The following is a 1,057,662-nucleotide window of genomic DNA, read 5'->3' on the forward strand; positions in this document are numbered from 1 at the left end:
CACCCCTGGAGGCGGTCCCTGACTACAGAAAGGTTGGGGACCGCTGCCTTAATGCATTCTGGGCCCGGCATGTCTGAGGAAACCTTTCTCAATATGCCCCAGAAGAACATTACAATCATCAATTGGTAACATGTTGGTAGTCCCTGCCCTGGAAGAAGTGCATCTGGCCTCAACCAAAGCTAGGGCACTTTTGGCTCTGGCTCCAGTCTAGTGGAATCAGTTGTCAGCTGAGACCTGGGCCTTGACCGAGCTGTTCAAGTTTTGCAGAACTTGTAAAACAGCACTATTCCACCGGGCATATTGTTGAGGCCGGAACAAGCAAATAAAATCATATGGGCCTCCCTCCTTCCCTCTTCAGAATAAAGTCCCACCACTGAATACAGGATACATGGAGAATCAGCAGGCATATTGGAAAATTTGGTGTATTGTTTTTATTTCTACTTTAAACTGATTTTAACATGTAAAACACCTCAAGCATGTCCACAGATAGGAGCAGTATATACACTTAATAATAAATAAGTGCATATAAAGTATTTTTTTAAATGTCTGATGGAATCTTGAGGAAAGTACAATTGATAAGTTGACACACAATTTAAATTCTTTCCAGCTAATCTAGTTGACTCCTTCGTGGATCTGAAGTAGCTAATCATTAAGTATTTGTGCCTTCAACTTGTCAGGGAAATTTCTCTGATGTTATACAGATACCTAATTAACCTTGCTAGTAACTTCCATTGTTTTCTTGTATTACATCTCTAAGATGATTTGATCTATAGCACTTCATTGCCCTTACATTAGTAAAATTATGTTCGCTATTAATTCCTGTTCCTTCATCTATCCTAAAAATTTAAACATTCAGAGTATCTTCCTTTTCATACTACAGAATGAGAAAATAATATTATTGGCCAAATACATTATATAACTAATTCTGGATTCCCCCCCCACACACACACACACACAAAGCAGAAAGCAGCAGTTTAAATGTCTCAGAGCCACTGAAACCCCTGCTTTCTGCTCGTCATCTCATCCTGTTTAGCTTCTGAGATCTGACAAGTTCAGACTAGCCTGCCCAATCCGGGTCAGGGCTATTTAAGCAAACTAACCATCAGTAACCTATGCAGACATGACTCACCATTGTGCTAGGCAAACAATATTAAACTTACCCTCTGGTGTCTTCTTATTAGGCAATTATGGCACACAAACCTCCCTTCACATCTAGTACGGAATGTCCAGTGAGGTTGAAATGCCACCACCCCATAATTTCTGAGAATTTGTATTTTTAATGTATTATTTATTTCCATATCTTAACTTATTCAAAGGGTGTTCAGTCTGGCCAGTATTAACAGTAGAAAGACATTGCTGGCAAAGAAGTAGGAAATCTTTTGGATCTAAGTATTTGCCGGCGTATAAGACGACCCCCAACATTTCCACTCAAAATATAAAGTTTGTTACATTACATTACAGTACTATGGGCCACTATAGGCAGCTATGTCTATCCCAACTGAAGTGCACGCGGCGTATAGGACAACCCCCCCCCCACTTGGAGGCATGTTTTTCGGGGGGGGGGGAAGTAGTCTTATATGCCAGCAAATACTGTAGTTCGTCTTTGAAAAACAGTCCTTGGCCATCAAAGTTAACAGAATTTTTGTTGGGAAGACATTTGCTAGGCAAGCAATGGAAAAAAACAAAAATGCACAAGTCATCACTGACTGGTTTTACAGGGTATTAGTCACAGAAATGTTAGGAATGAAAAGATGGTCAAATAAGTTCCTAAGGCCATAATAGTTACTAAAGATCCTGAAAGATCCTTTTATAGAACATTTTGCTTCTGAAGTATTACTGTGTGTAATAAGAAAAAATATTAAAGATATTATCCCCCCTCGGTGCCAGATAGAGTGAGTTGCCAGCTCTATCAGAGCTGCCACAGTTCCAAGGGCCTGTAAAACGGCACTTTTCACCAGGCATATGGTTGAAGCCAATGCCAGCACAGATTAATACCAAAATGGGCTCCCTTACCACCTTTCCATCTGAACCAGGATATAAAACCTAATCCAGGATATTTCTAACCCCAAGGGGCCAGTACTGGAACATTTTAAAGGTATTGAATTTTAACATTTTAATAGTTATTTGAATGTTAAATGTTTTAATATTTCTCTGTTGTTAGCCACCTCAAGACAGTTCCCAGAATGGGGCAGCCAATAAATCTAATTATTATTATTTCTAACGAGGTAACCAGTGGTTCTTAAATTATAAATGTCTTCATACTTCTTATGTGAAACAGAAAAAAAACCCCTGGTATTTCATAATTTCAAATTTTCCAATATATTCAGCTTAATCTACAAATGCTTTTTCTGGTGAACAGTTATACTTAATAACCTATAACAAATACCCTGTTTCCTATGTCTGATATTGCCTGCCAAAGTTCACAACACAATGCTTTTTCCCCCCAACTTGCTTCTGAAGTCCAATCAACTAAATTACCGGCTTCAAAGTATTAAGTAGGAATGTTTATGTAGGAAAGGAACAAAGGTTATTCTTAAGAATTTTGTTCTCAGCTTTAGGCTAGGAAGCATTTTAGCACTTCAACATTCTGGAGATAACATTTTGTTCAACAATCTGGCACATTAAATGCTTTGTGTTGCTTGCTTGGACTTTGTTTTATATTTGCTTGCCAGAACAATCCACTCATGGTGATTGTATACTTAATTGACATGATCAGAGGAAGATTTCCTTCTGTTGGGAGAGAATACAAACTTGACTGGACAATCCATTCATGGTTTTTGTGATCAGTGGAAAGTTTCCTTCTGCTATTGGGGGAGAAGCCAAGCCTAGAAAGTGACCAGCCCGTTGATTAGTGATTGATGCAAAGCAATACATGAAATGCAACTTTTCTGTTTACACCAGCATCCGGCATTTGGCTTGTTCCTATCATTTCAGTCAACCCAGACATCCAAGTCAACCAGATTTACAACATTAACTGAGTGAGGAGAGAAAGATTATGTTCTCCTGTTTCTTCCTGACCTCCCACTCACACACAGTTTGCCATGGGCATGCCATGGAAAACTGCCTCCCTTGACAATCCATATTCCACACATGCACCGTCCCCATCCCTTTGCTGGCAGAGAAAACAGATTCCTGGGTTGCCAGTAGGGATCCACATAGTATGTAGTTATAAAAGTATGTGGTTAAATCAATACATGTGTCATGCAAGCATATCAATGTTTTTATATGTACATGAAGTGCTCTATGCGAGTTATCCCAATGGATATATCCCCAAGACAGTCAATTTGCACATATTTGTATATAGGACTAGATATGAGTGTACATTTGGGGAGGGGGACAGCTCCAATATTTGATGCCAGTGATTCTCCTGTGCAGTCATGTATTTTATGTATAAATGAATAACTGCCATTTATTCACATTTGGAAAATTTAGTGTTATGCATGGAAGGAGCGCAATATCTTATTGTGTGTTAAGTGATGTCAAGCTGCCTTCAACTTATGGCAACCCTATTAATTGATCATCTCCAAAATATCAACAACCTTGCTCAGGTCTTGCAAATTGAGGGCCGTGGCATCCTTTATTTAGTCAGTCCACCCTGTTGGGTCTTCCTCTTTTCCTGCTGCCTTCAACTTTTCTTAGCATTACTGTTTTTTTCCAGGCAGTAATGTCTTCTCATAATATGACCAAGCTACAATTCCACGTCATCCACACAGAACTGGGATGGGTATCTTGAATATGCTGACATAGTAGTGGATAGCCATGCTGGACTGATGTACCATTGACTGAGGAAGCGTGCATGCACACAAAAGCTCACACCTTGAAAGGTAAGTAAGTTACCAGTGCGTACACATATTAGCACACAACGTCATGAAGATTTTTAACAGATCCAAGGACTTGGGGGATGCTAGTGTCAGTAAACTCTCTGTTACCTCCGAGTGAAGCCCCATGGCGTGTTTCTGCTGGAGATCGATCACGGGCACAAGAATGCCGAGCCGGGCGCAAGGGCGTCGCTAGAGGCGCTAGAGAGGCGCGAGTGCGCAAACAGTCCTTTCCGCGGCTAGCCAAGCGAGAAGCCTGGCCACGGCCGTGTGGCGGGCCCGAAATGGCGGCGGGGGAGGCGGCGGGACGAAGAGGGCAGCTGCCCTCTAAGCGGAGCCCATGAGAGTGCGTGGGGGGGGGGGGGGGAGGGCGTGTGGCTGCTGAAGCGGCTCCGGAAGGGGGGGTGGCGGGGGGGTGGAGAAGGGGCCCTTTTCAGGAGGAGCCCGCCCGCCCGCCGCACACGGAGAAGCCAGGCGGGAAAGGCCCCACTTGGCGGCCGCCGCCCTCCCCGTGACTAACGCCTCTCTCGGGATCATGTCCGGACATGTCGGGCCACAGCCGGCAGAGGCGTTGCGCCCGGACTTGTCCATGGCGAAGTAAACAGGCGGTGCTATTTAAACGCGGCCCGTGCTTCGTTTTGAAGGGGCTTCTGCAGTAGCTTCCGCCTTTTCGGTCCCGTCGATTGTCTCGGGTGAGGCTTCCAGGAGCGTGAAGCGGCGGGCGGCGGCGGCGGCTGAGTAGGGAAATCCCGCAATGCGCATGGGGCGCGGGCAGCGGCCTACTGGGGAGTGGTTGAAGGCCGCGGCCAACTCGCGTCCTTTCTACGTGAATTAATTTTCTCTTTCTCGGCAGGCAAATGTGCAATAGTAAGATGGCCTCCTCCGCCGATCAGCCCGCCGCGGGCACATCCGACAGGAACCAAACTGATCACAAAGCTCTGGTGAGTGGGGGGGTGGGGGTGGGGGGGGATTGAGGTGATGTGACAGGCATGTTGTGATCACGCAGACCGTTCCTTGTTTGTTAGTTGAATTTCTATACCGCCCTCCTGTAAGGCTCAGGGCGGTTTACATAAAACGTCATGAATACGCGTAGAAAAATAGTGATAGTAGCTTAACAGTGGTTCCAAAATTGAACATAACAAATTATAACAAAATACTATAACAGATTCACCGTGTGACAACTACTCTCAACTTTTAATATGAGCCCATGAGAGGTCAGCATAGCTCAGATCATGGAGGGGGGTATTTGGGGGACCAACAGATGATGTTGAATTGGCTGGCCTCAACCAAATGCCTGGTGGAGGAGCTCCCTTTTAACATACCCCTCAGAATTGTCCTAGTTCAGGAAGGACCCTGATCTCTTTGGGAAATTTGTTCCAGCAGGTGGAGGCCAGGACTGAGAATGCTCTGGTCCTGGTTGAGGTCCAGGGTGCTTCTTTGTAGCCAGGGATCACTAGCCAGTTGGCCATGGCAGAGTGTAAGGCTCTTTGAGGGGTATAGACTGGGAGGTGGGCTCAGACCACATATGGCCTTTTAGGGTTAAAGACCTTGATGTGCCTTAGCCTTCTGTGTGGCAAGCTGAAGACAGGAGTAGATCCTGTGCCTGCGAGCTGCTGTGACAAGATTGGAAATTGTCAAAAGGTTGTTCAAAACCAAGGCTGAATGGCCAGATCTTGCTCATCTAGTGCACCTTTAGTGACTGTTGATAGCCCTGTTCAGAAGAATCAGGGCAATGCTGCTGCAGCCTCTGTTCCTTGACTAAGAAGGCTCAATTAAATGTTTGCATGCATGTAGGTTTCACCATATAAGCCTGATAGCATAAAGAAAGCCCTCTTTTCCCCTACACATGGCCATATAAGTAGATTGCCAAATTCCCTCAATCCTTGCTTACTTGCTGCTTGCATATGGCACCTGGAAAGGGCTTGAGCCCATGTGTGGCATAATGATTCTAAGTTCTGGATGAAGAACAGCCCGCACCAGTGGCTAGACATCAGCTTTTCTGCATGTATGTCATAATGTGCTGCAGTTGTTGAATTTTCACACATTAACTACAGATTGGCATGGTCTTTCTTCATTAAAGGCCAGAATGTTGCATGAATTGTATATACATATCTCAGAATGTGGTTCTTATATCTGCACATCACTTTGTATGTACAGGACAACATATACACGTATTTCTCTGTCATATGCACAGAATTCCTTCTTGTGGGAGAGTTTAGCTAGGCTTACAGTTCTGAAACTACATTTTAAATTCGTGTTTAGATAATGGATATGAGTTGTGAGAATAGTTCCTCAGTTTTTAAAAACTGCCTTTGGTGTATATTCAGTATGATATATTTGTGTGTGATCCTGGAGAATTTGCTGCTGTCATAGGAGTAAGTTTATGTGTTAGAAACCTTGCAGTACTAGAAACATAGTCTTTGCTCTCCTTGGACACAGGCATACGTATTTAAGTTACTTGTATCTGTATCCCTTTTTTCAGGTTAAACCGAAGCCACTCTTATTAAAACTTTTACAGTCTGCTGGTGCACAAAAAGATACTTTTACTATGAAGGAGGTAAGTCACATTCTTTGTAATAAGTACAAGAGTAGGTATAAACTGCACTTTTTTATCCACAGGATCACATTTCTGTGTTGCTGCAACACTGTTCAAGATTGTTTAAAAGTGTAAAGCTGGGACAATGGGGTCTCTGTTTATATTTGCTTATCTTATATAATGATCTTTTAGCAACAATTAAAAGGTTGTTCTCAAAACTTTACAAAGTAGTAAATATACAAAATATATAGACTAGCACAGTTAACAGAAGGCATATATGTAAGACTGGCTGTATAAATTGAAGTTGCTCCAAGAGGCTGTAGTTGGTGGTTATTTGGCTTTATGTAGGAGTTTTGTGCTCACTGCGACCATGTCCCCCCAAAGAGTGTTTTACTCCTGTCCATCTGCTCGAGTGGCAGCTATTTGCTTATATGGGTAAATGCTAAGAGAGGTATTACCAGAGTGACAGCTAAACATGCTTTGAGAATCAAAGTGTCCAATCTGAGTAGTCCTACCCTTCTTCTGCCTGTTTTCAGCCTGGATTTTGTTTTTGGGTCATGCTGCATTGCAGCAGAATGTTATAAATAGGTTTTCAGCTTAAATGTTTAGTGATATTAAGGCAGTCATTAGTCAGTATGCTATTAATTTTTGTGCATTGATTTCATACTGTATGAGCTGACACTTCTGATGTTTGACTTCTGTTACAGGTAATATTCTATATTGGTGAATATATTCTGTCTAAACATCTGTATGATGAAAAGCAACAACATATTGTCCATTGTGCAAATGATATTCTAGGAGATATCTTTGGAGTACAGAGTTTTTCTGTAAAAGAACACAGGTACCACTATTTATTGTGACTTATTAGTGAATGTTTACTGCATATGTTAATCTACAGCTTTCCTGGCACATTCTTAAGTGCTAGAGATGTGTGTGACAGAAAACTCAGCTGTGTGTTTGTGTTACTGAACTCCATCATAATCTGCTTTTAGTTTCTGATTTCAGAATTTCTATGATGTAAATTATATAGCTGTCACCTATTGTGGAAAATATTATTTGGCTTTATTCTTTGGAAATCATGTAATTTGATACCGTGTATACATCTGATGGCTTGTATCTTTAAGAATACACTACATTATTCAGGTTTTCATTAGAATGAATTCTCCTGGTGCATTGATGGCTTTTGAATGTGTGTAACTATAATCTTAACTGTGCATGTACAGTTGTGAGACATCTAGTTACTTTTCTATTCATTTCTGTACTGGGGTGAGCTTTGTGCAAGCATTCCTGTTGTATTTAATGAATGACTCTCTACTTTGCACTGAATGGGAGAGCCTTGCTATGACATATCAAAAGCTTATTCCTTTAACTTTTTATCTGGGGGTCACTGATAAAGCAGATTTGAAAAAGCGGTTTCATTACTCACCTTTACTGATGAGGCTAAATATATTTAGTGCCACCACCAAATGCTATATGCTAATTATTGGACTAAGTTACTTAGAGATTTACTGGGTTAACAGTGGTTCTAAGAATTGCCATTGCCAGTCTGCAAAACTTTACATATTGAGTAAAAAATAAAAGCATGAAGATAAAAAAAGAAAAAGATGGAGAAAGAGAGAATGCTAAAATTGTTGCCATCCTCGACATCAGAACAGCTAGATTTACTTAGCAATAAATCAAGATATTGACTTTATTATTTGTGCCATACAGGACAGAAAATTGCAGTATAAGACAAGTTTTTACAAAAGAATCCATCTCATAACAGATGCCTTATTATGAAGTTAAAATATATCAAAAGGTTTGAGGTATCTTCTACCCCAAACATTTTGTCTGGTTTTACCCTTGCAAACAAATTCATTCTGGATGACTTATAAGAACTTCCAGATAATTTTCAGAGAATGTAGTTCAGGGCATAAAGTAGCTAGTTATGTCCTGGCATGCCCTTTAGTGATAGAGGCAGGTTAGTCCATGCAGTGCCATATTAAATAGGGGACATTTAACTTTGACAATATAACAGTTTCCTGATAACCAGTACTCATCTGGAACTCCAGCAGCTTTTGCAGGATTTGGGAGCCTCTTGGCCAAGAAAGTTCATCAGAGTCTGTTAATATCTTAGTTGGATTCATAATTGTTGATTGCAAAGATCAAAAAACTCATGTGCATATTTTTTAGACCTGATATTGATTTAGTGAATGTTATCCATTTTCCTGTGACATGCACTACTTGATTCTGTATTTATTGGTTTTGCTCCTCAATGGCCCAATATGTTAGCTATGTTTGGACATGATGGGTTTTATATTTCAGTTCAGGGACTGGAACTAAATTGCCTTTAGAAGAGTCGTCACCTTTCTTCTTGGCCTGTGACAACCTGATGTCCAGAACCTATGTTGGTGATGCTGAGGGGGAGGAGTACTGAGATAAGTGGGGAGAAAAATGTTTACATTAAAATATATATACTAGAAGCAGGTCCAGCATCTTCTTTTTTTAAAAATGGCCACCTTAGCATGTTATAAAAAAATATTCTAATCTCATATTATGAAAATACTCTAATTTTAGGATCACTTTATAATAGTAATATCCAATGTACATCCTTGAAACTAAAAATTCTGTTATCTTTCTCTAGGCAATTATATTTAATGATTTCCAAAAACCTGACAACAGTCAATCAGCAAGGTAAACTGCTGTAATATTTTTAAAGTTTGTTACTGTTTTTAAAGGTTTTTAAAAAGTCTTTGTGCATTGATTCTGTTTAGTGGTCTACTTGGTACCAAAATTTATAGCAAATGCTGAGATGTCTTGTATGAATCTGTATCACAGTTCATTGTTTACTTGGAACTCCAATTTATATTGATATGTATTGAAGGTTTGCAGGAGCTACAACTTCAAAAATTGCAATTAAAGAAAATCCATTTATCCTTTACTTACTGCAGCTAGGGTTAATTACTTTGTCATTCGTAACTGATGATAGAATAACTATGATTTGTATTGCTTTACATAAATCAGATTAACTAGCTACCTGTTGAATTACTCCAAATAATTGTCGATAAAAATGAGTGCTTGTTTTGTAGCAACTAAAAAAATAAAACATGTTCAAATGGGGTCAAGAGACCAAGCTAAAATCAACAGTTCTAATTTGGACCCTTGGGGTGAAGTCTTATGCACAGTTACTTTGGAGTAAGTTTATTTGCATTCAGTGGAGTTTACACAGAACTGTTTCAGAATGCTTAAGATTGTGTGGTAAGTCTGCTAAAATAAAAAAAAAACTATGATGGCAAGTAGAACCAAGCCAGGATATGTCCTTGGTGCACCAGACAAATTATGTCAAAAATATACCTATACAAATAGATTCAGGTGTGTAGCTGCATTGGTTCTGCATTGGTCTGAAGCAGCAGAACCACGTTTGAATCCAGTGGCACCTTTAAGACTAACAAAGTTTTGTTCTTGGTGTAAACTTTTATGTGCATGTACATTTCTTCAAATACATTGAAATGGAGTTACCAATCATTACATAGAGGTAGTGGGCAAAGAGGATGTTTCCAGGAAGGGTCAATATGCTGCTTTTCTCTCCCCGAAGGAGTCTCAAAGCGGCTTACAATTGCCTTCCCTTTCCTCTCCCCACAGCAGACACCCTGTGAGGTGGGTGAGGGTGAGAGAGCCCTGATATTCCTGCTTGGTCAGAGCAGTTTTCTCAGTGCTGTGGCTAGTCCAAGGTCACCTAGCTGGTTGCACGTGGGGGAGTGCAGATTCAAACCCAGCTCATCCACACTCCTAACCATGACACCAAGCTGGCTCTAATACTGGATTAACATGATAGCCCTCTTTAAGTATTTGAAAGGTTGTCACTTGGAGGAGGGCAGGTTGCTATTTCTGTTGGCTGCAGAGGAGAGGACACGCAGTAATGGGTTTAAATTTCAAGTACAACGATATAGGCTAGATATCAGGAAAAAAATTTTCACAGTGAGAGTAATTCAGCAGTGGAATAGGCTGCCTAAGGAGGTGGTGAGCTCCCCCTCACTGGCAGTCTTCAAGCAAAGGTTGGATACACACTTTTCTTGGATGCTTTAGGATGCTTAGGGTTGATCCTGCGTTGAGCAGGGGGTTGGACTAGATGGCCTGTATGGCCCCTTCCAACTCCATGATTCTATGATTCTTTCAGTTTTAGAGGTACCACTGGACTCAGACTGGATTCTACATGTTTGTAGGCCTGATTGACCTGGTATTTGTATTCTTTCCCCTCCCCAAAGGCTAACAACTAAAGGGCCTCTCTGACTTAGTGCTTTGCCTTTCAGCTATGAAAGTGTATTCATCCTTAACTTTAGGGCCAATTCTAATATACAGTTTAAAATATATTATTACAAGTTTAATTATACTCCTGTATATGTTATTGTATTTTGGCTTTACAGATATCTCAGTAAATTTGTCACAATACTGTATTACTATATTAGGACTCTGAGGAACTCATATCTATAGAAAATCAACATATTAATCCACTTACTCAGAAATGTATGCTTGAATTGCCTGCTCTTTAGTGATTTCCAATATGTATTTTTTTTTGAAGACTCTAGTAATGTTAACACATCTTCGAATCAGTCCAGGTCCCTGCTTGAAAATGGAAATGCTATAAAGGTAATTTCAAGCACATGGAATTCCTGTATTAATACTTTCATGTGTAGTATCTGGAACAGTTATGTTTAATCTTTATGAGGAGTGTTGCTTATTTACTATACTTTTTTAACAGGAATCAGTGCAGGAGTCAAGTGAAGCATCTACTTCTAGAAGGAGGGCACATAGTGAAACAGGTAAATGAAGGCTTTTTGCCTGGGTTTCAGGGCTGTTACTAGTTCTCTCCCAGCAGAGATCAAGTCATCGACAGATCATAGAAAGCATCTGTTTGAGAAGGAAGATGCTGCTACTTCACTATGACCGTTTATGCACTGGAGGTTTCATGCTGAGCTGCAGGCTGGAGTTTTAGTCGTGGCAGGTTGCCCCACCTCTTCCTGTACCTGCATGGGGGAGCATTTGGCCTGGTGCACCTCATCCGCCCCCGATTTGTGCTCCTGCACGGGAACTGGGGCAGTGAAGTTCCCAGTGCGTAAACAGTCTGTGTGTGGCATGAGGCTTGGCTTCACTTGAGGCGTCACTCCATAGCTCCCTGGGTTTGTGGCATGCTAGCATGAAAGGAGCTTTCTTCCTTGAATTCCCAATGACCGCATGAAAATCTTGAGCATGGCATCATTCTAGTCCTGGCCAGCGCTGATTCTGGCTTGCCATGAGTCTTCTACATGCTGATGTCTTGGCTTTATTTGTTGCCCTTTTTCAACATCTCTGTTGACACGCTGTGTGTGTTAAAAGAATCACAGCAGATCCATCAAAAATCCTGTGATTTGTTTGCCCATGTCGCTATATACTTGTAGTGAATTTCACACACGTTTGCAGGATGGAATAGTAAAGTGGGCCTCCGTTTGGAATCTCTTTATGTATATAAATATAAAGAAGTGTATGGGTTTGACATGTCATTAGTGGATTTAATGCCGTCATAAAATATTGCTACTGGACTTCTTTGTAAATGTCTTGTCTGAGGGCAAAATATCGATTTCATAAAATTTAACGAGAACGCTGAATTTATGGGAGGCTTTCTTCTCGTCTATGTTTGCAAATAGGGTGGTTTCAAAAATGTCTTAAAGCTTTTCTTAATTAAAATACATTTTATCATGCAGAAGAAAATGCATTAGACGCTAGCGATGAAAGACAGAGAAAACGACATAAATCAGACAGCATTTCTCTTACATTTGATGAAAGCCTTTCATGGTGTGTAGTAAGTGGTTTATACCGTGACCGAAGTAACAGCAGCAGTTCCTCAGGATCTGTATCAACTCCAGTAAGTAGTGACAGGCATTAATGGCTTTTTTTCTGGGTATCTCCCACACTGTAATTAAACATCTTATGTGTTTAAAACTGTATCCACTGAGGATGGGAAATAACTGATTGGAAAAAAAACTCTCCCCCCCAAAAAACCCAACTGTCTGCACATACAACACTTAATGCAGAGATCATTGTTGTTCTCATAATATGCTAGACATGGGGTCCCCAAACATGGGGTCCGTGGATACCATGGATTCTGTCCGCACCTTTTCTGTTTTCAGGAAATGGGAGGGGCCAGGCAAGGAGACTTGATTGGCTGTGCAGATTTTTTTTAATGTTGCTTTGGCAGCAACTGCTGCCGCAGCACAATGATGTGTACTGTGTTACTGGAGTTAAGCTGTGCAGGCGTTTTGTGGCTGGCTCCACATTCTATGGCGGCTATTTTGTTGCTGCACCCAACATGCCGTGTCAAAATTCCAAATGTGCCTGCAGTCTCACAAAGACTGGGGACTCCTGTGCTAGAGGTCTGTGATTTCCATGTGGTAATATTCAGTCAGTGCTTGAATAACAGCCTGAATTTGATGCAGTGTCATGAAGGATGCAATTGGCCCTAAGTGCAGATGAGTGTTAAAGTTTCAACTTGCTTCCCATGATCCTTCACCTATTCATGTGGCAGAGCTAGCCATCGCATAGTGTATATGAACAGCCGACACTATTCTACAACACAATTCTCTCCACCCAATTAATAGGATTTTCATATGCGGTGAAGGGCTGTTGCAGTGGCAACAAAGCTTTCCATGTGTAGTTATGGCATATTGCTCTTTGGTGTGTGTCCAAATATAGGTTCTGGATAGGGACATAAATGAGAATAGATTAAATTACTCCCTGCTATTACAAGTGGTTTTTCTCATAGACCGTACTAAAACTTATGCTCATCTCCTTATGGTCTCTGGAATTGTTGACTTCATTTACTGTTCCCCTAGTTCCAAGTTGGGAGCCTCTTGTGGCGCAGAGTGGTAAGGCAGCAGAAATGCTGTCTGAAAGCTCTGCCCATGAGGCTGGGAGTTCGATCCCAGCAGCCGGCTCAAGGTTGACTCAGCCTTCCATCCTTCCGAGATCAGTAAAATGAGTACCCAGATTGCTGGGGAGTAAACGGTAACGACTGGGGAAGGCACTGGCAAACCATCCTGTATTGAGTCTGCCATGAAAACGCTAGAGGGCGTCAACCCAAGGGTCAGACATGACCCAGTGCTTGCACAGGGGATACCTTAGTTCCAAGTTGATTAAAAGGAGACATACATTTTTGTTTCTTTTAGGATAATCATGCCAATTCACTAAGTGGAAATTCAGATTGGTTAGACCAGGATTCTGTTTCAGATCAGTTCAGTGTGGAGTTTGAAGTTGAATCACTCTATTCAGAAGACTATAGCCCTAATGAAGATGTACAAGAACTTACAGATGAGGATGATGAGGTAGGTGCATTTAAAACAAAGTTCACTGTACTATCGTTATGGAAAGTGTGCACATACTTTCAGAAGTTGCCTTGTAATGGGTCTGGCCATCAGTCCTCCTAGCCAATCAGGCCAGCAGTGCTCTTTTGCAGCCTTGCTACTTGAGATGCCAGGGATTCACCCTGGCATTTTCTAGGTGCAAAGCACATCTTCTACTCCAACTGTGATTAAATTGTGAGAGCCATTTGGATAGTGTGTTTCATTTGGTATTCAGGTGCTCTGGGTGGTCTTACGCTGGTTGAAAACTCAACTTGCTCATTACAGAGTATAACAATAATAAAATAAAACTACCCCACATTAAGCTTCTTGATTCCCTGAAAACTATGTCAGGCTCTAATTAATTTTTAACTGCCTGCTGGGTAGAACCTTGTGAGAATAACCGTATTGTGGAATGGACGCTTTTTGAATTTCTCTGTTCGTCATTTTTATAGACTTCTCTCTTCTTACATATTCAGTTGGCCTAGAGTTAATTTCACTAGCATCTTAGAGACTGATGAGAGGTGATCTGACTTTTGAAACTGTGTTGGTCTCTAAAGTGCTACTGGACTTGAATTTAGCTGATCAGTTGCAGACAAACACAGCAACTGAAGATGATCTACTTTGTAATCTTTTGGCTTGGTGCATGATTTAGGGTGCCCTGCTTGTCTCCCTCCTGCATGTTCCCATGTACATAACAGCCTGCGGGGAAAAGGTAGGCTACAGATGGGTAAAATTAAACACAGTCCGGTCTGTAGCTTTAATGTGTCAGCAGAAAATGGATACTGAATGGATTTCAAGTTTTGTTTTGTTTTCATAGTTTCCAAAGTTGCTTTGGAAACATGAAAATAGTTATCACAGTAGAGTCAAAAGTGGAGAAGGCTGACTTGCATTATCTGTACAAGTTCTTGGGTGTGCTTTGTTTCTGTTATTGCTTCTGGGCTCCCTGCTTGCACTCCCCCCCCCCCTTTCATATGTACCCAGTATTCTCTCCCTAACTTTCTACAAAAGAAAGCTTCTACAAAAGAAAAGACTAAGAGTCTTCAGAAGAAGTAAACAGTGGCTAACAAAAGTGCATATGCTGCCACAATTTTTGTTAATCCTTAAAGTGCTGCTGGACTCTTATAATCCTAATATCTGGTAATTGATGAAGAATCCTAAAATATATATACGAGTATGCTTTGTTTCTTTTCAGAGATGTAACACTTGCTTCCAGTTAATTTTTGAAATTTATATGACATCTAAATATTTTTTCCATCAGATATATCAAGTAACTATATATCAGACTGAAGAGAGTGATATGGATTCATTTGATGATGATCCTGAAATTTCTCTAGCTGTAAGTAAATTCTTGGCTATGAAACAAAACTGATACTTCTTTATAATCACTTGATGATATGATTTCACCATTAGACAAACACCTTTGTGTGGTTCTTTATGGGTTTCTCAGATCTGCTTCAGGTAGCAGTTTTCAATAGGCCATGCAGTGGAGATATCTGAAGAGCCATATTATGAATAATTTCATGTTGAAATCCCTGATCAGTGTTGACAGGATCCTGAGTGTTGTGAAGGTTCATTTGACCTTTTCTTCCTTTTAGGTAGTTAAAATCTTGTCAATATAATGAGGATCCCACTGATGAGAAACACTGATGCTTCCTTATTAGGGTTCCCTTTTCCAAGTTGCCATTGGTCTGTTTTTTAAAAGATCCTCTCTTTATAAATAGGTTTTTGCTGATGACAAGCCACTAGTAATTTATCTTTTCTAGGGAAAGTAATTGAGAGGGTCATGGCAAAGCAACTCAAGGTTTCCTGGATGACTTCTCTGCTGTTCACCCTTTTCACCCTGTTTCAGGCCTAGAAGTGATACAGGCTTTGTAGTTCTGATGGATGATCTCTCTTTATAGATTGATAAAATAAAAAGGGGTCTCATTGGATCTTTCTGCCACTCTTTGATATGGTTGACCAGTTGAGGCACCTGGAGATCAGTGTGAACTAAGGGAATTGTCTTTAAATGATTTAGGTCCTTTCTGTCTGCCATTGTTCAGAACACTGTTGTGGAAGATGAGTCTTTCTCATGGGATTTCATCAAGATTACAATCTTTTTGTAGCCTTTGGGGCTTCTCTGGCAACTTTAATGCAAAATCCCTCCCCCCCAAAAAAAATAAAATAAAAACTAAACCAATGGACTACTTACTTAGTTCTTACAGTAGTAGTAATGGTTCTTATGGCTAAAGCATGGTGCTCTAGAGTATACAACTAGTACCTTCAGGCAGCAAGGGTGGGGTAAGTGGAGGAAAAAAAGATAGAAAGAGTATTCTCTTAATTGGCTATATTATATAGGGAATGGCAGCCATTATTTCCTGACTTTCCCCAAACAATCACAGAGATATTGCCAAGGAATATTCTGGGCAGAAGCACATTTACCTCACCACTACCTTTACCAGATTCACAGCTGAACTACGTGAGTTAATTAACAGGACTGGGAGATTACTTTGCAGTAACCATTAGTTTCGGTTAGGAGTGGGGAGTAACTAACAGCTGCAGAAAAGTCAGAATACCATGGATACCTCCCTCCCCAAACAATGTACTGGGTACTGTTCCTCTTTGCAGCTGTATCATCTGGCCTCAGTGGAACAGTCAGGATTATGCCTCGTGCCTAATCTTTATGTACGATATAAGTGATAGCTGAATAAATGCTAAACCACAACTGTTTTCTGTTCTGATTCACAAGGATTATTGGAAATGTTCAAACTGCAGTGAAATGAACCCGCCCCTCCCTCGCCATTGCCCCAGATGCTGGGCTCTTCGGGAGAACTGGCTCCCCGATCAGAAGAGTGAGAAGCCTCAAGAGAACAAGTGTGAAGATGCTGCACAGCTAGAACCAGAGGAGGGCTTTGATGTTCCAGACTGTAAGAAAGGAAAGCTAGATGAAGGTAAAGAGGTGGATGAAGCAAAACAGACCCCTGGATCGCAGGAAAGTGAAGAATACTCACAGCCATCAACATCTAGCAGTACACTTTGCAACAGTCAAGAAAACTTGAAAGAGCTTGAGAAAGAAGAGGCTGAAGATAAAGATGGAGGCACAGATTCAAGCCTTCCTCTCTCTAGCATTGAGCCTTGTGTCATATGCCAAAGTCAGCCTAAAAATGGTTGCATCGTACATGGAAGGACGGGACATCTCATGTCATGTTATGCATGTGCAAAAAAACTGAAGAAGCGCAACAAGCCCTGCCCTGTTTGCAGACAGCCAATAGAGATGATTCTTCGGACTTACTTTTGCTAATTGAAATTTTTGCAAATAAAATATTTTCTTTAAATTATATACATTCTAAAAACACCCAAACTAGTCTAATCTATATTTTTACACAATTTGTATTTGCATCCATTATATCTTGTTTTCCAGTCCTAATTTAAAGTAACACAATGGAAAGGCCTGAAAGGGAGGGGGGAGGAAGAAGAGTTAGTTCTTATATGCCACTTTTCTCTACCTGAAGGAGTCTCAAAGCATCTTATAATCACCTTCCCTTTCCCCACAACAGACACCCTGTGAGGTAGGCGAGGCTGAGAGAGCCCTGATATTACTGCTCGGTTGGATCAGCTTTATCAGTGCTGTGGCGAGCCCAAGGTCACCCAGCTGGCTGCATGTGGGGGAGCAGGGAATGAAACCTGGCTCAACAGATTAGAAGTCTCCTCTCCTAACCACTACACCAACCTGGCAACACCCTTGCCTCATGAGCTGCAGCTGCACCAAATTGCAGGTCACAAATGTAAAATTGTTTTAACTGATGTCCAGTGAAGGGTGAGACCTAACTTCAACTGCCTCATGGTTCTCTGGTCAGCTATAGTGGAAAGCAGCAGTTTTTTGGCAAAATTCCTAGCTCTCTGGAGAAGATTGGCTTTAGGAAGAGGCAGGGCCTCTGTCCTTCTAATCTGAATGGGAAAATATTCTCCTTGACAACATCTGCATGTGGCCCAAAGCATAGGCCCCTTTACTCCCACAGACCACCTGCGGCTGTCATAATCACCTGCTAGGTGGCTCATGGTCCTTTCAGAGGTCACTTCAAATGTGCAAAAACAGTGAAAAGGGAAAACATGTCAAGAATCATTAGGAAAGGGATTGGAATGAAATCTCTGGTTTCATAATACCTTTATATATCTGTATCTAGGGTAACATTTCTATACCATGCGTCTAATGAAACTTGATAATATACAGAAAAGTGATGTCTGAAGTTTTCAATTTAAACTTTAAAGGTTATTTTCAGAGGGATCCTTTTTTATAACATGAGATAAAGGTTTTTTTGTAGAATATGTGAATCTGAATACATTGAAAAAGATTGGTAATAGGGTTCAGGAAATTCGCTTGCAGTGAAATCCTAATGGGAGTTACTTTAGAAAGGTGTAACTCTCCTTAATCCTGCATTGTCAGTGCACAATAAAGACTATGAGAAAACAGCTTTACAAAAAGTTACACAAATACAAAAAGTTACACAAATAGCAAGGTATGCTTAATGCCTATTAGTCATGTTAGCAAACAAGTAAATATGTTTGAAGGTAGTTCTTCAGTTTTAGTTACTGGTGTTGGTGTACCTAATTCTGACAAGCAATGTCAATCTTTTTACTACATCCCTAGACATTGAGATCAACAAGTAATACCCCCCTCCAGACATAAGATTGCCAACTCTAGGTTGGGACATTTTAGGGTGAAGCCTGCAGAGGGGAGAGACTTCAGTCAGGCATAGTGCCTCCAAAACAGCCATTTTCAGGGAAACAGATCTCTCTGGGCTGGAGATCAGTTGTAACGCTGGGAGAGCTTCAGCCCCTACTTGGAGATTAGTAATCCTACTCTCAAGGCATATGGCATATCTGAGAAACATTCTTGTTTGCAGTGCCTCAAGTCGTATTCTATATATCTTCTCCATAAAGGACACAGTTCCTTAAGCTGGGGCCCAGGAAAGCTTAACTGTCTGTTCCTTGGTCAACTGAGAAGTCTCATCTGTTTATTACCATTCCCCTCACACTTTCCCCTCCTTTAATGCAAGTACAACTATGCAGAAACTCTTGAACAGCAGCACTTGGCAGAAAACTCTATGAGCACATACAGATAGTCAGTGTTTTTGTCCTTGGTGGATTTAGAGTCACTGGACAGACTTGCTCCTTTTTCTCCCATGGATTAAGTCAAACCTGCTCTCCTAGTTTGCAGCAAAAGCCTATGCTGACAACCCTTTTCTGACTGTCCCAGCACTAACTAACCAACCCTTGCATCACAAAGTCAGCTCCCTGCTTAGCAGAAGCAGGGCTTTGCATAGTGCTGGCTGAAAGAATGAACCAACATATAAGGGCCAAAGAAACATTTGCTCTACTAACTAAAACAGCATAAATAAGAGAAGAAAACCCAAACAAAACTACTCTACTTGGAATCATAGAGTTGTGAGTGACCTTCAGGGTCATCTAGTCGAACTCCCTGCAGAAAACAGGAAATTCACAACTACCTGCCCATCCACATTGACCCCAAGTCCATGCCCAACTGATGCCTCTCCCAAACCAGAATCCCTGGCCAGTCTATCCTGGAAGAAATCTGCTTTCCAAACCAAGGATGTGCACTCGTAATCATGTAACTGCGACCTCTCTAGTATAAGAAAAATGCCAGTGGAACAGGCAAAAAGTTGTATACTCCAGGCTTTTCATTAGCATTTGTAATCCCCTTGCCAGTTACTACATTCAGAAGTAGCTACTGGTTTATAAAAACATTACCTTTGATAGTTTCAGATTCACAGGATAGCTAGTGAGAGCTAACAACCCTAGGATTCATATTCTGCTTTGAACAGAACACAAAAAACATTTATAATGTTCAAATAATAAAGTAAATTAGGTAAAATAGTGAAATATCCAAAATTTATTGATTGTCCAGGAAATACTGTCCAGGTTATTTTAAGTCTTTTATATATTCTGGTAAAGACAAGTCATTCAAGTACTTTCCAAAGAGTGTGAGTTATCTGAACACTGCATACAAAGTACTAATTAAAATCAATGTGTTAATAGCAGGTTTCAGTGTTGTTGATGTACTCTCAGTATAACGGGGGGTTGTAGGGCAGGATGCAAGCTTTGGTGCAGCAGATACATCAGGCAAAATGAAGTCATAGGTCAGGGCACTGAAGTCCTGTGTGCCATCTGAAATGTTCATCATCTGTAGCACTGACTTGTAACCAGGTGCTGTTGCCTAAAGACCATCAATGTGGGAAAGAGGAGAAAAAAGAGAGTTTTTCTGGACTATTCATGCTTCAGTCTCATAATGGACATTACGCAAACAAGGCTGCCAAGTTAGACCATCAGTCTACACAGGCCATTATTATCTGGAGTAATAGACAGTGGCTTTCCAGGTCTCAGACAGGGGTCTTCCTGGGGCATACTGCCTGGGAGGGTAAGCATAAACACTATGTTCTCTGTGTACACTTCTTTCCCACAAACTGCTGCAACTCTATTCCCAAAGTTTCGTGTAATGCATAGCATACACATTATAAAGTTGAAGAAATGCCATCTTTAGCCAGAGGGGAGTGCAATGAAAACATGAAAGATTTTGCCAAAGCTGACCTTATTTTTGCATTTGATGATTAATTCAATAAACCCCAGAGCAGACCCTGTGTAGGGCTACATATATTTATACAATTATAAGAAGAGTTCATATTTATTTAGTGGTTTATCCTATAAAGTAGATTTTGGCATTACTGTATCAAGAGTCATTTGCTACATTAATGAGGGTGTCACCTGTACTAATGATCAGGGCTTCTTTGAGTGGCCATAGGCCCCTGTTCAACTATTATTCACAGAGATCCACCCAAAATAATTAGAATTAGTACAGTGCAGCTATCACACACAGCTACCCTGTCCATCTTCCTATGTCCATGGAATTTCAGATCCTTAATCCCTCTCATAAGGTAAAGGTAAAGGTATCCCCTGTGCAAGCACCGAGTCACATCTGACCCTTGGGGTGACGCCCTCTAGCATTTTCATGGCAGACTCAATACGGGGTGGTTTGCCAGTGCCTTCCCCAGTCATTACCGTTTACCCCCCAGCATGCTGGGTACTCATTTTACCGACCTCGGAAGGATGGAAGGCTGAGTCAACCTTGAGCCGGCTACTGGGATTGAACTCCCAGCCTCATGGGCAAAGCTTCCAGACGGCTGCCTTACCACTCTGCGCCACAAGAGGCTCTTCCCTCTCTCATAGTGATCTCTTATTTCATGTACCAGAGAAATTAATTTATAGGCTGCAGTCCAGTAAATCATTAAAAGCCTGGTTTGGAACATTGTTGTAATAACTGAGGTGGTAAGACACAAAACCCTCAAATATTAGGGTAAATTTGGAAACATGGGAACACCTTCATTGTTAAAATGACCCACGGACCCCATTTTTTAAAAAAACGTAAGATTTTAATGTTCATTCCTCATAGAAAAACTATTGTGAAATGATTCAAAATCAGTCATAGAAGTGGTTGTATCCCATCCACACATCTTTCAAATGGAGGGGGGGAGCAGTCCACATATGCAAAAAAGTGCTTTAGTGTTTGCACATAGATCTCTGTGAGACGGAAGTTCACAGGGCCAGAGAAGTATACTTACATTAAGGACATAGATCCCAGGCAGGAGCATAAGATAATATTCTCCATCTCTATTGGTCTTGTAAGGACATACATGCCTTCTTCCTCTGGCCTCTACTATTACATCTGCAATAGATTCTCCGTCCTTATCCATAACACGCCCTTTTACACCTATAGGAAAGATTGGGGGGGGGGGAGAGACCCATTTCCTTTGCTTTCCAGCTTATGTAGTTGAAAAGATGATGCTTTCTGCTACAGAAGTCTAGTGATCTCCTTCTGTACATCTTTTCTATCTATGTCCAACAGATGGTACTTGTCTCCTAATCCAACATCAGAGTGAATGCTGAAACACTTGTTACAAAGTATTGCATGAACTTGCACCAAAACAATTGTTTAGCCAATTTTTATGGCTGGGGGGGGGGGGGGTGAATAGGAAATTCACCTCCAGTGTTCCAAGCAGAGTAATGGATTTGACAAGATGCTGTTCAAGCCCTCAGGGCATAAACAGAGAAAGAAGAGTCCCTTATCAGGTGGAGCAGACTGAAAGCTTTCATTCTTCCTGAGGGCTGTGGCCTGCTCTGTACTGTAGCCTGTTAACTACACAATTCCAGCAGAGCCCTGCATTGAAGCCTTGACACAGAGTGCTGAGATGAATGAGTCCTTCACGAGCTGATGGGGATGTGCTTATTATACAACAAGTTTTATTTACAGTCATTCAGACCAAAGTTCAAATGTACAATGTATGTTTATTATAGTGACTGAAGAACAAAGTATTATCGGCTGGTATATGTGAAATATAAAGATAATGTCTGTAACTTTTTAAAAAGAATGGCATGTTTCTTGTGTCACATTTCTTGCCTACGGAGAGAACCTGGAAGAGTGAGGAAAGATATATGTATTGCCAAGCCATGACACTATAAGCCCAAACTAATTTTAATTCAGTTAATGTCTAGAAATGTATTTTTGTGGAAAGAAGAAATTGAATTTTTCTGTACAGTGAGATTGAAGGAAATGAAGTGATGCATTATAGAACCACTGTTTAACTTCAAAGGAAGTTAAAGACAAAGAGAGATTGCTGGATTATACTGAGTGCCATAGAAGCATAGTGGTAATTTTATGGCCAGGTGATTGTGGGCAAACAAGGCTTCAGTATAGTGGTCACTGATGTGGAAAGGGCCACAAACAGTGGAGTACACAAGCTGGGTGGGCCTTCCATTCCCAACAGCTGATGAACTAGTCAAAAACAGGGAATAGTTTTCATAAACTTGTAAGGGGGAACTGGTTGTAAATTAACAGAATTCCTATGCAGGTTTAACACTTTCATACTTCGGCTGTACCCACTATCGGTGCACTGCTGCATTGATCTGCCACTGGAACATTCTTTGTCGAGAAGCCCCTCTACTTGCCAATGATTGTTACTTGCCAGTGATTGTTACAGTGAGATGATAGTGCAGCACCCAGTGGTGTGTGGACTCAGTCCACGGACTCTACAGCACAAAACGTTCTATTCACATTATTAAAACGGTTCTATAAGATTTATCAAGATAATATTTAGGATCAAGCACTAGTCATCTAAGATCACTTACCTAGATGAATTTGTTTAATATATTCAATCAAAGCCAATTTGTTGTCATTCCAGAAGGATGGAAGTTCTTCTTCTGGTGGATATTTACAGCATGATAGTTCCAATGTAATTTCAAAGCACTGTCCCCAAATGTAATTGTAATCCTGCATCCCACCTAAAGTGAATGATTTCATTATGTAGTTGAAATACCAGTAAGAATTAACATTTTCAATTACTGTCCTAAAGTTCTTTCCCAGATGCCTGATTCACCTCTGCTGGTCCCAGTGCTTCCTGACACTAGATTTTCCTATGAGTGAACATTTCTGGTGCAAAAGAGCAGCCCAGTGGCATACCTGCAGGAAAGCTAACATTGGTTTATTCCTGTCCAATACTGCCACCATGGCGTACAGCTCACTGTAGCTGCTAGCATCTACTTCCAACCCTTGCAACCATGCTGGCTTAGAGAGTGCGATGGTGGCTGCTTTCAGGTGTGGGCAGGTTCTTTAAAAAGAATACCAGGCCTTTATTATGCAAACGCAAGGCTAACCATGGACAGTCCCTCCCCTGCAGCATGGCTGACTGCATGGAGTTTTAAAAAAATAGTGGAATATAAGTGTGAGGCAAACCCACCCCCTCCACCAATCCCCTCTCACATGTTCAACAACCCGCAACCAGATTATGGAAATTGGAAATCAATGCACTAGTCATGGGAAGGAGGGGGTTGTGAGGACCTGTGGTCCTTTAAGTAATGCCCTCAATGTTTAGCTTTTCTTTTAAAAAAAGTATCTTCCATTTTATTTGTAAAGATATAAAAAGAAAAAAAATGTGCTGCCAATATATTCTACGAAGTTTCTAAGTAAGGAGAAATTGCCTCCCACTTTTCAGAGTGCAAAAGCATTTAAATGTCTGAAGCCTCTACAAGTGTTCAAACTCAGCCTGCTCTGTATTTAGCATACAAAGTCACACCATCTATTTATTTGTGAGCTTGGATTGGGAGAGGGTTTCCAGGCCTTCAGGCAGAGGGTTACCCTAGCATTCTAACTAGGGATCATTAGGGTTGGGTGCTTTGGCATCCTAAAGAGCTCTGTGCCTGCATGTGTGCGCCTGCTGGCGCACCAGTGCCCGCACCTCCCCTCCACACCCCACACCGTGGCACTGGCTGCTTTGGGCACAAAGCACCCAACCCTACTAGGGATTCCAGCCCTCATGTGGGACTTGGGGGTTCCCTGGAATTAAAGTTCATCTCCAGGCAACAGTTTCCCTGGATAAAATGGCTGCTTAATTGGTATACTGTAAGGTCAGCTTGGTGTAGTGGTTAAGAGCAGCAGCTTCTAATATGACAAGCTAGGTTTGATTCCCCACTCCTCCACATGCAGCCAGCAGGGTGACCTTGTGCTCATCGCAGTCCTGATAATGCTGTTCTCACATAGCAGTCCTGTCAAGGCTCTCTGATACAGTGTCTGTTGTGACAAGAGGAAGGGGAGGTAATTATAAGGTGTGTTGAGACTCCTTTGAGTAGTGACAAGTGGAGTATAAAAACCAATTCATTTTCTTCATTATACCCCATTGAAGTCCCTTCCCTCCCCAAACCCTGCCCTCTGCAGGCTCCACCCCCAAAGTCTCCAGGTTTTCCTCAACCTAGAGCTGGCAACCCGAACTGCAACTTGAGTTCCAAGAGGAGAATTTCCACATGCAAAGAAGCTGCTCTGAACCATGGGCCTTCCCTCCTTCCATGGATACCCCAAACACACATGCAGCATATCCTTAGGCTTCCCCCTGCAAACATCCACCACCACAAAACTTCTGCCCATGATCAGGTCATTTTCATTTTGATTAGCAACCACAATGCATAATGACTTTCAGTAAGCTGATTGTACACAAGAGACTCAAGGCACACAGAATTTCTCCTGCATCCCAAATTCTCTCACAACAGGAGAATTCCCAAAGGGATTGAAGGAGGCTGTGGTATGCCCACTGCTGAAAAAAAATCTCTAGATCTGCGAGAGCCTAATAACTATCGACCCATCTCACATTTAGCATTTCTGGGGAAGATGGTAGAAAGGGCTGTTGCAAACCAACGAACGGAATACCTGGAAGAAGCTTTGGTCCTAAGCCCATCCCAGTCAGGTTTCCAGCATGGCCATGGGGTAGAGACAGCGCTAGTCACCCTGACAGACGACCTACATCGCCAGTTGGACCGAGGCAGGTTGGCACTGCTGATATTACTACACCTCTCAGCAGTGTTCAACAAAGTCAATCATGAGCTACTAGCTCGCCGCCTCATTGATGCCGGAATACGAGGGAGAGCCCTTCAGTGGTTGATCTCCCTCCTCCAGGATCATGGACAGAGGGTTGCAATAGGAGAGAGAACATCAGATCGCCGACAACTTACTTGCGGAGTCCCACAGGGAGCGGTCCTCTCTCCTATCCTATTCAACATCTTCATCTGCCCTCTCGCACAACTGGTACAGAAGTTTGGGCTGGGTTGTCATCAATATGCAGATGACACCCAGCTCTTCCTCCTGATGGATGGCCGCCCTGACTCTTCCCCAGAAGCATTAGCCAGCTGCCTGGAAGCAGTGACGAGATGGCTTAAGCAGAGTCATCTGAAGCTCAATCCTTCAAAGACGGAGGTCCTGTGGCTAGGTAGGAAGGTCCCATGTGAGAAAGCATTTCTGCCTGCCCTGGATGGTGTGCAGCTCTCTATGACTCACTCTGCCAGGAATCTAAGCCTGATTCTGGACGCTTCCCTCACAATGGAAGCCCAGATCACAAAGGTAGCGCGGATGGCATCCTACCATCTCCGCCAAGCCAAACTACTAGCGCCCTACCTGGCCCTGGAACACCTAGCCACAGTGATCCATGTGACGATCACCTCTAGACTGGACTTATGTAACTCGCTATATGCAGGCCTGCCCTTAGCATTGACCCGGAAACTACAGCTGGTCCAAAATGCAGTGGCCAGGATCCTCACAGCAACACCGTGGAGGTCCCACATCCGGCTTATTCTCCACCAGCTGCAATGGCTGCCAGTTGAATTCCAGATCAGACTAAAGGTTCTGGTAATTACCTTCAAGGCCATACGTGGTCAGGGCCCAGTATACCTAAGGAACCGCCTCCCTGCCTATGCCCCCAAAAGAGCTCTGTGCTGCACCGCTACCAACCGGCTAATGATCCCTGGCCCTAAAGAAGTCCGCCTGGTCCCGACCAGGGCCAGAGCATTCTCTGTTCTGGCCCCCACCTGGTGGAATGAGCTCCCAGAGGAGATCAGGGCCCTGACGGAGCTTAAACAGTTCTGCAGGGCCTGCAAAAAGGAGCTCTTCTGACAGGCATTTGGTTGAGACCAAGCATAACCAACAGCGAATGAAGGGCCCCTGCTCCCCCCGTCCCCCTCAGAACTCCACCAGAGTGCTCTGAACCTGTTTGTACTGTTGCACTGTTTATACTATTATATTGTTACTAGATTTAAAGCCCATTTTAAATTTAAATAAAATGGGCGCTAGATGGGTCCTTGGTGGGCTCCCGCCAGACGGCAGAAGGCTCCAGCGTGGGCGGGGACGGCTGTGTGAGGTAGGCCGAGCGGTGGCTGGGCCTGGAGAAGCCATTGCCCTCCTCCGCACTTCTGATGCTGGTAGGCTTGTGCGAGGCCGGGTTTGGAAGTTTAAAAGTGTCCGGAGGCTGGGTGTCCAGTCGTGGGGCCGGAGCGAGCGCGTGCGGCGGGAAGGTTGTGTTTGGGAGGTCTGGGTGGCCGGGCGTGGCAGTGGGCCGATGTTGGAGTGAAACGAACCTGGCGCATGGTGGCTGGGAGTGGCAGCGGTTGTGGCCAGTGTCCGCAAGTGTCCTCGGCAGTCCAGGGGGCTGTTGTGGCAGGCAGGCGAGGCGTCATGGAAGGAGGCTAACTGGGAGGCGGGCGGGCTTGTTGTGTGCCGTGGCGGTGGCGCAGGCGCGTAGCTGGCGGTCGATCGTGTGGGCGTCAGTGTGTGCGTTTGCGGGGCATGTTCGGGGGCAGCCTGGGAAGTAAGTGGCCATCATGTTCTTATGTTCCATGTAAACCACCCAGAGCCTCCGGGGAGGGCGGTAAATAAACAAACAAACAAACAAACTGGAGCTGGTCAGGTACACACTTCGATCAAACCCTGTTTGTTTAAGTGGTTCAGGAGAGATTTTCCAGGGTGTATGGTTATTTTACCTCCAGTTATCTAGGTATCTGATATAATGGCAGTTAAAGGCTTTAAATCATTTAGGTGAATATCAAAATAATTCTCTGCTGGATAAACAAAGAGGAAAATTTAGATTTCTATTGAAACACAATGTAGGGTACTTCTTTAACAAAGCACAACTGATTGGTGTTTGCAAAAAGATCTCTGAAGGTGAGGAGACAGTGTGAGGGAGTTGGGCAGTGAGGAATTCCAGTGCAATGGGCATTTGAAATGGAAGACAGAAACAGAAGGCCTATACATAGAGAACTGTTCTGGCTAGTGCTGTAACATCCATATTACATATATGGCCTCTTCCAGCCTAGGATACTAAAATTGATAGCACAATGGCAGTAGGTGGGTGTACAACCTGGGGCTCTCATTGGAAATGAGTGGGAAATGGAATGACAGATCTATTTCACCTGTTCTTGTAGGCATCAGTCCATACTAGACTGCTTATGAAAAACTAAGGTTTTTGTAAAAAGATAAAGGTAAAGGTATCCCCTGTGCAAGCACCGAGTCATGTCTGACCCTTGGGGTGACGCCCTCCAGCGTTTTCATGGCAGACTCAATACAGGGTGGTTTGCCAGTGCCTTCCCCAGTCACCACCGTTTACCCCCCAGCAAGCTGGGTACTCATTTTACCGACCTCGGAAGGATGGAAGGCTGAGTCAACCTTGAGCCGGCTGCTGGGATTGAACTCTCAGCCTCATGGGCAAAGCTTTCAGACGGCTGCCTTACCACTCTGCGCCACAAGAGGCTCTTGCAAGGTTTTTGTAGGAGACACTAAAAACACAGTTAAGCCTCATATGACAGTGGTGTGCAGAAATGTTACTGTGGAACAGAATACAGAAATAAAGTTGAATGCGTATTTTAGCCAGCCATTGGTTTTTAATTAACAAATTATTAACCAGTTTGGTGTAGCGGTTAGGAGTGCGGACTTCTAATCTGGCATGCCAGGTTCGATTCTGCACTCCCCCACATGCAACCAGCTGGGTGACCTTGGGCTTGCCACAGCACTGATAAAACTATTCTGACTGAGCAGTGATATCAGGGCTCTCTCAGCCTCACCCACCTCACAGGGTGTCTGTTGTGGGGAGAGGAATGGGAAGGCAACTGTAAGCCACTTTGAGCCTCCTTCGGGTAGGGAAAAGCGGCATATAAGAACCAACTCTTCTTCTTCTTCTTCAATTTAAGCACCCTTGAAACATTCTGTTATGCTTCTCTGCATACACTTAATACAGCTAGCTGAATTTAAAAAAGTAAAAGCATGTACTATATTTACTATATTTTCAAAGCTATACACAAATTATCTTAAAACAGAGGGGCACCAGGGCAGAAGTTTCAAAATGCAAATGAGTGTGTCTCCTAGTACTATACAATCCTCTCAGCAATGAATTTTAGGCTCATTTCTGCATTCTTACCCACTATCCTACTGATCTTCTCTGCATTTAAAGTATTAAAGAGAGAAAGCAACACAGACTTTGAGATCTATCTTTGTTCCAGCATTTTAAAAAAGCAGAAGTTTGTCAAGCTTTTCTCAGAGCATTCAAGCAAACAAAAGCAGCCAACAGCATTTAAGAGCTACAGAGGGAAATGAGGAATGCTTACCTCCCACCTGGTACCACCCAAAACCATTTGTTATGCCACCTGTAAAGGGATCTCTCATTTCACATACATGCCCATTATGCATTGTGGCATGACTGGTAGAGTATGTTTTTGCAAGGTGCACAAAAACATCGTTATCCAGAGTTGTGCTAATTCCGTCTGAAGTAATAGTAACTGTAGAAAGATGATGACAGTAGACATTCTGTTACTACTTATATTCTGTGTGCACACACATTTCAACAGTAGTAAAAATAGTTTGTATTATTCAAGCCTAGATAAGGACCTGGCTATCACTATGAATTCAATGTAAGGATTGTGAGCATGTAAAAGAAAAACCCTCAATTTCACTGAATGTGTAGCTTGTCAACATTTACATTCCTGGCTAGCACTGCAAATTCCTCCTCACCATTCAAAGACTATGAAGGGGGAAAGTTCCACTATCCTGAAATCGACTGGTGCTATAGTGTGCCTTGTTGACTATTGGAGTGTTGATTGCTGGCATAAGGTAAACTTTTTAATATAAATGTAGAAGAGGTATACAGTCTAGTACTTTTCTGGTCAGCATCACGTCTGAGGCTACATATGTATACATGTGTATATTTTCTCTCTCTGGAACATGTACTAACATTCTCATCAAGTAATGTGTAAGTCAATGGATCATTGAAACCTAAAATAATGTGCGACCATTTCCACACTGGGAAGTTAACTGCCCTGGCTCCCATATGGGAGCACAAATCCGGGGCGGATGAGGTGCACTGGGCCAAATTGATTCCCCATGTAGAAACAAGAAGAGGTGGACAGCCTGCCATGACTAAAACTCCAGCCTGCAGGCCAGCGCAAAACCTCCACTGTGGAAACAGGCTGTGTGCATGTGTGCGTGTGTGTGTGTGTGTGTGAGAGAGAGAGAGAGAGAGAGAAATCTTAAAGTCTTGAAATACTTCACAGATAGACTGGGAGGTTTTCCACACAAGGATGGGACTTTAGTTGTTCCCTGTTGCTGATGTGACTGCTGATAAACCATAGGAACAATTGGGCTGCAACCTGGCAGGTTTCCTTGCAGTTTCTCTGTTCCAGTCTCCAAAATGACCATGCCCATTCTCTCAGCCACTTGGGATTTTGCAAATTTTTTTTACAAATCAGCACTTTATGTTGTGACAATATACCATTGCAACAATAGGTGTAGCATGTATTTCACTAAAAGAAGTAAGTCTAATCATTTTCCTTTATACCATTCCCCTTATACCTCTTCAAGTGAAGAGGCTACAGACTTTCTTATAAAAACGAAAGCTGGGAATTTGGATAATATGCGACAGCTATTGTTACAATGGTATATTGATATAACTGTATACTGATATTCTAGTGCCAATTACAAAAATTAACACACACACACACCCCATGTGCTGGGCACTGGGGAATTACTGTCTCAGGATCAGAAAAGTTGGCTCCCATGTGGGTCAGAAAATCTGAATAGATGCAACTGCACAGCTGCCATCTAGACTTTATTGAAACCCTTCCCACAGCTTCAAAGAAAAGCAGGTTTGAGAAGGAACAGAAGAAAAGCTGAGGCTCATGAACACACTTCAGAGGTACATATACACACCACAAAGGTGTGGGAAGCAAGAAAAAAACACTTCTTACAAAATCATTGAATTTTATGTATATAACATGCATGGCTGACCCCTGAGTTTAGCCTACATACATTTCATGCAACATTTCCCAGGAATCTCTAACAAATGTATTTCTGTTCTGTAAGTTTTAACTTACCAGAATTGCCATTATCAAAAGGATAACTAGCGACTAGCGCTCCACCATGTAGATTGGCAGAGAGGACAAATGTCTCAGTCTTTATCCAGTCCATCACTGCTTGAGTCTCTGGTTGGACTGTGCTAGGATTACTTATGAAGCCATCAGGAAAATTTCTGTTCAGATCTTCTCCATTGCTATTGTACCTAAAGGACATACAATTATGGTTATTTACATATCTCTGCGACATTTGCATTCAAGCGGACTGGTTTAAGACTGCAGCTGTGCATGTTCAGGGGTCTGGCAACTCAGATATTGTTCAACTATCTGTGTTATTTCCTTGTTTTGGAAGTATATTAATTTCTCTTAACAATCTGGTTTATGTCATGGAAGTGGTTTTATAATGTGGATATACTGACAGGGAAATGAAGTAGTATATTTAGACCTCAGGGATAAGAAAAATGTTTCCCTAGACATGTTATGTCCCAAATTGTATTTCATCAGTGCACAAATCATTAGCTTTGAGCCAAACTGCAAGTGATGGCAGGCATGGGTCCATCCTGTGGCCACTGATGCCACTTCAAAAGCTTTTCTTGTTCGGGCAGAGCCCTGAACCAGATCAGACATACAGAGCTCTTGTCTCTCCTGCCTTGTACCTTTTCAGGTGCAGAAACAGCCTGTTTCAGGATGAGAAATGACCAATCACTGAGATGGAGGCTGATTTGATCAGAGATACACCCAAAAGAGATGAACACAGGCCATCTCCTAGAAATATGCCATTTCAAGATTTCCTGAAATTAAAGGCCTCAAGAAGAGAAGGGAGTCAGTACAGCTAAACACTAGTTGTTCTATAGGGATATGATGCAGGGCACAAAAGTATATTAAAAGCACTTCCTAAAACACCCCCCCCCCCCAATTTTTCCATTTCATCCTAGCCTGAATTCCTACCTGCCCTCTAAGGGGAAACAGCCAGGATTCTTTGTTCCTTCAAAGCCATCAGGATTCATTGAAGGCATGATGTGTATCCGGGTATTATCAATCAGTTTTGTAATTACAGGGTCATGATGATAATTGGTCACCAGAAAGTCTATCAAATGGAGCAACAGTTCCCGCCCGACTGCCTGTGTTAAGAAGAAGAAGAAAGGGATTGTTGTTTTTGAAATGCAAGTGACAATAAGCAGCAAAGGCTGCAGTTGCACTGATGTGCCGATAACAGACGTAACATATACATATTGCAAAGCACTGTGCTCTCAAAACACATGAACAAATTTAATGGAGTACATTACTGGTCTGTTCAGAAAAAATATACGATGGTCAAAGACATGAGTAGTCTTAGCTAATGAGCAGCTGTCTCAGTAGCCTTACTCTATCCTGCCTCCCCCCACCCCTGCCAACCTGGAAGGGAGGAAAGTAGAAGAAGAGCAGGCTCCTGCAGCTGTTTGTATCTGTTGTAACAAGGGCTCGGGCAGCTGGCTTCTGTTCTGTAATGGCTTCCACCCCCTCACAGGCAGTGAGAACCACCCCTTGCTTGACCCCAGTGGAGGATCCATCAATAGGGTGGCACAGATTTTGGAGCTCTACCTTGGACATTTGTCCAAAGATTCAGAATCACTAAAGCCACCCTGGTCAGAGACTACTTTTCTGGTGGCTTTAAGCTAAACTGTGTGGGTATCTGAGGGGATGAATCAAAGTAAAAGCTCCAACTAACCTGCTCGCCAGCCCAATGGTATCATTGACATGAAAAGTGAGAGGAAGAGGGAAGTGAGATGGCTAGAGCAAGTGTGGTGGAAAACTCGTGTAGAAGTGGCAAGACGTCCTATCACATGCTTATGCAGGCATATGAGATGGCGGTGAAAGTGGCAAAAATGGGAATTTTTTGCCACCAAAATCATGTCCACTAGCTCTCACTCAACACAATTATTTAGGGTAGTTTGGTCTCTTACTACCTCAAGGAAGGGTGCCAAAATTGTAATATTTGAGCTGTGAGGCATTAGTGAGCTTTTTCCCGGATAAAGTCTTGTTGCTCCACCAGGACCTGCCTGCCACAATTGATACACAGAATGTGCACTGGAAGCTCTGTGGCCGGTGATGTTTGATGGCTTCAGATGGCTCTCTTTAACCGAAGTGGACAAGCTGCTGGGGTCAGTGAGGGCGACCACTTGTCACCTGGAGCCCTGCTCAAGTCAGGCAACCGATGGTTAGGAGGCCCACTCCCTGAGTTTGGGAGAGTTCCCCAAAGGTCTGAAGGAGGAAGTGGTTCACCCTCTCCTGAAAAATCCATTGCTGGACTGCGGGACTAGCTACTGCCCAGTCTTGCATCTTGCATTTCTGGGAAAGGACCAACTCCTGGCATTCTTGGAGGAAACTTTGGCCCTTGACCCATACCAGTCGGGCTTCCGCCCTGGCCACGGGGTGGAGACTGCATTGGTTACCCTGACAGATTATCTCCAGCGCCAGCTGGTTCAGGGCCATTCAGGTATCCTTGTGATTTTTAGATCTGTTAGATCTGTCAGCTGCATTTGATGTGGTTGATCATGAGTTGTTAGCCCACTGCCTTGATGGGATGGGAATAAGGACAGCCTTACAGTGGCTGATCTCCTTTCTCCAGAACCGGACACAGAGGGTGGCAGTGGGGGAAGAGTTGTCTGGCCCACAGGGCATCCCACAGGGGACAATACTCTCCCCCATGCTTTTCAACATATGCACCCTCTGGCACAGCTGGTTTGGGGCTTCGGGCTGTTTGTAGATGACACTCCGCTCTACATCCTGAAGGAAGGCCAGCCGCCCCCCCCCCCCGAAACATTTGCCAGTTGTTTGAAAGCAGTGTCTGGTTGGCTCAGACAGAGTCACCTGAAACTCAACCCCTCCAAGACAAAGGTCCTGTGGCTGAGTAGACGGGGGCAGGTTCAGGAAGCATGCCTCCTACTAATTTGGCATGCCAGGTTTGATTCTGCACTCCCCCACATGCAGCCAGCTGGGTGACCTTGGGCTCACCACGGCACTGATAAAACTGTTCTGACCGAGCAGTGATATCAGGGCTCTCTCAGCCTCACCCAACTCACAGGGTGTCTGTTGTGGGGAGAGAAAAGGGAAGGCGACTGTAAGCCGCTTTGAGCCTCCTTTGGGTAGAGAAAAGCATCATATAAGAACCAACTCTTCCTCCTCCTCTTCCTCCTCCTCCTCTTCCTCTTCCTCCTCCTCGCCTGGATGGGGAGCAGATTATCGCTGTGCCTGCAGCCAGGAACTTGGGGGTGATCTTTGATGCCTCCCTGTCTACAGAGGTTCAGATCACAAAGGTAGCCCAGAACTATTGGCCATAGTAATCCATGCAACGGTCACTTCCAGATTAGACTTCTGTAACTTGCTCTCCCTTGTCTCTGACTTGGAAACTGCAGTTGGTAGAAAATGCAGCTGCTAGGGTTTCTCACAAGATCATCTTGGAGAGCCCATGTTCAGCCTATTCTGAGGGGGCTGCATTGGTTGCCAATTAGCTTCCAGATCAGGTTCAAGATTTTGGTTCTTACCTTCAAGGCCATATGCAGCCTGGGTCCTGCATATCTGAGGGACCGCTTGTTTCCTTATGCCCCCCACAGGGCTCTTTGCTCTGTGGGTATGAATCTGCTCATTGTTCCAGGAGGCACACCTGGCCTCAGCTGGGGCCAGGGCTTTTTCAGTCCTGGCCCAACCTGGTGGAATGAGCTCCTGGAAGAGCTGAGGGCCCTGACAGAGCTGTCAATGTTCTGCAGGGCCTGTAAGACAGAGCTCTTCCACCAGGCATTTGGTTGAGGCCAGGCAAGGAAGATCTTGTCCCCACCCCCATAGAGGCCCCTGTAGAGGCCCTGTACAGGCATTGCCCTTGGTCAGCTGGGCACGGGCACCTCTCCCGAGGATGATGGGGGACTGGTGTGGTCTGGTGTCATCGGCTGTGGATGGATGTGGGGAGGGAATCAGACTAGCTCTGTCCACCATGAGGATTGTTGTTTTGTTTTTGTCGTTTGTGGTTTTATGCAGTTTTTATTGTAAACCACCACAAGGCAGCTGAGTTCGGGAGTGGCAGTTGATAAATACAAGCATAAATAAATAAACATATCTGTCCATAAACACAAATACCTTGCAAGTTTTTTTTGTTCTGAGGGGGATGTTTGTTTGTTTAAAAAGCTACTGTGTTGCATGGTGGGGGGAGAGTACCACTAATACTCCTGTAGCGATATTTGTGGCCAGACTGGTTTACATGTTGCAGTCAACACATGATAATGGGCGCACACTCCTCCAGTAGTAGATGACCTAAATACAGTGTTCAGAGACAGCATTCACAGTGAAATAGGCCGTTTTAGTTAGCAGTAACTTTCAACAGGCATTATATGCCAATGTTTGAGATTATTAGATTTCTGCCTCTACTGCCTCTACAAACTTTACTTTAGCTACTTAGTGGGTGCAGCTGATAGTAGTCACCTCACAGTGTGTGCTCAAAGTTATGTGGGCATTTTCTAAAGCAGGTACACTGTATATTGCATCTACTTTTTTCTTACATTCTACTCCACACTGCTGTCCAAAACCCAAAATCTCTCCAATTAGAATTCTGTGGGCATCCTACAAATGCTGTCCTCCAGCTGCCACCAGATATTATATGGCTTCTAGGATAACCATCAAAGGATACTTACTGAGAGAACTGGGAAACTTCTTAATGTAACTTTGCACATTCACACTGATTGGCTTTTATAAAGACCTGTTTTCCTTCTGTCTTTTCTCTTCATTTTTGACTGAGTAGCCTTATTTATCTATTTTCTTCTTTTGTGAAATGAGGGGAAAATGAGATGCCACATACAACTATTTGCACATCCCCACTTATATGAAGGGAAATCTCCATCAGGAAAAAAAATGTAGTGAAGGTAGGATGAAGTCACCAAAATTAAATTAAAGTTCTAGAGTGATGGTACTCACTCTGTGGCTTGTGAAGAACTTCATTCTCAACTATTGTTAACTTTTTACTTCCATTCCTGGCACAAGGCCCATACTTCAGCAGGCTCACAACTGACCCATTTATTCAGCTGTGATCATTTAAAGACAAGAACAATTACCAGCCAACAGCCCCACTAGGCTAGGGCCTTGTTCACTTTCCTGAAATATCAGGGCATGTAGCATACAGAAGAATGACGCTCAGAAGAGTCACAGACAGCTCCCAAGCCACTGAGTAAGTATCACTGCCCTAAAGGAAACCTTTTTGGACCGAACAGTAACTGAATATCTAGTCTAGGGAAGAAATAAATATGCCAGTTTCCCTATATATCTGCACTAAATGTGCAGTAAACCTCTTTACTGCTTGGCAGACTAATAAGAGATCCAGTTCACCAAATAGTTATGCACACCATGGTGCAAAGTGCCACCAGTCAAAGCTGGCTTATGGTAGCCCCATGGGGCTTTCAATGCAAGAGATATTCAGAGGTGGTTTGCCACTGCCTGCCTCTGTGTAGTTCCTTGGTGAGCTCCCATTCAAGTACTACCCAGGGCTGACCATGCTCAGCTTCTGAGATCTGATGAGATCAGGCCAGCCTGCTCCACCCACGTTTCTTGTGAAAGGCAGCAGCTTGGCAAATGAACAGCCCTTTTGCTCTATCCCAGGTTTCTAAGCAGCCTATATTAGGTTAAGAAAAGGAAGTTGACGCAGAAATGGTACAGAAAGCTGGGCTGTATTTTATTTAAAAGAAGGGTCAAAAGTCTAAGAACCAATACTGTAATGTAACTTGCTCTGTTTACTTAGGGTGCAGCCACCATTGCAATATTTTGCTGCTGCTTCTGATGATTGTGCTGTGATATGGCGGTTACTGAACATGTCAATCAGTCTAACACAGGCTTTCTCAATCATGTTTTCATGAAACCTTGGGATTTCTTGACGGCCCTGGAAGGGTTTCCTGAATGGGTGGGAGTAAATTAATTTTTATATGTATTTTAAATTTGTTAAACATTTACTGGGTGATATGACCATATATGCCCAATGATGGCCCTGGAGTCGGCGGGAAGGGGAGGAGACCTGGATGGGCATGGTCACACCTATGCTTCCCAGACATATTCTGCACGATCACCCCACTTATGGGGTTTCTTGATACCTGAAGAATGTCTCAGGGATTTCTTAATGGTAAAAAAGCTGGGAAAGGTTGAGCTAACAAATTCTCAGGAGCAGTATAAGACTGTATGTAGGTTAGAATATGCTTACTTATACTGTATAGATAGGACGAGCCATGTTATAAGAGCCAGTTTGGTGTAGTGGTTAGGAGTGCGGACTTCTAATCTGGCATGCCAGGTTTGATTCTGTGCTCCCCCACATGCAACCAGCTGGGTGACCTTGGGCTTGCCACGGCACTGATAAAACTGTTCTGACCGAGCAGTGATATCAGCGCTCTCTCAGCCTCACCCACCCCACAGGGTGTCTGTTGTGGGGAGAGGAATGGGAAGGTGAATGTAAGCCGCTTTGAGCCTCCTTCGGGTAGGGAAAAGCGGCATATAAGAACCAACTCTTCTTCTTCTTCTTCTTCTATAAAGTGACCTTGAAAAATTTCCACTTTAGGGTGGAGATTGGCATCAAGCTTCCTCAACAACTTAGAAATGTCAACATTGCCCTACAGCTTCAGTCTAGTCTGGTCACATTCCACAGTACAGAGAATCAGAGAGACACACTGGGGGCAGGGTTAAACAGTTATTACACACTGCCTGCTCCCACTTCCACTGAAGAATAAATAGCATCTCTATTTAGACACAAAAGATATGGCATAACACTTAATTATTATTTTTATTTTTTTTTAGATTTTTGAGGGCTAGACAGCACCCACATAAGTCAATCCACAATGGGAATGGGGGCTGATAATAAATAATTAACCCATTTCCCCTAGCATTTCAAACATATTCCAAATTGGGGGGGGAGAGAAAACTGTTGCATTTATAGGTTTCAAGGAGTGGAAGCTCTAATCAAGAAAACACATTTAAACTTAATATCGGACAATAAATTGAGTAAATGATGACAAATCTAATACAATTAAAATTTAAAGAAAGAAAAAGCTATGTAAAAACACTGAAGGTAGAGCAAAGAGACAGGAAGACTGTCAAGCAGAACTTCACAATAATAAAAGTAGGAAACAATGAGATTCTGAACAAAGATTTTAGTGAAATCAACAGACAGGAGGAGACACATCACAGGTACCTTTTTTGTATGGCAGTGGCCATACCAGTCTACCTTGCGACAGGGCAATTAGTTCTGCTGCTTACCCGGTCCTCAGAGGGGAAGATTTTCCGTGCCGGACCCAGTGTGCCCTGGATTACTTCCTCCACATGAAACAGCCAGGGCCTAGAGGTTCTGTTACATTTCATAGCATCGACGGGGAAATATGTTATTTTCACAAAGGTAAGATTGCATGACAACACAATCCCACATTCATGAAAAACATTTTAATGCCCCAGTCAGCTCTGTGTGGTTGCAAAGCATCGCAGAGCCAACTGGGTCATTTTTTGTTCATTCTGGGACACCAGGACTGCCCACCGCTGCCACACAGGCCTGCCCTGGGATAGGCCCCATTGGCACCTGCAGCAAGAAAGGGAATATGGATTTATCCGCATTCCTCTGCCACGGGGCAATGGAGGGCCTAAAGCAGGAGAGGCCAAGACGGTGCCAAAGTCATGTGGGTTAGCCCCGCTTCCATATGAGTGCTGGACTGGCCTTTTTCTCCCATGCAGAAAAGGTCAGAGAGTGCAGAAGTATCTGACAAGAACAAGAAGGAAGACAAGATCTCAATTGCTGAAAACACAACAGTGATAGTGCCTACTGGAAAACAAAAAAGGAAGAGTGAATTTTTAGGGGAACATTTTGTAAAATTCTCTTTGGCATAGTGAGTTAACAATTATATTCCCAGGCTTAAATACTGTCAAGATAACTGGAAAGAGTATTAAGAACCAAAGAAAAAGAAGGCAGAAACAGAGAGTACTGGGTATCATTAGCTAACTATGTGTGGTATAGTGCAGGGGAGGGACGAATTCAATGTATAAAATATGCATTGAATTAGTCCCCCCCCTGCACCATACCACACATATTAAAAGACAATGAAACTGCATCAGTCATCTATGACTATGGATTCTGCATAGTCCTTCTCTTGGTTTTGGCAATGTCATGTAGATAGCATATGATGTTCAGGGGCAGGGGATTGCTCTGTCTTGGGGTAGCTTTCTAGAAGAAGACGATGAAGACGAAGACGAAGACGAAGACGAAGACGAAGACGAAGAAGAAGAAGAAGAAGAAGTTTCTCCAAATCCTATTATCTCAGTTTCTCCAAATCCTATTATCAAGTCCTATTTTGAATGGCATGTTAGGAAGAACAAAGCCAGTCTTTGGACAGAACAACATTTCTGATTGCAGAAGAGGGGTCGGTGACTTCTGCTAATTTGTTGCTTCCATGGCAGATCCTCATTTTGACAGCTATTTTGTTCCTGTTGACCTTCAGGAACAAAATTTTAGGGGTTTCAGGGGGCTCCAGTGAAGAAGTGGCAAAATCCTACTCAGCTATGTCCATGGATGGATAAACGCCAATATATCTTAATCTCTTTTCGCTTTTAAAATTGAAAATATACTGAAGGAAACTAACTCCTTAAATAAACCTACCTCAATTTACTTAGAGCTATATTATAGGTTCACAGAGGCTCCAGCAAAGTTGAATATTATTCTTATGGATAACGCTAGCCGTTTGAAAATACTTTAATCATATTTATTTAAGTAATACAAATTGAATAACTGACTTAACGGCCTCCCTCACAGGAGGGATGCAAATATCTCTACATTTATTTGTTATTTGCTTTCCTGGAATGAATCACGGTATATTAGAAAAGTTGTGCTCACTTTGTCCCTGTCAGGTGCTGCTGTAAAGAAGCCCCCTTTGCCAGCAAGGTAGAGCCTGCCAATCAACAGCAGCTCAGTACAGTGTTCTTTCTTTGCTGTTCTCAGGAGGCACACAGATCACTAAAACTTGCTGGTCAGTGAATACAATATCTAGATGTTGGGCCTTCCTTTTTTCACAACACTGAATAAAATGAGAAAACTCTTCAATGGTTTTTTTGTGATTTATGGTCTTCTCTTTACGATCCAACCCTCTTGTTGTACTATAGGAGTAATGTATTGATTATACCACCTGCCTGTGTAAATCCCCCATTCCTTTTTCCTGAGTCAGCCACAGAAAATACTCTTAAATTCGCTGCTGGCTATATCCCAGCCACACACATCTCCCGCCATGCTAGGTTGATGTTGCTGCTGGCATTTGTATCACTACTAATCTCCCATATTTCTACAATTTCCAGACTGGTAGAACCTGTAACAGGTTTCCCCAAATAGCAGTCTCAAATTGTCACATCTGCTTCACAATCTCCCATGCTGCATTTGGAGAATTTTAAATTCCTTTTTCCAACATTAGAATTGCAGGGAGTATTTCCAAACCATGCCAGCACTGATTTGGTGTTCCACATACAATCATTGTGCACATGGGGCTCCTACAATTGTAACGGTTCTTTATTTTAAAGGAGAAAACTCTTAAATGTTCCAAAGAATGTACATGTGGGATGGCTTCTCTCCCAATGCATAAATGAAGCTGCTTAGATCTAGAAATCTATGGAGATGAGCTGCAGTTCACACTGCACACAAAGTTCTACTGCTGGGTATAGAAAAATATTTAAAAATACAAGACCAATTTGTGCACAGTAGACATTAGGAAAACCTAGTCTGTGCTCATTTCAATCACTTGCACGATCATGGCTAGTATTGGGTAAAGGCCCAACATCTGGAGAAGGCTGGAAAGAGCTCGAAATTTAGTGAATTCATTAGGGCTGGTTAACCTTTCAAAATTATCCCCCTCCCCCATGGCCTTTTCATTAATCTCCATTCCCTTCCATTCTTCTGTATTTTCCACAGCAGCAAAGGGACCCAGTGCCACAAAGTATGTAAAACATTCTGTCCATTATTGTGTATGAACCTACTCTGTGTGCAAAGTGTTCTGCCAGCACCACTTTTGGGCTATTAATTTTCTGTTTTCATATATGAAATGTATGGCTTTGGCTGGGTAATATGACTTTAAGATAAAATCTGAGAACACCTTTAGGATGGATAGAATTCATTGTTTAAGCAAAATAAGCTTTAGCTTACACATTCTTTTTACAGAATAAACATGATACTACATAAACAAATTATTATGTAAAAGGATCAAAGAATCTAAAAATCAAGAGTAAAATCCAAATCTAACTAGGTGAAAAAATTACCTCCCTAAAAGAAACGTTTCCTACAAAGTATGAGGTGCATACAAAACTAGCCCATGTGCTCGATTAAACTGAGTTTTAAAGAGTAAAATAATATCATGAGAAATTAACTAATGGATTTGTTTAGCCAGTCCAAACTAATCTCAGATCTGTATTCTAGCAACAAAGAGAAAGAAGAGAGGCTGCTCCTAGGTTGGATTTCCCTCATACGTGCTTGCTTGCATGCACACACACTGTTCTAGGAAAATATGAAGGGGAACAAAGGACAGATTTCTCTTCCTCTGTCCTGATGCACCTATTGATATTTGAGGAACTGGAAACTGTTGCACACATCGCAAAGGAAAGATCAAGGAACAACTTAGAGGCAGAATTGTAGAATGAAAAGGGATCCTATTGATCACTTAGTTCACATATCAGGGGTAGTCAAACTGCGGCCCTCCAGATGTCCATGTACTACAATTCCCATGAGCCCCTGCCAGCGAATGCATGGGAATTGTAGTCCATGGACATCTGGAGGGCCGCAGTTTGACTACCCCTGCTGTACATCATAGATATCAGCTAACACATGCTTGTGAAATCAATGCAAGCACAGTCCGAACAGCATACTGCCACAGGGAAGCTAGTGGAAATAACAGTGAAACAGTACAGTCACACAAATAATTTTTCCAGTCCTAACAGATATGCCTACTATTTCTAAATTGCCTCTGAATCTGAGCAGTTGATTTCAGCAGACTATGAGACTTCTCTCAGAACATTATCTAAACATTTCTCCCAAGGGTGAAACAAATCTAAAAAGAAGAGAAGGGATATGCAAATAAATATATAATTTTGGACTTGTACTCTTCCCCACAAAAAAAAAGATTAAAAAAAATTAAGGCCAGAATTATAGAAGCATTTATTATTATTATTTATTAAATTTATATACGGCCAGCAAGCCAGCTCAGGGTGGTGGGATTTGTAATCATTCCTTCAGAATGTCACCCAGCTTCAGTTGATATGCAGCAGCACCTTTTACAAAGATCTCCACACACTCTTTCCAGCTAGTGTGGGTGTACACACCTCTATCTGCTCACACTGGATTGTGACTCATATTCTTGCAATTAAACCTGGACTAAATCTGAACAGCACTGGAGACAATCTGACAAACCCTTTTTGTCAATACTGACCTTCTGCCCTGTCACCATTTCCTGTAGTGTCACTCTCTCTGATCTCTACTGAAGCTGACAAAATCAGAGAAAGTATGTTAATTCTGTGTGTATGTCTTGTGGGGGAGTAGTAATTAAAAATGGGCATGTTTATGAGCATGTAATTGTGTAATTTTAAAAAACCTGAAGCATTTGATGAAACTGACAAGGCTTTACCTCCAACCTAGCCAATAAGGAAAAGGGAGTGCCAGAGGCACCCACAGTCATGAAAGAAGGGGAAACTGGCAGAGAGCAATGCCATTATTGCTATTGGTGACCAAAGTGATATTTCTCTACAATATTAAAATGCAAGAATAATTCCAAATGTGTATACTATAGGACAAGGTGTACTAAAACTGCACTTCAGACAGAGCATAAATATTCACAGGTATCACAAAAAAGGAAGGCTGAAATGCAGTTGTAGCGCTATCAGTTTAAAACTGCAGTTCTCTTTCATTCATGTACACCTACAGTAATAGGTCCAGAAGCACTTTAAACAGCACGTGTAAATTTAGTCTGTTTTTGATGCTCATGTATGGCTGCTGACCTGGCACCTTAGATTCTTTGATTTCACTGAAGGGGATGACAATACCAGCCATACAAATGAGAACAAATGCATTCACTTGTGTACTTTCATTCCGCACACAAACAAACCATTTGTCTTCCTTCTAGTGGAACATAAAATTAGAACATATGCATTTCCCTGGTTTTCATCAGCAAAAGACAGTGGAGTATATTTGAGATGCCTTCTAATCTCTAACATTAATTACTTCCTTTTAACCCCTGAAGTGCTAAAGTGGACAAGATTAGTCTATGTAGAATGTATACTGGGTATTTAGCTTAACATTGTGTTAAATGAAAGGTGAATTATAACACAGTTATTTATTTATTTAAAACATTTATATACAACCTTTCCAGAGAACCCACTGGTTTATGATAAAGTAACTCTTGCACTATTAATTTTTAGAGAAGTTCAATGACTCCTTGCCAATTCACTACAGAATTCCTTATTTATTAAAATATTTATATCTCACTTTTTCTCATGGCTCAAGTCATCTTACATATCAATGTTAAAACACTGTGTTTTAAAACCAATAAACTCCAGATATCCCTTCCTTTCATAAGGTGCCCATAATTTAGACTTTAAAATCCCAGACAAAAAAAAATCCTTCCTATAACCCCAAATCCATTTGTGGAAAGAAAGAAAGAAAGAAAGAAAGAAAGAAAGAAAGAAAGAAAGAAAGAAAGAAAGAAAGAAAGAAAGAAAGAAAGAAAGAAAGAAAGAAAGAAAGAAAGAAAGAAATTTGTCTATTCATAGAACAGAGTAAGAATGACTGTACAGTAGGATATCTTACCGAGAATACCAACAACAATCCCATACAGCTATGATGTGTTTATTTTATGCTTCACTTCACAAAAACATTTCCTATGATAATCTTTTATGTGTATCCCATTGGTGACGTAGGAAGGTACTAGATCGTTAGCAGATTTGTTATGTTTTATACTGTCTTTATGAAGGCAGGGGGGAAAGTAAGATGGCATTCAGAGGGTGAATAAAACTGCAGACACAGTGTAGAAGGAGCCTTCAAAAATCTATGGGCACTCATAAAATGCTGAGAAAGTCCAGTGAACAACATCACAAAACGGCTGTCTTGGGAAGTTGGACCAATAACAAAACGGAACAACTGGAAATATTGGAACAATTACAAAATTACCATGCTCAATGATGGCAGCAGCTATTTCCAAATAGGTATGCCATAAAGAATCAAAGGCATTCCTGGGGACTTAATCCTCCTGCTCCAGTGAGGGAAGAAATAAGGAATACATTGGTGGGCATCATAATACCATGTTGAGGGTCACTGAACTGTACTATTTTTAAGACTAATCCACTGACAAACAAAGCTGTTAATAAATGAGTAACTTTGGTATCCTTTGTAGTAATGAGGTACATCTACTATTTGTTATCTACAATACAGAGAATAAATTCTGCATTTCCCTAGAAATATTACTCTTATTAGGAATGTTGACTGCTATTCTTGATACTTATCAAGATTAATGTTTCTACATATACCTTTTCTCTTATGAGAGGAAAAAATTATTTTTCCCATAACATCTCTGTAACTCATAACTTCATTTAAAAAAAAAACTTAACAAAGATATATTTATGTTATATTGTGACTTCCTTCTAGCTAGTCTGATTATAAAATTGAATAAACTAAAATTGTACATAAAATGCATTGGAATCTGGAAACATTAAAAAAGCAGTAATATATCTGAAAATAAAAAGGAGGAATAAGAATAAAAAAACCTAAGCCCCGGGCCTCTCCAGTTTAGAGACACCTGTAAGCACAAAGAGCAAAAATTGTTTTTACTACAGTGCTGCCAGATACCGACCACACAGTTTTGCAAGTACAAGTAAATCATTCTTGTTATAATGAACTGAAGCCTGAGATACTATTGCAACCATATCTGGGTATCAATTACAATAACCAGGATAAAGGTGCATTAGTACACCAGTCAGGACAATTTGTCGCTTGGTGTAATGGTTAAGAGCAGCAGCTTCTAACGTGGTGAGCCTGGTTTGATTCCCTCCTCCTCCACATGCAGCCAGCTGAGTGACCATGGGCTTGCCACAGCACTGATAAAGCTGTTCTGACTGAGCAGTAATATCAGGGCTCTCTTAGCCTCACCCACCTCACAGGGTGTCTGTTGTGGGAAGGGAAAGCAATTGTAAGTCGCTTTGAGATTCCTTCGGGTAGAGAAAAGTGAGTATAAAAACCAACTCTTTTTTTTTCACTGGAGAGCTTTTGAAGCATGTCCGTGATTACTTCCCAGTGTGAGCAATTGTCTTTTTATTGCCCTCTGTTGTTGACAGGCATCCTTTTCTTAGACATTAAAAGGACAAAAACAATGATCACTGCAAAAAACAAATGTCAAAATAGCAATTGATGGTGAAGAAATTGAATTAGTTCAATAATTCATTTTTCTTTGATAACAAATGGATCAGGGTGGTGGCTGTAGTATGGAAATTAAACATCAAATTGCCCTGGGTTGCGCAGCAATTATAAGCTTGAACCGAGCAAGGAAAATCAAGAACATAAGTCTGATAACCAAATGTAGATTAGTTCAATCTATCATATTTCCAGTAGCCAATTACGGCTGTGAAAGTTGGACAATGAAGAAATCAGACAGGAGGAGAGTTGATTTGTTTGAACTCTGGTGCTGGAGAAGGCTTCCACAGGTTCCACAAATAGCGAAAGTCACACACAAGGAAATACTAGAACACATACAGCCTGATAAATCACAGGAAGGCAAAATCACAAAATTCTGGCTCACGTAATTTGGCCATATCATGCGATCCAACTCACTGCAGAGAGCTATTATGCTCGGATTGGTCAGTGGTAAAAGGAAACCAGATCAACAAAGAATGTGGTGGCTACATACAATCAAAATGGACACTGGTCAGAACATTATTCAACTATTATTCAACATGACTGAATGCCTAATATCACCATTAGTTGATAACTTAAATTTTAAAAAGACCTAATATATGTTAAGTGATTGTAAAAGTAATATCTTATTAATGTAATGTGCAAGAGATTTTTGATCATAGCTTTACTACATCTTGTTTGCTCCCCCCAACCGCAACCCTGAAGAGACACCAACTATGCATGCCTTTTTAGATTTAAAAAAATGTCTTATTAATCCATCTTTAATATTTTGGTAGTTCTTTAAAGGTAATACTTCATACATAACAAACTGAGCTGCTTCCAAAGTAACTGGTAAATATAGCTGAAAAGGAAACGGCAACAATTGAAGTAGTAGACGTACCTCATCCCCATGCATATTAGCAATATACTTGAACTCTGGTATGCCAATCTTATGTTGGGTTGGGAACCTTCCCAGAGCAAGAACCCACAGGTGTCTACCTTTAAGTGGAAAAGAAATTTTTATATACATTGGTGAAATAATACAAAGTAAAACAATGAAGGGTTGGAACAAACTGTAGTTTTCATCTGGCTTAATTAATTCCCCATGCCACTTTTTGCTACAAAATAAGATATTGGCTTAATCACATTGATAAGCAACAGAGCTCCAAGCAGTTTTTATACTACAAGCAAGTCCTTCTGACATCCATTAGACTTAAGGATGGGTAAATGTCTACAGGATGGTAGTCAAACCCTTCCCCCTCAAAGTTGCTAGTATCACTTAATAACAGATAAAAGCAACTAACAGGATTACTAAAGAACAACAAAGTACTTTGTAAGGCACAAACATCTATAAACAAGACATGGAATGAATTGTTGGTCAGACATTTGGAGACATTGAGAACTGTAAAACCAAATTAATTTAAGGCCAACTAGGATAAATACTTAACAGTAAAAATAACTGAAAATGTAATTACTGACTTCAAGTTATGGCCATTCCAAGGCATTTGTGGTCTGAAATGGAAAGTTCAAGTGGTCCTCTCCACCCACCCACAATTAAAACTGGGCACAATTTCAACTAAAAGTTGTTTAAGCCTCTGGAAAGTGGTTCCCTTTCATTGCAATCAGGCAGATGCAAGAAAATCTCCTAGTGGCTTGTACCATAGCCTCATTCCCATTATGCCACCCTTAATGGCACCCTAAATTTCCTTCTAGAGGCAAATGTTTTACCATAGCTAAGGTTAAGGGCAACTATGTTTTAATTTAGTGCTTGACCATTACCATACAGAGGCACAAACCTTGCACTGCCTCCTGCTTGCAAACGTGCAGTTATAAGCTGCGCATTAGAAGAGGAAGAAGAAGAAGAAGAAGAAGAGTTGGTTCTTATATGCTGCTTTTTTCTACCCAAAAGAGGCTCAAAGTGGCTGACAGTCGCCTTCCCTTTCCTCTCCCCACAACAGACACCCTGTGGGGTGGGTGAGGCTGAGAGAGCCCTGATATCACTACTCGGTCAGAACAGTTTTATCAGTGCCATGGCGAGCCCAAGGTCACCCAGCTGGCTGCATGTGGAGGAGTGCAGAATCGAACCCGGCATGCCAGATTAGAAGTCTGCACTCCTAACCACTACAACAAACGGGCTCTTCTACACCAGATGCCCTTCTGCTAATACCCCCCAATTTCTCTTCCTAGAAGTACCATTTTCCCCCTGACTTCTGAGGAGTCTCAGCACTATCTTGTTCACAGATGTCTAAGGAAATCCTCATACATGATTTCCCCTTTTTAACTGGGTAGGGATCCTCTTTCTCTCCTTAGAAGAACTTCCTCCTTCTATTATGTCAGCCATGCATTCAAATTTAAATGTTGATGACTGATGGTGCCCTGCTAGGATCCAGGACTTTTCTTGAATGCAGCACTGTGTGGTTGTTTCTCCAAATACACACATACACTCTCACACAATTTATAAGTGCAGCTGTTGAGTTCACATAGGGGCTAGAAGGGATCAGGAACCTGAAACACAAGGCCCTTTCAAACACCAGGACAAACTTTGCTTTCATTGCTAATGGATTGAAAGCATGGCTACAGCAATATGTTAATCTAGTTCTGTTAGAACAAAAAATAACTATGGCTGTTTGTCCAGAGTGAGTGTTTTACTGCTGTACTGGTAGAAATGGAACCCTTCCTACTTTCAGCTATTTAAGTTCCAAAGGAAACAACTGTCTACAGAACTGGAGACTCCGGACTTCTTTTCAGCCGTTTTTAGGTAATTACTTGTTTCAATATTTATGTAAAGCTTATCCTAAAAATAAATAAAAACACTCAGAAACTTGTTGCGCTAAGGAAACAAACACACCAAAGTGACCGTAGGGAAAAAGTTGTAAATCTACCACAGCCTCTTGGAATCCAGGGGCCATTCCGCACACAAAGGATAATGCACTTTCAATGTGCTTTAGCAGCTGGATTTTCCTGTGCAGAACAGGAAAATCTACTTCTAATGTGCATTGAAAGTGCATTATCTATTATGTGCAGAATAAGCCCAGAAAGGATATTGAGGATTCAAAGCCATTTATATCAAAATTAGAAGCTTGCCATCATGGAAAGGCAGAGTAGTAGATTATCACTGACTAATCAGCTTTGGTTTTGGATTTATTGCCATTACTTAAATCAGTGCATCCTTAATAATAAGGCTGTAAAACATCATGCTAAATCTTCACTGTCACAATGAACGAAATTATCAATGAAGGGAGAATTGGACAAAATTAACTGCTCCTGAGCCATCCTTGATAGATGATTTACTGGGCAGCCTATGGAAAAATAAATTCATTAGGTAATAATAAGAACCAAGAAGACTGCAATTTGTCAAAATACACACACTTGCATGATTGATAACCTGTTGTCAAACTTCTTATATGGGACAAGAAATTTTAAAATTGTTGTTCCTTAAAATATATATTGAAATTGTCTTCACTTTTATGATTGTTAAGACTTCAGCTTGATTCTCTGCATGTTTACAAAGAAGTAGATCCCACAGAGTTGGATGGGAATTTCTTTCATGCAGATGACTTTAGCCCTAGAATTTCTTGATTTGGTACAGGAACACGCAGCAACATATTATATGCAATTAGATAGACATGTCAAAGAACAGATTTGTGCAAGTGCCTAAGTCCAGTCACTATATTGTCTCATACGAAGTAATGTAATGTGCCTGCTCAAGTATTGGTGGTGGTATAATGGGAATCCCTGACTTCTTTTTCTAAAGACAAACTAAGGCTGATTCTGCACTTACTTTGTTTATTCCATTGTGGATCCTGCTGAATTCAGATCAATTTGAACTTGGGTCTTCCTCTATTCCCCCCCCCCACAGAAGTTAGGGCTTCTGGAGCTTCTGCTGAGAGAAGTTAAGGCTTCCCCTTTAAGGGAAGCCTGGCAACATGGGAACTGATGCCCTGGCCAATCAGGGCTTTTCTACAGTGTTGGAGGCTTGGCAACAAGTTATTTCGGGGAAAGCAGACAGCTGCACACTTACTCATGAAAATTTTTCAAATATCAAGGGTTATATCCACTCCATGATATTGTGGACAAAAGGTAGGGTCACTCCGGATCAATCATTCTTGTTGCAGATAAAAAATTCAAATTACCCAAAATCAAAATGGAAATTGAATTCAGTGTAGACAGTAAGAATTGAATCAACCTGGGATTAGAATAAAAGCTCTGTGCAGATTCAACCTAGGACTCTCCCTCCAAGACACCAAATAGGATTTGAGCCAGAGGTTTTTCAAGCCTTCCACAAATGAAGTCTTCTTGTAGGCTTCCTTTCCTTTATATATATATTTTAAAAACCCAAGGTTCTGTCAAAGACGTTTGATAACCACCAGACAGAGCAGGGGACCTTTAAGATGGTGGCAACTATGCCTTCCCCTACAGCAGTGGTCCCCACGGTCCTGGTCCGTAGATCAGTCGGTACCAGGCCGTGGCTCCTCCTCATCCTCCTCCCCGGCTGCTGTCTCGGGGGCTGCCCTGCCACCCTGGCACCGGCTCACCTTTGGTGCTCTCCAGGGGCCACCATGGCCGGGGCTCCCCCTTGGAGTGGCACTGCACAGCTGCTGGCAGTGCCTCCAGCAGGCAGCGGGAAGTCAGGGGCACTGGCAGGAAAGCAAGTGGAGCAGGGGCTCAGCCAGCGACGTCCCTCAGCAAAAGACTACCCACCCGGGCCTCAGTAAAACTGTCAAGCATTGACAGGTCCCTGGTGATAAAAAGGTTGGGGATCACTGCCCTACAGTACATCCAGCCTAGCCTTTTTAAAAACATTCTGTTATAACATTACTGCATATGCCAAAAAAGGAGGTTCCATTACTGATGAAATACATGAGGACACATATAGCATGTTTCATAATTACTTGTGTGTCCACTTCAACAACTGCCACTTCAACAACTAGCAACTAAGGAGGAGTAGGAAACCTTTGAAATGGCAGCAACCATGCTGTTCCCTACAATACATCCAGCTTTTTTTACAATGCTACAAATGGGCTGCATCAAACCGAGTATTGGGTCCAGATCACGGGAGGTGATGATACCACTTTACTCTGCTCTGGTTCAGCCTCACTTGGAGTACTGTGTTGAGTTTTGGGCACCCCAGTTGAAGAGGGATGTAGACAAACTGGAGCCTGTCCAGAGGAGGGCAACAAAGATGGTGAGGGGTTTGGAGACCAAGATGTATGAAGAAAGGTTGAGGGAGCTTGGTCTGTTTAGCCTGGAGAGGAGACGACTACGAGGGGATTTGATAACCATCTTCAAATATTTTAAAGGCTGCCATATAGAGGATGGAGCAGAGTTGTTCTCTCTTGCCCCGGAGGGACGGACCAGAACCAATGGGATGAAATTAATTCAAAATAAATTCCATCTAAACATCCGGAAGAAGTTCCTGACAGTTAGAGCGGTTTCTCAGTGGAACAAGCTTCCTTGGGAGGTGTGACAGAGAGGATGATTCTGTGAAGACTTAAGGGGTTGACAAGTTACAGTGGATGAGCGATAAGGTTGTGAGTGTCCTGCATAGTGCAGGGGATTGGACTAGATGACCCATGAGGTACCTTCCAACTCTATTATTCTATGACTAGTAAAATAGCCAGCTGCCCCTGAAATACAGGGGGCAATAGCGGGGCTGGCGAGGTCGGCGGTGCATCTCTCTGGGTCCAGGCCCCGGACCGAAGGCCGGGTGTGGGGAGATTGGTGAGGCGGCGTGAGTGCTCAAAGGGGGCCCGCGCTCCACGGCTTACCTGGATCCGGCAACCTGGAGCTGCGGCGTGGGGGCTGGCAGAGGCGGCGGCCGGCATGGAGGGCAGGAGCCAGCTGCCGGTGCGAGGCTGGAGCGCGCGGTGGGGCTGGCGCCATGGCGGCAGCCGTCGGTGGCACCGGGTCCAAGTGCTGGGCACGGCTGGTTGTGACAGGCCGCGGTGGAGGCGCGGCTGGGGCGGAGGCGCGGCTGTGGCTCCCAGATGAAGCGGCTGCGTGCGTGCTCGGCCGAGCTGTGTTGGGTGCGGGCGGGGTGGGTGGTGGCCCGCGGTGACAGCGACATTAAAGGCGGCGGCTGGCGGGATGGGCCCCTTTCGTGAGCGGGGGCCGGTGGGGAGGCATGATGTTGTTGACGGCGGCTGCATTGTCCCCACCGCTACAGCCGCGGCTGCTGGGGCCTCCTGTCCCCGCGGGCAGGCGTCGACCTGCACCGTTGAGGGGAAGCGAGGTAATGGCGTCGTCCTGCGGCCTCCGAGCAAACTGGGAGGGGGCGGATCGGGAGGCGTGCAGCTCACAATTGGTCCCTTGCTGCCGGACTGACAATCAGAGGGCCCAGTCGGAAGGTGCTTTGCACTTTGCGCCTGCTGATTGGGCCTTCCGATTGTCAATTTGGGGGAAGGGGCCTATCGGCACCCTTCCTCATCCCAAACAGGGCCCGCCCTTGGGGCCATTACTGCTTTATTTTATCTGCTCCGCTAGGAGTGGTTAAAGATTCTATGATTCTGTAGGACACAACCACATTTATTTATTTATTTAATTTATTTATTTATTTATTTATTTATTTATTTAGATTTATATACCGCCCTCCCCGAAGGCTCAGGGCGGTTTACATTAAAACTAATCAACGATACATGAAACATCAGCCCTTTTCAAAGGAAGTGTGGAACACATGGGGAGAATCAGATCCAAATTCAAGAAAAAAAATTCCCTGAAATAAATGTCCTTTTAAGGTGCCACAAAGTCAGAGCGTGAACTGAGGATTCAACTTGTTGGGAAACAGCAGCAACACTAAGGTGCAGAAGAGATCTGTGTGTGTTTTCTTTTTTTATGAGTTTCTCTGAATCCCTCTAGTTTCTACGAGGCAGAAGAAGAAGATTTGGTTCTTATATGCCGCTTTTCTCTACCCGAAGGGGGCTCAAAGCCGCTTACAGTCACCGTCCCTTTCCTCTCCCCACAACAGACACCCTGTGAGGTGGGTGAGGCTGAGAGAGCCCTGATATCACTGCTCGGTCAGAACAGTTTTATCAGTGTCATGGCGAGCCCAAGGTCACCCAGCTGGCTGCATTTGGGGGGATGCAGAATCGAACCCGGCATGCCAGATTAGAAGTCTGCACTCCTAACCACTACACCAAACGGGCTCTTCTACACCAGATGCCCTTCTGCTAATACCCCCCAATTTCTCTTCCTAGAAGTACCATTTTCCCCCTGACTTCTGAGGAGTCTAAGAACTATTTTGTTCACAGAAGTCTAAGGAAATCCTCACACATGATTTCCACTTTTTATCTGGGTAGGGATCCTCTTTCTCTCCTTAGAAGATCTTCCCCTTCTCCTTTGACCTGAATTGGGAATATCTCCTCACTGCCTAAATTCCCACTGCTAAATATCTGCCTCAGTTCTCCAGACACTGTCTAGATCTGCTTTCAGTTTCTAATAAAGATTCTTTTCTTTAACTAAGATTTCTTCTCAGAGCAGATATTCAGCTAAGCATAGACAAATTCTCTCAGAATGCTCTCTCTTTCTCTGAACCAGGATCAGAATATGTCCTTCAAGACACAGTTAGTATATCAATTTCCTCTCAGCTATTGCTGGCCAATGAGAGCACTTGGAGCTGCATTTCCCTCAAGGGCTGTCTCTTAGTGAGAGATTTTAACCTTTTGCTTATTCATTGCTGTTACTTCAGCACTAGAAACTTCAATATTATAATGCTGTCACAGGAGCATTTTAATAATATTGATAAATTATATCCATAACTAGGAACTCTTTAATAACTCTGAATGTTTTGCATTTGTCATCATCAAAGAGGTGCAAATTAAATTGGATACTCATAAAATGTACATGTGTTAATGTTCTAAACACATTTTCATGTGTCCACAAATATTTTACTTTCCTTAAAAGAGAACTGAAAGAAAACTACCAAAGAAAATGTACTTTTGATTTTAAAACTCTTATGAATCCTCTCACATAAGCAGTGTTCAGAATTTACCCACTGAGGTTGGAAATGTTATTAGAATGACGTGAAAGTTCCTTTAGTTTATGTCAGGAACATGCCAGAGATAAAACCAAGCATATGTGTAAAAACTGCTACAGGCATTTTTCTACATTCATTTTATTTCAGTGTGTGTTACCATCAGAACAGTCAGTAGATTGGAAATACCATCTAATTTATTCCATCTGTCCCTCTTGATAAAACAGTAAGGGGGGGTTGGGGTGGGCTGAGTCCGGGATCAAAACTTCCGGATTGGCCCCATGGCCCTGGACTGACAAGCGGAAGGGCCAATCGGAAGGCGCAAACCGCCTTCCGATCGGGCCCTCACCAGGACAGACCAGAGTTCCAGCCAGTCGGAAGGTGCAAAGCCAAAGTTCTGGCAGGGCCAAAGTTCTGACAGCGCCTGCCCAGCCAGCCCACCCAGGGGCAATCTGGAGACATGGCTGCCAGTCTGCTCCTGACCACCGCAGGGAGAGGAGGTCAGTAGGGCTGCCAAGGGGGATGAGAACAGAGGCTTGGACAGGCTGCGCCAGCCCTTTTCGCCCCAAGGCTGTCCTAACTGCCATGTCCAACTGCAAATTGCCTCAGAGCCCTGACAGAGCTGGCAGGAGGCTGGTGAGTGCGCTCCCTCGCCCTCCCTCCCTTCAGGCCTGCTGCGAAGGAGCCTCTGACAGCCCCTGACGGAGGGGAGAGAGGCCTTTCCAAGAGCAATGCAGGGGAGACTGAGGGCCTTCCTTTTGAGGGGGGGAACTTTCCCCTTCTGCCAAACAGTTGGCTGACAGGGAGGCCACAGAAAAAGCCCCTTCTCACTTAAAATACTGCTCTGGCCTGTGCAGTAGGCCTCAAGTCTTTCAATTCAACATGTGTGGGTAGCCTTAAATGTTTCTTCTCTACCACAACCCTGTCCAAAGTAGCCCTTTCTGCCTGGGGAGCTGATCTCTATACTCTGCAGGTGAGTTGTAATTCCAGGAGCTCTCCAGGCCCCACCTGGAGGTTGGCTACCCCTGGGCTGGAAATATTCCTGAGGTTTGGAGGTGGGACTTCAAAATCGTACAATGCAGAAGAAGAAGAAAAGTTGGTTCCTATATGCCGCTTTTCTCTACCCGGAGGCTCAAAGTGGCTTACAGTCGCCTTCCCTTTCCTCTCCCACAATAGACACCCTGTGAGGTGGGTGAGGCTGAGAGAGCCCTGATATCGCTGCTTGGTCAGAACAGTTTTATCAGTGCCGTGGCGAGCCCAAGGTCACCCATCTGGCTGCATATGGGGGAGTGCAGAATCGAACCCGGCATGCCAGATTAGAAATCCGTACTCCTAACCACTACACCAAACTGGCTCTCTACCAGAACCTGATGTAGGGTATTAGTGTCAACTAGGCAATGGAATGGGGCAATGAAACAGAGCCTGTCTTCCTGTTTTTTCCCCACAAGTGGGCAGGCATGTGCAGTTTCCCCCCTGCAGCTGCCAAAATAGGTTTTTAAATGTTTTTATAAATAATCAGCTTGGTGGGGGCAACTACATGTCCTCTTGATCCCTGCCTGTCTTGGTTCCTCAAGGGGGGGGGGTGGCCAGCAGATAGGTCAGCTCAGGGATATTATTAACCTTTACCTGTCTACTGGGGAGTTCCCTGAGGTGCTGAAGTGGCAGTGGTTTGCCTGCTCCTTTAAAAAAAGCATTGCTGGACCCACAGGATGCAGCCAGCTACCACCCAGTCTTGCATCTTGCATTTCCAGGCAAGGTAGTTGAAAGGGCCACAGTGGACCAACTCCTGGCATTTTTGGAGGAAACTTTGGCTCTTGATCCATACCAGTCTAGCTTCCATCCTGGCCACGGGGTGGAGACAGTGCTGGTCGGCCCTGATGATCTCCGGCAGAAGTTGGATCAGGATGGATTGGCCATTCTTGTACTTTTAGATCTGTTGGCCACTTTTGGGGGTGATTGTAGATGCCTCACTAACCATGGAGGCACAGGTCAAGAAAGTAGCCAGCCAGGAGTTTTTCATCCTCGCCAAGCATCTGTCTCCCTATCTGTCTCCCAAGCACCTAGTCATGCTGATCCATGTGATGGTCACCTCCAGAATTGACCTGTAACTCAGTCTACATGGGCCTTCCCTTGTCTCTGACCCGGAAATTGCAGCTGGTACAAAATGCAGCTGCTAGGGTCCATAGGCAGTGGTCCCCAACCTTTCTGAGGCTGGGGACCGGCAGGGCAACTGCCCCGCCCGCACATGTGCGCATGCGCCATGCACGGCCGAATCTGGATATTAGGACGGGAAGCAATGTGGGGGTGGTGTTTCAGGCCTTTAGCAAAATAGTGCTAATGTGTTTCGGACCTCAACCAAATACTCTTTAGTTAGATGTTGATACTGAATAGTGGGTATGCAGGCATAGCTTTTCCAACATTTCCTTTAAAGCCCAGCAACTCTTCAAACGATATCAAGCATGCCATCTTATCAGCTCACTTTGTCTCATCAAGGAACAGGAGAATTAAAATGCAATCCTCATAAATCATGCATGTAAATGCTGCCGTAACAAAAGAGAAGCTAGAAAGACTTCCCATAGTGAAACAGTTAACACAACAGACAACACCCTATACTTAGCAGAGACACAGAATGTTATCTGGATCAAACTATAACTGGTTAATCTGATGTAAGGTTTGGAAACAATATACTGTTTCTTAAGGAAAGATGTACAACTAATATTTACAGGCACTCAAAAGATGTGGATTTGAATCTTAAGGTAATAAACCAGTAATCTTTCACAGTTAATTTTGCTAATCCAAAATTACTGGTCATAGATGATTTATGAGAAAATGATCACTGCAGTTCCAACAAAGAAAGGTACAGGGAGTGCTTTTGCCCTAATAACTGGATCAGAGATGCTAATACAAATACAAAACAAATCTAAGCTCTAAGCCAGTGGTTCTCAACCTGGGGGTCGGGACCCCTTTGGGGGTTCAACAACCCTTTCACAGGGGTCGCAGCAGGGCAAGCAGCTTGGCCAAGGGGGCACCATCCACACAACAGCCTTGCGGGGTAGATCAAGATAGAGTGTTTGTCTGTCTGGCGCAGCGGAAAAGAGCGAGATCAGCATGGTGGGTCAAGAGGAAGGACTGAACTGAGAAACCCAATTTATATACAACTAGGGACCAAGCCCGTTGTGCTTGTAAATACAACTGGCACTAGGTGTGCTTCTCGGCCCCCGGGCCCAGAAGCGCATCCGCAGCCTCGAAGGTTGGAGTCTGAGGCATTGTACGATTTTGAAGTCCCACCTCCAAAACTTGAGGAATATTTCCAACCAAGGGGTAGCCAACTTCCAGGTGGGGCCTGGAGAGCTCCTGGAATTACAGCTCATCTTCAGAGTATAAAGATCAGCCCCCCCCCCCCGGCAGAAAGGGCTACTTTGGACAGGGTTCTGGTAAAGAAGAAACATTTAAGGCCTCCCACACAGGTTGTTGTTGAATTGAAAGACTTGAGGCCTACTGCACATGGTTTTTGTGCAGATAAAACAGGAGACAAAAGAACTTCCGCAACAGCATCCATGTCCATTCTGCACAACTTCAATGTTGCAAAAGGCTTCCAAATTGTAAATGCTACTAATTTGCAGTTATGCATGATGTCGCACACAGTCTGCCACACTCCTGAAACAGACCCGCAAAAAGCGATTCGTTGTAGTGCTTAAAGGGAAATCCAGAAAAGTGGATTCACCCTCCGAAAAGCGCTACACTCTTGCAAACAATCTGAAACTGTAGCGAAAAAGATCTGTGCGTTCCCATTGTTGCGGTTCCAGCCAAGTCCCTCCCCCTGGCTCTCTCTTCCGAACTTCCGGCGAAGCGTTCGCCATTTTTTTTTTCTTGGAGCGAGCAGAAAGCAACGAACTGGCGAGCCTTCATTCACCCAGCGAAGCTTCTCTGGCTACAGTCCCTCCACAGAGCTGCTTTAAAGCTCCCCTAAGTCACCAAGCACAACACAACCCTGTTTGCAAGTTCCCTTTATTTTCGGCCGAAAATCGCGCCGTGAACGGGGGGGGGGGGATTTTTTTTTTTACTCGAAGCGTGGTAACGATGACTAGCCAGCTCACATGCTAGCTAGATGGGTCTCAACGTTAGGAGGAATCAAGGCATATTCGTTGCAACGTGTGTTTTTCTTTTTTTAAAAAACCCTGTCCTTAAAGGGAAAGGGGCTTTTCAGGAGCATGATAACAGCCGCCCATTGGCTGTTCATTTGATTGATGGCCAGGGACGGGACAAAGCACAGAAAAAATCGCTTCCTGGATACCAATTTTTGTGAGACCGGAAACCTGTGGGAAACGATTGAAATGCTACTGGATTCCACTACAAAGGCAGGTATGCATAATGCCGAATTGCACTGTGTTTCCGCTTTCAGGAACCAATTGGCAACATTGGTCCTTGTGCGGAATGGGCCCCAATTTCGTCTGCAGAATAACGCTGTGCAGTGGCCTCAAATCTGCATAGAGTTGCAAAGAAGAAATACACATGGCTTGTCTGTGTCTAACCCCTGGGCAGGGACTTTTCTGGGGCCTCCCTGTTAGGCAACTGTTTGGCAGAAGGGGAAAGTCCCCCCACCAAAAAAAAGGAATGCCCACCCCCATGCCCTCAGACTCCCCTGTATTGCTCTTGGAAACGCCTCCCTCCCCTCATTCAGAGGCTCCTTCACAGCAGGCTTGAAGGGAGGGAGGGAGGGGGAGGGAGGGAGCACAGTCACCAGCCTCCTGCCAGCACTATCAGTGTTCTGAGGCAATTTGCAGTTGGACATGACAGTTAGGACAGCCTTGGGGTGAAAAGGGCTGGCACAGCCTGTCCAAGCTCTGTTCTCATCCCCCTTGGCAGCCCTACTTGGCAGCCCTATCCTCTCCCTGCGGTGGTCAGGAGCAGACTGGCAGCAATGTATCCAGATTGCCCCTGGCTGGGCTGGGCGGGTGGGTCGGAAGGCGCAAAGCGCCTCCCAACTGGACGGAACTCTGGTCTGCAAAGCCCCTTCCAATTGGCCCCTCACCCAACTGGCTGGAATTCTTGTTAGTCCGGGGCCAAGGGGACAATCGTTGGCCCCTGTTTCTATCCTGGATTCAGTCCACCCCCTTAAGCCTTACTATTTTATTTACACCGCTCCTTGAGTGGTTTACAGCAGTGGTCCGCAACCGTCTTCAGGCTGCAGACTTGGCGGCGGCGGGGATGGCGATCGCCCGGCCGCGCATGCCATGCATTTGCGGTCGTGCATATGCGTTTGCGGTCGTGCAAGCGCGTTTGCGGCCACACATGGTGCAAATGCGCATGCGCAGCCCTGCTTCCCTCCCACAAAAAGATGCTTGCCGGGGTGCAAGCTAATCGGCTGCTTTTGCAGCCTGGGAAGTTTCTTACTGCGGGGAGAGGGTGCTGCGGCCCGGCACCGGGCCACGGCCGGTGTTTGGGGACCACCGGTTTACAGATAATTAACAATGGATCTTCAAGCCATTGGTCAGTTTCGGTTTAATTTCTGTGAAAGAACACTTGCATAATTTTATGGCTTGGGGTCACCACAACATCAGGAACTATATTAAACGGTTGCGGCATTAGGAAGGTTGAGAACCACTGCTCTAAGCAGTTTCTTCTTCCATTGTTGCTTCTTGCATATGCAGTAGAGAAATGAAGATGAAAACCTACTGCAGCACAGATGTCACCTGCACCAGATTGGTTTCACTCTTTTTGCAAAATAGCCTATTTTATCTACATGGGCATCTGAAAATTCTGAGCTGAGCTGCATCTTTCTAAGTCCATTGACTATGTTGCTCTGAACAGACAGAAGACGTGTGCATGCCCATGAAAGCTTATACCCTGAAATAAATTTGTTGGTCTTAAAGGTGTCATTGAACACTGGACAAAACTGAGGAGTATGGCATATGCAAGAAGATTAATTGTTAAATTTCATACTTTTAATGAAGTATCCCTCATTGGAAAAGAGTGCAATTCCTTGCCATCTCTTCTAGATGACATCACCTGTATCTTATTTCAGGAGTGTACAATGTAGTTGAGTCTTGCCTTTAAAAGTATAGCCATATTTATTTGAGGCCAGCACTCAAGAATCAGGGAAACTTCACACCAAACTTTAGCTCTGCACTCCTGACCCGTCTCCCCTCTCCATCCCCAAACACTGCAGCATGGTTTTTACAGCTCTGGCATTAACTCCTCATGCAATAATCTGCCTTCAAGGTTTTGCCCTACCACAGAGAGCATATTCACGAACCTGTTTTGTTATGAACCTTCGGGGATTAATGTACTCATAGTGGGTCTGTTCATAATGTTGATGGGAAAGTGTGGTTTTCTGCTCCTCCATGTCCACATCTAGTGCTGTATTCTGTACATTTTCTCTCATTGGTGGGCTTTTTTTTCAGCTAAAAAAGATTAGTAGTAGGTACAATGCTATAACGTCATGATACTATAGTAATATACTTACTACTATTTAAAAACAACAACAGCAGCAGAAGCATCCAGCACTGGAGGGTGTGTGTGTGTGTGTGTGGCAGGTACAGCAGCAATAACAAAGAGAATAACCCTTTATGGAAATTTTATTGCCACTGTGTAAGAAGAGAACACTGGGGAGTGGTCTGCATGTGGAAGCTGTCCTACTCCCAAGCAAAAGAATTTAAGATTAAGGTGTAAATTGAGAAGACAAAAAAGTGAGATAAAATCAGCCAACATAAACTTTTCAGGAGGAGAGTTATTTGTTGAAATTTTCATCATCACAGTTATCCAAATTAATTAAAATACACCCATACACATATGCAACTGTACTGGGAGTACAGTGTATCTATGCGAGTCTGTCAACAGACACTATACTGCTGAAGACAAGATTTCCTTGCACCACAAACATGAACAACAGAAAGACAGAAAGTGAAAAAGTAAAACAGCCATTTGAATACAAATTCTAGTCAGTGTGTGAACTGAAGTTCACTGTGACCAGCATGCAGAAACCAGGTTTATAAATAAAACTAGAATTTAAGCCCGCTGTAAGAAAAATACAGCGGACACTAGCGGGCAGGGCCATAAGGCGGGCCCAGAAAGGGAGAAGGGAGGCGGCCAGCCACCCACCCGCGACCTGGGGCCTTCACCCGGCCCCAGGAACAGCCTCGCTGCATCTGCGACACGGCGAGGCTGTCCCCAGGGCTGGGAGAAGGCCGCTGCCCACCCGCCCGTGACCTGGGACCTTCTCCCAGCCCCAGGAACAGCCTTGCCGCATCGCAGATGTGGTGAGGCTATTCCTGGGCCCAGGAGAAGGCCCCCGCCTACCGCGGCCCCCCCCCCGCAGCGTAAAGGAACCCGGGGCGGGAAAGGAGCAGGGACACCGCGTCAAAGATGCGGTATCCCTGCTCCTTTCCCAAGGGCGAGGGGAAGCCGGCTGTTGGACTTACTGTCAGGGAAGGCTTCTTCCTTTGAACGGTGACTCCCCGACCAGCCCAGACAAGGCCGGGCCAAGCAACCAATCGGGAGCCGCGGTTGGTTGTTGGTCTTTAAGGTGCCACTGGGTTCCTGTTGTATTTTGCTGCTGCCAACTAATATGGCTACCCATCTGGAATTATAATTCTTTGTTTAATCTCTCTAGTATCAATCATGCTGTCTTTTAATTCAATTTCAGTTGTGCTTGACAATAGTATTCTGGAAATGTTTGATGATAGAAGCCTTATTTACTCAGTCTCCTCTCTTGTCTTGTAAATAAGATGTTCCATTAACTGACATACATTAATCCATAGATAAGCAAAGGGCTGTTATAGATATTTGACAAAAGTGGAATGGCACTTTTGACCTCAGGAGCATGATGCATTTATTCACAACAATCCAAGAATGAAAATGTTTTCATTTATCTTCTGGATTAGGTCTTGACATTGAACAATGTAGTATTATTTAAGGGTTAATTAGTGTCAATGACAAAGCCATTCTAGTTAGTTCTTTGCTTTGACATGTCTCCTTGTGTGCAGCTACAGATTGTGCTTCAGTAGATTAAACAGGATTATATACGCACATGATGCACTTCTCAAGAATGTAATTTTATACTGTATTCTTAGAAAAACTCTATCATTTACTAAGAAAGAATATTTGGCCTTAATTTCATGAGCATAACACAGAATAAATCCATACAGATCTTAACTCAATTGTACATATACACTGTTAAGTTGTAACAGACTTCTGATGACCCCAGCTTTCAAGGCAAGTCAGAACCACAGGTGGTTTGCCATTTGCCTTCCTTTGCAATCTTCCATGGTGGTCTCCCATCCAACTACTGATACTGCTTCGCTTCTGAGATCTGAGGAGATCACACTATACCACATCACCTCCCCCCCCCAAGTCTTAACAACCCTGTTCTAAAACAGTTTCAGTTTATAGCAGCTCACTGTTCCTAAACTCAGCTGTTTACACAGAAGTCATTCAGACCTTGACGTATGAAAAGGTGCACTAACCACCATCTATATGCATGGTACAGACAAAGCAAGTAAGCCAAAAGCTAACCAGAATGCCCTATCCCAGTAGTGAGAAAACGATTGTTTAAAACATTTATAATATATATGTCAATTATAATTTGAATGTTGCAGGAAAATTTCAGCATTTAAATAAATGACAGGTTATATAGGGAAATTCACTACTGATTTATTTTTCTCTGAATTGCAGCTGCTAACAGCTGCCAGTCTGGAAGAGTTGGGGGATGGAGGAGTTTATTTCTTCCTGTAGCAAGGGTTCCTGTAGCAAGCAACACACTCCCCCCTATTATTTTCATTGTGTGTTTATGATGAGGGTACCTGTGAATAAACTGGAAGCTCTTCTCCTGCAGAGATAATAAGATGTCATGGAAAAGGAAGACACTAAATGCCACAAAAAACATCACAAGCACTAGTCAACAGATGCTATCACACACAAATCCCACACACAATACTTCAGCCTTCCTTAGACCTGCAAACTGGGGAGCTAAATTAATAGTCTGTGGATTCTTGCTTTTTAAAAATATATATTTTGAGTATACAGAAAATGTCATTCTCCCATCCTCCCCCCCCCCCCCCGCAAATGTGATGCTCCAAGAAAAAGATATTTGGCTCATCCTGTACTCTATGCTGTAATTCCACGTTTATTTTATAATAAAATAAATATAAAAGGTATTTTTGTTAAATATCAGTATTGCATATCAACCATGAACGTTATTTTCAGGTTAGTTCATTCAGTTAAAAACACAGCAAATTAAAAAACGAGCACCACCAACCTGTCTCAGAATGTTCTGAAAGTTATCCAGTTTATTTCAGTAAGTGGGATTACCCTGCCGATACAAGCCTGCACTCCTCACCTAATCAAATGTGGCTTTAATACAAAAGAATATCAAGTGTCTCGATTCTGTTGAAATTAAAAGCTTCATCCAGGTTTAGGCATGAACAGCTTCCTCTGAATTGGAGCCATTGCATGAAAGTGACGGGACAACTCTGCTCAGTTATTCCAACCTACTGATGTCAGTTGGCTGCCGTAACTGTGCAGGACTGCAACAGAAGTCCCATTGGTTTCTCTGGCTTGGGACAGAAAATGTTTCTGTCTACCGTTCCCCAAAATAAATGGGAGCCTGTAAAGACTAACAAAATGATGCACATGTAATGTCTGCATCGTGAGGTACCACTCACTGCATCCAAAGAAATGGGCTCCAGCCCATGAAAGCACTGGGCAGAATAAAATATCTTTAGTCTTCGAGGCGTCACAAGGCTCCTCGGTATTTTGGCTGCCGCGCACTGTCCTCTCCCACTACGGAGCGCTTCCCAAAGGAAGCGCTCTGTCCACCACAGAGCGCATGAAGAGCGACCTTACCTTCCACGGACTTCCCAACGCTATACAAGTGAGTGATGGAGGAGTGGTTCCTGTGCACTTCCCTCAGGAAGGCTTCCAGCTCCGCGGTGTGGTGGTAGCTGAAGTCCAGCCCCGCGGCCAAAGGGAGCGCGAGCACAAGGCAAAGGATGTCCATCTCCTAGGAGAGAAGCAGACCCTGTCAGGAGCGCCAAGCGGGGCGAAAGAGCAGAGCCGCCAGCGGGACGGAGCGCCTCGCCCTCCCCCGCCCTTTTTCCCACCGCCTGCGCCGTGAACAATCCAACAGGTATCCAGGCGCTAACGCCGAGCAACGGCACGAGCCTCGCCCAGCGTCACGCGCCACTCGCGCGCCTTACCTCAGCGCTCTGACGGGAGTCCCCGCAGCGCCCGCCGCTCGCCCTCAGGGGCTGCTCAGCAGGAGCGCCAGGCGCTCGTCAAGAGGCGCCGCCGGGCCAATCTCTCCGCCGAGCCCGTGCCCTGGCGCGATGAGTGACACGGGAGCCATCCAGTCCAGAGGGCGAGTCCCGCCCACAGGGGAAGAGGGTCCCCTTCTCTGGCTGGCAGCCGGCCCCTGGAGGAAGCTCCGAGCGAGCGGGGAGGAGGGCTGACCAGTGCTGTGGCGGCCGGCAGAAGTCCTTCGGTGACTCTCCCCACCCCCCACTCCCCTGTGCATTTCGAGTGCAAACGAGTACATCTAAAGGACAAAGGATGTAACCGTCTTCGCAGGGTGATAGATCACTCACTTCAGCTCCCGGATTCCTCCGGATTGCACGTTTCGGAACAGGTTGATCTGTCCTTCTTCAGTCGGGGGCAGTGGCGGCTCTGCACAGCCAGTCGCCTCACTTCAAAGAAGATGCTATGCGATGCCTCCATGCTTGAAAGGAGACGATGGAGCATAACGGCAGTGTCTCAGCTAATTGCTCTCAGCATTCAATAATTAAAGGTACCTCTGGCCATAAATCTCCTGTTTTGATATATTTATTGTCTTCACTATGTTTTCCCTGGAATTGAACCCAAACAAACGCTTGTCATCCCTGTTTGATTCTGTAATCTGTTAGACATTTCACTATGGTGGATGTCAATTTACTGCTCACACATTACCTATAATAAGTATGGACTGGTAACTCCCATTTCATGATACCATTTGCACACAAAAGGTTATACCTTGAATAAAACTTTGTTGGTCTTAAAGGCACCACTGGATTCAAATTTTTTTCTATTTCAAACCTGGGTCAACAAAAACCATATAACCTAAGCCATTCCTTGATAATACCCTCTTCTTTTGAAGAAGAAAAAAACACTAGTTTAAATTTAAATCATCTTATATCCCCCTTGGAAATAATACAAGGCAATCCAGAATTGCTACTACTTCAGTTCTGCCTTTTGCAAAAAGGATCTAATTTGTAGCTATGTACAGAGCTCATTTTCAAAACTGATTTTCCAAAGGTGCTGACACTCAGTTTAAGTCAAAAAATCAAAGAGTTAGGCCATAGAGGCCATCTAGTCCAACCTTCTGCTCTATGTAGGATCAGCCTAAAGCATCCATGATAAGTATCTGTCCAATCACTCCTTGAAGGCTGCATTGTGGGAGTGCTACAAAGAAGAGGAGGAGGAGAAGAAAGAAAGAAAGAAAGAAAGAAAGAAAGAAAGAAAGAAAGAAAGAAAGAAAGAAAGAAAGAAAGAAAGAAAGAAAGAAAGAAAGAAAGAAAGATTTTTAATACCCCACTTTTCACTACCTGAAGGAGCCCCAAAGTGGCTTACAAACACCTTTGCTTTCTCTTCCCCATAACAGACAACAGACATCTCAGTCCCATAACAGGTAGATGGGATTGAGAGAGCTCTAAGAGAACTGTTCTGCAAGAATAGCTCTAAGAGAACTGTGACTTGACACAGTAGTCAACTCTAAAAACCAGTTCTGAGAGTCCTTTTGCCTGGTTTCTGCTTGTGCATCAATTACAAGTGGACAAGGTGCTGAGCTCGGTCAGGGCGACCACTTGCCCCCTTGATCCCTGCCCCTCCTGGCTCCTCAAGGGAGGTGGCCAGGGGATAGGAGGCCAGCTCAGAAACACCATCAACCTTTCTCCAGAACCGGACCCAGAGGGTTGCGGTGGGGGAAGAGTTCTCGCGTCCCTACGGACTCCCCTGTGGGAAACCGCAGGGCGCAGTCCTCTCCCCCATGTTATTCAACATCTTTATGCGCCCTCTGGCCCAACTGGTACGGAGTTTTGGGCTGGGTTGCCACCAGTACGCTGATGACACCCAGCTCTATCTCCTCATGGACGGCCGCACAGACTCCCCCCCGGAACCATTTGCCAGATGTTTGGAAGCAGTGACTGAATGGTTCGAGCAGAGTCGCCTGAAATTCAACCCCTCCAAGACGGAGGTCCTGTGGCTGGGAGGCAGAGGGCAGGACCAGACAGCTCTTTAAAAATTAGCATGTCTAGTTTAGCCTTGATTATCATGGGAATAGGTGTACAATGAAAACTATTTCATCTTTTACCGGTAAGAATACCATGAAGAATAGTGCCAACTTGACAAACTAAGACTCTCCTATGGTATTGTATTGGCATATTGTATTGCTATTGTAATGGCAGAAGATATTAACAACAGATATAAACATCTCATATATGACAAAAATTATGCCCATGAAGCTATACATGTTTTCATGTCAGTAGAAAACTGAGATTGTTCAGTGCTTCAATTATTATTACTATCAAACTCAACAACAAAGATTAGTGACATTAAACAAAAATAGCTATATAAGTATGAAATTTATTAAGATGCCTGAGTTCAAAGATAATATGCCTGATCATTGAAGATGGTAGTTCTATGAAACAACAAAACAAATAGGCCATTTAAAGCACGTAATCTGGGGGGGGGGAAATGTCATTGAGTTTAATCCATATCCTTATACTGGTCAGTGATAGTCCCAAATGGCACCAGTAGAATCATGACAGAACAAGTATGAGATTATACCAGCTGTGAAGAAATGCATTTTCTATAGAAGTCTGAAATGAGCAAAACTTTCACTTTGAATTTTTTTAAGTTTTTCTCTCTCTTGGCAGAAAACAGACAGGAGGGGGAAAGTCAATTCAATTACTTTCTAGCTCACTTCAGCTACCCTTTAAGAAATGCTAATAACTCTAGCAAGAGACAATGGGATGGTCACCTCTTAACCCCCAAAAGAGAGGTGATATTTAGACAGGTAATATTCCCCAGAAAGAGAGGTGACATTTAGACAGGTAATATTTAGCAGTGTACAAAGATTTGGATGATTTAAAAGTCTAGACTATGGAGAAATAGAATGGTTTCCAATTGGTAAAGGTGTTACACGATATATTTTCAATCCAAAAGAGTATCTTCAATTTATATGCAGAACATATCATAAAAAGATCTGGATTCAATTTAAATGTAGGTGGAGTGCAAATTGGTGGAAGGAACATTAACAGTTTGAGATAAGCAGATAACACCACTTTCTTGCCAGAAAATACTGAAGACCTGAAACAACTACTGTTGAAGCTTAAAGCAGAAAGGCAAATTAGAATTACAGCTAAATATCAAGAAGACAAAAATTATTACTAAGGAATTATACAATTATACAATTTCAAGGTTGACAATGACAAAATTGAAATTGTGTTAAGATTTTCTGTTCCTTGGCTCCATCATCAACCAAAAGGGAAACTGGGAAGGGCAGCCATGAAGGAAGTAGAAAAACATTCTTAAATTTGGGATGTATTGCTGATAACCAAGATGAGTTTTCTTGTCATGGTGCAAAATCTGGAGAATGAAGAAAGCTGATAGGAAGAAAGTTGATTCATGTGGTGTTGAAGGAGAGTTTATGGATGTTGTGGACTGCCAAAAAGACAAATAAGTGGGTTCTAGACCAAATCAAGCCTGAACCCTCACTTTATTTATTTTTATTTATTTATAATTTGATTTCTAGACCGCTGCTCCCAGCATACTGGCTCACGGCAGTTTACAACATATATAAAAACATAATTACATAAAATCTTATAACAATAAAATCCCCATATCTTACCCCAATAAAAATACCAATGAACAATAAAAACAACAAAACAAGATGGCAGTACAGCTAAGAAAAAATCTCCCAGCTTCCAATGCAATTGATTCAGTGGGTTCGAGTGGCTAGGGATGTAGAATACAGCAGGGCAGATTATATATAGGTCTAATACCCAAGAACCAGGGGGTTCTTGAAGCTAAAATGTCTAACTCTAAACTGAAGCTATTGTACTTTAAGCACATTAATGAGAAGACAAGAGACACTGGAAAAGACAATAATGCTAGATAAAGACAGCAAGAAAAGAGGAAGATTTTAAACTTTCTATGTATTTAAAATTATTTGTAAGCCACCTTAAGTCTCTACAGAATGGCAGGATATAAATTAAAAATAAATTTAAATGTTTTAAAATGAGATGAATTGGCTCTGCAAAGGAAGACAAGACTCTCAGTTTGCAAGAGCTGAGCAAGGCAGTTAATGATCGGATATTTTGGAGGACATTCTTTCATAGGGTCACCATTAGTACGAAGCGACTTGATGGCACTTTACACACACACACAGACACAATTATAAAGTTGAAAATATACTTGTCCCTTCAGCAGTTAAAGCAGTTGAATTAGAAAAGAAAATAAATTTTGTGTTCCATGAAGATATAAGAACAAACACATTCCACTTTTCTCCTTCTAAACCTCTCACCAATTCTCCTTCATCAACTTCAATAAAGAAGTGGTTAGCTAAGCAGCACTCAAAGTCTGCATCAACCCTGATTCACGGTGTGGTATATGATCAACTATAAAATAAATTTTGATTGACTCAATAAATTTCTTCACCATATTCAGGAAAGGGGCTGTCTTTCATTTTATCCCTCTTTTTCGTTTCTTATAGAACTACAAGAAGAGATGTTCAACAAAAGCAATGACGAGTTAAGACAAGCAAACACATTTAGATTCATGAGTATAACACACAAGGTCATTAATTCTCCAGCTGCACTGTCACAACAGCTCAGAATGCTGAAATATATGTGCAGCATTGCTAAAGTTTGTTTCAGGAAAATAATTTAATAATACTAAATATAGTATTGCTTGAGGAGTTTCAATCTTCCACGAGATTATGAAACAGATTACAAACAGGTACTATAACTAATGGGAGCCATTCAGACAGAGAGACTTCAAATGCATTTCACTGAAGAATTGGGGTGGATGGGAAGATGATACACATTAATCAGGGACACAGCAGTAGACAGATTATTCAGACATAGGATCACCGACAGGAATTAGAGATGAAATTGCCAACATACTCTGGATCATGGAGAAAGCTAGGGAGTTCCAGAAAAACATCTACTTCTGCTTCATTGACTATGCTAAAGTTTGACTGTGTGGAGCACAACAAATTGTGGCAAGTTCTTAAAGAGATGGGAATACCTGAGGATCTTATCTGTCTCTTGAGAAACCTAAATGCAGGTCAAGAAGCAACAGTGAGAACCGGGCATGGAATCACTGGTTCAAAATTGAGAAAGAAGTTCAGCAAGGCTGTACACTGTTGCCTTGCCTATTTAACTTGTATGCGGAGCACATCATGAGAAAGGTGGAGTTAGATGAGTCACAAATTGGGATCAAGATTGCAGGGAGAAATATCAACAACCTCAGATATGCAGATGATACCACTCTAATGGCAGAAAGCGACGAGGAACTAAAAATGCGGGTGAAGGAGGAGAGTGCAAAAGTTGGCCCGAAACTCAATATCAAGAAAACTAAGATCATGGCATCTGGCCCTCTCGATTCCTGGCAAATAGATGGGGAAGAAATGGAGACAGTAACAGATTTTATTTTCCTGGGCTCCAAGATCACTGCAGATGGGGACTGCAGCAAAGAAATTAAAAGACACTTGCTCCTGGGGAGGAAAGCTATGGCAAATCTAGACAGCATCCTAAAATGCAGAGGCATCACCCTGCCAACAAAAGTGCGTTTAGTCAAGGCTATGGTATTCCCAGTTGCAATGTATGGCTGTGAAAGTTGGACCATAAGGAAGGCCGAGCGTCAAAGAATTGAGGCTTTTGAACTCTAGTGCTGGAGAAGACTCTTGCGAGTCCAATGGACTGCAAGGCGAACAAACCGGTCAGTCCTAGAGGAGATCAGCCCTGACTGCTCCTTAGAAGGCCAGATCCTGAAGATGAAACTCAAATACTTTGGCCACCTCATGAGAAGGAAGGACCCCCTGGAGAAGAGCCTAATGCTGTGAGTGATTGAGGGCAAAAGAAGAAGGGGACGACAGAGAATGAGGTGGCTGGATGGAGTCACTGAAGCAGTTGGTGTGAACTTAAATGGACTCTGGGGAATGGTAGAGGACAGGAAGGCCTGGATGATCATTGTGCATGGGGTCGTGATGGGTAGGACACGACTTCGTACCTAACAATTATAACAAGGATCACCGACAAATAGGTGGGACCTGAAGTTTTCCTGGAATTACCAAACTATGGAGATTAGCTCTCCTAGAGGCAGCTTCCAAGACTAGGCTTTATGGAATCACGTCCTCAATTAGCTTTCTAACCTGCTCAGCCTCTGCCTTCTAAGGCCTCACCCATGAATCTCCAGGAATATCCCATCCTGAAGGTAGCAACCCTATGCCTACACAGGAAGATTTCCATGCACAGGCCTATAAACAGAAGGATGGTGCTACGTTGCTCCCTGTCCTCCAGGTAGAATATTTTTAGCTCAGCCTGATAGAAGTGTGAGAAATAGAAAAGCAGAGATTCCTCAGGCAAAGAAATACACAAGCAGGGAATACTTCTAGGAAAGGCATTGAAATTTTATGATCTGGAGGTAACTTCTGTAAATCTTAAGGCTTCCAGCCTTGTTAATTTGTTTGCATATAAGAAGAACCATCCATAGCTTTGAAAAAAGAATCAATAATAAGAGCTACTGACTAATGATAGAAATTAGATTAGATATGAAATTTCTAAGAGCTAGAATCTTTTTGAACACAGAAAAGTCAATTTCTTGGACATCACCTGTTGTGAAGACAAGTTCTTCCAAAACATTTAGAAATCAGCAAAGAGTAGCATGAAGGGCCATTCTGCACAACTGCCAATGTAGCCAAATGTAAGCGCTATTGTAAAGCACTACTATTAATAGTGGGAAGTCTTGATAACACACACAGCCGTTTCTAGTGGAAAAAAGGCTCTCCCACTAGCGCTGTTTTCGTTACCCACAAGTTTCCGGTCTTGCCTGAATCGCTACAAATTTGTGGCATTTCTGCTGGCCTCTGGCCGTCAATCAAACTGAAGAGCCAATGAAATCGATTTCCTAGTGCTACCAAAAACCCCTTTTCCCTTTATTTTTTTTTAAACCCGAAAATACAAGTGGCAACGAATATGTGTTTACTCATTGCTCCATAGAGAGCCGTCTTTCGGTTTCTCTTCCCAAAACATTCCTCTATCGGACAAAACATGCCGTGCTTGTGTGTATTCCTTGACACGTTTTTCCATTAAAATTGTTTTTTTTTCGAGAAATGACTGTGGGTGACGGCGCTTGGAAAGTTTTAATACATTAGAGGAAGGCTGCTTTCTGCTTGGCACTGTTGCATTAGTTGTCCAGGAACTTTGGTTAAAGAAGCTGTGTGCTTGCGTGTTCGTTGGTATTGGTAGCTTGAAGAAAAAAAAGCCTTCCCCGTCTCCCGGAAGCTTGGGGGTGGGAGCGAAGGAGGAACCTTCTTCCTACCACTATATTGTGAACACACATGCCTTTTTAGGATGTGTTGCAGGTTGTTCTCAGGAGTCAAGCATTTTGGGGGGGGGATCCACTTTTTACGATTCCTCAAAAAGCACTACATCAAAGCGATTTTTGTAGGAGTGTTGCAGGAGTGTTGCGGATTGTGTTCGACGTCGTGCATGTTAAAAAAATAGCATTACACAACAATTAGACTTCAGCAACATTAGTGCTGTGCGGAATGGCCCAAAGAATTAAAGGGTTTTTAAGGCGAATCTTGAAAACTGTGTTTATGGACTTCAAATTGATGAGCTACCAACCAGGAATTTGTTACTCAAGAAAGTCTTCAGACCATGTTCCTTCCCCATTCACCCATCAGCATAGAGAATATGCTAGGAAAATGAAAGGACATGACTTGAACCTTTGCAATGCTTTGGCGGTCTTAACATTGGGTTTAGAGGAGTACTTACTGGGTGGCAGGATATAGGGAAGGAAAGTAGCTGATACCAGATACCGGGGCCCATTCCGCACGTGTCGGATAATGCACTTTCAAAGCACTTTAGAAATAGGCTGTCCTGTTCCGTACAGGAAAATTCAGCAGCAAAAGCTGAAAGTGCATTATCCAACATGTGCAAAACGGGTCCTACTTACCAGCCCTGCCTGCCAGGCCGAACAAATGGAAACTGAAAGGTTGTGTTTATGTATCACTCTACATTTCATATGGCTAAAATCTTGAGGTTCAAGACCTGCCTCAGCAAGTGTTATGCGTGCTGTTAAAGCTTGAATGTATTCACCTTAGCAAGCCATATGGCAATGGCAAATGTGCTAATTTCACCAGCAGACTAGAAGAATGGTACAAAACCTTTATGAAAGAGATGTGAGAGCCAGTGTGGTGTAGCAGTTAAAAATGGCAGTTTCTAATCTGGCAAACCGGGTTTGATTCCCCACACCTCCACATGCAGCCAGCTGGGTGACCTTGGGCTCGTCACAGTCCTGATAGCACTGTTCTGACTGAGCAGTCCTCTCTCAATCTCACCTACTTCACAGGGTGTCTGTTGCAGGGAGAGGAAGAGAAGGCGATTGAGACTCCTTTGGGCAGTGAAAAGCGGGTATAAAAACCAACTCTTCTTCTATGTCGCATGTCGCAAAAATAGCTTGAACCATGCTTGTGATTTAGTTGCTTTGTAGTTTAAGCCTAGCATTTTCTATATGTTACAGGGATAACCCTGGATACAACCCTATTTGATCTCTTAATAACATACCATAGAGACAACCCTAGCAAGAATGGTGAAACAGTGCATGCCAGAGTAAACTAATTAATGAGACAACAGATAGGATAAATACTTCTTCACATTAAGTTACAAACAGGCTAATTATTTCCTAGGACAATTTAGGAAAACTTGCCACTTAAGGAAGTTCCCATATAGTAAATTCTGTTATCTAAAAGAAACTTCTGTTGCTTTCAGTCATTTGAGATGGGGGGAAAGGGACCTTAAAAATGTTGTTGTATATGGTGTTCATTTTTAAAGGTTCAAATAAACAGAATAGGTACTTGTAAAGCAACACGTTTCTTGCACAGCCTACTCTAGTTTCATGCAGCTGCTTTTTTGTTAAATAAGTGGCTAAGTAACAAGTCTCTACTTTACCCTAATACAAACATCAGGTTGTGTCAGATAACATCAAGTACTTTTAAAGGATGATGTGTTGTGCCTGAAAGTCCTGTCATACAACAGACACCAATCCGGGGAGAGAAACCTCGATGTCACAATTTTTCTGCAGATGGGATTTCCCCATTATTGGCTATGAAAAGAAGTTCTGCTCAGTGGTAACACTTTGTCCTGGCGCTGGCTCATCCTCATTTGCACCACAGGTTTATGCTAAGCACCTTCCCTCCTACATAAACCGCATGTTGTGCCTAATATAGACAAGTTCACATTTGAAATTTAATTAACCTGTAAATCATGCCAGCATCTGATCTAATTTGCTGTGTGTTACATCTGGTGTTTAGCACACATATCAAGTGCTTTAATTCCATTTGCCCCATTGTTTGGTAGCATATGGAGGGGCTGCCCCATCAGTGAGGAAAGGGCCATGCAATCATCTCTGATCAAGTAGCTGTTCAGTTCAGAGAGGGAAACACTTAAGGGGTTTCCTTGCCATTCGGCTTTTCACCTATGACCCAAGACAGTACCTCTGTCTAGTATACTTCTAGCTGAAAAGAAATTATTACATTGAGCATTATTTCAAAACTTGCAAGTGCCTTGACAGTGGCATTCTGAACAGTTGGGCCCTTCTAAAGCCATTGACTGCACTTAGAAGAGTATACCTCTCCTTAGGAATGCAGTGCAAATGACGTTAATGCATTCCTGTTGCCTTATTCCAGTTATTCCATTGGAAGAAATGGGGATTGTTAGTGATCCACAAGCGCTTTTCTCCACATTTTATCCCTGCTGACCTATAAATCATTTTTCCTTAAAGGACTTAGATAACAGAATATGGAAGGGATCAAAATGTAATTGTAGGTAGTGTTCTAATGCAACTCCCTCCAGTGAATGGTTGAGTGTTGTCTGAATAACTATCATCCCTAACAGGTGAATCTCAATATGTAGACATCATTGTGGAAGAATGAGAAATGGGACTGAGATGTGTAAAATATCAAAGCACTTACCAGTTGTTAATCTGTTAGCTTTCTGAACAATCCGTTAGCTTTCTGGAACAATTCATTATAGATTTTGTCCATTATTCCTCACTACCTCCATGGCCCCAAGGGTGTCAGCTAGCCAACATACACATTGCCATTCCCAGTGATATGCAGAACACAGTTGAGGCCTACAGTAACCGCTGAAGCAGGAGTGACCACAAGAAAGCCAGATGTTCCAGTGTCAGGCTGCCACTTGGTTTTTATAAGGCTACTGCTCCTTTTCAGATGGAAATATTATTGGTACAATTATATTCAGAATAGTGATGCAGCAATGAGGCAAACTGTGTCTGTCATCCCTCTATCATGTAGCTTTCAGAGGCACAGGACCCCCAGAGAGGCAATCCCATATTTTTCTGTTGTCAGACCTCACTCCACAAATGTCATCATTCAGAAAAAAACTGGGGCAGTTTCAGTGTGTCTGGGATATGAACAAGCAAAGTGTGTACTAAAACAAAGTGTGTTGGACATAGAACAGCAGCATGACATAGAGAGGGTACCCTCTTTCCCTCTGTCTTTGCCCACTGTGAATCAGGCTCTCCTGTGCCTGGGAATCAATTTTCCATACAGAACTCCCAGTGCATGTCTTGTTCAACAAGACTTGGGATTATACATGAAGCAGGCCATAAGCAGTATAACATGGAGACAGGCTCTGAAAACACAGAGAGAACATATCTATTCAGAAAGGGATGAATTAACAGAATCTTTGCTTCAAGGGTGTGACCTGCATATGAAAGTCATTCAACTGACCATTAAATGAAATGATATGCATTAATGTATGTTGTGCACATTGCAAAAATGATCACTTTACAAGCCATCAATAAAACAAAGAATACTTTTACAGCATCATTGAAATATTTTAATTAGTCTAGTAACACATAGCTGAGATGGAATGCCCCAGATTAGAGTGCAGGAATAATAGTCATCTATAATTGCAGTTATTATTAGACCTTCTCATGCTTTTTCATGCCTTGGCTAGCACATAAATTTGATCCCCACCCTATCATAAACCCACATGCAAACACAACATACTTCACTGTATTTTTGTTAACATGGTATCTCACACAACCACAACTATATTTTATTTATTTATTTATTTATTTATTTATTTATTTATTTATTTATTTATTTATTTATTTATTTATTTATTTATTTATTTATTTATTTATTTATTTATTTATTTATTCATATTTTTATACCGCCCTCCCCGAAGGCTCAGAATGGTTGAAAGAATTCTGATGCTTTGACTTAATATTTTCTTTGATCCCATACTGTTTTCTAACACATATCCCAAGAAAATGTGTGTATGCATGCATGCACATGTGTATGCATATGTGTGCGTGTGAGAGAGATAGAATTTATAAAATGTGCCGAAGCATTAAGCTTTGCTATTGTATTGCATTTATGATACTTCTATCCTGCTTTTCTTTTTGGTGAAAGAAAAATCCGAGTGGCTTTTAAATACAAATGAGGGAAAGCAGGTAAATGGAAGGAGTTGCACTGTTTCTGTCCCCTCTGCTGCACAGTGGCTGGCTATTGATGGACAGATGAACAGGCCGATGTTGGTCCTCTCATCTACTAAATTGTAGGGTTTATATAAAAAATTAAATGGATCTGCAGCAGTGATTTATCATTGATGAAAGGAGGACGAATGGCAGAAAGTGCAGAGTGAGGAGAAACAACCTCAATGTGAGTGGTGGGGGAGTAGCCTGCCAGAGGTGGATAAAGGGTGGAGGAGAGGGAAGCTGAAGGAACCTTTATGCTTTTAAATTAACTTTGGCTTGGGAACAAAGTGGAGGGTGGGAGGAAACTGCCCCAAAGGGGAATCAGCAAACTGAAAGTTAAGTGACCTCTGAAGGGAGAAAAATCATTGCATAATGCCAAATAAAACCTAATGGAGGTACACAATGGAAGCAAGAGGAAATGCACACCAGCTTCCTGCCCCCACCCCTGGATATGCGCTGTGAAAGCATGGGAAAACACCAGTGCATTAAAGGACATGGTCAGCTTCATTTGACAGCTTCAATCTTTTTACTGATCTTATTCTTGCTTACTAAAACAACTAGAAAATTAAGAATATGTAAATAGTTATTTAAACAAATATTTAAACAAATAAGTATATTTAAAAAAAAATCAGCAATAGCCAGAAGTGCTGGAAGGGGATTGGTTGCTCAAAGTGATTGACAGTGGTGGGCAGGCCAAAGCGCAACAAGCCTAAAGCTTCTCACTTTTCCAGAAGCAAGTAAGGAATGCAGCTCGAAAGGTATGGAGTGCTGGTGAGTTGCAATTAATTCTAGCACTTTGTCATATAGCAGGCTTCATGCTATAATGCCCAATGTGTAGAAAAGCCCTTAATGTAATTCTATACAGTTACCCCCTTCTGATTCCAACTGATAGACTTAGAGTGTGACGTATCTAGGGTTGCTATACACCACCTGATAGTCCAATTGCTAGTGGGAGAAGGAATTAAAAAAGAAATGCTGACAGTGACTGAGTGATATCTCTCTGGGTATTCTCAGAAGTGATGTTACACTGGTCACCCCTCCATGACCTCCCACAGTCTCTCAGGGAAAATTGGGAACCCTATTTGCAATTCTATTTAGGATTGCATTGTCACTACTTCACTAAATCTCATAGTCCCAATTTATTCACTGTCCATCCACACCTCAGTTACTATTTACAAACCATACCATGGTTTACAGATTTTTAAAAAAGAAAAAAAGATAATCAATTATATGTTGGCAGAGTCTAAATATTATGGACCTCTAATGTCTTGTATAGTTTGGCCCTAAATTACAGTATGAATGCTCAGAAGTGAGTTTCTGAACCTTGACACAGGAGGATTGGGAAGGAGCTAAATTTGCATCAATGGCTTGAGGGGAGAGCCAGGGATCTGATGCATCTCATTTTGATGCATTTTGGGGTGGGGGAAATGAAGCTATATAAGGGAAGGATGCACCCACCTTTTTTCTCTTTTGACTTCAACAGAGACATCCATTCTCCCTTGTGGCCAGTTGCTTGTTGCCCATTGGAGGGCCAATTAGGAATTTTTCCCCATCCAGCAGATGGTGCTAGCCTGGGATTTTTTGCCTACTCCACGCTGAAAGGAGCAACAGGCCTTCTGTGATTTTGGTAATGCTTGACTAGTATATATTTGCATGTTGGCAGTAGCAGTGCAGGTCAAGTTGTTGTTGTTGTTGCTGTTGCTGTTGCTGTTGTTGTTTTTTTACCCCGCCACTCCCATGGAGGCTCGTGGCGGCTAACAACGAACATAAAAACGGCAATAAAACCCATAAACAATTTAAAACAATCTAAAATCCAGCCAATCAACCTTAAACCATCCAATACTTTGCAGCAAAATAACACAAATATATCCCCTAATACAGGTGTAGTCAACCTGTGGTCCTCCTGATGTTCATGGACTACAATTCCCATGAGCCCAACAGAGATATTCCCAGGAGCTCATGAGAATTGTAGTCCATGAACATCTGGAGGACCACAGGTTGATTACCCCTGTCCTAATAGACCTCAGGGTGGACAGAGGGGCTGATCTTTCGCCTTTAATCCACCCCTAGTATCTCCATAGGGCTCAATGATTGAATTGTGCACAGTACAGCTTAGGTGAGTGCCCCGGGGCATCATTTGGCTGGTGAAGAGTTAACCCTCAGACTAGGCCTGGGGACAAACAGAGGCCTGTGACAGGAAGCCCTTGAGTGGTGTCATTATATTTGACCCACTGACCCCGTGGATAAGGTAACAAGAAGTGGCACACCTCCTTTAAACATCCTGAAGGCTTGGCAAGAAGGAGACTTAGCCATTTTGTATGTTCCATCTCAAAGCTTGAAGCCAGGGTGGTCTTGGCTACAAATCTACGGATATGCAGAGGCAGTATTTTATTTTAATTAATTAATTAATTATATTTCTATATCACCCTCCCCTGAGGCTCAGGGCAGTTCACACAAAATGCAGGATAATACAGTGCATAACATCAGAAGCAACAATAACAGTGGATTCCTTAACTGAAGACAACAAGAATCACAACATTTCCCAATGACTGTAGCTGAATGGACCCTGTGTTTCCTTAGGCTGTTGGTCTTGGGGAATTTTAACATCCATGCAGAGACTTCCTTACTTGGTGCAACCTCAGACTTCATGGCTACCATGGGAACATTATGACTCTCCCAGGCTGTATCATCCCACATGTCTGAAGCAGGCCACATGCGATATTTGATCTTCTGCACAGGACTTGCTCTGAATCGCACAGTTGTTTGTAAACTGGCTCCATGGTCAGACCACTTCTTTGTAAGGGTCGGTGTTCTACTCTGCCAGGCTGAACACAAAATTTGAGTTATGACATGCTCAGCTGTCCTAAAGCCAAGTTCAAAAAGCCAAGCCAAGAATCAAACCTAGGACAAATGCAGTCTGAGTCAGGGGTGAGACAGAGAGCAGGTCGTAAGCAAGCTGGGCTCGTTACCAAGGCAAAAGGTATAGCAGGGAGTCAGGATGGTGCAAGCCAGGACCGGGATTCAGTGGGAGTGAGTCAGAGGTAAGGTTACCGGCATGTAGTATACACAAATCCAGAAGATGAGTTGAGGTCAGGAACCAGGAAACAAACCAACAGAATTTTGCCAACGCAAAGCAAGAGATAAAACTCCATACAGACAGACAGGCAGGGAATACTGAGGGCCATTCTGCACAACTTAAATGTAGCAGAAGTCTTACTTTTGGTAAATGCTACAAATTCAACGTTCCGCATGACGTCGCACACAATCTGCAACGCTCCTGCAACACTCCCGCAAAAAGCGCTTTTCAGGAAATCGGGAAAAGTGGATTCCCCCTGAAAAAACCGCTATACTTCTGCGCACAAGCTGCAACAAACCAGCGAAAGACATGTGCGTTCTCAATGTAGCGGTAGAAAGAAAGTCCCCCGCTCTTGTCCCGAACTTCCGGAGAAGCGATTGGCATTTTTTTCCCTTAGACCTGCGAAAGCAACGAACGAGCGAGGCTTCTCTGGCTAAAGTCCCTCCACAGAAGTGATTTAAAGTAAAACAAAGCTCCCTAAGTTCCCAAGCACAACACAGCCCCCTGTTCGGCACTGCCCGTAATTTCAGCCACAAATCGCGCCCAGGGGGGGGATTTTTTTTTCTACTTGAGGAGCGTGTAAACGATTAATCGCCAGCTCCTACGCCAGCAAAAAGGTCTTTCCGATGCAACAATTGAACGCATATTAGTTGCAACGGGTGTGTTTGGTTTTTAAAAACACAGTTCTTAAAGGGAAAGGGGCTTTTTGGGAGCATGAACACAACAGCCCATTAGCAGCTCTGTTTGATTGATGGCCAGGGTCAGGAAGAAGCGCAGAAAAAAATCACTTCCTTTGTTGCGATTCCAGTGAGACCGGAAACCTATGGGGAATGAATGAAACGCTACTGGGACTTCTATATTCCACTAAAAATAAAGGTATGTGGAATGATGAAATTCCACTATTTAATATAGCATTTCCGCATTCTGTGAACATTTGGCAACATTGGTCCTTGTGTGGAATGGCCCCGACATTGAACCTGTGAAGGAGTCGTGCCCCCATCTCCCTTTAAATACAGCCAAACTAGGCCATCTTGTTAAACCCAGAGTGATTGCAGCTGGGCTCAGCCCTCGTCAGCTATGCCCCATCATGCTTGATAGTGAGCTGTCAGACCTGCACTTCATTGATGCACTGTAAACCGACCCATCTGCATCATCTCTGGGATTCTGAGAACCCTTCAGGGCTAGATAGGAGTGTCTGGAACTTAACCAAAAATGACTAGCAACCAAAGCATGGCTGATAATAATTGAATTATGGCTTTGTTTACTTTTTAGCTCAATACAAGAAGAAAGAAGAAAGAAAGAAGAAGAGTTGGTTCTTATATGCCACTTTTCTCGACCCAAAGGAGGCTCAAAGCGGCTTACAGTCGCCTTCCCTTTCCTCTCCCCACAACAGTCAACCTGTGAGGGTCGTGAGGCTGAGAGAACGCTGATATTACTGCTCGGTCAGAACAGCTTTATCAGTGCTGTGGCCAGCCCAAGGTCACCCAGTTGGCTGCACGTGGGGGAGTGCAGAATCGAACCTGGCTTGCCACTCCTGAGTCCTAACCACTACACCAAGCTTGCCTTATATATCTAATGCTTACAGAAAATCAATCAATTTAGTTAAGAACTATTGAACATGAAATAAAAACTTTTGGAATACCTTTGGGCACATTGTTCCTTAAATCTGGCAAGCCTGTTTATGTAAGTGCATAATTTTAGATATTGAATATCAAAAATTAATTAGTGCCTTGGTAAAACATGCTCTCCATTACGTATAGGATTCCTGCCCAGCTTGGATCACATAGCCCCATATTTTTATCATTTCATTAACCCACAACAGACCAGAGCTTTTATGTTAGCGAGATTTTACCTTCAGCATTGCTGACTGGGAGATTTTACAATATTCCTTATGCAAATAAATCTGCTCCTGTGAACAAAATTGTATATAATCTGTTTTACGTGTTTTATTGCATTGCCCATTTCATGAAGATATTCAGGTTATATGTTTATATCTGTTGCTAACTAGGAAAACTAGATATTCTGATGAGATTAAGGTATTTTTTAAATGAATAATCAGATATCTGCCTTGAGTGAGAGGGTAGCAATATTTTTATAATCTGCCATAAGGTTGTGAGAGATTAAACTACAAAACTAATATTTGTTCACTTTTGATCTTTGGAAGTTGCCTATAATGGTAGTACTCATTGTATCCTCTGCTGCCGCCGCCCTTCTTGAGGCCAGTCTAAACCATTTTAGACTGGTTACACAGCTTTTGCCTTGGTCACTCTCCAACCAGTGCATTCTTATATTAAATTCTAAATTACCTACCATATACCTCTGAGATAATGCCAATTACTATTTCAGAAATCAGACAACCTTTCCAGAAAAAGAATGGGATATTTTCCCCAGAAGCTAACCCCACAAGGAGTGAAAGGATGCTAGCAAGTGGCCAGGTGGCCTTATCACCAGTATCATTTTCTAGTCCCTAGCTCATTCTGGTTGCTGTCCTTCCACCTCCAGAATCAACAACCAAGTAAACTATGCTGCTGATTTAAAATACCTGGAAGATGTATTCTGCATAAATAGCAAAAGCAAACTCAGAAGTGGATAATAAGGGAACTTCCGCATGTGCAAAATGTAGCTGGACAGCCTCCAAATATTGGTGACATATTCAGGCCCCTCTACATGACGTCACCTACATCCAGATGCTGTCCAGCAGCCAGCTTGTGATTTCACCATTTTTAACTCACAATGTGGTAAATCCAGGAAAGTTGATTGCAACTAGGACAAAGAATGTATGGAGAGGGAAAGATGCAATAGATTCAGCAGCTTTGTTCTGCCCTTGCTCCCACCCTCCACCCTCCATTTCCTGCCCAGCAAGGAGGGTAGATTCCCCCCACCATCAGTTCAACCTCCATTATGTCTCAATGTAGTTTTTTACTAAGTGCCTCCTTCCTTTCCTCCTCTCAGTTGTCAGACATCCGTCCCTTCTTCTCCTCTCTTTCCCCCACATCCAGCTGGTCTGCCCGCCTGCCGCTCAACCATTCCCTTCCACAATCTCCTAGGACTCCTGATCTCCCTCTCCCTCCCCAACCACTTCTTAAGCAGGGTGCTACCTCTGTGCCACCCATGCCAACTCCACGCCACCTGTTCTGACTCCACACCTCCTGTTCCGCCTCCATGCCACCCATGGAGCACGGGCAGCGTAGAGTCAGAATGTGTGGCATGGAGGCGGAATGGGCGGCATGGAGGCTCCTCCTTTTCCACTGGGAGTCTGGAAACCCTAAGCCTTAGTATTCTTTCCCAGCATGCCTCAAACTAAATGTTTCTCACTTTGAAATGCCAAGACAGGTAAAGTGTTATATTAACTGAATTGACTCCATTAGAAAAAGATGTGGGTGATCACCAGCTGTTAAGGACAAATAAGAAAACTTCTGATGTTTATAAGCTACTAGCTGGCTTGCCAAAATTCTAAGAGGGAGAACAAGCCATCTCTTCACTGGAGTTAGCATTTTCACTGGAGTAAGCATTTTTCTTATATTATGGCTTTTTACAAAAAAGTTCATACCATTGTGGGACATTTCTGTAGAAACAAAATAGTGGCAAAATTGGTTTTGAGTGGCTGCCTTTGGTAAGTGAAAGCAAAAGTATGACTAAACTTACAGAAGCCTCATTCCTTGCCCTCAAGGAAAGGTTGTACTAAATCGTTCAGCATGTTGATTCAACCCAAAGAATGCCCTGACCAGAAGGACCTGGCAGTATCTCACCATGAAGGATAGAGGAATTTTGAATGAGAACCTGCTAATAGGAAGGGAAGCTCCCAATTACCCTTTCCAGAAGCATCATGTCAAAGGAAGTCCTACTTGCCAACCTTTTAGAAGTCTTTGAGAGGGCAAATCACCATGTAAAATATCCAGAAACAGCAGGAACAGTGTTTTTTTACCCCACTTTTCACTATCCAAAGGAGTCTCAAGTGGCTTACAATCACCTTCCCTTCCTCTCCCCACAACCAACACTCTGTAAGGTAAGCGGGACTGAAAAAGTTCTGAGAGAACTGTGACTAACCCAAGTTCATCCAGCTGGCTGCATGTGGAGGAGTGGGGAGTCAAACCAGAGCTAAATCTACATGAGAGCCAGTTTGGTGTAGTAGTGGTTAGGAGTGCGGACTTCTAATCTGGCATGCCGGGTTCGATTCTGCGCTCCCCCACATGCAACCAGCTGGGTGACCTTGGGCTCGCCACGGCACTGATAAAACTGTTCTGACCGGGCAGCGATATCAGGGCTCTCTCAGCCTCACCCACCTCACAGGGTGTCTGTTGTGGGGAGAAGAATGGGAAGGCGACTGTAAGCCGCTTTGAGCCTCCTTTGGGTAGGGAAAAGCGGCATATAAGAACCAACTCTTCTTCTTCGTCGTCGTCTTCTTCTTAGCTGTCTTTTTAAAGCTGCATCTGGAGAATCTGGATTCATCTCTTTAAAAATCTGCATGTGTAGTTTTGCCAAGGACCTTTTCTATACTGATGCCCTCTGGCACTGAAACAGCATAATAGCTTTGTTGAAACCAGGGATATAGAATTATGATGTTCAATTCTGAACAGCAGCCCAAGAATGTGAATCAAAAAATCTGCATAATGGGGACATGTTTCACACCTGAGAGAATCTTCACATTTACAGGAAACCCCCACAACTTAAACAATGGTGGTCAACTACCCCACCCCTAGTAGAGAATGCCAACTAATGTCACCAAATCAGAGTTGGTATTTTGGATTTGCCTAGCAATGGCACCTGGATTTAGGCATCTGGCATAAATGCGGGTTTGGGAGAAAAAAGTATCAGCAGTGTTTGGGAAGAAGGTCAGACAGTAGGAAGATGAAGTGGAAAATAGGATAGGGGATAAGAAAGAAAAGAATGGCGTGGAAGGAGAAAGTGGAAAAGGGGGATGAAACTTCCTTTTGTGTGTCTCATGGCTTCCCAGTTTGTGTTACACTATGCTGATTTTAGCTATATAATGATACTCTATTAATATACCAAACAGTGAGAATTGATGTTTAATGTGTTTTGTTTGGAATGTGATTCAGAGTGCAAGAGTAATCTGAAATGGTGTTTTGAAACTAGGAACTGGAAATGTAATTCCATCAGACAATGCTCCACTGATTCATTTATAAAAGGCACATTGTGGCACTGGGGACCTTGGCTGGCACATTACATACATCTAAAGTTAAGTCAACCACTTAACTTTACTATCTTTCTTTTGGGGCAAATTCCTTTCTCCCCTCAAATAGAAGTATTCCTCCTATTCCACAATTCATGGCTTCATAACTTTCCTCCTAGCAACCATGCCAATACCCCTTTAAGAACCTCTAGAATAGAGCCAAACTTGAAATGTCATATTTGTGAAAGGCTCCATTCTAGTGAGTTGCTGGATTAAGAATGCTGGCACACTGCCTCCACAACAAAGGTGATGACTTAGACCAATTGATAGACCAAGTCTAGTGTTTCTCTTCTAGGATTTAATGAACCATTTGTAGGTTCAGCTGGAACTTTTTTCAAACCAATATGCATTGTAGAATGAGATTAATAAACTGTTGAGAGGCTGACAAAAGATTCTGCATTTTCACAATTTTGCATTTGTTAGAAATTTTTATTTAGAGAAAAAATACTGATTATGGAAACTTGCCTTATATTGAGTTACACTAAGGAGCTATCTATTTGCAGGCAAAAAAATCTCTCTGCTGTCTGTAGACTCTGGGCACCTAATCTAGATCCTCCTACTTGACCCTGCACGGCAAACAACAGCACTCATGTAGACTCAAACTCTTCACATCTACCACACAGATGGACATGGCTCAGAACAATGCATAGATCTTACATCCATGCATTCATGTCAATAGAACTCCTCTGCATCTTATCTTGTTGTATACTAGCCCAAAAGCCTGTTTCATCCAGGAATGCAACGGGCGCTAGTGGTGGCCCCCCCTAAGGGGGGCCGTACCTGTGTACACCAGTGGCGGCTTGGTTGACATCCCTGCGGCTGGCCAGGCTGCTGCACAAGCTGGCGGCTGGATTGAGGGATGGGCTGGCTAGGGTGCCAGGAGAGTGCCCTCCTCGGTGGACAGGAAGTGTGTGGCTGCGAAGCTGCATGTGTGTCTCGCAGCCAGCTTCTGGCGGCAGACGCTCCAGGGGCCAGCCCAATCCAGGAGTGCCCAGCTTTGTGGGCATGCCCGGATTACCCTGTGGAGCTGGAAGTGATGACCAGAGACCTGGATGGGTTCCGGATACTGCTCTGGCCACGGTGGCTCTTCCAAAATATATAATGGTTACAGATATGTGTCACTACAGTAATTACTTTAACCACCTTTCTACTGATGAATGCCATTATTACTCTTTCTTGGTTTTCTAGAACAGCTGTAACCTGTAAAGAAGACTGATTTTAAGCAAACAAGTACTCAGAATGTGGGAGATTTTCTTAATCTTTTATCCATGTTTCCTCTATATACTTGTGAAACAGCCTGGGGGGTGGAATGTATCCGGGTGTTCGAGTTGAAATAGGGCCAATCAGGGTACGGCCAGCAACACTGGCTGCACCCTGATTGGCCCTGCCCCTACAGCTCCCGCCCTCCTTCCCTGGACGCTAACTACGTTCCTCTCAGATGCGCCAGAGACAGAGACACACAGAGCCCTGCCAGACCGAACACGAACCCTGATTCCCTCCTATCGCTCCTGCTGAGAGGGAGGCAGAGAGAGATACATAGAAAGCTGCCCCGAGCTGCTGACCAGCCCTGCTTCCCTCCTAATAAATGAGTCCTAATTACTTGCTATGGCTCCTGCTACAACGGAGAGAGATAGAGACAGAGAGAACCACCCCTGCTGCGACAGAGGAAGAGAGCTACAGACAGAGCTGCCCCAAACTGCACACCAGCCCTGCTTCCCTCCTGCACACCAGCTCTGATTACCTGCTATGTCTCCTGCTGCGAGGCACCAAGAGACACACAGCAAGAGGGAGAGAAAGAGACACAGAGAGAGATCTGCACCTCCCGGAGTCCCTTGGGACCTAGTGCTCATTGCATTCCTGGTTGCAATATGCTTTTTTGCTAGTTATACAATATTTTCCAAACTGTTGCACTGAAAGATATTTATAAAAAATATTTCTGTCTTGCTATATTATACAATTTTATTTTCAGTTTGCTATATACATAGAAACAAATACTAAAGGATTCATCTAGCCTCGAAGGAATAATCAAATAACTGCACTATAACACACAAAGTTGGCCAGTTGTTTTAACTACCATTTTATTATGAAACCCAAACTTATAATACATTTGAAGAAGTTTTAATCCCATTTGCTTGCCTTTACAACAGATTTCTTCATTTGCTTCTTGAAACAATATTTTCATGTCTTGGTTCATTAGAATTTCCCATTGGCTTATTATAGTTTGGAGTCTAACACGCTGCATCAGGGAATGTAATGGCCTAAATACAATGCAATGGCCTAAATAATTTTCACAAGTCAACCTATAGATATAAATGAATTTATGCACTATTTTCAGCAGGGCGCATTCAAGCTGTTAACCATTTAGCCACTGAAGCCATCATTCATGGAACTTAATGGTGATTGCAGAGTGCTTTGAATATCACAACTCTTTAGCCTAGATTACTATTTTTAAGAAAAATTGATATTGCCATTATAATTACTGAAACTGGAAGAGTTAACATGGCCACTAACAATCCATCTCCCTAAAATGCTATATATACAAAAAGTAACTAATTTATATGGAATTGTAAGATACCTCCCCCTTTATGGTATCCTTTGTAAAAACATAGTCTGGCATATCTGGAACAGTTTGCGCTGTATAAATAAAAAAGTAAAAGGTAGGTGGGTGGAGAGTGGGCAAGGCCTGTGCAGACTTTGGGACAATTGGGACATGCAAAAGCAAGTCCCAATTGACCCAAAGCTGGGCAGGGCCTACCCCCCACAGCCCGACTATGAGCAATCTAGCAAGACCGCAGCCAATTTATCCTTGGCGGCTGATGGGGAAACAAGTAAGTGGCTTTGGCAGCCCACACCAGGCCTTGGCCACTTGGGGCAAAGAGGGCCTGCCTACCGCAGCCTGCCGAAGCCTCAGAGGGCCTCACAAGTGGCCCCTGAGGCTTTGCCGGGGCACAGAAGGCACTTGCCAGTTGGGGGGAGGAGAAAAGAGGGTGCTGCTTGCTGCGGCCTGGAGGGCTGGCTTCACCCCCCCACCTCTATCTCTTTGTTCTTTCTCCTCCGCCACCCATGCTAGCATCTGTTGTATCAGCTACACCGGGCTTTAATTTTAGTGATTAAATCATTTTGAACAGGTCAACCTAGAAGTGTGCTTGCACACATAAGCTCACACCTTGAATAAATTTGTGTTGGTCTTAAAGATGCCACTGGATTCAAACTTTGTTCTACTACGTCAGACCAATCTGGCTATAAGTGAGGTCTCCAAGTGAGCTTCTGACGTAGTGGGGAGTCATCTGTCCTTATCCAGCATTTTAATAACTACCTCCCACTAATGTATATCTCCAATCTTGACCAAAACTTGTTCATAATTTCCAAGTAAGCTTGAATAGGATTGAACTGTAGAGCCAGCACATTTTTATGTACATTTGATAGCAAGTGTGCTCAAGTTAGTTCGTTTGAGTTAAATATCCATGGAGTAGTTTGAATTCATGTGCACCTACGGTTAGTTCAGTTTTCCTTCCAAATGGGATTCTAAATAAAGAGGCCCAGAGTAGCAACGTAAACCCTTAAAAGCATGAGACCACTGCAACAGTCAGACATGGGAGACTGAAGAACCGTCCCTTAACTTCGTCTCAACAGGGACGCGTATTGGGGGGAGAGACTGGTGGGAGGGCGCCGTTTTCGTCTTGACACTCGCACCCTCCCGTGGACGCTGTCGACATCGACGCCACTCCGCCGCCGTCCCTCCCCTCCCCCGATTTTAACAGGCACACTGAAGTTCACCACCGGAAGCTGCCGTGTTTCCACGGAAGTGACGTCGTGCCCCTTCTCCCTCTCTCTCCCCTCCACTAGCCCAAGTCCCCCTCCTCTGTGGTGGCGGCGGAGGTGGCGGCGGGTGCTGCGGCAGCTGTAGAGGCGGGCGGGGCTGGCTGCTGCAGCGGTGGGGGCGGCGGCGAAGCGGAATATGGCGGACGGTGTGGACCACATCGATATCTACGCCGATGTGGGGGAAGAATTCAACCAGGTAGAAGAGGCAGGCTCCGCGCGCCCGGTTTCCGCCATGGCCGCGACGCTTCGAGTCAGGCGGCGGTGGGGGCTGCGGGGGCGCCTGATGCCTGTGCGCGGGCGGGCGGGCGGGCGGGAGACTGGGCCTCACAAGGCGCACGGAGAGCCCTCCGCCATTGTTGACTGTGGCGCCTCGTCAAGCGGCCCGTGAGTTTTCCCGCCGGGCGCTTCGAGTAATCCCAGGGAGCGCTTCGGCAGCCGGGAAGCGGCTTGGCCTGACTTGCGTGCCTCCATCTCCCACGCGCGCCCATTTGCTTTTCTCTCTGAGGCCTCAGGGGCTGGAAAACAATGAGCCTGAGATGGAGGCTCCCGTAGCTTTGCAGCGCTTGTATTACACCCCCCTCCCCTTTCCCCTTGAGATGAGAGAGGCTGGAACACGGCGGCACAAGCGCGCAGCAGCCGCTACCCCGGAGACCGCAAGAGAGATGCGTGCGAGAAGCTAAATCTCTCCCCTCTAGGTATACTCGGATGTTACGCATTCGCCTGTGGTGATTGCCTTGGCAGACAGGGTCTGGACAGTGATAAAGTCACCCCCCCACCACCACACACACAAACCTATCAATTGTTTTTCTTTAAGCCTCTCCTATAGAGCTTGTAAAAAAAGAAGACCAAGTACAATTCAAACCACTAAAATACGTTAATTTAGCGTATCAGAAATATTTTCTTCAGTGTGTGCTTAGTGTTTGATTTATGCAGGATAGTGTGAGTGAAGACCAATGCTTTTAGCTGCCAAAAAGTATTCTTGCAGAGTAGGTGTGAAGCATAATAATTCCAAACTTCTTAAAAATGGTAGTACACTGTGTGATCAATATGCAGTTATATGGGTCCACTGTATTACATGAGTTAGTACATTATTAGCCTGCTAACATATTGGGCTGTTCTTTCCCTCTTGATTTCATTCTCCCATACCATTTTGGAATGATGGTGTGAAATTTTTTTGTAAATACTAATGAAAGCAAAATATGTTAATAAAAGCATTAGTGTGGTCTATCTCTTTGGTGACAGAATAGTGTGATTTTATTATTTGTTTGGAAAATTTCTGTGCTGCCTCCTTCAAAAACCTGCTCACAAAATATATATAAAACATAAAACTCTGAAGCTTGTCAACAGAAACCCAGTAGTAGAAATCCAGCAGGAACATGATAATAGCATAAAATGTGGAGCAGTTTAAAAATCTCACAAAACAATTCACAGTAGAAGTGTGCCATAAATGATGGTTAAAAAACAGCCCCTTACATTTAAAACATATTGTGAAAAGAAACGTTTTGGTTTGGCCTGTGAAGATAGAGGCAATGCATCTCCACAGAGAAAATCTTCTATTTGTCCACCTGCCTTTCCTTAAGATCAGGGGCACAGAAAGCAGGACCTTTGTGAGCAGGACCTTTGCTTTGTATGGAAGAAGGTGGTCCATGGCCCCAAGACATTTAGGGATTTTAAGGTAAAAGCCAACACTTTGAATTGTGCCTGGAAATAGATAGGCAATGAATGCAGATCACTAGGGTGACACAATAATGAAGGGAGACACTGAATTGTTCTCAGAGGAAGGACATTCTTCAGAGGATCTAACTGCAGAAAAAGCTCAGCATTATCATTATTCTTCAGAAAGGAAGAAGGATATTTTCACATGGATTCAATAAAATCAGAGTCCTTTAAGACCAACAAATCTTTGTTGGTCTTAAGTATACTACTGGACTCTGATTTTATTGTGCTACTTCAGACCAACACGGCTACCCATTTGAATCTATCCACATGGTGCTACTGCAGGTAACATGATTCTGAATACGTAACTCTTTAATACTATAATACATCTGTAGTATTTCCAGACTTCAGATTTTGAAAATTGTAGTATGTTTTTGAAGTGCACTGTAAATATTTGTATTGTAATATCATTTTTTCAAACAACCCTAAAGATAAAAAGAGTCTATAACAGACCATTCTCAGCACCATCACTTACTAAAATTCCCAAAAATCTTAGAAGGAAGTCATGATGGTTAAAGCCATTGCAGTTTGTCTTTTGAATAGTAAATGCACTAGTCGGTTTCCTCCTATTGTAGGTGAGTAGTTATCTTTTTAAAGCTGGACTAGTTTTGCCAACTATAACTTAAACATTTTTCTTGTCTTAATGATACCATCAAATATTCTCATGTCTCTATTTTAATTGGATGTGTTGATGCTTTTTCAAACTGGCAGTGTATTGAATATATTTTTTCCTCTTTGATATTCATTAGTGCAAGGATGCATGTTTTGTAGTTACTCTAATATACTGCAAATGTTACTGAACCATGGAGGATGCATACATGGCCATTGAATACAAGGAAATGAACTTTTTACTAGGAACATGAGAGAGTGGCTGATCAAATGGATTGCAAAGGAGTGATAAGTGAAACAAAAGACCGGTGGCACCTTAGTTTGGAGGGGAGCCAGCTCATGCGAGCTCATGGTGAACTAAATATTGTTAGTCTGTAAGGCACCATTGGATTTGGTTTTAATCACAAGTGGAGCAAAAAATGTTCATCTCCCACCAATGCTGTAATGAGCACTTGTGATTAAGCACTTACTACAGAGACTGGACAACTAGTCAAAGGAGCCCCCAAGTGAGTTCTTTGTTGCCAGGGTTTTCTCTAACTTTAAAGGTTTATGGCATTTTGAAATTTAGAAGGGAAGCAGAGAGCCTGGGGTCAGCTTCAGTGGTACAGCTCTTTGCAGCAAATAAAAGTTGGACTGGTTTCTCCTGTTCTCAGACTCCAGGATTCTCAACCTGCTAAGGTAGAAATAGCCTATATTATACAGGTGATATAAGTTGTAGGAAGAGGCTAACTCAGTAAAGGTTGCTTATTTAGCTATTCCTTTGTGCAAAATGGGTCTCTGCCCACTCAAAACCCCTACTAATCTGTGGAGAAGAAAATACAGTCCTTTGCTTTTTCTTTCCTTGGTGGGTTCTTGATTTTCCTTTTCCCCTGAGACCATTATCCCCAGCCCAGTGCATGAATGTGTTTCCTGTTTACTTCTTGGGGTTAAAAAATCAAAGATGCTTAAACAAAATGGGGGGGGGGAGCTTTGGGTTTTTTTTAGCAGCTGACTGACCACCAGAGAACACAGACTTCCTTGTGTCTCTTGTATTTTCCTTTAGTTGTGCAAAGAGGGGCAATTTCTCCTTTTGTTTGTCCCTTTCTTTAGATTAGAAATTAAAACCAAATGTCTCTTCTGCAAACCATAATACTGTTCCCAGCTTTCTTCCACCTACTTGCAGCGTGAGGTGCTTCACAAGAGACAAAGAGGAATTATCTTGGCATCTTCAGGGAAGCAGGTGCCTCCCACCTAGCAAGGAACTTAGAATGTCCCAACTAGGGTCGTGCGTGGCCAACGCAACCAGCACCGCATCACGGGGGGGGGGAGGTGCAGGTGCTGGTGCGCAACTCAGCACACACATGCAGGCGTGGAATTCCACGCCTGCGTGTGTGCGCGCTGACTGATGCATCGGCGCCCACGTCTTCCCTGCCCCCCACGGTACGGTGCTGGAACGGCCAATTTGGGCGCCGCTGGGCACAACCGTGCTCCCAACATTTTGTGGTCCCTTCCCTCAAATTATAGCCATTTTATTTTTGCACCCACTAGTTTTTCTTAAAATTCTCAAAATGCCCACAACTAGATTGGCTCAGCAAGGTTGGATGGCCTTGAAAAGCAACTGGGGCTGTGATTTAGAATGGATAGATTCCTGCCAGGGAAAGGCATCTGCTACCCTCCTTCCCCATTTGGACCTTTGCTTAAGCCTAGGAACTGCTCACAGCTGCTTTGTGTTAAAAGAAAGAAACTACAGTGGGGAAACCCTCTGAATTATGCATAAAGTAACAAATGGGGCCCTTAGATAGAATACAAGAATTTTAACAAATCTTTTGAAATATAACATATTTTACCTCACAAACAAACTGTCAATGTTTAAAAAGTAAAGAGATTTCTTTAGGGTATACGAATTAAAATAAAAAAGAGTTCAGTCATATTTGGATTTTGTATTTATGCAATAATTACATTGAAACTTGAATTGCACTTGCAGACCTTAACCTTTAGTTTCAGACTAAACATCACTAGAGCAAAAACACTGACTCTTAAACATATTTTAATCTAGCATCTATTTTCTATCTTTCAGGAAGCAGAATACGGTGGGCATGATCAAATAGACTTATATGACGACGTCATTTCTCCATCTGCCAATAACGGCGATGCACCAGAAGACCGTGATTATATGGACTCTCTCCCACCCTCTGTTGGAGATGATGTAGGCAAAGGATCAGCACCAAATGTTGTCTACACATATACAGGAAAAAGAATTGCATTGTATATTGGAAATCTTACTTGGGTAAGCATTACATGGCTCATTGCTGTATTTAGTTATTGTAAGAGCCTTTTATTAATATTTTATTACATGGACTCTGCTTTTGAGACATAAAAACATAATTTGTTCAAATTATCAGGCAGGATTAGAAAAGAGCATGCCATTTTTCAAACGACCTTAAAGCTAATTTTGATAGAGATCTCTTAGTATGGAAAGTATATATGTATATGCTCTATTGATGAATTATTTTAGAAAGTGTCAATTATGAATATTTTACAGTGGACCACAGATGAAGATTTAACTGAAGCAGTTCATTCACTTGGTGTAAATGATATTCTGGAGATAAAATTTTTTGAAAATCGTGCTAATGGTCAGTCAAAGGGGTAAGAAAGTTGAAATAATTGTTATCCCTTTTTCTTTTCTACTGCCAGTATTTGTAATAAAAAGTATAGCTTAGCGGTATCTTGCTTGCCTAGGAGACGTGTGGTCTAAGAATATGGTGAGGAATTAACCTTAGAAAGAAGTAGTCATAATAGAAATGCTTTGAAAAGGAATAAAAAGCATCTTCAGAGGTAAAAAAGAAAACTGTTAATGTGTAGGAGACAGCATGGAAAAGTTTTCCAGTGAAAGTTCCTGTGAGAATTCTCAGTGTCATCGATCAGGACTATTATGTGGCTGTAGCATTCAGGTAGCTGTTGTATTGAGAATATATTTTATGTCCTTATTTGTCTTTACTACTATAAATTCACTGTTTGCTTTATTTGAAAAAGGAATTTGAGTGTCAGCACTTTCTTTCTACAATTCTGCTAAAATATTGCAGTTGGACAATTCTGCCTCCCCTTTTTTTCCCACCTCCATCATGGGTGAGGTTAGGAATGGGTTTTGGTTTTGCATGCTCCATCCTCTCACCCCATTCAAGGGTGAGCATGGGGTTGGACCCCTTCCAGTTCTATGATTCTACTACAATTCTAATTTTTCTTTATTATTTCATCCCTTCTATATCTACTTTAATCTTTTCTGCATCTTCTGTTAGCATTGGAATAATCTACCTTCAAATAAAAGTGATATTTCTGAGCTGAAAAGTTGTGTTTTGTTGTGAAGAAAAATATGGAGAGCAACTTCATGAGTGCGAGATGCTAGTTTATGGTGAATCATAATGTTCCAAAACTTAGATACATAGCATTCTAAATGATCTCTGAAGAAGTTTTTTTTTCTACCATTATTTTCTTCAGGTTTGCTCTTGTAGGTGTAGGATCTGAAGCCTCATCCAAAAAACTAATGGATCTATTACCTAAAAGAGAATTGCATGGTCAAAATCCAGTTGTAACTCCATGTAACAAGCAGTTTCTGAGTCAATTTGAACTGCAATCTAGGAAAAGTAAGTGTTGCATTCAGCTGCTTCTCAATGGAGTGAAAGGGACATTTGGGAGGAGAAAAAATCTTTTCACTTGGCAAGTGTCTGATGTTTATATAGTTAAAGGTGCATGAAGTGCTTGAGAGATGTTGCCTGAAATTTTACTTCTTGAAATAATGACTTGTTCAAGTTACTTCTGGTTCATATGTGTTTTAAAACTCGGAACTGAACATTATTGGATAGCAAAACATTAAAAGCTAGATTAGAAGAGAACCTGTTTAAGAGTGTAAAAGTTAGACATGCTGAATTAGACCAGTCGTCCATCTAGAACAGCATCCTAGTTTCGCTAGTGGCCAATCAGAAGCTGCAAATAAGACTCACAAGCCAAACCTGCAGAGAATGCAGCATCTGACAATCTGGGACATCTGAACCCAGAAGCTCCACTTGGCAGTGATAGCTGACTGTAGACCTGTCCTCCATAAATCTGCCCAACCTCATTTGGAATCCATCTTAAGTAGGTGGCTATCACCATGTATTAATGCAGTGAGTTTCACAAGTACGTTCTTTTGTCTATTTTGAATCTATTGCCCATTAATTTCATAGGTGGTTTCCATCTTGTTTCTCTACACTACATGAAGTTTTGTAGATGGCTTTCTGTTACCAGTCAGTTGTCCTTTATTGAAAACTGCAGATTCTTTAGCCTTGCCTCATAGACTGTGTCCTCTAACTATGTGATGGTTCTGGTAGCCTTTTCCATATTTATACCTTTGCTCACCTATAAGTCATCCTACAGTAAAAGAACAAGCAGCACAAGTAAGCAAGGTATGCTAGTTTTTCCTGTGATCATGACTCTTGGAATTGAGCTTTGCAACTTCTAATGCCAATAAATCTGTATGTTGAAATGGTAAGTAAGGATCAAGCTCCAGAACCATTAGAAAACACCAAGAACTATAATTGTGTAGTAGAGAAAACAATTATTCTGCTGTGATGATAAATTGGTAATGAGTAAAAATGTTCAAATAAGTGATTATCATATAATTTGAAAAGGGGACCTGACAGTTTTCAATAGTAGGGGGAACATTTGTATGTTTCCTTGAATTGTATGTTATTTCCTTTATTTTATATTTATTAATATTTGGCTGGATTGTCTTTTGAATTAGGCCATCCAACCAGTGTGCTCAGGTTTTTCAGCAGGAAGTTCTACATGCCTGAAGACGCATGAAATGATAGCCCACTAATGTGGTGTTCTAAATTCTGTAGATTTTGAGTCAGGGTAAAATCTGATTATTAAGATAAGCACCATGAACAGAAGGTTTGGAATGACCTTTTGCTAGTGTGCTTCTTTTGAAAGTACTTGGTGATCGGTAGCTCAAAAAGGCTTTGTAGATTTAAAAGGAAGAAGTAATAAAAAGCCAGCATGCTAAATTGTATTCGTATTTCTGTATTGAACATTTGGGTTTGTGTACTCAGACTAGGCATATGTTTTTGTGGTGGGGGGAGGAGGTAATTTTTGTTGTAGTATGTTGATCTGCTTCTAAAAGATACAAATTTCACTGCGTTCTCTTAAGCCCTTATTCAGATCTTCGCAGAAACTATTCCTGAGTATACATTAATAACGGGAGAACTTTAGCCAGATGATTAAAAAAAAAATTCACTGTTCCATACTGGCTCAGCTTTAGTTTTCAGATTTGAAAATCTAATTTGATGTGTGCCATACTTTTATTTCACTAATGCAGCTACACAGTCAGGCCAGATGTCAGGAGAAGGAAAAGCTGGTCCTCCAGGAGGCAGTTCGCGGGCAACATTTCCACCAAGTAACAGAGGGAGGGGTCGTTTTCCTGGTGCCCTACCTGGGGGGGACAGATTTCCTGGACCAGCTGGACCAGGAGGACCACCACCACCCTTTCCAGGTAAAATGTTTTTAATGTTTGGTATTTTGTTACATTTATATATGGATAGATAGATGTTTGACTCATGATTTAATATATAGTTATTAAGTACTGAAATGTATAGGTATTTTCTGAATAATTTCTTAGATAACCAGTTGCTGTTAGGGTCCGGTAGAGTTGAACTGAAAGAACAAACTTGATGTTCTTGCCCCAGAGTTGCATTAGGTTTAAAGTTGGATAGAACATTTTTGCATTGTAAAAAACATATAACTTTTTAATTAACTCCCTTTGCTTTTCTTTTTAAAAGCTACTTGCATATAAAGTAAAAATAGAGTTGATACAATATAATAAAAAACTAAATATTTATTTACTTCATTTAAATCCCACCTACCACCTTAGTGCGTTCCAAAGTGGCTTACATATCCTCTTCTCCATTTATTTTCATAATGGAGGAGGTTAGGTGGGTTAGACTGAGAGTGTGTGACTGGCCCACAGTCACCCAACAAGCTTCCATGGCAAAGTAGGGCTTGAAAATTTGACTCTCACGTTCTACTCCAACACTTAACTATTATAACCACATATGCAAAGCACAAATAGGAATTTGTTTTTTTGCTGACATCTAATATTTATTTTTGCTATCATATACAAATAGTAGGTGTCACATCTTCTGTTAACTGCATAGATTTTTAAAGGAAAAAAATAAACATCAGTTATCAGGCTTCTTTTGTATATTAGAACTGAACTGATGCTGTAGCTCTTTCTGATAAATTTCCATAAGGATTTTAATTGAGGAAATTGTTTCTCCCTCTTTTAGCTGGACAAACTCCTCCACGTCCACCTCTAGGTCCTCCTGGCCCACCAGGCCCACCAGGCCCTCCACCACCTGGTCAGGTTCTGCCTCCTCCATTAACTGGTCCTCCCAATCGTGGTGACCGCCCTCCTCCTCCAGTTCTGTTTCCTGGACAGCCATTTGGCCAGCCTCCATTGGGTCCACTCCCCCCTGGTCCTCCACCTCCAGTTCCAGGCTATGGCCCTCCACCAGGCCCTCCACCCCCACAACAAGGTCCTCCTCCACCTCCAGGCCCTTTTCCTCCTCGTCCACCAGGGCCACTAGGGCCACCTCTGACACTGGCTCCTCCACCTCATTTGCCTGGACCACCACCAGGTGCTCCCCCACCAGCCCCACACGTGAATCCAGCTTTCTTCCCCCCACCAGCCAACAGTGGTATACCTACATCAGACAGCCGTGGTCCACCACCATCAGACCCATATGGCCGACCTCCACCATATGACAGAGGTGATTATGGGCCGCCAGGCAGGTGAGTGCCTTTCTTTGTTCATAAGCTATTCATTCCCATTTAGGACCTCTGCACTCAGGTCATTAAGGTTATTTTGTTTTCCTTTGTGCTAGGAAAAGTTGAAAGTTACTTAAATGTGAGGTTGCAACTAAATAATGGTCTCTCAGTCTTTTGGGGCTTGGGGGTCCTCTTTCTAAATTGCTCTTTTTTGTGCTCCCAGAACATTATACCATCCAGGTATCCTAAAGCAGATTGCACAGAGATCCTTGGATGCAGTGTTAGACGTGTAGCATACTATGGTGTGCAAAGATTATGATTCAGAGCAAACCCCCCCCCCCAGCATTAGAATTAGCCAGGACATTTATCAGCTCCTCCTGAAAACATCACTGGAAAACTATAATGGTAGAGTTCCCAATGAATTGTAATGGTAAGCCAAATTAGGACAGCAGTCATTCAAACAGAGATAATGTTAATCAGTAGGGATCCTTTTCAGGAGATCATTAAACCTTTCTTTCTTTTCACTGACAAGAATTAAATGGTATATCTAACTTGGATCCCTTCCCTTTCTGGATCCTGGTGTTCTTTTTCTTAGTGTTTTGAACCTGGGTGGGAGATGCTGCTACATAGCTTGGGAACTAGTACATGAAATACAATCTATGTACTATTAATGAAGTGTGACCTCCCTATGAAGATATGTAAAACTGTGGGTTGGGGCCATGCAGATGCCAAACAGTTTTCAGCAAACTTGGGGGATTCCCTAGGTTTGCAATAAAATTTAAAATCAAAATTAAACTATATAAATTTATATAGTTTACATTTGTAAACTATATAAATTCAAATACATTTGTGTTGCATGTGCGGACAACACTCTTACCAGATGAAGAGTCACTCCATCCTGGCCTGGCAGTGACTTTGGGCCTGGCCTTGGAGTCAAAGGAGGAGGATGCTAGCAGCCTTGCTAGGCCCAGCAGTGGTGATAGAGGATGCAACAGTGGTAGTAGGCGTTGGGCTCACAGACTTGTTGCTGGGGCGGGGGAAATATGGGATTCCTCCCTGTGAGTCCTCCCGCAACCATGAGCCAAGTGGGAAATCAACAGTGTTTGAGGTAGGGATCCCCCCCTGCGAGCTGGTCCCTGCTTGTACTTAAGAATTCCAGCATCTCGCAGAAATGTTAGCATTTTCACTTTGTATACAATTTTCTTTTACTGCTGGTATCTTCTTAACTGCCCTCTGTTTAAGTCTTGAGATGTGCTCCTTTTTTCTCTGCTTTGCCCACTGCAGTCCCATGACTGCTCTCAGCGTGTGAGTAGTAAGGTTAAAATACTTCATGGTAGCTTTCTTCATCAAGCAGCCTTGCTTGTTCAAATCTTGCACTTGTTTTCCAGTTGTCTTTAAAGAAATCTTATTCATTATATCTGTTGCTGTTTCTCTTTCTTTGATGCTGTCTGTTCTCTGTGCATGTTATATTGTCTCAAATAGCCTATCATCAGTTATATAAAGTTTAGTTTTATGTTATGTTGGCTGGGAAGGTTTTGTTGGCTTAATTATGGTTTGGAAAACAAGCTTATTCTTAAACAAGTTTATTTTACTTTTGACTTAAATCATTAAATTAATGAGTAAAATCATATGTTTTAGACTTCATAAAGCAGCATTCCAAAATTTGGAGCTTTGGGCATAATTGCTTGAAAATACCTAGAGAACCCATAATAAAACCAAATTGTTATCTTTGCATATCAAAATAGTGCTTTGGTAGGCAAGGGAGGGTTGAGGGTGGAGAAAGCAGAAGTAGAATCTCTGCACATGATGTCCAGTATTTTCATGATGATCTCAACTACAATCCATAACTATATTTAAATTGTCAATTATATATCATAGGCGTTTCACTGGAAATAACATGTCCATAAGAGAACAATTACATATGCCATTGTATTGGAGACAATCGAAAAATAATACTCAAAACGCAGGGAGGTATGAATTTTTAGACATTTCCTCTTATGCTAAATCGGCTATAGGATCTTGATCCACTTCTTACCCTTAAGAGGATAGCATTGCTTATCATTCTGCATTTTTCTTCTACAAAAGAACTAACACTTGAAAGAAACATTTCTCAGAAGCAAGTTAAACCATATAGTGTTGCAGTGCTGAAAGGAATATGAAGGATGTGTAGTCTTAACACCATATCCTAAAGTTTGATCTTCGTTCTAGGTGCCTTTGCCAAGTTAATTAAGTTACTTTATCTAGATGAATGTTTGATCCTTATAAAAGGAAGGAGACAGTGGGTAGTATGTCTCTAGACATGCAAGAGTTGGGTATAGGAAAAAAGCCTGTCTTTGTCAGATTCAGATTTTATGTTTTAAGCAGCCCTCTGCAGATTTTGCAGGTTGAAATCAACATGAGTAGACAGGGAGTGGCATGAGCTCACTGGTCCCAACCTGTGTATGATTGTGAGCATGGACTCTGTGTGCATGGGTTGTATTCCCAAAATTGCATTCCTAATTATGGAGATGAAGCCTGTGTGCATACAGTTTGAGCTCACAGTGTGGTGATAGTGTTTGGGTTGGGAGTTGGTACTAGCATGTCCTTCTTTGCTCTCTCTCTGCACATGTTTATTTCAATAAATGTATTAAGCGAGTGCTACCATCAGATGAAAATGTATTCAAAAGGGAATTTTCAGAATAGTTAAGTATATTTCTGTTACTAATTTAGAGTAAATAAGCTGCTAGTTAAGTATACAGCCAGCCCATCACACCCTTGCATGTTATTAAGGATATAAAGAGTTTGTAATGCTTGGCAACATTTACTTATGTACTCTGATTTCTAGCTTTTGTAACTGTGTTGAGGGTCTTCATTGATACTCATTCATTGGGCAGGCCCGTTTCCTCTACCTTAGTTATATATATGCTTGGTGCAATATCTACTTAAATGTATAAGATTTATAAATATATTTTAAACCTCTCTGATGATGGAAAGCACTGCTTAAGTAGTTCATCTGACTGAAGGTTTCAACACTACTTACAGAAATACTGCTTCTGTGATAGTGTGCCCCCCCCCCCCCCAGCTCTAGCCTTTGGGTGTTGCATTTTAAAGATCTTGATTTGGGCAAAAAACCCTTTCTCTTACGTGTTACTTTGCTTAAGATTGCAAACTATTGTTAAATGCATAGCTGTGATTAGCTGGAAATAAAAGTTTTGAACTTGTGTGTGTTTGCAGAGAAATGGATGCTGCAAGAACACCTTTAAGTGAAGCAGAATTTGAAGAAATCATGAATAGAAATAGGGCCATCTCTAGCAGTGCCATTTCAAGAGCTGTTTCAGATGCCAGTGCTGGTCAGTATGTTTTCTCTTAAGTATCCCATCCACAATCAAAAATGGTTGGATTCCATAAATTCCTTCTTCTAGTGGTGGAGTCTGCTCCTGATGAATGCATCTTTCTGTTGGGCCAAAGCTTCTAGTTATGGTGAAAGACTCTGCTGCTAGCAGAATGGATTCTTAGGACCTCATTCATAGCCATAGAAGTGCTTTCTGTTAGTAATCTGAAACTGCTAATGCTGGGAGAGATATTATCTTTTTGAGAAATGCAACTCTCTGAATGCCGTTTCAGAGTAAACTAGGCCAGATTCCCAAAAAAAGGGAGCAAATCTGTGACTGGATTACATTAGTTTAGATTGAAGGTCGGGGCTCTAATTCTGGAATGCTCTCCAACAACATATGGATTAGATTAGATTAGATTAGCACTGTTCTCCGTGACATCTAGTTTTCTGGGTGGAACAGCATTCAGTCATATAAGCCAGAGGTCACCAACCCCTGGTCCGGAGTCCGGTCCCAGTCCGTGGATCAGTTGGTACCGGGCTGCAGCTCCTCCTCGTCCTCCTCCCCAGCTGCTACCTTGGGGGCTGCCCTGCCACTCTGCCACCAGTGGCTGCCATGGCTGGGGCTCCCCCTCAGCGTGGCATTGCACAGCTGCTGCTGGCAGCGACCCCCAGCAGGCGGTGGAAAGTCAGACCACCAGTGGGAAAGCAAGCAGAGCAGGGGCTCAGGCGGCAACGTCCTTTGGCAAAAGACCCCCCCCCCCGGGCCTCAGTAAAATTGTCAAGCGTTGACCAGTCCCCGGTGATAAAAAGGTTGGGGACCACTGGTATAAGCCACCTCTTAAAACCTGAAATGGCATGATCAAGGCACAGGTTTACCTCTGTAGCTGTACAGGTTCTAATCTTTAGAACAATACAATGGTTTGATGTTTAGAAACCACACATACACAAACACATAATGTTTAAGTGTGTGTGTGTATATATAATTTTTATATACATATATATAATTTTTTTTAAACCCATCATAAGTTTTTCAACTTGTGTTTTTCCATATTCCAGGAGACTATGGAAGTGCTATAGAAACTTTGGTGACTGCAATTTCTTTAATTAAACAATCCAAAGTGTCTGCTGATGATCGCTGTAAAGTACTTATTAGCTCTCTACAAGATTGCCTTCATGGAATTGAGTCAAAGTCTTATGGTTCTGGGTCAAGGTAAACCTTTTGTATATAAATGGGTAAATACCTTACTAGCAAGTACTATAATCAACTTGGCATGACTCTGGTTTCACTGATTTTGTGACTATTAGAATAATTCACTGGTTTTTATTAGCTTTGATTAGTGTCAATAGGTCTGATATAAATACTGCTCAGTGACATTAAAGTATATCAAAGCCTTATTAAACTGTTGAAATAGCAGATACATTAAACTGTTAGAATTCATCTATGCTGTTGTACTTTGTTTCCTTACTCACAGGTGTGGGGGCGAATTAGTTTTGCTTATAAATCAGTTTTCAAGTTTGCATACTATACCCCAAACACTAGTGCTGCGTTACTTGTTGATACCAAAATGTGATGATACCAAGCTTTTTTACTTTTATAACGTAGAGTTCAGGGACTAGAAGAGCCCTGAAGTCCACTGTGTTTTGTTCCTTGACTTGAGACAGCATTCTACAAGCCTAAAACACTTTACCAAAGGTTTAGGTTTACTTGTACACAATATATGTATTTTAAGAGAATTAATGAAGTAATTTCTTTTAGAAGACGTGAGCGGTCGAGAGAGAGAGACCACAGCAGGTCAAGGGAGAAAAGCAGGCGCCACAAATCTCGTAGCAGAGATCGCCATGATGACTATTACCGGGAAAGAAGCCGAGAACGTGAGAGACATCGTGACCGCGATAGAGACCGTGACAGGGAGCGGGATCGAGAACGAGAGTATCGTCATCGTTAAAGGAGGTGGGTATATCAGTTTCAGACTTCAGGATTAAGGTTTGGCTTTTTTCTTAAATAAACATTAACTTAAAATTGTGTTTCAGAATAAATATCTTCTTTCAAACTGTAAAACTCTGTGCTATCCTAAATACACTTCTTATAGGCAATTTCAAGTAAGTATTTAAAAACTTCCTAATTCTCCACCCTGTCTCCCTTTGCTCAACCTTTTTGATGTCTTCTGGTATGTCATGTATGCTTTATAATATTGCTTTTTAAATGATGATATTGCAGCCTCAGAAAGTTTGGATCTGTGAGGAACAGCTTTCCTATAAAGCATTTGCTGAAAGGAAGGTAACAAATTTTCTTTGGGGCTCTGACTTGCCTGTGTATCAAGGCAGTCCTGCCCCATGTCTTCCACAAGTACATTTGCATGGCAATAGCATACCAAAGCTGCAGCTAAATGGTCTTTGATAGCTTCTAAACATTGGGAATTTGCTGCTGTTATTTGCAGTTCCTTAAGTAGCATAAAAACTATTCCTTTGAGCTTCTACATTGAAATGGTATTACATAGAATGGTGCTCATAGAATGGTGCTCATTGGTCTCATTAGAGCTTAATTGCAAACTTTCATGAAGTTGATATTCAAATTTGAGACCTTTTGAAACCACCTCAAATAAACCCGGACCAAGCATTTCGTCTTGGAAGGAGGATGTTGTGTGGGTATATATTAGTTACTAGCAAAAAAGCCCGCTGCAATCAGGAATGCAGTGGGTGCTAGCGGGGTAGTGGGGGGGGGCAGGGGAGGCAGCTTGCAGGGAAGGCAGTCCTGCGGCCCCCCCTCCCTTACGCAGCTGCCCTCCTCCCTCCAGAAGCCTTTCCCCCTCCTCTGTGGAGCTGGGGCAGGTGACCCCCACGGAGTGGTCCGCCAGCGGCCGGGTGCAATGGCGGAGCATGGCAGAGAGGCGCTGGCTCTGGGAGGGCAGGCACCTCACACTCGAGGCAGATGCTCCAGGGGCCGGCCCAGTCCGTATTCGCCGTGTGTGCAGAAGCGCAGTCCGAACATCAGATGTGTCTCTGGACAACACTCTGCCCATATGGGCTTTTCGTAAATATTAATCCGAACAATGGTAAGGATAAGCAGAGGTTGACAAGGTCTTCAATGACTTCTTTTGAATACAGTGAGGTTTGAATTGGAATTTGATGGCCTTGTATGAACGAGCTCTCTGTGTTCTTGCTATTGCTTGTTGAGCAAAGTGATACCAATAGAAAACAAAGTTACACAAATGTACACTACTTGGCACTAACGAGAAAGTTTTTATCTATACCAAAGATATTGGTTACCTTTTCAAGGAATAGATATACTAACAAGCTATCAGTTTAATGGCATGTGATCTGGCATGCTGTAGTACTGCCTTCTTTGGTCATTCTGCTTATGGCCACTAAGGTGACTAAGGCAGTCCAGAAGGTTACCATGATTGATGGTATCAAAAGCCATTGAGGTCCAGGAGAACCAATGGAGTTATACTTCCTTTATCCATTTCCACCTAGGTGACCATGCCTCATTCAGTCCTATAGCCTTGCCTTAAATCAGATTGGAATAGAACTCATCACTGTCTTCATACATTGAAGTAGCTCCTCAGCATCCTGACTTGATTTTTTTTAAAGGAAAGACACATGCAATTTCTCAAAAATATCTATTTTGGGCCTAAATTTTAACTTGAAAGTTTCCATTTCATATTTCTTGGAAGAGTTTTCTAATTCTGCAGAACTGTGGATTTTTTTTGTCTATCTTCACATGATGAGCGAAGTCATGGAGACCTTGGTTTCTGATCCTAGTATTTTTTTTTCTTCTTGCCAGCTTTATTCTCATTGCTGGCTTCTTGTTTCCTTTTCTCTTCAGAGAAATCACAAGTAGATCTTGTTAACAGCCTGATTATGAACACCAATCCCCCTTTTACTCACTCTTCTTTTGCTTATAGCTCTGTCCTGTGCACATTCTCCTCCTTTCACACATCAGAGAGGCTAGGCAAGGGCAAAGGAGACAATTAGGTTTCGCACTAGAAAGACTAGTGTTTGCAAATGCATTCTGTTCAGGTGTGACAAACTGTCAAAAAGGATCACTTTAAAGTTACAAAATAGAAATGCTCTTGGATAACCATCAGCATGCCTCGAGGGTTTTAAGTTAAAAGACATTATTTGGAGCTACTTGGCATTTAGGACTTGAGTATGAAATATATACTCTAGCTTCTTAAACACTAAGTAGTGTCAAATATTCTTTTAACCTTTAGATGTCACTAGCAAGGTCAGATTTATGATTGACTTTATAAATTGTTGGAAGAACTGTAAGGCACTCTGTTCATTAAATGGAAAGTGTGCATCAGGGGTATTTATTACAAATTGTATTTTCATTCATTAACCATAGGCTTAAATGTTTCTTAAATACGCAGTTAATTTTGCCTACATTACTATTATGGATAGTTCATCACGGTTCTCCTCAAATGCCAAGTTTATTATTTTACCTGTAAATATACCACCTGTACCATAAATATCCTGGTAATTGACTTTTCAGTACATCTTGTTCATTTGGTATTCTATATGTTATTCTGTTTCTAACTTTTTTATTTACTTATTTTCATATATCTATACTGCCCTTCCCCGAAGGCTCGGGGTGGCTCACTACATATTAGTACTGTGGATTAAAACATGTAAATTACAAAAAAACAATGTATTAAAACCAGAATATATTAAAGCCCCATGAGCTACTGCCCTCTCTTCAGTGGGGGTCAGGGGCTGGGAGTTTTTTGCTGATATATATATCTGGCTGCTCTTTTGAAATTTCTGTGTAGAGGGGCCAGTTTTTCTGGTAATCTGTAGGTGTCAATCATAGGCCTGTTGGAACAGCTACATCTTACAAGCTGTGCAGAATTGTTTTACATCCCGCAGAGCCCTGATCTCTTCCAGAAGACAGTTCCACCAGGCTGGAGCCAAGGCAAAGAAGGTCCTGGCTCTTGTTGAGACCAGTTTTCGCTTATCTGGGGATGGGGCTCTTGAGCAAATTTTGCAAGCTCAAGCACAGGTCTCTCTGAGGGCATAAGGGAAATGGTGGTCCCACAGGTATGAAGATCCTAGACATTTAGGGCCTTAAATGTACCAGCATCTTGAATCTGAACTGGTTCTCAAAGTGGAGCCTGTGCAGCTGGGAGAACACTAGTTGAATATGCTTCCCCCATCTGATTCCAGTGAGGAGCTGGGCCACTATACTTTGGACCAGTTGAAGTTTCCAGATCAGATACAAGGATACCTCTTGAAGTAGTCTAGTCTGGAGGTGACTGTTGCATGGATCATAGTGGCCATGTCAGATGCTGACAGCTAGGTTGCTAGCTGCTGGGCCTGGCAAAGATGGTAGAAAGAAGAATAATTGGTTCTTATATGCCACTTTTCTCTACCCGAAGGAGGCTCAAAGCGGCTTACAGTCGCCTTCCCTTTCCTCTCCCCACAACAGACACCCTGTGAGGTGGGTGAGGCTGAGAGATCCATGATATTACTGCCCGATCAGAACAGTTTTATCAGTGCCGTGGCGAGCCCAAGGTCACCCAGCTGGCTGCATGTGGGGGAGTGCAGAATCGAACCTGGCATGCCAGATTAGAAGTCCACACTCCTAACAACTACACCAAACTGGCTCTGGCGGGCAGCATTAATGACCTGGACTTCCACTGATAATGAGAATCACACCCAGGCTTCTAATGATGATGAAAGTTGTTAAATAGACCCAGTCAATGAATTGTAGCACTCCCTCTGGGGTATAACAACCCAGCCAGAAGACCTTCATCGAAGCTTGGTTCTACTTCAGCCGACTCCAGGTGAACCAGTCCATCACTATCTCCAGGCAACTAATCAGTGCACTCAGGGTGTAGGTCGATGGCCATCCATTAACAGATAAAGCTGGGTATCATTGGCATATTGATGACATTCTAGTCTCAAATTCTGGATTAACTGTGTGAAGGAGTGCATGAACAACGGGGAGAGAATTGCTCCCTATGGATCCTCACATTTTACGGTGTATCGCTGGGACCTATTGCCACCCTGCGTCCCTAATCTTGGGGAAAGAACTGCAGCCATTTCAGAGCCCTTATACCTGTGTTGGCTAGGCATTGGGCAAATAGCCCATGAACTACAGAGTCAAACACTGCTGTGACATCTAAAAGAATCAGCAGCACTGATCAGCCTAGATCCATTTTTTTCCAGAGGTCATCTGTAAGGGCAACCAGAGCTGTTACCACTCCATGATCAGGCCTAAAGCCAAATTGGAAAGGGTCAGGGGACAATGCTTCCTCCAGAAAGTTCTGTAGTTCTACGACTACCCACTCAGCTGCCTTACCCAAGGATGGCAAATGTGACACCAGTTGATAATTGGTTGGGTTGGTTCTATCCATCATTGTTTCTTCCAAAAGTGGCCTAACTACTGCCTCCTTCAGTTTCTCCAGGAAAGTACCTAAGGTCAGAAACACTATCTTGGATATCACTGAACGAAAGCTTTTTTTTTTACAATACTTTTAGGAACAGGGTCCAGGTGGCTTATAACTATATAAACTACATTTAAATCACTGTTCCAAAAAGAAATAATACTTAAAATGATTTTAATAGTACATTGTTATGCCTTGCAGTAGATCAATAGGATAAATTCTCAGTGTGAATCCTTTCATCTAGAGTAGTTTTGATCCATTAGCTCTGCCTTCTGTGTACGGGGAGGCATGGTGGCAGGAGTACATTATGCAGTTATATTACAGAAAACAGCCAACAACTGCCAAAAGAGTTTCAGGTTTTAGGCATACTCAATAGAGCGGCTGGGCTAGTATGTCAAATTGTAATTTGCCATCAATTAGGTCATTTGTGCACAGCTCTACATAGAGATGAAATTTGTTCAAGATTATTGCAGTTTTGAGGCCTCAGATGATAATACAGAGATTTTAAGAACTTCACTATTTCTTGTAAACATAAAAACTATTCTGGGAAATATTTCAGCCACTGATTTTAAGATTGTGGTGGTTGAAGACTGAAGCTTTAATAGTTAAAATGTAGCCTGTCCTTTGAAATACAGTACATGGCTCAGTATAAAAACTGCAATCCTTTTACAGCCTGTGCCCGCCCTTACAACCTGTGCCTGCCCTTCCCCCTGGGATGTGGTGTGGGGAGTGGGTGGCGGCCCCAGGGCTGGTGATCCTCGGGCGGGTGCCCCAAGGCAGCCTGCCTGCAGCCTCCCTTATACCTGCAACCTCCCTACAAACAGCGGTGGTAGTATGGGGCTGTGGCCGCTGGCTCGGGGGCGACGCTACCCCTTAGGGGCCGCCGGCTCCTCCACCTGCACTGTGGGCCACCTTCAGTGAGCAGCTGCCGGGGGCTCGTTGCCGCTGCCTTCTTGCAGCTCGGGGCAGCTGCTTGTCCTCATGGTTGTGGCCGGATTGTCCTGGCGGCCACGCCTGGTGGATCCTTGCATCCACGGCTGCCAGCTCCTTGCAGCCGCCTCGCCCTCATGGCTGCCGCCACCTCCTTGAGGGCAGCACTACCTACCGCCTCAGGGCCACTGCCACCTCCTTGGGGCTGGTGCTGCCGCCTCCTCAAGGTTGGCGGTGGCACATCACGGTTGCAGCTGTCACCACCAGCTGTGTGAAGTGGCAGGCTGGGCAGGGCTTGGTGGCTGGTAGGGATTGTGTGGCAGCAAAGCAGTGTGTGCCTTGCGGCTGGGTTTTGGGATGGGTGCTGTGGGGGCCAGCCCAACATGGATGCGGCCAGCACAGCTGGCCTGTTGTCCCAGAAACAAAGTCCGGACACTGGATGTGTACCGCACAGCGTACTGTCCCTAGTGCCATTTCCAAAATACCGTATTTGCCGGCGTATAAGACGACTGGCCGTATAAGACGACCCCCCAACATTTCCACTCAAAATACAGTACTATGGGCCACTATGGGCAGCTATGTCTATCCCAACTGAAGTGCACCTGGCGTATAAGACGACCCCCCCCACTTGGAGGCATGTTTTTCAGGGGGAAAAAGTAGTCTTATACGCCAGCAAATACTGTATATGTGGTTACAGATTACAAATGTTGGAACTCATTCAAGGTGGTTTAAGGCAGAATCGAAACAGCCAGGAGAGTGAGTGAAAAGGCAGCTACTGTTTTTTTTCAATGGCAGCCTGGTATAGCAAAAGCCGTGAAGTATTGTAGCATGTTTATGTTTGTGGAATCTAATAACTCTTCTAAATCTGAATTTATATAAATTTGAAATTTTTCATCCAAGCTTCATGTAAAAAAAAAAATGATCTAGGCCAAGTCCCTTTTTCCTAAGTTTAAATCAACAGTACTTGCCCATACAGTAAATGTTCAATTGAATCCTAATTAATTATTTGACACCAGTAGGCTGCATGTTCAAATACATGTTTTTAGGAATAAAATGCCAAGTGTAGGAAGCTGACTTTGCACTCATGTGCTACTGTGCATCTTTTATTCCAAGTATAAGATGCCAGGGCACAGTCTTAGGTTCTTGAAAGTTAAGAAGAATTCACGTGAATTAATAGTTTATGGAGAAAATGTTTTAAACAGAATCCATAACCACCTTTGGTTTGTATAACATCTATGCTTTCAAATGTGCATGCTCCTTTTAGCATGCATATGTGTGCACAGTAATTTTACACCAGAAGAAACTATTCAGTACTTTGTTTAATGGTGTAGGATACTTGTTTATATAATAAATGGAGTGCTATGTTTTACCATATCACCGTAAAACATAATTTGTTTTTTTTAAATTTATGTGGCTTCTGTAAAGTGTTTATTTCTTATAGTTGTATTGGGCAACCATTTAAATCACAAGTGCTTATTCAGTCTAGGTTATATAATTTGGAGATGGCTGTGAGAACATACTATGGTGATTATGAATCAGCAAGCTAGATATTTTTGTGGGAACATTAGTTTTCCAGGCCTAATTTGTCCTCCTGCTTCTATGATTGCAGCCTGAATTGAAATCTATATTCTTCAAATTTACTATACGATCTTCATTAAGTATACTACCATATAGATATTAAAGAAGAAACTTATATGGCTAATGATTTGAAAGTCATTAATGTTTTTTCTTAGATTTTTATCGTGCTAGCCAGAGCTCCTTTTATTTACTGTAATTGTGGCAGTAGTAAAATTGATTGCAAGGGTTAATTGAAGACTTAGGTTAGCAAAATGTTCATTTCCCTCTCAGAAGCTTAGTAAATTGGTAGTAAATAATACCAAGCTAGAAAATAAGGGTTCTAAACACATATCTTGATTAAATTGTATTGTCATCCATGGTTAGGTAAATTCACAGCCAAGGGTAAAATTGGTGTACAGCTTCTCTGAAGTCAGATGTACCCTTCCAGATTTCTTCTTTGGATACTGAAAGGTACATTAACTGATCCCAAATGGTTTTAATGTACTCTTACTTGGTCAGTTTTTTAATGTGCGTAGACAATGTACATTGGCTACTCAGTTATTTGGAATGTGTACATGAAATTTTGTATCTGTTATGTCATTTTTTGTATACTGTCAATAAGAAAATACAAGAAAATAGTGAATATTTTAAAATGTACCTATTTTCTTGTACCAGTCTGCTAGAAATCCAAGCAACTTGTGTGCAAATCACAGAACTTTTTTATGTTGGGCCATATTACATATCTAGAGCAAAGGCAACAACAGCAAATTAATTGAATCAAAATAATCACATGTCCTAGGATTGCTTCAAACATGTGATGTGGAGACACTGATTTCATGCTTTATCCTACACAAGTGCTTTTCTGTGTATAAAATCAGTGTTTGAAATTTTCTTAGGATCTGATGTGTTTGTATGGCTATTTAAAATAAAATAAAACTTAATTGGTCACTTTTAGAATGAATGAATGCTGCATGTTATGACTGTTCATAATATCTTTTAAAATGAAACTAGATTGCAGAATTACAAAGGAACAAAGTAGTTATCAATATGTATGTAGAGTTTTTTCTCTGTGTGACATTATGTCTTCTGTATACTGTTCTCAAACCACTATAAGCAAAACTTAGTTTTGGGTGTATATACCAGAAGCATACTTTAGGCCTATTTGTACAAAATTGAAAATATGCCAAAAGTTAGTGTTTAAAAATTGTCTTTTTATATATGCAGAAGGAATGTTGTGCCTGAAGAATATTGTTACAAATCCATTTGTACTGATAGAGGAATTGATTGGAGATGCCTACTCATACTCTCTTCAATGTGTGGGGAATATATGCCCTGGGTCACATCATTCTTTTCTGTCCACCTCCTATCCATGCATTGGCCCTAATGTATGATCAGGAAATGCGTATATGAATTGAATTTTTGAGATCCTTTATCCCTCAAAACCATGAGGTGAAATAGGTGTGTAAATCTGTTTTTTGAGATCCCTAACCCTTCAAAATCATGAGGTAAAACGTTCCTTCTCTCTGGCACGCATAAATTCTAAACACATTTAAGTATGTAAGACTAGGATGTTCATATAGCGTTGCAGATAAATGAGCCTACTATATTTGAATTCAGTTTTACTTTTTGTTCATAGTGTTAGTAAATCTTGAGTTTAAACAATAGATTGAATAGCTGTATTGAATATAATTGTTTATAGATGGATTAGCAGTACTGCTAGATTAATTAAATATAGTTACTCTTTTTAGGTACATTGCTTATTTTAGAATAGATGAAATTGCTGAAGAGGATGGTTCCTTTGCACACTGACAAAATAGTAACAGCTATGTTTTTTTATGTTTGCCATTGCATTTAAGTGCTTTGCTGAACTGCACTTCTTTGAAGATAGCTTTCCTTATAACAGGCATATTGCTATTTACGTTTCAAAGTGTCATTGTAGGAAGCCATCTACTATATAAGATTTATTTATGGTATTTGCTGTAGTCATTCTGCTAGAAGCTGGTAGTCTACAAATTGTCTTTATCAGTTTAATCATACAGTTATGATAACCTACCATTTTAGCAGTCTTTAAGCTTTATGTTGTAAAAATGTATAATTGCATAGTGAATAATAATCCTGTGCATGTGTTAGTAATTTTGCTGTTAAATTTATATTGTGGGCTTGATATAATCTAATTTTCTTATTGATCTTTGTGAGTACAACTTGGTATTGTTCAGTAGATGCACAACAATTTGTGTTGCTACTTGTGGGAGGATTCATTGGTGGGAAACAGTAAAGTAGTTGGGGAAATTTTATTCAGCCAGTTAATTGCTTTGAATCTCTTGCTTACTGTGGTTTGAGAAACACCTTTTAAAAAACTCATTAATATATTGAAGTCTGAATTGCATTGATTTTTGTCATTCTTCCGTGTAAGAATGAGTAACAATTCAGAAAACAATGTTGATAAAATTGTAAAGTTTATGAAGGAAACTAATGTGAAGCTTTTTGTACAACGAAAGGTCTTTATTGGTGTTAAGGTTTGAAATAACATGTCTATATGTGTTGCAACCTATACATTTGCTGACTTCAAGCAGAACAAACAAAGTAGTTTTATTTCAGAAAATGAAATATGAGCCTGAATAATTTCAGAATCATAATCCTTTTTATTCAGCATATCAGTGCATTTTCATTTTATGTGCCCATAGCACAGATTACTAACTGTAAATTGCTAGTGTACCTACTAAAGTAACTGAATTACTAGCAAATATTCAGCCATACATAGCTAATGTATTAGCGGAATATATTTTCCTTTCAAAAACCCAACACCGAGTGACAGAGGAGTATATACTTGCATGGTTCTGTGTGAACATTTACAGGATTGTAATTTTACAACATTTAAAAGAGAAAATGTTCACATTTAAGACAAAAGTGAATTTGGACATGTTTAAACACAATAGTAAAATGGACACAACACTGGTTGGATCTATAGCTGTGCCTCGTGCAAAATAGGACTTTACTATCTCCTTCTGCCCTCTAAAAATATTTCTTAACAGTGTAGGGTGGGGGAAGGGATGCAACAGGGATGGGAGTTGGTGGGGGTTTGCTACCCTCCCCTCCCTTTGGCTACTTTGTTGCATTAATATGGTTGATATATTAGATTATATGCTAAAAGTATATCATTAGGATGTTAGCTTCATGTGAGATGGGGTTTTAGTTAATAGTTATGAATAAATGTTAGGGAATAATGTCAACCAAAACAGTTTTTGTTCAGAGGTAATAAGATTAGGAAATGGTGGGCATTAGGGTTGCATGAGCCATCTTCCTTTGCCCTCTCTTCCAAAAATTTCCCCTGCCCAATAGTGTTTGGCATCACATGTTGTCATCACCAACCAGAGGTTGTTCTTAAATTCATTTTGTCTTGAAAATGAAATAGCCTTAAAAGAGCTTGATCCCTTGAAAGCTGATGCAGATAGAGAATGGAAGGACAATTGGCATGAAATTGGGGGAAGGGAACATATGGCTTTGCTCTCAGGCCCCAAGTCATGGACTCCTGTTGCATCTTTACCAAACTGTATTTGAAGTCCTTCATGGTTATTATCAAGAGGCATTTAGGTATTTAAGATTAACTGTTGTGGTTTCATAGCAGCCTGAAAATTCAAATGAGATTCTGGTTTGGATGTTACAAATTGCATACTACTCTAGGGAAAGATACACATTGTAAAATCTGTCTGCTCAAAATTCATACATAAAATTATGAAAATGTGATGCAAATTCATCATGCAAGTTTAAGATGGCAGAGTTTTATATGCAGGGTGGTGAGGAAATCCAGTGCCAAAATTTTATTAAAACTGTGTTGTCACTGATACATTCCAGTAGTTTTGATGGAAATGTTGGGGGATATTACTGAATAGCAGTAATTTTGCGCAACTTTTATTTAAAGAACAATGCATTTTTCTGTTTATGAAAAATTAATAGTCACAGCTGTTTTACTACAAATATTATGCCATTTTACCACCCTCCATAAAATATGGAGAACACTGGGTTGTAGGGTTTCAAGGACATTCTGCATTCACTAATCACTGTATGTTGAAATAGTTTTAAAGAACATTGTATGTTCCACTAATTAAACTCTGGGAATCTGCAGAATGAAAACTTAAACTTGCTGTTTTGCCAATCGTTAAAAATGTGTGCACTGCCATATATAAAAACTACTATTTATTCATTTTATATATACATATATATCTCACATATCACGGTTCCTTCAGTCATTTTCTTCCTGTATAATACTCTTGCCGAGGTAGTAGAGATCATTAATTGCCAATTGAATATGCTGTTTCAAAAGCTTCAGGTTCTAACATGCAGTCTTGCAGCTGTCATCTAACTCCTCTGAAACATTAAGAGACTACTGGTACAGTCTTGTCTTTCAGTTGACCATTGAGTTGAATGCACCTTCCTATTTTATAGGTTTAAGAAATTTGGCTATGCCCAAACGAGTCTAGCTTCCTTCATAAAAAATGAACAAATCTGTTTCTTGATATTGGTGGCATTCATTACATAGTATATATGTATATATTGAGTGATGAGCAAAGAAACAAATTCAAGAATTCTTTTATCTGAATAATGTTAGGAGTGGCTTCATGACAGTTGCATACTGTTTTTAATTCTGAAATTGCTCATCCATATGTCTGCATTTGAAATGATTTATTGATGTGTATACTTTTTCAAATAGTTGGGTTCAATTTTTTTTACAGTTTTGGGAATTGATGTCACGTGCTGGTAACATAACTGTTTTGCAGTTATGCTCCACAGCTTAATTCAAGGCCCATTACTTGAAAGTAGGTTCCATTGTGCTCACAGTGTCTGACCTCTGAGCAGGTGTGTGTAGAGTTGCCCTTTAGTGTTGCAAAGCTAAGTATTAAATAGCTTAATGCAACAAAGCTTGAATGTCAGTATTATTGAAATTACTGGAACTTGCTTTCAACTGTTAAAATTAACATGTGTATATGTAAAGTTAATCCAATAATATTTATGCATTTCCTGTAATTTTTAGGGGTAGGTGGTTCTTCCATTGGACGAATTCATGTCTAAAGAAAAACAAATTTACTAGAATTAATCTATCTCCCTTCCTCTTCAGCTTAGTTATTGTATCTTTTGTAAAACATTATACATGTTTCTATACTTCAAGCAATAAATATCATTGCTGTAACTAAACAAGTATTTCTCAGTATGGACAAAATAACTATGTGCATGTGCCTGGGATCCCTGACACATGTACACAGGTGTTTGAAGATGCAGGTATGTTAAATGTATGCTGAAGTAAACTCCAGTTGTTTCTACAGCAGTACTAGTTTGTACTGAAGAGTGGCCATATTCTTAATATTGCTTGCTATAGTGGTTTCAGGAATGGGTGCCTTGAACCTTAACTTGGGTTTCTTGTGAGCAAGGAGAAGATGGATTAAGATTAATGTATTTATGACAGGTTCTTAATTTTAAAAATTGATATTTTTAGAGCTGGTTCATGTTTCAGAATGACTGCATGACAGCTTCTAAGCTATCCAGATAAAATTGGCTATCTATAGGTTCTGTTCATACAATGAACTAAGCAGTAACTGCCTGACTGTTCCACATTTGTGGAAGTCCATACGAACTAGCTCTGGGTTGCCTCTATTTTCACTTCTTAGTTTTTATATGGATGAAATGAGTAATATCGATTTCCTTCAAGTTACGTTAGATTAAGAATCCTTTTTAAAATAACAAATATAATGGCTGAAAATAGTGTCACAAATTTTTCTGGTTACTACATTATCCTTAGCATGGTTTTTTGTGATTTTTTAAAATAAAGTGTTCCTGTTATTTCCCTGAACATCAGGTGTTTGTAATTTCCAGTTATTAAGTGGTGTTCTGCACTGCTGTAAATCAATGATTCTAAAATTGTCCTGAAATAATTGTAGTTTGCTTATCAGGCAAGTAGATGCTTTGTCTATGCACGATTTGTATATGTGTAGTTAAACCAACAATTTTTGCTTACTGTGGGACCTAGCAAAAATCTACATCACAAATTTTGACACATTACAGCTGAAGGAAGAGGAACACCTCAACAGACAAGAAACTTCATGGAAAGAGGCTTGTCCAGCGGTTTGCTTCATGCGATTGATCAGAGCCTGTAAAGATTCATGGATAAAATGAACAGGAATAGATCTGAATAAGGCAAATCTGCATACATGGTAACCAGTAGCTCTCTTACATTTTTATGTTGCTTAGCTGTTTTATTTGAAGGAACCTGTGTGATTTAAAACGTATCGCTTCTTGCAACTTTATTACTGGTTATATATGTTTGAAAATTAAAATGTGCAAGCAATGGAAAGAAGTCAAGTAAATGCTTGTTTTTATAGTAGTTGGTTCTTGTTTAAATGTTCATATGATAATGTCTGTAAAGAGCACCAAATTGATTACAATAGATGTAGTGTTGTAATAAACTGTTTAATGGGGCTGATGTGTAAAGCTGTTCAAGTTATTTGATGTTTACACCTCAGGGAGTGTCTTGTGTTCAGCAATATTTAATGGTGTTGTCTCTAACAAAACATTGCATATTTTTGCATATGAATCAACCTATTGTATCTGAATAACTGGCATTTTGTCCAACACCTACTAGAGTAGTGGTTCATTTTTTAAATGTAGTTTTCTTGCATCGGTGGCTTGTTAATTCACTGAAAGGTGTGTAAAACTGTAAAAACTATAGATTAACATTTTGTGATCTAGATGGGCTGAACTTTCTTTCAAAGAAATTAAGTCTGAAATTGAGTTTTAGTATGCTGCTGCCTGATTACGACAATATGCAACACTAAAGAGTTCATTCAAACATACAATTGGAAAAATAATTGGTCAGTTGCAAATGATGGGGCAGTGTTTTACACATTTCCCAGTGTTTTACCTGCTGTCACAGGCAAATTTGTACATAATTGTACATTGATAAAAATGACTGAAGAAAACTAGTGTTCCCCCCTCTCCTCCATTTTTCTTATTTTAAAAATCAAGATTTCTAATGGGTTTCCTTTTATTTCACTACAGAACTGACACTCAGAACTGTTTAAGGGGAAGTAGATTTTGAATGTGTTCCTTAACACACAAAGGCCTTATGTTCTTAGATTGTTAATAGTTGGATAAGATGTCTAATCTCTGTCATAACATAACTAAAGAAATACTTTGGGCTTTTAAATTATGAACGATTATACCATATATTTGATTTTAAAAGTTGCTTGTTCGCAGACTAATTGAAATATTCTAATTGGAAAAATGCTTTCAGAAATTCCCAGGTTTTCAGAGTACAATACTTAAAAAAAAATTAAGTATTTCAAGGCATCAGTTTATAAAAGAAAGTTTATTTCTCTACAATTCATATAGTTACAGGAACTGAATCTACAGTTTGATGTTAACTTTAAATGAATATCAATGGTCTGTAATAGTCAGTAAAACAACAGAGGTACATAATATTTACTCAAGACATGAAGGAAGGTATGTCATAAACTTCTTTGCACCAAGCTTGAGTTTGCTATTAAAGATACTTGACAGGAAATCCCACCTTCTTTGCAAGTTTATGATAAATGTGCTTACACAAAACATGTCACAGTCACACTCTTCAAAACCTATTTACATGTATAATGAGAAACAATAGGTGAGGATCCATAAGAACTGTAAATGAAGAACCCACTCTTGAGAGCTGCAAAACTCTCCTGATGGTGTTTAGGGCAGTGCTGATTTTTGGAGCTAATGGCAGTGGATAGAGGTCCAGAGAAATCAGACACATTCTTTTCATATACACGTGGAAGAGCTTTCCGCTCATGTTATGGCATCATTGGACCCAGAAAAAAAGAGGTACACATACCAGAGGCTATCACAAGGCACAAAGCTGTTCGTGAACTATGAAAAATCCCAAATTTGTATTCAAATCAAGTTGCCTTTATTAGCATTAAAAAGAGAAAAGTAACAATCAACAAAAATGCTGCAGAATTCAAAGATAAGAGCATATACTAATCAAATTGAATAATTATAGCATCATGAAGGAACTTTGCTACCTTTTCTGTTATTTCTTGATCTGCATTATCGAGAAGAAAAAAGATGTGAAAAATCCCCAAACTGTATTAAAAGTGAAGTAGGTCAGTGTATAAATTATGTAAATAGCCAGGCAGTAGAAAAAAACAGTCCAAAACAGTCAGTGTATAAACAATATAAGCCATGATGGCTTGTTGGCTGATTGTCCTGAAGCAATTATCTTCTTCAGAACTATTCTGCTGTATCTAATATGCAACCTTGCTAATCTGTAAGACAGAAAACCAACAACACCAAAAGAATTATAAACTGCGTATTGTGAACTGCCCCAAACCTCTGTGCGGGAAGAGGCAGCTACTATAGTAAGAATTACTATGCATGAAATACAAACTAGTTAGTGGGATTACAGGTACAAAATCAAAATATATGAAAAAAATACCAGGAAAAGTTAACAAACTCGCAGTATGAATCCATAAAGGCATAGATTTAAATTTGCATATGCAGTCTTGATAACAAAGAAACCAAAGAAAGAGCCAACTGCATCAGCCAAAATTATATATTGATTGGGTGTGTATTCTTAAAGGATCAGCAGAACATAGAAAGATAACATGTCCCATTGATGCAGGTTGATATGAGGAAGAAACCAAGCGTTCTAAATTTTACAAAAGCAACTAAATCCAAACAATATAGTCATCTGGAGAGTGGTCAAAGTAAAAATCCCAAAGGCCTTTCTAACCATAATTTGTTTTGAGACCTAGGTGGCTCTTCAGAAAATGGCAATGGAAAAAAAATCCATCTTCATTAAACTTCAAATGATGTGTAAAATCTTTCCTGTGTGCTGTTGTCACAGTTCCTGGCTAATGTAACAACTGCTACATTGTTGAAATTTCTGAGCCACGATCTCTAGCATAATACAGAGTTGTGCTTAATGTGTAAAAACCTGTAAGGAAAAATTTTAATTAACCTGGTGTAACTTGTAACCAAAAAGAGCCTCTTGTAGCGCAGAGTGGTAAGGCAGCAGAAATGTCTGAAAGCTCTGCCCATGAGGCTGGGAGTTCAATCCCAACAGCCGGCTCAAGGTTGACTCAGCCTTCCATCCTTCCGAGGTCGGTAAAATGAGTACCTAGCTTGCTGGGGGGTAAACGGTAATGACTGGGGAAGGCACTGGCAAACCACCTCGTATTGAGTCTGCCAAGAAAACGCTAGAGGGCGTCACCCCAAGGGTCAGGCATGACCTGGTGCTTGCACAGGGGATACCTTTACCTTTAACTTGTAACCATCCTTCATACACATAAACAAGCGTATCTAGGAAAGAAATCTTGCAGGAGTCTGAGACATGATTTTGGCACATTTTACAGCTTTGTGCCTTTTTGTAACCTTTGATATCGTGTACCTATTTTCTAGTTTTCAGAGAAGCCTCCCTTTAGTCTTTTCCATCATTGGACTCAGACCATAATGTGTGAAAGTTCATGGTTTTGCTACAATTGGAAGCCCTCAAATTATTGTTTTAGAAGGCGGTGTCTTTCATACAACTAAAGGCTTCTAGAATTGCAATTATCTGCCTTTTATTATTTGCACCGCTAAGGCCACTGCAGTTGGTTTACCCAGGTTCTGACTATTGCTTTTTTCCTCTGAATTGTGTACCTGGTATGTGAATTGTTCAGTATTTGAACGTTTTAAATGATTAACCTTTTAATATGAAACTGCTTTTTTATTTTTGTATATATTTGTGCTCTCTTACAGTTCAGTCCTGCTTTGTGACTAGGTTATGTTGATTTATCATGCTTAGAATGTGAAGATTAACTTGTAAGAATACTATTTGAGGATGGATTTTGAATTTGCTAAATAGGGATGAAACTCACTTTAGCCTCTGGCTTGTTTGTGCACTGAAGGATGTCCGAAAAGTGAAATGAATCAAAGACAAAACCAGGAACTCCTGGTTCAACTATTTTTTTACCCTGGCCTAAAGTGATAATGCATGTATAAGCATTTCTTTCTTTGTAACAGGTGGCTGGGACTGTAGAGGTCCCGGGAGTAATTGGAATTACTCAACATAATCAGCAAATAGGACATAGATGAAATACTCTGGAATTGTTTATCCATTTAGAGTAGGTGATTAACCCAATTATGAGAAGTCCAATATAGTACTGCTTCTAATTATTGCTGGGTGTGTGTGTGTGATGAACCTGGATTAAGGTGCTAAACCTTGAAGAAACTAGAGGTAAGTTAGATGTATATGTGCAGTGAAGTTTTCATTTAAACAATCACTTCAAATATTCAGGAACCATAATTAATTTTTTAACATACATGTTACCATTGAACAAGGGAGATACTTTGGACTGCAAATTATTCTACATTTTGTCTTTAAGAGAATTACCATTGCTGGCAATGGGTCTGCTTCCCAAAAATCTTATAAATTATTTTGTAGTTTTTTTATATGTGCAGGCTGAACTTTTATAACAAGTATAGTACTAAGTAATCCTGATTAGCTGTCTTTGGAGTAATGTTTTTCAATACTTTTTTAAAGTCCAAAGATTTTTTAGGCACACAGAAGAAAATTTCAGAAGAAGAAGGCATTCCACTTATGATTAGGTCTTGATAAAAAATCTGAATACCTCCAGGCTAGTAAACATTGCTAAGAATTTTCCTGAGCTCCGTTGGGAGATAGTATCATACATACATGAGACAATAAACTAAAATCTGGAAAATACCTTGGCTGCTACTGAATTGTATGTTGATGATAAACTGTATTTAATTTGTTTCTGTTAGGGAAAAATAACTTGCAAGAAACTACCCAGTAATGCTGTATATAGGCATTCATAAGTAAAAATGATAGCATTTATGGGCTGTGTTGTGTTTCTTAATTCTTTACTAAGTTTCAAATTGCCTACTGGAGAAATATGTGCTGCCTTCTGCATTCATTCCTATTTTTAACTGCTCTAATAACTTGCTATAATATAGTACAATTGAAATTTGATGGCCTAAATAAGAGGTTCCCAAAGTGGGTGGTATGCCCCCCCCCCCGAGGGCAGTGAAAGGATCCAGGGGGGCGGTAAAGGACTTTGGGGCAGTAGGGAGGGCAGCAGTCTGAACTTGCTGCGGCTGCATTTTCCTAGTGAGAGACATACTAAAGTTGGTAGTAGCCTCTGGTTAGTAGTGACTGTGGACTTCCTTGGTGGTCTCCCATCCCAGGGCTGACCAACCCTGCTTAGCTTCCTGAAGAAAACAGCTTCAGAAGGTGAGCTGAATGGAATCATATTCCAGCTGAGTTCTTTCCCATCAGATTTTACCTTTCCCAGACTCTAGATTTCCAGGAAAAGCTTGCTGCTTACTCCTGGCCATGGGATTTTTCATTGCTTGCTTCTCTCTCTCACCATCAGTCTTTTTCCCCAGTGAGGACTCAAAGTGGCTTTTACTAATGACTTTTACAAAAAATTTACATTTTTTTCCAGAGTAAAAATAAGGCCACCATAACAACAAAAAAGTGTAGGCAATATAGTGTGTTTTGAATTTGCTATAAACATGACATCAGGAAAGAGGTCTGTGTTCATGAGTGTGTGGGAGAGGACTTTGGAACCAATGGCCTAAATGAATGTTGCATTGTCCATTTATTACATGATACTTTATATTTAGGCTTTGGAGTGATTTTGAGTAGGAATTATGGTTAGTTTGGAAATGTTGAAGCTCATTGTTAGATAACTTAATGACAAGTCTGGTTAAGTTGCATACTCTAGCATTTTCCCCATCAGATAAGTTTTGCATTTTTTACATGTATGTATTGATTTAGCTTTTAAATGCCATGTAATACTGGACTACTTCATTTTTCACTCATGTACAATAACCATACTTTCCAAGTTTTATATATAGGCTTTTAGTCACATTGTTTACTTGGCTGGTATAGAATGCTGTGCAGAACAGACAGCCTTAAAATGCAGCTTTTAATGTTCTAATGTAACATGTTCATTTTAATAAGATTTCAATTGTTTGTGAAATAAAGTCTTGGAAGGAAGTCAGTAGAAAAAACTGTAGAGTTCTTGAAATAAAAATATTCAAAATTCCTGATGGGGTGAGCAACAGCAATATTGATTTCTAAGAGCAAATCAGGTGTTTTTACAAGCATGCCAAACATATCTTAGATGATGTTCCCAATTTTTAACAGCATTGGAACAATCACACCCATGAGTCTAAAAAACCTATGTATACTTCTCTATTTCATTTCAATGATTTCTCTCCTTGAAGTTGTTTAACTCTGGGTTTGTCCACTGAAGTAATGCCATTGTGTCCATGTAAACGCATATTTTTTAAAAAGTTTAATTATGACTTTATTTCCCCCCTCTTAAGATCCAATTGTAAACTCAGAGGATATAAAACCAAATACCTTTTTTGTTTTTACAGTCTACATATTTAATCCCCCCCCACGGTCATCCAGGTTTTGAACTAAAATTATCCAGATGCATATTCCATATTCAGAATGTTAACCTGTAATGCTGAATGCTTGGAATTCTGCTCATTTTTGAGCATTTCTTGTTTTGTCCTTAATAAAATGACTGCAAATCATAGCATTCAAATAATTTCCTCTTTGCAGAATCATTATGTTAAGCACCATCTTCTAAAGCTCTGACTGAAACAGCAACTGATCTCAGTCACCACTGAAGGAAGTATACTGTATATAGCTAACTGGAAGTTATTTTTGTACTACAGTAACACATTTGCATTCTACTTTGATATGTTTAGTGTAACTGATGAGACCTGCTGAATAATTTCACAAATAATTTTGACTTTCTAATATTTTCTATCTTTGTCAATTTTTTTATTGAGGAACACTCATGAAACAAGCTACTTTCCCTAAGAGGTTTTCACATGATCTGAGTTTGATTTTTACTGTCTTGCCTAGTACAGGGGTCCTCAATGTGGTACTATGTTGGTGCCCATCAGTTTTCTTTTTTATACAGTGGGCAGGGCCAATTTTTTTCCCTACCAGCAAGTGTTCTAATACGCTTTTGGAGCTATGATTGGCTGTTCAGATTTTTTTAAAGTTGCTTTGATCGCTACTCCAAAGATTGTTATGTGTGGCTGAAAGTAAGCTGGCTCTGCCCCCAGCATCCATTTTGTGGCTGCACCTACTATGATGTGTCAGAAGTTCAAATGTGTCTGCAAGCTCAAAAAGGTTGGGGGGCCCTAGCCTAGCATCTTGAATACCTTAAACTGCATAGATGCTACATTAAAGATTATTGGGGGAGGAATTTATTTTTTTAACAGCTTTCTGAACTGGTGGCCTAAAGATTAATTTATACAGTGGAGTTTCTGGACACTGATGTCTTTGCAAGGTAAGAGGGATCGCATATGACTTAAAAGGCCTAATCTTTCCCTAAATGTGGTTCATCAAAACTTTCAATATCTATACTTTTAATCCTTTGATTATATTACCTTTCTTTCTAGCCCTTAGGTGATTTAAGAATATGCTGTCCAACTATTAGTTGCATTTTTAAACTGCAAAAGAAGTTCTATTGTATTGAAGAAAAATAAACCATACTTTTATGCAACCATTATGCCTTGGAAGCTTTTGTCATTGTTTCACCATTAGAGGTATGAATTGGTAATCTGATAAAATATTAAGCTGTTATTTTAATTGAAAAGTGCTCTACATTGATGAACTCTCTTGATACAAAATGGACTAGTCATTTTACCGACAGTGGTTCCAGCATTTTAGAAGCACCAGACATTAGTATTCCATCTGCACAACCTCTGAATTTAGTAATTTAACATTACTGCACTTCGTTTATTATACTGAGGTGTGTGACATTTTTTTTGGGGGGGGGGGAAGCTTAGCAGGAATGTAATGTCTCAAAGTTGACCCTCAGAAGCTGCTGTTTCTTGAGGTGCACTGCTGCTTTCCCCAAGAGCTAAGTGGGAGTGTTCTTAAGCCTGTAGGAAATTATTGGAGAACTGATCACTCATCTTTCATAGAATCATAGAATAATAGAGTTGGATGGGACTTCATTGGTCATCCTAGTCCAACCCCCTGCTGTACTATGCAGGGCACAACTATTATGAGCGCTGATCAGGGGAGTCCCTTGTATCTATAGAAACCATGGCATTTGTGCAAGAGGTTGCGGCTTTCCAATTTCCAGACAAGCTGTACCTGTCCCAGACACCCTCTATATCAGGGGTAGTCAACCTGTGGTCCTCCAGATGTCCATGGACTACAATTCCCATGATCCCCCTGCCAGCAAACTACTCCATTTGCTCAGCCTGTGCCTGTCATTACTACTCTCTATAGCTATAGTTTATTTTTATATCCCACCATTTTCAACAGACTCATGGCATTTAACATCAAAATAATAGAACACAATATTATATAATTCAAAATGAAATAATTTAAGAAATCATTAAAAATGTAGCTAAAGCTGCCTGATGGTGAGCTCTAGTTCACAAAAAATGCATCTCAAAATAATTCTTTAGTAAGTAAATCAGTAAGAAATCTCTTACTCTTGGAACTTTATGTCTAAAGCAGGGGCAAGCTATTATGTAGTGGCACTGCTTGAAAAATACTAGGATGAATTTTTCTGGCATTAAAAAGATGGTGTCATGTAGCAAAGACTACAAAGGATTATAGATCTCCCCCACGTATAACCCCTACAAACAATAATGTTCTATTAACATGCACATAAAGGGCGAAGAGCATCCTACATTGTTAGATCCCTTTTTGTTTATAATATTAAATATTTTGCTACCATACAAGTACATTGCAAATGGCCAAGGACGTTTAGGGATGAGGAGCTGAGCTCGAGACTTCCAAATAAGGGGGATGGAGTACATAAACTAGGTGGAAGGAGAAATGAATGAGAAAAGGGAAAATAAAAGGGAAAGGGTGGTTTGTCTTTCGATAGCCCTGTCCATTTGCACACTCTGGCTGGGCAGACAAACCTAGAGCTGGGAGCAACGAAAGAGGACAGACTCCATTTGTTAGGAAGCTGTGAATTATGAAACAGTCACCGTGCTGTCTTGTCTTCCTCCAATGTTGGCTCGGTTGATGAGCTCAGCATGATTTACTAATGGGGTTGCAAGCTATAGGATGAGAAATATCTTGGGGTGATAAGGCCATATAGTGCTCCTTCCCAAGCAGCCATTCTCAGGTGAACAGATCTCCATCACTTGGAGATGTTTCAGGTATCACACGAAGTGCGCGTGCACATGAAAGCGTAGTATGCCTTGAAGAAAACTTTTTTGGTATTAATAATACCGCTGGACTCAAGCTGTTCTACTTGGAGATGTAATCCTAGATTTCCAGCCACTACTTGCCAGGGGGGCTGCAGTCTCACAGAAAGACATCTCCAGGGGCTGCACATTGGCTAGGTGGGTGTGGGGATGCAGCTTGAGACTGGCTTCAGAGGCCTTGCAGCGGACTGCTAAATCTGCAGGAGCCCCCCCCCCCCGCTCTGTTCCCTAAGAAGAAACCCCTTCGCGTTCAACAGGAAATACTCCACAACATCGCAGGCGTCAGGGCGCCTTGAATCGCTGTCGCGAGACCACGCACGTGACGCAGCCCTTTCCCCGCCCCCCGTGAAGGCCGCAAATCGCGCTCCTCTCCTTGGCCGGAAGTGGCTCAGGCGCCCCGCGAAGGGAGGGGTGGTGGCGGAGTCGCTGTGGGAAAGGCCGGCAGACGCAGCCGTTGGTTCCTGTCCTGGCGCCCCGAGACGACAGATGGGGGAGGACTTGCCTTAGGGCGGCCTGGCTGCTCTCGAGCGGCGTGAGGAGGAGCCTTCCCTTCCAGAGCAATATGTTCAAGAGAATGGCTGAGTTTGGGCCTGACTCCGGAGGGAGAGTGAAGGTGCGAGCGTCCTTCGGGCCGGGGCCGGGGCCGGGGCCGGGGCCGGGGCCGGGGCCGGGGCCGGGGCCGGGGCCGGGGCCGGGGCCGGGGCAGGGCGGGGAGTAGGTCGCCTGACGGCTGCTTTGAGGGACAAGCGCAAGACCAAGCGTGTTCTCGGGAGGGAAGGGAGAGCGGCTTTTCCCTTGCACTCCCGAAGGCAACTGCGTGACCGGGCACCGTCATCTTTTAGAGCTATTTATTTATACATACATACATACGTACATACTGCCCTTCCCTATGGCTCTGGGCGGTTTACATAAAACATTTTTGAACATTCACATAGAACACTATCAAAATCAATATAACAGTATAACAACAACTGGAACAATTAGAACGCCTATGGTTGCCTTCCTCCACCCGGGACTGGGAGATTACCCGGAATCTCACCTAGAGAGATGAGTTCTCTTAGTAAACACAAACAGGTTTGGCAGAGGAGTTCGATGACATTATAGCCCTTCCCCAAACTCTGCCCTTCCCTCGCTTAACTGTTGCCCATTCAGTGTAAGTTTTGCTGGAAGGGTTAATCCTGTGCAAGCCATAAATGATTAGTTAAGTTGCAATACAGCATTTTGTGTCATATTTGTTTCTAGCATTGCATTTTACTTTGTGTTTTAATGTACATTACTGGGCACTGCTTTGAAACAATACCAGAGGATGATGCAGAAATACATACAGATAGGATCTTGTTTGAAATAGTACAGTTCTGAATTGATGCATGTGCATCTTAGTATAAGCTTAAATGAAAGCTTTAAATATCTATTATAATTGACTGAATATATACATGTAGGCTTGGGCTCCTTGGATTCTGTTTTTAAATTAAACTATTTCAGTTTTCTTTTAATGTTCTCTTTTTCAATCAGTTTATCTTCCCTAAACTTATCTTATTTGGTTTTCAGAAATAACAATTGTAATTTCAGACCTAAATTTTGTGTTTCAAATTATTTCACAATTTATAATTCTTGCCACATATTTTTTTAAGTACACATTCCACTCTTCTTACACTTTGTTAATATTGAAGAGTATAAGTCTTTCTGGCTCTGAGACTTTATATTATCTTGTCAAGGGAATATAGGGTTTTTTACTATATAATGGAAGAAAGAATTAGCTTCAAAGTACTGGAAAGCATATTCAGTGAAATGTCAGTTTTTATAGCAAGTTGAATTCTGAAATGTTTTTTTTGTGTGTATCTTATTCAAAGGGTGTAACTATTGTGAAACCTATAGTTTATGGAAATGTTGCACGCTATTTTGGGAAGAAACGGGAAGAGGATGGACACACACATCAGTGGACAGTTTATGTTAAACCTTATAGAAATGAGGTAGGCAAAAATATTTCAAATCAAATGCATAAACATTTAGATTTTTATTCTGATATGTGCTTTATTATGAGGCTGGTATCTTTTGAGCCTCCTTCTTCCTTGAGTGGAAAGGCACTTCCTTAAGAGGAAATTTTTTTGCTGAGACCCTACACTGCATGCCCTGCCTTTTTGTAATGTGACCTCACTCTCAGGAGTCTCTTCAGGGCTAGATTAGAACAGGAATGGAAGGATAGGAAGATGTATTCTGCATGCAGAACTTCCCTTGTGGCTGATTGTTTGGCTCTTCTAGCAGTAGTCTAATTTGAAATTATCTTAGTAGCTCCAAAATGGGGAATTGTGTACAACAATAAATAAGGGGATGATTGCTTGGCAGATATTACAGGGAAGACGCTGGTAAGTACTGCAGTCTAAAGTTAGCTGGCTGGAAACTCAAATTGGCTGAAATGCTTTTATTAGAAAGGGCTTCATTCACCTTCAGACAGGATGATAGTTTAAGAAGCATCTTAGGAAAAATCAGACAGATCACACACATATTGCAAGAACCAGAAACTTAAAAACTACTAATTCTATCTAAACAAATCAAGACTGTGGGGTAATGGGAACTAGGAAAGAACAATGGACATTATAAAATATTTGCTTTAAGTAATTGGTGGCAATATTTGTTCTAGGATATGTCTGCTTATGTAAAGAAAATTCAGTTTAAGCTGCATGAAAGCTATGGAAATCCATTAAGAGGTATGATTTATGTTTAATTAATTAGTAATTAATGGGAATACCAGATTTCTATTACTTGTATGTACACTTACAATTACTGTTCTTCTCTTTTAGTTGTTACTAAACCACCATATGAAATCACTGAAACTGGATGGGGTGAATTTGAAATTATAATTAAAATATTTTTTATTGATCCGAATGAGAGACCTGTAAGTATTGTAACCCAAATGACATATTTAATTGTAGAGCCCATAAAGAAATGGGTGTCTTTCTTGAATAGTTGTTTGCGCAAGAGACTATTTGAGTAGTGCATTTTTTTTCTTTATGAGAACATTAGATGCATTCTACTTAAATTCTGTATTGCAAGCAATTATTAAATGTCCGCAAGCTTGGCATGAGATAGTCTAGCACAGTGGTTCTCAACCTAGGGTCGCAACCCCATTTGGGGTTACCTGGCCCCTTCTTTGGGGTCTCCAGGTTGGTTGCTGCTGTGGCGGCCGGGGGTGGCAGAAGTGGCAGGTGGTGGCAGCAGAGTCATTGCAATGGCTGCCTCCACGCTGCCTGACCGTTGTGCACATGCGCGCACACATGTGCATGCTGCCTGTATGCATGCACATGCTGCCACCACCGCAGTTTGGGTCGCAACATCAGAGCGCTTGAGAACCACTGGTCTAGTATATGTTTTGGGAAGGACTTGGTTCAGCCAGTTTGGTGTAGTAGTTAGGAGTGTGGACTTCTGATCTGGCATGCCAGGTTCAAATCTGCGCTCCCCCACATGCAGCCAGCTGGGTGACCTTGGGCTCGCCACAGCACTGATAAAACTGTTCTGACCGGGCAGTGATATCAGGGCTCTCTCAGCCTCACCCACCCCACAGGGTGTCTGTTGTGGGGAGAGGAATGGGAAGGCGACTGTAAGCCGCTTTGAGCCTCCTTCGGGTAGGGAAAAGCGGCATATAAGAACCAACTCTTCTTCTTGGTTTTTAGTTACTATATGTTGGGTCAGAGTGGGTCAATGGTTTCAAGAGCTGATGTACATAAGTAACATTATTTGTGTAATTATTTTTATTTTTATTTTTTTATTGTAATTTCTGGGTTTTTAAAAAATTATTAAATCCAATGTTGAGCTGGTGTATGTGATATGTAGCCAAATTTTATATCTAGTTGGGTAGGGGAAAAGGAATTATGATATTTGAAAATGAGAAAAAAATTCTTATTTAATGGGGAAAATATTTTTTTTTAAATTATATGCTCCATGTCTGTTGCTTCAAGGTGAGTACAATAATGTGATAGAAGTGTGTGACAGTTCTGATTAGCTAGCATTGTGAAACATGCAAACTTGAAAGCATTATCTTCATAATGGATCAACTGCATTTGGAGAAAAACAACTGTTACAAAGACAGAAAACAAAGTCTTGAGGGCTTTATGGTACAAGCGCTCTTTGATCATCCAGCTAACTGGATTAAGTAGATCCTGTGCAGTCCAACAATATTTTTCTTTGAATACTTCTCTACTTTCAATCACTCTGCTTGTCACAAAGCTTCAATAATGTCAATATATGTTAAATAATTCATTTCTGTCTTTTGCATAGGTGACCTTGTACCATTTGCTGAAGTTGTTTCAGTCTGATACTAATGCAATCCTGGGGAAAAAAACTGTAGTTTCTGAATTCTATGATGAGATGGTAAGAAAACAAAGGATAATGAAAAAGTTGCTTTGCTTAGCATAGGATAAAAATAAGGTTTTTTTTTTTCTCCTTTAGATTTTTCAGGATCCTACTGCAATGATGCAGCAACTCTTGACTACATCTCGTCAATTAACACTTGGTGCTTATAAGCATGAAACAGAATGTAAGTCAAATTGCAAAGTTTGTAAAGCAATGTGTCATACATTTTGGGGGGGAAAACTAATAATATAATGAAAATAAACAGCCAGATTCATAACTCTGCATGAAATTGCTGTTACTATGAAAAATGACCATGTCTGCAATCTGGCTTTATAGAAATGCTAAGGTTCTTAAAATATGATTTTTAAGCATAACTTGTTTTTCATTCAGTTGCCAATGTAGAAGTAAAAACTCGGGAGAAGCTAGAAGCTGCCAAAAAGAAAACCAGTTTTGAGATTGCTGAACTTAAAGAAAGATTAAAAGCAAGTCGTGAAACTATAAACTGTTTGAAAAATGAAATCCGGAAACTTGAAGATGATGATCAGTCCAAAGAGATATAATATATAAAACAAAGAGGTGATCATGGAACTGATACAGATTTCGTAGCAGCAACTGTATATAAGGGGCTTAGGCATTTCTTTTTAAGGGGAAACAATATGTGCCATTTCTTTTTAAGTACTATTTTCATAGTTGAAATTAAAGATGTTTTAACTCGTATTTTAAATCGTACAACTACCTCAGAACTGAAAAAAATACTCTAAATTGCATTTGAGGTAAAGAGCCGTATGTGAAATCTCTCCATGTAGTTGATGGTCAGATTGTTTGTTCACTTCATGAGCTACTCAGCCATTGACCTAGATAAGAGTCGTCTTTGGTAGCATAGGTTAGTAAAGTAACAGTGCCATCCCAAGCAAAGATTATGTTTCCTGATTTTAGTGGACTTAAACTACAATGGCACTGCAAGTTTCATGTGACTCTCTGTTCAGCATTGTCAGGATCATCTGATAGTGTGTCTGTTGGATAAAGAAGAGTCGCTGTTGGGTTTACATAGGTAACACCTGGCAGATGATACATTTTACAGTTTTTGTGTTCTGTATGAATTGCAGATACCAGCCTTTTTTATTTGTTGTTTTTTAGTTCTGTGAATAAAAGTATTTTGGGAACGGACAGTCTTATTTCATGTTGTGTGGTTTAAATTTCTTTCATATGCATTTATCTTCAGTACCATAAAGTGATATAACTGCGCAGCAGCAGTAAAGTTCTTTTAAGTAACAAATCATAACGTTGAGATTTATCATGTCAGATAGCAATTTGCTTTAAATATACCATTGTTATCCATATAATAGAAGATCAGAGAGTGACCGTAATGTCTTTCTTCCACCAATGGAAGAAACTAGCAATAACTAAACTACCTAGATTCCCTGCAGCAGGCAGCTATCTATTACAAGTCAACCAGCAATGATGGCTTGATATACCAGAAGGTAGAACACAAACTTGTTGCTAACTGCTGCTTGATTTTGTGACTGATCTAGCTTGATGTTTAAACAGGAATATATGGGATCACTTAACATGATGTGCAGCTCAGTCTTGAGGGTTGCTGTGACAGTGGCCACCAGTTTTCCAAATAACAGAGATCCCACAGGGAGAAAGCAACTCATGTCCGCCTACTAATTAATTAAAAACAATTATGCTGCCTTTCTACCAGTTAGGCTCCTCATGGCGATGAACATAACATATTAAAATTAAAAATTCAATAAAAATACACAATGCCAGAACCAGAGAAGAGGGACAATAATTATTACCAAGGATATGCCAAGCAAACAAAGTTTTTGCTGGCTGATGGAAGACAGCTGAGTCAGAATCTATATCAACACCTACCAGTCAATCAGTGGTATGGGATAGGACGTTATGAGTAGCACACATGTGCCAACTGCAGCCATCTAATGTGGCCAGTAATTGTGCCGCTCCCCCCTCCAGAGTTCCATAGAACAGGAAGAAAACCCCTACAGCAGTGCATCCTCTACAGAGTTGTGTCCTGCAGGGTATAAGCTTTTGTTAGTCACTGCTCACTTCAGATACAGCTAGAATGTAAGTCCATCTGTCCTTTGTATAATGGAAAGGAGTGATTTCAGATGCCAAATTACATTAGGGTGCAAATTTAAAAAGGTGTGATTGGGTCATGTAATCTGCAGAGAGGTGGAGATATGTAATCTGCAGAGAGGCATGGAAAAATCAGAATGGATAATAAGACGGGAAACCTGGGTGTTGATTTAGTCCCGGTGGATGCATTGTCTTGAACTTCAGTATCGGTTGCAATTCAGCAGACTCTCTAATCTCCCTTTGAAATTCCTTTGTAAAATAACTGCTACTTTGAGGTCAGCAACTGAATGTCCTGGAAAGTTAAAATGTTTCCCCACTGGTTTTTGAATGCTGTAATTTCTTCTGTCCATTGATTCTTTATTAAAGGGACTGCCCAGTTTGTCCAGTGCAGAGGGTGGAAGAGCATTGCTGACATGATGGCCTAAATCATATTAGAGGATGAGCGGAATAGAGGATGAGCAGGAATATGATGGTATGGCTAATGTTGATGGATCCACTGGTGGTGTTGCTGAAATCAGTGGACCCAGAAGATCCCTAGCCACACTATCACCACCCTCATTGGACTTATCTGAAAGTTTTGTCTCCAGTGGGGCAAAGTCATTGAGACTGGTAAGGTCATGCTTCCGCTCCAGTCAGGGTTATGCAAATTTTGTATGCCTTTCAAAGGCAGAGCAAGGGTGCTCCTCCAGCCATAAACTAGCTTAGGTCCAATAATGTCATACGGCACAAATAGTAACTAGCAACTTTTTAACTCATTCTCATTTATTTTATGGTGGGAAAATTGGGTGACTTCACCCCACTGAAGGGAAGAAGCCTTCAGGTGAATATTTCGTCCTCCTTCATTGGGGGGAGTCATCTAAAATGGTTATGTAACCAAGCTAATGACAGTGAGATAAACACTACTAAATTACGAGTTCAACACCCGTTGGAGAACTCTTCTCCCAAGTGCAACCTTTGTAGAATTTTGTTTCTGCAAACCTGGAGCTTTTCAGGTTTGATGAAAGATGTGTCGTGTCCATTCATGGCTCCAGCCTCTGGATTTAAGTATCCACAGATGGAGCCACATTGAGAATGATATATGCTCTAAAGCTCCATGAACAATTTCATAATTGCTTACAGTCTTCTATAAGGACAGTTGACATGCCAGAAAAGGTGTAGGTTTTGGTCTATATATTCATAGAATCATAGAGTTGGAAGGGGCCATACAGACCATCTAGTCCAAACCCCTACTCAACACAGGATCAGCCCTAAGCATCCTAAAGCATCCAAGAAAAGTGTGTATCCAACCTTTGCTTGAAGACTTCCAGTGAGGGGGAGCTCACCACCTCCTTAGGCAGCCTATTCTGCAAACTTGATGAGTAGTCCCTCCACCCCCTCATCTAGATCATTAATAATCATTAATAAATATGTTAAAAAGTACTGGGCCGAGCACCGAGCCCTGAGGTACCCCGCTACTCACCTCCCTCCAGTCTGATGAAACACCATTGACAACAACACTTTGAGTGCGGTTCTCTAACCAATTCCCTATCCACCTAACTATCTGAAAATCCAGATTGCAGTCCTTCAATTTATCCATCAGAGCATCATGGGGAACCTTATCAAAAGCTTTACTAAAATCCAAGTAAACGACATCAATTGAATTTCCACGATCCAGCAAACCTGTTACTTGGTCAAAAAAGGAAACCAGGTCGGTCTGACAGGACCTGTTGGAGACAAATCCATGTTGACTTCCTTGGATCACCAAATTGTCCTCCAGATGTTTGCAGATCGCTCCCTTTAATATCTGCTCCATTATCTTCCCCACAAAAGAGGTCAGACTCACTGGTCTGTAGTTTCCCGGGTCATCCTTCCTCCCTTTTTTGAAGATCGGAATAACATTTGCTCTCTTCCAGTCCTCAGGGACATCTCCAGTCCTTAAAGAGGTCCCGAAGATGATGGACAAGTGTTCTGCAAGTTCTCCGGAAAGTTCTTTGAGCACTCTTGGGTGCATTTCATCCGGCCCAGGGGATTTGAACTCATCCAGTGCAGCTAAATGCCTCTCGACAACCTCTCTATCCATGTCAACCTGCCACCCAGACACTATCCTTTGGCTACTGCCATCTCTAGATGTGCCTAAACCCTTTGACCTGTGGGAAAAAACAGATGTAAAATAGGCGCTAAGCCTTTCTGCTTTCTCTGCATCTTCCGTTAGTTTGTCCATCCGCACCCAACTGTGAGCTTATTGCCTCCTTTACGTTTGCTCCTCCCATAACTGAAAAATATTTTCTTGTTACAGTGGGCTTCCCTGGCCAATCTTAGCTCACTCTCACCTTTGGCCTTTCTGATTGATCTACAGTGCCTAGTAACCTGTAGGTCCTCTTCTTTAGAGCTCTGTCCTTCCCTCCATTTCCTGAACATCTCCCTTTTCTTTCTTAGTTCCTCTTGAAGTTCTCTGTTCATCCAAATAGGCTTCTTAGAGCTCCTGCAGTGTTTTCTTCTTTCTGGGATAGTCATTGATTGAGCATGCAATAGCTCTTGTTTGAGTAGCGCCCACCCTTCGCATGCTCCCTTCCCTTCCCTTCCAGCATTCTCGTCCATGGTATGACACTCATCATGTCCCTGAGTTTATTAAGGTTTGCCCTATGAAAATCCAACATCCCCGTCGGGTTACAAGCTTCCTTGGCTCCCCATCTCAAAAGGAATTCTGTGAGGACATGGTCACTTCCCCCTCGGGTCCCCACCTCCTTCACCTCATCCACCAACTCTTGCCTGTTGGTCAGTATTAAGTCCAGTATGGCTGAACCTCTTGTGGGTTCATCTACCATTTGATAAATGAAATTGTCAGCCAGGCAGGTCAGAAACTTGCATGACTTCGCAGAGTTTGTTTCCCAGCATACATCTTGTCTTAGAATCATATGCTTCTTATGTATCTTGGATTTGAATACTGTTCTTGTGTAATTTTCCCTATGATACTATACCCATGGACAGAAAACGTTTAATTCTGGGTATACTGTTTTCTGGGAATGCATACTTCTTCAGATGCACATAAATGCATATACTCAGAATTATACTTCGTTGGTCTCAAAGGTGCCACTAGACTCAAACTCTGGCTACCCACCTAAAGCTATCTCCATGGATACAGTATCTTCATAAGAAAGGTCTTTTGTGCAGTTTATCTCACCAGCTTTTAATTATAGTTTTTCCCAACATCCCCAGACATGGAGGAAAAGCTGGGATCATAGTTAGATCTGGGGGTGAGAATGTTTCCTAAACTAAGCCCCAAATGAAGAAAAAATGGCTTGTGTGAGAAGGCAAATATTAAAGTGGCAGGAAAAAAAAACAGAGGCATTCATCATCCTTGGAGCCCAGTTGATTAATCTGTTTAGTTTAGGTGGAGTGTGGTATTGTAGTGTTGATTATACTAAGATCATGCATCGCTTTAAGACAATCAGTTCTATTTTTAAGAATTAGGAACATGATATAAAGTACTTTTCTTGAGGCTACTTAGTAAGCAGATTTTAAAGTTTAAATATGTTGGATGTACACCAGGTGGCAGTTGTGTGTAAAATTGCTGTTTCTTTTTAATATTAATTGAACTTTTAGCAAGGAATTAAAATGTTTCCCCAAGACTACTATTTCCTACTATTAAAATCTCAAAAAGATAATATATTGGGATTTTGCTGCTGATCAATGCTAATGGAAGAAATATATATATATTTTTTAAACTCTGAGCAGTTCACTTCATTAAAGAAACAAAACTATATTTTTTATTTATTTAGGAATTACTCTTGAAAAGCAGCTAATTTCCTTAGTTGGTTACAATTAAGCATTTCATAAGATTCTTTGGGAATTCACCTCTAATTTCATGGATCTAGAAATGAATAGAAATGCTTATGTATTCAATTATCAGCCTGAGAAACAGTCTCCACTAGTGCAAAACTGCACCCCCAATTTCTCAAATCAACCTTTAGAAAAGGCAAAGCCCTCACCGTTAATGAAAAATGGCTGTGACTTTAATGACACAGAGGGACAGCTTGAGCTCATCTTGTGGGACTGACTATGCAATTTGAGACAATCAACCATGAAGATAATTTATAAATGATTTATAAATGATTTGGATGAGGGATTAGAGGGGGTACTTATTAAATTTGCAGATGATGCTAAACTGGGAAGGGTAGCAAATACAACAGAAGACAGAATCAGAATACAGGATGATCTTGATAGGCTTGAGCAGTAGGCTAAACTGAATAAAAGGAAATTCAATAGGGACAAATGTAAAGTTCTGCATTTAGATAAGAAAAACCATATAGGATGGGAGATACTTGTCTTTGCAGTAGTATGTGCAAAAAGATCTAGGAGTCTTAGACAATACATTGAAAAAGATGGTAAAAGATGGCATAACTAAATATTAAGCATTGTTTAGTTCTGCCAAATATTAATGTCTAAGAACAATCAATTCAAATAAGTATCAGTGAATAGGTTTAAGGTAGGAGAGTTGTTCCTTGCGAAACAAAATCTATGTCCTAAGTTTTTCCCCACCATGAGTAAGGAAGCAAATTTTGATCACAAGGGAGAAGGACTAATCCATAGATCCCACAGCCTGAGGAGTGTTTTTTCCATGCAAAAGAACAAGCCTGTTTTTAATCATGATACAGGTTTTATTCTCCTTACTACATAGGAAGGAATGTACAATGTAGCAGTACAGCACTTTGCTTGCATAGTATATGCAACTTTCTCAAAGTCTTAACATACGTTTCAGAAAAAAATGTGTTTATAAATTGTTGCTCTTTGGAAATCCTGTATGTTGAAGTCACATAAGAATCATCTCTTAAGATGCAGATTGGTCTTCTCTTGCCAAATTTCATCTGGGAGGTACTTGTATAGATGAGTCATGAGCATTTAGAAGACATTTTTACAACATCAGTAATGAGTATCTCATACTTCTGTTACCAAAGCTTTTTATAACTGTGAAAATAAATATGCACCAATGTTGCTATTAAAGGTAAAGGTAAAGATATCCCCTGTGCAAGCACCGAGTCATGTCTGACTCTTGGGGTGACGCCCTCTAGCGTTTTCATGGCAGACTCAATACGGGGTGGTTTGCCAGTGCCTTCCCCAGTCATTACCATTTACCCCCCAGCAAGCTGGGTACTCATTTTACTGGCCTCGGAAGGATGGAAGGCTGAGTCGACCTTGAGCCGGCTGCTGGGATTGAACCCCCAGCCTCATGGGCAGAGCTTACAGACAACATTTCTGCTGCCTTACCACTCTGCGCCACAAGAGGATCTAATGTTGCAATTAATAGGCTTCAAATTCTATTGTTTAATCTGTATCTGAATGGTATAGTCTGCAGTGAAATCACAAACTCATCTTTTTGTTACAAACTGTATCGTGTTGCACATTTATTGCTAATATTCAGTATTGTTTTAATTATATAAGGCATAATAGTTAAGCTGACAAAAGAAAGTTGAAAAATCATCTTTCTCAATGTGTCTTTATTATGCTAGAACATGATGTAGTAGAACTCTGGGGGGAGGGAACAGTAACAAAGCTCTTGTCTATGAGTAATGCTAGAATTTTTCATTGCAGAGACAGTAGACCTTGAACTGTGATCTCTTAAATCAGTGGTCCCCAACCTTTTTATCACCGGGTACCACTCAACGCCGGGGACCACTCACCGGGGACCACTCAAGGCCCGGTGGGGGGGGGTAGTTTACTCCTTTACTCTCAACCACTGCCCTAGCGCTCTCTGATTGTTATGGTAATGTTTAAACATCCCTTCAAAATAAGATACTGACACGCCACAACAAAGTGTGTTGTGAAGGGCTGGGGGGATGAAGTAAAGGGCTGGGGGGTGGGAGAAGGCGGCCTTCGGGGCCCACCTTCAATTAGTCGAAGGACCACATGTGGTCCACATCCCACAGGTTGGGGAACGCTATCTTAAATGATTACTAAAGCTCAGAATATGGCTGAGTTCATCAAGTGACAAGAGACAGTATTCCTAGCTGTCTGAAAGCAGCTTGCTCAGTGTAAAAACATGCTTACAATGTTTCTGCTATCATAAATTTTAGGTACAGAAAATTACCTGCTTCCATATGTAGTTGTAAAAGTGTGCTGTTGCTGCTGACTGTCCTGGCAAAGGAAAACATCTGTCTAAAAAGTCAGAGATGTGTGGGGTCCAGAATGTTTTGCATTTACAAAACTGTCTCTCTCAGAAATGCTCCCACAAAGGATTGTGGGAAATTAACTGGTGAAGAATGAGATCTACTCCAGCAAACTAAAAGAGAACATGGGAAAGAATAAGGAACAATTTATTTAACAGATATATTCCACTGTGTAAAAACAAGTTATGCTGCTTGACTGCTTTTTAGACTACAGAGCTGGCTACTTTCTAAAACAATATAGGTCACAGGTGAAAATATGTAGTCTATGCAGTCTAATCTCCATCACAAAAGCAACACACAATAGCAATTCTTTCTTATAAGAGTGCAAGGACTGGAATAATAGGGGCATGACAGGTCAAGATTGAGACGCCTTGGGAGAAAGAGAAGCTAATGTAGGCCCCAGCTACACAGCCGTGAGCAATTTAAGGTTGCAGCGCTGAGCATATTTACTTGAAAGTCCTGATGTCACTGAACATAGTTCTGAATAAACATGGTTTGGATCAGAATGTAAGACAAGAAGATTATTTGAATCAATTCCAAGTTTTAAAAAATGTACTTTTTAAAAATGTGGCACTATATATTGTAAAACAGTACATTATAGTTAAAAGTGACTGGGCCTCTAAAGGAAAGTAAAGCAGGCCCCAATGAACCTAGGATGGGGGAGACTTGTCTTGGCTGTAGCATGTGCAAAAAGCATCTAGGAGTCTTAGTAGACCACACACTGAACATGAGTCAACAGTGTGACTCGGTGGCTAAAAAGGCAAATGGGATTTTGGGCTGTATCAAATGGAGTATCGTGTCCAGGATGTGATGGTACCGGGATGTGATGGTACCGCTTTACTCTGCTCTGGTTTGGCCTCACTTGGAATACTGTGTTCAGTTTTGGGCACTCCAGTTGAAAAGGGATGTAGACAAACTGGAGCATGTCCAGAGGAGGGCAACAAAGATGGTGAGGGGTTTGGAGACCAAGATGTATGAGGAAAGGTTCGGGGAGCTTGGTCTATTTAGCCTAGAGAGAAGACGACTGCAAGGGGATTTGATAACTATCTTCAAGTATTTAAAAGGCTGCCATATGGAGGATGGAGCAGAGTTGTTCTCCCTTGCCCCGGAAGTATGGACCAGAACTAATGGGATTAAATTCAAAAGAAATTCCATCTAAACATAAGGAAGAAGTTGCTGACAAATATAGTGGTTTTTCAGTGGAACAGGTTTCCTCCTGAGGTGGTGGGTTCTCCATCTTTGGAAATTTTTGGATAGCCATCTGATGGAGAGGCTGATTCTGTGAAGGATTAAGGGGGTGGCAGGTTACAGTGGATGAGGGATAAATTGTGAGTGTCTTGCATAGTGCAGGGGGTTGGACTAGATGACCCATGAGGTCCCTTCCAACTCCATCATTCTATGATTCTATGAAGAAGGCATTCTGAAGGCAGGGCACTACCACTGGAAAAGCTATGTTCTAGTTGCCATTCCCTTTACCTCTGTAGCTAAGAACACAGAAGTTTTGAGCTGGTTGGGTGGACAGTACAGGCCTTGAGTTGTTTAGGGTCTTAAAAGTATGAAGCAGCATTTTGAATTGTGCCTGGAAACTCTTGGGCAGTCACTGTAGATCTTTCTGCATAGAATGATGCAATCCATATATCCAGTTTGCAACAAATAGATTGTCATCTGAGGGACCAACTGAGGTTTCCAGATCATTTTCCAAGTCAGATCTATGTATCTAACCTGTAAATCATCATCACTTACATCATCATAGCCAAATAATATTTATTTTAAGGTGAGCTGTGTGGAGTCCTGAACCTCTAACTTAGCCTAGACCTTACCAATGAGAGGAGGGGAACAATTTGGGAATTATAAACATACAGCAAAGAGAAAAAGAGCTGGTTCATTGTACACTTTTTACTACCCCAAGGAATCTCAAAGCAACTTACAAAAACCTACCCTTCGTCTCCCCATAACAGACATCCTGTGAGGTAGGTGAGGCTGAGAGAGCTCTGAGAGAACTGTGACTATTTCAAGGTCACCCAGCTGGCTACATGTGCAGGAGTAGGAAATCAAACCTGGTTCTTCAAACTGGAGGACATACCTCTTAACTATTGCAGCAAGCTGGCCTTAGTTTTGAACATTATTTGTAAACTTTCATGCTGCTCAAAGAATCAGATCACATAAACATCCAGATAATAGAACCGTGGGTTTAGGGTTGCCAGCTTTGGGTTGGGAAACACTTGGAGACTTTGGGGGTGGAGCTAAGACTGGGTGGGACCACAATGGAGTATAATGCTATGGAGTCCACTCTCCAAAGCAGCCATTTTCTACAGATCTCTGTCACCTGGAGATTAACTATAATTTCAGGGGACTCCCAGGTCCCACCTGAGGTCTGGCATTCATACCTGAGCCAGTCAGGCTTAACCTACTGTTGTGTACACAGACATGTGGGCAATCCTACAGAGGACCAAGCACATGATTCGCAGTAGGGTCTGGTACAGTGGTCCCCAACCCCCAGGCTGCGGCCCGGAAGGCCTCAGCGCTGGGCCGCGGCTCCCTCTCCCCGCCCCCCCTGCAGCGAGAAGTTCGCCAGGCCACGAGCAAATCAGCCGCTTCGATGGCTGATTTGCTCGCGGCCTGGAGGGACGGGGAGAGGGAGCTGCGGCCGCCGGCATGCCACCGGCATGCCGCCGGTACAAACACACGTGTTTGCGTCTGGCAGGGGTGCAAATGCACACGCACAGCAGTTTTGTGTATGTGTGCATGCGCAGCACCACGCATGCACGTTTGCGCCCCCGCCAGACGGAAACACGCATGTGCGGCAAGTTCGCGCATGCACGTTTGCGCTGGGGCTGCCACACGTGCGCGGGGCCCCAGATCGCCCTTCCCCCCCCCACCCCGTGACAGCAGTCTGCGGCCACAGAAAGGTTGCGGACCGCTGGTCTGGTAGAGCTAGACTCTGTTGCGGCCACCGTGACAGCCAGTTAATCAAGGGGTATAGGCCAATGGCTCACCACCTTGGCCAGCCCCATTGTTGTCTGCTTGTATATATGTTAGGGTTGTAGGATTTTTTTTGCAGAGTGAAGTCTTGGTGCTTTTTGGATCATGTACTCTCAGAGTTAAAAGAGCTGCAACGATTCCAGTGGCACGTGGTTATTGAACCCACATATCTATACCTACCTCAAATGTTGTGGGGATAAAATGAAGGAAATGGACCTATATCCCCAGGAACTATTATTTAGAATGGCACCAATAGGAAGCATTTTGCACTTGGAAATAAGCACCACTAAATCATGTTTCAGATTTGTATGCACATGGTAATTATTTATCTGGGTGTATGAATGAAGCTGGCAATAAATTTGGATTTGTGCGGTGAAGAAATGTAAAGGGGAACCGGAGTATATTGTTAGTTATTGGCGCAGATTTCCTACGCATCTCTTATCCTATGAGTTTTAGACATGTTATATTTTCGTTGGTGGGATTTATTTATAATTCAATTGTATTGCTCTATTCCCATATTGTGGCTCGTTGACAGTCGTTTCCCACATAATAAAATCCCATAAAAGACAGATCCCATTAAAAGTTCCCCCCGCCCCTCTCCGGGGGCGGTATCACTCCCTTCCTCCTGCTCACAGGCTGCAACAGCTACCTCCGGGGCTGGCCAAACGGCCTGATGTTCCGAGTAGCCGTGGCGAAGGGCCACGAGCCCTGTCCGCCAGACAGCTCTCGCTCGGGTGTCACGGCAGGGGGGGGGGTGTCCGCGGTCCTCAGCCCCGTTTTACAAGCGCCAGCGGGTGCCCTCTACTCCAGCTCGTGCCGCCTTCCCTCCTTGCAGGAAGGCCGCCTCTCTTATCTCCCCCCTCCCCCCCCCCCCCCGGTGATTTCTAGGCGCTGAAAATCCCCACACAAATCTCAGGCGTTGCATGGCAACGGCGAGAGGTGGCGCCCTCGAAGGCGAAGCCTTGGCCGAGGGAGGAGGAGGGTGCCGCCCTCCCCTCCCCTCCCCTCCCCTCCCCTCCCCTCCCCCCCCCCCCCGCTTGGGCAAGACGAGCAAGAGAGGAGCCGCGACGCGCGGAAGACCGGCGCTCGCCGAGCTCCCCTCCCCTCCTCCGGAAGGAGTTGCCCGCCTGGCCTCGGAAGTTGTCCTGGGCAGGGTCCGGCCCAGAGCGAGGCCTGGCTGCCGCTCTTGGGACGGGATCTCCGGTGCGGCCACGGCCAGGCAGGCAAGGACGCGGGGCTGGGGTGGGTCTCCGGCCCCCGCGGGCGCTTCGGCCTCGTGACGCAAGTGAGTGCGGGGATTTCTCTCGGCGCCGCCGCCGCCAGCAGCGCTCTGCCTTGCTCCGCCGCTCCTCCCGAGGGGCTCCCTTCGCCCGGCGCTCGCTCCTTCGGCCTGGCTCGGGAGCCTGCGGGCCGAGAGAGCCGCTTCCTTGGGGGCCGGAGGGGAGCGAGGGACTCCGCCTTCCTCCCCGGCAGCGGTCGCCCGGGGTCCCGGGGGAGGGGGCGGCCGCTGGAAGTTGGGAAGGATGAGCCGCCGTGCAGCGGTGCTGTGGAGGGACGGTGCCAATAAGCGGCCGCCCTAAGTGCGGTTCGGCTGGGCAGCTCCCTTGGCACAAGGGGCCGCTGAAGTGTCACCGCGGGGCTTGCCTTGGCGGCATCTCTTGCGCTTCTCTGGCTGGGGAAAGGGGCGCCTTCCTCCCCTGGCGGGGGCTGGCCGGGCGCCTTTCTTGTTGACAACTTTCCCGTTCAGGGTAGGGAACTATTTAAAGGACCACTCCTCTTTTCGCAGTTTTCCGGTGTATGTTCGGTGTTTTAAAATGAAATGTGCCCGGCTTGAGTACATTCTAGCTTTGCCTTAACAACATCGGCATTGTGTTGAGAGTGGACGCGCCTTAGGTGGAAAGGGGCTTGCCTTGTTCTTGTTTTCGTGGCAGTTTACACTGAAATATATGACTTTGGATAAATTTGTTCATTTCTGTTTATTATGAAAACATAATAAAACATGTTTAGCAACCATGGTCATCTTCTCTTCCAAAAACAAGCCCAGGTCTACAAATCCCAAACTGCTTTACTTGGATTGACAAAGGCATAAGCACTTTTTGAATCTAAAGTATCCAGTTACTCCAGAAAACATTGACTTTCTTACCAGTGCCATTTTAATCTAGTTTTGATTTAGTACCAGCATATTCACAGGTTTTCTTCTATACTGGTTCAGGACAACAGCTGTACTTTAGCTGTACATGATCTTTCCCCCCATCATTTAGAGATGTGAATACTGATTTAGGGAAGTTAAGGGTATTATCTGTTGTGGCCCATTTGAAAATCTTGTAAAACAAAACTTTTTTAGAGCATCCCCCACCCCCCAACTTTATTTGAGATTCTTGGGTTCTTGCCCTGATAACGAGAAAGAGGTTATCTCTTTTCTGGACCAGTATGTTTCATTTCTGATGTTCTGTATGAATGAAAATGGCATGGCTTTCTAGATATGACTTTTTTTTTTGGGGGGGTGTAATTTGTTTTGCATTAGAGGATGTTTCAGTAACATTACAATTAGGGTGTGTTCGGATGTCTTGAAAAAAGAGGTTTGTTGGCCTAGCACAATGAACCTGGCTTGTTGTTTAGAGATACTCCTGATCTTCAGTTTGATATACCTTAATCTAGACAAAATGCAGTGTCTTAAATAGGGATTATAAACTAGGATTAAACCATAATTATTCTAATATAAATTGGTAGTTAGGTTGGAGTTAGCTTTTCAGAAGCAGGACAACTTGGATCATGCTCTGCACATGTGGCATGGAGTAGGCCTTCACAAATTATTGTTACCATAAAACCTGATCCTGAACTCTTCAGTTTCTCACAATTTTATTATAGCTATGATGATAACATTGCTATCTGGATAAATATAGGATAACCATGTCTGGATAAATATAGGATAACCATGTTTGTAATCACTACGAGAATACATTGGCATATAACTATAACTTGTTATAACTCTGTTATTGCGCTAGAAAACTCTGATTGAATATTGGAGCCAGTCTAGAAAGCAACAGGTTAAGAAATGAGTTCATTTACCACAAAGTTCATATAAATAAGCAGTGGCAAGAGCTTCATGCAGATGTTTTTGCCATACAGCAAAACATATTTTGAGGGTGTAATGTACATTTCATGGGAACACTGTGAGTCACTACCAAAAATCCTAGACACTAGAGTGAATTTTCAGGGAGCCATGATGACATGGCATCTGGAAGTTTTCGAGTCCTGGCATAGTGAGCATCCCACAAGTATGGCAACATGCCAGATTTCAGCCCAAAATGAACAATTGTCCATCTCTTGGTTTTAACATCTGAATGTGATCTTGTTGTAACTGATAAAAACACAGGGTACCTTTTCCACCCAATTTTCCAGTAGCATTTAGAAGGTAATCTAAGTATGACATCTCCTTCGCACATAGTATTTTATGATAGACCTATTGGATAACCTGTCTATGATCTTACTAGTTAATATTTTAAATAATGACTTGCTTTCACAAACATGTATCCTTGTTCACCTGATGCATAACCAGTTTAATCAGGGAGTATGAATATATTATCTCTTGAATATTTTTAATAGTAACTTCAATATCAGGATAACACATGGAGTCATTCTGGTAATGAATTCAGTGTGAAATTCTATGCTTTAAGGCTAATAAGTTTCAAACTGATGCCATAATATGCTGAGGGAATTCCAGGGAGTATGGATGCAGGTGAGATCACTGCAACCATTCAGTCAGGCTTTCTAAAAAAAAGCCATAGCCTAAAGTAGCTTTTGTGTTGAAGTTGGTGATTCTGCGTTTTCTTCCAATTAATATGCCATAAACTGAAGCAACTTAGTTCTGTTTGAGAGATGATGGAGACTGAGAGTGTTGCTATGGTCTCACAGGATTTCTGGTAATGTGATAAATCCACAGTGTAGGACAGATGATTTACTCTTGTACTACATTATTCATGTGTAGTTGTTGAGTTACTGAAATGAGCAATAAATGTCATCTGGCATTTTAGATGATATGGTAGCAACTGCCTCTTTGGTGTTAGATGGGGGCTAATTTAGACTGAATGTTGGATTAGTGATATAAAAAGAGATATGTCATATTACTGATATAAAAAGATGCAGATGTTTAATAGAACTAAATGCTATTATAATTGGGCATTTCAAATAAATGTGTTGGTGGAATCTTGTCCTCCATGATATTTTATGTGTTTTATATTTCAGCCTTATTGAGGCTGAAATTAAACTACAGAAGGTAACATTTCAGTAGGGTTGTGTGGCAGGGATTTAATTTTGATTGATGGTCAAGATTCTTCTTGCAAATTGGAATCTCTGAAGACAAATAACTTCAGGTTCTTAATAAACAATTATTGAATGCCTCTACATGATTCTATACAACCCCTGAAAAGGCAAGAGACTATTACAGTACATGATATGATTATAGAGTCTCATTGTTGTTAGAGTGTGAGAGAGGTCAGTTGATGCAGAATAGTGATGAATAAATCAGTTACCAGTAGGCACAGAAGGCACCTATATCCCTTAATTGTTCTGATAGTCTTCCTTTGTGAGGTAAATAATGTGGCTTGAAAGACAACTGCCAGCCTTAGTTAAATCTCTGCCTTTTTGAAAGGTTCTAAATGCATCAGGGGCTTTTCCTTATGGGTCCTCCCCATAAGTTTTGGCCCCATACTGCTTCAGTTTATCCTCTGATTTCCTCTTGCTTTTTGTACCTTTAATTTTGGCTTCTTTTCAGGTTGTTTTCCTGTCCTCCCCGCCAAATCTTTTGAGATCCCTCCCCCTCCCCCATTTTACCCCAGTCTTTTTCTGTAAGAAAATTTTGAGTCAACTTTTTCCTTGTGCATAATGTTTCTGTTAGTTTTTTTTGTCTAGCCCACTTCCATCAAACTCCAGTCCACTTTTTGATTAAGGAACTGTCACTATCATCCACTCCCCCCAGGTTTTGTTTATGATTTTTTTTAAAAAAACAACTAGAACATAAATATATCAAATACTATTATAGCAATATAGGTTTAGTAGGTCCTCTGGATTCCCAGCTTTCTCTCTTTTTTTTAAAAAAAAAGGAAATCTGTAGCCTTTTCCCTTTTTCTTTATATCTTTACAGGGAAAGGTGCTAACATTTTTTTCTCCCCAAAATCAAAGCTAGGAACTGAAAGAACCTGCTAAAGCTGTAATTGCAATGGTATATTAATATATCAATATAAGCAGGCACAAAAGATAAAAAGGGGGTTCTGTGGCCCCACTGATGTTACCCTTCCTTGAAAAACCTTGTTATTGAAGGCACGTGTAGAATTTGACTCCACAGCTGTGAAAATTCAGAAGGAGGCAGACATGCGGAAGAGCCATGTCCAAACTGATTCCAGTGCTTGTGGATTGACTGCCAAGAAAATCAAGAGTAAGTCAAGCAAGCAGAAAAGGTCAGAAGCTAAAGAATTTTTTTAACAAGTCTTCTAATGCCTATAGCTGTTTCAGTTTTGAGACCTATTACAGACCTATTCTTAGAGCATTCTGAGAATGGATGGTTTAAGTAGTTCATAGTGTATGTTGCAATGTGAGATGAAAACCTGGCAGTCCAGACTTTCAGGATATCTCCAGGAGACGCTATTTTTATGTGCCAGGATGATTAACTAACCAAAGTGATGAGATCATGGTGACTGTTTCTTTGAAGATAGATTCAGGTGGGTAGCCATGTTGGTATGAAGCAGCAGAACAAAGTTTGAGTCCAGTGGCACCTTTAAGATCAGTAAATGTTATTCAAGAAAGAAAGTCCATTGCAACCAGGAATGCAGTGGGTGCTAGGACCCAGGGGACACCGGGAGGTGCAGATCACTCTCTGTGTGTGTGTGTCTCTCCCCCTCTTGCTGCGTGTCTCGCGGTGTGCCTCACAGCAGGAGACCTAGCAGGTAATCAGGGCTGGTTGTAGGAGGGAAGGAGGGCTGGTGTACAGTTTGGGGCAGCTCTTTCTGTCTGTCTCTCTTTCCCTCCGTCGCAGCAGGGGCGGCTGTCCGTGTCTCTCTGTGGCAGCAGGAGCCATAGCAGGTAATGAGGGCTTGTTCTTAGAAGGGAAGCAGGGCTGATCAGCAGCTTGGGGCAGCTCTCTCTGTATCTCTCTCTGCCTCCCTCGCAGCAGCAGGAGCAATAGGACGGAATGAGGGTTCGTGTTCAGTGTGGCAGGGCTCTGTGTGTCTCTCTCTGTGTCTGGTGCAGCTGAGAGGAACGTGGATAGTGTCCAGGGAGGGAGGGTGGGAGCTGTAGGGGCATTAGCCCCATTCCAACTCAGACACCCTGGGCCATTCCACCCCCCAGACTATTTCACAAATATATAGAGGAACCATGGATAAGGAAGTGAACTTCCTTGCGCTTGCACATTTCCTCTGACAATGGAACAAAAATCATAAGAATAATTGAGTAGTAATTTAGTAAACAATATTGTAGTAAATATGCAGCATGAAGATGAAGATTGGCTAGTTCCTTGCTAGAATAACAAAATTATTTATAGTCTCATGGGACAATGGTCCCAACGTGGTGGAATGAGCTCCCGAAAGAGCTAAGGGCCCTGATGGAACTGAGTCATTTCCATAGGGCCTGTAAGATGGCAGTCTTCTGCCAGGCATTTGGTTGGGGCCAATGAACATCAGGATAGCTTTGGATAACACCATTTGGGCTCCCTCTACATGGATACCCCCATCTGAAAACAAATGCTCTGAGGTTTGCCTACACAGTTGTTACGATTGTTGTTATGGTGGTATTTTAAATTGTGTATGTTTTTATGTATTATATATGTTTTTATGTAATTATGTTGAAAGCCAGCATGCCAGAAGGGACAGGGAATCAATCAAATGGCTTTTTTTTTTGCTGTTGCTGTAGGATGGATGCAAAAGGCCAGACTATGGATTCCCCATTTCCCCCATAAAGGTGGGGGATAGATTTTTGTTTGCTTGCCCGGGGAGACTTATGGATCCTGGGAGATTACTGAATGCTCTGCAGGACCTGCAGCCTCTGGCAACTTGTTAGATGACTATGGGGGCAGTCTATAAACACCTAGTTTCTTTAAATGAAACAAAGTCTTCTGGGCCAGATGAACTGCTTCCAAGGGTAATAAAAGAACTTGCAGTTGTCATCTCTGAACCTCTGTCCATTATTTTTGACACTTCTTGGAGAACAGGTGAGGTGCCAGATGATTGGAGGCGGGCAAAAGTTGTCCCCATCTTCAAGAAAGGGGAAAAGGAGGATCCGGGTAACTACCAACCCATCAACTTGACATCTATAGCTGGCAAAATTTTGGAACAGATCATCAAACAGTCAGTCCTTGAGCAGCTGGAATAGAGAGCTGTGATTTCTAATACTCAGATCAGGTTTTGCAAGAACAAGTCATGTCAGACCAACCTTATCTCTTTTTTCGAGAAAGTGACTACCTTGCTGGATCAGGGGAATGCTGTGGACATAGTTTATCTAGATTTGAGTAAAGCTTTTGATAAGGTTCCATATGATATTCTTGTTGACAAGTTGGTAAAAAGCAGTATGGATCCTAATTCTATCAGGTGGATCGATAACTGGTTGACAGATCATACCAAAAGGGTACTTGCTAATGGTTCAGCATCCTCTTGGAGAAGAGTGACAAGTGGAGTGCCCCAGGGATCTGTTCTGGGGCCTGTGTTGTTCAACATATTTATAAATTATTTGGATGAGGGATTGGAGGGAGTACTTACTAAATTTTCAGACGATACTAAACTGGGAGGGGTAGCAAACACAACAGAAGACAGAATCAGAATACAGGATGATCTTGATAGGCTTGAGAAGTGGGCTAAACTAAATAAAATGAAATTGTAAACTTCTCCATTTAGATAGGAAAAACCATATACACCAATATAGGATGGGGAAGACTTATCTTGGCAGTAGTATATATGAAAAGGATCTAGGAGTCTTAGTAGACCATACCTTGAACATGAGTCAGCAGTGTGACTTGGTGGCTAAAAAGGCAAATGGGAGTATCATTTTCAGATTATGGGAGGTGATGGTACCGCTTTACTCTGCTCTGTTTTGGCCTCACTTGGAGTACTGTGTTCAGTTTGGGGCACCACAGTTGAAGAGGGATGTAGACAAACTGGAGCATGTCCAGAAGAGGGCAACAAAGATGGTGAGAGGTTTGGAGACCAAGACGTATGAGGAAAGGTTGGGTAGCTTGGTCTTGTTTAGCCTGGAGATGAGACAACTCAGAGTGGATCTGATAACCATCTTCAAGTATTTAAAAGTCTGCCATATAGATGATTGAGCAGTTATTCCCTCTTGCCCCAGAGGGATGGACCAGAACCAGTGGGATGAAATGAATTCAAAAGAAATTCCATCTAAACATCCGGAAGAATTTCCTGACAGAGCGGTTTCTCAGTGGAACAGGCTTCCTCGGGAGGTGGTGGGTTCTCCAGCTTTGGACATTTTTAAACAGAGGCTGGATAGCCATCTGGCAGAGAGGCTGATTCCGTGAAGGTTCAATGGGGTGGCAGGTGACAGTGGATGAGCAGAAGGGTTTTGAGTGTCCTGCATAGTGCAGGGGGTTGGACTAAATGATCCGGGAGGTCCCTTCCAACTCTATTGTTCTAAGATTCTATGACATGGTTGATGGCATAATTGGATTCAACTATCATTGACAAAGTTGCTCCCTGGTGTCCTCTCCCTGCTAAATCCAAGCCAGCCCCTTGGCATAATGAGGAGCTGCACAAAAAGAAGTGAGAGTTGAGACAACTAGAGTAAGGTAGGAGGCAAACCCGCAACAGGGCAGTGAGAACATGTTATAGGATGTTTATGAAAGCCTATGAGATGTCAGTTAGAGGCTAAGCAAGAGTTTACACCACTTCCATTGTGTTCGCTAGCTCATGCCTGGCTCAATTATTTAGGGTAATTTGATTTGTTATCACCCTTCAAGAAGGTTGTCCAATTAATAGTCAGTGGGATGTCAGCTGTGAAGCTTTTGCAAGTTATTTTGTGGATAAAATCTCGTCATTCCACTGCAATCTTCCACCAACACTTATTATAGCAAATGAACTTGAGACCCCCTTGGCCTCCTTTAAAGGAGTGCTTTAACAGTTTTAGACATCTTGCACGGGCCAATGTTGACAGGCTGCTAGCTTCAATGAGGCCAGCCACTTGTTCTCTAGACCCCTGCCCCTTCTGGCTCTTAGAAAATGAGAAGATAGGAGGACTGCTCTGGGACATAATAAACCTGTCGTCATTGACGGGTTCCTGGATGGTCTGAAGGAGGTAGTGGTTTGCTGTCTATTGAGGAAACCATTGCTGGATTCTCAGGAGCCAGTTACTGTACCATTTTGCACTTTATGTTTCTCAGGTAGGTAATTGAAAAGGTGGCTGTGGACAAGCTGCTAGCATGCCTGGAAGAAGCAGCCATCCTGGATCCATTCCAGTCAGGCTTCCACCCTGGGCATGGGCTCGAGACATCTCTGATTGCCCTGATGGATGATCTCTAGTGACAACTGGATCTAGACAGGTCAGCGAGCTGGTGTTGCTCAATCTCCCAGCAGAGTTTGATGAAGTAGACTGCCAGCTTCTTGCTCACCATCTTGGGGATCCAGAGAACTGCCCTTCATTGGGTAACCGCTGTTCTCCATGGTTGAGGTCAGAGGGTTGCGATCGGGGATGATCAATCCCACCACTGCGAACTCTCTTGTGGAGCGCCATGGGGTGCGATTCTCTCCCAAACTCTATCTTCTGATGGACGGTTGACCAGACACTCCTTTGAGCGCAGTGATAGGAGGTGGTGGCAGAATGGCTCAAAGCAAGCTGTCTTAAACTGAATACTTCAAAGATGGAAGTCCTCTAGCTGGGGAGGAAAGGACCAGATCAGGAAACGTGCCTTCCCAGGCTGGACAGGGTGCAACTTATAGTGGCACAATGCCTGAAACCTGGGAGTGATATTTGATACCTCTGTATTATGGAGGCTCAGTTTATGGTGGTAGCACAGCTGACATTCTTCCATCTATGCCAAGTGAACCTACTAGCACACAACCTGGCCTCGGAATACCTGACCTGAGCACTGTAATCCATGCAGTGTCACCTCCAGACTTGATTTCTTTAACTTGCTCTATGTGGGCGCCTACCCTTGTCCCTGCTCCAGAAATTACAGCTGGTGGAAAATGCAGCTGCCAAGGTTCTCACATGTACACCATGGATAGCCCACATATGACCAGTACTGCGGCAGCTACATTGGCTTCCAGCTGAGTTCCAGATCCGGTTCAGGGTTTTGGTACTCACCTTTAAGGCCTTATGTGGTCCAGTCTCTGTGTATCTGAGTGACCGCTTTTCTGAATACATTCCTCAGAGAACATTGTGGTCAAATAATACCAACCGAGGATCCCTGGCCCCAAAGAAATACATTTGGCCTCTGACCTAATGGGTGTGTGTGGTGGGAGGGTCAATGAACTGGGACAAGGTGGAGGAGAGAGGCCTGTATCATTCCCAGACTTGGGCTGTGTGTTTCGGCCACTGAACTGGTCGTTCCAGCCCGAAGCAGCAAGCGCTGTGGTGCAGGGGGGGAGGCAGCGCCAGCACCAGTGCAACAGTCGACGAACGCATGCAAGTGCAGAGCTCTTGCGTCAGCACTGCCCCCCCCCCCCCCGCGCCACGGTGCTGACTGCTTTGGGCTGGAATGGCTGCTTTGGTGGCTGAAGCATGCAACCCTATCTCAGAAATGATTGGTAATGCTAGCAAAGTTGAACCTCATTTACTGAAAATATTGTGTGTCCTACTTCTCTGATTAAAAAATATAAACTAAGGTTTGCAATTATTAACAAAATTGCAAAAACAGATAAATAACATTAAAGCAGTAAACAGTAACAAAAAATGCATTTTCTTGTTTAGGCAGTAAGTGGCAAATTGCAAAGGCAACTACATCCAGAACATTCAGCAGCTGTGGAAACTGTTATTATTAGACGGGATACATTTCATATTGCAGTATAATAATACAGCTGCCTCTTGTGGCGCAGAGTGGTAAGGCAGCCGTCTGAAAGCTTTGCCCATGAGGTTGGGAGTTCGATCCCAGCAGTCGGCTCAAGGTCGACTCAGCCTTCCATCCTTCCGAGGTCGGTAAAATGAGTACCCAGCTTGCTGGGGGTAAACGGTAATGACTGGGGAAGGCACTGACAAACCACCCCGTATTGAGTCTGCCATGAAAACGCTAGAGGGCGTCACCCCAAGGGTCAGTCATGACCTGGTGCTTGCACGGGGGATACCTTTACCTTTACCTTTAATACAGCTGCAGTAGTAATGTATGAGTATCATAAAAGGTTGCCAGTCTTGTGACTAGAGTTCAGGTCCTGGCTGGCATGTCTGGCTTCCTTTTTGGCTCAGTACTTCACATACAGAAGGCCGCGGGTTCAGATCCTTGGCATCCTAAAATGTCTTGGAAGTGGGACATTTCTCTTTCTGAAGCCTGGAAAGTAGGTGCCATAGCAGACAGTGCTGAGCTTGATAGACCAGTAGTATAAGGCAACCTCTTATGTTCACATAACTTTGAGCACATTAAGAAAAAGCTTAACTAGAAAAGCACAATGTCACACTATTGAAGGGTGTTTCTCTGTGTGAGAGAGGTTGGTTTACTGCACTGTGGACAACAAAAGGCAGATCAGAGCAGCATTTAAGTCAAGTCAAATTTATTTATACGGTCACAGACCAAGATGCAGATAAAACCTTAAAACTTTTAAACAATATAAAAAATAAAAAATTTCAGTAAAATTAGCTAAAAGGACATGGTGATGGTGGTCGTAAATGTTTAGCTTTCTGGTGGGCTTGAATCACATGGGTGCAGAATTTTGCTATCTGGAATGAAACTTGAGGCTTTTCATTCTTGAGTAATTCTTTGGACCAATCTGCTTCGGTTTGCTATGGCTTCCTGTCTGGAAGTGACTGGATAAGCTTGCTACAGGCAGTGGAATACAAAGGGCAGTTTCCACCTCCCTTAATGGGCAGGTGCACAATCTCTCTGCAACTGGAATTCTTTTATATCTGCTTTCTAGAAAAGCTGTGGGCCTGGCCAAGCATCTTGCTAGTGTAAAGGTTCTTCTATATTTATTGATATCAGTTGATGAGAGATAGGCAGCTGGTTTTAGTGTATGTCTCGTAGCTGGCCAAAACTGCTGCCACCAATCACCAAGAGTGGGAACATATTATAAACAAGGCAAAAATCCAGTAGCACCTACAGTAGCTTATTGGCTGAGAGGACAACCTGCTACACTATTCACCAGCTAAAGGATAAAAAGAAGAAATCTTGTAGCTGGTGATGAGAGAAAAGCTGGAGCATTTGCTGTGTCCATTTGGCTTTCAGTGTCTTCTAGGTTTTGCCTGCAGACTCACTTAGCCTGATCTTCACTCAGTCTAAGTAAGTCACTTGGGGAGAAGCCTAGGCATGCGAGTTTAGTCTCGGTAACTTGAAGCCAACTGGATTTAAAAGGGTCTTGAAGAATCAAAGGAAGAAGCCCTTGGGCTCTGAGGTTTATTTTGAGCCAAAAATATAGGAATCTAAGACAGACCCTTGCCTCAACTGTTAACCTAGAGCAGCATTCTCTTCTGCCATATCCTGGATTCTGTGTTGCTAAATAAAGAGGTATCACCCCTCACCTCACTATCTACCTCACACTTGTGATGCAGTTTAGTCCCCATATACTTTTTCCTTCTTATTCTTACAACTGTTTAATTTTCACATGGTGTCTCTTTTCTGCCTGACATCTATGTTAATCATTCCTTAATCCTGTTCTGTATTTTTGCCTGTAGCTCTTCTCTTTGGACTTAGCATCTTCCTTGCTTTCCCCAGAGTGGTTCTTGGATAAATGCATACTGTCAATTAGGAATTTGAAATATTGTTTACAGTTCTGAGCAACAGCTAGGGCAGAATATATCAAGACTGGAAAATATTTTATGTGTTAGATATTAGAAGCCAGCATCAAACCTGTGTGAGTCTCCATCTCTATCTTTAAAACTAACATTTTCCGGTGCTAAGCTGACTTGTAGCTTGGGATTTTATGCCTGTGCAAAAATAAGTAATGAGTCATGACTCAAACTATGCATTGCAATTTATGGTATACCAATGTTGGCTGGCTTCGGTGAGAGGGCTGAGTAGATTTTATTTTTTAGGCAAAAAAGTAGGACATAAAATGCACCTCAACTGAGTCCCCATTCCTGATTACTTGAATGCAGTGTATGGACACATATCTGCATCTTTTTTTCCTAGGCTGTTGCATTACATCCCAAGCGCAAAGGCCTAGTGGCATCCAAATTTTCAAATCTGAAATGAAAATTAAATAAATTAGCTGTTTTTTAAAAAATTGGTCTTGCACTGCTCCTTAAGACTTATGAAGTAATTCTCAGTTGATTCTGGGGCTCCTGTGCATTTATTAGCTGTTTTTGTATAGTTTAGGGTAAATTCTAATCTATGAATTCTAGGAAGTTCCACTAAACCCATGGGATTTATTTCAAGTAAATATGTTTAGGATGGGGATAAAATGTATATAATTTCTGGTCTGTTTCACTTGGCTTCATTATTCAGCTGTGCATATCAAAAAAATCAGGCTTTCCCTTTTAGTTAGCTTCTTTAATGTGTAGGTTATATGGCTTATTTAGTGAAAATAACCCAGTTTTTCAAGTACTAGATGGCTTCATAATTTTAATGTGAGTTTACTTTATTTAAAACACACATTCAGCTTGATTTTTATCATGGTTGCATTGAACCCTTAATAAGTTGAACTTCGCCATCACTACTGTATATAAATGCTGGCCACTGAAAATGACAAAATTTGGATTTAGACCAGAAACTGAAAACAATGTGACCTTTTATATACTGAAAAAATTAAACCTTCCTAGTAGGGAGGGATAAATAAGACACTGTATTTGAGGCATTTTTGTTTTTTTTACCAAGCAAGAGTTTAGGATACTCTGCCAAATGTATTTCTCAAGTGGGCTGTATACTGTACCAATTAAGAAATGTAGTTGCAAAAAGTCTTAGAGTTGCTTGACCTTTTCTAGGAGGCGGAAAAGTTAAACATGTAAACATTGCAAAAGAATGCTTTGAAAACACCGTGGCAAACTAAAATGGAAAATCAAGAAATTAGGCCTGACTTGAGACCCAAAGAGGAGAAGCTGTTACTGTGAATATCATTAATTAATTGCAATTTGAAAGGATCTCACTTGAGTCAGTGCCAATAAATGTTTTGCTTAATCTCTCACTCTCTTCACTGTGAACATGCTTGCTGTTCGTGTTTGGATATTTTCCCTCACGAAATCCTTTTACATTCTTAAGTGCTTCCACATCTAGATACAGTATGGAAGTATTTAGGCAAATTAGCAGGTTTGTATTTGAAGACTGCTGGAATAAAACCCAGTTGCTGTTGTTAGATGCATATAGCTCTACATTTATAGAAAGCAAAAGAACTATTGTCTATTTTCTTTTTACACTTTTAAAAATTAAATAACATTTGAATTTACTTTGATCCAGTTTCTATCACCTGTGCTTTATTATTGGTATTTCAGTGTTCCGCCAGGGGTTCAGTTGAGGCCGGGCTAGGAAGAACTGCTTCGTCCCTGTGCTGGCCCATATAGCTGCCAGGACATATCTATTGCTGGACCCTGGGGGATTTGTGACTGTTAGATGTGGGGCCCAGGGGTGGATACAGTCTAGTGGTTTCATCCCGTTGTTGTGTTTTACTGCGATCTTAGGCTTTATTGGAATTTTATTGTTTTATGGGTTTTTTTAGATTTATGTAAACTGCCACAAGCCGGTGTTTCGAGGAGTGGTGGTCTAAAAATTTGGAAATAAACAAAAAATAAATTGTAGAACTTTAGACACTTGTGAATAAATGTTGAAGATAATAAATAATTAACTAGCCCATTGTAACTGTTGAAATAAGTACTGGATGGAGCCTATATGATGTCTTTTCTTTTCCTAAATTAACTGAATTTGTAATATGCCAGTCCCATGGAAGTTGTAGGATCCTGAAGAGTTGCACAGTAAAATAATGTGTTTGCAGCACAATGATGGTTGCAGCAGTCCTCACCCAACTGTGTTGCTGACACTGCTTCCCTGTGATATTGTGCCATGTATAACTTCTGGGGCTTTTCTGTAAAGAGTGATCAGGGCAATGCCATTTACTTAGCCTTGTCTACCCTTGGGAGCCTGCTTGGCCATTGAGGCTGCACTTTAAGATTATTACAACTATAGGCACAACTGTGGCTGCGAAAATCCCTAGTTGCTAAAACTATGGCAGCCAGTCATCAGTCCGACTGCTCTCTTCTCCATTTGGGCTATAATTTGACCTTTATGTACTTTCCTTGCCTCTTTCTTCAATAAGTAAAATAACTTTTTATCAGGCAAGCAACTGGTGGACTGCTTAAGGGAATTTGACAGTAGACATTACATGGCTCAAATATTGTATATGCTTGTTAACTGATGAGATATTTAGTTTACTGTCTGGCTTCTTAGTTGTTTAGTAGTGTGGTCCTATGCAGAGTTTAAGCCCATTGAAACTGATGAGCTTGGACAAAAGTAACTGTATAGAATTGTCCTCTTAAATGTATTTTAAAATGTGCTTTTTATCTTATTGACTCATTGATTTGATTTGTAGTCTTCCACTCCTATGTAGTGGCTTGTGGTGGGTAACAGCCCACAATAAAATCCCCTTTAAAAATCAAACCAAATAACCCACCCATAACGATGATAAATGCCCTCCCTCTGCTCCACAGACTTTGAACCTGTGCCAAAGGGAACACAACAGGCGTGAGCAAATTACCTGGCTAATTCAGGGAGGGGCCAGATCTAATTACCATGGCCTCAACCAAGGACCTGGCAGAAGAGCTCTGTTTTACAGACCCTGTAGAACTGGAATAGCATTACAGTGCCGTGGATTTAAAATGTAATAAGGGAAAAAAATCCAATCATTGTTAAAAAGCAAACCAATTAAGTATTTCCTTCACTGAATTTTAAAATGTGAGCATTGGGGGAGTATAAAGAATGGGATAAAACAGGTTGAGGACTAATGGAGAATGGGATGAGATAAGAACTGGAAATCTTTCCCATAATACAGGAGTACAGCAGTGCCAAGCTTTAGCTCTTTGCTCATCTGGCTCTAGATCTTGGCAGTTTAGTGTCACAGTGAAAGTGCCCTTTAGAACTGACTGCTGAGGTTTGGAGGTAAGTGGGAACGAAGCTGGATTTTTCTGTTACCTTAATCAAACATAGGTTAGGCGGCATAGTATCACTGTGTCTCTCCTACCTGTGTGGGTCAGTTTGGGGAGGGTGAAATCAGCGCTGGGAAATGTGTACTTCCTAGCATGTATTTGTTGTTGTTAGGTGCGAAGTCGTGTCCGACCCATCGCGAACCCATGGACAATGATCCTCCAGGCCTTCCTGTCCTCTACCATTCCCCGGAGTCCATTTAAGTTTGCACCTACTGCTTCAGTGACTCCATCCAGCCACCTCATTCTCTGTCGTCCCCTTCTTCTTTTGCCCTCAATTGCTCCCAGCATTAGGCTCTTCTCCAGGGAGTCCTTCCTTCTCATGAGGTGGCCAAAGTATTTGAGTTTCATCTTCAGGATCTGGCCTTCTAAGGAGCAGTCCAGGCTGATCTCCTCTAGGACTGACCGGTTTGTTCGCCTTGCAGTCCAAGGGACTCGCAAGAGTCTTCTCCAGCACCAGAGTTCAGAAGCCTCAATTCTTTGACACTCGGCCTTCCTTATGGTCCAACTTTCACAGCCATACATTGCAACTGGGAAGACCATAGCCTTGACTAAACGCACTTTTGTTGGCAGGGTGATGTCTCTGCTTTTTAGGATGCTGTCTAGATTTGCCATAGCTTTCCTCCCAGGAGCAAGCTTCTTTTAATTTCTTTGCTGCAGTCCCCATCTGCAGTGATCTTTGAGCCCAGGAAAATAAAATCTCTCACTATCTCCATTTCTTTCCCATTTATTTGCCAGGAATTGAGAGAGCCGGATGCCATGATATTTGTTTTCTTGATGTTGAGTTCCAAGCCAACTTTTGCACTCTCCTCCTTCACCCACATCAACAGGCTCTTTAGTTCCTCTTCACTTTCTGCCATTAATAACATGTATGCCCTGACACATATTTACACCAACACCCCTTAAAATTTCAGGGACTCTGTCCCCTTTTCTTTTTTTAGGATAGGAGTTGTCCTGGGTGTCATATGAATATACAGAGTCCAAACTGAATGTACAAGTATTCTGAATCTACAATTTTGCTTCTTTAGCAGGAGATGCAGTCCCATCCTGTTCAGGCTGAACACCATTTCCCTGATCAGGCTGAATCCTTACTGTGTCACCATCTTATATGAACTGAGTTTGTTGGCCTTGTCCAACCAGTTAGTGGCTCCAGACTCACTGTCTCATCTAGATCAGATGAAAAAGAAACTGCGGAGGCGTGTGTGAATTTTTTAATCTTTGAAAACAGTGGTAAGGCCTACATTTAATAAAGCTGTCAACTTTGAAATGTATGTTCTGTTTTTGTACAATTTCTGTTCTGAACTTCCATTGAAAAGACCAGCTGTTTATAAAGGTACAGAGAGTAGGCACTTGTACAAAGAGTAAAGGTAAAGGTATCCCCTGTGCAAGCACGGGGTCATGTCTGACCCTTGGGGTGACGCCCTCTAGCGTTTTCATGGCAGACTCAATACGGGGTGGTTTGCCAGTGCCTTCCCCAGTCATTACCGAGTAGGCAGGCAAATTATAGTTTTCTGATATAGACTGAGACTAATTTTATGCAGCTAATGTGAGGGCTTAATTTACTTCATTAAAGCTGTGTATGGTGCTTCTTTGTAGACATTATATTCTTTATATTTATATTTAAATTCAAAAATAGCAATTTTTATAACAGTTCTTACTATTTCTAGGCCAAATAAAAGAGAATTAAATCAGCATGTTATCAAAGGGATCTGCAGCGTGTTGTTTGGTAGTCTTTGTCTATGTACTTAACTTGTAAAATAGATACAGTGGGTTATTTTGAAAGAACCTGAATGAAAAAAGAAATCAACTGCTTAATATTTGCAGCTGTGTGGATGCAGAGGTAACTTTAAAACATGAATAAGCGTAGTTCACAGAATCATGGAGACATTATAAAACTTGCAGGCTTTGTGTATTGAAACTCTTTTGTTCATGAATATTTTTTGTAAGGTGGGCAGGATTTCTGTGCCATGTAAAGTTATTTATTCTCCCCTTTAATAATATTTTTTCATTCTCTTACTACCATTCATATCATATAACTACTGAGACATTCTCCCTGCCCCCAATATCTGTAAAACAACTTCAAACTACTAGTTCAGCAACTTAAAACACTTCTTTGGAGAAGAGGCAGGACATGGGCACTTAGTTAATTTTTCTTGGTGTGAACATCATTAATTTTTTCATCACAGGCTATACTTTTCTTGACTATAGATATCCTGAGAAGTTCTGTTTGTTCAAAACAAGTTGGTTCTTGCATGTCTACTACACAGTTAACCTTTCACACACTTGGCATGATCAATAGTTTAAGCAGATAAGTGAGAAAAGGACCCCCCCCCCCTTGCAGAGGTATAGGTATAGTAGATGGGATAATTCTGTACTTAATATGACTGAGAAGGCAAGTGAATAAGTAATAAGAAATGAGGCAAGTTTAATTTTCCCAGAGCACAATTCAGTGTTGGTGTTGGAGGGCTCTGCAGTTTGCAGTTACTTGTTTGCAAAGAGGCTGGAGTATCAGTTTGAGCCAGCTATGACAGCTGGATTTTTCTGTTATCTTATTCAAACATAGGTTAATCTGAAAATTAGCATGAAAAGCGGAAGATGAGTGAGAAGGAATTCAGCTGTTCTGCAGCTCATATCTTCATGGCATCTTAATTGATTAATGGGATAGCTGATGGATAGTGTGGAATAAACTATAAAGCAAAAAGCTGCAAGAGAAAACTTTGCCTTGTTGAACTGCCTCTGAGAGTATGAGTATGCACCCTTTCACCATTAGAGAGCCAAAGCACATCAAAATTCAGAGTAAGATATCAACAAAGAACCTCTATCAGAAATACCTGCTGTGAAATTGAAACTGTTCAATGTTACTCATATTTGACAAAATAATCATCCATAAAGTTTCTGCAAGCCAAACACTGGTGGTTGTAAGTCCTTTATCAGAAAAAAAGCTACACAAAAGATCTCACATTCTGTAATAAATATACACCCCATGCAGTTGTTTTAGTGCACTGGAATGCCCTAGTGTTCGGCGCATAATGCTGCATCTGTTTTCCACTTTTTTGGGTAATCCTTGTAAATTTCATGATAATTCTGTTACTGTTCTATATACTGTGTTTCCCCGAAAATAAGACAGTGTCTTAAATTAATTTTAGATTAAAAAGAATGCACTAGGGCTTATTTTTGGACATCAATATTGACGTCCAAAAAAAATGTTACATTTATTTCAGTTCCCCCCCTGGAACCCCGTTAAATCGTACCTTAAGTGCAGGGCACAGCTTCTGTCAAGTCGGGGGATTCTGGGATTGTAGGCAGAGCTGACAGGCTGAGCGAGTAGGGGCAGAGCTCTGAAGTGTGTATTGCTGCCGGCGGGGAGATGAGTGGCATAGGAGCACAGCGTACATGTGTGCTGCAGATTTGAATGTCGGCTGGCCCAGTGCCCTCTATGACCACGAACACCCCTACAAGAACACCCCTAAGGCCGGCCTTGGCTCTAAGGACCAATCAGAGGTAGGTCTTATTTTGGGGGGAGGGCTTATACTAGTGGTGCATGAAAAAGTACCGCTAGGTCTTTTAGATTAGATCTTATTTTCGGGGAAACAGGGTATAAATACTTGTACAGAATATTCTGTAGACTATGGGTATTACAGAGCAAATTCAGAAGCATCCTTGGTCAGTAGGTCTGACAGTGCTTCTTTCTGAATCTTTGCCTACTGATTTTGCCCTGGAGTGAGATGTGATTGTGCTTATTGCACTTGTGCAATAACGTAATGAACTTGCTGAAACAAAGGATAATTCTTTATGAAATTTGAAAGCATTGCAAGCTGTGGGCAGGAAGATGATCCTGCTAAGATTCCTAGTGTAGGTTTACATTTTAAATTTAAAAGATTTTCAAGGTAATATGTGGTGCCTAATTTATCATAATTTAGTGCTAGCTTAAAGAAATGAGATTGATACCTAAAATGAAAAACAGTTTTCCAGATTGAATTTAAAGTACTGGGCACAATGGAGTTGCCTTGATTATTAATCAGCTGCATAGAAGTTTGTGTAGAGGCTTTTATGTTCTATTCTGATTAATTTTCATCTGTGGTAAGTAGCCTTGGAAGTCCAGATACAGGAACAACATGCTTCATGACCATTTATATGATCTAATAATTAAAGAATGATGTTCAGTGTCAAAATGTTTATAGCCATAGTTAGAATGTCACGTGGAAATGTTAACGGGCTTAAGAGTTTAAATGGAAGGTTCTCCTTCTGAGGTGGAGGACATCTTGATGGGTGATTGCCACCATTTACTTAGGAAGGCAGGAACAACTTTTTTCTGTTTCTGTCTACTGGGTGGAAGTTACCCGCCTGCCAGTTGTTTTCCTGCCTCACTAGAGAGTAGTAAATTCAGTATGCTGTCCCTGCTTTCACCTTTATTCTGCTTTGTTACTTATCCTATTCAACTTTCTTTTTTTGCTGCTCTTTCTGGTGTCTCATACTCTTTTCTGTTGATCTTCACTCTATCAATCAGGCTCTGGGAAGAAAGCAAAAACACCTCCTCCTCGGAGCAGCAGTCATTTTACGTCGAGGGTTACGTAGCATTCCTGCTTGGGTACTCATGAGCCATACAGGAACTTGCCAATGGGGACAGATTCCCATCATGTGGTGATTTGGGGGCTCTGATTACAGCCACGATCAGGGAGCTTTCGATTTCAGCAAACAGCAATTCTACCAGGGTTGCTTTGACTGTAAATGTATTGGAGCCAGCTGCAGAGAGAGCCAGTGTAATTAAGCCTATTGCTTCTTTAAGCCATATAGACATAAAATCAGGAGCCATTATCCAAGGATCTTCAGATGCTCTTGAGATCATTAATGTAAATACTTTCGGGATGTGCAAAAAAATCCCATGCTGAGGGTTGGTGTAATTAAGACTATTGCTTCTTTAAGATACATAGGCATAAAATTTGGAGCCAGAGCAAGATTCTTCAGATGTTTTCCAGATTGGTAATGTAAATGCCTGGGACCGTCAAAAGTCCCTCTGGATTTCCTTTCTTTATTAGTCAAACTATGAGGGAAAAGTGCACAAGAATAGTGCCACTTGGAGTAAACAACCACAGAGACTCAGGCAAACTCTAATCCACCGATCCCGAATAGCAGCCATCTTTTGCAGCTTATATAATGCCTGTGTAGAACAGCTTATAGCTTCTTCAAAACAAATAGGCATTGAACTGGGAGTTAGTAACCATGGTCCCTCTGAAGTTCATCCGACTGGTAATATAGATGCTTCCAGGCTCCTTAAGCTTCCTTCAGAGTTCTACCATTTTTATAAGGCAAATTATGACGTAGGAAATAGTAAGGGCCATTCCACACAACGGGCAGTGTTGCTAAATCTGAGCGCTATTGAAAAGCGCTGCAATCAAAAGTGGCAGGTCTCGGTAATGCACACAGCCGTTTCTATAGAAAAAAAGACCACTAGCGCTGTTCTCATAATGCACAAGTTTCTGGTCTCGCTAAAATTGCAACAAAGGAGGCAGTATTTTTCCGCGCTTCCTCCCACCCCTGGCCGTTAGTTAAACAGAACAGCCAATTAACTGTTGTGTTCGTGCTTCCCTTTAAAAACTTTTTTAAAAACACCAGTAGCAACACATATTCGTTCATTCAATGCATCAGAAAGACCTTTTTCGCTGGCGTAGGAGCTGGCGTTTAATCGTTTACATGCTCTTAAAGTTAAAAAAAGAAAATCCCCCCCCCCCCAGTGCAATTTCTGGCCAAAATTACAGGCAGTGTTGAACAGGTGGCTGTATTGTGCTTGGAAACTTTACGGACAATTGCTTGTGGAGGGATTTCTGCCAAAGAAGCATCGCTTATTCGTGCTTTTGCCGGTTTAAGGGGGGGGGAGGCGATTGTGACACCGGATGCTCGGGTGCAATAGCTTAGGGAGGGACATGCTTGTTACCACTATACTGAGAACGCACATGTCTTTTTCGGATGTGTTGCAGGTTGTTCTCAAGAGTCTAGCGTTTTTTTTTTTTTTAGTGAAAATCCACTTTTGTGGATTCCCCGAAAAGCGCTACAACGAAGCAATTTTTGCGGGAGTGTTGCAGGAGTGTTGCAGATTGTGTACGACGTCATGAATAACGAAAAATAAATAACCTTACACGTGCGGAATGGCCCTAAATTCTCCTAGCAGGTTACTCTATTGTCAGAAAGATCATTATCTAGCTAATTTTTCTTTGTTTAACAGGATAAGTAAAGACAGCCTTTCTCAACTTTTTTACCATTGAAAAACCTCTGAATCATTCTTTAGGCTTCCAGAAAGCCCAGAGGTGGTGCTAGCATGCAGCATATGGTTGAGAAGCATAACTGTGTACACACCCACCCATGGCCCCTCCCCATCCCACCCCTTTCAGGACCATAATTGGCAATTTGGGAGGGTATATGGTCATATCAATAAATGTTTAATGGATTTTAAAAATATGTAAAAATTGATTCCCACCCATTTCGGAAAACCTTCCAGGACCATCAAGAAACCCCAGGATTTCATGAAACCCTGGCTGAGAAAGCCTGTCCCAAGACCTGAAAGTCAGAGTGAGGCTCTGTTCTTCAGGGAGGCTGCTGGATGGTCAACTAAAGCAGCACAGAAAAGACAGAAATAGCCCCCTAATAGATTTTGATTCATCCTCAGATGGTGTCACTGATACTCTTTGATGAGGAGGATGAAGGAGAGCAAGAGGTCCTTGAACAGTTTATCAGATTTTCTTTGTAAGTCTGAAGGCCATCAGTACTTATTATCTAATTGCCAGCATGAGAACTTTAAGTAACTCTAGTAGGTAAAGGTATCCCCTGTGCAAGCACCGAGTCATGTCTGACCCTTGGGGTGATGCCCTCTAGCGTTTTCTTGGCAGACTCAATACGGGGTGGTTTGCCAGTGCCTTCCCCAGTCATGACCGTTTACCCCCCAGCAAGCTGGGTACTCATTTTACCGACCTCGGAAGGATGGAAGGCTGAGTCAACCTTGAGCCGGCTGCTGGGATTGAACTCCCAGCCTTATGGGCAAAGCTGTCAGACGGCTGCCTTACCACTCTGCGCCACAAGAGGCTCATCACTTGTGGCACTCTGCGCCACAAGAGGCTCAACTCTAGTAGGCCAGATGCTAATTGCAAAGTTTTTCCCCCTTTCTTGTAAAACTGTGAAGGCAGAATGAGTGAAACCTATGGCCCACAAGCGATTCCCAGGATTAGTTCCCAGGATTAATCTAAATAAATACATAAATAAATGTGTACAACATCATCTAATGTTGCAAATATTTGATACATCTGTTACGAGATTGTTGGCTTCAGATCCCCTATTCAGATCCCCTATCCCCTATCACAGCCTTAACAAGGAGTTTGCTTTGCATTACAGATAGTGCACAAAACTATACCAGTGACAATTAGAGTGAACACCACTGCTCCTTGTGTCTAGGGCTATTATAGCCTGGACAAAAAGAATTACAACTAGCCCTAGACAGTAACCCTCTACTTGCAGAGGATGACAGTGAGCTACTTAAAACTGTATCTTCTTTGGTAGATGCTACCTTGTACACATTAGCCTTCATCAAGAGCCTTAGCTTCAACAGCAGCAGATAGAAAACTTTTGTGACTGTGAACATGGCAGGCAGACCAACATTCCATGTCCATAGTTTTGAGTATTCCTTCAAGTAAACAGGCTGTTTGGAGACATACTTAATAAAATCTTGATTGGGACTAGGGACAAGGAAAAAGTTTTCTCTAGGAAATTAAGTTGTGATGAGCATAGTAGGCCCTTTGGAAAATTTTCCTTTGTGCCTAACATAAAGTATGCACCATTAAGCAACAGTAGAAACAGCTGGAACCAACCCAGACAGGTATTCAGAAGAGGAAACTTCAACAAGCCAAATGTCAATAAAACTGACACAACAGTCTGAGGTACTAAGTTCTGAGTTCTAAGACTTGTCTTAGAGGTTGCTGTGGTGGAAGGATGACCTTTGCCTTTTTAAAGAGGTATGGTCCAGACATCTGGCACACATCTGGGCAATGGAAGATCATTCCCAATGGATACACAATAGAGACTCTCAATTTCCACTGGAGCGATTCATGGCTTCTCCCATATCTTCTCCCATGGCTTCTCTCCAAATCCACAGGGCACTCTAGAACGGTTGTGATGATCAAACATGTTTTCAGCACTGCTGAAGTGGAGAAGGGACAAGGAGATTACTCACCTTTTATGTATTTTATATTTATTTATATTTGTCTATTGTATTTATATACTGCCTTCCCTCCCCCCCCCGCTGCTCAGGGTGGTTTACCGAGAACAGGGAAATCATAAGACAGGTACAACATAGTGCAGTAATAGCATCAGATAATGGCAACAGCAGTAACAGGGGAAACAGTAACATCTAATAATGATTACTAACGGAAACGTTAACATGTGAACTGTAACCTCATAGGTTAGCCAATCCAGTATTGCTCTTTGGTGTGCTTAATGGGCATGTCTTTGTGGTAGATGTTGCTGATTTAATTGACCTCAACGAAATGCCTAGCAAAAGAGCTCCATTTTGCAGGCCCTGCAGAATTATACTGTTTTGTCACAGAATGGGGACTGGAGAGCTGTATTCAAATTTAAGAACTTCAATGGATTATAAATCTGAGACACTTCAGAATCAAGGTATTATGGCCAATGAGCAACTTTCTTTACCTGAAGACTTGCAGACATTAAAAAAAAAACCTTTTGGAGACTTTCCTGTGTATTCCTGTGTATCCACTTCCACTTTAGGAAGAGTCATCACCAATTCAGGGAATGTCCTTTTCAATTTATCTACTATGCGGAGAGTGTTCTAAAATATTCTAGTTAACCCAGTAATGGTCTTAAGAAAGCAAGGTGTACTTTCTTTCCTACTCAGCCTGTTAATCTGATCAAATTCCAGACACCACATTAAATTGCCTATTTCTCTTTGGCAAGATTAGATGGAGGAGTTACAAGTGACAGTAATAAAAGGCAAATCTTCAGATTTAATTATTCTTTTCAGTCTCATGGGACTGATGATCTCAAATATAGATGCACTACAATTGGGCAGACTTGACACCAGAATTCTGCAGCAGTTTCTGAGACCCTTTCGAGACCAGATTGTGAAAAGGCAAGATACCTTTGTCTGAGGCTCTTTTAAAAATTATTATTATTAGAAGAATTGGTTCCTTTATGCCATTTTTCTCTACCCGAAGGAGTCTCAAAGCAGCTTACATTTGCCTTCCCTTTCCTCACCCCACCACAGACATCTTGTGAGGTAGGTGAGAAACCCTGATATTACTGCTCAGTCAGAACAGCTTTATCAGTGCTGTGGCAAATACAAGGACACCCAGCTGGTTGCATGTGGGGGAGCACGGAATCAAACCCAGCTTGCCAGATTAGAAGTCTGCACTCCTTAACCACTACACCAAGCTGATGTACAGACTCAACCTGTCTGGCTGGTGTGACACATGAGACGGAGTTCCAGTACATGGTTAATAGAGCCATGTGGAAATGATCTTACCTGTCAATCAGCTTTAACTCAAGGTGGAACAGATACAGCAAGTAGCAAATGCTCTGACTTATCTTTCATATTATCTAAGAGGAAGATGGCATCTAAAGAAGAAAATCTTGACCTGATCTTGGGCCACTTCAGTCTTCCCCCTCCCCCTGAGAATGGTCAGACAGTCATATTCCATCTCCCATGGAATTGCAGAAGCAATGGATGCCTTGATGTTGAATTGGCCAAGAGGTTTATTGTATGCCCTCCATATTTGATTAGGATAATCAGGAAGTTGTAGTGGTCCCTTTTTAGCCTAACTAGCCATGTTTCTCAGCACCCCTGCAAATGTCATCAGATCCACTACTTAAGGTACCAGTAGTGCTGGTCATGTTGCACCAGGGACCAATTTAGTATCCTCATCCAAAGGTGACTGCTTGGGAGCCAAAAGGGATGATTTTCTGAGACTAGATTATACTTAACAAGTGCAGGCACCATCTTAGCATTTGAATGACACAGCTTGGCACGTGTTGTGTTCAGCACGAGTCCTCCAATACATAACAGAAGAGAATAAGGGAGGGTGACTCCCACCCAGGAGACAGAAAGAGGCGGCGGGGAGGGGGGGAATGATCCTGTCTTTCTGAGTGAATAGTGGGAATGGCCCATCAAAATGCCCTTCTTGTCTCAGAGGAGAAGGACCCTTCACAGTAAGTTTCCAGTGGGTTTTCGATACTTCTTTTAATAAATGCATCTGTCAAGCATTTTCATCCTGCCCTTTGTGGAGAAACCATCTGTGCTTCTAGGGGAGGGCTTCTAGAAGAAGGGCTTGAATGTGTGATCTCTTGTCTATTGTGTAGGAACATTAAGTTTGACTTTTGTTGGCTGTACCTGGTAGCTACCTATTAGGAAGTTATATAGCAACAAGAGACTCAGTTACCAGTTTACCAAAATTGTAGTTCAAGTGTATTACCACTTTAGCAAAGATTAAACTGAAAATTGCAGCTACCATCCCCAAAAGAGCAAGAGATGGAAGTGTCAGCAGTGATACAGCTCTGTGTGGTTGAAGAGATGATACTAAAAATCTGCCAACAAAGTTTCTCGCCCCTTATGTGTAACATTTACATAAGGGGCAAGAATCCTTGTCCCCTGCCCACTCCCGCCTCCCTGACTAACCTGGGTGGCTTTTGGGTGCTACAGTTGGTCCGCACAGATGCCTACTTGCTGCTGCCACCTCCACCAGTCTTCCCAGGCTGCTCCTGCACTCTGGAGAGTGGAAGCAGCCTTGTAAGCCTGGCAGAGGCGGCGCCGGCACAACAAGCCTCAGCACCAAGGCCTGCTTGCTGCTGCTGTCTCTGCCAATCTTCTTAGGCTTTGGAAGCCTGGCGCCATAGCGGCGAGCCCTAGTACCAAGGCATGCTTGTTACTCTGGCGCCGTGGCCATTGGCGAGTGTCTTCCAAGGCCACTCCTGCTCCTTGAAGGGCGAGAGCGGCCTCGGAAGACTGACAGCGATGCTGGTGCCAGATCAACGAGTGCACCTCAGTGCAAGGCCTCGCTGCTCTGGCACCACCCACTTGCATGGTCCCTAAAGTGGGATAATGAACATCATGTCCATTATTGTTTCCGTTATAGGTGCCATGCCAATAGATGTTCCACATCAAAAATGCCAAATACCCATAGACTGTAAAGGAGAGCCAGTTTGGTGTAGTGCTTAGGAATGCAGACTTCTAATCTGGCTAGCTGGGTTCCATTCTGCGCTCCCCCACATGCAACCAGCTGGATGCCCTTGGGCTCACCACAGTACTGATAAAGCTGTTTGACGGAGCAGTGATATCAGGGCTCTCTCAGCCTCACCCATCTCACAGGGTGTCTGTTGTGTGGAGAGGAAAGGGATGGCAACTGTAAGCTGCTTTGAGACTCCTTTGGGTAGAGAAAAGCGGCATATAAGAACCAACTCCTCCTCCTCCTCCTCCTCCTTCTTCCTTTGACCCGTGAAGAATTAGTTTTCCTGAACAGTATGTGTGTTCAGCATGCTTGGAACCTCTAGGAACTCAAACTTGGAAACATAATGATGTTTTATACCTGCTAACGTACCTTTTAAAGGAAAAAATAATTTACTTTGTGAAAGAAGATAATCTAAATTCTGCCCAAGACTGAAATATTGCTCTGCAGGTGTAAGCCCAATGCATTACTTAAATGATATAGGTAAGCCTTAAAGCATCTGCTGCTTTTCTAGGAACGCCAGCACTAGAGAGAATGTAATAAATGCAACAACCATTAGTGGTACAAATATCAGGGTGGAGAGTGAAGGGTGTCATATGCAACAAGATTAAGTAGGTCACTGATAAGAGAGCAGGCGACTTGTCTCTATCTGCCTGTTTTTTTTTCCTTTGGCAATAGTTTAAGTGAAAGAAAAGTGTAAATCTGTCCCTGCATCTTCCTGCACGTTGCTCCAAGTAGCTATTCCTGCAATAATAATTGTATCTCTTTGACTCAGAACTAATATTGACATGTTTCAGTCACACCCAATTCTAATTACTGCTTGCTTGCTTTTCCTACAAGTAGCATTAGCTGTCAAGGTGAGCATGCCAGTATTGTAAGCTATATTGTAAGCTATAAATACCCCAGCATGGAGATTACCTTTTTATAGGTGAGCGGAACATTGCCTGGATTGTTTTTTCCAACATTTCACTTTTTAAAAAAGCAAATAAATAGGAAAAAATGCTTGCAATCAGTATCTTATTTAGCAGCGTCTTCTCTGGCAAGGTAGCAACTATAAGACAAAGCAGAAATTTAAAGAAATGAACATCCTGATGAGGCAGTGATGAAGTATTTCCTAATATGACTTAGATGTAGAAGCTTGCTTTTTAGATTGGTACATGTTCTCAGCTGGTTTAAGCCAGTGAGCCAGTAAGAAGACAGATGCTGCAAAGAAAGTGACTTCATGGTTGGCTGTACAGGATGGAGCAGAGGCAGCAGCAACTTTTGGTGCGGCAGACAGGAGGAATACATCTCTTATTGAGTTATCATCCTTGCAGCATGTATGGTGGCTACAAAGGAAGCACCTTTCTTTGCAACCTGTCTTCAATAGACCCAAGAACATTTTAAACCCCGTAATCGAGGATGCGGAGACTAGACGAGTAAGACTATGCCATCATTGTTGCTACTGTGACCAGTTGGTTACTAATTATTGTAATTTTATTGTTATCGTATGGTTTTTAGGGGATGGGGTTATGTAAGCCACCCCAAGCCTTCGGGGGGAGGTGGGATATAATAATAATAATAATAATAATAATAATAATAATAATAATAATAATAATAATAAAATACTCCACTCTTCACTATCCAAAGGATTCCCAAAGCGGCTTACAGACATCTTTCCCTTCCTCTTCCCACAGCAGACACCATGCAAGGTAAGTGGGACTGAGAGAATCTAGAGAGAACTGTGACTGACCTAAGGTTACCAAGCTGGCTGCATGCGGAGGAGTGGAGAATCAGACCCAGTTCTCTGGATTTGAGTCTGCTGCTCTTTAACTATTATGCCACATTGGCTCCCAAGATGACGTGCATGTCTGCTGTTCTGGTGCTCCATGCTTTTGCTTGAATGCAAACAAGCTTAACTTGTTATGCAGATACTTGTTATGAAATGTAGTATGTCTCTGGCTGCTTGCTGCATGTCATTGGAAGTTGCATGCATATGCAAGTTTGCAAATCACCCAGGAGTCACTCAAACAATCTAGATGATGCTGAGTTCAGTGGAACATACCATAACCCAGAGGTGTACAAGTCAAAGAGTTACTTTGAAGACTGAAGTTCCAAAATATTAAAATTGCATTAAAAATCCAGATTTAAATAAAAAATAAGAAAAGAAAGAAGCCAATCCTTTATATTATCCCTTTCAAGAGTTAGCACCCATTAGTCAGCACCCCGGATCTGGAAATAAATAGAAAATTCTAATCCACTTCAAAAATTAGTGAGGAAAATTGAATTTAGTCAATGTTGCAAAGATAAATATATCCAGTATATTTTGTCAAAATCCTTTTCAGCCACAAGCGAGAAAATGGCAAATATTTAAAGCAACCAGTTCAGTGACCACCCTCAGATTATCAGAGTTTTGCCTATTTTTTTATTTTAGTATTAAAATAAAATAACATTTATATACTGCCCTCTCAGTATGGCTCAGGGCAGTATACAAAGTGGGTTAAATTAACAATAAATTAAAATGGTATAAAATATTAATAGTATGAAACAAAATAAAAACTAAGTAATGAATTAGCATTGAGAAATAGCAGCTTCCAAATATTCATTGCCCATAAGTCTCCAGACTAGGTGTCACTCAGTGGAAGTGCTTTGTAGGGGAGGGCCACAGATGTTATATGAAGTCATTGGCTCCAACCAAAATCTTGGAAGAGCTCCGTCTTGCAGGCCCTGCAGAACTGTACCAACTCTGACAGGCCCCGGGTCTCCTCTGGGAACTCATTCTACTAAGTAGGGTCTAGGACTGAAACATCCTGGCTCCGGTTGAGGCCAAACATACTTCCTTAGGGCCAGTTGCCAGCAAATGGTTGGAATTTGCAGAGTGGAGTACCGGGGGGGGGGAGAGGAAGACCCAAATTCAAATCAATCTGAATTCAACAGTATTGACAATGGAATACAAAGTAAGTGCAGATTCAGCCCTGGATGCAGCAAGAACATCCTTATCAATAATAACCTAATAGTGATTATATTATTTCTGACACAGAGGCCACCCACTTTATGTCTATACAGTTCTTTTACTCTGGCCTCCCTTTCTTCAAGTCACTTTGCACTGAAGAGTAGGTGGTCTTGCCATCTCTTTTGCTCAGGAATGATAGACCAATCATTTCCAATTCAGAGGTCTTCAGAGGTGGCTTGTCCAAAATCACAGAAAGTGGACTCTCCTGAGAGCACGTGTTTATTAATCCTTAGACATGCTCAAAGTAACCATTTTGGTATAAGTGAAATGTGCTTCCAATTTTAATTTAGGAAAGCGTCAATGCTGCAAGTTTGAGAACCAGTGAGACTCAATGCAGACATAATCTGTGATAAGCATGAATATAGCATGTTGCCACATCTGTATGCTGCTCTTCCTCCTCCCCTCTTCCCTGTAGTCCTTTGAATTCTGGTTTGTGGAAAGGAAACAAGCCCTGGAATACCCAGATGCTGTAGCATAAGCCATGAATTTGAGCCCAAAAAAGCTTATGGCACACTACTTATTGATCTTTGAAGTGTCACAAGATACAAAAGTATCTTGGTTCCTAAGCTAGCCTCACAGAAGAGAATGGTACACTGTTTTTTTGTGAACTACTGTTTTTTTAACTACAATCCCTCCACTTCCTCTAAGGCCTTCTAAACAGACTTTTAGATGTATGCATGAAGAATTTGTGTCTTGATATGTGTCTGTTGAAATACAAGGACACCATTATATAACTTTATAAAAATGATAATCAGGTTTGAAAGTAGAAAGTAGAAAGCATTAGCTTGGGGAATTGAAGGAGACAATTCCCATCTGATTGAACAAACATTTCAGTTGTCAGCTAGGGCCAACATTAAATGGACCAGCTGTCTGTGTCAGCAGCATAGGGTTGCCAGGGTAACAGTGGCTGTTTAAAGAAGAATGTAGCTGACAGGGCAAGTTTTTGATCTGTGAGTTGAGGGAAGGAATTTGGTGTGATCATGCATCAGCCTTCCTAATCACACACACTCAAGAACTCAAAGCTATGTGGGCGGCATGTAGCAATTTACAGTTTTGTTGCAGCTTGTATAGGGCTTCAAATTACTTCATTTCTTAGGAGCCAAAGCACTCAGAGCATAACTATGAAAACTCCCTTTGTTCTGATTTTGAGGCATAGTACTTTAGACTCATTGCCATGCTTGAAATGGTGATACCTAAAAGTACAATTGCAGAGCTGATGGATACCTTCAACTTCAGAATTTTCATTACTTGCATTTCATGTTGAAAATGCAAGTTCATATGCACCCTGAGGTAATACTGTAATGGTGCTGTCCTAAGCAGAGTCACACCCTTGAACATCCATGAAAGTCTGTAGGCTCAGAAGAATGTAATTCTCCTATGGATGGCAGTGTACATCTAACTCTATTGATGTATTTAGCATTTTGCACATTGCCATTCTGGTTTCCCAAATTATTTGGTTTCTAAATGATTAACAACACATTAGAGAAACTGTAAAATGGAGTACTTTAATCTGACTTGATTAAACTATTGCTAATTCAGAACTCAGTTTTAGGCTGAAAAATGATAATAAATAAAATAATAAGTGTCTGTGTTTATTCCTCTGTTTAAGATTGGATATGATGGACATGCAATGTGACTTGTTCATGGGGGAGGCTGCAGAGGATTGCTGGTAATTAAGCAGTTCTGCAGGGCCTGCAAGATGGAGCTCTTCTGCCAGGCGTTTGGTTGAGGCCGGGTTATGGAAGATCTGGCCCCTCCTCCGGTGCCCTTTGGGACCCTCAACTGTTGTCTCCTGACATTGATGCCTGCCTGCTACATTTGTCTAAGCTTATAGGACAGCTAGTATGGGGATTTATTGGGATGGGGGTGGTTGGTTAGGAAGGGTGAGAGGAGTTTTTAAAGGTTTTGATTGGTTTTACCTTATTGTAATTTTATGCAGTTGTAAACCACTGCAGGCCAGCTGTGCTGGGAGTAGCAGGATAAAAATAGAACAAACAAATAAATAAAATTTGCAGTTTTAAAAATATATTTCTCTGTGATAGGGGTACAATATTTGTGAAGGATGTGTGTTGGAAAGACAACTTGGACAGTAATGTGAGACATCCAGAAGGGCAGTCAGTCACTGCCACTGTCTTAAATTGATCAGTGAAGACTAAAGAAACAACTGTGAACATGGTTAAATCCTTGGAGTAGCATGAACCTAATTATTAAGTAGGTAATATATAGGTAATATCTAGAAGAAATTAAAGCATTTGAAAATGCTATCACTGTTGAGCTTATAGACCAGTTTATTTTCAGTGTTTAAAGTAGCAAAAAGGTCCATTATGTGTGAAGTTTGTGACCTGTGTGACTGATGCAGAATTCATGTAAATATGTTGAATATCTGTTTGAAAAAGTGCTCCATATTGCCTAGTCAGTTGAGAATTTAATTTTTGCTATTGTGAAATGATTCAACAAAGGTTCAAACTTTATCAGAGTAAGATGTTTCAGGAAGTTAACGTTCTTTCTTCAGAAGGTTGGATTTTTGCCCTTAAACTGTGAAGTCCAACTAAACTGCAGTTTTTTATCAGCTGTTTGAAGGATTAAAATGTGATGTTAAGGCTAGGGAACAAGGTCTTGCCTCTTCTGAGACCTTTAATAATACTGGCATTTGAAGAATGTGTTCGTAAACTTCCAAACTGCATGTAGTTTCTTTCATGTTCTGAAAGCAGCAGCTGTGGCACTTACTTTTGAAGCTTAGTAAAACCTTACTTTGTAGAGTCCTTTCAGTAGTTGAAATTTCTTTGCATGCCAGTACAAGAACATTATAACATACACAAGTTAAGTATTAAAAGCTTAAATTTACTAATGCTTCTAACAAGACGTGAGTGTTTAAAAATGGCAACCTAGTACTGTTCTAGTAAGTTTCTTCTGTTCATTGAGAGGAAAGTCTTGGTTCTTTAGTGCAGCAGTCTGCAACCTTTCGGCTGCCACGGACCGCTGCTCCGGAGAGTGGGGAGAGGGCAGCCCGGGGGCCTGCGCACGCGTGGCAGCCCCAGTGCAAACGCGCGTGCGCGGACTGCTACGCACGCGCGTTTGCGCCCGGCAGGGGCGCAAACACACGTGCGCGGCAGTCCGCGCATTCGTGTTTGCGCCGCCGTCATGTCAGCAGCCCGGCTTCGCCTCCTGCCCCCTCTGGGCCGGCAGCAAATCGGCCGCCAAAGCCCAGTTCCCAGTTCAAACATCTGAGAGTTGTCTAGTAAATAAAGAAAAAGAGAAAAGAAAGAAAAAAAGATGTGGACGCTGATGTCTTCTTCTGGGACTTGGGTGATATTGTTGACTCCAGAGACTAGTCTAATTTCGACGGATCAAATTTGGCCTCTGGTACTCTGCATAGAGCTGCCAGAGGATGGGGGTGGGGACTTGTACATCCCCCCTTTGCACAGACCACACTATTCACTGGTCTGCCCTCACCCAGTGCTAGAGACTGCATCCAGTTGTCTTCTTACGACATCCTCTTGCCCCGCCTCCAGACTCTTGGCTATTTTGGTTCAGCTGCTCGGGGCCAGCCATTTAAAACTAACAGCTGAATAGCATGGGGTCCACCAGTCTTAACAGTTGACTAGCAGTCCCTCTGAACTGTTAGGCTTAAATGGCAGTGACCTATTAAACCTCTCAGTTTCACTTTCGCCCCTATGTTGGCTACTGGAGAACCATCTGAGCTAAGCCATTAAATCCCTTGGTTTCATTGTCTCCCGTTCAAAGGGGGGGGGAGTAACACAAGCAGTGCCACCCCACCCTGATCAGTCATACTTCAGGGCAACCAACATTGTTTCCACCCCATGTTCAAGCCAGAAGCTAGACTGACTTTGGTCCAAGACTGAAACTTCATCTAGGTATGCTGTGGCGGCCCTTTCAACCAGCTTCTCCTGGAACAGCAAATGTGATATGAGGCAGTAGCTGGCAGGGTCCTGCAGATCCAACAATTGTTTCCTCAGTTGCAAGTGAACCACTGCCTCCTTCAGCCCCTTTGGTAATTTCCTCTTTGAGAGGGAGAGATTGATAATCTCCCAGGTGGGGCCTCCTATCCTCTCATCACTCGTTTTAAGTAATTGTGAGGGGCAGGGATCTAATGGGCATGTGGTTGGCCTTACTGAAGCTTTTAGCCTATCCACTTTGGTTAATGTGAGCCACTTGAAGCCATCAAATACTCCATCCAAAGGTGGCCAAGGGCCTTCAAGTTCCCTTACTGTTTCAGTAGCTGGGGGAAGGTCATGGTGTTGTGTCAACATTTTATTTGCAAAATAGCAAATGCCTCACAGCTGATATCCAATTGACTATTGTTTTGGTGCCCTTCTTCAAGGGCAGTAAGAGACTGAACTACTCTAAATAATTGTGCTGGGCACGAGCTTGCGGATACCACGCAATCTGCATAAAACGTGTGTTTTACTGCTTTAACTGCCATCTCATTGGTTCTCATAAACATCCTATAGGAAGTTCTTGAAGCTTCATTGCGAGTTTTCCTCCAGACTTGCTCTAGTCATCTCAGTTCCCTTTTTTTCTCATGTAGCTCCTCTGTATACCAAGAGGCCCATTTGAGGAGGGGGCAGAGAGAACCTCAGGAAGCAATCTCATTGACAGTTGCCAACATTCGGCTATGCTAATCGTTGACCAGCTCTTCCAATATGTTACTAGGGGACATTGGAACCTGCAAGAGCATTCAGGAATTCTTCTGGATCCAGAATCTGATATACAGACTGTTGTAACAGTAGTCTGTACAATTGAGAAACATTTCCTCTGGTGGTATGGGCTGGTGGTTATTGCGGGAACATGTTAGGTAGAATGGCTGCCTTGTGAGAGGGACCAGAAAAATCCCAAATTCCCCACCTAAGTATCAGCCATTCCATTTTTTTCCCAAAACTTTGCAGCAAAGCAGTTTTGTAAAGCTCTATGGAATACTTTTAATGAGAACCAAATTACCACTCAGTTGTACGCAACTCAGGGAGAATTGTAAAATGGATGTTTGCACACTGATTTGCTTCATGTAAATCTTGTACTCATTTACCTGAAAGATTGCTGAGACTTGGAAAAATTAATGAAATTACCAGGATGATATCAGCCATCTTAAACTGGAGTTTCTGAACTACGATTATATACCCATCTTAATTTAGTCAGCAGCCTTGTCAGCCTTGCTCAAAAAAGACCAGTGATGCCTTTGCCCACCTACATATCTACCTCATCAGCACCATGTTACAGCTTGTTCAAATTCCTCTTCAATCTGATATGTGATTGCTTGTTAATGTATGCGTATATTATATGTAGGGTGTTGTGCACACACTAAGATTTTGGTTGGAACGATGACGATGATGATGATGATCATCATCATCGTATTATTGTTGTTTTGTTGTTGTTATTAATTTGTGTATTTATTTATTTGAATTTATTGGCTGCCACTCTCAGCAGAGCTGGCTCATGGTGGCTTACAAGATAAAATAAATAAATACAATTCCCTAAAAATCCCCCTAAAACACAGTAGTTAATAAAATACAATCTGACAAGAACATGATGGCAAACCAAACCCCCACCTACCCCTGCTGGGGACCAGGGAAAACAGCTGGCCACCATAGATAAAGCATGGTGGAGTACCTCCTCTCCTTACTTCTCCTTTGGGGAGCCCACAGATCTTCTCTTTGCCTTGGCCACAGCCATAGACCTGATGGAAGAGCCCTGTTTTGCAGGCCCTGTGAAAAGCCGAACTCTCCCGCAGGGCCTGCAGCCCCTCCAGGAGCTCATTCCACCAGGTAGGGGCCAGGACTGAAAAGGCTCTGGTCCTAGTTGAGGCCAGGCGAGCCTCCTTGGGGCTGGGGATGACCAGTAAGCTGGAACCTGCAGAGTGCAAGGCCCTGCAAGGGGGGTGGGCGGCATAGGGCAACAGGCGGTCTCGCAGATACATGGGTAAGGCCTTAAAGGTCAGTACCAAAACCTTGAACCTGATCTCTGCCACAACTGGCAACCAATGCAGCTGCCTCAGCACAGGCTGGATATGGGCCCTCCAAGATGTTCCTGTGAGGACCCTAGCAGCTGCAGTTGGCACCAGCTGCCATTTCCGGGTCCGAGACAAGGGCAGGCCAGTGTAGATTCTGGCTTAGATTCTGGAAACTCATGCCAGTGGCAGTTTCCCCGCTGCTAGTTTAAGACAGAATCTTTTTTACATTCAGACAAGCAAGAATCATGATATCAGCTTTGTTACCTATAAAAATAATATTGTCAAGATCTTACAATTTAATGGAAGCTGAAATTTTCCTTTTTAAATAAAACTCTCAGTCTTTTATTCAAAAGATGGCTTGTTGTCCAGTGGCTGCACTTAAGTCATGAGTTTGTCAGTTTTAGTCCTCAGGCCAACATGTCTGAGTTTCTTGTTTTTGTAATTGCATTGTTTCAGCAAGACTTTTCCCTAATGGTGACCATTCTATGTTTTTATTACCAGTTTACTGTATGCAGCGCACATTGCAGCAAAGCAGGGTTTAAAAGTGCCTCCAGCTCTAAATAAAATGTGGATATGTTTAGGACTCACAAGGAATTATGGGAAAGGGGATTAATTTTAAAAGCTCAGCTCCAAAATCTTCTCAAGCACTCTGTGAGATTTTAGGGACTTGAGCAGACTGATATATCTCCCTTTAATTTACACTTTGCTATCTATGCCTTTTGGAGTGTAATTTAGTTCTAAGCAGAATTTTTTGAAAGTTCTAAGAATTTGTTTTTGCTCTGCTTAATTTTCAAAGTAGAAATTCCCTGCAGTATGTCAAGGCTTTCATTTTGTCTCTAGGTGCCCTGCCTGTGCTGCATTTGTCATCTACAGAGATGAGTCAGTTGTCGTGGTTCGGTCCTTGGTGGCTTGGGAACCGGACCGAACCCCGCCATCAGAGGCGCCCGCGATCACGGAGGTAGGGCATGGTGATCATAGGCAAGCCGGCAGCTGGGCGCCCCACCCGATCGTTGAGGTGGCAATGGCCGCTAAAGAACCTCAATGTCCCCCTCCACCTTTTGACAAGGGCCCGGAGATGGCCCTTTGTTCCAGGAAAATGGGCCATCAGGAACCCCGGAAAACCTCGCATATGTGCATGAGTCATGATTGTATCAGCATGTTCCCTCCGCAAGTACTGGGTGGGGCAATACAGCCTAAGGAGGTGGGTTTTGTATAAAAGGGAGCTTCCACCTGGAGTTCGGTGGAAGCTCTTACTCCATACCAGCGGACTCCACGTTGCTGAAATAAAGCTTGTTCCTGTTGTATCGTTCACCAGGCCTGGCGTGACGTTTTCTTCAAAGGGGCACCCTGTTTTTTCAGTTAGCAAGCGGGTCCCCGACATCGTAAGAGCTTCCCACCGAACTCCAGGGTCGGCATCGCATCCGAGCGCTTATCGGGACGGATCCAGAGATGGCGTTTTCAAGCAACGGGGCGGTCTCGACCCCCACGAACCCCGGGAACATGAGTTTAATGTCCCCGGGAGATTTCCTCCGAAAATCGGGGGGCCAGGAGCAGCTGTCCGGGACCCCGATACCCTCGGCAGCGGCGGCCAAGGGAAGGCGCCGGGCCATGGGGTTCCCAAGCACGGCGGGGAGCGCGCCGAGGTCTGGGGGGTTGGCCCCAACCTGGGACACCCAGCTGAGGCAGGCGCTTCGCCCGGTAGGACCTGAGGAATCCCTAGAGGACCTGCGGCGGGCCATGGCGGACTTGGCCAGGCGCTTGCAGGCAGCTGAAGCCCGTGAGCAAGCTCGGGCCGGGCCCGGAGGGACTGGTAATACAACGGCGGAGGGGATCGCGTCGAGTGAGGACGTCTCCAGCGACGAGGACGAGCCCGGCACTGGTGAGCGGGCCCCGGACCCCGACCCGGAGCAGTTTTCAGTCCCGAGTAAGCGAGACGGCCAGCGGAGAGGCGAGACAGCAGAGGATCTCGGGGGAGCGGGTGAGCCGACGGGGCGGCGAGAGCCGGACCAACGCAGGAGCGACGTGCAAGGCAGGGAGCGGCACGGCGTCGTTGGGCAAGTTGGTAGCCGGTGGAGCGGAGCAGGACGAGACGGCGGACGCCGAGAATCCCGGATCCGGAGGGGGTCGGACTACTCTCCAAAACGTTCCCCCCCCAGAGCTTAAGGCGCGTTTCGACGGGACGCCGGACGACCTCCCGCAGTTCCTCCTCCACGCGCTGACGCATGCCCGGAGGTATGGAGACCGGTATGAGGACTCCGAGGACTTGGTCTGGGGGGTGGCCTCGTGTCTCCAGGGCAAGGCGGGTCAGTGGTACCTAGGGTTGGCCGAGCGCGGCGACCCGGCAACTCGGGACCTGCAGGACTTCGTGGTCGCGCTCCGCCGACGATTCCAGGACCCCCAGGCTGAGGACAAGGCAAAGAGTCGGATCAAGGGACTTCGACAGGGTACTAGGGGGGTTATGGACTATATAGACATTTTCCGGAGGGAAGCAGGCAAGGTGTTCTCCTGGAACGAGGAGACCCAAATCGAGTACTTCCGGGAGGGCCTTAACCCGAAGCTCAGGGAATGGGCCGTGATCAAGGGGACGGAAGAAGATCTGTCTACACTGGAGGGGTGGTGTTTTGTGGTCGCCAAGCTGGAAGCCAGCCTGGGTTGGGCCGCCGCACCCCCCCGGGAGGCCAAAGGCGGGTCAGCCGAGGCGCCGAGACCGGGCCCCGACAACTCTCGCCCCAAACGACCCCCGAACCCCGAGCGGGAAAGGAGACGCCGGGAAGGTCTGTGCCTGAAATGCGGGGGGTCAGGACATTTCGCAGCAGCGTGCCAACGGCAAGGGGGGGAGGACCGCGGGCTCTCCCAGGGGGGAGGTGCGACACGCCCCCAGCAGGCACGCCGGGCGGAGGACCTCCGCAACGAACCGGGAAGCGCCCAGGCGACGGGAAACGGCCAGGACCTGCTGTAGACGGCGCCGGGCAGCAGGTCCCGCGGTGCGAGGGAAAACCCCTACAGCATGAGGCGCGACCTCCGAACGTGGTAATTTTAGAGCTCCGGAACCCGGAGAACGGACTAAGTTGGGTGGGGGAGGCTCTTTTGGACTCTGGATGCGACCACAGCATGGTCCACCCCCAGATAGCCCGGGCTTTGGGGCTACCGAAGCGCATTCGGAAGGTTCCCCTGGTTTTCGTCCAGATGGACGGCAGCCCGATTCAGGGGGGACCTTTCGGGGAGGAGGTGGGTCCTATCGCCATCCACATAGGGGACCACCAAGAGCTGCGGTGGCTGATCCAGGTCCCCGTAGCGGGATATCGGGCGGTGTTGGGCCTGGATTGGCTGAAGGAACACAACCCCGTGGTGGACTGGCGGGCGGGGACCCTGAAGTTCGACTTGACGGTGGGTGCACGGCATCGGGTCCCCCACGAGAATTCCAGCCACAAGAGGATGGCGGCGCGTCCCAGGGGAGCGGCGGCGGCGCAGCAGGAGATACCAGAGCCCGAGGTCCCGCCAGAGTACCGAGACCTCGCAGCCGTTTTCAGCGAGCGGGAAGCGGACGAGCTACCCCCACACCGCCGCACGGACTGCGCTATCAACATCCCAGAGGGGGCGGTACTACCCAAAGGGCGCATCTACAAGATGAGTGAGGGTGAGCTCAAGGACCTCCGGGAGTTTTTGGGTAAAAATCTGGCCCGAGGTTTCATCCGGCCCGCTTCCAGTCCCATGGGAGCTCCAGTCTTGTTCGTCCGGAAAAAGGATGGGTCCCGACGGCTGTGCCAGGACTACCGGGGCCTCAACGCCATCGCAGCGGGGAACGCTTACCCCCTCCCGCTGATCCCGGATTTGCTGGCCCGGCTGGGCAAAGGGACTCTGTTCACTAAGCTGGACCTAAGGGAGGCGTACTACCGGGTACGCATCCGGGAGGGGGATGAGTGGAAAACAGCGTTTAACTGTCAATTGGGACAATTCGAATTTAAAGTGATGCCGTTCGGTTTAAGCGGGGCACCTGGGGTTTTCATGAGTCTAATTAATGAGGTGTTGCAGGACCTTCTGTTTCAGGGGGTGGTTGTTTATTTGGATGACGTCCTGATCTACAGCCAAGATCCCCAAGAGCACGTGACCCTGGTGAGGGAGGTGTTAAAGCGCCTGCTGGCAAACCACCTATACGTGAAGCTGGCTAAGTGCGAATTCCACCGTCCCTCCCTGGACTATTTGGGCTACCGCATCTCAGCCCAGGGCATAGCTATGGACCCCGAGAAGGTGCAGGCGGTGCTGGCCTGGGAAAGGCCCCGCACCCGGAAACAGCTACAAAGCTTCCTGGGGTTTGCTAACTTTTTTAGAGGCTTCATCCCCAGATACTCCTCCGTAGTGGCTCCCCTCACGGACTTGCTAGGTACCAAGGGGAGAGGTCCTCGCGCCACGCGGCCCAGCGCAGCGCTCGGCTGGAATGAGAAATCGGAGGCAGCGTTCCTGGCCCTCAAGCAAGCTTTCGCGTCTGAGCCCACGCTACTGCACGTCGACCCAACCCAGCCGATGGTGGTACAAGTCGACGCCAGCGACGCAGCAGCCGGGGCGGTTCTCCTGCAGCGAGACAAGGCGGGACAGCTGAGGCCGGCGGCCTACCTCTCACGAAAATTCGCCGAAACGGAGCGGAACTGGTCTACCTGGGAGAAGGAGGCGTTTGCGATTAAGTTCGCCCTCACCGAATGGCGGCATTGGCTGGAGGAAACAGAGGAGCCGTTCGAGGTCTGGACAGATCACAAGAATCTGGAGGCGCTCCGGCAACCGCGATCCCTGAACGCCAAGCAGATGAGGTGGGCGGAGTTCTTTTCGCGGTACAATTTTAAGCTTGGTCACATCCCCGGCAAAGAGAATTTCCTCGCGGACGCCCTCTCCCGTCTGCCGCATTATGGGGAGGGGTACGCTCCCTGCACCAGGTCCGTGTTTGGTGAGGAGCAGCTGGGACGGGGGGTCGTCACTAGGCGTCGGGCCAGGGAGGAATGGGAGCCCGACCCGGCGACCGCCCCGCTCCGAGACCGCCTAGTGGCAGCCTACGGGACAGACGAGGAGCTGGCTGAGCTCCGGGACTCTTTGATTTTGGACTCCGGTCTCTGGCGGAGGGGGGAGGCTGTCTACGTCCCGGAAGGGCTACGACGGGAAGCCCTCAGCCTCTGCCACGATGCTAAGACCGCCGGGCACTTCGGTTTCGTAAAATCCTGGAAGTTGGCCCGGCGGCGGTTTTGGTGGCCCAGTCTGCGGCGGGACACAAAAGCTTACGGCAGCGGTTGTCCTGTCTGCCTGACCTGCAAGCCGGGGGTTGGCAAGCCGAAGGGTCTGCTGCACCCGCTCGAGGTCCCGACCCGGCCGTGGTCAGTGATCTCCATGGACTTTATAACAGACTTGCCTCCCAGCAAGGGGAAAACGGTGATCTGGGTGGTGGTAGATCTATTTTCCAAACAGGCCCATTTCATTCCTTGCGCCAGTGTCCCCAGTGCTTCACAGTTGGCTCGGATGTTCCTGGATCACGTGTTCCGACTGCACGGGCTGCCGGACAAGGTGATTTCCGATCGGGGCTCACAATTCGTGTCCCGGTTTTGGCAAGCTTTCCTGCGCCTGTTAGACATCGAGCAAGGGCTGAGCTCCGCTTACCACCCCCAGACGGACGGGCAGACCGAGCGGGTTAATCAAGTACTGGAGCAGTACTTGCGGTGTTTCGGTTCCTATCATCAAGACACCTGGGTGCCCCTGCTCCCCCTGGCCGAGTTCGCGTACAACAACGCAGACCACAGCAGCACGGAGATGTCGCCTTTTGCCGTCGTCTACGGGACAGACCTGAGACACTTCCCGGAGCTTGGAGAGGTCCCCGCCCGGGAATCGGCCGACCTTCGCGAGTGGGGGAAGCGTGCCGGGAGCTGCTGGAAGTCGCTGCAGGAGCAGCTCCACAAAGTCAAGGCAGCGCAGAAAGAGGACGCCGACCGGAAGAGACGACCAGCTGAGGAGATCCGACCGGGGGATCGAGTTTACCTTTCCACCCGGAACCTACGGTTGAATTTGCCCAGCAAGAAGCTAGGCCCTCGGTTTTTGGGGCCTTTCGAGGTCTTGGCCCCGATCAACGAAGTTTCGGTCAAGCTTAAGCTCCCCAAGAACCTCCGGCACATCCATCCCGTCTTTCACGTGAGCCTTCTAAAAAAAACTCCGGACGGTGACGTTTGGCACCCCGTGTTTTCCCCGCCAGCGCCCGAGGTCCTGCCGGGGGGGGAGCACCACGAGGTGGCGGATATCCTGGACTCTAGACTCCACAGGGGGAAGTTGCAGTACCTCGTGGAATGGAAGGACTTCGCTTTGGGGGACCGGGAATGGGTCTGGGCAGCGGACGTCCTTGCGCCCCGACTCACTGAACGTTTCCACAAGCGGTATCCTGGCCGTCCCGGGGGGTTGGAGAATGGACCTTTGGGGGGGCAGAATGTCGTGGTTCGGTCCTTGGTGGCTTGGGAACCGGACCGAACCCCGCCATCAGAGGCGCCCGCGATCACGGAGGTAGGGCATGGTGATCATAGGCAAGCCGGCAGCTGGGCGCCCCACCCGATCGTTGAGGTGGCAATGGCCGCTAAAGAACCTCAATGTCCCCCTCCACCTTTTGACAAGGGCCCGGAGATGGCCCTTTGTTCCAGGAAAATGGGCCATCAGGAACCCCGGAAAACCTCGCATATGTGCATGAGTCATGATTGTATCAGCATGTTCCCTCCGCAAGTACTGGGTGGGGCAATACAGCCTAAGGAGGTGGGTTTTGTATAAAAGGGAGCTTCCACCTGGAGTTCGGTGGAAGCTCTTACTCCATACCAGCGGACTCCACGTTGCTGAAATAAAGCTTGTTCCTGTTGTATCGTTCACCAGGCCTGGCGTGACGTTTTCTTCAAAGGGGCACCCTGTTTTTTCAGTTAGCAAGCGGGTCCCCGACATCAGTTCACTATTTGATTACAGTGATTCTTACTTTTAAAAAAAAGTTTTACAATGGAAATGAAATGGTACTAGTTTTAAAGCTGGCCTTGTTCCTTAAATGTCTAGGGAAAACAATGTCTAGCATTGATACCTACAGTATGTAGGTCAAATCTGAAAGAAACCATCAGATGATTTACAAGCTGTGATTCAAGGCAGCTTCTTTCTATGCTGATCTTGTTTGTTAGGTACAGCAGTACGTGCAGGAATTAACTTGAGGACTCAATATCCAGAGATAAGCTGCAGAAGCAAATGCATTTTTCAGTCTGCCTTATTACTCAGTGCATCCATGAATGATTACTTTAGTTGCTGGCCAAATCTGTGATAACTGTCTCTGGTGTTATCCCATCACTTTTGTATGCTCTGCTCTGCAGCGGATGAAGCTTGTTTCAGCAAATCTTTAGGAACAATTGGCAATGAAAATTGGGTCTTGCTATGAAGTTTTATTTCAGTCTCAAATAGGCCAAAAATAAATTAGATATTAGTTTGTATGGGATGGTTTTTAAGACTGTGCTCTACAGTGGAGAGTTTGGATGTGTGTGTGCTCTGTAGAAAGCTATCAGAACTGTGTGTGTAAGCTTAGAGAACACCAATTGAGCCTTCCCAGTGCAATTTAATTATGCAAGATGAAAGGAATGCCTGTTGGCAATGAATTTTTACTTTAAGAAAAAGTAATGCTTTACGCAATACATATAATTAAACAGTTTTCCAAACAAGACATTTCTTAGTCATAACAGTGACTGTATAATAGAAGTCAGGTTCTGATCTTATTAATTCAACACACATGGACTACATTAATTTATATGTAATACAGACTTCAGTAGAGCTACTCAGTTTTCACTTGCGTGACATTGAGAAGAACTGACCCAAATATTTGTTTAAAAAGAGACAGGCTATGTTGCACAAATGAAGGCGGGGCTTAATAACTAACAGTGATGCAAAAACGAAGATTTATTTATTTATTTATTTATCTATCATACTTCTATACCGCCCTCCCCGGAGGCTCAGGTGTTCAACAGAGCTGTGGTAGACTATTGGTAATTGCACCATTGTGTTGGTTTTCTTGCCGATTCCATGAAAGGGGAACGCTACTTTGCATGAACAACTGGACGTGTAGTATTATCTAAAGGCTTTTATTTTATTGGCCCATATTGTTTTACCCACAAGAGTTGAACGGCTGTGTAGTGGTATGACATAAGTTGCTTTTAAAGTGTTTAGTCAAGGGGAATTTTCCCCTTTAAAAAAGTTATCTGCAGTGAATGTGTGCACATAGTATATGTATGAGACACTGCCTGCTGCAACATTAACCACAGTGGGCATAACAGTGCATGCCCAGTTGCTGCTGTTTGAAAGGAACAGGTGCCTGTTCAGCAGGTTGGACCTACATGAACTTGATGTTTAAAATCCTACAAGTAAACAAATCAGTTTTAGCAACAAAAGTACTGTCTGTCAGTTTTTTAACTTAAGGAATTGATCACTTGCCCCATGTTGAATTATCCATTTTCTTTTCTCTCCCTCCCACCCTCTATTCCGTATCAGCCACCACTTATTCCAATGCACCACAGTAGAACAATAATAGTCAATCATAGAATCATAGAATCATAGAGTTGGAAGGGGCCATACAGGCCATCTAGTCCAACCCCCTGCTCAATGCAGGATTAGCCCTAAGCATCCTAAAGCATCCAAGAAAAGTGTGTATCCAACCTTTGCTTGAAGACTTCCAGTGAGGGGGAGCTCACCACCTCCTTAGGCAGCCTATTCCACTGCTGAACTACTCTGACTGTGAAAAACGTTTTCCTGATATCTAGCCTATATCGTTGTACTTGAAGTTTAAACCCATTACTGCGTGTCCTCTCCTCTGCAGCCAGCAGAAACAGCATCCTGCCCTCCTCCAAGTGGCAACCTTTCAAATACTTAAAGAGGGCTATCATGTCCCCTCTCAACCTCCTTTTCTCCAGGCTGAACATTCCCAAGTCCCTCAACCTATCTTCATAGGGCTTGGTCCCTTGGCCCCAGATCATCTTCGTCACTCTCCTCTGTACCCTTTCAATTTTATCTACATCCTTCTTGAAGTGAGGCCTCCAGAACTGCACACAGTACTCCAGGTGTGGTCTGACCAGTGCCGTATACAATGGGACTATGACATCTTGTGATTTTGATGTGATGCCTCTGTTGATACAGCCCAAAATGGCATTTGCCTTTTTTACCGCTGCATCACACTGCCTGCTCATGTTTAGTTTACAATCCACAAGTACCCCAAGGTCAATCCTTCAACACGCTATGCTCAAGCCTTGCTCAGTGCAGTCAATCAATACCTTTAATGGCATATAAAATACATAAAACAGTATAAATGTAAAATTGATACAAAATCACAGCACCATTCAAATGGAATATAAAAAGGCAGCAGCACATGTAAACAGTTTTAAAGAAGCAATTTGGAATTAACCTCAATAACAGTTTCTACCTTTTTAGTACTGGGATCATTGCCCTTCAGGGGATACTGACATATATCTCCTTGTTTGCATTAATTCTGTTCTGCAGGATGGTTGAGAGAAATTTCTGGTGGGATACTTTATGAAAATGGCATTCTAATATTATGTGCAATCTTGTATTGGGCAAACCCATACCACCTCTCATACAAAGGGATATGATGATAACCTTCCATATAGAACCATAGAAGGAAAGGCATTGTTGCGAGCTAATATAAAGTCCCTACACTGAGAGGGAATGTCTAAGGTGCAAAAGTAATCAGCCATTTTTCCAAACTGGGTTGGCAGTCCAATTCTGGAAGCACAACAGACTGCAGGCTGGGATGGAAAAAGTTTATGGTACTCAAGATCTAATAATCTCTGTTTAATTGAGTGAAAAATAGAGGGTTCATGAAGGTGTAACAAGGAATCCAAAGACATCCTGATTTGATCGTGTTTGGATTTGATTACTGAAGACCAGATAGATCTATGAGGATCACTTATTATTTGGAATAGTAAACTTCCAGGCTAATATCTAAAATATTTTTAACCAATATTTAAATGATATGAGCCAGGCTTTGGTTTCCACAAGATTCTGACCCAGTTCAGCACAGATGGAAAAATTAGAAATACATTTAGGGGCTCCCAGTATTTGATGAAAGAAAGAAGCTTGGACAGCTCAGTGTAGTTATTGGATGGGGATATAGCTAGATTTGAGTCCAGCAACACCTTAGAGACCAACAAAACTTCCAAGGTCTAATCTTTCAAATGTCAAAGCTCCATTAATCCAATACCAGACTGGACAGGGATAGTACCTGCACTACTGCTTCTTGATGCTGCTTCCAATGAGCCTGGGAAAGTGGCAACAGCAATCACCATGCTGCTCTGAATCAAGGTCCATGTGTACATCTATTTCTTACTTGCTGTGAAGGGTATATACATTAGACACATGTGCAATCTTTAGTTTTAGCTATTATATTTTACAATTATGTTGTAGGGAGCCAGTTTGGTGTAGTGGTTAGGAATGCGGACTTCTAATCTGGCATGCCAGGTTCGATTCTGCGCTCCCCCACATGCAACCAGCTGGGTGACCTTGGGCTCACCACGGCACTGATAAAACTGTTCTGACCGGGCAATGATATCAGTGCTCTCTCAGCCTCACCCACCCCACAGGGTGTCTGTTGTGGGGAGAGGAATGGGAAGGCGACTGTAAGCCGCTTTGAGCCTCCTTCGGGTAGGGAAAAGCGTCATATAAGAACCAACTCTTCTTCTTCTTCTTCTTCTTCTTCTTCTTCTTCTTCTTCTTCTTTATACTGATACTACATCGTTCTGTTCTGCTGATTGTAGAACATTTCTTGTACACTTTTAATGGAGAGTAAATTCATGTTTTAACGGAGAAATTTTGGCTACCTTAGTTTCCTCCTCAAATTATTGTCTGGTGAGAGCTGTTATCTGTCTCAGGCAAGTGGCAAATAGCAGAACTTGCAGAATTATTAAAATGTAAAGAATAGCCAAAATAAGTCTTCTTTATGGAATAAGCATTTGAATCTTGGTTTTCTAGGTCAAGTCGCAGTTTGTGTGGAAGAACAGCACAATGTTTTGAAGTATGACCGAAATACTGATGCTGCACTGGAGGCTAGGAATATTAATGGCCAAATCTAGGTGAGTTTCACTTTAGGCAGATGTTTTTTGCTTGTTTTTAAAATATTTTATTGGATCAAAATGATCTAATGCAGGAGTAGTCAACCTGTGGTCCTCCAGATGTCCATGGACTACCATTCTCATGAGCCCCTGCCAGCGTTTGGGAATTGTAGTACATGAACATCTGGAGTACCACAGGTTGACTACCCCTGATCTAATGATCTTTTCCTGAAAGTAGTGGCGTGGTGGTGGGGGGGGGGGGCGGCAATGAGGACTCTTGCAGTCACTCTAGAGCTGCCTTTTAAGTAATTATTTCCTGGAGGAAGGTTTCTTGGGGATTCTTCTAGTGTGAACACATGAAACTGCCTTACATTGCATCAGACCCTGGATCCATCAGAGTCAATATTATCCACTCAGACTGGCAGCTGCTCTCTGGGGGCCCAGTCTTTCACATCACCTACAGCTTGGCCCTTACTGGAGATGCTGGGGATTGAACCTGGGACATTTTGCATGCTAAGCAGATGCCTTATCACTGAGCCCTATAGTCAAAGCCATCACTGCCTGATAGATATCATGCCATTTCTGACACTAGCCCTTCTGTCTACGTGCCCTTCTTGTCTACAAGACTACACAGTACTTATGAAACTACTAGACAGTGCCGATAAATTGTTCACATCTGCAGTGACTTAGATTCCATGGTTGTTTCAGTTCAACATCAAGATGCTACTGGAGCTCAGTCCAGTTGTCATTGTATGGATGCCTTTCATTTGGTAAGATCTGATGAAGTGGACAAGCTGTTTAAAAATGGCAAGTCACCCAATTCTGGGCTTGCCCCTTGCCATTCTTGGCTACTAATATTGTACCAGGCTGGTTTGGTTGAATGGGTCCAGAAGGTAATAAAGGCTTCTATGAAGGAGGGTATGTATTTTCCACAGCTTTAAAAGAAGCAGTTGTGAGGCTCCTCCAGAAGGTATTTCTCGACCCAAATGACCTAAATAAGTACTGCAAGATTGCTAACATGGGGTTTTAATGGGGATTTGTGATATTGTTACCCGCCACGAACCGCAAGGTGCTCAATTTCAACAGCCTTTGTTGCCCTGACTGATGATGTTTCCCAGGAAACTGACAAGGGGAATACATCCCTGTTGATTCTCCTGGACCCCTCATCCACTTTTGGTACCATCACCCATAGTATAGTTTAGTTGGGTGGGTGGAGAGGCTCTGCTGTGCTGGCTTTGCTCTGCTTGACAAGGTAATTCCAGGAGGTGATGTTGGGGTACTGCTGCTGAGTTTTGTGGCATTTATACTATTGGGCCCACCAGGTTCCATTATCGCTCATGCTGTTTTAACATTACATGAAACTGCAGAAGTCATATAAGGACTTGGAGTGAAGTGTCACCAATATGCAAATAACACTCAGTTCTAGTTCTCCCTAGCAGCTGAGTAGGTCTGTGGAAATCCTGATTTGGTACCTTGAGAAGGTGACAGGATGGATGAGACTGAAGCTTAATCTAGACAAGACTGAGAATCTGTTACGGACTGCGAAGTCAGCCTGTCTTGAAGAGAATAGTCTCATAACTTGGAGGTGCTGTTGATCCTGGCCTGTGGTAAAAGATTAAGAGCTACCCTGTGGCATTTAGCACCTTTTATAACCTTTGGCTGATACCAGCCAAAAAGAACACAAATGCTGTTTGTCAGAAAGTGTGAACTGGTGATCAGTACTCCAATTTCATTTACGTTATATTACTATAATCTGTTGTACATAGTTCAGAAACTTCACTTAGTCTAACATGTGACAGCCAGGCTGTTTGTCAGGGGATTGTATCAGTCATGTGTTGAAAGGTCTCCCATAGCTGTTAGCTGTTTTTAGACACAACCCAAAGTGCTGGTTCTTACATTTAAGACCCTAAACAGCTTGGGGTAAGGATATCTGAAGGACCATCTCATCCTGTAATGTCTAGCCCACCAGCTCTGTCTCCCAAGCCCTGCTTTCGGTTTCTCCCTACTTGAGAGCCAGCTTGGTGTAATGCTTAAGGGTGGTGGCATCTAATCTAGTAAGCCAAGTTTGATTCCCTGCTCCTCCACATGCAGCCAGGTGGGTGACCTTGGGCTAGTCACAGCCCTGCTGTTCTCACAGATCAGTCCTGTCAGAGCTTTTTCAGCCCCACCTACCTCACAGGGTATCTGTTGGGAAGAGAAGAAGGGAAGGCCACTTTGAGACTCCTTTGCATAGTGAAATGTGGGGTATAAAAACCAACTCTTTTTCAAGAGTGTGGTGGGTGGTTGTTAGACAGAGGGCATTTTCAGTTGCATTTTGGGATGCTCTCCTACTTGAGACTCACCTGAACCCTCCTTTACTGTCTTTTAGGTATCAGGCCACAACATTTCATTTTACCCAGGTTTTAAATTATCTTTCCAGCTGTTTTATGGTATATTTTTAGTCTGAAGTCTGTTTTATGCAGTTTTGTATGTCTCTGGGCTTATTTTATTGGGTTGTGTGTTTCTGTGCTGGTGATTTATTTTAATGTAATCCCTGCTCCTTAATAAGTATTGTCCATCAGTGAGAGAGGCAAGAAAGTGCTGTTCCTCTGACAGAAATCCCTTCCATTGGGAGAAATTACCTCTGGATTCATCCCCATTATTCTTTTTCCAGTCATAATTCTGCCCTTTGCTAGTTTTATTTTTTAACAATTAACCACCATTTGCATAGATTACTTTCCTCTTTTTCTTAAAATTGTTTTCTTTGCTTTGGTTGTAGCAATCACATGGTCTTCTGAAAAAGTCATGGGTAGCTGTTGTAGCTGTCCAGATAAAGAAAATGTCCCAGATAACCATCGAAACAAATTCAAGGTAAAATTCTGTGTGGAATTTTGTTGCTTTGATTGTCTGAGTTCTGTTTTGCAATGACAGGGAAGAAGAAGGAATGTTAGTGATTTCGATGGTAAATTTCAGTTTTCTTCTGAAGTATGTGTGACCTGTATATTCATGATCCCACTACAGAGAGAAAATAAAATCCACTGGTAGTTTTACCACAGATCCCTGCCATTTCATTAACAGTGGATAACTTATGCTGCCTGTCTCTCGGGAATATTGAGGAGATTTCAATTTAAAAGCCTTTGTCCAGTTGATTGTAATGGGATACGTGGTTTTAATTACCTTTAAGTAACTATGACGTGATTTACCTTTAAACTTGCAAGCATTTAATGTTGTGTTTAAAAAAATATTTTATAGGTTATTAACGTGGATGATGATGGTAATGAATTGGGTTCTGGTATAATGGAACTTACTGACACAGAACTCATCTTGTATACTCGTAAACGGGATTCTGTCAAGTGGCATTACCTTTGTCTGCGCCGCTATGGCTATGATTCCAACCTCTTCTCTTTTGAAAGTGGCCGAAGATGTCAAACTGGTCCAGGTATGTATGAAGCCTCTCATTTCACAAATCTGCAAGTGAAATTCAGGTGCAAAGTAAAGATACATTAGCTGTGTTTGTTCTGTTTTAGAAGACTTAAAATAGCCTGATTTGCTTATAACTTACAGAGGGATGGAATTTACAATGTAAATTGTTCTGATTTTTTAGAAAGTTAATGAAATTTAGCTTAGTTCTGTATTTCCTAAAGTGATCTTTAAGTAATCATGGAAGTTTATTGAAATCACCCAATAGGAAGACTACAGTACTGAATTCTCACTTAAGTAATTCTACTGAAATGTGCTGAATAAATTCATGTTTTTATAGCTCATGATTTAGTGACTTAGAAGAATACACAAAATGCATTAGGAAGAGCTGCTCAGGGTTATACAGAGAGTTTATACTAGCTCAGTAGAATCCTTGAACTTCTGTAACTGACTGTCATGCCGTCCTTTTGAAATTTTGCATTTTTTGCACCATGTAAGATGTTATGGAGATGTTCTCCAACTTGAGGGGAGTTGGTGGGGAAATGGACAGTTTTCCAAATTAAGGGAGATAACTGGTGGGCTCCTCCAAGGATCTATATTGGTGGCAACTTCTATTAATCCACTCCTAGTTGATCTGGAATTATGTGTGAACAGTGAAATGACCAAGTTTCCAGATGATGCCACATTTTTCAGGTTGGTGAAAACACAGGCAACTAGGCAGAATGATAAAAGTGGCAAATAAAAAATTGCACAGTAGAGCAGAAAACGAATGTCACATTTACACGGATGAGGTTAGTGTGATGGGCTGTCAAGGGTTAATGCCTCTCAGGCTGAGAATCTTTGAGTGACATGCTGTTCAAACAGAATTCTGTGAAGAGTGTTAGTTAAGATATGACAGTTGGGAATTGACAATTGAAGAAGAGGCAGTTTAGCACTGTCTGAGGATTGGGAAAGAGGCAAAGAGGAGTGAAAGGATTCTGAAAGTACCCTGTTCAAACCAAAAAGGGACAGAGCTTCTAGACAAGAGGAGTAATTCCTGCCTCGTGAAAAGGGAGAACTCTTTTAAAAGGAGTGATCCCTGATCTGTATATATAGAAGGATTTGGGAAACTTGCCTGTACATTTTTGCCTTCTAAACAAGAATTATCAGTGAAACTCAGAAACCTATGCTTGCGAATAAAGGCAGAAACTGAAAAGAAAGCCTTTCTCTCTCTTCTGTGCTATTATAGAAGTAAACAGGTAATTTTTATCTCTTCCCTCAAGTACCTGAGCTGAGCCAGCATCAAAATATAAAAATATCTATTATAATGTGACAGGGTGGGACAACCATAGATAAACAAATCAGAAGAAAATAGATGTAGGGGTTGCTCAGTAAGAAAGAAATAAGAAACAGAAGGAAAGATCTCGTGAGTGAGGGAGGGAAGAGAGTGAGATCGCCATAGTTTGCCTTGGTCATAATGATCCAGGTGTTAGGGATATGATGAATAGTTCAATCAGGATACCAGCTGAATTGTTCAAGCAGTGAAAAAGGCAGTCTCCTGCATTAGATAATTTTCAAATTCCAAAACTGGATGAAGTCTTTTCTCTCGCATTTGGCACACTGCCAATAATGGTAACTGATCTCCCTCTTTCTGCTGCTTTATGTTTATGAGTTTTTATTAAATTCTTTAATAATTTTAAATGTAAGTTATTCAAGGGTTTTTATGTTTACTGCCTCGGGGATCATGATTCAGTAGGAAGACATAAAAATATCTGTGTTCATGTGTGTGTGTGTTTGTGTGTGTAGTACTAGCAATTAAGCCAATTATGAAAAAAAAAATACACCAGACTCTGGAAAACTGTTGTGGTAAGGGCTGGCCAAAAACCCATCACCCAGATAGGACCCACCCATGGCACTATGTGCCTGCCTCCGCCACCCTTCGCCTCTGCCATCGCTGCTCATCTCCAAGTTATAAAGGAATTTGAAAATTATCATTATTATGTAGTGCAGAGATTTTGGCATTGGCATACTGTGTTAGCTTCATCTTAGAAAGGATATTGTTAAATGGGAAACATAAATGCAGAAATGCAAATCCAGAATTATCAAAAATTGATAGAAATTTTATGGCGCTGAAAGACAAATACATACATTTTGGACTAGAGCCATAGATGCTTATGCTTCTGACAAACAGTTAATTAAGTCTTGTGAAGTTTAGAATAAGAATTGCTTGCTTTTTAAGGCAGTCACACTCCTGATTTATGTTTGCTGTAGCAGATTAGCATGACTCCAGATTAGCATGGTTAATCAACAGGATAGAACATTCTCTCAGCATGGAATGATTAAATGTATAATTCATCTTATTTTAGAAAATTAAATTGGGACATCATAGAGAGGTGAAATGTGTTAAGGTGTGAAGAAAGCAGGGAAGAGTTTTTTTCTCCCTCTACCATGTTGCTTGACCTTGGAGACATCCAATTAAAGTGATGGGTAATAGATTCTATAAAATGAATAATTTCTAATACAGTTCATAATTACATTTTGGAGTTTGTTGCCATTCATTTAGATGTCTTTAAAAGAAGATAAGACCAATCAATCCACTAGCCAGCTATGATGGCAAAGTAGAATCTTCATCTTCAGGAGCAGCATGCCTATGTTGCCAGTTGATGGGAGGGGAGGCAGTAACAGCAGTGAAGAACAGCTTTTGTTTTCCTGCCCTGCTTGTTGGCTTTCCTGACTCACCTAACTGGTTGGAAACAAGAGGCCAGATTTCAGGGATGCCAGACTCTTTGTATGACCTGTGTTATTTATTCACTTTGTTTATAGTCTGCCTTTCTTGCTTAAACACAAGTTAGATTAGAAAATTTTAAATTTAATAGGAACAGTATAGAATACAAATAATATTTATTTATTTATTTGATTTTTAGCCCACCACTCCCGAGAAGGCTCGTGGTGGGTTACAACAGATAAAAATTCCCCAATAAAAACCCATAAAATACACAGTCAACAATAGCCTATCCAATATCCATGACAAATGTGTCGACATAAAAACAACTAACCCCCCCCCCTAAGTAACATTCTGAGGGTGGACATGAGGAAACCAGATCTCAAGCTGCCAGTAGCATGATCCAGGAAGGGGGGGGGTCCAATAAAATTAGGTTGACGAATTAGAAAACAGTTCATTGAAATAGTATACAACATGGCATGTCATAAACAGTCCAGAAACTGAATTACAGATGTCAGGAAACCATACAATAAACAGTGCCACAAACTGTAGCCCTAGTCCCTCTGGGCAGGTAATATCAAACGTGCACTGTTGATAACCTTAAAAATGTATTAAATTGTTGATGAAGATTTTGTGGCTGAATATCAGGATAAAGCTGCATCAAGGGGAATGTTCATTCAGTCCTTCATTGGCCCATTAGGTTTTGTTGTAGTGTTTGAAAGCAAGTGTGTCTGCCTGGAAACATATACTTATCAACATTTTGGATGTCATTTTTCTTTTATTAAGTGATTAAAGGTGACAAACATATGGCTTGTCTGGTGTAATTACAAAGTATTATCTGGCTCTCCAACCTTTTATATACAACTTTTCCTTCTTCTATGAAGGATGGTTTTTGGGATGTTGGTTTACTAAAGAATAAAGATAAAATTTTAAGTATAATGGCTGCCATTAGTTCAGTACATGGAAAAAGTACATATGGACTATGGCTGCAAAATATCATCTCTACTGGTGGAGGTCAAATCAGAATCAATCTTCTTTAGTTATCAGTTATACATGTTACAGACTGTTTTATGTATCGTTCTCTGTTATGATGTAAACCGCCCTGAGCCTCCGGGGAGGGCGGTATATAAGTATGATAAATAAATAAAATAAATAAATAAATGTGGAGTGGGCCTCCCTAAAGAGGTCAGTAAGGAAGAAAGGATGTTTGCGAAACAAATAAAATCCTGTGAGAAGTCAGAAAGTTGCACTATTCTGCACATAATTGCAGCTAAATACCAGGGCCTGTAAGATGGAGCTCTTCTGCCAGGCGTATCGTTTTGGGGGGGGTGGTGACCAGAATTAAGATCAGTGGGTCCTGCCCCATGTTGCCCTACGTTGAACCTGTGGGTTAACTTTCCCAGTTAGTTCGGTGTGTACATGTTTGTTTTCCTCACACAAGACAACTTGGTGTAGTGATTTAGGAGAATGCACTTCTAATCTGGCAAGATGGGTTTGATCCCTCACTCCTCCACATGCAGCCAGCTGGGTGATCTTGGGCTCACCACAGTACTGATAAAGCTGTTCTGACTGATCAGAAATATCAGAGCTCTCTCAGCCTCACCTACCTCACAGGGTGTCTGTTGTGGGGAAAGGAAGGGAAGGAGATTGTAAACTGCTTTGGGACTCCTTCAGGTAGAGAAAACCAGCATATAAGAACCAACTCTTCTTCTACAATGTTGGTTAGCTTCAACTACTAGTGTATTCTCTCCATGGCATTGGAGTGCATTGCCATAATACAATTGTAAGCTCCCATATTTACAAACATTAGATGATCCATCAACTAAAAGGCACAATTTAACATCTTCCCCTTGAATGTAGTGAAAGATCAATTCTTACAAAACCCTTGGAGGTGGTTCTACAGTTGTAGGGGGCCAGATACTCTTGCCCACATACTATTTGACTGTGTTAAATTATCAAAATATCACGTCCCTCTTGGAATAAATGTAAATTGAATGCAAATGAGAAACTTGCTGTAAGCAAGGTGATAAATGAGAAGAATTCATCCTGTATTGTGAGAATATCTAAGTTTCTGTTAGAAGTTTCTAAAGAAAATTCATTGTATATGAATCAAGTAGTGACCAAATACATTATTCAAATGGAGAATAGTGTCCAAATAACTTAGAGATGAAGTTGACTTAAAAGTTGGTATTTTGTATATTGTATTTCCATATGTGTACTCCATTGTGTTATTATTGAATCTAGCAACTATGTCAGTAAAGATATTCTGATTTGATCTCAAATTTAGCTTTTCCTTAATGGACTTTCTGTTTCTGTGGCCCAAATGTCCTTCATCTTAGGAATCTGTATTGTATCACAAACAATTGTAGAAATATTTTTCTTTGAATTTATACGATTAATTGCCCTGCAGTTTGCAAGGTTTAAATTTCTCCTGAATTGTCTTTTGTCTATCAAGATGGTAGTTCTCTACATGTTCTGGGAAGTCCTGTATTTCCTCGCTGAAAAGATTAGCAATTAAAAAAAGAGAGAGATCTTTTCAATTATTCCCTGAAATGCACAGCAACAAGGGAATTTGTATGTGTTGTAGGACATATATTTGGTACATGCTGTGTATATAGAGGCTTGGCTAGTGCTTTACATGTGCCTGCCCTAGACTTAACCCATCATCCTCTACAGTGTACTTTGGCTACAAGATAGATACTTGGAATTCCTAAGCTGATGTGGCTATGTGATCAGTTGTACCTCAGAGTAGAAAGTGTTGACAAATGGTGCCCTATGTTAAAAGAGGTAGACATGAAAAGCACAAGCCTTTCTACAAAATGACCACAACTGCAATCAGTAACCCAAATGGAGATGTAGAATGATGAAAAATAACTGTTAAAATTAGGAATATTTTAAACATATGCATAAAACTGACTTAACTGCAGCATCCTGGAACATTTCTGACATTACAGTTGATAATTTGGCAATAAACTAGAATCCGAGTTCTTCTTTATTGCCTCTTTATGCTCGGTTGTTTCTCAGCGTGCCTAGTTGGAGTGTCTGAAGTAGAATAGGTACTGTAGTATTAGCATGTTAGATAAGCTGGCATTCAGCAAAGGCACACACACTTGTTAACGAGAATGTCAACTTTAACTTCATGCTTTCAATGGAAGAAAAATCCAAAGCTACACCTGCACGGGTTACCTGATGGTAAGTTGGGCTCCCTCTGCTGTTCAAAGGCAAAGTGGAACAATACTGCAGGATAATCTATGGTATTGGCTACTTTGTTTCTCTGTCTATCTGTCAGATCAAAACAAAACTGGCTTAGTCTGTTTCATCCAAATGTTTTATAATCCTTCATCCTAAATCCTCACGTTAATCTGGGTCTCCTCCCTGTGTTAAACCCTTCTTATGGATTTGTGCAGAAATCTTTGGCAACTGTTTTGGCCTTATGTTGGTAATTGAGCAGAAACTTTAAAAGCATTTCTTTACTCTGTTCCTACAAAGGTGACTGCTTTCCAAGAAACGTTTATTTCCTTAAGTGTGTACCAAGCAGTCTCTTCTATGTTCTGTTAACTTTGCCCTTTTAAAAATGCGTGCATAAAGGTTTAAAAACTTTTTTTAAAAGATTGTTTAACTTTGTGTTTAATTTGATAGTTCTTTCTGTAACAGGTATGCACTTAAATGGACTCCAGCACATTTTTAAATTGAAAATGTCCATTTCCCTTAATTATCGAATGTATAATCTGTTGTTATAGGAATATTTGCATTCAAGTGTGCCCGTGCTGAAGAATTATTTAATATGTTGCAAGAGATCATGCAGAATAACAGCATAAATGTGGTAGAAGAGCCAGTAGTAGAAAGGAACCAACATCAAACAGAGATGGAAGTTCCACGAACTCCCCGAACACCTACCAGTAAGAGGTTTTTTTTTCCTCCTGTGTATGGGATGTGGACATAAATTCAGGTTACCAGGTTTAATCATACTAAAGTCACAATAAGATCTTACCTCATTTTTATTTATTAAAGTCCTATACCGCCCTCATGGGAACCAGCTCAGCTTTCAGCATTAATATTTCATGTCAGTTCTCACATATGTGGTCAAGACTCAGATTTACATAGGAGACAAGCTAGAGGTATGACATCCCAGATAGATGAAAAGAATAAAAATGAAAGCTCCCCCGCACCCTGCAACCAATCTCCCAGATTTTAAGAAAAACTGAAAAATACTGACATGATTTAAGGTATTATTATTATCTGTAATTTGATATCTGCCTGATATCCATTCTCTGGGATAAATACTTTGAAATGGGCTGCCTGTTGGCTCTAAATTCTTAAGATTTTATAGAAAGGACTGTAATCAAATAAGTAAATTTCACATAACAGTCCCATTTCCTTCACCATAGTTGCAAAATAAGGTGTGGACAAAAAAATTATATGCAACTTCACTGCTCTGGCATGAGTTCTCTAGGTATTGTCATCCTGCTGTCATTGTTCTTAAGTCTGATCAGTTCTAATCAGGATTTGAGCTTGTTGTTAGTGTCAACATTCTAACTGTTTACCCTGGCTACTACTAATTGTCATCAAGGTGCTTTCCTGATGGAGATTAAGGGTAGTGGGATAAGGCAGTTTGCACTGGAGGAGATGGTTTGGGTTTGGGAGAGGGGGCATCTGATCTTGCAGAGCTGCTCTCAGTCCTTTAAAAGAGCCAAAAATGTTGCATGTGCAGAAGCCCAAATGTTTTGTTGTTGTTGTTACTAGCATTTTCAAAAATAATATACCAGTCATTCTCAAAGTCATCCTTTGTATTTCATATTGTATTTCATATTACTCCATAATTGCTGCTCAATATGAAATACTAGTGAATTTATATGTTGAAACATACTTCTAAAAAGACCGGATTTATGGTGATCAAGGAATCCTTGTCTTTTCAAGTCTGGTTCAGAAGGCTTGTTCATTGGTGGCTGTGCCAATTTCCCTTGATTTTTTAAGGAGATCATAGTGGACACAGGAAGTGAGAGGAATGTAAAAAGTAATTTGGGGGTGAAAATGACTTTGAGGAGATACATTCCTTTTCTAAGATTTTATGTTAGGCTAACCTCTCCTTTAAAAAAAGAGGGACAGTCTGTTGCTTTGTTTATAAATTTATTTACTCTGCTTTTTATGTAAATTATCCTGAGCACTATTATTGGAATATGTCAAAACAGTATCATCATCCATTATAAATGGCAACAATTTGGTGCAATATTGGACAGCCATACTAAATAAACATTGATTATTCATGGTAACAGTATGACACAGCCTTCATCTTGATCTGGTGAAGAAGAAAGTACCTTCCAGGATATAAATATTCTGTGGCTTTTTTATTTTCATTACGTTCTCTGGGGGTTGGATCCTATGATTCCCAGATGTCAAGGAGCTTTCTTGTGCTACACTGCACTTAGAAGGAAGCTATATTCTCCAATCCTGCATCCCTGGAAGCAGTATACTTATTTAAATATATTTATTATGGTAATGATGTACTAGTTTAATTTTTGTCCTCCTTTAATTTACCATCAATACCTAGAATTACTTAATGTTGAATATATATATTTTCCAAAGAAAAACAGCATTTAATGTCAGCAGGATAACTGGGTTTTCTCTCCATTCAGCACCTGGGTTGAGTAGCCAGAGTTTACCTAATGGGTATCCAAGGTATCCCTCCTATGGAGATGCTTCATCCCATCCCTCCAGCAGACACCCCTCTGTAGGAAGTGCACGTCTTCCTTCAGTAGGTGAAGAATCAACACATCCTTTGCTTATAGCAGAAGAGCAGGTGAGAAATGTTGATTTTTCATTTCATCTTTCCTTTTTAATCTGATTCTTAGGTACGTGGCCAGTGATACCATGACATACATTTATACGTTTATTTTTATATATATATATATATATATATATATATATATACACACACACACACACACACACACACACACACGCACATATACTCTCTCTCTCCTCTCTCTATCTCTCTGGCGGAAGTGATAAGAAAATAGTTTCTTGTGGAAACATACATACATGTCACGCCATGTACTGTTTTAGAGCACAGAAAAACTATGTGATGATTAGCCATGAGCTGTAAACAGAATGGCAAATCATATGGAGCCAAGTGCTACTACAGCTGACACTTTAATCTGTCCTTTGCAGGTCCATACATATGTGAATACAACTGGTGTACAGGAGGAAAGAAAAAACAAGCCAGGTGTGCGTACCCCTCTGGAACGAAGGGTTTCTAATACAGAATCAAGCAAGGCAAAAGAAGAAGAAAATTGTTTGGAGGACAGAGATGCTCAGGTTGTACTGGAACCTGAAGGAGTCAAATTTATTTTGGGCCCAACACCAGTACAGAGGCAATTAATGGAAAAAGAAAAACTGGAATCAAGTGGGAACAATGCACATGCTATTGGAAACAGTACTGAAATGAGTGGGAGCAGCACTCAAGCTAGTGGGAGTAGTAACAGTGAATGGGACACTGGATATGACAGTGATGAACGCAAAGAAGCTTCTTCTGGTAATAAACTAGCATATGAAAATGTCAGTAGATTGTCTATACCTAATGCTCCAGGGCTCAGGAGAGGTCGTCTGATATCATCCAGTACCTCTGATTCACAGAATATCAACAATTCAGCTCAAAGGAGAACTGCATTGCTGAATTATGAAAATTTGCCATCTTTGCCTCCAGTTTGGGAAGCCCATAAGCTAAGTAAAGAGGATGATGACAGTTTAGGACCAAAGACCCCTTCTCTGAATGGCTACCACAATAACTTAGATCCCATGCATAATTATGTCAATACAGAGAACGTAACAGTGCCATCAAGTGCTCACAAAGTAGAATATGCAAGACGGCGAGACTGTACCCCTACGGTCTTTAATTTTGATATTAGGCGACCAAATTCAGAACACAGGCAGCTCAACTACATACAGGTGGATCTGGAAGGTGGCAGTGACTCTGACAACCCTCAGACCCCCAAAACCCCTACCACTCCTCTTCCACAGACTCCAACTAGGCGCACAGAGCTGTATGCTGTGATAGACATTGAAAGAACAGCTGCTATGTCAAGCTTGCAGAAAGCACTGCCTCGAGACGACGGTACTTCTCGGAAAACTAGACATAACAGTACTGACTTGCCTATGTGAGCCTGGAATGCATTAGTTAAATTGTTTGCACCTTTGTGAAGTTTTTTTAATGAATGAGTGCTCCATTTTGATTTTTAATTATCACCTTTCATAGATGCAGTAGACTTTTTTCTGAATATTTAATGTGCTTGTTTAATGAAAGGGAATTTAAGGTAGAGTATTAACACTGCTTCATTTTACATTTGTAGTAACAGCTTTTGGGCAGCATTGCCATCTTTTATAGTCGCTATTTTATTGACTGAAAGTTGGAGTAACATGCCAATTTTGACAAACTGGCCATGTGCCTGAAGCCCCCAAGGGCATGACCTTTTTATGCCTCCTGAAACTTGCATAATTAGCAGATCACTATAGTCTTTCATAGCTTATGTCCATAGACTCACATCTTCCAATTGAACCATGTGGCATAAATGAGAAATTCTCTGGTCTGCTTAATTGAATAAAACAGGTACACATTCCTCTATCCAGAAGACTTGGACTGAATTACCAGAACTTATTTGATAGAACTTAGTTAATAAGAAAGAATTGACAGGAACTGTCATTCTCTAAAGCCCTCCATAGAGCTTGTCACAATACAGAAGAGTGCAACTCTATATAAATCCAAGTTGTAAATGTAAACATTTAATACTGTATATGGTGCCTAGTGGCTTGAGAAAAACTGATGAAATCAGCAACATTTTACACATACAAGGATCATTTAGCAGTTTTAAACAGTTGACCAGATGCACTTTAAAGCCACCCATAATAAATGAGGCAAGTAGTATATGAGGAACAAATTTTGTTGTAGTTTGCATTTCAGAAAGAGTCTATTCTACAATTTTGTTTCTTTTATCGATAAAGTTGAAATTAACAGTGATCAACATGTAGCAGGTATTCCATTTCGTGGAAAATGGGATATATCTTAATTGTACTTTTGGCAAGTTGACGTGGCAGGCCCAAAAGAGTATATACTGTGCTAAAGGGCTAGAAGTTCCTTAGCCAGAATCCAAAGGCCCACAAGCAATGTTCTGCATGTACAATGGGTGTTCTCTGTTTCCTACCCCTTTCTGCCACTCAAAGTTACTCCTGAGGATCAATATAACCTCCCAGAGCCGCCCAGGATATAGTGCACAGGATGCCATAACCTTGCTTGATACTGAGTGTGTTCAGCAGATGGGTGGGAAATCTTCAGAGTCCTATATATACAACCTTGAGTTTCAGGATGGAAGAAAGATGGGATATAAATGTAATCAGGATAAAATTCCTTGCAAATGGAAGAAAAAAACAAGCAATCCCTTGGCCAATTCCTACACATACATAAGGGGAAAATCTGTTCTTGCCTTGATCCCAGCCCATGTTGTTCCCATTACACATTTTAGCCCTCTTGAGAAAAGAACTTGTCACTATTGACATTAGAGACATCACAGCAGTATTCCGTTTCATCAGAAATTGAAATCAGTCTTGTCCCACTACAGATTTTCAAGTGGCAGCTTCAAGTTTTTCTGTACAGTTGTACAGATATTCAGAAGAGATTTGTGATGTAGTTCAGTTACCTTGTATCTATAGTGAGATTCTTTCAATTTTAGTTTTCCTCTCCTCACTTTTCATTTGTGTGTCTGTGCAGTGCTTAAATTGCAACTTTAATTTTGTATATAGTCTTTGTTTAAAATATTTTATGCATTTTATCTTGTTCAAATTCCCCATCGCCATGGAAAAACCTTTTGAGGATCTGTTGGTAATACTGTCACTAACAGAACGACCTTTTTATTGCCTGCATAAGAAAAGGTTATCGGTTGAGGTTAAGAAGTGCTGTGGCACCTTTCGAAGATAACTGGTATGAACTTTCATGCCTTGGTTTCTTCCAGAGGCAAACAGTTACAGATGATGGTCAGTTTGAAAGCTGGATTTGAATACATCATGTGGTGGACTGATGCATATTCTATAAATAATTGTGCTCTTGGGTTTTGTGAGACAGAAATCCTGGTCTGCTTCCATCTACGTTGGCACATCTGTGCAGGATGTCAGTAAAATTCTTTGCAATGCTGCCATAATGTTCTCCTTTGTGATGTTGAACTGCTAGTCGTATATCCCATCTCAAGCATCATGTTTGAGGGCACAGCAAGTCTTGGGACACATACAATACACAAAATCCCTATCCTTAATGATCTCTAAAATCCCTGAAAGCAGTATTTTTGTGTGGCTACTGATGGATATTCTCAATATCTGCTGATTTTCCCTGGTGCTGTGTTAAAAATGCCTCTGCTTTATGTTAGAAAAGCATGTAGGGCTGCTGGCACAGCACAAGACTTCATACAACATAGGCAGCCTGAACCTTCAGTGTTGTAAACTGTTGGGACCCTGATTTGGATAGCCCAGGCTAGCGTGATCACAGAAGCTAAGCACTGTCAACCTTGGTTAGTATTTGCATGGGAGACCACTAAGGAAGGCCAAGGTTGCTAATATACTTATCCTTGAGTATAAATAAAATTGTGTGCAATAGAGCCCCTCCCCATTTTTTAAGCAAACTGTCTTCCTGTGACAGTTGAGCAAAAACAAAATTAGAGCGTTCTCTAGAAAAGCTGCTTTTCTGTTCAATTGCAAACTTCTGGCCTTCATTTCCATAATACTTTTAAAAGCGGTGTGCCACCTGAACTTGCTTCCTGATCGTATTATATGGAATGTGTTCAAATATATTGCTAGGTATAATCTTTTACAAGTAGACATAGTAAAAGGAATAGTCCATTGCCAAATATTGAGAGAACATCAAAACCCTGTATTTTTATCCATCTGTGGGGTAACTTGGATATTTTTTGAAAAGCTCTGATTTTCACTAAGAATACAAGGGACTGCTGACACTCAAAACCAACAGCAAACAAAATGTGTCTACAAAAGTCTCTTCACCTGTACTGTAGCAAACTGCCCTGACTGCCAATGTTTCATGCTGTTCAAGGCCAGGATAAGTAAATGGATATTGCACATGTATATGGGCTAGATAGAAGGAAGTAGCTACCATTTTATTTTGTTACACTAATCTTCTAATTCATTAGATTCCCCCAGAAAATGTCTTGTCTTTGCTTCTTACAAATGTGAACACCACCTGTTTGCATGTATGTTGGAAAGAGATTAGGGCAGTTCCTTCTTTTCTGATTTGTGATCAGCTAAAGATGATTTCAGAGCTTTGCTGTCTTTTCAGTAGACTCAGATTGTTTGTCTAATTAGCTGCTATGAAATTACAAGATGTACATTTTATTGGAGACTCATCAAAGTGTTGAGAAGAGGCTCATAATCTGCAGATCTGGAGCTCCTTTTACTTTGTATTAATATTTGCATTGGACTTGCAGGCGTGCTTAGCAGGAAAGCACGGAATACTTTGGGGGGAAATAACCAGCATCTAGAATAACTTCCCACAAAATCTCGTGAAAAAATGGCAAAAATTGTTCATCCATGTGATGTCCTGAAGGAATGCATGCAGATACTCTGGTGCCTTTCTATTATAACTCTAATGGTCAATGAACATTTATCTCATTATTATTATTATATAAGGTAAAATATGTGTGCTAATACTAGCTGATTTGAGGTCTTAAAATTTTGTCGGTATTAAAAAAAAACAGAGCATAAGAGAGCTACCCCATTCACAAGAATAAAACCTTACTGGGCTTAATAACAGGGATAGGCTATGCTATTTTGGAAAATCATAGATATCATCCTCAGGACTGTATTATAGGTCACCCCAAATCATATTATGCCTTGCAAACATATCTGCATTTTATCTTACCTTGGAAGTCCCCCCCCCCCCCGAAGAAAACTGGAATTTAGGCAAATAGTGGCAGAATGGAAAGGGGGCCAAAGTACACACACAAAGCTGCCATCATAGTTACTACTGTCTATTCAGACTGGCCTCCAGGGCCTCAGGCAGAAGTTTGTTCACATGACGGGAGATGCCAGAGATTGAACCTGAGACTTTCTGCATGCCAAGCACTAAGCAGTAGCCTCTTCCAAAAATGAAATGAAGCTCTGCTGGCTACTGGAATCCTGTCCTCAATTTCAGGAAGTCCAACAGATCCCCATCCTTGCTTCAGAAATTTATTGGGTTCTCAGCTTCTCTACTGAATGATACACAACCCTTTACTATCCACCACCCAGGTATGTGTGGCTGCAGGCGGGAGAAGTACCTTGTTGACTTGAATAACCTCAACAATTCAATTTAATAACATCTTATCCAAATAATAATATGAGTGAAGATTATAGTATTTGCTGTTCTAATTCCACATTGGAACAGTGTTGATTTATAACAGCTGCAGGCAGGAAATAAATTGTCACATCAAATGCAGAGGCTAAATTGGAGTAATATGGTAGTATCAAGGCTTGCCAACCTCTGGTGGGTCCTTGAGACCTCCTGGAATTAAAATCTATAGTGATCAGTTCCCCTGAAGTAAATGGCTGCTTTGGAGGGTGAACTCCAAGGTGATATACTCTGCCCTCCACAAGCTCCACCTCAAATCACGAGGGATTTTCCAAACCAGAATAAGCAACCCTATTATCATCACTGGAAGACAGATTGCCTTGGAACAAACTAATACAAAAGCTTTGTCTGCTGCACAATGTGCCAGTGATACTTATGCAGAGAAGGCAGCATAGTTGTCTTGCACAAAATCCCGCATTTGAAAAGGTGCAAGTGTTGGGTTATGGATTGAACCTTTTATATTGTCTCTGTTCATAGCCTCCTCTCCTCCTTCACTCTTTTTCTGCCTTTTCACTAATTTGCAAGGAATTTGCACTATTATGCCCATTCATATATACCCCTTAGATATTTTGGCTGCAAACAGCCAGGTTTTCAGCTTCTATTTTACAACTAATTTAAATAATTGATATTCCAAGATCAAAGCTATCACATATGTCTGTTACTCCTCTCTTCCCCTTATTTTTCTCCCATTATAATTACAGAACTTTTAAACATTGTGCCAAAGGTAGAAAGTGTATGACTGAAAGAGCATAAATTCCAAGCGAGAGCATACACATATACAGGAAACTGATCAAAATTTATTTCTGGGCCAGAAAGGAAAGATGAAATGTTTTTAAAAAATGGCTTGGTGCAGATAAAGTCTAAAGAGTTCAGGCTGCATGCAGTTTATGATGCTGACAGTATGGATATGAGTAGTTTGGACTGGTACTGTTGCTTCTACTGTACTATGGATTGTTTTTCTAATTGGTATGTCTTTATGTACAAACTGGTAATGGTAAAAGACTAAACCTAAGGAGTATTACAATAAAATCAGAGTCCAGTAGCACCTTTAAGACCAACAAAGATTTAGACTATGATCTTCTTACATGATAGGGAATATATATATACATCCCTGTCATGTAAGAAGGTCATAGTCTGACGAAGGGTGCTTGCACTCGAAAGCTCACGCCTTGATTAAATCTTTGTTGGTCTTAAAGGTGCTACTGGACTCTGATTTTACTGTGCTACTTCAGACCAACACGTCTACTCATTTGAATCTATCCCTAAGGAGTATTGTATGAGACATCATTCTGCAGTTGTCAGTTGTGAATTTTGATAGGGTTTTAGACTGACATTCTGTTTATCCAGGAAAGACTGTGAAACAGATACCCAACCCTTTAAATGTAAAACACAAAGTTTTCTTTTAAAAGCAAATTATGAAGCCCTGAATTATGGTTGCATACTTTGAATTAGCAATATCACTTCAATCTTGTAGTACTGTTATTTTCCATCATTAGAGCTAAGCAATATTTGTTTCTTCATAAATCATTAGTAACTTCAGTTCTGCATTACTTTCTTTGTGAATAGTAGCATAGTGAAAGCTCATAGTATAACTATATTAACATAAAAATCAGACACTGTACTTAAGCTCAATTTTTGTTAATTCTTTTGTCATGCTAGCATTCTTGAAAACAAAAGGAGAGCCGCGAGCTCCTGTACTTTCAATAACTTTTGTAGAAGTGAGGATTTTAGGTTCAGCTTTTCTCACCTGTCATTCTTGTCCCTTAAACTTGTTAATGGTGTAGGCATTCTGTTCTCCCTTGCAATTTGTGTGCTTCATATCCCACAGGGCCCAAGAAATCAAGGAAATTCTTACAGAAAATAATTATTAATATGGAGTTAAGGTTCCTGAGTTAAGGTTTCACAGTATATGTACAAGCAAGTTATAACTTCATTTTACATTATTTTTTCAGTCCTGCATCTCTTCTTTCTGACAGTACAGGCCAGCATTAACTAAGCCAGAACAGTGTGCAGAATGGCTCTGGCTGCAAATATTAAAAGGTCTTCATAGTTATTGCTCTAGAGGTATGGTCAAGATGATTTGTCAAATGCATTATTAGGCTGCTATCCTACTACACAGTTTATTCCATATTAACACAGTATTTTGTGTGGAAGTAGATTTAAATTTAATATAGCATTGGCATTATAGTTCAAACAATGTGTTTTTACTTTGAACAGTATATTTGCAAAGGGCATTTAAAGTGCTTATACTGTTTTCATGTTGGTAAAGTATATATTTCATAAAGTACATATTTTCTGGTATATCCTTTGCATTGTACCTTTTTCATATAAATATGAACATATGACTTGTCATTAGCAGTTGAATGGTTAGGCTTCTAGGCAGAGAGTAACTTTACTGTTCATAGAAAACCTAACACAAAAATACATCTTTCCCTGAAACCTACCACAGAAGAGTTTGCGTTGTAGGGCCAGATCTACAGCTTATGAAAGGCCTACATAGCATTCTAATTAAAGGATAAGTCGATCCTTGCTGGTCTGCTTGAAGTATCTTAAGGCTATAGGATGAACCGTGAGCAATATTAGGATGGCTTGATGACTTTTTAAATGTAAAATTAGCCGCAAACCAGGACTGGTACTGCCATTTTCTTTTGCACCTGTGAATAAAGAACTTGAGTCATTCACTTGCATCTGAGCTCCCTCCCTAAGGCAGAAAATTAAAGTCTTCCAATGCATGGCCTATACGTTCTGTTATCAGAGAAATATGAAATGTCTGTGTCAAACAAGGTGTGTGGTTAGCAGAATTCACAAATGATTATTTTAATTCTTTAATGGGCAGGATGAGATTACTGTCTGAATTTTATTTAGTGTGTTGATATTTTAAGGCATTTTCTCTGTGTAAAACAAATTTTAAAAATGGAGAGGATCCTTCACTCAGGAATTTCTATATACTTTGCTTTTGTCTTAATAATGGGTGTCAATAACCTTAACTCCCTGTTAATTTCCAATAATTTAAATAAAATGCATATATATGGTACTAATTCTGTATTTTCCCTGATATTTGCCAAACTTTGAATGCAGCAGTTGTCTTGGTTATAAGACATTAATAGCTACTGAATGTATAGGAAATGCTTCCATTTTACAAAAAGAAATAGTGTTTGTAACATATACCATGAATGATATAGTGTGTTCCAACCAGCAAGTATGGTGCCTTTCTTTTTTTAAAAGAAATTTTTAAGCATAACATTTCATTCCATTGTAACATCACCAACAGCCATGTCTTTTGAAACATTGTTTGCCTCTTTAACCACATTATGGTTCTGAAGTTATGGTACAACTGATCTCAAGTCTTAGCATGGAAACAGACAACAGTAGTCGAGTAATCACCAGTGTGCCACAAATGCATTTATGAAATGCATAAATATACATTTCTATAAAAGCCAAAATTGTATTTGTTCGTTACTTTGTCATTTGCATTGTAAAATACTGTAAAGTTGTTGTATGTCCTAATTTTGCATTATAAAAATGTTTTCATACATAAAGGCATCAATATAGCAACTTTGTATAAAGGTAGCTTTTTAGAGTTTATTTTATAAAAAAAAAGTCTGAAGAGTTGGGTATTACCATTGCCAAAATCTCTCTCACACAAAAACTCAAACTGTTTGAATTTCTCTTCCCCTAGTTGAACATTCCAAGCTTCCTTTTGAAACAAAATGATATTGTATTATGCATAGTATGTTTTTATTTTCAACAACCCTGTACTACCAATTAATTTTGGTTTGCATTTGCATTGAACTTACCAGATTTCCATTTTAAAATGTGTTCTGTAATACTGACATTGTCCCCTTACCAGTGCCAGCTTCATAAGAATTGTAGCATGGCAATAAAATATTGATTTTTACTATGTAAGCATGTGCAGTACTTCTTGGATGTCTGATTCAGGGTTTATGTCGTTTTGAGTTATTACAGTTAAACCAATTTAAACTTTTCTTTCATGCAACATACACAACACATTTTTATTGGCTGTCATGGCCTGGATGTTGAAGCTGGTTGATCAATTCCTCTGAATTATTTAAGTTTATTATGGATGTACATTGTTCTTTACTGAGTGTAGCAATCCCTTTCTCAGTTTGCAATTGCCATTTTGCCTTAATTTTTACTGCTATGTTTGAACAAATAATTTCTCTGTTAAAGCTGCCATCAAGAGCTCTTTGTGGATAGATTGTTAAGTAACCTGGTTACAGTATTTGTGGTTATTAATTGGCATTGTAAGCTGTTTTGAGTTCTCGTTGAGCAGAGAAAAGCAGGTGGATAGCATGCAAACAAATAAATAGTGGGCTGCCCAAGGAACGTAGAAGTATTATTGAATTTCTTATTTAGGACTACTGGCCCTTTAAATTTCCCCCCTTTTGGTTTTTCTGAATTGTAGTTCCAACCCAGCCATGGCATGAACTGTTGCCTGCTGTTTGTGGGAGCAAGAATTATTTACTATTTTTCACTTTGCAGGCATAGTGACCACTCATTTTAGGTTTTGATAATATTTTACCACTAGAAATAGTTTCATTCTGCTCAAGAAAAAAAAATGGTGTTAACTAGCTGAGTTTGACAAATACTTTCTTTTTGTATGGCATGTGCCTCCTACAACATTCTCCATTGCCTCTTACTTCTTGGGCTTACTTTCATATCTCCCAGTGGCGGCATCTGATGACATAGCTGTTAGTTGGGATGGAGTAAAAGCTGGAACAGCCTAAAACAGGCATTAAACAAAAAGAGTACCACAAAACAGTGGGATGCATTACAGACAGTTGAGAACAGTATTTTAGCACTGAAAAGGTGGTCATCCTGCACCTTTATTAACCCTTATACCAGGCCAAAAATCCTCCAGAACACATGGTACAGGCCAAGAAGGGCATTACACAAGTACAGTAAAAACCGATGGGATACATTGCAGACAGTTGAGAACAATATTTTTTTAGAAATAAAGATGTGGAACACTCACCCCTTTATTAACCCCTTCCAGACTAAAATGCCTCTAGAGCAGACTGGAACTGATGTTGAACAAATAACAGTACCTCAAAAAGCAGTGGGACATATTTAAGGCATGCCAGAATAGTATTTCAGAATGCCAAACACAGAAATATTATGCACATTAACCTGTTTGGGGCTAAAATAGCTCAAGAATACCCCAGCACAGGCTGGAATGAGTATTAAACAAACCATAGTACCTCAAAGCACTCCAGAATAGTATTTTGGAAATCAGAACACAGAAATATTGTGCACAGATTAACCCTTTTTCAGATCAAAATGCCTCCAGAATTGGGAGAAGTGGAGGAAGTATTCCATAGTTAAGTGGCTGCATTCCTACTTGAGCAGAGGTTTCCAAAGAGGTGCTGGGTAGTTGTTGCTCACAGATTCAGGAGTGGACAGAACAAACCTTGGGCCAACTAGACTGGTTTCAAATTCACAGTGCCAGTCTGTTCCAGGGTGTTACAATGGCCTGGTTAATAAAAGTGTTTTCATTGCTAAAATATTGTCCTTCATTGTCTGTAATGCATCCCAGAGTTTTTTGCAGTATTCTTATTTGTTTAATGTTTCTGCCTATTTCGGAGGCATTTTTGGCCTGAAACAGGTTAATAAAAATGTAAGAGTTCCACCTTTTCATTTCTAAAATATTGTCCTCAAATATCTGTAATGAATCCCATTGTTTTTTGTAGTTCTCTTATTTCGGGGTGTTCCAGAGTCAGTTTGACCCAGAACATGTTATAAAGGGGCTAGAGTTGCACTTCTTCATTTCTAAAATATTGTTTTCAAGTGTCTATAATGCATCCCACTGGATTTTGTGATACTCTTTTTTGTTTAATGCCCATTCTGGCCTGGGTTTTTGGCCTGGCATTAATAAAGGTGCAGGATTTCCACCTTTTCATTTCTAAAATATTGACCTTAAGTATCTGTAATGAATCCCGTTGGGGGGTATTTTTGCAGTTCTCTTGATTATTTAATGCCCGTTCCAGGGTGTTCCGGAGTCATTTTGACTCAGAACATGGTATAAATGGGTTAGGTTAGAGTTGCACTTCTTCATTTCTAAAATATCGTTTTCAAGTGTCTGTAATGCATCCCCTTTTTTTGGTGGTATTTTTATTTGTTTAATGTCTGTTCTGTCCCGTTCCGGCTTTTACCCTGTTAGTCTAAAATGGCATATGGAACTGCAGCTGGAGATTTGGGGAGGGAGTGCAACAGGAACGTGTAGCTTTATAGTGAATCTTCCAAATGTGCCATTTTCTTCCACAGGCACTACCATGATGCAGTTTGGCCATCAGTTATTATTCTGGGACAACTCCAGGCCCCACCTTGAGGTTGCTAAGACTTGTTTGATTTTTGCTGAAGCACACTAAGTAGAGCTACCTCTCTCAAGTTAGTGCAATAACATAACATATAACAAGTTATAAAACGCGAGGAACAGTATGGTGCGGATCGGGGCATTATACCTGAAAAAGTGGGTCCATGAAATCTGACACTGGATTGAAATGCCGGTCTTTAACGTACCACGAGACTTCTTTTAATTGTATCGAGGACCGGCTCCTTTAAGAAACTACATCTCCCAGCAGGCAACGCTTGATCGGTTCCTCCGGCGGGTAAGAGGCGCAGTCAGAAACGGTCATTTCCGGTGTTCGTTGAGAGTGGGCGCGCTGCCGTGAGACCGGGCACGAGGCTGTTGGAAAGGCCCGAGGAGAGGCTCCGAGATCGCCGCTGCCGTCGCCATGGTGAGTCAGGCGGAGGGGGCCAGGCCGGGCCTTCAGCAGTCTTGGGGCCCGATGCTTGTCTCCATTTTCGGGATGCGCGTGGCATGCCCAGGAACGGCCGAAGCTTCCAGAAGTCTTCGAATCGGGCAGTGGAGAAGGAGAAAGAGGCTGAGGGAGGAGTAGCGTAATGGCGCCGTCCACAAGCTGCTCTGACACACGCGAGGTGGCCGCCCTCGAACCTCCCCCGACTCCCCGTGAAGGCGTTTCTCCTGTTCCGCTGCTCGATCGTTCAGACTCCAGAGATCAGTTCCGCTGGAGAAAAGGGAGGCTGTGGCGGGTGGAGTCGACGGCCTTGTGCCCCACCGAGGTCTCTGTCCTCCCCAGGCTCCCTCCTGAATCCTCCAGGAGTTTCCCAACTTGGATCTGGCAGCCCTATCAACCATCAGGGTGTCTTGGGCCGCCTTCGGCTCTCTGCTGCTGCTTCTCGCATAATCTGGTAGCCCGTTAGTTTGTACAGCATTGCGGCTCAGCGGGTGCCCGGGGATTGTGAACTGACTTTAAGCAAGCCTCGGCTTAGCCTTTTGCACTGGGGCTAATATTGGCCTGCTTTACAGGGTTGTTGCAAAGATAAATATTAATGTATAAGTTACTTTCATCTATTGGTCTCTCTTGTTCCTCCCACTGTATACTTTTAAAGGATACTTATGTCTTCCTTGGTGAAGTGGATCTCAGAAACAGTCTGCACATTTAGTTCTGCTCATGGAATTGACAGTACAAGAAAAGATGTAACATTTAGGGAATTATTGAAGCCCTAAGGGAAAAAATGTTTAGAAATCAACCCTCCAAAATTATGGGGAAGTTTGAAATATCTCACCTAGTCTTATTTGGCTGCTTTAACAATGATGTTTATTTTTGTAAAAATTATTTATTGTCCACCTTTCTCTCAGAGACACAAAAGGCAGATTACACATAGCTTATAACTTGGCGTATAGAACTGTTAATTGACATTTAGAAGAAGAGAAGAAGAAGAGTTGGTTCTTATATGCCGCTTTTCCCTACCCAAAGGAGGCTCAAAGCGGCTTACAGTCGCCTTCCCATTCTTCTCCCCACAACAGACACCCTGTGGGGTGGGTGAGGCTGAGAGAGCGCTGATATCACTGCTCGGTCAGAACAGTTTTCTCAGTGCTGTGGCGAGCCCAAGGTCACCCAGCTGGTTGCATGTGGGGGAGAGCAGAATCAAACCTGGCATGCCAGATTAGAAGTCCACACTCCTAACCACTACACCAAACTGGCTCTTTTATGAGATTTTAAATTTTTATGAGATTTTAAAGAAAGCTAAGCTTTTAAATACTAAAATAGCAGGTACACTGTATACAAAATAGGAGTATACTTGTTGTTGTTAGGTACGAAGTCGTGTCCGACCCACTGCGACCCCATGGACTCCTTCAGGCCTTCCTGTCCTCTACCATTCCCCGGAGTCTATTTAAGCTTGCACCGACTGCTTCAGTGACTCCATCCAGCCTCCTCGTTCTCTGTCATCCCCTTCTTTTGCCCTCAATTGCTCCCAGCATGAGGCTCTTCTCCAGGGAGTCTAATGCTGGGAGCAATTGAGGGCAAAAGATGTATGATGTGTGTGGCCTATAAACTAAAATGGAGTATACTAAATTGTTGCATTCTGTGTTTCAACAAATTTCACTACTTTTTAAAGAAAAAATAGCAGGACTGAAAAACTTTTATAGGTTCTGAATGGGTAAACCTCTGCCTGAAGAAAGCATTTCACTCATTAAAAAAAATCATCAAAGTTTTTGCCCCCCCCAGCTGTATGCAAATTGACTGTAAATTCAAATTTCATATATTTGGACTAAACTACAAAACACATGGGTTCTCTGTACTATGGAAACAGTGGATCCAGCAGTCTGGGCATGGAGATGAAATGTGATTTGATAGCAAAATTGGAGTAAACCAATGCAAAAAATCCTGAGGATCCATATTTTTATGATGTGGTGGTGCCATGAATGGGTAGAGATGATACTTTTGTGAGGCAGTTGGTACCTGAGGATATGAATCCTGTATCCATGAGAAACCACACTTTGGATCCATGTTTTGTATCATGGCAGCACCATGAATTGATGGAGCCATTATTTTTGTGGTGCATCTGAAACGTGATTTGATGTTGAGTTTGAGGTGACCCAAAGCAAAAATAATGATACTCTGCAAAGCGGTGGATTTATGATGCTGGTGGCCTATAGACTAAAATGGGATCCAAAAAATGATGGTAACTGTTTTTTGCTTCAATGCAAAAATCATATGAATTCGTGATCATCCATTTAAATTTATCTAGATTTGCCTTTTATCCAGTTCTCTGTAGGTGAAGATCTTAAATATAAGAGTAAGTTTTGCAAGACAGGACAAAGATACTAGATTTGTGAGTTGGATCCAGTCAACTTTTCTACTCTTAAAAAGTGAGGAGGGCCAGAAAGGCTATGCTGGAAATCATAGCAGGGCAAAAGTTATGTGAGATGGAACAGTAGGAATGAAAGCACTGAAAAAGCTGGCTTGTATTCTGTTGTTACTTTAAGAGAAATGTAGGTATATATAAATTAAGATCATGTAATTCAGTCATACATTTGCCCCTGGTGAACCTGGTAAACTTAGTTGTATATTTAAGAATGCATCTAGGTAAACTGAATACAGTAGGCACTATAGAGTTCATGTAGCAATGATAGTGTGAAATGTATGATTCTTTATGCCATGGTAAATATTGCTGGGATTACCATTATTTCAGGCATCCATGTCCCTTGCACCTGTGAACATTTTCAAAGCTGGTGCTGATGAAGAGAGAGCAGAGACAGCCCGATTGGTAAGTTTAGCAATAAGTATAATTCTAGCATCAGTGACAGTAAGACCTAAAAACATTTCATTTTTAATAGGTGTAGCTTGATACCATTTTAGATACTTAACTTTTTGAATCTTCTTGTTCTAGTCATCTTTTGTTGGGGCTATTGCCATTGGAGACCTAGTTAAGAGCACTCTGGGGCCTAAAGGAATGGTAAGATATGTCTAAATACAATATATTGGCTGTTTCACTATTATCACTGTGAATCAAATCTTTAATAATCCCCTAAACTTGAATTGTACAGGACAAGATTCTTCTCAGTACTGGAAGAGAGGGCACAGTAACAGTAACTAATGATGGGGCAACCATCTTAAAATCTATTGGAGTTGACAATCCTGCTGCCAAGGTTTTAGTTGGTATGTTTGACAAAGTATATTATTCTGTTGTATATTCTGTTGCAGTGAGATAGATTTTTGTTTCTAATGAAACTAATTCTGATTATCTGAAGTTACCTGAGTCTGGTTGTGGCAGTTGACCCACTAAATCTTACTTTGACTCTGCACCAAAGGCAATTGATATTCTATGCCAAGAAAACCTGAGCATAATGAATATTGTCAACTTGTTTTGCATAATTACTTATTTATTTTATTTGCCTGATACCCATGGGAGGAGGGGGTTGACTGGGGGAAGGACCTGCCCAGGACATTTACAAAATAAAGCACAGTCTTTGCCAGTAGTTTGGCACTGTACCAGTCTAGAAAAGGTAAAGGAATTATGTTTCCCAGTTTCTGTATATAATATCTAGTAGTCTATGATACTACTAAATGTGTATAATATTTCAGTACTAAGCTAATAAGGTAACACTCTCCTTATAGATATGTCCAAGGTTCAGGATGATGAAGTCGGTGATGGGACAACTTCAGTAACTGTTCTAGCAGCTGAACTACTAAGGGTAACAAAATACTTTGTGATATTTTTGTCGTATCTTATATTAAGGACTTAACATGTAGTTATCAGCATGAAATTTTCCTAATATAGTGATACACTATACAATTTCAGTGATCTTAAACAGCAATATAACAGGAACAGGAATTTAGCTATGGCCCCTAGAGAGGTCAGACTGGTTCAGGCCATGGAGGGGATGTCTGAGGGGGACCTGTGCTTGGTCTCAGGCAGATGCCTGGTGGAGGAGCTCCCTTTTTCAGGCCCTGCGGAATTGTGGGAGTTTGGACGGGACCTTGATCTCTTCAGGGAGCTCATTCCACCAGGTGGGGGCCAGGACAGAAAAAGCTCAGGCCCTCGTTGAAGACCGACGTGCTTCTTTTGGTAATGGTCTCCTGACTTCTTCTGAGAGGCTGTTCCAAAAGAGTTGAGTCGTGTCATTAAAAAATCCATGATCAAGCCAAAGAACAGCAAGCAAGAAGCCAATGGCACATCAAGAGCATTCTGAGGGAAGATCATACACTTCATGTACAGATATGTATAGGGAAAGGCGATCCTTCAGGTGTGAATCCCAGGTTATGGAGGGCTTTAAAAAAGAGGATCTTGACTTAAAACTGGAACCAAATAGGTAATTAATGAAATGCATAGGGATTAATATGTTCATGGGTATAATATCTGTTCTACTATATATTTTTGGTAAGTCCTTGGAGGAGGAGCATGTCTCATGGCTTAAGTGCCACTCACTTAACATCCACTCAGGGTGGCTGATCTGTCCTTGAGTGCCTCCTCCTCCAACCAGCTTGCCTGTCTGTCCAGCAGCCAGCCAGTTGCCTTCCATCCCCTACCCCTGACCATCCCCTCCTCCTTCCACTTCCCTCTGAGGCTTGGAGGCTGCAGATCCCTGCTGCATGCGAACTGTCCCTGCCAGTGAGTTCCATAACAGCTGCCTGCAGCCTTTCCAGGTCCTGGGGGGAGGGGGAGGCTGTCGGCAGAGTTCTTTAACTCCACCCCCTTAATCTAGCTCCCATTGTATTCCTGAATGCAACGGGCTTGGCCCCTAGTATGTTCATAATGGGCTGTCCTATTCATGAGACTCGCTACTGCATTTTGCTTTACACAGGGCATTGATAATGTTAAAAAAATACATTAGATAAATATAGCTAGATTGGAGAGTCAAGGAAGAAGGATAGCTTTTTGGATGAAATATGACTAAGACATGGGTTTTTTTTTTATTTTTGTTTTTTGCCACATTGTCAACTTGTTTCTTAAGCAGCAAGGTGGAATCCAAGTACACCTGTAAACTCTTTATGTCTTCCGTGTCAAATGTGTAAATATGGATTTCTGTTTGTTATGGCATTTGAGCAGATAGTCTCACAAAACTGCATTTACTGGGAAATGATATGCACTTGTTGAACAAGCTGTAGGTATTTCATTTCAGACTTATTAAAGTAAACTGGATTGTTAATAGGAGGCAGAGTTACTGATTGCAAGAAAGATTCATCCTCAAATCATCATTTCTGGTTGGAGAGAAGCCACAAAAGCAGCAAGAGAAGCATTGGTGAGATCTGCAGTGGATCATAGGTTAGTGTCTCAGAGCGCATGAGCATATTTGTCTGCAGATGTTTTATATCTCTACCTGAGAGGCAAGCAGCATTAAAAGCTGAATACTGCTTACTTTCCTGAAAGTACTTAATGCAGGCTTGAAATAATAGTTTTTTGGGTGTTGAAGTTTGGTAGATAAAACATTACAAAATCTGCAGTAGACACCGGAGTGCTTCCTGTAGGAAGTCAACCAGCATTTTTGGTAAGATTATTATAAATTTCAAAAAGTTTGACATGTCAAAATTTGAACCTTTGGTGGGTGTGGTAGAAGGAAAGGGGGGGAAAGGTTTTGCTGATGGGCTTCTGGAAAGCCCAGTGTTTGAGAGCAGTGCTTTGTAATACATTTGTGTAGTTTAGTTGCCAGACTACAAACTGCATATATTAATGACTTCTTGCACTGCTTAGCAATATTGATTGCTGTTATCTGCCTAGCTACAAAAGTATTTTATGGCTGAACTTGGTCTCCCAGAAAAGGGCATGATACTGTTGTATTCTATGTATATCGCATAACTTATATTATTTTCTTTGCAATGTATGCAGTAATTTTATGAAGTCCTTCTGATGGGTTTGAGGACATTTAGCCTTTTAAGCATATGCAAGGTCAGTGTAGGAGAGGGGGGAGTGCATGCAAATTCTTACTGTTTCCAACATGAGCTCTTTGCAGCATGTTGAAAGTGCTGAAGCTTCTCCAAACTATGGGAATTGCTGGTTTGGTGACCCAGGTCTTGGAGCAGTTCAGACACCTTGCTATTAACGTGTAGAGGAGTGGCCACTTTTTAATAAAATGTGATCTTTTCTTGCTTTTCAGTGCTAACGAAGCCAGATTTCGACAGGATCTGATGAACATTGCAGAAACGACACTGTCTTCAAAACTTCTTACTCATCATAAAGAACACTTTGCTAAACTGGCAGTGGATGCAGTCCTTAGACTGAAGGGATCCGGGAACCTGGAAGCTATTCATGTCATCAAGAAGCTAGGAGGAAGTTTGATAGACTCATATTTGGATGAAGGTATCATTTCGCATATTAACCATTTCAGTGGATTACTTGTGAGAGCAAAAAGGCATTGATGGACATTTTGTCACTGCTTATTGTAGTAAAATAGTATGAGTGTATGAAGTTCCTTTATACAGACCACAACAAAAAGGAGAAAATATTTATTTATTTATTTATATTTATAATATATATATTATAAATATTTAAAATATATTTATATATCCTGACCCAAGTCAAGAACACCCCCCAAGGGTCAAAATAAGGAAAATATTAAACAGATATGTTAAATATATACCATTGGCTTCTTTACATACAGTGATATAATATGCTAACTATATATGCCACTAGGGACCTTAATCGATTCTGTGGACCAGAAGGCCAGATAGAATTCTTTGAGGCCTCTTGTGTTTCTAAAGCAGGCTCTGGTCTAGATGAGCACTTCCAGTGCCCAGTGAGTGTCCTATAGTAGCCAGCCTTTCTCCAAAGTATGCTGAGGCCTTCTGGTCCATAGAACTGATTAAGGTCCTTAGTGTCCTACATAGTTAATATATTATATTACTGTATATAAAGGGGCCAACTGTATGTTTAACATTTTCTGTATTTTATGAATGCTTCTTTATTTATGCCTCACCGATTAAGGCAGCAATGCTGAAATGCATCTGGTCAGTGGTGGAATTAGTATGAATGTACACTTAGCTGTGCTTAGCTGTATTCCTGTGTTCTGGTTATACCTTTGTTATCCATTTCTGATGAGTATGCTTTCCCGCTCTCTTACTGGGAGTTTTTTTTTCAAGACTATGTATTTTAAGTTCCTACAGTCTAAAACTAATTGATGTTGTATCAGGCAGTGTGTAAGAAGAAATTTCCTGTTTTTTTCTCTTCTAAGTGAACATTCTATAAGTAATTGCAAAATGGAAAGTCTGAAACTAATTTACTGAAAAGTAAATCTGCTTCTTCTCTGCCATTTCAGGTTTTCTGTTAGATAAAAAAATTGGAGTAAACCAGCCCAAAAGAATTGAAAATGCAAAGATACTTATTGCAAATACTGGCATGGATACTGATAAAATTAAGGTAAATTATATATATTTTTGGAGGGGAAATGCAAACACTTCAGTCTGCTACATTTTATCTGGCAGAATTGGGTATGTAAGTGCACCAAAAATTGCATTAAAAGTAATTTCGGGCCCACTTTTCCCACTGAATAAGCTCAAGAGAGCTTTATAATCAAGTAAAATATTTAAAATTCTGTACAAAATAATAGGTTAAATACTGTAAGAGGGAGAGGGGTTGTGGCTCGGTGGTAGAGCATCTGCTTGTCCTGCAGAAGGACGGCATCTCTAACTAATAGGGCTGGCAGTTGGTGATGAGACACAACCAGCAAACATTGCAGAGCTGCTTCTTATCTGAATAGACAATACTGACCTAGATGAACCATAGGCTTAATTCAGTAGGAGGCAGACGTATGTGTTCATGTGTTTTATTTTTGTAGTATGTGTGCATATTAAAAAAGAATAGTGAATATTGTTACCTGGTCTTGAATTTAGATATTTGGCTCCCGTGTGCGAGTGGATTCTACAGCAAAAGTGGCAGAAATAGAACAAGCTGAAAAAGAGAAAATGAAGGAGAAAGTTGAGCGCATTCTGAAGCATGGAATAAATTGTTTTATCAACAGGTTAGTGTGAGCTTGTGTAGAATCTTTCTGTAAAGAGAGAAAATTATTTGGCCTGCTTCCTGCCACATTTATGATGCATTCATTTTGATTGCAGGCAGTTGATCTATAACTACCCAGAACAACTGTTTGCTGCAGCAGGTGTTATGGCTATTGAACATGCAGATTTTGCTGGAGTTGAACGTTTGGCTCTTGTTACAGGTACAGTAAAAGTATTCAAGAATCGGTGTGGAACAAAATGTTGTTGGTTTTTGGCTTTGTATTTGCCGTCATTTCAAAGTGTTAAGTTGAGCAATTGCTACAATGGAAGTAGATGAAATGTCTGCAAAATTGAGATTTTTGAGTTTAAAGACTAAGGCAACAGTTTTCCTTCAATTTGTCTGTGAACTTGAAGGTACTGGGCTCTGTCCTAAGACTTAAAAGACATAGGTTTGAATCCAAAGAGCTGCAAACTCCACTCAAACAGTGTGGTTTTCCCATCTTTCCTAAGTGTGCAAAGCAATACAGTTGAGAGAACTGGTGGAAACTCTTCATGGATTGAAGCCATACTTTTTAATCATACAGAGCACAATTTCTTTCCTTCTTCTCTTAGCTGGAAATTCTTATAAAAATAACTTTAAGCTCCTTATGAAGCTGGCTAATGATACTTGCATTATCAGGTTGGACAGAGTCACTGTCAGTCTTGCATCTAGTTCTTACTGATTTACCTAACATTATTTCAGGGTAGATTCAAATGAGTAGCCGTATTGGTCTGAAATAGCACAATAAAATCAGAGTCGAGTAGCACCTTTAAGACCAACAAAAGTTTATTCAAGGCGTGAGCTTTTGAGTGCAAGCACTCTTCCTCAGACTATTATTTAATGGTGTTTGTTTTTAGCAATACACTGCAGTTTGGGAAGTGGGTTTTTATCCTACAGAGAATTTAGTTTTTAAAAGCTGCTTCATACTAGTCAATAGCTGTGTAAACTTACATTCACAGGTGGTGAAATTGCTTCAACTTTTGATCACCCAGAGCTGGTAAAGCTAGGGACCTGCAACCTTATTGAAGAAGTCATGATTGGTGAAGATAAACTTATTCATTTCTCTGGAGTTGCCATGGGTAGGTTGCACCCCCAGGGTGGCTTTATCCGAGGGAAAGAGGAAGGCTGAAAAGATCCCCTTCTATTCACAGTTCATCTTAACATACCCCCCCCTCCCCGTTAATTGTTAATTCTTGAAGTTCCACTTCTGCCAGTATAGGTGGCTCTGTTGTGTAGCCAGTGGCAGAAATATCTCAGAGTGCGGGGTAGACATGGGACTCTGTTACGTGATGGAGGAAATCTATCATCCATTTGGCAGAGTTTCCCATATTTTCAGGTGAAATGGGAAACCCAGTCATTGTGGGGCACCCACCAAGCTACGGGAATAACACTTGAGCTAGGTCATGGTAGATACTGGGACATAAAAATTCTGATCTATCTAGAACTAACTGCCGTTTGGTAATCTTGTCTCTTTAGGTGAAGCTTGTACTATTGTTCTACGTGGTGCAACACAGCAGATCATAGATGAGGCAGAAAGATCTTTACATGATGCGCTCTGTGTTCTTGCACAGACTGTAAAAGACACTAGAACGGTATATGGTGGAGGTGAATATTCAACCTTCTTTTAATGTTTGAAGGGAATGTAAATATTGTTAATTGTTCCTTGCTTGTTAACATTTCTGGTTTCTCCTTACAGGCTGCTCTGAGATGCTAATGGCTAATGCTGTCACAGCACTTGCAAACAGAACACCAGGCAAGGAGTCTGTGGCAATGGAGTCTTTTGCTAAGGCATTGAGAATGGTAGGTTAGTGTTCAGTTAATTAAGACTTCTGATCTGGCCAGCTGGGTTTGATTCCCCACTCCCCCACATGCAACCAGCTGGGTGACCTTGGGCTCCTCACAGCACTGATAAAGCTGTTCTGACCGAGCAGTAATATCAGGGCTCTCTCAACTTCACCTACATCACAGGGTGTCTGTTGTGGACTGTTTATGCACTGTGGGTTTCATGCTGGGCTGCAGGCTGGAGTTTTAGTCGTGGCAGGTTTCCCCACCTTTTCCTGCACTCACATGGGGGAGCATTTGGCCCGGTGCATCTCATCCGCCCCTGATTTGTGTTCCTGCATGGAAGGTGGGGCAGTGCAGTTCTCAGGGCATAAACGGTCATGGGGAAAGGAAAGGGAAGGCGAATGTAAGCCGCTTTGAGACTCCTTCGGGTAGAGAAAAGCGGCATATAAGAACCGACTCTTCTTCTAGATGGTTTACATAAATTTTCTCTTTCTGCTACATTTATTGCAAATGGATTATTGATATTGTTTTCACACTCCCAAGCTTGTAGTTCAAATACTCATGTGTAGTACTCTATGGGAGCAGGAAGAATATCGTGCCTGGAGTCCATGAGGTCTTAAGCCAGTGTTCCTTTATACAGGTCGCTGTATTTATCAGTCCAAACCCCTGAAGGTGTGGTGCACTTCACCCACCTCAGGGTTACATTATATTACATATAGTAGAACAGCCACAACACTACAACCTGCCTCTCCCTTCTGCCTGCTTCTAATCCGGCAGCCCTCCTCCCCTTTCCCCTTCCTCCCTTGTTTTTATAGCCCAGTCTCACACCTGGCATTTGAATTAAGGTCAGCCCTCTTTTCCGTGCCTTGCCTCAAAACACCAGGGTCCAGAGAGCCATTGTTGTTCTACACAGGCTTGTTCACAACCTCCACACTCTGAGCAAAATGGTGTACAAACAGCACAAAATATAAAAAATGACCAAAGATTTAAAAAGTAGACTAGGGACCCTGAGTTGGTGTCCACCAGAGCAGTGGTCCCCAACCTTTATTAGGCTGGGGACCGGCAGGGCATCGGGTCGCGCCCGCAGGGACCGCGCCCGCGCGGGCCACGCCCATGCTTCGGGCCGCGCCCGCGGATCGGGCTGCGCCCGCGAGCCGCACCCGGCCGCACCCGCGAGCCACGCCCGCGGATCGGGCCGAGCGGGCGTGGCCTGCACGGGCGCGGCCCGGCCCTGATTCTCTCTCCCCGCCCTGCCGCAGTAAGTAGCTTCCCGGGCCGCAAGCTTGCGGCCTGGGAAGTTTTTTACTGCGGGGGGGGGGGCGGGGAGAGGGAGCCGCGGCCCGGCGCCATGGCCTTTGCGGCCCGGCGCCGGGCCGCAGCCCGCAGGTTGGGGACCACTGCACCAGAGGACTCTCTGTCACGCTAAGGTGGTGGGCTATGCTCTGGCTTAGCAGGAGAGAGAAAAACTCTCAGCCTGGATGTTTTAGGCTTACAGCCAACTTCCCTCATTTTCCCGTTTTTCTGTAAAATGTGGCATTTTGACAAACACAGCACTAATTACAGTCTGGATCTGCAGAGGCAGTAGCAGCAAAGGAATAGGAACAAATTTTTTTTTGCATAGTTGACACAATTTGAGAGAGTAGAATAAATTTTCTTTGTAAAACAATATTCGAAATAATAAATATGAAAAAGCACTTATATGCATGGAAATACAGTAGTAGCACTGTAAAGATATTAACATGAGAAGGCAGTATGGACGTGGTGTCCTGATCTCTGCTGCCGCCGCCATTGAAGTGACTTTCCATGACCAAGGCTCCAATAGGAAAGAGGCAATTTTGCTTACAGTTGGCCTCTCACTGACAGTAGTGTTATTTACCTAAGTGAACAGAATTGGAAACATGCTGTGTTGCCATTCAGACATAGCAGACAAAACCCTATTCCTGACAAGTACAACCTTAGTTTGTTGCTGTGCTTTTTTGCATGTTCCCTGCCTCCTTACTGGTTTCAGAAGATTAAATCAAGATATACAAATTCTGGTTTGAGTGAATGCTTTATAAATTATGGGGTGTTAAGTCATGCTGTCTGCATGAGCAAGTGGAGGGAGGGAACAAGTGAGCATGGCAACTACAGGTGCAAAAACAGAACACCCACCCCTAGTATGGCATTCGTATTCAGTAAATATTCAAGAATGCTGAAATATGTTTGCTCAATTATAGCTTATGGGGACCATTATACTCAATGGTCCTCATAGGCTATAATGGAGAATCCATCTGGAGTCCCTCTAAAATTTAAACGTCCTTTGCAAGCCATGGTGGCCGGAGTGAACTCTGAAGGCATTTAAAAGGGACTGAGAGGTAGCAAAAACAATTATGCAGCTGAATTAATACTTGTGGTGGTGTATTCAACTTGGATTACCTGAATACACATCTCAAATGGCAGCAAACCAGTAATGGCTAAATGAGTTTTTCTGTGATACCTGAGATACATATTTAGGAGAAGGACTGTGACTCAGTAGAAGCTTTGCTTTGCATGCAGAGAAAACCCAGTAGGTCTGAAAATGTGTATTATATGGAGAAAGGCGTGTAAAATTAAAAGCAGACCACATTCCTTCCGAAATGCCCTAATCGCCTTTTTAATTTATTAGCTCCCAACCATCATAGCTGATAACGCTGGCTATGACAGTGCAGATCTGGTTGCCCAGCTTCGAGCTGCTCACATGGAAGGAAAAACTACCTATGGACTTGGTGAGACCTTTATAGTTTCTGTACTGAAATTTATACTTATGTGTTACTGATCTTGCTAGGCAAAAAAAAAAAAAAAAAAAAATTGCGATGCAAGGTATTCTTTTCAATGACAGCAGTAAAAATTGCTCAGAATCCAGACTTTCTGATTGACTTGGATTCCATTAAATACTAAACCCCCAAAGAACTTATGCAGGTCTTTTAAAAGAGATAAAGGACATGTTCATGAATTACTTAATTTGATTCTGCTAACGTTATCTCTGGAGCGTTTATTTTATTTCTTAAATTTGCATTCTCCCCCGTCTTGAGACATGTAGTACTTCTGTAAGGACAAACCTGATTTATGTGGCAAGTTAGAGAATGCTAAATGAGGAGATACAAAGCCATTCTGCATTTCTAATTTGTAAAGGTTATTATCATTATTATCATTATTATTATTATATCTTGAAGACATGAAGAAGGGTGCTATCGCAGACATGGGAACCCTGGGAGTAATTGAAAGTTTTCAAGTGAAACGGCAAGTGTTGCTGAGTGCTGCAGAAGCAGCAGAAGTGATCCTCCGTGTGGATGACATCATCAAAGCAGCCCCAAGGTACAGTGTGAATTAATGCCCTTAAACTTTAGCAGAAAAAAGATTGCTTTATCAGCTATCTGACTGGAAGTCTTATAACTGTGTAGATGTTTGTGAAATGACTTTATGATTTTGCACTTGGTGTTTCCAGGTAAGATATGCTCAGAATGTAAATTCTCACATTTGAGAATTTTAGCAAGTACATGAAATACAGTTTTCTCCTTCAACATCCAAATATTAAATTCTTGTTTTTCAGGAAACGTGCACCAGATCGTTACCCATGTTAAGTATTTTGCTGTTGACAGCCATATGAACCAGAACATTGCAAAGTGCACCAGACCATTACTTGTGTTACTTTTGTGGAATAAAGAGTCAGTATATCTAGTAGTGGCATGTGATTATTCTTTTGTTGATTTAATTTATATTATTTCAAAGTAATCCACTTCAATTGTAAAACATCAATATCCTCCATTCATTTAGTACTCTGTAATAAAAAATTCAAATAAATTGTTGTGTTTTTTTCTAGAAGTGGCTAGAATTTAGATAATTGAAGTACTGAATCTGAGGAAGATGCCCATACAATTTGGTCATACAAATACTGTTTACTTCTAATGGCTAAAAGTGCATAAATGATGGGCTGCACTTTTAAAGCTTAGAAGTGTTGTGTAAATAGATAAAGTACTATGAAGGGTTAAGTCTTCACAGAAACAGAGAACCTTGTGACAGTCTTCTCCAAGAGATCTGATTGGTTAGCATTAGCTGAGGAGAGAAAGATTTCTGAACTGAATGCTGAGGACAACTTAGCCTGATTTTAGTCCTAGCTGAGAAGAGTTGAGTACTAACAGTTTTGGAATTCAGCTCTGACTGAGAGCAGTTTTAACACAGACAAGCTAACTAGAGAAAAGGTGACAAGGAAGTTTGGGAAGTAGGCAGACTCCCATCTGGGCCAAAGAAAGGCTTCTAGTGCAGCCTTTTTTGACATTTTGACTGTGGTGGAGCACCTGAAATAATTTTTCAGATTTTGAGGAGCTGTGGATGTGATGGGCTGGCTACGCACCTTTCGCCCTCCATTCACTCACTCTCCCTCCCTTTATTACTACTATGACATGTCTGCCTCATGTAGACTAGAAACTAGGACCTAAGAAGACATTCTAGACCACAATCCTACTATGCCACAACTGACTCCCCCCCCCCTTGGTTTTTACCACCATGGCTTACCCACTGAGATCTGTGTGAAGGTGGCCATGGCAGGAGATGGGAAGAAGGAGGTAGGGAAAACGGGCGAGTTCTCCTGCCAGCACTCCCTTGACTAGGCCAGAGTGCCCCAGTTCCTTCCGTCCCTCTGTGATGCCACCGCCCAACAATGCCATGGCTTGGTTAGCCACAAGGCTGGTCAGTGTGTAATGCTGAGGGTGGGGTGGTTGAGTGAAGAAAAGCAGGAGGTGAGTTCATTAAAATAGGCAGGGAAAGTCCACCATCTCCCGCCCCCCCCTGCTTCTTTGGATTCCTGGTTGGGAATTCCTGTTACAGTGAGAAGAGAATTTCCTTACCTAGTCAAACAGGGAGAGTTTGACCAACCAGTGGAGAGATTCCTGGTCTGCTGTTAACCTTAATAAGTTAAAAACTCAAGATGAGTACTGGTGCTTCAAGAGAGAAGGGGTTTGGATACTGGAAATAGTGCACCAGCCTTCTGGAACCAAAGGAGTTAGAGAATATTGAAAGAAAGTATACTAAGGTGTTTGGGGAAAACACTGGAACAAAAGCCTTTCAACATAAAATTAAAGTCACTGAAAAGCTTAAGAAACTCTCATTAACCTGAAACATAAGAATTAAAGTTTGTACTTACCTCAGAAATTTCAGTCTCTGATTTCACCTGACTTTTCCTCTCTATATTGAATAAAATATTTTGTTATTTTTAAATTTCAAAATGCCTCAAGTGCCATTTAAGTCCTTTAAGATAAAGGGGACTCGCATTCTTTTCCTTCGGGTTCCTTGGCTGAGCTAACAGCTAAAATATTGTACTTTCTTTCTTTCTTTCTTTCTTTCTTTCTTTCTTTATTTATTTATTTATTTATTTATTTATTTATCATACTTCTATACCGCCCTCCCCGGAGGCTCAGGGCGGTTTACATTATAACAGAAAACAATACATAAAACATTCTGTAGAACATATATAACTGATAACTAATAATTGTAACCAAATAACAACACAGTACAACAGTAAACAATATAGTAATACAATCAGGTCCAGGGCTTATTGATGGGATTCTGAGGGGGGGGGAGCAGGGGCCCTTGGTCGCTGATTGATTACGTCTGGTCTCGGCCAAATGCCTTGTGGAGGAGCTCCTTTTTGCAGGCCCTGCGGAACTGTTTAAGCTCCGTCAGGGCCCTGATCTCCTCTGGGAGCTCATTCCACCAGGTGGGGACCAGAACAGAGAATGCTCTGGCCCTGGTCGAGACCTGGCGGACTTCTTTAGGGACAAGGTGGGACAGCAAGAGTTTTTCAGCAATGGTTTAATCATTAAAGGGAAAGAAAAACAGGTAAAATCTTGCCTCTAAGCGGAATGGAAGGGGCTGTCATAGCATCATTGCAATTACGGTAATATAAGTCACTATATATTTTTTAAAAATTTAATTACCATGAGCAGACACTGATTGGAATCTTGATCACTTGCTGTTGTGGCTGAGGTGAACAAGTGTTTAAAGATTCCACAATATGTTTTCTTATAATTTCCTTGAGAGGTAGTCCTATGAATGTTGCAACAAAATTTATAGGAACTTTTAGTACCTAAATATTGATGAATGAGTAGTGGTATTGGTGCTTGTAGGGTACACTCAACTGTCAGCTCTGATCCCATCAGATCTTGGAAGCTAAGCAGGGTTGAACCTGGCTAGGATTTGGATGGGAGAGTTCCCTAGGTGCCATGACATGGAGGTAGGTAATGGCAAACCATTTCCAAATATCCCTTGCCTGGATGATGGACAGTCCTCTGATCTGGCTACACTACATACCATGCAATAAATTGTTATCTGTCCTGAGCTGACTAGGGGAGGGTGAGATAGAAATAAAGTATAGTCAACTGTCAGATATTGCCTTAGTTTTTCACTGAACTTTGAGAGTAGCTTCTGAATCTAACAGGTTTTATATAATAGAGAAGGACCAAATCACAGGGAATTCAGGGGAAACAATTTGAGATCTCAAGCCCAAGAACTCATCAAAGCACAGATTTTTACTATTTTGCTGTGGGAAGTATTGAGTTAAATGTCAAAACACATTTTATTGAGGACATAGAAATACTACCCACTATCCCCAATTCTCCCATGTTTTCTGGTTAAGGGGGAAACACTAACCAAATTACAAAGATGATCTGACTCTGATAGTCACAAGAGAAAAATATTACTTAAATAGAACATCTTACGTGATATATTCATGTAGGTACATTTAACATTGCAAATAGATTAACTTCAAATATTAACTTGCTACAGCTCCCTGCCAGGTAAAAGGGAATAAAGTTCCGGGGGGGGGGGGGGAACCACAGAAAGCAATCAATGGCTAAAGAGGCTCAGCATCTAACTGATGAGAGGGGTGGAGCCAATTGTCAAGTCTACCTGAGCAAGAGTCTTTAATAATAGCAGTGTATTATAGCTTTTTGCCATCATAAATCCCAGAAAATAGAATGGTGATACTGTAACTGGCAACCCATACTTGGCCTTCGTAGTTTTGCAAATCTTATTTGTATGTTTAGAGCAGACTTTCAATCTTTTGACCATGGAGGACGTCCTGAAATATATTTTTAGGCTTCAAGAACCCCTGGAAGTGATGTCAGCAGGCCATGCCTCCTTGCCACATCCCCCGAAAGTGGCATAGCCATCTGCACCCGTCATCCTTCTTCCACTCCCTCCCCCCACCTTTACTACTGCCCTTTACTACTACTACTACTACTACTACTATAGGAGCTTTACCTCATGCAGCCCAGAAAGAGGGGCAGGAGCTGAGAAGTCAGCCCGGACCCCCCCTATACCATGCCACAGCTGACTCCCCACCCCATTTGATTTTTACACCCATGGCCTACCTATCAAGCCCTCTGGGTGGAGGCAGCCAGTTCCCTGGCCAAGTCCATTTAGGCAGGAGGAGAAAGACCCCTTCTGGAGCTCTTGTGGATTCCCCAAGCGTTCATGGACCTCTGGGTGAGAATTCCTGGTTTAGAGGAATATCATGAAATGTACAATTCTGCAGAAATATGGCTAAGACAAATGAACAATTCAGATCTAGAATCAGTGAAGATCTTTTCTACATAAGTTTTTACTTATAATTTTTGGTTTTTGATTCATTCTTTGAATCAATTTAGGTAAAACAAATTACATGACTTATTCATGATAGTACTACTTCAGAGTGCAAAATGAGGACTCACCTGATGGAACTTTTACACAAAGAAAAAAAGGTGACTACTAGTGGTTAGTATAACAATAATACTAGTTTGTCAGGCTACCTTCATATTTAATTTTTGTATAAAATGCTGCTGTTACTAAATGTATATATTTGATATTAAAATTATAATATTTACATGAAGTTCAGAATTATGTGGCATTGCTGTGCTAAATACTTAAAAATTACCTTAAAATTATAGTATAATTTGTTCTAAGGACATACTTCATAAATTAATATCTTTGGAAGCCTATGACAGAAATTTATATCAAGGCTGCTTGTAGTCAAAGGGGAAGATACTTTTGGAAACGGGTAGGGAAACAACAGGCACTGGCTGTTCCTTTTAAGCCAAATATCCAAAGAAGTGGCTGTACACTTTTTAAAAAGGGCACTGCCACTGGTGTGTTAGTAAACAAACCCTAAAGTAACAGCCAATTCTCTTTCAATAAACAGAAAAAAGGAGGCATTTTGTTTTTCACTGGTATGTTACCAAAGGGAAAGAAAAAATACTGCAAATCATCTTGCCATACATGGCCATATATATACAATGCAATTATAATTGTTATACTTGTATAAATAGACACTAACAATATTTTGATTTCCTACTGCTTGATTTCCATCATCATTTTCCAAAACAAATTTGGTGAAGGTGCTGGAAAGAAACCTTTGACCCCTTCCACTTGCAGACCAACATTTCCTTGCGGAAGGAAGCAGTTGAGAAACCACTTTAAGGCTGCAATTTAGATGCCTTAACTAAGCTTTTTGTAGCATTTTTTTTAAAACAGTGTCCTCAAAACACTTCTAGGCAGTTCCTAAAATCACATCACTACAACTTCAATTTTCAACTGGGCTCCTAATTATCCAGGATGGATTTATTTTGCTTGACGCTTCATTTGTTGTGTACTTGCTTTACTGCTCCTGATATTTTTTCTTCAAAGGAGATTCTGTGCATATTTATGGAGGGCTAGTCAAGTTGAAAGGTATATTTTTAAAAATCCTAGGCAGTTGCTGCAATTACTTGCCTGTGCACACTTTTCAGAAATGTGAATTCGTGCAAAAAATCATGGTCTCTAGTAACAAAGCCACACCTAACTGAGCAGTTCTCAGGCCCATTTTTGATGCTCAGCTGTTCTCTCTGTTGAAGGCTGCCGGTGCAGCAATCTTGAAGAAGCTCATTAATCAGACAGAGACAGTTTGCAGGGCAGAGGCAGAAGTGAAGTGATATCCTCAGGTTCTTTACCCTGGTCCAGACCAGATCTTTTCCTAGGCTCTGGGCTCTCTTCAGACCACCTTCCTACCCTATGCACCCCCTTAGCCACTTTGGGTGCATTTCTGCAAGGGTTATGATCGTAGATTACCAGCTTCAACCCGCTGAGCTGTTTGAGACTGGGGAAGTAGCGGATGGCATTGCGGTCCACATCAATAACTTCTAAAAAGGGCATGTGGAGCAGCACAGGTGGGAAATCAGCCAGAAGGTTACTTGAGAGCCAGATAGTGCGAAGTTCCTGCAGGTACCGAAGCTGTCCAGGGAGGGAGCGTAGTGCATTGGATCCAGCGTGCAAGGTCTTGAGGTGCCTCAGTTCACACACCACATTGGGCAGATGATGCAGGCAGTTGGACTCAATCCAAAGGGTCTTGAGGTTCTGCAGAAGGTGGAGCTCCATAGGTAGATCCCAAAGTTTGTTGTTTCCCAGATAAAGAATACACAGTTGCTTCAGGCTGCACACAACTAAGGGCAGCGTTTCAAAGTTGTTGAAATCCAGTGCAAGGATCTGGAGGCTCCGAAGCTGTTCTAGTTCAGGGGGTAAATAGTTCAGATTGTTGTCACTCAGGTACAGCTTGACCAGCTCCCTAAAAGAACAAACACACAAGGGAAATCGCCTCAGTTGCCTGCTGCTCAGGTCCAACATCTTATCAATTGGCATCTCTTCAAGGTCCCCTAGAAGGTATTTCTGACAGTCATCAGAAGGAATAAAAGCAACAGCTGCTCTGAAAACATTGCCCATCCTGAAAGCACCACAATATTAAATGGGCTGCTGCTACAAGAATAAATCTTGTGGACTGCGGAAACGGTCTTTTTAAAACTCTGTGGGCTGTTCTGGCAACTTACTCCATCCTGCTATAATATATACTCTGTCTACATAGCAACAATCATTAATCTCAAGAGCCCTGAAATGTTCTGATAAGTGAAGGAGTGTCAGCTGATGAGAAGTACAGAGCTGACTTTGGGACTGCTCACAAACATCAAGGAAGCAAAAACATCCTTATGAAGTTCTAAAACTCCCCTATGGTCCCCCCCCCCCCAAAAGAAAGGCCCGACTTAAGGCATCAAGAGTTCATTCAGCCATGTATTTGGCAATATTCGGCATGCCATCTCGTACAACAAGTGCATATTTATGACCAATAACATGCAGAACTTGAAATGAGAATGTCCTTGCTTATTTATTTATTTAGATTTATATACCGCCCATTTCTTTGCAGCTCTGGGCAATTAGATGGGTTATAGACAGACAGGGGAGAGGCCAAAGATGGTCATTAATGGGAGAGGCCAGAGATGGTCATTAATACACACACAATCCTAATATATATAATCAGCCTCATAGAAGGGTGGAGTAGCAAAGCAAGGGCACTGATAAATAGAAAAAAGGCATAGCAAAAAGCTTGACACAGAGATGGGGGAGGGAAACCAGTGGCATTGTTGGTAGATGGAGCAGTAAAGCAAGTGACAGAGGGTCCCCAAATGGAAACCGGCTAATTTTAATTACTAAAAGTGCCCATATGTCCATGAGGGGAAATCAATGTTTCTCAAGCCATGGTGGCATAAATCCTTTTTAATATTAGTTTTTCATATTAACACTTGTAGCCAACAAACATTAGCTAGCTAGCCTATGGCTGATCCTGTGACAGGAAAAACTAGAGGTTGCATGGGAGTACAAGACCTGAGAAGGTCCCAAAAGCACCCAATTGCTGGCAGCAGTGAGGAAGGAAAGGAGGAGGCGGCTGGTGGCTGGGGAAGGTCCCTGTCTTCCAGCCAGGGCAACCCCCCCCCCAGCCAACCCCACAGCTGTCTGATGACAGAGCCAAGCAGGCTTCAGGACTGGCCTTGCTTCTTGGTGGATTGTGTTCCCTCATTCCACTGGAGGCTGGAGATGTTCCTCCGGGATGCAGATGACAATGAAAGCATTGGTTGGTGTAAAGTAAAGGATTTTACTTTTATTGGACCATCTCTCGCTATCACAGTAATTAGGTAAAATATAATCAGTGGCCTGATTACTCTTACATTGGTAAGTAGAACCACTTACAAATTAAACAGAATAAAGATTAAGAGCACAAAATAAAATAGATTTGTGTAGTTGGATGAGGTTTCAATACCTAATATATCTGTGTAACTTTAAAATGGATATATACAAGTTCCTGGGCAAGATCAGGCACATTTGGCAAACAGAATTTGTCTTTCCTGTATGTGGAATATGGATTTTATGGGATATAATTTTCCCTTATGCTTCTCATAATTCTCTGTAAATCAAATTTCCCCACCTACCAAAGATCTTCAGTCCTAAAAACTCTGCTGAACAATGACATGTGATGGTGAGGAGAGGAACATGGTTCACAGTTTAATCATTAATCTAGTTTATCAAAATAAGGTAATATGACCTGAGATTGCTTTATGCCATGTTGCCAGAGTATTTTTGAGCTGAGTTAATGAGATCCAAGAATTAAACAATGTCCCAGAATATCTTCTGACAACAATACCAATAAGAACTAGTGACAAGCAGTATTTCTCTTCTGGGATGTTATCATAATTTGTCCCTCTTTCCATCAGTGAGCCCAGCCTTTCCAGAACTGGTATTCACTGAGCTGAAAGCATGTCATGGGAAGTGACACAACATCACAGCCACATTATGTCATGTGACAGAAAACAAGAACAGCCAGAGACAGGACTATAAACTGAGGACTCTATTCTACAGATAAAAGGAACAAGCCAACAGAGCTAAGTTTAGAGATACTCCCACTCCCAAAACATCTCCCTTGTTCTTGCTCCCTGCCACATCATTATCCTTTGTCCACCAGTCCTCATCTAAGCTTGTGGTGCTGACAAAACATATTTCAGAACAGAACTAGTGGATGTAGACATATCCTTAAAAAAAAAAGAAAAGGAAAATGATATTGACACACCAACATTGGATGTTGAACAGGGAACAGCTTACTAAAGAAGAGGTGCTTATGATAACTGAGTTTAGGAAGACAGAACAAATTAAGCATGTCTGATGCTCAGGACACCATTATGTCTACTGGAAGAAGAAGCTGCCAAAAAGAACAGAGTCAACAAAGGAGACAATAGCAGATCTGCATTCTTTCTAACACTTGCTATCTACCAGCTTCCAAGTGGCACCTGGGGATCCCCTGGAATTAGAGCTCATCTCTAGATTAATGTCCCTGGAGAAAATGGATGCTTTGAAGATGAACTTGGTGGCATTGGACCCCAAGAGGTCCCTGTCTTCCCGAGGCGTCATCCCCAAATCTCCAGAGGTTTCCCAACCTGGATCTGGCAACCTACCCCACCCATACCCTGCTGGGAGCTGGGGGGTACCTGGCAACCCCATACCTGGGGTAACCTCCAATTGCTGGTCTTTCCTTCTTTTCTCTGACATGCTGCTTCCCAGCATCCTAGCTAGGCTAATACAGTGGAACAGATATAATACAGATGTTTGAAACTTGGTCTCACATTGGATGATGCTGGCATTCTAAGGGAACAAGATTAAATCATTATAAGGAATGTTGTCTCTTTGGATATCTGCCTTCTGCTCTTGGAAAGAGAAAAATGGCTCATGAGTATGATGTATATTTGCATTTTTGTGTGCATATATGAAGAAAGAGATGTATACTTCACTGCAGGTCTCCATCTCCCCCTTTTGTTATATGTTCTAATGGGTTGCAATATTTACATAAATAAAAGGTTACCTCTGGAGCACTTTCCAAAATGTTCTGCCAAACTACTGACCGTCAACCATTGATTGACCTGACAAGCAGCTGGCTGTCATCCAGTGAAGTATAAAAGAGATGGGGGGAGGGGGAATCAGTCTCCTTTTTCTTTCTAGTCAACTGAAGTCATGAAGGTCCTCTTAGCAGTTCTGGTTTCTCTTCCATTGATCACAGCTCTACTAAGGTAAGAAAGGACTTCAAGTATCTCAAGGCTCAGTAGGTATTTGGACATTTTAAAAAATCTATGCTGGTTTAAGATTTTTTTTACTCTGGTTCTGGTTTCAATTTCCTACAAAGTAACTTACAATAAAATGTTAAAGCAAAATAACAAAACAATTTAGGAAAACAGGAAAAACCAAACTAGCAGTAAAACAACATATATATGTCAATAGGACCAAGATTTTTTATCATATATGAACAGGATGGACTTCACTTGGTACCATGATTATAACAAAGGAAAGTAAAGAATGATGGAATTCTATAATTAGGGTACAGTCCTGAAAGGGGTGGGGGAGGACATTTTCCTTATGCCAATAGAGAAGCAGATGATCTTCACTGTAGGGTAGATTCATCTGTCAGTAAGTGGTCCTAAGCAGTTTATGAATTTACTGCCAATGCCAACTTTTGAATTGTGCTCAGAAACAAACTATAGAAGATAATTGGAGAAATCTATTTCCAATGACAACCCCTTTCAATACACCAGTTGCTGTATTCTCCAAGCAGATTTTAAAGGCAAATCCACACACAGGGCACTGTGGTACAGGACAGCCTGGTTGTACCTAGGAATTGGATTAATGCAAGAAGATTTTGTCTGTTGTTTCACAATCTTATATAAAGATACTTTGGTATTTGCAAGTTGTACATGCTTGCTGCAGGATGGTCCTAGATCCAAACATCTGGAAAAAACTAAGTACATTTCTACCACAAGCCCATGGAAATGAATAGAAAACATAGAGGGTCACATTCAGACACTTTTCATGACTCCCATTCATTTAAATAAGGCTTGTGCAGGAGATACAGCTGGCAAATTGTGTCCCTTTTGCTTATTAACATTTGAAACAGAACAGGACATATCCTGGCAGCTGTTAAGTACTACATGCTGCAGCAAAAACGTATTTATGCCACAGGATCCCTTTGATTCGATCTCCATCTATCAAGCAACAGCTTCGAGCAAGAGGAGAATTCTCTCAGTTCATGAAAGATCATCAGCTTGACATTTTTGCACAAAGATACTTGCATTGCTACCCTCCAGATGTTTATTCATTGGTGGGATTTACAACGGAAAAACTCTATGATTACATGAATGTGAGTATGTTCACCCATAATATAATGAAAAAGAATACAGGCATTTCCCCCACTAGGGTAGTTCGACAAATCTGCCCTTTGTTATGAACCTTGGACGATATGAGTGCTTGTATAAACATGTATGTTGGACACGTCCACATCCCATTTTCTAAATAAGTATCCAAGAACCTTAAATGCAATTAGGATAGAATTGGCACTAACAGTTTTCTACTGAAAGTGTTAATGCATTCAGATTCTACTGTATCTAAATAGCATAGAAATAGTTGGTGGACTGGCATCTCTTTTATGCCAAGAAAAAATGCAATGCTAAATTGAATACACCTATAGCAATTTTATCATACTGTAAATGTATATTTTATTAAGATTATCAATTTGTTCCTAGGACAAAGTTGAGGTTCAAAGGGATAGGGCAGTGGTTCTCAACCTGGGGGTCGGGGCCCCTTTGGGGGTCAAATGACCCTTTCACAGGGGTTGCGGTAGGGCAAGCAACTTGGATGGGAGAGGGGTGCTGCCACAGTTGCTGATCCTCCTGATGTCGCCCACCAATTTATAACCAATTTATAATCAATTTATATGCAATCATGAACAATGGATCTTCACGCAATTGGTCAGTTTCGGTTTAATTTCTGTGAAAGAACACTTGCATAATTTTCTGGTTTGGGGTCACCACAACATGAGGAACTGTATTAAAGGGTCATAGCATTAGGAAGGTTGAGAACCACTGGGATAGGGGGTTCAAAGGGGCTGAGTTTTTAAAATGATGTTTCTTAAAATTTAACAGAAGGCTATCTTTGGACGTGACTTAAAATGGCTTGTGAGTGAAAATTACTAAAGCAACAGGATGAGGAAATTGTATTTCATGTGCATGAAAAAAGCAGATCTTTCCTCTAACATGGAAAAATATAAAGACATGGAAAACAACATCCTTTTGAATTAGAAGAGACAGGATTATTTCTTTCTTTCTTTCTTTCTTTCTTTCTTTCTTTCTTTCTTTCTTTCTTTCTTTCTTTCTTTCTTTCTTTCTTTCTTTCTTTCTTTCTTTCTTTCTTTCATTTTAAAGCTGGAAATAAAGCTTTTGATTTATGTAAAAGAGAGAGGAGATCACACTTGAGACAGCCCTGCAGTCTCCTCTTTGACCTGTGGGATTTTGTTTGTTTGTTTTTGACTTTGCTGAACCAACATAATGTGCAAAACAAATTAACCAGAAAAGCAATAAAAATACCAGCCAGATATCAATAGTGAAAATGCAGAGTGTTTTTAGGATACAAAATGTATCTTCATAGTCTGCAACTGGGGCCCAGAAATGTCCATTCCTAAAATAGAATGTGAGACGCTGCTGTTCATCTGGCTCCATAGACTGATAGGGAGGTGGAAGCGGATTGAGTCCTTTACTCAAAGTTCACTGGTGCACAGAGATTAGCTCTGGGGGTAAGGTATTCTTTGTTTGGCTTCTGAATACATTCAGACATTTAACATAGTACAACAAAACCATGAAGGAAAAGCTCTTTCAATAGTTTTAGTATTTTTCAGTCTTGGTGACGTTTACCATAGAAACACATTTGTGTATGAACAGTGCAATGGTCCTGATTTCCACCACAATAATCTCTGTTGAATAGTTAGAAAGGGAACATGGATACAGTGGGTTTCAGTGCTGGTGGCCTAAGGGATGGTGGTTTTGTACCCCATTTTTCTTTTTCAGAAGGGGAATTCTTTTTGAAGCAATAATGTCTAGAAAGATCCTCCAAGTTCCTCAAAGAACGGAGGATGTTTAAACCCTATAAGGAGGGAGCAAAGAAGCTCATTTTCTGTACTGTCGTGGTAGAATAACTGGTAGGATCTCCTCCTCACTGACATTTGTTATAGTGGGGCTTAGAAAAGATCCTTCCCCTAAGAATTGATCCTGGTCTTTCATAAAGGAATGCTTTTATTCAAATACTAGGCTCCAAAGCCCGCTCCTAAGAGCGGGCTTGGAAAGGGGTGGGTGGGAAGCCCTTCTCACCCCGCCCTGATGGCGGCGGCAGTATTCCTTGGGACGCGGAGGCGGCGTGGGTACTCGGCGGGCCAGAGGAAGGGCCCCTTCGTGGCCCGGCCTCCGGGCCCCTTGTGTTGCGGCGAGGCAGCTGCCCTTACCTGGGGTTGTCTGGCGGGCTGTAGGAAGCTGCACAGTCCTCTGCGGGGCAGTCTGTGTGTGGCCAGGCAGCCACTCGTCAGTGTGGGGCATCCTCAGCCCTCCAAGCGGCAGCGTGTGTCCCCGCGGCCCCGGGTGCTCGCAGCGACGGAGCAGCCCCATGCAGCATTGTCTTGGCCGGGGCCCTGATAGGCCACGGCCTGGGCTGCGGCGGCATCCCTTTGGGGCCAGTCCACTGCTCCTCATGGCGGTCTTCTCCTTAAGCAAGGAGGTGGGCGTGCAGTCTGCCGTGGCTGGTGCTCCTGGCATGGAGGCAGCTGGGTGAGTCTGGGCCCCTTGGCCCCGGACTGACAACAGTGGTGGCAAAGTACCTTCCGATTGGCCCCTGAGGGTTTCTATCCCGGACAGCCCACCACCTTTAGCAAATTATTTTGTGTACAGATAATTCTTGCCTTGAGACATTCTATGTACACTACTCCAGTTGCCATCTTACAACACTTACATCTTATAATTACTCTCTATACATGGAAATAATTACCATGTAAGAAAGCATAAGAATGATTTCTTCATAAAACTGAACTCTAGAAATTCTTATTTTTAATATAAACTATAAGTTAAAGTAATGCATTCTAGAGGTGTACACAAGCTTACTGTAGAAGTCGAAGAAAATTGAATCTCACAAGGGCCAGACAATACATAGTCTTAGTGAGCCAAATGATGACTCAGGTTGCCTCAGTATATGAATTGCAGCAACTGGTCACAGTGGAGCAGAGGTGGCTGTAGGAGAGGATTGCGGTCACGCCCCCTTGAGGGGAGGGGCTTCTGGAGACATCATGGGCCCAGGAGCAGAGGCCTGGAGCCATGCAAGCATCATCAGCACCAATGTTGGTGGCAGGGTGAGGGGCAGGGAAGTGCAATGGCTTGGCAGCAGTGACTGCAAGAATGGAAGGAGCCATGATCCTTGTGGAGGGTCTTCCTCCCTTGCTGGCAGTGGCCATTAATACTTAATTCCATGGTTTCAGACCACATGGATGCTAAATAGATTTTTCTGCAAACTTGGGGGACTCCCCAGGTTTGCAGAAAAATCTGAAATGTTTACATTTTTCCCAAATGAAAAAAAACTGAACCCTTTAAAAAGCATTGTCTGTGCAGACACAGGCAATGCACTTCCTTTACTTCTGTTGCAGTGATTGGGAGGTGTGGCAGAGTCCAGCTTTAGCTTTAGTGGAGCCTTGGATCCTTGCTGCAGCAGTGGTAGATGCTAAGAGCTGCTCCAGGTCTGGCTGTGGCAGCAGGGGAGCTGCTCCGCAGTGGTGGTGCTCACCAGGAGACATTCTGGGCTTGGAGCAGCTCCAAGATACTACTGCTACCGCTGGAAAGTGCTGAGGTAAGTTGCTGGGCCTGGACACTCCAGCTTAGCAATGGGGGTTCTGAACAGATTCCTCTCCATTAATATAACTTGAAACCCCAGAGTTATATTCTAATAGTAAAGTTGGCTAGATCTTTGGATACTTGAATCCAATGACTGGCATTGTGAGGGCAGACCTGTAAAAGAAGTACAGGGAGCATAAAAAAACCTAAAATAAGGAGTGCCTGTAGCTTTAAGCAACAAATTCCTTCAGAGGCTGTTGCTAGGCAGCCAAAAAGTTCAAGGCTTGGCTTAAGTGAGTAAAAGTCAGGGGGAGGAGACAAGACCATTTCAGGCCTGGTTTGGCCTTTGTGGAAACACTCATTGCTAGGATTGCCAGCTCCAGGTTGGAAACTTTTGTGGTTGAATCTGAGGAATTCTGGGTTTTGGGGAAAGGAGAGACCTCAGCCAAGAATTATGCTATAGATCCCCTTTTCTCCATGGGGACAGATCTAGAGTTCAATTATAATTCTGAGAGAGATCAAGTCCCACCTGGAGGTTGGCAGCCCTAGGCCTGGAAGCCTGGGTGACTTGACACCATCCAACTTGCTGCTGTTCAGCAGCAGCCACCCTATGAAAATCAGTGTTGTATAGCTGTTAGAGGGTGGAGTCCATGGCAGTGGTCACCAACCCCCGGTCTGGAGACCGGTCCCGGTCCATGGATCAGTTGGTACCGGGCCGCAGCTCCTCCTCGTCCACCTCCCCAGCTGCTGCCTTGGGGGCTGCCCTGCCACTCTGCCACCAGTGGCCGCCATGGCTGGGGCTCCCCCTCAGCGTGGCACTGCACTGCTGGCAGCGCCCCCCAGCAGGAGGCGGAAAGTCAGGGGCGCCAGTGGGAAAGCAAGCGGAGCAGGGGCTCAGGCAGCGGCAACGTCCCTTGGCAAAAGACACCCCTCCTCCGGGCCTCAGTAAAATTGTCAAGCGTTGACTGGTCCCCGGTGATAAAAAGGTTGGGGACCACTGGTCTATGGCACTATACCCTACTGAGGTTGCTTCCCTTCCAAAGCCTCAGTATCACAAGGCTCCACCCACAAATATCCAGGAACTTCCTAACCTAGAGCTGGCAGTCCTAAGGGGAACTGATTTCTGCAGCTGGGAGAGCTATTGTTATTCCTGGAGAGTTGCCACTGACCCTGCTGTGAATTGGGTGGGCAACTGGAAGCACCATTACCTACTGCTGCTGTGTGGGGAAGAAGAAGCAAACAAGAGACCAGCTGGAGACTGATGAGGGACAGAAAGAGAGAGAAAGTGACAGGCATGGGAGAGAGAGTAAGGAAAAAGAGGGAGAAAGAATATGAGAGAAGCAGAGGGTGAGGGCAGGAAGTGAAGCTAGGGGAAATGGATTTCTTGCAGGTCCCCACTTGTATATCTATCACCGACCTACCTACCTACCTATTTATCATCTTTGTTTTTCTTTAATGTTTTAGATAATCTAATATAGCAATTTTCACTATCTTGTGGACCTTCTTGAGTCTTTCTCTTACAACTAACTTCAATAAACAGGCAAAGGGTTTTCAGTGAGTCGTTTTTTTTTCTCACCCTGTTCAGATGGCCTATTGTGTTTGCCTTTGCAGGAGTGGTGGAAGAAGGAGAAGCTAAAAGTGAATGAATAGTCAGGGTTTCATCTTCAAAGTTTGGTCTAGAGGAAAATAGACCCATTGACAGGAAGGATTTGTCCTGTTGTTCTAAAGTGAGAAGAGACAGTCAAGTTGATACCTTTTCTTTAATTGTATTCCTTTCTGTTTTAGGGAAGGGGATCTATGCCATTGAACCCACAATGCAGTATTACAGCCACTCTCACAGATGATGAATGCTCTCTATTCAAGTCTTTAAAGAAAACGATTTAGGGATCAGAATTCAATGTCTGTGTCCCATGTTTCTCCATGCAGATCACAATTCAACCATAGAAGTCATGTAGAGGGAATTTTTTCCGTGTGTATCTCCTTTTCTATGTGCTAGTCAAGCCACACTTGAAATCTGAGATGTGCATTTTCATCAGCTGGGGTCTGATCATATACAGCTGCTACTGACACACCTTCTGATCCACCTTACAATTTTGCTAACTATTTTCTATTTCTAATGTAAATGATTAAACTGAGCCCCAAAGTTTGTTGCAGACAAGTAAGACCACAGCTAAACAGCCATGTAGTTTTCACATTTAAATTGATTTATTACTTGCACCAGTGTTTTCCTTTGTACCGGCAATAAGCATTGACTCCTAATGGATTTTTTTTCTCCCTTTAGGCTCAGTATTATGGAGTGGTGAGCATTGGCACTCCACCTCAGACATTCACTGTGGTGTTTGACACTGGATCCTCCAATTTTTGGGTTCCATCCTGTTATTGTACCAGCGAGGCCTGCAGTAAGAATTATGATATCATTTAATGTTTTGAAGAAGTAGAATCCTCATTTATTACAAATTCTATCTTTATGAAACACAAATGAAAGATAATTTAGGAGGGTTGCTCTCAAAAATTGGAATGAAAACATAGACTTGAATTCAGACAGCCAGTCAGGGGGAAGGTAGCACAGAATATTTACAGAGGGTTGAATTCTGACCAGACTTCATTAGCAGCAGAACAGAACTTTCCTGTCCCTCCCTTTCTACTAGTCCACTGATCTCCCCTAAATGCCTTAGGGACTTTGGAGGGGTCTGCAGTAGAAAGGAGGAACCAATTGTAAGAAATTGCCAAATTCTGCACCAAAATATATTGCTTCGCTTCTGCAATCTCTCAAAGACATTCGAACTCTAATGCAAATTACTAATTTCAGAGTCACCAGATCTGTGCCCACAGATACATCCCTGCAGCTGTTCCACATATCAAAGTGAAAGGGGAAGGCCACCCGAAAATAATTCTATGTACATGTTGCATAGGAATGTATGTTTGCTTGTTACTTTTAACAATTTTGTGATTTGGAGAGAGACACATATGTTTGGAATGGTGATCTCAACCAATTGCTATTGAGCCATTGAAATACATTCTTCATGTCTATTATTATTAGTTGAACTTCACAGTATGTTGTACACAGCTCTCATTTAGTGTGCCTAGAACTGAGCATTTTCAACAATGCAGCACTTAAAGGGTAAGACATGTGTTGAATTTGACTTTGGAAGATCAAACAGCAAAGATATCCAGGTTGAATTATTCAGTATCTAGCTGTCACTTTGAGCTTTGTTTTTAGGATGTTGTAATCTGTTGTGTGTCAGCTGGAGTATCAGTCAATAGCCACCTGGCCACCGAGGCAGCTGGAGAGGGAACATGGCATCCCTCCGAAGAAGTAAAGAGCACATCCACAAATTGGAATCTGATGAATTCACTTGGAAGACAGAGCAGAGTTTGTTCCACAAACAATGGTTTAAACAAACCACCATTTCTTGTGATGTCTGAATGCAGCCATGATACATTAACACTCTCACCCTCACTCAGCCCCTCCTCCAATTTGCTTTGGATTTACAGAGATGCTGATTTTCATAATATTGTAGTGCTACACAAATACCATGATGATATTCAGCCCAGAGATTAATATCCATTACAAAGTGTTAGAGTTTGCTGCTGTATGTCTGTGAATTAAGCAGACGGTTAGTCAGCATTTGACCTATAGATATGGGATTGGGTTCTTCTAGCTTTTCCACTCACTTTCACCCATTTCCACTACAGCCCCCATCTCACAGGGCTTTAATACATGCAAGTCCCATGGCTCCCTGCATAGTATTTCTACCTGATTAAAGAGGATTCTTCCTTCCTTTTTCATCAGTAGGAAGTCTGGTTGCATCCACTGAATCTAAATACACTCTTCTTTATAGTTTTGATTATTGTCCTCGTTCTTGCAAGACTTTAATAGATAAGGCACTGTTACCTTTAGTGAGGACTTCTACGGATCTACTGAAGATGAGTGAAAAATTTAGGCAGGATCTTACATATATCAATCCTTAATTTTACCTTAAGGGTTCATTTAACGTTGTCCTCTGTGGTGGGATGGGAACAGTCCTGGATCCATCCTTTTGAAAGAGAAAAAGTCATATCCACCTAAAGTCCATCTTTAATTCTGGACTGACTTATGCTTGGCATGTTGTGATGAACAAAGGACAAATTCCAACATGATGTCTATCATTCACAGGATGACTTTTGAAGGCATCTATGAGGACATACATGTGGAATGGTTTCCCATGGGAACTCTATAGCTGTATAAAATATTTGGTAAAGTTATTTTCCCCTTCTGATGTTTTTAACTGCAGTGCAAATATGTGAGCATGCAGCATCTAAATTTCCTCTTGTGATGTGACTGTGATGTAACTTCCCCAGTGAATACTCCCTGGATCACTTCAAAAAGTGACGCTGTGTTGGAATGGTCCCTGTTTTGTCCAAAAGCCGTAGCATAAGCAGAAGGAAATTGAAAGGTAATAGGGCTGGAAGAAACACCATCGATTATGACAGTGGGGCTGGATTTGCCCAGTCATCTGCATTTGAATTATTTGCATTTGAATTATGGTTCTGTCCTATCTGGGCTGGATCTCCAAGCGAGCCACTGAAGCCACTGCTTGAGGCAACACAGAGAGGCACTGCAGGGGCTTGACTCGCACTCATCCACTTGACTCCAGGATCTCGGCACCAGATGAATATGAGCTGAGCCTCTGAAACAATGCCCCAGAAGCTCAGCTTACAGCTGGGTCATGGTGGTGGGGAGGTCTTGAATTGGCCCTGTGCTTGCCATTGGTCTGAGACAATACATTCTTTCACTTGTTTGTATTGGTTTACTTGTATTCCCCACAGCCACACAGCAGCTGTGAGGAACTGCTTCGAAAAGAAAAGAAAAAGCCCAAATGGGTTTGAAATGGTGCCACAGATCTCCTCCCCAAGCTGTCATCTTGCATGAAAACCCTTCAAGGGAGCCCTTTAGCTGATTTTGCTGCTCCATGTGTAGAGATATGCCACATAAAGCAGCAAAATGGGCGAAATAAGTCCTACCATGCAGTTTTTATTGGGGGTAGACGGAAGCAGAAGACCTTTCTCTCCCTGTAGTTCTGTTCCAAGGCCACTCTCCTATTATTTTCTTTAAGCAGCAGTTGCCCCCAGCTGCTCTGAGGCTGCAAATATGAGTGAAAAAACATATTGTGTAGTTTATCTCTGGGTAAGATTGAAATTGCATTTCTGTTTCTTTTCATTTTTGTGAGGAGCATTTGAAAAACAAGTTTCTAAAAGTTACGCTTTAAATTGGGGGAAGTCATGCCAGGTTAAGAGTGTGGTTTGTTTTCACAGGAAACCGTGCAAATTTTAAGTCGTTTCTTTCACAAACATATGTACATGTTGGGCGACCGTTCTTTTTACAATATGGTACCGGGCAATTGCTGGGCATCTCTGCCAAAGAGACAGTAAAGGTGAGTGAAATTCTTAATTGTTGTTGCCTTCAATTGTTCTGTCCTGTGGCAACTTTCTGGGTTTCTGGTTGTATAGCTGATGACATGAGTAATAATAATAATAATAATAATAAACCTTTATTGGCATAAAACAATAAAACAATTGGCAACATTAATGAGTAATTCAGAGACTTAACTGCTGGTCAGGATCATGACTATGAAAAGAGTCTTGTAATGGCAATCACTGGGGCAAGTGGGAGAAAGATAGCCTATGTCACAGGCCCCAAAATGTATACACCCCATGGGTTCTCATCTCCTCAGTCTTTTTCTTGATGACATTTGTGGGAAAAACGGAATGAATTATGTCAGTTCTGTGAGAAACTGTTAAGCTTAGCACTTAGCAGGCTCCCTTAGGAATAAACTCCACACAAGATCTCTTTTGAGAAGAAATGGATGTTTTTTCCATACTGTGACAGGAAAGGATCAGCTTTCTAGCTGTCTTTCGAGGCTAGGATGGAGAGAAACGATGAGAGCATCTTTTGTCCTGGTGGAGGCTAGAGAAAGAAGTAGGGAGAAAAGGAGTCTGTGGAAGGGAGCATATTTCTAAGAGCAGTGTTCTAGGAAAACTACAGGGTTGTCAACCTCCAAGTTTTCATTCCTTGTAACTTTGCAGTATAAATAAGGTATCAATTGTAAAAATAATTGCCTTGAACTAGATAAATAACCTGTCACAAAGCAGCAATGTGATGGTTCAGTTTTTGTATTGTTTCTCTTTGGCAACACAATGAACAGATCAGCAACATTTCTGTTGAGGCCCAGGACTTTGGCGAGTCAGTCTTTGAGCCTGGCACGACCTTTGTCTTTGCTCAGTTTGATGGGGTGCTGGGCTTGGCCTACCCATCCTTGGCTGTCGGGAGTGGACTTCCAGTATTTGATAATATGATAAAGCAAGCACTGGTCGAGGAGCCTGTGTTTTCGTTCATCTTGAACCGGTCAGTAGTATAAAGTAAACATAAGAGCTATAATATAGAGTTTTAAAGGAAATGCTTGACAGACAAGGTTTCCAACTCCAGGTTGGGGAATTCCTAGAGATTTGGAGGCAGAGTTCTGGGGAGGGTGAAGTTTGGGGAGAGGAGGGAGCTCAGGAGGGATGTGATGCTGTGGAGTCCAACCTCTGAAGCTGCCACTTTCTCCAGGAGAACTGGTGCCTGTAGACCTGGGATCAGTTTTAATTCTGTAATTGCATTTTCTCCATGATTCATCCATGCATGGAAACTTATTCCCATCAATGGATCACTTTCCTGGATGCCATTATTTGTTTATTTAGACTTGTAGAACGCTGCTCCCAGCCAGCTGGCTCATGTCAGTTAACATCAGACTTAAAAATACAGAATTTAAAATCAAGAAACACAATAAAGCAGTTAAAACTACCACCTACCCCACCCAACTAATAGTCCCCTAGCTGCCAACATCCAATGGAAAGGAATGCTATCCAGATACAGGGAAATTCTGGGGGGGGGGGCAATTTAGAAGGAGGGGCCAATATACATCCCCTCTGTGCCTGGCCTCAACCAAAAACCTGGCTGAAAAACTCCATCTTACATGCTCTGCAGAACTGCATTAGTCCCTGCAGGACCCTAAGCTTTTCCTGTCTGTTGTTGGAAGAAGGGAAGCTGCTTTCAGTCTTGTTTAGGCAATGAAAATTGGGGTATAAAAAACAACTATTCTTCTTTTTAGTGGAGATGACAACGATGGAGGTGAACTGATATTAGGGGGCATAGACCATTCTCTTTACAGAGGATCTATTCACTGGGCTAAAGTCACTGAGAAAAAGTACTGGCAAATTGAAGTCAACAAGTAAGTCTACTTAACAGAAACCTTGGGGCGTGATTGTAGAAAAGGGGACTATTTCCTCATCCCATTTAGATATGTCAGCAATGAAGGTCATCGTACACATGTCATACCTCCAAATGCATAATAAAATCAGAGTCCAGTAGCACCTTTGAGACCAACAAAGATTTATTCAGGGCGTGAGCTTTCGAGTGCAAGCACTCTTCCTCAGACTATGAACTCCTTACATATATTCCCTGTCATGCAAGGAGTTCATAATCCAAGGAAGAGTGCTTGCACTCGAAAGCTCATGCCCTGAATAATCTTTGTTGGTTTTAAAGGTGCTACTGGACTCTGATTGTATTGTGCTGCTTCAGACCAACACAGCTATCCATTTGAATCATCTCCAAGTTTAGGAACATATATGCTCCAGTCAATTATTTGAAGAAACAAAAAGGTCCCAAAATAACTCAATAAGAGTTCTTCTATGAGATAATAGGCGAATAATTTAGTCACAGATCACTGAAATCAGCAGGAACTCTCTTAAAACCAAAAAGTTTGAAATGGGGGTTATTAGGAAGAAAGGCAATGTTCCTGCTTTTGTCTTTATATAATTTTGGACATCCTTTGCTCTAACACCAGATGGTCTCAAGGCTGATCACTATGGCACAAAAGGTGAATGTCCACACTTACAGAATATAGGATATTGCCAATTCAACTCTCAAGACACGGGAGACACAAAGAAGGTTGAAGCACTGCATTGCTAAAACTGGCACTGAATCCTTGCAGTATGGTGAAAGAATGGAGGGACAATGCCTCACTCTGCCCAGGGGTCAGCCATTAGTGGGGCCAGTGAACATCAGGTTCATCAGGTGGCATCAGGTGAACTGGGGCAGTTGCATGTGACATAATTTTTTGGGCATATGTGGCTTGTGGTGCTTTTTGTAAAAGAGAACTGAGGTGAAGAGGGCAAGGACGATCAACCGCTTCAGCTCCTCAGTGGGAAAGGAGGCAGCAGCCGCAGGGGTGAGGTGGGGGGGGAGGGGCAGTGAGAATGGCCAGAGCTTTGTGCTTGCCTTACGACCTCTTTCAGGCCAGTGGGGAAAGGAATCTGGGAAAATGGGGAGAAAGCTGTATCCATTACATAGTTTCAATGAGCTTTTGAGAAGGAGTCATTTGTATTGGAGGATGGCTTTCTGTCATCCTGATTCATACCTTCCAAAAAATCATTTAAACTGCAAAGAGGGCAGCCCTTTGAACAGCTGGAAGACTGCTATTCATGTCATAGTGAACGATGAAATATGGAGAGCCTTGCATGATGACGCCTTTCCACTGCCTCAGTTTCCCTCTTCTCACTAAGCTGTCGGGGGAGCCTTTGGCAAGCTGCTTGTTTTTCCTTCCTCTGCATAGCTCCAGCCTTAAAAAAAATCTCATTCAATAAGTTTGCTTGAAGACTATCTGTTCCCATCTCCACAATTTTGATCTAGGTTTGCTAAAATAGCATAAATGGTGCTTCTCATGGTGAGATTTATGTTTTTAATGGCTGCACTTCATGGCCACATTGCAGGTGTTAACCAGCTTAGAATAACTAGTGATTGGTCATTATATTTGTATTTATTAAAGCTATCTTGTATGTGACCCTGTTTTGACCTGTGCTGCTTGTTTCCCAAGGCAATTTGATTCCACTATTTATTTTTGTATACCTCCATAAAATGTCTGCATAATGAGGATCCACTGAATGCATCCAAGGAAGTGAGCTGGAATGCACAAACATTTATGGTGGAATAAAATTGCGTACGTTTTTAAGATGACATAAGATGCTATTTATTTTTGAAGAATAAGGATATTTTTTGTTGGTTACATGGACTTGCTTGCTTTTATCAATGCAATTTCCCACAAGTGTAAGCTCATTTCAAGTATTTTCCTATGTGTCTTCCCTCATAATACAGTGTGAAAGTCCAAGGACAACTGGCATTATGTTTGGATGGCTGTAACGCCATTGTAGATTCGGGTACTTCTCTCATTACTGGCCCACTCACAGAAATAATCAAACTGCAGCAATATATTGGAGCCAGACCAACCCCATATGGAGAGGTAAACTATTGGGGGGCGGGGATGGAAAAAACAAGATCTGATGATTTAATGGGGGATGAACCAATACATACTGGATCCATTCCCCTAAAGGAGGTGTCCTCCCCTGGAACAAAGAGCCTTCTTCAAAGGTAAGATGCTCTATGAGCTTCTGTAGACTCTTGAGCCCCTTTCCAGCAGAGGAAAGCACCTCCACTAGAGGAATGCATCCATGGGACTGAAAGTATATTTTGCATCTCTGAGGCTCTTGCATCAAGAAGCACTTCCACTAATGGAATGGATTGACAGGATCCATGCTAGAAAGGGGAAAACAGCACTCACAGTGAGAACAAGATAAAAAAAGGAAACATTTGTGTAAATATTTGTTGAGAAGCATATAAAATTATTTGTATCATTATTACAATTGTTTTCTTCACTAGTTGGTTTATATTGAAACCACCTGGGAATTGGTATTATACCAATGGATGTTGTAAACTGGCTCAATATGCCCCAGTTTGAAAAGGGAGCTCTCAGTTTCTATGTCCTCTCCCAGTCAGTGGCCAACTGATCATGGGCGTTTTTTCATGTGCAGAATTCAACTTCTTGGAACACCACTATAAATGCTTGACAAATGAGATTCCCACTAGCATGCCAAAGGACTGAATACTTTGAGTGGTAATGGTTGCGGATGATTGTTGGTGATCATGAGTTGGGACCTAGCATGGAGGCCAGAAGAGGGGGGTGTTTTTCTTCTGAATCTTCAATCACATCATTGGTTTAGCCCTGCACTGAGAGAAAGAGCCCCATCTTTAGCCTTCTACACACTCTGTTTTGTGACCCTATTCTGCAACCTTTTTGATTTCCTTATTCAATTGTCTTTTAATTTAATGGAGAGTGGTTCTCTCTGCTCAAGAAGGGACATCTTCTGAGCACAGGTAGAGTTGTGGCACAAGGAGATGCTGCCATCTTGTGGAGTGTTTCAGGCTGTTGTGACCTTAAGCACACTGACGTAGTTGCCATTTCTACTTAAATCGCTTCCAGTTTGGGGGTATCTTTTGAAGAAATGTTTGAGAAAGTGTCAGTGCTGGAGGGTTGACCTGCAATATACTTTACAGGAAAACAGAACAAAGCCATGATCTCAGTTGTGAACTTATTAAATTCTATTCTAGAAGCCATTCCATTTGTGTTTATCCATATTTACTGGTGGCTTTTCATTTAACCATCTACCTCTGTTTATTTAGCATCTTAAGCCCATGAACTGGCGTGATCTGAACCAGCAGCGTAGTGAATGGTGTTGCCACTTAAGGGCAGTCCTATTTCTAGCTCTTTCCACTCACTCTTCCTAGGGTTGATGGAATTCATAGGATCCCTGAATGAACCTGTGAATTCCAGAAACAAATAATTCAGGAGTGGGAGTGGGGAATGGCCTGTTGAAATGGGTCAGATAACTCCTTCTTTGAATCATTTCTGCTCATGATAATAGTGGGGGGAGGCCTAAAAGCTCCTCAGCCCAGGGCTGAGGTAGCAGCATGCAAGAGGAAGAGAGGTAAACCTACAAGGCTTGTATAAATAGGATGGGTCCCCCAGCCTGTTGACTTTGTCTGGTCCATCCAGTTTTATGTCAACTCTACAGCTCTTGGTGTTTAAAAAAGGTAGGAGGGCTATCCCTTTACTGTCATTTCCTTCTGTGCACCAAATTGGACCAATGGATTTTGCTCAATGGAGCATCCCTGTGGACATCTCCATTTTAGCACTGGAATTACATCACTTTGCAAATGCCCAGGACCAGATCCTGCTTGGGACCACTGTGGGATGGGGGAGGAACTCCTGTCCCCCTCCCCCATTTTCAAGAGCTCAAACCCAGGGGCATTAGACTTTTGAAAATGGCATGGGGGGGGGGAGACTGGTGCTGAAGATCGAGGCCCTGAGTGAAAGTACTGTACAGAGATTAGATCATTCCAGCACAGTGCACCAATGTTAACATGCTCTCATGCTGCATGAGCCTTTGCGGAAGCTCACTGGCACTTAGGAGTGCACTGTACAGCTCCCTACTACAGAGGACAGATTTATCAGTGGCTGTTAGTCATCATGCCTAAAAATGGTCTTGTCCTCCTCAAAGGCAGCATATGTTCCCCTGTTTACCAGGTGCCCAGGTCAAGCCACAGAGGCCCTACAATATCAACATTCCTCGATAGTGATCTCCCCCAATGACCAAAAGTTGTATAGCATCTGACAGGATTGATGCATTTGTTCAAATAGCAACATAACCCTCAAGTCAAGAAAAAAACTTTTTTTTAATGTTACAGTATGTTGTAGACTGCAGAAGACTCTCCAGCCTGCCTCAGATAACGTTTACTATCTCAGGGAAAGAATTCACTTTAACTTCAGAGCAGTATATAATCAAGGTATGTATCTAAATTCTCACAATTGGCCATCTTGAAAATGCAGAACTTTCTTAGTGATTTTCAATAGGGAAAGAGTTTTTGAAAGGGAAAATGTCCTGTAAAGTGTACTATTTTTTTAGTGCCTCAGTGCAGCCCTCAAAGGTTGTTTTTTAAAATCATGTTTAAGGTTTTTAAAAATTGAATCAAGGCCAAAACATGGGAAGTTTGAGAACTGTTAAGACATGGGTGCCTGACCTCACTTGTAACAGAGCAGGGACTAACCCTACCCACCCCCCACATAAGTCTTGCCTTGCACAGCTCCAAATGCTGTGAGGGGAGAGGAGGGGCTTCTTGCTTCTGTTCTGCAGTTCTCCAATTAGAAACAGCTGCCAGGGGAACTTGTTTACACCTTCATCTGGCACCATGTACCCAGGGCACATTCTGCTGATAAAAATTGTGCAGGAGGAAAACATGAAGCTCTCCCTTCCCCCGTGCAGTGTTTAGAACCATGTAGGATGACGAAGATACATTTAGTAGTTTTTAACAGTTTATCCCCACTCTAATGTTTCATCATGAGTTGGGTTGGGCACTAGTGTCCCAATGCACATCAAACATAACATGTAATTTGGCCCTGAGGATAACAGAGTGAGCACAGTGCTTCACAGTACCACCTCACCAATCAGATTCAGCTACATGATGGCAGTAGAGGAAGTCCTACTGCACATCAAGATTCAAGTTGCGTAGTTCCAAAATGGTGCATAAGGGGGATAGACATACACATACAGAAGTGCATTGAAGTTAAAAGTGATAGGATAGATCACCTGAATTTGCATACACATCCAGGTATTATCAATGGCACATTCCCATTTAGTCTGCCGTAATTAGTTAAGTATGCACAACTGGATTGGGAAAAGAAATGCTAACATTGTTGCTTCAGCAACAGGGACAAATCCGTTTTTCTTGCCAAGACTCCTCCCACCCCCAATGCAAAAACCTTCTTATTTCTAAGTCCTGTGAAAATCACCAAAAAGGGGTTATCTCAGGGCCATTCCACACTCGTTCAAAATTGCACAATGGTTGCAAATTGAAATCGCTACTGATTTGCTGTTATGCACAACATCGTTGACAATCTGCAACACTCCTGAAACCGATCCGCAAAAAGCGCTTCGTTGTAGCGCTTTCAGGGAAATCCCAAAAAGTGGATTCACCCTCCGGAAAGCGCTATACTCTTGCAACCAATCTGCAACACTAGCGGGAAAGTTCTGTGTGTTACTATTGTTGCGGTTTCTGCAAAGTCCCTCCCCCTGGCTCTCTCCTCTGATCTTCCGGAGAAGCGATCACCATTTTTTTTTCTCGGAGCAAGCAGAGATTAACGCACCGGCAAGCCTTCATTTACCCAGCAAGGCTTCCTTGGCTGCAGTCCCTCCCCAGAGCTGTTTTAAGTCACCAAGCACCAAACACCACACAGCCTCGTTTGCTGGTTTATTTTCCCTTTATTTTTCACTCTATTTTCGGCCAAAAATCGCACCTGTGCGGGGGGGTTATTTTTTTTTTCACTCGGGGGGAGCGTGGCAACGATGAAACGGCAGCTCAAACACCACCTGCTAGCTAGATGGGTCTCTCTGTTGCAACGAATCAACGCAGATTCGTTGCAACATGTTTTTTTTTTTAAACCGTTCCTTAAAGGGAAAGGGGCTTTTCGGGAGCATGATAACGGCCACCCATTGGCTGCTTGACGGCCAGGGGTGGGACAAAGCTCGGCAATATCGCTTTCTGGCTAGTGATTTTTGCCGAGACAGGAAACCTGTGGGAAACGATAGGAATGCAACTGGATTCCACTACAAAGGCAGGTATACATAACGACGAATTCCACTATTTAAAATGGTGTTTTTTCCTTCCGCAACCAATTTGCTACATAGATCCTGGTGCGGAATGGCCCTCAGTATGTTCACAAGTTTTGGCTCCAACCAGGGAAATTCAGCACATAAGTAAAATGTTTGTTTTTGTACTATAGGAAAGCACAAGAGAGGAACTGGTGTGTATCTCCGGTTTTCAGGCTATGGCTGTTGGCAGAGACACTGTACCAACGTGGATTCTGGGAGATGTATTTATGTCAGGTTTTTATTGTATTTTTGATCGTGGAAATGACCGAGTTGGATTTGCAAAACCTGTTCATAAAAGAAACTTGCTGAAGAGTTATCGAACTGATTAGAAATATATGAATTAATAGAAATTTTCCTGATACCTTTAACTTGCTTTATATGGAACATGTAATATTTTGAGGGAGAGGGAATTTAAGAAGGCTTGACCTTCTGGAGTCACTTTTGGTAGTGCTCTTTCTCTGCATTTGCAGTTATGTCCATTTATTATTAAATCAGTGACTGTGGAAGCTCCAAAGGGCCTTGAAGAATGACCTCTTGAACCAGCCACTGCAACACCGAAAAATGACAACATAACGTGGCCAGTTTGGAAGTCAGTCCTACTGAGTTCAGCGTGACTGAGGCGTCTTCTGCTCTCATTGCTGCTGGCTTGTCTGGAACAATTCTCTTCTGTGTTGTACTGTGAGCAGGAAAGGGGCATCTTTTCATATGATAAAAATGCCTTCTGACCCAAAATGTAGCACTTGCACATGTTGTTAACTGATTGGATAGACAGCCAGTTTTTAAAATCAAAAAGCTCGAGGCATACCTGGTTTTAAATTTAAATGTAAGATGTGGTAATCACACAGACCAATTCACACCTGTTTCCCATCTTCAGATACAGGTTTATGTTTTTCCTCTGGAAAGATCTTTCTCACCAGGTCAAACTTGTTCAGTGATATTCACAATACAAGACCAATTCACAAAAGTTGCATTTCTCTCATCAATGTTTTCTTTGCTTGTTAGATCTGTTTCTAGATACAGCTGTACCCATTAATTAAAGTTGATTGACAAAGCCGCATTTGGAATTGTCCTTTTGTCATTTTGTTTGACCAGGTTGTTACTAACTGCAAATGACTTTGCTTGGTTTGTATTCCATTATGAATTTATGCTGGGACAGGGAGATGAAAGACCTTACAAAGGAACTGCTCTTTATTGTGAAGTTTAAAAGAGGCAAATACAAATGTAATGGAGTGGAAATCACCAAAGTTTTTGTGGGGAGCTTCTTACTTTGATTTATACCTCCTTCTGCCCCAACATCAGTGAATTTCCTAGCGTGGCTGCTTGGTTTGTCTTGGGATCTCTGGTGAGGCAGGGAGCATAGCAAAAGGAATTTTCATTGTACCCAGGACAGTTGTCCTTAAAGGACAAGGAAACCCATGCAGCAAGAATATCTTCCCAGATTATATAATAGCCTCTGTTCATTTATCTTCCTGTAGTGTCTGCTGAGGTCAGCTTCATTAGTTTAGTTGCCTGACAACCTAGCATGCCCATAGCTTGCATTCAGATTCAAAAGAATCCGATAAACAAATGATTAATAAACCCTGTCAACGGCTAGCCAGAGAAAAATAACTTGCACATTCTCTTTCTGGTTTTTCAGCCCAGCATTCTTTGTGGGAGGGGGTGACTTGTTAATAAATGGGTGCAGTTCACTAGGTTTTGTTAAGTAAAAGGTGGGAAGATTCTCTGGTATGGGGCTGGAATGCCCGAATATAAAACTTGATCCTCAGTGCATAATTTTGTGATGTTATAGGAGTTTTTAAAAATAGAGATAGCTGTACACCAGCAAGTTGCTGCATCACCGTGTTCAGTTTTCAGTGCAGGAGGTGTATTCAAAACAAACATACACATACAGGTGCCACCAAGCTATATTTCCTCTTGCCTGAAAAAGGCAAAGTTGTAGGTTCTCATTCTAATCTGTAAAACGGTCTTGTTAACATGTTGATGATGCTAGTAAATCATCCACACATAGAACTGGAAGGAACTGTTGTCTAGTCCCTAGACAAAAAACAAAAACAAAAACTTATACAATGTATTAGGATATTTTTTTTAGAAGAATATTTCTAGAATTCTAATTACTAAGAGTTAAAGTCAGAAAAGTTATAACTGATCTCCAATCTTTTAAAACTGAGTGCAGTTGCATTGACCTGATAAATTAATGGGGAATTAATGGGGAGGAATGTGTTTGTTTACTATTTCCCTCTGACAATTTTCTCAATTTTGAAGAGCTATTGTGGTGTTTTGCCATGTAAATACTGTGGCCACTTTCAAACAGCCTTTATAATTTGTTTTAGTAGTCAGTTGCTGAAACATTTTTAGTGTGATTTCAGACACAACCATTTCAGCAACCGGCTGCTAATGAATTTTATTTATCTTTTCAGACAAAGCTGCTTGTGTGTGTCCAATCGGCAAAGTGGGGTTGGGCTGTTTTTGAGGTAAACTGCTTGCTTCTGTTTCCATTTATTTTCTGTGCTTCTGAATCATATAGTTTGCTGTTTAATATGGCCACCGCACTTTTTTTTTTTTTACTGTGTAGGCTTTTGTGTGTTTAAAAAAAAAAAACGTTCTAAATGGAGTGCTATAGCACTAGACCAAAGCAGCACTTCAGCTGCAAGAAAGACTGCACAATTAAAAGGGGCAGGAGAAAAAAGCAGCACTGCTTGAAATAGCCAAAGTGCTATCTCTGACAGCACTTAAATTCTCTGTATGAAATTTTGATCTCTGGATCATTTTACTTGGAATCAGGCCAAGAATGGATCACATTCAATTTAGAATGATAATGATAAAGGGGCCTGTGTTGGTGTTTTATTTCTGTGTTTTAATGCAGAGTTTTAAATGTATATTGCTGTGATCTAAAATGTATGCCTGTAAAATGAGAAAGAGGCGGGCTGGATGGATGAGGGAAATGTGTTATGATTGGACTAGAAAGTAAGTCCGCTGTAGAAACAATACAGTGTGTGCTAGGAAGGAAGGAAGGAAGGAAGGAAGGAAGGAAGGAAGGAAGGGAAGAGGGGGAGGGAAGGGGGAAGGAAGGAAGGAAGGAAGGAACAGGTTCAGGGTAAAGGAAGGAAGAATGGAAGGAAGAATGGAAGGAAGGAAGGAACAGGTTCAGGGAAAAGGAAGGAAGGAAGGAAGGAAGGAAGGAAGGAAGGAAGGAAGGAAGGAAGGAAGGAAGGAAGGAAGGAAGGAAGGAGAAACAGGCACAGGGAAAAGGAAGGTGCAGAGAAAGGGATCAGGGCACAGGGGAAGGAGAGGGGTGAAGGGTTAGCTGGGCGGGTGAGGGGGGGCAAGTGGCGAGGGTGGGCAGGGTGGGAAGAGGTCGAGGTAGAGATGGGTGGGTGTTTGGGGTGGGGCGGCGGCGGCCGAGTGCAAGGGAGAGAAGGTGGGGAGAGAGAGAGAGAGAGAGAAAGGGGGGAAGTGAGGAGAGGTGGCAGGGGAGTAGGAGGGAGGGAGGTGAAGGGGCTGTGTAGGGAGGTGGGTGCCCATTCCCCGGCTGCCTCCCAGGGGTGTGGGTCCCCCCAGCAGGCAGGGTGCCATGTCCGGAGCTTCCGGGCTGGCAAAGGGACAGACCCGCTGCCACGGCGGGGCTGTCCCTTTGCTGGCCTGGAAGCTCTGGACCCGGCCTGGAGCCTGCTGGGCCCGTCAACCTTCCGGGCGGCAAAGAGTCAGCCTTGCCGCGGCCATCCCTTTGCCACCTGGAAGCTCGACAGACCTGGCCACACTGCGGCGGGGCTGTCCCTTTGCTGGCCTGGAAGCTCCGGACCTGGCACCCAGCTTCGGGGGCCAGTGAAGGCCTTCCCCCCCAGGGCCAGGCTACCAGGGGCTGCGGGCCTACCTACCCTCTTGGCGGCCAACAGAGGAATGACCACCATGGGGTGAAGGTTTGGCCATGTGGGGGGTTGGGCGGGTTGGAAGGCGCTTCCGTTTGTCAGTCCGGGGGAAGGGGCCAATGGGCACCCTTCCTCATCCCGGACAGGGCCCACCCTAAGGGCCCTTACTCTTTTATTTATACCGCTTCCGCGGAGTGGTTTAAAAATGGTGGCTGTACTGTAGGGGGTTCAGTTGACTGTGTTATTCAGAGAGAGGTGTCTGAGTGAAAGAGTACTAAGCAATGTAACTGTGGAGAAAGGCCCTTGAGGGAGGTGCTGCATTCTGTATGGAAGCTATTAGCCTGAGTGGCAAGCTGGGAAGTTAAACTTTGTGGAAGTGATTGACCTAAGTGGCAAGTGAAAAAATATGCCTGCATAGTTTGGTCTATTTAAGGAACCATTACGCTTATATACCTGTTTGAAATCATTATACTTATTAGCTGTGCAAAAGCCATTATGCTGTTATAAATAAACTGTTAATGTTTAAGAAAAACAACTTTATTTTAAAGGATCCTCTTTTACTTCAGATCCACGCCCACAGATTGACTGTTCGGTTATTATACCATTTACAACTAAGCTATGCTGTTTTCTGAGTTCAACTAAGAGTTCTAAGGCAAGAGCCTTTGATGGCAACAAAAATAAGGACAGCAAGGATGCAATGTCAAGGAAGGAAGGACACTACAGAGAGGTGCCTTTGCAGAGGTTACACATAAACGGGTCACACAGAAAAGAGCAAAAATGTTGCAGCCATTCTAAACAGCATGACATGTTCTTAATACAATGGGCTTACAAGGCCATCAGTTTCATTGGGCTTACAAGGCCATAAGTTTATTTAGAATTGCACTGTAAAAGTCTTCTCAGAAAAGGAAGACCATGTAGGCAGGATAAATGTTCCTGTGTTTTTCTCCTACTAAGCAAACTATATCTTGAGGGAATGATTTAGATCAGGAAAATAGTGTGAGGGAGAGTCTCCAGTCTCTTCCCTGCTTGGCCTGGTCAGATTAGCAGGGATTCTTCCTCAAAACTGTATTTAGTAAAATAAAAAGCTAGGATATTGATTATGGGTATCCCGCTGAAAAGTATTTGGTTCTAAGATAGAATGAAAAAACACACACACTCAAATAAGAATGGTAAGCCAAAGGATAATTCAACAAAAATGAAGCCAACTACCCTATTTCATGAGTAATTAGCATGATATTTATGCCAATAATTGCTATTTTTCTAAGTTCCTTTTTTTGAATCAAATTGCAATTTGTTTCATTGTAGAAGATTATGAAAAGAGTTTGGTGGCGTTGATTCTAATTTAAAACCCCAGCACTGATGAAAGATGGTCAGATAAAAAATTAGGAACTGGCCCTGATAATGAACAGCTATAAACTTATAGTGGTTCTGTAGTGAAAGAAACTAATATTTAGTCATCCATGATTACAAGAGAAGGATGAATTTTCAGTGAAAAGCTGGACCATCTAAAGCAAAAATGCTTCCAGATAATTTGAGAAACAGTTGTGGATCTTTAGACTTTTGTCTGGTGGGTAAGTGCTGGAAACAGAATGAATATTAATAACTGTGGAAAGAGAGGAATTTTCCTGTAACAGAGCTGCCGTGAGGAGATACAGATTTGTAGCTCTGAAATATTTCAGAAATCCTGCATCAAACTTCAGAAACTGAACACATATTACGTTTCGCTTTGTGTGTGTGGAGGTGGATGATGGGATAAGTGAGACGTTAAAGTAAGTATTCTGAATGCCATAATCCATTGATTTTTTTATTTGTCAGAGATTTCCTTTATTTTTCTCATTACTAAACTCAACTATATCTGTTTCTTTAGTATCTAGTTCCAGTAAACTGCATATGTCAGATTTATTTATGGCAACAGGAGCAGACATTGGACTGCTTTCAGAGTTTATGTTGCGTTTTTCAAAGGCTGATCGAGACTCTGTCAAAACAGATTGAGTTTTTGTGCTGGAATCTGTAGGGTGTATATGAAAATGTGGCAATCTCCATATTTGATCATCTGGGATGTTGCCAGATGTTGTACTTTTAAGTAAGTCTGTTTTCTCTGTGGCTGAATCGTCATCCTCTGAATCCATATGAAACGGAGCCCCTTCTGAAGGAGACACTGGAGAATCTGCAGGACTGGTATGCTGTCCACTCAGGATCAGTGTTATTCCTTTCGAGTCAAGGTTTGATTCACTTTGACTTCCAGAATCCTCTTCTGTCAGGCCACTAGTGGTATTCCTTCTTTGTGAATCCAGCCTGGATTTATCATCCTTTGTATCAATAACAGTATTTTCTGAGACTGATGAGTCCATTTTGGATATGCTCTCATCCAGACTGGACTGAGAGCATCTCTCTGTGGGTTCATTCTTGCTAGTTTCTCTGATGATCCCTAGATCCATGCCTTCGGGCATCCTGGCATTCTTATCAGGCCATTCATGATTTTTCCTGCTATTTGAGGTTAAGAGTCTCGATCTAGAGTGCATTTCTTGTAAATTGCCAATGTGCCGCATCTCATGAGATGGGAAAAAAACCGAATTCTCACTTGACTGCCTTTGGTAGGACCTCCTTGTTGGGGTGGGGGATTCTTCACGGACACTCAGAAATCGCTTCACTTTTCTCAACATTGAATGCTGCCGTCTGGGTTTATCATCATCATAGAACCAGTTGTCTCCATGGAGAAATTGGCTATCAGCCAGACTATAAAATAAAATAGGAAGCATCTGTTACCTTTTGCCTTCATTCTACCAACAGAAGCCATTTGTAGCCATTGTAACTGAAGTATGACTGGATCTAAGGAAATCCATTAGCAACAGCAAAATAGTTTGAAGTATGTATGCATATATTGCAATGGTAATCCTACAGACAGTAATACATTTACAAGGCTTATCAATTTTAAAAGAATTTGTGTGTGCATAATTGTAATGGGATTGAATACATTTGTGTAAGAATGTCTCATTCCTACTCTCACCCAGCATGTTTGGATTGACAGTGACAAGTCTGAACCTTCTTTCCTTCTGTTCCTTGTTTTCTCTCCCATCAACCACATTTCCTTCTTCATAAGCCTGTACTTCATTTTTCATCCCATAGATCTTTTCTGCTAAATATGATGCCTTCTTGGGCATAGGGTGCCTTCTCCTGATGCAAGAGTCTCCAGAGGAAGAGCCTCCTGAATCCACCAGGGGAAAGTGTCTTGCTCTGGAAGAAGGAGCCACCAGTAGCAGAAAAGAACCATGTGTTTTCAACACATCAGCTCTTCTTGGCATCACTATTGACCCTCCTTGAAACAACACAGGCATGGAAAGAAGCTGCTGCATAGTGTCCAGTTGTGTGTGCTGGGCCTCAGCAGTGGCCAAGGAGGTGAAAGAAAATGGTGGCAGAGGAAGGGGGTGGTGATAGTGGTTCGGTACTTCATGCATCTGCTCATGAAAGCTTATTCTGGAATAAGGAATATCTAATATCCTGCTTATGAATTACAATGTTTGCCACATAGTTTGAGATGTAATACCCAGAAACATCCCAGAAAACAAGACAACATGGCCTTTGACAACTCCTTCAAATTATATCACAATCATTCAGGAGTCCAGTGGGACCTTAAAGTCTAATGAAAGTTCCTTCATAGGAATCAGTATTAATGATCTTGTACACTGGGCTGGTGAAGAACCACTTCTGACAATGTGTGGAAGGAATTTGTAAAATCACATACCCCATTTCAATAGTAGATCCAAGGAAAGATGGAATGCAGTAATCTGCTGCTGCTAGTGTGTATGGTGGGCGGGCTGTGGAATCATCCCAGTAAATATCTTTTTTCAGTTTTGGTAAATTCATATGCATTTCATCAACAGCCAGAAGTGATACCTGGAGAAGTGATGATGAATTAGAAATATTGCCAACACAGTTTAAGGTATAATGTGTTTAGGGAGCAATCTGGAGAGCACAGTTAATAATTCAGCACTCTTCAAACAGCTTTTGATGATTCTGTCAAACCGCAATTTCTATACCAAATTTCATTTGAAGTATCTGAGATTTTCAGAAGCTATTTAAATTGTGCTTCTGGTTCAAGGAGGGAAAAAGATCAGTTCCATTAGAGCATACCTTCAAAAACTTTCAAAAAAAAAACTTTTATTCTGGCTAAGATATCCTGGCTGGGATAGCCAGTCAGTCAGTCAGTAACCTTTTATTGGCATAAAATGTATAAGACATATAAAAATAGGGTTTAAAATTTCAACAAAATAATAAAATGGGGTTACATAACCAAACAGATCTTAAAATGATTAAATAAACTATAAAAGATAAAATACAAGGTAGGCAGCATATTATAAAAGCATCTTAGTTAAAACTCTGGCAACTAAAATGGTTACCTCTGGGTCTTTGTCAGAGAGCAGAAATTGCAAGGTCATAGATTTACTTACAGAAGGCTTGTTTCCCAGCAAAGCAACAAAGCTGTCATCCCGACACTGCTCATATAAGGGGCAATCTAACAAAATGTGTGAGACAGAGTCAGGGCAACTAGAACCACACGGACAGAGTCTCGCATGGTATGGGATATGGTGGAATCTTCCCTCTAAGACCTTTGAGGGGAAAGCATTCATTCGTGCCAGGAGAAAAGCTCTTCTCAGGGGTGGGACATCAAGGAGATGCAAATATGTAGGCATAATATTTCTCTGCATAATGATGCCAAAGAATGCTGGTGAGCAGACTCGAGGCTGGGTAGGTATGAGTTCCTGCTGCTCATGGTCTAATATTCTCTGTTTAATAATCCGGAAGATACATTTTTCTTCCAGAGGTAGTAGGGAGTTCAGATCGATGCCAATGGAGACTAATTTTTGTTCAATAGCCTGGAACCATTGAAATTTAAGAGGGTCACTTTTTAGACAAGTTAGAGCATACCAAAAGGAGTTCACCGATTGTTTCCACACTATTGTTCAATTTACATTTTTAGGGATGAGTTTTTCATCTGTTTCTGCACTGAAACTCGGCTTGTCAGGTGCAGACCCGATTTGCCCCCTCATATGATCCGCGGCAAAGGAATCCCCAGAAAATCCAGTTTTCATTTTTTAAAGTGGGGTCTAATGGGATCTATTTTGGGGCTATTTAGTGCAGAAATGCATGCATTTGATTTTTCGCAGTGCCCACCAGTTTGAGTGTTTGGGTACACCCTTTTCTTCATCATCATCCTCCCTTCCTCCCCCTCCAATGGGAAAATTACCTTAGCACTCCTCTTTTCATGTGCCCTATGTCACTCCCCCCAATAGCACTCCATGTTCCCTTCTCCCCCTTTCCTCCCAAGGTGATGAAAAACCCACAAATTTATTGCAGTACAATGCTGCATTTCTGTAACAAGCAAGACCCTTTTTTTGCCTCTGGAGGATTGGAGAATTCAGGTGTGAATTTCCCGTGGTCGCCCTTCCCCCATCCAAGCCCACAGCCACCCTCTGAAGGACAGTAGGAGGTGGCACAGAGAAATCTGTGCATGCCTTTCCTGATGCGAGCCCACAACTACATTGTGGTTCCCTGATGCTGCACAGGGCAGCTGTCAGATTGCATCAGGGATGAGAGGTATGGAGGTCCTCTTGCTTCCCCTCCATGATCCAAGTCCATACTGCATACAATCTGACAGCTTCCCCGTGCACATCAGGGAACCTTCCCTGATGCTGCAGCAGGCAACTGCAGGCTCAGGTAGAGAGAAGGTGTGTATGGATTTCTCCGCACCACCTCTCCACATCCTTCAGAAGTCGGCTGTAAGCTTGGATAGGGGAAGGGTGGCCATGGGAAGTCCACACCTGCCTTCTCCAATCCTCCAGGGACAAAAAAACAGTCTTGCTTGTTACAACACCACAGCTTTGTAATGCGATAACCTTGGTTTTCTGTTGTTGTTTAAAACACCTGGGGGCAGGTGGAATGAGGGGAGGTAATCAGGACACGGAATCCTGAAAGGAAGGGTTGCAATTAAAAGAAAGGTGCAAGCAGGCACCATTTGAGAAGAAAAAAAAAACGTTTGGAATGGGGAAGGAAGCAAAGCATTATGGGAGGCTGCCTCTTTCCGACCCCAATGTGGAAGACATGGGGAGGAAAGCCCAAATGCGGAAAACTCGTATAATCCAATTGAAGTCCAAAATGAGGCTAAATTGAGGTATATTTCCTAATGTGGAAATGGTCTCTGTATTGTGGTCTTAGGCCCAAGCTAGAGTTTCCAAGTAGCATCAGGACTTGCAGCCAGATGGCAGCTGTGAGTTCTCTGTAGGAACTCAATTGTGAGGTGCCACAGAGACCCAATTTTGATCAGGACTGCAGCACAGGGAGAGGAGGACCTTCAGCCATTCCCTGGGCACTGTTTTCCTTAGGGGCATTATTTCCCATTGGAGGGACTGAGCTTGCACAAAGAGACCTCTCAGGGGGCAAATAATGCTCCTGGGGCTGTTTGGGTTCAGAAAAATGGAATGGGGGTGGGGGATGAGGCTCTTCTTCCTTAATCTGCAATACTAATCTGAATTGGCCCCCCAAACCAAATTTTGCGGGCAATACCTGGGGAGGGTGGCAGTTGCAGCTGCTGTGATGTTACTGCTGAGTGATGCTAAAACCATAGAGATTAGGGCAACTTTCTATAGTGACAATATGCAGGACTTAAAAAAAAACAAAACTCCTGTTTGCCATTTTCTCAAGAGCAGAAGACTAGGGCTGAGAATGGGCATTTCCTGCTGGGCTCAGCTTTAAGCTACAATTTCTTTTATTTATCTTTTATATTCCTTATTTCATTGATGTACTGTGACTGTAGTGATAAATGACATTGCTGTTTTCTATTGTGTATACTGTTTGAATACAATATTTTCAATCATTGGGCTCAGAGTGGGTTATTTATTGCACATTTCCCCCACCTATATGTAACTCTACTCTGTGCTTCTGTACTTTTGTTTTCTCTGCTGGTTTGAAAGGTTTCCTCCCTCTTTTTTCTTTTCATCTTATCTATAACATGAGCAGATCCAGGGTATGAGATTAAACATCTAATTAAACATTCTGAAATAAAAAGAAATGGCTGTGAACATATGCGGTTTGGGCCCAGTGTATCTGAGAGACCGCCTTCCTGCCTATACCCCCGAAAGAGTCCTATGCTCCACCACCTCCAACTGGCTGCGGATCCCTGGCTTCAGAGAAGTGCATCGGACCTCAACAAGGGCCAGAGCCTTCTCGGTCCTGGCCCCCACCTGGTGGAACGAGCTCCCTGAGGAGAGGTTCCGCAGGACCTGCAAGAGGGAGCTCTTCCACCAGGCATTTGCTTGAGGCCGACCGACTCAGAACACCTGCTGGTCCCCCCAGACGCCTGCCCATGAGTCTCCCAAAGTTACTGTTAATTGTTATTATATTATAATTGTGGTTTTGTAATCTTTTGATGGTTTTGAAAGTTGTTTTGATGTTATAGTCTACATAATGTTTCATGTAAGTTATAATGTTCTGTGTAAACCGCCCAGAGCTCCAAAGAAATGGGCGGTATATAAATAAATAAATAAATAAATAAATAAATAAATAAATAAATAAATAAATAAATAAATAAATAAATAAATAAATAAATAAATAAATAAATAAATAAATAAATAAATAAATAAATAAATAAGAAAGTTTACTAACAGACCTGTTTCCAAAACCAGAATGCCAGGGGCTATGCAGCATGAATGAAGATAGTATAAATGAATTGCAGAATAAATGAATACAAGGAGTAGAGAAGAGCAACAAGGTGTTATAAATCATGGGCTGGATCCAGCCAGCTTTGTCACGCAACACTGAACTAAGTGACATGCCCTAGGAAGGACATGTGGAGCCAGAGCAAAGGGGCAAAAATCCCTCCTCATTTTCCACTGGTGAAAGTGGGATGGGATAGAAACTGGAAGCTCCTCCTCCCTTGTAGCGCTCACAGTCCGAAGCAAACTAATGTTTTTATGGTGAGTTCCCCTGATGTACATCTGACTTAGTCCAGTAACACACCTGTGACCTGATGTATGTCAAGAATATTACATAGTTATGCCCTCAGTTATGGGTGTACTATGTAGTTACATCCTCATTCTCATATAATTCCTCAGGCTTCCATATCCCCCAGTCCCCATCCCACCACGGTTCTCAGCATAGCCTTCTTGGGTGGCCAAGAGAATGTCTCCCTTTTCCATTAGCAGCAAAGCTGGTTGGCTACAGCCCAGTGTATATGCTCCCCTTTGTGTGTGTGCATGCATGTATGTGTATTAGGAGGACTGGCAAATACTCCGGAAGATAGAGACAGAGTTCAACGAGATCTGAACACAATGGAAAAATGGACAAATGAGAACAAGATGCAATTTAATAAAGATAAGTGTAAAGTTCTGCATCTGGGTCAGAAAAATGAAAAGCATGCCTACTGGATGGGGGATACGCTTCTAGGTAACACTGTGTGTGAACGAGACCTTGGGGTACTTGTGGATTGTAAACTAAACATGAGCAGGCAGTGTGAGGCAGCGGTAAAAAAGGGAAATGCCATTTTGGGCTGTATCAACAGAGGCATCACATCAAAATCACAAGATGTCATAGTCCCATTGTATACAGCACTGGTCAGACCACACCTGGAGTACTGTGTGCAGTTCTGGAGGCCTCACTTCAAGAAGGACGTAGATAAAATTGAAAGGGTACAGAGGAGAGCGACAAGGATGATCTGGGACCAAGGGACCAAGCCCTATGAAGATAGGTTGAGGGACTTGGGAATGTTCAGCCTGGAGAAAAGGAGGTTGAGAGGGGACATGATAGCCCTCTTTAAGTATTTGAAAGGTTGTCACTTGGAGGAGGGCAGGATGCTGTTTCTGCTGGCTGCAGAGGAGAGGACACGCAGTAATGGGTTTAAACTTCAAGTACAACAATATAGGCTAGATATCAGGAAAACGTTTTTCACAGTCAGAGTAGTTCAGCAGTGGAATAGGCTGCCTAGGGAGGTGGTGAGCTCCCCCTCACTGGAAGTCTTCAAGCAAAGGTTGGATACACACTTTTCTTGGATGCTTTAGGATGCTTTAGGCTGATCCTGCATTGAGCAGGGGGTTGGACTAGATGGCCTGTATGGCCCCTTCCAACTCTATAATTCTATGATTCTATGATTCTATGATTCTATGATTAGGGAAGATGGTCCCCATGTGAAAATAGAGGCGTAATGCTAAGCAGATTTGTCTCTATTTTCATCTGTGAAATGATGGAAGGGTTGATGAAGTAGCCGCTTTAATCCTTAGCATAGTTTGGAAAGCATTTTAATAAATGCACAAATGTATGTAGTTATGGTAACGACTGCAAGGACAATAACATTATTTTTATCACAGTATTTGAAATGTGGTGAGAAGCATGTCTTGCTGCAGTAAATGCTTCAGCCTTAATAGCTGCAGTGGGGATGATTTTGTTGCCACTGGAACCTCAAAAGAATCTCATAAGCTTTGCTGTTGCAGTGAACTAGACACAGATAAATAAGCAGTTTATTATTCATAGGTTGGTTTCTAACATAACAATTTATAAACTAGTTAGAGAGGTGACCATTTCAGTCACTTGAAATTAAGAACATCCTAGTCTGAATTTTTTTTGTTGCTATCACCCTCTGGTTTTTACCCTTACTGTTGATTGTAAGATGTTGCTGCTATATTTAGGGTATCCATCTGATCTTGAGCCAAGATACTCTTGTGCTTTGAACTTTTTGCTGCTTTTATAGTCCTATCTGACTTTTAGTTGCTAGCTTCTTCTTTATTGCTTTTTCTCTTGTTGTACATATATTGCATCTTGTATATGTTTTAATAGGATCACAGTAATCTGTTTTGGACATGTGCCACATAAAGAACAAAATACAGATATCCTGACAAAATAGTTACATTTTCCACATCCAACTCTTCTAATTTTATATTGTTTTTTCTGATGAATCAACACTCAGTTGAGTTGGGATGCAAGGAGCAGAATCAATGGGTTGAAGATCAAAATTCTTTTTGAAGACAAGGAGGAATTGGAAAGTAGATAGTATAATGACATAGAGTAAAAGCTGATAGATGGGTATGACAGTGCAATATCAGTCCTTTGGATCATGGATTAATCAGATCAGATTTCTGATACAACCCATTAACTGGATGCTGAATCCTAAAGGTTAAGTTGGACATGACACTGGAAATCAAGATTTTACAGTTGTTTTTTTTATGTCAAAGCAGCCATAGGTCAAGGAACTGGAACTGGGTTAGCAACATTCTCCTGGGAAAAGTAAGGGGTTTAATTTTTTCTTTCTCTTCACTATTTCCTCAGTATAAATCAGATCCCTAATTGCTGAGGGGAAAAAATATCAGCTTTCAAGGAGCAATCTAAATTGGGGCAATGTTACAGGAGGGAATGATATAGCAGTGATATGCGAGGGAATACCCTTTGTTCTCATTTTCGACCTCCCCTGTTCCCCAATTGCTTTTATCTAAAATAAGATCCTTCACCCTGGAAGATCATAGGTCTCGGTATTGTGTCCCTGAATTGGCAACGAAACAAGCAGGATATCCTCTGCCAATGTGTTCAAAGATGAGGATAGGTAAGCAGATATTAGAGATTATTTCAATTAGCGATGGTTTTCCCAGAAGAACAGGCATTAATTAAATGACATTTGTATTACCTTCCAACTGTAAATTTATGATTATATATTTAATCCTATTTAATATGTGTTTGCCTATCATACAAAACTTATTTTATGGTGAATTAAATATGGCCAAGGTGAGAAAATGAAACATTTTAAAAGCTTTTTGCATAATATCCCATTTCAGAGGCCACATAGTACCATTAGAAAATAATTGGTTGTGGAAAAGGAAGCACTCGATGAATAAAATTAAAGAAGCAAGGTAATCTTACCTGTAGATTTCTATCAATGCACCAATTTGTTTCAAAATCATCATCATCTTCACCAAATGGATTGATAAGTTGCTCAGCAACCTGTAGTCAGAATCACACAGAATACGATATGGGTACACTGCTTAGTGCTGCAACCAATGAAGATCAGTTTGTGGCTCTTGCAGACTTGTAACAAATGGTCCCAGCACAAGGACAATGCTTTTGCTAGGTGTCACCTCTACATGTTCTCAAAGTGGATTTCTTAGCAGGACGCATCTCATCTTTTACATCATTCAGAAACGGAGGATAGATAGCCTGTGAGCAGGCTGGATAATATGATAGCTTTCAAAACCACTTGGACTGAGATTTTGCAAGTCATCGACATGAAAGGTGAGAGCCTGACAAGAGTAGATCAACTGTACGGTATCATTATTCACTCTCTTTCAAAGTCATTTCCAAATATTCTATTGCATTCTAGGGTGAGAAAGAAACAACCTAGGATAAGGCCTTGGGTTGGATCCAACCATCTTTTCCCCTTTTTGGTGTCAAAAAGTAGGGTCTGAGATCTTCCTGAATAACCATTGACTTCCAGACAATTTTCCTTGGATAAAACATCTGCTTTGGAACATGGACTTCCATGAAATCACATCCCTGCTGAGCTCCCTTCCCTTCCCAAGCTCTGCCATCCCCAGGAATTTCCCAACGCAGAGTTGCCAACCCCATCCAAGGGGATCCCTCCTTTCTTTATCACCAGCAGAAACGCTGGTTGAATTCAACTCTTACTCTGTATATGTGGCAAGATGATGTGGTAAAACTGGACTATGCTAACTGCAGCCTGGGTTGGGCAATGCTGTTTTGCACACTTCCCCCATGTATGAAACTTCCTGTATATAAAACAGTAGCATACTAAGATATTGTCTCACTCAGTCCACTTCCTGCTATGCTGTTTCTGTTGACAGTGATTTCTTTTTATTGAAGGGGCATACTTAAAACTCCCCCTTCAAGGATCGCTGCCTTGTTGTGGCAAGGGGGCTTGCGTAGTTCAGTGAAGCTATGAGCTATACCGTGCAGGGCCACCCAAGACGGACAGGTCATAGCTGAGAGCTCTGACAAAAGGTGATCCACTGGAGAAGGCAATGGCAAACCACTCCAGTATCTTTGCCATGAAAACTCTATGGACAGTTCCAATAGGCATAACGATATGACGCTGGAAGATGAGCCCCTCAGGTCGGAAGGTGTCCAATATGCTACTGGGGATGAGCAGACGGCTAGTACGAGTAGCGCCAGAATGAATGAAGCGGCTGGGCCAAAGCCGAAAGGACGCTCAGTTGTGGAAGTAACTGGTGGCGAAAAGACAGTCCGATGCTGTAAAGATTTTTATTCCATAGGAACCTGGAACGTCAGATCCATGAATCAAGGCAAGCTGGACGTGGTTAAACAAGAAATGAGAAGACTGAACATCGACATTTTAGGAATCAGTGAACTAAAATGGACAGGAATGGGTGAATTTAATTCAGATGACCATCAGGTATACTACTGTGGACAAGAATCTCGCAGAAGAAATGGAGTAGCATTCATAATCAATAAGAGAGTAGGAAAAGCAGTCTTGGGATACAATCCCCAAAATGACAGAATGATCTCAGTTCGAATCCAAGGCAAACCATTCAACATCACAGTGATCCAGGTCTACGCCCCAACCACTGCTGCTGAAGAGGATGAAGTTGATCAGTTCTATGAAGCCCTACAACACCTTCTAGAAGCAACGCCCAAAAATGATGTGCTTATCATCATGGGGGATTGGAATGCTAAAGTAGGAAGCCAAAAGATAACCGGGATAACAGGCAAGTTTGGCCTTGGAGTACAAAATGAAGCAGGGCACAGGCTGGTAGAATTTTGTCAAGAGAATACAATGGTCATAGCAAACACTCTTTTCCAGCAACCCAAGAGACGACTCTACACATGGACATCACCAGACGGTCAACACAGAAATCAGATTGACTATGTGCTCTGCAGCCAAAGATGGAAAAGTTCTATCCAGTCAATAAAAACAAGACCAGGAGCTGATTGTGGTTCAGATCATGAGCTTCTTGTTGCAAAATTTAGACTTAAATTGAAGAAAGTAGGGAAAAGCACTAGGCCACTCAGGTATGAACTAAATCATATCCCTGACGAATACACAGTGGAGGTGACAAATAGATTTAAGGAATTAGATCTGATAGACAGAGTGCCTGAAGAACTATGGACGGAGGTTCGCAACATTGTACAAGAGGTAGCAACTAAAACCATCCCAAAGAAAAAGAAATGCAAGAAATCAAAATGGCTGTCTGAGGAAGCTTTACAAATAGCTAAGGAGAGAAGGGAAGTGAAAGGCAAGGGAGAAAGAGAAAGATACACCCAATTGAATGCAGAATTCCAGAGAAAAGCTAGAAGAGATAAGAATGCCTTCTTAAATGAACAGTGCAAACAAATAGAAGAAAACAATAGAATGGGGAGGACCAGAGATCTTTTCAAGAAAATTGGAGATATGAAGAGAACGTTTCATGCAAAGATGGGTATGATAAGGGACCAAAATGGTAGGGACCTCACAGAAGCAGAAGAGATCAAACAAAGGTGGCAAAATTATACAGAAGAACTATACAAGAGCGAGCTTAACATCCCTGATGACCACAATGGGGTAGTTACTGACCTGGAGCCAGACATCCTGGAATGTGAAGTCAAATGGGCCTTAGGAAGTCTGAGCAACAATAAAGCTAGTGGTAGTGACAGCATTCCAGTTGAACTATTCAAAATCTTAAAGGACGATGCAGTAAAAGTGCTACACTCAATATGCCAGCAAATTTGGAAAACTCAACAATGGCCACAGGATTGGAAAAGGTCAGTTTACATTCCAATCCCAAAGAAGGGCAATGCCAAAGAATGTTCAAACTACCGCACCATCGCACTAATTTCTCATGCTAGCAAAGTTATGCTCAAAATCCTACAAGCTAGGATCCAGCAATATGTGGACCGAGAACTTCCAGAAGTACAGGCAGGATTTCGAAGAGGCAGAGGAACTAGAGATCAAATTGCCAACATACGCTGGATCATGGAGAAAGCTAGGGAGTACCAGAAGAACATCTACTTCTGCTTCATTGACTATGCTAAAGCCTTTGATTGTGTGGAGCACAACAAATTATGGCAAGTTCTTAAAGAGATGGGAATACCAGAGCATCTTATTTGTCTCTTGAGAAATTTATATGCAGGTCAAGAAGCAACAGTGAGAACTGAACATGGAATCACTGACTGGTTCAAAATTGAGAAAGGAGTTCGGCAAGGCTGTATACTGTCGCCTTGCCTATTTAACTTGTATGCAGAGCACATCATGAGAAATGCGGGATTAGAGGAGTCACAAATTGGGATCAAGATTGCAGGGAGAAATATCAACAACCTCAGATATGCAGATGATACCACTCTAATGGCAGAAAGAGAAGAGGAACTAAAGAGCCTGTTGATGCGGGTGAAGGAGGAGAGTGCAAAAGTTGGCTTGAAACTCAACATCAAGAAAACAAAGATCATGGCATCCGGCCCTCTCAATTCCTGGCAAATAGAAGGGGAAGAAATGGAGATAGTGACAGATTTTATTTTCCTGGGCTCCAAGATCACTGCAGATGGGGACTGCAGCAAAGAAATTAAAAGACGCTTGCTCCTGGGGAGAAAAGCTATGGCAAATCTAGACAGCATCCTAAAAAGCAGAGACATCACCCTGCCAACAAAAGTGCGTTTAGTCAAGGCTATGGTCTTCCCAGTTGCAATGTATGGCTGTGAAAGTTGGACCATAAGGAAGGCCGAGGGTCAAAGAATTGAGGCTTTTGAACTCTGGTGCTGGAGAAGACTCTTGCGAGTCCCTTGGACTGCAAGGCGAACAAACCAGTCAGTCCTAGAGGAGATCAGCCCTGACTGCTCTTTAGAAGGCCAGATCCTGAAGATGAAACTCAAATATTTTGGCCACCTCATGAGAAGGAAGGACTCCCTGGAGAAGAGCCTAATGCTGGGAGAGATCGAGGGCAAAAGAAGGAGGGGACGACAGAGAATGAGGTGGATGGATGGAGTCACTGAAGCAGTAGGCGCAAACTTAAATGGACTCCGGGGAATGGTAGAGGACAGGAAGGCCTGGAGGATCATTGTCCATGGGGTCGCGATGGGTCGGACACGACTTCGCACATAACAACAACAACATACTTAAAACTCCCTCTGCATTTATACTGTATGTATACTCTCCTTCTCAGTGGAGACCCTGAGTCATCCTGTCTATTCTTTATTTTTTCATTTTACAAACCGCTGTCCCAGTGAGCTGACTTAGGGCAGTGTACAACATCGACAGTAACAATAATATAAGTTAAAATATTTAATAATATTTTAAACTATTTAAAAACCACATCAATAACTAACAGTAACTTCAGCTACAACTGTTATTTCTACTGAGCCAGCCAGCTTGGTGTAGTGGTTAGGAATGCAGACCTCTAATCTGGCATGCTGGGTTCGATTCTGCACTCCCCCACATGCAGCCAGCTGGTGACCTTGGGCTTGCCACGGCACTGATAAAGCTGTTCTGACTGAGCAGTGATATCAGGGCTCTCTCAGCCTCACCCACCTCACAGGGTGTCTGTTGTGGGGAGAGGAATGGGAAGGCGACTATAAGCCGCTTTGAACCTCCTTTGGGTAGAGAAAAGTAGCATATAAGAACAAACCCTTCTCCTTCTCCTCCTCCTTCTTCTAGTGCAGTCCCTTTCAATGAGTCCACTCTAGATTAAGATGGTTTGGTGGGGGTGCTTTTCATAGGGGGGCAGCATTAGAAGATCACTGGCCCCAACCGAAAGCTTGGTGAAAGAGCTGTTTTGCAGAACTGTACCAGCTCCATCAGGGCTCGGATCTCCTCTGGGTACTCATTTCACCAAGTGGGGGCCAGGACTGAAAGTGGAGGCCCAACGTACTGCCTTGGTGCCAGGGACTACCAACTGGTTAGGACTTGCAGAGTGGAGCATTCTTCGGGAGACATAGGCAGAGAGGTGTGCCAGGCCCAGACTGCGAAAGGCCTTAAAGATAAGAACCAATATCTTAAACCTGATCCAGAATTCAATTGGAAACCAATGCAGCTGTTGAAGCCCAGGCTGAATATGAATCCCCCAAGATATTCCTGTGAGGACCCAGACCACTGTGTCCTGGTCCATTTGCAATTTCTGGGTTAGGCATAAGGGTAGGTCCATGTAGAGCAAGTTACAGAAGTCCAGTTTAGAGTCATATGGATCACTGTGGGTAGGTGATCCAGGACCAGGTAGGACACTAGTAGTTTGACATCATGAAGATGGAAGAATGCCAGCCAAGCTATTTTGGATTTCAACTCCCAGAAGGTAGGCATCAAAGGTCACATTCAAATTCCTGGCTTTGCGTACAGCCATAAGCTGTACACTGTCCAGGCAGGATAGGCATGCTTCTACAACTGGTCCTTTCCTACAATGATGTGACTGATTCTCCCCAATTGTGACACTCTCCCCATGATCCTGGAGAACAGAGATCAGCTACTGTGGTGCTGTCCCCTGTATCCATGCATTGGCAAGGTGGTGAGCCAAAAGCTAATGATGGACTATGTTGAGCACTGTCATGAGATCCAATATCATGAGCTGCGCTGGCCTTCCTTGATCCAGCTGTCATCCGAGGTCATACATCAGAGTGACCATAGTCCCATGGCCAGGCTGGAAGTCAGACTGGAATGGGTCCAAGACTGAAGCTTTCTCTGGGTATACTAGCAGTTGGTCTGTGGTAGTCCTTTCAACCACCTTCCCCAGAAATGCCAGATGCAAAACAGGGTGTAGCTGGCTGGGTCCTGAGGATCCAGAGTTTTTTTTCCCCAGCAAGGGATGAAACACTTCCTCCTTTAGTCCCCTTGGGAACTCCCCTGTTGAAAGGGAGAGATTGATTATCTCCCAGAGGGGAGCCTCCTATACTCTCATCATTCCTTCTAAGTAGCCATAAGGGAGAGGTATCCAGTGGGCATGTGGTTGGCCTCGCTGATGTTAGCAACTTTTCACTTTAGTCAGCATGAGCTATCTGAAGCCATCAAATATTCCCACCAGAGGCAATCAAAGGGCCCTCTAGTTCTCTTACTTTATCAATAGTTGGAGGGAGGCCATGCTGGAGTGTCACGTTTTAATGCACAAAAAAGCTCAGATGCCTCACAGCTGATGACTATTATTTGGGCATCCTTCCTTGAGGGCAGTTAACTACCCTATTTCTTCCATACGTGAACGGTTGTCATCTGTACCTAGAGGGCCCAAACTAGATGTGATAAAGCAGTCACATCCTATCAATTTTGGGACCATGTATCTGACTGGATCACATTGGTACTGGAGATAACTACAGGCCCTGAGCTTACACGGGCCCCACAAGGTGCCTTCCTCCTATAGATCAGGGCTGCAGCCTCTCTTCTCCCCCCGTTTCCCTCTTTAAGAGCAGAGTGATACCCCTTTCCACTGTTGGGGGCCCTTCTGTCCCCAGTCAGGCTGCTCCTGCTACAATTGTACTCCACTAGGGTGCCACAAATCCTTAAACTGGCTCTGGTGTTACAGGCTCCACAAATCCTTAAACCACTCCTGTAAGAGTCATGCAAGTGGAGGGGAGCTAAAGCCACCCAGACACTTGATTTCACTGTGTTCTGTTGTCTGAAACACATTTTCCTCCCTAGTTCGGAAAGATGAGCTTAAAGCAATCAAACAAAACAGGGAATGACTGGGGGTGGTGTGGGGAGCAGAGGCTTTAGCAACAATTAACCTTCCTGATTTCTATCTGAATGGAAACAATCTTCATAAAAGAATGAGGAACTAGACCTGTTTTTCCTCACCATCCAAGCCAGGATGGTTCTGTTTTTAAGAAGAATTCATGACTTCATGTAGAATTGCATCAACTGGTGACATAGGAAAAGCAGAACCACAAGACTCCTTGTACCAGCTTAATTGCCAGATACGTGAACAAGCAAGCACATGACCAGGGAGATGAAATATGAAAGATATATTCATGGCTGACTGTAGGAGGAAACATTGCACTGGCTCGAGGTCCAGCTAGCTTTCCATGGGGCTCATGGTATCATTCTCTGAAAAGAATGCAGCACAGAACAATTAAGTGCTATTTTGGGATTCCTGGCTGCAACAACAAAAAGGATTAAACTCTAAGCCAGGACAACATAGAACAGGATTAAAGGCATCTCATGTGAGTGAAACATTGTCCTATATATATGACTGGGAGTCAATGAATGATTTTACTCTGTTTACGAAGGAGAAGATTAATTCTAACACGTAAAAACCATTTCTTCAATAAGAAAGACAGATGAAAAATTACCTCCAAATGCAATGTTCTTAAAATCATAAGAACACAAGAAGAGCCCTGCTGGATAAGAATAGTGGTCCATCTAGTCCATCATCCTGTCTCACACAGTGGCCAACCAGTTCTTCTGAATGGTCAACAACAGGACCCAGAGGCTGAGGCCTCCTGCCTCTAGAATTCAGAGGTTGATTGCCTCTAAACATGGAAGTTCCCTTTAGTCACGGCTAGATTTTCATAAATCTTTTTAATTCCCTTTTAAAGCTGTCTATATCTGTGGTTATCACAACATCCTCTGGCACTAAATTCCACTCTCTGTAAAGTGCCATTTAAAGTTGGCAGTTCTACAAAGTGTCCACTTTAATTATTAATATAATTATAGTGCAGCTTGAGGCCAGACCTACTTGTGCATAAGCCAGCATCACAGAATCCTAAAATGTTAGAAGAGGCTCTTCAGGCTGCAGGCAGTGGGGAATCACATTTTAAATTCCACACCCTGTAAAAAAAAATCCCTGTCAAAAATTAGCATATTTGGAAAAATGTTTTTTTCACATAATTGTGCTAGTTTTATGATTGAATAGTATTGTTAATGTAGTAAAATGAAATCCCTCAACTGCAGGCTGAATGTGTAGAATTTATTCTACCGCTTCAGCAGCTTGCTACCTAGTTACTACATTATGTTACTAGTTACTACATTATGTTACTACATTATGTTACTACATTACCTAGTTACTTCATTATCTTACTACATTATGTTGCTTACATAGACCAGGCATGACACAACCTGTTTTGATATAAAATTCAGCATATGAAACAGTCAGATTACTGATTTTTCTATGACAAGTTCTATGTGTTGTCAGAGTGAATTGCAGCTTTGGCCAAATGAATCCTGACAGCCAGGATCCATGGTATGTGCTCTTGTTTCTCTTGTAGAAATCTGAAGGGTGGCTGATGGTTACTAGGGCTGGGCACAAACAGGCTCACAAACAAAAGTTCTTGAGGAATTTTGGCTGGCTAGTAGAAGGCTAACCATCACCAACTTTCAAGAGGTTTGTGTGATTCATGAATGAATACATTTCCAGACAGACTGTCTCCGCTCAATCAAAATGTTTACCAAACAATGAAGTCAGGGTGAGATTCTCTGTGCATTTCATCTGTGTACTTTGCAGGGGTCCATTCTATACACATTTGAACTTGCACCTGACATTTCCCCAAAAAAGCATTTTCTTGGGGGCATCTTCTTGGGGGGACATAACATGGACTTCCTAAATCTAAACTGTACATAACATGGAGGGCAGGTAGAAGAGAGTCAACAAGAGATCCCTACAAGCTTGATGTTCCTAGCACATGAGTGGGTGGTGTCATTCTACTGCGTCATGAACTGAACCAGTTAGTTTGGTGCCTTAAAGCAGTGGTCCCCAACAGTGCCTGCGCCTCCCCCCCCCCCCCGCTGCAGCCCAGTACCGAGGGCTCCATGGGCCGGCAGTGGGCCACAGCCAAGGGGTTGGTGGAACACTGCCTTAAAAGACATGACAGTTCATGGCTCATGAACCAGGCAGATCACAAAGCATGAACCTAAATGAATCACATTTTCCCGGTTTGTGTCCATCCCTACTGGTTACTTATATTGTTGCTTTCTGTTGTTTTTTTAATGGCCAAATTATATAGGGTGGTGGATATTATTCACTGCAGCATCTTAGATTTGAGTCAATTGCTTTTGTGATTATATACCTCTATATATACCTCTGTGAGTCATACTGTGTGAAAGAACAAGATGCTAGAAATCTGACTGAACTGTCAAGCAACATTGTTACCTTAAACTACCCATCACTATATATTTACATATATATATGGTATCCCCTGTGCAAGCACCATGTCATGTCTGACGTTTGGGGTGATGCCCTCTAGCGTTTTCTTGGCAGACTCAATACGGGGTGGTTTGCCAGTGCCTTCCCCAGTCAATATATATATTTACAATACTGATACTCCTTGATATGGTTCAAAATTCACTGATACTGCGGTTCAAAATTCGGGTCTCCTTCTTCACAAGAACCTAGCTCCTGTATTTGTAACAATCTAGAAACATCATCATCATTGGAAAAGGCAATATCTGGTGTACAAGAAAGAAGAAAAGAAGACTCTGCAGAGGGCAGCAAGAGGACAATTAGATACAATAGTGAGGTCAGCACCTCCTCTCCTGTTGTCTTTCCTTGTTTGTCTCGAGATTGCTGCTCTCAGGGACAATTTCCTGCTTCTTCTCTGAAGCGTCATGTTCCATGTTATTCTCACTCTCAGCTAGATATTATTATTATTATTATTATTATTATTATTATTATTATTATTATTATTATTATTATTATTATTATAATATTTATATTTATACCCCGCCTCCCCCCGAAGGCTCGAGGCGGCTCGATATATATAATTAAAAACTCACCACTGTCTTTCCTCTTTCCTATTAAATATGTTAATTCCTAAATAAACTTTTATCTACTCTTTAATCAGGCTGTGCACCATTGCTGTGTTAAATACTCTGCTAACAAATGTAACATAGTTTAAATCATTTCCTTTCCTGCTGTGGAATAAGGGCCAAAGTAGATAGTATGCGTGATGCAAGATAGATCAGCGTTCCCCTGATACAACTTGTAGTCCATATGTGACTTTGGGAAACTAAAATTTTCAAGCAGTCCAAGGCTCAATTTGGCTTGTAAACATGGTATAAGAGAAGGATGGCAGCCTTTCCTCAAGCACTGTTGTCTGGAGCTGTGACTGCTGCCAGGGGTTCTGTTTGCCCTGTTGTGGGGTGCCACGTGCTGCAGCCAATAAACATAAAGCCCCATAGTGGAGCAAAGAGTCTCCCCAGTGCTCATGAACTGAATTGCATCATGGAGCATGGGAACTCATAGTTCCCTGAGGGTAGGGGGAACCGCAAGCCATGTCAGGAGACCCAATTGGTATCACATGTTTGGTCCTAAAATTTCTTCAAAAGAGAGCATGCCATAGCATATCTCATGATCCTTGGACTACCAAGAATACCACCAATCCCACTCACTATACTCTGTCATTTTTCTTTTGCTACTGCGAGGCAAACTAGGCAGAGGGAGATCGGTTTCTCAAATCATACTGGAAGTCAAAGAACATTTCTGTCTCTGTGCTCATTCCTACACTCTGCATCCAAACTCTGAGGGGCTTTTTGCACGGCTTCAAAATCGCACAATGGTTGCCAATTGGAAACGCTATTGATTTGCCATAACGCACGACGTCGTAGACAATCTGCAACACTCCTGAAACCGATCAGCAAAAAGCGCTTCGTTGTAGCGCTTTCAGGGGAATCCCAAAAAGTGGATTCACCCTCCGGAAAGCGCTACACTCTTGCAAACAATCTGCAACACTAGCGATAAAGACCTGTGCGTTAACATTGTTGCGGTTTCTTCAAAGTCCCTCCTCCTGAGCCTGTCCTCCAAACTTCCGGCGAAGCGATCGCCATTTTTTTTTCTCCGAGCGAGCGGGGATAAACGCACCAGCGAGCCTCTTTCTGTTTAGAGGCTTCCCTGGCTTCAGTCCTTCACCTTTACTCACTAAGCACAAACCACATAAAAGCCCGTTTGCTGAAATAAAGTCCCTTTATTTTTTACACATTAATTCAGCCGAAAATCGGGCCCGTGAGAGGGGGGGGGGATTTTTTTTTTATCACTCGAGGCAGCGTGGCAACGATCATACGATCAAACGACACATTAGGCAGCTGGATGGGTCTCTCCGTTGCAACGAATCTACCTAGATTCGTTGCTATGGGTCTGTTTTTTTTTTTTTTAAACCTTTCTTAAAGGGAAAGGGGCTGTTTGGGAGCATGCTAGCGGCTGCCCATTGGCTGCTTGACGGCCAGGGGCGGGACGAGCTTGGCAATAGCGCTTCCTTTTCTGCCGAGACCGGAAGCTGTGGGAAATGCTACAAAACGCAACTGGATTCCACTACAAAGGCAGGTATGCATAACGACGAATTCCACTATTTTAAATGGCGATTTTTCATTCAGTGACCAATTTGCAACAAAGATCCCGGTGCGTAAAGCCCCTGAATCTCAAATCTGTCTCTTCTTGGCGATAGCCAAGGCAATAGATCCAAACACTAGTATCTTCTCTTAAGAAGGAGGAGGAGGAAAACATTTTTTGTATCCTGCTTTTTACTCCCTGAAGGAGTCTCAAAGAGACTTACAATCACCTTCCCTTCCTCTCCCCACAACAGACACCCTGTGAGATAGGTGAGGCTGAGAGAAATCTGAGAGAACTGTGACTGGCCCAAGGTCACTCAGCTGGCTGCATGTGGAAGAGGAGCGGGGAAATCAAACCCAGTTCTGTAGATTAGAGGCTGCTGCTCTTAACTCCTACACATCCCATTTTTATTTGGTTTTGAACCTCAGAGCTCTCCCTTACAGCATATCCATTATCTCTATCACAGTCTTGTACTACCAGCACTATGTAATTCATATAGTTATTTTATTACCTCCCATCAGTTATTGATGCTTATTTGGTCAACCAAGCTGAATCTGTACATGTTTATTTAGTCTTGTCAATGATTGGATGTATTATTGGTCAATCTGTATTTAGTTCACCTCCTCTAGGGAAGTCTGAGTGTATGTTGACCCTTGATTTGAATTTTGAATCATCTGATATAAGTTCACCCCAACAGGACTCTGCACTTAGCATCACAGTTAATCCAGCCCAACTACTTGACGTAAACTTGCCAAGTAGGACACTGTTGGTGATGATGACTTAGGTAGCTTGCTAAACAATGTTCATGCCTACTGGATCCACAGATCTAACAGGAGCTGTTCTGTATCCTACAGTTTGTCTTAATTATTCCTCATTTAAGTTAGTTTTTCTTTTAACTAATTAAGTTCAAATTCAATGGAGAGAAAAAAATCAATATGGCATTTATACTGGGTTAATAGCCTAATTATAAGCTTGATGAGGAACAGTAAATCAGTCAACCCCAAATCAATATTAATTAGAAAACCTCCAGCTTGCTGTAGAGCTTTTGCTTGTTGTAATTGGCTCTTTAGTCTGATTGAGGGACAGAGTATTGTTGAATACCTCTATATTCATTTACTAACATCTTTTTATTTTCACTACATATTGAATGTATCTGGTTGCTTTTGCGAGGAAGCAAGAAAAAAGGGGCTATGGCAATAGGCAGCCTATACAGACTCTGCACTGCGGTTTCCTTCTGGGCCAGATTATATCTATAAACTTGTGCCACACACAATCTTGGTGGCCTCCAAGTTATGAAGACTCTCCATGCAACTGAGTTGACACATGTGGTAGAAGGGTTACAAATGTCATGGGCCAGAGCACCATTACATAGAAGCAATTTCTGATGGCTTTCATTGTGAAGCCTGTACCATGTGAAGCAGCCTTAGCTTAGATTAGTGGAAGAATCTGTATGCATTGCATTTCACAGAATTCTCCACTGGGCAAAATTTATGGAAGTCTATTTATGTACATACACACATACATATATAGTACAATTGTTTGACAAGAGACAGGAAACAAAATTGCAGTGAAGATAATATGCTATATATAAAGTGTAAAAAATTATATTGCTGATAGTGAAATGTTTGGAAAGCAAGGTTACAAGTGCCTAAACTCATTTAGACTGTTGATACTAGCTAATGTACAAAACATTTGGAATTCACAAGCAGAGTGCTTGAGACAAAAGCAGTGAACTGGAAATACTGCAAATGCCAAACATTTTGTAGTGGCTATTATCAACAGGATGAATGCATTTAGCCCCTTTAACAGAGATAGAATAATAGAATCATAGAGTTGGAAGGGACCTACAGGGTCATCTAGTCCAGTGGTCCGCAACCTTTTCCAGGCTGCGGACCGGCGGCAGCGGGGAGGGTGATCACCCGGCCATGCATGCCATGCATGCGCAGCACTCTCGTGCATGCACCATGCACGACTGGGTCACACATGCGCGCATGCGCCATGCGTGGCCGTAAATGCGCATGTGTAGCAGTCCCGCGCATGCATGCATGCGCAGGAGTGTCACACATGTGCGTTTGCGGCCACACATGGTGCAAACACGCATGTGCACCCCGGTGCGGCCCTGCGGAGGCAGGGAGCCACAGCCCTGTGCCAGGGCATTTGCGGCCCGGTGCCCGGTTGTTGGGGACCACCGATCTAGTCCAACCCCCTGCACAACTTCATTGGTTACCACTCTGCTTCTGGATCAGGTTCAAGATATTAATTTTGACCTTTCAGGCTCTCCAGCCTGGCCTGGAGGAAATTCACTTACCATCCCACAGTGGCGATTAGGAATTCCCTGGGTATGCAAGGAAGGGCCACAATAGACACAATCTGCCCAGCCTCCAACTCTCCCCCAGTGGCTCCTGGTTTTCCCCAATAATTGTTGTAGAGTGGGGGATCCTTCTAGATGAAGTGCCCTGTAGGCTGCAGTGAGGGGTGGGGGTGGGAGGAATAAGGCAAAACCTTAGAGCTGAAATTCCTGCTGCCTGTGCTATTTCTGCTCATGCCCTTTTAGGATCCAACCCAATGTTACCTTAGCACTACTGATCACAGTGAAAGTACACACAGCAGCTTTAACTAAGAGCCCTTTTACTTCTATTCACTTGGATGAAGCTCACTCATCAGTTTTCTGAGAAAAATTATGAGAAAATTCCAGTCACCTATAATTGCAAAGAAACATTACCTTTAGCCATCCTGCATAGAAGAAAAACTGTAACAATGTGAAGATTGGAAGGTAAAGATCTAAATCATGACCTGGATAGTTTTGGTCAGGCTCCAAAAACTGACGTCCTATCAGGCACGCAAAGAAGAAAGTATAGACAGCCAATGTGACAACCTAAAATGAACAAAGCCACATTAGAATATATATACTATATGTACACCTTTTATTCAAAAGCCCTTAAACTTTGAACACTTTAAAAGGTAGACAGTAATTATATAAAAACATGATGAAAACTGAGATGTAATATTTAAAAATACACTTCCCAAACAGGTCCCAATGGATTTACAGCAAATATAATTTTATAACCTGAACAGGACAGATTAGTTGTTTTATCGACCCAAGACAAGAGGGTGGTATTAATTATGCATTTGTCTATTGCAGATTCTCATATGTGTTATTCGAGGGCATCAGATGGTTTCTTGTCTCTTGTTTCTCCTGGTGGCTACATACAATATGATCCACTCTAAACCCTAGTTGAAGCAAATGCATCATGGGAGATGGTGGACAGCTCCAGACAAGAATTTGTCTCAGTTGACCAGTTCTCCATTCCCCTTCCCTTCCAACAACTGCTTGGAATTTGCAGGGGTAGACATATATATCTTTCAGTGTTTGAATATAGATTTAAGTTTAAACTTTTCAGAAACCAAGACGTTTTCAAAAACATATCTTGAACTTTGGAAATGATAGAAATTTGCAATCAGTACCTGAGTGTACACTAGTGGAATTCCAACCCAGTCATAACCAAATAGCAGACTACACCATGACCGATATCTATTCATCTCCTAAATTAAAAGAAAAAGAAAAAATGTATGTATTATTCAAAATAACATTGATTAATGTTATTGACTGATCTGCTCCAATGGCATAATGAGGTTTAATTGAGATATTTATATTCTGCTTTTCTTATCAATGGGGACGCGAAGTGGTTTACAACATTGTCCCTTTCCCCTTTTGTCCTCACAACAAAAACCCTGTGAAGTATGTTGAGGTCAGAGAGAGTGACAGGCCCAGGATCACCCAGCAAGCTTCATGGCTCGATGAAGGTTTGAATCGGGTCTACCTAGCATAGACCTTGTCCACTACTGCACTGTGCCTTTCATCCTAGCCCTGGACATAAGTATTTTTCATAGTGTTCTGCTTTTTGAAATTACTTACATTCAACAGTGTCTGTAAGTCTACACTGTCTCTGATCCTTCCATCTTTTCGTGCTTTGGATGCCAAATTTCCAAACCAGACAAATGGGACCCAGTATTTAAGATGGGGAGACTGAAGATGATCAAATAGTTTCCTTTCTTCCGATGTCATGAAACCTGTTTTTTTTAAGTACAGTTGGCTTCAGTTATTTTATTTCTTGTGAAAGCACATGCTTTGAAACTTGCTTATGGAGCACTGATTGAATATTTTATGAAGCTTTGTAAATATTCATATACTAAATACTAAGAACATAAACATAGCTGTGCTGGATCAGATCAATGGTCCATTTTGTCCAACATCATATTTCACAGTGGCCAAACAGGCCCACAAGCTGAAAAGGGAAGCCAAACTCTCCTCCTTTACAGCATGATTCTAAGGGGGGGGGAAGCACTCAGGGTGCCAACTGACCTTTGCCTCAGTAAATGCCCAAGGTATGCCAACATGTGTACCAGTAATGATGGCACAGCCTGCCAGCATGTTCCATTGCTCTTGGGCTCCAGCTCATTGCTGCAAATGGCTCTTTGCTGGCATGCTTGTGAGCAGTTTTGGAGGTGTGGTGGAAATGTCCCCTGCCAGAGGTAGAAACTTATGCCAACAAAGTAACATAGCATGGGCTATACGTGCCAATTGAACTAAAAATTCAATTTCTCACCACTGTAGCCTCTCCATTTAGGCTTGGAGGAGCTCAGGATGCTGACTACAGGCTTAGCCAGTCACCTCTCTTCCTCGGGTAGCCAAGACCCCTCCCCAGTACCCAATCGGTCCTCCTACAAAAATTTCAGCTAGGACAACTTACAACTCAGTAGACAGAGTGAACAGCATGGGACTGTCTCAGAACTCCCTAATGTGCAGACTTAGACCAAATAGCGAGGTGCTTTGGTGGTAGGAAAAGCACAGAGGACACTTAGCACTCCAGGATGAGCACTTACCACTAACACCCAAGGAGGAGAGTGAAGTCCATACTCTGTGGCTGACCTCTTCTAATAAGTACCCTTACCTTTGGATGCTCAAACCAAAGGGCAATCATGCACTGATAGGTAAGGAAGGGCAAGGTTCCCAAACCTGAAAAGATGAATGAAAAGAAAGGATGTTACCTGCTTCCACGATGTGGTCTGTGGTTGGAAATCTTTTATAGACAGCTGTGCTCACTGAACGAAAGATGAGGAGGGATGTTAAATTGACATAACGCATTAAAGTTCTCCTGAGTAAGCGGCCATATTCATCTCTTCCCTCCACAGTACTGGAGATCAAGAACATAATTCTGTCTGGCCATGGCAAGTTGACAAATTGGTTCCACCATCGGTTCACTACCAATGTAACATAGAATCCTGGAGATTAAAAAACAAAACAACAATTCATAGTTCTTACTATACAACTTACCTGTATATGGCTCTTCTAATAATGTGCCCAGTTAAACATGCTGCTATATTTAGAACAAATTTATCTTGGAATACTTTCTGTAATTACAGCTCTGTTGTGAGGCCAAATGGCCTGTGACAGAATAGACCTGTTTAAAGAGGAACGGAGACAATGCAAACGAGGGCTGCATCCTTTGAGGGATTTTTCCAACCATGGAACGAAGTGAGAGGGAATTAAAGGGGTACTATTCACATGACAGTGTTCATTTCAGTCAGAGTTCACACAGGTCCTGGGCCTTTCCCCTATAAACGGGAGGAAAAAGGGCTAGTGTCCATGTAGACACCTTTCCTGTTGCCCCTGTGGACTACTCCTCCTTCCAGCTCTTTAAAGGGATTTTTCACCCTTTCTCTGCCCAACTGTGCTATACCTCTACAGGTCTGGTTGGGAAAAGAAAAGTGAAGTGAGGAAGGATCTAGGGGGCCTTCCTTGAGTGCAGATGCAAAAGGGAAGAAAAAGGGAAGGAAGAGGAGAGTGGGTAAGGATGGGAATAGCAGTGAGTGGCATGGGAATGGACAACTGGAAGATTGGGGTAGGATCTGTGCAATCTACACAATGAGCTATTTCTGGCTCTGCATGACAGCCCATCTGCAGTGGACCCCAAACTCCCATTTGGAAGGGGCATATTCTGTGATGGTGCTTCATATCTGGAATGCTCTGCCCCTTGAGATGGGCCTGTTAACTACTTAAGGTACTAGACCAAAACATATCTTTTAACCAAAGCTTTTATTAAAGTCTTTTACCTTCAATGATCTGCTTCTGGAACCTAAAGGCAATAAAGTAGTCTGTTTTATGGCTAGTTTAATGATGTTTATGTCCATGGGCTGGTTTTGATGTTCTGTTCTTTTTATGTTGATAATTTATTGTTTTAATTGGAAAGTGCCTTGAGTTGGAATCTGAAGAAGGGGTATAGAAATATAGATAGATGACAGATGATGGATAGATGGGTGAAATAACTGCACATTTAAGATGATGTCCTATTTTCTCCTTCTGCTTTTTACATTCAAGCATAACAATGCAATGAATTATGGGATTCCCACCTCTATTAGCCTTGTGGAGGATTTGTAAGAAAGGTTTAAGAAGGGTAACACACTGTTTCATCCCACCTCCTGATTCTCCCCTGAATGCATTTGCTGAGTTGATGTGTAGTTTTGATCTGAGCTATGATCTTGTGGGAAGTCAGTGGAGAAGTTCTAAAAGGAGGTATGTAATGGATTTGGTCATCATAGAATTTATTTATTTATATACCACCAGTCCCAGTAAGCTGGCTTATGGCAGTTCACAAAAAGAAACATAACATAAAACAAGATATATCCAATATAAAACCACATACAAAACACTTAATAATCCCAAAACAACCCCCAACTCTATTTAATAATATAATAATATGGCGGGTCATAATTAAAAACTTCTCTCCACGCTTTGGACCATTGGAGTCAGTCCAGATGACAGCATATGATCGGCAACAGAAAGGAACAGAAATTGGGGTAGATCTGGGCACAGATCTGGGCACAGTCTAACACTGTGCCCAGGAACCCGGGGGCGAAGCATGCTCACCAAGCACAAAAGTTACTGGAATTTGTTCAGCATATTTGTCACAGTATAGTGAAAGTTTTTCAAAGTATCTCTTTTGGCTTCCTGTGAGAAAAAACCTGCAAGAAAAAAGAAGATGTTTATATTAGTTTGATCAAAAGAGAAAATAGTTAAATAATAAAAACATGACACGGTCAACCAGGATATTGCAGCATTAACTTCTAACATGGCTGGAAATAAGGAGGCTGATAAACTGTGCAGTTCTAACAAGGTGGACAATTGAATACGGAGCCCTGTGACGTACAAAATCAAATGTATAATAAAAGCCGAACAACATGCATTAGAAAAGCAAATTTTCAGGGACAGTAAATTATGCAGATTGTGATACTGGACACTGTGTCTGCTGCAGATTACTAATCTACTTCAGCCTCCACTCACATACATTCACTTCTTATAATGCCACTTGTTTATTTTGTAGTTTTTGTATACTGCTTTGAACCATGATGGTTCTCAAAGTGGTTCACTGTAATAAAATCAGTTGACAGGCAGAACACTGTGCTGTGGTGGTGATGGGCTCCTTTGAGGTATATCTGAGCCCTGAAGAAGATACTTTCTGAGCCTAGGGAATGTTCCTTACAGCCGTCTGTCTTTGGGGAGCCAGGAGGGACGCTGATGGTGTCAGATGAACTCCAGCTGATGACAGAGCACTGCAGCTCCAGGCTGTGCTCCCCCCACCTCCCGCAACAGCAGCTGCTGATCTTCCTGCCATCACCACCTTTGCTGCCTCTCTGGGCAGATGGTATCAGTCACTCCCAGGACACTTGGTGGTAGGGCCCTGTTGTGCTGGGAGGGCATTGATGAACAAAGTTTTCTCTGCAGTTCTTTTATTGATGTTTGAGGCCTCATTGGGTCCATGTCCATGGATATGATGAGAGAGCTCCCTCATGAGCTATAGCTCCTCAGTTCCACTTGCAAGGGAATCTGATACAGAGGCAGAGCCGATTCACAATCCCAAGACAAGCTCTGCACATCTAAGTCCACTGAAATCAATGGGCTAGAAGGACATCTGTACTTAGGATTGCACTGCTATGTTCAATTTTGAAGCAAACTGAACCTGCACAACTCACCATATCCAGAGCTTACTTCCATGTGGATTCTCAGTTAGAAGTCATCTCAGCTGAAAAGTTCACTGGCACAATTCATAAGTGCAATTCCTTGATTTGCCCCATGAATTATACAAATGGAGTTGTTTTTGCTGGACTGTAGCAGCAATATTACATGGTTAGTGTGCTATTGTAGAAATGTTATTGGACAAAATCTTGCCACTTTGGACACATCAATCACAATCCAAGGAGAGAACACAATGAATTCCTCATGTGACACCAAAGGGGCCACATGTTTCACAAGACTGAAAAAGATGTACCTGTATAATATACTTATTGCTGTGTAAAGACTAGCAAAGACAAGGAATTCCCTGTATAGCAGTTTGTAGATGCTTCCTTTCCATTTGAGAAGCAGTCTATGAAAGCCAAAGAAGGTAGCATTTGCCACTTTACTGGAGTAAGTGACTGTCATCTTCTCTGATGATTCCTTCTGGAAAAACAGAAGGCCAAAACACAACAGGAAACCAATCACATTTTGTGTAGACTGTTGACTGGTACACATAAATAGTATTGATTGCCAGTATGGGCTGGCTTAGCATAGTATTCACGACTGGCAGTTTTAATAGGCTGCTGTGATTTCACTCTGTATTTGCTCAAGCTATACTCCACAGCTATATGGTATTAAACATGTGGCATGAAAAACTTACAATGTCCCCAGACTGGAGGCACCAAATTCTCCATGTATGTGGCAATTCTGCTTGCAGAGAATGCATGTAGGATGTACAAGGGGTTTTGGTTTAGTGGTGGAGTATCTGCTTTGCATGCAGAAGGTCCTACATCCAATCCCCGGACTCTCCAAATGAAAGGATTGGGAAGCAGGTGATGTGGCAGACCTCTGTCTGAGATCCCGGAGAACTAGTATCAGGCAGAATTGATAATACTGACCTTGAGGGGCCGCTGGTCAGACTCCTGGCAGACTCATGTGTTCACACAGCTTTACTCAACTTCAGGTTATGGAAATCTACTGAGCTATTAGCAGTTATGCAACAATATACTTTTTCGGGAACTATTTTTTGTGTGTGCTCAGAATGTAACTTCCCAGATGCCAGGTAGAGTCAGCATTCTACCTGGTTCTCAATCTAAGGTGCCCAGCTAATGATGAAACGATCCTAAACTATGCTAAATGGACTATACTAAGTGAGGTCCTAAGTGAGAAAGTGTAAGAGTTTGCCAGTTATTGACAGTATATCGGAGTTCAGGGGAGGGAGAAAAGACTAATATGTAATCTCAATTAATAAATAAGGGACTACATAATAAGGCTATGCAATTTAGTTCTTATAACAAACATTGGATTTTGCAATAAACTTATTTTCTCTCTTCTCTTTTTGCATGTGTATTCAATGCATAGCCTGATGAGAACTAAAAAAAACAAAAAACAGTATTTTATGTATTTTGATATTTTAATTGATTCCAGTAAAGGGAATAGCATGACGTTTCATTTTGAAATTTATCTGTGGATGAACAATTGCTTGCAGGCTTATTCTAGTTACTCATGTAGAAGTCCCAGTAGAGTCTGTGGAACTTAGGCAGACATAATGGCAGCATTGAAGCATGGGCCTCAGTTCACATAACACCCAAGAGTGGTATTTATTGAATTTCAAGCTCACTGCGTGTCAAGGGCTTCAGGAACAAAGAATTTAGAAGCAGAAGTGATCAGTCACTCAGTATAGCATAAAATATCACTCTTCCTCTTAGATCTGGTCACCAAATCAGCCCACACTAAAGAAACAGTCATGCAGCGTTTTGGAAAAGCATTTGGGAGTCAACCATTCTTCATCAGAAGTATGGGGGCTTTATTATGCAAAACAGCCTTGAAGAATGTGTATACGGTCAGAATTTTGTTTTCAAGTAGAAACATTATCAGCAAGCTGCCATGCTGGATAAACTGATATGTAACTTTATGTACTCATATGCAGTGCTTGCATTGTGTTATTGGCCATTATAGTTTATTTTCCCTATTTAGCACAGAGGAGTAATGGTTCAAGTGTCTTAGGAAACCCAGTTTTATGTTCCCTCCCCCGCTCTGCCATGAAGTTTTCTGGGTGATTTTAGGCTACCTGTAATCTAATCTACCTCATAGAGTTGTTGTAAGGATGAAATGGTGGAGGGGCCACCTCAGGCTCCTTTGGGAACAGATGGAATAAAAATGTAACAAATAAACAAGAGATGGAAAAAAGACAGAGAAATGGAAGGACATGTTAAGCACAGAAGGACTAGAATCTGCCAGAGCTGTATAAACAAGGTTCTTCTGTGAAATAGAATCTGTTAAAATGTATTTTGCACATTCTAGATGTCATTTTACAAAATCAGGAAGAAAATAACTCGGGTGCAGCCAAATAAAACTGTTTCATTTCATATGCACTCACCTGCAATTCTGACTGGGCCACTCAAGAACAGATGACAATCTTAGGTCTTCTGTGGGCCTCCAGTGGTTCTGGGGAAGGAGCATTCAGGTCACTTTGTTCCCCTCTTCACCTTAGGCACCCAGCCTATCAGGGCTTCAATTGCTCTGGCACTCTCAGAGGAATGGACTGACGAGCACAGGGGTTAACGTGTCTTTCCACTTCTGGAAGTCTGTTTTTGCCAAGTTCCTGACCGCTGTCTGTTACAGCCAGGAGCAAACGCAAGCAGCAGCTGCTGATCTGGCTCTTCACTAATCTATAATTATCACTCTGCTGCTTATCTAAAGGAGGACCGCTATGGTTTGAATGAGGAATGGTTGAATTGATTCCCATCAAACTTTTTGAATCTGTGTTCTTTCGGCCCATTGCATGGTGCAGGAGATAGAATCCCCCCCCCCCAGCTTGAAACATGGGTGCAGTGCCTCTCCATATTCTCAGAAGGGAAAGTCAGTGGGAAAGTCAGATGTTCCTGGTTTCCCCAACAGCCTCAAAACCACTGCCTTAGAGCTGTTTGGGTAGAGGAAGTGTGTGTGTGTGTGTGTGTGTGAGAGAGAGGGTCCACAAGTACAGGGGGCGTGATCCTAAGCAGGTACCACAATGCAAGAAGTGAGGAGAACCCAAAGTTTATATGGAATTATGTCATGAAGATGCAGAGTGGGAACCCAGAATAGACCTGTGTACTCTAATATGTGAAGGGGTAGCAAAGGGAATGCTTCACGAATTGTGATTTAGCAGAAGAGTTGGTTTTTATACTCTGCTTTTCACTACCCAAAGGAATCTCAAAGTGGCTTACAATTGATTGGTGACCAGATTTTAACATTGATAAAGCGGGACACCATTGACCGGGGGGGTTCTTGATTAAAAATTTGGTCTATATGGAGCAACAAAAAGTTTCATAGAATGCAAAAATAGTATTGTAATATATATTTTTAAATTTCAACATAAATACAATTTGCCAGGTGCCCCCAGATGTCCCTCGAAAAGTGGGACAATCTGGTCACCTTATACAATTGCCTTCCCTTCCTCTGCCCACAACAGTTACCCTGTGAGGTAGGTGGAGCTGAGAGCTCTGACAGGACTGCTCAGTCAGAACAGCACTATCAGGGCTGTACCGAGCCCAAGCTTGGCTGCATGTGGAGGAGGAGTGGGAAATCAAGCCTAGCTTGCCAGTTTAGAAGCCACCACTCTGAACCATTATACCACACTGGTTCTCCTAAACATTGTTGAAAGGCTCAAAAACACATGCAATCTCGTTAATATAAATGGGACAAAAGCTGCTTGATAGGGCCTAGGCAGCTTTAAGAAAAAACATTGTCTGATTCAGCAACTACTGCATGTTTCTCAAGACCCAAGAGTTTTCAAACAGCACAGAACTGTCACGATAGGGATCTATTTAGGTTACAGATTACAATGAATCACTTACTTAAAAATTGTGCTCTGGAAGTAGCTGTAAGAGAGGCCTCAACTACCTGGTGAAATATTAAATTCAGATAATCCACTGCAAGCAGTTATAAAAAGTGCTGAATTGTAAAAAGTCTAGAAGGGAATTTCTTCCTTGTGCTACCTGGGCAGCTACCTTTTGGAGTTTGTGTGTGTGGGAAACAATGCTCTCAAAGGCAATTTCAGGATCAATACTCCAGGCATTATTTTGCATATTCTTATGCAATCTCTTCTAATCCATTTGAAATATTATACAGTGCTCCATAAATATAACATTTTCAAAGTGGCTTATGATGGAAGTTAAAACAATAGACAATGCTTATCATACCATGGGGAGGTTGGTTTCCCTTAGCACAACATACAGGGACTTAAGGGTTAAATACACTTTCCTTTTCTCATGCAACTCTATTCTGAATTAGGGCTGTGCACATATGCAGTTTAGCTTTTACACACTGCCAAATTTCCATGATCTTCCTTGTGATTGTTTGTACCTTAAGAGTTTGAGCTACTAAGGAATATGATAGGTTTGGAGTGTACTTGACTGCAAAAAGAAAGCAAGCAATAAGGAGGCATGCATGCATATAGCTGAGCAGGTCAAAATCCATTTCCCAACTTAGTTGATCCATGAGAAAAATCTGTACAAGGAAAGTTCTTGAAGGATTTCATTATTTTTAGAATCATAGTCAGATTTCAAACCTGACAGTTCCTTCTCCCAAATGGGTTTTCTTGATTTTAAAACTGACACAAGAATAAAAATGTATATAACAGGATCAATCAAAGGGGGAGGTACCTGGCAACCCTATCATGTGGCCCTGGATAGGCATGTTATGGACACAAAGGGACCATTTCCAGTGGCAAAAAAAAACACAGGAGGGAAGCCTCTCCCTCCCCTGCACCCTTCCCTCCCCTGCACCCTGCTTGTACCTCGAAGCAGAAATGAAGAGCTTTTTCAAAATGAGTCTTCAATGAAATATACAACTGTTAGGCTAGGAACCTGTCTCCTTAAAAATGGATTTGATATAGAGGGCTAGAAGGATGACTCATTCTGTACGACATTAATGTAGCAGAAGGCTTGCAAATTGTAAACGCTACTAATTTGCAGTTCCGCAAAACACAATCTGCCACACTCCTGAAACAATCCCGCAAAAAGCGATTCGTTGTAGCGCTTAAAGGAAAATCGGGAAAAGTGGATTCACTCTCCGAAAAGCGCTACACTCTTGCAAACAATCTGCAACAGTAGCGAAAAAGACCTGTGCATTCCCATTGTTGCGGTTCCAGCCAAGTCCCTCCCCCTGGCTCTCTCCTCCGAACTTCCGGCAAAGCGATTGCCATTTTTTTTTCTCGGAGCGAGCAGAAAGCAATGAACCAGCAAGCCTTCATTCACCCAGCGAGGCTTCTCTGGCTACAGTCCCTCCACAGAAGTGCTTTAAAGCTCCCCTAAGTCCCCAAGCACAACATAGCCCCATTTGCAAGTTCCCTTTATTTTTGGCCAAAAATCACACCCGTGCAGGGGGGGGGGATTTTTCTTTTCACTCAGGGGGAGCGTGGTAACGATGACTCGCCAGCTCACACACCAGCTGGCAGCTAGATGGGTCTCTATGTTAGGAAGAATCAAGGCATATTCGTTGCAACGTGTGTGTGTGTGTGTGTTTTAAACCTGTTCTTAAGGGGAAAGGGGCTTTCCCGGGGCATGATAACAACTGCCCATTAGTTGTACATTTGATTGCTGGACAGCAGCGGGACAAAACACAGAAAAAATCGCTTCCTGTCTAGCGATTTTTGCGAGACCGGAAACCTGTGGGAAACGAATAAAACGCTACTGAATTCCACTAAAAAAGCAGGTATGCGTAACGCCAAGATTGCACTTTTAAAAATAGCGTTTCCACTTTGCGAGACCAATTGGCAACATTGGTCCTTGTGCAGAAAGGCCCAGAGTATTTGGCCCTGTCTCTCAGAGCCCTCCTACTGCTTCTCTTCTGTGTAATATTCCCTAGGAAAGACAGGAACATGTGAAGGCATGCATGGTTAATGGAGAATCTGCAGAATATGCAATGGGTCCACTTCTCATGCAGCTTCCTCACACCATCTAAAGACATATTGACCCAGCTTTGCTTGCCAAAGCAGTGTTGACCCACATGAAACTGTGAAGAGGTTCATCTATTTGACTGCAAAAAGTGAATCCATGTGGAAAACAAAGATCCCAAACTGGGCGAAACTCTTCCAGGTTAGTTGTGCTGACAATTGTTGACAAGCATTATATATAGGGTTTTTTAAAATTGGACACATTTAGTGTGCAAGCTGTATAATCATATTTGCACAGGTGCATTAGTACCAATGCTTATAGAATGCCCTCATGACCTGAGAAAGCATCGCCTGCAAATATTGCTATCAGATAACCTGCTAACTAGCAAAGTAGCAAAATTTGCGTGGCTAGCTTTAAGAATTAGGAAAGATTGGGTCATTCATGTATAGCTATAATAGGTCCACGGAACTTCTTATGTTTTTTGGTTATTAGATATTATTGCACGTCTCTTAATCTTGTCTTTTGTTTTATATTTTAACAGCTTTACTAGTTTTATTGCTTTTAGGGCTCATTTTATCCTTGTAAAATAGTCAACGGCAGTTAATGCTTCTAAATGTTGGCTTTTATGGTGGAGAAGTTTTAAGTTTTACTGTTGACGCATTTTTAACATTTTAATGTATTACCCTCCCTTTTACAAACTGCCATTGTATAGGAGGGCATACAAAATTTTGGTCTAAATGACTGTAAATAAATATGGTATGTTATGGTATGTCAACAAATGAATGTATCCTTTCTTAGGCCCATGGTTCCCTAATAAAATGTTCAGAGAAATTAGCGCTATACTTTTCTTCCTTTTTACTGCTCTGCCTGTTTTAGGGTTCAGCATTGGTACTAGGAACAAGTTCCAGGTTTAAACAAATCCTGACAGATACAAGAACCAATTAGCCTAGAGCAGGAGTCCCCGACCTTCTGGCATGGGGGGGGGGCTGCATTAGAGTGCCCAATGCCTCAAGAGGGCCACATCTTAAATCAAAATCTAACAACATTATTAACCTATCTATTTAGATCAAAAATAAACATTCAGAGGTCATTGAAGGAAGTTTAAATTGAACCCAATCCATTCTGGAACAATATCTTACTGTGGAATCCTGTGGAAAACAGCCAGATTTTTGTGGCTGTTTTCGGCTGTGCATTAATGTCTAAGTCAAGGGTGACAGACTCCCTTAAAACTTCATTTAATGGTTCATTTATAAGTCTTAACCTACAGTTGGATTTCAGTTTTCATCTTGGAAAAAGTTTGTTCATGGATGTTCGTGGTGCCAGAGCCTGGGGACCCCTGTCCCATCCAATATGCAACAGTATTAAAAGCCTTCCAAGTCAAAAATAAAAATTAGATCACAAACACAGGACTCCAAACCGGACAAATTTTTAATATAGAGATATTTAGGATATCTGTGTAGTACATTTTTATTCCATCCATGGAACTAAGACCTCAGGTTGGTGTGCGCAATTCACCCTTCAGTGTTTTATCTTTACAACAGTCCTATAAAGGCAGGGTAAGCAGAGGGACAGAGTGACTGGCCCACATGGATAGAAGTCAGCAATACAACTGAAGATTCATAGAATAATAGAGTTGGAAGATACATCCTGGGTCATCTAGTCCACCCCCTGTTCTATGAGGGACACTTATAACCCTATTGTTCATCCACTGTAACCTACCACACCCTTGAAACTTCACGGAATCAGCCTCTGTTTAAAAATTTCCAAAGATGGAGAACCCACCACCTCCCGAGGATGCCTGTTCCACTGAGAAAACAGCTTTAACTGTCAGCAACTTCTTCTGGATGTTTAGACGGAATTTCTTTTGAATTAATTTCATCCCATTAGTTCTGGTCTGTACCTCCAGGGCAAGAGAGAACAACTCTGTTCCATCCTCTATATGGCAGCCTTTTAAATACTTGAAGAAGGTTATCAAATCCCCTCTCAGTCATCTCCTTTCCAGGCTAAACAGACCAAGCTCCCCCCAACTTTCTTCATACGTCTTGGTCTCCAAAACCCTCACAATCTTTGTTGCCCTCCTCTGGACATGCTCCAGTTTGTCTACATCCCTCTTCAACTGGGGTGCTCAAAACTGAACACTGTACTCCAAGTGAGGCCGAACCAGAGCAGAGTAAGGCGGTACCATCATATCCCGTGATCTGGACATGATACTCCATTTGATACAGCCCCAAATCCCATTTGCCTTTTTAGCCACTGATTCAAATAAACTTTTATGCTCGATACCCAACACCAAACATCACCCTTAGCATCGAAATGTTAAGGTTGAATCTAACATGATGTCTGCCACTTTAAGTGTCATTGGGACAAATCTAGAATTTGATTCTTATGGTCCAGTGAACTACTTTCTCCTTTGTCAGAAGCCATTACAAGCAGGCTGCCTAAAGCCTGATTTTTTTTTTTATTTAAAGCAAATTCTACAATTTGCAACCTGAACAATTCGAGCCACACTTGCCTATGTTGAAGCAGCAGCAACCACCACCAGAGTTCAGCAGTCGCCAGGATGAGTGCAGTTGGTTGTTCCCACCCCCGTTTCTGCATTCTTTCCTTTCTCCAATAAAAGTATAACAATCTGAAATTTCAATTATAATCTCTATTTCCCAAAAGACAAAAGGATTTTTTTTTGCAACATCCAAGATTATATTAGGATTTTGATCTGATCTGAGAGTAGGAAGAGGACCACCCTGTTTGGATTAAAATAACTGAAATTCAGCAGCTGCCGTGGAATAAAGTGGCATTCAAATTAGAATACAAAGGACATTCCAATACAATATGAGCAACTGAATCTATTTTACCAAGGGATTGTAATCAATCGGACGAATGCGATTTTCTATGGTCCCCGTGTTTCTGCCATGAGCCCTCCTCTGCTGTTCCTCGCTCTCCCCTCCGCTCCCCGGCCGTGATGCCAGGCAGGGGCCGTGCAGCTGCGGGATACGGACTCTAGGGGGAGGCCTGGAGCTTCCACTTGGCGCTACCCGCGGGCTTCTCGCCTGACTCCTTGACCGGCTGGGCAGAGGCCGCCACGGCGACATCGCCTGGACGCATGCGCAGCTGCGCCCCGCCCCCGCCGCTTGCTCCGGCTGTAGCGACCGCTCTGCCGGAGGAGTAGAGTCGGGAGACGTCGTCACCGTCGCGGGTGCTTCCTCCGGCAGGGAGCGGATCCGGTAGGCTGCGCAGGTAAGCCTCGCCTCCCGACCCCTGAGCCGGTTTCCTCGCGGCATCCCAGCGGTGGCTGTGGGCAGCCCTCCTCCCCCCCCCCCGAGCCCCTTCGCGCCCACCGGGGGCATCCCGTCCTCATGCCCGCGGCTCCCAGGGAGTGAGGGCGGCTGGCCCGGGGCCTTCTCCTCTGAGTCGTCTCCCCGGCACGGCCAGAGACTCACCGCCGACTCTACTTACAAAACGCCCCCCTCTGCCGCTCCCCTCCCGTGCAGCCCCCTTCCACTCGTTTTGAGAGAGCAAAGCAATACAAATACCTTGACCTACATTATTTTTCCTTATGGGGTAGTTCATACCTTGGAGTCACCTTGCTTGCCTGTTGTCAGAATGAATCCCCCCCCCCCCCGGTTCAGTTGTGCGTGTAGGTGCCTGTGCCCTGTGTTGATGAGTGCGAGGTCAAAAACACCATGGCACTAGTTGGTTAAGACGATCTAAATTGTACTGCCTAAATGAGTTGATGATGTGTGATGTATGGCACAATTGCATCCTGTGGGTTTTGGTTAGCTAGACGCTCCCCATGCCAGTCTGGAGATCAGCATCTGTAATTTTCCCGTTGGGCACCAGTATCTGCTGAACCTTACTCCAGCCTTCTAGAAACCTACAGCTACTTTTCAGAGCTAGTACACACCCCATTAGGCAGGCATTTATATCCCTTGAGGTTTTACTCTGCCTAATTTGTTTGACAGAAACTCATCCCTAAAGCCTGTAAACAAATGCTAACATCCCACAGTAACAATAGTTTCTTAGAATTGACTGTTTCACCAATTACATTTGTGGTTGTTATTCCTTGTCTTTTGTATTATTTATTCATTCCATTTCTTACTCTGCTACTTTCTAGCACCCTTTGCCTTCTTCTATGCTTACCTGAAAAGCTTAATGTTGAAAGTGAAACACATTACACAAACTGAATATTGCAATGTAATTAGCATAATTTATTCTTAGCTGAGGTTTTGATTATTTGATTTGGGTGTTATGTGTACTCAGAACTGTACATAATATATTAATTTAAGAATCTGAAGCAGCTGGAGAAATTATTATTTTCTGTGTTTCTTAAGCAATAGTTGAGATTATTATATGTGGTGGTTGGTGGTTACTAAAAAGCTGACTGTACTTAAATGTGGAATTACTGTAATGGGGGTCAAAGTTTGTCCCTAAAGTTAAACTTACCTGCTAGGAAAACATTGCCTGTTGTAGTGGTACAGATTTAAGAAAATAATACTATAACTCCCCCCTCCCCCCAAAAAAGAGAGAATATGTTTCTTGTGACATATTTTTTAATGAAATAATTATGTGAAATACTGCCGGGGCTGTGTTGTTTTCCAAAAGGTGGGTCCACAGCTTGCTTCGTTGTAACTTTTCCATTCCTAAATCTTCACACCAGCTCTTCCCTGTGGGAATTGTTGTTTAATTCTAGAATGTAATAGAAAAGATGTTCAAAGAGTCTTCTGTGCAGGATTTATTTTTGGCATCAATGGAAGGTTGCTGATATGCTTATTTGTTGTTACTCACTACCATAGATATATATTATACATGAAATTGGGGAGGGGGGTAGCCTGAAAAAGAAGCAGAATCATGCTGCTTTATCATTGTATTCTGACAGTTCATGTATGTTTTATGTATTCTGTACATGACCGCATCTATCCTTTTGTCCTATTTCCTTTCAGGGGAGGCAGAGTTCTGTTACGCTAGGTTAACATTACCTTGAGAATAAAGGCAGATAAATAATTTAATCATAGTCATTACACTTTTAATAAATAACTAATGTGTGTCTGACTTTCAGTAGATACTGAATACTTAAAATCTTCCCTAAAAGAGCAACACTTGCAGAAGACTCTTCCAACGTAACACAGCATTACCATTTTACTAGTACAAAACCATGTACCTGAAAGCACCTTGGCATCCTTCAATAGGTGGCTTCTAATTATTTTTTTAAAATGCTGTTAATATTTTTGTATATTCTAATAATACACTCTAATTGAAGAAGTAAGTAGATTGCACAGCTGTGTCCCAGACAGATTACGTAGCTTTGTCTGGTGCAAGAGGTGGCCAGTGTTAGGTCCTGGCTTGCTGACTGCACCATTTGCATTCCCTCTCAAATCCTCTGCTCAACAGACTCCTAATGGCCTTGCTAGTTGATCCACAAGTATTCGAATCTGTTTGGGCACAAGTTTCTGCACCTCTGTCCTCCATCCGCATTTTCATAGTTGTGGAGTCAGTTAATGTTCTTCCACATGTTCCTTAAATAATGAGGAGTTTCAAAGGAGGGTGCTCTTATTGGTGGCATTACAACATCCTCCTTTACATTTTTTTGTGTATGCTTATATTGATATAATAATAGCTGCATGCATCGTCTTTTAAAAAGGAACTCTAAACATTGTTATATTGATGTTGCTGTAATGGCAGGTCAAGTAGGTTCTTTGAATTCCCATATTTTATTTAAAAAGGACAGTAGATACTGGGGAATTACACAACTTTAATTTTAATGTCCCTGTAATAAAGTGTGTGTGTGTGTGTGGGGGGGAGAAATAAGTAGAAGCTGTTTAACTTAATAAGTTGCTGTGTACCATATCAGACCATGAGTTCCTCTAGCTCAGCATTGTGTACTCTGATGAGCAGATCTCTGTCAAGGGTCTTGCCTTGTCAACTCATAGAATCATATAGTTGGAAGGGTCCTCCTGGGTCATCTAGTCCAACCCCCTGCACCATGCAGGGCACCCACAACCCTATCACTGACACTGTAACCTGCCACCCCCTTGAATCTTCACAGAATCAGCCACTCCGTCAGATGGCTATCCAGCTTCTGTTTAAAAATGTCCAAAGATGGAGAACCTACAACCTACCGAGGAAGACTGTTCCACTGAGAAACAGCTATGTTAGGAACTTCTTCCAGATGTTTAGACAGAATTTCTTTTGAATTAATTTCATCCCATTGGATCTGGTCCGTCCCTCTGGGGCAAGAGAGAATAACTCTGCTCCCTCCTTTATATGGTTAAACAGACCAAGCTCCCCCAACCTTTCATCCATCTTGGTCTCCAAACCCCTCACCATCTTTGTTGCCCTCTTCTGGACACACTCCAGTTTGTCTACATCCCTCTTCAACTGGGGTGTCCAAAACTGAGCACAGTACTCCAAGTGAGGCTGAACCAGAGCAGAGTAAAGCAGTACCATCACCTCCCGTGATCTGGACATGATACTCCATTTTATAAAGCCCCAAATCCCATTTTTAGCCACCGAGTCACACTGCTGACTCCTGTTCAATGTGTGGTCTATTAAGACTCCTGGATCCTTTCCGCACATACTCCTGCCAAGATAAGTCTCCCCCATTCTGTATTGGTATATATGGGTTTTCCTACCTAAATGCAGAACTTTACATTTGTCCCTATTGAATTTCATTTTATTCAGTTTAGACCAGTTCTCAAGCCTATCCAGATTATCCTGTATTCTGATTCTGTCTTCTGTTGTATTTGCTACCCCTCCAAAGTTTCTTTATTTAGGGATGCCAGGGATTTGAACCTGAGTCTTTTGGCACAGGAAGCATGTATTCCGCCTCTGACTTAAGGCACTTTGCTGTAGGAGGTAGTTATGTGTATTCAGTTTTATCCCTAATAATAATATAGTGGTGACTTTCTCTCCATTTGCCAAAGCAAGAAATGTTTGGCTTTAGTAAAAGCTTTCATGGATAAGTTCTAAAACATTATCTGGAGGAAAGGAATATAAGATGGAGTAGAATTATTAATTTATTTATCATGTTATATATGCAGTGCAGCCAGGAGATCGGAGGATTGTCTGGCAGCCAGGCAAGGTATGTTCAGAGGTAGCTTGCAGTTGCCTGTGTCCATGGCATGGCTTCTAGTGTTCCTTGGAGAAACTCCATCCAATCCTCAGAGGCCTCCCATCTAAATACTAATCAGGTCAGGGCACGGGGTAGAAAATTAGACATTTCCCAGCATATGTATATTAATTGAATTGTTCATAATTTTTGAAAGTCTTATTTTGGGGGGGGTATACAGAAGGCCAAGAATCAGAATCATAGAATAATAGAGTTGGAAGGGATCTCATGGGTCATCTAGTCCAACCGCCTGCACTATGCAGGACACTCACATCTCTATCGCTCATCCACTGTAACCTGCCACCCCCTTGAGCCTTCACAGAATCAGCCTCTCTGCCAGATGGCTATCTAGCCTCTGTTTAAAAAGTTATGTCTATACTAACAATACTATTTTATTGAAAGTATTGTAGCTAGCCAAGTGTTTGCATTTTATGTAAACTTTGCTTAAACCACCTAGAATGGTTATTTGAAATGGAAATAAATCATAACATTTTCACATCAAAATAGGCCTCTTTAATTTATCTTAAGATGCAATTATGTCTTGTTTCTTTATCAAAGATACTATAGTGATTAAAGCATATTAGCATATTAAGAGAATATTTCTTTGAGGGCAACAGTTTCAGTAGCACAGTGATCTAACTTTTCCTAAATACCTCACATTGATTTTCATGTTACTAAGAAGTAGTCCTTTACTGGGCCAGCCTCTGTGGGGGTGGTGATAGGCAAACTCTTGAGACTTATAAAACAACATCCCGTACCAAGTTTTAACAGTTGAAACCTTAAATTGCTTCTGCTTCTCTTATGTATGCATTGTTCTGCTACAGAAATTATGCAGAGAAATACTTCCAAGTCATACGTCGGGGCCTGGAGAAAACAAAGAGTTCCACAGAGTATGAATACTTTTTGAAAAGAAGTTCCATCTGCATAAATGTGCGTTAGCTACTGAACAAGGTCTGAGAGATCATTAGTTAATGGGCATAACTCTAGGTCAGTGGTTCTCAACCTTCCTAATGCCGCAACCCTTTAATACAGTTCTTCATGTTGTGGTGACCCCCAACCTTAAAATTATGCCAGTGTTCTTTCACAGTAATGAAACCAAACTGACCAATGGCGTGAAGATCCATTGTTCATGATTGTATATAAATTGTTTTTTTTTCCGGGCAGTTTCTCAGTTCAGTTCTGCCTCTTTTCCCACCATGCTGATCTCGCTCTTGTCCACTGCTCCAGACAGACAAATGCTCTATCTTTATCTACTCTGTAAGGCTGTTGTATAGATAGTGCCCCCCTGATCAAGTTGCTTGTCCTGCTGCGACTCCTGTGAAATGGTCATTCGACCCCCAAAGGGCTCCCGACCCCCAGGTTAAGAACCACTGCTCTAGGTGGTTTTGAACGTGTGCATGTTTGCTGGTAATTCATTCCCACCTCCATTCTTCTTAGAAAGTTGAAATTCATACACTAGCCATAAAGAAACATGCATGCTAATTGTATAGAAATGCTTAAAGTATACATTAGAATAATCATTTGCAGTGGGTTAATGTCCTCAAAGGCTAGGTTTGGGGGGAACTGACACTGTTTTAAGAAACAAACTTTGTTCCATAAAACATGAATTCAAATGCTATTCTGCTGTATCAGACCAACATGACTACCACCTGAGTCTGTGAGTGCTGATGGGGAAAAAAGGACCAGAGATGAAAAAATCTGATAGATTCTGGCCAAGTCTCCAGAATGTTTCTTGGATGTATATTAAAATAAAAGAGGGCTTTATGGATTCCCCTCACCCCACCCCAATGTTAAGAAGTGATCAGACCATTCTTTTTCTTAGAACAGATCTGAGATCTTGTTTTTCGTTGCCATGCTGTGAAGTTATTTTGCAAATATTTGTTCACTAAGTGTTGTGTTTTTTTGCTTAGTTTATTCATTGTTGGCATACACTTTGTACTGTATGCATGGAATCTGGGTCACTTGGAATACAAAATCTAGCTCCAGATAACAAAAAGATGCCTAGGGTGTCGCTTCTAGTGTTAGCAGTCTGGGCTGGGTAGACACAGCCCATGTCCATGGCAATTAGTCTCCCTGTGTAAAAATGAAATATCTAGTCCTTAATTGAATGCTTTGGCTTAAGTGAATTGAGAGACCCAAGTTACTTTATCCCATTAATTGTATGCTTTTTAAAAAGCATTTTTAGGGGTGCAATCTGAGCAGGACATTAGAATGAAATTGGATTGGAAAGTATGATTATTGGTAGATTAGAAATTTTTTTTAAAAGGCACTGTGCATTAGAGAAGGGTGTGGAACAGTTAATGTTGTATGTCTATGGAACAATAGCTATTGACATATTAGCTACAATAGATAGAAGAATGTTTGTAGTTGGTTTCTGTTACAAGCTATACGAATTTGGTGTTAAAGGCAGCAACGCATGAGTATGGGCTTACATACTGGGCCTCTCCCCAATTTTGAATAGGTATGGGTACATATCCTTTTCGTGGAAATAAGATTGGATCTTCTTTCACACCAGTGTCATCCTTGGTCATTGTTGTCTTGTATTCCAATCATTTCTGCTTATCTGAAGATATCTGTAATAGCAGGAAACCAGAGTCAAGTCCAAAATGTTTGATATTCAGAGAGACACTTGGTAGTTGGCTGCTTTTGACAATCCTGAGTCTGAGGCATCTCTAAGAGGTTATCTTAGGGCACAAGATCATGTAAACAAGCCATGAATGATTGAAATGTCTTAACTTACACTTTGTTTATAGAATTAAAGCATAAATCGTGCTTTGTTTTGTTTTCTACAACTTCCTAACACTCAAAACAATCCTCAGTGTTTTTGAGGAATGGCTTTTCTTCTCTTATGGTGCTTTTGTTTTGTTTTGTTTTTGCACACTGCTTAAATTGTCTTTCATTCACTTCTACAGATGTAAAACCAGCCTGTAAAACTCTGCAGTTAGAGATCACAATGTAACTGGGATACAAATCTCTACTTTGCCTTGAAGCCTGCTGTGCAACCTTGGGCTAGTCTGTCTAGCCTACTCTACTGAATTGTTGTGAGGATAAATTGTTGTGTGTGTGTGTCTGTGGGATAAAAATTCAGCTAAAAATAAATTAAAATTACATCCACTATCTGTGTTCTCCCCTGTACTAATGATATTCATGCATGGTGCCAGTTTGTCACAAGAAGTTCAAGTGAGCTTTTTTGCATTATATATGAAAGTTTTACTGAATGCTGTACGCTGAAGGTGTAATTGGAAGTATCACAAAAATAGGTTTTCATCTGACATGAATGGGATGTGAAAAAGCCCAAAACCACAGATCTTGTAACATTCACTTCATCATTTCTTTGCCTTGCAGAAAAGGATATTGCAGTCTTCGTTAACAAATTAGTGTTGTAGCAAAACCAAATGGCATCACCGATTAGTAGAGTGGATGGTGTTTAAAAGACTGCCTGCCTGCCTGCCTGCCTGCTGCTTTCAAGCAGGGCAGGATGCTCGCTGCTCAGCAGTGAAACTCTTTCTCCATTACTGGGATTATTTTATTTCTAATGGAGGTTATAGAATTATTACCCCCCCCCCCCCGTTATTAGATTTGCGGGCAGCTGAACAATGCACATCTGTAAAATATGGAGAGATGTTGACTTTTTGTGCTGTTTCTGAAACCATTAATATAAATATTAATTTGCTTAGATCCTCTTTAGTGTTGGTTATGTATATTTTAGTCCTTTGTTTAAATGCAGCTGCCCGTGTTACTGAAAAATGCCTCAAGACGTATTTGATATGGGAGGGAGAGAGGGGAGTTGCATCAGGTGGCAACCAGCTCTCTGGGGCCTGGCCATTTGAAGGGGTTCTGCTCTGCTCTCTAAAAGAAAGGGTTAGAAGTGCAGCCCAGCCCTGTCTCCATTGTTGCTGTTGTATTTCAGTTTGGCAGATTGTTGCCTGCCAGTGCTGTAAAATGTACTGAGTTTTGGTTTGGACTCTTAGCTGTGCCAGAGATCCTGATGTAATGTCATATTCCTTCCATCAAAGAGAAAAATCTGGCATGAGGGATGCTGGTCTTTCTAGGGAGATGTGACAGAATCTTTTCATAAATTAATGTGATTAGATGATGCTTAGTACAATCAGATGTTCAAAACAGCTCCATACATTAATATGCCCATATTGCAGATAGGAGACTGAAGCAGAGAGAAAATATATTACCTAAGGCTGCCTTGTGAGTTCATGACACAGCAATGATAGCAATGTAGATGTATGACACCTAAAATAAAAGGGTGTAATCATGATTTAAGGACAGCCCTCTTCCAAGATGAGTGATTTTCCCAGGATAGAATGCCATAAAGCTGTGAAGAGGCTTACCAGTAGCATCTTTTAGCTGTTGCAACACCAAAAGATGAGCCAGGATTCATGCTTTTCTGAGACCAGTTTCTCAGTATATATGTGTGACTGCACACCCAGTTAACTTGTCCTCATAACATCCGATTTGGCTCTGAATCTGTGCGTACACAAGAATGTACATGGAAGAAGAGTTGGTTTTTACACCCTGCTTTGTTTTACCCCAAGGAGAGAAAAAAAACAGCTTACCATTGCCTTCCATACATCTCCTCACAACAGGTGCCTTGTAAGGTAGTTGGGACTGAGATGGTTCTGAGAGAACTGTGACTGGCCCAAGGCCACCCTGCAGGCTTCATGTGGAGGAGTGGGGAATCAACCTCAGTTCTCCAAATTAGAATCTGCTGCTCTTAACTACTATACCACACTGGGTGAAAAGGAAGGGGGGGGGAGAGATAGGCTTTTTAATTACCTGAGTCGTTCTTTATTGAATAGAGATGCTGAACAAGAATGAACAAGAAAAAGAGGCAAATTTTGAAATGCCATTACTAGAGAATCAAGAACACTGTTCAGATAATGATGAAGTATTTCTTTGCAATGACTGTTTTGCATCTCTAGACATAACAGAGCCCCTTGACGAATGCATGTATGGTGCCGTGAGAGGGAAAGGAGCAATATAAAGAGCAGATGTTGGGGCAAAGGTAATGAAAGGGGTCAGCTTGAATTCTAAGAAGCCCTCGAGGCAAAAGCAAAGGGAAAAGTGGCATGCGGGCATAGTTTGGAATGTCTGATCATTGTTGAGCAAGGCCCGATTGGTCTGGCTATGGGGGCAGTCCCATAGATTCACAAAACCAGCCTTAGCTGGCAGTGTGGAACCCAAGCTGTCCCTGTACTTAATACCTGTCATGGTTCTGTGGTTTGAGGTAAGACGGTAAGTCCCCAAAAGCATAATGGATCTGTGGGGGTATCGCTCGGTAAGCTTGTATTTAATGTTCCTGGATTGACCTTTCAGGAGCAGATTTGATGCTTGTTTGATATGCCTAAAATACCTAATGCAGCAATTCATTTTTTCTTTTCTCTTTAGGGTACCATATGATGAATGTTTTATTATGGCCAATGACACTTTGGAAGGTTTTCATGAAGTGAATCTTGCTTCCCCTACCACTCCAGATCTCCTGGGAGTGTATGAATCAAAGGCTTGTGAACAAACTACCTCACCCACAGTTATTTACCGGCTACATCCCTCAGCTGTATGCTCAGCACCTATTCAGCCTAGTGCTCTGAACGTTTCCGATCTGCCCACACAGCCTGTTTATTCATCTCCCAGGCACCTAAATTGTGCAGAAACATCAGGTATCAGGTTGGTTGTGCAAAACTATCTTTCTGTTGATATGGAACATGTTTTTATTTAACTCACAAAGTCTGTGTGTTTGAGCCTAATAACACCCCCTCCCTCAAGTCTGCTTTATGTGCAGTAGGCCTCAGCTGTGAAAGTTACATTGCTAAGATGCTTCCTTTCCCCCCCTCATAGCATCAATGTCACGGAAACAGTACCTTGTTCTACCTCTGGGCCCCAGGTTGGATCATCCAAAAATGATCGTTCCAAGAAGGAAAGCAGTAATGCAGAGAGAGAATTTTTGCGGGGTGCAGCAGTAACAGATTTTTCAGTAGGGAGTGAAGATGCTCTGGGGCTCAGCACGGACAGTCTTTCTCACCTGCGGAGCCCATCTGTATTGGAAGTGAGAGAGAAGGGCTATGAAAGATTGAAGGAGGAACTTGCTAAAGCTCAAAGGGTAAGAAGCAATATATATTGCACATTTTTGTATTTATAGTATAAGCCCTTCTGTGCAGTTCTGTGCAAATATAAATTTGTAGCATTGGTCAAAGGATCTGACTAGAAAAACCAAAATGCCCCTTATTATATGTCTAGAGAGATTGGCTGTGAATGTAGACTAAAATGAAATGTGCATGTTCAGTGTCTGAAATCTCAAAAGCAAGGGAGGTGGGGATTGGTTGGTGTAAAACGCATATGGATGAGATTTTTTTTCCAGAGATTGGTACAAGATCATCCACTGCTGTATATCCCCTCCTCTTGAATAGCAGAAGCAGAATAAACAATGCAAATACTTGTTAGTTTGCCCAGTGTATTGCGTTCAAGCATCTAGCTTTCCTTCACCTGCAATTTGGGCTGCCTTGAGGCTTAACTGTACTTTAGGAAAACAAAGTACCCACAGCACTGTAAATGTTCCTCTTTAACTGTTTAAATAGTAATTTTAAACAAGCATTTTACGTATGATCACAGAGTTTGAGAATCCGTGCTGTTTGTTGATAATGTTCATGAACATCACCTTGTCTTCCTGTTGCTGCTACTGTTCCTCCTAAAATGACAAATATTCTTTTGATAATCTGAAGTGGGGTGTTCCTTGATTGCAGTGCTGCATCTGTGGGCAATGTAATGGGTTTGTGTCCCATTCAGTTCAAATTCAGATCAGCCTTTAATCTCGTTGGGTGACCTTGTGCCAGCCCCATTCTCGCAGCCTAATTTACCTTGCTGGAGGCCATGAGAACTTTGTTCTAAGATTTCTGGAGAAGGGGTGGACTTAAAAACATGATAGATTGGTCACTTCACAAGTTTTTTCAGGTTATTTTACAAAAAGTGCAAGAGAAGAGCTGTTTTTTATGCTCCACTTTTTACTACCTTAGAAACACCCTTTTCTTCTTCTCTCCACAACAGGCACCCTGTGAGGTAGGTGGTGCTGAGAGAGCTCTAACCGAACTGCTTTGTGAGAACAGCCCTAAGAAAACTGACTAGTCCAAGGTCACCCAGCTGGCTGCATGTAGAGGAGTGGGGAATCAAACCCAGTTTTCCAGATCTGAAGCTGCCACTCTTTAACCACTACACCACGCTGGCTCTCACACCTGTAGTTGGGAGCGAACCTTTAGAAACAAAAACAAAAAAAACAGTATTAATTTCCTTCTTGTGTGTAAAAATCAATTGTTAAAATGTTACACAGCACAGGCACTGGAATCCTAAGGTTATAGATGAAGAGAACAAACAGCCCTCTCATTTGATGTTTTCTGCCAGGGCAGCTTTGCTGTTAAATCAAGATTATTTTTGTCACAAGCTTCAAGCTGCTTAGTCTGGTGAAGCCCTGTTGATGTATATGGGCTTGTTTCAGAGAAAGTGGATTAGGGATTATAGCCCGAAGTGTACATCTTGGCCTGCGCTACTCTGCTCTGTGTGGTTCGTGAGCAAAACACGTTACCACATTGCAGTTCTGCTGAGATGGATTCTTTGCTGTCCTTGGAAGGAAGGCGATAAAGTAGCACTCAGCCATATGGCTTGTTATGAGGTTGCCTCCGTTGCTACTCATAAGTCTTTGTCCCTCTTAGAGTAGTTACTCTGCTTTCTGTTGAGTGAGTTTCCTCCTCTTGTAATTGCATTTGGCTTGGTCTGCTAAAGATTCACTGCCCCCTAGTGCTGCCTATTGTTATGGCTGTGTCTGTCTTGGCAGTTCAAATATGTGAGTGTGGCTTGTTCCACTTGGTGGCTCTGTCAACTTGTGACTTCAAGCTGGGGAGTAACACAAGAATCTGAACAGAATACTGTCTTGTGTGTGTTGTGACAGAGCAGCTGCTACTTGGACAGCAACAAGCCATGTGCCTGTCAGTTAAAAGGGTCTGGTAGCAGGTGATGGGTAAGAACCTCTGCCTGAGACCCTGGTGAGCCATTATCAGTCTGAGTAGACAGTTCTGATCTTTATGGCAGCTTCCATGTGGTCCTTTTTCTTTCTCACCACTCAGCTGTCATTTTGAACTGCTCCTCTCGCTACCCTAGCCCACTTTCCTCTGTTATGTGTCATTTTATACTTATAATAATACATAGCTCCTCTTTTGGATGTCGTGTGTCAGTGCTCCCCCCCCCCCCCCCAATATGTAGCCTAAGCGTTATGGAAAGGAATGGCATTATCGCTGGAGCCTGTCTGAGACTGCGTGTAAAACATGGTTGCCTAAGAAGATTGGGCTGCTAGATGAAATGTCTAGTGCTAGCTAGCCCAACAGAGGTGTAGTCTTAAGATGAGAAGGGGGGGGGGGGTGTCTACAGAGCCATCTTAGGAGTAGCAGCATAGCTGACTTCAATTGATTGCCGTTCCACTTTATGAATTTGTTGCAGTCTGTGACGGGAACAGCTGGTGCTTTTTGTCCAGGTGGAGTTGTGAGAGGATTGGCTCTTTGCCTGGATGTCTGCAGCAAGATGCTTAGCTGCATTCTCTGATTTGCTTCAAAGCATGTGATCAAGTTGAAACTATTAGCCAAGCACCACTTGTAGTTATAATGGCTTTCTATTTGGAAATGGGTATTGTCCCACAGACTTCTGCTAGGTTGGAAATGCCAAAAATTTTGCACTATTGGAATAAAATCTAAATTTTCTGCAGGAGCTGAAATTAAAAGATGAAGAATGTGAAAGACTTTCTAAAGTGCGTGACCAACTTGGACAGGAATTGGAAGAACTTACAGCTAGTCTGTTTGAGGTGTGTTTGAAGACTTTGCTGGAATACATTCTAAGAGAATTTGGAGGCTCTTCTGCATAGCATTTGGATGTTTTCTCCTTCAAAATGTAGGTTTGGGAAGTAGCTCATTTTAGATCTTCATTTGTAAGAAAGGAAGTGCCTCAGTACCTAGGTGGGGTGTCTTCAGATCCTGTTGGCATGCACACATTCCTGGGAAGAGAGGTTACTGTGTTGTCATTGAAATGATCTCAAACCTGTTGGAGACCTGCTTCTTCAAACAATGGTTTCCCATGTAGAATGTCAGCTACACTACTTCCCTCTGTGGGATCCAAGCCACAAAGCGACTGTGTTGTCTGAATGAGACCTCCGTAGGAGAGTTCCAGCATGATGCCTTCCTCTGGGTAACTCCCCTCATAAGACCCTTGAGAGTTCTGTCATGTGACAAGCACTCACTAGCCCTGACTAAGCATTTCCAAAATCTTGTTTCCGTCTCAATTATTATTTTTAAGACAAAGGGATAACTTTATTTCCATCGAATACTGTTTTTTCAAACTGCATATATATTTGTGTAAATCATGTAATGTAAGCACTTTATTTTACAGGAAGCACATAAAATGGTGAGAGAAGCGAACATAAAGCAGGCCACAGCAGAGAAACAGTTGAAAGAAGCACAAGGAAAAGTGAGTTTGGGTTGATTAAGATTTAAGGTGAAGTTGCTCATGAGTATTGTGGGCTGGGTCCCAGAGGGTTTCATATGCATGTTCTAGGTTATAATTTCAGAAAGAGCCTCTCCCCCAAACCCCCAAGCTCCTTTTGGCACTTGTGCAGGTTAAAGAACTATGTGTGTGTGTATTAGAAGTGAAAGCAGGTTTCCAGGGAAATGTACACAGTATTTCTCCTTGATATTAACTTTGGGAAAACTCACTTTATATTAGCCTTTTATAAATTCTTTTGGATTCCCATATCTAGCCTCTGCAGATATTTGAACAATGTCCAAATCCACAGTGCTGGAGAGGAATATCTCTTGAACATTCTGGGGCAGCCTGTGGATTTCATTCTGAATGCTTATTCCTTGTGGCATTAACCATCAGAGCTTAATCTACCCCTCTTGCTTTAACGGCAAGTTGAAAGTGATGGACTCAATTCAGCATTGTTTGCAGCTAGAGAATATTTGAAGGGGAATAATGCCTCAAACATAAGTCTTTCTTTTTGATTTTATGGCAATGAGAGACAAATTGAAAAGTCTGTTGGACAGAAGGCTATAGAGTTTATTGTTCTGGCCCATCTTCCCAGTGTTTGCCATAGCTTTGGTAAGAGCTGCCTGATAATACACTTTTACCAGTACTAAGCAGAAATGCTTCAATTCCCCTGTAAAGGAATGAGGCTTGTTGGTTTTCATGAGCACCTATAATTGGGAGTTAGGGGAGCTCCTATAGAGTGAAAATACCATGGTGGACTTTAGTTCATCCACTATTAGTAACAAAGAGGGATTTCAAGCGCTATAAAGGACAGGGAACAGGCCTTGAGGGAGTCTTAGCATTGTGGAACTGTGATTATGGTTATTGCGCATGAGAAAACATTGGGGTCTCATTTTCTTTCCAACTTCAGTGATGCCAGAATCTGTGACATCAAGCTGTAACTGACACTTTTTCATGTCATAGTTAATAAAGTAGCTGTCCTCCACAATTTGATCTGAAACAAAGCTGCTGATCTGGTATGCTTCACTGTGTAGTTTGTATTGGAGGACTGATTTTAACCCACCTGGTTTCAACTGGATTTTCATGGCAGCTCCAGTACCATATTAAAGAAGGACGTAGATAAAATTGAAAGGGTTCAGAGGAGAGTGACGAAGATGATCTGGGGCCAAGGGACCAAGCCCTATGAAGATAGGTTGAGGGACTTGGGAATGTTCAGCCTGGAGAAAAGGAGGTTGAGAGGGGACATGATAGCCCTCTTTAAGTATTTGAAAGGTTGTCACTTGGAGGAGGGCAGGATGCTCTTTCCGTTGGCTGCAGAGGAGAGGACACGCAGTAATGGGTTTAAACTTCAAGTACAATGATATAGGCTAGATATCAGGAAAAAAATTTTCACAGTCAGAGTAGTTCAGCAGTGGAATAGGCTGCCTAAGGAGGTGGTGAGCTCCCTCTCACTGGCAGTCTTCAAGCAAAGGTTGGATACACACTTTTCTTGGAAGCTTTAGGATGCTTAGGGCTGATCCTGCGTTGAGCAGGGGGTTGGACTAGATGGCCTGTATGGCCCCTTCCAACTCTATGATTCTATATGGAATCAAAGCGGATTGTCTAAAAAAAAAAATCATGGCTATTTAGAAACTCCTATTGGTACAGTAGTTTTAGATTTGAATGTACGTGTTGGTGTTGGGACCCATTTTACATAGATGCACTAGCCCCTCTGCTGACTAGTGAATATATCAGCTGATTATCTGCAGCATGATTGTCCTGGAGAGCTTTAATACTGGTTCATCTCTCACTGGTAGCCCAGTTCCATTATGTTGAATATGTCAGAGATATAACAAAATCAGAGTCCAGTAGCACCTTTAAGACCAACAAAGATTTATTCAAGGTGTGAGCTTTCAAGTGCAAGCACTCTTCAAATAAATCTTTGTTGGTCTTAAAGGTGCTACTGGACTCTGATTTTGTTGTGCTACTTCAGACCAGCACGGCTACCCATTTGAATCTATGTCAGAGACATATTCAACTGTTCTACTCTTTTAGCACTGAAATTACAGTTTCTGGAAGAAACTCCAGTTTCTGAAAGAAGTCACATGCTCAAAGTCTAAAATTGCCATTGCTGAGAATCTCAACAGGGTGGTAGGTTGGTGGTGGTGGTCTACCTTTGGGACATTTTGTATAAAGAGGGATTTCTCTAATTCCAAGGGCTTACCTGCTGTTGTCAGAACTGTGGAATGATTGCATACCTCTGTAATCACCTGCTAAACTGTGTTCTCTTAGTGTTTTAGCAGCATCATGTTTTATGTAGAAGCTGAAATCTGAAAAAGCAGGAAAAACTGCTTGAGTTCAGGTGTCAACAAATGGGACAGTGCCTGATGCTTATCTGAAGACCTATACTCATGTGGGGCAAATATTAGCCTTTTTTGCTACCTGTGCACTTGTACAATGCCATACAATGCAGTGTCCTTTCTGTGGTAGCCCTAAATGTTGTAATGAGTTTAACAGTGAAATTTCATTTTCACATCACCTTGCAGATATTCTGCACATTTTGTTAGATAACCATGTTCAGGCACGTATACGACTGATTCCAAAGCTCTTTGATTGGATTATACGTACAAACTTGTATAGGTACTAGGATTGCTGCAGAGTTGCTCCCCAGAATTATTACCTTGCTTCTGGTTTCTTGACTGTGAATCTTGTGACTACATTCAAGCTGCTTCGTGATCATTGCTCTCAGACATGAACCTGTACCATACTTTGTTCCTGTTGTGGAACTTCTGGGGCAATATGCCATGAATTTCCTAAACCCAAACCATCAGTTACTGTAAAAACTGATGTATCTCTTCTCATCTATTCTGTATAGGCTGTAAATCTGTGGTCTCTCTTAATGTTTAGATTGATGTCCTTCAAGCTGAAGTAGCAGCACTGAAAACATTAGTGCTGTCCACTTCCCCAACCTCTCCAACGAAAACGCCTGATGCTGGTGGAAAGGCAGCCTTCAAAAAAGGCCACACAAGGAACAAGAGTACGAGTAGTGCCATGGGTATCAATAGTCAGGACCTCACCCTGGTGCAGCCAATTGTGAAAGACTGCAAAGAGGTATTTTGAGCACTGTGGTGGCTGAATGATGTATGGTAAGAGGACATTAAAAGACCTGCAGGAAGTAGATAGTTATAGCATCATGTTTGTTCTTTCCGATTGTTAATGCAGTTGTGTAATTGTACATGTAAAGCAAAGGTCAGGTCAACCAGTAACTTGGACTGGCAGTGGAATCTGATTAGAAACAACTTTTAACAAAAGCCCACAGAAATATCTGTTAACACCCCTCCCTTTCAGAATACATTGTAGTTACAGAAAAGACAACTCATTGGGGAATTCTTATGTGCGTCTCAAAAAACATAAAAATTTTAAAGACTTCAGAACCCCCTCCCCCACTTGAGTGAAGAAGAGGGAAGGGTTTGGAGAAAGTGCAGCTTTTAGAAGAGAGATGCTTGTGCTGTGGCCAGGCTCCATGTGAAGCACCCCTACTGTCCCTTGGAATGTATTTGTGTGGAGAGTCTTATTATCCTGAATCCATGGATATGGCTGCACCATCCCTGCCGTTTTTTTTAACAGAAATTGTGATAACTGGATCCCATGTGCTATTAAGAAGCTTCTGCGAATAACAGACAGCTGCTTGAGAGCTGAAGCTGGTATCCATTGAAGGTTGGATTCATGCATACAGGTTTCCTCCATGACTATTCATCACATGGAGGATATTTTCAACATGCAACAATGAATTCTGTGTTCTCCTTTATAATTTCTGTCCTGCACATGTGCATTCAGCCAGTGATATAAATATGCAGAAGACGATGCTTACTATTTTCCCTTCCTCTAATGTTCAGCTCTTCTATGAAACCTGTTTTTATTGTATGAACAAAACAATTGATCTCCATGGCTGAAAACTTCATGCTGCTTGTTTGAAATATAGGGAAATAACCCTTTCAGGGGAAGGCAGCTTAATTTGTACAAGCAAAAATTATTGGATTCACAAGAATGGTTTTCACATAAGTTTAATGAAGTTCCTTGCCAATAATTTCTTCTGCATAAATGCCTAATTAAGTTGAAGTTAGAATATATTCTAGTTACAATTCTAAATTCATTAGAATGATTAGAAAAAATGTAGCAAAGTCGTATATATTGAATACTTGGTGTTTAATTAAGCCATCGCCTTGGATGATTTTCCCTTTAAGAGTTTTTTACTGGATCAGACATAAGAACAAAAGGGTGTAATACTAGTTCCAATTACAAATTTCAAAAATTTAAATTCTTAGCCGATTCAGTATGTGGCCCCATAAGCCCAGAAAGAAGAGCAGAGGTTTTAAAAAGTTTTTTCATGTCTACACACATATAAATTGATTTCTGCTAAATCTGTCAGAATTTTAGGGAAGGGAAAATGCTAGCAAGTAAGCCATGTCAAAGTTCTTTGTGATTTTTGGGAAGCCTAGGTATGGTGGGAAAGGATAGCTGCCTCACATCTCAGATCCTGAAAGCTGCAATTGTGCAATCCTGCCAAAGTCACTCTGATTTCACTAAGGAGGGAATGAAATATGTTCATAGAGTAGCCAATCTTCAGGTAGCACCTGGAAATCTCCCACTATTGATCTCAGTTGACCATGATCAGTTACCCTGGAGACAATGGCTATTTTGGAGGGTGAGTCTATGGCATTACACAATATTGAGGTGTCATGTAGCCCCTCGCTACATAATATAGTTCTTCAGCAAAGTGAACCGAAGTCCCAGGAGCCACTGGGCTCTCCTCCTGCTTTCCCTCCCCCCTTTCCTCTCTCCTGGCACTCAGCACAGACAGAAAGATGGACTCGCACACACATGTACAAACACACACCCTGTTCCCAGGCAGTAGAAAGTGTCGTTCACAATGCTATCTCCTATTCTGCATGTTATGGCTCTTGCAAGTAGGTCAGGCAGCCTTTTGGCCACTAGATGTAAAAATGTAGATTTTGTGTTGTTCTAGTTGTACTTTGAAGATAAAAGCCCTTATGCTGTATTTCCCAACCCAGAGCTTGCAACCCTACATGTACTGATCAGTGGGAACTAGTCTAAATTGTGCCCAATAAGCTTAAGTTTAAAAATGCAGATACGGTTTTGCAGCAAGTGCTGCTTATAAGGTTGATGAACTCTTGACTCTTTTGGTTTTGTGTTTCTGTGTTAGGCTGACTTAGCTTTGTATAATGAATTCAGATCCTGGAAGGATGATCCCACTATGGACAGGACGTGCCCTTTCCTAGATAAAATATACCGGGAAGATATCTTTCCATGTTTAACGTTCTCAAAAAGTGAGGTAATGTTTTGAAATCCTGCATTGTTACTTATATTGATGATGTAATTTGAAGGAGGAATTAGGAACTCTAATCTTTTAATCGTCCATCTTAATATCAAGGACAGTGACCCAGATAGCAGTGTGTGTTAGCAGAAAGTCCAGAAACACATGAACAGAAACAGTTTGCCTGCATCATGCACTTCCCTTCGATTGGGCCCTCAGGAGCAACATTTCAGAGCATCAGAAGCTATGCCAGGAAGGAGAAACGGCCTCCCCCCCTCCCCCCGGTCACATTATAGACATCACATCGAATCTCAGACATTGTTTTTATATCAGAAGATTAAATATTATTAAAGGTTTAAAAACTGAAACGTTGAAGTAAAGACATGCTTTGGAGCAATAGAGTTCATTATTAATATATATATATATATATAAGGGAAAGGAAAAGACATGGCATGATGTTACTGTAATATTTCATTCTTAATTATTTATCACAAACAAATACAAGAGTAAAATAAGAAATTCAAATCCCATAATCTCCCAATGCCATGTTCTGATAATACCAACATTTTACATGGCATTCAGAGACTGAATATGCAATTTGTAATTATTCTATCACTGAATATTAAACCAAAGGTAACCAATTTATATCTATACCCTTGATAATTCTAACTCACTGAAATCTAGTCTAGTTACCTTAATAATTCTCATAGCATCCCACACCTTCAATAACTATTATGCTTTGTTAGGGAACAGTTGACTTTTCCAATGTCTTGCAGAAACTATCCTTGCTACTGTTAGTACATTTAATATTAACTTGCTATAAGTGACTAAAACAGTATTAGTACAGGTGGTGGCTGTGTTAGTCTGAAGCAGCAGAACCAAGTTTGAGTCTAGTGGCTTACACCCAGTTTAATACTGGGTGCAAACTTTCATGTGCATGCACACTTTTTCAGATACCTTGAAACAGACTTCCTCAAGCCTTACATACAGGTAGAAAGAGGGTGGGGTGGGTTAGTTGCCAGGAAGGGCTCGTTAGAATCAAGTTGCAGATAACTGTGCATATAAGTGTAGCTAATTCTGTTGTGGGATGTGTGTTAGAAAGGCTGGGTTATGACTGAGAGTATGATTTATCTCTCAGCCAATTATGTCCTTACCTATGCTTGCTCTATGGAGGGGGGGGGGGAGGTTCCTGAGAAGACTTTATAATATGCAACTGTGGTGTCAAAATTGCTAATTTCGCCATGGACCTCTTTCAGTTGGCATCTGCTGTTCTGGAGGCTGTGGAAAACAACACATTAAGCATTGAACCAGTTGGCCTGCAGCCTGTTCGATTTGTGAAAGCTTCTGCAGTTGAATGTGGAGGACCAAAGTAGGTTTGAATGGAAGAAACCGGGAGCCAAGTGCAAAATGCTGGTTCATGCCACAATTACAGCATTTCAGAGCTGGTCTACAGTGCTTGCCTCTGCTGTTTTCCCAAAGTAAAATGCAGCTCCTACACAAAAGTGTGATTTTACTGGGAGGGGAGAAAGATGTGCATTTGTGTTTTCCTTGGAAAAGGCAAATAGCTGTTGTAGTAGCATGTCCTTTCCTGTCTAGAGTGAAGGTCTGACTGTGCCTATGGGGAGGAGGAGGAGGAGAGGCAGATGGGAAAGGGTGCTGGTGCTGCCCTTTTCCTATCCAGAGCAAAGGTGAGGAGGAAGGAAACATATAAAAGACAAAGAGGAGAGAAGCTTCCATAGTGGCTTTAAAGGGAAGGGTAAGAAAGTGGCTACAGCAGCACATGAGGGGTTGGAGAGCTCTTTACCGGCTTCGAGTGACTGGTTGCTTCCCAGTGACTTTGTGTCAAACTTGCCATGTTGTCTCCAGTAAAAGGATGAATAGCTGTCAGGGAGTAGACCGAGGGTGATGGATCAGTGGTTTGATTTGCCCATAAGGTAGTTTCTTAAGTTCATGGGTACTTAAAAAAAAAGATTTCCTTTAAAATTCTGATGATGTAGTTTTGACAGCAATATTTATAGTGTCTTACTAAGAAAAAAAAGTCAGGGTTCAGTGGTCAGTTTGACATTTGTGGCAGCTTTTGAAGATGTCATCTGTGAAGTTTGTACTTTTGCAGTGCCATTTGTGAATGGGCACCATTGATTTTTCTGTGCTATATATATGCAGCACATAACTCACATTAATCAGTGCTTGTCTTGAAGGTAGTGGGAAGCCTGGTCCTTTCTGCCTCTCTTAAATATTGGTCATGAGATAGGAATATAGCTTGGAGCATATTTCACCTCTGAGGAGTTAGCTGTCCTGAGCATCACTGTCCTGAGCACCAAGGATACATTTAGCCTACTCAAAGCACATTAAATGAGGGGAATGTGTAACAGATTAAATACAGTGGGAGGGGGTGCTCCCTGAGGCACTTTAAAGACTTGGAATCGATAAATGTAAAGGCGAGCTAGTGTGGAAATGTGCACTGTTGTGTTTTGAATTGCCAATGGTGGCTGCAAATAGGAGTGCGAGAGGACTTACTGTTTAGTTATTCTGTCTCTTAATTATGTAGATCTAATCGTTATGAAATGTTTTTGTTTACACAGGAAATGTGCTCTTAGTGGTCAAAGTAAAACATGCAAGCACAGAATCAAGTTGGGAGACTCGAGCAGTTATTACTATGTGTCTCCTTTTTGTAGATACAGGGTAAGTAATAAGCTTTCCTGTGCAGGAATTCTGAGCTTATACTTCACAAAGTCGTATAACACATAGTGTCGAGTGAGTTTGAATTAAAATACTATGTGTCCTTTTCTTTTGTAGATCACATCTGTATGTAACTTTTTTACATACATTCGTTATATTCAGCAGGGGCTTGTGAAGCAGCAGGATGGTAAGCAGGGATCTGTGGGTGGTTCAACTGAAATGATGACTGTGTTCCTCATGACTGTAGGACAAAACTGCCTCTCTTGGTAGATTAGACTAGTGATCCCCAACCTGTGGGCCGCGGACCACATGTGGTCCTTCGACTAATTGGAGGTGGGCCCCGAAGGACACCTTCTCCCCCCACCCCGGCCCTTTACTTCATCCCCCCCAGTCCTTTACAACACACTTCGGGTGTCATTGTCTCCCATCACTCCCAGATGGGACTATCTCGTTGCAGAGAAACAAGCTCAGGGTTCCCATTGATTTGTCATTATCATGAGTTAAAATTTCCATGAAAATAAAATGTTCCTTATGTTCATTGTTGTGGCATGTCTGTATCTTATTTTGAAGGGATGTTTAAACATTACATAGCAATCAGAGAGTGTTGGGGCAGTGGTTGAGAGTAGAGGAGTAAACTACCCCCCCACCGGGCCTCAGTAAAAGGTGTTAAGTGGTCCCCGGTGATAAAAAGGTTGGGGACCACTGAGATGATTCCATCACTTCCCAACTGCCTTGGTTCTTATTGGGAACACATCTTAGACTGTGTCCTGTGCAAATCACCGACATCTGTTTCACAGCCTCTGAGGCCATGTCTCACTTTGACCTTGATTTGGAACCCCCCCCCCCCAAAAAAAGCAGCATACTGCTGGCAAGAAGGAATTGTCTTTAGCGAATCAAGTCAGAACCTTAAGTAGTGTTTACTAGGTTTTCTGCAAATAGAAGTATTTTACTACTAACTGTTAATGAGTGTAAAGACTTTTATAGAATATCAGTGTGTGCTACATAGGAAGTGCATGTGCTTTCTTGTGACACCACCATCTTAGTTTGTTGGGGAGACTGTGAGTAAAGGAACAGGAAGATAGACTATGGGCCTTCTAGGGGACTCAGTGCTAAGGTTCTAAATTTTTTAAATGCCTATCTGCAAATGGTAAGAAATCTCTCTAAATAAACTTGTAGGACAAGGGCTATAGAGAGCCACTGCAGACCCCCAAGCAGATCCATTAGCATCTCCTGCCAAGCAAATTGAAACAATTGAGGGGGAGAGGCATTCATGTTGAGCCATGGCTGAATTGCTAATTATGTCCACATATAATTTTCCTGCTTAAATTAGCCCCATCTCTGGACTGTACCTTCTGGGAAGCCAACCCCCCCCCCCCCCCCCAAGCTATATATGAATGAAAACTCTACTCTCTGTACCATGGCTCTGAGTCCAATTATTTTCTTGTCTTAAAAGGGGCTACCTTAATTTTTTTTAATTATCAATGGAAAAATGGTAACACATCCCTAAAGGGTTACTGTCACGGTCCCGATAGCTGTAGTAGTCTGTACCTACTCCTTCTTGCATTAAATAGTAGGAATAATGAGTCTTAGGAGGACATTATTTTTCTGGCAGTGAATGCATTGGCAGGTGCCAGAGAGATGAATGCTCTCCTAATGCAAAATGCATTAGCCCTGGGCTTTGAGGCAAAGCTACCTTTGAGGCTGCCAATAGTTCTTTAAATGTGTTTCTTTATGGTTATCCATGATCTTATCCACGATCTCCAATGTAATCTCTCTACAAAAATCTTGACAGAAATGACATTCTTATATTATTTGCCCGAAATAACGTGGTTAAAACCTGGAGCATCATGCTTTCTCCCATGTAACAATTGTCACTTCTAGTTTAAGCCAGAAGTGACATCGTGTCTGGTACCCCACCCCATTCCTCTGGGGTTGTTGTTTTTTTTTTGCCATCCATAGAATTGGATCGCTAACAATCCTATTCCAGGCACACAATTTTGACCTAATATTAAAATGCTAACAATGTTTTCTGGGGTGTCTATGCATGACTGACAGGAATTCAGTGTGTTAAATATTTTGGGGCAAGGGTAAGGAGAATGGTGGAAGGTCAAGTATTTTCTAGTAGACGGCTGGAATATATTGCAGTTATTCTAAAGAACATATTCAACAGAGGGAGCCTTTAATGAAATGGATTTGGTTTTAGCAATGTCCTTTTTCTTTCTTTTATGCAGTGGATCAGATGTTTTGGGAGGTTATGCAGCTGAGGAAAGAGATGTCACTGGCAAAACTGGGATACTTCAAAGAGGAGCTGTAACCTCTAGGCGTGCTTAAACATTCATAAATGTACATATCTTCAAAACAGCTGAAAATCCTTGTCACCTGATGTTTACTTCACAGGGGGTCCAAGGTTTCTTCTTTTGTGAAAATTGCACTCTGTATTGTAGTTCAACAAAATGATCATAGCCACATAGTTCCATTGAAAGCAAATGGAAGAACATTTTCAGGTGTACTAGTCATTGTAATTTGCAGTTGGAAAGTGCAGATTTAAATAAATTCTATTCCACATTTGTGCTCCTTCTGTTCTGGAGAGTTTATAATGTAGGGTTTCAGTTTAATAAATGAAAGCTCAAAAATCGGAGGCCTGTGATGTTTGAAATATGTTGTTCACTTTCTGTATTGTGTATTATTATTACTAAAATCTATTGGTATCTATCTATGATTTAAAGAGCAATGCAGAATAAGAACTAGGGCATTGAAATACACTTTTAAATTTACATTCATGTGAACAGCTGTGATGGAAGCAGCAGAACAACAAAGGTACCACTGGACTCAAAGTTTGTTCTTTTACATTTCTGCTATTGATGGGGAGGCCAAAATAGGGCCATAATGGACATAATCTTATATTCAAATAGTGATATGTGGCCCTACCTAAGGATACTTAAATTCAAAAACTGAACAGAAACAATTTTTTGACAAACCTGAATAATGAGATCTGTAAAAAATACGCTGAGTGGTTACCCTCCCTCCCAAAAGCAATAAAAGGAGCACTGGTAGCTTTAGTAAAGAGATGACCACAGTGGCTGTTGCTAGGCAGCCCAATAGTTTGGCCAGCATTCCACACTTAGTTTCTGTCAGTAAAAGGCAGGTGGAGGAGTCAGGGCCCTTTCCAGGGCTATTTTGTTCTTTGAGGAAGGATGCATCAGGCTAGGTTTGACAGTGAAATGACTTGATACCACCCAATTTGCCTGGCTGCCTACTACTGTTCAGCAGCAGCCATCCTATGAAAGCCAGTGTTGTGTCCCCATCTTTCTACGAAAGCTCATCAGGAGATTTTAGGACAGTCACATGCTTTCAGTCTAAGCTACCTCACTGGGTTATTGTGAAGATAAAGGGGTTGAGAATAAAATGAAAGTACTTTTGTCCCCATTGTGGGTATAAATGAAGCAAATAAACAGGAAATATAGCTGCAGATGGGAGACATAAAATGTAAGTTGGTGAATGGCTGAGAAGAAGAGAATGGGGCAGGGAAAGAAGAAAGGATATAGAGGTTGTTAGGAAGAAGGGAGAAGGGAGGGTGAGGTGCCTCCACCACCACACAAGTGGGTCTGGCATCAAAGCTGGGTCAGTTTTCCTAGGAAGAGACTGTTTGATCAAATAGTATCTTATATTTTAACTATTAAACACATTCCTCAGTTTAGATATTATGAAAATCCCTTTTATACTAGTAGAAATATTGCCCCACAGAATACAGAATATAACTGAGTAAGCGAACTAGCACCAAACTGATGTCGAACACTGAGGGCTGCTGCAATAATATCTACCCCAAAACAGGGGTGCTTTAGTTCTTTCCAGGCCCAGTTTGTACAAATAAGCACACAGTAATAGCTTTAACTCTGTGAGGGTTGCTTTGTGTCACGAGGAACAGCTGTTTGCTGAGGGTGTGTTTTTCTCCCTTGTTTAACTATTACCTGCTGGTGCCTAGAGACAAGGATGCCTGAGAATGAAAACTGGTGGCTCTTGGTGGGAAGCAACTGAGCACAGGCAGTTCTGTGTGCGGAATCGCTCTCCCTTTGTTGCTTCACCGATGTGAGGCTGCCTGTATTTATGAATCAGCCTTGAAAGATCAGCACCTATTCTGAGACTGCATGGGCGAGCTATTATCATTTTTCAGTACCTTCTGCTATCTTGCTAGTATTCGCTGATCTTTTCCCCCCAAGCCACCTCCGTGCAGAACAAGAAACAATTGTGTAAAATCTTCTGAACTCCTCTTGTAAGGAAATAGAAGTATACAAGAATGAAATCTTTCTGGTGGATTCTAGCAACAACCCATTTTACCAGTAAGAACAAACTGAACATGCATGTTGAAGGAGCTATCCAGTGCTATGTGTTATGTACATATGAACTGCAGCTGACGCACCAGGTAAGATAGTTGTATGTTTAATGCAGGTTTTAAACAATTCTTCTATACAGAACACAAGGGAAAAGCTTGTTTAGAAGACAAGTAACCTTTGTTTTATTGCATATGTTGTATAAAGTAAGCGTGAGGGGGTAAAGGTCCTTTAAACAAGGAAGGAGGCATCTACTAGGGTTTTCTGTAGCCATAAAAAGTGAAATTCTAATTTAAATAGCCAGTGCTTGACTGGTTATAACAAGGCAATGGATTTTCAAACACCTTTTCAGCTATCTGGGGAAAAAACCATAAGCTATTGAGACTGGTTGAGCAAGTCCGAATGCTCCCAAGTTCGTAGGGAAGCTGCTTTCCCTCCTCTTGCCCATGGATGTAGTGGATGAAAACAAGGCCCTTCAACATTTCTTTGAAGGTAAGAGTCAGATGGATAAAGAAAGGTAAGATACGCTGGAGATGAACGCTTCCTTCTCTCACTTGTCTTCCAGCTCAGTTCACTTATGATATATCAGAGCTGGGCTGGCCCCAAAAAAGCTGAATGCAGCTGGCATAATGCACCTTCCTCTTTTACATGCTGCATTTTTGTTAAAAAATAAAGACGTCCCATTCCCACTTTAGATGTGAATGGGTGGCCATAGGTATAAATTCTGATTGTTAATCACCTCTAGTGCCCCTTATAAACATGTCATTGCCTGTTGTTCCAACCACATACAAAAGAAGAATCAAGGTGGGTTTATATTATTGAATCTTAGCTTCTAATACCTGAAGAGATCAGGGTATACCTTCCCTCCATATACCTTGTAGTAGTATTCTCATAATATTGTGTATTGCAGTAGCTTTCCTTTGCAGTTGTGATGGTATTTATTATAATTGTGCTTACAGGCTAACCCCTCTTACAAAGTCTCGTGGTGGCTAACAACAGTTAAAAGATTCAGACATAAATAAATTTAAAAAATAAAAACACATTATTAAAACTTATATAATTCTGTTAAAATTGCTCTGTTTTATCCCACGAAAGATTCACAGATCTAGATGATAGTAGTGATGGAGGGGAAGGTGGTCAGGTGGGAAGGGAGGCCTGTGTCGTTTCTATATGTGCTGTATTGGCCTCAAGATTGGCCTGGTGGAAGAGCGCCATCTTGCAGGCCCTTCAGAACCTTGACAGATCAGAAAGTCCCATGGTCTCTGCTGGCAGCTCAGACTGGAGCCAGGCTGAGAAAGCCCTGGTGCTGGTTGAGGCCAAGTGCACTTTTTAGGTGCCAGGGAGCACAACCAAGTTAGAGTTTGCTAATTGTAGAGCTCTTTGGGGGACATATTTGGAGAGACAGTTCCTCAGGTACACAGGGCCTGGACCACTATAGCCTTAAGGGTTAAAACCAGCACTTTGAACTTGATCTGGAATTCAACCAGCAACGAGTGTAACTGATGGAAAACAAGTTGGATATGACCCTCCAAGGGGGTCCCTGTGAGGACCTGGGCAGCACTATTCTGGGCCAGTTGTTTTCAGATCAAGGTCAGCAGAAGGCCCGCTTCAAGTGAGTTACAGAAGTCTAGCCTGAAGGTGCCTGTTTCATGGATTGCTGTGGCTAGGTGTCACGAAGCTAGATAGTGCGCTAGTAGCTTTGCCTGGCACAGGTGAAAAAATGCCTTGTGTGCTACCTTTGTGATCTGTGCCTCCAAAGTAAGGGAGGCATCAAAAGTCACTCCCAAATTCCTGATGGAATGTGCAATAGTCTATTGCATTCCTGTGGACCAAGCTCTATGAGGAAAGGCTGTGGGGCATGGGAAAGTTCAGCCTTGAGAAGTGGAGATTGAGAGGGACATGATTGTTCTCTAAGTATTTGAAAGGTTGCCACTTAGAGGAGGACAGGGAATGGTTCCTGTTGGCAGCACGTGCAGTAATGGGCTTAAACTATGTGTAGAACAGTATCAGCTAGATATAGAGTAGTTCACCAGTGGAATTGGCTGCCTAAGGAGGTGGTTAGCTCCTCCTCACTGGCAGTCTTCAAGCAGTTACTGGACAGATAGTTATGGTGGATGCTTTAGGCTGTTCCTGCATTGAGCAGGAGGTTGGACTAGATTATCTGTATGGCCCCTTCCAACTCTATGATTCTGAGATGGGGAGGCACACTTTCTCTTCTGGGCCCTTCCCAACCACAAGATCTCAGGTCTTCAGAGGATTAAGCTTCAGGTGGCTTTGTTGTAGCCATTCCATCATAGCCTCCAGACACTTAGTCAACAATTTGTGTGGGGTCCTTGGCCAGTAGCTCATCAGCAGATAGAGCTGGGTGTCATCAGCATACTGGTGCCACTCAAGCCCGTATCCCCAGACCAACTGGGCTATAGGACCCATAGAAATGTTAATATTTGGGAGAGAATAACACCTAGTGGAACTCCACAGTAGAGTTGGCAATGGTGTGACTGTTCCTCCCCAGTGGCGACCCTCTGTCCTTGACCCTGGAGAACGGAGACCAGCTACTGTAGTTCTGACCCCCATATCCCTATGCTGATGAGGCAGTAAGTTAAGAGCTCGTGATCTACTTATATTGGACACTGCTATGACACAAGCAGTGCCGACCCACCTCAGTCCAGTTGACTCCAGAGGTCATTCGTAAGAGTGACCAAAGCTATCTCCACACCTGTTGGAAACCAGACTGGAATGGATCCATAACCGATATTTTATCTAAGTATGCTTTCAATTTATCTGATGCCACTTTCTCAATCACCTTCCCCAGAAATGCTAGGTGTGAAATGGGGCAATTATTTGCTGGGTCCTGCGAATCCAGTGATGGTTTTTTCAGTAAGGGTCAACCATCGCCTTTAAACTCTCAGGGAATGTCCCTGAAGACAGGGACAGATTTATTATGTACTGGAGGGGTCTCCCTGTCCTCTCATCACCTGTTTTTAGGAGCCACAAAGGACAGGGGTCCAAGATGCAAGTGGTTGGCCTTACTGAAGTTTGCTTGTGTAAGACACCTGAAGCTTTCAAAAGTCTCCTCTGAAGGTGGCCAAGGGTCCTCCAGTTCTCTTTCTGTATTAACAGTTGGAGGAAGGTTGTGGTGGAATGGCAAGATTTTATCTTCCAAGTAGCTCTCAAATGCCTCGCAGCTAATAGCCAATTGAATGTAATTTGGGCATCTCTCTTCAAGGGCAGTGAGAGATCAATTGTGCTGTGTGTGAGCTTGCAGACGCTATGGAAGCTGCGTAGAACTCTTCACAGTTTTCACATCCATCTCATAGGCTTTCATAAGCATCCTATTAGATGTTCTTGTGGTTTCATCACAAGTCTTCCTCCAAGCTCACGCTAGCCGTCTCAGCTCCCATTTCTTTTAATGTCGCTCATTGGAGTACGAGGGGACCAGCATTATAATAGGGGGTGGAGAGGGCATTGGGGAGCAATCTCATTGATGGTAGCTGACAACCAAGTATGCCAGTTGTCAACTAAATCATCTAATGAGTTGCTGGGAAGCATCAGGTCCCGTAAAGCATTCAGGAATCTTATTGGATCCAGAAGTCTCTGTGGGTAGTCAAAAATGCCCCCCCCCCCTTATACAGGGCTTATGGTTACTAGGACCAAAGCTTGAATAAGACTAGTGTCATATAACTTAGGCAGAGATGGTAACAAGCACTTCTGTTTGTCACTGCTGAATAATCATGATGAGCAGAGATGATTCTGGTACGCCTTGAAGGTTTTGAGCCTGACTATTGAGGGAACGCTGAATCTCATAGACCTGGTGCCTCCAGTCCCAACACATTTTGAAAATGCAACAAGTAGTTGTCATTAATATCTATTTCAATTAGTTCATGCTCTCAGTTTCCATCCACAGTTGACGTGAGCTTCTGAAGTGCTTTGCTGGATTGCGGCCAGTAATCATAAATGCTAACAGGATAAAAAGGGAAAGATTATGAAAAGACAAAGACTTTTATACTCAAGCTATTCTATAATGTGAACTAAAAGGATCTGGACCAACCTGCTTTTGCACATTGAAGTGGATAGTCTCCTTGCTTTAATGAGGCTGACCACTTGCCCCTTGGATCACCTGCCCCTGTCCCTCATGGCTCACCTCCAGGTTAGATTACTATAACTTGCTCTATGTGCGCCTTTCCCTATTCCTGACCTGGAAATTATAGCTGGTCCAGAATGCGGCTATCAGGGTCCTCACAAAGGACCCCATGGAAAGTCCACATTTGACGAGTCTTCCACTAGCTGCATTGGTTGCTGGCTGAGTTCCGGATGAGGTTTAAGATGTTGGATTTAACCTTTAAAGTCTTACGCAGTCTGGGACCTGCATATTTGAAGGACAGTCTGTCTGAATCTGCCAACCAAAGAACACTTCACTCAGCAAACTCCAGCTTGCTGGTAATCCCCAGCCCCAGAGAGGTGCGCTCAGCCTTGACCAGAGCCAGGACCCTTTTGTCCTTGGCTCCATCTTGGTGGATTCAGCTTCGGGCAGAGACACGGGCCTTTACAGAACTCTCTAAGTTCTGAAGGGGTTGTAAAATTGTGTTCTTCCATTAGGCATTTTCCCAAAGAAGGGCAATGCCAAAGAATGTTCAAACTACCGCACCATTGCTCTCATTTCTCATGCTAGCAAAGTTATGCTCAAAATCCTACAAGCTAGGCTCCAGCAATATGTGAACCGAGAACTTCCAGAAGTACAGGCAGGATTTTGAAGAGGCAGAAGAACTAGAGATCAAATTGCCAACATACGCTGGATCATGGAGAAAGCTAGGGAGTTCCAGAAGAACATCTACTTCTGCTTCATTGACTATGTTAAAGCCTTTGATTGTGTGGAGCACAACAAATTGTGGCAAGTTCTTAAAGGGCTGGGAATACCAGAGCATCTTATTTGTATCTTGAGAAACCTATATGCAGGTCAAGAAGCAACAGTGAGAACCGGGCATGGAATCACTGATTGGTTCAAAATTGAGAAAGAAGTTCGGCAAGGCTGTATACTGTCTCTTTGCCTATTTAACTTGTATGTGGAGCACATCATGAGAAAGGCGGGGTTAGAGGAGTCACAAATTGGGATCCAGATTGCAGGGAGAAATATCAACAACCTCAGATATGCAGATGATACCACTCTAATGGCAGAAAGTGAAGAGGAACTAAAGTGCCTGTTGATGCGGGTGAAGGAGGAGAGTGCAAAAGTTGGCTTGAAACTCAACATCAAGAAAACAAAGATCATGGCATCCGGCCCTCTCAATTCCTGGCAAATAGATGGGGAAGAAATGGAGATAGTGACAAATTTTATTTTCCTGGGCTCCAAGATCACTGCAGATGGGGACTGCAGCAATGAAATTAAAAGACGCTTGCTCCTGGGGAGGAAAGCTATGGCAAATCTAGACAGCATCCTAAAAAGCAGAGACATCACCCTGTCAACAAAAGTGCGTCTAGTCAAGGCTATGGTCTTCCCAGTTGCAATGTATGGCTGTGAAAGTTGGACCATAAGGAAGGCCGAGCGTCAAAGAATGAGGCTTTTGAACTCTGGCGCTGGAGAAGACTCTTGCGAGTCCCTTGGACTACAAGGCGAACAAACCAGTCAGTCCTAGAGGAGATCAGCCCTGACTGCTCCTTAGAAGGCCAGATCCTGAAGATGAAACTCAAATACTTTGGCCACATCATGAGAAGAAAGAACTCCCTGGAGAAGAGCCTAATGCTGGGAGCGATTGAGGGCAAAAGAAGAAGGGGACGATAAAGAAAGAGGTGGCTGGATGGAGTCACTGAAGCAGACTTAAATGGACTCCAGGGAATGGTAGAGGACAGGAAGGCCTGGAGGATCGTTGTCCATGGGGTCGCGATGGGTCGGACACAACTTTGCACCTAACAAAAACAACAATTAGGCATTTGGTTGAGGCCAAGGACCACGGTTACCATCTGAATGGGGCCCCCCAGCTGGAATCCTGCTCCTTTCCCCCATCTTGTATCTGGTTGATAACGGGTATGCCACTTACCTGGTTCCCAGACACAATAAGGAAGATATGAGGGGAGCGTGTTCTTTACTGTTTGGTTTAAATAATTTTAGTTGGATGAAATTTAATACCTAGTAATTTATTTTTATACGGGTATTTAACTGTCAAAATGTTGTGAATTGCCCCAGTCAAATAATAAATAAATAATATAAAGTGTTTTATTTGTGAGATTTGGTCATGTGATCTGCAAATTGAAGTGATAATTCAAGTAGAGGCTGACTACCTAAGTGAGAACTAGGCCTCCATGGCCATATGCTGCTCTTTCAAGGTTACACAGGGAAGAAGGAGGTCACCCTAAGTGCCTCATGCTTCTTGCAGTTGGTAATTTGTAGGCCTTTTGTTACAATGCTTATTAGTTATTTATTACTAGATTCAAAGACCGTTCATGAGAACAGGTTTTGAAAGCCCCCCCCCCCCGCCAACGCCGTGGCCGCCCAGCAGACACATAGAGGTGGCATTGCCTCAGGTGTGGTGTTTCTGGGCCTGGTGTGAAGGCCTGCTTTCCCCCCTCCCCCCTGGCAGTGGCACGGGCTTCCCCTCGGGCCTAGAAGCACACCCGGGGTCTCTTCAAGGCCCCGGGTGTGCTTCTAGGACTGAGGGGAAGGCCTCCTTCTTTACTCATGGTGTCCTGCTGCTTCCCTGTTGCTTTCTGGCCTGTTCTGGTGAGGGCCTAGATTGTGCCCTCACCCGATTGGCTAGGACTGCTGTCCTGGTGAGGAGCCAATCGGAAGGCGCAAAGTGCCTTCCGATTGGCCCCTCACCCGGATCAGCCCCACCCACTCTCCACCCACTTACCCCTTAGCAAAATATAAAGGTGGAAAGATTGTATTTCTATACCACCGCTCTCAGAACTGGCTCGCAGTGGCTCACTACATTACTATACACACACTCCTTCATGCCAGGTGGACTTAAATTATGTATGACATTCCACAAAATGCTAACAATGTACTTATTTCAAAAGGATTTTGAAAATAAAAAAAACATATTTCAAAAGGATTTTGAAAAATCATTTATAATATTATTTCTAAAGAGCCCTTTCCCTATTCACAAGTTTTAATTTGGTATTTAATGATTATATTATAATTTGGATTTTACAAAAGGAATTATTTGTTTTTAATATCATAAATTTCTTTGGAATTTTCATATGAACAGTGTGAAGAAATTTTTTTTAACCAATTATGTGAAGATGACTGTTTGGTCAAACAATGATTTGCATGCAAGCTCATAGGGAACCAAAAGTAAAAGGATTCAGATGTCTTTATACTAACGCCCAAAGCATGGGCAATAAGAAGGAAGAGCTGGAACTTCTTATGCAGATGGAAATGTATGATCTAGTAGGCATCACAGAAACTTGGTGGAATGATTCTCATGACTGGAATGTAATAGTGGATGGATATGAACTGTTCAGAAAAAAACAGAATAGATCGAAGAGGTGGAGGAGTGGCACTGTATGTGAGGAAAGGGCTTACCTGTCAGGAAATTCTAGTGAAGTATATCTACAGTGGAAAGCATCTGGGTGAAAATAAGCGAGGGGAAAACAAACAGTGTGGTGGTTGGTGTCTGCTACCGACCACCTGACCAATGAGAGGATGTGGATGCTGCACTTTGTGAGCAGCTTGAGAAAATATCCATGTGGCAGGACCTTGTCATCATGGGTGACTTCAATTTCCCAGATGTGTGCTGGGAAACAAACTCTGCAAAGCATCCTCAGTCATGCAAGTTTCTGACCTGCCTGGCTGACAATTTCATTTATCAAATGGTAGATGAACCCACAATAGGTTCAGCCATACTGGACTTAATACTGACCAACAGGCAAGAGTTGGTGGATGAAGTGAAGGAGGTGGGGACCCTAGGGGGAAGTGACCAAGTCCTTATAAAAGTCCTTTTGAGATGGGGAGGCAAGGAAGCTTGTAGCCAGACACGGATGTTGGATTTTCGCAGGCCAAACTTTAATAGACTCAGAGACATGATGAGTGTCATACCATGGACAAGAATGCTAGAAGAGAAGGGAGCATGTGAAGGATGGGCGCTACTCAAACAAGAGCTATTGCATGCTCAATCAATGACTATCCCAGAAAGACGAAAACACTGCAGGAGCTCTAAGAAGCCTATTTGGATGATCAGAGAACTTCAAGAGGAACTAAGAAAGAAAAGGGAGATGTTCGGGAAATGGAGGGAAGTACAGAGCTCTAAAGAAGAGTACCTACAGGTTACTAGGCACTGTAGATCAATCATCAGAAAGGCCAAAGCTGAGAGTGAGCTAAGATTGGCCAGGGAAGCCCACTATAACAAGAAAAGATTTTTCAGTTATGTGAGGAGCAAACATAAAGTAAAGGAGGCAATAGGCCCACTGTTGGGTGCGGATGGGCAAACTCTAACGGAGGATGCAGAGAAAGCAGAAAGGATCAGCGCCTATTTTACATCTGTTTTTTCCCACAGGTCAAAGGGTTTAGGCACATCTAGAGATGGCAGTAGCCAAGAGATAGTGTCTGGGTGGCAGGTTGACATGGACAGAAAGGTTGTTGAGAGACATTTAGCTGCACTGGATGAGTTCAAATCCCCTGGGCCGGATGAAATGCACGCGAGAGTGCTCAAAGAACTTTCCGGAGAACTTGCACAACCCTTGTCCATCATCTTCGGGACCACTTTAAGGACCGGAGATGTCCCGGAGGACTGGAAGAGAGCAAACGTTATTCCGATCTTCAAAAAAAGGAGGAAGGATGACCCGGGAAACCAGTGAGTCTGACCTCTGTTGTGGGTAAGATAATGGAGCAGATATTAAAGGGAGCGATCTGCAAACATCTGGAGGACAATTTGGTGATCCAAGGAAGTCAGCATGGATTTGTCTCCAACAGGTCCTGTCAGACCAACCTGGTTTCCTTTTTTGACCAAGTGACAGGTTTGCTGGATCGTGGAAATTCGGTTGATGTCGTTTACTTGGATTTTAGTAAAGCTTTAGATAAGGTTCCCCATGATGTTCGGATGGATAAATTGAAGGACTGCAATCTGGATTTTCAGATAGTTAGGTGGATAGGGAATTGGTTAGAGAACCGTACTCAAAGAGTTGTTGTCAATGGTGTTTCATCAGACTGGAGGGAGGTGAGTAGCGGGGTACCTCAGGGCTTGGTGCTTGGTCCGGTACCTTTTAACATATTTATTAATGATCTAGATGAGGGGGTGGAAGGACTACTCATCAAGTTTGCAGATGACACCAAATTGGGAGGACTGGCAAATACTCCAGAAGATAGAGACAGAGTTCAATGAGATCTGAACACAGTGGAAAAATGGGCAAATGAGAACAAGATGCAATTTAATAAAGATAAGTGTAAAGTTCTGCATCTGGGTCAGAAAAATGAAAAGCATACCTACTGGATGGGGGATACGCTTCTAGGTAACACTGTGTGTGAACGAGACCTTGGGGTACTTGTGGATTATAAACTAAACATGAGTAGGCAGTGTGATGCAGCGGTAAAAAAGGCAAATGCCATTTTGGGCTATATCAACAGGGGCATCACATCAAAATCACAAGATGTCATAGTCCCATTGTATACGGCACTGGTCAGACCACTCCTGGAATACTGTGTGCAGTTCTGGAGGCCTCACTTCAAGAAGGACGTAGATAAAATTGAAAAGGTACAGAGGAGAGTGATGAGGATGATCTGGGGCCAAGGGACCAAGCCCTATGAAGATAGGTTGAGGGACTTGGGAATGTTCAGCCTGGAGAAAAGGAGGTTGAGAGGGGGCATAATAGCCCTCTTTAAGTATTTGAAAGGTTGTCACTTGGAGGAGGGCAGGATGCTGTTCCCATTGGCTGTAGAGGAAAGGATACCCAGTAATGGGTTTAAACTACAAGTACAACGATATAGGCTAGATATCAGGAAAAAAATTTTCACAGTCAGAGTAGTTCAGCAGTGGAATAGGCTGCCTAAGAAGGTGGTGAGCTCCCCCTCACTGGCAGTCTTCAAGCAAAGGCTGGATACACACTTTTCTTGGATGCTTTAGGATGCTTTGGGCTGATCCTGCGTTGAGCAGGGGGTTGGACTAGATGGCCTGTGTGGCCCCTTCCAACTCTATGATTCTATTCTATGATTCTATGCAAGCCTTTTTATTGGATTTACTGAAGGGCAGACTTGCAGAGTGTATTTTAATGTGGTTGCTGAAATCAAGAATTGCACAGCACCCTAAATATGAGAGTAAAACACCACATTAAGTTTTCAGACTGAATCTTTTGAACAAGATTTTCGACTCTAATTTATGTAAGCAACCTAGGACAGATGTTACTGCAAGCTTTTAATTACTTACTCATTTTGGATTTTGTGAGTTCCCTTAAATACCTGTGCAGTTCTAACACTAACCTCTGTTTTTATTTGGTACCGTCAAAGAGTGGTGGAGAATCACCATAAAGGTTTGGCAGCTGTTGTGATCAAAATGTTTTTCTTAACAGCATTGTGTACAGATACTGGCACAGTTTAATGGCAAAAAACTGTTCCCCAGCTTGACAGCATTCCGTCCTGGAGAGCTTATGAGCCATCTGACAGTAAAATGATCCAGGGACAGTTTTAAGTTTTCTCTAAGAATCTCCATGAGCTTTTCTTTACACTGTACCTGATCTTGCCAATATTCTAGTCAACTTTTGAAATGTCATTTGCTACCTTAGATATTTATAAACCATAATATACACTTATAACATTTTAGCTAATAAGTAACTGAAGTACAAAGTCCTGAATGTTTCCACATTATAAATGAATGTGCACTGCACAAAACTGTGGAGTAGAGTGTCTGGAATTATGGTTCAAATCTTGGATAAAAAGTGGGAGAACAGAGTTTGTGACCCCAGCCAGCCATGAAGCAGACAGAATGACTATTCCATTTAAGCTTCTTCACAGGCTAAATAAACAAGAAGAGGAAAGTTTATATATGCTGCTCTGACTCAGTAGAAGAAAGGCATAATGAAAATTAACAGATTAGATATTAAGATCAGATATTGTTTGTTTAAAAAAAACAAGGAATGCACAGGACAGAAATAGTTAATAAGGGTTATATTTTAAAATGTAGAAAATGGGGTAAACATGGTGGCTTTGTTATTCCGTGTGCTATTTTAATAGTTGGTCATGGTTTAGCCAGTCAAGCTTTGTTATAGTCCACAAGCCAGAGTTGATTAATAACGAACTATATCTCTATATATATCGTTCAGCCTAGTACATCAGACAAATATGTAAGTTCTAGATCAAATCAAACTTGAACTTGCACTAGAAGCTAAAATGTTTAGTTAAGCTTGGATTTACCTCCAAGAAAGTGCCCTATCCTCCATTGTTTTCAATGGACTAAGGTCAAACCAGAGAATCTCTGTAGTAGAAACTGAAGGTAGGGGGCATTTTTGCAAGCCCATCAGAACCAGTGACACTGCAGTCCCAACAGGACTAGGGTCAAACCATGAAAGTACTGTCAGACCTGGGTCTGACTAAGTCAAACCTGTCAGGTGCAGGTTCAAAAGGTGATAGAATGGACTTCCTACAAGCTACACACACCAAACTCACAGGAAACCTCATCCTATTGCCCATTCCTCTACAATCTTTCAAAGCTGGGGGTTGGATTACATTTCTGGGGTTCCAGTTACAGCTCACAACCAAGATCTCTCCAGTGGTCTCTCTGGAAAAGACTATTTTTGTTATAGGATTCTATGGAAAACCTCAGGGACAAGCCAGTGACACTAAACTCACAGGGAAACTTCACTTGGGCAGCCCTCCCACCATACATTGGAAGCAAGGAAAGCAACCCCCTATGCTTGCAGCTCCCCATGTCTCCAAAGGCTGGTTCTGAAGGACAGAAAGGCAAATATTCCCTGAGTTTCAAAGTTACACCAAGACAGCTTGGTGGGCACCTAAGCCCCACCATCCCAGTGAAAATGTGAGTTTCCCATTTATAGCTGTTAGACTGTTTACACACTGGAGGTTTCATGTTAGGCTGCAGGCTGGAGTTTTAGTTGTGGCAGGCTACTCCACTTCTTCCTGCACCCACACATCCGCCCCCGATTTGTGCTCCTGCACTGGAGCTAGGGCACTGGAGTTCCCAGTGCGTAAACGGTCTTAGTGATGCCGTGTCTGGACTGGAGCTCCCCAAAGTAACCTCACAACAGCTTGGCACACAACCCCAGTCCCACCAGACCAGTGGAAATCAGAGTTTTCCATTTAAAGTGATCCTGAGATAGGTGTTGTGTTATGAGGTAGATGTTATTTAATGAAGTAGATCTTGGATGAGGGAGTCCACCACCACCCAGCAGAGGCAGCTGTCTTCCCACCCAAGCACCAAGGGTGTAATCTGCAGATGCATGCCAAATTGCTCAGAGAGGAGAAGGAATGGGAGAACACACAGGGGGACAACAGGAGACCTGGATCTTGCTTTGTGAGTTCCAGAAAGGGGTAGTCCAGCAGGGGAAGGTTGACCTTGAGGAAGTCAAACTCATCCACCTTTGTCAGGTGGAAATGGTGAGAGGAGGGCCATCTTAACAGCATTACAGGCCCACCTACACTCATAGGAATAACATAAATTATTGATAAAATCATACATATTTATTGGTAACTCCATAAAATCAGTTCTTAAACATTAAAAAAACATGCTGTATGGCAAAGATTAATCAACATAGCTTGTCCATTCACATATCACAAGCTATCAATACATATGCAGGTTACCTTGGATCCTCTATGCTTGTGGGGCCCCTGGGCAACTGCTCAGTGTGTCCATGTGTTAAGACAGCCCTTGAAGGGGACTGAGAATGTCTTCCAGGTAAGAGGACACCTGCTTACTCTGGATACTAGTGGGAGGGCAGGAGAGGAGACTCATGGCCATGAAAAGAGGTCAGGCCCGATGGCAGCCTTACCGGACCAGTACTCCAAGGAATTGATGGAGGTGGGCTTAGGGGACTCGGTGAGATATTCCCTTACAATAACCTCTGTCTAATCCTCCACCATTGCATACCTGGCAGTCCCGCCACTGCTGACCTCTCAGGCTCTGAGGCAGAGATGCTGGGCCTGGCTCCAGTGTGGAGGCCAGCACTTGGTTCAGCCCTCAAATCAGGTGGCTGACTTGCCCCAGGCTAGCCGTTTGGGCTCAGATCATGTTGGCTGTGTCCTGGAAGGGCTTGAGGCCATGCACTATTTGGAAGAGGATCATCCAGTAGCTGGAGCTGATACTGAGCTCATCTTCCCCATGAAGGACCGTCATGGAGAAGATAATGGTGTAGGTGGACTTCCAGCAGGTGCAGAAGTCCAGGATGAGGCGGTGTTCAGGCTCATCCCCCTCCCACTGCCTCTTGCAAAGTAGATGAGCAGACTATGTCCTTGATACCTACACTTCTGCCAGCATTTTGGCATGGATAACCCTGAACATGTGACTAGAGATGATGTAGGCACTGCCCACCCACTCCTGCAGGTTACTCTGTATAATGACAGTGATGTTTTGCATCAGGTAATCTGCATCCATCCCAGAACATGGACCAGAACCAGCATTGGCAGCACTTTTCCCTCCTGGGTCATGAGCCCTGCCCTGACAGTCAAGATAGAAGCCCTCTGGTTGCCACCAGTAGCTGAGGGAGAGGTAGCTGTGTTGCTGTTCAATAGGTCTGCCGTGAAGTGTACAGTATCCCCTTGCATCCTGGAGAGCTCACCCTTGACCATCACTACTGGGAAGTGATGCATTGTAGGCAAGACTCATTGGTTCATGGTCTTCTGCAAGGGGATAGAGAATCAGGTGTTGCAGCAGCTAGTGAAAGCCTATGTCCTCTACGAGGGAGAAGGGCTGACCATCCACAATAATAATCTCACCAATGAAGCAAGTGACTGCCTGCTGGGCCCTCCATCTAACCCTTCTGAATTGCACTGATAGTAACTCCATGAGAATGACCTCCTGGGGGTGGCCTGCCTTGATGCCTCACCACCTACAGTGCCCTGAATGTGGGGACCCTTCCTTGGAGGGGCCTTTTCTCCCCCAATTCTTCCTACTGAGTGGGCCTGTTTTTCCTTCCACTGGCCACCACTCTGGTGACAACAAAATGGTGCACATCATTTGCAGGTGCCTGAGCAGGATGGAGGAGGACAAGTGTGAGGGGATTGTTCCCCTCAGAACATGGGCATGACTCATCTCTACCACACAGGGGTCATTGGGGAGGGTACAGAAAGGTTTCCAAAGTGTGGGGTGGAAAGGATGTCCCAGGAATGTAGAAGGCAGGAGGAGAGACAGATGCTTTCTGGCACTGGGCTGAGAAGGGCAGAAAGGGAACTTTATGATGATGATTATTAAATTTAATTCCACCACTCCCAAGACAGACTTGTGGTGGGTTACAATTGTCCTTAGCTAAAACCCCATTAAAATACAGAACATAAAAAACATAACAGCAGTACAGAAACATGGCGGTATTTATACAATCACACATCCCCCCCTCCCCCCAAAAAAATCTAATAACGGGGGTGGGAAGAGAGGGCCATCAATATCACTTGGCCTAGGTGCTGTCTGGCACCGGGGGGGGGTGGGGGGTGGGTGGGTGCCATTTCAAACAAAAGAAGAGCATCTAAGTAACTGGATTGTGAAATAAGTCACAGACTAAAAACACACTTTAAATCTGTAGGACAAGATGTCCTTGGAACACTGGAGGAATCGATGGTGGATACACTTATGTTGGAAGAATTTTTAGGTAGTGAACTTGAATTATTTGGAACGCGGTAAGTTTTAAAAGTTGCACGCACTGGTTTCTTCACTGGTTCCCTTTTGTTTCAACTATTTATTATAGTTGTATGCAGAAAATCCCAGCATAATAGATGTGAAGTATGACTCTTCAAGATTTGTATTTAGTCTCTTTGCACAGAAATAAATAACAGTTTGAAAGTGAGTCAACCAGGTAAAACTGGAGGGTTTTTTAAAACAATGTTTCAAAGTGGAGAAAAAAAAGGAGTTTAACCAAACATTTTCAGTATGGGACTAATTTGCCTTGAGCTTTTTATTGAATGGAATGCTCCTAATACTGAAATGATGACCATGTTTTCACTGTTTGCTCCTCAAAAGGCATACATAATTCCAGAAAACTGATGGTGATTAATATTAAAAGGGAAACAGCAGCAGCTGCTGCAGACATATTTCACAGGCAAAAAATGATAGAAAACACAGGTTTCATGTTAATTTCTCATGAAATTATAGATCCTAATACATTTGCAGTGTTTAGAATTTCTAATTTATGTTAGGCTAACATCTAATTAAACATTTTTGTGTCTACCTAGTTCCTACCCAAAATGAGATCTGAACAGCATCTTATTGCATTGGAAAACTACATTTTTATAGCCACTGACAATCTCCCTTCTCCTTTTTACCACCCACTGACTCCCATTCCAGGCCAAGCAAACTGCCAGATTCACCACCAGATTCCAGATCAGAATCATGCTCACCACCACAGTCCAAAGGTTGGCATAATAGTCCTAATTTCTGAGCATTCTGTATTTTAAAACATGGTCATATTGTACATTAATTTGGAATGGTGCATCTTGTTTTCATTTCAGAGGCACATAACCCTGTTTCCAGCTGTAATGGAATGCGACTCCCAGCATCTTTTTCTTCTGTTGGATGCTCCAGTACATTTCCTTCCATGTTTTTGGAGGCTGCTTCTAAGAGGAATTCCAGTGGCCAACTCTATGGAACACACCAAGATTGTAGTCTAAAGACAGGCAGTGCTGTAACTCTCTGGAATACATTTATGCCTTCTGCACACTATTCAAATTATTCTCATCCAACTTTAAGGGAGCCTCTCAACCCAAGGTAACAAAGTTTATATTGTAACTCAAAGATAGGAGTGGAAAATGGAATTAAAAAAAAAAAAACTTCAGAAAAATTACTGGGATTTATATTCCGGAATTACTGTGTTTGACTTCCAATGTTGTTTACAGTTTAGAGGTTTAAAAGTAAGATCTGAAAAGCCAAGAACATAACCCATGTAATATCTTTATAAAGACTAACTCAATGACACACATTAATCTGAACTTTTGAATTCCACCAAACCCTTCATCAGACCACATGTTACAAAACAATAAAGAGGGGAAAAGAGGATATTTCAGATCATCATGACCTGAAAACGGAGGAGTCAGGTTGCTGCTGGCCATACAAGCAAGAGCCAATAAATCAATACAACTCAGTAGCCACAATTCCCCCTGTGTTCCCGATCTCTCTTAAGCAGTGTGAGGTCAAGTCCCTTTCAAGGAGAACTTTAGCAGCAATTAAACTCCCCCCCCCAAAAAAAAACCTCTGTAACATCTTAGAGACTCACTCACTGTGGCATGGCAGGAACCTTCTCCATTAGATTAATGAAACCGGTGTGTATCTCTCCACAGGGTGGCAGTATTTAAAGGTTTCAGAGGATACGTGTCCTCTTGTTTCTTTTTTTTCTTCCCAAGATTTAAAAACTGAATTGATACATTGAATTGCATTTGTGTTAACCCCCCATTCTCCAATAATTAGGGCAGGTTTCAATATGATTAAAATTTATTTAATCACAACATTTCTACAGCACCTTTCTAACCAGACAGGGTCCCCTCGATGGCGACTGCATCCCCATGTAGTTCTGTTATCCGCTTGGGCTCTGTGGATGCTGTGTGTGAGTTACTTTATAGACTGGCAGGCAGACAGAATGGATTTTGCTTTAGCATTATTTATTCATAGCTGTTGTGCTAATCCTCCTGCAGCTTCAATAGTTTGATAATGGTCATCAATGGAAAGGGAGGAGACTATCTGGAAAAGCCTGTTTGCTCAGTTTTCCTACTTCCTGTTTTTAACTGCAGGTACTTCACATGTTAGTGGAGTTGGGTAAATGATCAGGCCAAGATCCCCCCATGTGGTACCCATGAGCACCACAGCAGCCACTGACACTTTTCCTGTGCCCGCCAAGTGTTTTTAGGAAGTGGGTGGGGCCCAGTAGAGATTTTACTCAGCAAGGCTTCTGATTGGCCATTGGTGATCAGATGGTCTTTGGGACTGCAAAGAAGTTGTTTGAGCAGCAGCTACCACCATAGCACAAGGTTATTCTATTTATGGTTAAAGATATACTGGGTGTACACAAGAAAATATTTTTCATCAAGGTATTCATTTAAAAAGGCATCCTATTAAACATAATTTGTGCTGAAATGTTGAAGAGTTGCTATTAGAGTTATACATTACCTCATTTCCTGAAAATTTGTGGTTGACTCCACCTCCGGTGGCAGCCATTTTGTGGCCCTACTCTACCATCCAGTGTCAGAATTCCAAGGGTGTACTGGGGACCCCTGGATTAGTTCAAAGGGAAAGCAGTTTCTGGTCTGGCCAATCTTCTTCCTTATTTAATTTTATTACATTCATAGATCAGACAGTAATAATGTAACCAAGTCAACAATGCATAAAAGGAAATCTGAACATACATTAAAAAACAAAACAAAATGTAACTGCTTTTGTCTAGCCAATTTAATACTTCCTCTACCCAGGAAACAGTTTTCAAGAATTCAGGAAAGCAAACAGCACTCCTCTCAAGGGTAAATATTCTTTTAAATGTGACTTTTAAAATGTTGTGACATTTCTTTGTGGAGGACAGAGTTTATATATCATTATTTTAAAGGGATACAAAAATGCTCATGGATGCAAATAGATATGCACACATCCTTCACACCAGAAGACTAATAAAAAAAACAAATTCAGGTAGCATACAAATATTTTATTCACTATTAATTAAGCTGTGAGCAGTACCTTTTTTGCTTTGAGCTGTCGAGAGAAGAACGGGGCAGATGTATAGGCTGAGGCTGGTGTGCTGTTGTACTTCCTTGTGATCACCTGTAGCACATGGCTTAAGAAGGCCTACAGGTACTTCTTAACACCGAAGGAAAGAAAAGTCACTCTCTTTAAAATGGAATTAGGATTTTAAAAAAAATCATGTTTGGTATCCTGCTTTAGAGTTTTAGTCATTGACACTGTTGGTACTGCCCTTTCCCCCAGCCTTTCCTTGATGTCCAAAAAGAGAAAACACTCAGAGACGTTGGAGGACTCTCATGAATTTCTCACATGTGCTGACACTGTTGGACCAAGTAAGTAAAAATTACAATAACAACACAGAGATGAAAAGCCTCTAGAGCCTTCATTTCAGACAAGTAGAATATTTATTGCCATACTCTATCTACAGTCTCATACTTTAAAATAGAGGAACTGGAAGAGATCTGAGTATCATAAAGACCTCCCTCCCCCAATATGCAGCTTTTCATCCAACCACTAATGTGCTTTATGACAAAGATTTTCTATTTGTTGCTTGCTTTATTCCATTGGTCGAAGATAGGTAACATCAGCAGATGTGAACTGCATGCTCCTAGAAATGTAAAGTATTATATTTACAGTGCAGTCCTATGCAGTGTTACTCTGCCTATGTCCAATGAAATAGAGATATACTGGAGTTCCTCTGCATAAGATTGTACAGTTGGAGCTCAATTTCTTTTAAACTGTCTAGATTGCCTTTCTCTCTAAATCTCTTAGCTTAACCTTAACCATGTCAAAATGATATTTATTTACATATTTTAACTATATCCTGCTTTTCAATTTTAGAAAAATTACCAGGGCAACTAACAGCCTTGCATTAAAATGATAAACATCTAAACCCATTATGCAACAATTAACCAATCAAAGCTAGTTAAGGGTCCAGCAATCAAATTACTTTAAGATCACAGCAGATATTAGAGGAATTAGAAGTGTGAATGATATATCAACCTGCCCCATAGCCTCGTTGATGAAAGATCTGTTTCCAAAAGCTACCCTAAAGAACTAGGTGCTTTGTTTATAAAACTTCTATTTATTATTGTATTTATACTTCCACCTTTCCTCTAGGCTCAAGTCATATTTTTTGTGAGCAGGTATGGAGGGATAGATACCATTTTTCTGAATAAATATTTACTTACTGTCTAGCTGTGATTTCTGTGGGGGTAGTATTCTATAGGAAAAGCCCTGTTATGAACCTCTGCTCAGTAAGCCTCAGGTGGAAAAGAGATGCACCATGGATCCCCAGATGTTAATATGAGAGTTCAGGTGTGTTCTTTCACCAGAACATTGAGGGTTGAAAGGTCGGCACTCTTTGAACTGTGGCCAGGGTCAAATTACATCCAAAGTAGATGGAACAATATTGGAGTAATATGCTTCATCGGTTGGTTGCGGTTGGTCATTTTGGTTCCCATATTTTGATCCAATTACAATCTATGGACAGTTTTGAAAAGGATCATGTTACCTTAGTCAGGGCTAAGCCTCACAAGGGCACGGACAACTGTCAGTAGATCAGCTGCTTCTAGGAAAGGGCACAGGCTAGTAAAGGATGCTTTTGGGCTGCCTGCCAATAAAATCCAAAAATTCAATTGCAACAAGTACAAACGGCATGGGTTTAGTGGGACCTATCATAGGTAACACCTCAGAACAATTGAGATGCCAGCCAACTCTTGTCTTTTCTGCAGTAATGCTCTGCTTTGTTCCCCTGCTTTGTATCTACTTGGATCCTCAGACATTTGTTCACAGCTTCCACATCCTCTGTAGACTCGATAGGAAACAAGATGGAGCTGCACATTGTCTGTATATGTAACTCTTCAGTGCAAATCACTTCCTGCCAGAAGATGCTTGTTCTCATTAAACCGCTTCATATGTACAGTTAATGCATCACTGGGACTTGAATTAGGTCAGTTATGATTGACAGGCAGCCATCTGTTGGCTACCCCACTGCTTAGGGTGGCGTCTCTGGCACTGAATAGAGCCTGGGCCTTTCCCATCATGGCTTTGGCTCTGTGGAATGGATTCCCCAAAGAGGTGAGGAGGGCTCCCCCCTTGAAGAGATTCAGGAGGCACTGTGAGGCCTATATGTTTGACACGGCTTTTGAGGGGGTTTGAATGGCAGGCATTTTTTAAGGGGGGAGAGGAGAGAGAGCTGATGTATTGTATTTTGGCTGTGCTTTTAACTGAAAATGTTTTTAACTGTTGTAAGCTGCCTTGATCTGTGAGGAAAGGCTGCCTACAAATGTTTGAATAGTTTTAAAAAATCTGTAAGTGAGAACCAATGCCTGTTACTATACAAATGAAATTGGGACTTGTACCCACAGAAACGTAGTGTTTGAATCACACATTCAGCTGTATGTGCATTGAATACAACATGAGTCTTCCTGAATAGGCATATAAAGAAAAAGCAAGTATTTAATGTGTGCAGTTATACTTTGCCCACTGCAACATGGGAACAGGACTAGTGCTACATTTCATTTGCAGCCAACCTACCTTCTGTGATGCAGTGGCTGCTTCTGGGCTGCATAGCGTCCATTCCATGTGACAGAGCAATTTGCAGGAGATCTGTGGTTGCAGAAGGTTGGATAATCCACATCTGTGTTTGGAAACAAATGACACACATGCAATCTGGGCAGGATTAAAGTGGCTGGGGGAATAGAAGGTTCTTTTGGGGGGGGCGGGGGGGGGGGCTGGTGGAAGAAGCAGCAGGTAGAAAGAGGAAAAAGGTTCATCTCTCCCTCTGCCCACTCTGCAACTGCATGCCACCCCTTCTGAGGATGATGTGCAGCTGCCTGGCTAATGTCATACACAGTTGTGTCTGTAACATTTAGTTTGGCCTGGGGCAACCCAGGAGAAGAGGCAGTCCACTGTCACACGAGTCAGCATTTTCAGCTGTGACCTGACAGCTCTGAGAAATCCGTGCAGCTCCTTGAATGCTGATGATGTTTTGGAACAGCCAGCTGTATGCAGAAATTTAAAGTCTGCTTTCTGGGAATGCTGGTGAGTCAGATCTCTGTGCCCTGCGTTGATATCAAAGGCACCACAGGAGTGCAGGACTGGAGAAGGGAATTCATTTGTGAATGTACAAGAAATGGCAGCATTTGCCTTCCTCTCTGCACTTTTCAGCTGCAATTACACTGCAGCGTTTCACTCTCTTTGTCCTCCAGAATTACCCGTTGGCCATTCAAAGCCTTGTGGCCTTGCAGCTGAAGGACACCTTCTGCATGGTCCTCCTGAGCATGCTCATTTTAGGTCACTTAGAGCTCCCAACCTCCATCTTCCTGAAACCATGGGAAGCATCACAGTCATTGTAGCTGGAGTCACTCGAGATCACTGACCTATTTCCTAACCATGTGTCCTGAGTTCTTTGGAGTGTAAAACATGATTTAGTTATTGTGCATTAGTTCCCCATCTAAAGAAAAGGAGTCTCTCTTCCTCTCTGTGTGGCTGTGAAGCAGCAAAATATAACAACTCACCATCAATTTCTAAACTGGCACAGAGAGCTTTTTTGTGTGGACAGGATTAATGCGGAGACATTTGTGGCTTTAAGATGGAATGTGACAAGGACTTTACGGGGTGTTTTTGTACATTCAGAAGTGCTGTATTTTAATCAGGGATGTCCTTCAAGCAAAGCAAGGGGAGCTACTCAGCCTCAACTGATGCTTCAGACCTCATGCTGCTTTGCCAAAGGAGTGCTGCTTACATGTCAATACACACCCATGGTCTGTTATGTTATTCCAGTAAATTCTTTCCCTAACAGCCAGCATTTATGCAGAAAAGAAAATAACGAGAGAGGCCCAAATGCACTGCTGTTGGTCTTACAGAATAAAGCTCTTATGGAGCAATCCTATGTACAATTACTCCCATTTCTGAAATCAATGTACCGAATACACTGTATTCTGCATAAGAGTGGGTGGGCAATAAGGGATGTGCCAGTGTTTGTCTCTTGTGGCCCTCTGCATACCCAGGGGGGGTGGCAATTCTGGCCCGGGAGACTCTCGCCTGCAGGGCTCTCCCGGTGCCGGAAATCAGTGGAGTGGAGTGTGTTGGTATTGGGTGGGGCTCGGTCGAGAGCACGGCCATCTGGCTGGTATACCGTCCGCCCAACGCGCCACCAGATGCCCTGCCCCGCCTGCTGGAGGCGGCGGCCGCCTGGGCATTGCAGTTCCCTAGGCTCTTAATCCTGGGTGACTTCAATGTCCACGCGGACTCGCCCACTTCAGGACTTGGTGGGGACCTGGTGTCATCCATGGCGACACTAGGGCTCTCGCAATTTGTTGCCGGTCCCACTCATCATGCCGGCCACACGCTTGACTTGATTTTTGGTGCCGGGATAGAGGTGGTTCTGGAGCCTGCTTTGGCCGTGCCATGGTCAGACCACTATGCCCTGCGGGCCCGGCTTGGGATGCCACCCCCTCCTCAGTTGGGCGGCGGGCGCACTTTTGCCCGCCCGCGGAGACTCATGGATCCAATTGGTTTCCGGAATGCTCTGCGGGACCAGATGTCTCCTGGCAACTCACTGGCGGCATTAGTAGAGGACTGGCAGTCCCGTCTGACAGCCGCTATAGATGAGATTGCCCCTAAGCGTCCTCTCTGCCCTCGACTCAAACGGGCCCCCTGGTACACGGGGGTGCTCTGGGAAAAGAAGAGGGAGGTGAGACGACTAGAGCGAGTGTGGCGGAAGACTTGCGACGAAGCTGCAAGAACATCTCATCGCACGCTTATGAGGGCGTATGAGATGGCGGTGAAAGTGGCGAAGCGAGAGTTCTTCGCCACGGAAATCGCGTCCGCAAGCTCTCGCCCGGCCCAATTATTTAGGGTAGTTAGATCCCTTACCGCCCTTCAGGGGCGCCAAAATATTAGTCAATTGGCACTTGGCTGTGAGGCATTAGCGAGCTTTTTTGCGGATAAAGTCTTGTCGCTTCGCCATGACCTTCCTGTCACAATTAATACAGTAAATGAACTGGAGACCTGTTGGCCGTCCTTGGCAGTGAGGTTTGATGGCTTCAGACGGCTCTCTTCTTCCGAAGTGGACAAGTTGCTGGGATCGGTCAGGGCGACCACCTGCCCCCTTGATCCCTGTCCCTCTTGGCTTCTCAAGGGGAGCGGAGAGGGGATAGGAGGCCAACTCAGGGATATTATCAACCTTTCCCTGAGTTCCGGGGAATTCCCCGAGCGGCTGAAGGAGGCAGTGGTTCGCCCTCTCCTGAAAAAATCAACGCTGGACCCGCAGGACCCTGCCAACTACCGCCCGGTGTCGCACCTAGCGTTCCTGGGCAAGGTGGTGGAAAGGGCTGTGGCGGACCAGCTCCTAGCTTTCTTGGATGAAACTTCGGCACTTGATCCATATCAGTCTGGCTTCCGCCCTGGCCACGGGGTGGAGACGGTGTTGGTCGCTTTGCTGGATGATCTCCGTCGCCAGCTGGATAGAGGCGGGTCAGCCGTGCTGGTCCTTCTGGATCTGTCGGCTGCTTTCGACACCGTGGACCATGAGATATTGGGCCACCGCCTCGCCGGTACAGGGATACGGGGTACAGCCCTGCGCTGGATACGCTCCTTCCTCCAGAACCGGACCCAGAGGGTTGCAGTGGGGGATGAGCTCTCGCGCCCTTATGGACTCCCTTGTGGGGTCCCACAGGGCGCGGTTCTCTCCCCCACACTATTTAACATCTTCATGCGCCCTCTGGCCCAGCTGGTACGGAGTTTTGGGTTGGGCTGCCATCAGTACGCTGATGACACCCAGCTCTATCTCCTCATGGACGGCCACCCAGACTCCCCCCCGGAACCATTCGCCAGATGTTTGGAAGCAGTGACAGAATGGTTTGAGCAGAGTCGCCTGAAACTCAACCCCTCCAAGACGGAGGTCCTGTGGCTGGGAAGTAGGGGGCGGGAACAGGAAGCGCATTTACCCACCCTGGCAGGGGCGCATCTTACCATCGCGTCCCAGGCCAGAAACTTGGGTGTGACCATTGATGCCTCCCTGACTATGGAGGCGCAGGTCAGGAAAGTAGCCGGCCAGGCATTTTTCCATCTTCGCCAAGCCCGGCTACTAGCGCCCTACCTGTCCCCCGAACACCTGGCCACTGTGATCCATGCAACGGTCACCTCCAGATTAGATTTCTGTAACTCGCTCTACGCGGGCCTATCCCTGTCTCTGATCCGGAAACTCCAGCTGGTACAAAATGCAGCCGCTAGGGTCCTCACCGGCACACCTTGGAGGGCCCACATCCAGCCTGTGCTGAGGCAGCTGCACTGGTTACCAATTGCTGTCCGGATCCGGTTCCGGTCCAACTCTATGATTCTAAGACCCACTGTTAGATTGCTTTCATACTGGGACACTTGAGTGTAGCTCAGTCATTCCTTTTCCACAGGCAGAAACAATATTATTTGTAAATATCCAGCCATGCACAAGTTCCTACACTGTGTTTACTCAGAATTGCCATTCAACAAAGGGTCTGCAGCTTCTTCCATTTTCCTTTGTTCACAGGCTGATGTTACTTCCTATGGCTGTGGCATTCCTGAAACAATGGTACATTTTTGCCCTTGTTTCAGTGGGATGGCTGTTTAAGCACTGTGCAGTCAAAATGATGACTGACCATTTTATTGTCATTATTATCAGTTTCATAATAGCCCTATAATGATCATTTAAAGAATGAGAGTGGTTTTAGTGATAAAGTGAAAAGCAGGGCTTAAGTCACCTCCCCAAAAGACACAATCTGATGGTTAACCACTGTTTCATGAAGGTGGTGGCTGGCAGGCGGGAGATCATAGAAAGCAACTAAGCTCAAAGCAGAAGGGAAAAGGGAAACATATTAGGGGAAAGTAGCCCCAAGAAGCTACTTTGATAGAGATGCAGCTGCATGTTACATTGAAAAATCAGCACAAAGTTATTCTGGAAACAGCTGGCAGGAAAACAGTAGAATGGTTAACTGGCTGCCAACAATATCTTCTGAATTCCCCAATAAAGCAGCACTAAGAAAGGTAATTTCACAACTGCATAGCAATGTGATGTTCTACTAGCTGCAGCTCTTACTTTGTACTTGTGTCCGACACTGTCTTTTGTGTAGTAATGGGCGCCATGGGGTTGCATGATGCCACCCACAGACTCATGCTCCCATCAAAGAATATTATGCCACCCACTTGACAAGTGAACTGGTCTCTTCGTAGTGACAGTTAAGGACGCTTCTTCCACCGTGCAAGAACTCGACAGCGATGGCCAGACTGCAGCGTCTGCTGAGAAATGCTATCAGGCCCTAGCATGGCAGCCATATCGAATGTCTCCCTGGAACAGCCTTTTAAACCACAATTATGAAAAACTGTAAGTCTGCTTGATATTTGCTCCCCTTAATTATACTCTCAGGTGACATGAAAGGGTGCAGAACTAAATGGCCTAATATACTTTCACAAGAACAAGATGGAGCGCAGGTCTGTTATGGCTCTTCCCCCTTCACTTCTTTGGTTATCCTGAGAGTTAGAACAGAGAAAGAAAAGAAATCCATAGCATCCTCAGAAAGATATTTCCCCCTGGATTTGTTGAGAGTCACCAAAACTGTGGAGAAGGTTTAGAATCAGGCATAAGAGGTTGCCGGCTGGGCACGGTGTTGGCAGAATGAAGCAGCTGCAGGATGTTCCAGAGACTGGAGTCCCTCACCCTCTCTGAGTGCCTCTCACGGCTGACACTGATTTGGGGTTCCATGTTGACTCAAGCAACATACTGCAGCGATACCATGGCAGGTTAGGGTCCTTTCCGCACACATTGGACAATGCACTTTCATTGCTGGATTTTCCTATGTGGAACAAGAAAGTCTACTTCTAAAGTGCATTGAAAGTGCTTTATGCAAAACGTGCAGAATGAGCCTAGGAAACAATCTAGAGAGAGGGAAAAAAAGATATATTAACACACCTAAAATGTGTCTGTTGTAAACTGATCCTTCACACAGCACCAGAAGTTGCAGAGATTTAGTTAAAGGTTCATGTTGATCATCCAGCAATATTTGGTGTTGCACTGGTCATAGCTGTGGCAAAAGAGTGAGTATGCATACTAACTGGATGTTTGCTGGTGTTCCTTGTAGCATCTTTTTCATGTAAAATCCTCAAACCGCTTTTAGAGTTTGAAAGATGGACAATGAGTCCCAGTAATCATTGTATAAAGTTGCCAAAATGTCTCTTGAATGTGTTGGGCACAGTGATGGTGAATGTTTCCACTGAATCATGATCCAGTGTCCAAAGTCTTGCCTTTGTTTCTGTTTGAATTTCCCCAGTCACAAAGAGAGAATGGGTCATACACTGAGTTAAATTTAAATGTATTAAAAAGACTAATATCTGATCATTTAATATATCCCCAATAAAAAGTGATGACATTCAGGAAGTTAATTTAACTTATTCAGGGGATGATTGTATTAGAATATGCAAGATCTGCAGTGTGCATGATTGAACAAATATGAAGAATATCCTACAGGAGACATTGGAGGAGGTGTGTATTTAGCATAGTTAGATCAAGAACTTCCTGGTATTTTTCAAATAATCTCCTCTTATATTCTGATTGGCTTGGTGAGAGATTTCCTGCTCTTTTGAGCACCCTTCCTCCCTGTTTGCCTCCAGACTGAACTGACAGACTTGCTGCAGACAATAGTTAGACAGTTAGTTAGGCCTCATTCCCTTCTACAAAAAGTTGTTTCTCTTCATAATAAAACTATTTTATTCTTTTAAGCAACCTGGTCCTTCACATCTCTTGCAAATTTGAACTCTGCTTTGAGCAGACTTCCTCTGGAGAATAGTTAATCAGTTATTTTTAGTGTAAATTGCTGTCAGCAAGTAGCCTACCAAGTTTGGGGTGAATTCACCCTGGCTTCAAACTAGGTCAGCGTTACTATTGGTCCCACCTGGCCTCCAGCAGTGGATAGGTGGGCAATGTTGCCAGATCCAGGTTGGGAAGCATGTGAAGATTTGGTGGTAGAGCCTGGCATAGAGGCTACCCCCCCTAAGCCTTAATGTTCTCCAATTTCCTTGTAGTCTGGAAATGATGTGTAATTCATTCCAGGGGATACCTGGAGGTCCTACCTGGAGGTTGGCATCCCTAACTGCTTGCTTCATACCTACTCCTCAGCTAGGGTCTTATCAGTAAACACTACTATACATATCTGTTTAAATAAGCTGAAGCATTGTGGTGGAGCCATTGACTCCACTTCCAGGTCTTCATCCAGATGTCATATCAATATCATGGACAATGTCCTTTCTCCCATCACTTGCTTCTCACTGCTCACCAGAGTGAAATTGGATAATTGGGGGAGAGGCAGGAGCTTCCCTCTCATAATTATATTGTCTATTAATTTTTAACCAAAATGACAAATGGAAATACCTATAAAATATGTGTTCACTTTGTTCTTGGCTGCTTACATCTCCAAGAACTATCCTAATGTGATAACCCCAGTTTAAGGAGTCTACCAGGTATCCAATAATTGCAGAGAATAGTCTCTCTTATTTTAATCTAAGTTAGTTTAAGATCATACAATGTTTCTTGTCCTGTGTGTTCTGAATCTGAACGTGGAGTTTCATATTCCAAGCCTGCCACGATTCCTCAGCTATAGGAATCTCAAACAGGCCGATCCAGATTGGTGAGTTTTGGGGTGATGCTACAGTATGGTTTTGTCTGTCTCTTAATACTGCATCTGCTCAATATCATCAAACTGAATTTGTTTTAATGTATCCATTGTTAAGTGTTGGTTGCCAATTTTATTTCTTATATGAATCTTCCATTTTATTAATGAGATATTTTATTTCTTGAAAATATATCATCCTAGGGTGTTTTCCTTTTAAACAAAAAATGGTGAACAAATTTTTGGCTCTGTTTCCCTTTAAAAGTGCTTTTTATTAATAATAATCTGAATATACTATAGCAAGAATATGGGGGGAACACTATTAAATATATGAAACAAATAATTGAAGATTAAAACAATCTGTATAGAATTCATAATATTTGGAAGCTTTGTTGCGCGGTTTTACAAATGTTATAAAAAGTGATCATCCCAGTCTATCTAGAAACCTTTAAAGCATGGATTCTTAAAGTTTTGTGGGGTTTTTTATCTTTTGAAACTCTGATATCCTTTTCATTAAGCTCTTATAAATTCAGCAGTGAATTAGCTTCCAGTTATAAATCACTTCTCTCTGAGTGCTAAAATGTAGTGGAAAAGTGAGTCTCTTTTTTGCACCATTCTGCTGAAGAATAAAGTTGGTATAAATCTTTCTTAAAATCCATATATTAAGGCCTCCTATCCTCTAATGGCCAAGAAAAAGGATGAATCGAAAGAGCTGCCTTTTATCGGCTGTGTGAAATGAGGGTTTCCACAGTATCATGTGACAAGAGATCATTGTTAACGAACAAAATGGCCTTCTGTAGAAAGAAGTGCTACAGCTTTTGGAATGATGTATTACTTACACGCAAAGAGAGGCATGATTGTCTAGATAACTAATTGATTGCTTCTTTCAAGAAGATCTGCAACATCTTTGCCCCCTGTGGAACAGCAGAAAATAAGTGAAACAAATTTATTTTATGTCTCATTCTTGATTGTATGCTTGGATTCCTACGTTAATAGCAGCACTCAAAAATGAATATGCAAGGTGTCATAGCAGGACATCTTTTGCAAGCTGAGTTTTACATTCACTCCAGAATCTATCAGGGGCATGGGAATCAATATGCACCTTTTGTCATTAATTTATGTAACAATATTTACCATGCTTCTTCTGTTAATTATTACAGAAGTGATCTGCTGCAGAAGTAAATGGCTATGTTGCATTTGCTTCTGAATTAACTCCCTGGCTCGTCACAGTTAGTCCTACATCTTTAAAAAAAACATTATTTAAACCTGTATCCATCTCAAATATACCCTCAGTCTTGAGTTATAACCCCTCAGTTTAGTCAAATCACATATTTGTTAAAATGACTTCAGTGTTTAAAGAGCTGAAAGGGAATCTGACAACATTCCTCCTTCTTCTCATAATGAGTGATCACATAAACGATAACATGGATAATATTTCTGATTAATGTCATTCCAGTTCTCAAAAATAAAAATGGAGATGTATGTGAATGATTGAGGATAGTTAGGAAAACTGTATGGCTGGGACTCCTTGCTTGTGCAAGGCAGCAGGTATTTCTGAGTAATGTCCCTGACAAAGCAACCACTAAATCTAATGATACAAAGGCAAGGCAACGGCATGCCACAAGTAATATGGTGAGCAACCATCTTGTCTTCTTTGGAACAAGCAGGAATAAACAATAACCATTAAAAAATCCTTCTACATTGCATTGTTGGATGGAAGGTTGGTTTGATGAACACTCATAGTGCTCAGGGCTAAATTACTTCACATTAAATACCACAAACACATAGAGCTTGCTCCAGTGACTCCCTTTAGCTAAATAAGAGGTTTCCTCCTATGAAAATTATACCTTCTGTTGGAAGAAGTCTTTGTCCTGCCTCAACAGAAAGTAGTTGTTGGTTCCAATCTTGTATCTGGGAACCAAAGAGCTCTTTAGAGTTTGCAGCTCTCTTGCACATACCCAGCGGGATGTTTACAGCAGCAATTCCCTTTTGAGACTCCTCCCACTTTCAGAAATGGCTGGTCATTGAAGATAGCTGGTTCTAGTTGCTTTGGGGGAAGATGCAAATCCAATAATATCTTGTATACAGGGAAATATTTACATGGTTAATGGCATTGCAGACCCAAACTGTAATGTTCAGTCCTTGCAAATGTATGTGATAGAGACCATTTCCACAAGACAACGCGTGACGCCTCCTGCTTGTAAAAGCATGATTGTGAACCGTGTGTTTGGCCGTTTCCTGATGGAAGACCCTTTCTGCATTATTCTGCTGTCTTGTTGCAGCTTTCTCCTTCTCAATGAGGTGGCAGAGAAGCTGGAAGTATGGACAACCCACTCGTTTCCCCCCACTCCTCGGGTTGTCAATCAACATAAGCCATCAATCCCCTCTCAGCGGTGGTTTTGGGGACTCAAACACTCCCCCCCCCCCCCGAGTCCTGAAATTATTTTTTTTAAGGAAACTTCTGCATTGCTACAGGGACCCACAACAAGAATAAAACATTTTCTTGATTTCTTTTCAGGATTCATAAACAAGTCTCGTGTGTACACAATGCAAAATAAAAATACAGAACATGGATGCCATGCTAATGTGGAGAGGTCTGCTTCATGACGTGCCTCTCCTTTCACCTTTCATGACCTCCCACCAGAAAAAAAACATAAATGTGTTTTGGATAGGGTTGCTGGCCACTGCCAATATACTACTGTGTACTTTGAAGAGAACATGACAGTACCTTTTATTTTGACTGCTACATGGGCAGGTCTTTTTGTGTTCCCATTGCATGGACTGCTCCATTCTTTTTTTTAAAAATTCTGATCTGGAAATGGAGAGAGGAGGGTGGGTGTGAGGGCAGGCAAAATGCTACCGAGACTGTTGCACATTTCTTCTTCCAGACAGGCTTGCCCCAGTTTTTGCTTCATTGTTTGCTGCGACAAAAAAGGAGAAGCAGATTTTACTGCTTTGCCTTATCACGGGGCAAAAAAGATGAAAACTTGCAACAACCCCTGTACAGCTGTGGGTTGCTGCTGATGTCACGAAGTAGCATTAAAACCCGTGAACAATGAGAGTTACAATAATTGTAAGCCATGACTTCTTCAGGTAGTAAAAAGTTCCAGTTCTTCAAGTTAGTTCTACTCCAGAGACACAAGTGACCATTACAGCTGCATGCTTGTGCTGCAGTGAAACAGCCATTCAGCAGCCTCTCAAGACCATGTCGTTTTATCATCTGTGGTTGAAGAAGCAGTTTGTATCCTGCTCTGCATGTTCCCATTGCAGGAGGGATTGCAAAGATCATGTCTGTGTCCTGACAAATCAGAAAGGGGGGAAAGAAAGAATAACCTGAAGTGAATGTACATTTTGGAGAGGATTTTCAAGGTTTATATAATAAACTAGTAATCAAGCCCGCTGTAATCTAAATACAGCAGGCGCTAGACCAGGGAGCCCCCGGCAGTTGCGCTCTGCGCGGCTGCCGGGGGCTCCCTTTGTCGGCGGCCTGATGCGGCGAGAGGCGCTTTGCGCCTCTCGCCGTGTCAGGCCACTGGGCTGGGAGCCCCCGGGAGCTGCGTGGAGCGCGGCTGCCAGGGGCTCCTTTGCCGGCGGCCTGATGGATTGGAGGCGCTTTGCGCCTCCCAACGCATCAGGCCGCCATCAAGGGAGCAACTGCGAGCCGCGCTCTGGCCAGCAATTGCTTCCTTGTCAGCAGGGCGGGAATCAGCCGGGCCAATCGGCAGGCGCAAAGCGCCTGCCGATTGGCCCGGCCGATGGTCTGTCTGGAGGAAGGGGCCAATCAGGCCCCTTCCTCATCACGGACAAAGCCCTCCCACCAAGCCCTTAACGAATTATTTATTCCACGGCGCCCGTGGCGTGTTAAGGATACTTATTTTGGAGCGGTATTAAAATATAATTTAAAAATTCATTTGTTCCTGAAAAGCTAAAGTAAATGAGATATTACCGGAATATTATTCAGTTCAAAAATATTTCTGTTTTTATAGCCCGGATGTAGGATATCACGTCGTTGCAAACAAAGGGTTTAATTTTTCAGCAGCAGATGATACCTTTATTTGTCAGAAGAAAAACCATTTCCAGATCACAGTCTACATTCGTGTTGTTGGAAACCCCAAATTTGTCAAAACCAGTTTGGGACTGAAACCAATAGAAAGCTTTTATTTGAAGGCTTTTGGAATTAAGGCAAGTGTATCAGCTTTCCATATTTGTAAGTATATTGCTTTCTCCACAGTTACAGTTGTTGGCCACTTAGTATCAAAGAGATGGTCAACAAGTTATCTTCTTTTCCAAAGTACTGATTTTTATTCATGAACACACAAAGCTGCCTTATACTGAGAGTGACCACTGGTTTATCAGGATCGCCTGTTAGTGGCCTTCCTGCATCTCAAGTATAAGTCTTTCACATCACCTGCTATTTGATCCTTTCCGTTGGAGATACTTCAAAATTGAACTTAGGACCTGCTTCACACAAAGCAGCTATTGTGCCACTGAGCAACAGCTACATCCCGTTGTAATGGTTTGATGTAATGATTTAACCATTGTCCAGTTTAAGGAACAGTGACTTGCCTTTCTGATTGTCTGAGGAAGTGTGTATGAATAAATCTTTGTTGGTCTTAAAGGTGCTATTGAACTCAATTTTTGTTGTGCTACTAAAGACCAATATGAACACTTGCTCTTCTGATGGATTTCTTCTGTTCTCATGATCATACTCCAATTTGCCTTGCCTCATGGCAAAGAAAAACCAGCTCTACCATGTGCCCTAGTAGATGTTACCCTTCCATAGGTAGGGATGTTTCATTGCATCAGTTAAATGCACTCATGTCTTCAGAATCCCCCCTGGCATGGTTCTACATATCGTCCACAAACAACGGGTGCCCTTACATTTCCATATGGCTCATCTGTGCCCTCTCTTCCCACTTCCTCCATTAGACATTATTGGGGGAGGGGTTGAGTTACACTGCTGTGTTCCTGGGATTGCTGTTTGAGTGTATTTTTTTAATGTCCTGATTGGTTTTAATGGGGTTTTTATTGGGGGCTTTTATTGTGGACAACTGTACCCCGCCACAAGCCAGTTTGAGAGTGGTAGTAAATAAATTGAAATAACAATAACAACAACAACAACAACAATAACAATATGCCCCATCATCAGAAAGCACTCTTATAGGCTGATGTCCTCAGAAAGCTGCATTGTTGTTAAATATTATTGAAGATGTTCTTAAATTTTGTTACAGTTCTCTTGCTTATTATTTCTTAATTGCAGATGGAAGCACCCAGTCAAGTGATTGTTGTTGAACAATCTCAGTCTGACCGAACCAAAAGCCCTTTCTATCTATTTAAGTAAGTGGAGTTAATGTTCTTAACACAAGCTATACTTGATCTAATATTCCATTCTGCATTTAGAAAGCTAAGATTGGCTTCCATAGTCATTTTGTTAATTCACTAACTAGACATTGCTCAGGACATGGCCCCTTTAGCTTTGCCACTGTGCTCTTACCCAGTCATGTTGCCCCAATTTCCTATTCACCAACTAGTAAGGCATTTTATTTCATTGTTAGTATAAACTCATAAAATACATGTTAGGTGTTCCACTAATTTGTGCCTGAAAAGTAACTGAATCCTCCTCCATAGTGGTATGAAGAGGCTGAGATAAGTATGTGGCTCATGAAGCTATCAATATAGATGTCTGATCTAAAACATTCCTGGGAATGTTATAAACCAATCCAGAGTTTGCTTGCTAGATTGCCACCAATCCCTGATGCTTGCTTTCACAGAGTACTGATAACTCATTGAAATTTAATCACAGTAATATGTTATAAAGTAAACTTCTACAAGATAGCCTCCCGGAGAGGAAAACGTGTGTCATCAGCATTTTGTACTCTGTTGGGTAATATAATTGCTACTAGAGAAGAGAATACTTGTTCTAAATTTGGATTAGGAATAAGCATAAACTGGCTCACAGACTAACGTCTGGGATGAATTTTGTACAGTCTGTGGTTTGCAAACTGATGTTTGTAGCAGGTCAACTGGCATGAACTTTCCACATACTTTCAAAAGCAGTTTTTGGCAGTTTATGAATGGATATATTTTCAGAGAGACTGTGGCTGCTCAATCAAAATGTTTACTAAACTTCAAAGCAAACAGGGGGCGAAATTCTCCAGTCTGTGCATTTGGTGTGTGTAGCTTCCAGGGTGTCCACCCTATACACTTTTGAACCTGTGCTTAAAATTTCTCCCTAAAGCACTTTCCTGGGGGCCATAACCTTTACCTGAAAACTTTAAGCTGCTCATAACCTGGAAGGGACACAGAGGAGTATCAGGGATAGGTTCTTTAAGAGTTTGATATCTCTAGCTTGGTTAGGGTGCATTTTATACACTCCTAAACCTGTGTGTGGCATTTCCTCAGAAAGCACTTTCTTGCAGACATCTTCATTAGGGTAAGGTGACCAGAATTTGAGGGAGGTAAAGCTGGGCAATGGTGGTGGTGGAGGCAGCGGCCCCCCTTCCCCTTGATGGAGGTGGCAGTGGCAGTGCCCCCCCTTCCCCTTGGTGGCATCCCCCTCCCCCTTCGACTGGGCTCACCGCCACCACCATGACTCTGCTGCTGCCATCCAATGAACTCCTCCCGGCCCGGAACTTGCTGGGCCTGCTTCACCCAAACTTGTGCCTGTGTGCACGCCCTGCCTCCGGGGAAGAGATCTGGCCCACCTCCCTCACAGCCGCCTGCCTCGCGCGCCTCGCTGCCATCCCTTCCCAATGTTCAAGACTTGCAGGGGCGGGTGAGGAGGAGAGCTGGCCCACCTCCCTCACAGCTGGGGAGGAGACCTGGCCCACCTCCCTCACAGCTGCCTGCCTCGCTAACCTTGCTGCCATCCCTGCCCAAAGTTCATGGCTTGCAGGGGCGGGTGAGGGCAGCAGGAGAAGGGAGGGTGTGAGCGGGAAGCCACGGAGTGAGGGCAGAGGCGGCAAAGAAGGGACATGCTTCCTCCCTTCCCCCGAGCGAGCGGAGCTGCCACGCATGGCGAGACTTTCAAAGAGCTCGGCAGGATGTGGGACTTTTGGGCCAGAAGCGTGACCATCCTGTGAGAATCGGAATGCCTGGTCACCTTACATTAGGGGGCTGTAATTCAGACCCCATAAATCAAATCATCACCAAACTTGGAGGGAAGGTAAAGGAGAATTAGCAAGAGATCTCTGGTGAGTTTGGTCATTCTACCACATCACAAACCTCATTCTACCACATCACAAACTTCATGAACCAAATCAGTTTGTTGGACACCTAATAGTTTGTGATAGTTCATGACTCAAAAACCAGGCACACCATGAACTAAAACATGCATAAAAATTGCATTTTCATGGGTCATGCCCACCCCTAGTTTGAATAAATATTTTTGCAAGCCTACCTTGACCTGTATTGTATGCTGTATGATCCTATGGTGGACAGTCAGCTCTGAATTGACATTATCAGATGTGCCCACCATCCTTCGTCCTATGAGAGCTAGTTTGGCATAATAGATAAGAGTAGCGGACTTTAATCTGGAGAACCGGGTTTGATTCCCCATTCCTCCATATGCAGTCAGCTGAGTGACCTTGGGCTAGTCACAGTTCTTTTAGGTCTGTTCTCACAGAGCAGTTCTGTTAGGCTTCCTCAGCCCCAACTACCACAAGGGGTATCTGCTGTGGGGAGAGGAAAGGGAAGGTGTTTGTGAGCTGCTTTGGGACTCCTTTGGGTAATGAAAAGCAGAGAATAAAGAATAAGAATTGGTTTTTATAGTCAGCTCTTCTTCTGTAAGAAAATATTTAATTGTAGGAATCCAAATAAGGAAGCAGCATAGATTAGATAAAGACTGGGGGGGGGGTTGGGGGGTTGGCAGAACAGCACATTATTGGCAAAAATAGTGAAGGCTTGAAAAGATCCCTGGTGAAGGTTAAATTGGAAAGTGATAAAGCAGGATTACAACTGAATGTCAAGAAGAGAAAAGTAATAACTACTGGGGAATTACACAATTCTAAGGTTGATGAAAAAGAAATTTAAAATGTTCAAGATTTTCTATTCCTTGGTTTCACCATCAACCCAAATGGAGACTACACTCAAGAAATCACACGTCTGGAACATGTTTATATTTATATTTATATTTATATTTATATTTATATTTATATTTATATTTATATTTATATTTATATTTATATTTATATTTATATTTATATTTATATTTATATTTATATTTATATTTATATTTATATTTATATTTATATTTATATTTATATTTATATTTATATTTATATTTATATTTATATACCACTGCTCTCCCAGTGGACTCACATAGGTTTGCAACAATAAAACAATAAAATTCAATAAAACACCATTAAGATCCTCCCTTATAGAACATGGAATCAAAGTCCGTACTCTCAGTTAAGGACAACATATCGGGCATCTCCTGGACAAGATAAGTATCATTAATTTACTGTACTGCTTTTCACATTTGTCTTACAGAGTTGATCTGCCCGAAGACCAGGTCACCAAGGTAACACTGGCAAGGCTGCACTTTAGTGAAACAACAGCAAATAATATGAGGAAGAAAGGGAAACCTAACCCTGATCAAAGGTAATATATTTTGATAGAATACATGCCACACATAGCCCCTAGTCTTTACACACATTTAAAGCTTTGTACCCTTTATTTTGCTTTGATGTAGATAGCCCAGGCTAGCCTGATATCAGATTGGGTAAGCTAAGCAGGGACAGCCCTGGTCAGTATTTGGCTAGGAGACCACCCAAGACTGGCAGTTGCTACACAGAGGCAGACAGGCAGTTGCAAACCTTGCCTTGAAAATGTAAGGAGTTTCCAAAGTCATCTGCAACTTGTTAGCAATACAAATAAACAACAACACCCCCTTCAATATTCTTTGCCATTTTTCCAGTTCTGTTTCTCTGTCCCACAGAAGTTAATCTTCAACACTTATTAAAATTGAAAGAATAGCACGTGATCAGGGCTGGGCTGGGATAAGGGAAGCAACCTTGGCAGACAGGTTTATGGGGGGATAGTCTGTGTCACATTCAGGGCTAAGTCTGGCACTGTTGCTCTACCCAGGGTTTCCAGGATACACAAATACAATGACAAGAATACGGAAATACACAGGAGCAAGGTCTACAAACCAAAGCCGAGTCAGATATCCAAAGGGGGAGGGAAAGGCAAAGATAATGGTCATGATTTTTTGTGACTCTGCAAAATCCTGAACAAGTAACAATACTTTGGAGTATGAAATAATTAAAATGTGGGTTTTTTTTAAAGTTCACATCCATAGAATATACAGTGCCTATAAGGCATCTAGACCCTTGCTGTTACAAAATACACATTAGGCAGTAAATATGTATCATAACCAACTCTGGTTTAAAAAGTCTGTGTAGTGAGAATGGTAAATGAAGCAAAAATAGTATTTCAGCACACAGGCGGGGTGAACAAAAAAGGTAATGCAATGCTTTCAAAGTAAGTACAAAATAATAGAAGTGTTTTCCCTAGAGCTGTGATACATATATGTTTGGGATAATGTTCTAACTTTAAAATAAATTGATTTAGATACTTCAAGTTGGTGGTTGGATTATACACCGTCAGTCAAGATCAGTCGTATTTGGTGACTGCTCATATCTCTGAAAAGATCATTGTCAGGGTAGGTCCAAGCAAATATTATCTGAGCTTAAATAAATGGAAGAACCTGATCCAGTGAAGGGCTGGTGGAACATTGTGGCTAAGAAAATGAGTTGGGATCCGGAAAAGTTCTGGTTCAAATCTTATCAAGCCAGCCTCAGTCTCCCATCTGCAGTATGGGGGATAACAAAGCAGACTTACTCCATGGGATTGTTGTGAGGATTACTAAAACAATGCATATGAATTACAAATGTGCTATTAAATAAATTCAAAATATTAACAAAAGGATGACCTTAAGGAAGCCAGTTCAGAGCGACAGGTTTCTACATTCACAACAAACTTTGTATCCCCCCCCAAAAAAATAGATTCTGGATTTTAGTATTTATTATATGTATATTTCAGCCTACTTTTTCAGTTAAAGTAGTCCCCCTGAAATGCTCACTCAGCCAAAAAAGTCTGGGGCTGACCACTATCCCTCAACGTAACATACCCCACAGGGCTGTTCAAAGGATGAAATGGGTTAAGCACATATAACGTTCTGAGAAAATGGTCAAAACAAATTAAAAGGCCTCGGCCCTTTTCTATTTCTGCCATGAAGAACCTCTCAGCAAGGTCTGTTTTACCCCAATTGGTACAATATAGAGCAGCATGCTTTGTAAGGGCAAAACTCATGCTCTGCTTTGCTTACAGTTCTAGGAAAAATCAGACCTCTACCCACTGGGTTGTGGTTAACAGGCATATCAGATCATGCTCTAATTGTAGCCAGCTTGGCTCGGTGTGCCACAGATGGCAGAGCTGGGTTTTTTTTTTAAGGGCAGGCAAACAGCTCCTTAAATAAATGCTGACTTGCCAGGATGTAGTTTTGCTTAGATTCAAATCAGAATTTCATCTTAATTGCTCTTCCTAGAAAATAAATTTGGATATATTGCTGCACCTGCATAGAGGTATGCTGCTTGCCTCTGATCTATTCAACTTGCAGTAGAGATGGCTAAATATTACCATTGGGGGGGGGGGGGTTCAAACATGATGTTTGTTAGAGAACCCCCCCCCCTCCCTTCCACATTACCCATTCACTTACGCGGCTGCTGTTATGGCACGGTGGGAGGTTTCTCCTCTTACCTCTTTCACTCTCTGTCTTTCCTGGATCCTTGAATTGTGTTCATATATATCAGTCACACCACATCATTTATTAGTACCTGTCTAACAAAATTAGTGGTGGGCAGATGTCCCTTACCTTGATTCAGAATTGGGCCTGGTGCTATTTTCTTGGTGCACCCTTCTTTTTTGGGGGGGGGGGTCTATTTTTTTCTCCCAGAACCCAATTTCAAAGACCAGATTTTTCTCTTGCTAATTTGGATGGAGTTCCCAAATGGCCTGAAGTGATACATCTAATTCCACAGCCCACCTCCCTGATGGTGAGAAATTCCTAATGCTTTTCTTTGATGAAGAGACTGCTTTCTTTTATTTACAACACACAGAGCACACTGGGAGCAGGCAGCTTGTCCCAAGCCCCATGTCACTTCCCCAGAGAGAGTCCCTGCATCCTCAGATACCCTTGCTCCCAGCCAATTCACACTTCTGTGGGCCAACCAGAGAGAGAGTAGATCTGTGGAACACTTTTTTTTTACTCCACAAATAGCTGCCAGTGGGAGGCCCCAGTGAGGATGGAGACCATGGCAGATGGGAGAAAACCTACTATTGCCATTTCCCTCCTCTTGTCCTTTAGCATGTCCCATCAGCTCAGGTGAGGTATGTTCAGGTTTCCTTTTGTGAAGTAATTAAATGGTGGCATTTATTGGTCTAAATAAGAAATGCACATATGCATTTACCAGGAAAGATATGTTTGCCCTGTCTCTGTCTCCCATCTTTCCATTTGCACACTTCTAATTCAAAACGTTTTCAGGCCTCAAACCCTGCACAATTTGAGACTGACAGTGATACGCTCTGGCAGCGAGGACCTGTTCCAGACTCTGTTGTTTGTCATGGTCGAGTAGGAATTAATACAGATGCGCCGGATGAAGCCCTGGTTGTCTGTGGAAACATGAAAGTGATGGGGACAGTCATGCATCCATCTGACTGTAGAGCCAAACAGAACATTCAAGAGGTGAGTGCAACTGAGCAATAAGGGTGTATTAAATCTGCACCGCAGCTCCACATAGGCAAATGAACATTGTGAGAAAGACACACATATCTTGAGGCAGGATGGTGAAAAAGTTGTAACGTTGCGAGGGAGGGAAAGTTTTAGATAGCCCAAGCTAGCCTGATCTCCCCAGATCTTAACCAGAAGTTAAGTCGGTTCAGGCTTGATTAGACCACCCAAGAGTCCAGGGTTACAGAGGCAGGCAGTGACAAACCCCCTCTGAATGCCTCTTGCCTTGAAACCCCCAACAAGGGAGCTGTGACTTGATGGTGAGGAATGTTACAAGCTGGCGACACTAGTAAGGGATGTAGGTGGAAGATTACATAAATGTATTATTGGGCTTAAAATAAACATACAATTCTTGTAAATGAATAAAATAAGTGCAGTGATGTAGATTTATGAGAAAGGCTCCAAATACTTGTTTTATTTGAAGAATGCCTACTGGATTGTTCTTGAAGAATAAGATTAAGGTTGATGAGTCAATGGTCAAGAGGAGAAAGCGTGTGAGACCGAGATCAGCCAAGAAACAGAGAAGATGAAAATAGGTAGAAGCATGTAGTTCAGAATCAAGACGGCAGTGTGCTATCCTCCAAGTGGGCCTTGAAGTTCTCCGGGAATGGCAACTGATCTCCAGACTACAGAGACCAGTTCTCCTGGAGAAAATGGCTTCTCTGGTGCCTTTCCTATTGCACTCTACCCTGCTGGCCTGGCCCTTTCCGTGTCTCTTTTCACCAACCCATTTTAAAAAGCAAATCCAGAGAGGCACAGTCTTGAGCAAAAAGCCCTACCAGATTGTGCCCCTGGGGTCTTGAGAGGAAAGGCATGTAGAAGGGATATGATTAAGCTGTCCCTTTTACTCCAGACTGTAGCTTTCAGAGGCAGTTTTTGTCTTTACACCCAACTAGGAGCTGCCACAGAGTTGTAACTAAGAGAATGCACTATAACCCTGAAGCTATCTGGTTCACATTTCACCTCTGGTTTGGCATCTTCAGCAGCACAATGTGATGATGATAGTAGCCTACCTTATAGAGCTGTTATAAGGATAATAACATAATGATCTGTCTGAGGATGGATATATTTATCAATCAATAAAGGTATAGATTTACCATATTTTAAAAAGTGGATAGCCCATTTGCCCACAAAGGGCAGAACACAGGGCTCATCCACCACAATTAATCTAAGATGAGTGGTGATGGTGGACTTTCTGCTCAAAGATTTTGCCTTCACTCCCAAATCCAAGAAAGAATTTGTGTTAATATGAAAAAAGTTAATGAGAAAGAAAGATAACTTCAGCCATGCCAAGTATCAAAAGTCTGTGCCTTGACAAGACTTGAATGTATTGAATATTTTAATATGCAGTTCCTTGTCTTTGGTGAATTAGGTTGATACACATCAGCAGCTGAGAAGAATAGCACAGATGAGGCTGGTTGAATATGACTACAAGCCTGAGTTTGCAGCTGTTATGGGAATTAATCAGACCCATGAAACAGGTATCCCGTCAACTCATCTAGTTACTCAGGCAGAAAGTCCCCGTAAACACCTTGGCCACTTGTTCTATAACAATACCCTGATGTCACCTTGCTTTTTAAATATACATTGTAAGATGCAGGGTGGGCAAAGGAAGGGAGGAACTCACTCTAAGTTCATGAACAGACATTATGTGTTGATTAAAATAATTTACACTGGTGAAGAACAGGCTTGGCTTGATACATGGTCAGTTGTCAAGGGCCCACTAGCACCCTGGATGAAGATAAGAGGGGCAAATTCTAGCTGCTTTATTTCTGTGCTGTCCACACCCATCCCCAGCTAAGGCAGCCAGGAGATCTGGTCCCTTTACCCATGGGGAAAATGTGTATCATCAAGAGACAAGGAAGTATCAAACTCCCTTTTGCTCCTCTGAGGCAGCTGCTGGCATTGTTGGGGCAGGGATGGCCACTGTGAACACCAACTCCTAGAGTGAACAGCAATGGAAATTGGAGCTGTGATGTGTGGTCATAGTGGAGATGGAGTCCCACCAGCAGCATGTTGCCAAGGCTCCTTCATTTATTTTATTTATTAATTCAGTTTCTAGGCTGCTACTTCTAGCCAGGTGGCTCATGGCTAACAACATTCATTGAAATACAGCAGTACAATAAAACATTCTATTAAAATCCCCCTCACCCTACCAAGCCGCCAATTACCTGCTATATGTACCCAGGTACAGGGCACTGGAGGAGGGGCCAGATCTTCCTCAACCTAGCCTCAACCAAACGCCTGGTGGAAGAGCTTCATCTTTCAGAAACCATGGAACTGAAGTAGCCCCGTCAGGGCCCTCAGTTCTTCCAGGAGCTTGTTCAAGGCCAGGCAAACCTCACTAGGGCCTGGGGTCTCCAACCTGTTTGTACCTGCAGAGTGCAAGGCTCTGCAGGGGGCATAGGGGGGTAGACTTTCCCTCAAATACACTGGGCCCAAAACCAAAACTTTGAACTTGATCCGGTATTCAACTGGTAACCAATGCAGCTGCCTCAGAACTGGCTGGATATGGGCTCCCTATGGTGTTCTAGTGAGAACCCTAGCAGCTGCATTTTGCATCTACTGGAGTTTCCATGTCAAGGACAAGGGAAGGCCAGCATAGAGCGAATTACAGAAATCAAGTCTGGAGATGACCGTTGTGTGGATCACTGTGACGAGGTGTTCCTGAGGTAGGTAGTCATGCTAGGCAAAGGTGGAAAAATGTCAGTTGGGCTACTCTGGTGACCTGAGCCTCCATTAACAAAGCAGCATCCAGAATCACCTCCAAATTCTTGGCTGAATACAAGGTCTTCAGTTGCAATCCATCCAGGTGGGTAAATGCACTCCCAGGCCTGTTGCTTTCTTAACAAATTACAGGACCTGCATCTTGGAGGGATTGAGTTTCAGCCAGCTTTGCCTGGACATGGCTCTGGAGAGAAATAAATTTGTACAACTTGAGATAGAGTCTGTATTGATTGTAGTCTGTGGCATTGGGGCTGTTTTTGATAACATGGTTGTTCTTTTCATAAGCAGGAGTGATAGCCCAGGAAGTTCAAAAACTTTTGCCAAGAGCCATTCGAGACGCTGGAGACTTTGTATGTGAAAATGGAGAGAAGGTTGATAATTTCCTCATGGTTGACAAGGTACTCTATAGTACTGCAGAAAAGAGTTTTTTAAAAAAATATATGTGTCTTCAAACCAAAGTTCATGATTGAATACAAGTACTGTTTTCAGTATTTTCATTTAAGAAAGAAATCTTTCATTTAAGAAATTTTGGTCTTTCTATTGGGTCTTCATAGAACAATGGGTAAGAATAGGAAAAAAAAACAAATCCAAACAAGATGAGCAAAGATTGAGGAATCTGCATTTGGATGAGTTCTGTGGCCTTGTTCAGAGATGGAAAAGAACTGCCAGTGGCACTGAGGTGGACTGAACTAATTCAGGATGCAGGTGTTATAGATTCTAGCTTTGAATATTCATTCTTTTTTTCTGTTCTGCCAACAGAGGAGCTGTTTTTTTGGGCCCTTCCTTTTACTATTGAAGGGCACATTATGCACAGGCTGAAATGCCTGTGCTGGCGGCATCAGGGCATCGGGAAAATCCCTGATTACGCATGACGCAGCCACCAGCACGGGCATGGCCCGGCCCAGGCCCACAAAAGATTTGTGTTATGGGAACGCGTGATCTTCCATGGTCCCTGAGATACCATGGGTGCCGTCGAGGGCTGGGATGGGCTGGCATTGTGCCTTTTGGCCCAGCCCCACCCCAACCGATGGTGTCCCTGTAGGGATACCCATGCCCCTGCGAGCTCTGCAGAGTTGCGAAGCCGGTCAGGGCATTCCCCTGCCCCCGTCGTGGTGGAATGTTAGCATGCTGCTCTCTGCCAGTGTGCGGTGGGGGCTTGGCCCTCCGCCCCCCGGCCACTGCCACTACCGGGGCTTTCTGCCCCGGTGCAAAGTGTGTGTGTGTGCACTACACCAGGGCATCTGCATATGCCGGGGGAGCCCCACACCTGGGTGTACACGGGAAACAGCAGGGCATCCTGCCCTGTCCCAACGGCATGGCGGCCACTGTGCATAATGGGTAAAGGAGTCTCAGTGGCTAACAATGACCTATCCTTCCTTTCCCCACAACAGACACATTGTAAGGTAGGTGAGACTGAGAGAGCTCTGAGAACTGTAATTGGCTTGCATGTTGAAGAGTGGGAAATCAAACCCTATTCTCTAGATTAGAGACCAACGTTTTTCTGTTGGCAGGGGGGTTTAAGATAGGAGAATGTTCCTAAGTGTCCTATGATATTCCACCTGACCTAGGGTTGCCAGCCCAACATGAGGGGCCACTTGCAATGATGTCACTTCTGGCTTTGAACATATGGAGGACACTGTAACATTCACCTATTGCTGGGGCATTCTAGCATTTGGGATGAATAGTAGAGTGGCTCTTTATGTGGTGATATAACTTAGAGGTTGTGCTGGAAGTGAAGTCATGACGTCAGGTATCGTTCACACTCCCATTTCACCTGGCATTTCCACCTAGCTGCATGGTGGTGAGCAGAGGCAGTGGGGAATGGTGAGGACCTCAAAGTTCTGCTTCACTGAAGTGGCAGACCAGGTAGTCATGCCACCTGCAGTCTGGTGCCAGTCTCTGCCACTTCATCCCAGCCACCGCTTTACCCTATGTTTGTGAACCAGGTTTTTGAGTCTGTGTTTTTGGCATGAAGTATTAGACTTCCTGCTGATTACATCTATGTCTGTGGTGAATTTTAATTAAATATTAGGCCTAATGCTTATTGAAGAAGGTCAAAGGCCATTGCTTTTCAAGATAAGCAAATGTTTTTATTAATCTCCTAGGTTTTATGGAATATGGGGACTCAAGCATAGGGGAGATAGGAAAATCCTGTTTCTGCCAGTTTAGATACAATTTACTAAAGTTTTCTGCCTATTTGTTTTTTAAAAAATTAGATGCTAATGTCAGTTTTCACCATATCTAAAGGATTTGAACAGGATCCTTGAGGATTTAGGTGGTCCTGCGTTCCTCTTTTCAAACAAATTATATGTTTTTTAGGAGTTGGGCAAGCCGAATTGGAAGAGTCCACAGATTTGTATCACTTCTACATGGGCCAAGAGGCTGTAAAATCAGTTCCATGGCTTCAAACAAATGAGTGCCTTTCACATAAAATACTCTTCCATAAACAAATTGTAGACCATCTAGTGTTGGTTAAATGTGTGGTCTTGTCACACTGTCTAGGTTTTGTTTATGCTGCATAACCTTTGCAGCAGCACGTTATGGGCATCATCAGATCAAAAAGAAAATCTCTGTCATTGACAATGACATTCTGTGCTGCTTAAACATACTGCGGCAGCGTAGCAACATGTGAAACAATAACGATATTATGTGAAGTCTAAATGGGAGCATTCATGTTTTGCAGTTGTGTGGGAAAGCTGTTTTATAAATTCCACCATAATAAAAAGTATGATGGTATGGGGCCTTTTCATATGCTCATGCCCAACCATGCAGAAATAAAAGGGAAAAATACATATTTCTTGTGACTAGTGAAGCAGAATGAAGAGCAAATGAGTGACAGAGCATCTTGAACAAGGTATCAGCCTGTTTATACAACCTAAACATCTAAAAACAGAATTAGAATCCTGATCAGGTTTGCCATTTGGCCCAGATGGTGGACAAACTCAATGCACTGGCAGAGCTCTTCACTCCAGAAGGAGCTTGGGGATGACATAGGATGTTGTTGTGACATCATGATGTTACTTCTTATTTGTACATGGAAGTGGCATCACAGCATTCTAGGAATTTGCCCATCTCTATACTAAAAGTATGTGACTATGTTCTCTGGACTCAAAATACTCTTGTTAACACTTGGTTGGCAACACTAAGATTCCTGGGGAAAATGTCAGTTCATATGTCACCTGTATCTAAGGCTTGGGCACAGGTGTCATGATAAAAATGATTTACATGGTGTAGCTTAGTCTAGTGGTTAAGAGTGGTGGCTTCTAATCTGGTGAGCTGGGTTTGATACCCTGCTCCTCCACATGCAGCCAGCTGGGTGACCTTGAGCTCACCAGAGCACTTATAAAGCTGTTCTGACCAAGCAGTGATATCAGGGCTCTCTCAGCCTCACCTCCCTTATAGGGTGTCTGTTGTGGGAAGAGGAAAGGGAAGGCAACTACAAGCCACTTACAGTCTTCTTCTTCTTCTTCTTCTTCTTCTTCTTCTTCTTCTTCTTCTTCTTCTTCTTCTTCTTCTTCTTCTTCTTCTTCTTCTTCTTCTTCTTCTTCTGTCTGTGGACTGGTAGCTGCTCTTCAACAAGCTGCAGTTTATTCAGACATCACAAAAATCCCTATTAATACAAACTGTAGCTAGCAAACAAGCTTACTACCTGAGCCTGCAGATTGCAGTGTCCTCTGGATTCCACCAGCAGAGCATCAGCTCTACACACACATCCTGAATGGCTGCCTGGGATGGGAAAGGGAGACACAGCCGTCACCCTGGCCTGCCAGTGGTTATCTTTTCTGACTTTGGCTTCAGTATGGATGGTAGCTGGGCAGTTGCGCAGTTGCAACTCTAGAGCACTTGCTGCTCTAGAGATTTTGGGCAATTGTGGAAACAAGCCATTGAGGTTAGAGTGATATCGAGAAAGGACTGGGTACCAGCTATAGTCAGCATGATATAGTGGTTAAGAGCAGCAGTGTTTAATCTGGTGAGCCTGGTCTGATTCCCCATTCCTCCACATGCAGCCCGCTGGGTGACATTAGGCTCGTCACAATACAGATAAAGCTGTTCTGACCGAGCAGTAATATCAGGGGCCATTCCGCATTCGTCCAAAATAGCACAATGGTTACTAATTTAAATCGCTACAGTTTTGCCGTTATGCACAACGTCGTTGACAATCTGCAACACTCCTGAAACCGATCCGCAAAAAGCACTTCGTTGTAGCGCTTTCAGGGAAATCCCAAAAAGTGGATTCACCCTCTGGAAAGCGCTACACTCCTGCAACCAATCTGCAACACTAGCGGGAAAGTTCTGTGCGTTACCATTGTTGCGGTTTCTGCAAAGTCCCTCCCCCTGGCTCTCTCCTCTGATCTTCTGGCAAAGCGATCGCCATTTTTTTCCCTCCGAGCAAGTGGAGATCAACGCACCAGAAAGCCTTCGTTTACCCAGTGAGGCTTCCCCGGCTGCAGTCCCTCTGTTTAAAGTCACCAAGCACAAGCATCATAGAGGCCCATTTGCTGGTTTATTTTCACTTTATTTTTCACACTGTTTTCGGCCGAAAATCGCGCCCGTGAGGGGGGGGTTCACTCGGGGGGAGCGTGACAACGATGAAACGGCAGCTCAAACATCACCTGCTAGCTGGATGGGTCTCTCCGTTGCAACGAATCAACGCATATTCGTTGCAACGTGTGTGTGTGTGTGTGTGTTTTTTAAACCTTCCTTAAAGGGAAAGGGGCTGTTTGGGAGCATGCTAACGGCCACCCATTGGCTGCTTGACGGCCAGGGGCGGGACACAGCTCAGCAATAGCGCTTCCTTTCTAGCGATTTTTGCCGAGACTGGAACCCTGTGGGAAACTATAGAAACGCAACTGGATACCACTACAAAGGCAGGTATGCATAACGACGAATTCCACTATTTAAAATGGCAAATTTTCGTTCAGCAAACAATTTGCTACATGGATCCCGGTGCGGAATGGCCCCAGGTCTCTCTCAGCCTCACCTACCTCACTGGGTGTCTGTTGTACGGAGAGGAAGAGAAGGCAATTGTAAACTGCTTTGAGACTCCTTCAGGTCATGAAAAGTGGGGTATAAAAACCAACTCTTCTTCTTTTTGTATTCCATGAGTAATATATTTCGGTTTGGGGTGATAATGATATAATCATTTGTGACTAAACTTTGAAAGCTGCTGAATTCATGCCAGCCAGTAATTCCTATAGTATTGTATATTTGGACATCATGACTAAATAAGGTTTGATCAAATCACCATCTACCATGACATCTGAACACAACCCAAGCAGATTTATCCTGTACTTCACCAATAGTACCTCTTAAAGACGAATCCTACAGTTTGGGCCAGTGACACATTTAGCAATGTATATATTTACATGTCACCTCTCCAGAGGCAAAACATTTCTTACCACTTAACTGCGTTGTCTTGCAGTGCACTGAAATGCTGGCTTTTGTGCCTGATCTGACATAATTAGGACTGCTTTTCTGTGTGCTTAAATAAAGCCCATATTCTCTCAGTTTGCATATTTCAGTCCTCTTTCAGGTGGATGAACTGATCTATGTCATCAATAAGAAACCAACGGAAAGATCAGAGGAGGTCTGTGGGAAGGCCTGGGGTTGGTGCTGTCTATATGGTGCCATTTATTCCACTGTGATGAAATCCTTCTCTGACTTCCATTGCAGAAATAGCATAAGGGACAGCTCTTCCATCTGTCTCTCCTCCCTTTAAAAGATGTGTTGGAATTAAAATTTAAATGCTTCAGCTGAGCTTGTTTTCACCATCTGATATGCACGGAACTCATAGTGTGATGGGGGATTCTGGATCTGATGTTGAGAAACAGTTTGTAGAGGCAAACACTGAAAAACCTCTTATGTCTGCCATGATATATTTAGTGTGGAGGCTCAACATTGATTCAAAACATGTTTTACTGTGTGTGGTGAATGCTATTGCCTAGATGGTTGCTGTGTCTTTTGTGTAAAGGGCTCCCTGCCAGTTTACCGTAGATGGATTATTTAAACAAAAGATCCAGCAGTTCAGGATGGAACTGAGGTGGTCCAAAATCACCAGCTATTTATTTTGAATTAACTTCTGTTTGTGTCATATACAGACAACCTCAGGGTGGAAGTGAGGAAATATAGACCAAGAATCCAAAGATCTGTGCAGTAACTTCCCCATGCCTCTGAAAGGGTTTGAACAACAATGCTGTGTGAAGAGGCCTCAGTGGCATGAATGGTGTCACATGTTCATGTCATGATGCTGTTGTGTTCTGAATCTGTAACCTGTCTATGCCACGTTGATGCTTTGATCTGAATTGTGTCATGTCATTTTCCTCTAGCTTAGTGATTACTTGTGCTAGCTTTGCTTGATATTATTCTAACTTTGTGACTCCAGGGAGGCTGGGAGTTGAATTCCATAAATCTCTTTGTGGCCTCTTTTGCTATCTCCTTACCTTGGGTAGCAGACAGTGCTTTACTCCCTTTTGTTTTTGTAGGCTTGTTGCATGGGAACACACCTGAGTTTAGGTGCAAAGATTTGTTGAAGGAGGGGTAGTGGGAGCATATTAAATTTGGGCAAGTTTTGCTATCCTTCATTTTGGCAAGAGTCTTCAGGTGCCTGTTTCGTTAACCTCTTAATAAAGAGATTTCTTCAACTGAAAGTTTGCTTGTGGTGTTCGACTAGAATGTGACACTAAGCTTGGTTGGGGAGGTATGGACACCCATTATTGATGCCTGGGAGTTCAGGGATAATGATCCCTTAGGCTACCAGCTATGGGTGCTATCCTCCTGGGGTGTGGTGAACAATTTTTTCACTTCCCAAGCTTTAGGTCCTGCAGGGCCTCTTCACTTCAGCAGGAGCAAGAGGTCTGGGCTGTAAGGTTGCCAGGTCCTTTCTGGAAACTAGCAGGGATGGAGGAGGGACTTATGAGGAGAAAGAAGAAGGCCCAGTCCATGTCAGCAGCATTGCACAGAAAGGAATGTCATCATCTTGTGATGGTGCTGTGGCAATCTGGTATGTGGGCAAAAATTCTATGGTAAAAACAGCTTCAGTTTTCCCCCAAATACCAGAGCATATCCCAGTAATTACTAGTGTGAGTGCTTCCCAGTGCCATGCTGGCAACGTGGCCTGGGACTTCCTCTTTTTACTGGTAAGTTCCCCACCAACCAGCTGATTGGTGACTGGAGGGCAGGGCCTGGCAGTGGGGGACCCTGCCTCTGCCAGAGAATCTGGCAATTCCATTGAGCAGGGATTGACCTCACACAATAATATTCTAACAAAGCTGCATGTACCCATAAATGACATCACAATGCTCTACAAATTGGCACACATTTATGGTTAAAAGCCAGAGAGACCAGCAGATTCCTAGAGCATCATGGGTACCTTTGAGTACCAACTATGACATCACAAGATTGCTCCCTGACCCCTAAGTCTCCTTCTGAAATGATCTGTCATTTCAGAATTAAAATCATCCTTTTCCCTTACACAATTTGTATGGGCTGAAATCCTTGTATGCCGGTGGTGGTAGAGAATGATCTGCATTAGAAGTTTGGACTCGGTCTAGAGTGGCCTGACAAACCACTTCTGAAATTGAGGATGGTCTACAGATCAACCTGTGGTATGATATAGTAGGACTGGAGAAGTGAGAGGTTTTGCTGCTTAAGCAATAAAATAAAGATCCCCCTGGGATTCTCACAAGTCCTTGTGTAGCCCAAAGTTGCTATTTTTACAACTTATTTATGGATGGAATGATCTGTATTGTTTTGCAGGACCAGATTTTTATGGAGAATGTGGGTGCAGTTAAGCAGCTCTGCAAATTAACGAACAATTTTGAAGTTAGAATCAAAGAGTTGGAAGCATGGAATGAAAAACTTGCCAGACAGAAACGGATAAACAGCTTAAAGTCAACAATGAGTGAAAAGAATTCAATGAGGTACTCACATTTCTCCTCTGGCACGAATTATTGGACACCATTCTGAATGCCACAGGGAACACAGAATTATTCTGAAAGCCATTTCTGATTTTTACTGGCACATTTTAATGTGGGCTTAGTATTATCACTGGTATTATTTACAGCAGCAAATGTTATGGTGTGAGGAATTCAAAATTATTTAAATAAGTATGTGATCAAAATGGCACCGAGATATCAATAATTTCTGGAGGCTCAGTGCACAGACAAAGTGGTCTTCAGTCTTTCCAAGTGAACAGAATGGGCTTCCAGGGTGCATTCCAAATTCAGTGACAGAATCTGGAGTTTCTATTATTCCTATTATTACAATTAATGTTTCAATTAATTTTTATATGATTAATGCATTTACTTCACTGCCTTCACTGTTTTTCTTCCCAATTCTTCTAAAGATACCCCACACACTTTTTATTACATGCTATGATGAATTAGAGCCTCTTGTGGCGCAGAGTGGTAAGGCAGCAGACATGCAGTCTGAAAGCTCTGCCCATGAGGCTGGGAGTTCAACCCCAGCAGCCAGCTCAAGGGTGACTCAGTCTTCCATCCTTCCGAGGTCGGTAAAGTGAGTACCCAGCTTGCTGGGGGGTAAACGGTAATGACTGAAGGCACTAGCAAACCACCCATATTGAGTCTGCCAAGAAAACGCTGGAGGGCGTCACCCCAAGGGTCAGATATGACCCAGTGCTTGCACAGGGGATAACTTTACCTTTACCTTATGATGAATTAGGAAAGTGAGAAATATTTTTGTGTTTCAGGAAATTTGACCAAGCTGCTTCTTGGTTACCATCACAAAAATCAGTTCCCACAAAACCTGACAAGGTGAGCAAAATTACAAAATTAGAGTCTTAGAAAGATCATAGTATTTCTGACAGAAGTATTTCCTTTGTCATAATCAGTATCTTAAACTGGAAGGTTCATTGAATATTACATGCTATAGATGTACCTTTCACCTGGGCATGAAGTTCTACCCATTAAACTAGCCCTGTATCACATGTCATCCTTCACTACAAATAAAACTCATTACATAAGATTCAGAAACCTGGAGCAAGAAAGGTGTCCCATGCTAGACAAACAACTCAGTTTAAGGAATTAGATTTTTAGGCACATGCTGCAGGTGAAAGCAAAACCCAAAGAAAACAGAGCAATGGATCAGGTTCAAGGTTCTGTTTTTGACCTTTAAGGCCCTTCATGGTCTGGGACCCACATACCTGAGGGACCACCTATTGCCTTGTGCCCTCCGAAGGGCCTTGCACTCTGGGGATACTAATTTGTTGGTAGTGCCTGGCCCTCAGGAGGTTTGCCTGGCCTTGGCCTTGGCCTTGGCCAGGGCCTTTTCGGTCCGGGCCCTGACCTGGTGGAATGAGCTCCTGGAAGAGGAGGGACTGCAATATGGACCTCTTCTTCCAAGTCTTTAGTTGAGGCCAGGGTGTGGAAGATCTGAGGGGACCCCTTCAGATTAAACATCTACTGATTCATTTGATGGCACCCCTGGACTCCCCCCCCCTGAGGCACCTGGAGGGAGTGCTGCAAATATTGGAAAGGAGGTTGGGGTTTTATTTTTCCACTGCCATGCTTTATAATGGGGGTGGATGGGCAGATTGTGGATTCTAACTTTTATGTGGGTTTTTAAAAATATTATTATTATATAACCTGCCAAGAGATGGTTCCCCAATAGCAGCAAGAAATAAATGAATGAATGAATAGATAAATAAATAAAGCCCATCAATCCCATGTAAGATAGGAACATTGTAAAGATGGGAGGAGTGCGAGTTCTGTACATGCATCTGTACAGAGTGCATTCTGTACATGCACTTGTGTGGTCGTGTTGATCGAGGACTTGGGAGACCTATGTTCAAATCCCCCACAGCCATCTAGCTCATTGGGTGACTTGTAGTGTGTCACTCTTTCTCCACAGGGATGTTAAGAGTATAAAATAAAGAACCAGGTACATGTTTCTGGGCTCCTGAGATGTACATTACAAAAAACATGGGATATACTGGGGATTCTTTAAAAACAATCCCATATAGATTGGATCCAGGCTAATGCATCCCAGGAAAATGCAGTCATTTTTGCCAGAGCAGTTTCAGCACATGCAAAGTTGCTAGCCTGTTTGTCCTTCCAGGCTGTCTATTTGCACTGCAATATCTTAATGTCAGTGTGGATGTGTGTTTGGACACAATATCTTATATGGGTCAGAGATGAGCACTGACTTCTCCAAGCAGGTGTGGCTGTTCTGAGCCTTCATCCCTGCTTCTCCCTCTCCTTCTAGGTGTGCTTTCCAGTGAAAAGACAGTCATTGTCCAACACCAGGATTTTCCAGATAACTGTTATTGCTTTGGTTGCTGTTATGGCACTTTGGTAAGAAAAAAAACTTTAATTGGATATTTGAGTTTTTTTTAATTCAAATTTATTTTCTCTCAATTAAAAAAAAAGCAGGATTATCATTCATATCCCTGACTTGGGAAAACATGTTGTTTAAAAATATTTCCTACACTAATTAACTTCTTTGAGTGAATATGATAAAAAGGGGATTCTGCGGGCCATTTCGCACGGCTTCAAAGTAGCACAATGGTTGCTAATTGGAAACGCTACTAATTTGCCATAACCCACGACGTCGTAGACAATCTGCAAAAGTCCTGCAACCGACCCGCAAAAAGCGCTTCGTTGTAGCGCTTCTAGGGGAATCCAGAAAAGTGGATTCACCCTCCGGATAGCGATACAGTCCTGCAACCAATCTGCGACAATAGCGCCAAAGACTTGTGCGTTACCATTGTTGCGGGTTCTTCAAAGTCCCTCCTCCCGAGCCTTTCCTCCAAACTTCCGGCGAACTGTCCGCCATTTTTTTTCTCCGAGCGAGCGGGGATCAACGAGGCAACGAGACAGCGACTGGCTTTCAAGCACGATCACTTTCGGAAATTCTGCCCGGACACCACAAGAGTATTTCAAAAGCACAGTGGCACACACCGTCACGTTCCAAACATTTGCCCAAAGCTTAAAACCCCGTCTACCTTCGGCCAGTACTAGCGGAGTCAACGTACAGGGAGCATTTTAAAAAACTTTCCTCTGAGCGTGCCAACGAACATTCGCCGCTCGCAGTCTCCTGTTTAGATTAGTGGGGTTCAATAGATATGATTCGAGGTGATACCATGAGGGGCGGTTTATGTGTAGTGGGTCTTTGTGTGGTTCCGGGTACGTGGTTGTGCTTGGGTGCGGACAACCCCTTCCATCGGCGGCTAGACCTCCGGTAAGCAGAGTCGCCGTCCACCATTCATTTTAAAAAACTTTCCGCTGAGCGTGCCAACGAACGTTCGCCGCTCGCAGTCTCCTGTTTAGCTTAGAGGGGTTCAATAGAAATGATTCGAGGTGATATCATGAGGGGCGGTTTATGTGTAGTGGGTCTTTGTGTAGTTCCGGGTGCGTGGTTGTGCTTGGGTGCGGACAACCCCTTCCATCGGCGGCTAGACCTCCGGCAAGCGGAGTCGCCGTCCACCGTTCATTTTAAAAAACTTTCCGCTGAGCGTGCCAACGAACGTTCGCCAGTAACATGTCATTGATTTATGCTTTGGTTGGTGAATATTATTGGGGAACTGTCGCGTACCGCTGCACTTGCTCTCGGTTTTACACCGGCATGCGTTTTTGTAATGGCGGACATTTCAGTAAAATGGCTCCCGCTGCATGTTCAAACTGCTCTTCTCGCGTGTAGACGAATCAGCGCATGCGAGAAGTCAAACAACAAGGGCGCTAATCTGGCCACTAGGGGCAGATCCTGTTCCTGCGCGAGGAGTTTTGAACGTGACATGTGACCTCATGTGCCTCTCTTTGAGTCTAACAATAAATATTGGTTAAGTTGAACCAGTAGTGGTCAAGGATTTTGAGGATGATGAAGGTGCAAGCTCTCTGCTCTTCATTCTGCATACAAACTGAAGTGCAGATACCTAGCATGGGGTGGGGAGAACTGTCTGGGCTGGGATACTGGACAGTATGAAGTCCATTGCTTGGACTCTCCCCTGTCCTTCTTCAGATTTCCCAGGACTACCAAGGGTCATCCACTACAGGCTAACAGAGGTTCTGTATCACTTGTGCAGCTAGGTGATGTAGCTGCCTTATACACTATTGGACCAGTGATCTATCAAGATCAGCATTTTCCATTCTGGCTGGCAGTAGCCCTCCAGGGTCTCAAGCAGAGATCTTTCCCATCACTTGTCACTTGGTCCTTTTATAACTGGACATGCCAAGAATTGAACTTAGGACCTTTTGCATACAAAGCACTGAACTAGGACTACCACTGAACTATGACTCTTCCCTTATCCCTCTGGTAAACAAGGATGGCTTTTCCATATAGGGTCCCCCTCCATCTGTTCTGGCCCCATACTGCTTTGTTTTATACCCTGATTTACACACACATTTTTGGGCCTTTAGTTTTCACTTCCGGTCTCCCCCCCCCCCCAGTTCTTTTGAGACTACTTGCCCCAATGCTTTTCTGGAAGCCGATTTAAAGTCAGCCTTTTTCTCATGTGTAATGTTTCTGTCAGTCTTCTTTGTCCCACCCACCTGCAGCCTATTGTCCAATGATTGGACTGTTGTGGTCGAACTATGTCATCTCCTCCTGCCCACCATGAACATGAGTTAATTCTTTTTCTTTTTTAAAGTAAAGGTACTAAAATATTGATATATCACTGAAGTGTTGAAACAATAGGTTTAGCAGTTGGGGTTTTTTTTTAAAGTCTCTAGTTCCTTCCCTTGCAGAGATACACCTTTTCCCACATATATCTGCAAGGGAAAGAGATAAATACTTAAAAAAATTACAGCTGGAAATTCAGAGACCTTCTGAGTCTATTGTTTAGAGAGGTCCTGTACAGCAGTGAAAAATAGATTTACCTGGACTAATCTAAGGGTTTTATGCCTTACCTTTGAAAAATTATCAAGTGTTTTTCAGTACTGTGAACAAGCTCTGGCCTCAGATTATTAATTATGCTGGATACCCATCTATGGAATAAATGTCTCATTACAGTGTTACGACAATGTCCACCCTTTACGTACTTAGTGTCCCAGAGCAAGACGTTGTCCATCCTGAACACAGGCAAGTGGTTTATCTATTATTTATTTGTACAGTTGTACCTGAATTCCTTTCTATTCTAAGTACTCTGGGATACTATTAACATATTTAAAGTATATAACATTGTCATAATGTATCTGGCATTAAGTAAACAGAATAGTCTCCTAGGGATGGAATATTAAAGTCGTGCGGAATGGACCAAGGAATTTGCTGGAGAACCAATGGGACAATAGCATAGGCTGCTAAATTTCCAATGGCATCATGCATTGTTGATTTCTAAATTATTGTAATGCTGTTTAAGTGGAGCTTGAAGACTGAAAATTGTCCAAATAATGCTGCCTGGTTGTTTGTGAGGATGAGCAGGAGGAAGTCATAAGTTTTCTCACCTTCTGCATGTGCAGTGCCTGATTCAAATCATGACTGCGGCATGCATGAAGAAGATACTGACCAGATTCCATGACCAGCAGTGATCTTGAGAGTGCACTGTTTATGCTTATTGAGAAAAGATGGGGAAGATTTTTGTGGGCTTCTCCAACAGACCAGATAGTGCCCACATGGACCATTCCCGGTCAGAAAAATGCATGGAGGAAGTCTGAAGCTTCTGCTCCATGGTATGTCACAGCTGTGATCCAACTAGGGCACTGTGCACAAGGCAACTGAGGATTTTGCATAACTCATAGGATTGCTATACAGGACATGTGTCAGGAATCTGGACTAAACTTGTGTTCTCTGTAATGGGTGGATCAGGAAATGGTATCTGAAAGAATGTCTGCTTCTGTATGAATCTTCCTGTTTCTAAAATCTTCTAGTCCTAGGTAAATGAAAGACTGACCAAGCACAGATTCTTTTCAGTAGTCACCCTGACATAATGGAATTCACTTCAGCAGAATGATCATCTCCCCCTCCTGCCCTCCACTTCCTTGTGAAGTCAAGTCAGTGCTTTACTGCCCGCCAAGTGTTTGTAGAAAGTGGATTAGTAACATTGCCAGGCACAGCCAAGGAGGTGGGAACTCATGGCTTGGGAGGGGGGTCATCAGGGTCCCTGGAGCAATATATTTCCAGCATGACCTAGAAGTTATGTGATCATGCTGAGAGTGATGCTGTAGTATAGGGGTGGCATGTGCTGGCAGGGTCTTATGGGAATTGTAGTCCATGGATATCTGGAGAGCCACAGTTTGGCCAACCCTGATATAGTATTTTCCCTGAATGATATAATTTAACCATAGAGTTTTGGCTGAATTCTAGAGCATCACTTTGCATGATGACCTGAATTTTGGGTCACACTGGAAGCAATGCCATTATGCTAGGGATACATCTCCCATCTCTTCTCATTTCACTAGGGAATTTCTTTTTGCTGCTTGGCTGAGTGGGGGCAGGTAAAATAGCATACTATACTGGGAGACCTGGAAAAGCTAGGGGTGACCAGGTAGGGATCTTGCCCAGAAGGGATTATGATTTTCCACTGGAGATATGATTGACTATGCAGATTAAATAACTGTGTTGGCAGCAACTGTCACAATGATTTTGGTTTTCTTCTTTCTCTCTTAAGTTACTCCTCTTTCCTTCCACTTGGACTTCCTCTACATGAGTTTGTGTGTCTCCACCTCTGACAGTGACCATGTTATGGTTGGCTTCACCTTCCATGGCAGCTATTTTGTAGTTGTACTCACCACCTCGTGTGAGAATTCCAAAGATGGCCACAGCTTTTGGATAGGGAATACCTGGGCATGTTGTGCTGTTTAACATTTGTGCTGCTGTTTCCAATTTTGCAATAACATTAGTGATTACTATTTTATTATTGTTTTATTGTTATTATAGTTTAAACCTTTTACTATAGACCAGTATACTCATCTGAAAATGGGTTTTGTGTGTCCATATTTTAATTTTTATTTATTTTCTCATCCTTTCCCAGCAATTTAACTAGTCTGATGACAACCCAACCTCCTTCTACCTCTACAGGTACAATGCTGTAAACTATTCTTTGAGGAAAAATGTCCACTAAGATACAGAATATTATTGTTGTATTTAAAATTGTACCACAGAGGCCTGGAATCGACTTTGTTTCCTCTTTTTTGTATTTTAAAAGCTAGTTCTAAAGGATAAAATATCATTTGAAGAACAGGCAGTGGTGATTAGAACGTCAAAAGCTGGAGGTGTGGGGGAGAGGGGAGACTTCTAGTAGCTGTGGTTTGGCCTTTAGTGCCCTACACAGGGTATCGGCCTTATTCATGGATAATGGAAGAAAAACAAGCTATTTATGGAAATCTGCAAACATGATTTATTTCTACATGTCTTTCAAGTTGTGGGATTAAGGTTGTCTTGACATGAAATTTGTTAAACTCTGGTTATGTGAATGTTATTAACGAATTTGTTCTTTTCTAGTGACCAGATATAGTACAGTGTCCTCTACCTCCAAACCAGCCACCATCATACCTGAAGTGAATTTCTGTGATATTCTGTTCTGCCATAAATCTTACTGCTGCCCACTTCATCGGACAATTAAAAAAAATCTAAATTATCAGAAGATGAAGACAAAAGAGGAGAGTAAGTCCTGAACTAAGATTGTATTGCTAGTGCTCAGAAGGATGAATGCATTCAGCAAATGTTTGTTTTACAACCATTATGACATTTTTAGAGCCATGATATGGTAATTGCTATTGAAAACAAATTTCTCTAGGTAGTTACATTCCTGCACATGCCCAAGGAAGAAGTGATAAAGAGGGGGAAAATGCCAGAAAAAAAGATGGTGTAAACTAGCGATCTCCAACCTGTGGGCCGCAGACCACATGTGGTCCATCGACTAATTGGAGGTGGGCCGGGGAAGGACGCCTTCATCCTCCCCGGCCCTTTACAACACACTTTGGGTGTCATTGTCTACCATCACTCCCAGATGGGACTATCTCGTTGCAGAGAAACAAGCTCAGGGTTCCCATTGATTTGTCATTGTCATGAGTTAAAATTTCCATGAAAATAAAATGTTCTTTATGTTCATTGTTGTGGCGTGTCTGTATCATATTTTGAAGGGATGTTTAAACATTACCATAGCGATCAGAGAGTGTTAAGGCAGTGGTTGAGAGTAGAGGAGTAAACCACCTCCCCACTGGGCCTCAGTAAAATTGTCAAGCGTTGAGTGGTCCCCAGTGATAAAAAGGTTGGGGACCACTGGTGTAAACAACTCAGAGTTGCATACTTCCAGACAACCATCTTGAATTCCATTATCTTATTTGTTCTTTTCTCAAAAACCTCCAAGGAACTTCTACAACCTTCCTGACTCTGTTTAGATGTAGGACCAAACTATGATCCAATGTTTCTCATCTCCTGTCCTGCCATCTGATTCTGTCCCTGACATCCTTTTCATTTGATCTATGTTTTGGTACTGTTATGCCACAAATTAGCTAAAAGGGTTCAATCTACTAATACATTTAGATCTGAACATGTCTTATAGCGGTGGTTTTCAAATGATATATGGAGAACCCTGCAGTTTATAGAAAGCAGCCTGTACGGTCTATCTTAAGGCAAAACTGTACTTGTATGTAGTTCTGTGTCTGGCAGGGGACTGATGTATCATAGAATGCACTGAGAGATCTTGGAGGGCACTGAGATGTGGAATTAGGGTTGCTGGGTTCATCTGTGCTGCTGGTGGTGGATGAGAGATGCTTTCCAGGAGCTTTTCTGACATGCTGACATCACCCAGAAGTAACGTCAGCATGTTGGAGCAATCAGGGGTACTGTTCTGGAATTTGGGCAAAGCTCTATGGTAGAACTTTCTTCAAACCATGGAATTTTGCCCCAAAACAAGAGCACCACATTCCCATGGCCCTAGTGTGCCGGTGTCACTTCCAATTGATGATAGTGTGTCACATTAAAAAGTGATGTTCTTACAGATTAGGATGAGTTTTGGAGGGAGCGAGATGCTTCCAGAAAGCAGAAGACCTTTTCCCAGACCAGTAGATCTGGTAACCCTATGTGGAAGTCACTTTTGTGGTTGTGCTGGGAACTGCATTTTGCCATATGCCCTTCCCAAGTCTTGAAGGAAATTCCTTCCCCATCTGAGTGGTGGAGATGGTCAGTTTACTGACACATTCTAAAAACAAACAACTCTCATGGGGATGTGACTTGAGTAATGGAAGGCCAATATGCATATGCGTGTGTGTATCTGCACCTCTATATGTTTCCCTTGGGGCCATTTTCCTAACAACAATTGCTATCCCCAAGTTGTGTTTACACCACTCATTCTTGGTTTCTTGTTCTTATCATCTCCTCAAAGATAAGTATCCATACGAATTTTACCATAAAACTACAGATTAGGAAAGTACCATTTTACAGAACTATCATATGTCATCTTCAGGAGACTTGTACACCCTGGATCAACCACTTGGAAATATGGAAGCTCATATCGCTCTCTCTGTTGCATATTTGTTTTGGTCATACAATTGTTTCGATTTATGAATGCCCTCTTCAAGGAAGTGTGCCCATTCTTCTTCTAGGAAATAAAAGAAAAGGACCGTTGGAACAAAACTGGATTGAGAAGCCTGACCTTGGAAATGACTGTGAGCTTCTTTTCTAAACAATCCCTTGAAAACACATCAGTTTTAAAATATATATATATATCTGGTTTATGAAATGATGAACATACAACCTGTTGCTAGGATGCCTTGTGCCTCTATAAAGTATCTTGCCCATTATAATTTCCTTGCATGTTATAGTGGGGTTTTCCTCCTTGGCTTTCCCTCCTTGTCCCTCCTCCCTGGTACGTGAGTCACTTCCCCCCTCCCTGGTGTTGCTCTCAAGTCATCCCTTTTCTTCCCTGCTTGGTTGCTAGCTAGCCCCTTCCTCCCAGACACAGTTCTGACAAGACGATGGGGAAAACCCCTCTTGAACTGCCGCCATCCCAGGCATGCTGGAATGTGGGCTTCGGGGCTCCTGAGCATTGTCTGGTCCTTCTTCTATCCATCTTCTCCCTCCGCCGCCACTTCGGGTGTGACCATGGGCCTGTCTCACCACTTTCAGGGGGTTAATTGCGTGTGGCATCAGGCTCATGAAGAGTCACTGGAGGGGGTGGTGGTGGTGGCTGAGAGTCCTCCACTTTTTCTTTTTTATACAGCTTTCAGTTACTCTTGGAGCCATTCCGCACTCAATAAAAATAGTGAAATTCTTACCTTTTGTAAATACCATATTTTTGCCATTTTGCACGACTTCGTGAACATCCTGCATTCTAGCAGCAAACTTCAAGCAACATCCTCCATTTTAAAGCGCTTGCAGGGGAATCACATAAACTGGATTTCCCCTGCCATGTAGTGCGAGCAGGATGAGAGCAGCCAGCAAGACACTCACACAAGACACGTGCATTACCAAAGTGGGCGAAGTAGTGATATTTCCAGCTCCAGTGCCCGCCCTTGAGCTCACCTCCCTTTCTCTTCACCTGGAATGGGCCTTTCTTTCTTCTTCTTTTTTTGAAAAAGAATTGCCTGGAGCAATAAATAAGTGCGCAATTGCTTTCTTTCTTTATTATATTTATATACTTCCTTCCCCAAAGGCATCAAACAGGAACAATACAAATAACTCAATTTATAATCATACAATAATAATAACAGTGATTTGTACATAAACTTTTCATTTTTTTCTTATAAAGTATAATTAATGTCAAGTTTCTCTGCTTGAGAAATAATTTAGAAAAAATTGTTCTCTTTGTTTTTAGGGATTGATACAAGAATCACATCTGTGCAGATCTTACAGACACAACAAAAAATTGACCATCGTTATTGCAGCAAAAGTCTGCAGTGTGGGTTGGTAAAATGATTTTATTGACAGAGTACAGAAACTCAGTGTGCTGGCTGGGGCTAGAGATTAATCTACCACCACCAAAACCTTTCTTTGCAATTAGGTAACCCTGGAAAAACCAGAAGGTCTGCTTCAGAAGGTCATAATATAATCAATCTAGCTTCTCCAGTTCAGGATATGCAAAATCCTCCAATAGTTCACCAAAAACTGTCATCAAGCATTTAGGGGATTTATCTGAACAACTTAATATGACATTTTTACAAGGGCAGGTTTTTCCAAAGTTCTTATTTTGCATTTAGTTCAGATGCTAGCCTATTAGCAATGGGTTGGCTGGCTAAGGCAAACAGAAAAACAGTAATTCATAGGGCCGTTCCGCATTGATCCAAAATAGCACAATGGTTACTAATTGAAATCACTACAGTTATGCCATTATGCACAACGTTGTTGACAATCTGCAACACTCCTGAAACCGATCCACAAAAAGTGCTTCGTTGTAGCGCTTTCAGGGAAATCCCAAAAAGTGGATTCACCCTCCGGAAAGCGCTACATTCCTGCAACCAATCTGCAACACTAGCGGGAAAGTTCTGTGCGTTACCATTGTTGCGGTTTCTGCAAACGCCCTCCCCCTGGCTCTCTCCTCTGATTTCCGGTGAAGCGCTTGCCATTTTTTTTTCTCCGAGCGAGCGGAGATCAACGCACCGGCAAGCCTTCGTTTACCCAGTGAGGCTTCCCCGGCTGCAGTCCCTCTGTTTAAAGTCACCAAGCACAAGCATCGCAGAGGCCCGTTTGCTGGTTTATTTTCACTTTATTTTTCACACTGTTTTTGGCCGAAAATCGCACCCGTGAGGGGGGGGGGTTCACTCGGGGGGAACGTGGCAACGATGAAACGGCAGCTCAAACACCACCTGCTATCTGGATGGGTCTCTCCGTTGCAACGAACCAACGCATTTTCGTTGCAACGGGTGTGTGTGTGTGTGTTTTTTTAAACCGTCCTTAAAGGGAAAGGGGCTGTTTAGAAGCATGATAACGGCTGCCCATTGGCTGCTTGACGGCCAGGGGCGGGACGAGCTCGGCAATAGCGCTTCCTGGCTAGTGATTTTTGCCGAGACCGGAACCCTGTGGGAAACGATAGAAACGCAACTGGATTCCACTACAAAGGCAGGTATGCACAACGACGAATTCCACTATTTAAAATGGCGATTTTTCATCCCGCAAACAATTTACAACATGGATCCCGGTGCGGAATGGCCCATATTATTGTTCTCCATTCAAATAGATGGCTGGTTTGCTACTGCATGTCATCAGTGCCCATTCAAACGGTTAAGAAGCTTGTTATCTAAATACTATTAGCCACTTGTAGCTGCGATGTGCTGATAAATCTGGAAATTGAAGCCACGTAGAAGCTAAACAGATCTTTTTACACCTCTGGGTAATCTTAAAATAAAAAAGGAACAACGTGGTGGTTTTCTCTGTGCATGTACAGAGAATGCTCCTACCTCCCCTGTTGGATGTTTGGGGCCCAGGACTGAAACAGGCAGCAGTGACAAGTAGGAGGAAGAAGCCACAGCAGGACAGCAACAGAGGTTGGAAGCCTCACTGGTCCTGGGATCAGTAGCAATGGCAGCAGCAGTAAAGTTGGGGGGGGGGAGGGTTATCACCAAAGCATCTTAGAGCCAGCTTGTGCACATCTGTGGTTGCCACCAACCCTGTCTCTTGTCATAACTCTGAGGTAGTGAGGCAGCAACTCTACAGAGGGGAGAACAGGTGAGAAGTGCCACTGCTGCATGCCCTGCTATCCCTTTCTCTCCTCACCAGCCTCTTTGTTGCTGTGCTGCAGGCAGCCCTCTGCTGCTGCTGTGCCGGTCAGCCTTCTCCGCCTGCTGCATCACAAGAGGAGGTCAGTGCAGGACCCCACAAGGGAGTTGGCGGTGACAGGCTTCATCAGGGATGAGGTCTCCTCTGCCCCAGTCTTTGGCACTTCAATGGGTCCTCTGGGATTGGATTGGCAGCAACACTGTCCCTGTTAGATACTGGCCTTCTGCTGGTGCAGCAGAAGCCAGGTGACCCTCTGGAGGGCAGCAGGTTGGCTGGAGCCCCAGCTAGTATTCTGGGCAAATGAGGTTGCAGCAGAGCTGGGATGAAAAGTTTGGAGGTGCTCTAAAAACTGGAATGAAGCAGGTGGGAGGGCAGACTGGGGAAAGCAGGTAACTACACACATCTCACGGCTGCAGCCTGGCTCCACAAACCAAAGACAGATCCTGCAGCAGGCAGGATCTAAGTCACTGATGGAGAGAAAGACAAAAGGAGAGTAGCAGGGTGGGGAGGGAGAAAGAGAAAGCAAGTGCCAGTCAGTGCGAAAGGAGGGTAAAAGACTGAAAAACAGCTTGAGATATATGTACAAGAAAGCATGGGGAAAGGAAGACAAGAGAGAAGGAAGGAGAAGGAGCTGAGAGGGGAATAAGCAAAGATGAGTGCCAGGAAAGGGGAAGAAATAGAGAAAAGGTAGGTTGACAGAAAGAGGGAAGAAGAAAGAGGGAGAAGTTTGTTAAAGAGGGGGGGGGGGCAAAGCAAAATGAATTGATGTATTCTTCCCACAAATTTCTTGCAGGCTTTACTTGTGGTCTCTAATACTGAGATATTGCTCATCATTGCTGCCCATTCAGCTTTCTGATCAACTTGGCACTGTGCATTGAGCTGCTTATGGTTTTGTGAAGTTTGTACGTGTTTTTGCTTTTAATTATTTTAATGCTATTGATTTTATTCTCATTTTAGGTCTGGAAACTACAGTTACTTTGTTCCTGTTAACAAATACACACCAGTCAAAGTAAAAATCTCACTGGAAATCAAGTAAGTACAGGGTCAGTTTTGACTATAGGGAAATGGTTTCCCATGACATAGCTAGCATTGTGTGTATGCAGGTCACAATCTGGTCAAAGGTTTAAGATATCTTTACAAAGGGAAACGGCAGGTATTCTACAACAAAATCAAGGGTCAATTTTCTTGAACCAAGAGAGCCACTCTCACTGAGATCCATGTCAAAACGTCTATTAACTTTTATAAGAACTGGGTCACATGCTTAGAACCAATGAGTAATTTTGCTACTGACATTGTCAGTACAGTCCTAAATAGAGTTAAACCTTCCAAAGACCATTGAAGTCAGTGGGAAGACAACAGTTGTGTCATACTGTGCACTATATGTGAGCAGTGTCACTGAATTTGCACAGTGCTGCAGATCAGCTTTCATAATTAGGCGAGTCCATCAATGGCTTTGAAATGAGTTTTCTCCTTGTATGTTACAACTTCTTGCTCTCTTGCTTGATCTGTTAAATGTAAATTCAAGAGTCAGCCAAGATCAGGGGCCGCTCCTCCGATTGGCTGGGCCATCAGGCCTTTCCCCAGAGGCACCGGACAGGGTGAAGGTTTGGAACAGAGGGGCAGAGAAGGTTAGTACTGTCATCAAAGAAATAATGGGTTTTAATGCAGGAATTGTTTATGTTTTATTGTGGGGGTTTTAAATGTTGTAACCTGCCACAAGGCAGCTTGTTGAGAGTAGTGGGTAAAAAAATCCAACAAAAAAACAAACAAAAATATGATTGGCTCATATATTTTAAGATTAATTGGTTGGTTCATCATCAGATCGCATGGAGCTTTAGCTGTAATATACTGAAGACTTTCTCGAAGAATGATGTTATCCATTCAGTCTTTACTATACGCCTGTCTATGACCGAATATTTTGAGGCTCTGCTTCAGCAGAGAAGATTTTTAAAAAGAGAGATTTTAAGCCTAATATCTGTTTTGTACTTATTGATTTGTTTTGTACTTATTGATTGTAGTTTTGTACTTATTGATTGATTTTTATACCGCCGCTCTTCCAGTGGACTCGCAGCAGTTTACACAAGATAAAAACAGTAAAAAATGCAATAAAACCTCATAAAACACCCCTTACGAAAAATAGAGAAAGATGGTGACCTCTTACTCAACCTTCTCTAGTACCCATTCCTCTCCCCCCCCCCCAATACAGCCAGAGGGCCAAGCCTTCTTCTGCTGGGAGCCAGATCTAATAGACATCGAGGGGAATCCTCAGATGGAAACACCAGGACTCCACCCTGGTCTCAACCAAAGGCCTGGTGGACTGAGAAGGCCCTGGCCCGGGTTGAGGCCAGGCGGACGTCTTGGGGGCCTAGGACCATCAGTAAATTCATAGCTCCAGAGCAAAGAGCCCTTCGGGGAGTGTAAGCAACCAAGTGGTCCCACAGGTAAGTGGGACCCAGGCCACATATAGCCTTAAGGGTCAATACCAATACCTTGAACTTGAGCCAGAAGCAGACGCAACCAGTGCAGAATGTGGGCCCTCCAAGGTGTTTTAGTGAGGACCCTGGCAGCCGCATTTTGTACCAGCTGAAGTTTCTGGATCAAATCCATGGGCAGGCCTGCATAGAGCGAGCTAGAGAATTTTATCTGGAAGTGACCATTACATGGATCACTGTGGCCAAGTGGTTGGAGGACAGGTAGGGTGCTAGCAGCCACACCTGGCGAAGATGAAAAAATGCTGTTTGGGCTACTTTTGTGACCTGAGGCTTCATAGAAAGGGAGGCATCAAAAGTCACTCCAAAATTCCTGGCAGCTGGTGCAGGTGTGAATTGCACACTGTCCAGACAGGGAAGTCGTGCTTCCTGATCCTGCCCTCTTCTACCCAGCCACAGGACCTCTGTCTTGGAGAGTTTGAGTTTCAGGTGACTCTGCCTGAGCTACCCAGCCACTGTTTCCAAACATCTGGTGAATGTATCCGGGGGCGGGGGGGGGGAGTCCGGCCAGCAATCTATCAGGAGGTAGAGCTGGGTGTCAATCACATATTGGTGACAACCCAGCCCATAGCCCTGGACCAGCTGGGCTAGAGGGCGAATGCAGATGCGCAGTCCTGTCTTTCTTTGAACAACTGTATTGGTAGAGTTGGCACTACCTTAACATGGAATTGACTTGCAGATAATATCTCATCTGTTGCCTTGTGGGAAAGCAAAAAATGCCCACTGTGGATGTTTTACAGTGCAATCCTAATCCAAGATATATCTTTCTAATCTCACTGACTCTAGCTGATTTAAGGCCAAACTAAACATTACCTGTGATACAAGTATCATTTTTGCTGACAGATGGGATGTCAGGGAACTAATGTTCCCAAGCATGCTGGGACTCAAATTAACTCAGGAATGTGATATAGGGGGCATGAGGGGCTTCCTCCTTCCACCTGTAGCATTTCCAAACCACAAGGGGACCAGAATTACCCTTGCACCTGGAGCCCCCATGGCTCTTTTTGCTAAGAAAAATGGCACAGGAGGGAAGGCTGAAGCCCCTCCTATTATGCCCTGAGCAGAATTGGGCCCCACCAAACTTAGGAACATTTGTTCCCTGATGTCATGCCTATTTACAAAAAACAAATAGTCCCCCAGCCAGACTTCTCTTATGAATACCATGTAATTTGGTCCTCAGAAGGCTGATAGTATAACATTCTTTCAACAGTAGAATGTAACATTACAGCTTTTCATATTATCCTTTTTTCCCCTTGAAGTACCACAGAGCCATTAATTATCTTTCAATGCAAAATCACCTATGGAAATCCTTGCTCCTATCGTCCTCAAGCCCGCAAGAAGAGGGAATCTTTTCAGGAAACTACGCAGGTATTGTTTTTTATTGCCATCAAGACTGCCAAGAGCCATCAGAGGCACTTGGACAAAGGATCCATCTGGGATCCTTTTTATATAACCTTAATCCAAGCCCAATATCATAACAGAATAAATTACTTGTCTGGCTGTTACCCCACGTCTATAACAAAAGGATCTGCATGTCCATCTGTCTGTCCATTTGTGGCAGGCATAACTCATCAGAAAATAAATCTGGGAATCTCAGAAATAACCACCAAATTCAGGATGATCATGGAAATTCCAGGCCCAAAATGAAAGGAATCAGAATATTCTGGCCAATTATTTGCATTGGAAGCTAAACTGCATTAAAACTTATATTCCTCATATCATAGAATCATAGAATCATAGTGTTGGAAGGGACCTCATGGGTCATTTAGTCCACCCCCCTGCTATGCAGAACACTCACAACCCTATTGCTCATCCAGTGTAACCTGCCTCTCCGCCAGATGGCTATCTAGCTGCTGTTTAAAAATTTCCAAATATGGATATCACGGGGTAAAGGTAGGGTCACCACGAATCAATCATTCATGTTGCAGAGATAAAATTTAAAGTGCCCAAAATCACAGTGGAAACCGAATTCAGTGTAGACTGCAGGGATTCATTTGAACCGGGAGTGGGTAAAAAGCCCCATGCAGACTACACCCAGGACTGAAAAAATGGAGGGGGGAGGAGAATATCAGACCATGAAAAGAAGAGAGCAAATGAGGGACATATGTGGCAAACAGAGAAATTAAGGGGGAAAACCAGTGTGCACTGCAGCTGTCAAAATAGGTGTAAGCACAACAAAGTCAAAAAGGGTGCCAGTTTGGTTGTCTATGATCTCTTTCTGTCTCTTCCCTCTCTTGTCCTGTAGGGGTTCCAACATATCTGGGATCTTCCTGTAGCCTCCATGTATGACAGTGCATATCATTTTCGGGTTGCTGCTCCAGTAAGTCTGTTTCCAATGGCAATGAGAGAAAAACCAAACAAATATTGATTTATGGTTTGGTTCTGTCTTAATCTGCTTTGTTTTGTTCCAACAGGATCTGGCAGACTGTTCAACAGATCCTAACTACGCTGGGATATTTTTCACTGACTATTTCTTCTATTTCTATCACAAATGCAACTAAAAGCCTGGTATTAACTCTTCCCATAAAAGGGATATCCACAACATTATTGCCAGATTCTTTTTTTGTAAGTAAATTCCTTATTATAAAAATAAACTGAATTAAATAAAACGTTGTTCTTGGTCTTCATATTCCAAACTATGTTAGTAAAGCAGCATAACTCCAACAGAACACCGTTTAATTTAAATAAGATTCAATTCATATTAATCCAACTATCTATCTGTCTGATCTGCTTGATGATCTGGGCTACCGGAATTCAGAATAACTGCAGGGAAATTAAGCTGCTCCTCAAACCCAAAAAAGACAATGATATCTCTAATAAGATTTATATTATACATATAAAAATCAGTCTAGTTCAAACACCCATATTAATTCATTTTCATTGGCAAGCCAAACCATGACAGCACATCAGTTGAGCATCATTTTCATTTTGTGACCTGTTGTGCAAAGCATTCTTTAGTCACTGGACAAAAGGGTCATTGCAGTTATTTAGTGATGTTGTTATGCATCAGAATACTCATAATGTCACAGTGAATGCAGTTCCACTCACATTAAGAGCACCCTTGAAGCAAGGCAACATGACAACCACAAAACCAGAACCTAAGCACTAAGTGCCAAGATCCATACATTACAGTCCACCAACCAAACAGTCCCCAGGAAATAAGGTCTAAACTCAGAGGCAACCATGCAGTGGAACTCATGATGACCTAGTCAGACACAACCATAAATCTCTCAGCATGTTTACAACAAACATTACAATGAATGGGAGGCATTGTAAATAAATGAATGTCATATGAGATCACAAGATGTTGACTAGGAATAAGGGTGTTGATTTAACGTGCAACAATTTTAGTACTGGTACAGTGTGATTATGAGCCTCTTGTGGCGCAGAGTGGTAAGGCAGCCGTCTGACAGCTTTGCCCATAAGGCTGGGAGTTCGATCCCAGCAGCCGGCTCAAGGTTGACTCAGCCTTCCATCCTTCCGAGGTCGGTAAAATGAGTTCCCAGCTTGCTGGGGGGTAAACGGTAATGACTGGGGAAGGCACTGGCAAACCACCCCGTATTGAGTCTGCCATGAAAACGCTAGAGGGCGTCACCCCAAGGGTCAGACATGACTCGGTGCTTGCACAGGGGATAGCTTTACCTTTACCTTTACAGTGTGATTGCAAATGCAAGATGGGTGCAGTTCTGAATATAGTTAATCCTCGTGGGAACTAAGCAACCCCTCAGCCGGCTCCCTCTAACCATCAGGCCCACTAGGCCCCTAGGAAGGTTAACATAAGAAAGCCCCATGGGCATCAACCTCTATTGGAGCTTTCCCAGCCACCCAGGCCAAATATCCAACTGGGAAGCAGGGCCCTGTCCACATGAGCAGTCTCTTTAAGGAGGCTCTTGCAAATGGGCCTCAACCGGTCTCTCAGGTGCAGGTTGACAAAAAGAGGCAGGAGAGCGGGAAACTGCAGGTGGTCCAATCAGCCAGCGGCAGGAGACTATATGAGTACTGCGGCTCCTTTTATCTTTGCTGCTTCCTCAAATCTGCCCCCTTCTGGCCATGTGGCCTGCATGTGCTGTGTGGGGATTCCCTGTCCATCTGTTCAATTACAAGCAAGAGTTAAACTTTTAACTCTGTTAACAATCCCCCTCCCAGCCTTTTGAACATGGCTGGGACTTTCCTAGGACCAATTGCTAAAATCACGAACTCTTAAAATTCCTTCTATGGTCAAAAAGCAGTTTTTGATTATTCCTTCGGATCATTGCCCATCTGCCAATATCCTTTCGTCAGATTTATTCTAGAAATGAAATGTGCAGTGCCAATAGTTTTCACTAGCTCATCCACCCTTGGCATTGGGTATGCAGGCGGGCCTGTAACCTTGTTCAACCTTCAAGAGTCAACACAAAATCTTACCATATTATCTGACTATGGAACTAAAATAAATAGTAAGGCCCAAGGACTTTCTCAATGAATAGTAACCCCATGTATAAATTCATGTCAAGAATCAGCTGTTTGTGGGGCTCTATATTTAGAGGAAATGTATTTGCCACATGTTTTCTAACAGGAAAAAATTCAGATGCTTTCAGCTGCATTTTTCCTTCAGGGGAAAAAAGGAAAATTTTCCTAGTAGAGAGCTTCAGTGACATATATGCCTGGGTTGCTAGTGAACTGGAAGAAGCTTTTGGCCATACATACACAGCAAATCAATGTGGGCCAGAAATTAAAGCCTTTTATTTCTCTTTGGCTTGGATCCAGAGAGCATTTGTTTTTCCTAACAGCTGGCTATAGTTTCAGTGTGTTGAGAAGGAGCAGCGACGAGATTTCATCCACCCTTGGTTCTTCTGCAAGGTCATTGGAGCATTTCAGCATCCTGACATGGCTTCCGTTAACTGATCTTATTTCCACAAAAAGACCAGCATACTCCTGAATCATTTACCTTCATCTGGTGAAGGTCCTGCAGTGGGTTTACTTCTTTTGCATGATTAAGCTTTGTTTTAATTAATCCTTTTGCAATTGGGCTCTTGCTTTATCCATTCCATCTGCAAAGGAATTTGCTTGAAAATAACTTGTTATCTGAAGCCATAAATGGTAGGTGTGCATGCTGCTCTCATGAATGGAGTTTAAAACAATGGTCATTCTGTTAAGCTGTTTTGTAGCTGACGTATTTATTTCATCGGAAAAAGGAAAGACTTGGATCCATTCCGCGCATGTAGCTGAAGTCTTACTGTTGTGTAACGCTATTTTTTAATGTTATGCACGACGTCATACACAATCTGCAACACTCCTGCAACACTCCCGCAAAAAGCGCTTCGATGTAGCGCTTTTCGGGGAATTGTCAAAACTGGATTCCGCTTCATTCCTGAGAACAACCTGCAACACATCCGAGAAAGACATGTGCGTTCTCAAAATAGCAGTAGAAAGAATGTCCCTCCCTAGCTCTCACCCCTGAGCTTCCGGAGATGCGATCGCCATTTCCCCCCCCCCTTAAACCGGTGAAAGCAATGAATAAGCGAGGCTTCTCCGGCTGAAGTCCCTCCATAAGCAATTCAGAAGTGCTTAATAGTAAAACAAAGCTCCCTTCTGCAATTGTCTTTAAGGTTCCTGAGCACAATACAACCCCCTGTTCGACACTGCCCGTAATTTCGGCCAGAACTTGCACTGGGAGGGGGGTTAACTTTAAGATGATTAAGCATCAGCTCCTACACCAGCGAAAAAGGTCTTGAGACATCAAATGAACAGATATTTGTTGCTACTAGTGTTTTCAGGTTTTAAAAAACAGTTTTTAAAGGGAAAGGGACTTTTCGGGAGCATGAACACAAGATTTCATTGGCTGTTTTGTTTGATTGATGGCCGGGGGCGGGAAGTAGCATGGAAAAATATTGCCTCCTTTGTTGCGATTCTAGCGTGACCGGAAACATGTGGGGAATGAAAACAGCGCTGGTGGGAGAGCCCTTTCTGCAGTAGGAACGGCTGTGTGCATTATCAAGACCTGCCGCTATTAATTCTAGTGCTTTACAATAGCACTTACATTTGGCTACTTAGGCGGTTGTGTGGAATGGACTTTGGTTTGTATCAGTCTCTTTTCAGGTACTGTTGTGCATTTTTCCCATTCAGTTTTTATACTACAGTGTCTATAATGCCTATAACTAGAGAACAGCTGGCTATGTGAGTTAAATAGCTCTTTGCTTTTTAAACATCTTGGAGTCTTGTTTATAGAAGTCTGGTAGGTTCAGGATTTAGTCAATAGCAAAATGCAGCAATTTGTATCAAATGTGGTCTTGGCTTCTAAGACAAGTTATATTTCCCTGATAGAAATTCCTCGCCCATAGTTATTAGCTTCAGTAGGAAACAAAGAAGCTGCCTGTCTTACCCCCATCTCTACTGCAGCTATTAGCCACTGGAGAAATGCCATTTTTGTGTAGTTGAGCCTTGTCAGTTTGAGATAGAATCAGACAAGATCAGAGACTTCTTGATCCACTCATATGATGGGATAAACAGTCATAACAGGGTTGATGTTGTAGTCAAAACAAGGAGGAGCCTTAGGGCACCATAGAAATCTGCTAATCAATTGTAACAGTTCTGTGACCTAGTATCCACTTAGTCACATGAATGAAGTTTAAAAAAAATTATTTTATTTTTATTTTACTTCCATTTCTCCTTATGGGAACTCAAAGTGGCTTACAATGGTCATCTTATACTCACAACAGCTTTATATAGTAGGCTAGGCTGAGAATGAGTAAATGGCCCAGGGTGACCCAGCAAGCTTCCAGGAGAGAATGGGGATTTGAACCTGGATCTCCCAGAACCTAAGGTTATACTCAGTTTTAGACCTGTGTGTCCACTCCAAAGGAGAGACAATGGCAGCATTACTCCACAGGGGCAGAAGGTCCAGGATTCCAAGGCACAGGTATGTTACATTACTTAGCAGAGCACAACAGAAAACAAGGTCCAGCTAAGTGCATGGAGGATCCAGTTAAAGTTGATGCAGACCACTCCTCAACTAGGGATAGCAAAGCAACATAAACAGAAGCCTCAGAAGAGGGACGACTTTCTGTAGAGCCACCACCACTCCCCATTGAGCCACAGCATGACAGTGTTAAATTTGTATCTGAATAGCACAGTTACCATTTCCAAACTGCAGAGTTCTTAGTAGGCTGTGACTGTCAGATGGTAGCCAAAGAGAGTTCCTGATGTGTGTAGAATTTATTGTCTTGGGGTAATACCTTCGGGGAAACAGCCCTTGGAACTTGGAACATGACTTGCATACACAGACCCTCAGAATGGCAGTGCCTGTTCCCTTCTAAAAGGGGGGAGGGGAAGAGTCAGATTTTTCTTAGAGTACTTAACCCGGGTGGGGGAAGCCTTTCAAACTACATTGGCAAGAACGGAAGAGAGTGCTAGCATACTTCATGGCATGCTGCCTTCCCCCCTGTTCTGTGTCTGTCCCCTGGAAGCTGAAAAATGATATGGGCGGAAGCTGAAAGCATTGTTAAATGTTAATCTGCCAGGGCTTCTTTAGTGCTACGAGGTCAGTTTCTGTGGCTGAGTGTAATGACAGATGGAGTGTCCTCTGCGAAATAATGCAGCTTTGCCAAAAGCTGTCAGTACATGAACTGTCTGTCACTGTGCACATGTTCTCACCATGCGCCCTCTGAACAGGGAGCGTAAGCTTCATCAGGAAGCTCACAAAGGGAACGCCAACAGATCTGGATTTTCTCATTATGAGACTGTTAGCTGTGCAGCTCTCTCTTCCTCCCCTCTCCCCCACACTTGTATTTAGAAAGGAGGGGATAGATAGAATACAAATTAAATAACAGGTTACTCTCGTGGCTTACTTTTTCCCCAAGTAGTAGCTAGTCAGGTGAATTAAAGACATGCTAAACTATATGTAAATTTCAGGATAAATGATGTCCATTTGTATCTCATCCAGTCTTGCAATAAGCCATGCAAAATGCATTTATATCCATTTTACAGATGACCAACTGAGCTCATCAGCAACCCAAGGCTGAATAGGGGCTGGGATGTGTTTTGGTCAGATTTGCCTTGTGATGAGGGAAATAGTCAACACTGGATTTGCACTTATTGCACTTCACATCAGGGAGCAACCAGGGGCAAACCCGTGTGGAGGGAGAAAGGCATGACAGTCTCACTAGTGTTGTCCTGCCCTTGCACCCACCCTTCCCTCTCCATTTCCTGCTCATGAGAATTTTTAAAAAAATGGCACGGTCGGCATTGCTGTGGGACTGCAAAGCTACATCCCCCAAGTTAAAATAAAATGTTCTGTTCATTGTCCTCATCTGTTTTGGGATCAGGCAGCCAAGACACATCTCTGTTTCTGTTTTCTGGCATTTGGGTTTTAATGGGGAAAGAGGGTGGGGTCGTGTGATGAAGCAGCTGATCAGCTAGGCATCTGTGCTCCTCGTTTTTAAGCCTTACTGTTCACACAAAATCACCCATCGGGGTCCAGTTACCATGGTCAGCCTCTCACAAATCTACCCAAATATAAATAGAGACCAGAACACCAAGACTCCCCCCAAGTGGGGGAATGTTTTTTTTTACTGTTTTTTTCTCTCTGTAGCAATGCTGAAGTGTTAATTTTTTTAAAAAATGCTTTTGTGTTGTGGCATTACGACATAGCAATGCAGAAGTGCCATTTTAAAAAATTCAGGGTTTGGGGGGGAGTTTGAGTCACCGAAGAAAACCTCTGTGCTGGGATTGGTGATTTGCAATATTACCAAGAAGTAGGGGGGGGGGGAAGAAGTCTGCCTTGTTTTCCCTTGCCACCTTGTCAGGAGGCAGTGGGAAAACACGGGAGGGGAAACTATGTATCAGAAAATGTGGAAATGGTCTAGGTAAGTATCAGAAAATCCTTGAAATAATAGCTCAATGTGATTGTGAAAATCTTGCTTTGCCATCCAGGTGTTGCTCTATAAATGAAGCAAATCTAATTGTGTGCTTTCATCCCAGAGTAGGTGTGATTTGGTTGCATTGACATTTTAGACTTTCATTTCATTTCATGGAAGTTTATCTTTGCATTGAACTGGTATGTTTAACAGAGGTTGAAAACAGCTACAACTGTACCAGGTATGCATTTTGGGCTTGAAAATGCTACTAGCCAACCATCTTTGTCCCATATGTCAACTCTTCCTTTATGGTTATACAACCATTTATATTTCCAATAAAAAGTAAGTTTATACCCTTATATGCTTATGTCATATAAGGATTTAGTAAAATATCTGCTAAGGTGGTATAGTAAAAAATTAAAATGTGTTTTTCTATACATTGATAGTTTGATTTTTTAAATTACATACTGTAAGTGGGGTCAGTATATTCCAGCATAACAGCTGCAAATAGGTCCAAAGGGCCTTGAATGTATTGTAGTGTATGTCAGTCAGGTAAAGGCTAAGAACCAGCATGGTGTAGTGCTTAAGAGCAGTGGTTTCTAATCTGGCAAGCTGAGTTTGATTCCCCACTCCTCCTCCACATGCAGCCAGCTGGGTGACCTTGGCCCTGAGAGTGCTGTTCTGACTGAGCTCTCAGCCCCACGGACCTCACAGAGTGTATGTTGTGGGCAGAGGAAGGAAGGCAATTGTAAGTAGTGAAAAGCAAGGTATAAAAACCAACTATTTTTCTTTGTCTGAACTGCCTAGAACAGCACCAGATTTCCATGCATAGGCTAGTCATTCCTTGACAAATGTACAAAATTTCATGGAATTTATTTTCAGTTACTATATTGACAAATAGCTACAGGCCCAAAGACTTCCCCAAACTCTTGGCTTCAATTAGGGCTGCCCCAGTCCCCCCTTCACACAGCCCCCAACTTTACCCTCTCAAAGGCATCGCTAGGCTCTTTCCCATCCTACTAGCCCTTCACAGATGCCCTCAGAACACACAGTGCTTTGTTTATCTCGCTTTAAGTCACTTCGTTCATGTCCCCATTTATGTAAGAACACATTCACTAGATGATAGCTTTTTGGAACAATGTTATTTATTGTAATTTTACTCAGAAGACTGACAGAGAAGGGCAACTGGAATCCATTGATGAAGCCATTCCGAATGACTAGAATTTAATGAAGTTTCTGAATGGCCTGTGGAAAGCATTAATGTAAGAGTGGCAGTGGACTCCTAAGCAGGGTTTTGTCCTTCTAGTACTGCAGTCCTGAACAGACTTACAACCTTTTAAATCCTTTTAAGTTCATTGGTTTAAAATATCCCAGGAAGCCATTTAAGCCACTAAGGCCACCAGGAACAGCCACAGACAGTGGAGCAATGGGCTGCAGGGTTGCCTCTCCTCCTCTGGCCACCCCAGCCCTGAGTACGTTTACTTGGAACCTTCTAAAAAAGAATGCTTTAGGAGATAGAACTAGTAAAATTAATATGCTCCCCAAATACATCTTAACATGGGCAAATGAGAACAAGATGCAATATAATAAAGATAAGTGTAAATGTCCGGGCGAGGATGGAGAGTTAGGGACCAACGGATACGAACGCGGGGAGGGAGGCTGTAGAGAGGCGCCCGGACTTCAAACCTGGAATGAGGACGCTAAACGCAAGGGACTTATAGCAGCCAAACCGGTTCTCGTGTTGAGTGCCCGGCCAGCCCGGGAAGGGGGCGGGGGAAAAGGGAGTTCTGGTCAGTGGTACCTCCCCACTCGCTCACCCCGAGGAAGGGCCCGCCCGAGAAGTCGCCGGCGCTGGAACCTAGAAAGAAACGCTTACCTGAAAGTCGAAAGTAACTTCCGGACGCCGACGAGCGACTAGGACGGAAGGGCGGCAGCGGCAAGACGGGTTATGTAGGGGGGCGGGGTCCAAGGCGGGAAATATAAGGTGGGGAATACACCGGGGTGGGGGTTGGTGTGGATGAGAGAAAAGGACGTTGCGAGTGTACGGGGAAGAGAGAATAAAAGACGGTGTTTGAAAAATCCAGCAGACTTTGTGGTTCTTGGTCGGAAGAAGAGGGGACGCCACGGCTGAGAAGGGTGAACCTCGCGGAGGGGCCGGGAAGAGCCCCACAGTAAAGTTCTGCATCTGGGTCAGAAAAATGAAAAGCATGCCAACTGGATGGGGGATATGCTTCTAGGTAGCACTGTGTGTGAACGAGACCTTGGGGTACTTGTGGATTGTAAACTAAACATGAGCAGGCAGTGTGATGCAGCGGTAAAAAAGGCAAATGCCATTTTGGGCTGTATCAACAGGGGCATCACATCAAAATCACAAGATGTCATAGTCCCATTGTATACGGCACTGGTCAGACCACACCTGGAGTACTGTGTGCAGTTCTGGAGGCCTCACTTCAAGAAGGACATCGATAAAATTGAAAGGGTACAGAGGAGAGCGACGAAGATGATCTGGGGCCAAGGGACCAAGCCCTATGAAGATAGGTTGAGGGACTTGGGAATGTTCAGCCTGGAGAAAAGGAGCTTGAGAGGGGACATGATAGCCCTCTTTAAGTATTTGAAAGGTTGTCACTTGGAGGAGGGCAGGATGCTGTTTCTGCTGGCTGCAGAGGAGAGGACACGCAGTAATGGGTTTAAACTTCAAGTACAACGATATCAGGAAAAAGTTTTTCACAGTCAGAGTAGTTCAGCAGTGGAATAGGCTGCTTAAGGAGGTGGTGAGCTCCCCCTCACTGGAAGTCTTCAAGCAAAGGTTGGATACACACTTTTCGTGGATGCTTTAGGATGCTTAGGGCTAATCCTGCATTGAGCAGGGGGTTGGACTAGATGGCCTGTATGCCCCCTTCCAACTCTATGATTCTATGATTCTATGAACATTTTGTTTGGAGGCTAATGATTCAATACGTTAGATAATATGTATGAAATACTTTGCCGTAGTTAGATATATTTTAAACTTGTGCAGCAGTAATGGCACTGAAGACTGCATATCAATATTCGATATGCCAAGGCATTTTTATCTTCCATTTGAGGACGATGCATCTTGATCAACTTCTAATTAATCAGTTTCCCTTTCTTTAATGGTTTCGAGTGGTTATTTGGAAACTCAATGAATTCCTGTGTTGGTGGGTGGAAAATGCCATCAAGCTGCAGTTGATGTATGGTGACTGCTCATGGGGGTTTTCAAGGCAAGAGATGAACAGAGGTGGTTTTCCATTGCCTGCCTCTACATTGTTACCTGGACTTTCTTGGTGGTCTCCCATCCAAGTACTGACCAGGTCTAATGCTACTTAGCTTCTGAGATCTTACAAAATTAGGTTAGCCTGGGCTATGCAGGTCAGGGCATAACTTCCTGTGGCTGTTTGGAAAAAACCAATACATCCCAGTTGCTATTTGCTTTTGTCGCTTTTATGTGCTCTCCCTGATGAAGGGCTACAATATTCTTGAAATGTAATGGTTGCATAATTACTATCATTATTATTTTGTAAGCAGTCACGTTTGTACTTGATTACAGAGCATGTATTTGCTGAATTGTACTGTGTATGATATCATATGACCCCCTCTCTCTTGAGCTGAATTTTAATTTTCCATAACCAGTTTTAAGGAACCGTTCTGTTCTTGAAAAGAGCTTGCATAGGAGGAATAGGTCATGTATGGATAAATGCATAAATATTTCAGATTCATGAAGCCCAAGGAGCAGTAAGCAGGGATGGAAAAAATGCAGCAGAGATAAGTGGCAGGGATTTTCATTAGTTCCATGGGACATTAGTATCTTTTAATTGAATCTTTACAAAGCTAGAATAATTGGTTCAGTCCTCTTTAGACACAATAGCAGGGTGAACTTGAAGATATTCCATAACAATCATTTAGGATTCTTCTCTATTTCTTCCTTTCTTATTTGTACTTGTTACAAGATATCTTAGAGAGGAGCTGGGGCAGTTCCTTGGAAAGCTCATATCTAGCCTATCCCATTTGAGGCTGCAAGCATTTTTTGCCTTAATAGCACTCCCCCCCCCCCAATATACATAAGACTAGAAATTAAGCCCGCTGTAGCTGAAATACAACGGGCGCTAAAACAGGGGTAGTCAACCTGTGGTCCTCTAGATGTTCATGGACTACAACTCCCATGAGCCCCTGCTTTATTAGTTCCTTCTTTATTAGTTCCAGTGTACTGGAGCATCTTTAGCTCAGGTTTTATTTATGGCTTAGGTTAAACTGGCTTCACAAGCTGCTGTGAAGGAGTCTAGGAGGATTTGAGCTCCTTTCTTTGTTTTGAATAAACTTATACTTTGTTTACTGAAGACAGTCCTCAGTATATTCCTGGGCTTGCAGCATCCTACACAGCATCCCCCTTCAGCCCTAAGGTGGTGCCTGAGTGCTAACCTTCTGCCTATCTAAATAAAAACCGCTGCAATCATTTCCATAAAGTGAATTCTTTAATTCCTGTATTCTGTAACAATGGCACCATACCCGCCTTAACGTTGTATTAGAAATGCAGTGATTTCCTTCTTACTTTGGCATGAGCATTTTGCATTGGGGGAAGAAAAACCTTCAGAAGATTGGGGGCAGAGAGAACGTGTTGTCTCTGTCAGTTTTGCATCAGCCTAGCTCAGCAATTAGCAAAAATTATGAGCTTATAGCCCTTAATCAGTGAACTAGAAGTGATAACTCCCTTTCTCTGTTTAGAGTGGAAAATATTTGACATTGTGCACGGCTCTAATTAGCACTTCCGGAGGCAGCTTCTGCAGACCTGCTGCAGGCTTCGTATACAGCTTCAGCATGACGGTTGATGGCAACTGTGCTTATCCATCATCATATGCAGGGAGACAGGTCATGATGCCATCTCTTGACACACAAAGATGAGAAATCTAGCCTGTTAAGATATTTGAACATACCTTGTTTTATATAACAGCACTGACAGAGAAATGAACTTGGCTTTTATTATGTCTTAGAATGTGCTATTATGACGCCTTAGAATACTAAGGCACATATATATTTCAAATCCATTTGAAACAAAAATGAAACAGAAGGCTAGTGGCTGGGATTTAGTTCAGCATATAAGGTTTCATAAATCAGTTTCCTGTTTTGTTTCACTGCAACAAATTGACACAGCTATCCCTCTGGAGAGATTACCAGTGGAAAGCAGTTTGGCCATCATGATTTTGCCCGAAGAATACTGGAAACTAGTTTGGGGTGAACAGTGACAATATTCCAAAAAGGGATTACTGAGCTATTTCATAGGACAGAAATCCCTGGTATTTCTGCAATGGGTGCAATCATTTTTAATGGCCTATGAGACCAATTGAGATTTGTAGAGCACATGTTTACCCTATGGAGGCTGCCATTCCCTTACCCACACGCCAGAGCTGCCAACTCCTGACTGGAAAACCTTTGGAGATCTGTGGCGCCTGCAGATAGGGAAGTTGCTGCAGTGTATCTGATATCATGAAATGTGTATATAGTTAACATACCATAAAATAAAATAAACTAATATTGTAAAAACATGGGCATTTTCATTGCCTGTGTTGTTAAAATTTCACCAGTTGTATCCTTATATACAGTAGGATATATCTTCATTTATTTAGTTCAGAAATTGTTGCTCCACTTCCCCAAAACATAGAAATCATTACACGGTTCATGCTGATTGACTGATAAATATAGTTAAGATGAAATGATTTTGTTTGCAATTGTAAAGACATTCTTTCACAAGAACAGTTATAAACAACTCTTAAGGGAGTGCATTGATTTCCTTATGCGGCCTGCAACTGTCTTTCCCAGACCCTATAGAACTACTGCTAGGCAGGGTATTCCAGTGCTACAGAGAAATGCAGTGAGATTGTGGTTGTTGGCTGGGATCCAAAGAACCACTCAGGTGGTTTCACATGCCCAAGAAGTCTTTGGGTTTCTGTTTCTCAAACAGCAGCCCCCCCCCCCATGCCTTACAGAAAACCATTTAAAATCTTTAAAATGTTCAAAAGCAGTTTTTGATACAGCACTTAAGGATTAATGTTTTAAAATAGTCCAAACCCTACAGGGCATACACAAACTCTCAGGTGCTAGTTCTAAAGGACATCTTTGGATCCTGGACATTGCATTTAAGGACTGGGTGGGATGAAAAGACTTGCTTATGAGTCAGGCTTCAATAAATATTGTAAGGTATTGCAGCATTCACATAACATTTTGCAACAAGTACTAAAGAGAATCATTCTAATCCATCGACAGGATGTTGAAATAGGATTTGAAAGCCTGTGACATCCTGACACTGACTTAAATGTTTTAAAAGTTATTCATTGATCTCAAATCCCTGCTCCTACTATGTTTCCAAAGTGCACTTAGTTTCCTATCCTAAAATTGCCCAGTTCCCATTGTGACATCACAACATCCATAACAACAGCAGCCACTGTAGCCAGGACACTTCTAATAGTCCAGAACTGGAATGACAGAAAGGCAGACATGACAAAAGTTCTAACAGGACTTTGTTCAACCTTTGAATGAATGAGTCAGGAGACTGGGAAAGGGCACAACCTGTATTCCCCCTCTCCATGTTGATACTTTAATAGAAGGGCAATAATTTCCTTTCCCTACAAAGCTGAAGATCCAGGACAACAATGAATGAGTTTCCTAGGACAAAAGGAGAATGGAGAGCAGTGTCAAGTCTCCAGGCACAGCAGGGAGAGATGTTCAGGCAGCCAGATAGTTTGAAGGGAGTGAGCAAAGCTGTGGTCACAAAACAGAAGCTGAGGTCAATAGCCAGAAATCAGTCAGTCACACGCCAAGTTCATAAGAGCAAGAAGAAGGTCTGTAGTCAAGTCACAAGCTGAAGGCCAGACACGGAAGCAAGGTCCAAGAAGTCTAAACTGGCTCTGGAGGTGCAGGTCCAGAATGAGTGGGCTTTTTCACTCACCACTTTTAAGCCTGACATACAGCTAATCATCCACAGCTGACTCTGGGAGGCCAGATCTTCCTTGAGCAATTAGCTGTGCACTCCTTCACCTTTCCTACAAAGCAAAGTGCTTTAGGTTCAGGAGACAAGAGCAGGGAGCCAGCTGCTGCTGGGGCTTCAGCAACAGGTTTAGTGTCCAAAGGCTGGAAGTGCTGGGTGCTTGCTTGGGCCTAGCTGTGGTTCAGGCTCTGGGCTGGATTCCAAAGGCAGCCCTAGTGCTTCTGAGGCTTTTAGACTGTGGGCAGTTGCTGAAGCTCAGAGGTTGATCCTGCCAAGACTCACAGATCAGCCTCTTCCTCAGAGTTGGACAGGGTTGCAGCTGGCTGGACCTGACAATCAGAAACAATCCCTGGTTGGGGGAAATTCATTCATGAAATGAAGAATAGCAGAGTTTACAATTGCAGACTTCAGTTCTTTGCCATCATCTCTTTGATCTCCTGGTTACTTCCCACCTCTCTCCCCCCATGATGCCACCTTTTTTGGTATTGTACTGAACATTCAACTTGATGAAGCATTTTAGAGATCGCAAAAACTTGGGGCCATTCCGCACAATGACCAATGTTGCTAAATGTTTGCAGTATGCAGAAACGCTATATTTAATAGTGGAATTTCATCATTCAGCATACCTTCAATTCTCGTAGAATATTGCAGTAGTGGTCTATTCATTCCCACAGAATTCCGGTCTTGCCGGAATCGCAACAAAGGACGTGATATTTTTCCGCGCTTCTTCCCACCCCTGGCCACCAATCAGAAGAGCCAATGAAGTGTTGTTATCGTGCTCCCGAAAAGCCCCTTTCCCTTTAAAAACTGTTTTTTTTAAAAAACCAAAAACACCAGTAGCAACGAATATTCAATGTCTCAGAAAGACCGTTTTTGCTGGTGGTAGGAGCTGGTGCTTAATCTTTTACACGCTCTTCAAGTGAAAGGAAAAATCCTCCCCCCTCCCCGATGGGTGCAATTTCTGACCGAAATTATGGGCAGCGTCGAACAGGGGGCTGTATTGTGCTCAGAAACTTTAAAGACAAGTGCAGAAGGGAGTTTTGTTTTACTGTTAAGCACTTCTGTGGAGGGACTTCAGCCGAAGAGGCCTTGCTTATTCGTTGCTTTCGCTGGTTTAAGGGGAAAACAACGGCGATCGCGTCTCCGGAAGCTCAGTGGCAAGAGCTAGAAAGGGACATTCTTTCTACTTCTATTTTGAGAACGCACATGTGTTTTGCTGATGTGTTGTGACTTGTGCTCAGAAGTGTAGCACTTTTTTCAGGGGGAATCCACTTTTCTGGATTTCCCCCTAAGCGCTATAAAATTCTGATTCTTGCTGGAGTTTGGCGGGAGTTTTGCGGTTTGTTTATGACATCATGCGGAACATTAAATTAATAGCATTTACAAAAGGTTAGACTTCGGCTACATTTAAGTTGTGCGGAGTGGACCTTGCTCTTTTGTGGAATTCTGGTTGACCCTAGTAGAAGTATGACATAACTTTGGTTTTCAGAATTCACACAACTAGGAATGTTTGTGGAGGTATTATCCTGACCTTAGAATAAATAACAGGCTGCTGACAGCTTGAAAATTGATCCCTGCCTTCCACTTGTTCTCTTAGCAAGGCAGCAGGGTTCTTAATATAGTGGGACCTGTCAATAGACCCGTTGCTCCTGCAGGAGGACAGGTTCCCATCACCAGAACACAAAAAGTTTCCCTTTTTACAGGTTTGATTATCTTAGTCATTTTCATACTGTACTCAATAAATTCATGGGCTTTTAAATTCCTGTTCTTGAAACTGCCTCTTTGTCTCACCTAATACAGCAATGTGTCCTTTTCAGTGCTGGATAGATAGCACCATAAACAGCAAAAGCATCTACAAGATGGTTGTACTGGGAGTAACTAAGAATAATTGTCAATGTAATCCATCTTTTACACCATCAAAAACTTGCTAATAATTATAATTGTAAATATGCCAAATGTTTTGTGCAGGAAAGGGTAGGCAATAAAATAAATGCACAGTTTTATACCTTAGGATCATAGCAGCTGCTGGTTTCAAAGAAAAATCTTTGGAAGAGATAGGGGAAAACCTTTTTTTAAAAATTACTGCTTCATTCACTCTATTGGTTGAATCAATAGAACTGAAGTTTAGAGGGAGATCCAGTTACTTCTGGAAAAGGAAAACACGAACACAAGAGTTTTATCTTAGCAGCTTTTAAACTCTACTGACAGTTATCAAGATCCAATAAAGCTTGCTATTACCTCTTTAAGTTACTCTTCCCATTGTATCATCTTTCATATATATAACAGTGCTTCCTCATTAGGTTCATGTCAGATAGTTTAACAACCACATTAAATATTTTGAATTTTTAAAAAGGATATAAATGCTGCCATGCCTAGGGAGGGTTAGCAGGCAAGGGCACTACAAATGCATATCCTGGCCCATTGCCGGTTTTTATCTCCATCTTCCAATTATGACCAGCTTTTAAACAAGGCAATTGACAAGCTGAGTCTGAGTTCATTCAAGAAATCAGTGTCTACTGTCATCACTCACTCTTACTGGTATTTTAAGGACATGCTGTTGGTTTGTTACTAGGAAAAATATGTTCAGCATTTAATATTTTAATATGTAAAGTGTCTTAATTTCCTGAAGCAATTTATTATTACAAGAAGACTTTTTTTATACCTCACTTTTCACTACCCAAAAGAGTCTCAAAGCAGCTTACAATCACCTTCCTCTTGCTCTCCCTGCAACAGACATGCTGAGAGTAGGTGGGGCTGAGAGAACTCTGCCAGAATTGTTCTGTGAGAAAGCTCTAACTGGACTGTGACTAGCCCAAGGTCACCGAACTATCTGCATGTGGGGGAGTAGGGAATCAAACCCAGCTCTGGATTAGAGACTGCCCAAGATGGCTCTCTTTACATAATAACAACATTTTAATAAACCAGAATCAACTTTGTTTATTCTGTTTTGGATCCTGTTGAATTCAGATCGATTTGATCTATTCCCCCCCCCCATTGAAACAGAAAAGTGTTCTGCACTTGGTTAGGGAAGCTCAGAAGCAGGGGGAGGAGCCAAGCACAGTAGGAACCTCTTTCTTTCTTTTTTTGAAAGGGGGGGTAGAGAGGATTGAAGACAGCAGAGGAGGGAGGAAAAAACCAAGAAGCAAATCTCTGCTGTGAGAAGTTAGGGCTTCCCCTTTAAGGCAAGCTTGTAACCTGGGAATGAGGAAGCCTCTGAACTGAAGCCTTGGCCAATCAGGGCTTTCCTACAACCTTGGAGGCTCAGTAGCAAGCAGAGAGCTGCATTCTTTCTCATGCCAATTTTTCAAATATTGAGGGTTATATCCACTCTAGGATATTGCGGGGAAAAGGTAGGGTCACTCTGGATCAATCATGCTTGTTGCAGAGGGAAAATTTAAATAGGACAAAATCAAAATGGAAATTGCATTCAGTGGAGACGGCAAGGACTGAATTGACCTGGGATTGGAATAAAAGCTCTGTGCAGATTCAGCCCAGGTCTCAGGTTCACTCGCTATCATCTCCTTTTAAACAACCTCAGATAACAGGTGTTGAAAAATACTTTTCTCTGCTAGAAACACAGGGGAGCCTCTGTCAATCAGAATAAAAGTTAAAAACACTGATAAAAATCTCTGTTATATATACAAAGACCAGATGCATTTAGCCCCCTATAGTCTTCCTTACCCCCTTCAAGGATCGCTGCCTTGTTGTGGCAAGGGGGCTTGCGTCGTTCAGTGAAGCTATGAGCTATACCGTGCAGGGCCACCCAAGACGGACAGGTCATAGCTGAGAGCTCTGACAAAAGGTGATCCACTGGAGAAGGAAATGGCAAACCACTCCAGTATCTTTGCCATGAAAACTCTATGGACAGTTCCAAAAGGCAAAACGTTATGACGCCGGAAGATGAGCCCCTCAGGTCGGAAGGTGTCCAATATGCTACTGGGGATGAGCAGACGGCTAGTACAAGTAGCGCCAGAATGAATGAAGCGACTGGGCCAAAGCCGAAAGGACGCTCAGTTGTGGAAGTAACTGGTGGCAAAAAGACAGTCCGATGCTGTAAAGATTTTTATTCCATAGGAACCTGGAACGTCAGATCCATGAATCAAGGCAACAGGCACACCCCCTTCTCAGCCCTCACAAGCCAGGGGTCTTAGCAGAGGAAGGATCTGGAAGGGAAGGCTGGAACCCAACAATCATTATTACTCACATCCAGCAGGACCATGATCTTTTCATGACCCCTTAAAGGAACCATGAAAGGTTGCCCCACCTATAGGAAATCGTTTAAAGGGCAGGAGGTAGGACAGCCAAGGAGGGTAGTACAAACCTCTGTCTTGCAGTAAGAGCAGAGTGGGTAGAGAAAGAATCTCCTCTTCCCTCAGTAGGCTTTGCCTGCAGTGAACGGGTGCTGGAGGGTGCAGTAGCCCGAGATCCATCCCTTGGGAGTACGAGACTGAGGGCCATTTCGCACGGCTTCAAAGTAGCAGGATGGTTGCCAATTGGAAACGCTACAAATTTGCCATAACCCACGACGTCGTACACAATCTGCAACAGTCCTGCAACCGACCCGCAAAAAGCGCTTCGTTGTAGCGCTTCTAGGGGAATCCAGAAAACTGGATTCACCCTCCGGATAGCGATACACTCCTGCAACCAATCTGCAACACTAGCGCCACAGACTTGTGCGTTACCATTGTTGCGGTTTCTTCAAAGTCCCTCCTCCCGAGCCTTTCCTCCTAACTTCCGGCGAACTGTCCGCCATCTTTTTTCTCCGAGCGAGCGGGGATCTACGAGGCAACGAGACAGCGACTGGCTTTCAAGCAAGATCACTTTCTGAAATTCTGCCCGGACACCACAATAGTTTTCCAAAAGCACAGTGGCACACACTGTCACGTTCCAAACATTTGCCCATAGCTTAAAACCCCGTCTACCGTAGGCCAGTACTAGCGGAGTCAACGTACGGGGATCATTTTTAAAAACTTTCCTCTGAGCGTGCCAACGAACGTTCGCCGCTCGCAGGCTCCTGTTTAGATTACTGGGGTTCAATAGATATGATTCGAGGTGATTTCAAGAGGGGCGGTTTATGTGTAGTGGGTCTTTGTGTGGTTCCGGGTGCGTGGTTGTGCTTGGGTGCGGACAACCCCTTCCATCGGCGGCTAGACCTCCGGCAAGCGGAGTCGCCGTCCGCCGTTCATTTTAAAAAACTGTCCGCTGAGCGTGCCAACGAACATTCGCCAGTTACATGTCATTGATTTATGCTTTGGTTGGTGAATATTATTGGGGAACTGTCGCGTACCACTGCAATTGCTCTCGGTTTTACACCGGCATGCGTTTTTGTAATGGCGGACATCTCACTAAAATGGCTCCCGCTGCATGTTCAAACTGCTCTTCCCGCGTGTGGACGAATCAGCGCATGCGAGAAGTCAAACAAAAGGCGCTAATCTGGCCATTAGGAGCAGATCCTGTTCCCGCGCGAGGAGTTTTGAACGTGACATGTGACCTAATGTGGCCAATGCGCGTGTCCCCTACTGCCCTCTACCAATCAGGAGCCGGCTAGTCCCTTTGTCTTTGTGTGCGGGAAGGTATATGATCCGTTGCACCCTGCACCTCGCACCACCATTTTGCTCAGCTACTAGCGAAAGCACCATGGAATCCTCTTCTCAAGCCTCGTCCGTCCCTGCAACCGGCCGTGGCCCAACTTGGAGGGACGCGGAGATCAGGGACCTGATCGCGATTTTCTCGGAGGAGAAAATCCAGGACGCGTTCCAGTCCTCTCACAGAAATAGGGAGGTCTTCGAACAAGTGGCCATTAAGATGCGTGCCCTGGGCCACAACAGGACCGGCCTTGAATGCCGGTCGAAGACCAAAACAATGAGGGCGGAGTACATGCGTGCCGTGAACCATAATAAGGGTTCCGGCAACGAGAAGGTTACCTGCCCCTACTTCGAGGAGCAGCGTCAGCTGTACGGAGACGGGGAAGGAGCCGGCAGGCCGAAGCGCGTCGGGAGGAGCCTTAAGGTGGTTCGGAAGCCGGCTGCCCCGGTCGAGGAACCACCCGCTGAGGAGGATCCCGGCGAGGGAACCTCGTCCAGCTTTCGGCCTCCACCCCCCGTCCAGCAACGACCAGCGGAATTGGTCACGGTGGACCTGATGGCCATCGCTCCTGGGGAGCCGGAGGAGGTTCCTGAGCAAACGCCCCTTGCCTCCGGTAAGTAATTTTCTTTTTATTTTATATTTTATTGTTTTTATATTGAGCAAATGTGTGTTCTGACGTTTGGGGATCGTTTTCTCGTGTGTTCGTTGCTACGCATAATATGATAGGATGTTTGTGGATTGCTTTGGGTGGCTTTTTAAAACGGTTGTGTTTAAACAACAACCCAAACAGTTTTGCAGCATGCCTCAGCCATAGGCCTTCTGCAGCGCTCTAGCCACTACTTTGGGACCTTGATGTGTGGTTCAGGTTGTGTGCTTGCTCCTTTTTCACCATTGTATGCCTTGTGTTCGTTGCAACGCATGCTATGCTTGGATGTTTGTGGATTGCTTTGGGTGGCTTTTTAAAACGGTTGTGTTTAAACAACAACCCAAACAGTTTTGTTGCATGCCTCAGCCATAGGCCTTCTGCAGTGCTCTAGCCACTTCTTTGGGAGCTTGCTGTGTGGTTCAGGTTGTATGCTTGCTCCTTTTTCACTATTTTCTGCTCTTGTCCACAGAGACACAGATGCCTGGGACGGTGGTCCTAGAGTCCCCTGCAGCAGTAGCAGAGGACAGTGATTCTGGGGCGTCCACAAATGTTGGTAAGTATCAGTTGCAATAAGGGGGGGGGGTTTAACTGCTTTGTGCTTTTCTGTTTGTGCAGGGCAGCAGCACTGCCAAGAGACAGAAGATAGTCCCTCAACGTTGCTGCTTTAGGGTTTGAAGCTAGCTTTGCCACACTTTGGTCCTAAATCATGTTCTTTGTTTCCTTTTTTCAGATTTCATACCCGGGACACAGGAGGAGGAGGAGCGTGGGGTGGCTGGACCTCCTGCCCTGCGCAGGCGGATACAGATACAAGATGGTGAGCGTGCATGAACTGTTCCTTTCGAGCCATGGCTGCAGGACAATGTCTGTGTGCAATAACTGTGTGCTTCCTTTTCATTTTTGTGCTCCCCTGGCATTGTTCTGAGTCTTGGTTTAACATGTAACCAAGAAAGGCCACCATGGGCAAACAAACAATAACCGTGTGCTCCCCTGGCATTGTTCTGAGTCTTGGTTTAACAATATGTGACCAAGAAAGGCCACCATGTGCACCAGGGTGGGTTTTGACTGTCTCGTTGTTACTAACAGTTCTTTTTCTCTTTTTTTGCCAACAGAGGTCCTTTCTGAAGACGACGAGCCAGCTGGCTCACCACCCAGGGGCGCTCTCCCGGCTGAGGAGAGGCTGGCCAGGGAACGCGGCAGGCTGCGGCGCGTCTCCGTCCTCACTAGTGTGGGAGAAAGGATCCTGGAGCACTGCCAGGAGGAGTCCAGGCGTGCAGCTGCTGCAGACCAGGCGATGCTCTCCCTCGTGGCCCAGGAGGGCAAAAAATTCCGTGCCATCCTTAGAGATTCGAACAACTCACTACGCGAAAGCGTGGAGGAAGTTCGAATGATAAGGAGGCTGATGGAGAGGGCGGTCGCGGTTATGGAGGCGGCCCCCCCTCCTCAGATTACAGTGAACGTCCCCCCCCCAACCCACACCCCCCCACTACCTCCAGCACCCACCCCACACCCCCCACCACCTACAGCACCCACCCCACCCACCCCCTCTCAGAATGCCGCGACCCAAACGAGAAGGAGGACTGTTCTCGGGAAGAGAGTCGTGAAACCCGCGGACAAGTTCTCCCCCTCCTAGTTTGGGCCATTTTGTCTGTTTATCTGTGTTTGCTGTTTTCTGTTCAATAAAGTTTATGTTTTTGACTCTGTCTCTGTGTACCCTCTCTAGTGATTGTGCCAATTCTGGCACCGTTGTGTGGGTTGGAGGTTGGAGGGTGTTTTAAAGGTTAAAGGTGTCTTAGGAGTTTGGGGTGAAAGGTGTGCGAGTGTAAGGAGTCACACTGGAGTCTTTTTCAGGAAATTTACAACAACATTTTATTTTCAGAAACAGTTTAACAGGGGAAAAAAACAAGGGAATGTAACTTGGACCCCCCCCCACCACCACCTCCACCCTCCAAGAAAGCCAACTTTTTTTTAACAAATTCAAATATTTAACAGGGATAGAAAAATGGGCAAAGTAACTGGGAACCCCCCCAACACCCCCCACCCCAAAACACAAAAAGTAAACAAAACTTAGGTCCCACCGCTCCCCTCCCCAGCCCCTTCCAGCTCCCTCACTCTCCTGCACAACCGTCCCATGGTCCCCCGCACTTTGCGGCGGAAGAGGTCTTCGTCCTCCTTCTTCTTAACTGTGTGGGGAGGGAGAAAAAGTACACATTAGTGCCAGACATATTTTCCAATTTTTTTAGTTTACATGCATACACTTTTTGGTGGCCGTAGCCACAGTGTGAGAAGAGTTGGGCAGTGGGGAACATAACCTACGTTCTTCCGCCTCCCTCTGCTGCCTTTGCTGCTGTAACTCCCCTTTGAGGTCTGCCACTTCAGCCTCTAAGGCAGCCACCCTGGCCTCCATGGCACGCAGCCTTGCCTCCATAGTTTCTGCTATAGAAATCAAACAAAGAATTTAATAGCACTTAAAATGGAGGCATCACAGCAGGCTCCCATATTGCTCCATGGGGGAACACACACATGGGTCTCCCGCACAGACATAAAACTCTCACCTGCAGCCTGTCCCGAGGTGGAAGGTCCCTCTTCCTCCCCCTCCTCAAGCTCAGGTGCTTTTGCCATCTTGGATGGTGATTGTGTGGCTGGGCAAAGAAAAAGAGAAATCATAATTAAAAGCACACAAACCAGAGATGAAACACAGCTGGTAGACACACCACAGTTAGAGTCAAAGCGCATAACCAAAGTGGTTCTACACAGTACTGGCGGGCTAAGTCAGAGGGGGTTGACAGCATCTAAGTACTTTCTCGAATTGCATTGGGGACAGTAGGGGAAAGAGGCAGCTAGTCATGCCATGCATGTTTAAGGGCAAAACACAACGAGGGCAGCACTTACCCATATGCCTCCTCATTTCCAGGGGGGGCTTCCCAGCCTTCTCCCATATTTTCACCATCTGGTCGTGGAAGACCGTCCTGCCGCTTGGCTGCGGGACCCCCCCCCACTGCTCCAGACTGTTGAGGAAGTCCAGCTTCACTCGCTTAAATTTTGTCCGGACCTGCTCCCAGGTCCGGACATAGCCCCTCTCCCTCAGCTTCGATGCCAACACCAGGTAAGCACCCTTGGTGTGGCAGTGGGTGCTGGCCATAAGGCGGCCAACACTTTTAGATTGGAGCACTAGCTCCAGAAGTGCCTCAGCCTCGGCGCGCTGCCAGAAGGAGCCCTTCCGTGGCTTCGGCATCTTCGGAATGACGGTTAGGGAACGAACGTGCGTTGCTCCGATCGACCACCCCTATTTTAAATGTATCAAAGCTGCCCACCAATAAAATTATTCCTTGGAACATAAGTGGATTGATCCTCCGGTTTGACAGGGGTCGCCAATACTTCCTGGCTACCCGCCTCCCCGAACTTTCCCCGTTCAGCGCTTCCGTATTGTGTGTGTCAATTTCAGTGGGGAGTTAGCATTTAGGGCTGTCAAAGTGCTTTTCTACCAGAGAATCCCCGTTTTTTTGCAGGCAAAGTACACAAACCGCACAAGACAAGGTTAAGCAAAGAACACCAAACTTTATTCAACAACAGAGTGGGAAAAACAATTAAACACGCCTCCTGTTTCTGTAGATGTGGGTGGCTATGGCGTCCCGAACCTTGCACCCCTCAGCATAGATCCTTTTTCTCCTTGCTTCAGGGATGTCTTGAGTGTCCTCAAGGACCTCAGGATCAGGTTCATCCACAGGGAAGGGGATGTTATGTCCCTTGTCCTCGCATATGTTGTGCAAAATGACACACGCGATGATCAGCGGAGTCACATTGTCTATATGCACATGGAGTCGGGACATCAGGCAACGGAACCGGGACTTCAGACGTCCAAAGGCACGCTCCACTACATTCCTTGCCCGGGAGTGACTGAGGTTGTAGTGGCTCTGCACGTCTGTCCTTGGCCGCTTGTAGGGAGTCATGAGCCAGCGTCGTAATGGGTAGGCTCCGTCCCCGAGCACCAACGCCGGCACACGCACGCCCTCAATGGTGGCGGTGGGGTTTCCTGGAACAAAGATCCCTTCGTCCATGGCTTTCCTGAGGTTGGATTCCCTGAAAACAAGGGCATCATGCCTCCTGCCACTCCACCCCACCTCGGCATCGATAAACCGTCCGGAGAAGTCCACAGTTCCTTGCAGGAGAACAGAACAAAAGTCCTTCCTGTTACCGTACTCCTTTATGCTTCCCCCGGGGGCACGGATAGGGATGTGGCTTCCATCGACGGCCACAAAACAATGCGGGAATCCAAGCCTGGCAAACCCGTCCATACTCTGGAATAAGGGAAAGAAAAGAATATAAGCCATGGCAAGTCAGCGTGGGGTGTATCGCGTCTTCGTTGCTGACCTGTCAAACAAGAAAAAAATTTTAAAGGGCAAAGGGGATCGAATGACACTCACCGCTCCAAGCCGGTCTCCAAGGCACACGACTTTGCTGAACAATTCCGCCTCCATGGCGAGGCAGAACTCCTTAAGGATATCGCCAACCGTAGTGACTCCGAGTCCGAATTGCTGGGCTACTGTCCGGAAGTACTGAGGGGTTGCCAAGTACCACAATGCGACCGCTACCCTTTTTTCCACTGGCACGGGTCGCCGCATGCCAGTGACTTGCCTCTCCATGCGTCCACGTAGAGCCTCCACGAGTTCAAAAAATGTCCCCCTAGACATTCTAAAGTTGGCAATCCAGTGGTCATCATCCCAGCGAGCCCACACAAAATTTTCCCGCCAGTCAGAGGATCTTTCGTCCGCCCAGAACCGGGGGGGGAACCGGACCTCTGCCAGAGCTTGCCAGTGCCTCTTTGCCGCCATGGTTGCCCGTTGAGAACGTCTTGTGCTGCTGGTCATCGCTCTGGCAATACGTTCTCGGTATTCCTCTGAAGCAGCCCTCCTATGCTGCACAGTGGTGCGGATACGCTGGACCAACGCAATCATCCGAGCCAACAATTGAACAATAATCCTCTCCATTGCAACGTTAACCTGTGCTGCGGGCAGTAGGCTACGCAAACAAAGAGAGGCCGACCGCGTGTCTGCCCAGGTGCATATAAGCAGGTAACCTGTGGGCGTGTACTGTGGGCGGGGATTAACCTTTCAAACATATCAATGCATCAACCTCTGGTTCATAGAAAACAATAGAAAACACGTTCCAAGGGCGCCAATGATTTGACGATAACGCGTTGCTACGGGTTTCCCAAGGTTTTTTTAAAAAAAAGGGGACCCCGACAAGTCCGGCTTTAGGGTCGAGGTCAAAGGTGTGCCCGCAGTTTGATTGACGGGCACGGGAGGCCAGAAGCGCTAAAAAGGGACCTCCTTTGTAGCGAAAAGACGGAGAACCGGAAGCCTGTGGGTTACGAAAGTGACGAGAAGTGAAAGTGCTAAATTCCGCAAAAACCGCAGCTGTGCGTTACGGGCACAGCTAGTTACATTTCGCTAGTTGAAGTAGCGATTTCGCTAACAGCAACCAAATGGCAACTTTGAGCTCTGTGCGAAATGGCCCTGACATTCCCTTAACAGAAAGCACTAGAGACATTGCTGTCTGAAGCTTAAAGCTGCATTCCTTTTTGTTGCCTTTTGAATTTACTGCCTTTTAGTTTAATCAAATGTTCTCATGTCCTTGTGTCAAGCAATAAGGCGAAAGGAACAGAGTGATCTATTAATATTATGCCCATCCTAAACAAGTCCTTGCCAAAGTAACTGCATCCTAGAATAAATAATGTAGAATTTGTCATTTTTCATTACACGTTCATCTTATTATGGCTCTAAGCTTTGGTGTGTTTAATGTGGCTCTTTAATCTATGTCTATGGTAAACAATAAAAAGGGACAGAAGAGCACATACATGGGGATAGACAGATTCTCTTAGAAATGACTCTTGCAATACCGTTGCCCTATTGCTTACACACATGAGTTTTCTTTTACTTTTTTCATTTCTGTTCAATGATACCCTGATCCTGATCCAGTTTTTCCACTGGGTTTCACAAAATTTATACACCAGAAAAACGCCGCTCATTGGAATGTGTTTAATTTTAGAATATTCAAGTGGTGGCTTGCAATACTTACAGAGGGGAAATCCCATCCCCCCCTTTCTCTAATGGCTCAGGGTACCCCCAGGGTACCCTACAGTCACTGGGCCCATTGCCTCCCCCACTGCTCTCAGCAGCTCATCTGAAGCTGCTCCAGGTGGTCTCACTGAAGATTTCTCCTTCCCTCAGAGTTCTTTGTGAGCTGCTCTAAGCCCAAGCAGCTCCCAGGGTCCGCTGCTGCATGTGGGCACCAAGCAGCTCCCACAATTGATCATTGTTGCCACCAGGGTCAAGCATAGTTGAAGTAGAATAAGTGTTAGTTTTCTATGTAGAGTCCTCCAAGAACACTGATAAATAGTTCCAGTATTTCTTTTTCTGCATATGTCATTTCATCTCCTGTCTTCATACCTGTCATTATTCTTTTTTCTCTTTCCTTACTGAGACAATGCCAGATGTCTACCAGGTGCTACTATAGTACTCTGTTGCCAAGCAAAATAGTGCTGAGAAGGTCTTGAGACCAAGAAGTGAAAATAAAAGTTGGGGAAGGGGAGACACATGGAAAAATTAGATGGACGAAGATAAAATTGAATGAGAAAAGTGTAAGAAAGAGGGAGAGAAATTAAGGAAAGAGAGGCGGGAAAGGTTGCCTGATCTTGCTGCAACACTCTAACTACTGTTTTTCAAGATCTGGCTGTGCATCTTTAAAGCTTTGCAATAAGGTCTGTCCAACCGACATTGGCACCATTGAAAATATTCTGCAGTTTGTCTGGTCAACTGGTGCCTTTAAAATGACCATTCCAGCTCAGGATTAAGACTCCACTGGAATAGCTGTCTTCCTCCTAAGTTCTTTGACTTTGCAGCTGTTTAAACATCTTATGTCAAGGCCTCCTGCTGGCTCCTCTTTAGGGATTGAGTTTGGGGAAGTGTTGCTTTTAGCCTCTGTCTGGTTGTGGGATGCATAGCAGTGACATACACCCTTCTAAGTCCATTGATTTCAATAGATTTGGAAGGGTGTAGGACTGGTTAGGATAGCACTATAATTTTTTTTTGAGACAGTGAGGTGCTGGTAGTATGCAGTAGTCCATCTTTACCAATATATTTATTTCTAAAGACTCTATCTATGCATACTAATTAGGATCCATTAAGTGTAACAGTCTCCTGTTTTAGTTGACAAGGGTTTTCTTTGTTTCTTGGCCAATCTGCAATACAAATATATAATAGCAACTGATTGTGCCACAACTTATTTTTCAGAACACAGGGTCCAGGATAGCTAAAAACAACCAAAGAAACTATCCCGTTCTCTAATTTTATCTTACATTTCACATCAAAAATTATACAAGCCATACTGAAGCAGTACAATGTCTCTGTATGAAAAACATTTAATATGGTATAGTCTTGTAAATGGGTATTAACCATGTTTCAACCATTGTGCAATTTTGAATGAGTGCGGAATGGCCCTGAGAGTTGCCCACTCAAGGGGGAGTGGAGGATAAAATAATTTGTCCTTTTCATCCTGCAGGTACATGCTTACATCTGCCCTCTCAGTCACCAGCTCTGTTTAAACTGACAATGCCAGCTATCTACTCAGGAACACATACTGTGCAAGGTGTACACAGTATGTGTGAAGCATATTGGTGATGATCTCTCTTAACAATATGCATATTTTTAAAACTTGATTACAGGGATAATTTTGAAATGAGACACCAACCTTCAGGCTGTTAATCCCTGCTGATTTCTTTTCCACTGAAATGTCCCGATAAATTAGTACAGTCGGCACTTGTGTCTTGCAGGTGCCAATTTTGAGGCTGTTTTAAGAAATCATCTAAATTAAAGAATGTGCAAATTTCAAAGTTTGATAAAGCATTACTTCTCTGAAGTGATTTTTTTTAGTTCTAGCAGCCCAAATCACAAGACCTACAAAGGCAATTGTGAAAGTACATAGTGTAGAAAATTCCTATGGTACCAGTCAGACTAAATTCACCTGTTGAAGGCATGTTTCCCTTTGTCCAGACAGCATCTGCACTTCATTGGAACTTGATAATAAACACAGAATGTATTTTGACCTACAAATTGACTCTTGGATTTTGTACAGATAATTTAAGTAGCTATTTGTTACTAGGGCCCTAGAGTGCCTTCATGTATATGACACACATGAATTACAGCACAGCCCTTAACCAGTTTACTCAGTGGGTTATGCACAGTACATTTACTCTGCAGTTAGTCCATTGGCTATTGATAAGTTCTTGCGTTCATTTTATTTTAAGTTCATAAAAAGCTAAAACACTAAAAATAGCAACATCTCTTAAAACACAACTTATAAGAGGAGAAAGAGAACAAAACCAGTTAGTAAAACAAATGTCAATAAAAGCCATATGCCCGACAGTATGGCAATTACGAACCAAAAAGAATAGATTAAACAGTAATTCAGTTATTTTTAAAAAATCGAAAGCTATCTGGCACAAAAACAAAGGCTTGAGCATCTTCTGGAAAGCCAAAATTAGGAGGGCTAAGCTTTCTAGGGCAGGATATTACATAGTCATGGGGCCAGCACTGAAAAAGCCCAGGCAAAACCTTGCCAACCTCTGATCTGTCACCAAAGGCATAAGGAGCAGGGCACTATTTCAGCACCAGGCAGACTCAGAATTGCAAAATTACTGAGCGGTAGCAGATTAAATCAACGTTGTTCTTAGTGCAGGTTTTGTACCAGTGCATTCAAAGTTCAGAAGGTTTGGCACAATGTGCTCTAATGGGAGCAATGGAGAACCCAGATGGAGACAAGCTGCGCAGGTTTCACAATCTCAATTAGCTATCACAGTGTGTTTCCGTCATGTGGCAGCTGTTTAGCTGGATAATGAATATAAAATCATGGAGTAATTTGTTTTTGTTATTCAATGTGGTACAATAATTCATAACAAAGAAACCATCTTGCTCTGCTGAAGCTTTTGCTAGTCCCCCCCCCCCCCCCATTTATAACATAAGAATAATAAAGACACCTGCAATTGTGGAAAATCGAAGGCAAAGGAGAGAACGACATCTGTGAGCAAAGGTACCCAAGCAGTTTATATTACACCTTTTTCATTTCACCCAATGCTAATTAAGGGCTGTGAAACCAAACCTTGTCTGGTGCCGTGAAAGACTGTTACTAGCATGGGCATATATGCGTAGGCTGAGTGTTGTTTGGTGATTATATATGTAAAATATGCCTGTGGATCTTTCTGTCCCTATGCTATTGTTATTTGCAAGACACGGTGTTAGTGTGTCTGATGCCAGTGGTCCATGATCCAAAAAGATGACACTATTGCTGAGTAAGATTATATTGTGAAAGAGAACTGTTTCAGAGATGCCACCGAGCAGCTGCCCACTCTGTGTGCTTGCAGGAAATTAATGGCTTGCACAGCCCTACATATGGCACACAGCACATGCCCATACAGAGATGATTTTTTAGTGCAGGGCAAATGTCAAGAATGAAGTGGCCGTTGCCAGCCATGCATAATATTTGACTGCTAGCAGAAGTAAAGATGAAGCATGAAAAGCTGCTGGACACCCACATGGGCTGCAATCCTGCAGGCAGCTTTGATTGTTCCCCTGAATTCTGCAGGAGTGTGCATTTCTTCTGAAATCAGATACCTAAATACAAGCAATTGCTTCCTACTGCTAAGTTAATTAAATAAATTTTAAGAGATTATGAACTAGTAGAAAAAAACATTATCTAATTTAAAGAAAATATTAGATGGTTATATTTTATTTTGCTCTAGAAGAAAGCTCAGCGTGGTGGAGGAATAGTTTGCATGCATTAGGCCTATTATGCACGGCCGCTGAAACGGTGGTATGGAGAACGCAGAGGAGAAGAAACGAAGCAAACCGCTTATGCAAGGGACGGAATGCAATGGTGCCATAACCCAGAGTATCCGATTATGCACGCGGCTACTCCACAGCCGCTTCTGCTTGCGCCCTGGTCCCGGGAAGCTCCACTTTCTTCCGCATCTCGCTATCGCGGCTTTTTCGGTGGCATATGTTGACTCTGCACCTGGTTGCTGCCTGCAGCGTGCATAATTGGTGATTTTAACCGCCACCATTTCACCCCGAATGCGGACCTTCCACTCCGTGCATAATGGGCCTTAGACAAGCCATTGAAACAGTTATATTTTACTTCACTGTTCTTTTTCTATGGATATTCATACCTTGTATATTACTCCTACTTTATCTGAATTTCCAGGCAGACCTAATAAATTTATATGTCCATTCTCTTTGCAGATTGGCTTGATGAAACCATTCTCAAGGTGGCAAAATTTAGCACTTTGCCTCAGCCAGTCAAAAAGCAGGTGCTTCAGTCTTTTTATTAAGCGCTTTATATCACAGAAACTGGTGTTTAACACAGTTAAGAATTTGCATTTTTAATGTTTTGTTTGTGTTTAGTTTGTGCTCTTCTGTTGGTGATAGATGATCTTGGATTGTAATAAATGAAATGATGCTGAGATTGTACACGAAGCTTTTCACGGCATGATTTCTAGGGGAGGTAAATGCAATTCACCCAACGTTCTTCTGCGAATCACCCACGGATGAGACATCAATACAGTGATGTATCTGCATGCATGCCTCACCCTTCTGCTCTTGAGTAACAAGATCACCTCTGTTACAAATCACATACTTTGTTAGAGAAGGATAAGAAAACAAGAATAGGCAAAACTGCAGAAAGAAGACCATGAGGACAGATGGAAGAATCTCTGTTACATCATGCTGAACAAACATTTCAGCAAATAAGGGCATTAATTACCCTATGAATGTACACCATGTCAAGCTATTGTTCAAACTGTTTCTTTTATCGTGTTCTGTCTGATGATAAAGCAACTCCTCTCCAAGTTCTGCATAAGCTTTGCTGAACAAATAGCTGAACCCCTGCATGGAAAATGAAGATCTACCCCCATATCATGATGGCTTCCTGCTGGTTTATTAATATAGGCCTCTAAGACTGCCTGTAGCTCCTGCCTCGAGTGTGACACAAGGAACTCTTTGGGAAAAATGTTAACATTTATGTCCTTATGGTTGGTTTGTTTTTTAAGTTTGAGATAGATTGCTTTTTTGGGGGGCGGGGAAGGTGAGAACTGCATTTCTGAGATGGGCTGTCCTGGAATAAAATGCTGCCCCCACCCCCTCCCCCCAAAATTAGGACCTTCTAGTGTCACATGATAAAATGCACAGCTGGTTCTGTTTTTTTCTTTTAAAGCAATGAGGTGCAGGGGGTGGTTGTTTTGTGAGACAAGTGTTAAATTAGATGGTCTGATGCTGCTCTCTGCATCTCCTTGTGCCTGCATGGCAGATCCCCTCATGATTGGTTTAGTGCTGTAATGAAAATGAATTAGGAGGACAGAGAACATCATTCCTCTGAGGCTTTGAAATGAGAGAGGGAGCTGATCATTCAGACTGAAGCCTGACCTGCCTTAGTCCCTTCTGTGATGCCAGGAAGAGAAGCAGCACAGTGGTAGCTCCCTGCAAGTATGGCAGGGTTCAGACTGCTTCTCGTGCACAAACTGGCTTTGTAAAACCGCTCTTATCTATCCCTACTTGTTTTGACTTCAGGCTGTAAGATACTAAGATATATTTAGCTAATGTTGTTAATGGTGTTGGAGGGAGATGCTTTAACCACACCTTTGTCTGAATGACCCCCACATTTAGTTCAGCCCAACTGCCCCATTGGAGAGCCTGAGCAGAAGGCCCTCCTTCACCACTCCCACTCATAAAGGAGCTGCTGTGTGCTTAGCTTCTACATACTACGGATGGGATCCTTATGATTCCCTTCCCCCAAATAAGAAATCTTGTTCCAGACTACGAAAAACCTTCCTCCAGACTGAAATGCCTCATTTAGCAAAAGGAGTTGTAGAATCCAACTCAATGTTTTGCATTTTAGTAGGCATTTTATATTATTTTTAAAAAGTATAACCAGTTATAAATACTCTTGTGGGATTAATCACTCCTCCTGAATTAAGAGCTAAAATTGTATCAAGTCCTTGGTCCTTCAAGTGTGCTATCCTAATGGCTGGCATCAAACACTTTTTAGTTTTAAGGACCTACACTGAAAAACACATAGGAAAAATCTATTTTAGAACTGTCTCTTATTTTTTCCCCTCAGCTAAAATTTGATAGCATTTGTCATTAACAGTTAGCTTTGATTATTCAAGTTGACAGCTAATGTCCAGCTTTCTTAAATCTTAGTCTTCTGATCTTAGACTCTCTTCATGGTAATGAGTTACACTGCCTAACATCCATGCTTTCTGATCAAGTTCTTCTTTTTTTTATCAATTTTGAATGTTACTTTTCAATTTAAAATACTCATTTTCTTCTTTGCTGCAAGATAAGAACAGTTTGTCTTCTGAACATGACATGCCTTTTTACATGCTCATCCCATTTTTGCTTTTGTCTGATTTAGAAATCCATTAATTTCTAAATTCTAAATCTTTCCTCGTGTGAACATGTGCTGTTAATCAGCTTTCTTTGATTCTCCATAGAATGGACCCACTTTAAAAAATGAAAAATACTTAGAATCATAGAATAATAGAGTTGGAAGGGTCCGCTTGGGCCATCTAGTCGAACGCCCTGCACTATGTAGGACACTCACCAACCTGTCGCTCATCCACTGTAACCTGCCACCCCATTGAAACTTCATGGAATCAGCCTCTCCATCAGATGGCTATCCAGCATCTGTTTAAAAATTTCCAAAGATGGAGAACCTGCCACTTCCTGAGAAAGCCTGTTCCACTGAGAAACCGCTCTTACTGTCAGGAACTTCTTCCAGATGTTGAGACAGAATTTCTTTTGTATTAATTTCATCCTGTTGGTTCTGATCCATCCCTCTGGAGCAAGAGAGAACAACTCTGCTCCATCCTATATGGCAGCCTTTTAAATACTTGAAGATGGTTATCAAATCCGCTCTCAGTCATCTCCTCTCCAGGCTAAACAGACCAAGGTCCCCCAACCTTTCCTCATACGTCTTGGTCTCCAAATCCCTCACCATCTTTGTTGCCCTCCTCTGGACACACTCCAGTTTGTCTATATTCTTCTTCAACTGTGGTGTCCCAAGGCCGAACCAGAGCAGAGTAATATAGCCACTTGTAAGGGGCCAAACAAGTGGAATTCAAAGAGGGGTGGCTCTGGAGAGTAAGGCTTAGTCAGACTCCTCTGCTCAGTTACAAATTGGTGTATTTTGTAAAGAGTTCTGGGCCATTACTGGGTCTTTTAGGTACTAGGAATAAGCATTCAAATATTAACTATTCAATCTTCTAAAATGAAAATGTCCAAATTAATTAGTTATTGTAAGTGAATTGGAAAATAACATTTGGAAACCTTTGGACCTGGCCATAATTGTAATGCCAACTCTCTAGCTTAGAATTCATAGAGGTCAGAAGAAAGGAGAACAATGAAGAAATAATATTTCAACAGCAATGTAATAGACAGGGATATTTTCCAGTTAGCCAAATTACTCATAGATTCTGCCCGATGTAAACCATTATTTCTGGACTGAACACCTGATGATCTATTTCCTATTTCTCACAATTATTAATACTGTCTGTACAGTTCAAACATTAATTTCTACACAAGCTGTGTATTTTACTGAACTGGGCCATATATGCATTAGACTGAAGCCTGAGTCATATATACAAGTTGAAATAAGTAGTAATGAGGTGGCAGAGCCTACCCCCCCCCCACACAGACATTCATGCAAATGTCACTTGAGAGTAAGAGAGTATATATATATATATATATATATATATACACACACACACACACACACACACATACATACATACATACACTAACAAAATGTGGACCCTGCCCCCACAGTTTGAAGTGGAACAGCCCATTCTACAAAGTAGATCTCTACTTTGTCATTCTCTTGCATGTGAAAACCATTTGGGTAATGCTTTAATCAATCATAAGTCATGCAACAGCAGTTTAAACACTGTGTACAAGTGTATGATGAGTTACACAGGACACTAAGTGGTTATTTTATGTATACACTAGTATCAAAGCCCGTTTTAAAAATGGACTTTGAAAGGGGTGGCAGGCAGGAGGGAGTGAGAGGGTGGCCGCAGCTCCCTTTGGCTCGCAAAGCGGGCTAAAGGAAGTGGAAAGCCCCCGGCGGGGGCCGTGGGAGGCTCCCTTTGGCCCGGCAAGTGCTGTCGCCGTGCTAAAAGGAATGGAAATCCCCCCCTCCCGCTGGCGACAGGGAGACTGCAAACTCCCACCTGGCTCCCTTCCAGCAGGAATGTATCTGCGGGCTGCAAAGCCCTGTCGCTGCCTCTCTCCTTGTGGGCGACAATGGAGGCCGCAGCCACAAGGCTTCTAGCAGGCAAGGAGGGAGAGTGGGAGATGGAGGGGGAGGACCAATCAGGGTAGACCTGGATGGACAGGGCCCCGGACAGTCTCCTCCCAGGAGGCTGTTTCCCAAATATATAAGGGAGTGAAATAGTGTTAAGGATTGGTATACATTGATGAATCATTCTCATAATTACAATAAAGGAAATCTTCTGCTTCTCCATACCAAATATAGCCTAGTCAAGGTTTGGAGAATATTTACTCTTTCTTACCTGCAGCTTAATGAAAATTTAAACACTCCGGAAAACCCAATATGCAGTTTTGTATGAAGTGGATGTATTATTTAGTGAGATTTTAAGTTTCAAGAGGATTGGTTGCTGCTGTTCTTTTCTAAGTACTATTCTTAGCATAATTGCTTGGTGTTTATTGTTGTTGTTTGTGGAATACACTAACATTTTCTATTCACTGTGTTCTTAGTTGCACTCATTACCTTAGTCAAATTATTTGTATTATATAATAACTGGAACAAATAAACTGAAACTGTTATCACAGTTTCAGGCTTTTTCATGTTGCTGTGTTGGCTTGAAAAAATGTGAAAAATTCTGCAATCTTGATCTTTCTCAAATCTCACCATCCCCCCATTCTTTGCATTGTCTGCATCAGTAAATTTCACAATCCTAGGGAAATCTGACATCTTATGATGTGAATTACTCAGAACATTGATTTCCTGTATATCCATGGTGAGGTGTTTTACAAAAAAAAATCTTGTTCTGTAGAATCCATTCTTTATTGTACTTTTGAAGAAAAAAGGCAGTCCCAAATGGTTATCACTTGCACATATCTTCTCCTAGAGAAAAATCAAAAGAGGTCAGTAACAAGTACTCAGCAAGACTGAAGATATAGTGTTCCTTCCTCTTTCCACCTGGTTGTAGACAGCCCTTTGATGTGAAATAGATACCTGCAGACAGTACCAAGTTAACTGAGATTCCGCACATGCAAATGTGTTTGTAAAAGAAAATACAGTGAAAGTTAACTGAGCTAACAAAATATAAAATGGGGTTTTGAATTATTAGATCTAAATTAGATTTCATAATGCCTGAGACAGGCCTTGGTTTGCACTTTCCAGTAGAAAACTGAAGAAGCTACATTTCCTCCCTGTGATCCAACCACAATTCATTCATTGACAGATGATGTCAGGTATTCAACAAATCCATATAAGCACACGAGAAGTTAAACAGCTAGTTTGGAGATAGATATATTAAGCTGCCTTAAAATGTGACACCATTCATCCACTTGCCCAGTCCAGTGAAAGTGGGAAGGCAGTGGCTCTCTGAAGCACTGAAGCCTGAGATTCTTGTGTGGAAGATTCTAAAGACTGTTATGCTTGCAAGCATGCAGTTTGCCATTAAACTGATGCCGTTATCAGAACAAAACAAAACTGTCCTTGAGCACTTGAGCTTGCAAATCATAGGTTGTTGGGTTCCCCCCTCCCCCTCCCCCGGTCTGACCAGCACAGTATTTCAGCCTCACACTATGCTACGTAACCAAGGGTATGGTGGTTCTCTTATCAAGACATTTTTTTCTAGGAGAACCCCATGAATTTCATAAGGGAATACTTTGGCAGAGAAGTTGCCCCTCCCTATTCTCCTCCTGCCGCTGCCACTGCCAGGCAGTGTCCTGGGCATCCCAGCCCCGGCGCAAAGCGCGTGTATGCACGCTACGCCGAGGCATCTGCCCTTGGGCGTACACAGGAAACGGCGGGGCATCTCACTCCACCACAACGGCACAGTGGCCACCTGCTGTAGCGGCCACCGTGCATAATGGGTCATAGCCCTACATCCTATTTACAGTTGTGACCAGACAGATGCCTCCAGCAGCAGCAGCAGCATCCACTGGGCCCCCAGAACCCCTCCCCTCTCACAGATGTGCCCTTGGGGCAAACAAAAGGGCAACCCTGGACTGACCAACCTATGGAATTCAGTTAACTGTTATTGTTGCTGTTAATGTTTTAATTAAGAAAAATCACTATCACCAAATGTTATTGTTACTACTATTGTTATCCTGCTGTTATTATTGAGCCTACGAGGTCCTACCCTTGTCTCTGACCCAGAAATTACAACTAGTGCAGAATGCGGCTGAGCGGGTCCTGACCAGGTCACCTTGGAGGGCCCATGTTCAGACTTTGCTGAAACATGTCCATTGGCTGCCAGTTTGCTTCCGGAGGTACTGGTTTTGACCTTTAAGGCTTTATGGAGCTTGGGCCCTGCTTACGTACGAGACCACTTACCTCCTTATGCCCCCCGCAGGGCACTTTGCTCTGTGGGTATGAATTTGCTGGAAGTCCTGGGCCCCCGGGAGCCACGCCTGGCCTCAACCAGGGCCAGGGCATTTTTAGTCCTGACCGCTACCTGGTGGAATGAACTCCTGAGTGAACTTTGGGCCCTGTCGGGACTCCTTAAGTTCTGCACGGCCTGCAAAATGGAACACTTCCACCAGGTGTTTGGTTAGGGCTGGGGGGGGGGTAATCCCGAGATGTATGATATGGTCCCCCTCCCCCCTTTTTGGTCCCTTTGCACAGTATTAGGCAGCATAGGGATCTTATGTCATCTATTATATGTTGCCAGTCAATATTGCCATTAACACCAGACCGATGGTCCAATATATTTTTATTAGTATACAGTATATACTATCTTTTTATGATGTTGAGGATTGCTTTAAGATTACTGAGGATTGTTTTTAGATATGACTTGCATATTGTTCTTTTTTGTGAACCGCTGCGAGCCAGCTTGCTGGGAGTGGCGGTATACAAGTCCAATAAATAAATACAATAAAATGTTTTTTTACCTATATTATGATTTCCACGTTTTATGTAAACTGTCCTGGGCTGCGAGGGGAAGGTGGTATATAAATATAACTAACTAGTAAATTTACAAACACTGATTTCAGAAAGTCTAGTAGTTGGGGAAGGAAACATTTTAATATAGACATACATGTTGCTAAAGAAAGGCAGCACCTTTCTCATCCTCTCCCCAGATGAGAATTAAGTTTTGTGAATACTTATTCTCCTCCCTTCAACTTAAGTAGTTCCTTACTCATGGGAAATAAAAAACCCCTGTCTATCTACAGATTATAGCCATAGGCTATTTCATACTCAGAAGTCACATGGGCATTATTTTTTGCCAGCCTCATCAAAATGGGAATATTTTAAAGAGAATGCTTAATATAAACACTATATATAAACATTACAAAGAGCTTAAAATAGCTAGGCATAAAACTGATTAGCCTGCCAGCAAGCTTACAATCTAATAGTAAAAAATCAGGAAAAAAGTGGAATGATATGGTTAGGTACATGAGCATATAAAGAATGAAATGTCATTATTTCTAAAAAAAATGTCCAAAAATCAATTTTGGTATTAAAAGAGTCAACATCTTTTATGTAAGATATGGCTATTGTCATTCAGAACTTGGTAACATTTGGATTACACTACTACAATGTATTCTGTGAAGGGCTATCCTTGAAAATGTCTGGAAACTGCACTAAGTACTGTATACCAGTGCTGAATGGTATAATCACATGGGATTATGTTGCACCAGCCTGCTCCTTCTCCAAGTGAATTAAGATTTGGCTGCAAGACCTTGAGCAAGACACCGTCCTTTGAGGATGCTATGTGAATTGCCTTCTTTCAAAAACAGATTCAGGACATGACTTACTTGTTGGACTTCCAAAAGATCGATATTTATGTTTGTTCCAGTGGATTTCATTACTGTGTGGTATTTTTAATTTAATTTGGATTATGTTTACTGGTTTCTATTTTGTTATAAACTGCTCTGGAAATCATGACTGAAGGATGGAATAATATATGAGTATCCAAGTATTATAAATAAACAACAAATGAGCCTATCAGGCATGAGGAACACTTCAACACAAGGACTTGACTTGTATCACCTAATTTCCCAGTTGTAAAATTTGAACATCTTAATTAGGAAAGGTACCTTTAAAGTCCTATGGCAGTGGTTCTCAACTTTCCTAATGCCGCGACCCTTTAATACAATTCCTCATGCTGAGGTGACCCCCAACCATAAAATTATGCAAGTGTTCTTTCACAGAAATTAAACCAAAACTGACCAATGGCATGAAGATCCATTGTTCATGATTGTATATAAGTTGTTTTTCCCCCCGGGGTTTCTCAGTTCAGTTCTGCTTCTTGTCCTACCATGCCAATCTCACTCTTTTCCACTGCTCCAGATAGATGAATGCTCTATCTCGATCTACCCCAGCCAAGCTTCATGCCCTTCTGCAACCCCTGTGAAAGGGCCATTCAACCCCCAAAGGGGTCCCAACCCCCAGGTTGAGAACCACTGTCCCAGGGGAAAGCAAGTTGGATAGTTGCAATGTAATCTTACTGTATCTATGAATGTCTAGAAAGTTGTCGATTTTTTTGTGGAAGTAAAAGTTGACATTTCAGTTCAGAGAGAACACACTGGTAGAGGTTGATTCAATGAAACAGCAACTCTATCACAAATGGTGGCTGACTGATGCTGAGGGGTGTGTGTGAAATGATTCATTTATTCATTCGTAGGTGTAAAATGGAAAGTGGGATAAGATCACTGGAACAGCACTGTCCTTCTCATCTGCTTTATCAGTGGGCTTAGGCAAAAGTAACTTCCAAGGACATGGTATGCTACTTTCTGGTAAAAGAAAAAAATGGCTGGGAATAATGAAGGAATGATGAGATGGGAATTCAGAAACACAAGCCTCAGCTTTGCTTTCAGCTTAGCTCTATTCCTATTTGTGCTCTGACCTCAACTCATCACCAGCCCATTTCTGTTTTGACTTCCTGTTAATTTGTGTCTGGATGGAAACCCCCCCCAAACACACACACACACAAAAACAACTATTTAGAACAACATAGAAAACACAGTTTTCTTATTCCTGATGGGAAAAATGATAAAGGAAAGATTGATCAAGACAGGTCTCTAAGGCCAATTCCACACAAAAGGGAAATACTGAGTTTAGGGCTTTGGTGCCTTGTGTTAAGGGAACATGGATATTTTCTGCATTCCCTTTGTCGCTGTGAGCACCATTGGCAGCCATGCCAGCCCAGGACCGTATGGATACGGAAGACCAAGGTCCCTCTCCACCTACAGCGTGCCGGCAGGGACCAAAAATGCCCCAGTCAGCTCTGTTGTGCTTTGCCACACTACTGGGCTGATAGGGCCATTTTTTATTTGCAGGAAGATGCACCTTCCTGCAAATAACCCTTCACCTTGACCCCTTGCATGGCAGAACCTTTCTGCAACGACTGCGTTGCCGGGAAGCAGAAATCTGGGGTGGACAGGGTCTGTCGCTGAAATCTATTCCCTGTGGGGACACAGGAAGTGGCAGAGTATGCTGCTGACTGCAATGCACCAGCAGTGTCCTGGAGTGACCCTGCCAGTGTGGAATGGGCCTTAATTTCCCTTTGAAAGTGATTTTTTCTGCTTGTAAAATGAGAGAACTACAGAGACAAACCTCTTCAGCTAAATCCTGGGTGCAGGTACACAGCAGAATCACAAAAACCAAAGTTGGTCAGATACCTGTAACTGAGTTAATATTTGAAAAAGCTATTTCTTAGTTTCTAAAAATTCAAGTACATAGTTGTTTCTTGGAACAGTGAAAGAGTTGCAACTTGACTGGTAAAAGTGAATCAAAAGTCACCAGTTTCTATATGTGCTTTAATTAGAGGACTCTGCTACTACAATCACCCTGCTAAGAAAACATTGGCTTAATTTCTACATAACATCAAACCATAGATTTGATGGAGCAAAAGCTATTACTTTCCCCATTCTCTTTCATATTGATTCTTCTTTCTATTGGTTGATTTTCACTAAAAATAACTTGTCATGATGTACAAATTACAACTATGTTAGTCATAACCCCCAATCCATAGTTTGAAATATATTTTAAAATGTAGCTTCAAGTTGTGGTTTGGAAGCAAAAGAGTTTGCCCTTTTGGGTATTACAGTAAACTATGGTTAGTGAAAATCTGAAGTCAAGGAAGGAACCTAGGAGTAAGGCAGGAGGTGGAGGAGATAGTAATATATTTTAAATGAACCAAAAGGTTTCACATACACGGCTAAATGTCAAGAATTCTACTAATAAAAAGAGGTATCATAATATCAAGCAACAAACAATATGACCAAGAATGATGCAAAACAGAGAATGTAAACAGAGAATAATGTTATTTAGAGAAACCTTTACCCTTTCCACAGCATGACGGTATCTCTTTTTGCCTTAAATTCTGGCCTAGTGTTAATGGAAATAAAGACAGATAATAACATTTGAAAAACTACATGAATTTATTTATACATTTATAATTTATTCAGGTGGGTAGATATGTTGGTCTGACACAGTGGAACAAAGTTTAAGTCTAGTGGCACCTTTTAAGACCAACAAAACTTTATTCAAGGTATAAACTTTCCTGCGCATGCACACTTCTTCATATAATTTGTTAGGTATAATACAAAATGTATGTTAGGTACAATACAATACACACACACACATAAATAGAAAATAATGGTAATTGCAATACTTCCAATGGCACAAAAGAAAGAAAATGTATGGGGCTAGATAAAATTAAGACAATTTGCCATTCCAAGTACTTCTAAGCAGCCATACCTACCTACCTTTAATCTAAAACCCAGAGACTCACCTATTACCTAGTGACTGTCATAGCACCCGCCAAACTGACAGGTCACACTGGGCTACTATGAGTCATTTATATGGAAATTATGCAAGAATTATATTATTTCTAGCCTTCAAAACCCAAAGTGAAAAAGTCACTCAGAACCAGACATTGTTAGTAGAGGATGCTAAAGTTACACTAACACCCAATTGGTAACTTTGCTATAACAAGCTCTGCCTGTACTCAGTGAAAACCTTGTCAAGTACTGTGGTGAACAAGGTCTCACAATCTCTAGCTAGACTGGCCGCAAATTGCTAGTGTCTAGACAGGTTGAAGTTGAAACGGGGACACCAGATATAAAACATATATAATTAAACCATGAAGGTGTAGGTGGACAGTTTGCCTTCAGAATTCTACCTAGGTAATCATAGTAATATATTTTGCATATTACACAATCATGTATAACAATATCAGTTGAGAACTTCCCAAGATGACCAGGTCCAGGCAAGTTAATGCCTAGAGAACATCCCAAAAGAAGGACATGGGGCCTTTGATGTAAACATAAGTGCACCTTCAGAAGCAGCTTATCATGGGACAATTTGAGAGGCAGAGAATTTGCTGTTCTGTACATGGCATTTAGATGAGATTTAAAACTACAAACATGCCTGCATTTTAAAGGAGAAAGAGCACTGCACTTTGCTCCTTCTCGTAGGAGATAACAGAAACGCTTATGTGGCTACTTTTTCACACTCCTCTGTGGTGGAAGGGGGGGCCTGATTTAAATGTACTGCAAAGTGAACCAGAATTTATCCATGAGCACGAAATGGGTCCAGTGTCCCACTTAAAGTGGTTGCTTTGTCAGTAACATGCCAGTAATCCAGTCTAGTAGGGTGCTGTGTTGACTCGTTAACACCACATACATGGTGGTTAAGGGCTCAGTTTAAATCAGATGCCAGATGTGTCCACAATACTTAGACGGATAAGTTCCTCTGGTACATCACCAAGTTTAAAACTGGTCCCAAGTTAAATATGCTAAGTTACATTAAGCAAGGTGGAAAGACAGGAGATGGAGAGGCAGGTTACCTGAAATACTAGCCTTTTAGTCCTCATTTCCTCCAATAATGAGAAGGGAAGCATTTTCTAAGACGGTTAAGCACAGGGGGAAAAAACCCTGAGGTGTTGATCTTACCTGTCCTGCATATTAGCAAATTCCTACCCTATTGGTACACTCACCATAAAATACAAAGAAACCAACTGGGTGTCTGATTTGCAATAGCCTAGCATGTAAACCCACAGGTGGGTTACTTCCGTGAGGGCTGAAGGTGCCCGATTAGTTTTCTGGGAAGCAGAGGAATTACGACCTGCCCCAGAGAGGCCATGGGGGCGAAGAGCGATGCCTCCTTTCCTCGTGTACGTGATGCAGATCCCGGACTTGTGCTCCCAGTGGCCTGTGGGGGTGTGAAGAAGGTCCCGCCCGCCCTCCTACCCACCGACCAAGATCCCCTCCGCCTCTCCGCTGTCCCTCCAGGGCGGCTAGGCCTCGAGCAGAAGCGGCGGCGGCGGCGGCCCCGCTGGCGCCTCCAACCGTCCCGGAGTGCGCGAAGCTTGGCCCGGGTCCGGCCGCCGCTGGGGCAGAAGGGAGGCGGAAGCGAGGCCGCCTGCCTCCCCCAAAGCGCCGGCCTAGCGCGCCCGCCCGCCCGCGGTTGCTGCCCAGTGGCGGCGGTGGCGGCGGCGGCAGCAGCAGCAGCAGCAGCAGCAGCGGCTGGCGCGACGACAGCGACGGCAGGGTCACGGCGGCTGCGGCGGGGTCAGAGGGTAAAGGTCGCTCCCCCAGCATCCTCCGTGCGGGGTGCTCAGCCATCTTGGATCCTCGGGACAAGAAAATTCATGCGGTGAGTTCGGCTCTATTATTCTTCCCCCCGCCGCCTCCTTCTCCGCTGCGGCCCACCTGAGAACCCTCCGGGGGAGTCCGCGTGCGCCTGGGGGAGCCTTCCCGCCGGCTCCGCTCCGGTTTCGCCTGGCCGGGACCTGCCTCATCCCGCTCGGTTTCCGTTTGCTTTTGTCTCTCTGAGGGAGCGGAGGGGAGGGGGCAGCGAGGGAGAGAGAGGGAGAGAGGAGGGGAGGAGGAGGAGGACGCGGCGGCGGCGGCGCCTGAGTCGGGAGCGCAGGAGGCGCCGGGCTTGTCCCTGGGCCTGCCGTTCCCCGGGCCCGGAGCAGGGGGAGGCCCCGCCGCGGGAGGCGGCCCAAGAGAGGCCGCGGTCGCCAGGGCCGCGTCCTGCTCCGGCCGCTCCTCCCCTGGCCCCTCCGCTTCCTTTCCCGCTCTCGTCGCCTCCGGCTCGGCCTAGTCGCGGCGGGCTCTCCCCGCCGCCTTTCATGCTCCTGGCGTGCGAGTGGAGGTCGGGGCCCGCGGCCGAACGCTTCGTCCCACCCCTCATGCCTGGCGCTCTGGGTAAGGACCCGGCGGAGCGGCTTCCCGCCGCCTCGATGCTGCCCCTCGCCCCCCGTCCCTGGGCACGGCGGGACGGAGCCTTTGCGGCCGCTTTCTAATCTAGGGCACCCCTTCCCCCCTCGCCCGCGCTAAGGACGGCAGGCCCGGCTGCACAGGGCCCCCTTCGTGGCTTATTGCCGCCCCGGGAGCGTCTTCGCCGCCCGCGGTTCTGCAGAGAGTCCTCTTCCGGCTCCAGCGCTTTTGCAGAACAAACTTCAAAGTTATTGCGCGCTCAGGCCTCTCCTGGCAGAGGTGCAGAGGCGATGGCCCGCGTTTCGGTCCGGAGAGGCTGCTCTTTTGAAGCGTGCACTTCGGCCGGTAACGGAGGTGGACATGGGAAGTAGTGACATGGCAATCCCCCCTCCCCGAGGAAAGTGCAGGGGAGAGAGACCCTTTGTTTGATGCAATAACGTGACCAGACCTGTCACGTCGAATGAGCAGGAGTCGGGGTTTGGGGAGACTGAGGGTTATACAGCCCATCAAGGAGGCAAGCCTCAGGTGTTCCTGTGGAGTTTTCTTACTGCCTAGTGTTTAAAGTATGAAGATCGGGCCTTGTATGTAACAAACCTTTCTTCCTATATGTCACAATTTAATGTATGTATTTTAGCCCAACTTTTTCTTTTAAAACTTTCTTACTTTTCATTATATATATCTATATATCTATGATATGAGGTAGCATCTCTAGATTTCAAATTTTGGAACCTAGGTGTTAAAAATGTTGATATAAGGACTGTAGGAGAGATTTAGAATTCGAGGTACTTGGTAGTACAGGTATGAAATAATCCACTCTTGTGGAGCTGTGTAGCCCATCTTTCAATAGGCTTAATTTTGCTTTTGATCAGGCTGTATGCTTCTGAAATGTGCCAGCCCATCATACACTTGGAGTCCTAGATTAGCAGTTGTTTTCCAGGGGAGAATGTGGTGGAAGTTTTATAATATATTAATTGATTTTCACTTTTCAAACATTCAGGACAGTTTGGGGGAAGAAAACACGAACATATGGATAGTTCCATCTTCCTGTGGGTCTAGAAGAAGGAGCAATGATCTTGCCCAGTATATCTTCTTTTTTGCAGCCTCTGTCACTTTTGCCCTTTGGTTAATGTTGGTCCCCTTGTTTTCAGGCATTACCTTTGAGGTGGGTGGAGTTTTAAAAGGTGTTCTGTTACCAGAAAAGTGGATATGATCAATCCTGTCTGTTTAAAGAGCAAACAGCTTTTTTAAAAATGTAAAGAATAGGTTATGAAATAATAGCACTGACAGTAACCAGTAATAACACTGACAGTAACCTATTCTTCATAACCCGCCCTCACACAGAGACCCATTTTTAAAAATTATGGTTACTTTATTTATTATGTATTATGTGTTGAAAAGAAAATGGCAACATCTGCCATTCTTGAAATAGGACATGGAATTGGCACTACATTGAGGAAAGCCCACTTTTATAAACTGTTGTGTATTCTCCATGAGAATTCATTCACTCACAACAGTAAGGGATAAATTTTATTCCCAAATTTGGTTACTGAAACTTAAACAGTGCATCTGTTTTCATTAATTTTTTTATATGACCTGACATTTTAAGCAGGTTATTTTAAAAATAATATTTTAGAATTTATTTTGTATATTGCCCATCATGGGGCAGTGAAAAGAAGGTATATAAAATTAAACAATACAAGATATAATAAAACATGAAACTAATATATAATCATTATAAAAGTAAGAGTTTTTTGCCTGCTGCTGGCTATTTGATCTCAGTAGCTTCCTTATCATCATCATCATCATCATCATCATAATTTGTTACCCACCACTCTTGATGGTATATAATGTAAAACCGTAAAATACAATAAAAACCTTACATTTCAATAACAGTGGCAAAGATCTTTTAACAGTACTTCCCCCCCCCCCCAAACAAATAATCTTAGCTCAGTGAACCTCCTCCCTGTCTGATACCAAGCTTCAAGGTGGGTGGCTAAAAGATGTACAATGTCTAAGATGTCTATAAGCATCTGAAGGAGGGGGTGGTCCAAGGATCTTCCAGCCGTAGCCTTGACCAAACACCTGGTGGAAGAGCTCTGTCTTGCAGGTCCTGTGGAACTGTGATAGCTTTGACAGGGTCTTTAGCTCATCCAGTAGCTCATTCCCTCAGGTAAGGGTGAGGACCAAAAAGGCCCTGGCCCTAGTCAAGGCCAGGCACGTTTCACATGGGCTGAGGATCACCAGATTAATTAACGGAACCAACCGGCTGAAGGAGTCAGGATGGTAGGAGGATGAGACAAAGGAGGCCCGGTAAGTGTGGTTCTGATTCTGGCTGGCCTCAACCATAGGCCTGGTGGAAGAGCTCTGTCTTACAGGATCTATGGAACCTGGAGAGCTCCATTATTGAATGTTACTTTGTTCATGTGTATTAATAGAATGAAAAGTAAAGTTTTCCTGCTTGATGTTATTGGTCTGAAAGGGTATTACATAACTAAAACCTTATCCTTTTTTTAGATGTTGATACTATTAATGTATTCATTAGATTTTTCCAGGTTTCTTTATGGACTGAATGTATCTGAACACAGGTAGATAGATACAGTCATTTGTATATAGCCATAGACTTTTTCACTTATTCACAGTTTGATTAAGCTTCACAACCTGTGTATTAAAACAATAATAAATTTTGAAAAATTATTTTACTTTATTTACTTTCATAGATAAATAGTTGTGTGAAATACATAACAATAGTTTGTTTTATACTATATCCCTTTATAATGTGACATTCATAAATGCATAAATTGAATACAAAATTTCTGAACACTTTTCTCTTTGATTGAAACTATAGTTCTATTTATTCTTATCTGGGAGAAAGTTCTATTTAGCTCAGTGGCAAGTGGTTTAAATCTTTTTTGACTGACCACTCACTTAAAATAGTAACATGCATAGCTGTGTTGAACCATGGTTGCCCAGTCACCCCTAGCCACCAGTGGGGGATGAGGGGTAACGTTGCCTGGAGATTTGAGGATGGAGCCTGAGGAGTGCAGGAACTTCAATGAGTTATAGTGCCACATAGTTCACTCTCCTAAACATCCATTTTCTCCAGTTGAGCTGATTTTTGAAGTCTGGAGATGTGCAGTAATTCCAGGAGATCCCCAAATCCTACCTTGGTAGCTGGCATCCCTATGTTGGACACAAATATATTAATAAGGAAAATCTTAATCTGAAATATAATCACTAATAATGTAGAATTGAATGCATATGAAGGATTCAGAGTAGGTATTCTCATTCTACCCCATATTATTACTGCCATATTCTTTCATAAAATAATGTGGTAATGAGTTTCTCGTGTTCTTCAAAAAAGGAGAGATGTTTGGGGTAATTTAAGTCCATTTTTAGGTAGTATCTAATATATGTAATCCACTAAGAGTTATTGTGAGAATAATTCCAAGAATGATTGTCACTTTTCAGAGTGATGTATGTAGGTGATGTTTGTACTGATATAAAATAGTATGAGTTGCAAGTTGTTTGCAGACTTTTTCCTACACAGAAATGCTTTCCATATAGATAGGTAATGTTGTTTCAAGTGGTTCTTGTTGTCTCCTCTCTGAAATTTCCCAGTACTTCCTGGTTTGGCTATAGTGTTGCAGTACATAGTCTAACATACTCGACTTATGACATTTCATGAAGCTACAGGAAATAAAAGCTGCTTGTATTCTGAGAAGACTCCAGTGAGTGAGAAAGTACAATCTCAATTTTACAGAGAACTGAATGTTGGGGATCAGTTAATTTTGGTGATTCACTTAACAGCTTTCATATAGTCAATATACACACCTGAACACTTTATCATTTTAACTTACTTGGTTTGATGTTCTTAGCAGTTCAGCTTCCTATGGTGAAATGTATGTATTACACAATTATCTCTTGCTTTAGTGAACCTCATTATTGATTCTCTGTGAATAAGGGCTTCTCCTATCACTTCACAGTAGCGGATAGTTTGATGCAGAGTTCTCTCATATACAAGTAGTATACTGTATTTGATATCTAGTCTTTACCATTTTAAGGTAAACTGAAAGGCTTTTTTAGTTTTTTAGTTTTGGTTAGTAAGTTTTTATAACACAGCCTTGTGAAACTAAAATACTTTGAAGTCTGGTCCTATGCTGAGTTCCACCCCTCTAAACCCATGGGTTTTAATGGAATTAGAATGATGTATGGAGCCTTTTTTACACACATGTGTGCACGCCTAAGATTGCACTGTAAAATTGGTAATTTTGTTAGCTTTTAGTGATTTTATTTCAGAAATTCTTATGAGAGAATTATCCAGTGAACATTTGAGCAGCGTGGGAATTTCAGTCTCACAGTGGGGTCATAGTCTAATTCTATAGATCATGCACCATACAGATTAAAATATAGCAGCCAAACTTTATGGAAAATGTTGGTAATTTGTTAAGTCCTAGTAAATCAAAGCCTTCCCAACCTTCCAAGGCATCATTAAAAACAACTTATCTTGCCAAATTGTATTAGGTATTATTTGAAACACTGGGACAGTGAACTGTGAGGTCTAAGGTGGTTGTAAGCGGCAATGAAGGCTTGGCATGCACAGAATGCTAGTCTCTATAGGGCTGAATTTGGGTATGACATTCAATACTGCAATCTTTTAAAATTTAAAATTGTTGATCCATAAGCATTGAATTCAACTCAGAAATCATATCCGTGGGATTCCGGTATTGTGATGGATTGATTGTCCGATGTGGAAATTTGCCAACAAGTTTGGAAAAACATGGCCTTGCCTGTTTCTGTACATATAACAGTAGTTTAGTATGCAGCAATTTGCTGGCGTATAAGACTACTTTCTCCCCCTGAAAAACATGCCTTCAAGTGGGGGGGTCATCTTATATGCCGGGTGCACTTCAGTTGGGATAGACATAGTTGACCATAGTGGCCTCCTGATGTCTGCCCGGTGCCCATAGTGGCCTCCTGATGCCCACCCACCACATTCTACATACCATCCAGTGTCACGCGGTATCCAGCGTGGCTGCGGCGAGCATCAGCAGTGAGACAGGGATGCCAGCCTTTTCGGCGTGACCGGCCCATTCTGCTCGACGGGAAGCAGCGGTGCTCTGGCCCGCCCCTTGTCTATGCAGAGCTCGCACATGCGCACTAGTGCCGGTCACAGGGAGATGCAGGGGCGGGCCAGGTATATAACAAACTCTATATTTTGAGTGGGAATATTGGGGGGTTGTCTTATACGCCCAGTCGTCTTATACTCCGGCAAATGCGGTATCTGTTAATGTCTGCTCAAAAAGGTGTTCTTAAAGGCTATATGGACTATATCTGTTTTATGGACTATATTTTGTGTTGAGTGGTCATTTTTTATCTCGGAAAGAAAAACAATGTTGATCCATTTAGATTGTAGTTCCTGTATATGTCACATGACCTTGAAATTGGCTAGAATTGTTAAGCTGCATAAAAATAAAGGAACAAACTCTGTTGGTACCAAGGAAGTACAATGCAAATAATACTTAATAAAAGTTGGCAAGAGAAATCGCTTTTAATGATGCCTTGGAAGGCTTTGACTTACTAGGGTTTAAAAATATCCTTGATCTCACTGATATCTCAATATCTGCATGAGTATATTTGTATTTCATTAGGAGTATTAGAGCAATATCAAAAAACATTCATGTTCTGTATTAAATTATAGAATGCATATATTGGAAGTATACTGGAAGTTAACATGTATAGCTAAAGGATGCTTTATTGGGAATAGTTACACATACATGTATAAATTTTCCTTGAAATATCAGAGTACACACAAGTCAAAGTTAAGTATATATAAATCCATTTTATTTGGGATTGGACATTTGATCAGTCAAAAATAATTTGGTTTCTTGGCTATTCAAATATTGTCCAATTTGAATCATGTTCTTTAAACACATTTAAACAACAAAAACAGTACTTTGATATTGCTAACACAATAGTTATAAAAGAGTTATGAAAATAATTTTTAAAACCACATTTTAACAATATTAGAGGTTTTTATAAATTGAAATGATTCTGTATACAGTTATTTGCTTTGTCAGTCCACAGCTAAAACATTAAAAAAGAACCAAGCAGAGTAATAGCATTTATTAAAATAGTCCTGAACTAAGTCTGCTGCAATTTAATTTTTCCAGTCTGAGAAAGCCTGTTGTTATAACAAATATTTATTAAGATAAACTTTGCTATGCAACACAGTTTGCTCCTGATACTGCAGGGCTAGAGGACAAGTCAGGCTTGATATTGAATAACTCAGTAATGAATTATTAGGTAAACTGCTACCTATAAAGTGATGTTCTCAGTTTCATGAACTATTTGACAACAAATGTTTAGCATTTGATTAGTTGATTTCAACGTGGAAGCTATAAATATCTACATCTTCTCCCTTTAAATTAAAGAAAGATTGGCACACTCCAATTCTAATAACACTCAATCAACTTGAAAATCCAATTGATGTGTTAGGGTTGCCGATTTTAAACTGGGACCTGGAGAGGTTCTAGAATTACGGCAAATCTCCAGAAGACATAGATCAGTTCTTGCTGGAGAAAATCACTAATTTGAAGGATGGTCTATATGGCATTATGCTCTGCTGAGGTCCCCTCCCCAAGTCCTGCCCTCTACAGATTCCACCCCAGATCCCGAAGAATTTCCTAACCCAAGGTTGGCAATTCTAGTGCAATTCTCTGCGCTGCCCTGCCAGGTAGGACCCTGGATACTGGTTAATTACACCCTTAGTTGGGAAGCCGAGCCCAATTCAGGAGACAAGTTCAGAGTCAAAGTCAAGGTCCAAGAGTCGAGAGCTGAGGAAGACAGTTCACCAAGGAGGGTGGGGCAGAAAGCATAAAGCCAGGCCAGAGTAATTTGCCTGGGAAGGTGCCGAAGTGGTCAAGTAGCTGGGACCAGAGTCGAAAGCTGAACCGGAGTCAAGAGCCAGGAATAGAGTCAAGGAACAAGCTAAGGTCATGAGCTGGGAGTGAAGTCAGAAGTCAAAGCTGAATTCAGAAACCAGGAGTCAAGTCAGACAGTGGTGGACTGGAACACTGAGTGTCTGGAAATTCGAGCATGGAACACATGCATTGCACCCACAAAAAGGCTTGCCTCAAGCCTCTTATGTACACCAAGGCTGGGTCAGGCAGAGGATGTGCAGCTGGGCCTAATCCTCATCTGAGGAAGGAGCTGCCCCTGAACCCCACCTAGACTGACAGTGTGCTGACAGCCATGCCGATCTTCTGAGAGCTGTCAAGTTGGTCTGGCGGCACCGTTCTGGCAAGTCCTGAGGCTGGATGAGGTCTTGTCCTGGTATTTTATGTAGACTGGCCCGTAGGGCTGCGTTTCAGTCCGGCTGGGACCAGACTGCTCATCATCCAGGGCATCAGGTGGACCCTAATGGCAGGATCTCCAGGCAGTGCCAGGAGAGTACTTGGACCAGGCAGCACACCTGGATCAGCCATGGTCTTTGAAGCAGCTTCTGTTGGCTCAGCCGAAGGTGAAGCTGGAGTGAGCATGAAACTCTCCTTTTATTTTCAGTGTAGGAAATTTGACTATGTTTTTAGCTTTCATGTTGAAATCAGTTAATCAAAAGTTGATTTTATTATGTCTTCAATTTTTCTAAAAATATAGCTAATTTTTTGTATACCAGTGACTACACAGGTCTCATGATGAATCTTGTAGATAGTCTTTTTATAGTATTAAAAAAATCCTAACTTCATATCAGATTTAAGAGATGCCTCAAACTATACAGTGAAACTGAATCTGTAGCTTGATTATATTTTGTTTTTACCTTATTCTTCCTCCAGGAAGCTAGAGCAATGTGTATGTGTAGATACTCTCTTTTCCCTTGTTTATTCACAGCAGTTCTGTAAGGTAGGTTAGACCAGGACTGGTCTGCTGTCACCTAGTGAATTTTGTACTACATGGGTGTTCCAAGTCCTACTGCCTCAGTCTAACTCTATACCATGCTGGCCTTAATCTGTTATGGTACGATGGTCACTGTATGTCAGAAAAGAGACCACTTAGAAGAAGAGTTGTTTTTATACCTCACTTTTCACTACCTGAGGGACTCTCAAAGTGGCTTACTCCTCGTCTTCCTACAACAGACACCCTGTGAGGTAGGTGGGCTGAGAGAGCCCTGACATTTCTGCTCTTTAGAGATGTAAGCAGTGAATGGAGCTTTTTTAAAGAGTCAGTTTTCTTCAACTGTTTTCTGAAGCCTCAAATGAAACAATTAGAAACTGTATGGGAGGGGAGTTATTATCAAAAACTTCTGTGGAATCATTTTTTGAATTAATGAGTGCAATGCTTAAATCGTATATTTTTATTGTTGCTGCTGCTGTACATCCAGCTTACACTGTTACAAATTTTAAGATTAGCTATCAGATGTTAGTACTAGTACAGCTTACTATATATGATCGGGTTATAAACTGGTAATACATATTGGATGTGATATTGCTGAAGAACTTTAAAATGTTGCAGAGTACAGAGCATCCTCAAGGTTTTGGTGCAGCATTGCAACTTGGGAGCCTGCCAAAGAATATTGCTCATGCAACATGGTGGCAAGAGCTGTATATAAGGCAGGTTCTGATTGCTTTCTTCCATTTTACTTGAATGTCTCCATTTTCTGTCTCAAGTGAAATAAACTGATGTTTTATACAATATACAAAATTAAGGGACAAAAAAATTGAACCAGAAAGCATTTAAAATTGATGTAGTTTCCATTAAAAAAAATAGAGTGAAAATACAAATTATATTCTGATTAGAGATGGCTGATTTTGATCTGTACCAAGGATGTATTTATTTACCAAGAAGATGCAGTGGATTTAAATAAATAAGGAAGGTTAATTCTGTCTCTGTACCATTACTGAATTACTTGCTATTTACAGTAATGAAATAGCAGTTAATTCCTCAATAGTAGTATAAAGGTTAACATCAACGCTTAAATAGTATAGGCCTGTTTATTATCTTTTCCACTTTTCTATTTTTCACTTTTTTTCTTTCTGCATAAAAGTGCTGAAGTCTACATACTGTTCTAAGCAGCTTATAATACCTTCTGTTTTATTATTGAAATGTTAATGTTAATCATTTCTGGTTAAAGTATTCCAACCTGCAGAGCCTAAACTATACTTAGCCTGTAACAGTTCCATCCTCACCAGAGCTGCATCTTTTGTTGAAATCTGTAGCCTTTCCTGAGGATGGCACTGTTTAGGTGGAACTGATACACAATTATTGTTTCTATATATGACAGTAATATTTGGATATGTGACCATTAGTAATAATTAATATAACAGTAAAGGCATTTATACTAATTACGTCTAACTGCTTCACTTATAGTTCTTGTCAATGTAGGATTTTTTTTTAAGTAAAAAAAACGTAATTTCAACATCCCACTTTAATTCCTATTGGTTTTTATATCTCTAGCTGGAGCTAGTGGAATTGAATGGGAAGGGACTTGAGGAGGGGCATGTGGAACAAAGATTTATTGCCTAGTAACTATGCTTTAGGGTTGTTAAAATCTTTGCTTGCAGTTAATGAATAGAATGTTTCCCTGCAATAAGTTAGTACAGTGGATCTTATGGTTTGCAGTATTGGGAATCACTTTTTGATATTTTTCTTGTTTGCAGACTCCTTTATGGGAAAACATGTGAATGATTTTAGAATTAAAGTCCAACTGCTCCTGTGGTTGTGTTTTGATTCAACAGGGAAATCAAGGTAGAGGGAAAAAGCACTGCATGTAGGCATGATATATTGATATATATGATCAGCATCCCCTTTGCTGTTCACTGTCACTATATAGTCCCTCAGTATCCTGGGCCTTATGGATGGTCTTTTTTATAGTACTCTAAAATTACATAGTTGCTGAAAATTGTAAGACCGAAACATAGACGTTATACCAAACAAGGAAACTTAATGCATGTACTTCTTTTGCTGTGTGTTCAGAGTAGACTTCTATAATAACAATTTTAAACACATTAAAGTAGTTTCACAAATATGTTTTGTTTTTTTACTATTTCTTTGTGTTTCTTGCTGTGGAAATTTTCTGTTGCAAGAGTAGTAAGTAGAGGGAAACAGTTGTAAATATTCCTGTATTCCAGTGGTTCTCAAACTGTGGGTCGGGACCCCTTTGGGGGTCGAACAACTGTTTCACAGGGTTGCAGCAGGGCAAGCAGCTTGGTCGGGGGAGCTGCCATCTACACAACAGCCTTATGGGGTAGATCAAGATAGAGCATTTATCTGTCTGGAGCAGTGGTAAAGAGCGAGATTGACATGGTGGGGCAAGAGGCACAGCTGAACTGAGAAACTCCGGGGGGGGGGGGGGACAATTTATATACAATCATGAACAATGGATCTTCACGCCATTGGTCAGTTTCGGTTTAATTTCTGTGAAAAAACACTTGCATAATTTTATGGTTGGGGATTACTACAACATGAGGAACTTTATCAAAGGGTTGTGGCATTAGGAAGGTTTAGAACCACTGCTGTATTCTGAAATGGTGAAGCCTATTTTACTAGCTCAGAATTCTACCATTTTTTCCTATGTGAGTAGACCAAGTCAAAACTAACCATGTTGAAGCAGTGATGTCTTATTTATTTATATATTTATGTATTTATTTAATTTTTATACCGCCTTTTCATATGGCTCAGGGTGGTTTACATATAATATCAAAGAAAGAAAAAAACAGTTCACCTTTCTTGCCTTCTTCGGTTTCATGCCTGACAAATCTTTGACCTCCATAGGGTCTTTTCATAGCCAGATTCTTGTCTTCAAAGCTTAAGATGCCCAGGGCGAAGCCAGTTATGTGGTCTCCATAGTGTGCCATAGTTGATTTTTAAGATTGTTATAACAAGTCTGCTCTCAACAAACTGCAGAAGCACAGAGGACTTCCTTGCAAACGTCTTGCAGGAAGTTTCCTGGCCTATTGCTTTCAATCCTGGAAGTTAATTTTCTTCACTTAGGTCTGTTTACTTCCTTTCATACTTTGAAATTACCATTTAAGCTGTATGCACTGCTCAAAACAGGCAATATGGTTTAGGACAGGGGTAGTCAAACTGCGGCCCTCCAGATGTCCATGGACTACAATTCCCAGGAGCCCCTGCCAGCAAATGCTGGCAGGGGCTCCTGGGAATTGTAGTCCATGGACATCTGGAGGGCCGCAGTTTGACTACCCCTGGTTTAGGGTTTACAAATGTAAACTAAAATAGAGTTTGCATCTTCAACATGGAAAATCATAAGATACTTCAAGTATTTTTTCTTAGATGCTAATAATATATCAGCAAGTGCTTTTGGTCCTAGGCCACAGCTTACCATAGTACTAGACTGACAATATGGTCCTAAGCAGAGTGACACCCTTCCAGCTCCATTGAAGTCAATGACTTAGATGGGTGTAATCTGTTTAGATTGTACTGTGAGGCTGTATTCAAATTAGAAAAAGGCAGGATAAAATGGAGGGGAGGAAGTTGCTGTGGGTTCCCATTGGAGAGAAAGTGGGGTACAAATGAATTTCCTATAAGTAATTTTCCTTGGAAGCGTCCTTATTCCTTGTGTGCTGTGTCAGTGTTTGAGACCTCCTTAGTTTCAGATAAATCATAACATTTGAATTGGGAGCTTTAAGTAATTTTGTTTTGTTTTGTACATGCATAAGAACATTTTAAAACACTGTCTAATCTTGATTTATAAGCAAAGGGGGAAACATCTGTTTCTAAACCAGAAGGTGCGCAGAGGAGAGGTATCATATGACCTTGTGGATTTCATGGCTTGTGCTAATCACTTGTGTCTCATTTGAATATAGCTTGTGTAATTGGCATTCCACAGAGCTAGAATGTGCTTAAGGTGTTTTGTGACGTTAAAATTTCCTGTCTTAAAGTTGGAAATATTTTGCTTGTGATTAGCTGTAGCATGGTCTGAAGTCTGCAGCAAGTCTTCAAACTAAAATGAGTCTGTTTTCCCATCTCAAGAAAAATATGACAAACCTCTTAAAACAGCACAGTACTTCTTACACAGTGGTACTCACTCTGTGTCTCACTGAGAGCCAAATTCACAATTATCATAAACAAGAAAAGCACATACCACCCCAGCAGACTCACACATGCAGTAATATAATAATTAATATCAAATATATTGCTAAAACCATTTAAAATTACCAGAGTACTTCTGAGTATGTAAACATCACTGTAGATTCTTTGCCAGCCATTGTGTATCTGGGGTGGGGGGAAGAACTACAGGTGGCCCTTGAATCGTTGAATGGGTATTACTGTTCTACCATGTTGAGATAGTAGGAGGACTTAATATACCTCCAGCATGAGGTGGTTTACATAGTCGGAGGTAGCTGCAAGATAAAATTTGTTTTAACAGATGATTTAAAACACGGGTAGTCAACCTGTGGTCCTCCAGATGTTCATGGACTACAATTCCCATGAGCCCCTGCCAGCGTTTGCTGTAGTCCATGAACATCTGGAGGACCATAGGTTGACTACCCCTGATCTAGAAAAGCAGCCTGAATGAATATCAGGTGTCTCCTGATCTCCATGAGAATATAAAAAGTCAAGTTAGCAAAAAAGCAAGTACAAACTGTGTTGCAGAAAAAAAACATAACTTACTTTGAAATTTAAATGGAGAATCTAACTTAGTACTGATTAATTTTACTAAAATTACTACTTATATTGATAGTATTGATTATTTTAGAGTAGAGAGCTATTTTGAAATACTGTATTGCTAAGAAAAATTATCCTTAAAGAAGTTTGGTTTTATATATGCACTAGTAGAAAAGCCCGCTGCAGTGTGCAATGCAGTGGGCACTAGCAGGGATGGTTGTTTCAGGAGGGGTGTTAGGCAACATGGTGGGCGGGTGGAGCATTGTCCATGCCAGGCTTGTGGGCTCATGACAGGGAAGGGAGCGGGGCAGGCACGGGGCATTGGGGGAGGTGCAGAGGGGTGGATTTCCACTTCACAGGGGCAGCTGCTGCTGTGATGAGCAGGCGGCGTACCTTCAGTCATGGCATCGGTGCCGCAGGGTGGCTTGGGATGCAGAGTGGTACATAGGGGATATTTCCCTCAGCATACTTAGTGTGTGTGTGTGTGTGTGTGGGGGCGATGGGCCCTCAATTAGTGAAGGGGCATTGGATGGTGGCCTCAGTTGTGGGGCTAGTGGTGTGGTGACCTGTGGCTGGTCCTGTCATGTGACACCAGTGGGTAAGGCAAGTGGAGTTGGCGGCGTGCCTATCTATGGCTACTACAGTCTTGTGGCGGCGCTGGGTAAGGAAGGCAGCGGGCCAGCAGAGAAGCGTCACCCTGGGCAGCCAGGCACATCTGTGGTCCAGCTGGGAGGCGGGTGAGTGGCCGGCCAGGGAGGGTGTGAGTGTTAGGGGCTGGCACCCTAATTGGGCCAGAATCGAGCTCAGACAGTTTTTGTGGGGCCGGACACGCCTCAACCAGAAGCCCATTTCACAAATATATAAGGGAACTATGGATAAGAATATATGTATGTACACGCACGCACACACGCACGCAGAGACAATTTAATCAGTGAGGATTTCTGTCTTATTTTTTCATTCTTGGATTGCTTTTTATGAGTGAAAAAGTTTATGTAAAAATACAGGGGTCTGTCTTTCAAAGTGTTTGATATTATCATGAATCAAACAATGTTGATGTTTTAAAAATGGCTTAATGGTAATTATTAGTGATTCAGTATTAAATAGGAATTAACGATTTTAGGAATTGAGATCTGCAAAATGTCTGGTTGCTAGATAGCTTTGTTGTTGTTAGGTGCGAAGTCGTGTCCGACCCATCGCGACCCCATGGACAATGATCCTCCAGGCCTTCCTGTCCTCTAACATTCCCCGGAGTCCATTTAAGTTTGCACCTACTGCTTCAATTTCTCCATCCAGCCACCTCATTCTCTGTCGTCCCCTTCTTCTTTTGCCCTCGATCGCTCCCAGCATTAGGCTCTTTTCCAGGGAATCCTTCCTTCTCATGAGGTGGCCAAAGTATTTGAGTTTCATCTTCAGGATCTGGCCTTCTAAGGAGCAGTTAGGACTGATAGTTTAGTGCAGTGCATTGTTTAAAACAGTGGTCCGCAACCTTTTCTAGGCTGTGTACCAGTAGCGGCGGGGAGGGTGATCACAGGGATGCAGTGGGTGCTAGAAGCCCCACCCTAGCGGTGGACCGGCCACAGGCCACAAGTACTTACCGGCAGTGGACATGCCGCTGGAATCTGCTGGGGATAGAGGGGGTGGGCAGGGGCGTGGTGAGCCCGAGTGGAGGCGAGAGGCAGTTCCCGGACAGCACTGTCATCCCCGCCACCTTCGCGGGGCCGCTACCACAGCTGCTGGACCCTCTGCAGCGCAGGTGTCTGGTGGCAAAGAGCCACCACAGGTGTCAGGGAGTCCTGCGAAGCAGCCACCGGGTGAGCTGGTGCCACCACCGCAGGGTTACTGACGGTAGTGCTGCCTTGGCAGAGCAGCCCTCCAGAGTGGCGGGCCCCACTTCAGGTGGCAGGCTGGCCCTGCACATAGGCCCTGGGTGTAGCTGCTGCCAGCACAGTGGGGGCACCGCCCCAGCAGCACAGCCCTTGGTGTCAGGGAGCCTCACAGGAGGCGGGAGGTTGGGCCCGGCTGTGGCCTGTCTCTGCAGTACTGCTGTGGCCATTGCAGGACCGCCATCTCTCCACAGCAGCCACCATGGGGAGGGCCAGGGGGGCAGGCGGAGGTCCTTCGGGCTCCTTGGCTAGCGTGTGTCTGGGCTCAAGGGCGGGCAAGCTGTGCGCGGCTGGCTGGTGGGGGCTGGCCCAATATGGGGTTGCCCAGATTGGCCCATATTCCAGGGCCGTCCAGGCCTTGAGAATCCCAGACAGTCTCCACCCTGGGAGCTGTTTCTCTTTTATTATAAGGCAGTGGTTCTCAGCCTGTGGGTAGCGACCCCATTTGGGGTCACTTGGCCCCTTCCCCGGGGTTGCCAGGTTGCTCACCACTGTGGTGGCAGTGGCAGGTGGCGGCAGCAGCGCGCAACAGGCAGAGGCAGCAGTGGGCGGAGGCAGTGGAGGCTGCAGAGTCATGGAAATGGTAGCCTCCATGCCATTTCAGTTGTTGCGTGCGTGGACATGTGCACACCCATGCACGCACATGCTGAGGCACGCACACCAGCCGCTGCCGAGTTGGGGTCGTGGACATGGTTGAGAACTGCTGCTATAAGGGCTAATGGTTAAGAGCGAGTTAGGTATTTCTGCATTTGTCTTACCTAAACAACTAGTAAGTCTGGAACAAATTAGGCCTATCGTTTAGCACTATTATTTCTTCTTCTGGTAAGTTTTATAAGCACTTGTCCATGAGCAAGTTTAAGATTTTTCAGCACCACCATATAATTTGGAGTAAAGATCAAAATATATACTTCAGGAGGTTTGCAATTTTACATCATTCCACCCCCTCCCCCATCTTCAGTCTTTTTCTCTGAACACATGAAGGCTTATACTAAAAAAGACTATTGATCTTTTATAGTCAGTATTGTCTACCATGGTAGCAGTTCTTTTAGGACTCGAGTAAGGGAACTATGGATAAGAATATATGTATGTACACGCACGCACACATCTCCTTTTAATTGGAGATGCTGGGGATTGAACCTCAGACTTTATGCATGCAAAGCTGCTCTTTTTCCTAAAGATGCTTGGCTGTAGCATGGGGTTTAAAGATGCTTGAGGAGAAAATATCTTAGGTGTTAGGTTAATCAGGTTTTATAATTGTAGATGCTATTAGTGTTGTAGGTACTATATACTGTTTATTTACTTCAATTATACTTTGCTTTTCTCCCTGAATATGGGATCCAAAATAGCTTGTATCATCTCTTTTCCTCTATTTTATCCTGACAACAACCTTGTAAGCTTAGTTAGGCTGAGAGTGTATGACTAGTCTAAGGTCATGCAGCAAGTTTCCATGGCAGAGTGGTGATTCAAACCCGGATCTCCGAGATCCTGATCTGACACTCTAACCAGTATACCACACTGGTTCTCAAATCATTGCTTTACTTAGTGGATGGTTATGAATTATGGAACCTATGTTTAATGTGCTGGTGGGAGATGTACATACATTTTGCTCATTTCACTTAAATCTGAGTTTTAATTGCTTCCAAATAACATTTACACCAATTCATTGTTATCCATAAGAGTCCTAGGTTCTGGGAACTATGTTGCATTTTACTTCCAAGCATTCTTGATACCATGTAGCAGTTACTAAATATCGTGATACATAGCTTTAAAAATGGGATTCTAAAGCTGACTGAAAGAACTGCATAGAAAAAAGAGCCGGTACATAGGACAAATTAGCAGTATTTCAACTAATACATAGTGTTCTTAAGTTGGTATGCCTAAATTATGTTAAATCTGTATACTGAGTCCAGTACAGATTTTGTTTATTGCAAGAATTCTGCCATTTTAAAAATAAGAATCAAAGCTTTCCTGCAGAGAACTGGGACTGAATTTATAGTGCAGTCCTCAACAAAGTCATGTCCTTGAAGTATAAGAATATAATTCTGTTCAGGATATAATACTATAAAAGCATTTCATATGACTGTTGACATGAACAATCAGTTTTCTGAAAACTCCTGGAAGATTTTTATTGTTGCTACAATGTTAAATTGCACTCATATGAAAGTGACTGAAATGGCAATCCTATGCATACTTACCTGAGGTAGCCTGGACAATGCAATGATCTTTGTGTAGTTTCATGCTGTGAGTTTTGTTTAGGAATTATGCTGTTGCTTAGCTAATCTTCTCTATATCAATACTAAACGAGTGAATAATCCTGGGGTTTGTAAGTCTGTCATAACATTGAAGTAAATGTTTATCTGAACGTGGTCAATTAAATCAGGGAGTGCTGTATCATAAAAGTAAAAAAAACCCTAAGTCCCACATGCTAATTTTATAGTGGCATTTGAATTGTATCCACATTCTCAGATTCTTAGTGTCTTGCATGAATCAGTGTCTAGCATGATGTCATAAACACATGCATACACAAATACTATCCTGTCAGCCCTCTTTAAACCTGTGTATGTATCTCAAAAGGTTATTACGCCTTGTAGAAGTTGCTTGAGTGTCTGTTTTTTGTAATCACCTGGGACAGACACTAAATTCACTCTGTCTAGTTGTAACCTAAGAAGCTACTGGTAAAATGCCATGAACTCAATAACACATTGGTGGACCAAATTTATGTTCCATGTTAGCATTTCATAGTATGTATACTTTTAAAATCGAGTACTTCTCTGTGAAATTCTTGAGCCCCTTATGTGAGCTGTTATCCTGCCTTCTGATGTGCAAATTATTTTCCTGAGAGATTGATACAGTATGGATGTTTAAGAAGGAAAAATATTTAAGCCTTGTAATTATATAAAAAAACAGAAGTTGTATGTAATTCTGAGTGCCATCAACATTAAGGACAATTCTCATAGGGCATAAAATTATACAACAAATTGCTGGCTGATGAGTATAAGAACAGAGTATAATGATGTTTGCATAGTAAAAGTTATTAGGTAACTGTAGTGTGTATATTTATATGCGTGTGTAGAACTGAAGAACAATTCTAAGTACAGTGATACATAGGTATAGCCTACTGATTGCATTTAAGTGTTGGCTAACTTGCTTCGAATGATTTACACCTGCACTCTAATAGTAGCACTCTTTGCTTTGGTTCACATGAGCTAATGAGCAAAGGATTTACTTTTAGATTTAGGGGTTGGACTGACTTGCCTTTGTTTTCATCACATCCTTCTGTCTCTCATTTACTGAAGAAAATGACATATTTGCTTGTTATATGAGATGTTAGTAAATAAAGTAAAGATAGAAGGTGAGAGGTGGCCTTCACAGCTTCCCTGGTTCTTAAAGCTGCTTGAAATGCATAGCTCAGTGTGACAGCATAATCAAGAAAACTCGTTTCTACATCAGAACAGAGTTGGTAAATGAAGGCATATTTTGACTGGCTAACTTGTGGATTCTCTGTATACATCTTTCTTTTTGAAGTCTGTTTCTTTGCCCCCTTGAGAAGGACCTCATGATATAGTGATTGCCATCATCCAGTCGAGGGAGGCAAAAACCTAATTTTTAACTTCCTGTCTTTAGCCTCATGGGAGTCACTATATCCACTTTGCTTAAAATCCCCAAATATCTCTTGGTTACTTCCTGCTGTAGGCTCATAAGTTTGAAACAGTCTTTGTTGACAAAGAAGGGGCTTGGAGTAGAATCTCCTGAATATTTGAGCCATATTTAGTATTTCAAGTAAACTTAATTATATGGAGAGGAAATGCCAACATTGCTTTTATAAATGACAGCTGTAATGCACTGTCATAAGAAACATATAAATGACCCCCCCCCCCCCAAAAAAAAAAGACTGTTATATATGCTTGGAAATAAATAGTACTGACACAAGTGAGATTTATACTCAAGAAAATCCCCATATAATGTGCATGTCTTTTTTAGTTTTAATTATCAGTTTCTCTTACATTTGTCCCTCATTAGTATCACTTATAGATATCGTTCCCTCTATATCCTGTTGGGTGTTAACTGTTCCATGGGAAACAACTGAATGAAAGCATTTTACGTGTGAAGTATAATATGAGGTTGTGTAAAGGAACTAAAATGACATCTGTATTTGTGATTGACTTGCCTACAAGACATATATATTCTATAGAGTTACTTCTTGAACAGGAAAAAGTGTTTAGATCTTTACCCCAGAAAAATGAGAACTGGAGGGTGATATTAGACCTAAAATTTGTCAATAAATGTATCCATCTATATCACTTCAGGTTGGAGACACTAAGGCTCTTCAGATGAGAAAGCTCCTGACATCACTGGATTTAACAGAAGCATACCTACATGTACCAATATTCCCCACCCACTGCATATTCCTCAAATTTTATGTGGAGAACATGCACATTCAGTTTTGGGCTCCTTCCTTCACACTATCTACTGTCCCAAGGTATTTATGAAGTTCCGGTAAGACATCAGGACATACACCTGTAGCCCTCCCTCAACAATTTGCTAATAAGGTCAGGGTTCAAACAACACTCAGTTTTGGACATACAAAAAATTATCAATTGACTTTAAAGCTTTAGTTTCCTGGTCAGCCTGCAGAAGAACTCCCTCAATGCATCCCAGTGCCTAGAACATCTAGGAGTTCAAATAGACACAATAAAAAACTGCTTATTTCTCACTTCCAAGAAAGTAAAGAAGATGAAAGGCCAGGTGTATGTGACCATAAAAAGCAGACACTTCCAGCCTCATAGCCTTGCTGGTTGCCAACATGGAGGCGGTTCAGTGGGGTAGACTGCATTCACAGTAACCTCAACAATGCCTCAGATCCTTTCAATCTCAAATTACCAGGAAACAGGATTTTTCAATAAAGAGACCCCTGAAGCAGAGCCTCATTTGGTGGACAAAGCTCAAATAACTGAACCAAGGAAATTTCTTCTTTGTCCACAAGGAATGCCAAATCTTCATGGACATGAGTCTAAGGGGTGATCCTGGATGACATGGCAACATAGGGTCAGTGGTTCCCAGATGACATCTCCTTATCAATACACTTGCTGTAACTTTTCAAGGAACACATATTTCATTCCCATGTCCTTATTTGAATGGACATTGTCTTGGCTAAGACCCATGCTAACCATCAGGGGGCTCCAAATCATCTGATGCACATTGAAAGACATTCAAGATACTCTTGAGGGACTAGGCCAGTATTATGTCAATATTTGAAGACTACAAAAAATACAGCAGGCGCTAGCGGGGTGGATGGATAGAAGGAAGAAAGAAAGAAATAAAGGCAGGAAGACAGAAAGAGAGCAAACAAGAGGGAGAGAGACAGGCAGAAAGAGATAAATTGAGAAGGAACGAACGAACAAAACAAAGGAAGATAGGAGAAATTGAATTCTGGGAGGAAGGAAGGAAGGAAGTTAGGAGAAATTGAATTCTGGGAAGGCAGGCAGGAAGGTAGGCAGGTAGGTACCATGAAAGGGGATGGGGCAGGGGGAGAAGGGTGTTTGGAGGGGCGGGGGGAAGAGTTGGGGGTTGAGAAGGGTGGGTGGCTGGGTGTTTGGTGGCGGGGAAGCGGCGACGGCGGAGTGCGGGGTTGAGTGGCATGAGGGGGAAGTGGTTGGGGTTGAGAAGGGTGGGTGACTACCTGCCTTGTCGGTGGGCAGCTGCGTAATGGCGGCTGTTGGCCGAAGGTGGCACAGCTTGGGGGGTTTGCTTGGGCCCTCCACTTGTGAGTCTGGGGGTGAGGGCCAATCGGCCTTCCCCATCCCGGAGTGAGCCCTCCCCCGCACCCCTTACTGCTTTATTTATAGGAATATAAAGAGGTATATATAGGAATATAAAGAGGTATATATAGAGGTATAAAGATTGTCCAACATCCAGGCAGATTATGCACTTCTTGGGCACACAAACTGTATATCTTTTTGCATCTCACAGCAGTCAGCAGATGATCAGGTTCTCCTGTTGGTACAATGACAGATGTCTTAACAGGACTATGTCTTTCTCCCAACTCTGATTCTGCCAAAAGTCCTTTGCAAGTTCAAACAGCAACAGGTAGTAGATTTAGTGCTGCCCCCCTGTATGGCATGCTCTGTCAGAATTTCTTATTTTTCCATTTTTATGCTGTCCTTCCTCTGGGAGCTCAGGGCAGCTCACAATGAATACTGTATTTGCAAGACATGCCACTGTGAAAGAGTTGTGCAAAGCAGCAATGTCGTCCTCAATATCAATGTTTCTTGAGCATCACAAAAGCGTTCTACAACTGTAAAAGGTGGGGGTGGTGGGGGATACAAGTCCTGATCAATACCACAAGAATGGGAGGTGACCACAAATAATGGCTGTTTACCAAAACCTGAGGGCTATGGTTCTTAGAAGGCTGCAGATACTTTCACCTTGATTGAAAATTCTTGTTGTAAATAAAAACAAATTAGGTAAACTTCTGTTATCAGACTGTAGTCTCTCCCAATCTTTTAGCCATGTTACGAAATTGAAAGTATTAGACTTCTGCCAACTTGAATAGGTTACTCTGTTTTTTAAACAAGGTATCTGAAATGTTCAATAGTTGCAACAAGCTTGTTTGTGAAGTAGATTAGGTTAAGCAAAGAGAAACTGACTGGGGTCATCCAGTGAATTGCATGGTAAAATGAAATTTGAACTTTAGGCCAGGCCGACACTAACTATGCCACTGGCAGTAAGATGGTAGAAGATGGAAAAAATTTGTAATTGTGATTTAAAACAAAAACAAAAACTAATAGTGCTAGATGAATCTTCCAAAGCATGTTCAGCAAGGGAAATTTTAACTTTAACCCTGCAGGCTCATTATGTGGTTCAGTCAATTGGGCAAATTCTAGATTAGGCAAATATTCTCTGTTAATGTCTCAGGAAGGACTAAGATTTTTCTGTATGGGCTTAGAAATTTACCCGCACTTGAATTAAAATATGTAACAGATAAGTAGTATAAAATTTTATATGTGTTTATACAAACATTTTAGGGAGCTGCAATGAAAAACTGTTTCATAACATTTCTGTAACAGTTAAATTCATCATCAGTCTTCTGTGCAGTCCCACATGGGGACTGTAGATGAGCAGGCCTGCCATCAGATAAGTCTTTACAGCTAAAATCCTCTAGGGGGTATTGCGTACCAGAACCAAAAGCTTGTTTCTGCCCAGAGATTGCCTCCCTCCTGCTCCACTACATACTCTCCTTTATTGGCAAAAGAGGAACTGTGGGTAAAGGAGGTGCTGCATGCAACTGAACCCTGGGTGGGAACAAGCTTTTGGTTCTGGCACGTAGCTTCTAGATAATTTTAACTATTAAGACCTATCCAATGGCAGGCCTTTTCACACACAGTCCTCATGTGTGTCTGTATAGAAGATATTTGATGAGCAACAGTTACAAGTAAGTGAAGCCTTGTTTTCTCTCCTGATATCTCTCCGTTTCATATTGTGTCATCTTTAGTATAGACATGGATAGATTGCTACAGATTTTGCAGCCAGGGGAAAGAGATCAAAATTGAGTTTGCTTCTCTTCAGCCCACTCCTTTTTGTTACCATACGCTGCTTCATTTGGAATACCAGCACACATTGATATCCTAATCTGTTGTCATTACTGTATTTATATCATATTGTTGATTATGTCAGGATACTGGGAACAATATGATTTTCTTTAATTTGTGTTCTAACTGCTCCCTAAGTACTAAGGTGACAGCAAAGGTGACAGCCAGCTACAAATAAACTCTTTTAGGCTGATTTTAACTTGCTTGCTGATTCTATAGGTAGCTTTTAAGATTCTTTCAAGTATTCCAAAAGCTGATTAGATTTGAGTGTTAATTTTTCTCCCTAAAGGAACTTTTATTGCAGGGATCTTCCAAGTTTTTGAGCCGGCAGGCAGTGTTGGAATTCTGACACAATGTTGTAGATGCAGACCTAAAATGGCTGCTGCAGGAGGGGTAGCCAGCCACAAAATGGCTGCCACATCTTACCTTCACTCACATAAGAATGATTTTTGTGCTTTGGTGGCAGCTGCTGTCAAAACAGTGTTTTAAAAATTCGTATAGTCAATCCGATCTCCAATATGCTATCAGAAGCCTTAGGTAAAATCCCAACTAGCTCCATTCACTTTTTAAAAACACTTGGGGAGCACCAGGGAAGGGGCTAGGAAGGCACATTGGTACCCAAACGCATGATGCTGGTAACTTAGTATCATACTAACCAATGATGTTACAATGAGTTAATTAGTTATTATTTATTAATTAAATTTCAGCGGGTCAGAACTGAGGTATGAGGCGGTGCTCCGTTCAGGTCACATGTGCGTTCCGGCAGGAAACCGCACGCATGTGCACTGTGTTGGAACAGTAGCGCCCCCTATAGGGCTAGAGCTAGAAAAACACTTTCTGTGGCTGGCCTGCGCTTGCGCAGTCCCAATGTGTGTCTGCACACAAGACCTCGATGAACAATGATTATAGGTAAGTGCAACCCCGTTTTCTTAGGTGCTGCTTCTGGACCTGGCTCTTGGTGGCTCTTGGTGGCTCTTGGCAGCTGGCTCTCAACGGCTTACAACAAGGGTTAAAACAATAATTGAACAACATAAAAACACATCCTAATCTCACCCCACACAAGCCCTCACAAACCAAACCAACACCCCTAGTTGCCATCTCCAGAAAGTTGTTCCAGTTTGATATTCGGAGTTGGGGCATGATTTTCTAGTCTGCCTGGCCCCAACCAAATACTTGGCAGAAGAGCTCTATCATGCAGGCCCTGTGGAACTTGACAGCTCTGTCAGACCCCTCAGTTCTCCTGGGAGCTCATTCCATCAGGCAGGGGCCAGGGCCAACAGAGCCCTGGCCCTGGTCAAGACCAAGCAAACATCCATGGGTCAGGCACCTTCAGCCTGTTGGCATTTGCAGAGTGAATGGCTCTGTGTGGGATATTAGGCAGTCCTTTAAGTACAAAGGGCCCAGACTGTGGATGGCCTTAAAAGTTAACACCAAAACCTTGAATCTGATCTGGTATTCAACTGGTAACCAATGCAGCTACCTCAGCACAGTCCAGATATGTGTCCTCCAAGGTGTCCTAGTGAGGAACCTAGCAGCTACATTTTGCACCAGCTGTAATTCTGGGTCAGGGACAAGGGAAGGCCCGTGTAGAGTGAGTTACAAAAGTCCAGCCTAGAGGTGACTGTCATGTGGATCATTGTGGCCAGGTGCTCCTAGGACAGATAGGGTAATACTAGCCTTGCCTGACAAAGACGGAAGAAAGCCAGTTGCGCTGCTTTAGTGACCTGAGCTTCCATGGAGAAGGAGGAACTAGCAGTTATTCAATATTATAAGTAGGTATGGGTGTGGGAAGTAAACTATGCTTTCAGAGTAAGATTTCCCCTCTCTGCAGACACAGTTGGTAGACAATGTACGTTCATTTTCTCTACATGTAAATTCTTAGTCATTTTGGCTTTCTATTAGTTCATTTTCAGTGTAAATGTGTGCAATTGTAGTCTGATCAGTGTTTGCTTCTCCCCTCCTACTGACAATATCTAACATAATTATGAGTTGTCAAAATGAGAAAAAGCAACAACAAGCCTTAACATTTAAATACTATTATACTCCCACTGGAATCAGTGACACACAGTCAACATTTTGTCCTATTGTTTGCTGGAGGTGTGTCTAAAAAAAACTTCCCAAAACCAACTTTGTACATCAGAAGCTGAGTTGTATGCAACCACAGTAAATAAAGTTGTACTGAAATGATATGTGCTCGCATGTGTGTAATATATTTAAGCTGTTTCTTGACTCCCATTAATGTGCAGTCTTTGAGAGCATAGAAGCCTTGTAAGTCTTGAAGCCACACAGTTCATGATGGCCTGGGCTTTTCCTAGCTGGCGGATGATGATAGTAATTGTCCCCCACCTTTTATGTGTTTTTTGTGCTTTAATGAGGGGAGGATTTTTTGTTCTTATGAATGTTCTTTGGGCTTTTAGGAGACATCTGACTAGCTACTGTCAGCAACTGAATATAGTGCTAAATAAATGTACATAGGAACTGATTCAACGGAATCCTGTATACTTACCACTACCAATAGTCTTATTTAGGTAACTTCAGTAAACCAAGAGACTATTGGAATTGTCAAGACTAACAAAATTTATTCCCATTTCATCAGATGGAAATAGCTTATCTTGTGCATAGCATGGTGATGGAATTACCTGACTGGAAGTATTTAAGTAAAGAATTGTGTTATAAATAGAAATACTAATTCCAGGTTATGCAGGACATTTTAAGTGATATGGTGAGAGGTATTATCAGAAACATGGAAATTCTGCAATTCTTAGTGGCTTCCTGAGTATAAGCATGGTGTGTAGGTTAAGGGTTGTCATTTGGGAATGTGGTGAAAACATGAGTTTTCTGTTGCTGTTCTAAATTTTCAAAACTGAAATATTTCACATTGTAGAAGCCAGTTGTATTTTGGAATAAAATCTGTTTCAAATTTATATTAAAATGTTGCTTGGTGACCATGATAAAGTAATGACTTTTTGTAGCTTACCGTTTCCATGTTTGTGTGTGTGTGCAAATAGTTTTAAACTGTTGGCTGTGAACAAAGGAGCAGAACCTTCTGTATCTATTGTGCAAGAGCCTCAACACTTTGTTGATCCTGGAAAAGTTGAGCTTACAAAAAAATACAAAAATGTAGGCTTGTGTATTTTTATTTATTTATTTATTTATTTGGATTTCTATACCACCCATTCTTTGTGGCTTTGGATCGTGTAGCCAAAGGTTTCTTATATTTTGTACTAATTAATATCTTACAAAGTTTTGAATTCATGAATGTTGGTGGAAATGGACTGTTAAGTTGAAGAGATGTTTTAAAATAAATGAGTTACAGAGATATTTAGTAATGCATATTCCCCTTTATATCCTTCTATATGGCTTGCAAATTAGAAAATGAACATCAGTCACCAAACAACAGTACAAGCTTTATAAATTGTAATCTAGCCATTAAGACCTGTATTAGAGTCCAAGTCAAATCTGTTTTCCTAGTGCATAAGTTTTGTCCGTCTGAGTGGAGCATGGCGTGAACCATTACATTGTATCTTTTTTGTGTGACATAATTCCTACAAGTAGCACTTGAATGATAGTGGGAATCATTGCTCCCCATCAGCATTATTCTGGTACTTGCCACTTATATGAATATGATGTGGTATTGGGGAACATTGGAAAGCATCTGGGTGAAAATAAGCGAGGGGAAAACAAAAAGTGTGGTGGTTGGTGTCTGCTACTGACCGCCTGACCAATGAGAGGATGTGGATGCTGCACTTTGTGAGCAGCTTGAGAAAATATCCAAGCGGCAGGACCTTGTCATCATGGGTGACTTCAATTTCCCAGATGTGTGCTGGGAAACAAACTCTGCAAAGTGTCCTCAGTCATGCAACTTTCTGACCTGCCTGGCTGACAATTTCATTTATCAAATGGTAGATGAACCCACAAGAGGTTCAGCCATACTGGACTTAATACCAACAGGCAAGAGTTAGTGGATGATGTGAAGGAGGTGGGGACCCTAGGCGGAAGTGACCATGTCCTCATAGAATTCCTTTTGAGATGGGGAGCCAAGGAAGCTTGTAGCCAGACACGGATGTTGGATTTTCGTAGGGCAAACTTTAATAAACTCAGACATGATGAGTGTCATACCATGGACACGAATGCTGGAAGGGAAGGGAGCATGCGAAGGGTGGGCGGTACTCAAACATGAGCTATTGCATGCTCAATCAATGACTATCCCAGAAAGATGAAAACATTGCAGGAGCTCTAAGAAGCCTATTTGGATGAACAGAGAACAAGAGGAACTAAGAAAGAAAAGGAAAATGTTCAGGAAATGGAGGGAAGGTAAAGAAAATCCCCTGGTCCGGATGAAATGCACCCGAGAGTACTCAAAGAACTTTCCAGAGAACTTGCACAGCCCTTGTCCATCATCTTTGGAACCTCTTTAAGGACTGGAGATGTCCCGGAAGACTGGAAGAGAGCAAATGTTATTCCGAGCTTCAAAAAAGGGAGGAAGGATGACACGGGAAACTACAGACCAGTGAGTCTGACCTCTGTTGTGGGGAAGATAATGGAGCAGATATTAAAGGGAGTGATCTGCAAACATCTGGAGGACAATTTGATGATCCAAGGAAGTCAGCATGGATTTGTCTCCAACAGGTCCTGCCACACCAACCTGGTTTCCTTTTTTGATCAAGTAACAGGTTTGCTGGATCAGGGAAATTTGGTTGATGTCATTTACTTGGATTTTAGTAAAGCTTTTGACAAGGTAAAAAAGGCAAATGCCATTTTGGGCTGTATCAACAGAGGCATCACATCAAAATCACAAGATGTCATAGTCCCATTGTATACGGCACTGGTCATACCACACCTGGAGTACTGTGTGCAGTTCTGGAGGCCTCACTTCAAGAAGGACGTCGATAAAATTGAAAGGGTACAGAGGAGAGCGACGAAGATGATCTGGGGCCAAGGGTCCAAGCCCTATGAAGATAGGTTGAGGGACTTGGGAATGTTCAGCCTGGAGAAAAGGAGGTTGAGAGGAGACATGATAGCCCTCTTTAAGTATTTGAAAGGTTGTCACTTGGAGGAGGGCAGGATGCTGTTTCTGCTGGCTGCAGAGGAGAGGACACGCAGTAATGGGTTTAAACTTCAAGTACAACGATTTAGGCTAGATATCAGGAAAAAGTTTTTCACAGTCAGAGTAGTTCAGCAGTGGAATAGGCTGCCTAAGGAGGTGGTGAGCTCCCCCTCACTGGAAGTCTTCAAGCAAAGGTTGGATGCACACTTTTCTTGGATGCTTTAGGATGCTTAGGGCTAATCCTGCGTTGAGCAGGGGGTTGGACTAGATGGCCTGTATGGCCCCTTCCAACTCTACGATTCTATGATTCTATAAGTACCTACAGGTTACTAAGCACTGTAGATCAATCATCATAAAGGCCAAAGCTGAGAGTGAGCTAAGATTGGCCAGGGAAGCCCACTGTAACAAGAAAAGATTTTTCAGTTATGTGAGGAGCAAACGTAAAGTAAAGGAGGCAATAGGCCCACTGCTGGGTGCGGATGGACAAACTCTAACGGAAGATGCAGAGAAAGCAGAAAGGCTCAGCGCCTATTTTACATCTGTTTTTCCCCCACAGGTCAAAGTGTTTAGGCACATCTAGAGATGGCAGTAGCCAAGAGATAGTGTCTGGGTGGCAGGTTAACATGGATAGAGAGGTTGTCAAGAGGCATTTAGCTGCACTGGATGAGTTCAAATCCCCTGGGCCGGATAAAATGCACCCAAGAGTGGTCAAAGAATTATCCAGAGAACTTGCACAGCCCTTGTCCATCATCTTTGGGGCCTCTTTAAGGACTGGAGATGTTCCGGAGGAGAGCAAACATTATTCCGATCTTCAAAAAAGGGAGGAAGGATGACCCAGGAAACTACAGACCAGTGAGTCTGACCTCTGTTGTAGGTAAGATAATGGAGCAGATATTAAAGGGAGTGATCTGCAAACATCTGGAGGACAATTTGGTGATCCAAGAAAGTCAGCATGGATTTGTCTCCAACAGGTCTTGTCAGACCAACCTGGTTTCCTTTTTTGACCAAGTGACAGGTTTGCTGGATCGTGGAAATTTGGTTGATGTCGTTTACTTGGATTTTAGTAAAGCGTTTGATAGGGTTCCCCATGATGTTCTGACAGATAAATTGAAGGACTGGAATCTGGATTTTCAGATAGTTAGGTGGATAGGGAATTGGTTAGAGAACCGCACTCAAAGAGTTATTGTCAATGGTGTTTCATCAGACTGGAGGGAGGTGAGTAGCGGGGTACCTCAGGGCTCGGTGCTTGGCCCGGTACTTTTTAACATATTTATTAATGATCTGGATGAGAGGGTGGAGGGACTACTCATCAAGTTTGCAGACGACACCAAATTGGGAGGACTGGCAAATACTCCAGACGATAGAGACAGAGTTCAACGAGATCTGAACACAATGGAAAAATGGGTAAATGAGAACAAGATGCAATTTAATAAAGATAAGTGTAAAGTTCTGCATCTGGGTCAGAAAAATGAAAAGCATGCCTACTGGATGGGGGATACGCTTCTAGGTAACGCCGTGTGTGAACGAGACCTTGGGGTACTTGTGGATTGTAAACTAAACATGAGCAGGCAGTGTGATGCAGCGGTAAAAAAGGCAAATACCATTTTGGGCTGTATCAACAGGGGCATCACATCAAAATCACAAGATGTCATAGTCCCATTATATACAGCACTGGTCAGACTACGCCTGGAGTACTGTGTGCAGTTTTGGAGTTCTCACTTCAAGAAGGACGTCGATAAAATTGAAAGGGTACAGAGGAGAGCAACGAGGATGATCTGGGGCCAAGGGACCAAGCCCTATGAAGATAGGTTGAGGGACTTGGGAATGTTCAGCCTGGAGAAAAGAAGGTTGAGAGAGGACATGATAGCCCTCTTTAAGTATTTGAAAGGTTGTCATTTGGTGGAGGGCCGGATGGGGAAGAAATGGAGATTGTGACAGATTTTCTTTTCCTGGGCTCCAAGATCACTGCCGATGGAGCAAAGAAATTAAAAGACGCTTGCTCCTGGGGAGGAAAGCTATGGCAAATCTAGACAGCATCCTAAAAAGCAGAGACATCACCCTGCCAACAAAAGTGCGTTTAGTCAAGGCTATGGTATTCCCAGTTGCAATGTATGGCTGCGAAAGTTGGACCATAAGGAAGGCCGAGCGTCAAAGAATTGAGGCTTTTGAACTCTGGTGCTGGAGAAGACTCTTGCGAGTCCCTTGGACTGCAAGGCAAACAAACCGGTCAGTCCTAGAGGAGATCAGCCCTGACTGCTCCTTAGAAGGCCAGATCCTGAAGATGAAACTCAAATAATTTGGCCACCTCATGAGAAGGAAGGACTCACTGGAGAAGAGCCTAATGCTGGGAGCGATCGAGTGCAAAAGAAGAAGGGGACGACAGAGAATGAGGTGGCTGGATGGAGTCACTGAAGCAGTAGGTGCAAACTTAAATGGACTCCGGGGAATGGTAGAGGACAGGAAGGCCTGGAGGATCATTGTCCATGGGGTCGCGATGGGTCGGACATGACTTTGCACCTAACAACAACAACAACAGGATGCTGTTCCCATTAGCTGCAGAGGAGAGGACAAGCAGTAATGGGTTTAAACTACAACGATATAGGGTAGATATCGGGAAAAAAAAATTCACAGTCAGAGTAGTTCAGCAGTGGAATAGGCTCCCTAAGGAGGTGGTGAACTCCCCCTCACTGGCAGTCTTCAAGCAAAGGTTGGATACACACTTTTCTTGGATGCTTTAGGATGTTTTGGGTTGATCCTGTGTTGAGCAGGGGGTTGGACTAGATGGCCTGTATGGTCCCTTCCAACTCTATGATTCTATGAACATGGGAAATGAATGGGCTGTTATGTGAGCATGTTATATCACTTCTCATCATAAATGTTTTCTTGGTGAAACCAAGGAAACTATATTTGATGATAACTTGTGCTACAGCAACAACCCAAAGAATACAAAATGTTAGTAACCATACATGCTTTTATTTGTATTACTTTGTTCTGTTGTAGTTTATGGTGATTTATGGGAAGAATTGTTGTTCACAGCACAATCTGTTCCACTTACTATTTCTGGTAAGGCCTTGGAGGAGGAGCATGTCTCATGGCTTAAGTGCCACTCAGCACTTAACACCCACTCAAGATGGCTGTTCCGCCCCTGAGTGCCTCCTCCTCCAACTAGCTTTCCCGTCTGTCCAGCAGCAAGCCAGTCGCCTTCCGTCCCCCACCCCTGACCATCCCCTCCTCCTTCCACTTCCCTCTGAGGCTTTGGGGCTGCAAGTCCCTGCCGAGGGAGAGCTGCCCCTGCTGGTGAGTTCCCTAACAGCTGCTTGCAGCCTTTCCAGGGCCTGGGGGGAGAGGGAGGTTGTTGGCAGAGTTCTTCCACTCCACCCCCCCTAATCTAGCGTCTGTTGTATTTCTAAATGCAATGGGCTTAGCCCCTAGTCTAAGTATAAATCCACTATTGCTACTACCAACAAAGGAGCCTTTATGTGTCCTGTTTGTAACAATGATTAGAGGATACCCACCTCCCAAAGTTGACTTGAATGTTGAATTCTGTCAAATTCAGATAGCTTGGATTGAATTCCTGTACTTTGGTAGTTCTTGGTTTAAAGATTTGGTGAGTCTGCAGTTCTATACATGTTAACTTGGGAATCTCCCATTTAATTCTGCGAGTTTTGCCTCCACTGAGATGCGTGCTCAAAATTAGTAAGCATGTCTTATTTGGTAGATTTAAGCATGCTCTTGTGGCGCAGAGTGGTAAGGCAGCCATCTGAAAGCTTTGCCCATAAGGCTGAGAGTTCAATCCCAGCAGCCGGCTCAAGGTTGACTCAGCCTTCCATCCTTCCGAGGTCGGTAAAATGAGTACCCAGCTTGCTGGGGGGTAAACGGTCATGACTGGGGAAGGCACTGGCAAACCACCCCGTATTGAGTCTGCCAAGAAAACGCTAGAGGGCGTCACCCCAAGGGTCAGACATGACTCGGTGCTTGCACAGGGGATACCTTTACCTTTACCTTTAAGCATGCTTTACTGCCTGTCGGTTTGTGGCCTCTTTCTATGCGATGCTAAATTATATATTTCCAGTCTGACTGATGTTTTATGCCCTCTGTATTTGGTTAAGGAACAGATTAAATAATATAATAAACGAAAGTTCAGCTTGAGGGTACTAAATGATTTCCCCTTTTTCACAGTAATTCCCTTCAATTATGATATCAAGAATACAGTTCATTGGCATCTTCACCCCACTTTTGTTGTTTGAAATTGGCCAAAGCCAAGAGAAGTTTGGGCATGGGAACACCTTCCCTTATCTGCTATTATCCATGGAATTTAAATAGTACCACCACAAGGTTGGAGGAAATTATTTCCAATAATGATACTCATAGATCTTTTTAGAGTGTGCATAGGATGAAAATGATGAGGGAAAAACAGCATCAGGAAGAGTAATTTATAATGTGCAGATTTTAAAAGATAGCTATTTTAATATATGTTAAATATAATTAAATAGTTCAGATATTTTGGGAGCCTCGTCACCAAAGAAACTGCCCTTGATTATAGAAAATAACCAGAGACAGTATCTGTGTTCTTTTACTGGTTTATAAAGTATGTATTGCAAAAGAGCCTCTTGTGGCGCAGAGTGGTAAGGCAGCCGTCTGAAAGCTTTGCCCATGAGGCTGGGAGTTCAATCCCAGCAGCCGGCTCAAGGTTGACTCAGCCTTCCATCCTTCCGAGGTTGGTAAAATGAGTACCCAGCTTGCTGGGGGGTAAATGGTAATGACTGGGGAAGGCACTGGCAAACCACCCCGTATTGAGTCTGCCATGAAAACGCTAGAGGGCGTCACCCCAAGAGTCAGACATGACTCGGTGCTTGCACAGGGGATATCTTTACCTTTACCTTTATTGCAAAAGAAGCTTTAAAAATCATACGTACCTATATGCACATGTGCCTCTTGTGGCACAGGGTAGTAAGGCAGCCGGCATGTTGTCTGAAGCTCTGACCATGAGGCTGGGAGTTCAGTCCCAGCAGCTGGCTCAAGGTTGACTCAGCCTTCCATCTTTCCGAGGTCGGTAAAATGAGTACCCAGCTTGCTGGGAGGTAAACGGTAATGACTGGGGAAGGCAGTGGCAAACCACCCCGTATTGAGTCTGCCAAGAAAACTGGTGGGCATCACCCCAAGGGTCAGACATGACTCAGTGCTTGCACAGGGGATACTTTTACCTATATGCACATACACTCTGCCTGCTGCCTTTTTAAAGAAAATTTTTTTTCTCTTCTAAGGGAGCAGTCCTCAGCAAATCTCCTTTAAATAAATCTCCTTTTATTCAGAAAATATTACATCCAGACTTCTGGATACAGGTTTCTTGTGTGTAGGCTTTTGGCTTATGTTTTATGTGCCAATTAATTATTTGCATTGAGAGAACAATGTCAAAGGGTACAGTTGCTGTGGCACATGGAAAGGGGTAGCGTCTAATGACACAGCAAAGGCACAGGAGGTAAACAGATGGCAATTCTTATTCAGAATAGAATTAACTATTCTTCCTGATGAGCTGTATTGAAACTGGCACAGTTAGTCATAAGTGAATCTGAGTTGGAATGATAATAGTGAGATGGTCAGGTTTACAGAGCACATAAATATATTAGTTAGGTTCAATTCTATTACCACTCTAACAAGAATTTTGGGGTATACACTTATGGGTTATGGGTTTTTCTCCCCAGATTGAGGGTGAGGGGAGAAGACTTGATGCAATCATAAACAGATAGTGGAGTATAAGTGAGTTGAAGTCAGCAGTTTAGAAGGGTGTGATTCTGTCTGGGATTAAACTGCACAAGGAGGTATAGATATGATAAAAGCATATAAAAGTTTGAGCTGTGTATAGAATGAATAGAGATATTATTCCTTCTCAGAACCTACTGCTCAAGTTGTCAAGTGAAACTTTTTCCTATTGGGTAATGTTAAAATGAAGTGTTTTTTTTTCATGCAGTGCATAAATTGCTTCATGGAATTTCTGCCACAAGATTTATGGTCAGTAGCTTAGTGCGTTAGTGGAAGGCATGCCTAATCATGCCTAGCGTTTAACAGTTTTGTAAAACATGAATACATTCAATATACTCAGATTTTAAATAAGTTGTATATGGTGCACGTTTCACATTTATGTATCTGCTGATGTTGCCAATTCACAGAACTTTACTAATAACATAATCTACTTTATTTACAGGAAGTGTCCATCAAAGCTTGCTTGCTTCAACAGACACAAAAAAGTTAATGGGCAAAAGTACAGTTTTTAGGTAGGTAGATATTTTCCTAGTGTGTTAGGTTTAAAAAAATTTTTTTAAAGGAAAGACGTTACAAGTTATGATAAAATGAAACATTTTAGTACTGGAATCCAGGATGAAAAGGTTACTTTAAAATTTGTAGGTACTTCTGTAAACTTTCCATATGTTAAAATAACTGCACAGTGGTATTCAGGGTTGGTGTATGAGTGTGCATCTGTAAAAGAGAGGGAGAGATGTGTAAGTACTAAATAATTGTGAGAAAAAGAAAATGTACCTAATTGTCAAAGTTGCTAAGGTGACCAGATTGTCCCACTTTTGGAGGGACATCTGGGGGTACCTGGCAAATTGTACTTATGTTGAAATTAAAATATATATATTACAATACTATTTTTGCGTTCTATGAAACTTTTTGTTGCTCCATATAGACCAAATTTTTAATCAAGAACCCCCCCCCCCCCGTTCAATGGTGTCCTGCTTTACCAGTGTGAAAATCTGGTCTATGAATGTTTTTATAACATATGTTTTTTTGCTGAGTTGTTAATATTAATCTGATTTGTAGGTCCTTTTGCAGTTTTAGTAGGTCTCATTTATATATTCATTATTGTGGCTATTTTTAAAACTTTATATTTATTTTAAGGTTTTCTTACTGCTGCCATTTTGTAAGCTGCCCATGTGGACCATTAGGTTGGGTAGGGATTCCCAACCAGTGGTCTGTAGACCCCTGGGGGTCCATGGGAGCTGTGAAGGGGGTCTGTGGGAGCTGGAGTGTTGTATGGAGGGGCGGGTCTGGTTTGTCTTCTGAGCTCCTACTCTTCTTTCCAGCCTACATGAGGCAGAGCCAACATATGAGCTCCCCATCATTGGTAGACTTTAAGCAGTGGCTGGACAGAGACTTTTTATGGACGCTTTAGGCTGATCTTGGATTGAGGAGTTGGACTAGATGGCTTATAAGGTTCCTTCCAACTTGGTGATTCTGTGATTTTATATATTTTTCAGCTTAAAAAAAGGGCTGAAAAACTTGGCTTATATGCGAGTATATATGGTAATCTCATAATTTACCCCCAATTTCATTATTACTTTAAATAGGTACAGTTCATTGAATATTGGAGCCAGTCTAGAAAGATACTGATTTAGAAATTGATTCATCTACCACTACTGGATGGTGCAAAGCTAGTGTATAAATGAGCAATGAAAATAAATTCATGCATATGAACTTTTATGTCGTGCAACAAAACCTTATTCTGATGTGAAATTATAAACCTGGGATTTGTCAAGCCCTGCTGTAAGGGGAATCACTTTTCTTGGCCTATAAATCAGGAAGGGGAACTGCCTCGGGTAACCAAAGGGAGTGTGGAAATTAAAATGTTAATCCCGCCTTCTCCAGTACTGTTGCCTCCATCCATTGGTCTTCACTTATGTCTATCCTAGGCATTGCTGTCCAGTCAGCCATGCACCCACATGCTGACGTTTCTGTAATCATATCCTGATGCTCCTTGAGAAGGGCATCACATCTGCTTCACTCTTCAGTGGCTCTCAATGGTGATAGCTGGAGTCCTCCCACTGTCTCTGCCGCCACCAATCAGTAGTAACTGGATTGGGATAGTAATGCATGTGATTGTAAGCCTATATGTAAGAAATTTTTATATTTTGATGAGAAGCAATAGCTGCTTGTAGACAAGGAAACCTGTTGAGGCAATATAGGTAAATATGCTATGGGCAGTTTTGATATTTTAACATATATATTTTATTTTTATAGTCTTATCTTTCCCACTGAGTCTCAAAGCAGATTAAATAGTGTAAGTTAATGCAGTCAATAAGATGTGACCTCTAATACGCAAGGCAGTTGGAGTAAGATTACAGAAATTTAAATGAATCAAAAAGTGTTAGATGTATTTTAAACAATTTGCACAATTATATTTATTCATTCAATTTGTATTCCACTATGGTGTCTCGGCGTGGTGTACATAGAACCAGCAAAATCGGAACATATATTGAATTATTTTTACAATAAGAAGAGATCATAACATTATTTTAACAATAAGAACAGATCTTAACAGTCTTAACAGCCAGCATAAAACAAACTGGGATAATGAAGTAATAGAGGTGCCTGACAGGGATGGGTCCAGGCTGCAGGGAGGTCTCCCATTGCTGGCCTTTAGCCAAAAGCCTGGTGGACGAGCTCCACTTTGAGGAGTCTCAAAGCGGCTTACAATTGCCTTCCCTTCCTCTCTTGATGCCAGACACCCTGAGAGAGCTCTGACAGAACTGCTCTGTGAGAACAGCTCTGGCAGGAGAACCAAACAGTACCCCCCAGGCCAGCAAACTAGAGCAGAACAACAGTATCCAAATTTGGCAACCTACTACAACAAGAACAACAGCTACCAAACTGGGAGAATGGACAGCTCTAACTACAACTGCAGTGCCCCCCAGAACAAAACACTGAAATAAAGAACTGTCAAAATCAACTTTTAAAAGAAACATAACCCCAAGAAGAAAAGGCAAACAATGCTGCCCCTCAGATAAAAGAAGAAACACTAGGAGAAAGAAACAGTAAATCCCAAAGCACTCCCAAAACCCACCCCACCCCATCCACAGAAACTAAAATAATAGTTTGGAAGAAGTGATGAAGAACAGGAAGAAGTGAAGGCAACAGCAAAAAGAAAAGAAAAGAAAAAAAAAGATCAGAGTCCCTCAATCAAACCATTGATGTCCGACAAGCTGCCAGAGCAAGCTCAGCTTGCAGTACACATTTGCAAAAGGCAATGCAAGGACTGGCTGGCTGGAGCAGGGTTTTATTTCAATTACTGTATATACTCGTGTATAAGCAGAGTGTGAAAAAAGGTGCTGAAAAACTAGGCTTATATACAAGAATATAGGGTAACTCTTGGTGAGATATGCATTTCTTCACACTTGAGGTTGTAGGTAGCGAGTCTTAATACAAAGTGCCATCCTGCCGGTTCCCTATTGTTATATAAATAGCAAACATGACCCTATCCCTTTTAATAAAGAGGTCTGTTATTAATACTACATTAGTCAGTCATTTTTGTTTCCCAACTGTTCTTCCTTTATGCATTTAAAAACTGTAATAGAGTTGTATAACTGCTCTTGTTAACTTGTTCATCAGTTGTCTATGAAAGAAGTGCCATCAAGTGCCTCAGTTTCTTTGGAGGGTGGAGGGCTTGAACAAACTTTTTTTGGGGGGATTTAGAAAGTGATAAGAAAGTGTAAGAACTAAGGTGTTCCTCAATGTCATTATTTTGCCATCTGGGATACGATTAGCTGTCCTTGTTTGCATAATATACTTTTAACACTGAAACAGTCAGTGTGATCTTAAATAGACTTTGGGGAATGGTAGAGGACAGGAAGATCTGGAGGATCATTGTCTATGGGGTCATGATGGGTCGGACACGACTTACACCTAACAACAACAACAACGTAGTAAAGGAAGTTTTTGAACATCTCATGAAACAGTATATTCTGAAAGACCTTTAATTAGATCTTTGATTAATCATTTTTACATAAGGCACCAAGCCAGATTTGTAGCATTTTTTCACATTCAGCTTTGAGTTTGTCATACCGTTTTATTCTGTCTTTTTTTGTCTGCTGTTAAAACTTTTGTATGCCCTTATATGTCAGCTAAGCATATACATGTGAGGTTTAAGAGCCTGTACAGTGCATAAAAACCTTTTATTTGGAGACTATACACTCCATGATCCTAAACCATCAACTCATGGTATATGGCTTTGTCAGGATTCTGTGAGATCCAGGAATGAGAAATTTAATTGACCTGCATATGAACGTCAGATCTTACATTGCCTGATCCTTACTAGCCTGTCCTAGTGATCTTTTCCCTCTTGAATACCTTGGTTGCCACTGATTGGAGTTGCTGCATCCCATTCAATGTTGCTTTATGCATAATATATTTAGGCTCCTGCTATATTTACAGTACTTAAGTTCTTTGTCCTTTATATTTCTTGAAGTTTGTAAAACAGAGTAGATATTATGAGCATCACCACCCTAAACAATTTACCTAACATCTCTTGATATATTACTGACTCCTTTTACGTTTCTTTTACTTGTGGATGACTGGAAGTTTTTAAGACTGTACTGGTTTTGCTCTATCCCTTTCACTTTTCCAGCATATACTTAGAAAATGAGACTAGTTGGTACTATTAAAACCTTACATCAAAGACATAGCTAGCATTAAGCTTACATCAAAGACCAGAGCTCTCTGGGCTGTTATCATCTGAGTAAGCTGTCATGTGTTACTTTGTGAGTAGTTATTTTTTTTCAGCACAGATCTCGACATGCTACAATGACAGCTCTGTCTATTCATTTTCTTCTTGTACATTTCCTTAGAGTTTTTTTCCTGCTTTTTTCTTTAGTTAGGCAGAACTTTTATATTAGCTGGCTGTAGTGCTGATATTCAATAACATAACATTAGAAATGTAATATTTTAATATAATGGGGGGCTTTGGTATAGTGCCGTGTTTATCTCTACGCAGAAATAATAAAAAAGAGAGGTGTTACCTAGCAAATAATATTCTGTATTCTTTTATCACATGTAAGACCATTGTTGACTTGGTTGAGTCTACTGTCCTTTATCCTTATGAGGAACAGCTGCCATTAAGGATTTCTCCTCTAATCATCACTTTGCTCAGCTAAAGTAAAAGAGAAGATAATCCCCTGACCTTGTTAAATATGCATTCAATTTTTGTATGTGATAATTACAATCTCAGCAGATTTGTACAATGCAATATACCAGTAGTATAGTCAGAGCACTAGTTAAGTGTATTGGAGGAATCTGGAATATTCCTTGGCACTATAGAAAAGTGTTTAAACAATAGCTTTTGCTGAACCTGATGTCACTGTTGAAAGAGACAAGCTAGTCCAATATTCGTGTCCTCTAATACCCGAGTTTGTCCTCCTTCCATGGTCTGCATTGTCAGAAGAACTCAGACTTGTACATTGGCAGATGCCCTAGCTAACAGGGATTTGAATTGATAACTACTTTGCTGAGAAACATGTATAAGCTCTTGGCTTCTATTGTACCTCTCAGGTTGGTTGTCAACATGTACAGTTAGTGAAGCACTTTGTATATCTGTATGAATGTAAAGTTATTTTGCTTTTATCATAGCAGGTACAGATTCTAGCTCTGAATAATTTGAGTTAATATAAACAGAAATTGGGATGCCTCCATGGAGTTTTAAGAGAAGCTTCCCATAATGCTGCGGCTGCACTTGGGGGAATGAGGGATCATAGCATACAAGTCTTTTTAAAGAATGTAAGCTGAGGAAATGTTTTTATTTCATTGACAAATAACCCATGTACAAACATAATGCTATTTTCTTATTATCTAGGTGACAAACAGCATGTTTGGTGCTTCAAGAAAGAAGTTTGTAGAGGGGGTTGACAGTGACTACCATGATGAAAACATGTACTACAGCCAGTCATCGATGTTTCCACATCGATCAGAAAAAGATGTAAGTTCTGTGACTTTCTGCACATTTTTCAGAAGTTCAATGGATCTCCCCTGTAAAATGTATTTATTTTTACATTTACACCCCACCCTTCCCTTGAGGCTCAGAGTGGCTTACAAAGTATGGTTTGTGAGCATATAAATAAACTTGACTTGAACTTAAAGTACATTGGAATTTTAAATATTAAGTTTAAAAAATTTAAAAAAACCCAAATATTAATAACTAGACCAGTTGGTTCAAGCTGTCTTCTTCCCCAAGTTAAAAATAGGGGGAGGAGTAAAATGTTCACCCAGATGGAATTCAGCTGAATGGTTGTAGACTGGGAGGCCAGCAATTATAATTTTTTTTCTCTTGGCCTTAACCTGGCAGAACAACTCTGTCTTGTAGTCCCTGCACGCCTGTTTAAGATCCTGCAGGGTCCTAATCTAATTCAAGAGAGCGTTCCACCAGCCTGGGGCCAGGTCTGAAAAGGCCATGACCCTGATTGAGGCCAATTTTATTTCTTTGGGGCTGGGAATCCAGTGCAAGTATTGCTATACTGATAATTGGTTTCTGATAGCAACGTTCTAAATCTAATACTGTGATGCAACTGCGTTTCAGGTTCACAGGATGTTTGTGTGTAAATAACCCAAACAGTATAATTAATGAAATTTACTGAAAAAGAATTTAGAAAATATTGCAATACAGGAATAAATCAAACAACATGAAAAAGTAAGAAACTTGCTAGCTGGTCTATGCCCAACTGGTCTACCTTCTATGTTACCCAAGAGTAAGCTGGCTCTCTTCTCACATTCCTGCCACAGTTCAACCTCACCAGCTGTAGGTGTCCTCCATGTCCAGGTAAAAGATAACCCCTCTCCCATCTCTGAATGTACATTTAACCTTTGGCTTTGCTGACCAGATGATCACCCCAAAACAATCAACCCCCCTGTTATAATGTAAAAAGCAAGAATCTAAATTGTGCCCTTTCTGTGTTCCCCCATAATCAGAAATGGACTTTTGAGAATATGATTTACACACTGGAAATTATTGGGCCCTTACTCTGCTTCCCAAAGGAAGCTTACCATGATAAGAACACGAGAAATAAAAAATTATTTTTAAACATATGACATGATAAATGTTCAGGGAAAAATCTGGTCTTGGCAAGATACCAAAGAAGAAGTTATAAACATTCAGTGGCCAGTATATTATCAGTCAGTCTAAAGGAGCACTGAAGGTGGAGTTCAGAGATATGTGACTGAATTTGAACATCTGATTATCTGTTCCACATAATATATTTCTGGTAAGAGCTTGGAGGAGGAGCGTGTCTCATGGCTTAAGTGCCACTCAGGGTGGCTGTCTCGCCCCTGAGTGCCTCCTCCTCCAACCAGCTTGCCTGTCTGTCCAGTGGCCAGCCAATCACCTTCCGTCCCCTACCCCTGACCACCCCCTCCTCTTTCCATTTCCCTCTGAGGCTCAGAGGCTGCAGATCCATGCTTTGTGAGAGCTGCCTCCAGCCTTTCCAGGTCCTGGGCGGAGGGGGAGGCTGTCTGCAGAGTTCTCCTATCCCATCCCAATCTAGTGCCTGTTGTATTCCAGAATGCAATGGGCTTGGCCCCTAGTAAAACATAAAGGGCATTTACTATGGTGGGTATATAAGATTTTACTCCAGTTAGAATTAGAAAATCAACAAGTGAAAAAAATGTATGATTAAGTGGATGCAAAACTTTAAAGAAAACATAATTTCTCTTATCTTTAATTATTGTTTATTGTGCTAACTCACATTGGGAGTCCGCCCTCATAGACTGGCTGGGGACTTTTTGTTTCTAGCTCAAAAATTCCAAAATGGGGGCATATGTCCAAGCACATCAGGACTCTTTCAGTTTTGTTTTCTTTCTGCAATTCATGTAGTGCCTTGGAAGCATCTCCTGAGGTTCCTCCTGCCTATGGAGCAGCATTTGTGGGGGAGGTGGCACTCAGCAGGTTCTGTGCATAGGCAAAAAGCTCTCCCTATGGGTCTCATCTGTTGATTCTATGACCACAGCATGGACATGCTTCAAATATTTGGTTTCTGTTTTTGTAACCGTTTTGCTATTTTTTGTCAAATTTCAGTTGATAAAGGTATTTTATAGATTGTCTGTATTACTTTGTGTATAATATTGTAGAAAGAAATCATTATCTTCACTTTGACTGACTTTGATTTTCAAATCTAGATGTTGGCATCACCATCAACATCAGGTCAGCTGTCTCAGTTTGGGGCAAGTTTATACGGGCAACAAAGTAAGAATGCTGTTTTTATATTTCTTCCTTTAATGGTAGTTATGTTCTGACATTGTGCTTGTAGACTTCTTTATTTGGCTCTCTATATGATTTCAGCATATCCATATTATTTTTGAAAAATGGGTTTGAACCAGAGAACCATGAAGGAAGACTGTTTGCAGAATGGATCTTTGCTGCTTTCCTCTCCTTTCAGCAGTCCCTTGAAAAGCTCCACTTGCTTAACAGTATGTATCAGGAGCAAGTCCTGCTGATTCCCCCTTTTCATTGCAGCCTCTCCATGCTATATCTCACACAGTTTGAGAGCTTCCCAGCCATAAGGAATTCCTTTTTTTGGGTAGCTGCAGTAAGAAGGGGAAGGTGGCAAGGATGCATTCCATGTGCTTTACTTCACTCCCAGTTCTCTGAATCCAAGATGAAGAGTAGCTTTTGTTTTCTAGAATGTTGACTCTTTTATTAAGCTGAGGAGATTACAGAAAATTAATTTTTATGAAGAGCTGTAGTTTTAGACCAGGTGGTAGACAATTTGCTAATTTTGTTTTATATCATATTACTTAATTGGGTTGTAACAAAAGCTTATGAGTTGAAAACAATAGTTTGGCGGTCACATGTTACCCTAGTTTTAGACCTTTTCCTACTTTTTATTAAATTATTAGGTTAGTTGGACATCATAAGGGTTTATCTTTTGCAGGGAACTATGGAGATCCTCTTTAGTTCCTTTGTCTTTGAGAAGTAAAACTGGAAATAACTTCCTTGCCCCCAAATGTCGGTCTCAGAACGCACACACATTTTCACAGGGTAACATCACCGTTATTTTCCTATAATACTCCCTGTGCTATAGCAGTGTGACTATTAATTTTCTTTTTTGCTGACTAGTGCTGATTCTCATATGTACCGGCGTATAAGACGACTGAGCGTATAAGACGACCCCCCAACATTTGCACTCAAAATATAGAGTTTGTTACATTACATTACAGTGCTATGGGCAGCTATGTCTATCCCAACTGAAGTGCACCCGGCGTATAGGACGACCCCCCCACTTGGAGACATATTTTTCAGGGGAGAAAAGTAGTCTTATACACCAGCAAATACTGTAATCAAAATTGCTTTTGTGAATAAAAAGGTAAAGGTATCCCCTGTGCAAGCACCGAGTCATGTCTGACCCTTGGGGTGACGCCCTCTAGCGTTTTCATGGCAGACTCAATACGGGGTGGTTTGCCAGTGCCTTCCCCAGTCATGACCGTTTACCCCCCAGCAAGCTGGGTACTCATTTGACCGACCTTGGAAGGATGGAAGGCTGAGTCAACCTTGAGCCGGCTGCTGGGATTGAACTCCCAGCCTTATGGGCAAAGCTTTCAGACGGCTGCCTTACCACTCTGCGCCACAAGAGGCTCTTGCTTTTGTGAATAGCTGCCATTTATTTCATGGATTCTAGCACTAGGGTGTATTAGGATTCTTCACGTCTCCAAAACCACACTTGAATAGACCAAAAGGGTTATAGAAGCATATGTATGGGTATGTCTTTTCTGTTGTGCTTTTCCATATATATAAGCAAGGGAACATGGTAATATTTAGGATAAACTGAAAGCTGCTGGTATTCTCCAAAGCTGATGTTGGATCAGGGTTTGGCAGGCAGTTTGAGAAGTGAAGTGGCAGAGCTTTTCTCATCAAAGGATAATAATAGTCATAAGAGCAGCATGAAGCATGTCTATTCTGTGGGGGCCTGAAAACCAGTCATGTGTGGGTGAATTGGTCCCTAGTTTGGTGTAGTGGTTTGGTGTAGTGGTTAGCCAGTTTGGTGTAGTGGTTAGGAGTGCGGACTTGTAATCTGGCATGCCAGGTTCGATTCTGCGCTCCCCCACATGCAACCAGCTGGGTGACCTTGGGCTCGCCACAGCACTGATAAAACTGTTCTGACCGGGCAGTGATATGAGTGCTCTCTCAGCCTCACCCACCCCACAGGGTGTCTGTTGTGGGGAGAGGAATGGGAAGGCGACTGTAAGCCGCTTTGAGCCTCCTTCGGGTAGGGAAAAGCGGCATATAAGAACCAACTCTTCTTCTTCTTCTTCTTCTATAGAGAAGTATTGGCTATGCTCTGTGCTCTTCGATGGAGATAGCAATATGTGTCCTTTTTGGAGCTCTTTGCTAAAACTCCTTGTAGTAAAACAAAAGGCACACATGCCTTTATTTTTAATAGACTTTTTACTGGGCCACAAAGTCCCAATGTGATTGCCTTTGTTCCGAGGTGATCCACGAAGTCCACTCTTTCCTTGAAGAATACAGTTAATTTAAATTTGAGAGCATGCCATATCCTTTCCAGCATGCTTTATAACATTACACAGAAGCCTAACTCTGAAACAGCTGTTTATGGGCTCCGTCAGTTTTTTGTGACCTCCTGAAAAACAAATGAGCCATTTTTTTGTGAAATTAAATTTAAAACCAACTGTATGGACCGTGGGATGTTTTCCTCTGCTGGAGGGTATAGGTTTGTTGTTACAGTTGTGTATGTTTTTGTAGATTCAGAGAAGACACACACCTGAAATCTTTTGAGTGGATGATTGAAACAGTATAATAGCAAGCCTTCTTATTTTTTTTGCTTTTGACATGAATAGTCTATGAAACAAATATATATTTTAGCATATAGATAATGAGACATTTCTTTTGCCTCTTAGAAATACAATTGATATGCAATGATAGGACCAAGAATAAGGACTTAAATTCAGGTACAGTGTTAGAGATAGGCATCGAGTCCCAAGGTGATTGTCACGACCACATAGCCAAGATCTTCGCCAGAGACTTGCCATGAACATTGGATAATTTTTCAGTTTTCTTTTCTTTCCCTCTTTCTTTGTTCCCTTTGGACCCTGATGCTCAGACACTTCACCTTACTAATGAGGGATTCTCAGCCACCATCGATTGGCACCTTTAATGGGCAGGGCGCTTATAAGCCAGACTATGAGGCGACTGTCAAGAACATGTGTACAACCTGTTTGTGGTGGCATGTGTCATGGCACCCTCAGATTTGGATTGCTGGAGCACCCTGCAATGGACTGGGGTCTTTACAGTAATACATTATAGTTGTATGTTTCTGGCCGGGGGGGTCATTGTCAACATAGCAGAATGGCTCCCATCCAGAGAAACCATGACCTTTCAGCTACCCTGCTAGCAAGGTGATTATGAAACAGAGCCAAATCTTTCTGGGGTGTTGGTAGGGGGGAGTGTGATACTGCATTTCAGATCTATCCCATGCTCCCTTTTGCTTGGCTAGTGTTGGGGCACATCACTTGGCTGACTAAGGTCATCACATTGGCAAGGTGTTTGTGTGGGACATGAACTCCAAAATCCAAGGTGACTGCAGAAGAACAGCAACAAACACACAGCCAACCCTTCCTGGGATGCTCTTGGAGCCGGAGCTCCCCTTACAGTGGTTATCTGCTCTTTGAAAGATGGCCAGCTGCAGTGGCCTGTAAAAAAAAGACAATGTGAGAAGTGAGAAGTAAACAGTCCCATGCACAATGGTCTTCCCAGACAAGTGTGGGGCGGGGGGGGGGGGGGAGGTCATGTATGTATGCAAGGTGGAGAGATCAGCTACCCAACAGGGCAAGTATCATAGAATCATAGAGTTCGAAGGGACCTCCTAGGTAATCTAGTCCAACTCCCTACACTATGCAGGACACTCACTCATCTACTGTAACCTGCCACCCCCTTAAGCCTTCACAAAATCAGTTTCTCCATCAGACAGCTATCCATCTTCTGTTTAAAAATCTCCAAAGATGGAGAACTTCCCACCTCCCAAGGAAGCCTGTTCCACTGAAAACTCGCTTTAACTGTCAGGAACTTCTTCCTGATGTTTAGACAGAATTTCTTTTGCATTAATTTCATCCCATTGGTTCTGGTCCATCCCTCTGGGGCAAGAGAGAACAACTCTGCTCCATCCTCTATATGGCAGCCTTTTAAGTACTTGAAGATGGTTATCAGATCCCTTCTCAGTCATCTCCTTTCCAGGCTAAACAGACCAAGCTCCCCCAACCTTTCCTCATATGTCTTGGTCTCCAAATCCTTCACCATCTTTGTTGCCCTCCTCTAGACACACTCCAGTTTGTCTACATCCCTCTTCAACTGGAGTGCCCAAAACTGAACACAGTACTCCAAGTGAGGCTGAACCAGAGCAGAGTAAAGCGGTACCATCATATCCCGTGATCTGGATATGATACTCAGTTTGATACAGCCCAAAATCCCATTTGCCTTTTTAGCCACCGAGTAACACTGCTGACTCATGTCCAATGTATGGATCTACTAAGACTCCTAGATGCTTTTCGCATATACTACTGCCAAGGCAATCCTATCCTATACTGGTGTAAATGGTTTTTCTTACCATTAAAGGCGGTTCTCTCTGGAGAAAAGGACCCTATCACATAAGTCCCCAAAAAATCTGTTGAACTCGTGCTCCTTACCTGGACTCTGCTTTGCAGTTGCCAGAGAAGGAAACAGGTAGACAGGCACAGACCCCCCCCCCCCGAGGAGAAGGAGGTCAGTTGGGGAGAGGTTTCAAACTGGGCATGGAGAGCTGGACACTCCCTGAGTCTGGAATAAGCCCCCCAAGGCATGCTGAGTGCAGGGAGGCTTTGGAGGGTTCCTATTTTTTTCCCCCAAGCTGGAAAATACCACCACCCCTATTGTTCCCTCGCACTTTTGCACCAGAATTTCTGATTGGGTTTCATTTTCCAAACTACCCCCAAAAGCTCAGAGGTTCCTTCAGAGACCATGGGTGTGCGGAACGTTGCCCCCTGATCTAACCAGAGTTCAGCACAAGTTTTGGCTCATCACACAGTTCATGCCCATCCCTGTTCAGTGTCTTTGTCCTAGAAGTACAGTTAGTTCAAAGTTAAGAGGGTATTTTTGAAATAAGGCCTTTTTAAAAGCAAGGAACTTCATCCTACATTTTAGCAAAAACACTTGGTGACATACTCCCTCCAGGAAGTGGGGGAGGGTTCAGTTCTCACAGCAGTAGGGCTTGGTTGAAACAACAGAACAGCTGATAAGCATACTAAAATTGACTAAAGAAGGGATTGAAGAAATCAACAGTTATATAGTAACCAATTTTAGTACGAGTTCTGCTAGAAAATGTCACATTTTAAAACTTTTATTTGCTTATATCCCTCTTATCTTAAACTCAGCATGGTTAACAAAGCAACAATCAATAACTCAGAATGGATTTAATGCTCTGGGGGGAATTTTCCTTGATAGTGTATATTTTTCCTAAATGAAAATCTGAATGCTTCAGTAAAACTCAGTTTGGAATAGGAGTCACAGAATTTATATCTGATTTTTTTAAAAAACCTGCATTTCCTTCCACAGTTTAATACACTTATTTTCTATCTGATCAGAGTTTCCATCTTCATGTTCTGCATATTTCTCTGAATTTTTAATAGGTGCACTAGGCCTTCCAATGAGGGGATTGAGCAACAATACCCCTCAGTTAAATCGCAGCTTATCGCAAGGCACTCAGTTACCAAGCCACGTAACGCCAACAACAGGGGTACCAACAATGTCACTTCACACGCCTCCATCTCCGAGCAGGTATTTATTGATAGCAAATGATGATTCTAAAGGGTCCTTTTCAGATATGCTGTGTTTATGCTTAACTCTCTCTCTCTGTGTATAAACTTTAGGTACTACATTTCACATATTTAGAATAAGAAATACGTGTTAATTTTCTATTCCATTGTCTATGCTTGAGGGTGCTAATTGGAATGCAAAATTCCTGTCTACCAGAAAACAATAATGGTATTCTGCTGTGCAAACTAGTGTGTGTTACACAACATTTCAAATTGATACCCTGAGAGCATTCGCATATTGTTTGTAGTGATTTCTCTAGTGTTTTAATATATTTTAATAGTTTGTATTCAGATGTTTGTTGATGTTTTACATTTGGTCTGATTAGCCTTGTTTCCTAAAGTGACTTTCATAAACTCTGATTTACAGATATAGTTGCACAAATTCTGTTCCAGATTTGATCCCTAGTATAGTTTTTAAAACCTGAGATTCTGAGAAAAACATGCATCTGTGAGCAACTTTGGGAGCCCCTATCAAGGTGGTTGATAATAGAGGATTACTGATCTAAAGCAGATATCCAACTGCCATTTTACTTAGAAGCGATCCTGAAATTTATATTCTGTGTCCAAACTATGTTTTAAAGGATTGATGATGACAGCACAATGTAGAAATAATTATATTTTGCTGAATTGGTTCATTGGTTATTTCCACTGGTTCATGTTTTTTCAGAGGTATATTGCCTATGAATCCTAGGAATATGATGAACCACTCCCAGGTTGGACAAGGCATCGGAATTCCCAGTAGGACAAACAGCATGAGCAGTTCAGGATTAGGCAGCCCAAACCGAAGCTCACCCAGCATAATCTGTATGCCAAAGCAGCAACCCTCTCGACAACCTTTTACTGTGAACAGGTAAAATGGATTTAATGCTGCTAACTTTGGGCTATAAGCATTACTGCTTGGATCCTATCTAAGATTTACGAAGTAAATAATTCTTTGGGGACAAACAAATGTATCTCATCCAAAATAAAATATTTCGAACATCTGTGGTTCATTGTAATGTTTTAAAGTGAAAACATAATGGTTTAACTGTTTGAAGTTTACTTTTGGCAAATTTGCATTGAGATTAGGAGTTCATACCTAATACTCCCCTGAAGGGTTGTGGTAGGCCAAATACAGAGGCCCATGCATCAATTTTTTGGATGTTGTGAAATTTCCAACACAATTGTATTTATTCTAAAATACTTAAGAGCATGAGTTGTCATCTCTAAAATAGCCTGCAGCCTTGCAGCACTATTAACAGGGCTCTCTATATAACTTCTGTTATTGACAGTTATAATTCCTTGTTTGTGTTAAAGTTATACAGAAATTGTATGTTTCTTTATAAGCAGAATTCACACTATTTTGCTTATATTGATGGAGTTTTGTGTATTTTTCTAGTGGTGTATTGTTCACATCTTAATGATGTTAAGGAAACCTCTACTTTTCCCAGACCTAGTCCTTTTAATGTACATTTTTGGAGAAAAGAAAATTTTAAATAAATACATCTCTTCTAGAACTTAAGCTTGACCAGTGACTCCTTTCATATTTGTTGAATGTGGGATAGGGTTTTTTTAACCCAGTATCAAGCCAGTTAAGATGTGATTTTCGCTTATTAACCAAAGCAATATTTAACATACACAGTACTGCTTCTTGGCTATATTAGTTGAAAAATAACAATTTAATGATGTTAGGGAGTGAGAGGCACTTTTATATCTGTTCGAGTTATGCACTTTAGAAGAAGGAGAGTTGATTCTTATATGCTGCCTTTTCTCTACTAGAAGGAGTCTCAAAGTGGCTTACAATCACCTTTCTTTTCCTCTCCTCACAACAGACACCCTATGAGGTAGGTGAGGCTGAGAGAGCCTTGATAATACTGCTCAGTCAGAACAACTTTACCAGTGCTGTGGCGAGCCCAACGTCACCCAGCTGGCTGCATGTGGAGGAGGAGCAGGGAGTAACCCAGCTTGCCAGATTAGAAGTCAGCGTTTCTAACCACTGCACCAAGCTGGGTATCTATAAAGAAGGAAGTAGATTTATGATAGATATGCTTGCTAATAAATATGCTCCCAAATAACGTGGAGAGAGGAGATTAGTACTTAATGAAGTTTTACCAAGAGTTCTAAAAATGGTTTTCTGTTGGATTAGAAAGTGCTGTACCAGTTTAGATTGATCTTGAACTACTAGCTATCGGAGTCTGCTCTTTTCATTCCTTGGATACTGAAAACAGTAAGCTTTACTTTTCATAGCCATAACCATTTAAAGTTTGTAACCATAGCCATGGAAGGCATGGAGCTTCTTTTTCACAGACTGTTTTTGTCATTCACAATCCATTTAGTCTGGACTAGAAAAAATTTGCCTCTTGACCCCAAAATGGCAATCAGCATTTACCTGAGCATGCAAGAAAGGGCCACAAGCATGGACACAATCACTTCTGCCTACCTACTTTCAATCTGCCTAAATACACAGAATCAGCATTTCTGTCAGAGGGCTATCTAGCCTCTGCTTAAAAATTTCCAAGGAAGGAGAACCCACCATCTCTTCAAGAAACCTGTTCCACTGAGGAACCACTCTGGCCCTTTATGCACCCGCCAAATACCGTGCACTGGCGCCGTGCCGTTGCAGCGGGGCACAATGCCCCGCTGTTTCCTGTGAACACACGGGAGCAGGGCATACTGGGTTGCTCCAGTGTAGTGCGCGCATGCTTTACACCGGGGCTAGGAGGCCCGGCCGAGGTAAGTGCAGCGGCGCGGGCGGGGGAGATGGGAAAGGGCCGGGGGGGGGGCAGGGGGTCGCCCCTGCCAGCTCCGTGCCGCCATGGAGCCCGCCGGGGTGAGCGGTGTCCCTTAAGGTCAAGGCTGGATGGCCCGACAAGCCCATCGCTGCCGATTATGCACAGTGCCGGGCTGCCGCAGCCCCAGCTTACCCGGGAAGCTCCAGAAGATCCCGCGTTCGCTTAACGCGGGTCTTCCGCAACCCTGGGCCAGGAGGTGCCCACACTTGCAGCGGCAGCGTGTGTTCTTGGTGATTTTAACCAAAGTGCTGCCGCTGCCAGTGGAGGCCTTATGGCCCATGCATAATGGGCCTCTGTCAGGAACTTTTTCCAGATATTTAGCTGAAAATTCTTTTTGAATTGATTTCATCCCAACCCTCTAGGGCAGCAGAAAACAACTTTGCCCCATCTTCAATGTGATAGCCCTTCAAGTGTTTGAAGATGGATATCATATCATCTCTTAGTCATCTTCTCTCCAGGCTAAACAGACCAAGCCTTTCCTCGTATGTCTTGGTCTCCAAACCCGTCACCATTTCCATTGCCCTCCTCTGGACATGCTCTAGTTTGTCTACATCCTTCTTCAACTGTTGTGCCCAAAACTGAACATGGTATTCTAAGTGAGGTCTAACCAGAGAAGAGTAAACCGGTACCGTCACTTCATACAACCTCAATATTGCATTTCTTTTGATACAGCCCAAAATTGCATTTGCCTTTTTAGCCACCAAGTCACATTGCTTACTCATGTTCAGTGAGTACTTGAAGTGTAAATGGAGAAGTGACTAAATAAAAATACACAGTTGTAAGAGTGAGAAACAGGAAGGAAGTGAGTCCCCCCCCTCTCAGAACTGAGACATTGTCAAGCTAAGAAATCTTTTGGGTTTTTTACTGTTTAGTTTCTTTTTCCTCCTTTTTTCTTTTTTTAAAGCCACACACTGATTGATTTCAGGCTTGTACATGACCTTGCTGTCTTTCTGGTGAGGTTTTGGACTTCCTGCATTATTTGAGGACTTATTTGTGTAAACTCTGGTTATCTTCTGAGTTGGTTTTCATCCCTTACTCTTTAATATTTTTTATCAGCAACCCTTGTCATAGTATTCTTCATTATTTCATTTCTTATCTCTTTAAAACTTATCAAAGTTGGTAGTAACTAGTTCTTGGGCATCTTGTCTAGTATGGTACATGAAAAAGTTATTTTCTGTAGAGGCTTTAGGTTCTTGGACTCTCTATTCCTGGATTGTTTATAGGGGTTTACTTAAGGGTACACTCCAGTTGTATAAGCTATCAAGTACTTGGATTGTATCCTTTAAGATTTTTCATTTTCTCCCTCACTTTCCCCCTTAACAATCATATATGTAGCCAACTTAGAAACCTTTTTTTTTTTACTGATGGATATTTTACCTTTGGTTTTTCTTTATTTTTCTAAAGAAACTTTAAATTTAAATTTTATTATTTTTCTTGATTGCTCCCTTTTCATCTTTTCAATTTTTCCAATTTTAAAATCTTTATCTCTCATTAAGCTTTCCCTTCTCCTACCCCCTACTCCTCTTTTTAAAATTTAAATTTAATATGAAGTTATAAAATCCCACCTTTTGTTTAGAATTGTTTATATTCACTTTTAGGAAGTTTAGTATATAGAATGAGTAATATTTCATTTTTAAAATAATTTTCTATTACGCATACTATTTGGGTTATTAGATAGTATAAAGACAATAACAGTATTGAGTAAAGTGAGGAAAATTTGTATAACATTTTCAAAAATAGAAGAGCAAGTAGAATAACTGAAACACATCAAAAAGATTAAAAGATAAAAGAAAATGAAGAACAAAAATGTAGAAATGCTAGAAAGATTATCACAGCAATTTGAAGAACTCAGAACAATATTCAGTATATTCAGAAGGGAATTCAGAAAAACATTCAAGAATCAGAGAAGAGAAGAAAACTCTAGAATTTGAAGGAAGTTCACAAAAGAATATTCAAGAAGCACTCCAAGAACTATCAACTGATCAGTCAGAAATTAAAGGAAAACTGCAGGACCAAGCACAAGAAGTCTCAAACATTAAAAAGAGGATATCTGTGCAGTTTTATAGAAGTTAGGCACATGTTAGCTACCAACTATTAATAACATGTAATAATCCTTAATTTGACATGTATAATTTCCTTTCTTGCTCAAATAAAGATTTAAAAATATTTCTAGTATTTTTCCCTCGATTGTTAATGGTTACTTCTGTTACATAGCCAATGCATATTGAGATAACACCAACATCATTCACCTTTTCAATTTAAAAAAATTGGTATTTTAAACCAGAACTTTAAAATTAATATAAAAGCAAAATAGCTAGAGCTTAGTGTTTTGTTACATTTATTTGTTGCTATCCTTACCTCATAGTTTAAAATAAGTTGATTTAACTTCTTTTTTCCTTATGCATAGTATGTCTGGATTTGGAATGAACAGGAATCAGGCATTTGGAATGAATAACTCTTTATCAAGTAACATTTTTAATGGAACGGGTAAGTCTACTCTAAATTCTGTCGTTTATTTTTTATTCCACCCTTTTTCCAAGGTCATCAGGGTGGCACACATCATTTCATTTTGTTGACAAGATAACCCTTTGTGCTAGATAAGCTGAAAGAAGGAAGAGTGTCCTAATGCCACCTTGTAAGCTTCATGACAATGTAGATTTGAACCCAGATCTCCCATATCCTATTCTAACCGTCTTCCAAGCTGGCAGTCGCATGTTACACTTCAGCAGAATAAGACAAATGTCAGAATATTTTATGCATATTTCTTGAGCAGTTCTATAGTCCCATGATTTTGATTGTATGTAATGCCAATATCTGCTATCCTAAGCACACTGAACATAAATTTAGAGTGGAAAATATATCTTAAAAGAATAGAGACCATAACAAGAATGTCTGTTCATTGCAACCATACCGACATTCACTAATCATGCTTGTTGTTCTCTCATGTTGGCCATACATGGAAAGAGCACATGTATGCCAGATCATCTGGAATTAAGCAAAGCCCATCTTTTCAGTGTAGCTTTTAAACCAATCTCAATACAGGATAAAAGGCTGCTATAGCCGTACAGCTACAGGGGAATACATAAACGGATGGACTTTTGCTTGGTAATGGCTATATACACTAGGATTGAATAGACTGTTAAGAAAGTACTAGTTGTGTGAAACACCACAGAATAATCTGCTACAAAAGTTGCACCTCCACAATATATCAGTGTATTGACAGAACTAGTCAATACCAATTGACCATTTGCATTTCTTAGTTGTAGCCCTCTTCCACCTGCCATTCTTCTCCATATCCATTACTCTGATTTCCTACTTTTGTTGCTTATTATTCTAGCAGACCTTTTTATCCTTGTCATCTTGCATGGTTTATGATACCAGCAATGATAAGGGGAACTGTGAGCCCTTAGGAGCCTGCTCCTTTACCTTTACAAGAACTCAGTCAGAGAGTAGAGAGCCCCTTGAGACTCCCCTTTCAGTGAGAATACCATAGTGAAGACAGCTTAGGAAATGGGGACAGATCTTAAACTATCAAACACAGTCAATTCCAAGTGCAAGTAAAATGCTAATCTTTGTTAGAGAGGGAGATATTGTAATTACTGAGACAGTATTCATCCTTCCCTTGTAGGAGGTTACATTGGGATTCTCTGTAGTAACTCCAAGCAGCATTTCAGAATATCAGCAGCATCCTTGGAATTGGGTGGGAAAGAAAGGTAGAACTGGATATGATCCACATATTGGTGACACCACAGCCCAAACCTGATGCCCTTCCCTGCAGCTTCACATTGATATTAAATAGCATGGGGGATGAGAATTGAACCCTCTGGAACCCATACCGTTCAACAGCCATTGAGCAGACAGCAATATGCATTTTCTGTTTATCTGGGAGACGGAGCTTCACATCCATGCTGCCATGGAAGGTTGCTGCGTGAACTTGAGCTGATAACACAGCCTTGGTCTAACCTACCTCACTGGGCTGTAGTGAGAATAAAATTGAAGAGAATGTTGCAAGTCGCTTGGAGGCCCCAATGGGGAGAAAGTTGGAATATTTATATTATTATCAGCTCTGACTGAAAGGGCATTTTGCACTTTCTCCAGAGTCCATGATCAGAGCTCCATTTGGGGGCTCTACAGCTGGGTTTAACAAATCTAGGCAATAATGAGATGAGGCTCCTTTGCAATTCCATTCTCTCATGTTATTATCATGTTAATGTTGTTATAATGTTATAGTTATTATCTCCTATTGTTACCATATGTTATCTGTATCTTTTTTTCTGTTCCCAGTAAACTGCCTTGAGCCTTTGGGGGAGGGTGGTATCCTTATCCATTGTTCCTCTTAATATCTGTGAAACAGCTCTGGGGTGGAGAGTGTCCTGGCTGTCCGAGATGGAATATGGCCAATCAAGGTGCAGCCAGCAAAGCTGGTCGCACCCTGATTGGCCCTCCCTCTCCAGCTCCCGCCCTCCTTCCCTGGACGCTAGCCACTTTGCTCTCAGACGCCTGAGAGAGAGACACAGAGAGCCCTGCCAAACCTCAAATGACCCCTGATTACCTGCTATGGCTTCTGCTGCAAGGGAGAGATAGACAGACAGACAGAGATAAACTGCAAACGACCCTTGCTTAAGGAGCCCTGATTATCTCCTATGGCTCCTGCTGTGTAAGAGAGAGATCTGTGCCTGCCGGTGTCCCCTGGCTCCTAGTGCCCATTGCATTTCTGGTTGTAATGGGCTTTCTTGCTAGTATAAATATAAAAAACAAACAAATAAATAGTGACTTAGAAACTGCCCTGTAGGTGGCAGAGAATTGCCCCAACAGTATAGACTAAATTAATGTTGTGTAATTATGCATTCTATTAAGCATTCTATTAGCATATGTAGTCAATCCTTCTGCATATAATTTCAGGGGTACAATCATGTGCCCGATCCATTAGTCCTATGCTTGCAAATTTTCTCCCAGCTATTGGAATTATCACTGGTGTTTCCCATTCCCAGCCAGCAGGTTTTGACCTTGAACAGTGAAATGAAAGCATTAGTTTGGTTGCCACAATATTTAAGTTTTCATTGGTTTCTCAGGGTTTGTTCTTGCTACTTTGTCCCTTTTAGATTTTTTTTCCACAGCTCGCCTTGAATAATTTGAATCCTATAGGATGCTTTGAATTATTGCTTACCACTGGTCAAATGCAAATCTTAACAGAGATATATTATCTGGTCCTGGTAATAAACCAGGAATAAACTGCTGGTGTGAATGAGTCTGACAGAATATGCTCTGAGTAATGCAATTTCTTCATCTCTTATTGGTATGTTACAGCTGCAGTAGATTTTCAGCCCACCTGATTTAGTTTTAAGTATTCTGTATTTGTAGTTCTCAGGTGTGATAATTCCAGCCACTTCTTACTGTTGTGAAGCAGGTTATAAATATATAAGTTTTATACTCTGTCCCTCTCAACAAGTCGGCTTGGGGCAGCCTACAAATAAGGCAAACAGCCCTTAGAATAATAAATACAATAAAACACTAAAACACCCTTCCCCCCCCAATTAAAACATACTAATCAAACCTCATGAATAACCAAGCAAGGCAGATGGTGGACAAAAAACAAAACAACTCCCCAGTTCCCATGCTGCCACCCATATCATGCCATTAATGGCATATGATGGAAAACAGGCAGTCAGATGTCATAGGGCAGGACCCATAGATGGATTAATCAGCCCCGGGATTCCCCCCCTCCCCGGCCTCAACCTGGCGGTTCTGTCTTAGGGGCCCTGTGGAACGTTGATAGGTCCATCAGGGCCCTGAGCTCTTCCAGGAACTCATTCCACCAAGCAGAGGCCAGGGCTGAAAAGGCCCTGGCCCTGGTCAAGGTCAGGCAGACATCCCGGGGGCCTGGGACAACCAGGAGATTCATACCCGCAGACAGGGCAGGGCAGACAAGTGGTCCCTCAGACAGGCAGGGCCCAGGCTGCGTATAGCCTTAAAGATTAAAACCAAAATCTTAAACTTGATCTGGAAACAGACAGGTAACCAGTGCAGATGTTCTAGTGAGGACCCTCACAGTCGCATTTACTATTTATGAAATCCCCCCCCCCCCCGTTAGTTGAATCTGTTGCTTTATTGAGTTCTGCCACTCTGGAATTTCACTCTCACTTGTGTTTTGTTCTCTTTCATTTTTGGATTTTCTTTTAAAAATGTTTTTAGGACAGGAAGGCAACATAAAAATATTTGTAGGATAGAAAGGTAACCAACATTCTAATATTAGTCTTAGAAAGGTGCTAATTTCTTTTTTTATGATGTTGTATTGTCATGTATAACTATTTTTGAGGGAAATTTTTTTAGAAGTGAAAATTGAATGTATTTATTTTTAGATGGCAGTGAAAATGTGACGGGACTGGACCTTTCAGATTTTCCTGCACTAGCAGACAGAAACCGAAGGGAAGGAAGTGGGAACCCAACTCCACTAATAAATCCTTTAGCTGGAAGGGCACCCTATGGTAAGTCTGTACTCAGTGCTTTCTAAAGATCTCTTCAAAACGTTTCCTTTACTGCTTACAAGGCACTTGTGGGCATCTAAAATGGATTTTGTCGAATTTGCAATGTGGCATCATTCTGTAGATCATTTTATTTCTCAGATAAATTAAGAGTCCAGTAGGAGACTAGTTATACACTGGATTTTGTTCTTTAGAGCTTGTTGTTTCCAGTTTTTCCCAGAGTTATTTTCCCTTAAATTGTGACTGATCTCTTTATTTTATCCTCTTTCTACATGGCTTTCACAGGAAATGTTTGATTTTAAATTGGGAATAGTTTCTTTTTATAATTTCAGTGTATTTAATGAATATCCAGATTTTATTGCACTAATTGTAGGAGCTCAACCCCTCCCCCTCCTGGAAAGTATACCATATATTTCCTTTGTGCTTTTACAAAAAAAATTAAGTACTAAAGATTGCAAAAGAAGTGAGTTTGTAAAATCTGTCAAAATAGTTGCTTGGTAATTTGTAAGTAGTTTACATTTACAATTACTGGGGGGGGGGAAATGGGCTCTGATGTGTTTTTCTTCATTATAGTAAAAACTACTACTCTCTAGCCCTAGAATACCATATTCCAGTCTTGAATGACTTGGCCTTCTTTTTTGAATTAAGAGTAATGGAATTTTAATATACAAATATGCTAGAAATTGAGATATTATAGAATTCAATATTAATAAGAGTGCTGTTTTTTTTTAAGAAATTGCAAACCCAGAATCATTCACTAGACATGCAGTTAGAATAGTTTTCTCACCTACACTAATATAGCTTAAAACGGACAATTAATGCAAACTCATACACTTTGTTTTTCTAATTTTCTTTATTTCAGAATCTGTTGGGGTAGAAAAATCTAATCGAAATCAGTGTTTCCTGACTCAGTAGTAACAGAGAAAGACATTTTATAATATCTAATGTGGTACATTTATCTTCAATACAGTTGGAATGGTAACAAAACCAGCAAGTGAGCAAACCCAGGACTTCTCAATACACAACGAAGATTTTCCAGCATTACCAGGCTCCAACTACAAAGACCCAACATCAAGTAATGATGACAGTAAATCAGTAAGTGTGTGTTTCAAAGAGAAAAAAATAATTTCCCCACCCCTGACCATGTGTAGTTCTTGTTATGGCAGTTGGTTAAATAATATATCAAGAGATAACAGTTAAGAATTAGTCTAAGGCTTTGGTAATCATGAATTCTGTGTGCATGATCAACCTTCTGAGTTCAGTAATAGCTCACTGTATTTGCAAAATAAATGTCTTTCCAAACGCAAGGTAAGTTCAAAAATCAACCTTTGACATACTGCTAAAAGTTCCCTTTTGGGAAAAAAAAACCAAAGTGGAAAAGCTATAGTTTGTGCTAGTTTTTTTAAGAATGTACACCCAAAATGCTGCAATTCTCAGAGGCCCTATGTATACTCTTTCATGTATTTGTGTCACCTGACTTTCTTAAAACATTCTTTTCCTAATAGAATTTGAATGCATCGAGCAAAACGTCCTCTAGTGCAGACGGACCCAAATTTCCTGGAGATAAAAGTTCAACCACGCAAAACAATAACCAGCAGAAAAAAGGGATCCAGGTGTTACCTGATGGTAAGCGTGATGAACTCTCCCCCTCCACTTTAATTCTTCTGTGGATGTTATTTTTGAAAAATCATTCTGTACAATTTGAGATTAATCTATTGACCTTGTCTAGGTCGGGTAACCAACATTCCTCAAGGGATGGTGACAGATCAGTTTGGAATGATTGGTTTGTTAACATTCATCAGGGCAGCAGAAACGGACCCTGGCATGGTGCATCTCGCATTAGGAAGTGACTTGACAACATTAGGTCTCAATCTGAATTCACCTGAGTAAGTTTTTAGCTCTAATACAATTTCTATTGTCTAAAATAATGTCTGAAGTTAGTTAATTAGTGCCAAAATATCAAACCTATTTTGTAAGGTAAACTGAAAATGAATTGATACTGAAGCAAACTTTAATAGCACATTTTGATTCAAATTATTAAGTTCAGACCTGCAAGTTTTTAATAAATCAGTTTTTTCATTCTCTTCAGTTTTAAGAAGATTGATATATACAAAAATTAAAACAAAAAAATGTTAATTCTGGAGCTTGCAGCATTTTTTCTTGTGTATATAACTAACAAAACATCTGTGCCGTACTGCAGCAAACATTACCTTTATATTGTAGCAGCATGCATTATAAAGATTTTTTTCTCCCTTGCCATTATTTGATTCTTATTACTCCTGATGATCTGGATGGTGCAGGCTGACTTGTTCTTGTTAGATCAGAGGGAAGATCCCCAAGGAAATCCAGGGTTGCCACACAGAGGCCCATTATGCACGGCCGCCGAATCAGCGGTTTCGGGTCATATGGAAAACGCAAGTGGGGGAAGACGTGAAGCAAATCACTTATGCACGGGACAGGACGCAACGGCGGCAAAACCCAGAGTAACCGATTGTGCACGTGGCGACTCCGCTGCCGCTTCTGGTTGCGCTCTGGTCACCCAGGAAGCTCCGCTTTCTTCCGCATTTCACTAACGTGGCTTTTTCAGCGGCCTGCATCGAATCTACAGCTGGTTGCAGCCGGCGCCGTGCATTATCGGTGATTTTAGGTGATGCCATTCCACCTTGAATGTGGACCTTCCCCTCCGTGCATAATGGGCCAGAAGCAGGCACTGGCAAACCACCTCTGTTCATATCTTGCCATGAAAACTTTCAGGGTCATCACGAGTCAGCTGTGACTTGACAGCACTTTCCACCATCATCATTCTCCATTGATCTGAATTTGGGCTTAATATGGCAGATGACTTAAGTTACTATCTTTGCTGCTTATGTTGCTGCATTCAGTGAGAAGAAAGAACCACTGATGTACTGTAAATTTAAGCTCATGTGTTCCTGGAAATGGAGGAACTGTTCTCTGTTGGTTCTGGTACAAGTTTGTAGTGATGAGAGGATTGATTTATCATATTAAGAATCTATATAACTTACTTGAGGCTCTTCTGAGTTCAAACAGAAGCATGTTATAGGCACACTGAGAATCTTTGAGTCCTACCCTTAGAACAAGGGTGTAACATAGTATGTTGGGCTGCAGTTGTAACATCCTGACCATATGGGTTTTGCACATGCATGGGATACAATGGTTATATGTAAATGTTTCCTTCCTGGAACTATAAATGTCTTCAACATATGAATGCGGGATGCCTGAAAACTTACTGTTTTTCTAATATGATAGAATTAGTTGTCATCCCTTCCACAGTGTTTATTGTTCAGTAGAATTGCAACATCTTCTAGAAATCACTGAAATGATTAATATCTTGGGTAGAAGCCATTCAGGAAAAAGATATGTGCAAAATGCAATATTTGATGGTGTTCCCTTTATTAAGTACTTGTATGAACCTGTCTTATGAGATCCCAAACTATGAATGCATTGTTGTTTAATCAATTTTAAAAGTTATTATCGTTTTCTACACTAAAAATACATTCAGTACATCCATGATAACAACATGATGGTACTAGTCTCAGAATGCCATGACCTCCAAACTACAGAGATCAGCTCCTCTGGGGGAAATGGCAGCTTTGGAGGACATAATCCATGGTATCACATCTCCACTGACCGTCCTCTTCCCCCCCCCCCCCCAATTCTGTCCTCCCACTCACAACCCCCAGATTTCCAAGAATTTTGCAAACTGGAGTTCGTAATGATAATCAGTGCCTTTATATGAGAAGAGTGTTCTGACAATTATGTCTCATTTTTTTTGTGCTTCGCACAGTAACAAGTTAGAATACATTGGATAGTTCTGGTTCCAAAGCTTAAAGATTTCAGTGGTGGATGCATTTCAGATTTGAGTACCTGGTAACCATTGCTGGAACTTGTCTTCATGCACCCCTCTCCATTCTCTCAGAGATAAATACTAAGATTGTTGGTCTCTTGGGGTATAAATGGTTCCTTCCCATTCTTATGAGAATAGATAACCTCAGGAACAGAACAGTTCCTTCAAGAGCTGGGAATGACTGCATGGTCTTTTTCAGGACTTAGATGTAGCACTGGTGTGGGAAATAACAAGTGACTGGCTTGTTATAGAGTCATCCTGTGCAAAACTACAATTTTAGTGACTGCTGTGCAGTCTTCATGATATGTAAATCAAGACTGAATTGATAATTGTTTAGAAAAATAACACAAGGAAAAAGATGGACATTGATACTTACATGATCACCTTTTTTTCTGTGCAGAAATCTTTATCCCAAATTTGCATCACCTTGGGCTTCTTCACCTTGTCGACCTCAAGACATAGGTAGGTTTAATTTGTTTTTGTTTTGTATAATGTTAAATGCCTAATAAAGAATCTTTTGTGAGTTAGAAATTAAATCTCTTCTCATTACTTTATCTAGACTTCCATGTTCCATCTGAATACTTAACAAACATTCACATTAGGGATAAGGTGAGTATAAGGATAAGGTGTGTACAATTACTAATGCTACAGATTATTTAATATGACCAACCCTCATCTCATTTATTCATTTGATGCCAAATTTCTTTTTTCCCAGTCTTTTGACTGATTGACATGTGTGTAGCCTGATATCCCCTTGCAAAACTGCTTACTGCTAAAATGCATACACCAATAATTATTTATTTTGTCAGATTTTAGACAGTATTTTAAGATTACTATTTTATTGTCCTTTTGCTGTCCCCCCCCCCCCGATAACCGTTTTATTGTTGACATTGGAAGCTGCTTCAGTCAATATCAGAACTAGCTAAACCGTAGCTCTAAAAATGTCCATGAACTACAATTCCCATGAGCCTGGCAAGGGCTCATGGGAATTGTAGTCTATGGACATCTGGAGAGGCACAGTTTGGTCATTCATGGTCTATATACTGAGAGTTGTGGGATATAAAATATTTTAAATAGAAGATAAAATAATAAATACAATCCACGACTACTGCTACCAAGTCCGGGGAATGATATTTTGTTCCTAAAAGAAGTATTGGCAACATATCCTATCTCTTTGCAAATGTTGTAGCCTCATTGAAGTTGATTGGAATTCTGCCACAATAATTTGTTACTTCATAGTCCCCTTAAAGTAGTATTGTAAGTTTCACATCAGAATGTAATGTCTTTATGCAAACCCTTTTGTTTAAAAAGTGTTCATCTTTTCCTTTACAGTTGGCTGCAATAAAGCTTGGCCGCTATGGGGAAGATCTACTGTTTTATCTGTATTACATGAATGGAGGAGATGTATTACAGCTATTAGCAGCAGTAGAGCTGTAGGTTCTGACTTCAGTGAATTTTATGCTGGGGTTGGGAGGGATGACATGCACACATCTAGGCAGGTTTTTTTTTTAAGTGTTCTATTTGAAATGCAAGTTACTTTAATATGCCATGTTACTGGGTTTCTTCTTCCAGTAAGAGTAATGCATGAGAAGAAACATGCTTCTGCTTGCTGGGAGGAAGACCCCATCAGCCAGCGAGGTGTGCATGTTGGTTAAATGCTAGTCAGCACTAAGCCATCTACTAGTCTGGAGGACTGGGTTGTCATTGTGAGCACTAAACAGCTATATGCTGGTGTCCTCAGTTTCTTATCCAAAACTCTTAGCTAGCAGCTTGGAGCCTCTAACATATTTCAAGATATAAAAATGGTACCGAGTTTTACTGATCCTGAGTGAAGTTTTTTGTTACTTTTTGATGATCCATAATTTGATACAAGTTTTTTGCATGAATGTAAATATTAATATTATTTACATAATATTAATCCCTCTCTGCACACAAGTCAGGATGTTCAAAAATACCTTTCATGTTGGGGATACAAACTTTATTTTCATTTCAGTTAAATTTCAGGTCATATATTTAATTATCTATATTTATATTAGGAAGCATTGTTAAAATGGTTACATTGTTCAGGGTTTTTTATTGCACTGAAATCATTCTAGTTGACAGATGCTTTTCTTTCCTGATAAAATCAATAGATTTAACCGAGATTGGAGATACCACAAAGAAGAACGAGTATGGATAACCAGGGCACCAGGCATGGAGCCAACAATGAAAACCAATACATACGAAAGGGGAACATATTACTTCTTTGACTGTCTTAACTGGAGAAAAGTAGCAAAGGTATTTTTTCTTCAGCCAAATATTTAAAAGCTTTGCTTGTAGATTTTTGTTCTTCTATATTGCCATGTGTACTTGGATATATTTCAGAAGAATTTATTTATAAAAGGAAGGATGTCCAAGGTTGTCCAAAGCTATTAATGTCTGATTTACAAAGATAGTGTTCTGTAGCAGGTGGATGCCTCCCTTGGGATTTCCTTGGTTTGCTGCATTTGCATTCTCACCTCCAGTTATGTCTCAGTTAATGACCATATTGCTTACCCCCACCTGCTTAGGACAAACCAGAAGTGTTTCAAGATCCACTGTTAAGTGGGGAGCTGTTCTCATTTTCAGTTTATTTCAGCCTCTGGTTAATTCTTTGCCATGTAAGTGATTGAAATAAATTAAGAGTATTGTCATGGTAGGTAATTATGTAATGACATCCTGTGACGTGCATTTTTCTGTGCATCCTCACTGAGCTGAATCTGTGAATAGCAGAAGAGTAGCAGTTTATTTTGCCCCATAGCTATATATGTTGCTTGTTGAGAGAAGTGTGATGCAGGGGGATGAAGCCTGAGATCAAGACATGCTTTTTCTCCTTGATGTTGCCTCCACAGAGTTGTGACATAAGGCTTGTATGTCATCACTTGAACCAAAGAATGGCAATGGAGATTGAGGAAAAGAAGATGGAGGTTGAACGCTTGATTTTCTTGTTACAGATATATTTAAGGCATTTCATTCAGACAGCTGTGGGCAAACAGCAATTTTCTTTGTATATATTTAATTTCATTTATTATTTAAGATGAGCCATGTTGGAGTCCAACGTGTTGTTTCACACTGTGGCCTATACCAAGGGATACTGATTACTTTTATATAGATTAAGAGGAAAAGAAACTCACAGCTTGTGTCTTTTAATGTTGCCCCTTAGTAGCACCTTATTAACAACTGTCCACTCTTGGCATGAGCTCCCTGGAGCTTTGTTGAAGTGTATGTGGACTTTGTCTCAGGTACAAACATTGCAATCAATGCATGTGTTGATGGCTTTGTGCCACAATGAAGCTGCCTAATATTGAAGTGAATAGGGATGCTTTTGCACCCACTGTAGTGGGTTTAGAGTCAAGGGGTCCTAGAGCACCAGAGGTTTCCTGTTAAGCCTTTTTGCATTATTCCTCTTTGCAGTCCTCCCCTCACCTCCATCCATGCTGTCACTTCCTTTTAGGGACTGCAAGTGACACTGTTCTGAGGTTTAAAGAATAAAAATTTATTTTACAAACTCTTAAGTTTTAAAAAAGCTGTTGTAGAACCGAGCTTAAAGGTTTTTTTTAAATACTGATATTTTAGTACGATTCTAATTTAAAGTAAGAACCTTGAAATTATAGACAGAGAAAAACATATTGAAAGTGAAAAATTACTGTTAATCAGTGTTTACTAATCAGGAAATCTTGTGCTACATGGCTAGAGAAAATAAACTAAAGCCGAAAGGGATTTTGCAGCCTGACCCTAGCGGTGTTCTTTAAGAAGGAGGTCCTGTAGAATTAAATAGGATGATCTAAGTCGGCATGTTAGGATTACAGCCTTTAATATATTAGCAAGTCTCAGAAGTTATGTTTATATATTTTAGCTTAATGATCATGGAGTATGTAAATTTTGTAGTTTTATTTAAATTGCTGATTTCATTAAAGGCTAAAGATCAGTGTTTTTACTATGCTGTCTTCGTGTGTGTACTTAATTCCCTCCTATAATAATAATTTTTTAAACATTTTTATCCCACCGTTTCCTTGCTAACTCACCTCAAAGCAATTCTTAAATGCTACAAGTGATTGAATAACTGACTGTTTACATACTGGATATAAAATAGAGTTTAAAGTATCTTTTTCTATTTTTATGTCCCAAATAATTGAATCTTGTCATCAGTAAATATTTTACAGAGCTAGCAGCTGGATTTATTATTTACACATATTTATAGCCTGCTTCTTCCAGAACCCTGATTATGCAAAGTCCACAATATGGCACTGAATCCAACTAATTTTGAAACATCTAAAGGAGCAAAAAAGAAGGAACTGGCTAACCTGAGAAAATATTTGACTTCATAAGAATCAGCTTAATTTCATCGCAGCCACTGGTTCTTATGAAGCCAAACATTTTACGGGGAAGTTTTCAGGGAGGGGCTTTGTTTGTTTTACTGATTGTTCTCTCCCACTGAAGACCTTAACTTTGCCCATCGTGTATTCCTGAGGATCAGGAACAATATCAATGAAACTTCCTCTTCCTTTTCCACTGGCAGAAAATGGCCTTTTGGCTCTTATTCACCAGAAGCAGCATTTGGGGAAGCTCTGTGCATTGCAGTAGAATGCATGAATTGGTGATAAAAGGGCAAAAGCGATTTATTCCTGCAGAAAACCATTTTAGGATTGAATCCATAATCGGTAAAGTGAAGAATATTGCTTTTGCAGGATGTTTATTTTTCCTGATAATAAACCAAAAGAAGACTTGCTGGCACTCTTGCATAAAAAGCAGCAGCTCTGTCTGTTCGTCTATTAAATGCATGAGCCCTTGGTTCTTGATGGACCACCTGCTGATAAGGAAATTATTGCCTTTTTATTTGGGTTATAGGAGTTCCATCTGGAATACGACAAACTAGAAGAAAGGCCTCATCTGCCATCAACATTCAACTACAACCCTGCTCAGCAAGCCTTCTAAAGACTTCCCTTATCTTGGGGTATGGCTGTTCCAGCACAATACTCAACATAACTGCAAAACTGATGTGGCTCAGGCATCCTGGTTTTAATTCCTTTTGAGGATCTGGCAATTGGCTCATGCAAAGGGGTCACCATTTGAAGTCCTGCCTTACTAATTATGTGCTGCCCAACAACTAAATTTATCATTTGTTTTTCTTTAGTTTGAGCAGGGTCTGATTTATTTTTTATTTTTTATTATTATTTTTTTGCCAGCAGACAAGCTTGGGTCTGTAAAGACAAGCAAGTACACTGACAAAAGTTTACCACTTAGATTCCAAAATGTAAAAAAAAGGAAAAAAAGACATAGACAACAAAATTTGCATTGTTCATTGTAGCACTCTTGGTAATAAAAGAAATGTTTGTGCATTTTTATGTGAAGATCCTTCTCGTATTTCATTTGGAAAGATGAGCAAGGTCTGCTTCCTTCATTTTACTTCCCCTTCAGTTTTTGAAAAGGCAGTTTTCGCCAACTTAATGCAAGAATATCTGACTGTTTAGAAGAAAGATATTGCCACAACCTTGGGTTCATTTCCAAGGTTGTGTGTTACTGAGCTTCATCTTTCCAGAATGAGCAAAACACTGTCCAGTCTTTGTTACGATTTTGTAATAAATGTGTACATTTTTTTTAAATTTTTGGACATCACATGAATAAAGGTATGTATGTACGAATGTGTATATATTATATATATGACATCTATTTTGGAAAATGTTTGCCCTGCTGTACCTCATTTTTAGGAGGTGTGCATGGATGCAATATATGAAAACGGGACATTCTGGAACTGCTGGTCAGGGGACTTCTTTGTCGCCCTGTGCACTAAAGGGCCAGATTTCAGCAGCCAAGGACATCCATACCCAAGTGAATGTGATGGGACTTAACGAAGTGAACTGAGACAATTCACTTTGGCTGTTTGAACAGCAGCGTTTCATAGGAAGAGAAAAAAAAAAAGATCAATCTTGTATTTTCTGACCACATAAAGGCTTCTTCTCTTTGTAATAAAGTAGAAAAGCTCTCCTCACTGCAGTGTTGACTTTGATTTGAAATTGTGATATTGCTTCTTCAACAGTGGAAAAAATATGGAAAATGTTGAAGTATTAAAAATATCAAGCTATATGGTGATTGTGGCACTTAAAATGAAGAGTCCCTTTTGCTGCTGACGCTTCATTGAATACGAGTTGCATACCCTTCCACTGTTGGCCTATACCCATGATCAAACGTGTTGTCTTCACAGGATTCACTAACCAAATTGAACAGTGTATTTTAGCAACGGGGACTGGATAACATGGGCGATCATGGGGAAAAGGTCCAAAGATTTACATTGAAGTAACTTTATTTTTGTCATGGGCATATTGTTTTAAAACCTTTGAGCAGAAAAGGTACATTTCATTTGATGCCTATTTTTTCTTCTTCTTGGAGGTTCAACTTTAAATAAATCAACATGAATAATATTTCATTTGTGAAAGGCACTGTAGGTATTCTCTAGACAAAAAGGAAGAGGGATAGTGTGTGACCCATTTTTATTAATATGTATTTCAGTCAGTCCACTTTGAATAATATTACAACCAGATGTTATGAATTGGTACATTGTACCTGAAATTACCAAAGTGAGAAAAGAAGCAAAATAATGTCAGTGAAATGTTTAACTTTAAACTGTTTTTTTCCTCAGTCTAGTGCAAAAGCATTTGTTGAGGGCTTTTTCCTCTCAAATGACAATGGGAAACCAGCCATTTGCTAACATTTGCTGTTTCTATATCAGGTGTATATTAAATATAAATCTACATTTTATATGTATTTTGGGTTAAATGACAGACATAAAAATATAAACTAACCACTGTCATCTTTTTATTTAAAGCAAAGTGCTTCCTCAACCTGAATCGTGTTCATGCTGGTAACATACTTTATGACACACATTGTTTCAGATTATCTGGTTTTGTTTCTTAGTGATTCGAATATACTTTTACAAAGGTGTTTAAAAGGGGAAACACAAAAATATTATTCACAGTGTAGAAATTTGTGAAACACTGACCCATTACCACACAAAAGTTCCACAAAAATCCTATGGCACTAGCATATCTTGTTTCTGATTACTCTTGGTTTATGCTTAACACGTGCATTCAAATGCCCTATAGATTTATAGTTATGGGAAGATTACAGAAGATTTTTATGTGCCTAGCAGTGTACCCTGAAAGAATTTTGTTTCAAAAAGTTAGTGTGTATTTTCCATATTTTGAAAAATATTATTTCAGATGCACTTTATTGTGGTCTAACTTGCAATATTGTACATGATCCGAACTTTGAGATGAATAAAACAGGATTGAGAATATCATGATGCTAATGCTATCAAAATAAAGCATTACATGCTGCCAAGAACAGAGTTCTACTTTAAACTGTTGTTGATGTGGAACTGAGAGTAGAAAACCATTACATCCAATTATTCCAGTGGATATATTTGATCTCTAACAGTGAGCTAAATATATATATTTTAAAGTCTGTGTGTGTGAGAGATTGAGAGAAAGAATGTTCTTTACTAAGTTGATTGTTTGGTTATATTTTATTCCATTTCCTTTCTGTTTAAGAGAAGACAGTCTTTGATTATTTAAGCCACTTTCATGAAAAAGTAGAGTGGGGGTGGGAAACAAGTGATTATATGAAGCATCAACTTAAAACGGAGTGCTCCATTAGCTGTACTGAGCATCTGGACCCTTGCACATTGCTGAAAATAATACATATGAATTTATTCTAGTTAAAAAACTGGCTCACTTCAGACATCATGTAGAACCATGGTTTAATTAAGCTATACTTAATATGATTATATGGATATCAGCTACACCACCAGCTATGGTGAGTTAAGAGTCTGTCATGCCAGGAACAGAAGATGATTTATTAAATGCAATTACAGTACAGTCCTGAGCAGTGCTACACTTCTTAAAAGGGTGAAACTCTGGTTAAACTCTGGTGAAACTCTGGTTAAAATTTGACTTCTAGTTTTAACTTTGGCTTTGAGTAGTTATGAATGCTACAGCAAATTAGTCAGATTTTATTGATGAAAATCATTTTGTTTCTATAACCATCTACAAGGTAAGTTTAAAGTAGTGTTTATTTTCTTGGCAATAGTAAAGTTTTAGTTTCTTCCAAGCCACTCCTTGGTTGCATATCTCCTCCTCAAGTTTTACCCTTTGTTGGACTGCGGAATTGCTACTTTTATGGATGTTGCCCCTATTTCTTACTTACCAAGTACTTTAATGAGTGCTAGCCAGTTATTTATCGTTTCTGAAAAAGGACATTCCTAACAATGGAGAGGAAAGATTAGGAACAATTTTGTCAGAGCATTTTGATTATAGTTCCTAGGTACTTTGCAGTCTAAGACCTGACCTGGCAAGCCCAGTCTCATCAGATCTCAGAAGATAAGCAGGGTCAGTCCTGACTAGCACTGGGAAGGGTGACCTCTAAGGCAGGGGTAGTCAACCTGTGGTTCTCCAGATGTCCATGGACTACAATTCCCATGAACCCCTGCCAGAATTTGCTGGCAGGGGCTCATGGGAATTGTAGTCCATGAACATCTGGAGGACCACAGGTTAACTACCGCTGCTCTAAGGAATAGCCAGGTCATGAATTGGGGACAGGCAGTGGCAAACCACTTCGAACATTTCTTCCCTGGCAGCCAGACTATCTTAGGATCTCCTGGCAATATTATACCCATGCTATATGATAAATGAATAATGAATTGCATTACAAATTGGACACAAGCAAATTTAGGTTTGATATCACAAAAACATTTGCATTTATTGAAGATTTAAAATTCTGGGATAATAGTCTCACAATTTACTTCATTAATTTTGAAGAGTTAGATATAAAGATTTCCTTTGTGGTTTCTTTCTAAAGCCTCATCAAGAAAAACAGAATTTCATTTTTAAAACGATTGCGTTAATCAATAATTTGTCCCATTTACTTTGGTGGAGGTTAACTATGATTAATGTTTGTGGGAGCACTTTATGTATTCAAGAAGACATTTTTACCCAGATCACAATAGATTATAGATTTTTCTTCCTTGCATTGCAGGGTTAGACCAGCCTTTTTCAACCTTTTGACCATGGAGATACTGCTGAAATATTTTTCAGGCTTCAGGGTACTAGAAATTGAAGTCATCTGGCGATTTCCCTACCATGCCCCCAGAAGTGAGAGGAGCCTTGGCCTGGAAAGGCTTAAATGACCGGGGCCATTCCCCTTCTCACCCCCTCCAGGCCCATCATTGGTCACTCTGGAAGGGGGTGGGCCAACCTGTCCAAATAGGAGTAGAATTTTAAAATCCTTTTATCTTCTTCAGAACTAGAAATGGCAGCCTACAATGTGTGGGGGCTCTCTCCAGCTGCCATTTTGACCCCCCCCCCCCAATGCCATGGTACCATTAGCACCATGGCTAGGAAACTCTAGGTTAGGCTGTCTTGATCTGCTTACTTGTTCTGCTTTGGTACTGTGCTGTAATCTGGCTTGATTAAAAGCTAGATAAATGAGCCTTTTGTCTCCTCAGCTCATGTTTTTGTATCACAATTTCCATGGCTGTTTCATAGAAATGAATCTTACCTCATCAAAAAGAAAGGTGTGAGGCAAAGCACCCTAGTTTTACCAAGGGTTAATATGAATACTAGTGGATCTGTTTCAGTTTGCAGGTATTTCTAATTAGCCTCTTTCACAGATATTATCTGTATCTCTTTCAAGACCTGATATCAGAATGCAGTAATTGACCAAGTGAAAAAAACCTGTGTTCAGCTCAGCAACTAGATTGGAGAGGGGAGCCAGGAGTAAGTTGCATCTTCTCTTGAAGGGCTCCAGTTAATTAACGGTCTGATTGGATTCCAAAGACTGCCTGATGCCAGAAAGCAAGAAACCTTAATTAGGCCTTAGATAAAGGTGATGCTATGCTAACTTTTGATCCCAAGGGACAGAGACACAAAGCTCTAGCCTGAACTTTGCAATTTTTAATGGTCCACCAGTTAATACCATGAACAAAAGTGTCAGAAAACATCAGCTTTTGTTGTTTTCTTTACTCATTAGCTGTAGACTGTGTTCCTAATCATATTTTTAATTTTATTTGCTCAGTAAGCCTGTGTGTATTTTTCTAAAGATTTTGGTCGTCTTGTGTGCATTTAACCTCACGAATTTGATCACTGCTTACTAGTCTGGGAAGCAGGGCTCAGAGGGACCCTGGCTTAGTTTTCCTGATAAAAGCCCTAAGTTATAAAGATTTTGGATCATAACAGTGGTCCATATAGTCCAGCATCCTGTTTGACACAGCCACCAGCCAACCAGTTGCCCTGGAAGTTAAACAAACAAGGTACAGATGCCAAGGCAGTGCCTCCCAGCACTAGTATTCCGAAGTTTGTAATCCCTATATGCAGAGATTTCCTTAGCTGTGACTAATGACCATTGATGCTATCCTTATGAATCAGTATGAATCTCATGGGTCCTGCTGAGCTGGCAAGGAGAATATTGGCCAGGTTGTGCAGGAGTCTTTACTGCTCCCTGCTGAGTTAGTAGGCCTGCTCACCCACTGAGCCGGGAAGGAGAGAATTCGGGCATGGTGAGGTACACAAGCCCTTGCTACACAGACACCCCCCCCCCCAAGTCAACAAGCTGCTCACTCACTGAACCGGCAGTCAGAGGAATTGGGGGGAGGGGTCCTTGCTGTCCAGCTGGCATCCAAGGAGTTGTGTTAGAATTCCTCAGCGCCCCCTCAAGCTGGCAAGTGGATCCAGGTGGTAGCAGCTGTGATAACAAAGGATTGGCTGGAAGCTGCATTCACCTAACAACAGTGGTGACTGAGGGAAGGATTCCTGCTGCAAGTACTGCATGTCCCCATTTATAATTTTATAAACCTGTTACGTTCCCCATTAGCCATCTTTTTCACAGATGGAAAAGTCCTAGAATCTCCTGCTTTCTTTATGGGTTTAATTGCTTTGCTTGCCCTCTTACATATATTTTCCAGCTCTGCAACAGCCTTTTTGAGATATGATGACCATAGCTGTATGTATGCAGTATTCCAAATGAGGAAACACCAGGCTCAACATGGCCATGCTTCTGAGTGAGCTTCAGATACAGTGGTGTCTAATGGAGCCTTGCCATGTTTAATGTGCTGCTCCTTTTATTGGTTTGGATCTGTCCATAACCTTTTTCTTTTCTGGTGATAGAGGTGGGAAGGGTCATCAAGTTGCAGCTGACCTATGGTGATTCTGCAGGGGTTTCAAGGTAAGAAATGATCAGAAATGGTTTGACATTGCCTGCCTCTGTGTAGCATCCCTGGATTTCCTTGGCAATCTTTCATCCTTATCCATGGTTCCTCCATATATTTGTGAAACAGCCTGGGGGGCGGATGGAATGTGTCTGGCTGTCCAAGTTGGAATAGGGCCAATCAGAGTGCAGCCAGCAACGCTCCCGCCCTCCCTCCCTGGACGCTAGCCACATTCCTCTCAGATGCGCCAGAGACAGAGACACACAGAACCCTGCCAGACCGAACACGAGCCCTCACTCCCTCCTATCACTCCTGCTGCGAGGGAGGCAGAGACACAGAGAGAGTTGCCCCAAGCTGCTGACCAGCCCTGCTTCCCTCCTAAGAATGAGCCCTCATTACCTGCTATGGCTCCTGCTGCCATGGAGTGATAGACACAGAGAGAGCCGCCTCTGCTGCAACAGAGACAGAGAGCTGCCCCAAACTGCACACAAGCCCTCCTTTCCTCCTACAAACCATTCCTGATTACCTGCTATACCTCCAACACACCAACACACATGCAGCAAGAGGGAGAAAGAGACACATACACACCTGCAACTCCCTGGGTCCTAGCACCCATTGCATTCCTGGTTGCAATGGGCTTTCTTGCTAGTCCAAGTAATAATCAGGACCGACTCTGCTGAGATGTGACAAGATTGAACTAGTCCGGGTCACCACTTCCAGCAGCCATTTTTAAAAAGACTGCTGTTTTGAATACACTTTCTTATGTAAGTATTTCCATTTACTTTAACTAAAGCCACTTGTAAATAAGTTGGTGTAACTGCAGCGCACGATTGTACAATATCCTACAGCAAAAATGAAGGTTGGTTTTAAGCACTGAATATTTTTGTTCATCCCTGATGCTTCTTCAAGCTTGCACTGTTGACAATTCAGAGAGGTAATCAGTTTCAAAATGAAATTACTGAAAAGATAGCCATCCAGTTCTAGTTTAGCAGAAGTTTTAATTCTAGCTCTGTTCCCTTAATGTATATATTATATTCACTAAAATTAAATGCAAGCTTGACTGGCAGTCTGGCTTATTCAAAAATTTAAACCAAGTATTACAGTTCTCTCCAATAAAACTATTATTATTCATTTATTATCCACCTTCCCCCAAAGACTCGAGGCAGGTTACAACTGAAACATGGAGGTATAGAATATCTAGTTCTTTTCATTCAGATCGAATTATGTTCTTTAGCGATGGAAATCCTTTTTATTTTAGTATCAAACCATGCTGTGAGCTTGATTCACTTTGGTGGAATGTTGGCACTCCCAAGGAGCAGTGGAATCCATGGTCCAAGTGATGCACATGTGCGATAAATATAGTGGGGAGAGAAGCAAAACTCTTTGGAGTTGTATATTAATAAGTTTTCAATAAGCTTCACTTTTGAGAATAAGCACAGTTAAGGCATTGTAAAATGCATAGGATTCTTAACTGGAATATAGTTCTGTATCCTAGCATGGGTTGGAATGATTAGTTATCAAGGTAATTCTCTCCTCCCCCCCCCCCAATATTCACTTGTCTGTTTCATTACTGCCTGCCTGATCCACTAATTGTAAGACCTATAAATTAAGCAAGTGATCGGCAGAGCTGGAAAGAACACTGCTGCACCCTCAGCCGTCATCAAAACAAGATGCCTATTAGAATAATAGAATAACAGAGTTGGAAAGGGACCCCTGCCCCCTGCACAGTGCAGGACATTCACAACCCTGTCACTCATCCACTGTAACCTGCCACCCCCTTCAACCTTCACAGAATCAGTCTCTCCATCAGATGGCTATCCAGCCTCTTTTTAAACATTTCCAAAGATGGAGAACCCACCACCGCTCAAGGAAGCCTGTACCACTGAGAAACCGCTCTGTCAGGAAGTTCTGGATGTTTAGATGGATTTTCTTTTGAATTAATTTCATTCCATTGGTTCTGGTCTGTCCCTCTGGGGCAAGAGAGAATAACTTTGCTCCATCCCTCTTCAACTGTGGTGCCCAAAACTGAACACAGTACTCCAAGTGAGGCCGAAGCAGAGCAGAGTAAAGCGGTGCCATCACCTCCCGTCATCTGGACATGATACTCCGTTTGATACAGCCCAAAATCCCACTTGTCTTTTTGGCCACCAAATCACACTACTGATGCATGTTTAATGTCTGATTCTGTCTTCTGTTATGTTTGCTACCTCTCCCAGTTTAATATCATCTACAAATTTAATAAGTACCCCCTCTAATCCCTCCAAATAATTTATCAATATGTTGAACAACACAGGCCCTAGGACAGATCCCTGGGGCACTCCACTTGTTACTCTTCTCCCAGAGAATGCTGAACCATTAACAAGCACCCTTTGAGTATGATCTGTCAACCAGTTATTGATCCACCTGACAAAATTAGGATCCACACCTATAGCATAGTACAATAAAGTCTGACTATTGACATTGACATTTTACTAACTTGTCAACAAGAATATCATGTCTAAATGGTGTGCAGCAAAAGCTTCATCCTTTCCAAGAAAGGGTTCCATGGCCTTCCCACACAGTTTATTCTGTTGTACAATCATTTCCATACAGTGTGCTGCACTAATGGTGGTGAATCCTTTTACATTAGTGCACCGGCAACAATTTTAAAACTAGGTAGTGTATTTCAAGTTGGAGCACTTAATGAGTTGGATCCCACAACCATCTTTGCTCAGCCAGGAGGTCTGAAATTATAAGAGAGAGTTCCAGTATAAGAGACACTGCCCAAGCTACTTATTCCTGTACCGTTTCAAAACTAAATTAAATGCTGGGGATGGTCTGTGATACATTTCAGTGCTCCACATGCACATTATTTCATCAAAAAATATATTAAAAAGTACAGAGTGCTGCTGCAGCCATTGTTGTACTGCTTGCCCAAGCATAGTTTCAGTAAGGACTTTTTCTTCTCTGCTCGCACATCAGTGGATCAAGCCTATCAGTTTCACTCACAATTTTCCTTTGGAAGGCAGGTGGGTATGTGCAGGCTTATTTTTCTTGAACATTGTAGTCTACCTAAACTGGGGGCTCATTGGGCTGCGGCCTGACGTGGCGAGAGGTGCTTTGCGCCTCTCACTGCGTCAGGCCACCGGGATTCCCTTGCCGGCGGCCTGACGCATCGGGAGTCGCGAACCCGCCGGCAAAGGAGCGGCTCACAGTTGCTCCGGGGCGGAAATCAGAGGGACCAATCGATTGGTCCTTCCGATGGTCTGTCCGGAGGAAGGGTCCGATCCGGACCCTTCCTCATCCCGGACACATCCCGCCCCTAAAGGGCTTACTGTTTTATTTAGTCCGGATTCTAGAATAAGCAACTGTTTTGGAAAGGTTTGATATAATTTACGGCAGTTGCTCTGAATTGCTGAAAAGATTTGCAGTTTTCAGTATTAACATGACTCAGTATGTTGAGGATTCATCTTTTTCAGTATTGTGTGGCTTCACCTGAGCTTAGCAGATACCATCTTTATCTTAAGGAACTTCTGCTTGCGTGCTTTCCTAGTGAAAAGGAAAGATCATGTCATTTCTCCTGCACATTCATGACTTTACTTGAAGATTTACTAAACAGATTAGCACCCTGTTACTTGATTTAAAAGAAACCGTCCCGAAAATTGAGGGACTGCATAGATTTCAGAAACAGTGATTAAAATAATGTGGCCACCACATCTTTATTGGCCTTAATATGAACCTGAAGACAAAATTATTTGTTCATCTGAATGCTTAAGTGAACTTGTATTAAGGAATATGTTTGTTGAATCAATTTTCTGTATGCTGCCATCCTACTGATACTCTAGATTAGCTAGGATGCTTCAAATGTAGTCCTGTCCTTTGAGCTGCACAGGCTGGGTGAGATTAAATTTGCTGCTAAATTCTCTGTGCTGTTGCCACTTCAGATTACACTGGTATAGTGAAATCAACATGACCTGAGTTAGCATAACCACAGAAGAAAAAGAGCAGCTTCAGCTTGGTAGTGAAGGAACTGAGGAACAGGTGTTTTTGTTGGCTTCCAGGGCTAGTCATGCAGGTTTCAATCTGTGCCAGTTCACCTATCATAACCATCACTCAGTGGGGAGCCATGGATGCCCAACCCTCCAACGCTCATTTATTCACTTACTCTGGAAGGTAAGAGTCCAGTTAATTGTGTATCCAGTCCTGACACAACACCAAGTCTAAATAATTTAATACCTGCCAAGGAAGAAGTACAGCTTGTATGTCAAGATGTGCTGGTTCTTTGCATATTCGTGGCACCCCAAAACAAGATTATGGAGCAATCTGTATGATTGACTCCTACATCCTTAAAGGCACAGCTCATCTTAATTCTACTCAGGCTGTAGAAGAAAAAAGCTCTCCAGGCCATCCTAGAGCCTGAGCAACTTGACTGTCCCCTTCCTATTTATACAGATTTGGACTGGACTGCAAAAGTGGCCACTGGTTGGCTTCCTGTGTGGCTAGCCAGTGGCTACAAAACTTAACTCAGAAAACCAATATCCCATATAGACAAATGACTTTAAATAGTTATCCTAATTTAGGCTAGAACTGTCCCCACCAGAGTTACCCATGTCAAAGGATGCCAGAAAAACTCCACAGATGTTACCACTTGGAAAAATCAGGCAGAGCCTTTTGCTAAAGAAGCCATCCTAGAATATAGTGGAATGGGCTGCATGCCCTCCCTTTCCCAGCCAGCTAGCCCTGTAACTATTAGGCAGCAGTGTCTTCTTCCCATATCCTGCTTAGCCTTTTGCAAAGGGGAACACTGAAATTGCCGAATTAGCAGAAGCAGGCAGAGATCGAACACGCCAATGAAGTCAATCAAAGCCACCTGCTTGTGGACCATATGTGGGAGAAGATGAACTGGATTATTTAATGTTGTCATGGTGTTCCTGTTGTCATCATGAGGTGAATGTTCCTTCATCCTGAGTATGTAAATAGCATAATAAAACGTGGATAATTATAGTTTCCAAGGAATTAACTATTGCTGTGTTTACTCAATCTATTCTCTACTGCCATTATTGTACTTCTGATGATGCTTATAAAGGTAAGGTAAAGGTATCCCCTGTGCAAGCACCGGGTCATGTCTGACCCGGTGACGCCCTCTAGCGTTTTCATGGCAGACTCAATACGGGGTGGTTTGCCAGTGCCTTCCCCAGTCATTACCGTTTACCCCCCATCAAGCTGGGTACTCATTTTACCGACCTCGGTAGGATGGAAGGCTGAGTCAACTTTGAGCCAGCTGCTGGGATTGAACTCCCAGCCTCATTGGGCAGAGATTCAGGCTGCATGTCTGCTGCCTTACCACTCTGCGCCACAAGAGGCTCGATGATGCTTCTGAAACATGCTGATTATGTCAACATAAGATTCACTGTAGTAGTGGCCATTTTGCCTTGTAGCCACTGTATGCAGAAATGCCATTTGTGTTGGGAAAATTCAATGAAACAAGCTACAGAAGACATCCTATTCTTGTACATATTTTACTGTATTTGCTGGCTTATAAGATGACTTCCCCCCCCCTGAAAAATATGCCTCCAAGTGGGGGGGGGTCATCCTATACGCCGGGTGCACTTCAGTTGGGATAGATATAGCTGCCCATAGTGGCCTCCCGACGCTCACCCATAGTGTAAGGTGACCAGAATTACCTCCGCCAAGGCGGAGGACCCCCCACTGACTGGGCTGACCAACTCTGCTGCTGTCTTGTGAACCCCTCCCGGCTCGGAAATCGCTGGGCCCGCAAAATTTGTGCCTGCGTGCACGCCCCACCTCGCCACAGCAGCGACAGGGCCGTCCCTCCCACATAAGAGTCTGAAGTGGGAGGGGGAGAGAGAGAGCTCCCGAAGGGCCAGCCGGGCGAGTGAGTGGCTGGGGGGGATGAGGTGCCAGCCTCTGCTCCCCTCCCTTCCCCTTTCGTGATTTCTGGTGTTTTGAAGCCACTCCCATTCAGGAAGAGAGCACACACGGCCAGCCCAGTGCTGGGGCTTGAAAGCTTGGCACACAGGGAACACTACTCCTTGCTCTGCCCTCCGCTCGCTTGCTCACTCCCTTTTTGTTTGCAGTTAAATAAGCAGAGGAAGTTGTTTCAGTTCAATGCACAGAGGTGCCACCTCTGAGAGAGAGAGAGAGAGAGAGAGTTACCCCTCTAATCTCGCCTTTTTTGGGGGGAAGGGAGGTAATCACTAATCCGAGCATACTTTCTTGCTTTCTTTTCTTTTTTTATGGCTCTCTCCCCCCCCCCTTCTGATGCTCTTTTACGTTTTATTTGGTGTGTGGAAGAGGGGATAGTCTTAGATGTCGAGTATATAACAAACTCTATATTTTGAGTGGAAATGTTGGGGGGTCGTCTTATACGCCCATTCGTCTTGTATGCCGACAAATACGGTATGTATTTATGGAATGGCAAGAATTACACAAACCTAACATTCAACTAGGTGTTTAATGTTTAAATGTTTGTAGCTTGATTAAGAAAGCTGCAAACAGGTTTTTGGAGATTAAAAAAACCAGAATCTTAAAACTACCTTACTGACCTTATAGCGCAATCCTAACAGAGTGACATCCTTCTATGTTTGTTGGAGTCAGTGGGCTTAGAAAATAAGAAGTCCATTTAGGATTGTACTGGCCTGTTCTTCCTGCTAATTTCCAGGGACTAACTACTAATTTCCAGGGATTGTAAAGAAAATTTCCTGAAGTGTGTCTTTCCCCTAAGAAATTGTGGACTTTGTTTTAAAATAAAATATTCTTTGGTAAATAATTTGTATTTTACATTGCCTTAATTAGTATATTATGTATTGTTAGCCCCTTCTTGACTCTCCACCAGAAGCATTAGCCAGCTGCCTGGAAGCAGTGGTGAAATGGCTCAAGCCGAATTGTCTGAAGCTCAATCCTTCAAAGACAGAGGTCCTATGGCTAAGCAGGGTCCATGTGTGGAAGCACACCTACTCAACCTGAATGGTGTGCAGCTATCAGTGGCTCAGTCTGCCAGGAACCTGGGCGTGATCCTGGATGCTTCCCTCTCAATGGAGGCTCAGGTCACAACACCAGTGCAGCTGGCATTCTACCATCTTCCTCAAGCTTGCTTTAGAATGCTTAGGGCTGATCCAGCGTTGAGCAGGGGGTTGGACTAGATGGCCTGTATGGCCCCTTCCAACTCTATGATTCTATGATTCTAAGCCAAACCACGAGCACCCTACTTGGCTTCAGAACACCTAGCCAGTGATCCATGCGACGGTCACTTCTAGACGGGACTTCTGTAACTCACTCTACACAGGCCTGCCCTTAACCTTGATTCAGAAACTACAGCTGGTCCAAAATGCAGCAGCCAGGGTCCTCACAACAACACCATGGAGGTCCCAAATCCAATCTATCCTCCAACAACTGCAGTGGCTACCAGTCAAATTCCGGATTAGGTTAAAGGCTCTGGTAATCACCTTCAAAGCCATACGTGGTCAGGGCCCAGTGTATCTGAGGGACCGTCTTTCTGCCTATGCTCTTCAAAAAGGTCCCAAATCCAATCTATCCTCCAACAACTGCAGAGGCTACCAGTCAAATTCCGGATTAGGTTAAAGGCTCTGGTAATCACCTTCAAAGCCATACGTGGTCAGGGTCCAGTGTATCTGAGGGACCGTCTTTCTGCCTATGCTCTTCAAAAAACATTGCACTCCACCACCTCCAACTGGCTATTGATCCCTGGCTCCAAGGAAGCCTGCTTAACCTCAACCAGGGCCAGAGCCTTCTCTATCCTGTCCTCTACCTGGTGGAATGAGCTACCAGAGACCAGTTCCAGAGGGCCTGCAAAAGGGAGCTCCTCTGCCAGGCATTTGGTTGAGGTTGACTGGAACCAAAACACCCACTGGGCCCCTGAGCCTCCCTCCCAGGAATCCATGCACTGGAGTTGGACAACCATGGACCTGTTGGATTGTTATTCTCTTGTTATTATTATTCTCATTACCATTGCCATTATTCTATTCAATGTGAAAAACTGGTTTTGATGTATAGTTACTTTGGAACCCATATGAACTGTGCTGAGCCTCGGGGAAGGGCAGTATACAAATATAATAAATAAATAAATAAATAATCTATTTCCATATACTTTTTCCCCATATAAGGCAATGTGTGTAGAATGCAGTCTAAGAAATGAGCAAGAAATCAAATTATTGCATATTTAATTAAATTTATATTGGAATTTGTATTTGGTAACATGAAATTATTCTCTTAATAGTTACAAAGCAGAGCTCAATAATACCTTGAGCTAATTTATATTTTAATATTGTTTCTTCCTACAGTTATGTTATACAATAAAATACAATGTGCTAAACCTATATATCTAGGCAACTTATACTTAACAAAGTGTAACTTGAAATTTTAATATGGGAGATTTTTTGTATCTCAGTGGGAAGATGGAGAATCTAACTATTCATTGTATAAGAGTGGTGTATGATGCATTCCTGAAGCCTAATCATTTGGTATGATATAATCAGAGTCCAGTAGCACCTTTAAGACCAACAAAGATTTATTCAAGGCATGAGCTTTCGAGTGCAAGCACTCTTCGTCAGAATAAGAATTGACCATCGTAATAGTAGGAATATATAAGCAAGTGTTATTGCTGTTACATTAGTAAACTGTGTCACAGCATCCACACACAGCCACATGATAATTCCCTGCCAAAAGATGAATTGTACTACTTCAAACCAACACGGCTACTCATTTGAATCTATCCATTTGTTATGAAACACTATTAGAGCTACTAATAACGACCTAAGAAGAAATATACCATCAATGCATCTGACAAACTGGGCTCCCGTCACAAAATCTGATGCCATAACCAGTTCATTAGCTTTTAAGTTGACTTCACTCTCATGTTGTTTCCTGTCCTATAAAGGTAAAATGTATCCTAATGTTTTAGGCCTCCACTGAATGCTTAGTCGTGGGTCTTGATTTCAAAGGCAATCAATGTTGAATGTAGGGCTGACACCAGTCTACCAAGATACATACAAGGGTATAGCCCCACACCAAGACAGACACAGACACAAAACCTACACCCATGTGCCCCTGACTAGTACTGTATGCTCAAGGGCTTGGTGGGGGTCAGTTGAGTTGATCTCTAAAGCAGTCAGCCAAAGTAATATATTGGCTCTTTACTGACTACCTGTAGGGCAGTACCAGACTCTAGGGGTGAGAGATTAACTGCTGTTGACCTGGAGGTTATAGGAAAAGAATGTTGACTGCTTGTTGAGAAAACGCCAGTTCTCATTAGCTGTAGTCTAAGGCAGAGAGAAAAAATTAGACCCTGCTTTTTCCACAAGTTGGGGGGGGGGGAGCTGAGAGAACTGTACCTGAGCCAAGGTCACCCAGCTGACTGCATGTGGAAGAGGAAGGAAATCAAGGCTGGTTCTCTAGATTAGCGATCCCCAACCTGGGGGCTGCAGACCACATGTGGTCCTTCGACTAATTGAAGGTGGGCCCTGAAGGACACCTCCCCCCCCCCCCCCGTACAACACACTTCGGGTGTCATTGTCTCCCATCACTCCCAGATGGGACTATCTCGTTGCAGAGAAACAAGCTCAGGGTTCCCATTGATTTGTCATTGTCATGAGTTAAAATTTCCATGAAAATAAAATGTTCCTTATGTTCATTGTTGTGGCGTGTCTGTATCTTATTTTGAAGGGATGTTTAAACATTACCATAGTGATCAGAGAGCGTTGAGATTGGATGAGTAAACTACCCCCCCCCCCCTTCTGGCCTTCTGGCGTTGAGTGGTCCCCGGTGATGAAAAGGTTGGGGACCACTGCTCTAGATCAGAGTCTCCTGCAGCTCTTAACCACTACACCAAACTGACTCTAGAAAGTTGCATGGGGCCTCTGGGCCAACCTTACAAGAGCCCGATGGCACTGGGCTAAACCCTGGCAGCACAAAATGGGCTTTAGCGATCCTAGCCAGAAGAAGGTGCCTGCCTGCTCCGACCTTCGCACCAGGGCGTGAAGAATCTGCGTCCTCGCCCTTCCCCCTCCGCGCCCTTTTCAGGGAGATTTTCTAACGTCCGGCCAGAAGAAGGGAGGACTTCGGTTCGGGCGGGCTGTCGTCTCTCCGGAACTGGCTCCGAGGCATTTCTTTCTCGCGTGACTCGCCAGCACGAAGATTTGCTACGTGCGCGCCGTCCTCTCTGAAGGTGCAAATCTATTCTTTCAGCCACTCCAAAGCTGCGTTCCCGCTGGCATTTTGAAATGGGCAACGTCGTCAATCTAAGCGAATCTCTTTCGGTGCCTCCCTCGGCTATGCCAGCTGCCGAAAGCATCGGGCGACCGCGCGCCATCCCTGTGGCCCCTTCGAGCGTGCTCAGCCCGCACCAAGCGCGGGGGCCAGGGCCCGGCGAGCACGTGCTGCAATCCCCGCCCCCCGCCGGGCTGAGCGGGCACGTGGCGCTGCTCCCATTGAAGCCTCCCTCCCCCTCTCGGCGGCCCTCCGAGGCTCTTAATCAAAAGTCGCAATCAAGCCCTGCTGGATTTAAATCGCCGGGAGGGATAATCCCGGCCCAAGCTGTCCCAGCGCTTTCACCCGAGATGAGTTCGGCGAAGAGGAGCGGCGACGCTGCCGCCTGGCTGCCAGCCACTCACTCCCTCACTCCGCTGGGTCACTCCCTCCGGTCGTCAACAGCCAGCCAGGCCGACCGTGCAGTGCACGGCAGAGGGGCGGCGGCGGCACTCTCTCTCCGCCTCGCCTGCGAAGGAGCTGACCTGCGGCGGATGTCGCTTGGGAGCCCCGGGGGCAGCCGAGGGCTCCACGGGGCGTGTGGGCCGGTCGTCCTAGCAGCGTCCGCAGGAGAGCGCCCCGTGCCCTGGCCGGGCTGGATTCCGGGCCGGCAGCCCTTCTGCAGCGTGGCCTGAGCGGGCCGGCGGGCGCTTGTTTCGCTTTTCCCGCGGGTAGTTCTTGCTCGGGCTTCTCTTCCGTCCCCTGGCGGGCACGGGCGGGAAGCCTCGCGCAGCGACCGGCGTCGCTTCCCGTGCCAGCCGCCTCCCATGCTCTCCGGCAAGGCGATGGCGAAGCTCAGGGTCGCTTACGAGTACACCGAAGCCGAAGACAAGAGCATCCGGCTGGGCTTGTTCCTGATCGTCTCCGGCATCGTGTCGCTCTTCATCCTGGGCTTCTGCTGGCTCAACCCGGCGCTGCAGGACTTGCAAGGCAAAGCGGCCAACTGCACGGTGCTGTCGGTGCAGCAGATCGGCGAGCTCTTCGAGTGCACCTTCACGTGCGGCGCGGACTGCAAGGGCACCTCCCTGTACCCCTGCCTCCAGATCTACGTCAACAACTCCGAGTCCAACGCCCGGGCGCTGCTGCACCAGGATGAGCACCAGCTCCTGGCCAACCCCAAGGTAAGCCGTGCCGCGAGGCATGTGCAGAGTGTAACGTCCCTGGGCCCCCCTGTGAAGCAAGAAGGGTGGTGGGATTTCCAACTAAGAAGTTTGGCTTTACGCCCCTGGATCCTTTCCCTGCCCGGGTCTGCTTAAGGCCGCCACGGTGGCCATCAGGTCAGGAGCAAACACGGGCTTTGCACACATGGATGGCTGCCGGGTGGGTGCAGTCCAGAGGGTGGCGCCTGTTGCGCCTTCCCTGGTCCCCAGGTGGGTGAGCTGGGCTGAGTGCCTGCCCGGGTGTTGCTTTGTGCCGTAATATTCCAGGACTAAAGGCAGCTGGCAAATCCACCAGTTTTTTCAGTGTGAGAGAAGCGTGCCAGCTGTCTGTCTTGGCTCCAGCATCCCCCTGGCATTCCTTCCCAGCCCAGGACATAATGTCCATTTTCCATAATGTCTGGCTTTTATGGACTAGATACTCTGAGTAAGAGAGAGGGGACAGATCCCATAGAGATTACTGATGCCTGAGGAGCAGGGGAGGAGTGGGCGTTTCTACAGGTCCTTTTCTGGTGGTGGTGGTGGAGGATCAAAAGTGGCATCTTTGGAAACAATTTCCCCCCCCCCCCCATCAAAATCCCAACAGAAGCCCTGCCTTACACTGTGTCCTATTCTCACCTCCCTGGAAGAGAGTCTGGTAGAGAGTCTGGGGCAGATGTCCGGTTTGCTGAACCAAGCACAGATACACCACAGTCCAATCTCTGACCCAGTAACTGTATGAATCATGACAATTTATTGAAGCCAATAAACGATATCCTAACAATGGCATTGTAGGATCCTGCACCATCATTGCCCTGTTGTTGTCTTTTCCGACAGGTTGTCCATCGCATTAATTGTAAAGTTCCCTGTGAGTCTTTTGCCTCTTCTCCTTTTTTTTCCTCTTGTCCTGGCAGCTGATGTGTCTGCTAAGAGTTTGGCATCAAAGTGGCTGTGGCTTGTGAAAAGAAGCCGGGTCTTAAGATAGCTGATCAACTTTAGGGATGGAGGTATCCTGAAGCCTTGGGATCTATCTGAAATGGCAAAACCCCGCTGAAAGGCCAGGGCAGAGCTCATCAGGCATTCCCTGTGCCCATACCCACTGCCATAACAGAAACTTCACTCAAAAGCATGGCAGCCTTCCTTAGGTGCAAGTGCTCTACTACAGTGGTCCGCAACCTTTCTTAGGCTGCGGACCGCTGCGCCGGGGTGTGGGGAGAGGGCGACCCGGGGCCCCGCACATGCGCGGCAGCCCCGGTGCAAACGCGCATGCGCGTATTTGCCGTGCGTGCATGTTTGTGCCCCCGGACGCAAACGCGCAACAAGCGGCAAGTCTGCACGTGCGCGTTTGCGCCGCCGGCATGCCGGCGGCCGCAGCTCCCTCTCCCCGCCCCTCCAGGCTGCAAGGAAATCGGTTGCCGAAGCAGCCGATTAGCTTGCGGCCCGGCAAGCTTCTCTTCCCGCCCCCTCCCAAAGCAAGAAGCTTGCCGGGCCGCAAGCTGATCGGCCGCTTTGGCGGCCGATATGCTCGCAGCCTGGTGAGCTTCTCGCTGTGGGGGGGGGGCGGGAAGAGGGAGCCGCGGCCCAGCGCCGAGGCCTTTGCGGCCCGGCACCGGCCCACAGACTAGGAGTTGGGGACCACTGCTCTACTAGTTCTAATGACAGACATTGGAATAGGGAAAATAGCACAGAAGCACAATGCCTTATTGGTTGTTGAAACCGTTTCCTCTACTTAGAATTAATTAGAAGAGTTTGCTTGCTGCTATCTTCAAGAATCATTTCATATATTATGAAGCGGCAAACCCAGCCACAGAGTGTATTCCTGATAAGGAAGTGCAGCTGATATTGGCATACTGACATATTTTTCTTGTCAACCCCCCCCCACCCCTTTCAAGAAAATGGAAGCCACGTCATACCTTTTATGAAGAACTTGCAGTACAGTCCATTGCTCAAGGCAGGGGTAGTCAACCTGTGGTCCTCCAGGTTTCCATTGACTACAATCTCCATGAGCCCCTGCCAGCATTTGCTGGCAGGGGCTCATGGGAATTGTAGTCCATGAGCATTTGGAGGACCACAGGTTGACTACCCCTGGCTCAAGGAACACAATGAGTGTTAGGTAAGGGTTCTCTTTAAATACCCTCCAATACCTTCACAGGCCGCTTTGCCAGCAAAGGTAGTGGAGGTGAGGGATTTAAAGGGACCAGGCAGCTGCTTACCATCTGAGAATGGCAGATGTGCTGCCCGATCCCTTTACTTTCTTTCCCAAGATGGGTTTAAACAGAGCAGGCAGCATGGCTGTCATTGTCAGCTGGTAGGTGGCTGCCTGGTCCCTCTAAATGATCCCCCCCCACCCTCACAGGTAGCTTTGCCTATAAGGGGGATGGGGTGGGAGGTATGCAAGCATACAAAACGTATCAGAGCCTCCTCGCATGGCTGGGGCTCTCCCTGGAGGCTTTGGAATGTTCAGCACATCATCGGAAATATGCACAGTCCTTTATATGATAATCAAAACAACAGGATGTTCTGCTCGCTTTTGAATTAAGCGCAGCGCCTCACCAAGCTGGATGTTAAAAAGCAACAGGAGGAGGGGAAGTCTTGGGGCTTTTGCCTTGAGGCTTTGCTGTCTGCAAGTTGTGTGGGATGAAGGCTGGTTTCAATAAGCATCTGAAAGACATTAGAGGGACTTACCTGTTATAAAAAAAATTCAACTAAGTGCCATCCATTGTGGCTTCTTCCCAGCAAAGTGAGGCTGCTGCTTCATACCGGTTAGACCTTGGTTTTTAGATTTTTCCATGTGAAGTGCATGCTTTGGAAACACACGTTCCTTGCTTTTTTACTGTAAATCCTTTGCTGTCCCCTTGAGATTTCTCCTAGTGCATTGCATGACACCTTGTGATCAGCTTTGCAATCAAGTTATCATGCTAGAATGTTTAACAAAGATTTATAGGACAAAAAGGACGAAGAGTGTATGCTGAAATTGGTGATTGAGACTTTTGAAGCACGCTGGCTACAGTCATGTGAAAGGCTAGGTAGCACAAATCACTTTTAGCTGCAGGCAGCTTCTGAATCAATACCTGTCTGATAGAGAATCACATTAAATGGGTTGTTAGCTATCTATGAAAGTTCATGCCACCAAAACCCAGTGAGGCTGGCCACAAAGCACTCAAGAACTCTCTGCACTTTTACTGCTGCAGGCTTGTTCTGGCTCTTCTGAAATTTGCCTCGTAAACAATGGATTCTCAAATGGACCTCCAATATGTCTCAGAAGCCTTGTAATTGGATTAGCAGGAGAGTATAGTGTATCTGTTCATTTCTGCCCTGCCTTTCTCCCCAAAGAAGACAAAGCAGCGTAAGTCATTCTTGGCTCTTTCAAAAGGAGGAGCAAACTTGCAGCAATCTTATGAGGTAGGCTAGGCTGAGGATGTGTGACTGTCTCAAGGTGACCCAACAAGCTTCCTTGGCAATGGGGAGTAGAACTTGGGCCTCCCAGATCCTAGTCCAACTCTTCTGACATTGTTGTTATGTGCGAAGTCGTGTCTGACCCATCGCAACCCCATGGACAATGATCCTCCAGGCCTTCCTGTCCTCTACCATTCCCTGGAGTCCATTTAAGTTTGCACTTCTGACATTAGTGAGGTTGAAAAACTGTGATGTGTCAATAGCCAGGGCTGGCCTGATGCTTTTATGAGAAGGGGAAGGGAGGTATGGTGACTCAGAATTTTCTAAAAACAGGATTAGGGGTGGGTGGCAACTAGCATGTTGTTCCTTGTCCCACGTTGTTGAGATGGGATTGAATTTTGAATCCAGATACGAGCTAGACTTGGGGCCATTCCGCACAGGGGGAAAAAAGCCTTACGCCAGCGCAATGACGTAACTCTAAAAAAACCCGTATCTCCTGGAATTCCTCACCTCCTGGCTCCTCTGCTGCCGTTTTACGCTTCCTGGCATTTTGCATGGCTGCTTGAAATGGTGGAAGAGGAGAATGTGCTATACACAATCCTCTCTTCCCCGTCAATCAAGACAGGCAGCCAATCACCTTTCTCCTTTCTATGCTTTGACATTTATTCATATAATTTATTTAGATATTTCTGCCTAGATTTTCTCCCCAGTGATGACCCAAAATGACTTGTAACATCTCCCCATGGGGTTGCCAGGTCCATTCATGCTGCCTATGGGTGATGGGGAGGTGCTTTTTGGAAGCAAATCAGCATGGTGATGTTCCCCAGAAGTGACATTGGAAACATTGAGGAGGGACATTCTGCCTTTTGGGCAAAACTCCATGGTTCACTTTCGAGTGACATCAGCATGTTGCATTAAAATTCAGCATTCTTCTGTTCCAGATACTGAGGGACCCCAGCCTGAACCTGTGGAGCTAACAAACCTATCTCCCCCTCTCCATTTCATTCCCACAGCAATCCAGATAGGCAGGGCAGAAAGAGAGTGCTTGGCCCAAGATTGTACAGTGAGCTTCTGGGGGGGGGTGTTCACACCTTGGTCTCTTGGGTTCGTCCATTAACCACTGTCTCTGTTAGTCATTTCTTGCCTCTCTTTCAGTCTGTTTTCTACCTTGATGTTACCATCACCAGTAGAACAGGAAGATAATTTTCCTGCATCTTGGAGACAGAGAAAAATCTGTCCAGTTGGTTGCAGGGGTAATGGGGAAATTAGGGGAACAAAGTTTGAGTCCAGTGACACCTTTAAGACAACAAGGTTTTATTCAAGATATGAGCTTTCATGTGCATGCATACATCTTCAGATACAAATGGGGAATGTTGGAGTAGTCAGTAACTGGGTGTTGCACAGTCTTCAGCTCTGTCTATTCCTAGGGTTTTAGGGGACCTTGCTACCTAATATCCTTGTGAAGGTTTAGAAGAGCTACCTTGAATGATTGTTGTATTGTGAGAATTCCAGTTCTCATGTCTGGGCAAGGTTCCTTCATCACCTGCTTTTGATAGGCTTCCTTGAAAAGTTTGTCCCTTACATTTGGCTTATGGTGGAAATGTCCTTATTTAAATGCTGGAAAGCTTGTGTTGTGATTTATGGCAGTGTCTTAGAGCCCCAAGACTACAGCAGCATGTTGTTCATAAGCATACTGTTCAGAATGAAGTGAAAGTGCTAAATATAATCAAGGTCAGATATAAACGGCTCTAAAATTTTAGAAGATAAAAAAACTGAAAACCACAGAATTTAGCATAGGAGAAAAAAAGGCCTCAGAGGAGCAGACCTGGCCTGGCTATGAAGCAAAACAGTGACCATTACATCGTTTGGGCTCTGAAGGCAGCCCCACCAAGATTCAGGGCGTTTGATACTTTATCTGTTTGTCTCTATGATGTCGTCATTTCAAGCAGATTGTTTCAGATGGAGGCAATGCTGGATAGGAGGGAAATTACCAGCTTTTCGTTGCTAGGTACTATTTCACATCTGAGCAAGTGACTGAGTCTTCCAGCATGAGCAGATTTGTGAAAGAATCACCAGTCATCTTTTCTTCATTATTTGGAAGCCCTGAAGAAAATTTTTGAAGCAGTCACAGTGCTGTTTGTGGAACTTTCTCACCACCAGAAGTCTCTCTTTTTTTGCCAGCATGCTTTGACAAAGAGCAGCCTTTTACATTATTGAGACTTGATGGATTAGTATTTGCATCTGGCCTTTGAAAAACTGCTGTCTCTTGGCCTCAGCCACCCTTTTTGCAATAGTGTGTGGATAATACTCACCGATATTAGGATTGCTAACGAAATGTACCTAAAGATTCCTAAGCACTGAAAAGTGCTATATAAATTAGTTATGGTGAAGACACAATTTCTCCCACTTTAGTGGCAGAGGAGTCTTTAGATATTTACATTCTGGAGGACTTTTTATGTGCTTGCCTTGAGACTCTCATTTGAGGTACAACAAAAACAATATTAGATTTTTGTTGACTTTTCTTGGCATTATGTTGTCTGCATTTTCATTCATCAGGCTTCGTAGTACCTTGGTCTTTACTATCCACTTCTGCAGAAATTGCAGTTGGTTTGTTTTGCTGGTGTGGGAGAAATGAAAAAAATAATCATCTTTCAGTTGAGAAAAAACAAGGAAGGAGGAACCTGGTCTCCTTGATTTAACTGAAATGTGTCTTCCAGTTGCTTGGCAACTAGGTATGCTTCCCCCCCCCCCCCATTCTCTTTATTTATTTATTGCATTTGTATACCGCCCTCCCCTGAGGCTCAGGTTGGTTCACACGGAAAATAAAGAACAATACTTCGAACTCAGTTTTGTGTCAAGTAAAATATAGCAATAGTAATAATAACAAAAAATAACAACAGAAAATAAGTATTTAACAGAACAACAATCAAACTGGTCCATGGTTCAGTTCAGGTACATAGATTCCTGGGAGGGAGGTTCAGGGGCCCAGTGGTGTTACTGGTTCCAGTCAACCTCAACCAAATGCCTGGCAGAAGACCTCCCTTTTGCAGGCCTGATTTAGTTTCGTTAGGGCCCTGATCTCTGGGAGCTCATTTCACCAAGTGGGGGCTATGACAGAGAAGGCTCTGGCCCTGGTTGAGGTCAACTGGGCTTCTTTTGGACCAGGGATCACTGACCAGTTGGAGATGGCAGAACGCAAAGCACTTTGAGGGGCATAGGCAGAAAGGTGGTCCCCCAGGTACACTGGGCCCTGACTACATATGGTCTTGAAGGTGATTACCAGAGCCTTTAGCCTGATTCGGAATTTGACTGGTGGCCACTGTAGTTGTTGGAGAATGGGCTGGATGTGGGACCTCCATTGTGTTGTTGTGAGGACCCTGGCTCCTGCATTTTGGACCAGCTGTAGTTTCTGAATCAAGGCTAAGGGCAGGCCTGCTTAGAGTGAGTTGCAGAAATCCAGTCTAGAGGTGACCGTTGCATGGATCACTATGGCTAGGTATTTCAAGGCCAAGTAGGGTGCTAATAGTTTAGCTTGGTGAGGTGGTAGAATGCCAGCCATGCTACTCTTGTGACTTGAACTTCCATTGAGAGGGAAGCATCCAGGATCATGCCCAGTTTCCTGGCGGAGTGAGCCACTGATAACTGCACATCATCCAGAGTGGGCAGATGTACTTCCTCCCATGGTCCCTTCCTGCCCAGCCATAGGACCTCTGTCTTTGAAGGACTGAGATTCAGACAGCTCTGCTTGAGCCATTTCATCACTGCTTCCAGGCAGCAGACTAATGGTTCTGGTGGAGATTCAGGGCGGTCATCCATCAGGAGGAAGAACTGGGTGCCATCTGGGTATTGATGACATCCCAACTTGAAATCCCATCCCAGTTGGGCAAGAGAGTGCATGAAGATATGGAATAAAATTGGAAAGAAGACTGCTCCTTGTGGGACTCTGCAAGTGAATTTTGGCTGCTTGATTATCTCTCTCTTATTGCTACCTTCTGTCCACCACCCTGGAAGAAGATCAGCCATTGAAAGGCTGTCCCCTGTATTCTGGCATCAGCAACGTGCTGAGTTGAAAGCTTATGGTCAACTGTGTTGACTGCTGCTGAGAGATCTAGTAGTACCAGCAGCACCATCCTGCCTCGGCCCAGCTGGCGACAGGTTGTCTGTCAGGGCGACTAGCACTGTCTCTACCCCATGGCCAGGCCGGAATTCTGACTGAGATGGATCTAGAACAGAAGTTTCTTCCAGGAATACTGAAATTTGATCTGTGACTGCTCTTTCCACCATTTTCTCCAGAAGTACGAGATTGGTTGATAGTTGTTGGGCTCTCGTGGATCTAAATATGTTTTTTTCCCCAGTAGTGGGTGTACCACTGCCTCTTTTAGTCCCTCCAGAAATTCTCCCGTTGACAGAGAAAGGTTGATTATCTCCCGGAAGGGGGCCTTTATTCTTATGTCGGATGTTTTTGGAAGCCATGGTGGGCAGGGGTCTGGTGACCTTTAATGGCCAGATGGGGATAGAAGATGCCTAGTATGGTGCAGCAGGAGTAGAAGCAGGAACACTGAGGTGGAAAAGAGAGCAGTGGCATGGTGAAAAAGGAGAAAGGAGCTGTGAATCAGGTCTTTCAGCAATGTAATCCTGAGAGCTACCTCTACCCTGGCTGCCAGTGGCCTTACAGTGCTGCTAGCCCATTCCCTAAAGGATTTCAGTAGTGACCAAGCTCTTTAACATTGCTAATGGTACAGTCTTGGTCGACTCAGCTCCTGCAGTCCTTTCTAACACTGGAGCTCTCTAAGTGATTAGTACAGTGTATTCCTGATGGTATCTAAACATACTCTGAAATTTAATTCATGAGCAGTCCCCACCTTTTATAGGCATCCCTATGCAGGGCCGGATTTTCCTATAGGCTAACTGGGCTTCAGCCTAGGGCCTCAAGATCAAGAGGGGCCTATATTCCACATTTTTATAAAGGTTAGTACCAATCACAACATGTTTCATTCAACATATTGATATATATCACAGTAATGATGTATTTTATTATCTCTCATGAAATTTACAAACTTAAAAATGGGAAGTGAAAGGGCCACATAAGTGGAATAGCCTAGGGCCTCTTTTCATGTAAATCTGGCCCCGTCCCTATGTATGAAAAGACAACAATAGAGTGCAAGGCAAGTTCAGAAACAAGAAGACTCTACTCCAAGCCCCAGATAGATGATGTTTCCCTACTTACCTGATGGTGTGATGTGCCACTTTGTGACTCTGCAAATGGCTGGGGGAGTGGCCAGGGCTAGCTCAACCCTGTTGGTTTAAAGACTTGGGATCTAACTATATGATACATTTTCCCTGTGTATGATTCTGGGGCAAGTTCAGCAGATGAGGACTGGGAATCCTTTATTGCTCAGGAATACAGGGTGTCAATTTGGACTGAGATCACAGAGTGAGCAAGTTTTAAGCTTCTCCTCCTTGCCATTTTCCTGACATTAAATGACCCTGGGGAATTGCTGTTTGCTTCTGGGGGAGATGTGTGTGGAGGAGCTACAGCTCCCCAAAGCCATTTTACATTAGAAAAACACTGCAGGGGGTTCATTTCCGCTCTCCCTTCAAGGACACCCCCAATCCAGACTCAGACCTCTGAGAAGCACAAAATTCTCAGGCAACACTTCAGCCTGACTCAGAAACTCCCTTGGGAAAACGATTGTGTAGTTAGGCCTTCAGGTACTGTATGACCTAAAACAGCCTACAAATATTGAAAATGGGTCTGGTGGACTTTGACCTTAAGTACCTTCCTTTACTGTTTGGATTGCTCTCAGTGCTAAAGACTAACGTTTTTAATTGTAATGACAGATCTAAACATTGTGGCAGAGGAAGTTTCACGGAGAGCTTGCTTTTTCATAATCTTTTTGGAATGCAAAATGAGTAGGAATGAGCAAAGTTATTATTTTAATTAAATTAACATTAATAGAGTTTTGTGTTTGTGCTGCAGTAACAGCTAATGCCTTAAGGCAATACTAGCAAAGCCAAAATATTTACTTTAGGAAAAGACACCATTACTCAGGAAAATAAAATGTCTTCTGAACATTGCCATTAATCCAAGTGCGTGGGAAGAGTGTGCTGTTTAATATGGTTCCAGCACTAACTGGAATTGCTTTGTGTGGCATGAAGCTTTCAGGGCAGCTGCTATGATACATCCTGTTGATTTAGGATCAGAAATGAAAGTACTTAAAAACTGAATTTGCCAATTTCTTTAGTTTCTGACTAGAGGTAAAATATTTAGTAGCTTCTAAATGTTCCCTCAACACACTTATTTGGTCACCTTGCACTACTCCAGGTGTACAAAGGAGAAAAAGAACATGTAAATAACTCTCTAAAGCAGTGGTTCTCAATCTGGGGGTCGAGACCCCTTTTGGGGTCGAACAATCCTTTCACAGGGGTCGCGACAAGGCAAGCTGCTTGCCGGGGGGGGGGGGTGCCACCACTGTTGCTGCTCCAGCAGTGCATCCAGTGTGGCAGTCTCCCGCCAGGTGCTCCAGGCAGCAGTGCAGCTCCTGCAGCTGTGTGCCCAGCCTCGGTGCCCTTCTTTCCAAGATGCAGTTTATATACAACCTTGAACAATGGATCTTTACGCCATTAGTCAGTTTCAGTTTAATTCCTGTGAAAGAACACTTGCCTAATTTTATGGTTGGGGTCATCATAACATGAGGAACTTGAGATGTTGAAATCAGAGTCCAGTAGCATCTTTAAGACCAACAAAGATTTATTCAAGGCATGAGCTTTTGCATGCATGCACACTTTGGCAGACAATGCATGCACATGAAAGTTCACACCTTGGATAAATCTTTGTTGGTCTTAAAGATGCTATTGGGCTCAAATTTTGTTGAGCTTCTTCAGACCAGCACAACTACTCACTTGAGGCAATAAAGTTAAATAAAATAAAAGGTTCTATTTAACACACCGGAAAAGGCTAGGAGTCAAGAACTTTGAGGTAAAAAAATCAGTGATTGTGCAGTCCTTAGTTCCTAAATATTGATAGTTATAAAAAGTTATAACTATTGATAGTTATAATAATAAAAGCTTATTTCTTTAATTTCACAGTGAGAGGCTTTTGTATCTGAGTTTTCCCAAACTCTACAGTATGCTTTGAGTTTTCTTAAACTCCACTGGTTTTCTGAAGGCTGGTATCCTCTGTCAGTATCCATTGTTCCCTTGTCTCTAACTTCTGGAGTGTATAAAGCAGCATCTTTTCACACCAGACCAAGGGAATCCTCAGAGCCAATTTCCCTGTTTAACTGGGCAGGGATTTTTCTTCTTTCCGTAGATGATATATCGCCTTACCTTTGGCCTGTCTGGGAGTCTCAGACCACTACACAAATCACCCTGCCAAATATTATTTCCAGTTCTGTCTCTGTAGAACTGGTTTCAGCTTTGTCTGAACCCAGACTCTTTAGTCAGAACCATGTTTTCTGCCTAAAATCTATTCAGAGTAGATACTAAACTACTTAGGTATAGATAGAATAGCCATTTCTCAATGCAGGTCTTGATTCTCTCAGTATGCACGTCTTCTAGGACTTCTCTCTCAGCTACTGCTGATCAATCAGAGTCCTTGGAGCAGGCTGTCACTCAAGCTCTCTAGCTGTATGAAGAACAATAAGGTCAGAATCCAGTAGTACCTTTAAGACCAACAAAGATTGCAAGCACTCAAAAGCTCACGCCTTGAATCAATCTTTGTTGCTTTTAAAGGTACTACTGGATTCTGATTTTATTGTGCTACTTCAGACCAACATGGCTACTCATTTGAATCTAGCTGTATGAAGGTTTAACTCTTCATTTCCTGGTTCTCTGATACTTCAGCACTTTTGAGACTTGCTTTTAATGTGCTGTCCATGATATCTGTGTTCTAATGTGTATTTTATTACAGGTAGTTATGTGATTGTGGAGAAATGCTACATGCTTTCATTGAAGTGTTAGATATTGAAATACAGATAGCAGCATCTCCAAGTAACTTGTTGGTGGCATCATGCAGGACAACATGGAGAGTCCAAACAAAACTTTGGTGATAGAGAATCTTCCTAAGATCCCAAACAATTAGTTTAGTGCAACTGTCATGAAATACAGAGACTCAGATAGTGAGGTTAACCAGGTACATGAAAAGAAGCCAAATGGATTATTGGTGTGTGGGACAAGAAAAGGATTCTGGTAAAATACTCTGAAATACTCAAGAAAGGGATTCTGGTAAAAAGCAGAAAGTACTTTCAAAATGGCTTCAAGCATGGTCTGTCAGCTCAAATGGGAAATGCACATGATAACATTGTAGTGTAATGTTTATTAGGGAAAAGGCCTCTTTTTGTTAATTCTCCCTTGGCTGATTAGTTTTCATTTATATCAGGAACCACCAAGGGTTGGAATTGGGATTGTCTTCATGCTTAGACCCATATATCATCGGGAGAAGGATGCTTGATCAGCCATCCTCCCACCTCATTTTCCACTTCCAGAAAATATGTGGGGCTGTTTTTGCCTGCCTGAGTTGTGAGAAGGCTGGACATGGTCCCTGGAGCCCAAAAAGATATTTTGTGTTAATGGCTGGCTTAAAAACAAGGTGCTCAGACCCCTGTATGATCGGGAGAAGGCTGCCCGATCACCTGCCCCCTTCTTTTCCAGCTTATTCCCCACCTCCAGAAAACAGAAAAAGGGCTGTGTTTTGCCTGCTTGATCCCCAAAAGACCATGGACACTCTAAAGAAGATTGTATTTTACCTATGACAATGTAGGTTTGTGATTGCGCTGCAACACGGATCATGCCATTTAAAAAGAAAAATTACTCTGATCAGGAAATGGAGAGGGGAGGGCAGGAGCGAGGGTGGGACAAAGCTGCCAAGACTATTGCACATTTGCCCCTCCATATGGGCTTATTCCTGGTTGCTCACTGATGGGACGTGCGATGTAGGGATGTAAGTCCATTTTTGGAGATTTCTGAAGTTGCAAGTTAAAAATGGGCAAAACTTGACCCAGCTACTGGACAGTCTCAAGATCCAAGTGACGTCATGTGGAGGGGGTTCTAAAGCCCTCCAACATTCTAAGGCTGTCCAGGAACAGATTCCTTGTGCGGAAATGCTCCTTAAGTTCCCACCCATCTAAGGTTGTGGGCACCAACATCCAGTTCTGAGCATCGATGTATGCTTGATAAAGGTAAAGGTAAAGGTTTCCCCTGTGCAAGCACCTAGTCATGTCTGACCCTTGGGGTGACGCCCTCTAGCGTTTTCATGGCAGACTCAGTACGGGGTGGTTTGCCAGTGCCTTCCCCAGTCATTACCGTTTACCCCCCAGCAAGCTGGGTACTCATTTTACCGACCTCGGAAGGATGGAAGGCTGAGTCAACCTTGAGCCAGCTGCTGGGATTGAACTCCCAGCCTCATGGGCAAAGCTTTCAGACGGCTGCCTTACCACTCTGCGCCACAAGAGGCTCTATGCTTGATACCTAGCATCTTTCTTTTTTGAAACTAAGCACAACCCAAAACCCACCCTAAGAATGGTTTCTCCAGAACAGGTTCAATATGTATTAGGACTGTAATGGGCCTCTATAGCAGTGGTCCCCAACCTTTCCGAGGCTGGGGACCGGCAGGGCATCGGGCCGCGCCCGCACGGACCGGCCGCGCCCGCGCATCGGGCCATGCCCGCGGGCCGCGCCCATTCATCGGGCCGCGCCCGCGTGGGCCGCACCCGCACATCGGGCCGCGCCCACGGGCCGTGCCCGCACATCGGGCCACGCCCGCGGGTCGTGCCCGCACGGGCCGTGCATGCGCGATGCGCGGACCCACCCTGATTCCCTCTCCCCGCCCTCCCGCAGTAAGAAGCTTCCCGGGCCGCAAGCTTGCGGCCTGGGAAGTTTTTTTACTGCGGGGGGGGGGCGGGGAGAGGGAGCTGCGGCCCGGCGCCATGGCCTTTGTGGCCCGGCACCGGGCCGCGGCCCGCAGGTTGGGGACCACTGCTCTATAGCATAGCGTAGCACGTGTCAGTATGATATAGAATCTCTCTGTCATATGCATCTAATTTGGGAGAGTATGTGGCTTTGAGAAGTCACTTCTGAATGGCTATTTTGTTCTGATTTATAAGGGATTATATTTCAGTCTCTTCCGGAGTGTTATGGACTGCTGTAACACTTAATTCATATGGGTGTTGTGAAGGTTATTTAACATTTGTTCTGGAGTGCTGACACTTCAGGAGTGTTGTATAAGTGCAACATTTGTTTTTTATACCATTTATTTATTTTGGTACCATATTTGTAGAACTGCTTTCCAGAAGTTCAATGTCTTTTTTCCTGCTTTAATTTGTGTGATGGAGGATTATGAATTCAGGTTTAAGAGATAAAAATGTATTATGTAACAAGTTTGTTTATGTTAAATCACACATCTTTTAAACCAAGCTTGCTTTTTAAAAATAGTAACAATTTTTTAATGGACAAGGAGTTTTAAAATAATTTGCACCTACCCCATGCTTTATTAATTCTTGGGCTCTGATGAGAACTAATGTGTTTTATCAGTATATACTGAAATGGCATCCAAAATAAGGTTCTCATTTATTGGAAAGATGCAGTGCTGTTCAGTAAATGCTAGGTAATGCTCTGTAATTTCTGCAGGGCAGCAGGATCACACAGCCTGATAAAATGAATGGTTGCTCAACAGCAGTGTACAACTGGACTACGCCTGTAGTGTTTAACTAGAAAGGCTGATTCACATGTGCTATAAATAGCATGACTGCTGAGCACTTGCATATGAACATGTGAGGTCTGATTTAAAACAAGAATGGCTGCTACCTGTACATAAGCCTAATCAGCACTCTGGCCCTTTGGACAGGCTGCAGCAATGTTTAAGTAGGACATTGTGGGTGAGTGCAGTCTCATAGGTAAGCAAGCACCTTTGCCGCATCTGCATGACGTTTCCATCAGCCCCCAGCGGTCTCTATTGCAATGAATGGCATCTGAAATAATACAGTGTGGTTCAAAAACACTATTTGTTGAGTCAGACCTGTGATGGTAGATTTGATTGATTCATTTGTGCCCTGCTTTTCTTCGCAATGGTGATCCGAAGCTGCTTATATCATTCTCCCCTCCTCCATTCTATCCTCACAGCAACCCTGAGAGGTAGGTTAAGCCAAGAGCCTATTACTGGTGGAAGTTCTTCCATTGCTCAAGTGGAGATTTTTGCCTCGGGAATCCAGGTCCTAACCCAACACCCTGAACCACTACGCCACACTGGTGGTGTGTAAATCCTTGTTTAACTTTGCAGGTAAGAGTGATGTGTAAGCATCCTCAGGCAGCACCATACATTACCTAGGTGTATCGAATGCTCATTCAGGATGCTTATCAGATGCGTATGCTCTGATTAGTCAAGGGGAAAAAAAACAATAGATCCATTATCGATGGGATATTTCATTTCTTTTTTGCCATTAGTTTACGTTAGCTCTCCTTTTGGGTTCTATTTGACTATTCAGCAGGATTAGGGACCATCTGTTAAACCGATAAGGTGGAGGGGGGAAATGTGTACTTTGAGCTCATTACAACTTCCTACACAACAAAACCAAATTAGCTGCCATTTGAAATCTTCTCAAAACACTGCCTAAAGCTGTAAAAATATTTTCTAGTTTCTATAGTATTGCAGTTTCGTTTAGATTGATCACTCCTGCTCATTTGATTCTTACACTAAGAGGTCCAGAAAATGGAACAGTAGCTGCTTATATCAGATCTGCATTTCAGGAGATACAGTGATGCACTAAATTCATTTTGGTTCTTATAAGATTAAGCCAGGTAGGTCAGACTAAATCTCAAAATATGCATGTAAATAATCAACAGGATTAAAGCTGCTTTAGCCCATCTGCTTGTGGATCTTGTTCTGGAGAGAAAATTAATTTAAACAAGCCACTATTACTTTTGTGGTTTGTTTTAATAGGAATATATTTATTCCCCATATCACAAGCTGTCAGCTTTCAGGCTTTGGAGAGTGTGTTCCTAAATCACAAGTAGCCAAGTGTTAGGCTTCTTTGGCATGCACTTCATTTGCCAAGGGCCAAGCTCACATATCGCTGCTGAAATCAACATTTATATTCCTGAAACATGTAGTTACAAAGTGTGTAACATCACTGAGCAACCAAACATATTGTGATGGAGGATGTGAGAAAATCTGGCCAATTGCCTCGTGGGAAAGAATTCTAATGTATAAATTGGGGGGGGGGGGGATTGTTGGTTGGCAACATTTTGATTTGTTCAGAAGCTTCAGTCTCCCTTCTTCAGTTCAATGTGAATCTTCTTCTGAAGTAGCTGAATATTTTTTCTTATTTTACTCTGAACTGGCCTGACCCAGATAGCCCAGTCTAGCCCATTCTTCTCAGATCTCAGAAGCTAAGGAGGGCTGGCCCATTACTTGCATTGATGAGAAGATGGAAACCTGAACATTCCCATTGAAGTCAGTGGCATTGACTTTAATGGCCAAATTGATTTGGTGCAATAAGTACCGTGCAACCCCCCCCTCAGGTAAAACAATATATTTAAATCAAGTTTTCGATTCTATTATAAGCCGTTCATATCCTAACCTCCTGACCAGGTGCTAAAACAATTAAATCCTGTTATCTGTTAGGTTCTTTCCCCCCAACAGAGGACTGAAAAGGCATCTTGAGTAATGAGACCTATATGGTCAAGACCTAGTGCTGGTTGGATGAATACAACAAGAAGAGGAATTTGGTAAAATGGCATCCTCATCCCTGTGATGCTTGGAGACTAAAGCTAGAATCCAAAACATGGTTCCATGAGCCTGGAGGAGTTTCGATTCATTTTTTCTTCTTCACAACTTAGTGTTTGGCACTAAGTGCTTCCAGTGTATTCCATGGAGATTCATAGATTGAGTTATAAGAGACCGGATTTGTAGATGTTGTGTTACATACAGATGTCATTTAAAACCATTTTGTATTTTTAAATACAATTGGACAATTGGAATAGTCAGGCTTTTAGGAAGTATGATTTGTATCCAGTTCGGGTAATTGCCATAGTGTGTGCTGTCTGCCAGCTTCAGCATATTGTGATTGATTATTAAATCATAATATTGCATAAGTGAAACACTGCCTTTTGTGCACATTTTATATTTGTAATTATTTTTTCCCTTTCTAGCTACACAGTCTTATAAAACTAAGATTGCAATTACGTTCCCTGTATTTTGGCATGTTAAACAATAGATTGGTTATTTTCCTGTTATTCTAATTCTTATATAACTATCTAAAATTAGAGGTCAGGTGTATGAGTGTGAAAACTCACTCTTGTGTGGGATCAGTTTAATATTCAGTAATTAAGCAGTAATGCTATCAGTAACTGACAGTGTTTGGGTCGAACCTCCCCCCTTTTGCCCAGTTCTGAAACACATGTGTTAATTTAATTATGAAAACTCTTGAGAATGGTCCAAATGAAATGATAATTTATTATGCTACATGCTAAAACAACACGATTCTCTTTCAACAGTGTTCATACATCCCACCCTGTGAAAGAGAAAACCAGAAAAACTCTGAAACGGTCACTCACTGGCAAGATTACTGGCAGGATGAAGTTGGTTCTCAGCCTTTCACATGCTACTTCAATCAACACCTCAGGTATCTTTACTTCATATTTACCCCCCTTGGTGCTCTATTCTAGCCTTGTTGAAAGTGAAATTCCAGGAGGGGTTCAAGCTGAAACACAACAGTTCCAGAGAGCTTTGTTTCTGTGAGGAAGTCACTGGAATAGATTTCTGGCAAGCTCATGTTGCACCACTTGTAGTTGTTTGTCGCATGGAATTTTTAATGTAGCCAGGAGATCTGAGGATTGTCTGGCAGCCAGACAAGAGAAGTTTGGAGGTGGCTTGCCATTGCCTGCCTCGGTGCCATGACCCCTAGGAGGAACTACCACTGAGATCCTTGGAGGTCTCCCATCCAAATCAGCCCTGCTTAGCTCCTGAGATCTGATGGGATTGGATTTGTTTGGACTATCCAGGTCAAGGTACCACTAGTAAACTTAGTGCATAGGGAAAATTTGATCAGCAGCAGTGTGGCTTGTGATCTTTTGATGCATGATGGATGGCTTGCTTTCTCCTTGTTTGAGGCCTTTGGAACTATCCGCCTTACATCTGCTCTTTGATCGTGCATACCAGTACCTCAGTTGTGTGGATAGCTTTGCAATGGGAATGCAATGGGCAACCCTGCCACTTCAAACACTTGCCTAGCCCAGATGATCCTCTTATCCCTTCCAGCTTAAAACACAGTGCTGAGGAAGATGTTGGTTGGAGTGTTTACAATAAAATCCAGCACAACCTCAGTTCTTTAGGGCTGTACAGTTCGTGAGCAGCTTATTCAAGTGGTGTCCAGTTTTGACGGTGAAGAATTGCTATAACATTTTTAACTGACATTTCTATGGCTTTATCAAGAGCAGTCCCATGCTGAATGCATTACAGTAGTCTAGTCTCAAGATTACAGAGGTATTAATGGAAGGCCTCAGACCAGTTTGAAGTAAAGGGCTGCAGGAATTTCACCAGGAACCAGTGAAAGGCTTTCTTTGCAATTATGGCAGCTGGCCATCTAGGCCAGTGGTCCCCAACCTTCTTATCACCGGCGACCAGTCAATGCTTGACAATTTTACTGAGGCTCGGGGGGGGGTAGTCTTTTGCGGTGGGATGTCGCCGCCACCGCTGCCTGAGCCCCTGCTCCCCTTGCTTTCCTGCCAGCGCCCCTGATTTCCCACCGCCCACTGGGGGCGCTGCCAGCAGCAGCTGCGCAGTGCTACACTGAGGGGGAGCCCCAGCCATGGCGGCCGCTGGAGAGCACCAAAGGTGAGCCGGTGGCAGAGTGGCAGGGCAGCCCTGAGGCAGCAGCCGGGGAGGAGGACGAGGAGGAGCTGCGGCCCGGTACCGATTGATCGAACTAGTACTGGTCTCCGGACCGGGGGTTGGGGTCCACTGATCTAGGCCTCTCATCTGTTCAGGAGCATCATAGCCCTGTCAGTGTGCATGATTTCAAGAAGGCTGAATTCATCTGGTAGTAAACATTTCTGTCAGTTTTCTGACCATCTACAATTCAGTTTTGTCTCTCTGTAGCAGGGCTTGAACCAACAGGGTACAATTCCATATTCATTTCCTGAAGAGGAGAAATTGGGAGTGTCAAGAGCCTCTTCATGTGGTGCCCAGTTCCAATGGCCAACAACAGATAGGCTCACAATACTGAAAGATGAACTGAGGCATAAAAACACTTTTCTGTTCTGCTGACTCATTGCACCAGCCTTAATTACTTTCAAGATCAGCAATGCTGTAATTGATTGCATAGTGCTCCAGGTTTGTTTTCTCTGGAAATGCCTGTATTTTATATTAATGAACTGGATTCTATTGGCAAGTACAAGCTTGGCATTTTAGTGTTTTGCCTTTAGACATGTTTCTCTTTACTGATCATGCAGCAGTTTATAACCAAAAGGAAGAAGGAAATTCATTACCAAAATTGTATTAGCTGCAGTTGACTACGCAATCATAACAAAACTGCTGGTGTAACCAATTATATTTCTGAGTTGAGAAAGAAATGGGGTTTGAAGGGTTCTGTGCATAAAGACAAATGTTTTCAAGCTAGTTAAATTAGATAACAAAATCCCATTAGGGTGCCACTTTTTATTAATATAATTAATTCTCAAAATGGCTCAATCTGTGGTTACTTAAATCTCTAAATCAGGGACAGGTAGAATGAAGGGAAAATTTTCAGCAAATGTTATGTACCCCCTAAGTTTGTAAAAAAAAAATTGGAAAATTGTTTAAAATGTTGGAGGCTTTGTCTGCATGTGTACAATGTCAACTTATACATAGCAGATGGGAGGAGGAGCCCATGTGCCCTGAGACATCCCATGAACACCTACAAGTGGAAAAGGAGGCAGAAGTCAAGCCCCAGGTTGTGGTATTCTGGGCATCAAGGAACCGAATCCACTGCTGCCCCCTCCCCACTGCAGGCAAGCAGGTAGAAGGTGGAGCAGGAGTTACTGCACAGTGGTTGCATGAACTGCTGCCACCACCTCCCCCTTGCCAAGTAGTGAAGTTGTGGACAGATATGAGCCATTGGGTCAACTGCGAAGACAAGCAGCATTGGAAGGAGCCACAAACACTCCTTCCAAGCTGTAGGGGGCAGCAGTGCAGACAGGCAAAGAAGGAGCCACCAGCACTGCACCCCTCCCCCAGTGGGAGTTGGTAAGTGGGTAGGTGACCTGGGTGGATGATGGAAGAGAAGGGGAAGCAGCAACATTGCTCCTGGGCAGGTTGCCCAACAAGTGGCAGATCTGCTGGAGAAGGAGGGGGGAGATGGGATCCTTCTCCTCCTGGGGTGAGGACATCTTGCTGGGTGAGATTCCACCGTCGGGTCAAGGGAGGCAGGAACTTAACAGTTCTTCTTCCGGTCCCTAGGTGGCACTCACCCGGCCTCTTCAGTTCGGTTTCTGCCTCGGAGGGAGAGCAGTTGAGCTGGAAGATCCGAATAGATTTTACCCTCAAATCTTTCCGATTTCTATCTATCTACCTTTTCCTATCTACCTTACCTTGTGTGTGACTACCTAAGTGTGTGTCAGTCTCCGTTCGTCTCTCCTCTTCAAAAACAAACAAAAAAAACCCCTCCCCCCCACCCTGTTGAAGACTTGGCTCTGGGAAAGGCCGTTAAAGGCAAACCTCCCAGCGAAGCCCCATTGCCGGCTCCGCTCAATTCAATGGCAGACGACCTCCTGTCTGAAGGAGAACTGGAGGCGCCGATGGAACCAACGGAGCAGGAGCCAGGAAAGCTGGAGGGCGCGCCGCAGGCCGTCCCTAAACCAGCCAACGTGGAGCCAAGCCGCCAAGCGGCAAAACGCCGCAAGAAGACCGAAGCGCGGGAAAAAAGCAAGGAGAAGACGCGCGGCGGCCATTTTGAGGAAAATCGGGCGGGCGGCTCCGCAACTGCGGCTCGGTCCACGCTTGCTCGCGAGGAGACCGGAGCCGAAGAGGAGGGAGAGGAGAGCCAATCCAGGAGTACAGTAAGGCCCAGTGGGCAACATTTTTTATCTAAAGAGTTGATTGCATGTATTTCAGAGGTGGTGCAAGCGCAGTTAGAAAAAAGGGACAGAGGGCCTGAGGGGCATAGATGTCGCAGGCAGGCCTCCCCTGAATCAGAAAGGGAGGAATATGGGGACTTGGCCGAGCAAAGACTCTCCTGGCCCACTAAAGCAGCGCGCAAAAGACCCCATTGGAGCCCTGATAGGGAGGATTATCCTTCTACAGCAGATGAGTCCTCAGTAAAGGAAGATGGGGAATTTTTATCTGATGAAGAAGTGATTGAAATTATGGAATTACCTGAGGTGTCCAAAAGATTTTTTTAAACCAGAAGACTATCAGTATCTGCTATCAAAATGCCTTAATGCATTGGACCTAAAATGGAAACAGGGGACGGAAGATCCAGAGGATCAGGACCCTAGAAGGCCTTATGGCAATAAAGAATATTTTCCCCCAGAGGAGGATGTTCCTAGAAACTTTCCACTACCAGTATTTTTTGAGAAAAAATTCAGAGCAGAATGGGAAAAGCCCATGGCAAACAGGCAGTTACCAGGGTATGCAAAAAAGTTGTATACAATGCCTGATTACGCAGAGGAAATCTTAAGAACCCCGATTGTGGATGCCCCGGTAGTGGGGCTGCAATCCTATGGTCTTCTCTCGGAAGATGGCCAGGGATCTGTAAGAGATATAATGGATAGGAAGGCGGATTTTGCCTTACGTAAGACTCATGAAACCTTAGCAATGTCTCTAAGAGCATCTTCAATAGCATCAATTGTCTCCAGAGCCACAATCATGTGGGTCAAGAAGCTAATTCAGCTGTTGCTGGAACCAGATAAGAGAGTGGCAGAAGGAATGAACAGAGTGCTAAAAGTAGCTTGTTTTTCAGCAGACGCCACCCTGGACGCATCCATCTTCAACGCCAGAGCCATGGCCACAGCGGCAGCTGCGAGACGGACACTGTGGCTGAGAGCATGGCAGGCAGACGCAAAAGTGAAATCAATCGTCACTGTTTATCCATTTCATGGATCCAAACTGTTCGGGGAGTCTTTGAACAAGGTCCTGGTGGAGACACTTGATAAAAAGCGCGTGATGCCAAGGAACCTGAGAAGAAAGGATAGACGGTTCTCCCAACTCGCAGGTAACTCCTTTCGTGCCTTCGGCTCATATAACAGGCAAAGACAAGACAGGAGATCTAGCTGGTCCAACACCAGACAGAACTTCAGGGGTGGCTACTCCAACAGGTTCCAGAGGGGAAACCATCCTCCAAAGCAGGAAAGAGACGGAAAGCCTCACAAGGCGTGACTCCCTCATCCCGGTGGGAGGAAGACTAGCCCTATTCTTGGAGCAGTGGACAAGATACCAGGCAGACAGCTGGTCGTTGGAAATCATAGAAAAGGGCTACGCCATAGAATTCCTCAAGTTCCCACCAAACCACTTCGTCCAATCACCCTTCCCAAAATCAAGACCCAAGCTGGAAAGAGCCCAAGCCGCCATACAACATCTGATCGACATCGGAGCCATAGAACCCGTACCTCGTGGTGAGGAAAGGACGGGAGTATACTCGGTGTTCTTCACAGTACCCAAATCCAACGGGGATTGGCGAGCTGTGTTAGACCTAAAGTTCCTGAATCGCTTCATCAAGCTTCGCCACTTCAGGATGGAAACTCAAATCCATCTCAGAGGCGATACAAAAAGGAGAGTACCCTACATCGCTAGACCTCATGGAAGCGTACCTGCACATTCCGATCCGAAGCGGGCACAAGACGTTCCTCAGGTTCTGCGTGGGCCAGAACCATTATCAGTACAGGGCTTTACCGTTTGGACTCTCGACAGCACCCAGAGTTTTCTTGAAGCTGTTAATCGCCCCGGTGGCCTACTTACGGAAGCAAGGAATTCACCTGCATCCATATTTAGACGACCTGTTACTGAGAGCCCAGTCCCTCCAGCAAGCAAACAATCACACCGCAATCGCGTTGCAAATCCTTCAAGACTTTGGGTTCATCGTGAACCTTCAGAAGAGCTCGATAACTCCGTCCCAATCCCTTCAGCATCTGGGGGTTCTGATCGACACGGTGACATCCAGACTCTTCATGACAGAAGGGAAAATACAAAAAACCAAAAACCTGGCAAATCAGATAATAAGAGGAAGAACGTCATCCCTGATGACACTGGCAAGTATGATAGGCGTCTTGGTGTTGAACCTCTGCACAGTGGAATGGGGGAGACTGCATTCTCGCCAACTTCAGAGCTTATTACGACCTTTTCAGCACCAGATCTCCATAAAACTGGACAAGAAGGTAAAGGTACCACAAGCCGTCAAAACCAGCCTGGCCTGGTGGACCAAGAAGGTCAACCTGTCAAAAGGAAAGCTATTCGGTCCCAGACGGGAAAAGTAACTGTTCACGGATGCGAGTCTGAGAGGTTGGGGAGCCACGCTGGAGGGCCACTCAGCCCAGGGAAAATGGTCCTCAGAAGAGTCAAAGCTCCCAATAAATGTCCTGGAAATGAAGGCAGTCTCCAGAGCTCTACTATACTTCCGATCTCAAATAAGAAACACTCATGTGTTGGTGAGAACGGACAACGTAGCAACCAAAGCCTACCTGAACAACCAGGGCGGATCCAGGTCCTCAAGCCTTCACAGGGAAGCCATGCAGGCCTTGTGTTGGGCGGAGACCAACCTGTTATCAATAAGGGCAGAATACATAAAAGGAAAAGAAAACATCCAAGCAGACTGGCTGAGCAGAGCGACGGTGTCCGCAGCGGAATGGCGTCTGAAGCCGGAAATCTTCGCCTGGATAACGTCAATCTTTGGTCAGCCCAAGCTGGACCTGTTTGCGACAATGGAGAACAGCCAGATGCCCAGATTCTTTTCCAGATACTTCCATCCGTCAGCGGAAAAGATGGATGCCCTGCTGACCCAGTGGCCAAAGGGCTTGCTCTACGCCTTTCTACCGTTTCCGGTGATCACACGCCTACTCACAAGGATAAAAGAACTCAAGGCGGAGGTGATATTAATAGCTCCGAAGTGGCCTCGTCGGCCGTGGTTTTCAACCCTGGTGTGCCTGTCAGTGCGGGAGCCACTGCAGATTCCAGTGCAGCTGGACATGCTCCAACAAGGTCCCATTTGGCATCCAGACCCGGAATGGCTCCAACTGACCGCCTGGAGGTTGAGCGGGGCGGTTTAGTCACGGAAGGCTACAGTACGGAAGTAGCGGAGACGATTATGGCTTCTAGGCGCCAGTCCACTAACAGGATCTACAATGCCTCATGGAAGGCATTCGTTCGCTGGTGCCGGCGGAGGAAGGTGGATCACCTGGCTCCAAGGTTGAGAGACGTCTTGCAGTTCCTCCAAGATGGTCTGGCACAAAGACTGAAGGTGGCGACACTTCGGCGACAAGTGGCAGCCTTAGTATCTGTCCTTCCAAATTTTAAAGGCAAGCCAATTTCTAAGCACCCCCATATCATCCGCTTCCTCAAAGGGGCTACCCAAATCCAAGGCCCAATTAACCATAGATTCCCCACTTGGAATCTGAATAAGGTTTTAACGGGAATGACGAGACACCCCTTTGAGCCCATAATGGAGATTTCTTTAAAACATCTGAGGATGAAGACAATATTCCTTACAGCTGTGACTTCAGCCAGAAGGATATCAGAACTGGCAGCTCTATCGGTCAGGAAAGAACTCTGCATCTTTCACAAGGATAAAGTGGTACTAAGAACAGATCCAGCCTTCAAACCGAAGGTGCTGTCCAATTTTCATCTTAACCAAGATTTGGTCTTGCCGTCCTTTTGTCCAAACCTGGTCCATCCGAAGGAGATAACTTGGCACACCCTAGATGTGCGGCGCTCCTTAAAAGCTTATATTATCAGAACAGAGAATATAAGAAGGTCTGACTCGTTATTTGTGTCCATTGCAGCCCCAAAACAGGGCTCGAAGCTGTCCAGCAGGGCTATCGGTAGTTGCCTCAGAGCGGCCATTGCGGAAGCGTACATGGCTCAGAAGTTGACTCCGCCACCTGGGGTCACAGCTCACTCAGTAAGGAGTACGGCAACATCAGCGGCCTTGTTCGGAAGAGCATCAATTCTCGAAATTTGCAGAGCAGCAACATGGGCCAACGCCTCCCCATTCATTCGCCATTACAAGATAGACGCTTACAGTTCAGCGGAAGCTGCATTTGGGCGAAGAGTGCTGCAAAACGTTATCAATGCGGATGACGATGGCCCACCCTGATTCTGCGGACTGCTATGGGAGGTCCCAGCAAGATGTCCTCGCCCTAGGAGGAGAATGACCATTGAATACATACCGAGAAGGGTCCTTCTCTCCTGGGGTATAAGAGGACATCTTGATCCCTCCCTTGCATCGTCAAAACAAAACAAAAAAAAGAGAATACTTAGCCGTAAGGCTTTTGGAGGTTGCCTCAGAGCGGAGTTTCCGACATGTCATAATGTGTTTCTTCCATGTTTTGATTGTGATGTGTCTCTAGTTCTTCTTCTGTTTAGGAGGTTCCTAGGTTATATGTTGTGTTTATATATGCCTAAAATGCGAACAGCTATGGCAGTGGGCGAACTGAAGAGGCCGGGTGAGTGCCACCTAGGGACCAGAAGAAGAACTGTTAAGTTCCTGCCTCCCTTGGCCCGACAGTGGAATCTCACCCAGCAAGATGTCCTCTTATACCCCAGGAGAGAAGGACCCTTCTCGGTATGTATTCAATGGTCATTCCAGCAGAATTCATGAGTTCCCCTCTTGCTTTGCCTGTTTAGTGCATATAACCATAGGTTCCCTAAATCAGTGGTCGCGGCCCGGCGACGGGCCGCGGAGGCCTCAGCGCCGGGCCGCGGCTCCGTCTTCCTTCCCCCCCCAAAGCGAGAAGCTCGCCAGGCCGCGAGCAAATCGGCCGCTTTGGCGGCCGATTAGCTCGCAGCCCGGCAAGCTTCTCACTTCGGGAGGGGAGGGAAGAGAAGCTTGCCGAGCTGCAAGCTAATCGGCTGCTTTGCTCGCGGCCTGGAGGGGCTGGGAGGGGAAGCCGCGGTCGCTGCCATGGCCTCGGAGCAAATGCACATTCGCAGACTGCCGCGCACGCACGTTTGCACTGGGGCTGCTGCGCGTGCGCGGGCCCCTGGGCCGCCCTCTCCACCCACAACTCCACAGCGGTCCGCGGCAAGCAGAAGCTTGCAGACTGCTGCCCTAAACCAAAGCCCACCCTTGGTAACCATCTTTTCCACTATACATTTCTAGTAAGGCCTTGGGGGAAGAGTGTGACTCATGGCTTAAATGCCATTCAGCACTTAACACTCACTCAGGGCGGCTGTCCTGTCCCTGAGTGCCTCCTTCTCCAACTGGCTTGCCTGTCTGTCCAGTGGCTAGCCAGTCGCCTTCCATCCCCCACCCCTGACCACCCCTCCTCCTTCCACTTCCCTCTGAGGCTGGTAGGCTGCAGATCCCTGCCGCAGGAGAGCTGCCCCTGCTGGTGAGTTCCATAACAGCTGTCCGGGGGGGGGAGGGGAAAACCATCCGCAGAATTCTTCCACTCTACCTCTCAAATCTAGTGCCGTTGTATTCCCGAATGCAATGGACCTGGCCCCCAGTTTCACTCATAAGTAGAGATGGGTGAAACTTGTTTGCCTTAAACTGATGAGTAGCGTAATTTACCAGGTGCTGAGTTTGCCTTTCGTATCTGTCCAGTGATTTATATTGTTACATGCAAATGAAATGGGCGCTAGATGGCCTGGGAGAAGGCCTACCCCCCACCCGTGGCTCTCTGGAGCCTTCTCCCCACCCGTGGCTCTCTGGTAGAAGGCTGCCCAGGCCACCCCCCACCCGAGGCTCTCTCTCGCCTTCTCCCAGCCGGTGGAGCAGCCTCGCCGCGTCTACATTTTACTATAATCTGTAAGAAGGTCATGTAAGAATATCATAGTCTGACGAAGAGTGCTTGCACTCGAAAGCTCACGCCTTGAATAAATCTTTGTTGGTCTTAAAGGTGCTACTGGTCTTAAAGGTGCTACTGGATATCAACATGGTTTAGGAAGAATTTGATAATCTGTCTTGTATCCAGAGGGCTTTAAATGGTGGTGGCAACAAACCTCTCCTTTTGCTGGAGTTGATGTGATGCCTTGAGGAAGACTATTGTGGAATGTGGAACTGACTCTACCAGGAACAAAACATAGGGGGACTCAGTAGAATACACTTAGATGGAGGAATCCACAGGTTGCTACCCTCTTTTAAAGGCCAGGGTATGGCAGAGCATTATTGGATCCAGCAAGCTTTTTCACTCACTCTTGCTCAATTCCCCTCCATAGTATAGGCCCTCAGCCCACATGGCTTTTATACATGCAAGACCCATGATGCCCATCATAGCTTTCTTTTTAAATGCGAGGGGATTCCTTCTTTTTCCATTGGCAGAAGGGTTTGTTTGATACAACCCATTATTTGTTAGTCTGCTTATACCGGCCGGGAGAAGGCAGGCCGGCCCACCCCCCACCCGAGGCTCTCTGCAGCCTTCTCCCGGCCGGCGAAGCGCCCTCACCGCGTCTCCGATGCGGCAAGGCCGCTCCACCGGCCGGGAGAAGGCGGCGCAGCCCACCACTCACCCGTGGCTGTCTGGAGCAGCCAGGCGGATTCCCTGGGCGGCTGCTTGGAGCGGGATGGACACTTGGAGGGGCCAATCAGGAGCCGCTTCGCGGCTCCTGATTGGCCCCTCCGAGTTTTTATCCCGGACAGGGCCCGCCCTAACTCCTCCCACACTGCCCTTACTGCTTTATTCAGTCCGTGGCGCTCCGCGCCATGGGGCTGTTTAAAGATTTTGGGATTTTGGTAGCCTCTTTGCCCATCTTGCTAAAATAGGTTCTGTGTTTGTTTTCTGTTGTGGTTTGGCAGCAGTACTGCAATTGAGTAGTTCTCGTCTTTATCCAAGCACAGGGAAAAGTACTATATGCAATTATTAATTAATGAAAACATATAATAATGAACATATGTGGACTACTGGGTTTGTATCCTGAGGCTATTGGAATAATTACCAGCTGCAATAAAAGACCCTCTATAATAAGATGGCTGAATTGTGTAGGACAGAATATCTGTCAGCATTTATTTTGTAATCTTAGTTGAAGTTCTCTTTCAGTTAACCACCAATTGCTAGAAAGTGAAACGGGGATCCCTTGGTTAAAATTTGCATAGTAGAATTGAACTGAATGGGCAGCTATCAAAACATGGGGAGAATAGCTTCCTACCCTTGTTGACGGTTTGGTGGTGGGTGCTCTGATACAGAAAGGTATACAGTGAGCTCCAAAGCACACACATAACTGTTGTGGAAGTGGAGTTCCATATCCATCTCTATAAGCATATGCTGACATTTTGCAAATGCCCCATGTGCTTATGGGACTCCAGACTTCAGTCATTCATATAGCTGGTAAGTTCAGGGCCAAGTCATACATTAAAAAGTCCACATGTCCTCCACATGGAGCTTCTACAGACATTTATTTATTATGTATGTATTTATTTAAAACATTTATGAGCTGCCTTTACCATATGAGAGCTCAAGGTAGCTTATAATGGTACGTACAATATAATAATTCCATCTGGAAATGTAATTCCTGAGCCGAAGAAGCAGCCTTCCTTCCTGTGCCACTTTGTTTTGAAAACTTTTAAAAGTTTGATTACATATTTTAATACAGAAAAATAAAAATACAAGAAGAAGACCAAAAGAATAAAAGATGAAGAATAGCCAAGGTAAAGTCATCAGAATTAACTTCTGAGCTTCCAGTCGGCTAGAACAATTACCGAATAATTCAAATTCATCAAATTCTAATAGGATAACTTACATATATTAGCATTGTTTCAGAATTATTTTCTTTAATCTTTAAAAAGTGTAGATCGTCAAGTCATTTTTTCCCCTTTCACACAAGAAGTCAGTAGTAGAGGTTTCCAGTTATTTATGAAAGAAATTGTCCTTTCTCTAATCCAAGGTGTAAGTTTAATCATTTCTGCAAGTTCCAATGTCTTTATCAGCCCATCTTCTACTATACATATTCTCTCAGATGTCCAGTTCTGAGAGCTGGAAACCTTTGCAGCTTTCTGAACCTGAAATGGCCTCAGGCAGCTGCTGTTTGCCCTGTTGGGGGACCTAAATATACTGATGCCCTTTGCATACCACAGCCCTGATTCAAACTGGTTTCTAGCATGCCTGAAAATAGAATTCACAGAATGCAGCTCCTGATGCAAAGGCCTTGTGGTTGCCATGTAGACTGTGTTAATTGTCCTCAGTGTGTTAGAAGTTTGCAAGAAAGTCCACCTAATACATACATCAATAAGACATACGCTGTTCTAACAGAAACTTTTAGCAGTTGCTATTGAACAATATTCCAAACTGTATTTCTCAGTTGTTTTAAAAGCACTCATTGCCTTAAATATATATAATTAAATCCCCTCAAGTCTGGATACAGTTGATGCAAAATGGGTAACCGTTTGCCATTGGGTATCTTGTGATGATTCCAAAAAGTATGGGGTTAAAACTAGGAGCTTTTCAGAATCCGGAGCTCATTCTTTGAAACTATTGCAGCAATGGTCTATTTTAGTAACAGATCGCTTGTAGCTGCTGAAGAATGTGACGTACACGAATTGACTCCTCTGCTTGCAAGGGTTGTCCATTCCACCCAATAGCAGAGGCAGTTGTGCACCTGCAATCCTTTTTGTGTATGAATGAATGATCAGATTCAGGAACTCTGTGCATACACTGGAGCACTCATAGTGTCCCTTCAAAGGAAATTTCTTAAGGCAGACATTGTTATCAAGCATTTCAAGTACACTTTCATTTTCTTTAGGATTTCTTTTGCCAAAACTGAAATATCAAAAACTTGTGCTATGAATTATGTTTTCTGTTAGACCTTTGTATTGAGTTGTATACTGCAAGGAAAAATGCAATAGAAATTGACAAAGGAATATACAAGAAAATCAAGGTGGTGGATGAAATGAAATCACTGGATCACTACTTAGAAGGTTGCTGACAATATAGTTTTTCTGCAGTTGATTGACTTCTTCCCTTCCCCCCCTTTTTTTGTTGCAGGCCAGATGATGTACTCTTACGACGTACACATGATGAGTCGGTTCTTATGCACTGCTTCCTTTGGCCAGTGGTTACCTTCCTCGTAGGAGTCCTCATTGTAATTCTGACCATTTGTGCAAAGAGCTTGGCTGTTAAAGCAGAAGCAATAAAGAAGAGGAAGCACTCCTAAATGGAGGACACTGTTGAAGGAGAGTTGCAGAGTTATAGGCAAGTCTGAAGTGCCAAATGCAGTTGATGGGGGCTTCCATGGTGCTTTTCCAGCAATGCCCATTCCTAGTGTATTGCCAGATGTTGGTCTTGCCAATGCCTGAAGATTAATCTTAGGTGACCATACTGTGAAATGTCAGCTAGCCGCTTCTGCTACTATGAAAGCAAATATGTTTTTTGCACTGAATGATCTTAAGCTGCACCAAATTGGCTATCCTGCGTTGAATGAAATCTGAATGATGGCTCTTCACTCCAGGTCTCCAGGATGGATTGAAAGAAAACCTGGGTTTCTGAAAACCCGAAATGTGGTTGATTTCATCTTAGCAAAACTATGTTTCTTCACATTATAATTTAGTAGAGAATATTTATTATTTCCTTTCTCATAGACTGTATTTCTGAAATATTAAAAAAGTGGTTGGTTTTTAAAAAAATAGCATATGGTCTCATTATGTGAGTGGTATACATTCTAACTTGGAAAAATAAATTATTGTATTCTGCAGTGCCATTTGAGAATTTTAAAACAAGCATAAGAGATCCCAAAAATAATTTAGTGATTTAAAAATTATTGGGAATGATCCACCTCTTTACTGCTTCCTCCCTTCCCATATGCTATTCCACATGTAGAATATCCCTACTGATATACCATTCCCTTGTGGATCCTCAGCTGCAGGTGGGGCATTGCACTCATGTTAGGGTACATGATAGCTTAGATCTTTAGAATTATGTTACAAATAAAAACTGAACCACATGATATTTATCTCCTCATGTTACAATTTTGTATAACTACCCTTCTCAAGAACAGCAGCTTTTCAACAACCCCAAATCAGCAAGCAGTAGGTTAACTATACATTTATTATGTGCAAAAACTATTTAAGTGTTCTTTAGGAAAACTTATTTCTCATCATAAAATTGTTCAACATTTCTCGGTGGAATTAATTAATCTGGAATTTAGGCATGTCTACCTGCTGCTGCAACCATTTGTACTTTAAGTATATGGCTAAGCACTTGAATACCATTAGTTGATTAGTAGGACTCAGGAATGCTTACTTTTTACAGCTTTTCCCCATTATCAAGGACATCATCTTTCTTCATGTCTACCATACTAAGAAATCTGAAATTTTGCAGTCACTGTAGTGAATCTGTTCCACATATATTTCTGGTAAGGCCTTGGAGGAGGAGCGTGTCTCATAGTGCCACAAGACGGCTGTCCCGTCCCTGTGTGCCTCCTCTTCCTCCAACCAACTTGCCTGTCTGTCCACTAGCCAGCCAATCACCCTCCATCCCCCACTCCTGATCACCCCTCCTCCTTCTACTTTCCTCTAAGACTCAGAGGCTGAAGATCCCTGCTGCGTGAGCTGCCCTTGCTGGTGAGTTCCCTTCCCAGGGGCCTCCAGTCTGCTGCCTTTCCAAGTCCTGGGGAGAGGTAGCGGCTGTCCAGAGTTCTCCCACCCACCCACCTCCAGTCTTGTACCTGTTGTGTTCTTGAATGCAGCGGACTTGGCCCCTAATTACGTGCTTACATAAACCATGAATGAGATGCAAATGACTCCCTTCAAATTGAGGTGAGATTTATCATTCACTTCAGAGAGGTTGGATTATAGCTTTAAATCAGCATAAATACATTTAATTGAGTACATATAAGTAAATTTAGCCTAAATCTATTTAATTTTTTGCAAGTTACTGGTTGATTTTATGTATTCATGTGTTGTTCCCCATGCAATCTGTGTGTCTGTGGCTTCCTCCCCCATTATAATGAACACAATGCATATGTTTGTCTTTCACTGTGTGTAGGGGGAACAGATGTTGAAAACATCATGGATAAAGGATGTGATTTTATTTTAAAGTACCTAAGGAAAGCAATTGTCCCTTAAATTACTATCCCAAACATTATTGATCAGACAAGAACATCTTTTTGAAGACTGCTCTACTATCTTGCTATCATGACCTCTATTCCACAAGCCGCAGTTATGTTACCATGACAACCAAGCAAAACATTCGAGGGCTTGCATTGTTAGACTTCACGGAACAGAAAATTGCCACCTTCTATTTTGCCATTTGATAAATGATGGCAAACTCTTTTGTTTGTTGTTCTCAGTGATATCATCTGAGCCTCACTCACTGGTAAAATCACCCGATAAATGTTTCAATTTTTAAAGTATATTAAAAATCAATCAACTCCCACCTATTTGGGAAACCTTTCCAGGGCCATCAAGAACCCCCCAGGGTTTCACAAAATCCTGGTTGAGAAAGCCTGCTCAAATTTCTTATGAAACCTAATAATTAACACTAGCACCAGTTTCCTCATCTACAGACTTAATATATAGGTGCAAGAAATGGAGAATGGGTATTCTTTTTACTGAACAGACAGTGAAAACTGAGGCACAGAATATGGCATGAGTGGCTGAATGCCTTGATAACTAACCCTCACAGAACTAGTTATTGAGAACATTTATATTCCATCTTTCCTCCCTGTTAGGGCCTTCAAGGTGCTAAGCAGTTAAACATTAAAAACTGACTTTAAAATATATGTAAAACAATATCATAGGAAAGAAGAGCAGTAAGGAAATGCTGAATGAAACAAAGTCTTCACACACTGCTGGAAAATAATGATGGAAGAGGGGTGAATGAATGTCCATTGGAAGGAAGTTCCACAATTGTGGTACCATGACTGAGAAGGTAGTATCCCATTTTGTCACCCATCTAGGCACTGACATTAGGATCACTGGTGTTGGGGCTCCTGAAGATTAATAGGGGGCCCTTGAAATATGCTGGTCCCAAACCATATAGGGCTCTAAAAGTCAATGGGCTTGGAAGCAAATTGGAAGCCATTGTAGATGGAACAAGAGTGAAGTCATCTAACCCACTTAAGTCAATATTATTATCATGGAATGCTGTACCAATTTTTGTTTCTGGCCACTCTTCAAGGGCAGCCCCATGTAGTAATGTAATCAAGATAATACCAAGTCATGCACCAAAAGGGTAAGATCTTTTTTATCCAAGGAACGTTACAACTAGGTCAGCCAAGATAGGGAAAGGCACTAGTCCTGGCCACTATTGCTACCTGCTAATATTGGTTTAAGATGCCACACATGGTTTGGTGAGGAGTTTCTGTGTCCTGTCTTGGTAAGACTGTACCAAGTCAGGATAAGAGGGCACTATAAAAAGGTCAATATTTATATTTTTAAATGGAAAATAATGAAGCTTGATGTGCAATGTACCACAGCTGCAACTCCATCCTGAGGCCATTTAATTTTTAGTTCCAGTATGCTAATACGTTACTTTCCCCCCTTTTTTTAACCTCTCTTTTTGATATCCCAGATGTAGGGCATCCTTATTTCTGTACTATTATCTTGAAGATATATTTTATTGCATTTTTTCAAATACATCCCACTGAGAATGTGTCTCATTTCTGACACAATCAACTATCCTGATTTTTTTTCCTGTTTTATTCAATATTTATATTGACATTACTTTGAAGAATTCTGCCTCAGTATACTCTCCAATGATCAGCATTATTAAAGGATGTGGATTCTCTTTCATGTATTGCAATTAGATTTCATTTATTTTGATACCCAAATTCTGTTAGCTTTTTATTGCTTAGTTCTATAAATCTGATAAAGGAAATGATTTGACTTCAAAAGTACACCTTTTGTGAAATTCCATTTTGTGTATGCTAAATTTAAATACAGCAAATAAAAACAGGAATTAAGATATTAATTTTACCCTTTCCAAAACACAAATGCAGCTCTAGTTTGAAGGAGATGAATTCATTTATCTTTAACTGCTCCTAGCGGAGCGGATTAAATAAAGCAGTAAGGGCCCTGAGGGTGGGCCCTGTCCGGGATGAGGAAGGGTGCCAATAGGCCCCTTCCCCCGAACTGACAATCGAAGGTGCCAGTCGGCAGGCACAAAGCGCCTGCCGATTGGGTCCTTTGATTGTCAGTCCGGCGGCAAGGGACCAATTGTGAGCCATGCACAGCACAGCTCGCAATTGGTCCTTTGCCGCCAGACTGACTAATTGGGAGGCACCTCCCGATCCACCCCCCTTCCACTCTCCGCGCACTCACCTGCCCGCTGCTATTACCTGTCTTGCTTTCCTGACGGCGGCAGCGGAGCTGCCAGTGTCGGCAGAAACGGCAGCGGCGGAGGAGGTGTGAGCGGCGGAGCCAGCAGTGGTGGCAGTGGAGCCGCCAGCGCCCACTGCCCCCGCCCTGCCCGCACACAGACCCGCTTGGACTACACTCAGACAGGTAGGCCGCACTGCGGGGGGAGGGCAGGACAAACAGCTAGCGCCTGCTGTATCTAGAGTACAGGGGGCTTATTTTCTAGTTTATTTATATTTTGATTAAACATACAATATAATGATTGGCACATAATTATTTCAGGAACTGTCGTATCTTTTGATCTGTTTTAGTTTAAGGAATCACATCAAAGAATTGGCAGAACCTCAGTTCTCATCATTGGTGAAGAGTTGCGATAAAGAGTTAGAGGATGCTGTCTTTTTTTTGTTTCAAGAACAGTTAGGTTAAGGTAACAGTAACATTGGAAGGTCATTTGCTATACCATTAAAGCCTGTTGGTTACAAATAAATGAATGTGTATAATTTCACATTCAGCACCCATTATTGCTGCTCCTATATGTGGAGTCCATTTTAAACTATTGACATATATGTTGAGCAAGACATAAACTGACAGTCTAATGGAGGGTATATGGGTCATATGGTAACCACACAATGCAGCCAATGTATTTATTTATTTATTAGATTTCTAGACTGCTGCCCCCAGCAAGCTGGCTTGCGGCAGTTCACAAAGTGATATAAAACATAAAAACAAATCTCCCATAAAACACCTCAGTATTAACATCTAAAAAACTCTAGCATCAAAATGGCAGTATACAATTCAGGATAAAAAACTCAATGCTTTGGCCCTTTGGCATTGGTCTAGATAGTAACCAGTAGTTGATGGTCAAAAACCAGGGTGGCAGCTGGGGGTTGGCCATCAACAGCTCTAATGCTGCATCTGAACTCGGGAGGGGGGGCAGATCTCTTACCCCACCCCTCCACCTGGCCTCAACCAAATGTCTAGCAGAAGAGCTCCATTTTGCAGGCCCTGCAGAACTCAAAGTCCCATCAGGGCCCGCAGCTCGTCCGGGAGCTCGTTCCACCAGGTAGGGGTCAGGACCCAAAAGGCCCTGGCTCTGGTCAAGGCCAGGCTCACCTCCCAGGAGCCCAAGACCCTCAGCAGATTCATACCCACAGATCGGAGTGCCCTGCTGGGGGCATAAAGAGGTAAGTGGTCCTGTAGGTAAGTAGGGCCCAACCCGCATAAAGCCTGAATAAATAAAGTCAAGAAGCGGGGTAGTAGAAGACCTGCTGAAGAAACCAGACTGCAGCATAAAAACAGCAACCTTGGTAAGGGTGAGCACATCAGATGTGCGGGAAATGGGAAGTCTAAGAAGAACCATAGCTGAATGCCAGATTGTCTTATGCAGGAATGTGGGATTGAATAGGATTCCTGTGTGGAATTTATACATATCCTCCAGATAATGGGAATAAAATAGCTATGTTTTTACAAGTGTCAATCAAAAATAGGTATTTATCACAGTATATTCTGTATTCAATGGGGTAAATGATGTACCCGCAGAGCCCTTCCAGTCTGAAAAAAAAAACCCAGAGTGGGTGGGAGGTGGAAGCCCTTTTCCCCTGCCGTGTCATGGTCCTGAACCCAGTCAAATCCCCCATGTGTTTGGGAAATTTGTTCCTTCACACCTGTCTCAAAATCAGATCAGGGGAACCATGACAACACACATTCAAACCATTGCATGTAGTCTGGCCCTTTGGCAGCACTGGATGTCTGAACTGGCAGCAAATGAGCAGGAAAGATGTCTGCATTGTGTGACAGTGGAGAAAATGGGCAGTTCTAGGATATGGATTATCAGGAAAGTGGCTAAAAACAAAATACCCAGTACTGTAACATCCGGGTATAAAATCTATGGTGCTACTGCAGTTGCTGCACCTGGGATACTATCCAGTACTATGCACTGTATCTCAAAAAAGGATGTTGCAGCTGGAAAAGATGGAGAAGAGGACAAGCTGCTCAAGAAGCTGGACTGCACTTGGGCAAAGGCCTCGAAGCAACCTTCAAATTTTGGAACATCATAGGAAGACAGGGAGTTGAGATCTGCTACGAGATATATAACCTGCTCATCTAAGAGATAAATATCCTGAAGCTGGAGAAGAGGCTGGATGGGAACCTGTTGTGCTGTTGAGCTGATCTAGCAGGATTCTTGTGCCAGATTGGTTAGGCTGAAGCTCTTAGCAAGCCTTTGTTTCTCTTTCTGGAGAGAATAATTTATCCTGTTCACATTTTTTTTAGTCTGGTCATCTTCTCAAAAGGGCATTTTAAAACCTAGACCAATAGGAAATACTGGGGGGGGGATTTGTGGGGGGGGGTTTGAACAAAAATTATATTATTTGTTTATTCTGTATAGATTAGATAACAGCACAAAAGAAAAATAATGCTGTTACAATGGCAGGTTCCCAAAGGGAATGAAAAAAAATAGTTGAATGTTCATGAAATCCCCTGTAAACTATATTTGTAAGGATTAAATGAAGATCAAGGAGCACATCTGTTTCCGCAAGGGATATATTATTTTTCCCCCAAATATCCCTTAGTGTAATGGATGCATTTTGAAAGTTAAAGTATTTATCACTGAAGGACTAATACAACTTATAGCTGCATGAGATATGAGCTACTGTATTAGAAGACTTCTATAGTGCCATTTGTGTAAGAACTGTCAAATGTATGTTTTCTTCTTAAATATGTTTCCCCCTACATGCACAGTTAACTAATTGTATGGCAAGCCCAGGTGAAGGAGCAAGTGATTGGACTGAAGGGATATTTTTCATGCCAGGCAGCAGGCAGCAAGCCAGAGGGGACCGGTGGGAGGAAGGATCCCCATTACTCTTGCAAAGTCTATGCTGGAATTTAAGGCACCCAATAGACAAAAGTCATGTGGGATCAAGGCCGTAATAAGGAGGAGAATTTGTGGAGATTGAAAGAAAAACCTGGCTGGATCCAATCCCACAAGAACTGGTTGAGGAAGAAGTTAATGCCAGCAATGGATCTTATTTCAAAAGGCTGCTAGATGCTTCCTGACAGAACAGTCCCTGTCCTGCCCAAGAACCCCTTTAGACCAGGGATAGCCAAACTGTGACTCTCCAGATGCCTGTGCCTCACAATGACCATGAGCCCCTGCCAGTGCACTTTAAACTAAAACAAAAAACAAACAAAAACAAAGTACAAGGGACAGAAGGATACAAAAGGCAGGTTTTTAAATATCACCACTGATGGCTTCTCAGATTGACTGCTGCTTGAATTCCTTGTGTTTTTCAGAAATATATTACATTTGCTAACTCCTTGTTAATGTTAGCTGGACTTACAACTAATTTGAATTGGATATTTTGCCCTTTCTGAAAAGTTTGTCCTTGTAAGGCAAAAATTTGCCCTTGTGGAAAGACAGGAACAAACAGAGTTTTGTGTGGGTCTAAAACAGGTGGCAACACTACAGGTAAGGTTTTTTTTCTGTGTGGAATTAAGCAAGTGACTTCTGCTTAGTTTCTTTGATTTAGCTGTTTGATTCTGGTATAAAATTTTGGCTGTTCATGAGAGGCAGGGTGGGAAGAGATGAGCCAGCTCTTGAGGTCCCTTCTTACATGCCCAGGTTAATGCCAATCACCACTTTGGGGTCAGGAAGGAATTTTCTTCCAGGCCAGACTGGCCAGGGAACCTGGGCATAGAGCAAGTAGAGTGGGAGTAGAGTGGGAACTAAGGGTGAATTTCCTGCATTGTGCAGGGAGTTGGAATAAATGATTGTGGTCCCTTCTAGTTCTATGTTTTTATGTTGGTTTTTTGTTTGGTATTTGTACCTTGTATTTTACTTTTAAGAGCTTCTTGTGAAGCAGAGTGGTATGTGGCTAAAAGGCTGTCTGAAAGCTATGCCCATGAGGTTGGGAGTTCAATCCCAGCAGCCGGCTCACGGTTGATTCATCCTTCCATCCTTCCGAGCTCAGTAAAATGAGTACCCAGCTTGCTGGGGGGTAAACGGTAATGACTGGGGAAGGCACTGGCAAACCACCCGTATTGAGTCTGCCATGAAAACGCTGGAGGGCATCACCCCAAGGGTCAGGCATGACTTGGTGCTTGCACAGGGGATACCTTTACCTTTATTTTACTTTTCCTGGCAGAACAGGCCACCAGGCTTGACACCAATCTGTTCCTGGGGAGATCTTTTACTAGCAGCAAACATTTATCAAGCAGGCCATTCCTTGTCATTAATTCCAGATTTCTAGTGCCAACATGGTGGCTTTGAAAATGAAGCTGCATTTTTAGTCCAATAGTGCTTTAGTGTTGCCCTAGGAATCTATTAAACTATGTTTTATTATTGATCTTCATGGTATGCTATGTTAATACATTTTCATTTGTTGTAGAAATAGGATTATTTTGCAAATAATAGATTGAACTAACTTAGTTTCAAAGGGTAGCCATGTTGGTCTGCATAGAACAGTTAGATTTGCGTCCAACTCTGCTTGTCAAGTATCTGATGAAGGGAGCTTTGACTCTCACAAGCTCATACCAAAAATCTAGTTGACCTGTAGGGCACCACTGGACTCCGTTTTAGGTTATTACTATGTTGATAATATTAAGATTAGTATATGTGGATAATATTAAAAACATAAGAGCAGCCCTTCTGGATCAGACCAGTGGTCCATCTACTCCATGATCCTATTCACACAGCAGCCAATCAATTCCTCTGAATGACCAACAACAGGGCATTGAGGGCAAGGCCTTCAGCTGATGTTGCCTCCTGGCTCTGGGTGTCAGAGGCTTAGTGCTCATTTGCCCTAGGCTGACTGGTCTGTAATTCCCATGTTCCCTTCTGGATTCCTTTTCAAAAACTGGGGTCACATTTGCTACTCTCCAGTCTTCTGGCATAGTGGCTGAATTTAGTGATAGTTGATCTGTTAATCTGTATATGTAACCTAGCTGACATCTTAGAACTCTCTTAAGAACTCTTGGTGAATGGCATCAGGACCTGGAGAATTATCGTTTTTTAATTTCCCCATCTCTGGTCACCTCAATTTGGGTCAGTTCTTCAGATGCCCTTCCAAAAAATAGGGTTATGGCCTGGATACATGCCCCATACAGTGTACACAGAAGCAAAAAAGTCATTGAGCTTTTCTGTCATCTCCCTTAGCAATTTCTTTATTCCTTTGTCATCCAAAGGCCCCACTGCTTCTCTGGTGGGTTACCTGCTCTGGATATATTTCATTTAATTTTTTTCTTTATTCTCACAGATAGAGCAAACTACTAAAATATTATAGGACAAACTCTCTCACCTGATGTAGCTTGTTTTCTGCACAGTGGTAAAGAGAAGATTTTTCCACTCATCACATTTAGGGATTCTATTAAATGTGTTGTTCCATATGTGATAAAATGGTTATTTCTGATTTTGGACGTGACCAGCAGGTGGTTTCCCAAAAGACAACATGTTCTTGATGAATTGCCATAGGCTAATTGTTTTCAATCCAATTTAGAAAGGGTTGGATGATCTACTTCAGTAGACATTAATCTGTTTTTAATCCATTATATTTCAAACTAGCTGCCTTGTGGTTTGGTCTATTACTCTTAAGTCTTTTTATTCATATGAAAACACATTGTCCTTTTACAAACTATATCCATTAAATTTCACAGAGAGAGGAAGGGGGAGGGTGTTGTACTCTTTTGTAACAGAGGTGGTCTTGGCCTGCATTTCATGAGGGATATTGCCACCATCTTCATATTTGTTTAGACACAAACTTTATCTGAAAACCTGAATAACATTGAGTTGGATTCTACTGTTCTGTCTCAACAGACTCTTCCACTATGCTGACTTGCATCAATGCGATCTTCCTTAGGCAGGAAGAAAACATCCACAGTACACATCCCAATATACGACCTGGATCGTAAACTGAGTGAAAAGATGTCTAGCATTAATCTGTTGAGGAATTGATATATTCTTCTTCCAAAAGTCCAAGGTGGCTCACAAGAAACATAAAATCATACAGTGTATAATAATGTTCTATAAAAACATCAAATAAGATTAAACAACTAAATGCAAAGCTCGAATCAGTAAATGACCAGGATGTCTGATACAGAAAAAGATTTCCAGTCCTGCCAAAAAGCATCTTGAAGGTTTTTATAATGCCATACATTTTCAATACAAAATTCTGACACTGAAGGGTTTTTTCCAGCCCCTTTCCCAGGAATTCATTTTATTATTTGCCACAGTGCTCTGAAAGAGGCTATCAGGTATTCAAAATGACTTTGATATCTCCTTTGCAAAATACTATCCATTTCTGTATATGAACATTATTTTTTCCTTGCTATCAATTTTTAAAAATGAATATCTTTGTACAAGGCACTGTGTAAACCTTGTTACTTTTGTTAAGCTTCTTCTAATTTTTGTGTTTTGAGAACCATGGTATATTGTAATTTGACATTATTTATGTGTTCCTGCTATCTCATGATTCAAACCAGGTTTAGAACACTGAAAATCGGTTTAGAACACCCATTAGGTCACTAACTAGATTTTCAAATGAAACCACAGTGGAACAAGATGTTCCCAGTCAATTCATATATAAAAACTACCAAACTACCAAACTACCAGTTCTGAGCTGGTTGTAGAAGAGGCAGTTTACATACAAGAAGCAAGGGCTGGAGAGATGTTTAACTCTTCACAGGCTGGTTACTACCCTCCAGGGCTAATACAGGTTTATATCTGTATGTATGTATTTTCTTTTTTGCCTCAGCAGTCTTCTGAAGTACTTGTCTGCAGGAAGTTAAGAGAATGTAATCAGTCATCAATCTGCAAAGTCTAAAATTATCTTTAAGGATTATGGAAATGGAAGTGAATATCCTATTTAAACAATATGGGGAAATGCAGTTTTATTAAACTAATGGTTTATGAGGATAAGAAGGAAACTCTACAACTATTATTTCCTGCTTCATAAAGTGAATAGTGTCATCACTGGTTAAGTGAGTGAGCAGAGATGTAACAAAGAAAACATATTTTAACAAGGGATTGGAACATTATATATATTATCTTCCAGTTCTGAACATTTTGAAGACAATAATTTGTATGGGTTTATTAAGGGGAAAAAAAACTCTGTTTGTCAGGCTATGGGCTCTTATAGATAAATTAATATACCCAATGTTAAATAAACATATGTTTCAAATAACTGTTTGGAAGTTAATTAAACATAAAGTTTATTTGAGCACCGGCAGATGGATATCGCTGCCTGAGAACCAGTTAAGTGAAAAGAATGAATGCAAGATAGCAATAGCAACTGGGACACAGGTAGATGGTGGGTGTCTCTGAGCTGTTGTGTCCTCAGAATGAAAGACAAGCTAAAAAGCAAATGTAATTGGTTTTCAAAAGAATATTAGATTGGAAAGTGCTATTGATGCTTTCATGAGAGACAGCCTGAACATCAAACCCAGGAAATTAATCAACAAAGAAGGGAAACACTCTTCTTTTGTTTCTTTTGTTACATGCTTAGGGCTAATGTGATATCTCATCACTCTTACCTATGTGGGAAAAGCTTTTGAAAGGGGAAATGAGCGCACAATTTCCCTCCCATGAAATGGATGGTATCCATTTTGATTGAACTGAACTTTCACTGGGAGGGAGGAATGTGGCACCAGGTATTCTCCCACCAGAGCACCAAGCATTCCCCCACCATATGTTATCTGTTTATATAGAGAGGCTGAATCTTTAGGGCACTTTTTAAATCCAAAATGATAGTAAGAATTTTGGTGGGAAGACAGGGATTAACTACACTCACGAGTTTACAAATTCTGTGTCCTATCCACATAGGGTTGTCACCTCTAAGCTGGAGAATTTCTGAAGATTTGGAGGTAACTCTGGCAGTTTTCAAGCAAAGGTTGGATACACACTTTTCTTGGATGCTTTAGGATGCTTTGGGCTGATCCTGCATATTGAGCAGGGGGTTGGACTAGATGGCCTGTGTGGCCCCTTCCTACTCTATGATTCTATGATTCTAACACCTTGGGAGGGCAGGGTTTGGGGAGAGGAGCGACTCAGCAGGGTTTTCATGCCACAGAGTACACCCTCCAAACTAGCCATTTTTCTTTACGGGAGATGATCTCTGTAGTCTAGATCAGTGGTCCCCAACCCGTGGGCCGCAAAGGCCATGGCGCCGGGCCGCGGCTCCCTCTCCCCGCCCCCCCGCAGTAAAAAACTTCCCAGGCTGCAAGCTTGCGGCCTGGGAAGCTTCTTACTGCGGGAGGGGGGGAGGGAATCAGGGCCACACCCGCGCATCGCGCAAGCGCGACCGGGCCGCGCCCGCGCATGAGCCATGCGCGGCCGAAATCGCGCATGCATGGCATGCGCAGGCGAGCAGTTGCCCTGCCGGTCCCCAGCCTCAAAAAGGTTGGGGACCACTGGTCTACATATCAACTGTAATTTTGGGAAATCTCCAGGCCCTACCTGGAGACTTCTACAATCCCCTTTTGCAGATCTTTGAGTAGCCAGGAAATCGGTTCACAGTGTCACACATAAGCAATTCTGTGCATAGGATCCATAGTTTGTAAAATAATTCTATGTAATTGCTTTGCATTAGGATGCAGAAAAAGAACAACTGCTATGATGCTCCAAGCATGGGGAAGCATATGAATTTCACACCTAAATCACACGTCTGGGACTCTCAACAGTCCTTCTGAAACGTTGTGAATATCGAAGGGCTGTGATGATTCTAAAATAATACAGGTGAACTGACTCTTCAAAGTATAAATGGAATCACCATTTTGGAAAATATAATTTATAAGTCTGAAATTGAGTTCCAGATTACATTTTAAAGCATTGGATACAGCTAGGGAAATAACAGAAACAGAAAACCAGTGAAATGTGAACTGGTTATGTTATTTGCAATGAGATTTAATGATACCTACTCATCTAAATGAAGGCATTATATGTCATGTATAACGTGGTTATTCATAATTCTCTACTGAGCGTTTGAGGAATCACAAGATAGTTATCTAACTTATGTATTCCATTTGTAGTTGGCTGACTGCATCATAGGAATGGAAACAGAATGTCTGGCTCAATTTTAGTCCAAGAGATCACAGCAAACTGAATAAAGCAAACTGAAGCAAAATATAAGCAAAGTCCTTCATACTCTGTTAGGAAATATTGATATTGCTATAATAACTTGTGGCCGGTGTGGAGACCCAGCCTGAAGGGTGGAGGGCAAGAAGGACAGAATATGGGTATTGCCTATAGGACCATATTGTGATAACTTGTCAAGCTCCCAAAAGAATGACATTCGCCACAACACTGGAGGCATTGAACATGCAATTCACCCTTTTAAAATATGCCTGCAATAGTTTTATAACATTTCTTTTGCTTTGGATGTCATCTTTCACACCATCTGTTTTCTAAAACACTCAAGTGAATGGCATAATTTAATTACTGAGATAAGAAACAGAAAGTAAATTAAAGATGAGGTGTACATAAGGAGAAATTATGGCAACTTTCTGTAGTTTCCCCCCTGGTTTACATACTTTGCAGAGGTAATCATTGTTAAATTTTCCATCTGCAAGATGAATGACTGACTTGCGGTGACCCTACCTTTCCCCCGCGATATCCAGGAGTGGAGATAACTTGGTATAATTGATCCAGTCACTGAAGTAGAGAAGCAGTCTGTCCCTTATTGGCTGGGTGCCAGTTGTTATTGGCTGGGCGCAAATATTTCCTGGTTGCAAAACTTTCCTCCCAAGATTTATTTTTTCTCTCTGTTCCCCTCTGGAATATGTTTTAAAGTGACTGTGCTCCAGAATCAGTAGAGATTTGTCTCGTTCTCTGAGAGGCTGCTGCTGCTGGCTGGCTCAGCTCCCCCCCCCACACATTTGTTAAGGAAAGAAAGAGATGAGCAGCCACATGCTGCACTAGGCTTCTTCAACAGCAGTCAAAAGAGGAGAAATAAAAAATGCCAGCTGGACTTCCTCTGCCTTCCCCCCTCTCAGCTTCCCCAATCAAGTACAGAACACTTTCTGTTCCAAGTTCGGGGAAAGCAATGAGGAAGACCCAGGTTCAAATCAATAAATTGGATGCAACTTGATGGCATGTTACCCTATGGTGGCCAACCACTAAGTGATGGCTGGGGATCTCCTGGGATTACAACTGATATCCAGTTGACAGAGATCAATTGACCTAGAGAAAACAGCCACTTTGGAGGGTGGACTGCTAAGGTCCCTCCCCTCCCTAACCCTCCCTTCATTCTCCATCCCCCAAATATCCAGGTATTTCTCAATATGGAGCTAAGAACCTACTTTACACCCCTGCTCACTTGCCAAGATTCTAATTTCTTATTGCAGGCCAGATAGCCATCTAGGCACCTGTATACTTTGCCATATTGTAACCCACTTTGAGTTCCATTTAAGGTTGCCAGACTGGTGGCGAGGGGATGGTCGGGAGCTCCCTGGTGTGCTCACATCACACAGAAATGAAGTCAACATGTCAGAGGTGACACTCTGGCTTTTGGGTAAAACTCTGTGGTAGACTTTTGCCCCCAAACGAGAGCTTGCAGTGTACCTCTCGTCCACTCTCCTACCCCAAACTCACAGAGCTGGTGTTTGTGGCTGTGCTGCAGACACTGCCTGCTGCCATTGCATATATCTGCTCCTCCCAAAAACATGTGGAGCCAGCTCTGAAAGTTTTGGGTGAGGGTGGGGAGCCAGCCTGTGCTATGGCAGTGGGTGAAGCTACAACATCTGGCTCTGTGAGTTTCGGGGGGGAGGCCAGGTGTGCATGACCATGGTGGTCTGCAGTACGTCGAGGATCCGGAGGAGGGGGAACCAGTATGCAGAGCTGCAAATGCAGGCTCTATGAGTTTTGTGTGGGCAGGGTGGGGAGGGGACTTCTTTTTTGAAACTCCTAAAGCAGGTACCAAAGCAGAGGTTTCCCCAGTCCCAGCAGGGCTCGGGCATGCCTAGTTCCACTTCTGTCTGGTAGAAAGAACTGTCCACTTTTCAGCATTGTTGAAATTTATTCTGGTACGAATGCTGGCTTTTGTCAACAAGAGCATACAGGCACCTGCTCTAAAGCCGTTTCCTGCAGATTTTTTAAACATCCTTTGTCCTGGGTGTAATTCTCCCTCCCCCCGCCCATAAAATACTGGGAGAGGGCCTTATCAGCCCTGCCAGAATTAATACAGCTCGGCCGAAAGTGGTACAGCAAAGCCATGCACGGGACAGTAATTGCCCCACTACCCTGGATATTTATAAAAGTCCTGCACAGCCAAGAAACATATTCTGATTAGCAGCTGTGAGACTGACAGAAAAGGTGGCTACAACTGTCTTGGGAAGTTGCCCACCAGAGGCTGGCCCAGGATGCTCCAGCACATTAGCCTAAGAGAGGCAGACAGTTGGTGATTGCCATCTTCTCCACATACTGCCTCCTGTGGCACTCAAATGTAAAAGATGGTGATAATTTGAACACGTTCCAGTGAGGACCATTTTTATTAATACCTCTTCTGGAACTAGATTTAGGTGAGTTGACTTGAAACAGCAGAACAAAATTTGAATCCAGTGGCACCTTGAAAACCAACATAGTGTTTTTCAATTTTTTGGGGGGGTGGGGGGGTTGCCAGGTGCAACAGAAAAATATGTTGCTTTCAAAAACCTGTGGTGGGTTTGTCAAACAAAACAACAGTGAAATAGTCTTTATGACACTTCCCAGAATAACATTTGCTCTGTGGGCTGCTAGCCTCCCCTCCACACCTATACGTGCATTCGTTGCTCCAGGTGCGTTGCCATTTTAAAAAAAGAGCCTTCTTCCCATTCCCAGGAAGAAGGGAGAGAGAGGCAGGTGTGAGGGTTGGACCTTGCGAGGAGGAGGAAATAGCACCTCTTATCCTCCATAAGTCTCTTCTGCTGATAACTTGCTGGTTGTCAGCTGGTAATAGCATTATTTAGGAAGGTGAATCCACCTTTTGCAATTCCCCAACTAGCGCTTTAAAATGGCGGATGTAGCCGGCTGGTTGCTGCTTGAACGCTGGATGTTGGCGACGTCATGTGGAGGGGCCGGAATATAACGGCTACTTACGGTATGTGTTACACTATATTTAAAAGGTGTGGAAATGCCCAAAGTGTAAGCTTTTATGTGCATGCACAATGCGCTGGATTCAAACTTTATTCTTACGGAACACTTTCACTTTGATTGTGCCTTCAGGAATCACAACTACAGTGACAAAGGAGACGTTACTGGTTCATTACTTGGTTAATCGGCAGCATCATGGGGTCTGCTGTAGACTGTGCAGACAGCATTGCTACCTTCCTTTGTTCTTGGTGACACCGTCTCAAACAGCAATCCCAAACAGAACTACTCAGAAGTTCCATTTTATTAAGCAGAGCCTTATTCTTAAGAAACTGGTTTTACGACTGTAGACTGAATAGCCTAATATGTCTGTGTTTATGGTCCTTGAACAAGGTAAGCTACCATTTAGACTGGACTTTAGACGTTTCTTCCATGGAATGGTGACAAATGCAGATGTCCTATTTGTGAATCAACATCAGGACTCATCAAATCTGTCTTTAGTCCCCAGTAGAACATTCTTTTCACTCAGGAATGCCTGGCACCCACCTGTAGCAATCTCTAGACAACCCTCCCGACAGCTTTTTAGTTGAGCTCTAACCAACAGGTAACTGTCACAGAACTGGCTGTAAGCTGGGCAACTGGCTTCCTCAAATTACTCTGTTTTTGTTTAATAAAACTTTGGTTACACCTGTGAAAAACACACTAGTACCCATCACTTCCAGTTGCATTTATAATGTCTGGTTGGGAAGACATTTTCTTGAATGGGATTAGCAAATTGTCAGAAAGACTGATTTCCAAAACAATTCATTTTAACAAACTGGAAAAGTGCAGCACAGCTGGAAACACTTCGGCATTTCCACAATGACCATTCTCTTTTTGTTAATGCCATGATCACGGTTACTTAATTGCTGAGTACAAACATTTGAAAGGCCAAATGGTGTCAGTTATCTTGGCTTGACCTTCTGCATCAGCAGGGACAGCATTTCAAATGAGTCCTTCCAGCCGTGGCTTCAGCAGTTTGCAGCTAAGCTGCAATTTGCCATAAGAAACAGCTTGAATATTGAGCTTCTGATACTTGGGCACTAAGCCTAAGCTCCATGTTCTGAATCATCTTAATGTTTAAAATACACATCTCATACTCATGCTCTGCATTTTTTATTCTAATAGTTGGAAGAATATTATCTATTATTATTTTTTTGTTTTTGTTTTAAAGATTTATGGTACCCCCTGCGTAGAGCAGGGGGTTGGACTAGACGGCCTGTATGGCCCCTTCCAACTCTATGATTCTATGATTCTATACACAGTATCCCTGTGAATATTCACCTCAGTCCATTAGAAACTGATGTGATCTGGAACTTCTTCACTGATGGTAAAAATGGCCAATGTTGGAATATGGAAAACATTATGGGGTGGACTAGTGGCACCCTATCATGTGCTTCTGCCATGCCAGTGTTTCCTGGGTGCCTATCCCCAAGCTGCATCTGACTGGGGCCTGGTAAATTGTGACTGAATTGTCCCTTGAGCATGTTCATCCCATGAAGGTCCATCATTGAGCTATTTGAGAACATACCAAGGGACAAGAATTTGGTTTAATTCTTCCCCACAGGGTTTCTCCATTTGAAAGAGACCCCCCTGCCTTGTTTAAGGAAAGAAATGATGTACAAAAGCAAAGTGCTTTATTTCCCCTCTTCTAGGGTTAATACTAAAGCAGGGACAGTAGACAAAACCATGTCTGGGAGAAAAAGAAAGATTAAACCTCTTCTGCTCTCTCCAGATGCTTCCAGTTAGGGCTAAGATCTTGCATTCCTAGCATTTATAGTTAAAAAGATGTTGGAAGATCCACAATCTCTATCAATCTATTTCATTTAGTTTCAAACTCTTTCTCACGAAATGTTTCCAACTTCAGATGCCATCCCTCAATTGCTGGGTGCCCCAGGGGGAAAATACCCAGTCCATATCAGTTTTAAAATAATGGCTCTTTCAACGTCTTCTCTATTCAGGCACTCATGCTGAAATCCCATGCAAAAAGCATCCCCACTGAAATCAATTATATTTTCTCCCAAGTAAACAGGCATAAGAATAGGTTAAAAATGGGCTTTTTTGGGTGTGCTAAAAATAGCAAAGTACATATGTAATACATAAAATAATAAATGTAAAGCTAAGTAAATAAAAACATGACATTGCATTTTACCTTTAACACTCAGAGAACAGCCCAATACTAAGGCAAAGGCATCTGACTGATTTCAAGTTCTATGAAGCTGGTTTTTTTATTCAATCAAACGTACTGATGATGACCTTTTCCCTGAACAGCCTGACAACAAAATCAATAACATAAAGGCAGTCAGGTAGAATCTAAAGACTATGTTTTAAATAACTGTTTTATTCATGAACTACTCATAAAATGGGGGTAACAAAAGCTTCATGCATTTCACTGTGTGGGAGGATGTAATTTGCACTGGAAAATGGGATCTTAGGATCACACATTGCCACTACAGTATAACCTGGATACCTTTCGGGATTTCAGCCAAGAGAACATAACTTCACCATCTCTCATTCTTGCCTCATTACCTTGCTCCATAATCCAAAAATAATTCAGATTATTTTAGTTCATTGACTTCAAGGGATTAGGAAGGGTACAGCTCTGTTTAGGATTTCATTGTCAGGTATTTTTTTTTTTAGTAGTGTTAGGTTATCTGTTAAATACACATGAAAAGCAAGCTTTTCCATTACTGGGTTTCTTGTGAGGCTTATTGATCCTATAGTGCAGTTTACCAATCACTTGATAAGCACTTAAGTGTTGTCATCTTGTTTGTATGTTCCTGAGCTCCACATATGTTTTTTTGCAGGGACAGAAAAGGAGAGGCAGAGGAGGGGGGATTCCTGGCTTCCTTGTGGATATTCTAGCCCCATTCCTAATTTTTAAAAATAAAACTAAAGAGTAGGTCTCTAGCCCTTCTGTTTCCAGAGATTCTATCAAAAACATGTAGGCAGTTTACTACCCAATTGTACCATGAGCACTAACCTTTCTTTATTATTATTAGCAACAACAACTTTATTTTTATAGCATTTCCTGCCTTCTGTAGCTCTGATCAATGAGTACAAAGGCAATATAGTATGTGACAGATAGTAGACTAATCTTGTTGACAGTTATACAATTTGATGTCATTATTTTAATACTGTTAAATAACTTTAAACACACTAAGGTCACTGACTTAGCTTCTGACTCTTCTGCAATTCCACAATGTCTATTTACACCCCCTTAGAATTTCTAGTTCTGACATTTTTAGATTAGAATATGCAGTTGCAAATATATATGGTCATAGATGATGGACTGGTGGTAAAGAAAATTATTACAACTTTCTGATAGATCATATAGTTATTAGAGATTGGCTATAATTCTACATCCTTTCCAGGTTCAAGTCTTTGGTTCTGAACGGGCAGAGAAAACGGCCTGTTCCTCTCTGAAATGTAGTTTTTGATAACTCTCTCACAAGACCAAAGTTATTTTATAGCTGAGACAGTCCTCCTCAAGGTTAGAGAAATGGAAGAAGAGTGTGTCACTATGTCGTGGTTCGGTCCTTGGTGGCTTGGGAACCGGACCGAACCCCGCCATCAGAGGCGCCCGCGATCACGGAGGTAGGGCATGGTGATCATAGGCAAGCCGGCAGCTGGGCGCCCCACCCGATCGTTGAGGTGGCAATGGCCGCTAAAGAACCTCAATGTCCCCCTCCACCTTTTGACAAGGGCCCGGAGATGGCCCTTTGTTCCAGGAAAATGGGCCATCAGGAACCCCGGAAAACCTCGCATATGTGCATGAGTCATGATTGTATCAGCATGTTCCCTCCGCAAGTACTGGGTGGGGCAATACAGCCTAAGGAGGTGGGTTTTGTATAAAAGGGAGCTTCCACCTGGAGTTCGGTGGAAGCTCTTACTCCATACCAGCGGACTCCACGTTGCTGAAATAAAGCTTGTTCCTGTTGTATCGTTCACCAGGCCTGGCGTGACGTTTTCTTCAAAAGGGCACCCTGTTTTTTCAGTTAGCAAGCGGGTCCCCGACACACTACTGTTTATGTAAACAATTGGGTGGGAGGGGGAGATAATGGAAGCAGCTTTTCAGAACCTGTCAGCAACTTTTCAGGGGGCTGGCTTGGTGGCTGTAGGGTGGTCCCGTAGGATGTCCAAGAGGGGTGGAGACCCCAGGTTATTGGCTTGACCCATAAGGGCATCACCTTTCTCCGCCTCCAATGAGAAGTTATTTACTCTCTTGTAATTGTATTGTTCTCTGCACAGATTTGGGTACTCTCCTGTGTCTGTATTTCTTCTGCAGTAAAAATATATAAAGGTTTTTCTCTCAGTGTGATTAATTGGGGAGATTAATTGGGCAAAAGAACCCTGGTTTAGTCATTTGCCTATCAGATTTGGTGCCCAGTGGTGTTTGCCTCTTTGGGAGGGAATTGGGCTTGACTCCTGTGCACTGCTGAAGGAGCCCAGACATCCTTTTTGTCTGCAGATGTGGTTTTTGGGTTCTGGACCAACTCCTCCCTGACACAAAGGCAATGATGCCCCTTTTAAGAAGCAGCAGATTCCTTTCTCCAACCGTGAGTCCATTTGCATTAAGGGGGAGGCAGAGCCAAGTGGGGCTCTAGACTAAGTGGTATAGTCAGACTTTCTGATGGGTTCAGAGTAAGTATGAATCAGGTATTTGCTCTGTTCAGGGGACTGCTAAGGACAGCGCTGTCAAGGGGCAGAGTGAGTGCATGAACGTGATTCTGCCGTCCCTGTCACTGATCCATATTCATGAGCTACAGCCCCTAAGACTGTGCTTCCCTGTGATTCTAAGGATTGCAGGGGTTACGTATGTCTCTGCAGACAACCCCTTTTCGTCTGGATTGCTTGACAATAAAGTATGAGTGCATGTGTGTCTTCTTGAGTACATGAGTTACCCGGGGATACCTGCCTCATAGATGAAAGCAATACCAGAGTCAAGTAACAGTAAAGTAATGATGTCAAAGAGAAACCCCTTTAGAATGTGTTTTGAAAAACTGGAGGGCTCTTGGGGAGAGAATCCGCTTTCTAATGGTCAACTGAAATTTTTGTGCAATCATGTTGGGAAATGGTGTAACTTTGGGGAAATGGCAATTAAGGGCATATTGCCAACAACTGGGAAAAGCTGATGAGTGAATATACGTTCAGCTATTTATAAAATTAAGAAATGCATTGATCAATTATTGTCTTTATGAACTGACCAGGTTTTTGATTGTAGATTTTCAATTGTGATGTGTTCTTTTGAAATTACTGCTATATTGCTGAAGGCATCTGAGAGGATGCCTTCCTTTCTGTGCTCAAAAAGGGTTTATCTTAAAGGGTAAGAAAGGTATAAATTATAGGACTTATTTTTTTTTTGAAAATCCTGTGTGAGAATTATGTGTGTGGCAGAGAGACAGTCTCTGAAAATGATTGGAATGCTTTAAAAATCCCCTTCCTGTCCCCTTCCCTCCCCCTTTTCCACATTCCGAGCTTAACGTCCACAACTCTTGCATGGGTTGTTCTATCATGAAATCAATGGATGATTTGGCAAATGTGCAGAGGAATGTGCACAGGGATGAAGAGAAATGTAAGAGAAAAGTTAAAGGGGAGGTAAAGGACAGGGTAGAGAAATGGACTCATCCAAAGTTAAAGCAGGCTGAAAGAGACCAGGAAGCGAATGATGGGGTGTTGAAACCCCTGGAGCCAGAAAGACTTTGGTATGTTCTGTCACTTTTATGTTTTTCCGGGTTTGGAAATATCCAGGCAAGATGGAGGAGCATATCCTGCATGTGATTTAAAATCCATAATTGGTAAGTGATATAAAAGAAATTGGCTGCAGGGTGGTCCTGTAGGATATCCAAGAGGGGTGGAGACCCCAGCTTATTGGCTTGACCCACAAAGGCATCACCTTTCCCCGCCTCCAATGGGAAATTATTTAATCTCTTGTAATTGTATTGTTCTCTGCACAGATTTGAGTACTCCTCTGTGTCTATATTTCTTCTGCAGTAAAAATATATAAAGGTTTTTCTCTCAGTGTGATTCATTGGGGATGGGCAAAAGAACCCTATTTTGGCCATTTGGCTATCATAGGCTTCTGTGATTGATAGGGTGCCAACCTCAAGGTGTAGGGTTGCTAACCTCCAGGTGGTGGCTGGGGATCCCCTGGAGTACAACTGATCTCCAGGCAACAGAGATCACTGCAAGAAATGGCCTCTTTGGCATTCTACCCCACTGAAGTCCCTCCCCTTCCCAATCCCCAGGCTCCTCAGACTCCAGTCTCCAAATCTCTGGTATTTCCTGGCCTGGAGCTAGTATTTATTTAAATTATTTAAATTATATACAGTCTTATATCATTGATGAACTGCTAGCCTAGTGCACAAATAGCACTAGTAGCTAATTTATCGCTTATCAGCCTTTATAAAGTCAATACCCTCATTGGGTTGAATGCTAGTAGCTGTGTGGGGAATGGAGTCCTGTACTCCTCGCACATAGCTAGCTTTCACTAGGCATATTAAGTACAATCCAGCTAGTGTTCCCAGTTTTAAATCTTGTTCATATCACTCGGAGAGATAAACATAATGATCTTCTAGGGAAATGAATGTTGTTTAAAAGATCTCAGTTGTTCAGTTATAAGGGGAAATCAACGCCTTCATTCTCTTGCAAACTTTAGCTTTATATGTTAGTATGAGTCAGGTTTTACTTATTGATTGAATTCAGAGTTTTGTAATAAGGGATTGTATCCTTCCAAACTGAACTACAAGAAAAAAGAAGTATGCATTTTAAAAATGGAAGTTATGTCCTCACATATTTTAGTAGTTTATAAAAGTATTTTTTTCCTGTAAATCAAAAGTCATAAAGTGTTGCTCCCAGCCTCCTGCATAACACCCCATTTGTTTAATAACCTTATTTCTGCTAGAACAGTGATTTAGTGACAGATTATTAACAAGGATCATCAGAAGTGATGGGTTGCTAAATGGGTCACTCTCAAATGATTGGAATTCTCTGGGCAAGTTCTTGGCCTCCATATCCAGTAGTGGACAATTTGATAAAATGTTTGAAGATGATTAACATGATGTGTTATTTATTAGGATGGTTTTTATGTATTAGGGGTTTTTATCGGGGGGGTTTATATGCTGTTACCTGCCACGAGCCTTAGGGGAGTGGCGGGCTATAAATCTAAACAACAACAACAACAACAACAACAATTCTGAAGTTCGGCTGCTGGCTTCACATGATGTGTGCTGGGGGTGAGGTCAGGAGGGGGGAGCCCCATTCTCTTTTATGTTTTGAAAGGCTCTTTGGGAGCTATGTGTATCTCATTTCTGTGAGGAAAGTCTGCAGAGCCTTTCTTTGTAGCACACTGGAGCTGATGGATCATGATGCAGTTTGATTAACTTGGACCCTGTATTAATCCTGGAGTTCTGCTGAAGCTTGCCCTTGATCTGCTTTATTATTATGGCACAGGCTGCATGCAAAGGCTTTCTAAGCATCACCTGTCAATCCTCAACTTCATTTGTACTCTGTGACCATTCCATTGACTCAGTAGAAAGGAGTGGTGCTGGTTAGCTAGCCAGATGTTCAATCTCCCTACATTATACATAGAGCTCTTTATTATTTGTTAGGCCAGGGAGAAAACAGCTCACAACCCACTCCCCAGTATTGCATAATGAAATATTAAATTAGCTGCTAGCAGCCTCAAAAGTATATGGGTCCCACCTTAGTCATGTGTTGAGATCAACCCCCAGGTTTACACCCTCTAGGGACACTGTATTGATCCCAAGGCTGGAATAGCAGAGCTGGGACTGAGAGAGTTAGTAAAATCTATGCCACCTTTTATTGCTTGTTGTTTTTGCAATTTTTATTGGGGGATTTATGGGGTTTTATTGTGATTTTATTGGCTTTTATATTGTAAACCACCACAAGACAGCAACTGCCATGAGTATAAATCAAAGTTGGTCACCTCATGAGAAGGAAGGACTCCCTGGAGAAGAGCCTAATGCTGGGAGCGATCGAGGGCAAAAGAAGAAGGGGATGACAGAGAACGAGGAGGCTGGATGGAGTCACTGAAGCAGTCGGTGCGAACTTAAATGGACTCCGGGGAATGGTAGAGGACAGGAAGGCATGGAGGCTCATTGTCCATGGGGTCGCAATGGGAAGGACACGACTTCACACCTAACAACAACAAAGCCGTTTTGTTTGTACCCATCACATGTATCAAAGGCAGAGGTTTTAAAAGTAATAACGATAAAGAAATGTCCTTTGATTTATTTTAGGAATGATTAAGAGGATGTGCAATCCAAGGTGCATGTCCTTATATCATACATACAGTTCCTTCCCACAACAGAAAGATGAGACTATAATAGATACTGTGGATAGTTTATCTGATTCACTTGGTGCTTCTTCAGAGTTGCTTACCTTATAGTAACTCTATGGTTCATAATGATCCTCACATGCTGGTGTGGGAAATATTGCTGAATCTATTGTCCTCAACAGAAGCTTTGTTATTTAAATTAACATTTTTTATTATCTTGTTTGGGTAAGCAAGAAAGTTGTTAGTATTCTGAGTCTATATGAGTTCTAAATGGAAACCTTTCCAATCTTGCTCTTTCTCCCCTTCCATTTCATGCTTGGAATTTCTTGATAAGAAGGCAGGGGATATAAATTTGTTGAAACAAACAACGTGTCTGGTCCTCATTGCTGCAAATCTTTCTTTAGCCTATTTTGGCAGCTGCAGTACTTTTCCAGGTCAGAGCAATTGCAAATTCTCTTCCTGTATAAGCATCACATTTGCATACTCACATGCACATGCTCACACCTACCCTGTGCATTTTATTCAGGCTTGAAGCTGTGTGTGCTGTATATATGAATGCACTCTTAGGTAGCAGAACTTCACCTTAAACGTTTGTTGTGTAATAATAGTTGTCTGTATTTCCCAGCCTTCTACATTCAAGGATTGTGTATAGTTTGAAATGCAGTGCCATACGCAAATGTCTTATGGGTATGTAGGGTTGTCAGACCCCCTGGTTTTTTTTTTTGGGGGGGGTGTCCCCTGCTTTCATGCCATAGCTCCCCTATTAATCCTCCCAAAAGGAAAGAATGCCAGATATGCCTATGTGACCTGGAAGGGATGCAGGCACACTGTGGACACTGGTGTGTGTAATTCTACCATGGAGTTTTTGCCCCAAACCAGAGCATCACCTCCCAATGTCCACAGTGTGCCTGCATCACTTTCAGGTGAAGTAAACACATTGTGTTAATTTCCAGGGATCCTCCTTGCTCCCGGAAAGTGAACCCCTTTTCCCCACCAGCAGCTCCAAGGGACCTGGCAACCATATGAGTATGTTATTTTCAAGACTGAAAAAAGAATTCCCCTCCCCCTGGATTCAGAATCACTTACATAGATGGAGGAAGGTTAACTGTAATCTTAAATCCAGGGGTAGAATATTCTTGCCTGGGAAAGGTCAAGCTTTCAGAAGTTGGTATGAAACCCAGCAGAATTATGACTCACCCGTGCTGTGATAGGGGAAAATGTGTGGGATGGGGACGAGGTGGCAGGAAATCCATTCAGCCATCTTTACTAGCAAGAGAAGGGCAGGAGGACAGTGCTGGAGATCCCTGGCAGTTTACTGCAGTTGCTGCCTGAATTTATATCACCTGGCCTTACAAACAGCTGACTCACTGGGGCTCCTTGGATATTTCACAGGTACCTGCTGCACCATTGAAACTGAGGCTTGTAAACTGAGGCAAAACTGTAAAGAAGCTACAGTTCGTACAAAATACTGGGGCTAAAATGTTGGCTGACATGGGTTACAGTGACCACATTATTCCAGTCTTATTCCATCTACACTGGGCTACACTGAGTCCCAATAGCTGACAGGCTCAATTCAGGATGTTTACTGTCCACACTACCTGAGGAACCGCCTTCTCCCATATGAACCTACACATCCATTTGAGTAATTTTGGAGGCTCTGCTTTGGGTGACCCTGCTATCTGATGCTGGATGGAGGTCAGCCTGAAAAACAAAAAAATTCTGACAGGTGGGGCTAACTTATTTTGTTCAATGTACCAATAGCTCTTATTGGCCCTCTTCCCTGTATGTCTATGTTTGAATTGAATAAAAAAGATTTTACTTATACCTTATTTTAAATGTTGCTTTAATGTTTTAAATGTCTTAATGGTTTGATGTTCACTATCTTGGGATCTTGTTTAGCAGGAAAGGTAGCACAAAAGTTTTAAACAAATAAATATATAAATTCTGCCAGCAGCATTGTGGGAGCTTGTTTCCTCAGCTCTTCACTAGTATTCAGCTTACTGCAACAAAACACCTGGTCTGTAAAGTGCTAAAAATGAAGCAGCATCTGCTCCATCTGTCTCCTTGGTGACAAGAGGGTTGTCCTGGCGCCCAACTCCTTTTTCCCTAGCACAGACAAATGATTCTAAATTTAACTTTGATTTTATGTTCAACTGAGCTATTGCCCTGTGTGTTTGAAAGATACTGTGCACTGCTTGGTTTTCTTTGCTAACACAGAGACCATAGAGTGTATATGAATAGCAGGGGCCATGGAGGCTGAAGCACGCAGAGGAACATTCAATAAATTATGTTCTTGGAGAATTTCTTTGGGCCAGAACATTGGTGATCATATCAAGCTGTTACTGAACACTCAAGGCAGTAACAGCCACCACACTGGGAACCCAGAACAGTTTACGTTGTTCTCTCCTCCAACAACCTTGCGAGGTAAGTTAGTCTGAGAGTGAGTGATTGGCCCCCAAGGTTACCCAACAGAGCGGGAATTCAGACCTGAGTCTCCCAATTCTTAACCCAACACTCTTACTATACCATGCTGAAAAATGAAGGGTGTGAAAGGTCACTAACATAATTGCTTCCAACTCATTGTCTACACCAGTGGTCCCCAACCTTTTTATCACCGGGGACCAGTCAATGCTCAACAATTTTACTGAGGCCCGGAGGGGGGTAATCTTTTGCTGAGGGATGTTGCCGCCACCTGAGTCCCTGCTCCACTTGCTTTCCCACCAGTGCCCCTGACTTCCCGCCACCCACTGGGGGGCACTGCCAGCAGCAGCTGTGCAGTGTCACGCTGAGGGGGAACCCCAGCCATGGCGGCTGCTGGAGAGCACCAAAGATGAGCCGGCAGCAGAGTGGCAGGGCAGTCCCCAAGGCAGCAGCCAGGGAGGGGGACAAGGAAGAGCCGCGGCCTGGTATTAACTGATCCACAGACTGGTACTGGTCACTGGACCAGGGGTAGGGGGCCAGTAGTCTACACAGTTTCCCAGAGTTATTAGAAGAGGATAAAAGTCTCCACTTTAATCAGCCAGGCTTAGAATGAGATGTTAAACTACCATGTCATCATGCAAATTTCTGTAATGTGCTTTGAATTCTCTGTGTAGTTGGACAATTTTGAATCATCTGGATCAGTAGGTTTGCCGAACTTCAAGTGGTGGCTAGAGATCTCCTGGAACTACAACTGAGCTCCAGGTTAGAGAAATCAGTTATCCTGGAAGGTGGACTCTATGGCACTACACTCCGTGGAAGTCCCTCCCCTCCCCAAAGCCCACCCTCCTCAGGCACCACTCCCCAAATCTCCAGGTCTCCCCAGCTCAGAGCTGGCAATCTGTGTGAATGATTCTTACCTTCAAACAGACTATCTGGCTAGTACACTGTCCACAGAAAGCAAGATGCTCATCCTGTGAGCTGCTGCTCTACATCCCTTTCTTTTGTGAAAGAGCTCTCCCACGGGCCATCTTTGAAGTGGCTTCGGTGTTTTGAAATGGTGTTCCCAAGGAAGCAGGCCAGGTACTCCCCTTTCTTGGCTTCCACCCTTTAGTGGAAACATTTTTATCAATTCACCCTTTTAACTCATCTTTTTCCTGGGTTGCTGATGCTCATTTGGTTATATATGCTGGTTTTTCTGTTTAAATTTATTGTATTGGACTTTTCCTACTGCAAATGCCTTATTTATGCACTGCCTCAGGCAACTTGTTGGGAAGAAACATAAAATAATAAAAATTATTTTAATTTTTACTCTTTGTAAGTAACCCACTATGAGTCAGCTTGCTGGGAGTGGCAGGTTAGAAATCTAATAAATGAATAAATAAATATATAAATATATAGAGTAGGATTCCCCTATTTCAACAGTGTGTAGATTGATAAAAATATTTTAAAATTATCTTCTGTTCACACAGGGTCGCTATCTGTGGGTTGGGAAATTTGGGGTTGGACTAGATGGATAGCAGAATTTGGGGAGGGGAGAGCTCCACGGTATAGAAGACTCCACTCTCCACAGCAGCCGTTTCCTCCAAGGGACGGATGTCTGCCTTCTGAGGATCAGCTAGAATTCCAGGATATCTCCAGGCCCATCTAGAGGCCTGAAGGCATCAGAGACATCAGGATGCATGAGCCAACACACACACTTTCAGCTTGCAGTGAACAACCATGCCTACTATACAGAATGAACGAAAAATACAGGCTACAGTCCATTACTTCTGCCCACAAAGCCATTCTTCTTTGCCATCCAAAAGGTGAGAGGATGGATGCCTTTGTAGTTTGAGAGAATCTGTGTTCTTTTTCATTTGAGGTTTTGTTATCAAACTCTAGCAGATTCTTATTCTAGCACTGCTTTGTGTTATAAATGCTTATTCATTGCATATGCTGTTTAGTTCTGGCTGCATATCAATTTTGCAGTTGGATAACTCACTTCTGTGAACAATTTAATCTCACCTTACTGTCACATTGAGCAAATGTGTGTGATTTAATTCAATGCTTTAATGTCCTGCATCTGGTCCTGCTAACCTGACATATTGCTGTAATTTTATAAAACCAGATTGAAGCATCTGGCTAGTGTCAGAGTTGGGACAGACTGATGTGTTAGAACGAAGGATGCATTTTAGGATGCACAGCAATGACTGACAGCTGACCCATTATGCAAGCACTTCACCTTCATAAGTGCAGGATGTTTCTTCTGCTTGAAACTACATTTAAACATTCAAGATTCAGCAGCGAAAACTATGGACCTTTCCGCAAAAGGACCAATGTTGCCAATTGGTTCCAGAAAGCAGAAACACTATTTTTAAAAGTGGAATCTCGCTGTTATGCACACCTGCCTTTGTAGTGGAATCCAGTAGCGTTTCAATCGTTTCTCACAAGTTTTCGGTCTTGCAAAAATTGCTAGAAAGGATTTTTTTCTGTGCTTTGTCCTGCCCCTGGCCGTCAATCAAACGAACAGCCAATGGGCGGTTGTTATTATGCTCCCAAAAAGCCCCTTTCCCTTTAAGAACAGGTTTAAAAAAAGAAAGAAAAATACACGTTGCAATGAATGTGCCTTGATTCCTCCTAACGTAGCGACCCATCTAGCTGGTGTGTGAGCTGGCGAGTCATCGTTACCACGCTCCCCCGAGTGAAAAAGAAATCCCCCCCCTGCATGGGCACGATTTTTGGCCAAAAATAAAGGGAACTGGCAAATGGGGCTGTGTTGTGCTTGGGGACTTAGGGGAGCTTTAAAGCACTTCTGTGGAGGGACTGTAGCCGGAGAAGCCTTGCTGGGTGAATGAAGCCTTGCTGGTTCATTGCTTTCTGCTCGCTCCGAGAAAAAAAAATGGCGATCGCTTTGCCGGAAGTTCGGAGGAGAGAGCCAGGAGGAGGGACTTTGTTGGAACCGCAACAATGGGAACGCACAGGTCTTTTTCGCTAGTGTTGCAGATTGTTTGCAAGAGTGTAGCGCTTTTCGGAGGGTGAATCCACTTTTCCGATTTCCCTTTAAGTGCTACAACGAATCGCTTTTTGCGGGACTGTTTCAGGAGTGTGGCAGATTGTGTGCGATGTCTTGCGGAATTGCAAATTAGTAGCGTTTACAATTTGCAAGCCTTCTGCTACATTAAAGTTGTGTGGAATGGCCCTATGGGTTGGATCCCAGCAGCTTTTTTTCTGGTGGAAAGAGGAGAAGGGGTTCACTTCTGAACACCAAAAATGAGCCTGGCATGGACAAAAGTAATGTTGGATGAGGGCTGTAGTATGGAGGGGCATTAGGAAAGACTGAATGGAACAGCTGGCTGAATCTACTCCTATTTCTTTAAGGATCTTGATTCTACCAAAGGGGGGGGGAGAGGTACAGGTTGCATGTTCTTCCATTTTTAAAAAATTGATAGCATTTGGCATCTTTGGATTTTCCCCCAGTTTGTTCTCTTCTAGTACTATATTTCTGCAACTATAAACTAATTTATAAAGGACCGACCCCCCCCCCAAAGGATATTTGGATAAATCTGAAGAAATTAACATAAAATACTCATCGTGGCTGTTCCACTACCCAAGTCCATGTTTTTGTATTCTCCACTCATGCGTACACACCTTCCATGTGCAGCGCAAACCTCAACACACACAAGTGTGTGCATCAGGACTGCCCACTTATGCATGAAAGGACTATTGTTGCAGTTTTAAAAATTTCACCCCAGTTAGAGTCTTGCTACTTATCTAACTTGAAATGGTTTATATCAAGGAATTCATTAAAATAACATTCACATGGAAAAATAGTATTATCCAAAGCTTAATATAAACCATACAGATAAAATACATATATACATAATATCAAAGTACATTTATATACAATAATATCTATTGTATTTAAATTATATAGCTTTTTAAACAAGTCACCAGACCAATAAATTACATACAGCATCAACAAGCACGTCTGGCACTTCTGTAGTGCATAAAATATTAAAAATTAATTTAAAGAAAACTAACAGATTTGACTGCAAAAAAAGCAGGAATCTGTTAAAATTTAGTGCCTTGAATAAACAGCATCTGAAAACAAAACAAAAACCTATTATTAGAAAACACATGTACTAGTATTTTAAAATTTCCCAATTCCTGCCAATGTACTCTTTGAAAAGGACTGTATAGATTTCCAAACAGTCTGTCTCCCCTCAATCTAAATGTTTACCAATCTTTAAAGCAACATAACTTGGAGGTCATGTAGAGGAGCATCCAAGGGAGGTCCAGTTGACTAATCTCTAACTGCTCTCCAAGTTTGGCCCCCCCCAACAGTGACCTCAGGAAAGTGCTTTCTGAGGAAATTACATTAATTTCTCCAGAAAGCACTTTTCTGGGCACCTTCTTTGGGGGAAGGGGCATAACTGGGATCCTGTAAATCCAATCCTCGTCAAACTTGGAGGGGAGGTAGAGATGAGTCAGCCAGAGATCCTCCACGAGTCTGTAGCATATCCGGGGTGGGGGGGATTCTAGTGGGTCATGAACATCATGAATCAAACTGGGTCATTTAGACCCTAAAAGTGTGTAATGGTTCATAGTTCATAAACTGGACATACCATGATCCACAAATTATATTTCCCCATCTCTAGTTCCTATTAATATTAATAAAACATTTAAATCATCTTTCCCCAGACAACTGGGACCAAAAGCAGGTAACAGAGTAAAGACACAAAATTTAAAACGCTGAGCTGTTAAATCAATAGGTTTGCTGATAGAGGTGGGCACAAACCTGGAAAGTGGAAGTTTGTTGCATTTGTGGGTGGTCGTGGGGCAGGGGGATGTCATAAACCCTGAACCTCGAAATTGCCATGAACCTATGGTTTCGCTTTTGTTCATTAACTATTTAGCTCTTTCCTGGGGTGCTATACATGTGAAATTCACTGTGGAGGCCTCTGAATGTATTGCCTCATTATGGACATTGTTTCTGGGTCTTGTCCAGTGTCCACCCTTCTCCCCTTTGGCCCTGGGAAGTAGTCATCCACTCACCTACCTTCCCATGTCATAGTTTTGTTTTGTTAGTTTAATGTCCCCCCCCCCCTCCAAGTTATTCCCATTCCTCTAACATTATTTCTGGCTGAAATCCTGCATCCAGTATGTCATAGTTTTAGAGAGGAGTAAGGTTTCCTATGGACTTAATGGATAATGACTGAAATGGGCCCCCCAAATGCTTGCAAACATACACAGAGGGGTAAGACCCATATATGGTTGTGTGTGGTCATTGAGTGCATGCCCATACGAGCCCAGTTCATGAGTCACAAACCACCCAATTTTGTAGGTTCACGGAGACCCATGGGTTGGGTCATGCCCATCTCTAGTTGCCAGCTCTGGGTTGGAAAATTCCTGAAGATTTGTGGGAGGCCTGGAGTCTACAAAAGTGGGCTATAGGGAGATGTAGCACAGGATTACCAGATGTAACCTCTTTTCAGAAGACATGTCCTCTTTTTCTGGTGTCCATTGGGATCCTTTTTAAAAAACTGATGAAAGGGTCCTCTTTTTGGGTTGGAAGGTTATAAATATTCCTAGTTAGTAGTCATTAAAAAGTAAAGGTAAAGGTATCCCCTGTGCAAGCACTGGGTCATGTCTGACACTTGGGTGACGCCCTCTAGCGTTTTCATGGCAGACTCAATACGGGGTGGTTTGCCAGTGCCTTCCCCAGTCGTTACCGTTTACCCCCCAGTAAGCTGGGTCATGACCCAGTAGTCATTATCACAGCTTAAATAGTGGGGATATTTAAAATGAGATTTATCATAGTGATTACTTCTATTTGAAGTAGTCAGTTTGGAAATATGTCTTCTGTTTTGCTTTTAAAAATATGGTAACGTTAACATAGCAAATTACCATAAATGTTTCCAACAGGAAGCCCAGGCTGAACATTACCGTGGAAAATTTCCATTTAAATAAATCCAATAACTATTTTGCTAGGTACAGAGAGCTGCTATGGGCTGAGTAGTCCTGAGAGGTTGCTATAGCCACCACCATTTCTCATGTTCAGTCATATTGTTGAAATCTAGGGCACAGTGTGAATATTCCATATCTAGTGGCTACAAAAGGGAGCAGGGAGCAGAAGGAAGCCAGAACAAAGAAAAACTAACCTATGGCTCTCATTGATTTTTTTAAACAGTTATCGAAACCAACCTTACCTCTGTGGTACTCTGGATTCACATTTTCATATATTGGGAACAAGGGGTTTTCCTGTTCACTACGTAACTTTCTTGCTCTTAAGACATCTCTAACACACTGGTGCAAATATACATACTGGCACTGCAAAGAGGGGAAAGAAAGTGTCAAAAAGGACATAGCCAGCAGGAAGCACATGTTTCTTCTAATCTTATAACAAGTTCACATGAATGTCACGTGGTTGAACAGCTTATTAGTATTGTCCACAAAGTGATCTGCATCTTCTTGTATAATGACCGTAAAGTTCTTGTGCCAGCTGATATAAAAATGAGGATTTTCTTATACAAAGTAATTTAACTGCAGGAATTGTTACTTTCTCTTTCAGTACTCAAAGACAGTCACACAGGGTATTGGGACTCACTATTACAGCTGAATCACCTGGTTTTCAGTTGATCGCTCACAAGATCAAAATGTGAAGTCTATCTCATACTGATGACAGAAGTACCATAAGAGAAAGGAAATAATGTGTACAGGGGCTTTTCTGTTAGATTATGCTAAAATATTAATATATTTTGAATTCTTGGGTTTTTTCTGTAGAAATGTAAATGGAAGAATTGTGAGTGGGTGAGCAGGGTTTTGTTGGTGCTTGGCTCTTGTGGCTCCTTCTTGCATGCCCAGGGAAAAGCTGATTGCCACTTTGGGGTTGGGAGATGAATTTTCTTCCAGGTCAGGCTTGCCAGGGATTCTGGGTTTTTCTTGGGGGGGGCATCATCTGGGCATGGAATTGGGGTCAGGTACTTGTGAGTTTCCTACGTTCCGCAGGGCCTTGGACTAGATTATCCTGGAGGTCCCTTCCACCTCTATGGTTCTATGAGTCTGAGAAGGGGCAAGTCTCAGATTTACATGGGCTGCAGAAGGTGGCCATGACAAACAGTATCTATTGCTGTCTCAATGGCAAGATGGCCAGGATCAGTGGTCCAAGAAATCAACGGTCTTATACTGCATCAATTGGCTCCCATAGGTGCTGCCAGCAGCAGCTGCAACTAGGCTAAACTGGTCAGGGTATCAGGCAAATTGGGAACAGGTGAGGGAGGTCGGTAAAGGCTGTTGGGCATGCACATGACTGACCATGGCCCATACTCAAGGCCAAATGGCAGCCGAGGAAAGAGGATCCATGTCTTCTCCAGGTTGTGGAGAATGAATAAGAGGGGCGGGGGAGGGAGAGGAGTGGTTAACAGCCCCCCCCAATTTGAAGCCTTTGCCACCCCTGGGGTCTCAGCTGGGACCATGGAGGCAGACAGGGAGGACTGAGTGGCCATGGGCCCCCCTGGGACCCAGAAATTAATTGTTTAATGGAACCTGTGTTACAAATATGCATGGTACATGTTAGCTGATGGCCATACAAAGTAGATCTAAACTGTTGTTTTAACTTGAATGACAGGAGTTGCCAAATTGTATCTCAGGCAGTAACAGCATGGATGCTTCTTAGGCTGCAACCTTAAGAACAGTTTCGTGGAAGTAAGTCTCATTTAATACAATAGGACTTATATTTGCATAGATCTTTTAGCCAGTTCCATTTGAATCATGATAAAATTCATGTTCTAGTTCAAATGCTTCTAGTGTGATGAATTTCCAGCACAGTCAAAGACCTGTAAAGCCAAATTGTACCCAAACATCCTGATCTGATGACAACCTAGGGCCTAAAGTGCCTCTTTCATGATACAATTATCTGTATTGCCATCATGGAAAAGCAATTTGTTCCAGTGATAATAAATGTTGTTGAAATTTGCTTTGATTCAGAAAAATTTTGAAGTCCTATATAGGAGCACTTTCAAACATTACCAGTTTTAACACTCTGTGACAACAGTTTCTACATTGTAGCAGGGAACTATAATACAGAATCTACACTACCCCATTGTAGGCTTGCAGATTCTACAGAAAACCAGGGTCTATTTAAACAGTTGCTGTGTCATTATAACTGTCTGGGAGCAGGGAAAAATAAAGCGACATGGGATGGAGTTATATTAAGAAGGGGCTGTAGCAATGGGTTGTAATGACTTGTCTCTTTGTTCTGTGGTTTCTTACTGCCACCCCTTCCCTCATTTTATTATCCAGCTGTGCACAACAGGTTAGAAAAAGTTTGACCCTCCCTCCAGAATTTACCAAGAATGATAGTAGGACACACTTGATAAATAAATAGAGCACTTTAGTGGTTATGGAACTGACCTTGTAGCTGCTAAGTAATCAGCTCACAGATAAGTACCTACATCCCCAGCTCTGCATCTGCCTTTATCTTTGCCTGTTTGACTGGTAGTTTTCTGAGTATTCATACACAGAGCTAAGTATGTCTCATCTTTTGTACTATCCCTCACTAAGCCTAATGCTTTGAAACAGCAACCCTGTTTCACCCATGGGGAATTGCTAGTTATTTGTCTGAAGTCTTTTCAGAATGTATAGATTACTGTCTGCATAAATGGATAGAGAAATGGGCACTTGGTCAAAACTGGAGTAAATGGTGCAATTGTCCTCCATTCCACTGTAAAGGGCTGTGTTTATTGTGAGGTGAAAGCTCAGAGGCAGGAGAACTAAAGGAAAAAGGACAGGCCATGAGAAAATCTGAGAACCAACAACTGGAGGGAAGGATGAGTAGAACAGGCACAGGAAATGAATGAATTACCTAATTATTCTACAGCAACCAAGTTGCTGTCATTGTTGAAAAACCAAGGAGAACCAGCTTTATGTAGTGGTTGAGTGGTGATCTCTAATCTGGAGAGTCAGGTTTGATTTCCTGTTCCTCCACATGTAGCCACCTGGGTGGCTATGGCTAGTCACAGTCCTGTTAGAACTGTTCTCACAGAGCCATTCTGTCATTGCTCTCTCAGCTCACCTTCCTCACAGAATGCTGGTTATAGAAAGAGGAAGGGAAGGTGATTGTAAGCTGCTTTGAGACTCCTTTGGGTAGTGAACAGTGAAGCACAAAAACCAACTCTTCTTCAAATAATTAAATTTCAGTAGTTATAGATGCTTATTCCTTTCTTTCTCTACTGTACAGGCTGGAGAGACAGAGCAGCATTGGGCTGTAGACATCAAGCATGGCAGCCAAGACAGTATTCCTGTGTATATAGGCCATTTCAGGGGCAGACTGAATCCTTTGGGGAAGTATCTCCCCACTACTACTTGATGCACCACCTGATGTTTCCCCAACTTTTCTCTGATGTTTCTCTAATCTGCTTTGCTGCTCAGTTTTGGGAAAGATCACGTAAAGCCTGGAAGGCTAGCATCTGGGTCAGTAGCATTGGATTCTTCCACCCACATGGCAACCTTTGTTCCTAACCCTGTCACTGCAGCAGCTACTTCACCCTATCTCCAAGTGGCTTTAAAATGGTACTAAAATATTATTATATTGCTACAATGTTATAAAAAGATTGTATCAGGTTCTCTGAATTCATAGCTTTCAGTTTTTTTTTAAATCAAGTCTCTAGCCCAGGATTTCTCAACCCTGGGGTTTCTTGATGTCCCTGGAAGAGTTTCTCAAATGGGTGGGAATTAATTGATATCTTTTTTAAATTTGGTAAACATTTGTCGGGTGATATGACCATATATAAGAGGCTCTATAAGAGCCTCTTGTGGCGCAGAGTGGTAAGGCAGCAGAGATGCAGTCTGAAAGCTCTGCCCATGAGGCTGGGAGTTCAATCCCAGCAGCCGGCTCAAGGTTGACTCAGCCTCCCATCCTTCCGAGGTTGGTAAAATGAGTACCCAGCTTGCTGGGGGGGGGGGGATAAATGGTAATGACTGGGGAAGGCACTGGCAAACCACCCCGTATTGAGTCTGCCATGAAAATGCTGGAGGGTGTCACCCCAAGGGTCAGGCATGACCCAGTGCTTGCACAGGGGATACCTTTACCTTTACCTTTATGACCATATATAGTAATGTCAACCCCCCCATTGGCCAGTAATGGGTCTGGAGAGGGTGGGGTATGTATACAAATAGGCTTCCCAACTATATTCCGCATGATTGCTCCACTTCTGGGGTTTCTTGAAGTCTGAAAAATGTTTCAGGGGTTTTTTCACAATTAAAAAAAATATGAGAATGGCTGCTCTAGTCACTTCTGTGTTAGAGAAAAATATGAAAGTTGGGAATACAGAGAACCTTCCATTGTCTGTTGACAATGTTATATGTTATAAAGATATAACAATACTTCAGAATGAACTGAGAAATTGCAAAAGCTGTAGTGGTCTAGGGAAGGTGGTGGCTGGAAAAACCTCATAGAGGGCTTACATGCTGCTGGCAGGAAGTGCACATGTGTATTAGGGGCAGTGTCCAGAAGAGTGACTAGAGAAATAGACATTTTGATGGCTGAAGGAATCAGGCAGGAGGCTGATCTGGGGCAAAGGGGTAGAAGAGACATATAAAGAGGAAGCGAAACACTGAGCTGAAACAGGGGTTGAAGAATTATGGATATGAGAGGCTTTGGTCAGGGAGGATGTGAAGAACAAAAGACCATTGGGATTTAAAAATATATATTTATTAATTTAAAACATTTGATGATACCTTTTCACACCAAGCCATCAAACATAAAAACATTAAAATATTTGAACAATTAGAAACATTTAGAATGATAAAATAATTCTATAAAAATACATAAACAACTCTAGAACAGGACCAATAACTATTTTAAGGGTAGGCCAAATGAAACAAAAATGACTTTGCCCGCTAGCAAAAGGCATCAATAGAGGGATGCAGGCTGATTTCCCTGAAGAGAGGGTTCCAAATATTTGGCGCCATAAGGTTGATTCTTGGGTTGCCACCAATCTAACCTTACTTGGTGGGAGCAACCAAAGCAAGGCCTGCAGAAATAACAAGAGTGGACAGGTAGGGCTGAAGGATTAGAAGAGGCATGTTTGTGTTCATCTGAATTTCATATATAGATTTGAATTACTTACATTTGTGGCTACAGAGTTGCCAAAACAGTGCTGGCACTTGGAGAGAGATTGTGGCTGGGGGGAGGGTGGAGGACCTACCTACTCAGTACCATATTGATGCCACATTACTTTTGACAGGCTATTATGTCAGTGCGGTGTAATGGCACCATTTCTGGTCTTAGTGGAACTGATGTCATAGCATCACTGCTAAATTGCTCCCCATTTCCTCTGCTACGCTCTTAACTGTGGTGGGGAACAGGAAGGATAGGATGGGAAGTCCCTCTCTACAGAGGGAAAGCTGGCTGCCTTAGGTTGTAGGGTTCTGATTCTTTTGATTTTTATTATTGCAATTATAATAATAACAAATAATAATGATATTCCAGCTCCAGGACTTACCTCTGTCTGAACCATATGAACCCTGTGAAGCCGCAGATCATGCACTGCCCCATAAATATCTACGGAATCCTTTGATTCCAGCTGCTGAAGAATTCGGTCCAATGCAATGAATGTCCCAGTTCTTCCAACACCAGCACTGAAAAAAGGAAGTGGCAGCCTGTACCTTCCAAATTAACATTTCTCCTCCTTGCCATTATTATATTCTAAAGGCTGAAGCTGAGAGCCCTGGAAGTTACATTGTATTTCTGGAAAACATCTAGCAAAAGACCACACATTAATTTTAGATTTTGAGAGCAGCAGCAGTATTATCTCCCCTTGCTCTGTGCTCTGCTCCAGTACAAATTTTCCCCTATTCATTTATTAATTAAAATATTTCCTCTTGTGGCTCAAGACAAGCTTACTATTCCATTTTTTAAAATACAAAATACAGCCAAATCCTATCTAACCCCTTCCTAAGAAAGTGCCTGTAGTTTAAATATAGTTTGCAAATAAAATAGCCTTACACCACTTACCACGAACTTCTAAAGATGCTGCCCCCTTTGCAAGCCCTACATATCCCCTCAATGGGCCTCTCAATAAACTAAATGGGTGGCTCTATAGAGATCTCAAAGTAGAATCTGGATAGGCACCTGTCAAGAATGCTCTAGCTTTGGATTTCTGGCATTAAGCAAGTAGTTGAACTGGATGGCCAACAAGGCCCCTTCCATATGTAAGGCTTTTTTTAAAAAAAATCTTCCACAACTCTCCAAGGACTGTCGCCTTTTTTGTTCATACCTGCAATGTAGTATGGTTGGTCCAGCACGGGGTGTTCGATTGATATAATCCCGAACAGTTCTCACAAACTGGATGAGAGACTGGGTGGTTTCTGGTACACCATGGTCTGGCCACACAGTATAATGGAACTGACGAATAAGTCTAGAGGAATCAAGCTGCTCTTCCTATATCATCAGTTAAAAGATGAGAGGAAAAAAATTAGAAACAGGAAGTGGACAGTAACACCATATTTCTCACACTATAGAATATCACGGGAAAGATGACTCCTGTTTTGTTCCTTGTTTTATTAAATCTGCCAGACTAGCAACCAGAAACCTTCGTCAGGGATCTGGCAGTTCAGAGATTTAGCTGGGAGTTCAGAGCTTCCATGCAGCTGCTTCAACAAGATATTTACTTATAACTTAGATTTTTATTCCAACTGCTCCTGAAAGGAGCTCACAATAGCAAACACCATTCCCCATTTATCTACAAGATGTGAAGTAACTTAGGATAGGTAGTGGCTTAAAGTGAGCTTTAAGTCAATTGAACCCAGTTCTTCCCATTCCTGATTTAGAATTCTACCTACCATCAACACTGACTGTCATGCTGGCTCTTCAAAAACATACACTATCCCATTACTTTAAGTTGGAATACACTTGAGAAAATTTTTGAATTTTACATGGCTCTTCCATCATGCTGACTGTTCTGAACAACAGCAACCTCTAAAAGAGGGAGGTTGAAAGGGAATAGAAAAAGAGGGAATAGCCCCAAGTCTACAATTGGAAGAGTCTTACAATGTTTTGCAGGCTTCTGGGCATCTTGAAATCTGTTTTACATCTGCAGCACAAAAGTATACACTATTGTAAGACTGTCAAACAGCACAACAGAGCATTTCCATCCTTTTCTATTCTGCTACATCCCTCTTTAAATGTTTTTCTTCTGAATGTCCAGCCTGATACAGGAGTTCTGGGAAATGTAAAAGCTTACTTAAAAAAAATATTTTGGTTAATCATGATAAGAATGTAAAGACCATTTTATAATATTTTCTATGGGCCAACATTTATTTTAAAAACATTTTTATTTCATCTTTCCATGTGATTAGGACACTCAAGACAGCAAAAAGTTTAAAAGATTGCAATTGAAATATAATTAAATACATAGTTTCCCACAGTCTTTGCTTTCTTTGTGTTTCTTCTGATGACAACTGTGTGGTATAGTGGTTAGAGTACTGGGCTATGGTCTAGGGGTCCCAGTTTCAAGTTCCCAGTCTGCCATGGAAGCTTACTGGGTGACCTTGGGTTACACACACAGTCTCAGCTACCTCACAGGTTTTTTGTGAAGATAAAGTGGAGAAGTGAACAATATAGGCTATCTTGGGTCCCCACTGGAAAGAAAGGCAAGGTATAATTGAAGTAATTAAAAGTAAGTAAAATAAAATAAAGGCATCTGATCACCATTCTCACTATCAAATTGTGCCAGCATGCTTGACTTCAAAACTGGGAAAGCCTGCTAAAGGAGTTATATATACTTACACTGCAAACATTAAACTCTCTAATTGTCCATTCTGGGAGCACTGATTCAGATAGCATTTGGACTATTAAGTCTCCATAATATAAGGAATCTTGGTCAAAGGGCCAGTAATGGTCACATTTCACCTGCAGAAATAACAACCACAACCACAACAACAATAACATTTTTATTTATAACCCCCTCTTCCTTAAAGGCTCAGGGCAGGTAACAAGAAATGTATAAACATAAAAATACAATATAATCATTAAATAGTCATAGGTATTAAAACCACAAGTTAATTAATACTCCAGTTTAAATTCATAAATATCTTCCTAAAATCATCTCTCTAGTAAGAGGAGTGGTGTAGACATAAATTTAACAATAAAAAATTGTTGGTTATTTGACTGATGTTTTCAGCAGGGAGGCCAGTATTTTGATATTATTCTTGGCCTCAACCATAAGCCTAACAGAACAGCTCTGATTTGCAAGGCCTGTGAAATTGTCTAAAGTTTTACATCCCTTCAGGCAGAGTGTTCCACCACATCAGGGCTAGGGCTGAAAAAGCCCTGGCTGAGCCCAGTTTAACCTCTTTGGGGTTGGAGATCTTGCGCAAGTTCAGCTTGCTCACTTTTAAAGGCCTTTTAAAAAATTCCAGAAGATCCCACAAACCAAACTGGTTCCTGGTTTGTGGCCATGCAAATCCCGTTGAAGGGACCACAGTCCTTTTCAATGGAGTTTGCAGAAAACCTGAAAAACAGACAGGGAGCAAGCTCCTCCCTGATGCTCAACTGTTTTAGTGCTTTCTTGTACAATCTCTTTAAACTTTAAAGGGACTGCACAAGAAAGCACAAAACAGCTGAGCAGTGGGGAGCAGTCTGATCCCTGCCATTCAGTTGTTTTTGCAGCTTTCACTGGGAACAGAAAGTAGGAGGTTAAAAGGCTTGGAATTCCTTTAAACCCCTGGATTCTGCTCTGGTGACAAACTACCATGAACTGTTTTAAAGTTTGTGGAAATTCGTTATGGCAGAGCTGTTACAAACTTCAATTTGTGAACCATGAACAGGGCAAAATTCATGATGAATTTGGCTGTATGCATCGAGGGCTGATCCTGCGTTGAGCAGGGGGTTGGACTAGATGGCCTGTATGGCCCCTTCCAACTCTATGATTCTATGGTTCAGATTAGGGTTGTGCGATTCAGCCGCTTTGGTGGCCGTTCCCTCCGGGCGCAGCCAGCGCCGCACCGTGGGGGGGGGGCGGTGCCGGCAGCGGCGTGACAGCGGGTGCAACCACGCAGGCGTGGAATTCACGCCGCTGCCGGCACCGCCCTCCCCCCCGCGGCGCGGCGCTGGCTGCGCCTGGAGGGAACGGCCACCAAAGCGGACGAATCGCACAACCATAGTTCAGATCATGACCATGCCTATGTAGGTCAACTCTTGAACATGTAGACAAGCTTCTCAAGAAGTGGGATTTCTCTTGTTTTATAATTCAACATGTCTTGGCCTTGGTTAAATTATTTCAGTACTATTTTTGATACAACTTTTTGAAGTAATTAAGAGGCAGGAAAACAATTTACTCACCCGGCCTTTCTCAACACATTGGGTTACCATGACAATATTGTGAACATTCTGTTCCCATGCCATTTTCCAGAAATCATCCTTTGTGCCAGGCAGAGGTCCTTGAGTTGCAATGTATTCCCTACGAAAATTATTGCCCTGCCAGTTCAGAAAACTACCATTAGCTCAGATACCTAGCCAGTAATCGGCAATCTAACCAGACAACAGATTGCTCCTGGATTCATGGCTTGAAGGAACAGAGCTTAAAACATGCCTTAATATTTAAGATCAGAAAGGTGGCAGGAGACGAGGAAGTATCAATTAACTTAGTCATATGGATGAAAATAATCAAATGATCATCTATATAAGTACTATGTCATAAAGCACTGCATATTTTCCTACCAGCTAGTCCTCCTCCCAAGACCACCCCACACAATCCAAATGAATCACTATCCCAATGAGAGGTCAGATTTACCTCAGAATGATGTTTGAAGAACAAAATTCTAGATAAATAATTAGTGTTGCAGTTAAAAAAAATCTGATCCTGAACATAGCTAAAACTTTTCCATGGAAAAATATCTAAGAAACTATTTTTATTGAATGTTAAGTTAACTATATGAATGACAGAAAAAATTGTTCTTTATATTTATAACAGGTGTCAAGGTAATCCAAGATGAAATGTGGTCATAGGTGCAATACTGTCTAAATTGATACTGTCTAAACTGAACTCTTATTAAACTCTGAATGTACTAAGAAGGGTCGATTTTAGGATTGTATTGGAACATTTACACTGCCAGCATTATAAAACATTCAAATTCAAAATTGTTAACCAATACTTATGTTTATGTGATGAAAATAAAAGTCAGTATAGCTGTGAACAACAACAAAAAAACCTCATATAATTCCTCGAGATTGTGGCCAATTAGGGAGAATAACCTGGAAATTAATGTGTTTGGAGATCTATAGATGTGGAGTGGTTCTGCTGTCCTTTATTGCAAATAGAGCAGTATAATCTTTGTCACATGTAATGTAATGCAAGGGGCAAATCATTTGCAAGGTTCAAGGTGCAAATGATTTCAGGATTAAATGTGCATTTAATTGTAATTTTATTATTGTAACAGATTTTACTGAACTGTTTTTATTATTGTGAACTGCACCGAGCCCATATGGGGAAGGTTGGTATAGAAACTAAATATTCTATTCTATTCTATTCTATTCTATTCTATTCTATTCTATTCTATTCTATTCTATTCTATTCTATTCTATTCTATTCTATTCTATTCTATTCTATTCTATTAGCAGTGACTGAAGCCCATTTTAAGGCAATAAGGATATGGTAGATCAGAGATATAAGAACCTGATTATAGACTATTGTCAATTGTCTAATATTTTTATTATAGCTATAAAAATCAAGAAGAGGTACTTACTGGAATGTAGCTTGCATTGATATAGTCAGAACATGGATCATCATCTACATTTGAAAGTTTCACTCGTGTTGTGTCATCTATGAAAGAGATTCATTGGAAATATATTATTACTAGATCCTCATTATTACATTTCTAGTGGGAACATAAAACTGGAAAAGAAATGACTGCCATTTTATGGTATGAACATGAGTATCAGGTTCTGTGCCTTTCAACTTGCTATCTTAGAAATCAGGTGCAGAACACAAAATTGTGAGTTCCAGACAACTCTGTATGGGTGGAGAACCATTCTTTATTTTCTAGAGGTATGAATCATTTTTCATTTTAATTTAGGATTTTCACTTTTGTTCATTGCATTCATTATTAGATTCGTTTCATTTTTTTCCTCTGTGGTTTCAGTAATAGACAGTGAAGCTGAAACTGTTTTCCCTCCAATTTCTAGAAATTTTAAGTGTTTCAAACACACTTCTTATATGCAAAAAACTTGTCTCTTGGATAGTATGTAAGGTTGTATTAATCGCAGTTTGAAACACTTATATTTGTCCCTTGATAAAGCCAACAGGTGAAATGGGTTGGGACATATATGAAGGATTAACAAAACAACTGAAATTGAAGAGAGATGACTTTTCCTTGATTTATTATTGCCATTGTTGTCCCAGTGCATCTATACTGTTTCACAATTTGTGTTTTTCACTGGAACCTACCCCTCCGAGTTCATTTATTTGTGCTGCCAAATTTCAGACATACATGATGAATGGTCCTACAGGCAACTAGTTTCTGGCTGTACTGTTTCTATTGAATTTGAATGTCCTCTGGAATCATACCATAACGAAGGGATCATCTCTGCCCAATTTCAGAGATAAAGTAAAAGACTCAACTATATAGGTAATTTAAATTTTCATGTGGCACATGGAGCATGGGGAAATATCTGGTAGCACAATACATCAAACAGAGTTGCATAGTACCCAATAGCTTTCATTTGCTATTCTGAGAAAGCCAGGCAGCAGGGACAGGTTTGCAGAGGATCTTTCAAAGACACTACAGTTAACCCTGGTTAGTACTGAGCAGACGGCGGCAATCGTAAACCACTTCTGTGCAACTGTTACCTTGAAAACCCTATGATGAGACAACCCAAAATTAAAAAAAAAGATATACTATTGGAAGATGGAGCCTCTAGGTCAGGTAGCACCGAATCACCTTCCAGGGAAGAGCACTGTGATTGGTGCTATTCTTAATCATGCAACTGAACTAAAGCTGAAGGGACATTCAGTTGCTGACATGAATGGATGCAAAAGGGAAGTCCAAAGCTGTTCAATGCATAAAATAGGAACATGGAACATGAGAAGTATGAATAAAAGTAAACTCAAAATTGTAAAACAAGAAATTGAATATTTAAACATTGAGATCCTGAGAGTGAGTGAAGCAAAGTGGGCAGGATTAGGACATTTTGGTCAGAAAATTACTAAGTGTTTTCTTGGGGAATGACAAACACATAAGGAATGGAGTTGCTCTAATAGAGAGGTGAGATGTAGTGCGGGCAGTCAAGAGCTACAATGCAAAGTCTGACAAAATAATATGACTCAGACTTCATAGAAAGCCTATTAATATAATCATTACTCAAATTTATGCATTTAAACTATGAATAGATGTACAGGGCTCCTTTTACTGCAAGCCCTGAAGCTTAAACAAATGGGGGGGGGGTGATTTTTATTTATTTATTTATTTATTTATTTATTTATTTATTTATTTATTTATTTATTTATTTATTTATTTATTTATTTATTTATTTATTTAGTCGGAAAGAGGCATGCTTTATGGGCAAACTGGTAGGGAAGTTTATTTTGTGCTCTACCTGGGCTATTGTGTGTCTATTTGTTGCTCCAGGCAATAAAAAAAAAAGCCCCGTTCCGAATCAAGAGAGAGGGAGGCAGGCTCAAGGGCAGGCACTGGAGCTGGAAATCTCGCTTCTTCCACCACTTTGGTAACGCATGTGTCTTGTGCGAGTGTTTTGCTGGCTGCTTTCATCCTGCTAGCGCTACATGGCAGGGGTAATCCAGTTTTGAGGATTCCCCTGCAAGTGCTTAAAATGGAGGAAGTAGCAGACAGTTTTCAGATGTAATGTTGGATATTTATGATGTCATGCAAAATGCCATAAATATGGTGTTTGCAAAGGGTAAGACTCCCACTTCTTTAAAAGTGTGCAGAAGGGCCTCCAGTGTAAAGAACCAGAACAATCAACAAAAAAGGAAAAACAAGGGCTATTCCGCACCCGTTAAAAAAAGTGAAACCCTTACTGTTTGTAAATGCCATTTTTATCCAGGTACTGAGTTCATTTGTGTCTTTTACCCTCATAATCTGCAAGATTGCAGCATACTTTCATTGTAAAAAAAAGAAAACAGAGATTGCTTTGTAATGGGGACAGTCGTTAAGGTTTTGCTGGCCTCTTGCTCTTTTTTACTGCTACAAACCACCTGCAAATTTCAAAGAGTTTCTGATGGTGGCTTTCCTATGAGAGATCTCTGGTCTCTCTCCTTGTCCTTATGAACGGACACATCTGGGTGGTTGATAAAGAGACCAAAGGAACTGCTCCATTTGGGAAGAAAGTTCAGCTGGGAAGGGCAGTGAGGTGGCCAGGGGAGAGGAATTGTCTCTGGCTACCCTGCCTCTGCTAGGTCTTTCTCCAGATGAGGAAATTCACTAACCCTGCATGCATGCCTCTTCCCCAACAGGAATGGCAAACTGTCCCTAAGTTTGGGCAAAGGGAATAGAGGGACAGAGGCAGGAGATGCACAGCATGGATGGATGAATGGATGAATAGGGAGATAAAGAGAGAAAATTAAAATGATGTATATAATGAAAAGACCCTTATTCCATGGGCCATTCCAAGGGCTGGCAATTAATCCTCTCTGACCATGGCTGCTGAATGAATGGGTGCATCAGGGTGAGTCCTAAGGAGCCCTACGCATGAAGAGAATTCAGCCAGGAAGAGGAGCAGCAGCTGGGGGAGGGGAACTGTCTCTTGCACCCTGCCTCAGCCAAGCCTTTTTCCACCCAGAGCTGAGGCACTGTAACAAAAAAAGAAGAAAACAAACTTCACTGATGCCCAGATATACTACTCCCAGGTGAAAAAATGGGGTATCATTATAACATTACTTGACATGCATGTCAAATATTGCATGATAATGCAATCAACTTTTTTTTAAGGTAGAGGTCTCAGGAACAACTTTGGTGGGGGCAGTAGGTGGGGTGAACACACGTCAATGATGACACAAAATGGAGCACAGCAGAAAAACAAATTACCCATGATGTACTGTTAGAAAAGCCCTTTAAATGATTAAGTGGGGTTTTTTTTGGGGGGGGGAGCTGCAATCTCCCCCATACCATTTTGAAAGCTGAGTTTAGCTGTACCCCTTCTTCCATATAGCAGCTGCAGGCAGAGTTATTCTACTGTTTTGCCTTTGAGCTGGAGAAAATGGTTCAAAGGGAGAAAAAACAGGAAGCAATTAAGTTGTGTCCAGATTGGATATGATGTTATGTTAATGATTCAGTTTATTGGAGAGGATTCCTATTACTTATGCAGAGAAAAAAATCATGTCTACTCTAGATGTCACATAGTGAATAAAGTTGTGCAACCCCCCCCACACACACCAGTTGAGCATGTAGAGTTGCACAACTACCCCTAGTGATTCCCCCGTAAGTACTGCTGGGACCTCCACACCATTTAAGTGTTGTTCTCCTTATGGTTGAAGTACGATTTTTGTTATTTGCAGATAATATCTATTTTCTTTGAAAATAAATACAGTCTCACTTAATCTATGTTTTAAAGTCACAGAAGGAATCCATATTTTTAAATTTATTCTTAACGACAGAAGCTGCTGTTTACCAAATCAGTACTACTGGGTGAGTGATTTATGAGCATACTATAATGGGTTCAGTTGCTGATTTTTTGAAAGACAACTATGTAAGTAACTCTACTGTTTATGTTTTGGGGGCAGATCTCATAAAATCAGTCATGCATGAGGAGGTTCTTATTTATTGCTCCATCTGCCTACCACCAACAGTGACAATTCAGCAAAATTGCTCTAACAGCTGAAGCTTTTCATAACCAGGGTGAACATTATTAGACACTGGATTTCAGTATGAAGTCAGCAAACTCTTTTTCAAGAGCATACATTATGAATTTCAAAGAATAAGACCCTTTAATGGCAGAAGTGCTTTGCTGCCAGGGAGGATACATGGGGCCATTCCGCACCAGGATCTATGTAGCAAATTGGTTGTGGAACGAAAAAATGCCATTTTAAATAGTGGCCCTGGGACAAGAGATATGCCACGTTTTCTGGCCACTTGTTCCTGCTGAAAAGATAAGAGGAGGAAGAGAAGCAAAGGCTCATGTCTAGTGTTAGACTTACAGGGCAATATATTATTGTATCGATTTTTCCCTCGGTTTTCTGGTAGAAGTGCTATGTCGCATGATTGGTTTCGACCCACATCCTTCAGGTCCTGTAAAAAGGCAAAAACAAATGGAAAATGAAAATAGTTAAATGATATAAGTGTACATACCCTACAGAATATCGGCTACCCAAGATCAGGGGACAGGAATAGATCTGTATGTGATTGAAATTAAGCAAATCTGCCTTGAGGCACACACACTAGGTATTGAGGCATTCTTTAGCCAGCCTTTGCGCTGTCACAATTCCCAGAGCAACCCCTTCCTGACAGTTGACTTTGCCATGTTAAGCGGCTGTTCAAACAAGACGGTCAACCATTTCTCATCATGCCAGATTAAGCTGCTCTTTGGAAAGTTTAAATGTATGTGAATAATAAAAGACTCTGGGGGCTGACAATCTACAGAGGATCAGGTGATTTGAGTGGGAATGGAGTGTGTGTGGATAGTATGTACTGCAAGCTCTGAAAGTTTCCATTCCACTGGATGGAAGCCAAAGATGGACAAGCTGGTAAACACAGATACTTTTGTGCAAACTCCTGGGGGTACAGGCAAAATATTATGGTATCTGCACTTGTAGTCACTCCACAGTGCTCTCTGCCTGGACCTGCCATCATATATGTGATCTAATCTCCCCTCTTGGTTATGCAAAATACAACTCTTGTGTTGTTTCTTCAGTACCCTCTGATCCACTTCCTCTGCAATAATTTCATTCACTTTAATTGGACAGTTTTTAGTAAATACACTAGGAATTGTGGCCAGATGTACCCAACCAACCATTTGAACAATCCTTCCTCATACTGTTTGTGTCTTACCTCATATTCCTTGGACAGGAGGTAGTTGGAATCTGCTTGAAGCTTAGTGAAGTGCATTTCAAATTGATTTACTTTAATTGGGCTGGAATAGTCAAGGAAAAAAAATCACAGCTGAAATCACAGCATATAAACAAGGAGACACATATCCAAATCTATTGAAATAATGTTATCTGAAGTGAATTAGTTTTAGCTCTTACCTGGAAGATTTCCGGTTCCTTTAAGTGATTGGAAAGAAAAGAAAGAATGTGTTAGCTGATGAGTAGGCAGAATATATTGTCCTATGATGCTGGGGGCAAACACTTTGACCTTACCCTTTTGGTCCCAGATTCAAGTGGACTGACAGTGGCCTGTCCCTTCGAATGCTCATCCTTGCTGTTGGTCTTTCATGACCACCACTACAATACAAAAATTTGACAAACATGAAATTTTATTCACTAGGGTTAATTTGGTTGCCAGGGAAGGTCATGTGGTCCAAAACATATATGCTCTGTGCAGACACAACACTAAGCCATAGTTTATTTTAGCTAGTGTGAATTAGTAGCAACAAGATTTGTCTGGCAGGCACTCTTTCAGATCATGGTTTGCTTTGATAAATGCTGTTTTCATCATCTTTGCGCAGGCCAAGCATCTCTGTAGTTGGAAAATATGCAAGGGTAGCATCAGGGACCAAATCAGGATTCAGGATTTTATCCTGTTGAAAAGATCCACACACACGTGTGTGTGGGGGTGCACTTTCCCTGCAGCAGCCCTTCATCTGCTTCCTTGTGTTGTTTCAAGGGATCCCTAGCATTTTAAGGAGTATTTTTGGCTGCTTCAGGAGAGGGACGGTGCAAAAGCTGTGCATCCATGCACATGATTTAGATGGGGTCCAACCGCACAGGTAAAGATGTCTGTATTCATACATAATGCAAACTTATTGCTAAGACTAGTTTATTAATCATAGCTATTGTCAGGTTTCAGATCCTGGTCTGAAGGATTCTAACTAGTTACAGCTGGTATAATGGGCTGCAATTGGACAATCACAGTAATTCATTATTATTTATTGGAACATGTGATGAACCATGCTATTATGTTTGTTGCATAACAATTCAGGAATTGATCACTACATTACAACTATTTTGCGTCAATGTGCTTGACGTATCTTATATTCAAAACATAATATTAGTTTCTGCATTTAAAGCATCTCTTTGACGTGCCCTGAGATTTATGTCACCCTATATATGAATTTTCATATACACGATACTAGAAGGAAACATGAATCGCTACTTACTGAACTTTTCGCCTGCAGACCAGAAATGCGGTGACAGCCACCATCATAATAATAAGGAATAAACCAGCGCTCACACCTTCTATTACTCCAAATAAGGGTTCTAAAACAATTGAAAACATTAATCAAATAAATAATCTGGGTATAGATTTCTTGGGGATAAAAGAAGTTCATTCTATGATACACTATTCTTATCTCCTGATTTATAATTTTTTGATGGTCCAATAACAATATACAAAAAGAGAGAGAAAGATTTGACAATGCGATCAATTGTTGCAAATTGTCTAAAATGCATAGCTTTCACATCAATTGTACATTGTGTAAGCAGTGTGCATACTTCCTAAGCAGAAATAATGCACACTGACTAGCCAATTGGCATTACCTTGTGGAGGCTATGCATGTTAGCTGTGCAATGTGCAAATCCCCAATTCATTATGACATTTTCTTATAAGGATGCTGCAAACGTTGCAATGACTATGTTTAACAGGATGTTTGACAGCCATCATCAGTTGTGAGCCAAATGTCCAATCTATTCAAATGATGTTATAGGGGACCTATGCCTCCAATAAGGCTTTTCAAAAATGTGCATTCAAGAAATAATGTAGATTATGGACATTAACTAACACCAGCTGGTAAGACTTTTAAAAACCATGCAAGTGTTTATAATTGTTGGAAGAATTATTGATTTACTCAATGTTTATTTTTCCTATTGGCTGCCAATGGAATGCAGCTGCAACTATTCTGTAGGGAAAGGACTTCCATGGGTGTTTGTGCAAATGTGCATGCATGAAATACTGTTCACTGAACTGTTGTGCACAATTTGAAAGTAAGCCAATGAACAGGCTTGAACTGGTGACAATGCAAAATACAAAGCTGTGTAAGGAATAGGCCGTACAATAAAGTATACTAAAGAATAATCTCAAAACTGATTGAAGTGCATCTTCAAATAATCATTCACATTTGGTTTGTAAACTGATAATACTATACACGAGAAATTAAATTATCAGTTTACAAACCAGATGTGAATTACCAGATTATTATGGATTCAGCAAGACACAGGCTCTCAGCTCCAAACAACTAATAACAACCAGAACAAGAAAACCCTGAACAACAATGACAAGAACTGTGAATCCTATATGCAGTCCCTCCAAGACATGCCATTGACTGTTATTGGATGCCCCCGAATGGTCCATAAAGTCTGTTCACGACCAGACCTGATGAATCCCTAGCAAGGGTTCAGGATCCCAGTCTCAGTTCCCAAGCTCAAGGTCTCTTTGTGTCCTCAGACAGAACACCTAGTGCCTTATTCCTTCATACAGATGTGCACTTCTATACATTAGCCAATGAACTAATGTGACTCACAACATACATATGTACATAATCCTGAACAGGGACTCTGCCCATGTTCAGAGACACTGTCCTTCACTATTTATTCCTATATAGATCTTGGCATTGGAAACACTTCCAAAAGCTAAGTCCTGCTCAACTGTTAAAATTAAACCATGAAGCAGATTTTAGACCACTAGTATTTCTCTCTTCTATGCAGAAGCAGATTGTACATGCTAGATTGTACATTGTAGTTCAGCAGTGGAATAGGCTGCCTAAGGAGGTGGTGAGCTCCTCCACACTGGCAGTCTTCAAGCAAAAGTTGGATACACACTTTTCTTGGACGCTTTAGGATGCTTTGGGCTGATCCTGCGTTGAGCAGGGGGTTGGACTAAATGGCCTGTATGGCCCCTTCCAACTCTATGATTCTATGCCTCACAAGCAGAAGCTTTTCAGGGCATTAGCAACAACCACTTTCCAAAAAGAAGTCTAGCCTTCAAATCAGGAAGATGCTGATGATCCCCCCAAGTTTCTCATTAAACAAAAGGGTTACAGCCTTCTGCTTAGATAGATTCGATGACAGCAAGAGCTCTGAAAAGTCTTCCCTAATCTCACCTGTCTATAGTCAAAGCTCATGTTTCAAATATCCCAAGAGAGATAAAACTAACCTGACTCAGTTGTGATTGGCAGGGAGAAAAAGGTATCGGAGAACAGTGGGTCAGGAAGTTCCTTCAGGTCATCTCGAAAGAGTTGTGTGAAAGCCCGGATACTGATCCTTGGAGGGGAAGGAAAGTGTTTTTACATTAGACCTCCCTGGGAGGTATGAAGCATAATTGTTATTTATTTTTCTTACTCTTATCATTGTACTTTGACTGTTGCTTCGTAAGGTCTGAAAGAGTCCAGGTGCTTTTGACTTTTTCCAGCTCAAGAAAAAGGACATATTTCTCTGCATCTAAACTATGGAATTGGATAGAATGGTAGTCCATGGAAGGAATCTTTCTCTGTGAACAAAAGGGCACCTCAGGATCCAACACAATGCTTCACTAATTTGTAATTCACAGTTTAGAGGTTGGGATATACAGTTCATAAGTGACATAGCTACTTCGTATTTGATCTAATTTTTAGAAAAGCTGGTGGCATATCAGGGAACCTGCCTTTCACTCTACCTTTTCTTACCAATCCATGTTCATCTTTCAGTTCCCTGTATGTTTTCTACTTTTAAACTTATTTTCTGGGATATCCTCACAAGATAATTGAACAGGGTTATTAAAAGCAACTAGAGAGAATGGACTAGTCAGATTTTTGCAATGACTTGTAGAAGAAAAGTAGTGGAGGAAAAAGAAATTATCCAGGTCAGTTTATAGAGCTGTGAATTGTAGACATAAAAGTCTCACTGTGCAACCTTGTGCACACTTGTGCTAGCCTAAGCTAAAGGATTTCAGAAGCTTGGCATTGAGTTACACCATAACAAAACAATTGATTAGATAGACTATTTGACAGCAGGTTTTGCTGCCCATTCTGTTTTATCATTTTATGTTCCTAGTCACAGCTGGCTACTTAATTCATTTGAAAAAGCTGGTCCATTTTTCTAAAGAACTGGCACTCTAAAACTCCATCACGATTAATATTGTGTTGGCAGAGGAGCTGGTACTTTCATCCTAAATGCTTATTTGCTGGCCCAGTCCCTGTTTGATAAGCTCATTCAGTTCAACATTTGTGGAAGAAAACAATGCAAGAATTTTAAGGGAAGATGCAGCCACTGTGATCTGACTAGTAAAGCTCTGGGGATTATTTTTCTAGCCAGAGTTTCTGAGAAAAAGTTAATACTGAACAGAAAAGGCTCAATGGCACATTTATTATTAGTTTCTAAGGGTCACTTTATATAATGTAATTTTCCTACTAGGATGACCAGTTCTGCTAGGATACATGTTTTAAAAAACCTGGTGCAGATACTACAGTCAAATAACTATAATTGAGCTTGATTTTATTTACTTGTGGTGTCTCCCTGATGTGACAAGGAGAAATGTATACCTGAGAGTTAAAACTGGCTGAAATTCCTGTTTACAAAGTTGAACAAGTCTCAGAACAGGAAAGAAAGTGGGGGGGGGAGGGGGAAATCCAACTCATGATTTGATTTGCCAAGTGTGCTCATGCCAGCAAAATTGTCACGTATACTGAGTTGGATCTGAGGTACTGCCAAATGGAATGGAACTCTTCTGGTTCCCTATATTTTTTCATTCCAATGTGCTCCCTGAAATGCCATGCATATGGGTCAGGGCACAACTAGGAATAACACTGTATGCAATGTAGAATTGTGCTTCTACTAGCAGAAATGTAAGTTTGAATTTAACCACCGTGTCCCCAGTATCAGAATAATAGGGGTGTTGTTATTTTCATATTACAGGACACCACTCAGAAAGATTAGGGATTTGAGACTTCATGGAAAGGCTAGAAAAACTCATAAGTGTGAAAGTGGCATAGCCTCTCACTTCACAGAGCACAGTACTCAATACATTAGATTACAGCATTCATAGACATGAGTGAAGGAACAGTTCACATATTACCTATGAGACAGAGTGAGAGAAAGCTGTTATAAATGACACAGTCAAGCAGAGATAAGATCATAAAGCTGGAGCTATTAATATACAGCAGCTTAAATGGCTTCAGTACCTAGAGAGCATAGTTCTAAATAACGAGCCACATTTTTGGTGTCATGATTGCCACAATAAATCTGACCTATAGGCAGTCCTGGGTTTGAGTGGCCCATCACAATATTTCTGCTGATTGGGATCACATTTTCCTCCCAGATTTTCCATCTCTGCTCCAAGTTTAATGTCAAAGCTCCTTGAATTAGAGTCTGGATTTTCTGTGCATTTACTTGCAAAATAATCAGTTTGATAGACTTGGATGGAGTTGTTGCGTTTGTATTCCAAGTAAGAAGGTAAAGGATGATATTGTTCTGGCTTCAGTTCTTCACTGCCTAGAGAGGAGTAATTGGGAAAATGAAATGCTACGCCATTATTACTACAATCAGAATTATGCAAATCTTATGGAAATTTACAGTGACTCATCCAGTTGTGGAAGAGGATAACAAAGGCACCATGTTAATGCATGAAAACATACCATCAGCCTCTCTTACAACCACGGTAAAATATTTCACGGCTCCATTGGTATCGCTGAACCAGCTGCAGTTGAAGGTGAAGTGAATGGAAGATTTGGTGATAATCGCATCCTTTTTGTTCACTTGAATATGTGGAGGTGGTGGTGGAGGGCCTGAATGATGAAACAGTTGTGTTACAAGAAATATTCCCTGTACAGTTAGTCACTACAATCACAGATAGCTCTAATGCAAGTTTTCAGCCAAGCAGAATAAATATATGGTGGTATTTCCTTTCAAAGGAAGAGTTGTCTAATGCCTGAAGGTAAGCAGATGCAGGTCAGCATTATAAAAGAATGATTAGCCCCTTTACAAATTTTCTTGCAGTCCTTCCTAGGTTTTTTAAAACATATATATGGATTGTGAGTTCTGGATGAAGTTCTCAAGGATGAATTTAGTTCAGCTGTTTATGGGATATCCTTAATGCTGAAATTTTATGTATTTAAATTCCCTATTTTTTGTGATCCAGTTTTCAGCTAGAATAACATATTTATTTATTTATTTATTTATTTATTTATTATTATATTTATATACCGCCCTCCCCGAGGGCTCAGGGCGGTTTACAGGAAACAGGAAAAGATACAGATAACAGGAAATATAATAGGAAATATTAATAGAGCAATCCTAATTACACCCTTCTGTTTATTTACATCAGTAGGTTTAGAAGGGTGTAATTCTTCTTCGGATGGTATTATAAATGGTTCTAACAACACCTCACCTCTGCACAGCTTGTCACCAACTAAGTTGTATGCAGCCCACCTGCAATGTGATTGAAAATCTCTGTCTTTCTCCAGCTCCAAGTCTGCAGCAAAACCAGAAGATTTATTGAACTCTAGTGAGCCATCTGATGACTGCGTTTGGATGCTAGGCGGCAGATTATAGAAGCCTCCAAACAAGTTCTGGCCATATTGTTTGCCATCTGATTTCCTCTTTATTATAAACCTGATCAGCAAGTGTTACCTGTTTTTCTTTTTAAATCAAAGGGCTCTGAAACTGTTCATCTGATATGGTCTAACAAAATATTCAAATGCCCATGCTAATAAATAAATTGTGCCAACTTCTTCCAATACTCATCAATGAATGAATGCCCATTATAAGACTTGTGAAAAAATGGCACTTAGATATTTAGCACTAAACTGCTCAACCCTTTATGACATCACAGCAGCTCAGTGAAGAACGTTAATTTGTTACTAACAAAGCTTGTCCTTTGCCATGGTTAAACTGATGGGGATTCAGAGACACAATTCTTCTCACTGCAATAAGCAAAAATGCACCTGAGAGAAGAAGGGAGAAAGACTTGAGAGAAGCTAGATCTCCTGCTTCATGACTGTAGGAAGGAACGGATCTCCAGCTATCTTGTTTGGAGGGCTACAGGAAGCCAACAAAGGATGCAAGAAAGGACAAAAAACAGAAGAAGAAGAAAATGGAGGAAAATATGAAAAGAGCCATATGCAAATGGAAGGTAAAGAGTTGACTGAGTTTGCTGACAGATTAGCATATAAAACCTGTCCGTGACTCTTAAAGCATGAGTCATAGAAATATTTAGCAATTAAAATATACTCAATGCTTTGAAACTCACATGAGGTATTATAATGTGCACTGACTGAAACAGAGCAGACGTTCTATATTCCAGCCACATGTCATTCATTTCAAAGTTTTCTATCACACACTGGAAGCTGCCCCCCTTCTCATTTTCTTCTCTACTCCATCATGCTTGCAAACCAGTTTATGCAAAAAGACTTACGATCTATCATAGTGATGGTACTGTCTTCTACCACTTCACTGGTCATATCAGCTGACTGAACTTTGATGGACACCAAGTATCTTTTATGGGGCACGAGGGTCATAATATTAAGCACAGATTTCTCTCTCTCTATTCGTTTGGAGAATTCAATCTCCTCAGTGTCCATTTTTTTGCACTCAACGCTATAACCATCAAAGTCAGAGTCAGGAGGGATCCAGGAACATGCAATGGCTGTAGAGGTCTGTGGCCGGCAGTGCAAACTTTGTATCTTGTCTGGTCCTTCAAAGAAAAGCAGATGTAGCATGGAACAACACTTTGAGTGACATCTTATGCTTACTTTGTGTTACATGAATTAAGCCAACTATATTAAAACTAAAGTTAATTTCAAAAGGGTATTATAATTTCAGACAGTAATGTTAGTTTTTCTTTAGGCTGATTAGATAGTTACCATGATTCTTAAGTTCTTTGAACACAGCCCATGGTATTAGTGTTCTATATCTACTAGCACTTATAATTTAGGCAGCATTTCTAAACTGGTAAAACCCTTTATGGTATCTCTTCGTCTGTCCTTAGCACAGCCCTATAGTATAATTCTGTTATTTCTGCCTTACTTATAACAAATTGAGGCTGACAGGGTACTTCTCAAAGGCATACTGTTTATTTAACTGCCACATCTGTGGCCCACTCCTCATCCAATGGTATGTAAACTTTTCTGCTCTTCATGAACCACCACAAACTGCATCAAAATTTGTGGCAGCTCTTCAGTTCACAAACATTGCTTCATGAACCATGAGCCACCCAAAATTTGTAATGAATTTTGGTTTGTCATCCTGTTTGTGCCCATCTGTACTGATTATTTTACCCTCTTTCCCTGTAGCCCAGAGAGTCTCCCCAGATTTTGTTCCTGAGGCCAGGAGACCTTCAGGAATAACCTATAAGGTAAAGCCAGGGGTCTGTAGTGAGAAAGGGAAACTCCTCTTACAAAAACTGAAGTGTGCTTAAGCCTTTGAATTGAGTTGTGGAAGCAGGCCAACATCCTGATCTAGTTCTTAAGTTTCAGGCTGGGACCTTACTTGTCCTCACGGTTCCAGATAGTGATTTGCTGTAAGTTTTCCGAATGGGGCCACTGACACTCCTGACACTGAAGTGATATAGTCGTCCTGGACGGAGGCCATATACAATACGTCCTTTTGATTTGCTGCTGCTGTAAGGATTGAAGACATTGAGAGAATCTCTTGGGATCCACTGTAATTCAAAGTCATCGTAATCTGTCCAGTCAGGAGGACCCAACCATGTGATGGATAAGGAGGTATTTGTGACATCAGCAAATGATACAGAATTTGGAGGGATTGGTGCTATAGAGAATGTGGAAAAATGGGAAAAATATAATCTATTTCACTTGCATACCTGACACATAGTTGTTCATGATGATAATAACAACAATAATAGCATTTTATAGCACATTGCAATGTTCAAAGTGCTTCACACGCATTCTCTTGCAGACTTTGAGACCAACAAGTTTTTGAAGGTATACAGTTTTGAGAGCCAAAGCTCGCTTTGTCAGATGCTTTCAGAAGCCCCTGTCAGACCAACATGGCTGACCTCTGAAATTATCTTGTAGCCCTTACCCACAAATCTGCCATGGGTTAGTATTATTATCCCTATGATGCAAATGGATCTGTGGGAAGTTAAAGTTAACCTCTTATTGAGCTCTTGGGGATTTCTTGAGTCATACCTAACACTACCATCATTTAAGGCAGTGGTTCTCAACCTTGGGGTCGGGACCCAAGTGGGGTCACTTGGTCCCTTCCACGTGGTCGCCAGGTTGTTGGCTGCTGCAGTGGCGGCAGGCGGTGGCGGCAGCAGGCGGCAGCGGACAGTGGCAGCAGTAGCAGGCGGTGGCAGGCAGCAGCAGGGGCAGAGGGGATGGGGGTGGGGGCTGGTGGCCAGCAGAGGCGGACTCACAGCACTGGATGCCTCCATGCTGCCTTGATTGTTCTGCTAACAGAATTCTTTGGGCCAAAACAAATGAGATACATGATTGAATCCTTCCATTGTTTTTGAAAGATGACAGTTGCCACTTGAAGCAACTGTTTATTCTTTTTATTCTTTTCTTCCTTTCATCAAGGGGACTGTGCCATGGATGGTTATCTTCCCCCCAGTGCAGAGCCCTTTTGCCTATTGGCTAAGACCACCCCTAATCACATATTCAGTGTATCATATTTTGTGGTTTGCAGCTTTCAGTATAAATATATCTGCCTAATGACTGAACAGTCCGCTGCATCTGATGAAGTGAGTTCTGACTTCCAAATGTTTATGCTGGAATGAATCTTGCTGGTATTTAAGTGCAAGTAAGCACACTTATTTAGCAAATGAAAAATAATGGCCAGGGGAAAAAAAAGAATGACTAGATTCTCAGCATGTTTTATTGTGCACAAAATATTCTTTCATACCCTTCTGCTTTAATTGTATCAGATTGAAATTCTGCATGGCCCTGAAACTATATTATTAAGTTGTTTCCTATTTTTCTGTGATCACAAAGGAACATGATATGAGACTGAGAAATACCTCATGGAACAGACTCATCCAAATATTCCTATGACTAAAACCAGTCATTATAAAATCTCTCTCACAGCACTGAAGTATCTAGACAATAGGAAAAGGCAATAGATGGCAACAATAAAGTAAAACATGAAATTAACTTGAGTTCCTTACCAGTTCTTCCTTCAGCATTTGCTGTATTGGTCAGCTTACCACTATGGGTAACAACAACAAGAGCATATTTTCTGCCAGGGACTAAGCCCTGGAAGCACCATTCTGTCAAGTTTTTAACAAAATGTGCTTCCTTCTGTGAGCCATTTGGGTTATAAAGATCCAGTTCATAGTGATCAAAATCTCCCAATGCCTGGTTCCAGTTAAACCACAGACTCTCTGTATTGTTCTGATTGGATCCTCTGAGATTGTGAACTGGAGCTGGAACTAAAATAATAACCATCGTCATCAGTGGGCATTTACTTTACATCTTCAACTGTTTGCTTTTAGCATGTGCAAAGGAGAAGATCAATTATAGTCATCTTATGAAGACAAAATAGAAAGGGGCAAAAGGAAAATAAGCCACCTGTCTTTTGATTTTTCTTTTGATTGTAACAGGTAGTAAAAATTGTATTTAATTAAATTGTATTTATTTAATTAAATACAATCCTAAAATTAAAAAAAATTACAAACCTTGTTTAAGACCTATGATCACTGTTTAGCTGCCAAGAGCAATTTCTAGACCATAACCAAGGTTTTGTACACTTTTACAATATTCATGAAAAACATCTCTGAGGGATTTCCCTATTAATGTACTTGGATTTCTCTCAAGTTATCATCAGGCTGGCTCAGGTAACTTTCATACTGAGCTGCCCCATCAACAATTCTGAGATGCATGACTATATCCTTAATACTGTGGTCTAGTAGCGCCAAAACACAACTTCAACTCTACATGGTTTCTACCCCCTATTTTATAATCAGGAATACACTCTGGAAACAAAATGAGAAATTCTCTTGTATGTGAAACATTTCCTTTTCACAGAAACCAACGGGAAGTCCACGAGACTCTGTATATCGCACATTTGGAATTGCAATGTAGATCTCCTCTTTTTGATTTCTATAATCTTCCTCATGTTGATTTTTTTAATGTTTGGTATTTTTAGGGTTGGAGTACATACATTTTTTAAAATCCAAAACCTTCCAGAAATTTTATATTCTTACAATTATACTGGCAATTAAAATCCACCAAAGAGCAACAGTTTCTGAAATGTGGACCCTCTTCCAGTCCTAGAGATTCCCATCCTTTACTACCCATAGAAGAATGATAAATCATCCCAGATTTTTTTCTGAAAGATGGTTAAGTTTTAGGTATTTCCATCCTCACCTAAGTAAGAGATAGATAATTATTGTACTGATGTAATATTTAATGTTGCACTAATTTAAAAAGGCAATGTAAGAAGTAGCCAGAATAGTGTGTCCACAGACAAGTAGCAGAGGCAAGGGCACTGAATTTTTCATCCTGATTATTCAGTTGGCTGCTGAGCCTTCCCCTTAGCAGTCTTTATTTCACACACAACATCTACACATTTTCCTGCTTTCTCAAAGACTTGTAATAACTAAAACACACCGTCCATTTAGAATGAAAGCCAAGCTTCTCAGCATGGCAAAATTAACACCAGTCACCAGACACATGTCTTCAGTCAGAATGATGGTTACCATCTATTTCTGGGGTGGCCAAATTGTGGCTCTTCAGATAGCAGGGGCTCATGATAATTGTAGACCAAGGACATGCTGAAATTCACAGTGTGTCCACCTCTGATCTATATTATCTTACCCTTGATTTCTTGGATGCCACTTTGTGTTTGTGTATATGTTAAGCTTAGGGTTCATTATGATCTTGTAAGAGAATTAGCAACCCTACTAGTAATATCTGCACACAAAGTTGACAATAATTATTCTTAAAGCTGATCTTGGTGCTGAAACATTAATCCATTACCTGTCCTCCCAAGGATGGATGTTTCGTTAGTAAGATCACCACTGTGGGTAACAATCACCAATTTGTACAGCCGGCCTTGCACTAAGTTCTGGAAAGAGTACTGTTGGAGACTTTGTTCCCCTGAAACTCTATCCTGAAGAGACTTATCTGGATTGTATAGAAAAATGTCATATTTGTCCAACTCTCCCTGAGCAGCAGTCCAGTTAAATGACAGGCGCCCAGTGGTGCTTTCTGTGACCTTCAGATTTGTGACAGCTGCTGGAACTGAAATCAGAGATAACAGAGGGTATATTATATCAAAGAATGTTTCTTGCACCTGAAAGACTAACAGCTATACAGATTGCCTTATTTATTTAGAAAATTTGTATACTGCCTGCTCAGGTGGATAATGACAACCGAACAAAACCAGTAAAAATAACATTAAAACAAACCCATTAAAGAAATCACAAAAACAAACTTACAACATTAAAACAAGCCATTAAAAACAAGCTGGAGTCATTATAACAAATGAGAACTTCATATATCAAATTCTGCATTTGGCAAAGGATCTGCAAATGGTATGGGAACAGCTTTGTCATTGGCCAACAGTACCTCAGTCTTGACTGAGCTTCAGTTTCCTGGCCCACTTCTACCCCACTACTCCAGCAGTTCTCCAAGCATTGGTTCAAGTCTTCCACTGACCCACCTGTCTCAGCTGATGGGGAAAAACAGAGCTGGGTGTCATCTGAATACTGTTACAACCTATGGGGCTCAGAAGGCTCTTCTAGCTTACTCTTTCATGGTTTACCAACAGGAATGGCAAATGAGAAAATGTCTCAAATGTGCTACTGTGGATTAATCAATATGCAGTATTCTCACAAATATTAGTCCCAAGCAAAATTCCTATTAATTTCAAGTGAATGGTTTGACTGAATGTAAACACCATGTTTTAAAGTTATCTGTTGTACAACAGGTCAGTTTTCTGAGCCAAGCAAGGTTTATAGCCAAAATGATTTAGGAAAGTAGGAAGCTATTCAATGGTGTAGGACTTCAACTATTGTATATTACTCTATTTCAGAGAGAAAATTACTTGCAAATCATAGCCTATATAAATTACTTGCAAATCATAGCATATATAAAAGTACTACAGAAATACAGATGATATTATCTTTGATTAAATAATAAGCAGGTCTTCCAATATATTTGATATTTACAGCTACTTGTTGTTCCTCTCATAAAAATGCTGCAATTACCTGTTCGGCCTTCAGTTTCTGCCCGACTGCTGAAGAGGCCACCACTGACTGTCAACATTTGTACTTTATATTTCTTGCCTGGTGTTAAATCTTCAAATTTATGCTGTTTAGCAGTCGTGGGCTCTGATTTGTTGCTCAGAAGGGTGCCTGGCTCAGTCAGGAGCAGGATGTCGTATCGTTCAGCTACACCAGTGGCACTCTGCCAGGTTACTACCAGTGAGTGGCTGCTGTACAGGTTGTCCACATGTAATTCCTGAACAGGGGCAGGAACTAGAAACAATTATTTAAAATGTGAAGAAGGAATGTATAGCATTTCCTTATGGATGGTGAGAATAATTAAATAAGTAGTTGGAAACAACACTGTTGAATTTCATTTATATATGCCTCATGCAACCTATTTTCACATGACCTTAATCTAATTTGGTCACAAGGTCTGCATCCACATACTATTGGGTATGGCGCTATCATTGTGTTATGGCAATCTTTTGCAAATAGATTGTCCTATGTGGACAAAAACAATACAGTAGAAAATGATTTCAAGAATGTAATGATATCACAGTATGCAGTGACCCCAGGGCCAAATCAAACTGTATCATTCCCCCATCCTGATGTAGAAAGGGTGGAAGAAAAGCCATTTTGATTTTCCTTTTGTCTCCTCTTCTACCTTCAATCTCCATTCTAATTGTTATGAAGATCTTCTGTGAAAAAGTGCGTGAAAGGTGTGGTAGACTCTGCCCATTCTAATATATTATAAATATTAGGACAAATCTTACTAAATGTTTTAAATAGTTAATTAATTCATTGATTAAGGAAATGTATTTTCTTCTTGGGGAAAAAACTCAATAGTGGTGTGTTTTTAGGTTCTTTAAGGAAAGGTATCTTGACTTTTTAACTAGGCTGGTTCCAGATTTTGATGGGGAGAGGGCAGAGCTGCTTAACCAGAAATAAGTGTTGCTTGTCACATATATATATATATTGTATTTATTTTATATTTAAATTCATCCTGCCTCCATGGATTCATGTAAATGATTGTCTGCAATCAGGTCTTGCAGAGTAGGGAAAGCTCTCACGCAGGGATTACAGTTGAACATTAGACATGTCAGTTGTCTGTAGTTCTTATTGCTATAAATGAAACCATTGTAGGGTCACTCTGAATGGAAAGCTTTGGATACAAGCCCACTTCTAGGCACTGATTCACCTTCTGAATCTTTAACATTGTTATAAAAAGTACTCATGATTCAGCAATTCAATAAAAACATTGCATGATCAATTATGAACAGTGGATATGCATTGAAGTAACATCCTCACAGATATCAGACCACTGAATTGTTCTCAGTTGCTCTTTTTGTTGCATTACGTTTGCATTTAATGCTGTATGTACATGAGTTCAAAATATAATGTGTGACTCATTGCTATGCTGTTTTTAAATCATATTTGTTGCAGGAAGAAAAACCAATCACTTCTGGCCACACCAACAAACTTATCAAGGGCCCCAGTAGTTGAGAATTGAGACATATGCTCACTATGACCGTTTATGCACTGGGAACTTCACTGCCCCACCCCCCTGTCAGGAGTACAGATCGGGGGTGGATGAGGTGCATCAGGCCAAATGCTCCCCCATGTGGGTGCAGGAAGAGATGGAGCAACCTGTCATGACTAAAACTCCAGCCTGCAACCTGGCATGAAACCTTCAGTGCATAAACGGTCTGAGTGTCTCCATAAGTACTACCCAGGGTCAACCCTACTGATCTTCTGAGATCAGACCAGCCTGGGGCATCCAGGTCAGGCTTTTTATTAATGGTGGTGGAAAGTGCTATCAAGTTGCAGCTGACTTACAGCAATGTTGTAGGGTTTTCAAAGCAAGGAATGTTCAGAGATGGTTTGCCATTGCCTGCCTCTGCAGTTCAACAAAATACATAATGTATGTCAGTCATATTGTTAATGAGATAACCCTTGGCCCTCAATGTTCTGTTAGCAGCAGACTACATGGTCCCATTTTGCAGGAAGAAACTTACTTGTTCGTCCAACTGCTGTTGAATTGTTGTGCAAGGTGCCACTGTTAGTTTGTACAATGACCTTGTATTGCTCCCCTGCTTCTAGTTTGTTAAACGTGTACTCATACACATGCTTGAAGACTGTTTGAGAATCAAGGGCTTGATCGTGATGGAGTATTGTGATTGTATACGAATCAACATCTCCTCCTCCAGGGGTCCAATTCACTTTCAGACTGTTAGTCATTCCATTGGATGAAATATGTATGTTTTTGACAGTACTTGGGACTAAGGGAGGAAAACAACCAATGTGAAAGTCCAAAGAAGTCAACAGATATTTTTCTTAGCCTAGCACTTAATTTTCTAACATGGCAGCAAACAAAGTTGGGGAAGATAGACTGGATTACACAATACGGAAAAAAAAACATATTTTGTTATTTTGTAAGCAGCGGTTTTCCGAAAAAGTGAGTTTAAAAGAATCTCATAACAACAGAATGCACTAATGGCACAAATCTGGTGGGGATGGGGAGAACACATACCCTCCAAAACTTGTTGATGGTTACTAAGCATATATGGGTCCTACAAAATTTCACATCTTTTTTGCTGTCTACAGAAATGAGAATCCTAACCTGTCAATCCTTCTATGAAAGTAGATCGCTGTGTTTCTCCAGCTATTGTCATCACAACAATTTTGTAAAGACGTCCTGGAGTTAGAGATGTGAAACGGAACTCTTCAAAGGTGTTTTCAAGACGAATAGGTGGGAAAACCTGCCTGTCACTGAAGAAAAGCTGGATTTCATATTGATCAACTTCTCCATCAGCTTTGGACCAGGTAACATGCAGATTTTCAGTGCTTCTGTCACTGAGAGTCAGTTTCTTTACAGATTCTGGAACTGGGGAATGAATGACAGAGCAGAGTCAGACACACTTTTCCAGTAACAGTCATCATTGTTATTAAACCAACAAAGGTATATATTACAAAATATATTCCTAATAAAATATTTGATTGGAAGCACTTAAATACTTGGGGGCAACCATTCATGAAGCTTCAGTATACTACAGATAATTATTCCTGAATATATAATATCTTTGGCCCTTCCTTCCCCACGGTTGGCATTACTTTCTTTAAATGCAACTCCTGGATTTATGACTTCTCCATGTATTGACTGAATGCATGGAGAATAGCAGGCATGAGTATGCAAGCCCTGCCCCTCATGATCACCAGCATGGTGCCAATGTGTGAAAGCTGTGCTTCCTCTACTGCATTCAAAGCCCTGCTGACAATGGAAAGGGAGCATGCTAGCAAATACTTCCTTTGTGCCTAGGCACCACAGTCCCAGGCTAGTGAAATGTGTTGGCAAGGGCAAGGCATGCTTGTGTCCATTTTTCCTCTTCACACATTTATTTAGTGTGCAGAAGGGCTGGTATTCAAAGTTAAGGTGTGATCCATATAATGACACAGTCAGAAGACTGGAGGTTCTTCTACCCACCAAGGATAATTTGATTCCCCTGTCCCTGCTCCTGCGGCCCTGGAACAAACCCCCTTCTGGCAGCTTGACCAAAACTGGATTTGGACTCTTAGACAAAAAGCAAAACACACCAATCAAAGCAGTAGGTTTTATTGAAATAAAATATTAAGATTCAGGCTTAAACACAAGCAAGAATAAGTAGGTTTAATAAAATGACAAAATCTAGTTTCCTACATACTCATTCATACATGAGGACAGGCAGGTTACAGTATCTTCAGATCAGCTTTAGTGACAAAGCAACAGACTGGAGATGCAGCAAGATGGTTCTTAGCCCCCAATACTGGGCCAGGCTTGAAACTTGTAACTCATAACTTGTAGATCAACCTTCTTGTTACTCAACTCATAACTTTTTACTCAACATTACACCAAATAAGAATCTGAACCACTGACCCCCTGACCAATGTAAACCAATCAAGAATGTGATCCAAAAGATGATTGCAGGCCCATAGCCTATTAAAGAGGGAATGTGTGGAAGAATATACAACACAACAAAATATTTGTGAAGAAAAATGGCCATAACTTTATAGGGAACAAACCAAGGAGCAATGGCACAGCATGGGGATGGATCCAGCATCAAACAACATCGCTCTGGGGTGGCACGCTGAGGCCGGCTGGCAACTGGACGGGCTGGCAAACCGGCGGCTCACAAGGTTAATGCGTGCTCAGGGTGGCGAGACCATCCGCGTTCCCTCTCCCCCCTGAGGCGCACTGTCCCAAAAGTGTGTGTGTTGATGCGTCGCCAAGCGAGAGAGAAATGGTGGGAGAGTGAGAGATAAAGGAGATAAATGGAAGGAAGGAAGGAAGGAAGGAAGGAAGAAAGGAAGGAAGGAAGGAAGGAAGGAAGGAAGGAAGGAAGGAAGGAAGGAAGAAAGAAAGAAAGAAAGAAAGAAAGAAAGAAAGAAAGAAAGAAAGAAAGAAAGAAAGAAAGAAAGAAAGAAAGAAAGAAAGAAAGAAAGAAAGAAAGAAAGAAAGAAAGAAAGAAAGAAAGAGGGAGGGAGGGAGGGAGGGAGGGAGGAATATAAAGAGATGGAAGAAATAAAGGGAGAGGGACAGAAAGTAAGACAGAAGAGAAAGGAATGGATGGGAGAAAGGAGATAAAGGCATGGCTGGCTGGCTGGGTATTAGGATAGAAGGAAGGAAGAAATAAAGACAGAGAGAGAGGAGGAGAGTTAGATAGCGAGAGGCATAGACAGAGAGAAAGAGACATAAAGGAGAGAGAGAAAGGAAGGAAGAGAGGAAGGAAGACACACTACAAGCCATGACACTCTCTAATCCACTCTTTCTAGCGCCCGTTGTATTGACACGTACAATGGGCTCTAAATCTAGTAATTAATAAATTAGCAGCATTAAGCAATAGCAGCCTCCAGATATTCACTGCGCATAAGTCTCTAGACTTGGTGTCATTCAATGGGAGTGTTTTGTAGGGGAGGGCCACAGATGTTAGTAAGTCATTGGCCCCAACCAAAATCTTGTAAGAGCTCCATCTTGCAGGCCCTGCAGAACTGTACCAGCTCTGTCAGGGTCTGGATCTCCTCTGGGGAGCTCATTCCACCAAGTAGGGGACAGGACTTTTAACTGACACAACCATCAGCATATTCCTGACAGCTTCTTTAACTCCATGTATAATTGCTTTAGCTCACATAAAAGTGTTCCCTTTATGTGACTTAATGGAGAACACTTATAGTTGGGGGACTTCCTTGCGTATATCCCTAATAATTTACTTATTGACTCAAGGTTGCACACCTATTTCAACTGTATCCAGTTTTGAGCACCACAGTTGAAGAGGGATGTAGACAAACTGGAGAGTGTCCAGAGGAGGGCAACAAAGATGGTGAGGGGTTTGGAGACCAAGATGTATGAAGAAAGGTTGGGGGAGCTTGATCTGTTTAGCCTGGAGAGGCAACAACTGAGAGTGGATTTGATAACCATTTTCAAGTATTTAAAAGGGTGTCATATAGAGGATGGATCAGAGTTGTTCTCTCTTGCTTATAATAAAGTAATGGATGGACCAGAACCAGTGGGCTGATATTAATGCAAAAGAAATTCCGTCTAAACATCTGGAAGAAGTTCCTGACAGAGCAGTTTCTCAGTGGAACAGGCTTCCTCGGGAGGTGATGGCTTCTCCATCTTTGGAAATTTTTAAACAGAGGCTGATTCTGTGAAGGCTTAAGGGGGTGGCAGGTTACAGTGGATGAGCGATAGGGTTGTGAGTGTCCTGCATAGTTCAGGGCGTTGGACAAGATGACCCATGAGGTACCTTCCAACTCTACGGTTCTCTGATTCACCCTTTTTCTTCTGTGACACACAGTTCCAGTTTAATCATCAATTTTAACAATTAGCGTCTCTGTTTAAAATAAAACAGTAAAATATTTGCAGGTATTGTCTCCTTCCTGTTGGAAATCTTAGGATGTCACTCTGAGAACTTATTTTCTTACCTGTTCTTCCACTGGCCCTTTCACTAGTTTCATATTTTCCACTCCTTGTGCTAACAGTCACACTGTAAAGCCGTCCTGGAACCAGGTTAGTGAAGACACATTCGTTCTTATCCTTAGGGATGTTTTTTGTTTGAAGGAAGTCATTGTTGTGCTTAATGATCACTTCATAATTATCGTAGTCTCCCGTGGCATGTAGCCAGGACACCTTTAAATAGTCACTTCTTGCAGAATTGCTCACCGTGAGTCCCTGGACACTCGAAGGCACTGAAAGATAGAATGTACTTCTAAATGTCCTCCTGATTTCAGAAGTTAGAAATGTGTACTTCAAGCTGAAACTAATGCATGAAACAAACTGGGGAGAGATACAATACATGGGCCTTCTTATCTGGATCAGGGTACATATGACTGTATTTTCTTACTTTACATAATTCAATGCTACATATATTTATAAAAAAAATGACTTGCAGTCCAAAGTGTATTATATTCGTACACTTTGCTTGTATGAATATAAGCAACTGCAACTTTCTTGCCAAATTTACACAGCTGAAAAATACTAGTTACATTTATTAATTTTTGAAATTCTTTTTGTTTTCTACCTTTTCAGTCCACATACCCTCTAGACACATAATATATTTTTGAACTCATTTAGCCTTTTGTCCTGAACCTTAGAAGGAACTCTGTTCTTATCCCCCTGTTCTACTTCCCCATTATGTGCCTATATGTGTATAGATATATTTCATGTGTGTATAGATATATTTCATGCATGTGTGTATGTGCCTGGTGGGATATATTTTGTATATTTTCTTTACCTGTTCTCTCTTGACTGAAGGAATGCTTTTCATATTTCCCACTCTTTGTGGTTATTGTCACGTTGTAGAGTCTGCCAGGAACAAGGGCGTTGAAGGAGCATTCACTGGTAGATTTTGCAGTGGTGAGAGTCTGAAGTGTTTTTCCTTCATGAGATAATGTTACCAAATAGCCATCTACATCTCCGGGCGCTGGCAGCCATGAAACGCTCAGGTAGTCACTGCGTCCTGAATTGTTCACTGTTACTCCGGTTACACTAGAAGGAACTATGCAACAAAACAATCAAAAGTATATTGAGATAAAGTTTTCTCAAACCCCACACACATCTATTGATATAACAGAATGGCCCAAGAACTCAGATGTAGAATGGACATTTTCACTCTAGGTGGCAAAGAAAAAAAGCTACTGTATTAACCATCTCTAATACAAGACAAGACATACATTTGGATGAATGATGTTTGTATATGAGCAGCCTTTTGAATCACCAGATTCTTGCAGATTACATAGAGCTTGGCTGGCCACTGAAAACATATATATATTAATATTTGGAAGCTACTTGTTACCCTGCATACCTGCCCATCTGGGCAATGACCTCTCCCAAGGCTTGTAGGTGGTCTGAACAGGGATTGGACCGTGGATTGGGAGGAAACAAATGGGACTGTGCTGCCAATACGGTATCGTTTTATACTGTTTTATGGGTCTTTTATCTGTAAACCGACTCGAACCAGCATGGCTGGGAGCGGTGGTCAATAAATTCAAATAAAAATAAAAATATAATATAGAAGCAAAGCCAGTTTGTTGTTGTGATTGGAAGGAGGGCAAGAAGCCGTCAAGCACCCCTGCATTGTACACGGATCTAGTTCAACTGAAAATTGCTTATTCCAGGTACATTTGCTTCCATTTTAAGTAATAATTTTGTTTTAAATTTTTTTAACAGCTGGTTGGAATGCAATTTTGGTTAAAAACAGAATAAAGATATTATAAAGAAACAAAAACAAAAATTGAAATAATCACAAGGAGTATCTTAACTTTCATGAAAGTATATCTTAGATTAAAACACTTGCAAATCTATTACAGCCATGAATTATGAGAAAGATACTAACTATTTAGAGTTTCCTGCCCTCTAGTGGAAAAAATAATGAATTTTCACTTCAGATATTATTATTATTATGTATCATATTGCATTCCCTCACACAGAACAAAGTTTATGCCTATTCCTGCAGGAAACACACAGGACCCATTATTCTTCATTTTTACAAATTACAGAGTTACTTAAGTTCTACCTTTTAATTTTCTGTAATTTTCTAAGCTCTTCTGTTTAGAGAAGTTTCCATTTCAGTTAATAAATTTAACTCTTGACTCTTAAATGTATTGATATTTAAAATCCTACTGTTTTGAATGCTTGAGTGCTTTTATATAGTTTTAGCCTTCTAGTTTTAATATTTGCATACAGATTTTTTTCCTTATTGTATTATCAGTAATTTTGCTTTTATTTTGTTTGCTGCTTTGGAGGTCCATTGTGCCCCAAATCCAGTTATAATTTTAAAAAATATATCATTATCATAGCTGCTTAAGAGCAGCTGCTTGTGCAGGCTGAAGACTTCAAATGCCATGATGTTGCACAAAAGGGAGAACTACAGTACCCAAAACACAAAAATCAAGCCACTGAAAACACTGAAGAAAGAATGGCAATGAACAAAGAGTTTAAGGGCAGATCACCTTTTTGTGAAATGGTAAACAAAATTTCTGTCTGCAATTTTACATGTGCTCAGATTTTACCTTTCAAGAAAACACAACTTTCCTGTTCCTTTACCTGTTCTCCCTTCAGCAATTGTTTGTCTGGAAGATATTCCTCCACTAACAGTGGTGACAACCACAGAATAGAGTCCTCCAGGTTTCAGTGAGTAGAAGTGATATCTATTGGTGTCGCTGGAAACACTTTCATTTTTAATGACAACATTTTCATAGATGAGCAAGACTTGGTATGAATCTACATCTCCATATGCTCTTATCCAGGTAGTAAACAGGCTGTTGGTCATCCCTTGGTTTCCCACAGTTAAGCTTGTCACTTGAGCAGGAACTGCAATCCAAGATCATCATTAGGTTAATGAGGGAGAAATTTACCCAAGCTAACAAAACCATTTTAGAAGAAGAAGAGTTGGTTCTTATATGCTGTTTTTCTCTACCTGAAGGAGTCTCAAAGTGGCTTACAATCTCTTTCCCTTTCCTCTCCCCACAACAGACACCCTGTGAGGTGGGTGAGGCTGAGAGAGCCCTGACATCGCTGCTCAGTCAGAACAGCTTTATCAGTGCCATGGCGAGCCCGAGGTCACCAAGCTGGCTGCATGTGGGGGAGTGCAGAATCAAACCCATGCCAAGAAAGTGCATACTGATTCAAACAACTGTGTAAAACAAATATTGATGCCACATACTTCTATGTGAACACAGCATCTATGTTTAAAAGGCATATATTTATTTGAGATCAGTGCCTAACTCCAAGATATAAGTGCACTTGTACTTTTAAAAAAGTCAGGGTTCATAGTATGTCATCTCTGATACCTGTTCGTCCTGCCACAGAAGTCCCATTGGTCAAATCTCCACTAATGCTGGTGACGGTAGCTATGTACTTTCGACCAGGTAACAGGTTACTGTAAGTGAATTCTCTAGCCTCTTTAGGAAGAGCCTTGTTTATGACTGTGAGTGTTCTGTCTCCAAGTGAAACCAGATAACCATCCCACTCAGACTCAGGTGGCACCCACATGATAGTAAGGGAAGATTCATTTGCATGCTTTACACGCAGTTGAAGAACTGGCTCTGGATCTATGAGAATGTGAAAGAAAAGGAGTTAATGCTACAGAACACTTTGCTCGAGATATATAAGAGTACCTCAAAAAGTATTGGTACAAAATCATAGAAAACAATTTAAAACAAAAATATCAAAATGTGAAACTGTTCTTTCTCAACATATCCTCCAGCTAGGTCTATACAACTATGAGTGTGGTGTTTCCATCTTTCTAACCCTTCCCTGAAGGACTCATTGTGTTCCTTTTCAATATTCTTTTGAGTTTGGGGAGCAAAACGAAGTCTGTAGGGGCAAGTTCAGGGCTGTAGGGTGGATGAGTAAAGTTTCCCAATGAAATTCTCATAGTACAGCCCTTGCTACACTTGAAGAATGAGCAGGTGTCTCCTGGCCTTTTTCTCACTAATGCAGTTTTCAATTTACTTGAAACTTCTTCATAATAAGCCACTGTGATTATCATGTGTCTTTTAGGAAAATCATTTTATTTGGAATAAGCCTGTGCATGTATGAACTGGAGTCCTAGTAACAATTTTTGAATTATTCTCATATTCATTCTACTCGGCTTCCTACATACTCTCCATGGGTGTCTCATTATACCATTACCATGTGTAACCCACATGATATGTTGCCTGCATCACATTTTTGTGTGAGCTGATTTATGTGTACAGGATTGCAGTGTGGCTAAGTCTACCCTGTGGTTGCATAACACATAAAACCGTTACTAAGAATGTTAAGCAATGATTTGTAAACAAAACATGTGGGTAGGCCTAATTGACATCTCAAATGAGTAAATAAAAAGTATTTTATTAGATTGACTCACACACAGGCAACCAGAAGCAGCCCAAAGGTCCCAACTGCATGAGAAAAGGGTTGTTAACAACTGAGGTTGTGCTCACAGCTTTAAAGTTAGCTGTAAGGGGTATGCTTTCACTTTTGCAGAATGCGTTGTTTTAAGGGTACCTCCCCCACAAAAAATTACTTAGCTCTGTTAGTAGGATGGCTTTGGGCAATTTTATAATCTGCTTAAAAATCTACTTCATCAGTTTAGAAACCATCTGAATTTGGAGGTGAGCAGTGAAGATGCTAATGCTGCAAATAGCACCAAATGATTCAGGATAGCGGAAACTAAAGCAAAAGCTCCAAGGAAATCTTTCCAGATGAATGGGCTGAAGTGTGCCCAATGAAGTTCAATGTGAGTGTGTGATTCAGGTAGCACAAAGCATCTTGATGGAGTCAGCTGGTGGTGAAAAGAGCTTTGGATCATGGTGGGTAGCTCAATGAATGTACTAATTCTTTCCTGTGGTCCCACCAGTTATGTTTATTTGCACAAATACCCACATATTGCAGTGGGGTACCCAACATCAGGTCCCACAAGCTGTCTGGGCAGTTTTGAGTGCAACTTCATCTGCAATGTTGTATACAGTCCTAATTATGTCATCTCAAAGAGGATCTCATAAAGGCAAGAAAAGGCACAGAAAGGATAATCAAATTATAAAGTGGACGCAGACAGATTAAAACCTCAGTTTTGAAGCTCTTTAATTTGAAATTAAGTGTGATCAAATGTCACCCCCCAAAATCTAAGAACTGCAACATAATCTGGTATAAAATGCTGTTTTCTGCATGTAATCTAACTGATATCATTTGCACAAAGAAAGAAAGAAAGAAAGAAAGAAAGAAAGAAAGAAAGAAAGAAAGAAAGAAAGAAAGAAAGAAAGAAAGAGCTTCACAGCAGTTTTTCTACAGTGACCTAAGAATCACTGCTCATTGTTCTAATACCGTAAGTGATAACTGTTTTTGCTCTTTTATGTTCATCTGTTACATTAAAATAAATATGAGACTCCTGTTTATTACCTGACCATAGTTTCTCCCCTCTGAGTGGAAAGGTTTTACCTCAGAATGGACATTCAAAGAGTGCTTGCTTAGCCTTTGGTAGGTCACCAAATCTGCATGGGTCTAACAGTGCATTTATATAACCTGTCATTCTGAGGCTGTAAAAAATGTGATGTCAAAGAGTCACAATGTGTGCAGTGACTAAAGAATCAGAAGAGGGTGTAGCAGGAAAAATAATCAGCCCAAGGTGTAAGATAAGGCAGGGGGTGGGCTGTACTGGCCCAGTTTTCTTATGCAACCTCCTTTCTATTGTTTCTCAGCCTACTCCCTTCCCTTTTGTAAATGTGGCCACAGGAAGAAATAGTTTAATTCCAGTTTTCACCTTACAATAAAGAATTGTTTTTGGCATTTGTTATGAAGTAAGTATGAAAAGTTGACGGGAGATATATCTGGAATGATTATTTTGTGCAAAAACACTGATTTCCCTCCTAATTTATATTGTTGCAATTTATACTGGTTTTGCTATTTACTATTTGTATAGTGCCAACAGAAGAAGACTGATTCTGTCCTAGCTCTTTAGTTATATCTTATACCACAGTCTTAGAAACCAATCCTATTGAATTAATTGGTTATTTATTTATTTTCATTCTGTACTGTATCTTCTCCTATGTGGTCTTGGATAGGTTTCTAACTTATTTGCTAGGATTTCTCTATTATGGAGTAAAATCAAAACTAGATCTTCGCAGTGTAACTCTAAACAAAGTTAACACCCTTTAAAACTCATTGACCTCAAAGGGTTTCAGAATGATAAAACTCAGTTTAGGACTATATCATACATCTCAAAATAATTAATTTCATCAAAATCAATATCAGATATTTGACCTAAAAGGAAAATTGCTCACCAACTACTGTTTACCCAATTTTTACTTGTGCATACATTAATCTGATTGCTACTTCACTCCATCACAAATGTCCTTAGTAGTTTTACACATAAATATTTAAATATAATGTTTATATTAAGAGGAAAAAATGGGAGAAACTGTCCCCAAACCCATGGGGCTGCATCTCTAGAACTCATTCTTAATTTGGCTGGTGTTTTGGGGTCAGAGCCTAGCCCCAGAAGTCACAAGCCTTCCTTTCACTTCCCTCTAAGGCTCAGAGGCTGCAAGTCCCTGCCACGTAAGACCTGCCCCTGCTGGTGAGTACCCTAACAGCTGCCAGCAGCCTTTCCAGGTCCTGGAGGGAGGGGGAGGCCATCCACAGAGTTCTTCCACCCCCTCCCCCAATCTAGCACCCATTATATTACTGAATGCAACGGGGTTTGACCCTAGTTTAGAATATAAATCACTATAATTTAGTAAAAAGGGTTTTATTATGGCATTTGTACCCCACAATAATTCCATTGATTCACCCTCCCCAAACAATCTTTTCATTGTTTTTCGAAGATGTCATATGACTACAAGTGAACACTACTTACCTGTTCTGCCTTTGCAGCGAGCTGTATTCTGCAAACCTCCACTCTCTACAATAACTGCCACTTCATACTGTTTTCCTGGAACCAGTTCTAGATCTTTGATAATATAGTCTCTTTTATCTTTTTGTACTGTAGAATTCAGCAGCACTGTGGACTGGTCGAACACCATAATATAATATCTATCCCATTCCCCCTTGGGAGGGAACCAGCTCACTTTCAGACTTTTTAGCCAACCCATGCTGACTGCTTTGAGTTGCGAAACCTTCTGGGGAACTGAAATTAAATTTTGACAGTGCAAGATGAAATTTTTACCATGGAAGACACATATCTACCATTTTATAAGTGAGCAGAAACAGCAACGTTAACGTATCATATAATAGGTTTTACCATTGAGAAGCCCCTGGAACATTCTTCAGGCTCTGAGAAACCCTGAAAGCAGTGTCAGCAGCCCACACCTTCCTGCCACACCCCCAGAAGTTATATGTCATCAGAAGCTACATCACCCAGACATTCCCACCAGGTGTGACATCACCAGACTAGCAGGATTTGTTTGGTTGGGGCCCCTTTCCTTCTCAATCCCTCCAGGCCTATCATTGTCCTTTTGGGAGGGGAGGTGCTGGTTGACATGGCCATATGTGGTCATATCACCCAATAATTTTTTAAAATTTAAAATATGTAAAAAAATTTAATTAACTCCCACCCAATTGGAGAAACCCTTCCAAGAATATCAGGAAAACCCAGGGTTTCATGAAACCCTGGTTGAGAAAGCCTGGGTTAGCATAATTATTCATTTTGGAGAGAAAAATGAGAATCTCCCACACATCAAAAAGACAAATATCCATTTCTGGTAGCTAAATTGTCAACTCTTAAACTAGGCACATAATAGACAGAGGATAAATTACACAACCAATTTGACAAATGCTAGAAAAGTTCAATTTAGACTATAATACAATTACAGATAATATATTTGTTTATATTTACTTAATTTCATTTTATAAACACAGGAAGCAAAAGTTTGAACTACATAATAGATTTTCATTAAGTCTAATATAGAAGTTTCCAAAGTGGACAGTGTACCCCCTGGAGGTGGTGGAAGGATCCACAGTGGTGGTGAGGAATTTGGGGGCAGTAAGGGAGCAGTGAGGGATTTTGAGGCAGTAGAGTCAGATTTTTCCTGCTGCGGCAACATTTTCCTAGCAAAAGGCGTTTTAAGGTGGTTTGCCATTGCCTGCCTCTGGGTATTATTATTATTATTATTATTATTATTATTATATTTATATTTATACCCCGCCTCCCCCCGAAGGCTCGAGGCGGCTTACATAAACCCGTCCCCTAAAACCATAAAATGACAATAAAAACCAATGATTTACAATAATTGTAACAGCGATGGCGTAGCCTACTCATTTGCTCTCCGCATCCTCATCTACGGTGGGGGGTGACGCTCTCTACCACCAGTTTGTGAGGGGGGGGGGCTGATCTTCTTCCCGCCCGGCCTCAGTTATAAGCCTGGCGGAAGAGCTCCGTCTTACAGGCCCTGCGGAATGCTGGTAATTCCCGCAGGGCCCTCAGCTCTTCCGGGAGCTCATTCCACCAGGTTGGGGCCAGGACCGAAAAGGCCCTGGCCCTAGTCAAGGCCAGGCGGGCTTCCTTGGGGCCGGGAACGACCAGTAGGTTAGCCCCCGCAGAGCGTAAAGCCCTGCGGGGGATATAGGGCAAAAGGCGGTCCCTCATATATGCTGGGCCTAGACCACGGATGGCCTTGAAGGTCAAAACCAAAACCTTGAACCTGATCCGGAAGGCGACCGGTAACCAATGCAGCTGCCTCAGAACTGGCTGGATGTGAGCCCTCCATGGTGTAGCTGTGAGGGTAGTAGTGACCCTGAACTTCCTTGGTAGTTTCCCATTCCAATATTGACCAGGCCAACCCTGATTAGCTTCAAAAGGTAAAATGGATGGGATTATATTCCTGCTGAGCTCCTTCCCTTCCTCAGACTCAGTCCTTCCCAGGCTCCACCCCAGATCTCCAGGAATTTCTTAACCCAGGATTGGCAACCCTCCTCCCAAAGTTTCCATCCTTGGGAGGCTGGAAAAACCATTGCTTGCTTCTCTCTGTTTGTCTTTCCCCCAAAAGTCCCCCAAAAGTCACCAAAGTGACTTTTATAATGACTTTTACAAAGATATATTTTTTTCCGGATTAAGATATGGCTACTGCATAACAACCCAAAAGGAAGTGTAGGCAATATAGTGTGTTTTGAATTTGCAGTAGGATTAACATCAGGAAAGATGTGTTTATCCGTATGTGTGTGGCAGCTCAAAAAAGTTTGGGAACCACTGGACTAATAGATCAAAGTATTTATGTATTGATTTATGCAAGATTACTGTTAAAAGAATCTGCAGCAACAGAATAAAAGAGGAATCCAATAGCACTTTAAAGACTAATAATTTATTCCAGTATAAACTTTTACATTTATGCTAGAGTCAGTTTTAAAAGTTTATAAAGTACATGTACTTTATAACTATTATAACTACAATATTTTTTTCTTTAAATAATTCCTGTTGCCTTGCAGGGAGATATTGACCGCCTAATGAGGACACCGGCAACCCTAATTTGGCGTAAAATATTTGGCCACAGCCTTTATTCAACATTGAGCGTGGCAAGCATGGGAAGAGAGAGATGGTGGGAGAGGGGAGTTGGGAACTGGAGGCATCAGCAGTTGGAGGAATAGGATCTCTTGCAGGTCATCCTCTTGAGAAGAAATGGTTTTTATACCCTGCTTTTCTCTACATTAAGGAGTCTTAAAATGGCTTACAATTTCCTTCCCTTCCACTCTCTATAATAGTCACCTTGTAAGGTAAGAGCCTCTTGTGGCGCAGAGTGGTAAGGCAGCAGAAATGCTGTCTGAAGCTGTCTGCCCATGAGGCTGGGAGTTCAATCCCAGCAGCCGGCTCAAGGTTGACTCAGACTTCCATCCTTCCAAGGTCGGTCAAATCAGTACCCAGCTTGCTGAGGGGTAAACGGTAATGACTGGGGAAGGCACTGGCAAACCACCCTGTATTGAGTCTGCCATGAAAACGCTAGAGGGCATCACCTCAAGGGTCAGACATGACCAGGTGCTTGCACAGGGGATACCTTTACTTTTTTAAGGTAGGTGGGGCTGAGAGAATTCTGAGAGACCTGAAACTGGCCCAAGGTCATCCAGCAGGTATCATGTAGAGGAGTGGAAAATCAAATCTGGTTCTCCAAATTATAGTCTACCACTCTTAACACTACACCATGCTGGCTCTCTTGTCAATTATCAGTGTTTCTGTATCCTGAAAACAGACCTAGAGATTATAAGAAACACACAAAAAATCTTTGTTTCTTTGTTAAGTGATTAGACAGAATTTGGTGGGGAGAATCTGAAGGGAAAAAGATAAGTGCTTAATGCTTCCCCATTTGCCAGTTTTTCTGTGAAAGTAGTAGTAGTAGTTTTTTTTCCTCCAGCTGAGCTAGGGTTGCCAGCTTCATGTTGGGAAATACCTGGAGATTTTGGAGGTGGATCCTGGGGATGATGGCGTACGGGGAGGGGAAGAGCTTCAATGGTATATAATGCCATAGTGTCCACCTTCCAAACTTATTATTTTCTCCAGGTGACGATCTCTGTCGCTTGGAGATCAGCTATAATCCCAATTCACCTGGAGGTCGACACCCCCAAAATTTATTTATTTATTTATTTGGATTTTTATACCACCCATTCTTTGCAGCTCTGGGTGGTTTACATTGAAACATTATCTAACTTTACATGGAACATATGAACAACTTTCAAAGCATTATAACAGTTCAATACCTCATTATTTCTAATAATCATCTTAATAATCTATAGGAACATTAGTAGTATAAATAACAGCAACATTGGGAGGTCAGTTATTGCAGTCATGGGAGGGTGTCTGGGGGGACCAGCAGGTGTTCTGAGATGGGCAACCTCAAGCAAATGCCTGGTGGAGGAGCACCAAAACCAGAACAGAATACTCTACCAAGTGAGATCAGGGCCCTTTGGGACAATTCTGGAAGGCCTGCAAGATGGAGCTGTCCCACCAGGCCTACAGTTGAGGCTAGCAAATTATCATTAACAGGATGCTGGCTTTCCTACCTGAAAACTATCCTCCAAAAGAAAATCTTTTCCTTACACACTCAGTCAGACTTTAATTATGATGAGGAGACAGGTTGTAATACAATTTTAATAACTTTTTAATTGTATAGTGTTAATTTATTTGAAATTGTATGTTTTAAAACCCTGAGTCAACTAGGGAAGGAAGAGATATGAAATAAAATATTATAATCATTCTAGGAAAAAATACCATGGAAGGTATTTGCAGCTAGAGTCTCTGAGTATACAGAGACTTAAGCACCTGCCCCCACTTTTATCCTCTTCTGTAAGTGTCTCCTATTTTTGTATTCCCTTTATATAATAAAGATGGGTTTGGAACCATGCATGTGATGACCTAATCTTAAATTCTACCTGATCATTGAAAGGACACAACAGAGATGTTTGATATTAGGGCTGCTGAACATGCACTGGCTGGTAGGGGGTATTTCAAAGGAATACAACTGGTATTTTGCACTGAAATCACGTTTGCTCTCAATAATGTTTTCTGCATTAGTATTGGATGTACAAGGTCAATATACTTTTGATTTTTAAAAAGATGCTTCATGAAACTAGAAACATACCTGTTCTGCCATAAGCTGTTATTTCAGCAAACAATTCTCCACTGATTGTACGAATATCAACCTGATAAAGACAGCCTGAAATTAACTTGTCAAAGTATGCTTCTGTGATGCGTGGCTGTAACGTTTTCCTTTCTTTAACAGACCCACGATGAGACAAAGTAATATTATAGAAATCAAGCTTCCCTTGTGGTCTCCTCCATGTAATTTTTAATGAATCCAAGCTGCCATCATTAGCTATTACCAAATCTAAGACTTTGGCTGGGACTGTTAAAAAAGAGAAGAAATATATTGACTAATTAAACAAAATACTTGTTTCTGAAATATATTTACCACTATAGCATCATCATATCCACTGTGTGATCTTTGTTTAGTTAGCACTGAGAAGAAATGATTAAGAAAGGAAAAAAATGACAACTGAAGCAGCTATGGGGAGAGCTTAGCTGGGAACCGTAGCAAAAAGTCACAAAAAAGTAGGATCAAGGCATTTTTCAGAGATCATAATAGTAATGCAAATTGTATAGTCAACTGGATTTGGCTGTTCACTGATGTCATTTAGAGAAAATGAAATTGCTACATTTAAGCCCAAAAACAAAACTGGAGAACAATCAACTTGGCCCTAATAATCTTTTGAATACTGCATAAGTACATTTAACATGTTACTGTCTCTAGTTCAGAGACTATATACTCTTTGTTCAGTATACCTTGCATAGTTTGCAAAGGATAGATCACCATATATAGATACACATTGCTGATGAATGCGCAGCATCATGATCTGTGCATTCAAAGCAAACAAAATGCTATCATTTAGCTATTACAAAATGCATCCTTTTTTCCAATACAGAGAATAATTATTACGTTTGTAAAAGAGCCAGCTTGGTGTAGTGGTTAGGAGTGCAGACTTCTAATCTGGCATGCCAGGTTTGATTCTGCACTCCCCCACATGCAACCAGCTGGGTGACCTTGGGCTCACCATGGCACTGATAAAACTGTTCTGACTGAGCAGTGATATCAGGGCTCTTTCAGCCTCACCCACCTCACAGGGTGTCTTGTTGTGGGGAGAGGAAAGGCAAGGCGACTGTAAGCCACTTTTCCCTCCTACTATGGTGATATCAGGAGTGTAATGCTTCATATGTTTATCTGTTTTTAACGGGAAATCCCCCCCAAAAATCTGTTTCCTCATTTTCCATGATCTTGCCTGGTTTGTGTAGTCTCATGAAATTTTGGCTGATGATAATAGAACAAAGTTTGAGTCCAGTGGAAGCTTTGAAATCAACAAAGTTTAATTCTGGGTATAAGCTTTCATGTGCATGTACACTTCATCACATACACTGAAACAGTTTTTCTCGAGCCTTACATATAGGTAGAGAGAGGAGGGAATAGTTGCCAGGAAGGGATAGTTAGAGTCAAGATGCATAAGTAACTGGGTGATAACTATGGCTGAGATTGGATTAAAACAGGTGATAAGACAAATACAAGACTTAAGAAAAAGATGTGAGAAATACGTTTGGATTTAATCAGATCTCTAAGACCTTCAAAGATCAATTCTGTGTATAAGTGATAATTGAGAGACTTAGCATGTGGAGATGCAAACTTCCTCAGATACATAGAACAGATTATTTCAAACTTTACATATGGGGTTAGTTGCCAGGAAGGGCTAATTAGAGTCAAAATTAATGAGTACAGTTAAGAATGATTTAGTTAGTACAGTCTGTGAATAACAACAAATAGCATACAGATAATAAAACAGTTAACAACAGATGTGAATCCAGTGATATTTTTAAGATCAACGAAGTGAAAACTGAGTGACTTAGCATGTGTAGTCAGATAAGAACCCAATATCCCTGTTAAGCCCTGGGTGTTCCATTGTCCTGAGTGTTGTAATAACGTAATTCAGCAGCCTCCCATTCCAGCCTATTTCTAAAATTCCTTTGCAGTACAATTACTACTTTCAGGCCCCCCATTAAACCTCTGAGAGGTTTAAATGTTCTACAGGTTTCTTAGTTTTGTGATTCTGGATGTCAGAAATGTGTCCATTTATTCTTTGGCATAGTGTTTGTCCTGTTTGCCTTATATAGAGAATTGATGGGCATCATTGGCATTTAATGGCACATGGAATGTTAAAAGATGACAAAGTGAATAAGCCTGAGATAGTAGACTTGGTGTTGTTCAGTCCAGTGATTGTTTTGTCTAGATATATTGGGCAGCAAAGTTGACATCTGGGTTTATTTCAAGCCACAGTATCAATATCCATGTTCGAATTAATTGTTGTATTATTGTGGGTGAGTTGTTTGAAATTGGAGGGCTGTCTGTGTGCAGGAAAAGATTTGCCTTCTAGTACTTGTGAAAGATGTCATTATTCAGTAGAAGTTGAAAGTAATTGATGATGCATTGAACTATTTTGAGTTGAGAGCTGTATTTGACCACTAGTGGTGTTCCATTATGAAGAAGAGTTGGTTCTTGTATGCTGCTTTTCTCTACCCAAAGGAGTGTCAAAGTGGCTTACAGTCACCTTATCTTTCCTCTCCCTACAACAGACACCCTGTTATCCACCTTTATGAGGTGGATAACTTAATTCCAAAATCGTTTGTTGTAAATCCCGCAGGTCAAAATCTCTGACTGTAAGCTTGGAGCAGATGTGGCTGTAGCTTAGAGCCTAGTTGTACAAAATGGATTGTTTGGTATGCTTAGGATGGTAGCTGGAGCCATATAGGTAGATATGTTTGCCATTCAGTTTCCTTTATAAGGTGGTGCCTATGCATCCACTGTGCATTTTTCTAAGTGTCCAGAAAATGTATTTCTTATATAAATTGGTTTATTGTCAGGTTGATGGTGAGGTGAAAGTCAGTGAATGCCTGGTGGAATATGCCATTAGGTTCTTTACCATGTGTTCAAACAATAAAAATGTCATCAATGTATCACTGGTATAAGATGTGTGAGTGGGTAGGAATTTAGGAAGTGTTGCTCCAAGTTGGACATGACAATATTAGCACACTGTGTGGCCATGCCCATAGCTGTACCATTAATCTGAAGAAAAAAGTTGTTACCAAATTTGAAATGGTAAGTGATACAGTTGATGGTAAGCTATATTTCTTGCAAAGATACCAGTGCAACATAGCCACAATTATATTGTGACTAATAATTAAGCCCGCTGTAAAAAAAAGACAGCAGGCGCTAGCCTTTCCCAACCGCCCTGGCAGCGCTGCCCGGGCGGGTGGGAAGGGTTGGGCTGGGCCCCGAACCTCCCCCCCAGGGAAAAAAGGTTCCCAGGCGCCATGGAGGGCTTTTCCCTCCCCACTCAAAAGGGGAAAAGCCTCCCCAGGTCCCGGGGAGGGCTATTGCAGGCTCAGCGAGCTGCCTGTGATCAGCTGTTTCATCCTTTGCTGTCATCAGAGATCTTCTGAATCCTGACTTTTATACTATTCATTTTGAGTTTCTGATCTTGTGCATCTAGAATGAGTCCTTCTGTCTCTTTCTTCAAATGTGCATTTTTGAGCTAATTCCTGGTATTTTCTGTTGGAGGAGAAGGACTTTGCGATGTCTCTTAGACTCCACAAAGGACTACAGCTTGTGTTAGTAGTCTTTCATAAATTACAACTAGCATGGTACACAAAGGGGATTAGCTTCTGCATCCTTGAACAATGAAACCAACCTTCCTCATGGTTTGTTGTTTTAATACATCCAGGTGTGCATACTGCCCCATTGGCTTTAATATATGTAATGAATCAGGGCAGTGTATATAGACCAACCATAGTGGAAAGCCTCCCATTGACAGCTGTCCTTGTCCACCTCTAATCCAAGTATTGTGTGGGAGTCAGCACTTGGTGTGCTACTATGTCACTTCTGGGGAAAACCTGGCACATAGAACAACAATCCCCCATATCCCCACCTTCAAACCTACTCATCAGTTGCCAGGCATAGGCTGGCAACCCTAAGTGTGTACTCCTCGGTCTATAACACTCTAAATACTTGTGTCCTTTCCCCATTTCATACACTCTAGTCACATGTCCTTATTGCCCATACTACTTTTGTATTCTTCTAAACTCTGGGCTCCTTTGTTTCTCAGCTCCTGCTGAACTGGTCTTTTTTTGAGTGTTCAGTAACAACAACATTAAAGAAGATGACCTTGATGTTGATTTTTTGTGGTTGTTGTTCTGGGACAAACATAAACTAATCACTTAGTTACTCTGATTGCTTTGCTGTCTTAATAGAACTCAGTGACTCCAGTTACAAGGTTGCCTGCAATCACTGACTTATTGAATCACAGAATCTCAACAAAAATGGGGATAGCAATTTCAGTTGATTTACCCCTCTCACTGCAGATTGGCTCTTCCCTCCTATGCTGTTCCTTACCATCTGCTGATCCCCCAGAAACAAAACTGGGGGTTTGTAGCAGGAAGGGAAAGGAGGAAAATCTCACTCCACAAAGCTTGCTCTATGATCTTGCTGTATTTTACTGCTATTAATATAAGGGGGGAAATGACTACCTAACATTCTATCTGTGGCAATTGTTTTACTAGCTGAAACACCTGAGTTATTGTGGAATCTATTTGAAACACCTGAGTCATATGGGCTCTTCTAGGTGGGTCAATAGAGATGCCACAAAAATGCCTTTGTTCAGAATTTACCCAAACTAGAGGTAGAGAAATACCTAACATGGGACAATAACTATTATATTCCATTGCTCTGAACTAGCAATTTGCTATTGTGGATGGGCCTCCAATGGGCCTACTATTTCCTTGGCATGGTAAAACTGCTCCCTTTACGTAAGTGAATGAGGCAGACCTTGCATATGTAGAACTGCATATGAATTAAAGTGTGTTATTTGTTTGCTATTAAGCTCAAGAAAACCACACCTCTTGCCATCTTATGTACTATAATAATGAAGCTCCGCAGCAATTAATGTCAACAAAATCTGCAACAATTCTGTCACAGAGAATAATTTGTAAAAGTCTCACCAGTCCTAATTAGTTTAAAATTGTAACTCTCCAGTCCTCCAGCCTTGGTAATGATAGTAAGATTATATTGATGTCCTGGTGTTAATCTTGAAAAATTGTAGGACAAAACATGTTTCTCTAGGTCATTTTGTTGAAGTTGATTGCCTTTGTCCAGCAAAATCAGTCTGTATTGATCCACGTTCCCAATTCCTGGTGACCAAGAAACATGGGCTGATTCCATCTGGACAGAGATTTGGATGCTTTCTGCTGGAGAAGGAGCTATTAAGAGGAGGGAAGGAATAAGAAAAATAATGATTATATAAAGAAAATCGCACAAACTGTTGAAACTGTTTACAGTTGTTTTTCTTTTTTCAAAGACCCTAACATTTAACAAAATATGGCAGCTGAGTTTAACTTTCTTTAGGCTCAAAATAGAAGTCAGCATCTCTGCACATCAGCCTTTCCACTTCAAGATAGACATGGAATTTCTCCAAGTCAGTCTTCCTTGTGATCCAGAGAGGGAAAACAACTCCACTTATCAGTCCACCTCATGCTTTGGTAAATATTTTTTTCTTTGGGAAAACTTCATATCAGATAGGGTTGCCAACTCTGGAACTGAAAATTTCTGGAGATATGAGCCTAATCAGCACAGGGTTTGGAGCGGGGAATGACCCCAGGAGGATGTAATGCCAGACAGTCAACATTCTACTCCCCCAAGCAAACATTTTCTCCAGGGGATCTTATTTCTGTAGTCTGGAAATCACTCGTAATTCAGGAGCTTTCCATGCCCTACGTGGAGGTTGGCAACTCTAAGTTAGGCAGGATCCATCTAGGCTTCCTTTTCCTGTTTTAATTTGCACAGGGTCCAGGTAGGGATGTGAAACATTGCTGCACTAGAATCCCACTAATTCACTAATTGAACCTCTGTCTGTCTTGAAACACAGTTCTTCTGCTATCCACTTACTAGGGTTCAGATGTTTCTGTTCATGAAATTCTGTTGCAAATGATAAAGGAAACCCTTCTACAGTACCATCCTAAACAGTTATACCTTTCTTTGATCTTGCATGAGTCCTGTACTAGCTTGATGGCAAAATTGACATCTTCTTGGTTGAAGCAACAATTCTTTTCATTAATTACTTCAAGAAATCAATCTTACCAGTAAAGCCACTGATATCAATGGTGGGGCTGTTTTTATTTCCAGCAATGGCACTGATAGAGACAGTGTATTTGCTGCCAGGTATGAGATTAGCAAATGTCTCTTCATTTCTCGAAATGCCTCCTGGCACCTGGATCTCCTGAATTTTTTTGATAGTAGAATCAAATAACTGTAGCTCATATCTATCTACTTTTCCTAGTGAAGTGCTCCACCAAACCTGCAAGGTGGTGGTGGAGATTTTTTCTTTTTTGATTTCAAATCTTGCAGGTGGTAAAGGATCTGTATTTCAAAATAAATGAGTAAATTACACCAAGAGAGAAACAAAAATCCATAGCACAAAGTACAGTCATTCACTTAAAACCCGTGAAAAGTGCCAATAATAAAATACCAATGTCTCTTTGTTGTGGGATCTGGAAAGATCAAGTTGAGGTCAGGCATATCTCAAGTGAAGAGCCAAGGGGAGCTGGGAAAGCATGAGAGGGATATGGGAAAACTGGAAAAAATTAATAAAGAAACCAGGAAATAAAGTATAGAAAAAGGTTAAATGTCATATTGAGGAGGATAGAAGAAGACGACATTGGACTGAAGATAATTGTTATGTTCGTTGAAAACATACTAACAAAACATGGGTGTCAGGCAAAGAGGAGCTAATAGAGCGCAGTGCTGTCATAAAATCTGAGGTGTGCTGCTTTGTGCAGGGATGGAGAGGGAAACTAAAATTAAAAAGCTGCTGTTATACTTCTCTCAACCTGGGAGTACAAATGTCTGACAAAATTAACTTGAGAAGAAAAACTACACAAACAAAATACAGGTGCTTCTGACCTGGCAATGGCAAACAGGGAATATCTCTCACAGCATTGGTGACAATGTGTAGGCATGCATTCATTCTGTACTGGAAAAGATGACATCCAGGTCAAGAGCAGTATGGAATGGACTTGTAGGCCTGTCAACCAATACCCCATGTAGGGATTGCGTTCAGGGGTACACAACCTAGCGTCAGAAGCAGCATGTTGGTCTTTCAGATAAGCGGAGCTTTTCCTTCTCAGCCCAAAGCAGCACATGCTGCTCCCAAGTTTATGAACCCTTTCTCTTGGCCAACAAGGGTAGGCTTGCTGGTTGAGACTATTTAAAAAGAGATTTACCTCCTTCTAGGTGCCTTCTGGTCATTCTCATGTTAAATCTATATTATACTCCATCTTTTGTATTTCTACCTAGCAGAAAGTATTTAGTTTTCATAACTTTGGGCCTAGACTAGACTAATGTAGTCTACAAGGCACTGGTCATTATCTGGAAGTTTCAATTGATATAGAACATAATTAGTACCTTTGTTATGAGATGATTCACTTCACTTCAATATCCTTTTTTGGTGTGTTCAAGGCCATGATCCCTAAAACCCTGAACCAGGTTCTGAATTTTGTTGACCAGTATTTTATGGTTCTAAGAGCTTTAACATTTGATAAGGCCTTTATCTGTTTAACATTTTGTTGGCTGCCATGATTCTTTGGCTACAATTCAGTTCTTAAGGGCATGGTCTAGTTACATTTAGATCCAATACTGAGTACATTTGGCAATCGAGGGAATGTTCTATTTAGAAATGTATACTGTCAGACTAAGGGCAGTATTTCAGAATGCTTAATTCTGGCTGGATCATGCCCTAAAACAAATAAACAATTTAACAAAGGCAATGGAGGTGGGACACAAATCTTTAAGCAAATTAAAAGATTGCGTGCCTAGAAGGCGAAGTTCAGAAATTCAGACTTTATCTAATCTATCAAACCCAGAACACAAAACACTCAGTCCTCTGTACATCCGCTAGAACAAAGGAACAATGAGTTTGGGAAGTGCCTGGCCTGAAAAGCCCTGGCTGGAAACAAACACTTAAAAAACCATTTACATTGTTTTAAAGCTCTTGGCTGGAAACTGTCCAGTACTGATATATTATAGAAATAAAATATTTTAATTATAATATTTTTACAGTACTCTGTTAATCACCGGCCACAGAATTCAAGATTTCAATAAGAGGTCAGACTTCATGAAACACTGAGAAACTGTTCCTTATGTAAGATCAAATAAGATACATACTTTGCCTGCACTCTCACTTTATTAGTACTATTGATATTGATAACAACTAATTTTATAAATTATTGTTTGTTTCCATCCAATAACCAGCAATATCTTGATAGCAGCTTTATGCATTTTAAGAAGTTAATCTCTAATCTTTAGATTTCTGAATGATTTATAGCTGAATTATATTTGCTTTTATATAGAGCCACACACACATTGTGTAGATAAATTCTATGTTCTTGCAAGTTCTGTACCAGAATACCTGTCAGTGTAAACAATTTTGATTAATATTTGATTCACCTTTTTTTCAAAGCCAATTAAAAAAAAACATTTGCTTAGGATTGTTGTTCATAGGTATTATCACTAACTGCTAAGAAAAGAGAATTCATGTCTTTAAAGCAAAAAGGTTTTACATACTTCAGCAGAGAGTGAGCACTTATTTAGTAAAAAGGATGCTGTTTGTGGATACAGGTAAAGGCATATGTCAACAAAGACCGCCTTATGGCACTATGTATTATTAACTGGTTAGTTCCATTCATTCAACTACCATGTCATTTTACAGAATACAGTTTCCAACAAACATAGAAATCTGTAATGAATCATATTCTAAATGTTTTTATTTACACAGAGTGACATTTGTTATATAAGTAATATTCTGCATTATTCATTTCTAACCTTGTTTAATTTGCAACAGGAGATAGAATTGCTAGTTAGGATACCCACAATTTGATATTTTCAGTTCTAAAAATTAGTACAAGTACAATCCACAACACAGTTATAGCTTTTGAAGCCCACAGACTTCACCTGACTTAGGCAACTATAATTCTGCTTAGGACCTTACTGCTAGGCTGCAATCCTAAGGAGACTTTTCTGGTACTAAGACCCACTAGACTTACTTCCGAGCAGAGCTGCATAGATTTGTTCTCCTTTGTATACTAGTTTTATTGCTCCATTACTGATATTCCATTTATAATGCCTAAGAAGCTAGTTTAATATTTATATATCATAAACACTAGGAAAGTGTCACTTCAGAACCTTAACCTTCCATACATTAACAATAAAAGTTGATTTTTAAAAGTAGAGAATGCATGTTCAAATATAACAGAAAATCTGTTCAGCATTTGTATATGACAATTATATTAGCAATGAGAGGCAGGCTACTAAAATATATCTGTCACCTGTGTTTCCTTGCAGTACTACAGGGAACACCTTCTCTGTATACATCAGAGTTTACAAGAGTAATCTATCTATGCACCTGTAGGAAGTATGGTCAGTTTCTCATTTCCAAATATTATTGTAATTGTTTAGAAAAAAATAATCTCATTTTGTCCTAAAGTCTCTTGTGCAAACAATATCCAAACTTTAAAGAGTGAAAAAAGGCAGGATAACAAAATCAGAAAGAGGATACCTGACCTAAGCATTACTGCTTACTGAAAGGTTTGGGATGGAAGTCAACAGGAACTCTGGATCTAAATTGTTTATTAAAAGCAATAAATCCTCAGATTTCCATTTCAACTGGAGATTACAAATCACATCATTTAAAAATAATCAAAGTTCTCTGTTGCAATCCCCCTCCCAGGTAGTTTTCTGAAGGGTCATATTATTAGCAAAGGGGTGTTGATATAATTTTGCACCCCACATCTAGCCACCACTAACAGTTATGTTTGCATATGACACCATCATAACAAACCAGGCTAAGGAACACAGAGACAACAGGGACTGCAGATCCTTTATGCCCAAACTGCCCCCCAGGCATTGTTTAGCCCCTGCCATCCCTACCTGTTTGCAATGTAATGTTGCTGACTTCGCCATCAGACAGAGACACAATCCCGAGAGAGTACAAAGTCCCTGCCTCCAGGCCAGTGTAGTCACATTCATAGGAGCCATTGGGTTTCTGGATGGGCTGGCAAACTCTGAATAAAGTATTGTAGGAGCTGCAAGTGACGCTGAAGTTACAGGGATTTCCAAGACTTCTCCACGTGAGATAGATGGACCGGCTGGAGACCTTCCACTCCGTCTGGTTGATCGTGCATTTTACTGGTGCTGCTAGACCACTCTAGGGAAGGATCAGAAACAGCGCACAATAAGTATTCTGAGCAGTTTAAACGATTCCTCTTATCCTTTGAGACTCTTGCACCTGGTTTAGATTAAAGCCCACCGTTTGATCGAGCATTTAAAATGACCCGGGCAAACTCCGCCGCACTTTGGCTGTGGAGCCACCATCCCCATCCCCACGATGAAAGGGCAAGAATGAAGGGGAGAGAGAGAGAGAGAAATCCTCTATTCCTTTCCCACCGCGAGGAGGGCAGAGGGGTTGAACGACGCGCGACAGGCACCAGCGCGCCGGCTGCAGAAAGCACCTGAAAGGGCTGACTAAGCACTTCGGGGAGGCAGCCCGACGGCGCCAGCCGCGAGCATCCTTCAGGTGGTGCGTCCAGCCCAGGCACGGCAGGCCGGGGAGCGAGGCGGCCAAAAGCGGTGCCGCCGGAGGGCGTCAGTCTTCTGCCTCCCAAAGTCAGCCCCCCTCCCCCGGCGTCACCCACCTTGAGAAGGGCCAGCGCGAGAATCCACCAGGAGACTCCCGCTCCGCCTCGCAGCCTGGCCATCCGTTGGGATCTGCAAGGCAGGCTGCGCGCCGGGGCGGGGGAGCGCCTTTCGCCCCGACGACGGCGCCTGGCTTCCTTAGCTCTCCGCCCCCCCCCCCCCCAGCCCCGCGCGGCGGCAAGACGGAGGGTCTCAGCCCGCGGCGGCCCCCTGCTGGCCAGAGCCTCGCTTGCAAGCACTCAGGGGGCGCCGACAGGCTTCCTTCGGGCACGGCACGCGGAGGGGCTGCAGCCCAGGATGCGGGGGCGGCGAGAGGTGGCGGCCCGCGGCTCTCCCCAGACAGCCATTCTGCAAGGCCTATTGCCGCTACTCCTCGAGGCGGCCTTTCTCGCCCCCAGTACCCGAGGAGGCAAATGGGACACCCCCCCCCCCTCCGCGCGTCTTTGCGGCTCGCCTCGGGCTTTTCACTCCCTCCTCCCCCCTCCCGTGCGGCTAGCCTGGCAACGCCGAATTCTCAGCCTCTCGCTCTTCCTGCGGCGCACCCACCCCTCTTCCTTCCTCGTTCCCTCCCTCGTCTGGGACTTTCCCCCCAGAGCTATTTCTGACTCTGGATGGACGAGGAGATGATTTCCTTCAGGCATTTCTCCTCTCCCTGGAATGTCCTATGTAAACTGTCTCATTTCACGCTGGCCTCCTCCAGCCTCCTCCACACGACTGGCCCAGAGCCTGGCTCTCTGTCCTTCTTGTCGGAAGCTCCGAGATCCTCTGAGAGGCTCAAGGTGAGAGCAAAGAGGGAACCAGCCCCCCTCCCTATCCTGCCTTCTTTCCTCAGCTCCCTGCTACTCCCAGGTACTTGCAACACCCCAGGATAGAGTTGGACAGAGGAGGCATGAGCCACCTGCTGTTTCCCACATCAGTCCCACAACACCTTTACCACTAACAAAACATTAATAATAATGATAATTATAATAATAACTACTAAGATTTTTATACCACCTTTCTGCCCTCGAAGGACCACCAAGGCTACTAACAAAATTAAAATCTGCAGATTTATATTTCACTTTCCTGCCTCAGAGTTCACTTCATCAAATGCATAGAGAGAGTACATCCACAGGAAATTTATATTTAAAAGCTACAGGGCTCATCTATTATGTTGTGGTTTAGTTAGTGTATCTCCTGTGAACTTTATGCATCTGATAAACTGAGCTCTAACTCACAAAAGCAGATGCTGGAATAAATGTTGTTGGTCTTCCAGGTGCCACTGGTCTTCTGTTTGACTAATACAGTGACCACTCTGGAATTGTGATTGTTCCCGGTATCGTGTTTGACAGGGCAATAGAGAACAACATTGAACAACTCCATCCTCATCAACAACCTGGACTATGCAATCCAGCCATTAAGTGCCCTTGCGAAGATGAGATGCAGCAACCCATTTTTCTAGAAACATCATCATCTCCCCATTTTAAAAAACAGGAAATGTGAATTTCTTTTTTACTATCTCAGTGGTAATAAACCAGCCATAAACATAAGCATCATTTTCTTTTTACCTTCTGTTCAGTAAAGCCTCTGGCTTTATAACATCAAGAAAAAGAAGAGTTGGTTATTATATGCTGCTTTTCTCTACCACAAGGAGTCTTAAAGCAGCTTACATTCGCCTTCCCTTTCCTCTCTCCACAACAGACTCCCTATGAGGGAGGTGAGGCTGAGAGAGCCTTGATATCACTGCTTGGTCAGAACAGCTTTATCAGTGCTGTAGCGAGCCCAAGGTCACCCAGCTGGTTGCATGTAGGGGAGAGGGGACTCAAACCCGGCTCACCAGATTAGGAATTCACACTCCTAACCACTACACCAAGCTGGCTCTCAAGCCGAATATTATATACTAGCAAGAAAGCCCATTGCAACCAGGAATGCAATGGGCGCTAGGACCCAGGGGACACCAGGAGGTGCTTTTTTTTTCTGCTGCGTGGAGCTGGGTTGGAGCTCCTACAGGGGTTTGGAGCTCCTGGCTTGGAGCTCCTACAGGGGTTTTTTTTCCTGCTGCTTGGAGCTGGGAAAGGCTCCTTCAGGGTTTTGTTTTCTGCTGCTTGGATCTGCGAAAGGCTCCTACAGGGTTTTTTTTTCTGCTGCTTGGATCTGCGAAAGGCTCCTACAGGGTTTTTTTTTCTGCTGCTTGGAGCTGTGAAAGGCTCCTGCAGGGTTTTTTTTTCCTGCTAGCTCTCGTGGGCGTGCCGGCTTGGAGCTCCTACAGGGGTTCTTTTTTCCTGCTGCTTGGAGCTGGGAAAGGCTCCTTCAGGGTTTTGTTTTCTGCTGCTTGGATCTGCGAAAGGCTCCTACAGGTTTTTTTTTTCTGCTGCTTGGATCTGCGAAAGGCTCCTACAGGGTTTTTTTTTTTCTGCTGCCTCTCGTGGGCGCGGCGGCTTGGAGCTCCTACAGGGGTTTTTTTTTCTGCTGCTTGGATTTGCGAAAGGCTCCTACAGGGTTTTTTTTTTTCTGCTGCCTCTCGTGGGCGCGGCGGCTTGGAGCTCCTACAGGGGTTTTTTTTTCTGCTGCTTGGATTTGCGAAAGGCTCCTACAGGGTTTTTTTTTTTCTGCTGCCTCTCGTGGGCGCGGCGGCTTGGAGCTCCTACAGGGGTTTTTTTTTCTGCTGCTTGGATCTGCGAAAGGCTCCTGCAGGGTTTTTTTTTTCTGCTAGCTCTCGTCGGCGCGGCGGCTTGGAGCTCCTACAGGGGTTTTTTTTTCTGCTGCCTCTCGTCGCGCTAGCGGCGAAAGGCTCCTCCGGGGGTGTTTCTTTTTTTTCTGCAGCTTCTCGGCGGCTGGAGTCTTGTGTTGTGTTTGCGGCGGGGGCTTCCTTGGGGCCGGCCTGACGCGGTGAGAGACGCTTCGCGCCTCTCACCACGTCAGGCCGGGAGCAACTGCGAGCCGCGCTGAGCGCGGCTCGCAGTTGCTGGGGCTGGGAATCGGAGGGACCAATCGGCAGGCGCTTCGCGCCTGCCAATTGGTCCCTCCGATTGTCTGTCGTGAGGAAGGGTCCAATTCGGACCCTTCCTCATCACGGACAGAGCCCTCCTCAAGGCCCCTTAACCATTTATTTAGTCCGTGGCGCCCGCGGCGCCACGGGCGGTGTACAGATGGTGGTAATATTGCAAAAGAGCCTCTTGTGGTGCAGAGTGGTAGGGCAGCAGACATGCAGTCTGAAAGCTCTGCCCATGAGGCTGGGAGTTCAATCCCAGCAGCTGGCTCAAGGTTGACTCGGCCTTCCATCCTTCCGAGGTTGGTAAAATGAGTACCCAGCTTGCTGGGGGGTAAACGGTAACGACTGGGGAAGGCAGTGGCAAACCATCTCGTATTAAGTCTGCCATGAAAACGCTAGAGGGCGTCACCCCAAGGGTCAGACATGACCCGGTGCTTGCACAGGGGATACCTTTACCTTTTAATATTGCAAAACCTATGGATTGGAGGGGTGACATTTAACTAGAAGCTTTTGTTAAATCCATGGGTTTGGAGAAAACCAGGACACTGGACATACAAACAGCTCTTGTTATTATGATCTCAGCATGGTACAAGTTGCTAGTCATCCAGACAGCAAGACAGCAATGCCCCAGAAAATCCCAACATATATGCATAGGACAAATAATGGATCTTCCAACCAGTGCACACTATCATCAGTTTCAGGTTTGAAATGAATGGATCCAGCAGACAGGATCTAGAGCCATATTGGTCAATAATGTCTGCTTGGAGCCTACCTTGGACCTCAATATCGGTCCTCAGCAGATCCACAAACACAACTGTTTCATTTAGCTGTTGTCAGCATTGGGGCCTACAATAAGTGAGGATTAATTTGGCAATCCCCACGCCCAAATTCCCCCTCCAAGACTGTACATGTGTTAAGGGTCTTGGGCAGACTTATTTTCCCCCCTTTTCCTTTTAAGCAACTTGCAAATGCTTTGAACATTCCTTGCCTCTTGAATTATATTCAGTACCCACCAGGCTGCTCTTTCTCTTTTGGTTAAATATTGCAATACATATTTTCATGCATACCTAGAGATCCTCTTATGTCTGTCTATGGTTGACCTGGTTTTTCCAGTATTATAATGGTCACAGATGCCAGCTACTTCACTGTTAGTTCTAGTGATCATTATATCATATTATTGTCTTTGATACTGATGAATATTGATGACTTGTGGGAATGAGGGTTCAATTTATACATCCTTAAATTCCTTAATTCTTCCCCTCCCAAGAAAGAACTCTCAAGGACTTTCAACATTCCATGACTCCTAGGCATGCTCACTCCTCATCAAATTAGTTTCCTCTCCATTGATTTATTTACCAAGTCATATTTTTCTGCATACTTGGGGAATTCCTTGAATATATGGTTTGTCAGTGGGTGTCCAGTTTTTGCTGCTTTTGTGATCAGCCCCACTTTGTTGTTAGATAAGAAATCGGGGGCACAAATTAGTTCAATAACTTCCCCTCTCCTTTCCCATTTTGTTGATCCTCAGCTGATGTCAACATCCCCTAGTATTGCCAGCTCCACATTAGGAAATTCCTGGAGGATGGAGCTTCAGGGGCTGGAGTTTGAGGAGGGGCTTCAGCTGGGTAAAATGCCATACAGTTCACTCTCTGAAGCTGCCACTTTCTTCCGGGGGACTTATATCTGTTACTGTAATTTTGAGAGTTCTCCAGGTCCCGCCTGAAGGTTGGCAACCCAACACCATGCCTGGAAACATTCATGGTTCTCTGGTCCATTTTTTTTCCTTTACAAACATATTTTTTCTGTGTGCCTGGTAAGTGCTCTGACTGTTTTCCTTTTTCATTTGTTTACTGCATTTGTGCCTCACCTCATACCCAATGAGGGCCTAAAGTGACTTACACCATTACCCTCCCCTTGATTTTATCCTTATATCAAGATTGCGAGTTCAAGAGTTAGATTAGAATGAGATTGTGTGTGATTGGTCCAAGGTCAGCCAGAAATCTTCCATGAAGAGAGGGGATTCAAATGGGGAGAGAAAACAAAATGGCCTTGGAAACTGAATCGTTGTAATGTAGAATAGGTTAGTAAGTTCAAGTACCAAGGGGTAATTATTCAAGCATCAGTAGCCAGGAAAGCCTACTATAAATATGTACCCAATCTTGGCCATAGATGATCAAACAATATAATTAAATTTTTCTACTCAAAAGGCAGCCCTTGAACTAAGGACTAAGTCCCTCCCACAGCTATTGTATGGTGCCTTTGTAGGAACTTCGACAACACGCATTGCCTTTAGAGAGAGTCCAATCTAAATTTCTCAGGGCCACCTTGCAGCTCCCTCATGGTGTATCAACTGCATTAGTGCACTTGGAAACAGGGATGCTGAAAGTAGAAGATAGAATTTCCAAGCTCACCATTGGTATATGGCTAAACCTTAATCATCTGTCGATGAATTTGGCATCACTTATCCTTTACTATTATTTTCAGTCATCTTGGCTCAAATCAGTAAGAACTAAAATAGGCTGGGATTTTTGATGGCCCTATTGCTTGAGTTAAACACACAACAGGCCAAAATTATCATCAAGCAGAAGATCAAAGATGTTGGGTTTAAGTAAATCCCTGGACTTCCTGGCACCAGATAGGAACAAATATGTATTAGCCCCAGCAATTTATCTATTTAATTTTGGGAACAGTAATGAAAGAGCCTCTTGTGGCACAGAGTGGTAAGGCAGCAGACATGCAGTCTGAAAGCTCGGCCCATGAGGCTGGGAGTTCAATCCCAGCAGCTGGCTCAAGGTTGACTCAGCCTTCCATCCTTCCGAGGTCGGTAAAATGAGTACCCAGCTTGCTGGGGGGGTAAACGGTAATGACTGGGGAAGGCACTGGCAAACCACCCCGTATTGAGTCTGCCATGAAAACGCTAGTCACCCCCAAGGGTCAGACATGACCCGGTGCTTGCACAGGGGATACCTTTACCTTACCTTTATAACCATCATCAGAAGTACAATAATGGCAGTAGAGAATAGATTGAGTAAACACAGCAATAGTTAATTCCTTGGAAACTATAATTATCCAGCTGCTGGGGGGTAAACGGTAATGACTGGGGAAGGCACTGGCAAACCACCCCGTATTGAGTCTGCCATGAAAACGCTAGAGGACATCACTCCAAGGGTCAGACATGACTAGGTGCTTGCCCTTTATCTTTAATGAGAGAAGAGCCTTTACTCTGACCATATGCTTGGCCCTGCCCACAGCAGTATTAGAAGTCTGATTTAAGAAAATCCCTCTCCACCAGAGATTCTGCCCCTGTGCCAACCAACAGGTGGAAACAAAGGAACATTTTTTCCTCTACTGACCTATATACGCTATGATACAGGAGAAATTAATAAATCTGTATTAGGAAGATACTTGGATTTGACATCAGGAAATAAGATGAAGAAATGTTTAAGTAACAAGAAACCCCAAATTACTGCCCTGTACTGCCAAATTCTGTGCTGCTGCCATCAAATCACATAGTACCTTTTAAAGATAATGTACTTATAATTGTATAAATTGTCGCTCATGTATGATTTTATTTTTAAAATCAATGATACATTTAATATTTTATGATGTCTTGGGGTAATATAATATATATTGTACTGGTCTGAACGACTGTAAATAAAGTGATGTTGTTCGTTAAATACTACCAACTCAGATCCAATCAGCATGCGCAAGTGTGTATTTCTTTGCACTTGTTACATCAAAGCCATCTGAAACAGAATTACAACTGTTTTAAGTCAGTATTTAGAAGGGTGTAATTCTACTCAGATAGCACTGTTATTACCAGTTCATCATGTTTGGAAAGAGCCTTTAGGAAATATTTGAAGTCTGCTTGAATTTCACTATCCAGAATAATGTTGCTTTCCACTGACTTCAGATAATTTATGAATAATTAGACATCCTTGGTTGAAGTGCAGATCTGATAGATACCACTGTATATTTCTTTAGGTAATTTCTTAGCTGCTTCTCAAAAAAACTTTTTAAGGCAGCTTAAAGCCAATTTCAAATAGCACAATAAAACTTAACTAAAAATAGTTCACTCCTTTGTGAGAGCTATATGTTTATTCTGAGTTCTACCCTTACTTCCTTTTCTTTAACTCCATAAAAAAAGTTTTGCCTTTTATCTTATAGCAGCTAAATTTTCATAGGAGTTTGGGCTAAGACAAAAGCTTTATGTGAATGCAAGTATATAATGAATGATGATGGAGCAGCACTGTCTACATGATTATTAACATTTTTTAGAAACTCCAAAAATGTTAGTTTCAATTGAATAGATGTGTTGGTTTGAAGCATGAGAACAAATTTAGAGCCCAGTGATACCTTTAAGACCAACTAATTTTTATTCAAGGACTGAGATTTGTGTGCATGCACACTTCCTTCGATACATGACATCTGAGGAAGTGTGCATGCGCACAAAAACTCATACCTTGAATAAAAATTAGTTGGTCTTAAAGGTGCCACTGGACTCTAAATATGTTCCAAACATGTTAGTGAGACAAGACTTCCATTTGCAGAGGTCATGCTTTTTTCCTTAGCAAGGCTTGTTCTTCTGTAAGCATTTGCCATTTATCTATTAAAGAAATTAGGCTAACAATTTCCAGTTTCCTGCTACTTCCTCATCTCCAATCCCTTCTTAAAATAATTGTTACAACGATCTTCATCAAATCACTCAAGTCTGAATTTAGTGACATGTATGCTTTTGTTCAGTCAGCTCTCTAATGTATGCCATCCACATCCAGTAACTTGATTCTTACATTTAATTTGAACTAGAGCTTTATCTCCTGTAGCCTTAGTTAAGCAAAATAAGCACGTGGTTAGGGCACCAATGGAAGGGGGCACCACTGTGAGTTTTGTGTTCTTTGCTTCTATTGCTTACTCCTATGTAGTGTTTAAGAGCCTCTTGTGACGCAGAGTGGTAAGGCAGAAGACATGCAGTTTGAAAGCTCTGCCCATGAGGCTGGGAGTTCAATCCCAGCAGTTGGCTCAAGGTTGACTTGGCCTTCCATCCTTCCGAGGTAGGTAAAATGAGTACCCAGCTTGCTGGGGGGTAAACGGTCATGACTGGGGAAGGCACTGGCAAACCACCATGTATTAAGTCTGCCATGAAAATGCTAGAGGGCGTCACCCCAAGGGTCAGACATGACTTGGTGCTTGCACAGGGGATACCTTTACCTTTTTTAATGTAGTGTTTAAACAAATAAAATTTTAAATAGTTGTGGGGTCTGGTCTGGAAACTGGCCTGGAAGAAAACTGAATTTGCAATCTCTTATTTATTTTAATTTTTAAAATTTATATCCTGCCACTCCCAGCATTGCTGTCTCAGGACAGTTTACAATATTATCATAAAAACATATACAATTAATTTATAAGCAGTTATAAAATTTAAAAATCTAAAAACAGCCAATCAGCTGTATGGGCAAACTAAAACAAAGAGCATCTTGATTTTTGATTTTTCAGAGGAGATATAAAGGGAACCTACTGATGTTTAGTTGTCTAGATCAGTGGTCTCCAACCTGTGGTCCGCGAAGGCCAGGGCGCCGGGCCGCGGTTCCTTCTCCCCGCCCCCCCCGTAGTAAAAAACTTCCCAGGCCGCAAGCTTGCGGCCCGGGAAGCTTCTTACTGCGGGAGGGGGGGAGAGGGAATCAGGGCCGCACATGCACGCATGCGAGGCACTTTTGCGCATGCGTGAAAGTGCCGCGCATGTCCGATTTCGGCCGTGCAGCGTGCATGCTCGACGCGCCTGCACGCTGTGCGCGCGGAGCAGTTGCCCTGCCGGTCCCCAGCCGAAAAAAAGTTGGGGACCACTGGTCTAGATGGTCATTGGACCCATTTAAATTCCTGGTGGAAGAGCTCTGTTTTATAGGCCCTGCAGAACTGGGCCAGTTATATCAGGGCCCTTAGCTCTTCCGGGAGTTCATTTCACTAGGTCGGGGCCAGGACAGAAAAGGCCCTGGCCCTGGTTGAGGCTAGATGTACTTCTTTTGGGCCAGAGATCATTAATTTATTTTTATTTGATGATCTTAAGGTCCTTTGGGGGGGTATATTCAGGCAGGTGGTCCCTCAGATATCCCAAGCTCTGGCTGCGCATGGCCCAGCACCAAGACAATGAAGTAGATTCAGTTTATATGGTCATAGGAACTGCCCTAAAACAGGAAAAATAATAAAGGGGTAGAGCTGCTAATGTGAAATCTGAAAAGACACAGCTGGACTATCCTTTAATTATATTTTTATCAAATGCAATAGAAAGACTAAGGGGAGGAGATAGAGATGTTTTTAATAGAGTAACAATCTTAAAAGAGAGAACTGGTGCTTAATAGATATGGTAGATGTGCAAATAGCTATTACTGCTGAGACAGGTTCTAAGACAGGAGAATGAGGGAAAGAGCTAGGAGTAAGTTTAGCAAGTGCATGGAAATATCAGTCTCTTTCAGATCCTTTCCCAAGGTTTCCTAGCTTTTTTATTTTAAAAAAATTCTACCAGCTCTCCCCCATTTTTATCAGGAGGAAATGGTCTTTGTATAGTTTTTTCCCATACTCTTAAAAGTTCAAGCTGTAGATTTACTTGCAACCCAAGGTTGCTCTAAAGTAAACATTAAAAGCAAAACAACCACACAACATCCATTGTCCCTTGAAAACAGACTGCCCTCCAACTGCAGAATCCAGATTTTCATTGTGTACATAAATAAGTATTACTGTTCTTTACATTAATAAACACTAAACATACACATGCACTTTCATTCTTCACTGTGGATGGATAAATGTATCTTGGTGGGTGGCAAATTGCCATATACCATGATCAGCCACAAGTCCCTAAAGTCGGACACATGAACATAGAGCATCTCACTATGTAACACATCAATGCTCTAAACCAGATTGCATCTCTGAATGTTCTAGAATATGATCCCTTTAAAGCAGATACGTATGCATTACTCCTGGCGGAGTTAAAACAGTTCCATAGGGCCTGCAAAAGGGAGCTCTTCTGCAAGGCATTCAGTTGAGGCCAAGTGAAACCAGGAACATCTACAGGGCCCTGTTCCCTCCCTCCCAGAAATCCACTCATGCGTTCTGCCCTGGACCTGTTTGCATTGTTATAGTTACTTTTATTACAGTTATTAATGTTAATATTATTATTGTTGTGGTTAGCTATACGTTATGGAAAAACAAAGTTCCTTGCATTGTTCTACGTTCTATGTAAACCGCCCTGAGCCTCTGGAGAGGGTGGTCTATAACGGTGGTCCCCAACCACCGGGTCGTGGCCTGGTACTGGGCTGCGAAGGCCCTGGCACCGGGCTGCGTCTCCCTCTCCCTACCCCCCCCCCCCACAGTAAGAAACTTCCCAGGCTGCAAGCAAATTGGCTGCAAAAGCAGCCGATTAGCTTGTGGCCTGGCAAGCTTCTTTTTGTGGGGGGGGGGGGGGAGAGGGAAGCAGGGCTGCGCATGCACAATGTGCATGTACGACCAAAAAAGTGCATGCACAGCATTTCTGTGCATGTGCAGAAGTGCATGCACAGAAGTGCCACGCATGGCGCAAACGTGCGTGCGCAGCTCCGCAGCCGGCCGATTGCCCTCCCTGCCGCCGGCAGTCCGCAGCCTGTAAAAGGTTGTGTACCACTGGTCTATAATAAATTTAAATAAATAAATAACTGCTAAGAGACTGACATATTCTACCTTTGCACTTTTATCACTATACCCTTACTAGAATAATAACCTTCATTCTTTAGTCTTCTCTACTTGCCTAAAAAGTAGGGCTTCTGCAGGAAACAGTGAGCCTTGATACAAGAAGTGTGAGTCTTCCCATGCCCTTTCTTCCAATGTTTCATGCATTGCCTTTTCTGTGCTGCTAGATGAAGTGGCGTCTATTCTGCTTTCTCTAATACAATACAACAAAAGCCTTTTCCCTTCTATGTTCAATTGCTGCCACCAAGAATACATATTCCATGTATTATTACTTTCTTAGCCTTCACCATTGATCACATCCTCAAGTTCCTGTTCTTCAAGATACCATTTTGTTCCATTTTATTTAGTCATGCTGGCTGAATTCACATGGAAACAACCAGAGTAATTCTATGTTCCCCTCCTCCACAAACCACAGCAGTTTTTATTTTGGCTTCTGCATCAGGTTTTTCCTGGCTGCTGTGGGTTTCTCCAAAGTTGCCAAAAAAGAGTTTGGGGAAAGAGTGGAAGGGAAAGCATGGATTTCTGCAACCAGATCTAGCACCACACTGAGTGCCTTTTCTCCTCACACCTGTCAATTTTCCTCCCTCACATGCTCTTCACAAAAAGGCTTTTTGCCTTTTAAAAAATGACTGATAGTAGGTATGTCACTATAGTGTTAAAATTCACTTGTGCAATGACAATAATGGTAGATGGCAGGTGAGGTGGGATATCCTGGAGAAAACCTCCTTGAGGAGGATCTGTTCTTGATGCATTTGCAGTGGCAATTAGAGGAAAACAGGAGATTGAAGATGATGAACAAAGAGTCTGACCAGCCTCTCTAGCACTCTTTTCTCTGGCTTTCACCAGATTGTTTCCCCAAATCTTAATTACTGTGAAGTTTCCTTTCCCCCAGTTTCCTTTATGTATTTACCCTTCCTTCAGCATCCTTGCCCCTGTTCTCCCTGTCTCTTAGCTATATTATACCTGCAGTCCTCTCTTGTAAGGCAGCCCTTCTCAACTTTTTTACTGTTGAGAAACCCCTGAAACATTCTTCAGGCTTCAAGAAACTCCAGAAGTGGTGTGATTGTGCACAGTATGGCTGGAAAGTATAGCTGTGTACACGCCCACCCAGAGCCCTTCCACTTCCCATCCCCTCCCGGCCATCACAGGCCATTTTGAGAGGGGGTTGACTCACATACACGAAACCCTTCCAGGACTGCCAAGAAAACCCAGGGTTTCATGAAACCCTGACTGAGGAAGCTTGTTGTAAGGTTTCCCCAAATGACCCTTCCTCAAAGAAGGTGGCACACAAGTTGTTTAGTTCTTTCAGCAACTTCACATTCACTGTTCTTGAGAGCTTCTGTCCTTAGATTAGCAGCAAGTGAACTGCAAACTGTTTCAGTTAACAGCTTATCTTACCTGTCTTGTGGTGCTAGAGAAGTGATAGATTGTTGTGGGAATCCAGGGTTTTTCTGTCACTCCAAGTAAATTTTGGCTTAGAGTGTGTTTGTCCGTATTTTTATTGTTGCTTTCTGTAAACTTTTTGATGAAAATAACTGGACTAGTGCCAAGAAAATTCTGTGGACTATATGTGACAGAATTCAATGGAGGGGGTGTATTTCTAGTGCTCTGAAGAAATGTTTCCTCAATCTGGAAATCTAAGACAAATAGAAAACAGTCAATGTAATCAGTCCTAAACATATTTAGAAACAATACATAGTCATTACATCTTTTTCATGAACATGAATATTACCCAACCAAGAATTTGTTATGTAGTTGATGTCAAGTCTTTTTAACATATAGCTCTTGTGATGGTCGAGTGCTGGACCCTTTTGAGATTCTAACTGAATTAACTGATCGCTAAACACATTTTTAAATAGGAGGAGTGCAGTTGCTTGCCTAAAAACGGAATCCTTCATGATTTTAGACATTTTATTCCAGGTATCTGGGTAAAAATTTTCTACTTTGCACGGTAGATGTTCAATTCATACTTTGTGAATGTTCAAAGGTGAACTTAAAACCATCTTTACAGGCAGACAAGAAGTGATAGATCACAGCTTCTATTTTTTAGTCTGTCAATGCTGTTGATTTCTTTTATTTTATTGATTTTTTAAATTTATTTATTATATTTATATACCGCCCTCCCCGGAGGCTCAGTGCGGTTTACATAAAAGTTATAATCAATACATGAAACAATCTATAACATATAAATAACTGGAACATTAATACTAATAACTGATAATTGTAACAGTGCAAGCAGTGCAAACAATGCAACAATGCAATAGTGCAAACAGGTTCAAAGCGCACTGATGGAGTTCTGGGAGGGAGGGAGCAGGGGCCCTTCACTCGCTGTTGGTTATGCCTGGTCTCAGCCAAATGCCTGGCAGGAGAGCTCCCTTTTGCAGGCCCTGCATAACTCTTTAAGCTCCGTCAGGGCCCTGATCTCCTCTGGGAGCTCATTCCACCAGGTTGGGGCCAGAACAGAGAATGCTCTGGCCCTGGTTGGGACCAGGCGGACTTCTTTAGGGCCAGGGATCATTAGCCGGTTGGTAGCGGTGGAGCACAGAGCTCTTTTGGGGGCATAGGCAGGGAGGCGGTTCCTTAGGTATACTGGGCCCTGACCACGTATGGCCTTGAAGGTATTTTCCAGAACCTTTAGCCTGATTCAGAATTCAATTGGCAACCACTGCAGTTAATGGAGAATGGGCCAGATGTGGGACCTCCACGGTGTTGTTGTGAGGATCCTGGCCGTTGCATTTTGGACTAGCTGTAATTTCTAGGTAAAGGCTAAGGGCAGGCCTACGTAGACTGAGTTAAAGAAATCCAGTCTAGAGATGATCGTCACATGGATCACTATGGCTTGGTGTTCCGGTGCCAGATAGGGTGCTAGTAGCTTGGCTTGGCGGAGATGGTAAAACACCAGCTGCGCTACCTTTGTGACCTCGGTTTCCATTGTGAGGGAAGCATCCAGAACCATGCCCAGATTCCTGGCAGAGTGAGTCATAGAGAGCTGCACACCATCCAGGGTGGGCAGATGCGCTTCTTCACATGGGCCCTTCCTACCCAGCCACAGGAACTCCATCTTTGAAGGATTGAGCTTCAGACAACTCTGCTTGAGCTATCTCGTCACTGCTTCCAAGCAGCTGGCTAATGCTTCTGGGGGAGATTCAGGGCGGCCATCCATCAGGAGGAAGAGCTGGGTGTCATCTGCATATTATTATTATTATTATTATTATTATTATTATTATTATTATTATTATTATTATTATTATTATTAGATTTATAGACCGCCACTCCCTTGCGGCTTGATGACAACCCAGCCCAAACTTCTGTACCAGTTGTGCAAGAGGGCGCATGAAGATGTTGAATAGGATATGTTTATATGTTGAAGAAGAAGAAGAAGAGTTGGTTCGTATAGGCCGCTTTTCTCTACCCAAAAGTGTCTCAAAGCGGCTTACAGTCACCTTCCCTTTTCTCTCCCCACAACAGACAGCCTTTGAGGTGGGTGAGGCTGAGAGACCCCTGATATCACTGCTTGGTCAGAACAGCTTTATCAGTGCTCTGGGGAGCCCAAGGTCACCCAACTGGTTGCATGTTGGGGAGAAGTCCGCACTCCTAACCACTACACCAAGCTGGCTGGAAAGCCCCCAGGAGTCTATGAGTTGTGACCAGAATGAGCTTGTGTGAATGCTAGCATTTAAACGGGGGGCTTCCTATATTCCAGATAGGGAAAATGTGTACTCAGAAGCAGGTGTTCATCTGCCTGTCTTCCTGCTTTTCAGCAGGAAGCTCCTCTTGATTTCAGCCATACATGGTTGAGTGGGTCAGCTTCATTGCTCCCTATTTGTGTTGGTCTGTTTTATAATAATAGATTATTGAGAACTTTCCCAAGCAGACTCTCCTGCCAGCTCAGAACAGGAAGCAGCTTTCTGGTGGGCACAGCCCTCAGTCTTTTAATGGGTCATGATTATGTTTATCTTTTAAAATCACTTATCTTTTAAAAGATGCCAGCGTTGCAATTAGACTGTGGCAAGAAACTGTTACACATTTTTATCCCACATTTCCTATCACTGGTAATAAAACTGAGCCTTCTTTCTGTGTGGCTGGGGAGGTTCAGTCTGTGGTGTTCTGTGACCTTCAGAACTACATTTATATGCTTACATCCAGTCTAGAATAGGAATATTTTAGTCACATGGAAAACTTCATGCCCTTCTACAGCATGTTCAGGATTGCATATATGGCAAAGCCTTGTATTGCTGCCACAACACTAGGCTGGTTGCCACGTATAGCAATTTTAGCTCACTGACCCTCTAAAAAAGTCATAATGACTGGGTTAGCAGTAGCAGATGTTTCCAAATATGATTGCTTAGCATGTAATTATGATGTCTTTGAATGCCAGCCTATGATTTCTCCCCTGCCAAAAGGAGCAGCCTGTGAACTTTCATCCTGAAATGAACATCTTTTAAAAATACTGACATACATGTTTAATGAAACCCACAAAATAAAACTTTCTTTCCTCAAGGCGTGGGTCCCCTTTCAATTAAAAGCTTCCCTTGTTCCAAGCCCTGCAGCATGCTAATCTATCATGTATTTTAAACTCTTCAGGAAGAACTTTTTCCCTTAGAAGAACATCTAGTGCTGTTATTCTGACTATAATCTTTCCTCTCTATAGAAGAAAAAATTCTGGGATGTTGATTAAATTCCATGGAAGGTCTTTATTGTGTGTGACACAGGCCCCGCATCAAACGCAGTTACAATCCCACAGCCCCATCATAGAATCTTAAAGTTGAAAGGGGCTATACAGGCCATCTAGTCCAATCTCCTGCTCAATGCAGAATCAGCCTAAAGCATCCAGCTCTTCCTTAAAGACTGCCGATGAGGGGGAGCTCAATACCTCCTTTGACAGCCTATTCCAATGCTGAACTACTCTGATGTAACCCCCCCCCCCCCCCGATTTCTAGCTGGTACCAGTCTACACATATTTTAAAGACATTACTGTGGGTCCTAACCTCTGCTGCTAACAGGAACCATTCACTGCTCTCTTCTAAGTGACAACCTTTCAAATGTTTAAAGACAGCAATCATGCCCCCGCTCAACCTCCTGTTCTCCTGGCTGAACATTCTTAATTCTCTCAACTTTTCCTCATAGAGCTTGGTGCCCAGGCTCTGGATCATCCTTATTATCCTCCTCTGCACCCTCTCAATTTTATCCACATCCTTTTTGAAATGAGGGTTCCAAAACTGCACACAGTACTCCAGGTGTGGTCCGGTCAATGTGGTATACACCAGGACTATGACATCTTATGATTTTGATGTAATCCCTCGGTTTGATGTAAGCCCAAGACTGCATTTGCCTTCTTTACCATTGCATCACACTGTCTACTCATCTTTAGTTCATAAATAGCCCAAGATCTCATTCACATACATTGCTACCAAGAAGCGTATCTCCCATCCAGTACCGTGCTTTTCATTTTTGTAACCCCAATGTAGAGCTCTGCACTTCTCCTTATTAAATTGCATTTTGCTCTCATTTGCCCACTTTTCCAGCATGTTCAGATCTCATTGAACTCTATATCTTCTGAGATGTTTGCTACTTCTTCCAATTTGGTGTCATCTGCAGATTTTATGAGTAGTCCCTCTATTCCCTTGATGAAAATGTTGAAAAGTACCAGATCCAAGGACTTTTTGGTGGCTGTCTTCTAGCCTTTCCTTGTGCCTAGCACTTTCCATTGTTCTATAGTATCAAGCTAAGATTTTTTTTTGTTTAATTTGTCTGCATTTTAGGGGTGTGTTGTTACCCCCACCATTGCCACTGGTTATTTTTAAGTTTTCCATTGATGTCTGTGGGTTTAATTAGTGCTGCAGCTATTTTCAAAATTGTTTTAAAACTGGTATGAGAATTCACTGGATTTTTGAAAGAAAATGTGGTGGGCAGCATTTTATCAAGGATTATTATGTCATATATGGACAGTTGCTTATTTTAATTATTGTTAATCATAAAACACCTTTTAAATACTTTAAAATAAATACATGTTTGTTCATATAAAACCCACTAATCTGCATATATCAAATTGGATTATGCAGTATGAAGACTGCTTTAAACACACACACACACACACACACACACACACACATCCAATGTTGTGTTTTACAGCATTTTTTCAGTCTTATGCTTTTTCAACAACAGTTTTTACAGCTTCATGACTGATAGACTTAGTAAATTGTTTTTCATCTGAAGGATGAAGGAAATTGTCTGAAGACACAACTGGATAAAGCGATGTGCTTGTTTTTTGTTTGAACCAGTCTAAGTTTTGCCCTGAATCTTCTAGATTTAAATGGTTCATAGTTAAGAGCCAGTGTAGGTAGAGTATTGGAATAGGATTTGGGAAACCCAGGTTTGAATTCCCATGTGCCATGAAAATATGCCAGATGACCTTGGGCCAATCATAGACCCTCAGCTTAATCCCATTCTGGGATTGTTGTGATGATAAATAAGGGAGAAAAGAATTATGCAAACTGATTTGAGTCCCCACTGGGGAGAAAGTGGGGTATAAATGAAGTAAATAAATAAGGACAGACATTATTGTACAGTGGGGCTGCCAGTCTCCAGGTGATGACTGGAGATCTCCTGGAATTACAACTGATCTCCAGGTGATAGAGGTTAATTCATCTGGTTAGAATAGTCACTTTGGAAGGTAGACTCTATGGCGTTATATCCCACTGAAGTTCCTTCTCATCACCAAACCATTCCCTCCTCAATCTCTACCCACAAAATCTCTAGGGAGTTCCCAAGCTGGAACTGGCATCCCTATTGCACAAGGACCTGGAAATACCCTCTCTGGATCAATAGAAATGCTGCACCTCCCTTCTCATACCTGAGTCCTGAGATTTCAGTAGGCTTTGGCATTAGGAATGCCAGCTTCCAGGTGGAACCTGAGGATCCCTTGGCATTAAAGCTTCTCACTAGACTGCAAAGATCACTTTCACTGGAGAAAATGGATGCTTTGGAAGGTCAGGGCAGTGGCCTCATTGTACCCCACTGAGGCCACTGCCCTCCCCAGGCTAAAAGAACTAGAACCAGAACAGAAAAAAGGTGAGTTGGAACTTCACAAATGGCAGTGGCCATTACTTTTAGCCAACCAAATGTCAGCTTCACACATCACCTGACATTCAAGCTATTTTCAAAACTTAGGAGCTCAAAATTGGTTATGATGTAGCAATATGAGAAGCTGATAACAAAATGTCAGAGTTCTTATTAGTAATACTCAGGCCCTTGTATGTGACAGATCCTATTGGGTTATGGGTTGAATCCAGAATGAAGCTCAAAGGGTCATGGCTTGAGCATGTAGGATACTTTGTATATTTCCTTATCACATTGTACGTCACTTGCATTAGTCATTTATTGCATATGCTGCATCCTTTTTGCTTATCCTCTGTTTTGTCTGCTTAAGATTATAGTCTAAACAAAGGGAGGATGTAACATATGAGTAAAGTGATTAATGTCAAACCTGTTGCCCTCAATTCTATCTCATAGAAATGAAATTTATATGCAATTTCCAAATAATGTTACTGCTCCGATTACAATATAGTTATGCTCATATTATGAAGAGTAGCTGTAAAATAAAAATATAAGTCTAACAGTGGAAATGGGGGTTTTGTATTCTAGTCTGTGAAATACACACACAGGGTGTAACATTTAATTAATATTTGTTTCAACTCCCAAACAAATGCTATTGTTTGATCCTTACCTAGAAGCTACAGTATGCTGAATCTTGATATTTGCATGATGCTGACAAAATCAAGAAAACTAGGCAAAGGCTTTTTGTGCTTTACCATATTAGTTTTCTGGATTGTAATTTCCACATATTTTTAGAGGTATGTTTCATAACTTAAAATTTATTTACTTACTAGATTTATATCACTCTCTCACCGTTTCTGCACAAAGGGCCTCCTGCTTGCAAATGTGGGATTGTAAACCTCATGTTTGTAGCCCTCCCCTGGGAGACCCCTTCTGTGTTTTCCCTGTGCCCCATTATGGCTTTATGCCTCCTGATGAGGCTACAAGGGAAAACATACCAAACTTCTCACCCCCCTCACACCTTGGCTGAACTTTCTCCCCCCCCCCCCCCATTTGCCAGTTCATTTCCCACCTCCAGAAAACACAAATGGGGCTGTGTTTTGCCTACCTGATCCCAAAAACACTGTGGACACTTTGCAGAAGATTTTATTTTACCTTTGACAATGTAGGTTTGTGGTCATGCTGCAACGAGATGCAATGCACCATTAAAAAAATCACTTGGAGCAGGAAATGGAGAGGGAGGGTGGGTGCAAGGGCAGGACAACACTGCAGAGACTATCATGCCTTGCCCCCCTCTATACAGGCTAGCACCTGGTTGCTCACTGGTTGCTTACCAATGGGATGCGAGATAAAAAGTGGCAAATCCACTTTTTGGGATGTCCTTCATCCCGAGGCAAATCTGGACAAAACAAGAGCCATCCCTCAGACAGCCTCGGGATGCAGGCAACATCATGTGAAAAGGGCTTTAAAACCCGCCAGCAACCAGAGGCTGTCCAGGGGCAGATTCCTTGTGCAGAAACAGTCTCTGTTTTTTAAGATTCTGAGAAGCTTATGAGAACAAGAAAACATTCTTTAAAAGTAATATGACACTCATTTAGAAAACATTTGTGACAGTGCAGTTTCTCAGGTGCTCTTGGTTTATACACTGATTGGTGAATAGGACAACTGACAATTAAGATGGAAGAAGAACAAACTTTTCTGAGGAGCTTCTGCACATGGAGCCCTACACAAATGGGGACTGTCCCATTCTTTGTGATATCAGACAGTTAGTGGATGTGTTAGTGGAACCTCTCTCTGATATTGAAATGCATGTGATATTGAAATGCAACCATACAAGTTTCCAATATTTATTTACTTACATCCTGTGTCTTTCTCTCCTCTCTTCCATTTTATCCTCATATCAACCCTGTGAGGCTGAGAGCATATGATGTATCTAAGGTCACCCAGCAAGGATTCAAACCTTGGTGTCCTATACCCGGGTCCCACACTATTCTGAACATCACATTGGCAGTCTAGTTCATTCTGCTGGCAGAAGAGCTGTCCAGCCTCATTTTACAGTCACATGTTGGTATACTAGCATCATTTATTTATGCCTCTTCCCAAAAATGAGTTTGGGACACTTCATAACATAAACATCCATAAAAATCAATAAATTACAAAATATATAGCTTTAAATGAAGAGGAATGTAATTTGTTAGGGCAAGAATGCAATATTGTTGCCTATTAATCATCACTGATCTTGGCTTTTTTAAAAATAGAAGGGACTCATTTTTAATGTTGAAATGTGTGAAGAGGAGGTCCCATTCCGCACACATAGGATAATGCACTTTCAATGTGCTTTGGCAGCTGGATTTTCCTGTGCAGAACAGGAAAATCTACATATAGAAAATCTACATTGAAAGTGCATTATTTATTGTATACAGAATAGGCTGAGGCTGCTGGATGATTCTTATGTTCAGTTACAGGATGCTTGAAACATATATTCCTGCCATTCCCAATAAAATTACAAAGCTAAACCTACCTTGGAAAAATGGGGCAGAAGGAGCAAACATTCACTTTTAAAATATATAGCAGGTAAACAAATGTATACACATGTAAGGAATACATTTCTTATTATGATCCTTAAAGGATTCTTCATAAATTACCTCAAATGGCATTTCATTCTCCCCAAATCTGTCACCATAAATGAAATGTCATTGTTCTTTCAACCATCAGTAAGTTCAGGGCCCATTATGCACTTTCAAAGCACTTTAGAAGTAGATTATCCTGTTCTGCACAGGAAAATCCAGCCGCAAAAGCACATTGAAAGTACATTATCCAACATGGGCATAATGGAACCAGGACACATGTTTGCTGTTTGATAATTCACTGGAATCTTCTTGAGAGAAGTTGCTTACCTTTACTGGAGCACAGGTTTTCATGGACAGTCTGTCCCTTCTTGTTGACATCAGTTTTTATCCAGCTATGGGGGTACTTCCTACCCATCCTCACTACTACATTTGAGCCTTGTTTCTGGAGGAATAGGGAGCTGTTTTTCACCTCAAGGAGCCCTTCTTTGCTATGACAGGTCCACTTGGGTGCCTCATAGCAGCTGGTGATGATCACTCTGCGGGAATGTGCAGCATAGGATTTTGTGACAGCTAGACACTGGCCAGATCTAACATGGAGAAGCTTCTCGTCCATCCATTTCCATTGTTGGTTTAGATTGGTGAAGTTGCAGTTGCCCACTTGTGCTATTGTGTGACTTTCATAAATACACTGCTGTTTTCGCTCATGGAGAATCAAAAACCCTCCTAGAAGGTGAAGAGCCCATGAAAAAGTACAGATTATATCTTTTAGGAAACATCACCACCATGATTTAAGAATTCAGTAAACTATACCTATGACCTTTGCCTTTTGGCATGATATTTCTGGTTTGGTATCCTTCACAGTTCTATACACAGATGTGCAAACATGGAGTTTTAAAAGCTGTCAAAGATCTTTGGCACTTTTATTTCACAACTTTACAGCAAATTTATTTACTTCATTTATACTCCACTTTTCTCCCTAGCGGAGACCCAAGGTGAATTTTATACTCACAATAGCCTTGTATGGTAGGTTTGGCTGAAATGTGTGATAGGCCAAAGGCCTGCAAGCCTCCGTGGTGGATGGGAGATATGAACCTGGGTCTCCCAGATCCTAATCTGACACTCTGAGCAATGCATCTACGATGCCTTTGAAAATGTTTTCTATTAAAGCAATCCATTTACTGGGAAAAGGATATTTTCCAAAATCTGTTTGCCTCTTTATCTGTATGCTTGTGCTCCACATATTTTGTATAAATATGGGGGATATATCTACTCACACAGACTTGTTAACTTATGCTTCTAATTGCACTGAAGTTCCTAATTACAATTTTGCAGTTTAGACCAGATTGCTCACAGCAGTAAGACTCGGGAAAATCACTAAAATAAAACCTATTCTAACTATAGTGCACCATAAAAACATACAATTTTAGTGTTAATTTCTGTTGCACAAATCTTTTGGACTTTTTGTAAAAAAATACCAGTTGCCTGCAAAATAGCTAAAGCTTTAAATTCTGTGCCTGCTTTCCCTTCTTGGTTGTGGAGTAAGGAATTATAGGAAATTCCTTATCTGTAAACTTGTAGTTGCATAATTTTGACAGAGCAGGCATGGATTTGGACAAAATGGAGTGTCCAGACATATTTTCAACAAAGAATGATGATACTATTTTTAAAAAGAAAGCTTATTTTCTTTTTGAACGGAAGCTAAACCAGTTTGTATTTTATTGGCCCAGCCCTCAACTTTTCTCACATAAACTGAAGTAATTCTCAGCATCATGGGGAAGTTTCAAGGATCATTTGGGAAACACAGCCAGAATGTGGAACAAGCATGTAACTGAAAAGGAATGGTACTTACCACAAATCGCAAAGGCCAGGCAGGTAGAAATTAGAACGTGAAATAAAGTCTCCATTATCCCTCTAGCAACTCCCATTGCTGCTCTCTCTTTCTCTCTTTCTTTTTTTTTTAAAGAAGCATACCCCAGATAAGTGAAGCGAAGCCTAGGAAGGAAATGTGCCTTCACAGGAGGAAAAAGTCAGTGACGAACACTTCCTTCTATTCAACTGTTTTTGGGGAGTTTTACACCACTCTGTACTTTGATGCTTTGGTATGTGCTGGATATCTGTTCCAGTTAGGAAAATCCAAGCAAAAGTGGGATACATAGATTTTAAAACAAATACAGTATTGGAACACCTTTGAAACTCAGTAGTTTTAGCTAGGGAAAAGGAACTATAATTTCATTTAATTGCTTGTCTGCAACCCACTATGTGTCTGCAGGTGATTGTGATTGGGCTACATAAATATATACTGTCCTGTCCTGTAAACATCACCAGCATTTGTAATGATATGCTTATGACTCTATCCAGGAACACATGTGATTAGATACCACATGTAACTCATCCTTGAATGTTCCATACATCAGAAGGATGAAGACAACTCTTGCACCAACATTCCAAGTTTTTTAATGTTCTTACATTATGAGTTCAAATAATGTTGCTTGCTTTAATTCCAATGACCTGGGAATTGGAAGAACATAAGAAGAGCCCTGTATTATGCTGACGATCCATCTAATCCAGCATCCTGTTTTCTACAGTGGCCCACTGGGTGCTCCCAACAGTTCATAGAAACCAAGGGGCCAAAGCCAAACCACTGGTAGTTTTCCCATTAACTAGCATTCCTCGGATTTACTGCCTCTGAAAATAGAAGTTCCAAGTGGCAGTCATGGTAAACAGCCATTGATGGATCTATCATTCCTAAATCTGGCTGGTACCCTTCTAACACCATCTAAACTAATGGACATCATTATACCCTATGTTAGTATAAGCATACAATCCTCTTATCTCTGATCTTTTTGTATGAGGCAACTAGCCAGAAGCAGAATGCATAATAATCAGCATAGATTATCATATGGGCCCTGTTCTGACTTAACAGTGTTACCCAAAACATCATGGAAAAGCTTTCATATGGCATCTCTTAATCTCTGAGAGCAGAGCTGTACACATTAGAGATTCTCTGGAATCAGGTGCTTTTGTCACTGTGCCTTATATGTGCAAGTGTGCAAGATGTACCCATGTATCAGTTATAAAGTGCCTTGGATGCTGGTTATGGAAACTTTCTTATCAGGAAAGATTGGTTCATTTCTTCTGGTAGGTAGCTAAAGCTACTTTCCTGTGTGTGTGCTTTGGTTATTATATTTTGTATTACATTTTGTGTTGGATACCAAAGCAGTTCTGATTCTATAGGTCAGGCTTTCTCAAGCAGGGTTTAATGAAACCCAGGGTTTTCGTCACAGCTCTGGAAGGGTTTCCTGAATGGGTGGGAGTTAATTAATTTTTAGATGTTTGTAAAAATGTGTTAAAAATTTATCAGGTGATATGACCATATATGGTCATGTTGACCTGTCATCTCCTCCCAAAATGGCCAGTGATGGACCTGGAGGGGGTGGGAAGGGGAAGGGACCCTAGGTGGGCATGTACACAGCTAAAGTTCCCAACTATATTCTGCATGACCACACCACTTCTGGGGGTTCTTGAAGCCAGAAGATTATTTCAGGAGGTTCTCAATGGTAAAAAATTTGAGATCAACTTTTGCAGGACACAGGGAGAGAAGTTGGGCGCACAGAGAAGACAGACACCATACACTTTTTGGCAAAAGGCCACAGATTTATTGTAATGCAAATGAGTGGAGGCAACTCCCCCTGGGCAGATCCACCAACCCTCCCCCCACTCCATCCATCCCAAGGATGGTGGGGGAGGGATACCTCCAGCAGGCCTGCCTGCAGAGTCCAAGTGTCACATTGGTCAAGCTTCCCCTACCCATCAGGTCTGCTGGAAACCTGAGAAGGTATAGCCTAGAAAACAACCCACAGGCGTCAGCTGGTATTGGGTCCTCTCTTGGCCACCAGCCATGCCAGGTAACCGCCCCCCACCCTTGGGAGGGCCCCACTATCCAACATGTGCAAAGTCTCTTAAGGAGATTCCCACTTCTGGCGGAGCCCCAGACATAGGCGTGGACTCCGCTCCCAAACTGATCTACCCATACCATAGCCACCAGATGTGACATCGAAATGACAAATGCATGACATATAGGAACAGCACAAACATTAACAGAAGCGGGAGGGAGGGTGCGAAACAGCTACAGGCCCAGCCTGGTGGAGAGGTCAGCTTGCTGTTCACGCACCCTCTAAATAGCCAGGCCCCAGGTTGTGCCCAACCCACTCCTAATGCAAAATTACACACCTTGTGGCAGCGGGTTCCTGCCAAGTTGGACTCTGTCTTGGTGGGAACAGTTCACTTTAATGCCACCCTCCACTGCCCTGCAAATGCGGCCAGGCGGCTGATGGCATTGGCTGATTGCATAGACAATATCTCAGGGAACATTCCTTGGCTACGTAAGGGCCACTATGGAAGTTCCCCCAGTCTGTATTGGTTCCATACCAATTCCTATCTGCTGTGTGTACCATGAAGAAGGACAGGAGGGGAAGGAAACTCAAACAATATTATTTGTACTTGATCCAGCAGGAATATGAGAACTGGGCTCCATTTGACTCTTAATATATGAAAGAAGTAAACTTTGATGGCCATCAGTGAAATAAAACAATAAAATAATGTCATCTTTCAATATTTTGTATCAAGTTTATTAGCTATTTGAAGCAAAGATAACATTGCTGCTTTTAAAAATTCATTATTAGATTTTGTGTTCAAACAGTCCCCCAGTTAATTTTGCTTAGTTCTTAACAAAAGGAGGCGTGCCCTTTTTCTTTGCAAACAGATCTCTGCCATAAAGGGGGGTGGGGGTGGGTTGTTGGAATCTTCACTTTTCACCTGGCCTTTGGCTCTGTGTTCTCCAAAACATCCATCCTCTATTGGCCAGAAATTGAAATGTTGATAGCTTCTCTCTCTCTTTTTAAAAAGAACTCTTTAGGAAACAACTGGCAAATACTTAAAATGTTTACCATTTAATATGTTACAAAGTTTCTTTTCAAAAGTAAAATTACTCACATGAGTTTACAAATACACTGGGTTCTGTCCTGGAGCAAAAAGCCTCTTTTAAGACAATTAACAGCACTGGATAAATGCATAAACATTGAATAACAGACACTGGACTTGATATGTTGGGAAATTCACTTGCATAAACCCCACTGAAATGAATAAAAAGTGCATTAGGGTGCAGCATGCCCCACTCAAATGCAGACTTCTTTGATAACTCCCATTTGTGTCAACAGGGCTTATGCTGGAAAAGTTCCCTTTTTATCACAGCCATTGTGCTCAACAATGTTTTACAGAATTTTCATACATGTGAAATATATCATAGCATGTACAGTTGTCATATAAAATACAAATTCATTTCTGACTAGTTTTTAAAAAATTCCCATAAGTTTTTTTAAAATGCTTTTCTTCTTTTGAACCAGTCATTGATCCCTTGAGGCATTCAGTCATGAGGATCGTAAGTGGCTCTGAATTAAGTTTACCATGTAATAGGTAATAGCACTTAACAGGTACAGCTGAACATCTGACAGCCTATTCACAAGACAGACTTTGCAAACATGAAAAGCATTTGTCTACATCTCCTCAGTGGCATTTCCCATGTCCAACTGTTGTAGAACACACATACATAATGTTACGTACATTCAGTGTGGCATATTCCATTAATACAGTAATAAATCCTTCATAATGTCTATATGTGTAATCCAAATGTAACATCAGTACATTAATCTTCATTAAAACTGTTTCAAGGACTCACAATACATTCAAGACAACGGTCCATCAATCTTTTATGCTTTTTAAAACACCGGCCACATTCCTTTTACAAGTTGGCTACTTCTCCTTTGACTGTTGTAAACTCCTTGAAGAAGCTGCTGGTAGGTAATAGAACATATTACCTAAAAAGCTTTGGTCCTTCTTTCTTGGTTTCACTGAATGGCTTCTGCAGACAGCCTGCTTTCATACAGGCTCAGTGCGTGATGCACAAATTCATACTGTTCACTTGTTTGGACCATTCCACCTCTGGAAAAAAAAAGAATAAAAAGGTGACCATTTGTAATATTTTCTGCTAGATAACAGACTTTTCCAGAAAACTGAAGGACGGGTCTTCACTCACCCTGGCTCCCATCATCCCAGTTTTCACTTATGGTCAAGCATTGTTTGTATTATTTTGAAAACAGCAAAACCCATTTGACAAGGGATGACAGTGGATACTAGAAATGTATATGTACCCCAAATCATTTTCAGCTCCAGCAGCAGGGTTTTTATGGTTATTATTTCACCACCACAGAGCAGCAAAGAAGGGGGAAGAGCCTGTATTGCTCATCTTCCCACCCTACATAGTGGGACTAGTCAGCATGATAAGAGGGACAGCAGTCTGAGCAGGTAAACCCAGATGTCATTGTTAACTGATTTGGACAGCACAGTTCACCCACACTGTACTTATGTGCTGACTTGTGGAGGTGTGGCATAGTTTTGGCAGTGGTCAGGCTGTGAGTGGTGTCAGTTACTTCCCTTTGTAACTGTAAATCTAGACTACAGTAAGGACTTATCCGTACTTTCTCCCGTCCAGGGTGTAAACTGCACGGAGCTTTTATTCCAACCCCAGATCGATTCAGTCCCTGCCCTCTACACAGAATGCGATTTCCGTTTGGATTTGGGGCAATTTAAATTTCCCTTCTGCAGCAAGAAGGATTGATCCGGAGTGACCCTACCGTTATTGTGCTTTATCTCAGACTGCTGCTAATCCTGAATATATTCAGAAAATCGCATTGTTTTGAATCTGGGCTCTCCTCCATGGTAGAGGACCCGTGATTGGCTACAGGTGGTCATGTGACAAGCCTGCCTCAAAGGAGAAGCCCCTAATTTCTCTCAATTTCTGTCGGCCTTGGATTTTTTTTTGTGCCTTCTTCGTCCCCCCCCTTTAAGAAAAGAAAGGATTTTTTTCTCCCTCCTCTGACTTCTTGGATCCTCCCCCCCTTCAAGAAAACAAAGAGTCTCCATTTGCCTCCCCCCTTCTGAGCCTCCCTAACCACGTACAGAAGGCTTTCCTGTTTCAATGGGGAGGGGGAGGGGAGAGGAAGACCCGAGTTCAAAGTGATCTGAATTCAACAGGATTGACAATGGAATAAAAAAAGTAAGTGCAGACTCTGCCCAGGTCCATCCCAGATTATATCCCTCAGATGTACACTGCAATTTCTGTCCTTGGAGATCAGTTCTAAGCTGGGCAGGAGCCCAGTTTGGGCTTGCCATTATGATGTTTGGGGAGAGGGGGGTTATGCCATACTCCCTGAGCTGTTTTCCTGACATGAAATGGTGCTGGGGAGCCACTATTTGCCCCAATGGGGAAAAAAAACTTTGTATACAGATGCACTACACATTTGCCATTGGAAATAGAGTTTTAAGCACAAAACTTGCAGGACAGGTCCAATCTTCCGGACTGACAGCAGATCTGGGGAGTATAAAAAGATAATGTAATATCTTGTTAGGCCATATGAGGCTAAACTGTGGAGTTTTAGCTGATACAAAATGTGCTGTTGAAAGCACATTGAAAAATGCTCCATTTTATGAAGCAATTTTCTATGTTTTTTCTTGCCATAAAATCATGCTAGGTTTTTAAATCCCCAAGTATTCTATGCTTTTTCAACAAAGATTGCATTTTAGAATATGTCATTTATACTCTGGGTTTATCCTGCATAGGCACATAGGTTGACATTCTTCATGCTCTATAACTTTAGAACTCTCTTCCTTTGTCTAAATGCCAAAGCTAAGTTGAACTTTTTAAAAACAGTGTTCCAACTATTCCACATTTTCCTACTATTTCATGATCAAGGCAGTTCTGGTCATACTTGTTGCTTTGTAAAAATAACAGTTCATCTAGCTTGGTTGCAGACATACAGGAGAAGAACTCAGCTTTTAAAAACCTACCATGTTTACAGGGAGGCTGTTGTATTTGAAGCAAACTACACATCTTGCAATGAACATTTCAAGTCATATTCTGTTAGCAGTGACTCACAGCATATGCAGCTTTAGCCTTGGGTTTAATTTAGACTGAGCAACGTGCTTCTTAAGGTGTATAAGCTAGTAAGAATCTTGCTCCTGCAGTCAATGCATTTTCATTCTTATACGAAATATGTGACCTATTGTGACCTTTAGAGCACATGTACAGAGTGCAGGTTTTCCTGTCCTTTTTCTAACGCCTACCAGGTTTCCTGTTTCACCAGCTGACACAGAAGAAATTTCTGCAGACGTGAGTCATTTCAGCGTTGGCAGAACAGTTCTGTTTAATTTGACCATAAAAGTCTAGGGTGGCTCAGTCAGATACTGAACCTAACATATTCAAAGGCCCAGTGAAAGCACACAGCGTTTCTGCAGCGCTATGGAAAAGAAACCCATATTAGAAGGGCAAAAGCTGAACCTGAAGAGAAATAGCTCTACACTTTCAAGGACAGTAACAAACTACAGCAGAGCTCTATGTTGGAGCATGTATGCTAGGTTGCCCTGTAATACAACCCAGAAACTATAATTGGTTTAGAACATGGCAGCCCAACTACTATTAGGGGATAGATGACAGGAATACATCTTGCCTCTTTTAAAAGAGCTACATGGCTGCTGGTTTATTTCAGAGTTAAATTTAAGGTCCTAGTAATGGCCTTCAAAGTCCTTCACAACTTAGGACCCACATATCTGATGAACCATCTCTATGCACCATTTGTTCCAATACAACAGCTGTGTTCTTCTGGTTACCATCTTCTAGTGTTTCTCCACTTATGGAGGCCCACATGGTACTTGCCAGGGCCTATTCCTCTTCTACGGTGACTCCTACCTTGTAGAAGGGCTCCTTGAAGAGGTGAGTTGTGATTTCTTTAGACGTTTTTAAGAGGTATTCTAGGGCCATTTTATTTGTGAGGGCATTTAATGGAATTTAAGCTGCAGAAATGTTCTTGTATTTTGAATTAAGCCCTTTTGAATTTTGTTGATTTTAGTTAAACACTAAAATCAATAGAACTTAAAAATCTTAGTGGTAGGACTGGAATCTAAAACCATTATGTAATGTCTGTTAGTTATATAGTAAAATATTGCCTATTGTTTATTTATCATTATAAACCTTAGCACTTCACTCCTTCAGGAGTCTGAGTACCAAACTACACGGACAGCTGCATGTATTTATTCGCACATCTGCCCAATCATATGAGGTAGTGGAAGAGGAGTCTTTTAAAATACAAAATGGAGCACATACATGAGAGAAACTATATCCTGCTACTCCCCCCACCTTTCCTTACTGAGCTCCATTGTCTGAAATGATTTTCTCCCAGCCCAGCACTGCTAGCAGAAATGAGTATGCTGAGAAAAATGATTTAAGGGATGGAGTAATTAAGCAGGGTGAGAAAGGCTTTAGCTCCTTTCACTGGTGTAATTAATTTTGTGAAAAAGAATAGTTCCTCATTTTACATGTGAATAAATAGACATGAATGCACCAGCATATATATCCTGGGTCTGTCAGAAGTCTCTTTACTTTACTACCTTATCAGTTCCTCATCATTTCTCCTTAAACAATAAAGGAAAAGGCAGTTGAATACTTTTTTAAAAAATCTAGATGACAAAAATATAATCCCTAATATAAGAGGCAGCTGGAAACACTGTTTCTGGCTATATTCATGTTAATAGCTGGCCTTCTGGCTCTGATGTGCTCAAAGTTCTCTGATCTAGACCATTGCTCTTTATAGGAAACAGCATACAGTGATAACCATTTTCAGGGTAAATAGGCAATTGCATTGGTTAAGCTCCGACATATTCAACCCTCATTTTTGCTTTCTTTGGCCTTTTATCTCAAACCAAAAATATAACACAATGTTAAAAAAAACAGAATTGCAAATAATTGTTTTTCAAATTCAAGGACAAGCTAGATATTGCATTCACATACATGTAGCAATGCTCCAGTAGGGTTTGTGATTTTTAATGAAAAGGAACCTTGGGAAGCTGTAATTTTCAGCAGAGGTATGGTAGGTATGCTTGCTATATTTTTACTCCAGATCCTGCTCCCTCCCCATTGCTTTCTTCCCTTTAAATACATACCTGGAGCCCCTGAATAGAAAGGTACTTGGAAAATTGGTATTTTGAGATGGAAAACCACCCCCTCCCCGCCCCAACTGAAGTCTTCTGGGACTGATTTTTCCTTAAAACCCTGTTAGTGCAATGCTATGTATAAATAGTCCCCAAGACTCCTTCAGCTTACTCATTCACTTTATTCTTAGACCACTTTCTTTGTCTGGTCTAATCAAAATAACTTTAATCAGTGAGATTACAGTCAAGCAGAATACCTGAGATCTAACAGACAAATATAAATGATTGTTCACAAAGTACATTTAAAACATTTATAACAACATGAACAGAGGCATAATGATCAGGAACAATTAAATGGCAGTTATCATTTGGGGACATTGCACACGGGGTAACAGATTACAGTAGATGAGATCAGAAGGGGTGACAACAGCTGGGCAGTAGCTTTACATTAGAGTGTATGGAGTGTCAGAGTTGCTTGACAAGGAGCCAAGTTCAGGAATAATCCTGTCACCAGTCTCAACTGAAAGCCTGGTGGAAGAATTCCGTTTTGCGGGCCCCATGAAAGTGTTTGAGGTCCAGTAGGGTCTTGATTTCAATGCGGACCTTGTTCCACCAGGGAGTTGGGGCCATGGACAAGGAGCCCCTGTATCTGCTTGAGGCCAGGCAAATTTCTTTGGGGCCACGGATAGAGCAAATCGCTCTTCAGGGAGTATAAGCAAGCAACTGGTCCTTGAGGTATGCAGGACCCTGGCTGCATATGGTCTGAAGGTGTGTATCAGCATCTTACCTGTCCAAACGCAGTTGGCAGACAATGCTTAAAGCATCAACAACACCCTCTTCTTTCAGCTGATGACAGCCAATGGCAGTAGCAATAAAACACCCAGTTCTTCCTATTCCAGCACTGAAAGTAAAAATTAACCCAAACTATTTAAATTACCATAATCAGTGCTCACAATTCAGACTGTAAGTGCTCTGAAATATTATCAGTGAAGAAAAAAAAAGAATCATCAATATATCTAAGGGCCTTATTAGGCAACATATTAGATGTGACCTGGATCCCAACTAGCATTTAACATGTGACCCAGCATTCACCTTAAAAATGAGGGATATTGGTTCCTGAGTGCACGTACAGTGGCAGCAGAGACTTCACCATCCCCTCCTTTTATCCCTGTATGCCTTTGGTAGCAGAAAAGAACTGCGGAGAATGGGCTGTTTGCCCTACAGTTGGTTCCACATGACTTTCCAGGAGATACTTGGAACAAGTAATAAGATAAACAGCCCATCCCCTATGGCTCATCTCTGCAACCAGAAATGTGTGTGTTGGAAGGGAGGGATAAAGTCACCATAATCATTCTGCCATCATATGCATGTGTGGGAGTCAATTTGCCTACTAGTTATGTTTAAGGTGAGTTGCCTGATAAACACAAGTTGGGTTGGGGTTTTCCCCAACTTGTTTAACATAATATCTAATCAGACCCTAAATTTCAATGTGGCCTTATCTGTGAATACTTAAACCTAGAGACTGAGACCATGGGCAGACAAGACAGATCTTTCTGCAAACTTAAGAAAAGGAAATAGGCATAAGTGTCACTAAAAAGCATATTTATGTAGAAAGTCTTGTTAGACTCATCTCTAGGGTGCTTTCAGCATTCACAGCTTAATTTCAATTCTTACTGAATTGAAGGCAGGATCCCTTTAATTCACATTCTGTTCACTTCCTTTTTTTCTATACTCTGCACCTATCTTCTTTCTTGAATTTTCTCCTCCAAGTTGCAAAATGTAGCTCTGCATACTAACTGGATTACTGAGATTTTTTCTTTTGTATTTTTTTGTGTGCTCTTGATTAGTCTTTGCTGATTGGTTTCCGGCAGGAACATGGCTTTCACTTCTGGACTTATAATTTTAGTGCTGCCTTCATTTTGTTTCAACTTCTGTGTTGTAAAACCATTATTTCTGCTTTATAAGCTCCCTTAAGTGTTGTGAAGAGCATAGTGCAGCATTAAGAGAGAAATAAATAAAGCCAGAAATAAGTCAGAAATAAAGATGAGCCCTTCTTGCCTAACGCCACTACCTCCTGCCTTCTCCCTCCTGACATGTGCTTTACACAATGCACGGAGGGGGAATTCTCACCAGGGCAGCACTCTCTCTGTTCTTTTCTCCTGCCTTCTCCCTGCCATCTTGGCAATTTCTTTTTTTAAGTGAAGTAGATGCATTACACTTGGATTCCTTTCTTTAAAAAACTATTGTAAGGAGCCATTGCATTTCTTTCTCTTAAAATAAAAGAACACACAAGAGAACATTCATGGGCCACAATGTGATTGAGTCAGTAAGGTGCTTGTCAGAGATCACAGCTTTGTGAGTTCAAGCCTGGCTGTGGATATTAAGTAAAACTCCCCACAGAGGAGTTTTTAATTTTTTTACTCCTGAAATGGTCCATTTTTAAAACTTAAGCTTTTCAAAAGTTAAAAAATAGTCAAAAGTTAAAAAAAAAATTTTTTAAGTGACTTACCTGCAATGCACAATTACAGGCCCTCTCCCGGCTGATGCCATTCTGTCTTTTTCTACATCCAGCATGAGCTGTAGAAGAGGTTGAGCACTATCTGGAGTTTTGTGGTCTGGCCATGATGTGTACCAATAATGTTTGACACATTTTGACTGGTTTCCTTGCTGAAAATAATGGTACAGTTTTATCACTTACTAAAAGCCATGACTTCTTCAGGTAGCAAAAAAGTTCCAAAAAGGAGGCACAACTGTATAAGATACCACAATTTTTCTCCAGAACAACGACTCTAGGTACAACTTGCACTTTTGCTATTTAGCATACAAATTCACATGGACTGAGAGTGTTTTTAGGGCCCTTTATATATACAGCGCTGTCATCATGAGTGCCAAAGGATAGTCTTTCCTTCCAGAGCTAGCAATGGAGAGTTCTACTTATGTGTATAGAATTGATCTTGCTAGAGCATCACTATTTGATTTGGCCATATACACTGAGAGGGATCTGAAAGACTTAGGTTAAATCCCCATATTGCCATGAATGCCATTCAATGGAATCACTACTGGCAGAGATAATGGGCCCTTAGTATTATTTAAAGAAAAGGTATTGTCCCTTTGATCAAAACCATGAAGTAGATCTCAAGAGGGAGATGAAAATAAGGACAGAAACCAAAGAGAAGAATGCTGTGATACAGAGTGATTTCAGCTACCTTCACTTTGATTGGGCAAATAAGTTCTTGAGTCATGCCATAGAAACAAGCTTTCTAGACATCATAAATGACTATGCATTGGACTAGTTGGTCACAGAGCAGCGACCTAGCATTTCTGGACTTGGTTTTGGTGTGAAATGTAAATGTTCTTGTACCAAATGGGAATAGTGACAACAATGCTATTAAGTTCAGCACTCATGTCAACAGAAAGTTGCCCAAATTCAAGAACAGTCCCTTTTGATTTCAAAAGTGGCAGCTTTGCCAAAATAAGGGGACTATTCAGACAGGAGTTTGAAGGATGAATTTAAAAAAATAAACCCCCTCCAGGATGCTTCTAAGTATACCAGTTAAATGTATACCTCAAATCAGGAAAGGTGCCACAAGTCTTAAAAGAAACCAATGTGTTTAATGACTCAAAGAAGTCATAAAATGCAAAAAGGCTTCTTTTAAAAATGGAAAATTTCCTTGATCAAGATAAACAGAAAGGAGCACAAAAACTACTCCTAGTAAAACAAATGAAATTGGCAATAAGACAAGTAAAAAGAAATTGAGGATTGGGGCTAAAAACATGAAAACAAACAATACAAATATCTTCAAATATATTAGGAGCAGGAAACCACCACAGAGGTGTTTGGGCCTTTGGATGACAAAGAAATAAAAGGATTATGTAAGATAGATGGGGAGATGGCATAGAAATAGAATTAATTGCTTGCCTTTCTTTTCATGTGGAAAATGTGAGATGCATACCCTTGGCCAGCACTACTGCTGCTAGGCACAGTGTCTGAAGAACTGAGCCAAATTGAAGTGATAACAGATAACATTTTAGGACTACAAAGTACACTTGAAATTGATAAATCTGAAAGTCCAGAGAATATTCCCTGATCACAAAATCACAGAATAATAGAGTTGGAAGGAATCTCATGGGTCATCTAGTACAACCCCCTGCACTATGCACTTCAAGAAGGACATAGTTAAAATTGAAAGGGTACAGAGGAGAACAACGAGGATTATCTGGGGCCAAGGGACCCTATGAAGATAGGTTGAGGGACTTGGGAATGTTCAGCCTGGAGAAAAGGAGGTTGAGAGGGGACATGATAGCCCTCTTTATGCATTTGAAAGGTTGTCACTTGGAGGACGGCAGGAATCTGTTCCTGTTGGCTGCATAGAAAAGGATGTGCAGTAATGAGTTTAAACTACAAGTACAACGATATAGGCTAGATATCAGGAAAAAATTTTTCACAGTCAGAGTAGTTCAGCAGTGGAATAGGCTGCCTAAGGAAGTGGTGAGCTCCCCCTCACTGGCAGTCTTCAAGCAAAGGTTGGTTACACACTTTTCTTGGATGCTTTAGGATGCTTAGGGCTGATCCTGCGTTGAGAAGGGGGTTGGACTAGATGGCCTGTATGGTCCCTTCCAACTCTATTATTCTATGCTTCTATGATTCTATTCTATGCAGGGCACTCACATCCCTATTGCTCATCCACTGTAACCTGCCACCACTTGGAGCCGTCAAGGAATCAGCCTTTCTGTCAGTTGGCTATCTAGCCTCTGTTTAAAAATTTCAAAAGATGGAGAACCCACCACCTCCTGAGGAAGCTTGTTCTACTGAGAAACCACTCTGTCAGGAATTTCTTCCTGTTGTTTAGACGGAATTTCTTTTGAATTAATTTCAGCCCATTGGTTCTGGTCTGTCCCTCCGGGGCAAGAGAGAACAATTCTGCTCCATCCTCTATATGGCACCCTTTAAATACTTGAAGATGGTTATCAGATCCCCTCTCAGACGTCTCCTCTCCTGGCTAAACAGACCAAACTCCCCCAACCTTTCTTCATATGTCTTGGTCTCCAAACCCCTCATCTTTGTTGCCCTCCTCTGGACACGTTCCAGTTTGTCAACATCCCTCTTCAACTGGGGTGCCCAAAACTGAATACTATACTCCAAGTGAGGCTGAACAAGAGCAGAGTACACTGGTACCATCACCTCCCGTGATCTGGACACAATACTCCGTTTGATACAGCCCCAAATCCCACTTGCCTTTTTAGCCACCGAGTCACGCTGCGGACTCATGTTCAATGTATGGTCTATTAAGACTCCTAGATCCTTTTCACACATGCTACTTCCAAGACAAGTCTCCCCCATCATATATTGGTGTATTTGGTTTTTCCTACCTAAATGCAGAACTTTACATTTGTCCCTATTGAACTTCATTTTATTCAGTTTAGCTCACAAGTTTCTCAAATAATTCAAATGTGAAATTGTTCATTGGCTAATAAATATATAACGAAAATGTGCTATTTTTTTACATGAACTTCTTTGGGCATCAAGGATCATACCCAAGTTCCTGATTCACTGTGCCATTTTAGGTTGCGAGCTTCCTGATTTGACCATTTCCCACCTGTCCAAAGGTCCTCCATTTTCAAGGAGTTGCACTTCATGTGACTATGCTGAAACCATTCTGCAACAGCTTCTAGGATTTGGGCCATGGGATCAGGGGGGTTATTCATCAGGAGATAGAGCTAGGAGTCATCAGCATACATGTGTGTCACATGTTCATTTTTCACAGTCAGAGTAGTTCAGCAGTGGAATAGGCTGCCTAAGGAAGTGGTGAGCTCTTCTTTGTGCCACCATCCCAAGTTATATATCTACCCTCCCATGTTGCCACTGACCTGGGGGACAATAGTAAAGTCTACATCTGAGCAAGTACAAAGGGCAGTTTCCCAATTTCCTGGGAGGACACTCCTGTGCATATGCATTTGAGTGTGACTGAGTGTTCTAAGGCAGGTGAAGAAAACTTAGAATCACAGTCTTGTCTCTTAGACAGGAAAGACTACAGATTCAACTAAAGCACAAGACAAAGAAAATATTATTGTGCCTACTGTGTTACAAATCTAACAAAAAGAACAAAAAAACATAACCCTATACCAAACTTAAAAATACAGAAATACAGAAGATTTACTTCCAAGATCCCTCCTGGATGTCTGTGGAACAAATATACACCCTGGCCTCCACTTGCTCCAGAAAAACACCTGGCCACACCTACAGCCTGTGACAGCAACAGAGCAGAGAGAGTGGGCTTGCCGTGACTTCTGCCTGGCTTGTACTCACCTGCATTGTGAAGAATTGGGACTGCTGGCTTGTGGCTCCCACCCACTTTGCACCTATCTGCCTTGAACAGGTAAGGGGTTGTCACCCCTTTGCAGGAGCTGCCAACTTGCTGTGGTGGTGGCTTCTGCCCACTTCACACAGGGATGCCTTTGTGTTGAGATGACCCCCTTCAAACTGACAGGAACTTTATCTGGTGGCCTGAATGTTGGTATGCTGGCTCTGTGCTCCCTAGAAGCTTTTAGGCAGTGGAGCATGGGAAATGAAATGGACACCAATGCTTTGACATGACTTCTGAGTAAAGACCTCTCTGGAAGTCCCCAGAACTCTATGCTGAATATCTAGCCAGTTCCTAGAACACTGAAGGAAGGGTTATAATGTCAAAATATCAGCAGTGTTGTCTCCCCCCCTCTGACTCCCACTGGAATGAGGGTAGGCAAAACAGGGTATGAGTGTGAGTTCCCTTATCCTCAGTGGGCACCTGGCAACTCTATCTTAATGGCCATCCTGTGGCAACCAGTACCTGTCTAAAGGAGGGGGGGAGAGGAGCGTAAATCACATGTTCAGATGTATATACATTGAAGGAACATGACAATTACTCAATAAACAGATTTTAGGAAGATATGTGTGCTGATGAGTTCCATAATCGAACCACTATGTGCAAGATTCTCCCCCCCCCAACATCGTCTTCTTCTTTCAGATTACATTGCTCAGTTTCAGGAGATCAGTTATATTGTTACCTTTAGTGTAAGGTTGCGGACAGTATAATTCTCATATTCTTGCACACTATTAACAAGTACTTCCACTTTTCCATATATTCCCCTCTTCTCTGGCCAGTACAGCACACATTTCTAGAAAAAGGGATATATTTTGAAATAAAATAAGTTAAAAACATTCTGTTCTAGATTTATTTTAATTGGTGATTGAGATGAATTAAAATGGCATTCATGAGAAGAATTCCCTGGGCTGGATAGTCAACTTTTGATATATTTATATAAGCATGTACATGCCAGTTTTCTCTACAGGGAGCACCCAATGCAGCTTATAATACAAAAATATAATGTACCTCCCCCCCAAAAAAATCAGGTTTATGAGTGCAGGGCAGGTCTTTCTTTCTAAACTATGTCAAGAGCAACCTGAAGCCCCTCAAAGAAGTCAGTATATTTGAATAGAAATGATAAAAGGGCTCCAAGTACCATAGTTAGTAATAAAATCTGAGCATACTGGGGATTAAATCTTCCTACTGAGCATTAAAAATACATACGCTTCCATGTGTTAGTACTAATATACAGATCCCTTACTACTGCAGTTCCATATGAAGTCCACAATAAAATAACAAATCATCCTATCAGTAAAATGAGCAGACAAAAATTAAACTTATTTTGCAATTCTATAGCTAATTAGCCTTTTACCCCCCCATAATTAAAAAAAAAACATTCTTTACCTTTGATATTTCAGGTCATCTGACGGCCACCTAATTCTTTAGATTAAATTCTATTGCCCTATTTTAGAGGTATCATTCACAGAGACACGTCACATGTACTTTAGGGATCAAAGAAGGCTCATGCATCTTAAATCCAGTCTCCAGTCCATTCTGATACCAGCAATGTAAAAAAAAAAAATCAGCTTTTGACTCTTGAATCTAATAACTTTTAGCAGCTATCCAACCTCACCCTGGAGCATTACTGAGTTAATAACACGAACAATTATAAATAGACAGCTCCCCAGGAAGTTGTAGGAAAAGAAATACTGAATCTTTCAGCTACTCCTTGCCCATTAACTATCCCAGTGTCCGCCTCTTGAGATTTCTTGATAAATGGGTCTACTGTCTGCAGCTCTCTCCAGGCTTCTGCTGTTCCCTCAGGGAAGTTACTCTTGTCTTGTTCCCAGCCCTTTCACTGGCAGCTTTCACTGGGGTTGACAGCACCAAACCTACCTTCCATTATTATTGCCTGTCACTTCCAGTAAGGTACAGTGCCTCTATTACGTTCAGACTCATAGTCAGAAATGTTTTATTGGAGGAACAAATGAGTCCATAGGTAATCAACCATCATTATTTATTTTCTCTGCTTTACTTCAACATGATTTCAGACACACACACACACACTCCTTTTGTATGTTTTTTAAAAAGCATCAGGACTTTTCAGCCCTGTTAACTTTTAATTCTGTTCATCAGTTTCACATAGAATTCACATTTGGAAGATTTATTTATATTTAATTGTATTTGTTGACTACCACTCCCAGCCCAGCCGGCTCATGGTGGCTTACAATAAGAACATTAAAATCCACATATAACCAATATTGGAGGTGAAAAACAATCTACAATAAGCAATCTACAAAAAAATTCCCCCATCCCATCTCCTCGTACTCTACCGCGGTTGTCACCATTGCCCCAGAGAGTATTTACTGGCGATGCCCAGCCTTGGGGCCTATAGAGGGAGGGACCCAATCTTTCTAACCTGGCATCAACTAAATGCCTGGTAGAACATCTCCTACAGGCCCTGCTGAACACTGATACCTCCCGTCAGGGCCCTCAGCTTTTCCGGGAGTTCATTCCACAAGGTCGGGGCCAGGACCAAGAAGGCCCTGGCTGAGGCCAGGTGTGCCTCCTGGGGTGCGGGGGACCAGCAAAATAATATATGCAGAATTGAGAGTCCTGTGGGGGGCATAAAGAAACAAGCAGTCCCTCAGATAAGTGGGACCCAGGCCACGGATAGCCTTTAAGTTCAGAACCAAAACCTTGAACCTGATCCAGAAGCCAACTGGTAACCAATGCAGCTGCCTCAGAATAGGCTGGACATGGGCCTTCCAAGATGACCTTGTGAGTACCCTAGCAGCTGTGTTTTGCACCAATTGCAATTGCTGGGTCAGAGACAAGGGAAGATATGTGTAGAGTGAGTTACAGATGTCTAGTCTGGAAGTGACCGTTGCATGGATCACTGTGGCCAAATCTTCTGAAGACAGGTAGGCCGTTAGTAACCTAGCTTGGTGCAGGTGGAAAAATGCTGCTTGTGCTACCTTCATGATCCGATAAGGAGGCATTAAAGATCACCCCCAAATTCCTGGCTGTAGGTACAGCCATAAGCTGCACTCTGTCCAGGCAGGGGAAGCGTGCTTATGACAGGATTAATACTTTTAACCTCAACTCCTTCCTTTTTTTACACAGAAAATTTACACTTGAAAGACTTGTGATTTGGAGGGGCATGACTGATGATTGAAGGGGCTGGAGCCTTTTTTTGTACCATTGTGGCTATGGGCCTGATCACAATCCTTGATAGGATTCCAACAGCACCCCTCAAACCTTGGCTGAATCTGCACAAAGCTTTTATTGCAATCCCGGATTGATTAAATCCCTCCTGTATGCACTGAAATCAATTTCCATGTTGATTTTGTTCGATGGAAATTTTCCATCTGCAACTTCCATGCCTCGATCTGCATTGACCCTACGGAATATCAGGGAGCACTTATTTTCCGGGATGTCCAACTAAAGCGTTCCGGAAGCCCAATAGAAGAAAGCGTAGATGTCTGCGGCTTCGGATTAACCAGCACTCCCCCCCCCACTTTTTTACAATTCTGTAAACGTGTTTACAATGTTGACGTAGCACGGTTTCTGTTGCTGATTAGTTGAGTTGCGGACTCAAAAAGAAAAGGCTATCCTTTGGATCTTTTGCTTGGGATTGTTGAGACACTGATATCATTCAATCACTTGCCATTTTATGGTACTCTCTGCTCTCTGCTCACTAATCTGAACATACATTTTACAGAGCCTTTTCTTTCTTTCTTTTAAAAAAATATTTAAGGGGCTTGCGGCATAATATATTCTTTGTCTAAATGGAAACTCAGTTTTCTGGCGACCTCTCCTCCGAGCTCCAGCTCAGTGGCCCTTTGGCCTCAGCCACGCATTTTAAAGGCTCACTCTGCCCCAGGGCCCTTACATCTTGCTATGCAGGGGGGGAGGGAGGGCAGGGGCTGATAAGTGCAAGGTTGCTTTAAAGTGGTGTGGTGGGCACTAAATTTCCTGGCAGACTGCCATGAACTGGGGGAAGAGTGGTGTGATCAAGAAGCACTAAGGAGGGCTACAGTTGGGTGGAGGAGCCCACCCAGATGTAGATGGCGAAAGCGACTGAAGTCTGTTTCGGTTTGGGGAAACTGTTTGTTGCAGATCACTCACTATGTCTGGGCCCAAATCGAATGGAGATTGGTAAGAATGAATGTGGGAAAAATCATTTTATGCAGAATAGGCCCTGATCTATGTATTAGTGAAGCTTCCTCAAGCTCCACACACATGCCCAGGTGGCCCCTCTCTCTTTTTTGTAGCACCATCTTCCTCTCAGTCCCACAAGCCACTTCTGCAATCTGAGGGAGGATGTGATTCAAACTATATAATTCTTGACATTATTCTTGATTCCTTACAATGACAAGTTATACAGAATGTTTTAAAATGTATACTAGGCATTCCACTGTTTTTAAGTATACTAATATTTTAGAGCCTCTTGTGGCGCAGAGTGATAAGGCAGCCGTCTGAAAACTTTGCCCATAAGGCTGGGAGTTCAAGCCCAGCAGCCGGCTCAAGGTTGACTCAGCCTTCCATCCTTCCAAGGTCAGTGAAATGAGTACCCAGCTTGCTGGGGGGTAAACGGTAATGACTGGGGAAGGCACTGGCAAACCACCCCGTATTGAGTCTGCCATGAAAACGCTAGAGGGCGTCACCCCAAGGGTCAGACATGACTCGGTGCTTGCACAGGGGATACCTTTACCTTTACCTAATATTTTAGAAGCCTGTTGTCAATGTCTTGGAACTTCCTGTATTCACTTACTCTGTACCTGTAGAGAACTATGGGATTACAACCATACTGTTCTTTCAACAGAGAATACTCACACATTGGTCATTTCTAGGATCCTCAGTTGTTTGGGGGAAAGGGATGCATAAAGCATTCAAACAAAACTAAACTAAAACATTTTAAAGGACTCAGCAGCCACAACAGCAGAGACCTTCAAGACAAGATGTATAACTATAAGAAAGCTTGTACACCTTATGGCAGAACAGCCCTATGGGCACTGCTCTGATTTGGCCTTCTGAGGCATCTAGGCAACTGCAGTCATCCTGCATCTTGGTTCACTAGTGTGCCATCCTTCCAGCTCGCCTTTTAGGAGTTCTGTTGTGCTTCTCCTTCAGTACACTGCCACCAGCTGGTTGATGTCAGAATTACCTACCAAGAGGGTCTGCACTACCAAGTTCCCTTCTGTATGCTTGCTTAAAGTAGCCTGAAACATTCTTCAGGCTTCAAGACACCACAGAAGGGGTGTGATTGTGAAGAATATAGTAGGGAAACATAGCTGTGTACATGCCCACCCAGGGCCCCTCCCCTTCCCACCCCATCCAGGCACATCATTGGCCAGTGGGGGGGGGGGTGTTGACATGACCATATATGGTTATATCACCCAATAAATGTTTAACAAATTTAATATATATATATTAAAATTAATTAATTCCCATCCACTTGAGAAACCCTTCCAAGACTGTCAAGAAAACCCCAAGGTTTCACGAAATGCTGGTTGAGAAAGCCCAGCTTAAAGGCTCCACTTAGTGCCTGCATCTTCCACTACCCAACAAGGGGATGGCTTACCATACTTGTGCACTCTCAGGAAATGAGTGACCTCACAATCAGCTGCCTCTCTTTCTAAAGTGTCCATTTTGAATAGTGTGTTTGAACAGTGAAGGTCCAAGTGGCACAAAGGCCATCAATCAGCATTTAAAACAATAAAGAATTCTTTTTTTTAAAGCCACATATTCTATGCACAGCAATGAACTGAGCAAGGAATTTAAAAAGTGCAAACACACAGTTCTTCCACCCCTCAATTTGATACATACCTCATTTCAAGGCACTCTCTTTACTCTTAGCAGTTACAGCATTCTAAAAGCTTCCAATTACCTTGGAGACTTTGTCTGGGCGGCCAACCAAGATGGAGCCTTTTATGTGACTTCCCCCTGCGAGTTATCCCCAGTTGAAATCAGCCAAATGGACCCTGCTTGGTCCATGCCAAGGGTTTTGATCTCTTTTGTCTGCTCACCCCCTTTATCTGAAGACGTGTGTTTGTATCTTGAATAAAACTTTGTACCATTCACATTGTTCCCCAAGCTGCACATGAGTGTATAGAAAGTATGGTGGTCTGCGAAAAAATGTGTTCCCTTCACAACTACCTATTGCTTACAATGCCAAGTTCTTACCAAAGAAAATGTGGATCACATTTATATGTTAATGACCAAAGCGAACTTTGTAAACACTCTTGATTTTTTTCTTTTTTAAAGATTCTGATAAGAAAATTTCACAACATGTTCAATATCCAATAAAGTGCAGGATTTTTTTGGGAACGTTTAAAAAATTCTGGCAAATAAAACAAACCATCTTAATGCATATCCAATACCAATCAAGGCCAAACATTTCAGAACCTTTACTTTAGCATTTGTAACTAAAACAAACTTTTGAGCCTCTGGGGAGGGCGGTATATAAATATAATAAATAACTAAATAATACAAAAATGCCAGCCTTTGGCAGGGAGAGTTTGCTTGGGAGTGGTTACCATGAAGCTGGAAGTGCTAACTGTTTTGGATGATGGAATTATAATATCTTATGGTGTATTTCTGTGCGTGTTTTGCTTTCAGCTTTGTCTGAGGGAATTGACTGAAATAATATAAACCTGCCAACAGTGCAGCTAAGCCTGATTACCTCCCAGTCTATGTATGCCAAAGGCTGCCTTGCTGGATCAGCCAGTCTGCTGGGTTCTTCAAGCCTGTGTTGCCAGCCATGCTCCCATGCCTTGTTAACAAGGCAATGCAGTGCCAAATGTCCACAAAGTGTTCAAAACCTCAATGTAGTCATGAAAGTCCCTACATTTACTAAATGTCTCAGAAGCATTATTTTGTAACTACATTGCCTTAATAATTGTATTCATGTGATATTACATCTTTTTTATTTAATTTATTCTTTGTTTTTAATTTTTTTGACAAGTCAAAAAATAATGCCATTAGGGACAGCAGCAGCACTAAACCCAGGACCAGGGAGGAGACAGGCAGAGAGGAAAAAAGAAGGGGGGGAGAGGGAACATGTACAATAAACATGGACCCATCATAGAATTTCATATTTACATCACCGTTTTCCACATACTGCTGTCAGAGAGTTTTTAAAAGTTGAATGCAGGCTTCCAAGGAGTATAATACTATTTCTGTATCATTTTAATGCCAGGTTCTTTTGCATGTGTTTATTACTATATTATACATTATAGATAGATAGATTACAGATAGATATTTAAAATGACCATTTATTAATGATATTGGACATAATTATAAATTGTTTGGTATCTTCATCAGTTTGTGTTTACTGCTGAATACAGGTTGTGATTGCCTCACTTTATGTGTTTTTGCTGCTGTTACACAGATTTTGTTTTCTTTATTGAGCTTTAGGCTAGGTTCCCCATTTGGCTTTATAATATTTCAGCACAGACAAGGAAGTCCTAACTAATGTCTGTTTCGTAAATGGACCAACCTGGAGAAAGCTATTTCCCCAGAAAGCACATTCTTTGTGAGGCTTTAGTTCAGACTCCATAAATCAAATCCTAACCAAACTTGGAGGGCAGGTAGAGGAGAGTCAGCAAGAAGTCTCCTGTGATCTTGGTGTCTCTAGCTTGCACAGAATCTGTTCTATATACTCCTGGTTTGGGAGATTAAGGAGTGTATATAATGGATCCTGTATAAGCTAAAGACATTAGCCACAATGGTCTCTCCCCCCCCCCCCAGATGCTCTACTATATGTCCTCCAAGTTCAGCCCCCTTTGCATTGAAGTTCTGTAAACATTCCTACTGCGTGGAGACTGTCTGCAAATGTACTGATTCATGAATCTCCATGAAAGGCTGGGAAATTCATAGAAAATTAATGCAGGTTGACCTGCAATGAACTTCATTTAAGAAACCACAAGCCAGCCAAAATTTGTCATTAACTTTGGTTCACAAGCCAGCTCATGCCCATCTCTACATGGGACAGTGACTAAGTGTCTTTATCTGTTAGAAAGGCCAAAGCAACATAGTACTCATAGGTCAGCCAGGTATTCCGTGGCAGCCCCCTAGTACTGCCCCAACTCTCTTCTCACTCCTGACTTACCCAGAGTTTATCTGGAAAGAGTGAATCAGTGAGAATAAAAATTAACACATTTACTGATGGTTCAGTATATGGAAGTTTTCAGATGTGGCAGATATTGAACTCTAACGTGGAACTGTATTTTTTAAAATTAATATTGGGACTGGGGGGGGGTGGAAGTTTGAGTCCCCAAAACATCTGCTGCGAAGGGATTGGTGATTGACAACCTGAGGAGTGGGGGGAGAAGTGTGGATTGTCACCACTTTAGGGTTCTCTGCCACCTCGTCAGGAGGGGGAAAGCTGTGACAAGGCAGCGCGAGAACATTGGAGGGGTCTCTCATCAGGAAGCATGCAAACACGTGGTTTCCTATAATGCATTTGCAAGCAGGAGGTAGTGCACATTTTACACTTCCATGCAGAAACAGTCTATTCTCCACAGCAAGGTCATAAGGTAAAGGTAAAGGTATTTCCTGTGCAAGCACCGAGTCATGTCTGACCCTTGGGGTGACGCCCTCTAGCGTTTTCATGGCAGACTCAATACGGGGTGGTTTGCCAGTGCCTTCCCCAGTCATTACCGTTTACTCCCCAGCAAGCTGGGTACTCATTTTACCGACCTCGGAAGGATGGAAGGCTGAGTCAACCTTGATCCAGCTGTTGGGATTGAACTCCCAGCCTCATGGGCAGAGCTTTCAGATGGCTGCCTTACCACCCTGCGCCACAAGAGGCTCTTTTAGCAAGGTCATATGCAAGAAAAAAGCAGTATTTAGTAGAACTGAATACCAATAGTTATATTTGCACTGGGGAGGAGTTTCCAGGTAGGTATGATACTGGGAGAAAACAAAGAAAAGCAAAAGTGCAACACTATGAGTAAGCAAAACAGTGCATTTTTTTAAAAGTACAATGCATTCAATAATTTTCATAAATATCTATTTGGTTCATCTCAAGGTATGATACCGGGATGGTCATAATCTTATGGCGTTACCTGTGTTTTTTTTCCCATTTGGCATGTCATTCAGCACACTCCTATTGATTTGTGGTGTTGCTGCCCTTGCAGGGAGGGGCAGGAAGGTTCTCTGTCTCCAAGCAGTGAAAAAATATTCATTTGGAAGCCTCCTTAATTACAATCTAAACCCTTTGTGCCTAATTTTAGGTTCTATGCAAATTATGTTTTTATTGACCTTATGCTGGATGCTATGGTCAATATGGCCACTATCATTTGTTCCAATGAAACTGGAGCCAAGTTTTAGTGGGAAAAGAAGGAATAAGAATGTCCCTTCTGCATGTGGGATTCAGAACAAGCCACACTGCACAAGGGTAATTATTTTTTTAAATAAAGGTGATTCCTCTGTTTTCTCTGAAAGCATTAATATTTTGATTCCAACTAAGACAGATAGCAACCAAACTCCAGTAGCGAATAAGATGATAGAATAATTCATCCATGATTTCAATAGTTCTTAATATTTTTCCCAGGATTTCCCAGTGGGATGTCAGAAAGTCATGTAAACATAGACTTTCTCCATATAGCCTGGGAACTTCTTAAGATGTCTCCCCTTCCTTTATTAGAAGGAAATTGCCATGGTAATACAGATAAACACTATTGTGGCCATTCCAGTAAACACAGCACTTCCTGCTATATTGGAGTCCACTGGGTATTTCTTTCAAGTCCTTCTTTTCAAGCAGTGTTAGAAGTATGTGTTTAAAAAATTGGCATTTCCTTTGGGAAAACATTTTCTGTTCAGGTTATGTTCCAATGGGGCTCATTTTCAAAAGTATCTTGATCAGATCAGACAAGGAACTGCTTATAATTTTACATTTCTATAGAATACAAGCATTTAGATTTAATTTTAAATACATTTTGGATATGATAAAAATTCTATCAAAAGCTTCTCTGTCAAGTCAGTGGATTTCTTGCTTCAGTCAGAGCTCTACGCATGCTCCAGTACACAAAATGTCAAGACTGTCCAAGCTATTTTTCAAGGGATGGTTCTCTTATACAAAATCATGGGGTGGATTCACCATTGAAATGCTGTGACTGGATAGCCCAGGAAACCCAATCTTGTCAGATCTTGGAAGCTAAACAGGCCTGACCCTGGACAGTATTTGGATTGGAGACCTTAAAGGACTTGGGTGGTAGTTCCTCCAACGAACACTACAGATCATAACACAGATGGAGGCAGGAAATGATAAACCACCTCTGAACATCCCTTGCCTGGCTTCACTAAACACACTCCACAGTAAATAAATACCACTGAAGTGAAGGCAGTAGACTCTGGAGGCATGGAAGCTACTTCAGCATATTTATTTATTGATTACATTTCTATACCATCCTCCCAGCAAGCTCACTCAGGACAGTGTACATCATATTAAACATCATAATAACATGAAAAATCTAACAATTAATTAAATTTAACATTTAAAATTAATTTTAAAATTAAATTGAGTAACAGTCTAAGTTGGTATCAACAACAGTACCAGCATCAGCAGTCCAGGTTGGGTCATTATCAGCTCTCCTGGAGCTAGACTATGGTAAGGGGGCATTTTTAGTAGGGAGTGCCCAGTAGATGTTGTTTCACAAATCTAGTGGAAAAGCTGTCTTGCAGACCCTGTAGAACTGTTACCTCCTTCAGGGCCCAGATCTGCTCTGGGAGCGCAATCCACCAGGTATGAGGCCAGTCATATTTCTTAGGGACCACAAACTGATTGGAACCTGTGTAGCGAAATGCTTTCTGGGTAAAGATAGAAAAGTAGTCGCTCAGGTATGCAGGACTTAGACCATGGATGGCTTTATGGGTAAGTACCAGTACCTTTAACTTGATCAGGAATTCAACTGGGAGTCAGTGCAGTTGCAAGAACACAGGTCAAATGTGTGCCCTCCAAGGTGTTCCTGTAAGGACCCTGGCCACCGTGTCCTGGACTAGTTGTAATTTCCGGAGCAAGGTTAAGGACAGGCCCATGTAGAATGAGTTACAGAAATACAGTCTAGAGGTGGCTGTTGCATGGATGACTGTGGCTAGGTATTATGTGGCTAGGTATTAAGTAGGATGCTAGTAGTTTGACTTGGCAAAGATGGAAGAATGCCAGCAGTGCCACCATAGATAGGGAGGCATCAAAGATTACACCCAGATTTCTGGCTGAGGATGCAACCAATAGTTGCACCCTATCCTAACAGGGCAAATGCGCTTCCTTGCTTAGTCACTTCTTGCCCAGCCACAGGACTTCCATCTTTGAAGGGTTGAGTTTCAGATTGCTAGCTAGCTTATAACAGTCATTAAAAACTAGATTTTTACCAGTAGTTTAAACTACATCACTTCTAGTGCTGGCATTACCAGATTGATATGATTATTAATGACTTAACTGATCTATCTATCCATCACATTCACAGCTGAATTCTTTATAAATAGTTGTTAGTAACCAAAGGACTTTTCAGAGAGAAAAATATGTTTTAAATAAACAGTATCATGTAAGGGGATTTGCTCACACAACATACTGTGTGTTGGCTTGTACCATCCCTCTAAGGTTCTGAGGCCTGTGCCTTACAATCTTGGGAGCTTTAGAGGTTGGGGCATGGGAGTATCATCATCATCACACCATCAAATCATTTCCAGGACAAACCCAGAAATGATATCACATACATTCTTATATTCCCTGCTTCCCCTTGTCAATCCTGCTGAATTCAGATCTATCTGAATGCAGGTCTTCTGCATTAGTTTTTCCCAAATTGAAACAGACATTGCATTCTACATTTAATTGTCTGGCTGTTCTCTCCTTCCTGCTTGACTGGGGAAGATAAGAGGGGGGATGGTAGCGGTGGTCACAAAACTCCAGCCGTCAATGAAAGAGCACAAGGCTGGAGAGGGATTTATTTCCTGTTGTTTGTCTCCTCTACAGCCAAAGCAAACGGGGAAGGGGGCAGGAATGGAGCACGAGGCTGCTTGTTTATTTTTTTTCCTGAACAAGTTGGGGGGGGGCAGATGAGGGGGGAAAGAATCCAAAAGGCAAATCTCAGCACATAGAAGTGTGGGTTTGGAGCACTTCTAGAAGTGTGGGTTTGGAGTCACTTTTGAAATGAGGGCAAATATAAGTCTTGTGAGGGATTTGCAACTGGGAACATGCAGTTTTTCTGCAGCCTTTGAATTGACAACCTGACCAATCAGTGATAGACTGCTTTGCTACATCAGTATTGGAGGTGCAGAGGAAGTTAATCCGGCAAAACGCAGATATCTACACTTGAAATACTGGGGCTTTCAGAGCAGTTTTCTCAAATGTATCAAGTAATAACCACTCCTGGATATCACGGGGGAAAGGTAACATCACTGTAGATCAATCACAGACAATGCAGAGGGAAAATTTAAAGTACTAAATATCAACATGAAAATTGAATAAGGTGTAGATGAGTTTTTAAAATTTGAGGTCACAGGGGATAAAAAGCCAAGTGCAGAGTCTGCCCTAGAGTAGTGTGATATCACTGCAAGATTTGGCTTGGAAATTATATCATACTGTTGAACTGATGGTGATTTTGGTGGGACTGTTTTTCCACACTAGCCTATCAAAAGGAGTTAAGTACATGGGAATTGCTGGCAGAGGGTTTAAAAACCTACCCCCTTCCATTTCTCTCCCATTGCGTAATATTTAGATTGCAAGTTTCTCAGAAGAGGGAGCCATCTTTTCATGTCATCCAGTAAATCAATGTAATGGATGGCATAAGAAGAATAAATAATTCCACCCCAACCAAATCCATCAACTGTTCCTGGATATTTTTTGCGGGGAGGGACTTACATTTTGATTTCATACATCATGTTATTTGAGTCCAAATCATTTGATAGCAGCAGATCAGCTTGTTTCCACACTGAGGACAATGGAATATTTTTTGCAAGCTGAGAAATCCTACCTCATTTTTCTCCTTTAGCTTTGTGATCATAACAATGACAGGACCATCCTCTTGCCATACCATCAGCCAGAAGTCATTCACTGTATTAATCATAGGCCCTTGGGTTGCGATGAAGGCTTTTTCCTGGCCACCATAACCCTGATTTAGAAATAGACACAAGAAGGAGTTGTGTATTTTGTGGATATAATAGAAAATGGGGATTTATATTAAAAAGAGAATACTTCCACTAGAACTCTGCATGAAAGTGCTTATGAATAATAGAACAACACTTATGAATCAACTGATTATTTGTCACAGAGTTTAAATAATTGGTTCTTCCATTGTTCATTGCTTTATTTATAGAAAGAAATAAGAATAGGGCAAGGATTTGGGGGCAGAAAAGGAAATAGGGCATAACCCAGTAGGATGATCAAACTCACTGTTGCTCTACTAGGAAAATGAAATAGAACAGTGGTCCCCAACCTTTTTATCACTGGGGACCGGTCAACACTTGATCATTTTACTGAGGCCCGGGGGGGGGTAGTCTTTTGCTGAGGGACATTGCCATTGCTGCCTGAGCCCCTGCTCCACTTGCTTTCCCGCCGGCTCCCCTGACTTCCCGCTGCCCACTGGGGGGCACTGCCAGCAGCAGCTGTGCAGTGCCACGCTGACGGGGAGTCCCAGCCATGGCGGCTGCCAGAGAGCACCAAAGTTGAGCCAGCAGAAGAGTGGCAGGGCAGCCCCCGAGGCAGCTGCAGGGGAGGACGAGGCAGCTGCAGGGGAGGAGGACGAGGAAGAGCCACGGCCCAGTACCAACTGATCCATGGACCGGTACTGGTCCCTAGACCTGGGATCGGGGACAGCTGAAATAGAAGATGAGAAATTCTCATAAATAGCATCAGCTTACTTACCCTAATGTAATTAGCATTTATATAGGTGCTCAAGGCATTGCCAGGGTACTTTGGTCTTAAGCACACCCTGCTTGTAAGATCTGGAAAGAAGGGAATGAAAAAGAAAAATGCATTTACCTTTGAGAACCACAGAGAAAAGCATATGGATGCTGTAAAGTGCCAGTTATGCAGGGCATATAGATTTTATATAGCTGCAGTAGAGAGGATGGTGCAAGTACTGCCCCATGTTAAGGCATTCTTAGAAACACTCCCTTAGACATCCACAGTTCCTCCAGCCCTCCTCTTTTGGATTGCAGCTGTGGGAAGGGAGCTGGGAATTTATTCTAAACAATTTTAATCCTCATACAGTCTTAGTCCAAGGCTACAGAGTGGGCTGTGTGGATTGGACCGACCATCTTCAGTATGAGCACAATTTATTTATTATGTATTTATTACATTTATATACCACCCTACCCTTAGACTCAGGGCAGTTCACATGAAACACAGCGGAACTGAAAACAACACGGAGAATCAATAGCTATAAATAACAGTAGATTCAAGTGGGTAGCTATGTTGGTCTGAAGCAACACAACAAAACTGCTTGCACTTGAAAGTTCATGTCTTGAATAAATCTTTGTTGCTCTTTGAGGTGCTACTGGACTCTGATTTTATAAATAACAGAAATAGCAGTAAATAGTAAATAACAATAGAACTGTACAGTAGAACAACAGAACAATAGTGATAACAGTAATTCATAATGGCAGCATACTGAGGGACTCGCGGTTGGTCAAGATCAGACATTGATTTCCATGCAAGGGAGGCTCAGGTTCCGGTCAACCTCAACCAAATGCCTGGTGGAAGAGCTCCCTTCACTGAACACAAAGGGAGATAATCCTAGCTGATGCAGTAAATGACCATCAAAAATAAATGTATCTTCAACTTAACAGGACATGTAATCATCAAAAAGTGCTCTGCTCAGGAAGAAGTCTACAAAAGATAGATTGGAATTCATTTGTTACTGGGAACTTGGCAGTTAATCTAAGAAAAGTCACTGAATGCCATCAGCAGCACACAGGGTGGAGTAGCCAGCCAGCCTTTTCCAAAAGAAAATTTATCATTTCAGTCCTCATTTGTCAGTCACTACAGGTGTCCCAGTTCAAGAGGCACACCCAACACTGGGAATGGAAAAGGTGACATAAGCAGTGGACTGATCATAGGGAAAGGAATATATTACAGGCCTGAATATTATACTGCCTGAACACAATGCCAGTTTCATGGGACTTACTTGGCAGAATGGTCTTATAACGATTCTTAGTTCCATGACTAGGAATGTCAATTTCTTTAGGATCCACAAAATTCATTGGAATTTCCTAAATGGAATTTAAAAAGGCAAGATAAGTAACTCTTGTAATTCTGAAGGGCAACTTACCCCTTCCCATAAATGCACAGAATGAGAAAGGTGCCAAGTTTATACAAAATGAAAAGCAACAATTCAGAAAAGTGGCAGTGAACACTGAACCTTTTCCCTGCTTCAAATAGCTCAAGGTGATTAAGGTAAAGGTATCCCCTGTGCAAGCACCGAGTCATGTCTGACCCTTGGGGTGACGCCCTCTAGCGTTTTCATGGCAGACTCAATACGGGGTGGTTTGCCAGTGCCTTCCCCAGTCATTACCGTTTACCCCCCAGCAAGCTGAGTACTCATTTTACCCACCTCGGAAGGATGGAAGGCTGAGTCAACCTTGAGCCGGCTGCTGGGATTAAACTCCCAACCTCATGGGCAAAGCTTTCAGGTGGCTGCCTTACCACTCTGCGCCACAAGAGGCTCTATCAAGGTGATTACAGACCTTAAAATGCATGTTTACAAAAGTAACTATTCACCAGAGGGGAAAGCAGTTGGAGGAGAACTGTAAGCAAAGGAAAAGTTCCTTCCTATTGTTAACCCAGGGAGGGTCCTTTCTGTGACCAACAAAGGTTGCTTCATAGGCCATTGTGTGTGGTGTAGAGCAACGCTTGACAATTTTACTGAGGCCTGTCTTTTGCCAAGGGACGCCGCCGCCTGAGCCCATGCTCCACTTGCTTTCCTGCCAGAGCCCCCAACGTCCTGTCGCCTGCTGGGGAGTGCTGCCAGCAGCAGCTGCGCACTGCCACACCAAGGGGGAGCCCCAGCCATTGTGGCCACTGGAGAGCACCAAAGGTGAGCTGGCGGAGGAGGATGAGGAGGAGCTGTGGCCTGATACGGACTGATCAACGAACCGGGACCGGTCCCCAGACCGAGGGTTGGGAATCGCTGGTAGAGTACCCTTTCAAGTCCTTCGCAAGCAGCCTTCTCTAGAGTCACCTCTGCAATTTGACAGCTATTGTTTTCATATAATTGCTCACTGCACCATCAGTATACAAGTCATTCTACAGAAGGAAGGAAAACAGGCCCTTGCCTATGGAGATTACAACCTAAAGATAAGTGAAATGACAAAGAGAGGTGAAGGCAGGGATAAATGGGAAGAATATGTGCTTATTTCAGTTACACATGCTTAAAGGCTTAATTTCAGCAGGAGAGGACAAATTTAGAGGAAAAATGGCAATTGAGGATGTTTTCAAGAAAATGAGAAAATTTACCAAGTATTCTGGTACAGACAGGCATTGTGGACAGCAATGGAAAGGACAGAGTAATTAAACTGTGGACAGCAATGAAAAAGATTAATTAAACCTTCAGATGACTGAGGATAGTCTAGTTCAGCAAGCAAATGTCATAGATAGGGATGCATTAGAATATGAGAACTGAGAGAATGGCGTTTGGGGGTAAGCCTGTGAAAGGCTTCATAGGTCAGGCTAAATATACGGCAGGATAAAAGTCACACTTCTGTGATCCTTGGAGACTGTAGCTTCACTTTGCATTGGATGATAGAGTACTGCAGGGGCCATCAGGTCAAACCTGCATCCCAGCTTGCTTGGTAGCTTTGTTTGGATTGTTTGACTTTTGGCATTACATAACAACGTGTTTACCATGAACTCAGTCTGAAGCAAATGCGAATTTGCAACTGTGTCTTGCAACTGCTGCTTTGTCAGGACTCGGCTAGCTGACTGGAGATATTCCATTGCAACTTTCTCTCTTGGCGTTGGGGCTGTCACAAAAGGTTCAACGCTTCCCAAGCCGCTCATGTCCAAAGTGAGTGAGACATTGGATCCTCGCCTGCATGACAGAAGAAATAATGGGCAAGTTGTTCTTTAGCACAGATGCTGCAGTAGAACTTGATAGGCTGTACCTGAAGGTCAAGTTAAAGCACTTCCTGGGAATTCACATCTTGGCTTTATGTCTTAAGATCCAGGTGGTTCTACAAGGCTTGCTGCCAGTACTATGGGGCACCCTAGAAAACTGCCCCTGAAGGTGAAGGACCCTCTGAGCACCATTCTGCTAGGTTCAAGGAGCTGTCACTGATACTGAAAGCAGTCATGTCCCCTCTGCTGCTTTGATATATATATGGACAAAAATAAATGCACAGCAGAGCCCTTAATTCCTGCTCTTCATTAAGTTTATTTATTTTTAATTATTCCAGATTGTTCAGCTAGCTAGATAGTTGTCAGCAAGAATGACATATGATTTGTGGCACTTTTAGAAAACGTAAAATTCCCAAGCAATTATTTTAAAAGCCACAGTATCATTTATGAACATGTACTTTGTATATCTCAAGACTTGATAGTTCCCATATTAGACTGATGCATTGTTTAGGTTTGGTCTCCTGATTCAAACAACTAGTCACCCTAATGGACCAGGTCACCTGGGAGGAGACTTCACCACATCCTAAGATAACCTTTGTTGTTTGGGTTTAAATAAATAGGTCACCAATCAGTTTCATTATCACTGAAAATCAGCCAGTATTAAAGAAGAAAAGCCTCTAAAAACCAGAATCTGCAATACATTTCCTAAGGGAATATGTTGAGTCAAATGGATTCTAGACATCTAGCATGCATCAACACAGACAAAATTATTCAGTGTAATATACTTCAATATGTTCTTCAAATATCACTTTGGTTTAGAAATTGGGCCTTTGAAAATGATGCCACTTCAGACAGTGCTCTATGCAGGCCTACCCTTATCCCTGAGCTGGAAATTGTAGCTGGTACAAAATGTAGCTGCTAGGGTTCTCACTAGATCACCTTGGAAAGCACACATCCAGTATGTACCAAGGCAGCTGTATGGGTTGCCAGTTGTATACCGGTGCTGGTGTTGACCTTTAAGGCCCTATATGGTCTGAGCCCAGCATACCTGAGGGACTGTTTAACTCCTTATGCCCCATACAGTGCATTTTGTGCCACAATGTGAGATTTGCCCGGACCTAACCAGGGCCAGGACCTTTTTGGCCCTGGCCCCTACCTGGTAGAATGAGCTCCCAGCTGGCTGTATGTGGGGGAGCAGGGAATCAAATCTGGCTCACCAGATTAGAAGTCTGCACTCCTAACCACTACACCAAGCTGGCTATATTCAAGTGTCTGAGAAGATCCCTCTAGTTCAATCTGTCCTGGGTCAGATCACCATGAGTCTTTTTCAGCCTGCTTGGTTGGGCAGAATAATACAAAGTATACATTTATATATGTATGTGTATGTATGTTTTTTCCACAGTTCCCTAGAAGATGAGGCGCTAAGTAAGAGCATTTGTCTAGTCACACCTCACAGTACAAAAGTTTTGTTATGGATGACAGGTTGTTTGTCCTGCACTTTCTTGTCTTATTTATTTCTGAAATTTTTAATCTGGCTTCCAAGTGACTATAGAGTTCCATTAAGTTTTGCACTTGGGCTTTTAAGTGGGTGTTTTCCATTACATATTCCTCTAACTGGCTTTGATGGTGTTCCTTCCCTCAGTTGTATGAATTCAATTTCTGCTGAAATTTTAGGATTTTCTCATTTCTCCATAATTATCAGTTCCCCTATTTTGTTAGGTTTTTCTCAGGTGAATCTGGGAAAACTTCTGATGAAAAACAATCTGGTAAAAAAGTTACTTAGTATTTCTAAGCTCTAATCACTTAGAAATGCACTCTTACAATCTGTCTCCATCTTTACAAATAATTTAAAGTTGAGTTTAAGTTTAGAAATGTTTACTTTTCTCTATATACATTCTATATATTTGGTTAAGTAAGGTAAAACTTTTAAAGCTTCCTTCTCTTTCTTTGTGCAGGATTATAAACTTGTGCAATGGCTGTGTTTATGCAGGCCAGCCTTTCTCACCTTTTCTACCATTGAGAAACCCCTGAAGCATTCTTCAGGCTCTGAGAAACCCCACAAGTGATGCAATCATGAAGAATATGGTAGGGAAGCAGAGCTTCCACCCACTAATCTGGGATCCCCTCTAGGACCATGACTGGCCATTTGGGGAGGGGGTCAACATGACCATATCTGGTCATATCACCCAATATATATTTAACGCATTATATGTGTGTGTGTGTGTGTGTGTGTGTGTGTGTGTGTGTGTGTGTGTATATATATATATATATGTATGTATGTATGTATGTATGTATGTATGTATGTATGTATGTATGTATGTATGTATATATATATATATATATATATATATATATATATATATATATATATATATATATATATATATATATAAATAAAAATAACATCCAGGACTGTCAAGAAACAACAAGGTTCCATGAAACCCTGGTTGAGAAAACCTAAAATCATCCCTGGAGTCAGAGGTCTGGGACCTGTGCATGGGCACACCCATGTAGGAGTTGCCTACATGGGCACACCTTTACCCAAGTCTCCTTGACACCCAACAATCTTCATATCTTAGAAAATATGAAAAAATAGCTTAATATTGTATTAAATGTCTAAAAAGAAGCAAAGGAATCAGAAACACCAGCACTGCAAATAAGGCTGAGAAATGACAGAATAACAAAATAAATTAAAAAGTGTATTCCCACATCTCCTCTTAAAATGTTTCAATTGTACAGTACATGTGACACAAAAGTGAGCTTGTATTTTGTCTTGTTTGCTTCCACTTCTTTAATATAAGAAGGGTAAGCTAAGTGTGTTTTTGAATTCCCTTTAACTAGAAAGTACACCAGCTGGGTCCAGACTTTCCCTAAAGGGTCCGCAGTCTTTACAATTTAAAAGAGAAAATACACTTATATTGTTTTGCAACAAAGCACAATCAAAATGTTAATATTTTCTTTGGTCTTTACATTGTTATATCTGTCAGTCATGGCAAAAGGGTACTTCCTTTCTAACAAAAAAGAAATGAGAAATCTAATTATAACCTTGAATTGATGGCATTTTCCAATTCAGGGGATTAAGAGCTGAAAAACTGGTACTGAGAAGCAGAATCATTCTGCTGAAGAATCTGTGTACCAGAGGATTATTCCCTAGAAAGGGTTCAAGGAAATATTTACCCTAGCACAATAGGTATAGGAGAACAAATCATAATTCTGAAATATATTTATTGTGAGAAGTTATGTTATATTTCAGACATTACTATTTCATACATTACTGCCTCCTTATATGTGCAGTCACTATTTTATTTGGAAAAGAAAACATGCACATTTTCTGGCTTCATTACGAATGAACCTATCACCCCCCAAAACATAATATTTTATTTGTATGTGTCAAAGGTTCAATATGTATATTTCCCAGAGGAATTCCCTAAAGAATTATCTTCACCACTTGTGTGAAATTCCTTTTGCTTTTCTAACCCACCTCCAGCCAGGCTGTAGAATAGGAGGGGACATGGCACATGCTTCGAGATTCACATGTTCAATGAAAGACAATGTTAAAAGAGAATAATAGAAATTGTCAGAAAAAGCAGCCTGTTTTTCATCAGCATTTTGACTAGCATCATTCTTCTATTTATTTATTTATTTATTTATTTATTTAACTTATATACCGCTTCTCCCAGCATAGCTGGTTTGCGGAGGTTCACAATACACATGTGATTCTTCCTGCCTGGATTCTGTAAACCAGACAGCTGGATCCCAGAATAATGAATATTAACTAATGTCATCGGACATTGTTAGTGCATGTATTTGATAAAACCATAGGATTACGAGGTCCCTCCTGTAGGGGATGGGAAGGCGACTGACCGAGAACAGCAGAGAGGTGCATTCAATCTAGAACAATGTGTCTATATCACTGCCCAGTGTCCACATGACCTGGAGGTTATGCTTCACTTCTGGGGTGCTGGGGCAGCACTTTGATATTTTGGCTAGGGTGAATGTGACTTCCACCATACAGTTTTTGCCCAAATACCAGAGCACTGCCCCCAACTTGTGGGATGCACATATTGTTCTTGTTTTTATATTTAGATTTTTAGGCCACCCCTCACTGCACGCAGGCTCGGGGACAACTTGCAATAAAATTTTAATATAAGGTAAGTAAAACCATTAAAGTATTATAGTTTAAAATTACCTATTACTATCCCCTTCCCTTAGCTCCCCTGGCATTTTATATTAGTTTTTCAGGCCTATGGTAGCTATAGACATATTGCTGAACCTGAAAGGATTTCCCTTGCTTTTTGGGGGATAAGATCCCCCTGCCATCCAGTTGAGTGGAGATGGGGAGGTATGGTTTGGCACCAGGAAACTCCTACCTTCATCAGGGGGTATGAAAATCCTATATAAAAATGATTAGGGCTTGTTTTGTTTCTTATTAGTTAATGAACAATCCTTGCTGATTTCAGCATATTTAGCAACCTCCCCAAATGATTCATGTCACAATTTTGAGGGTCCCAAAGCAACATTTAACTGAAAAATCCTTCCAGGAAGCTCTGTCTATCTGTCTCAGTGGCAACCAATGCGGGAAAGCAATAAATCATGAGCAGGGTCATTTCCTGGCTATCTTACACTTAAAATCAATTCCTGCTTCATACATGAACATTTGCTGCCGGAACATTCTTTCAGCTGTTTATTTAAGCTTTGATAATTCTGTCTGCAGTGTTTATTCAGTGCTCACTAAGAATGCAATACCTCTAGTCCCAGTCCTCGTTTTTTCCCAGGTCAGAGGATTAAATCAGGCAGAATGATGCCCTCTGAATTTCTCTGCCTTTTTATTTTGGAATTTCAGACAAGGGTGTTGCTTCCTTTTGTGCTCTTGGATCTCTGCTGAGATTCTTGGTCAGTAAGGGCTATTTGTTGGTCAGAATCAACTGTGGCAGGTGGAAGGAAGCCATTAATTAGCTGGCAGAATACCACACTGATTACAGAGAAAAAAGTTTGGTTTACATCCTAAGAGTGTCGTGCAATAATACAAACTTTTGTTTTTTGAGGATCTCTCTGAAAGGTAAATAGAAGAAATCCCAATAGCCAAGTTTAACTTTAAATGAGACTTAAAAAATAATGACAATATTCTCCAACTTTGATGGAGCCTGGCCCAGGGGGTTCTTCTTTCTTTTCCCTGTACCTGTGGATCCTGGATACGTTAACGGCCACAGTTTTCATATGCATTGAATAAAGATTTTTAAAAGGTGAAGACAACTCTTAAAATTATATTAATTTGCATGGCACTGCCTGGCTGTTTGAGTAGTTGAAAACACAAGATCAGGACACAAGAAGCCAAGGAAGGGATTTCAGTCTGTCTTTCTCATGACAGCTGTGTGTGGTTTTTGAAGAAGCACCCCAGTATCTTGGGAATAGGGATGACTGTGAACTGCATTTTTGAGGTTTGGTTTATGGTTCATGGCTGAACCATGAACAGAACCACAAACACATATGAACTGGGAAGTTGATTCATGAACCAACCTGCTTCCTATAGGTTTGTGAGTTATTTAAAATTTAAACCCCTGCTTCCTGCTCCCCGCAGCTTTACACAGGGAGCTGAAAGAAGGGATTTCTAAATAGTTGAGCTACCCAGTTTTTGTTCATGAAGAACTGCCACAAACTGCATCAAAATTCATGAAAGTTCAGGGTACTTTTTCAATTCACAAAATCAATTTGTGAACCATAAACTAGCCAAAATTCATGACAAATTTTAGTTTCTCATTTGGTTTGTGCCCTTCCCTTCTTGAGGAATCTCTAGACAGGCATTTTTGAGGCCACAAATAAAACAATTGGCAACATCCTTTTCAGCATATGTCTAAGGGGCTCTTTTGATCTTGGCCTCTGTTTAAACAGATTTTAATTGCTATAATTAATGATAGATGGCATATAATTGCTATATAATGATAGATGGCATTATTTATCAATCCCTTAAAACATAACAAGTGCTTGATGATATATGTACTTTTGACTTACTACTGATGTGTTTTTTAGATTTCGAGGAGCCCCGGAAGTGATGTCAGCTGACCATGCCTGCTGCCACACCCCCAGAAGTGACATTCCCATGGGCCTCCTTTTGCAGCCTCCTCCTGCCTTTATTTGGTGGCTCTGCCTCTTGTAGGGTGGAAAGAAGAGTAGGAGCTGAGAAAAAAGCCCAACCCCCCTCCAATGGAATGGCACTTCAGAGCTCCCATGGATCCCCTTCAAAGCTGGTTGGGAATCCCTGAGCTGCACTAAAAGATAGAGGAAGAATACAGCACCATGCATTGGCTTGAAAGGAACAGAGCCTTTCGGTTGTATTTTTTCCTACATGGAAATGATATCTGTATAGGAAGCTCATATCGACACATAAAGAGAAGCACAACTGTTTACTTCACTATGAGTGCACAAATAAGCTAATGCTTATAGGCAACATATTTACTTATAACCCCATGCTCCTCCGTACAAAGCTTCTTCAGTGCTCAAATTCACACCCAAAGTCACTTCCAAGAAATTCTTCAAACTTCATAATGTTGAAAAAGAGGATAGGAAATGATTTGGACACATGCTTCTGGACTAAGTTTCAAGCAATCAGTAACTTGGCTGGGGCAGGAATCACTCTACATCCTGAGCAGGAAAGCAGCTGACACGAGAGCAGTTTCAGCTTTCCCTCTTTTAATCAGGCTTTCTAAAGCACTGCCAGCTCCTGTTCTGCCCTCGATAAGGCTTCATTGTAGAGCAATGGGAACCGACTGTACAGAATGCAAAAGCTTAGGCAGTTTGCTCTTTTTTCCTGTCAATTAGCCCTAACATCAAATGGATGTTATCATGAAAACCATGTTTGCGGATGAAATGCTATCCGATCTCCCACCTCCCACTCCAGGACACACACACACACACACACACATACAGGCAAAGAGTGTGTGATTTCCAGTGGAAAGGGTCACCTATAGTTCCATGACAAACTCCAGTTATGTCACAGGGCCCCTAAAAAGTATCCCATAGGAGGACCCAATCCAGATCAGAACCACAGTGCTGGAACACAGGTGTGGTCTTTTCTCCTAGCACTATTTTCCTATTCCAAAATGCCCCTCCCTGGTCTATTTTTAAGATGGGGAGGGAAAACAAAACACACACAATATAGATATTTGACTTTTTCCCTACTAGGATTGAAACAGTTCACAGGTCATTTCCTCTCAGGGAAATTAAATTCCTGCGACCACAGCGTCAATTCAGATGCCCTCTTTCTGATCACAAAGGCCAAACTGAATGTTGGGAGTCTGATCACAGAACTTTAATATCAGATGCAGTTTGATGATAGTCATTCAAAAAAAGTAGCACTACTAATTTTTAACTAAACCAGGGAGGTATCAGGAGTGACTTTCTACTCATACGTCTGGTATGCTGTGTCCTTGTTGAAAAAGAAATGGGAGGGAAGAGCTGAATCTGCTGCATTCCCCAATTGGCTCTTTCCATTCCCACCCCTCTGAATTTCTTCTCCGAGTCCTGCTGGAAGAAAATGAGGGAAGGCTGTTGCAAGTAAAGGGATTCAGGTATTCAAACTGGAGAGAACTATGCCACAGAGTCTACTCTTCAAACAGCCATTTTTCTCCCAGGGAAACTGAGGGCCATTTCGCACGGCTTCAAAATAGCACAATGGTTGCTAATTGGAAACGCTACTAATTTGCCATAACCCACGACGTCGTAGACAATCTGCAACAATCCTGAAACCAATCAGCAAAAAGCGCTTCGTTGTGGCGCTTTCAGGGGAATCCAGAAAAGTGGATTCACCCTCCGGATAGCGATACACTCCTGCAACCAATCTGCAACAATAGCGATAAAGACCTGTGCGTTACCATTGTTGTGGGTTCTTCAAAGTCCCTCCCCCTGGCTCTCTCCTCCAAACTTCCGGCGAAGCGATCGCCATTTTTTTTTCCCCGAGCGAGTGGAGAACAATGCACCGGCGAGCCTCGGTTTAGCCAGTGAGGCTTCCCAGGCTGCAGTCCCTCCTCAGAGCAGTTTAGTCACTAAGCACAAGAAGCCCGCAGAAGCCCGTTTGCTGATGTATTTTCCCTTTATTTTTCACACTGTTTCGGCTGAAAATCGCGCCCGTGGGGGGGGGGGGAGGGGGGATTTTTTTTTTCCACTCCATGGCCACGATCAAATGACAGCTCAAACAGAGGCTTCCCCGGCTTCAGTCCCTCCCCTTCAGTCACTAAGTGACCTTCAGTTTCACACATTCCATTCAGCCGAAAATCGGGCCGTGAGAGGGGGGGGGATTTTTTTTTTTTCACTCGGAGCCAGCGTGTTAACGATCCAACAATCAAACGGAGCCAGCGTCTTAACGATCAAACAATCAAACTACAGCTCAAACACCCCAGGCAGCTGGATGGGTCTCTCCATTGCAACGAATCTACTCAGATTCGTTACAATGGGTGTGTTTTTTTTTTTAAAAAACCTTTCTTAAAGGGAAAGGGGCTGTTTGGGAGCATGCTAACGGCTGCCCATTGGCTGCTTGACGGCCAGGGGCGGGACGAGCTTGGCAATAGCGCTTCCTTTCTAGCGATTTCTGCCGAGACCGGAAGCCTGTGGGAAACGCTAAAAAACGCAACTGATTCCACTACAAAGCCAGGTATGCAAAACGACGAATTCCACTATTTTAAATGGCGATTTTTCATTCAGTGACCAATTTGCAACAAAGATCCCCGTGCGAAATGGCCCTGATTTCTGAAATGAGCTGTAATTCCAGGAGATTCCCAGGTACTACCTGGAGGCTGGCATCCCTGGATGATAGCTTTACATCTGCTGGCAGTCTTCAAGCAAAGGTTGGATACACACTTTTCTTGGATGCTTTAGGATGCTTTGGGCTAATCCTGCGTTGAGCAGGGGGTTGGACTAGATGGCCTGTATGGCCCCTTCCAACTCTATGATTCTATGATTCTATGAATCCAATGCAAGGACTGTGCACAGCCTTCACAAAAATCCCTTTCTTTCCAGGATTCCCCTTGCCCTGGCAGCCATTTTTGATTCTGGGAAAATATATTCTCAGGATTGCTAACCTTCCAGTGGTACCTGGAGACCTCCCAAAGTGATCTCCAAATCATACAGATAATTTCCACTGAGGAGGATGTAAAGCTGTGCTTCCTTCTTTCTGGTCTGAGGCTGGTTGCCCCAATTCTTCCCGTTACATGGAAGCCTTTAGCCTGCTTCCGCCTCCTGTCTTGCCCCAGATTTGTGCTGCTGCACAAGGCAGCCATGAACTGGAAGCCAGGACTTCCTGCTGGGTTTTCCCCCCCTGTTTTGGCTTGTCAATCAATGTTATGTTGCAGAAACTCTCAATCACCTTCCAGCACTGTCTTTCAACATCTGACCCCAACCCCACCAGTCTGAAGTTTAATTTTTTTAGTCAATTGAGACAATTGCATTATAACATGAAATCGAACCAACACTTATGATTTTAAAAAGCTGGGCTGTCTTGTCGCGCAATCCCCCCCCCCCCCAAGAACTGTGGCCAATGGCTGTACTAGGCTACAATACAAATGTTCTTCTAAAAGGAGTGGTTGAGTCAGCAAGCAGACTGCCTCCGTTCTCTGTAAAAACAAGCTTAAGTTAAAAAATTAAAACCTCAAGACAAAGAGAAAGAATAAAAGGTGCTGGCCAAAATGGTGTTGGGTGTGGTAGGGGCAGATATTTCATTTTAATGGAATTGTGTTGCAGCGCAATTAACCATGTTTTTTTTTAATGGTCAGTGGGTAAGGATTGATGATGGAAGTGATGATCAGGGGTGAGGTGGGTGCTAGGGAAGGGGAAGCATGACTGCAAATGGCCCGGATTTTCCGCCGACACATGGCCTAGGCCTAAAGCCTGGGGCAAAAAATGGAGCACAGATTTATCCATGTTCCCTTCCCACGGGCCAACTGAGGGCCTGAGTCGTACCAGGCCTGGGACCACCCTGGATCAGACCTGCTTCTGTCTGGAAGTGGGAATTAGCCCTGATCCACAACAGGCAGTGAGGCCAGCCAAATCCCTCATGCACAAGAGGTCATGGTAGGCTTTATGACAGCTGAGATGAATGCTTCTTTGTTTTGCTCAGGCAAGTTACTACACACAGCAAAATGAAACTTTGTATTTAACAAGTATTTTATTTTATAAGTGATGATGCCATGCACACTGTAAATATATGACTTGTGTGTCAAGGAGGCATAGCCATCTGGCATCATTTGCAGGGTTACCTGAAGCCTGAAGAATATATACATATAATTTATATATTTATATATATATAATGCAAGTGCTCTAGCTACATAGATAAATGCCCAAGAAAAATAAAGAAGCCAGTCAAAAGCCCATCTAAATAGCTGAGTTACATGGTTTCCAAATTTTCAGTAAAGAGGAGATCTGTCCATACCAGTTACACAGTATGTATGTGTAGATATATCTCTGATTTTCTTAATGGTGTCTAGTTATAAATATAAAATGATTTGTACTCCAAAAATGTTGGAGAATGAATAGCTGTAAGCTCTTTGAAAGAAATTTTTAAAAATTCACATACATACTTATCCCTTTCTCTTCAACTACTTAAGACCTCTTTTATAACAAGGCACTGTCACACGTCACTGACAGACTACAAACCCTGTCTGCCAGATGTCGGCCACTGATTAATTTGTCTTAAGTTCAGCCAAAAGGGAAGAAAATGCAATGGGTGGAGCAGCAAAGCGAAGTACAATCAACATTGGACCAAAGAAGGCTTCCTGTCACCTTGGGAATGAAATTGATTGGCACTGCAGTTTCCTGTGGACAAGCTAAAAACCGTAGCAACAATGGCAACAAGAATCAACTCAAGATAAGAGACTGAGGAGTGCAATCTGTGTATGCCTCTATGCGAATACACATACAAAAGGCACATAACATAGACACACAGCCCAGTGGAAAATCCATTGGTTGCTTCAATATCCCCACCTGTCTGAGGTAGTCTGGATGGCTTTTTATCAGTGGAATCAAGATCCTAGTTAGACATACTCCTCTCCAGCTCCACTGTTATTGATTTGTTGGGCAAAGGTCATCCATAGCAACCTTTCTGATTGCTTCTTAATCTGTAGCTCTCGCTCTACTGAGTTTCTGCAAGGGTTTCTTTTTTTAGCATTGATTTCTGCTATTGTTTATTCAAATTGTTTGTACATGGATTTCATCTTACTGGCCATCATTTTGATTTTATGAATCATACTGTAGGCTATATATATTCAATACATAGAGTGAAACCATTTTAAAGATTGGCTGGCAAATAATTACATATTCACCACATGAAGGTGCCATCTAATCAGAGTGCTGGTCGATCTAATATTATAGCAGTGGCTTTCTACAGATAATGGTCTTTTGTAACACACATTACCTTAGGTCCTTTAACTGAAGATGCCAAGATCTGAACCTGATTTGAACCTCAGAATACCACTGAACAACATCCTTGCCCAATTCTTTAAAAATATTTTCTTAGGAAAGGAAGAAGATAGTTGGCTACATGACACAGCACCATATTTTTAACTTCCATGGAATAGGCTTCCAATTGCAAAAATATGATTTTGTTCTCATGAATATTTATTACCATACATGGTTCAGAAATGCTTTGTTTTAAATCTGAAAACACCTATTTATGAAATCTTATGCTAGAATACATTTTGTTAGTATTTATGATGTCACTGGATTCTTTTGTTAGTCTGTTGCTACAGACTAACACGTAGACTCATCACTGCAAAATGCCTACTCAAAGTCAGTAGCAGAAAAGGCCTAGAACTAACAGTTTATTTAAATGATCTAGGTTCATTCTGATTTACTATATTTTAATATTAATTTGTGATAAGAAACTGTGCAGCAAGTTTTGGGCCACAACAAGGTTCTGCTTTAAACTAAACAGTTATATTAAGCACAGAAAAACATATTCATCTCAACACAATAGAGTAAATTTAACCTTCAAATCTATGTGAAGCTGTATATTGTAGCCAGGAAATTCCAGATCCCTTCCTGTAAATATATTAGGTTCTCATGGTTGTGGTACTGTACCACAAACACTGAATCCTTTTCATAATTCACATTGCAGAGGACTATACAATACTTCACATCAAGTGTGGCTCTTAACAGAATATTGTACTATAAAGGCAGGAAATGTTTAACAACAATTATATATAGCACAGTGTTTGCTTATGCCAACCATTCTGCTCAGTTAATTAGACATTAGAAAGGAAGAAATCTTGGACTCAAAAGACCCATGTAGCAAGAGCCAAAATACATGACTTTTTCCCACAGAAAAGTGCCTGAAAAATCATGAGCTGTCTGCTGTGTAAATTGGTTGCCTTTTCAGATTTGATTCATGCATGAACTGACAAATACACATAGTTGGTTATCTATGGAACCAAAACATTCCACTTTGACATGCAAATAATTTCTCAACTTGATAGTTAATATTTTACTTAGAAAATAGCAATATATGAAACACATAAGGACAAATTCAGAAGTTATCTCCTCATGGACGGCCGCCCGGACTCCCCCCCCCCCCCCGGAACCATTCGCCAGATGTTTGGAAGCGGTGACAGAATGGTTCGAGCAGAGTCGCCTGAAACTCAACCCCTCCAAGACGGAGGTCCTGTAGCTGGGACGTAGGGGGCAGGACCAGGAAGCGCGCTTACCCACCCTGGCAGAGACACAACTCACCATTACGTCCCAGGCCAGGAACTTGGGTGTGACCATTGATGCCTCCCTGACTTTGGAGACGCAGGTCAAAAAAGTAGCGGGCCAGGCGTTTTTCCACCTTCACCAGGCCCGACTATTAGCGCCCTACCTGTCCCCCGAACACTTAGCCACAGTGATCCATGCAACGGTCACCTCCAGAATAGATTTCTGTAACTCGCTCTACGCGGGCCTTCCCTTGTCCTTGATCCGGAAATTTCAGCTAGTGCAAAACGCAGCTGCTAGGGTCCTCACTGGCACATCTTGGAGGGCCCACATCCAGCCAGTGCTGAGGCAGCTGCACTGGTTGCCAATTGCTGCCCGGATCCGGTTCAAGGTTCTGGTTCTAACCTTCAAGGCTTTACGCGAGTTGGGACCCACATACCTGAGGGACCGCCTATCGCCCTATGCCCCTCGCAGGGCCTTGCGCTCTGCGGGTGAAAACCTGTTGGTCATTCCCGGCCCTAGGGAAGCACGCCTGGCCTCGACCAGGGCCAGGGCCTTTTCGGTCCTGGCCCCGACCTGGTGGAATGAGCTCCTGGGAGAGCTGCGGGCCCTGCGGGATCTTTCAACGTTCCGCAGGGCCTGCAAGACGGATCTCTTCCGCCAGGTTTATAGTTGAGGCCGGGGCTGATAATAGATCTATGCCTCCCCCGGGGACTCCGGTTCTGGACCCGAAGCAAAACATCATCAGGACCTCCTCTCCACCCGCTAGTAGTGGGAGGGAGGGGGGGGGAGTTGAGCTGCCATTCTTGCCATGCCAGCAATATTGGCAATGTTATTATTGTTTTATGGGGTTTTAATGGGGATTTGCGATATTGTTACCCGCCACGAGCCACAAGGGAGTGGCGGGCTATAAATCTAATAATAATAATAATAATAATAATAATAATAATAATAATAATAATGTGACAATTATGTCATAAATTAGCATAGACAGCAACAATCCAACAAGTATCCCAATGGAGCCACATGGAAGATCCTGTATATGCTTCCTCATGGTGGTTGCTGTAGATTGCTAACTCTGGGTTGGGAAACTGTTGAAGATCTGGCAGTGGAGACTGGGCAAGGCAGAGTTTGGAGAGGAGAAGGAGTTCAGCAAGGATGTTATGCCATAGAATTCACCCTTTTCTCCAGGGGAACTGCTCCAGAGATTAGTTGTAATTCCAGGAGAAGTCCAAGCCCTACCTAGAGGCTGGCAACTCTAGTTGTAGAAATTTTCCTAAGCACATGGATGTGATATCCAGCTTCATGGAGTAAATTGTCCATTCACAAGAGCAACTAGGTACACATACTGTAGTAACCAGTCCTGCTTGATTAGACCTATGGTCTATCAAATTCAGCATAGGTTTTCTGATGTAAGAAGCACCTGGGTACGGCAACATATACTCCCAACAGTATAACAAATTCATCCCTTCGTGTTTCTTCCAGGTGCTTCTCCCACAAGGAAATAGCAGGAGGCTTCTGCAATTACATTTGGAAATGATCTGGGAAGACCATGGAAGAAAGCATCGCATGACCTATTCATGCTCATCAGGGGACCTAAATGAAGAACAGGACAGTTGTTGCTTGATACTCTACAGTGTTCCTCCCATCAAGAAATAGAAGATTGCCCCAGAAACTCATGTGATGTTTCAAGGGATGCTGTGCTCACTGGAATAGCAGACTGGAGGATACAGCAGATTGTCATTCTCTTGTGCTGTACTTCCTTCATTGCCATGAGGAACTTTCCTCATTGAGAAATTAAAAATTGACCCAGCAACACCAGTTAGACTGAGACCATCTGTTGGGCTGTGTGCACTGTCAGCAGTGTGATTAGCCACTGAGCTGGAAAAGCAGTTTCTGATTTCCAACTCTGTTCCAACTCCTGCATAGCAGCAGGAGTTCAGAAGAGCAGTTTCTATCCACCAAAATGAACTTGAAGGAACATCAACACAGCTTGCTGCAGCTTGTCAAAGAACTGTAGATTTCTGACAGTGATCCTACCTGCAGAAGAAGGGTGATCCTACCTGCCGAAGAAGGGTGAACTCCTTGCAACTGAGGGGACAATTGGAACAGAGAACTCAAAGCCAACACTGTATTGTAGCTCAAGTTCCAGTAACAGAATATGGTACAGAAACTACTAATTCACTAAAATAAAATATTGATCAGATACACAAATGTTATCATGCATTTATTCAATTCATTTAAAAGATTTCTGACCACTCTTCAGAATTCTCAACATGGCTCACAAAAATCAAAACCAAACAAGCAATAGCTTTAAAATATTACCAAAATAAAAACCTAGAAAGCAAAAACAAAGGGTGGGTCTCCCGAGAAGCAACAACCTGCTGAGAGTCTAGCTACTGTATACAGCTGAAAGAGTAGTTTAGTCCATTTGCATCATAGGGGGAGCTGTGGTGCATTCACTTGAGTTTAGAATTTATAGAATCAGAAAGTTGGAAAGTACCTCCAAGATCATCTAGCCCAGACCCTTGCAAAACACAGGAAATTCACAGCTAAGGAATTTTTTTCTTGCAGTTCAGTCTACCTCTTGCTGTTTCTCTCTCTGCTGTATTTTAGTGCTTGTGCTCTGCTGGCCTCTCTGTGGAATTTTAGGTGGCTGTGACTTACTGTGGCCGCCATTTGGCGAGGCAGGAGGCTGGTGGGAGATGAGGTGGAGTGGCGGTACGTGGGTGGGTGTACTGCCAGGTGCAGCACGCTCACGACAGGAATGCGGAGGCCGGCTGGCGTGTGCCTATAAATAGACGCCTTGTGCACTGGGCCCGCCTCTCTGCCTGTGCCGCTGCTGGAGCAGCTACCCCCCCCACCCTGTTATTAGTGTTTGACTAGTTATGATAAACCTTTGTGTTATTTTTGGTTATTCTTATTATTGCCGCAGCTGCGTTTGAGGCACGAAAGGGAGTCACTGGCTGGGAGGCCAGTTTGCACACTGGCCTCCATGAAATGGGGGGTCTCATTAAGAGACAGGCATTCGAGTGCGGCTAACCTGGCTGGGAAGCCAGGGGCTCAATGCCAAGTGACCCTAGAGATGGCCAAATGAGGTGGATGCCTGGTGGCCCCTCCAATAGGGTCACTTCCCTGGGAAGAGAGTCCAGGGGCAAGGGGTCTGCTCTCCCAGCTGGAAAAGCAACAGAAGAAGAAGAAGAAGAAGAGTTGGTTCTTATATGCCACTTTTCCCTAGCCGAAGGAGGCTCAAAGCGGCTCACCTTCCCATTCCTCTCCCCACAACAGACACCCTGTGGGGTGGGTGAGGCTGAGAGAGCGCTGATATCACTGCTCGGTCAGAACTGTTTTATCAGTGCCGTGGCGAGCCCAAGGTCACCCAGCTGGTTGCATGTGGGGGAGCGCAGATTCGAACCTGGCATGCCAGATTAGAAGTCCGCACTCCTAACCACTACACCAAACTGGCCCTAGGGTGCCCCTGGATTCCCTTAACAAGCAGCCAGACGGCTGAGAGTGTGGGGGGCTCCCATCTCATGCTGATCCTACCCTCTCGGGGAGGGGGGAAGGGGAATTAATAAAGCTGCGGCCTTATTTACTGCCATCACGTGTTGCATATCATTAGCCTGATGCTGCACTGCCAGACAATGGTCTGCAGTCAGCTATTGTCTTTTTGCAAAAGTTCTGCTGCAATAAATTCATTAAAGCAAATTCCAAAGTTTGGAGTAGATTATTTCCTGAGCTCTGTCAACACCAACCACCAAAAGGTCACTGTAAAAAAAAAGTGTTTAATTATCTTCAAAAGGGCAATGGAGAAGTACTCAAATGCATCTTCCCAAGGGAGAGCATTCCAGGTCTTTAGGGCTGCAAAAGAAAAGGTTCTGGGGATGAAGCCACATTGCTTCTAGTGAAGACCCTGGACCTCACAAATAGATTTTAAACAATAGAGAGTTCATTTTCTGTTGTCTTAAGCCTTCACCTATTTGCATCTGATGTTTTCTTCCTTCAAAGGGGAGATAGTCACCTTCTGAGGAATAGACTTCAGCTACTCCTTCATAGTAAATTAGTATCTGACAGTAATGCTAGGCCAGTTTCCGCCACAAATGTTATCATTAAGGATCCATATAAATGTACTACTAAACTGCTAATCCCAGAATGCTAAAATATCCTGTATTCAGTGCTGAAGAATATATTGACATAAAAATCATAAAATAGGTACCAGGAGGGGGCATAACTTACCTTCCCAGATGAATTGCAACAATGTAGGGAAAAGGTTTCCTTTTTATTACAACACAACTAGAATGAGCAATACACTAACAATAGTTTCTCTTTCCTCTAGATGTCACTCTCCAACAATCAACATCACAGCTGCACCACAAATTCAGATTCAGCCCACTCCAGCAACACTTCCATGTTACCCTAGAGTGCATTTGAAGTTTCTAAAATATTACTCATAACCAGTAGGTTTCTAGAACTAGTGTCTGGTAATAAAAGAAGAAGTTTGGTATAATCCTGATTAAAACTTTTATCTCCACAGTACATTTTATTATATGCTATTATCATAGCATTACACTAAAGCAATTTGAAAAGAATCGGGCAAGCACCGCTAGAAACCAATTATGCCGCCTAGGCTCCCTTGATGTTTGACCACCTGATTGTTTAGCACAATGGTTAGCCACTGAGCTGCGGGCCAAGATACCCACTTTATATTTTATCTTCATCACATCAACCCTTTTCAGAAACAGCACACCAAGAAGACATTTGTACCCTCCTGTTATGTGTAGCTACCGTTTCATGTGATGTTTCTTTTCCTAGCTTTTGCATGTTACCATATTCATACGAACTGATAACACTATTGTAAGATAACACTCTTGCAAGTAATGATTGAAAAGGGCTAAATTCACTTGGCAATCTTGGCAATCTTGAACAACTTAGTTCACAGAAATATTATTCCAATAAGTAGTATACAAATAATACCTCTTCATCACCATTCTTCCTTCCTTCTTTTCATACTGGACAGATGGTCTGACAAAGAGTTCTGGGGGACCTGAAAGCTTGTACTCATCAAGTTCCCCAGTAAGACTGGCTGTGCAGTATGAAAAGGAGGAAGTAAGAAGAAAAACGTTGCTTCATAGTGTAATGGAAAGGCCCAGAATTTTCATATCACCAGTTTGTAGACAGTCTATTGACTGTGAGCTTTTACATTGGACCCTGACACATCTTCAAGAAAGGAGCTATAGACTGTAGATTTTTGGTTTCTCCATCACGTTCTGAAGCATTTTCGTCCCCCCTCCCTTTTTGTTGGTATTGAACATCCAGCCTGATGAAGAGACCTGAATCTTGCACTCACTATTTTGTGATATTCTGGTTGGCCCTCTTTAAAAGGTATTAAATGACAGTTGCTGCTGGTAGCCTTAGGTAAGCCACTATAGCCACATCTTCATCCTCTGCTTGCCATCTGCATATGGAAATAATAATACTGTCTTACCTTGCAAGGCTCACCAAGATTCTGTCTTTGGACACCTGAAATATGCAACTTAAATGCTAATTGATATTATGTAATATTATTAATATTATGTAATATTATCTATATTCTAGCTACCAACAGTTCTCTGGGTTGGGTACAAATGGTATTTTGCAGTTCAGCTGTTTACCCAGTTATATTCCTTCCTATCTACCACACAGATGATATCCTTTGACCGTTTACGCACTGGGAACTTCACTGCCCCAGCTCCCATGCAAATTGGGGGTAGATGAGGTGCACCAGGCCAAATTCTTCCCCCATGTGGGTGCAGGAAGAGGTGGGGCAACCTGCCACAACTAAAACTCCAGCCTGCAGCCCAGCATGAAACCTCCAGTGTGTAAACGGTCACAATGATGCAAACATTTCACATAAGCATCAGACTCATTTAGTTCTTCTCCTCCCTATATGTACAAAACAGAAGGAGATAGTGTGAATCCATGACTTGTGCCACCTGAACGCACATGCTTTTTCTGTGTCCTCTGTAACATCATCTGGGTGAAAGCTGTCACTTTTGAAGAGTCCAAACCAGAGCTCATTCTGCACTTACTTTGTTTATTCCATTGTGAATCCTGCTGAATTCAGATCAATTTGAACTCGTGTCTTCCTCTACCCCCTGCCCATTGAAACAGAAAAGTGTTCTGCATGTGATTAGGGAAGCTCAGAAAGGATGGGGGGAGCAAAGCACAGCAGGAGCCTCTTTCTTTTCTTGAATGGGGTGGGGGGAGAGGATTGGAGACAGCAGAGGAGGGGGAATAAATCCAAGAGGATACTATCTGCTGAGAGGGCTTCTGGAGGGCTTCTCTGGTGAGAAAAGTTAGGGCTTCCCCTTTAAGGGAAGTCTTGCAGCCTGGGAATGAGGAAGCCTTTGAACTGACACCCTAGCCAATCAGGGCTTTTTTACAGTGTTGGAGGCTCGAGGCAGCAAGGTAGTTCGGGAAAAGCAGAGAGCTGCACCTTTACTCATGCTGATTTTTCAAATATTGAGGGTTATATCCACTCCATGATATCATGGGGGAAAGGTAAGGTCACTTCAGATCAATCATGCTTGTTGCAGATTAAAAATTTAAATCACCCAAAATAAAAATGGAAATCACATTCAGGTAGATGGCAGGGACTTAATTGACCTGGGATTGGAATAAAAGTTCCATGCAGATTCAGCCCAGGCTTAGAATTTGTAAATGTATTATTTATTTAAAAATTCAACTGAAAAAGACATAGCCACCATTTTACCACTTCACACATTATATGAACAACATAATATGAACAAGGTAGTTCAAAAAGACTGCCTCATAATGCTTCTGAAACTGTAACAGACAAGTTGGTCTAATTCCTGAGTATGAGAGAGAAGGGGGGGGGGAAGAGGGGGGGAAAGTTTGTGGTCTGTCTACAGAAGTTCATGTTTGTAGATTGAGGGCACAGACAGAAGATGATGTCTGGTGGTCCTCAACAGAAATCTAGGGATTACAACAGAAAGCAGCACTTATAAAAAAAAGAGAGAGACCAAGGTCAGGAAGATTTTAAAGACAATGCATCTTAGATTGATTACAAAAAGTAAAAAAACAATGAAGTCATTTCAAGATGAACATAAAATGATCATGGCCACTCATGACAGTTAACAGATGGGCCACAGTGGTTTGCACCTTTTTAAAGTTTCTGCCTCCAAGGGATGGGCCACAAGAAATGTATTACTGTTGTGCAGCCTAAATGGATCAAAGTGGCTAGGTGATTATCAGATGTCAGTGGTCAAAGCTGCTCCTAGCAACAGCACCAAACTGCTTTTCAGAAGGAAAGATAAACTATGAGTATATGGTACTTTGTCACAGTACTTTAGCCAGAAACTTCCCTATTTTGAGACGCCATCTTGAAAACAAGTCCCAATATTCTACCTAGAACATCTGCAACAGAGGCCTTACAGATGTGCTTCAGGTTGGAAAACATTTCCTACAAAACACTTCTACTTGGGAAACAGTGAGTTCCATATAGGGCTGTAGGTTCTTCAAGGGCAGCCCTGTGCAAACTCTGGATGTATCTTATATGAAACTTTAAGGCTGACAACCAATCTGCTTATGGATGAACTGGAATGTGTATTTTGTACTGGTAACTGCATAGCTTTCTTCTGGATTTTGGCTGGAGCTCTGTTTCAGATCACAGAAAGAGGGAGAAATGATTCTCTGCAAGATTCAGCAACACACACTGGCATACAATGCAGATTAATCTCCAAACAAAGTTTTTTAAAAACCCTCTTGTTGTGAAGTGTCTCCAATGGGCTACAGATTTTGTTTTATTTTTAGGTTTTTACTGGGCCGTTCCCCAGAGAGCTTAATAGAGTTCAGCCCTAACTAAGTGGTGCTTCAATAATGCCAGCGACCTTGCATAGGTGATAGTGCTGGACACGGCATGATCCTTGCACAGTCATGAGTGCTAGCCATTTTCCACTTAGAAATATCATTCTCAAACTGTACCTTAAATTAATAATGAAAATTAGACCCACATTTGAATAGCAGTGCTGTCTCTTGCACATCAAAATAGCCCTTCAGATACAGTGGAGATTTCTTTAAAGCAGCAGCATACTGCGACTTTTAAAATGCAATTTGACTTTAATGGCTTTTATGCTAGCTGAGGTGGATTGCAGGGTGTGGGCTATTATTTATGCCACATAGTGAGTACAGCAATGATATCAGCACATGCCAATCAATCACCTTCTTTTAAGCATAGGGAGCCATTCCTTTGGCATGCAGACCTAAAACACAGGGCCATGAATTGTTTGTATCTATAGTTATTTAGTGTGTTGTAACAAGAGAGCTGTCCTCCAAAACAAGGACAGTAATCATCTCCCTGGTCTCCCAAAATGGCACTTCATCTGTCTATCCGGATAGATTGTTGTAAACTGCACATCTGTGTCGTTGTAGTATCCAAGACTGTTTGAAGAATCTTCAGGAACAAGCACACTCTAGTTCTAATTCTACACAGGCCTTTGCAAAGTGCTGAAACCTCAGAGGTGGAATCCAGAGGAAAGGATGAGGAGGAGAGACTGGTACCTACCCCCCACTCCCAGTTTCCTGATTTTAAGATTAGAAAGATTCCAAATAGGGCTGCCAATTCTTGCTTAGGAAATCCCTGACATTTGGGCATATTGCCCAGGGAAGGCGGAACCTGGAAGGAGAGGAAGCCCAGTCCAGAAGTGCCTGTGCAGAATATGATTGGGAAGCAATGCTATGTAACACCTTCTCACCCCCTCCAGGCCTGTCATTGGTCATTTTGGGAGGATGGTGGGTGGGTTAACATGACCGTATATGGTCATATCATCAAATACATTTTAACATTTAAAAAAATATATTAAAAAATTAATTAACCCACCCATTTGGGAAACCTCATCCAGGACCATCAAGAAACTCCAGAGTTTGAGAAAGCCTGGATTATCTGTAACCATTAGTGCCTTTAATATTTCTGAAAAGGCACTGGGGTGGAGTGCTATCCGCCGACAGCACCAAGGCCACTGAGCACTTGCCTGCCACCTTCATTAGCCACAGTAAGGGCTGGCAAAGGGAGAACACTCCACATCTCCCAGAGCCTCCACACCTCCCAGAACACTCCACACCTCCCCCCCCGCTTCCTCCCACCCCCCCCAACCCATTCCCTTGTTAGCACCCACTGCATTTGCAGATGCAGCAAACATTTTTACTAGTATATATACATACATACATACATACATACATACATACATACATACATACATACATATATATATATATATATAAAACCAGGAGGGTCTACCAGCTTGGAGGGACCAAGATGTGCTGTAGCTGTCACAGTGCTCCCTGGGCCCTGGGTCTAGTGATTGTAGGTAGTTGTACTCAGCAAGTGTTAGACAGGTGGATAGATGGTGGTGTAGGTGGGCAGGTAGATAGTTGGTTAATTATGTAGATGGATGATTAGGTAGGTAGGTAGATAGCTGGTTAGGTTGGTAGGTAGATAGGTGGGAAGTCAGAGCACCTGAACCAGGACCCAGAGAGCATGTTGGGAGCCATACCCCATCCAAGCTTATGGAGCCCCATGGCCATATATGTGGGCACCACTTGGCCCTTGTGGGGGCTCCCTGTGCCCATTTCAGTCATCATCCATTAAGTCCATAGGAAACTTTGCTCTTTAAAATTATGACAAGCTGGATGCATAATATCAGCCAAAAATAATGTTAGAGGAATGGGAATAACATTTGGGAAAATTAAACAAAATAAAACTATATACATGGGAAGGTTGGTGGGTGGATGACCATTTCCCAGGGTCAAAGGGGAGAAGGGTGGACACTGGACAAGACCCAGAAACCATGTCCATAATGAGATGGTACAGTCAGGGGGCTCTGCAGTGAATTTCACATATATAGCATCCCAGGAAAGAAATAAACACTTAATGGACTGAACCCAAAGGTTTGTGAACATGGGAAGGTCCATGCAAGTCCAGGGTTGGGGGTTCATGACATCTCCCCTCCTGTGACCACCCACAAATCCAACGAACTTCCATTTTCCAGGTTCATGTCCACCTCTAGTTCTAATACATATTGTGATTGTTTAATGTTGTTTTCTATGGATGTTAGCTAATGCAATAAACTTGACTTGAACCAGTAATTCATATATATTTTTACTGTAGTATTGTTCAGAGTTACTAACAGAACTTTTTTATTAAAAGGGAAGAGAAGCCTTTTTAACTATTCAGGATACATTCTGTATACCAATGCAATTTATGACATACTGGGGCAAAGCCTGTTGTATCCAGGAATACAATGGGCGCTAGAGCTTGGCAGTGGGAAGAAGAAGGGGAGGAGTTGTCCAGTCTGTAAGAGTATGGGGTTGAATGTATATGTTGTGTGGGAGGTTTTGGTGGTGCAGTGATAAATGAGGGCATGGGTAGGGTTGGGTGCTTTGGCCACTGAAGTAGCCATTCCAGCCCGAAGCAGCCAGCAGTGCAGTGCAGGGGGGAGGGGTGGTGCCGGGATGCCAGTCAGCACCTGCATGCAGGCATGCACCAACTGGTGCACCAACACCAATGCCTCCCCTCTCCCCCCGCGCCATGGCGCTGGCTGCTTTGGGCTGGAATGGCTGCTTTGGCAGCCGAAGCACCCAACCCTAGGCGTGGGTGTGGAGAGATGGGTGTCAAGAACCTGTGGTTTGGAATGTTCGGTGAGTGTGGGAGAGGACTGACTTAACTTTGGGAATTGCAGCATAGTGGTTACAGATGAGCTTTCCAGAGCCATGTCTTCAGATATGTGAAGGGAAAATCAGACTGGAGATTCTTCTTAGGGGGAGATTACATGGCAACCAATATCTCCCAGTTCTGTGTTTAGTATCATTATTGTATTAGGCACTGAAATGTCCCCCTGCCTTAATACAAATGGGGTAGTAATAGTACAAAGGTGTCCACTCTGCTCCTTCTGTCTCCATTGTTTTATGGTTGATAAAATATTCAGACCAGGGTGGGCCCTGGAGATCTCCTGGAATTGCTGCTCATCTCCAGATTATAAAGATCAGGTCCCCAGGCAGAAATGGCTGCTTTGGAGGGGTGACTATGTATCATCGTATCCCACTGAGGTTTAGGGATGCCAGCCTCCAGGTGGGGTCTGAGAATCTCCAGGAAGTTAGGCTGAAGGTAAAGCTCTCTCCCCTCACATGCATCCCTTCAAAAGGAATGCACATGGCCCCTGACACCCCTTGGTTACTTGGCTGGTGAGGGTTGCAGAGGCAGCGTGAGGGTTTCCCAGCCTAAGGGGGAAAGCAGACCACTTCCCTCAGCCCACTTACTTTGTCCATGTCAGCAGCCAGGGGCAAACCGGCTGTGAGCTTGCCAGATTGCCCCTGGCTGGGCTGGGGGGGGGGGGGCTATGTCGTCTCCCTATTGGTCCAAAATCTGGGGGAGGGGAACAGTCTGATCTTTGGACCAATTTGTGCCTTCTGATTGTTCTAAAGATCTGACTGGCCCCACCCACTCTCCGCCCACCTAGGTCTTAGCTTCTTATATTATACAGCGAAGCTGTACCAGATTTGATGAAAATCTGGCAAGATATTGTTGTTTAAAATGAATCTTTTCTAATCAACTATGATTTAAAGCTAAATCCACTTCAATTCTTCAGTTTGTCTTTTGCATACATTTTCTGTCATTCATTTATTATCTGGGAGATGATGGACTCTGTCAACACAGTAGGCAAGATCCCCTGTATAGAACACTAATGATTTATGAAATGTGCTTGTATTCTGAAGGCACAGAACTAATTTATGGCTTTCTGGCAGATTTATTGCAACAGATGTCAGGATGAACAGAGTAAGGAAAATTATTAAATTAACAATGGAAATTAATCTTGCCTCTCTGCTGTTTACTATATTCAAAATGTTGGATTCAAAGCTAATTTGTTTTCCTATTTGTAAAGATGTGGCAGCTTCTGATGATTTTGTCTTTCAGAGCACAGACATGTAAATAGGAAACATTCTTCCACCTTCCCACGCAATCCTAGAATCAATGAAGCTGATTGAAGGCACAGACAAAAGTTCTTTTGACATAATGCAAAATTAACTTATGAAATTTATTAGCATGTGTTGGTCACTACAAGCTGAAGGCTGAGGCAGTCTTACTGCAAATGTTTAGTGCTTAGGATCTTCCATATATTTTTAAAAAGCTGACTAGCAGGTCAACGTGGGTGATTTGAAGTGATGGGAAGGGTCACAGGATGAGGGGATGTTAAACCCTTTCCTTTTTTAATTGTAAATGTTTCTTCCAAGATGCAGGTTCAGACCCTTTCCCTCCATATAGAGTTAATTCCAGTATTGGTAAGGTGCTGTAAATCATGAAAAGGTAGAGCAAAGGGCTCACTCTCCCCTCCACTGAAGAGGAAGAAAAGGGCTGTTTTTTAATACCCTACGTTTCACTACTATTTTGCTCCATTCCCCAAACCCCGCTTTGGCTAGGCTCCACCCCTAAATCTCCATGACTGGCTCAGCCTGGCATGGGCAATCCAAACTTGGAATCATAATGATCAATTACTTTCTTTTCAGAAAGTGCTGTAATTTCTTCTTTTCAGTACGACAGACCCCATTCAGTTTTTGTCACCATTTGAAATGTCTCATATGTTAAATTCAGGGTTTTTAAAAAATGATTGCACTACTTACATTGTATGAGTTGGACTAGATGACCCATGAGGTCCCTTCCAACTCTATTATTCTATGATTCTATGATGCACCTTGAGTCTCAATGAAAAACATGGACTACAAACAAACATTTGCTGATCCCTTTCCAAATTGTGCCAGGGGAAGTTGCCTATCTCTAATCTTCTATATAGAATCATAGAATCATAGTTGGAAGGGGCCATAAAGGCCATCTAGTACAACCCCCTGCTCAATGCAGGATCAGCCCTAAGCATCCTGAAGCATCCAAGAAAAGTGTGTATCCAACCTTTGCTTGAAGACTGCCAGTGAGGGGGAGCTCACCACCTCCTTAGCCAGCCTATTCCACTGCTGAACTACTCTGACTGTGAAAAATTTTCCCTGATATCTAGCCTATATCATTGTACTTGTAGTTTAAACCCATTACTGTGTGTCCTTTCCTCTGCAGCCAATAGGAACAGCATCTTGCCCTCCTCCAAATGACAACCTTTCAAATACTTAAAGAGGGCTACCATGTCCGCTCTCAACCTCCTTTTCTCCAGGCTGAACATTCCCAAGTCCCTCAACCTATCTTCATAGGGCTTGATCCCTTGGCCCCAGATCATCCTCGTCGCTCTCCTCTGTACCCTTTCAATTTTATCTACGTCCTTCTTGAAGCGTGGCCTCCAGAACTGCACACAGTACTCCAGGTGTGGTCTGACCAGTGCCGTATACAATGGGACTATGACATCTTGTGATTTTGATGTGATGCACCTGTTGATACAGCCCAAAATGGCATTTTCCTTTTTTACCGCTGCATCATACTGCCTGCTCATGTTTAGTTTACAATCCACAAGTACCCCAAGGTCTCGTTCACACTCAGTGTTACCTAGAAGCCTATACCCCATCCATTAGGCATGCTTTTCATTTTTCTGACCCAGATGCAGAACTTTACACTTATCTTTATTAAACTGCATCTTATTCTCATTTGCCCATTTTTCCATTGTGTTCAGATCTCGTTGAACTCTGTCTCTAAAAGGAAACAAGAAGAGTCTACAGCTTACCTTTCTTGAAGCCCCACCGGTTTCATTTTGAAAGGTGAAGGGCTGGCAGAAAGAGTGGGCTTGAGTTCAGAAGCACATTGTCCTTGCAAGTCCACTGGGACATTGACAACTTTAGGAGCCTGTTCTGGCTGGACCATTCTGTTGGCCACCTTATATTCAGAGGGCGGTCGCTGCAGAGGGATAGACGAAAGGTGTATTTCCTGTTTTTTGTTCTTATCTTGTCTCCGTGAAAATTGTATTTTCTCCTTCAGTCTGTACAATACCTATTGAAAAAGATATTAAATTTCATATTAAAATATGAACTGTCAATAGTGATAAAAAATACCAGTATCAATGGGAAAAGTCTGAAATTTTATGCTGCAAAGGAATGCCAGAAATTTGAATTGTGTAGTCCATAGTCTTGGGCTTTGATAGCAACATAATGTGCTGTTCTGCTTAATTTACTGAGGATATAATAATATAATGATAAATTATAAATGGAAAAAAACTATTGAGATATAATATATAATGTGTGGCAAACATTACTTGCTTCCTCCCTGAATCTGTTTCCACACTAGTGATATTGTCTGGATTTGAATTTTTAAAGGGTTTACTTTTCTGCCCATTTCCACATTACAATTTGCTTCTTCACTTCAGGTACAGTCCTGAATTGCCCCCCCCCCCACCCCCATACTTGCCCCACAGCAAAGGAATCCCCAGAAAATCGGATTTCATCTTTTCAAGCAGGGTCTAATTTGGGTTCCCAATGTGGAAATGTGGACAATTGGGTTGTTCCCCATGCCTGCCATTTGGAGTCATTTGGGAATGCCTCCCACCCTCCATTCTGAAAAATCTGCATTTTCTTTTTTAAAAAAGGTATGATCACATTACAATGCTGTTTCCAAGTTTTTAAAAAAGCAGTCTTGCACAGCAATGTTATAATGTTACTACAGGCAAAGCCCGTTGTACCCAGGAATACAGTGGGCACTAGCACATACACCTGCACTGTGATCTTCTTGGGTTCTTGTCCCAGCTTAAAGACTGCTTGGTGAAGGCCGGGGGGGGGGGTCTGCCTCCTTCCTACCTCCCATATATCCCCAAGGCCGCACTGCATAGGGAAGGCTGCATGGGGGTATTCTGCCTCCTTCCACATCACATCTCGCAAAGGCCAGGCCAGGCCAGGGGAAGGTTGGTGGGGGAATTGAGCTGCCTCTCCCCTCCCACATCTCTCAATGGCCAGGCTGTCCAAGGAATGCCAAAGGGGGTAGGATGCCTCCTTCCTACCCCCACATCTCCCAAAGACCAGGCCAGGCAGAGAAGGTTGTGGGGGTGCTGCCTGCTTCTCACTCCCCACATCTCCCAAATGACAGGCTGCATGGGAAGGCTGCTAGATCACCTCAGCCCCTCTGAGGAGAGGGATGGTGGAGAAAAGTAAATAACACTGCAATGGTCAGCTGCAGGGCTATGGGGAGGTGTTGTGAACCCAGGTCCTGTTATTGAGGACTTCACAGAGGAAAAGCCTTGTCAGGAGCTCCTAGCTTCACCCAAGCCTCAGCTGGATGAGAGCTTAGCCCAGCCAGATGTTCAACAGGCAGAGATCTCTGACCAGCAGGAGGGAATGCAGCTGCAGACAAACCAAGGCATAGATTCCAAATTTGTTGCAGGAGTGCCTCTTTCCTCTGTCCAGCCTCCAGCTGCAGCTCCCTGCCTTGTCAGTATCTGGCTTATCTAAGCCAATTAAGCATTGCCAGGTATGTGCTGGAAGAGAGCTCCAGTCTAAAGGCACCACACCGCATTAAGAAGACTGTTGTTAACACTATGAGTCATCACAGAGTGATGACTAAGAGGCAGCTTACAGCTTGAGGTTGGGTGGCCTGGGCTGTGGACCTGAGCCCTCTGCAGATGCCCTTTGACTGCCTGAATAGACCTTTGACTCCCTGGAGTGAGTTAAGACAGTCATTGTATTCTAACTGTCTGTACCTTGGCAATGTTTTTGAAAAACTGCTTCTCTCCACCTTCCTGTTTCAGTACATCTGTGTTTCTTTCCAGCAGAGAGCTGAAACCTGAGACCAAAACAGGAGGCAAAGGAAGTAGCTGGCTTCCCTCCCTTGCCTAGGGGAGATGGAAGGACAGGAAGAGGCTGAGGATGGGGCAACTTACCAGCAGCAGGGTCTTACAGAGTGGATGATACCTCTTCCACCCAGCAATCAGCAAGAAGAAGAGAAGGACAGATAAGCCTTATGATTGGTCTTCACTGGGAGAATACTCTCTTTTGGCAGCACCCCTCCAACACAAAGGGCCAATCAGGTAGGGAGTGAGTTGACTGCATGCAATTTGAACTGATTAGCCCTCATTGGGACAGTGCTCTCTCTCTCTCTCTCTCTCCCTATCTGCATGCAATTTGAACCAATTGGCCCTCATTGGGACAGTGCTCTCTCCCTATTGGCAGCACACACACAGGGAGGGCCAATCAGGTAGGGAGTGAATTGTCAACTTAAGCTTTACGTTTAGTGCTGAGGTCATACTGATACCTTTATAATACAGTTTTAATATATATATATATCCAAGACACTTTGGATGTAAGGGGGGGAGGTGGTCAAGGATGCAGAATGGTTGGATTAAGGGACTCAACAAAAACAAAGGTACAAACAGGTACCTTTTTGCAAAAAACACATTTTTGAAAATGGGAAGGCAGCAAAGCATGATGGAGGCTGCCACTGTCAGACTTGACATGAAATGGTCAGAGTGGGGTTTTGTAGCCTTCCATCTAGCTATCTTCATCCATTCCATTATCAACTATCATTAACTTAGCTTCATTCATTAGTGCTGTAAAATATAAATATTTAGTGTACTATATCTTGTGGATGAGACTTGTTTTAGAGAACAAAAAGCAAACTAATGCTACAAAAATGATTGAACCTCCAGGATATTGGTTTATTCCTTCCTTTAGCCATTTAAGGTGACTTTTGGTATCCTTGTGCTAAAGTACTAATGCATTATTATGCAGGGAAATTCTCAACTCATTTGAGTTTTAAATTGCTTGCTGTATTTGGGGTTTACTTAGGGGAATTCCGCACAATGGGCAATGTCGCTAAATTTGAGCGCTATTGAAAAGCGCTGCAATCAATAGCGGCAGGTCTCGGTAAAAAACCCGAAAACACCTGTAGCAACGCATATATGTTCATTCGATATATCAGAAAGACCTGTTTCGCTGGCGTAGGAGCTGGCATTTAATCGTTTACAGGCTCTTAAAGTTAACCCCCCCCCGGTGCAATTTCTGGCTGAAATTACAGACAGTGTCAAACAGGGGGCTGTATTGTGCTCGGAAACTTTACTGACAATTGCTTGTGGAGGGATTTCAGCTGAACAAGAATTACTTATTCGTTGCTTTTGCTGGTTTAAGGGGGGGGAAATGGCGATCGTGACACTGGAAGCTCGGGTGCGAGAGCTTAGAGAGGGACATGCTTGCTACTGCTATATTGAGAATGCACGTGTCTTTTTCGGATGTGTTGCAGGTTGTTCTCGAGAGTCTAGTGGTTTTTTTAGGGGGTTTTGTGGATTCCCTGGAAAGTGCTATAACGAATCAGGAGTGTTGCAGATTGTGTACGATGTTGTGCATAATGTTAAAAAATAGCGTTACACAATGGTAAGACTTCAGCAACATTAACGCTGTGCAGAATGGCCCTTAGATCTTCCAGGTTGTCTTTATTAAACCACATGATTTGCAGACAAAAATCTAGTTTTGTGCCTCTGTCCTTTGAGTGCACACTAAACAGGGAGCTACAGCCAATCCCAATGTATTTGCTTACTTACTTCTTTTTTAGTCCATCTTTACTGTAGATATTTCTTGATGACCATATAGAAGATGACTTTTATCAAGCCTGTCTGTTGTTCTGGCTAGCTCAGCTTTCTCTGTTTTGTCTAGCAACAGCTCCACAGGGTCTCTGGCAAGGAAAGGTCTTTCCCAACCTTTAACTACTTCCCAGGATCTTTTCACTGAATATACTAGAGACTGAACATATGATTTTCATGCGTACCACATTGTAAAATGAAACCACAGGCTTCTGTATTCAAAGCATGTTGTCTAAAACTAACCACAGATTAGTGTCTCCAAAAGGGTACTTGGTATGATACTCATTTCCAAAATGCATTTGTTGCATTCATACTTCAAACGTAGCATTTCTGAGTGAAAACCTATAAATGTATTCAACACGATACAACTGAGGGCTATAAAAGGCTTCCATATAGTGTTGTCAATTAAAATTCCTGGAGACTTGGGGGAGGGGGTCTGGGGAAGTTGGTATTTGGGCATGGAAGAACTTCAGTGGGCCACAGAGTCTATCCACCAAAGGCAACATTTTCTCCTAGGGAACTGATCTCTATAGTCCGTAGATCAGCTATAATATGGGGAGATCTTGAGACCTGCTAGGAGGTTGGCAACCCTGCTTCCCCACATATCCATGGCTGGCTGAGGAACTGTGTGAGTCCATTTGTTCCTACAGATGGTTCCTCTCCACCAGTCCCCTAGCCAGAGTTTCATGTATATCCCCCTCTCAAAATAGTGGTAATTATGCTAGTCAGTTGCTTTTCAGGTTAGTGATTTGCCCTGCGCCTTTCCTGCTAAAAAGATAAATTATGTCTTTCTGAGGAGGGCTCCTTATGCAAGCTGTGACTGCTGCTGCTCTCTCTCTCTCTCTCTCTCTCTCTCTCACACACACACACACACACACACACACACGATTGACTGAGGTCAATTAAGAAATGTGAACACCCCCTCTAAAAAGCCCAACTGTGCAAAAGCTTTTTAGGAAAAGCTTTCTGTCAAATCTGTCATGCAGACATCTAAATGACTTGAATTGGGGGACTAGGACTGCACTAGATTAATATATCAGTAGATTCGACACAAATCTAGAATTTTTTTACTCTGCTGGTTAGTAAAAGAAAATGTAGAGAAATATACTTACCATCAAACAGGTCACGATAATAACAAAGATGCTGAGAAATATGATGACAGCATAAAATCCTTCTTGGGTCCAGAGTTTCCCCGATTCATGCTTGCCTTGCAACACATTTTTCTTTCATTTATATAACAAAACCAGAAACAATTGTAAGAGCTCAATCCTCTTAACAAAGTTACAATGTTTTCTCAGTTTTATTTTCTATAATATTAATTTCTGGGACTTTAATCAGCACCAATAATCTTTTAATCAATTTAATACAACAATCCTAACATGATTAAAAAGATTATTCTACATCTCTTTAGTGAATGCTGGAAAGGTCTTTCTGCCCACATACCGAATTGTGTCCAGATATATAGCCAAGCCTAATTCCTTCCCGGAAACCACCTGGCACATCAGGTGAGGAGGCCCTGCTCTGTTTGTAGAGGAAATTGCTTACACTTCCAGTCAGCTTGTTACATATTTCCACCCACAGCACCTTGGATAGGCTATACAATGTGGCATTAATCTCAACATCTTATAGACAAGACAGAGTCAGGTGCAAACAAAACCTAAGGGAGAGCTAATAAGGAAAGAGCAGTTCTGTAAAATAAAAAAGTAAACAAAAATGAGCTGGATTTATCTTACAGTTTCTCATAAAGCATCCTGGGTTTTTTTTTTTGTGGGGGGGGGGAAACATGACATCTCAGATATTATTGTAATGCTCTGAGAAAGATACATTTTACATGTAGACCACTTCTAGCAGAAAATGTGATGGTCGAACCACTATTAACATGGCAACACAAGAGCCACCAGGTATGGACTTCTCAGGTATGCAGAGAAAATGTTACTTGGTAAATAAGAGAAGACCTCCCTCTCCACCCAAATCCTATTATTACCTACAGGAGGCATAGAATATTAGTTTAATATTAATTGAAACAGAGCAGGGAAGCAAAATTTGTCTGTTCAACCACCTAACAGTGCATAGTATCGTGGAGGGCATGAAGTATTCATTCCCTCTCTAAACTTTCTCTTATGGCCTAGGGAGGAAGAAGTAAAAATATACCCTTCCTGGGCTGGCGCCCACAGATTTCAAGCTAAAAAAGCAGCTTTCTGATTTACCTACCCTGAAACTCAAGACAGTTTCTGAGATTTAGGCTTTATGAGCAGGAATCTGAAAAAAGTATTGCACACAAATATGTAATATGGGGCTCTTGAAATTAACCTTTATAAGAGAGATATTTTCATTTCTCATTTAGTGCCTTATAACTATATTGCACTTCTATGCATGTAATATTTGTTTATATTCATTTCTGTGAGCAGATCTCTCCCCTCCTCCCACACACTTTGGTGCCCCTGTTTTACTCATGTACTTTTCTCCCTGTTTTGGAGCAACTCTTGATCTGTGACAACCCTGATTCATGTTATGCAGCTTCACACATCTTAGGAAGGGACTTTGCGTTTGCAGAACAACTGTGCTGAATTGATGGCTGCAGCATACTGTGGGGGCGGGGGGAGAGAAATGATCTGCTTTCTGCCTGCATAAAGCAATGCAAGATTATACACTCTGGGCAAGCAAATAAGGGTGGTTTCCACTAGGCTTGAAGTTGGATTGGTGTCTGTCTACGCTTTGATAATGGTATGAACGCAGGCATTTATCTCTAAGCTCCTGGGTGAGGTACTAGTATTGTGCATGGGCTTAGAAGGGTGTGACTGTGTTCAGGATTCCACTACCTATCTTTCATTTGCAGTTTGTGTACTTTAACTATTATGAATTGCAGTCAACCTCATTATTTCATTTTCTTTAAAATAATCTAACAGCACTTGCTGATATTCTACAAGGAGATGAAAATGGGACATCATCTGTTACTCACCTCTGGAGAGACTTCGGTAATCCCAAACTGGGATAAGGTCTGTTGTAGAACATTGATATTAAGTGACTGCAAGACTTCTTCTGAAGGGAGTGTGTCAGAAATTCCTTTCCTATTTACTGGGGATATGAAGAGTTCAACGCAGTTGTTTTTCCCCTAGCAAAATTAAGAGAACCGACAATAGAAGAAGAACTTTTGGTCCTAAGAAATCTCATTAACAGCAAGCATATGGTCTGTGATTCTGACAAGCACATGCTTAGAATATCCCCCCTTATCTAAAATCAGAAACAAATACATGAGAACACTTACCTACATGTTCAATATCGTTGCCGACTCAAGTTTGGGAAATTTCTGGAGATTTGGGGGGCACTGCCTGGGGATGATAGAGTTTGAGGATGGAGGGACTCAATAGAGGTATGACACCATAACAGCTACCATTTCCTCCAAGACAACTGTCTGGAGATTAGTTGTAATTCCAGGAGCAATCCAGATTCCACTTGGGCTTTGGTAAGTTAGACAGGTAGTTTGACATCAGAAAGCCCTTCTTCCTTCATCACCATGCGCTCTAGAACATAGATGACTTTGGGAAAGCCAAAAGAAGCCAAAGAGCCTAATCTGGATCCACTATAGACCAGACATACTCCGTAAGTTCTAGGATTTAGTCCTAATTGGATCTATGACATCTAGAACACATCTTTGGTTCTTCAATACTCTGTTTATGTTATGTTGGTGCTGATGTTGGTATTTCAGTGGGATACAGTCAAATATACTGATGTAAATATTTAGGACTGGGATAAAAGCCACTGTTGTGAAAGTGAAAAAGCCACAGAAAGCTAAACACAACAGTTTTTCAATTCATGGATCAAATGTAGTTAATTGGGTCTTTCATTTATATTAGCTATTTATTTTCAAATCTAACTCCATATAGTGTGCTTCAGTAACTCTGGGTAAAACAAACCCAGACACTTTATCCCCACAGTAGCAGCCCATGTGACACTCAGTCAGCCAATCACAAGCCACACAAACAAGTTACAATAAACTGAAACCCCAAATTCCAAATTCCTCGAGGAACATCTTAACACAGCGGGCGCTGCGGACTAAATAAAAGGATAAGGGCTTGGGAGGCGGGATGTGTCCGTGATGAGGAAGGGTGCCGATTGGCCCCTTCCTCTGGACAGACTACTGGAGGGACCAATAGGCAGGCGCTTTGCGCCTGCCGATTGGTCCCTCTGAGTCCCCGCCAGAGCAACTGTGAGCCGCACGCAGCACGGCTCGCAGTTGCTCCTTTGCCTGCGGCCTGACGCGGCGAGAGGCGCTTCGCATCTCTCACCACGTCAGGCCACTGCCCAAGGGAGCCCCCGGCAGTCGCGCGGAGCACAGCTGCCGGGGGCTCCCTGCCTGATGGCCTGATGCGGTGAGAGGCGCGAAGCGCCTCTCGCCGCATCAGGCCGCCGACCAAGAGAGCCCCGTGCCGCCCGCGATGAGAACAGGTCGCCCGACGGAGACATCAGTGGGAATGGCCATGCCCGCAGCCACCAGACCCAGACGCGGCTGCGGTCACGACCGGGATGCCAGCGCCGCCCCCTAACAGGGCAGGTTGCCCGCCGGCCCACGCCACCAGGAGCGGCCACTTACGGAGCCTCCACAACCAGCACCGCCACACCCACCACGAGGCTGGAGCCACCAGCCCCTGAAGATGGCTGCTTTCCTTACAGGTAGGCGCGCCTCCCGGGGGGGGTCTGCAAGCGGCCGTGGATTGCGTCCCGGCCCATGCCCGCCCTCGCATATGTACCCAGCAGCCGGAAAGCCAGAGACGTGCGCCGCCGCGATCACAAGGCCAGCTAGCGCCCGCTGTATTCGGGGTGCAGCGGGCTTAGTTTCTAGTCTACTATAAAGTTAATGAACCCTTAACAGAACTTTGAAAGGCTCCAGTGTGATTCTCATTGCATTCAAACTGTTCTATAATACTATTTGACTTCGAAATTCATATTGAATTTGGATAAATTCAGCCATAGCTTACTACTCTGTGCTGTTCCTGAAGGACGCTCCCAGCCTACTGATGTGCACATATAGTGTAATTTTGTCCTTATTGGTGGGTTGCATCAAAGTAAGATCTCTCCCATTTAGAAGGTGGGCAGGCATTCACTAGGGTTCATTTGGGGACAGCCATGCTTACCCACGGAGAAGCAGCCATCCTTAAGCAGACATGCTTTAGGGAAAAACATACCCTGTGGATAAAGGGCTGTGTCTGAATGGAACAGAGCCCACCAATCTACCGCAGCATCAATAAGAAATGTCTATATGCTTCATTAATATAACAGAAAAATTTTGTGTAGGGAAAGAATTGCTTTTTTAACAATTTTCCTGTGCAGTAAATGATTGTTTTTGTATCTATGGAATGCCTAAATAATTTCCCCCCATGAGCTGGGAATTAGTTGGTCTCTGCAGCCAAGGACTGTGCTGCCAACACGGTATCATTTTATACTGTTTTAGGGGTTTTTATCTGTAAACCGCCTCAAGCCGGCATGGTCGGGATGGTGGTGAATAAATTCAAGTATAAATAAATAAAATAAATATAAAAGATAGCGTCCATAGTTGGGAATCTCTCTAACAAGCAAGACATTTAAGAGTGGCTCCTTAGAGGGAGGGGAGGGGAGGATTCTGATACTTGGAAAGGGAATCTGGCCAACAAACTGTAATTCTATGAGGGGCAGCCATAGAATTATAGGCACCAATAGTTCTATTGGAGGCAGCAGAGAGCAAAGGGAGAGGAGAGCAGCTCACTGGCCCTGAGGTCAAACATTTTGCCTCTGATTTCATATTGACACAAATGTGGGGAGTCTCTGGATTCTAACAAGAATGGGGTACACAAAAGCACCATAAGGGCAGAGTTGATACTTTGCACAGGCAACCCAAGTGAACACATGAAGCTGCTATAGACTAAGTCAGATGCTTGATCTATCACCATCAGAACTGCCTACTCTAACTGGCAACAACTCTCCAGGGCCTCAGGTTCAAGTCTTTCACATCACCTAACTATGGCTGCCAGCTCTAGGCTGGGAAATACCTGGAGATTTTAGGGGTGGATCCAGGAGTGGGTGGATTTAATATGTGGGAATATAATGGAATATAACGCTATGGAGTCTGCACTCCAGAGCAGCCATTTTCTCCAAGGGAACAGATCTCTGTCACCTGGAGATGAAGTGTAAAACCAGGGTCTCCTCAAGTCTGAGCTGGGAGATCTCCAGGTGTGACCTGGAGATTGGCATCCCTACCTAATACCAAACCTTTGCCTGGAGATGCCAGGGATTGAATAAGGGATCTTCTGTCTCTAAGGAAGGTGCTCTGCTAGTGCGCCTCAGACGCTTTGCAGCAGCCACTTAACCTGCCTTACCAAGGCAAGAGTGCCAGCACCCTACTTGGGCAGTGCTTATTCCCAGCAGCCATCATATGAGGAGGAGACAATGAGCAGGGCTTATGCCTGTCAGGGCTTCCTGGACCTGGACCACCACCTGTCAGTCTACTGAGCACTTTTGGTGCTGATTATGGGGGGCAGCAAAAGACCTAGGTGTAAACTGCACGGAGCTTTTATTCCAACCCCAGATCGATTCAGTCCCTGCCCTCTACACAGAATGTGATTTCCATTTGGATTTGGGGCAATTTAAAATTTCTTTCTGCAGCAAGAAGGATTGATCCGGAGTGACCCTGCCATTATTGTGCGATATCTTAGAGTGCTTTTAATATTTAAAGGCTGTTTTGAATCTGGGCTCTCCTCTGTAGTAGAGGACCCGTGATTGGCCACAGGTGGTCATGTGACAAGCCTGCCTTAAAGGAGAAGCCCCTAATTTCTCTCAACTTCTGTCGGTCCTGGATTTTTCCTCCCTCCTCTGCCTTTTTCGATCTTCTCCCCCTACCCTCCCAAAAAAGAAAGAGGCTCCCTGCTTGGCTCCTCTCCCCCCACCCTTCAAGAAAAGAAAGAGGCTTGGCTCCCCCCCCCTTCTGAACTACCCTAACCATGTGCAGAACACTTTCCTGTTTCAATGGGGAGGGGGGGAAGAGGAAGATCCGAGTTCAAAGCGATCTGAATTCAACAGGTTTGACAATGGAATAAACAAAGTAAGTGCAGACTCTGCCCTGGTGCCAGAACTTTCTGTCCTGTCAAAAACGCATGAAAATATTTCACTATGCAACACTATCCATTGTTACTCTCTACAGATTGAATGGTGATCAAAATGCTTGCCACTTACAAGGAGTCTGTTGATGTGCACTTGCTGCGGCAGCAGTCCTAAAGCAGCAGCTACACCCTGGCGGAAAATCCGAAGCAACGTGATATTCAGCTTGTTTATATCCATTTGCAGAGTCTGCAAAACAAACCCCAAAACAGGTGAATGCTAATCTTGCTTGGCACATTCAGTCCTCTGCTAATGAACGAACTCCGTGAATTGTGCAAGTAATTTCCCCCCCAGGATGACAATGTAGGAAGCCAATCTGCACTTTAAATACAGAAGGGGTTGGGGGAGGAAACGTTGAGTGTATTGAAGGCTATTGGTTTAAAACATGTTCCCATTTCTTCCTGTTGTCACTTGAAATTAACTGTGAGGCCCAAAAGTGTACGCCCTTTGGCTGCCATTTTAAAATCTCTGCTCAGGAGAAAATGCCACAGACACCAATTAAGTTAAAAGGTACATGATTTCTGCTGTTGTGAAAGTAGTGTGTGAGGCTTTACTTCTGGTTACCATTTCATCACAGGAACAAACAATGCAAGTGAGGGAAAATATTTATTTATTCAGCTCTTTATACCCATTTCCCCCCTCCCCAGTGGGGACCCAGAACATTTTACAACATTCTCCCCATCTCCATTTCATCTTCACAACAGCCCTGTGAGGTAGGTTAGATAGAGAGTCCGAGACTGGCCCAAGGTCACTCAAGTGAGCCTCCATGGTAGAGTGAGGATTTGAATCTGGGGCTTTTAGATCATGCTCTGATCACTATGCCACACTGACTTTCATTTGTAGAGTTGCATATGCTCATTTTTCCAAGTTGTAGAAATCACTCTGAACATTTTCAGGTGCATCCCCCAGTATTCAAGGGCAAAAAAGGAACAAAAATTTCCTTCAAGGATAAAGTGACAGAATGGAAACTAAGAGGCCCCAATCTGGATCCAACCTCCAGGGAAAAATAAGGGCCTTTCCACACAAGGACCAATGTTGCCAATTGGTCCCGCAAAGCGGAAACACTCTTTTTAAAAGTGTAATATTGGCGTTACGCATACCTGCTTTTTTAGTGGAATTCAGTAGCGTTTCATTCGTTTCCCACAGGTTTCCGATCTTGCAAAAATCGCTAGACAGGAAGCGATTTTTTCTGTGCTTTGTCCCTCCCCTGGCCATCAATCAAATGTACAGCCAATGGGCAGTTGTTATCATGCCCTGGGAAAGCCCCTTTCCCTTTAAGAACAGGTTTAAAAAACAAAAAACACGTTGCAACGAATATGCCTTGATTCTTCCTAACGTTGAGACCCAGCTGGTGTGTGAGCTGCTGATTCATCGTTACCATGCTCCCCCCAAGTGAAAAGAAACCCCCCCCCAGGTGCGATTTTTGGCCGAAAATAAAGGGAACTTGCAAACGGGGCTGTGTTGCGCTTGGGGACTTAGGGGAGCTTTAAAGCACTTCTGTGGAGGGACTGTAGCCGGAGAAGCCTCGCTGGGTGAATGAAGGCTTGCTGGTTCGTTGCTTTCTGCTCGCTCCGAGAAAAAAAGAATGGCGATCGCTTCGCCGGAAGTTCGGAGGAGAGAGCCAGGGGGAGGGACTTTGTTGGAACCGCAACAATGGGGACACACAGGTCTTTTTTGCTACTATTGCAGATTGTTTGCAAGAGTGTAGTGCTTTTCGGAGGGTGAATCCACTTTTCCCGATTTCCCTTTAAGCGCTACAACAAATCGCTTTTTGCGGGACTGTTTCAGGAGTGTGGCAGATTGTGTGCGACATTTTGCGGAACTGCAAATTAGTAGTGTTTACAATTTGCAAGCCTTGTGCTACATTAAAGTCATGCAGAATGGCCCTAATTGCTGAGCTGCCTCCACACCTGGCCTCTGCTGAAGACAGGGCGGAGTAGCAGCTGCCCTGCGCACACTGCTTCAGCCCCATTCTGCTTCAAGGGCTACCCCGATGGCAGCAGCATGCCAAGCATGATGTGGCAGCTGCTGCTGCTCTACTTGCTGCTGGCAGGCTGCAGGCAAGTGGGGAGGTGCCAGGTGGCTAGTCATGTCACCTCCTGTTCACTGGCATTGCACTGTCAGTAAGCAATGGGGGGGGGCAGGGCCCCCACATCACCAAGCCTTGCTCACTCACCCACCTCAGGAGCAAAATAGGCTAGGCACACCCCTGGCAATTACTGGGCATATACACAAGGCCATTCTTACTTGAGAGCCATTTCCAGTCGTGGTAAACAATTCTGGGCTAGATTCAAGTGGGTAGCCATATTGGTCTGAAGTAGCACAACAACCTTTGAGTCCAGTGGCACCTTTAAGATCAACAAAGGTTTATTCAAGGTGTGAGCTTTTGTGTGCAGGCACACTTCCTCAGATAAGAACAGGGATCAGACAAGGACAGATAGGAGAAAGTAAATTAGTAGCTAATTAGTAAATGGCATCATAACATCCAAAATATTCAGTATGATATTTCTTTGCTAGAAAAGCAAATCAGTACTCTGGGTTCAGTTGCTGTTCACAAAAACATTGCTGCAATAAAAATGTCAAGGTTGGTGATTAAAGGCAGACCCTTTTCCCCTTGTGAAAAGAAGTAATCAATCATTTGTGAAGTGAACACAGGTTAGCTCTTTCTTAAAAAGAGCCTACTAACATACATACATGGCGTACATTGTGTTCAGTGCAACTCGTGAACAGGGCTACTGAGTCAGGCCATTGGTATAGTAAGCTCAGAACTGTCTACTGCTCTAACTGGCAGTAGCTCAGTCGTGTCTTGAGTAGAGGTCTTTTATTCACCTATTGCTCAAGTCTTTTAAGTGGAGGTACCAGGGATTGAGCCTGCGACCTTCAGCATGCAAAAGAGACACTCAACCATCAAGCCATTATACTATTGGTGGCAACTTCTGTTTAGCAAAGGAAGTGTTGAGACATCTCAAGGTAGGCAGCACTAATTAATCACATTACCCCCTACCGATCTGTACTGTTTATCATTTAGAGTGCCTGCTCCCTAAAGAGAACACAGCTTTGAATGTGCTACATGTACAAGGCAGTTGCGATTCAGGAAGCCTAAAAGGAGGGTTGGTAGTCACCCAAGAGGACTCCATTTCCCAGTGCAATTTATTAATCTAGATACAGCAACTGTTAGCGACAGTTTCCAGGTTCCTGTGCCTCAGGCTACAGCTGATGATTATCAAGTACCTAGAAAGACATAGTGTTTTATTTAAATTAAAAAAAAAACTTTGCAAAAGATCAAACCACTGTAGTCGCATCTACAAATGATATCTGCAGGGTCTTCTGTAGAGGGAAAGAACAATTAGTGGATTAGAGAAAAGGGGCAAAGTGACACCTATGGCACAGGGCTTTTCACCTGTATAGGAAGTAGTAGCAATATTTCCCTTACCTGGATAACCCATGTAAGGCTGATCCCCTCAGATCTCAGAAGCTATAAAAGGTCAGCCCTCGTCAGCACTTGGAAGGGCTGGGATGTGGGGGCAGGCAATGGCCAACCACCTCTGAATGTCTTAGGACCTCCTTGCTGTAGTACCCCCCCCCCCATACAATAAATAATAATAGCAATAGCTCACTTTTAAAAAACAATTCAGTGCATTCATGTAATTGGGCATTTTGGCAATCTAAAGTGATGGTTTGGGGGTTACCATTCAAGAAATATAAAATCAGAAAATATCTAAGATCATTTTTCAGAATGGGCTAAAAGCCATTAACAGCTAGCTTGTTCTACAAAGCTTAAATCTTAGCCATGCTCAATCTACTTTGCTAATCTTTTTTCAAGAAAAAGAAAAAAAGTTATTGTACCTCAAATAGTGATTTCATGGGTCCTCTACTTTTCCAGGGGTGTTTGATGCTCTTGTGTCCAGGCGTATGGCACTGACTGTCTCATTTTCTCAACAAGGTGTGGTTCGCTCAAAGCATACCTGTTTCTAAGCCGACCGGGAAATTGAGTGCAATTCCCATTCACCTCATGTAAAGTCACTGCCTGCATAACTGGTCCCAGAACTGCCAAGATTTGCTCCTTTGGGATGCACCTCAGGTGCTTGCTGCTTTTGCAGTTGATTAAAAGTAGATTGTATAGACTTCTCATGGTCAAGGGCATTCTGGCGAAGGCACGCAATTCTCAAAGGCATTATTGGTCAAGTAAGCCATGCTGCCATTTTGTTTTTGTTAAAGCTAACATAGCATTTTGGATAAGTCAGATAGTCTAATTTTCAAAGATGAAAGCAGCTTGCAAGAAAAGGAGATGTAGTTTTCGCTGCCAGTGTACTGGAGATTTGAGCCAAAGTAAATCTGTATCTATGTTTCTAAAGTGTTTGGTGGGAGACAGAAAAGATAGTGTCAATGTACAATATAACAACCAACAGGCTTAAACCTCTATTTTTCAGTGAGGCTGCCAATAGTTATAGATGTGGCAGGACAGGCGATCATACTTCCCATATTAGTTTTGGCTGATCTGGGGAATTTTAAATTCAAATTAACATAGGAATCAACAGGTTGATATGTATGATCGAGATTGGTAGTTATTTATTGTTAGTTTAAATTAGTCAATAATGGTAATCTTCATGATTAAATTGACATTTCTTGTTTATTTAGGTCTATGTTTTCCCCACAAAACTGCTGCCCCCCCTGTTCATTTCATTTGTAACCAATTATTTATACTCTGGATTGCTATCATTTGCTCATTTGAAATAGCATAAAATTTAAACAGCCACTTGGTTTGGTTTACGGACAGCAATACTGAGGCATTTTAGCTTGCAATAAAAATAACATTAAAAACGTACAATACATTTTGGTCCTGGCTATATTTAGAATTTTTGTTACTGGGTACATTCCTCATTAATATTCTATAACAAAAAGCCACAAATCCCCTACAGCAAGATGTGTTTGCAAATCCTCACTATCATAGTCTGAATACCTCAACAATGTCAAGTAAAGTAAACTATGGAAACACTGAAAATGACTTATTTTATTGTAAGATTACAGTTGGGATGATATCATTGAGAGAGCAGAAGAAAAAGATGGCCATAGAACCACAGAAATATAGAGTTGGAAAGGACCTCCAGGGTCATCTATTCCAACCCCCTGCACAATGCAGGAATTCACAACTACCTGCCTACTTACAGTGACCCCAGATTCATGCCCAAGTAACCCTCCCGACACATACACCAAAAATCTCCAGAATCCAGCCTGGCCTGGAGGGAATTTACCTACCATGGCGATCAGCCTACAGTGGCAATTAGCAATTCCCTGGGTAGGCAAGGAAGGGACACAAAAGACAAACGTTGGCACATCCCTTCCTGCCCACCCACTCACAATCTGCCTAAGTTCATAAAATCAGCATTTCTGTCAGATGTTCTAGCCTCTGCTTAAAACTTCCAAAGAAGGAGAACTCACCACCTTCTGAAGAAGGCTGTTCTATTGAGGAACCACTCTGTCAGTAACTTTTTCTGGATGTTTAGCTGAAAATTCTTTTGAATTAATTTCAACCCATTGGTTCTGGAAAGATGATTATCTGTGATTGTAAGTATGTTTATAATTAAGTAAAATGCCACTAATTGCAACAGACTAATTTCCTTTTAGTGACTTGTGAATTTTCTAAGGATGCAACAAGCTATCGATCCTGAACAGCATTTAATGGTAATTTGTGTTTTATGTTGTTGAATATCTGACTTCTGCTTCATATGCGTGATATGCCTCTTGGCAGCTGGTTGTTTAACTAATGGATGACATTTTCTCACAATTCTGAAAGATCTCTCCACAAACTCTGACAGCAATATTATTCTGCTTCATTAATATCGCACACTTACATACACATGTAAAGACTGGCTCAGTTGCATACATCAGCAGGGAGAAAACAATCCAGCTGCTTCTAGCTTTGTAAACACGTAATGACTTCGTTATGCCTAATGAGATGAATGTTACCAGTTCACATAGAGCTCTTGAGGGGTAGCTTGCACAAAAGGCAATTTACCCCTGGTTCAAAAGGCAATTTACCCCTGTGTTATTTAATTAGCACAACGTCAGTTCCAAATACTGTATATATCTAGCAAAGAAAACATAGGCAAATCCTATCTTTGCATTTTTTTTTCAAATTATCACTTCATACAAAAATATTCATTAAGGAATTTATTGTATTATGGCATTTAGCTATATTATATATCCCTAGTTTGTTTCCATGTGGACATTTAGGGCTGCCAGGTCCCTTCTGGAAACTGGCAGGGAATGGGGGGGGGGAGTGTTGAATATTTAGCAGAGTAAATGAAGCACAATGGAATAATGCAGCACAGACAAGTGTATGTTTAACTTCTAAGTAAACATTTACTTAAAGGTTTGGGAAAAGATTACATGGAAAGAAAACAACAAGGAGGTAACATCTTTCTAGTTCTCATCTACTCCATCTTGTCTCTTTGTTCCCTCTCACCCTAAAAAGGAAGGAATGGAAGTGTCCCCTCAAAGCACTACTCCTTGTGTGCATGTTGAATAGCATGTACCATTTCCAATATATTGATTAGCCAATAGCCAACCTTAAGGTCATCTCATTAAGAATAAAACCTCCCCCTTTTGGTGGGAAGAATCTACTCTACACCTAATTTGTTCTTAGCTAAACTTGCTATTATTAGTTTACAGAAACTTCAGCTGGACTCTTTCATGACTGAAGGGATAATACTTGCAAAACCCAACCCAATAGGGGGACTTATCAGGAGGGAAAGTAAGGCCCAGGCAATGTGGAGACATCACTTCTGACATGCACCAGAACTGTGCTGTCTCAGCAATGCTCTGGTACTTGGGCAAAAACTCTGTGGAAGAAATAGCTTCTGCCTGTGTGATGATGTCACTTCTTGTGTGCACCAGATATTTCCACATCACTGATGATGTCACTTGGGTAAGGTGACCACCGCTTGGGTAAGGTGACCACTTTTGGAGGGACATCTGGGGGTACCTGGCAAATTGTACTTATGTTGAAATTTAAAAATATATATTACAATACAGTTTTTGCGTTCTATGCGTTCTATGAAACTTTTTGTTGCTCCATATAGACCAAATTCTTAATCAAGAACCCCCCCCAGTCAATCGTGTCCCACTTTACCAATGTTGAAATCTGGTCACCTTACACTTGGGCCTTCCTCTCTCCCCCAAGAGGCCAGCTGATTGGTGGCAGGAGGTGGGGCCTGATGGCAGGGGACCCCTGCTTACCCCGAGAGAGTTAGCAATCCATGTTTTACTCCACGTTTGCTTTTTTTTAGTGTGTACATGGTGTTATCCTCCAATTGTCCACTTTCCAGATTTTCCTCTACTTTGCTCTAGTATTTCCCAATGTTGTTGCATAAAACTGCTGTACATGTTCAGCTACAAGTTATCATTATAGATATATAAAGTTATCATTATATATATGGGAAATTCAGCCTGGGCCAGTGCTTGTCTGGTTGTGGTCCTAATAAAGCTTCAAGAATACATCAGCGCTGGACTGACAGAGAAGAGTGGGGCTGTCCAGGCCTGGCTCCTTCCCCACCTTATGGCATCCCAGAAGGGACAAAACCTCTGCCAGGTGGGTCAGCACCTCATTTGGAGGCACAAATCTGGGGCAGACCAAGTCTGGTGGGGAAAATGCTCCCCTGTACAGGCCCAGGGCAACCTGCCTCAGCCAAAACACCTGGTGGCACTATTGTGCTGCCAGTGTGGAAAAGGTACAGAAGTGACACCACAGTATCAACACAAGGTCATTCCTCCTGTCCTTCACTTCTCCATACAAGTATTATGATTGATAGGTATGAGACATCATACTGTATGTGCCTTTACAAACAGGCTTTATATGGAGCTAGGGCTGCCAGACAATCTGCCAGAAGCTCTGTTCCAAGTGGTGGTGGGAGAAACCTTTTTTTAAAAAACACTGACAGCATCTGTGCCACTATATTACTTCCTGGGAAAACATAGAAGTGATAGGGTAGCTCTAGGAATTGCTGGAAAGGGATGTGGCAGCACATGGGACAACCCCCCCCCCCCCCCCGTTCCTACCTCCAAGTCTCCTGCCAGTTGTCAGGCATGTCCTGGGAATCCTATATGCAGCCTATTCTCATAAGGAAATCTAAAGGAACAAATGCTAAGAATCAGCATCTGATCAGTCAAGGGAGCAGAGAAACTGCACAGAAATAAGACTGAAATCAAGGGTGGTCATAAATGTTGGTGAAAATGAGGAACGATATCCTTTATATTCCTTTTGCTTCTGTAGAAGGCCAATAGTTTTAGAAAGGGACCTTCTGTTTTCTTATATCCCCACCCCCCATTGCTCATTTGTAAACTCACTCTAATTTTGTAAGACAGTTTGCCTCTTGGTACTGTTATATGAGAGATGTTATATACCCTCTTGGTAGCTATATGTTACTCTTATTCACCCCCTCACCATCTGCCACCATCCTTCTGCTCATGAAATTCATCCAAACCCTTTCACAAGCACAAGAGTACGTAAGTTAAAAATAGAACAATTTAACCACGGACAGCAGAGAAACATGCAGAGATGTCACAGTGGGAAGAGCATTGGTCATTTAAATAATCAGACTAATGCAGCTATCATTAGGATTAGTTCTGCTACCATTTTGGAATTCAAAACTTCAGATCTGCCCAGTGCCTGACATAAGTGAATAACTGAACCCAGTGCCATCCTTACAAGGAATTCTACTGTATAACATATTCAAGGAGCAAAATTCAGTTTAGGAGTCTGTAGTGTCATAGAGAAAAAGTGGCAAGTAAAGCCGAATCTTGTCAAAACATAGAATCTAAGGAGGGTTGGTACTTGGATGGGAGACCACCAAGGGAGACTGCAGGGGAAGGCACTAGTAAACCAACTCTGCTTCTTACTTTCCTGAAAACCCCTTGCTGGATTACTCATTAGTTGGCTGTGAAATAATGACATTGGGAGGTAAACAATATGGCACAGATGTGTCTTGTTACCCTGTTGTCAGAACAACCTAGTCACCAAAGGAGAAGTCTAGAAGGGAAAGGTGTGTCCCTATCACCTAGGTCAGGGGTAGTCAACCAGTGGTCCTCCAGATGTTCATGGACTACAATTCCCAGGAGCCCCTGCCAGTGCTTGCTGGCAGGGGCTCATGGGAATTGTAGTCCATGAACATCTGGAGGACCACAGGTTGACTACCCCTGACCTAGGTGACAGACCACCTAGGACAGTGTTACAGGGAAATTTCAGGAGCAAATGTCAACAGATTTAAAATCTCCTTCAGGACTCTCTTTTGAACAACAACATTGAGAGTCTGGAGAAAGGGGAAAGGGCTTAGTGCCCTTCCTTCCTAAAACTGAAATCATTTTCACAACAGTATGAAAATCCATAACAAATCACAGGGAATCAATTTCCCTCAAGGTGTTTCTGTTTTGGTTTTGGATTTTTTTGGCTATGAGAGTGTGGAACTAAAACATATCTTTATCTGGTATTGTTTATTGGGTGGTGGATTAACAAACAGTCACCAAGAAATGTGGGCTTTTTTGTTTAAACCAATGAAATCAAATCTGAAGATTAATGTTTTAAACCCCTTGAAAATAAGAAACATAAGATGTAGAGACAGGGGTAATAATAATCCCAATTACCAAATTGAGTTTTTGAGTGTACCCATAGAAAACTATACCAGTATTACAAGCAATGATGGCTTTGTCAACGCATAGGACAGGGGCATTGCTGTAACCTTACATGGGTTACTCCGGGGTGGGGGGGAGTTCTGGATTACTGACAGTTGCAATCCTAGGATATGATTACTGTTGCATGAACTTGTCAAAATCAATTAGTTTCTGAATTTTCTGAATAAATAAATGGGATCCTGGATCCCTCTTATATACTATTTTTGGTTCATGATGCCCTCTTTTAAGCCAAATGAAATAGAATTTATGTAGAAGCTTTGTACGTTACACACACACACAAGCTGCTGGGATAATGCTAAGAATTATTTATAGATTTCTCTGTCGAGTCATTAATTACTAAGCCCAAATAATGTAGTATTTCTTCTGAACGAGTAATAACAGACCATGAATGAATGCTCTTGAAATTGAGGATCAAGGACTTTTTAAATCCAGGCCCATTCCGCACAAGGACCAATGTTGCCAATTGGTTTCACAAAGCAATAACACTATTTTAAATAGTGGAATCTCGGCGTTCCACATACCTTCATTTGTAGTGGAATCCAGTAGCATTTCATTCATTCCCCACAGGTTTCCGGTCTTGCAGGAATCGCTAGAAAAGAAGCGATTTTTTCTGTGCTTGTTCCCGCCCCTGGCCGTCAATCAAATGAACAGCCAATGGGCGGTTGTTATCATGCTCCCGAAAAGCCCCTTTCCCTTTAAGCACAGTTTAAAAACACACACACACAAACACGTTTCAACGAATATGCCTTGATTCTTCCTAACATAGAGACCCATCTAGCTGGCGTGTGAGCTGGCAAGTCATCGTTACCACACTCCCCCGAGTAGAAAAAAAATCCCCCCCCCGCATGGGCGCGATTTTTGGCCGAAATTAAAAGGGACTGGGGAACTGGGGGCTGTGTTGTGCTTGGGGACTTAGGGGAGCTTTAAAGCACTTCTGTGGAGGGACTGTAGCTGGAGAAGCCTAGCTGGGTGAATGAAGCCTCGTTGGTTCATTGCTTTCCCCGCTCGTTCCGAGGGGAAAAAAATGGTGATCGCTTCACCGGAAGTTCAGAGGAGAGAGCCAGGGGGAGGGACTTTGTTACAACCACTACATTGAGAACACACAGGTCTTTTTCGCAAGTGTTGCAGGTTGTTGGCAGGAGTGTAGCAATTTTCTGAGGGTGAATCCACTTTTCTGGATTCCCTGGAAATCGCTACAACGAAGCAATTTTTGCGCTAGTGTTGCAGGAGTGTTGCAGATTGCTCACGACGTCATGCAGAACGTAGTTTTAGTGGCAAAAACAAAATACAAGACTAGTGCTATATTAAAGTCGTGCGGAATGGACCCCAGTTTTCACTTGTTTCTTACTCAAATACTACTTATCCTTAAAGAATATCAAGAGTGACAAAGAGATTGTTTGAGTAATGTTCTTATAGCTGAAGCAAAAATTATGGAGCTTTAATAACCTTCACTGGACTTCTATATTTTCATTAGGTATGTAAACATGGAATACACAACTGCATCTTATTTGTCAGGCTTCTAGAGATAACTCCGTATCATTAGGCCATTAGTAGAGATTCATTACACATGTGTTGGGCTTCTCATCAGTTTGTAAGGCAGAATCCCAAAGAAGACCTGCGAGTATTCTTCTAAAACACTTTGGATTTAATACATGGGAAATATGCATTCCTCATACCATTCTGGCTTGTCACATAAGGTCCAGAGAGGGAAATTAGCTCACAGTGAGGCTTTAGCCAACAGGAAAAAATGGCATAACAGCAAGCTGTTAATTGCATGTGTTTGATAAAACAGTTAATTATTTAAAAATCATGTAAACATTGATTTCAGTTTGTTATTCACTAACAGGATACTCTTCAGCTTTGAAGATAATTGAAACAGGCCAGTCTGAAATAGGGAATTACTGGGAGTCCATCTATATCTAGCCATGGTGCCATTTAGTCTACAAAGTATAGACATGTTTGTCTGGTTACTGAGCTGTCTGTTTACAATGTATTAGTTTGTTTGGCCATTATGCCACTTATTAACTATGCACAGACTTGGATATGTTTGTCTGACTGTTATGCTGTCTGTTGGCAATGTATTAGTCTGAATAACAGGCATTCCCGTAGAATAGTAGCACTACATTAAAAGAGGTTATTTTTTTCTCATCTGATGATTTTGTAAAGAATAATAAATAATTTACACTGATATTTGAAAATTTTCTATTGGAATACAGGTAACTACGACTGGAGTACTGTATTTGTGAGAGTTTTTCTTTTCTTGTTTGCTATTGTCCACCTTTGTGACCTCTATTTGTTTACTATAGTCATTTAAAGTTAACAGCTTGGCTTGTGTGCTGATCAGCTGTTAAACTGAGATGGCCAGTAGCCATTTAATCCCACTCTTTCACTTCCCTCTCTTCCAAAGGGAATGGACTCCTGGACTCTTGCAACTGTCGAAGCCTTACTACATTTGTGCTGTCATTTGTGCTTGCCCTGCTGTAAGGCTGGAATGGCGCTAAGCCATTCATCCAATTAATTTTACTTTGCTCTCTTTGGAAGGGGGGGAACCAAAGGAGTCCCTGAAATGACTGTGGGACATTTAAACTTGCCAGATTGACCAGTCCACCAGTCAGGTGCTCAGTTTAAATGGCTGGCAGTCATCTAAGTCCTCCTTTTCACTTCCCTTCCCCTTCCAAAATGTGGGAAATTATAGGGACCACTGGAGTGCCTGCTGACCAGCAGGCTCCTCAAGGGAAACTGGAACCCCCTGGTACAGCCCAGGCCAATCCTGCAGAGAGAGTTCTCCCCACAAGATCAGCTCTTTGCGGGGAATTTAAATGGATCTTGGTCCTTTTAGATGCCAGGGAGCTGGAAAAAAATGGGCTTTTCTGAGTATTTTCTGAATCCCAATACCATATTGGGATTTAGGAATATTGGGAAATACCAATAGTTTTTGTGTCCAATATACCTGAACATGCCTACCATAAACCATCACAAACTGCATTTTAACAGTTTACGCCTGTCTCTAATTACAACTTTCTCTGCCACAGGAAGACAAAGGCAGTTGGTGCCAATTAGCTTTTATGACCTTTTAGGTAAGGAAATCAAACCTAATTGAAATTCATTTTGACAGTTCTGTTGCTGCAAGTCATGTCAACATTAAAGAGTATCTGATTTAACTGATTAGTTTTGCAAAGGGAAAAGCGCATGATGGAGGATGCAGACAGACATCTTTAAAGTAGAGTGGTGGTGACACTAGTGGAGTTCTATAGAAAGGGGATCTCCAATATAAATATTACTGTTGGTTCATAGAAAACTGGGAAAGGTATTATTCTTAAAAGAACATCTGCACGTGTGGCAGACAGGAAGACTGAAGACAACGGATTTGTTTAGCTGAACATATTAAAGAATCAGATGACATTCTAAAACCACAAACAGAACAAGAAAAACTGGATATATAATGCACCAGAGAGCTACTGAAATGTCCCAATATAATAGTGCAATCATAAACAGTTACACTAATATAAACTGTTCCCCTCCTTCAATGGACTTCAATGGGTGTAATTCTGCTGAGGGTGGCACTGTAAACCAGTGGTCCCCAACCTTTTTATCACCAGGGACCGGTCAACGCTTGACAATTTTACTGAGGCCCAGGGAGGGGGGTAGTCTTTTGTGAGGGACGTCGCCACTGCCTGAGCCCCTGCTCCATTTGCTTTCCAGCCAGTGCCCCTGACTTCCCGCTGTCCGCTGGGGGTTGCTGCCAGCAGCAGCTGCTCAGTGCCATGTCGAGGGGGAGCCCCAGCCATGGCGGCCGCTGGAGAACACCAAAGGTGAGCTGGCGGCAGAGTGGTAGGGCAGCCCCCGAGGCAGTAGCCAGGGAGGAGGATGAGAGGAGCCATGGCCCGGTATCCACTGATCCATGGACTGGTCCCAGTCCCTGGACCGGTGGTTGGGGACCGCTGCATAAACCACTAAATAAAAAATATTTCTAGTCCTGTGATTACAAAAGAAACTTGCCAGCACTAGGGGTTGTTGAGGGTTCCCATTTGGGGACACCACTTCGAAATACAGATTACATTTAATATTGAGGATTGCTCAAATATTAACCCCGCAGTTCCATATCCAGATACTTCCAGCATCTAAACAAAGAGGACTGAGGTTGGGAATACACAAACAGAGCTTATTCATGTAGAAATGTATTTTTGTCATTTGCTGCTCTCATAAAAGTTGGGTTGCCAGTCTACAGGTTGTGGCTGCAGATATCCTGGAATTATTACTAGTCCCCAGGTAAAAAAATTTCCCTTGAAAGAAAATGGTTGGTTTGGAAGGTGGACTCAATGGCATTTCACCCCACTGAGGTTTCTACCCTCCCAACACCACACCCTCCTCTAGGCTCCACCTCAAAACTTCCAGGGAACCCACAATCCAGAGCTGGCAACCTTCCTGAAGGATATACATCCTGCATGCTGGGAATCCTATGTTCCTAAGTGGCTCTGAAATCTATGGGACTATATTAAATGGCCTGAAAAAGCAGGTGTCATGCCCCTGCTACCACCTCCCGTATCCCAGGAGTTGCCACAGCAACCAGGGCCAGCAGCTGAGCCAGCTGAGAGAAGGGGCCTCTGAATGTGCAGAAGGGGAAGGCAGCTCAAGTCAGCCAGGCTCTTCCCAAGAGGCATCTTTGGTGCATCCGCAGATGCATTCCAGCCCTGACAGCTCGCCTGAGCAGGCGAAGCAGAAGGGTGGTGTTTGGTGAATGCCGAATGAGCCAGAGACTGCAGGCACGTTGTCAAAGTAGATGGGGTCCAGCTGGGATAGTTCCTGGGGAGGATGAGTGAGACCTCCCCCAGGAGCAGCCAATTAGCTGGGCTGCTTTTAGGAGAGACAGCAGCAGCTCTTTGGTGTGGGCACAATATATGCTGAAACCCTCCTGTTTGGCTTGGATTATTTGGTCTGCGAACTTCTGACTCCTGGCAAATGGCTTTTGACTATGCATCTGGTAATTGGACTGGCTTTGTTGAATATAAGCTTATCTGGACTCTGACCTTGGCTTTCCCTTGACTACTCTTTGCCTTGCCCTTAACTCTGTTTGCTTTGATTCCTAACAACTTGGACTGGACTTTGACTTTACTCTGGTGTGGACTCTGGCTAGGCTTTGCAGCCCAGGCACCTCCTGCCCCTGGGTGTGGCCAGCTAGGGCAGCATAGCAGGGCATTTCAAAGTAACTATTAATTGGGCTTGCAAATGGTTGCGACCAGATATGATGGGAATGTGTCTGCATTTTATCTTAATATGATGATTGGGAGTTGCAGTCATTAGATGCACAATGGATAGCAACTGCAGCCTAATTAAATCATTGTTTATCACTGCTGAAAGTTGTTATTTTTTTCTCTCTTTTGCTCTTACAGTGTTTTGGTCACTCCCATATGTGGGATGTTAGTTCTCTTCCTGCCCCAATACAGCTACTACAGTTCTTGATATAAATGATATTGAAGGGGGGGGAATCCAAATTCTAGGGACCTCCTTCAGTTCTTTAGCTTAATAAGTTAAGATCACAATGCACATGCACACGTTACTAAGTTATTCTACACATATTTTTCTTGGTACACTAATTTTTGCCTTCCATTCCAATAGAAAGGCCATTTTTTCATATTTGTTTCAGATTATCTAGTGTCAAAGGAAGACCATGACCTACATTTCTCTATGAGTTCCAGCACTTGCTAGCTATTCAGGCTGGCAGCTGATAAAAAAAATGGAGTCCACCGATGAACACAAAATGCATTTTCATATGTTGCAGTAATATTCTCTACATGGCAGTCAGCAGCAAAATCCATCTCAGAACTGTGTGATCTTCCTCTTATGAAGTACTAGTATTGATTTGCTTTCCCTCGTTAGATGTAAAGATTATTTTTAAAGAAGAAAAATCTCTGTTGACTCTTAGTGCCTGCTTTATTATTCTGGATTTTTCTTGTTGCTAACAGTTAAAATGTATTCAAGGACTAAATAAAAGTTTGCTTAGGTGCTTCGTAATTGTATGGGTTTTTTGTTTGTTTTTCATCTATTGTCGAAGGCAAAAAGGCAGCTTTTTGTTCCTTCCCATTGTATTGCTACACTAAATCCTGTAAAATGCAAAAGAAAAAAGAGAGCAAGTTTATTTCTGCTTCAAAGAGCAATATGTAGCTTGTTTATTTAAAAAAAAACAGATTTCTCCAAATCAAAAAGGAGTATTTATGTTTTTTTCCTTACTGAGAAATGATATAACAGTGTACTTCAGTTATGTAAACTATTCTCAATTATTTTCTTTAAAAAAGGAATAAACCATACAGGACTCTGTCAAAAAAAATGGTATGCATCTGTTCACCGTTCCCCCATGCATAATAATTCCTGAACATATTTAATGTTTAAGAATATTAAGCATTTTTTTAGAATCATCATGTGTACCTTGGGAAACTGAGTGGGTAGTGCAGAATGAAGAGAAATATTGTGTTGCTAGCTAATGTGTGCAACAGTGCAGGTGTATTTCCTTAGCAATCTACATTTATGAGCATGAGAGAATATGGTGCTGGGGAGGGGACAACATGGTTGCAGTAATTCTTAATCCATTCTGAACGTATTCTTAACACTACCAAAATATAGTTAACAATATTGCTGAGAATAGGACTGACACCAATTCTCCTAGTTTTCCTAAAATTCCTATTTTCCTCAGATTGAAGACTCTCTGCCATGATGTTTACGAGCATGCTTGTGGAGTAGGGTTGTGAATTCTGGACCATCTGGACATTTTGGAGCTAGAGTTGAGGAGGGTGGGGTGTGCAGAGGGGAAGGAGCTTCAATGGGATATAATAGCATAGAATGTACCTTCCAAAGTGGCCATTTCCCCTCTCCCTGTCCCCTGGGTGTAGTCTGCACAGGGCTTTTAACCCAGTCTGGGTTTGAATGAATCCCTCCCATCTACACTGAATTTGATTTCCATTTTGATTTTGGGCGCTTTTAATTTTCCCTCTGCAACATGCATGATTGATCCGGAGTGACCCTACCTTCCCCCCGCAATATCCAGAAATGGATATAACCCTCTATATTTTAAAACCTAGCATCAGGACGTGTGCATATATATACACACACACACATGAAACCCTTCCAGGACTGCCAAGAAAACCCAGGGTTTCATGAAACCATGACTGAGGAAGCTTGTTGTAAGGTTTCCCCAAATTACTCTTTCTCAAAGAAGGTGGCACACAAGTTGTTTAGTTCTTTCAGCAACTTCACATTCGCTGCTTCTGTCCTCAGATTAGCAGCAAGTGAACTGCAAACTGTTTCAGTTAACAGCTTATCTTACCTGTCTTTGTACCATGTGCGGCTGCAAACGCGGCACTCCCACGCATGTGTGGCCGGGTTGCGCATGCACATTTGTGGCATGCGCAGCCTGGTTGCACATGCACGTTTGCGGTCGTGCATGGCGCAAATGCGCATGTGTGGCCGGGCGATCGCCCCCCCCCCGCTGGTCCGTAGCCTGAAAAAGGTTGTGGACCACTGGTGTAGAGCATCCTATCTCAGCTATGTTACTGGCACCCTTAAGCTTCCCACGTTCTCAGAGGTGATGGCTGATGGACATGCTGTTGCACTCAAGCAACAGCTATTGCCTTTGTCCTTGATCTCTTTTGAAGGGCCAGATGAAAGACCACATATAAAAAGCTCTTGGCAACAAAGGCAGCTTTAGTGATGATCTCTGGATATTGCTCCCTAAGCTGCTAGCCTCTTGGGCAAATAATCTGTTCAAATATATAGCCAACCTGCCCTTGAACAAACTTCTTTTTGTTAATGTGAATCTTTTCATCTAATGCATTTTTATTTATAACATTTTATACCAATAATTCTTTTTATAAATCAAAATAAGATTAAGTGTATACAAAAAAGAAAAAAAGAGGAAATAGTATGAATATTCCCATATTAAATCCACGCCAAGCCAAAACAAAACTGACCCGAGGATTTTTGGGTCAAAACAGAAGTTCTGCAAAATTTCTTCAGTCTCCCTCCTTCCCCTTATATACATACCACCCAGCTGGCAACATGCGTAGTGCCAAATATGGTGCTATGGGACCAGGGTAATTGCCAGTCCCTCACAGTTACCTCTGGTACAGTTTAAGTAATATGTGCTCATATGAAAGGGGGTCAACAGTATGGATATTCACTGTTCAAATGTGTTCTGATAGAGCAAATCCTGGCAGACAATAACTATACCGCTCTACTATGATAAGATACAGCCAACGGTTTCTATGGATCAGACCAGCCACAGTCCCACATTTTAGATGTTAGATTCTGTTTTCTCAGTTTGAATCATTCTCACATCAATGGAAAGATTCATTTAATACTTGGACTGTGAATGGAGTCCTGTTAAGTGCCAGATATCATCAACAAGGAATTAGGTTTGCTAACATCAGGCTCTAAAGTCTGACATGCATAACAGAGAGATCAATGCAAAGATTTAGAGAAATGGGCTTTTAGTGGGACCGCCTGCTGTCTGTCTCTTTGCATTATGGTAACTGCTGCTAATTTAGCTGAAATTGACTCTCCAAAGCAACATCTCCCCAATGCTCTTAATTTCTACAAAGGGTTAGGTGGGCGGCTCTGTTCTATGTAAAACTATACATGATGACAATTACCCTTTTGATTCATCACTCTGGAGCTTTCACAGATAAGCAGGTGCTGCCTCTGGCTGTTTAATCTAGGTTTCTATTGCCATTAAGAAAGTTAACAATCAGTTAAAGGAGTGCATATATTTGCAACCAGCAGTCACTGCACAAGAGCAAATGAGGACTACCAGAAGAATGAATGACCTTTACCCAACTGATACTGACACAGTTAGAGCACTTAGTTAGATCTCTCTTTTCATAAATTATTGCTCCTCTTCATACCCCCCTTTTTCTTTAAGCAGACTGGTGCTTTACCCCTTCACATATTTAAATTCTGCCAATACTTGTCCCCATTTTCAGCCTTGATCCTTTACCTATAAGCTGGGGAATAATGGTGTTCCTCCTCATGTCATTAATTTTGACAACAATGTTCCACCAGTAATGTTCAGCATGATGTGCCATGATGACCACCAATATACATGGCCACCAGCTTCTTTCCCAAGAATACCTTCTTGGGTCAGTTGTAGTAGCAGGAGGCTTGTCACCAACTTGAGGATGGCAACCTAGGCTGAAAAGAGATGGGTCTACTTCTTGGTCAGGGAATGTAATATAAAGTTGGGTCCTAACTATGAACGAAATCATATCTATTAACTTTATCTGCACAGTTTACATTAGCAAAAGCTTTTTGCTCATTGGATCACTATTTGCTGGCTTGGTGCCTAACTGCATTCTCTCCCAGGAGAAGGGAACAGTGTAATGTAATATTTGCCCTTGAAAGCCTCTTGTGCTTCTGCTTGCATATCATTTCTCTTGCCACGTGTTTTGTAAGCATAGAGGAGAACTGAGCCTTATAACGTGTTTTGTAAGCATAGAGGAGAACTTAGGGAACTATTCTACATCCTTAATGGTTGTTAAAATGAACGGGAGCTGCATGTTGAATACAGGGGTGCACACACCATTGTTTGTCCTCTGAGAAAGTAATGCAGCAGAAGGAAAGCCAAGAGGTAGGCAGACTACATCTCATCTTATCTCATTAAGCTATAAAATATATCCCTCATGAAATGGACACTGAGATTTTAACTCCCAAAAGTGCCCACTCAGTGCTAAAAACAAATCATGGTATTTCTGTGTCTTGCAAATAGGAGACAAAAATGCATTAACTTATAAAACCTGCCAAAATGCCCAAAATGCATGTGGAAAGTGAAAGGAGCTTAGCAACGAATTAATTTCTAAATTTCATTATCTCTTTTTCTTGCATTCGTCTACCCACAGAAGTCAAGTCTTGTGAACTCTAGAGACCAAGCTCATTAGTCATTTATTATTTATTGGTTTCATGTGCAAGAACCAAGGAGCGCACTCAGCAGCGAAACAGCACATCAACGAACATCCCCAGAGATGCCATTATACAGCTAAAGCACAAATGAATCTGTGAAATTATTGCATATATGGAAGGGTGAACTTTTAATTTTCAATACATTAAGAATGGCTGAATCCAGGGAGCAGCAGCAGGATGGTGATACAGCGTATACATATATCAGATGCAGAAGGCAAAGACTGTAAAATGAGCCACTATACAACATTTCTAAATACTTAAAAAAAAATCCTGGCTGCCTACCAACCTTTGCACAGAGAGAATGCCATGTTTTTATCATTTTTAAAGGAGTCTGGACATTTGATACCCAGTTTGGTAAATTAGATCCTTTCCACATTTGATGTGAGATCAATGTTGCTGAAAAGTTGTTTCTTTCTCACTTCTCCACACTGTCATGATGCATTCATGTACCTCCCAGGTATGTACTTCCCAGAGCCTTACCAAATCTGATTTGCTGTGAAATGTTGTGGAAAGTCACAGAAAAGCCTGGATGGTCTTGCCCACATTTCCCCTGATCCTCTCTCTCTGTTGGCCATCTCCAAGGCATCAAGGGAGAGGAAAGGATTTTTCAAAATTAGTAACTGAATATCATAATAACATTACATATTACAACAAGATTTGATTGCCATTTTTTAAAAGCCGAAATCCTCATGTCACAGCTGCTGCCAGAGGACTGGGGTAGGGAAACTGCATGTAAACCTGCCACGTGGAATCTCTGCTGGTCCCGTACTGGTCACTATAACATCAGTGGGGAAGCCACACAAGTCAGTCCCATGTGGAAAACAACATAGAGTTCAGAGTAGGACAGGGGATTGGCTTGTGTGGTTTCCCCACTGCCTAAGGAAGTAGTGAGCACTGTTAAGTATGGCAGGACCCCCTGCCTCACAGACGGGCACACCATCTTCTCTATACGACTGTTTGTGTGTTAGCTATCACAAAAGCTATTTTGTGCTTTTATCATACTTATTGTTTTACCACTTACCAGTGCGTCTGCCTTGAGTTTCTATGGGTGTAATCGACCTCAACCCTTTAACACTAGTTACCCAATCTCTTGCACAATTTGGCTAATCTCCCCGCAGCTCATTTCAGGTGACAGCCCCCCCTCATTGGCAGTATTTAAGCAGCGGCTAGACAGATACTTAACCTGGATACTTTAGGTTAATCCTGCATTGAGCAGGGGGTGGGACTAAATTGCCTGGATGGTCCCTTCTAACTCTATGATGTGGAATAATACCAGACAGTATTTTTCATTTGTATTGTCACCATGATCCCCCCCCCTAATATGTTCTTATGTACTGCCATAGAAACTAGCTCAGTATTAGAACTGATTCAGAATTCACAACAGGCAGGCCAGGTCTCCTGCTATAGTGGGGGACCTCCCATCACTTTCAAGGCTGGCATGAAGGGGGGGGAAGGAGAAATGAGGGGGATATATTAACATTGAGCTGGCATGTGACATTTTTTGTGAAATTTTTTTTTGAAGAGATGCAATAACATCAACGCATATCTCTTGGATTTGCCTCAAACTCATAGAGATTTGGGTGAATCCTAGAGCAACACTTAATGATCATATCCATTTTTTGTGTGTGCCAGAAGTGACGTGCAGTGGCACAATGCAGGCATACCTTTTCTCACCCCTAATTCCTCCAGCTGCAGCTGGCAACCCCATTTCATACAAATGTAGATAGTGGCATTGCAGTTGCTATATTAGGCAGGAATCTTTCCATGAGAGGAATGCAAAAAAATGGCTTACATATTTAATAGGCTACAGGAAGCAGGAGGTACTTTCAAATTCACACAACATACCCAAAGCCAGTCTGAATCGACATTTATTATCATCATAGAACAGTTGCTCTAGCTGTGCATTTCTGTTCTGGTTGACTGAAGTGACTGATATAAAATCTGTTGTGCCATCCCACTGACTCATTAGCAGAGAAGCACTTTGGGGGGATATTCTAGCATTCATTTCAGATCTTGTCAACAATAATTTTGATGAACACACACAAGAATTCTTCAAGATTCAGGAACATTTTAAGTTCTACACACTCGCTGTCAAGAACTCACAGCCACCAAGCAGCCGGGGTATCTTTCATGGATATGAATTTGAAAAACAGAAATAAAAGGAAAATAAAATTGGGAAGAACTATACATCCCCGTGTTGTCATGAGTTTGTCTCTTGGCCCACATCACTCCTGTCTAGCAGTGACAAGAAGTGCCTGAAAGCACTGGACATATTGCTAGATCAGACAATTGCACACATGCTATACACTTGCCTGAGATTAGTGCTTCTGGCGTGAACAGAAGGGGCAGATTGGGCCTTGAATGTTGGGTTCCAAGGTTTAAAACATTTTGGCAGCTACATATAAATGAAATGAAAGAATACAGTTGCAAATAAATACATTCAGTGAGTAGATGGTTCACGTATTCGATTATGACATTGACAGGGCTATCCTATACAGAGTTAATCCCTACTAAAACCATTGACTTTAGTGGATTTAGAAGGATATAACACATTTTAGGATTGCACCACATGGCTGCTATTCTAACCCTGTTTCCTTAGTAGAGAGATATACCAAAATCCATGGAAACTGTTTTCAAGTTGCCATGATTAGGACTGGGCTGTTGCTGTGAACACAACTAAATTTCATTTTCACCATAAAGACATTTTAAATTGTACCTTAAATGCCACAGTGATCGCTGGTTTTCAACATGCTCTTTGATAACAGGTATCCTAACTTTATACCTGTCTAAGACTTCTATAGCAACAGTATTGTGCTAATCACTAATGTTACAGAGAAATGATAAACCACTACTGTTAATATTTTAAAATCAAATAAATGATGTGATCTTTCAAAAGAATCTATCAAGCTTGATAGATATTAGTATTTCAGTTCAATCACTAATTATGTCCAGAATAAAGCAAAAAGATAGATGGACAGATACACAGACAAACAGATAGATGCCTGAACTCACAACTACATCAGTCTTACATGCCACATATTTTACATAATAGTATCACACCCTTTATTACTGTACAACCCAGTGCAATAATCAGTACTTACAGAATCATACTTCATTTTTGCTGTACCTGTTGTGGTTGCTGATTATTCCTATCAAATGGAGAAACAGAGTTTGATAACATCTTTTAGTCTTCCTTCAAATTTACCACCACACATGTATGCAGCTTTTTAAAAATACCTTGATGTGCTACAAGATTACACCATACAGATAATCCTGGAAGCCTTAAATAGGATAACAGAATTCAAATATATGGTTAGCTCACTGGATTGAATTCAGCTTCATACATGTTATTGGTCTAGTGTCACATTTACAGGAAAGGTGTTTGTTTGTTTAATGTCAGTAATTTTTCCCCTTTAAAAGCAACCTGTTTTTCATGTGTAAATTCCTGACACTCCAAAGATCCAGACTGAGGGGCATTAACATCAAGGTAATGCAGATTGCACTTCAAGATTATTTTAATAAAGCTTTACCTTTCAAAAGCAGATTTTATAATAAAGAAGCATTTTTGTTATTGCATGAATCAGAATTAATAAGCATCCTACCACACTATTCCTTTCCTTAGCCATAAAAAAGAATTCACTGTATGCTGTATTGAACTTAACATTTTTCTTTGTACCATTGTCCTCCCTCTCTTGTACAACTATCTGATTGCAAAGAAACCATCACCAATTTAATGTAAAGTAGGTACACCATTAGTTATCAGAAAGCAGATGCCAAGAGCTAAATTACAAAGATGTTATAGTGCTTATAGGCAAGTGTAATGGTGTGATCCCACCACTGTTACAAGAGAACAAGTCATCCTCTTGCATGTTCTTTCATAGGGCTTAGCAGCATATCTGACAGAGTGCTTGATCTTCAATTTAGTTCACCTTAACTGGATCAGCCCTAGACTGTATATACGCAGCACCATCTGGTTATCTCATTTGGAACCTAATGCTTGCTGTTGTCTCTGACCATCTGCTCTGAATGTCACCCTCAGATCTCTGATTGCTGGTGACAGGTACATGCTTCCTTAGGTGTGGGTGTGTATGTGTGTGCTTTTTGAAATTTATCTTAAATTGGTCTACCAATCCAACCTGAAACCTTCTCTGTTACTATGGATGCCAGCATACAGATGGTACCTGGGGATCCCTTGGAAATACAGGTCATCCCCAGACTAGAGTGATCAGTTCTTCTAGAGAAAATAAATGATTTGGAGGATGGACTTGATGGCATAGTAGTGCATTGAGATCCCTCTCTTCCCCAGGCTCCATCTCCAAATCTCTAGGAGTTTCCTGACCTGGATCTGGGAACCCTCTCTCTCTCACTCTCCCAATGGTGGCCAGGGGAAAGTTGGCAACCCCATCTATTACTCATGATACTAAACACAGAAAGAAGAGGAAGCAGAGTTGGTTTTTATACCCCACTTATCACTGGCCAAAGGAGTCTCAAAGCAGGTTACAATCTCCTTCTGTCTTCCCATAACAGGCATGCTGTGAGGGAGGTGAGGCTGAGAGAGCCCTGATCTGTGACAAGCCCAAGGTCACCCAGCTGGCTGCATGTGGAGGAGCAGGGAATCAATCTGGCTCACCAGATTAGAAGCTGCCACTCTTAACCACTACACCATACTGACTACACCATACAGAGGTCTCGACATAAAACATCGTAAGATATAGCTGTGCTGGTATGAATGTTTCTGGATATGTAGATTGAGAAGAAGTAGCTGAAATGTTGTTAGACGTGTATTATTGAACATTGCAGCTGGATGTTGACTCGAATGTTTCATAATACATCAGAGCAGAGGCATAAACAGTGTATCTGTACCATTCTCTATTTAAGTCAATATATGTACTCAGTATAAGTTTATCGCTGTTCCTTTCAACCTGTAGAAGCCTATTCACATGACCACTCCGGTGCATCTCCATGAAACACTACACCAGTGTACAGTGGTTACAGGAAAGAAATAGGGCTGTGCACAGAAACTGTGTTTAGTTCATATTCTAGTTGCTTTACTTGTCAAGAAATTATTTGGAATCTCTAGTAATGTTCTGGCATTAATAAGGTTCTATGCCCAACAGATTCTCATCTGCATCAAGTAACTCAGTAAGACTTAAGTTCCAAGCAAGGTTTATCACAGATCTTAAACAAGCATACAACTGCTGCATCACTCAGTAAGACAGCCTTTACCCATGACAACTCTCCACCTTTCTACTTCCTATTTCCAGTCCTGGTATACTCCATCTCCCAGCAAGGAATGCTTCTAACTCTTGTTCATAGCTACTACTATCTCCAAGAATGCCACAGCCACTTTGCCCTACAAGCAATTAAGCATTTGCAGAGCACGGCTTGTGAGGGACAGGGAGAGATTCAACTAGCCAAGCACTCAATGCAATAACCTGAGGATCCAAAGAGATCTCTGAAGGAAACTGAAAGAAAACTACTGCCTCAGGCACGTCAGTGCTGACAAAAATAATTTTCTGATCAAGGCTAGTTCTCTGCCCAAGTGGTTCCAAGTGGTGTTACAAACCTAAGTGGGTGCTGATGTGCGGCTTGTGTTGCCTCTCATACCTGTGCCACTGTTTGGACAGGAGGGATTTGCAAACTGACCATCCTACAGTTTGTTGAGGCCCCCAGCTTGTAGCCATGTTTACTTTTATTGATTGACCAGCTTCGTTTACACCCTTCCTTTGTCTCCAATGAGGACCCAAAACAGCTTGCCTTGTTCTCCTCTCAGTTTTAGCCTCACAACCATCCTGTGAGGTTAGTTAGGCTGAGTAACCATGACTGGCCCAGGGTCACCCAGGAGGTTTCTATGGCTGAGTAGGGATTCAAACCTGGGTCTCCCAGATCTTTGATATTCTAACCACCAAACCACATTGATATTCCATCTGCAGTTATCCCCCTGTAAGCACAGGAAGCCACTGCATATTTTTATTCAGTCTTGCCCAGTAATGTTTACTCTGATTGGCAGCAGTTATCACTCTCTCAGACTATTTCCACACAAGTCATTTTCTTTGGCTCACCCTCCCTTTGTTGATGGGTTTTATTCATGATTCCTGATGATGTTGCCTCCCTCCCGTGGCTGTCATAGGGCTGGCCGGACTCTGCCTGCCAGTTGTCCCGTGATAAGGGAATGCGGATAAATCTACAGTCCTTTTCTTTTCATGATAGACAATGAGCAGTAAGTTGCAGCAGGGATGTCAGGAAAGGAAAACTAGGGCTGTCCCTTGCCCCACCCTCCCAATTAACCCCCCCCCCCGAGAGTCACTTCTGTCCTCCTCCCCCCACCCTTTTTTGAAAGGACTTTTTTCAAGGCCTGCTTTTGCAGGGATATATATATATATATATATATATATATATATATATATATATATATATATATATATATATATATATATATATATATATATATATATATATATATATATATATATATATATATATATATATATATATATAAAGGTAAAGGTAAAGGTATCCCCTGTGCAAGCACCGAGTCATGTCTGACCCTTGGGGTGACGCCCTCCAGCGTTTTCATGGCAGACTCAATACGGGGTGGTTTGCCAGTGCCTTCCCCAGTCATGACCGTTTACCCCCCAGCAAGCAAGCTGGGTACTCATTTTACCGACCTCGGAAGGATGGAAGGCTGAGTCAACCTTGAGCCGGCTGCTGGGATTGAACTCCCAGCCTTATGGGCAAAGCTTTCAGACGGCTGCCTTACCACTCTGCGCCACAAGAGGCTCTTATATATATATATATATATATATAATGAAAGGCTGGAACTACATTGCTAGGCAGTTTCAGTGTAATGAAATTACACCCAGTCCATTTCACGTATGCATTGCTTGGATCATGCGTAACTGGAGGGGTGACCAGAGTCAAGGGGGAGAGACACGTCCTTCCTTCCTTCCTTCCTTCCTTCCTTCCTTCCTTCCTTCCTTCCTTCCTTCCTTCCTTCCTTCCTTCCCTTCCTTCCCTTCCTTTTTTCTTTCTGCAATAAGGAAGAACAGCTGAAACTGCCTCACAAAGAATTTTTACTACTACCTGCATAAAGGTTCTATGATTAGAGGGACACCTGCTGGATAAAAATAGTATTGAACTAAGAGACATCCTATGAAGTCTCAGATTTGAAGGTGTATAATTGAAGTCTACATCTCTAAAACTAAGACAGAGTCTTTAATCCTAAATATATTCACTTGAAATAAGATCCAGTTAACTGCAGAACAAAATCAGTGGGAATTATGACCAAGAAAATTAGGCTGGAATATCAGGCCCAAGGCTTTCTCAAGGCTCAGATTTTAAATAGGATCCAGCACTGTAGGAGAAGGCATTTCAACTTCTCTTCTGCCACTGTCCTTCATTGCTACATGATAACAGACAAATTTCTTCATATATGGCACCTGTCCAACTATCAGTTCTGTGGAAAGATTTCTACTCTTCTTAAGGTCCATATTCAGATATTTATTCTGGGTATAAGCTTCCATGTGTATGCATGCATCTTCAGATATGGCACATGCAATCTTGTACTCAGAATAAAGCTTGGCTGGTTTCAAAGGTGCCCCAGGACTCAAACTTTCTTCTAATCTATGTCTTCTATAATAATTATTTAATAAAACCCTTGTCCTGCCTCTCCAACAATTCCAGGCTCCCAAAATCCTAGTCCAGTGCTCTAACCACTACATCATGCTGGTTGAGATGGCCTCTGTCATAGGTACCATGTATAGCTCCAGTTAATTGTCCTTCACTTTCCTTTATGCTTTTTACAATATCAAGCTAAGCGTGAATTCTTGAGTTGGGAAGGATTATCAGAACTACCCACTGTGATTCTTCTTTGGCTTGCTTCCTGTTCCTTATTTAGTATTATTTGTTTTAAACACCCATGAAAATGAAAAAGTGTCCTAATAATAAAAATCTACTCCAATTTTCAATCTGTTAAAAGAAAGTATGGTTAATGTTCTCACTCCCACTCAGGAGTGGTTCCCTACTGTTTTTCAATGTGTTTGGATTCGTTCTGGTGACTTCTCTAGCTCCTAGCTCCTCCCTCTATCTGAACTGATACAGAAAATGGCTAGGAAGCAGAACCAGCTCAAACTTCTGGTTGCCTGACAGTTACCAATTCCAGCTTGGGAAATTTCTGGAGATTTGGGGGCAGAGAGATTGGAGTCTTGGTGTGGATGGAGGGAGCTCAGCAAGATTTCATAGATTTCATGTCATCCTCCAAAGCTGGCATTTCCTCCAGGACATTTGATCTTGATAGCCTGGAAACTGATTGTAATTCCAGGAGAACTCCGGGGCTGATTCTGCACTTTCTTTGTTTATTCCATTGTGAATCCTGCTGAATTCAGATCAATTTGAATTCGGGTCTTCCTCTATCCCCCCCCCCCCTCATTGAAACAGAAAAGTGTTCTGCACGTGATTAGGGAAGCTCAGAAGGGGGGGCAAGTCCAGCAGGAGCCTCTTTCTTTTCTTGAACAGAGGGGGGGGGGAGAGGATTGGAGACAGCAGAGGAGGGGTAATAAAGGGCTTCCCCTTTAAGAGAAAACTTGCAGTTTGGGATCAAGGAAGCCTTTGATCTGAAGCCCTGGCCAATTAGGCCTTTTCTACAGCATTGCAGCTAGTTAGTTCAGGACAAGCAAAGAGCTGCACCTTTAGTCAGGCCGATTTTTCAAATATTGAGGTCATATCCACTCCAGATATTGCAGGGAAAGGTAGGGTCACTCTGGATCAATCATGCTTGTTGCAGAGGGAAAATTTAAATCAGCCAAAATCAAAATGGAAATCGCACTCAGTGGAGACGGCAGGGATTGAATTGACCTGGGATTGGAATAAAAGCTCTGTGCAGATTCAGCCCAGGTTCCACCTGGAGGTTGCCAAAATGAAGACCTGTCGATCCCATGAAAATGCAAGAAGCCAGGCTGGAATGGGTCAAAGGCCAAACTCTAAGTAACCCTTTCAACGACCTTCCCCAGAAATGCCAGATGCAAGATGGGGTGATAGTTGGCCAGGTCCCACAGATCCAACAATGGCTTCTTCACCATAAGCTGAGCCATCGGTTTATTAGTAGGTACGGCAATGATCCAGTTCCAAATTAAATGTGTACCACAGTTCCCCCTGAGACTCCTTTGGGTAGAGAAAAGTGGCATATAAGAACTAACTCTTCTTTTAATTTGTTCATCCAAACTCATGCATGCCAAATATGAGATTCAGTTGAAACATCTAGTTGAAACTCTAGAGGAAACTAGTACAAGAAAAACAGAAATGCCACCTAAAAGCAAAAGCAAGCAACTACTGTTACTTGTGGTGAGAAAGAACTAGAATGCTATTAATAACATCCAGAGGAGCTGGACCTTTATTGTCAATGGATTTGGTTTCAGAGAAATTAGTTTAGGAAAATATTAACATGCTAGTTAAGCCAACTTATTTCACAATGGAACAAAGCCTCACATCTTAAAGTTACTTAAGACAGTAAGGCACAACTGTCCTTTGGTATATGTCACTGTAACAGTGCCTTATTTGACTACCCGTCACTATATTTTCTGGAAAAAATTAGAAGCCTATCTGTATTTTACTCATTTGGTTCTTTCTCAGGCTGTTGGATAAAGGATGAGTTTTCATGAATAATTTACACAGAGTACATCAAGAGAATTATTAAGGAGGACAAAAAGTCTAGCACTGGTCTGTAAGTATGTAGAATATAATTAAATTTTAGACTGCTTAAAATTAATTAATACTTTAATGTAAGTGGCCAGGTTTGATGCTAATGAAGTTGCTTTCTCTCTTCTAAAGCTTTCTTGGCTTTGATCTAAGAATCTTCAGATCCATGAACTTTTGCCCTATATCATGGCTATATGACTTCCTTGAAATTAGAAGAAAACTTGCCAGTCAATCGATAAGAGTCATTTTAAAGAGACAAGATATATTGGACACATTAGGACAACACAAGTTATTCCATTAAATGTGGGTTTTGCTCCATATGAAAGAAGATATGGACTTGCCAGAGGGTAGTATTCATCAGCCTGTAGGAGTGCTCTGCTAATTAGATAAAATCACATTATATACAGCATGGAGGAAAACATACTAGCAGCCATTTGTCTAAATGATTCATAGCTACAGAAATATTGGCAGATCACAGAAAGGGCAAAACAGAAATAAACATTGATTCTTGGTCAAGAAACCAGCATTATCAAATTGATTTATTCTAAAACTGGAGTCCTTCTCCTAATAGAAAAAAATAATTATAGAAGAAAAGTGACACATCTGTACATCATTAAACCAAATAGGAATTTAGTACATCACAAAAGCTTTGAAAACCTATTTGTGTGATCAGCTCCCATGTGCACAGTGCCTCAGCACCATGCAAAAACGCACACCTCGACATAATTTCCCATGAACTGTTAAAGAAAAGAAAAATCTATTTGTTTATACAAATACTGATATACTCTATAATGTCACACTTCTTTTAATGTTGTGTAGATGCTAATAACATTTCCCACATGATCAGTAATCAATTTTTTTTAGGTTCTTGTTCACTTGGAGATAGCAATGTGTATACATGTGTATAGATGCAAAATCAGGACTTGTGTCTAAATAAAATGTAGGCAGGGAAAGATGGGCTTTTTACCATGATCCCCCCTTCCATGTGTGCTCATTATACCCCCATTGCCGGGAGGGCTTCTGTCAACCTGTATGCTCAGAGATAACACAATAAACATGTACGTGTGATGCAAAACGGAGCTCTTCTGCTAGATCTTTGGTTGAGGCCAGGACAGGTAAGATTAGCCCACCTCTGAACACCTTGTCACATCTTCAGGAACAGTCAAAAAGATTCAGACAGAAAATTATTCTGGAAATTGGTTTCAGTTACCTCGGTAGAGGGAGGAAGGCAACAATGGACAAACAATGTGTATATTAAAGGGATGTCATCCAATCAGAATCATTGGCCAAAGTTACTGCCAGATAGAACTGTTATGAATGGCCTTGCTGGCCTTGCCCCATCTCATACTGCTCTCTGATGCTTTCAACCTTTCTCGTAGTCCATCAGTTCCTGATACCAGAGCTGTGCTGCTGGAGAAAAATGCTGAAACCTCTAGAATGCAACCAAGTGAGGTGTGTGAGGCAGGACTCAGAATGTAGTTCTCTCTTTCACATTCTGATTTGGGTTTGGGGTTGTTTTTCTTAAAGTCCTGCATCTACTTGTTAGCCAAGCAGACAGGAAAGAAGGAAAACTCACCACCACATCTCCCTCTGCCTGATCTGCAAGGGAGAAATTAAATCACCTGTCCAAAGGGAAATTCTCCATCTGCAGTTTGGCAGACCGAATCCTTCAGATGAAGGGAGTGGAAAACTTATACTTGGAAATGTGCTTTCTAAGGAAGACTATGGATATTACTATTAAGTAGACATATTATGACATCTTTTATTTTGATATCAAAGAAATCAACTTATATAAGAGCTTTTGTTTTTGCATCTTCCTCCTACACCAGACTGTCTTTCCTAGGCTGGTAGCACATTTTGGAAGGATCATTCAAATAAATGGTTGCAGATTTAGACCACAATTAAAAAAAGAAAAAAGAAAATCTTTTAATACCTTCAAAGTGGCACTTTAGCCACAATCCGGCTCTGACTGCATATGTCGTGTCAACTCACAGGGCTCCTGATGGAGACTCGCTTCCACTTTTGCATCAGATACAAATCTGAATCAAAGCCAGCATCATGTGTGGATCTCACAAGGAATAGGAAAGGGAAGGTGATTGTAAGCCGTTTTTGAGACTCTTATTAATGCTAGACACATGTGTCAGCTGTATTACCAACAGTGCACTATGTTTTACTCTGCTAAACTGAGGCCAATTCCGCACAACGGGAAAAGAAACGTGATTGGCGCTGCATGAGCCAGCGCAACATTTTGTAGCGTCCTATCTTCATTTTACACTAGGGAGCCCTCCCACTTTTCTCTCTGCCATCGTAGTGTTTGCAGAGTTCCTCACCTCCTTCCGAGGAGTGAGGAATATGCTACGAGCTTCCAGTGCCTCCCCGAGCTTGTGCCCATCAATCACTCCTGACAACGAATCACCTCGCAGCATGGTGCTTTAAATCTCCACTGCTCGCTGTGAACTTTTTTTTTTATGCGATGAAACGCGGATCCATTTATTCATATATGCATTGGTTGGGACATGTTTTTAAAGCATTCTGAAGCCTCACAAATGCCTATTCTTTGCTCCAGCCTCTTTGCCATTTTTTTAACTTGGGGAGAGAGAGAGCCTGGGAGTGCGATCTGGGACATGTTTTTAAAGCATCTTGCAGCCTCACAAATGCCTATTTGTAGCGCCAACCTCTTTGCCATTTTTTAAAAAGACAGTGAAACCCTGCTCCCAGAAATGAAGGGGGCAGAAGCAAGGGCAGGACTTTTCCTTGTGTGACAAATACTGTCACCGCCTCCTAACTGGATTTTGCCAGGTGAATCCACTTTTGCTGTTCTCGCAACAAATTGGGAGATTTAGCGAGATCAGTGCTGGAATGAGGCAAGAGGCTGATGGCATCATTTAAAATGGTAAAAATAAAGCATCTGTGTAAGGTAAGGATCTCGCTGAATTTTCCTTGTAGAATGGACCCCAGTTGGGCCCACAAGGAGGCATGGCAGAGTGAGATTGCCAAGGCACATTGGAGAGGAAGTGCACTGTAGAGCCAGGGGAGTAAAACTACCAACACCCCACTGTGGCCAGATTGTTCTTTCCCCTGGTGCCTGCTGTGGAGTGAGGGTGGTTTGACTCTCTCTTCTCTGCTGCCAGCTAGCTCTCCTGGCAACTGCATGACTGCTTGGATGAGAGAACAGGCACTGTAGAGAAGAGATTAGGCCTTTGAACCCCACCACTGCATGAGGCTGGCCCACAGCAGAGGGAGACTTTCAGGTTAACCATCATCCAGAGGTTATTTTAAGGTGTGAAACCCTACTAGGTTGCAGCCTCCCTCCTTTCCTGAAACATTGTGGAACTAGCAAGAAAGCCCATTGCAACCAGGAATGCAATGGGCGCTAGGACCCAGGGGACACCAGGAGGTGCTTTTTTTTTTCTGCTGCGTGGAGCTGTGAAAGGCTCCTACAGGGTTTTTTTTTTTTCTGCTGCTTGGAGCTGGGAAAGGCTCCTACAGGGTTTTGTTTTCTGCTGCTTGGATCTGCGAAAGGCTCCTACAGGGTTTTTTTTTCTGCTGCTTGGAGCTGTGAAAGGCTCCTGCAGGGTTTTTTTTTTCTGCTAGCTATCGTGGGCGTGCCGGCTTGGAGCTCCTACAGGGGTATTTTTTCCTGCTGCTTGGAGCTGGGAAAGGCTCCTTCAGGGTTTTGTTTTCTGCTGCTTGGATCTGCGAAAGGCTCCTACAGGGTTTTTTTTTCTGCTGCTTGGATCTGCGAAAGGCTCCTACAGGGTTTTTTTTTCTGCTGCTTGGAGCTGTGAAAGGCTCCTACAGGGTTTTTTTTTCTGCTGCTTGGAGCTGTGAAAGGCTCCTGCAGGGTTTTTTTTTTCTGCTAGCTCTCGTGGGCTTGGAGCTCCTACAGGGGTTTTTTTTCCTGCTGCTTGGAGCTGGGAAAGGCTCCTTCAGGGTTTTGTTTTCTGCTGCTTGGATCTGCGAAAGGCTCCTACAGGGTTTTTTTTTCTGCTGCGTGGAGCTGCGAAAGGCTCCTACAGGGTTTTTTTTTTTCTGCTGCCTCTCGTGGGCGTGCCGGCTTGGAGCTCCTACAGGGGTTTTTTTTTCTGCTGCTTGGAGCTGCGAAAGGCTCCTACAGGGTTAATTTTTTTCTGCTGCCTCTCGTCGGCGCGGCGGCTTGGAGCTCCTACAGGGTTTTTTTTTTCTGCTGCCTCTCGTCGCGCTAGCGGCGAAAGGCTCCTCCGGGGGTGTTTTTTTTTTTCTGCAGCTTCTCGGCGGCTGGAGTCTTGTGTTGTGTTTGCGGCGGGGGCTTCCTTGGGGCCGGCCTGACGCGGTGAGAGACGCTTCGCGCCTCTCACCGCGTCAGGCCGGGAGCAACTGCGAGCCGCGCTGAGCGCGGCTCGCAGTTGCTGGGGCTGGGAATCGGAGGGACCAATCGGCAGGCGCTTCGCGCCTGCCGTTTGGTCCCTCCGGTTGTCTGTCATGAGGAAGGGTCCAATCCGGACCCTTCCTCATCCCGGACACATCCTGCCCCAGAACCCCTTACTGTTTTATTTAGTCCGTGGCGCCCGCGGCGCCACGGGCGGTGTACAGATGGTGCTCCAAAGAGCCACAGGGGGCATGTCAAAGAGCCACATGTGGCTGATGAGCCACTGAGTGAGCAACACTGTTGTAGGACAGATTCAGGTGGGTAGTTGTGTTGGCCTGAGGCAGCAGTACAAAGTTTGGGTCCAGTGGTACCATTCATATGAACAAAGATTAATTCAAGGTATAAGATTCTATGTGCACATAGGTATCTGAAGAAGTAAGCATGCACACGAAAGCTTATATCTTGAATGATACTGGTCTAGGGCATTACATGCTGAGAAGGTAGCCTCCAGCAAGATGGCATGTAGGTTTCATCTGACACTTATGTCTGCTTTGTTCAGGCTTTTGCTGGGGGTGGGGAGGAATTTCTCAGTGAAAGACTTGAATGAAACAGACTGTAATCCTCTGACAGTGGTTAAAATACAAACAGCTACCTATGCTATGCCCTTTTTGAAGAATTCTAGCAGTCCCTGAGCCCTGTTAGTCATCAAGGCAGATTCTGTGTATGGTTGGGACCTTTCTCCCTTGCTTGTTGTTGGCCGCCATGTGTTCCATCCTTCAATGTGAATTTTCTTAAGCAGAACCATAGAACAGGCAGCCTTGTGTCCTTTGCCAGAAACTATTAGATAGAGTCAAATATCCTGTAAAGTAGAGTAGAAACTAAGCCTCAAACAATTGGTTCTAATTTATAAATGAAAACTGAAACATTACATATATTTTATGCTCATTTTTTTTCTTGAAAGCAGATAAATAAATAAGCAAATAAAAGAAATATGTGCCTTGGGATTGTTTTAGCATAGTGTAGACTCCAATGCAATCTTTTCTGCTACCGCCACAAAGACTGGCGTCAGACATAATGCCGGCATAATTGTCCACTCCACAATTATCATGGCAGCCGTGCACTGAAGAAAGCCAAGAAGAAATGAGGCCATCAAATGCAGGCACTCCTGAGTCCTTTGTGCAAACAAAATTGAGAATGACAGAGCTGGAAAGATGCTGGAGGCAACCGAGGGCTCCTTGCAAGGCACAAGGAATGTTTGCTGGGTGTGCTTATTGCAGTTATTTGCAGAAAGGGGAATTTTTCCCACTGGTAAACGAGAGATTCATATTCTGCATGGCCTGAAGGTCTGCTAATGTAGCAAAACCATACTGAACCATCAGAAATTAAAGGGGCCAAATGGGAGGAATAGTTATAGTACAATGAAATTAAACAAGAGACATATACCGAATGACCTACTTCTACACACGGACTGCATGAAGATCCCCATGGTGGAGCCGGTGGGAGGCACAAATCTAGTTTTAAGGGTATTTCCACATTCTGTGGAGTAAACTCTGACATTTAAGTTTGATTTGCCAGGAAAATAATGGAGTTCAGTTTCCCCTGAATGTTCTTTCTTGTTTAGAGCAAGGATCACTCCTGGCAAATTATATGCAACAACAAATGATATGTAACCAAGGGAGATCCAAGCTGGAGAGGTAGGTTATCATCAGAGCTTGCAGTTACAAGAGTATAGAAGAGTGAGGGTACAAAATCAAACTCTTCCCACCAGCAGTTTCCAGCTACCAAGTGAAACACTCAAGACATATTGCAACAGAAGCATTACTGGGATTGGCTTTCAGGTGAAGGAAAAGGCCAAAGAAATGGGGAAATTGCAATAGCTGACAATCATTCAGATCAGATTTCAAGCATATGCCAAAAGCAAAAGGTAAGATGATCTGCATTTCATTGATTTAAAATCAATAGTAGATTTGAGCTACACATTTCTTGAAAAGACTGCTCATCCAGCCTTGACTGAACATTATAGGCTCTCTGATTTGTATGAGTTAGAATCTAAATCGTGGTAACTCACAAAACTATTATCAGGTACCTTAATGAGAATGAAACCAGCCAGAGCAATGGTCACACCAGGAAATCAAACTGCAAAATGGGAGCTGGAGAAATCAGCTCTGATTATTAATTTATTCCTAGTTTTAGTAGTGAGCTCCCATTCCCAGGTTGAAACAACTGGCTACTGACAGGACTCCTTAGTTTTTGGCTTTAGGGTCAATACTGAGTCATATGGAAAACTACAGCACATTTGATTTCAAACATTTGATTTCAAGACAGCTAGATAAATCCACTTTGAACACTATGAAAAGCCCACCATTTAAGAACCAACATAATGAATAACACTCTGATTCTGTGGTTCTTCCTTCAGGTCTAATCAAACACTTGTTTTGAAGCACTTAGCAATGGCACTCCTGTTGATCCACAACAGAAAAATCCTGACAAGTGAGATATAACCAGTGTTTGCTTGCTGGATGTTATATCCATGAAGGGAGGGGAAAAAAGATATTTCCTATCCTATGCAAACAAATGCTCAGCATTTTCCCAGGTTGACTTTAGAGAGTATTCATTATCACCATTCCTTTATAGATAGATTCACAATGCTTTTGGTTTGGCTATGCCCATGGAACTCCTGTCATTTGTAATGAATGTCCTACAAGGAAATTATTATGTGGTGGAGAGGTTGTATTTTTACATATTCCTTTTCTAAAGCAAGACAGTACAAATTCAGATTCTAAAATCCAACAACTCTCTGGTAACTGTTTGCAGCTGCCTTGGAGGAACACAGAAGGAGCCAGGCTGTCAAAGAGCTTCTCCAAAGATGTTCCTGAGGGAATATGCTTATCCTTATTGAGCTTGGCAGTTGGCCCTCCATCCACAATAATTCTTTGACATTTTGTCCATTCCCAAAAGGTGTTAATAACATGGTTCCTCAGATCTACAAACAGAGGGCTTAGCTTTCAAAACAGAAGCTAACATTTTGCTTAAACCTAGACTATGTTGTCCACAAAGTTGGTTAGAGAGTCGTAGTCTCTGTTTTGCACAAATGTACCCACTCCTTTCCCAATAGGCATTTCATGAAGCTTTATATATAGACATCTTCAATGACTAGCATGCTGTTGGAATATACAAGATATGATGCATAAATGCAGACAGATAACTTGGAAAACATGCAGTGGCAGTAAAGGGGGCAGCTAACTAGTTTAGCAAGGCTAGGGACCTTCCCCTATTTCAAATTGTTCCCTTAGTGTCTGCTTACTGAGGTTTTCCTGGTTCTTCTGAGAAGAGTGGTTAGTTAGCTTTCTCCCATATAAGAGCCGTATCGGGCCCTTAGTGATTCAAGTCCTTTGATGGGGAGGAAGAATCATTCCTAATGGGGGGGGGACTTTAAAGAGGCATGCTTTGTGTGATAACTTGGGGAAGAATTGTTTTTGGCTTTGCCTGAATGCCTGAATGCCTATTCGTTCACTTTAAGAAAAAAAATCCCCGGGAGAAGGGAGAGGGAGGCAGGTCCAAGGGCAGGACACTGGAGGTGGAGACACTGGAGCTCTCCTTAAGTTCGCGCTACATATTACAATTGTCCTTAGTTCTTTCTGACTTTGATCAGGGTATATGCAATTAATATTATCTACAGCTTTTTTCAATGTGTTTGTTTGAAATATTTATGGAAAATATGGCAGTTCACTGGAGGGTCTAGTTGTGGAGTGTTTCCATCTTGCTTTGTGGGGAGCTGTCAGAAAGGTCTGGCAACTGGGTCACTCAAAAGCTCTTCATGTCTAAATCTGAGTGTCATTCAGCTCAGCCTGAAAACTGAAAGCAACTCTGAAGTGGTCTCACCTCTACGGCTGGACTCGAGGCTCGTGGTATTCAGAAGGAATCCCCCCCCCCCCGAGAAACAGATTTTAGAGCACATCTCCTGGTCTACAAAAGTCCATTGCAATTTATTGCAGTACTTCAGTACTCCATTCCTAGTTAAGGCTTCTGGCCAACTTGGAGAGCTTTCATAATTATATGAAATCATTGTGTGCATTTTACAAGACACACAATTCCAGTTGATGTCCACAGCTAACCTCTGCATTTTAATGCCTACTGAGCAGCCTGCCATTCCTCCATATGGTCCCAATCCACCCTTGCTTCTTGCACATAAATATTCACTAAGACTGTTTATGCACTGGGAACTTCACTGCCCCAGCTCCCATGCAGGAGCACAAATCAGGGGCGGATGAGGTACACCAGGCCAAATGCTCCCCCATTTGGGTGCAGGAAGAGGTGGGGCAACCTGCCACATCTAAAACTCCAGCCTGCAGCCTGGCATGAAACCTCCAGTGCGTAAACGGTCTGAGGGAGGGACATCTGAAAGGGCACAACTGGAAGGAACTCCTCCTCCTCCTGCATTGTCCTGCTCTCCAGTTAAGATCATTAGCCACACTCTCTGTTCATTTGCTTTCAGAGGTGAGGTGATTGGTAGGACTACAGATAGGTGGCACCTGGCCTGTGGATTGTCCTTCCCCTTGAGGCTCACCTGGTACTTGCCTTGTGCCAGGCCAAACTCTTTCTCTTTACAAAGGCTTTTAATAGAAAATATCCTTTTATGGGGGTATTTATGGTCTGCTTCAATCTCCAAGACCATTTTATCAACATCACAGTAGACTGCTATAAAAAATGTTTATGCTGCTTTTATGTCCTGACAGGTTGCATTGCCCTGGTTTCATGGACTTGATTCGTTTTCCAAGCATGGTGGTAGTGTTTTGAACAGCATACACATTTTCTAAACAAAAAAAAATCTCATTTATAAAATAAAGCTTTTGCCTATAATGTCTAACCCAAATAGAGTGCTAGGACTGAGAAAGACTGGGATATATATCTATGCATAGAGCAGCAACTTGAAACTGTTGAATTACTGGAAAAGTCAGGATTTCTTCTAGTGTCCCAAGAACAGCACTGACTATCCAGTTTGTGAAATTTCTGTAAATATTATACCATAGGTTTTCTATGATGGCAAGAGACATGTGGGGAAAAGCATGAATGAAGCCCAACCTGAAAGTTCTTATAATGCCTTATAATATTTCTCTAGCATGTCATCTCTCTGTAACTGTCTTTTTCCCGCCAGAATTGGAATGGTTCCTTTTTAACATCATCAAGTCCTCAGGTTTAAAACCTGCTTTGGATGGATGACTAAATCCTCCAGCAATCGTAGAGCACGGAGTTGAGATGTACATCTATCAGATACTTGCATTGAGCACCATGTGAAGTACATTTCTGGTAACAGAATGAAAGTTGTTGCCTTCTCCTTCAGGAAGAGATTGGGGGCTGGATAACCAGGGCAATGGTATTTTCAGGGTCCTGGACAAATGTGTGGCCACCAAGTAATTGTCACAACCATCACCACCCCTACCTCAGCCTGGTCAAACAAAGGTGCAAGGTGATAGGGAGGGTTTGTGTGACAGATGCTATGCTAGCCAGCCACTGACTGAGCTAGGGTTACTAGGTTCCCCATAGCAATCAGCGGGGTTTGGGTGATAAGGTTGCTAGAACCAGATTGGGAAACACCTGGAGATTTCAGGTTAGGGCATGGGGAGGATAAGGACAGTACAAAGTGCGATACAATGCCCTATAGTCCACCTTCCAAAGCTGCCATTTTCTCCAGGTGAACTGATCTCTGTAGTCTAGATTTGTAATTCTGGGGATCCCTCAGATCCCACCTAGATACAGGCAGACTGCACAGTTGCCGCACCTTCTTCGTTGTTTCTCCTTCCATTGGGAGGAGGGATGGGTGGTCAGGACCTGTCCAGCCCCAAGCAACTGCCATTGATGCCCGATGGTTAAAAAGTGTCCCTGAATGTAACTTTTAGAACTTGAAAAGTTTTGCATATTCTCACAAACACAGGTTTTACCCTATAAAATGCAGTATTTCATCTACTTCCTAGATTCACAAGGCAAGCACACTAATAAAAATCAAATAATTAACATTTCAGCTAATTCTTAGACTATTTTTAGATATTCTTAGACTCTAATCCATCTTTATATTCTGTGCTGAAGGGCAAAATTAGGCCAGGTGCACCGAGCATATTACCAAGCAGGGAACATAGCCAAGTAGATGTTCCTAAAATGTTTAGCAACATTGGATGGATATTGATTCAGTTCAGGATGAATCTGAGAGTCCCTTGATTCAAACATCATATATCCCAATCTGCCATCAGTGTTCTCTTGGGGTAGCATACATCCATTCCACAGCCTAGAGAACTACTGAAAAACTTAGAATGCTTTAGAAAGAGTAGAAAAAGAGCCAGTTGAAGACACTTACCACAGTAATCACATTTGTTGCTGGAATGGGTAGATTTTCCACTTCCTGGTCTTCACCTGTCATAGCTAAGAGATTGAGAGATGGGTCATATGCAGGTCTTGAAAAGGTGGACTTAAGTATAATGGCTGGGTGTGGCTTGTTTATTTTTGCATGGGTAGGCAGATGAGATTTGAGTCCATCCCCCTGATCACTCGTATCCAAACTTTTCTCAACACTTTGCACATGATGATAAATGAAGATAGGCTTCCCACTCTTCCTTTGATGAATTGCCAAGAAGTGGTCATTATCTCCAGAAAAGCACCCTGTAAAGAACAAAAGAGAGAGGAGGAAACACTAATGAATTTAAAAGGGAAGAACCTGGTTATTATTTTATGTTTCTTATATTCAAGTATTTAAGATACACAACAGAAACTTCACAAGAAATATTTACACATTGTTTACACAATGTTTTCACAGGAAATGTTTAAATGCTTACGGCTAATCCTGCGTTGAGCAGGGGATTGGACTAGATGGCCTGTATGGCCCCTTCCAACTCTATGATTCTATGATTCTATGAAGAAGTAATAAAGTTTCATTTGGTGATTCAAATTTAATACCATCTACAGGAGGAGAGAGCTGCACTGGAGAATATGGAAGAAAAAACGGAACATGATATTTTATGTTGTCTCTGGGTATTATGTTTCCCCTGGGTACATTTTGCACTCTATACACATGCAAATATTATACAGATTAAAATAGGCATCTTGGGGTCTCCTCTCTGTCCCAAGCCAGGACTGCAACCAGAGAGAGGTGTTTCCATGGTGGTACCTCCCCTCCGGAATGCTCACCAGGCATCTACTTTACTATTAATTAGACAACAAGCCAAGACATTTCTTTGTCACCCTGGCTTTTATCTAAATTATCAAACCTTTTAAAAACATTTCTGAGGTCTTCTTATATGACGACTGTTTTACAGATATCAGTTTGGACTCCTAAACATTCTTTATGCTCCTAGATTGTTTGTATGGTTTGTTCTATTATGAAAAACACTTATTTTTGTGGTTTTATTGCTTTTAAAAAAGTAAGCTGCCCCTGTGTAGATCTCGAGAGCATTCAGTTTCTCAATAAATACAGTGAGGGTGGAAAAAGCCATCAAGTTCCAGCTGCCTTACAGTGATCCCATAGAGCTTTCAAGGTAAGAAATGTTCAGAGGCAATCTGATGAGATGAGGCTATCCTGACTATCCAGGTCAGGGCTCCTAAATAAAAAGCACAGCCTATATGTTCACAGCAAAATAGGCCAGGTTTTTTGCTTTGTTGGTGCTGTTCATGTAATATAGACAGGACTGTGAAAAATCAGTAGGGTAATACTAGGCAGAGTTATGGCCTTCCACGCCTGCTGTCTTAGAATGGATTCATAATGATGGTAACTCTGCTCAAGATGACTCTGCTAGCATTAACTGGATCTGACAACCACACACCCCTGGTTATGATTTTTTATTTTATATACTTGCTTTTCTCATGGTTCCAGGTAGAGGAGAAACCTAGAATCACAGAGTTAACTGCTCCTATCTTTTATATTTAGCCTTAGATTTCTATAACTGCCCCTCCCGGCACTGCCAGCTCAGGGTGGTTCACAGCATAAATATTAATGACAATTCCATAAAACAATAAAAGCATCAAAACAGAATTAAAACATTACATTAATCAATCATAGATCATTATCCACTGTGCAATTAGCCCCCATTACTTTGACCTGTTGCAATTGTTTCCTACATTCAAGAGGAGAATTTTCAGAGGAGGTCCCATTCCTTGATACTGCTATCACTCAGTCACCCCAACCATATGCCTGGTGGAAGAGTTCCATTTTGCAGGCCTTACTGAACCGCGAGAGCTCCTGCAGGGTCTGCAGCTCTTCCAGGAGCTCATTCCACCAAATTGGGGCCAGAATTGAAAAGGCCCTGCCCCTGGTTGAGGCCAGAACTGTTGATTCCTCATGATTCCTCAAGCCGAAAAAACAAAGGAAATCTGTAAGCTGGCTAATAAAGGTTTTCAAAAGTCAAAGTATTCTTTGTGTTGTCCTATTTCCAAAATTACAAGTAATTTTTGAAGAAATCAGACAGAAAATGGTATCTGAAGGAATCAAAATGGGGTCCTAGGTAAAATACCCATTTTCCAGGAAACCTTCCTCAGTGATTACTTCCTCATATATGTATGCTTATGAATGGACTCCAATATATGTGAGCAGTAAGCCTAAATTATATTTTGAGATTCTAATTATCTATTACTGAATTGTATAAGCCAACAACAGAGCCATTTTTTTTCTGTATCAAGCATTGGTGTTATGTATGGTGTTATGTAGAGCAGTGGTCCTCAACCTTTTTATCACTGGGGACCACTCAACGCTGGGGACCACTCACCGGGGACCACTCAACGCCTTTTACTGAGGCCCGGTGTGTGTGTGGGGGGGGGTAGTTTACTCCTCTACTCTCAACCACTGCCCTAGCGCTCTCTGATCGCTATGGTAATGTTTAAACATCCCTTCAAAATAAGATACAGACACACCACAACAATGAAGTGTGTTGTAAAGGGCTGGGGGGGATGAAGTAAAGTGCCGGGGGGGGGGGAGAAGGTGTCCTTCGGGGCCCACCTCAAATTAGTCGAAGGACCACATGTGGTCCACGGCCCACAGGTTGGGGATCGCTAATGTAGAGCACTGAAATGTGCTCTATTTGGAATTTTCCTAGAAGACTCCAATATAATCTGTTCCTCTGTCAACTGGGGAGGCCACTGGTAGTGAGGATACAGTTGTGAACCTCCAGGTGGGAGCTGGAGATCTCCCAGAACCACAAAAATCTCCTTTTGGAATTACGAATACCATGCAAGGTCAACAAACAACAGGCTGTGGAAAGCTGTGCTGGAAATTGGCAGTCTCCTCTTAGGTTCTCTTATTAAACTGTTTGTTGAGTCTGCACGGATTTTCTTTATTTTGCTCAATTTACAATGGACTGGATTTATTCAGCATTGTTTTCTTTATTGACTCAAAACCAAACAAGCCAAAATAAAAATCGGGTTGAATGTTTGTGTTCTGTCCTCATTATCCATCACTGCCCCCAGTCTTGGCTATCCAGATTCTCAAGTAAATGGGATTAGCCTCCATATTTATCTATTATTACCAGAATGTTTTGGCCGTCATCCAGACTGGATAAATGTACTGCATAATGCATGCCTAGAACATGTCCCATATCAAATTTAGGGTGTTTTTTCTTTGTAACTATACAAAACAATACATCTTTTGAGATTTTGCTGCTTGAAGCTCTATTGTGGCTAGGGAGATGCCCATAAATAGAAAAATATGTCATACTCCCAGTCGGAGGTCTTCCAACCTTAAGAAAACCATGCTTTATTTTTCAGAACTGATCTTGTTTGGGGGAGGAGAAAAACTAGAACAAGAAACAGCATGTTCCATTTTGCTCTGAAGTGGCTTTTTGTCCTACCTTTGATAAGTAATTTTTTAAAACATAAAATCCATAAAAACACAGACATCAAGACCCAAGACTTCTGGCCCCTTTAACCACATCACTTTGCTCATTTGATTAGCAGGCATATAGTTATTCTAACTGAATTAGGGTTTCTTTATTTACTACTGAAAAATGGAAAGATTTTTCTCCTAAAATATAATTTGCTTCCAGTTCCTTCTAAAAAGTCTCTTCCTCTGACCATCATTATTGTCCCTTTTCCTGCTTCTTCTCCCAAAGAAGAATATATTTTCTACCTTCAAAACTCCACTGCAGGTCCTTTTTAACGTTTTCTCCACCAATATAAATATAAAGCTATATATTTCAATCAAATACCACGGAATGCTACAAATAGCCTTTGAAATCCCCAGCTCTCTGTGGCAGATGGTCCATCTCACAACAGAACAGTCTGGCTCTCCTCCTCCATTCTTCCATTCAGTGTTTTGAACATTCACAACATTTATCACGCTTGAGGAAGTAATGCCAGCAAGTAGGATTTTTTTTTCTAGGGAATGGGCCAGAGATTTTCTTTTGCCTCTCCAGATATCTGCTTGAGGCTGCTTATCATGTAAATAGATGAGATTACTGAAATATGCTCTATTTGGAATTTTCCTAGAAGACTGTCCAGATGCTACTGTCAATACAGAATGCTGCAGCCAATATGTTGACAGGAGTGGGTCATAGGGAACATATCACTTTAACCTTGTTCTATCTATGTTGGTTCTTGTACCATTTCTGCATTAGGAGACATACTTGCTTTTGCTCCACTTTGGATTTCAATTGGATGCTATGAATTGACACTTTGCTTTCTTCACGTGGGCTTTCCTCCCCTTCTTTTCCAGGCTGTAATTTGCCATATGTTTTCCACATTGGAGTCAGAAGGGGACAGCCTCCCATGATGCTTCATTCTCTTACCCTGTTCCAAAAGGCTTTTTTTTTTTTTTGGAAAAGGATGCCTGCTTGCACCTTTGTTTTAATTGTGACCCTTTCTCTCTGGATTCCATGCCCTCCATTTCCTCCCTCCCCCAGCACAAGGCTTCCTCTGTCGGAGCCTGCAGCTGGCTTCTGAAAGACAGGAGGAGGTGGGCATGGAGAAATCTTTGCCTCCTCTCCCTGATCCAAAACCTGCAGCCACCTCCTGTAGCATCATGGAAGGTTGACTGGCAGATAGCATCAGGGAGGGGAGGCACAGAGTTCCTGGCACCAACCTTCCCCGATGCTACAGGAGGCAATGGAGGCATGGATCAGGGAGGGATTTTTCCATGCCCCCCTCCCCACATCATTCAGAAGCTGTCTGCAGGCTCAAATGGTGGAAGGGAGGCAAGGGGGACTCTGTTGTGTACCTTCCCCAATCCTTGTAAGTAGTAAAAAACAGTCTTGCATGTTACAATGCAGAAGCATTGTACACCTACACATACCTGTGGGGAAAGGAGGGAGGTAATTGAGGACATGTGGATTGAAGGGATGCTATTGAGGGGAAGAGTTAGACCCATGGCCTATTGAAGAGGAGAATGCTAGGGCACTTTTACCATGGGAGGGGGGGGGAGGGAAGACGTCAATGTGGAAAGATGTCAAAATGGCAGCAAAAAACCCGAATGCATCCATCTGCACATTCAGAAGCCTTGAGTTAGACCCTATTAGATGCTGGTTGAAAAGATGAAATCTTGTTTCTAGACTTGATTCTCACAAATAGGGAAGAATTGATAGATGAGGTAGACGTAGTGGGTACACTTGGTAGTAATGACCATGTGATTCTGGAATTTATGATTCTGGGAAAGAGTAAACCTTTACGTAGTCGGACATATAGACTGGAGTTCAAGAAAGCAGATTTTAATAGACTTAAAGGAATGTTGGGTAGAGTCCCGTGGTCAGAAAGACTTAAAGAGCTAGGAGTCCAAGAGGGCTGGGAGTTTCTAAAAAGTGAAATACCCTTGAGAAGAAAAGATGGAAGGAACCTAAGGAAGCCAAGGTTGCTACATAAGCAGCTGTCAAATGATTTGAGGAATAAAAAAGAATCATTTAGGAAATGGAAGGAAGGCCTTATTACCAAGGATGAGTATAAACAAATAACCAATAATTGTAGGAAGAGTGTTAGAAAAGCTAAAGTTCAATATGAGCTTAGACTAGCAAGAAGTGCTAAACATAGCAAAAAAGGATTCTTTAATTATATTTCAAGTAAGAAAAAGAGTAGGAACTGTAGGACCACTGCGAGGGCAAGAAAGTGAAATTATAACAGACTAGATTAAAAGCCCATTTTATATGAAAATAAAATGGGTGCTAGAAGGGCTCAGCCTTCCCCCAGGGGACTCCTACAGGGTTCTATGTGGGCGGCCTCTCCAGACTCAAGCGGTGAGGGGCGAGCATCCTCCCTGGTGGCCATCTGGTGAGGATGGCGACTCGGGAGGACAGCAGAGTTGGAGGCATGGCGTTTGGGAGACAGGCCAAGTGTCCAATAGGGAGGCGTGCTTCGCGCGCTTCCCAATTGGACACTTGGCCCTGGAGTGCCGCTTCGTGGCTCCTGATTTGCTCCTCCGAGTTTTTATCCCGGACAGAGCCCGCCCTAACTCCTCCCCACCAGCCCTTACTGCTTTATTTAGTCCGTGGCACCCCGCGCCACGGAACGTTTAAAGATGAAGAGAGGGCTGAACTGCTTAATTCCTATTTCTCCTCAGTCTGAGGGAAATAGTGCTCAGTTGTGTCAAAAACATATCACAACAGGGGGGATGGGAATGGTTGTCTAGGATCACTGTGGGGAAAGTCCATTAACACCTTTGGTAAAATGCAGTATGCATCCTAATTCTGTCAGGTGGATTGATAATTGGTTGACAGATCGTACCCAAAGGGTGCTTGTTAATGATTTGGCATCTTCTTGGAGAAGAGCGACTAGTGGAGTGCCCCAGGGATCTGTCCTGGGGTCTGTGTTGTTCAACATATTTATAAATGATTTGGGTGAGGGATTAGAGGGGGTACTTATTAAATTTGCAGACTAAACTGGGAGGGGTAGCAAACACAACAGAAGACCGAATCAGAATACAGGATGATCTTAATAGGCTCAAGAACTGGGATAAACTAAATAAAATGAAATTCAATAGGGACAAATGTAAACTTCTGCATTTAGATAGGAAAAAACATATAAAGCAATATAGGAATGGGAGAAACTTGTCTTGGCAGTAGCATGTGCGAAAAGGATCTAGGAGTATTAGTAGACCATACATTGAACATGAGTCAGCAGTGTGACTCGGTGGCTAAAAAGGCAAATGGTATTTTGGGCTGTATCAAATGGAGTATCCCTTCCAACTCTATTATTCTATGGTTTTATTGTTTCCTCAGGATTCCTTTACTCCAGGGCAAGTGAGGGGGTAATTCGGGACTGCACCCCAAGAAGCAAGTTCCAGTGCAGAAAGGGACAAAAAATGGATCCTTTAAAAATGCAAATCCGAATGATATTGTTAGTGTCTGATGAGTCCTAATTTGCTTCTGGGCTCATTTCAAGGTTCTTGTGTTGACCACAAGGCTTGGGGGCAGCATACCTGAAAGACGGCCTTCTCCCACATAAACATGCCCATATGCTCCGGTCATTGTATTTTATTTTTCTTCCTCATAAACCTCATATGAGCAGCTTTGGTTAAAACTTGAATTTATTTGAATGTGAAAGACTGGGCTCTTGAAATATTAACTATTTCTGAACCTGCTTTCAGAACTCTCTTAAACTGCCCCTGCCCCTCTTTAACTGTTCCCATCAAGATCATCCATGGCTGATTAAAATTGCCAACTCTGTCTTGGAAAATTTTCTGATATTTAGAGGGAATTTCTCGGGAACGTGGAGTCTGGGAAGGAGAGGGAGTTCAGATGGGATGTAATACCACTCTAGGACTTCTGTTTCTCCAAGACTTTATGGTATACCATACAGTCTGCCTTCTGAAGCTCCCATTTACTACAGGGGAACTGATCTCTTCAATGTGGAGATTAGCTAGAAATTCTGGGAAATCCCAGGTCCAAATGAATGGGGATTTGAAGCCAGGTCTATCCAGGCCAGATCTAATACCCTGTTTATGACACCACACAGTCTGTCTTTCCTTCATAATTCCATTCCCCAATTAAAGATATTAAAGTATATAACATATCCACTGAAAGGATGATGTAACATAAAACCACATTGGAGCCACATTGATTGCGTCCATAACATCTGCTTAACAAATCCCTCCCAACTGGCAGCAGAGTCACATGGCAGGAACAACAGCAAGAATTGTATTTATGGAAAGACTATAAAGCAACACCCTCACTACTTCTCTAAGGGTCAATACTATGAAAAATGGGGCATATTCTAAAAATAGCCTCCAAAGTAAATTCAAAACAGAAGGTCATTTCATTCACAACAAAGATGCTTCATGTTTTCCCATTGAAAATATAGATATATTATAGGAAAATGAAATATGGCTAGATATGGCTTTAAGCAAAACTGAGATAGATTCCAAAATACTACAAACAAGCAACATGTACCTAATTCATGGATACAGTGGTATTTTAAGGTACTTAGAAGAAAGAGGAGCTTAGGCAGTTTCCTGTTTCTGATGATATAGCTAGAGATGCATTTCATGATCTATTGTTAATTGAGGTACAAATCTGATATCGCAGACAATTGGATTTCTGTGGGTCTGCTCATGTGAATTAAGAATTGATGGATGGGTCCCCCATGCATTCCCCACTGTGACTCCTGCATACACAGAGTATTGATTTATTAATGATGTGAAAAGCTTGGATATTTTCCAGATGGTACAGTTCCATGAACCTGGCATGGGCTTTCCAAATTGTAATAGGCTGCATTGGATTACCTCTTGCATTTGCTTGATAGTCCAGGGAAGTCATTCTCCGTTTTCAGGAACTGGTGTGGCAAAGAGAATAAGTTGGAATCTAAGAGGACTTGGTCAGTAGCCCCACAGAATTCCACCTTCCTCAGCTGAAAAGTCTACTGGGCACTGGGACTTGGGCAACAGCATGACAGAAGCATCCATACTTATCATGGTTTCGCCTCCTCTTCAACCTCACAGGTCATTATGGAGCATCAATTCTACAGGTGTCTTTTAGAAATTTTCTTAGAGCGTTCTGCAACAACCGTCTCCTTGGGATGGTAGGACAGAAATACTGAGAGTTTTTGACTCCTTAGTATACCAGGTTAACCTCTAAGACTGTAGATGTTCTTAACTTTGTTGTTATCCATGTTATTACCCTGCATAGGGAGACTTCTCTTGAAGTATAAACCTTTGGCTGGGAGCCATGGTGAAAACCACAACTCACAAAGAGAACAGAATAAAGGTCCACAGCAGCACTAAGTGCAATGCATTTGATGACTAGAGATGGGTGCGCAATGCAAAAATCATCATCTATAATTCATAAATATAGATCACAGCTAGCTACATTTCATAAGACTATTGTTCAGAAGACTGATTTTTTTCCTTTGCTTCATGGGCGAAAACACGCAAGTGGGGGTTCTCTTAATGAATATTGCTCAATACAAAACACAAATAAAACGCCCTTCTCCTCATGGAGAATTAAATGTGACTTTGTCTGGGCAGCCTTTTCTCTGACATGCTGGCTTTCTAAGCATGAGGAATGTTTTTATTGGAGGAGGAGTCAGGCATGGGAAGCCTTATCCAAACACAGCATATACCAACTCCATGGCAAATGGGCAAGGTGCTTGGGTGCAAGTCATTCTGATGCCACAGTTATTTTGAGGAAGCATGCTTTCGATTGAAGCCTGAGCTTAGGATATGTTCTTAAGCAGGCTTACATGAGAGTAAGCCCCTGAAGTCAGTGTGACTAACTTCATAGGAATGGGCAGAAGCATCACTGAACCTCTGTTGTGCAGTATCTGAGAGAGAGGGAGTGTCCAGCCCCGAAATATTTTTGGTTCTTACATATCCTGTTGAAATTATGTGCAGGACTGTGTGAATTATGTGCAGTCAAAAGAATGCTAACTATCCATTGCTGGCATAAAGAGATTAATTACTTAATTAAAATTAATTCGGAGGGTAGAGTTTTTGAATGGGTAGTTTTAAATTTTAGGATGTGTTTTAATCTGCTCAGTGTTTTTATCTATTGATGTAAACCACCCCGAGCCCACTTGAGGAGAGGGGTTGTCTCTAAATAAAATAATAAAGAATTAAAATTGTTGAGTTATAATAATAATAATAATTATTATTATTATTATTATTAATAATAATAATAATAATAATAATAATGATAATAATAATAATAATAATAAATGTCAGTCAGATATTTGGCTGATAGATGGAGTTCTGTAATTTAAGATCAAGCCAAGTTCTTATTAGGAAGTGCAGAGGTATCTTCACAGGATTCTTGCTATTCCAAACAATACCATCATCTGGAACTGAGCTGATGGTGAGACCAGCTTGGAGAGAGCCAGCTTGGTGTACTGGTTAGGAGTGTGGACTTCTAATCTGGCGAGCCAGGTTTGATTCCCTGCTCCCCCACATGCAGCCAGCTGGGTGACCTTGGGCTTGCCACAGTACTGATAAAGCTGTTCTGACCAAGCAGTGATATCAGGGCTCTCTCAGCCTCACAGGGTGTCTGTTGTGGGGAGAGAAAAGGGAAGGTGAATGTAAGCCGCCTTGAGACTCCTTAGGGTAGAGAAAAGTGGCATAGAAGGATCAACACCACCACCTCCTCCTCTTCCTTCTACATCTTCTTCTTCTTCTATCTATTCAGTGGCCAGGATGTGTAATTGTATCCTGAGTCTTCTATGCACCATTCCAATACCTCCAATGACAACTGGCACAATCATCACCACCAGATTGGTATAGTGGTTAAAAGTGCTGGACTCTAAAATCTGAGTTTGATTCCCCATTCCTCCATATGCAGCTTATTGGGTGACTTTGAGTCAGTTACCATTCTTTCAGAGTTCTTTCAGCCTCACCTACCTCACAGTCTGTTGTGGGGAGAGGAAGGGTAGGAGATTGTAAACCACTTTGAGACTCCTTCAGGTAGTAAAAAGCAGGGTACAGAAAACCAGTTCTTCTTCCTCCAGAGCCACTCTATTAACAGGTTTTTGTATTTGTGACCTCCCCTCTTGGTTCTTTCTTTTCTATTCTGCTAGGGTGGAAGTGTTAATTATTCAAACCCTTTTCTCATCCCGCCCCCATAACTGTGGTATCAGGGGTGTTTTGCTCCAAGTGTTTATCTATATTCGGAAGTTCCAAATAATCATTGTGTCACCATTCTCCATGATTTTGTCTGGTTTGGGGGCCCATGAATTTCTGGCTGATGCTAAGACATACAATTTACAAATCTTCCAGCACAACATAGCTGCAAGTGTATCCTGACATTCTTTATAGTCTGATCAATTTTACTGCAGGCACTGACCATGTGGTTGACTATTTCATCCTTTTTTTTGCAAAGTCAATATTTGCTGATATCACTAGTCATGCAAATCTTGGTTTTCAAACTATTTTTTCAAGTGCCTACTGTTATGCAGATAGAATGAGTATTATTATGTAGGGAGAGCCAGTTTAGCAAAGTGGTTAAGAGCGGTGTCTCCTAATCTGGCAAGCCGGGTTTGATTCCCTGTTCCTCCACCTGTAGCCAGCTGGGTGAACTTGGGCTCATCACAGCCCTGATATTACTGATTTCACAGACCAGTAATATCAGGACTCTCTCAGATCCACCTATCTCATAGGTGTGGGGACAGGAAAGGGAAAAAGATTGTAAACCGCTTTGAGACTCCTTCTGGTAGAAAAAGTAAGGTATTAAAATCCAGTTGGGCCCTGTGTCATTCAATATATTTATAAATGATTTGGATGAAGGAATAGAGGGGGTACTTATTAAATTTGCAGATGACAACTGGGAGGGGAAGGAGACAGAATCAGAATACAAAATGATATTGACAGGCTAGATAACTGGGCTAAAATTGATTTCAATAGTGATAAATATAAAGTTTTTCATTTAGGTAGGAAAAATTATATCCATTACTATAGGATGGGTGAGACTTGACTTGGTAGTAGTACAGGTGAAAAGGGTCTGGGGGTCTTAGTAGAACAGGCACTGAACATGTGTGTGACTCAGTAGCTAAAAGGCAAATGGGATTGGTGATGTTACCGCTTTACTCCATTCTGTTAAGACCTCACTTAGAGTACTATGTTCAGTTTTGAGCACCACAAGTGAAGAAAGATGTAGACAAACTGGAGTGTTTCCAGAGGAGGGCTACTATGATAGTAAGGGGTTTGGAGACCAAGTTATATGAGGAAAGGTTGAGGGATCTTGATCTGTTTAACCAGCTGGAGAGAAGACAACCAAGAGGTGATATGATAATAATCTTCAAATACTTGAAGGGAGTATAGAGCAGAGTTCTTTTCTGTTGCTCCAGGGGGTCGGACCACAACCAATTGGGTTGAAATTAATTCAAAAGAATTTTTGAAAAAACATCCAGAAGTTCCTAATAGCAGTTCCTCGGTTCCTCGGTGGAAAAGGCTTCCTCGGAACGTGGTAGGTTCTCTTTCTTTAGAAGTTTTGAAACAAAGGCTAGATAGTCATCTGACAGAAATGAACTTAGGCAGATTGTGAGTGGGTGGGAAGGGAGGGATATGCTGGTGCTTGTCTCTTGTGGCCCTTCCTTGCATACTCAGGGAATTGCTAATCGCCACTGTGGGATGGTAGGTGAATTTCCTCCAGGCCTGGCTGAATTCTGGAGATTTTTATCGGTGGGGGATCACTTGGACATGAAATTGGGGTCACTGTGGTTAGGCAGGTAGTTGTGAGTTCCCGCATTGTGCAGGGCCTTGGACTAGATGGCCCTGGAGATCCCTTCCAACTCTATGATTCTATGATTCTTCTATTATTATTAGAGCAGTTACATACATACATATTTATATTTATATTTATATTTATATTTATATTTATATTTATATTTATATTTATATTTATATTTATATTTATATTTATATTTATATTTATATTTATATTTATATTTATATTTATATTTATATTTATATTTATATTTATATTTATATTTATATTTATATTTATATTTATTTGCTACCTATTTTAAATTTGAATTAATGTTAAATCCAGAATTTTAATTTGTTCACTTATTGTATTGCAGCCATAGTTTTGTACACTGCCCTGAGCTGGCTTTCCAGGAGGGCAGTCTAAAAACTGAATGAATGAATGAATGAATGAATGAATGAATGAATGAATGAAGGAAGGAAGGAAGGAAGGAAGGAAGGAAGGAAGGAAGGAAGGAAGGAAAGAAGGAAGGAAGGAAGGAAGGAAGGAAGGAAGGAAGGAAGGAAGGAAGGAAGGTAGGAAGGTAGGAAGGAAGGAAGGAAGGAAGGAAGGAAGGATGAATTTCATTTTCATTTCATTTTAGTATTGTTGTTTTCCAAGACATTGAAATGGACTAAAAATCTGGCTTTCTTAATAACCGAAGTGAAATCTGAGAATGAAATACTAGAGTTTAAAATAAATATATATTATATAGAAAAGGTGAAGTATTACAATCTTTGAGCTTAAAAATAACTGCAGCCAAACTGAGTAGAAAAACTATTGCAAATTAAAATAGTAAACCAATTTATTCAGAGGGTTATTGCTTTCACCATGCCTGGGTGAAAATGGGCAAAGAAGTTGAATAATTTTCATGACAAATGGCTCTCCCCCTGCCCCCACAACCTGTCCTTGAAAAAAACCAAAAGGAAAAGATCTTTACAAGGAAAGAGATCAGCTTTGTTGAAGTTGAACAGAACTGCATGGGAGTCTCAACACCTGAAGTAATCATTTCTCCCAGATAAGTAGTGCAGAGTTGATTCCAATGGTCTTTGCAAGGGAGTAACTGCTTAGAACAGCACTAAAGCTTACCTACATTTGCTGAGTAGACATTGTCCCACATTACAAGTTCACGCTTGCAAATTAACATGATACTTACACAAGGGAAAGGGAAGACAGCAATGCTAAAGTGGCACAAAGCCCAAGGAGGCAATCTTAAAGATTACTATGGGCTGGATGCAGATGTGAAATATGGACTCCTGGCACATACCAAACCAATTCTATACATGAAAGAAAAGTGAAGATGGGGAGGAAGTTCCATATCTCTAAAATGATATCCATAGACTGTGTCATGGTAATGGGCTTGCAACCAGGCTGACCATCCTGGGACTCTCAGCCTCCAGTATAGGATGTTCACAGTCAGTCCCTGGAAAGAGAGCATTAAGGCAGGGGAGGCAAAAAGGAACTTTGGTGGCTTGTATCATTTTAAGATGGTTAAGAGGGATACCTCTGGGAAGGGAATCTCCCTTGAGATCTCTCCAAGAAGAATTCATTTTCCACACAGTAGAAAAGAGCAAGAGTCCAGTAGCACCATAAAGACTAGCAAAATTTGTGGCAGGGTAGGAGCTTTCATGAGTCACTGCTCACTTTCCCACACAACACTCAAGAGATATGTAGCATTAGACGACTTTCATCCCGTTTATCAATAAGTTCATAAGTGTAGTCCTATGCAATCTAAATGGTTTTGTATACGTAATGCATAATTTTAGCTTTATACGTATACTGTACCTCCCAACAAAATGCTCAGAAATCATCTTCTGTAGGCTTTTTTTAAAAGTATCAATATAAACAAATAAAAATAAAACCAGGTTAAGACGCACCATGGAAACCCATTTTAAAAGCAGTAAAAAAAAAACCAACATAAGCAGCTCAAACCAAAGAAAGGCAAATTATGAGCGATGATGGAAACATCAGTACAAAAAGAGTACACACATCAAGAAGAACTGGAAAGAACATGCCACTGAGTTGCAACTATCTCATTGTGACACCATCCACAGGGCACTCCACAGGACAGAGATGAGCAGGGGTGGTTAGCCTTTGCCTTCCTCTGCATAGCAACCCCTGACGTTCTTGAAGGCCTCCCATCCAAGTACAGTCCATGGCCAATTCTGTTTAGTTCCCGGGCTCTGGTGAGCTTGGACTAAACCAGATTATTTGAGGTACACACACAAAGCACCTAATTAAAAGGCATGAGGAAGGGGGACAGTTCTCACCTGGTGCCTAAATTCAAAAGGCTAGCTGCCAAACCCACCTACAAATCCTAATGTGGGAAAGGTGTTCCACAACCATAATGTCTCAATTGAAAAGGCCCTGCCCAATACTCACCCACTTAATTTTAAAAAACATAAAATAAGTAGATAAGCCAATATCAGTTCACTGGAAGGTTTGTATGGGCATTCTTTGTACCCTGGCCCCAGACCATTTAGGGCTTTACAGATAATAATAACCAGTTATGTCAATTATATAATATGTTTAATGGGAGCCGAAGTGCAAACAATCCTAAAGAATGTAGGGATACAAGTGTTGTTTTTTAAATCTCAGAATGTTTTCATCTCAAGGATGGTTGTATTCCAGCTTTCTGCATTCATATTATTACTTATTACTCATATTATTAAGTCCATCACTTTAGACATATGCAATCAGGGTTCTAAGGATACAAGAAAGAAACAGGAGAGCACCACACATAGTAATTGCTTAAGTTTTTTTTTTTTAGTTTTATGAAACCAAGAGAGAGAGGGAGAATAAACTCAGGGGGGGGGGGTGTCCTCCCCTCCAGATGTGTGAAATCCCCAAGCGGAAGCATTGTCTTAAGGGCTACGACAGATCCCTTGTGCTTGACCCTACCCCCACTCATGATCCCCAGGCAAGTGGGAAGAGAACCTCAACCTCCACAATCCATTTGTATGCTGTCGTTGTGTCAACTATTTAATTACAGCCCTAGCGAAGAGAGAGCCCTCTGCTTAAAAGCAAAGGAATCGACCTTAATTTTTAGGGGGGAGGGAGTCTGCAGAAGGAGGAGACCGATATGGGCTCCCGGTGAGGATAGGAATCCGAGCGATAATAAGCCAGGCTGAACCGGAAAGCTCTTGTCGCAGGAGAGCGCTGCTTGATTCGCCACGGTTTTGAGCGCTGCCAGGGTTCCGCCAGGTAAGCAGCGAGAGGATTTACTCGCCCAGCTCCAGGGGCGACTGCACAAGGCGGTAACTGCGCAGCAGGATTTCGCCTTTCTTCAAACGCTCTTTCCTCCTCCGAACGCCCGCTAAAAAGGCAGCGCCCATCATGCCGCTGTAACCGAGCGGATCCTCTACGGATCCACCAGGAAATGTGCACAGAAGGGAAGCGCATCTCTATGGAATCCGCATTAATTGACAAGCCAGCAGCGGTGCTTTTGGCATACTCCGGCGTGTGTGTGTGTGTGTGTGTGTGTGCGCGGTTAGTTACCGTATTTCTTTTTTAGCAGCGCACAGACAGTGGGCTGTGTGATAGGCGGACGCCCCTCCCCCCGCTGCTGCTCGGCTCTTGTGCCGCTGACCCTGGTGCTGAAACCTGGACGGCGTCTGGGCGGACCACGCGCCCACCAGCCGCGCCCCTCTCGCAACCCTGCCGGCGGCCCAAGAGGCAGAAGGCACGTCGTGCTTCTAGGAGAGCTAGCTCGGATGGGGGGGGGGGGGGAGGAACGACCGTCGCCAGTCGCCTCCAGGGCACATCCAGTCAAGAGCCCCCGCAAGAACGACAAAGATTGCCCGAGAATTATTACGCGCTCTTGAACATGAAAACGCACACCTTCGCGGCTCTAGCTGTCCCCGCCAGCAGCGAGCATCCCGCCAGGCACGGCTGGTGGGTGATGCCACTCACAAGCATTGGGGGGGGGGGATCAAAAGGGCGCTAGCAATTGCCATAGGCACAACAGGTGCTTTGATCGATCCCATTAAGTTGGCGCCTGCTGCAGCCGGGCAGACCGACTCTTTCCCCTCCGCTCCAGCAGCCTAGGAGCTCAGGGAGCTCTCGCCACTGTGGCAAATGTCTGCTTACCTGCAGCCTGGAGACGAAGCAAGAGGTACAGCAGGGGAAGGCAGGCTGGGGTCCCCCACATGGTGCTTTCGCGCAGCCCGGAGCCCGTGGACCTGGGGCTCTGGCGCGGTCAGGTTTTGTTTCCCATCGCTTTTCCTCTGCTCTGGTTAATGAGCATGCTTGAGAAAGCCACGCATGTGCAACAGCACCCGTGAAGCTGCTGCCCTCTTCCGCCGGCAGAAGTTTTTTGCGCGCCGAACGGCTCGTAGACACGGCCGCGCGCGGCAGACAAGGATCCCGGGAGGGGGGGGGGGTGATTCATGGGAGCAGGGACCAGAAATCAGTGAAAGGAGCGGGGGCTTTGTTGTGGAGCAACTGCAAAAACAGCGGCTACATAAGCCGTTTCCCCTCTCTGCTTCTGCTGGGCCACATTACAGCCTGCTTCATGAGGGCTTGACCTTTCCTTTTGGTTTGCACTCTGCCCAACTATCTAGGGCATTTCTGAAGTAAAGGGGGCCTGGCAGCACTGGTGGCTCCAGAGTGTGCAGGGGTATGGCCTGGGCTCTCCACTGCGGAGTATTTGGCAAAACCTGTAGAGATCATTCCAGAACATGCACACACAGACACATTTATGAGAAATCTTTCTGTTTACCAATGTGCCCATTTCCAAAAATGTGGGTCTGGAGGGGAGAGAGGCACCTGCAGCTGCTGATGAACAATCACAGTCGGCAAGCATGCCTGGAAAAAGTCAAGTTATTTAATGGAGAGATATATTGCATAGTGGAGGCAAACCACCTCTGAAAACGTCTCTTGCCTTGAAAACCCTATTGGGTTGCCATAAAACCACTGCACTTGACAGCATTTCCAATCACTGCATTGTGGCACCGTTTTGTAACATGCCAGCCTTCCTCTGAAAAAGACAAGTATTTGGAAGACTAGTAAGGGGGCTATCTTGAAAACAAAGCATTAGTGAACTGTTTCACTACTTCACATTTTATCAAAGCAAGCAGGGGGTATCTCATGCTCCCCTGACTGCTAGTCCCCCCCACACACACACACACTGATAAGTAGAATGCTTGCATAGCATGCTGTCTGTTGCAAGCCCCATCAACACTATCCGGGTCTTGGGGGGGGGGTGTTATTGGAACTGCATGCACCCAGGCCACATTTTATGCTCCAAGTCACTTCCAACTATTTCTGTGCCTAAAACGATGGGACCAATTCAGGCGGTTTGCTGAGGGCACTTAGGAAAACATTCTGATCACAAATTTCTGTTTATTCTGGAGACTTCCAGAATTTTATACACATTTGCAGTTGATTTAATGTTGGTATTCCCTCTGTGCCACAGAAAAAGGATACAAGATTACTGATATACTTAGCTACAGCTGATTTGCAACTGAAATTCCTATTCAGTGGTTTCTAGACCACTCTGCCGTTTCAGGTTAACTGCATCTTAGGTGAGATTGTGGAAACTGTCTTCTGCTGCATATGTTGGAAGAAAATCATCCTGGGCTGTCTGAAAGCTCAAGGACAGGAGCTGAAGTCATCTTGTACTGAGTCAGAATAACAGAGGTAAGCGTGGTCTTCTCTGGCAGCCAGTAGCTGTTCTGGGTCTCAGGTGCCTTCTACCTGATACTATGGACTGGAGATGCCAGGGATTGAACCTGGGACCTTCAGCGTGCAAAGCACTTGCTCTGTCACTGACCCAAGTTCCCCCTAATGAGTCAGAATGGAAATCTCAGAGTCCTTACATCCTGATCAGAAGGTAGAAGGGGTGTTGCAAAGAAGGAACTCTAGGTGCGAAGGTTTAATGAATCTGTTTTAGCCATTCTGTTACAGCATGTCTGTCAAAATATTTATGATGTTTATAAATTAAGGACCCAAACATATATGATGGATCTATATCCATATTTGGTATATTTGGATTTGGGCCACACAGGGATATAGTTAAAAGTCTGTTCTTCAGATATTTTCAACTAAAGAAGACAGATACGTTTCCCAGCTATCGGCACTTTAAATCTTGTGAATATAAACTTGTATCAAAGATAAATTAGTTTCACTTTACTTATCTTTGCTCCATTATTTAAACCCCTTCCCTTGTTGCAACATTTTTTTCTTATTGCTGTGGTAGATATATAGAAACATACAAGTTTCAGACTGTGAGTTTGCAAGCTGTTGTCTGAGAAACACTTAGCAATGGTTTGTGGGAAGCTGCCTGGTTAAAGAATGCCTACTCAGTTCCTTGTTTCTTTCAGTTAAATTGCATTAAAAGCTGCCTGACATACAGTCATTATGTTTTCTCCATATGTTCAAGTAGTTGAAGTTAACCATATAATTAGCCACTGGAAACAAGATAGGCCACATACAAATGGCTCCCTGCTTTGTTATCCCTAAAAAAAATTGATTCATCTGGGCATATAAGTTTTCACATCCTGTTTCTTACATGTATACCCCATTTTCTTCCAAGAAGCTCAAGGTAATATATATGGACTGAATCATCCCATTCTCTCTCTTCCAATTACCCTGTGAGGTAGGTTAGGCTATGGGATCATGAATAGCCAAAGGTCATTCAGGGAATTTCCTGATCCAAATCAGGGGTTTCAATGGAAGGCTCTCCAGTCTATATCAAACATTCAAACCACCATACTGCAGATTGTTGCCATAGGGAATAAATAATTATAGAAAACTAGCAAGAAAGCCCATTGCAACCAGGAATACAATGGGTGCTAGTACCGAGGGGACACCGGCAGGCGCAGAGCTCTCTCTCGCAGCAGGAGCCATAGGAGGTAGTCAGGGCTCCTTCATAGCAGGGAAGCAAGGGTCGTTTCACGTTTGGGGCTCGTTTGCAGTTTGTCTTTCTCTCTCTCTTCCCCTCACAGCAGGAGCCATAGCAGGTAATCAGGAGTCATTTGTGGTTTGGCAGGGCTCTCAGTGTGTCTCTCTCTTAGGTGTCTGAGAGCAAAGTGGCTAGTGTCCAGGGAAGGAGGGAGGGAGCTGGAGAGGGAGGGCCAATCAGGTTGTGGCCAGCTTTGCTTTGCTGGCCACACCCTGATTGGCCCTATTCCATCTTGGACAGGCATGACACTCTCCACCCCCAGGGCTGTTTGATAAATATTAAGAGGAACAATGGAAGAGGAACAATGGATAAGGATAACAAAGGGGGGGTCTGATCTCTTAAGACTTTTATACAACAGATTTAACTTGGTTTGATAGCACTGGATTTTCTTTAGGTTTTGTAGTTCCATTGTAGGGGGCAACTAAAATTAAAATCCTTGCCACACTACAATTCCCATTATTCTTTGGGTGAAAACCAAGACAGTTAATTTGATATAATGGTGTAATGCAAGCCTTCCTTACCTCTGATAACTTTGCTTCCACAATTGGCTATTTACAAAAGAGAGGAATCACAAGTGGGCAACCAAACTTGTAAGGTTTTGATAAGAATGCTCAAAAGGCCCTACTGAAACATTATGCTTTTCTTTAAGCCAGCTCCTTCTCCATGGGGTATAATACCTTTCAGGGTACCCTGGGAGTCTGAACAAGCATATCATTGAAATCCCCCTTGCCTCTCTTTGTTTCATTATGACCTTTAATTAATCAATGGGTTGGTTTTTCAAGAGTGTCTTTAAGACCAACAAAGTTTAACTCTGAGTATAAGCTTTCATGTGCATGCATGCATCTTTGGCTGCCTGAAAATGTTTTGAAGATAGAGTGGCTGGGATGACTATTGTCAAAAGCTGCCCAGTGGCTTTGACTTAAATGCAATCTTTTGTAGCATATTTTAGTCAGGATACCTAAACGTAATTTCAGCTTTTGAGGCAGTTGTGTCTCCAAATACAACAGGGGAGGATTTAGGGATACCAGTCCCCAGGTGGGATCCCCCAGTTTTACAGCTTGTCTCCATCAGCTCCCCTGGAGAAAATGGCTGCTTTGGAGGGTGGACTCCATAACAATATACTCCATTCTGCCCACTCCTGACTCCACCTCCAAGGTCTCGTTATTTCCCAACCCAGAGCTGGCAACCTTAAAAGGATTCTGACCTGTGAGCTTACAAGAGGCTTCTGGCTTGCCACATTTGAGAAACATAATGCTGGACTAAAAGGACCTTTGATCATGTTCAGCTCATCTAATGCTATTTGTTTTAAAAATAGAGATGTCACCTATAGACCTATAATAAATATATTACCTGGCATTGGGTACTGCATATTTTTACAGATTAATTCCTTGGACTCATGGAAAATGACCAAATGGGTAATATGTTTCTTGGAAGCTACTAGCAAGGAGATTTAGTGGCTGTAATAAGATCCATATCCAGAAAGGGGCAGTAAAAGATTCAGGCCTTACGTTCCTGCCACCTTGAAATCCAAAGTCAACTGAAGGAAATGTAGATGTACGAAAGGGATGGAGAGAACTTAGAAATAAGACAAGTACTTGTGCTGTGAAACTTCTTGAACACACAAAGCTGCCTTAGACCACTGTTATCTACTCTGACAAGCAGTGGCTCTCCACCATCACAGGCAAAATCTTTCATATTATTTACTACTATATCCTTCTAACTGATGCTTACAAATACTGCATCACCACCAAGAAAAAGTAACACTGCTGCAACACTATTTTAGAAATAACACAACAAATATGAGACAAAAGATTTATTCAAGGCATGAGCTTTCGTGTGCATGCACACTTCCTCAGACAATGAAACACTATATTCTATACTCTGATGAGGTCCTTCCTCTCCCCAAACCCCACCCTCCTCAGGAACTGCCACCAAAATCTTCAGGAGCATCAAGAATGCTATAATATTCTATATAACAAATTTATAACAGAAAATTCTTCTTTCTTTTTTGAAATTCAGTCAAACAGAAAACTTTGCATAGTTCTCAAAACCACAAATCATCAAATAATTTTTCATCTTTCATGCAAAAAGTCAATAAGGTGTTTCCAGTTAGCAATGCATGAAACAATTGACTTTTCTCTAATCAAAGAAAACTAGCCATCTCTGCAAATTCCAGCATCATCCACAGCAAGTCCTCTACTGTAGATATTCTCAAAGTTTTCAAATTCTGAGCATATAATAGTCTGTTATCATTTATAGAAATACAATTCCATGACTATTTTCAATCTGTTTAACCATCAATCCCAAAAGAAAACCTTCTGATCTAATTTATAAATTAATCTTTAAAATCTTCTGCATTACAAAATGTAATTTTGTGTAGCATTTCTTTACACATTTCCTGTTGTTATGACTGAGCAATTTGGAGCACATGATAAACATTCAGAAAATAATAGCTTTCAACTCAGTCAGGTAACATAGACTGATGCTGTAAATATTTCACCATGAATTGTACTTTAAAACAAGTTATTTTCTTTATTTAAGACATTTTAAAACATCTTATTTTGCCATTTAAAAAACAAATCTCAATGACAATGGCTAGGCTGAGAGAATGGCACAGATGCAAAATCATGCAGACCCCATTAAGACTGGTGCTCTTAAATTAACCTGGGCCGTATTAGTTGTCTCCAGAGGCTAAAAATGAGGAGCTAGGGAAAAAAACTTACAAACATTCAAAAACTCTCCATGCCAACCAAGATAGAAAATAACTCTGTTGTTTTATGGCCAGACAATTGGAGATCTAAATGAGATGTTTTGGGTTTTAAATTGTGGCTACTTTCTTCCATTTAAGAAAGGAAGAAAGTCATGTATTATAGGACTTAAAGTCATGTATTATAGGACTTTCTTCCTGTATTACAGGAATCTGAGATTGTAAACATAAAGAGATATTTGATCATGTTTTCTAGCATGGATATGGGCATCTGGAGTCTCCAGGCTACCTTGTAGGAATCACTTTGTCAGTCCTGGTAGAGAAAAGGGCTGTGAAGAGCTAGTTTCATGCATCAAGTTCAACATAAGGTTGAGGGTCTATGAATGAGATTCGTGGATGAAGAGGGATGTGATCCCAGATGGGCCTGATCTGAAGCCAACCTTCTGTTCTACTATCCCACGCTGTCTCTCAATTGCTCGAGTTCTTTCTGTAGGAATCAGATACATGTATTTGTAACCCTTCATCTTTGCATGGATATTAACTGTATCATTCTTTAAATGAACATCAAAAGAAGGCCAAAAAGATTTTCCTAAAGACAGATTTACATCTCGCATGATTTCCAATGAAAACACTGCCATCCTCATCATTTTCACTTCTTTCTCTCCCTCATTCATTCGAAGAATTTTGAATAAAATATTTCAGAAGATATATTATTGGGAAGTAAAAAACTTGGGTGACAGCAAGGATGAGCTGAAATGACAACTCAGCAGCCAGAGGCGGGCTTCTTTCTAACATGTCATGCTTAATGCTATTGTGGAATTTCAGAGATTATTCCTGAAGCATCTTTAATCAAACGGATGCATAGCGGGGCTTGGTAGTACACTTAGATCCTGAAATGTTGAATAACATGAGATCTGCAGGCATAGGAATGTCATTGGATCTATGGCACTTTGTAATGGCAGGGGGGGGGGGATAATTCTTCCCTCCTCCACACCATTTTCCCTCACCAAGTAGATCTTGTAGGGAAGGATAACAGTAAAAAGGATTGTTTTCTTTCTTTACTGGAATTAATTGGGGGGGGGGTTAATCAGGAAGATAGTACAGGGGAAAGAACCAAATACTCTTTGCTCACAGCTGTAATCCAGATTCAACCCCCTCCCCCAATGGCTGCTTTTAAAATAAAATACATATTCAAGATCTGATCAGACATTTCCACACCAATGTGCAGTTTGCTACAGTGCCAGACTGTCAAGGGAAAATGCCTCACAGAGACTGAGAACCTTTGAGTGACAGGCTGTTCATAGAATTGTGTGGAGGCTGGAAATGTCAGTTAAAGAGATGGTTTATCAATGAATGTAGGCTGGGAAGGAGGCAAAAAAGGGATGAGATGATCACAGAAGGTACCAAATCAAGTCAAAAAGGTACAGAACTTCTAGTGAAGAGAAGTAATCCCTGACCAGTGAAAAGGGAGATAATTCTTAAAAGAGAAGTGATCCCTGGTCTTATAGAGAAAGATTTTGGGAATTTTAGCAGATTACTTTTTCTCATCCCTCAAGTCCCTGTGCTGGGCCAGCATAAAAAAATATATAATAATGAGACAGTGCTAGACCAAAAAATAAGAAAAATATAGATATATGGACTGCTCAGTAAGAAAGAAAGAAGAAACAAAGGGAAATTCCTATGAGTGAGGGGGTGAAGAGGGAGAGGTCACCATAGGCCATTCTGTTAGCAAGTTTTATCCTCCACAACTGTGCTATAACCCTTCACTACCTCACTCAGGAAATATTCCCCACCACTACATATCCTCAAAAGTCAGGTCGGTGAATCAAGCTACCATATCCGATGGACTAGAATATCTTTCAACTGTTTGTATAAGTAGGTATTTTCCATGTTTATGCACACTTTATGCTGATACTTCAAAAATAATCTTGCTCCCCTTTCCCAGTTGGCAGAAACAATATCAGCAATACAGACATACAACATATCTGATTCTACTACAGGAAATAGCATCATATACACAAAGTCATATTGTGGTGACATCCTACACTTTGCTCCTCATTATCATGTGCTCGTTTTTATTCCTGGAGGAGCTGTGTATTGTACATGTGAACCTCTTCATTATGCCCATTTTCGTTGCTGATATTTGCAATTCATTTGGTTCGGTGGAACCATTTTTTACACAGTAGATGCAAAAACAAATGTGATGTTTAGCAGTAATAATAATTTCAAACTTTGTTTATGTGGTCAGAAAAAAATGACTATGATTATGTCCAAATGGATAAAAACCCGTGGCAGAAACTGGGGTTTTCAAACTGAACCACTGTGTTTATGAAATTCAGTAATATCATTCAGAACAAAGTTTGAGTCCCATGGTACCTTGAAAACCAACAATGTTTAATTCTGAGTATAAGCTTTCATGTGCATGCACACTTTTTCAGAGAGCCAGTGTGGTGTAGTGATTAAAAGCAATGGCTTCTAATCTAGAGAGCCAGGTTTGATTCCCTACACCTCCATATGCAGCCAGCTGGGTGACCTTGGGCTAGTCACAGTCCTGTTAGAACTGTTCTCATGGAGCTGTTCTGTCAGAATTCTCTCAGTCTCACCTAGCTCACAGGGCGTCTGTTATGGAGAGAGGGAGGGAAGGCAATTATAAGCCACTTTGTGTCTCCTTAGAGTAGTGAAAAGCATGGTATAAAAACTAACTCTTCTTCTTCTACATTGAAACAGAAGGCACCAACCATAACATTCAGGTAGCAGATGAGAAGAGTGTTTCCAGGAAGGGCCAATTCTGCTACTTCAGACCAACAGGGCTATCTACCTGAAAGTAATATCCTAAGTTATCACTAGCCCAGTGTCTGTAGGCTGTTCTGCAAAATCCCTCCTAAACATCTCTCTCAATCATTTCAGACTTGCTGGATGTACAAGCCAAACGGTGCACTGGGAACCTTATGAAGAACATATGGAAAAGAAAAAAAACCTAAAGAGTTTTCATTGGTTAATTATAATTATATTTCATATGGAACTGTTACACTGTACCCATTTATTAGATAAATTTGACTCCTCCAAGATTTCAGAGAGGAATTTTAACCACATGACAATCTCTTGGGGTAAGTTTGATCAAGGGAACCATTTGCTTAGGGCCACCCAGTGAGCTTCCCTACTACACAAGGATTTGGATCTGGTAGTCTGGCATTCGTGGCTGACATACTGCCCACGGCAGCAAAAGTTCTCTCAAGCCTTTCTTGGACAGTTGCATAAAAGGAAAGAAGCCAATCTAACAGTGAAACAATATCATATGTACACAGATGATATAAATGCATGAAGCACACGGCCTGCTTTGACTGTCAGTAGTTCTCCAAGTTTTCAATAATTAGATTTTTGCAAATAAGGCATTTGAAAATCAAACTTACCTTCTTGCTGTCACTGTTTTCTCTTCAGTCAAACAACATATGACTGGATTGATGATATTTTTTTACATTCAAATGAGCAATATTCTCAGTGCATTGGCTCCTTCCTTACCCTGCAGGCTCAAGTCAACCAAGCAAAGCACTGCTGATGAAAACTGATTTTTGTTTTGGCTGAATGGTTTGCGGAGACACAGATGGGAGGGGTGAAAGGGTCAGCTATTGGGGATTCTATGCAAAGACACATCAGCAGATCCTGGCCTTGCTTTTTCTCCTGGATGATCTGAGCCAATTACAGCTTTCTAATAAAAAGCCAGCTTTGTTTTGAGCATCTGACGGTAGGGACTAAAATTTGTTCTCCAATGGTCATTTAGGGCGAGGAGCATTTGCACAAGCCCTGCTATGGAGGCTCTGATAGCTGGAGATGCCAGGCTTGAGGCTGGACCTGGAATGATTTCACTGAGCTGCTCTGGCCCACCATGTTTCTACTGCTCCGGCTTGGCTTGTAATGGAAGCAGAACTGATTTCGTTCACAGAGACGATACAGAATTATGAGTGCAGCAATTCTTATTTGAGGAATGAGACATATGTCCACATTTTTATTCTTGGCATAAACAAGCTGACATTTTCTGGCAGGTGTGAAGGATGTAGCATTCGAGGAAGCAAATACATATATTTAAAATGACAGCTTCCAACCTCACTGGTTTACAATAAGCTGACATTTGGCAGATATCTTTGTAAGATGCGAAGCCTGAGCCAGATCTCCTGTGAAGCATTTCATTTGGGGGGAAGAAAAAAAAACTAGAGCCTGGCCTTGCTTGTTTCCCGGACGACTAGAGTAAACTCTGTCCAAACCTAGGTGCAGCCTTCTTGCTGTTCTTAATCCAAGCAAGAGAGGAGTGAGGTGACTTGTGTAGTAATGAATGAGAAGAACACATCAAGAAACTTCTATGCAGACCAAATTAGTGCTCAGATATCTTCTTTGACCTTTGTCGGACATGAATGAAGATGGTTAATGTCGTTTTTTGGAGGAAAACAAGAAAGAATGGAAACTACTTGAGGTTAACATTCATTGTGAAACTCATCCATTTTTTAGCAATGCTGTATCTTGGTATAAAACTAATATGATATCTTTCTCACATATCTAGAAAAGAATATTTTCTAATACAGCAGCAAATACTCATCAATGCATCAGTGCAATGCCGTATCTTCTTGACAAAACTAAATCATGTAATGGTCCCCAGTAATTAGTTTTCAGGCCACATCTGCTTTTCCAGTGCAGGAGGAAAAAGCAAAGAAATGGATCTTTATGACAGAACAACATGATAAGAGACCCTGGGCCCAGTAATGCCCAGGGAAGCATTGCAGAACTCAGAATTCTGATTTCATCTACAATGCACAAGTGTATTACCCTGGTGGAAGTCTAAAGTAGAATTTGTGTGATTTATATGACCATGACAATCATCATGCAATATAATTCCTTGGAGATTTTTAAGGAAGGAGCAAACAAGTATCTCTGAGGAATTCTGTAGGTATAGGGTGTCCTGCCCTGGGTAGGAGTTTGGAATGGATTTTGTGACTCATCAGATTTTTTCCATTTCTATGACTGTAAAGCACAGATTAGTTCCTAGCAATACAATCAAAAATATCAAGATGTACTACCTCCAAGGACTTTTTGACTTCAGAATCTGGGATGCCAGAGGGAATGCATACATGAACATTTCATGATGTAAGATGACCCTTTTTCACATACAAAACAAATACATCTGGGGAAGATCAGAAAAAACAACGGTGGTCAGCACTTTTGCTAGTAATATCCCAGGTCTTGCATGTTAGTTCAGCAAGGGCATGCAAACTACAGCATAATGTACAGAACTCCTTAAATAAGGGATAATGCAATGCTTTCCCCTGACACAGTGGTTCTCAACCTGGGGGTCAGAACCCCCTTGGGGGTTGAACGATCCTTTCACAGGAGTCGCAGCAGGATGACAAGCTTGGCCGGGGGGAGGGGTGCACCATCACTGTTGCCTCTCCTCCTGAAAGCGCCCGCCAATTTATATACAGTTTATAACCAATTTCTATACAACCATTAACAATGGAACTTCACACTATTGATCAGTTTTGGTTTAATTTCCATGAAAGAGCACTTGCATAATTTTATGGTTGGGGGTCACCACAACATGAGGAACTATATTAAAGGGTTGTGGCATTAAGAAGGTTGACAACCACTGCCCTAACAATATAAAAATGTTGTGGCAAATGGGTTTTAATAATCATTGCCTATACTGATGATTGTACTGGTACCTTGGATTTTGTTTTGTGAGGAAAAAAGAAGACCCAGTGTAAATGTAGGGGAAAAAATTAGACAGGAGCAAAATAGGAAATTAGGAGATTTCTATTTCAGACAGACTGCGTACGTATATTGGACACCAGGGGGGCTGAGCCCAGTTCCTGGGGCCAGCAGCTCTCAGGCACTGTGACAACTTCTTTCTTTCTGGGGAAACTGCTGCCTAGTCTACTCTGCAGCCCAATGGTCTCCTCAAGATGGCCAGAGGAAGAAGCATATTCTCCACTGGAAAACCAATGAGGTCTGATGGAAGCAGGAAAATCCTGTTCCAAATGATTGCTATAGTGCACTGAAAGTGAATTAACTAAGGATGCACAAAAACAGCCTGAAGGGTCCAATAAGATCCATCCTGGAGGTATAAAGCAGTTGCCCCAAGTTAAGCTCTTCAAGCTGAATAGTTAATCTACAGGCTGCACTAGTTCCATATGTCCTGATTCTGGAGATGAACTTCTTACCTTGACTCCACTCCTGATTGCTTTGTTGATTTCCCCCCCTCCAGCCTTGATCCTGACTCACCCTATAGACTTGTTCCCTTTCTCTGATCCTTGAGCCATCTCACCTTGGTCTGACCTTGGACTCCTCCACCCTGCCTGATCTGCCATCTGCTTCCACTTGTGGCAGAATGTTCCTGATATATCCCAGGCTGAAAAATGAATGAACTCCAGAACATACTAATTGTTCTAAACAGCACTGAATGCAGATGTTTAAAAAAGAGAACATTCCAGACTGCTCTGGTCAGCCTCTGAAACAGCTGAAATGAACACGATGAAATACGAACTTTATTTCTCTGCAGAAGGTTCTACAGCCCCTATTTTTTTTAACTGTGCTGAAGGGGAGTGATGCCACCACAGCAGTTAGGATGGACTTTTCCAATAGAACTGGGTGGGGCAACTCTTTCAGTGAGCATGTTGGCCTCCTACTTATATGGATTTTCTATTGTATATTCAATGACACTTTCCCAAGCCTCTTGTGGCGCAGAGTGGTAAGGCAGCCGTCTGAAAGCTTTGCCCATAAGGCTGGGAGTTCAATCCCAGCAGCCGGCTCAAGGTTGACTCAGCCTTCCATCCTTCCGAGGTCGGTAAAATGAGTACCCAGCTTGCTGGGGGGTAAACGGTCATGACTGGGGAAGGCACTGGCAAACCACCCCGTATTGAGTCTGCCATGAAAACGCTAGAGGGCGTCACCCCAAGGGACAGACATGACTCGGTGCTTGCACAGGGGATACCTTTACCTTTACCTTTAAGCTGAAATAAAAAGGACAATAAAAGTGGCAACTGGCACTGAAATGGTAACAGAAACAGAAAAAACACAACAACCCACAAGCGGTACATTTGCAGCCAAAGCCTAAGTATGGAGGTCTGATTATTACTGGCACTATTGAACTTATTCATAAGTGAGACAGCTGGGTTTGCCGAGGATATCCTTTCCTATTAAGGATGGTAACATTTGAGACAGACTGAAGCTTTCCAAAAGTCTCTCTCCAAATTAGGCTAGATTCTGCACTTACCTTGTTTAGTCCGTTGTGGATCCTGCTGAATTCAGATCAATTTGAACTCAAGTCTTTCTCTACCCCCCCCCCCCTGAAACAGAAAAGTGTTCTGCACGTGACTAGGGAAGCTCAGAAGGGAGGGGAAGCCAAGCACAGCAGGAGTCTCTTTTCTTGAAGGGCAGGATTGGAGACAGCAGAGGCAGGAGAATAAATCCAAGAGGCAAATCTCTGCCAAGACAAGTTAGGGCTTCTGAAGCTTCTGCCGAGTGAAGTTAGGGCTTTCCCTTCAAGGGAAGCCTTGCAACCTGGAAATGATGAAGCCTTTGAATTGATGCCCTGGCCAATCAGGGCTTTTCTACAGGCTTGGCAGCAAGTTATTTTGGGGAAAGCAGACAGCTGCATGCTTATTCATGCTGATTTTTCAAATATCAAGAGTTATATCCATTCCAGGATATTGTAAGGGAAAGGTAGGGTCAGTCTGGATCAATCATGCTTGTTGCAAAGGGAGAATTTAAATTGTCCAAAATGTTAGGGATTGAATCAACCTGGGATTGGAATAAAAGCTCCGTACAGATTCAGCCTGGATGCCTGGACAGTGTAGCGGCAGATGAAAATGAATGTAAGCATACAGTGATACCCATCAGAGCAAAAAAGAAAGAAAGAAAGAAAGAAAGAAAGAAAGAAAGAAAGAAAGAAAGAAAGAAAGAAAGAAAGAAAGAAAGAAAGAAAGAAAGAAAGAAATTCAGCTTTATGTATCATGCTCTGATAATTGTAACTAATCAAGAATTGTAGCAAACAGCTTAAGAGGTCAGCTCTGGCAGTTGCAGCACTGGAAGGGGGGGCGGTGATAGGTATTATAAAGCAATTGAAAATGGCAATTATCAGAATGCTATTATTGAAGTCTATTGTATGCCAACACTTTGCAAGCGGTGTACAGTTTTGGCTGACCTATCTTGAAAACGATACCACACAACTTGGAAAGATACCAAGAAAGACAACTGAAGAGATTGAATTGTTGGAGTATACAAGGCATGAGGAAAATCTGAAACGTCTTTTTTAATGTCAGAAAAAGGGCTCTTTGTGGAGAGAGTGGTACAGTTTATAAAATTATGAACAGTGTGTAGGGAGTTAAGAGTGATCCCCTCCCCTTTAGCACTAGGAGATAGTCAATTAAACAAGCTGGCAGTTTCAGAATGGACTCCCCAAAAAGCTGTTCCATTATCTACCCATGTATTCATTACTATATTGGAAGAACAGAGGAAACATTGAAATCCAATTCAACAAAATAAATTATTAACTTAACAAAGTCCAATGGATTTGCAATTTTGTGTTATTGAGATTGTAAAGAAAATTATTTTTAGTCATCGTAGGGGGAGCATTTACCTGATGTTTTGAATAACAATTTAATAAAAAGGGAATGACTGTCCCAGCACATAGTGCTGGTAAATTCCCCAGGCAGCATGTTGCAGTAAGTCTCTGATCAACCAATAAAGAGACTGAGTTTATCCGTTTAATTTCTACCTAGCTGAAAACTGGCTACTTTTCATCCTACATAATGTTGTATAATAAAGTTCAAAGACATTACCCCCTGCTATTTAATCTCTCTTTTTTTGGGGGGGGGGGGGGAACCATCCATCCAAACATCAGCAACCTACACCAAGTTTTTTTCCCCATTTTCTCATAAATCAACTTGACTTTCACTTGATCTATATAAAAAGTTTTTTTTTTATTACTGTACACACTTGTTACTTGCATTTAAAAGTAACATGACTTCTTTTTCTTGAGACAGCTGGAAAAGTCTTAGTCTTCCTTGTCAGTAAATATAGAAGAAGAAGAAGAGTTGGTTCTTATATGCCGCTTTTCCCTACCCGAAGGAGGCTCAAAGCGGCTTACAGTCACTTTCCCATTCCTCTCCCCACAACAGACACCCTGTGGGGTGGGTGAGGCTGAGAGAGCGCTGATATCACTGCCCGGTCAGAACAGTTTTATCAGTGCCGTGGCGAGCCCAAGGTCACCCAGCTGGCTGCATGTGGGGGAGCGCAGAATCGAACCTGGCATGCCAGATTAGAAGTCCACACTCCTAACCACTACACCAAACTGGCTCTCAGTCTAAATGACATTATAGTTTATAGTCTAAATGACATTTCAGTCAATGTATAGGCAAACATTTATACTTGCTTTCCTATGGAAATAAAAGGCTTGAATATCGTCTGTACCCTCAATAGCCAAAACAGAACTAAGTCACAATGGTTTTTCTACAAAACCTCCATATCTTTGTTTCATAAAATAAATGCTATGCATCATTCTCTGACTAGGGGCCAAGCCTATTGCATTCAGGAATACAACAGGTGCTAGATTAGGGAAGAACTCTGCTGACAGCCTCCCCTCCCCCCAGGACCTGGAAAAGCTGCAGCAGCTGTTATGGAGCTCACTGGCAGGGACAGTTCTCACGCAGCAGGGATCTGCAGCCTCCAAGCCTTAGAGGGAAGTGGAAGGAGGAGGGGTGGTCAGGGGTGGCGGACAGAAGGTGACTGGCTGGTAGGTTGGAGGAGGAGGCACTCAAGGGCAGGACAGCTGCCTTGAGTGGGTGTTAAGCGCTGAGTGGCACTTAAGCCATGAGACATATTCATCCTCCAAGGCCTTCCCAGAAATATTGAGCAGATAATGACAGAGAAATAAATCAAAAGAAACATATTAATTAGGATCACCACAGTGAGCAGTCATTTTCATGCTCTAAGAATGCCACACAAAAAATTATAAGCTTGAGTAACAAAAGCAAACCTGCGATAATATGAGCCTGTCCAGCACCAGCAAGTAGCTTTTGGCTAAATGCCAACAAACAGCCTGATCTTCTGGTCTTCCCCAACAAGCTGAAATGACCAGAGATCGATTGGCAGCACATTATTTATTTATCCTATGGCACGGGTGCAATATGGCCAGAAGAACCCAAGATTGTTCGGCAGCCGGGCAAGAGATATTTAGTTTGCCATTGCCTGCCCCGCATCACAGTCCTGGTATTCCTTGGAGGTTGCCCTTCCAAGTGCTACCCAGGGCTGACCCTGATTAACTTCCAAGATCTGATGAGATCAGGCTTTTCTAGGTTATGCAGGTCAGGTCAAGAATCACAGAACTCATGTGTGCAAACAATGTTTCCTGCGATCTTCAGCCATCATTGCATGCTCAAAGCCTGAAATCTCAAGCTGTGTTCTCTAGGGGTGTGCTCCAGAGTTTTCCACTAAGGCATGAAAGAGTACTATGCAGGGTGGCATCCTCAAACGATTTTTTTGGGAGGAGGGAGTAATCAGTGGTGAATGCCTTGTACCTTCTTAAAGGCAAAAAACAAACAGTATACAGATCAAGGGCAAGACACAATGATTTTACTGTATTGTTTTGCCACCAAGACAGCAATATGAGACCTTGTGCGCCCTGTGAAAAGAACAGTTGGTTTTTATAACTTTTCTCTTATGGCAGGGTTTTCCAACCAGGCTTTTGGGGGGTCCTGGGGCTACATGAGAGATCCCCAGGGGTTACACATAGTCTTTCCCAGAAATTTGGATGGTCACTGACATTTCTAGATGTCACTGGAGCCCACCTCCTCTGCTGCTCTACAGACCTAGTTCTTTCTGTCTCCACAATGGAAACTGTAAATGATCTCTCTTGCATCTTATTTCTGTGCCCTCTTCTCTTAAGGGGCATGCCACCATGTCTGGGGTTCCTCAATGCCTGGAAAATATTTCAGGGATAGCTGGGCCTTTCTCCTTCCACAAGATAGCTATGGAGTTGTATAGCCAATTGGGGGGGAGGGTTCTGTTTTGCAACCCCGGCTGTCACAGACATCTTGATTAAGGAAAACCAGTGTATATCTGACTTGCGGGGGGAGGGGGTCCTGTGTATTATTTTTTGGTTCTTAAATGTGCATAGATTTTAATACTGTGCACAGACTGTATCAGTTTGGCTGTCTTTTCATATCTGCATTCCATGTTTTCCATTTTAAATTAACAAAAGGAGACAGGTAGCTTTTGCAAATACCATCATTGTATCCAGGTACCCCTGTTCTTCATTAGAGGCTGACTGTTCTTGTATTTCAAAAGAAGGAGGCATTGCTCACCCAGCTTTAGAATGAAATTCACATTAAAACATAAGATTTATTACATTAAGAAAATAAGAGGTTAAATTAATCATTTATGTCTCACAATTATCATAACATAATTTTACTCCCACCTTAAGCAAAATTCTCTCACCTCTAAAGATTTCTCCTAAGAGAATTGAAACTGCTACTTCACCTCAGTGGGTGGAAGCTTTCTTTAAATGACAGTTTCCCCATTCAGTCAGCTGATTCAGCTGTGGGTGTTTGTCAGAATAAAGAAAGATAAAGCAGAAAACAACATTTTGTCTTCAGTATTCAAGAGGAGTGATGGGGGGAGCCTGTCAGCTTACCTGAAAGCCTTATGAAGTTCCCTTAACAAAGAGCAGTTATACCTCACCCAGTCTGTCATTTCTTCAATCATGCTAGTGAGAGAGATCGAAAGAGTGAATTCTGATGTTTTTCTGTTGCGTGCTTGCTGTTCTCATTTACTGCTAAAAGCCTCAATCAGTCAGGCAATTTGTAAAGTTCATAGAATGCATTGGGATGACCTTGTGCATGCAGCAAAAGAAAAAACTGTCCCCAACTAAATTCTGTATGAATGTGACACAGTGAGCTTTCATCTATTCAAGATAGTCAGCAACAAAATTGGGACACAAACATTAGTTCAAATGAATAACAAGGCATAATTTACTGATGTACAAATCCTCCATTACCCACAAGTTAACACAAAGCTGGAATTCCTAAAAACAAAGGAAGTTGCAGGGCTCCTAGGGAATCCAGCTGAATTTCTTGCTGTGCATAAAAGTCATCTTATTGAAAATAAAGTATTTCTAAATTTATTTAATAAGCTTTTCTGTTCCTCAGGAAAAGTCTGCCTGCATTCCTATCCCCCATATTAGGCCAGGTATTCAGTGGATTTCAAGGAGATCCATATGAATGTGAATGCCAGTTGATTTTTCCTTATGAAATCCACTGGTATCTCGTTGCCTAATTATGCATTCTGGGTTTTATTTTATTTTATTTTCCTGGGCTCCAAGATCACTGCAGATGGGGACTGCAGCAAAGAAATCAAAAGATGCTTGCTCCTGGGGACAGAGCCTCTTGTGGCGCAGAGTGGTAAGGCAGCAGAAATGCTGTCTGAAGCTGTCTGCCCATGAGGCTGGGAGTTCAATCCCAGCAGCCGGCTCAAGGTTGACTCAGCCTTCCATCCTTCCGAGGTTGGTAAAATGAGTACCCAGCTTGCTGGGGGGTAAATGGTAATGACTGGAGAAGGCACTGGCAAACCATCCCGTATTGAGTCTGCCATGAAAACGCTAGAGGGCGTCACCTCAAGGGTCAGACATGATTCGGTGCTTGCACAGGGGATACCTTTACCTTTACCTGCTTCTGGGAAGGAAAGTGATGGGAAATCTAGACAGCATCCTAAAAAGCACCCTGCCAACAAAAGTGCGTCTAGTCAAGGCTATGGTCTTCCCAGTTGCAATGTATGGCTGTGAAAGCTGGACCATAAGGAAGGCCGAGCATCAAAGAATTGAGGCTTTTGAACTCTGGTGCTGGAGAAGACTCTTGTGCATCCCTTGGACAGCAAGGCAATCAAACCAGTCAGTCCTAGAGGGGATCAGCCCTGACTGCTCCTTAGAAGGCCAGATCCTGAAGATGAAACTCAAATACTTTGGCCACCTCATGAGAAGGAAGGACTCCCTGGAGAAGAGCCTAATGCTGGGAGCGATCGAGGGCAAAAGAAGAAGGGGACGACAGAGAATGAGGTGGCTGGATGGAGTCACCGAAGCAGTGGGTGCAAACTTAAATGGACTCCAGGGAATGGTAGAGGACAGGAAGGCCTGAAGGATCATTGTCCATGGGATTGCGATGGGTCGGACACGACTTCACACCTAATGGCAATTATGCATTACCTTGAGCAACACAATTGCTCCACCACTGTGCCACATTAGTGACAAACCACTTAATTTGTGGTCAGGGTGTCAGGCTCCATTTCCTCCTGCTGGTCAGAGCTCTCTGTGTATTGAACATCTGGCTGGGCTAAGCTCTCATCAGTCTGAGGCTCAAATGAAGCTGGGAGCTCCTGGGAAGACTTTTCCTCTGAGGAGTCCACCCTAATAGAACCTGGGCTCACACCTCCCCATGGCCCTGGAGCGGGCCACCAGAGCACTCTTTGTTTTTCCCCACCCTGTGTCTCCTTAGAAAGGCTGGTGGGATCCAGCAGCCTTCCCTACCCAGCCTGGCCCTTGGGAGATGTGGGGGGGGGTGAGAAGGAGGCAGCCCCCCCCCCAGGCTTCCCTATCCAGCCTGAGAGAACTATAACTGGCCCAAGGTCACCCAGATGGCTGCATGTGCAGGAGTGGGGAATCAACCTTTGGGATATGTGGAGAGAGGAAGGAGGCAGCTTCAACCCCCCATGGTCTTCCCTACCCGGCCTGGCCCAGCCTTTAGGAGATATGCAGTGGGTGGGAAGGAGCCAGCCCCCCCCCATGGCTTTGCCCACCTAGCCTGGCCTTTGGGAGATATGGAGGAAGATGCAGGAAGTAGGCAGCTCCCCTGCAGCCTTCTCTGCTTGATCCAACCTTTGGGAAATATGGGGGGGAGGTGTCAGTCCCCCCACATCCTTTTTTGACCCAGCCTTTGGAAGATGTGGGGGTTTGGAAGGTGGCAGCCCACCCCTCCACAGCCTGCCCAGCTGGCCATTGGAAGATGTGGGGTTGGATGGGAAGATGGGGACAGTGATGACCTATATAGACACTGTTGTATGTGGGTAGGGGTAGGAGGGCCAGTGTCCCTCTAAAGAAGCTGTTTTCTTCAGGAAAACTGATGCCTGCCTGCCTGCCTGCCTGCCTTCGTCTCTTCCTCTCTCTTTTTCTCTCTTTCATCTTCCTGAAGGTTACCAGGCCCCACCTGAAGAAGAAGAAGAAGAAGAGTTGGTTCTTATATGCCGCTTTTCCCTACCCGAAGGAGGCTCAAAGCGGCTTACAGTCGCCTTCCCATTCCTCTCCCCACAACAGACACCCTGTGGGGTGGGTGAGGCTGAGAGAGCGCTGATATCACTGCCCGGTCAGAACAATTTTATCAGCGCCGTGGCGAGCCCAAGGTCACCCAGCTGGTTGCATGTGGGGGAGCGCAGAATCGAACCCAGCATGCCAGATTAGAAGTCCGCACTCCTAACCACTACACCAAACTGGCTCTGCCACTACACCAACCTGGAATTTTGCAACCTAGCTGGCTGCATATGGAGGAAGAGTCAGGAATCAAACCCAGCTCTTGAGACTCTTTAACTATTGGATCTCAAGATTGAGTGGGGAGCAGAAGTGGGGGGAGAGCCAGAACCCAGGAAGATCACAGTGCAGGTATATACAGCGCCTGTTGTATTCTTGATTGCAATGGGCTTTACCCCTAGTAACCTATAAATGAAACCTTGGTGCCATCCCAAATATTGCATTTTACACGACCTGTAAGCTCTGGCTTTGGTCTTCTGTCCATGGTGTCCAGCAAGTCTCTTCCACTCAGTCCTAGTGTCCTCAGTTTGATGTATGTGAATAGCCGCAACTTGCTGGCTGTACCACTTCTGCTCGTTGCATAAAACACCTGCCATACATTTTCAGAACCAGATGAACTGGAGTTATACCGATTGCCACTTTGGGGTCAAGAGGTGCATTTCCTCCAGGCTGGACTGGCCAGGGATTCTGGTTGTCTTAGGGGAGGGCATCATCTGGGCATGAAATTGGGGTCACTGTGGGTAGGCAAGTAGTTCTGAGTTTCCTGCATTCTACAGGGGGTTGGACTAGATGGCCCTGGAGGTCTCTTCCCTGGTTCTAAGATTCTGAGTGCTAAAATAGAAGACTTTCAGGCAGGCTTTTGTCAGGGTGGGAATTTCTTTTGGATCCATGCAAGTAAGATCAGTCATGTAACAGTTTTTTCCTTTCCATTGTGTCTGTGTGTGTGTATGTGTGTGTGCAAGAACAGTTCAAACTGGTACTACAACAGATACTTGAGCACCTCCTAAACTGGCTCATGAGCAGCAACACAATTTTTCTTCAGATAGTTTGACTGTGAGTGGACTGAGCCTGTTCCATGGCTCGGTAATTAAAACTGTAAAATAAAATACATAACCTTTCATGCTTATGTGCTCTCGCACAGTCCAGAGAGAGGCCTAGTTCTCCCACATGGAGACTTGGCATTGCTGCATACCATTTTGCACTTGAGTGATTAAATCAATAATGAAGAAAACAATAATTCAAAACAAACATTAGGAATCTTGGCATTCACTTAATCCTATTGACATTATTTTGCACATGCACATTTTCCCCAAGTATTATAGGAATCATTGTTCCCTCCTCCCAGCATCTTTTAATTACCTGATTCAAGCACCCATGACCTTGGGGAAGAATTGGTTTCACCTATTGTGTAGATGTGAAAGCAGCTGCCAAGGCAGAAGGAAATGAACCTCCACCAGCAAAGCTGTTGTCCAGCCACAAAGTTCTTCAGCACACTGCTTGAGTCAAATGGCAATGAGCAGGCTGATGGATCTCCTGGCAGCAACCCCCAAAATGCTTCATTGCTCAGTAGGGTGGTAGTGGGAAATGATCCAGAAATTACCATTGGAATGACAGCATGACATTGCATCAATGTAACACTAGCATTCCCTGGAAACACTTTTATTTATCTACTAGCTTCAAAGCCTGTTCCTAAGAAAGGGTCCCCTCCCCTGGCCAGGCAGTTTAAGGTGGCCTTGGGCCGCAGCTAGCAGCCAGATCAAGTGGGGTGGGTGGGGGCTGGGCAGCTCATTAGCAGGGTCAGGACAGAGCTCCTTAGCAGTCAGCTAGTCAGCTCCTTAGCAGTAACTAAAGAGCAGTCAGCAGGCCCAGCCTAGCAGGCCAAGAGGCCCTTGTTAGGAGGCCCTCCACCATGATCCTTTGCCCAGGGTCTCTCCCCTTACCTGCTGCTAGCTCCAGGCACTGAGGCATCTGAGAGCAAAGAGGCTAGAGTGCAGGAGCAGGGCAAAGTTGGCTGCACCCTCATTAGCCCTAAGCCAACTTAGACAGCCGGACATGCCCCACCTCCTAGGCTGTTTTATAAATATATAGAGGAACAACAATGGCTAAGGATTTGATTTATAGCCCACCACTCCCATAAAAATGGCGGCCAATAACATAAGATCCCCTAAAAACATCACAGTATAAAATATACATTCTGGTTACAAACAATAGATGTAATCCCCATTCCCCCAACCCACTCAACAGACAGCCCCCATTGTGCCTGTGCCTCAGGGAGTCGGACAGAAGTAGCCCAATATACCAGCTAACTTGGGGAAGGGCCCATTGATCTTAATTACCCTAGTCTTAACCAAAGAGCTTGTGGAAGAACTCTGTCTTTTAGGAATTTAGAAACTTCTATCGGGGCCCTCAGCTCTCCCAGGAGCTCATTCCACCAGGTTGGGACCAGGGTTGTGTGCGGCGGCATCTGAATCACCCATTCCAGTGCCGTGCCGTGCGGAGGGGAGGCGTGGGCACTGGTTCATAACCCGGTGAACACACGCAGGCACTGGCTGCATTGGCCTGGAATGGTAGATTCTGATGCCATCGCGCACAACCCTAGTTGGGACCATGACTGAGAATGCCCTGGCCCTAGTCAAGACCAGGCAAACTTCCTTAAGGGCAGGGATCACCAACAGCTCATGGTTGACCATGTCAAATGTAGCTAACAGGTGGAACATCATGAGGATAGCTGAACCGCCTCTATCCAGCTGGCACCAGAGATCTTCTGTCAAGGCAACCCTCCCTGTTTCTACCCCAGGACAGAAACCAGACTGGTATGGATTGAGCACTGAAGTTTCCTCCAAGTATGCTAACAGCTGGTCTATGTCAGCCCTTTCAACCACCTTGCTCAGAAATGCAAGATGAGAGACTGGATGGAAGTTCGCTGGATCCTGCAGATCCAGCATTGGTTTTTTCAGTAAGAGATGAACCACCCTGGGAATTCCCCCAAAGTCAGGGAGAGATTGATGCTATCCCTGAGGGTGCTGATCACTCATTTTGAGTATCAGGATGGAAATGGATCAAGGGGGCAAGTGGACACACTCACCGACCCCAAAAACTTGCCCACTTTGGTTTCAGAGTCACCTGAAGCCACAAACATGTCCCCCCAAGATGGCCAAGGAGCCTCCAGTTCCCATTCTCTTTTAAGTGTGGCAGGCAGGTCCCAAGACTTTCTGTGAAAAGGCTTGCTAATGCCTCACATAGAGCCTCTTGTGGCGCAGAGTGGTAAGGCAGCTGTCTGAAAGCTTTGCCCATTGAGGCAGGGAGTTCAATCCCAGCAGCCGGCTCAAGGTTGACTCAGCCTTCCATCCTTCCGAGGTCGGTAAAATGAGTACCCAGCTTACTGGGGGGTAAACGGTAATGACTGGGGAAGGCACTGGCAAACCACCCCGTATTGAGTCTGCCATGAAAACGCTGGAGGGCATCACCCCAAGGGTCAGACATGACTCGGTGCTTGCACAGGGGATACCTTTACCTTTACCTTTAATGCCTCACAGCCAAGTTCCACTAAAGGAAAATCATAAAGATTCTGGTGAATCCTGAAGCATTATGCAAGGAATGTCACACTATAGTTTCAGCTGGGCTCAATTTCTCCCCACCCCTTCCCCATCTCCCCCAGGTTGCTACCAGCTGGCAACCCTAGCAATGAAACAAAGAGATGTAAGGTGAGGCTCCCAAATGATCAGAGATGCTGAAAATGGCCTCTATTAAATCAAATGTTGTCCTCCAAGTTTGCTGTTCTTGATTGCCCAGTTTTGTGAAGCGGTATGAGGAAAGACATTGACCCAGTCACTCTGTTGGTTATCAGCTGTTAATTGTTATAGGATTAATTATCACTGAGAAGTTACTTATGCCATTTGTTATCTTGAATACTCAAAGATGGCTGAGCTGTTTGATAAACCAGAGCAACTGACTGCTTGGGCACCTTATAAAAAAACAAACAATCGGTTATCTGCCAAAGCACAACCTATTCAGTCCTTTGTAATCACTGCTGGATATCAAGTCACTATAAATTGCAGCTTGCCAGCCAGATGTCATACAATTCTGATATAAGATTTCCTTGTAAACATTCACAACAATAAACACAGAACTCACAACGAATTGCAGTTATTGTCATAACGATATCAGTGATCACTTGATAGTATGGTTGCCTCAATAGACATTAAAACCAAGCAACATCCAATAATCATAACCATGACTCCAGGTCATTTGTTTGCTTTCTGGTAGCAGAGCTCAATATCTGAATGCCTTAAAAATTGCCTTGAAGTTAAATTGATAAGGTGCACTTGAGACAGATGAAAGTCCTAAACATTAAGGCTTCCACCTTGAAAGAAACCATCTCTTTTAATAAATAATGCAGAATATGTCAATACTGACTAAGAGGACCTGGAAATACATACAGCACTAAGTGATCCATTAGTGACTGTGTGCATTTTACTGTCCCATGCTTTTTTCTTTACTTAGCACCCACAAAATATAGCTCTCTTATACTACTATGAATACTTTTCAGAAATGATTTCAGGAGGTAGATGCATTTTGAAATGTACACTGTTTTAAAACACACACACAATTTCTAATGTACTGGCATGGTTTGTTTATTCCACTGGTCATGAGCTACTTTGTCAGTCCTCACAGATTTGAAGTTACTGCTTGGATAGCCAACCTTTCCTTCTGTTCAACATGTGGTTTTCTCAACCATATGGAAGTAATATTTCACACTCCATTGCACACTTCTTGTTAAACCCCATTTGCACTGCAGATTGTACTTCTCATTCAGTCTCATCTATTCCCTTCAACTCACTTTGACCCTGCTGATGCATACCAAGAGCTACCCACAAAGCATTCTTCCAGTGTATTGAGCTCCACCAGTGTAAGTTTGTAGCTTAAAGATGCTGCTGGATCTTGGATTACAGTTGGAGGTTCAGATCTCCATGTAGCTCCCCCCCCCCCCCGATTTTGGCTGATATGCCAGCTAAAGCTTTTTTTTCAAAGACTTGACCTAACCATAGAACAAAGCTTAAGTCCAGTGGCACCTTTTGAAGTGTACACTTTCATGTGCATGCACACCTCCTCAGATACAATGAAATGGAAATTACCAGTCCAGTGGTAGAAGGTGAGCAGTAAATTAGCATAGAGCATAATGAAGATATTTAACAGATTCAAATGTTAGTGGCCAGATCCCTCCTTGCTTTACGGGGCAGTTTCCCACAAACACCCTTTTTTAAAGCACCACCCATACCCCGCTTCCACATTGCTCTGCAATTAGCTTGCCTGGTAAAATATACAAAACTCAACAAGCAGAAATAAAACTATACACACCAACATGATGCCATGCTTCCAGGAGCTGCCTGGACTTTTTCAGTGAGGTCACCACAGGGAGCTGTTAATCGCTGACTCTTTCTTCCTATTCCAAATAGTAATGTTTAATTACAGGACAATAGAGCTCCTAATGGTGTTAACTAATGTTCAACACTAAGGGCCATTCCGCACCAGGATCTATGTAGCAAATTGGTTTCGGAACGAAAAAATGCCATTTTAAATAGTGGAATTTGTTGTTATGCATACCTGCCTTTGTAGTGGAATCCAGTTGTGTTTCTATCGTTTCCCACAGGTTTCCGGTCTCGGCAAAAATCGCTAGCCAGGAAGCGATATTGCCAAGCTTTGTCCCGCCCCTGGCCGTCAATCAAACGAGCAGCCAATGGGTGGCCGTTATCATGCTCCTGAAAAGCCCCTTTCCCTTTAAGGAAGGTTTTTAAAAAAAACACACACATGTTGCAACGAATCTGCATTGATTTGTTGAGAGACCCATCTAGCTAGCAGGTGGTGTTTGAGCTGCCGTTTCATCGTTGCCACGCTCCCCCCTGAGTGAAAAAAAATAACCCCCCTCCCGCACGGGCACAATTTTCGGCCGAAAATAGAGTGAAAAATAAAGGGAAAATAAACCAGCAAACGGGGCTGTGTGGTGCTTGGTGCTTGGTGACTTAAAACAGCTCTGGGGAGGAACTGCAGCTGGGGAAGCTTCGCTGGGTAAACGAAGGCTCGCCGGTGCGTTGATCTCTGCTCACTCCAAGAAAAAAAAATGACGATCGCTTTGCTGGAAGATCAGAGGAGAGAGTCAGGGGAAGGGACTTTGCAGAAACTGCAACAATGGTAACACAGAGAACTTTCCCGCTAGTGTTGCAGATTGGTTGCAAGAGTGTAGCGCTTTCCGGAGGGTGAATCCACTTTTTGGGATTTCCCTGAAAGCGCTACAATGAAGCGCTTTTTGCGGATCGGTTTCAGGAGTGTGGCAGATTGTCAACGACGTTGTACATAACAGCAAATTAGTAGCGATTTCAATTTGCAACCATTGTGCAATTTTGAACGAGTGCGGAATGGCCCTAAAAGTTTCCTCCTTCCCTTTTACCTGGCTAGATTCAATTGGGGAAATCGCTAACAGCTTGTCAGTATCTTGTCCCACAATTTAGCAGTCATCAAGAAACCATTTACTCTCCCAGTCTCTCCCAGGTAATTCAGTTATGGTTTTGTCTCTTTTTGTGGGAGACTCATTAAGAATCTACCTAGGGAAATCCCAGGTATTGTTCCCACTCAGGGAAACATCCACTGTTTCCTCCAAGGATTTGTTTCAAACTGGACAAGACCATCACCTGCTTTCTTGTTCTTTTATTATACACACATCACTTCAAGCCCATTGTTTTAGGGGCTACAGAGTCCAACCTTTGCCTCAAGACACAAATCTTGCTATTTAAGGCACATGCCAGAACCCCTCTGAGTGTGTTTTTCTTTGGATATCCTGCATACACCACCTGTTTGTGGTAGGCCACCTCACTTTCTTGCGGAGATACTGGTGGTTTCTCCCATGGACTTCTCCACATTGTGATGGTAAATATACTTTATACTTCTCCTCCTTATTTTTCCCTATTGCATCCTCTCAACCCTGCTTAATGTTCTCAATAAAAAAAACACTTTTGCTTATTAACCAGTCTGGTTCATTTTGAGAGTTTCTAAGTAAATAGCCCTGGAATACACTGGTGGAGATCCCATTGTTGCCTTTCTCACTGTGCTAAATTCCCCAACTCAATATCTAATTTGGATAACACAAGGAACAAACAGGAATAACAAACTTGCTTTGTAAGGTTACCATTTGTTTGGGTTTAATTCCCATGTAAAATATAGTGCAGGAAATAATTATGTCAAAATTGGAGATTAATGGACAGATGTCTTTTTAATTGTGAAATGCTGAGAGTAATTAACTGAGACCTGCCATTAAATTCCAACCATCTTAATGCCAGTCATTTCCTCAAGTTCTCAATGAAACTAGCATTATTGCTGTTTGAAGGCACACATTACTTCCATGCTGCTAGAATTTTATGAAACCTTCATATACAACTACTTACCATGTCAACTGAACAAACACCATCTCAGTCATCCGATACATCAACATTAGAATCATAGAATCATAGAGTTGGAAGGAGCCATACAGGCCATCTAGTCCAACCCCCTGCTCAACGCAGGATCAGCCCTAAGCATCCTAAAGCATCCAAGAAAAGTGTGTATCCAACCTTTGCTTGAAGACTGCCAGTGAGGGGGAGTTCACCACCTCCTTAGGCAGCCTATATTCCACTGCTGAACTACTCTGACTGTGAAAACTTTTTTCCTGATATCTAGCCTATATCATTGAACTTGTAGTTAAAACCCATTACTGGGTGTCCTCTCCTCTGCAGCCAACAGAAACAGCATCCTGCCCTCCTCCAAGTAACAACCTTTCAAATACTTAAAGAGGGCTATCATGTCCCCTCTCAACCTCCTTTTCTCCAGGCTGAACATTCCCAAGTCCCTCAACCTATCTTCATAGGGCTTGGTCCCTTGGCCCCAGATCATCCTCGTCGCTCTCCTCTGTACCCTTTCAATTTTATCTACGTCCTTCTTGAAGTGACATAGATAAACATTGAACAGACCTCTTCAGAAAACAATGGGGTCATGTAAGGAAACACTCATGGCCTCTCCTTTTCCACCCCTCGTCCATCCCAGTTGTTTTTTCCCAACCTCCTCGTGGTTTCTACAGAAAACTTAAACGCTGTTCCTGTTTGCTGAGTCAAAGTTGCCAAGGAACCACCATAATATTTCTTTATTTGTTCATCAATCTGCTACAAATCCAGGGAAGAAAAGGATGGCTTGGCATATTAAAGAAGAATGAAGACTAGCAGGAAAACCAATAGCAGTCCATGTCTGGGAATCCTCAGCCTCTCATAGGCCAGTTATTTAGTACATTTAAATGTCAACAATGCATCTTAGAATCAATACAAATAATCAGTTTATGGAGCAGAGCATGGGACTGTTGCCAAAAATTGTGACTAAAGATACCCCCCATTTGTAGAAATTAGTCCCAGAGAGTTGTGTTCAATAAATATTTTAGTACCGTAACAAACATGAAGGGAAGCTAGGGGTTTAATTGGTCTAGCTATATTGGGACTCTACTACTTTTAGGTTATATATCACTTCATGCTACATATTTTAAAGTGGTATGCCATCACTAGAGTGGTGCTTGAGAGCCAGCCAAGTGCTCATTTTCTCTATCTGCTATTCTTCTCTAGAGATTACTTAGCTAGTTTTTTCAGTGTTGGATTCTTCTGAAAATACCATTATTAGTAGATGGAAAAATTGTATACCTACAAATTGTGTTTACAAACTACTAAAGAAGCCATCAGTTCAGATATAACTGAAGTTTAATAAATTATGACATGAATGAATGGAAATGGACTTCAGAAAGAGCTTTCTAAATGCATACAAATCTAAAAGACAGATTTATTTAAGGCTACCTTCTAGTGGCATAGACCTTTTAACATTAAACTCAGGATAATAGGAGTTTTGGCTCTTAAAAGAGAACAGTCCTGCTTTCAGTTGTGTGTTTAGTATCTATTTCTTACAATTTTAAATCCCACCTGTCCCCTCATAAGGGTCTCAAGGCAGTGCACAAAATTTTTAAAAAGGCATATGAATAATACTAAAATAATGGACAAAATCATTAAAAATATCTTGGATATCAGGTATGCTAACCTGCTCCCAAAGGTCCAAGCTCCAATACTGAATATTAAATAACTCCATCAAAATGATCTTCTAAGGAGGGGTCCTGAAGGCCAACAGACTTTCTGATCTCCTCAGGAAGGCTGTTCCAAAGAAAAATGACTGGGACCTAAGAGATAAACAAAAGGGCCAAAATAGCTTTTGTATCTTCAAGAGATGGTGTGGACAGTAAGAGATGTTGAAAGAAATATAGTTGCCACACAAATTCATAACAGACAGAGATGTTCCTTTGCGTCTTCATTATATGCCTATTAAGTCTCATTGACTTAATTAACGCTGAGTGTTACTGGGTAGGATTACAATAAAAAATGAGCCACAGGAACATAGGCTATTGGAATTAATATGTGTCATTTTCAGCTAAATTCTTCCTCTTTAAAGCACATCAGAAAATTTATGTACTCTGAATTAGCAATGGATGGGCATAACAAGATTTTGTATAAAATAGGAACAGATATCTGTTTTTCTCTTATTTGAGATTTTTGGGGGCTATAAAATGAGGTGTTCTCACCCACTGTTACTTGTTACTTGCATGGGGAAACAATCCACGTTTTTATTTACTGTAAATTATAGAGCAGCCTACAGCAATAGTTTTGCTATACCAATTTCCACATCAAGCCACCATCTCCCATTACTGAAGCCCTGGATATACTCTTCTACAGCAACTCAACGTATTACATTTACTTCATGATCTTGCCACTGAATTCACACATGACAGCTACCCAGTTCAAGGGGAGAAATGTAATGTGGAAAATTGGGTTTAAGAACTAATTCATGGGAATATATGGGTAATCTTAACCAGATTTCTGCAGCCTCCTTTCACATTTTGGTTCATTGTCCCAGCACAGTGATTGATGTTCATGAAACTAGATTTAAAAAAAAAAGCATTTTGTTCACTCCACATGATAAAATAGGATCAGCCTTCAACATGTTCCTTCCTAATGAACTACATATATAGTCTTCATTGCGTCTGCCTTAGCCTTTGTCGCAGTGTGGCTGCTTCTGGTGCAACATCTGGACTTGGAGCTGCAAGAACTTGAATAATGAGTGCTCACACATAACCACAAGGTTGCCAACCTCCAGATGGGACCTGGATATGTTCCAAACTTACAATTGATATCCAGGCTGCAAATGTTAGCCAGTTGATGGTGCCTTTTTTAAGTACCCTCTAATTACCAGTGATTTATATGGCAATTAGACATTGAAAGAATGAGAGATGAGTTGGTAGATGATGCATTATATAATGAAGCTCTGTGTAATCCAGACCTGAATGTGCCATAAGCAGACAGAAGATAAAGGGAAGAAATGTATGTACAGAACAAACAGCATAAGACAACTCACAAAAGCAAGCCAAATCCCATGATGCAAGATAATTTGAATTGATAATCTGACCTGGAGCAAAATTGTTTCTCTGGGGAATGGAAGTCTTTCCGATCAAGCTACAGTAAGCAATGATATAAAAGGTCTGCAGAATAGCAACATCAAGTTGTACTACATTCTTGCAGAGGCAGACTGGCCATTTATCTTACAAGGCCAAAGGTAGAAAAGGCCAAGCACAGCCAACTCTCAGTGACTTTTCTAGGGCCTAGGGCTGCTGACTCAAGGCTAGGAAATTCCTAGGGAGGGCATAATGCTGTATAGTAGGGATGCCAGTCCCCAGGTGGGACCTGGAATTATGATAATCCAACTGGTTTATCATAAATTGCCTAAATTCTTTCTAGGCATGCTTTCATTTTATTTTCATAAAGCCATTCTGTTCTTTGTGAAATACCAGAAATTCATTAAGGTGTCACAGGAAGTAAACAACATAACTGTTAGTGTTGTTTTTTAAATAGCATCTTCAGAAGATCGAGTTGCTAGAAGATGTTCTGGGTTTTGATATCTATAAATGCCTAAAATTATTTTTAAAAGATCAAAACACATGTCAAGTCTATTGTGTTCCTCTTTTAGTGGACATGTTAATAAAAATTCTTTGTTTCCTCTATTAAACTGATGATCACAGGGGTGTCCGTGTCTGCAGTCATCATCAGTAGCAAATCACCAGTTTTTATGACTTAGTCACCACCTGTCCATAGGAAGCACATACGATTGTGGGGAGGGGAGATCATTGCTTTAAAATTAACACAATCTAAACACGTAAAAGATTCTGAAAATTATCTGCAACTTCCCAATCCTTCTAGAAAAGGAAGCACAGCTTGATCAAGAGATTTGGATACCTATGAAGATTGATCCTAGAAACCACTTGGTTCTTCGGTTGGACTGACGGGCTTCAATCTCTGTGCAAGTTACAATTCCTTGTAGTACTAGTTGACGAGGCAGGCATATTTTACTGCTTTGACCCTGTAAATCATTGAAGACTTTTATTGTTTTTTAATGTTCCATCTGCTGCCCATTCAGCCTCATAAAGTAGTTAATGAAAATGTTTTTGCCTGAGCCGGTAGTAGTCATAGCAGTAGCAGTAGGCATTGTCATGCCGTCAGAGAAAAGCAATCAAGAAGCTATGGTGGGAAGTTCACATCTTCATTGAAAACTTCAAGAGGGACAGAAGAGCTGGAACTGGTAACCTTGAGTACATTCACAGGGAAATTACAAAAACATGGACTTTACAGCTGATTCAGCCCCAAAACACATGGTATATTTACTACAGGAATGCCTTAAGAAACTGCCTCTCCAGTTGTTCCAAAATGACAAATCCTTCTGACACCAGCAGTATAATCCTGAACAGAGTTACTCCCTTCTAAAATCAATGACTTGGAAAGACATAACTCTTCTGAAGACTGCAACATAGCTCATTGAGTGTAATATGAGACTCAAGACTCCCAGGCTTATCCCCCCAAACACACACAAAACCTCCAGTAATTTCCCAACCCAGAGCTGGCAACCCTAGTTCACATGGGTAGCTTTCTGATCAGTCTATTAACCACTATGGTAAAACAACACAACATCTCCCTTTCTTCCTTGACGCAGTCATATCTGAACTGTTTGGAACATCAGCGCATAACTTCCACCCAGAGGCATCGGGCTGGGACTCCATCTGAATCCTAGAATAATTGCTAATTTCTGGAAGCTAAGGTTGCCAGCTCTGGGTTGGGGGTGAAGCCTGGGAGGGTGAGTCTTGAGTCTCATATGAGCTATGTTGCAGTCCTTATAAGAATTATGTCCTTCTAAGTCATTGATTTTAGAAAGAATAACTCTGTTTAGAATTATACTGCTGGTGACAGAAAGAGCATTTCTGCACCCTTTAAATATAGTGTAACGCTTACCATTAGTAGTTGTTATATTCCGGCCCCTCCACATGATATCGCCAACAGGCAGTGTTTGGGCAGTAACCTGCCGGCCACATCCTCCATTTTAAAGTGCTAGATGGTGAATCCCAAAAAGTAGATTCACCAACATTTGTAGCACTACCTAATGGAGAGTAACCAGCAGCCCAACTGCCAAAGACAGGTATGGAGGCTCAAATGCGCGAAAGATCCCACCATTGCTCCTGTCCCCCTCTTCCGGGGATGGGAACATCTGCCATCTTGGAGAAAGGAAAAGCATGCAGCTGATGACAGAAAATTTTTTTTACTGGGGGGAGGCAGGGCAAGGAGCTGCAAGCCCATAACAAGAGACAGCCAGCCATCGAGAATAGCCCCCAGGCAGGTGCCCCCACCACCCACAGCAAGGGAACTCTGTGGAGTGTATGCATGTGCATGTGGCAGGGGAGGAGAGGCAGCAAGCCCTCACTGGGTAGCGTGTACATGTGTGTGTGCATGAGGAGAGAGGCAGCGGTAGGAGAAGGGAGTTCCCCCCCCCCAAGTGAAATGCCTGGAGCAACAAATAGGTGTTCAATTGTGCAGGCAAAGGCAAAAAAAAAATTCCCCCAAACTTGTAACACAAAGCATACCTCCCTAAGCTTCCCCCTCATCAGAAACAAGATTTATTTTTAAAAGAAGCAAGCATTGTGATTCCATAAGCGATGGCAATAAAGAAGCACTATGCATCTATGATTGGATGCATAGTCATTTCAATGGTGGACTACTAATTAAAAAAAATTAGCAGGCATCACGGGCTCTTCATAGCATGGAGATAGGGGATTGGCTGCCTGGCATGATTGACAGGCGGATGAAAGTTGTGTATAATTTGCGTTGCTCTCTTCTGCCATTTCCAGCAGCACTTTTGGAGGGGGAGAAGCGTGAAATGGCGGCAGAGATGAGCGAGAAAGCAGGAAAGGTGAGGAGGGGCCGGGAGGCACGATTACATGTAGCATTACGCCACTCAACTGGCGTAACACTATTTTTAACCATGTGCAGAAATGCCCAGAGATTTGTCATTTTGGAACAATGGTGCCACCAGGGAGAGACAATTTGAGAGTAAAGGATGAGATCAGGAGGTCATTCCCAGTTGTACAGATTTACTAAGGGCATGGCTGTCTACAGAGGTGTTGTGAAAGCACAGAGAATATCCCCCTGTGCCTACACACTCCAGTGCCACTGCAAATGCCTCTGCATTCAGGTCAACAACAAAAGCACCATTTGGAATTATTGCCATGGGGATACATAAAATTCCTGGTAGGATACACAAAGAACACCAAGGAGCAAAGATGAGGCAGGGCAGTTTAACAATATCATCTGTTCAATAGGCTCACCCTTCTTGAGAGTTGCTCCTCAGCTATGGAATGCTTTTGTCAAGGAAGTTCAGTGTAGCTGAACAGCAGGGTGCCTGGCAGGTGGGAAGCATCTTCTGGGTGAAAACAAGATGCTCAGATTGAGTCGGTCAATTGCCTTTGTTGTTTAATGTCCACAAGATCCAGGGCTCTATGACTGCCATCTACTGGAAAATAAACTAATTACAGTTACAGATTCAAGAGCAGTACATTTCCACTCAGTTCAGTTGTCCCCCAAAATTCACACGACTAATAATAATTCTGTCCTGTTTCTCCCTGTTTCACAAAATACCTTTCAAGCAAAGCTCTGTGGGTTCCCAAATCTTGATGATTTTTTTGCCCCTGGGACACATTCAGAACAATCCTTCAGCACACAATCAGCAGTCTCAAATACAGGGCAAACAGTCTCCCATCTTTCTGTACAGCACAGGTTTATGGTGTAAAGCACAATGCTAAAAGTAGTCATTTTATTTATATACCTAGGCAACCTGAAACCCTCAGAAGCCTCACTTTAAAAGGATTGGTAGAAGGTACACAAAAATACACTATTACCGTCAACTGACAATAAACAAACAAACAAACAAGCAAAGTAAATAGAAAGCCTACTGGAGTTTTAGCGGGAAGAGGGAGGTTGGAAATCCAAACACCTTCCAATCCAGATTTTCTCCAACTTGTTTTGTACAGTCTGAAACAGAGTTACACCCTTCCAAACACATTAATTTCAACAGATCTGTAGATTACATTGATTGCTGATGTAGTCCCATGCAAACATACTATACCATCCTAAGACTAATGAAGCCAATGGACTTAGAAAGGTGTAACTTTACTTCAGATGGCGCTGCAAGTCCCTTATTCATTATTCAGACTTATCATGAGCAGGATCCCCCCCCCCAAAGTTTGTGGAAAAAGTTAGCTATTATTTTTGATATATTGTATGCATGAATACTCATATACTCTTTCAGCACTCATTTACATCAGTTTCTTTGCTGAATTTAGAGAGAGGATAACAATGGAAAATGCTGTCAGAATACTGAAATAGATTCACAAATAATTTGGCAGGAAAATAAATCCCCTTGGAAGTTGAAACAAATGGGCTTATAGTTGCCTAAAAAAAACAAAAAACAATATGAACTGTATGCCAACATGGTCTGAAGCAAGTACGAATATGGTGTGTACCTTGATCTATCTCAACACCCTTTGCCATTAACATTTTTATTTTAATCTAATACTCAAAACTAGTATTTTTCCAATGAGTCAAACTTGATAAATAAAACATAATTTTTACATCTGCAAACATTTTGGCCTGTGATGGATAATTAAAACATCATGGCCAGTAACTGATGTGTATCCATGATTATAACAATCTTAAATATTGCACATTCAGAAGAAAAAATATGCCAGAAATGATTATTAAAAAACACTTTTTGCAGACTTAGAAAAACTGGCAGGTGATCAAATATGAAAACCTCATTATACTTTAAACACCACAACCACTCGAAGGCCAAGTAACAGAACATGGGGGGCCTGCCCACAAATAGAAATATCAATTGCAAGATTTTGATCAGTTCTTGGCTCGCCAAACTCTTCACTTTTGCAGATCCTCCTTAAAGCAACCCTGAGGCTGCCAAGTATGCCATTATCAAACAACTGGAAGTTAAAAAAAAAGGAGCTGGTTCGCCCTAAGAATGTTTCCGCATGCGGGGAGAAAGGCCAGGCTGGCACTCATGTGGCAGTGGGGGCTAATCAGGCCCTCCGTTGCTCCACAGCAAGAGAATATGGATATTTCTGTATTCCCTTTTTCACTGCAGGCACCAACGGGGCCTATCCCAGACCAGGCCTGTGTGGAAGGAGAAGAGTTGTGCCTTCCAGGCCCAGCTCCTCCTCCTCCTACAGTGTTCCAGAAGGGACAAACAATGCCCCAGTCTGCTCTGCAGTGCTTTGCAGTAGCACAGTGGTGCGGAGCCGACCCCGGCATTTTTAAATTTTCATGAAAATATTTCATGGAAAATGTTTTTTTTAAAAAAAACACCTGCTGCTGTGAAGCACAGCGGAACCTCTCCACCCCGGCTGCTTCATGTGGAGGCAGTGATCCAGGATGGACTGGATACTGTGGGGAAAATCTTCCTCCGTGAAAACCCAGGAAATGTTGGGGCAAAGTGCCCCATAGCAAACACCTGGAGGTGGCTTGGCAAGGCCAACACTATGCAGAAAAGGTCTGCTACATTTTTGCCTTCACTACCCTATTGACAACTCATTGTTTGGCAGTGTTGGCAAAAACAACACCTAGTAGCATTTTCCCATGTATGGAAGGCACAGAAATCTCCTCATGGTTTAGGACCTACAATCCTAGCTAGGAATGGAAACCAAACTCTGTGGTAGGATAAAGATGGTCCTAGTAATATTTAAAATACATACTGTGGATCTTTTTGAAAGTGCATTTTTCTCCTCAAGTGTGTGTACTCTCAGGATGAATATCTAGACATTAGTTTCCTTATTATATTGGAGAAATTTGACAGAAAAAAATTCAATCAAACTTGAAGCCTGTTCTTCAGGGTTTGGCCATTAAAGCAGCTTCCCCAGCTAAAATGAAAAGAAAAAGCTGTGGCTATTGGCTGACCATTCCTTTGTTATGTTAATGACTCTGGAAGTGTCCTCAGTTGTTTTTCTTCCTTCATAGCTTTTTCAAGATCTACAAGTAGATAGTCAGGTATGTGTAAGTTTGGATAAGACTGAGAAAGAAGCTCTACTCATATAGTTGCAAATAAGACAAATGTTACAAAACACCATAAGAACCAAGTGGGGGTGAGCCATGGCACTAAGTTAGAACATCTACTTTGTACGGAGAAGGTCCCACATCCATCCCCCAGCATTTCTAGTTAAAGGGAACAAATGGTTGGGGGGGGGGTAAAAGTAGAGTTGCCAGCTTTGATTTGGGAAATACCTGGAGATTTTGTGGGTAAAGCTGGGAGTGGGTAGGATTTGGGCTGTAAATTTGAATTACAGCCTGTAAAACAAGGGAAGGAAAGCCCAAATGCAGAAAGCAAATTTTGACTTGCAGCATCCAAACAACATCCAAAGCAAAGCTAAAACAAGGTATGTCTCCTAATGCAGAAATGGTCTCATATAGAGCCACTCTTCCAATTTGGCAAAGCAATTTTACCCTTCATGTCTTAGCCTCAAAGCAATCTGTGTAGCTAATGAGATCTGACTTAGTCATGACCTCTGAAACTAAACACGGCAAGAACAATATTTCCTTTCCTCACCATGTATCCTCTATTAAAAATAAAAGGGGTGTGGCAACTTGGTAGCAGCCGGAAGTACAATTCCAGCAGGATCTCTGAATGGGGAGCAAAAAGTACAAAATTGATCCTTACAAGGGGGGTGGGTTGCATGACACTTTTCATTCCCTCTTCCTCAGAAGCTCTAGTTCAATCTGAAAAGGTTAGCTGTGAACCTTTGGTCCAACCTCAGTAAAGACATCTATTCATTGAAAGTACAGTCTAGTCATCAACTAGCATAGAAGCATTGTGCCCTGTAAACACCCGTATGTCAAAGAAGTATTCCACAAATAACCAGAATGGAATGTGGAACTTAACTAGTATTAAATCAGTTTACCTCATAATAAATTGTAACAAAAGGCGTACAAAGCATAACAAAACATATTTATCCTCTATTATTTGTGAAACGGAAAAGGTTGGACTTACTCTATAATTAAGACAGTTAAAATTGGTCTTCTCAGAATAATTACAATGGCCTGCAATTACTGGAATGAATGAAAGGACAATTTGGTCTTCATTCTTCTACCTTTTATTGAAATGTCAGAAATTATGCCAACAGAATGAATGGAAGGAACCTCCAAACGACTCAGCTTTCCAAGAAGAAACAATGGGCCAGACTAGTATGCATGTTTTTCTCTGGGCAGTTCTTAGACCAGCTTTGTCAAGATGAGATGGTATAGTTGTGGGGCAGATTAGATTCTGAAAGTGGACACTCCTCTTAAAATTTTCAGGGGCAGTTCAATTAGCTTATGGTTTTCTATGTCTTAAATGCTCTGTGGTAACATGGTAGATATGGGGTTTCAAGTAAATCATGGGTTAATAGTTACTATAAAACTAAAGAACATATAGCTCTCATAAAACATGATCACATCCTGTTGACATGAATTAAGGGCATGCAATTGTTGATTTCTGCATCCAATTTTTAATTCATTCATTTCTGTTTCCCATTGTGGCAGACGTTTTTTTCCCCCTCACCCAGTGGAGATGAAATTTTCAGAAACAGTAAGTCTCATACAAAATACCACATCTGCCAGATTGTAGTAGAGCTGAAAAAAGGACTTGAGTTTTATATGGAATGAAACCTCTTGCTTGTACAATAGACAGAGGTGGCCACTGAGCACATCTGGTAAGCTGGAAGCATTGCTGAGCAGATGCAGGGAGCTATTGGGCACCCTGAGGTAGAGAACTATAGTCACACAAGATGTGTAAAGGATCATACATGATGCCCCAGGAAAGCTGGCTGAATTGCAGTAGGAATAGTGGGAGATATTAACACCCCCAGAAAGTTGGGTTACTCAGGCCCCCCATGCTCATTGACAGGGGTTGTCAGTTCTAGACTGGGAAACAATTGGAGATTGTTTCCCAGCCCAGAATAGATCCTGGAGAGTACAGTGCTACAGAGCCTACCCTCCAAAGCATCCATTTTCTCCAGGAGAACTGATTTCTAGAGATGAGGCGTAATTCTAGGGCTGGCATCCCTACAAGAACCTCAGAGAGCAATCCAAAACTGGTCTGTTCAGAAACAAGTAACATTTTATTCAGTGGGGTGGACTCCCATAACATATTTGTAAGATTGCAGCCTCAGCGAAGCAGAGTTACCGGCCTTGCCTTAGGCAGCTTCAGCACAGGAATTTCCCCCTCAGCAGGAAGCCCCCACATAAAATAAGGAATATCCTCATGGCATCATGATATTTCCAAGCACTGTTTTGTGTGATTCTCGGGGTATCCTTTTTAAGCAACAGAAAGACAGAATGATATTTTAATCTGGCTCAAAGGGAAATCTGGGGCGTGGCTATGGAGGACATTTTTTTGTAAATGTCCTCTCCATTGCTACTATGGGGAAGGCAGAGGGTAGCTCACTGCTGTTTTACACTGTCCACTGTTTCTTGCCTGAATCCCATGAGTTCCCAGAGTTATTGCATGCAAGAAACAATCCTTGTAAAATATATTGAGGTTACCTGAATAATATTCAGAAATAGTGGCATTTCTAGGCAACACACCACAATAAAATCTAGCTTAACTATCTAACACATTTAAACCCTACATCAAAATTCAAACTAGGTTCCTTCTATTGGCTCTTAGCCCAATTATAATCTTTTGCCAACTGACATCAGGTGATGCTGACAATCCAATCAGGATGCGTTCTTGCTGGAACCCTCAAAATCCCCTTATCACTCCTGATTCTCCCAGATTCTGCAGGTTCTCATGATGAACCAGTTATCTCATTCCTACCTCTGGCCCTGGAGATGATAGGGGCCATGTAGGCAGAGAAGCCTAATTAGAAACACCTGCAAGATGGAACAGACTGTTACTGTAAACATCCACCCTTAGGAGGAATCAGGAGTGCTTTGCCTCACAAACACACTTATACATGCTCCTCTTTAAACTGTCCCCCCTTTTCCCTGTGGAGCGACACAGTAGCATTATAATGTGGCTTTGTAGGAACTGGCAGATTCCTGGAGCAGCATGAAATCACTCCTGAGTGTTCATGACCCTATGGGGAAACAGCCTTGTTTCAAAAACAATTACCTGCCTGTTGTTCATTATTCAGACAGCAACCACTACAATAACAGTACTTGGTGAAAATAACTTTAAAGATAAGCATACTATGCTGAGTGATGCCCATGCACTGACAAGTTGACTATTTAAAATATGTGTGCAAACTATATAAGCCCCACCTGGAAACAGTAAAATTTTATACTATGAATGATCACAGTATTCCATTAGTTAATTACATTATCAGAAAGTTTGAGTCCAGTGGAAGACCCAAAAATTTTAATTCTAACTTTCTGTGTGCATGCACACTTCACCTAAATCTGTTATCAGGAAGATAATTACAGGAAAAGGGAGGGACCCTAAACACATCTACTCAGAAGCAAGTCCCATTTTGTTCAATAGGAAGGTATTCTTGGGAATACTAAAGGAAAGAGGATTAGATGAAAACCTCACATTAGCTAGACAGCATATATCTTTTTGTTGTAATAACAACAACACTTTTGGTAATAACACTTTTAAAATTAATCCTTTAACATTATCAACCTTCATTTGATTTTCCACATTAGGCTAAGTGAGCTTACTTGGAAGTAAAGCTAAAAGCAGAGAACATTAATCAGAGTTGTAAATGCCAGCACTGGCCAGTTATTGGGTCAAATCCTACTCCAACTTCCTTTGGATATGAAGCCATCATCTTGTTAAAGGAGCCTTCTTCTAACTTAAGGGGCACTTCTGTTGAAGGGAGAGCTACTCAGCTTGGAGGAAAGTGCCTTATGCAGCTGGAAGAAGGCTCCTTGGAGGATGCTTGGCGCCACCCTCTAACTAAATCTAGTGGACTTGCCATTCAAATTTGGGGAGTTTTATTCCCCCTCCCCCCACACACACACACACACAAAAGCACGCTAATGGTGAAATGGTTTTCTTTGGGAAACCAAGATTTGCAACCCTCTAGTATTGTGATTTTGTTCTGGTTGTTTGCTAAAAGCGATTTATCTGACTGAAATGTGCAGAATAGACAGTAAAACTCCATGCTGATCCCTACAGAAGATTAGAAATAAGGGCATTTCTCTACAGTTTGTGGGCACAACGCCCTGTTAAATTGGTTTCAAGAAATACAGCAATGATTAGTTAATCCTCCAAAGTAGCCACATAAATCAGTTTCCGATTACAGTTCTAGACTTGTTATGCTACTGAGTGACTGTAAAACTTTGATGAGACTTTTTAAAATGCAACAGCAAACTGTAAAATAAGATCTATGGCTTGATTTTTGAGGGAGGCGACTGGTGGAGGTGGAGACTGAGGCACTGGCCACAAGAGAGGGAGGGAGGCAGCCAGTGGAGGTGAAGGCCTCTCAAGCCTGGGGCAGAGGCCAAGCACCTGGCCTAATCTGTGCCACCATCCCACAGGCCTCTGGAGGCTGGGGTGGAGGCTGCATGCTTGGACAAAGCTGCGGCACCGTCCTGCAGGCCTCTGGGGGCCAGGGTGGAGGCTGCACGCCTGACCAAAACCATGCTGCCACCCTTCAGGCCTCTGGGGGCTGGGGTGCAGGCCGCGTGCCTGGCCGAAGCTGCAACATCATCCTGCAGGCTGGGGCAGAAGCCATGCACCTGGCCAAAGCTGCAGTGCCATCTTGCAGACCTCTTTGGGCCAGGGAGGAGGCCATGAGCTGGGTCAAAGCCACAGCAGTGCCCTGCAGGCCTCTGGGGGACAGGGTGGAGGCTGCTTATCTGGCCGAAGTCATGGCACTGCCCCGCAGGCTTCTGGGGGCCAGGGCAGAGGCCACCCTCTGAGTGCTGCCCTCCAGGGTTGAGTCTGCATGGAGCTTTTATTCCAATCCCAGGTCAATTCCCTGCCATCTCCACTGAATGCGGTTTCCATTTTTATTTTGTCCAATATAAAATTTCCCTCTGCAACAAACATGATTGATCCAGATCCAGAGTGATCGTACCTTTTCCCTGCAATATCCTAGAGTGAATATAACCCTCAATATTTAAAAAATCGGTGTGAGAAAGCATGCAGAGCTCTGCCTGTTCTGAACTAGCTGCTGAGCTCCATGGTAGAGAAGCCCTGATTGGCCAAGCTTCAGTTCCTTGTTCCCAGGCTGCAAGCTTGCCTTAAGGGGGAAGCCCTAACTTCTCTCAGCAGAGGCTCTAGAAGCCTGAAACCCTAACTTCTCTCAGCAGAGGCTCCAGAAGCCCTAACTTTTCTCAGTAGAGATTTGCCTCTTGGTTTTTTTCTCCCTCCTCTGCTGTCTCCAATCCTCTCCTCCCCCCCTTCAAGAAAAAAAAGGAAGAGTCTCCTGCTGTTCTTAGCTCTTCCCACCCTTTCTGAGCTTCCCTAATCACATGCAGAACACTTTTCTGTTTCCATGGGGGGGGGGGAGGAAGACCCGAGTTCAAATCAATCTGGATTCAGGAGGATCCACAATGGAATAAACAAAGTAAGTGCAGATTCAGCCCAGACCTCCAGGAGCCGCAACACAGGAACAGGCACTGCCCTCCAGGACAGAAGAGGCTGGGGGCTCTCTGGGGAGAACATGTAAGGAGGGGAGGGAGGACTCTTTTTGTGCATCTTTGTGTATATGTTGGGGGAGGGACTGGAGAGCAGGTTGGGGAAGTGACGGGAGGGGGGAGTGTGGAGGGAAGGGATCTGTGTGTGTGCGTGTTTGTGAGGGATATTTCACTACCCCGTTTTCAGTAATTATTTTCCTCATGGGCATAACCTTATTTTTATGTCAAATTCTTATTCAAACAATCTTCAGTTATCTTATAGTATCAATTGTCCAAAAGGCTCATAAAAGACTATCAGCTCAGAGGCAAAGTGAAATATCCAGCACCCATTTTGGCTTTTTTCTCAGTTTTTAAAATAAATCATTAGTAGGAGATAACAAAACAAAATCAGAATCCAGTGGCACCTTTCAGATTTATTCAAGGCATAAGATAGTTTCTCCATTATTCGTGTTGAAGAATTCATTTGAATTACAGTGATTATAATACAACATAAACTGTTAGTAAGAATCAAATTTATTTACAAGCATTTATGTTGAATTTATGAGCCTCTTGTGGCACAGAGTGGTAAGGCAGCCATCTGAAAGCTTTGCCCATGAGGCTGGGAGTTCAATCCCAGCAGCCGGCTCAAGGTTGACTCAGCCTTCCATCCTTCCAAGGTCGGTAAAATGAGTACCCAGCTTGCTGGGGGGTAAACGGTAATGACTGGGGAAGGCACTGGCAAATCACCCCACATTGAGTCTGCCATGAAAACGCTAGAGGGCGTCACCCCAAGGGTCAGACATGACCTGGTGCTTGCACAGGGGATACCTTTACCTTTACCTATGTTTAATTTTTCTTTTGTCTGGATTGGGGATTCGACAAGCCTTCATTTGTATCCTTGGACAGCTGCATATAACCCAGCAGGCAACATGCATATCTAACGGGCTCCCAGTTAGCATGAACAGACCTGAATGTCTGCATAGGACTGTAGAGAGTAATCCCAAGCTCGCATCCCCCGTCCCCAACCACTGAGATTCATTTTATTCTATTAAAAGAGGAAACAAACCTGGTAACATACAAAAGGCAAGCTACAGAAATGACAATTCAATCAACTGCAACAAATTAAGAAAAATTCATGTAATCCCGACAAAAATGTAATAAATTGATTCTTCCTTCCATTAAAAGCTTTCTTTAAATGAACTGCCTTGGAGGCTTTTCTAAAAGAGTGGAAATGTTCCTAACTTCCAAGGCAGGCCTTATCACAAAGTTGGAGCTACTGTTGAAATCCCCCCACCCCCATCCACCCCAAGAATGGGCAGCACCTGACCCTCACCATCTTGGGAGATGCACAAAATGCAAATATGGAGGACTGAGTATAAATCCATACATAGGCCCACTGTACCTGAGGGAGCGCCTCTCTGCTTATATTCCCTAAAGATTCTTACGATCCAGCACTTCCAACTTTTTGGTGATCCCTGGCCTCAGGGAGGCTCACTTGAACTCAAACAAGGCCAGAATTTTCTCCATCCTGCCCCCCACCTGGTGGAATGAGCTCTCAGAAGAGATCAGGGCCCTGACAGAACTTGCAGAGCCTGCAAAAGGGAGCTCCTATATCAGGCATTTGGTTGAGGCCAACCTGAACCACCACTTCCCGTTGGCCCCCCACCTCAGCCTCCTTCCTATGGCACCTACTACAATTCCACCCCACTCACTGCGCTATCAGTATGCATTAATTGGTGTTTTTCATATTTTTCTACTGTTCTGTTACTTGTTGTTATCACTTTATTATTGATTAACTAAGTTATCTGTATTATTTCTGTTCTATGTGAACTGCCCTGAGCCTTCAGGGAGGTTGGTATATAAATATAAATAAATAAATAGTTTAGTAGATTGTGAAGTATTTTTAAAATCAGCATTTTCATGTAATTCTAGAAACACACTAGGACCCAATTTCTTTACTTCCCTTACACTGTGCCTTTCTCCCCCATGGAGACTTAGTCAGAGCAGCTTACATCCTTCCCTTCTCTGCCTCTGTTTCATGATCATACCAATCCTGTGTTTGTACAACTGGTCCAATGTCCCCTAGCCAGTTTCCACGGCAGAGCAGGGATTTGAACCTGGTTCCCCCAGATCCCAGCCTGACACACTGATCCCTACACCCCACTGGCCCTTCCTTTGAAACATTAACAGTCAAGACAAAAATTCAGATTTTTTTTGTTTGTGTTGCGCCCCCCCCCCCCCCAGCCGTGTAAATGTTGTTCTTCTGCAAAAGTGGGGGAAAGTGAAGCTGTGAAGCTGGACAAAGTGCCAAACCGAGTAGGCCATTTTTGGTTTTAAAAATGTTGTGTAACAATCACACATTATTTTCATTAACTGCAGTAAACAGACCCAATAGAGGGATTTAAAGAATAGTATCAACATGATATATCTTAACGTTTTGGGAATGCAACTAGGGAGTCTGTGTGAAAAAGAATAAAACTATACATACCAAAAAAAGTTAAATGACTTCCATAAGACTCAAGAAGAAGCATGTAGCACAGGGGAACCAAAAGAACTCTCTCACTTATTCTTGTTTCAGTTTTACTTTACTTCCTGCACACACAAAAATGAACATTTATGGATTCTAGTATAGCTAAATATCATATGACAATAGAAGTGAATTGGGTAGAGTTCTTCATGGAATATATTTAAACTATCATGTTATTTTATTCTGCTCTTCTTCCAAGGAGTCTAATGGTCCCCCTACATTTTATCCTCATAGGAATCCATGCACTAGATGAGCTGAGGGCAGCCCCCTGGGTAAATTTGGGCTAGAGTGGACATTTAGAGATGGGCTTCACCAGGTCCTAGGTGCAGCACCACAGTCATTCATTTATCCCTGAATATGATTCATGTTATTAATTTTTCTGAAGCCAATTCATTGCTGGAAAAGCAGAGGTTGGAAATATGTCCCTGTGGTTGCAGGAACTGATTCCCTGAAACTGCATTTGTAGCAATAGTAGGTGTAGGTCAAATACCATAGGATTTCTCTTCTAAGCACATTTTAGGCAAACAGCATGGAACCCTCTAGTAATGTATGACAACTTTCACATTATTGGAAATAAAGTTGCTGATTTAATTAACCTACTGTAAACTGGGTATAACCTAGTATATTATACTAGAAACAAAGCCCATTTTATTTTTAAATAAAATGGGCGCTAGGCCCCCCCGGGGAAGCCTTCGTCTGTGACACGGCGAGGCTGCTCTCTAGGCCGGGAGAAGGCCGCCACCCACCCACCCCCGTCGACAGGGACCCGGGGCTTTTTCCTGGCCCTGGGAGCAGTGTCTGCTCCTGGGGCCGGGGAAATGCTGGCGGTCACTCCCCCCCAGCAGCAACCCGGGGAGGGGAGAAGACTTGCGGTGTTGACCAGGGGGCTGGGAAGGAACTGGGATGCCGCGTCTTCGACATGGCATCCGTGCTCCTTTCCCAACGGGGAAGAGAGGTCCCCAGGAGGACTCACCGGCTCGGAGGTCTTCTCCGTCTGCGTGGTGAGTCCCCTGGTGGCCGAGGTGAGGCTGGGCCAAATAGCCAATGGGGAGCCGCGCTTTGTACGACTCCCCATTGGCTGCTTGGCCCCTGAGTGCCACTCCAAGTTTTTATCCCAGACAGGGCCCACCCTAACTCCTCCCCAGGAGCCCTTAGCCTTTTATTTAATCCGCTCCACAGGAGCGGTTAAAGATATGTTCCAGTGAAGTCTATTGAATATTTTCAGGTGAATGGTGACCATCATAGAGAAATGAAGTACATAAAATTAAAAATTAAGCTTGTGTTTTTTTAGAAACCCACCTACTTTTATTTGTTGAATATATTTACCCCAGTGCACCATACCAGCATTTCATGTACTTGCTGGATTTGTATCCTGTGTTTCCTCCATCACAGCAAGTGTAATATTCTCATGATGTAACTCTTCCGTGCACTGATTAGAGCCAGACCTCTTCAGCTTCAGCAAAGTTGCTGTATTGTATGACTTTGGACCATATCACGGGCCTATTTAGCATTACCCTTTCTACTCAATTTTATTTATTTATTTATTTATTTATTTATTTGCTTATTTATTTATTTATTTATTTATTTATTTTATTGAGATTTATAAGCCACCTCTCTACAGCCTGTCATCTTGAGGCAGTGTACAACATTTAAGATAAAACCAATAAAATACATAAATACAATAAAATATAATAAAACTGCTAAAGCTTACAATAAATATCCTGTGCTAAGTCATTGCTATTAATTCCCCTTGAGAGGGAGGATGTGGGAGACCTCAGACTGGTAGGGGAGGCCTATATGTTGTTCTTCTCTTCCAGGCATACTGGCTTCAACCAGATGCCTAGTGGAAGAGCTCCACAGAACTGTGTTAGCTCGGTCAGGGCCATGATGTTCTGCAGGAGCTCGTTTCACAAGGCCAGTCACACTTCTTTGGGGCTGAGGACAACCAGTCACTTAACCATAGCTGACTGCAGTGTTCTCTAGGAGGCAATGTGTTCTGTAGTTAGTTACACTCTGTCCAAGTGTGGAGATGTGCTTCTGGCTCTGGGCGTTACCTCCCTAGCCACAGGACCTCTGTCTTTGAAGGGTTCAGATTCAGGTGACTACCATTGAGCCACCCAAGCATGGCCTCAAAACACCTGGCCAATGAGTCCAGAGGGGCATCCAGTTGGTTGTCCATCAGGAGATAAAGCTGTGTGTCATCCGCATATTGGTCACACCCAAGTCCATAACTCTGGATCAGCCAGGCAAGAGGGTGCATAAAAATGTTAAATAATGTCGGGGAGTGAACCACTCCATGTGGGACTCCTCACTGGAGTTGGCAGAGCTGTGATTGATTCTCCCTGATTGCTACCCTATATATTTGACTGTACAGAAAGGACATAACCCTCAGATGGGCTATCCCCTCTATCCCCACAACTACAAGGTGGTGAGCAAAAAGCTCATGGTCTACCATGTCAAATGCTGCTGTAAGATTTAATAATACAAGCAGCAGTGACTTGTCAAGCTGTCTCCAGAGATCACCTGTCAGGCGATGAGAGCTGTCTCCACCCCATGGCCAGGGTGGAAGATGGATTGGAATTGGTGAAGGACCAATCCTTCTTCTAGGTATGCTAGTAACTGGCCCATGGCTGCTTGCTCAACCACCTTTCCCAGGTATGTGAGATACAACATGGGGCGGTAGCTGGCTGGGTCACACAGGTCCAGTGATGCTTTCTTCAGTAAAGGGCATCCTTGAATGCCTCTCACTACACAAAATGAAATTCAGGTATCCTCAAAGAGTCTTTCTTCTGTTATTGAAATACTGAGAGTAGTGAATGCATGACGCTGCTTTATCCTGCATCAGAGCATTGGTCCATCAAAATCAGGACTGTCTGCTCCTTATTATAACATCATGTATGACACATGACACATCATGTTGTATCACCTACCAAATCATGATGATATGGAATATAGCACACTCTACATGACACAGATCACACTACCACCCTAGAACATCTGCTGTTGTGTACACTTGAGAACCTCACCTTCAAAGGATACTAGCAAGTAGCTCATCCCTTTTATATGTTATTAAACAATGAAGTTCCTGAAACAATGACTGATTATTTCCAATTTTCATCTGAATATGGGCATAATGTTCACAGATTCAAAAAGCTGGCAGAGTCAGGTAGAAAAGAAGTAGCCCACCTGGCTCCACTAATACCTTTTTCAAATTAAAGGCAATGTAACCCAAACCCTCTATCTTATGCTTTTTAACCTTTCACACAAAGCCATTTAAGAAATTTATTGTAGTTTTTAAAAGATCAGACATTTTCATTTGGTGTGTCACACTACAAACACAATACAGTACCTGTTAACCAGATGGCTTGTGAATTACTGGCCAAAAGGTACCAGATCTCCTGTTTAGAAGTTGTTGTATAGCATACATATTGTATTCAGGTGATATTAATGAAAAAAATCTGTAAAAATTACAAGCCATTATTCTGTACACAAACAGCATCCCCCCCTTTACAAGTACATTCAATCTAAATAAAGCTTTGAACTTCCAGATCTGTCCATTTGCAGGGGCTGACTTATAACAGTCAGGCAGCCAGTATGACGAAAACCTTGGCATGGGCCCAAGTATTTTTAATCAGTGAAATTGTACGGCAGTGTATGAAACAGATGGGCCACGTTTGTGTTTTACATGGGTAACAGATTCTCTTTAACGTAATCGAAAGTCAGTACAGACCATACACTGAGTTCCAAGAGGATTTACTGCTTCCCGGCAGCATATATTGTACAGCAAGTCATAACAGTGAGGCCTAATAGGATCTTGTAATGTTTTTATGGAAAACTATTTATTTTTAGAGATTGTAAATGATACAATGCTGGTGTCAGTGTTTGTGCAATCAAACCACTTTACTATCATATCAAAATTAATACTGCATTTTCTTTCTTTGGATGGCATTGAGTCAAACCAGATGTTTCCTACAAGTTCAGGGTTAATAAAAGCAAAAACGTACTTCCCCCCCAAAAAAAAGAAAAAGAAAAGAAAAGGCCTGGAAAAGGCCCAACTCTGAAAGTCTAAGAGATATGAAGTGTAGTAGAGCACTTATTTTCACAGCACCCAACCAATCAACCCAACTACTTGCTTTGCTGTCTGAATACAAGGTTGTTTCTGGCTGAAGAAAGCTGTGTGAAAACACAGAATACTTTGCCAACAGCCCCTCTGGCAATAAATAGAAGCCCATTTATTAGAGAACTGCATTCATTATTGGGATTTCATATACCTGTTTCCTGCATTCTTCACAAATCAATGGAGAGGTAGGAGTACAAATAGGAAGCACAACGGAGTGACACAGAGGAAAGACATGGAGGGACAGTAATTAGGTGCTGGAACTTTGAAGTACACTGAATAATGCACTTTCAATGCACTTGAGCAATTGCTTGCATTACCATTTCACATAGAAAATCCAGTGTCAAAGTACACTGAAAGAGGATTGAAATTACGTTATTCAACATGTATGAGAGGACTTCACTATCTAAGCACAGAGAAAGTACAGGAAGGAGATAGAGTAGAAAAGGCAGATCATATGGGTTTTAAAATAGTCCATTTTCTATAAATTAGGGCCTCTCCCTATTCACATGTTACATCAGTGATACTCATTGACCTGGGGACCATTCGTGGCTCTTTGACAAACCATCTGCTACATCTCCAAAGAACAGGCTGGACAGATAAGGCTGGGGAGCTCCGCATTTTTCTGCCCATCGTCCAGCTGCAGGTCCCTGCCTTGTCAGGCCACAAGCTATGCGCTGGAAGAGAGCTGCATTCTAAAAACCACCACACCAGTAGGAAAGTAGGAAGAGGCAGTGGATGAACAACTTTCAGGCCAGCACCTCTTCCATCTGGCACACAGCAGGAAGAAGAGGACAGATAAGCCCTATGATTGGGCCTAATTGGGAGAGTGCTCTCTCCTGTTGATGGCACACCCCCAGGGAGGGACAATCAGGTAGGGAGTGAGTTGTCTGCATGTAATTTGAACAGATTAGTTCCCATTGGGACAGTGCTCTCTCCCTATCTGCATGCAATCTGAACTGATTGGCCCTTATTGGGACAGTGCTGTCTCCCCATTGGCAGGAGACAGCCAGGGAGGACCAATCAAATAGGGAGTGAGTTGTCAACTTGATCTTTATTTTTAGTGATTGATTATTTACCAGGCCAAAACCTCTTCAGTTAAGCTTTTAAGTGAGATTTTATTTAATCTTTTAGCAATTAAAAATATATATTATCTTGGTATGTATTTATCTTCCCTTGATTCTTTTGATCATGCTTTTATGTTAGATCCTTAGATTGTTTGACTAGATTTAAGTATTATAAAGGTAGAGGTATTATTTGCATTGATTTTTACTGTTTTAATTTGTATTGTTGTATTTCTTCTGTCAGGTGCCTTGAGCAGTTATTTGAGATGTAGAATACCAGTGTTCTAAATAAATAAAAATAATACAAATGTTTGAATCTTACAGAAGCAGGGGAGAACCAGGGGTGATTGCCAGGAAGATCTAAGTTACCACAGAGATTCATATCAGGAGTTTGTTCTCAAACTTGGTTTCTACAATATGGTGATATTACTTTTTCAAGTGTAATTTATCAGTTACTAAAAGTCTACTATTATAAACTGCTCTAAAACACAACCATTGGATCTGGGAGATACCTGTAGTAAGTATTTGTGAAAAAAATCATATATAACATCAGAAGGAAGTGAGATACTTTGCTTTACATCTGAACTCAATATGAATAAACATTTTAATAAGTACTCTCTTCAAAGTGTCTGCTATTATCCTCAAACTATAAATTAAACCTTAAACCCTGAAAGATTTTGTAGACTCATGGCAATGTCATTATGGTTTCTTCCTTCTTTTAAAAATGTTCCTTCCATTCTTAATTCATTTTTGACTATATGATGATAGAGACAAAACATCAAATGTCCAAACATGCACACATGTTCAAAATATGCACATTCTGTGCTGACTGTATCCCCCAATGCTATAATGATCGACAGTGCTAGGGCTCAGTGATCCAGTTCTTTTTTCTCATGACCTGTCCATATCTCTGACGTTCCTCCTTCAGATACCTCAATTATTACAGTCACAAACCTCAACTCTTTCCTTTTGGCTTAAGGTGACTTAAAAATCAAACCATTACAGACAGAAAACAAATTACTCCCCAATACCCTCCTAGTAATCAACAAATAAAACACTATGGTATATGAGCCATTTTCTCCTGAGAAATGCATAGCATCTCATACACTGACAACTCAAGACTAAAAAAAAAAAATCCTTAAATTTATTAGTTGCTGCATATATGGCCATTGGCTTTGATACACAAGCATATTCTAGCATAAGTTGATTCAACATCCATCCCAAGCTATATAAATAAGCCAACACAGGAGGATTTATAACAATAAAAATTTATACCACCTATGATTTCAAACATGAATGTCTGCCATATAACAAAACACAGGCCAACTGCTTCTCTCAAAAGACTTAAAATACATTCCTCCTGATCACCAACTTTTCTCTATCAATGTGAAATCCATGACAATTGTGGGTTTTTTCCCATAACATGGTTGAGGGTTTTACAGCTAGAAAGGGGGGGCTTATTAAAATCAACTTGCAGTTACTTCCATCCAAAAGCTAGTCTTTTGAAAACACTTGAAGGAGAGCCAACATTAGCTCTGAGAAACAACTTTTGTCCAAAGTTTTTTAGGCCTGTAGTGAATACTCTGAATTTAAGCCAAAGATTAAACTGGTATCAACGTGTTACTTTTAAAATATGTATTTAATAACTCAACATTTAGTAATGTAAACAAGGATGCCATTCAAAATATTGATCTTCTTGGATAAACCACAGACCACGTAAACTGGAAAGGATTTTATGTCCCTTAAAAGTGGGATTATTGATGGTCCTCTGTAAGAAAAAAGTAATTCAAAATGACTCAGTACAAAAAGATCCTGGAGCAGGTTTTTGTGAAGCACATATGATCTGCTATCTAAAGAACTGGAAACTTCTTAATTCCATCATTCACTCTAGTAGGCTACGTGGCAAACTATCACTCAGAGCCCACTTAGAATTTCTGCAGTCAGAAAGATTTCCATACACAGAGAATGACTTCTCTGCCTCCCTACCTGGGAGACAGGGGACCCTCAAGAGTAGCTTGGGAAGGATCACATATCTATCGTGGGACAGGGAATTAGCAAAACTTCTTCCTCACATCCACTAAAATTTTAGGAAGTATCCAAACAAATTTGCTTTAACTATTCACAAAATAAAATAATTATATTCATTTAATCTGAATTTTACTATGTAATGGATAATGGCAAAATAGGCAGTGTGCAAAGAACATCAAGGGGAACTGGAAGTCTATCTCATAACAATTTGCTGTAGGCTGTGATTGTCCAAATTACTTAAACAGTGTTTCCAATAATAGCTTTTACTTGCTTCAGTTAGAATGGGTGTATCTGATATGTTGAAGGTTCTGACTTGGGGTAACTGGAGCAGATGGTGATGTCCTTGACTGAATCATTTTCAGATCCTGAAGACTCTAAATGCCTACAGCCTAATTGATTCTGAGTTCCAAAACCATCAGAGCATGACTTAATTGAGTCCCTTCTAAACTCATTGACTTCAGTGGATTTAGAAAGGCATAACTCTGTTTCAGGGTAAGATTCCTTTATTTTAAGAAATTCAGTTCACTGGGGGAGCTTGTACATGACAATAAACAGGCCCCATGTATACACACGCTTAAAACCGCTTTAGGAAAGGAAATCTTGCACGTGAAGCAATGTCCTGCTGGGTCTTATCAGCCACCACTATGGCAGTGTGTGTGTGTGTGTGTGTGGGGGGGGAACCCTGACTGATTTATTCATTCACGTAAATTATGTGCTGTATGAAGAAGTAATACTTTTTCATTATCCTGATGAACCTTCTCGTCTGTTAACGTAATCGAACAACTTTGTGTTTTAGAGTATTCACAGAAAAGTACATGTCTCTTTACACTCAGTGTATCCTGTTCCTCCATTTCTCACATGTACTCTGATCTGCTACAGTTTGATCACTCTACCTGTTGAATTGGGGTGATCATTGTACTGGGTGATGTGCTTTGGTAGAATCATATTGGGTTACTGAAACATATTTGATGAGGGGCTACTGTTTAGAAGCTACAAGTGGTTCAGGAAATATTAGCCAGATTGTTGATGAGTGAGGGCAACTTAAAGTCTACTTTCTCCCAAATGAACAAGCTAGGGACTCAGGTCATCTTCAGACAAGGGCTCTGCCAAAAACTCCAAGATGGAAGAATTCTCTGCCTTTTTATTGATGGCTTTCTGAAACAAGCTTAAAACTCATTCTTCAGGTAGCTTTTCATATATGACATTGGCTTTAGCTTATTGGGAATATGTTTTATTTTAGTTGCTGGCTGCTCTGTTGTTTACTTTTTGTTTTTGATTCCCTTATTTTATATATTTTTTAAAAATTTATATCACACCCCACCCCTCAGGTGCATCCACCTGAATTGAAAGGTGGGATAAAAGTGTGTGTTTTTTTGATGAAGAAAAAAAAACATTCATCCATGCTAATCGAAGTTGCCATCATCCCATGAAAATGTGCATGCATGATCCATGTCTCTCACCATTATACATTTCCCCACTTAGTTCCTCATTGAGACCATTTCTGCACTGGGAACTTTACTGCCCTGGCTCCTGTGCAGGAGCACAAGTCCGGGGCAGATGAGGTGCACCAGGCAAAATGCTCCCTCTTGTGGGAACAAGAAGAGATGGGGCAACCTGCCCCAGCTTAAACTCTAGCCTGCAGCCCGGCATAGAGCCTCCGGTTTAGAAACAGTCTGAAGCTGGCTTTCCGGTTCTGCTTTTCAATTCTGAAGCTATTAATAAATTCTTTATTTTTAAAACTTCCTTGACTGTACTTTTCCATCTTGGATTCTGCCACAAGCTTCATTTTACATCCAAATATTAATCCCTTAGGAGGACAGCCTTTCCTAAAAAACTGATGTTACAAATTGCTCTTTGGAGATAGTCTGAGCTAAGTGTAGTGCTATATTAGTTGGAAATTAGATATTTAACATATAAATCACCAGCTTGTATAAAAACAGGCATGATTTTCATTTGGGTCTCACCTCTTCTGGCAAAGACAAGCATAGGCCATATGCCATATATCTTTTCAGATAAAACCTATGATTGCAATAATCTGTGCCTACAATTTCTGCTATTGGTAATATCTAATGTCTTGGCCTTAGATCATTCCCATCTGTTTGATTCAACTGGCTAATATACAATCTGATCATGACCGTGACTGTAATAATTACCATTTTTTAAAAAATAAACAGAGATTTACCATACCACTGAGGATCTACTGTCATATTGCATTTTGTGTTGTTCTAGAGATTAACATTACGTGGTAGATATGGTTGCAGAAACTGGCCCTGGCACTTTTAAAAGCAAGCTAATGCAACTCATGCAACTATTCCCTTTTGATATAGTTACTGAAACTTCTTTAAAAGTTGCTTTGATATTTTTGTTTTAATAAGGTGTTGACATCTCCAGCTTTCTAACACACTGCTTTTCTCTTATGAAGGAGCATAATTATTATTCATTGATTATTCTGCAATATCATGGCTTCTAAGGATTCAATATTTTCCCAGTATGTACTTGATCATAAGAAAACATATCAAATGCTGCATCAGACTAATGATTCTTGTACTCTAATGATTCTAGACTTGTACTCCTATATTATCCTAAATAAACACTATAACTTGTCTTGGAAGATGGCTTCATAGTTACTGGTAGCAATTTTGAAGCACAGAAGTACTTTGAGTTCCAGGTAAAGATCCCTTTATCCCCCCCCCCCCACACACACACACACACATCAATTGTGTCAGGTTTCCACAGTGACACTGAGCTTAATTCTTCCAAATTGGTTGGGGCTCGAAATGTACATCTTGGCCTGGACCCAAGTTAGAGAGTCTACTGATACCACATACTACATACTCAGTATGAATCTCCACACAAATATAAAAACCAGAATATAGACTTCTCAGATACCCTGCCCTGTAAATATGGGAACATTTGTTTGGTTGAAGTAGGGTTCAGGACAACAGAATCACCTAACTTTCCATATTTGGGAACCAGCTTTATAGTGTGCTATAATGGAAAAAAACTGTTCCTTGGGGACCTAGCCCTTGTGTGGGGGTGTCTGCCAGACTATCCATGGAGTTCTTAGCTCAGTGAGGTATCTTCAACACATTTAGAAAGCAGACATAGCTTCAGACCCAGCTGCTCCACAGCAAAGTCTCTCAGGCCTCCAACAACTTTCACTGCATTCTTATGGCTGAACTGAGCCTGAATTTTGACCCTAGGACACAGCCTCATCCAGGAATAATATCCCAGGTGGGGAAAACACTGTGAAAGCTCCTTTTTATGAAAGGCAGAATCCTAGGAGGGACTACTCATCAAGTTTGCAGATGACACCAAATTGGGAGGACTGGCAAATACTCCGGAAGATAGAGACAGAGTTCAACGAGATCTGAACGCAATGGAAAAATGGGCAAATGAGAACAAGATGCAATTTAATAAAGATAAGTGTAAAGTTCTGCATCTGGGTCAGAAAAATGAAAGGCATGCCTACTGGATGGGGGATACGTTTCTAGGTAACACTGTGTGGGAACGAGACCTTGGGGTACTTGTGGATTGTAAACTAAACATGAGCAGGCAGTGTGAGGCAGCGGTAAAAAAGGGAAATGCCATTTTGGGCTGTATCAACAGGGGCATCACATCAAAATCACAATATGTCATAGTCCCATTGTATACGGCACTGGTCATACCACACCTGGAGTACTGTGTGCAGTTCTGGAGGCCTCACTTCAAGAAGGATGTAGATAAAATTGAAAGGGTACAGAGGAGAGTGACGAAGATGATCTGGGGCCAAGGGACCAAGCCCTATGAAGATAGATTGAGGGACTTGGGGATGTTCAGCCTGGAGAAAAGGAGGTTGAGAGGGGACATGATAGCCCTCTTTAAGTATTTGAAAGGTTGTCACTTGAAGGAAGGCAGGATGCTGTTTCTGTTGGCTGCAGAGGAGAGGACACGCAGTAATGGGCTTAAACTTCAAGTACAATGATATAGGCTAGATATCAGGAAACAATTTTTCACAATCAGAGTAGTTCAGCAGTGGAATAGGCTGCCTAAGGAGGTGGTGAGCTTCCCCTCACTGGCAGTCTTCAAGCAAAGGTTGGATACACACTTTTCTTGGATGCTTTAGGATGCTTAGGGCTGATCCTGTGTTGAGCAGGAGGTTGGACTAGATGGCCTGTATGGCCCTTCCAACTCTATGATTCTATGATTCTATGATTCTAGACTTGTCCTACTCACTACCCAGCTGGGTGTTTTTAACCAGGTGTGTCAGGATCAAAAGCCAGCAGCTTGAGGCATTAGAAAATGGAGGACATTCTGGCCAGTGAGAGCACAGAGAATATTAGTTGTAACTGTCATTTTAAAACAGCGTTTACCTAACTCTGCATGAGATTTCTACACCCCCATCATCTCTTCTTCTGCTAAAACTTAGGTTCCAAACCATCAGGTTCTCTGGATCTCAAACAAAGTCCTAGTCTGGACTCTGTCCCATAAGCAAAGGGAGGTGAAGATGCTTAAGGTGTTGAAGAGGAGGAGGGAAAGCCAGGTTTTTTGTATCCCACTTTTTACTACCTGAAGGAGTCTCAAAGTAGCTTACAATTACCTACCTTCCTCTCCATACAGATAACCTGTGAGGTAGGTAAGACTGAGAATCCTCTGAGAGAACAATGGATACCCAAGGTAGATGCATATGGAGGAAGAGTGAGGAATCAAACCCAGTTCTCCAGAATAGAAGCCACCACTTTTAACCCCTACACCAAGCTGGCTCTCAAGGAGTAACAGACACAGAAGAAGTGTTCTGCTGAACGAACTCTGAATGTACAGCTTTCCTATTCCACCATGTTATGTGCATGACCTTCTACTGTAGTTTTGTCTTTCTGCTGTGGCTGGCTGAGTTACTTTGGAATTAGAACTTGATCATATTTAGCACCCGCATCAGCTCATCTCCTCCATCTATATAAGAGTCTCCAATATTTTTCTGTAGGGAATAGCAGAATACCGTTGATGTCAGTAAGTATGAAACTGGCAAGTCTTTAATGACAACCACAGTCAATTTCTTTGACAGATGACTAACCAATTGAAGGTTTTCCTGGATTCAGACCAATTAAATATCATAGCAACATAATCATAACAGTGCAGCTTCATAGCACTTATTCAACAAAACACAAAGGAAAGTTTGGCAAACAACCATCATGAATTCAAAACATAAGATGCTTACCTTAGCGCTTCACATAATCATACTTCTGGTACTGTGCTACAGGCTTCAGTTCTACTGAAGTGCATTAAATGTAGTTTACTTTGGGAGAATGAGGGTTGAAGCAAATAACTTTAGCTTGAGTCTTGCTATAGTGTAGGAAAATTCAGCATTCCTTTCCAGGGCAATGAAAAATTCCCTTTGCCTCAGATATGGCCTTGTATCAGATAGGCACCTAATTTTTAGCAGTTGCATAGTTCTATGTTTGGATCTCCTTTTCAAGTTGAGGGCCAGGATAATTGTCGAGCAAATTCCTTACCCAAAAGGAGACCAAATCATTCCTTGACAGACCATGGTAGGCCCAACAGAACCCTAGACAGCTGCAGGCACCCAGTGGAAAGTAGTCTACAAGAAGTGATCTACGCTACTTTTTTACATTTAATTTTTAAAAAATGCAGCACTGGAATACATTTGGGTAATCTCTTTTTCTCAGAATGGAATGACTAACATTCCAGACTTGCTAAATACCAGATATTAAAACCAGAAGTCAGTTTTGATAGGATTTTCAAAAATGAATCAGTCATCAAGATCTTTAAACTGTGATTATCCAATTTGAGGTTGTTTAAGCAGAAGAAAAAACCTTACTCCAGAAGTGGGTATAATGCTCCTTCTGAAACAATGGGATGCTTTACCAACCCACAGTTTCAGCAGTGGAATATTCAGGTTCTCCTAATTCCAATTCTCATTTAAACTTTTTCCAGCACAGCTGACAACTGCTCTGAGACCATAGAGGAGATGCCATTGAGACATGATGGTTCTCTTACTGCTGTCTTTAAATTCTAAACGAGAGAGAGAGAGCGCTGAGAACTAGCCCAGCCTGGACAAAATAAAAGAAAGTATGCAGGCTGAGAAGTCTCTCTTTTTAGTTATCAATTTGTACACATCATGATTACCTGGTGGGGAATTATAGAAGATACAACATACACGTAATTGTTTATGGGACAAAGCCGATTCCAAATTACGAATGGAAATCATTAAAAAGTCCAGTTTTGAAGAAAACACTATTCTCTTGCGAAATGTATCAGAAGGAGCCAAATTCAGCTTCTTTTTCTTATTTTCCATAATGCTCTGGTGGTGGTCTAATACATGTGCCAAGTGTGTATGTGTGCATTTTGTAGGGGGCAAATGCTGTTAGAGAAAAGCTGCTTCAGACTGTGGGGTAGGGAAGCTTCAGAACCTTCTTCCTTTTTTCAATTCAATCAAACCCCTCTTGGCACATTTAAAAACTGGGAGGGGGCTGCTGCCACTGCATGCATTTTGAAACTCAGGGTTTCTTGAAGAGTGATGGGAAAAGAAATGATGTGGAACTGAGCCTCTAAGCTTGTTCCTCTAAGCCCAAGATGACAATCTAGAGAGTCTTTCATGGACCATTTATGCACTGGAGGTTTCATGCCGTGCTGCAGGCTGGAGTTTTAGTCGTGGCAGGTTGCCCCATCTATTCCTGCACTCACAAGGGGGAGCATTTGGCCCAGTGCACCTCATCTTCCCCCGATTTATGCTCCTGCACAAGCGCTGGGGCAGTGAAGTTCCCAGTGCATAAATGGTCATGGCCTTGCATCTTTTTGCTTGGGCTGATATTTGCTGCTGTGTTTCTCCACTAAGATTAAACTGGTCAGTTCCACCTAGTGTGCAGAGATGCAATATCTACTATACATAAGAATTTGCCTTAAACTGAATTTGAGCAGTGGTCCATTTAGCTCAGTGCCATCTGCTCCAATTGGCTGAGTGTCAAGCATAGAATGGTCTTTCCCAACAGTTATTTTCAGAGGTGCCAGTGTCCAAACATGGGACCTTCTGCATGCAAACTATGGGGCCCACCAGTGAACCATGGCCCCTTCCCTTCGAAAGAAGCCTATCTCCAAAGGCATTCAGAAACACTGGAGGTGGTCTTGATTTTTTTATTCCCACTCAAGTGTAGACCTTGATGGTTGTAAGGGTGAAGCATCTCCCTAGTTTTAATTTGTCTATCAGAATTCTGAGAAACATTCTGAAATGTCAACACAATGGGTGACAAGGTAAATGTTTCATTTTGTTGACATATAATCAGGGAGGGGGATTTAGAAAGTATAAACAAAAAGGCACGTATTTGCAATTTTTAAAAATCCAGCGACAGATCATTAGTTTCCTTAATTTTAAGCAGATTTTATTTCGCAACTCATGAAGAAGTGGTCCGGCTCTTATCATTGCAGCAGTTTCTGACATACATGCACTTCTCCCAGGGTGCCAAGTCAAACATCAATCTTGCAGTCTACAAAGGTTTCTAATTTGGCTGGTGACAGATTTCTGACACTTCTGTGGTTTCATTTTCTCTGGATTTGGCAGTAAAGGCTCATTGAAAATACCAGACCAAGAACCTGGAAAAGAGAGATGTTTATGGTATTATTTGGCAGTTTCAGATATCCCCCACATAGTCAATGCACAGAGAGAACATTTTGTTTGCAAACTTTTTGGATTTATGTGCAGCTGAAATCTGCTATGCAGAAAACCTTTTGCAAAATAATTTTTAGAAGTATGATTCTACAATACTGGGATTTTAATTAAATCCACACTATGGGAAACCTACACTTATCCTAAAATATTAAGTGCTTTGAATGGTGAAGAAATCTCTTCTGATCACACTAATGAAACAGCAAACTGAAAAACAACCCAGTTCAGATAGCAGAAGGGGGTTGGTGCTTTTTCTCCATCTGAATGTTGAATGCAAAGCTTTCAAAAAGCATTCCAGTTTTATCTCAATCCTTTAGTCTCAAGAGAGAAAATATGCAAACAAAACAAAAAACCTGTGTACTGAAGGCCAGTCAGTAGGAGCAAGCAAGTGGCAAATGTTGTCTAGGTGCACCAGTGATGCACCAAAAGGCCTTCTAAAAAGTTTGTCTCCAAATCATTTGCATCCTAATTACTACAGTACGCTGGCTTCCAATCAATCAATTAGTCTTGTAGCATCTTAAAGACACAGGTCTAGTTTGGCTGCAACAGACATACAATCCTTTTGGAATAGAGTTTAAACAGCTTTTTATAGGACAAGGTATAGGCTCAATAAAGCACAACAAGGAGGTACACAAGGACATTGGAGCTAGTGCATTCCCACACCTTTACACACACACTATTTGCTCTTTCCCTTCCCTAGCAATACCCATATTTTCACTTTTCCCTGTGTTTTTTCTACTTTCCACCTACCCACCAACTCACCTTTATCTGCTTCCCATATTTAGCTATCTTTATATTTATTTAGCTTCATTTATAACCCTCCTTCCTTCACAATAGGATAGCTTATATCATTCTCCTCTCATTCATATTATCCTCACAACAACCCTTTGAGGGGAATTAGGTTTAGAATGTGATTGGCCCAAAGTCACCCAATGACCTTCCACATCAGGCTGGGGATTTGAACATGGAACACCCAGATCTTCTCATGAACATTTCAACACTACACTGCACTAGCTTTCATGGGTTGGCTGCAATAGAACAGTAGCAAGCAGCTTGGCTTGGATGAGTCATTCAGGCTGGGAGATAGCAAGATAGGGGGTAGTTGCTGTGGGGTAGTTGATGGACCATTTCCACACATGGAATTTACCCCTGCCCAGCCTCTCATTGTTCATGGGTTTTAATGTTGCTTCCTCATGACATTGGCAGCAACCCATAGCTCTCCAGTGCTTGGCACAAGTTTTTATCCCCATTACCCCATGATGAGGGAATGTGGGAGAATCACAGAATCATAGAGTTGGAAGGGGCCATACAGGCCATCTAGTCCAACCCCTGCTCAATGCAGGATCAGCCCAAAGCATCCAAAGCAATGATATAAGAATCTGCTTTGCCTTTCTTGTCGCAGCACACAACAAGGCACAAACAGGGGCCAGCCTTGTCTGAAAGAAGACATGTGTGACCGTCTTGCTAGCATTTTGCCTGCTCTTCGCTCTCCATTTCCATATTGCTTAAAAAAAATTAATTTCACAGTCTGCATTGCTATGGGACTGCAAAGCTACATGCCCATGTATCAGTGGAAATCAAATGTACTGTCATGTTCTCTTCAATGTGCACAGTAATATTGGGAGTAGGCAGCAGCCCTATCTAAAACACATTCATGTTTTTGTTTTCTGGTAGTAGGGCATGAATGGGGAAAGGGGGGTCATGTGATGAAGCAGACCTCTCCCTACAAGCATGGCATCAGTGTTGTGTATTTTTAATCTTTATTGTGAACACACAATCATCGGGGATCAATCACCATGACCAGCCTTTCAGAAATCTATCCAACGAGACAGCAGGATAATGCGGGAGGGGTCTCCTATCAGGAAGCAGACAAACGTGCGGTTTACAGTCACTATTTTGCAAGCAGGAGGCAGCACACATTGTCCGCCATGTGGAAATGGTCCTGGTCTCCGCAAGTTTCCCTTAAAAGCCCAAACAGCCCTGGAAAAGACTGTGCCCCCTCCACTCTATCTTTTACTGACAAAAACTGAGGGCTGAAAGTTGCCAATACAGCTGTAGTGTGTCACCCAGTCATATTTTTCTGCAAATTTGGAGCTTTTATTAGGTTTGTAGAAGGATCTGTCTTGTCTGGTGATGGCTCCACTCTCAGATCTGAATTGAAAGAGCAGCATGTGCAGAAGGGTCGCCCAGCCTTCATCCTGGCTGCAAAAAAGACTACATCCACACTTTGCTGGCAATTCATAGTTTTGTTCACACTTACCTCAATAAATGCCAATCCAAATGCTACCCCCATGACTATGATCATGTGGTTTTTGAAGAAATCGATTATGACAGAGGTGCATGACTGAAATGTAAAAGAAAGACAATTACCACATGTTTCTCATAAGCCTCTGAACAATCACCGTGAAGAATGAATGGATATCACTGCAACTAAAGGAATGCTCCCATAAACTTGCCAATCTTATTTGCTCTGCCTGGCAGCTGCTTTTCAGGGTCTCAGGAAGACGGTCTTTGACATAGCAACTACCCAGTCCTTTTAAATGGGGATGATGCTCAGTCACGGGATTAATAAACCAGATTAATTTGCTCCTGACACCAGTGAAAGTGCTACAATTAGCACCATTTTGCTGGTGTACATCCACCATGGTTATGTTAACAACACAGATCTTAGGACTGAACAACATACTGGCCGCTTCTCTCATGCGAGCCATCCCTGACAGATCTCCTTGGATGCACTAGGAATAACCATTGTACTTTCACTGGAGGGGGCTGCACCTATTGTCTGAGCAGCTCCTCAAGAAACAGAAACTATAAAATGATCATTGTCATCATCCTCCTCTTGGGGGAGGGAGAGAGGGGCATCCCCGTCTTTCCTTTAAAAGGTAAATGGCCGCGTCCGAAGCACCTTGGATCACCCCAAAGATCTCCGAGGTGGCCAGAGGTCCCCTGAAGCACGCCTCTGAATACCTGCTTCAGGTCTGTTTGGCAATGGGGATTTGGTGCTTCGGACTGCCTTGGGGCGATCTGTCTCCGAAGCAAGCCGTGCTTCAGAGGTTTTTCGGGAGACAGTGATCCGAAGTGCACATCCCTACCCACCACTGTAATGGGGAGGGGGAGACCAGGCTTCTGCCCCTTGTACCCATCCTGTCTGTGGCTCAGGAGCCCCCTTGCAGCAACAGCCATTTGAGCCTGCCTTGTTTGGACTTGTGCAGCTTCCACTAACCTCACGCAGATGATAAGAATCATAGAATCATAAAGTTGGAAGGAACCTCCAGGGTCATCTACTCCAAACCCCTGCACAATGCAGGAACTCACAACTACCTGCCCACCCACAGTGACCCCAATTCCACACCCAGGTTATCTCCCCACACACACACCAAAAATCTCTAGAGTCCAGCCTGGCCTGGAGGAAATTCACCTACTATCAGGGCCATTCCGCATTCGTCCAAAATAGCACAATGGTTACTAATTGAAATCGCTACAGTTTTGCCGTTATGCACAACGTCGTTGACAGTCTGCAACACTCCTGAAACTGATCCGCAAAAAGCGCTTCATTGTAGTGCTTTCAGGGAAATCCCAAAAAGTGGATTCACCCTCCAGAAAGCGCTACACTCCTGCAACCAATCTGCAACACTAGCGGGAAAGTTCTGTGCGTTACCATTGTTGAGGTTTCTGCAAAGTCCCTCCCCCTGGCTCTCTCCTCTGATCTTCCAGCAAAGTGATCGCCACTTTTTTTTCTCCGAGCGAGCGGAGATCAACACACCAGCAAGCCTTCATTTACCCAGTGAGGCTTCCCCGGCTGCAGTCCCTCTGTTTAAAGTCACCAAGCACAAGCATCATAGAGGCCCGTTTGCTGGTTTATTTTCACTTTATTTTTCACACTGTTTTCGGCCGAAAATCACGCCCATGAGGGGGGGATTTTTTTTTCACACGGGGGGAGCGTGGCAACGATGAAACGGCAGCTCAAACACCACCTCCTAGCTGTATGGGTCTCTCCGTTGCAACGAATCAACGCATATTCGTTGCAACGTGTGTGTGTGTTTTTTTTAACCTTCCTTAAAGGGAAAGGGGTTGTTCGGGAGCATGCTAATGGCCGCCCATTGGCTGCTTGATGGCCAGGGGCGGGACACAGCTCAGCAATAGCGCTTCCTTTCTAGCGATTTTTGCCGAGCCCGGAACCCTGTGGGAAACGATAGAAACGCAACTGGATTCCACTACAAAGGCAGGTATGCATAACAACAAATTCCACTATTTAAAATGGCGATTTTTTGTTCAGCAAACAATTTGCTACATGGATCCCGGTGCGGAATGGCCCTCAGTATTCCCTGGGTATGCAAGGAAGTGCCACAAGAGATATACACTGCCACTCCCCTTCCTGCCCACCCACTCGCAATCTGCCTAAGGTCATCAAATCAGCATTTCTTTCAGATGATATCTAGCCTTTGCTTTAAAACTTCCATAGAAGAAGTTTCCAATGCAGATGCTACATCTCCTGTTCCCCATGCGTATCTGGTGTGAACACTACCCACAGGGTTGCAAGGAAAATGACAATAACTTTGGCTGAACCAAGTTTGAGTCAGTGGCACCTTTAAGACCAACAACATTTTATTCAAGGTATAAGCTTTCATGTGCACTCACATGTCTTCATATAAAAAGTAGTATGCATGCACCTGAAAACCTTGAATAAAACTTTGTTGATCTTAAGGGTGCCACAGACTCAAATGTTGTTCTGCAGCTTCAGACCAACTGGGCGACCCACCTGTAAGTAACTTTGGCTGTCAAGCTCTGAAAGTGGAGACAGTTTAGGAAAAGACACCACAGATACTGCCCTCCCCCCAATAAAAGTGAATTGCTCAGAAAGTCCTTCATGGCAACACATTCTTTTTACCTTTATGTACTTGTTTTTACCACCTGAGGCGCAAACACTGGTCCCTACATCCTCCGGAAGACATGCACAGCCGTCTTTAATGGTGCTGGACTGCCAGTCCAGTTCTCCCTTCATTAAACCACAACATTTGTTCTGCAACAGAGGAGAATGAGCAAAGAGACAGTGAGAGGTTACTTCAATGTGGAATTTGCCACAATGCTGAACATCTTAGCGGTGTTAATTTTAAAGTAACTGCAAACAAACTGAAGAAAGAGGCATATAAATACAGGAAACATGAGGGGAAGGGGTACCAAGCAGATGTGGTACACATGCAGTAAATAAATAATAAAGCTGAAGATGAGGGGAGCAGACAAAATAGATTGGTTGGTGGGAAGGAAAAGGGAGAGGACATTAGAGCTGGTAGAAGGACAGAAATGGAGGATAGGACAACAAAGAAGGCTGGTTTGAGTCCCCATTGTGGAGAAAGGTGAAGTAAATTAATAATTTGACTGCAACTCACTGTGTGGCTGCTAGTTTGCCTAGGCCTGCTCTCTTTCAAACAGAAAGAACACCAGTTAGTTAAAGCACAATGGCATAATGAAGGTTTCTTCCTAATGTATCAGTTAAGAGGAAAGGAAGAGGAGGACAGGTGGTGGTTTTGATATTCCACTTTTCTCTACCTTAAAGCCACAAAATAGCTTACAATCTCCTTCCCTACCTCTCCTGCAAGAGACACCCTGGGGAGGGGCTGGCCCAAAGTCACTCAACAGGCTTCATGTGGAGGAATGGGGAATCAAACCTGGGTCTCCATATTAGAGTCTGCTGCTCTTAACCACTACACCATGCTGGCTCCAGTTTCACTCACTTCATTAGAAAGTGGAATTGCAAGGTTTAGGGCACCACAAAAATGGGAAGTTAAACGGTCACCCAAGGTGAACCAAACCAGATGTTTAACCCACACACTTGTTTAAGGAGCTTTCAAACACACACACTTTCCACAGGTGCTTTTAAATCTAGGAATCTCTAAGATTCTTAACAAGAAAACAGTGACATATTTATAATCTTTCTCCCATTGCAAGAATTTTCATTAATATTTGTACAGCTCTCACTGATGCCTTGTGGAAAGCTAAGTGAAGCCATGGCTTACTTTAACTGTTGTTAGTTTGTGAACCAGAGATTTTGCCCATAAAGACTTCAGGCAGATGCCAAATACTAAGGATAATTAAAGGACCAACTTTATTTCATTCTAAATCCGAATAAGGATCTGTGGAGTCCAAGGACACAAAGCTAGGGAGTGCAGCCAGGTCTGTGCATCCCTAGCTTCCCACCCTCAGGTGCCCCACATGTTTTTACCCTACATGTAAAAAACAGCAGGTCATGCTTTCTACTATGATTTGAAAATCGCCATTGATTACTAAAATACTTAGATCCTACTTTCCTGGGAGTAAGCCCCACTGAATAAACTGAGAATTACTTTGAAGTAGACCTGATTAGCATTGCTCCTGAAATGTCCTTGCATCTCTAGAGCAGGCATCCCATCATGACCTCTCCAGGGTCCATAGGGTAGAGGGCCAATGGAAAAGTAACAGGCAGGCCACCCTACATGGAATGTAAAACACACTTGAAATAAGTAGCTTTTGTTTACCTCTTTCTCAAACTCACGAAACTGAACCTGAAATGCTGAATCTGTTTTCAGCAGCTCCACCTTCTGCTGGACGGTGCTGTTTATGGCACGTTCAACCTGGAAGGCAACACACTGCCAGTCAGTACATTTGATATCCATTCCACAGAATGGGGCCGGAATGAGCAGAGAATACAGTACCTCTGGCTTATACACTGCTCCCAATATGCCCGCTACGACCTGGAGAAGAAGGATCAGGAGTAGTCCAATGAAAAACTGACAAGAGAGAAAAAAGAGCATCAGTTAATCATCTGGGGGATGGGCAAGGGCAGGGGTAGTCAACCTGTGGTCCTCCAGATGTCCATGGACTACAGTTCCCACGAGCCCCTGCCAGCATTTGCTGGCAGGGGGCTCATGTGAATTGTAGTCCATGAACATCTGGAGGACCACAGGTTGACTACCCCTGGGCAAGGGGATGATTATTTCTGTTTAACTTGACTACAGCCTTTTAAGGTTGGGATACAAACTGAAATTTGAAAAGAAAGAGTTTGCAAAAAAAGAGTTTGGATGCAAGTATGGCAGGGCTCTGAATCCAGTAAGAGAGGGAATTGGGAAAGAGGCAGCTTCTCATGAAAGGTGACAAGAATCTATTTCTTAACCATCTGCCTTCTAGGCAGCTATAAAGGTACAAGAGTGCCATATACTTCTGTATCCAGGGCCTCTAGCTAGAGCTGAAGAAGCATGTACTAATAAATCAGTTGTTGGGTCAGAGTGTCTCTAATAGCCTTCTATAAATTTTGCAAGAGCTATAATTCACAGAAGCAGCAATTCTACTACATGACAATGGCCACTTGGTTTCACAAAAACCCAGCTAACATTTTTATTTAGTTAGTTATTGACTTCTACCTCACCGGTCCCCAAGAAGGCTCAGGGCAGCTTAGCCCATCCTTCACCTGGAGAGCTAAAGGAAGCAGAAACCCTTCCTTCTTCCATTTTGTTTTCATAACAACTCTTGCAAGACAGGTTAGTCCAAAAGAGCATCTGGTCCATGGTCATCTTGCAAACTTCCTAGCCAAGTAAAGACTTGAATCCAGGAAACTCCAGCTCTTCTCCGCCACTGTAACCACTGCACACCGGCTATATTATGTACTGTTCTCCATTCAATAGGATAATACATTGCTTCCCTCCAGAGCTAGTCTGAAGACCAGTAAATGGGGCATAGGAACAACAACCTTATCCTAAAGCTACTTCCCAGCACTGGTATTCAGAGGTTTACTACTACTGTGATTCTAGGGCCCTGAGCAGAATGCGAGCCTCCCTACTGTCTCTCACCATCCTCCTGCCATGGTCAAACAAAGAGCAGTCCTTGTGAACTTAGGCAGATTTTATAAACTCAGGCAGATTGTGAGTGGGTGGGCAGGAAAGGATGTGCCAGCATTTCTCTTGTGGCCCTTCCTTGCATACCCAGGGAATTGCTGATCGCCACTGTGGGATGGTAGGTGAATTTCCTACAGGCCAGGCTGGATTCTGGAGATTTGGTCGTGGGGGGGGGGGATCAATTGGGCATAAAACTGGGGTCACTGTGGGCGGGCAGGTAGTTGTGAATTCCTAAATTGTGCAGGGAGTTGGACGAGATACGACCTTGGAGTTTCCTTTCAGCTCTATGATTCTATGGTTCTGATAATCTGGGTGAGGTGGGTTGAAACCATGGCCACAAGCTAGCTGCACAAGCCCAAACAAAGCAGGCTCAAATGGCTGTTACTGCAGGGAGCTCCTGAGCCACAGACAGGATGGGTACAAGAGGCAGAAGCCTGATCTCCCCCTCCCCATTACTGCGGTAGGTGGTTGGAACCTGCCAGTATGGGACCTGGGGCAGCTACCTTTGTTTTCCATTAGCCAAGATCACCTCTGCATCCACTGGCAGTGAATTCTGCAGTTCACTCGAGTAAATGTGGGGCTGTATGTGCTGTGGTTGGGCTTGGGTTGGAAGAGAGGGAAGGTTTTTAGAGGGTTGCTGGTTATAGGATTGTATTTTTGAAATTGTATTTTATATGGTTTTAAACTTTGTAAACCACCACAAGCTGGCAGGGTCCAGAAGTGGTAGTCAATAAATCTAATTATAAAATAAATAAATTATAAATAAATATTTGCTTTTATCCATCCTCAGTACACCAAAGCACAAGTAAGACTAGGTTCATTAAAATAATAATGTATGAATGGAAAATTAATTCTACTGGGAGAAACAAGTATGTGTGTACAAGTCAATTTAGTTTCAGACAAAACAAGGCCTTGACCTACCCAATGCCGCCCATTGATGGGTGGAGTAGCAGGCACCAAAAGAAGAGGCACAAAGAAGTGACATGCTGGCTGGCATGTTGCAGACACCCTAATGCAGGGTGTGCGGGGCGAGGCAATGAGGTGGGAAATAAATAGCACTACATGCACTAGCCTGGCCTCATTTACCGCTTGGAGCTGCAAATGATGGAAGGCTTTCCCTCCCTCCTACATGTTCAAAGTTTTCTACTGTTATGTATTTGGGTTATATTATTCAATGTGATTTATGTCACAGCTTGCGGGAGGGCATAGGGGAGCCTGAGTTTTGTGGCCCAACTCCCAGGTTGGGACCTCCAAAGAGGTGGCTGGGTGTGAAGGACCTGACCCTCTGTGGAAGAGACTCGGGGTTCATGCAGCCTGAGATTGGACCAATGGAGGTGTCCGCTTCTTGCAATACCTTGGGTGGGGTACTTCCCAGGTAAGGATCCTAGTGGCCAAGGAACCTCAACTCCCAGCTGGGAGAAGGGGAGGGATTCCTGGTACGGTCACTAGGAAATGCAGGCATGGGTGTGGTCAGCTGACCACAGAACAGGCTCTCCCCTATGTCCAACCAACACTCCAGGTTTTTATAATAAAACTGTGGCCAGTTATGCCAACTTGAAGAAGGTTTCCAGCATCTTCATTGGGGCCAGTAATGCCTTCCTGCCTGTCAATGTGGCCCCTGGGAAGTATGGTTGTTTCCAGCCCTCTTTCCCCCATGTGGCATAGTAATGGCGGTGGAGCAACAGCAGCACTCCCGAGGCACTGCTGGTGTGTCAAAGTCTTCAGGCGGAGGGGCGGCGGGAAGGCAGTCCATTCCTCAGGGCCTGCATTGTGAACAATCCTTGCGGCCGTACAGTGGCGTGCCATGCGCTAGGCAGAGACTTACCTGGCGCTGCAGACGCGGTACTCCACGTGCGCAACACAAAGGCAGCTGGCAACGCGGAGGTGGCAGGCTCGGCTCGAGCGGCTGTAGCGGGAAGGGCAAAAGAGGGACTGCCCCTTGTTGCCAGCATTGTTTCAACGTGGTGGGGCCCCACCGGGCAGGCACCTCCAGAGGTGGCAGTTGCCCCTCGGTCAGTGGTAGCAGGCAGGTTGGGGACGTCCAAGAGGGCCATGGCGGAGGTCTCGCTCCCTGGGTGGGGCGGCTTAAAGGCCGGTCCCACAGGACAGCAACCTGCTGAGCCAACGCGGGGGGAATGGTGGTAGGTGGAGAAGCGCCCTCCTCAGTGGGCAGGGACCTTCTGGCCACGAGGCTGGCTGATTGGCTGGGGCTTGGCTCCAGGGATTGGTCCACTATTCGTGGATGTGGGGGCTGCAGGGGCTGGCCCAATACAGATGTACCCAGCTATGCTGAGCGCGTCCGGATTGGCTCACTGTAGCGTGGCCCAGACAGCACCCGGACAGCAGGCTGCTGACCCAGACAGGACTGTCCAGGTGGCTGTTTGGCAAATATATAGAGGAACTGTGGTAAGGATATGATGTTCGGTGTTTCCCATAATGTTCCATGTAAACTGCCCGGGGTTGTGTGGAAAGGACGGTATAAAAATCTAAGAAAATAAATAAATACATTTCACACAGCCCAGGGCAATCCATGGTCTGTTCATTTTTAGAGGTGATTTCCCTTCAATGTGCATTGAGGCCTCCCTGCACCGGTCTGTTCCCATGTGACCCTCAGTATTCTCTGCCCACCAAATTTGTTTTTAATTTGGAGGAGTACAGGCAATGCTCTTCTGCATAGAAATACCATAATACATTTTCACAAAAAACACCCTACACTTATTTGCTGATATTTCTCACAATCCCCTACCTCGCCATAAAAGGCAGATTGAGCTATGGGTGATTTTCTTCTGTTATTATTATTATAATAGCAAATTTTAGTAACAAATCATTAGTCAGTCCTTGAGCAGCTGGAGCTGTGATTTCTAAGACTCAGCACGGGTTTCTCAAGAACAAATCATGTCAGACCAACTTTATCTCTTTTTTTGAGAAAATGACTACCTTGCTAGATCAGGGGAATGCCGTGGACATAGTTTATCTGGATTTCAGTAAAGCATTTGATGAGTTTCCACATGATATTTTTCTTGACAAGTTGGTAAAATGCAGTATGGATCCTAATTCTGTCAGGTGGATCGATAACTGGTTGACAGATCGTACGCAAAGGGTACTTGTTAATGGTTCAGCATCCTCTGGGAGAAGAGTGACAAGTGGAGTTCCCCAGGGATCTGTCCTGGGGCCTGTGTAGTTCAACATATTGAGGGTTTAGAGGGGATACTTATTAAATTTGCAGATGATACTAAACTGGGAGGGGTAGCAAACACAACCGAAGACAGAATCAGAATACAGGATGATCTTGATAAACTTGAGAAGTGGGCTAAACTGAATAAAATGAAGTTCAATAGGGACAAATGTAAAGTTCTGCATTTACGTAGGAAAAACCAAATACACCAATATAGGATGGGGGAGACTTGTCTTGGCAGTAGCATGTGCAAAAAGGATCTAGGAGTCTTAGTAGACCATACATTGAACATGAGTCAACACTGTGACTCAGTCACTCAGTGTGACTCAGTATGACATGAGTCAACAGTGTGACTCAAAGGCAAATGGGATTTTGGGCTGAATCAAGTGGAGTATCATGTACAGATCACGGGAGGTGATGGTACCACTGTACTCTGCTCTGGTTCAGCCTCACTTGGAGTACTGTGTTCAGTTTGGGGCACCCCAGTTGAAGAGGGATGTAGAGAAACTGGAGCATGTCCAGAGGAGGGCAACAAAGATGGTGAGGGGTTTGGAGACCAAGACGTATGAAGAAAAGTTGAGGGAGCTTGATCTGTTTAGCCTGGAGAGGTGACAACTAAAAGAGGATTTGATAACCATCTTCAAATATTTAAAAGGCTGCCATATAGAGTAGCGATCCCCAACCTGTGGGCCGCCGACCACATGTGGTCCATCGACTAATTGGAGGTGGGCCACGAAGGATGCCTTCTCTCCCCCCCCCCGGCCCTTTACTTCATCCCCCCGGCCCTTTACAACACACTTCGGGTGTCATTGTCTCCCATCACTCCCAGATGGGACTATCTCGTTGCAGAGAAACAAGCTCAGGGTTCCCATTGATTTGTCATTGTCATGAGTTAAAATTTCCATGAAAATAAAATGTTCCTTATGTTCATTGTTGTGGCATGTCTGTATCTTATTTTGAAGGGATGTTTAAACATAACCATAGCGATCAGAGAGCGTTAGGGCAGTGGTTGAGAGTAGAGTAAACTACCCCCCCCCCCCACCAGGCCTCAGTAAAATTGTCAAGCATTGAGTGGTCCCCGGTGATAAAAAGGTTGGGAACCACTGATTTAGAGGATGGAGCAGAGTTGTTCTCTCTTGCCCAAGAGGGACAGACCAGAACCAATGGTATGAAATTAATGCAAAAGAAATTCTGTCTAATCAGGAAGAAGTTCCTGACAGTTAGACCGGTTTCTCAGTGGAACAGGCTTCCTCGGGAGATGGTAGGTTCATTGGAAATTTTTAAACAGAGGCTGGGTAGCCATCTGACGGAGAGGCTGATTCTGTGAAGGCATAAAGGGGTGGCAGGTTACAGTCGATGAGCCATAGGGTTGTGAGTGTCCTGCATAGTGAAGGGGGCTGGACTAGATGACCCATGAGGACCCTTCCAACTCTATTATTCTATGATTCTATGATTTAAAAAAGAATGAGTAAGGCTGGATTGAAATAATGAAATACTTTAAACAACTTTTTAAAAATCTCTTTATGGAGTCTCTGGGGATCCCCTGGCCACTGTCTAAAAGGTAATCAACAATCTTCTGTTGTGCTAATTACTGCCAGGGACTGCCTTCTGCACTCAACAAAGAAAGATCTTAACTTGACTCCTGCAATTGTGCTTTTCTCCCTACACATGCACACACATCACTGTTCCTGCAGTTAGTGGTCTGCTCAGGAAATAACAATTTTTAACAATTTAAAATAAAGCAGATTTGTGTCTGTGGAAAGAACGGCCTGTTAATAGTCTGTGCACAAATACAGGATGACATCATGTAGAAACATGAAAAGAAATACATCAGTTATGTGGCTGAAATGTGGAAAATCTTTGGTGTGGAAGCAGTCCTGGTTGTACTCAAAGGGTGTCAAGAATCACTTACACATGTGCACCGCTCTGTTCATGCATTCATCAGTGGAGAAAAGAATGTGTATGCCGTGTGTGTGTGTGTGTGTGTGTGTGTGTGTGTGTGTGTGTGTGTGTGTGTAGGGGGGTCATGGTTGCTGGCACCATCTTTGCTTTTCAGATGTTCCATTTTTCACAGAGCCTATACTATATGTAAACACATGCAGGATTCCATACATGTCGTCTGGATAAATAGGAGATACAGGTTGGACCTCAAAGAGCCTGCATGTCTTCATGTATATGTGTTTAGAGCTTTGTGCCAGGAAGATCCTTGAACATGTGGTAGTCAGAAATGGACTGAGAGGATGCAATGCTGATCTCACCTCTCCTCCCATTCTTTTTTCTCTCTAGATGATGCTCCAATAAAGTCACCATGGCTATTAATTTCAGTCATCGCCTCTCTCTCCTGCAAGCGCCCTGCACATTGAAGCAAGGCGTTGTCATTGCTAGATGGTGAGTAAATCATTCCATAGGCTTTGCACTTTCTCCTATCCAAGTTGTCATGAAAAAAATCCAGGCAAAAAATCCAAACTTTCCCCTAATTTGGGCCAATTGCAACCATGGACTGTATCTGGGTTCTGCAGATACTTGCCTCTTTTTGTTTGTGCTTGGTCTGCAAAAAAATAGGGGAGGGACACTCATCCCGATTTGGTGCTTAACAGGATAAGGTTAAGAGTACCCTTGGCACATATTAACATTAATTGACAAACTGTTTACATTCTTACATTTTGGCAACTTATAAAAGAACAGCTATAAAAGTACGTAAATGGTTTATAAGATGACTCAGGGCAATCGCCTTTCTGAAATTCATCGTCAGGAACCTTAGAATGAAACCATTTGTCTCCCATGCTTGCTGTTAATCAAATTTGGCCCTTGAGCTTGCTTCACAAGATTGACTCAGGCTTTAATGTCAGATATAGGGTATGATAGGAGAGTTACTGGCTGTGAGCTAACCAGGAGATTGGATGAACTTGAAAGTAGACATTTATTTCCTCTAAAAGAATGAACTGTGCTCAGTTTTGGACCAAATACATGATTAGCAAATTTTCACAACACCACATAAGGAAGTTCTTCTGAACAACCCAGGGAAGCTAATAATAATTCAAGGTGGGAACCAAACTCTTTTGCAAGCAGTGGCACAAAGGGCAGCTTTTCAACAGAGCACTCAGGACGGAACAGATACATGGAGCAGAACCCATTATATCGGCATTTAAGGTATTCTAGTATAAACATATTTGAACACTTTACAAATAGTTTGTAATAATAATACCAGATCAGATGCAAGGTTCTAGTGTTAACCTTAAAGGCCATTCACAATCTGAGTTCAGTGTACCTGAGGGACTGTCTTTCACCCTATGTCCCCCACAGTGTCTGCACTCTGTGGGTCCAAATAACCTTTTCGGCCCTGTCTGGTAGAATGAGATTCCAGAGGAGCTAAGGGCCTTGCCAGAGCTGTTATAGTTCCACAGGGCCTGCAAGATGGAGCTCTTCTGCCAGGCTTTTGCTTGAAGCCAGATTGACAGAAGATCTTGCCCCTTCTCTGTGCCCCCCCCCAATAGTCATCACTTCTAGAGATTATTGGAGGGTGGGAAGATGAGAATTCGGCTATGACTGTTAGGTATGGGTTTGTAGGGCTTTTAAACTTTTATTATTTGATTGTTATTAGCCACTGTGATCTGCTGGCTGGAAGTGGTGGTATAAAAGTGCAATTAATAAATAATACATAAATAATAAACAGTGTAAATATTTTCAACATGGAAACTGTACCAGTAGAAGCATGCACTGGCTTTCCTTCATGGCACCGCAGCAACCCAGAAAACCAAGCACCATGATGATGGAGCCCACAGCAATGAGGAGATAAACGCCAGAAAACATGCTGTCATCTATTTGCAATTCCTGGGAAGACAGAGAAGTCGTGTCTCATATGCACCTCAAACAGCTGGAGCACACAGACAGGATTAATTTTGTCCTCATTTTAATTTTATTTAAACCTTTCCTTCTCTCTTGGCTCAAGGTGGGGTAGAATGAAAGCAATGGCTTTCTGCAGATAAAATCTAACCCTTACGCACACACAACATCATGAGTTATGCCTTGCCAGCTTCCAGATAGGGACTGGAGTTCTCCCAGAATCACAACTGGTCTCCAGAGATCAGTTTCCCTAAAGAAAATGGCTGCTTTGGAAGCTGAACTCTATCACATCATATCCTGGCAAGTCCTCTCCCACTCCTCAAACGCCTCCTTCCCCAGGTACCACCTCTAAATCTCCAGGAATTTCTCCAAGAAATTTCCAAGTGGGAGTTAGCAACCCTACTTTATGCAACAACTTAGGACAAGACATTGTACAATGCAGTGTTTACTATCAATCATTCAGCGTTATCCACAGGGCCCACTTGGAGCAGTGGCACTCCACCAAAAATTTGAGCAATCTCATAGAAAGTGGAGTTCCATGAGTGTTCAGAGCCCAAACAGGGCAAAAGATTATATCTAAAACAGGTGATTGGCTGGTACCTGTGCCTGTGCTGGTGGAGCAGCAGCAGCTCTTGCCACCCTAATGGTACAGCTGGTCTTTGGAAGGAGATCAGGTTATGGGCTGGCTCTAGACACAAAAGTGGAATTCTTTGATCTCTGTCCACCTATTTAAGCACATAGCAGGATTTTTTTCAGTGTTTAAAGTCCCATACACACAGATTTGTGTAAGCCACACTGAACTCCTAAGGTACCCTATATACTCACGTATAAGCCTGGTTTTTCAACACCTTTATTCACACTGAAAAAGCCCTCGGCTTATATGCATGTATATATGGTAATTGAAATAAAAGCCTGCTCCAGCCAGCCAATCGTTGCTCTGGCAGCTTGTAGGACATCAGCGGTTTGACTGAGGGACTCTGGTCATTTTTTCCCTTTTGCCTTCACTTCTTTCTCTTCTTAATCACTTCTTCTAAACTACTATTTTGATTTCTGTGGGTGAAAAGCGGGGTACAAAACCCAGCAGCTATTCATCCTCTTGACATTTCTGGATTTGTTGGGAGGGAGGCTGGATGGGAGAGCCTGTGATGATGGAGCGAGCATGGATTAAGTGCTTAGGCCACCCTTTATATTCACCAGTAGCTGCTGCATTTTCCACCCTCGGCTTATATGCGAGCCAATAAGTTTGCCCAGATTTTGTGGTAAAATTAGGTGCCTCGGCTTATATGCTCCCAATAAATATACAAACAATCAATCCTTTATTTGTATCATCTTTAGAAAATGAAACTGCTTGGGGGGCACCCAAGTTTCTCAAGCTATCAAATAATGTTTATCATTAAAGCATCAAAAGCTCATAGTTTCATAACACTTCAGGATACTATTAACAGTTGCTATCACCCACCAGCTTTGATCCTGATTGAAAAACACATTATTTCTATATTAAAACAAACATTAGTGACAAGAAAACAAATGTAATGTGTGGCTGTCAGTTACAAGCAGCATCTGAGTCAAAGGAGCCTAGAGCAGCTCCCAGACTCAGTGGACAAATGCTGACAGTGCAGGTGCACCGTGGACATATAAACTCAACATACTACCTGGTTTTCGCTGAAAAAGGAGTCCTATTTTAATTCAGGGCAAGGGTGTCTTCTCCCAAATTTAAACAGTAGTATTATTGGCAGAGTAAAATCATATTATGAGCTCTTAATTTTTTTAATTTATGGCATGATGAAATAAAATCAGTTTCCTAGAAAGTACAATGAATTTGGGGAAGCTGAGCAACAGAGCCAAACATATTTTGAAAAAAATGACAATGAAGGAAGAAGGTTAATAATAGGGGGTAGGGAATATACTTACTTCCTGAGCAGATTTGCTTACACGCATCCATATAGAGACTCCCAGAATAATACAGCCACACACCTTGTCAGGGAAACAAAGTAATCAGCAATCACTTATAGCAGATTTCCCATTATTTGTATTAAGATTATTTGCATGGGTTTATAAACCTGTATATAGTTACCTTCACAAATCACAGCACAGATTATTCCCAAGCTTATGTCTCTCATCTGGGCCCTGTACCAGTCTATAAACTGTGGCAGGTGTCCTTCAATCCTAAAGGGATTGCTTCTTCTTTCCCTTGTATTATGACACAGAAATATCTATATTCTAAGAAAGGAGCCACAATATATACTCCTACAATCCTCTTGAAATCAATTTTCACACTTGAACTCTGACATTTCCATCTTAAACTTAATTTTCTTCCTCCTCCTGATATCACAACCCACCAGAACTAGTTTCAGCAAAGGACCATTAAGCCAGAGGAATTGCACAGTATGCTTCATACAATTGTATATGTTCAGTAATAATAGGCAAGTTAAGCACTCTACCAAGACCCTGGAGACGAGTACTTAATTCAGCTTTTAAGGGTTGCTAGCAAACTTTTTTGCTCCTGGCTGATCTATAAGAATCCAGGTTGATACATAGTCAAAGTCTACTACCAGTTTTGTTCTTAGGTTTTTTTCCCCATATCAAAGAAGAGACACGCCACCCCCACAATGTTGTCCATCAGAAATAAGAAACATGAACACTGGATAAAATGATAGCTAAGTTGTGCTGTTTGCTTTACAAAAAAAAGTTACCCTAAAATCTGGCCTTACGTAATTGGAATTCTAGGATAAAGTAAATGAATTTGGTTGCCCTCCCCTACTTGGTGAATAGTTCAAAAGTGAATTTGTTTTGACAGAAAACCATTCCAGTGTCCTTCCCTCCTGATCCCCACCTCTAGTCACTGTGCAGGGCATATGCAAACCTTATCAGTTTCAGTTTCAATTTATAGATTTAGAGTTTAGGGCCAGGGAAGCAAAAGGCACTGGCAGTTAGTCAAGTTGCTCCTGTGTTACCCATTGGAGCCCCACCCTTTCAGTCAGCCTGGTCTGCAGCATGAGAGGGAAGGCCCAGAGCTGGACAGAGGGAACGGCTGGTTTCCCTGCCAATATGTGATGGACCCAACCAGGGGAAAATTGCATATTAGAATTTCCCTTTCATATTATACAAGGGGGGACCTGCAAAAAACTTGCAGAGAACGAACACTCCCCCCAACCTTGTTTCCTCCCCTCTCCTCCTACTTCTGTGTCTCTCACTCTTCCCCTTCCTGCTATCCTTCCTTTTACTCTTTTCCACATGACAGTCAGTTTCTCTGCCTCCTACTCCATCACACTCTCTTCCTTGCCCCCTAGCCCATCTCTCTCCCTCTCCCTCTCTCTCTCTCTCTCTCTCTCTCTCTCTTTAGGCTCCCATCTCATCTCAGCTCAGCTCATCTCTCTCTCTCTCTCTCTCTCTCTCTCTCTCTCTCTGCCCCTGAATTCTCTTTATCTCTCTACCTTCCCACTGTCTCTTTCTATTGGCCTCCCACCCACACAGAAACTTCCCTCCCCCCTTCCTTGCCAGCACCCCTGCAGCAGCTCCAGGTGAGCTGTCAAGCTTTCCTTCCTCACCCCTCACAGCTCTCAGTGGCTCACTTATGGCTGCTCCATGTGGGCCCACTGAGGCTTACCCCTGCTGCCCTTAGCAGCTCCCAAGAATTGCTCTGGGCAGGCCCACCTGGGTCTTTGTGGCTCACCTGGAACTGCTCCTGGTGGGCTCACTGCAACCCCGCCCCCTACGGCTTTCTGCTTTGCTTTTTGCCTAAGGTGACCAAATTTTAACATTGGTAAAGTGAGACAACATTGACTTTGGGGTGAGGGTTCTTGTTTAAAAATTTGGTCTATATGGAGCAACAAAAATTTTCATAGAATCCATAGAATGCAAAAATAATATTGCAATATATATATTTTTTAATTTCAACATATGTACAATTTGCCAGGTACCCCCAGATGTCCCTCCAAAAGTGGGACAATCTGGTCACCTTATTTTTGTCACACACTGCCCAGTTTCAGCAGCTTGCCTGAATGGCTCCAGGTAGGCCAGGCCAAGGGGTGACTCCCAGGCTCCTCTACCACTGCTGCAGCCACCTCCACTGTCAGGACTTTATTGGAGGGATTTAATCCTCCCCAAATGTTTTTGGTTCTTCTTTACTTTTCAGATTTTTCTACAAATCTAGGGAGCTGCCTAAATTTGCATAAAAGTCTTCTTGTGGCAAATGGGTGTACTATCTGCAGATTTAGATATCTGCAAATAGGTGGCACACTTGGGAATTAGATGTACAGATTATAAAGGGTTTGTCAAGCTGTTAGATATTGTTTAAAACTCTTTCCCCTGAATCAGTCTGGTCCGTAGTGGGCAAGAGAAGGAAAGCCTGGAGCTGAACTGAGCCAATTGCTAATTTCTTTGCAGGCCCAAGCATAGAAGGGAAGCATCCAGAGCAGCAGTAGCAGCAAGGGCCACAGAAAAGCATATGCAGCCCTGCACTTTCTCGTTTCCTTGTGTTACTGGGCAGTGTTTGTTAGGATTTATTTTTATTTTATTTATTTTGGTTTCAGTTTAAATGACCGCCCCTCCCAGCAAAGTTGGCTCAGGTTGGTTTGCAATATTTTACATTAATACTAATTTAAAGCCATTAAAAACACAATTAAAACAGTTATAGATCTTTCCTTCAGTTTCACTTCTCCCATTCCAGGGGGGAGAGTTCCTGTAGGAGGGGGCCCATTCCAATGTTGTTAGTCAGTCATTCATTGTCCCCAATCAAATGCCTGGTGGAAGAACTCTGTTTTGCAGGCCCTTCTGAAGAACACTGAATATCCTTACAAATGTTGCTATCTACAGACCATTATGATTAAATTCAGTTTTACCTCTAGTTTCACAGTTGTTGGGTTTATGAGAAGTGTTTTGTTACCTTGAAACCTATAACTTGAATTTTCATCCTCTTTTGAAACAGTTCCACCTTCACTGTCAAGCCACAAGGGCGCTGTCATTTATTGATCTGAATGCCTCCCCCAACTCTCCAACTGGAAAAGAAGCGTATAGCCAGTTTCCGCTGGGTTTCACCTGCCATATTTCCCATCCTATAAAAACCTATAACTGCTATTTCAATGCCTCCATATTAATAATAATAATAATATAATGTAAATATAATCAGATTTTTCTTCACATTATCAACTAGCAGTTGATGGATATGTACATTGGCGGGAAGCAGGAAGGCAGGTGCTCAGTAATGGTTATTTGTTGATAAGTAAAAGTTATTCTGCACCCGCTCAAAGGCATGCATTACTTCATGCAGGCAATTTACAAAATGGTACCTTGCAATCAATCATTAAAATAGGGTTGCCAGAACCATCCTGACAACTGGCAGGAAATGGACAGGACTTACCAGGAGAGGGAGGGAGACTCAAGAAATATTGCCGGCAATGTGGCTACATTACTTTTGGAATGCTTTACACTTTGACATCATGGTGATGTGCTGGTATTTGGCCAAAAAAACTCTATGGTAAAAATAGATTTTACCATATAGTTTTTGACCAAATACCAGAGCATCACTCAGATGTTGTCATCATGAAGATGCCACTTTCTGTGCATGCTGGACGTGATGTCACTGACAATGTCATCTGAATGGGCCAAACTGAATAAAATGAAATTCAACAGGGACAATGTAAAGTTCTGCACTTAGGAAAAACCAAATACACCAGTATAGGATGGGGGAGACTTGTCTTGGCAGGGGAGCCAGTAGATTACGAATTCCCAAGGCGTGGGTTTTTTTAGTGCTATGCCATTGCACTGGCGTAATGCTAGTTTTTTTTTCTGTGCGGAATGGCCTTGAGTGTCCTGCATAGTGCAGGGAGTTGGACTAGATGACCCAGGAGGTACCTTTTTTTTACTGTGCGGAATGGCCTTGAGTGTCCTGCATAGTGCAGGGAGTTGGACTAGATGACCCAGGAGGTACCTTCCAACTCTATTATTCTATGACTAGAAAGAAAGCCCATTTTATGGCTGAATAAAATGGGTGCTAGGGGTGAGGGCAAGTGGGCAGGAATGAAGAGGAGGCCAGGGCTACTGGGTGAAGGCCGAACAGGCCGCCATAGGGGAAGAAGTAGGGCGACGCGGAGTCCAGGAGAGAAGGCAGGTAGCGGGGTAAGTCCCGGGTCGCGGGGCATGCTCGGTGTGTGGGGCTTAGTCAGGGAGTTGTGGGTGCAGGGAAGAGTAGGGTTTTGGTGGGGTGGGGAGGCGCGGCTGCTTGTAGTTGGTTTGGCGGGGCGAGGAGGCGTGGCCGTTTCACAGGGCGGCATACCTGGATCAATGGTGCAGGCAGCTCTGGTGGCAGCAGGCCGAATGCGGCTCCGGGAAGTCCGAGCTCCGGCCGGGCAGGGTGGCTGGTCGTGGGGGCCTGGCGCGTGGCGGGAGTGGCTGGCAGGAGCATTGTGTGTCATGGTAGGCGCGGCAGCTGCAGGCGGGGTGGTCGGCGGCGCCATGGAGTGGTGAGTCGGCGGGGGATAGCGGGGCGGGCCGTTCCCGGGCGCTCGGCCCAGCAGCAATGCATCAGTTTGGTGGGCGTGGGGAGCCATTTTATGGCAGCTGGCAGACTGCAGCCGAATTGGGAGGGGGAGGGATCGGGAGGCGCAAAGCACCTCCCGTGTCGTCAGGCCGGTGGTAGAAGGCGACCAGGGATGTTGCCTCCACGGCAATGGCGACGTTCCCCGGGGTGGGAAAGGAGCAGGGACGCCGCGTCTTCAACGCGGCGTCTCTGCTCCTTCCTGAAGATGGAGTGGCTGCACTGGAGGACGTCGCCACGGGCTGTCTGCACAATCTGAGAGGTGAGTCCCCGGCCGGCCAGGCTTGACCCTGGATGGACACTCGGAGGGCCCAATCAGGAGGCGCTTCCGCCTCCTGATTGGGTCCTCCAAGTTTTTATCCTGGACAAGGCCCACCCTAACTCCTCTCCAAAAGCCCTTACTCCTTTATTTAATCTGCTCCGCAGGAGCAGATTAAAGATTCTGTGATCTAGAGCCTTCCTGTTTCTCATGCTAAGTTCCCCCCCTACCAGCCAGCTGATTGGCAGCAAGAGAAGAGCTTAGCAGTGGGGGACTCCCATCTCCACCAAGGACTGGCAAACCTATATTAAAACCAGATTCCAGGCAAAGTGTAAATGGGCATTTATTCTTCTGCTGCTGCTCTTCCTTCCATCCCATGGCCACACCTACTCCAGAGGAAAGTGTCATGGTGAAAGAGAGATGGCAACCCCAAAAATGTGTATAACTAAATCCTATACTGTGTTTCTGTCCAATGTTCTCATTTGTTACTGTGAACATTTAAAAGAACAGTTACAAATAAGAAAGCAGACAAAAGGTGATGAAGCAGAGCAAATGGGGATGAATTGTGTCCAGAAGGGGTAAACTGACTCAGCAGCAGTTGGCTTGCACCTCCTCCTCCTCCTCACATTTTTTCTTGTATCCCTGCAACAAAAAGAGCTAGAGACTTTGTTTTAAAGGATGAAAGCAGGGGATTCAGAGGTGGAGCATGACACATTTTAGGGAGGCCTTTAGCCTGCAGGCTTTCTGTGACCAATTTGTTTTCAAAGTAAACAAAAACATAAAGGCAGTTGAATGATACATTAACACAGCAGTCGAATATCACAAGTGGGCTATTTGAGCTCTTTTCAAACATCATAAGTATACATGCCAGGAGCACATAATATCCACAATGCTCTAAAACACACACATTTAATTTGATTATGGCATCACACATGCTTTCAACGTTGTTACATGTTAGGCAATATCCAGGATGTTCTGTAGCATGGACTGAAGCAGAAAAAATGTATGGAACTTAGGATAAAATAGTGACTGTGCTTCACTCTGCTTATTGGGAGCATTACATGATAACATATGAAATGTGGCATGAGAAAAAGACTACGGAGAGGCAAGTATAGTATTAAGGGACAAGCCTAAAAGGATTACAAGCTAATGGCAAGGCTTGTTGGAAATGGGCAGGGAGGGAAACAACATGAAAGTACCCACAGTCCCTAGAAATCCATCAGACACACTGATGTGGCTCATTGAGTCCTTGGAGGCCTGCAAAACAGAACTCTTCTGCAGGGCATTTGGTTGAGGCCAGGCTATAGGAGCCCCCCCCCCCTTTCCCTTGTAACACCCCAGATAGCTCAAATGTGGGAATGGAAATCTGCTGACTGCTGTTCTGCAATAGTTTTAAGTAATTTAATTGTATTGTTTATTGTATTACTGGTTTTAAATTGTACACTTTCCCGAGATGGCTGTGTCGAGAGGGGCGGTTCTATAAATTTAATAAATCAGCTCAAAACCCACAGCGGGCTAGGAGACAGGGCATAAATTTTAGACTACTCCACATTCTTCTTAGCAATTATAGTGCCAAATTATTTGCTGAGAATGGCAAACACTGCTGGATGTATTCCTAACACTTTCGCCCATACAAGACACATAATTTCCTTGATCCAGAGAAAGCAGTGCATATATTACAGAAGCCTATCAGCTGAATCAGAGATCAAGCACACCGATTATTTCTAAGCATAGCATGTCTGAAAACTACTGGGATTTAAATCCATTTAGTCACAGTGGTGTTAAATCCCAAGTGCTTTAAAAGCACTCTTGAAGTCATGGCCTTCCAGCCCAATCTTCTTACCCTTTAACATAAGTTATAGATGCAGCTTTTGACTTCTTTCCTTCCCCTCCCAAACTAGATTTACTGTGAGACTTACCCAAAAAAGAAAGTTGAAGATGAACATGGAGTACTTCATACAACTGCTCACACCCGCCATTTTCTTTTTAAATCGAACAACACAAGGATGGTCAAAAGAAAGTAAAAGTTCTCAAAGAATTCCTGCTGCCAGCTCTTAAACCTTTTTAGGCCACTTCCTTCACTGCAACAACAGAAAAGGAAGTAGTGAGAGAGAATAAACGAATATTAGACCATGCATATCCTGTAGATAAATATTAACCAGGCTGGTTTCAAAAAGTACTGGCTAACGTTATCTCTGACATGCTCTTTGCAATGCACTGAAGCAATATGTTTCCCAGCCACGATATTATGTGTCCACACCCTAAAAGTAAGCATATGCATAGAATGAGATGAAGTGAAGGTGAGGAAACAAGAATGCATAATTTCAATGGAAGGACTAAAATAAGAGAATGCACAGCTATTCCTCGCATTAATATTGGTGCTGTTCCCCTGTTTCCTAATACCTCAGCCAAGGGATATATGGTATCTATTTCTGCCAGAAGGATGCAAGTGGCTACTGTCATTGTTACTGTTTTAAGGTTTTCTGACTGTTCTCAGCCACCTTGGTATTCAGCATCCCAGGGAAGAATACAAGAGAGCTTACCTCACTTTGATCATTCCTTTTCCGGGGGACTCTCTGTATACATAAAAGGAGTAAAATGTGTGTTGTTAGTTGCTTAATTTATAAACACACACACCTCTATGCATTTATATCTATAATCACTGATACTTAAGTTGTATTTCAAAATATTGAAGAAATTCAATCAGACTGCATAAGACCTTCAACAGAAATGCAATAGGGTCAGGATTACAGAGTTAAAAAATAGAAGGGCTGAGTGTATTTTCATATCCCACTTTTTACAACTCAAAGGAGTCTTAAAGCAGCTTACAGTCACACAAAAGGCACCTTGTAAAGTCTGTGAGCCTGAGAAAACTCTGAGATAACTGTGACTAATCCAAGGTCACCCAATGCATGTGGAGGAGTGGAGAATCAATTCTGGTTCTCAAGATTAGAGGCTGCTCCTCTTAACACTTCACCAAGCTTTGACTATATAGATAAAACTAGGGTTGCGCGGTTCTGATTCGGAAACAGCCAAATCGGCTGAATTGAATGTCCGAATTGATTCGGACGTTTCTGAATCAAAAACGCTCCCAATCGGACCATAGCTGCCTTTTAAATGGCTGAATCGAAGAGATTCGGCCAAATCATGGCCAAATTGAATCGATTCTGCTGAATCGGCAAGCCATTGGCCAGCCTCCTGGCTGCTTGCTTTTTTGTTTGTTTATTTTTTTACTTTCCCGTGGGCTAGGGGAGAAGGAGTGTAAGTTGCACCCTTGAAACTTCTTGGTGAGCCCAGGGAGGATCTTCCCTAACTCCCCTGCTAGTTTCAAGATTGCACCAAGGGGTTCAATCCTAGGGGCTCCTACAAAGAGGATACCCCTATCCGCTCTTTGGATATAATGGAGAGACGGATTCTTTAGTTTCGGACCCTCCCTGAGCTCCCCTGCAAGTTTCAAGAAGATTGGACCAAGGGGTCCCATCCTAGGGGCTCCCAAAAGGGTGACACCATTTCCCATAGACTTTAAAGGTGGGAAAAAATAATTTCAGCAGCTTAATTGCCAATTTCCTGGTTAAATTCCAATCTTCTTGAAACTTGCAGGGGAACTTTCAGGAAGTTTCAGGAAGATTGCACCAGGGGGTCCCATCCTAGGGGCTCCCAAAGACCATTCCCCATAGAAGTCTATGCGGAAATATGTTCAAACCAAAGAATCCATCTCCCCATTATATCCAAAGGAGCGGATAGGGGTATCCTCTTTGGGAGCCCCTAGGATTGAACCCCTTGGTCCAATCTTCTTGAAACTTGCAGAGGAGTCAGGGAAGACATTCCCTGAGCTCCCAAAGAAGACCAGGGGTTCAACTTACACCCCCTTCCCCCCCAGCCCCCCTGAAAGGTGGGGGAAGGATTTCCAATGCAAGTCAATGGCTCCATTGACTTGCATTGGCTCCGAATTGATTCGGACGGCTCCAAATAGATTTATATTGATCCGAATCGGCCCGATTCATATACGAAACGGTCCGAAACAGGCCCCCTTGCACAAGCCTAGTACAAACAAAACACTGTCTAAAGCATGATATACCAGGATTCTTGGAAGTTTGAGACCTAGCACCTGCTTGGATGATCCTTGCCCTTCCTGCTTGCTAAATCTTCTGGGGGGGTGCACTGGCAGACTGGCTACAGGAATCATTAAGTGCCTCCTTGAAATAGGGGGTGAATGGAACAGACAGTGAAATGTCCACTCAAAAATTTTTTTTTGCTAGATAGGAAATTTGAATCACTGCCATCTAATCTCCAATATACCATTTTTGAGCAGGCCAGCTCTGGGGCCCGAGGCCCGCGGCCCAGAGCAGGAGCAGCATGCTGGCTGCCAGCAGCAGTGGCGACACATCTCCCGATGGTAAGGATTCTCCTGAGGCCACTGAGCCCAGCCCCTGCCGCCGCTCTTCGTGGAGACTGTGTGAAAGCCCCTGCAGGGCACCCGGGGAGGCAGCGGCAGTGATGCCTTTGCTGGTGCCAAGGGCCTCCACGACAGATGGGCCCCAGGGCGGGCCAGGGGCCTGCTCTGCCGAGGGCCATGTTCTCAGCCGCAACTCTCCCCTTGCCACCTGCCATCAACCAGCAGCAGCAGCCGCAGCATGCCCGGTAACTTCTGGCTGTGGGGCAGTGGTTCCTCTCCTACACGAAGGTGCAGCCCATCCTCCAGTGGCAGTGCTCAGTGCTCTGCACTGCGTGACTGATGGGGGGGCTTTCCCTTGCCCCGTGAGGGCCTCTCACCATGACACAGATGCGGCAACAGCCCTTTGCGGCCCAAGGAGTGGATCTCCAGGTGCCAGCACCACCAGGGGGGTTTCCCTTCCCCCTTGGCCCGTGAAGGCCTCCTTTGAGAGCCAAGGGAGAGCTCTCTAGCTGCCATGAGCAGTGGGGCCAGGGAAATTTCCGTTGTCCCTTGGCTTGTCAGGGCCTTTCGCCGCGTTGCAGACGTATCAACAAGCTTTCACTGGACAAGGGACCACTCTCCTGATGGCATGGCCAGTGGTGGCAGGGGGCCTTGCCCCTTGCCCCACTAATGCTGCGCTGAGACAGTCACCACCCAGTCAGGCCTTTCCCCCTTGCCCTTTTCCTTACCCCTTCTCCCCTTTCAAAGCCCATTTTTTTAATGGGCTTTGATGTTAGTTCCCTTATAAAAAAATTCCCCTTTGACTGTTCCATTTTTCTAACTCAGCCTTACTCAACATTTTTGCTGTTGAGAAACCCCTGAAACATTCTGCAAGCTTTAAGAAACCCCAGAAGTGGCACAATCATGCAGAATATGGTTGGGAAGCATAGTCATGTACATGACCTCTAAAGGATTCTTTCCTTCCCACCCCCTCTAGGTACATCATTGGCCATCTTGGGAGGGGTGGTGGGTTGATATGACCCATATCACCCAATAAGTGTTTAAGAAATTGTTTAAAATACAGAAGAATATCAGGAAACCACTCCAGGGCCATCAAGAAACTCCTGGGTTTCACAAATCCCTGGCTGAGAAAGCCTGTTTGTCCGGGCGAGGATGGAGAGTTAGGGACCAACAGATACGAACGCGGGGAGGGAGGCTGTAGAGAGGCGCCCAGACTTCAAACCTGGAATGAGGACGCTAAGCGCAAGGGACTTATAGCAGCCAAACCGGTCCTCGCGTTGAGTGCCCGGCCAGCCTGGGAAGGGGGCGGAGGAAAAGGGAGTTGTGATCAGTGGCACCTCCCTACTCGCTCACCCCGAGGAAGGGCCCGCCCGAGAAGTCGCCGGCGCTGGAACCTAGAAAGAAACGCTTACCTGAAAGTCGAAAGTAACTTCCGGACGCCGACGAGCGACTAGGACGGAAGGGCGGCGGCGGCAAGACGGGTTATGTAGGGGGGCGGGGTCCAAGGCGGGAAATATAAGGTGTGGAATACACCGGGGGGTGGTTGGTGTGGATGAGAGAAAAGGTCGTTGCGAGTGTACGGGGAGGAGAGAATAAAAGACGGTGTTTGGAAAATCCAGCAGACTTTGTGATTCTTGGGCGGAAGAAGAGGGGACGCCACGGCTGAGAAGGGTGAACCTCGCGGAGGGGCCGGGAAAAGCCCCACACTGTTCTAACCCCTTTATAAAAAATGTCCTGTCAAATACTTCTGTTTTCCCATCATGCAAAAAGAAAGAAGCATAGTGGCTTCCCTGCTCATCTTTAGCAGGCCATTCTACAAAGCAGGATCAATAAGAGCGAACACACATATGAGAGAGAGAGCCAGTTTGGTGTAGTGGTTAGGAGTGCGGACTTCTAATCTGGCATGCCGGGTTCGATTCTGCACTCCCCCACATGCAACCAGCTGGGTGACCTTGGGCTCGTCACGGCACTGATAAAACTGTTCTGACCGAGCAGTGATATCAGGGCTCTCTCAGCCTCACCCACCCCACAGGGTGTCTGTTGTGGGGAGAGGAATGGGAAGGCGACTGTAAGCCGCTTTGAGCCTCCTTCGGGTAGGGAAAAGCGGCATATAAGAACCAACTCTTCTTCTTCTTCTTCTGAGCAGTTGTTGTGTCTGCCTCTTTGCAGAGAAGCACCCACAGAAGGCGCTGCTCAGATGAGCACTGCTGTTACAGGAAGAGAGAGTTTTGCAGGTACATTTGAACATAAGCTGAGGCTGTTTTTAGAACCACTGTTTTGGTTTGATAAAGTCTAAAAAGTACATTGCCTTGAAATCCAGATGTGATTGTATTGGATTGATTACCATTCCTGCTTAAATTTTATTTTTTTCAAAAAATGACTGTAGATGCATGCTTCCACAATAAATCACGACTTAACTTACTTGGACACACTTCTGAATATGGCTGTGTATATTCCAAGAAACCTATGAATTCAACATACTTATTCCATGGGTCCTAAATTCATTATTTCTATTCAGTTTTGGGGGTAAAAGTACTCTAAAATAATTAGGAAATGAAATGTATAATAAATGCGTGCAAAATGGCTAGACTTATATTAAAGCACAATCTTGGTATTTTTAAAAAAAAAAACATGACTATACGGAGAGGTAATCTGCATGTTCAAAATCTGAAAACGTTTTCCAGTACTGAGCTTTTTTACCTAGATTACTCATTTCCTTTGTCTATTATATACACCATCAGTCAGAGAGAAGATGGCGGCGACGGTGAGAATACTTTCAGGGAAGTGTTTTATCTTTTATATGGGCAGTTAATGTTTTATTTTTACTTATCTTTCATGTTACTGATATGGTGCTCTGGGAGTCTTAGCCAGCCCTTGATAAATCAGCAGATAAATCAGAAATCCTCTTCTTCATAATTGTGTTTGTTGCCTCCACCCTGCCTAGCCTGTTGTAGATACTAACACTTTGATTTTCTTAATTAGAACCCACAGTTAAGAGGTTTTATCTTCAAACCTTGTTTGGCACAACAAGTTAGGCATAACTAGCAGGACACTATATTCTGATTTGGATCCTTAATACAGTCATCATCAATAGGATAATGAGGGGCGGAAATAAAAGAAGCAGAAATGGCGATTCTAAGGAAGAGGAGACATTGCCAGCTTGTAAACAAAAGAAGATTGACAAATTTTTCCCAAATAAAGACTGTTACGCATGGCAGGATCCCTGCCTTATGCCTTGGCACTCTGTCTTCTATAACCAATGGCACCCCACAATAGTCTAGGCTTAAGCTAAAGCCATGACACTGCTAGGGTCAGCCAAGCCAGGCCAGACTCCATCTTAGAAATCTTGCTCTCTGCCTCAGGTTTGGAAATCCAGGTGCCTCCATGCCCTACTCTCGACCCCCCCCCCCATTGTATTTCTAAGTGAGTGGACTGGCTTCCTCCTGTTTGCCTAAGGGCTCCTAGGAAAATCCTTTGTCTTGCAACATTTTTCACACTTGGCCCCTCTGCCAGGGGATATTTCCTCCCCACACCCTGCCAGCTAGACCTGATGGCTCTCTTCCTCAGAGCCATTAATACCTTTATCCAAATCCATTTACGGCCATCCCCCCACTTGGCCAGGTATTGTCCTAATCTCCGGGGACCCTGGAAACTTCCAGCACATGCTTACCTGAGCCTTGTCACGTAGCCCCCTTCCCAAAACCCCATAAAAACTGTGGCTTCACACAGACACTCTGAGTGTCTTCCAACCCGGGACCTCCCACGCTGGTTCGTGCTCCTTCCTCTGACCCACCACTCCTCGGACAGGTAACTATCAAGCCTTCCACTCTTCCTCCCCCTTCTCTATATGACTGCTTGTATGTGTGTTAGCTATTAGTGTGTTTTTTTTTGTTATTTTCCTTTCAATAAAAGCTTATATTAACATTTTACCATTTAAATCTGTGTTTGCCTTGAGTTCCTACAGGTGGAATAACCCTCGTATACAAAGGTAACGATCCGATAACGCTAAGTTACCCCCCTCTCGCAGCATTTGAGCTAATATTCCCCACAAGCTCAAAGATACGTGTTTTTAGGACACGTGTTCAGCAATTTGGGTAACAGATTATGGTGGATCTCGCGGGCAATTGCCCCAGGCTTACTCGGGAGTAAAGTGGACGCACGGCACTCTCCAGTAACCCGGACATAAGGGGAAAAGCCCGTTTGAACTCTTGGCATAAGTGTGTGAATGTGCTCTTGGAAGTGTGCTTTCTAAAAGGGTTGGCCTCTCTCTCTCTTTTCTACCCTTTTGCTATTGTTTTCTCCTGCTGGAGATTAGTTTCCTTTAAGGCTAGGAACACCGAAGCAAGGTTTTCTTAGGCTTAGACGGGCGGGTGGACGACACGCACCCAACAACAGTTTTCTTTAAGGCTAGGAACACCGAGGCAAGGTTTTCTTAGGCTTTTAGACGGGCGGGTGGACGACACGCACCCAACAACTAGGGATTAGCCAAGCGTAGGAAGGCGTTAGGCAAAATTCCTCTTAGCTGTAGGAAGGACCAGGAAAATCCCCCTACTGCTAAAATCTGTGCAAGCAGAGTCGCTCTCTGTAGCACAAAACTGCCCTGCGGCCGCAGGAGTTGGAGTTTCGAGTGTCGGGAGTGGCACGAGAACTCAAGCGGGCTTTGCGAAGCTCAGATGATCCAGGTTTTGGTAATTTTCCCCGTGTTCAGGAAAGCCCGGGCGATCCTAACCGAATAAATTAGCCGGTACCCTCAGGTTTTCTTGGTAGTTTTGTCCCTGAATCGAGAGAGCCCCGGCCATCTCGGTATAAAATAAGAAAACTAGCCAAACCCCGTAAGGACGTGCCTTGACGGGAGCCCTTCCCCCTTTTCCCCTTGCTGCTTTGAAGGATATAGAAGCCGCAAGAAAATCCCCCAGTGATTTCTTCCCTAAAAATACCTTCAGGTTTTCGGTGGTTTTCCCGAGGATCAAGTGCGCTCCGGCAACCTTGATTGGAAAAATCAGCCATCTGCTTGGTTTTTGGTAGTTTTTGCCCTGAACTGAGAAGCGCCCCGGCCATTCTCAGCCAAAAACAAACTAGCCACACCCATGAGAGGTTAAACTCCACGGGATCCTTTTCCCTCTCTCCCCTGCTGTTCAAGAGACGAGCAGCGGCTGCCCCTAAACTCATCCCCTCTGTGCTTGCTTGCCCAGCGACAAGAAGCCAGAAAACCAAGCCCCGTCCCCTTTAAGATCTTGGAAATTAATAGGAAGAAATGGCATCCAGATTCAATCTGACTGGCCTGATTGCCCGTAAGGAACCAGCAGACAGATTGACACTCTGGGTGACCAAGAAGGGCGGCCGGAACCCCTGGCGCCCGGGAGCTTTTAAAAGCTCCAACCCCCTGGAAACCCTTACCGAGGCTTTCCAAGAATGGTGTAACACCAGGAAGCTCGGGGGTGGCAGTAAAGACTGTTATGCCACTTGGGGTATGTTTGTTGCCCTTCAGGACAGTGTAGCCCAGATTGCTGAGCTGCAACATGCCCTAGAGGAGAAGGATGCCCTAGTGAAGGAGCAGGTAGCTCAGCTGACTGACCGTCTCGAACAACGGGAGGCCCAGTTAGCTGATCTCCTGGAACAGCGTGAGGCTCATATCATCCACCTCTCCGAGATGGAGGACATGAGAACTGAGCGCTTGAGTGCACGGGTGGAGAAGGCTCATCAGCTTCAGACCGTCCAGGAACTAGAAAGTCAGCTCCAAGCCACAAGGCAAAGAGCTGAGGTAGCAGAGGCTCACATTCTCGAGCTAGAAGCAGAGCTAGTTAAGATCAAGGGAGCTGCACAGTTCCTAGTGGAGAACAATGTGGCCAAGCATGCTCAAGTAAGCCATGAGGCATGCCATAGAAAAATGCAGCAACTTGAAAAGCAGTTAGAGCTCCAAAGGGCTCTAGTTGCCACAATTCATACAGAGACTCTTCCCCTTCTACCTTCTGAGTCTCTGCCAGAAGAAATAACCCCCAAAATGTTCATAGAACCCCAAGGGGAAAATTCAGCTCCCTTCCACCCAGTTCTAGTTACAACCCCTGCAGATAGAACTGAGAGGCAGGAAATCCAGAAACTGCTCCCCATTGCAGGCCAGCTTAGAGAATCAGGTTCTCTTGAATTTCCCACTAACCAGGACTCCAAAAATTTAAACATTCAGGCAAACAGTGGTCTCCACTCTCAGTACAGGATCAAGAGGGAGAACCGCTTTAATCAGAATCACCCCAATTCTAATAGGAATAGAGACAATTGCTCCCTGCAGCCACCTAATGGCTGGAGCAAACAAAAGCCAGGAGAAAGGAGTAAGCCACAAAATGGTTTCCCTTCAAATAATTTTCCCCCAAATACTCTCAAACCTAAATACTTCCAGACTAGAAATTCTGCCCCTCAGCAGCAGAATAAAATTAGTGACCGGATTTTTCTGTGGCGGGAACTTAGAAATGCTGGAGCAGACATGTCCCAGTATCATGACCAACCCACATCTGTACTCATGTGTGGTTTTGTAAAGGCCATTAGAGAGAAAAGGAACAGAGACATACTTAGATGTGAGCTACAGAAAACTAGGCCCACAGAAATTTCTTCTCAATCCCCTAAGGATTGGCAGAAGGAAATAGAGAAATTTAAAACTCTTACCCAGAAACAAGATTTAGAAATTAAGGATCTTAATGAGAAAAACAAGGAATTCCAGGGTGAACTTTTAAATGTAAAAACCCATTTGCAAAATGTACTGGATTTCCAAAGGCACACAGATAATAAATTGAAAAGAAAATACAGCAGATCCAGTAACCCAGCTTCACCTCTTGTCTTTAAAGAAGAGGAAATATTCTCAGTTCCCCCATCACAGAGTCAGGAAGGAAATCTTGCCTCTGAACCTGTACAGAGTTCCAAAATCCAAGTTCACAATAATGGTTCAACATGTGTGCTTCTATTTTTACTTTTAAATTTTCAAATTTTAAATTTGGCTGCAATTGGTAGAGCCTCCAGCTACAGTTGCAGTCACACTGAAACAGCCACTATTTTGCAATCTTAAAACAGACTCTCTTTGTCTAACTGCCTTTCTAGGCACTCAGCCCCATGACTCATGCCTTGCTCTCCCCCATCCAGGCAACTAATCCACATAACAAAGGACTGAAAGTATTCTTTCTTCCCAAATCAGGAAGAAGTTTTGTTTCTTTAAAGACTGACCCCTACCTCAGAGAGAATCTAAGGGGGGGAGAGTACAGTAAAATTGTTCTGTTCTAAAATATGTTTTGTTTTAGTTTTTATTTTAAGACAATTTTGGCTGCTTTTAGTATTTGTTTTGCTTTTGTTTTGAATATGTTTAGAAAGCTTCATACAGACCTTTCATTTGGGTACTCAGGCTTCCACTCAGCCTGACTCCTATGAAAAGGCACTCTGTGTATGTACAGAGGAACAGTATTTCCTCCTTAAAAACAAAATTCTTTTAACACACTATTGTGTAATGGGACTCTGACTTCATCTTCATGTTCCTCTCATTCATTCTTTCCCACTCATATTCTCAGCAGTACTCCAATGTAACTTTTAAAAGAAGCAATTGACATCTAATCAGCCTGGCCTACCAGCAGGCAGATCTCAATCTGAAAAACAAGTTTCTATACCTCAACCCTTGAATTTTCTTTAAGGTTATAAGAAACCTTTGCTTTTAGATTTGTGCTTATGTGCTCTAACTTTCTAGATTGTTTATGTCAATCCACAATATTTTGCAAATTCTTTTGCCATGTTTTTGAGTCCTCTTTTAATTAGGAGTCCTCTCTTGTGCTCTTTATAGCAAGATCTTTATAGATCACAATCCAAGTTTTGGTTTTTGAAGCTTTCTTTGTGTGTTTTGATTTATCTTATGTTCCTTATAGAGAAAAATCTGTAGTATACTTTTAACCTATTGCATATCAGAGCATCTATTTCTTTTTGTGCTTATTAACTAGGAAGCAATTGACCAGATTCTATCTAGCAATTCTCCTTTTTTTCCCCTCATATATATGTGTGTGTATTTGAGCTGCTAATCTATTCATTCATAGACCATTTGCAACATGTTTGCAGGAACCTTTAACTTGATTCTTTTTCTGAATGCTTCTTTTTACACAACAGGGCAGAAGGCCAGTAGACCTAGCCTCCAAAAGCTATCTGCTTACAGGACTTGAAGGACTTTCTCTCCTCTTGTGTATTTCTACAAAGCATCTCGCTTCAGTCATCAGTTTTCTCTCAAATTCCCAAACTCACCAGGAGTTTGGCATCCTCCTTCCCTTGTCTTATAATTTTGCTCTAATCTCCCTCTCCCTCCCTGGAGATGGCATCTAGCTCCTCTTAAATTCTATTTTCAGTCTCTGTAAGGTCATGGTGGGCACCCACCACAGTAGATCTTTTTGACAGTCACTTATGGGGGCACCCCTCTGCTCCAATCTTTCATTTTGAGTTCATTGTCTTCAAAGCTCTAAATTTTTGAGTATTTTTCCTAATCTGTATATCCATCAGGCTGTGTGCCTACTTGAGCCCAGCCTCAACAGACTTTGCAGCATCACTCTTTGCAGCTGCACACACTTCTCCATTGAACTTTTGTCAATCTTTTGTCCTTCTCTCAATTGGGTGTCTCCCCCTTGAGCTCTTCAGCTCCACTGTGCTGTCGATGCCCTGGGCCACTCAAACATTCTTGCAACCCACGTCTGCCAAGCCTGCCCTAGGGAGGCTCCAGGCTTGTGCATCACAAACCTCAGATCGCCAGGCCAGTTCCTGATGGTCCTGCCTGTGTACTCTTCACCTGTATCCTGCTCGCCAACCTCCAGACCTGACCTGGTCAAGATGACAGCGGTCCTCTGCCTGCGTTTGCTATGGAAGTGTCCTGTGGTCATGACCTGCTGCTCTGCGCTTTCTGCCCCAGCCTACTTGCTGGTGAACTACTGATGCTTGCTGTTTACCCCAGCTCCTGCTGTATGAAGCCTCGCTGCCCAGCCTGCCTGCTGCTTTTTCTATGTGCAATCTCTGACCCTGCATACCCTCTGACACCCTGGATTAGTGCCTTTACTGCCTCTTCCCCTGCCATTTCAGTCACAAGGGGGGGAAGAAAGATCAACTGGTATGCTTGCACACATCTCCAGCTATTTGCTTGTTGCCACAACATCTTGCCAGTGGCTCTCTCATAAAATGGATCCTCGCCAAAGTTGCTTTTTACCCCCATGGAGGAACCTCCTTTACCATTCTATGTGTTTGCAAACATCACCCAGCAATATCTTACAACAGCAACAAAAAATATATATATATGCATATATATATCAACATCTTCAACTGCTGGACCCGTTGCTCATCTTCATCAATCCTCATGTTCAACTATTCAAGGAATCTCCAGCTTCACTCCCACCTTTACCAATGGGACAAGGGGGGGAGGAAGTTTTTCAAACTGTATTGTCTGTATTCCAAATTGTATTTCAACTTGCTGCCTATTGCATTGTGCCTGTATCATCAGTTTTAAATAGTTTGCTAGTTTATGTATATAAGTTTGGCTAAATTGCTTAGCTTTATCTTGTTCTTATTGCATTGCTTATTAGAAGCCATTGCTTAGTTCATTGTCTAACTCTTTAGTTTCTACTACTTTCTGCCTGCTTCATAGTAATTGCTTGATATTCATTGCCAGCATTTTTAGGATTGCCTAGTGCTCGCATTCTAAAATATTGCTCAGGTACTGCCCACAGAATCCTGCCTGCATAGAATTTGGTTTTCCCTGCATTTGCTTTTTGTCCATTGTTAGCTAGATTGCCTTGCTCTACGTATTAGTTTGCACTGGTTCATTGCTTTATTCATATGGTGGAGACCTCACGCTTAGCTAATTCATAGTTCATGTATGTTACATTTAGTTTTGAGTGGTTGTGGTAAAGAGGAACAGCAACTTGACAGCTTTCCTTAAGTCACCCAGACCCCTCCTAAATGTGTTTTGTTTTTAATTTGGCTTAAGTTTTTGTAGTGGCAGAAGATGGCCCCACTTTTCTCTCTGAATTTCTAGTCTGAATTTCAATCTTTGCCGCCACTAACACAGTATATTGGTCTGTAGTGAATAAATTGGACATATAATTCACTACAGAAGGGGGGGAATGTTACGCATGGCAGGATCCCTGCCTTATGCCTTGGCACTCTGTCTTCTATAACCAATGGCACCCCACAATAGTCTAGGCTTAAGCTAAAGCCATGACACTGCTAGGGTCAGCCAAGCCAGGCCAGACTCCATCTTAGAAATCTTGCTCTCTGCCTCAGGTTTGGAAATCCAGGTGCCTCCATGCCCTACTCTCGACCCCCCCCCCCATTGTATTTCTAAGTGAGTGGACTGGCTTCCTCCTGTTTGCCTAAGGGCTCCTAGGAAAATCCTTTGTCTTGCAACATTTTTCACACTTGGCCCCTCTGCCAGGGGATATTTCCTCCCCACACCCTGCCAGCTAGACCTGATGGCTCTCTTCCTCAGAGCCATTAATACCTTTATCCAAATCCATTTACGGCCATCCCCCCACTTGGCCAGGTATTGTCCTAATCTCCGGGGACCCTGGAAACTTCCAGCACATGCTTACCTGAGCCTTGTCACGTAGCCCCCTTCCCAAAACCCCATAAAAACTGTGGCTTCACACAGACACTCTGAGTGTCTTCCAACCCGGGACCTCCCACGCTGGTTCGTGCTCCTTCCTCTGACCCACCACTCCTCGGACAGGTAACTATCAAGCCTTCCACTCTTCCTCCCCCTTCTCTATATGACTGCTTGTATGTGTGTTAGCTATTAGTGTGTTTTTTTTTGTTATTTTCCTTTCAATAAAAGCTTATATTAACATTTTACCATTTAAATCTGTGTTTGCCTTGAGTTCCTACAGGTGGAATAACCCTCGTATACAAAGGTAACGATCCGATAACGCTAAGTTACCCCCCTCTCGCAGCATTTGAGCTAATATTCCCCACAAGCTCAAAGATACGTGTTTTTAGGACACGTGTTCAGCAATTTGGGTAACAAGACTCCCTCCTATATAAAATAACACTGTCAAATCGTTATGCAGCTCTGGCAGAGAGCCAGGAAAGCAACAGCTGGCAAGAGCCAGAAAGGGAAAAGAATAACTTAAGCCCAGATATAAGTGAGCTAACCTAGAAAGCCCCCTTCAAGGATCGCTGCCTTGCCATGGCAAGGGGGCTTGCGTAGCTCAGTGAAGTGATGAGCTATGCCGTGCAGGGCCACCCAAGATGGACAGATCATAGCTGAGAGCTCTGACAAAAAGATACTCCAGTATCTTTGCCATGAAAACCCAATGGACGAGTTCAAAAGGAAAAATGATATGACGCCGGAAGATGAGCCCCTCAGGTCGGAAGGTGTCCAATATGATACTGGGGATGAGCAGACGGCTAGTACGAGTAGCACCAGAATGAATGAAGTGACTGGGCCAAAGCCGAAAGGACGCTCAGTTGTAGAAGTAACTGGTGGCGAAAAGACAGTCCGATGCTGTAAAGATTTATATTCCATAGGAACCTGGAATGTCAGATCCATGAATCGAGGCAAGCTGGACGTGGTTAAACAAGAGATGACAAGACTGAACATCAACATTTTAGGAATCAGTGAACTAAAATGGACAGGAATGGGTGAATTTAATTCAGATGACCATCAGTTATACTACTGTGGACAAGAATCTCACAGAAGAAATGGAGTAGCCTTCATAATCAATAAGAGAGTAGGAAAAGCAGTCTTGGGATACAATCCCCAAAATGACAGATTGATCTCAGTTCGAATTCAAGGCAAACCATTCAACATCACAGTAATCTAGGGCAGAGTCTGCATTTACTTTTTATTCCATTGTCAATCCTGTTCCATTGTCAATCCCCATTGAAACAGGAAAGTCTTCTGCATGTGGTTAGGGAGGCTCAGAAGAGCGGGGGAGGCAAATGGAGACTCTTTCTTTGTTTTCTTGAAGGGGGGGAGAGGATCCAAGAAGTCAGAGGAGGGAGGAAAAAAATCCTTTCTTTTCTTGAAGGGGGGGGGACAAAGAAGGCACAAAAAAAATCCAAGGCCGACAGAAGTTGAGAGAAATTAGGGGCTTCTTCTTTGAGGCAGGCTCGTCACATGACCACCTGTAGCCAATCACAGGTCCTCTACCACGGAAGAGAGCCCAGATGCAAAACAATGCGATTTTCTGAATATCAGAAAATCATTGTCCATGGGGTCGCCATGGGTCGGACACTACTTCGCACCTAACAACAACAACAACAACCTAGAAAGATAGCAGACTTAATGAGAGTAAAGCAGATTTGCTGACAAAGTTGGCAGAACTGACAGGTAATACAGTTGCAAACATATTTGGATTAATAGCTGAATTTTAAAAAGGATATAAATGCTCTTTCTCTGAAAACTGATCTGCTAATTAAAGAGAAACAGCTGATACAAGGTGCACCTAAGCATAAAACCCCAGGTCTATCAGCTGAAAACACTGAACAGCTCGGGACTCAGCTATTGCATGGATCCACTCTGTTCCAAAACCTTATCCTTCAAAAAGGAAGTATTGGCCTGACAGTCTGCCCATATATATCAGTTACCATCCTGGGGGTCCACCTGGCGTGCGACCAAACACCTGTGTTATTTTTAAAAGACCAATAAACTCTATTGATTTAAGCACTACAGAGATTCTAAGCAGCTCGAACTAAACTATGAAAGTACTACTGACCTTTCAGAGTACAAAAATTCCCAAACTAATTTTGATGCAGTAGGGAAGACTAGAGCAATTAGGGGTGTTTCTAAATAGAGTATTTACAAATACAGTCACCAATCCCTTAATCAATTTTAAAACACAACCGTGGGAGAGACGCGCACGAGAACAAAATCTTGCCAAGCAGGCCCTAAACAGCCTAACCCAAAAAGCTACACAGAGGCTGGCGAAGGGGGAATAACTAACTTGGACAACTCAATAGAGGAGAAGCTTCTGCACTCATTTGGGAAGCTGCCCAGGTTAGAACAGGATGCAATTACTGCACATTTATCTTCCCTTAGAGACAAACTCCTCTAAGTCACAGATGGTGAAACAAACATGGAAGTGACTCACATAAACTCCACGGAAAGAGGCATCATAACTGGAGCACCAGCACAAGATGTAGACCTTCCTCCTGAGAAGCCCCCTCAGAAACCCTCTCAACATGAAAAATCAAATGGCTCCAAAGGAACATCCCTGCTTACTAAAGGTTTGCAGCTGGAAGAACGAACTGGAACTTCCATCCCTGAGACACCACTTCAACATGTAAAGATTAATGCCAATTCTTTTGACTCTAGGCCTTCTTTAGAGTCATCACATTGCTTCATCATGGAAGAATGTTTAGAAAACTTAGAACACTTAACCAACATAAATCCGGACAATAGAGATGTTCAGGAAGAATACCTAAACTCTCACTCCCACACCCCTAGTAACTGCAACAAAGATACAAAAGAACTAACATCACAAACAGGAGCAATGAATGAGGATCTTGAACTAGATTCACATGCAATCCACAATGCACTCCAAAGCAACAGCCTAGAAGATATTAACAGATCAAAGTCCCTGGCAACAGAACTGCAAGAGGCCGGAAGGCAGGGCACTTTCTAAACAACCCCAGTCACCATGCAAGCTCCCCCAGAAGATGATCCTGACCAACCAGAAGCTGTGGAGGATCTTTCCCCCACCCCACCCCCACTCCAGGACAATGTTATGGCATGACTTCTTGAGCATCCAGCACCCGAGGCCCAGCCAAACTACTAGAAATTCTGTCCTGGAATGTGGCGGGTTGGACGCAGATCCAATCAGGCAACTCTGAGATTCTCTTTATTCACTCATCTTATGATATCATAGCTCTGCAAGAGACTTGGACTGGGGCTGATCTAGAACTCGATGGTTATAATTCCTTTAAACTAGAGGCAACCCCAGGTCTTGGTTCTGGGAGGCTAAAGGGAGGTTTGGGCATTTTGGTTTCCACCCAATTGAGAGCTGTATGTATAGCACTAGATCCTCTTTTACATTTATCTATGGCTATATTGATTTGTTGGGATTCAGGGAAAATACTGTTTTTCAATGTATACCTTCCACCGCAGTGTAAGAGAGTCGACTCCATAGCTTTTTACCAGGCACTTTTTTTACCTGGAGCAGTATATGCAGATGACTAGTCAGGAACATCCTGATGCCAAAGTTATATATTGAGGGACTTCAATTCCCAGATAGCGCCAGATAATGATGTTCTCTGCACTAAGTATAATTTACCAGCCTACGATCATGCTGAGGTGGATGCTTATAGTTTACTTCCCCGCCTATCCAAAGATCCATGAATCTTTGAAGGCACTTGCTTGGCATTCATGGCCTATAAATTAAGTTTATCTATACTAAATGGATCACTAAATAATGATTATCTGGGTGAATTTACATTTATGGCCGGTACTAGAGCTAGTACAATTGACTACATGTTGCTTGAGGGAGCCTCTCTTAATCAAGTCAGGGGGTTTCAGGTTCTCCCTTTCTTGGAGGGTGACCATTTCCCACTTCTTTTGCAACTATGTCCCCCCGGTTATCGTTGTTTCCTTGAAGTAGAGCTCCCCATTCAGATTCTTCCAACAAATCATATAGGGTGTCAGATAATTTAAAACTGAAGGAAGTCATAGAAACAGAAGATCTGTCCAGCATCTGTAAGGCCTTTTAAAATGTGGATGTCTCACAGAATTCAATCTCTCCTTATGACTTATTTGTGGAGAGGCTAAAACCTGTCCTATTTAAAGATTCTTTCCCAGATGGTAAGAAAATGAACAAAGCAAGAAAGCCATGGTTTGACAAAGAATGTGTCAAAGCAAAAGGGGATTTGTCTAGAGCTTTTAGTCTGTTATATATTGAAAGAGCCTCTTGTGGTGCAGAGTGGTAAGGCAGCAGACATGCAGTCTGAAAGCTCTGCCCATGAGGCTGGGAGTTCAATCCCAGCAGCCGGCTCAAGGTTGACTCAGCCTTCCATCCTTCTGAGGTCGGTAAAATGAGTACCCAGCTTGCTGGGGGGTAAACGGTAATGACTGGGGAAGGCACTGGCAAACCACCCCGTATTGAGTCTGCCATGAAAACACTAGAGGGCGTCACCCCAAGGGTCAGACATGACCCGGTGCTTGCACAGGGGATACCTTTACCTTTACCTTTAGTCTGTATTCTAAGGCTGGACTAGATTGTAGGAGGGAAACATTTGACATGGTTCTAGAATTTAAGAAAAAGTACAAAAAACTTCTATATCAAAAAAGATCCAATACAGTAAGGAATTGTGGGAAACCCTTATACAATCTGTAAAAGATAAAAAAGATAAAAAATAACTCTCTCTTCTGGAAACTGACCTCTGGCACTGACTCCAGAGATAGATCTCCATATTTCCTCACATACCTCCACATAGCTTATTTTCAAAATCTCTATAAAGATCCAAATTGTCATTATAGTCCATGTTTATTAACGGGTATAGCAGTGTGGCCTCCGGTCTCTTTCAGTGAAGTAAAGTAACTCATCCAGCAGCTGAGGTGCAGAAAGGCACAAGGAAGATTGGTGGGCTCCACTTTTGGCAGCCTTGTTTTCCTATATCAACACAACAGGATGGATCCCCAAGAGTTGGGAAACAGCAATTATAGTACCCTTCTATAAAAAAGGAAATCGGAAGGACCCAACAAATCATCAACCAATTAGTCTACTTAGTGTTCCTAGTAAAATCTATGCTAAAGACCTTTTAGACAAACTATCCATCTGGCTAGATCAGGAAAAGCTAATTGGGAGGGAGCAAGCTGGATTTAGGGAAGGGGCATCCACCTTGGATCATTGTTTAACCATCCAGCATCTAATACAGAAATATACCTCTGCTAGTCCCACCTCACTATATGCTGCCTTTGTAGACTTCAAAGCAGCATTTGACTCTGTTTCCAGAGCTCGTCTCTGGGAAAAGCTAGAGTCCAATTGATCGAAGGCTTCTGATTCTCATTTGATATTTATACCAGGACACAGCTCTTAGAGTAAGATGTAGCAAACAAGGACATTTAACTGACCCAATTAATACATTCAAAGGGGTCAAGCAAGGCTGTGTCTTACCCCTGCACTTTTGAACTTCTATATAAACGATTTGATCCAAGTGTTTCAAGACACAGAATCCCCCATTATTAGATGGTTGCCCAATCCCTATACCGCTTTCTGCTGATGATGTAGTTCTTCTTTCAAGAACCCGATAGGGATTAGGCGAATGCTCAAAAAACTTGCCCAACATTGTGAAAAAGAACACCTTGAAATTAACTACCAGAAGACCAAGGCCATGGCATTTGGCAAACGTCCAAAATCTAGAACATGGATGCTAAATGGGCACAAAATTGAACAAGTAACCAAATTTAAATATTTAGGTGTATATATTCAAGCCTCTGGAGCAAAGAGCATCCATTATTCTTATACATCAGAACTAGCGCAAAGATCAGCAAATAATATATTGAAATTCTATCGAACAAAGGGCAGATTCTTTATACCAGCAGCCCTGAAACTATACTCTGCTAAATCTCTACCCCAGCTCACTTATGGTGCATTTTTGGGTGATCCGATATCACAGAATCACAGAATCATAGAGTTGGAAGGGGCCATACAGGTCATCTAGCCCTGTTCAACACAGGATCAGCCCAAAGCATCCTAAAGCATCCAAGAAAAGTGTGTATCCAACCTTTGCTTGAAGATTGCCAGTGAAGGAGAGCTCACCACCTCCTTAGGCAGCCTATTCCACTGCTGAACTACTCTGACTGTGAATTTTTTCCCCTAATATCTAGCCTATATCATTGTACTTGTAGTTTAAACCCATTACTGTGCGTCCTTTCCTCTGCAGCTAACGGGAACAGCATCCTGCCCTCCTCCAAATGACAGCCTTTCAAATACTTAATGAGGGCTATCATGTCCTCTCTCAACCTTCTTTTCTCCAGGCTCAACATTCCCAAGTCCCTCAACCTATCTTCATAGGGCTTGGTCCCTTGTCCCCAGATCATCCTCGTCGCTCTCCTCTGTACCCTTTCAATTTTATCTACATCCTTCTTGAACTGAGGCCTCCAGAACTGCACACAGTACTCCAGGTGTGGTCTGACCAGTGCCGTATACAATGGGACTATGACATCTTGTGATTTTGATGTGATGCCCCTGTTGATACAGCCCAAAATGGCATTTCCCTTTTTTACCGCTGCCGCACACTGCCTGCTCATGTTTAGTTTACAATCCACAAGTACCCCAAGGTCTCGTTCACACACAGTGTTACTTAGAAGCGTATCCCCCATCCAGTAGGCATGCTTTTCATATTTCTGACCCAGATGCAGAATTTTACACTTATCTTTATTAAACTGCATCTTGTTCTCATTTGCCCATTTTTCCATTGTGTTCAGATCTCATTGAACTCTGTCTCTATCTTCTGGAGTATTTTCCAGTCCTCCCAATTTGGGGACATCTGCAAACTTGATGAGTAGTCCCTCCAGCCCCTCATCTAGATCATTAATAAATATGTTAAAAACTACCGGACCGAGTACCAAGCCCTGAGGTACCCCGCTACTCACCTCCCTCCAGTCTGATGAAACACCATTGACAACAACTCTTTGAGTATGGTTCTCTAACCAATTCCCTATCCACCTAACTATCTGAAAATCCAGATTGCAGTCCTTCAATTTATCCATCAGAACATCATGGGGAATCTTATCAAAAGCTTTACTAAAATCCAAGTAAATCCCATCAACCGAATTTCCATGATCCAGCAAACCTGTTACTTGGTCAAAAAAGGAAACCAGGTTGGTCTGGCTTGACCTGTGGGAAAAAAACAGATGTAAAATAAGCGCTGAGCCTTTCTGCTTTCTCTGCATCCTCCGTTAGAGTTTGTCCATCTGCACCCAACAGTGGGCCTATTGCCTCCTTTACTTTACGTTTGCTCCTCACATAACTGAATGTTTTTTCTTGTTACAATGGGCTTCCCTGGCCAATCTTAGTTCACTCTCAGCTTTGGCCTTTCTGATGATTGATACTATCAAGCTTGAAATTCCTTCGGTCACTTCTCCAACTTCCATGCTGTGTAACCAACTCCATGGTGCCTCTGTAAACAGGAATGTTAATGATCCAAGACAAAATCTGCCTGTCAGCAATAGGAATGTGGCTGAAATTAATACATAACCCACAGGGTATAGTTTCTTTAACCCTGAATGACCTTACAATCTTATTGGACTAAGGCTGTTCACAGAGGAATTCAAAGTCTGGGCTTCTCCATACACTTGTTATCCAAATTAACTCATGATCAAGCTGCATCATTAGTTAAGCAGCGGATACAAGACAATCGACATCAACTGGACCTGAGTAAAGCTCCAACTTTTTTGGCCACAGTTAAAACAAGATATGTTCTGTCCCCTGCCACTGGGTAATAAGTAAACAAAGAAGGGCATTTACCCTTGCAAGATGCTCCATCTTGCCTTCAACTCTTGTAGAGGGTCGCTATAAGAACATTCCCCTTACATTGAGACAATGTTTTTGTGGGAGTGGTGAAATTGATACAAGAGAGGATATATTGTTCCACTGCCCTGCTTATATTGACATTCGTAGCAACTTGATTGTAGCAACTTAAAAAGTTGGCAGAACACCATGATATAGATCGAGCAAAGAGGCTGCTAAGTGATGAGTCCCCCCCAGGTGACAACTCAGCTGGCTGTTTTGTGCCACCGCCATAAAAATCCAATGTTCTAAATTAGCATAATTTTAAGTTCTATTTTATTATCTGTTTTAAATTGTATTATATTAAATGACCATTTTCTTTTGGTCTTTTATGTATTAACTTCATATAACTTGGTCTGAACAACTGTAGTAAAGTTTGGACTGAACTGAACTATACCATCTGTCACTTTGTACACTGACTCCCTCATATTTATATCACCTAGAAGAAGTTTAGTAAGGTTTTGTCTCCCATAGTCTTGATTCAGAGGTAGAACATCTGAGGTCTCAAGTTCAATCCCTGCATCTCCAGTTAAAGGATCAAGTAGTAGGTGATGTTAAAGTCCTCTGCCTGAGACTCTGGAGAGGGGCTCCCCAGAGAGCAATGGCCTGACTTAGTTAAAAGTATATTAGCTTCATGGGTTTATGTATACTTTCATTTTACAAATACTATTGGAATTATACATAAAACTATAATATAATTGTAATTAGCATCCCTTTTGTTAAATATATTGAGGCTCCAGGTACATTACACTTTACTCTATTTTACACAGGATTGTCATTCCAAAAGGAATATTGGGAATTTTAGTTTTATGACAATGCTGGGAGAGCTTGTTCAATTACTACATATCGCAAATATCCTTGACAGGAGGAATTGAAAGGAGCTGGTGCACCAAACTGATACCAGTATGCTAATGCCACTTATGGTTAAAATGGGAAGTGATAACTTTAGTCATTCTGTCATTTTAGCACAGAATCTTTGTTATATGCTACAGCAGGGGTGTCAAACATATGGCACATGGGCTGGAACTGACCCATCCAGGACACTTATCCGGCCCACAAGCAACTGATTAATTTTATTGCCAGATGATGGGGGCTGAGCATTACATCCCTATGTACTGTCCCAGTGCTAATGCAGAATGGGCAGTGGGAGTGTGGGCATGCTGTAAGGAAGATACTGTAAGAGTGTTAATATTGTAATCATGTTTGCTAGAGCTTCTCCAGGTCATTTTTTGGGGGAAACTAGAAACCAGTATCCTTCCAAAGTAGGTGCTTTCTCCAGGAGAACTGATGAGAACTGATGACTTCCTTCCCTCCTTCTTTCCCTCTTTCTTTCTCTCTCTGTCTGCCATCTTCCTGAAGATTTCCAGACTCCCACCTGGAAGTTGACAACCCAGCTAGCTGCATATGGAGGAGGAGTCAGGAATCAACCCCAGCTCTTGAGATTAGAGTCTGGTACTGTTTAATCTCTTCACCATACTGAATCTAAAGATCAAGTGGAGAGCAGGGGATGGGGAAGAGGGCTCAAACCCAGGAAGGTCACAGTGCAGGTCTATGTGCTAGTGCCCATTGTATTCCTGGGTGAGGAGGCTTTGCCTCTAGTAAAAGCTATATTTTAAAAGTCTTAAAGCTAAGTGTGTGTCTAAGTAGTCTTTAGTCAACATTAATAGCTGCTGATCAGTTTGGATTGTGCAGTTTTTTGGTGGGAATGGGGAACTGATATAACACATTTGGCAAATATTTTTGTGGTTTGGTCTACAACTAAACAGACTCAGTGATCAATTCACAATTGATCATCATTGTTGAACACAGTAAGTTCAACTGTCAGATGCAGGCAAAGCAAAATTCATGGCATCCCTAATGTAAACACTGAGATTCTCCTATGCCTCACATACAGTATTAAAGTAACATGGAGTGCACACAATGCAGGGCCCTCTCTTTGGGGTATGCAGATCACTGTTCTGTCAGCTCTCATACTCTTGTCATAGCCCTTGGCTCCAGGGGACCTACTGGGGAAACATGTATGGACACTGCGGGGTCTGGGGAAATGAAGGGAAACACAACATAAACAAGGTTGCCTGGCATTTAACTTGTGCCCTGTGAGAACAAAAAATTTAGACTGGGGATCTTGTTCCCCTCATCTTGTTCCCCTTTATGTCCACTAAATCCATAGACTCTGCCAACTTAGTAGATTTACTTTAAGTAAACATGGATAGAACTGAACTTCAGAATTTTTGGAAACTCACAACAACTGATTATGTGGGGTATTGGTCACCATTCTAGAAAAAACTCTTTTTGTGACTTCTTTAGAATACATAAAATGAACTAGGACTGGGGAGACCAAGACTGAAATTTCTCCTCAGCCTGGAAGTTCACTGGGTAATTCCTGAATAGTTACAGTCTCACAGCCTTGTGTACATCACAGTGTAAAATGGGGAAAAGACAACCAAATGTGCACCCTGAATTTCTTTGAGGAAAGATGAAAGTAACATAAGGGAGTCGATGCAGGCATACAAATTATTAGACAGGTGCATCTAAAACAATTATTTAAAATAGTGTTTTCATTTTCTGTATTGAAACTGTATTGATTTGTTTGTTCATTCAGTTATTACACTTCTTGCCATTTCTCCTCCCACTTAGTGCCCAGGCTGGGCTGGAGCACTGGTAAGAGGCTGGGACAAAATGGTAGCACATAGGTCAAGAATTCCCTTCCCTTCCCTTCCCTTCCCTTCCCTTCCCTTCCCTTCCCTTCCTTCCCTTCCCTTCCCTGCTGCCTTGAATGCTGTGATGTGCTCAAGGCACTAAATCTTGTCCCAGAATGTTGTCCCAGGATGCTTGACATTGTTGTCAGATACCCTGGAACTACATTTCATGAGATGTATCAAAATGCCACAAGGATACATCAGAAAGAAGATCAAAGATGCTGACTTTCTAGGGGAATTTCCCCTGTTTGTTAAATGGTCATTCTACCAATACAATGGGTTCTCACACTGAGAGAGCCCTTGCCATGACCCCTACAGAGCTGGTGCTGGAGTCAGAAGCCCCAGAAGCAGAACATGAGCAGTAAGAAACATCTCCTGGGAAGAGCAGGAAACTCTAGGAGATCTTTGCATGGTAAAACCCCCTGGCCCATTGGTTTCAGAGGCTGCCCCTGAGGAGCCTGGAATGTCTCTACCAGAATTTCCCTCTGCCACCTGAGGGCAACTAAGTGCCAGCACATGATCCAGCCCATAGGCCTACCAGAATCTTCCTCTACCCAGTAGGAGCAACAGAGACAGCAGGCTTGTACTATGATAGTCCTTGCAAAGACACAATACCAGATTTGCCACCTTTGCTTCAATTCCTGGATCAGGGCCAATTTCCAGTCAACATAATGCTTTATAGCAGGGGAAGTCAACCTGTGGTCCTCCAGATGTTCATGGACTACAATTCCCATGAGCCTCTGCCAGCAAACACTGGCAGGGGCTCATGGGAATTGTAGTCCTTGAACATCTGGAGGACCACAGGTTGACTACCCCTGCTTTATAGGATTCTAGCTCCAGTCAGGTAAGTCTTGACAAGATTTTTCCCCAGTGTGACTTCCAGAGTACCTGCAGCTGCTTCCTTCTCAGCCTGTTTAAACCTTGGGATAGGAGGGGAAATGTTGCTGTATTAATAGGTCCACCAGTGGTAAGCCTAGTGCTTCCAGCTCTCCACGCCTGGCCAGCCCAGGGCCAAGGGTCTGGCATCAATCAAGTGGCCCTGCCTGCTCAGGACACTCCTGGATGTCAGTCAATACAGCCCCCAGTGTGACATACCTGCAAACACACCTCAGTGCTGATAATTGTGAAGGAGTGACCTTCAGCATTTGGTACAGTAGAGATAAAACAATGTCAGATAAGGAAACAATATATTGTTATACTATTTGTATGCACGTTGTTAAGGAGACACACGGAACACCACAGCAGGACCATGCTTGAAATGGATAATTAGCATATAAATGCTACTTGTTCTTATGCCAGCTCTGTGTCTACAATCCTGATAAGCCATCTTGTTTCTTTGCATTGCAATACCATCTTGTGGTCTCTCTGGATGGCTCAGTGAGCCATTTAAATTCTCTTTCACCACAAGCATATTATTTGAGATCAAAGTAGGAATGAAATAGGAACATTGCACCCAAAGATTTGGCAGCTGACTGAGATCAAGAACTTTTCCCTCAAGGTATGTACCAGGCTGTCTGCAGTATTCTGAAATGTATGATTATCTAGTTTGGTATACAACTCATAAGGCTTCACTGTATGGCCAATCAAGCATCATTTCCCTGAGAAAATGTTCTGTGTCATGGCATACTAAACTAAATTCCCCTTATGCACCATATTCGACAGCCAGCTTGTCAAAGACAGCCTTGGCAACCATAAGCATGGAAGATATTCGATGTTAGTGGTTTAGTCTCAAAGAAATGTATTTGTTGCTATGATCTACATGACTACTTCAGCTACATGACTACTACAAGTAGCCTTTGGTCAGGCAAGAGTTATCTTTCTTCATTAGGCTGGTCAGTTTTCCTCCTACATTTTCCCCTTCTTTTATTTCCAGGGGTTTTGGTTTAGGGACTGGCTACTACCTAGCTCACTAAAAAAAATATTTGTAACCCCTCAGTACATTCATAGCCCATCTGCACACAGATATTTACTCAAATTATCAGCACCCTAGGTCTATTTCAGGCCAGGAAAATGACTTAAGCCCACTTCCCATGTAAGGCCATCAAGAGATGGGGACTCGGGGACAAAATTTGGGGGGTCCAAGTCAGATGGTGGGTCGCTGAAGCCAGCATCAAGCTGTATGCACTGAATGTGTTTGTGTTTTAAAACAGTGGTCCCCAACCTGCGGGCCACGGCCCGGTGCCGGGCCGCAAAGGCCATGGTGCCGGGCTGCGGCTCCCTCTCCCCGCCCCCCCCCGCAGTAAAAAACTTCCCAGGCCGCAAGCTTGCGGCCCAGGAAGGTTCTTATTGCGGGAGGGCAGGGAGAGGGAATCAGGGCCGGGCCACGCCCGTGCATAGGGCCGCGCCCGCAGGCCGCACCCGCACAGGCTGCGCATGCGTGCATGCACGCATGCACCATGCCCTGCCGAAATTGGTTGAGCATGGCGCATTTGCGCATGCACGGCCCGCGGGCGCGGCCCGGCCCGGCCCGCGGGCGCGGCCCGGTACGCGGGCGCGGCCCGGTGCGCGGGCGCGGCCCGGTGCGCGGACATGGCCCGCGCAGGTGCGGCCCGATGCCCTGCCAGTCCCCAGCCTCAGAAAGGTTGGGGACCACTGTTTTAAAATAAAAAATCCTGGTGCAGTTCTGATTGCAGCCACTAGGGACACAGGGAAGACAGAGCCTTTCTGCAAAGTTCACTGGAAGACTGGGGGAAAGCATTTTGTGCTCACATCCTGCTAAACCAATCAGCCAAGCCAAGGCATGCCAGGACAAGCTAATCATTGCCAGAATGCAGACTCCTCACAAGATCATTATCTATAGTTTTCCCTCTTTCTTTCTGAGCTTCTGCACAGCCAAATCTTTCAAAGGGGCAGTCCTGTATGAGTTTAATAATAGCCCCCCCCAAAAAAACCCACACTCTTTTGTTGTCTTTTCCTACCCTTCTCCAACTCTTTCCCACACTTTTCTCTTTTGTTTTGCACTATTCCTTTCATAATCTGTCAATCCTCTATCCCCACTTCTAATTTTTCTCACCCTACCGCTTATTTATTTTTCAGTCTCAGCTCTTTATCTGTCCTACTTGGAGATTTAGAATGGATTTAAAAGTAGAATAGTAGCAAACATTTGTTAATATTATAACAGATGAATGGTGCTATATTTCCCCATGATCTATCAAAGCAGTAAAAGCATGTTTCCCCTTCATGTACCTTTTAGGTGCATGATACTGGAATGTTAATATGCTTTAGTGATAACAAATGAGGAACAGAAGTTAGTATATTTATTTAATATATATATTCTGCCTTTCTTCCCAAGGGCTTCCAAGCTTGGAACCTTCTCACTTCTGCTACAAAAAGCTTTTATTCGACATAACTGATGCTTACCTTCATTCATGAACCATAATTGCCTTTCTAAGAGATGCTGAAATTATAAAGAGTGAGGGGGGAGGGAGAATACTTTTGAAAGGATTTAGCTCCCTTTATCTGTCACCAATTTGAGAGAGGTAATTAACAATAGTCACTTTTACTTGGATGCAATGTTGTGCTTAAGAGTGTATTTATCCTCTATACTAGCGATCCCCAACCTGTGGGCCATGGACCACATGTGGTCCTTCGACTAATTGGAGGTGGGCCCCGAAGGATGCCTTATCCCCCCCTCCCCCGGCCTTTTACTTCATTCCCCCCCCCACAGCCCTTTACAACACACTTCATTGTTGTGCCGTGTCTGTATCTTATTTTGAAGGGATGTTTAAACATTACCATAGCGATCAGAGAGCGTTAGGGCAGTGGTTGAGATTAGAAGAGTAAACTACCCCCCCACCGGGCCTCAGTAAAAGGCGTTGAATGGTCCCTGGTGAGTGGTCCCCGGCGTTGAGTGGTCCCCGGTGATAAAAAGGTTGGGGACCACTGCAGAGCAGTGGAAATGACTGTTATGAGCTGGTTATTAGAGTTTGATCTTCCTAGCTGTGGTGATTTTGTAATTACCAGCCTCAGGTGTATTGTGTCATAGGGCCTGCATGCTCTGCTCATATCCTGTTGTTTAGAACAAGCAGCTAGAAGGTAGGGGGAATCCCTAGAATGTTTGAAATCCACCAAAGGTTCTGAAACAGAAAGTGCTTCCTAAGCAAAGTTACACTTTTCTAAGTCCATTGAAATCAATGCCTATGAATTTCTCAAATGGTTAGTCTGACAGCTGGCTAAATTTCTAACTTACATAATCAGAAGAGTGTTTCCAATGTATTACTGTCCTCATAACAGGAAAGCCTATAACTCTAAGGTGGATCCCATGGGTTGGATCCATGGGACTTGGGCTGAGAAATTCTAGGAGTTTATGAGCCTGTAGAGCATGGGCTTTGAGGATGGGGGAAACCTCTGCAGGGTATAATGCAATGGAATTCGTCCTTTGAAATTGCCATTTCCTCCAGGAAAATGGATTTATGTGGTTTGGAGATCCATTGAATATTCAAGAGATCTCCAGGCTTCACCTGGAGTTGGAAACCTAGTTTCTTTAAAAACTGCCACCTGTGGGACAAGAGTTTCTTGACTTTTCCTCCCATGGCAGTCAGAAACGCCCCCTAAAATCCTGCTTCCCTACTCCCATAGCAGAATTTCAAGGGGGTATTTATTGTCATGCAAAGGAAGCTGAGAAAGTCACATTCCATAGTAAGAGGTCACACCTGTATGAATGCTGCACCGGATTCCACAAGAAGCGCAGTGGAATGGTGCTAGCAATATCCGAGCAGAACCAATAAGTGTTCCAAATGAGAAAAATCAGGTTACTATCCTGATGCATCAAGCAATCCAGTGAGGTATAATAGTTTAGAGTGTCAGCATCAGGGAAACCTGGGTCTGAATCCCCACTTCTGCCACGGAAGCTCACTGGGTGACCATGGGCCAGCCACACTCTCAGTCTAGCTTACTTCAAAAGGTTGTTGTGAGGATAAAATGGAGGAAAAAAATAACAATAAGCTGCTTTGGAGCCCCACTGGGGAGAAAGGCAGGGTATAAATGGAACTGTCACAGTTTCACAGGTACTGCAAAATGGAGCACTTCCACCAGGTCTTTGGTTGAGGCCAGTGCCAGTGCTAGGAACACCCTGGCTCCTCCTCAGGCCCCTTTTTTGGTCGCCAGTCTTTGTGGTTTGTAGGGGGTCTTTGTGGTTTGACACGGGGATTTTTATGGGGGTTTTATGTTGTAAGCCGCTGCAAGTCTTTGGTAAGTGGTGGGATATAAGTTTAAATAATAATAATAATAATAATAATAATAATAATAATAATAATAAAATTAAGCCAGAGAAATTGAACATCAGCCCTGGAGTTCTTGGAAGAAGAGTTGTTTTTTTATATCCCACTTTTCACTAACTGAAGAAGTTCAAAGCAGCTTACAATTGCCTTTCCGTCCCCTTCCCACAATTGACACCCTGTGAGGTAATTAGGTCTGAGAGAGCTCAGAAGAAGAAGAAGAAGATGAGTTGGTTCTTATATGTCACTTTTCTCTATCTGAAGGAGAGCAGCTTACAATTGCCTATCCTTCCCCTTGCCACAACTCTGTGAAGTAATTAGGTCTGAGAGATCTTTGACAGACCTTCTCTGTAAGAACAACTCTAACAGGACTGTGACTAGCCCAAGGTCACCCAGCTGGCTTCATGTAAAGGAGTGGGGAATCAAACTCAGCTCTCAAGATTAGAAGCCGCTGCTCTTAACTGCTACACCAAGCTTGCACTAAAGTGACTTAACAGCTGGCTCATACCTTATGCAATGGGTTCCCAGGACTGCTAATTTCACCAGCATATGAACTGAGCCTAAGCCACTCTATGTCGAATTTGCTCCATAGACCATTTTGAAGATGACCATGGATCAGGTGAAAGTAAAACTCATCCCCATGATAGCAGCTACCAAAACATAGCACCAAGCATCAAAAAGTTTACACGCCTCACAAATGGAAAGTGTCGAAGTAATTGGGAAAAAAATACATTGCCATTTAAAATAAACTTACAAAAGATGACATCCTTCCCCAAACATACACTTTGTTTAGTCAATGGTTATTTAATTTGTACGGTCTCCATATTTTTGATAAAAATAGCTTTGCCAAATATAACTGTTGATTAGTTATGTGTAACAACAGATCCAAGTAATCCTGAGTCAGCTAGAAAAATGTCTATTTTCACTTAGCTAAATTATTGTGGGGAGAGAAGAAAGTCAAGATTTTGACAGTACAGTTATCTCAAGAGGAATCCCTTTGTAAATACACTGTACATTCTAAAGCCTATATTCATTCTTAAAACCACTAAATAGCAAGCTAGTTTGAAAAAAGGTAGTCATGGAAAATAAAACAAAGAGTTGGCATACCACATGCTCTCCTAGGGAGAGCAACAAAATATAAGAGCTCTGCTGGATCGCATCATGGGTCTAGTATCCAGTTTCCAAAAATACCTACTTAGATAGTTCTACAAAATGCAAAAACAGGGCATAGAGGCCCTCCTCAGCTCTGGAGCTGGCATGAAAGCACCATGAGGAATCACTGAAATTTCCATCCCAGTATTCTCTTCAAGAGATACTTGAAACTCTCAAGGGCTTGAATGGGCTGGTTTCCACTTCCTGCTTTTTTCGTCTAGTTGACACTTAGCTGCTCTCAGTATTCTATTAAACCTATATCATTTATTTACTTCCATTGCATAAAGCCTCTGCCTCAGGGAGACTTGCAGCTTGCATGTTCTTCTGATGTTAGCTGTATCAAGATGGGAACCACCTATCAACCACAAGACCTACTAGGCAAGGGCCTTGCCCCTTTTCTGAAATATAGGGCAGATGCCACTTGGGGTCTGCGGCTCCTGAGCCACTGTGCATTACTACTATATTAGATGCATGACTGAATTACTAAATATCAATAGCAAACAATCAAGATTTACTTTCAGTGAGAACTGTTGGTCTGCATATTCATATTTTGAAATGTACCACTCGCAAGTACCACAAAAAAGTTATTACAAAATCTCAAAGATAAGTAGCACAGCATTTAGTACTCTACTGCAAAAGGAATGGCAGACCTTGTAGTCCCAGAATTCTCTCATCCCATGCTTTTTGAGCAAACATGAACAATGGAACATTTGCTTACCCTGACTTTTTGCAACACACATACAGATCTTGGAGCATACTCCAACCATTTGTTGTTGCTGTTTTGGGTTTTTAAAGAAACTGGAATTTCTAAGGGACTTCAGGATTCTTCAGATTTGTAGAAGAAAATAAGAAATATTCAAACATTCTACTTACTTATTTCATTTATACACTTCCCCTCCATTGTTCTTCCCTCCATTTAATATTAATTAGCATAGAAATGCGTTTAGGAACAAAAATAGCATTTTCAGGCATTCAAACCCTTTAAAGGTTTATGTGTGTTTATCAGTTTCCAGTCTGCAGAGTGATGGGCTACTTTACACATTATTCTTTTCTCAAAAGGAAAACCCAAAGAACAGGTCCTTGACTTGAAATACCATGAGCAGCCCCATACTATCCCATAATACACTCAACATGAAATATACTCCCTTTCCCTACCTTTGAGGAGCACCAGTGACTCTACAGAAGTAATTCTACTGCAAAAGGAATGGCAGCATGCAGAAGTTTTGGTGTGGAAAGAACTTGAAAAGAGGCAACAATTAGTAGGTGTCATTTCCAATATTATCCTCACACTAGGAGAAGAGCAGAGGCAACTAAGGCATTTCTTCCTTCCTCAGGGCACTTAAAGGGACCAAACTCTTAAGCATTTGACCTCTCCGCCTTTGTTTGGCATGCTGATAGTTTGAATGATGAAAATATTGTGTCACAGTTGCCAGCATCACATGGTATGTCCTGATGATGCCATTGGATGGCTGTGACAACAACTAGCTCTTCATAATATTTGCATTTAAGTGGATCCCTTCAATCTTAATAAATGATCCACAGTACTACTATGATGCAGTAGATGGCAGAAGAAAGCACAGAAAGGGTTTCATGAACCAGAACAGGTGCTCAAGCAAACTGAAGGCAACTATTTCTGACCTGCTATGTACAATTGAGTTATTTTATAGTACTTTTCTCTGCCTCTTTGTTTTGACAGATTAGTTTAACTGAGTGTGCCATGTCAGTCTTTTTGTCTAAACAGTTTTCTGTGGTTTTTATGTTTGTTTATTTTTAGGTATCAGTTGACTAGTATTATCTCCTGATACATTTAGTTTGAAACAATGTTGGATATGAAAATCCAGATCTTCAGAGAGCTGCAATGCTATTATGAGTTGCATAAAAGCCAGAGTTTTGCCAGATGTGTCTTCTCCCCAGCTTGTGTTGCTATGAAGCAAGAAGCTGCAACACATGAAATTTGCCTTTCTTGGCAAATTCTCTCAAGGCATGGAACCAGAACACCTCACACTTTTTATTATTTGTTTTGGTATTCATATTCCACCCTGTCTTTGCAAACACATATGTATTTGTCCTCTTGTGGCAATGTTATGGGCTAAGTTGTCATTGTAAAAGGCAGTGTGTAACAGTCAAATAAGTGTTGGATGATCTCTGCAATTCCTGTGTATGTGGTATACAATGTGAATCAGAACTTGGCTCCAGCCCTCCTTTCATGCCATTTTCCCAAGCTGAAACATTTATTTATTTACTTCATTTTACTCCCATTTTTCACCTCAGTGTGGACCCAAAGCATCTTTAATTGCTCTTCTTTCCTTTCCTCACAATGTTACCTGTGAGGTAAGCTGAATGGGTGACTAGCCCAAGATCACTCCACAAGCTTCCATAGTAGGGTGGAGATTCAAACCTGGGCCTCTGAGATGCTAGTCCAACACTCTGACTTCTACACAGCATAGACTTTGGGATCACAGGTTTCCCCAATAAGAAAAAGCATGTCCAGACTGTTTTCAGGTCAGGAAAACAGCAAAGGGGAGATGCTGAAGTCCCTTTTCCACATGTGTCACAGTCACAATTGGAATGAGTCCCTGCATATGTGCAAAATGAGGAGAAACTACAGCACATATCTGAGTGTTTCACAGGATAGGGATCCCACATCCAAGCAGTGTGCTCTCTCTAGTGTGTAAATCAACAAGAACCATCTTGTACCACGTAGCCTACAAGAACAGGCCATTGTTTCAACTGGAGTTGAACACAATTGAGAGTCAGGCAGGGGTAATATAGAAAAGTCTTTATTAATACATCTGCTTGAAACGCTCCCTCATCATCTCCTGTAATCGTTCCCTTGCCCTCTGTTTCCTTCTTTGCCCTGGGTTATTTCCCCTGCCTACTTTCTCAACTCACCCAGTTCCATATATGTTTGCCATTAGCAATGCAACCATTGCTGGACATCTTGTTCCTTGTTCTTTGTGATCTTGTTCCTCGAGCAATGTGTTGAGGTAGCAGTAGAGGCCTATCCTTTGCTAAATGTACATGTTGTTTCCCTTGGAATCACATTAGAAGAAACCAAAGAGTCATGAAGCCCACGTGTCAGAAACCCACATGTATTTCTGCCATGATTTAGTTGTTTGCCATGCTTAAACCTAAGCTGATACCCAAGGACAAATTCCCTTTTTAGTTCTCACAGTGTACCAGATGCCCTAACATTACTCCCCTCCCATTTCTCTCCCATGTCTGTTTGATCTCCCTCCTTCCCATCGTTTTCTCATCCCTAGTTGTTATCAAGATGTTGTGACTTCCTTAACATGGTATCTGTTTTATGTTCCCAGGAAGGGGGGCACTTCCCCTGAAGCCTGTATGTGTTCTCATGTAATCTGAACATTAGTTCTAACTATGTTTTAGGTGTAGTAACTTGCTTTGCTCTAATAAAAAAAACTTTTCTGAAGGTGGTTTGCTTTTCTTGGAGTGAACAAAGAACCTCACACCAGGTCTCTTCTTCAAGACCATCTATCTAGTCATTCCCCACAGATCAGCCCATTGTGTGCTACAATCCCAAACAAGGTATATCACAGGATGGTGTCTGCAAGTAAGTCACTCCAATTCTCCACCAAATGTGTACCATAAACAGAAGAGCAGATGGGGACCAAAGTCTCCACACTACTTGGCATGTTGCACCACTCCTTACTAAGTCTCTCTGTATGGCTGTGCTGTGGGAGGATGTGTAGTGTCAGACAAATGGTAACTACTTGCCTTTGAAAGCATAGCAGTAGATCAGTGGGGAAGCTTGATAACTTAATTAGTTAAAGATTGTTAATTGTACAACTGTACAGTCATTGAAAGCATCTTCAGAGAAATGGGAGGGAAGAGGGAAATGGAAAACATATTTTTAAACTTCCAGATGGAGAGGTTAAAACTATTTTTTAAAACTTCTAAATAGGAAAGCGTAAAGAATAAAGAGACTGAAGCAACTCGCTGGTGTGTTTTCAAGTGACCATATGTGGGATTATACATTCCCATATGCCCTACAGGTGCCCTTCTGTGTTCCCCAAGCAAATTACAATATACAGTGGGAATGCAAGGCTTTCTTCTCCTAAAACTGTTTACTGCATAACAATGTGTCTTGCTTTTTTAATAAAAGGGGAAATGTTAAAACACATAACATATTTGCTTTGGTTTATTTCCCACCTGAGCAAGAATGAGGTGAGAAATATTTGATTCTTACCGAGGGTGTTTTAGGAGCAGCTATCACTATAGTTGCCAAGAATCATGAAGAAGTCAATCATATTTCAGTACAAATCATCATTCTTTGCCCTTGGATGATGATGATGATGATGATGATGATGATGATGATGATGATGAGTTGCAGTGAGGAGGAAGGCACCTGGTAGGCAGCCCCACCCTACTTGCAACCTGGCCAATAGAAGATGGGAGGAGGCAAGTTTGTGCAGGTGCTGTGTTTGTATGCAGGGCCTCTTGTAAGACAGTATAACATGAGTCAGAAAAAGAAATGAATTACGGAAGTGGACAAGGAAAATACATTCATTATTTCTCATAATAATAGAACAAAAGGTATCATGATATAATTATTTTACAGTGTTTAAACTAAAAACCAAAGATTTGCCCCCACATTGTGAACAGTTTAGTTTTGTCACTCCCTGCTATTACAAATATAGATATGGGTGTCTTGATTACTGGTGAACCTGGATGATTTCTTGACCTGGGGGAGGGGCTTTAAATTTAATAGAAAGTATCAGAAATGATTGTATCAAGAAGCTTGTTTTGGATACTTCGTACCTTGCCAAAATAAGTGTCATGACTGACTAGTATATTACAGAAATCAGGTCTCTTTCCACTAACACATTAACTATATCAGAAAAACCAGATTAATTTTGAAGCTGACTAGCCAATACTGGGATTTTTCAATATATTTCTCTGGTGTCATAAAATGTTATGAATTACCAGTAAGGCTAATTGCTTTCTGATATTTTGGTATAACTGGCAGAGCCCTGAATCACTGATGAACAAATTCAAGAAAATGCTGTGAAAACACATCACATTTATTTGGCAGATTTTTGAAAGACATATACCCGAGAACCATAATTAAACATTGACTTAATAGTGGGCACACTTGGTAGCAGTGACCATGTGCTTTTGGAATTTTCAAGCATGGGAAAGAGAAAACCTTTACGTAGTCGTACGTATAGACTGGACTTGAGGAAAGCTGATTTTCACAAAGGTATGTTGCGTAGAGTCCCGTGGTCAGAAAGACTTAAACAAATGGGAGTCCAAGAGGGCTGGGAGTTTTTAAAAAGTGAAATACCAAAAGCTCAATGACAAACAATTCCCTTGAGAAGAAAAGATGGAAAGAGCCTAAGGAAGCCAAGTTGGCTCCATAAGCAGTTGTCAAAAGATTTGAGGAATAAAAAAGAGTCATTTAGGAAATGGAAGGAAGGCCTTGTTACCATGGATGAGTATAAACAAATAACCAATAATTGTAGGGGGAGTGTTAGAAAAGCTAAAGCTTAGGCTAGCAAGAAATGCTAAATGTAACAAAAAAGGCTTCTTTAGTTATATTTCAAGCAAGAAAAAGAATAGGGACACCATAGGACCACTGCGAGGACAAGAAAGTGAAATTATAACAGATGATGAAGAGAGGGCTGAACTGCTTAACTCCTATTTCTCCTTGATCTTCTCTTGTGAGGGAAATAGTGATCAATGTAGCAAAAATGTAACACAACATGGGGGACGGGAATGCTGGCCTAGGATCACTGCTGAAACAGTCCACAAACACCTAGTTTCTTTAAATGAAACAAAGTCTTCTGGGCCAGATGAACTGCATCCAAGGGTACTAAAAGAACTTGCAGATGCCATCTCTGAACCTCTGTCAATTATTTTTGACACTTCTTGGAGAACAGGTGAGGTGCCAGATGATTGGAGGTGGGCAAATGTTGTCCCCATCTTCAAGAAAGGGAAAAAGGAGGATCTAGGTAATTATCGACCTGTCAGCTTGACACCTGTAGCTGGCAAAATTTTGGAACAAGTAACCGAACACTCAGTCCTTGAGCAGCTGGAATTGATAGCTGTGATTTCTAAGACTCAGCATGGGTTATGCAAGAGCAAGTCATGTCAGACCAACCTTATTTCTTTTTTTGAGAAAGTGACTAACTTGCTGGATCAGGGGAATGCCGTGGACATAGTTTATCTGGATTTCAGTAAAGCTTTCAATAAGGTTCCACATGATATTCTTGTTGACAAATTGGTAAAATGCAGTATGGATCCTAATTCTGTCAGGTGGGTCAATAACTGGTTGACAGATCATACCCAAAGGGTACTTGTTAATGGTTCAGCATCCTCTTGGAGAAGAGTGATAAGTGAAGTTCCCCAGGGATATGTCCTGGGGCCTGTATTGTTCAACATATTTATAAATTATTTGGATGAGAGTTTAAAGGGGATACTTTAAAATTTTGCAGATGATACTAAACTGGGAGAGGTAGCAAACACAACCGAAGACAGAATCAGAATACAGGATGATCTTGATAGGCTCGAGAAGTCGGGTAAACTGAATAAAATGAAGTTCAATAGGGACAAATGTAAAGTTCTGCATTTAGGTAGGAAAAACCAAATACACCAATATAAGATGGGGGAGACTTGTCTTGGATGTAGCATGTGTGAAAAGGATTTAGTAGTCTTAGTAGACCATACATTGAACATGAGTCAGCAGTGTGACTCAGTGGCTAAAAAGGCAAATGGGATTTTGGGCTGTATCAAACGGAGTATCGTGTCCAGATCACGGGAGGTGATGGTATCGCTTTATTCTGCTCTGGTTTGGCCTCACGGAGTACTGTGTTCAGTTTTGGTCACCCCAATTGAAGAGGGATGTTGACAAACTAGAACATGTCAAGAATAGGGCAACAAAGATGGTGAGGGGTTTGGAGACCAACACGTATGAAGAAAGGTCGGGGGAGCTTGGTCTGTTTAGCCTAGAGAGGAGATGACTGAGAGCGGATCTGATAACCATCTTCAAGTATTTAAAAGGGTGCCATATAGAGGATGGAGCAGAATTGTTGTCTCTTACCCCGGAGGGACAGACCAGAATGAATGGGATGAAATTAATTCAAAAAAAATTCCATCTAATCATCCAGAAGAAGTTCCTGACAGAGTGGTTTCTCTGTGGAACAGGCTTTCTCGGGAGGTGGTGGGTTCTCCATCTTTGGAAATTTTTATACAGAGGCTAGATAGCCATCTGACGGAGAGGCTGATTCTGTAAAGGCAAAGGGATGGCAGGTTACAGTAGATGAGCGATTGGGATGTGAGTGTCCTGCATAGTGCAGGGGGTTGGACTAGATGACCCATGAGGTCCCTTCCAACTCTATTATTCTATGATTCTATGACTTGCCTTTCGTTTAATTTCCAATCAATAATACTGTCTAGTTTTTCCCCCATTTTGTACTCTGGCTATGACCTTGTTGATTTTTATGAGATGCCTCCACTGGATCATCATAACCTTTTCAAATTTTCCCTCTCATGCTTCCTTCTTTTATTCCTTGGCCACTTTCTTTGCCAGCAAGGAACAAAGACTCTGTTGTTTCCTGCTACCCTGCTTGAACCCTTGTATCTAAGTTAGGGTAAGCATAGGTCATAAATGCTATCAGAGCCTTCTTGTCACATGTTAAAACTATGGACGGATTTCCTTCTTTCCCACCAATATATATATAATAGAAGAGAGAGGAAAATGGTGTTAGCCACTTTGGGTGCCCACTGAGGTTTCGGTATAAATGAAAGAAAGAAAGAAGGCAACATATATAAGTGTCCTGTGCTTTCACAGCAGTCAATCCAAAAAGATTGAGGCTGGGACAAAATGATTTGTTCTTGGGGACTTTAGCCCTAAACCTGGCACTCTAACTGCTACATCACTCTGTCTTTCCTGAAGGGACCTTTCTCTTTTAACACTCAGCTTTAAAATCTACTAATCCTCTTTTGCTTTGACAACAAAACTTTGAGATTTCCTATGCAGTGTTCTTATGTTACTAATACACATTTTCATCAAGCAATCATGGCAAACCTAAGTGCTACAGAATTTGTTTTTAACTTTATTCATCTGATGAAATGCTGAGATTGAATTGCCACTTATTTAGATTGAAGGGGGGTTATGTAAGGCTCTGCCAAGTTCAGTTACTCATAAAACTTTATAGATCATTAACTTTTCTTTTTTATTCAACCTTTGAAGTATATTTTAGCCAACATAGTTGTCACTTGTTTTCATGCCTACAGTACCCATAAAACCGCAGAGAGGTATCTTCAAAGGGCTTTTGTATGTGTGTATGTGAGCAATGTAAAAAAGAACAGCAATCCAATACTTTCTTGGAGACAGGTCCCCCTCTGTCCACTGTGGCTCACTGTCATAGAACAGTTCACGGATTGCAGCCAAAGTGTCACTTCAGAATATGCACCGACCACACTGAAGAGCTGCAGTTTTTGCTGCCCGCTATGCTTTCCACTATGCAGGCACACATTTAAAATATCTCTTTCCACTAACACATTTTGCATGGTACAGACTGTTAGTTTTGCAGAACACTCGGCTGCCAAAGCTAAGGCACTTCATAGTAATGACATTGTAATTTAATTCCAAAGAAGTATGAAGGCCAACTAAACTGAAGCTGATGGCCAGTCCTGGTTCATGATGGGCTCTGGCAGAACCCCAGTCCTGCTTGTGAAGGTTTGTTAAATTCTGGAAATAAATGAAGCATAAATGTTATAAATTCTTCACATGTTCTTCAGATCATAGGCATACACATTTTTTGGTATTCCCATTTCCTGTAGATAACCATATATAGCCTCAGAATGATGACTTACTTGGTCCACAGAGTAGAGTGGGTGGTTTTGCATAATCAGAACACCACTATTTGCTCTCCACCCTGAGAAGCATATAAATGAGAGATTTAAGAAAACTGTTTTCTGATAATAAAAGCACTGGCAGTTTTTTTTCCCCAAGTGGACATCCAGCTGATGTGGAAGTTATATTCCATCAATATATGTATGGGGAAAGTACGCTACCCACAGTGGTCCCAATATTATTGGTTACAATTTTGCATGAATGGACCAATTCATGTATGCACCAGCTCTGGTACACACTAGAGTTGCTAACCTCCAGGTGATAGCTGGAAATTTCCTATTACAACTGATCTATTACAACAGAGATCAGTTCACCTGAAGAAAGCAGCCACAGAAAGGTGGAATCTATGGCTTTCTACCTAACTGAAGTCCCACGCCTCTCCAAATATCGCCCTTCTCAGGTTCCATCCCCAAATCTCCATGTATTTCCCAACCTAGAGCTGGCAACCCTAGTAACCAACAGATACCCACATTTATTGAGGACATGTATTTTTGCATGCCAAAGTTGGAAAAATGTGGGTGTTGTCATGTGAACAGGAATTGGCCCCTATGTGTACTGGAAGGATAGTATTTGCACATTCTCCTGTTACATGTGGCTTGAATGTCTGTAATGACTTTAATGGGTTTATATCTCACCAGTATTATTTCAGTTTCAGTAATTTCCGCTATGTTTCTGGATCCAACTCAACATGCTGGTCTTCATTTTTAAAGCCCTTAATGATTTGGAATCAGGGTACATTAAGGGCTGCCTGTTTAGAGATGTCAACTTTCAGTTGGGCCCTGGGATTCTCTCAAAATTACACCTGAAATCCAGAGGAGATGGCAAGTTCAGAGTGCAAACTCTATGATATTCCTTAGATCAGGCTTTCTCAATGGGGATTTCATGAAACCATGGAATGTCATTGTGGCCCCAGAAGGGTTTCCCCAATTGGGTGGGTGGTAATTAATTTGTATATATTTAATTTAATTTCTTTTTAAAATTTTTGTCATATGATCATATATGGTTATGTAGACCTATAAATCTCGCCCATCAAAAATGGTCAATGATGGGCTTGGAGGGAGTGGAAAGGGAAAAGGCCCCAGTCATAAAAATTCTTGCTGGCTAAGGTTCATTGCACATGGTAGCAAGTGGAGTCCAGAGAAGTTAGTACTCTCATTTTAACTTAACTGCAGAAAGGGGGGGGAGCAATGGAGTGGCAGGCGCCTGTCCCAGCCCTGTTGCCAGCCCAGTAGAGTGGGCCACTGGGCCATTTCTGGTGTTGGGGTTGCGGTGGGCAACAGTTCATGATGTCACATTTGGTGGGAGTGTCTGGGTGATTTCACTCCTGATGACATATGATTTCCAGGGATGTGGCAGGAAAGTGTGGCCTGCTGACATCACTTCCATGGTTTCTTGGTGCCTAAAGAATCTTTCAGTGAGTTCTCAATAGAAAAAAGGTTGAGGAAAGATGCCTGAGATTCTAGATTAAATCCCTTCCCGATTCACCCCTCTATAGGTACAGCGCTAAAATCTGCTGATATTTCCAGTACCCCATACCTGCTCCAACATGAGCCTAGCATACACCCAGATCATCAGAAGAAGCTTTCTCCATGTTCCCATAAATGTTTGTTGTGTGGTCATATGGAATAAGATTTTCCTGGTGGCAGCAGGACACAGAATTTTTCTCTCTTGGCCTCATAAGACACACCTTATGAGCCTTTAGAAGACTAGGAAAAATCATTTTCTTTGAGCAGGCTTTTGGTTTGGATTAGTTTTGGTTTGGTTTTGGCTAGCATTGTTCTGATAGTTATCAGCTGAGCTATTCTGCCTTGACTTGTTAACTGTACAGTATTGTATTGTATGCTGTTTTTTAAACATTATATTGTATCAGCTTGAGAAGGGACTGCCTAACAAAAAGCCAGAAAATGTTGAGTTTTCATTGTGTTGTGTGTTAATGCCATTAAACTGCTTCCTACTTATGAGGAAGAATTGCTTCTTATATGCTGCTTTTCTCTACCCGAATGAGTCTCAAAGCGGCTTACGATCGCCTTCCCTTTGACCGTTTACATACTGGAGGTTTCATGTTGGGCTGCAAGCTGGAGTTTTAGTTTTAGTTGTGGCAGGCTGCCCCACTTCTTCCTGCACCCACATGGAGGAGCATTTTGTCTGGTGCGCTTCATCTGCCCCTGATTTGTGCTCCTGCATTGCAGTGAAGTTCTTGGTCAGTCTTGCAACCTGAACACTACCCATTATGGGTAATTAATCTGTTTTATCTCTTCACATGTGCATTTCAAAATGGATACCAATGGTGGGAAGCGTGGTGTAGAGACAGCTGAACGTTAGGATGTGTTATAATCCAACATTCTTTTTTCAAACATTTTGGAGCCATGTTGGTTCCAGGCCACAGAGTTTCTGTCTAGAAACAGGGCTGCCAATACCTGCTTGGGACATTCCTGGAGATCTGAGGACATTACTGGGGAGTGGTGGAGTTTGGGGATGGAAGGAATCTGAACAAGGATATAATGCCATACAGTCTTATCTCCAAAGATGAAACTTCCTCCATGGGGACCTGATCTCTATAGCCCTCTGTAGTCTTGGAGGTGTGACTGTCAAGAGGCTATTCTACCCCTGAGAGGGAAAAGCAATCTTCAGATGATACATCCCAGGCACTATGGGAGTGCTGCACCAGTATCAAATCATCTTCATATTGCCAGCTACAGAACAAGCTGTGTGTTAAGGTCTGACATTTGTTTGCTACGGTTAGTCATGACACAGTTATATTTTGTCAGCTTTACACAACATATACATAATATAGTCAATCAACTGCTGGATTCTGGAACCTGTTCCTTTCCTGGCAGGGCCAAAATATAATTTGTCTGGGCTCAGTACAAACCTTCAACAAGAACACCCTCCCCAGTTCCTTTGCATATGCATCCATAATCTCATGAGTCATGATCACTAACATCATGAAGGTACCGTTGTGGCTGTGGCCTTGCGGCCCAGGCCATCTTCTCCACTACCAAGGCTTGAGTTTGGTATCTTACAAACCCATTATCCTGATGTTTTGATGTTCAGGTTCTCTGCTTTATAAAATTCTGATATTATTCTAATACTAGCCGTAAAGCCCATTGCACCTAGGGATGCAATGGGTGCTAAAGGACCCCCCCCCCCCACAGAAGTGTCACCGCCAGCTGTGCTGGCTCACCCGTGCCTGTCTATCTTGCACTGGGCTGTGTCTGTGGGGTGAACGCGGGCTCAAAAGGGTTCTGCACCTCTCTACCACCCTCTTTGGCATGCGAGCCCTACCAGAGGCAGAAGCTGCCGTGTCTCTAGGTAGGAAAGACAAAGTGGAGGAGCTCCTCCCTATAAAGCATAGTTTCCCAGCCCTGACCAAAAGAAAGGTTTGTCCTCCCAGTCCTTTTGGAATGATCTGGTGCATCTCCTATTCAAGTACCATTTCCACAAGCCACTGCAAAAAATGGATCGTAATTTTTCCATAACAGGAGGGGCTGTCCACAGCATTCCACCCCCACCCCCGTGATCCTCAGGCTTCACATGCCCCTCCTCCCCAAGGGTCAAAGCTGAGTTTTGTGTTCCTCCTCACAAGTCTTCTGTGATCTCTCCCCCCACCTCCAAACTCAACTATTTTTTGAAGTCAAGACCAGGCCCCATCCCAAGGGGGAAAGTATTGGAAGTGTCCCAACGTTTTGTACGTGCATGCACAACCCCCAGAAGCACACGCACATGCAGGGGTGCTGGTGACCAGGCAGGGATTCCACAGGCTGCCCACCCACTCGTGAGGTGGGCCTTGGGGGGGAGGGAAGATGCTCACTGTACAAGAGAAATCAGGCAGGAGTTCTACCCCCAAAAAAACCATTGTCCTCTTAGTCCGTTTCCACTCCTAGTGATTTCTGCTGTAATGGCCTGGCCCCACAGGCCACCACCGCCCCTGTCTCGGCCATGGGACTGCTATCCCCAGGGATGCTACCTCAGCAGCACAGCCACCTGTGGTGGCGAGGCTCACAGGAGGCGGCAGCCGGGCGTAAGCTGTGGCCTCTGTCAGTAGCACCTCCACCATTGTGGGGCCATCACCTCCAATAGATAAAAGTAGTAAATCCACTTTTTGTGATTTCCCTCATCCCGAGGCAAATCTGGGCAAAACTTGAGCCAGCCCCTGGACAGCATGGGGATGCAAGCGATGTAATGTGGAGGGGGCTCTAAAACCCACCAGCAACCAGAGGCTATTCAGGGGTAGATTCCTTGTGCGAAAATGGTGTGACATTCTTTCATGTTAGCCTGCTGAAAAGTTCAACAGCTAAATATCTCTGAAATGTAAATTTGCCAACCATGGACTATCAAAAATAGAATTCAACAATTACATTAATTCAAAAGGATTAATTAAGAAAAAAAATCTTATCCCTGTGTTTGAAGGTCTGTTGGAATGTAATTTATTTTATTTGGAATCCCTTAGAGACTTTTTAAAAAAATCTGCAATGCACCTGGATAAGTCACATATAGTAAATCAGCAACGAATTTCAAAGGTTCTGTTTCTTTTGTCTGAGAACAGCATGCATGTGTCATGTTTTTTATTCTTTATAGAATTGATATGTAGCATCTATGCTGTGTTGAGTGCAATGATTACTCAATAAATCTTTTGGAAAGTTCACAACTTTCTAATTTATCTCAGTTCTTATTGCAATATACTAGGCTCACACTATTCTCTTTGAAGCTTAGAATGCATTGTTCTTTTTAAAAGTTTTCCAAAGTTATGTCATTTTTTTCTACATAATGAGACTAGCACCTGCTCATGACTGAACTACTTCTTGGCATAGATTTGCTGTCATGCAACAGTAATTTCTCATTTCTCCCATACATCCATAGCCAACAGGTTTCAGAGATGGCATCAGAGCCAGCTGAAACAGAGAAAACAGAAGGGTCAATGACTTGGAGTAAAGCAGTACCATCCCCTCCTGTGATCTGGACACGATACTCCGTTTGATACAGCCCAAAATCTCATTCGCCTATTTAGCCACCGAGTCACACCACTCACTCATGTTCAATGTATGGTCTTCTAAGACTCCTACATCTTTTTCACACATACTCCTGCCAAGACAAGTCTCCTCCATCCTATATTGGTGTATATGTTTTTTTCTACCTAAATGCAGAACTTTACATTTGTCCCTATTGAACTTCATTTTATTTAGTTTAAACCAGATCTCAAGCCTATCAAGATCATTCTGTATTCTGATTTAGTCTTCTGTTTTGTTTGAGACCCCTCCCAATTTAGTATCATCTGCAAATGTAATAAGTACCCCTTCTAATCCCTCATCCAAATTATCTATAAATATGTTGAACACAGGCCCCAGGACAGATCCCTGGGGCACTCCACTTGTCACTCTTCACCAAGAAGATGCTGAACCAATAACAAGTACCCTTGGGGTACGATCTGTCAGCCAGTTATCGATCTGCCTGACAGAATTGGGATCCATACTGCATTTTACCTATTTGTCAACAAGAATATCATTTGGCACCTTAACAAAAGCTTTACTGAAATCCAGATAAATTATGTCCACAGCATTCCACAGCATTTTAAGGTACCCTTTAAAAAAGTCTTGTGTCCATTTTTTTTCCTGGATGTGATATAATAGCACAGGTTTGGAGTTGGTTTTGACTAAACAGAACTCCTTCCTACCTCACACCACTGTAATTCAGAGGAAACGAAGCTGGGGAGATCTGGCCACAGACTTCTCAGGATTTTGCCTATTTTTGATATGAATCTCTCTTGGAACTATAGTTAAAAACTGTAGTTAAAAAATGGGGAAAGAAGTATGAGTTCCTTGTGTTACTCTTCTTTTATAATGTTTGACTCAGCTAAGGGAGAGAGAACTTTGTCAGACTTGTTTTATCCTAGTCAGGAAAGTGTTGGAAATGTCAATATACTTTAGGAAACGTTCCCCCCTATAAAACAGTAACATTTCTCCCAGAATCTCCCCACAGGTATCTTCATGCTTGTCAGTCAAAATTAATCTTGAGCCATCAAACAAACATAGTAAGGCACTTCTGGCTCCATTGCAATTAAATAAGAAGAAACCAGTGTTATCAGTAGCTGGCCATACTGATTTTCTCAACTCATGAAACTGGATGCCTGTTTCCTTGGCTGGACTAGAGGTACCTGTGTTGTGTATAACCAGGTGAAACTTGAACCCACAATTTTCAGAACTGAAGGGATGTGCTTTAATTATGTAACTATTATGCTTTGAGAGCCTCTTGTGGCACAGAGTGGTAAAGCAGCCGTCTGAAAGCTTTGCCCGTGAGGCTGGGAGTTCAATCCCAACAGCCGGCTCAAGGTTGACTCAGCCTTCCATCCTTCCGAGGTCGGTAAAATGAGTACCCAGCTTGCTAGGGGGGGGGGGGTAAACGGTAATGGCTGGGGAAGGCACTGGCAAACCACCACGTATTGAGTCTGCCATGAAAACGCTAGAGGGTGTCACCCCAAGGGTCAGACATGACTCAGTGCTTGCACAGGGGATACCTTTACCTTTACCTTTATTATGCTTTAATTACGTGATTATGATGTCATTTGATATATGCTGAAAATCAGCTTCTGCATCTCCAAAGGAATTTGAATAGGGATACTTTCTTTGATTGTAAGTCTGTATCAGATTCCCTTGCTCTTTCCTGGTTGGCTGGTGACAAATTAATACTATAAGATGCAGAGTTGCCATGATGACATAGTGGGCAAAAGCAATTTGTCATCTTGGCTTGGGCATGGTGGTACAATTTCAATAGGATTAGACCATCAAACAGCCACAGGAGACTTTACTACCTTTCTCTTTGGTATTCAGCTTGGCTTAGAGAACAGATTGATGAATGGAAGAACAAAATTCATTTTTAAAGTTCCATCTCCATTTAAAGACCTGGTGCTGGTATAAATAATTGAAAGATCCACAAAATCAGCAACAGCAGATACAATAATTACGGCTTCTTGATTTCTGTGGTAAAATACCTTATACCAGTGGTCCCCAACCTTTTTATCACCGGGGACCGGTCAATGCTTGACAATTTTACTGAGACCCGGGGGGGGTAGTCTACTAGAGGAGCCATCATTGGATAGCGCCAGAGGGGCGGGCTTAGCTAGCGGCCGCCATGGCTCCTCTGATTGGGCAAATGGACGAGAAGGACAGGGGAACAAGCTGTCCTCTGTTTCTTTTCGCCATGGTCATTGAAGGCAGCAGGCATGAACCTCATTGCCGTGAAGTTGTGTGGGCTGCCCTGGGAATAAGGCGCTCCTGGACATGAGATGAGGGAGTCCTAGTCAGAGCAGGAATGGAGAAGGGGAGCTTTGTGACCTGGACTTCTGCAAGGTTGGGTCGACGTACGTGGGCTGAAGCACCTAATTTCTTAGACAGAGCCGCAGCCCAGTACCGACTGATATACGGAACAATACAGGTCCCTGGACTGGGGGTTGGGGATCACTGCCTTAAACCCCATTGTTAGTTACAGTCCAAAAGGAGAATAATTTGATTTGCACTTGGTAGAGACTCAGACATTATAGAACACTTTTTGTTGGTTGGCAATGCATTAAGAGAAGGAGGTATTCTCCTTCCAAAAACAGAGCTATTAAGTGCAATAGAAATAAACAACCTTAGCCATGGGCATCCAGAGTACCACCTAATGGTTATAACTAATGGCTATACCTAGCTGCAGGTGGCTCAAGGACAGCAGAGATTTTCTTGCAGGAAGGAAGAGGGGGGAAAGTCTGCAAAATGGGGGAGGAGGAGGAAACCAGGGCAAGAGTATAAAACCCTTGAGCACATTGAAGAAAGACTGTTAGCCATTTTAAATATACCAAGGAAGAAGGGATCACTTTTGTCGCCAGAAAACATGACCACATGGTGCTGAGATCACAAAGCAGTAAACTCAAGGCACTTAAAACCGTGTAATGGATGATTGCCAAATGCTTGTAATTCCTGCAATTATATTTCCTGTCTTAATATGTATGGAGCAAGAGTTTAGAAGATTGTACTTTAATCTAATTTCCCTTTATGCTTGCTCATTTCATTACATTGACATAGACTGTATATGCTTCTTATTGTCTTATTACATTTATTTTAAACTGTAGATACTAGGAACTAAAGCTGGGACCTTCTGCATGCCAAGCAGATGCTCTACCACTTAGCCACATACAGTCTTCTAATGTATTGGGATAGATTAAAATGGCAGCCATTTTGTGATGGCCCTTTCTCAAAATTTTCATGAAGAATAAATAGGTTTGGGGATAAATAGGTTTGGGGAGCCCTGGCATTTCCCATTACAACTAGCCGCAACAGGGAGTGCCATTGTTTGGTACGTGTGCATCAACCTTGTCATGACAGAAAATGTGGCAGCAAAATGTTTCTGAATTTTTGTCCAGTAGAGAGTTCTGTTTATAGCAAAGATAGCTCCAATATATCACAGAAAGACTCTTTCACACAGTTTGAAAGCTACCACATCACATACACATTTTCAGTGGTATGTACTATGCCTGTGATCTAACCAAAACAGTTTACTTTAAAAAAACATAATATATATTTTCACTCTGAATCTGGTTATAACTATTGGAAAGTCACATAAAGCAACACTTAACTGGATAATCATCACTCCCTTAAAATATGTAACTGCTTGGTCCTTTGGGAAAGGGGCTAAACATTTGAGAACAGCAATTCCAGGGTCCCTTTGTGTATACTAACAAATTTCCTATATGACATCATTGCAGATCTCTTCCAAAAAAGCAAAAGAGGGATAGAATGAGGATAGTGGCTCAGCAAATATAAACATCTCGTAAATAGGGACAGTTAAGAATGTATGAACTAGGTGGGTTTCAAGGGCAATGCACAGATACATTTGATATAATAGATGCATCCATGTGATAAGAAGGGGGAAATCTTTAAAAAAAATAATTGGACAGTCAGTTCAGAAACTTTTCCAACACTATTTCAACTCTTTGGCTTTTGAGATATCTGGAAAACTTGCAAAATGAAGTTATCCCATGAAAAGATTAATCCCTCTGATCTGGAAAGGCCAATACAAATACCACAAAGCCAGCTGTTTAGATTTCTTGTTCCAACTGAAAATACAAAAAGCAAAATGAGTTAAGACATCCCAGGCATTACAAAAAGTCAGTGACTTCAGAACATTTTGGACTTTTTCCCCCAAGAAGGGCATATCCATACTAACAACTGAACTATCAAACATCAAGTCATCCTCTCAAAAGATTTCTATTCATTTCAAACATCAGTGATATTACTATACTCTTTTGCCATAGCTTGTGGGGAAAATAGAGTTCCACTTTGACCTTTTTTGTAGGTGAGCATATTTACTGAACAAATTTGATGTAACATGTAGAATAAGAATAACATTTTAAAAACTCAATAAAATGCAGGTCAATAATGCCTAGAACTTATGACAAAAAATCTGTCTAAACATTATTTAAAACATTTCAAATTGTCCTTTTTACATTAATGTAATGGCTCATGTAAAAAACATATATAATAAAACACCTTATTTTATAACCCTAAATACAATATTTATAACCCTAAATACAATCAAAGTAACTAAAACAAAAAACAGGGGCAGCCATTTCAAAAGATCCTCAGCATTCAAGAAAAGGCCTGAAGGAAAATATTTATTTTTTTAAGAAAAAAATTATGGCGCCTGTCCAGGAACCTGCCCAGTGCAATTTACAAAATAATAGTAACAGCACCACCAACAACACATTAAAGAGTTTTTACTAAGGCTCTATTCCTTCAGTATCTAGGAATATTTAGGAATTTTCCAACCCAGTATCCATAACCCTAGAAATGACTCACAAACTTCTAAGATAGTTTAAAACAAAAGACAAAGCTCTGAGGCAGGCATGAAAATGAAATTTAGCAGAAAAGTCAGGGAATACTTCCACTGACTAACATTTATTTGTTTTATTTTTGAATTTGTATCTCACCACTCTTGAGAGACTTGTGGCGGCTTACAATTATAAGACTTCATAGATGAATAAAACCCCAATACCCCCCCATGAGACAATTCCAGGACAGGATGGGGGGAGGGGGAGAGAAAGTAAAGTGCTCAGGATACACAGCAAAACAAGGCCTCAATATCAAATTGCTGGTCATGGTTTGGGACAACTAGTTCTTGATATAGAAAGCAAGAGTATAAAAACAAATCTACCTCAGTAAGTAAGATGGTTAATAGTAATATAAAGTCATTGGTCAGCCACTAATTGGTTAACTCTCAACATTCCCATTGATGACTAAAAAGGTGTTTGGTAAGCATACCAGACATATAAAGTTGAAAACAAAGGCCCTTGGCTTTACCAAAAGTAATACTGCCTAGGCTGCAGAACCACAAATACTATCATCACGTGGTTCAAAACTGATAAGAGTCCTCTAAAACTGACAGTGGAGTTTTGTTGATTTGATTAGCCTCATTCCATAGAGTTTCATTGCTTTCTAGGCTCCGTTCTTCTCTGGGAACTGGAAAAATTGTAATCTTGATCACTGAGTAATTTTTCCACTCTGGTTGTTTGATAAGACTTGAACCCAAGGCCAGGGTTTCCTCAGCCTTTGGCCAAAGGGTATGCGATGTCTTTGACATCAGTCATACAAAGTGAAGTTAGATTGCTGCCAGTGAGTATGAGTGTTTTGGATAAAATTCTGGCCCTACTGAACTGTTTCCAGTTGGTTCCATAGAAACATGATTTCATTCATGGTGTTCGCTCCATGAAACTCTCTCTGAGCCATCCGTTTAAAGCTCTACAACCAGGGAGGGGAAGGAACTGAATAAAGAGGCTGCTATGGTTATTCATGTAGACCTCTGATTTTTTAAATAACCAACAACTTTTCAAGTCTCTATAGTCTTGTATGATTCATCTTCTGAAGCAGCTTTTCATCACCCAGAAAGTTTTCTATTATTTTATTAGACTTGTAAGAGAAAAGTTTGGCTTCAAAATCAGTATTTCAACTAACTAACAAAATGAGGAAAGCCAGCATCCATGTACATCATGGCAGTCTGCTTGGATTTAAGAAGGTTCTTCCAGAGTAACTGGGCTTAGGGTTGCAGCTGAGCTGACCTGTCACAGTCTCTTTATGTCTCAGTTACAATCTAGGTCAAAAAGATTCATGTAACACTAAAAGTGTGAGTGTCTCTTTCACATACAAATATTTAATCATGTTCCTACTCAGTTTTCAGTGAATCTGTTTTATATTTGTTGATGTTTAATTGACTAATGTAACAACCATGCCGAATTCATGACTTGCAGATGATCCTGGATATGTAGCAATCAACATATTCTGTCAACCTCAGAGGTCCATTCCGCACAACTTAAATGTAGCCAAAGTCTTACCTTTTGTAAACGCTATTAATTTAACATTCCACATGACATCATAAACAAACCACAAAACTCCCGCAACAATCGGAATTCCATAGCGCTTAGGGGGAAATCCAGAAAAGTGGATTTCCCCTGAAAAAAATGCTACACTTCTGAGCATAAGCCGCAACACATCAGCATTCTCAAAATAGCAGTAGAAAGAATGTCCCTTCCTAGCTCTCGCCCCCGAGCTTCCGGAGACGCGATCGCCATTTCCCCCCCCTTAAACAAGTGAAAGCAACGAATAAGCGAGGCTTCTCCAGCTGAAGTCCCTCCACAAGCAATTCAGAAGTGCTTAACAGTAAAACAAAGCTCCCTTCTGAAATTGTCTTTAAAGTTCCCAAGCACAATACAGCTCCCTGTTCGACACTGCCCATAATTTCGGCCATAAATTGCACCCATGGGGGGGTTTATTTGAAGAGCATGTAAACGATTAAGCACCAGCTCCTACGCCAGCGGAAAAGGTCTTGAGACATCGAATGAACAAATACTCATTGATACTGGTGTTTTCGGTTTTTTAAAAAACAGTTCATTGGCTGTTCTGTTTGATTGACGGTCAGGGGCAGGAAGAAGTGCGGAAAAATATCACCTCCTTTGTTGTGATTCCAGCAAGACCGGAAACCTGTGGGGAATGAATAGACCGCTACTGGTACTTCAATATTCCGCTAGAATTGAAGGTATGTGGAATGATGAAATTCCACAATTAAATATAGCCTTTCTGCATACTGCAAACATTTAGTAACATTGGTAATTGTGCAGAATGGCCCAGAGATTTCCCTGATTTTTTAAAAACCTACAATCATCTTTCTCCTGGCCTCTAAATGCCCTTTCTTCCCAAAAATGTATCAGGGCATAAAACTGCATTCCCATTTTTATGGAAGTATCTGGGACATTTTTTGTTTTATCTGAACCTATTACAAACTGGAGAGTCAGGGAGATTAACCATTTACTAGCTGTCAGTTAAGATCATCAGCATTAATTTATGTTCAATGAACAATGTGTAGCAACAGCATCTTACATTTGAGTCAGTATGTGATCCATGTTCCAGAGTTCTAGATCTGAATGTGAACACTGTGTCAGTCATTACAGTATTTAGCTCCTAAGTGGTCTTCCAAAAAGCAGTTATGTGAGATTAGTGAGACTGAATGTTAATGACTTCAGCTAGATATGAATTCTCCTTTGTGTGGATATTTTGGCATGTTCCTCTTCTCACAGAGGATCTAGAAGAACCAATGACGTCACTCTGGTTTCTCTAGTGTCTTTGCAGATGAATGTCCAAAACTACTCTCACTAACCTTCATACTTCAGCAGAGAGATAAACCTCATTTTCTCACATTCAAACTCCTAGATGCTTTACTACGTTGTTCTCTATCGATTCTCTGTTTTATAATTAAAATAGGAAACCACTTGACATACACATCTTTGTAACACATTAACAATCTACACAGTTTTCTATCCATGATTGACAGAATGCCTGTATTTAACCCCAGTATTGCAAGGAGGCCACACCTACTGACCCAAAGTTAGCAGCAGCTTCAAGAGAGGACAAGCCACTGCCCAGTATGGCAGTGGTAGCATGATGTCCCCATCAAAACTGGATATGCCCCACTTTCAAGAGCCCCTGCACCTCATCAACCAGCTACTGCAGTGCATGGGCGGGGGGAGTTTCTCCAGCCTGAGACTTCAGTTGAGGGTAGTAAGAGGCTCTGGATAGCTTTGTGACAAACCAGCTGGGATTTCACAGGACAAGGAAGGGGTTAAGAGAGAAAAAGCACTCAAAGAAGGGAGGGGTGGAGCTGGGCCTAGCCCACATGGGTGGTGTTCCAGGGTTTAAAAAGGAGGTGTCCTTACCCAGTCAAGGGAGGAAGAGAAAAGAAGTTAAGCTGGCTGGAAGAAGATGAGAAAGCACAGGTAATGGGGGAATAAGAACCAAGAGGGGGCAAAGGCATGGCAAGGCCCTGGGCAGAATAAGAGGGCTAGAACTGTGTCATGTTCATCTGCTGACAGAGTCTTCAGTTTCACATAGGCAAAGGTAATGAATCACCTGTTGAGTTCAGGCCAGTGCCTATGCTTTTATTCTGCCTGGGAGTTTCTGGGAGGTCCAGAGGCAAATAGAAGGTGATAAAATAATAAACAAAGAAGAGTTAGTTAGCCAGAAGCCCAGGTATTCCTCATTCAGTGAGTCCTTGGTCCTGCATCTACTCACTTTCAGGAGCCATGACCAAACAGTGCTGTGCTAATGGCCTGGTGCTCCTGTGTCTCTTTTCTGAGCTGTAAATCCTTTCATGTGCAACATTCTGCTGGCTCAGGAGACCCTGAAGGTGAGAGACAAGCTGATTTCTGTCCCTTTGCTTCCTGCCTGAAAGAACAACCCTTATACCCTGAGGCTCCTTTTGCTGGTTCTTTCTCTAAATCTGGCTGCCCAGATATTTCTCCATTCCCATGTTATGATGATGGGACTAAAAATCATGGTAGTGAACAAGTCCTCAGAAACTGAGGTGTCCTTACCCATTCAAGAACCTTTCCTAGTCAGGTGCAATCTTGGACAAGCCTCTTCCTCTCAGCCCAACCAACCTAAATGTTCAGATTGTTTTGAAGCCTAAGTGATGAAGAACAGCTGTACCATGAACCATGACAACTGATAGGGCAGGAAAGAAATTTAGCTTCTTATTAAAGAGTATGGTAAGCCAACAGCTTTCTGAATAGTTCCTGAATATCACTGCAACAAAAGAGACACTGGCTCTGTCCCACTGATGTAAATGTGCAACACAGTAGCCCTGTCTAGCTTTAAGTACTATAATTTTGTGCCAGCTCTTCAAACAGAACTACTCAGATTGTTCTGCTTTCAGTCTTATTGGACTGGGACTTTCCAGAACTCTAAGCTGTTTGATCAAGACCACATGAGGCCACAGAAGTGTCAAAAGATCTCAGTGGCAGTATCCCAGTAGAAATACCTTCTCCTGCATGGGCCATTTAATTGAATGCTGATATCAGTGGCAGATACATTGCAAAATACATTTTCACTTTTATGCCTGTCTCCTTTTCAAGGAAAATTGTAAATGTATATGCCTAAGAGGCTTTGGCTAAAATGTTTAAAATGGAAAGTGAAAATGGATAGCATTTGCTTTTCCTTGATGTGGAGCTAGGATAAAATCTTCATATTGTGGACAGACTCTCACTTTATGAATATTTCTATGGTTTACAGGTTACAGCCAGATTCTAATACGAAATGTACTCTTGGAAGATGAAAAAGGCTTTTGGCTCACAAAAGCCATAGAATTCTGCTCTCTGTGGCTTCCCATTGGAGGGAGGTACCCATCCAATACAGAAGAAAACTAGATTATCTGTAAATTCTGACACTTCAAAATGTTGTACTAAGATGTGTAACCAACTGGATCCAGCATTTTGCAAAGATTTGACTATACCTTCCAAAATCCATCTTGACTAGTTTGGTTTCTACACAATTGGCACCAGGAGGACTTCACACTAGGAAACACACAGGTTCAAATTTCCAAAGCCTGTGTCTGTAGATAAGCAGCATTACCATTTGACACCAGTAAGATTTGTGCCTGGCTATAAATATTTAGGATTGGGATTGTGTGTGTCTTCTGCAGCATCATTTTTGCAATTTCATTGATGGATTTCAAAAGAGTGATTGCCTGAGCCATGACCTTCCTTGCTGCCCGGCCTCAACTATAGACCTGGCAGAAGAACTCCATTTCATGGAACGCTGAAAGCTCCCACAGGGCCTGCAGCTCCTCTAAGGATTTCAGAAGTGTTGCCCTCTGCAAATAACAGAGTCATGCAAAGCTGAAATAAATGTTCTTGAAGACATTAATGGACATGTAATTTAAAAATTAGAGGTATGTCTGGGATTGGGGTTAGTTTTATTCTTTAAAAAATCTTTTCAAGTTACTTTCAAAATGCCACTTTCAATGAAACTCATACAGGTATGAGTGGACATTCAAAACCAGGATCTAAAACAAAGATACTATATTAAGTTATACGAAGGATGTTTAAATGGCTTTCTAAAGGTGTGAGCTATGGGAAGACTGTTCCAGGGTTTCATGCAGTGTTGAATTTATATTTTGTCCTCATCTGGCCAAAGATATTGCAGGTAAAAAGATCCATTTTCTAAAATACTTGGGAGAAAACAAACTGACAATTAGAGAATCTTTCTTTGTGTCTCTTTTTCTCCAAACAAGCTGAAACTTCTTGATATAAATTATGATTATTTTAAACACATTGGCTATTTAATACAGGTTCTGACTGCTTTGCTTTCATAATTCTACACTTTACCAAGGCATTCACACTGGCAGTGTCCATATGGAGAGCTTTCCAGCCCTGTCTTTATTTTCCTTTTCATGTGTATTTCGTAGTGACTCTGCATTTACTCTTGCAGTATAATCATCACAGTTATGAGGCAACCTTTCTTACTTTTTTGTTTCAAACATGCTACAGCACAATATTGACATACAAATAGCAACCTTCGGCCTGAAGCACTACTGTGCACCTTTTGCTTTCTTGCATGCAGAGAAATCATGGCATGGTAGAGTTTGGAAAGATCAGCTGAGCCCTGGATTCCTGATTTCTTGCAGCTTCCCTCTCCATTCCTTTCCAATCTACCCATTTTAACATGGACAAAAATTGCAAAAACAGTCATGTGGGGAGTGGAGGCTGTTAATCCCTTTCTGAAATTCCATGTGTCCTGTAGGCATGTGACTGGGCCAGGGAAAGTGCAAATAGCTCCCCACAACTGCATGGAAGGGAGCCTTGTAATCCCTTTTCCCCTTTGCAGTGCTGAGACCTACACCAGGTGATGAATTGTTCTGTAAAGATGCGTCCCCTAATGCATGTAGTTGTAAATCATGTTGGGAGACATATCCCCAACACAACTTGTGTCTGTTTAAATTTAGAGATAAGCAGTCACTCAGAAATATCTGTTTCTGAAAAGCACAGAAAATCTAAGGATGCATATCAATGTGTGTGTGTGTGTGTATGTGTGTGTGCAAAGAGAAATGTATTCTCTATGAATGCAACCAGGCAAGAGGACTTTTCAAAAAGCAGCCCCTCCATAAAATACTCTCAAAAAGCAGGGGGGAAAGGGGCTCACAATTCCCCTAACTGGGGGTTCCAAGCCATTGGTGGAGGACCACTGGAGTAGAAAATGTTCATTTTGATAGAGTAAGGGTGAGATTTAGTGCAAGACAGCTTCATGTTGCTTGGGTGACTTCAAAAACCAATGGATATGGCGATTTTATTCTTTGTTATTCTCATATAAATCCAATAGGCAGAGGAGTTATTCTTTGGGGTAACTTGGGAGAGCAGGAGATTATTCTTGCAAGAACCCTGACATTTCCCCAAAGGGTGGTTTTTTTATTATCCACAATATTGTCATGCATATCTAATGTATTGCCCTGAATTAAATTAAATCTCAGACATTCCTTAGATTCAAGTGGGTAGTTGTGTTGGTCTGAAGCAGCACAACAAAACAAAATCAGAGTCCAGTTTAAGACTAACAAAGATTTATTCAAGGCGTGAACTGAATAAATGTTTAGATGTTGTGACACAGTTTACTAATTTAACAGGATTAACTTTTGCTTATATATTCCCACTGTCATGATGGTCAGTTCATGGTCTGAGGAAGAGTGCTTGCACTCGAAAGCTCACGCTTTGAATAAATCTTTGTTGGTCTTAAAGGTGCCACTGGATTCTGATTTTGTTGTGTCAAACATCCCTTGTTAGGGCTGAGTCCATCTGAAAGAAGCTTTTAAAATTTCAGCTGAACCCAAAACTACAAAGGCCTTTTATGCTCTGGTGTTTTCCCATGCTTTTGCAGTGCACGTGTTGTGGGCCAGGCCCAGGTTAGTGAAGACTTCTCAGAAAAAGCTGAGCAGTGAGAGCTCGGCCCAGGTGGAATCCCAACAGGGTGACATGGAAGGGCAAGCTGTTCAAGACTCACAGCTGGAGGTGCCCTAGAAGCACCTCAGTCTTGAAGCCACCCAAGCCTTCCTGACTGCGACCAGCTGAAGTTCCTCAGGCTGTCAGCTCACCAGAGACACCCGCAGAACAATACAAGCAGCACAATACAAGCAGCGTTTTAGATATGAGCTGCAAAAAGGCACAATACACAGTTACTGGCTTGTCACTGCCTGCTTGAAATGGATGAGTCTTCTCAGGATGAGAGCTGGATGTAAACTGCACGGAGCTTTTATTCCAGTTCCAGGTTGATTCAGTCCCTGCCCTCTACACAGAATGCGATTTCCGTTTGGATTTGGGGTGATTTAAAATTTCCTTCTGCAGCAAGAAGTATTGATCCGGAGTGACCCTACCTTTATTGTGCGATATCTTAGAGTGCTTTTAACCCTCAATATTTAAAGGCTGTTTTGAATCTGGGCTCTTCTTTGTGGAGACTTGACTTAAAGGAGAAGCCCCTAATTTCTCTCAATTTATTTAGGTCTTGGATTTTTTTTTCTGCCTTCTTCGATCCCCCCCCCCCCGCCTTCAAGAAAAGAAAGGATTTTTTCCTCTCTCCTCTGACTTCTTCGATCCTCTTCCCCTTCAAGAAAACAAAGAAAGAGTCTCCATTTGCCTCCTCCCCACTCTTCTGAGCCTCCCTAACCATGTGCAGAACACTTTCCTGTTTCAATGGGGGGGGGATCTGAATTCAAATCGAGTTCAAATTGATCTGAATTCAACAGGTAGGCTTGTGAGATTCGGCCTCTTCGGTGGCCGTTCCCTCTGGGCGCAGCCAGCGCCGTGCCATGGGGGGGGGAGGGAGCCTGCGTGGTTGCACCCGCTGTCACGCCACTGCTGGCACTGCCCTCCCCCCCCCCCCGTGGCGCAGTGCTGGCTGCGCCCGGGGGGGAACGTCCGCCGAAGCGGCCAAATCGCACAACCCTATCGACAGGATTGACAATGGAATAAACAAAGTAAGTACAGACTCTGCCCTGGTGTCTGCATGGAGAACTACTTAAAGGCTGCTGGAAAGGCAGAGGTGTACACAATTAGGCATAGCACTTGCTGCCACTCACTTTGCTTGACTCCTAGAACTAAAGTAAGCTGTGTGTGTAGAAAATGTCAGTGTTTCACAGTGAAATCCTCCATTAATAAATCCAAGTTCAAATCTACTCCTTTCTCTTATGGAAGCTCACTGGATGACCTTGGTTTAGTCCTGGGCAGAGTCTGCACTTACTGTGTTTATTCCATTGTCAATCCTGTTGAATTCAGATCGCTTTGAACTCTGATCTTCCTTTCCCCCCCCCCCATGAAACAGGAAAGTCTTCTGCACATGGTTAGGGTAGTTCAGAAGGGGGGGGAGCCAAGCCTCTTTCTTTCTTTTATTGAAGGGGGGGACTGCTATAATTAGGGGCTTCTACTTTAAGGCAAGTTTGTCACATGACCACCTGTGGCCAATCACGGGTCCTCTACCACGGAGGAGAGCCCAGATTCAAAACAGCCTTTAAATATTGAGGCTTAAAAGCACTCTAATATATCGCACAATAAAGGTAGGGTCACTCCAGATCAATCCTTCTTGCTGCAGAAGGAAATTTTAAATTGCCCCAAATCCAAACAGAAATCGCATTCTGTGTAGAGGGCAGGGACTGAATCGATCTGGGGTTAGAATAAAAGCTTGGTGCAGTTTACACCCTAGTCTAACATGTATCACAGGGTTATTGTTCTGGGGGTAAAATGGAAGAGAGAAAACAATGCTGCTTTGGGTCCCCACTGGAGTGGGAAATGTGATATAAATATAAATATATAATTACACAAATAAATCTTGTAAGTTCATGGGTGATGTAAGATCAGAGCTGAGATCTTCTTGATTCTGATTCAAACTCTTCACCATTGCACTTGAACATAGAAAAGTGTTTGTACTCTGGCACAAGCTATTGAGTCCCAGACACAAATACCCCTATATGGGCAGCAAATCATAAGAGGTATTGCACAGGCATGTAAAGGAAAACAAATAAGCCCTTACTCTAAAAGATTGTAATCTAATATTCCTCTCAGTGGAATGTTCTCATTTGCCTCTGGAACATTTAACAAGCTGGACTGCCAACCTATATAATCAACATAAGTCAGAAAAGGACAAAGAATCAACCTCCCAGTATGATTTTAATTAATTTTTTTCCAATGTATTATAGCTGACGGGTGCTTTTACAAACAGTATAAACAGTGTACCATCCCTACAGGTGCCAAAAGTAGCAACAACCTGGGTTCCTTAAAAGATATATTGTGGGGGGCCCATTTTTTTTCATCCCAAAGAAGTATATCATTGAGGGCTTAGGGTTTAGGCCCAGGACTGGGCACATAACTTCACTGGAGTTGACAATTCCTGGCAAACCTATTCCCCCTAATCCTAAACTCATGAAGACTAATACGGCACCGGAACAAGCCACTAGTCAGCATCTTAATTTCTTCTCTTAAAGCATCATCAGATAAGTTTTACTGGCTACTCATTTCACTGTATAGGAAGAAGGATGCAGGCACATTAAAGCTCCTTCTCCTTCTCCTCCTCCTCCTCCTATTAACTAGCACTAGCTTCTATTCACTAGCATCTGTGGCATCACTAGGAACAAGAAACAATCTCTCGTGACCCTCTCTTTATAGCCATTTTGTATCGCTGTTTTAGAGAAAACAGTTCTTTGAAAACTGCATGCATCTTCTTTCCAAATCCACAGCATACACCTGTTCTGATCTTTTCAAACACTGAGAAACAGGAGTATGGGTATCCTCCTCCCACACCCCATGCATAGCATGGCTACTTCCTCAAGATGGATGACTGTGGCCACAGGTGAAAAACTTGGGGAGTCATTTAAGGGCAATATTCTTAACATATTGCCTTTATATTACCAGAGGGCATTCTGGATTTTCTACTTCTGACATCAAATTATCTTGAACTAGGCCCTTGTCTTCTCTGCAACATCTTGTCTTTGATTTGCAAATAAAATATCACCATCATCATTTTTATTCCACCCTTCCATGTCCCTCAAGGCAAGTAACAACATTTAAAAACTACATATAAAATTTAAAAGTTAAAAACATTTACATTTCTGAAAGCCCCCAACTGAGATTCCCAGACAGTGGGGTCTTTAATAAAGGAGCTGATCTAGTTCTCCTCCTCCCATATCAGAGATGTCAGCCTTATTGGTGGATGTTACTCTGTTTTAGGCCTTGACCATAAGCCCGGTGAACTAGCTCTGTCTTACAGGCCCTGTGGAACTGGTTTAAGTCCTTCAGGGCCCTTTCTCTCCTGGGAGTACATTTCACCTAGTTTCACTCAAGATCATACCCAAAGGCTTGATGGTAAGCACAAGTGTTAATTGCACTCCTTCAAGAGCTGCTAGCTGTATCCTCTGTTTCTCTACAGGCTAGCACAGCCAGAAGAATTCCACTTTCACTGGATTCAACTTCAGCTGACTCTGCTTAAGCCAATTTTTCCACAGCCCCTCAGCATCTGGCCAGATTGCCAGGAGGTGTTGACGGATGGTCATCCATTAACAGAAAAAGCCTCAATATAGAACTTTGGGACAATCCTAAAGATTTCAGTGATCTAGTTGTTTCAAACAATTGTTCTGTGTGTGAGCTTGCAGAGGTAATGGAGGCCACATAGAATTTCTTCTTAGCAGCCTTCACTGCCATCTCATAAGTGTCTTATAAGGTGTTCTTGCCGCTTTGTCACAAGTTTTCCACCAGACTTGCTCTAGCCATCTCATCTTCTGTTTCCACTTGTGTAGCTCTGGTGTATACCAAGGAGCCGGCTTTGGGTGGATGATGAGAGGGCATCAGAGGCAATCTTGTCAATGGCTACAGAGAGCTAGCTATGCTAGTCCTCTACAAGCTCATCACCTGAAACACTGGAGGGGGTGGATCCTGCAGAGTGGTGGTCCCCAACCACTGGGCTGTGGCCTGGTGCCGGGCTGGGGCCGTGAAGGCCCCGGCACCAGGCCGCGGCTCCCTCCCCCCCCTGCAGTAAGAAACTTCCCAGGCCGCAAGCAAATCAGCCGCAAAAGCGGCCGATTAGCTTGCAGCCTGGCAAGCTTCTTTTTGTAGGAGGGGGGGGAGAGGGAAGTATTATTATTATTATTATTATTATTATTATTAGATTTATTTCCCGCCTCTCCCGATAGGCTCGAGGCGGGTCACATTAAAATTCCCATTAAAACATCAATCTACTAACATGGTGGCTAAAAATCCCATCCCTCCCCCAATTATTAAGAGGTGAAGAGGAAAGGATAGGGGAGTAGCGTACACTCCAACTCCTAGGGGGGGAGCGATGTCCCTGATTCGCTGACCCTAGCCTCAACCATAGACCTGGTGGAAGAGCTCCGTTTTACAGGCCTGCGGAAAGCTGACAAATCCCCCAGGGCCCGCAGATCACCCGGGAGCTCATTCCACCAGGTAGGGGCCAGGACTGGGGCCAGTAGGGCCATGAATGTGCGTTTGTACCATGTGCGGCTGCAAACGCGCAAGTGCGGCAGTTTTGCACATGCGCGTATGCGAGGAAGTGCCTTGCATGCACCTTAGCATCCACACATGGCGCAGCCGCGCATGGCGCAGCATAGGCAGCCACGAGATCACCCTCCCCACCACCGCTGGTCTGCAGCCTTAAAAAGGTTGCGGACCACTGCTGCAGAGCATTCTGAAAACCAGTTGGATCCATGATTCTCCTTGGGTGACCATAAGTCTGCTCCCTGCCTATACAGGGAGGAGATGGTATAGCAGTCCAAACCTTCCAGGGGTAATGGTCCAACCATGGTACTCTAGTTGATTGGACTAGGCTGATGTCTATCCCCATCTGAAAGATCAAGTCTAGAGCATAGCCTGCTTGATGTGTAGGGCCAGCAACAAATTGGGAGAGTCTTGGTGTTACCATGGCTGATACTTGGTCTGACCTCTGCAGGAAGCCAGTCTTCTCAGTGTAAACATTGAAGTCCCCCAAAACTAGTTACTTGGAGAACTACATAGCCCATCTGGTGACTAACTCCAGAAAGTTCAACATTGCACCTACCTGTGAGTTAGATGGTTGGTATACCAGGCAGATGGCTAAACACTGTGCTTCACACAAGTCCCACACATTTAAATTCTTGAAAATCTGGATGGGGCAAGTTGTCCTAGGATGAATATCTTACCCTCCCACACCTAGGTTTCTCTCAAGCAAGCCAAGTCCATATCCTGACTGTAAAAAAATGTATGCACGGTTGTGGTCTGATTATTTATGCCATCGCACAATTGTTTGTTTGGTTGGTTATTGTATTTCTTACCCACCACTCTCGGTGTACCGACTCATGGCAGGTTACAATACAAAATGTCCCATAACAATAACCCCAATAACCCCATTAAAACCACACAGTATAATACACACACACACACACACACACACACACAACCCAATATAACAATATAGCCGGGGGGAAATAATCCTACTCCCCACGGAACACCTGCCACCCAGGCAGCAGGAGGCTGTGTCAAAAAACATCATCCAAGATAGTCAAGGGTGGCATACATCTTGATGATATACTTCCTGATTGGGTGCGGGGGGGGGGGGGGCAACCAGATCTTCTACCGTAAACCTGGTGGAAGAGCTCCATCTTACAGGCCCTGTGGAAAACTGACAAATCCTGCAGGGCCCGTAGCTCTCCCGGGAACTCATTCCACCAGGTAGGGGACAAGACCAAAAAGTCCCTGGCTGTGATCAAGGCTGTTAACTTTCCTAGGGCCAGGAATGACCAGCAAGTTAGTACCCACAGAGAGCAGAGCCCTGTGGGGGACATAGGGAGACATGGGGCCCTGACCATGAAGGGCCTTAAAGGTTAAAACCAAAACCTTGAACCAGATCTGGGCTGCAACTGACAACCAATGCAGCTGCCTCAGCAGAGGCTGGATACGGGCCCTCCAAGATGTTCCTGTGAGGACTCTCACAGCCACATTCTGTACCAGCTGCAATTTCTGGGTTAGGGACAAGGGCAGGCCTGTGTAGAGAGAGTAACAGAAGTCTATTCTGGAGGTGACAGTCGCATGGATCACCATAACCAGATTCTCAGATGATAGATAGGGTGCTAGGTGCCTCACCTGATGAAGGTAGAAAAACGACTGTCAAGCTACTTTCTTGACTTGTGCCTCCAAGGTCACTCCCAAGTTCCTGGCTTGGGGCGCAGTGATCAATTGCACCCCGGCCACTATGGGCAAATGCGCTTCCTATCCCCCTCCTACCTAACCATAGGACCTCTGTCTTGGAGGGGGGGATTGAGGTGAGTCTGCTCAAGCCATCCAGACACAGTTTCCAAACATCTGGCAAATGGGAGTCCCAGAATGTCGGTGATAGTTTATCTTTCCTTACCCCACCCCCTCATCTGTCAGGATGGGATGGAGATTAGAAGGGTCACAAACATCCCCATATCTTCTTATCCTTTGTTTTGACCACCTCCTCCCACTGCCATATTTTCCCCAGTCCCCAGCCACTGGGATTCCCAGCCTTTGGCTGGCCTCAACACAATCCATTTTTCTCCTTGTCTGTTCTTGAGACTACATATGTGGTAAAAGAGACTTGCATTTTTTACTGGAAAATCCCTGAAGGGAATGCTGGTGCCAGTTTTCATGGTATGAATGATCCTACACTGACTTGTTTTGAATGGCAGCCAGCTATTCTCTTCAAACTGCTATAGCTTGACATCATGCCAATTTCAGTTTGCCCAATTAAATAGCCTATTCATAATGCTTTTGGTCTGTTAGATATTATCTGCTGAAGAAGGAAAATATCTTGAAGGTGACTGTATTTGTGGTTTGGAAATATTTGTAATGAGGAGCTTTGTGCTGAATAACACAACATGCATGGTTCCATACATTCTTTTCCAAGTTTGATGTAATTATACTTTGAAATGCTATTGTTTCTGCAGAACCAGGTAAATAAATAAAAGGAACTTGCAGACATGAACCGTGACCAATGGCACGATCTTCAGCACACTGGCACAGATGGGATTTTGCAGATCACAAATCTGCAAGACATACATCTGCATAGTTCAACAACATGTCATCAAACATCTGGAAGGATCCATATTTATGGTGATCATGTAGTGCTGCATGGTTGGATTTGTTGGCAGTTTGAATATGCAGAGAGTGTGAAGCACCAGGATGCTTAAAAGAATAAAATAGTTTTATTTTTATGAGGAAAAAATATATTGAAAGAGATAGAGAAGAAGGCTATCTAGCTAGTTAGATAAGATTCTCTGTTCTTGTCTCACCATTAGAAAGAATGGGGATCAGATAGGACACTCTCTCTAGGTACTTGTAGAATTGGACCCCCTGACTCAATATTTTTTAAACTTGATGGTTTTTTTGAGGAGAGACTCCTGCAGCTACACTGCAAATTTGGAATCTCTATCTCAAACCACCACCACCCAAACAACAGAATAAAGGGAAAGGAAAATTTCCCATTGAATTTAATGGAGCCATTGACTTTAATGGTGCCAAATCGCTTCAGATTTGGCTGAACTGATTTGATCAAATTCAAGCCAGGGAAGGATGCTTTGGGTGCTTCAGATATGGCCTGAATTGAATCCAAAACAATCTGAATTTTTGCCCATGCCTACTTGTGACCACTTGCAGTCTCACTTTCTTCCCTGGTGATGATTTACCTCAACATTCTTCAAATGCATATCCCACCCACCTGCACTTTGTCTAATCTTCTCAGCTGTTGGAGAAATAAACATGACGGTGACAATCAAAATATGAACAAATGGGTTCTGTTCACCTCTTCTTGAACCAAAATGTATAGCAAAGATGTTTGTGAGGATTGAAGACATTCATACATAATGATTTCTGTTTCTTCTGCAAACCTACATGATGACGCCTAAACTGTGGTTAGCAATCTAAAACCACAGTAATTTACTATCAGTTCAGTTGGATCCTCTCAACTGTGAATCCAGGGACATCACCAGATGGATAACTGCAGAAATCAAAACCAAGAAATGAAGAATTGCAGAGAAAACTGAACATATAAATAATATAGGAAGAGGGTGCTGGGAGAAGTTGGGACTACCAGTAAGGTAGGCTGTCCTGGCTGTCCAACAAAGAGCCAATCTGGAAGGCTCCTGGCCACATCCCCCTCCAACTTCTTCCATATGGAAGAAGTGCCAGCTCAGTGAATGGAAGCTGGGGATGGGGGGGTGAGGGTTTGGGGCTGCAGGCCCCATGGGGTCGGGTGGGGAAGGGAGCCCCTGCCAGTGCTCACCTCTACCCTGAGCAGCCCAGGTCGTAGCCTTGTCAGGCCTCGGCAGCACTGTGGGGATGGGGAGAGAGGACAAGCCAGTCCCCACCAGTGCCCCCCCATCCTGAGCAGCTCCAGCTGTGGCTTTGCCAGGGCATGGTAGGGCTGCCCAGGTTAGCAGGGGGAGGAGGGAGTCCCGGCCAGTGCTTCCCTCCACCACCCCAAAAATGTCCACCAAGGCCTGACCGGGAGGGGGCCTAGCCCTCATTGTATTTTGAGATACACTGAGCTTTTTGCTAGAAATATCATAAATAGTTGTAGTGTAAAGAAAAACTAGCTTTGCATATTATATTTATTTATACATGTACAATATTTTTTACTAATGTACATAAGGTTTTCTCAATGATGAATCCATAAGGTCATGAGCAAGTGTTTCAGAGGGTTTTTTAAAGACAAAAACAGTATATTTACTATTTTGTATTTATATTTGATACTAGAAAGTAAGCCCGCGGTAGATAAAATACAGCGGGCACTACTGGATGGGGAGGAAGAATGTAGTAAAGGAAGGTAGAAGAGGGAAGGAGGGATAGGAGTGAGAAAAGAGGGCAAGGGGTGGGTGAAGGGATGGGTAGAAGGCAGAAAGAAAGGAAGGGAGAAAGGTAGAAAGGCAGAAAGACAGGAAGGGCCAAGTGAGAGGGAGAGAGAGAGAGAGAGGCAGGAAGTAGATAGATAATTAGAGGAAGGAAGGAAGGAAGGAAGGAAGGAAGGAAGGAAGGAAGGAAGGAAGGAAGGAAGGAAGGAAGGAAGGAAGGAAGGAAGGAAGGAAGGAAGGCAGGCAGGCAGGCAGGCAGGCAGGCAGGCAGGCAGGGAGGTGGGATGGCATGGCATGGCAAGGGAAAGGGGGGGAAGGAGGGTGGTGTGTGAAGGATCTGTGGGTGGTTGGGGGGGAGTTGTGAGGGGGGTCGGTTGGGAGGGGGGTGGCTGGGTAAGATTGTGGGGTAGAGAGGGGAGGGTGCATAGGTGTTTGGGGTGGGGGAAGCGGCCGCAGTACGGAGGGGGACTCGTGTGGGAGGCGGGAGGCAGAAGAGGGCAGGGGTGGGTGGCTGGGTGTGTGGGGCGGAGAGAAGGGGAGCACAGTGGTGACTTGGGGGGGGCGGAAGTGTGCGGTGGCTGGGTGGGTGGCTCAGCAGTTGGGGCGGGGAAGCAGCAGTGGAGCATGGGGGGCTGTGGCGGAAGAGTGCAGTGTGTGTGTGTGTGTGCGTGTGCAGGGCAGGGGGGTGGGAAAGCGGTGGGGGCAGAGTGTAGTGGGGAGGGGTGGGTAAGGAGCTGGGGGGAGGCGAAGGGTCCAGTGGACGGTGCACAGCAGGCCCGCCACTCCCAAGACCACATGGCAGGGTAGGGCGGGCGGGCGGCTGCCTACCTGCCTTATTGGTCGCCAGGCGCAAAATGGGCTAGGTTGGGGGAGGTGGGCAGTTCGGGAGGCGGGCTGACAAATAACAGTTCGGGGGCAAGGGGCCAATCATTGCCCCCCCATCCCAGACCAACCCCTCCCACATAACCCTTAGTGTGACTTTCTTAGCTCCTAGAGACAAGGGGACCCTCAGGCACAGAATTTCTGGTCATATTTTGGGGTGCCGTGAAAGGGGGGGCTTCCATGGCAGCTCAAAATATGACCATTAATTCTGTGCCTGAGGGTCCTTGTCTCTAGAAACATGTTTGGGGCTGTTATGGAAGGGTGGACCCAAAACATTACACTCTGCAGGTGGCCGCTGGAGAGCACCAAAGGAGAGCAGATTCTAGTACATCACAGACTGTAGAATCATTTGCAAATAATATCCCATCGTGGCTGAACATAGAAACAAACACTGAACTAAAACCAGTGAGGGAAAGTTGCTGTTTTTAATAAATCAAACGAAAGCATAATTAAGTTATATGATGCCTGAGACATGACTCTCAGTTCTTAGTAGGGAATAAGTAACTATGCTGCTTCGAGAAATATTAATGCGGAAAGGGGACTAATTTTTTACTTTGTAGGGTTGTTTTTTAGAAGATCTAATTGGGCTGTGGTAAGATTACATTTTTTTCAAATAACTTTTTAAGGTCTACGTGCCAGTGTTCAAGAAGCATGTTGACACGGTGGGAGGGATCTTGATAGTCTGGGTTGGACAAAGCAAAGGCCTGTTCAAGAGATCACAGAAATCATGTCTACTGAAAAGACTCTGACCACTCCTACCTAGGTTTTCCCCTTCTATGACACCATAATCTTCCAAGATGAATTAGAGCAGATTCAAAGAAAAGTCCATGTCCATTTGGAGGTTGGCAACTTCTGGATAGCACAGCACTATCAACTTCCCACATGCCTGTGAGCCCTGGAGACTTGTGAAAGCTTCTTCCTTTCAGATACATGACAAGACTGGTTAAAATGTTGAGGCTTTGTTTGACTATATTTAGATTCCTCCGACAAACAGGGATGTGTCAGATCAAAATACTGCCAAATAACTCAGGTGACCTGAGGTAAGACTGAGCATAGTTATCCATGAAGAATCTCATAAGGAAAACTTCAAGCCCTTGGCACACTTTCCCACTTATCATGGTATCCTTTAAAAAAAATAATCAAGACATCAAATAAACCTACTTCAGGATCAGGAGTTCCTTTGAGGAGAACTATATATGCAGAAAGGGAGGAAAATGCACTAAAATTAATAAAAATAAAAATCCGGCTCAGAGCAAATACATGTCACAAGCATTTGAATGCCATTGCAGCTATAAAGGCTACAGAACTCCCCTTCCCTACATCTAACACAGGCTTTCTCAACCATGGTTTCATGAAATCCTGGGGCTTCTTGATGGCTCTGGAAGCATTCCCATATTTTTTTTAAATTAAGTGATATGGCTATATATGGTCATGTTGACCCACCCACACCCTCCAAAATGACCAATGATGGGCTTGGAGGGGGTTGGGAAGGGGAGGGACCCCAGGTGAGCATGAATACAGCTATGCTTCCCAACCATATTCTGCACGATCAGACCACTTCTGGGGTTTCTTAAAGCCTGAAGAATGTTTCAGGGGTTTCTCAATGGTTAAAAAAAGTTGAGAAAGGCTGGTCTAGGAAGATGAGCTTAGGAGTTTCTTAATGCTTACCTCCAAATACAAAGACAAGCAATATAGCCCAGGATATTTTTTACTCAGACTGTGTATTGAAGCCAGAAAATCCCCTGCCCTCATATTTTCTCTCCCTATCCTTACAGTATTTACTGTACTGCTGCTGCTGCTAGTATGACTGAGTCAGGTTGGCTGTTCTGGCGGTTAGCCAATGAGGCAAGTTGGCAACTGCTCAACTGACAGGTGGATAGACAAACAGAATCTTTTCCCCACAACACTACTCCATGTGTCTCATCTGTTGTTCTGACAACATCCAAATCACTGTTCCTCTTTGCACACTGAAGTGTGCAGTACATTAAGGTGTCTGGTCCAAAAGAATACATTTCCCAGAGTGCACCAAGGTACCAAGGAAGAAGGAGATCAAGATTCCTTGCAGTGGAAGATTTGTTCCACCATTAGCAGAGCAGATACATGGGGTGCAATCTGTTGCCTTGAATGCCATGGCAAAAGAATAATCAGATACACTGAAACCAATGGAAAGTTACATAAAGCATCCTATGCTATTTCCCCCCGCCCTAGATGGTTAAGAACTATTGTCTCACGTGTCTGTTATAACAGATATTTTTTCTGGAAAAAGAAATACATTCAAAGGAACAATGTCTAAGCTGAACAACTTTGACAGTAAGAAATTGTTTCATATTTTTCTATTTCACATGGACAATAATTTCCAGGGTATTTTTGGACAGCAGCTAATAACAAACAAGCCAATTTTAAGCCAAGTGAATATATTTAATTCCTACAGTACCTGGTGCCAATCAGCCTATTATTTCTTAGTTCCATTGCTGTATCTGTTTTTCATTTAAAGAGCAGAGGAAACATTTTCCTGGAAGTGGTCTCCTGGAAAAAGAATGGATAAGCCTTTTGACCTGATGTGATGGGCTAGGCTAATTCCATACGATGCCATCTGCAGTGTCCAGTTCAACACAACCACAGCTGAACAGTCCGAATGTGTTATTTAGCAATCATATTAGTTCACTTGAAAATTGCCAGGGGGAATGCTAGAGGCCAATTTGAGGTAATTAAACTGCAAGTAAATATGATATTTTTATATATGTATTTATATGTATTTTAATCCTTTCCAATGGAGACCCTTTATGCTTTATTCGTAATGCAATGGGTTTTCAGTGGCAAAATTATACTTTCAGAGTTTTTTACCCTCTTGAGAATTTGCAAACTAGGGTGGTTGGGGAGGGGAGAGACCTTAGTGGGGTAAAATGCCAGAGTCCATCCTCCACAGCAGCCATTTTCTCCAGGGGAACAGGTTGTTTGGAAACGTAACATTCATGAGATCTCCAGGGGCCAGCTGTAGGCTAGCAAACCTGGTGGGGGGTATTTTTGTTTCTTTGTGCCAATGATGGTTGTTTGGGCCAGGTTTGAGCTGAGGCCTTCTACTGGTATTCTTCCAAGAGAATATATGACTACTCCATTTTGTTAAATTAGTTAAAGTGAGTATATTCTGTGAGAACTAGTCTTGCCAAACATTCAGGCCAAATACTAGAGGGGAAATGGTTGTGATAGTGTACATAATTTCTGTTGAGTTTATATTTTTGTCATTTTAGAAGGTTTCTGGAGCTTTAACCTGTTAATGCACATGAATTTTTATTTCTTTCATTAAGGTGACTCTGGGATTTTTCACCCTCTGTCTGCCTACGTTAAGCCTCGTTGTTTTTGAAAGCCTTCCTTCATGTTCCCCCACTGTCTGAAACTGGATAAGAAACCATGTAGGACAAAGCCTTCTTACCTGTTGTGCACCAACTGAGGAATGCTCTCTATAAATCTATTCATCCAGCACCAACATACAAGAGTGGGGGATGATGACATATCAGCCTACGGTGGGAAAGTTTACTCTTTCATATATTTTTATGGTAACTGGGCTGAGAAGTCTTTGGGCATGTATGAAGCTCAGAAACGTAAAAGTTGAGCTATAAAACAATATAAAAATTATAACCAATATTTATGTTAAATATTTATGTTAAAAACTATACAGATCTAACTGCGCATGAACAGACCAAACATGTTTCGACCCTCATGGGTCTTCATGTGCAGTTACATAAAGCATGTTACTTCGTGTGCAGTTAAATCTGTATAGTTTTTACTTTGTTTTTATCATTATATTGGTGCACTTTAATAAATATTTGTTATAATTTTTATATTGTTTTATAGCTCAACTTTTGAGTTCTTGACTTTGTTAAGGTTGGGTTTCTGTTCCCTTTTTGGTTTTGCATGTATGAAGCTCAAAAGAAATATAGGGCAACACTCATTCCAAATAAAAATCAAGGGAGATTAACTAGATGGGGAGGGAAGTTAAAGACTGAGATGTAAAATTTCCCTCTGCTGCTTTCTGAATATTATCCTGTTTTATATCTGAAGTGTTGGCTTTGGTCATGGCTTGTAGAGACTGACCTCTGTCCTTATTTATTTATTTATTTATTTATACCCCTTCTTTCTCCCAATGAGAACCTAAAGGGGTTTACATAATTCCCCATGGTGTATATAAATATACATTATATCTATGTATATAAATGATCAGAGAGCATTGCTGGCAGAAAAATTACATATCAAGTTAGAAGATGTGGAGATCAACAGTAGTAGAATCATGATATTTACTCCCCAACACATTTTGCAATGTGATAAGCTATTTTATCTGCCAACCATGTCCTCCTTCCATTTACATAAACATATTAATCTTCCTTATAATGAGTCAGACCATCAGTCCACCAAGATGAGTATTGTCTACTCACACTGGCAGTTCTCCAAGATCTCTAGCAGAGACTCTGCTACTGAGCCACAGCCCCTCCCTACATGCCTGAAGATTTTTTCTAAGTATTCAGTATTCAAAATATCTGATGACTTATTGATGTGTGATGATTTAGTGATGGATGTCTGTGAATAAATACACAATTTACATTCATTCATTCCACTTTTATGCTGCTGCTCCTAGTCCAGCAGGCGTGCGGTAAGAATACAATTAAATTATAAGAATACAATTAAAAAACCAAGAAAATATAAGAACTTTAAAAAAAACCCTCCCACCTTCCCTAACCACCCTATCTCAATACCAATATAACCCCCCAAGCCATGCCAACAAAAACTGTCATATGCACCCAGAAAGGTGTAACAGTAATAGGGAAACAGCACCAGATGGCAGGCACCAGAAGAGGTACAAGAGGGAAAGTATTCTGGCGAAATGACAGCTAGTCAGACTCTGTAAATGCCATCCTTACCAAAACTTGGAGAGCAGGCACAGGATAGTCAGCTGGAGATTCCCTGCAAATTTTATGTCTCTAGCCCACCAGGGGACTGTTCACAAAGTTCATCATGAACTGAACTGGTTCATTTGGCCATAAAAGTTCGTTACAATTGGTTCATGAACCAGGCACATCACAAAATGAACCACATTTTCCCAGTTTGTGCCCATTCTTACTCAAGATGTATTTTATAGAGGAAAGTCAAACACTAACCTCTATAATAACGAGAGTAGAAAACGAATAGAAAATTGAGAACAAGGAAGCAATGAGATTTGTTTTCTAAAAGTAATTTTCCAGCTGAGCAAATGAAAAAAATTAACTGATGATAAAACACACTTAATAGTTAGTATATCCAGTTCACTTACCAGCTATAAGGCACACACAAGTCTAAAGAAAAGGAAATCCCAAAGTACATCTGGTACAAGAATGCTAGTCCAACTGCACCTTGGAAAGTGATCAGTAATGCTTTTAGACCTTTATATCCATTTGATTTTTTAAAATCAGATTTGGCAATGTTCCTTTGCTTTGTTTGAATTGTCAGTGCATTTAGGAAATGTTTTCCAAGTGCCTTAGCACAACACATGTGTTGGGATGTGAATGTTATCAAATGCATTTCTTAATAGTAACATATAATTTTGTCCAAGAACTCTTACAATCATGCAGTGTTATTCAAGTAAGTACTTTTTGCCAAACAAGAATACATTTTGAATAGCAAAAGCTTTGTTGTGTTTTTTTCCATAGATCCCTCTTATTTTGAGCCTATTTCTAGGACATTTGTGCACATTGAACAAAATAGAGTTATGCCAGCGAAATGGCGTAGGGCTAAAAATTATTGCGCCTCTGGCCATTCCTCACCTTCTGGCTCTCTTGCTTTCATCTGCAACCTTCTCATGCTTCTTACACTCCACAAGTGATCCTTGAAATAGCTGAAGAGAGCAACGTGCTTTACCCGTGACTCTCTTCCGCCTATCAATCAAGCCAGGCAGCCAATCCCCTTTCACAATGTTTTAAAGGGCCTGTGAGGCCTGCTTTTTAAAAGTAAAACTTCTCAATTGAAATGCCTATACATCTAATCATATGTGCATAGTGCTTTTTATAATGCCACTCCTTATGGAATCACAAGTCTGGAATCTTAAAAAAAATTAACCTCATTCCTGATTTGGGGGGAGATAGTGCTTCTTCACCTCCATACATTTATTTAGCATGTGGCCTGCTGGTTGCGCTTTTTAGGTTGGGGAATCCACTTTATGCAGTTCCCCAACTGGTGCTTTAAAATGGTAGAAGTTGCTCAAAGTTTGCTGGATGGACACAGGAGGTTGGTAACATCATGCAAAACGCTAAAAATATGGTGTCTTCATAAGGTAAGCATTTCACTATATTTATTGGGTGCAGAATGGCCCCCAATTATAGTACATCTGTGAGATTCATGTGTAGGCTGACCATTACTATGATTCAATTTACCCACTATGCTATAACAGCATTTTTTAAATCTAAAATGGCATCCAACCAGCTTTTCTGCTGGTGCCAAAGAAAGCAGATGTCATCTTGGATCTTCTCTAAAGGGTATGTTGTTAATCATTGGATCTTCATGTACCAAATTCAGGTATGATGGCATTTATAGTATGGAGAAAAATTGGGTGATACTGAGTAAATAACGTGGCTAGATCCAGTCCCTATTGTGAAACACTGGGACAGTTGTTTATGGGTCCCACCAGTGGCACGTGAGTTCAGCTAGTACACTGAGACCTAACAAGCAACCCCAGTGCCAGCATATTTATTTGTGTTTTTATTTTTAAGATTTATAGCTCATCTTTATAGCTGCTGCCCTGCTGATCATGAGTGAACCAAACTGAGCCCTAGTATCACTGGCAGTGCCACAGGGGCAGCTCTGATTGACCTGGACTGGTGTCACATAGACCCATTATGCACAGGGGGAATAACACATATTCAGGGTGGAATGGCGGTGACTAAAATCACCGATAACGCACGGTGCCAGCCGCAACCGACCGCAGCTTCGGTGCATGCCGCCGAAAAAGCCACGTTAGCGAAACGCGGAAGAAAGCGCAGCTTCCAGGTGACCGGGGCGCAACCAGACGCGGCGCCGGGATCGCCGCGTGCATAATTGGTTACTCTGGGTTTTGCCGCCGTCACGCCCCGTCCCATGCATAAGCGGTGTGCTTCGCGTCTTCCCCCTCCGCGTTTTCTATGTGACCCGAAATCGCCGTTTCGGCAGCCATGCATAATGGGCCATAAGGAGACAACAGACAACCAATGTACATTGTCAATACTGCTGGCCAGAACTGAGCCAAGCAGTTCCCAATGGGCCACTCAGCCTGACTTGTTCCTAGACTAATATTTTAAGTTTCCTGTGACCAAATGTTGGATTTCTAATACTTATCTTTGTGGTGTAAGAAAAAAAATCACACTATAATGGCCTCTGTGAGGCAAAGCTACTTACAGATTCAGCAATGTCTATTTGATCCTGGGATTCAGCAGTGTCTATTTTGATCCTGTCCAGCAGTAAACAGGTACATTCAAAATAAAGTGTGTTGCTTCATGTATGCATTCATGATGAAAAGTGCCATCGAGTTGCAGCTGACTCATGGGGTTTTCATGGTAAGAAATTAATAGAGGTGGCTTGCCATTGCCTGGACTTTCTTGGTTGTCTCCCATCCATTCAAGGCCAACCATGCTTAACTTCTGAGTTCTTATGAGAACAGGCTAATCTGGGCCATCTAGGTAAGAGCATATCATGTATTAGTTGGGGTTAGTATTCGGTATATCTGAGCCCAAAAAAATAGCTGAAATTCCTTCGGCTGAATATAGATTGGGGCTGAATTTCAGCTATCTGAAAGCCTGCCCTGAAAAATTCCAAAAATATTTAGGATTTTTTCAGAACAGCAATATTGCAGTCCCTTTAAATGCCTTTCCTCCCTTCCATTGAAAGTAATGGAGGATTGGGGGCCCATAGAACTGGAATCTCTAGTCCAATCTTTTTGAAACTTGAGGGGGGTTGCAAATTTGGTGCTTTTACCTCAAAAAATAGCAACACCAGAATCCTAGATACTGTCAGATCTTTGGGGAACATTGACTATAAGGTACAATGGAGCAAAAATAATATTCAGGATTCCCAAATATTTACTGAATCAGAATACCATACCAGTACCCAGGATTTAGGAATATCAAGAAATATCAATATTTTTGGAGTTAGAATGCTAGAGTTGGAAGGGGCCTTGATGATGATGGTGATGTTATCTGTTCAGTTGTGTTCAACCCTTGGCAATTCTATAGGAAAGTTTCCGCCACATGTCCCTGTCAATGAATGCCTCTTTCAGTTGATTCATGGTCATCCCTGTATCATCCCTGATAAAGAATGCCTCAAGAAAATGTGAACACTGAAAAAATAATCAACAGTTTGCCAGGGATTCCAGCCACCAAGTGGGAACTGGGGATCTTCCGGAATGTCAATTCATCTCCATACTACAGAAATCAATTGCTCTAGAGAAGATTGATACTTTGGAGGGTGGGCTGTATGACATTGTAACCCACTGAGGCCCTGTCCTACTCAGGCCTCATCCCCAAATCTCCAGGAGTTTCCTAGCCTGAATATGCAGTCCCCAGTTGGTGGCCCCAGAGGACCTGTCAACTCTAATCAGGGCTAAGAATAGAGTTGTCTTTATATAAGGGATGGGCACTGTGCCTCCTCAGCCACACAGAGAGGGATGATGAATCAGCTTTACTAGATTTCCGTGCAGATAATTTAGTTGTTTTGAGGAAAGTATGCATAGAAATAAAATGCATAAATTACAATCTAAATCTTACCCTTTTTACCTGGAAACTGAGCTGGTGAATTTGGAATTACTGTTCCTATTCAGTTTTCATTCCATTCATCATGCTGGAAGTGCTGAACTCTAGCCTAGTGTAAGATTACCAGTAACTCATATTTTCCATAGTTCCCTATTAAGCAAAACTGACAGATTTTTCCCTTTTTTTAGCTGAAGACATTCAAGTTCATTCCTGAGCTCTGAATAATGGTAGTGTGGCATTCTGTGGTTTTAATAATGAAGTCTTTCATACTTTTCCTAATATTTGAAGAACATTATAGTCATAAAACTGCGCCTGCCTAACTCAGCAGGAGATAGCACAAGGCTCCAGAAAGACCAGATCATATTTTTTTAGTTATGTTAGTAAAATATAAAATGCTCCAGGCATTTTCTGCATGCCTTGATCACTGCATTTGACAATATAACAATTTTCTCTCCTTTGCGAAACATCGTACCTTTGTACAGACAATGTTTAGGTTACAGCTTTAAAATGTTTGTAATTTTGTTTTCATTCTTATTAGACTGAAGACTCTATACTTGTATGGAGATATTTAGATTAATGATACCTGGAGACACCAACACCCATTAGGGTTGATTCTCATCTTAATTTCCAATGAGGTAATCTCTGTTATGTGATTTTACCAACCATTCACATGGCAAGTGGTGAGTTTGAAGGTGTCATCACGTGGGAAGACATTAAATTTGTTTCAGCAGCAGGAACCAGTCCAGAGTGGGGAGAAGAAGGGACACTTCCTTTGAACAAATAAGGCCACAATTTCATAGAATACATATTTCTCCCATTTTGGCATCCTGTGAACAGTAACAACAGCTAGTGTTAAGAGCCACTTGGAGATAACAACCACCACAAACCCCTGCTGGGAATCACTAAGGGAAATAAAATTGGAGAAAGGCAGAAGGTAGAAGGCATGTCTGGGTGTGTACCTCTTCCCAGGGTCCCTTAAGACAACTCCTACAGGGTCATGTGAAGAGCACTACCCTCACATACCCCTGTACTAAGTCCCAACCACATGGCCAAGTGTTACAGCCAGAAAGACAGAAAAATACAGAAAACTAAGTGTTTGCTCTGAGAAAGGCTTATAACAAGGGTTGCCAAATTCCCAGTGAGACCTGGAAATCTCCTGGAATTACTGTTGCAATATGCAAAATCTGTTGTGTGCATGATTCAACAGCATATATGAAGAATATCCTGAAGGGAGCATTGGTGGAAACGTGTAGTTAACATATTTAGATGAGGGGCTTCCTGTTGTTTTTAAATAATCCCCTCCTGTGTTCTGACTGGATGAGTTGGATACTTCTTACTCCTTTGAGCACACGTCCCTGTTTGCCATTGGATGAAGGACAATTAGTCAGACTGCTACGACTTTCTCTCTTTACAACGTTTCTTCAACAGTGTGGATTCTTTGATGTTGAGCTGGTGCTCCCCTCCTTTGCATATTTAAATTAAGCCAACAATTACAACTGATCTCCAAACTACAGAGATGAGTTGATTTGCATTCTTTGGAAGATTATACCCCATTGTCATTATACCCCCCAGCAATATATCTCAATGGAGATAATGCCCCTCTTCAAACTATAACCTCTCCGTGCTCCATCCCCAAATCTCCAGGAATTTCTCAACTGAGAGTTGGCAACCCTAGCACATGATGTAGGCCACCTCCTGCCAATCCAATCTGAGATGCCTTCCTAGCTCTGTTAATCAGGGGTTAGCAGAGTCGATGAAATATTAATTCAGGCACAGAAATTTATCTGGATGTTTGAGAAGAGAATTATAAAGAGGATTTTTGTGCCAGACCTTTCTCAGGTCACCTCTTATTCTTTGTGCAGGAGGGCCAAAAAGAAATAGCCTGGCCCAGCCTGGAAGACCTGGTTTCTGGTTGGTTTCCAACTGATTGACCTGAAGGGTAGTCCCCCTGCAGCAGAAAAGGAACTAGAGGCATTAGTCAAATAGTGTGGGCTTTGACCCTGCCCAATTAATTCCTCATCCTCCCTTCCCCCCGACATACCAGGCACAACAGGGCACCTCCCACTTATGATGCGGAACCTGGCCTCCTATTTCATAACACCTTGATATGCAACAACAAACAAACAAAACCCCATGGCTCTTACCATGTGAAGGTGTGTTAAAATGAAACATTTACCAGGTTAAAATGATGCGGCCAATTCATGATTTGCCAGGTTCTGCAAGGAGAAGCAAGAGATCAAGTGTAGGAATGGGCTATTGGCCTGAAGGGAATTTGAACAACTTGCCTTAGGTTGGCTTTGCTATATGACTAAGATCATATACATTTGTTTTAAATTTTATTTATTATTTTATTTATATACTGCCCTCTGCTGAGGCCCAGGGTGGTTTACATGGAATGTAGAAAACAATACATGGAAGTTTTTCTATAACATATGAATAACTACAACAACAGTAATAATATTAACATTTAATAATTCTAACAGGGGTAATGGACTATAACAGTGCAAACAGGTCCAGGAGCAGAACTCATGGATTTCTGGTAGGGAGGGAGCAGCGGCCCTGTGGATGTTGCTGGTTTCACTCGGTCTCAACCAAATGCCTGGTGGAAGAGCTCCCTTTTGCAGGCCCTGCAGAACTCTTTTAGCTCCTGCTAAATAAAGAGTTTATTCCACTGGTTTCTGCTAAACATAATCATTACAGTGAAGGAAATGTAGTATTGTGCTCATTCCCAGGTGGGGCTTGGGTTTTTCCTGGAATCACAATTGATCTTCGGACTACAAATACCAAATTCCCCTGGTAGAAATGGCAGCTCAGAGGACAGACACTGTGGCATCCTATCCTCGCTGAGATGCTTCATTTTTCCAAATTCCATCCATCCCAGATATGATCCACATATCTCCAGGAATTTCCCAAGCTGCAGTTGGCACCCTTAAGGACAAGCCAATTTACTAAAACAGGCTAGAGTCCTAATAATATTTCTTGGGAATAAGCCCCACTGGATAACATGGGATTTACTTCTGAGCAGATCTCATTGGATTGCTCTCTTTGTATTCCAGTCATATCTATGAAGAGATATTTTGGACCCTGGCTACAAACAGTATTTTAGACCACAAGCAATATATTGAGCTGCCTGTGATCTTAGGTAAATGAGTAAGTAAGGGTATATTAGTAGTACACACAGAGTCAAAAATATGTTTGGTGGGATTTAGGGGTGTAGAAAAAAGCAACTAATTTTTCCTCAGAGCTTTCCTATGAGTCACAGCATCTGAGGAAAAGATTATTTATTCATTTATTTTGCTAGAAAATCATACAGGCACAAAAATTATTTTATAAATAAAATTAAATAAATAAACATTTTTTTCTTGACTCATCAGATGGAATTTGGTGTGACATGTTTCAAGCTTGTACTAACCCAAAACAGATGACTCTTTAAAGGATCTTGCCATATGGAGAAGGGATCAGACTGAGGCTATGGTGCTGAGGAGAGGGTTGACCTCCCCCCCCCCATGCATCATTGGATCTAGTCAGAGATTTTCTGCTATTGTATATAGCCTTCCCTTTATGTACACTCTCCTTTCCATGTACATAAACATTTTTATTTGAGTCTTACAAAAACACTACATCTTGTATGGATCAATATATGTGTAAAATAACAAAATATATTCTGCATCTCTTCAACATTAGTAAAAGCTGGCAGGATAGAATCAACAGTACATTTGTCCAATAATATTTTACTGATTACAAGGAACTGTTTGATAACAGATTGTGGAGTACAGATTTTCATTTTACACAATTTTTTATCATCCAGCAGGGGGAGCTCACGTTTTCAACTTTTTTGCTCTCCTTCAGTTCAGAAACAGATGCATAGAAATATCTGTAGTTATACTCCAATTCTCCGATTAGCCATCCTTCCGCAGGGCCTGCAAAACGGAGCTCTTCCGCCAGGCCTATGGTTGAGGCCGATGCCACCCCTTTTTAGATTGGGCCCCCCCTTTACATCTACATCAGCAGTGACCCCTGGTTTTTCGGATACGACCGCCGCCTTCAGGTAGTATGGGTCGGGTGGGGATTGTTTTAGGTGTTTTATGTACTAGGGGTTTTATGGGAGTTTTACATGTTTTTACCCACCGCAAGCCTCAGGGGAGTGGCGGGCTAGAAATATAATAATAATAATAATAATAATAATAATAATAATAATAATAATAATAATAATAATAATAATAATAATAATAATAATTCCCTATCATATGTTCTAAATGTTCTAAAGCCTCAAGAACTCACCCAGCCTTCCACAAGGCTTTAGAATGTTCAAGACACCAAGAGGGAGGCAGAGGGGAGTTAAGGGGGCCGGGGCCGGGGCTGGGGCCGGGACCACCCATGATAATGGATGGCCCTGCCACAACCCACACACACCTTGGCAGGCTGAGGGAGGAGCATTTTGAGGGATCAGAGCTGTCTACATTACAGTGCAGCCTGCCTGGAGCCTAATGTATTTTCCGCAGCAAGCTTTACTGCTAGTATACTAATAAAGAAGAATGACTAATTTATTGTAACTATCCATTATTGTTTTACATTTCTTCCGAGCCATATTATTTTCTTTGGCTGAATTGTGAAGGTAGAATGTTGATTCTTTACTCCTCAACAAACCCAAAGGTAAATGTGGTTTAAATTTGGTTTGTTTATTAAGTGTAAACTGTTAAGTGAGGGCTGCTTGTGTTTTTCTGCTGCATAGCAACCTGTTCATAATTCATTGTAGCTATTGTTACATTTACATGATTAGACATTTCTGTTCATAACATCCTGTTGCTTTAAAATAGGAACCTGCAAACAAAATGTCTTCTGGAAAGACATTAGTCAGTAGAGCTATATATTCCTTTGTAAATACATTTAAAAGCCAAGAGTTTAATTTTTGATACATTATTCCTCGGCTATAATCAAGTTTTATGAAGACTGGAAGATGATATTTTATTAATGTTGTTAAAAGTTTTGAACATGTGTGCCCCTGCCACATTGACAGGTGGGAAAGTGGACTACTGTGGCATAATACTTTGGGGGAGTGATGAACCCACCAATGTGGGGAGGGCTCTTAACATAGAGCCCTTAAGGGCACCAGAGCCTGTTCAGAGGTGAATAGCCCTCTTAAAGACTAGTATGAAGCTCTCCTGTTGGCAGTGCCACCTCATGGCCCTCTACTGTTGTGTCTCACTACCTCGTGATCTCCTCAGGCCTCAGAATAGGGAAAGAGGGGATCAGGACATAGCAAGAAGTGAGTAACTACAGGATCTCCACCTATGTATACCAGATTATTCCCTTACGAAATTCTAAATAAACCAGTCCGGTGTAAACTAGAAAGTTTAAAGAATTTAAATGGGGTACAAGCAAAAAAACTGCACAAAAATATACACTCAGAATTATCTAAGAAAGGCAGGGGTGAAAGGGGGAAAGAGTGGGGTTAATAATTACCATCACAACATGAAGTGGATCAATGGATTTAGTGAAATGACCAGCATTTTGTGAAGGAAAGAGAGATCTACATGCAAGTAGGGATTTGGGTATTGGATCCAAGACCACAGAAATTGGTAAGTACTTTGTACTTTTATAGGGAAAAATGTAACTTTGGACGATGCTGTCATGCTAGCCCCTAAAATAATGTACTGATGAAATTGTCTGTACTTGACAAAGAACCTAGGAGGCATGTAATTGGTTTGTCCAAAGTGAAGAAACCATGATGAGTTCCAAGGTGATAGACAATAATTGTGATTGTTTTACTAGAGTAGAGCTACAGATATTAATGTTTCTTGATGATCCCTTGAATGCTGAATGGCAAACAGTCTAGATGGGGCAACTGTTAGGAATTGTTAATTGAGTTCCATAGATATGAGAGGAAGAAGTAGTTTGGGAATTGACTAGATTAGTTACCAGTCTTAGAGAGCCTATTGTCCCAAAGGTATGCATCTCTTTTGGGTGGGTAGAGAAAGCCATTAGTGAGCCAGCCCCTAAAACGTCACAGAATATTATCTAAATGTCCAGATATGCACATTTGTACAATTCACAATCACAGCAGGTGATTGGACAGTGTTTATTGTTCCTCTAGTGATGAAGAATCAGAAATTTCACTTAGGGGTGGGCCAAGACCAAAGGATCTGTGTTTGGGCCTGAGAGACCTATGAGCATTGCAGGCATGCTTCCCTCCCTTGTGCTGTATGTCTGGGTACCCACCAAGCAGCCATAGGTTTATTTCGGGCAGTCCCCATTGAAACTCTAGTCTGCCTTCCCATCTGTGCCTCATAATCTGTGAGGGGTGTCCCTGCCAACTTCCTATATATTTCCATTTATCATCAAAGTAGAAGAATTAACCTGGAATAGTTGCAGTCAAATGACAGCCCCTTAGTGGGTGTACTGTGCACCTATGTGTTTAAGCCACAAACAAGTGCTCACATTTATTATGCCCTATCAACTGCCATGAGGATACTTCAGGGAGTCTGGGGATGTCTGCCTTTCCATCTGTCCTCCACATACTGGTTGTGCGCTTCAGCCTGGGTGGCTGTGAGAATTGTGGGCATACTTCCCTTCCTTGTGGTGTCTTGTTGGAGTCCTACCAAGCTGCCTCTGTCAAAAATCTGGAGATGACTGATCTGACTGTATATCTATCTTTTTAGACTTCAGGGGTGGCCCTGCCAGTTGTACATGTTTTTCCATTAATCTGCAGAGTAGATGAATTCATCCCAATGGTTGGGTAAGTGGTTGACCCAGGTGCAGAGTAGAATAATACACCCCTGTTGGTGGGTGTGCTATGCAGCATCTGTATGTATAAGCCTTAGCTAATGGGTTCCTTGGCTGAGTACCCTTGTATCCTCCCAGTTTATCATGGGAGTATTTTGGGGACTGCCTTTAAAGACTCTGGGGGTGTTTACTTTTCCATCTGTCATTCAAATATTGGCTGTATTGCCCCAGGGGGCAGGCTAAGAATATTATGAACACACTTTGGGTTTCAAGTTTCCAGTGGACTCAGAGCTTCGAGCCACCACATCTACATATGACATTGAACCCTTCGTGGTTTGGGTGACAGGGGTAAACTTGGGGCTTTGAGCCACCCTGTCTATATGTGTTATTACATACTTTGGGAGTTGCTTATCAGAGTTGGACTTGAGGCTTCAAGGAACCATGAATACATAAGTCTCAGGGCTTTGAGTCACCATAACTACATACCTCATTGCGCACTTTGGTCTTTGACTGTCAAGGTTGAACTCAAGTCTCTAGGATGTTGGGGGCCATTCTACCACATCACAGACTTCACAAACAGACCATTAGTTCATGATGGTCTGTGGTCTGGACTGAGAGGGCCACAAACTGAAATGTATTTTCCTGGTCTGTGCCCACCCCTAATTTCTGTTTTGCCTTCTCTAGCACACCCATAGACTGTCCATTTTCATGCTTCCTTCTCTTCTATGCACCCACCAGCCAACTTACTTTTATCTGCACTCCTGCCTTCAGCTTTCCCTTCTTCCCTCCTTTGGGTCAGTTGTTCCCTGGGAAAAGTCTAGCCTAGCTGACCAGTGGCCACCATCAGCCCATCAAAAACTTTTTGAGTTGTGAAGGGGGCTGCTAGGGAAATGAAAATGCAAGCATGCTCCTCCTGTTAATCTTCTTACAAGAAGCTTTTTCTTCTCGCACATGTTTGGATACAACCCAATAAATAACTTGTATTGATCCTAGAAATGGACAGAACATAACTTTATTGGTCAAGGTATTTTACTTCTGAATTTCCTGGAATAATAAGATCCTGTAAGAATGATCAAAGGCATATTGACCTAGAAAAAGACAAAGAGACAACACCCTATAAAATTTAATAACATGTTGTAATATCAAACAACTTTCCCCCATAAACCCTACTGTTTAATCATGTACAATGTTTAAGAATGTGAATGTATCATATAAGTAATGCAAATATAGGTTCAAATTTTTCAGATTTGTGGATAGTAGTATCACATTCTCAAGGTGTTCCACCCACTGATAAAGGAGCTTATGTTCTAAAGTACTCTCATAGGTTCAATTCAACTGTACAGATATGGCATCTTGTATTTCAGGGATACATTTTGTAAGCACAGTCTTGAGAGATTGAGTATATCTATCCTCTTGGAAGAGCAAAGTTTATAAATGTACTAATGCAAAATGGAATTCAAATGCTGTACTCCAGCATGTCAATAAGGTACACTTCTTACAGTGTTTACCTGCTTAAGCCAGCAAAGTCTCTTGGATTGATTCTGAATAAAAGTCTGTGAATCCCGAGAGCATCCCCAGGTGGGTGGTTGAGGGGGTTTGGCTGCCGAAAGCCCACTGCCCAAATAGAGTCCACCTTCTGCCTCCCCCTCCCACCTTTTTAAGGACTGAGACAGGCCCAACCCACTGGGAGATTCACCTCACAAGCTGGGGCTGCTTCCACTTTCTCTTTTGCAGCTCCTGCTGGCCCTTTGGAAGTCCTCCTCAAGCCAGACAAACATCTTGGCTCCAAGGTGGCTTTAGAACCACCCAGGGGACCTCAGACATAGGTGGGCTTTGGACAGCCTCAACACCTTGCTCCTTCCCCTCTTGGGCACCTCTTGCCCCCAAAGGCCAGGTTCATGGTTGCAAGGGAGGGCCAAGAATTGTCTGCCAGGGCAGTGCTGATGGTGCTGCATCAAAGGTGTCTTGAGGCAAGCAAGAGATTTGACTCGTTGCCTGGTCCAGACGAGGAAAAGATTGGGGAGGGGCCTGTTGGTGTTTGAAAAAAGTGGCCCTTGCTTCTAATGCAACTGTAAATGCTTTTTACGAAATCCCCCCAAGCCAGACATCCCTACCTATCTCAATATTAGGGCTACTTAGAAGCAGTTTCTTTGGGCAGTGGCTCCAGTTCTTTTCTTGTGTTTCAGAGGGGGGGGGGGAACCCTTCCTTCCTTCCTTCCTTCCTTCCTTCCTTCCTTCCTTCCTTCCTTCCTTCCTTCCTTCCTTCCTTCCTTCCTTCCTTCCTTCCTTCCTTCCTTCCTTCCTTTTTCTATTCTTCTTTTCTTTCTTCTTTCTCTTTCCTCCTTGTTTCTTTCCTTCTTCCTTCTAGCTGTTTTCTCCAGAAGAAGATCAGATGTTATTCCTGAAGATCTCCAGGTCTTCACCTGGAGGCTGGCAACCCAACTGCCTGAAGTCCCCCACCCCCCTGACATAATGTTCGCACGTAGATTTTATGCAAGAATCAGATTCTCACATCATTTTTTTTCTTTTCACAATTGACTTGTGCTGAAGCTTTACAACATAGCTTAGCTAGGAAAGGAGAGGTGAAGAGGAGGGTTGCCAAGCTGCATGGGACCCAACACAATTTACATCACAGTTGTATAAACACAATAGAGGAAAAGGTGGAAAGGTAAGGTTCAGCGGGGATGGCAACAAGCAACATAGGACAAGGCAAGCAAAGCAGACTGGGTGGTGGTGCCTGGAGCTGCTGCTTGCCCGAGCAAGCAACTCTTAGTGCCCTAGTGCAGGGGTAGTCAGATGTTCTCCATATGGTCCTCCAGATGTTCATGGACTACAATTCCCATGAGCCCCTGCCAGCGTTTGTTTTCACCATCTGGCACTCCAGGTAATTGGCTAAATCTGCATAGTGGGCAGGCAGCCCCTGATTCAAATCCTGTGGGACAGCCAGTGTGGCGTAGTGGTTAAAGTGCCAAATTAGGATCTAGGAGACCCAAGTTCACTCCCTCTGCCATGGGAGCTTGCTAGATGATTTTGGGTCAGTAACCCCTCTCTCACCTTAATCTGTCTAAAATGCAGAAAAAAGAATCATGTACAGCTTCCTGAGTTATTTGGGGGAAGTGCAGAATAAAAAAGATAATTGTAGATGCATAGATTGAGTAGCATCAAAAGCTTCATGCATGTAACATTCTACATGTGGAGTGGGGTAAGTTTCTAATGTCATGTACACAGTAAGGCCCATTATGCACGGCCGCCGAAACGGCGATTTCGGGTCACATGGAAAACGCGGAGGGGGAAGACGCGACGCATACCGGTTATACACGGGGCAGGGCGCGACGGTGGCAAAACCCAGAGTAACCGATTATGCACGCGCCGATCCGGGCGCCGCTTCTGGTTGCGCCCCGCTCACCCGGAAGCTGCGCTTTCTTCCGCGTTTCACTGACGCGGCTTTTTCGGCGGCATGCACCGAAGCTGCAGCCGGTTGCAGCCGGCTCCGTGCGTTATCCGTGATTTTAGTCGCCGCCATTCCACCCCGAATGTGCGCTAAAACCCCCGTGCATAATGGGTCAAAGAGATAAAAAGGGGGGAGTGTCAAATATATCAAGTACTGAAGCAAACAGGTCTTATTTAAAATACAGTTACCAAGGCAAAAGTTATAAAATAAAGAACTCCAGCCCCACCATATCCTGCTTGTACTTCTCAAAAAAAATATTTGTATTAGTGATATGTTAATATTGCATATGCTTTTATTAGATTGCAAATGTGTTTCAAACAAAATAAATACCATTCATGCAAAATATGTTTTCCTTTCCTCTCAATTATTAATCACACTATATTTATCAAAAGGAAGTGGGCAAAGATATCCACAGTATGAAAAGGTAAATAATAGACTTTATACTCTTTTAGAACAAGTTAAATATGTCTGCAATAACTCAACACAGTACAAACAGTATTTACCATAAGCTGGAAAAACATTTACTTATCAGTTGGCTAAAACTACTTTGGCATCCTTTGATTGGACATATTCTGTGTTTTAGGAAAACAGAATCACTACGACAGTTTGCCAGGAAAAAAGACACGGTAATTAGGCAGTTGCTATGATAGAAGTTGTCCCCTGACCTGGAGAGCCCAGACTAGCATGATCTTAGCTCAGAAGTTAAGAACAGTCAGCACTGGTCAATATTTGTGTGGGAGATCACCAATGAATACCAGGGTCACTACAAAGAACTAGGCAATGGCAAACCACCTCTGAATGTGTTTTACCTTGAAGTTTCCTATAAGTCATGAAGTTTTACCTTGAAGTTTCCTATAACTTGTAACCCTACAAGTTTCTGTGACTTGATGGCAAAAAGCAAAAAAGATAGAAGCTAGTAGGATGGCAACATAGTCAAGACTACTTAGGTATTTCTTTGGGAATCCCACAATGGATAAAGGAATATTTGGATGTTGCATTAGCACATGCATAAATATGTGTATTGAAGAACTGCTCTGTAGTGGTTGGTGCATACTCCTTGCTGGTTGTTTTGTTGTGCTTCATGGCAAAGTAGAGATCTGGCTCAGATCTTTTCAGTTGAATCACCTGACTTTTTCTGCTTTACTTTCTCTAACTCATGTAGTTAGCGTATGCATGTTTGTTTGATTTTTTGCCTCAAATAACCTGCCTCCTACCCTTGTAATATATTGGAAAAGTTATAATATAAATGTTATATCTGTTCCACTATATATTTCAGATAAGGCCTTGGAGGAGGAGTGTGTCTCATGACTTCAGTGCCACTCAGCGCTTAATACCCACTCAGGGCAGTTGTCCCGCCTCTGAGTGCCTCCTCCTCCAAATGGCTTGCCTGTCTGTCCAGCAACCAGCCAATCACCTTCTGTCCCCCACCCCTGACCATCCCCTCCTCCTTCCACTTCCCTCTGAAGCTTGGAGGCTGCAGATCCCTACTGTGTGAGAGCTGCCACTGCTGGTGAGTTCCATAACAGCAGCCTGCAGCCTTTCCAGGTCCTGGGGGGAGGGGGAGGCTGTCCACAAAGTTCTTCCACTCCACCACCCTAAACTAGTGCCAGTTGTATTCCTGAATGCAACGGGATTGGCCCCTAGTATTCATAATAAGACTGAAGGGGGAACCAAATCCATGATCCATATACAGCTAATAAATATCATAACAGCTCTTCTTCATTCTGGCTGTATATACCAGAAGCAAGTATTACTTATGATCCTAACACATTGTTTTTATGTTATCTAAAAGATGCGGGGGGGGGGTGTTCATCTACGCAGCCTCTGTACACACAAACACCAAACCTTGATTTTCTCAGTTCTGGTTCACTTCTACCAAAGCTGCAAATCCATGTTTTACTTTTTTTCAACAATATGGTGACTGCCTGTAACAGGGAAGATCTCTGTGTAATTGCCAGCCTAAATCCCTAAACTCAGAGCTGGGCGCTGGAGTGTGGAACGGCTCAGCGCGGCTCCTCCGGCGCGGCTGGGCCAGCTTCGGGTGGGCAGGGTGGGCGCCGGTATGAGCTTTCATGTGCACACACAGTTCTTCAGATACAGACAAGCATGGCTAATGACTTGAATTGTTCCTCAACAGTCTTTCTTGGTCATTCCCCACTGAAGTACTGACCCTACTTAGTTTCTGAGATCTTTTGCGATCAGACTATACCACAACATTCCACATGTGAAAGATGGCCCTTTTACAGGGAAATAATCCCTTAATAAGATTTTTTTAAGTGTCATACAACAGGAATTTGACCCACCATTCATGGGTTGGGCAATAACCCATGGGTAAAGCAAACCTGAGTCATCCTGATGCCCCATTCTGGTTTGAAGATACATAGAAAAGCTTCCCCCACCCATCTTTCTATATCCCTACTGAGGAAGGCTTTCCTTGCTTAATTTCAGTTTCTCATGCACTGGTAGAATTACAGAATGATAGGAGTTGGAAGGGGCCATATAGGCCATCTAGTCCAATCCCTGATCAATGCAGAATCAGCCTAAAGCATCCAGGATAAGTACCTTTTGTTTTTGCTCCTATCACCCCCCCCCTTCTATTTCTTGGACAATCCCCATTCCAAATTCCAGATCTTGGTATACACTGGCAGTAGTCCCTAAGTTAATTTTGCCTGGCTATGTGTGTGTGCTCTTAATGCACAAAGGGGCATCCCAAGTGTTGGGAGCCATACCCGTGTGGGCTATTGGAGCAACAAGTGAACAGCCTTTCATTTTACCTACATAATGTGTTGTCAGAAAGAGGCAATTTGGTGCACCTTCCAAAAGAAAGCAGGGACCTGCAGCTGGATATACCTGCTGTTTCAACTACATTTGTTCAGCAGTACAGGCATTAAATATTGGGGGGAGGGTGTGCTGCCAATTTGCAAATGGCCATCCCAGGGGCCCCTCAAGGCAAGAGACAGCTTTTGCCGTTGGCTCTGCACTCAATCCTGGTCATGCTCTGTGGCTTCCCATCCACAGCCTCTCTGTTAGAAAATAGGTGGAAACCCCAGTAGGTATCTTCAAAGACCTACAATAGGCAGCCACTGATTTTGGTTTAACTTTGGGTCATATCTATTGTGACGGTCCCACATAGCTAGGAGCCCAAAGGGAATTCTATAGGACTTAGGAATCTCTAGTGGGAGGGGCACTCCTGAAGGAGCAGGTTCTTGAAGGGTTCTAAGCTTGAAGGGTTCTAGGGGAAATAATTCTAAAAAGGCAGCTAGTCAGAGTCAATGAGTGGGAACTGAAGAAGTCAGAGATGGAGATTTGGTATTGGAGAGGAGTCTGAAGTGGAGGATTATCTGTTTGTTTGTTTACCACTCTCCCGGGAGGCTCAGGATGGCTTATATAAAATGTATAAGAATACATGAAACAGGAGAGGATATACAAGATCCTCTGGGCCACATAAAGCCATGGGTCTCAGGAAGACAGGGTCTCAGGAATACATGCTACTCCTGGCAATACAGGCTACTTGTGAGCTAAAGCAGTGGTCCCAAACCTTGTTATCACCAGGGACTGGTCAACGCTCGACAATTTTACTGAAACCCGGGAGTGGGGATAGTCTTTTGCCGAGGGATATCGCCACCGCCTGAGCTCCACTTGCTTTCCCGCCAGTGCCACTGACTTCCCACTGCCCGCTGGGGGGCACTGCCAGCAGCAGCTGCGCAATGCCACAGCTGAGGGGGAGCCCCAGCCATAGTGGCCACTGGAGAGCTCCAAAGGTGAGCCGGCAGCAGAGTGGCAGGGCAGCCCCCGAGGCAGCAGCCGGGGAGGATGACAAGGAGGAGCTGCAGCCCGGACTGGGGGTTGGGGACCACTGGGCTAAAGGGAAGCCCAGGTCTCTGACAAAACTGGCAATTGAAGCTGAACAGTCATATATGATGCTTAGTGACACAAGCATGCTGTGATTAGAGTGTGAAGTAACAGCTTGTGAGCAGTCTATGAATGGATTACTAAACCTTTATGTTGAACAGTTTAATAAACCTTTTTATTACATTAAAGCAGATTGTCATGAAAGTTCCTTATTCCAGAGACAATACCTTTCAGTGACAGAAGTTAAAGTCTCACACAAACATATTGATAAGTATCTTTCCTAAATAGTGAAAATGTCACAACCACCAAACAAGATCATCACTTTTGTCATACATACACCCATTCTTTCTTTATACTTCTCTCCCATCCTGCAGTTCTGGAGAGACTTGAAGGTATCTTTTTCTTTTAAAGCTCACTAACTTTTAGCAAAACCAGGGATTCCCTTGCCCACTACAAGTGCTAATGAGATGAATGTAAGTAGTGCACGGTCTCGGTACCTTTCTTGAATAGATTTGGATTTGACATAATTACACATCACGCTACACCGTGGCCTCTTGACCTGCCTGTTTTTGTCGCCCACCCCCTCCTATCTCCCCCCTTGGTCCTGCATAAAAGGTTTGGTCGTGACTCAATGCGTTTGAAGAAGTGGGCTCTGGTCCACAAAAGCTTAAACGAGAACACAACTTTGTCAGTCTTGAAGGTATCACAAGACTTCTGTTTATTTTTACTGGGCGTGAGGTAATTTGCGCGCGAGGCGAGGGAGACGCGCTTCATCATTAGCGATGTACTGTGGCCACCGTAGGGGCCTGAGCGGTTGCCAAACCGGCCCCTTCCCCCCATTTGGCTCAAAGAGGAAACAAACAGCGCCTCCCCCCCCCCCCCCGGAGCGCGCGCCTGCGCGCTTGCCGCCCTCCGCTCCCTGCCTCGCGGCGCCCCGCACATCTTGCGTTGCCGGGCTCAGCGATACCAGCCCAAACCCCGCCCCTCCGCGCGCTTCCTGGCTCCCAGGAGCCCTCCCACAGGCGCTGGCAGGAGCTGGGGAAGCGCCGCGACGGGCAACGTTTGGGCGACGTCAGTGGGGGCGCGCGGTTCAGACTCCAACTCTTTAAAGCGGCGCGTAAACTGAGATGCTGCCACAGAGAGCAGCGCGCCAGCGGCGTCCCTGCTGCTTCGCAGGGTCCAGGGACAGACGCGCCGGTTTCGTCGTCTGCAGCGCTAAGCCCTCCGCATCTCCCCGAGCTGAGGAAGGAAGGCTCCGCGTCCAGCCAAGAGCCGGCAACGCTTCTCGGCACCCTCCAGCCACCACCCCGGGGGATGACAGCGGCGCCCTCGGCTGTCCAGCAAAGCCACCGCGCCCCCGCCGCCACCCCCGGACCCTGGCACCATGGACACCGCCTCGGCGGCGGTGGCTACCGCCCGCGCGCTGCTTCTCCTCGGTTTGCTCGGGCTGGACGCGGCGCCTGCCAGACGCCAGCGGAGCTGCCCGGCCGCCTGTCACTGTGAGCCCGACGGCATGCTGGTGAGAGTGGACTGTTCGGACCTGGGCCTCACAAGCGTGCCCGCCAACCTCAGCATCTTCACTTCCTACCTGTAAGTTTCGGTGTGCGGGAGGGGCGGGCCAGGAGGAGGTTTAGGGGGTTTATACCCCGCTTTCCACTACCCGAAGGAGTCCCCAAGCAGCTTACAAACACCTTTCCCTTCCTCTCTCCACAACAGACACCCTGTAAGGTAGGTGGGGCTGAGAGAGCTCTGAGACAATTGTGGTTGGCCCAAAGTCACCCAACTGGCTGCATGTGAAGGAGTAGAGAATCAAGCCTGGTTCTCTATATTAGAGGCTGCAGCAGCTCTGAACCACTACACCACACAGCCGTTCCTGGCTCTTCATGGGAAACGCAGGAATTCCATTACAGCTTTCGGTCCTGGCTGGCAGGGATCACCCCAAATTCCTGTTAGCTAAGGATCAAATGAGGTTCCAGGTTGAGTCCCAGATGGCACCTGAGGAGATCTCCTGGGAAATCCAATTGATCCAAGCATTGAAGGGGATAACAAATAAAATAAATGAGCAACCACTTCTAAAACAACTAACGATGGGGGAATTTAGTAACCATAGACAAACACTTCAGGAGTGTATCCCTGAAGTTTGGTTACTTCTTGAGATACTGAGAAAGTTTCCTGCAAAAACTGTAGATATTCCTAGAGCTTAAAGGGTTGTTGTTGGCCCATCAGAAACTTTCATGTCCTAGATCTCCATTATTGCCATTTTATCTACAACATATGAGGGGGAAACAAATAAGCAAGATCAAAGTGTCATGAAATTCAGGAATGTACAGGATAAATTTATGCAATCCAGAAAAATACAGAGACCATTCAATAACTGTGCAAAATGCATTGAAACCTGTGTTTGCTAACATCACTTATAGTTAAATAAAATGTCCAATCCCTGGGATTTAGATTAAAGAAGGGTTGTATCAATGACACAATAATGATCTAACTTTAGAGTGTGGTTCTATAATATTAGCCAAACAGACACTTACCTCTGTCTGCCATATTATGGCAGCCCAGCAGTAGAAAGCTTGGGTCATGATTTTTCTGGTGCAAACATCTCAAATGTGATGCCTGGACACCAACGTGGAACTTTCAATGTACAATGAATTCTTCCATGTCAATTGTAGTCACACATATTTGAACCATCTTCATGAACAATGCCATTAGAATGCAGACTATCCGTGATCCCAACAAAACTGTATGATAGTGCAGTCCTAATCAGAGTTATACCTGGCAGTGACCATTGACTGCAGTAGATTGAGAAAGATGTGAGTCTGATTAGAATGGCACTGTGAATTACCAAATCATTGAAGAACACTGGTGTCCACTCATTTCTTTTGAGGTCTGGGATTCTTTGTATATTTCTACAACATACTTTATGTGATATATATTCGCTGTCTGGAGATGTAGACTGTACAAGTGTGATATCTGGCCACAATAATAAATCACCTGCCTTTCATGTACAAACAGCATACATATGTAAGCAGTGAATTTTGTGAGCCTGGCTATAAAGAAAATACTGTTGAGAAGTATTAAATACCTCTCCGTGTTGGAACATTTTTCTTATAGAACTTTTCACATAAGAATTAATGTATAAAATGTGATTATCTTACAAGCTGGGGAAATATTATCCTTTGTAGATTCTCAGTATTTGTATGCTGTTAACACTGGCTTTATTTTAGTGTGTCTTGTAGCAGTGCTGTGCAAATGGGGATCTCAGTTCAGAGTCAAAACCTTGTTCACTTGGGCTTCTTAGAATGGGAATTGCAGCATGTTTCATAGAAACCGCGTTTGTTTCTTGCATAATGTCATGAGTGTGTTGCTTTCCAAAAAAAAAATTGTTACATCACTTGTTGATCATAAAATGGGATATAAAATATTTATAAACATTGATATGCTATTACCCATTCAGAATAGGTACAATATATTTACACAAATGTGTTATGATATACTAGTAATTAAGCCCGCTGTATGCCGAATACAGCGGGCGCTAGAAACTGACCTTGTCGGGCGGCGGCTCTCTGCCTAAGTAGTGGTCCCCAACCTTTCTGAGGCTGGGGACCGGCACGGGCCGCGCCCGGGCCGCGCCCGCGAGCCGCGCCCGGGCCGCGCCCGCGAGCCGCGCCCGGGCCGCGCCCGCGAGCCGCACCCGCGAGGCGCGCCCGCGAGCCGCGCCCGGGCCGCGCCCGCGAGCCGCGCCCGGGCCGCGCCCGCGAGCCGCGCCCGAGCCGCGCCCGCGAGCCGCGCCCGCACATCGGGCCGCTTGCTGGCAGGGCCGCTGGTGGACTGTTTCTTCCTGGAACCGGGAGCGGCTGCGAGGACGGCGGAGACCATTGTAAGTTGGGGGCGAGGGGGTGGTGCGCGGGGGCTGCGGCCTGCGTGGGTTCCCTCGGGCGTCAGGCCAGGAGCAACTGCGAGCCGCGCTGCGCGCGGCTCGCAGTTGCTGGGGCTGGGAATCAGAGGGAGCAATCGGCAGGCGCTTCGCGCCTGCCGATTGTTCCCTCCGATTGTCTGTCATGAGGAAGGGTCCAATCCGGACCCTTCCTCATCCCGGACACATCCCGCCCCAGAACGCCTTACTCTTTTATTTAGTCCGTGGCGCCCGTGGCGCCACGGGCGGTGTTCAGATTGTTTATAGGATAATTAAAATGAGATAACAACAGAAACTTTGTTGGACCTAATGGCTATTATCTTTACCTTTGATCCTGGGGGCAAGGCTTTGAACTATAGAATTTGATTTAATTTTTAACTGATCTCTATCTAGATACCCGAGAGCAGAAGTCGATAAAATAATGCAGTTGCCAATAAAGACTGGGAAATACAGCAATAGGATTGTTGGAAAAGACAAAGGATGTATCTCTGATCCAGGACAAGATCACTTTGGTTCAACTGTCTAGTATCTATAACATGTTAATATTAAATGTTAGGGTGTTGTAATAAGAAGCACACAATGATTGGAACAAAAAATTTTCTGGTGGCACTTTAAGACCAACAAAGTTTAATCCTGGATATAAGCTTTTGTGTCCGGGCATTCTTCATAATAAATAGCTCTTACTCTGTGAACATGTCTCTGACTTAGTAATGCGTGTCTTAGAAAGGGAGAAAATAAAGACAAATGTAAATAGAAAAATACTGTGTTCCATTAAATAGCTCCCACTTCTGGTATCTCATGGTGAAGTGTAAAAGTAGGTAATTCCACAAAGTTGTCTTAATAAGTACCTTTGTAATGATAAGATGGTGGAAGTATATTATCTTTATTTATTATACTCATACCCTACCTGGCAAACCCCCCACCCCCATTTTTATAATATAGTACAATAATGAATACTTTTTGCATTTTGAGTAGAGAACACTCATTTTCATTGCTCCATAAATCTGATCCATCAACATATTTAGATAATGTCCAACTGATTACAATGGATCACATTCCCAAGGGTGTGAATTCAGGATCACAGATTAGACTTCTGACAGTTTATAACCCATATATCCGCTATACGTGGCAACCTTTATATTAGAGACTTCCTTAAACCCTTTGGTATGGGAGAATTTCTCTCCCACCTCAATGGGGAATGCTGTATTACAATTCTGTGGAATTTTAAGTCTGTCATTTACTCTCACTTATAGTGGTGCAAGATGACAAACAGGTAAGGGTTTTTTTTAAACATAATGCAAAGTGATAAATGTCTGTTAAGCCTTAGCAGTATCATTTTATAAGATACTATTTTATCAAACTGCTAGTAAACTAATATCAATTCATTTTATTGTAAATGAGCACCGATTTGTTTACTGTTTATAAATGTAGTTCAGAATGGGGCGGGGGCATAATTACTAAATGACATTCCATATCACATACTTTGTTTTATTACTGCATTGTTCTCATTCCACTTAGAGAACTATACTGTAAACGAGATGGGCTGAATATGTACTTTTCAATACCTTCCTATTATACTGAAGGTAGAAGATAGGCTATGAAGATTGTTCCAAGTAATTTCTGTCTTAAGGTCCATATGGCAAGGGTTCTTACCTACATTTAAAAATTAGTTGATGCAAGTCTCACTTGGCACTGTATTTGTCTGACCTATTGCAAATGCAAGACATGTCACTTTCTCCTGTACTTGGTGTGCCTTACATCCTAATCCTAAACATGTTGACTTTAGAACTCTTTTACTTGAATATAACACTTGCAATATTTATAGCATATTTATTCAGAAGTTTTACTGAAATGTGTTCCTAAATAAATGTACACATATTTTGGTGTTAATTGCACAAGACTGACAGACCAAAATTGACTTATACGAAAACAGATGAGAGGGAACTCTTGGAAATTATGAATTGCAGCTTTAAATTTAAAAAAGAACCTTGTTTTTAAGTTTTAGCATTGAACATTTGGTGGAATAGCAATTTTCTTATGTTTAGCTGTCTCACTGAATCTTTACAGGATGATGTATTTTTGTTTTCTTACAAAGAATTTGAATGCATAGTTATATGATGGCATAGATTTAGAACACCTGCATTCTGTCATCAATGGCTAAAATATGAGTAATAAGTAAACCTTACAAATTGTGGATGCCAAGTGCTAAAAATATTTTGAAATCTTTTTGAGGATTGATGCTTAAGTATGTGATACTTGTAAATGTTTTCTAGCACTGGCTCAGTCCTGCTATCATCTCAAAATATGGCTGAGGAAACTTAAGTATGTTTTGGTGTGATGCCTCAATTGATAAACCATATTTGTAACTGGCCAACAAACCTGAACTATGGTTTGCCAACCAATTATGGTTTTGTGTCAGTCAGCAAATATAGTTAGGGCTATTGCTCTGCCTGCAAATACTGTTGCATCATGGAAATGGGAGTGATCATGGATCCAATTCACACATTATGGTGTAAAATGGTTGGTTCTGGCCCTCCTTCCCTATATAACAGATGTGACATGCTGGTTCTCAACAATTCTTGTTCTCATAGTGCTCAGTTCTGCTTTCCCCTTCATGCCACTTATCAGAGCAGAAACAGTCTTGAGGTAATATTTGGCCGACTGGGGAAACTTCTGTATTCCAGTCCTAACTGTGTACCACATGTGCAAGAACTGAGTACTTGTAACTCATATCTGACTGTTAGAAGAAGAAGAAGAGTTGGTTCTTATATGCCGCTTTTCTCTGCCCGAAAGAGTCTCAGAGTGGCTTACAGTCGCTTTCCCTTTCCTTTCCCCACAACAGACACCCTGTGAGGTAGGTGAGGCCGTGAGAGCCTTGATATTACTGCTCGGTTGGATCAGCTTTATCAGTGCTGTGGTGAGCCCAAGGTCACCCAGCTGGCTGCACATGGGGGAGTGGGGAATCAAACCTAGCTCACCAGATTAGAAGTCCACACTCTTAACCACTACACCAAGCTGGCTCTCTGTGGCTACACAGAGTAGGGATCCCAGAATGTGCGTGTGGGATCCCAGTAATGTGTGAACTGGTAGCTGAGAGAGTGGGAAATGAAAGCTGCTTCAATTGTCATTTGGATACCCAAACCATAATTTGTTGTGATTGAACCACAGTATAGTCAATAGTTTTAGTTCCAGTCTTCTGTGCTGATGACAGGTAAACACACAGGAATGGTCTTAGCGAGTGTAAGGCCTTGGACAAACATTGGGATCCCCTTTATTCCCCCCACTGCGTACCTCAGTCATCTGTAGGGTCCCCAGGTCCCTCCATCTAAGAGATTTTACTAGTACAATCAAATAGCTTCTATTTAAAAATAAATAAAATATATTATCATTTATGGAATGAATCCTTTCATTTACATTTTCTGCCTCGCATGGACTCATTTTTTGTTCAACTCATGTACGTTGTGGCCGCATTTTGGTTACTAGGTCCTTCCTTCTGGCAACTGGAGGGTGTGTGTGTGTGTGTGTCTGAGTGAGAATTACCAGGAAGCCCAGGCTACATTGCTGGCACCATGGGGATGTCACTTCCAATGTGCAACTGAAGTGGCAATCATTTTGTGACATCAAAACGAGAGCCAGTTTGGTGTAGTGGTTAGGATTGCGGAGTTCTAATCTGGTGAGCCGAGTTCAATTCTGCACTCCCCCATATGCAGCCAGCTGGGTGACCTCGGGCTCGCCACGACACTGATAAAACTGTTCTGACCGAGCAGTGATATCAGGGGTCTCTCAGCCTCACCCACCTCACAGGGTGACTGTTGTGGGGAGAGGAAAGGGAAGGCGACTGTAAGCCACTTTGAGCCTCCTCCGGGTAGAGAAAAGCAGCATATAAAAACCAACTCTTCTTCTTCTTCACAATGATGTTTTGTTTTTTTCATCAAAAACTCTAGGATAAAAACGATTTCTACCATACAGTTTCTTTGCCTAAATAATAGAACATCTCCTTGATGTCACCAACATGATGTCACTTTTGGTATACATGGAAAAGATGTTGCCATATCACCAGCATTGCAGGCTGATCCTCTCTTCTGCTGAGTCCCTCCTCTGACATTCAACGGATTGTCAGTGGGGGTGGGGCCTGGGGCAGGGAGGCTGGCAAACCTTGTCACCTGTGATTTGCTTGCTGTGAGGATCAGCACAATGTGAGAATACAGGAGAGAAAAAGCATATGATGCAGTTGTATGTGCCTTCTCACACAGCTGCAGCCTGGCATACTAGCCAACCAGAGAGTAATAGCTGCTGGCTGCTCAGGATGTGCATGTGTGCTCTCTGCTGGCAGCAAAGAAAGACTGAGTCATAGAATGAGAGGGGGTACCATGTGCCACCCACCTTGCTGACCTTTCACATGCCAGCCAGCTGACAGGCTGGGGCTGTTGGCTGTGAGCAGTTCTGTGCAGTATCCCTTCTTCCTCTGCGTGTCCCCTTGTCTCAGTTGCAGCCTCCCAAGGGCAAACGTGTGGCAGTTGGAGGAGATCATTCTTTCTCTCGCCTATTAAGTTGCTATTGTGGCTGAGGCAACAGCAGAGAGAGCAACCAAGGCAGCTGCATGGCCATTGGGGGGGCCTAGACATATGCCCAGGCCGACCTATAAATATGTTTGCCAGTGCAAATACAAGCATTAAATCATCATCTTCCCCATTCATGTATAAAGCAAGGCTGCTTGATGCACCTCATTTTAATATCAAAAGGCATTCATGGATGAGAAAACTAATGGAGAGGTACCTAAATGAAAATAATAAAAAGAAGAAAATCTAGTCGTGTCTTTTAATTTTAGTTTTTGTTTACAGAGCATGATGTGGCCACAGTTGAATGAATATGACTACCACAAATGCATCAACTGTACAGTTTGTTTTTGATTATATTACAGAATGGAAATATTAAAACATGTCTTTTTGTTGGTAGTTACGCATTTGTATATCAAGCGGCCTTTAATGTTTAAAGTGTAATTGATTCCTATTTACTTTAGGCCTAAAAGCACACACATTGTTCCTGTTGATAAATGTAAATTTTACATGATATCTGACTGAGGACTCTGAATTGGGAGGCTCTTTCTAGTTACATATATGATGTTTTCTTATCAGTGTGCTGTAGGAAAAACTATGATCCAGGATCTGCAAGTGTTTTACATGTGGAATGTCCATTAAAAGCCCTAACAATGTGGTGCTATAAGAAAACCTCACCATTTCTATTCATTAGGTAATGAATGGTGGAATTTAAGTAACTGGTTGAAGACAAGTTGGTGACAAAGTCATAAATATCAGCGTGATTTTTTTTCAGGTTTTTAAGAAAATATTAAATTACTGGAATGGATTGCAGAGTTTATTCTTAAAATTATACAAATAATTCCTGTTTTTATTACACAGAGCATAATTCACTATCTTAAGAGAAGAAACCTTATTGAGATCTTTGCGCTACTTAGTCTTAGAGTAGCCTAATGGACTTTTGTGGAACAGCTAGTCAAGGATAGGTAATTGGCCTGTCTTCCTAACAGATCTGCCTTGTGTTATTTGTTCCTTGCATATCTTTACTGTTAATGAGCTGAAAACTCATGCATATTAAATTGATGCATATGGACATGAAAGTCCTTTTGTCATTGTTCTTACCACCAGTGGCCAGATGTTCATTCTGTTTGAGGGAGCCCTCTACTTGTTATGTTTTGGGGAGAAATCTTCACCTTTTACCTTTTTGATGATCCCTATCATTGTCCATGGGGTTGCGATTGGTCGGACACGACTTTGCACTAACAACAACAACAACAACAACAAATATTTATAGCTGGGACATTTAACAGAAGAGTCAAGCCTTTAGCTTCAAGTGGAAGGAGATAACAAGGTTGTCTATATTCTTTAACTGCCAAAGTATTCCATAATACTGGATTATTATTAGTCTGATGAATGTTTCTTATGTGATTGCAATTGTTATGCTTGTGTATTATCTTGCAAAAGTAAATTCTTGTTCTCTATTAAAACTTTGATATATAAGAATCTTTTAAATTTAAAAAATAATACAAGCTGTTCTATGTAACAAAGATCTGTTTGTAACATACAAAGATAAAGGTAAGTTCAATGGTGTATTCTTATTTAACATAAGTTCAGGCTAGAAAACTCTTCTAGCTGCCTTCCTGCTTTGTTCAGTTTAGACTAGTGCATTGTTGTAATCACTGCATTTTATGGATGAAGTGGTCCCTTTAATTTAAGCCTAGATTATGGTGGATGGATTGGATGATTGCTTTATAAAAATCAGTTTACTTTTTTGATTTTTGTGAAAAACTAGCAATTGGCATTTCTCAAGTTGTTTTTTTAATGTACTGAATTTCCTTTTAATTGTTAAAATACATCTGAAACATTTTTTTATCATACTTGTCACTTTCCCCTACTTGCTAAACATCAATAGTAAAGAATAAATCTATGTGTTGTTTTCATTCAGGGTTTTGTGCCTTTAAGGGGAGGAATTGAAAAGGTACCTACAGGCACAATGTTCCTTTTTGTGGTGACTGCTCTGTGGAAATGATATGCAAGCTGGGGGGGGGGACTCCCTTTAAACTAGTAAAATACAAGGAACTGGCACAGTGAAGGCACCTTCAGTCGGTCTTAGTGTCTGGAGTGCAGAGGACAATTGGACTGACAGAGGGAGCCCAACTCCAGCTGAGAACGCGTGCATGGATGTGACCTTCCCAGTCAACATGCCAGTTGAGATTAGGGTTTCTTCAAGCGTTCCCTTGTTAACTCAGCCTTTTCTCCAGCACAGCTTGCTTTTCAAAAGCTTACAATTAAAATCACAACCCATTTGCCACAGTTCAGAATGTCTTCTGTTTATGTACTCTGTGACACCTCCATCCATTCTTTCTCTGTTTATTACACTAATGCATACTTGAACATAATTTACACTAAAAACCATGGGGTTTACATCCAAGTGAATGTGTAGGGTAGTGTATGGCAGTTTATGCTACCTTGTACTTCGTTCAGTCATAACGTATTTGCCTGCTTTAGAGTCTGGGGCCAATTTTGGTATAACATAACAGAATAGAATGAGTGTAACCAGGAGAACTGAATTTACAGTTTGTTTCCTGAAACACAATAGCACAATGACAATACAATAGCTTCAGAGACAGAGGGCCTGGACTTTAACTCAGCTAGCTCATACAACTGGCCATTCCCTCATCTTCAGTGCACCCCAGTGCTACTTTGGCTAACATATTTTATACACCAATCTAAAATTTATATTGTCGGGGCAGATTGGGGAGCTGAAACATCCCTAGGAAAAATAATTCTACAGTGACCTTCTGTCTTAGTACTCAGTTTTTGAGCTCAACATGGGTTAGGGTTAGGGTTAGGGTTCAGCTGAAGTGGCTAGTATCAGCATCTCCTCAGAAGTAAGCCCTGCTCTAATTAATAAAGCTTACTCCCAGGAAATTGTGCTATACCTGTACTGTTTCTTAATTTAACTGTGTGATGACAAGTTGCACTATTTTGGAGAGAGAAAAGTTCTATCTATATTCACTGTCCCCTCATTCATCATTTTATGAATATCTATCTTGCATTCCCATATCCTCCTCTTTAAAATTGAAAAAACCCAAATGCTTTAGCCTTGGAGAAAAAATATTTAGATCTCTTAACGATTTCTGTTTCCTTTTGTACAATTTTCCAGCTCTATTGTATTATTTTAGAGATGGTACAATAAAACAGTACTCAGCATTCCAAATGTGACCATCATTCACTCTATTTAGTCAATGCAATGAAAACAAAAAATCCTGCTGCCTTGTGAGATTATTGTCATGGATTATTTCCTGTAAAATGGACAGGAAAAAAGAACATGGAAAAAGAAAATGTTTCATCTAAAATATTCACCTCTGGCCTCTGACAATTCCTAATTAACTTCAATAGCCCTAGACAAGAGGCTTCTACTGACATTATCTAAAGTCAGTCAGTCTGTAAAGAACTGCCTTTAGAGACAAGAATAGTTATACAGAAGATGTTTGAACCATTGAATTTCATAATTATATACTGTGAGTTAATTCTACCATAGGTGTCATTTTTTCTTTTGTTGAAATAATCAAAGACCTTGCAAGCTCTTATAATGAATTGCAATGGCAAATTAAATACTTTTTTTCTTGGGGTAAACCCCATTGAATAAAGTGAGACTTAGTTCCAAGTAGACCTGTTTAGGATTATTCTATTATTGTGCAATCCTGAGCAGGTCTTCTCAGACATAACACCCATTTTATGCAGAAGAAGAACAGTTGGTTCTTATATGCCACTTTTCTCTACCAGCGGAGTCTTAAAGCGGCTTAAAGCGCCTTCCCCTTCCTCTCCCCACAACAGACACCCTGTGAGGTTGGTGAGGCTGAGAGAGCCCTGAGATTACTGCTCGGTCAGAACAGCTTTATCAGTGCTGTGGCAAGCCCAAGGACAACCAGCTGACTGCATGTGGGAGAGTGGGGAATCAAACCTGGCTTGCCAGATTAGAAGTCCACACTCATAACCTAACCACTACACCAAGCTGGCTCATTCAGTGGGACTCCCCAGAAAGTGTTTTTACTATTTCAGCGCTAAATACTAAATATGCTTACTAGGGATTAAGCCCTAGTGAAAAAGCATGCTGAGGATTGCACTGTAAATAGTGCTTTTATGCATATGCACACACTCACACTCTTTCTGACCTCTCTGGGCAGCAAAATTTATATCAAGTACTTTTCCTCCAGTTAAGAGTGTGGGAATGACCTGTAGTAGTACCCATGGCAGGTAGCCTGATGAGGCTGCCAGACCCAATGCACAGACTGCAAGACAGGCTTGCTTGGGAGAGAGCTAAACAGTTGTGACCAAAGAAACTGGACAGACCCAGCTGAGCAGGAGTTGGCTGCAGGGGCAGGAGGAAGACAGAAGATAGGGAAAAGTGAGATGAAGAGAGGCAATAAAAAGGAAAGCAGGCTTAAAAGAAAGCAGGCAGTGTAACAAAAACTGTTGGAACTGAAAATGATGAAGAAATGAAGAGGGAGGAACAAGGTCCCAAAAGCAAACTTCAAAATCGGGCTAGATTCATTGAAGCTTGTGCTCGAAAGTCTGAGGGTTGTATGTTCCTATCTAAACTGACCTGTGCCATTGCTTTGGGCCTATCTTCTTTCAGTCAATCCCTGCTAAGTATGTGTAATTTTATTTGATCTGGCCAAAAAGTACGTGAATCAGCCTTGATTTGGGCATGAATCAGACGAATATGATCTGAACTTCCATTTCTCAATATGTTTAAATAGTCTAATCAACCTTGCTCAAATTGCCAAATCATGAATTGCTGTTATTCAGAAATTCCAGCAAGTGGCCATTTAAACTCTAAAGAATCATAGAATCATAGAATTGGAAGGGGTCATACAGGCCATGTAATCCAACCTCCTGCTCAAAGTAGGATCAGCCCAAAGCATCCTAAAGCAAAGGAAAAGAGAAAGGGGGGAAAGTCCTCCCTTTAGACTTTCCCGAGCATTAGGGGAGCTTTTTGAGTTAGAGGCACCAACTTAACCCCCAAGTTGAACTAGGAGGTCCAATTCTAGGGACACCCAAAGAGGGTGCCCCCATCTGACCTCCATTATTTCCTATGATTAGAAAAAAACAGGTGCTCTAGTCTGTTCTCACCATAGGAAATAATGGAGATTGGATGGGTCACCCTCTTTGGACACTCCTAGAACTGGACTCCTGGCCCAATCTTTCTGTAACTTGGGGGTTATTTTGAGGAGAGGCTCCTGCAGCTATGCTGTAAGGTTGGTGCCTCTACCTCAAACCCCACCCCTTAGAGACCGGAAAAGATAGGAGAAAATCCCCATAGACTTGAATGGAGCCATTGGTTTCCATGGCACTGAACTGATTTGGCTGAATCAAAACTACACTATAGGTGATTCATAGAAATCAATTTGATCTGAATTGATTTGGATCACATTGAAAATGGTCTGAATCTTCTTTCCTTTGCACATCACTAATCCCTGCTATTGCCACTGAATTCTCCCTTAAGGAGGTGGACTGTTCTGGTGCAGCAAGAGGAGGGAGAGGAGCAGAAGTATTCCATGAGCGTTGGGGGGGGGGCAGACTCTGGAGTTGTCCAGATGTGTGGGGGAGAATCTTCATCTGCTATCCACCTTCCAGTGCAGCAGCCTCCTGGGAAACTTCCTGGTGAGCAATGATAGCTGTACGGTATTCTTATCTTCAAATATTTGTGAGCACATATTCATAAATGTTTGACTTTTGAGGGTAATGATGCTGCATTCTTCAACTCAAATTATCTTCAGTATGAAAGGAATTGTGCAGCACAACCAAAAATAAGTTTGGACATTCAATAATGTTAACATATATTTATATGCTGAGAAATCAAAGTTGTGGCATCCAGCTGTCAAGACTGCTACAATATCCTTCCATATTTAAATGAACAATACACACATTTTGGTAGCTGTCATGCTAGATATGTGATGTAGACAAATATGCATTATTCACACAAATAAGTACATGAGGTGAAATGTGTTTATACAAAAAAAGCAAGTGTCACTTTTTTGTGTGAATAAACCAAGAGACTATAATTCAACAATGAAAAATTGTATTCTCCAACTATCTCACACTACATGGTTTCTGCTACACTTAAGAAAACCCACAGCGATAGAAATTCAACAGTGAATTTAAGTGGAAATAAGGAATGCAGAATGTATGCTTGATGGATTGCATGCTCTTTTCTGCCTTTTTCCTGGCCAGAACTGACTTTGTGGAACTGGAAATTCTCCTCTACATTTCACATATCACCTCCCTGTACCACTGCTTGACTTTATGCTACTCCAGCTTTTCTCGGAAATTGAAATCTTGGTCCATGCCAGACTAGCTGGCAACTTTACTACACAACTTAAGTTTAGACATGAGTCAGATGTAATGTAAACCCATGGTTTTGACCCCTTTTTCACCTCCCATTTCTCTCACTGTGTGTGTTCGTTTCTGTGCTGTACAAGTGTACAGTTATGGTCTTCTGTAGGGATGGGCATGAACCAGCTCATGAATCTTTCTTTGTGACAAATTATTATTATTGTTGTTGTTGTTGTTGTTAAATTTATTTCCTGCCTCTCCCTATAGGCTCGAGGCGGGTCACCGTAGTCTCAACCCCATTAATATCCCCATTAAAAAACTTTAAAAATTACCAACATGACGGCAGAAAATCCCCAACTAAATAACCCCTACTAAATAACGAAGATAATGGAAGGGAGCGATGTACACTTCTAACTCCCAGGGGCGGGGGTGATGGTCCTGATTCACTGACCCCAGCCTCAACCATAGACCTGGTGGAAGAGCTCCGTTTTATTGGCACAACGGAAAGCTGGCAAATCCCGCAGGGCCTGCAGCTCACCCGGGAGCTCATTCCACCAGGTAGGAGCCAGGACCGAAAAGGCCCTGGCCGTGGTTAAGGCTAGGCGCGCTTCCTTAGGGCCAGGAATGGTCAGTAGGTTCTCGGGCCTGGCAAAAGGTGGAAAAATGCCTGGCTCGCTACTCTCTTGACCTGCGCCTCCATAGTCAGGAAGGCATCGATGGTCACACCCAAGTTCCTAGCTTGGGGCATGATGGTAAGTTGTGCCCCTGCTAGGGTGGGTAGGCACTCTGCCTGTTCCCATCTCCTACCTCCCAGCCACAGGACCTCCATTTTGGAGGGGTTGTCCAGTTCATGGTGATCCATGTGATGGTCACCTCCAGAATAGATTTCTGTAATTCGCTGTACTCAGGCCTGCCCTTCTTCTTGACCAGGACATTGCAGGTGGTGCAAAATGCAACTGCTAGGGTCCTCACAGGAACATCTTGGAGGGCCAATATCCAGCCTGTGCTGAGGCAGCTGCATTGGTTGCCGGTCATGCCCCTGCCGACGCCTCCTCGGCCCTCTGAGGCATTGCCACAGCAACCAGAGCCAGCTGTTTCACATCCATCACGTGGACAGTCAGTGTTGGCTGAAGATTCCTTTGAACAGAGAGCGAAAGGAAGGAGGCTTTGACGACTACCCCTGCTTATCTGGATCCTGACCTCGGCTATTCCTTGACCACTCTTCATCTCACCCCCGACTGTTTGCTTCGGTACATGTAAAACCCCAGACTGGATGCTGACCTTGCGCTTGTGTGGTGACTAAGGCTTGGCTTCGCAGTGATGGCACCTCCTGCTCAGCTGTCACTGGGTGCATCCAGATAGGGCAGCACACGATTCAAGGTTTTGATTTTGACCTTCAAGGCCCTTCACGGACTAGGACCCACATATCTGAGGGACTGTCTGTTGCTCTATGCCCCCCACAGAGCTTTGTTTGTTGGTCGTTCCCAGCCCTAGAGAAGCTTGCCTGGCCTCAACCAGGGCCAGGGCCTGTTCGGTCCTGGCCCATACCTAGTGGCATGAGCTCCCAGAAGAACTGTGGGCCCTGGAGGAACTTTCTGTCTTCTGTAGGGCCTGGAAGATGGAGATCTTCCACCTGGTCTATGGTTGAGTCTGAGTCAAAAATCTAATTGGGGTTCCCCCTGGTGCTAAGCAGCAGTATGCCAGGGTCATCTATGGCAAGGGTTATGACTCTCCTCTCACAATTTCTCATATTAGTTGAATGTGGTTTTGGGGCGATGGATAGTGGATTATACCACCATTTTTTCTTCTTTTTCTTCTTATTATATGTTGTAATTTTAATGCCTTGTCTGATATTTTAATGGGGGTTTATTGTGGGGGTTGATTTCTGGACTATTCATAGCCCGCTACAAGCCAGTTCCGGGAGTGGTGGGAAATAAAAATCCAAAGAAATAAATAAATAAAATGGCCCACAAACTGCAGCCCCGCCATGAATCTCCACAAACTTATAAAGCAGTTCAGTGAGGTTCATAGGTTTGTGGAAATATACTCTCAAATTAGGAGCATTCCCCTCTTTAATTCTTCGGTTCATTTTAGATGTGCCAGTGGAGATTTGAGAGTACAGCCTGGGAAAGGCACTGTTTGGGGAAGGGAGGGATCTCAGCAGGATATAACACCACCCTCTAGAGCAGTCATTTTCTGCACAGAAATTAATCTTGTCTATTCTGGAGACCAATTGTATTACTAGGATATATTCAGGCCTCCCATGGACAGTGGCAACTATGGTTCTGCTCCTCAAAGTTCCACACAATTTTACAGAAGACCATTTTAGTGAAAACTGTGGATTAAAATGAAACAAATCCTAACTGGGGCAGAGCTGGAAAAAGCTGTTCATCCCAACTTCTTCCCATTTTTGAAGACAAGAGAAAAGGTAAGATAAACATTTGGATATTCCACTAGCATTAACTCTGTGTTTTGAGTTTCTCAAGGGAAAATGTTTTTCAAATCATTCAAATAAATGTCAGTCTTGCATACTAGTTGTATTGGCCTTGGGCTCTTGATTTAGTTGGATTTTCTACAATATAGTGACTGTAAAAGATTGTTCCAAAAGTGAATAAAATTAAAATCTATTTTTCCAGAAAACAGCCATATCTTTTCTGTTTACTGTTTTCCTCTAAAATTAATTCCCTGCCCAGTGACCACCCAAGAACATTTTTATAGGGTATAACAAATTATTGTTGGAGGGGTAGTACTTTTATACTAGAAGATATGATAATCTGATGAAGAAAAATAATTATCTTATGTTTTTGGCAGTACATTTCATTATTATGTGAAACATTTTGTTTTCCAGCTACTGAAAGGAATGTTGGTAGCATAGTTCTACAGATTAAATTCTAGTACCATTTTAAAATCCTGTTTAAATATAAGGTCAATTTAGATGATCCTCCATAGGTAACATTTGGGGCTGGTGTTCTCTCTCCTCCCCTCCATTCCATGTTCCATGTTTGACCATTCCTTTTAATACTAACCACAGTTTGCTGAAATGTCCAATTCAGCAAACAATTGTTTGCCTTTTTTCCTCAAAATTGCAGTTGGCAACAAGGTGGGTTCAAGGTGGGTTTCCAGTTTGCTTAATTATTTATTACAAAATTTACATCCAGCCTTTCTGCTTTCATAAGGAACACCAAGATAGCTTGCAGGTAAAATAAGCATTATAAAAACACATCTTTAAAAGTATTTAACTCCACATCATTAAAAATTTGAAACAAAAGCTAATAATATATAAACAAATGTATAGGGCAGGAAAGACAGATCACTGAAGGAACACCAGAAATGTCTGCTGGCAGATGGCGACAGAAGAGGACAGACCTCCTTCCTTGATAAGAGAGAGAGAGTTCCAGAGTTTTGGTGCCATGGCCAACTGGGCCCTCTCCCAGATTAATATTTTTATTATTATTTATTTCTAAACCACCATCCTGAGCTGGCACATATATAGATTATAATAACAGCAATTACAACAATTAAAATAATAATAAAACATTAATACAACAATTAAAAACCTATTAACAAATTGTCAAATTGATTGTCTTTCCATCCAGAAAACTGATTACTGCAGGTAGATCTTCCCAGGTGGGTGTCTATATAGGGGGGTGTCTTTTTTGTTGTGGGGGGGCATAAATGTTTTATAGTCATTGGCCCAAACCAAAGGCTTGGTGGAAGAGCTATGTCCTACAGGCCCTGTGGAACTGTGTCAGTTCTGACAGGTCCCTGATCTCCAGGAGCTCATTCCACCACGTAGGGGCCAAAATGTTGACACCTACCTAATCTCAGAAGGTGAGTCCATAAAGAGAAAGGCCTCAGAAGATGACCATCATAGGTAGGCTTCTAAGCTAGTAGGCTGTCTTTCAGATATACTAGTCCCAATTCCTTTAAATGCTTTCTGGATAAACTCACTACTCGTAGAACACATTTAAATGGACAGCAAGCCCTTTAAATGCCTTTGGCATTCACTTACACCTTGTAAAACGCATTTAAATGGACTATTTCCTTTAACTGCCAGGTTTTTCCTCCATTTTCCTACACAAACTGGAAAAAATTACCAGGTTCGTTTGTGTGTGTGTGTGTGTGTGTGTGTGTGTTTTACGCACACCCCTAATTGGGATATCCCATAGTAAAAGCTCTTGCTGGGAAAGCTAGGAACCTTGACTAATTTCCAGCAGTGCTGACTTCATAAACTTTTATTTCAAGCTTTTAAATTTGACTGAACTTTAAGGGTAATGACTTCATGCTGGTATCTTGAATTGTGGGGTATGCAAATACTTCCTCATATGTCAAAACTGTAGTGTAAAAATGTGCATTATCAAAATATGAGGAACAAAACTGTATATAACATTCTGCATGAGACCTCTTATGTGCTTTTGAAATAACACTGTTAACGTTTTCTGAAATGTTTCCTTTAAAATTGCATGCTATTCCTCTGATACACATTATAGGCTCTGCCATTACATTTTTGATAGCCAATGCCAACAGAGCTGGCAGTACATGGCAGAGAAATAAATAGTACAATTCAGAGCTGTAGATGTGTTAACAGGAAAAACTGCTAGTTGATCAATTTCTTCTAACATGACTGGTAGTTTTGACTGGTAGTACAAACTGTTATTAGTTGTTCCTCCCCCAAACCTCCTTCAGACTTCTTTGGAATCAGGATTTGGAAAAGCCAGGAAAAAAGAAAGAAAAAGAAAAAGAATGAAAAAAATCAGTCTGTCTGAAAAGACTACATAAAAAGCTTGTGAGCAAAAGGTCTTAAGTAGATATTATTGGTGTAACAAACAACATTTTTGTCCCTTTATTAGATTTATTTTTCTTCTGAAAACTGCAGTGACTATGGTATAGACTGTGAAAAAGGGCTGGCAGAGTTGTATTCTTTGATTCCTAATTAACACCTTTAGTCTCAAAAGAAAACTAACAGAAATACCATAAAATGTTGCAGCTGCATTGTTATTCCGCTCGGCTGGTTTGTTAAAAGTTGGCTGGGCATTGGCAGCTGCATTAAAGGCAAAACTCAATGGATGTTTTGTATTGTGGCCACTGAAGTGAAAGAAGGCAACATTTTATTTAAAATGGACAGCTGCAAGGTGACATTTAAATGGATCTTAATATAAGTTCTACTTTTAATATATAGTAATTGACATTAAATAAAGGAACAGCATAACATGTTCATTACAACACAGATTTTAGGAAAACTTTTCATGCAGAATAAGACATTTTTAGGAACTTCATGTGTGGAAAATGTTAAGAGTGAAACAAATTAAATTTTAAGAACTGCTTTGGGAAGTACCCAACAAAGTGAACTTTAGAATACTGTATTTATGTTTCTGATGTAAAAGACTTTCCCCCCTGTTGTCAGTATTAATAGTGTCCCATTCTATAAGTAGATTTTTTTCTCAATTGATTTTAGGACATCATACTATACTTGACTTCTTTTTTCCTTAACCAGAGCAATGAAATAAAGGAAACATTTTAACTCTGGTCAGATGACGTACACACACATTCAGAAAATGCAATTAGGGAAATATGTAAATCTAGAAGTTTCATCGAATGCTTGCTAAGGGTTCCCAGTACTTTTTTTTTTTTTGCACAAAGAGTGAACTAAAGAACTTCAGTGGCTGTGTAGGAACCATTGTTCCAATCTCAGTGCTTATTAGAAACCAAGTCCAGGCTGGCCGTGGGAAATACCTACATATTTGACATAGGCACTACTTTAAGAAGGGGGTAGAATAAAACGTATGGAGATTTTACTGTTGCATTCTAATCAGCCATGATCTGTCATATATACTTTGATCAAAAAGATTAACTAATTTTCCTATTGTTTGGATAAAAGTAATTAGCAAGCCAGTACTTCACTTTCATGTTTTTGAAAAGGGTATAGAACACGTGAAGGGAGAGCAAAAATTGTAATTATGAGAGCAAAGCACTAGTTTTTGGCTCATCACTGAACATTGTTCATTCAGTGTAGGATGCTCACATACTACGGTCCCTTGCTAAACACAGTATTGTAAATTATGATATATGATGTAATCAAACAAGACCTCAGGAGGGCAATTCATTACTACATGTTTTAGTGAATGTAACGAATTTCCTGTCTAGAATGAAAATGAAATAATATTTTTCAGGGACCAAACATTCTGTTTCATTTTCTTAAAATTAGTTTACAGTTATATCATTAGCTTATGCCAAATTGTTGAATGTATGAATCAAGTATAGTTGGTATTTATTTTATAAACACATTTGTTCCATATCATTTATTTATGACATTTTTCTTTGAAAGTCTTGTGATGGAATTAAATAAAAAGACATTTGTGGTGAAGATGGGAGTTTTACTCAAACAAATTTCACTTTATTATTCCTAGTAATAATAATGTTTCCTAATAGGTCATCTTGTTGACTATTTTCATTTTATTATTTCTGTATTTAGCAATCTAGTTATTTCATTCAGCTAAACAGAGAATGACTAAAGTTGCTTGTAGAGAGTGTGTGGATTACAGAAAAGGATAGGGAATAGAACTCTTGGTATCAGGGTTAGGGTCAACTGACATCCCAGTATAACATGAGAACATAAGACCCCTGCTGTATCATACCAGTGCACCGTCCAGTCCAGCACCTTTGTCACACACAGTCGAGGTGCAAAATCAGGTACAGAGGCCAGGATCTTCCCCGAATGTTGTCTTCTGGAACCTCCCTTTAGTCACCATGGCTAGTAGCCATGGATAGACCTATCCTCCATGAATCTATGTAATCTTTAAAACTCGGTGCTGTGGCTATCACACCCTCTGACAGCAAATTCCACATTTTAATAACTCGCTGTATAAAGAAGTATTTCCATTTGTGTGTCCTGAATCTACCCATCAGCTCTCGACTTCTACTATTTTGGGAGAGGAAGGAGAAATTCTCCTTGTCAAATATCTGTATACCCAATGCATAATTCTGTAAACCTCTATCATGTCCCCCATTAGTCATCTGTTATCTAAACTGAAAGTCCCAGTCTCTTCAACCTTCAGCGTTTCCTTATAGCAAAGGTACTCCATATGATGACCAGAACTGAACACAGCATTCCAAGTGAGGTTGTACCACAGATCTGATGATGATGATTAGCCATTCAGTCGAGTCTGACTCTTGGCGATCCTATGGCTCAGCTGTCGCCATGATGTTTAATTTTGCACTGCTTCTTTTAGTTTTGTAATGTTCTGGCCAGTTTCTGTTTTGATTGTATCTAGCCACTGTGTTCTTTGTCAGCCTGGTTTTCCTTTATCACTGACTAATCCTGGCATAATTGCTTTCTCCATTGAATTGGATCACATGAAATGGCCAAAGTTAGTTGGCCTACCAGTGATATATTGGGCTTTATGTACTGTATTATCTATAGATACTACAGATCCATATAAAGATCTATACAGATCTATAAAGGACTATTATAATATTGATCATTTTATTTTCAATCCCTTTCCTAATAATCCTGAACACAGTTTGCATTTTTCACTGCTGCAACACACTGAGTTGACATTTTCACTGAGTTATCTACTACGATCCCAACATTTTTTTCCCCTCTCAGCTTCAGCAAGTTCATATCCCAATAGCCTGTACTTGAAGTTGGGGTTTTTTTGTTCCAATGCGCATCACCGTACACTTATCAAAATAGAACTTCATTTGCCACATTGTTGCACACTCACCCAATATGTGAAGATCCTTCTGAAATTCTTCACAGTAATTCTTGGCTTTCACCATTCTGAATAATTTTGTGTCATGTACAAACTTGACCATTACACTAATCATCCCTAGTTCTAAATCAGTTATGAATAAATTAATAGTACCAACCCTAATATTGATCCTTTTGGGACCCCATTGCTTACTGTCTTCTAACTTTCTGTTAGAACTGTCTATTTATTCCTGCACTGTGCTTCCTGTCATTTAACCAATTTTTAATCCATAATCCCATGATGGCTAAATTTACTCAGGAGACTTTGGTGAGGGACCTTATAAAAAGACTTTTGGAAGTCATAATATCTACTGGGTCACTGTTGTCCACATACTTAGTCACTTTTTCAAATAACTTAACTGAATTTGGTTAAGTTCAGTCAGTCCTCCAAACCATGATTTGAAGGATTAGAGACAAGTCATTTAATCTTTCCCCTTTCAGGGGCTTTCAGTTTTCAGTTTGGCATTAACAATAGTTTGTTGTATATGAATTGTCTTGAATATGGTTTGTGTTTGCCTTCCAAATTAGAATTGGAAGTCCTGGATTGTAGTCATTTTCTAAATCTGGTTTGAAGCGAAAACATAAACCATCCTTTGCCAGTTTTGACACCATGGGAAAGCTATGCAGTAAACTGCAGATTTAAAAGTCAAATTGTGCATGAGAACAGAGGGGAAATGCTGGCTTTTGCTTCTCCAAACCATGGTTTAGAGGTTTCTATCTCAATTAGCACTCAGAGTATTTTCATATGTACTATCCTTAACATTTACCTTATCATGTTAGTCTGCAAACTCAATGTAGCTTCATGCTTTTTGTTGTCATATTCATGATTGATATTCCTTCCCCATTCATTTTCTTCCGTAATGAAACTCAAAGCAACTTACAAACAATTCTCAGGATATCTCAGTGTAGGGCATAGGCCAGACTCATAATTACTCAGCTTCTCCAAGGTTGCTGCATGATATGCCTTCATACTAACACCTGGACTTCCTTATGTTGGCCCATCAAATCTTCAGATGTTACTGTAAAAATCTTTCAATATCTGTGATTTACTGTATAGTCCAAAGCCAAGTTACACCCTTCTAAGTTAGACAGGAGGTCTGCTTCTAGCTATGTACATTTTTCCTTCTCTGCTGTAAGTAAATAATAATTCCTAAAATATAAACAAAATAAAGACAAACTATATCAAAAATTAACTTTCTACAGTTGTTTTAATTACACTAGGTGTGATAGCTAAGATGTTAAAGGTGATCTAGGAACAATAAATAAAAAGTAATGCTTTATTTATTTCATCAAATAAATTACCTTGATTATTCTTTTATTAACATTACTGTTGAATTAGAAGTTACCATTCCTTTTTATAAAACATGGCAACATAATTGTACAACTGTCAGTGTCAGGTTCCTGAATTCAAACTGAGTATACTTGATAAAAATGATAAGCCATGACCAATAGACAAATAGATTTCAATAATTCACTAAAGAATGTCTCTACCAAGCCTTTGTGACAAACGTCTTGTTTGCAAGACAAATGCAGAGTTGAAATAACAACCCATGAATACCACTGGTGAAATGGCTATGTACACAAGGTGAATGCTAAAGCTTTTCCTCCTGAATGGACCTTTTAATCTAGGCATTATCTAAACTCTGAAAAAGCCCTCAGTGGCCTTACATACAGATTAATGGGAAAAGCTGAGACCCAGAGCTGAGCTATTTGCAGAAAAAGTTTTAAAGATTTACTGATGGTTGACAAATGCCATTTAAGTTTCAAAGCCATCAATAGCCTATTGAAAAAAGGTTTAAAAGGAAGCCCTCCCACTATAGAAGAAGATGACTTTAAAAGATCTCAGTGGTAGCTCCTTTCCCCCTGCCCCTTTCAAATCCTTCACTGGCTTCCTTCACCATTTGGATCCCTGAAACGCGTGGCCTTGGAAAACAGAAGGGTAAGTCTCCTTTTAGAGACATTTGTATATAGCTGATTGTATCAATCTGCCATTGTGCAACCATAAGAACTGAATAGAACTGTTTCCAGAAAAGTCTCTGGGATCATGCTCAGCCTTTCAACAGCCTTTCTGCTAACAGTTTTTTAATGGGGGAGTTGGGAGTATCAGAGTAACCTTTGTTAAGAATTTTGTTCAGTTGGAAGCACAAGTCTGTGGAGCTCATGGTTGCCTCCTTAAATGTATTTAGTACATTCTCATTCTGCCCTTCCTCCTAGGAGCTCAGGGTGGCATACATTGTTCTAGTTCTACAATTTATCCTCACAGCAACCTTGTGAATCATGTACATCTAGTTCTGAGTACAAATAAGAAATGGATAACTGAGCCACATATAACTGTAAGCATTCCTGACCCCTATAAAGAGAAAGGATTTTGAACAGGTAATTCCTTGTGCATGCCATTGATTGCAGTGGGCTTGAGCAGGAAATGGCCTTTGGAGTTTGCACTAAGGTTGCCATAACATTGCTCTTCATTCTTGTCACTACAGCTTTTCAGTATCCCCCTCTAAAAAGTCAATTCATAAAAAATATCCTGTTATTGGCTGTATTCTAGCGGGCTTTAAGCAGTGTGACATCCGTTGTAGACAATATTCCTGTTGAACTAGATAGACCTGTAATGTGTTTGAGGTCATATACAACTGGATGTTAGTGGGCAGCTTCATGAGTTTCTGTGAAAGTACTTTAAAGGATAAAGCATATGCTACTTAGAAGCCCTGATGCTTGAAGAAAATCTGAAAGTCAAACACAATTTCAGATAGAGGTGAGGAAATGTAAATACATTATATTCTACTAATGACTGTGGCGAGACTGAGCACCATTGCTGGTTTCTCGTAGCAGCTTTCCTATAAAGCTGCATCAAGCCAATGGAGATAGTATTAGGATTCCTTAAAGTTCTACTGTTTTATATGGAAGGTAGAATATAGTAGCTGCTTTTGTTTTTAAAACCAAACCTGCTGATGGAGTCTCTGCTTACTGTCAGGGATATGGGTGTGAAAAACACACTTGGAGGGGCAATCAGTGGTTCAAACTGAGAGGCAGAAAAACACAAGGGTATTTATTTATTAGATTAGATATTTAGATCGTCCTTCTGGCAAGCCAGCTGATGGCACAATGTATCAGGACCTTGGACAGAACATTGTGGGGTAGGGGGTCTGGAGGCAAAGTTAGAGCTAACAAGGAAACCTAAGCCATCAAGAAAGAAGTCTGGAGTATTATTCTGGCAATGTTCAGAAACTACTGAGGCCAGAAATACTGCTATATGAAGACAGAGGATCTTGGCCCCAATTTATTGGAGATCGTCATTGAGTTAAAGCATTGTCTTTGGACCCTTGCATCTCCTGAGATGTGCACTGCTATTAATATTGGGCATTCTGCTCACCCACTGGGACCAGTATGGTGTTAAACAACATTATGCCAGAAGCCGTTTCTGAGAAGGAGTTGTATCTGTGAATGACAGCAGGACGACGTTCCTGGGGTTCTTTTATCTTATCATTAGGGTCTTGGGTGGGGGGGGGGGAGGCCTAGCCAAAGCATCCTGAAATAATTAAGTGATAGGGTTTCTGCTAATGATAATGGTGAATTTTAGAGTTTGCCAGTCAGTCATAAACTAAGTTTGCCCTCATTTTGAAATTCCCAATCTGAAATGAATTTGGTGCCTGTTATGTATCCAACCCTTCCTGCTGCCCTAACTGCAGCTACCTCTTCCTTTGAACAGTCAGATTTGCCAATCAACAGAAGCAGTGGCTATAAAAACTAGTTACATGGATAGCATGAAGTACTTTATCTTCTCCCCTTTCCAATTCTTCACAGGTCCTATCTTGTCTCTATGCAACTATGTCTCCATCCTTTATAGGTACATGGACAAGTTTATAAAATAAAATAGCCGCTGTATACACCAGGTGTTATCTGGTATGATTCAGAATTAGAAGAAACAGCCTGGGTACATGTAAATGATTAGGGGTGCATTTAGAAATTCCAGCAGCCTGAATAACCCAGTATAGATCATCAGAATGTGGAAGCTAAATAGGGACAGCCACAGTTAGTACTTGGATGGCTGATTCCACATGGGCGCAAAAGGCTGGGAGGGCAATCATATGACAGTGGTGCTAATCCCCACCACATGACATTGCTGCCAGGGCAGGTCTCTCCCAGGCCCAGCACATGTTAGCCCACTGTAGCCCCACCTTAAGGAAATACAGATGTTTTCCATGTTCCCTCAGGCTCTCCAAGGGTCAATGGGGCCTAACCCAGCAAAGGCCCATGTGGACACAGAAAAGCCGGACTTGGAAGGCCCAGCTCCTCCCTGTCTTAAGGAGGCCTGTAGGGGACAAGAATGCCCAACTTGGCTCTGTGGTGCTTTGTGGCACTTCAGGGCCAATTTGGGGGGGGGGGGTTGCAGGAAGGTGGGATTGCATTTTCACATAATCCCACCTTCCTGCAACCCACCCACCTCCTGCTGCTGCCACTGAACTGAACTGTTCCACCATGGCTGTGTCCATCAGGATGCATAAATCTGAGGTGGACTGGGTCCACCACCAAAATGTATCCCCCATGGGGTCACAGAAATCAGCAGAGTATCCAGCTCTGCCTCAGTGCACACCAGTGGCCCTGAGTGGTTCTGGCTGGGGTTGCTGCATGGAGGAAAGCAGTGGCATACTGTTCCACAAGGATGCCTGTGGATGGGGTTACCATGAATCTTTTATGAGTCTGTGGCACTTTTAAAAATCCATCCAGCTGTTCAATATCTCTCCCAAGATTCTCATGGACTTGAGTATGCTAATTTCCTTTTTTTTAACCCCTCTTCAGCTGGTAGGCATCAGTCCCCCATATCTTCTAGGGCATATATGATTCCCATAAGGCTGTTTTAAAGTTTCCACTCACCTGTCTAGTTAATTTATAAAGACATATTTTCTGGGTGCCTAGTGAGCCCCCTGGCTCCTGTGCCTTGTGTGTGGGTGGCCTGTCATTGCAGCTTTCACCATCCACACAGAGGTCAATTAGTTTACTATTAAGCATTGGAATGCTTACCCTAGGCTGATGTACATATTTCTTGATTTCATATATAAATATACATGTTTGCAGACTGGACACTGATTTCTCAGGTGTCCTAGATTCAAGAATAAATTTGTTTTTGTCAAAGTATACACTGTCATGTTTGAATAATTGTGCGTTCACAGCATCAATCTGTTATTTCACATTAGAATCAGTCCTATTGATAGTATGTCTCTTGAGTTATAAAGTATTCACTGAAACCCACAACTTATTTTCTGCATGTTCTGTCATCACCATCAAGGCTTTTTCTTATTGTCTATTAATATAGAATTAATTCAGTTGATGGGGTTTAATTTACTTTGTTTGTATACTTTTGCCAAAGAAAATCTTTTTGTTCCTTTGCCAAAATAAAGCCAACTGCTGAGGAAAAAGAAAAGCATGATTATTTAAACACTACAGCAAAAGAAGGAAATTTAATAACCACACTGGATCACTTTAATAAATTAGCTTTGGATTTGCTTGCTAAATAACTAATTTCTAGCAGAAAATGGATCATTGTTAAGAAATACTAATGAATCTCTCATTTATTTCCTTGTCTGTCCTTTATATTTTTATGGCCTGAAAGCTTTGCCCATGAGGTTGGGAGTTCAATCCCAGCAGCTGGCTCAAGGTTGACTCAGCCTTCCATCCTTCCGAGGTCGGTAAAATGAGTACCCAGCTTGCTGGGGGGTAAACGGTAATGACTGGGGAAGGCACTGGCAAACCACCCCGTATTGAGTCTGCCATGAAAACGCTAGAGGGCGTCACCCCAAGGGTCAGACATGACTCGGTGCTTGCACAGGGGATACCTTTACCTTTACCTTAGGAAATATCTGTAAAACTAATAAAAACACTTATGTGTTAAAAGTGCTTGCTAAAATAAGTGTTTGATATAACAAGTATGATTAATAATACTTTTAAATGTATGCAGTAATAAAACTCAGATCATTGGTTTACAAAAGCCTTTCCCTTGAGATGAAAGAAATTCTAAACCCCAGTATCACTTACTGTCTGATTTGCAGCTTGAATCTCATCACAGAATGCTTAAAAGTTCATTTCCATTCATAAAGGCAGTCAGCTAAATAGAAGCATTTCATCTTAACTGGATTATGGATCCCATTGTTGTATCTTGAGCTTTGTACTTTTCTTAACAGATAAATGCGCCTAAAAACAATAGCTAATACACCGGCCTTGATTGCATCAGTATTTATACCTGGGCACAGAGGGAACTAAACCGCTGATGGGGGATAAGGTGTTCTCACATCACTATTTAATGTGTTTCATATCTGCTGTATCTGAAGAAGTGTGCTTGCACACAGAAACTTGAATAAAACTTTGTTGGTTTTAAAGGACTCAAACATTGTTCAGCTGCTTCAGACCAACATGGCTACCCACCTGAATTTATGTTGTTTTCTGTGTTTCTCATATTGTTTTATATTGCTGTTACCTGCCGTGGGTCTTGAGATGCTAGGGAGAATGGTAGGCATATAAATATTGTAAATAAATAACTGCTGCTTTCAGAACTAGTTCTTCGAGATTCATACTTCACATGCTTTATTTTGCATTCGGTGAATAGTCTGTGTACTTAAAGGGAAAATCTACTGAGAATAAGTTCAGCACACAAAAAGATACGAATGGGAGCATATTCTTATATTGCTCCCATTCATATGAGTCTTGTGCAAGAGAATGTTCCAGTGGAATTTTGTTCACTAGAGGCTCAAGTAGTTAACTGTGTTCTTGTATAGCATATTTTAATGGGACATACGCAGAACAACTTCTCATTGGATTGAAACCACAACCACTATGTTTTAAAAATTGGTCAGATGGACTATAGAATAAAAGTAAGGTTGTTTTGATTGTGACCAGATCTTAGAATGCTGGTAGTTTCCTGTGGCTGGAACTCTGTGGAGCCCTACCAGGAAGTGTACCACACAGCAGGATCACATTGCGTCCTTGTTTTATGGTTCGTTTCACCTATTTAATGCAACTTAAGAACCTGCAGAAGGAGCATGTTAAAAGAAGAATATTGTGTATTAATCAAAATATTTGTTTTTTTCCTGTATTGGAAGAGTAACATAGGACAAAATCTCTCGAACTGTATATCACATTTTGCAGCCCGAATGAGATACAGCTATGTTTTTAAAGTTAAACTAAATATTACGATACTGCTGTTCAGTCCTGCAAAAGTCCATTCCTAGTAAGAAGAAAAAGAAGCATCTTTCCCCAGATTGTGCCCAGCATCTCCCCCCCCCTTTTTTTTTGGAACATCATGTATTGAAATAATGTAGATAGAAGGAAATGGCTTAACTATATAAGAGCATTTAGAAACTGCTGAAAGTTTGCTTATTAAAGTATGTACGTTTCTCATTAAGACATACATATTGTAGTTATAAAAACATTTGTTTTGAAGAAATGGCATAGAAATCCTCCGGACTAAGCAAGCTTTAAACACTGAGATTAATTTCTTAGTTCTAGCAGATAAACTTTTTTTTTTCCTGAGTACCTATGCTACTTTAAAATGTATAGAATGAACAGTTGGATACTGTGGTTGTACATGTGGTAATAAGACTTCTGTCTGTTTTCCTCTGCAGTGACCTCAGTATGAACAACATCTCGAAGCTACCATCAAGCTCCCTGCAAAATCTCCGCTTCCTAGAAGAGCTGTATGTACCTTTGTATCCTTGACTGGCATAGCTGAGAGCTAGGCACATTCCTGTGTTTGTCTTTTCACTTTACTCTGGGAACCCATTTAACATGGCACAGGAAAGTTGTGAGTGCTGATGCTTTTGGCACATGCGGAAACACTTAGTTGGAAAAAAAGCAGTTGCTTTTGATTCAGGAAACTAACTTATTAAAAAAAAGTTACCATGAGGCTACAACTTTTCTAAGCAAAGACAGAGCCAAACAATTTTTGATTTATTATTTTTTTAAAGCAAGGATTGTTTAAAAGACCTGGATTGCTATTTGGAAATAGCTATGCAGCAGGATATTAAAGCTTGAATACTGGGTCATGTTTATTAAAACAGCAAGCAAAGTGATAATCAAAACCAAAACCTGCTGCCTGATTGTGCTCGTGTCAAGGACGCTTGCACTCACATTTCAGAGCACTATGTCTTCTTGTTAATCACTGTTAATTACCGTTTCCTTGGTCTTAGCTTTTTGCATCCCTTAAGGCTAGTTTGGAAACACTGAATCTTGTGTGACTTACTTTTGTTCTGCTTTAGAATCCGAGTCCAGTAGCACCTTTAAGACCAACAAAGATTTATTCAGGGCATGAGCTTTCGAGTGCAAGCACTCTTCGTCAGACTAAGAACTCCTTACATGACCGTGGGAATATAAAGCAAAAATTAACTCTGTTACATTAGTAAACTGTGCCACACATCCAAATACAGCCAATGATAATTATTTGCCAAAACAGCCAATCAATCCCCTTGAAATTCAGTTGTTATTCACACAAACATGGGAGAAATAAAGCTGTCTGTGAAAGTGATCAAAGGGTATCACATCACAATATTCTGCTTGGTGTTTTTATGCTTTAAAGGAGGAGACGTACACTGTAAAAGAAATAATGAATCCAACACAGGATCGCAAGTGGAGTGTTGATTAGAAGTGAGAATGGCTAATGAGAAGTGGAAAGTACTCTGTGCACAAAAGACTGGGCTATCCATTTGTTGGGTGGGGCGGGGGGGAAAGCACCACAAATATTCTGAGAAAGTTCTCTCAGCCAGTTATAGGAGTATTAGTTTCTTTTTCTGGAGTGCCACAGACTGCAACATTTAACTGCTAGCTAAATAAAAAGTATTATAGATCTGTTTATAGATAGTTTTCAGTTCTGTTTATGCACATTATCCTGGAATCACTCTTTCACACACACATATGTACACATTGGAAAAGACAAAATAAAACCTCCTTTACTTAGAAGGATCATGAAACAAGTTATGATGTTATTCTAGAGAGTGATAGTCCCATGGAAATAGAGACAAGAGATCAGAACTAAATCCTTTCCTTAAAGTCTTCACCTTACTCCTTGGAATGGTTGGTCATACCTGGAGAAGAGCCCAAACCTTAACTACCTGAACAGTGCAGTATGCCCAATTTAGTGAGGACATCCTGATGAGAATCCTGGTTATTGACAGCCAGTGTCAGTGCTCTGAATGCCACTACAGCCTACTGCTCTACAGAGTCTCACCAGCTAGTCTCCAACAACTGCCTATAATGAAGTAAATTGCATGAATTGTAGAACCTGAAGCCACCCGATTGTTTCTGCAGTTCTAAAGAAGAAAGCGAGTTTTGTTGCTGGAGCCAGTTAGGCCACCATTGAATAAGACATATCTCATTTCATTTTAAAGGCAGCAAAATTGTTCTTTTCAAACGCTGTGGGCAAAGTTCCAAGCAATTTTTAGTACACTGCTATTACTCAATAACTTTACAGCAGGTGCCCTGGGTAGAATAAAGCACAGATAAATTCACTCTAGGTCTGAACTGTATTCCCCCCCCTTTCTTTTTAAACAGAATTATTTTGGAATTAGTTTCAGATAACAAATATTTTGCAGACCAAATGACAAAGCCACCTTAAAATGTAGTTCTGTCTTGATTACAGGTGCAGACCAATAAACTGAACCTCACATCATACTTTTAAAAGAACAATGTATGCTCTTTGCATGGATTCAGATTTTCTTTTTAGTCACTGAAAGGATGGTTTGAAAAACTGTACATTAATTTAGTGGTGGGATACAGTATAAAGAAACAACACAACTGCAAAGAATCATAGAATCATAGAGTTGGAAGGGGCCATACTAGTTCAACCCCTGCTCAATTCAGGACCAGCCTAAAACAACTCTTTCTTTTTCAAAGCAGTAATGCCAGCTTAAAACAATAAAAGTGTGATAAAATAAGCAATATTAGAAGTGAGTTTGATTTCTTCATGTCACACCTGAATGAGATAGGGTGAGTACAGAAGGATATTGAGAAGTTAGATATAGTTTTGTCATTAGTTGCCTTGGACACACTGCAATTTACTGTACCCAGTCCAAGAACGGCATACTTAGTAGAAAACTGGAAGTCTGCTGTTGAGGATGGGTGTGTGCTTTATAAAGAGACTGTCTAAATAATTTTAATGTAATGATTTATGTGCTGTTTTTCACTAGTATCCACAGCAGTTTACAATAAAACAATCAACATTTCAACACCCAATTTTTTTTGTAAAAATTATTTTTAAAATAGCACACTGCCAAAGATCAACTAAAACTGCAAAGCCCTCAAATAAAGGGGCAGATTGACCATTTAACTTACAGGGGAATTTCCAGTTGGTCACTACCCTACAATGCCATTAGTAGCCAAGTCCAAGCAACTCTGCCAACACCTTTGGGCCACTTGGCTCAGCCTCTTCCCTGGTAATTGGTGTTAGCTCTCCAATTATCTTCTGCAGACATGATATTTTATGGGAATAAGCAAAGGGTAAGCCAGTGCTCATTGCTGATGTGATAGAATTCAGTGCTGCCTGAAGTGCTGGTTTGTATCATCATGGGGACTACTTACCTAGACTGGTTCCAGAGCCACTTTCACTTCCCAGTCTGCTCCTGGTCATCTTTTAGTAGCTTTGGTGTGTGTGTGTTTTTAAGAATTAGTCTAATGCCTATATAACAATCACTTTGGTGTCTCATGAATCAGAAGACAGAATCATAGAGTCAGAAGGGACCTCCAGGATCATCTATTTATTTTTTATTTATTGTATTTATATCTAGTTCAGCCTCCTGCAGAATGCCAGAAATTCACAACTACCTGCCTGTCACAGTGACCCCAGTTCCATGCCCAGATAGACCCCCCCCCCAAAAAAAAAAACTAGAATCCCAAGCCAGTCTGGTCTGGAGGAAAATAAACTTCTGATCCCAAAGTGGTGATTGGCATTTCCCTGGGAATGCAAGAAAGGTCCACAACAGCTGAGCACCAACACAATCCCTTCTGCCCACCCACTCACAATCTGCCTAAGTTCATAGAATCAGCATTTTTGTCAGATGGCTATCTAGCCTCTGCTAGAAAAAACCTGCTCTGTTGTCTGCTGAGTTTGCTACCCTCCTCTCCGCTGAGGGCCAATGAAAAGGCTGGTGTGTCCTCAGATACCATGGTAAAGTCTCTGATTGACCCTCAGTGGGGAGGGCCAGTCAGAAGGCTGCCACGATCTCCCCCGGGCCGCTGACTGTCTAACAAACAGGGTACAACCAGGAAGTCATACAATAACAAATCATTCAGTTGACTTATGTGGCAACCATAAGCATACAAGTTATACAGAGGCTGTTGTAAGATCCAGTTTTTTCTTGCCATTTCTTGCTTGCTTGCCATTTGTGTTATATAAGGCAGCTTTTGGCTTTGTAAATGTTCTCAATATGTGCCTTTTGACAAGTCATGAGGAAAGAGATTTCTTATTTTATAATTTTGCCCAGAGAGAAATGTGTAAAGTATAGTAATATTTCATTTTAAATAGTACTTAGGGGTAGGATCCCCCCCCCTAAGCAGGCCATTAGCCAATGACATGTTGTAAATGCTGTTGCTGCAAAACAGGCTTTATCTGTAACACTAAAGAAGAGATTTTACATCAGTTAAAACATTTAAAAAGCACCCAAAAACCTTGTTTGGGAACATTTCAATCATTTTCAAATTACAGTATTTGCTGGCGTATAAGACTATATTTCCCCCCTGAAAAACATGCCTCCAAGTGGGGGGGGGGGTCGTCCTATACTCCGGGTGGACTTCAGTTGGGATAGACATAGCTGCCCATAGTGGCCCATAGTACTGTATTGTAATGTAACAAACTCTATATTTTGAGTGAAAATGTTGGGGGGTCATCTTATACGCCCAGTCGTCTTATATGCCGGCAAATACGGTAACTATACTCTTTAGCAGTTTTTGTTCAACTAATTATTTAGACTAATGATCATACCTCTGAGTCCTTTTTCTTAATTAACATTCACATGCTCAGTCTGACAGGCAACTATGACTATAATACAATATCAATTTCAGAAACAGAATGCCTGCTCCCCAGATCTGTAGCTACAGTGGCAAACAGGCAATGCCCCATCAACATTTTTCATGCCCCTGCAGTCTGTAGTGTTTCTCTTCATACTTGGCGGCCAGGAAAGCAAGTGAGAAAATATCAATGTATAAATGTCTGGTATTTTCAAATTGAATAGCCTAGAGATGCAACCAAACATCCTAGCCATCCTAGCATAGTTAGAGCTCTGGCTTTCTCCAGCCATCCAATCTTCAGCATCAGGGATTGCAGGCAAGTTTAGGTTTCCTGTCCTCCGTCTCTCAATCTAGCAATGAGTTCTGAGATATTGCATTTTTGTATTTTTGAAATTTAGGAATTCCTTGCAAGAGGTGAGCCCCACTTTATTGCCATGGTTCAGCCGCAAACGTTACTGAGCTTTAAACATGTTAGTGTCTTTTTGAAAATGTTAACACAAATTTAACAAAAGGACTTACCTTTCTGAGTGCATAAGGTCCACTCAGCTGAGTAAAAAAAAAAGAACAGAATTGGGGGGGGGGCGTTATTGCAGAACATAAAAACCTAACTACAGTATTTGCTGGCGTATAAGACTACTTTCCGCCCCTGAAAAACATGCCTCCAAGTGGGGGGGTCGTCTTATACGCTGGGTGTACTTCAGTTGGGATAGATATAGCTGCCCATAGTAGCCCATAGTACTGTATTTTGGTGTAGTGCCAGTTTGGTGTAGTAGTTAGGAGTGCGGACTTCTAATCTGGCATGCCGGGTTCGATTCTGCACTCCCCCACATGCAACCAGCTGGGTGACCTTGGGCTCGCCACAGCACTGATAAAACTGTTCTGACTGAGCAGTGATATCAGCGCTCTCTCAGCCTCACCCACCCCACAGGGTGTCTGTTGTGGGGAGAGGAATGGGAAGGCGACTGTAAGCCGCTTTGAGCCTCCTTCGGGTAGGGAAAAGCGGCATATAAGAACCAACTCTTCTTCTTCTTCTTCTTCTTCTATTTTGAGTGGAAATGTTGGGGGGTCGTCTTATACGCCCGGTCGTCTTATACGCCGGCAAATACGGAATCAGCGCATTCATAAGAAATTGTATCTGATAACTGCACTGACCTTATAGGTAAAAGAACTGTGTTTGTTTAGGGAGAGAAAGGCAATATCCTTTGCATATGTTCAGAGGTACTATTTATTATATTACTTTAGTACAACGAAGTCCTTGCACTTCCACTTGGCTTGCAACCAGACACATGATGTGACAAGCTGCCCTTCATTATTCTCATCCCTTCCCCAAACAGACATTTCTGGCAACAGGCTTGCTGGTCCCTAAATACCTTGTATGGAGTGAGATGGCTTCCTAAGCTTCTCCAGCCCCAGCATGCCCTGATGCTGGGGCAGTGTGACACCATAGAGCTACAAAAAAGTAAATCTATGATTCTTTTAAAAATATATAAAAAGACAGCATAGGCATCAGACTAGCCAGGTGATCATAATAGGAAAGTTATATTAGTCACATAACTAAAGGTTATGCTAGTTTTTACTTAATGTAAACAAAAGGCAAGTGTTGAATAATCATGAAATTAATTTCTACTTCCCAAAACTGAAATTTGATGCCCTCATGAACAAAGACGCCAGACATTATGAAAACACAAGCAAATGTTCTATAATCATGGTCATAAATTAATAATGTGCCCCCTGCAAGCATCTCTGTTCATCTCTCAGCAGAAGGCCATATTTATCTAATTTCAAATCAGTAATCAAGGTCTATTCAAAGTCCAGTGGTATTCTTCTTTCCCACACTGTTAACTAACGTCACTCAATTCAAGTGAAAAGATCAATGGAAAATTCAAGTCAATCCAGACTGCATGGGAAAACATTCACTGCAAAAATTAACTTGCATATGTAACTTTTTAGAGGCTGGGCAAATACTATATTTTTAAAAAACAGTGTAAATGTGAACTCACATTACACAAATATACTCAAAAATGGGAGGAGATGAAGGAATATTTTATTGTTATGTAAAAGATTATTAAAAAGTACTTATGGAAGAATTACTGCTGTACTTTCTTTTAAAGTCCTTTCCCCCAATTTGTCAAGTTTTAAACACACAACATCCTAGCTCAGTCTTTCTCAATCTTTTTACCATTGAGAAATACCCCAGAAGTGATGTCAGGAGGCCACACCTTCCTACCATGCCCATGGAAGTCACATGTTACTCCCATTAGATGTGACATCAGCAAGCCACTCCCACAGAACTGCAATTAACAGCATATAAATATTTTCAGATGATCTGTGAACAGAACCATGCCTGTACTCTGGGCTGGCTACTAGTTTGCTCTTCTGCACCGAAGGGAACCTTCAGTGGGAGCCAACAGAAACAGGGCCAGAGCAGTCCTATGCCACTGTGTTGCTCCCACTCCTCCACTCCAGAAAGAGGGCCAGGGTAGGCCACTGTTGCTCTGTTCCCCCCTACACACACACACACACACACACACACACAGTTAAATTAAAATGTGAGTACTTGATTATCTGGACTCTGGTCGCTACCATGTTCAATGAGTCTCAGCCACCCCATCCAGGCCCTTCATTGGTCATTTGAGAAGGAGGGGCAGGTCAACATATATGGTCATATTACCCAATAAATGTTTCAAAATGTATAACTTCCACCCAATTGGGACATTGCAGAACTCCAGAGTTTCATGAAACCTTGGTTGGGAAAGCCTGTCCTAGCGGCTAGTAGAAATTACCATAGTTTTCTTTCTGAACTAGGGTTATCAACTCCATATTAGAAAATTCCTAGAGATTTGAGGATGGAACCTGGGAGGGGAGTCATTTAGTGTTTGAAAGGACCTTAGTGGGGTACAGTACCATAGAGCTTACCTTTAAAAGAAGTCATTTTCTCCAGGGCTTATGATCTCTTTAGATTGGAGGCCAATTGTTATTCCAGGAAGTTGCCAAGCCTCAACAGAAAGTTGGCAACCCTACTCCAAACAACATCATGCCTATCTGTGTTATCTCAGTCCTTTCTTTAAAGTTTCAAAATGTAAAAGGTAAAGGTAAAGGTATCCCCTGTGCAAGCACCGAGTCATGTCTGACCCTTGGGGTGACGCCCTCTAGCGTTTTCATGGCAGACTCAGTACGGGGTGGTTTGCCAGTGCCTTCCCCAGTCATTACCGTTTACCCCCCAGCAAGCTGGGTACTCATTTTACCGACCTCGGAAGGATGGAAGGCTGAGTCAACCTTGAGCCGGCTGCTGGGATTGAACTCCCAGCCTTATGGGCAAAGCTTTCAGACGGCTGCCTTACCACTCTGCGCCACAAGAGGCTCTTTTCAAAATGTAGAAGACACTAAAATGCTAATGAATGCAAACAGAACTAATCCAACTCTTTCACTCTTAGATCAGCAACTTCAGGATCAGGGCTGAATCTGCACAGAGCTTTTATTCCAATCCCAGGTCGATTGTCCCTGCCATCTACACTGAATGCAATTTCCATTTTGATTTGGGGTGATTTACATTTTCCCTCTGCAAAAAGCAGTAGTGACCCTACCTTTCCCTGCAATATCCTGGAGTGGATATAATCCTCAATATTTGAAAAATTGGCATGACTAAATGTACAGTTCTCTGCTGGTCCTGAACTAACTAGCTGCCCTGAGCCTCCAATGCTGTAGAAAAGCCCTGATTGGCCAGGGCATCAGTTCAAAGGCTTCCTCATTCCCAGGCTGCATAGTTTCCTTTAAAGGGGAAGCCCTAACTTCTCTCAGCAGAAGCTCCAGAAGCCCTAACTTCTCTCAGCAGAGATTTTCCTCTTGGATTTATTCCCCCTCCTCTGCTGTCTCCAATCGTCCCCCACCCTTCCCATTCAAGAAAAGAAAGATGCTCCTGCTGCGCTTGGCAGCCCCCCCTTCTGAGGTCCCCCCCTTCTCACATGCAGAACACTTCTATTTCAATGGGAAAGGGGGAGGATAGAGGAAGACCCAAGTTCAAATAGATCTGAATTCAGCAGGATCCACAATGGAATAAGAAAATTAAGTGCACAATCAGCCCAGGTAGGGAAGTTACCTGACCTACAGTTTCAAACTCAGGACTAACTGCATGTTATGAACAAAGTTTTCATGTGCATACATACTTGTTCAGAAACCTTGAATAAAATTTGGTTAGTGTTAAAGGTGCCACTGGGCTCAACTTTTGTTCTGTTGCTTCAAACCAACATGGCTATGCACCTGAATCTATCTACATGTTAAGAAGTAAACAGCTCCACCACAGGTGGGGGCCCGCTTTGGCCTAGAACCATGGTGTGGGAAAAGGTGTGTATGTAGTAGTATATATAGCAGTAAATCTTGTTAGGCTACTTGAGGAGGAGCCTTTGCATCCTCTCCAATTCCCTTCTCAGCCTGGCCTTCCAGCAATACTAGATTATAAATCAGGCTTTAAAATATGTGTACGCGTGTATCTGATTTTCCAGTAATCTGATTACATAAGGGTAACACTATATTTACTTACTTTGAAGTAGGTGACAGTGATCTTAGGGCCAAACTAAAAACACTGGAAAATCCAGGACTGGATTTCCTGTGCGGATTGTGAAAATACACCCTCAGTCAAGAATCACCAGCCTATGAAATAGGGGTATATTTTCTTAACTGTTCACCCTGTGCTATTTTGTTCAGCTCACATGGCCCTGCAGAGTTGGTGCTTGTCTTGCAAAGGAAGCATAAACGTCTTTCATAGTCTGTACATAAACTTCCATGCTGTGGATTGTCGTCTACCTTTCTGAAGAAATGTGGGTAGCTACTAGGGATGGAGTGTTCTGTGAAAGAAAAATCAGTATCATTTTAAAAAACAAAGAATGTAGCAACACTAGAGGCGATTCTGCACCAGCGGCACTACTCTGGGCTGCTGCCAGTGCAGTGCTGCAAAGCTCCACAGTGTACTGTGTTCCAATTTCGACAGGACACCCGGTGTCCCACTGAAAGGAGTCCCCCTCGGAAACACAGTGGCAGATGGTAGGTTCTGCTGCATGGGGGGGGGGGCAACAGGGGGAGGGTGTTGTAGTTTTCTGGACAGTGGCATTGCATCCTTCAAACAGAACAAAAATGCCCTGGTCTACCCTATAGTGCCATGAAGGACCGTGAAAACATCCAGGGCATTGTTTTTCCCTTGTAGGCCTTCATAGGGCGGGGAGGAGCCAGGCCTGGAAGGAACAGGCCCCGTTGGCCCCCGCAGCGCTGAGAGAGACCATGGAAGAATCCTTTTCACCTTAGCACGGGGCTTCTGGGGCCCGATCCATGCCAAGCTCAGGAGGGCGGTGGCCTGGCATTATCGTCATATGACACAGGGATTAGCTCAGTGTCCATATGGATGCTACCCCGTCCTTTACTCCCCATATCGAATCGGCCAATGATACCCTCCAGTCATGGCACAGTATTGCTGACAGTGCTCCAAAATTAGGCATACATAGAAAGAAAACATCTTCAACTATGGCAGGTTTCCGTGATGCTACTGTTCCTTCACGTAGACATGACTAGAGATGGGCAACGATCAAGGAAATGTTGTTTGTTTCAGTTTGTGGTTCATGGTATGCCCAGTTCATGAGCCATGAACTGTCACAAACTGTCCCATTGCTTTGAAGTTTGGTAAACATTTTGTTTGAATGGAGACATTCTGTCTGGAAATTAACCCATTCATGAACTGGCAAGAACCTCCATGAACTGCTTGAAAATTCTTGGAAAGTTCATGCCAGTTTACCTGCTACAAACTTGAGTTTGCAGACCACAAATTCATCTTGGACTTAGTTTTTGAGCTGGTTTATTCCCATCCCTAGAAAAGACAAGATCACTCCCTGGGGTAGGATTTACATCCCAGTATGCTATAAACAGCTAGATTTGGGGAAAGGTGAGCATTCATACAACATCAGCCAGCTCATTTCACTACTCCTTTGAGGGAGATTACAAAGCTTATGACCTACCCTCAGCACATGGTAAAACATTGCTAAGTGAGTAATGGTGGGGGAAAGGAGATATTAGGAGTAACAGAAACCACAGTTATATAATGACACCAAGCATAATGTCTCCAACAGCTAGCTTTCTTTTACGGAACTGTTTGATCAATTTTTACTCTGCTTTTTCTGTTTTAATATCTTAGGTATTTATTGTTCTAACAGGCTGGTTATTTCTCTGATATTGATAGCCAAATTGGGGATCAGTAAATCGACAGAGGGGAGATATGCATGTTTTAAATTACTTTTTAAAAATGTAAATTGATGGAAGCTTATGAACACACAAAGTGATGAGGAGAACTCCTTTGGGTTCCCATAGAGACAAAAGGCAAATAAATGTAAATGTAGCAAATAAATGTAAATAAATGTAAAACTGGCAATTGAAAATTATTTGGATTTGCATTTTGAGACCAACAAACTTTTAAGCAACCATACAGAGTCTTGTAGTTGAATGAGGTTTGAGTATTTATGTGCTTCTACTGATGATTTTATTCACAACTATTGAAGCAAAGATAAAGTTATAAAAATGATACACAGCTGATAGTTTATATTCTAAAGTTCTGTATTCTTTGCTACTGAAATAAAACAGGTTGAATGAATAGATATGCACTATAAAATAGATTTACTGAAGCAAATTCATTTGCCCAGCTGGGCTGTATAGTTATAGGATATTTTGCACAAAACTTTAATGATGACAAAACAAAGTGCTCAAATAACCTGTACTGGCCCTGGTGTTTCCAATGTAGCTGTCGTCTACATTTTAACATCCAAATTAATTCCACATGAAAAGAAATCTATCTCTTTTTTTTTAAACCCTGCAGCCGTCTAGCAGGAAATGGCTTGACACACATCCCCAAAGGAGCATTTGCCGGTCTTTTCAGTCTTAAAGTGCTGTAAGTAAACTTGTAATGTTTGTTTCATCATTCTTGTGTTACTTCTTAAAACCTTCAAAAACATAATTTTATTGCAATAGTCTAGTTAAGTGAATTATTTGTTCACTATGTGTTCATAGAGAAAGGAAGATGTACATTTCTATTGTACCAATAAACCTGTACATTTGGAACCATGAGTTTTAGTCTAAAAACAATTATTCCAATGACTTACACAATGTCAAAGACAAAATAAATTTCTGCTCACTATTGTTTTAAATTGGCTACAGAATGGCAGGTCTCTGTCTTCAGAGTTCAGAGCCATTTCTAAAGATGATGGATAGCAGGAAACAATGTTTCAAACTGTGGGTAGATAGAAGAAAAAAAGGACTGTATTAGTTACTCTTATGGACCGTTTATGCACTGGAGGTTTCATGCTGGGCTGCAGGCTGGAGTTTTAGTCATGACAGGTTGCCCCACCTCTTCCTGCACCCACATGGGGGAGCATTTGGCCCGGATCGCCTCATCTGCCCACGATTTGTGTTCCTGCACGGGAGCTGGGGCAGTGTAGTTCCCAGTGTGTAAATGGTCATGGTAAGGTGACCAGCTTTTAACATTGGTAAAGCGGGACACCATTGACCAGGGGGGTTCTTGATTAAAAATTTGGTCTATATAGAGCAACAAAAAGTTTCATAGAACACTAAAATAGTATTGTAATATATATTTTAAAAATTTCAACATAAGTACATTTTGCCAGGTACCCCCAGATGTCCCTCCAAAAGTAGGACAATCTGGTCACCTTATCTTATGGTGTACTTTGACTTTCATAATCTTTCATTTTATGTCAAAGTAGATGTAATCAATTCAGGATAAAGTTAGAACTTTTTTAATTAAAGGAAATTTTCAGTCAGGGTTTTTTTTTTTTTTAGAAAGTCTGGTTTAAAAAAAACCTTCCCTTTATACAAGTCCCTCCCAGCTTGGATAACTTTGTTTCATTTCTAATGGTAGGTCAGATACAATTAAATTCTGGATGGGGACAAGAGTTCTGTTGTATCCTAGTTACTATGTCACAGGAGCAAAGCCAATTTTTTTTTTACAACTAGGTTGAAAAAGGACCACTATATCTTATATGTCCTAAGTTGATAGCCAGAAGCCAATATTGGCATTAAAAAGGAAAATGAAAAGCTATATCTTATATGCCTTTAACTGACAGCCATAATCTAACATTTCTATAGATATAAACCAGCAGCATCTGATAGTACAAGGGAGACTTATTACCAAAACTAAATTTTAATTAATGTTCCATGAAATAATGCGGCTATTACATCTCCCCATCTTTTCAGAGAACTCATGCTGTAATTTTGTACCCATAAACAATATTATTTTATGTTTCTCAAACATTTCTTGTATCTTCCCTGTACAGCAGCCTTTCTCAACATTTTAACCAATGAAATACCCCTGAAACATTCTTCAGGCTTCAAAAAAACCCAGAAGTGGCATGATCATGCAGAATATGGTTGGGAAGCATAGTTGTGTACATGCCCACTCAGGGCACCTCCCCCTCCCATTTTGAGATGGGTAGGTGGATGAGTTGACATCATAGGCCATTTTGGGAGAAGTGGGTAGGTTGAGATGACCATATATGATCATATCACCTAATAAATGTTTAACAAATAAAAAATTAAAATTAATCAATTCCCCCCCATTCAAGAAACTCTTCCCAGAGTTCACAAAATCCTAGTTGAGAAAGCCTGCTGTATGGTATTTCACAATCCTTATCCATTGTTGTTCCTCTATATATTTCTGAAACAGCCTAAGGGGTGGGACATGTCTAGCTGTCCAAGCTGGAATAGGGCCAATCAGAGTGCAGCCAGCTTTGTCCTGATTGGCCCTGCCCCTGCGGCTCCCGCCCTTCGGCCCTGGACTCTAGCCTCTTTGCTCTCAGACGCCTCAGTGCCTGGAGCCAGCAGCAGGTAAGGTGAGAGGGCTCTGGACAAAGGGTCGTGGTGAAGGCCTTGTTAACGAGGGCCTCCTGGCCTGCTGACTGCCTGCTAAGGACCTCTGTCTCAGCCCTGCTAACGAGCTGCCCATCCCCCGCCCACCCCACTTGATTTAGCTGCGAGCTGCGGCCCAAAGCCACCTTAAGCTGCCTGGCCAGGGGCCAGGGGAGGGGAACCTTTTAGGGCCCATTATTAGGAACGGGCCTTGAAGCTAGTAGATGAATAAAATAGGAGTATGGTCTCTAAAATGTATTTTGAAATAACCACTTTCTAAGAATTTGGGACCAACGGTTATTGTTACGAGATTTGAACCAAAATTCTTTCTGTGGCTTGATAGAAGTATGTAAGATAAAAGTATGGGAGGTAAAAAGAAACTGAACTCTGAACATAACTTTTCTTGTTCACACACATTGCGTACAAATGCAGAATGCTACAGAACAACCTGCTACAACAAGTTCCAGCTGAAGCACTCCAGAACCTACATGCTCTTCAGTCATTGTAAGTATAATCATACTATATGTGGCAGGCTATGGTATATTTTTACCATAATAACAATAGACGCATATAGTATTGTTTAAACAAGGCTCCATTACTAGTAGAAAAGCAAATTTCTATTAATTGTAATATGGTATAAGATATTTTTTTACCCGCTTAGCTCTGCAATCAGGAGGACCAGAGACTGGCTTGAATTTAAAATGAAATGTATAGACACTCATTGAGTGCTCACTGCTTAGACAATAACAAAAGGAATTACTTTCTAGAGCATTCTGTTTCATATAGGACTGATTTAGCTGTGGTAAAACTTCTTAGCTATAGCATCCCACGGATAATAAATCTGCAATTAATATTTTATTTCCCCAAGGTAAGCTATTCTGTTTTTAAATTATCAGTTGTTTCATGAACTTCAATGGTTTATCTCTGTTTGAACAATATTTTTCTTTGGGGTTTTAAAGATCCTATTGAGACCTGTAAGATAGGGACAAAACAAACAGGTCTATTTGTCGAATCGGTTTTGAATTCTGATTGTGCTTTCTTATGCAGGGTTACTCTGCATGGGATTGCTCCAGAGCTAAGCTTGTAAACTGTGATGACAAAATAAATATTTAAAAAGTTGAATGGATCTCAAATTCCTTATATTTTCTGCTTTGGTTCACAATGACAGTTCCCAACAACTCTAGCTGCAGTTTTAGACTTATCTGTTAGACTTCTGGAAATTATAAGCCATATAACAAGGAATTCTCTGTCATACTAAAACAGACTTGACCTTTCTGCAGGGTTTTTACATCTACAGCCTAAGTTGCCATTTTTCATTCTTTGTTGCAAATGTCTTCCCAGAAGATAGGAAAGAGGAGGCTGAGAAAAGAAAGAGTGAAAACTGAGGGGTTGTATTGTCCCTGTAAAGGTTTGGTGTTTGGTGACAGCATTAAAATAAAAAGAGAATAAGAGTGGTCAGTAGGAACTTTAAACAGCTGTGTAGCAGACAGCAGATAGAACGATAAGAGCATGTACAGAAAAAGTACTATCAGTTGAAAGAGGATCACTAGCAAATGTGACCTCTTTGAGGAAAAGAAAACCAGGATTCTTTTGTTTCTTCCAAATGGGTTGTTCCTCTACGATAAAGGTGTTCAGAGATTCAGTTTCTTGTTTCATACAACCTAGTAATTTTCTGTCCATCAGATGACTCTTGTCTTGGCTTGTGGTTTACATTGGAATTACTTTGAAACTATTGAAAAACAAGAGACCTTACAAAAATAAAAGAATTGAAAAGTTTAAAGCCAGTTAAATGCATTTTGCAAAATAAAAGCTTTCTTTAAGGCACAGCAAGGTCTGGAAGTTAGTTAACTGGAATGTAGTTGATTCTGGATATTGGTGGCTGACCTTGCCCTGTTTTTCTCACATTTACTGATGGCTGGTGAAGCTGATCCAATTGTTGCTCTGTAAGCTGTACAGAATTTTATGACTATATCTATTATTTCCCAAGAATAAACAAATCCAAAGTGTTCTTCTGTGAAGAGATATACTCTATTGCCAAATGCAGAATGGGTTTAGAGGATAACCAAAGGACAATTTGCCTTTTTACTTCTCCACCCCTTTCATTCAGCTTTTTGATGTAGGGTTGAGATAAATGACATATTACTTTCAGCCACCTGGCCTGAAGAATGGCCTGCACATTTTATGCATAATGTCCATTTATATGCATTTATCTCCAAACTAATTTTAACTGAAATAGAAAATGTGTAGCTGTTGATATTATGCAGTGGGAATGAAAGATCTGCTTATGCACTTCCTCCTCAAAAACAACAACAAGAATAGTTAATATCCTAAAACCCTGGTCTGCAAGTGTGCCAACCTGTTGTGGCAATGCAGTCTGAATGAACCTCTGGGGAAGGTTTAATGGACTAGGAAGAGACAGATCTAGGCCTCTTACACATAATTTTAAAACGTCAGTTTTATGCAAAGTCTGAACATGTGAGTCCACATATGTTTCTCTATAACTTATGCAAACAAATCCCCTCTGTGATGAATGGCATCTTTGTAAAGGGCTTAGACATGGTAAAGCATGATGCTGTCTGGAGGAAAACAGTAACTGTATGTTGTTCATATACCAGACGCTCTACGCGGACCTGCCCTTGTCTTTGACCCAGAAGTTACAATTGGTACAGAATGTGGCTGCTGGGGTCCTCACCAGGGACACCTTGGAGCAGTGGTCCCCAACCTGCGGGCCGCGGCCCGGTGCCAGGCCGCAAAGGCCATGGCGCCGGGCCGCGGCTCCCTCTCCCCGCCCCCCCGCAGTAAAAAACTTCCCGGGCCGCAAGCTTGCGGCCCGGGAAGCTTCTTACTGCGAGAGAGCGGGGAGAGGGAATCAGGGCCGGGCCGCGCCCGTGCAGGCCGTGCCCGCGGGTGCGGCCTGATCCGCGGGTGCGGCACGCGGGTGCGGCCCGATCAGCGGGCGCGGCACGTGGGCGCGCCCGCCACGTGGGCGTGGCCCGTGCGGCCGCGGTCCCCGCGGGCGCGGCCCAATGCCCTGCCGGTCCCCGCCTCATAAAGGTTGGGGACCACTGCCTTGGAGGACCCATATTCAGCTGGTGCTTCAACATCTGCATTGGTTGCCAATTTGTTTCTGGATCAAGTTCAAGGTTTTGATTTTAACCTTTAAGGCTATACGCGGCCTGGGTCCTGCCTACCTACGGGACCGCTTGGTTGCCTATGCCCCCCACAGGGCTCTTCGCTCTGTGGGTGCAAACCTACTGGTGGCTCCGGGCCCTCGGGATGTTCGCCTGGCCTAAACCCGGCCAGGGCTTTTTCGGACCTGGTCCCAACCTGGTGGAATTAGCTAAGAAGAGCTAAGGGCCCTGCTGGAGTTACCAGCTTTCCTCAGGGCCTGCAAGATGGAGTTCTTACGCCAGGCATATGGTTGAGGCAAGGGCAGATGGTCCTGATATTCGACCTGGGCCCCCTGGATCCATCTGAATGATCTGATTGCCTCACATCCATATTACAATGATACTAGTAGACCAACAACTTGGGGTCCCTCGGCTAACGTGGGGGGGGGGACTTAGTGGGATTAGTTAGTGTTTTCGCCTGTTGCCTGATATTGTTGATATTGATCGGTTTAAATGGGTTTTAACTATGGGTTTATTGTAACATTTTTATTCTGTAAACTGCCGTGAGCCTAAGGGAACGGCGGTATAAAAGTTTGATAACAATAACAATAACAATAACAATAACAATAACAATAACAATAACAATAACAATAACAATAACAATAACAATAACAATAACAATAACAATAACAATAACAATAACAATAACAATAACAATAACAATAACAATATTGTATTTGTTTATTTGACTTATTGATTGTCACTCCCAGCAAACTGGCTTGTGACAAGTTACAAGTAATAGAGACCCCACAGTAAAATAATAAAACAATTCCCCAACCTTAAAACCAACCTCCCAAGTGGCAAAACACTAAAAGGTAGATAAATAAATGTCCTTATATCATGCCCCCCAGATGACTCTGCATTATCCCCAGATGTAGTGCCCTAATTCCCTCATACCACATCCCAGAGCTACTGTACTGCACGTGTGAATACCTTGTACACTATAAGCAGGATCAGACAGTGCACACACCAGATGGGAATGTCCGTGCCCATTGAATATGCTGTAGCATGGGACGAGGCTTAACATAAGCAATGCACCTGGGGCATAATATGGAGCAAATTGGGGGAACTAGTCCAGTCTGGCTCCCAAAGACTGCTTCACATGCTAACTTTCTACTGATCCTTCTGCACAGTAGGTGAAGGAAGATGCCCCTGCCACCTTTGAAGGCTTATTTTGGAACCATAGACTTATTTACTTATTTGTTTCATTACTATCTGACACACTGCTTACATTTGCTTCTTTAAATTTTAATACTGGTTCAAGTTCAAACCACCACTCATCCACAGGACTCATTAGGAGGCCTTAGCCAAGCCAGTGTATGAGTTCACATTCATGCAGCCTTCTGTGCCATTGCCTGCAGCATCATATCAAATGTGCACATGCAATCTTATACCTTGAATAAAACTTCTTTGGTCATATAGCTGCCACTGGATTCAGACTTTGTTGTGCTGCTTCAGAAGAACCCAGCTACTCACCTGAATATACTAAACTACTGTCAAGCTTGCCAGCCAAAACAATTACATGAAGTCACTTAGTCTGTAACTGTAGGGATGGCATTCCACCAGGCCTTGTGATTTCTGCAGTCATGATATTAATTTTTGATTCATCCCAGTCCTGCAAATTATACTAGTCCCCAAAACCTCACAAGGAAACACAGCTCATACAAATAGCACCACAGCAAGTTGTAAGCACAGTGATGACCTTGCGTGCTGTCCCAGGCAATCACGTGGGAACAGTCAAGCATCTGCACCAGGACACTATTTTAGTCTCTAGTCTTTGTTGTGTCCTAGTTCAACATGAAGATGCAGAAGAAGATACAAATTACAAATACCACAAATGTTGATTAAAATAATTAATTTTTAATTTTTATTATTTTTTCATATATAATTCAGTCTGTAACTTTGGATGGAGCCACAACTACAAGGAAATGCCACATTTAATAAACCAGGCAGACCTGTTTAGCTCTGCTTTATTTATTACTCTTCTGCACATGGTTCAGATGGATGAGGTTAATTATCCTTAGGACTCTAAAGTAGCGATCAGCAGCCTTCTGGTTGCCGCGGCCCGCTCCTGCCAAGTAAAAAGAGAGGGTGGCCCGGGGCCCTGCGGACGCGCGGCAGCCCCAGCACAAATGCGTATGCGCGGACTTGCCACATGTATGTGTTTGTGTCCAGAACTGCTGCGCGTGTGCATTTGCGACCCCACCGGATGAAAACGTGCATGCTCGGCAGTCCGCGAATGCATGTTTGTGCCGGTGGCATGCCGGTGGCCACAGCTCTCTCTCCCCACCCCTCCAGGCCGCGAGCAAATCGGCCGCCCAAGTGGCCGATTAGCTTGCGGCCCGGCAAGCTTCTCTTCCCCCCCTCCCGAAGCAAGAAGCTTGCCAGGCGCAAGCTAATCGGCCGCTTTGGCGGCCGATTTGCTCACGGCCTGGCGAGCTTCTTGCTGCTGGGGGGGCAGGAAGAGGGAGCCACGGCCAGCGGGTTGGGGACCACTGCTCTAAAGCAGTGGTCTTCAACCTTTTTATCAACGGGGAACACTCAACGCCGGGGACCTCTCACCGGGGACCACTCAACGCCTTTTACTGAAGCCCGGTGGGGGGGGTAGTTTACTCCTCTACTCTCAACCACTGCCCTAACGCTCTCTGATTGCTATGGTAATGTTTAAACATCCCTTCAAAATAAGATACAGACATGCCACAACAATGAAGTGTGTTGCAAAGGGCTGGGAGGGATGAAGTAAAGGGCCGGGGGTGGGGGAGAAGGCGTCCTTCGGGGCCCACCTCCAATTAGTCGAAGGACCACATGTGGTCCGCAGCCCACAGGTTGGGGATCGCTACTCTAAAGGACCTTTAACAGACAAACATGAATTAAAGCTTCCTTGTGAGCTATGGATGAGGGCTTCAGATACTGTCACACACATTATTGTTTCCAAAGCACTATCCTTACCACAATTTCTTTATATATTTTTGAAAGGGCCATCTGGGCGGCACTGTCTGGGTCTCGGGGCTGATGTCTGGGTCTCAGGGCTGCTGTCCAGGCCTGTCCGGCCCTCCGAAACAACAGGCAGCAGGCCAATTTGGAAGCACCCAACAAAGCTGGGCGCCTCTAGATTGGGACAGCCCCTAGAGCGCCTGACTCTCCAAGCCACATGGGAGCTCTTGCCCAGCCTTGCAGTCACACAGCCGTTGCTCCAGGGCACCCTGTAGCCCTCCGGCTGCCCGCCACCGAGGCACTTTCTCGGCAGCCCTCTGCCTGTCCCCCATGGAGCCACCTGCTACAGAGGCACCTTCTCTGTGGTGGCACCCGGCACCCCTCCGCCCACCCACCAGCGGTGCCTTCCCCACAGCGGTGCCACACCACCCTCTGACTACCTGTCGCCTTACCAGGCGCTCTCAACGGGCCTGGCCACAAGCACAACGCTCCCCAGCCACTCACTGCCAAGGATGCCCCGCCGCCACCGCCATTGCCCACCCACCCTCTCCACTGCCAAGACGCCAGCCACCAGCCCTCCGTGCGCCCACTGCTGCTCAGGCCACTTCCAAGCCACCTGCCCGCCACCAACCTCGCTGCCGCACCCATCGCCTCCGGTATGTGTCCTGCCCTTGGCCCACTCTCCCTGCTGCTGCCCAGTACCACCCATTGCATTACTGAATGCAATGGACTTTTCGGCTAGTATAATATAAAACATTAGTATAGACACATATAGACACTAGCATTTTATAAAACTGTATGATGTATGATAAAAATATACTGAGGGCACTTCCGCATATTGAAAAAAATAACGTTACGTCAGTGCAGTGGCGTAATGCTATAAAAAAATTGCCATTCCTCACCTTCTGGCTCTCTCGCTTTCCTCTGCCGCCTTCTCGCACTTCTTAGCACTCTGCACGCCTGCTTGAAATGGCAGAGAAAAGCAACATGCTTTACATGCGACTCTCCTCCACCTGTCATTCAAGCCAGACAGCCAATCACCTTTCTCCCTGTTTTAAAGGGCCTGCGGTGGCAGCTATTTTTTTTATATTGGATTATAATTGAGGTGTCTATTGAGACACCTATGCATCTAATCATAGATGCATAGTGCTTTTTTTAATGCCACACCTTTTGGAATTATGAGCCTTGAATCTTTTAAAAATTAATCTAGAGCCCGATTTCGGGGGGGAGTTAGAGAGGCATGATTTGTGTTTTAACTGGAGGGGGACTACTTCTTCTTCTTCTTTTTTTTTGCTTTGCCCAAACAGTTTAATGCCTATTTGTTGCTCCAGGCAGTTTTGTTTAAAATATATATATTTTTAAAAACCCATCCCTGGGAGAATGGAGAGGGACGTGGGTATGAGGGCGGGAACTGGAGGCAGAGAACGCACTACTTCAGCTCCGCATATTTCCTCGGCATGTGGCTTGCTGGTTGCTCTCCTCTAGCTTGCATTACATAGTTTGGGGAATCCTCTTTATGCTATTTTATTTTATTTATTTATTTTATTATTATTATATTTATATACCGCCCTCCCCGAGGGCTCAGGTCGGTTTACAGAAAACAGGGAGGATACAATTCCCCTGCTAGCACTTTAAAATGGAGGATGTAGCTACTGGTATGCTGCTTGGATGCTGGATGTTTGGCGATGTTGTGCAAAATGCCAAAAATATGGCGTCTGCGTATTTCACTTTTTTATCGGATGTGGAATGGTCCTGAAAGTATTGTCAGCACACTGACACAATGTCAACATGCCACAGCCTTCCTCTGAGCATGAAGTTTAATTTAGCCATAAGCATGAGCAGTGTACATTAAGACTAAAAAAAACAAAACAATCCTAGTGTGGTTTGGAAAGGAGATAAGTAAGCCTTATATGGGATCTTGGTGGATTCTGATCTTGTCTTGACAACAGATATGCCCAATGTTAGTCTTTGTTGATACATCTTCAGGAGTAGAAATTGTGCATCATCTTTGCTACACTAATTTGAAAGTACTGATTGTGCAAATGTTAAAGTGTTGTAACTTGCCTACAGCATTTAAGATTTAATAGTAAGGTCCTGGATCATCCCAGTTTAATGCTGACTATCATGCGTTCCTTTGCACTAACTGTGTAAGTCCATCAACTGATCCTCTACAGTGGCAAGGCTCTTATTTTATGAGCTGTTTGAAGTTATTCCCTATTTAAAAAGCAGTATTACAGATGTATTTGTTTCACTGCTCATATACACCTGTGTTGTAAATAACTATAGCATTATTCAGCCAATAATAATGGGTGATGTATTAGACATGTCTGGAAATCCTGTCATTTGGTATCAAAAACTTTTAATGTGGTTAGCACTAACCAACTCGTAGTTTTGTTTCTGCTGATTTGTCCACCACCCTGTTTGTAAGGTGAGGGAAAACTGTTTTCCACTTGATGAAACATACTATGTTGTTAAACATCTTGAAACTAATACAAAATTATAACACAGAACTAAGGTGTCTTCTGTGTTATTTTTTAACTGGTACAATGTAGATCTTTTTCCTATTGGCTGTTTCCTACTAGTGCAAATTTCCTGTATAATCTTTTAAAACTGTTAAATAACAATCATAAAAAAATGATAATCCGAACTCTCCCCCCCCCCCATTCCCTTTCCTCTGTCTGAAATGGCAACTGGTTCCTCTAGAAATACGTAGGAAAATTAAGAATAGTTTTTCTTTGAAGAACTTTAGCTTTCAGCCATCATCTCCTTTTTAAACCCCCTTCATGGCTTCTTAGATCCTGCATTTATATCTTCAATGAGATACATCTATGTCATGGCTGTAGTCCAGAAAATACTTCATAACAACATAAGAAATCAGTATTTTATTCCTGGATATGGCAGCTAGTCATTTTGCTGTATTTCCATTATAACTCTTCAGGTATATTTTCTACACAAACTGCAGAACATATGGTTAGAACATGCACAGTATGTTATTAAAAACGACACTAGATTCCATTCCATATGCTTCACAAATTTTGCTTGAAAGATCTGGACATTTTAAGTGAGCTAGTTCATGATCAATTTCATGTATTCTTTTTATAAGCTATCTCTAGGAGAAAATAAAATATTTTTGTATCTCTAAATTGGCAATGTTTTGAGTACCATAGCTACTTTTAAACTTCCCATATGTTAGCCATATATGGGTATTGTTTATGAGCTAATGGACTTAGCTTTGAAAGTGCCAAAACTTTGATCAGCACAAGTAAAGCGACTGGATAAAAACTTAAGGTTTCATTGCAGGTTTTATACATCAGAGCACATTATTTACATTGTCACAGGAAGTACAATCGTTAATGAAATGTTTTATTATCTGCATGTAGAAAAATAGTACTTAAGAAAAAAGGAAAGATTAGATAACAGGAACATTTGTGGCGGTAGGTTTTAAGAGTACTTTGTGAACTCTTTAACTGGGTTATATATATTGCCTCAGTTTGGCATGTTAAAATTTAACTTTGATGGATCTGAATCAAAAATTAAAACGGTTACTTCTGTACTGAAGTGTACTAGATTTTTATTATACCCCTGCATATATAGTATAACATTTGAAGGTTATATTTTCATACACAGCCTTAAATTTATTTTAAAAGTTTCAGAATGCAAATTATTGCAGTAAACAGCCTTATAATCTGTGAAAGAGGGATTAATGAACTAGGACATTAACTGAAGACCTATTGAAAGCAATGAGACATCCCATTGAGAGCAATAAGAATATATATTGTTTTCTGCTTTATATTATATATATAAGCCCGGGTATGAGAAGATATAGGACCTCTCTTCTTCTTCTCTCTCATAGAAGAAGAGAGGTCCTATATCTTCTCTCTCATATCCGGGCTTGAAGCGGTAGCAAGTTAAACTTTTGAAGTTAATCTGTTCACACGAATTGAAATGTACATGCATAAATATGACCGTTTATGCACGGGGAAATTCACTGCCCCAGCTCCCGTACAGGAGCAGAAATCGGGGGTGGATGAGGCACACCAGGCCAAATGCTCCCCGTGTGAGTGCAGGAAGAGTCAGGGCAACCTGGCACGACTAAAACTCCAGCCTCCAGACCGGCATGAAACCTCCAGTGTGTAAACGGTCTATGTCATGCAAGATCTGCTTCTATTTTTGGAGGTAAAATTTCTCTTTCTTGTTACCATTGGAGTGAGATCATCTTTGTAATTTGTCGGAACTGTGTTTTCCTCTTAACCAGGAAACATCGTAAACCAGGGATACTGCATAAAGCTTTTGTGTTTCCAAGTCAAATGATTTTTTAAAAATTTAATCCAATATAACTTGCCAGAAAAGTTCCTCTTGGGATATTATTCTGGAGGGTCACTGTCCTGAAGGTCTGAGCTGAGCCCAGCCCTGTAAGGGCTGTTCAGCTCTGACTTGCCTGAGAGCAGTACGGAAGGAGACAGCAGTTGTCCCATTGCCTCTGCAGCAGAGACCATTTGGGTGGATGTGCTTGCCAGCACTGTTGAAGTAAATTACCATCATTGCCTCCTGAAGCACCATCTGCTAGATCCAAGTGAGCCTCTCCTATAGTGAAGGTGATGGGCAGTTTATTCATTGCCTGTGCTACAAATTCTGGAGGTTCATTACCAGCTACTGGTGATGCAACCTGGAGACATTAGTTTGCTTGTTGCATTCTCAGTAGAAGCAACTCAACTTTGACTGTAAACAATCAGTTGAAATCATCCAGTACCTTCTGACCAGCCACTCAACTTTGATGTAGTTGGCAGTGCTGTGAAAGGGACTACTGATGTCTTTTCTTGCAGCACTGCCAGTTGCATTGAGGCTACTCGTGGTGTATGCAATAAGCAGTGCGGGAGCTGCTCAGCTCAGGCATGTCCAATGGCAGTCGAGAAGAACATGACGGGTGGCCTGCACCCATGATTGCTTGCTCCTGTTCCATTTCGATTGCCTGATCCACGCCTCAGTCAGGCCATTATCTCTGTTGTTACTAAAAAAGTTTAAAATGTGCAAAATCAGCATCAATATAACCCAGTGTAACCAATTCCAGCTGAAGGGGGGGGGGGTCTGCATGTGTGTTTTTTATTGGTTGCAAAATGCAACTGTTTTGTAATTTATTGTTTTTTATTTGGGAGTGTCATTTTCTTGGAGCATACAAAATGCTGAGTTCCTTGGTGTATATATATTCCTCCTACCATGGCTATTTACACAGGCTGATACCTAATAATCCTGATTAGTATAAGTCACAGGCTTGGAGTTAGAAGCTCAGCATCTAGGTCATGTATAAGCAAGGATATTACCCTGCCGAGAGAGGGAAATGAATCAATTAATGCTTCTCTTCCCCCTTTAATCAGCATAACTGTCAAGCTAGTACAACTCTTTAGTCTACATCACACTAAGAATTTTATTTCTGAGGGAATGGAATATACTCTGTCCTTTTACATTCAAATTATATTTTACTTTAAAAAACCCACAAAATAAATTGTTGCTTGTAGGAAGGGGAGGTTTAGCATGGGTTATTCTAAACATTTCCAGCTTCTCCCATTCGTTGACAGACCTTGTGAACTATTTTGGAACTCTGTCCCTGCTGTCAGCCATGTTAGTTATTATATTGAAAATTTAATTGTATAAGGGCTTTGACACAGAACTTTATAAATTTGTTCCAACTGACCTTGTCTCAGTTATTTGCCAGTGTGGCACGAAGCCACAGAAATTGTTATTTGTTCTCGTGCAGTAGGTAGAAATACTGTGGACAAGGAGATAGAATGGACCTGACATTTTACGTGACTGTAAATGAAGAAATGGCTTTAAGTAAAAAGATTAGTAAAGCTGCTCTCAAATGACTTGCTGCACTACATCTGTTTCCATGGGAGGTTTTTTTTTTTCTTTTATTCTTTGAAAACAAATATTAAGCACATTTTAGAAAATCATCCTTTTCCTTGCAAAATGCTTCCGGAGACACTGTGGTAAAACTGTAATATATTGCCAGTGGGCATTTTACTATACTGTTTTCTAAGCCATAACATTTTCTCTGTTCCCTTCCTTGCTTTTACTTTTTTCATTGAACTTCTGAGCTGAGGAAGAGCTGTATGAGATTTGACAGCTATCAAACTCCCTTAAGATAGTTGCTTCTAGGATTGCCAGCCTCCAGATATCGGTTCTCACAGAGAAAATGGCAGCTTCAGAGAGTGGACCCTATGGTATCTGGGCCCCACTGAGTTCTTCACTCTTCGTTCCCTAAGCACTAACCCCAAATCTGCAGGAATTTCTTGAGCAGGAATTGGCAACCTCATTTAGTCCTAATGAAAGTACTGTGCTTCTGTTTAGTATATACTTTTGTGTGTATTGCCCTTCTTTAGGCCAAACTTCTTATTACTCTGGGAATGCCATGAACAACCTCCTGATTTTTAAAAATCATTAGCAGCTAGAGGAGATGATCATTTGTTTGAGAGAGATATATGGCTCAGTTTTCTTCAGTAGCGTATTTAAGGTATAACAGGTAAGGCACATGCCCTGAGTACCACATGATGGTGGTGCCATCTATTAAAGTTGGACAAGCCATCCTCCAATAGGGATGATGAGAACTCAAGAGATGTACCAGGGAGGTGGGGTGGTGCTGGCCCGACTCCAGTACAACCTTAGGAAGTCACTTGAAGGGTCCTTCAATCCAGCCTCGTGCTCAGTCCAACTCAAGGTATTCCGCCTAGTTTTAAGGTGCAGTACTAGCTGCAGCCACTAGGAGTGCAGAGAATCTCAGTATAGCAAAAAGCCCTCTAGGATCGGTTCCTCATCTTAGACTTCCATATTTCCAAGACTTGCATAACAGCACATACAAAGGAGCCAACACCAGAGTAATGCATAGATCATAGAGAAATGTGATATACAGGAATGTTTGTTAGAAGGTAGTTGTTCAAGAGGTAGTTACTATCACACCAGTTTTGCTTTCCTCAGACAACTCATATTTTTACTATAAATTCTATGTCATGAATCATACTATTAATGCCAGCCAGGTTATGAATTATAAGGCCAGCATTATCTTTCCATTCAGAGAGCAGCGCTAGTGCCATGCCTTTATTCTTCACTACAGTGCCAGAGTTAAGTCATTAATTACGGATGTCAAGCCATTACCTGGTAGCCTTGGATACTTTGAGTTCAGGGAAGGGGCAGAAATGTTCTGGAAATCCCCCCAAACTCTATAGTAGTATCATAGACTTTTGAGGAAATTATGAAGTGTCACCTGATGCACTAAAATCACATTCAGTTTTTCACAGTGATGTTAACGTGTGGCACAATTTCTGCCTCCTACTTTTTCCCCACTGGTCTGGACACAAGGACAGATGGGAGGTGTGAAATGCTGGGGAATCGCCTACCTAAACTATGCAAATGGGATACCTAGTCATTATACATGCAGAGTAGAACACAGCTGTACAATACTACTAGTGGTTTAGATGTAAAAGCAGTAGGACTAGGAGCAAGAAAGGTAACAGGATAGGTGCACGCGGTGCCACTCCCCCAGTTTCCAAACCACCAGAGTATCAATGGCACTGAATGGAACTGAGGAGTTACAGCAACTATGAAATCACCTTGTACATGAACAAAAAGATTACATGTACTCAGGCCTTTTGTGGTTTAGCTGTAAACCTGCATGGTTTTGTGAAAGTACAGTGGTGACAACTACACCATGGCTTTGCTAAGAGATCAGAACAAAACCTGAAGAAAGGATCGTTATTTTGCTTAACTGGACACCTAGGCCCATTCCGCACAGGGACCAATGTTGCCAATTGCTTTCACAAAGCAATAACTGTATTTTAAATAGTGGAATCTCGGTGTTCCGCATACCTTCATTTGTAGTGGAATCCAGTAGCATTTCATTCATTCCCCACAGGTTTCCGGTCTTGCAAGAATCACTAGAAAGGAAGCGATTTTTTTCTGAGCTTGTTCCCGCCCCTGGCCGTCAATCAAACGAACAGCCAACGGCCGGTTGTTATCATGCTCCCGAAAAGCCCCATTTACCTTTAAGCACAGGTTTAAAAAAAAAACAACGCACACGTTTCAACGAATATGCCTTGATTCTTCCTAACGTAGAGACCCATCTAACTGGCGTGTGAGCTGGTGAGTCATCGTTAGCACGCTCCCCTGAATGAAAAAATATCCCCCCTCGCACGGGCGCGATTTTTGGCTGAAATTAAAGGGAACTGGCGAACAGGGGGCTGGGTTGTGCTTGGGGAGTTAGGGGAGCTTTAAAGGACTTCTGTGGAGGGACTGTAGCCAGAGAAGACTTGCTAGGTGAATGAAGCCTCGCTGGTTCGTTGCTTTCCCAGCCCGCTCTGAGGGGAAAAAATGGTGATCGCTTAGCCGGAAGTTCGGAGGAGAGAGCCAGGCGGAGGGTCTTTGTTGCAACCGCAACATTGAGAATGCACATGTCTTTTTCGCAAGTGTTGCAGGTTGTTGGCAAGAGTGTAGCGATTTTCTGAGGGTGATTCCCCAGAAATCGCTACAACAAAGGGATTTTAGCACTAGTGTTGCAGGAGTGTTGCAGATTGTGTGCGACATCATGCAGAACGTCAAATTTGTAGCGTTTATCATTTGTAAGACTTCTGCTACTTTTAACTCATGCGGAATGGACCCTATTGTTGGTTCTGTAGCCACTGGCAGTATTTAATTTAAAATGTTCCTGGCTTTAAATTGACCTTAGGAGGAGCATTGATTTAAGATTAAAGAAGGAAATTACAGTCTGAAAAGGCCTCTTAATTTCAATTTTGGCTGCTTCCACATGGAGATTTTCTCTGCTTTGGCTTCCAAACTGGAGCAAATAAATCCTACATTTCTGTTTCTCTTAGACGTCTGGATGCTAACCACATCAGCTTTGTGCCACCCAGCTGTTTCAATGGCTTGGTTTCACTCAGACACCTGTGGCTCGATGACAACTCTTTGACAGATATTCCAGTGCGAGCTTTCAGGAGTTTGCCAGCACTTCAAGCAATGACACTGGCACTGAACAAAATATACCACATTCCAGATTATGCATTTGGAACTCTCTCCAGTTTAGTAGTTCTGTAAGTGATTTTTATTTGTATTTTCTTTTATTTTTGCATTTTTAGAAATATTAGCATAACTTTTGTCACTTAAAATTTATAGCAGCAAATAAATATAACATGATGAATTTTCACATGACTGGGTTCATTGTAGACTATCAAAAAACTCTTGTCGTCACCTATAGAAGTGCAAAATGGAACACTGTAAATTATATTCATTATGCAGATGTTTGATTTTATATATGGTGCTTGCCTTACCAATAAAACTTACATGGTTCTTTGTCACACTTTCCTGGGATCCATATATGTATATTTCAAGGGTTCAGTATGTACACACAGATTTTGTATTGTTTCACATTGTGTGATTTATGCTTCTACATACTGAATCTGCACACATCGTCAGGATGCCAAGCCCCAGATGGGATGTAGGGATCCCCTGGTATCAGAAATCATCTCCAAACTACACAGATTAGTTCCCTAGAGAAAATTGATGCTTTGGATGCTTATGGCATTGTACCTTACTGTGACCCTTGTCATCCCCAGGCTCAATCTCCAAATCTCCAGGAGTTCCCCAACCTAGGTTCAGCAACCCTATTTCCCACCCCATCACCAGTGGTCAGGGGAACCTGACAACCCTAACACACAGGCTGTTATGGAATGGGACTAGACACATGAAACTGCTGTATACTTGTCTATCAAAAAGAGTATTCTCAGCTCTGACTGGCAGAAGCTCACAGGGGTCTCAGGCAAAGGTCCTTTGCATTATCTCTGATCCACTGCCTGAGACCACTGAGAGCTGCTACTGGTCACATCAAAGAATAGTCTCTTCTGAAAATACTGGAGATTGAACCTGGGAACTTCTGTATGCCAAAGAGATGCTCGGCTCCTGACCCACCCCCACTGCACCTCCAGATTATCAATAGCATGGAAAACAATTCTACACAAATTTCAGCTGCAGCAAGCTGTATGTGTACAAGAAGGTAGATAATAGATTTATACAGAAATTCCTGTAGGTTTTCTGATGCCCAAATTCAAGTATATTTTTTCTTTCTTGCTATTTTTCTCCAAGGCTGAAATTCATTATTTTAGACACAAAAACATAAATTGTGTGTGTTTGTGTGGGTATTGTGGAAAGTGCTATTGCCATCCAGGTGAGGGATACACACACTCACATATACAGATAGCTTTAGCCGATTTTAGATGTGTGTGCTTTACACTGTTTTAATTTATTTTAATTTATAAACAGACCAGAATGAATGGGATGAAATTAATTCAAAAGAAATTCCATCTAAACATCCGGAAGAAGTTCCTGACAGTTAGAGCGGTTTCTCAGTGGAACAGGCTTCCTCGGGAGGTGGTGGGTTCTCCATCTTTGGAAATTTTTTAACAGAGGCTAGATAGCCATCTGAAGGAGAGGCTGATTCTGTGAAGGTAAAGGGGTGGCAGGTTACAGTAGATGGATATGTGAGTGTCCTGCATAGTGCAGGGGATTGGACTAGATGACCCATGAGATCTCTTCCAACTCTATGATTCTATGATTCTAACTTAGAATCATGGAAGAAGCCATACAGGCCATCTGGTCCAACCCCCTGCTCAACGCAGGATCAGCCCAAAGCATCCTAAAGCAGGATCCTAAAAACTTAACTTTGTCATTGTAATACAGAGAAACAAAGATTATTATTGATATTTACTGGAAATAAACTCAGTATAATTGATATACTGGAAATGCACAGGTGGTCATTTTAAAGTTGTGGAACTACAATAATTTTTTGTGAAAAAGTACAACAAAGCAAAAATGAAATAAAGTTTGGGTAAACAAAATTAGCATTGTCTGATACATCCATAGTAGCTTTTGAAGGGGGAGCGGGAAACTAAAAGCTTCTTAATCTGTGTGGTTTGAATTTAGGAGCAAAGGGAATAAATGACTTGTGAAAGCATGATTTGCATATAAGCATGCTTTCCTGAAAAATAACTTTCTTTAACCATCAACTTGTTTGTCCCAAACTCCATTCTGTTTTGAATATATTCCTCATTTGTGTTCTTAATGTCCCAATACAGACATCTCCATAACAATAGAATCTACTCCCTGGGAAAGAAATGCTTTGATGGTCTCCACAGCCTAGAGACTTTGTGAGTTGACCTTTTATTTGTTGTGCTTTATTTTCAGTGTTTTCATTGACATTCTGCAAAAAGCCTAACAACCAAGTATGCTTTTGAGATTACTTACAGGCTCAAGGTAATAATTCCTGATCACTACACAAAGATAGAATATAATCTATATACTATAATATTGTTGTTTTTTGTAGACAGTAGAGTAGAACAGTGTTATTTCAAGAATGGAAATATTATGAATAATAAATTCTTGTTATTCTTACATTATTATTGATCCTGTAGAGATCTTTTATTCTGGAAAAAGCCAATAATATGTTCATATTTGTTCCTATATATTTTAATGCACATTACTTTAGACTATATTGGATTATACTGCCTATCTCAATGTTCTTATCTTGGTTTTGCTAATTGTTTTGAAAAGCATAATTGCAAATACATTCTGCAAAAGTCATTTGAGAAATATGATGTGATTTGGAGGAGGAGAATCCTCTTGTTAATAATGATAATAATGATAATAATGATGATGATGATGATGATGATGATGATGATGATGATAATAATAATAATAATAATAATAATAATAATAATAATAATAATAATAATAATAATAATAATAATGGTGAAGAGTCCATAGTAGCAAGATTAGGTAAAACTACCTGGGTGGGCCATTAAACCCAATCAACAGTCCCATCCCAAATTATTTTACTGCAGTCACAGATTCTCTATGAGGGTTAATTCAGTTATTTCCAAAATTGACAGGAATAAGTGAGAAACCCATGAGAATTTGGGGGAGTGTCTAATTTTCCCAGGTTTTCTCTCCTTCTTGCTTTTCCACTTTGCCTCCCACTGACAATGCCTGCAGCCCTTCCACTTTCCTTACTTCCCCCTCACCCACGTAACTACCCTGCCTTTTTAAATGTTTTTCTCTATGTCAGCCTCTACCACCACCACCACCACCACCCTGCTCCAGCAGTCACTTGCTCACATACCTTTTCTATTTCCCTCCCCTGTCTTCAGGTTCCCTTTTAATCTTTTTTCTCTTCCCTTCTCTTGCTTAATTTTCACTTCCTCCTGTGTTTTATCTTTTTTGCCTCTCCAGTACAACATCAACATTAGTGAAGGCTTGGAATCTTCAGTGATCAGTGAATATTGCCTACCAGCCATCCAAAATGGCCATTGAGATCTCATAATGTTCAGTTCAGTTTTTTTCTCAAAGAAGGAGACATTGAAGAGTTGAAAAAGCTGCTTTTTCTACCCTGCTTTTTACTCTGAAAAAGTCTCAAAGCTTCCTTTCCTTCCTCTCTCCACCACAGACACCCTGTGAGGAAGGTGAGACTGAGAGAGGTCTGAGGGAAGTGGCTCAAGGTCACCCAGCTGCATGTGGAGTAGTGGGGAATCAAAAGTTCTCTAGATGAGAGACTGCCACTCTTAACAATTACACCAACCTGGTTTTCTATGATTTACTGATTCTTCTATGCCTCTGTGATTTGAGGAGGACAACAATTTATTTTTAATTGTAATATTTTTCTTCAAATTAAGATTTGTAAAAACAATTCTCTCTATTTTTGATCTGCACTCTGAGGCCATCATTCAGAGTTATACTTGACAAGCAGAAACCACACAAGTACTTATGGGTGGTATCTTATTTTCCTTGTATCCCATCTCACACTATGTCTTCATTCTCTTCATTGGCGATACCCAAAGCCTCTCTCCTATTCAACTTTCTCTTCTTTCTTCTCTCTGGCAGCCTCTCTCCTGAAAAATCTGAGCCAGTTGTGTGGCAACCATCCCCAGGCCAGGTTAGATCCAGTTGTGCAGTAGCCATCATTGGTAGGCTAGGCCCAGTTGCACATTTGCCACTGCAGCAGGGCTGGGCACACATGTGTAGATAGTGAATCTTCATGGATTATTGGCAAACCTCTTGCAAGTGAGTCCTCCTCCATCAGGGATGATGATTAGGGAGGAAAACAAGACTCTTTCCAAAACAATTTTGGCCTCCCTGTTCCCCATCCCATGAAATCCAATAAAACTTAAGACCAGGGTGGGTTTTTCTACAAACATGAAAGAATTCCCAGGTTTTCAGAAAAATCTGAAATCTAATACACATATTCTGCAAACCTGGGTCTTTTTTCAGGTTTGTAGAGAAAATCCCCCTGTCTGTAGGTTCATTTTCCTTATCAATTCATACTGTGGTCACATTCAGAATTAGATACATTGATGACTGCAGAGAGCTGCATTGATCTGAAGAAAGGTGAAAAGCAGAAGCACATAATACCTTTTCTTAGGACCAGTCAAAAAACAAAGATAGTGTTAAATAATTACTTCATGCTTCTGAAGGTATCCTGATTAATAGGCCTATAAATACAATGAAGGTAAGATAAAACTATAAACAAATACTACAATAAGACAGCAATACATTGTATGTCTACCCTAACTAGTGTCTTTTTGTTTAATCTAGAGATTTAAATTACAACAATCTAGATGAATTCCCCACCTCTGTCAGAGCACTCAGAAGCCTGAAAGAACTGTAAGTATAGAATTTCAAGCTGTTAATTCCTTTATCTAGTCTTATTTAAGTGATAATCACTTTTTCAGTGTAACTGAATGTTCTGGAAATATTGGAAACTGCAAGTTCTTCATAACAGGCTAGGAAAAAGAAAATTAATTCTGGCTCTACAACTACAGTTCCTTCCTAACCTAGGGCCAAATGACATATAATGCTGAAATATCACAGTTGGAACTCCAGATGTAAGACGAACAATGCAATCCTAAACAGTGATACATTCTGCTAAATGCTTTGCAATCAATTAATTTCAGAGGCTATGGCTGTGTTTAGGATTGTTGGTCTTTTAAAGCAACCACAGGGATCAGGGTTTGGATCAGAAACATGACAGTGAGGAAGATATTAATTTTTCACTACTTCACATTGTGTTTCTTGGACCCAAAACACCACCCCCAGGCTGATATTAGCCTTAGGCATAAAAAGACAGGCACAATATGGTGTCTGCCTTTTCCCATTCTACTGTAACTTAAAGCAGCCCTGGGAGATGGCACAGAGGTGAAGAGATAAACTTGTTAGGGCCTTGATCCATGAGTTTTTAGAACCAAAATACATTCTAGGAGTTGTAATCATAGAACTCAAATATCACTTGTATTTTAGTCTTTAGCATTGCTGTAAAAAAACAAGAAGAAATTTCCCCTTAGCACTACAAGAGGAAAAGAAGAATGGATGTCTTTCTGTTGATGAAACGGGATAATAACAGTCAAGCCAGACTTTGGACCAAAATGGCTCATCACATGTGGGAGAAAAGTGTGGCTGTTCTGAGACTTGATAGCAAAAAGCAGTATTGAAAGTGATGGTGTATATGGACATATTTGCAGCTAGTGGAGAAGTTGTAATCTTTGACAATAAAACAGTATATTTCTAAAGTGGGCTTTCTAAACCAGGGTTTAATGAAACCTTGGGGTTTCTTGACAGCTCTGAAAGGGTTTCCCAAATGAGTGGGAGTTAATTAATTATAAATATATATATTAATTTATTAAACAATATTGGGTGATATGACCATATATGGTCATGCCAACCCCCCCCCCAAAAAAAAAAAATGGCCAAGGATGGACCTGGAGGGGATGGCAAAGGAAGTGGCCCTGGGTGAGCATGTCCACAGATATGCTTCCAAACCATATTCTGTACTATCATGCCGCTTCTGGAGTTGTTCAAAGCCTGAAGAAGGTTTCAAGGGTTTCTCAATAGTAGAAATATTAAGAAAGGCTGTTCTAAGGTTATTTCCTGAGTTCTGGAAGCATTATGGTTCCTGGGATCTAACATATAATATTATTTACTGAATTGCAGTTTTGCAGTTTGACTATGGAATTGTCACAATAGTATTGCCATAAAATATGTATCTTTAAATATTGAGACAATGTACAAAAATAGTTTCAAGCTCTCAGTAACACCTGTATACACATTACGGTGGACATGTGTATGGTCTGTATACGACATATATATTATTTGTCTTTATAGAAACATTAAATAAATAATTCTTACATTACCTTAAACACACATATGGTTGAATGTGTGATTTAAACCTAATATTTATCCAGGTTCTTTATCTGGTTTAGTTTTAAAATTACCATGTGTTGACTGCTTCTTGCAAACAATGTTACTGGCTTCTGATATACATTCATTTATTAGCTGGCTACATTAGTTAACATTCATATTTGTTATTTTGGTAAAGGTTGTCTGGTTTAGGGAGTGAGCTTAGATTTGCTAAGAATGAGGGAAAGAATCTGAAGATGATTTGATTGACAGGGAATGTTTCCAATGCACAGTGTTAATAGGTCTTTGCACAGAATAGATGATTCCTGATAGAACTTCCTTTCCACCGTGTTTCTATCAATCAACAACTTCAGGAGGATTTTCTTGATTCCTACAACCAGCATTTCTTTGACTGAACTACTTATTTTCTCTTTATTACTGAATATTTTCATATTATTTCTGGTACTTTGGATGTTACAAAGCCACTGTGGGACTGATTATGTAAGGAAAATGATGTTCATTTGCTATTTTTGACAGTGTTGGATAAAATGTTGCCATATTTACCACTACTCTTAGGATCTCCCCTTATTGCCCTGCTCCTTTCAGATTAATTTTAAATTCTATTGTAGTACAAGTGTCTAATTCTCATCATTGCCATTTCACAGGAAACAGAAAGATTAACTTTTTCTAGAACTGGTGACCAATTACTCTTTATCTGTATTTCTGTGGCAAGGCTGTCATTCCTATAGATCAGAGTCCCTCATAGTAGCATAAGGATCTGTAGCTGGGAAACAGGCATGGCTTTTATTTAAAAGTCTGGGTTGCAAGATAAGGTCTACCAGTATCACAGAGGAAATAAACTACCAGGCTTATTGTTCTCACAGGGACATGTGTCTTTGAAAGCTGAATGACAGACAGAGGAGTAGCAGTACCCCACTAAAGTCCCTTCCCCAAACCTCACCCTTCCTAGGCTTTATCACAAATCTCTAAGAATTTTCCAGCCAGGATGTAGCAATCTTAACAATATGATTTTCCTCACCATCTTTTTGTCATGTCGGGTCATTGAGAGCCAGTTTGGTGTAGTGGTTAGGAGTGCGAACTTCTCATCTGGCAAGCCGGGTTTGATTCTGCGCTCCCCCACATGCAGCCAGCTGGGTGGGTGACCTTGGGCTCGCCATGGCACTGATTAAACTGTTCTGACCGAGCAGCGATATCAGGGCTCTCTCAGCCTCACCAGCCTCACAGGGTGTCTGTTGTGGGGAGAGGAAAGGGGAGGCGACTGTAAGCCTCCTTTGGGTAGAGAAAAGCGGCATACAAGAACCAACTCTTCTTTTTCATACACTATGAAAAGGTGGAGGAGGATTTCTAGAACAAGAGGATGGAACCATGCAGAGGACCAGCTGGCTTCCCACTGGTCTCTTGTCGCTGCAGCCTAACATGTTTTCATGGCTCGAGGATGGGGAGCATCCTTTCCTATGTATGTTTGACGAGTATGTTTAGAGACACGAGACATAGGGATAGCACTGAATTATGAGTAGCAGCTGTGACAGAGAGCTTTGTGACTAGCTATTCATTGACATTTGTTGAAGAATGATTGAGAGGAATGTCACTTAGGTGATTTCTTTTGTATATCTCACATATATACTCCCTCTCCCGTTGGTAGCCCCGTAATGCCCCCTTGAAATCAATCTTTGGTTCTAATTTGAACATTGCAAGTAGATGATAAATTTCTTCTTGCTATGGTAGATTTCCCAGTAATCAATCGTGCATATTTGATGAAGTACATAGCCAATAATAATAAGAGGAGTTGGTTTTTAAACCCAAAGGAGTTTACATTTCACTGCCTAAAGGAGTCTCATAATGGCTTATGGTCACTTTCCTTTACTCTCCCCGCAACAGATACCCTGCGAGGTAGGTGAGGCTGAGAGATCTCTGACAGGACTGCTCAGTCAAAACAGCACTATTAGGGTTGTGGTCACCCAGCTGACTGCATGTGGAGCAGCAGGGAATCAAACCCAGCTTCACAGATTAGAAGCTGCTGCTCTTAACCACTACACCATGCTGGCTAGTAGACTAGTTTAGATAGTGGCACAATTCTGGAAAAATCAGTCGAAATCAAGTAGCAGAGCACTGCAACATAGGACAACCACAGCAAAATTAATTGGTATCAGCTGGAATTAGTGATAACTACTACTTGCTGGATTCATACATGATACATTTTACCTTGCCAATAATACTTAATTTCACTACTGTATAAAGAGGCATATTAAATTTTTCCAGACCATGCACAGACATATTCAAGAGGCCACTGGCATCAAGTCATCTAGCTTCTGGATCCTTCTCTGAAGGAAAGAAGATGCAGGTTGTATTCCAAGAACAGTTGCCTGGCACAGATGTTATTTTGCTTTATATTCTCCCTCTCCATCTAAAGTAGTATTATTTAAGCATATGGAAACATTTTCTACACACATATACAAATGTATTTGGACCAAAAATGCAACTCAGTTTTGTCCATGCTGCGACATGCAGTATGCATTTCCAGATGCTACTAGAATGGCCAAACCAACCCCTTAGACATTAAACAGAAATCATTAGGATCTAGGTGAATGATGGTTCCACTTGCAACAGACTGTTTCAATCCCAGAGACATTGAACATAAATCATGATATCATCTGGGAGAACTGCCAGCGAGGCTGGCTCTTAGAGGACTACTTCACAAATGGCATTCTTTGTACACGGTGAGCAGCCCTCAGTTCCCAGAATCATGACAATACATGTAGCTAGATTCCAAAATTCCTCAGACTTCATTTATTCACATGATAATTCATGAGTATCAACCCAACAAAATTAGAAGGTTCTTTCCAGAATGACATAGGCATCTCATATTTCTTATATCAACAAATGAAGATATTGCTATATATTGGCAGTCAGCTTTTCCACTCTCATGTTAGTCTTTCCTGTAGTCAAACTAAATATGAAAGTATAATAGAAATTGCATAAGGTGAACCAAGGAAGCCTTTGCCCCTGGCAGATTCCTGTAGCTGCTTCTACTGAACTTCTTTTGCTCTTTGATGTCAGTCTCCTTATTTCCATAAACTGGTATCTCTGTCAAGCTGTATCTTAACCTTTAGTCCATCACTATGTCTTCTGTGGAGCACCCCATTGGAGATTGTGTATGTGCAAGTCAGCCGTGGAAAAGATTTCCAAAGCTTTCTAGTAGACTAGTAATGCCCTTCTTCTCTCTGACAATTGCCTGCCAAAATAATCACAGGGAGGGACATAACTCCCTTGGTTCTTTTTTCCACTGCAGAGAGGATCTCCTTTTCTGTGTTTTTTCCTTACCGTATTCTTTTCTTTTTGCCATCCGTACTCATTCTGTGGAAGAATAAACTACATTTACATTTAAATGTTCTGGATTTTCACTGTGTCATTATGACTCAAAAGGGGCCTCCTCAGGATTAGGCTATCTGTCACTGTAGAATGGTGCTGTTAAACTCTGTCTGCCTTATCAGCCGAGGGGTTCATCTTCACGCTTCTGTCCAGTCCCCTGTTGCCGGAGAGAAACTTTTACTTTAAAACTCCTAGGTAGTACTACTCGCTGAAGCGGAAGGCCATTTGTACTCAAAAGGTCGATGTGGTTCCTTCTTTGTCACCATCAGAGTTTTTTCTCTAGTATGCTCTTGTGGGCTTTGTGGGCTTTTTGCTCAGATTGTGAGTTGTTTTCTCCTTGGTATTATCAAGATTTACTCCAGCCCCTTGAGGTTGTGCCCTCCTCTGCAGGATTGTTTGGATCACATCCAAAAAGGGACTATTTTATAAGTGCACAAAATGTGTCTATGGTCGATTCTTAACCAGCAGTGCTGCTCCAGGTGGCTGCTGGCGCATGCTGCTCCACCACTTCCTTTGTCCCCACGGGAGATATTTTACCAAGATGGACCTGGTCTGCCCCAGATTTATGTGTCCCAACGGAATCAGCCAGAGTGGAAAGATTCCACCTTGTGGGGAGGCAGCAGGAGGGGGTTGTTACTTGCAGAAAGGTGGGATTGCTGCAAATTTTAAAGATGCCCCATTCAGCTCTGCAATGCCGCAAAGTGCTGCAGAGCCGACTGGGGGATTTTTTTGTTCCTGCCAGCATGCCATAGGTGGGGAGAAGCTGGGCCTGAAAGGCCTGACTCTTCCACGTCCAGACAGGCCTGCACCAGGCTAGGCCCCTTTGGTCGTTGGAGTGGCTATGGGAACGTGGAAAATATCTGCATTCCCTTAAAGCGGGGCAACGAGGGCCTAAAGCACCAGGCTCAGGAGAGGGCCGGCCAGCAACAACATCATGTGGAAGCAAGGATTAGCCCTGTTGCCATATGACCACCCTCCTGGCCTTTTCCCCTCATTTGGAATTGGCCTATTTTTCCTGGGTTAGGGTCTTAAATGCCTATATGCATAGGGCCTGTCAGAGGTTCATGCAGAAAACTAGAACTGATCAAGGAGGTCCCTTCCAACTCTATGATTCTATAATCTGTTGCTGGTCTGCATCACTTCCAGCTCCACAAGGGGATATCAAATATTTGTTTGGTGTCCCACATTAAAAAAAATATCCTGCATTTTCAAAAATAGCCTGATGGGTATGGGCATTAAGTATATGTTGAAGTCACATTATTATTGCACTGCTTGTTAAAGGAGCTACTTTGTCCACACTCTGGAGCCTGCATGCTCACTGTTTTCAGTGTGCTTTCCTTTTACATTTATGGTTGCCAACCTCCAGGTGGTACCTAGAGATCTTCAACTGATCTCCCGACAACAGAGGTCAGTTCTACTGGAAGAAACGGCTGATTTGAAGCATGGACTTGCCTGAGATCTCCATTATCCACACTGTGCTGTCCCTTGGATCCATCTCCAAATCTCCAGGAATTTTCCAGTCTGAATTTGGCATCCCTAAATTTGTATTACATGTTTGATGTGGTTTCATGATTATTCCCACCAAAGTTTGTGTGTGTGTTTGGTTTTAGAGACTGCAAGCACAGAGGCTGTGATTTAATGAGGAGGACCAGAATATGTTTGTGTGTGGAGGAGGGACTTTATACTTTCCCCTTTTTTCTGCCTATATCACTATCGACCTTATTTTACCTCCATGTATACTTATGCATATTCCTATCTGGGATTATAAGGAGTATATAGGTAGCAATTTTCAGCAGAGAAAAGATATACGTAAAAGGAAATATTTAAACAACCCTCCCCCACTTGCCTGTTCCTTTAAATCACAGCAGTTGCTAACACCCCCCCCCCCCAAAAAAAATAAGGGCCTCAGAAAAACATCACAGAACTGCGCACTGTATAATTCCTTCTGAAGTATACTTGAAAGTAAAGCAGTGTGACATTTGGGGGGAGTGTATGAAGTATAGGAATCTGCAAGAATCATCAGTTACGTTCTGCGTTTGTATTTCAGCTGTTCAGCCTTTTCCACTAGAAATACAATTTTCTTCTGCTGCCAGATTTCTGAGCCAGCACAGTAACAGCCCCAGCTGATAAACTTGCCCAAGCAATGAATAAGAGGTACTCGCATCAGTGAACCATCCAATGCTTTGGTTTAAATCTGGGAAGCTTTTTCATACCTGATTGAACAAATGAACATTTCCCACACAAATCATGACTGGCCCTACTGAATACTTTGTTGCTTCTTTTGTTCTCGACAATAGATTATTACTCATGTGAATAAAATGCAGTAATTAATTTGGAGACAACCTGCTTCCTTCTTAAAAATAGCACTAATTACATTGTTTAGCTGGTACATTTCAAATACTTTAATAAAGAAGACATGTCAAATGCCAGTATGTACAATAGACCTTTGAATCTTATGCATACTCACAAATACTGGCATTCTGATCCATAACATAGTCACGTGAAAGTTCTGTGTAACTTTAACTGACGTTTTGTTGAAAAAGCAGAATGAGGATAATTTCCTCAAGCTGCAAATCTTGGGATTTCCAGTAACATTAAACTAAGTGAGACTTACTTCTAGGTTCAAATCCCTTCTCTGCCATGGAAACTTGATGGGTGAGCTGGAGCCAGTCTTAGCCTAACCTATCTCACAGGGTTAATATAAAGATAAAGGGAAAGGGAAGAGAATTATGGAAGATGCTTTGGGCTTCTTTTGGGAAGAAAGGTAGAGTATAAATGAAATAAATAGTATCCCTAATAACTCGTCAGAGTTTGGAAACTAAGCTTAGTTGGGACTTGGATGGGAGACCAGTAAGGAAGACTGGGCTGCTGTACAGAAGAAGGTAGTAGCAAACCACTTCTGCTCTTCTCTTGCCTTGAAAACCACATCAGGTAGAATGTGCCATCACCAGGAGTTGGCTACGATTCAGCATCATACTTGATGTTTTTAAAAATGAAATAAATAAATGAAATAAATAAAGTGAAATGAAATAAAGCATGTGAGATCAGGCTGCAAGTTGCATAACCTTGCTTCAGTAGAAATGTATAATGTTGATAGCTGTCTGTGATTTTTTTTAATTGTCATTCCTCCAAAAAGGTAAAAGTGGCATAAATGGTTCTCCCTTTCTTGTTTTTTATCCTCACAGTATGGTCACCTAGTGAAGTTCATGGCAGAGTAGGAATTTGAACCCAGGTCTCCCCAGACTTAGCCCAACCTCAGATGTGGAAAATCTTTTTGGAAAGACAAATTGAATGGGTACCTATGAAAATGCTGGTAAACAGAATTGTTAAGAGTAAGGTTGTATTTAGAGTAAGGCCTGAAGAAAACCAAACCCCAGCTGCCCCTCCAAAATGTCAGGGATGCACCCTGGACTCAACTTGTGGAAGGTGATAATGGGCAAAAACCTTCTCCCTGAACTCTGGCCTCAGCAGTGTAGCCAGTGCCAGCCAATATGATCCAATATGCTGCTGTCAGCCAAGGGTAGCCACCGTCTCACATTGGCTCCCTTGACTGTATCTGGCATACCAGTCATTTCATTGGTGCAGCATCACAAAACATTTCATCATACTGGTATTTAAAGGGGCACAGGTTTCATGGGAATAAGAAAAAGGGGGGCATTGTAACAATTACAAAAATGTTTCAACTATCCAACCATTGTGTGCATTTATCCATTCCCATGACAGTAGTGTCCAGGAAACTAAAGAAAACTAATTGATGCAGTTTTTGTCATTTGTTTCATGTTACTGTAAAATATAATATGAAATGTGGTTTTCACAGGGAGCTAATATTTCTAATGCATTTACCTGTTGTTTCATTTGTAGGGGGTTTCATAGTAATAATATCAAGTCAATACCTGAGCAAGCATTTGTGGGCAATCCATCACTTATAGCAATGTAAGTAGTAGTAGTTTGTGTCACACAGAAAATGTGAAATGGATAATTATTATTATTGATCTTTTATGAGCACTTTATATGAATAGGCTGGTGCTTTTTAAACTCTATGAACCCCTTTCTTCCTTTTGTATAAAGTCTATTACCAGTAACTTGATGCCCCCCACCCAGTTGGAATCATGTACCTTCCTTCTCTACCTACTGTCTCATTTCGGGGATCAGTGAAATGTAAAATAACAATTCGGGCTGCTTCAATACTTGCTGATTTCAATCATGTCCTGTTTGCCAGTTGCAAGTAGAGACATGATGATTCTGATAGTTTCTCAGTCTGCTTATGGGTGTTCAACAGCTTGTTTCACTATATTCTATAGTAACCGTGCAGAGAAGTAGAGTTAGTTTTTTGTGTTCAGATTCTCATACAACCCAAATGAGGTCTATTACTGCCCTGCTTTTGCTGAACAGTTGTTTTACTCAGCAGACAATAGTTTAAATAGAACATTAGATCAGTCACAAATCATATAAATCAGACATCAGTATGTGCTATATTTCAATAAAATGCTTTCCTTCGGTGGTCATCAAACTGTACTGATTGTTTTAAAATCTGATGTTACCTGCCCTGAACCAGTAAAGGAAGATTGGATTTTTATATATATATATATATATATATATATATATATATATATATATTATTTTTATTGTTATTACTATCGTCTTTAGTGATGTTAAATCTATTAATATGTTACTGGTCCAAGCCATAATAAAAATAATGGTAAATCTGAGAAGAAAGTTTAAGAAATAGGGGAAATTTGTTTACGGCATGTTAAAAAAGCAGCCCTCATGGGGAGTGTTTTGATTAACAGGTTGTAGGCAAGGTCATGAAAGCTTTGTGTGAACCACCCAGTTTATTGCTCAACTATTATAATAAACATTGAGTGTTACGTCAGTCCTTTCTTCTCCTTCACAGCCATTTCTATGACAATCCTATCCAGATTGTGGGAAAGTCTGCTTTTCAGCATTTACCTGAACTCAGAACCTTGTATGTATTCCTCTTTTTTTTTTTTTACCTATCATCTCTGACCAGCAGCCTCTTCTGTTTTTAAAAGAAATCCCATTAATTATGTTGTGTTTGTAACTTTAGGACTTTAAATGGTGCTTCACAGATAAGAGAGTTCCCTGATCTGACTGGAACAAGAAGTCTGGAAAGCCTGTAAGTACTAGACAGTTCATATTACCCCTCAAAGCAGATGGCATTAATTAGCGCAGATATTGTTAAATGAGCTGTCCTTCAACCAGCCATTTGCAATCCAATCTGCAACCTTTTTAAGCTAAAATACTTACATTTGAGCTAGTTTGATTCCTTTGATTCTGAGACTGAGTTAATTAACTTAGTGGGCCAACAATCATCTTTGCACAGTGGGGAAGATGTGTTCTCCCCCTGCCCCACCACCCAGCATACACATAGTGTATCATCTGAGCCAAATGCTCCATGCAATGACCAAGACATTCTTAAGCCTGATTCACAGGGGTTTCCCCCCACTTTCTTTTCAGGGGGAAAAATTGTGTACATGGTTATATTTTATTTATTTATTATTGTATTTTTAGCCTTGCCTTCTCCAAAGGCTCAGAGCAGGGCTGGTTCTGCACTTCCTTTTTTTCCCATTGTCAATCCCGTTGAATTCAGATCGATCTGAACCCAAATTTCCTGAATTTTTCCCGAATTGAAACAGATGTTATATTCTACACTTAATTGTCTGGCTGCTCTCTCTTTCCTGCTTTATTGGAGAAGCTAAGAGGGGGGAGGGGAGCGGTGGTCGTGAATTTCCAGCCAACATTGAAGGAGCATCAGGCTGGAGAGGGGCACAGAGGAGTGGGAGGAAGTTAATCTGGCAAAATGCAGAGATCTACACTTAATACTGGGGCTTTTGGAGTGAAGTTATATATGTTCCTGGATATTGCAGGAGAAAGGTAGTGTCACCACGGATCAATCATAGATGTCGCAGAGGGAAAATTTAAAATGCTAAGTATCAAAATGGAAATCAAGTGAGGTGTAGATGAGTTTTTTTAATTTGGGATCGCTGGGGATAAAAAGCAAAGTGCAGATTTTACCCAGGTTACAACAGATATACCTTTTTGAGCCAGGCTCCAACCTAGTGGCATGAGGAATGAGTTGTCAGGTGAGATCTGGACCCTGAAGGAGCTGTCAAAGTTTCTCAGGGCCTGCAAAATAGCACCTTTCCATCAGTCCTATGGTTGAGACTAGGGATGTTTGAAGCTGTATAGGCCTCCCTCCTCCTCCTCCTTATGTGCCCATTTATTTCATTCATGTCATCCCCAGTCTGGGTAGCCAGGAAAGGGAGAAGATGGTTGTGGGAGGAGTGGGTTTTTAATTGCATTTTATTATTGTAATATGTGTTTTTACTGTTGTGAATGGCCCCAAGCCCATTGTGGGAAGGAGTGGCATAGAAATATAACAACATCAATAATAATAAGGGTTGACTTGGTGAATTCAGGCATTGTGCTTTTGCATGGAGTGTACATTCATGCAAAATGAAGGACAGAAAAAAGTATAAATGTGTTCCCGTTCTGTGTAGAGAGGACTGCCAGTCTGTTAAGCTATGAACTGAGTTTGTGGCACTAAACAGAATTTTATTCTTGTACTTTAGTTTACTCTGGTGGCAGATTGGTTTATTAATAAGCATTACACCATAACCATCTATATTTTCTTAACAGCACCCTAACAGGAGCCCAGATCACAACTCTTCCTGAAACAGCCTGTGATCAACTCCCTAACCTTCAAGTACTGTAAGTAAAATTTGATGTGAATTTGCCAAAGTACATTTTTATCATGATTGTACAATAAAGTCACCATAGAAATTAAATTAATTAGAGCCAAACTTGAGTCATAGCATCTCCAAATTCACCATGGGGAAATCTCCCGGGAATTCTGTCATAATGATTGTGATTGATTAGTAGGGCTGTCCAATATTGCTAGGCCTGTGATGCTTCCCATTTCCTGCTTTGCACCTCAAGGCTGAATTCCTTAGTCTGTAGTTTATGACTTTCAGTTCTCACACCAAAGCTTCACCAAGCTATCTCTCCCCCACTGACTCCTTGTGCTTTGTACTTAGATTTTAGGATCATTTGGTCTCCCTTTGAAACCTGAGTCATCATCTTCCTAAGGGAGGGAGGGAGGGAAAGGAATGTGCTTGTATTTTATATATGTAAATCCTTGCGTGTAATTTCAGTTCTGCCTATGGTTTTGTTGGATGTATATGCTTCTGAATAAGGAGACTTTCTGAAATAGAAGTTTTACTTGTCTGAAGTTGAGCACTCTGACAGTTAGGACAAAGTGGCTGATAGCCACTTAGAGATTAGAAGGTGAATTTCCTCCAGACCAGACTGGCTAGGGATTCTGGGATTTTTGGAGGAGGCATCATCTGGGCATGGAATTGGGGTCACTGTGGGTAGGCAGGTATTCTGCGGTGGGTTAGACTAGATGACCCTGGCATGAGGAGAGGGGAGTTCCTGTGTCACCCCCTGGTTTCAAGAGCCCAAACCCCTGGCATTGGAGCTCTTGAAAATAATGTGTAGGATGAGATAATAGGCGTCCTTCCTCCACCTTGCTGTGGTCCCAGTCATGAATGGCCCAGCAGTGCTTGTGAACAAAAGGGATTTCATTCCTAAAATGCTGTAGGCATGTAGTGGACTTGGGATGCTGTCACTTCTCACGTGGTTCTTAGAAGCCTAAACCATAAGTCGACATATTATAGAAAAAGCAAGCATCACAATTGCCATGTAATTATAAGATAGGACACTACTGCTAGCTGCAGTGCTGTTTATTCAGTATTTTTCCAGTGCTATCAGCATGCCAAGCAATAAAAAGAACATAAAAGCGGAACAAGGCCTGCTCAGAGTGCATACAGTTTGCATTGGATGAAGACTACAGCAGAGGCACATGAGTGGAATTCAGACTGGGAATGGATCATTGACAAAGGAGAAAGAGTAAAGCTGCAATAGTTCATGGAAAGTTAGATAGATTAAGAAAGTCTTAGATTAGAGACTGAAGAAACTGATGACTTCAGGGACAGAGGGAGGGAGGCCTCCTGAGCACAGGGAGTAGTAACCTGTTCGAAGGCAGAGAAGTGTAGAGAGGAAACTAAAAGAAGAAAGAAGCTCAGTTTAGATATAGGGACCAGGAACAAATTCAAAGACATAGGAAGAGGATTGCTATGGTCCTAGTAAGATAAAGCATAGATGATGTTAATGGTGGTTGAGTGAAATCATTTACTCAGCCAGAGAGAGTACCAGCTAGGAGTAAAATTAAAATGGGGAGCCATATTAGTCAGTTTTTAGCAGTAGAAAAAAGCAAGAGTAACACCTTAAAGATGAACAAAATTTGTGGCTGTGTATGAGCTTTCATGAGTCACAAGTTCATTATCTAACAACCATTAATTTTACCTGGGCTCAGACATGTTTTGCACATTTTACTAATATGCAAAAGGATTTATTCTCTAAACACACACTCAAGAAAGAATTAGCCTTACTTAAGTATTTTTGTTATGCGATCTTTATTTTCTTTCTCAATCTTATTTATTTGATTGGAATTTTTAACAGTATTTCCAAGTTGTGTGGGAGAGGCACTGCTTACAAGAATTAACGAATACGTTATTGTTACTTGCAAGAATGTTGTAGAGTTCATTTAATCACTACTGAAAGTAATCATTCTGTCTGCTTCTTTGTGCATGTGCCAACTGCAGTTTCCTTTGAAGTTATATCATGGTGAATATATTTGATATTAGTTTGCTTGGCCAGCATTCTAAAAAAACTATTTGTAACAGACCATTATAGTCCTGGCCTGGTCATTATAAGCAATTCTACAGAACAAAGTAACATTAAAAATAAAAAAATCAGCTATGTACTGCTTTTACATTACTGATATTGGAAGCAATAAACATAGCTCCACATCTTACAAAGCATGATATAACACCCAAATGAGCTTAACACCAAAATACTTCTAAAACAACAAGTCATATATACAAGTATACAGCTGTATATAAGCTTAAAATTCATATTTATGTCTTAAAGGCAGTTTGAAAGAACAATTATTATTTTTATATTGTGATACTCAGCAGATGATGAGCTACAAATTACTGCAAGTCCTATGTGAACAATGGAAGCAAAGGGCCCAGAAAATCATGTGGATATAGCAAATGTTACCGTTATATTGTTAATAGTTATATCTTATATTGTTGTATGTGTGTGTTTGGTGTGGTGGTATATAGGCCATATAGTAGTCATGTGGCTTTTTTATGATAATTGCATATGTGGTCCTTTGCAAGCCTCTGAATGAGTACCACTGTTCTAATATTAGAACGTTGCCATACATGTTGTAGCAATCCATGGAAGATGTGGGAGGCAGGTGCTCTATTGGTCAATCCAGATTTTGTTTTAAAAAAATATGTAAATGCTACTTTAAGAAAAAAATATACCAAAAAGTCCAGAATTATAGATGCAACTTTAAGACTATTTACTTAAATCTCAAAATGTCCCTCACAACAGTAGCTGTTGTGATACTGTGATAATATGACTGTAAAGTAATTATAATGTTATGGCATGTTGAGTTTCCTCCCTGGCCTTGGGATAAGATAGTTACTGGCAATTACCTTGTAAGAATGTTTCACACTGGTATGGGAATAGATGGGGCAGGCAACATATGGTGATGTGATAGCCTTTGATCACTTTCATGGACAGTTTTATTTCTCCCACTAGAAACTAAGCGCGCTGTACTCGAAATACAGCAGGCGCTAGCAGGGCTGGCAAGTTTGGCGGTGCGGCGGGGCCAGACCACGAACCCGAGGCTGGACAGTGGGCGGCCTGTGAGGAGGCGGCGAGTTGTCCTGCCCCCCCGCCCCACGGCCTACCTGGGTTTGTGGGGGCGAAGCAGGGACTGGCGGCTGGCGGACTGGAGGGCCGGAGACAGCTGCTCGGGCAAGTCTAGAGCGGCTCAGCGTGGCTCCTCCGGCGTGGGTCCTTGAGCTTCGGCCACCAGGTGGGCGGGGTGGCCACCGCTGCTCCAGCACGGGGCACCGCCAGCTGCTCCTGACTGTGTGGGCCGGCGGGTGAGCTGTGCTGTGTGCGGCCAGAGAGGATGGCAGCTGTGGAGATGCAGGCGTGTCTTGCAGCGGCGGGTGGCGCCGCGGGCCGCTCCCGGCTGTGCGGGCCAGCAGCGAGGCATCCTGGTGGCAGCTGCGGCCACAGGTGGCGGTGCTGCGGCCGCTGAGCCCCCCTGGTCTTGCAGGCAGGCAGCGACCTGCCCTGTCGATGGTGAGTCAGGTAATGGCGGCGGCCAGCTGCGTGCTAGCGAAGTCAGAGGGGGGCAGATCGGGAGGCGCAAAGCTGTGCGCGGCTCCCAATTGGTCCCTTGACGCCGGACTGATAATCTGAGGAAGGAGCCTATCGGCACCCTTCCTCATCCCAGACAGGGCCCGCCCTCGGGGCCCTTACTGCTTTATTTTATCCGCTCCACTAGGAGCGGTTAAAGACGTTTGTGTGAATAACAACTGAATTTCAAGGGGATTGATTGGCTGTTTTGGCAAAGAATTATCATTGGCTGTATTTGGATGTGTGACATAGTTTACTAATGTAACAGAATTAATTTTTGCTATATATTCCCACGGTCATGTAAGGAGTTCTTAGTCTGATGAAGAGTGCTTGCACTCGAAAGTTCACGCCCTCAATAAATCTTTGTTGGTCTTAAAGGTGCTACTGGACTCTGATTCTATTGTGCTACAGACCAACATGGCTACCCATTTGAATCTAACAGTAGCTCTGTATAACTGCATAGTAGAAGAGCACAACCTAAAACACTGTCAATGCATACATAACTAGCTTTTTAAAAAGCAGATTTACAGTCTTGACTAAGAACATTATCCAAATGTTCTTATCCAAAAGAAAGACCAAGGTTACTTGTTGACAACACATACCTCCAACAACAACAAAACAACAACCTGACCAGGTGGCTCCTTGGAGTAGCCATTGATTGTGCCATCCTTCCCTTAGTTAAAGTCCAAGCTTAGTCTAATTTACTTGGGAAAGGAGTGATTTCCTGTCTTGATATACTCAAAGCCACCATTTGGGAAATGACCTATAGTCATAGCCCTGCAGTATCTCCTGTCATGAGACTGTCTAACTCCTAACTACAGGGCAAGTCTGGAACGCTATTAGCTACGAATAGCAATTGTTGAAACTATCTTATTCTCCATTAGGAGATTACTCTGTTAGAAGTTGTTTTTCAAAATATGAAAATTGAAGTCCCTTGATAAAGCCAAAGAGTGAAACGCATTGGGATTTATATAAAAGAATAAAGAATAATCGAAGTTTGAAGACTTCATAAAAGTCAACTTTAACCGCTCCTGCGGAGTGGATAAAATAAAAGAGTAAGGGCCATGAGACGCGAAGCCTCCCAACCCGCCCCCCCCCCCTTACAAGGGCAAACCTTTGCCGAGCCGCCGATCGCCTTCCTCGGGACCTGGGGAGCCTTTAGCCTTGGGGAGGGGGAGGGAAAAGCCCTCCACGGCGCCTGGGAACCCTTTTAACCTGGGGGGGAGGTTCACGGGGGCCCAGCCCTTCCCACCCACCCGGGCAGAGCTGCCAGGGCGGTTGGGAACGGCTGGCGCCTGCTGTATTTTTTTTTACAGCAGGCTTAATTACTAGTATTTGTATATTTGATTTGCCATATTGGTATCCCAGTGGCTCTGTACTTGCCCTGTATCTGGTCCTTCACTGGGTCCTACCCCTCTTACTTTATTTTAACTAATAACTACAGCAGTCAGCTCTTTAGTCCAGGGCCGACAACAGGAGGGATGGAGAGGACAAAATTCAGGGGGCCTAAGAAAGCTGAAGGGCCCCTGAAGCCAATACCATGCTACATTCACAGAATGCATTTTTGCTATTTAAAAAAGTGATGCAGTTCTAACTGCAGTCACTAGAGTTGCAGGAAGGTGGAGCACAATAAAAAGCAGTCAGCAGTGGGCCATTTAGCAAGGGAGGCTGGGTGAAACTTCTGATCAGGTCCTGCTAAATTCATCAGCCAAGACAGCATCGGAGCAAAGCAAGACTAGCCAGGAAAAGTTCCAAACCTTACTTTATCTTTTCATTCCACACAGCTCCTGAATAGCCAGTTCTTGCAGGGAGGCAGCTCCGTTAGTAGAGGGTAGCAAAAAAATAATGATACATACATTTCATTGTCCTTTCCACATTTTTCTCCTCCTTCATTTTGCTCTGTTCTTTTCAATCTGCCATTCATCTATCCCCCCACCCCACACACGCAAAGCAGCTTACATCATTCTCCTCTCCTTCATGTTATCCTATCAACAACCTTGTGAGGCACGTTAGGTTTCCCAGGTCCTAGTTTTGAGCCTTTTAAAAATTTTCTGATGAGTTATGCCTGTCACAGATAGATAGACATGCGGGTCTTCTTCTTCTTATAGGTACATGGTAACAGTCAGCCAAGTGACTGGTTTTGTTATGATACTTGCTTTGGATCAGCAGTGGGAGGGCAGGTGGAATCTTTGCCTGGGGTCCTATGGGGCAATCAGCAGTCCTGCTCTAGACTGTGCCATGAGACATGCAGGGACTGAGATGGGTCTAAATTCATTTTGCTAGAATCTATTCCTTGTCTAGTCTGGAGAGCCAGTTTGGTGTAGTGGTTAGGAGTGCGGACTTCTAATCTCGCATGGCGGGTTCAATTCTGCACTCCGCACATGCAGGCAGCTGGGTGACCTTGGGCCCACCACAGCACAGTGGAAATTGGCTAGCTATCCTTCTTCAGGGGCTCTTCGTCTCCTTCTCTTCCTCCTCCTCCTCCTCCTCCTCCTAGTCTCTGCACTGGCCATTTTACAGTACCCTGCCAACAGGTTGGAACATTACTCCTCCAATCCTCCACCTCCCCTGTAATATTCATGTTGGTGAAAAGAAACTCTTCCTCACAGCCTCATTCCTCACAGCCTCACTGTCTGCCCTGGCATTTACAGCTCTGGAGAAGACTGCAGGAGCACTGCCACATTTTCCCCTTCAGTGGCTCAGTGTGTGTCTTTGGTAGACCTGTTTCAGTCCTTGTAATTGGTTGGTTCTTGTGGCTTCCCACATTCCTATGGGAAGTGAATGTTCTCTGCCAAGAAGGAAGGATTTAGCATCACCATCATACAAACAGAATTTGTTTTTTCAACAATGTAAATTTATGCTGATTATAAAGAACTAGGCATAGGCATAAAACATTACAATTTTAGGTTAAAAAACAGGACATGTCCCTGTGTCCAGTTTCATAATTTTTAAGTAGGTAGAAGACCTATTAAAGCTGATGGGGTGGGGGGGTTCCCTGTGCAAAGGAATACAGGATGCAAATCTATTTCCCTATTTGCTTTCTTCTTTCTACAAATTACCGTTGCTTGTTTTTGATTAGTTATATTATACTATAAATGAGTCCAGATGTTTTAGTTATTTTGCAATTTGTTGAGTTTTGGCTTAAATCATTTGAAGGGCTTTTTGTCCTTTGCAGTGATTGATTTCAGAGTTAGTTCTAGTTCCTTAAACCACTTCCCTCAGCCAAAGATACAGCAGTTTCAGAGGTCAGAGGCAAGATTATTTAATTTAAAGTATAGTCTGGGAAGCTAATTGAATTTCATTGTGATTGCAACTAAAGAGATGAGATTGTCCTAGCAAAATGGTATCTAGCAGATTGTTTGAAACAATTGAAGAGTCCTGCTTCAGAAGAAAGCTGGATCCAGCAGTATTTCTGGTAACATCCTTTATACAGAAAGTAGCTTTGTGGGTTTTTTTCTGCTCATATGATTTATTTTTGGCTGCCTTTCTATTGCAGAGATCTGTCCTATAATCAGCTGGAAGACTTGCCAGTTTTTACTGCTTGTGAAAAACTTCAGAAAATGTAAGATTTGATACGTATGCTCATGGAACAGGTTTCCCTATTCACTCTAGCAGAGGGGTCAGCTTCATATACACAAGAATCTGGATTTTTGAAAGCCTGTATTTGAAATGTGTATTAATGTTACACCCCTTGATTAGGTCTGATGTCCTTATGTCAATCACAATATATACACGTCTTTTGACTCTTTAATGCAGTGGTCCCCAACCTGCGGGCCGCGACCTGGTGCCGAGCCGTGAAGGCCTTGGCGCCAGGCCGCGGCCCCTTCTTCCCTCCCCCGCCCGAAGCGAGAAGCTCACCAGGCCGCGAGCAAATCGGCCGCCAAAGCGGCCCATTAGCTTGCGGCCCAGCAAGCTTCTTGTTTCGGGGGGGGGGGGAGAGAAGCTTGCCGAGTCGCAAGCTAATGGGCCGCTTTGGCGGCCGATTTGCTGGTGGCCCAGAGGGGCCGGGAGGCGAAGCCGCGGCCGCCGGCATGGCAGCGGCACAAACGTGCATGCGCAGCAGTCCACGCATGCGCGTTTGTGCTGGGGCTGCCGCACGTGCGCTGGCCCCCAGGCCGCCCTCTCCCCCCACTCCAGAGCAGCGGTCCGTGGCAGCCGAAAGGTTGAGGACCGCTGCTTTAATGGAATGCATGCTCCATCAGGCAACAGAATCCAAAATGAATCCTAAAGATGCGGGAAGAGCTGCTTCCTATCATATTCTTTTAATGGAATTTTCATTACAGAGGAAATGTTTTAGATGTCATTTGAGGATATGAGGCCTTCCTTCCAGATCATCATTCAGGATTTACTCAACACTCTATTACCCTTTCCAAACCATTGGCTTTTGTGTACGTAGCAGTGTCTTAAGCTTTCGTCTTTTCCTTCAGTATAAGGAGATGGGCTGAGTAGGGTGTATGTTCTTGCTTGAAAAAATTGAGCCTTCTTGTTGTAACATCTAATGTCTTGTTCTAATTCTGAAAGAAGGCCAAATAGTGACTCCAGTCCCAAGAACTGTGCAATTATTTCACATTTTATTTATTGAGTTAGTGTATTTTTATCCCTCGGTCAAAGGAGCTCATGTCGCTCCCTCCTCCATTTTATCCTGACAACAATTCTGCTAGGGAGATTAGGCTTAGAGAGAATGATTAGCCCAAAGAGTAGTAAGTCATTATAGCAGTTCAGTGATGAACCAATACCCAGTGTGCTTTCAAAAGATGGGGAGGAAATGGCAGCTGTGGGAGACTGAGACATGGAAAGTCTGGAGAAAACTGCTGTGTGGATACTCTTTGCCATTGTGAATGCCTCTGCATTCATAGCATCAATCAGAGTTAATCAGAAAATCACTACTGTGCAGAAACAGCCCATGTAAATTTTGCTGGTCATGGTCCAGCACTGTAACTACAAGTTCAGACATCAGCCAGCATTCCCCACCCCATGCCAGAAGGCAAAACGCTTCTGAATCTGGGGAAAGGCAATTTGTGATGTGGTATATGTCACGAACCGTAGACTGGTCTGGCCGACTATAGGAGACCTCCTCATAGAGAACTGCTCCATACACATGTGGTGCAAAGAAATCAGTCTTTATTGAGGGATTCCACGGGGTAAGCAGGACAAAGCATTGGCAGGTGCAGGTACATTGACAGAGACATATAACAAAGGGGGACAATATCTTATATATGGTGGTGAGGTGGAAAGAACCAAAGAGGGAAAGTTCTGGCGGGAAAAGAGGTTCACACGGGAGGTGACCTTTGATCTAGGAGATGCAAAAACCAGACTGGCTTTTCTCCGGCCAGCCAAAGCAACCCAGTAATCCAGAGGCAGCAGAGAGGAAGGAAACATAAACAACCTGGCTTCACAGAAAGGCTTTGAAGTAGGAGTCCATGCAGCCTCAGAGGGGAGGAAGGGGAAAGAATGCATGTGGCTCCTGGAAAGGCCGGAAGACATATAAGGCACAGAAAATGGGGGTTCATGACAGTATAGGAACAAGGAGGTTCTGCTATCTGAAGGATAGAAAATGAACATTTCCAGTAGTCATACCCAAGCTATTGGATCCATCTGAATATCCAGAAAATTATTGTGCTCTCCTGTCTGTGGGCACCAAACACATGGATAAAAATATCAAATACAGTAGTAAAACAAAACATAAAGCATATAACAACAACCTAAAAGAAAGCAGCTAAAAGCCAGAAATGGTGCTCCTCAAAGACCTTTGAGAATAGATCAGTCTGAAGCTAAAACTGGGAGGCCTGAAAGCAGGAGGAGAATTCTAGAGTCTAGGATTGCTGCTTCTCAAACCCTTGTGCGGGTCCCTGCTGCTCCCCCAGGAGAGTCTCTTCAGATGATCTCAGAATTTGGGCAGCAACTCACGGGTGGAGGTGGACTATCTCTTGTTGAATTCTAGTCGAGTTAAAATTCTGCAAATGTTACATTACATACAGCCATTTTTACCATTGCAGTGACTTACACCACAATGACATCTACAAAATCGAAGTAGGCACATTCAGTCAACTGGTTGGCCTGCGTTCTCTGTGAGTACTGCCATAAGAGCTGTTCACCTTGATGTTCAGAAACATAGAAGCTCACATTCCTTTCTTGTGCCTGCTCCTACATATTTTGTTTTCAATTTTTCCCCTTTGATCATTCAGTTCACTGAGCTAGATTTGCCAAAGCAAAACAAACTTTCTGACATTGAACATTTCCAGCAGGGAATTCACACAACCATGAACAGAAACCCATTTGAAATAGCTTCTGCCTGTAGATATTTCTAAAAAAAAATTAAACAAAACACTTATTGATATACACCACACAATCCTTCTGTTGAATAGAAAAGCAGAGTGACTTTTACACCAACAAGAATTTGATGAAAAGGGGACAAATGATATAAATGCACACAGTAGGAAGTCACAGTGAATGTAACAGGAATATTGTTTGAATAAAATATTTTGGAAGCTGGTCAAATCGTTATCATATATTGCTACATCTAGCAGTGCAATAGAGAATAGAGAGAGAGATGATGGAGGAATAAGACATGAATGAAAAGAAGATGCTTGTGTGAGAATAAAAGATTATCCCAGGTTTGCTGATAGGGCTGACATCTGCTAGGGGAAGAGCCTTTTCATTGGCTGTCCCAGCCTTTGGAGCCAGCTTCCTGAGGACATTCATGCCCTGCAGGGTCTGTTATGGTTCCATAGAGCATAGAAGTCTGCCTTGCTTTGTACAGCATTTAATTGACTAAGAGAATGGGTGAGCTGCCTGTCTATCCAGATTTGTTTCTAAGATGATCACTGATTGAATTTTAATTAAGATATGTTTTATTGGAGTGCAGAGGACTGGTAAACAATCCAGGCTCAGGCTTATCATAAGTAAATAGAGATTTGCTGTGTATCATGTCCCGTGGCAATTTACTCAAGAAGGCAAACTCTGAGGGCCATTCCGCACTTGTAAAAAATAAGTGAAATCCTTACCATTTGTAAACGCTATTTTTTTGTGTTTTGCACAATGTCGTGAACATCCAGCATAACATCTGCAAACAGGCTGCTACATCCTCCATTTTATAGCGCTTGCAGGGAAATCCACAAAACTGGATTACCGCTGCAAAGTAACATTACCATAATGAGAGCAGCCAGCAAGCCAAGAGCAAAAGACATGTGTGTTACCAAAGCAGCGAGATCTCCAGCTCCAGCTCCAGCGCCTGCCCTTGAGCCCCCCTCCCTCTCTCTTCACCCAGAACGGGGCTTTCTATTTTTTAAAAAACTGCCTGGGGCAACAAATAGGCACACAATCGCCCAGGCATAGAGAAAAAACCCTCAAGTTTAAAAGAGTCTAAGCAAATCCATTATTATGCATGGATTTACCATTATCATTTTCAACCTCTCTCTAGTGATTTGGCTTGGAACAAAATATCGACCATTCACACCAATGCATTCTCCTCTTTACAGTCCCTAATTAAACTGTAAGTATCTGCTTATTTTTCTCCCCTTAATGTTTAATGGAAGCCCATTTTATCCGCCAGGTATTCATTGGCAAAACTCCATTAAAATGAAGAGTAAAACTAATGAGGACAATTTAAAGAACAACAATAGGCAAAATCGGACAATTATCTCGCCAGAATAGCAGTCTTATCATTCTACTTTGAAGCGCATTTCAATTAGTGCTGTTCCAGAATCCATAAGTGGGAGAAGGCAAGGAAGAAACTGGTTCTTTGCCTTTGTTCCCCCTCCCCCCATTAGATTAGCCCCTGTGGAATCTGGGATTCGTCCTACTCAAATTCATTTCAGTCCCAAGACCCTCTGCATTGTTTCCACTCTAATTCCCTGACTGATTGGGTTTGTGGTAACCATTCACATGGAGAGCTGTATTAGGAATTCCTGATACTCAGTGTTTCTATGAGCATGCACAGCAATGTCTAAAGCTTCTGGGAGTCAAACGAAAATATCTGCATGGTCTGCATTTCCTATAATTTACAGAATTTTTACTTGCTGATAGCATTGATAGATGCTTGGAGGCCCGGTGTAATGCTTGACCTGGGCCCTTGCTATGGCAAGAACCAGTCTGCTCTAAACCAGTTTGGGTTCCAAATTATTTTACTGAATGCCAAGAAAATGTTTGGTAATTTGTGTTCCCAGAATTATTTCCAAAGCTAGGGAAGAGACTGTACGACACCCTCAGTAATATTCATAGATTGTTAGTGTAAGTACCACAGAAATATGGAAACATATTAATCATGCCTGTTATGAATTTTAGGGTCACGTTTAGATTTGCCTTATGGGAACATGTTCATATCATTGACGAAAGTTGTTGTTAGTTGCGAAGTCGTGTCCAACTCATCGCCACCCCATGGACAATGATCCTCCAGGCCTTCCTGTCCTCTACTACTCCCCGGAGTCTTTGACAAAAGTACTGGTACACAAAAATAACAACTGGAAATATAAAAAATATCAGTACAACTTGTCAACTTGTTGTTGACAATGGGTTGGATTCAAGGCTTCCCCTCTGCTAAGTGGTAAATCTTCTACAGAAAGAAGTTCCATCATGATGGAAGGGAACCACTCAATGCAGCCCATAAAAAGCTGCAGAGATAATCCACTATCATGTTATTTCATTACTCCCATCCATTTCCTTGGGCTTGGAAAATAGAACTATTGGGTGGAATGTGCTCTACAGTGAAGTAGCATAGACTCTTACCAGGAACTCAAGACAAGAGCCATATTTTAACTGAATCCAGATTTGTAAACTGATGTATCTTTTTGGATGCTGAATAGATTTCCCACTAATTTAATAATCCATGCAAATAACAAATTTCTTCTAAACAAAAAAAGATATCCTTCTAGAATAGTAAACTGATTTTCTTTGTTATTTTGCAGGGATCTGTCATCCAACCTTTTGTCCTCTTTTCCTGTGACTGGTCTCTATGGTTTAACTCATCTAAAATTAACAGGAAATCATGCACTGCAAAGTTTGATATCATCGGAAAACTTTCCAGAACTCAAGTGAGTACCTCATTAAAACTAATAAGGCACACTTGTGTTCAAGTGCAAGAGGAGGAGTGTCACCATATAATGTGTGTTGCTTCCTCTACAAAGTCCTCGAACCACAGTATTGAAAATAAGACATATATGGTAGACATTATAGACTTACTGCTTTTTCTGTGTCAAGAAAATATGATTGATTTTGAATATCCTGGTAACTGCTTCCTCTGAAACACATCTGCTTCTCAGCAAAACCGTTTCCATATATTTGCACTCAGTTCTTAAAATTGCTTTGTATAATTTATTTTACAGGGACATGCTTCATATGAAGCTTCATAGCTACGATTATATATATATTATATATATAAAGTAACAAATACGTTGCTGCAATGAAACATGCATTGCCCTTTTGGGAAGTTGGAGGACAGAAATAAAATAATCTCTCACAACCAACTAATGCAAAAATACATTTGCACTAAAACCAAACTAGATGTTAATTTTTACATGAGATTTCTATGGGGGAGTTGTAGTCATTCTGCAACTGTAAGGCCTTGGCAGCATCTTTTGTAAAAATGCAGATAGACCCAGTTCTGATTTGGACTTTCTCCTGCATCATTTTCAGCATTTGAAGTGACCCAGGGGCTGTTGGGGGAGGTATTATTGTCTCCATCAGAAGGCTGCATTCACAAGCATTCATTGAATATGTAGCCTCCTGATGGAGTGTATGCCTCCCTCACCATGGCCCTAACCCAAAATGGCTCAGAGGGAAGGCAGGAACCCATCCTCTCCCCATGGATCTGCTGCAGTTAGGTAGAAGGTTCTGGGGATTCAGAGAGCCATGCAGTTTTTATTTGCTGAACAATTCTAGGATGATAGGTTACTCACCCAGTAGCTTGATCAGGGTCATTCTTCTCAAAGCTCCTTCCTAACAGTTATGCTTTCTAGAAGTATGTACAATTCTCTACAGCCAAAATGAACCCAGAAGTCTACAATATGCCGGTTTTTAGGTGCTTATCAGTCACAAATACTTTAAAATAACTACACTCTATTAGGTCTGGTGTAAGAATTTCTCAGTGCTGATGGTTATTCTGGTGACAATGCCAGTGTAGGATCAGGCTGTTTCAGTAATGGAGCTAATAATAGCTAAAACAAAGAAATGCAATTGTAGGGTTTCATGGCACCTATCTGTTGCTGTATTATTGACTTACATATATATGATACCTATCTCATGCAAATTATGCTGAACTGTACAAAGTTGGTGGAAGAATGTGCTAATTTTGGATATTTACCTGTCACAGCCTTGATGTTATATTACCTCTGATATTAATTACTAATTTTTGCAAAGAAGGCAGGTTGCTGAGATATTTTATTCAGGTAACCATATACGGTCTGTTTTTCCAAAGGGCAGTAGAAATGCCTTATGCTTACCAGTGCTGTGCCTTTGGAGTTTGTGACAACTACTATAAAATCCAAAATCAGCGGAGCAAAGATGAGAACAGCAGCGCTGATGAATTTCAAAGGAAAGATGCTGGCGTATTCCATACTCATGGTAAATAAAAATTAATGTTCAGAGTAAGAGTAAAGGATAGTTGCTGTTGATTGAATGTGGCAGCCAGTGATTGGAAAACATGGTCATGTGCACTGTTCACGTGCAGCCGTAGCCCAGAAACATTGGCTGTTCTGCCTCCCCTGTACATGACACATGAGGACTGAAGAACTGACAGGCTGCTGGGTGACAGTCATTCGGCAGATGTGTCCCTGGGCCACTTACCCTTGATCTGACATTTTAGAATAACAAAAGTACCCATTTTGCCTCATGCAGAGAGTGTTATATTGGAATCCTATTACAGTATGCAACAATTAACAGACTGGTACACCAGAAAATGTGTGTATGTAGAAGATACGTTCAGATGATTTACCACTTTATAGGAAGCATTCTTCAAGACACTAGAGAATCTGACTTGAAGAAACTGAAAACATTATGTTTCATGGATGGAATACCTTCCTTACTGGGAATTTATTAATACTTTGCTATTAAAAGGGTAAACTGCTTTTCCATAAAAAAAAATTCACTGTTCTAAGAAAATCAGATGGTAAGAAGAATTATAGCCAGATACATCAACCTTGTCTCTGATCATTCTCAGTATGCATGGATTGTTTGGGTGTTTTTTGTTTGTTTGTTTGTTTTTAAGTAGAGCAGAATTTAGTCATGGAATTCCCAAGATGGAAATTATGTCACAGAGAAGCAGACTTTGTGAAGTTCAGCTTAGATGATCAAAACTGAAAATGTCACTAAAATTTGATTTTCTGCATTTGCCATTCTAGCTTCTAGGGGTATCAAATTAACGAGGAGCCATAACATCCTATCTCTTAGTGTTTCAGAGAAATTCTCATTACCAGCTGCTGGAGTTTATGAGTGCTTAAAGTCCCTTTGCCTTTGTAGAATTGTATGGACTTTTTGGCCAAATCTTCTGCATTAAACAGAGGGGCCTATAAAGCCTCATGCTCATCACATTTTAATGCTTTGTTGAAACATAGCCTCAGTGTTCCAAATACCAAAGAAGATACAAATTCAGATATGGTACTATATTTTGTTACTATATTTTGAAGTGGACACATATGTCATTTTCCCAAACAGCTGATATTCAGATGAAGGAGGTTTTTCATTCAATCTCCATTCTTGACTTAAATGGAAAAGCCTGAGTTATTTAATATTAGTATCTGTCCAAAGAGCATCAGTAGATTCAAATCTGCAATTATGTGATGTTTACAGTATTAACAAAACAGGATTAGTATATAGTATCATGAGCAGCCACCTCACTGGAAACACCCACTGAAAACATCCACCAACAGGAAACCCCCCTCCCCAACCCCTCATTTATTTCTACAGGAAGATGAATAACAGGAGGTGGTTTTTATGTAGGGCTTGCTGTTTTATTATTGTATGCTTTTACTATTTACTTGTGTCTTAAAATGTTGTTAACTGCTCCAAGCTAACAGGGATGGGGCGTTATATGAATAAAATATTTATTATTCTCAGCTGTTTTAGCATGTTACCTGCACTGTAAATGACTGAATACTGTGATATTTCTTCCTACAGATGACTTTGAGGATTTTCTTCTTGACTTTGATGAAGATTTAAAGGCTCATCATTCGGTCCAATGCTCTCCCTCTCCAGGTAAAGATCTGCTATTTAGCAGTATTCCTCTCGAGGCTTCTTTGAAGAAGTCAGAAAAAAATCCTTGGTTATGGAATTTTATCCTCTGGTGAACTGTGTAAAGGGCCATCATCTTCTGGTAAACTGTGTAAAGGGCCAATATACACAATAAAGTTGTGACAAAGATATCTTTAAATAGGACAGGGTCCTATTAAATAAAATAGTAAGGCCACCTGGGGAGGAGTTAGGGCGGGCCCTGTCCAGGATAAAAACTCAGAGGGCCCAATCAGGAGCCGCGAAGCGGCTCCTGATTGGGCCCTCCGAGTGTCCATCCAGGGCCAAGCAGCCAATGGGGAGGCGCGCAAAGTGCCTTCCTATTGGCCCCTCACCAGGACAGACCAAAATTCCATTCACCCAGCCCAGTCCGGCTGCCAGTCAGCTCCTGACCACCACAGGGAGAGGAGGTCAGCAGGGCTTCCAAGGGGGATGAGAACAGAGGCTGCGCCAGCCCTTTTCGCCCCAAGGCTGTCCTAACTGTCATGTCCAACTGTAAATTGCCTCAGAACCCTGACAGAGCTGGCAGGAGGCTGCAGAGTGCTTCCCCTACCCCCTTCAGGCCTGCTGCAAAGGAGCCTCTGACAGGCCCTGACTGAGGGAAGGAGGCCTTTCCAAGAACAACGCAGGGGAGCCTGAGGGCCTTCCTTTTGAGGGGGGAATTTTCCCCTTCTGCCAAACAGTTGCCTGACAGGGAGGCCACAGAAAAGCCCCTTCTCACTTAAAATACTGCTCTGGCCGGGGGTAACCACAGCCAAGCCATGTGTCTTTCTTCTTTGCAACTCTCTGCAGATTTGAGGCCACTGCACAGCGTTATTCTGCAGAGGAAGCTGGCTCTTTTGTCTCCTGTTTCATCTGCACAACAACCCTGTGCAGTAGGCCTCAAGTCTTTCAATTCAACAACAACATGTGTGGGAAGCCTTAAATGTTTCTTCTCTACCACAACCCTGTCCAAAGTAGCCCTTTCTGCCTGAGGAGCTGATCTTTATACTCTGCAGGTGAGCTGTAATTCCAGGAGCTCTCCAGGCCACACCTGTAGGTTGGCTACCCCTGGGTTGGAAATATTCCTGGAGGTTTGGAGGTGGGACTTAAAAATCATACAATGCCTCAGAGTCCAGCCTTCAAAGGAGCCATTTTTGCCTGCAGTTGGTAGGGAGTGGTGCAGGAGTGTCCCTCCTGGCCTATGGATTATGGCCAGCCCTTATAAGCAACTGTTTGTATTCTGGGGCACAGACAGGCAGACCAGCATCAGTCCTGTGAGTCTGGAAAGTGCAGGAAGATCTAAATAAATATTTACAGCCTGAAACTAAATAGAGAACAAGTACATGTCTGGAGACACATAGTAACTGAAATAGTAACTGGCAAATAACCTTGGCCTGGCAAATAAAAAAACAGTATTAAAAACCTTACTAAGGTCAAGACTGCTGTGCACAGACAGTCTTCCTCTTTTTGCCAGCTTCCCTGTGAGGCTCCCTATCCCACCTCCCTCATGGGGAGTCTGCTATGGGGAGAGAAGGGGAAGACGATTGGAAAATGCTTTGAGACACCTGAGGCCTGCTGGGTCACTGCGGCCCATTCCCAGTTCTCTCAGATCTCTCACAACCCTACATACCTCACAGGTTGACTATTGTGGAGAGACAAATGGAAAAGGTCTTTGTAAACCGCTTTGAGGCTCCTTTGGGTAGTAAGCAGTAGGGTACAAAAATCCGTTCTTCTAAGGAGCAACCATGAAAGAAGCATGTGGGCACATGACATTTTACCAACAGTGAAAATATGGGAGACAGAAGGAACAGGGTGGACACCTGTGTACTGTGACTACCCTATGTGTATTAGGGCAGAGGGGCATTTCGGTGAATGTGGCCTAATTCACACAAGAAGGGAAATGACGCAGAACTGGGGGGAATTGGTTGCCATGTAATCTTCCCCTAAGAAGAGTCTCCAGTCTGATTTTCCCTTCACATATCTGAGGACATGGCTCTGGAAAGCTCATCTGTAACCACTATGCCACAATTCCCAAAGGTCAGTCCTCTCCCACAATCAACGAACATTCCACACCACAGGTTCTTGACACCCATATCTCCACACCCATGGCCTCATTTGCCACCATGCCACCACAACCTCCCACACAACACACATGACAACCCCATGCCCTTACAGACTGGACAACTCCTCCCCTTCCTCTTCCCACTGCCAAGCTCTAGCGCCCGTTGTATTCTTGGAGACAACGGGCTTTGCCCCTAGTTAGTCATAATTCTGAAGGCTCCAGGCAGGACTACAGCCAGGGAAGAGTTCTCATAGTCACTGCACTGCTGCAGCCTGAGATACCCCAGGCTCCAAGCATGGAGGAAGAAATGAGTGCACACTACCAGAGCACCAGGAAGTCTTCACCTGAGCTGATAGTCTGTTCCTTTAGGGTCTTGTCTTTGTCTCCTCAGAAATAAAATAGGTTTTTTTAATGATTCATCAGATTGTACATATGGAATGGAATGGTGTGTATTTTTTGTATGTGTCTGGGACTACAGAGGACCAGACTGATGATGAAAGTTTACTACAACATTTACTGCAAATCCCCAGGTCTACTGGATCAGTCTTTTATATAGATACCTTCAGTCAGCTTGCCCATATGTAGTCCTCAGCCACACTGAGATGTCCAGTAAGTTGCAGATAGCGCCATAACAAAATGGAAAATTGCCAACAAGATTTACCTCTACCTGCAACACGACTATAATGTAGATTCCAAACAAAGCAATCAAGGTTGTTGTTGTTCTTGTAATTCAGTTTTTGTCATTTTGTCATTGCAGGACCCTTTAAGCCATGTGACTACTTATTTGGCAGCTGGCTGATCCGAATTGGAGTTTGGACCATAGTGTTTTTGGCTGTCACATGCAATGCATTGGTGCTTGTAACAGCCTTCAGATCCCTGTTTATTTCCTCCATAAAGCTATTGATCGGACTAATAGCCATGGTGAACATGCTCATGGGCACGTCTAGCAGTGTGCTTGCCAGTGTGGATGCAGTAACCTTTGGAGTCTTTGCTCACTATGGTGCTTGGTGGGAAGGTGGAGCTGGTTGCCGCACTGTTGGCTTTCTGTCCATCTTTGCTTCAGAGTCTTCAATATTTTTACTCACTTTAGCAGCCCTTGAATGCAGTTTCTCTGTGAAATATGCTACAAAGTCTGAGACAAAATCCACTATTACTAGCATGAGAATAGCCATTTTCTTTTGCTTTATGTTGGCATTAATCATTGCAATGATTCCATTACTTGGGGGGAGTGAGTATGGGGTTTCTCCCCTCTGCGTACCATTGCCTTTTGGGAAGCCAGCTGCTGTGAGTTACATGGTAGCACTGGTCTTGTTGAATTCTCTTTGTTTTCTTGTTATGACAATAGCCTACACCAAACTCTACTGTAGTCTGGAAAAGAGGGAACTGGACACTATTTGGGATTGTTCTATGGTGAAGCACATAGCCTTGTTGCTTTTTACTAACTGCATTCTCTATTGCCCTGTGGCCATCTTATCATTTTCTTCCTTGTTAAATCTCAGTTTTATTAGTCCAGAGGTAATTAAACCAATACTCCTAGTCATTGTCCCCCTCCCTTCTTGTGTAAACCCACTACTTTACATACTTTTCAATCCCCATTTCAAGGAAGACCTTGTAAGCCTCCGAAAGCAAACTTTTCTATGGAAAGCATCAAAGCATGCCAGTATAGTGTCTGTAAACTCAGAGGATGCAGAAAAACAGTCATGTGATTCTACTCAGGCTCTAGTAACCATTGCAAGCACCCGAATAGCGTATGATACTCCTACCAATAATCCACTTGTGCCACCATCCTATCAAACGTCAGAAAGCTGTAACCTTTCATCAGTAACATTTGTCCCATGTCGATAGATTCAAGTGGGTAGCCATGTTGGACTAAAGCAGAATAAAGTTTGAGTCCAGTGGTACCTTTAAGACCAACAAAGTTTTATTCAAGGTATATGCTTTTGTGTGCATGCACACTTCATCAGAGACAATGAAATGGAAATTAACAGTCCATATATATAGGTAGAGGGTGAGCAGTAAATTAGCATGCAGCAGACCAATTTTGGAGAGGGGTGGGCTAGAAATCTCAAATTAAATATTTTTAACAGATTCAAGGACCAAACAGGAATAGCAAGTTTAGTTTATATGGTTAACATTTGCTTGGGTTTAATTCTGGGCGGAAACATAGTGAAGGAAATAAATGTTAAGTTGGAGATTGACAAATGTATCCTTAATTGTGGACTGCCATTACACTCCAGCTATCTCCTTTCAAGCATGGAGGTGACCTTGCAGCATCTTCTGGTTGTGTAGTTATCTCTCCTGCCCCCAGATCAGAGAAATAAATACCAATCAACCATTCTAAATTACAGTACATTGTACTACTCATTATGTTACATTACAATCTACTATTCTAATCTATTATTCCAAATATAAAATAAAGAAGATATGTGGTGCTTCTGGGGGATTGGTGCAGATAAATATATAAGGACTGAATGATGTTGGCTTATGCAATGAGATAAGAAACCAATATTCCTGTTAAGTCCTGGAGATTATATTGTTCTGAATGTTGTAATAATTTGCTGTTTAGCAATCTCCCTTTCTAGTCTGTTCCTGAACTTCCTTTGCAATAAAGCAGATGCTTTGAGGTCACCAACTGAATGTCCTGGAAAGTTGAAGTATTCTACAGGTTTCTCAGTCTTCTGATTCTTGATGTTAAATTTCTGTCCATTTATCCTTTTATATAGGGTTTGACCTGTTTGCCCAATGTAGAGAACTGAAGGGCATTGTTGGCATTTAATGGCATATACAATGTTAGAAGATACGTGAATAAGCCCCAGATGGTGTACCAGATGTTATCAGGCCCAGTGATAATGTTGTCTGGGTGTATGTGGCACCTGGGTTTATTGCAAGCTCTGGTACCAGTGTTCATGTTCAAATTAGATGTATTATTGCAAGTGAGGAGTTGCTTGAGTTTGCTCCATGTTGATAGTTTCCCTTCTAAAAGTATCTGTGTTTACAAAGTTTTCAGTCCAAAATGTAATGAATGTGCATTCATTTGTTGTACATAGAAGAACTGTCTACTTTCTTTGCATGAGTTTGATGATGATGAACACTGGAAAGCTAAAACTCTGGTACATATCCTGTCAGCATGTTCTGCATAGACACACAATTGGAATCAAGGTCTCAAACCACTTGTTTTTTACAGCTCTGGCTCAGTTCCATAGTTGGGATTTTTTTCAAAAAACAACAACCAAGTAAATGAAAAGCATGCCTACTGGATGGGGGATACTCTTCTAGGTAACACTGTGAGTGAACGAGACCTTGGGGTACTTGCGGATTGTAAACTAAACATGAGCAGGCAGTGTGATGCAGCGGTAAAAAAGGCAAATGCCATTTTGGGCTGTACCAACAGGGGCATCACATCAAAATCACAAGATGTCATTGTCCCATTGTAGACCACACCTGGAGTACTGTGTGCAGTTCTGGAGGCCTCACTTCAAGAAGAACTTAGATAAAAATGGAAAGGGTACAGAGGAGAGCAACGAGGATGATCTGGGGCCAAGGGACCAAGCCCTATGAAGATAGGTTGAGGGAATTGAAAATGTTCAGCCTGGAGAAAAGGAGGTTGAGAGGGGACATGATATCCCTCTTTAAGTATATGAAAGGTTGTCATTTGGAGGAGGGCAGGATGCTGTTCCCATTGGCTGCAGATGAAAGGACACGCAGTAATGGGTTTAAACTACAAGTACAACGATATAGGCTAGATATCAGGGAAAAAAATTTCACAGTCAGAGTAGTTCAGCAGTGGAATAGGCTGCCTAAGGAGGTGGTGAGCTCCCCCTCACTGGCAGTCTTCAAGCAAAGGCTGGATACACACTTTTCTTGGATGCTTCAGGATGCTTTGGGCTGATCCTGCGTTGAGCAGGGGGTTGGACTAGATGGCCTGTATGGCCCCTTCCAACTCTATGATTCTATGATTCTATAAACTGGTGAGTTCCAAAGAAAAGACTAGAAGCTTCCTTGCCTCCTCCATTATGGAATTTATTGCCATTGTAGTGAAACTTCTAATAAGTGGGTTCAAATGAATATGGGATTTCAGATATTAGGAGGACTATCTTATGGCATAAAATGCTGAGGGATAGCAAGTATATATGTACTTACCTCTGTTATATCAGATATTTGTACCACCATCAGATGATCTTGTAAAAAGTGACTCTGAAAAACAGGATGTGTAGCTACTGCTTAAACAAGTTAAGCAGAGCCAAGTAACAGAAAATAGAGGTTATGACTGGCACCTGAGACTGGTTCATCTTGTTAGCATTGAAGGTACCAGTCTAAACTGAGAATCCTGTTGACATTGTTAGAAATGCTTGGAAGAGCTGCTTGGAATGTTGTGGGCGGGGGGGGGGGGGGAGACCTGAATTATTTTCAGTTCTCTGCTTTGTAAGTTTATTCAGCTGATGTATATCATTGGGTTAGAAAATGAAAATCGCAGAAATTATGCACACACACAAAACCCGAGTTATATTCTATTCTGTTATCTCATTGACTTTCGAAGCAGTGTAGCATGCAGCTGGAGAGATTCCTAAAACCACTGTGGATTAAACGAGATCATCTGACAGTTTGCACAATGAATTTTTAAACAGTGGTCCAGTTACAAAATCTTTCCTAATGTCAGTGAAATAATCCCTCACAATTGCATTTGTTCGAGAAGTAAAGGAATAAGCTTGAAGGTTGACTCAAGATTCTTTTATTTAAAAAGTATTTTTTAAAGATTCCCCAAAGCATAAAGGCTACTGTGCCTATTATTTTTATACACATACTCAAGAGCTTTGATTCAGATTTTCTAAATTTGGAAATATTAAAATTCATTTTAGAGAAGCTTTTAAAAATACAACTTGTAAATATGGAATTGTATTTATTATTACAGTAAAACATACTAAAAACAAGAATATACCATGTATAGTTTCATATTATCTGCTGCATTTTCTACCCATATATACAGCTAGATTTGATATCTGTATATAGTATATGTAAATGTGTAGTGATTGTAAATACGTGTGCTCTCTTTTCTACTGGTGTTTCAAATATATGTAATTTGTAATAAAATCTGCAGTTACTGCCTTATGTTCAGAAAACCTTATCTGTATTTTGATCTATTATGATAGACGCTCTTTTGTGTTCAGCTTTGTACATTTAAGTTATTTCTCTAGGAGAGTAAAACTACCAGTATTTTATCTCAGCACATTTAATTTCTCTTTCATATGCATTTGTGCTCAAAAACATACATTTTCTCACATGCAGTCAGAAGAGTTTATGGTACATATCTTGAGCTTTTCCTGTTGCACTTTGTATTATCATAACAAATTTCTGGTCAAGAACTACATGAACTGTAACTTTCAGATTAACCCACACAAAAATTCTTCAGAAAGCAAAGGACAGAGGTGATGAAGAGAAATGCAGTCATAAGAAACTAAATGAACATTTCCATATTCATCCATCCTGGTGTGATTACAACACTTCAGCTTGGAGAACAAAACATCCAGTATTACTAATATTTATTTAAATTTCTATCCCGTCATTTTCCGTAGACTCGTGGCGGGTTACATAAAAGACAGATAAAACCAGTCAGCACTCCCCTTAAAACAAACCCAAGAAGGCATAAGCTCTCGACTACCCTCCCACAATCTCATCCTAGCCAGCACCGTGAAGTGGATTCACATGATGTTAAGCATTGTAGAGAGGAGGGGCCCAGTTCTTCCTGGGCCTGGCCTCAACCAAACACTTGGCAGAAGAGCATCCTTTTACAGGTCCTGCAGAACTTAGGGAGCTCCATCAGAGCCCTCAGCTCTTCCGGGAGCTCATTTCACCAAGTCAGGATCAGGACTGAAAAAGCCCTAACCCACATTGAGGCCAGGCATGCATCTTTGTGGCCAGGGATGACAAGCAGATCAGCACCCACATAACAAAGAGCACTGTGGGGGGGCATGAGATAAGTGGTCCCTAAGATAGGCAGAGAGCCTCTTGTGGCGCAGAGTGGTAATGCAGCCGACATGCAGTCTGAAGCTCTGCCCATGAGGCTGGGAGTTCGATCCCAGCATCCGGCTCAAGGTTGACTCAGCCTTCCATCCTTCCGAGGTCGGTAAAATGAGTACCCAGCTTGCTGGGGGGTAAACGGTAATGACTGGGGAAGGCACTGGCAAACCACCCCGTAGAGTCTGCCAAGAAAATGCTGGAGGGCATCACCACAAGGGTCAGACATGGCTTGGTGCTTGCACAGGGGATACCTTTAAGATAGGCAGAGCTGAAGCCACAGATGGCCTTAAAAGTTAATACCAACACCTTGAATCTGATCCAGGCTATGACTGGTAGCCAATGCAGCTGCCTCAGAACAGGCTGGATGTGGGCCCTACAAGATGTACCTGTGAGGACTCTAGCAGCTGCCTTTTGCACCAGTTGCAGTTTCTGGATCAAAGACAAGGATAGTCCTACATAGAGCAAGTTACAGAAATCTAATCTAGAGGTGACCATTGCATTGATCACTGTAGCTACAGTTCGAGGGCAGGTGGGGTGCTAGTAACCTCACCTGGTGAAGATGGGAAAACACAGTATGGGCTACCCCTGTGACCTGGGCTTCCATTGAAAGGGAGGTGTGCTGCCCTATCTGGCGACACCCAGCAGGAGCTGGGTGAATACGCCCTTGGCCTCATACTTTATATATTTCTTGGCCTAATGAACATAAATGTAACTCCAGCTGTACACAGAGCGAGGAAACTGAAGTTCATAGGGTGCCCAGGAAAATTATTTTGCTATTTATTGCATCATTGATATGCTAAACACACACATTATATGCATTTTCAGTGAGCAAAAGGCAACAGCCAGAACTATCCAAAAGGTCTCCAGAGAATGCAAGGCCAACTCCTATCAAACCACAGAGCTTGGAATTGCAGCCCTTGAAAGAAGGCTGGTCAAATTATGTGGACATCGCTGAAGAACTGAGGCACAGTAGCCCATAACCAATAAAGATCATATAATGTTGTGATTAACTGATGGCATTATACAGATGGACCACCTTTTAAGGTCCTGGCTGACTTCAGCTGAGTTCTTGTGGTTAGGGTTACAGGATCCCCCCTCTCCCCCCTAGTTCTTGTACCATCCAAAGCAGCCATTTTCTTCAGGGAAACTGATCTCTCTAGTCTGGAAATGAGCTGTAATTACAGAGGATCCCCAAATCCCACCTGGACGCTGGACATCCCTGAGACATACTAGACCTAGATCCAATGCAAGGACTGTACACAGTCTGCACAAGCATTCCTTTCTTCCCAGGTTTCCCCTTGCCCTAGCAGCCATTTCCAAAATGTATCCTCAGGTCTAGCTAGGATTGCCAACCTCCTGGTAGAACCTGGAGATCTCCAAGAGTTACAAGTGATCTCCAAATCACACAGATCATTTCCCCTAGGAGAATGGCTGTGTTGCATGGTGGGCTTTATGGCAGTTGAGACTAATGCTTCCTTGTTTTACTCGGACCGTTCTGGCCGAAAAATCTCCGAAACAGGGCTGCTTCAGAGATAGACTGGCCAAACCTGGTCCATAGCCAAAAACCTCATAAAAACAGAGGCAAAGCACGGCTGTCCAAAGTGTGCTCTGGACACTCTGAAGCACTCCAGCACTTTGGATGGCCATTTAAAGTTTAAAAGGAAACAGACAGCTGGGAACTGTCCTACTCTTCCCACTCTTCCGTGGGCTCCTCCAGGGCAAAGGAGAGGGGAGGTGGATCAATGGCTAGGCTCTCTGTGGGAGCCCAGCCAATCATTGCAATGCATTTTGCATCTGCAAATGCATTGCAAGTGATGAGGTCTTGCAGCTTGCTTGCTGCAAAGTAAGGCAAGGTGAGGGTGGGAGGAGGCTGGGGGGGGGGGAAGATCGCCTATAGCAGTGGTTCTCAACCTTCCTAATGCCACAACCCTTTAATACAGTTCCTCATATTGTGGCGACCCCCAACCATAAAATTATGCATGTATTCTGTCACAGAAAACCAAAACTGACCAATGGCATGAAGATCCATTGTTCACGATTGTATTTAAATTGGTTTTTCTCTGGGTTTTCTGAGTTCAGTTCTGCCTCTTGTCCCGCTGAGCTGTGCCGCCACCTGGAGTGCCTGGTGGGAGACTGCACCGCACTGGAGATGCTGCTGGAGCAGCTGGCAGCCGAGCGCACATGCCTGCAGGAGAAGCAGCAATAGTGGCAGCTCCCCCCCCCAAGCCCCTTGCCCAGCTGCGACCCCTGTGAAAGGGTCATTCGACCCCCCCAAAGGGGTCCCGACCCCAAGGTTGAGAACCACTGGCCTATAGGGCAGCAGGTTTTTTGGGGGGGTGGGGTGGGGAAACATTACTTAGCCCTTCACAGGTTTTTCCTTTTTGAAAACCTTCTGTGCATGGTCAAGAGGTTGGCTGCTACCTCGCTGACCAGCTGCTTTGGTAGAGGAGATTCACCAAGCCTGACTCCCAGGGTGTATGCTGGGCCTGGCTGGCTGGCTGGCGGCTGCTGCTGTCCTTCATCACTGGAGAAGACATCAAATGGTTTGCCTGAGGAATTACTTGTTTTTTTCCCTCTTGCTTTCTCACTTTTAATCACACTTGACTTCAATTATTTTTAAACCAAACTATTCCTTGGGGTTCTGTGGGCAGGGGTGGGTTTTAGTAGGGGGTTGCTTGGAATTGACTTTTTTTCTGCTGGAGTTTTTTTCTCTGCTCTGGTGGTTTTCTGCTGATGGAGTGCTGCTGTGGCCTCGGGGGCACAGCTTGTGCTTGGTTCTTATTGGGATGCTGACATTGTTACAGTTTAAAGTTTTAATCTGTGGTGGGGGGTTGCCCACTTTGGGGGCTGCTGTTCCCTGAGTGGCTGGGCCCACTGCTCTGGTCTGCTGCTGCTGCTCCCTGGGGGGTACTGCTTGGTTCTTGGGGTGCCCAATTAGGTTTTCCCCTCTAAAAATGAATACCAGAGGGCCCTAGAGATAAAATTTAGGCCCCTCAGTCACCGAAAGCCACCCCCAAATGGGAAAACCTCTCCCAAATTGGCAAGCCTTGGAGCTCATGTAAATTGCAAGAAGCCATCAGACCTCAGGAAATGCCCAAGAGTTCATATGTACGTTAGGGGAGCCAGAGGTGAAGACACTTGGTTGAATGATGAGCACTTGGCGCAGTTGTTAAACATGAGCCTGTGATCTGTAGAGCCGGATCTGATTCCCCACCTCAGTGTTCAACGTGTGGACAGCTGGGAGGCTTTGTCTAACTCTTGTCAGAGCTGCTCTCAGAGCAGTTCTGTTTTAGCTCTCTCAGGGTGTCTGCCATGAGAGGAAGGAAAAGGCGATTGTAGGCCATTTTGAGACTCCTTTGGGTAGTGAAAATTGAGGCCTCAGCGGAGCTGCTGGGGGGGGGGGAGGTGGGTAGTACACGCCAGAGCTTGCCCCTGGCCTGACCAATCTCATCACAGTCTGGCGAGGCCTCTCCTGGGCTGTCAGGGAGGGGGGGGGGTGGACGCTAGAGCTTGTTTTTTTTATACACAGGCTTTTCTGCTAGTAAATATTTTAGGGAGCTACTAGAAAGGAACAGAAAAGGATTCATTCGCTCACATGTCCAGAGAATCATTTGCACATGTAACTTGTGTTTATATAGCAGTCATTGTCTACTTTTTAACTTCAAGTACTATTAGAAAAAGAGTCCATCCTGAAGATCCACAAATTTTTGGCAGAGTATGTGCTTTAAGGAGTCACTGCTCATTTCTTCAAATACAGTTAGAATGCGAGTCCATCTGCTTTATATAATACAAAATGACATTAGCAGGTGAATGACAATAACGAGTATAATTTGTTTAAGTGTGATATACAGAGTAGTAGTAGGCATGGAGAAATCAGCATTGGTAATAAGACAGGAAACCTAGGTATCGATTCAGTCCTGGATACATGGTCTTGAGCTTCATTAGTAGCTGCAATTCAGCAGACTTTCTGATCTCCCTTTGAAATTCCTTTGTAAGAGAACTACAACTTTTTGGCCAGCAACTGAATGTACTGAAAGGATGAGGCAATCACTTCCCCTATCCAGTTATGGCTGCAAGCAAAATAGATATGGCTGAGAAAGTGATTTTCTTACCATTCCCCTGCCTCATGCAGCAGGACCCCATCAGTGTAAAGTGAGTTCACTGTCTGAAGTAATAGCAACTAAATTTAAACATGATTGGTATTTCTGGAAGGAGGGCATAGTATCCAGGTGTACTTAATGTGCCATTCCATCACCTAGCTGCTCAGTCAGCCAAGATTCTGCAGAAACATTACTACCTGCTTGAGATTTTACTATCCTAAACATTTTTTTCAAGCTGGAATTTCTACCATTTGCTCAGTCTGACTTGTAGCAATTGAAACTAAATATGGATATCATATTTATTCATATGATCCAAGCCTCTTGCACATTAGAGGATTCTTCCTGAGATGTGAGTCCAACCAAGTGAAATGTAAGGTGGCACACCTTCCCCCTCTGACCTTACTTGGAATTAAGATCAATCCATTGGGAACTGAACATCTGGTCTTCATCAGCAAATAACACTATTTCAATTATATTTTTGAAAAGGTCCTCAAAGATTCATCTCAGTTCTGTCCAGACTCTCAAGTTTACCAACTTCTGGATTGCTCTATGTGCAGGTTACCCTTTGATCTTAAACAGAGGCCTGGACTAGCAAACACTGGTGTCTCAGATCAGGTCCCTGACTAAAGGATATAAATTCAAGTTTTATGTGTCTGTTGGGATTTTATAGACACCAACAACCTCATGGGAGAGTTTTGTATGAATGAAGTTGTTGTTCTTATCTCGGCATAAGTCCAGGCAATATTCCCTTTCAAAAGCAAGGTGATTTCAAATGGCTTAAATGAAAGATCATTAACAAAGCTTCCTCGTCTCCCATGTCCAATCCATCACAGAGCTACTCTGAGATCATAGTCACATTCCTCAAGCTGAAAGCACTCAAAAAGAATGGACTGGCATTTTCTCCCATGTCACTCAAGTACTGGAGTTGCAGGAAAACTCTGCCACGTCCATGCATGACAGTTCAGAGGCAGATCACGTGCTTTGCCCACACAAGACACCCCAGTTCAATCCCAGACATTTCCAATTAAAGGATTTCAGATTGTAACTCTTGGGGAAAGTTCTTTTCAAGCACAACCCTAGAAAAGTTGCTACTATAATAAACTAGCCTGTGAGCCAGCTCCGGATAAGGCAGCTGTCTAGGCATATGACATATCCCATCAGAGATTTTCTGCATCCATCTTATCAAATTTCTTGAATCACGCCACTCATATATGCTACAAGAAGTTCCATCGTTTTTTCGAGTCTACATTATCAGGACGTTGCCTCATAGCCTTTCATCAGCCTATCAATTAATGGATATGCCCTTGCTGGACACATAAATTCAGCATAAGGTGCCAAAGTTGGCTATTCAAACAGAAAAGAATGTCTCTCCTCTCCATTGTAATGCAGTACTGTGAAGCTACTTCGAAAGGACCAGAGTGAAACAGATTCATATTTACCTTAGCATGTTCCTCCAGAAATGGAGGGCATGCCTGATGAAAGGGATGTCCCCAATTTTAGCCAGTTCCCCCAACAGCATTTGGGGAGAGGGACACATGTGGAGGTGTTAGGAAAAAGGCTTGTACAATGTGAATTCTTAGGATGTAGCCCAGGGTAGACAGGCCTGCATCTATAGAATATGGCAGGATACACATTCCATTTTTTTCAAAGATCAAAGGCACAATGCTAATGAAAAATCTTCCCACTGTTGTCCTCGTTTGCCCTCTTCAGGCTAATTTTAGGCATATCTGCTTGTCTGAAGCAGTTTGTCTGAAATCAAACCCACCCTCCCTCCAGGTGCAATGGTGAAAATTTTATGGCTGGTGACTACACTCCCTTCAATGGAAAAACAAATAAACTGCAGCATTCTGTGCCAATAGTTTCACAAGGGTCGGGTTCAGCTGCAATGAGTTTCTTTATTGTTCCAGGTACCCATGCAGGGCCATTTTGGTTACTTCCAGCAAGAGCAAGTTCCCCTGTAAACATACAGTACCAGAAAAGTAGCATTTCCGTACTTTAAACAGCCTCTGGGGCCATGTTACAGCCACACATTTTAACGTAAGTTGTTTATGAAAATTTACCTTCAAGGTGGCGATGTAGCAGTTCCAAGCCCATGATAGCCATTTTTTGATGCACAACTTAGCTTTTCTCTCAATTTTCAAGCATTAGGTTCTTCAGAAGTCCATTACTGTT

At 42.4% G+C, this 1,057,662-nt stretch overlaps 18 protein-coding genes and 4 long non-coding RNA genes across 53 annotated transcripts; 13 read left to right on the forward strand and 9 right to left on the reverse strand.

Annotated features, from left to right (window-relative positions):
- Window positions 1–4,008: 4,008 nt before the first annotated feature.
- On the forward strand, window positions 4,009–17,040 carry MDM2 (MDM2 proto-oncogene). Of its 2 annotated transcripts, none has more exons than XM_077338768.1 (11): window positions 4,009–4,164; window positions 4,672–4,759; window positions 6,301–6,375; window positions 7,062–7,195; window positions 8,978–9,027; window positions 10,913–10,980; window positions 11,093–11,153; window positions 12,072–12,232; window positions 13,533–13,688; window positions 14,965–15,042; window positions 16,435–17,040. In XM_077338768.1, exons 2-11 carry the CDS (start codon window positions 4,676–4,678, stop codon window positions 16,984–16,986), a joined length of 1,419 nt encoding a protein of 472 aa, XP_077194883.1. In that variant the 5' UTR covers window positions 4,009–4,164; window positions 4,672–4,675; the 3' UTR covers window positions 16,987–17,040. The 2 variants fall into 2 exon arrangements, with proteins under 2 accessions (XP_077194883.1, XP_077194884.1); XM_077338769.1 differs by lacking the exon at window positions 4,009–4,164 and adding an exon at window positions 4,267–4,510.
- A 2,538-nt stretch (window positions 17,041–19,578) lies between these two features.
- Window positions 19,579–63,185, reverse strand: CPM (carboxypeptidase M). Of its 3 annotated transcripts, XM_077338770.1 has the most exons (9): window positions 62,965–63,185; window positions 62,612–62,768; window positions 45,701–45,798; window positions 31,356–31,528; window positions 30,429–30,613; window positions 28,668–28,838; window positions 22,884–23,036; window positions 21,320–21,468; window positions 19,579–19,920 (listed from the first exon to the last, which is right to left on the reverse strand). In XM_077338770.1, exons 2-9 carry the CDS (start codon window positions 62,763–62,765, stop codon window positions 19,693–19,695), a joined length of 1,311 nt encoding a protein of 436 aa, XP_077194885.1. In that variant the 5' UTR covers window positions 62,766–62,768; window positions 62,965–63,185; the 3' UTR covers window positions 19,579–19,692. The 3 variants fall into 3 exon arrangements, with proteins under 3 accessions (XP_077194885.1, XP_077194886.1, XP_077194887.1); XM_077338771.1 differs by lacking the exon at window positions 62,965–63,185 and having other exon boundaries at window positions 62,612–62,886; XM_077338772.1 differs by lacking the exons at window positions 45,701–45,798; window positions 62,612–62,768; window positions 62,965–63,185 and adding an exon at window positions 37,600–37,619.
- A 23,461-nt stretch (window positions 63,186–86,646) lies between these two features.
- Window positions 86,647–121,488, forward strand: CPSF6 (cleavage and polyadenylation specific factor 6). Of its 4 annotated transcripts, none has more exons than XM_077338774.1 (11): window positions 86,647–86,818; window positions 91,004–91,213; window positions 91,469–91,572; window positions 92,422–92,567; window positions 94,280–94,453; window positions 95,247–95,751; window positions 97,606–97,698; window positions 98,941–99,056; window positions 100,097–100,250; window positions 100,797–100,991; window positions 113,971–121,488. In XM_077338774.1, the coding sequence occupies exons 1-10, from the start codon at window positions 86,759–86,761 to the stop codon at window positions 100,984–100,986; spliced, it is 1,752 nt and encodes a 583-aa protein (XP_077194889.1). In that variant the 5' UTR covers window positions 86,647–86,758; the 3' UTR covers window positions 100,987–100,991; window positions 113,971–121,488. The 4 variants fall into 4 exon arrangements, with proteins under 4 accessions (XP_077194889.1, XP_077194890.1, XP_077194891.1 ...); XM_077338775.1 differs by having other exon boundaries at window positions 100,800–100,991; XM_077338776.1 differs by lacking the exon at window positions 97,606–97,698.
- A 2,037-nt stretch (window positions 121,489–123,525) lies between these two features.
- On the forward strand, window positions 123,526–128,675 carry YEATS4 (YEATS domain containing 4). Of its 2 annotated transcripts, XM_077338779.1 has the most exons (7): window positions 123,527–123,772; window positions 125,010–125,129; window positions 125,798–125,864; window positions 125,958–126,052; window positions 127,432–127,524; window positions 127,603–127,690; window positions 127,897–128,675. In XM_077338779.1, the coding sequence occupies exons 1-7, from the start codon at window positions 123,722–123,724 to the stop codon at window positions 128,064–128,066; spliced, it is 684 nt and encodes a 227-aa protein (XP_077194894.1). In that variant the 5' UTR covers window positions 123,527–123,721; the 3' UTR covers window positions 128,067–128,675. The 2 variants fall into 2 exon arrangements, with proteins under 2 accessions (XP_077194895.1, XP_077194894.1); XM_077338780.1 differs by lacking the exon at window positions 125,010–125,129 and having other exon boundaries at window positions 123,526–123,772.
- A 5,257-nt stretch (window positions 128,676–133,932) lies between these two features.
- Window positions 133,933–139,636, reverse strand: LOC143839095 (uncharacterized). Its single transcript, XR_013231601.1, has 3 exons — window positions 139,381–139,636; window positions 135,671–135,862; window positions 133,933–134,550 (listed from the first exon to the last, which is right to left on the reverse strand). It is a non-coding gene; the product is annotated as an uncharacterized LOC143839095 (long non-coding RNA).
- Window positions 139,637–139,780: 144 nt separating this feature from the next.
- On the forward strand, window positions 139,781–207,652 carry FRS2 (fibroblast growth factor receptor substrate 2). Of its 4 annotated transcripts, none has more exons than XM_077338782.1 (7): window positions 139,781–140,016; window positions 186,190–186,290; window positions 189,028–189,119; window positions 189,501–189,687; window positions 196,110–196,268; window positions 198,003–198,166; window positions 198,538–207,652. In XM_077338782.1, exons 3-7 carry the CDS (start codon window positions 189,054–189,056, stop codon window positions 199,525–199,527), a joined length of 1,566 nt encoding a protein of 521 aa, XP_077194897.1. In that variant the 5' UTR covers window positions 139,781–140,016; window positions 186,190–186,290; window positions 189,028–189,053; the 3' UTR covers window positions 199,528–207,652. The 4 variants fall into 4 exon arrangements, with proteins under 4 accessions (XP_077194897.1, XP_077194899.1, XP_077194898.1 ...); XM_077338784.1 differs by lacking the exon at window positions 139,781–140,016 and adding an exon at window positions 147,501–147,519; XM_077338783.1 differs by lacking the exon at window positions 139,781–140,016 and adding an exon at window positions 167,876–167,910.
- Window positions 188,710–192,345, reverse strand: LOC143838055 (uncharacterized). The gene is made up of 3 exons (XR_013231213.1): window positions 192,183–192,345; window positions 189,612–189,716; window positions 188,710–189,162 (listed from the first exon to the last, which is right to left on the reverse strand). It is a non-coding gene; the product is annotated as an uncharacterized LOC143838055 (long non-coding RNA).
- Window positions 207,653–210,367: 2,715 nt separating the features above from the next.
- Window positions 210,368–224,152, forward strand: CCT2 (chaperonin containing TCP1 subunit 2). Its single transcript, XM_077338781.1, has 16 exons — window positions 210,368–210,504; window positions 213,269–213,343; window positions 213,467–213,532; window positions 213,624–213,735; window positions 214,195–214,271; window positions 215,730–215,842; window positions 216,672–216,874; window positions 217,830–217,930; window positions 218,404–218,531; window positions 218,626–218,729; window positions 219,508–219,627; window positions 220,025–220,153; window positions 220,245–220,348; window positions 222,978–223,077; window positions 223,525–223,666; window positions 223,902–224,152. The coding sequence occupies exons 1-16, from the start codon at window positions 210,502–210,504 to the stop codon at window positions 223,930–223,932; spliced, it is 1,608 nt and encodes a 535-aa protein (XP_077194896.1). The 5' UTR covers window positions 210,368–210,501; the 3' UTR covers window positions 223,933–224,152.
- A 3,777-nt stretch (window positions 224,153–227,929) lies between these two features.
- On the reverse strand, window positions 227,930–230,154 carry LRRC10 (leucine rich repeat containing 10). Its single transcript, XM_077338786.1, has one exon. The coding sequence runs from the start codon at window positions 230,075–230,077 to the stop codon at window positions 229,247–229,249; it is 831 nt and encodes a 276-aa protein (XP_077194901.1). The 5' UTR covers window positions 230,078–230,154; the 3' UTR covers window positions 227,930–229,246.
- A 2,968-nt stretch (window positions 230,155–233,122) lies between these two features.
- LOC143838056 (cathepsin E-like) lies at window positions 233,123–252,475 on the forward strand. The gene is made up of 9 exons (XM_077338787.1): window positions 233,123–233,238; window positions 234,182–234,359; window positions 240,140–240,257; window positions 243,154–243,272; window positions 244,044–244,243; window positions 244,989–245,108; window positions 247,031–247,175; window positions 249,458–249,556; window positions 251,550–252,475. The coding sequence occupies exons 1-9, from the start codon at window positions 233,183–233,185 to the stop codon at window positions 251,745–251,747; spliced, it is 1,233 nt and encodes a 410-aa protein (XP_077194902.1). The 5' UTR covers window positions 233,123–233,182; the 3' UTR covers window positions 251,748–252,475.
- A 4,620-nt stretch (window positions 252,476–257,095) lies between these two features.
- Window positions 257,096–288,205, reverse strand: BEST3 (bestrophin 3). 2 transcript variants are annotated; one of them, XM_077338815.1, is made up of 10 exons: window positions 287,929–288,205; window positions 285,823–285,992; window positions 284,424–284,518; window positions 282,545–282,778; window positions 281,412–281,566; window positions 280,961–281,038; window positions 280,218–280,370; window positions 266,181–266,261; window positions 259,027–259,178; window positions 257,096–258,020 (listed from the first exon to the last, which is right to left on the reverse strand). In XM_077338815.1, exons 2-10 carry the CDS (start codon window positions 285,972–285,974, stop codon window positions 257,096–257,098), a joined length of 2,025 nt encoding a protein of 674 aa, XP_077194930.1. In that variant the 5' UTR covers window positions 285,975–285,992; window positions 287,929–288,205. The 2 variants fall into 2 exon arrangements, with proteins under 2 accessions (XP_077194930.1, XP_077194931.1); XM_077338816.1 differs by lacking the exon at window positions 285,823–285,992.
- A 6,319-nt stretch (window positions 288,206–294,524) lies between these two features.
- Window positions 294,525–318,682, forward strand: RAB3IP (RAB3A interacting protein). Its single transcript, XM_077338817.1, has 11 exons — window positions 294,525–294,661; window positions 303,930–304,205; window positions 304,377–304,638; window positions 307,282–307,377; window positions 307,959–308,036; window positions 310,941–311,144; window positions 313,258–313,386; window positions 314,625–314,737; window positions 315,951–316,050; window positions 316,165–316,234; window positions 318,279–318,682. The coding sequence occupies exons 2-11, from the start codon at window positions 303,955–303,957 to the stop codon at window positions 318,359–318,361; spliced, it is 1,386 nt and encodes a 461-aa protein (XP_077194932.1). The 5' UTR covers window positions 294,525–294,661; window positions 303,930–303,954; the 3' UTR covers window positions 318,362–318,682.
- Window positions 318,683–318,826: 144 nt separating this feature from the next.
- MYRFL (myelin regulatory factor like) lies at window positions 318,827–831,021 on the forward strand. Of its 6 annotated transcripts, none has more exons than XM_077338811.1 (25): window positions 318,827–320,467; window positions 335,046–335,139; window positions 335,804–335,871; window positions 335,968–336,223; window positions 338,420–338,508; window positions 345,389–345,539; window positions 351,804–351,999; window positions 353,078–353,154; window positions 356,308–356,418; window positions 357,391–357,481; window positions 359,363–359,563; window positions 360,981–361,089; window positions 362,621–362,733; window positions 370,091–370,254; window positions 371,043–371,106; window positions 372,557–372,645; window positions 375,299–375,367; window positions 377,256–377,302; window positions 377,726–377,887; window positions 379,831–379,893; window positions 381,042–381,129; window positions 383,897–383,971; window positions 386,688–386,796; window positions 387,674–387,748; window positions 387,843–388,037. In XM_077338811.1, exons 2-25 carry the CDS (start codon window positions 335,078–335,080, stop codon window positions 387,927–387,929), a joined length of 2,616 nt encoding a protein of 871 aa, XP_077194926.1. In that variant the 5' UTR covers window positions 318,827–320,467; window positions 335,046–335,077; the 3' UTR covers window positions 387,930–388,037. The 6 variants fall into 6 exon arrangements, with proteins under 6 accessions (XP_077194926.1, XP_077194928.1, XP_077194927.1 ...); XM_077338808.1 differs by lacking the exon at window positions 318,827–320,467 and adding an exon at window positions 320,484–320,867; XM_077338809.1 differs by lacking the exon at window positions 318,827–320,467 and adding an exon at window positions 320,485–320,867 and having other exon boundaries at window positions 362,624–362,733.
- Window positions 407,213–409,871, forward strand: LOC143838885 (uncharacterized). The gene is made up of 5 exons (XM_077340793.1): window positions 407,213–407,455; window positions 407,958–408,041; window positions 408,219–408,302; window positions 408,598–408,980; window positions 409,851–409,871. The coding sequence occupies exons 1-5, from the start codon at window positions 407,398–407,400 to the stop codon at window positions 409,869–409,871; spliced, it is 630 nt and encodes a 209-aa protein (XP_077196908.1). The 5' UTR covers window positions 407,213–407,397.
- On the forward strand, window positions 430,032–496,838 carry CNOT2 (CCR4-NOT transcription complex subunit 2). Of its 5 annotated transcripts, none has more exons than XM_077338788.1 (16): window positions 430,292–430,393; window positions 464,302–464,371; window positions 469,720–469,842; window positions 472,032–472,098; window positions 477,528–477,675; window positions 478,381–478,563; window positions 482,892–482,971; window positions 486,844–486,969; window positions 487,937–488,061; window positions 488,472–488,592; window positions 488,696–488,852; window positions 491,232–491,293; window positions 491,391–491,440; window positions 492,164–492,264; window positions 492,964–493,108; window positions 495,698–496,838. In XM_077338788.1, the coding sequence occupies exons 3-16, from the start codon at window positions 469,732–469,734 to the stop codon at window positions 495,782–495,784; spliced, it is 1,563 nt and encodes a 520-aa protein (XP_077194903.1). In that variant the 5' UTR covers window positions 430,292–430,393; window positions 464,302–464,371; window positions 469,720–469,731; the 3' UTR covers window positions 495,785–496,838. The 5 variants fall into 5 exon arrangements, with proteins under 5 accessions (XP_077194908.1, XP_077194903.1, XP_077194905.1 ...); XM_077338790.1 differs by lacking the exon at window positions 430,292–430,393 and adding an exon at window positions 430,623–430,950; XM_077338791.1 differs by lacking the exon at window positions 430,292–430,393 and adding an exon at window positions 431,488–431,543.
- On the forward strand, window positions 512,127–543,563 carry KCNMB4 (potassium calcium-activated channel subfamily M regulatory beta subunit 4). Its single transcript, XM_077338794.1, has 3 exons — window positions 512,127–513,430; window positions 530,333–530,460; window positions 542,945–543,563. Exons 1-3 carry the CDS (start codon window positions 513,077–513,079, stop codon window positions 543,111–543,113), a joined length of 651 nt encoding a protein of 216 aa, XP_077194909.1. The 5' UTR covers window positions 512,127–513,076; the 3' UTR covers window positions 543,114–543,563.
- LOC143839096 (uncharacterized) lies at window positions 553,794–562,249 on the forward strand. 2 transcript variants are annotated; one of them, XR_013231602.1, is made up of 5 exons: window positions 553,794–553,971; window positions 555,068–555,134; window positions 559,442–559,699; window positions 561,511–561,651; window positions 562,153–562,249. It is a non-coding gene; the product is annotated as an uncharacterized LOC143839096 (long non-coding RNA). The 2 variants fall into 2 exon arrangements; XR_013231603.1 differs by having other exon boundaries at window positions 555,068–555,108.
- Window positions 573,854–655,835, reverse strand: PTPRB (protein tyrosine phosphatase receptor type B). Of its 6 annotated transcripts, XM_077338795.1 has the most exons (34): window positions 655,732–655,835; window positions 654,210–654,605; window positions 645,655–645,893; window positions 632,808–633,084; window positions 628,965–629,243; window positions 627,830–628,087; window positions 622,875–623,138; window positions 618,170–618,439; window positions 614,622–614,882; window positions 613,876–614,142; window positions 612,065–612,328; window positions 611,256–611,519; window positions 607,921–608,184; window positions 607,316–607,579; window positions 605,301–605,570; window positions 604,069–604,332; window positions 602,256–602,519; window positions 600,614–600,895; window positions 599,541–599,819; window positions 597,763–597,912; window positions 597,376–597,619; window positions 595,308–595,414; window positions 593,317–593,416; window positions 592,358–592,441; window positions 592,244–592,261; window positions 592,047–592,128; window positions 591,197–591,287; window positions 586,791–586,867; window positions 585,388–585,522; window positions 583,834–583,956; window positions 582,323–582,486; window positions 581,549–581,684; window positions 576,254–576,374; window positions 573,854–574,145 (listed from the first exon to the last, which is right to left on the reverse strand). In XM_077338795.1, exons 1-34 carry the CDS (start codon window positions 655,805–655,807, stop codon window positions 574,123–574,125), a joined length of 6,657 nt encoding a protein of 2,218 aa, XP_077194910.1. In that variant the 5' UTR covers window positions 655,808–655,835; the 3' UTR covers window positions 573,854–574,122. The 6 variants fall into 6 exon arrangements, with proteins under 6 accessions (XP_077194910.1, XP_077194911.1, XP_077194912.1 ...); XM_077338796.1 differs by lacking the exon at window positions 628,965–629,243; XM_077338797.1 differs by lacking the exons at window positions 645,655–645,893; window positions 654,210–654,605; window positions 655,732–655,835 and adding an exon at window positions 633,572–633,997.
- On the reverse strand, window positions 658,489–814,769 carry PTPRR (protein tyrosine phosphatase receptor type R). Of its 6 annotated transcripts, none has more exons than XM_077338803.1 (14): window positions 814,659–814,769; window positions 764,689–764,990; window positions 724,742–724,855; window positions 720,498–720,650; window positions 718,651–718,761; window positions 713,708–713,970; window positions 687,114–687,300; window positions 685,399–685,483; window positions 684,135–684,214; window positions 683,245–683,382; window positions 670,965–671,075; window positions 666,430–666,587; window positions 664,708–664,821; window positions 658,489–659,879 (listed from the first exon to the last, which is right to left on the reverse strand). In XM_077338803.1, the coding sequence occupies exons 2-14, from the start codon at window positions 764,749–764,751 to the stop codon at window positions 659,786–659,788; spliced, it is 1,671 nt and encodes a 556-aa protein (XP_077194918.1). In that variant the 5' UTR covers window positions 764,752–764,990; window positions 814,659–814,769; the 3' UTR covers window positions 658,489–659,785. The 6 variants fall into 6 exon arrangements, with proteins under 6 accessions (XP_077194918.1, XP_077194916.1, XP_077194921.1 ...); XM_077338801.1 differs by lacking the exon at window positions 814,659–814,769 and adding an exon at window positions 781,052–781,240; XM_077338806.1 differs by lacking the exon at window positions 814,659–814,769 and adding an exon at window positions 747,400–747,447 and having other exon boundaries at window positions 764,689–764,819.
- LOC143839097 (uncharacterized) lies at window positions 787,028–802,328 on the reverse strand. The gene is made up of 3 exons (XR_013231604.1): window positions 802,268–802,328; window positions 791,640–791,743; window positions 787,028–787,060 (listed from the first exon to the last, which is right to left on the reverse strand). It is a non-coding gene; the product is annotated as an uncharacterized LOC143839097 (long non-coding RNA).
- Window positions 831,022–840,023: 9,002 nt separating the features above from the next.
- On the reverse strand, window positions 840,024–895,314 carry TSPAN8 (tetraspanin 8). Its single transcript, XM_077338819.1, has 10 exons — window positions 895,125–895,314; window positions 864,550–864,582; window positions 863,926–864,087; window positions 857,124–857,186; window positions 855,072–855,200; window positions 847,019–847,093; window positions 846,842–846,937; window positions 845,218–845,349; window positions 842,590–842,673; window positions 840,024–840,256 (listed from the first exon to the last, which is right to left on the reverse strand). Exons 3-10 carry the CDS (start codon window positions 863,983–863,985, stop codon window positions 840,203–840,205), a joined length of 693 nt encoding a protein of 230 aa, XP_077194934.1. The 5' UTR covers window positions 863,986–864,087; window positions 864,550–864,582; window positions 895,125–895,314; the 3' UTR covers window positions 840,024–840,202.
- A 58,401-nt stretch (window positions 895,315–953,715) lies between these two features.
- Window positions 953,716–1,050,481, forward strand: LGR5 (leucine rich repeat containing G protein-coupled receptor 5). The gene is made up of 18 exons (XM_077338818.1): window positions 953,716–954,273; window positions 982,843–982,914; window positions 994,065–994,136; window positions 996,539–996,610; window positions 1,011,069–1,011,284; window positions 1,013,322–1,013,393; window positions 1,015,834–1,015,902; window positions 1,024,663–1,024,734; window positions 1,025,696–1,025,767; window positions 1,025,870–1,025,938; window positions 1,027,462–1,027,533; window positions 1,034,609–1,034,674; window positions 1,037,109–1,037,180; window positions 1,038,533–1,038,604; window positions 1,040,016–1,040,141; window positions 1,041,524–1,041,669; window positions 1,043,221–1,043,298; window positions 1,046,133–1,050,481. The coding sequence occupies exons 1-18, from the start codon at window positions 954,068–954,070 to the stop codon at window positions 1,047,218–1,047,220; spliced, it is 2,712 nt and encodes a 903-aa protein (XP_077194933.1). The 5' UTR covers window positions 953,716–954,067; the 3' UTR covers window positions 1,047,221–1,050,481.
- Window positions 1,050,482–1,057,662: the final 7,181 nt, after the last annotated feature.

Source organism: Paroedura picta, chromosome 5 (assembly GCF_049243985.1).
Source record: "Paroedura picta isolate Pp20150507F chromosome 5, Ppicta_v3.0, whole genome shotgun sequence".
Taxonomy (NCBI): Eukaryota; Metazoa; Chordata; class Lepidosauria; order Squamata; family Gekkonidae; genus Paroedura; species Paroedura picta.

Coding starts and splice junctions, on each gene's coding strand:
- BEST3 (XM_077338815.1), bottom strand. CDS start 285,974: ATGACAGTCACTTACTCCAGTAAAGTGGCAAATGCTACCTTCTTTGGC. Junction 282,779..284,423: donor TCCAGTAACTTTTGTGCTTG/GTGAGCATGCTT, acceptor TTTAATCTCCAG/GATTCTATGTTACATTGGTA. Junction 266,262..280,217: donor TCTATGCAGGATGGCTAAAG/GTAATGTTTCTT, acceptor TTCTGACTACAG/GTTGCTGAGCAACTTATCAA.
- KCNMB4 (XM_077338794.1), top strand. CDS start 513,077: ATGCTCTCCGGCAAGGCGATGGCGAAGCTCAGGGTCGCTTACGAGTAC. Junction 513,431..530,332: donor AGCTCCTGGCCAACCCCAAG/GTAAGCCGTGCC, acceptor CTCTTTCAACAG/TGTTCATACATCCCACCCTG. Junction 530,461..542,944: donor TACTTCAATCAACACCTCAG/GTATCTTTACTT, acceptor TTTTTGTTGCAG/GCCAGATGATGTACTCTTAC.
- LGR5 (XM_077338818.1), top strand. CDS start 954,068: ATGGACACCGCCTCGGCGGCGGTGGCTACCGCCCGCGCGCTGCTTCTC. Junction 1,041,670..1,043,220: donor TGGCGTATTCCATACTCATG/GTAAATAAAAAT, acceptor TTCTTCCTACAG/ATGACTTTGAGGATTTTCTT. Junction 1,043,299..1,046,132: donor CCAATGCTCTCCCTCTCCAG/GTAAAGATCTGC, acceptor TTGTCATTGCAG/GACCCTTTAAGCCATGTGAC.
- RAB3IP (XM_077338817.1), top strand. CDS start 303,955: ATGGCCAATGACACTTTGGAAGGTTTTCATGAAGTGAATCTTGCTTCC. Junction 304,639..307,281: donor AACTTGCTAAAGCTCAAAGG/GTAAGAAGCAAT, acceptor AATTTTCTGCAG/GAGCTGAAATTAAAAGATGA. Junction 307,378..307,958: donor TTACAGCTAGTCTGTTTGAG/GTGTGTTTGAAG, acceptor TTTATTTTACAG/GAAGCACATAAAATGGTGAG.
- CPSF6 (XM_077338774.1), top strand. CDS start 86,759: ATGGCGGACGGTGTGGACCACATCGATATCTACGCCGATGTGGGGGAA. Junction 86,819..91,003: donor TGGGGGAAGAATTCAACCAG/GTAGAAGAGGCA, acceptor TCTATCTTTCAG/GAAGCAGAATACGGTGGGCA. Junction 91,573..92,421: donor GCTAATGGTCAGTCAAAGGG/GTAAGAAAGTTG, acceptor TATTTTCTTCAG/GTTTGCTCTTGTAGGTGTAG.
- CPM (XM_077338770.1), bottom strand. CDS start 62,765: ATGGACATCCTTTGCCTTGTGCTCGCGCTCCCTTTGGCCGCGGGGCTG. Junction 30,614..31,355: donor TGTTTCCCCTTAGAGGGCAG/GTAGGAATTCAG, acceptor TATGTCCTTTAG/GTACAATAGCAATGGAGAAG. Junction 23,037..28,667: donor TGGGTGGTACCAGGTGGGAG/GTAAGCATTCCT, acceptor CATTCACTTTAG/GTGGGATGCAGGATTACAAT.
- PTPRB (XM_077338795.1), bottom strand. CDS start 655,807: ATGGGAGTTGCTAGAGGGATAATGGAGACTTTATTTCACGTTCTAATT. Junction 612,329..613,875: donor AATTGCTGAAGGGAGAACAG/GTAAAGGAACAG, acceptor TTTGTTGCATAG/TTCCTTCTAGTGTAACCGGA. Junction 595,415..597,375: donor AAACCCAGGACTGCCTATAG/GTCAGATTTATT, acceptor TTCCCCTCCAAG/GATCAGTATCCGGGCTTTCA.
- TSPAN8 (XM_077338819.1), bottom strand. CDS start 863,985: ATGGCGGGTGTGAGCAGTTGTATGAAGTACTCCATGTTCATCTTCAAC. Junction 846,938..847,018: donor GAGCAGTGTATAAGCCAGAG/GTACTGTATTCT, acceptor GTTGCCTTCCAG/GTTGAACGTGCCATAAACAG. Junction 842,674..845,217: donor GTAAAAACAAGTACATAAAG/GTAAAAAGAATG, acceptor TTTACATTTCAG/TCATGCACCTCTGTCATAAT.
- MDM2 (XM_077338768.1), top strand. CDS start 4,676: ATGTGCAATAGTAAGATGGCCTCCTCCGCCGATCAGCCCGCCGCGGGC. Junction 13,689..14,964: donor TTACAGATGAGGATGATGAG/GTAGGTGCATTT, acceptor TTTTTCCATCAG/ATATATCAAGTAACTATATA. Junction 15,043..16,434: donor ATCCTGAAATTTCTCTAGCT/GTAAGTAAATTC, acceptor CTGATTCACAAG/GATTATTGGAAATGTTCAAA.
- YEATS4 (XM_077338779.1), top strand. CDS start 123,722: ATGTTCAAGAGAATGGCTGAGTTTGGGCCTGACTCCGGAGGGAGAGTG. Junction 123,773..125,009: donor ACTCCGGAGGGAGAGTGAAG/GTGCGAGCGTCC, acceptor TCTTATTCAAAG/GGTGTAACTATTGTGAAACC. Junction 127,525..127,602: donor CTGAATTCTATGATGAGATG/GTAAGAAAACAA, acceptor TTTCTCCTTTAG/ATTTTTCAGGATCCTACTGC.
- PTPRR (XM_077338801.1), bottom strand. CDS start 781,112: ATGTGGGGGACCCCAGCCTGCCTTCCCCTGCTGTACCTCTTGCTTCGT. Junction 764,991..781,051: donor GCTTCGTCTCCAGGCTGCAG/GTAAGCAGACAT, acceptor TGTTCTTTACAG/GGTGCTTTTCTGGAGATAAT. Junction 713,971..718,650: donor TTATCGTGACCTGTTTGATG/GTAAGTATATTT, acceptor CTTTTTCAATAG/GTATTGTACAGACTGAAGGA.
- MYRFL (XM_077338808.1), top strand. CDS start 320,822: ATGGATGTAGTGGATGAAAACAAGGCCCTTCAACATTTCTTTGAAG. Junction 372,646..375,298: donor GTTGCTGTTATGGCACTTTG/GTAAGAAAAAAA, acceptor GTCTCATTACAG/TGTTACGACAATGTCCACCC. Junction 377,888..379,830: donor GATGAAGACAAAAGAGGAGA/GTAAGTCCTGAA, acceptor TTCTTCTTCTAG/GAAATAAAAGAAAAGGACCG.
- FRS2 (XM_077338782.1), top strand. CDS start 189,054: ATGGGTAGCTGTTGTAGCTGTCCAGATAAAGAAAATGTCCCAGATAAC. Junction 189,120..189,500: donor ACCATCGAAACAAATTCAAG/GTAAAATTCTGT, acceptor AATATTTTATAG/GTTATTAACGTGGATGATGA. Junction 196,269..198,002: donor AACTCCCCGAACACCTACCA/GTAAGAGGTTTT, acceptor CTCTCCATTCAG/CACCTGGGTTGAGTAGCCAG.
- LRRC10 (XM_077338786.1), bottom strand. CDS start 230,077: ATGGGCAATGTTTTCAGAGCAGCTGTTGCTTTTATTCCTTCTGATGAC.
- CNOT2 (XM_077338793.1), top strand. CDS start 469,732: ATGTTTGGTGCTTCAAGAAAGAAGTTTGTAGAGGGGGTTGACAGTGAC. Junction 488,853..491,231: donor CTCAATCTGAATTCACCTGA/GTAAGTTTTTAG, acceptor TTTTCTGTGCAG/AAATCTTTATCCCAAATTTG. Junction 491,441..492,163: donor ACATTCACATTAGGGATAAG/GTGAGTATAAGG, acceptor TTTCCTTTACAG/TTGGCTGCAATAAAGCTTGG.
- LOC143838056 (XM_077338787.1), top strand. CDS start 233,183: ATGAAGGTCCTCTTAGCAGTTCTGGTTTCTCTTCCATTGATCACAGCT. Junction 233,239..234,181: donor TTGATCACAGCTCTACTAAG/GTAAGAAAGGAC, acceptor TTTATGCCACAG/GATCCCTTTGATTCGATCTC. Junction 234,360..240,139: donor AACTCTATGATTACATGAAT/GTGAGTATGTTC, acceptor TTCTCCCTTTAG/GCTCAGTATTATGGAGTGGT.
- CCT2 (XM_077338781.1), top strand. Junction 213,533..213,623: donor CTCTGGGGCCTAAAGGAATG/GTAAGATATGTC, acceptor TGAATTGTACAG/GACAAGATTCTTCTCAGTAC. Junction 215,843..216,671: donor AGATCTGCAGTGGATCATAG/GTTAGTGTCTCA, acceptor CTTGCTTTTCAG/TGCTAACGAAGCCAGATTTC.
- LOC143838885 (XM_077340793.1), top strand. CDS start 407,398: ATGGCCATCGCTCCTGGGGAGCCGGAGGAGGTTCCTGAGCAAACGCCC. Junction 407,456..407,957: donor GCAAACGCCCCTTGCCTCCG/GTAAGTAATTTT, acceptor TCTTGTCCACAG/AGACACAGATGCCTGGGACG. Junction 408,303..408,597: donor GCGGATACAGATACAAGATG/GTGAGCGTGCAT, acceptor TTTTGCCAACAG/AGGTCCTTTCTGAAGACGAC.